General features: G+C 45.3%; 3 protein-coding genes and 1 long non-coding RNA gene across 9 annotated transcripts in view; 2 read left to right on the top strand and 2 right to left on the bottom strand.

Annotated features, from left to right (window-relative positions):
• The window catches only part of LOC141051266 (solute carrier family 22 member 15-like), a 353,709-nt gene extending 159,062 nt beyond the window's left edge, over window positions 1–194,647 (bottom strand). Inside the window, exons 1-8 of one of the 6 annotated variants that reach the window (XR_012220613.1) lie at window positions 132,061–132,344; window positions 101,244–101,387; window positions 99,969–100,101; window positions 99,106–99,270; window positions 93,442–93,571; window positions 73,617–73,838; window positions 36,439–36,579; window positions 6,140–6,225 (exon numbers count right to left, since the gene is read on the bottom strand). Coding sequence is in view for 5 of the 6 variants with exons in the window: in XM_073548124.1 (XP_073404225.1) it covers window positions 6,140–6,225; window positions 36,439–36,579; window positions 73,617–73,838; window positions 93,442–93,571; window positions 99,106–99,270; window positions 99,969–100,101; window positions 101,244–101,387; window positions 132,061–132,144 (1,105 nt within the window). In the remaining variant the exon portion in view is untranslated. Of the gene's footprint in view, window positions 1–6,139; window positions 6,226–36,438; window positions 36,580–73,616; window positions 73,839–93,441; window positions 93,572–99,105; window positions 99,271–99,968; window positions 100,102–101,243; window positions 101,388–132,060; window positions 132,347–194,315 lie in introns of those variants that run through there. The other 5 variants (XM_073548125.1, XM_073548124.1, XM_073548127.1 and 2 more) reach the window with 5 other exon arrangements.
• A 1,911-nt stretch (window positions 194,648–196,558) lies between these two features.
• Window positions 196,559–260,254, top strand: LOC141051241 (uncharacterized). Its single transcript, XR_012220598.1, has 5 exons — window positions 196,559–196,643; window positions 248,567–248,656; window positions 249,569–249,689; window positions 259,260–259,453; window positions 260,076–260,254. It is a non-coding gene; the product is annotated as an uncharacterized lncRNA (long non-coding RNA).
• Window positions 260,255–479,680: 219,426 nt separating this feature from the next.
• On the top strand, window positions 479,681–1,059,450 carry PLCE1 (phospholipase C epsilon 1). The gene is made up of 33 exons (XM_073548121.1): window positions 479,681–479,840; window positions 524,682–526,164; window positions 786,582–786,828; window positions 884,169–884,473; window positions 935,905–936,050; window positions 938,338–938,596; window positions 940,687–940,895; window positions 961,899–962,571; window positions 969,346–969,528; window positions 971,735–971,852; window positions 974,091–974,241; window positions 974,611–974,733; window positions 983,659–983,795; window positions 985,118–985,356; window positions 985,480–985,541; window positions 986,311–986,476; window positions 987,701–987,808; window positions 989,022–989,138; window positions 989,226–989,384; window positions 990,705–990,834; window positions 1,002,744–1,002,868; window positions 1,003,067–1,003,184; window positions 1,006,821–1,006,952; window positions 1,007,118–1,007,408; window positions 1,015,649–1,015,812; window positions 1,018,531–1,018,792; window positions 1,031,467–1,031,582; window positions 1,033,826–1,033,954; window positions 1,041,159–1,041,365; window positions 1,042,372–1,042,539; window positions 1,042,674–1,042,892; window positions 1,045,364–1,045,576; window positions 1,054,553–1,059,450. The coding sequence occupies exons 2-32, from the start codon at window positions 525,001–525,003 to the stop codon at window positions 1,045,541–1,045,543; spliced, it is 6,807 nt and encodes a 2,268-aa protein (XP_073404222.1). The 5' UTR covers window positions 479,681–479,840; window positions 524,682–525,000; the 3' UTR covers window positions 1,045,544–1,045,576; window positions 1,054,553–1,059,450.
• Window positions 1,059,451–1,059,502: 52 nt separating this feature from the next.
• On the bottom strand, window positions 1,059,503–1,150,101 carry NOC3L (NOC3 like DNA replication regulator). The gene is made up of 20 exons (XM_073548122.1): window positions 1,149,859–1,150,101; window positions 1,148,876–1,148,999; window positions 1,146,859–1,147,016; window positions 1,146,518–1,146,574; window positions 1,145,692–1,145,822; window positions 1,145,174–1,145,335; window positions 1,136,421–1,136,514; window positions 1,133,609–1,133,784; window positions 1,125,009–1,125,137; window positions 1,123,974–1,124,105; window positions 1,118,891–1,118,971; window positions 1,111,857–1,111,957; window positions 1,110,545–1,110,617; window positions 1,095,069–1,095,132; window positions 1,091,408–1,091,479; window positions 1,081,537–1,081,718; window positions 1,077,146–1,077,274; window positions 1,075,808–1,075,905; window positions 1,062,339–1,062,423; window positions 1,059,503–1,059,756 (listed from the first exon to the last, which is right to left on the bottom strand). The coding sequence occupies exons 2-20, from the start codon at window positions 1,148,953–1,148,955 to the stop codon at window positions 1,059,637–1,059,639; spliced, it is 2,124 nt and encodes a 707-aa protein (XP_073404223.1). The 5' UTR covers window positions 1,148,956–1,148,999; window positions 1,149,859–1,150,101; the 3' UTR covers window positions 1,059,503–1,059,636.
• Window positions 1,150,102–1,153,433: the final 3,332 nt, after the last annotated feature.

The raw sequence follows: 1,153,433 nt of genomic DNA, 5'->3' as shown, positions 1-1,153,433 counted from the left end.
ATATCTATGCCATATCTATCTATGCCATATCTATCTATTCCATATCTATCTATTTGTCTATCTGTGTGTAATGGAGTGTGGGTTGGACAAATGTAAAAGAGGAGGTTTGACAGAAATGACATCACAAATCTTTTTTTTTTGTTAAATAACATCTTTATTTAGCTTACAAAAACTTATACAAATCCGCGTGTAAAAAAACACATGAAAAACCGCATCAAAAACGCACCTGCGTTTTCTGCCAAGAGATGCGGAAAATTCCGCTCTGGAATCTGCAACGTGTGCACATACACTTAGGGTGGTTTTACACATCGGAAGTCACATACAAATTCAAAGAGCGAGTGGCACATGAGCAACCAGCTCTTCATTCCAGACAGTCAGAAACACATCCATGTTCTCGACGTTCAGTGGAAGGACTCACACCCATCAAACATTTAGGGCATATCCAGGGGATAAATGTTCATGATGGGACAACTAGTTGAATATTTTCTCCATGTCTGAAATCAAACATTTTATCATCACCTAGAATACCTTGAAAAAGTATTCATAGCCCATTAACTTTTCCAGTTTTACAACCACAATTCTATTTTATTGGGATTTTATGTGATATGTCAACACAAAGCAGCAAGTATTTGTAAAGTGCAAAGGATACATGGTTTTCTAAATATTTTAAAACTACAAAATCTGAAAATTGTGAAATGCATTTGTATTCAGCCCCCTGTAGTCTGATACCTGCTATATGAAATCCTGAGAGACTAATTGCCTCCAGAAGTCTCATAATTAGTAAGTTGAGTCCACCAGTTTGTAATTTATTCTTAGGACAACTCCAGATGTTCTGTGAAGGCCTCAGAGATTTGGTTTGAGAATCTTAGGGACCAAACAGCATGATAAAAACCAAGGAAAGCACCAGGACAAGTCAGAGATAAAGATGTGGAGAAGAATAAAGCAAGGTTAGGTTATAAAAAAAATGAGCAAGTTCTGAACATCTCACAGAGCACTGATCAAGCCATCATCGAAAAATGAAAGTAGTATGGCACATCTGCAAAACTACAAAGCCATGGATGAACTTAAACTGACATCCCAAGCAAGGAAAGCACCAAATAGAAAAGCAGGCATGAGGCCCATGGTCACTCTGTAGGACCGGCAGAGAACCACAGCTCAGGAGGGAGAATCAGTCAACAGGACAACTATTCGTTGTACAGTCTACAAATCTGACCTTTACAGAAGAAAAGCAAGAAGAAAGCCATTTTTGAAAGCAAGCCATAAGAAGTCCCATTTGAAGTTTGCAAAAAGCGGCTCCGTGGTTAGCACTGTAGCCTTGCAGCATTGGGGTCCTGGGTAAAAATGTCAGCCTCTAGATGTGCAAAGCTGGTAGAGACATACCCCAAAAGATGTGCGACAGCAAATACAGGGAAAGCTGGTCCTACAAAGTATTCACTCAGGTGGCTGAATTCAAATGAACATCACAAATTCAGATTTACATTTTAAAAATATTTAGAAAGCTATGAATCATTTCCTTTACACTTCACAAATACGTACTACTTTATTGAGATTTTATTTGATATAACTATACAAAGTACATTTTGTAGGAAAGTTCACAGGATATGATTACTTTTCCAAGGCATTGTACTCACAGGCAGAATACAGGCTTCTGAAGCTACACCAAAGAAAAGATTAAAGATGTTCTACAAGAATGTAACCTAATGACCATCCTAATCACGTGTCAAGACGGGCTGTGATCTAAAGAAACACAGCTCCTCAGACCAATATCTCAACTAAGAGGAGCTGTACTGTAAGCACACATACCTCTGTGAGCTAAGAAGGAATATGACAGGAGAATACATATATCTTCTTACTGACGGAGTATAAAGGCTTTTTTTTTCTACAGCCTCAGTCCTCCATGCTCAGTCAGCTGAGAAGATTTATTTCTTCTCCTGTCAAACACTTCTCCTAGCTCCCGTGTGTGTTTATGATACTTTATGATCAGACTGCAGCCCATCCTGACATGTGACTGGGATGAGCTGCCATTTGAATTATGTGACAGGGCCATTTTATTACATGCTTCGAGAACTCCTCAAAAGGGTTCTCAAGCCATATGATATTACTAACCTATCCTTAAGGGCATGTCACACTAAGAGATATCGCTAGCAATATCGCTATAACTTGTGACGTTATAGCGATATTGCTAGCGATATCGCTGTGTGTGATACTTACCTACGACCCGCTCCCCCGCTGGTTATCGCTGATCGCGCGAGAACGTCCAGGACCGTTTCTCGTCATCAGCTTCCTGCGGCGCTTCCTGTGGAGAGACGAGCAACGAGCGTTTGAGCCGGGCGGGAGGACGCAGGATCGCCTGGTGTGACAGGTAAGTAGCGACCCCCATCCCCAGCGATGTCGCTGGTGAGATCTGCCTGTGTGGCAGCTCACTAGCGACCACTTAGCGATGTACCAGCGATCCTGACGGCGTCATATCGCTGGTTGGGATCGCTGGTACATCGCTAAGTGTGACAGTAGCTTTAGGATAGGCTATCAATGTCAGATTGATTGGATTAGACTCTTGGAAAATCACATTGATCAGTTGGTATTGGCTCTTTCAGAGGTCAGATGTAAACATTGAAGAAAGTGGCAAATCTTAGATTAATGACTGATCTAATGGATAGATTATCAATATAGTATGTTCGTACAATCCCCATATGAGGCCTTAACTCTTTTTTTGCTAGGTAGCAAACCCATACATGGCTACTACTTTTTCATTTTTCTGACACTAAATGATTGGGTAGATCTGTAGCTGCAATGTTGAAGTGTGCACATCGCCATCTCAGGTGTGGCATAAAAGAATAAAAGAAGCATTAAGAAAAAGTACATTAAGTGGACAACTTGGAAGAAATTAAATAAATGATCAAGTTTAAGGGGTTTTCCCCATTTTCAAATTTCTCTAGCCCATAAGAGATGCTGAACTCAGTGACTGAAGTGGTCGCAGAAGTAGTCATGAAGTCACCGATGCAGCCAGTCAACAATCAACTGGAGCAGCGGCAGAGAATCGTCGCTGCAGGAAAAGAACGCTTATTATTTTAGCTAGTGCAAGTCTATAGGCTGAAAAGCAGAAAACCCCTTCAAATAAACTTCACACTCCTGGACAATTCCCCTAGGGCAATTCCTCTTTCACGTGATATTAAATTCGGCACTCAAAGGAGACCCAATCAGTCTGGAAATCAGTAACACTTCTCCCATTTATGAATGACATTTCTGAAAATCATTTTGTCAAGATTACTTCATTAACTATGCAAAGTAATAAAAAGCAACATAACCTTGCAGCTAACACGGTCATAATGGAAATTATCATTGCTCTAATTCTTTTATTATTTAAAAAAAAACACAGATACAGATTCTCTGACTTTTCAAAAATACATCCATCTTTAATGAGGGCAGCCTTTTATTTCAGTAATAGAATCAGAGATGGCTTCTGTGAAGTAAATAACATCTGAGTCCTGTTCCAGTTTGTGGTTATGCATATGAAGGATGTCTGATCCTCTTTCAAGAAGACACTTTATCTTTACCGAAAATTCTTCTTTAATTTACTCTAAATTAAATTAAGAACGATTTGAACTAACTGCTCGGGGTTATCCATCTCAATATCACCGCGCTGCCAACAGTCATCACATGAATATTAAGGGAACGGTTTTTGCTGCAAAATTTAACAGAACTATAAAAGCTTCCAAAGTGAAAATGCAACAAGAGTTCTATGAAGGTTTGATGGCCAACATCTAAAGTGCTGCATAGGAGATTAGGCTGAATGATGTACCCAATAGCCGGCACCAGATGTGCACTTTCAGAGGTGGCACCAACGCTATATTCCCATTACACTTCTACATGGATTTAAAAGGTGAACTTTGATGTGTTGGGTTATGAGTCTGTCAAAAGTATGATTTTTGTGACATCTGTAGCTTTCAAAGTAATGTAAGCTCCCTACGGAAGCAAACAGGGCGGCCAACTGAGGCGTCTCAGTCTTCAATGATATAACTGTTAACTGTTTAAATACATGAGTTAAGCCCAAAATCTAAATCAGGTAACCAAGTGTCTACAGCACACATTCCCAACCTTTTCTTGTCCCAGGGCCACACTGGCAGACTGAATCAATCACGTAAGATGTAACACACCAGAGAGGTATATTACCAGATTGGACATTTATGCCATAATCAATCACGTAAGATGTAACAAACCAGAGAGGTATATTACCAGATTGGACATTTATGCCATAATTGTACGCAAGCATGGCAGTGGCTTAAAAATGGTGGAAGTTCTAAAAATGGCTACCATAGACAGACTTAGCATAAGGCACTCCGTTCACCAGATCCCAGGGGTTGCTCTGGCCTTCAACCTTAAACATCTGTACAGGAATCTAGACTTACACAGGGGACCCTGGAATGGGGCCACAGAGTCTGCTGCTATTTGGTGCTGCAGGCTGGCAGAAAGAATGGTCCAGTAGCGGGATCAGGACCAGAAGGTAGATGTAGACACAAAATCAAAAGGGAGGATTAAAGTCAATAAACTCGCAAGATCAAAATCGGGAAAGTCCACTGGGGAAGCAAGTCAGGCACACAGGGGTTTACCAAAGCTAGTCAAATTATAAATGGCAGTGGATAACAGGATTTTAGAAGCTTATACAGCGTGAAGCCATGCCAAGGTCACACAGCAGGGAACAAACCCTAACAAAAGTTAACTCAAGCTCCCAGCCCAGACGGAACCATAATTCCCAGAGGACGCAAAGCTAGAGTTGTTGCCTGAAATGAGAGCATGGCACCACTCAGTCACAGAAGCAAAAACAGGCAAGACAGGCAACAATAGAGATGTCACACACAATTAAAGAATATTCCATAGGTATGATAAGTTGGAGTCTTGGAAGTGGAACTGGCACCTATCAGGAAAATGTGGGGGGCTTTTTGGCCGTTATTCATACTCCAGAAAGGATGAGACCATGCATGCAAATCTTTTGTTATTATAGTTTATGCAAGGATTTCACTACTCGAGTATAACTACAGTGAGCATAACTATACACCTCTCTACCTCATCTATCCCTCATTACAGTGCAACAAAAAGGTCAAGAGTCTCTGAGCTGCTTAAAAATTGGGATCACAGAAAAGGACACATGGTGCACTATTGGGAGATGATTGGGAGCATCGTGAGCTACAGATCACCCTACACTATAAAGTCAATGTCAAGCAATGTTGACAACATGCCAAGCAAGAGACCCCTTTAGAAGTGGGATTAGAACTTCCTTGAATTTAAAAGAAGCGCGCATAATAAAGTTTTTCCTTAAAAGCATTTTGCACCATTTGGAACTTATTATATCTCTGAAGGATGGACAGGTGGGGAGGAGTGGAGAAGTGGGAAAGATTAGAAGCCTTATGTCAATAACAAACCTGATGATTTCCGTCAAAATTTCTCAACCAGTGTGATGAATCTGGCACATTTTAAGGCTGGTAATAAGTTCATACTGCCTAAAAACTCAACAAGATTAATAAATCTGTTTCGAAAGAGCCAAAAAGATTTTCCAGGTGCATATCTCTTCATCTCTACGTACACAGTAGAGTACAATAAAGTATTTGTTGACGTATATCTACCACGGTAATCAACTGCTTTTATTGCTCTAATGGATCCTGAATAAATATGATGTGTGGAGGCAGGCAAAAAATAAAGAAAAGGAAAACACTTAAGGTAACTATAGCTCTAGTTCAACAATGTAGATGGTAGTGGGTCCAAGAGCCGAAACTTCACCAATTGCTCAAACCAAGGGGCTCAGCTTATACATGAGCATGTACAGACCCATAGATGCTACCAAACCCATACCAGACTATGTTCGCTTAAGCTGGGTGTTTCTTCCCGCTGGTATGGGTAATTAGAGGGGGACTTACCTCCCAGACCTCTACAACAGGGGTTACAACAGGTCAAAAATTATTTAATAGTTACACTTTAATGAAGACCATATGAAAAGTCGCTTTACTTTACATTCTAAATAGATCGGAACAACGAAAAAAAATAAAAATGTGATTGTGAAGATGGACAATTGTATCTGACAAAAAAAAAAAACCCTCAACATTTTATCCTTTAAGTGATGGTATTTTTTTTGCTTACAATTACTTACCGTCACGGTCTGTTAAAAACATTGTGAATATACAAGCCAGTCCAGCGAAAATTAGAAACCCAGCCGTAGATTTTCCTCTTCCAGACCTAATAATAATAGTAATAAAAGGATCACTAAAACATTTGCACTTCATTACTAATATCATTTACAAACCTGCATAGCATTTAAAACAAAATCGACAAAGCAAAGAGAAGTAACCAAAAAAACTTGTTAATTCTGTGCTGTAAGTTTCGCGTTGTTGCATTTTTAGATCTTTCCAGCTAACATTTTGGTATAGAGAGGTTTTCTATTTTTTTTAATGTTAGACCCTACTGGAGAGAGAAATGCAACTTTTTTGGGCAACGTTTTAAAAAGTTGCAATTCATAAATCTGGCTTATAGCTCCTGTGCATGGCTAACTGCGCTCACTTTTGCCTACGTGTTAGAAAACTGATGTCTTTTGCGTCAAAACGGTGTGGAACATAATGTGAACCTCTCCAAAGCCATAACATTTTGGAAAAAAGCCTTGATGAATTATCTTGATTCATATGGTGTAACCAGCAATGGATGCTATTTTTAGGGCAGGTGCACACAACCGTAAAAAAATCATATACGGTAAGTGCTATCTGACCTTTTGATGAATTGCGCTGGTCACTATGTTATTCAAAGTGCACATGTCTGACTTAGTCATCGTTCCAAGGAAAAAGATAGCAGCATGCACAATTTGCCCTCAAGATCAAGAATCGGATGGCAGTCACCCATTAAACTCTATGGGTCCATGGGAAAAAAAATAAAAAAATCGGACTGTACTTGGATGAACATCAGTGTGGTTTGATTTTCAAGGATTGACAATACAGAGAAGGTGGAGAATTCCTTTTTCCCACTTCCGAGAAAATCGGTTCAGAGTCTGATTAGAGTGTGAATCGTACAATCGATCCGATTTTCTCAGATTTAGAGAAATTGGTCGTGTGACCCTATCCTTACATTTCTCAACTTTCTCTGTTCTACTACTACCATAGAATATGAGAAAAATGTTATCAATGCTCGTCCGACCACCAGGATCTCCAACCAATCTGAAGAAATGGTGCTCAATCCCTGCTTAACCTAGGAAGTGTCCATGATTGTATATAGAACGTGGAGAAACATTGACAACTTGCATGACTCTCCTCTATTTATATAACCCTGTGGTCAAACTCCCAGTAATCATTCTTTTATGGCAGATAGATCAAATGCATATTATATATCAAATATTATTCAGAAAAACAACAAGAAAACACAAAATGACAAATTTGCAAAAATACTCTGCAGTAAAAAACATGACAGTAATCAGCAAGTGCTGTATAACAAATACAGGGTATTTAGTCAATACGTTTTTTTTGCAAAAAATGTATACTAAGCCGCTTCACCACGTCACGTTAACCCTTCATGAAGCAGTCCCTATCTAATGTATTTTAAACCTGAACATGTGAACAGTGTCTAAATGAACAGGATACAGACAGGCGCCTCCTAGTATATGGGCTTGTGGTATAAGACAGCTCATTTATGTGCATGTCACACAGGAGAGGGGTGGGGTCTCCCAAACCATGCTTAGCAAGGACAAAACGGATTAAAAACATATGTGACATGCACAAGTTTGAACAAGTCGGTCAGACAATGCTCACACCACCCAATGGCTGAAACACAAGAAAACACAAAATGACAAATTTGCAAAAATACTCTGCAGTAAAAAACATGACAGTAATCAGCAAGTGCTGTATAACAAATACAGGGTATTTAGTCGATACGTTTTTTGCAAAAAATGTATACCAAGCCGCTTCACCACGTCACGGTAACCCTTCACGAAGCAGTCCCTATCTAATGTATTTAAAACCTGAACATGTGAACAGTGTCTAAATGAACAGGATACAGACAGGCGCCTCCTAGTATATGGGCTTATGGTGTAAGACAGCTCATTTATGTGCATGTCACACAGGAGAGGGGTGGGGTATTCAGAAAAAAAACATAATATATTAAAGCAAAATTTACATAAAAACACAACAATAAATATAACAATAATGATAACAAGAAATGTGCATCAACTGCACCACAAATTGCAGTGCAATCCCGGCCCGGTACTAATGATATTAGAAGTTGCGGTTACTGAGCGAGCACAACTAAAAGGCACATCCAATAATGTAATGCTGCATTAGAAAGCGACATTATATCCCTCTGATGTATGACTGTAAAATTCTAGATGATCGCACCACTAATCCACACAGACCCAAACGTGGGTGTATTTCATTAGCCAAGCATTCTGTCTGTATAGAGCAGTAATAAGCAAGAATGTATAGAATCATCTAGCCTGGAGGATGTAGGAAGTAGCTATTAAAGTTGGGGATGAAAAAGACAAGTATAACCTGTAAGGTTCCATTTAATTTGGATTGCATAGTAAAATTGAAACTTTGTTCAAACTTATCTTTCAAAACAAATGGTCTTCCGTAAGCTACTCAATCTAATTAATTAAAACTGTTTATTAACCCTGTACTTCTCACATTTACAATACGTTTGGAGTCAGCTCATTGAAGTCCTTTCAGGCTAAGTGCATTCAAAAACAAAGGGCCGATTCATCAAGAGGCACAGGCCTCTTCATAAATCCGGAACGCCGGACGACTGGTGTACACTTTTGTGTGTGCCTCACCACAAATCCTACTACAGTCCTTGCTAGAGTAAGATTTGTGGCAAAGTGAACACCACTGCTCGTCATGAATGTATGGAGTAGCCTTCATCACGCCCCCATACCACCCAAGCTCTGGCCATTTTTTCATAGCTAGGTAAAAATGGTGCAGAATGTCAAACATTGAAAGATTTTATGTGGGTGTTATGCCCAACAGTAGAAAACATGGATTTGTGGATACATGATTTGAGTGACCCCACCCCTCTCTTGTGTGACATGTACATAAGGAGCTGTCTTGCACCACGTGCCCATACTAGAAAGCGCCTGTCTTAATCCTGCTCATCTAGACACTGTTTATATGTTCAGGTTTTAAATACATTAGATAGGGACTGCTTCAATACGGGTTACCTTGATGAGGTGGAGCAGCTTGGCATACATTTTTTTTGCAAAAAAACACGTATCGACTAAATACCCTGTATTTGTTATTACCTTTTATCAACACTTGCTGACTACTGTCATATGTCTTAATGCAAGGTATTTTTGCACATTTGTCATTCTGTGCTCTTTGTTTGTGTTTCAGTCAGGGTGGTGTGAACATTGTCCAACAGACTTGTTCACATTTGTGCATGTAACATGTGTTTTTAATCCAGTTTGTTTCGTGCTTATGCATGATTTGAGAGACCCCACCCCTCTCTTTGTGTGACATGCACATAGGGAGCTGTCTTGCACCGCGTGCCCATACTAGAAAGCGCCTGTCTTAATCCTGCTCATCTAGACACTGTTCATATGTTCAGGTTTTAAATACATTAGATAGGGACTGCTTCAATACGGGTTACCTTGACGAGGTGGAGCAGCTTGGCATACATTTTTATGCAAAAAAACGTATCGACTAAATACCCTGTACTTGTTATTATCTTTTATCAGCACTTGCTGACTACTGTCATATGTCTTACTGCAAGGTATTTTTGCACATTTGTCATTCTGTGCTCTTTGTTTATGTTGTGAGGTGAAATTTTAACCCCGCGCGTTCCAATTCACTGAACAATTTTGCCCCTATCTACATAATGGGGAAAAAGTGTGTGTGTATCAAGCCCCGCCCCTCATTATGTCATAATGGTTGCCATGGCGACGCTGTTGTCATCATAGGTTGCAAGCCCCGCCGCTCAGTATGATGTCATAATGGTTGACTATGGGATGGAGGATGTGTGATGGGTATATGGGCACTGGACTATGGGATGGAGGATATATATGATGGGTATATGGGCACGGGACTATGGGATGGCGGATATGTATGATGGGTATATGGGCACGGGACTATGGGATGGAGGATATGTATGATGGGTATATGGGCATGGGACTATGGGATAGAGGATGTGTGATGGGTATAAGGGCACTCGACTATTGGATGGATGATATGTATGATGGGTATATGGGCACGGGCCTATGGGATCGTGGATATGTATGATGGGTGTATGGGCACGGGACTATGGGATGGAGGATAATTATAATTTGCTATAACTAACCACAGTTAGTTACTATGCCCGGGCAGCGCCGCGCTCTTCAGCTAATATATATATATCCTCTATCATCATCCTGGCCCCAACCAGCTATATACACTGCACAAAAAAATAAAAGGAACAATAAAACTCTATGTCCTAGATATAACTAAATTAAATATTCCAATTGCAAATCTTTATTCATTATTCTAGCCATAAAGTATAATGCAACCCATAGTTATCTATAAAGTATAATGCAACCCCATAGTCATCCATGTAGTATAATGCATCCCCATAGTCATCCATAAAGTGTAATGCACAGCCAATAGTCATCCATATAGTATAATTCACAGCCCTGTCATCCATGTAGAATAATGCACAGTCCATAGTCATCCATGTAGCATAATGCACACCCCATAGTCATCAATAGAGTATAATGCACCACCATAGTCATGCATATAGTATAATGCACATCCCATAATCATCCATGTAGCATAATGCATACCCCATAATCATCCATGTATAATGCACCCCTATAGTCATCCATAAAGTATAATGTATCCCCATAGTCATCCATGTAGTCTAATGCACAGCCCATAGTTATCCATGTAGTAAAATGCACCCCACAGCCATCCATAAAATATAAGGCATCATCCATATACTAATATGGCCACTGACTTTAAAAAAAACAAAAAAAGAAAAACCTCACCTTCCCTTTGCTCCCCCATCACGCACGTCATCTTGTCAAGCAGGCAGAGAACTTCGGCATCCAACGGTCGCGTATGTCATCAGTGCCATGTATCTCGTGACGTGCATGCCCACATCAGCTGCTGGCCTCTGGTTGGCTAGCAGTGTGCATTGTGGCGCAGACCCGATGTGTCTGTGCACCACAAAACACTTCAACTGGATGCGTGTCCATGTCCAACCTGCCGGGCCCAGTCGCGGTGCGAACCCTTGACCGCGGTCATTACACCTCTGTCCTTACCCACATACCTAGAGTACAAGCCGTCAGGAAAAGTGACAGACTTTGTTTTACCAGTTGCTTTTCAAAACATTATGCAAGAAAAAGAAAAAAAAGCCGACTAATCTCTACAAAGACTAGCAAAGAGCATAAACCCGGAAATAAATATGGACAGTTGTTTCAAGTATTTTTTAGGCAATTTTTGAGGCACTCCAAAAAATTCCTCAAAAATCTGTACTGGTGCTATTATTTTGGATAACCCGCTAAATGTGTTGCATGCTAGCACAGAATAAGGGGCAAATGAAAGAAAGTGTGAGACTATAGGACTGCAGGATTACATTAAACAGAATTTTTTTACTGCTACCAGAGAGCTACTGCTTTGGCCCTGCGGAAACGCAGCAGTTCCGCAGACATGGTACAGTACCATGTTATCCAATGGCATTTCAAAACCGCTGTGCTCACGCTGCGTTTTTTTCCGCACGGTTTTGCTGCGGTTTACAAACCGCAGCATGTCAATTGTTTGTGCGGATTCCGCAGAGGTTTCACACCTTTAACATAGTAGAGGTGTGAAACCGCAGGGCAAAACCGCAGGCTAATCCGCAGGAAAACCGCAGGTCACTTTACCTGCGGTTTTACCTGCGGATCTGCGCGGAAAAGCCCGCAGGTGAATCTGCAGCGTGTGCACATAGCCTTATGCACCAATTCAACAAGTGTTTTACCCGTATGCACCATTTAATGAATTTGGCGCATCTTTTGGCCATGCTCACTCCCCACTAAACTCCACAAATGTGTGAAAAGTTGCTAAAAAATTTAACAAGATTTGGAAGTTTTACACCACATTCTCGCAAAAACTGTATGATGAATCGACGCCTTAAGGGGGTCGATTTTGTGACGTTATAGCGATATCGCTAGCGATATCGCAATGTGTGATACTTACCTCCGAGCGGCTCCCCCGCTGATCACGCGAGAATGTCCGGCTCCATTTCTCATCGTCAGCTTCCTGCTGGGCTTTTTGATGGCGCCGACGAGCGACGCGTGGAGGCGGGCAGGAGGACGTCAGGATCGCTGTGTGTGAAAGGTGAGTATCGTGTGCTGCGTCCCTACTGCATCGCTGTGAGGTCTGCCTGTGTGACAGCTCACTAGCGATCATTTAGCGATGCACCAGCGATCCTGACCGGGTCGGATCGCTGGTGCATCGCTAAATGTAAAGGGGCCTTTAGTCTGCTTAGGAGCTGTGGAAACAAAATAGCAGGAAATTTGTAATCAAGACCTAATCCACAATTGCTTAATTTTTTATTTTAGCATTGGGATAATAAAAAAAAAAAATTCTGCCAAACTTGGCCATAGCACTAAAGGGATTTTCAGAAAACCTCCTTCATCAGGAGTACGCTTGCTTTAATATAACAAACGGCTTTACTGAGCCTACCTTGATCCAGCACAAAGCCTCTGCTGCTGCTCCTGGTGTCCATTAAGGTCTATAGTGCTAATATCACATCGACAGTGCTGAAGTCACACCATGATCAGAGCGGGACTGAGCAGCTGAGCTCACCAATTGGCTGCAGAGCTGTTGACTTGATGTCAGCAAGTCAGAAAATAACAGACACCACAGGAACAGCGGCGGAGACTCAGCATAGGATCCAGGAAGGGTGAGAAGTTTTATTTATTTATTTTTTAAAACAAATTACACAGATTTTTTTTTTTTTTTTAAGAGAAACATGGGTTTTCTGAATATGGAAAATCCCTTCATGGGTGCTGTGGTGCAGTGACCGCTGTGTCCGCTAGGGGGCGCTGTGTGGGTGTCCCAGGACAGCCGTATAAGCATTTCCATTGCCCTGATAGGTGTAGGATACTGAAAGATCATAATGATCAGCAGAGGTACTGCTGAGTAGTACGTTCTGTTACAATGTGTCAGGGAAGCCTGTGTGTGGTTGTGTGCAATAGGAACTTGGGTGAGGTCATAGCCATGTGATCACCTGTGGGTGTGGTTATGGACCATATAAGGTATCTGAGGTCTGGTCACATGGGGGGAATGCTAGGACCTGATTGGTCCAGTTTGGAAGGTCCCGTGAGAAGGATCTCCTCACTAACAGCACGTGTGGACGCTGTGACTAATGGTGATGTGCGCCTGACCGTTCCCAGGGAGAGGGAAGGAACGTTTGCAGTGTAAAGCAGCATGCAAGGTAACCCGGAGACGAGACTACAACTTTGAGACTGTATAGCCTGCTGGCTAGTTGAAGCACAGCCTGTGTGACTAGGAGGGCTAAAGGGGAGCAGAGCTCCAGTGTGAAGATGCCCTGCTGTCTGCTATAAGACTGTGGCATGTTACTGCTGGAGGTTTATGAAGGATGAGTAAACCTCATGGACTATGATTTGTTGGAAAATCCTGTGCCGGATGTGTTTTTTGATCGCTGCAAGCGAGAACCCCCTACTTACATGACAGCGCTACCTCACAAATGGTGGAGAATTGCTAAGGGCAATATAGTAGCCTTGTTGCTGGGGGCAACGGAAAAGGACTGCCAAATAAAAAAAAAAAAAAAAAAAAAACTTTGTTGCTAAGGGCTGCGGTTCCCACAGTACATGTTGCAGTGCTGGCAACGCTGAGCCAGGAGGGCTGACTGTTGTGAAAGCCGTAGACTGACAGCAGCTCAGTGAAAGAGACTGGTGATTGCTAGGGTGCCTCTGCGGATAAGAGGTACCCGAGGACCTGTGTGGCCGACACAGGTAACGGACAGGTGATCGTTGTTGTACTGACCTGGGTCAGTGAGCAAGGTCCTGGAGGGTCAGTGTTGGGAGGTTCTGGGAGAGGAATCGAATCCCTGGAACACGTGATATGACCTTGGACCTGGTGAGGCCAGTGTATTGGGATACCCTGGGAGGAGGGTCGGCTCCCTGAATAGCACCTGGTGTGCCCTGTGTGTTGGATGGTCTCAGGTGGAGACGGTACATCCTGAATAGCGCACAGACAGGATACGTGATTTTTTTGTAGTTTTTATCGTGCATGTGTTTTTTCTTTTTCCTCTGTAAAACCTGAAGGAGCTTGCTGTGGCTCAGTGGGGTCACGAAGGTCTCGCAGCAAAGGGACCTGGTGTTTTTCCTTTTTGGGATCTCCTCTTTGAGCATTGGTAGCAGACGCTGTCTGTCTACATCATCCTGCTGCAGCTTTATTGCATGTGACTAAGCGGATACAGTAGTTGTGGCTTTACACAACTATTAAGGGTGAGTACCCTGTATTATTTCTTTATACCCATTATACCTGCACTGGTAAGGCCCTATGGGCGTGCTTTTGTGGTTTCTTTTATCTTCGAGGTTGACAAGCGGCTTCTGGTAACCCGGTGGGGTTACGAAGGGGACAAGTGGCTTCCGGTGGATCGGCGGGTCCACGAAGACGGCGCAGCAGGAGCTGCAGTGACACCAGCCGCTGTGTGTGTGTGTGTTTGAACAGCAGCCGGTGATCGGTGACAGCAGGAGCTGCGGGGGTGCCAACAAGGACTTGTGTGGTATCGTTAAGACATAAACTGGGTTGTGTGAACTGTGGTCTGAGAAGACCGGTTTAACGGACATGGGGAGGTCCCGAAAAGGCGTGGAGTCCCAAAAGGGGGCGGTGACCCAAATCGGGGTAGTAGCCCAAAAGGGGGTGGAGTCCCAAATTGGCGCGGTAACCCGAAAAGGGGTGGAGTCCCAGGAGGGGGCGGAAACCCAAAGTGGGGTGGTGGTCCAGAAAAGGTCCAAGTTTGAAGAAATGACAGCACTAGATGACTCAGTGGGTATGTCTGGAGTACCGCAGTGTGTGTGTATGACTTGGTCAGAATGTGGGATATCCTTTCCGGATAGTGACGATGGGCCGCAGGTGTGTACCGTGATGCTGCATCGGGAAGGAGTCCCTGGTAGGCTGGACTCAGAGTCAGGTGACTCTGACAGGAACGCCACTCGTTTTAGCTCTGACCGAGAAAAACGTCACAGTTCGCTGCCTCCACGGGGTCATTGTGAATTATAAAGTGGACAGAGTCCTGATTGAGATGACAAAGGGGGAGTGCCAAGGTGGTAGTATGCCACCAAACTTAGTGCATACCTTTGAGAGGCGCCGGGACTTTGTCATGTTTAAAGATGTGAACAGGAGGATGGAGACGTTTCTACTGTAGGGCTAGCAGACACTGAGACGCTGACGCCTCTAACGTAGACAGGCCAGACGTAAGGGCGACCGGAGAAAGAATTGCGTCGGACGAATTTATTGACCTGACGTCACCTGAAGGGTACCACAGTGTGGATGAGAATGATGTGGTAAACAAAAAGAGCGGAGCTGACACACAGATAGAGAGTGCCTTGGGGGTTCACCGGACAGTGTGGTGTGACTGTGACATGTTATTGCCAGTAGCCACCACTAGGACCGAATCTAATGCTGTGCTGACTGAAACTCGCGACAGGGCTGGTGGTAACCTGATCGAGAAGATAACGGGAATAGAAACACAGTCAGAGGGTAACCGGGGGGGGGGGGGGTCACTCGACTGATAGGACTGACTCACTGGTACCCTTTGACGATATAATTAAAGAATTAGTGGTGTGACACGTGCTGGCCAAAAGAGAACAAGATCAGGAGATACAACTAATAAAAGAGACAGTGGAAGAACATGTCAAACAAGAAAGAATCTTGAGACAATTGGCCGAGCACAAGGTGGAGGGGCTCGAGAAAGAAGTCTTGGAGCTCAGAGGTCACCTGTCCACCTGGCAAAGTGTGAACAAAAGCCTTAAGGATGAGATGGAGGAACTCAGAGGAGTAGTAGAAGGTCTTCGGCGGGAGAAGAGCTTCGACGGAGATGTGCAGCGGCTGGGTCCGAGTGATAACAAGACGGAACTGTCGGTACCTATCTTGGCAAAGGCTCGCGAAGAGATAAAATCTCCTGAAGTTGGTGAGCAAAGAGCCAAAGAAGACAGTCACCCGGCCGGGTCAACTGTAGTGAGGGAAGTGTCCGGGGTAAAGCCAGAGTCTTCTGTCCAGGAAGAGAGCAAGACCACGACCTTCAAGTCTATGATCGAGGTACCCTAAGACATGCAAGAAGCCTGTGCGGAGGAAGGTGTACATGAGACTTTGAAAGAGGCGGTCAAAGCGTGTGAGGTGCACTGGGCACCCGAGACTCGGCAGTTGGTGATAGTATCAGCCAGGGAAGATACATCAAACCGAGTAGCTGTCCTGAAAGAGATGCATTTGCAGTGTCTACGTGTCAAACAATTGGTTAGGCAGAGTAATATAAAGGCTGCTCGACGCCTAGAGATAGCAAGAGATGCTATGGATCGGTTGGGTTTGAGGAAAGATGTGGTTCCGGTACCCAAAGCTCTGATTGGGAGAATCATTGGAAGGTCCGGGAAGGTAATGCAAGACCTTGTGAATATCTCCAGTGTGGTGAGGGTGAGGATCCCTCCTGATGATGACCAGGTATCCAGGGAAGAGGATAGGATTTCCATCATGGTGGTTAGCTCCGTGGAAAGCCTGAGAGACTTTCGGATGCTCGTGGAGTATCGAGTGGAGTACCTGCAAGAAATTGAGCAGTTGAGGCTGGACCGTCGGCAAAATAATAAAGAAATAAAGAATACCAGGTGGCGGCCGCCTCCAACCCAAGATGTAAGGACCTGAACGGTTCCTCCAAGAAGTGACAGGGCAGATGGCAGAAGAGTGTCAGTAAGGGGTAGTTCGACTGGCAGGATGACATTGAAAGACCATAGTTCCTGTGAGACGCTGACTGAGTCAGACTCAGACCAGACAGCAGGCTCTACTAAGACTTATGACCGCACCAACCGAGAAAGACGGTCAGTGAGAGAAAGATCAGGTGACGAAGCGTACTGCAGACAGGTGGCGACTAGAGTGTCTGATGACGCAGACAAACCGTGACTGGGGGGTCAAAGACAATGACCGGTATTATGACCGCTGGGAGCGGGGGAGGCCTAACGTAGAGATGAGGCCGTATGACAAATGGAGACGGTTCTCTCGACCTGGTGGGCAAGGTGTAATGAGTGCCCAGTCTCAAGAGCCGGGGGTTATGCTGTGTGTTTAACCCCACAGGTTTGAACATAGGGGGGAGGTATGTGGTGCAGTGACCGCTGTGTCCGCTAGGGGGCGCTGTGTGGGTGTCCCAGGACAGCTGTATAAGCATTTCCATTGCCCTGATAGGTGTAGGATACTGAAAGATCATAATGATCAGCAGAGGTACTGCTGAGTAGTACGTTCTGTTACAATGTGTCAGGGAAGCCTGTGTGTGGTTGTGTGCAATAGGACCTTGGGTGAGGTCATAACCATGTGATCAACTGTGGGTGTGGTTATGGACCATATAAGGTACCTGAGGTCTGGTCACATGGGGGGAATGCTAGGACCTGATTGGTCCAGTTTGGAAGGTCCCGTGAGGAGAAGGATCTCCTCACTAACAGCACGTGTGGACGCTGTGACTAATGGTGATGTGTGCATGACTGTTCCCAGGGAGAGGGAAGGAACGTTTGCAGTGTAAAGCAGCATGCAGGTAACCCGGAGACGGGACTACAACTTTGAGACTGTATAGCCTGCTGGCTAGTTGAAGCACAGCCTGTGTGACTAGGAGGGCTAAAGGGGAGCAGAGCTCCAGTGTGAAGATGCCCTGCTGTCTGCTATAAGACTGTTGCATGTTACTGCTGGAGGTTTATGAAGGATGAATAAACCTCATGGACTATGATTTGTTGGAAAATCCTGTGCCGGATGTGTTTTTTGATCGCTGCAAGCGAGAACCCCCTACTTACATGACAGCGCTACCTCACAGTGCGTTCACATATACAAATTCTCCTCTGCAGATTTGTAGCAGATTTTAATGCAACAGATTTCACCCTTTGCATTGCTAAAGGCACACAATGAAAATAAGCAGCACAGATTACGGTATGTGCTGCGAGCTTACAGTCCGCACCACTGAAAATCTTTTCTGCAGTTTGGGGATGAGATTTGGTAAATGGTCACCCACTTTGCTGCTACTGTAATACACATTGGATTTAACTCTTTTGAATTCAGATGGAAAATTGGCAGCGTCTCCTACTTGTTTAAACATTTAAAGGGAACATGACAGGTACAGCAGCATGAAACCGACATGGATTCCCTTATAGTAGCTGTGTACATTTTACTCAAACACAGGGTTTAAGACCACATTCACACGTTGATGCAGCGTTGTGGGGGGGGGGGGGTTTGGTGTTGCAGCAACTGAGGCAAAACCGCATTAATTTGTCTATTTACCATAAATTGCAGCAAAAACGGTGCAGCTTCTACTGGAATCAGGGCAAAATGCTGCACCATTGCCACAACATGTGAAAGAAGACTTAGAGAAAATGTACTAATTAAAAGCTGGAGGAGGGGTAGTGGAGGTTGGTGGTCTCTTACTCTAGCGGTTTCTTACCATCTCACTCTCCAGTTACATACACAAAAGGAAAAAAACTTATCAGTCTAAGGCGCCTCCATTTTTAACGGAAAGCGGAGAGAGCAAGACAACTAGTGATGAGCCAACGTGCCGGAAGAAGGTGTTATCTGAGCATGCTCAGGTGCTAACCAAGTGGCTTTGACGTGCTCGAGTAATATGTTCAAGTTCCCGCACATGTATGTCTCGCGGCTGTTCGACAGCAGGAACACATGCAGGGGTGGCCTGTGTGTTAGGCAATCTCTGTACGTGTTGTGGGTGTTGAACAGCCACGAGACATGCAGGTACAGGAACTCGAACATATTTTTCAAACACGTTGAAGTCACTCGGTTAGCACCCGAGCGTGGTCCGATCACACCTTATCCCAGCACGTTGGCTCACCACTAGATGCCTTCCAACCTTTGCACACAATGCCTGCTTCTTAGTTCCATCTTAATTAGATAGGCCCTACAGAAATCTGAGCCTAGTAATATCCTTTTTGCTTGAACCTGCTTCGGATCTCTAACCAACTTTTATCATCTGAAAGTTTTACAAGTTTGCAAAAGAGTCACGTTCGCTAATTTTACCCCAAAGAAGTTATCCAGTTTAAGTCTTTTCTTCGTCTGAATAAATTAATGCTCTAATTCTTTCATCAGCTGAATCTTAACAAGCCAAAAATATTCTTTCATGTAAATCCAATATATCCAATATATACATATTAAATAGGGAAAATAAGTATTTGTTACACTGCCAATTTTGCAAGTTTTCCCTCCTACAAAGAATGGAGAGGTCTGTAATTTATATCGTAGGTACACTTCACCTGTGAGAGCCAGAAACTAAAAAATAAAATCCAGAACATCACATTGTATGGTTTTTATATAATTAACTTGGATTTTATTGCACATATTTGATACACTAGAAAAACAAAAAACTTATTTTTTGGTACGGAAACCTTTGCTTGTAATACAGAGGTCAGACATTTCCTGTAGCTTTTGACCAAGTTTGCACACACTGCAGCAGGGATTTTGGCCCACTCCTCCATACCGATCTTCTCCAGATCTTTCAGGTTGCGGGGCTGTCACTGGGCTACATTGAGTTTCAGCTCCCTCTAAAGATTTTCTTTTGTGTTCAGGTCTGGAGGCTGGTTAGGCCACTCCAGGACCTAGAAGTGCTTCTTGTGACCCTGCATGATTTTAATCCATGATGGCATAGTGGGTTACTAACGGTAAAGTTTTAGGTCATTGGCCAGGACCTCCGATGTAGTTCGGTGCTGTTTCAGGACCTTTCCCAGAATCTACCTTACTCAGTGAGGCGAGATCTTGTATGGAGCCCCAAAGACTGAGGAAGATTGACAGTCATCTTGTATTTCTTCCATTTTCTAATTATTTGTACCAACTGATGTTGCCTTCTAAGCTGCTTGCCTATTGTCCTGTAGCCAATCCCAGCCTTGTGTAGGTCTACAATTCTGTACCTAGTTTCTTTAGACAGCTCTTTGGTCTTGGCCATGGTGGAGAGGTTGGAGTGTGATTGATTAAGTGCGTGGACAGGTGTCTTTTATACAGGTAATGAGTTTTTATTTTTAGAATCTGGCTCTCACAGTTGAAGTGTATCTATGATAAAAATTACAGACCTCTATTTTTTTTTTATAGGTGGGGAAACTTTCAAAATCGGCAGAGTATCAATTACTTATTTTGGGTGGTGTGTTTGTTATATAAGTAGATGGCAGAATGCAGTGAGCATGCTCTGTGACATGTGCAGATGTCACTACGCAAGGATCGAGCAGGAGCTCAGCCATCTCTACCACATATTCTCCATGGTGTGATCATGTTATCTGCCTCTAAGCTATATAATTGTAGTAATGCCTGAGATGACAGCTGTTGACCTTTTCCCCTGAGTCCACACAAAAAGCTAAGAGGGGATTCATACCTAATAGGAAGTATCAGTTTATTGGTTGGGTCGTGATGTGTAAAGTGAAAATTGGAATGTCATCTAAAAAAAACATTTTGTTCTAACAAAAAAAATTATCTGAAGTAATTTATTATACTGTATATTACAACTACGGAACATATCAAACTCATTCTGAAAAGGTGCTAAAGAGGAAACAACAGCGGCTCATTTTTAGATTGGAACTTACTAAGGGGCTACAGAATCAGGCTGGTTGCTGTGCCGTTTTCAAAGAATTAGCATTTAAACACCTCATTGTTCCTAGGTCATATCCAATTCCATCCTGTCCATCACATCGGACATTCAGCCTCATATTGAGACAGATTACCTTTCACTAGTCTCATATAAACCAATGCAGTCAAAATAGTCCAACGCATAGCTAAAAGTTCCTGCAAAACCACCCGTCCCCTCCATAGCCAAATGTTCTGTACCTCTGCAGACATCTCCTCGGCTCTGGCATTTCATTATGCTCACAGTTCATTAGTTCCATTCAAGAAGGAACCCATTAGGTTGACAAGGCCCCCCAACTCACACTCTACAATGAAATGATAAATAACAATGGAAGTTATCTTAAGTGACAAAATACCCAACATTATCTAATCATTTCCCAGGACTAAAGGGGGCTTTACACATAGCGATATCGCTAGCAATATCGCTAAAGCATCACCGATTTTGTGATGCAGCAGCGATATCGCTAGCAATATCGCTATGTGTGATAATTACCTCCGACCGGCTCCCCCGCTGTCTGTCGCTGATCGTGCAGCTCCATTTCTCGTCGGCGGCTTCCTGCTGGCGCCGATGAGCAACGCGTGGACGCGGGCAGGAGGACGTCAGGATCACCGCGTCTGAAAGGTAAGTAACAACCGCTGCTGCATCGCTACGTCAGTGTGTGGCAGCTCACTAGTGACCATTTAGAGATGCACCTGCAATCCTTACTGGTTCGTATCGTGGTCGGGATCGCCGGTGCATCGCTAAATGTAAAGGGGCCTTAAGGGTACCGTCACACATAGCAACTCACCAGCGATCCCGACAACGATATCAACGTGTCAGGATCGCTGGTGAGTCATTATGTGATCGCTGGTGAGCTGTCAAACAGGCAGCTTCACCAGCGATCAGCACCAGCGACGTCGAGCGCCCGGCGTCGCTGTGTACTTTAGTTACCAGTGCGCTGATGCAGGGAGCTGGTAACTAAAGTACACATCGGGTTTCTAAGGGACGTGCGTCACTTAGAAACCCGATGTGTACCTTCGTTACCAGCACGGTGCTTGGAAACCCTGCGTTTACCTTAGTTACCAGCTTCGAGTGAGAACTCACGTGGTGACTCCCAAGACTGAGCTGCAGAAGCCGGCGTTGGTGGACGAGTGGGAGACGCTGGCACATTGAGTGTCTCTCCCATGCTTAGACACTTAATGTGCCAGCGTCTCGCACTCGTCCACCAACGCCGGCTTCTGCAGCTGCGTCGCCCAATAACGCTCCTGTGATACAGCAGTACCTGCACCTATATCTGTGCTACCACCATTGGATCCTATATTACAGCGGTGACCAGATTATCTGAACCAGGCTTAATACATGCCAGCACCCTCATAACAGCCTCTGATGTCTGCTTCTACTACAGCGCCATCCAGCTGTTTCCATGACACAATTCAGGTTGCATGCACAACCTTATCAATTTAAGAATTACCTCATTCAAGAATCACATACAACCAGTGTGGCGTCACCTTTTGACTCCTATTCACCAATCCATCTTATTGTGGAATTTTCTGTCTATTTCTACATCAACCGGTCTCCATTGATCGCTTATATACGGTAGGTGTATTGTCATTTATGCAGTATATGTTTAATACATTTATATCTATTTTTACATAAACCTGGACTCTAAACTCCTATGTGGTCTTTTTGATTTCATGGCTGCATATAACCCGCCCTCACCGCGGACTGGTAGCTTCCTGTGTACACTGCACATTATCAATAAGCTGCCAGCCAGTGGTGGGGACGGGATTTACACAGATTCGCTGACTGTCGTCCATGCGACACCTAGTCCAATAGTAACAATTTTCTGCTGATAAATAATTGATTGTATTCAAATTAGAGCAAGCAGCTGCGCAGGGGGCACATCCCTGGAATTGAGCTCTCGCTCCCCCCAATATTATGCTGGTCTCAGATTTTATACAAAAAAACCTGCTGACAGATTCCCTTTAAAATTGGATTTAATTTTTATTTTTATTTATTTTTTTTTACAAAAGCACTAGCAACGCACTCAAAGCTCTAGATTCATTCCCTTGTCCAAAAGGACAAGGAGGGATCTGTCCCACATCACCAAGAGAAGGGAGACAACATTAATATGGCAATTGATTTGACAGATGTATTGAACAGGACTCAAAGGAGTTCTCGAAGAAGTAGATAAAATGGAGCCACTGTTATAATTCAGACTGCAGCCTATCCTGGTCACGTGTCAGGATGGGCTGCAGACTGAAGGCATATAATAGCTCCCGAGACCTGTGTCTCAACTGACATGAGCTGCATCACACATGCCCAGTCAGCGGCTGGGAGCAGGGCTGTTATAGGTCAAGAAATATGGTTTAACCCACATTGTGCTCAGTGAGAAGACATCAATCTTCATCTTCCTTTTTCATCAGTCAGATAAGCTTTATAGCAGTGCACGGAGACTGACTGAGCACAACTGGAAAACAAACATTGATGAGGATGACACAGGAGAAAACCCCCTTTGTGCTCAGAGAAGAATATATATATTTCTTCACGAATGACATCTGACAGGTATGACTAGACAGGTATTCGTTACTTGACACGGACGGTCAGTCCGAGGGAAAAGAAATCAGGCATGTGCACTACCCAATCGACTATAATAGGTATGAACGTGATCCATGGAAAAACATGGATAGTACTCTTACGAGGAAAAACAGACGTCGGAATGAGGCCTAACAAATGGTAAATGTATAAGTTGATCAAGAACCTCTACGATATCCTTATGTGTCAATTACAAACAAAACTACAATGAATTACTCATTGAACCATATTCCATATAGTTAGGGAAATTCCATCATTTAGTAACATTTTTGTTGTAGAAAGTTCTAAGCCCGAATATCTTTTTTATCTTATTCACTTAGCGCAGGAGTACACAACATTTTTGGTCTAAGGACTGCAATGCCATACTGAACCAATCAAAAAAAAAATGTAAAAGGGGTTGTAAGGTAGTGCTTGTTATTCAGGTAGGGGATAGTCACTAGGCAGCCGATAAATCAGGTCCGGCACAGGTTTCTCAACATAACTCAGTCCATTCGGTTTATTATGCAGCATAAACCAAAGCAATATGTAACAGAAAGTTCATATCCAAACAGCATAACGTCCATGACAGAGCTCCGCTCTGTTAATCCTGTGGTCACACATGCTTTGCTATGTCCGGTACGCAGGCTCTCTAGCATCACAGTTATATCTCCTGTCCGGGTTACCTCATAGCTGCTTCTCAGTCCTGACGTTCATTCCTCTCCTGGGAACTCTGACATGTGCAGCCATGCTACACAGCATCCTCACGTGCACTCAGGAAGGCACACACATCTTCCTGCAGTTGGTCTGACGAGACCTTCCATACGGACCAACTGGGTCCAAGCATTTCCTCATGTGACCTACCCTGGCCACCTTATATGGTCAGTAGCCATGCCCACTGGATCACATGGCTATGACCTCATCGCAGGTCCTACAACCATTCACACACACACACACACTTTACAATGGCGTTCTAGACACATGCCCCTGGGTGGGTGCGTAGGTGATTGATTCCACCCGTCTCACCAATCACCTGAAGGCTTCTCCCTACCACATTGTACCAGAAACAACAGCAGTACCTCTGCTGATCAGCACATAATTAAGTCTTCATCCCAAGGCCACCCACCTTGGTATACATAACAGACATTTAGGAGCCTACTCCTTTTACCACCCTGGATGTGCCTGCACACCCGTCCTGGGACACCCACACAGCTCCCCCTAGTGGACACAGTGGTCACTACACCACAGGGTATTTACATGAATACATCACCAGAAACACCATCAGTACATTAATACATCACCAGAACCAAGTTTTGATTATTTGAGGAGACATACAATAAAACTGGGTTTTTGGAGCAGAACGAACAGAATCTTGTTAAATCCTCTTAATAATCTCAAAACACTAATTATTTTTAAGTTTTAACATAGCTGTGAAGAATGTTTTGGATTACTACTTGTGTACAAAATCAAAATGACCCGTCAGCACATGAAAGCAGTGCCAGGACCACAATCAGCAAATGAATGCAGCACCATAATCACCGTCAGCACATGAATACAGTGCCAAAACCATCGCCAGTACATGAATGTAGTGCCAGAACCACTATCAGTACATGTATACAGCACCAAGCTTAGTACAGCAAACAACTGTAATGTCCGGTCAGTCCAATATATAATTGTATTGCTTGAACCTACAATTCCCAGTATGTCCTTAACAATAATAAGGAGATGCTGAGAGGTTTGTTATCAGTCATTATCAGCCTGCAAACCATACATGAACCACAGCACTGATGAGACGCAGGTAGTTGCATAAATTAACTATTACATCCAGGTACCTTATACGTGACATCTCTGATTCAAGCCATTTTAATCTCTTTTATCTCCATGTAGTACAAACTCCATGAGATTTCATGCCCAGAGCTCATCTCTGCAGACTTCCCTCTTCTCAGTCTACAGCAGCACTTCCTGACACGGTGTCCGGTGTCCTTAGAAACAAAAGTATCAATATACTGCCCCACAAATAAATATATCTCCATTCTGCACCACTAAATAAACAATTGCCCCTCACTGTGCTTCCTGCACTAAATAGCCCCCTCACATTGCCCCTCTCCATAATGTCACCCCCACACTTCCCCTCTCCATATTATCCCCTCCACAAAGCCCCTCTCTTTAATACCCCCTACACAAAGCCCTTCTCCATAGTATCCCCAAACACAATCCCTTTCCATAACTGTCCCCCCAAATTGCATGTTTCCATAATATCTCCCCCACACTGCTTCTCTGCATAAAGTCCCCCCCACTATACTATGCCCCCTTTCACAGCCTCCCTAATGTCCCATTTTGCCCCATTAATATCTCCCATGGCTCCATAATGTCCCCTATTGCCCAATGAAGTTACCCAATGCCCCATAATGGCCCCTCAAATTGTCCTCTTTTGCATCATAATGTTCCCCATTGCGTCCTCCATAATGTTCCCCATTGTGTCTCCCATTACTCCAAAATGTACCCTGGAAAGTAACACCAAACATAAAAACAAATACTTCAACTTTGGCTCCTCCTGGAACGCTTACGGGTGCCTGTCGCGTCCTAACCACCTCTGCGGCCCTCAGCAGCAGAAGTGTGAGGAAGTCAGCAGCCTGCGGACCACATCATGCCGATGCATGTCGGGGCCTAGGCTGACCTGCACTGCTCCTGTCCCGGCGCCACAGTTTTCAAATAAATATTAATTTAGGAAGAAGGGATCAGCACTCACGGACAGCTCCATGGGATGCACAACAGCCTTCATGTTGTACAAGCCTGCATCAACATAATACGTACTTTATTGGGAAAGCAATCCAGATAATGGAAGCAAACAATTGTGTCATCATTGGTGGTACTATAGTGTATTAAGGAAATCAAACTTAAAATAGGGATTTTTGTGGTACTCATCGTAAAATCCTTTTCTCCGAGACGCTCATTGGGGGACACAGGACCGTGGGGGTGTATGCTACTGCCGCTAGGAGATTGACACTAAGTGAACACAAAAAAGTTAGCTCCTCCTCTGCAGTATACACCCTCACGCTGGCTCCAAGCGAACCAATTCAATGCAAAAGCAGTAGGAGACCAAAAAACAAACTTTAACACAGGTACAACATGTCAAGAAAACCCACCTATCAAAAAAGGAAAACAAAAAGAGTCATCCAGCTAACCGGGTGGGTGCTGGGTCCCCCAATGAGTGTCTCGGAGAAAAGGATTTTACAGTGAGTACCACAAAAATCCCTATTTCTCCTTCGCCTCATTGAGGGACAGACCGTGGGACGTCCTAAAGCAGTTCCTGGTTGGGAAACTGACCCAACGGTTTAAGGCTTAAGTACCAACTATTTATAGGTGTGCTACCGCTGCCTGGAGAATCCTTCTGCCTAGACTTGCATCTGCTGAAGCCTGAGTATGGATATTGTAGTGCTTGGAGAATGTATGTAGACTAGACCAGGTTGCCACCTTGCAAACCTGTTCTGCTGATGCCTGGTGCCGAAGGGCCCAAGAGGCACCCACCACCCGAGTGGAGTGTGCCCTGATCCCTGCTGGAACAGGTGTGCCCCTGATAGTCGACTTTGAAGCAGCGAGTCCCTTCCTATGACCCTCAGGGAGTACGAACAACGTGACTGTCTGACGAAAGGATGTCGTCCGTGACACATACCTCCTGAGAGCTCTCACTAGATCCAACGTAGAAAGAGCCTTTTCCACACAGTGTACTGGTGCTGGGCAAAATGAGGGCAAGACAATATGCTCATTAATGTGAAAAGAGAAAAACCTTATCCTGGTGAGAGATCAGAAATGGGGCTCGACAGGATAGAGCAGCCAACTCCGAGACCCGCCTGATTGATGTTATTGCAACGAGAAAAAACACTTTCCATGAAAGGTATGTCAATGAGACATCCTGTAGTGGTTTGAACGGAGATTCCTGCAGAGCAATTAGGACCAGGTTAAGGTCTCAGGCGTCCAGGGGGCTTTATAGGGAGGTACTACGTGGGAGACCCCCAGAATGAAAGTTTATACCTGCAGCTTGGAAGTAATCCTGCACTGGAATAGGACAGATAAGGCTGAGATCTGTCCTTTGAGGGAGCTCGGCGCTAGACCCGAGTCCAGGCCGGTTTGGAGAAACGCTAAAATGTTGGGAATGGAGAAAGTGAGCGGAGAACGACAACGGTCTCTGCACCATGCGAAAAAGACTTTCCAGGTGCGGTGATAGATACGTGTTGAGGCGGGCTTCCGAACGCTAATCATTGTAGCGACCACATCATGGGAGAACCCTGCTTGGGTCAGGATCCAGGATTCAACAGCCAAGCAGTTAAACAGAAGGCCCCCCCGAGTCCTGGTGGTAGATCGGACCTTGGGAAAGTAGGTCCGGGATATCTGGTAGCCACCAGGGGAACTCGGCAAGTAGTTGCACTAGCTGCACGTACCACGCCCGACGAGGCCAGTCTGGGGCAACCAGGATTACTGGGACCCCTTCTGATTTGACCTTCCTGATGACCATCGGAAGCAGTGGTATCCGAAGGAATACGTACAGGAGGCGAAGTTGGTGCCATGGCAGAACCAAGGCGTCCACGGCGATGGCCTGTGGATCCCGGGACCGAGCGACAAACTCTGGCACCTTGGCGTTTAATCAGGAGGCCATCAGATCCACATCAGGGGTTCCCCAACGTTGGCAAATTTGTCGGAAAACCTCGTGATGAAGAGACTACTCCCTGGACGCAAGACCTTGCCGGCTGAGGAAGTCTGTCGCCCAGTTCTTTATGCCAGGAATGTGAGATTAGAGTGATTTTTTTCGACCCTGCTGAGGATATGTTTCACTTTGTGCATTGTCGTCCTGAAGCCACGGCCATGGCATTGTCCGATTGAATCCAGACAGGGCGTCCTGCCAGAAGATGATGAAAATGCTACAAAGTCAGCCGGATCGCCCACATTTCTAGAAGGTTGATCGGGAGGTGTGATTCCCGAGGTGACCGACATCCTTGGGCCTTGTGGTGACGAAAAACAGCTCCCCAGCCGAGGAGACTGGCGTCGGTAGTGACCACCAGCCAATGGTCCGGGGGAAAGGACTTCCTCTTAAGAAGGGAAGAACTCTGCGTCCACCACCTGAGTGCCTGCCTGATCCGAGCGGATAGCCGGGACGGGTGGTCGAGAGAGAACGGGCTCTTGTCCCAAGTTGCCAAGAGGGCGTGCTGCAGGGGACGAAGATGAAGCTGGGCAAACGGAATAACTTCCATCTCTGCCACCATTTTCCCCAAGACCCTCATGCCGAAACGGACGGTACGAGAAACTGGCTGGCGAAGTGCCTGGACCCCCTGCCGGAGGGCTAGGGCCTTGTCCCGAATTACCAACCCTCGGGAGGTGTCGAAGATCATTCCTAAGAAGGAAATCTTCTGAGCTGGAACAGGGGAAGACTTTTTCAGGTTTACCAGCCATCCTAGGCGGGAAAGCGTATCCAACGTGATGTTGACGTATTCCTCGCAAGCTCGAAAAGACAGACCTTTGACCAGGAGGTTGTCCAAGTATGGCAAGACGACTATGCCCCGAGATTGCAAGATGGACATGATGGCAGCCATGACCTTTGTGAATACCCTGGAGGCGGTGGATAGCCCAAAGGGCAGGGCTGTGAACTGGTAATGTAGGTCGTGGACAGCAAAGCGTAGGAACCTTTGATGCGAGGGAAAAATGGGGATATGAAGGCAGGCGTCTTGGATGTCGATAGAGGCCAAAAATTCTCCCTTTTCTATTGCTGAAGTGACAGAGCGAAGGGACTCAATCCAGAAATGCCTGATTTTGACAAATCTGATTAGAAGCTTTAGGTCCAGAATGGGCCTTACAGTTCCGTCCATTTTCGGGACCACAAACAGGTTTGAATAGAACCCCTGAAATTTTTCGTTTTCCGGTACGGGAATGATAACTCCACTGTGACGGAGTGATTTGATGGCTTTGAAGAAGGGCCAAGCGTGAGTTTCCGCACTGGGAGGATGAGAAAGAAAAAAACATTTTGGAGGGTGGCTGACAAATTCTATTATGTACCCAGAAGACACCAGCTCTCTCACCCAAGCATTGTGCATGACGGCGAGCCAAACATGGCGAAACCATAGCAGGCGCCCGCCTACTCTGCTGGTGTCGACAGAAAAATGCCTTGAGTCATTTGGCTGAAAATCTGTGTAACCTAGATCCCTTAGATTTGGACTCGTAGGAGCGAATTTTCCCCAACAGATTGGATCTGTATGAGATTTGACGATCTCTATCCTGAGCGGGATGACCTGAACTGGTGGGGTTGGCCGATGCGGTCCACCCGAGGTTTGCGAAAGGACCGAAAATGTGCCTGCAGCTGGTGACGAAATGGTTGCTTAACCCTTTGCTGGGGAATAAAGTTGCTCTTCCCTCCTGCGGTGTCTGAGATGAGCTGATCTAGCCTCTCACCAAATAATCGGCTGCTCTAGTAATGCAAAGAAGTTAGGGATTTCTTTGATGTTGAGTCTGCTCGCCATGTCCTCAACCCCAGAGCTCTTCTATTGGAAATAGCATTCGCGGCAGCAAGTGTCGCGTAGTTAGCTGCATCCAGGGGCGCATTAATCAAGTAATCTCCGGCCAAAGCGATCTTATTTACAATCTCAACTACCGCTGATGGCAAGTCTGTACCCTGCAGGGCTCTATTTATAGACTCTGACCAGGAAACCATGGCCTTAGCCAACTATGTTGCCACGAAGGAAGGAGAGAGAGCTGAGCCTGAAGCCTCAAAAACCGATCGAGCCAGGCTCTCTATGAGACGGTCAGTGGGATCTTTGATAGAAGATCCATTAGGTAAAGATAGCAGGATTTTAGAAGCCAAGCGCGACATGGGTGGATCTACTGGCGGGGATTCTGCCCATTTTTTGTGGAGATCAGGAGCAAACGGGTGTCTTGTTTCAAGCGCCTTCTGCCCTGAGAAACGTTTGTCTGGCTGCTCCCTGTGTCGTTGTACTATGTCCTCAAATTCTGGGTGAGTGCTGAATACTCTAGGAGGCCATTTGGCCTGTTTGAATGACACCTTGTGACCTGAGGTCAAAGTGGATTCATCATCAATCTCTAGGGTTTGGTTGACGGCCTCAATGAGGCTGTCAACTGTCTCCTGGTAACCAGGCGCATCCAAATTGAGGGGCCCATCCGAATCGTAATCCGAGTTCTGCTCGCTATCGTACATTGGTGAGGGTGAGCGAGAGAAGGAGCTTATGGATACCGAGGCACCGGACAGGCCGGGAGACGCCGTATGGGTTCGTTTCCCCAGCGTCTGCCTAAAGTGAGAGCGGCCCTTGCAGGCCGAAGGCTCCTGTGAGGTGGAAGATCCTTCCAAGACAGGCGAGCCACTGTCCCTACCCCTATTTGGGGCTTGAAGGGACTCGATTGCTCTCGCTAGAGATGCCATAGATTGTGACAGAGATGAAGCCCATTCAGGGGGACTTGGTACACTGGGCTCGGTCGCAGGGGAGGGCTCCTGGATGCGTTCAGAATCGCAGGCTTCACATAATTGCTTGCTCTGCGCCTGTGGAAAAGCAGACCGACAGGAGGTACATGAGGCAAATAACACCGTATGTGACTTGGTCCTTCTAGACATGCTGATATGGCCTACAGGTGCCGAAGCGGTGTAGAAGCAGAGTGTAGCTTTAAGAGATTAGTGCAGCTTCTGAAAATGGTGCTGCAAAAGAAGGGGGGTGCAGCACTTACCCCAGTCCTGTGCCACTGAGCGACCTGGAAGGCTGCAGACAATCCTGCGGCTGTGACGCGCGCCGGAAGTGGCGCCAGCACTGGCAGGAGGATACCGTCGCCAAGGGGAACGCTGTTGCAGGAGCCCTCCCAGAGCACACCCTCCTCCTTCCCATGCTCCCTGCTAACCTTGACGGCCGCCATTCATGGAGCGCTTCAGCTGCAGATCCGCCAGGTCAGAGGTGAGGGGGGCTGTTTAAAAGACAGTGCAGGTACCCTAACTCCATCCTCCCCTATGGGGGATGAGGAGAGGGCCCGTCTGCCTCCTTCCATCACCGCAGTCTTAGCATTGGTGATGCAGTGGGGGCCGCACGGACTATTCCTATGCCTCTCTACAGCCTAGGGTTTCTGTACCTTAGGGTGTTCAGGGCTGTGTCCGGCATAGTGTCCCATGTCGCAGGAGAGGATACGTGGAGACGACACTCCACGTGCTCGCCTGTTGTTGGTTTGGGGAAATCGGACCCATTCAAAAGGGTCCGTTGCCCCTGTCTCGTCTTCATGGTAAAATAGGAATAAAAAAAGAATGGTCTGAAAAAAAAACAGACGTGTGCCTCCTTCGGACACTAAGCATGAACTGGTTCTCTTAGAGCCAGCGTCAGTCAGGGTGTATACTGCGACGGAGTCGCTATCTTTTTTTGTATTCACTAAGTGTCAGCCTCCTAGAGGCAGTAGCATACCCCCATGATCCTGTGTCCCCCCAATGAGGCGAAGGAGAAATATATCACTGCTTTAATCAGTTAGAAAATCAAATCAAATCTGTTTGACTTGATATGAAAGTCCTGGGACACATATTGGGTCACTCATCAGTTATGACGAGCGTTGACGCTCAGGTATATAAGCATGCTCTTAGATGGTCTATCCTCCAGCCTATACTGAGTACTCTTACCTACTGTGTCTAGTCCAGTCTTGGTGTATACTTTATATGGTGTTAATGGCATGACATTCACAAATTGCCTGCCAAGTACCGTAAGTCACTGAATCCTGTTTTTTTTTGCATTTGGGATTGATGAAAGGTAGGATTGTAACAAATGTCCAGGCCAATACTTGTTAATCCTAGGGCTGGCTGGTGAAAATAATAGCCTTGGAAAAGTAAGGAGACACGCCATTGTCTCCCTATTCCTATTGTGCCCGTTCTTAGGCAACAGCTCAAACATGTCGCCGTACGATCAGTTAGGACAAATTACAAAATATTCACCAGGAAATCTGAAGGACTTTCGAAAACACCAACGTCTTAGCTACTGAGGCAAATGTCAAGCAAGCAGTGAAAACATGCCATCTACGATGTCAAACAGTATGTCCCCCGCCACATGAGTCTTCACACATATTCTGACACACAGAGAGAGAATTTTCTTTACCTCTTCTCTGCTGTGCATTATTTAAAGACTCTCAGAAGGAAGGGAAGATGCAGCGGAGCAACCAAGCAATTGAATATGGTGCGATGCTGTGTTTGTTAATAATCTGTGGATGAACAGGGAAAGCACTCCGCTTTGTAATCACACCTTGACTGACAGACTCCAAATCTCCTCCAACGCATGCCGTTAGTGCGCTCATGCTGCACAAGTTATTAACAGTGAGGGACATTAATAAAACCCTAGACTAAGACAGGAGAAAGATGGAAAACAGCTTGAGAAGAATATGTTATAAAAAAATAAAAAATACACGACGTCTACACAAGTGTTAGGCTTGAGGTATAAAAGTCATACGCTAATTACAAAACTTCCCACGTCTTGATGTTTGACATTTTTCCCAACAAGTTGTCCGAGCCATGCACAACAGTGACGACGATAATTGAAGCACAAAATGTGATTTCTCTGACTTTGCGTTGATATTTCGGCTCTATCCAATTTATTTTCTAAAGCAATGAACTAAATTATTGCTTTTTCAAGCATTTCTGCGCGTTTTCATAGTGGTACTAACTTGGGCTTCAACTACTCATCCGGACCTTCATTGGTCCTTAAAACACTAGCGAAACATTGTTAATTTATATCTGATCAGCAGGGAACCCCTTCCAATATCACTTACGGTATATAAAAAAACTGCAATCCAACCCTCTACAACTCCAGAGAGGCACTGTGCTGAAAAAAGCTGATGAGCTCCTACACCTAGATACGAAAACGATCAGTGGAGATCCCAACAGATGACCCAATACTGGTCAGTGATATCAGATCATTATACCATTATTTAGTATTGTAGGAACACGAAAACTAGTGCTGATAAGACAGTCTTTAGATCTTTTGATCAGGAGTTAGGAAAGTGTGGCTTTTTTCATTACTTTGTCAAATCATCCATCACATTCCTCATTGTGTAGACCTGCTGTTTACTTTAATATAAGCAATGAATTACTTTTGCACACATTCCATATTTTTTTGGAAAAAACTTCATGCATATTTCTAATATACAAATGCATTTCAATTCCTCGGTTTCAAGATCTCAGCTGAAAATTTGAAAACCAGCCTTAAAATAGGAGTAGAGCTAAGATGCTACTTGCATACTGTGTTTCAACAGAGTTAAAACTATGAACAGAATTCTTAAAGGCTAAAGAAATCTGTGCATTATTTTACTATTGTTCATTTGCATTCTTAACAAAAAAAAAAATAGGCAACTTTCTAAATAGAACTCAAATAGAACGCAAATCTGCGCGGAAAAATCCGCAGCATGTGCACAGTGTTTTTTGATTGACAGATTAGAATGGTGCTGTACACCGCAGCAGAATCCGCAACGTGTGCACATACCCTAACCCTCCCCACAGTGTTAAGACAGTCTCATGAAAGTCTAATTTCACTATGGGCACAAGTTTCAGCACGATCACATGTCTAACGATGCCAACACACAGTTTCATAGTCATCTGGAACGTCAGCTTGGGTCATCTCAGGGCTGTGGAGTCGGTAAGCGAAACCTGCGACTCCGACTCCTCAATTTCCCTTCCATCGACTCCCACATATATTGCTTATATTTAAGTGAAAAATTTATTGTAGTACAATGTGAACATCAGACATTTAATCATTTTTATGATACAATAATAAAGACATTTAGATAGAACATAATATATATTTATTGGAATACAACTTTAGAACACAAAAAACTAATAAATTGTAAATATGTAATACACTATGTAATAAACTATGTAAGTGGCAAAAAAACAGTTTTCAACAAAAACATAATAAATAACAGTTGCGCAGCCTATGAATTTGTTCTAAGAAATAGAATTGCCTCCATCAGATCCTCCTTCATAGATGACCTAAAATCTGACCTAATAATTTTAAGGCCAGAGAACAGCCTCTCTACACTAACTTGGGTTGGAGGCAAAGCCGTAACCACATGGGCAACATCTCTAACAATTTTCAAGTATAAAGGAATTGCCTCATGCACAGTCCGTTTTGATGAACGGTTGAATTTTTCTTTTTCTTTGAGAGCAAGTGAAACATTTTGCTGAAATATGGTCAATCTGCTGCTATAGGAGACTGAGTGAAATCTTTTTTCTTGCAGCAATGCTTTGCCTGCTCCATATCATCCAAATACTTGTCAAAGTCAAACTACTCATCTGATGAGGATGAAGATATGGCAGCAGTAGCACTGTCAGGACCCAAGTCCTCTTGCGCCTGGCAGTCCTCCTGTAGGCCACTCATCCTAACTGCTACCTCAGTCAGAGCTTCTTTTCCTTTAGTAAGCTGTTTATCATCAAGCAGTATACGATGACTTGGGTCCACATAAACAGCTGGCAGAAATTTTTTTATTTTCCAATAGCTGTGTCTCTCTCTGTTTCATTGAAGCAGAAATGCCATCTGCGATTAAATCTCCTCTTTGGGACAGGCAAAACAGCAAGTTCTTCCACTCCCTTATGAAAATTCCAGGAGTTAAATCCTCAGCTTGTAATTTTTTAGTCACGGTAAATAGGTGATTAAGCAATTCCTTCAATTCAGTCACCTGTGTCCATTGACCTTCATTTAGGGTTACCTGAGGGTTCGCTATATCTATAAGAAACGGTTTTAACCAGAATCAAAACTAGGGGGGGGGCAGAACCTCATACTGTTCCGCAGAATCTCATACTGCACACCTCAGCTGCTGCAGAACCTTATACTGCACACCCCTACACTTGAAAATAAAGCCTGCACCTTAAGGTGTGGTGAATGCAGTCTATTTATTCCAACTATCAATTGATGTTGATGTGTTACTGAAGACGAGCAATGCCTGTCCTGCGCGTCCTTTTGGGCAGCTATGAGGTGTACCTGACTGGTGCTAAAAAAAGGAGTGTTAGTCTGTGTGCTACCCGGTTTTCATTCTTTTTGGTACAGATAAGATATGGATAGGCAGATATGGATAAATGGATAGAGCAGATTTCTAATCTGCTTTTGCTATTGAAAACATTATCTATGCGCTCAAAAACCTTTCAGGTGATGCGGTTTTTTAAAAAGCTGATCTGCTTTTGCAGCTGAAAAAACGTATCCTCAAAAAATGCAGCAAAAACGCTGTGTGTGAATGTAGCCTTAGATCAGGAATAGAACAGCCATTTATAGGACATTTCATAACTTTCCCAAATTCCTGTGAAAAAATATTCAGCATATTCTGCATTGAACTACGGTACCCAATTTATTATATATTTTAGGAGTCGGACCATTTTATACCGACTCCACGACTCCGACTCCACAGCCCTGGGTCATCTAACAGAAATACAATCTATTTATGTTTATGTGATACTGGCCTGTAGATAGACTTGGGGAGGAAGAGTCTCCATGACAGGATAGGGAGTAATACATTAAAATGTTGGATTTTTGGATTGTGTAAGGAGCTGAAAGGGAGGCAGATTACAAAAACTGTGCTTTAAAGGGGTTTGTGAATAATAAAAGGGATCACTCCAAGATATTCGGGTACCATCAGAGAAGTGGGGCATTCAGATTTACAACCACATAGACTAGCAAAACAGAACTTTAACCGCCAGACATTAATACCAGCTAAAGAAGAAAAACATATGATGTTCCCTGAAGTTGATCTATACCTGTTATAAGGACCAACAAGCTGAACAAGAAGCCACGGCGAACAATGATCCAAGTGATGGCGATAGCTTAGGACAGTCTCTCGAAAAGCATTTTACTTGAGAGTGAAAGTAAAAAAAAAAAAGTGTCTAGACATTCCCATATGGCCGAACTTTAAGTGAAAGTTAAAGAACAGCAAATCACAAGATATCAGTAAGACTGATCATAATATAAAATAATTAAAACCATCTGTTTAGACGTGTGCTAAATATAGGTTTTGATTTTCTCGTCAGATTTAGAACTCTGTGGAAGCTAATGGGTATATTACGAATAATCATGTAGAACATAGTGTTATGATACTTACCAAGACTTCTCAATGAAAAATAAGCAGAGAGGAAAAGCAGGGACTTCTACAAGGCCATACAATGCCACGTTCAAGTATAGATTGCCTTTCAGCGCTCCTGCATTTAAGGTCAGACCATAGTAAACCAGACTGCAGACGTACCTGAAAGAAACAGAACATCATTGCTACTGAAAGGTTTGCAGATTTCAAGATCTGGTTTTTTTAAAAGTCAATTTATAAAGAATGCACTCTGACATAGAATCGTCACAATGAAAATAAAACTCCTTTCACCACTGTTGGCCAGAAACTCCCCGATCTGTTGGTAATACTTTCCCCAAACACTACGCTGGGAAATAGACTTGCAAGTCAGATGCATTTTATGGTGAATTACTTTACAAATGCACATATATAGAGGAGAGCCATCAACACATCAATTACAGACATAAATGAGAAATCCATTCATAGAGTCAGTTCTGGTATAGTGTGACGGCTACTTTATAGGTTCTGGGCAGCTAACAGCATTCAGCTTCTCTCTCATAGACCCTCTATATTAATTGCATGACAGGTTACCAACATGCTGAAAGAAATACTTAACAGGATAAAAGCCATACATTTATTTCTTTGATTTTTAGCTAACTAAAACCAGAACTAATTTACTGGAATTATTACTCGGTTCACAGTGTGATTAAAGAGGTAATCCTGTTCATATTGGGCAGGTGCACCGTATCTGAAGAATATCTGTAGAAGTGATGTCACCAGCCTCAATCACTACCTTATCATCAGGAGGTAAGCAGGGCCAGATATCTGGAGACATGAAGTCACCAGCCCTGATCACTACAGTATCGGGAGGTAAGCAGGGCCAGATATCTGGAGACATGAAGTCACCAGCCCTGATCACTACAGTATCGGGAGGTAAGCAGGGCCAGATATCTGTAGAAGTGAAGTCACCAGCCCTGATCACTACAGTATCGGGAGGTAAGCAGGGCCAGATATCTGTAGAAGTGAAGTCACCAGCCCTGATCACTACAGTATCGGGAGGTAAGCAGGGCCAGATATCTGTAGAATTGAAGTCACCAGCCCTGATCACTATATTATCAGGAGGTAAGCAGGGCCAGATATCTGTAGAAGTGAAGTCACCAGCCCTGATCACTACAGTATCGGGAGGTAAGCAGGGCCAGATATCTGTAGAAGTGAAGTCACCAGCCCTGATCACTATATTATCAGGAGGTAAGCAGGGCCAGATATCTGTAGAAGTGAAGTCACCAGCCCTGATCACTACAGTATCGGGAGGTAAGCAGGGCCAGATATCTGTAGAAGTGAAGTCACCAGCCCTGATCACTATATTATCAGGAGGTAAGCAGGGCCAGATATCTGTAGAATTGATGTCACCAACTCTGATCACTACAGTATCGGGAGGTAAGCAGGGCCAGATAGATATCTTAAGAAGTGAAGTCACCAGCCCTGATCACTACAGTATCAGGAGGTAATACAAAAAATATCCAAAGACAATTATGGGCAAAACAACACCTGTTTTCAATTATCAATAATCCAAGTGGATTTGAGTCTTTTTATGCCCAAAAAGATTTATGGATTTAATTAATGTAAACTCCAAACTATATTATCAAAAAAGAAGAAAAGGAGTGCTATACATAGTTTTTTTTTTTTTAAAAAAAGTTGTTTTTTTTTATTATTGGTTACAAAAATACATATAGAAATTTGCATAGATATAAAAATTAATTTTTTACATGTGACCCTAGATGTTATAATATATGTCCATGACAATTCACAGGCAAATATCTTAATGGCACATAAAAACAATAACAGTTATGTAATATCATGTCAATGTTCAATATTATAACCATCAATAGTGACCATAGATAAAAAGTAGTTACAAGGGCATTGCATATATATATAGGGACCCGCCCTCGGTATACAGCCAAACTAACTGCCAAAAAGACCAAATTGATTTAATGCTTTTAGTGCTTACCAATGTAGTCTGGTGCCTGGTTGCCCGGGAGCCACGTGTCACCCCTGACGCGCGTTTCGCTTTTGCTTTATCAAAAGGGATACACAATCACGCATTTTCCAGCATTTTATAGTGAACATTATAATATGGAGTGTTTCTAGCAAGCATACGTCCCGATGTCATCGCCGGAAGACGCTCACCACCTCCCAGCATTCACCGAGCCTGCACGTCATGGGGAAATCCCCATTTGACGTCATTTGACCTGCGCACTAGGTATTATGAAGCCAGAAACAGTTTCCCTGGAGATCTCAGGGCGCATGCGACGGAACACAACCACGTATCTCAAGCTGAAGATTTAAATGGAAATATATGTGCCCAAACATATAGTCCATCTACAGTTGTGGCCAAAAGTATTGACACCCCTGCAATTCTGTCAGATAATACTCAGTTTCTTCCTGAAAATGATTGCAAACACAAATTCTTTGGTATTATCTTCATTTAATTTGTCTTAAATGAAAAAACACAAAAGACTATGAAGCAAAAAGCAAAACATTGATCATTTCACCCTCAGCCTAATACTTGGTTGCACAACCTTTAGCCAAAATAACTGCGACCAACCGCTTCCGGTAACCATTAATGAGTTTCTTACACTGATCTGCTGGAATTTTAGACCATTCTTCTTTGGCAAACTGATCCAGGTCCCTGATATTTGAAGGGTGCCTTCTCCAAACTGCCATTTTTAGATCTCTCCACAGGTGTTATATGGGATTCAGGTCTGGACTCATTGCTGGCCACCTTAGAAGTCTCCACTGCTTTCTCTCAAACCATTTTCTAGTGCTTTTTGAAGTGTGTTTTAGGTCATTGTCCTGCTGGAAGACCCATGACCTCTGAGGGAGACCCAGCTTTCTCACACTGGGCCCTACATTATGCTGCAAAATTTGTTGGTAGTCTTCAGACTTCATAATGCCATGCACACGGTCAAGCAGTCCAGTGCCAGAGGCAGCAAAGCAACCCCAAAACATCAGGGAACCTCTGCCATGTTTGACTGTAGGGACCGTGTTCTTTTCTTTGAATGCCTCTTTTTTTCTCCTGTAAACTCTATGTTGATGCCTTTGCCCAAAAAGCTCTACTTTTGTCTCATCTGACCAGAGAACATTCTTCCAAAACGTTTTAGGCTTTTTCAGGTAAGTTTTGGCAAACTCCAGCCTGGCTTTTTTATGTCTCGGGGTAAGAAGTGGGGTCTTCCTGGGTCTCCTACCATACAGTCCCTTTTCATTCAGACGCCAACGGATAGTACGGGTTGACACTGTTGTACCCTCGGACTGCAGGGCAGTTTGAACTTGTTTGGATGTTAGTCGAGGTTCTTTATCCAACATCCGCACAATCTTGCGTTGAAATCTCTTGTCAATTTTTCTTTTCCGTCCACATCTAGGGAGGTTAGCCACAGTGCCATGGGCTTTAAACTTCTTGATCACACTGCGCACCGTAGACACAGGAACATTCAGGTCTTTGGAGATGGACTTGTAGCCTTGAGATTGCTCATGCTTCCTCACAATTTGGTTTCTCAAGTCCTCAGACAGTTCTTTGGTCTTCTTTCTTTTCTCCATGCTCAATGTGGTACACACAAGGACACAGGACAGAGGTTGAGTCAACTTTAATGGATGTCAACTGGCTGCAAGTGTGATTTAGTTATTGCCAACACCTGTTAGGTGCCACAGGTAAGTTACAGGTGCTGTTAATTACACAAATTAGAGAAGCATCACATGATTTTTCGAACAGTGCCAATACTTTTGTCCACCCTCTTTTTTATGTTTGGTGTGGAATTATATCCAATTTGGCTTTAGGACAATTCTTTTTGTGTTTTTTCATTTAAGACAAATTAAATGAAGATAATAATACCAAAGAATTTGTGTTTGCAATCATTTTCAGGAAGAAACTGAGTATTATCTGACAGAATTGCAGGGGTGTCAATACTTTTGGCCACGAAGAGGAGGATGAATGAACTCATGGAGATCAACATCTGACACTGCGGAGACACCATCACGTGTTTCTCAACGCAGTGATTCTAGAGCACTGCCCCCATCCCTTATGGGAAATATGTAAAACATGCAAAACAGAAGCCGCGGAGACACCATCACGTGTTTCTCAACGCAAGCAATGACCAGCCAGGAATGAACTCATGGAGATCAATATCCGACACTGCGGCAATACCCCGAAACAGCTGTATGTGGATGGATACCATGTTTTGGCATAGGTGGTTTCCTTCATTGGAGACTGCCCTTCCCGTGGTTGTTCCTTCCCGGGCAAAGACCTGGCTGGTCATTGCTTGCGTTGAGAAACACGTGATGGTGTCTCCGCGGCTTCTGTTTTGCATGTTTTACATATTTCCCATAAGGGATGGGGGCAGTGCTCTAGAATCACTGCGTTGAGAAACACGTGATGGTGTCTCCGCAGTGTCGGATGTTGATCTCCATGAGTTCATTCATCCTCCTCTTCATAGTCTTTTTACTAGGCATTTCTCCTACCAGCCAGTTTCCTACTCCACACTGATGAGGGGCAATACCCCGAAACAGCTGTATGTGGATGGATACCATGTTTTGGCATAGGTGGTTTCCTTCATTGGAGACTGCCCTTCCCGTGGTTGTTCCTTCCCGGGCAAAGACCTGGCTGGTCATTGCTTGCGTTGAGAAACACGTGATGGTGTCTCCGCGGCTTCTGTTTTGCATGTAATACTTTTGGCCACAACTGTATACATACTGCGCCACCACATAGTAAGAATAGAGGACAGAATTTAAATGGAAATATCAGTACCTCAAACATATAGTGCATTTATACATACCGCGTCACCGCATAGTAAAGATAGAGGACAGAATAATAAATGAACTGGAGGCCATATTTGGACATAATTGTTATTGTTTTTTTGTGCCATTAAGATAATAATTGCCTGTGAATTGTCATGGATATATATTATAACATCTAGGGTCACATGTAAAAAATTGTTTTTTATTATATCTATGCAAATTTACTGTACATATGTGTTTTTGTAACAAATAATAAAAAAAATCTTTAAAAAAAAAACAAAACTATGTATAGCACTTTTCTTTTTTGATTGTCAGGAGATAAGCAGGGCCAGATATCTGTAGAATTGATGTCACCAACTCTGATCACTACAGTATCGGGAGGTAAGCAGGGCCAGATATCTGTAGAATTGATGTCACCAGCCCTGATCACTACAGTATCGGGAGGTAAGCAGGGCCAGATATCTGTAGAAGTGAAGTCACCAGCCCTGATCACTACAGTATCAGGAGGTAAGCAGGGCCAGATATCTGTAGAATTGATGTCACCAGCTCTGATCACTACAGTATTGGGAGGTAAGCAGGGCCAGATATCTGTAGAATTGATGTCACCAGCTCTGATCACTACAGTATCGGGAGGTAAGCAGGGCCAGATATCTGTAGAAGTGAAGTCACCAGCCCTGATCACTACAGTATTGGGAGGTAAGCAGGGCCAGATATCTGTAGAATTGATGTCACCAGCTCTGATCACTACAGTATCGGGAGGTAAGCAGGGCCAGATATCTGTAGAAGTGAAGTCACCAACTCTGATCACTTCTACAGATATCTGTCCCTGCTTACCTAAAAGGGAAAAATCTCTCAAAACACTTATGTATATATCATTCTCAGAGTGTTTCTCCTAGGTAGCTTCATCAGGAGAACATACTAAGTTTTAGATTAAAAAAATAAATAGAACTCCATCCATACCTAGCTTAGAAGTAATGTACAGGCTTTTCAGAGGTTTGTTCAATGCTTCATTCCAATACAGTCTATCAGTCATTCAGAAGATTTGCATTAGAGCCAGAGGGAACAGTGTCCATCCACAACTGCCAGAAGTGATGTCCAATGGTTGTTGCCATTTATAAATAGCTTACCGCTAGACGTCATTACGTGCCTGAGTTCATGAACCAGGAAGCTGAAGGAGACTGGGCATGTTGTGACCCAGCTGCGCTTACTGTGTGATGATGGAACGCAGTGCTTTCCCCTTCTCGCATGCGCATCAGGTTATATAGCAGATTTGCGCATGCGTCCGTGGTTCACGAGCCAGAATGCTGTGTAGGGACTGGGCATTTGCTGTATTGTTACCCAACCGCGGATGCGCATCTTTCATGACAGTGGAACGCATTGCGCATGCGCTGTGATTTTATGCGCATCAGGAAATATTGGTTGATACACGAATGCCCCCGCGGTGGAGCGCAATTGCATTATATAACATAGAAATGTGATAACTTGCAGATACTTATTAGAGTGAACGTGCTTGGATAACAAGTTATCCAAACATGCTCGAGTATTATACAAGTATTTCGGGCGTGCTTTGATAATATTTTCGAGGCCCTGCAGCTGCATGTTTTACAGCAGATAGTGGTAACACATGCGAGGATTGCCTGTTTGTTAGGAAATCCCCACAACCAAAAAACATGCAGCCACAGGGACTCTAACATATTATTCAAGCACGCCTGTGATACTCTGATAACATGTTATCCGTGCACGTTCGCTCATCACCAATACTTAGTCATTGGCAACCCTCATTATATAGATCTATTTTAATAATATATGGGTATCTTAAGTCATGTTTGGTTGAAATATGAATGAGCCATGACAATGGATATAGATTCAAAACCGCTTCTTATGGGGTTACCAAAAGGAAATTGCCTATAAGTACAATAAAACTACTACATCATTTTAACACATTTAGTACGTTCAGGGCCATAGTGTGATTCTCCTGCCTTATGATACCAGCATCAGGCAAAAACAAAATATATGATATTTGGCCACTACCTATTCAGGTCAATGAGCCTGTAACTGTTTTTTTTATATATTCCATTAATAACAACAATAGTGCAATACTTTATAGACACTGAGAAGGTTAAATGAAACATAAAAATTGGAGTTGTTCATTCAGAAACCCCGGCCTCATTCTTTCCATCCGAGAGATCCATTTAGCCTCATTTGGCAGGTTCCTGCGGTCCCAGTCACCACCCCCGATGGGTGGCGAGACGACCTCAAATCACAGAGAATTGAAACCTATCCAAATAAACCTGGTGTCGCTCCCTTTTATGATTCGATAATGGTGAGTCATGCGAATTAACTATATTGCCTATCCTCCTCTGAAGTTCGTGTTTGGTTTTCCTGACACAATGGAATAGATATATCACTCCCATGGTTATACAGTTTGCAAAATGTTTACACTGGTAGAACTTACCAGTAGTGGTATTGTAAAAGGATTTTATTTTTGAAATGCAGCTTCAAAATTTACCAAACTTAAATGTGCCCATGTTCCTATTTTCTAGCCAAGTTGAAGGGCGCCTAATCGGGGAAGAGGTGCTGTGTACCAGTTGGCCACGTATCGATCTCCCTCTTCTGTATGTAATGAAGGGGATGTAGGGTATCAAGTCATAAATATCAGGGTCTGTTTTGAGCATATTCCAATATTTTTGAATGACCTTTCTCACCTTCCCTGATTGATCGTCAAAGGTCCTAATAATTCTAGTTAAGGGACTCTGACTCTTCCCTTTTGTTTTTTTGAGGAGTGATGATCTCTCTCTGGTATTTGATATTTTAAAGGTTTAATTCGGAATGGTCAGGGCTTCTATCCATGAATTTGTCTTCGAGTTCCCAGACCTGATGATAGAACCTTTTCTATGGTGAACAGTTTCCCCTGATGCTTGAATACTATTCTTTTGGAATCTCTCTTTTGAAACTGGAGGGGTAATGGCCATCCCACCGCAATAGATTAGTAGTGGTAGGTTTTCAGAATGTTACCGTCATGAGATATCCTAGGGCAGTGATGGTGAACCTTTTTAAGATAGAGTGCGCAAACTGCAACCCACAACCAACTTATTTAATGCAAAGTGCCAACACAGCAATTTAACCTGAATACTGAGGTTTTAGTTTAGAAAAGTCAACTCATGCAGAGAGAAGGCGGGGGCAGCAGAGAGCAGTCACAGACAAGAGCAGGGGTACCAGACTGCAGTTATGAAGGAATATGCTTCCTATCTTTGTATATGCACCCCCAATCCTGGTATATGCTTCCCCAGTCGATGTATATTCCTCCCAATCCATGTATATGCCTCCATCCATATATATGATGCCCACATCCTGGGATATATGCACCCTCATCCTGGTATATGCCCTTCATTCTGGTATATGTTCCCCCATCCTTGCATATGCTCCCCCAATCCATGTATATGCCCCCATCCTTATATACCAGGATGAAGGGCATATACAAGGATGGGGGAGCATATGCCAGGATGAAGGGCATATACAAGGATGGGGGAGCATATGCCAGGATGAAGGGCATATACATGCCCCCATCCTTGTAAAAGTCACTGCATCATTGTATATGTGCCCCCTGGTTTATGTCCCCTATCCTGCCGGCGCCACTGTTCAACGCATAGAAAGAAAAAAAAAACAAAACACACAAACGTTGCTACTCACCTTACTTTCTCTTCTCCACCACATCATCTTCTGAAGCTAGCAGCAGATTTCAGAGTCCAAGCAACAGTAGGCACATGATGTCACTGCCATGCACATGGTCTTGTGTACGCCAACGTTAGTTGCTGGTCTCAATGTCTGATTGCCCAGTAGCGTGTATTGAGGCACATGGACCCGGCAAGTTCATGCACTGCAATACACTTCAGCTGGATCTGTGTCCAAGGACACAGATCCAGCTGAAGTAAGGGCTGGCGTCGCCGGGCTCCTCACCCGCCGGCCCAGGTCCAGTGATGCGGAACAGCAATGGCACAAGTGTCCACAGGGAGGGCTCTTCGTGTCCTCTCTGGCACATGTCACATAGGTTAGCCACCGCTGTCCTAGGGTGTCTGTGCCGATTCGGACGTCCAAAAAACTGTGTCATGACTGATTTCAAGCAAGTACGATTTTGGCGAGTTTGAGGCCCAAGGCATAGGTGTTCAGTTCCCTCATGAATTCAGTGAAGGACTGAGCATCTCCTGACCATAATATTAAGATGTCATCAATGCAACACCTCTAAAATAATATCTGGGGGCTCCACCATGATGTTTCATCCTCACAGAAGACAAATGTATTCTCCCACCAACCCAGGAACAGATTAGCATAGGTTGGGGCACATAAGTGCTCCCCATCAAAGAAACCCTGAGCTCGTGGAAGAACTTACCATTGAATAAGAAAAAAAAATTGTGTTTTCGTATAAATTAACTAATTGATGACAAAATTATTATGCAAAGAGAAATGTGTTCCTGTCGCTATAAGATAATGTTCTGTTCCCCTCAAGGGTACATCATGAGGAATATTACAATACCGGGCTTTAACATCAACTGTACTTCCTCAGTAATTACCACATCCTACAGTTTGAGAAGGAGGTAGGACGTGTCTCTAATGTAAGAGAGCAACAAGATCACAAGAGGTCTTAAAAGGCTATAAATGTAAATACTACAGTTTGGGGTAATTGAATCTATCCCGGAAACAACTGGACAGCAAGAGAAGGACATAGTGTGTCCTCTGTAGCCCTTATTTTGCCTATTTTACCAGACATTCTCAAGATACAACATTTTGCTTTAACTTTTGACATTTTTTTTAGCAAGCTATCAATAAAAAGTGAGGTTTTATTAAAAACTGGATGTGTGCCCGATGCTATCGCATCGGAAGGGCAGTAACATCATGATGTGGGCAGCTTTGCGGCGCCGCACCCAATCTCCAGCACAGGCCTCAAGCCACGGTCTTTCTTGCCGGCTGTGACTGCATGGAGGTGGGTGGGCAGGCAGCGGCAGGATCCGGCGCATGTAGTCAGGCGGTGGGTCCTGGAGGGGGTCCGGCGGCGGTATCACTCTCATTACTCCCCCCTCATTACACCCCCTTCATTACACCCCTCTCACAGCCTCGTGATCGCAGCGGCGGCCTGGATCCGAGCGGCAGCTGGGATCTCAGCGGCGGTCGGGATCGCAGCGGGGCCTGGATCCGAGCGGCGCTCGGGATCGCAGCGGCGGCCTGGATCCGAGCGGTGGTCAAGATCACAGCAGCTTTTGGGATCGCAGCGGCGGCCTGGATCCGAGAGGCGGTCGAGATCACAGCGGCTTTCGGGATCGCAGCGGCGGCCTGGATCCGAGCGGTGGTCGAGATCACAGCGGCTTTCAGGATCGCAGCGGCATCCTGGATCCAAGCAGCATCACTTGGGTGTTCCAATATGGCGGTCAGCGTACTTCTGGTGCGGCGCAGTGGATTGTGGGTTTCGGGGACATCCAGACGGAAGTGGATAACGGACAATTTAAGGCAAATATATATATATATATATATATATATATATATATTTCTGTTAAGACGGTGAACTACATCTCCTACATCCAGTTGGAAGAATGTCTCAAGTGGGGTACCACAGGGCTCTGTTCTGGGCCCTGTATTGTTCAACATCTTTGTCAATGATTTTGATGAAGGAATTGAGGGTAAACTGATTAATTTTGCTGATGACGCAAAGTTAGGAGGGATAGCTAATACTAAAGAAGAGAGAGAGAGAGGATTCTAAAAGATATAAATAAACTGGAGCAGTGGGCAACTAACAGAATGGTTTTTGTGACGGAGTCAGCTTATGCCGAGTCGTTTTCTTTAGACCCTCTGGGTCGTGGCACCCACCCACCTAGGGTGAGCTGACCTAGTGAGGAACCACCCCCTATACAGGGAGTGTCAGGGGCAAGATCAAGGAGGTGAGCCACCATGACTGCTGGAACCTGACGGCCGGCTCAGGTAGACACTAAGTACGAGTGTCTTACGACAAAAGACTGAAGGAAACAAGACAAGACAAGACGTGAATTCAAGGTATCTTCATTAAGGCAAACTCAGGGTAACATCAGGTGCAAGACATGATAACAGAGAAAACACAGCAAGTTGCGTGCGAGGGCACGCCAAGGACCATGGCATGGTACGTGCCAGGAGGCACGCCTTGTTACCGGCAAGGACTCGATGGCATCGGACTCCGGACAGATGGCAACAATCGACAGAATCAGGGCATCAGGCTGCGGACATCAGCTCCGGACATCAGGCTGCAGTCATCAGGCTTACAATCTCTGGCAGCGATCGGCAGGTTCCGGGCATCCGGCAGGCAAACCAGGCTTCATGCAAGGAGGCACGACAGATCTCCAGACATGGTGTGTGTTAGGGAACACGCCAAGATCCAAGGCAAGGTTTCAGACAGGGTGCGTGCTAGGGGCACACCAGGGTCCAGGGCAAGGTGCAAGGCAAGGTGCGTGTGTAGGGGACACGCCAGTTTCAAAGTACAAAACACGGTGCGTGTGTAGGGGACACGCCAGGGTTCAAAGTACAAGACATGGTGCATGTGTAGGGACATGCCAGGGTTCAAGGTCCAAGGTCCTGGGCGCGCTAGAGGAGCCGCCAGGGTTCAGGCTAAGGTCCTGCACGTGCAGAGGGCACGCCAGGGTTCAGGCTAAGGCAAGGGCCTGCGCGTGCTAGGAGGCACGCCAGGGTTCATGCTAAGGCAAGTGCCTGCGCGTGCTAGGAGGCACGCCAGGGTTCAGGCTAAGGCAAGGGCCTGCGTGTGCTAGTAGACAGGCCAGGGTTCAAGCTAGGACCTGTTCGTGCAAGAGGGCACGACAGGGTACATGGCAAGACCTGCGCGTACTTTAGAGAAGCACGGGGAGGTATGCCAAGAAGCAGGCTATGGCCTGCGCGAGCTAAGAGGGCACGCAAAACACAGTGCAGAGGCAGCGTGGGTGCAAGGAAGCACAGAGAGCACGGCTGGGGCACTGGCTAGCTGGTCGGGCTGAGGCACAGACAGACGGGCAAGACTGAGGCGAGCCCGGCTGAAGCACAACAGGCGGACACAGCTAAGTCACTGGCCGACGAGCACGGCTAGGGCAAGCACGGCTGAGGCACAGACAGGAGGCTAAGAAGGGCCAGGCTCGTGCAAAGGGCACGCGAATAAACAAGGCAAGGCGAGGCAAGGTACAGAGCAAGGAGCGGAACGTAGGCAGTAGCACAGAGCCGCATCAAGGCAGAGCCTTGAGACTAGCCTGGAAATGTGCAAGAGAGCACCATAGGGCAGAGTAAGGAAAACTAGGCAGAGACAGAGAACGTGGAAGTACTACAAGGCTCAGAATAGCAAAGGCCAGACATGGCAAAACAGGCAAGACAGAAAACATAGGAAGTACTACAAGGCAAAGCATAGCAAGGACAAGACATGGCGAAAAGCAGAGAACATAGGAAGGACTACAAGGCAAAGCATAGCAAGGACAAAACATGGCACAAAAGACAACACAAGAAAAGGCACGGGACGAGGCAGCGTACAAGCACACAGCGTGTGCAGAGAAGCACTACAGGGCAGCGTGCAGGGGAACAGAATACAGGGAGTGACCCAGCAGACCAAGCAGCCATGCAGGGAAGCAACACGATACTCAGGCCCCGACCATAGGAAGGGGCGGTCTGATATAGGGCATTAGCACATGCACTTCAGGGTCAGGACCAGGGGAGGACTTCCGGTTCAGATCCTCCAGGATCATAGAGAGGATCACATGGTCGAGTCCTCCAAGACCATAGAGAGGACCACATGGTAGAGTCCTCCAGGAACATAGAGAGGATAGCTGGGTCAGATGCTGGACCATAGGAAAGGTCACATGGTCAGGGTCTCCAGGATCATAGAGAGGATCACTGCAGGCAGAGCAGAGACGGGTGGTCACCCAGCAACGGCGTGCAGCCATGAGATGAGGCGTGCGTGCACACTGTTCCAGGCATCTGGCAGCACAACAGTCACGAGGTGCGTGTGCACACTGCTTCAGGGATCTTGCAGCATAAGACATAACGGGCATGATAGTATGGTGCGCGTGCACAATGCTCCAGGAGTCATGCGGCATACCAGACATGGTGGGCATGACAGTTCGGTGCGCATTCACACTGCTCCAGGGGTCATGCGGCATAACAGACATAGCGGGCATGACAGTTTTTAACAGGGAAAAATACAAAGTACTACATCTGGACAATAAAAATTAAGCATATACAGAATGGGATAAATAGGGCTAAGCAACAGCACGTAAAAAAGACTTGGGTATACTAATAGATCATAAACTAAACATGAGTCAACAGTGTGATGCAGCAGCAAAAAGGCAAATACAATTCTGGGATGTATTAACAGAAGCATACAGTCTAGATCACGTGAAGTCATTATACCCTCTACTCCTCTTTGGTCAGACCTCATCTGGAATACTGTGTCCAGTTTGATGCACCACATTTTAAAAAAAGACATCAACAAACTGGAGCAAGTTCACAGCCACCAGAATGGTGACCGGTCTGCAAACCATGTTCTATGAGGAATGGTTACAGGATTTGTGATTGTCTAGCTTGCAAAAAAATAAGACTGAGAGGAGACTTAATAGCTGTCTACAAATATCTCAAGGGCTGTCACATTATAGAAGGATCATCTTTATTCTCATTTGCGCAAAGAAAGACTAGAAGCAAGGGGATGGAATTGAATAAAAGGAGATACAGATTAGATATAAGAAAAAACTTTTTGACAGTTAGGGTGATCAATGAGTGGAATAGGCTGCCATGAGAGGTGGCGAGTTCTCCTTCAATGAAAGTCTTCAAACAGAGGTTGGACAGACATCTGTCTGGGATGATTTAGTGAATCCTACTTTGAGCAGGGTGTGGGACCAGATGACCCAGAAGGTCCCTTCCAACTCTACCATTCTATGATTCTGTGATTCCTCTCTCTAAGTTGAGAACACATGGTGTTTGGAGACACAGTTGTCGCCTGAAAGAATGAAACTTTTACACATGATATGCTAGTCTCGCAAAAAGGCTCTAAAATAATTGAAGCCGAAATAAGTTTCTGTTCCCGGCTTGTATCCTTATCTTAACCAGCAGCACTCAAAAATTGTGTGCAGGAATATGCTGGATGTCTCAGAACCAGGAGTGTAAGCTCAAATTATGTCTTCATAATATGCTTTAAGAGGGAGGAATGTGCCAGCGTTCACTAGGTCTTGTCAGAAGAACATTTGCAAGGATGATTCTGTGTAATTGAGTCCAATTCTATAATGGTCCAATGATATCACTCATGAACAATTACTAAAGTAAAAAAAAAAAAAAAAGGGTAGGGTACATCTGACAAATCTATCTTCAGGTTTTAACTTTGCCTAACAGATAAAATGCAATATTGTTTTGTCAGTACAAAAAAAACATTAGAATTAAGAACAGAGACTAAAGGGAACCTGTCATGTGAAAAAAAGACTACTAACCTGCAGATATGGGGTTAATCTGCAGGTTAATAGGATTTTAAGGCCTTGTGGCTGCGCACCAAAAGCATGGCCGAAAGGAGGAAATAAACTTTATGATTGAAAGCCCAAGGCTGCCGGTAAGAATAGAGGCGTGGCTTCAGTTACTGCTTAGTATGGGTCATGCCCTCAGCCGCAGGTACGGTCTCTACTGCGCAGGGAGACCGGCGCCTATCTCGCAGCTCCACTGCTACTACCCACCCTGTCCGTGGCTCCAGACAATCAGCGGCTCCTTTCTCTGCTAAGAACCTGCATCCTCTTGGCAGGTCTCCTGGTAATGCTCTTAGGAGGCGCGCCCTGCTTCCTGCACATACTTAAAACAGCAGGGCACCTGTTGTCTATTAGGGCTGTCTGTGCTGTCATGCTCTGTGCATAAAAGGCATCCTCCCTCAAGAGGGAGTTGCCTGAACAATGTGTTCATTCTGTGGGATCGCTGCCTCCCACTCAGGCCACACTCTGCTTTGTTCTGCGTTCTAAAGGCTATTTCAATATTCTAATACCTCTGTCTCCTCAGGATCCTCTGCTGGCAGTTCCCCGCTCCTGGATCCCTCTGGACACTCCGGTTCCTACCTCAGATTGACCAAGGCTCTCCTCTTGGAATCATCCAGTGACCATCGCAGGCTAGATCAGCCTTTCTGTGCTTTCTCAGACCTTCCAGGTCTCTCTCCACCTCCTCTATACGGTCTGTATGGGTCGTCCCTCTGGTCCGGGCATCGCGGCATTAAGGTCATCTGGTGTTGCGACGGGGGAGCCCCTGTATAGGGGTACACCTTGCCCGGTGCTCCACTACGTGGTTCTGTGTCGTGGTCCAGAGGGTTCTTCCCTCAGGCACCTTGTTCATTTGTTTGCTTTATTTAATAAACATCTTTAGTTTATTTGAAGCTCTTCTCCTGTCTCTTGTGTATCGGGTATACAGCTACCACTGCACCATCAGTGGTCTAGTGGGTCCACTATACATCTTCACGCCCTGTGGGCGTAACAGTATGATAGATCGCAGCGGATGTACCCACGCCCCAAGCACTGACTGACAACTGGCTTAGTGCTGAGCTGGCAGTCAGTCAGTGCCAAGACGTTGAAGCCACAACATGAGGACAATAAGAAAAATAGAAATAATAACTTGTCATATACATGCAAAATAGCCCTCATATGAGAACAGTGAGAGGTTCCTCCAGGACTTTATTTAAGATGACCTTCAAATTATTGCAGCAGATTGTATATACCAACAGCTTTGTAACCAGGACAAATTTAAAAATTTTAAAACTCTGATGTGTTACTTTTTCTGGTAATAACTCTGGAATGTTTCAACAAATCTTAGTGATTATGAAAATGTTTTTTTTTCATGACACATTACATCTCATGCTAGTGTTAAATTTAGATTGAAACGTTTTGGGTTTGTTTATAAAAATATCGGATATTTGCTGAAAAATTAAAAAAATTAGCAATTTGCAAACTTTGAATATTTATACTCTCAAACTCCAAAAGTCGGACACAAAAACATTAATACATAACATCTCCTCCTAAGCGTCTACTTTACATTAGTTTCATTTTTCAAATGTATTTTTAATTTGTTTAGATGTTTAAATGGTTAAAAGTACAATTGTTCATTTTTATCAAGTAAATGTATTTTTTTTTCAAGATACCTATTTAGTTTTGAAGTGACTTTGAGGGACCTTTCAATTGGACAACCCCCAAAATTTATGCCACTTTTTACAAACAACACCCCATCAAAGAATATAAAACTCCAGGTGCTCAACAAGAATTAAGGCAAAGGGGACTGAACAAAATGAAAAATTATATTTTTCCACTAAAATTTGACAAACATTAACAGACCACCACAAATGGCAGACATCGAGGCCATTATTTGGCCTTGGACACAATCATGATATTCTTTCTTATTTCTCAAGTCAGTAAAAAAAAAAAAAAAGTGAATTGGCAGGGGTTAAATTTTGCAAAGCTACTCAGATCAATGAGTGGAGATCCACAAGAAACTGAATTAAAGAACACAGGTGTATGGAGGCATATTGTGCAGAATGCAGGGTTGTGGACAGATGGCATACAGATGGCACGAGGCACTCAATGGGTACCTGCTGCCGAGGAATATCACATGCAGCCATTGCTGTTAAATATTCCTGAGACTGCAGCGTTTCTGTACATTGAAAATATTCAGACTTTTTGGCGAGTTCATTTTCTCAATTTGGAAATGGACATACTAAATGACAACTAAGAACAAATCAATAACTTTTTTTTACATGCTAAAATAAGGAATAATATCAGGTATTGAGGATGTGGGGAAAAACAGCAACAAACGGCAAATGCAATCAATTTGGGACAATCTGAGAGGCAGCATCATAAACCCTCAATCTCACAACAGAAAATACAGGATACAGAGACAAATAAGTGCATGCAAACTTTTAGGGCATGTTTCCACGTTTTTTACACTGCTTGTTTTTGAAAAAAATATAAGTAACGTATTTTACTTAAAGGGCTTGTCCACTACTTTAACCCCCCAATGTATCCACCCAGGGCCCATAATGAATTTTGTAAATACCTTATGTTGCCTATAATGCCTGTGAGCGGCACTATCTCTGCTTCCGCTGCTGTCCCGTCAAGTGCTGCCAGCAGCAGCCGGGGGTCCCTCTTCCTCTTTCCGCACTGGCTACCAGGCTGTGGGCTGGGTTATCCCCCCTGTGTCACATCCAGCATCCACCGCGCGCCTATTCATTGAGAGAGCACATGGTGCATGCTGGGTGTGACGCAGCCACCACGGGGACCCAGCGCTGAGTCACGCCTCACTTGTCAGAGCAAACCGATGGCACAACTCTCTAATTGTGGTGCACAGGTAGGATCCCCAATCCGTGACAAATCTAAATATAAACTTGGCACACACACGTGGAATCCAATGCAAATGGTGGTTTAATAAGGTACAGTACATACAGTGACGTTTCGGTCTATATGACCTTCATCAATGTACTAAAAATAAAAAGTGGATATAAGTATCAAATAAATCAGGTATATACAAACGTTGTACAACACATGGTTAAGCCAAAATACAGAGATACGGTACCTTCCCCTGCCTACAGTGTACACAATGTAATCATGTCCAGAAGGGTAGTTTTTTTCACCATCCCCACACAGGCAAGCAATACAATATAAGAGAATACTACACATGTAACACGTCTTTTGTCGTGTATCTAATTAAATGCCCGTGTGGTTTACTATACGTGGGAGAGACTACACAACCTATATGGGATCGAATTTCGAAACACAAATCCACCATCAGCTGTAAAAATTTACTTCTGCCGATCCCTTTTCATTTTGTCACTACAGGCCATTCGTTTGCTCAATTAAAATACCAAGTCATCGAGCAAGTTCAACTTCCACGTAGGGGGGGTAATCGTATTAATCTCCTAAAAAGGAGAGAGGCATATTGGATCCACGAACTTAATACATTGGCACCAAAGGGGTTAAACAGAGAATACGATGTCCAGTCATTTCTTATGTCTAAACTCAATTCTCAGTTTCCATGAGTGGTCTGTGATGTAACATCAATTCAATTCATGATACTAATTGGATGTATTTTTATTGCAGAATCAACCTCACTGAAAATTATGAAGTCACCAATGTCTGAAAGTCACTTTGCACCCTCGTGGCACCGCCTGACTTCTAGACGTCTGATCCCACAGCGGTATAACCGTGATATCCACTCACTCTCCATTATCACCACTCACTGGGTAACAGCACTTAGTTGTTATGCCCTGACATGCACAGCAGTGGTAAACATTCCCCTCCCCTCCTTAGGAGGCAGAGCGCATTCTCTCCCCCCGCCAGCATTTTCCGGCTAGTGGAACGCAACTGGGTGATGCTGGAGCGCACGCCGGACGATTAAAGGTGACGCACTTCCTCCCAGCCGCCCTCCTCCTTACACATAAATACACTGCCGGTCTCACTTCATTCAGCACTCGTGACTCGCGGCGGATGCCGTGTCCATGCTGTTTCCTGCACTGCGCACCTCCCAAGGGTAAGATACACCAGATACTTCTAATTTTTGCTTCTATGATAGGCGTCCACTTCATATTTACGCTGTTAATGGCGACTACATTGTAATTACAGTAAACCGGCCCCAAGCCGTCTCCTTACAGTAGCTACGGTATGTTGGCATTGTATATATCTTTCCTCACTACCCATATACTGCTACTTATTCATCATGACGTCACTACCTCTCTTTCCCATAGAATTCTCTTTTTTCCCCTGACAATAGGAACCATAGTGATTTTTAGGGGTATGTGCCTCTCTCATTAACCATTTCTTGCACTTTAGATTGTTGCATCTCTGTGTCTAAAATAGTATGTTACTAGCCATAATGCTGCACGTTTTTTGCATACATATCACGGAAACCAAACCAAACCTGATACCCAGACTTAATTATGTGTTGTACAACCTTTGCATATATTTGATTTAATATACTAAACTAACAGCCATAATGGTTTCTGAATATGAATCATGTCAATTACACTCTGTATTTTGGCTTAACCATGTGTTGTACAACGTTTGTATATACTGTGAGAATCATGTGGGAATAGTGGATGAGGGCAGGTATATCTCGCCCAGATTCCTTTCCTATGTGGCCTAGTCTGGTCAGTATCGCACCTGCTTGCTAATGAATAATGGGAGGTGGATATAAAAGGATGCCAGGTGGTTGTGTGAGTGTCTCAGCCTGGGAACACAGAGAGCCTGTCTGTGTGAGAGACACACACGTGAGTGAAAGCAGTGCCCACTGCAACTGTGGTTTGGCTGGACGGGAGAAGCCCGCCAGTTGGTAGTTAGGTTGTCCATTGTTTAGTTAGTGCCGGACAGGCAAGGATTTGTTTTATGTTTTATTTCCTTTTGCATTGCTTTCACCGTTAATAAACCTGACCCAGGGTCAGTTGTACACGAATCCCAGCTCTGCGTCTGAGTTTCATGCTGAACGCACGTGACCTTTGACCCCAGCAAAGGCGATCCCGGAGTGTTTTATCACATTGTGGTGGAGAACGCGGGCATCACGTTGCAAGCATGAGCATGGAGGACGTGGTGAAAGCGCTGGTACAGTCCACCGCCGTCCAGCAAGAAGCTAATCGGGTGATGATGGCCCAGCTGAAGGAGTTGGTGGACATGACAGCTACCGATCGTTCGCTTCTCCAGCAGGTGGCGCAGCGCCTGGCAAGCCTACATGAGGTTAACCTGGAAGCCGAGTCGAGAGTGATTCACGTGAGTCGGTACTGGCAGAAGATGACGACCGAAGATGACGTCGAGGCATACCTGACCACGTTTGAACGGACGGCGGTACGAGAAAAATGGCCGAAGGCACGATGGGCCGGCCTGATTGCCCCGTTTCTTTCCGGTGAGGCCCAAAAGGCTTATTATGACTTAGAGCCTGAAGCTGCGCAGGACTTTGACAAACTGAAAGCCGAGATCTTGGCCCGGCTGGGAGTGACGACCGCTGTCCATGCACAGAGAGTGCATCAATGGACTTATCAGCCGGATAAACCACCGCGGTCACAGATGTTCGACCTGATCCACGTGACGAAGTGGCTACAACCCGAGGTGCTGACAGCGCCAGAGATAATCCAGAGAGTCGTCATGGACAAGTACCTGAGAGCTCTACCGCCAGCCCTGAGGAAGTGGGTAAGCCATGGAAATCCTACGACCGCAGATCAACTGGTGGATCTGGTTGAACGTTACTCCGTGGCGGAAGGTCTCCGAGACGACGTTACCCCACCTCGTTCTTCATCATCTCCACGTGGAACCGGTAAGACTGTTCCAGGGAGTAGGGGAGATGGAAAAATCCCTAAGACAGTGGGGGAGGAAAACGGGACTGCCCGCACTGCGAGGCCGAGAGTAACGAACTATGGTCTAAGCAAGGGGCCCGTTAGGTGTTTCCGCAGCCAAGAGATGGGACATATTGCTGCGAACTGTCCGGTCACTACTGAACCCATGCAGTGCGACGTCACAGACTCTAAAAACCGCATGTCTATGGTTGCACGGGTAGTGAGTGTGAATGCCGGTCAAAAGGATGCGGAAAAACACTTGTGTGATTTAACTGTTGATGGCAAAAATGTGGTGGCATTGTTAGACTCGGGAAGTGTGGTGACTCTGGTGAAGGCCAGTCTGGTGTCAGACCCGACTGGACCATCAGACAAATTTTCTGTAACATGTGTGCATGGAGACACCTGTTCCTACCTCACCACGGTCATATGCATTACTACTTCCTATGGGTCTGTGCAACATAAAGTGGGACTCGTCCAGGCGTTATTGCATGATGTTATCCTGGGCCGGGATTTTCCCCACTTCTGGCAATTGTGGGAGAATCAGTTGATACCCCAGGGTAATAGTGTACATGATTCTTCTTCCAGGGCGCGTGTGGGTCCCGAACCCCTGGAAGAGGTCTCCCCGGAAGACTCTGGGGAAGAGTCTGCGGGAAATGACCTGCAGTTCCCGTTTTCAGTCATGGCGGGTGATACGGAGGAGACCGGGGAAGAGGAGGAGGCCAACAGCCGTCCACCTCCCCGTTTGCCGGATTTAGAAGTTCAGAAAGATGACTTCCAAAGCGAGCAAATAAAGGATCCTACCCTTTCTCAGGCTAGGACAAATGTAAAAGTGATAAATGGGGTACCCGTAGAACCTGGCTCTAGGCTGGCATATCCTTACATGGTTCTGGAGAATGATTTACTCTATCAGATAGAGAAAAAGGGGGAAGATACGGTGCAACTATTAGTCGTGCCAAAACCCTACCGGCGGCAGGTGCTGGACCTGGCCCACGGACATGTGATGGGAGGTCACATGGGAGTCCAGAAAACCACTGAAAGGATATTACACTGTTTTGTTTGGCCAGGCATGCATCACGATATTCGAGTATATTGTGAATCTTGTCCTGACTGCCAAGCCTCTGCACCTAAGCCCCGTTTCTGTAGCCCTTTGGTACCCCTACCTATTATTGAAGTCCCGTTTGAGAGGATTGGGATGGATTTAGTTGGGCCTCTTCCACGGTCTGCACGTGGACACCAACATATCCTGGTCATCTTGGATTATGCCACTCGTTACCCGGAGGCCATCCCTTTGCGTAACACGGCCACCAAGACGATTGCCAAGGAACTGGTGCATGTGTTTAGTCGGGTCGGTATACCAAAACAGATACTCACCGACCAGGGGACCCCCTTTATGTCCAGGGTAATGAAGGAGCTCTGCCGATTGTTACAAATCGAACCGTTACGCACATCCGTGTATCACCCTCAAACAGACGGGTTGGTCGAACGGTTCAATAAAACTCTGAAGCAGATGCTGAGAAAGGTGATAGACAAGGATGGGAAGAACTGGGACTATTTACTTCCGTATTTGCTTTTTGCTGTCAGGGAAGTAACCCAGTCTTCCACGGGATTCTCGCCTTTCGAGTTATTGTACGCCCGACGTCCTCGCGGACTGTTAGACGTTGCAAAAGAAACCTGGGAGGGTAAGGTCACTCCGTTTAAAACAGTGATAGATCACGTCACACAAATGCAGGACCGTATTGCGGCTGTTATGCCTATCGTCAAAGAACACATGATACAGGCTCAAGGAGCCCAAAAAAGAATCTATGATAGGGGCGCCAAGATCCGTACGTTTGCACCCGGAGATAGGGTGTTGATCCTGGTCCCCACGGTGGACAGTAAGTTCCTGGCAAAGTGGCAGGGCCCTTTGAGATCAAGGAAAGAGTTGGTGAAGTAAACTACAAAGTATACCAGGCAGGTAAACGGAAACCTGAACAGATTTATCATGTAAATCTGATAAAGCCCTGGAAGGATCGGTCTGCCTTGTCAGCGGAGCTGGCCCGTCCTGTCTGCTCGCATACCGTACCGGAGGTACGGGTTGCAGAGACTCTCTCGGAGCGGCAAAAGACTGAGGTCAGGCAGTTTCTACTTCACAACCAAAAGTTTTTCTCAGAGAAACCCGGGCAGACTACGCTAATGAAACATGACATCGTAACAGAACCTGGTGTCACAGTTCACGTAAAGCCCTACCGAATCCCGGAAGCGCGCCGTGAAGCCGTTTCCCGAAAAGTGAAGGCAATGTTAGAGTTAGGTGTCATTGAGGAATCGCACAGTGCTTGGTCCAGCCCGATTGTGCTAATTCCTAAACCGGACGGCACCATCCGGTTCTGCAATGACTTCAGGAAACTGAATGCGGTCTCAAAATTTGATGCCTACCCCATGCCCCGGGTCGACGAGTTGATAGATCGGTTAGGAAAAGCCCGGTATATTACGACCCTAGACCTAACAATGGGGTATTGGCAGATCCCTCTGGCGGAGGCTGCCAGAGAAAAGACGGCATTTGCTACGCCGGAAGGTTTATTTCAGTATGTGTATATGCCGTTTGGACTGCACGGAGCACCGGCGACCTTCCAGAGACTGATGGATCGAGTCCTGAGGCCACATAGGCAGTACGCTTCGGCCTATTTGGACGACATTGTCATTTACAGCTTGGACTGGGAGACTCATCTCCAAAAAGTACAAGCTGTGATTGACGACCTGTGGGAGGCAGGTCTAACCGCGAACCCCAAGAAATGTCACATCGGGCTAGAAGAAGCCCGGTATTTGGGGTATGTAATTGGGAGGGGTGTTGTTAAACCCCAGGTTGATAAGATTCAGGCGGTTCAGGACTGGCCACAACCTGTCAACAAGAAGCAGGTGCAAGCCTTCTTGGGGATCGCCGGCTATTATCGCCGGTTCATACCTAATTTTGCAGCCATCGCTACCCCCGACGGATCTTACAAAAGGGAAAGACTCCGTCATGATTAAATGGAGTTTAGCGGCTGAAGAAGCCTTCCATAGCCTAAAACGGGCACTTTGCTCTCAGCCCGTACTGGTGACTCCGGACTTCCGCAGTGAGTTTGTGGTACAAACGGATGCCTGATACCGGTATCGGGGCCGTACTCTCACAAGTGAGGGACGGAGTGGAACACCCAGTCCTCTATCTCAGCAGGAAGCTGAATAAACACGAGCAAAGGTATGCAGTCGTAGAAAAAGAGTGCCTCGCCATTAAGTGGGCTCTAGAGGCCCTCAAATATTACCTGGTGGGCCGAAAGTTCAGGCTGATCACTGACCATGCCCCTCTCAAGTGGATGCACTTGAACAAGGAACGGAATAGCCGGGTGACCCGGTGGTTCCTTGCCCTGCAGGCCTACACTTTTACGGTGGAGCACCGCCCAGGGGTACAGATGGGAAATGCAGATGCCCTGTCCCGAGTGCACTGTTTGGCGGGTGTCATTGCTCGACCGGTGTGGTCTGAGCAGAAGGGGGGGATATGTGAGAATCATGTGGGAATAGTGGATGAGGGCAGGTATATCTCGCCCAGATTCCTTTCCTATGTGGCCTAGTCTGGTCAGTATCGCACCGGCTTGCTAATGAATAATGGGAGGTGGATATAAAAGGATGCCAGGTGGTTGTGTGAGTGTCTCAGCCTGGGAACACAGAGAGCCTGTCTGTGTGAGAGACACACATGAGTGGAAGCAGTGCCCACTGCAACTGTGGTTTGGCTGGACGGGAGAAGCCCGCCAGTTGGTAGTTAGGTTGTCCATTGTTTAGTTAGTGCCGGACATGCAAGGATTTGTTTTATGTTTTATTTCCTTTTGCATTGCTTTCACCGTTAATAAACCTGACCCAGGGTCAGTTGTACACGAATCCCAGCTCTGCGCCTGAGTTTCATGCTGAACGCACGTGACCTTTGACCCCAGCGAAGGCGATCCCGGAGTGTTTTATCACAATACCTGATTTATTTGATACTTATATCCACTTTTTATTTTTAGTACATTGATGAAGGTCATATAGACCAAAACGTCACTGTATGTACTGTACCTTATTAAACCACCATTTGCATTGGATTCCACGTGTGTGTGTGCCAAGTTTATATTTAGACGCCTCACTTGTCGAGACGTCAGTGCTGGGTCACGTGCTGCCTGTGAGCGGCCATGGATAGCGCCGCTCACAGGCATAATAGGCGACATAAGGTATTTACAAAATTCATTTGGGGGCCCGGGAGGACATTGGGAGGTTAATTTAAGGTAGTGGACAACCCTTTTAATAGGTACAGAGATCCTGCAACATCAAAAAGTCACCAAAAGTTCATCGCAGGAACGTAGCTTTATTCTTTCGTGTATGTAATGTGTACATGGGGCGAATTCCGAGAGGAAGTGCCAATTTTACATGACTGAAGCAGGGGATGTTGACTTTATCATCCTTCTACAACTAGGGTTTGAAGGAGTTTCATCACTGAAGTGATGGAGTATTGCTAGGATATACCATCCTATACCGACTGATGGAGGTCCTAATGCTTAGACCCCTTAGAAGGGCTGTGGCTCTATCATGGACTTTTCTGTAACAACAATTACCCTACAAGTGGGCAGGGAACTTCAAAACAGTAAATTTTCACTTGATTGGATCAGTGAAGTACTTTCCCTAAATAACTCAAGGCCACTGGGTGAAAGAATTATTGAGGCAACCTATGTCCCTTAGTAAAAAGGATGGATAGGCTGAAACCCCCAAAATTATAATTTGTTGGCATATCCTAGTGAAACGTCATGCCAGTTTAATAATGGAAGTACATTTACTCAAAACAGACCTACAGCCAGATTTCATAATACAAACTGTATAGATTAACCCCTTCACTACCAAGGGTGGTTTGTATGTTAACTCCCGGGCCAATTTTTACAATTCTGACCACTGTCCCTTTATGAGGTAATAACTCTGGAACGCTTACATGGATCCCGGTGATTCTGATACTGTTTTCTCATGACATATTGTACTTCATGCTTGTGGTAAAATTTCATTCATATAACTTGCGTTTATTTGTGAAAAAAATTGAATTTTGGCGAAAATTTCGCAATTTTCCAACTTTTAATTTTTATGCTCTTAAATCACAGAGATATGGCACACAGAAAGCTTAAAAGATAACATTTCCCACCTGTTTACTTTACATCAGCACAATTTGGGAACCAAAATTTTTTTTTTGTTGGAAGTTATAAGGGTTAAAAGTTGACAAGCGATTTCTCATTTTTACAACACCATTTTATTTTTAGGGACCACATCACATTTGAAGCCACTTTGAGGGGTCTATATGATAGAAAATACCCATAAGTGACACCATTCTAAAAACTGCACCCCTCAAGGTGCTCAAAACCACATTCAAGAAGTTTATTAACCCTTCAGGTGCTGCACAGTAATTTTCTGAATGTTTAAAAAAAATGAAAATGTAACTTTTTTTCACAAAAAAAATTACTTCAGGTTCAATTTTTTTATTTTACCAAGGTTAACAGGAGAAATTGGACTGCAAAAGTTATTGTGCAATTTGTCCTGAGTACGCTGATACCTGATATGTGGGGGGAACCACTGTTTGGGCGCATGGCAGAGCTCCGAAGGGAAGAAGCGCCGTTTGACTTTTTCACTGCAAAATTGGCTGGAATTCAGATTGGACGCCATGCCACGTTTGGAGAGCCCCTGATGTGCCTAAACAGTGGAAACCCCCGCAAGTGACCCCATTTTGGAAACTAGACCCCCCAAGGAACTTAACTAGATATGTGGTGGGCACTTTGAAAAGGCTTCACAGAAGTTTATAACGTACAGCCATACAATTAAAAAAATCATTTTTTCCACAAAAATGATCTTTTCACCCCCAATTTTTACTTTCCCAAGAGTAACAGGCCCCCAAAAGTTATTGTGCAATTTGTCCTGAGTACGCTGATACCCCATATATGGGGGTAAACCACTATTTGGGCACATGGCAGAGCTCGGAAGGGAAGCAGCGCCATTTAACTTTTTTGGCTGGAATTGAGATAGGACGCCATGTCGCGTTTGGAAAGCCCCTGATGTGCCAAAACAGTGGAAATCCCCCAATTCTAACTCCAAACTTAACCCTAACTCTGACCCTAGCCCTAATGGGAAAATGGAAATAGATAAAAAAAATTTTTATTATTTTTCAATAACTACGGGGGTCATAACGGGGGGTTTGATTTACTATTTATGGCGGGTTTTTATTTTTGGCAGCTGTCATACGCTAAAAGACGCTTTTTATTGTAAAAATAGTTTATGCATCACCACATTTTGAGAGCTATAATTTTTCCATATTTTGACGCACCGAGTCATGTGAGGTCTTATTTTTTGCGGGACGAGTTGACGTTTTTATTGGTATTATTTTCGGGCATGTGATATTTTTTGATCGCTTTTTATTCCGATTTTTGGGACGCAGAATGAACAAAAACCAGCGTTTCATGAATTTCTTTTAGGGGGTGCGTTTACACCGTTCCGCATGCGGTTAAAATGGATAAAACGGTTTTATTCTTCGGGTCAGTACGGTTACAGCGATACCTCATTTATGTCTTTATGTTGTGGCGGTTTTATGCAGTGAAAACACCAAGGTTACTTACCGGTAGCCGGTTTTTCCGGAGCCCATGACGGCACACATGAGAGAGGGGATCCGCCCAGTCAGGACAGGAACCCTACTGAAGATAAAAGGGCGGTACCTCTCCCTCGCTTCAGTTGGTTTACAGAGCATGAGAAGCCCCCCGGGTTAGTACACATGGTAAAACTATCACCACATTATATCTAACTAAAAAAACACCCAAACTATAGTGCACACCAAAGGAGTGAAAAAGGGGGGGAATATACAGGTGCCGTCATGGGCTCCGGATAAACCGGCTACCGGTAAGTAACCTTGGTGTTTTCCCGTCTCCCATGACGGCACACATGAGAGACTTTTGTAGAATAAGACACCTTAGGGAGGGACCACCGCTTGCAGCACCCTTCTACCAAAGGTTAGGTCAGTAGAGGAAGACAGATCAAGTCAGTAGTGCTTAAAAAAGGTGGAAGGTGAGGACCAAGTAGCGGCTTTACAAATTTGCTCAATCGATACCTCAGCCTTCTCTGCCCAGGAGGTAGCCAGGGCTCTGGTGGAGTGAGCCTTGATGCCTTCTGGAACCGGAGCGCCACTTGCGGAGTAGGATAACATAATGGCCTCCCCGATCCATCTGGCAATGGTACTCTTAGCTACCCCGTGCCCTTTTCTACAACCCTGAAAGGCTACAAAAAGGGACTGATCTTTCCTCCACTACCTAGTTACTGACATATATTGTATTATGGCTCTTCTTACATCTAATGTATGGAACTTTTGCTCCCCCGGGTTTCTAGGATTGTTACAGAACGATGGCAAGGAGATTTCCTGAGTCCTATGAAACTTTTGGACTACTTTGGGGAGATAGGCCGGGTCTGGTCTTAGAACCACTCGGTCATCCAAGATCTGTGTATAAGGAGGACATATAGACAGAGCTTGTAGGTCGCTGACTCTTCGGGCTGACGTTAAGGCTACCAGTAAGACCGTTTTAAGTGTAAGTAGCTTTGGTGACAGCTCTAGTAGTGGTTCAAAGGGATCTTTGGTTAAAGCCTCCAAAACTAGGTTCAGGTCCCAAGGTGGTATCTTTGGGATAATGACCGGCCTTGACCTGCCACAAGACTTAATGAATCGGGACACTCACCTATTGGCTGCTAAGTTGCAGTTATATAGGGCCCCCAAAGCTGAGATTTGAACTTTGAGTGTGTTAGTGGCTAACCCCAGTTGTAGCCCCGACTGTAAAAACTCTAGGATAGGTCCCACTGGAGCTACATCCCCTAAAGGTTCCCCCAGGAAGTCTAGGAACTTTTTCCACGTTCTACCGTAGATTTGGGATGTTATCGGTTTCCTACTTTTCAACAGGGTGGAGACTAACCCTGGAGAGAATCCCTGGCGACTCAGTAGCTCCCTCTCAAATTCCAGGCTGCTAGATGGAAGCCCTTCACCTGAGAGTGGACCACTGGTCCCTGGGAAAGCAGGTCTGGAATCTCTGGTAGTATCCACGGATCTGTCACTGACATGAGCCTCAGAAGGGAGAACCAAGGCCTTCTCGGCCAAAACGGAGCTATGAGAATTATTCTCGCTCGATCCTCCCTGATTTTCCTGACCACTACTGGGATCATTGTTATCGGGGGAAATGCATAGGCCAGGATGAACTTCCAGGGTATTTGTAGGGCATCTACTGCGAAGGGGTTTTCCCTTGGATTTAGTGAGCAGAACTTCCTGACCTTCCGGTTGTGTGCGGTAGCGAACAGGTCTATTTCTGGTTTGCCCCAGTCCTGAACTATTTGTTGGAAGACTTGGGGGTTTAGGGACCATTCCCCTTGTCTTAGAAGCCTGCGACTCAGGAAGTCTGCTTGTATATTTTCTGCCCCCTTTATGTGCAGTGCTGTGATGGATAACAGATGTTGTTCTGCTAGCTGGAAGAGTAGCTCTGATATTTGCATGAGGACCCGAGATCTCGTTCCCCCTTGATGATTGATGTAGGCTACTACTGCCTGATTGTCCGTCATGACCCGGGTGTGGCGGCCCCGAAGTAAGGGAAGGAAATGTTTCACGGCTTTTTCCACTGCCCATAGTTCTTTTACATTTGAACTCTGATTGTTTTCTAGTGAGGACCAGGTCCCCTGTATTGTGTGGGATCTCAGGTGTGCTCCCCATCCTGTGGCACTCGCGTCTGTCGTAATGATGTCCTCGACTGGTTTTTGCCACGGGACACCGGCTGTTAGATTCTTCTCTACAGTCCACCAGAGCAGGGAATCTCTTACAGCCACTGAGAGACAGTTTGCCTTCTAAATGCCCTTTTAATTGTTTCTGTGCTGACAGAACCTCCCACTGTAGTTGCCTTAAGTGGTACTGCGCCCATGTTACTGCGGGTATGCATAAAAGGGACATTGCGTTCCTCTGTCATATTTGGCCTTTGTATTGCCGTGCGAGCTAGGCCTCTTATCTTGGTCACTTTGCCCTCTGGTAGGAGGCAGCGTTGTTGCTCGGAGTCCAATATCAACCCTAGGAAGGATTGCTCTTTTACTGGGGTTATCCTTGACTTGGGGATGTTTACTATCCATCCTAGTCCTACTAGAGTTGCTTTCACTTCCTTCACTTGATGTGTGCAGTGGGGCTCCGACCTCCCTATAACCAGAAAGTCGTCTAAGTATGGGATGATCACTATGTCCCTGGATCGCAGAAAAGACATTACTTCGGCCATCACTTTGGTGAATACTCTGGGGGCTGTAGACAGGCCAAACGGAAGGGCTGCGTATTGGTAGTGTCTCACCTGCCCCTGGCTATAGAGCGCTACTCTCAAATATCTCTGATACTCCCGATGGATTGGGATGTGATAGTAGGCATCTTTTAAGTCTATCACTGCCATGAGGCAATGCTGGAACAGAATCTTTGTGGCCGTGTTGATTGACTCCATTTTGAAGGAGCAATTGTCTATCCACTGATTGAGTCTCCTCAGGTTGACACTGGTTCTCCAAGAGCCGTCTGGTTTTTGTATTAAGAAGAGGGGGGAGTACAACCCCCTTCCTTCTTCTTGCACTGGGACTTCCTGTAGGACTTGTTTTTTCACTAGTCCCAAGACTTCCGTCTCCAGGGCCAGCTGTTGCTCTTGGGCTTTCCTTCTGGGTGTTATTATGAAGGTATGCCTGGGCGGACGGATAAATTTTATTTTTAAACCGCCCCTGATTATATTTAGGACCCATGTACTTGGGGAGATATTTGCCCAGGCGGAAAGGGAGAGAGAAAGTCTTCCCCCTACCTCCGGCCCAATGTCATTGGGGAGATTTTTTGGAGGAAGAGGAGGGCCCTTTAAACATATAGCCCGATCCTCTTTTTTCTTTAAAGTCCCAGCTTTTTCTATCTCCGGGGGACGACCCCTGTTAAATCTCCTTCTCCGAAAGGGCTGCTTCTTAGGTTCTCCCGGAAATCGGGGAAAGCTATTCTTCCTTTTCCCCCGCATGTTCCAAAATCTCTTCTAGTTTTTTCCCGAAGAGGAATTGGCCATCGCATGGAATGGAACACAACTTATGCTTAGAGGGTAAATCTCCGGGACACCCTTTAAGCCACAGGGCTCGTCTTGCCGCATTTGACAGGCTTGCTGCTCTAGCTGTCAATCTTGCGGAGTCTGCAGAGGAATCTGCCAGGAAAGCCGCTGCTCCGTGCACCAGTGTCAGATTAGCTAGAATTTCGTCTCTAGGAACTCTATCCTTGATCTGGTCCTCTATTTGTTGCAGCCAGACCATGAGGGCACGAGCGGTACAGGTACCGGCTATTGCTGGCTTCAATCCCCCTGCTGAAGCTTCCCAGATGTGCTTCAGAAACCCATCTGCTTTCTTATCAAGCGGGTCTTTCAACACGCCAGAATCTTCTAATGGTAGGGATACCTTTTTTGAGGATCTGGCTACAGCCCCATCAATTTTTGGGACTTTTTCCCAGGTTTCTGAGTCCTTCTGGTCAAAAGGGTACCTCCTCTTTGATGTGGAAGGTAAGCCCCCTGACCGCTCCGTCTTTTTCCATTCCCTGTCAATTAGCGCTTTTATTTTATCATTTACAGGGAAGGTACGTTTCCGCTTTTCCTCCAGTCCACCAAACATTACATCCTCTAATGACTTGGGAGTTTTTTCCTCTTTAAGGCCCATTGTAGCTCTAATGGCTTTCACCAGCTTTTCCACGTCCTCCGTTGGGAAATATGGACGGCCGCCTATATCGCTGTCCGAGGAGGATTCTGAGGACTGAATACAGGAAGAGGAGGTGGAGGGGGACAAAGATCTATCCCGCCCCTTCTGCCTTGGCGAGGCTTCTGAACCGGAGCTCCTTCTACGGTTTCTTTTCTTTTTAAGGGCTGCCTTTAGGGAACCTTTCACCTCCTGATGTATTAACTCCTTCAGACTAGTCACCAAATCAGGGGTCTCCTCCTGTATAGTCCTGTTTATACAGTCAGCGCAGAGATCTTTCTGCCACTGATCTGCCAGCGGGTTTTTACATAGGGCGCATTCTCTATTTTTGGTTTTGCTGCTGGCCTTCCTCGCCCCCCTAGTGATCAAACAGAGAAAATGGAACCCCGTTACCATAAGGGTGACATTCACGTAGATCACTCACCACCGCTGTCAATCAGGGGTACCGATCTCGGAGGCTCCTCAGATGCACTCGTGACGTTTCTCCTGGACGACCCAGAGTCATGCCGGTTGCGCTTATGACTGCCGCTCCCACCACTTGAGCGACTGCTCCTGGTATGCTGGCGGCTCGGCCTGGCATCTGGCGAGAGGTCTTGCTGCTGACGCTGCTGCTGTCGCTGCTGCTGACGCTGCTCGTCTTGCCCCACTTCCATCCTGAAGCCTTGGGCATGAGTGCGTCTTCTGTGGTCATCCCCCTTTTGTAAGGGGGATCCACTGCACTCTCCGCCTCCTCCGGTTACCCTCACAGCCCCTTCCCCCCCCTTTCATGCCGCCGGGATCTCTATCCACCGGTCGGCGTTGATTACCATGGGCGCCGCCATCTTGGATAGCCGGCGCCGCCTCCCGACGTCACACGGGCACGCCCCTTTTCCAGCGTGCCCTGCGCGTGACGTCAGAGGAGCGTGACCCGGAAGCGGCCGCTCCCTCAACACTCCTGCGCTGCTCCAGAGTAGGGAATCTCTTATGGACCGGCAGAGGGCGGCGCGGCAGCCACGACAGAGCCCCAGGACCCCAGCCGTGCTGCTCCTGCGCCTGCTCGGACGCTGAGCCCCGGAGGACCCGCGGACGGCGCTTCCTCAATCCCGACTCCCAGCGCTCAGGAGCCCAGCCTGATCTTCTACGCCGGCACGGGAGAGGGGCAGGTAAGTGTGACCTGCAGTCTTCAGTTCACACGGGTCCCTGTCAGGACAGGAAACCCAACTGAAGCGAGGGAGAGGTACCGCCCTTTTATCTTCAGTAGGGTTCCTGTTCTGACTGGGCGGATCCCCTCTCTCATGTGTGCCGTCATGGGAGACGGGAAAACAATTTCTATATAAAAAAATAATTATTTTTGCATTGCTTTACTCTGCGAGCTATAACTTTTTTATTTTTTTGCTGATCACGCTGTGTTGTGGCTCGTTTTTTGCGGGACAAGATGACATTTTTCAGCGGTACCATGGATATTTATATGCGTCTTTTTGATCGTGCGTTATTGCACTTTTTGTTCGGCGGTATGATAAATTATTTTTTGCTTCGTTTTTTATTTTTAAGGGGTTCGCTAAAGTGGTTAACTAATGGGACAGTTTTATAGGGTGGGTCATTACGGACGCAGCGATACCAAATATGTGTACTTTTGTTTTTTTTTATTTTCAAAAAATGAATTAGGGAATATTTTTTTTTTTTTACTTTATTATAATGTCCCATGGGGGACATCACTGTCCTGTGACAGATCACTGTGACAGATCAGCGATCTGTCACAGGCACTGCTGCAGGCTTCCTCATGCCTGCGCTCTGCGGGCAGTGAGGAAGCCAGCTCCCTGCAGGCCCCCGAAGGTCCCCGTCGCCATATTGGATCCGGGGACCTGCAGGGAAGGCGACCCCCACAGCGGCGCTGCACATCGCACTGCTGTGGGGATCGCAGGGAAGCACGGAGGGAGCCAGGGGTTAACGTGTCGGGGGTGGTCCGTGACCGCCCCTGACACATTGTGCCGGGTGTCAGCTGTGATAATCAGCTGACACCCGGCCACGATCAGCAGCGCTCACCACGTGAGCGCCGCTGATCGCATTAGACGTACTATTCCGTCCTTGGCACTTAGGTCCCAGGTCACATGGACGGAATAGTACGTCCAATGTAGGAAAGGGGTTAATAAATAGATCTATTAGGCCCTATTCATATTGTGTTTCTGCAGTGTGTCATAAGGTTTCTTCTCAAACCCCATAAAAAAGGGATTAAGACAAACCTCAGATGAAGCCGCAGGCTACTGTGACACGACCAGAGTTAAAATTATCTCACTTTATGCAGTTTTCTGAAAGTGGCCATCTTTTCAGATGGGCACAGGAGAGTAGTTTGTGACGTTCCTGCACATGCCTGAAAAGACAGACATTGTCAGAAACCAGTACAAACGGAGATCACAAACCCCATTCCTTTTATAGCCACCTGTGGCTCTGTCAGAGGTTCACCTGAATCAGGGACTCTGGAAACCCCAGACTTCTAAGTTGTCAAATCCATGTCAGAATAACTATAATTATTTCTGAACATTTTTGGGCTGAGAAAAAAATTTCAATAATCATGGGGAAAACTTGCGGAAACGATTACACAACTATTCTCATTGGTTCTCAGCTCTTGAAAATACTTGCACTTTGTATTGTGGAATCTGGTGATGGAACAGCTCTCATTCGTATTAATTTAAATTGACCTGAATGTTCATATATTAGAAGATGCAGACCTCGGCCCGACATTTTGGGACTTCGTAAAGTACCCTCGCGTTGATTTCAGACGCACATAATGCGCCATACTCAAGACAAAGTACAACACACGTTGAATTGATGTCAGTTACTGTATAAAATGCTGCCAAACAGGCAACCCAACACGTTATTAAATTCCTGCGTTGTCTCTCGTCTTAGTCCCGAGTGGCGGATGTAAGTGGCAGGATCTAGAGCTTGTCATAGTAATAATATCACAAAGGCTTTTTATCGCACTTAATCACTCGGATGTATGTATTATTTCATTTTGCATTGGTCTCGGAGTCTGGGGAAAGTTTTCTCATTTACCACCATAAAGCAGACTACCTTATTACTAAGCCTGTACGACAATGCTCAGCACTGACAAATTTATTAAAATGCATCCAGATTGCCTTTGTTATTTTAAACACACTCCTCCAGCGCTCCCATTACATCCAGAGCAAGAATTGCTCACAAGTTATTATGATTAAAGGATTACAATCTCCAGGCTAAATGCAAAGATGTAAAATGCATCTTAAGTAGAAAGACAACTCTTCAGAGATCAATCTTGTCGCCCTAAATTATACGACTTGGCGATTCACAAGACATTGCACATACCCGGTGCACTTTTCTTTTGCTGTGTAATTGGCATCATAATGAGCACTTTGATGAAGAGCCGTTAGAAAGAAACTGTTGGTGACAGCTCTGATGGAAGCCCCCATTCTGCAGCACTCTGTCATTGTCCTCGCTGACCTAATACGCCAACATGCCGATCTGCCACGTCTGATCTTCGTATGGAAACTCCAGCCCAGCTTATTGTGAATGCTCACCATCCCATGGTATAGAATCTTTAAAAGCCAGATTTCGCAAAACGCAGTAAATTTGTTGCCTTCTCTGGAAATCTCCTCTTTGATAGCAAAGCCTTTTTTCCAACGTAAGTATTCTCTTTTATTATTTACTTGGCAGTTGAAGTTGTAGGCAACAGGGACTTAGAAATGAGCCTGCTAAGAAGTCCATTGTTGTTAAAAGAGATTCTCTGCTCATCGGCACTCTCCCGTACGGCATCGGCATTCTGCCCGTGCTGTGTCTATATGCAGCGGCATGTCATTATTTTCACCTTTGTTTGTGCTCACAGAGAGCCAGATGAGACAGCACATCATAAAACTGGAAGGAAAGGGGAGAGGGTGTGCTGACAACTGCATGGAGGAAATGGGAGTCAAAGGACACGGTAGTCAAAGGACATTGTAGGCTTCAGTTGAGACTAAAAGCATAAAAAAATGATTAAAAGTATCCTAGAAAATAGAGTAGTGAACATTCTAAGAATTTAGCCCTTACGTGTTTCGTCCCGCAATGATATGAAACGTATAGCATGTGTATTATGATGGGTGTAGGATGAGTTCTCCATTATAATTCTAAAGATACCTTATAAAAGGTTTGCATTTAATCTCAGCTGAACTGGCAGTGGCAAGGGTTCATACACCAGACTGTTCACCTACGTTGCTCAAGTTCTGCTGTGTGATGGTCTAGAGAGACAGCAAGCTGAATAATATATTTTTATGTTTCAAGGTTAACGGCTTCTTCCCAAGATATCCCCTACTCATAGGATAAAAAACAACTTGCTGCTCGTCAGGGGGTCCAACCGTTGGGACTCTCATTGATCAATCAAAGGGAGGATTTCTCTTGCATTCCTATAAACAATAAAGTGGTCCACACAAGTCACGACAAGGCTCTGCAACGACTTTTGGGTTTTCATTGGCTATAAGCTATAATCATCAACAATAACAGAAATAAACACATGAAATACATCACTCTGTGTGTAATGACTCTATATAATATGAGTTTCACTTTTTGTATTGAAGAGCTGAAATAAATTAACTTTTTGATGATATTCTAATTTTGTGAGAATTACCTGTAGGTGGCACATCACAGTACTACAGAATGGCAGGGGCAGCACGGTCGCTCAGTGGTTAGCACTGTTGCTGGGGTTCTCAGTTCAAATCCCACCAAGGACAACGTCTGCAAGTAGTTTGTATCGTCTCCCCGTGTTGTGTGGGTTTCTTTCGGTTTCTTCCCAGGCATATTGATAGGGAATTTAGATTGTGAGCCCCAATGGGGACAGCGATGACAATATCTGTGAAACACTGGGGAAGATGATGGCGCCAAGTAATCATAATAAGTAACGACATCGAAAAGCTATATAGTAGTAAGTCATGTGAATCCCCCACATTTGGTACACATAGTATATAAAAGTGGCCATCCCTTATAAAATGGGTTATATAATCAGTAATCCGCAGTGCTTCAAATCGTGACCTCAGTCTATAAGGGCCTCCTGTAACAGGCCGAAGCAGCGCATTAAACCCTTGTGTCAATTATTTCTTTGTGTAGATCTACATCGACGAGATTGCTCCTTCATATAAAAGTGTATTCCCTTAAACGGCCATTTAATTTGCGTCTTCTTGTACACAGATCGGATACTTGGCATCCCAATCACATCAAACCCCCTGAAATGCTCATCCTGATATAGTGATACAACCTAGCCGGTCATTGTGTCCTCGTGAATAGAATAGCTGAGAGTTTGTGACTCGGTTATAGACTATTATATCTTCCCTGCGTTGCAATCATTTACGGTTTATGTTCCCGCTCTTAACACCATCTCATTGCGAACGGCTCCGGAGGCTTCAGGTATCAGTTAAACAATATGACATAATTCACAGCTTTAATCTAAGCTTAGGATATAAAAGAGAGGAAAGGGAGTATCTAGCACGCTCATTACATAGTGTCAACAACCAGCGATAAGAGCCATTAATAAAATGCCCTACTTAATGCAGGAGGGGAAAAAAAACAAGTGCAAAGATAATAGCTTTCATGAAATTAAATACCTGGCTTTCATGTTATTGACCCTTACGTACCATCCTTGCCCTCCAGGCATGCGTCGGCAATGACCGCTACATCTTCCGCTGAGCTTACGGGGTTAAAAATCCAATTAAGCTACCCCATTATGCCAAATTATCCAGTATTGTCACAGTAATAATTAACCGCAATGAACGCAAGACGTAAAACAGTCTCGATACATCACTGACGCTTCAGCCATAACTCATGGAGAAGCGATCCAATACCAATAGCATATTTTACGAGGCCCAAATGAGAAATATCGGCATCTGCTTTTTTTTATTTTATACTGAATTTTCTCAAATTAAGAAATTAACTTTTTTTTTGGCTTCAAATTAAAACAAGAAAAAAAAAAAAAACAATTACATTGATAGCGTGTACCGGTAAATGGCTTTAGTGAAGTAAGATGATCTGCATCATTGAAGACGTACGCCTCAGCCTCCTGTAATAGTAAATCAGTTCATTTTTTGCGTGCCAGAACAATTAAACGCTTTTAGAGAGGGAAGAAAAAAAAAAACTAATTTGTGAACAAAGTCAGGAGGCAGAAAATTCACAAAAATTGCCGAGCTAGAGAAGCGGGCAGGACTCGGTGCAGGCGCACACTGATCCTTTTGTTTGACGTGAAGCTTTTATGCCCATTAGACATGCCGGCTAAGAAGTTAACCTAGTGTAAATCCTGCAAGATGAGACAAAAACTTATTGAAATTCATTAAACAGAACAAAGGCTTCATCTGCTAATGCAGTCTAAAGCACAAAATAAAGTTCAACCTACCAGATATACATCAAGATGACTGTCCTCCAGAGAAGAATGCCGTGTCTCACCAAATCAAAGACGCTGTGCGCCGGGTCACCAGATCCTGAAATTGCGTTACATTGTTTTAATTTCACTGAAGGAATTTCCTTGCCGTTAGCACAAGCTATACGGTGTAATACGCCCTCTGCTTCCACCGTGTGACCGCGCGAGTACAGCCATCTTGGGGATTCGGGGAGCAAACTAAGAGCAGAAAAAGAAAAACAAAACAAATGTATCACTTGCCATCATAAAAGTATACAACACAAGGTACAACAAAGCAGGTATAGGATACGGCAAGCAGAGCACAGAATTAAAGGGGTTGTCCACTAATCGGACAACTTCTTAGCAATCACCATGTTCCATTCCCGCCTTATAAAATAACAGCAATACTCACCTCCAGGGCTGTATCAAAGGTGTCGGCACTGGAGTGCTTCTCTGGTGGACAGTCATCTTGATGTATACCTGGTAGGTTGAACTACGCGCCGAGGGCCCTGCAGCCAATAAACCAGTTCACTTTCCCCTCCTTTGGATAAATCAGACATCAAGTACAAGTGAGAGCAGCCACAGAAATGACTTCCTCCGGATGTGTGTCGTCCGAACGAAAGGAGAGTGAAGCAGCTGCTGATTGGCTGCAAGGCACTTGGAGAGCCAGTGCCGACACTGCTGAAATGGCGCCCAACCTGACACGAATGGTGCCCGAGCAGGGAGGTGAGTGTAACTATTATTTTATTAGTTGGGGACTTGGTGATTGAAACAGGGCAGCCAAGTAGTGGACAACTCTGCTAAGCAAAAACAAACTAAACACTTACAAAGACCACTGTAGTGAACCAAATTAAGAGGATCCACTGAAGACATGAAAGGTATCAATATCAGGTGTTATTCTTAAGTGTCCAATACTAGGACAACCTCTTCTCATTCCCCACACTTGGTCCCGATAAAATAAAGCTCATACTCACCTACCATGGCGGCGCCATTCCTGCGATGTCGGCACTCATTCTCCTGGGGCTCTCGTGCGGTTTTTATGACAAGTGAACCCGGCGCCCAGTCACCACTGGCATTAGTGTCCCCGCCTTTTGTCAAATTGAACATGGAGAGAGTCAGACTTCCTCTTCATGTTCAATATGTCCAAAAGTGGGGACAGTGACGCCAGCTCTGATTGTGTCACGTGACCCCGGCACCCAATCGCCCGACACCGCAGGAACAGTGCCGGCACGAGAGGAGAGTATAGGCTTTTTTGTTCTATCGGTTCAAACGTGGGGAATGAGAAGGGGTTATCCAAATAGGATTCCCTCCTAGCACTAGCCTCTTTAGCTTGATTGATAGCTCACTGTTTATGAGCTTTTGTGTCTCCTTGGCAAAAGACTTCAAACAAGCCCAGCATAATCTGATCCCATACTCACAATCATTCCATCTGTTCCCTATCTATTACTAACAAACATTAGGACTTTTACCAAAACGTAGGGAACGCAAATGGCACCATGACTACACGATGATGCTTCACATGGATTGCTTGTAGTCTGATGCCAAGGAGATGCAAATATCTGCACAGAAGTCTGATGATGGAGCCATAAGAAGGGTTGTTCTTGGGAGACAAACTGGATTTTTTGTATTGGTACATGTAGAACAGCGATAAATCATGGGAAAAACCAGAACAGTGACAAATACCTACCCAAATCCTTAACATTATAGCAATTTCAAATTTATCAAAAGTATTTTTATCTTTTCTATATCACAATAAAAATACTATTTTTAAAATAATATTTTTTCTGTCCCCCTATTCTGATAGCCATAGAATAGCTTTGTTTTTTTTCCTTCAATGCAGCTTTAGAAAGGTTTGTTTTTCATATAAGGCGAGACAGAGTCTTTACTTGTTACTTTTTGGAGTGTATATGAAATTGATTTTTTTTTTTTGTTTAAAATTTTGGAAAGCAAAAAGAGTACAAAAATGAGCGATTCTGACATTTGCTTTTTATTTTAATGTTTATCTGAATTTGGGTTACATTTGGAGATATTACTTCCTGCTAATAAATTTGTGGGCATGTTAGCAGTGCCAGCAATATACAGATTTGTATTTACCAGTTTCATACATGAGATGAATATTTCATGGTTGGGGTAGAATGTGATCATTTGATCTCTTCTATAAACCCCTGTAGCATTTAAGTGTTGATGTGTTAGAGGTTAGATGTTAGTCTGTTCTATATCGACATGTATCTGATCAAAGCCTACCTGTAATTTCAGACAACTTTTCAGAATAAGCTGAGGAATAACACCATTTCTGGCCGTGATATAGGGCATGTATCCTGCACCTTTCAGCATGTTCCCTTCCATTTTCAGTGGTCTTTGAGGTAATCGTTGGAAACTAATCGCTACGATGACACGAGGGATTCCTGCTCTCCCATCTCTTTATAACTCTTTCGCAAAAGTAGCTACAGCATGGAGGACATTAGAGACGCTTAAAGGAGCGTAACTATGAATCCAACGCTGGGGTAAGATAATGCGCCAGCAGTAAAGCATCACCAGGATCTTTTTGTGTCTTTTACTATTCAGCCTCCTCAGTTTCCCTCTCCCTTCTCCATAGGCAGCTGTAATCTGACACTTCAGTGAGGCGTTTTGGAGATGGAGCTCTTAAAAGGGAATCCAACCTGTCATCAGGCTTTCATTATGTAATCTGAAAGCAGTATTAGGTAGGAAAAGAGGCCCTGATTCAAGTGATGTGACACTTACTAGGCTGTGTTTTGCGGTTTCCTTACAATCACTGTTTTATCAAGAGGAGTTTATTACTACAGGACCAAGTGTCTCCTTCCTCCTAGTCCAATCACACCCCCAGCTGTGATTAGCAGCTTTCTGTCAATATATAGTGTACATAAAAGGCTGCTAATCAGAGGTGTGGGCGGGGTTCTACAGGGCTCAACATTCTGAGCTTTGCTAGATCTGCAGCAAAGAAAACTGTGATTCTGTCATTACTGCTGCAGTAAACTGACAAATCGCTGGAATCAGGATCTCCGTCCCTATATCATGCTGCTGTCAGATTACATAGCAAAAACCTGCTAACACAATGCCTTTAAGGGGACAATGAAGCATAGATCTGTGATTAGATATATTGTAACAATTCTTATATTTTCTTGCAAAGTTTGTTGCAACAACAGTGATCATTTAAGCCATGTCTTAGACAATGCCTAATAGGCGCATGTCCATAGAAGAACTGGGGCCTTTATAAACTCTCTGGCAGCTATGGCAAAGTGCCATCTAGAAGAGCTGCAAATGTAAACTAAATAAAACTCAATTTCCTGTCCATCTTGTTCCAACACTGCCTGGGGCTGGTGCCAGTGTAACAGGCCAGAATATACCCCGTCCCAGACTATTCCCGGGGTTAAAGTGGCTTAGGCCAGAGTATACCCCGGGTATATACTAGCCTAGGCTAAACTATACCCCTCCAAGCCCGAATATTGGTGTGCTTTTCCTGCTCACCCACCCAAATCACATAATAGTTGTCCCGTGTATTGGGACCTTTAGGACAGGGACACACGGCGACTTTGTATGCGATTGTTGCATGCAACTTTTTATCCCTGGCAATAGACTACCCAGTCCTTGCTACAATATAAATGTTTAAAGGCAAACACTGATAACATTAAAATGATCATGCTTATTTTCAAGATAAAGTGCATGTTCTGTTGACTGAAGATTGAAGCTTGCAGGATAGGTCAACCAATCCATGGAGTCACCGACTTTTGTGTGGATGACAATGTCACAATTAAACAGATTCGGTGTGGCCATGATCTCTGCATCAGTTTCCCAGACTCCATTTCGAGAGATGCCAGAGGTGTCACATATTCATTCACATTTTGATTCAAGTAGTCCTGTAGTTTTTTTGTCAAGGCAGTTTTCATGTGGTGTGTGACGTAATCTCCGAGAAGGGAATGATTGTCCTCTGTTCCTGTCAGGACGCAGCCGATGGCACGGAAGTAGCAGTTCCCATCACCTTTGCTTTTATATGTACACCGTGGTTGTCCATGGTCTCTTTTGGCTCCATAGTACACAACCCTACCAAACATAAGGCAGAGAGTGGTGGTAAGATACTACCTTCCTGAACGTGGTAGTGGGTTGAAAGTCTTTGCTTGTGTTTCTGTGCGGCAGAGTCAGTGGGATGATCATTAGGGGACTGGGGTGGTACAGAAGTTTCATCAGCTTAAGGTTTGATAGGTGTTGCTCAGTATCTTGCCAGTCTTATTATTCTTAAGTTTTACTTGCCTCTTGGTCAAGTAGGCCCTCTCAGTGTGGTCCCATCTTTGAACTTACGCGATTAATACGGCGTTGATTCTTCATATAAACGATGGTGCCCGCAGTGATTCCTTTGTTGCTGTTGTGTCGGCGATCAAATGCACATTTCTGGCATTTCCGAGCAGACTGGATGTGGATACTGATGGTTGAGTGGAGCTTTTTACGAATGATTGCTAGTGTACTCAGCACATCAGGATTAGCATCATCTGGAAGGGACATGAGGTCCACGGTGGTCATTTTCTGAGGGATCGAGGTTGATAGGAAGCTTGGCCTTCTGTCCAAACATGACTTGAATGAAGTGCACTTGGTTGAGGCATGCACTGATGTGTGATAGTGTATTGCCAAGTTTTTAACACTAAGGTTCGGATACGGCTTTAAAGAAGGCTACTATTTGCGATATAATGCAATTTTATTTGAAAGTACAAAATTAAAGGCATTGTATGATGAAATAGTATGATTGTGTACACTTTTGTATATTTTAACATACAAAGGTTAAGTACCTACAAAGATTAAAATACATACGGTATATTGATTAAGAACATATACTCACATCATGTATCACCAAGAGGCTTTTAAACATCATCCGTCTGGAAATTCAGAGAAGCAGCACCAAGACAGAGAACCCCTGGAAGATTCACAACACTGCACGGGCGTCCCCAATTATGCAGGTATCACAACACTGTACATGTGTACAGGTATCCAGTTTTGCTTCTGTCTAAGTCATGTTTCTCTGGTCTTAAATAGTAATTTACACTTATGTGTAGCTAGCTTCACCAAACCCTTCCAGTGGCCAGCCTTCAAGGTCGGATGAAACAGATAACATGGCATCATCAGACAATGGGTCACAAACCCTTAGACTATAAAAGCTACAAGGCTTAGATACAGTTAGGTCCATATATAGTTGGACAGAGACAACATTTTTCTAATTTTGGTTCTAGACATTACCACAATGAATTTTAAACAAAACAATCCAGATGCAGTTGAAGGTCAGACTTTCAGCTTTCATTTGAGGGTATCCACATTAAAATTGGATGAAAGGTTTAGGAGTTTCAGCTCCTTAACATGTGCCACCCTGTTTTTAAAAGGGACCAAAAGTAATTGGACAGATTAAATAACTGTAAATAAAATGTTCATTTCTAGTACTTGGTTGAAAACCTTTTGTTGCCAATGACTAAACATAGAACTGGTTGTGAAGCGAAATGGTTTCAGGTAATAAACAATAGTTCTCAAGATTGTGTGCACTATATGCATTGTCTCTGTCTGTAACTGTTTGACCAGAAATGCAGCTCTGTCATGGTCTGAATGCATTTTGTAGATTTCAATATGGACTCAAAATAGCCATTTGTATATTTGCACTACAGATAGGTATACAAAACACCAGAGATGAACTGGTCCCAGTTATTTCCTGGTCATTGACAAGCTTACAAAGATTGAGTGTTCGATTGTCACGTTCCCGCAGGCCATTTGTTTGTGGGTGGTAGGCAGATGAAATACAGCGATCTGTTTGAAAATGTTCCATCAGGTTGCCAATGATCGAGTTGACAAACTCTCTTTCCTGGTCGCTAATCAGAGTCCATACAGCCTAAGCGGCAAGTAACTGTGTACGAAAAATTTGCTACTGACTTGGCACTCTGGTCTGGAACAGCTGTTGCTTCTGTCCACTTGGAGAAATGATGAGTGGCACCAACTATAAATTTTGCTGCCGTTTGAGGTTTCCTGAAGAGGACCGATCATATCAGTACCGGCCAAGCTCCGTACTTTTCCAGTCACTGGTATACTGTTGAGTGGTGGAGCCTCCTTGCTGGTTTGGGGATGTATGACAAAACATTTTTGACAGGCTTTGACATGTTTGAGAATGTCGTTCTTCATTCCTTTCCAGTAATAACGGTCAGAGATTTTGTGTAACGTTTTAGCTCTGCCAAAATGTCCACCAGAAATTGGATTGTCATGACAGGCCTTTAGGATATTTGGCAGTCGACTTTTAGAGAGAACCTCCTTTTCTCCATGGTAAAGAATCCCTCCATCTGCTCGATATGGCTTAGTTGTTTGTCTAAACTGGGACTTGGCACTTACACGTTTCTCTGGAGGTAAATCACAGATCCACTAGGGGTACGTTCGTTCTGTTGCAGTGTAGAATATCAATAGCTGGTTATACAGTTGGTCTTCCATGGTTGTTAAAATTGGAAAACTTATTTTGGTGTTGGGGGGGTGTTGCAAACTCACTTTATATATCTTATCAGGATAGAAGAGGGACTCACACTGGAGAAATGAGTGCATATCATAGAGATCAGAGAGAAACATACATAGCAAGTTACAATAAAACATAACTAACTATGCACTTATGGAACTGCGCCATCTATTGTCAGTGTAATGCAACTCCTCCAACATATACTGTAAGTGTAGCTCTACTTTCTGCCTTTGTAGTCATTCTGTAGAACAACTACAAAAAAACACATCAATATTCGGGCATGGAGGAGTATAGTTTAGTCTAGGCTAGAATATACCAGGAATATACTTTGGTCTAGGCCAGAAAATACCCGGGGTATATTCTGGCCTAGGCCATTTTAACTTGGAGGGGTATAGTTTAGCCTAGGTTAGAATATACCCGGGGTATCCTTTGGCCTAAGCCAGAATATACCCTGGGTATAATCTGGCCTAGGCCACTTTAACCCAGGGCATATTCTGGCCCAGGCTATTTTACAACCTCGGGGGGTATATTCTGACCTGGAGGGTATAACGTGGCCTAGGCCATACTCTGGCCTAGGCCACTTTAACCACGGGCATAGTCTGGGACGGGGTATATTCTGGCCTGTTACACCTGGACGTTCTGTTAGTTTTAAAAAGTTAACTAGGATTTGAAAACCGCTTTTCAAGTCAAGTAATATAGGTTAAAGGCTTGCTGGAGGAGGTGCGATTGTAGAGTTCACTTGAGTTTAATTGTTCTAGTGGGTGATGAAAGCAGTGTAGGGGAAAAGATCATATGAAAAAGGGGTTAAATGATGTAGTGATGAACAAATAAGACTAGTATGGACTTAAAAGGGAAACAGTCATGTATGATAATGCCATTAACCTACAGTTATATGGTTAATCTGTAGGTTAATAGTGTTACATAGAGTCATGGCAAAAGAGGTTGGAATCCTTGAAATTGTTCCAGAAAATTAAGTATTTCTCCCAGAAAATTATTGCAATGACACATTTTATGATACACACGTTTATTTCCCTTGTGTGTATTGGAACAATACAGGAAAAAAAAAACGGAGGAAAAAATGGCAAATTGGACATAACTTCCCACAAAACACCAAAAATGGGCTGGACAAAATTGTTGCCATCTTTCCAAAATTGTGGATAAACAACTTTGTTTCAAGCATGTGATGCTTGTTCAGACTCACCTGTGGCTAGTAACAGGTGTGGATTCCAGTTGCTGAGGTCATGAAGCGTTTGACCCATCGATGGCACACCAAATCTTGATCGTAAAATGAGCTAAGAGCTGACACCTGTACCTTCAGTGTACTAGGTGTGAGTCCTAGATCATAGCCCTTTTGAAGAAACTCTTAAGACTTGTGCGATATTAAGATGGAAGGGATCTGGAGTGACTGGGAAACACCAAGATGAAAATTTTTTCCAAACCTTCCCGTAAATGGCATTAGTCACGGGTTTCCTACTTCTCTGTAGAGTATGAATCACTTTCTCGGAAAGGCCTTTAGCCTTCAGAATTCTGGCTTCAGTAGCCAGGCCGCAAGGTTCAATTTTTGCGGGTCTGGGTGAAGCAGAGGACCTTGGTGAAGGTGGTTGACCTTCTGGGGCAGAAGTATTGGGCCTTCCTGAGTCATGTTCCGTAGAGCTCTGTACCAGGGTCTCCCTGGCCACATGGGAGCCACCAGTATTGTAGTGACCTGCTCCGAACGTATCTTCTGTAGTGTTCTTGCTATCATGGGAATGGGTGGGAAGATGCAAGCCAGACCGAACTGCCAAGGATGGGAGAGGGCGTCCACTCCCCATGCTCCGATGGTGGGACTGAAGGAAAAAAAATGTTTCCACCTTCGCGTTTTGACTACTGGCAAAAAGGTCCACATCGGGATTTCTCCACCTTGACACCAGAGACAAAAATACGGTTTGGTCCAGGCACAAGTCCTTCCTGCTGAGGAAGTCTGCCTGTGCATTGTCCGATTCCCTCCCATGTACTGCAGATATGGACAACAGATGTTTTTCTGCCCAGGAAAAAACTCTTGCAGCCATTAATTTTAGATTGAAGTAAATCGTGCCTCCTTGGTGTCTGATGTAGTCCACTGTAGTTACGTTGTCTGAGCAGACACGTACGTGATGATTTCGGAAAAGGGTTGATGGTGCCTTCAACACCACCACATTTGAGGAGCTGGCTCTGACGTCTGGGGTCCATACCTCCTGGAAGTGTGATCTCTCCACTATAGCACCCCAGCCTGACTGGCGTCTGTGGTGAGGATTTTTAGGGGAAGCTGATCCCAGCTAGAGGTTCTGGTAGTCCAGTCACCATAGAAGAGAAGCCTTCACATGACCAGGAAGGGGGGGTTCTCTTGGTCAGTGAGTTCTGACACTTCTTTGACCACCGGAGTACATGGGACTGAAGAATCCGAGTATGGGCCTCAGCCCAGGAGAAAGCTTGGATGCATGCTGTAAGTGAACCCAGGATGGACATTGAGTCCCTCAGGGTTGGTGCTCTGATCCCTGAACCTGGAGATCCTAGGAACAACAAGGTCGAGCTGTCGTTCCCTGGGTAAAAAGGACGTTCTCTTTTCTGAGTCCAGACGTATCCCCAAGAACTTCTTCCTTGGTGAAGGTCTGATTTCTCCAAGTTTGAGATCCAACCCAGGGACTGTAAAATTTCCAGGGACCTCTCTACGTCTTGGTTCAGGCGAGCCATGGATGGAGCCACTATTAGAAGGTCGTCTAGGTATGGGACAATGCAAATCCCCTGCTGACGAATGAAGATCATTGCCTCTGCCATTATCTTGGTAAACACTCGAGGGACTGATGACACCCCGATCGGCAGGACATTGAATTGGTAGTGGTTGACCTGGTGACCCTGGGAAACCGCAAACCTGAGGAATTTCCTGTGGTCTGGATGAATCGGGACAGGACAGTAGGCGTCCCTCAGGTCTATTGTGGCCATAACCCAATTCTGCTCTATGAGAGGGATTGCTGATTTGATGGACTCAATTTTGAATCGTCTGTACGATTTTGAATACTGCAGTGCGAAGGCGCCGGACCTGATGACGGTGCCGGCAGCTCATATTCGAAAAAAAGAAAAAAGGGGTGACAGATTCCCTTTAAAAGGCAAACTGTATTGAGCAGCAGGGTTGAACTGTTCATACATACAGAAAATACAAAAAAATTGCCAAAACAATTATTCTGGGTGATATTCTTTATGTGGAGAGCAACTGAACAATCCATTTATTCAAACAATCAAAATCATAGCACTGATAGGAAAAGCAGCCATGTTGGAAAGGTTTTCTCTGCAGATGGTTGTAATCATCGAATCATGTCATGTAAATGAAACATTGCTGATCATTTTCATGCTATCGATTGAAGAGTAGCCAAAATAGCTCTTACCACAGCAAACAATCTGTTTCTGCATGTCTGAGTGTTTAAAAGCAATGAATAAAATGAGAAAAAGAGAGAAATCTACACTACAATGCTATTTTAGATTTCTAGCTATAAAGGAGAACATCGTACCAATTTTTTGTCATTTAACATTCTATGCAAAACAGCATACATTTTTTCCATGAAGGTTTATCCTAAACCTATAAATGACCTTAAAAATGTATGATTTCTAACACTAAACAATGAAATGCTTCTAAAATGCTATTACTATATACAGTGGGGCAAAAAAGTATTTAGTCAGTCAGCAATAGTGCAAGTTCCACCACTTAAAAAGATGAGAGGCGTCTGTAATTTACATCATAGGTAGACCTCAACTATGGGAGACAAACTGAGAAAAAAAAATCCAGAAAATCACATTGTCTGTTTTTTTTTCATTTTATTTGCATATTATGGTGGAAAATAAGTATTTGGTCAGAAACAAAATTTCATCTCAATACTTTGTGATATATCCTTTGTTGGCAATGACAGAGGTCAAACGTTTTCTGTAAGTCTTCACAAGGTTGCCACACACTGTTGTTGGTATGTTGGCCCATTCCTCCATGCAGATCTCCTCTAGAGCAGTGATGTTTTTGGCTTTTCGCTTGGCAACATGGACTTTCAACTCCCTCCAAAGGTTTTCTATAGGGTTGAGATCTGGAGACTGGCTAGGCCACTCCAGGACCTTGAAATGCTTCTTACGAAGCCACTCCTTCGTTGCCCTGGCGGTGTGCTTTGGATCATTGTCATGTTGAAAGACCCAGCCACGTTTCATCTTCAATGCCCTTGCTGATGGAAGGAGGTTTGCACTCAAAATCTCACGATACATGGCCCCATTCATTCTTTCATGTACCCGGATCAGTCGTCCTGGCCCCTTTGCAGAGAAACAGCCCCAAAGCATGATGTTTCCACCACCATGCTTTACAGTAGGTATGGTGTTTGATGGATGCAACTCAGTATTGTTTTTCCTCCAAACACGACAAGTTGTGTTTCTACCAAACAGTTCCAGTTTGGTTTCATCAGACCATAGGACATTCTCCCAAAACTCCTCTGGATCATCCAAATGCTCTTTAGCAAACTTCAGACGGGCCCAGACATGTACAGGCTTAAGCAGTGGGACACGTCTGGCACTGCAGGATCTGAGTCCATGGTGGCGTAGTGTGTTACTTATGGTAGGCCTTGTTACATTGGTCCCAGCTCTCTGCAGTTCATTCACTAGGTCCCCCTGCGTGGTTCTGGGATTTTTGCTCACCGTTCTTGTGATCATTCTGACCCCACGGGGTGGGATTTTGCGTGGAGCACCAGATCGAGGGAGATTATCAGTGGTCTTGTATGTCTTCCATTTTCTAATTATTGCTCCCACAGTTGATTTCTTCACTCCAAGCTGGTTGGCTATTGCAGATTCAGTCTTCCCAGCCTGGTGCAGGGCTACAATTTTGTTTCTGGTGTCCTTTGACAGCTCTTTGGTCTTCACCATAGTGGAGTTTGGAGTCAGACTGTTTGAGGGTGTGCACAGGTGTCTTTTTATACTGATAACAAGTTTAAACAGGTGCCATTACTACAGGTAATGAGTCGAGGAAAGAGGAGACTCTTAAAGAAGTAGTTACAGGTCTGTGAGAGCCAGAAATCTTGATTGCTTGTTTCTGACCAAATACTTATTTTCCACCATAATATGCAAATAAAATGAAAAAAAAAACAGACAATGTGATTTTCTGGATTTTTTTTTCTCAGTTTGTCTCCCATAGTTGAGGTCTACCTATGATGTAAATTACAGACGCCTCATCTTTTTAAGTGGTGGAACTTGCACTATTGCTGACTGACTAAATACTTTTTTGCCCCACTGTACATGTGGTCTAAAGAGGAACATTTCTCCTTGTTCAGAGTGCCAAGTCAGCATTAGGAGACTCTCACCTAGTCAGATCAGATCTCTAACTTTGCAATGATGAGGGGTAAACACCTTGAAACATGGGTCTGCAAATGGAGTGTCTGGTTTTGATTCTTATCCTAAGTTATGTGGCAAGGCTCTTTAAAGAGAACCTGTGAGCACAATTTTGTAATGTAAAGTAAAGATGTAGCTGTAATGACATTGTAATACTAATAACATGTATACCTTTGGAGAAGAAATTAGATTTGTTGTTCTTCATAAAACACCATTTGACGTTTTCTGCAATTCAAATTTCAGTGCACAGGGGCCGGACTGTGCCCGGGGTCTTCTTCTCCCTGTCTGTGATTTCCACTCCCTTTGCTGCCTCTGTTCTGTGAATGGCCTGCCTCACATGTCTGACATCTCAGTAGTGATCTGTCATTCAATGACTGGAGGCAGACGGAAGAGCATGGGAATCACAGACAAAGGAGAAGACACTGGGCACAGTCCGGCCCCTGTGCAATGAAATATAATAAGCAGAAAACTTCAACTGATGATTAAAGAAAAACAATGTGGATTTCTTCATCAACAGTATAAATGTGATCAGTATTACAGAGTCATTACAGCTATGCCGACAGGTTCATTTTAAATGGTTAAAAATTGACTTTTGGGTTTGCTACTTCCAAAAGGTGGCACTAGCGTTCATGTCGTCGTCCTCTCTGAAGAGCTTATTTGCATAGTACATATACTGTGGGAACAATTATTAGACAAGTGAGGATTTTGAGCAAATTATCATTTTTATGCAGATTTACTAACACCAAGCTGTCTAAAGTTGAAGGATTATTGGATGAAGCAGATCAGGTGATGTGGCCTGAAGATACAACACTCTTTATCACAGTGTGAAGAATTATTAGGCAGCTTGTTTTCCTCAGGCAAAATAGGGCAAAAATTTGTTACAAGTCTTACAGAGGGAGCAGCACTCTTGAAATTGGAAAGAAATTGGGGCGTGATCACAGAACCATCAAAAATTGTGTTGCAAATAGGGTCACAAAGAGTCTGGAGATAAAAAGATGCACATTAACTGCCAAAGATTTGAGAAGAATCAAACATGAAGTGACCAGAAAGCCATTATCCTCCATTGCTGCTATATTACAGAAATGAAACCTCCCTGGAGCCCAGAAGTACAAGGTGTTTAGAGCTCAGAGACATGGCTGAGGTAAGGAAGGCTGAAACCTGACCACCACTGAATAAGGCACAGAGGAAGAAATGTCAGAACTGGGCCAAGATGTCACATCTTGGTTGTCGGGTGACCCGGGACCAGGGGCTCCTTCCCTGTCCCTAACACCAGGGGGCGCTCTGTCTCGCCCTATTCCCAGAGTTACTTCTGAATGTGAAGATGCCAGGGCCACGTATCTTGCCTTATCTCCTGTACTCGCCCTCCGTCTGTACCTTTTCCCCACCCAAGGAAGAGGGGAGCAGCAGATCACCGCAGTACACTAAGCAGACGAACAAGGCAACACAAACCAGAGCAACAGAAAATACCAGGCATACAAATATTCCCTTACATATAACAGAGGAAAGAACTGGGGAGTGGAGGATGAGGAAAACCAAAGTAGGAGAAGAAATGTGACTTATCACACTTACAAACCCAAGCAACAGTCACTGATAAACCCATCATACACCTTCTCATATAACCAAGCTCTGATGATGTGTGTCAGTCAGGACCCAGATTATATAGGGGAGAGAAGTGGCTAACCATGCTCAGCTGAGAGCCCAAACTCCCAGAGCGCTCAACATGGCTGATTAACCCCTGTACTGCCAAAGAAATTAACACCGTTTAAAATGAAGGTGAAATGCTTCCTTTCAGCGCAGGAATAGGAGCAATCACAATCAAAATTTATGCACTGTAGTGGTGTAAATTACGCCAAAAATGTACTTCAGTCGCAGACTGGAGTAAGATTTCTGGTGGAGGCATACAGCAGTTGTAGGATGCACGCAATTCATTAAAAAGTGTGCACCTCGTACTGAATTAGACATCTGAATCCAGTGTAACCGAATCAGGCCCAATATGTCCTCTGTGGTATGCTCCCTGTAGCCTAACATTAATAAAAATGTCTTGTCACATGGTCACAAATTAGATTTTATCCAGGGAATAAAAAGACAGCATACAGGCGAGACAATATAATAAACCCAAAAATGTGTAGTAGAGGAAAATTCATGTAATGTACAAGGTAGAATATGTCTTGCTGTGTATGCTTGAAGTATTTAAGGTGCTATTGAAATACAAAGTTATGCAGAAATTGGGCTGGAGGGGTGAACTACAGGCACTCCACCTTTGCTGTTTCATAATGCAAATTGTGAAAAAAAAATAAAAAAAGAGCATCACATGGGTGTGTATAAATTTGCAGCACTGAAAAGAGGCAAAAGTTTTGGATTAGATTTACAAATGAAATATTGCACATGTGCTCCATGAATATATACAGTGTCTGTATTTGCAGCATTGTCTGAACATACAAATACTTCTACACACATTTTGCACATTTTCCATTTAAAAGACACAGCACAATAAAGCCGCAGTCCAATTGCCCCAATTAAGCGCGGAGACGGCACAAAACAGCTGTCGCCACATTTAGTTATTTGGCAGATAATAATGTTTTCAATGAACAATTATAGATACAAATGTTTCTTTTTCTACAAGAGTGCCTTTCGAATTCGCTCTTTTTTGGATGGTTATGTTATTATATTGAAATGAGCTATGGAAAGGCAGAGCAATGTGAATGAGATGTGAACTCTGTATCTTCCCAGCATCAAGGTCCAATTCAGCTGCAGCCGCTTAGTCCAGGTACAATGACAAACGCCAAGGCCTACGTTTCGATGTACTGCATGACCACCCAGGGTTCACAGAACGACACCATTCCAATGCAATACAGAAGTAACAAATCATTAGCTGTCGCCACTGACCTCTGTAGATTACCGTATATACTCGTGTATAAGCCGACCCAAGTGTAAGCCGACCCCCCTAATTTTGTCACAAAAAACTGGGAAAACTTATTGACTCGCGTATAAGCCTAGGGTGGAAAATGCAGCAGCTACTGGTAAATTTCAAAAATAAAAATACATACCAATAAAAGTAAAATTAATTGAGACATCAGTAGGTTTAAATGTTTTTGAATATCCATATTGAATCAGGAGCCCCATATAATACCCCATACAGTTCATGATGGGCCCCATATGATGCTCCATACAAAATAAACCCCATATAATGCTCCATAAAGTTCATGATGGCCCCATAAGATGCTCCATACAAAATACACCCCATATAATGCTGCACAAAGGTTAATAATGGCCCCGTAATATGCTCCATAGAATAATATGCCCCATATGCTGCTCCATAAAGGTTATGGCCCCATAAGATGTTCCATAGATTATGCCCCATATGCTGCCCCATAAAATGCTCCATAGATTATGCCCCCATATGCTGCCTCATAAGATGCTCCGTAGATTATGCCCCACATGTTGCTCCATAGATTATGCCCCCATAAACTGCCCCATAAGATGCTCCATAGATTATGACCCCATATGCTGCCCCATAAGATGCTCCATAGATTATGCCCCATATGCTGCCGCTGCTCCAAAAAAAAAAAAAAAAATGACATACTTACCTCTCCGTCGGCGGGGGCCAGGTGCCGGGGCCTTGAGCAGGCAGGGACAGGTGCCGGTGTCACACTGCTGGCTCAGGGCCCCGACACCTGCGATATTCACCTGTTCCTGCTCCATCGCTGTGTGCCGCTCTGTCTCTTCCGGGTCTTCTGTCAGTGACTGTTCAGGCAGAAGGTGTGGCACGCAGTAACTACGTCACTGCGCCCTCTGACCTGAACGTCACTGACAGAGGACGCGGAGGATAGAGTAGCGCGCAGCGATGGACCGGGGACAGGTGAATATTACATATACTTACCCCCTCCTGGCACGGTCTCTGCAGCCCCACTTCTCCCGGCCTTAGGCTCCTTCCTTCAATGGTCACATGGTACCGCTCTTTAAAGTCATGAATATGCGCATATCCATATGACCAGGAGAAGCGGGGGGGGGGGGTGGGGGGTTTACAGAGACCGCCCCAGGAGGGGGTAAGTATGATCTGACAACCCTGCTCCCCCTCCCCTGCCGACCCCCTGGGATATGACTCACATATAAGCAGAGAGGGGGAATTTCAGCCCAAAAAAAATGGACTGGAAATCTTGGCTTATACGCTAGTATATACGGTATGTAGAAAAGTGGTGACTGTATCTATTATTTCTGTACAGACCAAAGAATGCCTCACATTGGAACCACACACAAGATTTATGACCCCCTCTTATCCCTTCACCTTAAGACTGTTCATCCTCCTATGTTAGAATAGGTCTATTAATACTACAGTTACATTATGCAGATATTATGAGACTTTAATAGTATTTTTTGTATTCATGCATTATTGAAATGAACAATATAAAATTTGAAGTGTGATAATTTACTATGTAATATTTAATAGAAAGAAACGAAAAAAGGATCTCCATGTTACATAAAAAAACCAATAAAAAACTCAATGTACTAATATACACAAAATTGTGCAAATTCACATTTGGTGAAACCATTACCCCTTAGTTGATCACTATGTACATGCCCACAGGATGATTTTGTGGCCAAGTCATTCATTTGGACTGGATGCCATTAAAGGTTTTTTTTCTGGTTCTAGAAAACCCGTGTCCAGGTGCAGTTTGTGTTAAAAACTCACCCTACCCAGGTCCAGGTGCTCCTGGTGTCTGTTATCGTCTGCAGCGCTAATATTGCTGCAGCCAATAAATGAGCTCAGAGATTCTGCCCGAGAACAAAGCACGAGCCCCTCGGAGTGGCTGAGCTCACTGACTGGATTGGCTGCAGCGCTGTAAATATTGTCAGCACCGTTGACATCACAACAGTCAGCGGATGCAGTGGCAGAGATTCAGCACTGGACCCAATGAGGGTGAATAAGACCCAGGTTGCTTTTTAAAACAAACTGCACCTAGGTACATTGGTTTTTTTGAAAACAGAAACCCACCTGAAAGAAATTTCTATTTTAGGGTGAGACAATCCCTTTAAACGAACCCTACAGCATGCTGTAAAATAATAAAGGAGCACAGTATACTCACCTTACAATCAGCTGACAGGAGGAGACATGGTGCTGGTCATAGTCTCTAATATTAGATCAATACATCCTGCATGATTCTAGTCTGTACACACAACTCTAATCCTCCAATTCTGTATGCGTTTCACATATTTTCCTCCGTTTTGTCGATTATTGGCTATATGTTTATCTTTGTTACCTAGGGCTCATGTAGACATCTGTGGATTCTGGTCTTATATTGGGCAGCTATGCACAGACTGGCCGTGGGTCTCCCGACCCGAGCATGACAGTCTCACAGAAATATTTGAAACGGCCACCCTCAACTCAGGAGAAACACGGCCAGTCCGTCAATTAATGGGTTGTGCTTGGACCGATTGGCATGGACATTTTAATGAGACCTTAAAAACAAATGCTTAGCAGCTGGTGCTCCTGCTCCATGCAGCCGGCGCTCCTGCTCCATTTTGTCTGTCTCACAGCTTGCAGTCAGAGGAGTTAAGACAATCCTGCTTTACAGCATCAGGCGCTCAGTGTCTACATCCACTTTGTGCAGAAAGGACTGTGCAATCACATATGTGCTTAGGCTGGTTTCATATTAGCATATCTGTGCGCAGCGTATGATCCGCATAGATATGCATGCGTCACATATATTTAACATTGTGTACGCAGGGACATGCGTTTGCATCAATTCACATGCGGATGCGTACACGAGTCGTTTCACGGTGTGCGGCGGTGTCCAGCGAATGCAACATGTTGCATTTTTGAGGCGTCAATTATGCGTAGTCATGCACATGCGGATGAGTGCGACAAAACAACGCATTACTGTCTATGGGAACACATTGGTATGCAAGGACATGCGTACGCATGCGCTTGATACGCATGCGTACTTCAGAATGAGCAGGTCCAGGAAGTGTTAAATTAAACACTATTTTTATTTTTGTTAATATTCTTTTTCCACAATCCCTGTCTCCCTGCATTTTCTTTTTCTCTTTATTTAAACGTGTGTATTGTTGAGTGAAGTATTTACGGGTGTTACAGTCAAAATGTTTAGTATTAAAGTTACAGTCAATGTGTTAGTATTAAAGTCGGCAAACATTACAGGTATATTTTACTTATTAGCGGCTTAAACCATTTAGTCTTGCCATGCCACACGTCCAATATCCGAAACAAAGTAAGCAGCAAATTTATCCCTCATTTGGGCAACTTCCACTGTAGTCCTCAGAGGGTGATCTTTGTAATCCTGCAATGTGGTATTAACAGGTTCCTCAAGTTCTAAATTGGGTCGCTCTTTTGCCAGGATGTAATTGTGCAGAACAACACACGCTTTCACAGCCTCATCAGTTGTCTCAATTTTTAGATTGATAGCTGTACCCAAAATGCGCCATTTAGATACCAGCAATCCAAAGGCACTTCACAGTTCTTCGTGCCCTTGTAAGTCGGTAGTTGTAAATCCCTTTGGTGTGATTCAAGTCCCAACTTGAGTACGGTTTTATGAGGTTGGCACACATTTGAAACGCCTCATGCCCAACCACAACAAATGGCATTGGCGGTCCTTCAGTGTTCGGAAGAGGTCATGGCTGTGGAAAATTGAAATTATTCCCATACAAACATTGGCCCATGTTGGAGTTTTTGAAAGTCTTTGAGTCATTTCCTCATCCAAATGAGCCAACATCAACGGCGACAAATCGACAGTCAGCATCTGCAATCGCCATAAGGACAATAGAAAAGTATTTTTTGTTATTGAAATACTCGGATCCACTTCCAGCAGGTTTCATAATCCGAATGTGCTTGCCGTCCACAGCCCCCAAATAGTTTGGAAAATTACAAATGTCCTGGAATTTTGCAGGATTTTCCAGCCAGAGATCAGTTGTGGGTTGGGGCAGGAATTCTTCATGCAGAACTTCACATAAAGCATGGCAGGTGTCTCCAACAATCCCAGAAAGCGTGGACACTCCAATGCGAAATTGAAAATGTAGAGATGATAATGTCTCTCTGGTAGCCAGGAATCTGCCTGCCGAAACAGAAAATGGGGGAAAAAAGAAAAAAAATCAGTACATGTCTTTTAGAGCAATCATATTAATGAAAGGTGTTTCTTTTTCAAAATTGCATACCTCAAGGTCACCAACAGACGTTCCTCAGCAGAAATTGCTCGACGTAGCTGTGTATACTGCCTGGTGAAGGATCCTCGGACATGTAGCAGCAAGTCATGGAAGCTATGTTCCGACATTCTCATGTACTTGAAAAACTTCTCAGCGTTTTCACGCAGCTCTGTGTACAAGGAGTGGTAGGTTCCACAGCTCTCTCGGACTTCAACGATGGGGTGTTGCCAACAGCGATGACGACGTCTTCTCCATCTTTCTCTTCTTTCTTCTTCACAAGCCACAGCAAAGGCAACAGACAATTTCGATTGCAAATCAAAATTAATAAGGAAGCCCTCCATGCCAAGATCCATCTTGCAGCTGGATACAGCAGCCAAAGACGAGCATTTGGGTGTCTGGTGTCCAGGAAGCTCTACTGGAAAAGCATGGGAAATATCGAACGCATGCGCAGAAACAACGCAAACACATGCAAAAACCTAATGTGAACCTAGCCTTAGTCACTGCCAAAGTAATAAGACCAGCAGGTGTCTACTGAGCATGTGCGGTCTGTCATCCAAGAACTATAGGACTTAAATGTATACCTGGACAACCAGTTAGGCAGAAGCCTGTGACACGTGTGTATCTAGGGAGCAACTTTGGAACTTGATTACATAGGACAACTTCACTTATTTCAGGATTGTAACCTACTGAGCTGTGATTGATATCATGGGAATAACTCTTTAAAAAAAAGCTATACAGGACTCATACACAGGCACAATGGTTATACAGTCAGTGCATGCAACATGAGAAATTTAAGGGATCGTACAATAACAAACTTACAATGAAAGTAGAAAAAATAGAACTCCTGGAGAGTTGGCTACAAATGCAAGTATCCTCCAGTTCCTGATGTAATAGCCCAGCAACGCATAAAGAGCTATACCAACAGCAAAGGCTAGGTTAGTTAAAGAACCTAAAAATGGAGGCAAGAATGAGAGGAAGTCATCACGGAGAAAGTGGAAATTGGTGCAAGCAATAATCATGTGTAGCTACAAAGCCAATATAACAATAAGACCCACAAAGATAGGTAGTAAATGCCCATGGGAAGAGGCGGCTTCACATCAAGCATTGTACAGCGATCCTATACTGTCCCGCTACACTGTAGAGGCCCAACTGAGTCGGCAAGGAGCCGACTGCTTCAGCCAGCAGAATTTTTATCAGAACTTTTTATTGAGGTCCCACTTGGGAACATTAACTTCTAAGACATTAACATAAAACACTGAAATACTTTTCTGCAGTGCGGTATTAAAGTGTATAATGCCATCAGCCTAATGGGGACAAGTATCCTATCAATGGGGTAGCAGAGTGGCAGACCTGGAGAAAATTGTCAGGAGTCTGGCTCTTACCGCAACCCATCAGCAGCTTGTGGAGTCGATAAGGCTACAGAGAGCGTTTCCCCTTTTTCTAGAACAATAGTCATGATTGACTACTGTATATAACGCTGAGGTCCCCAACCTTTCTTACATGCAGCCCTCCCAAGTAGTAATATCCAGCTCTTGCCTTCCTCCACAGAGCAGTGACATCCAGAGCCCCCATTATTGTTATGACCACAGCCAGAGCTTCTGAAGAGACATCCCACCAAGGCAGTATCTTTACATCCAGGGGTTCCCACCTTACTCCCATTCAGTATTCTTGCATCAAGGACTCCCACCACACTGTCACATCCAGCTTCAAGGACCTCCTCTATGTGGCAGCATCATCCCAACTCTAGTTAGGCACGTCATTTAACTCTCCCCTCCCAAGGCCAATATTTTATGCAGGCTACTCATGAGTCACCATCTGGACTCCTGCTCTTCATGGCTCTTTGCTAGACCTGGTGCTAATGCAGCTGGCAGAGACCTATGAGTGACACATCATGGTCCCATGTGCCATATCTGGCTCCTGAGCTACCGACTGGAAACCCCTGATGTTGTGGGTTAAATGACCAAGACTTCAAGGGAAGGTGCCATAAAAATTAATTTTTGCAAAGTATTAAGATTTTAATTTTCTAAAAAGAAATAGCATTTGTTTTTAATGAAGTAAAATATGAAAAATAATTTTAAAAAGTTTGATATTTCCTCTTTTAAAGACTAGGGGGAGCAGTTGCTGAAATTTGCCATGACGCTAGTTGTACATGCTAGTGTACAACTGGCTCACATTACAACTGCAGTAAATGTGGGCGGGGTCTGCTGCATGTGAGGTCACTCCTCTTCTCCTCCCCTTCTGGGCATTTGCAAATGGTAAATGGATGAAGTTTAGGATCACAGTGAGGAGCCATTTTGTTGGGGACTGCAAAGAGATACCGACAAGGACGGCCAGCAGGGGTGATTCCGTTAGCTAGTGCTGCTCGCTGTATTATAAGTTGGGGTTAGATACGTGGAGTGTATCACGTGCTGTAATGTATGTAATGTGGGACCCCACTCAGTCCACTTCTATGGGATTTGTGGTGTCATGTGTGATCCTGCTCAGTCCACTTCCATGGGAACAGTGGTGTAATGTGTGACCTCCTCTCTCTCTATTTCTATGAGAGAAGTAATATAGTGGACAGACCAGGGTCACACATTACACCACTCCTCCCAAAGAAGTGGACAGAGCGGGGTCACACATTACACTACTGCTCCCGTAGAAGTGGACAGAGCGAGGTCACAAATTACACTACTTCTCACATAGAAGTGGACAGAGTGAGGTCACAAATTACACTACTGCTTTCATAGAAGTGGACAGAGCGGGGTCAAATATTTCTAAGGGAGAAGTGGTATAATACGTGACTGCGCACAGTCTACTTCTATGGAAGCAGTGTTGTAATGTGTGACCCCGCTTCCGTCCATTTCGATGGGAGCAATGGTGTAATGTGTGAGCGTGGTCACACATTGCACTACTGCTCCCACAGAAATGTCACTTAAAAATTTATTATGGTGATTGAGTCTTCTTATTCTCAATTCTGTACTGAGTACATTGCCCATGGAAGGTTTAGCTGACATTAAATGTGTTATTTCTGTACATTTATCTCAGGGTAGATGTTAACGTCATATATAGAAAACGTGTGGTATGTGGATGTATATAACCACTTGACTCACAGACAGGGGGGCTTCACTTTACACTGACACCAGGCGGAGGTTGTACGCTGCACAGCTGATATGTAAGTTAACCACGGGCTTCCTCATGGACTTCAATTATGCTATTGACGGAGCCAGACACAAACTACCACTCAGGATCCAAGAAAGATGGGTAACAAACTTTGATATGGACAAATGGACAATCTCTTTGAACTATTTCACCTATTTTATGTTTTGCTGCAATGATTAATTTTGGTGGACAATCCAATAAATCACTACAGTTTTTATAAGAAACATTGTGACATTTTCTTTGGAGTATCACATCAGGTAAAAGGTCCTGAATAAATAAACAAAATAAGCATATTTATCAGTCACGCATTACACCACTGCTCCCATAGAAATTGATGGAGCGGGGTCACGTATTACACCACTGCTGCCATACAAGTAGACGGAGCAGTAGCATAATTAGACAGAACAGATAACTGTCTTGTAATTATACAATTTCACAGGCCCCCAATGTATAATGAAGTTTCACCCTTTAGTGCCATTCAATTGGCACTAAAGGGTATTTAGCCTGGTTCACCATAATAAATGAAAAATTATGTGTGGTCCCTTCTCCCCCATTATTGGTAACCAGCCAAGGTAAAGCAGACAGCTGGGGGCTTTTATTATCAGGCTCGGAAGGCCCAGTAATCATGGACCTTTCTCAGCCCACAAGCACCCCACAATTGGCGCATCACATTAGATGCGCAAATTCTGGCAATTTACCTGACTCTTCCCGATCACCCCGGTAGCAATCGTTGTAATGGTAGTAATGGTAGTAACAGCTGGCATCACGACCTGGGGTTTACATTGGAGAGACATCTATCAGACTGCCCCATTACTAACCCAGTAATAAAAGAAAAGCACGAAAAGGCAGAAAAATAAATTGTATTTAAAAAAAAAAAAACTCTCTCCGACACATTTCCTGGTTCACCAATTTATTTTAGAAAAATAAAAAAAAATAAAAAAACTTATGCAACTCCACTGTAGTCCCACAGTATAATGCCAATCAACTCTCCCTGCCATCGATACTCAACGCACCAAGACCTTCTCTCCCCAACAGCTCATGTCATCGCACGCACTGAGCAGTGTGTGCGATGACAGGGGGAAAGTGAAGCCCACAGCATATGCTGCGCGCTACAACAAAAAGGCCACAATCTCCTCCCACAGCTGTGACCTGAAAAGCCCAGAGAGCATGCTTAGGTCACAGCTAGAGGCAGGAGGAGCAGCCTAAAAACAAGAGATGCAGTCGTACTGCGACTACAGGCTCTTGTGTCCAGGGTATGTGTTGTATAAGGCCAGGGTCAGACGTGCGAGCACGGGTCTCGCACATCAACACCCAGCACTGCCACCGGCACTCGGGACTGGAGCGCTCTGCTGCATAGAAATACATGCAGCTGAACGCTACGATCTGAGTGCCGGCAGCAGTGCCGGGTATTGATGTGGGAGTTTCTTGCAAGTGTGCTCAGACACTTACACACCCCCAAATGCAAATGGCAACCCCCAGTGACTGAAGTAAAAAAATAATTTTGTATCAAAGCACCATTCCAGAGGTTTGTTTGCTTTTCAGCGCTGGAGTGGTGCTTTAAATATAAGCCACCTACCCCCATCCGGCATCTTAACAGATTTTTTAGTACCGCTCCGATCCCCCAGCGCTATCTTGTGACAGTAGCTTCTGACTGGCTGGAAGTCAGAAGCTACGTCACACGCTCTCGATACAAGTCTAAGAGAGCCAGAACAAGGCCAGAACAAGGCTCTCCTACACTTGTATTGAAAAGTGACCTCCGTGCCGCCCCACGAAACACTGGAGCTGTGGGTAGGTAACTTTTCACCGGAGACCAATGGTAGTGACGCTGGAAACGGATGAAAGTAGCGGCAGGTGAGTATCAGATAGGAGGCAGGAGAATAACATTGAAAACAACACTCCAGCGGTGCAATTAAAAAAACAAACAAAAAAAACAATGGAGTGGTGCTTTAAAATAATTATTGATATATAACTCAATTATTAATACTAATATGAGGCTGTGTGCACACATCCAGAATTCCTGCGGCTTTTATGCGTATTTGCCGCGTTTTTTTTGCCGTGAAAACGAGGCGAAAACGCATAAAATAAGCAGCCCATTGAATTCAATGGCATTCTGCACATGCTGTGCTAATGCTGCATATTTTTCTGTGGCAAAATTGCATCACGGAAAAATACGCAGCATGCTTATTCTTTGTGCGGAATCGTGGGGATTCCGCACACATAGGAATGCATTGTTCCGCTTATTTTCCGCATGTGGCTATGCCCAACATGCGCAAAGTAAGCGGAAAATGTGACGATGTTACCCAGGCTCTGGAGGGGAGAAGACTTTCCTCCAGGCCCTGGGTTTACAATATACCCGGTAAAAATTAATTAAAAAAAAAACAAAACGTGATACTCACCTTCCGGCATCCCTCGCTGCGTTCCCAGGCCTCAGCGATGCTCTTGCCAACTCCCGTTCCCAGTGACGCCTTGCAGCAATGACCTTTGATGAAGTCGTGGTCTCGCGATACCGTCAAAGGTCATTGTCGCAAGGCATTGCTGGGAACGGGACCTGCCGGGAGCATCACAAGGATCGGGAACGCTGCGTGGGACGCCGGCAGGTGAGAATAACACAAATTTTTTTTGTATTATTTTTAACTTTATACCTTTTTACTACTGATGCCGCATAGGCAGCCTCAATAGTAAAAAGTTGGTCACACTCGTCAAACACTATGTTTGACGAGTGTGACCAACCTGGCAATCAGTTTTTCAAGCGATGCTACAAATCGCTTGGAAAACGCTAGCATTCTGCAAGCTAATTACGCTTGCAAAACGCTAGTTTATCGCGGGACATACGCGGAAATTACGCATGCGGAATTCTAACGTAATTCCCGCGGCAGGGAGTTGCGGAATTCCCGCGGCAGGGAGTTGCGGAATTCCCGCGGCAGGGAGTTGCGGAATTCCCGCGGCAGGGAGTTGCGGAATTCCCGCGGCAGGGAGTTGCGGAATTCCCGCGGCAGGGAGTTGCGGAATTCCCGCGGCAGGGAGTTGCGGAATTCCCGCGGCAGGGAGCTGCGGAATTCCCGCTGCAATTCCGCAACGTGTGCACGTAGCCTAAAAATTGCAGCATCTTCCCTTTACGTTATCTCCATTCCAGGTTGTTACAGCAGGAGACAGACACTGCAGGGATTCCATGGTGATAGTTCATACACAGCTTTTTGCCCCCTCGATCATCACCATGCTATTATGTATATTTGAAGGAACTGTAAAGTTCAATAGTGCGTCAAGGGGTGAAAGACAAAAACACTGACAGATTACACTAAATGTATGTTTACATGACATCAATTAGTTGAGGAGTCAACCTACCTGTCAATGCCCAGTAGGATTTTCCAACATATTCTTGTGTTAATACAAAAGATACCAGGGCCATACCCCCATTCATTATACCAACGAATAATCGTGAAAAAGCGAACATTTCATAGCTCGGAGCCAGGGCCGTTAGGTACCCAAAAATAACATCAAAACAGAGTCCTGGAAAGAAAAAGAAAGCAGCATAACCAAATCATAAAATGAATACCCAAGTCCATAAACCCTGAATCATGTTAATGATTGGTTGCCCAGCTTGACATTAGACAGCCGCTTCAGAAGCACATAAAAATATACAGCAGAAAGTTATAAAGATTACTATCAAAATCTCAATAATAAGGGATCCAAGCGAGTGAATTTGGCCATGTTCTCATGTTCTTTGGCCTCCACTGGCAGTTCCACTGAGACGACAAGAGTACAGCAGAGGCCACAACATAAGCAACTATAAGTGGAGTTGAGCAATTTTGGAGAGGGAGGACAATATGGTTGGGTTCCTTAAACTGTCTGGTAGTCAAACCTATGTCAAAGTGCACCTATGGACGGGTGCCCCGGCAGAGATTTTTTTTTTTTTTTTTTATAACTACACGCTCAAATGTTTAGGAAGAATGCAGACTATGCCGACTATGGTATGTCCATCACACCTCGAACAGGTTATTTACCCCTTGTGTGAGGTCATTTAATAAAAGCTGATCTCCACTCAATTAGATATTAGCCTTGTGTATTGCATCAGTGGCACACTGATTTTGGAAGTGCAGAGTAATAGTTACCCCTGCTTTTGGGGCTTTGGCATTAATATTTGCTCCTGGAACATTTGAGAAGTAAAAAGCAAAAAATATACTAGCATATATATATATTTAACCTACCTGTTAAATATACCGGTCTCCTTCCTAGTTTATCTGACAAAGGTCCAAATAAAAGGTTCCCAATGAGCAGCCCGGCAAAGAGTAATGAAGATGCCAGATTGACCTTGTATGCGTCATGCTGAATTAAGTGCCACTATAAAAAGAAAATGTAAACATTTTGGACAAATCCCAAGCATGAATTTAATTTACTCTGTGCTAATAAAGGACCTTGTGCCTTACACTATCAAGCTCTCAATCTGCGCCGGTTCTCCGCCATCTCCTTTACTCAAAAATCACATCTCAAAACAGGTCACTGACTCTCATAAAATAAGCAAAACTAAGCCCAGAAATCCCAGAAGTCAGGTAGTGCATCTAGAATTCTGTTAGATGCTGCCAGCTGTGTTATACAGTCAGCACTTGCTCCTAACAGCAGCAACCCGAGCTAGCTCCTATAACTGCTGTCACCATATAAATGCCCCAGCAATATCTGACAGGGGCATTTAAATGGTGCAACTGTTCGTCCCCCTGATAAAATTGTGAGTCGCCACAGCAGTCAGAGGCAAATAAAAGTCCCATATGTCCACCATATTGGTGTTCCTCGGTACTCCGGGAATCATCAGGCACATAATGGCTGAATATCACAGTCATCATCTGCTGGGAAATATATGGGCTCAGTTCCTGAGCCCACATCACAGTGAGGGAGCTAACATTTGACTTAACCATATGTCATGTGTTGGCAAGGGGTTAAGGCTGTGTGCACACGCTGCGGATTTTGCTGCGGTTCCGCAGCGGTTTTGGCCGCTGCGGACCCGCAGCAGTTTTTGCTGCGGTGTACAGTACCATGATTCCCTATGGGAATCAAAAACCACAGTGCAGACAGTGCGGAATTTTCCACGCGGATTATCTGCGGTTTTCAATCCGCAGAAAGAATTGACATGTCAATTCTTTCTGCGGATTCTGCTGCGGTTTGCCATCTCCTCCATTTGAGGAGATGAAAAACCGCAGGGCAAAACCGCAGAGCAATCCGCAGGTAAAACCGCAGGTCTTTTGACCTGCGGTTTCACCTGCGGATTTTACAAAATCCTCGAGGATGAATCCGCACCTAATCCGCAGCGTGTGCACACAGCCTAAAGCAATAGTGTATTGTGGGTTGTTTTTTCACAATGTCACTCAAAATTATTTTTTGCATTTTTTAATGCTTTATGTAGTGTCCTGCAAAACACAAGCTGGAGAAATAATAAAAAAGTTATTAGCTATACTAATCAAAATATGAAACATAGAATAATGAATACTTGCCTCTGATACTATGGAAGTGAAATTGTCAGTAAAATGAACATGCTTTATTACATCTGTATCAGCAGATGCCTCTTGTATGTCAATATGATATTCAGGTATGGCTCCCACAATGACAATCAGCATGGACTGACAAGCCACATAAACCTAAAAGTGACAATAACAATACTGAGTACAACGCTGACAATTCTTTAGTAAAGGCATAAACCGCATATACCGTATTTTTCAGACTATAAGATGCACCGGACCATAAGACGCACCTAGGTTTTAGAGGAATAAATTAGGAAAAAAATTTGAAGCAAAAAATTCTGTACTTAGTGTCTCCCATCCTGGTATGCATGGCTCCATTATCTCTATCCTGGTATGCAGACACCCCATCTCCGTCCTGGCATGCATGGCCCCATCCCTATGATGGTACGCATGGCCCCATCCTTATCCTGGTATAATTGGCCCCCACCCCCATCCTGGTAAACATGGCCCCAAGCAGAAAAAAAACAAACAAAAAAAAAAACATTCGTACCTTCCCTGCATGCCATCCCAGCACCCTGCTCCTGTGCCAGCAGCTGCTTTATGCTTGTAAGCAGTGCATGGCAGTAACATCATGCGCTGCTTACAAGCCGCCGAGGACAGCTGCTGGGATACTCACTGTTCTCCATGCCGGGACGATGTGTGTGGAGTGCAGTAAGTATTCATTGCTCTTTGGTGAGCACAGTGTCAGCCGCAGCCACCAGGTTCCTACAGCTGCTGGGCTTTCACATGTGCCACTACTAAAGAGAAGGAATATTCATTGCATTCCACGCCTAAGGGAGTGGAATGTAGTAAATATTCATTGCCGAAGCAGGCACACTCGAATGCTGGTAGTTGCAAGAAGCCGGCTGCTGCGACTAACACTATGCTCGCTATAAAAGGGAAATGAATATTCACTCCTTTCCACACACATGGGTGTAGAATGGAGTGAATATTCTTTTCTCTTTAGTAGCAGCCAGCTCCTGCCTTCTGTGACCCGCTACTCCGCCGATGCCTCTCCCCCCACAGCAGGATTAGGGACATCCAGACTAAAAGACGCACCTCCCATTTTCCTCCACATTTTTGGAGGAAAAAGTGCGTCTTATAGTCCGAAAAATACAGTAAAGGTTTGGGGTGTTTTTACAAAGTATATTTACACAGTAAGTTGAGACATTTGCTGAATGATATGATTAACTTTTTTTACAAAGTGTTTTCTTTATTAATGCACAGCTCTGCAGTGAGATAAGGCAAGAAGACTGTCAGTCATTACATGTCTCCCACTGGTAATGCCCCTTTCATTCACAATAAGCTCTGGAGGTAGACTCTGTAGGAGATCTATGTCCAGTCCATAGATCTTACCAGCTAATTTACATATTAAGAAAAATGTGAATTTCTTTGCAATAGAACATTGGATCACAGATATCAAGGTATCATTTTATTCAACTTTCTATGACCTGCATGCCCATATAGACTGATTTCTTTTAAAGGTCCACATACAGAACAGATAAAAGTTAGCCGTATCCAATCTCAGTGAGGAATGAGTGGAACAGGCTGCCACGAAAGGTAGTGAGTTCTAATTCAATGGAAGTCTTCAAACAGAGGCTTGACAGACATCTGTCTGAGATGGTTTAGTGAATTCTGCATTGAGCAGACGGTTGGACACGATGACCCTGGAGGTCCCTTCCAACTCTAACATTCTATGATTCTATAATAATTTCAGCTGACCATCTGATATAGATGAGGGCCTCCATACTCTCCTCTGAAGGGCCTGTCACACTAAGAGATATCGCTAGCAATATCGCTATAACTAGTGACGTTATAGCGATATTGCTAGCGATATCGCTATGTCTGATACTTACCTCCGACCGGCTCCCCCGCTGCTTATCGCTGATCGAGCGAGAACTTTCAGGACTGTTTCTCGTCGTCAGCTTCCTGTGGCGCTTCCTGCTGTGACGACGAGCGACGCGTGGAGCCGGGCGGGAGGACGCAGGATCGCCTGGTGTGACAGGTAAGTAGCGATCCCCGTCCCCTGCGATGTCGCTGGTGAGATCTGCCTGTGTGGCAGCTCACTAGCGACCACTTAGCGATGTACCAGCGATCCTGACCGCGTCATATCGCTGGTCAGGATCGCTGGTACATCGCTAAGTGTGACAGTACCTTGACAGATGATCGCAGGGGAAAGAAGTACCAGTCTGTTGGAATTTAAATGGCTGATCCTTTTATTTTCTGGGAGATAGACCAGCTTTCGCCTATCTCACTGGAGAAAACACATGAACGTTCTGATAAGAACCCTTGTGTACGGAGGAGACTGGAAAGATGAATCTCGTGTGTATGGCCAGCTTTAGAATTGAACTCAACCCCCAATAAATGCTCCAACAAATGTACTACCATTATAGTTTCTGTAATACGCTAGCTTATCTAGGGGAGCTATGTGGAGGCTTATTAATACCGATGCAACACGTGAATGGTGTGCCATTATCTCCCCCATGAACAGCGATCACCATCACATTCATGCATGCCACTATGATGTCAAATGCATGAAGTACAAAGAAAGAGACAGAATATTATGTCCATACTGCATTTAAGATCTGAAATAACATGGTTCCCGAAAGAAATCATTGGTCTGATAACCTCCTTCTCAGCTCTATTCTGCCATTACCATCATAATTATATCCATGATGCTTCCGGTGCGCTACCAATTGGAAATGGTCATGATAAAGCACTGGGGTTTTTTGCAATTTATTCATTTATCATGTTGATAGGAACTGCCATAATATTCTGGCGATTGCTTGACAGCGGAGAGTCTCATTAATCCCAAGAACTGGGATTCCATATTCACGTCTCTTTTTCTAGAAGCTAAGGACCTGACATGTACGGCCTTCCGAGCACTGCAATAAGCTAGGAGACGCTGAACGTAACGTCAAATCAGCAGATGGATCTAAGGGCTATCTGAGAACTCCACCATGTAGCAGGCTGACAATCACTGCACAGAATGTCACAGCTGTTGGTAAAAGGTGTAAAAAAAAAAAAAGCAACCAATGTCTTGTGAATACGCGGATCATGCTGTGCTGCCTTCACGGAAGCTCACCTTCCTGCCACACTCATTGTGTAATGGACACTTGAAGGCTTTATACTGATTCTACAAGTCCAGTGGAAAGGCACAATTATTCCAACATCAATTAGGGCATCTTGTTATGAAGATGAGCTTGCAGCTAGAAGTATTGTGCATCATTAGCTGGCTTATGACTTGTGGTTAACCGGCACTTACAAGTCAATGTGGTTTACAATGTGAAAGAAAAGTAAAGATTTTCTAGGAAGGCGCTCACATTAAAATAATCTAAAACACTGACCAGACATACAACTAATTACTAAGCCAGTACACACAGTGGTGTGAAAAGTGTTTGCCCCCCCTTTCTGATTTCCTATTCTAAAAAGGCGGTTCATGCTCGGAAACCCTCCAATGTGGCTGAACAACAACAATTCTGCAAGGATGAGTGGGACAAAATTCCTCCAAAGCGTTGTAAAAGACTCATTGCCAGTTATCGCAAATGCTTGATTGTGGCTGTTACTGCTAAGGGCGGCCCAACCAGTTATTAGGTGACGGTCTAGGGGGCAATCACTTTTTTCACACAGGGCCCTGTAGGTTTGGACTTCTTTTTCCCTTAATAATGGACCTTCATTTATACTTGTGTTATCTTTGTCTAATATTTACATTTGTTTGGTGATCTCGTGAGTGGAACAGGCTGCCATGAGAGGTGGTGAGTTCTCCTTCAATAGAAGTCTTCAAACAGAGGCTGGACAGACATCTGTCTGGGATGATTTAGCGAATCCTGCTTTGAGCAGGGGGTTGGACCAGATGGCCCAGGAGGTCCCTTCCAACTCTACCTTTCTATGATCTGAAACATTTAAGTGTGACAAACATGCAAAAGAATATGGAATCAGGAAGGGGAAAACACTTTCACACCACTGTATATAAACACACTCACGCACCGATCAACTGTAACATTAAAACCACTGAGCAGTGATATCAAACATACTTACCCATATCCATATAATACAGTTGTGGCCAAAAGTATTGACACCCCTGCAATTCTGTGAGATAATACTCAGTTTCTTCCTGAAAATGATTGCAGTCACAAATTCTTTGGTATTATCTTCATTTAATTTGTCTTAAATGAAAAAACACAAAAGAGAATGAAGCAAAAAGCAAAACATTGATCATTTCACACAAAACTCCAGAAATGGGCCAGACAAAAGTATTGGCACCCTCAGCCTAATACTTGGTTGCACAACCTTTAGCCAAAATAACTGCGACCAGCCGCTTCCGGTAATCATCAATGAGTTTCTTACAATGCTCTGCTGGAATTTTAGACCATTCCTCTTTGGCAAACTGCTCCAGGTCCCTGATATTTGAAGGGTGCCTTATCCAAACTGCCATTTTCAGATCTCTCCACAGGTGTTCTATGGGATTCAGGTCTGGACTCATTGCTGGCCACCTTAGAAGTCTCCAGTGCTTTCTCTCAAACCATTTTCTAGTGCTTTTTGAAGTGTGTTTTGGGTCATTGTCCTGCTGGAAGACCCATGACCTCTGAGGGAGACCCAGCTTTCTCACACTGGGCCCTACATTATGCTGCAAAATTTGTTGGTAGTCTTCAGACTTCATAATGCCATGCACACGGTCAAGCAGTCCAGTGCCAGAAGCAGCAAAGCAACGCCAAAACATCAGGGAACCTCCGCCATGTTTGACTGTAGGGACAGTGTTCTTTTCTTTGAATGCCTCTTTTTTTCTCCTGTAAACTCTATGTTGATGCCTTTGCCCAAAAACGCTCTACTTTTGTCTCATCTTTCCAGAGAACATTCTTCCAAAACGTTTTAGGCAAGTTTTGGCAAACACCAGCCTGGTTTTTTTTATGTCTCGGGGTAAGAAGTGGGGTCTTCCTGGGTCTCCTACCATACAGTCCCTTTTCATTCAGACGCTGAGGGATAGTACGGGTTGACACTGTTTTACCCTCGGACTGCAGGGCAGCTTGAACTTGTTTGGATGTTAGTCGAGGTTCTTTATCCAACATCCGCACAATCTTGCGTTGAAATCTCTTGTCAATTTTTATTTTCCGTCCACATCTAGGGAGGTTAGCCACAGTGCCATGGGCTTTAAACTTCTTGATGACACTGGGCACGGTAGACACAGGAACATTCAGGTCTTTGGAGATGGACTTGTAGCCTTGAGATTGCTCATGCTTCCTCACAATTTGGTTTCTCAAGTCCTCAGACAGTTCTTTGGTCTTATTTCTTTTCTCCATGCTCAATGTGGTACACACAAGGACACAGGACAGAGGTTGAGTCAACTTTAATCCATGTCAACTGGCTGCAAGTGTGATTTAGTTGCTGCCAACACCTGTTAGGTGCCACAGGTAAGTTATAGGTGCTGTTAATTACACAAATTAGAGAAGCATCACATGATTTTTCGAACAGTGCCAATACTTTTGTCCACCCTCTTTTTAATGTTTGGTGTGGAATTATATCCAATTTGGCTTTAGGGCAATTCTTTTTGAGTTTTTTCATTTAAGACAAATTAAATGAAGATAATAATAACAAAGAATTTGTGTTTGCAATCATTTTCAGGAAGAAACTGAGTATTATCTGACAGAATTGCAGGGGTGTCAATACTTTTGGCCACAACTGTAACAGAACAGCAATGTATATGTAAAAAAAAAAAACGCTATACTGTAGCTCTGCATGGCATTGGATCAGGTTTTGTTTTTTGCGCACCCATAGACTTGAATGGGCAAGTCTCCTTCAACACAAGCAAAAAACTAGTGCATGCTGCGATTTTTTCACAGGATCTGTACATGGCTGTGCACATGAATCACTGATTTGCGATATATCTTTAAGAGACCCCTATCGCTTGCTACTAGCCCATACGCCTGGATTAGACATTGCAGGATTTACTAGATTCCTGAGCTTTCCTGCCAGCTCTCCACCAAGAATGGGATTGTCATTTTGGTAGTAGATGAGCATCAAAGACCCCACTAATTTCACTATTTTTTATGGGTCAATCAGATGCCATAAGAGCCAATATATGGAAAACCATGCTGAATTGCATGAAGTGTATAAGAAAGAAGCTGGAAACCCATCGACGTGTAACATTACAGTACATACCTCAACCTGCGAGGAGAGAGCTGACCTCCATTAGTAAGGTCATTAATAACCCTTTCAGAACAATTTAATACATGGCATTTACGAGAGTTGGGGGAATAAACAGCACAAATTAGACTGTCACCTCTGATCCTCAGATAATCAATTAACAATGAAGCCATTTGCATAATGAGCTTCACGAGAAGAATGAATGACATTACAAGCCAACGTTGTACTACGTGAAGCCAGAGGTCACAGGGGCCCAGGCTATATAAATAGATAGAGAGACTATGTATACACTTGTATACAGACCATCCAACGGTGGAGCAATGGGGAATCAGACTCCTAGGTGCCAAATATCATGTCTGTCATACATGTCCTATAGACACTGGATGGGCATGTTATATTAAGAGGCATCAGGGCAGATTGATAAATCTCAGTGCACCATGGCTATATGTTAGCCATGGGAAGAAGTAGTGTGGCTGTGTAGAGAAGGCATAAATGCAAAATTGCCCAAAATTTCAATTAAAAAAAAATATGAAATTGCCCTAAAGTTCCTGCTTTGAGCAGGGGGTTGGACCAGATGACCCAGGAGGTCCCTTCCAACACTACCATTCTATGATTCTATTGTAGAAAATAAAGATGGGTCACAAATCTCAAAGGACTTGAATTTAGACATCCATGTATCACAGCCAGAGTATGGAAAGCGACACACAGACTGGCCCGCAGGGCTCCTGACCCGAACTTGAGACCCGCACAGGCATAGATGAGGCTGTCATGTTTGGGTCAGGAGAACAGCAACCAAACCATGATACGTGGACATATGCATGAGGCTCTGGTTTACATGACTGAATAAACAAAAGGTATAAAAAAAGGAATCCACATTTAAATGTTGGATATATCCATGCAGATGGAAAAGTGGCACTCGCCAACCATAAAAAAAGAACATTTATTCACCATTATACAAGCACTCCCATCAAAATTTGTATCCTCCTAATATATAGCAATCATCATATTATACAGCACTGTGTAGTTACAATTGCTCATTTTGCCTTTCTACCCAGCTAATTATTCTGTTTTCCATTAGGTCTGTATCATCACGTGATTAAAAGCTGACTAGCTGAAGCCTTCTAAGGCCAACTCACCTTGGCCAACTGTATAGGAGATCTACTATAAATATGCCCACCAACATCACTAATCACCTGTCCACTGTACAGTGCGATATGAAACTATACAGTAATTGTTTTCAGACTTTTCCTTAATAACACTAACTAGCATAGCCTAATACACGGCGATACTCTATTCTATTACATAGAATATGCCATAAGTGCAAGTAGTAGGTGGTCTCAACTATGGAACACTCTTGGTTATTGGGAGGAGGGGGATGACTGCCAATTTACACCTGTAAAAATGGAGAGGTGGTAGCACTGGTCCGTGTCCTCAACATAGACGTCTATTGGAGCCACTGAAAGAGCAGTCACATCTTGATACTTTTACAAATTGCCTTTCATTTTCTTCGGACAAACAAAATGGAGGAAAAACTTGATCCAGCGGTAGATGGGGTTGCGTAATACTTATCTAGCGGTTGTATCATGTTGTTAGGACATTTTATAGGATACTACGTTAAGAGGGTAGAAGGGCAAGGTATGAGTGTCCACACCCCGAGTGTGAGCACAGTGCGGCCATGCTTGGCTTTCATATGGCTCATGTTGTAGGTGGCTGGTTCTCCTTCCTGACCTCTAGTCCCTAGTTCCCCAATTCCGGATGTTCACTCTTCTTTTTCTGACCTGGCTCACTCCCGAACTCGCCTCGCTTTCTGCTGCCCTGCTCCTTGATTGTGGGCTTCCGTTTCATTCCTGCTATGGGCGCCTGGCTCTGACCCATGTCTAACCACGCTCGAGTTTGATCCTGGTCTCAGTTCTTCAGTACTTTCCTGCTCCTGTCATTGCTGCCAGCTTGTAACTATTTTATGGGTTGCCACCTGGGGATCATCCGAGAAAGGGGTCGATAACCATACTTGATGCCGTTATGGAATAAAGCGGAGATGGGTGCGATAGGAGTAAAGTTGTGAGAAGTATTCAATTATGGGATGCATTTGATCCAGCCGGGCTATTCATCACACCAGGTACAGCATTTAATGGGCTGCAAATTGAACAGCACAGACACCAGCCATAAAGCTTTATCTTAGGCTTTGTTTTCGCAACTCAGAAATAAAACTTCCCATAAACCATTCCACGAACAGCACCGTATAGTCAGACACAACAGGCATTTTGATCCTCGCTTCGAGCGAACGATTCCTCCTCTGCAGGATTTTATTCTTTTCCCATTTTATCTAGATTATAGAGCAGACCTTCACATTCGGCTACAGCACTCCCTTGAGGTTTCAACGGTAAGTCCCAAAAGATATAACACTGCCAGTATTCACGACTGGGGAATATCCACTGGGCAAAAAGAAAAAAAAAACGAAATATGTTGCGAGAACGTATCAACTAGCTGTTATCTTCAGATCTTTCTTTTCCATTATTCCATAGTCTGAACTGCATCATAATGGGTACAACACATGTAATCCACACTAATATTTCACGTTACTCTACGAAACCCACTCGGGATATCAGACAGCAGGCTAGAAGCATGAGAAGATGGGGATGTGAGAAAAAGAAACGTAATACAATTAGGGGAACAGAAAAGGAAGAACATTTTATTCACCTTCTAACACAATATTAGATATGGAAGTCTGTGCTGGTACTGCACAACCAACATGGGGCGCCATATATGGATGGTGTTTCTAAAGATCCTCTGTCATCTACTGAATACACCCAATATACAGTGCTCAGGTATACACGTTACCATGTCTGATACAGCAGGACAAACTAGGCAGCCAACTCAGCTGGGAATAAAGCTACCAATGCCGACATTTTGGGGCAATTTTACGGTCTTTTTCAATTAAAGAAAAGAAAAATTCAATTACCGTACTTCTGCAAAGTCTACAGTATTTTACCCCTCCATGCCTTGACTGTAGGCCAATATAATGCTCAGCATTCTTACCACTTCTGATTCTGGAGCTAAAAAGTTATTATTCTATCTGCCTAGCTATGCTAGGAGTTGTATTTTTAATGTTGCATCTATTTAGCCAAATTTATCAAAATAAATATAAAAAAAAAAAAAAAAAAATAAAAAAATCAAATACAGGGATTTTTGTGAGTACTCACCGTAAAATCCCTTTCTCCGAGACGCTCATTGGGGGACACAGAGACTCTGGGGGACACAGAGACTGTGGGTGTGTGCTACTGCCGTCTGGAGGCCGACACTAAGTGTAAAAAAAACAAGTTAGCTCCTCCTCCGCCGCATACACCCTCGCCCCGATAGCGGGCGGAAACCAGTTTAGTGCCAAAGCAGTCGGAAAAGCTGACAGCAATTTAGCTCTACCGCAAAAAATCATATGTCTGAAAAAAAGGACCACTCTACAAATAAGGGTTTATACCCATCAAAAATAAACAAAAGCCAACTGGTACTCACAAAAATCCCTGTTTCTCCTTCGTCTCATTGGGGGACACAGAGACTGTGGGACGTCCCAAAGCAGTCCCTGGGTGGGAGCAACTCATCAATCTACACCGCATGCCTACCTGTTCAAAGGTGTGCCACTGCTGCCTGGAGAATCCTCCTACCCAGGCTCGAATCCGACGAAGCCTGCGTATGTACGTTGTAATGTTTAGAGAACGTGTGCAGGCTTGACCACGTTGCCGCCTTGCATACCTGCTCTGCCGAAGCCTGATGCCGAAGCGCCCAAGAGGCGCCCACTGCCCGAGTGGAGTGCGCCCTTATTCCAGGTGAAACCGGCGTGCCTCTAACACGGTAAGCCTCTTGAATAGTAAGGCGAATCCATCTGGCTATGGTCGACCGTGAGGCCGCGAGCCCCTTCCTGCGCCCTTCAGGGATCACAAACAAAGAATCTGTCTGGCGAAAAGGCGCTGTCCTCGACACATACCTCCTGAGGGCCCTCACCAGGTCCAGCGTGTGGAACACCTTCTCAACTCTATGTACTGGAGCTGGACAAAATGAAGGCAAAACGATGTCCTCATTAATATGGAACGAGGACACCACCTTCGGCAGGAACGGCGGAGGTGGTCTCAAGACTACCTTATCCTTAAAAAAGGTCAGAAGCGGGGCTCTACAGGATAGGGCTGCCAGCTCCGAGACCCGCCTAATAGAGGTTATTGCTACCAAAAACACGACCTTCCTGGTAAGGTATGGCAATCTGACCTCCTGCAATGGCTCAAAAGGAGCTTACTGCAGGGCCCCCAGCACCAGATTAAGGTCCCAGGCGTCTAAGGGAGCTCTAAAGAGAGGCACTAGATGCGAGACTCCCTGAATGAAAGTCTTGACCTGCATAATACTAGCGATCTTTCGCTGGAACAGAACAGACAGGGCCGAGATCTGTCTCCTCAGGGAACTCGGAGCCAAACCTGCGTCCAGGCCTGACTGCAGAAAGGCCAGAATGTTGGGAACCGAGAAGGCCAAAGGCGCAACCCCGTGCTCTCGACACCAGAGAAAGAAAACCTTCCAAGTACCATGATAGATCCTCGCTGAGGCCGGCTTCCTGGCGTTAATCATCGTGGCTACCACCTCACGCCCAAACCCCGCCTGGGTCAGGACCCAGGACTCAACGGCCATGCCGTCAAACACAGGGCCCCTAAGTTCGGGTGGTAGATCGGCCCCTGGGACAGTAAGTCTGGCCGTTCCGGTAGACGCCATGGCACGTCTGCGAGGAGCTGTATCAGATCCGCGTACCAGGCTCGACGGGGCCAGTCTGGGGCCAGCAGAATTGCCGGAACCCTCTCCCTCTTGATCTTCCTGATTACCCTCGGGAGAAGAGGCAGAGGGGGAAAAAGGTACGGGAGCCGAAACTGGCTCCATGGAAGAACCAATGCATCCGCTGCAATCGCTCGCGGGTCCTGAGACCGGGCCACAAACCTGTCTAATTTGGCGTTCTCTCTGGAAGCCATCAGATCCACGTCCGGAGTTCCCCACCGTTGGCAAATCTGCTGGAAAACCTCGGGGTGCAGGGACCATTCTCCGGCCGCGACCCCCTGCTGACTCAGGAAATCTGCTGCCCAATTTTCCATGCCTGGTATATGGACCGCTGAAATTACTGAGTGGTGCCTCTCGGCCTAACGGAGTACGTGTTCTATCTCGCGCATGGCTGCCCTGCTGCGCGTGCCTCCATGGTGATTCACATACGCCACTACCGTGGCGTTGTCTGACTGGACCCGGCCTGGGCGACCCACTAGCCAGTGCTGAAAATGCTGCAACGCCAACTGCACTGCTCGAATCTCCAACAAGTTGATCGGCAGAAGGGCCTCCTGGGGAGACCACTGCCCCTGTGCTGTGTGATGACGAAACACTGCTCCCCAACCGAGAAGACTTGCGTCGGTTGTGACCACCAACCATTGATCTGGAGGAAAGGGTTTCCCCTGAAGGAGAGGAGTCGCGCGTCCACCATTGCAGTGCCCGCCGGACCTGAAAGGACAACCTGCACTGATGATCCAGGGAGAAAGGACTCCTGTCCCATGCTGCCAAAAGAGCATGCTGCAGGGGGCGAAGATGAAACTGCGCAAACGGGATTGCTTCTATTGCTGCTACCATCCTCCCTAGCACCCTCATCCCAAATCGAATCGTGTGAGGGCCTGGCCGCTGAAGACTCCGAACCCCTCGCCGGAGAGCCTGGGCCTTGTCTCGAGGGAGAATTACCAACCCTTGGGAAGTGTGCGAAAATCATCCCTAGGAATGGAATCCTCTGAGCCGGGGTAAGACATGACTTCTTCCCATTGACTAACCATCCCAGGCGGGATAGGGTATCCAGCGTAATGCCGACATTCTCCTCGCAAGCCTGAAAAGACGATCCTTTCACTAAGGCTACTTTCACACATCCGGTGTGTGGGGTCCGGCGGCGTGCGGCGAAAAGCCGGGCCGCAGGATCCGGCCTGCAGCCGTGACACCGGATGTGTGTGCGGCGTCTGATACGGCTCGGACGTGATTTAAAGGAGCCGCAGCAGGAGGTGGACAGAGACAGCCGCTGAGAGAGACAGCTGCTGAAAGGGAGGTGAGGGGAGGGTAGGAGAGGAGAGGGGAGGGGAGAGGAGAGGGGAGGGGAGAGGAGAGGGGAGGGGAGAGGAGAGGGGAGGGGAGAGGAGAGGGGGTTGGAGAGAGAGAGACATGTGGGGTTAACACTCAGTGTCCGGGCGAGAGAATCTCTCTCTCTTGCCGGGCACTTGTGGGGTTAACCCCACAGAGATCTCTCTCTCTCACCCAGACACTGTGAGTGTTAACCCCACAAGTGCCCGGCGAGAGAGATCTCTCACAAGTGTCTGGGTGACAGAGAGAGATCTCTCTCTCTCTCTCTCACCGGGCACTTGTGGGGTTAACATTCACAGAGTCCGGGCATGCGCTGTGGAAAAAGCCGGTCCGGCGCTGAGAAAAAACGTTGCAGAAAACGTTTTTTCCAGACGCCGGACCGGCTGTTTTTGCCGGATCTGGCAAAAGCCGGATACGCCGCATAGGCATCAGGCGCGATGCGGCGATAATGAAACTCTATGGGGAAAAAAACGGATCCGGTGGCAACAGGCGCCGGATCCGGTTTTTACACTTTTCGCCGCATCGCGCCTGATGCACAAAAACTGATGTGTGAAAGTAGCCTAACAGGTCGTCCAAGTATGGCAGCACTACTATGCCCCGAAAATGAAGAATGGCCATAACGACCGCCATCACTTTCGTGAAAACCCTGGGTGCCATGGCCAACCCGAACGGCAGAGCCACAAACTGGAAATGCCGGCCATTTATCGCAAAACGAAGGAACTTCTGCTGCGGAGGAAAAATAGGGATGTGCAGGTAGGCAACCTGAACATCGATTGAGGCCAAATACTCTCCCTGCTCCATGGCCGATATCACTGACCGGAGGGATTCCATCCGAAAGTGCCTGACCCTGATGAACCCGTTTAAGAGCTTTAGGTCCAAAACCGGTCTTACTGTTCCGTCCTTCTTGGGGACTGCGAACAGGTTGGAATAAAATCCCTGGGTCTCTTCGCCCTCTGGTACCGGGATAATGACCCTGTTGTGCAGAAGAATCCTGATGGCCCCTAGCAATGCCTCTGCCTGGGATTGCAATTTGGGAAGACGGGATTGAAAAAATCTCCTTGGCGGGTGTCCGATAAACTCTATTTTGTACCCGAATGACACCAATTCCGCCACCCATGCGTCGTGTGCCACCTCGACCCAGACGTGGCGGAACCTGAGCAGACGACCGCCTACTCTGCTGTCCTCGGGTACCTGATGCCTCAAGTCATTTTGTAGAGGGCCTCTGAGACCTAGCTCCCCTTGACCTGGGTGGACGGCCCCGCATCCTCCCCAGCGGGTTGGCTCTATACGTGACCTGGCACTCTCTGTCTTGGTTGCGACGAGCCGGGGCAGTAGAACCGGCCGCTGATGCCCATCCTGGGGTGTGAAATGCTCGAAAGCGCGCCTGTGGTTGACGAAAGGGCGGTCTGGTCTTCTGCTGTGGGAGAAAGCTACTCTTTCCCCCTGTGGCAACTGAAATGGGCTTGTCTAGCTTCTCCCCAAAAAGCCGATTACCCTGATAAGGCAGAGATGTTAACGACTTTTTAGAAATCGAATCGGCCCGCCATAGCCTTAGCCACAAGGCTCTCCTAATGGCGATAGCGTTTGCTGCGGCTAGCGCCGCGCAATTAGCCGCATCCAAGGATGCATTAATTAGATAGTCTCCTGCCATCGAGATCTGATTTGCTATCTCAGACACCTCTACCGGCAAGTCTCTGTCCTGCAGGACCTTGTTCAAAGACTCCGACCACGACATCATGGCCTTGGCCACCCATGTTGCTGTGAAAGAAGGCAAAAGCGCTGACCCCGATGCCTCATACACCGAGCGGGCTAGACCCTCTATGAGCCGATCCTTGGGGTCCTTAATGAAAGAACCACTAGGCACCGACAACAACGATCTTGAAGCCAGGCGTGACACTGGGGGATCCACAATCGGAGATTCTGCCCACTCTTTACAGAACTCTGGTGCAAACGGGTACCTTGTCTCTAGCGTTTTCTGCCCTGAAAAACGCTTGTCTGGGCGTTCCCTGTGCCGCTGTACCGTGTCCTCGAATGCTGGATGGGTGCTAAACACCCTATGTGGGCGCCTGGCCTTTTTAAAAGATATCTTATGCCCTGCGGTCAGGGAGACGTCCTCCTCAATACCAAGAGTCTGATTGACGGCCTCAATGAGACTGTCCACTGTCTCCCGGCACCCGGGAATATCCAGATCCAAGGCTTCCTGCCTGTCCTCATCCGAACTCTGCTCGCTCTCAGACAATGGTGATGGAGAGCGAGACGCCGCACTCACAGATGCCGAAGCACCGGAGGGGCCCGGAGACGCCATATGGGTTCTTTCCCTGTACGTCTCCTTAGCGAGGGTACGGCCCCTGCAGGCCGGCGGCTCATGTGAGGTGGATGAACCTTCCCAAACCGGAGAGCCGTTGTCTCTACCCCTATCCGGGGCCTGAAGGGTCTCGATCGCCTTCGTAAGTGAAGCCATAGACCGAGATAGCGATAACGCCCATTCCGGGGGCTCCGACCCCCTAGGCTCTGTTGGCGGGGAGGGCTCCTGGGCGCGTTCGGAACTACAGGCCTCACATATCTTAATAGTCTGCGCTCGCGTGAACACAGCCCCACAGGAAATGCATGCGGTATAAAGGAAGGTGTGTTTCTTCCCTTTTCCAGACATACTGCGGAACCAACGGCCAGAAAAAAACCTTTTTCTAAATATTATATCTTTTCCTTTTTTCTTTTTTTTATGGCATCCAGGGGTATGAGGAGAAGGAGGACAACCTGCCCTAGTGTGGCCAAGACGGGATCGCACTTACCCGAGCTCCTGCTGTCTCCCCGTGCTCCTGTGCTGCTGCTCGACTGCCGTCTGGAGGCTCCCAGCTGCTGTCTCCCTGGGTAGGCTGCGATGCTTCCTGACCGCGGCCTACCCCATTCTGACGCCGGGGCCTCCATTTTATCCAGCACCCGCCCAGTATCCAGGGGCGGCACTGGTCTGACGTCGCGTTGGGGGGCAGGCGCCGGACCCGACGTCACGCTGGGGGGCGGACCTTCCCCCTGCGTCCTAGGCCAACACCGCGGACTAAATTTCAGGCCTGCCCGCCCGCCGCACCGGGGGGCGGGCCTTCCCCGCAGCCTAGGCCGCAACCTAGGCCGCAAGCCGCGGGCTAACTTTCGGCCCTGCCCGCCCGCCGCACCGGGGGGGCGGGCCTTCCCCCGCGGCCTAGGCCGAAGCCGTTGGCTAAATTTGAGCCCTCTTCCCTGCGACCTCCTCGCCCTGGAACTGGCACTGTACACGGCGCCTACTCAGCCCGGCGCGCTCCTTCCCCCGCCCGGCCACTGCCGAGCGCCGTGGCGAGGGAGAAGGGGAACATGCCGCTGCCCCTGCCGCGCCGAAGAAGCCCTCCTGCTCTGCCTGCAGGCAGGAGAGGGGAGCCGCTCCAGCCCCTGGAGAGTACGCCGCAGCCCTGGACTGGAAACCTCCCGCTGCCCAGGAGCCCTGCTTACCCTTGCCCCTGTGCTGTGAGGTAACCCATATTTTCGGACGGTGCAGGCACCCTAGCTCTGTCCGCCTTGGCTGGGCGAGGAGAGGGACCGTCCGCCACCACGCAGTACCTGATTGGTGTAGCCGTGGGGCCGCACAGACTAGTCTTGTGCCTCTGTGCAAGCCCATGGTTTCGCTACCTAGGGGTGGACAGGGCTAAGTCTGGCATATTGTCCCACGTCGCGGGAGAGGGAACGTGGAGGGACACTCGCACGTGGTCGCCCGTTGCTGGTTTGGGGAAATCGGATCCTTTCAATAGGATGCGTTGCCCCTGTCATATCTTCTTTAAAATAAAAAAGAAAAAATAGATGTCTGGGGAAAAGTCCCAGAGATGTCCCTCGGTGCGGGAAAGGATACGTGGAGGAATACTCGCGCGTGCTCGCCCGTTGATGTTTGGGGGAGATCGGACCCTTTCAATAGGGTCCGTCGCCCCTGTCTCCTCTTCATAGCAAGAAAATGTTAAAAAAAAAAAATAGTCTGGAAAGACCCAGACTGCGTGTGCCTCCATCAGACACTAAGCAAAAACTGGTTTCCGCCCGCTATCGGGGCGAGGGTGTATGCGGCGGAGGAGGAGCTAACTTGTTTTTTTTTTTTAACACTTAGTGTCGGCCTCCAGACGGCAGTAGCACACACCCACAGTCTCTGTGTCCCCCACAGTCTCTGTGTCCCCCAATGAGACGAAGGAGAAAAAAGGATTCTATGGCCCAGTCTCACCAAGACTGGCATTTTGTACACTAGGCTTGATGAAGAGTACACTAGATTAAAGAGAGGCGAGACTCCGAATTAATTTTGCTGTGGTCTCTAGAAATGTGCTTCCGTCAAGGACTGGTGTAGATTCCTGTTGTCTTATAAAGTATGATAAATCTGTGGGTCAAGCCCAGTAGACAATGCACATTTATAGCCACACAGCTCTGATACATGCGCATTTACATACACACACAGTTCTGCTACATTATGCATATTTACAGATACACACTTACATGCACACAGCTCTGCTACATATGCATATTTACAGATACACACTTACATGCACACAGCTCTGCTACATATGCATATTTACAGGTACACTTACATGCACACAGCTCTGCTACATATGCATATTTACAGGTACACTTACATGCACACAGCTCTGCTACATATGCATATTTACAGATACACACTTACATGCACACAGCTCTGCTACATACGCATATTTACAGATACACTTACATGCACACAGCTCTGCTACATACGCATATTTACAGATACACACAGCTCTGCTACATATGCATATTTACAGATACACACTTACTTGCACACAGCTCTGCTACATATGCATATTTACAGATACACACATCTCCACTCACATGCACACAGCTCTGCACATATGCACATTTATACACAGACGCACTGTATACATTACCACATCTTGCAGTTCCTTTCAGGCATGCAATTGATCAATTGACCAGAAAAGTCCTGGATTTACTCCCGACAGCTTCCTCTCCTGCTCTGCACCGATCACATAGATCAGTATGGGGGAGGAGTAGAGAGCAGTTCTCTCTATGACCGAGAAGGACTCTTCTTCTCCTCCATCACAAAAAAGTTGCTTCTGTAATATAAGACGCCCACATTTTTTAGCAAGATTATTTCTTGCTAATAATGCAGTATGCGGTTTTCAAACAAACGCTTTTCCCCAGTCTATTTGCCAGCCTTCAGCTGCATTGATAACAAAACGTTCTTGTTTGACGTACAGATGATGGCAGTAAAAGGGTCAGCACCTGCCTCTCTCTAGGGACAAGCTGCTGGAAGAGATTGCTGTGCTTATCGGGACACTCAAGAAGGACACAGGTGCCGACTCTTTCACTGCCATCATCTGTACTCCAAATGAATAAGTTATGATGTCACTGTAGCCAAAGGCAGGTAAACAGAATGGGAAACTGCAGGAGATTGGATGTCACTTGCACTTTTTTTTTTTACAGAAAGATTGGCATATTTCATAACTTTCCATTTAGGACAAAATTATTTTTAAAAAATCCAGTTACTCTTTAAGAGGATGAGTCATACTTACTACATTCATATGATTTTTTTTTTTCAAATTGTGGATAATATAAAATTACACTAGTCATATCAGCAACTTAAAATCACATGTAATCACCTCATCCTCGCATATTCACTGGGAATATAGGAAAGAAGAGAAAGAATGCAGGATAATGGAAAGAGCAGAGCACATTACCTCCATTTGTATAGGTATAATATGCTGACACCTCTCCGCTCATTGGCACAGAATGCCAGGAAACACACTTGATAACAAAAGTTTAGAGCATCCGAGCACAGGCGTTCTGAAGCCGCCATACATTATTGTCATTCGGTGCATTCTTTTAATACATAATAACAATATTCCTTCCTGTCCATCTGTGAGAACATCCATCATTGAGTTATTATATGTAGACTATTATGCATTTCATTTTCCCAATAGGAACCCAAAATATGCTTGTAAAATGCCAATTCGTCATTTAGCATAATGCAATGCATCTGAAGCCATAGACGTGCTGTGAATGGCATTAAATTACACTTTAGGAAGAGATCCTGAGCAGACACAGCAGCGGCTTTTGTTCCTAGCCTGCCTTTCAGCGGAGAGAGTACTTCCAATTTATGGTGGGAGAATCTGGCACAGAATGTCTCTGGTGCAAATTGAAAAAAAGAAAAGAAAATTGGTCTATTCAATTCCGAAACCATTCATAAAAAGATTCATTCTCAGAGTCAACAGGGACTTTAGAGAGTTCTTGTAACACATACCAATAAGAGGCAGCAGAGTTTAGGAAGGGGCTCTCAGACAATAGGTAAGTAGCAGTAAAATAAAAGACCAGTTAGCCATCACCTGTGGAAGCAGGACTAGAGTAAAACTGTCGGAGAAAAGCCTTTCATACTGAGGTCACTGGGAGCGATCAGATGATTGCGTCAGGTCCCACTGGCAGCAAAGAGAACTTTGCAGAAGGAAGCTGCGGGCAGCGCGGTTTTGTAATACTGCGTGGTGGCCAGTCCGATAAATTTCTGTCCATGAGATAAAGAGGAGGGATCCTACAAAATAAAGCAGGTCCCCATTCTTACATTCCCCAAAAGTTAAACCAAAGTCTCCTCCAACAGGTTTCTGCCCCCTTATCAGTAGGTTTTTTTGACTATCCCATAGTAGAGGCTCTCAGTACTTCTAAAGGGCATGTCACACTAAGCGATATCGCTAGCAATATCGCTATAACTTGTGACGTTATAGCGATATTGCTAGCGATATCGCCGTGTGTGATACTTACCTCCGACCGCTCCCCCGCTGGTTATCGCTGATCGCGCGAGAACGTCCAGGACTGTTTCTCGTCGTCAGCTTCCTGCGGCGCTTCCTGTGGAGAGACGAGCGACGCGTGGAGCCGGGCGGGAGGACGCAGGATCGCCTAGTGTGAGAGGTAAGTAGCGACCCCCGTCCCCAGCAATGTCGCTGGTGAGATCTGCCTGTGTGGCAGCTCACTAGCGACCACTTAGCGATGTACCAGCGATCCTGACCGCATCATATCGCTGGTCGGGATCGCTGGTACATCGCTAAGTGTGACAGTACCTTAAGTCAAGCATCAATTACTCCAATTAGATCAAAAAGCCCCCAAATCTACGATCATACACCATTTTACATATCAAAAACAGAGCATAAATTCTGAACGAGTACAAAGAGTCCTAGTGCGCATGCAGCCACAAGGCCCTTTCCTCCCAGCAGCCATAACAAGCCATCTTCTTATAGACTGATCCAAGTTGGAGTAGTGATATTGCAAACACTAAGGGCAGCACCGTCAGCTAGCGTAGTCAGGAATAGCGAGAATTTGGCACACGGAAGCAGAAGTATAGTTAAAGATCAGCAGGTTGCGTAGTCAGCAGTAGCCGGAGGTCGGAACACGGTAGCGGCAGTATAATCTTGAGGATAAGCAGCAGGTGGAAAGAAGCTTGCCTAAAGGCTGGGAGCTCAATAATTTCGCAAGGAAGAAAGTGTAGAGCCAGGTTTAAGTAGAATGTTCAATCAGGAGATCACAGGGATGATTAGTGTGGAAACAATCAGTAACAACAAGAGGTACTAGTATCTGGGTTAGTAAGGAACTGCCAGCGAGGTGAATAGCTCAGGTGGAAGAGCTGCTGCCTGGCGCACAAGAGCTGCTGGGTTTTTAATCCTGACACATTCTTTTCTATAAAAAGTCACGGTAATGGCTACCACCCTGCTGCTCCCTTTCCACCAGAACTTAAAGTAAGCTCTCTCTCTTCCCTCTATAGTCAAAGCAGTGCACGCCATTCATCGAAACAGAGGACCCTTATATGTACCAAAATCGCTTAAAGAGTAACCGTCGTTTTAATTGTTTCATAAATTAATAGTACACATGAAAATAAGCAACTTTGTAATGTATCTTATGAAGGAAATCTGCTTCTTGCTTTGCCAAAATTCTCAATTCTGAGGTAAAAAGGTGAGGAGGATGGAGTTGCTCGGCCTCTTGCTCTTCCCTCCTCCTGCTCTCCGAGGTCTCGGTACAAGAAGTGAACTAAAACAATGGCAGGCACATGCTGGAAAACCTGAAAAGGAAACCCTAATACACGCTACACTAAAAGACGGCAGAGCAGAGGGACTGTACAAGCGGTAACACTGCATTAGCCGGTCGCTGCAGGCTTACTATTTTGCGGACACTCTACATACTTTTTGCATAAATGGTTTTGATCCTGTACTTTCCAGACTGGCAGTGCTCGCCTCTATGCCACCAGCATTTTAACACCACCAGATAATTCTCTCGTCTCCACAGAGAACAGCACTAAAACATCTGGGATCACTTTTACTTTATCTTCTCTTTTCCCTAGCGGAAAAACATGAAAGATGTGATGTGTCCCAAGAGGTTCTGCAGCAGCACAACCACCAGGGTTTCACAGCTTGACATAAAGCCGAGTGCGATAATGAGTTATCAGCTACGTCTATAAATAGAGGAGAGAAGAGTCCATGAATGATTCATGTGTCAGAAACTTTAATTTAGCAGCTCCCTGAATCACTGATGAGTTGGGTCAGGCTTTCACTTAAGTCCTAATGACACCAGAGAAGGTGATCGCTCCCTTGTAACACAGTGCTGCCACCTGATAAACCTGACCATGGATTACATCACAAGACATCAGTCTTCACAGGTAAGGCCCCCTACATATTAGGCTACTTTCACATTTCCATTTTGAAGCATCAGGCGCGATGCGGCGAAAAATGGAAAAACCGGATCCGGCGCCTGCTGCCACCGGATCCGGCTTTTTTCCCATAGACTTACATTATCGCCGCATTGCGCCTGATGGCCATGCGGCGTGTCCGGCTTTAGCCGGAAATGGCAAAAAATGCCTGTCCGGCGTCTGCAAAAAAACGTTCCATGCAACGTTTTTTGACAGCGCCGGACCGCTTTTTTGCAGAGCGCATGCGCGAAGACTCTCTCTCCCTCTCCCTCTCCTGCACCGTATCCGGCAAAAACAGATGATCCGGCGGGCTGCGGCTCCTACCGGATCAGGTTTGACAACTTTTCGCCGCAGCCCGCCGGATTTAAAATCCGGAAATGTGAAAGTAGCCTTAGACTAATATTGGCTGACCCCATGCTGTCCTGTCTGTATACTACTTTCGTCTCCTGCCCAGGAGCTGTGGTATGATCAGACCATGTTTCTGCACGGTCAGACACGGCCATTACACAGTGCACACAGCAGGGGCACATTTATAAGATTATCTCAGCACAGGAACATTTTTTTTTTTTTTTTTTTTTTTTTTTTTTAAGACATCCAATTGTGGAAATTATTATTATTCCAAAATCTATTAAATAAAATTAACTTTGTTCATGGGGAAACCCCTTTATCCCTTTAATGACCACCAATACGTCTTTTTACTGACCTGAGATAAGAGAATAGCCTCCCCATACAGGCGACAACCCAGCAGCTGTCGGCTGTCCACTACAGCTGACAACTTGCTGCATCAGCCGCATCAGTGTTTGCACCGTCCATATCTGTTTAACCCCTTAGTTGCTCCTGTCAATAGTGACTACATCATAGAAATGGTTAAAAGATTTAATCACATGGGCACCCTGAGATCATGATCATGTCGTCCTGATATTTGCCATGGCAATTCAGGGCCAGATAGCGGCCTTCGAGTCTGCTGGCTATAGTGACCTGTTCAGAAGTTAGCAACATTTAGGTGGTAAAAATACATTTCTTCATTCCGGTCTTATCACTTAATAAACTACCTGACAGCAGTTTTAAATATGTCGGGAGGGTTCCGTTTTTAAAATGGTATCACTTTTGGAGGTTTTCCAATATATAGGACCCCAAAGTGCCTTGAAAACTGGATAAGTCCCACAAAAAAATAAATTTTGTAAATTTTTTGGAAAAAAAGAGGAAAAATTGCTGCTACAGTTTTAAACCTCCTAAATGGCTAATAAAATAAAATAACATTATAAAAATGGTGCTGATGTAAAGCAGACATAAGGGAAATGTTATTTATTAATGGTTTTCTGTGGTATGACTATCTGAATTAAAGGGATAATCATTCAAAGTTTGAAAATGTCAAGTTTTTCAAATTTCTGATATTTTCTATAAATAAACACAAAACATATCGACCTAAATTTACCATTATCAGAAATAATCATGTGCCACGAAAAAACATTCTCAAAATCACTGGGATTTGTTGAAGCGTTCCAGAGTTATTACCCCATAAAGTGACACTGGTCAGAATTAAAAATTTATGAACATAAGGATGAGTGACCTCATGGAGATCAACATCCAACACTGCGGAGACACCATCACATGTTTCTCAACGCAGTGATCTAGAGCATTGCCCCCATCCCTTATGGGAAATATGCAAAAGCATGTAAATCAACAGCCGCGGAGACACCATCACATGTTTCTCAACGCAAGCAATGACTAGCCAGGTCTTTCCCCGGGAAGGAACAACCACGGGAAGGGCAGTCTCCAATAAAGGAAACCACCTATGCCAAAACATGGTATCCATCCACAGACAGCTGTTTCGGGGTATTGCCCCTCATCAGTGTGGAGTAGGAAACTGGCTAGTAGGAGCAATGCCTAGTGAAAGGCTATGAACATAAGGATGAGTGACCTCATGGAGATCAACATCCAACACTGCGGAGACACCATCACATGTTTCTCAACGCAGTGATCTAGAGCATTGCCCCCATCCCTTATGGGAAATATGCAAAAGCATGTAAATCAACAGCCGCGGAGACACCATCACATGTTTCTCAACGCAAGCAATGACTAGCCAGGTCTTTCCCCGGGAAGGAACAACCACGGGAAGGGCAGTCTCCAATAAAGGAAACCACCTATGCCAAAACATGGTATCCATCCACAGACAGCTGTTTCGGGGTATTGCCCCTCATCAGTGTGGAGTAGGAAACTGGCTAGTAGGAGCAATGCCTAGTGAAAGGCTATGAACATAAGGATGAGTGACCTCATGGAGATCAACATCCAACACTGCGGAGACACCATCACATGTTTCTCAACGCAGTGATCTAGAGCATTGCCCCCATCCCTTATGGGAAATATGCAAAAGCATGTAAATCAACAGCCGCGGAGACACCATCACATGTTTCTCAACGCAAGCAATGACTAGCCAGGTCTTTCTCCGGGAAGGAACAACCACGGGAAGGGCAGTCTCCAATAAAGGAAACCACCTATGCCAAAACATGGTATCCATCCACAGACAGCTGTTTCGGGGTATTGCCCCTCATCAGTGTGGAGTAGGAAACTGGCTAGTAGGAGCAATGCCTAGTGAAAGGCTATGAACATAAGGATGAGTGACCTCATGGAGATCAACATCCAACACTGCGGAGACACCATCACATGTTTCTCAACGCAGTGATCTAGAGCATTGCCCCCATCCCTTATGGGAAATATGCAAAAGCATGTAAATCAACAGCCGCGGAGACACCATCACATGTTTCTCAACGCAAGCAATGACTAGCCAGGTCTTTCCCCGGGAAGGAACAACCACGGGAAGGGCAGTCTCCAATAAAGGAAACCACCTATGCCAAAACATGGTATCCATCCACAGACAGCTGTTTCGGGGTATTGCCCCTCATCAGTGTGGAGTAGGAAACTGGCTAGTAGGAGCAATGCCTAGTGAAAGGCTATGAACATAAGGATGAGTGACCTCATGGAGATCAACATCCAACACTGCGGAGACACCATCACGTTTCTCAACGCAGTGATCTAGAGCATTGCCCCCATCCCTTATGGGAAATATGCAAAAGCATGTAAATCAACAGCCGCGGAGACACCATCACATGTTTCTCAACGCAAGCAATGACTAGCCAGGTCTTTCCCCGGGAAGGAACAACCACGGGAAGGGCAGTCTCCAATAAAGGAAACCACCTATGCCAAAACATGGTATCCATCCACAGACAGCTGTTTCGGGGTATTGCCCCTCATCAGTGTGGAGTAGGAAACTGGCTAGTAGGAGCAATGCCTAGTGAAAGGCTATGAACATAAGGATGAGTGACATCATGGAGATCAACATCCAACACTGCGGAGACACCATCACATGTTTCTCAACGCAGTGATTTAGAGCATTGCCCCCATCCCTTATGGGAAATATGCAAAAGCATGTAAATCAACAGCCGCGGAGACACCATCACATGTTTCTCAACGCAAGCAATGACTAGCCAGGTCTTTCTCCGGGAAGGAACAACCACGGGAAGGGCAGTCTCCAATAAAGGAAACCACCTATGCCAAAACATGGTATCCATCCACAGACAGCTGTTTCGGGGTATTGCCCCTCATCAGTGTGGAGTAGGAAACTGGCTAGTAGGAGCAATGCCTAGTGAAAGGCTATGAACATAAGGATGAGTGACCTCATGGAGATCAACATCCAACACTGCGGAGACACCATCACATGTTTCTCAACGCAGTGATCTAGAGCATTGCCCCCATCCCTTATGGGAAATATGCAAAAGCATGTAAATCAACAGCCGCGGAGACACCATCACATGTTTCTCAACGCAAGCAATGACTAGCCAGGTCTTTCTCCGGGAAGGAACAACCACGGGAAGGGCAGTCTCCAATAAAGGAAACCACCTATGCCAAAACATGGTATCCATCCACAGACAGCTGTTTCGGGGTATTGCCCCTCATCAGTGTGGAGTAGGAAACTGGCTAGTAGGAGCAATGCCTAGTGAAAGGCTATGAACATAAGGATGAGTGACCTCATGGAGATCAACATCCAACACTGCGGAGACACCATCACATGTTTCTCAACGCAGTGATCTAGAGCATTGCCCCCATCCCTTATGGGAAATATGCAAAAGCATGTAAATCAACAGCCGCGGAGACACCATCACATGTTTCTCAACGCAAGCAATGACTAGCCAGGTCTTTCCCCGGGAAGGAACAACCACGGGAAGGGCAGTCTCCAATAAAGGAAACCACCTATGCCAAAACATGGTATCCATCCACAGACAGCTGTTTCGGGGTATTGCCCCTCATCAGTGTGGAGTAGGAAACTGGCTAGTAGGAGCAATGCCTAGTGAAAGGCTATGAACATAAGGATGAGTGACCTCATGGAGATCAACATCCAACACTGCGGAGACACCATCACATGTTTCTCAACGCAGTGATCTAGAGCATTGCCCCCATCCCTTATGGGAAATATGCAAAAGCATGTAAATCAACAGCCGCGGAGACACCATCACATGTTTCTCAACGCAAGCAATGACTAGCCAGGTCTTTCCCCGGGAAGGAACAACCACGGGAAGGGCAGTCTCCAATAAAGGAAACCACCTATGCCAAAACATGGTATCCATCCACAGACAGCTGTTTCGGGGTATTGCCCCTCATCAGTGTGGAGTAGGAAACTGGCTAGTAGGAGCAATGCCTAGTGAAAGGCTATGAACATAAGGATGAGTGACCTCATGGAGATCAACATCCAACACTGCGGAGACACCATCACATGTTTCTCAACGCAGTGATCTAGAGCATTGCCCCCATCCCTTATGGGAAATATGCAAAAGCATGTAAATCAACAGCCGCGGAGACACCATCACATGTTTCTCAACGCAAGCAATGACTAGCCAGGTCTATAACAGGGAAATGTTATTTATTAATGGTTTTCTGTGGTATGACTATCTGAATTAAAGGGATAATCATTCAAAGTTTGAAAATGTCAAGTTTTTCAAATTTCTGATATTTTCTATAAATAAACACAAAACATATCGACCTAAATTTACCATTATCAGAAATAATCATGTGCCACGAAAAAACATTCTCAAAATCACTGGGATTTGTTGAAGCGTTCCAGAGTTATTACCCCATAAAGTGACACTGGTCAGAATTAAAAATTTGGCCTAATCACTAAAGGGTTAAAAAGAACGGATCACCTTGAAAATGCCGTTCAATCTGCAGGCAGCATGTTACAGAGCAGGAGGAGTGGGTGAAGACTGATTTATGGATTTGTGAGTGAGATTCAGCGTTCTCTGCTCTTTCTGGGATTTACGGTCCTATCAGTGACTGACAGCTTCCTTTGTATAAGTGATCACACAGATAGCTGTCAGTCACTGACAGGACCGCCCACTGGACCAAAAATCCCAGAAAGAGCAGAGGACTAAATGATAAAATCACAGGTTATACTGAATATTTTGGCACTAAACTATACATCAATCTTCCCCACTCCTCCTGCTCTATAACATGGGCCCTACAGATTGGACGGCATTTTTATGGTGACCGGTTCCCTTTAATGAGATTTGCCAATTATTGCTTTCTTTACAAATACATTTCTTGTGTAATTTATGTAGTAATTCATACATTTCAAAATTAAAAACGACCAATTTCGTAAGGATAGCAACGAGATGCTCGGCCTGGCTGTCAGCTCTCCCTGACCCGAGCTGCACAGGAATACACTCCGGTGAGGAGAGCTGCCAGCCAGTCCATGCGTTGCGATGCGTTCCACGTCAGAGATGTACGGTCGTCAGACTCTCCCCTAAAAGCAGACTACAATTATAGGATATGCAGAACGGTTACAATTAAAGGGCTATTCTCATCTTGGCCTTTCAGGACTTACGATAATCAGGAATAGTCCTATCTAGATGCTGACCATGGGAGGTAGGGCTAAAGAATCATCCAAGAACGGCTGAGGTACGCCAGCTCTACAATCCCTAAAGAAACGGGAGGTATGAAAACAGCAGAGATCGCTGTGTTAGGCCTATTTCACACGTCAGTTTATTTCCGGTACAGGACATATCCGTGTACTTGTGTGTACATGTGGCAACCGTGTGCCGCATCAGTACCACACGGACAGCCGCTGGGGAAGAAGCGCTACAGTAAGCGCTGTTCTCCGGTAGCAGGTGCTGAAGCCAGCTGTCATCATTCTCCCCTGCTCTGCCGGCGAGCAGAGGAGAACGAGAGCAGGTGAGGGCTGTGGAATAAATTCTCAAGACAATAATTAACATTAGTAAGGTCAAACAACTTAACTTAAATATAACAGGGACCCTTACAGCACTTAGTGGATGTAGATATACATAAAATCAAACCTTTAATGAAGCCTAAATCGTAGACAATACAACCACACAATCGTGTCACCTATTATGCCCTACAATAGGGTCCTGATATCAAAGATGCCTAACAACGGAGGTTGGCGCCCCCGTTCCACGACGGCTGTACCCTAAAGCTCCTGAATAACCCTGAGCACGTGCCACAAATGATCAATCAATTACTCAGGAAAGGAGTGTATAGGGGTTGCCAAATAGGTAGCTGAATAGGCAACAATAGAAAAAGTGCAAAATTAGTGCATAAAGACAAGACAAAAAAGTGACAAGTGCATTTAGAGTATCTCACTATCTGTCCCCTGTATCTGTTCACCTTCCTGTCAGCGGAGGTTGGCACCCTACTGGTCAGCGGAATGGCGCCCCCGCTCCACAACGGCTCACCCTAGAAATGCCCTAATAAGGCCTTAGACCCAATGCCGGGTGGCATAACAATATAAACGGAAGGCAAAAAAAAGGAAAAGATGGTTCTTATTGCATCAATAAATAAACATTGTTGATAACAAATAGAGGGATACTCAAATTTTGATGCAGGATAGGCGAAAAACCTCAACGCGTTTCTCCCAACAGGATCATCAGGAGGTATGCTATGTGGAGGAATGAACAAACACCCCCTGTATATATAGCCTAAATGGCCAATAGACGCCCACTTCTTGTATGCTCTAGAGGTCACAGGAGCTAATTACCATGATGAGTTGGAAACAATATGTTCAAAACAGACCTCATACTCCAAGGTGGACACCGGTTTGTGCTCTATCACCAAGTTAGTGTTACACAGAGAATGCGCCTGGAGTCCATGGCACCAAAAGGCCTAAATGAGGGGTTATCCTATGCCTATTTTTTATAAGCGGCAATACATTCTATAGGCGTCATAATGTCGGTGGGCTATGTCGTGCTAAACCAAATATTTCCTGCTGCCATGGGATGCACAAATTATTGTGCGAGATTTATATATATACCGTATATAAAAAAAATATTTTTTTGAGTGTTAATTTATACCTTTAATGTAATAATGTTTCAATTACCCCCTTCCTCTTGTCTTCCCTTTCCATTTGTGATTATAAGGTTATCTACGGTATTACAGTATGATGGATATAATTATTTGGTATATGCTCATTGGATATATAACATCCGGGTTGTGCAGACATAGCCCTATGTGGCTTTGAACACTTGGGCAGTGAGATGTATTTGCCGTCCTGGCTGCACACATAGGGCTGTTCACTTTATTGGCCACTCAATATGGCTTTGTGAGAGGGGGAAGAATTCAATCACAAGAGGATAAAATCATAGCGCCCATTATGTGATGTCACTGGGGGCAAGCGCAGTGTGGCAGAGGTTGGGAGTTTGGGCGCTGTCATGACAACTCATGTTCAATTAGAGCGTGGACCTTCTCCCCTTCTGCACAGAGCATGCGCCGCCCAGGACAGGAAGTAGCGGCAAGCCAGTTGGAATGCACGTCTCTCTAATACAGCGACTTGCGCTGTCTTCACCCCTACACTGAGCATGCGTCGTCTCAAACCGGAAGTAGTGGCAAGCCCTGTGGAACGCACATTCATTCAGCACAGCGTGGTCTATGGAACGCACGCTGATTTACCGTTATGGCTGTGGAGTACATCAAAGTGTACACAGGTGCGCTTATGATTCAGTATGCCATGAATATTTTTAGCTAATGCCCAGGTGTGTGGGTGTGAGTTGGAGCGCAGGTTCAATGCTGAGTGACGGTGCCGCTACTATGAACTGACTGATGATGGATCAGCTGGCTACCTAATGGGGTCAGTTTTTGGTGATAGAGCACAAACCGGTGTCCACCTTGGAGTATGAGGTCTGTTTTGAACATATTGTTTCCAACTCATCATGGTAATTAGCTCCTGTGACCTCTAGAGCATACAGGAAGTGGGCGTCTATTGGCCATTTAGGCTATATATACAGGGGGTGTTTGTTCATTCCTCCACATAGCATCCATCTATCTACCTCCTGATGATCCTGTTGGGAGAAACGCGTTGAGGTTTTTCGCCTATCCTGCATCAAAATTTGAGTATACCTCTATTTGTTATCAACAATGTTTATTTATTGATGCAATAAGGACCATCTTTTCCTTTTTTTTGCCTTCCATTTATATTGTTATGCCACCCGGCATTGGGTCTAAGGCCTTATTAGGGCATTTCTAGGGTGAGCCGTCGTGGAGCGGGGGCGCCATTCCGCTGACCAGTAGGGTGCCAACCTCCGCTGACAGGAAGGTGAACAGATACAGGGGACAGATAGTGAGATACTCTAAATGCACTTGTCACTTTTTTGTCTTGTCTTTATGCACTAATTTTGCACTTTTTCTATTGTTGCCTATTCAGCTACCTATTTGGCAACCCCTATACACTCCTTTCCCCGATCATCCGCACCTCCTGTCACGGTTATTAGCGGAAGCAGGTGTCGGATCATGGGGGTAAGAGTCCCTAAAGGTCCCACCTGCTGTCATTCAGACTTTAAGATAACGCTCATCGTTCTCCTCTGCTCGCCGGCAGAGCAGGGGAGAATGATGACAGCCGGCTTCAGCACATGCTGCCGGGGAACAGCAAAATGAGCAAATGTAAGTACACAGTGCTATAAAATGATGATTGCAATAAATGAAGAAGATAAAAATGTTAATGGGAGGAGGAGGAGTGCTTCATTAATCAATATCATAGCAACGGACAACCCCTATAAGATAGCGGTCAGTGAATAGCTATGACTTCTGGTCCCTCGTACAGAGGCACATTGACACTAGGCTTTGCAGAGACAGTGTGTGTTATCAATGAGGAGAGGGGAGTAAGCCAGTGTCAGACATCACTAATGGGGACTTATCTCCTGTAAAGGATTTTCTACTCCTTTTGTAAAACTGCCCAAAGGAAAGGATCATAACAAAAGGAAATAGATGATCCTCAACCTCTTAAACTCCTAGCGGTGCTCTGGTGGTCTTCACTGGGACCTGAAGTGATGGCGGCCACTGACTGGCTGCAGCGTCAAGCGACTGATGGACGGGAAGTGATAAGATCATTCTAGTCAGTCACCTGACCCTGCAGACGATCAGTGGTCAGGTGACTAAACGTCATCATCACTTCTGGACCAGAGAGGCAGGAACAGTGTATGGCAGCTTTATCAGTGCCCTGCGGGGAGTGAGCGGCCTCTCCACAGTATAGGGTGCAGCCGCACTGACTGGCGCAGGTTAGCTGTGGGCCATCATGGTAAGGGGGCGTCAGGTCGCAACTGCAGGACGCTGTGCGGTGACTGTGTGCGGCATACGCTGGGTGTCACCGCGTAGTCGGGGGCTGGATGACACAGTGGCACAGCTCGGCCCCCGCTCACAGCACACAAACACCTGTGGATCTGGCTGCCATCACTTCTGATGAGCCCTCACCCTGGAGGAGACCCTCAGTGAGCTCTGTGAGGGAAGCAGTGCGCATGTCTACAGCCTTATGACGCCACTACTGTCACACACGACAGGACCGACCTGCAGCAGGACCAGGAACCCTGTCAGCCGCTTCTGGCACCAGCCGAACTCCCCGACTGAGAGAAAAGCCTCATCTACGTCCATCTGCTGTCATCAGACAAGTCACATGACTGCAGGCAGCACAGCCTCTGACGTCACCGCGCTATGGGCTGACGTGGCTACTTCGCAATTGTACGGCATCAGGAAATGCTTCGTGCGGCCCAAGCCTCGCTTTCACTGGAGTCTTCTCATGACGCGAGTAGTTGACGTCACAGCTTTCCGCCCGGCAGTTGTGTATTATTGGCTAGGATTAGAGAGGGGGAGGGGTTACAGCTGTGTCCTTAAATACCATGGTGCCGCTGGTTGCGTCACTGACACTAAGCTGTGGGGAGCGCGGCTGCACTGTATGTGGTGACAGTGGGGAGCGCGGCTGCACTGTATGTGGTGACTGTGGGGAGCGCGGCTGCACTGTATGTGGTGACTGTGGGGAGCGCGGCTGCACTGTATGTGGTGACAGTGGGGAGCGCGGCTGCACTGTATGTGGTGACTGTGGGGAGTGCGCACATACCGCGCCGTGTATGTGACATAACACAAGTGTGGGCTGCTCTGCGGTTGTCGACATGCGGTTTACAGGAGACATCTCCAACGTGACCGCGGCTGTCCCAATTACTAGTAAACTAAGAGACCACCACACCCTGCGGACAGGTACAGCGGGTCTGCCCCAGATCACAGCGCCCACCTCTACAGGTACAGGGGGTCTGCCCCAGATCACAGTGCCGACCTCTACAGGTACAGGGGGTCTGCCCCAGATCACAGTGCCGACCTCTACAGGTACAGGGGGTCTGCCCCAGATCACAGCGCTCACCTCTACAGGTACAGGGGGTCTGCCCCCGATCACATCGCTCACCTCTACAGGTACAGGGGGTCTGCCCCCGATCACAGCGCTCACCTCTACAGGTACAGGGGGTCTGCCCCCGATCACAGCGCTCACCTCTACAGGTACAGGGGGTCTGCCCCCGATCACAGCGCTCACCTCTACAGGTACAGGGGGTCTGCCCCCGATCACAGCGCTCACCTCTACAGGTACAGGGGGTCTGCCCCAGATCACAGCGCTCACCTCTACAGGTACAGGGGGTCTGCCCCAGATCACAGCGCTCACCTCTACAGGTACAGCGGGTCTGCCCCAGATCACAGCGCCCACCTCTACAGGTACAGGGGGTCTGCCCCAGATCACAGCGCTCACCTCTACAGGTACAGGGGGTCTGCCCCCGATCACAGCGCTCACCTCTACAGGTACAGGGGGTCTGCCCCCGATCACAGCGCTCACCTCTACAGGTACAGGGGGTCTGCCCCCGATCACAGCGCTCACCTCTACAGGTACAGGGGGTCTGCCCCCGATCACAGCGCTCACCTCTACAGGTACAGCGGGTCTGCCCCAGATCACAGCGCCCACCTCTACAGGTACAGGGGGTCTGCCCCAGATCACAGCGCTCACCTCTACAGGTACAGGGGGTCTGCCCCAGATCACAGCGCTCACCTCTACAGGTACAGGGGGTCTGCCCCAGATCACAGCGCTCACCTCTACAGGTACAGGGGGTCTGCCCCCGATCACAGCGCTCACCTCTACAGGTACAGCGGGTCTGCCCCCGATCACAGCGCTCACCTCTACAGGTACAGGGGGTCTGCCCCCGATCACAGCGCTCACCTCTACAGGTACAGCGGGTCTGCCCCCGATCACAGCGCTCACCTCTACAGGTACAGGGGGTCTGCCCCAGATCACAGCGCTCACCTCTACAGGTACAGCGGGTCTGCCCCCGATCACAGCGCTCACCTCTACAGGTACAGGGGGTCTGCCCCAGATCACAGCGCTCACCTCTACAGGTACAGCGGGTCTGCCCCAGATCACAGCGCTCACCTCTACAGGTACAGCGGGTCTGCCCCCGATCACAGCGCTCACCTCTACAGGTACAGGGGGTCTGCCCCCGATCACAGCGCTCACCTCTACAGGTACAGCGGGTCTGCCCCAGATCACAGCGCTCACCTCTACAGGTACAGGGGGTCTGCCCCAGATCACAGCGCTCACCTCTACAGGTACAGGGGGTCTGCCCCAGATCACAGCGCTCACCTCTACAGGTACAGGGGGTCTGCCCCAGATCACAGCGCTCACCTCTACAGGTACAGGGGGTCTGCCCCAGATCACAGCGCTCACCTCTACAGGTACAGCGGGTCTGCCCCCGATCACAGCGCTCACCTCTACAGGTACAGCGGGTCTGCCCCAGATCACAGCGCCCACCTCTTCAGGGCTGCCAGAAGCTCTCATTTATAGATATGCCACCCTGGGGTGACATGTGAGCAGCAAGGCCAGCACCCAGGGAAACCCGGCAAGGTCACTGTGCCTGCTGCATATGACTGTGTGCACAGTATAGAGCAGTTCCAGAGCTCCCTCTACACAGCGCCAGTGTCTGCTGCGTCCCACACCTAAGTGTAGCTCCGATCACAGCGCTCTGACCCCTAAGGCCTCTTTCACACTTCAGTCATTTGACGTCAGTTGCAAACCGTCAAAGTGTGAAAAAACGGCTCCGTTTCCGCCTTGTAAAAAACAGATGCACCGGATCCTTTTTTTGGACGGATCCGCCGCAACCGCCAGTGTATGAAACGTAAAGGAACAGAACTCTGAAAATGAGAGAAAGAGATCTTTTCGGTGCCAGAACGACTTTTGGGGTTAAATTACATGAATGGAAACTCTTCCGGGCATGCTCAGCATAAAAAAAGCGGAATCCGTTGGCTTTTCAATGTCCGTCCACTCCAGACGGCGGACGCCAAAATTGTGACATCCGTCAAAAACCGGATGCAACGGACAACCATCCGTCGCAATCTGTCACTAATGTTAGTCTATGGGAAAAAAATGGATTCCGCCAAAAAAAATGGCAGATCTGTTTTTTTCTAAAAACGTCAGATTTCAACTGATGTCAAAAGACTGAATTGTGAAAAAGGCCTAAGATGTTGCTGTTTTTGACAAGGGCATTTAAAGGGACTCTGTCAGCACAGAATGACAGTTCAGCCTAAGTACAAGCGCTCAGAGCTTCATGGCGAGGCCAATGATTCATATACCCCCTTCCAACCTGCTTGGGTTCCATCTATCTCCACCCTTCTCTGATCCTATTAAGCCAGAGCTGTCAATCAAATAAGGGTGCAGATAGAGGAAAACCAAGCAGGTTGGAAGGGGTATATGAATCATTGGCCTCGCCATGAAGCATCGAGCAGCGGGACATTGTTTGAACAGTCATTCTGTGCCGACAGATTTCCTTTGAAGGGACTATGTCAGTAGGATCGTCCCTAACAGACAATCCCTGCATGTGTTGTGAATGTCAAACAGCCATGAGACATGCAGCCGCGGGGACCTGAACATATTACTCGATCACGCCAAAGTCACTCGGTTAGCACCAAAGCATGATCAGATAACACTTTATCCGAGAACGTTCGTTCATCACTAATTGCTACAAATAATCCACCTTAGACACTGAGATTCCCTGCACAATGGGATAAGTAAATAGAATAACTCAAATATAGATCACAAAAACCCCTACTAAGAATATTGCAGCCAAAAAAGGGGGAATCAAAGAGTACAGTACAAGCTGCAACTGTCAGTCAGCCTGGGTTGTGGAGATTGAATACACTTGTGAAATATTGGTGCTGTGCCCGTGTAGTGGTGCGACCTGGAACCTCGGGGGCTTTGCCTTATAGGATGAGTGCTGGGGGACACTTGGGTTGTTCCCACTGCTGGCACGGTGTTGCTGTGGCATGTATAGCCGCATGGCACAATGCCTGACAGGTCAGAGACCCCTGAGAGGTTAGCCGTGACGTGACAGTGAGCTTATACATTCTGATCAAAATGTTAACTAAGAGCCTCTTGTTCAGTTTTGTACATTTTGTTGAGCCGCCATAGATCAATGTAGAATATTTTATTGTGCGGCCCATGTTTTTTCCAGTGATGTTACAGATCTGATTTAAGACTGACGTTTCATACATAATGATGTTTGCTGGGATAAATTCACGTTTTTGGTTTTATTTTTAAAAGCCTCTTAAATTTATTGCATTTTGGTCTGTAGTAAGCCTCATTCACACATCCGTGTTACACATACATGTTCTGTTTTTTCATAGACCGTGTGTCCACGCAAAACACATGGAGACATGTCTATTTTTTCCGGCATCATGATTGGAAAGTGCCAATACAAGTCTATGGGTCCATGAAAAACATGCAGCACACGGATGGCATCTACCAGGTAATTCTCACAAAATTAAAATATCATCAAAAAGTTAATTTATTTCAGTTCTTCAATACAAAAAGTGAAATATATTATATAGAGTCATTACACACAGAGTGAGCTATTTCACGTGTTTATTTCTGTTAATGTTGATGATTGTGGCTTACAGCCAATGAAAACCCAAAAGTCATTATCTCAGTAAATTGGAATACTTTATTAGGCTATGTGCACACGCTGCGGATTGGTCTGCGGATTTATATCTGCTGAACCGCAGGTAAAACCGCAGGTAAAATGACCTGCGGTTTATCACCTCTACAGTGGAGGAGATGGTAAACCGCAGCAGAATCCGCAGAAAAGAAGTGACATGTCATTTCTTTCTGTGGATTCAAAACCGCAGCTTTTCCGCAGTTAAAAATCTGCAGCGTGTGCACAGCAGATTGTAAATCACATAGGTTAACATGCTACTGTACACTGTCTGCAGAACTGCTGCGGCAAAAACCGTAGTGTGTGCACATAGTCTAACACTCTCCCCTCTGTCAATCCCTGCACTGGCTCCCCATTACCCAATGTGGTGTAGTAACCACTATGTCCACTAGGGGGTGCTGTGTGGAGGTTCCAAGGGAGAGGATGAGTGGCAGAATCCTGAAGGATGGTTGTGTATCTCAAAGGGGGTGGCTTTGAGATGGAGACTTAGTTATGCCTATTGATCAGCAATGGTATTGCTGAGGTGTTATTTCAAGGTATAAGGGAGAAGTCTCTAGGTAACTTGGGAGTTGGGCGGGCCAGTTACCTACAAACCCACCCAGGAGTGTGTCTGAAAATGCCTGTAGTAAAAGACTATGTGAGGGTGTGAAGGACCTGTGATGAGGTCAGAGTCATGTGACCCAGTGGGCGTGGCTGCGAACGATATAATGTGGCCAGAGTGAGTCACAAGGGGTGAATGCAGGGACCTGGTTGGTCCAGAGCGGAAGGTCCAGTGTCTCCTGGCGAACAGGCTGTGTGTGTAATGGCTGCCAGAGCTTGAGAGTTCCCTGGAGGGATATGGACGTCTGCAGCCTGAATGAAGGAACCATGCGGAGACCCTGACGTGGGTGAGATAACTTGAGGCTAGGAAGCCTGCACATTGAATGCTGCATAGCCTATGTGACAGTAGAACACTGCTAACAGCGGGAAATTCTGTAATGGACGCTATACAGATTATGCTGGTGAAATGAACTGTCTGTTGCTGTAATGGTTTATGATGGTGAATAAACCGCAAGGACTGTATTCTTTTGATGGAAAATCCGTGCCGGATCTGTTTTTTGTTCGCTGCAAGCGAGAATCCCCTAAGTAAATGACAGCGCTGCCTCACACCAAAGACTCCAGTTCAAAACCCTAACCATGACATACAAAACCTGTGCCCTCCATACATCTGTGACCTCGTCTCCTGGTACTTACCTGCACGCAACCTCTGATCCTCACAAGATCTTCTCTACTCTCCTCTTATCTCCTCTTCCTACAATCGCATACAGGATTTATCTCGCGCTTCCCCTCTACTCTGGATCTCTCTACCACAACATATCAGACTCTCGCCTACCATGGAAACCTTCAAAAACAACCTGAAGACCTACCTCTTCCGACAAGCCTACAACCTGCAGTAACCACCGATCCACCAAACCGCTGCACGATCAGCTCTACCCTCACCTACTGTATCCTCACCCATCTCTTAGTAGATTGTGAGCCCTCGCGGGCAGGGTCCTCTCTCATCATGTACCAGTCGTGACTTGTATTGTTTAATATTACTGTACTTGTATTTAGTGTGTATAACCCGCCTCACATGTAAAGCACCATGGAATAAGTGGCGCTATAATAACAAATAATAATAACACCAGCTTGAAAAATGATTTTAAAATCCAAAATGTTGGCCTACTGAAATGTATGTTCAGTAAATGCACTCAATACTTGGTCGGGGCTCCTTTGGCATCAATTACTGCATCTATGCGGCTTGGCATGGAGGCGATCAGCCTGTGGCACTGCTGAGGTGTTATGGAAGCCCAGGTTGCTTTGATAGCAGCCTTCAGCTCGTCTGCATCGTTGGGTCTGGTGTCTCTCATCCTGCTCTTGACAATAATATGAGTTTCACTTTTTGTATTGAAGAACTGAAATTAACTTTTGATGATATTCTAATTTAGTGAGAAGCACCTATATGTGCCATATGCATTTATTATTGCAAAGTATAGAAGTTTTGTCATTTATTTATTTCTCTGCGAAAAACACAGATGACACTAATGGTCATCACTGAATGGACACAAGAATGACAGACTGATGACAAAAACAGACACTCTGACCATACACGCATAACAAAAACGAGCACACTGACCACACACACTAATGATACAAGTACCATTTTTTCACGTTAGCGTTTAAATACAGATGTGTGAATAAAGCCTTAAAGGGGTGGTCCAAAGGCAAAAGTAAATTTTATCTAAATCGCTATCTATTTGATGCCATAATCTAAGATATTTTCTAATATACTTGCTTGAAAAATGTTTTATTCTTCCCTAAGTACGCTATCTACCTGTCTGATGATGCTTTGTTTGAGACCCCCCCAGTTCATGCTGGATACTAAAAGCGTCATCAGAGCAGTAGACATAGACTGTGGTCACTGTCACAGCCCCTGCCACTCCCTGAAACAAAGCATCATCAGTGATGCTCCGTTCAGGGCCTGATCTCTGCGCTGTGCACAGTGACAGCACCCACTTTCTTGTTGGCTCAAATCTGTAGTAATGAGCTGGCATCACAATGGTGTTACAATATCTGGTGGAGATCAGTGATGTCATCTGCAGGGGTAGCTCTAATCTCCTACTTGCCTGGTATTCTGACACTGCTCTGTTTGTTGCCGGATCATTTCTGCAGATCTGATCCAACAAGACAGCGGGCGCTATCACTGTGCACATCACAGGGACCAGCCCTGCCCCGAAAGGAGCGTCACTGATGATGCTTCGTTTTAGGGAAGGGGCAGAGGTTTTGACAGTTATGGCAACCTCTGACCTTTGCGCTCATAATGCTTTAAGTATCTCAGGATGCACTGAGGGCCCTGAAATTAATCGTCATCAGACAGGAAGTAAAAAGAAAAAAATAGACTAACAGATAGTATAGTGAAGGGAAATTGGTATAGAAGGGAAATTTTAAAGCAAGTATATTAGATTATGGCATCAAGTTGATAGGTATTTAGATAAAATTTATTTTTGCCTTTGGACCAACCCTTTAAAGTTTCAAAATAAAATTCCGACCTGCTATCTAGGCATTTTCATTTCTATATGCAGGCAATTGAAAACAAAGAAGGCGTTTCAGTCCAAGGCCGGCGTCAGCACCCGGGCAAGTGTCGGGGCCCTGAGCAGGTGGGGGCCCACTCGCTGTCAGGGACATCGGCGCACTATGAGGGCTGGTGCTTGCAAGTGGATCCCGCTTGCTCCAGGCCCCTGCACTTGCGATACTTACCTCTCCCTGCTCCACAGCATCTCCTGATGTTTCAGGTCCGAGGGCGCGATGACATCACGTCTGGGCAGCCTGAACAGTCACAGTGCAGAGAGCCGGAAGACGGCGACACTGAGGATTCAGGAGCAGAATAGTGGCCAGCATGGAGAGGTGAGTATTTTTTTTTTTTTTTTAATGTTGTTTGGAGCATCTTATGGGGCCAATTACATATGGAGCACTATATGAGGTCAATTATATATGAAGCATTATATGGGGCCCATACTGTTTGGAGCAATATATGGGGCCCATCATACACTGGAGTATTATATGGTGCCCATCATATACTGTATTGGTTATAATATGGGGCCTATTCTGTATGGAGCATTATATGGGGTCCATTGTTCTGTATGGAGCATTATACAGTATGTGGTCCATTGCTCTGTATGGAGCATTATATGTGGTCCATTGCTCTGTATGGAGCATTATATGGGGTCCTTTGCTCTGTATGGAGCATTATACAGTATGTGGTCCATTGCTCTGTATGGAGCATTATATGGGGTCCATTGTTCTGTATGCAGCAATATATGGAGTCCATTATTCTGTGTAGAGCGTTTGTTGTTACCTGTATCCTTATATACACAGCAATCTGTCTAACTCATGAAGGTCATCGGATGACCAAAACGCCTTCTTTATTTTCGATTGCCTGCTCTCAATAAATTTACCTTCTTTCATCATTTACCTGAGTGATAAGTTTTCTTCAAGCTTTGTATGGGATAGGATCCTCCTTGGGCACCATCCACAGGAGTGCCGTGATTACTATCTTGGTTGCATTTCTAGATTCAACATTTTCTGGCAATAAACTTGATCTCCTGTATATGACAACAACCATGCCCACTCCCAATAAACTGCAGAGCAGATTCTGACATTTTAATGCATTTATTGCAGGCGTCATCATGAGCAACTTTTCTATTTAAAAAATTCTGCTTTTTTAAAAAAATAAATAAAAGCTTTCCTTTGTTTTGGCTACTCAAGCTTTAGGTCTTCCACCTCTAGCATATGAATTATTACATAGACCACACTGCACAGATATCATCTGTATTTTCACATTTCTGTGGTTTTAACATTCCGATGTTCATAGATCGAGCGAGTTATTGGAAATAGTTAAAATACTGTTGATTTTTGGACATTTTATTGATTCCATCACATTGATAACATAATCCCTGGAAAAGGGAGATGTAAGGTTATTGCCGTTCTGATTGACGGAAATGCATCGTCGGTTGTCATCATCCCAGACGTCAAGCACAAGCTGCTGATGAGGTGAATGTGTACCTGCAGTCGCACATGTGCAGCATTGGATATGAGGAAGACATTACTTAAGCTTTGTCTCTTTGATGGAAAATTGTAACAACCTATAGCAGTATATATTTCGGAAGTTCTCAGCCTGATAAACACCTCATTTTACCCTTTGAGTTTAGACCTTTCATCACAAGACTCTGATAAAGTGGATTACATCTCTCTCATCATTTCTTCTTTTCGACAGCACAACGTGCTCATGCTTTCCCCTACCCTGCCATAGAGTCCTAGATGAAAGTCAAAATCAGTATCAGAGCCCTGTATACAATTACTACATTGATGGCATCACTGGCAGCTCCTCATGGAGTCCCCCTCACCCACCCCAAAAAACAAAATTAAGATTAGTCTTTTCCTAATGACTTTTAAGTTTCCCAATTGGGAATCACTGCTATTGAGGTTGTAGGGCAGGGGTGGGGAACCTCATGGCTGATGACCTTTTTCTGGTCCCAGGCAGATTCCCAGGTACTGCAATGCTCAAACCAGCAGCTGTGTTTTGACGGCCCTTCAATTTCTTCCTACTCTGCGAGGTCACACATGCAGCATTCACTACTGAACACTGTGGTTTATGCACTGAAAGATTACATCCAGACACTGGCTGCTGCCAGTAATTCAATAAAAGATAGCTGACAACACACAATACCTGGAGGCACATTCAATTCCTCCAAGGAACCCACTTGGAAATATTCAGCAAACATAAGGCTATGTGCACACGCTGCGGATTGGTCTGCGGATTTTTCCGCGTGGATTTTGCAAAATCCGCAGGTCAAAAGACCTGCGGATTAGCCTGTGGTTTTGCCCTGCGGTTTATCATCTCCTCAATGGAGGAGATGGCAAACCGCAGCGGAATCCACAGAAAATAATGACATGTCAATTCTTTGCGGATTGGAAACCGCAGCAAAAACCGCACGGAAATATCTGCACCGTCTGCACTGCGGTTTCAAGTTTCCATAGGATATAATGGTACTGTACAACGCAGCTAATTCTGGTTCTTTCTGACATCAATATACACAACATTTCGACCTATTACAGATCTTTATCAGGTCTTTATCTGTCCCCACCTCTCCAATCACATAGGAGCATTGAGGTTGTCACAACAACCAAGCACCAGTCACAGCTGTAATCCAAGGGTAATGCAGCGCCTGCATGTCTCCTGTGGTGTCTGTACTGTCGCCCCATATCACCTGTGATGTATATGCCGCAGCCCCATGTCTCCTGTGACGTGTGTGCTGCAGCCCCCATGTCTCCTGTGACGTGTGTGCCGCAGGACCATGTCTCCTGTGACGTGTGTGCCGCAGCCCCATGTCTCCTGTGACGTGTGTGTCGCAGCCCCATGTCTCCTGTGACGTGTGTGCCGCAGCCCCATATCTCCTGTGACGTGTGTGCCGCAGCCCCATGTCTCCTGTGACGTGTGTGCCGCAGCCCCATGTCTCCTGTGACACGTATGCCGCAGCCCCATGTCTCCTGTGACACGTATGCCGCAGCCCCATGTCTCCTGTGACACGTATGCCGCAGCCCCATGTCTCCTGTGACACGTATGCCGCAGCCTCATGTCTCCTGTGACACGTATGCCGCAGCCCCATGTCTCCTATGAAACGTATGCTGCAGCCCCATGTCTCCTGTGATGTATATACTCCATCCCTGGTGTTTCCTATGTGATGTATACCGTGTGCAGAATTATTAGGCAAGTTGTATTTGAGAGGATTCTCTTTATTATTGAATAACAACTATGTTCTCAATCAACCCAAAAGACTCATAGATATCAAAGCTTAACATTTTTGGAAGTTGGAGTGGGTTTTTTTTTAGATTTGGCTATCTTAGGAGGATATCTGTTTGTGCAGGTAACTATTACAGTGCAGAATTATTATGCAACTTAATAAAAACCAAATATATACCCATCGCACTTGTTTATTTTCACCAGGTAAACCAATAGAGCAACACAAAATTTATGTCATGTCGGACGCTGTTCACACCACAGCATCCGGCAGACAGAGGTAGTTCCACCTCCAGCCACTATAGCCTCAGTGGCGCCGGCCTGATCTTCAGGCTCTCGGGGGTTAATCCTGCTGGAGACCAGGTTGGATGGTTAGTCACGCCCACGGTCTTTAAATAGTCATGCTGGCCTATGGGCGTCGCCGATTATAGCTTGTGTTTCATACCAAGTGGTTCCGGTCTGGAGTGGAGGTGTTCAAGAGAGAGAGATTCATATCTGGTGTCGTATGATCCGTCGTTATCCTTTCTCCTTCCCATATTTGTGTTTAGTTGTGCCCTGTTCACATTACTGTTTATTCCTCTGTGTGTGCAGCGCAGTGCAGTTTAAGTTCTCCCTGTCTGTCATTATTTGTGTGGGAGCTTTGGTGGTGACTTCTCACTGGGTGGAGGGTGGAGGGTTAAGTGCAGGGCTGAGCAGGAGAAAAGGAAAGGTCGGAGGCTCAGGCATTTGCACCTTCAGCAAAAACCCTGGGTTGAGGGTCAGACAGGGTTTCCCCTAGTAAAGGGACACCACAGGGGCCCCGGGTATTTCAGCCTTAGTTGAACTAAGGCCCCGTGACATTATAATCGGCCCACATTTTTTCAGGAGTCCATGGATCCATTAGATTCCATAACCCGCCAGTTGGCGGCGCTGTCCATACAGGTCTCCGAGTTGAATGGGGCAGTTCAGCAGCAGGGCCTGGTAGTAGCAAAGGTGCAAACGGCATCTGCAGGTATCGGTGCAGAGCCGAAGTTTCCGCTGCCAGAACGATTTTCAGGCGATCGCAGCAAATTTGTCGTATTTCGGGAGGCCTGCAAATTATACTTCCGCATGCGGCCAATATCCTCAGGTAATGAGGCCCAGCGAGTAGGGCTGGTGTTGTCATTACTGAGTGGTGACCCCCAAGCATGGGCATTTTCCTTACCACCTGACTCTGCTACATTTCATTCGGTCGATAATGTTTTTTCTGCCCTCGGGCTCATTTACGATGACCCTGACCGACTGGCTCTAGCGGAATCTAAAATCCGCGCCCTCCGCCAGGGGGAGCGCTTGGCAGAAGACTATTGTTCGGAATTTCGCCGCTGGGCTGTAGACACACAGTGGAATGACCCAGCACTGCGGAGCCAGTTTATTCATGGGGTATCAGGGAGGGTGAAACAAGCCCTCCTGATGTATGAGACTCCGGCATCATTGGAGTCTGCCATGAGTTTGGTGATACGTATTGATCGCCGTTTTCGTCAGGGGGCACAGGAGACGCTACCTCTGGGGGAAAACAGAGGTGCAGGTGTGGTTGAAGTAGATGAGTCCCCTGAACCTATGCAGATTGCTGGCGTGGCACAGGTTCAGCCTCGCGCTCCGGGAGTCCGGAAGTCCGGAGCATGTTTCTACTGTGGTAAAGGAGGTCATTATGTTAACGTTTGCCCGGTACTACCTAAGAGGGTCACACCGGCGGAAAACTGTTAAGCTCAGAGGGTATGGAGGAGACCCAACTGAGCGTATGCATATCCTCCATGATGGTATCTCAATGTATGCTCCCTGCCAAGGTTATTGTCGCCGGCAGAGAGCTACCTATATCAGTGTTTGTGGATAGCGGTTCCGCCACCAATCTCATAGATGAGGAGTTTGCACACACCGCCGGGTTTAAGATTGAAAAACTTCCTCACCCCATACAGGTGGTGACCATTAATGCTGTTCCCCTCCCTCAAGGGGAGATTACTGAGGTTGTGGCAGAAGTGAAACTCCACATTGGGGTCCTACATTCTGAGTCGGTTACATGTAGGGTCCTCCGTAATCTCCCAGCTCAAATGGTCCTGGGTTTTCCATGGCTGTCCAGGCACAACCCGGTAATTGATTGGAAAACTCAGGACATAGTACAATGGAGTGGTTTCTGCCAAGACAATTGCTTGGCCACATGTGTGTCCGCCGTGACGCCCAGCCTGCCGGAGGCTTTGCAGGATTTCGCGGATGTTTTCTCTGAGAAGGGTTGCTCAGAACTGCCTCCACATAGAGCCTATGACTGTGCTATTAGGTTAAAACCCGGGGCCAAATTACCTAAGGCCAGGATGTTTAATATTTCTGGTCCTGAGAGACAAGCTCTGAAAGACTACATCGCGGAGAGTCTGAGCAAAGGTCACATCCGGCCTTCGTCCTCGCCTGTAGCCGCGGGGTTTTTCTTCATTAAGAAGAAAGATGGGGGGTTACGCCCATGTCTGGATTTCCGAGAGTTAAACCAGATTACTATCCGTGATCCCTACCCAATGCCGTTGATCCCGGATTTGTTCAACCAGGTAGCGGGGGCAAAATGGTTTTCCAAGCTGGACCTCAGGGGGGCGTATAACCTCATAAGGGTCCGTCAGGGGGATGAGTGGAAGACGGCGTTTAACACTCCTGAGGGTCATTTTGAGAGTCTGGTTATGCCGTTTGGGTTGACCACCGCGCCTGCCGTTTTCCAACATTTTATTAATGATGTCTTTGCTCATGTCCTGGGGAGATTTGTGATTGTATACCTGGATGATATCCTCATTTATTCTAGCGATCGGGACACTCATTTGCAGCATGTTAGGCAGGTGTTACAGTTGCTCCAGGAGAACCAGCTCTATGCTAAGCTGGAAAAATGTTTATTTTTTGTCCAGGAGTTGCCCTTTTTGGGATATATTGTGTCCGCAGCTGGTTTTAAAATGGATACCGCTAAGGTGCAAGCGGTGTTGCAGTGGGAGAGGCCGGAGAGTCTGAAAGCACTCCAGCGGTTCCTTGGGTTTGCGAATTATTATAGGAAATTTATAAAACACTTTTCGACTGTCGCCAAACCGCTCACGGACATGACAAAAAAGGGTGCCGATCTGGCGAACTGGCCTGAGGTGGCTATACGTGCATTTGAGCGTCTGAAGAATAGTTTTGCTTCAGCCCCCATTCTGGTGCAACCAGACGTGTCTAAACCTTTTGTGGTAGAGGTTGATGCGTCGGAGGTGGGAGTGGGGGCAGTACTGTCTCAAGGCTCGTCCTTGAGCGAGATGCATCCATGCGCCTACTTCTCCAAGAAGTTGTCGCCGGCCGAACGGAATTATGATATCGGCAACAGGGAGTTGTTGGCCATCAAACTGGCTTTTGAGGAATGGCGACACTTCTTGGAGGGGGCGGCTCACCAGGTCACAGTTATCACCGACCATAAGAATCTGCTCTACCTGGAGTCGGCCAAGCGTCTGTCTCCTAGGCAGGCTCGCTGGGCATTGTTTTTTACTCGTTTCAATTTTCTTGTGACGTACCGTCCCGGGGCTAAAAACACCAAGGCGGATGCTTTGTCTAGGTGTTTTCCGGGGGGAGAACCTCGGGAAGAGCCGGTACCCATCCTCCAGAAAGGGGTAGTGGTCTCGGCTCTCACGACTGAGGTAGAGGCGGAGATTGCCGAGGCCCAAGAGGAGGTACCACCAGGACTTCCCGCCAACAAATCATTTGTACCCCTGCATCTTCGGCCTAAGGTGTTGAAGGAACACCACGATTCGGTACTGGCTGGTCACCCAGGGGTGAAGGGCACCTTAGAGCTGGTATCGCGTCGTTTCTGGTGGCCCAAAATCCGGCAGGACGTGGTCTCGTACGTGGCAGCTTGCATCACGTGCGCTAGGGCTAAGTCACCCCGAACCCGTCCTGCTGGCACGCTACAGCCTCTGGGGGTACCCAATAGGCCATGGACAGAAATCTCCATGGATTTTATCACTGACTTGCCAGCCTCGGCAGGGAACACGGTCATCCTGGTGGTGGTTGACCGTTTTTCAAAGATGGCGCATTTTGTGGCGTTGTCCTCTTTGCCCAATGCTAAGACGTTGGCTCAGGTATTTGTGAAGGAGGTGGTCAGACTCCACGGAGTACCGTCTGACATAGTATCTGATAGGGGTACGCAATTTGTGGCGAGGTTTTGGAAAGCTTTTTGCTCAAGGTTGGGGATCAAGTTGTCACATTCATCGGCGTTTCATCCACAGTCTAATGGACAAACTGAGCGCATGAACCAAAATCTAGAACAGTATTTACGATGCTTTGTGTCCGACAACCAGGAGGAGTGGTCTACTTTCCTTCCTCTGGCCGAATTCGCATTAAATAATCACCGCCAAGAGTCATCAGGAGAGTCTCCATTCTTTTGTGTGTACGGTCAACATCCTCAGTTTTGTACCTTACGTCAGGGTGACTCCGGGGGTGTCCCGGAGGAGGATCAGCTAGGAGCCCAATTGTCATCAGTCTGGAGGCGGGTGAAACAGCGTTTGTTGAGCATGAGTGCCAGGTACAAACGGGTGGCTGACAGTAGACGCGTGCCAGGTCCGGACCTGTGTGTGGGTGAATGGGTGTGGTTAGCTACGAAGAACATAAAACTCAAAATCCCTTCTTTAAAACTGGGTCCAAGGTTTATTGGGCCTTTTAGGATTTCTGCCATCATTAACCCAGTAGCTTATCGGTTGGAACTTCCCGCGGTGTACAAGATACACAACGTGTTTCACAGGGCTTTATTGAAAAAGGTGGTAGGCTTGGTGGACACGACGCCGATGCCACCTCCAGTCATGGTGGATGGCGAGTTAGAGTTCGAGGTCGCCAAGGTAGTGGACTCTCGAGTAGTACGCCGTACTCTTCAGTATTTGGTGCACTGGCGGGGGTATGGTCCAGAGGAGAGGTCTTGGGTTCCAGCCTCAGACATACATGCGGATCAGCTGGTCAGTTCTTTTCACCGTCGTCATCCGGACAAGCCGGGTCCTATGAGTCTTGAGGGCCCTGGGGTCCCTCGTAGAAGACGGGGTACTGTCATGTCGGACGCTGTTCACACCACAGCATCCGGCAGACAGAGGTAGTTCCACCTCCAGCCACTATAGCCTCAGTGGCGCCGGCCTGATCTTCAGGCTCTCGGGGGTTAATCCTGCTGGAGACCAGGTTGGATGGTTAGTCACGCCCACGGTCTTTAAATAGTCATGCTGGCCTATGGGCGTCGCCGATTATAGCTTGTGTTTCATACCAAGTGGTTCCGGTCTGGAGTGGAGGTGTTCAAGAGAGAGAGATTCATATCTGGTGTCGTATGATCCGTCGTTATCCTTTCTCCTTCCCATATTTGTGTTTAGTTGTGCCCTGTTCACATTACTGTTTATTCCTCTGTGTGTGCGGCGCAGTGCAGTTTAAGTTCTCCCTGTCTGTCATTATTTGTGTGGGAGCTTTGGTGGTGACTTCTCACTGGGTGGAGGGTGGAGGGTTAAGTGCAGGGCTGAGCAGGAGAAAAGGAAAGGTCGGAGGCTCAGGCATTTGCACCTTCAGCAAAAACCCTGGGTTGAGGGTCAGACAGGGTTTCCCCTAGTAAAGGGACACCACAGGGGCCCCGGGTATTTCAGCCTTAGTTGAACTAAGGCCCCGTGACAATTTAGAAATAAACATTTCTGACATTCAAAAACAAAACAAAAAAAATCAGTGACCAATATAGCCACCTTTCTTTACGGTGACACTCAAAAGCCTTCCATCCATAGATTCTGTCAGTTGCTTGATCTCTTTACGATCAACATTGCGTGCTGCAGCCACCACAGCCTCCCAGACACTGTTCCGAGAGGTGTACTGTTTTCCCTCCCTGTAGATCTCACATTTTATGAGGGACCACAGGTTCTCTATGGGGTTCAAATCAGGTGAACAAGGGGGCCATGTCATTATTTTTTCTTCTTTTAGACTTTTACTGGCCAGCCACGCTGAGGAGTATTTGGATGCATGTGATGGGGCATTGTCCTGCATGAAAATCATGTTTTTCTTGAACGATACCGACTTCTTCCTGTACCACTGCTTGAAGAAGGTGTCTTCAAGAAACTGCAAGTAGGTCTGGGAGTTGAGCTTCACTCCATCCTCAACCCGAAAACGTCCCACAAGTTCATCTTTGATACCAGCCCATACAAGTACCCCACCTCCACCTTGCTGGCATCTGAGTCGGAGTGGAGCTCTCTGCCCTTTACTGATCCAACCTCGGACCCATCCATCTGGCCAATCAAGAGTCGCTCTCATTTCATCAGTCCATAAAAACTTAGAAAAATCAGTCTTAAGATATTTCTTGGCCCAGTCTTGACATTTTATCTTATGTTTCTTGTTGAAAGGTGGTCGTTTTTCAGCCTTCCTTACCTTGGCCATGTCCCTGAGTATGGCACACCTTGAGCTTTTTGATACTCCAGTAACGTTGCAGCTCAGAAATATGGCAAAACTGGTGGCAAATGGCATCTTGGCAGCTTCACGCTTGATTTTCCTCAATTCATGGGCAGTTATTTTGCGCCTTTTTTTTTATCAACACGCTTCTTGCGACCCTGTTGGCTATTTGTCATGAAACGCTTGATTGTTCAGTGATCACGCTTCAAAAGTTTGGCAATTTCAAGACTGCTGCATCCCTCTGCAAGACATCTCACAATTTTCTCTTTGGACCCATTTTGCCAAAGGAAAGGAAGTTGCCTAATAATTAAGCACACCTTATATAGGGTGTTGATGTCATTAGACCACACCCCTCCTCATTACAGAGATGCAAATCACCTGATTTTCATAATTGGCAGTTGGCTTTCAAGCCTATACAGCTTGGAGTAGGACAACATGTATAAAAAGGATGATGTGATCAAAATACTCATTTGCCTAATAATTCTGTACCCAGTGTATATACAGCAGTCGCGGTGTCCCCTATGTGATGTATGCACTGCGGACCTCCCACTGCTTGCGTTTTATAAATGTAAGGTGATTAATTTCCCACTGTGAGGAGGCCTGCAGTGTAATACATAATAATACATCTGTGTTCATTACAACTTACTGATGCAAGTTCTTTACAAAACTTATTGCAAAGAGTCAACTTCCGCTCCAGACCGTCAAAAATCTGGTAAAGCAGTTACGAGTAGCAACAGTATCCATACCACCTGTGGTAGTTCAACTCACTTGGCGGTACACGGAGGTAGAAAACTGGAATACTGTCTCTTTAAATCGTCAGTTGGTTTATTATATTGCAGCATAAACTAACAAGAAGGAGAAACTAAACACAGTCCTTCAGGCAAAAACAGGAAAACAACAAAGAAAACAAAATGCTGTAACAGAGACCATACATTTGCAGGTAGCAGCCTGCTCTGGAGCAACAAAGGTTCTGTCTTTCCTCCGCAAGACACAAACCACTGGAGAATCCTCTATCCAGTCTTTCTGAACAAAGACTGCCATTTAAGCCCCAGGCCACGTGACCCCTACCCCATGTGACTGAACACCTGACTGTGACATCATACAGGTCCTGTCCGCACACCGTGGTGCTTGCTCTGCAGGTGGAGATGGAGTGGACACCCTCCCACCCATTCTACGGATGTCCACATAAAAAACAGCCTTTTATGGAACTTAGCTTAAACCTCACAGCACGTAGTGTACTGGAGGAGAATATTCTGGGTTTTACATCACTGACACCATTAACCCCTTTCTGACATTAGACGTACTATTCTGTCCTTGTGTCCTGGGACTTAATTCCTATGGACAGAATAGTAGGTCACAGGCGATCAGCCCTGCTCACAGGGAGAGAGCGGCTGATCGCGGCCAGGTGTCAGCTGATTCTCACAGCTGACACTCAGCACTAAGTGCCAGGAGTGGTCACAGACAGCTCCCGGCACTTTAACTCCCGGCACACTGCGATCAAACCTGATCGCAGTGTTGCGGGAGCAGGCAGAGAGGCTGTCAGCTGTGACAACCCCTCTGCCTTTGGATCAGAGACCCCGCGGCACGACGCAGGGTCCTGATCGCTCCCATGGTAACCCGATGTCGTCATAACATCCGGATTACCAGAGCTCAGAGACTTCCTGTAGTGTGCAGTGCATGTCAGGAAGTCTCAGAGGTTAGTGAGAAACTACATGCAGCGCTGACAGCTTATGTGGCATGCAGATCTGCATGCCATATAAGTGTTCAGCCTGCACCAAATGAGTGTCCCATAGTGGGACACACAGTGTAAAACATAGAATGAAATAAAAAAAAAAAATTGAAAAATTATTTAAAAAATAAAAAGTAATAGAATATTTCTTTATTATCATTAAATCAATATTTGAATAAAAAAAATTAAACAATAAAAGTACACATTTAGTATCGCCGCGTCTGTAACAACCCGTCCTATAAAACTAAGAGTCAGTGATAAGCGGTCATACAGGAGCGCTTAGGAAGCAACCCAGGGGCAGACAAGGACGTCAGGTCTCCACCAAAGCTCCAGCCGAAAACCTCCAATGGAGGATAGTAGCAAGGAGAAAATGGAAAACGGTCTTAGGAGCGCAGGAAAGAGACTCAGACAAGAGATGGGTTTAAACCACAACGCGTTTCGACGGAGGAGCTGTCATCAGGTGGATGTTTTCCATTTTCCTGATGAAGACGGATCCTCCGTCGAAACGCGTTGTGGTTTAAACCCATCTCTTGTCTGAGTCTCTTTCCTGCGCTCCTAAAACCGTTTTCCATTTTCTCCGTCCTATAAAACTGTCCCGCTAGTTAACCCCTTTAGTGAACACCATTAAAAAAAGGCAAAAAAACAATGCTTTATCATACTGCCGAACAATAAGTGAAATAACACGGAATCAAAAAGAAGGATATAAAAAAACATGGTACCGCTGAAAATGTCATCTTGTCCCGTAAAAATAAGCCTCCGTATAGTTCTATCACCGGGAAAATAAAAAAATTATAGCTCTCAGAATAAAGTGATGCAAAAATAATTATTTTTTCTATGAAATGGTTTTTATTGTATGAAAGTGCTAAAACATAAAAAAAAGATATAAATGAGGTATTGCTGTAAACGTACTGACCCCCCCAAAATAAATTCATGAATTGCTGGTTTTGTTCATTCTGCCTCCCAAAAATCGTAATAAAAAGCGATCAAAAAATGTCATGTGCCCGAAAATGATAACAATAAAAACATCAACTCCTCCCGCAAAAAAGCAAGACCTCACATGTGGGCCAAAATATGGAAAAATTATAGGTCTCAAAATGTGGTGATGCAAAAACTATTTTTTGCAATAAAAAGTGTCTTTTATTGTGTGACAGCTGCCAAATATAAAAACCCGCTATAAAGAGTAAATCAAACTCCCCGTTATCACCCCCTTAGTTAGTGAAAAATAATAAAATGTATTTATTTCCATTTTCCCGTTAGGGTTGGAGCTAAAGTTAGGTTTAGGGTTGGGGCTAAATTTAGGGTTAGGTTTGAGATTAGGGTTATGGTTACTGTTGGGATTAGGATTAGGGGTGTGTTGGGGTTAGGGTTGGAGCTAGAATTGGGGATTTTCCACTGTATAGGCACATCAGGGGCTCTCCAAACGCGACATGGCATCCGATCTCAATTCCAGCCAATTTTGCATTGAAAACTCAAACGGCGCTCCTTCCCTTCCGAGCTCTGCTATGCACCCAAACAGTGGTTTACCTGCATATAAGGGGTATCAGCATACTCGGGACAAATTGTAACACAATTTTTGAGGTCCAATTTCTCCTGTTACCCTTGGTAAAATAAAACAAATTGGATCTGAATTAAAGTTTTTGTGAAAAAAAGATAAATGTTCATTTTTTTTTTAAACATTCCAAAACTTCCTGTGAAGCACCTGAAGAGTTAATAAACTTCTTGAATCTCGTTTTGAGCATCTTCAGGGGTGCAGTTTTTAGAATGGTGTCACTTATGGGTATTTTCTATCATATAGACCCCTCAAAGTGGCTTCAATTGTGATGTAGTCCATAAAAAAAAATGGTGTTGTAAAATGAGAAATCACTGGTCAACTTTTAACCCTTATAGCTTCCTAACAAAAAAAAAAATTGGGTTCCAAAATCGTGCTGATGTAAAGTAGACATGTGGGAAAAGTTATTTATTAACTATTGTGTGACATATTTCTCTGTTGTAAGGGCATGAAAATTCAAAGTTGGAAAAATGCGAAATTTTCAAAATTTTTGCCAAATTTCATTTTTTTCATAAATAAACTCAAGTCATATCAAAGAACTTTTATCACTATGATGAAGTACAATATGTCAAGAGAAAACAGTGGCAGAATCATCAGTATACATGGAAGCATTCCAGAGCTATTACCTCATAAAGGGACAGTGGTCAGAATTGTAAAACTTGGCCCGTCATTAACGTGAAAACCACCCTTGGGGGTAAAGGGGATAAGCGTAGTGACACATATCTCCTCTCCAGCACTCTACCATTGACTTTATCACATACCTAACATCAGTCTCAGCAAAGAGAAACAGCTCCATCCATCACATTAGGGGGGAGTTAATTAAATATTTGACCAAATATAGCATGGTAATTTTCAATTTGATAATTTTGTACGGCCCCCGAAGAATGATGTAAATATCCAAATGACCCCTGTTGTAGGCGCAAACAGGGTCAATAACACAAGCTTCATCTTAAAAGGAACATGTCAGCAGGATTGTGCTCAGTCACCTACAGACAGTGTCAGGTTGGCGCTGTTATACTGATTACAATGACACCTTGGTTGATTAAATCCGTCTTGTGGTTGTTTAATCTTTATTTTCAGCTTTGAGTTAATGATATGCTCATGCTCCAGGGTGGCTCGTTGGGGGTCTTCGTGTGGTGCTCTGATTATGTATTCATGTGTATGACTATATAATTCAATTATTTTAGATTATCCTGAAATTCATAAAAAAAAATCCATTTGAAAATGGCACCGGCCGCACCTGCGCAGTAGAAGCTATCGGTGATCTGATAGCTGCAACTGCGCAGATGCCGGCAGCACCATCTTTGTAGTGGAAAAAATGTCCTCCTCCAAGATGGCGCTGCCTGCGCAGTGGCAGCTATCAGCGACCAGAGGACGAGGTTCAGTCACTGGCCACTCTGGGGTTCAGGAATGGCCATAACGGGACCAGGGGACCTCATAACTCACTAAGAGTACACCTTACTAACTAATGATTCTACACACTGCTTGGCGAATCCCTAGGGGAGAGGGAGTCTTTTATACAAGATGCCTCCCAGCTATTGGCTGGGAGCCATCTTGCAGGTGCACTACATTATACTAAATACCTCTCAGCTACAAGCTGAGGGCATTTAGTATATGTGCTCGCTGTCCCTTTAAGAATAGGGGAGCACGTACTAGGTGCGGTGTCGGGAACTGTGCACACACACCAGGAAGCAGAAGGGACACGTTGAGGGGCTGGGGCGGTGAGTAAGCCGACATCCTTGCAGGTGGAAGGGGACACTATACAGGTGCGCCGGCCTTAGCGTTAAACTCTTCTGTTTGTTGGTCAAATCTTCGAACTGGGGAAAAATCTCCACTTACATAATTTTTGAAAGAAGAAAAGTAATTTTTTGGCTCACCTAAACCATTTAGAACACGATGAATGAGCATTTTTGGACACATCTTTCAGTCGCTCAACCTATTCACAATACTCAATTATCATGAAAGATCGTTACTATTAGACTCTGAAGGATTATCAGCCAGCATAAATGGGCCTTTACTAACGCCGCGCTGCTTTGACTAGAGGTTTACATAATGGAGTGCAGTAAACTGAATCTTTGCCCTTCTCTAAATGTTGGCAATTAGGACATCACTGTGTGACAGTCAACGGAAAAGCCCACCAATTGGAGCAGTGGGTGGCTTCTCGTTTCTCCTATGATGGCCACTGCATAGTTCCTAAACACTCATATTGTTAAAATGTAAAAGATTGTGTGCGAAGTTGCTTCATTTTTAATGGAAGACGATTTCAAAGAAAGACCATAACCTTCATATCTACAAACGGCATACAAAAAAGGTAAACAGAAAACCAAGTCCAGAGTAATTTCACAGCTATTAGTCTTCCCAGTAGATAAGAAACCTACATATCTACGACTGCTGTAAAATTACAAGCCCAAACAAGCCACATTAATCAATACCAAAAGCACAAAAACTTCAAGAGAAATGAAATTTCGATTTTATAAAAATTCCCATGGATGTTCATAAAGTAGAGAATATTTTTTCTCCCCTTTCGCATCCCGTCTGGCAGCCCACAGGACTACAGATGAGTAGGCATTCTGTGCATGTCATCTTGAATACCTGTCCAGGCAGCAAAGAAGAGCTAAGGAGCCTGACTGAGATTTATGTCGACTAAAACGTGCCAAGAGTGTAAAATCAGTATTGATTAGCAAAGCAACATGATAGTTTCTATTAAAACTAGTTTACAGAGGCAACATTAAATGTGATCTACCTCAAAGGAATAGTGCCATAATGTAGCAAATATAATGTAGCCGGCTAACTGGACTCAAATCTGTAAATGTCATCAGTGCAGCAAATATGATTGGTGTTGGAAGCCTGTGTGCTGGGAATCCAGGCATGAAATATAAGAGTGAAGAATAAATATGAATAACTGGCTGGCATGGAAGAAATAGAAATATAAATAATAAGAAAGAGAAGAAAAATTAACTTAATAGAAAACTAGCTTACGATGCAATCAATATAATATTATAAGCTGAGAACTTGAAACATTTCTGGGAAAAAATATGTTTCATGTATTACTGCAATGGAATTGTATAACCAAACGCAGTTGTATGATTATGTGCTGTAAATGTAAAGTATAACAGCTATCTGGATGTCATGACTCTGGACAGGATGGTTCCCCCTCTATCCTGGTCAGGTCAAGGTTAATTTTAGTTCGCCTCTCTTTGATTCTTGGGTGGCTATTTAATGTTGGCAGTTCCTATATTTGGTGTCCGTGATGCTTTCGTATACTGGGTTTGTGGTTGCTGACCTAGGTTACGCGTTCATAAAAGTGCCTCTGTGCTTGTGTGCCTTGCTGTGTATGACCCGGTTCATCCTCTGACTCTTGCCTCTGTATCCTGTTTTGTACTGCCCTGTCCCTCCCGGTTATCTGACCCCTTGGCTTGTCTCCGTTTACTCCCTGGCTTATCCCTAGGTACCACGCTCTCATCTGGCTTTTGACTCTCGGCTGTCCTTTGACTACAATTACTTTCTGTGCCATGTATTCTGCGCGCTCAGTTGCCTTCCCTGTCCTCACGCATGGTGATTCCGCCCCTTGGTCACATGACTGCTTAGTTCCAGGTCCTGTGCTCACTGCTTAGTCTCAGGTGCTTGCGCACTGTGTGCATGGTTCCTTCACTGCCTGTGCTCATTCCCATGCCCCCTGATAGCGCCTACCAGGCTGCGCCAGTGACACTATTGTCATGCCTGCCATGTCCGTTATGCCTGTCATGCCCGCCATGTCTGTTATGTCACATGACTCCTGGAGCAGTGTGCACGTGCACTGAATTCTCATACCCGTTTTGTCTCGTGCTGCAAGATGCCTGGAGCAGTGTGCACTCGCGCCTTACCTCATGGCTGCACGCCTTTGCTAGGTAACCATCCGTCTCTGCTCTGATTCTGCAATCCTCTGTATTCCTGGAACCCCTGATCATGTGACCTTTCCCATGTTCTAGCACTGTCTGATTCTGCAATCCTCTATGTATTCCTGGAACCCCTGATCATGTGACCTTCTCTATGGTTCAGCCCAGTCTGATCTAGCAACGCTCTCTATGATCCTGGAGGAACTGAACTGGAAGTCTTTCCCTGATCCTCACCCGGAAGTGCAGGTGCTATGGTGCTATATCAGACCGCCCCTTCCTATGGTCAGGGCCTGAGTATCGTGTTGCATGGCTGCTTGGTCTGCTCGGTCGCTCTCTGTATTGTGTCCCTGCACTCTGCCCTGTCGTGCGTCTCTGCACACGCTCTGTGCTTGTACTCTGCATCCTGTCTCGTGCCATGTCTTGTGTTGTCTCTCGTGCCATGCTTGTCTTTGCCTTGCTTTGCCTTGTAGTACTTCCGCTGTTCTTTGCCTTTGCCTGTTTCGCCATGTCTGGTCTTTGCTATTCTGAGCCTTGTAGTGCTTTTCATGTTTCTTGTCTCTGCCTGGTTTTCCGTACTCTGTCCTATGGTGCTCTCTTGCACGTTTCCATGTCTAGTCTCAAGGTTCTCCCTTGACCCGGCGGCTCTGGGCTTCGGTCTACGCTCCGCTGCTAGACTCTGTCCTATCGTGATCTCTTGCACATTTCCACGCTAGTCTCAAGGTTCTCCCTTGACCTGGCTCTGGGCTTCTGCCTACGCTCCGCTGCTAGCACTGTTCTCGCTCTGACCTGGCTCTGTGTTTCTGCCTACATTCCGCTCTGTGTTCCGTACCTGGTCTTGCCTTGTTTCTCGCCTAGCTTTGCCTTGTTTCTTGCTTTGCCTTGCCTTGTTTCTTTATGTGCCCTTTACATGTGCCTGGCCTTCCTAGCCTCCTGTTTGTGCCTCAGCCATGCCCGCCTGCTTGTGCCTCAGCCGTGCTTGTCGGTCAGTGACAGCTGTGTCACCTGCTATGCCCCAGTCGGGTTCGCTGGAGTTTTACCTGCCTGTTTGTGCTGCAGCCGGTCCAGCTAGCCAGTGCCCCATCCATGCTCTCTGTGCTTCCTTGCACCCATGCTGTCTCTGCACTGTGCTCTCCGTGCTTCTCTTAGCACGCGCAGGCCCTCGCCTGCCCCGTGGCATACCTCCCCGTGCTTCTGTAAAAGTACGCGCAGGTCTTGCCATGTCCCCTGTCATGCCCTCTCGTGCCCTCCTAGCCTGTACTCTGTCCCTGGCGTGCCCTCTGCACGCGCAGGACTCTGCTTTTAACCCTGACCCTGGCGTGCCTTCTGCATGTGCAGGACTCTGCCTGGAACCCTGACCCTGGCGTGTCTCTGCACGCACAGGACTCTGCCTTGAACTCACCCTGGCGTGTCTCTCTGCACGCGCAGGACTCTGCCTCGTACCTTGTGCCTTGGCGTGTCTCTACACACGCACCCTGTCTTGTTTGTTGAACTTTGAACCCTGGCGTGTCCCCTATACATGCACCTTGCTTTGAACCCTGGCGTGTCCCCTACACATGCACCCTGCCTTGCACCTTGCCCTGGACCCTGGTGTGCCCCTAGCACGCACCCTGCCTGGAATCCTGCCTTGAACCTTGGCGTGTTCCCTAACATGCACCATGCATGGATATCTGTCGTGCCTCCTTGCCTGTACCCTGGTTTGCCGGATGCCCGGATCCTGCTGATCGCCATCAGAGCTCCGGAACCTGATGACCTTGTTGATCGTTGCCTGCTGTCCGGAGTCCGATGCCATTGAGACCCAGGCGTGCCACCTGGCACGTACTATGCCATGGACCTTGGCGTGCCCTCGCATGCACCTTGCCATGTTTGCTTGTTCTCACGTTTTTGCACTGAATGTTTTCCTGAAGTTGTCTTGATGAAGATACCTTGAACTTACGTCTTGTCTTGCTTCCTGCTCGTCCTTGTCGTCAGACACTCGTACCTAGTGTCTACCTGAGCCGGCCATCTGGTGCCAGCAGTCGTGGTGGCTCACCCCCTTGGTCTTGCCCCTGACACTCCCTGTATAGGGGGTGGTTCCTCACAAGGTCACCTTGCCCTAGGTGGGTGGGTGCCACGACCCAGAGGGTCCACTCTAAAGAAAAGTCGACTCAGCGTAAGCTGACCTCGTCACAACCATTGGTGTCATCACATTATCACCAACCCATAGAATTTTTCAGGGTTTTTTTGTGTGTTTGTTATTGACCCACTGCGTGCTCTGTCAGATCAGGTATCTAACCTGACCAAAATGATGCAGAACCTGTAGAGCAAAGAGCGTTGGTTGCTTCTCACCAACAGGTACAGAGCGAGTTGGCAGATACAGTTAATGCTGTTCGGGGTGCCTCTTCCTCATCAGGCAATGGGGAAGGTACTGTGTCTGATGTTTCCCTATCCTCTCCTGAACCCTCTGTCAAACTTCCAGATACTTTTCTGGGGATTAGAAAAAATACTGGGTGTTTAAGGAGAGTTGTAAATTTCTTTTTTCCCTGCATCCTCGGGTGATGAGAGTCAAAGGGTGGGGATAGTTATTTCCCTGTTACATGAGGGGCTGCAATCCTGGGCTTTCTCCCTATCCCCTACCTCTCCTGAGAGAATGTCTGTTGATCGGTTCTTCGATGCCTTGGGTCTAATTTACAATGAACCCGAGTGAGATTGGCAGAGGACATGAATATGAGTCTTACCCAGGGAAAGCGCTCTGCTGAGTAGTACTGTTCCGAGTACAGGTGATAGGCACCCAAGGATTCCTGGAATGACTCGGCACTCACAGGGGCTATTCTGACGGGGTCTCTCCGAGCATTTAAAGGATGTCTTGGCCCTGCACCCATCGCCTGACTCTCTGGAGGAGGCCATAACCTAGTCCGGCCGTATGGACCGCAGGCTGAGTGTGAGGTGTTGTACAGCGAGATGCTCCTCTGTTGCCAGTGAAACCGGAGCCGCCGTCGTCGGTTGAGCCCATGGAGGTGGGGGCTGTCTCCATGAAGGAAAAGGAGAGGAGATGTTGCAGAGAGAAAAAACTCTGCTTCTATTGTGGAAAGCCGGGTCATTGGACAAAGGACTGTCCCCTGGATTCCAAGGTGTCGGGTAACGACTAGGTCTGCGTAACTGCCGAGGAGGTTACCCAGACCCACAGGTACTTTTTTCCTCAGTTTTCAAACTATTGTTAAAAGTGGAAGTTGGTGTGAACAATTGTTTTTTTTTCCTCTTCTGCTTTTGTGGATTGCAGGTCTTCAGTGAACTTGATTGACACGAGGTTGGTGGCCCACTGTGAGATAGGGACAGTCAGGTTGGACAAACCCATGAAAGTGGTAGCTATTGACTCAGCCCCGTTCACCAAGGATGGGATCCACTTTGTTATTTGTTACTTTCTGACATCAGACGTACTATCCCTTCCATGGGACCCGGGCCCCTATGCCCATGGACGGGATAGTACGTCTAGCGCGATCAGCTGCGCTCACAGGGGGAGCTGATCACGGCCGGGTGTCAGCTGATTATCACAGCTGAAACCTGGCACTATGTGTCAGGGGCGGTCACGGACTGCCCCGACACGTTAACCCCTTGCACACCGCGATCAAACAAGATCGCGGTGTACCGGGGTTAAAGGGAAGCATCGGCAGGGAGGGGGCTCCCTCCGTGCTTCCCTGAGCCCCCCACAGCAGCGCAATGTGCAGCGCTGCTGCGGGGGGGCTCCTTCCCTGCAGGTCCCCTGATCCAAAATGGCGACGGGGACCTTCGGGAGCCTGCAGGGAGCTGGCTTCCTCGGTGCCTGCAAAGCGCAGGCTTGATGAAGTCTGCTTCAATGCCTGTGACAGATCACTGATCTGTCACAGTGATCTGTGATGTGACAGATCAGCGATCTGTCACAGGACAGTGATGCCCCCCCCTGGCACAACCTAATAAAGTTAAAAAAAAAAAAAAGTAAAAATAATTTAAAAAAAAAAAAATCGCTAAATAAAAAAAAAAAATTCCCTAATAAATTCATTTTTTGGAATTAAAAAAACAATAAAAAGTACACATTTGGTATCGCCGCGTCCGTAACGACCTGCCCTATAAAACTGTCCCATTAGTTAACCCCTTTAGCTAACCCCTTAAAAATTAAAAATAAAAAAGCAAAAAATAATGCTTTATTATCATACCGCCGAACAAAAAGTGCAATAACACGCGATCAAAAAGACGCATATAAATATCCATGGTACCGCTGAAAACATCATCTTGTCCCGCAAAAAACGAGCCACCACACAGCATCAGAGAAAAAATAAAGTTATAGCTCGCAAAATAAAGCGATGCAAAAATAATTATTTTTTATATAAAATTGTTTTTATTGCATAAAAGCGCCAAAACATAAAAAAAGACATAAATGAGGTATCGCTGTAACCGTACTGACCCGAAGAATAAAAGCGCTTTATCAATTTTACCGCATGCGGAACGGTGTAAACGCACCCCCCAAAAGAAATTCATGAAACGCTGGTTTTTGTTCATTCTGCGTCCCAAAAATCGGAATAACTGTAAAGCAAGATAGCGGGGGCACCACCGATATATTGAAAGGGGATCCAACCCTAGCCTAAAAACTACATGTAACAGTCAAAAAACAGGAAAGAATAGGCCACAAATCGGGGATCACCCTGAATAGGAATTAGCATGAATGTTGTAATTTTTATTTTATTAAATTAAGCACAGCAAAAAACAACAAACACATTAAAAACATTTTAAAAGTGGTCACACATGTGACACATCAAAAAGACATACACAGCTCATTATAGAGCAAACAACCTGATGCCCACTACCACTTTTGGCAGAGAAAATGCCCTATACCCAAGGTCCATGTAAATCAATACTCAAATGGAGGGTTTTTGAAAGCCCACTGATACACTGTAACGATCACTAATAAATCAAAGATATCAGTAATGCAGGTATATATTAAATACTGTAGTGACATATCACAAACCAAAAAATGACTTGAAACAGTGCATGCAGTTATATAACTCTGGCATACTCTTATTAACAATGTAAGCCAATACTGAAATGGAGGGTTTTTTGAGAGCACACTAATGCACTGTAGCGATCACACACAAATCAAAGATGTCAGTGATGCAGGTATATATTAAATAGATGATATATCATAAACCAAAAAATGACTTGGAACAGTACATGCAGTTATAAAGCTCGAGCATACTCTTATTCACAATGAGGTACATGTGGCCTATTCTTTCCAGTTTTTTGACTGTTACATGTAGTTTTTAGGCCAGGGTTACCCCCGCTATCTTGCTTTACAGTGTTTCTACTGCGGTTGCTTCTTCCTCCGCTCTTTCTGGGTGTTGGCACACGATTACATTTATAGTTATTGTGTTTTGAATACTTTGATTTTTCTTTTGTAATATGGATTTAGCAGCAAGGGAGGCTGTGTGGAATAGCCCGGTTAGTGGCATTTTTGAAGATAGTCCTGCGGGTATGGTTAGTGGCGTTACAACTAAGCAGATTTTCAGAGAGTTTCTAGAGAACTAATGTGCTTGCATAAGTTTCTAACTAAAACATGGTGGAACATCAAGATCGGAATAAAAAGCGATAAAAAAATGTCACGCACCCGAAAACGGTACCAATAAAAATGGCAACTCGACCTGCAAAAAATAAGACCTCACATGACTCGGTGGGTCAAAATATGGAAAAATTATAGCTCTCAATATGTGGTGATGCAAAAACTATTTTACAATAAAAAGCGTCTTTTAGCGTATGACAGCTGCCAAACATAAAAACCCGCTATAAATAGTAAATCAACCTCCCCGTTATCACCCCCTTAGTGAAAAATAATAAAATTAAAAAAATGTATTTATTTCAATTTTCCCGCTAGGGCTAGGGTTAGGGGTGTGTTGGGGTTAGGGTTGGAGTTTGAATTGGGGGGTTTCCACTTTTTGGGCACATCAGGTGCTCTCCAAATGCAACATGGCATCTGATCTCAATTCCAGCCAATTCTGCGTTGAAAAAAAGTAAAATGGTGCTCCTTCCCTTCCAAGCTCTGCCATGCGCCCAAACAGTGTTTTACCCCCACATATGGGGTATCAGCCTACTCAGGACAAATTGCAAAACAACTTTTGGGGTCCAATTTCTCCTGTTGCCTTTAAGAAAATAAAAAATTGGGGGCAAAAATATTTGTGGAAAAAAAAATATCTTTTCATTTTCACGCCTGGGCGTTATAAACTTCTGTGAAGCACTTTGGGGTTTAAAGTGCTCACCACACATCTAGATAAGTTCCTTAGGGGGTCTAGTTTCCAAAATGGGGTATCAGCGTACTCGGGACAAATTGCACAATAACTTTTAGGGTTCTGTTACCCTTGGAAAAGTAAGAATTGAGGGTGAAAAGATCATTTTTGTGAAAAAAATATGATTTTTTAATTGTACGTCTGTGCGTTATAAACTTCTGTGAAGCCCTTGTGGGTTCAAAGTTCTCACCACATATCTAGATAAGTTCCTTGGGGGGTCTAGTTTCTAAAATGGTGTCATTTGTGGGGGGTTTCCACTGTTTTGGTACATCAGGGGCTTTCCAAAACGCGACATGGAGTCCGATCTCAATTCCAGCCAAAAAAGTCAAATGGCGCTGCTTCCCTTCCGAGCTCTGCCATGCGCCCAAATAGTCGTTTACACCCACATATGGGGTATCAGCTTACACAAGACAAATTGCACAATAACTTTTAGGGTCCTGTTACCCTTGGGAAAATAAAAATTGGGGGTGAAAAGATCATTTTTGTGGAAAAAATATGATTTTTTAATTGTACCGCTGTACGTTATAAACTTCTGTGAAGTCCTTGTGGGTTCAAAGTTCTCACCACATATCTAGATGTTCCTTGGGGGGTCTAGTTTCCAAAATGGGGTCACTTGTGGGGGGTTTCCACTGTTTAGGTACATCAGGGGCTCTCCAAACGTGACATGGCGTCCGATCTGAATTCCAGCCAATTTTGCATTGAAAAAGTCAAACGGCGCTCCTTCCCTTCTCAGCTCAGCCATGCGCCAAAACAGTGGTTCCCCCCACATATCAGGTATCAGCGTACTCAGGACAAATTGCACAATAACTTTTCCAGTCCAATTTCTCCTGTTACCCTTGGTAAAATAAAAAAAAATTGAACCTGAAGTATTTCTTTTTTGTGAAAAAAAGTGTTCATTTTTTTTTTAAATATTCAAAAAATTCCTGTGAAGCACCTGAAGGGTTAATAAACTTCTTGATTGTGGTTTTGAGCACCTTAAGGGGTGAGGTTTTTAGAATGGTGTCACTTTTGGGTATTTTCTATCATATAGACACCTCAATGTGATGTGGTCCGTAAAAATAAAATGGTGTTGCAAAAATGAGAAATCGCTGGTCAAATTTTAACCCTTATAACTTGCTAACAAAAAAAAATTTTGGTTCCAAAATTGTGCTGATGTAAAGTAAACATGTGGGAAATGTTACTTATTAAGTTTTTTGTGTGCCGTATCTCTGTGATTTAAGGGCATAAAAATTCAAAGTTGAAAAATTGCGAAATTTTCAAAATTTTTGCCAAATTTCCGTTTTTTTCATAAATAGAAGCAAGTTATATGAATGAAATTTTACCACTAACATGAAGTACAATATGTCACGAGAAAACATTGTCAGAATCACCGGGATCCATGGAAGCGTTTCAGAGTTATTACCTCATAAATGGACAGTGGTCAGAATTGTAAAAATTGGCCCAGTCATGAATGTGCAAACCACCCTTGGGGGTAAAGGGGTTAAGGTGGGGTCTGTTCATCTGGAGCATATAGCCTGTTTCTTTCTGGACAACCTCCCTGCTGGTTTGGTGTTGGGGTTTCCTTGGCTGCAATGTCGTAATCCAGTCATTGACTGGGAGGCCCTGGAGATTGTTAAATGGGGATCCAACTGTGAAAACAAATGTCTGAATTCTGAGTCTGTGTCATTCGTCCGTCTGGAGGGTATTCCAGAGTTCCTTAAGGACTTTGAGGACGTGTTCTCCGAAAGTCAAGCTGAGGGGTTACCACTGCACCCCCCCTTTTGATTGTGCCGTTGACTTGATTCCTGGGGCTAAATTGCCTAAGGCCCAATTGTTTAACCTTTCTGGTCCCGAGTGGGTTGCCATGAAGAAGTACATATCTGAGAGTCTCCGCAAGGGGCATATCAGCCCTTCCGTGTCTCCTGTAGCTGCAGGTTTTTCTTTTGTTAAAAAAAAAAAAAAAAAAAAAAAGGCTGTGGCACCCGCCCATGCCTTGACTTTTGGGGACTGAACAAGATTACTGTAAGAAACATATATCCCCTCCCACTCCCGATTTGTGTAACCAATTATCCGTGGCCAAGTGGTTGATGTTATGAGGTTAATGTAATGTGACTGACTGTGATGGTCGGCCAAAATCATACATGACTTCTTCTGAAACCACGCATTGCGAGACTTTGAGGTTTGCTTGGGATCATTATTTAAAGACACCCAAGCTTCAGCTTCCTCACAGAAGCCACGTTTTTTCCTAGGATTTCCTGATACTTGAGTGAATTCATCTTACTCTCCAAATGCTGCAAGTTTCTAGTGACAAAGTAGCCCAAGAGCATCAATGATCTGCCACCATGCTTCACTGTAGGCAGGGTGTTCTTTTAAACACATGCTTTATTCTTCCTCCTCCACACACACCACTGATTTATAGGCCTGGAAAGTTACAGCTTTGTTATTGTTTAACAAAACAGAATTTCCAAATGTCTGTGGTTTATTTATGTAGTTTTGAGCATTTTGATGATAATTTTTGCTTAGATTCAGTAGAGGTGATATTAGCCAGTAGTTAGTTCAGTAGTTCACTAGAGGTGAACTACTAAACTAACTACTGGCTAATATCACCTCTACTGAACCTAAGCAAAAATTATCATCAAAACTAGAGGTGGTAGTTTAGCCTGTGTCCCTTTAACTTTAAACTTGCAAACTCTATAAAAAGATCTGGTCATGGTTTGAACAGTGTTCTTGCCCTGCACTCACAGGGTTAAGTGTACGTGGCCTCTTTCTGGATCTGGGAGGGGTATTTATACTCACTCTTTGCCAGGGTTCTCTGTCAGCTATACTGTTGTTCTGATTGTGTGTCTGACCCCCCTGGTGTGCGTGTGCACTGCATTGCTTGTTTGCTTCCCGTGTATGACCTGGTCTGTCCCCTCACTCTGTACTCCGTCTCTCGTTTTGGTATTATTGTCTTTTCCGGTTCTGACCTCCTGGCTTGGCTATCGTTACTCCGTTACAGTTTGTCCCTATTGTACCGTCTATTGCCCATTCTGGCTTTCTGATCTATTGCTACGTCCTGACTATCCATTCTGCCTAACCCTTTGGTACTGTCGTGCTATCTTGTGCTTTGACCCTGGCTTGATCTGGTTTCTGTCTGTCTATGCCCCTTGGTAACATTGTCCTGTAGTTACCTTTCTAGGAGTTTTCCTCAGCTCCTAGCTCTCTGGAATTTAGACCACGCCCTCAGCAGTCACATGCTTCAGGTCCTGTGAGCCTGGAGCAGGCATCGTCACCACTGCTGCCCCATTCCACAGGTATCGTTGTGCACAGTTTTGTACTCAGGACACGCGTACTGACTCAGTGAGCAGGTGCAGTGCGGTGTTCCTGACAGATCTGTTTTCTTATTGGATTGTTAAATTACAAATCCAAGAATGTTATTAAATCTGCAGTCATTGCCCATGAGGAATGGAATAATATTCCTCAGGAGCAATGGTGTTTGGCTACGCATCACATTTGCAGCAGGTCAAAACAGCCAAAGTGGTTGAATAATTATCATAGGCTACTTTCACACTTGCATTTTTTTGCGCTGCGCACCGTGCGCAGTGCAAACGCACATAAAAAACGCATCATGCATTTGTGTGCGTTTTTTTTGCGGTTTTGCGCATGTTTTTTTAAAAATGGGTATTTGGGTGAAAAAAAATTGCATGCACATGCTTTTTTTGGGACAAGTCGGACGCACAAAAAATGCAACAGGATGCATTTTGTGCACCCGAGCGCACACTACAAAAAAATGCATGCGCATACAAACGCATGTGTATGCGCAGTTGCGTACCCATGTAAAGTATAGGAAAAAAAAACGCAAGTGTGAAACCAGCCTTACTGCAGTAGTCATTTAACATGGTATCTGGAAAAACCACTTGTTGTATTAGTTGTGTAGAGTTATTTAAATTTTTCATGTTTTGTTGGTTTATTGCAAACAGCAGAACATTTGTACATTTTTCTAATAACCTAATTTACAATGTGGAATGAACAATGTTGTGCGCAACATTACATCATTTTGAATCCCAAAATTTCATTAACATTAACATACCATCAGTCATCCATGCATAGAGAGTCATGCAAGGTTTCTGTGTGGGTGATAGAGGGACTGTCAAAATAGTCCAGCATCAGGAAGCATATTATCTAGCCAGCCATGTAGACCAGTGTTCCACAACAAGGGACTTGTGAGCCACATTTTGTTTGTTGCCCTCAGACTGTTGATATCTACTATCAGGTGATCTGACTCATCTATCATTGCTGAGTGTATTTTTATGTTAGATCTACAGGATAAAGAAAAGTTATGACATGGATTGTACACTTACACATCGTATACCTATACTATTTTGTTTAATCTTGTATAAAAAAGTGACAATTACTATTACTGACCTAGCTCTTAAGGTGATCTGGCCTCCAGTGAGTTGTGGCTGTGTGAGAGGCGTCTGACCGATATCCAAGAAGTATCGTTTCTCCTTGCGGAGACTAACATGCTAAGGATGCCGAGATGAGGAGACTTAAAGCCGTAGTGCTCCTCTGGGAAATATGCAAATTGTCTCTTCAGAGAGGAAGAGGACTAGAACTCTAATGCCACCTATTGAAAGTAGCAATCTTAAAAGTCAATGTCGACCCTTTAACGAGCCTTGTTACATGACTTAGGATAAAAGCCAAATCAGAACCTCAATTTGCAGACACTGTGTTTCGAGGTACTGCCCCTCGTCAGTGCAAAGTTTGAGATCTGGTTTGGCTGTGAGAGGCATCAGACAGATATCCAAGAAGTATCGTTTCTCCTTGTCGAGTGTGACGAGGTCAGCTTATGCTGAGTCGACTTTTCTTTAGAGTGGACCCTCTGGGTCGTGGCACCCACCCACCTAGGGCGAGCTGACCTTGTGAGGAACCACCCCCTATACAGGGAGTGTCAGGGGCAAGACCAAGGGGGTGAGCCACCACGACTGCTGGCACCAGACGGCCGGCTCAAGTAGACACTTGGTACGAGTGTCTGATGACAAGGACGAGCAGGAAGCAAGACAAGACAATACGTAAGTTCAAGGTATCTTCATCAAGACAACTTCAGGATAACATTCAGTGCAAAAACGTGAGAACAAGCAAACACGGCAAGGTGCGTGCGTGGGCACGCCAAGGTCCATAGCATGGTACGTGCCAGGTGGCACGCCTGGGTGCAGGCAAAGGCACAATGGCATCGGACTCCGGACAGCTGACAACGATCTACATGATCAGGACATCAGGCTGCGGACATCAGCTCTGGACATCAGGCCGCAGTCATCAGGCTTACGATCTCTGGCAGTGATCGGCAGGTTCTGGGCATCCGGCAGGCAAACCATGGTTCAGGCAAGGAGGCACGACAGATCTCCAGGCATGGTGCGTGTTAGGGAACACGCCGAGGTCCAAGGCAGGATTCCAGGCAGGGTGCGTGCTAGGGGCACACCAGGGTCCAGGGCAAGGCGCAAGGCAGGGTGCATGTGTAGGGGACACGCCAGGGTTCAAAGTTCAACAAACAAGACAGGGTGCAAGTGAAGAGACACGCCAAGGTACAAGGCAGAGTCCTGCGCGTGCAGAGAGACACGCCAGGGTCAGGCTTCAAGGCAGAGTCCTGCTCCTTGCAGAGAGACACGCCCGGGTCAGGTTCAAGGCAGAGTCCTGCGCGTACAGAGGGCATGCCAGGGTCAGGTTCAAGGCAGAGTCCTGCGCGTGCAGAGGGCACGCAAGGGTCAGGATTCAAGGCAGAGTCCTGCGCGTGCAGAGAGACACACCAGGGTCAGGGTTCAAGGCAGAGTCCTGCACGTGCAGAGAGACACACCAGGGTCAGGTTCAAGACAAAGTCCTGCGTGTGCAGAGTGGCATGCCAGGGTTCAAGGCAGAGTCCTGCGCGTGCAGAGGGCACACCAGGGTCAGGGTTAAAAGCAGAGTCCTGCATGTGCAGAGGACACGCCAGGGACAGAGTGCAGGCAAGGACCTGTACGTGCGAGAGGGCACGACAGGGTACACGGCAAGACCTGCGCATACTTTTACAGAAGCACGGGGAGGTATGCCACGGGGCAGGCAAAGAGAGGAGCACGCAAACCCAGTGCAGAGACAGCGTGAGTGCAAGGAAGCACAGAGAGCTCGGCTGGGGCACTGGCTAGCTGGACGGGCTGCAGCACAAACAGGCGGGCAAGACTCCAGCGAACCCGGCTGGGGCATAGCAGGTGACACAGCTGTCACTGACCGATTAGCACGGCTGAGGCAGAAGCAGGTGGGCACAGCAAGAGCAGGCACGGCTGAGGCACAAGCAAGATGCTAGGAAGGCCAGGCGCATGCAAAGGGCACACGAGGAAACAAGGCAAGGCAAAGCAAGAAACAAGGCAAAGCTAGGCAGGGTATGGAACAAGGAGCGGAACGTAGGCAGAAACACAGAGCCAAGTCGGAGTGAGAACAGAGCTAGCAGCGGAGCGTAGGCCGAAGCCCAGAGCCTGTTCAAGGGAGAACCTTGAGAGTAGCGTGGAAATGTACAAGAGAGCACGATAGGACAGAGTCTATCAGCGGAGCGTAGGCCGAAGCCCAGAGCCGGGTCAAGGCAGAACCTTGAGACTGGTCATGGAAATGTGCAAGAAAGCACCAAAGGGCAGAGTACGGAAAACCAGGCAGAGACAAGAAACATGAGAAGCACTACAAGGCTAAGAATAGCAAAGACCAGACATGGCAAAACAGGCAATGGCAGAGAACAGCGGAAGTACTACAAGGCAAAGTAAGGCAAGGACAAATATGGCACAAGAGACAGCACAAGACATGGCACGAGACAAGAGGCAGAGTACAACCACAGAGCATGTGCAGAGACGCACGACAGGGCAGAGTGCTGGGGCACAGAATACAGGGAGCGACCAAGCAGACCAAGCAGCCATGCAGGGAAGCAACACGATACTCGCCCCGACCATAGGAAGGGGCGGTCTGATATAGCACCATAGCACCTGCAGTTTCAGGTCAGGGTCAGGGAAGGACTTCCGGTTCAGAACCTCCAGGATCATAGAGAGCATTGCTAGATCAGACTGGGCTGAACCATAGAGAAGGTCACATGATCAGGGGTTCCAGGAATACATAGAGGATTGTAGAATCAGACAGTGCTGGAACATAGGAAAAGTCACATGATCAGGGGTTCCAGGAATACAGAGGATTGCAGAATCAGAGCAGAGACGGATGGTTACCTAGCAACGGCGTGCAGCCCGGAGGTAAGGCGCGCGTGCTCACCGCTCCAGGCATCTTGCAGCACGAGACATAATGGGCATGAGAATTCAGTGCACGTGCACACCGCTCCAGGAGTCATGCGGCACAACAGACATGGTAGGCATAACAGACATGGCGGGCATGACACCTAGATTGACATGCTAAACTTTCAATCTTTGTATCCTTAAACCAGTTAGTCATGCTGTACAAAATAATTAATAAATAGCATTTCCCATATGTCTACTTTACATCTGCCGGAGATGAGTCAGTCAGTCACTGACAGAGTCTGTGAGACCGAGCTTAAAGCTGAATCCCACAAGTCACCATAACCTGGAGTCATCAGATGACCTCAGGGTACAATGGCAACGATCAGCACCTGTTATTACATTCACGCGGGGTGGGGGGCAATCCTGCCATAGAGGGTCTTTTAACCACTTAGATATCGCTGTCAATCGGTAAGTAAGGGGTTTATCGGCCCGATTGGCAAAAAAGCCGGTTGGGGACTATACCTTAGGGTGTCAGCTGTCATTTTAAGCTGTCACCTGAGGGAATTTCAACCACAGGGTGGCACTTTTCTAATATTCCAGATCGCCATTCTAAAATGGAGAAGAGGGAATAAGGACTCTTAATGGCCACAGTTTTAATGGTCACTAAAGGGTTAATGGGAGTTTGCACAGTACCTCTTAGGGGGCATTTTCAATATAAAAATTGTACATTTTAGTTTTATAAACCATTACTTTAAATGTCAAAAATATATCTTTATTGACATATTCTTATGTGGTACTCAGTAGAGAAGAGCGAACCTTTCAAGTTTTAATTAAGACGAGGTGGGTGAGGGAGAGGTGTAAGTCTTCTTTGCTGTAAGCCCTAATACCTCATGCAACAGCTGAAACTCTTTTTTTGCCCAGCCACACTCATGTGGCACAAACATTGGTTTCGTAGACTACTATTGGTAAAAAAAAAATAATGTAATGATAGGTACTTGACTGATCAATTGACCCACAGTAGAACATTTTATAATGGCACAAAAGCATGGACAGTACATGAGGTATCAGGGTCTGGGTCAGAATTTAGAGCTTTAAATAGAAGTTTCAATTAAGACAAGGTGGGTAAGGGAGCATTGTAAGCCTTCTTTTCTGGGAACCCTGATACCTCATGCAACAGCTCAAACTGTTTTTTTCCCAATTGCACTCAGGTGGAACAAATATCAGCTTCTAGAACGCTAATGTTAGAAAAATGTAAGGATAGTAACACAGGTAGTTGACTGAAAATAAGTGCAGGCCTGCCGGTCTGGGAGCTCTACTGCTACAGGCAACACGCATGAAAGAGACCCAACTTGGAGTACAAACATTTCAAAAAAATATTGCCACACATCACTAAAGTGACATCAATTTCCACAGAGTAGAAACAGTATAATGGGCCTCTGACACACCTTCCATTAAAAGCAATCCACCAGATGGAGACCCAACTTAGAGTCTCTTTATTTCAAAAAACTGTTTGTAGCAACAGCAGGCACAAAAGCCAAAACAAAGGTGTCACAGACTGCAGCAACGCGAGATCAATACAGGACACTAAAAATGACACCATTGCCTAGTCTTCCCAGTCTGCGACTGGGGTGCAACAGTCTTTGGAGATCCATGAGTTCTTCATTTTGATGAAAGTTAGGCGGTCTACACTTTCAGTGAACAGCCGGATGCGCTTATCCATCAGGACACCATCAGCAGCACTGAAGACCATTCTGTGAGAATGCTGGCTGCCGGGCATGACAAAATCGCCAAGGTGTGACAGGTGACAGGTTCACTCTTCCATTTTTGAAGACCAAAATGCAAAAGGGTCCAAATTTCCTCTTATGTCACTGATATTGAGCTCAATATACTCCTGCACCATTCTCTCCATTCGTTCACAATGTAAAAGACTTGTGCTCTGGTCTGCTGGTGCAAGGGCTGGTCTAAGAAATGTGTGAAATGACTCACAAAAATTGCTTATGCCACTTACACTGCTGCTGCTGCTGCTAATGTTTTTAGGCTGGAGTCACACTGGCGAGGAATACGGGAGAGTGAGAGGCGCTAAAAGCACGCATTAGACACGGACAAATGATTCTCTATGGGGTCACTCGCACCAGGCGTATATTTCTCCTACGTATCCTACACTCCGTGCCACTCGCAGCATGCTGCGATTGTCAGCGTACTACGCCCGTAGTACGCCAATGCAAGTCTATGGGTGCGCAAAAAATACGCATTACACACGGAACACACGTGTGACCTGCGAGCAATACGCAGGTCTTTTGGCTGGTGAATAGGAAATGGGCCAATCCATCATCAGGAAGCGTAGACATGCAAATGAGCTCAAAAAGCGCTCCAGACATCCAGGAAGTCAGCCTCCACGGAGTACAGCAGCAGCATGGCGTCCACATATATTAATGTAGAGATGCTCATTGTGCTGGTGCAGGAGCGTCCCGAAATATGGGACCCACGCGACGCAAATTATGCGAACCGCACAAGAAAGGAGGCGTCATGGAGGCGCATCTGTCGCCAGATGTACCATGACTTTGGTGACAGACCACGTGATGAGCAGCATAAAATTCATAAGTGCAACCATAAAAATATAATTAACGTTAGCGCGCGCTATAAAATGAATCTACAATCAGCCCCCCCCTTCCTGTGCATGTAATTTTATTAGCCTCATGAGGCCGTTACATTAGGATGTGACACGTGGCTTCACACAGCCATAATTAGGGGTTAGGCCACAAGCTCCTCATCCTCCTAGCCACTAAAATTAGTTTCAGGGGAGGTAATGAGACCCTGGGTATCGGCCCAATTACATATGCCACCATGGGTAGAACGCACACCCCATAAGGCCCCATGCCTAGACTACTGTTTGAAAATGTGACCTCTCAAATATGTGATTTTGACAATCTTTCCTGTCACATTGCAGTGGAAGATGTGATGAAACGGTGGAGAAGCATCCGGGACCAGTACCGCCGGGAACGCCAGCAGCGGTCCAGGAGTGGGGATACTGGCCATGTAAAGCGCAAATATATCTACTATGACCGGCTGAACTTCCTCGCCCCAATTCTGGCTCTGAGACCGTAAGTACATACCTCACACCACATGACACAAAAACATTACACAAATACTTTACAGGGACTAAAATATTGATGTATTTTTGCCTCTGTTCTATTTCATAACAGAACTCAATCCAACCTTACGGATCGAGGAACGGCCTCAGAGGCAGAGCCCATTATAGATCCTGTAGGGGATGAGGTGGTTGGCCCGTCTTCTCCCCCTACAAGAAGGATGGCTGAAGAGGAGGCATCACCAGAACACGCAATGGCTGCCCTACACAACACACCACCAGGACGGTCTGCAGCTGCAACCTCACCCATCCTGGAAGAGATGGGCAACTTGAGCAGCAGCCCAACTGCCCAGATCAGGCCCTCCCCACAGGCTGCTCTAGCATCATGGCGAATAAGAAGAAGGCGCCAGGTCACCATTCAAGAGAGCAGGACCAATGTGGACACTGGGGTGCTGAATTACTTGTCCAGAGTCACTACAGATGATGGTGAGGAGGCCTATGCACGTAGCCTCACTCTTTATCTCCGTGCCCTTACCCGTGAGGTCAGGCTCCGTATTAGGGGATGTATTCAGATCCTGCTTGATGCAAGCACCCCCCCAATACCCCATATGAGGTGTTTGAATTTCTGGAGAGGTGGCAGCTCTCACCAAGAAATTTAATGCGCATGAGACCATCCACACAGATGCTTGCTCAAGCAGGGTCTGAACAGCCCCTAATACGTGGGCCAACACCTCAAGCCCTTCCTCCCCCTACCCATCCTTCTATTCCGCAGCCCCAAATGTCTTCCTCAAGCCAACCCCACCAATATGGCCACTTGTACCCACCCAGTGTTGGTGGCTGGTCCCAACCTGGTTGGGGACGATCTGGCTATCTTGGTGGGTATGAGCCACGGGCCTACCATAGCCAACAAGAAGCCCCTCACCATCATCATTACTCTGGCCAGTATCACCAACAGGCCCAGGAGGCTGGACAACAACAGCATCATGGGCAACAGTATGGCCCCACACAGGGCGATGTTGCCCACAATGTCCAGCAGCACCCACAGGCTGTTCCTCCCCGTTCCCCTTCCCCTACATATGAGGATTTATGAATCAAAAATTTGGAGATGTCCAGTTACATGTAACTGGTGCTTCTAATCTAGACAAAAAAACAGGTGTTCTCCTTCACCAACATTTAGAACATAATTTAACACTCACATTTTTAAACAATGTTTTCCAAACACATGAAACAATCCATCATGACAGGCAACGCTACCTCACGCCTTTCACACAGATATTACATGTGTGTATAAAAGAGAATATTTAAATGCGCTATACTGTTACCTGAAAGGATGAAAATACACTAATCACTTGCTAATGCATAGGAAAGAATCATAGAATCATAGAATCGTAGAGTTGGAAGGGACCTCCTGGGCCATCTGGTCCAACCCCCTGCTCAAAGCAGGATTCGCTAAATCATCCCAGTCAGATGTCTGTCCAGCCTCTGTTTGAAGACTTCCATTGAAGGAGAACTCACAACTTCTCGTGGCAGCCTGTTCCACTCATTGATCACTCTAACTGTCAAAAAGTTTTTTCTAATATCTAATCTGTGTCTCCTCCCATTCAGTTTCATCCCATTGCTTCTAGTCTTTCCTTGTGCAAATGAGAATAAAGTTGATCCTTCTACAATGTGACAGCCCTTTAGATATTTGTAGACAGCTATTAAGTCTCCTCTCAGTCTTCTCTTTTGCAAACTAAACATTCCCAAATCCTGCAACCTTTCCTCATAAGACAGGGTTTGCAGACCGGTCACCATTCTGGTCGCTCTTTTCTGAACTTGCTCCAGTTTGTTGATGTCTTTTTTAAAATGTGGTGCCCAAAACTGGACACAATATTCCAGATGAGGTCTGACCAAAGAGGAGTAGAGGGAAATAATGACTTCACGTGATCTAGACTGTATGCTTCTGTTAATACATCCTAGAATTGCATTTGCCTTTTTTGCTGCTGCATCACACTGTTGACTCATATTCAGTCTGTGATCTATTAGTATACCCAAGTCTTTTTCACATGTGCTGTCACTTAGCCCTATTCCTCCCATTCTATATATGCTTTTTTCATTTTTATTGCCCAGATGTAGTACTTTGCATTTCTCCCTGTTAAAAACCATTCTGTTAGTTGCTGCCCACTTCTCCAGTTTATTTAAATCTTTTTGAATCCTCTCTCTCTCTTCTCTAGTATTAGCTATCCCTCCTAGCTTTGTGTCATCAGCAAATTTAATCAGTTTACCCTCAATTCCTTCATCTAAATCGTTGATAAAGATGTTGAACAATACAGGGCCCAGGACAGAGCCCTGTGGTACCCCACTTGAGACATTCTTCCAACTGGATGTGCAGCCATTTACGACCACTCTTTGGGTCCGATCACTAAGCCAGTTATGAATCCACCTAACAGTTTCCTTGTCCATTCCATACTTAATCATTTTTTCAATAAGGATTGTATGAGAGACTTTGTCAAATGCTTTGCTGAAGTCAAGATATACTATATCTACAGCATTTCCTTGATCCAACCAATCAGTGATACCGTCATAGAAGGAAATTAAGTTAGTCTGACATGACTTATTAGTTACAAACCCATGCTGACTCTGTTTAATCACTTCATTCTTATCCAGGTATTGACATACATGTTGTTTAATAATTTGTTCAAAGATCTTTCCTGGTATAGAAGTCAGACTCACCGGCCTATAGTTACCTGGGTCCACCTTCTTCCCCTTTTTGAAGATAGGAACAACATTTGCTCTTCTCCAGTCTTCTGGCACTTCTCCTGTTCTCCAAGAATTTTCAAAGATTATAGAGAGGGGTTCAAAAATTTCTTCTGCTATCTCCTTCAGTACTCTGGGGTGTAATTCATCTGGACCTGGAGACTTGAATTCATTTAGGCTAGCTAAGTGTTTCCTCACTATCTTTCTGTTTATAGATATCCTGGATTCTTCTATTCCCTTAATAGGACAGTGAATAACAGTTGATGTTACATTTCCTTTCTGAGAGAAAACACTTGCGTGCTTGCCTTTATTTAAGTAGTCAACTTTGTTATTAGCAATCTCTAGTAAACCAATTTGAGGCGACCAGCATTCACAATATCACGCTCTCTCTATGTCTTAACAAGTGAGTTTTGTATTTTCATCCTTTCCAGTATAGCATGCTTAAATATTGTCTGTTCTACAGACAGGTAATATCTGTGTGAAAGATGTGAGGTAGCCTTGCCTGTCATGGTGGAATCATTCTATGTTTGGAAAACATTATGAGGAAATGTGAGTGTTATCTTATTCACTTTATTTAGGTGATGGAGCTCACCCTTTGTTGCCTAATCAAGGTTAATGTAGGCATGCAGCAATGTTGTTATTGCATAATGTTTGTTGCAGTTTTTTTCTGTAATGTTAATGTTACACCAAGTTAAAGAAGGCACAAAGGGTCATTTTGGCCATTGCCAAATTTGTGTTATGGCAAAATTATGTTTGCCTTTAAGCAAAACAAAAAAAAAAAGGCAAAACTAAAAATTTGTCTACTCTAGTTAACGTCTCTGTGTGATTTTTCACTATCCCTCACAACATACACTCACTGGCCACTTTATTAGGTACACCTGTCCAACTGTGTGTTAAGACTTAATTTCTAATCAGCCAATCACATGGCGGCAACTCAGTGCATTTAGGCATGTAGACATGGTCAAGACAATCTCCTGCAGTTCAAACCGAGCATCAGTATGGGGAAGAAAGGTGATTTGAGTGCCTTTGAACGTGGCATGATTGTTGGTACCAGAAGGGCTGGTCTGAGAATTTCAGAAACTGCTGATCTACTGGGATTTTCACGCACAACCATCTCTAGGGTTTACAGAGAATGGTCCGAAAAAGAAAAAAAATCCAGTGAGCGGCAGTTCTGTGGCCGGAAATGCCATGTTGATGCCAGAGGTCAGAGGAGAATGGGCAGACTGGTTCAAGCTGATAGAAAGGCAACAGTGACTCAAATTGCCACCCGTTACAACCAAGGTAGGCAGAAGAGCATCTCTGAACGCACAGTGCGTCGAACTTTGAGGCAGATGGGCTACAGCAGCAGAAGACCACACTGGGTACCACTCCTCTCAGCTAAGAACAGGAAACTGAGGCTACAATTTGCACAAGCTCATCGAAATTGGACAGTAGAAGATTGGAAAAACGTTGCCTGGTCTGATGAGTCTCGATTTCTGCTGCGACATTCGGATGGTAGGGTCAGAATTTGGCGTAAACAACATGAAAGCATGGATCCATCCTGCCTTGTATCAACGGTTCAGGCTGGTGGTGGTGGTGTCATGGTGTGGGGAATTTTTTCTGGGCACTCTTTGGGCCCCTTGGTACCAATTGAGCATCGTTGCAATGCCACAGCCTACCTGAGTATTGTTGCTGACCATGTCCATCCCTTTATGACCACAATGTACCCAACATCTGATGGCTACTTTCAGCAGGATAATGCGCCATGTCATAAAGCTCGAATTATCTCAGATTGGTTTCTTGAACATGACAATGAGTTTACTGTACTCAAATGGCCTCCTCAGTCACCAGATCTCAATCCAATAGAGCATCTTTGGGATGTGGTGGAACGGGAGATTCGCATCAGGGATGTGCAGCCGACAAATCTGCGCCAACTGTGTGATGCCATCATGTCAATATGGTCCAAAATCTCTGAGGAATGCTTCCAGCACCTTGTTGAATCTCTGCCACGAAGAATTGAGGCAGTTCTGAAGGCAAAAGGGGGTCCAACCCCTTACTAGCATGGTGTACCTAATAAAGTGGCCAGTGAGTGTACTAACAGACACCAACCAAAGCAAAGAGACACTCATAGAATCATAAAAAGGCTTGAGTAATATATATTTAGATACACTTTTAAAAAAATAAATTATAACAGACACAGCATTCTCTTGCCAAGAAGTTGCCCCCTCAGGTGAGATAAAGTAATTCGTGAATATATCACGCACTTTGAGGCCAGAGAGCGGTCTACGTTGAGGGATGATAGGTGGTCTCACCCTGCGCACATTGTCCGGCCTACTCACAACACCATCAGAGGAGGAACAATCATGTATCCTGGTGAAGTTATGCAGAACAACACAGGCTTTGACAACTTCATTCACATTTTGCTCACTCAACTGAATGGCAGACTGGAGTACCCGCCATTTGGCACAAAGAATCCCAAAGGAACACTCCACCAGTCGCCTAGCACGTGACAGGCGCAAGTTAAAAATTCTGCGCCTGTGGTCAAGGTTGCGCCGGGGATATGGCCTCATGACATTACGTGATAACTGAAAGGCCTCATTTGCCACAAGGACATAAGGGACTGATTGTTCAGGGGAGCCTGGTAGCTGGCGTGGTGGTGGTAGATCCAACTGGTTGGTGCGTAGCCGCCGACCCATTATGGAAGTATTGAAGACTCTAGAGTCTCCCGTCCTTCCATAGGCCCCAATGTCAACAATTATAAACTTGTATTGAGGGTCTACCAGAGCCAACAATACAACAGAAAAGTATTGCTTATAATTGAAGAATTGGGAGCCTGAGTTCGGCGGCTTACGCACCCTGATATGTTTGCCATCCAGGGCCCCAATACAATTTGGAAACTGGCAGTCCTCCTCAAAGTCCCTTGAAATCCTTAACCAGTCTTCCATCCTGGGCTCGGGTAGGACCACCTAATGGAGTCTTGTCCAGATTTCTGCACATGTAGACCTCACTATGCCCGAAATGGTTGACTTTCCAATGAGAAACTCATGGTGGAGGGTGGCATAAGACAGGCCAGTGGACAGGAAGCTGTAGAACAACAGAAATAGTACAGGTTAGAATGGCTAAAGTAAAAAAAAAATCAGTTACATGCCGACCAAACTTGGTAGGAAATGAGCGAGAACAACACACACATATTTGGTGGCACAATGACTAAGTGATATGCAGTACATATTAGATGTAACATTCTGCTGTGTCAGGTGAAACATATTTTGAGTAAGATGAGGGTATTAAACTTTGTCCAAGAAGGCCAAAAAACATAAATTAACACACAGATTATGAACATAGAGAATGTGGTTGTGTAGTACATACCGTATTGTGAGTAGAAGTCGCTCCTCTGCAGATATGGCTTTGCGCATCCTAGTGTCCTGAAAGGTGATCCCAGGGCGCACTGTCTCCAAGAGGCGATCAAATGTGGAAATGCTCATTCGACAGTACTGGTAAAATTTCTCCGGATGCTCCCGCAGAGACGAATAGAGGCGGTGAAAATGACCTCTTGTGAGTCGTTGCCTCAAAAGTGGATGTACCCACATGCGTCTCCTCCTCCGCGGATCCACTATCACAGGATATGGTTGGCCAAAGCGCCGTGACAAAAGCCAGGTAAAGAGAACCTGCTCGGTTGTATTGAATGTCAGACCCTCTGCCATGCTGCACAAAGAACACCAACACACCTCGTGAAAGCAAGGTGACAAATGTACAGAATGTAGGCAGCCACCTGTTTCTGAGTGTCTAAATAGGGTGCAGGCTAATGATTTAAATTGTTTGCAAGCCTCAAAACCGTTAAATGTCCATTTTGCAAGGCTGCGAGAAAATCTCGTCATACGGATTGCATACGGATTACATACGGATACACACATGCGCGACCTCACCTTGCTTACGGATGACCTACGGACCACTATTTAGTGGTCATTGATCCGTATTACGCATGTAAAATACGGAGCGTATTTTGCGCAGGTTAGTGTGACTCCAGCCTTACGTTGATGCCTTGACGTTTCGAAGGTTGGAAATCTAGAACTGCGATGCACACTGTGCGACTCACTGCTGCCTTGGTAAAAAAACAAACACTCTTAAGATTGTCTACAAGTGTGTTTCGATACTCCAGCATGTGCACATCCTTTTCCAGGGGGGAAGCATCTGGTTAAATTTACTCTTGTACCGTGGATCTAGCATAGTGGCAACCCAGTAGTCAGCACTATTTCTAATCCTAAGAATACAGGTATCATGTTGAAGATAGTGCAGCAAAAAGGTGCTCATGTGTCGGGCGCTTCCATTAGGTCTAAGTCCATGGTGTGTGGGTGGTGGGGTAACACTCAGGCTTGCATCCTCCATCCCCTCCCGTCGACTATGGACAACAGAGAGGGGATCATTATTCTCTTCATCTCCTGACAGTTGCGAGCACATCATCTCTTCCTCCTCGTCCTCCTCCATATTTTTCTCGACTCCTGCACCTTCACTAACAGTTTGTCTGGTACCATGAGCCCCCCAGGATCGCTTTAATCCACCCTCCCATGGCAACCCCCTGTGCAATGACAGTTCAGAACTTAGAAATATTGTTATCCTTCCCGCATCCTCCTCTGCTTCCACTTCTTCCTCTTAGCCCACCACCTCCTCCCGCAGACTATTCAAAGTGTGCTCCAGCATGTAGATGACCGGAATAGTGATGCTGATGATGGCATTGTCAATGTTAACCATCTTAGTAGCCATTTTGAAACTGTGCAGAAGGAAGCAGAGGTCCTTCATCTGTGTCCACTCCACAAGCATGATTTTCACGACGTCCATACTACGTTGGCCCAAGCTATGCAAATGGACATACTGAACAAGGACTCGTCGCTGTTGCCACAGTCGCTGCAACATGTGCAGAGTGGAATTCCACAGTGTGAGCACATCGCATATCAGCTAGTTGACCAGTAGGCTGAAATACCTCTGTAGCGATGCAAGTCGTCGACTTGCGGGGTGCAATAGGCAGAAGTGAGCACACAGCGACCATGCTTTCTGCAGCAGCGCATCCAGGCCAGGATAGTGGCGGAGAAATTTCTGTACCACCAGGTTGAGGACATGAGCCATGCATGGCAAGTGTGTGAGGTTGCCACAGCGTAGGGCTGCCACCAAGTTGGCACTGTTATCGCACATGGCCTTCCCTGGCTCCAGGTTCAATGAAGACAGCCATTGCTTTATCTCGGCCTGGATAGCTGTCCATAACTCTTGAGCTGTGTGACTGCGATCTCCAAGGCATATTAATTTAAACACTGTGTGATTGCAGTGAGCCCTGGCTGCTCAGTGGTGAGGTGGGGGGGATTAAATCTGTTTGTTTGTCCTGCAAGCCTTGAGGATTCCAAGACTTGTGGAGCAGCCCCTTGACTGACTGCTCCCACAGCCACCATTGTCACCCAGTGCAGAGTCAACGAGATGTAATGCCCCTGCCCATGTTTGCTCGTTCAGGTGTAAGTGGTGAAATGTACCCTGGCAGACATAGGTTTTTTTTCAGGTAATGGGTGATGTTATTTGCAACATGCTGGTGTAGCACAGGCACAGCTTTCTTAGAGTGGTAATGGCGACTCTGTAGCTGTTACAGAGGGACTGTGACGGCCATCAACTTTTGGAAACCGTCTGTATCCACCAGGCGGAAAGGCAGCATTTCTGTGGTCAACAGATTGGAGATGATGGAGTTCAAGCTCTTAACTTTCGCTTGTGTAGAAGGAAACATTCTTTTCCGTGACCACAACAGCGGGACCGAGGGATGGCTGCTGTGCAGCAGGCATCTCCACTTCTGTAACAGCTGAGGGGCTCTCACTCACCCCGACTGTAGGGGGTAAACAAGTGGAGCCAGAGATCTGTGTGAGAACACTTGTCAAGTAGCCCGTCCACTAACAGATGTTGTCAGTTGTCTTCGGATAGAACGATTGTTTGTACAGTAGAGCTTTCAGTAATATTACCACCAAACCCACGTACACGTCGCGCACAAAGCATTTTCCCCCTTCCACCATGACTTCGCTTTTTCCCAGTCATGTTGCATATAGCCTTCCCCTCTTGTAACCTGCGGTTTCACAACCTTAGGCCTACAGCTGTCAGTCACCTGTCACTAAACAGTCACTATTTTCTTAGATAGGGTGCCTGAAAAACACTGTTATACCTAATTATTTTTAAGAGGAAATGTGGCCTTCTGATTTTTGATTAGCAAATGGGGCCTCCTGAGTCCTGACTGCAACACATTATTAGCCCAAATGATTATGAGTAGAAAATGTGGACTCCTGCCTGCAGAACGCTATTATCCCTAAAGATTTTTACTATGAAATGGAGCTTCCTAGCTGAACCCCAATATTAGGCCTAATGATTTTGACTAGCAAATGGGGCCTCCTGAGTCCTGACTGCAACAAAGTTTTTGTTAAGGGCTAGTGGAACGCACCAAATAATTATGATGGTAAGAGGTGCGTTCGCAGCCCGGGGTCCACCGTGCAGAGATGTAACCTGTTGCTAGGTAATGGTGGATAGTAGCACACTCGGGTTACCTCACCCAGAGTGTACGAGGCGAACCCTGTTACTTCACAAGGTCGCACTAATGTGACCACATCGCTTGCGCTCATAACATACAACTGCCCAAAGGCACGGAGTCAGAGTCCTTCTAGACCCACCTGCGCACGGAGCCGCAGCAGCAGCGCTAGAGAGTGATGCTAGGAAAATGCTGTTCCCTATTAGCTGTCACAAGGTGCAGCGGATAGACTTGTACCGCCCAGAGGTACGGGAGATATGGCAGCACTATGGCGCTAACCTTTGTGCTTAGACTGGAGCACTGTTGGACATGCTTTGCCACCATAAGGCGCTGACTCAAGCTAAACTAACCATTGTTTTATCTCCTGCACATCTAGCAGTTCTCTAAATGCTGAGCTCTGTATAACCCCACCCACATCACTGATTGGCAGCTTTCTGCGTATGCTGCTGAGAACAATGACAGCCTATCATATTTATTTCACTGGCATCAATTAGCTTTGAACCAGTGAAAAATATCACAATCCCTTTTATCCCAGATGCAGGAATTTATTTTAATATGACCTAAAATATGAAAACATAAAAGCACACGGAGGTATAATAACATTTGTGGTTAATGCTCAAATAAAATATGTTAAAATTAATAATTTTATAATTCAGATTGTTTTGCATTCTGAGGGAATCAAGAATCCTAGGGGAAAAAAAACAATCACTCATTGTCACGGGCGTGTCAGAGCTTGCAGACACTCGGACCTCATCTAGCCGCAGAAGGTCTCGGGTTGGCTTTTCAGACTCCTTCCTAGTTCTTCTGGCTTTAGGACCCAGTGGCAACCTCTCCTGGCTCTAGTTGACAAATGTGTGTTTATCGGTGGTGGGGATTGACTAGCACTCATCCTGTTCTTCCCATTGCAGGGCTTATCGCCAGGATCAGGCAAGGATTAGTGTATCCTGCTCGGCGATAGGTGCGGAACCTATGTACGGATGATAGGGCAGATAGGGTTAGATCTGTCTAGGGGTCTCCACTCCCCCCTTCCCTAGTGTTTGGTTCCCTTTCCCTTATCCCTTCGTGTTGCACTTAGTCTCCCTTCACTGTGCACTCATTGGCTGTTGTCCAACTACATTGCAATAATGTATAATTCATCTGTCAACGAACTAGAAATAAAGAACTTTTTTGAACAAAATGTGTCTATTCAAGTAAGCGATGTGATAAACTGGACAGCATTGTGATGATGAAAGAAAAGGCAGATACCTGAGGGTGATGGTGAGAAGGTATTGGTGACCTTTTATATGGTAAATTACAGCTTGGTTATAAGAAGCAAGCAAAAGAATTCTGTTCATTCTTAGGCTTGGCCGTGAACCGTTCATGTGCACAAACTCTTGACTCTAAGTCTAAGATCATTTTTCAAGGAAAGGATGAACATTTCAAGTTTCGGAAAATCAGACTTCAAGCAGCTGTTATGAAAAGATTTGGGTTTTGGCTTTCAGGGAATTTGTGCGCTCCACTTATTCGCGTTTTTCAAAGTACCACCTAAAATGTTCAAAATATGCAGTGTAGAGTAAGTCACTGTCCTTTATCTCATTGTATGGATAACAGCAAGTCCACCCAGATGTACTAATGCATGGATACACTAAGCTTTCCCATATAAATATCGGATTAGGGATGTTAACACACCCAAATTTCACACTGTAATCCGGGATCATTTTGCAATTTGGTAAAAATGTGAATGCAAACACCTAGGCGAAGAGAGCAGAACAACACTCTGGACCCAGACAGAAGGAACCATTTCTATCTACTGAGACCTTGCAATATGAATTCTACTTGAGGATGGAAATGTTTTTCTTTAAAACCATTGCTAATTATACTCTAATTATGAGCGATTAGAAAGCATTGTTTCTTATGTCTTTCTTTGTAGTCACATAATGGATCTCATTATCTTTTTAGAAACGTAACAACTTTTCACTAGGATTTTATTTCACTGATAAGAGGTTACAGAACCAAATCCTGATGTATCCTCTTATCATAAATTTCCAGTAATATGTTCCACTTACCTCCATATTTCTCGTTTTCTCTGTTCTAAGAAGCTGCGGACTGTGATAGTTCTCATATGTACTAATATATAACTGTAGCCAGTAGGCCTAGGTTCCGTAAATGAGAAGAGAAACCTTTACTTCTACACCGCACCTTCCAACATAGCTAATCTGGGCCTCATGGAGGTGTTTGATATTGCCAATCCATCCTCCTGGGATTCATATACTCAAAGACTCATGTTTTTCTTGAAAGCTAATAAAGTATCTTACAACATTCGGAGGCGTGCTGTGCTCTCATAGGTTCAGAAGCTTTTGATAACATCCACTCCCCAGTATCCTCTGGTAAACTAAGTGACCTCTTATTTGAGGAAATCATTACTGGATTAAAATCATTTTACACCTACCCTGTCAGAAACTGCAGGGCACTGTAAATTCAGCAAAGGGAGCCATCTTCTTGAAATTGCAGTTTACAGGGTCAGAAAATCCTATCCTGACAGCAATGGAGGCAAAACGTGAGCAGAAGAAATATTTCCCGTAGATTGTTACTTGACATTTATCTCATGTACAGCTGGCATTAGACTTGAAAACGAAATGATGAAGGGTCAGATCCATCATATGAGAGACACTAACTGTGTCAAATCCCATTGAGTTCTATAATGGTCTGTACAATTTTAGTACCAGAAAAAAAAAAAAAGATTGGCACTTTTAGCGTCAGCTTAGCCGCTGGTTTCTTTATTTTTTGTTGCTTGTATGTAGCAACTAGTAAGCGGTTTTTGAGCGGAAGTCTCCTGAACAATGCACCGGTCACTTCTTTTAACGACTTCACGTCTTCACAAACGTGAAGCAGTTAAAAGATTATCAAAACACTGGCAAGTTGTTTTTATATTACAGTGCATAAATGTATAAATATAATGCAGCTCTGCCAGTGGTCACCTGGCAGCTCTAAAATGGCTACCATGGAGAGGATTAGTGCAAGCCCCTCTTCTCACCATATGCCATGGCCTTCACCATTTAATTTGGATTGAAACAGGGGCCCCAGGGCTGGGTCCACAGAATAAGCTGCTGTACGGTGGTGCAGGCTGGCAGGAGTGAACAGATAGCAGGGTCAGAATCAAGAGGGCAGGAAAAGGACAAAATCAGAAGATACAGAATTAGTCAAAAAAACAAGCTGAGGTCAAAAACAGGAAACAAATACACTATGCTGGATACCCATTAATATGTAGACCACACACCAGTTCCTTCATGACTTGAAAAAAGTTATCTACAAAATAAAAGAACATTTCTCACTGCTTCTATTCTCCATACTACATGCAACTGTGACCCTATTTCCTTACATCTCTTACAGTCCCTTTTCTCAAGCTGTCACCAGTCACCTAACTAAAATATTTAATCTCTCTCACGTGGCATCTTTCCCTCCTCATTTAAACACGCCAGCATACATCCATTACTTAAAAAAACAACCCTGCTAACTACAGACCTGTCTCTAATCTTCCCTTCATCTCTAAACTCTTGTAAGGGTACCGTTACACTATGCGACGCATCAGCGATCCCGACAACGATACGACCTGGTAAGGATCGCTGGTACGTTGCTAAATGGTCGCTAGTAAGCTGCCAAACAGGCAGATCTACTCAATGACACAGCAACGGTCCGGCGATCCATATAACGACCTAGGCGGTCATTGGTACCTTGTCACACAACGGCGCCCCCCCCCCCCCCTAGTAAATTTTTAAAAACGGTAGTAATTAATCTGGTTCATACAGATTCATATCTATCCTGTAAAAATTTGTACAATAGTGGACATTTTAATTTAGAGAAATAGAGAAAAGATGTCTTAACACAAGGATATCAGCGCCATCACCGCACATACAAGAACCACACAGAAGAATCCAGAAGAGGGGTCTATATACCACACACGATGTGTATGACCTGTATACACCATACACTACAGTATATATACTGCACACGATGTGTATTACCTGTATACACCATACACTCCAGTCTATATACCGCACACGATGTGTATGACCTGTATACACCATACACTACAGTATATATACCGCACACGATGTGTATGACCTGTATACACCATACACTACAGTATATATACTGCACACGATGTGTATGACCTGTATACACCATACACTACAGTTTATATACTGCACACGATGTGTATAACCTGTATACACCATACACTACAGTATATACAGTGGGGCAAAAAAGTATTTAGTCAGTCAGCAATAGTGCAAGTTCCACCACTTAAAAAGATGAGAGGCGTCTGTAATTTACATCATAGGTAGACCTCAACTATGGGAGACAAACTGAGAAAAAAAAATCCAGAAAATCACATTGTCTGTTTTTTTTTCATTTTATTTGCATATTATGGTGGAAAATAAGTATTTGGTCAGAAACAAGCAATCAAGATTTCTGGCTCTCACAGACCTGTAACTTCTTCTTTAAGAGTCTCCTCTTTCCTCCACTCATTACCTGTAGTAATGGCACCTGTTTAAACTTGTTATCAGTATAAAAAGACACCTGTGCACACCCTCAAACAGTCTGACTCCAAACTCCACTATGGTGAAGACCAAAGAGCTGTCAAAGGACACCAGAAACAAAATTGTAGCCCTGCAAGACTGAATCTGCAATAGCCAACCAGCTTGGAGTGAAGAAATCAACTGTGGGAGCAATAATTAGAAAATGGAAGACATACAAGACCACTGATAATCTCCCTCGATCTGGTGCTCCACGCAAAATCCCACCCCGTGGGGTCAGAATGATCACAAGAACGGTGAGCAAAAATCCCAGAACCACACGGGGGGACCTAGTGAATGAACTGCAGAGAGCTGGGACCAATGTAACAAGGCCTACCATAAGTAACACACTACGCCACCATGGACTCAGATCCTGCAGTGCCAGACGTGTCCCACTGCTTAAGCCTGTACATGTCCGGGCCCGTCTGAAGTTTGCTAGAGAGCATTTGGATGATCCAGAGGAGTTTTGGGAGAATGTCCTATGGTCTGATGAAACCAAACTGGAACTGTTTGGTAGAAACACAACATGTCGTGTTTGGAGGAAAAAGAATACTGAGTTGCATCCATCAAACACCATACCTACTGTAAAGCATGGTGGTGGAAACATCATGCTTTGGGGCTGTTTCTCTGCAAAGGGGCCAGGACGACTGATCCGGGTACATGAAAGAATGAATGGGGCCATGTATCGTGAGATTTTGAGTGCAAACCTCCTTCCATCAGCAAGGGCATTGAATATGAAACGTGGCTGGGTCTTTCAACATGACAATGATCCAAAGCACACCGCCAGGGCAACGAAGGAGTGGCTTCGTAAGAAGCATTTCAAGGTCCTGGAGTGGCCTAGCCAGTCTCCAGATCTCAACCCTATAGAAAACCTTTGGAGGGAGTTGAAAGTCCGTGTTGCCAAGCGAAAAGCCAAAAACATCACTGCTCTAGAGGAGATCTGCATGGAGGAATGGGCCAACATACCAACAACAGTGTGTGGCAACCTTGTGAAGACTTACAGAAAACGTTTGACCTCTGTCATTGCCAACAAAGGATATATCACAAAGTATTGAGATGAAATTTTGAATCTGACCAAATACTTATTTTCCACCATAATATGCAAATAAAATGAAAAAAAAACAGACAATGTGATTTTCTGGATTTTTTTTTCTCAGTTTGTCTCCCATAGTTGAGGTCTACCTATGATGTAAATTACAGACGCCTCTCATCTTTTTAAGTGGTGGAACTTGCACTATTGCTGACTGACTAAATACTTTTTTGCCTCACTGTATACTGCACACGATGTGTATGACCTGTATACACCATACACTACAGTCTATATACCACACACGATGTGTATGACCTGTATACACCATACACTACAGTCTATATACCGCACACGATGTGTATGACCTGTATACACCATACACTCCAGTCTATATACCGCACATGATGTGTATGACCTGTATACACCATACACTACAGTTTATATACCACACACGATGTGTATGACCTGTATACACCATACACTACACTCTATATACCGCACACGATGTGTATGACCTGTATACACCATACACTACAGTCTATATACCGCACACGATGTGTATTACCTGTATAGACCATACACTACACTCTATATACCGCACACGATGTGTATGACCTGTATACACCATACACTACAGTTTATATACCACACACGATGTGTATGACCTGTATACACCATACACTACACTCTATATACCGCACACGATGTGTATGACCTGTATACACCATACACTACAGTCTATATACCGCACATGATGTGTATGACCTGTATACACCATACACTACAGCACATACTGTATACTGCACACGATGTGTATGACCTGTATACACCATACACTACAGTATATATACCGCACACGATGTGTATGACCTGTATACACCATATACTCCACTCTATATACCGCACACGATGTGTATGACCTGTATACACCATACACTACAGTTTATATACCACACACGATGTGTATTACCTGTATACACCATACACTACAGTCTATATACCGCACATGATGTGTATGACCTGTATACACCATACACTACAGTCTATATACCACACACGATGTGTATGACCTGTATACACCATACACTACAGTCTATATACCGCACATGATGTGTATGACCTGTATACACCATACACTACAGTTTATATACCGCACACGATGTGTATGACCTGTATACACCATACACTACAGTCTATATACCGCACATGATGTGTATGACCTGTATACACCATACACTACAGTTTATATACCACACACGATGTGTATGACCTGTATACACCATACACTCCACTCTATATACCGCACACGATGTGTATGACCTGTATACACCATACACTACAGTCTATATACCGCACATGATGTGTATGACCTGTATACACCATACACTACAGCATATATACTGCACACGATGTGTATGACCTGTATACACCATACACTACAGTATATATACCGCACACGATGTGTATGACCTGTATACACCATATACTACTCTATATACCACACACAATGTGTATGACCTGTATACACCATACACTACAGTATATATACACCACACACGATGTGTATGACCTGTATACACCATACACTACAGTATATATACACCACACACGATGTGTATGACCTGTATACACCATACACTACAGCATATATACCGCACACGATGTGTATGACCTGTATACACCATATACTACTCTATATACCACACACGATGTGTATGACCTGTATACACCATACACTCCACTCTATATACCGCACACGATGTGTATGACCTGTATACACCATACACTACAGTATATATACTGCACACGATGTGTATGACCTGTATACACCATACACTACAGTCTATATACACCACACACGATGTGTATGACCTGTATACACCATACACTACAGTTTATATACCACACACGATGTGTATGACCTGTATACACCATATACTACAGTTTATATACCACACACGATGTGTATGACCTGTATACACCATACACTACAGTATATATACTGCACACGATGTGTATGACCTGTATACACCATACACTACAGCATATATACCGCACACGATGTGTATGACCTGTATACACCATATACTACTCTATATACCACACACGATGTGTATGACCTGTATACACCATACACTCCACTCTATATACCGCACACGATGTGTATGACCTGTATACACCATACACTACAGTATATATACTGCACACGATGTGTATGACCTGTATACACCATACACTACAGTCTATATACACCACACACGATGTGTATGACCTGTATACACCATACACTACAGTTTATATACCACACACGATGTGTATGACCTGTATACACCATATACTACAGTTTATATACCACACACGATGTGTATGACCTGTATACACCATACACTACAGTCTATATACCGCACACGATGTGTATGACCTGTATACACCATACACTCCACTCTATATACCGCACACGATGTGTATGACCTGTATACACCATACACTACACTCTATATACCACACACGATGTGTATGACCTGTATACATCATACACTACAGTCTATATACCGCACACGATGTGTATGACCTGTATACACCATACACTACAGTCTATATACCACACACGATGTGTATGACCTGTATACACCATACACTACAGTCTATATACCACACACGATGTGTATGACCTGTATACATCATACACTACAGTCTATATACCGCACACGATGTGTATGACCTGTATACACCATACACTACAGTCTATATACCGCACACGATGTGTATGACCTGTATACACCATACACTACAGTCTATATACCACACACGATGTGTATGACCTGTATACACCATACACTCCACTCTATATACCGCACACGATGTTTATGACCTGTATACATCATACACTACAGTCTATATACCGCACATGATGTGAAAATAGTCATTTTTCATTAAGCCGGGGCTATATGTCGACTTTGGCCATGAAACAGCGGCATCTATAATGCAGGCGAATGGGGTCGCATTGTGACCCGCTAGGTACCGCCTCAAAGGATCAGAACCAGTTGGATTTTCTTTTAAACTTGATTGTCACAGTTGCAATACCTTGTGGGTCATAATGCGACCCCGTCAATGGAGCAGCAGCAGCCTAGAGCAATTTTTGGCCGTTTGTGTCACAGTCAATGTCACCTTCTTTGATGTAATGGACGTGAAAGGTATATAAATGCTATTAAAAACAATGTCCTTTTTTTTATATGACATTTTCTTAGTAAATATTAATATAAAACTGATTAGCTGTGGTGTGGGGGGGGGGACCAACTTTAGGACCCCCTTAAATCCCCAAATAGTCACTCTACATTAAGGCTATTTGCCCACGTAGCGTTTTCCATGCAGAATATTCCTGAGCGGAAATGCACGCCCTCCTCCCAGGAAAACGCATGCGTTTTATGAAGCGCTTTTGACGCTTTTGTTAAACGTTTTCCTATGCGTTTTTGCTATACAATTGAATGTATACGGAAATGTGTGCGTTTCCGCAAAATTATTGAACATGCTGCGTTTTTTTCCGCTTAGGCTAGTTTCACACTTGCTTTTTTTTGCAGCGCGTTTTTCCCGCAAAAAAACGCATTGAAAAAACGCATACATAAGCATACAACTGCTGCGTTTTTTTCAAGCATTTTTATGAGCATGCATGAAAAAAACGCAGCGTTTTTATGCGTTTGTATGCGTTTTTAGCGCGTTTTTACCGCGTTTGCGTTTTTTTCCAACATTTTTAGGTGGCCCCTCACACTACCCAAACCCTGACTTTACTAACCCTAACCCTGACCCTAACCCTAACCCTGACCCTAACCCTAACCCTAACCCTGACCCTAACCCTTAACCAAACCATACTTAACCCTAATCCTGACCCTAACCCTGACCCTAATCCTTAACAAAACCATACTTAACCCTAACCCTGACCCTAACCCTAACCCTGACCCTGACCCTAACCCTAACCCTGACCCTAACCCTAACCCTGACCCTAACCCTTAACCAAACCATACTTAACCCTAATCCTGACCCTAACCCTGACCCTAATCCTTAACAAAACCATACTTAACCCTAACCCTGACCCTAACCCTAACCCTGACCCTAACCCTAACCCTAACCCTGACCCTAACCCTAACCCTAACCCTTAACAAAACCATACTTAACCCTAATCCTGACCCTAACCCTGACCCTAACCCTTAACCAAACCATACTAAACCCTAACCCTGGCCCAAAACCCAACCCTAACCCTAACCCTGACCCTAACCCTAACCCTAAACCCCCTTAACTAACCCTAACTCTAACTCAAACCCCTAAATTCCATGGTTAAAAAAAAAAACGCATATGCAAAAAAACGCTTACATGAGCATGCCAGTGCGCACATATGCGCATCCATAGGCTATAATGGCCATTTTTAGCGCAAAACGTGCACATATGTGCGCATGCGCTTTTTTGCAGGGCCAAAAAATGCAACATGATGCGTCTGGAAAATCCAATCGCACACCCCAAAAAAACGCAGCGCATGAAAATCGCATACATGCGCTTACAAGCGCGCAGGTATGCGCACCCATGTTAAATATAGGGGAAAAAACGCATGCGCAGGTTAGCGTTTTTTTCCAGCGCTAAAAAACGCAAATGTGAAACCAGCCTTAGCGTTTCCGCAGCAGAAAAAACGCACCATTAGCACAACATGTGCGTTTTCCATTATATTACATTGGATGCTTTTCTTAAGCGTTTCTGCAGCAGAAACGCTTGTCTAAAAGCGCTGCGGAAACGCTTAAAAAACACAACGTGGGCACACAGCCTAAAAGAGAGATATATGACTGAACTGCAATACCAGACACAGCCCATAGACAAGAGGGCGCTAACAAAGCAGAACTTTTCACAATCCCATTAATGTGGTGACCTCATATGTGCAGCCACTGGGAATGGGGAACCTGGTATCCCATGGATGATGGGGTCCTTAAGCCTCCTGCATGACCTAATATTAGCTCAATTATTGATCAAATCTAGCATCACAATTTAGCATTTAGGCCAGAGTCACACTAGCGATAAAATCGCATTGCATTTGTCCCAATGTTATTCAATGGTGCTGTTCCCATCATGCATTTTTTTATTGGATCCGTTCATCGGACCGAGACAATCGCAGCATGCTGCGATTGTCACCGATTTTCGGATCGGATTCGCCAATGCAAGTCTATGGATGCGATTAAAAATCGCATGGAAAACGCACCACACGTGTGACTTGCGATTAAATCGCAAGACTTCTCCAGGTCAACAGGAAAGAGCATCAGGCATTGGCATTGGATGTCAACTTGATGCTTAGATGCGAATAAAATCGGTTCATCGCCAGAAAATCTGATAATAGACGGATCCCTGGACAAGAAATCTTTGTGCGATCTCGAACCGTTAAAATCGGTCCGAATTTTTAATGGTTGTGTGTGACTCCAGCTTTAGTTCAGAAATAGCCACAAGATGTTCTGCAGAAGCTTGCACCTGCAAACCAAACCATATCACTAAGCAGAGGACATGGAGCATAGTTCTAATAGTCCAAAACTTTACCTACAACCTCTTCAACTTATGGGAATATTTGCTGAATATGTCAATATTGGCCAAGATGTTCTGCAGCAGCTTCCACCTTTACAAAACACACTGCATCATCAGGTTGAGTTGAGGCCAGGCCTAAGGGTATGTGCACACGTAGTGAAATCTGCTGCGTTTCCGCACCGGTTTTGGATCTGCGGAAACGCAGCAGATTCTGCTGAGTTGCACAGTACCTTTATTTTCAATGGAAAAAAAAACGCAGTGCACATGCTGCGGATTTTTCCGCGCGGTTTTGCTGTGGTTTACAATCCGCAGCATGTCAATTGTTTGGTGCAGAAACGCTGCAGTTTTACACCTCATCCATTATGAGGTGTAAAACCGCAGGGCAAAACCGCAGATAAACCGCAGGACTTTTGTCCTGCGGATTTACCTGCGGTTTTCTCTCCAAAATCCGCACACCCAAAAAACTACGTGTGCACATACCCTTATTTATAGTCCTACATGGTAAATTACTGCATCATTTCTATCTACAAACTGCAATTGTTCAACTTCTATGGGACTACAAGTCCCAGTACATCAAACACTACATGTGGCCAAGATGTTCTGCAGCAGCCACTCCTCTACTTTACATTTACCAGCATGTCATAAAAAACTTGTCAACTAGAAACAGGTTGCAAACCTCATAAAGTGCAACCTTGCCAAGATGTTCTGCGGCAGCAATGCAAGGTAACAATTTGTAGCAGTCCACAAGTTACTGTTGTGGGACTATAATCCCCAGCAGGTTTTAGGTAAAGAGTAATAAGCTGTAGCTGCTGGAGAACTTGAAGTCCCAGCATATAAAGCTGGATTAATAGGGAAGAGTAGAAGTGTCTGTGGACTACAAATCCCAGGATATCATAGATTCACTAGATGCATAGTTTGGAGCTAACCATAGTGACCCTTGGAAGATGTTCTGCAGCAGCAGCAAGGTAGTAGTACTCACACAGCTCTGCCAGAAAGTCTCCTCCAGGAGCTCCAGTTGAACATGGTCCTCAGGGAAGGTGTGGGGGTCTCTCTCTAGGTGTCCGGAGGTCCCCTGTCCTGCTCTCAGCTCTCTCGCTTCACACAGTCACCTGGAGGCTTCAGACAGCGTTCAGAGGCGTGTTTACATAGCACGCTGTTTATGACAGCCTCTGAACCCTGTCTGAACTCCAGCGCACTGCTGGGTGCCATAGCAACGCCAGGGGTCTCAGCCTGCTCTGCATTGTCCTGCCCGCCCCCTGTCAGCTGTGTGTGGCTGCCTGGCCGCTCTCAAAGTCCTACTTTCACTGCGCGCCCCTGCTTCTAGGGGGGCAGCTGCCCCACGGTGGGTAGTACGCCCATGGCTGGGACTGGGAGTTCTAATTCTCCCTGTGCCTCTGTTGCATAGCACTTATCTGACTGCAGGGGGCGGCGCCGCGCTGCCGCCCCCTCCTGAGTGCCGCCTGAGCTCACTTCTCAACTTGGTTCATGGATGATGTCGCCCTGTGCGCACCAGTTGTCAGCTCTTCCTTCTGAGCTATTCAGCTCGCTGGACAGTTCCGTGCTTATCCAAATATGGAAAAACCTGTATCGGAGATATGTGTGTACTACGTGTGGCAACCGTGTGCCATCTGTGTTCCGCATCAGGACCACATGGACGGCGGCCGGGGAAGTAGCGCTACTGTAAGCCGCTGTTCCCCGGCAGCTGGTGCTGAAGCCGGCTGTCATCTATTCTCCCTGCTCTGCCACAATCAGCTCGAGCAGAGGAGAATGAATGGATTGATTGATTGAATGAATGAATGAGTGAATGAAAAACTGACCTGCTGTGACCTCCGAACCGTGGAAGAATGCAAGTGCTGAGGTCACTGTGTCAGAGCTTGAACTGCCGTGACCTCATCACTTGCATTTTTCACACGGTCCAGAGGTCACAGCAGGTCAGTTGTTCATTCATTCATTCATTGAATGGATGACAGCCAGCTTCATCACCAGCCGCCGGGGAACAGCGGCTTACAGTAACGCTACTTTCCCGGCGGCCATCCGTGTACACGGAGGACAGTGTGCACTGTTCTCTGTGTGCATGTGTGCAGCACATTTTACCGGAGACACTGATGTGTGAAACTGGCCTTGCACTATTTGGTCCCTCCAGTGACTGACATCCTTGCAGCAGCTGATATATGTTTCATGCCAGTTACATGTTGCCCTGTAGCAACCATACAAGGCGAGTAGATCCATTTCCTTGCCACCTTTTTGCTACCAGTTAAGACCCTATGGCGCTTTCTTTCTTTACCAGTTTCGTTGTTTGCATTAGATTTTTGGGAGGAGTGCAGTCAGAAAAGGAGGTTGTCAAAACCTCCAATAGTATACTACAAAAAAAACAAAAAAACTGACCTCCAACAGAATAAGGCCGGGATCACACATGCGAGGAATACTGCAGAGTTTCGCATGGTAACACCCGGTACTTGGATCTGAACGTGTGGCCAAATAGCTATACATGGAGCCACACGCTACGCTCCTAAGTGCTGGCGACAGTGCCAGGTATTAACATGTGAGACTCGGCCGTATTCCTCGCATGTGTGATCCCTGCCTAAAGCAAATGTGAACAGGTGCAAGCTGTTATGACTGCATAATATATGGAGGAAGCAAAAGGCCAGGGGATAAAGCAAAAGATAAAATAGTACAGGATTGCAAATGATTCTTTCTTTGAGGTAAACCATGGCTTAAAAATAGGCAGTAAAATGTTTTTCATCACAAAAAGAATAATTTGAATCCCATTCTGTGCTATCTGTACCCTCTTTTGCTTCCTTCCCTGCCTAGAAGACGGGGAATGATCAGACCATGTCCCACCATGGTCAGACACAGCCATTAGGCCTCCTTCACGCATCCATTTTTTATGTCCGTAGGACAGCAAATACGGACGCACGCACACCCATTGTATTCAATAGTGGTGCGCACATGTCAGGTTTTTATTAGCACAGACAAAATGCATGCCGCACACTGAAGACACATGGAAGACATCTGTGTCATTAGTGTGCACGTACCGGCACCTGGGAAAAAGTGGTACAGTTTGCCCTGTTCCCAGGCGCCGGCTGCTGACAGGGGCGCCGATGAGCAGGGTTTGTGACACACTTCTGGCGTGATCATGTTAAATCCAGCATTTAACATGGTAATAGCCACAGGTGGATCGCGATTCCACCTACAGCTGTTAGTACACATGGCAGTTGATCAAGTCAGCTGTCATGTGCCGGAAAAGATCCAGGCTCAGCGCTGGAACCCGCATCAATGGGGATACATGACCTATGATGTATCTTAGGTAATGTATCTACTTTAATTATTAAATATCTCAGAAATTAGAGCCAATCTGGCAATACCAAAGTCATATTCTTAATCAGCACCATAAATTTAATATATAACTGTTCAGACATCGTTGGCACCAAAATACACCCTGGAGTATAAGGGCTTGCAGCGTTTTTCTCAACACTTAGTTTTAGAAATGCACCACTCCCCAGCCGAGGGCATTGCGCTCCTGAGTGATTGAACGTTTAGGGTATGTTCACACTGGGCCTTTTTTCTGCATTTTTTTAGCTGCTTTTTCCATTACCAGCAAAGCCTATGAGATTTCAGAAATCTCATGCACACACATTGGTTTTTTGTGTCATCAGAATTTTGTGCTTTGCTGCATTTTTTGGACATAGAGCATGTCACTTCTTTCAACGTTTTTGCAGTGTTTTTCACCCATTGGCTTGAATGGGTGTTGAAAAAAATGCTGCAAAAATGCGGTAAAAACGCAAGTATCATTATTTGCAGTGTTTTTTTCTGCAGAAACGTCATGAGGGCACTCATGCACCATGAGACACAAGTTAGCCCAAAAATGCACCAAAACCGCATCAGAAATGCACCAAAACCTGCGTTTTTGCACAGCTTCTTTCCTGCCAAGAAATCAGGTTTTGCTGCAGAAAAAAAAGCAGTGAAAACGCCCAGTGTGAACTTACCCATAGACCCGTGTCATTGTTGCACAACTGTCCCAAACTGTGTGCTTTCTAATGCTGCAAGACGAGGTAGCTTTGTATCTGCAGCATCAGAGGAGAGCTGTGACACCGGAGATGGCTGGATCCAGTGATCCAACTTGCACTTGAGCAGTGCTGACCAAATCTATTAGAAAGAGCTTGTAAGCGACACACTGCTTTCCTCGGAGCATGGCCACCGCAGATAACGTGCAGCAGTGGCCGGTAACCTAAACAATGAGCATTGGGCAATACAAATATATAATCTTCCTTTCTTAAGAAAGTAGGGATTATTAATAACAAATAAATTGTAAAGTTGTTTGTTTTTCCAAGCATTTTGAAATTTTAGCAATTTAGTCTAATAACAATAACCCTTTAAAAGCTGAAAAAGCAGACAAACCTTATATACACTGAGCAGGTATATGCACCCATCTAATACACTGAGCAGGTGTGCACCCATCTAATGCACTGAGCAGGTGTGCACCCATCTAATACACTTGGACACTGCAGTATAAATTGCATCATTTGCTTTTTTATGCATCTGGATTTTTATCTCTTGGATTTTACAAGCTCGGTCATCGCATAATCCCGAGCCCGGTCTGTGCTCTAATGACACCTACAGGCCAACTTTGTTATTACAGTCAACCTAGCACATTACTGTACCTATGGTTAACTAACTAATACATGTTGTTCTGATCTCCATGGAGAATATATATATATATATATGAGTATATCTATAACCGTATATAAATGCGACCATTTTCAGTTCTCTGTTTCTTCTCTAGGACTCCACATAATAAATCATTAAGAACATGAAGCCAGTACACTGTTTTAAATGCTGCCTATAACATGGGTAGTCATTTACATTTTTTTACAGATTGTTTGTCTTTAGAAGGACTTAATTATCATAGCATACAAGCGTAAAGCAGAATAATGTAAAGGTGAAGCCAGTGAACTTTAATATTGTTCACGTGAATGGTAATTATAGGCTTATAGTAGCATCACTATAAATACAGATGATAGGAAAGAAAAGTGTGTGGTTCCTCTTTTACATTATACAGTATCTTCACTTAGAGGTATATTTATGATGGCCGCCTACATACAGAATTCTACAGTCTTTAAAGGGGTTGTACGGGGAAAACAAATGATCACCTCTCCACCAGATCGGTTATAACGGGGAACTTCTATCCCTATTAGAATGGGGCTACAGTGCACATGCTGAGCCGCGGATCCATTCTTCCACTATGGTGCTGCCGAGCGCTTCACTTGTCTTTTTCCCACAGTCCTATTGAGATTAAATGGCGCCGTGGTTGGACGTGTGATCTACCACCCCATTTTGTAATTGGGATAAAAATTCCCCACTGAGGATGAAAATGTACCATTGTGCCAATCAGTGTGGGTCTGAGTGGTGGGACACCCACCGATCAGCAAGTTATCACTGAACAACCCCTTTAATTCATTTTCACTTTACAATCCCTTTAGAGGGTGAGATCTCCCAACATTCAAAGCAGCTCTTTGGTTAGTTTACAGTATTTTTAGCTGGGGCTTTACAGACATTTAATATATGAAACAAAAATAACCACCTGTTGGAAACTTCTGACGCAGGATACAAAATTATTGGGCACTGGACGGGAAAATGACATGAACAGAATGAACATATTGGACCTGATTCATCAGAGCGATTCTGCCAGAATTGTGGTATAATGCGCATTGGAAAGTTGCAAAATTTTTGCCGAACATATAGTTACACAAAAATGTTGCACTTCGGCCAAAGTGGGTGGAGAGCAGGGTGAGGTTGTGACAGAGCGAGGTGTCATCTGTTAGGGGAGTCCATGGAGACCTCCATTAGCCTGTCATTTATTGAAGGATTCAGACAACTGTAATCTAATGTACTGTATATGTGAGCCTCCCCAAGGGAATCTGTCAGTAGGATCAACCCGCCTGAGCCATCTAGATGGGCATGTAGAACATAGGAAGCGGAATACTTTGACACCTTGATATCTGCGATCTGATGTCTTATTCCAGAGAAATCCATGTTTTTCATTTATGTAAGGCTGGTTTCACATTAGTGTATCTGTGCGCAGCATATGATCCGCATGAATCCGCATGTGTCACGCGTACATATCTTTAACATGTACACAGGGACATGCATTTGCATTCGTTTGCGTGCGGATGCGTACGCATACGTCATTTCGAGGTGTGCAGTGAATGCAGTATGTTGCATTTTTTGAGGCGTCAATTATGCGCAGCCATGCGCATGCAGATGATTGCGGATTGAGTGCATCAAAACAACGCATTACTGTCTATGGGAACGCATTGTTATGCAAGGACATGCGTACACATGCATTCGATACGAATGCGTACTTCAGACTGAACATGTCCAGGAACTAGTTTCAGCCACTCCTAAAGCAAAGGGGTATAAAAGGGGTTGAGGACACAGCAGATTGTCATGCAGATTAGTGCACGGCGCATAGTCCTGAAAATGTCATTTATTCTAAGTTCACATTAGCATCTCTGTGCGCAGCTTATCATCTGCATGTGCAAAGGCATGCAAAAATGCATGCAAACACAGCGTTTTTTATCCGCATCATCTTACGCATGACGGCAAAAATATGCTGCGTGTGCATGCATTTGTAGGCATTTTTGCATGCGTTTGCATTGTTTCTGAGCATGCGTTCAATATCTCCAATGCTTTTCCAGTAGAGTTTCCTTGACACTAGACACCCAATGGTGTGTCTCATGGGATTTCTACTGTATATATAGACACACTGCACAGATGAAATCCTCAACCTTTGCTGCTATATCCAGCTGCATGATGGATCTTAGTGTGAAGAGCATCCTTATTAATCTTGATTTGCAATTGAAATTGGCTGTTGCCTTTGCTGTGGCTTATGAAGAAGAAAGACGGAGAAGACGTCGTCGTTGCTGTTGGCAACACCCCATCATTGAAGTCCGAGAGAGCCATGGAGCCTACCACTCGTTGTACACAGAGCTGTGTAAAAACCCACAAAAGTTTTTCAACTACACAAGGATGTCGGAACAGAGCTTCGATGACTTGCTGCAACGTGTCTGAGGATCCATCACCAGGCAGGACACACAACTACGTTGAGCAATTTCTTGGAGGAACGTCTGTTGGTGACCCTGAGGTTCGTAATTTTGAAAAACAAACCCATGTCGTTGGTATTATTGTTTGAAAAGCCATGTACTTATATCTTTTCCCATTTTCTGTTCAGTAGATTCCTGGCTACTGGAGAGACCTATCTCTACATTTTCATTTCCGGATTGGAGTGTCCACGCTTTCTGGGATTGTTGGAGACACCTGCCGTGCTTTATGTGATGTTCTTCGTGAAGAATTTCTCCCACAACTGAACTCTGGTTGAAAAATGCTGCAAAATTTCTGGACATTTTTAATTTTCCAAACTGTTTGGGGGCTGTGAATGGCAAACACATTCGGATTATGAAACCAGCTGGAAGCGGATCCAAGTACTTCAATTCCAGAAAATAATTTTCCATTATTCTCATGTCGATTGCAGATGCTGACTGTCGATTTGTCACCGTGGACAATTGCTCTTTTGGACGAGGAAATGACTCCCAGATTTTGAAAAACTCAGTCATGGGCTGTTTGTATGGTAATGATTTCAATTTTCCACAGCCACAACCTCTTCTGAACACTGAAGGTAAAAAAAGAGGGAGTTACCAGTGTGAGACATGTGACTAACACAGAACATTATAACAGAACTTTGACTTCTTGCAAACAAACTTTCTGCAGCTCTCACAGCTCTGCTGTATTGCAACCATCTGCCTGTGAAATGGAAGCTGAAGCTGAGAGGAACCTGCATATGTGTCAGTTATAATCACACACAGCTCTGCAGTGAGATCAGGAGAGCAGCCATCACACTGGAAAGTCCCCCTTCATGCAAAATAATCCCTGGAGGTGGATTACCCTGCAGAGCAGGGTCCATCCCTTAGTCCTGAGCAGCTCATTTACATGTAAGAAAAATGTGGATTTCTCTGGAATAAGATATCAGATCACAGATATCAAGAGATAATTTTATTCAGTGTTCTCTGATCCACATGTCCATATAGATGGTTTTGAAGGATTGATCCTGCTGACATATTACCTTTAATAACATGCACACAACACAGCCAATTCCCACAAGCAGGACATTGTATTTCAGCGTAAAATCTAGTAGACGACTCCCTATATTTGGTCCAGAAAAGGGTCTCCAACAATATAGTGTCAGGGCCAGTGATACGGAGCACTATGCCCCAACAGAAGGAGACACCTCCAACATATTAAAAAGAACAGCAACAGCTGGAAAAGAAACACACAATTCAATATAATTTACAGTACATAAACTTACAATAATCCATTACATATATAAATCTATAAGATTCAATGTCACGATTAGCAAAGAAGGAAATAATCTAGGGCAACTATTACTATATTTCCATTACCCATATGTTAAATATTGTGAAGCAGTGAGGGGGCTCATATATGAGGGTTGCTATCTGTCCTCCAGGATGTGCAAAGAAACATACTGAACCCACTGGAGAGCATTGTGATTACAGCCACAGCTGGGGTTACAGTGCAAAATAAAAGTGTGACACGAGTCACTATAGAAATAACAAGTCCCAACAATGGAGAGAAAGTACTATAATAGATAGTAATGTAATAATACTTACTGGATAAGTAAAGTGAGATCCGAGGTCAGGTTTCAGGAAATGGCGCAGTACAACAAGGGGTAGTCGGAGACGAAATCCAATTAACAAGTCGGGGTCAGGAAGACCAGTAAGGGTATGTGCACACGTTGCAGATTTGCTGCGGATCCGCAAGTGTGTGACCAACCAATTTAATTCAATAGGAAAAAAAAAGCTGTTCACATTCTGCAGAAAATTCCACACGGAATCCGCAGCGGTTTATTTTCCGCAGCATATCAATTCTTTTTGCGGATCCGCATGCGTTCTTACACCCATTCCATTAATGAAATCCGCAGGGCTAAAAATGCATGCCAATCCGCAAAGAATCCGCACAAAATATGCACAAAATCTGCAAAAAAAGTGGATTTTTACCTGTGTTTTCTACCAAGAGATGCAGATTCCGTGCGGAAAATTTTGCAGGCAAATCTGCAACTTGTGCACATACCCTAAGGCAGGGGTGGGGAACCTCAGGCCCCAGGGCCATTTACGGCCCTTGATGACCTTTTATCAGGCCCCCGAGCAGATTCTCAGGGACAGCATTCTTGGACAGGGAGCTGTATTTTGTTTGCCACAATCTCATTAATTTCTTCTTGCTCTGTTAGCACACACACACAGTGTTCACTACTGAACATTAAAGGGCATGCAATGAAAGATTATGTCCTGACACCAGTGCCAGAGTCAAGATGTACTTTGTGGGCGGAGTTTGTACGGCCCCCGAAGGATGGTATAAATATCCAAATGGCCCTTGGCAGAAAAAAGATTCCCCACCCCTGCCCTAAGGCAGTATAGTTTACAGGGAGCAGGCAAAAGAGAAGTCAGGTCACAAGCAAAATAGTCCAAGTTCAGGAAGGGAATAAAGTCAGGCTGAATCAGGCCCAGAGCACAGAGTGATCAGACAGACACAGGCAACTGCAAGTGTACGATTGACACAGAGTGAAGGAGCTAACATGCTTAAGTAGAAGACTAATCAAGGAAAGTGAACACTGATGATGCAGCACAAACCCAGCACAACCCCTACACAAAGTAACATATCAGACAGGAACAGAGGGTCTTGGGAGTAATGGGAACCTATCAGCAGTATTGTGCATAGTAACCTACAGACAGTGTCAGGTTGGCAGATTAAAATGATACCTTGGTTGATGAAAAGCGTCATGTGGTTGTTCTTTAATCTTTTTTTCAATGTATATACAGATATTCATTATGCAAACTAGGGGGCAGGTCAGTAAGGGATCAGTGACTTGTCAGCAGTCTGCATTATGAATTCCTTATTCAGAGCATCACATACACCAACCCCGCATCAGGGCACGAGAATCTCATTAGCACAACTAAAAATAAAGATTAAGGAACAACCATAAGATGGATTTCATCAACCAAGGTATCATTTTAATCAGTGTAACGGCACCGACCTGACACTGTGTGTAGGTTACTGTGCACAATCCAGCTGACTAGAGATGGGCTGACACCTGGATGTTCAGGTCCGGTGGGTTCGGACGAACAGTAACAAAAAGTTTGGGTTCGGGTACCAGAACAGTGCCCGGACCCGAACCCCATTCACTTGAATGGGGGGCCTGAACATCCAATGTTTGCCACGCTGTCATGTGCATGACAGTGCGGAAAACACCGCTTCTGATCGGCGGTGAAATCATCCCCGCCAGTCAGAGCCACGGTTTTCACGCTGTCAAAAGACAGTGTGAGTGCTCAGCTGTGTTCAGAGGTATAAAGCTTACCTCCAGTCACTGGTTCAGTTGATGGGACTACTGATCCCATCATCCGACACTTGCTACAGCTAGAGTTGAGCGAAACGGGTCGGCCAAATTCAGAATTCGCCAACTTTTGCTAAAGTCGGGTTTCACCGATCGAAACCCGACCATAGCGTGAGGTCGGCCATGAGGTCGCCGACTTGAGCGCCAAAGTCGCATTTCCCACAATGCTTCCTGCGCCTTTTCTCAGCCAATCATCAAGGACGCACACTGTGGGCAACACGATTACATAGGCAGTGGTCCCCACCATCTTAGAGAAGGGCATCCAAGTGATTGGCTTGCTTTGTGTGGCATCACAGTGGCTATAAAAGGCCGTGACAGCCGACCGCCATCTTACTTCTGCCGATCTTGGCATAGGGAGAGGTTGCTGCTGCTCGTTCTCAATAGGGAGTGTTTAGGCAGGCAAAAAAAATTGCTTCTTCTGATAGCGATTTTCACTGTACAACACAACTGTATAGTGTGCAGTGACAGGGGAGGCTATATTTGTGTGCAGCAGCTCTGTTGGTGATTAGGCTGCCTTATAAGGCTCCCTGATAGCTGCATTGCTGTTTGCACACTGCTGTGCAGAGTGCTTTTTTAAAAGCAAAAAAACTTTTATTCCTTTTCTCTGCATAGTAGTTACTGAGCGTAAATTTTTGCACGCACCGTATAGAGGTGTACACTCCTCACATACTACCATGTACCGGCTGGTATCACGGACAAATACATGCTATATGTGTGTGACTCCATAAAAAAATACACGTAGATTAACATTTTTCCATACATACACCGTATAGAGGTGTCCGATTCTCAAACAGTATCGGATATCTGCTGTTCTTATTATGGTCACATCTACACAGAGTCAGCGTGTGTGTGTGTGACATTCCGTAAATACATATATGGACATTTCCATTTCTCCATACACCGTATTGAGCTGTCTGATTCTCAAACAGTATCAGATATCTGCTGTTCTTATTACGGTCACATCTACACAGAGTCAGCGTGTGTGTGTGACATTCCGTAAATTCATATACGGACATTTCCATTTCTCCATACACCATATAGAGGTGTCCGATTCTCAAACAGTATTGTATATCTGCTGTTCTTATTACGGTCACATCTACACAGAGTCAGCGTGTGTGTGACATTCCCTAAATACATATACAGACATTTCCATTTCTCCATACACCGTATTGAGCTGTCCGCTTCTCAAACAGTATCGGATATCTGCTGTTCTTATTATGGTCACATCTACACAGAGTCAGTGTGTGTGTGTGACATTCCGTAAATTCATATATGGACATTTCCATTTCTCCATACACCATATTGAGCTGTCCGATTCTCAAACAGTATCGGATATCTGCTGTTGTTATTACGGTCACATCTACACAGAGTCAGCGTGAGTGTGTGACATTCCCTAAATACATATACGGACATTTCCATTTCTCCATACACCGTATTGAGCTGTCCGCTTCTCAAACAGTATCGGATATCTGCTGTTCTTATTATGGTCACATCTACACAGAGTCAGTGTGTGTGTGTGACATTCCGTAAATTCATATATGGACATTTCCATTTCTCCATACACCATATTGAGCTGTCCGATTCTCAAACAGTATCGGATATCTGCTGTTGTTATTACGGTCACATCTACACAGAGTCAGCGTGAGTGTGTGACATTCCCTAAATACATATACGGACATTTCCATTTCTCCATACACCGTATTGAGCTGTCCGATTCTCAAACAGTATTGTATGTCTGCTGTTCTTATTACGGTCACATCTATGCAGAGTCAGCGTGTGTGTGACACTCCGTAAATACATATACAGAGATTGACAGTTTCACCAACAACGTATACAGCTGAACACCTCTGATACAGTACCGTATATCTGCTTGTTGGATTACGGTGAAATACATACTAGGTGAGCGTCTGTGACTCACAAAATATATACGGAGATTTCACTTCTTACATACACCTTACACAGCTGTACGCTACTCATACAGTACCATTTCTCTGCTGCTTTTTTTGGTACATTTTCCCAAACATGAGGAAGTCTGGTGGAAGGGGCCACGGACTTGGGCAGGGGGGCGCAGCTGGTACTGATGGTGGTGGTGGTGCATCGTCTGGTTCTGGCAAAAGCACGATAGCAGCTAAGGCAGGTGGTGTTGAGCCAGCATCATCGTCTGGCACAAGAAGGCCTTTAAGGTTCCCTTTTCTGGGAGTAGGTAAACCGCTTTTAAAGCCGAAGCATCAGGAACAGGTTTTGGCTTACATTGCCGAAACAGCCTCCAGCTCTATTGCCTCCTCTTCTGAAGTTATAAAAACTGCAAGCACAGAGTCGTCAGTGCAGGCTTCTGGTCAGGAACAACACCTTTCCTTGTGTCCTTCACCCACACCAAAAGTGAAGGATGCTGCAGCACACACTTCAGATTACTCCATGGAGCTCTTTTCACATACCATTCCAGGGTTATCAAGTCAAATCCTGAATTCCCCAGTCCAAGATGAATCTGACATGGAGTGCACTGAGGCACAGCCACTGCTAGATGATTCTGCTGGTACATTCACCCACAGCACTACATTGCCCTCGCAGTCTAATGAGCCCGAATCAGACCCTGATGAAACTCAGGTGCCCCTTCCCGCATACTATACCACCTTACACCGTGACACAGAGGAAGGTGCAGATGACATTGAAGACGAGGTCATGGAAGACCCAGTTGCTGACCCGGATTGGCATTCATTGGGGGAAGAGGGTGCTGGTGACAATAGGTCAGAACAGGAGAAGGATCCGCAGCATGCATCGTCATCGCAGCAGCGGTTATCCGGCAGGCCCGTAGCTGTCAAAAAACTTGGTAAGAAAACTAAAAGAGTTGCAGGACAGCTTGGCCAGACGGTCAAATTAGCACAGCGTGCAAGCCCTGAAAATTTGTACCATAGTAGGAAGAGTGCAGTGTGGCACTTTTTTTAACAAAATCCTACTGATGACACAAAGGCTATCTGTAAGAAGTGCTGAAGGACCTTTAGCAGAGGGAAAAATCTACGAAATTTGAATACCAGCTGCATGCTTAGACATTTAACCAACATGCACTTGCAAGAGTGGACAGACTACAAAACCTCAGGTAGCACATGTGCACCTGCTCCGACTGAAGTTAGCCGGCAATGCTCCATCGCTTCCCCCACTGTAAGGCCAACGCTAAGCACACCACCATCAAGAAATGTTGAGGTGTCGTCACTAGGCCAAAGCAGTCAGGCAATCACAATATTTTCGCGTGGAAACACTGAATCTAGGCCATCAACACCCTCTCCATCACCAACCCCTTCTCAGTCCATCATGTCCAATGATAGTTCCCCCATATGCAGCTCTCAAGTCCAGCTTACCCTACCAGACACTCTAAGTAGGACAAGAAAGTACTCATCCTCTCATCCACGTACACTGGCTTTGAATGCCTACATTGCCAAACTGATCTCATTAGAGATGATGCCCTTCCGTTTGGTAGAAAGCGAAGCTTTCCGAGAGCTCATGGCCTATGCTGTCCCACGCTATGACCTGCCCAGTCGGCACTTCTTTTCTCGAAAATCCATCCCTGCCCTCCACCGGCATGTGAAAGACCGCATTGTCCATGCACTAAAACAATCAATGAGTGGAAAGGTGCACCTCACAACAGATGCATGGGCCAGTAGGCATGGCCAGGGCCGTTACGTGTCCATCACTGCGCACTGGGTTAATGTGGTGGATGCAGGCTCCACAGGGGACAGCGGCAGTGGAACAGTGCTGCCTAGTCCACGGTATAGGAAACAGTTGGCTGTAGGCGTTCGACCCTCCTCCTCCAGAAGTGAAAGCTCGTCGACAGAGCCCAGTCACACGAGCACTCCATCCACATCTGTCAGTGTTGCACACGAGGTGTCCCACTATCGAACAGCAAGCAGGCTGTTTTAAAAATGATGTCTTTGGACGACAGCAGACACACCGTGGAGGTACTGGCCAACTACTTGCATCGACAAACTGAGTCATGGCTGGGCAGTCTACATCTTGAGCCAGGCAAGGTAGTCAGTGATAATGGGCGGAATTTTGTGGCAGCCATAGCCTTTTCAAAACTCACACACCTACCTTGCCTGGCTCACACCTTGAACCTGGTGGTGCAGTGCTTCCTAAATAATTTTCTGGAGTTAGCAGCCCTGTTCCATAAGGTGCGAAGACTGTGCTCGCACATCCGTCGCTCAACTGTCCACTCCAGTCATATGCAGAAGCTGCAGCGATCACTCAACCTCCCCAAGCACTGCCTAATCATAGACATTGCTACAAGATGGAACTCAACCATGCACATAGTTGAGAGGCTGTGCGAACAGAGGCAGGCTGTAATGCATTTGTGGGAGGATACACGGGCAGGCAGTTTGAGGACAGACATGGAATTGTCGGGTGTGCAGTGGTCAAAGCTGAAAAACCTCTGTAAAGTCCTTCAGTGTTTTGAGGAATGCACACGGCTGGTAAGCTCAGACGATGCCATCATAAGCATGAGCATACCACTTATGCGTCTGCTCATGCAAACTTTGATGCATATTAAGGATCAGGCGTCTGCAGCTGTGGAGCAACAGGAGGAGGAGGGAAGCCTTGATGACAGTCAGCCATTGTCTGGTCAGGGACCTGGCGTGGACGAGGTGGAGGAAGAAGAGGAAGATGAGGAGGAGGATGAGGGGGATGATTATTTTGGGGAGGAGGATGCTTCTCAGGGGGCAAGAGAAAATGTGGGCATGCCAAGGTCAGTTGCAGGGTTTGTGCATGACTGGATGGATGTGGATTTGCCAGAAAGTGCTCCTCCACCCACCACTGGCAGTGCAGCATTGACACCTGGAACATTGGCCCACATGTGTGACTATGCCTTGCAGATCCTAAGAAGGGACCCCCGCATTGCCAAAATGATGAAGGTTGACGACTACTGGTTGGCCAACATCCTCGATCCATGCTATAAATGCAAATTACACGACATCATGCCACAGGAGAACCTAGAGCTAATATTGGCTAACAAACAAGCAAGTCTGGTAAACCGGTTGTTTGAGGCATTCCCAGCACACAGCAGCGGAGCTGGTTCTCCCACGAGCCGTAGTGGGCAAAATGGAAGAGGTGTTCGTGGTGCACACAGCCGAACTGGCGTTGGAGACAAGGGTTTCCTGACCATGTTGTGGTCTGATTTCTCAAGTCCCGCGCACACGACAGCTAATACAGAATCAATTGCAAGTGACAGGAGACAGCAGTTGTCAACTATGGTTACAAACTACTTCTACTCCCATATCAAGGTTCTCCCTCACAGGTCATTCCCCTTTGATTATTGGGCCTCAAAACTGGACACATGGCCTGAATTGGCACAATATGCCTTACAGGAGCTCGCTTGCCCTGCTGGTAGTGTGCTATCTGAAAGAAACTTCAGTGCTGCTGGATCAATCCTGACAGAAAAAAGGACCCATCTGTCGACCCAAAATGTTGATGATCAAACCTTCATTAAAATGAACCAAGCATGGGTTTCCAAAGATTTTGTCCCACCCTCCCCTGATAGCACATAGGTTAGCAGAAAAAAGGCTCACTTTTGTCCTCCTCTTCCTCTGACTTCTCCAATTCCTCCATTTGCAGCAGCTGAAAGTCCAGCCTACACATCCACATATGCCATTTTTTAACCTCCCTAAATGGGCTGCCCCCCCACCCCAGGACTGGGGTCACCACCTACCGCACCCGGGCAAGTGTTGATGCCCTGAACAGGTGTGTGGCCCCACCCTTGGGCGACGGCACTGGCACAGGGCCTCTTATTGTACAATAAAGTGTCTCTGATGGTGGGGGGGCCCACTCGCCATCAGACACACTGGCGTACTATGAGGGGCCCTGTGCCAGTACCGGCGCCCATGAGTGGGTCCCCCCTGCTTGCTCAGGGACACAGCACTTGCATTACTTACCTCTCCATGCTCCACCGCTGTGTAGTCTGGCCAGCTAAATCCTTCACAGGGACTGCCACTACAAATTTGGTGTACTGATCGATGATGGCTAAGATCTAGCCATGTCCTGTCCTGGTGGCCTCTACCTTCAGATTACCAAAGGCTCCCATTTGTAATGGACGCAAACTCCCAATCGGATGTAGTGGTGCTTTCACATTTTTCATAGTCACAGAAGTGTGACATTCCTGTCACCATTTTTCAATGTCTCCTCTCATGGCAATCCAATAGAATCCCCTACGGCCTGTGGCTTCTGTGTTTTGCACTCCAAAGTGTCCAGACAGATCATGATAGGCAGTGAGGACCATGTGTTCAGCTCTCCCTGTGATCACAATTTGATGGAGATGAGTAACCGTGATGGTATCGACGCCACTGCGATACAGCAACCATTTCTTCACTAATTTGCATTTTAGCTGTATCCACAGTAAAAGTTATTATGGGTCAGCATCGCCTCTGCGAATTCTCCTGGAACGTTTTTCCATGAATAGTAATTCCAACACTTCTGAAATCACTTGACTTTGCGTCTGTACTTTTATCCATCTAGCTTCCTCTAGCGGAGAGTCTGGATTGGCTGACTGACACTGAAATATAAACGAAGATTTCAAAGTACTCCAACACTGTATACTGGTGTACGTTTCAAATACATTTCCCTTTTTCTCATTTTTATATTTTGGTGTAATCCATACTGAGCCTGTGAGAGTTTGTCTTACTCTGGTAAAATATAAGGAGATTTAAAATGACACCAACACTGTATGCAGCAGAACGCTTGTAAAACATTACCCTTTTTCAAGTTTTTATATTCTTGTGTAATCCATACTGTGCCTGTGATTGTCTTTGTCTGAAGCCTGAAGTATAGATGGAGATTTACAATTACCCCTAGACTGGAAACACCTGGGATCTGCTGATACAGTACCTTTTTCCAACATTTTGTATTTCGGTTAAATCCATACTGGCTGATAGATCGACCAAGTAATAGAAGACAGAGATGCCCGTATGAAAGGTTCTTCAGCCCTGAGACCACCTTACAAAACCCGGCAGGACTCAAAGAATCCCGCTTCTTCAGCATCTGGTGACAACTACCGAAAACGCTACCACTGTTAACGAGATCAAGAATCAGCAATGGAATTCCTAATACCTGCCACCTGAGAAGCAGTCACATGAGCATTACGCGTTAAACAAGTCAAAATTAAGTGCCGCAGGACTCGAATCACTGGAGGAGAGGACGCCGTCAAGCTGTTAATGGAACACACAACTCCCAGGTTGTCACAATTAAAACGGATCCTTCCGTCCCGAAACTCCTCCTTCCATAGGTTCACAGCCACCAGTATAGGCAAAATATCCAACCAATCAATAGTCCTAACAAGGCCCAGCTGAAACCACTCCTCAGGCCACGTAGCCGCGCACCACTGGCCCCTAAAACATGACCCAAAACACACTCCATCACACGCACCTGTGAACAACTCCAAGTCATCATTTACAACTGCCTCCTCCATGAGCCAAAAACGTCCATTGTATTGCTCCAAAAAATAGTCCCACAATTAAAAGTCAGCCTTAAGTTCACTGTAGAGCTGAACAAAATGATGCGGAGCCCGCACTCCCACCATAGCGCTCGACAACCGTTGAGAAAAGACCTGACCCATTGTAATAATGCGACAAGCTAAAGTCAAATTCACAAGTAGTAACTGCACCAATGTCAATGACAATTTCTTCAACCGTCTTGCCCGAGACACCTCATCCCACAACGCCTTCAAACCGTCAAACGGAACTCACATTTTAACAAATCAATCACGATTCACAAAAACGAATAGCATGTACAAGGCCCCTCTGTTTTACCGGGACCAAGCGGTACTACGAAACGCTCCGCCACCCATTCCACCGCTCTAAGTAACCTCTCCCAACAACCAGAATTAGCCCAACCGATACACAAACAATCATCCAGGTAATGAATCAAGGAATCAAAAGCCGATACTTCACGGACAACCCATTAGAGAAAAGAACTGAATGCCTCAAAAAACGCACAAGACACCGATCAACCCATTGTCAAGCACGTATCAACCCAAAAAGCACCACCCCAGTAACACACCAACAACATCACTATCCGGATGAACATGGATCAACATAAATGCCGACTCAATATCCGTTTTAGACAAAAGTGCCTCCTTCCAACATTTCCGGACAAACTTTGCTGCATCCTCAAATGAATTATAAAACAAAGAGCACAGCTCCGGGTCAATTCCATCAGTCACCGACCTACCACGAGGGAAAGACAATGATGAATGAGCCTGAACTTATGCTGCTGTTTCTTAGGCAGTACACCCAGGGGCGAGACTACCAAATCCTCAAACGGAGGATCCCTAAACGGCACAGACATCCTTCATAACTTAACCTCCTTCCCCAACTGTTACGACACCACCTCAGCATATTGGTCAGCTGACCTCAGATTGTTAATCACCCGTGGTATCTGAAAAGGAGGGGCGGGAATTTTAAATACGTCACTGAAAACGGACAACAACAGTTCCTACTTAACCCCATCCGGAAACCTACTTACAAAACGGACCATCGCGGCCAGTTTCAATGGCGTCTACCCCTTTTGAAATAGCACTCTCACTCTGCTTCTCCTTTCTGCTTCCTAAAGCATCTGGAAGCACCATGCGAGGTTCCTTTGCAATGGGATCAAAGATGCTTGCATTTGCAGCAATGTAGCCCCAAATTTACAGTGGCCATCATTGAATTGCCAGCAGAGACCCTGCTTCTGACTGACCGATTGCCCCGACTAACCCCCTTGTCCACTGCTTTGTGCATTTCACGAACCGGCACCCCCAGGAAAGGAATGGCCGAACTTAGTCGGCATCATAACCTTCAACCACAGACAGATGTCTTTCTTTTCCCACCGAATTGCCGGAAGAACTGCCTTCCTATGCCTAAATTGTTTGTCGTAACGGAGCCAAGCCTGAACCCCCTACACCCTATAAGCCTGCCCAATCAAATCCAAAAAAGAGGAGAAGAATTGTCAGGCGCCTTCTCTCCAAACACGCTAGCCAAAATATCAAATGCCTGTAGCCAATTAGATAATCTGTGCGGAATCAATCGCCATCTCCATTTTTCCTCCTCCTCTATTTGGCTATCATCCTCAAAGTTCAACTTTTCCAAAGGAAGCAGTGACAAAATCACAACATATTCATCCTTCTATATTTTTTCCTGCACCTCCTTCTTACGATGAGTGCCCAGTGGGCCCTCAAAGCATACATATACCTCCCCATGCGCCCTGTCATCTACATGGATCCGACATTCCTTTTCCTTCTCAGTCTGAACCGAAACAGACACAGTTTCAGCTCGGCCAACTGACACGCCAGTAACCGCCCCCGACAAACTCGTCCCTCGCTCCTGCGCCCCCACCCAAGCGGCTAAATGCATTGGGGGCACTCCAAATCCCTCCATCCACGACAACAAATCCCGCATGGAAGTCAACATCTCCCCCAGCCCCCCAATCCATGAAGGAACTTGGTCCACAACTCCCTGACCTAATGCCACTGGCCGGCCCCCCAACCCACTCCCGACCGCAGGGGACCTCACTAGAGATGAGGACAAAGAAGACATGGAGCCATACTCATTGGGCTGCGATGATGCTTTGACTCCTCCAGCCTCCAATCCTGTAACCCGCTGTGCATCGACTACGGAGCTTTCCCTCAGACCCTCTGTCCCCAGAGGTCTGCCACCTTGTAAAACAGGCTTTCTCAACGCCGACGCCCTCACGGGGAACTCCGTTCAGGGCTGTTTGCTTCTCCGGCCCCTATTGAGGCAAGCGGGCTGCACAGCCACGGGTGCTTCTGCCCGTGTACACTCACCCCCCCGCAACCCCCACCGACTGCCTGACGCACCGTCCATGCTGATCCACCGCCGTTGTTCCGGCCAGGGTGCCTGAGGTACTGGGCATAGCTGACAGCCTCGGGCGACGGGGGCTGCTGCCTGACGACCCCCCCTCTGGGTAACTCCCACCACTGCCCCAAGAAGAGGAGGCAGACAGCCCGGCTCCATGACGGCCTGCCGTGACGTAATTGTTCATCGCCGACCCGGCGAGTGCAGGCCCCGCCTCCCGCTCTACTCGGGGAGAAGGACTTGCAACCGCCACTGGACCCAGCCCGGCTCATGAATTCCTCCCAGCCCAGGGACTGCCCGCACGCTTACCAGCAGTCACCCGACCCGGAGGGTCCCTGGAAGGGGCTCCGTCGCCAGCGCTGGGTCCTGGGATCTGCGTCGGGGGATAAATGCTCCGTGGCCCTTGACCACCGCCTCGGACAGGAAGAGACACCAGCGGCCGACCCGCTGCTTCCACCGATGATCCCCGCGACCTGCTCCTCGATCCACGCTGGTAGGCTGCAACTCCGCTGCAGAGCACAGCCTCTCCAATCCAGCTGATATGGACTCCATGCTGTCTGGGCGTGGGACAGTCTCTGCGGCTCCGTAGCGGGAACTGAGGTAACCGCCCTATAAGCTGACTTCAAATACCCCCCTTATTTCTATACTCCACCCCCCAGGGACAGTTAACCCCCTCCTTCCAACCCACTGTCATGTGGGCCTCCACTTATGCCTCTGGGAAGGGGGGTTTGGCTCACTTTGGCCCCTGTCTTTCGCGAGACACTTAGGCCTGTAAACAGAAGTTGTGAGGTGCTTGTGTTGAACGCAATTGTTGGGTACAGTTAGGGTGCAGCCACAGGGGAGGATTTTCTTGTGTGCAGTAGTGCCGAGTATTAGCCTGCCTTATAGCAGTATTGCTGAGTGTGTACAGTGCTTTACTGACAGCTTTTTATACAGCACTAATACTTTTATTCTTTTTTTCTGCACAGTGAACGAACATTCATTATTTCTCACACTGTATACAGCTGTACGCTTGTGCTACCTTACCCATTAACTGTTTTTTATATAGTGGTCTAATCCATACTGAGCCAGTGAGAGTCTGTTTCTGACTCTGGAAATATATACTGAGATTTACAATGACCCCTACACTGTATACAGCTGTACGCTTCTGATCCATTACCCTTTTACTGCTTTTTATATTGTGTAATCCATACTGACTCTGAGAGCGTCTGTGTCTGCCTCCTGAAACAAATAAGGAGATATATAATGTTTAAACAATACTATATGTACCTTGTATCTGGTGATACAGTAACCTTTTTATACTTTTTATATTCTTGGCTAATGCATACTGGGACTGAGAGCGTCTGTGTCTGCCTCCTGAAATACATACGGAGATTTTTTGTAATTTAAGTATACTATATATACCTTGTACAGTGGGGAAAAAAAGTATTTAGTCAGTCAGCAATAGTGCAAGTTCCACCACTTAAAAAGATGAGAGGCGTCTGTAATTTACATCATAGGTAGACCTCAACTATGGGAGACAAACTGAGAAAAAAAAATCCAGAAAATCACATTGTCTGTTTTTTTTTCATTTTATTTGCATATTATGGTGGAAAATAAGTATTTGGTCAGAAACAAGCAATCAAGATTTCTGGCTCTCACAGACCTGTAACTTCTTCTTTAAGAGTCTCCTTTTTCCTCCACTCATTTCCTGTAGTAATGGCACCTGTTTAAACTTGTTATCAGTATAAAAAGACACCTGTGCACACCCTCAAACAGTCTGACTCCAAACTCCACTATGGTGAAGACCAAAGAGCTGTCAAAGGACACCAGAAACAAAATTGTAGCCCTGCACCAGGCTGGGAAGACTGAATCTGCAATAGCCAACCAGCCTGGAGTGAAGAAATCAACTGTGGGAGCAATAATTAGAAAATGGAAGACATACAAGACCACTGATAATCTCCCTCGATCTGGTGCTCCACGCAAAATCCCACCCCGTGGGGTCAGAATGATCACAAGAACGGTGAGCAAAAATCCCAGAACCACGCGGGGGGACCTAGTGAATGAACTGCAGAGATCTGGGACCAATGTAACAAGGCCTACCATAAGTAACACACTACGCCACCATGGACTCAGATCCTGCAGTGCCAGACGTGTCCCACTGCTTAAGCCTGTACATGTCCGGGCCCGTCTGAAGTTTGCTAGAGAGCATTTGGATGATCCAGAGGAGTTTTGGGAGAATGTCCTATGGTCTGATGAAACCAAACTGGAACTGTTTGGTAGAAACACAACTTGTCGTGTTTGGAGGAAAAAGAATACTGAGTTGCATCCATCAAACACCATACCTACTGTAAAGCATGGTGGTGGAAACATCATGCTTTGGGGCTGTTTCTCTGCAAAGGGGCCAGGACGACTGATCCGGGTACATGAAAGAATGAATGGGGCCATGTATCGTGAGATTTTGAGTGCAAACCTCCTTCCATCAGCAAGGGCATTGAAGATGAAACGTGGCTGGGTCTTTCAACATGACAATGATCCAAAGCACACCGCCAGGGCAATGAAGGAGTGGCTTCGTAAGAAGCATTTCAAGGTCCTGGAGTGGCCTAGCCAGTCTCCAGATCTCAACCCTATAGAAAACCTTTGCAGGGAGTTGAAAGTCCGTGTTGCCAAGCGAAAAGCCAAAAACATCACTGCTCTAGAGGAGATCTGCATGGAGGAATGGGCCAACATACCAACAACAGTGTGTGGCAACCTTGTGAAGACTTACAGAAAACGTTTGACCTCTGTCATTGCCAACAAAGGATATATCACAAAGTATTGAGATGAAATTTTGTTTCTGACCAAATACTTATTTTCCACCATAATATGCAAATAAAATGAAAAAAAACAGACAATGTGATTTTCTGGATTTTTTTTTCTCAGTTTGTCTCCCATAGTTGAGGTCTACCTATGATGTAAATTACAGACGCCTCTCATCTTTTTAAGTGGTGGAACTTGCACTATTGCTGACTGACTAAATACTTTTTTTCCCCACTGTATCTGTTGATCCAGTACCCTTTGTGCCTGAAATTCATCCTCCACTCACCACTCAAAGTGCATCATTGACACCTGGAACATTGGCCCACATGTGTGATTATTTCTTGCGGATCTTCTTTTTATATTATGGTGTGATCCACACTGAGCCTGTGAGAGGCTGTGTTACTCTTGAAATATATATGTAGATCGCTAAATGACCCCCAACACTGTATACAGCAGTACACTTGGGATCCATTCCCCTTTTACTGCTTTTTATATTGTTGTGTAATCCATACTGAGCCTCAGAACGTCTGTGTCTGCCTCCTGAAATAAATACGGAGATTTTGAATGTTGAAACTATACTATATATACCTTGTATCTGGTGATACTGTACCCTTTTTCTACTTTTTAGATTGTTGTCGAATCCATGACAGCGTCTGTGTCTGCCTCCTCAAATATATACGTAGATTTTTAATGTTGAAACTATACAATATATCCCTGTTATCTGGTGTTAAAATGAAACGCCACGCAGGGCCGGGGGTTACTCAGTACTGGGCCTTTCAGGCTCTTTTAAGGGGGAAGTATGTCACGGTGGTGATTGGGTCCCGGTCCAATAAAGAAGATGACAGTTCAGATGAGGGGGAAGATGGTTTGATAATTAATTTGGAAAAGGGGGATCATGACACCACCCGTAGTACTCAGCTAGGGTAGCTGACGCTGCAATGCAGATCCTCTGGGCCGGTGTTAAAGCAGACTAGATGATGAAGCTCTCCACGTGCAGAGCTGTATCCCAGGGCAGTTGAGATGGTGTTTGTGAGCCGTTGACGGGGATGGTGAGTGTAGCAGGCGAGTTGTAAAAGACACAAAGGACACAGTTGGGTGCAGTTTCTGAGTTTTTCCTCAAAAGTTTTGTGCACAAGATGACCTGCTTGGCACTGTGTCATCCGAGGGAGGGGTCCGGCAAACTCCAAGGTAGATCAGAAACACCTGATCAAGATTCCCCCTTGTGTATCCTTTCTAGGCTGTGTCTCTGCGCTGATCTCTCCCTTCCTTCCTGCTGTGCGCCTTCGCAAATAGTGTCCCAAGCCAGCAAACACGGATCACACCGGGTGACGTGGGTCAGGCTCCGGGGTCCTTTTTTCCAACTGCTGCTTTTTTGAGTATTGAATGCGGCTGTGACTGAGGCACTTAAAATTACCTCAACCTCCGTCTTTCTAGCTGAGCCCTGTATTTCTCCACTACCTTCAGGAGCCACCTTCCCCAACGAGGTCTGGTCCTTCCTTTTCCAGAAACGTTCTTCACAGGTGGCTTATTGCACTTCCCGTGCCCCAAGGCCCCCCTCCTTCCAGTCTAAGAGCTTGGACAAGATTTTTATCTCTTCTCTGACCCTCAGCCCTCTCACAGCAATCTTGCTCTTACTCTGTCCTGTCACCGACTGACAACTCTCTAGAAAGATCCATTTACCTCAGACTAGCTCCACCCACATTGCTCTTTCTGATTGGATGCCCACAATCACTCCACTTCCTAAGCTTCTCCCACTGTACCTATCTTCCACACTAACCCCCTACACTCTTTCCTAGTCAGTATGGGATGAGGCCATCCTCCCGCCAGGTACGCCCAGAAAGCACTGACTAACTAGTGTGTGTGTTGAGTGCAGGGTTAGGAGTCCTGAGCGGTGATCCCTCCTTACCTGAGGGTGGGATACCACATCTTTGGATGAGGTGCAGTCCTCTGTGGCGACCGTACCCTCAGCGGCGCCATAGTACCCTTTCTCAACTTTCTATATTGTTGTCGGATCCACACTGGGCCTGAGAGCATCTGTGTTTGCCTCCTGAAATGTATACGGAGATTCAGTATGTTTAAACTATACTATATATACCTTGTATCTAGTGATACTGTACCCTTTTGCAAATTTTTATATTATTGTCTAATCCATACTGAGCCTATGACCGTCTGTATCTGACTCATGAAATATATAAGGAGATTTACAATTATCCCTAGACTGTATAGAGCTGTCCACTTCTGAAACAGTACCATATATCTGCTGGTATTTTGAGTCCATTTTCACAAAAATTATTAAGTATGGTGGAAGAGGCCACGGACGTGGGTGTGGGGGGGCCAGCTGGTACTGATGGTGGTGCATCTGCTGGTAGTGCCAAAAGCACAATAGCAGCTAAGGCAGGAGGTGTGGAGCCTGTGTCATCGTCTGGCACAAGAAGGCCTTTAAGGCTCCCTTTTCTGGGAGTAGGTAAACTACTTTTAAAGCCGGAGCATCAGGAACTGGTTTTGCCTTACATTGCCGAAACAGCCTCCAGCTCTATCGCCTCCTCTTCTGAAGTTTAAAAAAATGCAAGCACTAAGTCGTCAGTGCAGGCTTCTGGTCAGGAACCACCCCTTTCCTTGTCTTCTTCACCCCCACTACTCCATGGAGCTCCATGGAGCTCTTTTCAAATGCCATGCCTGTGTTATCAAGTGAAATTCTGAATTCCCCAGTCCAACATGAATTGGAGATGGAGTGCACTGATGCACAGCCACAGCTAGATGATTCTGCTGGTACATTGACCCACAGCACTACATTCCTCTTGCACTCTACAGAGCCAGAATGTGACACTGATGAAACTCAGGTGCCCCTTCCCGCATACTATACCACCTTAAACAGTGACACAGAGGAAGGTGCAGATGAAAGTGTCGGTTCCCTGAGCAGGTGGGGGGTCCTACTCGTGGGTGACGGCAGTGGCACAGGGCCCCTCATAGTACGCAAAAGTGTCTCTGCCGGTGGGAGGGCCCACTCGCCATCAGACATACCGTCGTACTATGAGTGGCCCTGTGCCAGTGCCGTCGCCCACGACTGGGCCCCCATGCTTGCTCAGGGCCACAGCACTTGCAATACTTACCTCTCCCTGCTCCACCGCCGTGACGTCTTCCGCCTTTCCTGACAGTGACTTTCAGGTTATAGAGCGCGATGACATCACGTCTGTATGCCCTCTACCGAAACAGTACAAGTGCAGAGAGCTTGAAGATGGCTATGCTGAGGAGTCCAGAGTAGAACAGTGCCCAGCGAGGAGAGCTATTTAATTTTTTTAAATGTTGGGAGGATTTTTTGGGGATCAATATACACTGGAGAATGATATATGGGACCCATCATACACTGGAGCACCATCCAATTGGCCCATCATATACTGGAGCATTCCAAATGGGGGACATCAGACACTGGAGCAGCATTTATGGGGCCCATTATACACTGGAGCATTAGAAATGGGGCCCATTATATATGGACTCTATGGAGCATTATTTGGGCCCATAAGACAGTGGAGCATCATCCATGGGGACCAACATATACTGCATTAATTATAGCATTATGTGGACCTTATATACTGTAGGGAACATAATATGGGACCAATTATTCTGTATGGAGAAATATATGAGGCTCATTATTCTATATGGCGCACTAGGTGGTGGCCATAATACTGTATGGAGTAATATACTGTCCGTTTTATGAGCTATTGTAGAATTTAAAATAGATATCAGTCATGTCATGTAAGCAGTGAAGTATTTTTCATTGGACTATACCTATATTTCTGTGCCGTATCGAAGCATTATGAATTGTGGTATGTGTTAAAAGGGCGCACTGACACTCTTTGGCCCAGGGCACACGAAAACCTGGCGCCAGCCCTACCCCCCCACAACTTTAGCCAAATAACCCCCAGTTTTCAATGCGTAACTATAAAGTAAATTAAGGTTGACATGCTTAAGTAATAAGAATTGATGTTGTTGGCATTGAAATGGGCACTGTAGGTGTGTTTACTGTCCTCCGCTCCCTGCCGACTTTGCTTCCCCATTGACTTGCATTGGATTTCGTGTTTCAGTCGGACCCCGACTTTTCCCTATAGTCGGCCGATTTCATTTGACCCGACTCTTAAGAAAGTCGGGTTTCATGAAACCCGACTCGACCCGAAAAAAGACAAAGTCGCTCATCTCTAGCTACCGCTAATTACAGTGAGAGCAGGAGCGGTGGATGGGAGTATTCATCAGCTGCTGCTGCTCTGTAAATAAATAATTTTAAAAAATAAAGTGGAGACCCACCATTTTTGAAAACCAGCCTTGCTAAAGCTGACAGCTTTAGAATTACACAGACTCCTTTAATAATCTTAAGTAAACCATACTTACGACCTCACCTAATTCCACCGAAGCCCTCGATCTCCTGTAATAAAACTAAAATAAAAAAACAACAACATACCATACTTGTCTGTCATTCTGTCCCATGCCGTAATCCATGTCTGGGGGATAAACATTTTTCAAACTGGATGGTGCCAAGATGCGACCGTCCAGGCTGAGAACCACTGGGGAATGAACTACTGCGAGCGGAGCCTCAGTGACCGGTGGTGACATCATTGAGGTTACGTCCGGTCACTGAGGTGCCGTTCCCAGCCGGACTGAACTGCGTTGACCTCGGTGAGATCCCCACTAGCAGCGTGAAAATTTTGATTTTAGTTTTATTACAGGAGATCGAGGGCTTCGGTGGAATTAGGCGAGTTTGTAAGTAAGTGACTATGGGGTTAGTAATGGGAGTGTCTTATTGATGCCTCTCCATTACTAACCCTGGGACTTAATGTCACCTGACAATACAAAGGTGACATCAACCCCGCCAACTCTCACCCCACTTGCCACGGCTACAGGGCAAGTGGGAAGAGCCGGGCAAACCGCCAGAATTGGCGCATCTAATAGATGTGCCTTTTCTGGGTGGCTGCAGGCTGCTATTTTTAGGTTGGGGTGGCAATATTCATGGTCCCTTACCAGCCTGAGAGTACCATCACCTAGCTGTCAGCTTTAGCAACTCTGGTTGTCAAAAGTCGGTGGGACCTCACGCGTATTTTTTAATTATTTAAAAGTAATTAAAAAAACTGTGTGGACCCCTCTATTCTTGATAACTAGCCTTGCTGGAACTGATAGCTGAGGGTTGCAGCCCCCAGCTATGAGTTTTGCCTGGCTGGTTAGCAAAAATACAGGGAAACCCACGCCATTTTTTTATTATTTATTTACAGTACAGGAGCAGCTAATGAATACTCCTGCTCTCACTTTAATTAGCGGCAGCAGGTGTCAGATGATGGGATCTGTAGTCCCATCAGGTGACACCAGTGACTGAAGGTAAAGTTTATACCTCTGATCACAGCTGAGCGCTCTCGTTGTCTTTTGACACCGTGGGAACCGCGGCTCTCTGACCAGCGGGGATGATTTCACTGCCGATCAGAAGCAGGGACAGCGCAACAAACACCCAGTGTTTGTGCAGCCAAACCCGAAGAGTAAGGGCAGAGAAACACTGCCATATTTCTCATGCGATAATAGCATAGCACTGCACGGACTGGCCAGCACCTCTCCTGACCTGAACATGACAGGTTGATGGATTACTATGCAACTATCAAGCTCAGCTCAGGAGAGCCAACAGCCAGTGCGAGCTTTAGATGCCTATACAAAGCATATAAAGAATGTCTGCTGACACTGGCACAATGCCTGAATCTAAAGTTAGATACTTAGAATGCAATGTATTCCGTGGGATTAATTTTCCATTTGCAGAAAAAACAAAGTTCTTTAAGTAATAGGAAGGACAAGGGACAATCATTTTAAATAAGCAAAGTGTTTTTTTGTATGCATGAAACCTCTTGTGACCTTGGATACTTGAGGAAAATAATTATTTTTGTAGCATAATTTAAATCAGGGGTGGGTAGTTAAAGAGACCATGACTGTTGAAGAGGACCTAACCAAAAGGCCAAATTTAAATTTTCACAGCTGCCCAGTAGTACGATATCCCAACAAAGCCACCCTGTTACGCTAGTCACTACTCACAGAAATGCCATAAGGCAGGGTAGTCAAACGTTCCGGGGTCAGATACCAAAAGAAAGGCAAAGGCAAAGTCAGGTTGGTCACGGTCCGAGGTCAGAATACTAAGAAGATAGCAGATCAGAGCAAAGGTGCTAGGCAAACGGATGGTCAGAATGAGGTTCAAGGTCAGGCAGCAATAGATCAACAAACAGCACAGGAATACAAGGCAAATCACAGAGTAAATGCTACGTATGGCAAAAATCTGTGACTGACAGCTTAGCTACGAAGCTGGTTAATCACTTGGAACAGGGGACACTTGAAGGAAACCCAGTAACTTTCAGTCTCAGATTGGATGACTTAGCTGTCTTGCAAAATACCGACAACTCAGCACGCCCCTGCACCAGAATGGATGACTGAGCTGTCAGTCACTGCTTCCAATACACACTGAGCAGAGGAATCATGACAAACTCCATGCATTATGATATTCCCAGACAGCAACGTGTGCAGTATAAAGTCCCCAAACAGCCCCACACAGAATGATGTTCTCTCACAGCCCCCTTAACATTATGATTTCACCACAACCTCATACACATAGTATGATGTGCCCACAGTTTCCCATAAGTACTGATAATTAGAAAAAATAACACTACCACCTTATCCAGTACCCTTGATGTGCTGCTCTAGGCAGTGTACTGACATTTTGCACAGCTGTTATTGATGCAGTGATGCCGTTATTGATGTAGTGACGTCATTACACCTGCTGCACTTTCAGAAACATATGCTCAGTGGTGGTAAGGGAGCTGACTGCTTCCTTTTCCATCATTGTCTCAGAGTAAACAATATGGACACTGAGAACATTATTTTAGTGGATCAGTGGAGTTGCAGTAATGTGATGCATATAAAATGTAATGCGCTTTTGCTAGAGGTGAGCTAATCTATCCACGGAGGATTGAGTTTCAAGTCGAATTTCCAGAAATGTGTGGTTTCACACAAATCCAAACAGTTTGAGATTCAATTTGTTGTTCCCTGAAAAAAAACTAGCATGGCATCATTTCCCATACTGCTGAAGCATCTGACAGCAGGCAAATGTAATTTTGAATTTCCACACAGGATGCCCCAGTTATGAAATCTTATAGATACTGTGGTGTAGTAACCACTGAGTCCACTAGGGGGCGTTGTGTGGATGTCCCAGGAGAAAGGATGAATGGCAGAATACGGAATGGCTGTTATGTATCCCAAAGTGGGTGGCTTTGGGATGGAGACTTATGTGTTGTTCAGCAATGATATTGTTGAGGTGCTGTTTCAATGTGTAAAGGAGAAGTCTCCAGGTAACTGGAGAGATAGGCGGACCTGGTTACCTACAAACCCACCCAGGGGGTGTGTTTAAAGCACTGTTGGAAAGAGTGTGTAAATGCTTGAAGGACCTGTGATGAGGTCAGAGTCATATGACCCGGTGGGCGTGGCTATGAACCATATAATGTGGCCAGGGTAGGTCACAGGTGGTGAATGCTTGGACCCGTTTGGTCCAGTGTGGAAGGTCTCGCTGAGATGGGGCTTCCTGCCTGACAGCTTGTGTGGACGCTGTGAGTAATGGCTGCAAGTGCCTGAGAGTTCCCTGGAGGGAATGAATGTCTGCAGTATGGAGAAGCAACCATGAGAGAACCCTGACTGGGTGAGATATAACTGTGAGGCTGAAAAGCCTGCGTATTGGACATTGCTAATAGAGTGAAGCTCTGTCATGGACACTATGCCGTTTATATATTGCTGGTCATGGTTTATGATGTTTAATAAACCACATGGACTATACTGGTTTATGGAAAAGCCGTGCCGGATCTGATTTTGTGGCTGCCAAGTGAGTGATCCCCTACTTAAATGACAGCGCTACCTCACAATACCTTGAGCAGTGGTTGTTAGTACTTGGGAGTACTATCCCAGATCAGCAATTCCTAGTGGAGCACAGTTTGTAACGCAAAGCAGAGTAATTTTCCATCCACAAAGTGACTAGGTAGATCTCCCTCTTTTATAGTGTGTAAACTCTTTTGGTCCATGAGAAAAACACATCTGAACAGCACAATTGAATAACATCAAGGTGTCAGTTTTTTCATAGACAGCATTTGGACCAAAAATACAGTCATGTGAACTAATTTTGGTAGAATAGAGAAAGAGACCTCATGGAAGAGCTGTCAATAAATTTAAAAAGTGTCCCATGTTTGAATAAAAAATTACATTATTATTATTAATTTGAACTTTTAGTTTCTCTTACCCCAAGTAATGTAAGAGTAAGGGATAGTGCTAGGGTTCAAGCTAGGATTAGGCTTATAAATAGAGCTATGTTTAGATATAGGGCTACAGTTAAGTTTAGAGAGAGTTTTTTTTCTAGGGTTATGGTTAGGGATAAGGCTATGGTTTGGTTTACAACTAGGGTTATGTATAACGGCACTGTTGCAGGATATCGTAAGGCTAGGGGACTCCTTCCCTATCCCTAAAGCTAGAGGCGCTCTAGCTATCCCTGCAACCAGGATTACTTCTGATGGTGATGATGCCGGGGCCACGTCCTTTGCTGAGCTCCTAAATCAGCCTTTATCTGTCTCCTCCTCAACCCATGGAAATGGACAGTTGCAATGTATGAGAATACACGAACCAGACTAACAAGGGTAGACATATAGGGATAAATGAAAATTCCAGTCATACAAATATGCACTCACAAACAAGTGGAACACCGGGAAGTGAAGGAAGGAAAAATCAAATAGGAGAGGATGAGGATATGCACACAAACAAATCACCAAGCAACAGTCTTCTGAACAACATTCCAAACAACTCCTCAAACAACCAACACCTCCAACACCATAACAGGCAGTATGAAACTACCACTGGCAATCCCTGATTGCCAGAGGCGAGTATATATAGCTGAGAGGAGTGGCCAACACTGAACAGCTGAGACCATAAAAGAAGGAAAGCTCCAGCAGCACTCAACTGAACTGATTAAACCCTCCATTGCTAGCAGAAACCTAGACTGTTAAATATGATGATGAAGTGCTTCTAATCAGTGCAGTTGTACATGAAATCAGGCACCGCGGTCTTATGGCCCCTTTCTGTTGCGGTAAACCGGTGACATTAGGGTTACAATAAGGGATATTTCTAATGCGCTGTGACGACCAGACAGGTAATGTCCAAGAGTGGACCCTCTGGGTCGCGGACCTGGAGCTCCCGGGGCGAGCGCGCCAGGTGGAGCGGACCCCTACACAGGGACCATTAGGGGCAGACCCTCGGAAGACAGATACCGCAACAGCTAGAACCAAGAGGGGTGGCTCAAAGGACCAGAGAGGAACTGGCGGAACCAGAGCAAGACGAATCAGAGATATAGGACGGGTCAGGCACACGAGAACGGAGTACAGGACGGAGTACCGGAATACGGGACTGTGTGCGAAGTGCAGGACTGAGTAGGTAGTGCAGGACGGAGTACCGGACTGAGTATGGGGTGCTGGACCGAGAACGGAGTACAGGACGGAGTACAGGAGTACAGGACTGAGTGGGAAGTGCAGGACAGATTAGGCAGTGCATGACGGAGAACGGACGGGGTACAGGACTGAACAAGGAGTGCAAGACGGAGTAAAGAACTGGACAAGAGTACAGGACGAAGTGCAGAACTGAACTAGGAGTACAGGACTGAGGCAAGGCAGAAATACAGAGGGAGTTGCAGGGAAGAACCCCTACAACTTGGCCAGAGTACCGCAAGGTACAACACACGATAATCAGGCATCTCTGCCTTCTTGGAGACGCCTGATATAGCATGCGCTGTGGGCTGATTGGCTGGCCAGACCTTTGGGCGGGCGCTGCAGGGTTAAGGAACCTGCAGAGCATGCGCCCGCGACCTAGAGCGCGCGCACGTGAGCACCACGCGCCGGGAGGACGGGGAAGAGGAGGAGGCAAGCACGGGACGGCGAGCTGAGGGCCGGCGTGTATGGATGGCGGCGGGCCCCGCCGCTGCTGGAACGGCGGCGGTCACAGCCGCCGACGTGACAGTACCCGCCCTTTATGTCTCCCCCTCCTGAGGTTGGACAAAAACTTTCTTAAAAGAAGAGGAGCATTAACATTTTCTCTAGGTTCCCAAGACCTCTCCTCAGGGCCAAAACCCTTCCAATCAATAAGGAAGGAGGTTCGCCCCCGAACTCTTTCCATGGCTAAAATATCACTTACCTCAAAGATGTTATCAGCCCCTACTGGCTGAGGGGAAGGAGGTGGTATCGGGCGATAGCGGTTAAGAACACCTGGTTTAAGGAGCGAGACATGGAAGGCGTTAGTAACATAGTTTTGAAGGCTGAAGGAAGACCTTATGTCCATCTAGTTCAGCCTATTTTTAGTGCAGCTGTTCTGCATTTTTAATCCTGGGGAAGGCAAAAAACCCACAGAGTAGAAGCCAATTTTCTCCATAGGGAAAAAAATTCCTTCCCCTAAGCTGGGTCAATCATCTACCTATAATATTATGTTATTCGTAACCTTCTATACTGTTACTCACAAGAAAAGCATCCATTCCTTTCTTAAATTCATTCAGTGAGTTGGCCATCACCACTTCCTCGGAAGATGCTGGAAGAGTGCCTGATGCCATCTGTCAAGCATGGTGCAGGTAATGTGATGGTCTGGGGTTGCTTTGGTGCTGGTAAAGTGGGAGATTTGTACAAGGTAAAAGGGATTTTGAATAAGGAAGGCTATCACTCCATTTTGCAACGCCATGCCATACCCTGTGGACAACGCTTGATTGGCGCTAATTTAATCCTACAACAGGAAAATGACCCAAAGCACACCTCCAAGTTATGCAAGAACTATTTAGGGAAGAAGCAGACAGCTGGTATTCTATCTGTAATGGAGTGGCCACCGCAGCCACCAGATCTCAACCCCATTGAGCTGTTGTGTGAGCAGCTTGACTATATGGTACGCAAAAAGTGCCCATCAAGCCAAACCAACTTGTGGGAGGGGCTTCTGGAAGCATGGGGTGAAATTTATCCAGATTAACTGCTAGAATGTCAAATGTCTGCAATGCTGTAATTGCTACAAAGGGAGCATTCTTTGACGAAAGCAAAGTTTGAAGGAGAAAATTATTATTTCAAATAAAAATCTTTTTTTCAAACCTTGTCAATGTCTGGACTAGATTTTAAATTCATTTGGCAACTCATTTGATTAATAAAAGTATGAGTTTTCATGGAAAACACAAAATTGTCTGGGTGACCCTAAACTTTTGAACAGTAGTGTATTAGGTTGGGAAAGTGGTTATTTATAATTGGTGGGGGCACAGTAGTGCATTACAATTTATATTCGGAATAGTATATTGCATAATTATATATTAACTAGCTGAAGAGCCCGGCGCTGCCCGGGCATAGTAACTAACTACGGATAGTTATAACAAATTATAATGATTATATTTATATATATATAAAGCCGAGTGTAGAGCCTCGCCCACTCCGCATAGCCACATTCACTATAATATCCCTCATCGTCCCTTCCACCAGAGCTACTAGACTACTACCCCTAATATCCCACATCGTCCCGTCACCCAGAGCCACTGGACTACTAGCCCTAATATCCCACATCATCCCGTCAGCCAGAGCCACCGGACAACTACCACTAATATCCCCCATCATCCCGTCACAGCCGCCGGACTACTACCTCTAATATCCCACATCATCCCGTCAGCCAGAGCCGCCGGACTACTACCCCTAATATCCCACATCATCCTGTCAGCCAGAGCAACTGGACTACTCCCCCTAATATCCCGCATCATCCCATCAGCCAGAGCCACCGGACTACTACCCTTAATATCCCACATCATCCCGTCAGTCTGGGGTCAGAACCAGAGCGCTGAGTGGAACAGTCCTAACTTCCGTACCGGGGATCCCTTTAAGAGAGGCATGGCGTCAGAACTAGAGCGCTGAGTGGATTTGCCCTGACTTCCATACCAATGACCCCTTTTATAGAAGCCTGGGGTGAGAATCAGAGCGCTGAGGAATTTGCCCTAACTTCCATACCGGAGATCCCTTCAAGAAAGCCTAGGATCAGAACCAGATCGCTGAGTGGATTTGCCCTGACTTGCATACCAATGATCCCTTTCATAGAACCCTGGGGTCATAATCAGAGCGCTGAGGGATTTGCCCTAACTTCCGTACAGGAGATACCTTTAAGAGAGCCTGGGGTCAGTACCAGAGCATTTGAAGGCAATTTCCCTGACTTCCATACTGGGGATCCCTTTAAGAGGGGCCTTGGGTCAGAACCAGAGCGCTGAGTGGATTTGCCCTAACTTCCATACCGGAGATCCCTTTAAGAAAGCCTGGGATCAGAACCAGAGTGCTGGATGGATTTGCCCTGACTTGCATACCAATGATCCCTTTAATAGAACCCTGGGATCAGAATCAGAGCGCTGAGGGATTTGCCCTAACTTCCGTACAGGAGATACCTTTAAGAGAGCCTGGGGTCAGTACCAGAGCATTTGAAGGCAATTTCCCTGACTTCCATACCGACGATCCCTTTAAGGGCGGACTGGGGTCAGAACCAAAGCAATGGATGGATGTGACGACTCCTGGAGTGGACCCTCTCGGTCGTGGCACCAACCCTCCCAGAGCGAGGTGACCTAGTGAAGACCACCCCCTATACAGGGAGTGTCAGGGGCAAGCCCCAGGCGGTAAGATACCACGACTGCTGGCACCAGGCGGCCGGCTTACAGGAGACACAAGTGGGTGAGTGTGTCTGCAGGAACGTGTAAAGCGTGGACACCGGAAAACGTGGTATACAGAGACTTCGTACATCCGAGTGAGAGTGAAGCAGGATGCGTGCAAGGAGCATGTCAGAGCACTGAGTCAGGCAGCAGGTGTGCCAGGAGGTGTAACAGAGTACAGGAGCAGGGTGTGTGCCAGAGGGCACAACTGAGCATAAGACAGAGTGCAGGATTGGAACGTGTGCCAGAAGGCACAACTGAGTACAAGACAGAGCACAGGATCAGAGTATGTGCCAGGAGGCACAGCTGAGTGTAAGACAGCGCACAGGATCAGAGTGTGTGCCAGGAGGCACAATTGAGTATGAAACAGAGTACAGGGTCAGAGCGTGTGCCAGGAGGTACAACCGAGTACAAGGCAGAGCGCAGGTTCAGAGCGTGTGCCAAGAGGCACAACAGAGTGCAAGGCAGAGGACCCGAATACAGCGCACAGCCAGGCAAGGACATGGCAAACCAAGCCAGGAAGCACAACAATAATCAGGCACCTCCCCTAGGAAGAGGTAGCCTGATATAGCACATGATCACGAGAGCTTCTGGGTCAAGTCCTCCAGTACCATAGAGAGGACTGACCTGGAGACCGAACTGAGAAAAGCACGCAAGCGCAGACATAACATGGAGACAGGAACCTAGGTACGAGAGGTGCGCGTGCGCACCCGGCGGGACCCCAGGATTGACCGCGGCTCCGGAAGAGATGACGTCGGGACCAAGGTCCCGCCCCCAGGTGAGCGTGGCGTGACAGTACCCCCCCTTTACGCCCCCTCTTTCTAAAACTGGAGAGGAACTTAGACAAAATCTGGGGTGCGTGGATATTCTCCCTGGGTTCCCATGACATTTCCTCGGGGCCAAAACCCTTCCAATCGATCAGGAACATGGTTCTCCCTCTTACCTTCTTCATGGCCAAAATGTCATTCACCTCAAACTCATCCCCCAAGCCAACAGGCTGGGGTGTATGGCCTGGAGAACGATGAAATTGATTAAGAACCACAGGTTTAAGGAGAGACACATGGAAGGAATTGGGAATACGGAGTGAAGGGGGCAGCTTCAATTTGTAAGCAACATCATTAATCCGCCTGAGGACCTCAAAAAGGACCAATGTAACGGGGACCCAGTTTGTAAGATGGTACCTTAAGGCGGACGTATTTGGTGGAGAGCCACACCTTGTCACCAGGGAGAAATGGAGGAACGTCCAGGCACCTCTTGTCAGCGTGTAGTTTCATTCTGTCCCGTGCTTTCTCGAGGGCGGTTTTGGTCTCCTGCCATACCCTGGAGAACTCCACAGACAGAGAATCGGCAGCAGGTACCCCCCCCCGAGATAGGAAGTACCGGTAGAGGCACACTGGGATGCTGTCCAAAGACGATAAAGAAAGGAGACGATTCACTGGAGTGATTATTGTAGGCGAACTCAGCCCAAGGAAGTAGACCGACCCAGTCATTCTGATGAGCATTAGAAAAATGCCGGAGGTAGGATGTAAGGATCTGGTTGGTACGTACCACCTGCCCATTGGTTTGGGGATGATAGGCGGAAGAGAAATCTAATGACACTTTCATGAGTCCGCATAGAGCTCTCTAGAACCGAGAGGTGAATTGGACCCCTCTGTCTGACACGATGTGTTGGGGGATGCTGTGAATCCTGAAGATATGGGAAATGAAAATCTTCGCCAAGTCAGGAGCAGAGGGTAGTCCAGGAAGAGGACTGAAGTGGGCCATCTTTGAAAATCGGTCTACAACCACCAAGGCCACAGTACAACCGGAAGAACAAGGCAGATCTGTAATGAAATCCATGGCTATGTGCTGCCATGGAGCCGACGGAACGGGAAGCGGGAGCAGAAGGCCGGAGGGTGGTTGTCTGGGTATCTTGTTCTGGGCACATGATGGGCAAGATGCCACAAAGTCTTTAACATCCTGAGAGAGTGAAGGCCACCAATAATAGCGAGAGATTAAGTCCAAAGTCTTTTTGACACCAACGTGGCTGGCAATCTTGGACGAATGTCCCCAGTTCAACACTCGTTTTCGGTTATTCTCAGCCACAAAGGTTCTTCCCGGAGGTAACGTGGTTAACTTGACAGGAGTCACGGTAATTACTTTGGACGGATCAATGATATGAGAGGGTTCTTCCTCTGCATCAGATGACAGGAATGATCTTGACAACGCATCCGCTCTAACGTTTTTATTGCCGGGCCGAAAATGTAGTTCAAAGTCAAAGCAGGCGAAGAATAGGGACCACCTGGCTTGCCGAGGATTGAGCCTCTGTGCGGACTGGATGTACGCCAGGTTCTTATGGTCCGTGAAGATCTTGAATGGATGTATGGCACCTTCCAGTAAGTACCTCCACTCCTCCAAGGCCAATTTAATGGCCATTAGCTCTTTATCGCCAATGGAGTAGTTCTGTTCAGTGGAGGAAAATACTTTAGAAAAGAAGCCACAGGTGATAAAAAGTCCAGAAAAGGATTTCTGCAGAAGGACTGCGCCAGCCCCGGTAGAGGATGCGTCCACCTCGAGAGTGAAAGGTCTACTAACCTCAGGTCGGTGAAGCACCGGGGCAGCGGTGAAGGCTTGTTTCAATGACTGGAAGGCCTCTTCAGCCTCAGAGGGCCAAGCCTTTGGGTTAGCTCCCTTGCGGATAAGGGACGAGATGGGGCGAACCAACGAGGAGAAATGAGGAACGAACTGTCGGTAGTGGTTCGCAAAACCAATGAAGCGTTGGATTGCCTTCACCCCATGGGGCTGTGGACAATCGAGGACGGCGGACACCTTTGCCGGATCTATGCGTAGACCTGAGTCTGAGATAATGTACCCCAAGAATGGCAGGGACGTTTGCTCGAAGGCACATTTCTCGAGCTTGGCATAAAGGCGGTTCTCCCTCAGGCGCTGGAGGACTTGACGCACGTTCTTTCTGTGGGCGGAGAGGTCTGGAGTAAAAACGAGAACGTCATCCAGATAGACTACCACGCAGGAGCACAGCATATCCCGGAAGATGTCATTCACGAACTCCTGGAACACCGCTGGGGCATTGCAGAGGCCGAAGGGCATGACCAAGTACTCGTAGTGACTGTCTCTGGTGTTAAAGGCTGTCTTCCACTCATCACTGGAACAAATGCGGATCAAGTTGTAGGCCCCACGAAGATCCAGTTTGGTGAAAATTCGAGCTCCTCTAAGCCGGTCAAAGAGCTCCGGGATCAATGGCAATGGGTACTTGTTCTTGACCGTGATATCCTTCAGGCCTCAGTAGTCTATGCAAGGACGGAGGGAGCCGTCCTTCTTTTTGACAAAGAAAAATCCCGCTCGCGCGGGCGAGGAGGATTTATGGATAAAACCTCTCGCAAGATTCTCCTGCATATACTCAGACATTGCTTGGGTTTCAGCAGGGGATAGAGGATATATTCTACCCCTGGGTGGCGTAGAACCAGGAATGAGGTCAATCGGACATTCGTATGGCCGATGGAGGGGCAGAGTCTCGGCCCCCTTTTTGTCGAAGACATCTGCAAAGGACCAGTAAGCCGACGGCAGACCTGTAGGTGCCGGGGACGGACAGGCAGAGTTCATCGGATGGTCGGGCAACAGGCACTTCTCCTGACAGAACGGTCCCCAACGGAGTATATCGCCCGACCGCCAGTCCAGGGTTGGCTCATGAGTCCGTAGCCAAGGGAGACCTAGAAGAAGCGTGTGAGACATGGTAGACAAGACGTGGAAGGAGATCTTCTCCTGGTGCAGGGCTCCGATCTGCAGCTCGATCTCTTCGGTAGCCTGGGTAACGGTCTCCTGCACGGTTACCATTGACCGAAACAATCGACCGGGGAGTCTCCAGGGATCTGACAGGAATCTGGTATTTTTTAACCACCTCGAGTGTGATAAAATTCCCCTCCGCCCCAGAATCCAAAAAAGCTTCCTCAGAATAACGCTTGGCACCGAGATTCAATAACACGGACACGAGCGGGGGAGTAGAGGGATCACGTACACCTAGGGAGGCCTCTCCTACCAACCCTAGGCGGAGAAGTTTCCCGGATTCTTGGGGTAGGAACGAAGGAGGTGAGAGGAGCTCCTCTCTCTGGCTGATTCACGGGAACTCTCCTGAAACCGCAGGTCAATGCGTGTCGCCAGAGAGATCAGATCCTCTAAAGCGATCTTTGATCCGACCAGACAGGCCGTGCCAAAAGATCCCTACGAGGGCCTCGTTGTTCCAACCGCGTTCGGAGGACAAGGTACGAAAACGGATGGCATACTGTCCTACCGGTAGCGTACCCTGATGGAGGTTAAAGAGAGACTCGGTGGTAGAGGCCAGCCTACCCGGCTCGACGAACACCTTGCGGAAGGTGTCCAAAAAGGTGGAAAGCTGAGAGACGAGTTGGTCATTGCGATCCCAGAGGGGGTTCACTCATGCTAACGCCTCCCCCTCTAAGTGTGAAACAATTTGGGCGCGCTCAGTGGGATAGTGCTGCGGCAAAAGCTCAAAATGTAACCGGCATTGGTTCAGAAATCCTCGACAAAACTTGGGGTCCCCTCTATATCGGGGTGGCTTGCCGAGGCGCGGCAGGGGGTGCGGGGCCGAGGACTGGGCAGAAACGGATTGTATGGAAAGGAGCCGACTGTCTACCGACCTGGATATGGACCTGGGTGTCGCGTTGCTGTGTGAGTTCTTGCTGGAGGCTGGCCAACTGGGAAGCATTCCCAGGGTCAGAGGACTGCATGGCCGACAAACGGGACTCCATGGATTTCAAAAAGGCCATAATCCTAGTCTGACTCTCCCGTAGGAACACCACTTCCTTTTGGGCGGAGGCGGTGGTATCGGCGGGGTCCATGGCCTGATTATACTGTGATGTCTCCTGGAGTGGACCCTCTGGGTCGTGGCACCAACCCTCCTAGGGCGAGCTGACTAGTGAAGACCACCCCCTATACAGGGAGTGTCAGGGGTAAGCCCCAGGGGATGAAGTACCACGACTGCTGGCACCAGGCGGCCGGCTCACAGGAGACACGAGTGGGTGAGTGTGTCTGCAGGAACGTGTAAAGCGTGGACACGGGAACACGTGGTATACAGAGACTTCGTACGTCCGGGTAACAGTGAAGCAGGATGCGTGCAAGGAGCACGTCAGAGCACTGAGTCAGGCAGCAGGTGTGCCAGGAGGTGTAATAGAGTACAGGAGCAGGGTGTGTGCCAGAGGGCACAACTGAGCATAAGACAGAGCACAGGATCAGAGTGTGTGCCAGGAGGCACAGCTGAGTGTAAGACGGAGCACAGGATAAGAGTGTGTGCCAGGAGGCACAACCGAGTACAAGGCAGAGCACAGGATCAGAGTGTGTGCCAGGAGGCACAACTGAGTACAAGACAGAGCACAGGATCAAAGTATGTGCCAAGAGGCACAGCTGAATGTAAGACGGAGCACAGGATCAGAGTGTGTGCCAGGAGGCACAACTGAGTATGAGACAGAGTACAGGGTCAGAGCGTGTGCCAGGAGGCACAACCGAGTACAAGGCAGAGTGCAGGTTCAGAGCGTGTGCCAAGAGGCACAACAGAGTGCAAGGCAGAGGGCCCGAATACAGCGCACAGCCAGGTAGGGACACGGTGTTAGGAGTGGCGGAAGGCACTAAATAAAAATATAAATAAAGTGTCTTCGCCACTCGGGGTCCACCGTGCAGAGGATGTAATAACTGCTGCTAGGTGACGACAGAGCAATCTGGCGGTAGTGTGCACAGGGTTAACCGCACCCAATGTGCACTGCACAGACTCTGTTGAACTCACAGAGTCCTAAGGACAAAAATAAACACAAAACTGCTGAGTCTGTTTAGGACACAGAACTACAGCGCTGCACCCGCAGTATCTGGTCACAGGAGTAGCACTAGATGGCGGTACTTACTCCGTTTAGACCTACCGACAAGGATCGGATGTAGGGCGTCGCAACCACGGACGCACGTACAGCTGCTACCGCAGCGCGGCAAGAACAGAGCCGCTGCAATGACACTGCTAACTAGCAGGCGCAATGCTGACGCTAGGCTGCAGAAGCAATGGAGCAATAGTGCGCTGGTGCTGATTCTGGCAATCTCACAGACGTAGTATCAGAGGGTAGGGGTTTCCAATGAGTCATTCACCAGTCCATGCATCCATCAACAATCATACAGCAGCAGCATGGCTATACTAGCGCATGGCGGAACAGTCATGCGCGCTTTTTATAGCGAACGGGACCTTCCGGAAATCTCCATGTCTCCAAGAGGAACCAATGGGATCCGACACAGAACCTGAACACCTGACTCCCCAACTCCAATGGGAGTTTGTCCCATGAGCATGCTCAGATGCAGGGGTAGAGGACTTAGCCTCTGGAGACAGTTGCCGCAAGGTAATCTCCTCTGCAGTCTCCTCTATAGCAGATGAAGAGCAGGAGACTGCAGAATGTGAGGATCTAGATTTCGGCAAAGGAGAGGCAGAAATCTGACTCCTAACATTACCCCTCCTCCTAGGGCCCCCCTCCCTGAGCCTTCCGGACCATCAGCCTGTGCCGTGTCCTGGTGGGTGATACAGTGAACCAGGACACATGGAAGGCGTCAGTGGAGGCAAGGTCACCTGGTTTCAGAAGGGACACCTGGGAGATAGCGGGAGCGGGCAATGCAACAGAGCGCCGCTATGAGTCGGCGGCCGTCACCACTCTCTGCCTAGGAAGGCTATCCTGAGCACATGAGGCGCAGGCCTGAATAAATCTTTTGATGTCCCGAGCCCTGTGGGGCCACCAATACGCGCCGGCCAACAGCTTCGTAGTTTGCATATAGCCCCGATGGTTGTGCGCACTGAACGCGTGTGCCCAGGCGAGGACCTGAGCCCTAAGATGAGGAGGGACAAAGGTCTCGACGACCGGCTCAGAGTCCGACCATTGCGGGGAGCTGGCTTCCTGAGAAGCAGCACACACATGATGACAACCGCAAATGGAAACTTGAGCCGGAGCTGTATCAAAACTGGTACAAGACACCTCCATGGGCTCTGGGGGTAGAACCTCTGGTTCAGGCAGCTCAAGAGGCTCAAAAAATTTGAGAGCCGGAATAGCTCCCCGCTTGGAGTGAGCACGCTCCATACCGCGCTCCGAAAAACGGAGGTCAATACGTGAAGAGTAGAGTTGAGCGATACCAGCCGATACTTGAAAATATCGGATCGGAATGGATCGGCCGATCTTAAAAAAAAGTATCGGTATCGCCGATTCTGATACCGGGAACCAATGCAAGTCAATGGGGCCAAAATATCGGAATTAAAAAAAACCCTTTCTTTCCTTGTAGGTTAATTCTACATGAAGAAAAACAACTAAGAATAATGTAGAATGTATTGTGGGAGGTGGAGGAGACATTAAAGCCATAGAGGTTTAGCCTAATCAAATGGAATAGCAGGAATTAAACTTTTTTTTTAAAGACGTTAGGAGTTACAAAGATATTGACTATGTTAGCCTCATTTATATTTTGCCAGACATGTATGTCTTCTTCTTCTTTCTTCTTTCTTCTTCTTTCTTATTCTTCTTCCTTTATTTACCTTCTTCTTCTTATTATTCCTTTTTTTACATTCTTCTTCTTCTTCTTCCTTTTTTTACATTCTTCTACTTCCTTTTTTTACATTCTTCTTCTTATTCCTTTTTTTACATTCTTCTTCTTCTTCCTTTTTTTAAATTCTTCTACTTCCTTTTCTTACATTCTTCATATTCTTCTTATTCAACAATTATTATTCTACATATTCAACTTCTTCATCTTCTTCCTATTCTTCTTCATCATATTCTTATTTGTGTCATGCATTCCTGTAGTTATCTAGAAAAGTTAGATGTTTACACCTTCCGTTCTGCCTGTCACAAAAGATTTACAACAGGATTTGTCCGCGTTCAGTTTGGCCTGCAGCAGCAGGCCTTTTCCAGGGGCACCACGAGGAGGAACGGACTCACCCCCATACACTGCTTAGTCTTCTTCTGCTTATAAATAAGATAATATCATTTGCTCAGAGTATTAGTCTTATGCTTAATGTTCTTCTGCTTTGTTTTTTTATGCTTCTTTGTCTTCTCTCTCTTGTTGTTCTGCATCTTGGTGGTTGTCTTCCTGTTCTTTGTCCTCTTGAACCAGCTGACGGTACTGGCACCCGGAGGGGCAGCAGAAGGAACAAGAGCCAATGGCACTACCGAGGACCAGCTGACGGTGCTGGAACCCGGTTACTAAGCAGGAGGTACCTGTGCTACAAAGCACTACCAAGGACCAGCAGACGTTGCTGGAACTCGGATACCGAGATGGAGGCACCTAGGCCAAAGGCTTTGCCGAGAACCAGCTGACGGTGCTGGAACCCGGATGGGTAGCATAAGCTGCAAGAGCAAATGGAAATAGCGAGGACCAGCTGACAGTGCTGGCACCCGGAGGGGCAGCAGAAGGAATAAGAGCCAATGGCACAACCGAGGACCAGCTGACGGTGCTGGAACACGGTTACTAAGCAGGAGGTACCTGTGCTACAAAGCACTACCAAGGACCAGCAGACGTTGCCGGAACTCGGATACCGAGATGGAGGCACCTAGGCCAAAGGCTCTGCCGAGAACCAGCTGACGGTGCTGGAACCCGGAGGGGCAGCTGTAGTTACCCCTGAAGAGCAAAGTTGGCATGCCGCAAGCTGGCCGCAGTTACCGAATCACACAGTCCTACAGGGGGTGCTTGTCCTACTGGCACTACGGAACAAGCCTTTCTTACCAGAACCCGCAGTCCACATAGGAAGCACCTAAACTGCTGGCACCCTAGTCTCGGCTAACCCAACCGCAACACGACATGGCAACTTGGGGTGGCAAACTGACATTGACACTTCCCGGAAACAGCAGGCAGGGCTGGAACCAAGCTGGGCAGGAGGGAGTACCCGTGCCAAAGTCAGTTATGAGCAGCAACTGGCGATGTTGGAGCCCAGGGACAAGCACTTAGCAGGCTGAGGCCTGATGTGCTGTCAATTGGGAGGCAGCAGGACAGATTGCCATCAAAACAGCAGGGGAACAGCTGACGTTACTGAACCCCAAAAACACAGGAGCTAGTGTTTTACTCTGTGAAGACGGCACTTCCGAGCAACAACTGGCTGTGTTGAAGCCCAGGGACAAGCACGGAGCAGGCTGAGGCTGCATTGAAGAAATTTTAAGATCGGTTGTAGACTTCTACTAATTTTAACCAAGCTCCACTTAGGCCTGTGGCTTCACTGATTTTCGTATTTCCCCTGTCCTCCAACCCTGCCAGTTACAGCTCCGAAGTGGCGTCTGCACAATCCACACTTGTTCCTGTGTTACATGTGTTCAGTCCGGTCAGTTAATCCCCTGATGTGTGTCCGGCAATGTCGCCTGCTCTGTCCACATTCCACATTCCCATAATACGAGAGACAGTGGAGCCACAGGCCTAATTGGAGCACGGTTAAAAATCAGTAGTAGTAGGACTGTGTAGGCAGCAGGAGACTTTGCCATCCACACAGCAGGGGATCAGCTAGCGTTACTGAACCCCACTGAGACACGGGAGCAAGTGTCTCTTTCCGTGTGGACGGCACTTCCGAGCTACAACTGGCTGTGTTGAAGCCCAGGAAATAGGAGGGTGTAGGCAGAGCCCTACTGTCTTTGGAATGCGGAGACAGCAGGAGAGACTGCCATCCACACAGCAGGGGAACAGCTAGCGTTACTGAACCCCACTGAGACACGGGAGCAAGTGTCTCTTTCCGTGTGGACGGCACTTCCGAGCTACAACTGGCTGTGTTGAAGCCCAGGAAATAGGAGGGTGCAGGCAGAGCCCTACTTTCTTAGGAATGCGGAGACAGCAGGAGACTGCCATCCACACAGCAGGGGAACAGCTAGCGTTACTGAACCCCACTGAGACACGGGAGCAAGTGTCTCTTTCTGTGTGGACGGCACTTCCGAGCTACAACTGGCTGTGTTGAAGCCCATGAAATAGGAGGGTGTAGGCAGAGCCCTACTGTCTTTGGAATGCGGAGACAGCAGGAGAGACTGCCATCCACACAGCAGGGGAACAGCTAGCGTTACTGAATGTGGACAGAGCAGGCGACATTGCCGGACACACATCAGGGGATTAACTGACCGGACTGAACACCTGCAACACAGGAACAAGTGTGGATTGTGCAGACGCCACTTCGGAGCTGTAACTGGCGGGGTTGGAGGACAGGGGAAATACGAAAATCAGTGAAGCCACAGGCCTAAGTGGAGCACGGTTAAAAATCAGTAGTAGTAGGACTGTGTAGGCAGCAGGAGACTTTGCCATCCACACAGCAGGGGATCAGCTGGCAGTGCTGAACCCCACTAACACTTGAACGAATGTGTTTGGCTCTGTGGAGATGACACTTCTGAACACCAACTGACGCTGTTGGAGCCCAGGATTAGGCGAGGAGCAGGCTGGGGCCTGTTGCTTTTGGCAGGTGAAAGCAGCAGGAGACTTGCCATCTCCACAGCAGGGGAACAGCTGGCAGTGCTGAAACCCACTAACACTTGAACAAATGTGTTTGGCTCTGTGGAGACGACACTTCTGAACACCAACTGACGCTGTTGGAGCCCAGGATTAGGCGAGGAGCAGGCTGGGGCCTGTTGCTTTTGGCAGGTGAAGGCAGCAGGAGACTTGCCATCTCCACAGCAGGGGAACAGCTGGCAGTGCTGAAACCCACTAACACTTGAACAAATGTGTTTGGCTCTGTGGAGACGACACTTCTGAACACCAACTGACGCTGTTGGAGCCCAAGATTAGGCGAGGAGCAGGCTGGGGCCTGTTGCTTTTGGCAGGTGAAGGCAGCAGGAGACTTGCCATCTCCACAGCAGGGGAACAGCTGGCAGTGCTGAAACCCACTAACACTTGAACAAATGTGTTTGGCTCTGTGGAGACGACACTTCTGAACACCAACTGACGCTGTTGGAGCCCAGGATTAGGCGAGGAGCAGGCTGGGGCCTGTTGCTTTTGGCAGGTGAAGGCAGCAGGAGACTTGCCATCTCCACAGCAGAGGAACAGCTGGCAGTGCTGAAACCCACTAACACTTGAACGAATGTGTTTGGCTCTGTGGAGACGACACTTCTGAACACCAACTGACGCTGTTGGAGCACAGGATTAGGCGAGGAGCAGGCTGGGGCCTACTGGATTTTGGCAGGTGAAGGCAGCAGGAGACTTGCCATCTCCACAGCAGGGGAACAGCTGGCAGTGCTGAAACCCACTAACACTTGAACGAATGTGTTTGGCTCTGTGGAGACGACACTTCTGAACACCAACTGATGCTGTTGGAGCCCAGGATTAGGCGAGGAGCAGGCTGGGGCCTACTGGATTTTGGCAGGTGTAGGCAGCAGGAGACTTGCCATCTCCACAGCAGGGGAACAGCTGGCAGTGCTGAACCCCACTAACACTTGAACGAATGTGTTTGGCTCTGTGGAGACGACACTTCTGAACACCAACTGACGCTGTTGGAGCCCAGGATTACGCATGCCGCATGCAGAGGCCAATGGGCAGCGGTTTTTATGGAGGTTGTTGACTACTACTGATTCTAACATGCTCCACTTAGGCCTCTGGCTCCACTGTCTCTACTATTTACCCTGGCCTCCAACCCCACCAGCTACATCTCTGAAGTGGCATCAGCACAATCTACACTTGTTCCTGTGTTACTGGTGCTCAGTCCCGTCAGTTGATCCCCTGATGTTTGTCCGGCAAGTTCACCAGCTCTGTCCTCATTCCCACTACTGGTTATGGGAATGTGGACAGAGCAGGAGACCTTGCCGGACACACATCAGGGGATAAACTGATGGGACTGAGCCACAGGAACACAGGAACAAGTGTAGATTGTGCTGACGCCACTTCAGAGATGTAGATGGCGGGGTTGGAGGCCAGGGGAAATAGTAGAGACAGTGGAGCCAGAGACCTAAGTTGGGCACGGTTAAAAATCAGTAGTGGTTTGAATGTTGATGGAGCTGGTGACTTTGCCGTCCACACAGCAGGGGATCAGCTGGCGTTACTGAACCCCACTAACACAGGAGCTAGTGTGTTTCTCTGTGCAGACGACACATCTGAGCGACAACTGGCTGTGTTGAAGCACAGGGATTATAGTTCAGGTGGTAGAAAAATGAACACACCAGCAGACCTGGATACAGTTGCCAACCACTAATTTAGTCTGTAAGAGGAATGGCAAAGTCTTTGGAGATCCAGGCCTTGTTCATTTTCAGAAAAATCAGCCGGTCAACATTATCGGAAGATAGTCGCGTGCGAAGGTCTGTTAGTACACCACCTGCGGCACTAAAGACGCGTTCCGATAATACACTGGCAGCAGGGCAAGCCAGCACCTCCAATGCATACTGGCTAAGCTCTGGCCATGTATCCAGCTTAGAGACCCAAAACTTGAAGGGGGAAGAGCCATCTGGGAGTACAGCGACAGACATGTAGTCTGACACCATCTGACGGAAGCGTTTCCTCCTGCTGACTCGAGGCGTCGCTGATGGTGTAGACAATTGTGGTGGACACACAAAACTTTGCCACATTTGGGCCATAGTGGTCTTGCCTTGTGCTGCGGCGCTGCCTCTGCTCCCTCTTTGTGCAGAGTTTCCTCCACTGCCTCGACGCACAGAGCTGCTTTGTAAAGCACTAGCAACAATGCTGTCGGGTGGAATGGAAAACATTATGGACTGCACCAGTGACTCTTCGTACTCCCGCAGTTTACGCTCCTGGTTCAACGTTGGTATGAGCCTTTGTACGCTGTCCCGGTAGCGAGGATCTAGGAGGGTGTACACCCAATAATCAGCCGAGACGAGAATGTGGGCGATGCGGCGGTCGTTTCTCAGGCACTGCAGCATGAAATCAACCATGTGCTGCAGACTCCCAACTGTCAAAGAACCGCTGTCCCCTGTTTGAGGCGTGACCTCGGCCTGCTCTGCATCACCCCACCCTCGCTGTACATACTGAGTAGAGGTTTGTGTACCTCCCTCCTCTGGAGAGATGTCTTCCTCCTCCATGGACTCCTCCTCATCCTCCTCACAAAGTGTCCCCTGCCTAGGCCTTTGTGAGGAAACACGTAGCGCAGACTGTCCAGAAGCAGATGGCGTTTGGGACTCCTCATCCTCCACCTCTTCCGAAACCTCATCCCTTAGTGCTTGCAGTGTTTGTTGAAGCAGGCAGATAAGGGGGACAGTCATGCTGACTAGTGCATCATCTGCACTCGCCATCCGCGTGGATTCATCGAAGGCACGCAAAACGAGGCAGATGTCCTTCATAGAGGCTCACTCAATGGTGCTGAAGTGTGAACGGCGCACAGTGCGACTTGTTTGCGCCTGATGCAGCTGGTACTCCTTGACTGCTGCCTGCTGCTCACACAACCGCTCCAACATATGTAACGTTGAATTCCACCGGGTGGGTAGGTCACATATGATGCGATGTTCCGGAAGGCCAAATCGTCGCTGCAGAGCAGCGAGGCGCGATCTTGCCGTGCTGGAACGCCGCAAGTGAGCGCACTCTATGCGGACCTTGTGCAACAGTGCATCAAGATCCGGATAGTCCCTCAGAAAGCTCTGCACGACCAAGTTAAGCACATGTGCCAGACATGGGATATGTGTGAGGTTGCCTAGGCCAAGAGCTGCCACCAGATTTCGGCCATTGTCACACACTACCAAGCCCGGCTGGAGATTCGCTGGCCCAAACCACACATCGCTCTCCTGCTTGATAGCATTCCAGAGCTCCTGCGCTGTGTGGCTTCGATTCCCCAAAGAAATTAATTTGAGTACAGCCTGTTGATGTTTGGCCACGGCTGTGCTCATATCGGTCGTAACAGGCTCCTGCTCTGCTGTTTCTGAGGAACTTGAGTAGGAGGAGGAGTCTATGTGTACAGACTGGAGTCCTGCAATCCGTGGCGTTGGAAGAACACGTACAGCGCCACTCTCCAGATCTGTACCCGGCTCCACAACATTGACCCAGTGGGCAGTGAGGGAAAGGTATCGTCCCTGTCCATGGTTACTGGTCCACGCATCGGTGGTCAGGTGGACCTTGCTACTAACGGCGTTTAGTAGCGCATGTTTTATTTTGCCCTCAACATGTTTCTGCAGGGCAGGGATGGCTCGCCTGCTGAAATAAAAGCGGCTGGGCACGTTGTATTGGGGGACTGCCAATGCCATTAAGTCCCGGAAGGTGTCAGTGTCCACCAGCCTGAATGACAGCATTTCAACTGCCAGAAGTTTGGCAATGCCAGCATTCAGAGACTGTGCTCGGGGATGGTTTGCCTAGTAAGGGCGCCTTTTATCCCATGCCTGTGCTACCGATGGCTGTGATGGATGGGAACGTGCTGCTATGGGTGGAATCTGACAGGGTCTCCGGACAACAGTGGCAGAGGTTCTTCCTTGGCGATCCTGTGAGGAAGCCGAACCAGCAGTGTGTGAGCTGGAGGAAGAGGGCCCAACACGAACTGAAGAGGTGGTAGGTGGTGCTGTACGTTGGCCTACGTCTTCAGGGTGTCTCTGCAACTCCAACTCGTGCTTGGTGCGCACATGTTTCCACATATTTGTTGTATTGAGGTTGCTGACATTTCTCCCTCTTTTGACTATCTGATGACACAGCTTGCATTTGACAAAGCAAATGTCATCTGCAACTGTGTCAAAAAAGGACCACGCACTGCAAGTCTTGGGAGCGCCCGTTTTGCCTTTGGAATGAGGAATGCTCCTAACGGGTGCCGAAGTGGAGGGTACAGGCAACCAAGTCTTCCCCCTCCCTCTGCCTCCTGTTTTGGCCGGTAGGGGAATCTCTTCCTCCGAGCTGCTCCCACCACCTTCCTGTTCCTCACGCCATGATGGGTCAAGGACCTCATCATCTTCCCTCCCCTCTTCAAACAGCTGCTTCTCCGGGGTTGTCTCGCCAGCACCGTACGCACCAGAAAGTGGCAACTGAGTCTCGTCATCATCTGATGCGTACTGAGGTGTGCTGACCATAGGCACTGGCCCACTCGCCTCTTCAGATTCAGAGGGACAAAGAAGTTGCGCACCACTGCATACTCCCTCTTCTTCACATTCAGGAATGCTGCTTGGCTGGCCCCCTCTTTCCAAGCCAACAGATTCCGAGAACAGAAGTAGAGACTGTGATGGCTCCTGTCCATGTCTCTCTGACTGCCTCGGCACTTTGGCAGGTGGTGAAGAGACAGATGGTTGCTCTTCGGTGCTCTGGTCCTGAGAGGATGCGGAAGTAATTGAAGTCGATGCGTTAGCTGCCATCCATCCGACAACGGCTTCAATTTGTTCCTCCCGCAGCAGGGGGGAACGTTGAGGTCCTACAAAGCTGCGCATAAAGGACTGTTGCCTGCTAAAACTGGGGGATGCTGATCCACTGGTGCACGCAGCAGGCCCAGAATCCCCACGTCCTCTACCTGCAGAATCCCCACGTCCTCTCCCTGCAGAATCCCCACGTCCTCTCCCTGCTGAAACTCCACGCCCACGCCCACGCGCCTTACTCCCTGCCTTCTTCATCTTGCCAGACTGCTTAAGATAGGCAGAAAAGTACAAAGGGGGGCCTTAGTGTGCTTATTCCTGAACAGCTGGTTACAGGTACAAGAAACACTAATTTTATGAAGTGTGTGTGTGTGGAGTACACTTTAATAGGAGCTGATGTGGCCTACACAAGTTCCAAATGTAGTGTTTGGTGAACTTTTTTTGTGGTTTCTTTGTTGGAAACAAACTCAAAGTATGTGAACAAAGAATTGAAACTGATAGTATCACCAACTTTTTGGAGCTATTACAATGCAGGCAGGTAACCTACAATGCAAAAGATGAGGCTCCAAAAAAATTGGGTAATACTAATCTGGCTGCGCCGGCAGGGCACAAGCCAGAAAAAAAGGCTCCTCTATCTACTCCTATATAGTGTTTGCAACCAACCAATGTTGATGGATACAGATGGATGCACACTAATAGGAGAAGAAAAAATGAGCAGCACTCAAAGACAAATATGTGTGAGGCAGTGACGCATGTTGAGCATCCTACAACCAGACGTAGCTGCAGGACACTCTACTCAGCGTGAGCTGCACTCACACACAGTCAGAGACCTCTCAGACAGCCGTGAACAGTGCAGCTAAGTGGGCACTGGCACTGACAGGCTGCAGAAAGGCTCCGCTGTGTACTCCTATATAGTGTTTGCAACCACCATAGATGGAGACGGATGGATGCACACTAATAGAAGAAAAAATGAGCTGCACTCAAATACAAATATGTGTGAGGCACTGACACACGCTGAGCGTCCTACAACCAGACGTAGCTGCAGGACACACTACTCAGCGTGAGCTGCACTCACACACAGTCAGAGACCTCTCAGACAGCCGTGAACAGTGCAGCAAAGTGGACACTAGCACTGAAAGGCTGCAGAAAGGCTCCGCTGTCTACTACTAGTGTTTGCAACCAACGTATATGGATACGGATGGAAGCACACTAGATTGAAATTATGTAAAAAATGCAGCTCAAAAATTAAAAGATGTATGAGGCAGCAGTGATCACACTGGGTGGCCTACAGCCTGACATGGCTGCAGGACCCACTCCACAGCATGAGCTGCACTCACACAGCCCTTGCAGACAGCTGTGAACACTGCTGCTAGGGCAAAGAAGGCTACAGTGGTGGTTTATGTAGCCTGGGTAAAGCACTAGATGTTTGGTGGAATCGCTATTTCTAACTGTCCCTCACAGTCTTCTACAGCAGCCTGTCCCTAACTGAATTCACAGCAGAGTGAACCAGAAATGGCGGCTGCGGTGGCTTTTATAGTGCATCATGACATCATTTCGGCAGCCAATCACAGCCATGCCAATAGTTAACATGCCTACATGCCTAACAGGATGTGCCCACACTTCGGAGGATTCCCATTGGCTTAATTAAAGCAAGCAGGCTCATAGCATGATGGGAACTTCCGATTCCGGTATCCGATATGACAAAAGTATCGGAAGTCAGTATCGGAATTCCGATACCGCTAATATCGGCCGATACCCGATACTTGCGGTATCGGAATGCTCAACACTAGTGAAGAGATAGAAATTAGCTCCTCCAAGGTAGTGGGGATCTCTCTACTAGAGAGAGCATCCTTGTTATACTCCGCTAGCCCTCTCCAAAAAACGGGAATAAGGGCCTTATCGGACCATTCCAACTCGGACGCCAGTGTCCGAAAATGGACGGCATACTAGCTAACCGAGAGGGATCCCTGAGTAAGAGCGAATAACTGCAGAGAAGTGTCGTGCGTGACCCGTGGGCCGAGGAAAACCTGCTTGATAGCCATTAACAGGTGACCTGCGGTCCGAATATTAGGATTACCACGCTCCCACAAAGGCGTAGCCCATTCCAAGGCCTTGCCCGACAGTAGGGAAATAACAAATGCCACCTTGGCCCGTTCCGTAGGGAATTTCGCGGCCAGTAGCTCCAGGTGGATTGAGCCTTGGCTGATGAAGCCCCTACAGGAGGCGCCATCCCCGGAAAACTTATCAGGTAACGGGAGGTGGGTGACTGTTGGTGCGAGGGTGGATACGGACATACAGCCTACCGCATCAGTTAGAGCCTGTACAGCAGCATCAGTAGCTTGTGCAGCGGCAAGAGCCTTCTCAAGAGTAACTAAGCGGTTCTCAAGCTGCCGTATTCACTGCATGAGTTGCTGCTGATCTGCCATCACTAGCCAGACCCTGGCACTAGTATAATGTTAGGAGTGGCGTAAGGCACTAAATTAAAATATAAATAAAGTGTCTTCACCACTCGGGGTCCACTGTGCAGAGGATGTAATAACTGCTGCTAGGTGACGACAGAGCAATCTGGCGGTAGTGTGCACAGGGTTAACCGCACCCAATGTGCACTGCACAGACTCTGTTGAACTTACAGAGTCCTAAGGACAAAAATAAACACAAGAACGCTGAGTCTGTTTAGGACACAGAACTACAGCGCTGCACCCGCGGTATCTGGTCACAGGAGTAGCACTAGATGGCGGTACTTACTCTGTCTAGACCTACCGACAAGGATCGGGTGTAGGGCATCGCAACCGCGGACGCATGAAGAGCTGCTACTGCAACGCGGCAAGAACAGAGCCACTGCAATGACACTGCTAACTAGCAGGCGCAATGCTGACGCTAGGCTGCTGAAGCATTGGAGCAATAGCGCGCTGGCGCTGATAATAGCAATTACTCAGGCACTCTCACAAACGTAGTATCAGAGGGTTGGGGTTTCCAATGAGTCATTCACCAGTCCATGCATCCATCAACAAACATACAGCAGCAGTATGGCTATACTAGCGCATGGCGGAACAGCCATGCGCGCTTTTTATAGCGAACGGGACCTTCCGGAAATCTCCAGGTCTCCAAGAGGAGCCAATGGGATCCAACACAGGACCTGAACACCTGACTCCCGAACTCCAATGGGAGTTCGTCCCATGAGCATGCTCAGATGCAGGGGTAGAGGACTTAGCCTCTGGAGACAGTTGCCGCAAGGCAATCTCCTCTGCAGTCTCCTCTATAGCAGATGAAGAGCAGGAGACTGCAGAATGTGAGGATCTAGATCTCAGCAAAGGAGAGGCAGAAATCTGACTCCTAACACACAGCAGACCAAGCCAGGAAGCACAACAATAATCAGGAACCTCCCATAGGAAGAGGTAGCCTGATATAGCACATGATCACGAGAGCTTCCGGGTCCTCTAGTACCATAAGGAGGACTGACATGGAGACCGAACTGAGAAAAGCGCGCAAGCGCAGACATAACATGGGGGAGACAGGAACCTAGGTACAAGAGGTGCACGTGCGCACCCGGCGGGACCCCCAGAGTGACCGCGGCTCTGGAAGAGATGACGTCGGGACCAAGGTCCCGCCCCCAGGTGAGCGTGGCTTGACAATGGATTTGCCCTGCCTTCCTTACCGCAGATCCCTTTAAGAAAGGCCTGGGGTCAGTACCAAAATGCTGAGTGGATTTGCCCTAACTCGCATACCAATGATCCATGGGAGGGGGGGATTCATTTCTATCATGTGCTCTGTGCTCCTTTCTGGGGGGCAGACAATGACTGGGAGCTTATGTTCCCGGGAATGCTAGATTTCTCCCACCATGTCAGTGTCTGCTGAGGTGTTGGAAAACTTGCTCATAGCAACCAATCACAGCTCAGCTTCTTTTAACAAGCTCTGGTATAATGAGAGATGCTTAGTGATTGGTTGCAAGGAAAACTGTTGCTCATAGCAACCAATCACAGCTCAGCTTCCTTTGAACAGCTCTGGTGAAACGAAAGATGCTTCGTGATTGGTTGGTGATACACACATACTGTACATACATACATTCATTCAGTTTTATATATAGAGATGGTGGGTGCACGTCTGTATTCAGCTATGTAGTGTAGAAGATAGGGAAAAAGTGGATAATGTGTCCTGGAGGCAGGGCTCTAGATCACTATGTGTTATTTTATGCAGAAATGAGTCCTGGCTGGAAGAAGTGATGGCGATCTGCACTGGATGAAATACAAAAGCTAAGATGAAGGACTTCAACTAGAAAGATCACTGGTAAGTCAGTGTGTTACCTGTACATTGACACTATACACTGTATACTATGTACAGAGCTCCTGTGCATAATGTCACTGGTGATCACTGTATTACCTGTACACTGACACTGTATACAGAGCTCCTGTGTATAATGTCACTAGTGAGTCACTGTATTATCTGTACAATACTTACAGAGCTCCTGTCTATAATGTCACCGATGATCGCTGAATTACCTGTACACTGACAACATATACAGAACTCCTGTGTTTAATAGCACTAGTGAGTCACTGTATTACCTGTACACTGACACTATACACAGAGCTCCAGTGTATAATGTCACCGTTGATCGCTGTATTACCTGTACACTGACAATATATACAGAACTCCTGTGTATAATGTCACTGGTGAGCGCTGTATTACCTGTTCACTATACACTATATACAGAGCTCCTGTGTATAATGTCACTAGTGAATCACTGTATTATCTGCACACTATATACAAAGCTCCTGTGTATATTGTCACTGGTGATCGCTGTATGACTTGTACACTGACAATATATACAGAGCTCCTGTGTATAATGTCACTAGTGAGCCACTGTATTACCTGTACACTGTATACAGAGCTCCTGTGTATAATGTCACTGGTGACAACTGTATTACCTGTAAAATTTTGCCAGTATTGGGCCCTGAAATTCCTAGTTGCAGCCCTGACACCTTCAACCCTTTGCCTTCTGTACGCATGACAAACTAGTCTCTGGAGCTGTTCACATTATTAACGCTGCTACAAATCCTGAATTGACTACACATTTTAAATTCCTGTTTTTCACTCCTGGCTCTGTGTCTCCTGGTTTTCTATGCTCCGCTTGTCTGACTGCCATCAACATACCCTGCTGTCCTCGTCCTTGCTGTTCCACGTGCCACCTGGACTGTCCAGAACACTGTGCTACTGCCATGCTTCAGTGTTGCTCAATCTAATCTGTGAGAGGATCCACCTTATCAGTTGAGCCCATAACATTTTGATGGAGAGAATTTTGATAATGAAAATATCCAAAAAGGTAAGTTTGACAAATTAATAGGAAAAATAAAGTGCTTAGCATAAAGGAGTACATCCCATTTGAAAAGTAAGATTTTAATCAATATCTCACTGAACATAAGAATAGTTTCCAAAATTTTGACAAGACTGAATTTCATGGATTTTTTTATTCATAACATGAAGCTTTCATGCCAAGACGCATGAAAGCTGTGAATAAAAATCATGGTTATTCCACAAAATATTGATTTCTGAACTCTTCCTGAGTTAAAACATTAGTATTGTTGTTTCTAAATGATTATGAACTTGTTTTCTTAGCATTATTTGAGGTCTGCAAGCACTGCATTTTTTTTGGTATTTTGACCATTTCTCATTTTTTTGAAAATAAATACAAAATTTAGTGCTTGGAAATTCGAAGACATGTTGTCAGTAGTTTATAAAATAAAAGAGCAATTTACATATTACTCAAAAATATACAGTACCTATCAAAAAATCAGACAAAATGAAAATTTTGCAGTGGTCTCTAAATTTTTGCCAGAGCTGTATGTATATATAGACACAGGTTGATCAGCATTGTGGATCTCTAAAGAATTCATTTTGTATTATTATACTCTCTGCAAGCCATAGAACCGCATTGTATATACAATTTATGGATTTTTGCACTATGGGGTTCCTTTAGACATAGGAGTGAGCTCTGTTTAGAAATAGTGATTCCCTATTGAGGGTGCAGGGATAATAGAGCAATAGGGTGCATCTAGGGATAAATAGGGGCAGCCTTCATTGAGCGGGGGCACCACAACGTTACCCTCCTAGGGTGCCAACCTCCGCAGTCAGGCAGGGCATCATATAGGTAATCAATAGGGACCTATAGCAAAATCCTGGGTGATTGGTTTTAGTTCACTGTGTTTTGTTGTTTGGTGTGCACAGACAACCTCTTTTAGGTGGCTTTTAGTCAAGTTTAATAAAGTATATATCTTTTAACGGTTTTTTTTTCTGCATGGTTTTTTTCTGATTGACGCCCTAAGGCATAAGACATTAATTTTTGATTTCAACTAATGATTGCTAGAGTTGAGCGAAACGGGTCGAAAAATTTCAAAAGTCGCCGACTTTTGGCAAAGTCGGGTTTCATGAAACGAAACCCGACCCTAGGATGAGGTCGGCCACGAGGTCGGCGACTTACGCGCCAAAGTCGCGTTTCAAAAGTTTGTTTTGCGCTCTTTTTCAGCCAATCAGGATCCACGGACACTGTTGGCAACGTGATGACATAGGCAGGGGTCACCACCATCTTTCTGAAGGGCATGCAAGTGATTGGCTTGCTTTGGTGGGCGTCACAGGCGTTATAAAAGGGCGTGCACGCCGACCGCCATCTTACTTCTGCCAATCTTAGCATAGGGAGAGGTTGCTGCTGCTGATTCTGTAGGGAGAGCGTTAGGCAGGGAAGAAGAAAAAAAACTGCTTCTGCTGCTAGCGATTTTGCCTGTACAACACACCAGTCACTGTGTGTGCAGTGCAAGGGGAGGCTATATTGTGGTGGATCAGCGGTGTTGGTTGTTAGGCTGCCTTCTAAGGCTTCCTGACAGCTGCATTGCTGTTTACCCACTGCTCTGCAAACTGCTTTTTTAAAAGCAATTCCAATTTTTTTTTTTGTCCTGCTGAGGTACTGAGCGTGCATTTTTTCACACCATACAGCAGTGTACGCTCCTCACACAGTACCGTGTAACGGCTGTTATCACAGCCACAGTGAAGCTATCTGTGTGTCACTCTGTGAGAATAAGTCGAGGACATGTTCCGTTCTTACAGACCTGCACCTACTAGTTTTGTCTAGCTTTCAAACAGTTAAATATATTTGCTGTTTGATCACATTCAAAACTATAGAGAGACAGCGTGTGTCAGTCCGTATACTTAAAAAACACGGAGCTTGACAATTTTACGTACACACTGGACAGCCGTGTACATGCACGCTCCTCTCAGTACCATGTAACGGCTGTTATCACGGCCACAGTGAAGCTATCTGTGTGTCACTGTGGAAGGATAAGTGGAGGACTTGTTCCGTTCTTACAGACCTACACTCTAGGGAGATTCCTATTCTGCCCAATTCTACATACACCTTGTAGTTTGTGATACACTAGCCAATTTCTGCCTGTGACATAGCGCTCTGATATTCAGTGGGCCTCACACAATCCAAAAGTGTCCAGTGTCCACTAGTGTGTGCAGAAATTCAAAATCTCCCTTATCCTGTAGTCACTTTTTTCACACCTGTGCCATCGAGCCTGTGACATAGCGCTCTGATATTCAGTGGGCCTCACACAATCCATAAGTGTCCAGTGTCCACAAGTGTGTGCAGAAATTCAAAATCTCTGTGATCCTGTAGTCACTTTTTTCACACCTGTGCCATCGAGCCTGTGACATAGTGCTCTGATATTCAGTGGGCCTCACACAATCCAAAAGTGTCCAGTGTCCACTAGTGTGTGCAGAAATTCAAAATCTCCCTTATCCTGTAGTCACTTTTTTCACACCTGTGCCATCGAGCCTGTGACATAGCGCTCTGATATTCAGTGGGCCTCACACAATCCAAAAGTGTCCAGTGTCCACTAGTGTGTGCAGAAATTCAAAATCTCCCTTATCCTGTAGTCACTTTTTTCACACCTGTGCCATCGAGCCTGTGACATAGCGCTCTGATATTCAGTGAGCCTCACACAATCCAAAAGTGTCCAGTGTCCACTAGTGTGTGCAGAAATTCAAAATCTCTGTGATCCTGTAGTCACTTTTTTCACACCTGTGCCATCGAGCCTGTGACATAGCGCTCTGATATTCAGTGGGCCTCACACAATCCAAAAGTGTCCAGTGTCCACTAGTGTGTGCAGAAATTCAAAATCTCCCTTATCCTGTAGTCACTTTTTTCACACCTGTGCCATCGAGCCTGTGACATAGCGCTCTGATATTCAGTGAGCCTCACACAATCCAAAAGTGTCCAGTGTCCACTAGTGTGTGCAGAAATTCAAAATCTCTGTGATCCTGTAGTCACTTTTTTCACACCTGTGCCATCGAGCCTGTGACATAGCGCTCTGATATTCAGTGGGCCTCACACAATCCAAAAGTGTCCAGTGTCCACTAGTGTGTGCAGAAATTCAAAATCTCTCTTATAATGTAGTCACTTTTTTCACACCTGTGCCATCGAGCCTGTGACATAGCGCTGTGATATTCAGTGGGCCTCACACAATCCATAAGTGTCCAGTGTCCACAAGTGTGTGCAGAAATTCAAAATCTCCCCTGTCCTATAGACACCTTGTACCTTGTTTTACATTACTATATAGTTTGTTGGATTTTGTCTACATTTCTACAAAAAATGAGGAAGGCTGGTGGAAGAGGCCGTGGAATTGGGCGGGGGTTGGCAGCTGGTAATGATAGTGTTGGTGGTGGATCTGATGGTAGTGGCAAGAGCAAAATAGGACCGAATGCAGGAGGTGTTGAGCCTGCGTCATCGTCTGGCTCCATAAGGCTTCGAAGGCTTAGTTTTCTAGGAGTTGGCAAACCGCTTTTAAAGCCAGAGCATCAGGAAAAAGTTTTGTCTTACATTGCTGACTCAGCCTCCAGCTCTATCGCCTCCTCTTCTTCAGTTGTAAAAAGTAAAAGCACTGAGTGGTCATTGGAGGCTCATGTTCATGAACCACACCTTTCCTTGTGTCCTTCACCCCAACCAAGATTGAAGGATGACGCAGGCCATACTACTGATTACTCCATGGAGCTGTTTTCACATACCATGCCTGGATTATCAAGTGAAATGGTGAATTACCCAGGCCAAGATGAATCTGACATGGAGTGCACTGATGCACAGCCGCTGATAGATGATTCTGCTGGTACATTCACTCAGAGCACTACATTGTCCTCGCAGTGTACAGAGCCAGATTCTGACCCTGATGAGACTCAGGTGCCCCTTCCCGCACACTATACCACCATACACGGTGACACAGAGGAAGGTGCACATGACATTGAAGAGGAGGTGATGGATGACCCAGTTGTTGACCCAGATTGGCATCCATTGGGGGAAGAGGGTGCTGCTTCCAATAGCTCAGATGAGGAGCATTCACAGCAGACATCGACATCGCAACAGCTGTTATCTGGCAGGCCCGGAGCACTCCAAAGACAGGTTCCAAAAATCAAAAGAGTTGCTGGACAGCTTGTCCAGAGGGTCAAAAGATCACAGCGTGCTAGGCCGCAAAATGTCTGCCAAAGTAGGAAGAGTGCAGTGTGGCACTTTTTTGAACAAAATCCTCATGATCAGGCCAAGGTTATCTGTAAGAAGTGCGCAAAGACCTTTAGCCGAGGGAAAAATCTGAAAAATTTGAATACCAGTTGCATGCTTAGACATTTAACCACCATGCACTTGCAAGCGTGGACACACCAGACCTCAAGTGCCACATGTGCAACTGATTACAAAGAAGGTAGTCAGCAACGCTACATTGTTTCCCCCACTGTAAGCCCACCGGTTAGCACAGCAGCAAATGTTGAGGTGTCGTTGCAAGGCCACAGCAGTCAGGGAATCCCACTGTTATATCAACGAAAGACTGATTCTAGGCCATTAGAAAGAACACCAACTCCATCACCATCATCAACCCTCTCTCAGTCCGCCCTGTCCACCGCTACTTCCACCATATGCAGCTCTCAAGTCCAGCTCTCCCTCCCAGACACTATGAGTAGGTCAAGAAAGTACTCAGTCTCTCATCCGCGTACACTGGGTTTGAACGCCCACATTGCCAAACTAATCTCGTTTGAGATGATGCCCTATCGGTTGGTGGAAAGCGCAGCTTTCCGCGAACTCATGGCCTATGCAGTACCACGCTATGACCTACCCAGTCGCCACTTCTTCTCTCGCAAAGCCATCCCAGCCCTCCACCATCATGTAAAAGACCGCATTGTCCATGCACTCAAGCAGTCAGTGAGTGGAAAGGTGCACCTCACAACTGATGCATGGTCCAGTCGGCATGGCCAGGGCCGTTACGTGTCCATCACTGCGCACTGGGTTAATATGGTGGATGCAGGGTCCACAGGGGACAGCAGTGGTGGGACAGTGCTGCCTAGCCCACGGTATAGGAAACAGTTGGCTGTAGGCGTTCGACCCTCCTCCTCCTCCTCCTCCAGAAGCGAAAGCTCGTCCACAGAGCGCAGTCGTACGAGCACTCCATCTGCAGCTGCCACTGTTGCACACGAGGTGTCCCCCTATCGAGCAGCTAGTGGAAAGCGTCATCAGGCTGTGTTGCAGATGATGTGTTTGGGCGACAGACACACCGCCGAGGTGCTGGCCGAGTACTTGAAGCGACAAACTGAGTCATGGCTGGGCAGTGTACATCTTGAGGCAGGCAAGGTAGTTAGTGATAACGGCCGTAATTTTGTGGCAGCCATAGCCCTTTCAAAACTCAGCCACATACCTTGCTTGGCTCACACCTTGAACCTGGTGGTGCAGTGCTTCCTCAAAAATTATCCGGAGTTAACAGCCCTGCTCCAGAAGGTGCGAAGACTGTGCGCGCACATCCGCCGGTCGCCTGTACACTCCGTTCATATGCAGAAGCTGCAGCGATTGCTCCACCTTCCCAACCACCGCCTCATTATCAACATTGCAACAAGGTGGAACTCCACCCTGCACATGGTGGAGCGGCTGTGCGAGCAGAGGCAGGCCATGATGCATTTGTGGGAGGATACACGGCCAGGCACTTTGAGAGCAGACATGGAGTTGACAGGTGTGCAGTGGTCGAAGCTGAAAGACCTCTGTAAAGTCCTTCAGTGTTTTGAGGAATGCACACGGCTGGTAAGCGCAGACGACGCCATCCTAAGCATGAGCATCCCACTTATGCGTCTGCTCATGCAAACTTTGACGCACCTTAAGGAGCAGGCGTCTGCAGCCAATGTTGATGAGGAGGAAGAGGAGGAGGGAATCCTTGATGACAGTCAGCCATTGTCTGCTCAGGGACCTCTCCTGGACGAGGTGGAGGAAGAAGAGGAGGAGGAGGATGATGATGGGGATGATTACTTAGGGGAGGAGGATGCATCTCGTGGGGCAAGTGAAAATGTTGGCGTGGCAAGGTCTGGTACAGGGTTTGTGCGTGACTGGAGGGATGTGGATTTGCCAGAAAGTGATCCTCCAACCAGCACTCGCAGTGCATCATTGAAACCGGGAACATTGGCCCACATGTCAGATTATGCCTTGCAGATCCAAAAAAGGGACCCCCGCATTGCCAAAATGATGAACGATGACGACTACTGGTTGGCCAGCATCCTGGATCCACGCTATAAAGGCAAATCACAAAACATCATGCCACAGGAGAACCTTGACCTAATATTGGCTAATAAACAAGCAACTCTGGTAAATCGGTTGCTTGAGGCATTCCCAGCACACAGCAGCGGTGATGGTTCTCACACGAGCCGTACGGGCCGGGGGCAGCTTGGCAGAGGTGTTCATGGTGCACACAGCAGAAGTGGCGTTGGAGACAGGGGTTTCATGACAATGTTGTGGACTGATTTTTCAAGTACCGCTCACACAACTGGTAATACTGCATCGATGGAAAGTGACAGGAGACAGCAGTTGTCAACTATGGTTACAATCTACTTTTCCTCCCATATCGATGTTCTCCCACACAGGTCATTCCCCTTTGACTATTGGGCCGCTAAACTGGACACCTGGCCTGAATTGGCACAATATGCCTTACAGGAGCTCGCTTGCCCAGCTGCAAGTGTGCTATCGGAAAGAGTCTTCAGTGCAGCTGGATCAATCCTGACAGAAAAAAGGACCCGTCTGTCAACCCAAAATGTGGATGATCTAACCTTCATTAAAATGAACCACGCATGGGTTTCCAAGGATTTTGTCCCACCTTCCCCTGATGACACATAGGGTGACAGAAAAATGGCTTGCTTTGGTCCACCTCTTCCTGGGACTTGACCTATTTCGCCTTTTGCATCAGCTGAATGTCCAACATCAACATATGCCACTTTCTAAAACTCCCTAACTGTGCTGCCTCCCCCCCATGGCCTGGGTCACCACCTAGCGCATGACACCGTGCGAGTGCCGTTGCCCTGGACAGGTGGGTAGGCCGACTCTTGGGCGCAGGCACTGGCACAGGGTCCCTTATAGTGCAATCAAGTGTCTCTGACGGTGGTGGTGCACACCCGCCGTCAGACACACCTCCGTACTATGATGGGCCCAGTGCCAGTACCAACGCCCATGAGTGGGCCCCCCTTGCTTGGGCAGGGCCCCAGCATTTGCAATCTTTACCTCTCCCTGCTCCTCCGCTGTGTAGTCTGGGCCGTCAAATCCATACTGTGCCTGACACCGTCTGAGCCTGCCTCCTGATGTATAGACATATATTTTGAATGTGTACGCTATCCATACATGTTATCCGGGGATACGGTACCCTTTCTCACCTTTGTGCAATCACGTGCAAGCCATACTGGGCCTAACACCGTCTGAGCCTGCCTCCTGATGTATAGACATATATTTTGAATGTGTACGCTATCCATACATGTTATCCGGGGATACGGTACCCTTTCTCACCTTTGTGCAATCACGTGCAATCCATACTGGGCCTAACACCGTCTGAGCCTGCCTCCTGATGTATAAACATATATTTTGAATGTGTACGCTATCCATACATGTTATCCGGGGATACGGTACCCTTTCTCACCTTTGTGCAATCACGTGTAATCCATACTGGGCGTGAGAACGGCTGGCGAGCTGTTAAGCAAGCTACAGCACCTGTGGTTTGCACACGTAAGTTTTTCAGGAATGACGGTTAGGCATAATTCCGGAACTGCGGTTGACCTGCACTTACTGGGAAATCATCGTTCGCGGGTAATAATTGTAATCAGTGATCCCCATCACTAACGTTGTTCAGCGGGTTATCTGCACCTGTAAGTGACAAACGCTGGCCTTTTCAGTGTAGCGCACATGCAGCCACGGACATGTAAGGGTATGACACACCAGTTATTGGCCAATCTCATGTGCCAGAGCCTCACGTGTCCCTCTAGTAAGGACCGCGGGGCATGACGGAGTCTCGTTCGTTAACGGAATTAAGCTTGCAATGTGTGCATCTTTTCTGTAGCTGGCATGGTTGAGGTTTCCCAGGTGGAGTCGAATTTAACCGTAGGCTCCACTCCTGGTGGTGCCCTTCTGGACATTCCTTTAAGGTTCAGCTTTGCAACCATACTGCCCACGTAAAACAAACACTTTGCCTTCATGAACGCTGTTTGGAGGGTCATGACTCGTGGGAATAACGCTGCCCAATCAGTTAACCTGCTAGAGAGATCCTTTGTTGCTCCCAAGCATGACATCACACTCCCTAGGAGGAAGGTAATGCCACTGTGGCGACCGTACTCCTGGGGGCGACACAAGTGCACTGATGCCCAGCCACTGCTTGATGAATCTGCTGGTACATTGACCCAGACCACTACATTCCCCTTGCACGCTACACGGCCTGAATCTGACCCTGATGAAACTCAGGTTACCCTTCCCATATACAGTTCCATCTTACACGGTGACAAAGAGGAAGCTGCAGATGAAAGTGCAGGTTCGGCCCACCCGCCATCAGACACAACACCGTACTATCAGGGGCCCTGTGCCAGTGCCGTCGCCAACGAGTGGGCCCCCCTGCTTGCTCAGGATCACAGCACTTGCAAGGTTGAAATACTGTGCAGTGAGATGGAAGATGGGGACGACGAGGAGTCCAGACTAGTACAGGGATTCCCTAGCGAGGAGACTTATTTGATTGTTTTCAATGTTGGGACAGCAATTTTTGGGGAGCACTATACTCTGGAGAATGATAGATGGGGCCCACCATACACTGGAACATTCCAAAGGTGGACATCAGACACTGGAGCAGCATTTACAGGGCCCATTATACACTAGAGCATTAGAAATGGGGCCCATTATGTTTGGAGCATTATTTGGGCCCATAAGACAGTGGAGCTTCATCCATGGGGACCAACATATACTGTAGCATTATGTGGAGCTCATCATATACTGTTTCAAACATTATATGGGACCAATGATTCTGTATGGAGAAATAGATGTGCCTCATCATGAGATGTAAAAAGTGAAGTATTTTTCATTGTACTATACCGCTATTTCTCTGCCGTATCGGAGCATGATGAGTTGTGTTATGTGTTAAAGGGGCGCTCTTTCGCCCAGGGCACATGAAAACCTGGAGCCAGCCCTACCCCCCCACAACTTTAGCCAAATAACCCCCATTTTTCAGTGCATAACTTGTATTTTGAAGTTAATTAAGGTTGACAAGCTTAAGTAAGAAGAATTGATGCTTTTGGCATTCAAATGGGCACTGTAGGTGTGTTTCCTGTCCTCTCACTGCCGCCTTTTATTCCCCATTGACTTACATTGGGTTTCGTGTTTCGGGACGACCCCGACTTTTCCCTATAATCGGCCGATCTTGCTCGACCCGACTTTTGGAAAAGTCGGGTTTCACGAAACGAAACTCGACCCTAAAAAAACAAAAGTCGCTCAGCTCTAATGATTGCATCAAGTCTTCAAGGCATGGAATTAACAAGCTGGCAACATATTACAACATCTTTTTCCATTCTTCCATTCTTTTAGAGTCTGGATGCTGGATGCAGAGCGATAATCAACTTGTCTATTCAGAATTCCCCATAGGTGTTTCGATTGGGTTCAGATCAGGAGACATACTTAGCCACGTGAGCATTTTCACCCTGTTCTTCAGAAATGCAGCAGTGGCCTAAGATGTGTGATTTGTATCATTGTCATATTGGAAAAGTGCACGTCTACCAAAGGTATGGAGTAATAGTTGCATCTTCTTTTTCAATATAAAGCAGTACATCTGTAAATTCATGGTTTCATCAATGAACTATAACTCCCGAGACCAGGAGTGCTCATGCAACCCCACATAAGGACATTGTCACCATCATGTTTCAATGTAGGCACCATGTATTTTTCTTTACAGGTCTAATCTTTCTGATGCTATACAATTTTAAAGCGATCCATTCCAAACTTATATGTCTTGGTCTTATCACACTAGAATATAGAGTCCCATATTTTCTAGCATGGATCCTGGCAATATGTAGGCAGGCTTTTTTGTGCATGGGCTTTTGGAGAGGTTCGGGGATGACTCCAAGCATGCCATGGGAAACACTCACCCTGGTTTAGCTTTCTATTTCTTTAGTTAACTACGGTGAACTTGAATGATGATTTTATTCAAACCTTTTCATCAGAAGACGCTCCTTTTTAAGTGTAATTTTCTTTGATAAACCTGGAGTCTATGAGATTGCTACAGTTCCATATTTGATAAATTTTTGTATAATTTTTGCAACAGTTTTCTGACTGATAAATAAATCTTTGCTGATCTTCTTTGTAGCCTTCACCTTTCTCGTTTAAAAAAAATATTTTCTTTCTCAGGTTTTGTGACATTTCTCTTCCCCGTGGTGCCATTGCTGAAAGCATGAAATGACAAGTAGTTTTCCTAGTTAAGCAATGACCTTTTTTTGTCAACTGCTTGCTTGACAACAGTTTACTGAATAATTAGACATACCTGTAGTTGAATTCCAGTTGAATAAAATCTTATAGTGTAAACTTTAGCTTTGACTTTCATTGGCATGTGCTCATTTTTACAACATGGCCTTAAATTAATTTGTTAGGAAAATTACTTTTATGGGTGTGCGAAACCAAATCTTGCTTGCAATCAATGGTTCACATTTGTGGAAGTATTTTATAGTATGGTATCCAATAGAAAATGTTGATTCTGAAAGGAAGCTAAAGGTGTTCTGACAAATTTGTATAATTCTATAATACTGTAGATAAGCCCCCGATGTAACCTGAAAGATAAGAAAAAGAAGTTAGATTATACTCACCGGGGGGCACGGTCGGGTGCAGTGGGTGTCGCAGTTTGGTCCGGCGCCTCTCATCTTCTAACGATGATGTCCTCCTTCTTGCTTCTGCCGTGTTTCCTGTGCAGGCATACTTTATCTTCCCTATTGAGGGCAGAGCAAAGTACTGCAGTGCGCAGGCACCGGGAAAGGTCAGAGAGGTCCGGCGCCTGCGCACTGCAGTACTTTACTCTGCCCTCAATAGAGCAGATACAGTACGCCTGCACAGGAGCCACAGCAGAAGTAAGAAGGATGACGTCATTGCTAGAAGATGGGAGGTGCTGGACCCAGACCGCGACACTCATCGGACCGGACCCCAGGTGAGTATAATCTAACTCATTTTTCTTATCTTTCAGGTTACATCTGGGTCTTATCTACAGCATTACAGAATGCTGTAAATGGGCCCCTGATGGCGGTTGCCGCAGTTCAAAGAGCAAAAATGGGGTGACAGATTCCCTTTAAGCTTATCATATATTGTTCCTGTTTGTTCCTGAATATAGAAGCTCTGTTGTCACACGCTTGGAGAGTATCCTAAATAATCTGCTGCCAACAGACTTTCAATTACACATTTATTTTTCTTCATTCTTAATGTATTAGAAAGCAGCAACAAGCCACAAAAGAAAATCTGAAATCTGTGTTAATTAGATATGTGTTTGCTAGTCACAAGAAACTGTACTGACTTTTTAATTCCTTGTGCAATGTTTTATTGATTTGTTTTTTTTTTCTAAATACAAAAGAAAATTCTCCAAAATCTAGACATTTAACTGAAACTGTCTAGCTCACAAAGTGTGTGTGTGTCTGTCGCAAACAATTTTTCTCCTTTATTTTCCTAGTCAAATTTAATATTTCTACACACCACACCAATGCAAAACCCTGCTGCAGGTGCACATGTGTCTACGTAGCATTTGATTTATCATTTTTGGGAAAAAGGTTGAATTTTTCTTAAAAAATGTAAAAAAAAAGTAGACATTTAATTGTCCATGTCTCTTCTTGCTCATCTTTTTTACTAATCCAATTTGACAAACTTACATACCAGTCCTAAACTGTGGCCTGTTGCCGCTACATTTTGTTTTCTTTAAGTAAGTACACCTACCTAACTAGCACTTCTGGCCTCAATGTATCAGGCAGAGAGTGTGACCACCTTACAGAGAGAAATGGCAGTGTAATCTGAAGATATTCCAGTACATGAAAATTATAGTAATAACAAGGAGCGATAATTATGTCCTTAGCATATAAAATGCAATACTGACGATGAGTCGCACCAACAGAGTATATCAGCTGTTCTATTGTACGGATGATGAAGATACAAAGGTAAGTATCTTAAAATCGAACGTTCCCAACTAGAATGACAAAACACAGAATAGATTGTATGGGGAGGTGGCTTCCCTGAATGATTAAACATTTTTTGCTCTTTCACACATTTTTAAGAGTAAAATGTTGCACGATCCTTTTAATAAATTTTAACATGTCGCACATTAGTCTTCAAGAGCGCAAAAAGAAAATAAACAGATATTGTACTCCTTTGTCATGCCAGAGTACGATTGTGCAAAAATTTTGAAAATATCTAACTAATTAAATCCATATCCACGTTGTTAAGCAGGCCTAAAAATGATGACGACTGAAAAAAAATAGCATAAAAATGGTGCAAATACTATAGTACATATTGCGCCGAATGAAAATATGCTCAAAATCTCCTTTTTTCAACAAGATAAATGTACAAAAAGATTGATGAATTGCGGCCATAGTGTTCTAGAGGTTTAAACTGTTGTTAATCTCCCAATAAATGAGCTGCCTCCAGTATCACAGAGATGCAAAAGGGCTATGGAATTAAGGAGCAATTAACCATTGATCTGGATGATTTAAATACCTGGACATAAATAGCATGAATGGTAAGATGGATGGATCTAGACAGCAGGGAGGAGAGACTGAGCCAGAAGGGCTTAAAGACAGCTGCTCATTTAAACCCCTAGGGTGTGAAGCACATTCCTGTCAAAAGATCTCACAATCTCCATGACTATAAACTTAATATAATGTGGCTCATTACTTTGCATGGCATTAACATGCCTCCCTAGAAGATATATCTTGCTTTTTTGTTAATCACCCTCTTCAATCTACCATTAATCAAATCCCAAATTTGAAATGTCTGCACCTTTAATGAACTAATAAAAGGTTCCTGGTGTGCAGGTAGGTGCAACACTGGCAGACTCAGACAGAAAAAGGGTCCCCATGCAAGAACAATATGTGGGTCCTATTGCAGTGCAATAACTCATCATAATGCACAATTCTGCCTGTTTTGGAGGTGGTAGTGGCCTCCTTAGCTCTTGGAGACAATGATATGCCCAATCCTTCTAACCTCTATGTAGAAACAGGATGTATCTTTTCTCTGCATGAGTCAGCATAAGAACTACAATACTACATCACTGTAATGTCCCTGGCAGCTCTTCAACTTTTGACCCAGCTGCTCAGCACCTCCCTTCTTCCAGGGATTTTGCAGTGATGTAGAATTGTTGTTCTAATAATTACTCATGTTCTGAAAAGAGACCTCCTGTTTCTACATAGCGCTTAGAAGGATTCAGCTAGTCAGTTTTTAATCATGTAATGTCATTGACCTAACGGAAAAGAGAAGAATTAGCTGGGTAGTAGGACAAAATGAGCAATTGTAAGTACACAGTGCTATATAATATGGTGACTGCAATATAATAAGAGGTGCTTCTTTAATGTATTATTGCCCATCTAATATATAAAGCTCAATGTGGGTGTGTGTGTATGTATGTATGTCTGGGATTGGCATCCGCACCGTCGCAGCTACAGCCACAAAATTAGGTACAGTCACACGTCTGGACCCCGAGAGCATCATAGGCTGTGTTGTGAGGTGAAATTTTAACCCCGTGCGTTCCAATTCACCAAACAATTTTGCCCCTATCTACATAATGGGGAAAAAGTGTATGTATGTATTGGCATCTGCACCGTCGTAGCTACAGCCACAAAATTTTGCACAGTCACACATCTGGACCCCGAGAGCGTCATAGGCTATGTTGTGTGGCGAAATTTTAACCCCGCGCATTCCAATTCACCAAACAATTTTGCCCCTATCTACATAATGGGGAAAAAGTGAAAGGAAAAGTGTTGGAGGCAAATTGACAGCTGCCAGATGTGAACAAGGGGGACTTATAGAATGAGAGCGATGGCGCCAAAGAGTATATACCGTACAGTTGCTAAGGTGGGGCCCTGACATGGGATACACACCACACACTGGGATATGAACACACACACAAAATGCGCCACACACTACCACGTGCTTCAACACATATACCACCCTCAGCACACATTTCACCACACATACACCAACCTCGCCACATAAAAGTCAAAACACAAAAGTTGCCACTCAAAACTCGCCACACTGTCCCAGAGCTGTTTAAAAGATAAAAAATGAGCTGTGATTGGTTGCTATCAGCAACAGTTTTCTTTGTAGACAGTTGTGGTAACTGAGGCCTATTATTCTTATCATTTCTATGGTGTTATCGTCCTTCTGTAAAGCTGGAAATAACACAATTTATTACCGTGCCAACACAGACCACCCTCTGACACAGACTGCTGGGGGAGCCCAGTATCACACAGGATAGGATTAGATACACAGCTCAGCAGTCAGTATCATACAGGAGAGGATTAGATACACAGCTCAGCAGTCAGTATCACACAGGATAGGGTTAGATACACAGCTCAGCAGACGGTATCACACAGGATAGGATTAGATACACGGCTCAGAAGTCAGTATCACACAGGATAGGATTAGATACACGGCTGAGCAGTCAGTAACACACGATAGGATTAGATACACAGCTCAGCATTCAGTATCACACAGGAGAGGATTAGATACATGGCTGAGCAGTCAGTAACACACATGATAGGATTAGAAACACGGCTCAGCAGTCAGTATCACACAGGATAGGGTTAGAAACACAGCTCAGCAGATGGTATCACACAGGATAGGATTAGATACACGGCTCAGCAGACGGTATCACACAGGATAGGATTAGATACACTGCTCAGCAGTCGGTATCACACAGGATAGGATTAGATACACTGCTCAGCAGTCAGTATCACTCAGGATAGGATTAGATACATGGCTGAGCAGACAGTATCACACGGGATAGGATTAGATACACGGCTGAGCAGTCAGTAACACACAATAGGATTAGATACACAGCTCAGCAGAAAGTATCACACAGGAGAGGATACTTGGGTAATCGTTTAGTTAATTTGCTTTGTAAATCTGTAGTGTTGAATGTATGATGTGAAATGTTTTTATGTGCAATATAATCATTATAATTTGTTATAACTAACCACAATTGGTTACAATGCCCAGGCAATGCCGGGCTCTTCAGCTAGTTGAGCTATAAAATGGAAATGTAGGTTTTCCATTTGCTGCACTACAGGGCATGTGAACCAGGCATTGGTGTAGCGATGAACCTTTACCAAAACACATTATTTATTTTTCACACAAAGTACTTTAAGTCGCAGCAGGGTCAATAAACTTACAACATGTGGGCATGTGCTCCTGGTTGTTTTCCTAACCCTGGCTTTGCTGAGTTGATGAAGTTTGTCATCTTTATGATTTATAATGAAACTAATGGCCCCGTCACTCACAGCGATCTCGCCAGCGAGATCGCTGTGTGTGACATGTGTCAGCGACTGGCCCCCCTGCCGGGTATCGCTGATCGGGCAGGATCGTCCTGGGCCGTTTTTTGATCGTTGGTCTCCCGCTGACCAGCGCGCATCGCTGCATGTGGCAGCGAGAGACCAGCGATCAGCAACACTGGTTTCCAATGTAAACATCGGGTATCTAAGAGCCGCGCGGCTCTAGATACCCGCTGTTTACATTAGAAACCAGCTTGCTCGCTGGTCCTGTTCGCTGGAGGGGCTGTCTATGGACAGCTCACCAGCAATCAGCTAACGATGTCCCAGCGATCCCATCCACGTCGGATCGTTGGTGGGATCGCTGGGACATCGTTATGTGTAACGGGGCCTTTAGACTACCAGTCGAATTTCCTGCATGTTCGAATAGTAAACTGAAAACAGCAGCTATAAAATCTACAACGAGAGAAACATTGACACAAATTGTCCACTCTCACAGTGAAATCCCTTGTGCTTTTCGGTGCCGTGGATTTTGCTGCAGATTTTTCACATTGAACAAACCTGTGTGTGCCTGTAAGGGATGTACGGGGGCCAGTTTATGCTCCGCGCTCCTTGCGTACGTCCCTGGTAAAACAGGTACATCCCACATGTCTTGTGGTATTGTTATATTGTGTATTGCGTTGTACCTATGTCTATGCATTCTAGAGATATATGGATAGTATAGGACTTAGACCAGTAGGGGGCGCAGTAGATTAGGATATGTCTGGTTAGGAGGGGCCACAGCCATTCATTTACACCAGAGGCGTAGCTAGGAGTTTGGTTTGGGTGAGAGAGGGGCAACTGAGTAGCCCACTAACCAGGTAACCCTCACTACAACTATGGTGGCGTACCCTAATAGTGCATGTAGGAGAACCTCAGCAGATGACCGCGCTGTTACTGAAAATAATCTCTATACAAAGATCAACACTCATATTAGCACCATATGGTGACATATAATGGTAGGTACCAGTGCTGCAGAACATATAACAGATCACAGCACAGTTATTGATGGTCACTTACAGCCAGTAGCGTACCTACCGGGGGCAGAGGAGGTGGTTGCCTCGGGCCTTGCGCTCTGAGGGGGCCCACCTGGAGCTACGCTACAGTAACTGTATCGGCGTTCGCAGCCACCTGTATTCTAAAGGGAAAACAAAAGTTAGATGTTTCTTCCCTATAAATTTACTAAAGGAAAAATAATAAATAATAATAATAATAAACATCACAAATCAGCAAATAACACAAACATATTTGATGTCCCTGTAATTGTAATAACAATCTTCTCTGATTATTGCATTTTTTTACTGCTTTTTCCCCCTTATTTGAGTGTTTTAATGCACTAAAAATGGAACAGAATTTTTTACGTTTTTTTTCAGGCTCTGCACAGAAGCTTATAGAGAAAAAATGCACCAAAACTGCACAATTCAGCAGCGTGTTTAGACAGACCATGCGTGGAGTTTTCATGAAATCACATCCTCTTTGACAATTGGACCGTGGTCATTTGTAGAGTAAATGCTGTGTTTTTCTGCTACCTTTTTTGCATAAATTCTGCTGTGTTTAACTGTCCAAGGAAATTGGATGTGATTTCTTGAAAACTTCAACCGACGCTGAGCTGTGCCATTTTGGTGCTTTTTTCACTATAGGCTTCTATGTGGAACCTGAAAAAAACAAAAGTAAAGAACCGCAATTTTTTTAAGTATAGACTCAAAGCTTTACTGTACTACAAAAACCACATTAAAAACTGCAATAACGTGCAAAATGTCACGGTCCTGTTAGGGTCGGCATGCAGTCACCGCTAAGCCAGGACTCACCCACACTGCAGAGGGGCCCGATGTCAGACATGGCCGGATAGTTCAGGCAAACATGACCTGGGGAAGCTGAAGTCAGTGAGCAGTGAAGGACCTATGGTCATTTGACTGCAAGGGGGCGGGGCTTAGCATCCTGCTGCCAGAGATAGGCAAAATACTATACAGGAATACTCAAAGTCAGACAAACCGGGTCATACACAGAGATAACAGTAAAGTACCAGGGATGAGACAAAACGGATAGTCGGGGACAGGCAGTGGTCAAGGCCAAACAGACATAGAGGTACCAAGCAGAATCCAACAAGCAGTATCCAGAGAACAGGCCGAGATGTACACCAAGTTATCAGTCAAACAAGAAAGCAGCACAAACACACTCAGGGGTCAACACACTCTGCCAAGGGCAAAAGTATAACTGACGTGGATAGGAGCTTCCTGAGGCCATAAGAAGCCTTCCCAGAACCAGGGAGAGGCCACAATAATGAGCCCCAGGTGTGAAGGTAAGCCTGCACTGGGATCATAACCTTTAACCCCAGAAGTGCCAGTCATCAGCACTGGTTCCAGACATTAACCCCACATGTGCGAGTCAAACCTGCACTGAGATCATGACACAAAAAACAAAAAGTACAGTATTTACCCAAAGTGTGAACATGACTTTACAGGCACAAAAACTCAAAATGTCATATAGCGAAGCTTACATAAAAATGAGAACGTTATGGCTGCTACAGCTAAGACCCCCCCCCCAAAGAAGCCTATGCGAAATGCGCGTTGGGGTCTGGTCACTGCCCAGCACCAGGTAATATGTCTCATTCATGCTAAGACTCTGCTTCCTCCTTGGGAATCCTTTTCTTATTGTATCTGTAATGTCAATACCTACTGAGGTATATCGCCACTGTGCTAGTTAATATATTTTTGGATTCATCTTACTACACCATGTTCCAAATTATTATGCAAATGATATTTTTCATTATGCAAATGATACTTTCAATTGTGCCCTCTGGAATCCATGGTCTGTATGTAACAAACTTCCTTTCCTGCACAACTGCTTTCTGAATAATTCTCTGAATCTGTTGGCCCTCACTGAAACCTGGATCCAGGATTCTGACACTGTCTCCCCTGCTGCCATTTCCCATGATGGCTTACAAATCACCCATTCCCCAAGACCAACAAGCAGACCTGGTGGTGGAGTCGGCATACTTCTGTCCCCACAATGCACTTTCCAGGTCATCCCCCCAGTTCCATCACTCTCATTCCCTTCTTTTGAGGTCCACACCATCAGGCTCTTCCATCCCCTCCCAATCAGAGTAGCGGTCATATAATGGTGCCCAGGCTCATCCACCCACTTCCTTGACCACTTCTCAGCCTAGTCGCCGCACTTCATGTCCTCAGAACTACCAACTCTTATCTTGGGAGACTTCAACATCCCCATAAACAGCCCCACTACCACAGCTGCATCCCAGCTTCTATCACTAACCACTTCTCTTGGCCTCTCACAGCTTTCAACCTCTGAGACACACAAAGACGGTAACACCCTTGACCTGGTCTTTGTCCGGCTCTGCTCAAATTCTTACCTAAATAATTCACCGCTTCCACTCCCTGACCACAATATTCTCTCCTTCATGCTTACAAATCCTCGCCCACCCCAGCACACTCCTACCTATCACACATTCAGAAATCTACAAGCCATTAACTCTCAGACACTTTCAGACTCCCTACAATCTTCCCTGTCCCAAATTTCTTCTTTTTCCTGTCCCGATCTGGCTGTTCATCACTACAACAACACTCTTAGAAGCACCCTTGACCAGATAGTGCCCCTCACCTTCAGAACCTCCAAACACAGCGTAAAACAGCCCTGCCTCACATCGCAAACTTGACTTCTCCAGCAATGCTCTAGGAGTGCTGAACGCTTATGGAGAAAAACACGCACAACAACAGACTTCATCCACTTCAAATTTATGTTAAGAATCTATAACTCTGTCCTTCACCTCGCCAAACAGACCTACTTCACCACCCTGATCTCCTCACTAGCCAACAATCCCAAGAAACTTTTTGACACCTTTCACTCCCTCCTCATGCCAAAAGCACAAGCTCCTATCACAGACATTTGTGTGGGTGACCTGGCCTCCCACTTTATAGAGAAAATATATAATATCAGTCAGGAAATCCGCTCCCAACCACCAAGTACTATGACCCCCATCCCTCCCTGCATTTTCCCTGGCTCACTTTTCACATTTGATCCCATCACAGAAGAAGTCTCCAGACTCCTCTCTTTTTCTCATCCCACTACATGCACTACTGACCCCATTCCCTCACATCTCCTCCAGTCTCTCTCTCCAGTCATCACAACTCACCTAACTACAATCTTTAATCTCTCCCTCTCCTTGGGCATTTTCCCATCCTCTTTAAAACACTCTATCGTTACTCCATTACTAAAGAAATACACTCTTGACCCATCCTGCACAAACAACTACAGACCAGTCTCCAATCTCCCCTTCATCTCGAAACTTTTGGAGCACCTAGTTTACTCCCGCCTTACCCGTTACCTCTCCACTCACTCCCTCCTAGACCCTTCACAGTTTGGCTTCCGCCCCCTACATTCAACTGAAACTGCACTCATCAAAGTTACCAATGACCTTCTGACAGCAAAATGTAACGGTGAGCACTCTCTGCTCATTCTTCTCGACCTTTCTGCAGCTTTTGACACTGTTGACCACCATCTCTTACTCTCTAGGCTCCAGTCACTAGACATTAAGGACACCGCTCTCTCCTGGTTCTCTTCCTATCTTTCTGACCGGTCCTTCAGTGTTTTGTTTGCTGACTCCACATAATCTCCTTTTCCTCTCGCTGTCGGGGTACCTCAGGGCTCAGTCCTTGGCCCCCTTCTCTTCATTCTCTACCCGGCCCCAATTGGACAGACCATCAGCAGATTTGGCTTTCAATACCATCTTTATGCTGATGACACACAACTATACATGACATCCCCCGACCTTACCCCCACGGTACTACAGAACGCCAGTGAATGTCTGTCCACAGTCTCCAACATCATGTCCGCTCTCTATCTGAAACTTAACCTCTCAAAAACTGAACTTCTTCTGCTCCTACCGTCTACTAACCTCCCTAAATCTAACATTTCCCTCTCCGTGGGTGGCACCATAATATCACCCCGGCAGAAGGCGCGCTGTCTGGGTGTTATTTTTGATACCAACCTCTCCTTCACATCCCATATACAATCTCTTGCCCGCTCTTGTCGCTTACACCTAAAGAACATCTCCCGAATCTGCCCTTTTCTCACCATGGAAACAACAAAAACCCTCACTGTCGCATTGACCCACTCCCACCTGGACTACTGCAACGCTCTATTAATTCGCCTCCCCGTTACTCGACTTTCCCCTCTACAGTCCATACTTAATGCAGCAGCCAGGGTCATCCATCTGGCTAATCGGTACTCGGACGTGTCTGCTCTTCGCCAATCATTACACTGGCTGCCCATTCATTATAGGATCCAATTCAAAGTACTTACTCTCACCAATAAAGCTCTCCACAGTGCAGCCCGCCCCTACATCTCCTCTCTCATTTCTATCAGCCTAACCAACCGCTGCACTCTGCAAACGACTTTCGACTAACCTCTGCACTAATCTGTACCTCCCACCCCCGACTCCAAGACTTCATCCGTGCTGTGCCAATCCTTTGGAATGCTCTACCCCAAGAAATTAGGACCATCCACAATTTGCACAGTTTTAGGCGCTCCCTCAAAACGCATCTGTTCACAGCGGTCTATCACTTTCACTAATCAAAGTCATTTTATGAGTAAGTATGCATGTGTAGCCCATTCACTATATCTATCCCCCACTCCCTCAAGATGGCTGGCCATCATTGTAAATACATCCTTGTAAATTCACTCTTGTACTTTGTATCTCCCCCACCACATTGTAGATTGTAAGCTCTCACGAGCAGGGTCGTCTTATTTTGCTTTAATTATTGTATTGTTAACGTTGTTACTTATGACTTGTGTTTTGATACTGTTAAACTGTAAAGCGCTGCGGAATATGTTGGTGCTATATAAATAAAGATTATTATTATTATTATTATTATTATTATTTCTCTGATCTTCCTAAGTGGTCGGTGCAAATGACAGTCAGTCTAATAAAAGTCATCACCCGTTAGAGTATGCATCAAATTTTATTGAAGAAACCTCCCAATGATAACAGTATAATCTCCAAAATGAATAAAAACTCAAAATGCACTGTTCCAAATTTTTAGGCACAGTAGAATTCCTAAACATTTGATATGTTTTAAAGAACTGAAAATGCTCATTTGTGTAATTTGCAGCATTAGGAGGTCACATTCACTGAACAAAATAGCTATTTAACTCCAAAACATCCTAACAGGCCAAGTTACATGTTAACATAGGAACCCTTCTTTGATATCACCTTCACAATTCTTGGATCCATTGAACTTGTGAGTTTTTGGAGAGTTTCTGCTTGTATTTCTTTGCATGTAGTCAGAATAGCCTCCGAGAGCTGCTGTTTTGATGTGAACTGCCTCCCACCCTCATAGATCTTTTGCTTGATGATACTCCAAAAGTTCTCTATAGGATTGAGGTCAGGGGAAGATGGTGGCCACACCATGAGTTTATCTCCTTTTATGCCCATGGCAGCCAATGACTTAGAGGTATTCTTTGCAGCATGAGATGGTGCATTGTCATGCATGAAGATAATTTTGGTCATGAAGGCACGTTTCTGCTTTTATACCATGGAAGAACGTTGTCAGTCAGAAACTCGGTACACTTTGTAGAGGTCATTTTCACACCTTCAGGATCCTTAAAGGGCCGCCCTACCTGCTGTTTCTCCATGATTCCAGCCCAAAACATGACTCCTCCACCTCCTTGCTGACTTCACAGCCTTGTTGGGACATGGTGGCCATCCACCAACCATCCACTACTCCATCCATCTGGATCATCCAGGCTTGCTCGACACTTATCAGTAAAAAAGACTGCTTGAAACTTAGTCTTCAGGTATGTCTGGGCCCACTGCAACCGTTTCTGCTTGTGAGCATTGTTTAGGGGTGGCCGAATAGTAGGTTTATGCACCACAGCAAGCCTTTGAAGGATCCTACACCTTGAGGGTTTAGGGACTCCAGAGGCACCAGCAGCTTCAAATATCTGTTTGCTGGTTTGTAATGGCTTTTTAGCAGCTGCTCTCTTAATCAGATGAACTTGCCTGGCAGAAACCTTCCTCATTCTGCCTTTATCAGCATGAACACGTCTGTGCTCAGAATCAGCCACAAATCTCTTAACAGTACGATGATCACGCTTAAGTTTTTGGGAAATATCTAATGTTTTCATCCCTTCACCAAGGCATTGCACTATTTGATGTTTTTCAGCAGCAGAGAGATCCTTTTTCTTTTCTTGTTACTTGAAAACTGTGGCCTGCTCAATAGTGTGGAACATCCAGTTTTCCTCTTATTGGGCTCACATGGCAAACTAATTATCACAGGTATCTGAGATTGATTTCAGTGATCCAAAGAACCCTGAGACACAATGCCATCAATGAGTTTCATTGGAAAAAAAAAACCGCTATGACACTTAAAACCAATTTGCATAATAATTTGGAACATGGCGTTTAAGGTCAGATTCTAGCCCCTTACTCTATATCCTAGGATTGGGTAGCACCTTTATCGTCAGATGTTCCCTTGGTTTGGCAGCGTATTACTCTATGCATTATTTATTACCTCCACAGTTGGAATTATCTCCTATTCCTGGTGCTGTGCTCACTTAGTGTTACTTCTCCATCTCTTTATAATATTTTTTATTGAATTTCCTGTGTATAATTGTACTATTGAAATTTTCAATATCTTTAAACATATTTTTTTCATGCATTTCTGCTTCCTTTTGCTGATTTGGGCTATACAGCTAAGAATCAATGACTTAACAAATAAAAATCCATATCTACCAATTAGAGATGAACGGATTGATTTGCAGGACTCCAGTGGAGCACCCAGGTCAGTGGTAACTGGTGACTAGATGTGAAGCCTGTGAAACCCTTACCTTCCGGCATCCCCTGATGTGGCAGAGATGACAGCCCTGGCAAATCAAAAGCTGTGCCAAGGATGTTGGAAGGTAAGATATTTGCATTCCGTCCATGGATGCTGCTGGGCTGAAGTTCTGTGAATCGATTTGCTCATCTCTAGTCCCAATCATCCAAGATACAGTGGGACAGTAACAGATTTAGGTCTACACCCTGCAGTCTCGGGTATCTGCTAAATGTCTCTCACTGTTACCGAACCTCTGACATCTCCTGCCAGGGTACAAAGAAATGGTAAATGGGTGTGACTTGAGATGTGCTTCGGACGTGGTTGAAATTTGCCCAGCACTGAACAGTGGAGTACACCAGTTATAACTAGAGACCATTTATTTTTATGGATTGCAATAAAAAAGCTACACGTGTTGTATTGCTACAGTATGTAAATATAATATGCATGGGAAATATAAGAATATAAAAAGAACAATTGATAACAGATGTGCACGTCACTTTATAATAGCTAGTGGATAAGAAATGCACATGGTTGCCACCAACACAAGCTCTTTTTTGTTGAATTTTGTAAACTCTGCTTTGAAGCTGGGCGGAATCGCCGGAGTACAAGCCAGCTACAGTGCAGTGCTTATAAACTAGACGGCAGTGGTGGTCGGTCTCCTAGGTCAGGGTTCCCCAACTCCAGTCCTAAAGGCCCACCAACAGATCATGTTTTCAGGAATTCCTTAGTATTGCCCAGGTGATAATTGCATCACCTGTACAATCCAAGGGAAATCCTGAAAACATGACCTGTTGGTGGGCCTTGAGGACTGAAGTTGGGGAACCCTGTCCTAGGTAACAAGCTGGAAGCAAAAGTATTAATATGGCAAAAATGGCCATATATTATAAGAAAATGTAAATCACAAAAGTGCCTGTTTTAAAAAAAAAAAAACACTATCTGACAATACTGAATGTTAATTAGGAGAGACTTTGATCCATCACTCTGAAGTGTGTGAACAGTTATCTGCCATCAGCATCTTAAATATTCTAAAAATTATTGAGTCTTGGTTCTGCCATCACACCCCAATACTACCGTGGCCATAACTACTGATACATGGCAGTAACCTACTGACAGAATCTGCTCCTTCTTTTACCCAAATTTCCATCTCCTCTCAAAAAAGAAAATAATAAAAATAATATTTATAATTGTCTGTCTGTGAAATCAAATTTGGATCAACTTTAAAGCATAGAGCATTTTTACCGAAAGCTAATGACTGATTTCACAGTACACTTACGGTACTGATAATGTAAAATACACATAAATGTGCGATCAGAATGCAAAATCAGAAATGCTTTATCCCAGACAGACACCAGATGGCAGCATGAACAGTGTTAGTCCTCGGTAGTGGGTAAATATTCTCAGTTTCTAAAATCAAGGTTTCATTTTATTTCATGAATAGATCAGACAATAATCAGACACATTTTTTAAAAGCTTGAACTGGCTTTGACAAAAGGGAAGTATGCTCTACATTCCTATACATGGGGGAGACACCAAAGTTTATAAAGGCATCGATATTTACTATAGTGTATTTACAAGGGAAGCCTCACCAAAAGACCATCTTTGTATCCAAACCAGGTTTTTGGTGGCAGATTTTCAGTTCCATTGTATTCTATGCAGAGTGGCCATTTTCTTCATGCAGACCACCCTTAAAGAAAACCACTTTCCAATTGAATTTTGGGTGGTAGTCTAAAACATTCAAAAATATCTTAATAATTTGACTCTGCAAAAACTCTTACTATTGCTTGTATGCATTCTGGACTACAGAAACTCTCTACTAATCGTTCTTTCTCTTGCTAAACTCTCCTCTCTCCAATCCCTCGTGAATGCAGCAAGCTGACAAATGTTTCTGTCCAGCCATAACTCCAATGTTTCCACCCTGTGCCAGTCCTTGCATGGGTTACCCATCCACTACAGAGTACAATATAAACTAATTGCCCTGTTGGAATATGTTTGGTGCAACAACTCCATTCCTGTCTATGAGTGTTTAGTTGCTAGATTTGTATGCTTACCAAAAAAGAAAAATGGAACCAAGAGCAAATAGATAAAATATCTAATTTTATTGTTTTCCAAAAATTGATAAAATACAAATTTATAATGAATCAATCACAGAATAAAAGATATAAGGGAATCAGCAACACCCAGTTACCACACACAGATAGGAGGACGTAGAAGTGGCAATATATAAACAATTGCATATAATAATTATAACCTAGTGAAATGCACAAGAGGATATAGGTAGTATTCAAATTTTATTACCCACCACAATTGAGGAGGAAAAAAGGCACAGAGAGAATTATATATATATATTTTTTTTTCATCTTCCGCTAGTTACGCAGTGCGCTTTAGTAGCGCTTTCCAGCCCGGTTAATAGGCTAGTTAGTGGTGTCCATCAGGGCGGATACTGCACACGTTGTAGCAGTGGTTCACACCCCTTGACCTGTGACGTTAACAGGTTGCGGTTGTTCGCTGGCAGGCATGTGTTATGTGCAGTAACAGCGCACGTGTTATGTGCAGTAACGGCGCATGTGTCTGTTAGCACCGGCTCAGTGGTTACGCACCGGTGTCCGGCTTTACTCCTACACGCCTTTCCCTCATTGTTTAGCAGAAGTTGGCCACCTCTGCACAGTGGGCCCTGGGCTGCGAACGCACCTTATATATTATTTCATCTTTTTTATTTTGTGTATTCCGCCAGCCCCGTAACACTTCCTCCATATTGTGAACCTCCCATTCCAATCTCCAAGACGCCTCTAGCACTACGACAGTTCACTTCGAATGCACTACCCAGGGCAATATAGTTTATACCCAGTATCCATAATTTTGAGCTTTAAAAACACATTTCTTTAGACTAGCCTATTGCCTCTTTAATCTATTATCTGTTCTCCCATCTTAACTTTTCTTTAAAATCTGGTCCCTCCTATCGTCTATTTTCATACCCTTTTTGTACTCAGTAGCACTTTTCATCTCTACTTACACACTTACTCCACTTATCGTTTATGCAGCGTTATCTGAATGCCCCTATTTATTATAAGGATGTCTGGACCATATGTAAGAGGGTGAAGAGGAAGAAGAGCCCAAAAGGAGTTAGTTCCCCTGCTCCATGTCTCGAACCACCTAGCTAGTGCAGCAGGGTTGCCGGGGAGAAGACTTTCTGGCCTGGACCGACTGCACCATGTGGCTGTAGGGGGCAGTGAGGAAAGGGAAGGAGCGGTGGACCGGAAGCTGTGCAGGCAGAGGGCATGAAAGCAGGGCACGCCAGAGACAGAGCAGAGTGCGATAGATGGAGAGCAGGCTGCAGCACCGTGCTCCCAGAGAGAGTGAACTCCCCATCAGAGGACTGGGACTGTAGGACAAGACGTTGACAGCGCTGTATGCGAGTACGTGGACTCGGTAGCCTCCGTAACCAGAGGAGACTTCTCCCCTGACAGTGCAGAGACAGTGACCTGAGCACGCAGTCCCGGTGACCGCAGTGACAAGCCGGAGCCTCTGAGTGTGGCAGAGAGACTTCCCAGTGTGGAAAATATCATTCCTGTGGAAAGACAGTCGGGGTATCATATAGAGACTCATAACAGGGGAGACTCAGGTCCGCAGCGTCTCCCTGCTCCTTGCTTTAACCCCTGAGGTTCCAACTTCATTCAGAGGAGAGACTGCAAACGCTGCTGTTGTTGGTACCAACGTTGGAGAAGGAGACCCTTCAATCAAGCTTTTCCGGGACTGATAAGTTAAAATAATCCCAGTTTAACCGTTTCAACGCTGCATAACTGTTAATTAGCTTTCTTTAGTCTGTTTTACTGTTTACTCTGTCACATTTAACCCCTCACTGCTCCTCCCTGCATGGAGTGAAAAGTCCACTCTTGGTCTATCTCGGATCCATGGCGACATCCTACGCACCTGCAGGTTATTACACGTACAATACAAATGCTTCGTGTCTCCCCTATTTCTTCATAGATTGTAATCTCGTGAGCAGGGCTCTCACTACTCTTGGTATTTATTGATTTATGTATTACTCACTCTGAATATGTTGGCGCTATAGAACTTCATTTTTTTCAGTGAGTAACAAAGATATTGCTTGATTAATATCATGAATTATATTGCTATCAATTAAAATAACGGGATGTCTCCTACACAAGTTGTTTATAAGAACGTTTGCAATTGTTTTTATGATTGAATTGTTAGGGCGTATGGTCACAGAGTTGGCTCTTCTGCTCAGGAACCTCTCCTCCACACTATGAGCCAGAACCACTCACAAAGAGCTATTTTCCAATTCAATAGCTCTGGCTTGATTTTGCATTACACGACATCAATAAATGACTGATCGGCTATATTGCCCTAAATAAAGGCAATGTTTTCAATTTTTAAACACTATGGAAATTTACGCAAAGGTAACAATGTCAAAGTGTAATACTACATGAACAAAGGCTGGCTTTTTTCACAGCAAGCACCATTCTTGTCTATGGGCTGTGGTTAGTATGGGAGGTCTGCTCTATTCACTTCAATGGGGATGAGTCACATTAGCAGATACAGCCCATAGACAAGAGCCGACAACCTTCTTTGTAGAACCGTTTTAGGTCAGACTCCTTGATGCATTCATTGCCTTGTTCTCTATTGTCCTGAAAGGAAATTAGTACCTACCAGGCACACTAGGAAGATTAGTAATCTGATCGACTTTGACTAAAGGCCCCGTCTCACTAAGCAATCTCGGTAGCGAGATCGCTGCTGAGTCACAACTTCTGTGACATAACAGTGATCTCACCAGCGAGATTGCTGTGTGTGACAGCGATCAGCGAGCGGCCCCCCTGCCGGTATCGCTGATCGCTGGAAGAAATCTCTGGACATTTCTTTGGTCGCTGGTCTCCCGCTGGCCAGTACGCATCGCTGTGTGTGACAGGCGGGAGACCAGCGATCAGGTGTAAAAAATAATAATAAAAAAAAAAAAATATATAGTTATTCTCACCTTCCGACGTCGCGTTCAGCCATCCTGCCTCTCTCCACGCTCCGGTCCCAGTGATCCTTTGCACGAATGACCGCGAGACTTTGTTATCCCGCGAGACTGTGACATCTCGCGGTCATTCTCGCAAAGGATCACTGGGACCGGAGCGTGGAGAGAGGCAGGATGGCTGAACGCGACGTCGGAAGGTGAGAATAACTATATTTTTTTTTTTTTTTATTATTATTATTTATTTTATTATTATTATATCGGTGTCGGGATCGCTGGTAAGTCGCTTAGTGTGACGGGGCCTTTAGAAGGAGCTTTAATTTTCCTAAACTGTATCAGCTAACTGGCTATTTGCACCAAAGCTTTTTTTCTTATTTTTTGGTTGACTTAATATAATCTTCTAATAAGCCAGGCAGTAATTAGAAATACAGGAGGAGTTTAGGCAATGAAGGGAATTCTCTAGGTGCTTGGTCAGGAGTGGTGGGGGATGAGAACGCTACCCACTCTGGGGGCTGCTCGAAGGCACATTACTCTAAAAATTTAGGATTTTATTCTATCTTGTTATGATATACTGTCTGGATATTTGCAACTGTGTTAGTAAACTGGGAAATATTGCATTGCTTTTAGGGCTAATGCACAACGAAGAGCCTATGTTGCAGCTAATAATAATAAGCAAGTGACCATTAATATCACTTGCTAATTACTATCAGATTTATCAGGCTCATCAATGAGAGGGTTAAAATGGCAAATAAGCCATTTTTAAGTGTTTGAATGACCAGTTTTTGTCTTAGGCTGGAGTCACACTAACCAACGCAAAATACGGTCAGTATTTTACATGCGTAATGCGGATGAATGGCCCCTAAACAGTGCTCGTATGTCATCCGTAATCAAGGTGTGGTCACGTATTTTGCGCATGTCAGCATCCGTATGTAATCCGTATGGCGAGATTTTCTCGCAGGCTTGCAAAATGGACATATAATGGAGCCCTATGACAGGGTTTATAACAGAAACCAAAGAATAGATACAGTCATATGTTAAAGTTTGGGCACCCCTATTAATGTTAACCTTTTTTCTTTATAACAATTTTGGTTTTTGCAACAGGTATTTCAGTTTCATATATCTAATAACTGATGGACTCTTTTTACTAACTTCCTGAAGCACTAAATTGGTTTTGTAACCTCATTGAGCTTTGAACTTCATAGCCAGGTGTATCAAATCATGAGAAAAGGTATTTAAAGTGGCCACTTGCAAGTAGTTCTCCTATTTGATTCTCCTATGAAGAGTGGCATCATGGGCTCCTCAAAACAACTCTCAAATGATCTGAAAACAAAGATTATTCAACATAGCTTTTCAGGGGAAGGATACAAAAAGTTGTCTCAGAGATTTAACCTGTCAGTTTCCACTGTGAGGAACATAGTAAGGAAATGGAAGAACACAGGTACAGTTCTTGTTAAGCCCAGAAGTGGCAGGCCAAGAAAAATATCAGAAAGGCAGAGAAGAAGAATGGTGAGAACAGTCAAGGACAATCCACAGACCACCTCCAAAGACCTGCAGCATCATCTTGCTGCAGATGGTGTCACTGTGCATCGGTCAACAATACAGCGCACTTTGCACAAGGTGAAGCTGTATGGGAGAGTGATGCGAAAGAAGCCGTTTCTGCAACCACGCCACAAATAGAGTCGCTTGAGGTCTGCAAAAGCACATTAAGACAAGCCAGTTACATTTTGGAAGAAGGTCCTGTGGACTGATGAAACAAAGATTGAGTTGTTTGGTCATACAAAAAGGCGTTATGCATGCGCTGTATTGTTGACCGATGCACAGTGACACCATCTGCAGCAAGATGATGCTGCAGGTCTTTGGAGGTGGTCTGTGGATTGTCCTTGACTGCTCTCACCATTCTTCTTCTCTGCCTTTCTGATATTTTTCTTGGCCTGCCACTTCTGGGCTTAACAAGAACTGTACCTGTGTTCTTCCATTTCCTTACTATGTTCCTCACAGTGGAAACTGACAGGTTAAATCTCTGAGACAACATTTTGTATCCTTCCCCTGAAAAGCTTTGTTGAATAATCTTTGTTTTCAGATCATTTGAGAGTTGTTTTGAGGAGCCCATGATGCCACTCTTCATAGGAGAAACAAATAGGAGAACTACTTGCAAGTGGCCACTTTAAATACCTTTTCTCATGATTTGATACACCTGGCTATGAAGTTCAAAGCTCAATGAGGTTACAAAACCAATTTAGTGCTTCAAGAAGTCAATAAAAAGTAGTTAGGAGTGTTCAAATCAAGAAAATGATAAGGGTGCCCATACTTTTGCACCGGTCAAATTTTGTTTAAATGCAGATTGCACATTTTCTGTTAGTACAATAAACCTCATTTGAATCCAGAAATATAACTGAGTCCATCAGTTATTAGATATATGAAACTGAAATAGCTGTTGCAAAAACCAAAATTGTTATAAAGAAAAAAGGTTAACATTAATAGGGGTGCCCAAACTTTAACATATGACTGTATAGACACATAGAATGCATATATATATATTTTTATATATATATATATATATATATATATATGTATTCTATGTGTCTATATCTATTCTTTCGTTTCTTTATTAAACCTGTCAGTGTGAGTTTACTGTATAGCGCACTGAATTGCCGGCTTTGCTAAAAGACACCTGGTGCGTATTTCTCGCAAGTCACATGTGTGGTCCATGTGTAATGCGTATTTTTTGCGCACCCATAGACTTGCATTGGCGTATTACGGGCGTAGTACGCTGACAATCGCAGCATGCTGACATTGGCACGGAGCGTAGGATACGGATGAGAAATATACGGCTGGTGCGAGGGACCCCATAGAGAATCATTTGTCCGTGTGTAATGCGTGCTTTTAGCGCCTCTAAATCGTCCGTATTCCTCGCCAGTGTGACCCCGGCCTTACTCTTTCCTGAAAGGGATATGACCATTTCATAAACTGATGACATATTGTTATGAAATCATTTAACCCCTAGCTGACCGGGCCACATTTTTAAAATCTGACCAGTGTCACTATATGTGGTAATAACTCTGGAACGCTTCAACATATCCCGCTGATTCTGAGAATGTTTTTTCGTGACATATTGTACTTTATGATAATGGTAAATTTATGTTGAAATTTTCTTCATTTGTTTATAACAAATATCAGAAATTTTACAAAAATGTTTAGAAATGGGCAATTTTTCAACTTTGAATGATTATCCCTGTTAGGCCGGGGTCACACTAGAGAGGAATACGGACGAGTGAGAGGCGTTAAAAGCACGCATTACACAGGGACAAATGATTCTCTATGGGGGAGCTCCTATCAGTCGTATATTTCTCATCCGTATTCTACGGTCCATGCCAATCGCAGCATGCTGCGATTGTCAGCGTACTGCGCCCGTAATACGCCAATGCAAGTCTATGGGTGCGCAAAAAATACGCATTACACACAGACCACACATGTGACTTGCGAGAAATATGCACCCGGTGTCTTTTAGAAAAGCCGGCAATTCAGTGCGCGATACAGTAAAATCACACTGACAGGTTTTATAACACAAACGAAAGAATAGATATAGACACATAGAATACATATATATATATATATATATATATATAAAAGGAAAAAAATAGGCAGCACTCAAATTAAATGTGAAAACATGGATACTTTACTGATCCTCAGGTGGCAATGTTTCAACGGTGAACCGTCTTTGTCAAGCCAAAACGTTGCCACCTGAGGATCAGTAAAGTATCCACTGTTTTCACATTTAATTTGAGTGCTGCCTATTTTTTTCCTTTTGTTAATTTGGCTGTTTAGACACTGCTGAATAGGTTTTGCACCTACTATATTATTTTGGTAGTGCTGCCCTTTTTTTCTTGATTTATTTATATATATATATATATATATATATATATATATATATATATATATATACACACATGTCATTGAGACACACATATATATATATTTATATTTCACAGAGTTCTTCATAGCAGAATAGCCGCTAATTCAATTGCCGGCTTTTGTTAAATCATTCCCCAACCCGACATGAAACGACACATGGTTTACATACAGTAAACCATTTAATTTCATGTTTTGTTTTGTATGTCTTTCATTAGTAATTAGATGAGGGTTGATGTTTAAAATTAGGGAGGTGTAGGTGTTAATTTAAGGGATTAATTCGTTGTAAAAAAGTGTGTGGGCTCCCGCGTTGACAAATTACTGCGGGAGCCCACACATTTTTTAACAACGAATTAACACCTTAAATTAACACCTACACCTCCCTAATTTTACACATCAACCCTCATCTAATTACTAATGAAAGACATACAAAAAAAACATGAAATGAAATGGTTTACTGTATGTGTAAACCATGTGTCGTTTCATGTCGGGTTGGGGAATGATTTGATAAAAGCCGCCAATTGAATTAGCGGCTATTCTGCTATGAAGAACTCTGTGAAATATAAATATAAATATATATATATGTCTCAATGACATGTATATGTATATATATGTATTCTATGTGTCTATATCTATTCTTTCATTTGTGTTATAAAACCTGTCATAGGGCTCCATTATATGTCCATTTTGCAAGCCGGCGAGAAAATCTCAGCATATGGATGGCATACGGATGCTTACATGCGCAAAATACGCGACCACACCTTGTTTACGGATGACATACGGAGCACTATTTAGGGGTCATTCATCCGTATTATGCCTGTAAACTACGGACCGTATTTTGCGTCAGTTAGTGTGACCCCGACCTAATCCAGATAGTCATGCCAAAACAAAAACATTAATAAATAACATTTCCCACATGTCTGCTTCACATCAGCACCATTTGTAAAATGCTATTTTATTTTGTTAGCATTTTAGGAGGTTTAAAAATGTAGCAGTCATTTTTCATTTTTTTCAAGGAAAATATCAAAATGTGTTTTTTAGGGACCTGTTTAGTTTTGAAGTGACTTTGGGGGTACTATATATTGTAAACTCCCAAAAGTGATACCATTTTAAAAACAGTGCCCCTCAACATATTCAAAATTGCTTTCAGATAGTTGATTAACCCTTCAGGTGCTTTTCAGGAATTTATGCAAATTGGCATAACAGGTATGAAGAAGTTTATTTTTACCATCTAAATTTTGAGAACTTTTGAACAGGCCACTGTAGCCCACAGACTTTAATGCCATTATTTGGCCATCAATTGCCATGGCCAACATCAGGACCACACAATCAAGATCTCAGGGTGCCGATTGGGTTAAAGAGGAAGCCCCCACACTCTGTTAACCATCTAGATGCTGTAGTCATTATTGACAGCAGCATTTAGGCCTTAAACAACTATAGTCGGTATGAACACTGATCGTGGCTGATGCAGCAAGTTGTCAGCTATAGTGAACAGCCAATAACTGCTGGATTGGCACCCGTCAGGGGATGCTAGTTTTTTATATCACAGGTCAGTAAAAAGATGTATTGGTGGTCACTAAGGGGTTAATGGTCAGTGAGGATACAAACTCTTGACCCCCCCACAAACCCTTAGATTATGTGCAAACTGGGGGTTTTTATGAGATGGTCAATTTTCTTTATCGGAAAATGCTTCATGAAACACGCTTTCTTTGAGGACTCCAAGACTTCTCCCGTGCTCCTCCTATCCTCTGGAATGCTCTACCCCAAGAAATCAGGACTATCCACAATTTGCATAGTTTTAGGCGCTCCCTCAAAACACACCTGTTCAGAGCGGCCTATCACATTCACTAATCAAAGTCATTCTCTGTGTAAGTGTGCGTGTGTAGCCCATTCACTATCTCCATCCATCCTTCACTCCCGCAAGATGGCTGGACCTTCATTGTAAATACACCATTGTAAATACACACCTGTACTCTGTATCTCCCTCACCTCATTGTAGATTGTAAGCTCTCACGAGCAGGGTCGTCTTATTTCGTCTTATTTTGCTTTAATTATTGTATTGTTAGCGTTGTTACTTATGACTTGTGTTTTGAAACTGTTAAACTGTAAAGCGCTGCGGAATATGTTGGCGCTATATAAATAAAGATTATTATTATTATTATTATTATTATTATGTTTGCTGCAGCTCTTTTGAAGCATTTTTTGCAGACTTTTGCACCTTCTTTTTTCCAACCAGGCGTTTTTCAAAACCTGAAGCAGAAAAAAAGCTCAAAAGACTGAACATACAGTATGTACAGCAAAGTAATTTTTCAATAGAAATGATTTGGAAGAGTCTAAAAAGTGTTTTTGGAGAAATGTTTCGGGTGATTTTTGAACCAGTTCCAAAATACTCAGTGTGCACATAACCTTAAAATAAAAGGTCATCCATGCTATTTCACCATAGTGGCCTCTCCATTGTTTGTCTTGCACAGTGGAAAGCTATATATGTTTATGCAGGGAATTACAGCCTTGCACAATCGCTTGACCTGACCTATGCTGCAGTTCTCCAGGGTTGACTTTAGTGACCTGGGCACCATTGCGCAAGGCGCCACTCCTTCATCCCCATTGGCACCCTGGTTGGACCTCCACTTTTTTTAAAGTGTTGACCTATCCAAGTGTGACATGCCATACATTTTTTGGATATGAATAACTCTTTTATACAGTATGCTATATTCAAGGACCATTGACAGTGAGTATGCGTAGGCTATGTCTGATATGGCAGCTCAGCTCCATTTAAATAGACAGGGCAAATATATATTCACCTACCAATTCCTTTTCTCCTCTTATACTCCCTTCTTGTCCCAAAGCGGTCTTCTTGCTGTCCTTTCCAGTAGGGCACTCAATGTGACCGATGCGCCAATGATTAGCTGCAGCAATCACATATCTGTACGGCCAGAATAGAATCCGAAGATGATTGGTGGGCGAGTTATATTATTTATTAGTTTCATACAATGATGGGCTTTTTTGTTAATTCAAAAGTGGACACCCCCTTTAAGGAATTCCGAGTACGGTAAATATTGGAGGACTCCTAATTTAGAATCCTCATTTATTAGCCAGAATGACTCCTATGTTTATGTACCTTTCTGAAGGACCCAGCATATCTTTGAAATATGTGTGCATCAAATTCATTTTAATGTCGACAGTGTAATGCTTCTTAACCCCTTGGTGGCACTGCAGGGGAATAAAACAGATAAGGTATGTGCACACACTGCGGATTCTGCGGCGGATCCGCAGCGGATTTGGCCCTGCGGATCCGCAGCAGTTCCGTAGACAGTGTACAGTACAATGTTAGCCAATGGGATTTCAAATCCACAGTGCACGTGCTGCGGATTTTTCCACGCGGTTTTGCTGCGGTTTTAAATTCGCAGCATGTCAATTCTTTCTGCAGATTCCGCTGCGGTTTGACACCTGTTCCATTGTCCAGGTGTCAAACCGCAGGGGAAAACCGCTGGCAAATCCGCAGGAAAACCGCAGGTCACTTTACCTGCGGTTTTACCTGCGGATCCGCGGGGGAAAATCCGCAGGTGAATCAGCAGCGTGTGCATGCAGCCTAATGCTAGGTTCTACTGCTCATCTGGAGGTCCCACCAGCAATATACTTGCAGATCAGCTTATAATTAGATGACCCTCCTAACAAAAAAAGAAAGAAAAATAAGGATATTAGATGCCTTCCTGGAGTTTTACAAGTAGTTTGAACCTGAATTTTTTCTTCCAGTTGACTTAAGACTTATTTATTAGCTCAGAGATCCTATTCCTTACCATTACTCTAAGAGATTAAAGAATCATTACAAACGTGGCACTATTAGTGACTGGGGAAAACTAGATTCCATCATGAGGAGGACACAATTTTGAAAAGTTTATAGGAGATGAAACATGGCACTAACATTATAAGACTTGGCAAAATAATATAGCTAGAAGCAAATGTGAATATGAGAATGCAGGGGAGGAAACCTCCAGGTAGCACTTGCTATACATAATGTTATTTGACTGTGCAATAACCTTGGAGCTTTAGGGATATCACAATGAAACCTAGAATGAGAGAACATGGAATCAGTCCGCAGAGAACAAAAAGTACCAGGAAAGACATCAGTAAACAGTTTTGATTTGGAAAGTTAGATACAAACTAAGAATTTCAGCAAAATGATACATATATTAACCTTGAATGAGGCCAGCTTGTATTATCAGAGAAAAGTAATTTATCTCTCCTCTTTTGTTTTCAGCTGCGTTGCCTGGAGCACTTTTTGGGCTTTATTAGAAAATGCATTGTATAAAATGCTTTGGAATATTGTCATCTCTGAACTGTCATAGATGGTTATTCCATATAGAGAGATGGTGCTTCTATTTAGCACGACTTCTGAGTTTTACTGTTTTGAAAAGGACATTAAAGTGATTAAACTCTTTCAATAGATTTTTTTTACACTGGGCTGAATAGAAAAATAGATCATTTTTACAATAAAACAGAGCATTGGTTATTTCTGGCTATTATTCCTTTCCGCACGGTAGCCATACGTTGTCACCATATTACACAGAGATTGCAGATAGCGGTTGGTATCTTGCACATGGTTGTGTTATAATGATAATCTTTATTTATGTAGCACCAACATGTTCCTCAGTGCTTTACAATTTAGCAGTTCATATACAAGTCATAAGTAACAACATTAAAGATAATAAAATAATTAAAGCAAAAACAATGATGACCGTGCCCGTAAGAACAGGTGGGGGAGACACATAATACAGGTGCGTATTTACAATAATGGTCCAGCCATCTTAAGGGAATGGGGGATAGATAAAGGCTGCGTGAGCTGCTCACCAGCCAGTATGTGTGGTGCTTTCGGGTGTGGTGGAGTTTAATGGAGAGTTATGTTAAGAGAAAGTGAGTGGGCTATGTATAGAGGTGCTTCTCACAAAATTAGAATATCATCAAAAAGTTAATTTATTTCATAACAAAAAACTCATATAGAGTCAATACATACAGAGTGATCTATTTCAAGTGTTTATTTCTGTTAATGTTGGCTGCTGCATTAAGGATAGACTGGAGAGAGTGAGGCCAATTAATAGAGCATTACAGTAGTCAAGGCGGGAGTGGATCAAGGCAACAGTGAGGGTATTTGTTGTTTCCATGGTGAGTAAGGGGCGGATTCTAGAGATGTTCTTTAGATGTAAGTAGCAAGAGCGGGCAAGAGATTGTATATGGGAAGTGAAGGAAAGATTGCTGTCGAACCTATCACCCAGACAGCACGCCTGCTTCCGGGGAGTTATTATGGTGCCACCCACGGAGAGCGAGATGTCAGATTTAGGGAGGTCAGTAGACAGCAGGATGCAGAAGAAGTTCAGTTTTGGAAAGATTGAGTTTCAGGTAGAAAGCGGACATAATGTTGGAGACTGCGGACAGACAGTCACTGGTGTTCTAAAGTACAGTGGGGGTAATGTCAGGGCATGACGTGTATAGTTGTGTGTCATCAGCATAAAGATGGTACTGAATGCCAAATCTGCTGATGGTCCCTCCGATTGGGGTCATGTAGAGAGAGAAGAGAAGAAGGCCAAGGACTGAACCCTGAGTGACACCAATAGTGAGAGGAAGAGCAGAAGAAGTGGAGCCAGCGAACAAAATACTGAAGGAGCAGTCAGAATGATAGGAAGAAAACCAGGAGAGAGCAGTGTCCTTAATGCCGATTGAGTGGAGCATAGAGAGGAGAGGTGGTGGTCAACAGTGTTGAAAGCTGCAGAGAGGTCAAGAAGAATGAGCAGAGAGTGGTGATCGTTACATTTTGCTATCAAAAGGTCATTTTTCACTTTGAGTGCAGTTTCTGTTGAATATTAGGGGTGGAAGTTGGACTGTTATGGATCTAGGAGAGAGTGAGTGGAGAGATAACTGGTAAGGTGGGAATAGACCAGGCGCTCCACGAAATTAGAGATGAAATTGAGATTGGAGACTATACTGTCCTCATACACATTAGCAGGCTGTGCAATGAGCTAACCCCCCTGTCTTCTTTAAGAAAAAGAAGCTGTAAAATTGTAACCTTCTTTTATTGATTGCAGATGTGACAGGAAAGGGTGAAACTATAGGATGCAATAACAGGAGCATTTCAGAATATATAACTGCATAGAGCATAAAAATACAGATAGTCTGCAATACATAGGTACCATGAGGTAATGCATGGGTACCATGAGGTAATACATAGGTACCATGAGGTAATACATAGGTACCATGAGGTAATAGGTACCGTGAGGTGATACATAGGTACCGTGAGGTAATACATAGGTACCGTGAGGTAATACATAGGAACCGTGAGGTAATACATAGGAACCGTGAGGTAATACATAAGAACCATGAGGTAATACATAGGTACCATGAGGTAATACATAGGTACCATGAGGTAATACATAGCTGATGATTACCTATTTAATACAACAACGTTATAAACACAGGATTATAACACCTAGATAGTGCTTACCAACTATGCTTAGACCAGGCTGTTTAAGAAGCATGAAGAACACGAATGATGTAGTTTCTCCTAAGACATATGGAGGGATAATGGCTGTTGTTCCCCTCACAGTGTCATAAACAAGACTATGATGTAACAGGAACAATCCCACAATACATTGCAAATTTACCTAGAATCTATGCATTAAACGGCTAGCAGGTGGTGCTGTTACCTTACAGTATGAAATATATGAATGATTAATACACACAAAAATACAATGTCTGTAATAATCGAAGACATAAAAAATGACTAGACCTTCTAGACAGCAATTATATGGCTGGACAAAAGACTCCCCGCTTGACGTCAGCCGACGTCACTATTGTGCTTATTGGACGAGAACAGCAGAACGAGTTCCCCTACTGGCCTGAGGAACAATTTGATCTCGCCTTGTTTTCCTATTTTTACTTCCATCTTACGTATGATTCCATCCTTACTTGGGAATGTCTGGGTAATGAGACCTAATGGCCATTCATTTCTTCGAGACTGACAGTCTTTCATTAGTACTATATCGCCAGGCTGGAGGTTAGACTTGCTGGTTTGCCACTTTCTCCTCTGTTGCAGAGTAGGCAGGTACTGCTTTTTCCACTTGTCCCAAAAGGCATTGGAGAGACTCTGTACTTGTCTCCATCGACTCCTGTAACGGTCTTTAACATTAAATTCTCCAGGTGGAGAGCATTTAGGGTCGGTCTTCAGCGTAAGCATCAGGGCTGGGGTGAGAACAGTTGGGTCATCAGGATCACTGGAAATTGGAGTCAACGATCTGGCGTTTATGATGGCTGACACTTCGGCCATGAATGTTGTCAAGCTTTCGTGTGTCAGTCTTGCAGATCCTTCCTGTAAGAAGATTGAATCGAGAATTCTCCTTGCGACACCTATCATTCTCTCCCATACACATCCCATATGTGAAGAATGTGGTGGGTTAAAAGTCCAAGTACACCCATGTACACTTATCTTTCTACTTCCTTCATATCCAAGTTGGAAGACAGTTGCAGTTCTCTTGCTGCTCCGACAAAGTTCGTGCCTCCGTCTGAACGAATATGTTTGACAGGTCCTCTGATGGCAATGAAACGCCGGAGAGCATTTATGAAGCACGAAGTGTCCATAGATTCAATTACCTCTATGTGGACGGCTCTAATGGATAGACAAGTGAATATAATCGCCCATCGTTTCCCGCTTGCGTGGCTTCCTCTGGTTTGTCGGACAACCACAGACCAAGGACCAAACACATCTAGACCGATGTTGGTGAAAGGTGGATCTGTGCTAAATCGGTCATATGGAAGATCTGCCATCTTCGGAATCTGTGACATACCACGAAGTTTCTTGCAAGTAACACAGTTAAAGATGAATCTGCACACACATCTCACTAGCGACCACTTAGCGATGCACCCGTGATCCATATCGTTGTCGGGATCGCTGGTGCATCGCTAAGTGTAACGGTACCCGTAGCTCCATCTATCCACAGACCAGATGTTCTTAAGGATCCCTCTGTGAACAGACGACCGTGGTGTTTTGTCCGCTCATGATAATGTTGAACATGCAGAATAGCTATGTGATGTTGTCCAGGAACTATCACGGGATGTTTCTTTGCAGAACCTATTTTTGCCTCTTTAAGGTGTCCTCCTATTCTTAAGAGATCATCTCCATCCATGACTGGGTCGAGTTTCCTCAGAACACTATCTTTTGGTATTGGTCTTTGATTGGTTACACAGTGGATTTCTTTGGCGTAGTTTTCCCGTTGTACAGCTCAGATAATTATATTCTTTGCCTGCTCTAGCTGTAGAACTGTGTGGACGTGTTTACCATGGTGCCAGTGGTCCTCAAAGTCTGGAAGTGTAGGTGCTAACTCTGCATGACTGTTCTTACATATCTTCTTCTCCATGAAGGTTAAGAAATGGTCTTTCATCTTTGGTCTACTACAGAAGCTGTGCATGAGGGAGACAAAGTGTTTGTAAACTTGTTCTCTGTTGTTAGGCAAGCGTTGTCTTTGAGGCTTGAAGGGTAGAGATGCAATCCAGCTCTTCGTTTTGTCCTGCACCATTCCTTGCTCTATCATCTCTAGGAACAGTCTATCTTCAAATGACATTGCTGTACTATTATCTTCTTTGGTCTTGCGGAAGACCGTACACCCAAGGTGATCTTGGTCGCAATTCTGAATGGAATCATAATTGGCACGACTCGCATGATACTTGGTGTTGAAGTGCTGTGTAGCAACTCCTTTATGAAGTAGTGATTTTCACATGGTTGAAGGAGAGATGGACGTCCATTCTCAAGAGTCCTGGTAAACATGTTGTTAACCACTGTCGGTTTGTGTGAACCTCCTAAACAGACCTCTCCTACAATGACCCACCCAAGGTTGAGTCTCTGAGCATATGGAGCATTGTGCGAGCCATTGATCTGTTGTCTAACCTTGTGAACTTGTAGAATATCTCTCCCTAGGAGCAAGATTATTTGAGCCTCTGGGTCAAGGTTAGGAATCAGGCGTTCTATACGCTTCAGATGAGGATGATACGATGCCACTTCAGGCGTAGGTATCTCTGACCTGTTGTCAGGAATCTGGTTACATTCCAAAATGGTTGGTAAGGGCAGATGCATTTGGCCATCTATAGACTCGACTACGTAGCCTGTTGCTCTTCTACCAGCTGTCTCTACTATACCGGCACAAGTTTTCAAAGAGTAGGGGGCACTGGGTCCTCTGACGTTAAAGCTATCAAAGAAGGCAGACTTGGCTAATGACCTGTTACTCTGATCATCTAACATCGCGTACACTTTGATGGCTTTGTCCCTTTCGTCTGCCAGGTAGACTCTCACTAGGGAAATTTTAGAGCAGGACTTGCCTCCTATGAGATTTCCACAAACTTCTGTACACTTAGAAGTAATGGCTGGAGTGTCAGTATTTGAGTCATTCAGCTCCCCGCTATGCTCTTGGGGCAAAGCATCCGATGGTGGTCCAGGGTGTTGAAATGAGTTATGTTCGGTGCTGTCACATTAGGTACATCTTGCACTAACCTCACAGTCCCTGGTGAAGTGGGATGTTAAAGAGCAGCATTTGTAGCAGATGTGGTTCTCCTTAAGGAAGGCCTTCCTTTCTTCCAATGACTTTTCTCTGAAAGCTCTGCACTTAAGTAAGGAATGTGGCTTCTTGTGTAAGGGACACTGCCTGCTTGGGTCTTTGGATTTGTCTTCTCCTTGACCGGAGCTGAACTCTTTGGGAACTGAACCTGTGGGAGCTATGTTAGTTTTGTGGACCTCTACAGTTGTTCTACGAGGTTTACTAACAGAGTTATTGGCACATGACAGCATGAAATCAACGCTAGGATCATTTCTAACTTTTGCTTGTTCTGAGACAAAATCTACAAACACATTGAATGGAGGAAATGGTACTTTGTAAGTCTGTTTATACCTAGAACCATATGTAACCCATTTGTCTTGCAGGTTATATGGGAGTTTTTGAACTATGGGGTTCACACCTCTAGCAGTGTCGAGATATGTCAACCCCACAAGATCTCCTTCTGCTTTTGCTACACACAACTCCATTAACAAGTCAGTTAATTCTCTGAGCTTTGAATAATCCTTGTTCGGTATTCTAGGAAAGTCCTCTATTCTTTTAAACAAGGCACTTTCTATAACCTCTACTGAGCCATACCATTCATCAAGTCTGTTCCAAATTCTTTTGAGGCCGATATCTGTATAATTTACATTAATGTCTCTGATTCTCTTTGCGTGTTCCTAGCCATTTTACCAAGAGATCCACTTCTTCACTACATGATAGACGTATGTCTCTTATGGTATTTTTGAAGGAGGCTCGCCAAGCCCTGTAGTTTTCAGCGCGATCGCTGAACTTTACAAGTCCCTTAGTGACCAACTCACGTCGAGCAAGGAACTTGGCAAAGTCCATCGTGGCTTGATTGGCACTGATGCCAGCTGATGGAGTGTTGTCAGAGTACATGTTTGCTGTGCGAACATACCTGTTAGATGTCTCTGGTTTGGACCAACTGCTGTAGTAACTTTCTGAAGCGAAGGGATTCTCTTTAAGCTAGGACAGATTCCAGATCTTCTGTTCTGGAGAAAGATTATTGTAGTCAGTATCATCCCAATGTGTATTTCCTTGCTTTTGATAAGGAGACTGATAGTTGGCTTTCTGGGGGTCCGAAATATCTGGTTGGCTTGGCTTGTTGATAAAATGCTCTGTCTTCGCCTGTGGGTCTGGATCGTCATTTGATTTGGAAGGCTGATGTACGTACTCTGCAGTATGCTGCAATGGATCGTGAGTAACTTGTTCTAGGCCTAGCACATTGCTGTATTCGTCGTCACAATATACGGCAGCTTCTAAGGCTTCTGCTTCTGCTATGGCAGCTGCTGTTTCTTTTTCAATAGCAAGTTTCTGTAATGTTGCTTCAAGGCGCGCTTTCTCTGCATCCAGGCATGCTTGTTGCAGCTTCAATTCTATCTCTTGCTCAGCAAAGGTGCTTCTTGCTTTTGCCGCTTCAGCTTTTGAGCGGGCAATAGCGGCAGCATTGCTGACGGATGATGTCTTGGAGGAACCAACTCGTGACCTCGTCTTGAAAGAGGATGCTCGTCCTTGAGACATGATTCAACAGTTAGGCAACCGCTGTGATATCCCTTTGTCGGCTCTGCGTGGATAATGGCAGACTCCGTATGGTCCGATTATTCGGTCAGACCGTTAGGAGGTTGCTGCAAAATCCGTATGCTTGGATAATGGCGGGCTCTGTAACGTCAGATCTTCTGAGCTTGTTCTCAGCAGTTGTTTCACTATACTGTTCTCATACACGTTAGCAGGGTGTGCAATGAGACATGTAGCTAAACCCCCTGTCTTCTTTAAGAAAAAGAGGCTGTAAAGGTGTAACCTTCTTTTATTGATTGCAGGTGTGGCAGGAAAGGGTGAAACTATAGGATGCAATAATAGGAGCATTTCAGAATATATAACTGCACAGAGCATAAAAATACAGATAGTCTGCAATATACAGTAACATGAGGTAATACATAGGTACCATGAGGTAATAGGTACCGTGAGGTAATACATAGGTAACATGAGGTAATACATAGGTACCATGGGTAATACATAGGTACCATGAGGTAATACATAGGTACCATGAGGTAATACATAGCTGATGATTACCTATTTAATACAACAACATTATAAACACAGGATTATAACACCTAGTTAGTGCTTACCAACTATGCTTAGAGCAGGCTGTTTAAGAAGCATGAAGAACACGAATGATGTAGTTTCTCCTAAGACATATGGAGGGATAATGGCTGCTGATCCCCTCACAGTGTCATAAACAAGACTATGATGTAACAGGAACAATCCCACAATACATTGCAAATTTACCTAGAATCTATGCATTAAACGGCCAGCAGGTGGTGCTGTTACCTTACAGTATGAAATATATGAAGGATTAATGCACACAAAAATACAATGTCTGTAATAATCGAAGACATAAAAAATGACTAGACCTTCTAGACAGTAATTATATGGCTGGACAGAACAGAGACTGCTCTGTAGTTATTTGTGCAGGATGGGTCGAGAGAGAGTTTTTTTTTTAATAATGAAGTAATGACAGAGTGTTTGAAGGAGGAGAGAGAGACTACCAGAGGAGAGGGAGAGATTGAAGATTTTAGTCATGGGAGTAGTGACTACTGGTTAGAGAGACTGAAGTAGGTCTGAGGAAATGAGGTCAGTAGTGCATGTAGTAGGACGAGAAGAAGAGGGGAGCCTGGAGACTTCTTCTTCTGTGGTGGGGTCAAATGTAGAGAGTGAGCAATAGGAGATGCAGGGAAGGATGGGAATTACAGCACTTGGTGGCTGGGACCTGATTTCCTGATGGATATTCTCTATTTTCTCTGAAGTGTGAGGCCAGATCATCAACACAAATATCTGTGATAGGGGCCAGTATTTTCAGACTGAGGAGGTAGTGAAACGTGTCAGGTTTTTTTGTGTTGTTAGATAGTGAGGAGATCAGAGTGGTGAAGTAGGTCTGTTTGCTGAGGTGAAGGGCAGAGTTATAGGTTCTTAACATAAATTTGTAGTGGATCAAGTTTTCTGCTGTGCTGAGTTTTACTCCATAGACATTCTGCACTCCTAGAGCATTGTTAGAGAAATTGAGTTTGCGATGTGACCCAGGGCTGTTTTACTCTGTGCTTGGAGGTTCTGAGGGTGAGGGCCACTACTTGGTCCAGGGTGCTTCTGAGAGTGTCATTGTAGTGGTGTACATCCAGATCAGGACAGGAAAAAGAGAAGATTGGGGCAGTGATGAGTGTAGGGAGTCTGAAAGTGAAAGAGGGTTAATGGCTTGTAGATTTTTGAATGAGTGTTAGGTAGGAGTGTGCTGGGGTGGGCGAGGATTTGTGAGCGTGAAGGAGCTAATGTTGTGGTCGGAGAGTGGAAGAGGAGAGATATCTAGGTAAGAAATTGAACAGAGCCAGACAAAGACCAGCTTCAAGGGTGTTAACATCTTTATATGTTTCAGAGGTAGAGAGCTCTGACAGGTCAAGAGAAGTGGTTAGAGGTAGAAGCTGGGATGCAGATGGAGAAGTGTGACTTTATGGGGATGTTGAAGTCTCCCAGGTTAAGGGTTGCTAGTTGTGAGGACATGAAGTGCGGCAGCCAGGCATAAAAGTGGTCAAGGAAGTGGGTGGGTGAGCCTGGGGGCCAGTATATGACTACTACTCTGAGGGAGAGGGGATGGTGTGTACCTCAAGAGAACAGAATTAAATTGATGAATCTGGGGGGGATGACCTGAAAAGTGCATTGTGGCCACAGAAGTATGCCAACTCCACCACCAAGTCTTTTAATATGGGTCTCAAGAAATGGGAGAAATTTAAGCCGCCATGAGAAATAGCAGCAGGGGAGACCGTGTCAGAATCCTGAATCCAGGTTTCAGTGAGGGCCAAAAGATTAAGAGAGTTGTTCAGAAAGTAATTATGCAGGAAAGTAAGCTTATTGCATACAGAGCAAGGATTCCAGAGTGCACAATTAAAAGAAGGAGATTAAGGAGTACAAATAATTTTAGTAAGGTTAGAAAGGTTTCTATGTGAGGTGGGGGAGGGGTTGAAGTTGGCGGAGGTTGGACAGGGGTTGGGAGAGATATCCCCTGAAATAAGCAGCAGTAGAAATAGAAAGAGCAAGTGGTATTTGGATTTGTGACATGGTTTATAGTGCAATATCTTTGGGCAAGACGGACTGAGATTTTTCAGAAAGGTGAAAAGAGAATGGGAACTGTACATGGGAGAGGAAAGTAGAGAGAGGCTGATGTGGATGAGTGGTGATTGAAGGGGATGGGGCGGAGAACGTGGAAGACAAGCTCTATTATCTTCAGAGTCATTCAAATGCTCTTATAGAAGTATAAGGGGTCTCTACAAGTCCGCAGGAAAAAGATAGTGGCATGCGCCAAGGAAATCCACATGCACAGAGGTATTCCTTCCAAGAAATAAATCCCACTTGAAGGAACCTGTATGCATCACAGAGAGGCTGTTCAGTTTCATACTTAGGTCACGTTCAGTATTTGGTCAGTATTTTACATCAGTATTTCTAAACCAAAACCAGGAGTGCAATAAAAACGAAAATATCCAGCGTGGAATGAAAAGGTAAAAAATGTACTTTATTACTAGTTGCTAAAAGGGAAAAACATTTTCCAGACAAGCATGCAGGCAGTTACAGTTGTATGCAGGTAGTTTTTTTTGCCATATTTTCAAAACCAGGAGTGGGTGATAAATACAGAAGTAGTGGCATGTTTCTATTATGTTTTTCCTCTGAATGTTCCACTCCCAATTTTGGCTGTCGACCAAATACTGAATGTGAAATGTGGCCTTAAACTACTACTCTGCAGGCTTAAAATCAATATGGCACTATTAAATGCATGGACCATTAAAAAACAACTTACCGTAAGTTTCCATAATCCATTGACAGTGATGAATAGTAATGTAAAGCCAACTCTCATTGAGTTTGACCAGCTCCGGTAGGACTACTCTAGTTCATTGTTTGCTTGTTCACTACACGGCTGCATGCACCACTATATGGTTCTTAAAGAGGCTGTCCCCTTTCAGAAAAAGTATTTCCTAGAAGTGCCATTAGTAGTTAAAAAAAACACAAGCTGGGCTCTACTTATCCTGCCCATGTCCGGCACTGAGTTCCCATCACTGCCTACAGCATCTAATGTTGTCTATAGCGCTATTAACGTGACATCAGTGCTGCATACAATCGAGCTCAGCAGCCTTGCCGATGTGGGCTTTGAGTGGCTCTTGTTGTCTATATTGCCAGAGCTGCTCAGCTCATTTGTCTTCATTACTGTCGATGTGATTTCCAGCAGGCTCGGACTGACCCACAGGAGAATCCTCCGGTGGGCCCTTGTGCAAGAGTGGGCCACCATACTCATGCAGTATGAGCAGTACTGGACACAATACACTTGAATCTCTATGTACAGATAAAGATGGCATCTTATTCATTTACCAATCTACCCAGTGCATTGTAGAGAAATTTTGTAATTGAGGATAATATCACATTTGCATGTAGCTGAAAAGTGAGGCCCTGGAGTTGGTTACTGGTGGGTCCTTAGCACCCCAGTTTGACACTGCGCCCACACTTCAGAAAACAGCAGACACTGGGAGCAGCAGCTGAAAATCAGCACTATACCCAGAGAGGGTGAGTAATGCCAGTTTATTTTTTTAACTATTCATAGAACTTATAGGAATAACTTTTCTGAAAGAGGACAACCCCTTTAAGTGATGGTTTTTATGTATATATACATACTATATGTGACATTGTATTCATGGAGGAAGTGTAAAGATTCCAAAAATCAGTACCGCCATTTCATTTTTTAAAAATCCATCTGATCAGCAGGTGATGACTACTGAAATAGAAGAGAAATACATGGCCGGATGTGATCTGCAAAACTGAAGAGAATTGGACATGCTCCGAGTCATAAGTCCCAGAAACACGGATCCGTTTTTTAACACTGATGTCTGTTTGTATGATTGAAACTCTGTGGGTCATTGTACTTCCTGAGAAAAACACATAACCAAAGTTTTGCTTTTTTTATAATCTTCTACTTTTTTTTAATTTTAGTAGACATTTCACAAGGTCTTCACATTGTGCCGATCTAAAATTACAAAGTCATAAATTTAGCCTTTTTTTGTGTTTACACAGCAGAAAGTCCAAAGATTGAAGGTCTTCAATAAACTGTAGCACAATAGCTGCATAAAATAAATACTGCTTGTCATAGCACTAACTAAATAGCTCTTTGTATTTCCTGTAGCATTAGCGTCTAGCTGTAGTTGGGGGTTCAGGGTAATTGCTTGTGGCAGCCATTTGCTAATGCATGCTTTGTAAGACGAGAAAGTGAGCAAAAAAGCTGCAAATAATATAAAGGTAAATGTGGTATGTTAGGTGTATAATAAGATAATTATTTAATACTCAGGATGAATTGTTGGGTTCTGGAAAATGCGGCTTTTCAATGAGATCCCAACCAACATTTTGATTGAAAAGGGAAGATCATTTTATCTGCCACTTTCTATTGGACCTCAATTCACATTAGATGGCTGATGGCCATATTATGCAATGGCTGATCGTTCGACAGGCAGCCATCTTGCCAGTCTCCTCGAATCAGCGCCCGAGCGCCCCAGTGCTCTCTATGAGAAAGACACTAACAGACATTTTTGCTGGTGGCTTATCTTAGGGAGAGAGCAACAAAATTGGACATGCCCAATCAACATCTTTCCTGACAATCAATTGGCCATGCCCCCATACACATTAAAGTGTTGGCCAAACCCCTCAATCTTGGCCGATGCCGCAGACATTAATCTAATGTGTCTGGTGGGCATTATTTCTGCTATCACTCTCTATGTACATACAGGAACTATTCTTATGTGTACATTTCTATTACTGGCCTTGAAAATTCTTGTTGAAGGGTTATAAGGCGGTATACCATATATTAATTATTAATGTTAGGCTTGACTATCAATAATCAATATTTGGCTAATACCTCACCTATTACTATGATTCCGTTACACAATTCTCTACGAACAGCGACTAACTGAGACAAAAAGGTATTTATTACACACACGTCTACAATTATAATAATACTAAATTATCACACTAACACTGTATACAAAAATAGACAATATTAATATACAATTAACCCCAAAATAACCTAATTATACTTCCCACCCACTTACCTAAAACATACACACAATAATTGCAGCCCACCTGCCTATCACTAACTATCCCTATGGGAAACAAGGGGTTAATAGCAGTGATTGTTAGCCAATTCTGCTGGAGGAATGGAGGAGCAGCTCCTCGATGGTTGACATATGGTGCAGGGGAACAATATTTATATATATATATATATATATATACACTCACTGGCCACTTTATTAGGTACACCTGTCCAACTGTGTGTTAAGACTTAATTTCTAATCAGCCAATCACATGGCGGCAACTCAGTGCATTTAGGCATGTAGACATGGTCAAGACAATCTCCTGCAGTTCAAACCGAGCATCAGTATGGGGAAGAAAGGTGATTTGAGTGCCTTTGAACGTGGCATGATTGTTGGTGCCAGAAGGGCTGGTCTGAGTATTTCAGAAACTGCTGATCTACTGGGATTTTCACGCACAACCATCTCTAGGGTTTACAGAGAATGGTCCGAAAAAGAAAAAAAATCCAGTGAGCGGCAGTTCTGTGGCCGGAAATGCCTTGTTGATGCCAGAGGTCAGAGGAGAATGGGCATACTGGTTCGAGCTGATAGAAAGGCAACAGTGACTCAAATTGCCACCCGTTACAACCAAGGTAGGCAGAAGAGCATCTCTGAACGCACAGTGCGTCGAACTTTGAGGCAGATGGGCTACAGCAGCAGAAGACCACACTGGGTACCACTCCTCTCAGCTAAGAACAGGAAACTGAGGCTACAATTTGCACAAGCTCATCGAAATTGGACAGTAGAAGATTGGAAAAACGTTGCCTGGTCTGATGAGTCTCGATTTCTGCTGCGACATTCGGATGGTAGGGTCAGAATTTGGCGTAAACAACATGAAAGCATGGATCCATCCAGCCTTGTATCAACGGTTCAGGCTGGTGGTGGTGGTGTCATGGTGTGGGGAATTTTTTCTGGGCACTCTTTGGGCCCCTTGGTACCAATTGAGCATCGTTGCAACGCCACAGCCTACCTGAGTATTGTTGCTGACCATGTCCATCCCTTTATGACCACAATGTACCCAACATCTGAAGGCTACTTTCAGCAGGATAATGCGCCATGTCATAAAGCTCGAATCATCTCAGATTGGTTTCTTGAACATGACAATGAGTTCACTGTACTCAAATGGCCTCCTCAGTCACCAGATCTCAATCCAATAGAGCATCTTTGGGATGTGGTGGAACGGGAGATTCGCATCAGGGATGTGCAGCCGACAAATCTGCGCCAACTGTGTGATGCCATCATGTCAATATGGTCCAAAATCTCTGAGGAATGCTTCCAGCACCTTGTTGAATCTCTGCCACGAAGAATTGAGGCAGTTCTGAAGGCAAAAGGGGGTCCAACCCGTTACTAGCATGGTGTACCTAATAAAGTGGCCAGTGAGTGTATACAGTGCCTTGCAAAAGTATTCAGCCCGTGGAACTTTTCAACCTTTTCCCACATATCATGCTTCAAACATAAAGATACCAAATGTAAATTTTTGGTGAAGAATCAGCAAGTGGGACACAATTGTGAAGTTGAGCAAAATGCATTGGTTATTTAAATTTTTGTAGAAATGCAAAAACTGAAAAGTGGGGCGTGCAATATTTTTCGGCCCCTTTACTTTCAGTGAAGCAAACTCACTCCAGAAGTTCATTGTGGATCTCTTAATGATCCAATATTGTCCCAAATGACTACTGATGATAAATATAATCCACAAGTGTGTAATCAAGTCTTCGTATAAATGTACCTGCTCTGTGATAGTCTCAGGGTTCTGTTTGAAGCACAGAGAGCATCATGAAGACCAAGAAACACAACAGGCAGGTCCGCGATACTGTTGTGGAGAAGTAAAGCCGGATTTGGATACAAAATGATTTCCAAAACTTTAAACATCCCGAGGAGCACTGTGCATGCGATCATATTGTCCCTCTAAACTTTCATCTCAAAGAAGGAGAAGACTGATCAGAAATGCAGCCAAGAGGCCCATGATCACTCTGGATGAACTGCAGAGATCTACAGCTGAGGTGGGACAGTCTGTCCATACACTGCACAAATCTGGCCTTTAAGGGAAAGTGGCAAGAAGAAAGCCATTTCTCAAAGATATCCATAAAAGTGTCATTTAAAGTTTGCAACAAGCCACCTAGGAGACACACCAAACATGTGGAAGAAGGTGCTCTGGTCAGATGATACCAAAATCGAACTTTTTGTCAACAATACCAAACGATATGTTTGGCGTAAAGGCCACACAGCTCATCACCCTGAGCACACCATCCCCACTGTCAAACATGGTGTGGCAGCATCATGGTTTGGGCCTGCTTTTCCTCAGCAGGGACAGGGAAGATGGTTAAAATTGATGGGAAGATGGATGGAGCCAAATACAAGACCATTCTTGAAGAAAACCTGTTGGGAGTCTGCAAAAGACCTGAGACTGGGACAGAGATTTGTCTTCCATCAAGACATTGATCCCAAACATAAAGCAAAATCTACAATGGAATGGATCATAAAAAACGTATCCAGGTGTTAGAATGGCCAAGTCAAAGTCCAGACCTGAATCCAATCAAGAATCTGTGGAAAAAGCTGAAAACTGCTGTTCACAAACGATCTCCATCAAACCTCACTGAGCTCGAGCTGTTTGCCAAGGGAGAATGGGCAAGAATTTCAGTCTCTCGATGTACAAAACTGATAGAGACATACCCCAAGCGACTTGCAGCTGAAATCGCAGCAAAAGGTGGCGCAACAAAGTATTAAGTTAAAGTGGCCGAATAATATTGCACGCCCCACTTTTCAGTTTTTGAATTTCCACAAAAATTTAAAATAACGAATAAATTTTGTTCAACTTCACAATTGTGTCCCACTTGTTGTTGATTCATTACCAAAAATTTATATTTGGTATCTTTCTGTTTGAAGCATGATACAGTTGTGGCCAAAAGTATTGACACCCCTGCAATTCTGTCAGATAATAGTCAGTTTCTTCCTGAAAATGATTGCAAACACAAATTCTTTGTTATTATTATCTTCATTTAATTTGTCTTAAATGAAAAAACACAAAAAGAATTGTCCTAAAGCCAAATTGGATATAATTCCACACCAAACATAAAAAAGAGGGTGGACAAAAGTATTGGCACTGTTCGAAAAATCAAGTGATGCTTCTCTAATTTGTGTAATTAACAGCACCTGTAACTTACCTGTGGCACCTAACAGGTGTTGGCAATAACTAAATCACACTTGCAGCCAGTTGACATGGATTAAAGTTGACTCAACCTCTGTCCTGTGTCCTTGTGTGTACCACATTGAACATGGAGAAAAGAAAGAAGACCAAAGAACTGTCTGAGGACTTGAGAAACCAAATTGTGAGGAAGCATGAGCAATCTCAAGGCTACAAGTCCATCTCCAAAGACCTGATTGTTCCTGTGTCTACCGTGCGCAGTGTCATCAAGAAGTTCAAAGCCCATGGCACTGTGGCTAACCTCCCTAGATGTGGACGGAAAAGAAAAATTGACAAGAGATTTCAATGCAGGATTGTGCGGATGTTGGATAAAGAACCTCGACTAACATCCAAACAAGTTCAAGCTGCCCTGCAGTCTGAGGGTACAACAGTGTCAACCCGTACTATCCGTCGGCGTCTGAATGAAAAGGGACTGTATGGTAGGAGACCCAGGAAGACCCCACTTCTTACCCCGAGACATAAAAAAGCCAGGTTGGAGTGTGCCAAAACTTACCTGAAAAAGCCTAAAACGTTTTGGAAGAATGTTCTCTGGTCAGCGGAGACAAAAGTAGAGCTTTTTGGGCAAAGGCATCAACATAGAGTTTACAGGAGAAAAAAAGAGGCACTCAAAGAAAAGAACACGGTCCCTACAGTCAAACATGGCGGAGGTTCCCTGATATTTTGGGGTTGCTTTGCTGCCTCTGGCACTGGACTGCTTGACCGTGTGCATGGCATTATGAAGTCTGAAGACTACCAACAAATTTTGCAGCATAATGTAGGGCCCAGTGTGAGAAAGCTGGGTCTCCCTCAGAGGTCATGGGTCTTCCAGCAGGACAATGACCCAAAACACACTTCAAAAAGCACTAGAAAATGGTTTGAGAGAAAGCACTGGAGACTTCTAAGGTGGCCAGCAATGAGTCCAGACCTGAATCCCATAGAACACCTGTGGAGAGATCTAAAAATGGCAGTTTGGAGAAGGCACCCTTCAAATATCAGGGACCTGGAGCAGTTTGCCAAAGAAGAATGGTCTAAAATTCCAGCAGAGCATTGTAAGAAACTCATTGATGGTTACCGGAAGCGGTTGGTTGCAGTTATTTTGGCTAAAGGTTGTGCAACCAAGTATTAGGCTGAGGGTGCCAATACTTTTGTCTGGCCCATTTTTGGAGTTTTGTGTGAAGTGATCAATGTTTTGCTTTTTGCTTCATTCTCTTTTGTGTTTTTTCATTTAAGACAAATTAAATGAAGATAATAATACCAAAGAATTTGTGTTTGCAATCATTTTCAGGAAGAAACTGAGTATTATCTGACAGAATTGCAGGGGTGTCAATACTTTTGGCCACAACTGTATGTGGGAAAAGGTTGAAAAGTACCGGGGGGGCCAAATACTTTCCCAAGGCACTGTATATATATATATATATATATATATATATATATATATATATATATATATATATATATATATATATATATAGTGCTGTGCAAATTAATTGGGACAAAGCATTTTTTTAAGTAAAATCGTAAATTGGTTATCAGTCAGTGATTCAAACCAGTTATAACTGCTTTGAACAAGTGTGAGTGCCTGTTCAAAGCAGTTAAAACTGGTTTGAATCACTGACTGGTAACCAACTTACGATTATACTTAAAAAAAAAAAATGTTTTGTCCCACTTAAATTTGCACAGCACTGTGTATATACATATATACTGCTCAAAAAAATAAAGGGAACACTTAAACATAGGATCCTATGTTTAAGTGTTCCCTTTATTTTTTTGAGCAGTATATATACAGTATATACACAGTGGGTATGGAAAGTATTCAGATCCCTTTAAATCTTTCACTCTTTGCAGCCATTTGGTAAATTCAAAAAAGTTAATTTTTTTTCTCATTAATGTACACTGCACCCCATCTTGACTGAAAAAAACAAATGTAGAAATGTTTGCAAATTTGTTAAAGAAAAAACAAAATATCACATGGTCATAATTATTCTAACCCTTTGCTCAGCACTCTTTTGAGCTAGTACAGCTGTGCGGAGGTGGCGGAGACCCTTGTTTGCCCCTCCCCCACATGGGATCTATTCGACCCCTGTTATATTGACTTACAGTAATGTGTGTGTTTTAAATGTGTATTGTGGAAAATGTAATATAAGTTATGCTACTGTTGTATTATACTGCATTATATTGTAAGGAGTTCCCCTTTAATTGCCATTCCTGCTAGAGTTAGGGAAAATAGAGGTTAACCTTGTGGGCTGGACCTACAAGAAAAAGGCAGCAGGAAGCTGCTGCTTCCAGTCAGTTCCTGGGCACCTCTGCCCAGGGGAGACACGCAAGCGCAATCAGGACATTGCCAGACCCCAGGAGGGGACAGATCTGCTGTCTCAAGACCCACGGACGGTGAGGTTGGCACAGGACTGTGTGAGTACCCCGCCGAAGGGATTATAAGCATCCAGATGCCGGCGAGTGAGTCTTCACTACCTCTGATTGTGGGCTGTGGCTGCTATTGAGATCGTGGACTGTGGCTACTACTGCGGCTGTATTGAAACCGCCACAGAGAAGCATAGGGAAAGAACAGGAAGTTTATATCATATTTTCTCCAATTAACCGTTTCACCGAGACACTGGAGGCACCCCTGTGAGACATCATGGCAGTCGCGATTGCTGACCCTGGCGACCAGGCTAGAGGACTGCCACCGGGCTTAGCAGTGAGTAAGGGGTCCCCGCTCGGCCGTCCCACTACTTCATTCCCACCTCCCTTACCTTCTGTGACCCCGCCATCATCGCTGGAGTCGTCCCAACTTCCCGCTCCACCATTGGCACCGGAGGGGTCCTGACTTTCTGCTCCACCATTGTCCCCATTGGCGGCGGCCCTTGCATCCTTGCCTGCCATCATCAGCGGCCGGAGTCTATGGGAACCTTGGATGTCCACGGCTGCGCAGGATCACTGGATCCGTGGAGTGATACGTGAGAAGAGACCTCGTTTATTCTACTTCAATAAAAGTTATCCCTGTTGGATCACAGCTGTGACCTTGGATCTTAATTGCTTGGACTACAGTGACTGGGAAGAAAAGGTAATCCAGGGGGGAAGCTGTGTCTGGCCTGTGTTTCATGTACAAGGGGGCCGCATTGTCTGTGAACTGTGTTTTGTGGGTGAACTCAGTCAGGACTACCACCCCGGTCTACCGTGTTACACACTCTTGAGTCTTCTTGGGAATGATGCAACAAGTTTTTCACACCTGGATTTGGGGATCCTCTGCCATTCTTCCTTGCAGATCCTCTCCAGTTCTATTAGGTTGGATGGTGACCGTTGGTGGACAGCCATTTTCAGGTCTCTCCAGAGATGCTCAATTGGGTTTAGGTCAGGGTTCTGGCTGAGCCAGTCAAGAATTGTCAGAGTTGTTCCGAAGCCATGTCTTTGATATTTTAGCTGTGTGCTTAGGGTCATTGTCTTGTTGGAAGGTGAACCTTCGGCCAAGTCTGAGGTCCAGAGCATGCTGGAAGAGGTTTTCATCCAGGAAATCTCTACACTTGGCCGCATTCATGTTTCCTTCAATAGCAACCAGTCGTCCTGTCCCTGCAGCTGATGCTGCCACGACCACGTTTCACTGTTTGGATTGTATTGGGCAGGTGATGAGCAGTGCCTTTTCCTCTCCACACATACTGTTTAGAATTATCACTAAAAAGGTCTGTCTTTGTCTCATCAGACCAGAAAATCTTATTTCTCATGGTCTGGGAGTCCTTCTTGTGTTTTTTAGCAAACTTAATGCAGGTTTTCACATGTCATGCACTGAGGAGAGGCTTCCATCAGGCCACTATGCCATGAAGTCCCAACTGGTGGAGGGCTGCAGTGATAGTTGACTTTGTGGAACTTTCTCCCACCTCCCTACTGCATCTCTGGAGCTCAGCCTAAGTGATCTTGAGGTTCTTCTTTATGTCTCTCACCAAGGCTCTTTTCCCACTATTGCTGAGTTTGGCTGGACGGACAGGTCTAGGAAGACTTCTGGTGGTCCCAAACTTCTTCCATTTAAGGATTATGGAGGCCACTGTGCTCTTAGGAACGTTGAGTACTGCAAAAATTCTTTTGTAACCTTGGCTAGATCTGTGCCTTGCCGCAATCCTGTCTCTGAGCTCCTTGGCCAGTTCCTTTGACCTCATGATTCTCATTTGGTCTGACATGCACTGTGATCTGTGAGGTCTTTTATATAGACAGGTGTGTGCCTTTCCAAACCAAGTCCCACCAGTTTAGTTAAAAACAGCTGGACTCCAATGAAGGAGTAGAACCATCTCAATTAGGATCACAAGGAAATGGACAGCATCTGACTTAATTATGAGTGTCTGAGCAAAGGGTCTCAATACTTATGACCGTGTGATATTTCGGTTTTTCTTTTTTAATACATTTGCAAAAATTTCTACATTTCTGTTTTTTTCAGTCAAGATGTGGTGCAGAGTGTACATTAATGAGAAAAAAAATGATCTATTTTGAATTTTCCAAATGGCTGCATTGAAACAAAGAGTGAAAAATTTAAAGGGGTCTGAATACTCTCCATACCCACTGTAAATTCCCTGTCAGTATGTCTTTGGAGTGTAGGAGGAAACCGGTGTACCCAAGAGGAAACCCACGCAAAAACGGGAAATACATACAAACTCCTTGCAGGTGTTGTCCTTGGTAGGATTTGAACACAGGACCCCAGCGCTGTAAGGCTTCAGTGCTAACCACTGAGCCACCATACATTCTTACAACATTTTTAACATATTTATTAAAGATCTTGTAGATGGCATCTACTGCCATCTCCATATTTACAGATGATACTACAGTCATGGCCAAAAGTTTTGAGAATGACACAAATATTAATTTTTACAAAGTCTACTGCTTCATTTTTTCTAATGGCAATTTGCATACACTCCAGAATGTTATAAAGAGTGATCAGCTTAACAGCAATTACTTGCAAAGTCAATATTTGCCTAGAAAATGAACTTTATCCCCCAAAACACATTTCAACATCATTGCAGCCCTGCCTTAAAAGGACCAGCTAACATCGTTTCAGTGATTGCTCCATTAACACAGGTGTGGGTGTTGATGAGGACAGGGCTGGAGATCAATCTGTCATGATTAAGTAAGAATGACACCACTGGACACTTTAAAAGGAGGCTGGTGCTTGGCATCATTGTTTCTCTTCTGATAACCATGGCTATCTCTAAAGAAACACGTGCAGTCATCATTGCACTGCACAAAAATTGCCTAACAGGGAAGAGTATCGCAGCTAGAAAGATTGAACCTCGGTCAACAATCTATCGCATCATCAAGAACTTCAAGGAGAGAGGTTCCCTTGTTGCCAAAAAGGCTCCAGGGCGCCCAAGAAAGACCAGCAAGCGCCAGGACCATCTCTTAAAAGTGTTTCAGCTGCGGGATCGGGCTACCAGCAGTGCAGAGCTTGCTCAGGAATGGCAGGTGTGAGTGCATCTGCACGCACTGTGAGGCAGGGACTCTTGGAGCAAGGCCTGGTCTCAATGAGGGAAGCAAAGAAGCCACTTCTCTCCAGGAAAAACATCATGGACAGACTGATATTCTGCAAGAGGTACAGGGAGTGGACTGATGAGGACTGGGGTAAAGTCATTTTCTCTGCTGAATCCCCTTTTCGATTGTTTGGGACATCTGGAAAACGGCTTATTCGGAGAAGACCAGGTGAGCACTACCACCAGTCTTGTCTCATGCCAACTGTCAAGCATCCTGAAACCATTCATGTGTGGGGTTGCTTCTCAGCCAAGGGAATGGGCTCTCTCTCAGTCTTGCCTAAAAACACAGCCATGAATAAAGAATGGTACCAGAATGTCCTCCAAGAGCAACTTCTCCCAACCGTCCAAGAGCAGTTTGGCGATCAACAATGCCTTTTTCAACATGATGGAGCACCTTGCCATAAAGCAAAGGTGATAACTAAATGGCTCAGGGAACAAAACATAGAGATTTTGGGACCATGGCCTGGAAACTCCCCAGATCTTAATCCCATTGAGAACTTGTGGTCAATCATCAAGAGACGGGTGGACAAACAAAAACCTTCAAATTCAGACAAAATAAAAGCATTGATTTTGCAAGAATGGACTGCTATCAGTCAGGATTTTATCCAGAAGTTGATTGAGAGCATGCCAGGGAGAATTGCTGAGGTCCTGAAGAAGAAGGGTCAACACTGAAAATATTGACTTGCTGCATTAACTCATTCTAACTGTCAATATAACCTTTTGCTACTCATAATATGATTGCAATTATATTTCTGTATGTGATAAAAACATCTGACAAACACACATAAAAACCAGAGGCCAGCAGATCATGTGAAAATATAATATTTGTGTCATTCTCAAAACTTTTGGCCATGACTGTAAGCTCTGCAAGGTAAATTAAAAAATGAAAAAGTTATTTCTCTCAGAACATGCTGTAAATAAAAAAACATTGTTTAAAATTGACTTTCTAGAGTAAAAGTGAAGTAATGTAAAAAAAATATAAGTTGAAAATCCCTGTAATCATATCGACTCATACTATAAAATTATTTATTCCATATGGTACACGCGGAAAAAAAATAAAAGTAAAAACTGTATTTTCTCATCCAGTTTCACCAAGATACAAAAAATCGCAACACCTTGCAAAGAATCCTAAGTATACATAGAGCCCAATAAATCTAAAATCATCCAAGTATGCATATCTCAATACGTTTCTCCTCCAATGGGTTCATCAGTTCGCATGAAAGAATCTTTCAGGGAATCCACTATGCACCAGAGTAAACAGTGTCCATCAACTATACTAGAAGGCAAATGTCAGCCATGTTTCCCCTCCTAATGAACCCATTGGAGGGAAAATGCGTTGATATACTGTATGCACACTTGGATGATTTTAGCTTCATTGGGCTCTATGTATACTTAGGATTCTTTGTAAGTTGGTGGGATTGGTTGTAGAGTTGAGCGAAATGGGTCGGTCATATTCAAAAGTCGGCGACTTTCGCTGAAGCCGGGTTTCATGAAACGAAACCCGACCATAGCGTGAGGTCGGCCACGAGGTCGGCGACCAGAGCGGCAAAGTCGCGTTTCAAAAGATGCTTCCAGCGCCCTTTTTCAGCCAATGATGGAGGACGCACACTGTGGGCAACGTGATGACATAGGCATTGGTCACCACCATCTTTGAGAAGGTCATGCAAGTGATTGGCTGACTTTGTGTTGCGTCACAGGGGCTATAAAAGGGCGTGAACGCCAACCGCCATCTTACTTCTGCCGATATTAGCATTAGGGAGAGGTTGCTGCTGCTGATTCAGAATAAGGGAGAGCGTTAGGCAGGGAAGAAGAACCAAAAAAACTGCTTCTGCTGTTAGCAATTTCCACTTACAACACTTTGTGTGCAGTGACAGGGGAGGCTCTATTTTTGTGCATCAGCTCTGTTGGTTATTAGGCTGCCTTATAAGGCTCCCTGATAGCTGCATTGCTGTTTGCACACTGCTGTGCAAACTGCTTTTTTAAAAGCAAAAATAATTTTCTTCCTCTTTTCTGCATAGTTACCAAGAGTTCATTTTTCCACCCTTTTGTGTGTGCACTGTGCAGCAGTCCTGCTTATTAGGCTGCCTGCGTCCATACTTGGACTGAGAGCATCATTGTCAGCGTCCTCAAATCTCTAGTGAGATCCAAATTCTCACCAATCCTATAGACACCCTCCACCTTGTCATACACCATCCAATTTCAGCCTGTTACATTGAGGTGTAATCTCTCCTGGGCCTGAGACAATAGTTCTGCGTCCTCAAATCTATAGTGAGATTCAAAATCTCGCGAATCCTATAGACACCCTCCACCTTGTCATACACCATCCAATTTCAGCCTGTTACATTGAGGTGTAATCTCTCCTGGGCCTGAGACTACAGTTCTGCGTCTTCAAATCTATAGTGAGACACCTTGTCATACACCATCCAATTTCAGCCTGTTACATTGAGGTATAATCTCTACTGGGCCTGAGACAATAGTTCAGCGTCCTCAAATCTATAGTGAGATTCAAATTCTCACCAATCCTATAGACACCCTCCACCTTGTCATACACCATCCAATTTCAGCCTGTTACATTGAGGTGTAATCTCTCCTGGGCCTGAGACAATAGTTCTGCGTCCTCAAATCTATAGTGAGATTCAAAATCTCGCGAATCCTATAGACACCCTCCACCTTGTCATACACCATCCAATTTCAGCCTGTTACATTGAGGTGTAATCTCTCCTGGGCCTGAGACTACAGTTCTGCGTCTTCAAATCTATAGTGAGACACCTTGTCATACACCATCCAATTTCAGCCTGTTACATTGAGGTGTAATCTCTCCTGGGCCTGAGACAATAGTTCTGCGTCCTCAAATCTATAGTGAGATTCAAAATCTCACGAATCCTATAGACACCCTCCACCTTGTCATACACCATCCAATTTCAGCCTGTTACATTGAGGTATAATCTCTACTGGGCCTGAGACAATAGTTCAGCGTCCTCAAATCTATTGTGAGATTCAAATTCTCACCAATCCTATAGACACCCTCCACCTTGTCATACACCATCCAATTTCAGACTGTTAGGCTACTTTCACACTTGCGTTTTTTTGCTGTGCGTTTTATGCGCACACAAACGCATGAAAAAAACACATCATGCGTTTGTGCGCGTTTTTTGCGGATTTTGGTGCGTTTTTTTGCGCATACGTGCGCATTACAATGCGCACGTATGCGCACCCATAGACTTTAATGGGTGTTTTGCTGTAAAAAAAACGCATTGCGTGCGCTTGCGTTTTTTGGGGGAAAGTCGGACGCACAAAAAATGCAACAGGATGCATTTTGTGCGCCCGAGCGCACACTACAAAAAAACGCATGTGCATACAAATGCGTACAAATGCATGTGTATGCGCACATATGCGCACCCATGTAAAAGATATGGGAAAAAAATGCATGCTTTTTTTGCGCTAAAAAACAGCGCAAAAAACGCAAGTGTGAAACCAGCCTTACATTGAGGTGTAATCTCTCCTGGGCCTGAGACAATAGTTCAGCGTCCTCAAATATATAGTGAGATTCAAATTCTCACCAATCCTATAGACACCCTCCACCTTGTTATACACCATCCAATTTCTGCCTGTTACATTGAGGTGTAATCTCTACTGGGCCTGAGACAATAGTTCTGCGTCCTCAAATCTATAGTGAGATTCAAATTCTCACCAATAGTAGATACACCTTCTACCTTGTTTTACGTCATCTTCTGGCTCCACAAAGCCTCGAAGGCTCTCTTTTCTGGGAGTAGGTAAACCACTTTTAAAGCCGGAACTTCAGGAAAAAGTTTTGGCTTACATTGCTGACACAGCCTCCAGCTCTCTCGGCTCCTCTTCTGAAGTTTCAAAAAATAAAAGCACGGAGTCGTCAGTGGAGGCTCCTGGTCAGGAACAACACCTTTCCTTGTGTCCTTCACCCCTACCAAAAGTGAAGGATGTGGCAGGCCACACTACAGATTACTCCATGGAGCTCTTTTCACATACCATGTCTGGGTTAGCAAGTCAAATCGTGAATTCCCCAGTCCAAGATGAATCTGACATGGAGTGCACTGATGCACAGCCACTGCTAGATTTTTCTGCTGGTACATTCACTCAGAGCACTACATTCTCCTCACAGTGTACTGAGGCAGAATCAGACCCTGATGAAACTCAGGTGCCCCTTCCCGCATACTATACCACCTTACACGGTGACACAGAGGAAGGTGCACATGAAATTGAAGAGGATGTGATGGATGACCCAGTTGTTGACCCAGATTGGCATCCATTGAGGGAAGAGGGTGCCGCTGCCAATAGCTCAGAAGAGGAGGAGGAGCATCCGCAGCAGGCAACGACATCACAACAGCTGTTATCTGGCATGACCGTAGCAGTCCAAAAACATGTTACAAAAGCCAAAAGAGTTGCAGGACAACTTGGCCAGACGGTCAAATTAACACAGCGTGCAAGGTCTCAAAATGTCTTCCATAGTAGGAAGAGTGCAGTGTGGCACTTTTTTGAACAAAATCATAATGATCAGGCAAAAGTTATCTGTGAGAAATGCGCAAAGACCTTTAGCCGAGGGAAAAATCTGAGAAATTTGAATACCAGTTGCATGCTTAGACATTTAACCACCATGCACTCGCAAGCATGGACGGACTACCAAACCTCACGTACCACATGTACACCTGCTCCGAATGAAGGTAGTCAGCAACACTACATCGCTTCCCCCACTGTAAGCCCACCAGTTAGCACACCACCAGCAGCAAATGTCGAGGTGTCGTCGCAAGGGCAAATCAGTCATGAAATCACAATGTTATTGCTACGAAAGACTGAATCTAGGCCATCAGCAATACCACCAACACCATCACCATCACCAACCCTCTCTCAGTCCGCCATGTCCACCGCTAGTTCCACCATATGCAGCTCTCAAGTCCAGCTCATCCTACCAGAGACTCTGAGTAGGACAAGAAAGTACTCATCCTCTCATCCGCGTACACTGGCTTTGAACGCCCACATTGCCAAACTAATCTCGTTAGAGATGATGCCCTACCGGTTGGTTGAAAGCAAAGCTTTCCGCAAGCTCATGGCCTACGCAGTACCACTCTATGACCTACCCAGTCGGCACTTCTTTTTGCGAAAAGCCATCCCAGCCCTCCATGTGCATGTGAAAGACCGCATTGTCCATGCACTCAAGCAATCAGTGAGTGGAAAGGTGCACCTCACGACAGATGCATGGTCCAGTAGGCATGGCCAGGGCCGTTATGTGTCCATCACTGTGACTGGGTTAATGTGGTGGATGCAGGGTCCACAGGGGACAGCGGCGGTGGGACAGTGCTGCCTAGCCCACGGTATAGGAAACCGTTGGCTGTAGGCGTTCGACCCGCCTCATCCTCCTCCTGCAGAAGCGAAAGCTCGTCCACAGAGCGCAGTCGCATGAGCACTCCAACCGCAGCTGCCAGTTTTGCACACGAGTTGTCCCACTATCGAACAGCTAGTGGTAAGCGTCAGCAGGCTGTGTTGAAGATGATGTGTTTGGGCGACAACAGACACACCGCGGAGGTACTGGCTGACTACTTGCAGCGACAAACTGAGTCATGGCTGGGCAGTCTACATCTTGAGGCAGGCAAGGTAGGTAGTGATAACAGCTGGAATTTTGAGGCAGCCATAGCCCTTTCAAAACTCAGACACATACCTTGCCTGGCTCACACCTTGAACCTGGTGGTGCAGTGCTTCCTCAATAATTATCCGGAGTTAACACCCCTGCTCCATAAGGTGCGAAGACTGTGCTTGCACATCCGCCAGTCACCCGTACACTCCAGTCGTATGCAGGTGGAACTCCACCCTGCACATGGTTCAGAGGCTGTGCGAACAGGCTGTAATTCATTTGTGGGAGGATACACGGGCAGGCAGTTTGCAGGCAGACATGGAGTTCTCTGGTGTTCAGTGGTCGAACCTGAAAGACCTCTGTAAAGTCCTTCAGTGTTTTGAGGAATGCACACGGCTGGTAAGCGCAGACGACGCCATCATAAGCATGAGCATCACTTATGTGCCTGCTCATGCAAACTTTGACGCACATTAAGGAGCAGGCGTCTGCAGCCGAGGAGGAAGAGGAGGAGGGAAGCCTTGATGACAGTCAGCCATTGTCTGCTCAGGGAAGTCTCGTGGACGAGCTGGAGGAAGAAGAGGATGAGGATGGGGTTGATTATTTTGGGGAGGAGGATGCTTCTCAGGGGGAAAGAAAAAATGTTGGTGTGGCAAGGTCATGTACAGGGTTTGTGTGTGACTGGAGGGATGTTGATTTGCCAGAAAGTGCTCCTCCACCCAGCACTCGCAGTGCATCATTGACACCTGGAACATTGGCCCACAAGTCTGATTATGCCTTGCAGATTCTAAAAAGGGACCCCCGCATTGCCAAAATGATGAACGATGATGACTACTGGTTGGCCAGCATCCTGGATCCATGCTGTAAAGGCAAATTCCAAAACATCATGCCACAGGAGAACCTAGAGCTAATATTGGCTAACAAACAAGCAACTCTGGTAGACCATTTGTTTGAGGCATTCCCAGCACACAGCAGCAGTGATGTCTTTCCAGCGAGCCATTGGGGGCAACATGGAAGAGGTGTTCGTGGTGCACACAGCCGAAGTGGCGTTGGACACAGGTGTTTCATGACCATGTTGTGGACTGATTTTTCAAGTACCGCTCACACGACTGGTAATACTGCATCGATCGAAAGTGACAGGAGACAGCAATTGTCAAGTATTGTAACAAACTACTTCTCCTCCCATATCGATGTTCTCCCTCACCGGTCATTCCCCTTTGACTATTGGGCCAGTAAGCTTGACACCTGGCCTGAATTGGCACAATATGCCTTACAGGAGCTCGCTTGCCCTGCTGCTAGTGTGTTATCTGAACGAGTCTTCAGTGCTGCTGGATCAATCCTGACAGAAAAAAGGACCCGTCTGTCGACCCAAAATGCTGATGATCTAACCTTCATTAAAATGAACCATGCATGGGTTTCAAAGGATTTTGTCCCACCCTCCCCTGCTGACACGTAGGTTGCCAGAAAAATGGCTTGCTTTTGTCCTCCTCTTCCGCGGACTTCTCCAATTACTCCATTTGCAGCTGCTGAATGTCCAACATCAACATATGCCATTTTTTCCACCTCCCTAACTGGGCTGCCTCCCCCCACAGGGCCGGTGTCACCACCTGGCGCACACACCCGTGCGAGTGCCGTTGCTCTGGACAGGTGAGTGGGCACACTCTTTGGCAACGGCATTGGCACAAGGTCCCTCATAGTAGAATAAAGTGTCTCTGACGGTGGGGGTGCACACCTGCCGTCAGACACACTGGCGTACTATGAGGGGCCCTGTGCCAGTACCGCCGCCCATGAGTGGGCCCCCCCTGCTTGCTCAGGCCACCAGCACTTGCAATACTTACCTCTCCCTGCTCCACCACTGTGTAGTCTGGCCTGTTAAATACTTCACTGGGACTGCCAATACAAATTTGGTGAAATGATAGATGATGGTTAAGACGTAGCTATGCCCTCTCTTGCTGGGCTCTATCTTCAGATGATCAATGGCTTCCATTTGTTATGGACGTCGACTCACAATGAGATGCAGTGGTGGTTTATCATCAGCTTTCACGGTTTTCCGACTCACAGACGTGTGACATTCCTGCCCACATTTTTAAATGTGTCCTCTCATGCCAATCCAATAGAATCGCCTACGGCCTGTGGCTTGTGTCTTTTGCACTCCAAAGTTACCTGACAGAGCATGATAGGCAGTGAGGACAATGTCTACATCTGTCCCTGTGATCACAATTTGATGGAGATGAGTAACGGTGATGGGTTCCACGGTACTGCGATACCGCAAACCTTTCTTCACAAGAACTGTTTTCGCTGTCTCCACAGACAAAGTAATTGAGGGTCAGCATCACCTCTGAGAATTCTCCCGGGAGTTTTTACCGTGATTAGTAATTCTAAAATTTCTGCTATCAGTCGACTTTCCGTCTGTACTTGCATCCATCTCGTTTCCTCTTGCGGAGAGTCTGGACTGTCTTACTGAGACTGAAATATATATGAAGATTGAAAAATACCCCAACATTGTATACTGGTGTACGCTTCGAATACATAACCCTTTTTCTTCTTTTTAGATTCTTGTCTAATCCATGCTGAGGCTGTGAGTGTCTTTGTTGGACTCCGGAAATATACACGCAGATTTTTAATGTTTAAACTATGCTATATATACCAGCTATCCAGTGATACTGTACCCTTTCTCAACTTTCTACAATCACGTCAAATCCATACTGGGTCTGAGACCGTCTGAGTCTGCCTCCTGATATATAGACATAGGTTTTTAATGTTTAAACTATGCTATATATACCTGTTATCCGGTGATACAGTACCCTTTCTCAACTTTGTACAATCACGTCAAATCCATACTGGGCCTGAGACCCTCTGAGTCTGCCTCCTGATATATAGACATAGGTTTTTAATGTTTAAACTATGCTATATATACCTGTTATGCCGTGATACTGTACCCTTTCTCAACTTTGTACAATCACGTCAAATCCATACTGGGCCTGAGACCTTCTGAGTCTGCCTCCTGATAAATAGACATAGGTTTTTCATGTGTAAACTTTGCTACATATATACCTGTTATCGGGTGATACTGTACCCTTTCTCAACTTCCTACAATCTTGTCGAATCCATACTGGGCCTGAGAACGTCTGAGTCTGCCTCCTGATTAGAGATGAGCGGTGTTCGAGTCGACCTGTTCGCCAAGTTAAAATTCCAGCTGTTTTGGGCGGTGTTCGAGCCGTTCGTCGAACTCAAACACTTTGCTTAAAATTCGGCTGTTCGAGGTTCCGTTCGAGAACGGTTCGTTCACCAAAAGCGTAACTTCATTTTCACATTAATAATGGTTTTCAATGTTAATAGACTGTTTCATGGAATAGTAGCGGTATGTGGTAGTAAGCGGTGTAGTACACCTGCCAAGGAGCTACACCGTGTGTGTTTCTAATTTTTTTTTTTCCACATCTTGTCCAGAAAATCCTTTTGGGCCTTGTAGCACTGTCTGCTACTCAGCAGAGGAGCCCACCAGTGAACCAAGCTATGCCGCCTGTTTATGTAAGAACTGTGTGCTACTCAGCATAGGAGCCCAGCTGTTAAGCAAGCTACAGCACCTGTGGTTTGGACACTTAATTTTTTCATTTTTTCTGGAATGCTGGTTAGGCCTAATTCCGGAATTCCGGTTGACCTGCACTTACTGGGAAATCCTCATTCGCGGGGAAGAATTGTAATCCCAGATCCCCATCACTAATGGGGTTCAGCGGGTTATCTGCACATGTAAGCGACACACGCTGGACCTTTCAGTGTAGCGCACATGCAGCCCCGGACATGCAAGGGCATGACAGACCTGTTATTGATCGATCTCACGTGCCAGAGCCTCGCGTGTCCCTCTAGTAAGCTTGACGCGTACCGCGGGGGCATGCCGGAGTCTCGTTCGTTAATGGAATTAAGCTGACAAATCGCTAGCACAACTAAAAACGGACATCCACCACCACCCACAGAATCAACAAAGCTTGCAATCTGTCAATCTTTTCTGTAGCTGGCATGGTTGAGGTTTCCCGGGTGGAGTCGAAATAAGCCGCAGGCTCCACTCCTGGTGGTGCCCTTCTGGACATTCCTTTAAGGTTCAGCTTTGCAACCATACTGCCTCCGGAAACCAAACACTTTGCATTCATGGACGCTGTTCGGAGGTTCGTGGGAATAACGCCGCCCGATCAGCAGTTGGCCTAATTTATGGTGGGAAGTCCGACGGTATATGATTGTCTTCGATTTCAGATTTTTACAGTTTTTTGGTATTTTACATTTTTATTCCAGCCTTTCTTGACTTCATAAGGGCATGACATGCCTATATCTGTGTCTCCTCCTCCTCCTTTTACTCCTCCACCTCTTTTCTATATGTAGTTGCCGTTTTCCATATGTTATTTTTGTATTCTGAGCATTTTGTCTGCTTTGGGACACTTTTTAAGGTGTTTTGTAATTGTTTTCTATGTGTTTGTATGTGTTTGTGTTTGCCTGCCATTGTTTTCAATGGTGTTCGACGTTGTTGGTCGAACGTTCGTCAAACATTCGACGAACTTGCCTCGTGTTCGACGAACCAAAATGAACTGAAACACTAGTGGGGTGGCTCAACACTACTCCTGAATATATAGACGTACATTTTTAATGTTTAAATTATACTATATATACCTGGTATCTGGTGATACTGTACCCTTTCTGCCAGGAAGTCCTCCTCCACCCACCACTCTAAGTGTATCATTGACACCTGGAACATTGTCCCACATGTGTGATTATTTCTTGCGGATCTTCTTGTTATATTGTGGTGTGATCCATCCAGAGCGTGTGACAGTCTGTGGGTTACTCTTGCAATTTAGATGTACATTTAAAAATCACCCCAACACTAGTGTATACAGCTCTACGCTTGTGATACATTACCCATTTACTGCTTTTTATATTCTGGTCTAATCCAAACTGACCAAGTGAGAGTTATTTTCTGACTGTGGAAATAAATACTGAGATTGACAACAATGACCCCTACACTGTGTACAGCTGTACTCTTCAGATTTATTACCGTTTTACGGCTTTTTATATTGTGTTGTAATCCATACTGAGCCACAGAGCGTCTGTGTCTGCCTCCTAAAATGTCTTATGAGATTTAGAATGTTTAAACTATAATATATATACAGTGGGGAAAAAAAGTATTTAGTCAGTCAGCAATAGTGCAAGTTCCACCACTTAAAAAGATGAGAGGCGTCTGTAATTTACATCATAGGTAGACCTCAACTATGGGAGACAAACTGAGAAAAAAAAATCCAGAAAATCACATTGTCTGTTTTTTTTTCATTTTATTTGCATATTATGGTGGAAAATAAGTATTTGGTCAGAAACAAAATTTCATCTCAATACTTTGTGATATATCCTTTGTTGGCAATGACAGAGGTCAAACGTTTTCTGTAAGTCTTCACAAGGTTGCCACACACTGTTGTTGGTATGTTGGCCCATTCCTCCATGCAGATCTCCTCTAGAACAGTGATGTTTTTGGCTTTTCGCTTGGCAACACGGACTTTCAACTCCCTCCAAAGGTTTTCTAAAGGGTTGAGATCTGGAGACTGGCTAGGCCACTCCAGGACCTTGAAATGCTTCTTACGAAGCCACTCCTTCGTTGCCCTGGCGGTGTGCTTTGGATCATTGTCATGTTGAAAGACCCAGCCACGTTTCATCTTCAATGCCCTTGCTGATGGAAGGAGGTTTGCACTCAAAATCTCACGATACATGGCCCCATTCATTCTTTCATGTACCCGGATCAGTCGTCCTGGCCCCTTTGCAGAGAAACAGCCCCAAAGCATGATGTTTCCACCACCATGCTTTACAGTAGGTATGGTGTTTGATGGATGCAACTCAGTATTCTTTTTCCTCCAAACACGACAAGTTGTGTTTCTACCAAACAGTTCCAGTTTGGTTTCATCAGACCATAGGACATTCTCCCAAAACTCCTCTGGATCATCCAAATGCTCTCTAGCAAACTTCAGATGGGCCCGGACATGTACAGGCTTAAGCAGTGGGACACGTCTGGCACTGCAGGATCTGAGTCCATGGTGGCGTAGTGTGTTACTTATGGTAGGCCTTGTTACATTGGTCCCAGCTCTCTGCAGTTCATTCACTAGGTCCCCCCGCGTGGTTCTGGGATTTTGGCTCACCGTTCTTGTGATCATTCTGACCCCACGGGGTGGGATTTTGCGTGGAGCACCAGATCGAGGGAGATTATCAGTGGTCTTGTATTTCTTCCATTTTCTAATTATTGCTCCCACAGTTGATTTCCTCACTCCAAGCTGGTTGGCTATTGCAGATTCAGTCTTCCCAGCCTGGTGCAGGGCTACAATTTTGTTTCTGGTGTCCTTTGACAGCTCTTTGGTCTTCACCATAGTGGAGTTTGGAGTCAGACTGTTTGAGGGTGTGCACAGGTGTCTTTTTATACTGATAACAAGTTTAAACAGGTGCCATTACTACAGGTAATGAGTGGAGGAAAGAGGAGACTCTTAAAGAAGAAGTTACAGGTCTGTGAGAGCCAGAAATCTTGATTGCTTGTTTCTGACCAAATACTTATTTTCCACCATAATATGCAAATAAAATGAAAAAAAAACAGACAATGTGATTTTCTGGATTTTTTTTTCTCAGTTTGTCTCTCATAGTTGAGGTCTACCTATGATGTAAATTACAGACGCCTCTCATCTTTTTAAGTGGTGGAACTTGCACTATTGCTGACTGACTAAATACTTTTTTTCCCCACTGTACCTGCTATCTGATGATACTGTACACTTTTTCTACTTTTTATGTTCTTGTCTAATCCATACTGAGCCTGTGAGCGTCTCTGTGTGACTGATGGTATATATAGGGAAATTGATAATCATCCTTTGACTGTATAGAGCTGTATGCTTCTGATACAGTACCACATATCTGATGTTATTTTGGGTTCATGTTCTGCAACATTTTGAAGTTTGGTGGAAGAGGCCGCGGACGTGGGGGGGGCAGCTGGTGCTGATGGTGGTGGTGCACTGCTGGTAGTGGCAAAAGCACAATAGCAGCTAAGGCAGGAGGTGTTGAGCCTGCGTCATGGTCTGGCTCCAGAACGCCTGGAAGGCTACCCTTTCTGGGAGTAGGTTAACCGCTTTTAAAGCCAGAGCATCAGGAACTGGTTTTGGCTTACATTGCTGAAACAGACACCAGCTAATATGCCCTCCTCTTCTGAAGTTTCAAAAAATGCAAGCAATGAGTCGTCAAGTGCTGGCTCCTGGTCAGGATGAACCCCTTTCCTTGTGTCCTTCACCCCCACCAAAAGTGAATGATGCAGCAGGCCACACTTCACATTAGTCCATGTAGCTCTTTCTATCATACCATGCCTGGGTTATCAAGTCAAATTGTGAATTCCCCAGTCCATGATGAATCTGACATGGAGTGTGGGTGGCCAGCCAGGGCAGTGGGGTTAATCGGTATTGGGTCGGTGTCTCAGAGGGATGTGTCACGTTGGTTGTGATGACCCGTTCCGTGGCCCTGGGCGTCCATGCAAAGGGGTGAATAACGTTTATAGGTGAATGATACGTGACACCACCTGTGGTTTCTGATCAGACTGACCCGCGCTGCAGTGTCGCTTCTCTGATACAGATGTTGTGGTGCAGCTAAGATGTAGAAGCCCTGCACAGGTAGGGCCGTAGTCGCAGGGCAGATGAAAGAGTTGGTTGATGGTGTGCAGTGCAGGATGTAGCAGAGCCGTGCGCCAGACACAGGAGAAAGATGACAGACACAGTTTTGCAGTTCCTTTACCTGTACTTGGTAAGTGCCGTCCAGGACCCAGAGTACAGATGGAGAAGGAGTTGGTCAGCCTGGAAGCAAATTTGGAATTCTCTCTCTGCAGATATGTTGTGTGGCCTCCGTTCTAGTGCTTATCTGAGGTACTCGCAGTACTGAGTTCACTGAAGTTCCCCCTGTTGACTCTCTTTTGGAACTTTCTCGTATGGTAGGCAGCCATAACCTTTTCCTTCTGGCTCACACACGTCGCTGCTGGGGCCTCCGAGCCTTAGTTGGGAACAGAGCATTTACAGCTGCTACTTCCTCCAGTTTCTGCTGCAGGACCGTCGGTGTCCCTACAAACTCGGAGACCGGAATCCCAACCATGCGCTCCAGCTTGGAGTGAGCCTTAACTCTGCTCATCCTCCAGCTACCATTCTCACGTCCACACACTTCCCCTTCCCTTCACAGAATGCCCTAACTTACCTCCTCCCGACCACAGAGAGCATCTCCTAAGCAGTCAGGTTCAGAGGTCTCCCTGCTGGCCTGGAATGGGAACTGTGTTGTGTGTTGGTTTAACTGCTAGAGAGATCCTTCGTTGCTCCCAAGCATGACATCACACTCCCTAGGAGGAAGGTAATGTCACTGTTGCAACAGTACTCCTGGGGGCGCCACAAGTGCACTGATGCCCAGCCACTGCTAGATGATTCTGCTGGTACATTGACCCAGACCACTACATTCCCCTCGCACTCTACACAGCCAGAATCTGACCCTGATGAAACTCAGATTCCCCTTCCCACATACTATACCACCTTACCCGGTGACAAAGAGGAAGGTGCAGATAAAAGTGCAGGTTCCTTGAGCAGGTGGGGGTGCATACTCATGGGCGATGGCACTGGCTCAGGGCCCCTCATAGTACGCAAAAGTGTCTCTGCCGGTGGGAGGGCCCTCCACCCGCCGTCAGACACACCGCCTTACTATGAGGGGCCCTGTGCCAGTGCCGTCACCAACGAGTGGGCCCCCCCTGCTTGCTCAGGATCACAGCACTTGGAAAGTTGAAATACTTACCTCTCCCTGCTCTACCGCCATGACGTCTTCCGCATTTCCTGACAGTGACATTCTGGTCAGAGAGCGCGATGACATCACGTCTGTACGCCCTCTGCCTAAGCAGTCCATGTGCAGTGAGATGGAAGATGGGGACGACGAGGAGTCCAGACTAGTACAGGGATTCCCTAGCGTGGAGACTTATTTAATTGTTTTCTATGTTGGGACAGCTATTTTTGGGGAGCACTATACTCTGGAGAATGATATATGAGGCCCACCATACACTGGAGCATTCCAAAGGTGGACATCAGACACTGGAGCAGCATTTACAGGGCCAATTATGCACTGGAGCATTAGAAATGGGGCCCATTATATATGGAGCATTATTTGGGCCCATAACACAGTGGAGCTTCATCCATGGGGACCAACATATACTGTAGCATTATGTGAAGCTCATCATATACTGTTTCAAGAATTATATGGAACCAATGATTCTGTATGGAGAAATATATGGGCCTCATTACTCTGTATAGCGCACTATGCGGTGGCCATAATAGTATATGGCGTAATATACTGTCCGTTTTTGGAGCTATTGGAGAATTTAAAATGGATATCAGTCATGAGATGTAAGAAGTGAAGTATTTTTCACTGTACTATACCGCTATTTCTCTGCCGTATCAGAGGATCATGAATTGTGGCATGTGTTAAAAGAGCCCATTGACACTCTTTGGCCCAGGGCCCAAGAAAATCTGGAGCCAGCCCTACCCACCCCACAACTTTAGCCAAATAACCACCAGTTTTCAATGCCTAACTATTATTATAAAGTAAATTAAGGCTGACAAGCTTAAGTAATAAGAATTGATGTTTTTGGCATTAAAATGGGCACTGTAGGTGTGTTTCCTGTCCTCCACTCCCTGCCGACCTTGGTTCCCCATTGACTTGCATTGGGTTTCGTGTTTCAGTCGGCCTTCGACTTTTCATGATAATCGGCCGATTTCGTTCGACCCGACTTTTGAGAAAGTCGGGTTTCATGAAACCTGACTCGACCCGAAAAAAGGCAAAGTCGCTCATCTCTATTTGGTTGTACTTAGCACCTTATAATATCAGGGATATGTGCAATTGTTACAATTTTGTATGTATAGAACATTGATGTATGACATTTCCCACATGTACTTGCTGTTCTGCATGTAACCCATTGTGGTCTGGTAGCGTATTGGCACATCTTGAATTTAGTAGAATAGCGACATAAAAGATCTTCATAGTTAGGGTATGTGCACACAGTGTGGATTTGCCTGCGGATCTGCAGCTGATTTGGCTCTGCGGATCCGCAAGTCATGTACAGTACAATGTTAATCTATGGAAATTAAAAACCGCTGTGCACATGCTGTGGAAAAATCCGCTCAGAAACGCTGCGGGTTCATTTCCGCAGCATGTCAATTCTTTGGGCAGATCTGCAGCGTTTCTGCACCCATTGTCTTGCATTGATCCAAAAGAGCTGGCTCTCTTTGGTGAGCAGAGACAAGTGATCCAGATCTCCAAAAGGAGGTAGACTTCCCATCACTACAAAGCATGAAATCTGATCTGGCTTGAAAACTGATCCACTCTTTTGGATCCTAAATGGATCCCTATTAAGTATATGTTCAACATAGGTGAACACACTTTTAGGCCATGTGCACAGATTAAGTATTTGGTCAGTATTTGTAAGCCACAATCAGGAGTGGGACAATCAGAAGAAAAGTATAATAGTAACACATGCCCCATTTCTGCATTTTTCACCCACTTCTGGTTTTCGCTTACAAATACTGATGTGAAATACTGTCCAAATACTGAATATATGAACGTGTCCTTAAGATGAAATTAATGCAATTGAAACCCCGCCAACCCATAGTCGAAACCCCAACTACTTGCAGCCAGCCAATAGTCAATTGGTTCAGGTGGGTGGTGTTTAGGTCTCTGAACACTGTCATTTGTCTCCCAGTTGTCATGGTTGTGGACAGGATTCCTTCCCTATCCTCTCAGAGTTAATTTTGTATGGCCTCCTTTTGGTTTGGGGATGGATATATTTACCCGCCTTCGTCTGGGGATCTTTGTCAGTGATACATATGTTCTGGCTGTGTGTCTGACCCCCTGGTGTGCTTGCATACTGTGTAGTCCATTTGCCTAATCATGTATGATCCGGTCCATTTTCTTGTTCTGTGCATTGCTTTGTGATTCTATGCTTACTGTCTGTTTCTGACTGTGACCTTCGGCTTGCTACTCTTACTAATCTCCTGTCTGCCTCGTTTGTACTGCACCGCTATCTTCGGCTACCTGACCTTCTGCTACATCCTGACCACTCTCAGCGTCTCACTCTTTGGCACTTCATCGACCTCGTGGCTTGACTTATGCACATTCAGACTACTCTCCGGTTTTTCAGGTCACCGCCGCTACTCGGCGTCTGGCTCCGCCTCCTGCCACTCCCCCGGTGGTCACGTGTTTCAGGTCCTGCGCTCCGGCCGTTAATCTCACTGCAGCACTCATCTTTCACCCCCTGTCCTTCTGTATCTCGTGCACAGACTGCTGCTGTAAGTCTGCAGCAGTGTTCTTGATATTAGTGAGAATTTTGTGGCACTAGGGTGCCTGCTCTTTGTGTCTGATCAGCTGCGAATGACCCATCTCTACTTTTTTACGCTGATGAGGGGCACATACCCAGAAACATGTGTCTGCAAATGGAGCGTCTGGTTTGGTTTCTTATCCTAAGTTATGTGGCAAGGCTTGTTAAGGGTTGATACTGACCCTCAAGATCGCTACAGCCAATAAGAGGTGGTAGAAGTCAATTCCTCTTCCTTTCCAAAGAAGCTATTTGCATCATGTCTGTATGGTATGTGACGGCTGCAGCCAATCACTGAACTCAATATCATGTCATTTTTTCACACCAGCCAATAACCATAAACATTCTGTTCACTATATTGCATGGGTAGTTATGAGTACAGGGGTGCCAACTACTGTATGTCAATATTATTTACTGATTTGTGATGTTTATTTAAAAAAAAATTCAGAATGATGTGAATTGTAATTGTTTTTCAGAATTTTTGCTAGTAAATCTTGTAAGAAAATAGAGTCATACTTTTGTTTCACTCTAATATAGTAGAGATATAAATCTATATATGTGCCTGTAAATGTCTCCTATCCTTGGGAGTGGATAATCTGGCTCACATCTACAACTGCTGCTTTCAATGCTAATGGTTGTTGGTTTGAATCCCTATAAAGATCAGACGTGAAGAATTATTTAATTAAATGAGTTCATGTGAAAAATGTGCAGCGCATCTTGACCCCTTCCGGAAGGTCCTGAGTAGGAAAAAGATGAACAATCACAGCAGCTTCCTCAGGTTGGCTACTTTCAGACTTGCGTTATGAGGCGCAGCACAGGTCCGCCGCTAAGCGCCTCCCTCGGCCACGCCTCCTCCAGTCAGTTCCTCCTATGGGCGCATGATGCTGCATGCGAGCGGCGTACCCTATATTTAGCATTGGGTACGCTGGCCGTGCACTGGTATGTTTTTGCCAGTGCATGCACCCTTTTGGCGCTGCGCCGAGCGCACAAAAATGCAACACAGTGCGTTTGGCGCATGTCGGCGCAGCGCCATAAGGGCACATGCACCGGTAAAAGCATAACAGCGCACAGCGTAGCAGGGAGCGGAGCTTAGCGACGGCCCTGTGCTGTGCCTCATAACGTAAGTCTGAAAGTAGCCTTACACACCTGAAGTAAGCCTCTACAGGCAGGAATCAGGAGAACATTGCCAAGATGCCTGCAAAAAACGATAAAGTCTAATGATGATCTCCTTTATAATTTTATTTGCATTTTTCATATTTCGTGTTCTCTTAACCACTTCTCAACATGATATTTTTCCACTCTTGAGCTTTCATTTTTTCCTCCTATCCTTCCAAGAGCCATAACTTTTTTATTTTTCCACTGACATAGCTATATGAGGGCTTGATTTCTGCAGGACAAGTTGTACTTTTGAATGACACCATTCATTTTATTGTGTAATATAATGGAAAGCAAGAAAAAAAATTCCACACTTCTGTTTTTTTAATTTACAGTCTTCATTATATGATAACAATTACAGCGATACCAAACCTGCATAGCTTTTTTTTATTTCAGTGTTTTAAAAAAAAAAATCTGAAATTTGTTAATAAAAAATGTTGCATCTGAGAGCTGTAGTGTATTTAATTTACGAAGAAGGAGCTATTTTAGGACTTGTTTTTTGGAGTTCTAGCCTGATGTTTTTATTGACATCAATTGAGGCTTGGTACAATTTTTTCATTGCCTCTTATTGCATTGTTTGCTCTGTTGTGGCAGCTAAACAAACGCAATTCTGACGTTTTGATGTTTTTCTTATTTCTTAATTTTTAATGGAGGAAAAAGAGCTGATTTTAAATGTTATATTTGTTTTAAAATGTTTTTTTTTTTAAATATGAAAGTACTTAAAAGTCTCCTTAAAGGACTTAAACCTGTGATTGTCTGATTGCTTGTTCTATATACAGCAATACCACTGTATTGCTGTATATGGCAAAAAATCACAGACTCCTATGAATGCCAGCCATCATGACAGAAACTGTCTTCAGGCACAGGACGCACATTGAAAATGCCACTGTCAAGGAATGACAGTGGCATTTAACAAGCTAAAATCCCCAGGCGGTGCTCTGCTCCACACGCGGCTGTAAAAGGCAAATGATGGCTGAGTATATCACAGTCATCATTTGCCAGCAAAAATGTGGCTTCAGGAACTGAGCCTGCATCAAAGTCAGGGAGCTGGCACATGATGTTTCAGTACGTCATGTGTCGGTAAAGGGAAAAGTAAGAAAAAAATTAGCAAGAATTCATACAATTACATAATTACATTAGTAGAATATTTTTTTTATCTGACAAAAATATTATGATTTCTCAATAAATAGAATCTGTCACCAGGTTGATGCTAGCCCATTTGATAACAGCATAATGTTGGAAAAGAGCCCCTGACTCGAGCGACATATCACTTAGTTTACTGGGTGCAGCAGCTGTGACACAATCAGAGTTCTTGGATGCAACATGTAGCAGAACTCAGAAAGCTATCCCCGACAAAAAAAAACAGCTTTTGTGTACTTTATCTATTGACAGCTGCTTATCAATGGAGGGGGCAGAGTCAGCATTAGATAGCAAGTCACAGCAGTGATAATGTCCTGGTAATAAAATCTTCATTGTAAGTAAACAACAGCAAACAGCTTTATAAGTGATACATCACAGAGGTTAGCTAATCACAGATCCTCTTGGAGTTTATGCAACTATTCACAAGAGTGGTACAGGTTTACTGTTTCTTTTGGTATGGAAGGGCTTAAGAGTTCTTGGTTTAAGTCTGCTGAGATTCCATTTGGCTTTGGTCTCAGCTGTTGCTTATTTATACACCCCCTTCTGTCACGACTGCGGCCGCAGACATGGCCCAGCAGGTGCCTCCACGTCGTCGGCGAGGGGGGCGAGCGTCCCCCGGGGACGCAATATGGACCCTCTATACCACAGAGGGAGGCCCGAGCCTACCCGAACTAGGGAAGGGCAGCGACCGGGGTTCTGTGGCAGCTGAACATGTGGACAAAGAGAAGACACGTAGGACTAGATGACACTGCACAACTTCAGGTATAAACAGCATAAAGTTTACTAAAGTAAAGTCACTGTACATAGGTGAAACAGGGCTATGCCAGGCTCCCGATTCCATACCTCCCAGAAGGGTGCCACCCAGTGGACCCCAAGGCACCAACGGATCACCGAGGCACACATAGGCAGGACATAAGGGAACATCAGGACATCAGGACACAGGCTGGATATCAGGACACAGGCTGGACATCAGAGTCACAAGGTCATCAGGACATCAGGGTACAAGAGGTCATCAGGACTTCAGGGTACATGAGGTCATCAGGACATCAGGGTCACCCACAGGACACCAGAGTCTGTTGTGAATTCCCTGACTCAGACTTCTGAGCCGAAGCTCCCCCCTGCTCCCTCCGGTGGTTACTGGAGGTAGTGGAGCTGGCCAGATTGACAGAGGTCTGCCACCTGATGATGATGATAAATATTGGAGGTCTGGGGTTACTGATTGGAGTATTTAAGTCTGCAGACTTACTTGAATCCCTGCTGGTGATTGCTTTCCTGTGCATTCTGAGGTCTGATGTTTCCTGATCCTGCATTGTTCAGCTAAGTGCTCATTTGCTAATCCTTTGCATCTGATCTGTTTTGTCTCTCTCTGCTTGTTGTGCGGGTTCAGCTTGCTTCTCTGGTGGCTTTGCTGGACCACCGCTCCATATGTTACAGCCTGTGTCAGTTTGTTCAGTCCCCTGTTATATTGGTCTTTTTTGCTTTGCTCCTAGTTCATTCCAGAGTGCTGATATAGTGGGGGCGAAGTCGTGTGACTTCAGTGTTTTTTTGTACAACAGATGTGTTGGATTTTTCAGGGTTTTTGCATGATTGCAGACAGTGTTTTATCTTTCCTATCCTGTCTAGTCAGTTTGGGCCCCATCATTTGCTCAGTCTATTTTTCTGCCTGCGTTTGTGTTTCATCTTGTCTCACCGACAATATATGTTTGGAGGCTATCAATTCCTTTTGAGGTCTGCTCCGGGGCAGTTTAGATTTCACCTTTCTTGCTTTAGGCTTAGTTAGCTCTCCGGCTGTGCCGAGACGTCTAGGGCATCGTAGGTACGCTCCACGGCTACTGCTAGTTGTGTGGATAGGATCAGAGGTCTGCAATCCGCTTAGTTACCAACTTCTCTGGTTTTCTGGTGGCTTAGCCTGTTCCTGCCATCCTCCTCGGTGACCCATTCATAACAAGAGTCACTGGCAGAAATCAGACAGGAGTCGTTTGGTTCCGGACATCCAACACGACTTACAGGCACCACTGCAGTCATCAAGCTCCTGGCTCCAGGCAGCGGTCATCAGGTTCCAGACTACGGTTGTCTGGCTCCGGGCATCGGACCTAGGAAGGAACTCAAGCGTGATTGTGCTAGAACCGCAGGATTGCTGGGCCTGCATGGAGCTAGAACCGCATGGTAGTCAGAGCACAGGGTTGTAGATGCTCAGCAGGAACACCAGTTACAAGAGACTCAGAGTCACTGGGTGTGAGGCTCCAAACACAGAGGGATTCCAGAAACATTGCAGCAGACACAGTTCAGACAGAGTCAGGTACAGGACAGGTACGGGATCAAGAATTCAGGCCTGGATATACCGCCTCCAGGGCAGGGCGTAGGAACAGGACAAAGCAGGAATCAAGGCATGGACTTTGGTACAAAAGAGAGACAGGAGAGGTCCAGGGACACAGACACACATGGCAAAGTTCAGGAGCTTTGTGAGTAGCTCTGGCCACACCCAGCAGGGAAAGGGAAGTTAATAAAGGAGCTGCCCCTCAGCATTTGGCTGGGGACAGCATTTCAAGTACACACTAACCCTGATAAAAGTAGGGGAGATGTGGCCGCACACGCCCTAACCACACACAGAAACCATTGCAGCACAATCAGTGCAGGAACTGCGGCTTAGAGCACCTGGTATCGTCTGCAAGCCTAAACACACGTGGAAAGTCATGCACCAGCTGCAAATGACCTCGCAACCCGCAGACAGCTTCCACAGCGGCAACCAGGGACCGCACATGCATATGGTCAAGCAGCAGAGCAAAGACCTAGTGTAGGTAATAGCAGGTACACAGGGTGCAGTGACGAGACGCGAGACTGAGTTGTACTTTGAGAAGTAACTTTTATAAATTGAAGCCGCTAGGGCTATACTAAGCAACCAAAACAAAGTAACAATTGTCCTCGCAGGGACTCAGTACAACCAAACACAATTAAAGAGAACACGAATAACCCGGCAAAGGCCGGTTACTATAGGGCCGCGGTATGGCCGACTACGGGTCCTTATTTCCTATAGTGTCTGTCATGTCCGCCATGTCTGTCATGTCCGCCATGTCTGTCATGCTGCAAGATGCCTGGAGCAGTGTGCACATGTGCCTTACCTCATGGCTGCATGCTGTTGCTGGGTAACCATCCGTCTCTGTCTGACTCTGCAATCCGCTGTATTCCTGGAAACCCCTGATCATGTGACCCTTCCTATGTTACAGTTCTGCTCTGATTCTGCAATCCGCTGTATTACTGGAAACCCCTGATCATGTGACCTTTCCTATGTTCCAGCCCTGCTCTGATTCTGTAATCCGCTTGTCAGAGACACCGCACTACACTTGCTCATGGAGCCAGTGCGCGTGTCCTGAGTACAGAAGCAGTGCTAAAAGATACCTGTGGAGCAGGGCAGCAGAGGTGACCAGGCATGCTTCAAGCTAATAGTGTCAGGGTCCAGTCAGCGCCGGAAAGTAAAGAGGCATAGGACCTGCGGACACAGAAAAAGAGCAAGCTGGCACAGGACCTATGGTCATGTGACTGCAAGGGGGCGGGGCTTAGCGTCCTGCTTTCAGATATGACAGGACACCATACAACAACTCAGAGTCAGGCAAAATGGAGGTCACAACAGTACGAGCAAACGAGGTACAGGAGGGACTAACAGACGGGTAGTCAGACAATGCCAAAGGTCATACACAAGAGGGCGACATGGTACCAAGGGGACAAGCAGAGAGAAGTCGGGTCACAAGCAGAGAGTCATACATGAGAGGTAACGCAGCACAAAAGGGTCAGGCAGAACTTGAAACAGGGACAGAACTGGATCACAACTAAGCAGGCAACAAGTTATCAGGCACAAGGCACACATATACAAGAGGTCACTTAACTCAGCCGAGGGCAGGAGTACCTGACACCGGACCCAGGTCCAGTGAGCACTAAATAGCCTCCTTCTGCCAGAGAGAGGCAGCACAATTAACCAATAGTCTAACCAGGACAGGTCAAAGCAAAATCCCGTCCTGGATCATGACAGTACCCGCCTCTCAATGGGAGGCCACCGGACCCCCAGGTCTCTCAGGGTACTTGGCGTGAAAGGCTCGGATCAACCGATCCGCATGAACTGATCTAGCAGGAACCCACGAGCGTTCCTCAGGACCGTAGCCCTTCCAATGTATCAGATACTGAAGGGCACGACGGACCAACCTGGAGTCGACAATTCGTTCCACCTCGTACTCAGCCTGCCCGTCTACCAAAACCGGTGGCGGGGAAGATGATGATCCCTCCCCACCGGACCTCACAGGTTTCAAAAGGGCCTTATGGAAAACATTAGGGATCCGTAGAGATGGCTGGAGACTCAACCGAAAAGCCACCGGGTTAACTGCTTTGGTAATTTCATAGGGACCTATAAACTTGGGTCCAAGCTTTGCAGAGGGGACCTTGAGCCTTATATTTTTGGTGGATAACCATACCTTATCCCCGACCTGAAACACTGGACCCACGGATCGTTTTTTGTCCGCAAAAAAATTAAATTTGTCCTGGGCCTTCGTAATGTTATTCTGGACCTCCCGCCATATCTCCCCCAACCGCTGGATCGTCTCATCCACCCCAGGACACCCAGAATTCAAACGGGAAAATTCTCCAAAATGAGGATGAAACCCATAATTGCAAAAAAATGGAGATGTACCCGTAGACTGGTTAATGCGGTTGTTCCGTAGAGGCCTGTCTGAGCATCTGAAAGACGCCTTGGCTCTCCACCCCCCCACCTGATTCCCTGGAGGAAGCTATGACACAGGCCGTCTGAATGAATCGCAGGTTACGGGTAAGGGGAGTGATACAAACCGAGACATCATTATTCTCCCAAGGAAGGGGAGCCAGTTCTACTTGAAAATCACGGAGATGGGAACCATCGACCTTAAGGAGGAAGAAAGGAGACAACGGCGCGTGAGAAAATGCTGTTTTCACAGTGGCGAGTCTGGACATTGGAAAAAGGAGTGCCCCTCCCGGCCACTAACCAGCAAGCGACTGAGCCCGGGTGATTATTGTGGAGGTCACCCAGGCTCTCAGGTACCCTTTTCTGCCTTCTCTAAAATGTTGTTTCAAGTGGAACTTTGTTGTGGGAGTGTCTCCACATCCACTTCGGCCTTCTTGGATTGCGGTTCATCATTGAACTTTATTGACTCTGACTTGGTGGCCAGGTGTAAGTTAGGGACAGTTAGGTTGGAGACTCCGATTCACATTGTTGCTATTGACAAAACACCACTGGTTAAGAATGACATTATGTTTCGTACTGAAGAGTTTCTCCTTAAAGTGAGTTCCTTGCACCAGGAACGTATTTCATGTTTTGTAATGAACAACCTGCCTGCGAGACTGGTGTTGGGGTTCCCCTGGTTAGATCTGCATAATCCTGTGATTAATAGGGAATCTCGGGACATTGTTAAATGGGGTCCCTATTGCTCTGATAAATGTCTTGTTTCTGTGTCTGTGTTGTCCGTGGGTCTAGAAGGTATTCCGGAGTGCCTGATAGAATATACGGAAGTTTTCTCCGAAAAAGAGGCTGAGGTTTTACCACCACACCGCCCATTTGATTGTGCCTTTGACCTGGTTCCAGGTGCTAAATTGCCCAAAGCCTGCTTGTATAACCTCTCGGGTCCGGAACGGGCTGCGATGGAGGAATATATTTCCGAGAGTCTCCGTAAGGCCATGTGCACACGATGCAGATATGCAGCGTTTCCGCAGCGGATTTTACCGCGCAGAAACGTTGCATATCCGCATTGTGATGTACAGTACCTTTAAAATGAATGGGAAAAAAAAAACGCTGTGCAGACGCTGCGGATTTTTCCGCTCGGTTTTCCTGCGGTACAAAATCCGCAGCATGTTACTTCTTTTGTGCGGTTTTCTATCTCCCCTGTCACCAAATCCGCAGGGGGAAAACCGCAATGGAAAACCGCACAAAAACCGCATGAAAACCGCGTGAAAAATGGAAGAAATCCGCAGGAAAAATGCAGGTCATTTGACCTGCGGTTTTCTTCCATTCTGCACGGAAAAATCCGCAGGGCTCAAAACTCCATCTGCACTCAGCCTTAGGGACATATTCGTCCTTCTGTTTCTCCTGTGGCGGCGGGTTTCTTTTTTGTAAAGAAAAAAGACGGTGGTTTGCGCCCATGCCTCGATTTCCGTGAGTTAAATAAAACAACTGTGAGGAATACGTATCCCCTTCCACTTATTCCTGATTTATACAATCAGTTGTCCGGAGCTAAGTGGTTTTCGAAATTAGATCTACGGGGAGCGTATAACCTTATCCGAGTCCGGGACGGAGATGAGTGGAAAACCGCTTTTCTCACTACTGAAGGGTTGTTTGAAAATTTGGTCATGCCCTTCGGCCTGACCAACGCTCCAGCGGTCTTCCAAAATTTCATAAATCATGTGTTCTCTGATTTGATTAGACGTTTTATGGTGGTGTATTTGGATGACATTTTAATCTACTCTCCTGATAAACAGGCTCACATTGGTCATGTTCAGGCAGTTCTCCAAAGGCTCAGGGAGAACTGTCTTTTTGCTAAACTTGAAAAATGTTTATTTTTTGTGCAGGAACTGTCCTTTCTGGGGTTCATCGTGTCTGCTGAAGGGTATCGCATGGATCCTAATAAGGTGCAGGCCATTGTCGAGTGGGTTCAACCTTGTGATTTGAAGGCTCTGCAGCGTTTCCTAGGGTTCGCTAATTATTATCGGAAATTTATAAGAGGGTCAGTTATAATATCAGAGACACCGCACTACACCTGGTCATAGAGCCAGTGCGCGTGTCCTGAGTACAGAAGCAGTGCTAAAAGATACCTGTGGAGCAGGGCAGCAGAGGTGACCAAGCGTGCTTCAAGCTAATAGTGTCAGGGACCAGTCAGCACCGGAAAGTAAAGAGGCATAGGACCTGCGGACACAGAAAAAGAGCAAGCTGGCACAGGACCTATGGTCATGTGACTGCAAGGCGGCGGGGCTTAGCGTCCTGCTTTCAGATATGACAGGACACCATACAACAACTCAGAGTCAGGCAAAATGGAGGTCACAACAGTACGGACAAACGAGGTACAGGAGGGACACACAGACGGGTAGTCAGACAAAGCCAAAGGTCATACACAAGAGGGCGACATGGTACCAAGGGGACAAGCAGAGAGAAGTCGGGTCACAAGCAGAGAGTCATACACGAGAGGTAGCGCAGTACAAGAGGGTCAGGCAGAACTCGAAACAGGGACAGAACTGGATCACAACCAAGCAGGCAACAAGTTATCAGGCACAAGGCACACGTATACAAGAGGTCACTTAACTCAGCCGAGGGCAGGAGTACCTGACACCGGACCCAGGTCCAGTGAGCACTAAATAGCCTCCTTCTGCCAGAGAGAGGCAGCACAATTAACCCATAGTCTAACCAGGACGGGTCAAAGCGAAATCCCGTCCTGGATCATGACACCGCTGTATTCCTGGAAACCCCTGATCATGTGACCTCCTGTATGGTTCTACCCAGGCTGTTCTAGCGATGCTCTCTATGATCCTGGAGGATCTGAACCCAAAGTCCCTCCCTGGTCCTGACCCGGAAGTACTGGTGCTATGGTGCTATATCAGACCGCCCCTCCCTATGGTCAGGGCCTGAGTTTCGTGTTGCCTCCCTGCATGGCTGCTTGGCCTGCTGGATCGCTACTGTATTCTGTGCCCCTGCACTTTGTTCTGTCGTGCGTCTCTGCACATGCTCTGTGCTTGTACTCCGTCTCTTGTCCCATGCCTTGTCTTATGTTTGTCCGTTGTGCTATGTTCGTCCTTGTCCTGCGTGGACTTGTTGTCCTTCTGGTGTTCTCTGCCTTGCCCGTTTCTGCCATGTCTTGCCTTCGCTTTGCTCAGTCTTGTGTTCCCTCCTCTGTTCCCTGTTCTTGCCTGTTCTGCCTCGCTCTCTTTCTATGGTGCTCTGTAGTGCCTCCTGGCACACACACCATTCCTCCTCTTACCTTTTGTGCTCTCTTGCACATTTCTATGTCTAGTCCCAAGGCTCTGCCTTGGCCCGGCTCTGGGCTTTGGCCTACGCTCCGCTGCTAGTCTCTGTCCTCTGGTTCTCTCTAGCACACTCTCTGACTAGTCCCAAGGCTCTGCCTTGGTCCGGCTCTGGGCTTCAGCCTACGCTTTGCTGCTAGCTCTGTTCTCGCTCTGATCTTTCTCTGTGTCTCTGCCTAAGTTTCTGCTCCGTGTTCCGTACCTGCCTAGCTCTGACTTGTTTCTTGTCTTGCTTTGCTGTATTGCTTTGTGTGCCCTTTGCATGCGCCTGGCCTTCCTAGCCTCCTGTTTGTGCCTCAGCTGTGCCCGCCCTAGCCGTGCCCGTCTGCTTGTGCCTCAGCCATGCTCGTTGGTCAGTGACAGCTGTGTCGCCTGCTATGCCTCAGCTGGGTTCGCTGGAGCCATGCCCGCCTGTTTGTGCTGCAGCCCGTCCAGCTAGCCAGTGCCCCAGCCGTGCTCTCTGTGCTTCCTTGCACTTCATGCTGTTTCTGCACTGTGCTCTACGTGCTCTCTATAGCACGCGCAGGTCCTCGCCTGCCCTTGGCATACCTCCCCGTGCTTCTCTAAAAGTACGCGCAGGCTTTGCCATGTACCCTGTCGTGCCCTCTAGCACGCACAGGTCCTAGTCTGTACCTTGTCTCGAACCCTGACCCTGACCCATGCGCAGGACTCTGCTTTTAAACTCTGTCCCTGGCATGCCCCTCGGCATGCGCAGGCCTCCGTCCTTGAACCTGTCCTTGGCGTGTCCCTCTACACGTGCAGGCATCCGTCCTTGTACCTGTCCCTGGCGTGTCCCTCTACACGCGCAGGCCTCCGTCCTTGTACCTGTCCCTGGCGTGTCCCTCTACACGTGCAGGCCTCCGTCCTTGTACCTGTCCCTGGCATGTCCCTCTACACGCGCAGGCCTCCGTCCTTGTACCTGTCCCTGGCGTGCCCTCTGCACGCGCAGGCCTCCGTCCTTGAACCTGATCCTGGCGTGTCTCCTAGCACGCACCCTGCCTCAACCCTGGCGTGGCTCCTAGCAAGCACCCTGCCTCGTCTCCTGGTTTGTCTACCGGATTCCCGAAGCCTGCCGACCGCTGCCAGAGGTCTGGAACCTGATGACTGCATCCTGATGCCTGGATCCTGTCAGTCCTTGCCAGTCTTCCTGAGTCCGATGCCTTTGCACCTTTTTGGACCCTGGCGTGTCTCCTTGCACGCACCCTGCCTTGGACTTTGTTGTGTCTCTCGGCGCACCTTGTCTTGGACTCTTGCGTGTTCTAGCTCGCTTCCCTTCTAGGAACTCTTTTGTGACCCCTACCACGCACCCTGCCCTGGACTCCGGTATGTTTTCTGCACGTGTTATGTCTGGAACATTTGGCGTGCCCTTGCACGCACCTTGCCGTGTTTCACTGTTGGTGCCCTGCATCTGATTCTCTGTTTTTGCCTTGTTGTATCTGATTAAAGTGTGTAACCACGTTTGCTGAAGAAATCCTGTAACTTCGCTTTATGTTTCGTATCCTGTTCATCCTGTTGCCTGACACTCAATAGTGTCTCCCTGAGCCGGCCGTCTGGTCCAGCTGCCATGGTGGCTCACCCCCTTGGTCTTGCCCCTGACACTCCATGTACAGGGGGTGGGTTCTCACTAGGTTCGCTCGCCCTAGGTGGGTGGGTACCACGGCCCAGAGGGTCCACTCTAAAAGGAAAAATGACTCAGCGTAAGCTGACGCTCGTCACAGTGTCACTTATCCGTCCTGACGTCCCTCGGCGTTTTTGATGAAGCTGCTTTGGCCTCGCAGCCATTGGGCCCAGCTGCTGAAGATCTGGCGTAGTCTTCGGGCGCCCCAGCGCCCAGGAGGGGTTGGGGCACAACAGGCCCTGGGTGAGTCCTTTGATGAGGTAGCCCCCTGTAAAGACAGTGAGGTTCCGCTCGTTAGCGGGTTCAGGGAGCCTCCAGTCCCCAAGCAGGGGTGTGTCGCAGTTACCAGGAGTGGCGGTTGGTAGGCCACGTGCACGCCCTGGGGCTGGGCAAAGAGTCTCTCTGTTGGCGAGGAGCAGGCCCCAACTGCTGACTGCAGTGGGGTGATGGCAGCTGCAGGCGGTGATGGACAGGCCGCAGCCGCGGGCTGAAGCAGGGTGGCAGCATCCGCAGGTGGCAGCGGGTAGGCCGCAACCGCGGGCTGGAGTGAAGCGACAGCGGACAGACCGCAACGGGCTGGAGCACAGCGGCAACGGCCGCGGATGACCTTGGACAGGTTGTGACCCCGGATTGGAGTGAAGCGGCAGTCTCTTGTCGGTAACCTCGGCGCCTTATCCCCGAAGACCACTGTAAATCTCTCCTCTGTTGCTGGTCTCCTCTCTGGTCACTGTTTGTCACTCTGGCTCTCTCACGCCCCCACATTCTCTTGCTCCGTGTCTGCTGTTCTGCTAACTGACTCCCTTGCGTGCTCCCTGCCCCTTTTATACTCGCCCCTTCCCTTGCTGTCCTGTCACTCTCAGCCGTCCACTTTCCTCCTCCGTTCCCCGGGTAGAGTTCCCTTAGGAACCTAGATGGTGGTCCCCTTGGTTCCAGCCCTGACACTCTGCGGGGGCCCTCCTCCCTACACTCCCCCATCCTGTATGCTCGCCAGTCCTCGGACGAGGGCCTTAGTATACTTGGGTTGGTCTGCGGAGATGTCAGTTTTCGTTGCCATATGAACTGGTCCTGTTCGTATCGTTCGGGGGGTCTGCCAGCCATTGACCGCACGGAGCGTCTAAGTTCGACTAGGGTGGAGTCTTCTGGGTTGGTGGACGGTGGTGGGCTAGCTGGTTCGGGCAGGCTAATTCGGTCAGTTGAGTTGTCATTGAGTGGAGAGCCCATGGATATCGTGGGGAAGTCTTCTTCGTCATCCAGGTCCCAGACCACTGGCAATGGTTCAGAGACCAGAGGAGTAGGTTCAGGTTGTACCAGTTCGGTGGAAGTACATGGGCGTAACATATTACAGTGCACAATGCGAGTGGGCAGTGTTACGTCTTTCTCGGGTCGCATTTCGGTTACAGGTCCTTCAGGGTTTACACGGCGTAGAACTCGGTAGGGACTCTCTTCCCAGCGTGGCTCTAATTTGTTCTGGGGGCGTTGGTCTAGTAGGAGTACTCGATCTCCGATTTGGAGGTTGGGAGGTGGAGATAGATTCCTTCCTGGGTGTTCTAAGTCTTGGAGTTTGGTATGAACAATTCGATGGACAGTTTGCAGCCGGTGTCAGTGATTTCGTACCCATGATGATACCCCATGATGGTCCAGGGCTGGGGTTCCTCTGGGTCCAACTCTACCTCCGTGATCCCTTTGCCTTCTCGTCCGAATATCAGGGAGTAGGGGTATAGCCGGTAACTCGGTGCACCCTGTTGTTATAAACCCATACTTGTTCAAGGACATATTAGAGCCAACGGGCCTTCTTGTCACTCTCCAGAGTACGCAACATTTGGATTAATGTCCGATTAAATCGTTCGCAGGCCCCGTTACCCTGTGGGTGGTATGGCGTGGTCCGGGATTTGTCAATACCGTAGAGACGGTGTAGCTCCTCCATAATTTTTCCCAAAAAACAGGCTCCTTGTTCGGAATGTATACGTTGAGGGCAGCCGTACACTTGGATGAAGTTTCTACAAATTGCGGAGACGGCCGACTACGTGGTTTGGTCTCGAGTGGGAGTGACCACAGCGAACTTGGTGAAATGGTCTACCATGACGAAGCAGTGTTCGTACCCCTGGAATGCGGGACCAGTGGTCAGGTAATCCACCATCAGAAGCTCGAGGGGCGCTGAGGTCACTATTGTGTGTACTGGGACTCGCTGGGCGGGCGGTTTGGCTAATTCGCATAGGCGGCAGGCCCGGCAAGTCTCATCCACAACAGCATGCAAGCGTGAATGGTAAATTATCAGCTGCAACCATTGCTAGGTCTTTTGAGCTCCGAAATGAGCCCCTTTTTCGCGGGCTTCTCGAGCCAGTTCGTTGAGTTGGGCTCTGGGTGCAACTACCTGCCAAGTCATCATAGATGTTGTCCGTGATGTCATTTTACGATACAATAGTCCCTTTCTGATAACCAGCCTTTCCCATTGTCGTAACATCAGTGACATGTCCTGAGTCAAAGTCTGTCTTTGGGAGTCAGTGGGCAGTTTGCCAGCAGCTACCCATTGCCGGAGGGGTCCAATTTCTCGTCTTCTTGCTGCTGTTGGATCCATTTCGCACGGGATTACTCCAGCATGCCCCTTAGGGTTTGCGAGGAGGATACTTTCTGGGTGGCAGCCGTGAGCACGGCGGTGGTGAGGGCAAACGTTATCTCTTCCCCTTCCAGTTCGTCGTCTTGACTCTTCCCTGGAGTTGCATGTCGGATCCTGGAGAGGGCGTCAGCGTGTACATTTTCGGCCCCTCTTTTATAGATGATCTTATAGTTGAATTTAGCTATCCGGGCCACCCACCTTTGTTCCAGAGCCCCCAGTTTGGTGTTCTCCAAATGGGCCAGCAGGTTATTGTCGGTCGGCACCACCACTTCAGAGCCCGCCAGGTACTCTGCGAACCGCTCCGTCATGGCCCACACTACTGCGAGGAGCTCGAGGTTAAAGGAGCTGTAATTGTCAGGGTTGTGCTCGGAATCATGAAGTGAGCGGCTTCCATACGCGATCACTCTCTCCCGGCCATCTTGAACTTGTGACAACACAGCCCCTAGCCCGTAGAGACTCCCGTCAGTGTGCAGGATGAACGGTTGCGAGAAATCCGCATAAGCTAACACCGGGGCACCCGAGAGTGCAGCCTTAAGGTCTTGGAAGGCCTCTTCTTGGGGTTGTTGCCACTGGATTTTCCATCCATTTGCCCCAGCGGGAGCCCCTTTCAGCAGGTCGTGCAGGGCTCAGGCTCGACAAGCAAAATTCTTTACGAAATGACGGTAGTATCCGGCCAATCCCAGGAAGGCCCACACGTCTTTTATCGTCTTGGGGGTAGGCCACCCTTGGATGAAAGCAACCTTTTCCTGGGACGGTGTTACACCCTCCGCTGAGACGGTATGCCCCAAATATTCGATCTGGGTGCGAAATAGGTGGCATTTCTGGGGCTTTACCTTCAACCCGTACTTTTGCAGCCGGCCGAGTACCTGCCCCAACCGCCTCAGGTGGTCCTCAAATGTGGCAGCATAGATGATGATATCGTCTAGGTATATTAACGTGGCCTCGAAATTGAGATCCCCCAGACACCGCTCCATCAACCGCTGAAAGGTTCCCGGGGCTTTGGCCAGTCAGAACGGCATCCGATTGAACTCAAATAGTCGCATGGGAAGTATGAAGGCCATCTTAGCCCTGTCTTCTTCTGACATGGGCAACAAAGTCCAAAGTCGAAAAGTACGTCGCCTTCCCCAAGGCGGACAAGGATTCTTCTATACAGGGTAGTGGGTACGAGTCTTTGATGGTACAGGTGTTCAGCTTTCAATAGTCCACGCAGAACCGTAGAGTGCCATCCTTTTTGCGGACCAACACGATGGGAGCCGCCCAGGGGCTTTGACTTTCTCGGATAACTCCCTTTCGTAGCATTTGAGTCAGTAAAGTTTTCACCTCTTGGTAGAGCTGTGGAGGAATCTGCCGATATCGTTGGCGGATGGGGGCCGCTCCTGCCATGGGAATTCCATGGGTGATGGCGGTGGTGCTGTCATGATCTGAAGTGGATCTGACAGTTTTAAAAGCACAGGGTGAACGTTTTTTCCTTTGGCAAGGTAACGTGATTGCCCCCGGTGGCCTTTGGAATTATCACATGTGGTGTCATTCATTCTGAGTTGCCCCGGTGGTGGTTAGTGGTATCACACGATAGTTTGGGTTTAATATGTACGTAATTATGAATCAGGTGTGGGGCTCTATAAATGAGTCTCAGGGTGTGCAATCACTACTGGTGATATTCATTCATTGATTGATTCTGAGTTGGTGAGAACCTGATGGAAGGATGGAGCTGAGGAGGAGTCCTGTGCAGCTTAGCCAGGGGGGACGTGTGTCAGTGATGGTGTCTGCAGGAATTGCTGGCATGGCATGGAGGAGTCGCAGTGATGGTGTCGGCAGGAAGTGTCTGCATGGACTGGTGGAGTGGCGACTATGGAGAGTAGCACTCACCATGTGGGACTTGGCTGCTGAGCTGGACTCAAGCATGCTTGACTTCGTGGAAGAAGCTGAACTCATCTTTGGGACTCTGTTACTAAGCAGCAGCAACTGGTGGTGGACTCTGCCCCAAGGCTGCACTATGGTGAAGGATCCTGTTATGGTGAAGGATCCGGGTGGAGGAGAAGACGCACGCAGGTGGAGGGCTCTGTTGCAGGAGCATAAGCACAGAGCATAAAGCTAAGTGGTGTCCCCCTGTATTGTCTCTTTCCCTCATGTGTGTCTCTAGTGTAGTGGTGGGATTAGTCGCCGCACCGCCCAATTCCCTAGTGAGGGTTTAGGGTCAGGGCGAGCAAGGGTTTAAGGTTCGCGTGCGGCGACAGGTGCGGAGCCTGTATAGGGAATGTGAGGAGTGCAGGGACACTGGCTCAGTGGAGTGCAGGAGGTCTCCATGTCCCCATTCCCTATCGCAGGGCCCACCATTGTTAATGTTTCCCAGGTTCCCCCTTATTATTTAAATTCGCCACTGGAGGCGCTGTATCCTGGGTCACGTGTGATTTGGGTTCGCCTTGCGGTAACATCTGCGTCCAGACACGCGTGACCGTGACATTATCACCAGCCCTACAGTTTTTTGGGTTTTTTTCTGGTGAGCTTTTGGCCATGTGGAGTCCTGTGAGCAATTGTCAGGGTCTAGGGCCTTTGGCCATGTGGTGACCTGTGAGCAATTGTCAGGGTCTAGGGCCTTTGGCCATGTGGTGACCTGTGAGCAGTTGCTGCTGGGCTTCACTGAGGTGACTGGGAGCGGCATGGAGTGTTTAAGCCGCTGCAGCAGCAGTTATCTGGGTCTGGGGCCTCTGCAGAGAAAAAAAAAAAATGGCAGCTGTGATCTGGCTAAAAGCCCCTAGGGTCGCCGCTGGGGAGCGGGACTTGCTCATGCACGCAGGCGTACCCAGGCAGGTGGGAGGAATGGTGCCCCACGGAGCTGCTTGGTATTCCCCGAGGAGAAGGGGTACACCCCGGTGATGAGCAGACTGGTGTAGAGTCCACGGGGCTCACGCCAAATCTTTAATGCCGCCCCCTCCTGGTCGTGTGGAGGCGACCAGCGAGTGTATGTTCCTTCATATCCGGTCCCCTCTCCTCCTGGTGTGAGCAGCAGGTGTGCTGCGGGGGAGTAGGGACAAATCTCAACCCTCGCCATTAACCAACCCTGGGAGGCGTAGACCTCATGGTGAAGAGGGTTGGAGGGTGGTGTCCCTTGGTGAATAGCGGGGTTGTGAGTGTGGTGACACAGGGGGATGCCTCTGCTGTCTAGTTCAGAATGAGTTCACCAATTATGACAAACAAATGTGTGCTATGAATGTTCAGGTCCGGACCTGTGTGTGAACGAGCGTGTATGGGTGCCACCAAAAAACATCTTGTGGAAGTGTGTTGTGGAGCCTGATCAGCTCATAACAAACATACACATACATAAACTCGTTCCCCAGGTCGGCGCTGTGGAGATGAGTGGTGCCTCCAAAATGAACCTTATTGCCAATACCAGCGGTGTGTTGTCATAAACCTGAAGTGTCAGGTAGTGGTGGGGTGAACTCAGGATCTGGCATCCCCGCTGTAGGTGTTTCCCTAATGAGGGGTGGTCTTGAGGGTCCAGAGGCCCCTCATTAAGGAGGGGGTACTGTCATGATCTGAAGTGGATCTGACAGTTTTAAAAGCACAGGATGAACGTTTTTTCCTTTGGCAAGGTGACGTGATTGCCCCCGGTGGCCTTTGGAATAATCACATGTGGTGTCATTCATTCTGAGTTGCCCCGGTGGTGGTTAGTGGTATCACACGATAGTTTGGGTTTAATATGTACGTAATTATGAATCAGGTGTGGGGCTCTATAATGAGTCTCAGGGTGTGCAATCACTGCTGGTGATATTCATTGATTGATTCTGAGTTGGTGAGAGCCTGGTGGAAGGATGGAGCTGAGGAGGAGTCCTGTGCAGCTTAGCCAGGGGGGACGTGTGTCAGTGATGGTGTCTGCAGGAATTGCTAGCATGGCGTGGAGGAGTCGCAATGATGGTGTCGGCAGGAAGTGTCTGCATGGACTGGTGGAGTGGCGACTATGGAGAGTAGCACTCACCATGTGGGACTTGGCTGCTGAGCTGGACTCAAGCATGCTTGACTTCGTGGCAGAAGCTGAACTCATCTTTGGGACTCTGTTACTAAGCAGCAGCAACTGGTGGTGGACTCTGCCCCAAGGCTGCACTATGGTGAAGGATCCTGTTATGGTGAAGGATCCGGGTGGAGGAGAAGACGCACGCAGGTGGAGGGCTCTGTTGCAGGAGCATAAGCACAGAGCATAAAGCTAAGTGGTGTCCCCCTGTATTGTCTCTTTCCCTCATGTGTGTCTCTAGTTAGTGGTGGGATTAGTCTCCGCACCGCCCAATTCCCTAGTGAGGGTTTAGGGTCAGGGCGAGCAAGGGTTTAAGGTTCGCGTGCGGCGACAGGTGCGGAGCCTGTATAGGGAATGTGAGGAGTGCAGGGACACTGGCTCAGTAGAGTGCAGGAGGTCTCCATGTCCCCATTCCCTATCGCAGGGCCCACCATTGTTAATGTTTCCCAGGTTCCCCCTTATTATTTAAATTCGCCACTGGAGGCGCTGTATCCTGGGTCACGTGTGATTTGGGTTCGCCTTGCGGTAACATCTGCGTCCAGACACGCGTGACCGTGACATTATCACCAGCCCTACAGTTTTTTGGGTTTTTTTCTGGTGAGCTTTTGGCCATGTGGAGTCCTGTGAGCAATTGTCAGGGTCTAGGGCCTTTGGCCATGTGGTGACCTGTGAGCAATTGTCAGGGTCTAGGGCCTTTGGCCATGTGGTGACCTGTGAGCAGTTGCTGCTAGGCTTCACTGAGGTGACTGGGAGCGGCATGGAGTGTTTAAGCCGCTGCAGCAGCAGTTATCTGGGTCTGGGGCCTCTGCAGAGAAAAAAAAAAAATGGCAGCTGTGATCTGGCTAAAAGCCCCTAGGGTCGCCGCTGGGGAGCGGGACTTGCTCATGCACGCAGGCGTACCCAGGCAGGTGGGAGGAATGGTGCCCCACGGAGCTGCTTGGTATTCCCCGAGGAGAAGGGGTACACCCCGGTGATGAGCAGACTGGTGTAGAGTCCACGGGGCTCACGCCAAATCTTTAATGCCGCCCCCTCCTGGTCGTGTGGAGGCGACCAGCGAGTGTATGTTCCTTCATATCCGGTCCCCTCTCCTCCTGGTGTGAGCAGCAGGTGTGCTGCGGGGGAGTAGGGACAAATCTCAACCCTCGCCATTAACCAACCGTGGGAGGCGTAGACCTCATGGTGAAGAGGGTTGGAGGGTGGTGTCCCTTGGTGAATAGCGGGGTTGTGAGTGTGGTGACACAGGGGGATGCCTCTGCTGTCTAGTTCAGAATGAGTTCACCAATTATGACAAACAAATGTGTGCTATGAATGTTCAGGTCCGGACCTGTGTGTGAACGAGCGTGTATGGGTGCCACCAAAAAACATCTTGTGGAAGTGTGTTGTGGAGCCTTATCAGCTCATAACAAACATACACATACATAAACTCGTTCCCCAGGTCGGCGCTGTGGAGATGAGTGGTGCCTCCAAAATGAACCTTATTGCCAATACCAGCGGTGTGTTGTCATAAACCTGAAGTGTCAGGTAGTGGTGGGGTGAACTCAGGATCTGGCGTCCCCGCTGTAGGTGTTTCCCTAATGAGGGGTGGTCTTGAGGGTCCAGAGGCCCCTCATTAAGGAGGGGGTACTGTCATGATCTGAAGTGGATCTGACAGTTTTAAAAGCACAGGATGAACGTTTTTTCCTTTGGCAAGGTGACGTGATTGCCCCCGGTGGCCTTTGGAATAATCACATGTGGTGTCATTCATTCTGAGTTGCCCCGGTGGTGGTTAGTGGTATCACACGATAGTTTGGGTTTAATATGTACGTAATTATGAATCAGGTGTGGGGCTCTATAATGAGTCTCAGGGTGTGCAATCACTGCTGGTGATATTCATTGATTGATTCTGAGTTGGTGAGAGCCTGGTGGAAGGATGGAGCTGAGGAGGAGTCCTGTGCAGCTTAGCCAGGGGGGACGTGTGTCAGTGATGGTGTCTGCAGGAATTGCTAGCATGGCGTGGAGGAGTCGCAATGATGGTGTCGGCAGGAAGTGTCTGCATGGACTGGTGGAGTGGCGACTATGGAGAGTAGCACTCACCATGTGGGACTTGGCTGCTGAGCTGGACTCAAGCATGCTTGACTTCGTGGCAGAAGCTGAACTCATCTTTGGGACTCTGTTACTAAGCAGCAGCAACTGGTGGTGGACTCTGCCCCAAGGCTGCACTATGGTGAAGGATCCTGTTATGGTGAAGGATCCGGGTGGAGGAGAAGACGCACGCAGGTGGAGGGCTCTGTTGCAGGAGCATAAGCACAGAGCATAAAGCTAAGTGGTGTCCCCCTGTATTGTCTCTTTCCCTCATGTGTGTCTCTAGTTAGTGGTGGGATTAGTCTCCGCACCGCCCAATTCCCTAGTGAGGGTTTAGGGTCAGGGCGAGCAAGGGTTTAAGGTTCGCGTGCGGCGACAGGTGCGGAGCCTGTATAGGGAATGTGAGGAGTGCAGGGACACTGGCTCAGTGGAGTGCAGGAGGTCTCCATGTCCCCATTCCCTATCGCAGGGCCCACCATTGTTAATGTTTCCCAGGTTCCCCCTTATTATTTAAATTCGCCACTGGAGGCGCTGTATCCTGGGTCACGTGTGATTTGGGTTCGCCTTGCGGTAACATCTGCGTCCAGACACGCGTGACCGTGACAGGTGCATCCAAAATCTTCCTCGTGACTAGCAAATACCTCGTGGTACTGTCCGAGCAGTTTTTATCTGGGAAAGCTGGGCTGAAGTTAGACCGGAGAGCTCGGCCCGCATTTGTTCCAGGATGTTTCGACCCTTCTCCTGAGTTGAGATCTCGGCAGCTTGTAGAGTCCGGATAGTCACTGCCCAAGGATCCTCGGATTGCACTCTCAATTGGACCGCAGGGGCTGTCAGCACTTCTTCCTAAGGCCTTACTAGCTTGGCCACTTCGGTCCAGGGCTTCAGGACGACGTCTTGGTCTTCAAGGTTGACGCAGCGCTCCAGGATGGTCCCCTTTTGCACTGTGGTCAGGGAGCGAGCCACCAGTATGCCAGGAGGCAAGCGCTCCGAGTAGCATGGCTCCACCTGCATCTCTACGCCCTCCAATGGTATCGAGGCTCGAATTGGCAGGGCCATCACCGTCTGCCCAGAGGGCAGTACAAGCAGGGGAGCCACTGGCGTGATGACTTGCCAAGAGTCTCACCCTCCCGGCAGTTCTGATGTACTCGCGCTTCCCGCACCAACTGCTGGAATACCTGTCCTTGGGCTGTGCGGGAACCCCACTGCCTCAAGATCTCGTGCGTGGGATCATTGAGGAGCAGATTGCCAAACTCCCGCAGTATGTTCATGCCCAGAATGACTGGATGCTGCTTATCGGTTTCCCCTTGGGTCAGAACCACTCCTCTGCGGCCGAGGGATTTTCCGCACGGCGTCACCTGTATCCACACCACCCCGGCAACAGGGACCGGTAGTTGATTGATGGCTACCAGTCTGATCATGGGCCCCCACTGGGGTCTCGCTGCCTCGGGGAAATTCTGCTGGAAATAAGTTGCAGGCATAGTTGTTACTTGTGACCCCGTGTCCACTAGGCACTGGACGGCACGGCCCTCGACTTCTGCCCATACTACCGGACACTTTGCGACCAAATCTTCGGGACTTCCACCACCCCTAATCTGGCTCCGAGCGGCGTCCCCCCAGCCCGGAGCCCTGTAGTTTGATGGCCACAGGGGTGGGTATCTCCCACGCTGCGGACACTCTCGGGCAAAGTGGCCTGGCTCCCCGCACTCATAGCACCGGGTCTGCGACGACCGACCGCCCTGGGTGGAGCGGGGCCCCCAGGGACTGGGATTGAAACTAGACCGTCCAGTCCCGGACTCAGTCCTTCTTTTCACTTCGGCCAACTCGCCCTTGATGTTCTTCAACTCTTGTTTCATCTCCTCTACCCATTGAGGCTCCTCAACTGCGTTCACGGAAGCCTTCACACTCCGGACCTTCCCCACGGGGACCGCCATTCCCTGCTCCTGCTCTCGAGCGCGTGCTTGACTTCCCACCTCTGAAAAGTCCATACGTGGGTTCATTCTGACCTGATCCCGTAATGCCTGCTTTATTAATGGGTCCCGCAGTCCAGTCACCAACAGGTCGCGTAGTGTATTGTCAATAGGTCCTACCCCTATGCCGTCCTTCCTTTCGATGGCCGTGTGTAACTCTTGGAGGACATTCATACACTGGGTGATGGTCTCCCCCTCCCCCTGCATCTGACTGAACAACCGGGTCCTTAACTCTCCCACGTTGGTTGGGTCCTCATGTGTCTGTTCTAAAATCTGTAAAACTCTATCGAAGGTGTTGCGGTGTCCCGGGGGCCTCAACATTACTGAATTCCGAGCCTCCCCGTCTATTGCCATGAGAGCTACTTTGGCTTCCAGGTCAGGAGTCATCGGGTGCATCAGAAAGAGTCCCCGCATTCGCTCCGTCCAGCTCCATAGCATGGTATTGGAGCTGGAAAACCTAGGCAGGTTGCTCAGCAATGCTGGAACGGGTGCCCTCATTATCTGTTGAGTTCATGGCCCTGCCCTGGTATGGGGCGTCGTTGTCCGCGCTCGGAGACTGCATCCTGTCGACTACGCCAAATGTAGGTAATAGCAGGTACGCAGGATGCAGTGACGAGACGCGAGACTGAGTTGTACTTTGAGAAGTAACTTTTATAATTTGAAGCCTCAAGGGCTATACTAAGCAACCAAAATAAAGTAACAACTAGAGTTGAGCGAAACGGGTCGAAAAATTTCAAAAGTCGCCGACTTTTGGCAAAGTCGGGTTTCATGAAACGAAACCCGACCCTAGGATGGGGTCGGCCACGAGGTCGGCGACTTACGCGCCAAAGTCGCGTTTCAAAAGTTTGTTTTGCGCTCTTTTTCAGCCAATCAGGATCCACGGACACTGTGGGCAACGTGATGACATAGGCAGGGGTCACCACCATCTTTCAGAAGGGCATGCAAGTGATTGGCTTGCTTTGGTGGGCGTCACAGGGGTTATAAAAGGGCGTGCACGCCGACCGCCATCTTACTTCTGCCGATCTTAGCATAGGGAGAGGTTGCTGCTGCTGATTCTGTAGGGAGAGCGTTAGGCAGGGAAGAAGAAAAAAAAACTGCTTGTGCTGCTAGCGATTTTGCCTGTACAACACACCAGTCACTGTGTGTGCAGTGCAAGGGGAGGCTATATTGTGGTGGATCAGCGGTGTTGGTTGTTAGGCTGCCTTCTAAGGCTTCCTGACAGCTGCATTGCTGTTTACCCACTGCTCTGCAAACTGCTTTTTTAAAAGCAATCCCATTTTTTTTTTTGTCCTGCTGAGGTACTGAGCGTGCATTTTTTCACACCATACAGCGGTGTTCGCTCCTCACACAGTACCGTGTAACGGCTGTTATCACAGCCACAGTGAAGCTATCTGTGTGTCACTCTGTGAGAATAAGTCGAGGACATGTTCCGTTCTTACAGACCTGCACCTACTAGTTTTGTCTAGCTTTGAAACAGTTAATATATTTGCTGTTTGATCACATTCAAAACTATAGAGAGACAGCGTGTGTCAGTCCGTATACTTAAAAAACACGGAGCTTGACTATTTTACGTACACCGGACAGCCGTGTACGTGCACGCTCCTCTCAGTACCGTGTAACGGCTGTTATCACGGCCACAGTGAAGCTATCTGTGTGTCACTCTGTGAGAATAAGTCGAGGACATGTTCCGTTCTTACAGACCTGCACCTACTAGTTTTGTCTAGCTTTCAAACAGTTAATATATTTGCTGTTTGATCACATTCAAAACTATAGAGAGACAGCGTGTGTCAGTCCGTATACTTAAAAAACACGGAGCTTGACAATTTTACGTACACCGGACAGCCGTGTACGTACACGCTCCTCTCAGTACCGTGTAACGGCTGTTATCACGGCCACAGTGAAGCTATCTGTGTGTCACTGTGGAAGGATAAGTGGAGGACTTGTTCCGTTCTTACAGACCTACACTCTAGGGAGATTCCTATTCTGCCCAATTCTACATACACCTTGTAGTTTGTGATACACTAGCCAATTTCTGCCTGTGACATAGCGCTCTGATATTCAGTGGGCCTCACACAATCCAAAAGTGTCCAGTGTCCACTAGTGTGTGCAGAAATTCAAAATCTCCCTTATCCTGTAGTCACTTTTTTCACACATGTGCCATCAAGCCTGTGACATAGCGCTCTGATATTCAGTGGGCCTCACACAATCCATAAGTGTCCAGTGTCCACAAGTGTGTGCAGAAATTCAAAATCTCTGTGATCCTGTAGTCACTTTTTTCACACCTGTGCCATCGAGCCTGTGACATAGCGCTCTGATATTCAGTGGGCCTCACACAATCCAGAAGTGTCCAGTGTTCACTAGTGTGTGCAGAAATTCAAAATCTCCCTTATCCTGTAGTCACTTTTTTCACACCTGTGCAATCGAGCCTGTGACATAGCGCTCTGATATTCAGTGGGCCTCACACAATCCATAAGTGTCCAGTGTCCACAAGTGTGTGCAGAAATTCAAAATCTCTGTGATCCTGTAGTCACTTTTTTCACACCTGTGCCATCGAGCCTGTGACATAGCGCTCTGATATTCAGTGGGCCTCACACAATCCAAAAGTGTCCAGTGTCCACTAGTGTGTGCAGAAATTCAAAATCTCCCTTATCCTGTAGTCACTTTTTTCACACCTGTGCCATCGAGCCAGTGACATAGCGCTCTGATATTCAGTGGGCCTCACACAATCCAAAAGTGTCCAGTGTCCACTAGTGTGTGCAGAAATTCAAAATCTCCCCTGTCCTATAGACACATTGTACCTTGTTTTACATTACTAAATAGTTTGTTGGATTTTGTCTACATTTCTACAAAAAATGAGGAAGGCTGGTGGAAGAGGCCGTGGAATTGGGCGGGGGTTGGCAGCTGGTAATGATGGTGTTGGTGGTGGATCTGATGGTAGTGGCAAGAGCAAAATAGGACCGAATGAAGGAGGTGTTGAGCCTGCGTCATCGTCTGGCTCCATAAGGCTTCAAAGGCTTAGTTTTCTAGGAGTTGGCAAACCGCTTTTAAAGCCAGAGCATCAGGAAAAAGTTTTGTCTTACATTGCTGACTCAGCCTCCAGCTCTATCGCCTCCTCTTCTGAAGTTGTAAAAAGTAAAAGCACTGAGTTGTCATTGGAGGCTCATGTTCATGAACCACACCTTTCCTTGTGTCCTTCACCCCAACCAAGATTGAAGGATGACGCAGGCCATACTACTGATTACTCCATGGAGCTGTTTTCACATACCATGCCTGGATTATCAAGTGAAATGGTGAATTACCCAGGCCAAGATGAATCTGACATGGAGTGCACTGATGCACAGCCGCTGATAGATGATTCTGCTGGTACATTCACTCAGAGCACTACATTGTCCTCGCAGTGTACAGAGCCAGATTCTGATCCTGATGAGACTCAGGTGCCCCTTCCCGCACACTATACCACCATACACGGTGACACAGAGGAAGGTGCACATGACATTGAAGAGGAGGTGATGGATGACCCAGTTGTTGACCCAGATTGGCATCCATTGGGGGAAGAGGGTGCTGCTTCCAATAGCTCAGATGAGGAGCATCCACAGCAGACATCGACATCGCAACAGCTGTTATCTGGCAGGCCCGGAGCACTCCAAAGACAGGTTCCAAAAATCAAAAGAGTTGCTGGACAGCTTGTCCAGAGGGTCAAAAGATCACAGCGTGCTAGGCCGCAAAATGTCTGCCAAAGTAGGAAGAGTGCAGTGTGGCACTTTATTGAACAAAATCCTCATGATCAGGCCAAGGTTATCTGTAAGAAGTGCGCAAAGACCTTTAGCCGAGGGAAAAATCTGAAAAATTTGAATACCAGTTGCATGCTTAGACATTTAACCACCATGCACTTGCAAGCGTGGACACAGCACCAAACCTCAAGTGCCACATGTGCAACTGATCACAAAGAAGGTAGTCAGCAACGCTACATTGTTTCCCCCACTGTAAGCCCACCGGTTAGCACAGCAGCAAATGTTGAGGTGTCGTTGCAAGGCCACAGCAGTCAGGGAATCCCACTGTTATATCAACGAAATACTGAATCTAGGCCATCAGAAAGAACACCAACTCCATCACCATCATCAACCCTCTCTCAGTCCGCCCTGTCCACCGCTACTTCCACCATATGCAGCTCTCAAGTCCAGCTCACCCTCCCAGACACTATGAGTAGGTCAAGAAAGTACTGAGTCTCTCATCCGCGTACACTGGGTTTGAACGCCCACATTGCCAAACTAATCTCGTTTGAGATGATGCCCTATCGGTTGGTGGAAAGCGCAGCTTTCCGCGAACTCATGGCCTATGCAGTACCACGCTATGACCTACCCAGTCGCCACTTCTTCTCTCGCAAAGCCATCCCAGCCCTCCACCATCATGTAGAAGACCGCATTGTCCATGCACTCAAGCAGTCAGTGAGTGGAAAGGTGCACCTCACAACTGATGCATGGTCCAGTCGGCATGGCCAGGGCCGTTACGTGTCCATCACTGCGCACTGGGTTAATGTGGTGGATGCAGGGTCCACAGGGGACAGCGGTGGTGGGACAGTGCTGCCTAGCCCATGGTATAGGAAACAGTTGGCTGTAGGCGTTCGACCCTCCTCCTCCAGAAGCGAAAGCTCGTCCACAGAGCGCAGTCGTACGAGCACTCCATCTGCAGCTGCCACTGTTGCACACGAGGTGTCCCCCTATCGAGCAGCTAGTGGAAAGCGTCAGCAGGCTGTGTTGCAGATGATGTGTTTGGGCGACAGACACACCGCCGAGGTGCTGGCCGAGTACTTGAAGCGACAAACTGAGTCATGGCTGGGCAGTGTACATCTTGAGGCAGGCAAGGTAGTTAGTGATAACGGCCGTAATTTTGTGGCAGCCATAGCCCTTTCAAAACTCAGCCACATACCTTGCTTGGCTCACACCTTGAACCTGGTGGTGCAGTGCTTCCTCAAAAATTATCCGGATTTAACAGCCCTGCTCCAGAAGGTGCGAAGACTGTGCGCGCACATCCGCCGGTCGCCTGTACACTCCGTTCGTATGCAGAAGCTGCAGCGATTGCTCCACCTTCCCAACCACCGCCTCATTATCGACATTGCAACAAGATGGAACTCCACCCTGCACATGGTGGAGCGGCTGTGCGAGCAGAGGCAGGCCATAATGCATTTGTGGGAGGATACACGGCCAGGCACTTTGAGAGCAGACATGGAGTTGACAGGTGTGCAGTGGTCGAAGCTGAAAGACCTCTGTAAAGTCCTTCAGTGTTTTGAGGAATGCACACGGCTGGTAAGCGCAGACGACGCCATCCTAAGCATGAGCATCCCACTTATGCGTCTGCTCATGCAAACTTTGACGCACCTTAAGGAGCAGGCGTCTGCAGCCAATGTTGATGAGGAGGAAATCCTTGATGACATTCAGCCATTGTCTGCTCAGGGACCTCTCCTGGACGAGGTGGAGGAAGAAGAGGAGGAGGAGGATGATGATGGGGATGATTACTTAGGGGAGGAGGATGCATCTCGTGGGGCAAGTGAAAATGTTGGCGTGGCAAGGTCTGGTACAGGGTTTGTGCGTGACTGGAGGGATGTGGATTTGCCAGAAAGTGCTCCTCCAACCAGCACTCGCAGTGCATCATTGACACCGGGAACATTGGCCCACATGTCAGATTATGCCTTGCAGATCCTAAAAAGGGACCCCCGCATTGCCAAAATGATGAACGATGATGACTACTGGTTGGCCAGCATCCTGGATCCACGCTATAAAGGCAAATTACAAAACATCATGCCACAGGAGAACCTTGACCTAATATTGGCTAATAAACAAGCAACTCTGGTAAATCGGTTGCTTGAGGCATTCCCAGCACACAGCAGCGGTGATGGTTCTCACACGAGCCGTACGGGCCGGGGGCAGCTTGGCAGAGGTGTTCATGGTGCACACAGCAGAAGTGGCGTTGGAGACAGGGGTTTCATGACAATGTTGTGGACTGATTTTTCAAGTACCGCTCACACAACTGGTAATACTGCATCGATGGAAAGTGACAGGAGACAGCAGTTGTCAACTATGGTTACAAACTACTTTTCCTCCCATATCGATGTTCTCCCACACAGGTCATTCCCCTTTGACTATTGGGCCGCTAAACTGGACACCTGGCCTGAATTGGCACAATATGCCTTACAGGAGCTCGCTTGCCCAGCTGCAAGTGTGCTATCGGAAAGAGTCTTCAGTGCAGCTGGATCAATCCTGACAGAAAAAAGGACCCGTCTGTCAACCCAAAATGTGGATGATCTAACCTTCATTAAAATGAACCATGCATGGGTTTCCAAGGATTTTGTCCCACCTTCCCCTGATGACACATAGGGTGACAGAAAAATGGCTTGCTTTGGTCCACCTCTTCCTGGGACTTGACCTATTTCGCCTTTTGCATCAGCTGAATGTCCAACATCAACATATGCCACTTTCCAAAACTCCCTAACTGTGCTGCCTCCCCCCATGGCCGGGGTCACCACCTAGCGCACGACACCGTGCGAGTGCCGTTGCCCTGGACAGGTGGGTAGGCCGACTCTTGGGCGCGGGCACTGGCACAGGGTCCCTCATAGTGCAATCAAGTGTCTCTGACGGTGGTGGTACACACCCGCCGTCAGACACACCGCCGTACTATGAGGGGCCCAGTGCCAGTACCGACGCCCACGAGTGGGCCCCCCTTGCTTGGGCAGGGCCCCAGCATTTGCAATCTTTACCTCTCCCTGCTCCTCCGCTGTGTAGTCTGGGCCGTCAAATCCATACTGTGCCTGACACTGTCTGAGCCTGCCTCCTGATGTATAGACATATATTTTGAATGTGTACGCTATCCATACATGTTATCCGGGGATACGGTACCCTTTCTCACCTTTGTGCAATCACGTGCAATCCATACTGGGCCTAACACCGTCTGAGCCTGCCTCCTGATGTATATACATACATTTTGAATGTGTACGCTATCCATACATGTTATCCGGGGATACGGTACCCTTTCTCACCTTTGTACAATCATGTGCCATCCATACTGGGCCTAACACTGTCTGAGCCTGCCTCCTGATGTATAGACATATATTTTGAATGTGTACGCTATCCATACATGTTATCCGGGGATACGGTACCCTTTCTCACCTTTGTGCAATCACGTGCAAGCCATACAGGGCCTAACACCGTCTGAGCCTGCCTCCTGATGTATAGACATATATTTTGAATGTGTACGCTATCCATACATGTTATCCGGGGAAACGGTACCCTTTCTCACCTTTGTGCAATCACGTGCAAGCCATACTGGGCCTAACACCGTCTGAGCCTGCCTCCTGATGTATTGACATATATTTTGAATGTGTACGCTATCCATACATGTTATCCGGGGATACTGTACCCTTTCTCACCTTTGTGCAATCACGTGTAATCCATACTGGGCGTGAGAACGGCTGGAGAGCTGTTAAGCAAGCTACAGCACCTGTGGTTTGCACACGTAAGTTTTTCATTTTTTCAGGAATGACGGTTAGGCCTAATTCCGGAACTGCGGTTGACCTGCACTTACTGGGAAATCATCATTCGCGGGTAATAATTGTAATCAGTGATCCCCATCACTAACGTTGTTCAGCGGGTTATCTGCACCTGTAAGCGACAAACGCTGGCCTTTTCAGTGTAGCGCACATGCAGCCACGGACATGTAAGGGCATGACACACCAGTTATTGGCCAATCTCATGTGCCAGAGCCTCACGTGTCCCTCTAGTAAGCCGGACTCGGACCGCGGGGCATGACGGAGTCTCGTTCGTTAACGGAATTAAGCTTGCAATGTGTGCATCTGTTCTGTAGCTGGCATGGTTGAGGTTTCCCAGGTGGAGTCGAATTTAACCGTAGGCTCCACTCCTGGTGGTGCCCTTCTGGACATTCCTTTAAGGTTCAGCTTTGCAACCATACTGCCCACGTAAAACAAACACTTTGCCTTCATGAACGCTGTTTGGAGGGTCATGACTCGTGGGAATAACGCCGCCCAATCAGTTAACCTGCTAGAGAGATCCTTCGTTGCTCCCAAGCATGACATCACACTCCCTAGGAGGAAGGTAATGCCACTGTGGCGACCGTACTCCTGGGGGCGACACAAGTGCACTGATGCCCAGCCACTGCTCGATGAATCTGCTGGTACATTGACCCAGACCACTACATTCCCCTCGCACGCTACACGGCCTGAATCTGACCCTGATGAAACTCAGGTTACCCTTCCCATATACAGTTCCATCTTACACGGTGACAAAGAGGAAGCTGCAGATGAAAGTGCAGGTTCGGCTCACCCGCCATCAGACACACCACCGTACTATCAGGGGCCCTGTGCCAGTGCCGTCGCCAACGAGTGGGCCCCCCCTGCTTGCTCAGGATCACAGCACTTGCAAGGCTGAAATACTGTGCAGTGAGATGGAAGATGGGGACGACGAGGAGTCCAGACTAGTACAGGGATTCCCTAGCGAGGAGACTTATTTGATTGTTTTCAATGTTGGGACAGCAATTTTTGGGGAGCACTATACTCTGGAGAATGATAGATGGGGCCCACCATACACTGGAACATTCCAAAGGTGGACATCAGACACTGGAGCAGCATTTACAGGGCCCATTATACACTAGAGCATTAGAAATGGGGCCCATTATGTTTGGAGCATTATTTGGGCCCATAAGACAGTGGAGCTTCATCGATGGGGACCAACATATACTGTAGCATTATGTGGAGCTCATCATATACTGTTTCAAACATTATATGGGACCAATGATTCTGTATGGAGAAATAGATGGGCCTCGTCATGAGATGTAAAAAGTGAAGTATTTTTCATTGTACTATACCGCTATTTCTCTGCCGTATCAGAGCATGATGAGTTGTGGTATGTGTTAAAGGGGCGCTCTTTCGCCCAGGGCACATGAAAACCTGGAGCCAGCCCTACCCCCCCACAACTTTAGCCAAATAACCCCCATTTTTCAGTGCGTAACTTGTATTATGAAGTTAATTAAGGTTGACAAGCTTAAGTAAGAAGAATTGATGCTTTTGGCATTCAAATGGGCACTGTAGGTGTGTTTATTCGGACTCCCATGACAGCCCCACGAGAGAGGGGATCCACCCTTTAGGAACAGGAAACCTACAGATACAAAAGGGCGGCACCTCTCCCACGCATCAGTTGGTTTCCTGTTCCTGAAGGGACGGGATACTACAGAAGACCAGGATCCCAGGCCGGCCGGCCAATACAGGTAGCGGGGGGGTCTCCTACCTCGGCCTGGTGCGGATCCCTGGAAGACGCCACGGTGGCCCAGGATGGGTAGCACGGCGGTGGCATAGTCAGCAGGGAGCGGCGTCCGGAGGATGTCCGACTCCAGGATAAAGGCCGCCGCCGGTGAGTATGTTCCCCCCGGGGGCCCCCGGATCTGGCGGCGCTAGTGCGGTGGCCGGCGCACTGCGGGGGGGGCTGCGACCAGGGAGCGCGGTATCCTGAAGCTCCCGGGCGTCCCGCGTGACTTCCGGTCAGGCGGGGTCGCGGTGACGTCAGGGGGCGGCCGGAGGAGGTGCTTCCGGGTCGGCGGCGCCACTGCGCAGGCGCGAGGAAAACAAGATGGCGGAGCCCATCGCAAACGCCGATGAGCGTCGGCTCTCCGGCCGGGTGCGGCGCCAGCTGGGGAAGGGAGCCCTATTGGGGGGGAGGGGTGCGGCACGCATACTGCTGTCCGGAGGAGGGGTATATAGGCAGGACCCTGGCAGGGTGCCTTGGCCACATTATTGCAAGCAGTAATGGAGAGCGAGCAGGAGCAGCAGCAGCGGCAGCGGCGGCAGCAGCAGCAACGACGGCAGCAGCGACAAAAATCTCTGCCGCCCCTGGATGACCTTCGGCAGGTCAAGCAGAAAAAGACAGAGTCAGGTGACAGCGAACGTGCGGGACGAAGTGACCAGTCTAGCCATAAAAGCTCCTCTAAGCAGACAGGAGCATCGTCTGAGAAGAATCCCCCTCATCCTCCGGTACTTGATTGTGGCACTGGTAAGTGATCTTCGTGAAAGTTCACTCAGTGACGGGCCCCCCCCCCCCTTCTGTGCTTTATTCTAGGGGAAGAAGGCTTCAAGTAAAACTAAACACAGGGAATGCGCACTCTGTGCATGCCCATTACCGGACTCATGCCCCAAAAAATTGTGCCCACCCTGTATTCAGCAGACAGTGGCGGAAGAGTCGCCCGCGGTAGCAGCGAGTTTGAGAGACATTGTTAGGGCAGAAATGAAGGAAACCCTAATGTCACTGTCCCAGCCGGAAACTATAAAGGGCGGGGTCCCGGTGGAGTAAGATTCCTCGGCAGAATGGAGGAGAAGTAGAGACTCCCAGGCTTCATCTCCCTCGTCCTCCTCAGGAGAAGAGGACTCTGGGCGGTTTTGTCTGCCTCTTGACCGGGTAGACAAGCTGGTCAAAGCAGTCAGAGGGACAATGGAAGTAGAGGAGCCTAAGCCCCAATTATCCATGCAGGATGTCATGTTCAGGGGGCTGGAGCAGAGGAAGCGTAGAGTCTTCCCGTTAAATCAGAAGATCCAGGATCTAATCCACAGAGAGTGGAAAAAAACGGATAAAAGAGGGTCGCTACCACCAGCCCTCAAACGCAGATATCCCTTCGACGATCCAGCAGTAAATACTTGGGACAAGGCCCCCAAATTAGATGCGGCCATTGCAAAGGCATCGAAAAGATCCTCGCTGCCCTTTGAGGACATGGGATCCCTTAAAGACCCCCTAGACAGGAAGGCAGACACCTTCCTTAAGAATGCTTGGGAGATGGCAGCCGGTTCCTTAAGACCAGCAGTGGCGTCAACATGCACAGCCAGGTCCATGATGGTCTGGTTGGATCAGTTGGAGTCACAAATAAAACAGGGTACATCAAGACAAACAATTCTTGGGGCCCTACCAACAATCCAAGAGGGAGCAGCCTTCCTAGCAGATGCCTCGGCGGATGCAGTAAGAATGGCAGCCAGAGCAGCAGGTCTCTCTAATGCGGCTCGTAGAGCCCTGTGGCTAAAGTGCTGTCAGGGAGACATTCAGACCAGGGCGAAGCTTTGTACTATTCCGTGTGAGGGGGAATATTTGTTCGGCGCAGTCCTGGACGAACTGCTTGAGAAGGCTGGGGACGACCAGAAAAAATTCCCAAATCTCTGGCCTACATCCTACCGACGCCCATTTGGTAGAAGGAGATTCGGTCAGGGGAGAAGGCGCAATTCTTCGCCTACTAGAGACCGTCCCAGATGGGAAGATAGAAGGAGAAGAGGTACGGGCTACATGTTTAGACGCTCGTCTAGAGATCAAAAGAGACAGAATCAATGACTAGAAATTCCCGTGGGAGGTAGACTATCATCCTTCCTTCCGGCATGGTCACAGATTACAAATAGTGACTGGGTGCGCAATGTAATATCCACCGGGCTTAGATTGGAGTTTACCAGGTCCCGCGGGATACCTTTAAATCCACTCCTTTAAGATCTTCACCCCTCGAACAAGCAGCTTTAGAAGCGGAGGTCTTGAGCCTATGCCAGAAAAACGTCCTGACAGAGGTTCGAGAAGCTGAGAGAGGAAGAGGGTTCTACTCTCCCTTATTCCTGATCCAAAAACCTGATAAGACATTTAGAACGATCATCAACTTACGTTTCCTTAATAAGTTTTTGGTGAACCGTACTTTTAAGATGGAGTCCATCAATACGACAATAAAAATATTGTTTAAAGGGTGTTTTATGGCAGTCATAGATTTGAAAGATGCGTACTATCATGTACCTATCCATGCAGACTTCCAGCAGTTCCTGAGGGTGGCGGTTTCAATAGACGGCACAATCCGTCATTATCAATATAGAGCCCTTCCCTTTGGTCTCTCAGCAGCACCCCGGGTATTTACAAAGATAGTGGCCGAAGTGATGGCGCATTTACGGGAAGTGGACATCCTGATTGTTCCATATTTGGATGATTTTTTAATTGTGGGAAAATCGGTGGGCCATTGTACATCCCAGATAGAAAGAGCTAAGTCCAGGTTAGAAAACCTCGGATGGATATTAAACTATGAGAAATCCCGACTCCAGCCCTCAAAAATACAAAAGTTTCTAGGCTTACTATTAAATTCAGAAACTCAGCAGTGTCTGTTGCCATTGGATAAAATGCAAAAGATACAGCAGCAGGTTCTTCGGGCGGATGATAATCCTTCTATGACCCTCAGACAAGCCATGTCCCTGTTGGGATCTCTAACCTCATGCATCCCAGCAGTTAGGTGGGCACAATTCCATACTAGAGCCCTTCAGAAGGATGTCCTATTTAATAGCAGGGCCTTAAGACACTCCTTACAAGGTCAACTGTTGCTAAGCCCCTCGACTGTCACATCGCTTAGATGGTGGCTCGATGATGAGAACCTAGCCTCAGGGGTGCCCTGGATAACACAGATAACCCGTGTTATAACCACAGACACTAGTCCCTTCGGTTGGGGGGCCCATAGGGGGGACATAGTGGTACAGGGACAGTGGGATTCGGATACGGAGATCTCATCCAACCAAAGAGAGCTATTGGCGATAGAGCAGGCAGTCAAAGAACTCATTATGTACCTACAGGGCCATCACGTGAGGATACTCTCGGACAACCAGGTAGCGGTAGCATATATCAACCACCAAGGTGGAACCCGCTCCGACGCCCTGATGCGGACAACAGAACGTCTCCTTCAAATAGCAGAGGGAAGTTTTCTATCTTTGACGGCGCTCCACATCAGAGGAAAGGACAACGTAAAGGCAGACTTTCTAAGCCGCAAGGCTCTAAAGCAAGGAGAATGGGCTTTGAACAGGGATATTTATCACCAGATTGTCCGCAGATGGGGTCGGCCAGAGGTAGACCTCTTTGCCACCAGAGAAAACAGAAAAGAAAAATCGTTCTGCTCTCTGAATCCCAGGGAAAATCCACTAGCAGTGGACGCCCTCCTGATAAGATGGAACTTTTCTCTGGCATACGCCTTCCCGCCATTAAATCTTCTACCTCTGGTAGTAAGGAAGATCAGGGAAGATCGGGCAAGAGTCATATTAATTGCCCCCTTTTGGCCCAGGAGGACCTGGTTTGCATGGTTGAGGACCATGTCTGTATGCGATCCCTGGGTGCTGCCGAACCTTCCGGATCTCCTCTAGCAGGGGCCAGTCAGCCACCCACAAGTAGCGAGACTCCATTTGACGGCGTGGTCTTTGAAAGGTCACTGTTAGAGGATAGAGGGTTCTCCAAGAAGTTAGTTGATACCCTCCTAAAAAGCAGGAAATTGACTACCACTAACATTTATGCTAGGACCTGGAAGCGATTCCTGTCCACCTTTCAGTTTGACGCCAGAGACGGAATTCCCACGAAACATATTCTGGAATTTCTCCAGAAGGGTCTCGAATTGGGTCTCTCCACAAGTACATTAAAAGTACAAGTTTCAGCCTTAGGGGCCTTGTTTGCATGTGATATTGCCAATAACTATTGGGTAGCAAGGTTCATCAAAGCAGCGGCTAGATTGAGACCCATACACAAAGACAGATGTGTACCTTGGGACTTAAATTTAGTCCTTACGGCCTTGACAGAAAGACCATTTGAACCTCTGGATTCGGCCTCATTAAAGATTATATCTCTTAAGGCAGCTTTTCTGGTGGCGATAACATCCGCACGTAGAGTGAGCGACATACAGGCACTTTCCAGATTGCCCCCTTACACAGAGTTCTTACAGGATAGAGTAATCCTAAGGCCAGATCCAGCATACCTTCCCAAGGTAGCATCACAATTTCACAGGACACAAGAGATAGTTCTGCCTTCCTTCCTCCCTAATCCGACCAACCCTAAGGAGCAAAAACTTCAGGCATTAGATATTAGGAGATGCTTACTTAAATATTTAGCAGCCACGGATCCTTGGAAGAAGGAGAATGCATTATTCCTATCCTTCCAAGGTCCCAGGAAAGGTTGTAGGGTATCAAAACGCACATTAGCGAGGTGGATTAGGGAGGCTATCTCTCTTGCCTACACAGCAGGTGGAGGTCCGGCTCCGCAGAACCTGAGGGCGCATTCCACTCGTGCCATGGCATCATCTTGGGCAGAAAGATCTGGAGTGTCAATTGATCAGATATGTAAGGCGGCCACCTGGTCATCTCCTTCCACCTTTTTTAACCACTATCGATTAGATATGGGTGCCTCTTCAGATCTCACCTTCGGGCTAAGGGTGCTGCAGGCTGTAGTCCCGCCCTAAATTAGTTTACATCTCTGTAATTCTCTCGTGGTGCTGTCATGGGAGTCCGAATAAAGTATTAAGTTACGTACCGGTAACAGTATTTTTCGGAAGCCCATGACAGCACCCTTAGTTCCCTCCCTTGTTCACATATAGGGGTGCACTCCTTTAGAAGATTGTCCACAATTTACGGTATGTGGGAGATGGTGTAAAAAAATATATATATATTTCTGCTATATAGGGTAGATAGGTTGTATATATTATATGTTGTGTACTAACCATGGTAGCCTCTCAAGCTCTGTAAACCAACTGATGCGTGGGAGAGGTGCCGCCCTTTTGTATCTGTAGGTTTCCTGTTCCTAAAGGGCGGATCCCCTCTCTCGTGGTGCTGTCATGGGCTTCCGAAAAATACCGTTACCGGTACGTAACTTAATACTTTCCTGTCCTCCTCTCACTGCCGACTTTTATTCCCCATTGACTTACATTGGGTTTCGTGTTTCGGGACGACCCCGACTTTTCCCTATAATCGGCCGATCTTGCTAGACCCGACTTTTGGAAAAGTCAGGTTTCAAGAAACGAAACTCGACCCTAAAAAACCAAAAGTCGCTCAACTCTAGTAACAACAATTGTCCTGGCAGGGACTCAGTACCTAGTAACATAGTTATTAAGGTTGAAGGGAGACTTTAAGTCCATCTAGTTCAACCCATATCTTGTCTTAACCTGCCCTAACATGTTGATCCAGAGGAAGGCAAAAAAAACCCATGTGGCAAACAGTAGGCTTCACATTGGGGAAAACAATTCCTTCCCGACTCCACATACGGCAATCAGACTAGCTCCCTGGATCAACACAATATTAACCCCTTCACGACCTTTGACGCCACGTAGGCGTCATGAAAAGTCGTGCCAGAACGACCCATGATGCCTATGTGGCGTCATGACTTTAAAGCCCCCCTGCGGGTCGGGTGACCTAGGTCACTGAAAGGTCACCCGACCCGCAGATACAGGGGGCTTTGTTCTTCGCCACAGGGGGCGTGGCTTCACCCCCACGTGGCTACAATCGCTCTGATTGGCTGTTAAAAGTGAAACAGCCAATCAGAGCGATAGTAATATTTCATCAATGAAAATTGATGAAATATTACAATCCAGCCATGGCCGATGCTGCTGTAGCATCGGACATGGCTGGAGACACCGATTCCACCCCCCCCACCGGCGATCGCCCCCCCGCAACTGAATGACAGCGGTGCCGCTGTCATCATCTGCCCCCCTCCCATTCCCTCTGCTCCCCGCCAGATTCCGATAACCCCCTCACCCCCTCTCACCTCCCCCGGCACCTTCTAAGTCCCCCTGTCGCTCCCAGTGTCCGGCGGGTCCGGTTCATGGGCACTGCCATCTTAGAAAATGGCGGGCGCATGCGCAGTGCGCCCGCCCGAATCTGCCGGCTGCAGATTCCATTCTTTCATTTTGATCACTCTCACAGTGATCAAAATGAAAGAAAAAGTAAATAAACCCCCCGATTATCACCCCCATAGGTAGGCACAACTAATAAAATAAAGAAAATATTTTTATTTTTCCATTAGGGTTAGGGTTAGGGTTGAAAAGAGGGTTAGGGTTAGGGTTGAAAAGAGGGTTAGGGTTAGGGTTGGAAAGAGGGTTAGGGTTGGAAAGAGGGTTAGGGTTAGGGTTGGAAAGAGGGTTAGGGTTAGGGTTGGAAAGAGGGTTAGGGTTGGAAAGAGGGTTAGGGTTAGGGTTGGAAAGAGGGTTAGGGTTGGAAAGAGGGTTAGGGTTAGGATTGGAAAGAGGGTTAGGGTTAGGGTTGGAATTAGGGTTAGGGCTGGAATTAGGGTTAGCGTTGGAATTAGGGTTAGGCTTGTGGTTAGGGATGTGTTAGGGTTAGGGCTGTGGTTAGGGGTGTGTTGGGGTTAGGGTTGGAGTTAGAATTGAGGGGTTTCCACTGTTTAGGCACATCAGGGGGTCGCCGAACGCGACATGGTGCAACCATTGATTCCAGCCAATTTTGCGTTCAAAAAGTCAAACGGTGCTCTCTCCCTTCCAAGCCCTGACGTGTGCCCAAACAGTGGTTTACCCCAACATATGAGGTATCAGCGTACTCAGGAAAAATTGCACAACAACTTTTGGGGACTAAATTCTCGTGTTACCCTTGGGAAAATAAAAAATTGGGGGCTAAAAAATTATTTTTGTGGAAAAAAATTATTTTTTCATTTTCACGTCTCTGCATTATAAACTTCTGTGAAGCACTTGGGGGTTCAAAGTGCTCACAACACATCTTACATACGTTCCTTGGAAGGTCTAGTTTCCAAAATGGGGTCACTTGTGGGGGGTTTCCACTGTTTAGGCACATCAGGGGCTCTGCAAACGTAATGACGACCGCAGACTATTCCATCAAAGTCTGCATTTCAAAACGTCACTACTTCCATTCCGAGCCTTGACGTGTGCCCAAACAATGGTTCCCCCCCACATATGGGGTACCAGCGTACTCAGGACAAACTGGACAACAACTTTTGGGGTTCAATTTCTCCTGTTACCCTTGTGAAAATAAAAAATTGCGGGCTAAAAAATCATTTTTTGAGGAAAAAAAAGATTTTTTTTTATTTTCACGGTTCTGCGTTATAAACTTCTGTGAAGCACTTGGGGGTTCAAAGTGCTGCTCACCACACATCTAGATAAGTTCCTTGGTGGTCTAGTTTCCAAAATGGGGTCACTTGTGGGGGGTTTCCACTGTTTAGGCACATCAGAGGCTCTGCAAACGTAACATGATGCCCGCAGACCATTCGATCAAGTCGGTATTTCAAAACGTCACTACTTCCCTTCCGAGCCCCGACGTGTGCCCAAACAATGGTCCCTCCCCACATATAGGGTATCAGCGTACTCAGGACAAACTGGACAACAACTTTTGGGGTCCAATTTCTCCTGTTACCCTTGTGAAAATAAAAAATTGCGAGCTAAAAATTCATTTTTTGAGGAAAAAAAAGATTTTTTATTTTCATGGCTCTGCGTTACAATCTTCTGTGAAGCACTTCGGGGTTCAAGGTGCTCACTACACATCTAGATAAGTTCCTTGGGGGGGTCTAGTTTCCAAAATGGGGTCACTTGTGGGGGGTTTCCACAGTTTAGGTACATCAAGGGCTCTGCAAATGTAACATGATGCCCGCAGACCATTCCATCAAAGTCTGCATACCAAAACGTCACTACTTCCCTTCCGAGCCCTGACGTGTGCCCATACAGTGGTCATCCCCCACATATGGGGTATCAGCGTACTCAGGACAAACTGGACAACAACTTTTGGGGTCCAATTTCTCCTGTTACCCTTGTGAAAAAAAATTGCGTGCTAAAATTCATTTTTTTTGAGGGAAAAAAATGATTTTTTATTTTCACGGCCCTGCATTATAAACTTCTGTGAAGTACTTGGGGGTTCAAGGTGCTCACCACACATCTAGATAAGTTCCTTGGGGGGTCTAGTTTCCAAAATGGGGTCACTTGTGGGGGGTTTCTACTGTTTAGGCACACAGGGGCTCAGCAAATGTAACATGACACTCGCAGACCATTCCATCAAAGTCAGCATTTCAAAATGTCACTACTTCCCTGCTGAGCCCCAACGTGTGCCCAAACAGTGGTTCCCCCCCACATATGGGGTGCCAGCGTACTCAGGACAAACTGGACAACAACTTTTGGGGTCCAATTTATCCTAGTACCCTTGTGAAAATAAAAAATTGCCAACTAAAAAATTTTTTTTTAGGAAAAAAAAAAGATTTTTTATTTTCACTGCTCTGCATTTTAAACTTCTGTGAAGCACCTGGGGGTTCAAAGTGCTCACTATGCATCTAGATAAGTTCCTTAGGGGGTCTAGTTTCCAAAATGGGGTCATTTGTGGGGGAGCTCCAAAGTTTAGGCACACAGGGGCTCTCCAAACACGACATGGTGTCCGCTAACGATTGGAGCTAATTTTCATTTCAAAAAGTCAAATGGCGCTCATTCCCTTCTGCGCCCTGCCGTGCACCCAAACAGTGCTCCCCCCCACATATGGGTTACCAGCATACTCAGGACAATCTGGACAACAACTTTTTTGGTTCAATTTCTCCTGTTACCCTTGTGAAAATAAAAAATAGCATGCTAAAAAATCATTTTTGAGGAAAAAAAATGATTTTTTATTTTCACTGCTCTACGTTATAAACTTTTGTGAAGCACTTGGGGGTTCAAAGTGCTCACTACACATCTAGATAAGTTCCTTAAGGGGTCTAGTTTCCAAAATGGTGTCACTTGTGGGGGAGCTCCAATGTTTAGGCACACAGGGGATCTCCAAACGCGACATGGTGTCCGATAACGATTGGAGCTAATTTTCCATTCAAAAAGTCAAATGGCGCTCCTTCCCTTCCGGACCCTGCCGTGCACCCAAACAGTGGTTTATGACCACATATGAGGTATCGGTGTACTCAGGAGAAATTGCCCAACAAATTTTAGGATTCATTTTATCCTGTTGCCCATGTGAAAATGAAAAAACTGAGGCTAAAAGATAATTTTTGTGAAAAAAAGTACTTTTTTTTTTTTTTTTTACGGATCAATTTGAGAAGCACCTGGGGGTTCTAAGTGATCACTATGCATCTAGATAAGTTCCTTGGGGGGTCTAGTTTCCAAAATGGGGTCACTTGTGGGGGAGCTCCAGTGTTTAGGCACACAGCGACTCTCAAAACGCGACATGGCAAGCGTTAAATATTCCAGCATATTTTCCATTCAAAAAGTCAAATGGCACTCCTTCCCTTCTGAGCCCTGCCGTGCGCCCAAACAGTGGTTTTTGACCACATATGAGGTATCGGTGTACTGAGGGGAAATTGCCCAACAAATTTTAGGATCCATTTTATCCTGTTGCCCATGTGAAAATGAAAAAATTGATGCTGAAAGAAAATTTTTGTTGGAAAAATTAAAATGTCCTTTTTTTCCTTCCATGTTGCTTTAGTTCCTGTGAAACACCTAAAGGGTTAATAATCTTCTTGAATGTAGTTTTGAGTAGCTTGAGGGGTGCAGTTTTTAGAATGGTGTCACTTTTGGTATTTTCTGCCATATAGACCCCTCAAAGTGACTTCAAATGTGAGGTGGTCCCTAAAAAAAATGGTTTTGTAAATTTTGTTGTAAAAATGAGAAATCACTGGTCAACTTTTAACCCTTATAACTTCCTAACAAAAAAATATTTTGCTTCCAAAATTGTGCTGATGTAAAGTAGACATGTGGGAGATGTTATTTAGTAACTATTTTGTGTCACATAACTCTCTAGTTTAACAGAATAAAAATTCAAAATTTGAAAATTGCGAAATTTTCTAAATTTTCGCCAAATTTCTGATTTTTTCACAAATAAATGCAAAAATTATCGATCTAAATTTACCACTAACATGAAGCCCAATATGTCACGAAAAAACATTCTCAGAATCGCTAGGATGCGTTGAAGCGTTCCAGAGTTATTACCTCATAAAGGGACACTGGTCAGAATTGCAAAAAATGGCCAGGTCATTAAGGTCAAAATAGGCTGGGTCATGAAGGGGTTAAGGAAACTAGTGTATATACCCTGTAATATTAATATATTTTTCAAGAAAGGCATCCAGGCTCTTCTTAAATTTTAGTAGGGAATCACTCATTACAACATCATATGGCAGAGAGTTCCATAGTCTCACTGCTCTTACAGTAAAGAATCCGTGTCTGTGAGTATGCTTAAACCTTCTATCCTCCAGACGTAGAGGATGCCCCCTTGTCCCCGTCACAGGTCTAAGAGTAAAAAGATCATTAGAAAGGTCTTTGTACTGTCCTCGCATATATTTATAAATTGTAATAAGATCACCCCTTAGCCTTCGATTCGCCAAACTAAATAACCCCAAGTGTAATAACCTGTCTTGGTATTGCAGACCCCTAGTTCCCTAATAACCTTGGTCGCTCTTCTCTGCACCCGCTCCAATTCAGCTATGTCTTTCTTATACACCGGAGACCAGAACTGTACACAGTATTCTAAGTGTGGTCGCACAAGTGACTTATATAGAGGTAAAATTATGTTCTCCTCATGAGCATCTATGCCTCTTTTAATGCATCCCATTATCTTATTTGCCTTTGCAGCAGTTGCCTGACACTGGCCACTAAATGTGAGTTTGTCGTCCACCCATACACCCAGGTCTTTTTCAGTGACAGTTTTGCCCAGTGTTTTACAATTAAGCACATAATTATACATCTTACTCGTTCTACCCAAGTGCATGACCTTACATTTATCCCCATTAAAGCTCATTTGCCATTTATTAGCCCAAGCTTCTAGTTTACATAAATCCTCCTGTAATATAAAATTGTCCTCCCCTGTATTGATTACCCTGCAGAGTTTAGTGTGATCTGCAAATATTGAAATTCTACTCTCTATGCCCCCTACAAGGTCATTAATAAATATGTTAAAAAGAAGCGGGCCCAAAACTGACCCCTGTGGTACCCCACTGCTAACCGTGACCCAGTCCGAGTGTGCTCCATTAATAACCACCCTTTGTTTCCTATCCCTGAGCCAGCTCTTAACCCACCTACATATATTTTCCCCTATCCCCATTGTTCTCATTTTATGTATCAACCTTTTGTGCGGCACCGTATCAAAAGCGTTTGAAAAGTCCATGTACACCACGTCCACTGCATTCCCTTGATCCAGTCCGGAACTTACCTCTTCATAAAAGCTTATCAGATTAGTCTGACAGGAACGGTCCCTTGTAAACCCATGTTGACATTGGGTCATGAGGTTATTCTTCTCCAGATACTCCAGTATAGTATCTCTTATAAAACCCTCCAGGATTTTACCCACAGTTGAGGTTAAACTTACTGGCCTATAATTTCCGAGTTCAGTTTTTGTCCCCTTTTTGAATATTGGCACCACATTTGCTATACGCCAGTCCTGTGGTACAGACCCTGTTATTATGGAATCTTTAAAGATTAAAAATAATGGTCTATCTATGACTGTGCTTAATTCCTACAGTACTCGGGGGTGTATCCCATCCGGGCCTGGGGATTTGTCAATTTTAGTGATTTTTAGACGCCGCCGTACAACCAAACACTATTAAAGAAAACACGAATAACCCGACAAAGGCCTGTCACTATAGGGCCGCGGTATGGCCGACTATAGGTCCTTATTTCCTATAGTGTCACTTATCCGTCCTGACGTCCCTCGGCGTCTTTGATGAAGCTGCTTTGGCGTCGCAGCCGCTGGGCCCAGCTGCTGAAGATCTGGCATAGTCTTCGGGCGTCCCAGCGCCCAGGAGGGGTTGGGGCACAACAGGCCCTGGGTGAGCCCTTTGATGAGGTAACCCCCTGTAAAGACAGAGAGGTTCCGCTCGTTAGCGGGTTCAGGGAGCCTCCAGTCCCCAAGCAGGGGTGGTCGCAGTTACCAGGAGTGGTGGATGGTAGGCCACGTGCACGCCCTGGGGCTGGGCAAAGAGTCTCTCTGTTGGCGAGGAGCAGGCCCCAACTGCCGACTGCAGCGGGGTGATTGCAGCTGCGGGCGGTGATGGACAGGCCGCAGCCGCGTGCTGATGCGGGGTGGCAGCGTCCACGGGCGGCAGCAGGCTGGCCGCAAACGCGGGCTGGAGTGAAGCAGCAGCGGCCGTGAGAGGCACCGGACAGGCCAGAATGGGCTGGAGCACAGCAGCAACGGCCGTGGACGACCGTGGGCAGGTCGTGACCCCGGATTGGAGTGAATCGGCAGTCTTTTGTCGGTAAGCTCGGTGCCTGCCTGAAGACCACTGTAAATCTCCCCTCTGTTGCTGGTCTCCTCTCTGGCCACTGTTTGTCGCTCTGGCTCTCTCACACCCCCACAGTCTCTTGCTCCGTGTCTGCCGTTCTGCTAACTGACTCCCTTGCATGCTCCCTGCCCCTTTTATACTCGCCCCTCCCCTTGCTGTCCTGTCTCTCTCAGCCGTCCACCTTCCTCCTCCGTTCCCCGGGTACAGTTCCCTTAGGAACCTAGATGGTGGTCCCCTTGGTTCCGGCCCGGACACTCTGCGGGGGCCCTCCTCCCTACACTAGCAACATATGTACAGCTACGCGGCAGAGCAGGGAACTGAGCAGGCTCCATACAGGTAACAGCCAAGAGTATCCCAGCTCAATTAGGGGGAAAGGAGTAAAGGGTTAAAGCAAAGACATGCATTGTCATGCTGACAAACATGTACAAACAGAACGGCGTGACACCTTCACTATTTAAACTCACTTCTGGCTTCCTGCCATGCCAGCAATAGGTTTTTCTATTCTGTGCCTTACTTACCTGGAGTAGTGGTTGTGTTCCTCGAGAAGCTGGAGAGTTCTTGGAGAAAGTCTTTGTGTTCCTTTTGAATCCTGTAGATTTTCATTTGTTTTTGTATTTCCCCTGTCTGTTCTTTTCCCTGTGTTGTTTTTTTGTAGTAGTAAGACTAGTGTCTTGCTGCCCAGCTCAATATGTATGGTTAACACCCAGGGTCAGCCAGGGCTTAGGCACGTGACGGCGCACGGGCGGAAGGACCCATATAGAGCAATAGGGAGCGCAGGTGTCAGCATAAGGTGAGTATTGAGAGGTCAACATCTTCCTCCTCTCCCTACCATCACCCCCTTCCCATTGCGTCGCATGCCAGGCATCTCCCTGCCCTGGCATGATATTGCAATTTTTATTCTTATATTACATTGATTAGATAGTATATCCCTGCTGACAGCTTCCTAATTTTTTCAAGTGTCAGTTATTACCAGAATTAAGACTTTGGTGCACTAAAGTTTGTTGTATTTGGATTTTATTAAGATTCTTTTTTTATCAGTACCTTTTTTTCTATTAAGGCTGTAACAATGCTACTCGCTTGGGAGCAAGATGAGGTATCCCAGGAACCGCTTATATTTAAAACCCTGGCTAGTTTATTTCACTCCTCATAAATATCACAGAAAAACTTATATACAGCCCTTGTCCGGTGTAAGCGGTGTACTAAATGTTATTCTGCCATGTATATATTCTGTAAATAGTTCTGTAGATATATATTTTGCTGTAGGTTAGGGAAAGTGTAGAATCCCAAATCGGACACTAGATAAGGCACATTAGTGTATATAGTTATTTAGGAGGAGCCAGCTGTGGATACGATAGAGGGTTTTCCTATTCCTAGGCAGTAGGGCCTTAGAGCCCGTACAGTGCGGTTGTCTCCGCAACATTTAAGTGAAAAGCCCAGCTGTCCAGGGTCAGTGGGCCAGAAGCGCAGCAGTCACAGCAGCAGTGGGAACAGAAGCTGTAGCCAAAGCCACAGCAGGACATAGACACAGATCGCTCATCATGTGGCAGCTTACTTCATGGGCTGAAGCCCTCTTGTCTGGGGCGAAACAGACAAGGGAACTCCTGAACGTAGTAAAGCTGAACATGGAGGACGCTGTGGTACTGGATGGAATGAAGAGTACAGGGAAAGTGAAGGTTGTGAACTGTATGGAGCCCTATACTACTGCTGTATCTGATAAGGATGTCCTGCGAAAGGAAAGAAGTAAAGTTATTTGTCTACAGTTGAAATTGGACTGTCTCTGTGCGCAATTGTATGGAGGGGGTCTTCAGCAACTCAGAGGAGAGCTTGAAGGTTCAGAGAGCAGAGAGGCAAGTACACTGACAAAAGGACATTGCTTGAGTGTGACGGGATACCAGGGTGCGCAAGAGCCATTAGTCTCAGCCACGACTACGGCCCTGATGCTCCCTCACACTGGCACAAACTTAAACAAAGTAAAAAATACATACAATACTGGGGGTTCTCCCTAGGGATGAGCGAGTAGTGAAATACTCGGACTCGCTGTACTCGTTATGAGTAGCTCCAAATACTCGGGTACTTGTAGCGAGTCCAATGTACACTACCATTCAAAAGTTTAGGGTCACTTACAAACTTCCTTATTTTTCAAAGAAAGGCACAGTTTTTTTACAATGAAGCTAACATTATATGATTCAGAAATACGCTCTATACATTGTTAATGTGGTAAATGACTATTCTAGCTGCAAACATCTGGTTTGTAATGCAATATCTTCATGGGTGTATAGAGGCCCATTTCCAACAACCATCACTCCAGTGTTCTTATAGTACTTTGTGTTTGCTAACTGTGTAAGAAGGCTAATGGATGGTTACAATACCCTTGAAAACCCTTGTGCAAGTATGCTAGCACAGCTGAAAACAGTTTGGCTGATTATAGAAGCTATAAACTTGACATTCCTTTAAGCTAGTTGAGATTCAAGAGCATTACATTTGTTGGTTCCATTAAACTCTCAAAATGGCCAGAAGAAAACAACTTTCATGTGAAACTCGACAGCCAATTCTTGTTCTTAGAAATGAAGGCTATTCTGTTGTGAGTTCATTTTTCCCTTCATCATTGAGGTCTGATGAACTCCCTCCTCTGGTGAAGGAAGGTAGTGAGACTGATTACCAAACACCTGGGCAGCTAGATGATAACTGGGTGGCTGGAATAGAGGACTGGATATAAGGCTGCCGACGCCCTTCTTCCTGGCTGGTGATTTTCCTGCTGGATTCTTGGAGACCAGTCTGATTCCTGCATCTCAAAGCTAAGTTTTTCTGCTCTGCTTTGTACTATTCAGTTTTCTTTTTGTTTTGCCTTGTTTTTTGGGAGTTCTGCCATCCCCGGCCAGGGGTGAGCTGAATTCCATTTTTGTCTCTGATCTGTTGATCTTTTGCTCTGTCTTCAGAATATACTTGAGTGCTGATATAGTCTTTTGAAGTCTAGCGACTTCAGGGCCTGTTTTTCCTATCAGTCGCTTGGCTCATTTTGATAGGGTTTTTGCGGATGGCAGACAGCAGCTTTCCTATCCTGTCCTATGTAGTTAGCTTGGGCCCCATCATTTGCTCAACCTATCTTTCTATCTGTGTTAGTGTTTTCATCTTGCTTCACCATCATTATATGTTGGGGGCTGCCTATTGCTTTGGGGGTCTGCTCTGGGGCAGTTTAGTTTTTCCCCTTTCTGTCTTTAGGCTATGTAGCTCTCCGGCTGTGATCGAGGGGTCTAGGGCACCATAGGAACCCCCCACTGCTACTGCTAGTTGTTGCATATTTTTTCCTCTATATCTCTGAGGCCGTAGGGGGAATTTTTCTCTCAATGGAGATGAAGCAATTGTCTGATCGTGTGGAGCAGCTCGCTGCTGAAGTGCGGGGAATTTCCGCCTATCTTGCTCATTCACATGCTGCTGAACCAAAGATTCCTACTCCTGATGTGTTTTTTGGGGATTGGTCTAAATTCTTGAAATTCAAGAATAATTGTAAATTATTTTTTGCCTTGAAGCCTAACTCGTCGGGGAACTCCGCGCAGCAGGTTAAAATTGTCATCTCTTTGCTGCGCGGCGATCCCCAGGATTGGGCGTTTTCTTTGAAACCTGATGATCCTATTCTGAATAATGTGAACGCATTTTTTCAAGCCTTGGGGTTGTTGTATGATGAACCTAATGCTATTGATCAGGCTGAAAAGACCCTGTTGGCATTAAGCCAGGGTCGGGATTCGGCAGAATTGTACTGTCAAAAATTACGAAAGTGGGCGGTCCTTACTACCTGGAATGATGGTGCCTTGGCAGCCCTCTTTCGGAAGGGTTTGTCAGAAACTGTAAAAGATACTACGGTGGGATTTCCTGTTCCCTCTGGTCTTGACGATTCTATGTCATTAGCCATTCAGGTGGATCGGCGTTTCCGTGAACGCAAAACTACACGAGAGATGTTGCCACCTGTTGAACAAATGTCTGAACCTATGCAATGTGATAGAGTTTTGTCTAGGGTGCAACGTCAGGAGTTCAGAAGGCGTAATAAGCTGTGTTTTTTATGTGGAGATGCCTCGCATATTATTTCTGTCTGCCCTAAACGAGAGAAACGTTGTGTACACACGTTTTCTGTGGGTGGTGTTCAACCTAAGTTTCTTCTGGCAATTACTCTGATCTGCTCCCTGTCCACATTTTCCACCAAGGCTTTTGTAGATTCAGGAGCAGCTCTGAACCTGATGGACTTGGATTTTGCTAAACGTTGTGGATTTCCTATGACACCTCTGCGGACGCCTATCCCTTTGAAGGGTATTGATGCTACTCCTTTGGTGAAGAATAAACCTCAGTTTTGGACCCAGGTGGTAATGCGGGTCGCCCCAGACCATCAAGAAAAGTGCAGATTTTTGGTGTTGCATAATTTGCATGATACCATTGTTCTGGGGTTTCCCTGGTTGCAAATCCATAATCCAGTTCTGGATTGGAAATCTTTGTCTGTGGTGAGTTGGGGTTGTCGGTGTGCCCTTAGTGATGCTCCTGTTTTCTCCACCTCTCCCCAGTCGCATGATGTTCCTGACTATTTGGCTGACTTTTATGATGTATTTAGTGAGAATGAGTCTGTGTCTTTGCCTCCTCATAGGAGTTATGACTGTGCAATTGAGCTGAACCCGGGGTGTAAATTCCCCAAGGGTCGGCTTTTCAATTTATCTGTACCCGAGCACGAAGATATGCGATCCTATATTAAGGAGGCATTGGAGAAGGGTCATATTAGACCATCCGCTTCACCCTTAGGTGCTGGGTTTTTTTTCGTGGCTAAAAAGGATGGTTCATTAAGGCCTTGTATTGACTATCGTGCCCTCATCAAAATTACTGTTAAATATCAGTATCCGTTACCCCTGATTTCTGATCTATTCTCCAGAGTTAAAGGTGCTTGCTGGTTTACCAAGCTTGACCCCAGGGGAGCGTATAATCTTATTCGCATTAAGCATGGGGATGAATGGAAGACGGCGTTTAATACTCCGGAGGGACATTTTGAGTACCTGGAGATGCCTTTTGGGCTCACTAATGCCCCTGCTGTCTTCCAGTGCTTCATGAACGATATATTCCGAGACTTTGTGGATAAATGTTTGATTATCTATCTGGATGATATTTTGATCTTCTCCAAGAATTGGGACTCTCATGTGGAACTTGTTCAGACTGTGTTCCGGATTTTGAGGCAGAATTCCCTGTATGTCAAGGGATCGAAATGCCTTTTTGGGGTACAGAGGGTTTCATTTTTGGGATTTATTTTGTCTCCGTCAACTATTGAAATGGACCCGGCCAAGGTACAGGCCATTTATGATTGGGTTCAGTCCACTTCTTTGAAGGCCCTCCAGAAGTTTTTGGGTTTTGCTAATTTTTATCGGAAATTTATAGCTAATTTTTCTGGTATTGCCAAGCCATTGACGGATTTGACTAGGAAGGGTGCTGATGTAATGAATTGGTCTCCGGAGGCTGTCTCTTCCTTTCAGGAGCAGAAGCGAAGATTCACTTCTGCTCCGGTTTTGCGGCAACCTGATGTCTCACTCCCGTTTCAGGTGGAGGTGGACGCTTCTGAGATTGGTGCAGGAGCGGTGTTGTCCCAAAAAGATCCTGTGACATCTAAAATGAATCCTTGTGCTTTCTTTTCCCGAAAGTTCTCCCCATCCGAACGTAACTATGATGTGGGGAATCGGGAACTGTTGGCCATGAAATGGGCATTTGAGGAGTGGAGACATTGGTTGGAGGGAGCCAAACACCAAGTCGTGGTCCCTACTGACCACAAGAATTTGATTTACCTGGAGTCGGCCAAGCGCTTGAATCCTAGACAGGCTAGGTGGGCCTTGTTTTTCATACGTTTTGATTTTGTGGTCTCTTTTCTTCCAGGCACTAAGAATGTCAAGGCAGACGCCCTCTCTAGGAGTTTCCTTGCTGATTCTCCTGTTGTGACTAAGCCTGCTACCATCTTAGGCGAGGGGGTAGTTCTTTCTGCCATCTCGCCCGATTTGAGACGTGCTCTGGAAGAGTTTCAGGAGGACAAACCTGAGTGTTGTCCCAGTGGAAAGTTGTATGTTCCTGACCAGTGGAGGAAGAGAGTGATGTCTGAAGTTCATTGCTCTGCATTGGCTGGTCATCCAGGTATTTTTGGTACTAGAGATCTGGTGAGTCGGTCTTTTTGGTGGCCCGCCTTGTCTCGTGATGTCAGGAATTTTGTGCAGTGCTGTGGAACTTGCTCCCCGTCTAAACCTTGTTCTCGCTCTAGTGGCTTGTTGATGCCTTTGCCGGTGCCCATGAGGCCATGGACCCATATTTCAATGGATTTTATCTCTGATATGCCTGTCTCTGAGAGAATGACTGTTATTTGGGTGATTTGTGATAGATTCTCTAAGATGGTCCATCTTGTACCACTCCCTAAGTTGCCATCTTCCTCTGAGTTGGTGCCCTTGTTTTTGCAACAGGTGGTTCGCTTGCATGGGATTCCTGAGAACATTGTATCTGACAAAGGAGTTCAGTTTGTGTCTAGATTTTGGAGGACTTTCTGTTCCAAGCTGGGAATTCAGTTGTCCTTCTCCTCTGCGTTTCACCCTCAGACCAATGGGCAGACGGAGAGAACAAACCAGACTTTGGAGTCGTATTTGAGATGTTTTATTTCTGCCAATCAGGATGATTGGGTTTCATTTTTGCCCTTGGCCGAATTTGCTTTAAATAATAGAGCTAGTTCTGCCACTTTGATGTCACCTTTTTTTTGTAACTTTGGTTTTCACCCTCGATTTTCTTCAGGGCAGCTGGAGCCTTCTGCCTGCCCAGGTGTTGACACTGTGGTGAAGAGAATGCACCAGATCTGGGACCAAGTAGTGGATAAGTTGTCTCTCTCCCAGGAAAAGGCCCAGCGGTTTTCCAACCTGCGTAGGACCGTTGGTCCCCAGTTTAAGGTGGGTGATATGGTTTGGTTGTCATCAAAAAATATCGCTATGAAGGTGGCTTCTCCTAAGTTTAAGCCTAGATTTATTGGACCTTACAAGATTTTGGAGATTATTAATCCGGTCTCTTTTCGGTTGGCTCTTCCTGTCACATTTAAAATTCATCATGTGTTTCATAAGTCCTTGTTGAAGAGGTTTGTTGAACCAGTAGTTCCTGTGGTGGCACCTCCTGACCCTATATTGGTTGAAGGTAACATGGAATATGAGGTAGAGAAGATACTGGATTCCCGTCTGGCTAGACGGAGACTCCAGTATTTGGTTAAGTGGAAGGGTTATGGTCAGGAGGATAATTCCTGGGTCTCTGCCTCTGATATTCATGCCGAAAGGTTGGTGCGTGCCTTTCATCAGAGTCACCCGGATCGCCCTGGTGGCATGGATGAGGGTTCGGTGACCCCTCCTCAAGGGGGAGGTACTGTTGTGAGTTCATTTTTCCCTTCATCATTGAGGTCTGATGAACTCCCTCCTCTGGTGAAGGAAGGTAGTGAGACTGATTACCAAACACCTGGGCAGCTAGATGATAACTGGGTGGCTGGAATTGAGGACTGGATATAAGGCTGCCGATGCCCTTCTTCCTGGCTGGTGATTTTCCTGCTGGATTCTTGGAGACTAGTCTGATTCCTGCATCTCAAAGCTAAGTTTTTCTGCTCTGCTTTGTACTATTCAGTTTTGTTTTTGTTTTGCCTTCTTTTTTGGGAGTTCTGCCATCCCCGGCCGGGGGTGAGCTGAATTCCATTTTTGTCTCTGATCTGTTGATCTTTTGCTCTGTCTTCAGAATATACCTGAGTGCTGATATAGTCTTTTGAAGCCTAGCGACTTCAGGGCCTGTTTTTCCTATCAGTCGGTTGGCTCATTTTGATAGGGTTTTTGCGGATGGCAGACAGCAGCTTTCCTATCCTGTCCTATGTAGTTAGCTTGGGCCCCATCATTTGCTCAACCTATCTTTCTATCTGTGTTAGTGCTTTCATCTTGCTTCACCGTCATTATACACTCACTGGCCACTTTATTAGGTACACCATGCTAGTAAGGGGTTGGACCCCCTTTTGCCTTCAGAACTGCCTCAATTCTTCGTGGCAGAGATTAAACAAGGTGCTGGAAGCATTCCTCAGAGATTTTGGACCATATTGACATGATGGCATCACACAGTTGGCGCAGATTTGTCGGCTGCACATCCCTGATGCGAATCTCCCGTTCCACCACATCCCAAAGATGCTCTATTGGATTGAGATCTGGTGACTGAGGAGGCCATTTGAGTACAGTGAACTCATTGTCATGTTCAAGAAACCAATCTGAGATGATTTGAGCTTTATGACATGGCGCATTATCCTGCTGAAAGTAGCCATCAGATGTTGGGTACATTGTGGTCATAAAGGGAAGGACATGGTCAGCAACAATACTCAGGTAGGCTGTGGCGTTGCAACGATGCTCAATTGGTACCAAGGGGCCCAAAGAGTGCCAAGAAAAAATTCCCCACACCATGACACCACCACCACCAGCCTGAACCGTTGATACAAGGCAGGATGGATCCATGCTTTCATGTTGTTTACGCCAAATTCTGACCCTACCATCCGAATGTCGCAGCAGAAATCGAGACTCATCAGACCAGGCAACGTTTTTCCAATCTTCTACTGTCCAATTTCGATGAGCTTGTGCAAATTGTAGCCTCAGTTTCCTGTTCTTAGCTGAGAGGAGTGGTACCCAGTGTGGTCTTCTGCTGCTGTAGCCCATCTGCCTCAAAGTTCGACGCACTGTGCGTTCAGAGATGCTCTTCTGCCTACCTTGGTTGTAACGGGTGGCAATTTGAGTCACTGTTGCCTTTCTATCAGCTCGAACCAGTCTGCCCATTCTCCTCTGACCTCTGGCATCAACAAGGCATTTCCGGCCACAGAACTGCCGCTCACTGGATTTTTTTTCTTTTTCGGACCATTCTCTGTAAACCCTAGAGATGGTTGTGCGTGAAAATCCCAGTAGATCAGCAGTTTCTGAAATACTCAGACCAGCCCTTCTGGCACCAACAATCATGCCACGTTCAAAGGCACTCAAATCACCTTTCTTCCCCATACTGATGCTCGGTTTGAACTGCAGGAGATTGTCTTGACCATGTCTACATGCCTAAATGCACTGAGTTGCCGCCATGTGATTGGCTGATTAGAAATTAAGTCTTAACACACAGTTGGACAGGTGTACCTAATAAAGTGGCCAGTGAGTGTATGTTGGGGGCTGCCTATTGCTTTGGGGTCTGCTCTTGGGCAGTTTAGTTTTTCCCCTTTCTGTCTCTAGGCTATGTAGCTCTCCGGCTGTGATCGAGGGGTCTAGGGCACCGTAGGAACCCCCCACGGCTACTGCTAGTTGTTGTGGATAGGTTCAGGGGTCTGCAATCCGATAGCTGCCAACCTCTCTGGTTTTTCTGGACTTAGCTGGTATTTTGTTTTTTCCTCCTTCGGTGACTCATCATAACACTATTCCATGCGAGAAATTGCCAAGAACCTGAAGATTTCCTACAACGGTGTGTACTACTCCCTTCAGAGTAGAGCACAAACAGGTTCTAACCAGAGTAGAAAGAGAAGTGGGAGGCTCCGCTGCACAACTGAGCAACAAGACAAGTACATTTGAGTCTGTATTTTGAGAAATCGACACCTCACAGGTCCTCTACAGCTGGCAACTTCATTAAATAGTACACGCAGAACACCAGTGTCAATGTCTACAGTGAAGAGGTGACTCCGGGATGCTGGCCTTCAGGGCAGAGTGGCAAAGAAAAAGCCATATCTGAGACTGGCTAATAAAAGGAAAAGATTAATATGGGCAAAAGAACACAGACTTTGGACAGAGGAAGATTGATAAAAAGTGTTATGGAGAGATGAATCCAAGTTTGAGGTGTTTGGATCACACAGAAGAACATTTGTGAGATGCAAAACAACTGAAAAGATGCTGGAAGAGTGCCTGACGCCATCTGTCAAGAATGGTGGAGGTAATGTGATGGTCTGGGGTTGCTTTGGTGCTGGTAAAGTGGGAGATTTGTACAAGGTAATAGGGATTTTGAATAAGGAAGGCTATCACTCCACTTTGCAAAGCTATGCCACACCCTGTGGACAGCAATTGATTGGAGCCAATTTCCTCATACAACAGGACAGTGACCCAAAGCACACCTCCAAATTATGCAAGAACTATTTAGGGGAGAAGCAGGCAGCTGGTATTCTATCTGTAATGGAGTGGCCAGCGCAGTCACCAGATCTTAACCCCATTGAGCTGTTGTGGGAGCAGCTTGACCGTATGGTACGCAAAAAGTGTCCATCAAGCGAAACCAACTTGTGGGAGGACTTCTAGAAGCATGGGGTGAAATTTCTCCAGATTACCCCAGGAAATTAACTGCTAGATTGCCAAAGGTCTGCAATGCTGTAATTGTTGCAAAGAGAGGATACTTTGACGAACGCAAAGTTTGAAGGAGAAAATTATTATTTCAAATAAAAATCTTTTTTTTCGAACCTTGTCAATGTCTGGACTAGATTTTAAATTTATTTGGCAACTCATTTGATTAGTAAAAGTATAATTTTTCATGGAAAACACAAAATTGTCTGGGTGACTCCAAACTTTTGAACGGTAGTGTATGTCTATGGGAAATGCGAGTAATAGGCAGAGACTATGTGTGCAGGCGGAGAATGTGTGCGGGGGTCTGTGGGGCTGTGTGTGTGCAGGCTCTGCCAGGCTGATCGGGGGTCTGTGCGGGCTCTGCTGTGCTGATCGGGGGCCTGTATGGGCTCTGCCGGGCTGATTGGGGGTCTGTGTGGCACAGACCCCCGATCAGCCCGGCAGAGCCTGCGCAGACTCCCGATCAGCCCGGCAGAGCCCGCACAGACCCCCGTACACACATATAATGCTGCGCGGCCAGCCAATCACAGTAATACCACAACAAAGAAGGCGGTGGCTTTACTGTGATTGGCTGACACATGCCGGGTGGGACATCTGAATATTGCAAGGCGAGTAGTGAAATTTACTCGCTAGGATTCGAGTACCGCGAGTACCGCATTACTCGCCAAGTACCGAATGCTAATGAGCATACTCGCTCATCCCTAGTTCTCCCGCTTGAATTAGAGTCCAGCTTCAAATCCTTTAGCAAAAGCACACAATCCTGGAGGTCTACACACCTCCACGCACAATCAAGTGTGAGACAAATAGGCCTCATTTTACAATGTGAATATGGTGATCAGCCATCCTGCCCTAACTCTTCAGTTTTTCACAATAAGACCTGATCCTAACAAGGCCGATTAACCCCTCAGTACTATGTGTACTAGATCATTACTCCAGTACTCCAGGCTTACATCACAAAGGACATGCACCTCTGTGACACATATCTCCTATCCACTATGTGTCCGGCAGCCACCTTACAAGGCGCTGTCTAGCTTGAAAAATAAGTATTTTTGTAATGTGTGAAGTAAAAATAGATAAGACTTACTAGTATACTTGAAATACAAAAGCTTCTCCAATTTCCAGATATCAGTGCCTATCCTTAGTTCCAACATTTCCACTTCTTGTTTGTATCAGCACAGGTAAAAGTTTTCTGTGTTGGCACATACACCAGAACATGCTCAAAGGAGCCCAACTGACTGTCTTATTTCAATAGTCAATGCCCATTATGGGAGGCTTAGTTACTGAAAAGAGCCAATCAACCAGCTTCCTTCACACATTTCACTTTCCAGGCCGGGCACATTCATAAAGTTATTAGCACGTGTAATTAAATTATTACATCTGAGTTACATAAGTGCTTTGTGTTCTATTCAGTTGCTAAATATGGAAGTTTACTATTTAGCTTTGGTACTTATATTTTAAATTAGTAATCACATGTAAAATATACTGTAAATATATATGTTTAGATAGTTTTGTTGTGGCATGGAGGGAGGGGTCCCAGACACATTCCTTGCATAGAGGTCGTCTACTGTCTGTATCTGTCCTTGTCCCACAGTGACACTAAAGGCCCTTTTACATTTAGCGATGCACCAGCGATCCAACCCAGTCAGGATCGCTGGTGCATCGCTAAATGATCGCTAGTGAGCTGTCACACAGGCAGACCTCACAGCGATGCAGCAGCGACGCAGCGCACGATACTCATCTTTCACACACAGCGATCCTGACGTCCTCCGTCCGCCTCCACGCGTCGCTCGTCGTCACAACAGGAAGCCCCAGCAGGAAGATGACGACGTGAAATGGAGCCGGACATTCTCACGCGATCAGCGATGGACAGCGGGGGAGCCGGTCGGAGGTAAGTATCACACATAGTGATATCGCTAGCAATATCGCTATGTGTAAAACCCCCTTTACATAAGTTGGCCCCATATCCCCCCACAAATTATGATGTCTGCACAGTGACCCAACTGCACAGTATAACGCCCCCACAGCTCCCCCCACACACATTATGATGCAAATGTTACCTATGTAGAATTTTTCACTGTGAGCAGCTCCACATTGCAGATGTACTAGTAACAAGTGCTGATATCTCAAGATCAGTACACATCCCTTAAATCAGGGATATTAGTAAGTTGAATTTTTTTTCATTTTACTCCCAACTTTAATACAAGTTTTTAAACTTAGGCAACCCCATGTAAGACACGTTTTGTTCGACTGGAAATCACAGATACTTCGCATATAACCTCATGCCGCAGAGACTGTCACCCTAGAGCACTAGGAACAATTATTTACCAGAATTATAAGTGTTAGGAAATTTTATTGCAGCCACATAAAGCGGCCACATTGATGCATTACAAACTACAATGAACCTCTTTTAATGTGTTAGGAATTCTGATTTCCACTGCATATTTTGCACAAAAATGTCTTGCCATTTAATTAACTGGCTAGAGATCTGGAAAACTCAGAGTATAACTGCGAGGCAACACGTTTCCATATTCAACAGCACCTAATCAGCTATTCAGGGCACAGTAAAAACAATATGACTTGGAAGCCGGCCTGCAGGCATTATCCCAGTAGCTTCTGGGAGGCTTTCAAAACTATGTACAGTAAACGAGATAATGCGTTTCACAGAGGAGACGGGTCTTGAATCACATAACAACCTTTCCAAAAATCTGAGCTGAACTGACTTCACGGCAAAGAAATGTATACGGCTTATAGCAACTCCAGCAAAAAGGTCAGAACACTTTCACTAAAGACATGCAAAGTTGTTAATGCTCTCGTCAGTGGCCTGCATTTTTTTCCCCTCCAATAGGAAATACAGTGTGGCAGTAGATATAATAAATGTTTTTAGAAAGGTCACAATGCCAGCTCAAAAAGGCTTATAACAAAAGCCATATGTATGCGAAACTGCAAGTGGGGAGAAGGCCCCACACGTACCGCTGCACTCGGCAGCTTCGTCAGGGGTAGTAATTCTGAGGTGAGTATGTGGGGTATAAATGTATAAATAAATCAAAATAAGGACATGCCGGTGTGATGTCAGGATCCGGATAGGGGAGGTACGGAGGCTAGCCATGAGGACGCGGTCAATGAGCGTAGCGGCTTCTATCTTCGAGTGTCGGGAGTGGCGATGGGGGCTAAATGTGCACCAGCCTATGCAAATATCTTTTTAGGCTGGTGGGAGGAAAATGTTGTTTATCCATCGAAGACTTTTCAAAACCAAGTTCGTCATTGACATCGTTACATTGACGACATTTTCATTATTTTGAAAGGCACCGAAGAGGATTGTGTGCAATTTTTCAATGATCTTAACATCAATTCCTACAACATTTTCCTCATGCACTGTATTTCCAACATCTCCATCACCTTTCTGGACTTGAAGATATTTGCACAGGACCATCATCTGGCTACTGACCTTTTTCGGAAACCGACTGCAACCAATTCATTATTAGAATTCAGCAGCTTTCTTCTCTTACATACTAAGGTGGGTGTGCCCACAGGTCAGTTCTTACGTATTAGACACAACTGCACATGTGATCAGGACTTCTTATTGCAGGCTCGTGGACTAACAGACCGGTTTAGACGAAGGGGTTACTCAAAGCGTATCGTGTCAACAGCATTTCAATGTGCATGACAACTGGATCAGGCTTCACTTTTGTCATCTTGACCTGTTAACCAGGATCGACAGATCAGATTCATTACGGATTACAACAGCTGGCACCGGGTGAAGAGTATTCTGTCACGGCATTGGCCAATTCTCAGAACAGACTCACAAACTGCCACAATAACGAGTGATAGACCTCTTATCACGGCAAGGAAAGCCCCAAATTTACAAGATCTATTAACTAGAAGCCATTTTACTAGACCTACCATCAGGCTCAATAGAGGCATTTCCTTAAGGGGTCATTCCCTTGTGGGGACTGTAACATTTGCCCATTTATGATCCCCACTCGGGACTCCTTTCTGAATCCAGTCAATCTGAGCAGTCATCCATTAAAATCTTACATAAATTGTAAGTCAAGGGATGTGATATACGCCATCGTCCCTGCAATAAAGTATATGTAGGACAAACATCCAAAGAACAGAGGAAGAGGGCCCAAAAACACTTATCCACAATTCATCTGGCAGCCGCCGATCAGAGGAAGGGCAAAACCCTTACTCCTGTAGCCACTCATTTCTTAATGGCACATGGAGGCTCAACCTCAAACATTAGGATCATTGGCCTACAGAAAATTCTTTCTGGTGGTAGAGGTGGTAGTATACGTACAAAAACATTTATTGCAAATAGAATCCAAATTGATTTTTGAGCTTCACTCGGTGGCACCAATTGGACTTAATGAAGAACTTCTGTTCACTGTTTTTTTGGGCTAACTTTGATATGAGATATTTATGGTGGTTTTTTTTTTATATCACCATCTATATCCTTTTTAATACAACCTTCCTTCTCGTTTTTTGCCTTATATTAGGTCACATCGAGGGACGGGACCTTCATGGATTCACCACCAAAAAATTTCTCATACCGTCTTCGGCATTCCCTGGTGTTTCTATAATTCTTTTTCCATAATTGGCTCAACTTGCACGGATGAACTGGATGGCACTTGCAGTCTGGTGGTTTGCTTGCATATATCTCTCATTGAGGACCTTCTCCTATAGGATTAGTATTGAGTCATATTACATCCATATGACCTCTTCTCTACCAACTGCCAAAATGTACTTCTAGAAACATGTTTCCATCCAATAGGTTATCATATATTGGATGGTTTTCATATTCATATGACTCATGTTTTATTGTCATGTCATCTATTCATTCATTTTATTTTCTCTCAAGATGGATGTAATATTGTTCGTCTAAAAATGCGGTCTGATGGAATCCTCACAATGAATGGAATTGCCCTATTTCCTTTATGATACATAGGGAAATGTATTATTATTTTTCTTGGCACATCATTGCCTTTTAAAATCATGTAAACCGAATCAAAGAAAAACCCAAATTTTGGTCAAAAAATGTATATAAAAATTAAATAAGATATATGAATAATAAAAAAGTCATAAAACAGATATACGATTAAAATACCTTTATTGAGTAATAGTAATACGAATACATATAAAAAAGATGTGTGCTCAAAAGAATTTTATATACACCTATATAGGTTAATAAAGCACGGCGTTCCCCATTAATAAATAACTATATTTTATCCCTCTATACATTGGCTCCTTAAAAAAGTGACATAAAATATATGGAGACCATATAGGCTCAAACAAGTGTCTGTGCATAGAACCATGTGGTGATGCAAAACAATCAACAAGGAGAGAAACCAATGTGATGGTATAAAGTGCAAAAAATGCAAATTCCAAAAATAAAAGAGTGAGTGTAGGGGAAAGGAGGGAAGAATAGAGGGTATATACCTTGGAGGAACGCTGCTGGATGAGCTACACACGCCCGACGTACGTTTCGGAATGAATCCTTCGTCAGGATGCCTTTTAAAATCATGCATTTTATCCCCTTTTTATATGGGATGCATTGGCTGTTGTACCTATTGTCCTATGAAATGGAATAAAATATTTAATTTGGCATTATTAGTGCTGTCTAATAAGCTTATTTTCTCAGATCCAGTGCCTATCTTGATGTTCCTTTGGGGCTTCAATATGTCATCATTGTCTGGTTCTTTAAAAATATGCTCTTTATCCCATTTTTATATGGGCTGTATTTGCTGCAGTATTTAAATGTTCTATATGACGGAACAAAATACTTGAGTCAATAATGTATACTGAGTGTTGTTTAATAATTTCACTTGCGCCACATTAGCACCTATTTTGATGTTTCCTTGGGACTTCAGCTCATCACGTGTACGCTTTTACACCCCCCTTTTTTCTTGATCCATTCTTGCTGGTACCAGCGCATGCGCACAAACATAACTTTTTTCGATGGCTTCAATGGGCAGGCGCGAGACGCGCTTCTGTCGGCTTCCGGCTACTGTCAGCCATTATGCTCGCGCATTGACCGTGTCCTCATGGCTAGCCTCCGTACCTCCCCTATCCAGATCTTGACAGCACACCGGTACATCCTTATTTTTAATTTATTTATGCATTTATAGCCCACATACTCACCTCAGACATACTTCCCCTGACGAAACCGCCGAGTGCAGCGATACGCGTGGGGCCTTCTCCCCACCCCCCCTTCTCCCTTCTTGCAGTTTTGCATACATATGGCTTTATTATGAGCCTTGTTGAGCTGGCATTGTGACCGGGATTGTCCGCATTCCTCTTGAGCTATTATGCCCCCTTCACTCACCTGGCTTAGACTGCTCTTTATCAGGTTGTATGTCTATTTTCCCTTGTGATTGTTAGATTTTTTCTAGGTTTTGGTAGCTTATTTAATGTTTTATTATACACAAAGACTGACCAGGTTCTTGCTCACATATAGGTGATTATAGCTATTGATCCTGGAGCTTGTAGTGCTCTCATGCGGTCTTATGCTCTTTGATTCATTGCAAGGTCTGCACATTTTAGGGCTAATAAAATGCGGTCTCATGTTTTTTGAATCATTGCAAGGTTTGCATATTTGAGGACTAATAAAACATTTGCTTATTTATAGCAGCCATTGCCATGATATAATCAAGATATATCATCTATTGCTATCAGCGTCGGACTGGAGCACCTTGGGCCCACCAGAGAAAATCATTCTTGGGGCCCACTATGTAGCTACATAGAAATAAATACAAGACCACCAATTGTGTGGTAAAACACGCTAATATCAGGGTATAATATAAAGTAGTACATGTCTTAATTATGTAGCAGGAGTTGGGGTAGCCTCCCTCATAGAATATAAAGCAGCCCCCTCATATAGTATAATGCAGCCCCCTCATAGAATATAATGCAGCCCCCTCATAGAATATAAAGCAGCCCCCTCATATAGTATAATGCAGCACCCTCATAGAATATAATGCAGCTATCTCATAGAATATAGCCCTCTCATAGGGTATAATGCTGCCCCCTCATAGGGTATAATGCTATATAGATATAGAGTTAGATAGATATAGATAGAAAGATAGATGTAGAAATAGATATAGAGATAGATAGTAGATAATGGATAGATAGAGATAGATAATAGATAGAGATCGATAGAGATAGATATAAAGATAGATATAGATGGAAATATAGATATAGAGATAGATTGATTGATAGATATAGAGATAGATAGAAAATAGATAATGGATAGATAGAGATAGATAATAGATAGAGATCGATAGAGATAGATATAGATGGAAATATAGATATAGAGATAGATTGATTGATAGATATAGAGATAGATAGAAAATAGATAATGGATAGATAGATAAACGATAGATAGAGAGATAGATAGCTTTAGATAGATAGCTAGATAGATATAGAGATAGATAGATAGATAATAGATAGAGATAGATAATAGATAGAAATATAGAGATATAGTAATAATAATATAGAGATATATAGATAGATATAGAGATAGATAGCTACAGATATATATAGATAGATAGATATAGAGATAATAGATATAGAGATAGATATAGAGATAGATATAGAGATAGATAGATATAGATAGAGCGATAGATATAGAGATATAGATATAAAGATAGATATAGAGATAGATATAGAGATAGATAGATATAGTGATAATAGATAGCTATAGAGATAGAGCGATAGATACATAGCATTAGATATAGAGATAGATAGATATAGAGATAGATAGATAGATAGATAGATATAGAGATAGATAGATAGATATAGAGATAGATAGATAGAGATAGATATAGATAGAGAGATAAATATAGAGATAAATAATGGATAGATAGATAGAGATAGATAGATAGATAGATATAGAGACAGATAGATAGTTAGATAGATAATAGATAGAGATAGATAGATAGAGAAAGATAGATATAGATAATAGAGAAAGAGATATATATATAGAGAGATATATATAGAGATAGATAGATATAGAGATAGATAGAGATAGATATAGATAGAGATAAATATAGAGATAAATAATGGATAGATAGAGATAGATAGATAGATATAGAGACAGATAGATAGATAGATAATAGATAGATATAGATAATAGAGAAAGAGATATATATAGAGAGATATATAGAGATAGATATCTAGATAGATAGAGAGACAGATAGAGAGAGAGATAGAGATATAAAAAAACAAACCACGATACTCACCTCTCCTCCTCGCTCCCACGCTGATCCCGACTTCAGTGTCAGGAGCTGCCCCCTCTGCCAGACACACAGCGGGTGCGCGATGTAGTGACGTCATCGCGCACTGGCTGTGAGTCAGGAGCAGAGGGGACTGAGGGCACCGGCCCTGATTTACAGATGCAGAGCGGCTTACTGGGCTGGGGGCGGGGCCTCTGGGGGTGGAGACTGTGAAATGATATTCACTGCTTTGCAGTGAATATTCATTTCTCTTTAGCAGCGGGGACAGGGACTCCTGCCTCCTGTCACCCGCTGCTGCTCCACTGGCAGGGGCCCCCAAAGCAGCTGCATGGTGTACGACACACCACTGGCTGGGGGCCCCTGGAGCAGCAGGGGCCCTAGGCAACTGCTGGCCCTGTATGCCAGCAGGTGCCAGAGCCCACCAGATGCCAGGGCCCACCGGAGAATCCACCGGTTCTCCGGTGGGCCAGTCCGACGCTGATTGCTATTGATATACGTTTTTTCATGTATGCACAATATTACATCTAATTTTTTTGACGTCTACATGGGTTTCTTGTATTAGCCAGCTCAGCTGTCATCAAGGGTGGATTTCCACACTATTGATTTTCAATAAGGGATTGCTGGTCTATTGTTATGTATCAATTTTAATTGGTTTTAATGTTTGTCTTGTTTGAGGTGAAATAAAGGTTTTTCTATTTTTTACCCTTGTGGTTGTGCATACTGTTGTTAGTCTAGTCTTTCTCTCTTCCATCTTCTAGTGTTTATATACAGACTAGGTTTTGCACCCCATTAATATTTTGTCTAATCATTTATTGATAGTAGTGCGCCCTTCATCTTACTTCTGTTATACTGATTAAAATGATACCTTGGTTGATGAAATCCGTCTTGTGGTTGTTTAATCTTTATTTTCAGTTTTGAGTTAATGATACGCTCGTGCTCCAGCGGCCTGTGGGGAGGTCTTCATGTGATGCTCTGCTTAGGTATTCACCAGTATGGCTTCTGACAGGTGGATCAGTGGATCCCTATGTGACCTGCAACCTATTTTGCATAATGAATATTATATACAGTTGTGCTCAAAAGTTTACATACCCTAGCAGAATTTTTGCTTTCTTGGCCTTTTTTTCAGAGAATATGAATGATAAAAAACAGCGTTGGGGGGTGGACACTTCAGTACATTTGGTACTTACTGTGCTAGCAGCTGCTTCATCCCTGGTGCGTCCCACGTTCTTCCTGGAGTTCAAAGGATTGGAGACAGAGCCCAGGATAACTTCAAACAATTCAGATTTATTTTCCTCCGGACACAGCACATCCAAAACACTATTAGCCGGCTTGACACAGTACCAGCGATACATCTTCTACAACTTCACTTAGCTTCTTCAGCTACACCAGAATGGGCCACTAAGTAACAGCGGGACGAGGAACCCGGTGAAAACGGCACTTTGATCTATCTCACTGGAACCAACTTAAGTCCAGACCCAGAATTATCTACTAGGTCTTCCACCCCCTTCTGGTTATCCTGCCTGTGCACTCGCTGGTGGCCCACTCGACTAATCCATCAGCACCCAGACTTTTGCTGACACTTTCACAGTGACTCATCCACTGGCTTCTCTATTGCTGCAGATACCGTACACACTTCACTTCACTGCTCTGCTCAATTTCCCCACATCTGATATGGAAGGCTAGGGACTCCACTTCACACTTAGTGTGGCAGCTATACAGCTCAGGAACAGAAACATCCAAGCTCACTAGGGGTCCACCCCTGACTGACTAAAATCTGGAAATCTCCCTCACTAGTTCCCAGCTGCCACTCATATAATTAACTCTGAAGTGTCCCTACAACTCCTTCCCTTCCAAGCCATTGTGACGCTCAGGAGCAAACTACGCCCGAGAGTGGACCCTCTGGGTCGCGGATCCGGAGCCCCTGGGCCGAGCACGCCAGGTGATGACCAACCCCTATACAGGGATCGTTAGGGGCAAGACCACAGGGGTCAGAACCGCGACAGCCGGTACCAAGATGGACGGCTCAGGGAGAAGCCAGGCTCGAGGCAGGACAAGGAACTACGGACTAAGACAAGAGTACCTAGGTGGGAGTATCAGAGGAGGGAGGAACCCAGCAGAAAAGCCCGTGGGGCGATGGGGCGAGGAACAGCGGGGAGACGGTCAGACGAGGAAACCTTAGGGGAAGTTAAGCAAGAGTGTCCAGACTGGAGGAGACAGGGAGAGCAGGAGGACAGGGAACAGACCGGGGAAAGAATACCAGCAGGCAGGGACAGACAGGGAGGACAGAACGGACCAGGGGAAACGAGGCTAGGAAGAGGGACGGACACAACACAGAATAGATGCTGCGACGAGCACCAAGAAGTAGCACAAGGAAATAGGAGTGCAGCCAGAACGGTGCTGGAGATCCACACAATCACCAGGTGCCCTCCTCCTAGGGAGGACGCCTGAAGTACCTTAGCGCCCGGAAGAGCTCCTCAAGCCCGGCCCCTCAGCGCCGCCCACGGCCAGACGCCGAGGACGGACGGGCGCGCGCCCGCAACCTAAGGCCGGTGCGTGCATCAGGAGGGAAGGCATGACAGGTGCATGTGCGGACGGTGGCGCGCAGGTGAGGAGAGGCTGCGGCGGCTGCCGCCGCTGATGGGGCATCGGCGGGCATGACCGCCGATGTCACAGCCATGCTGTGCAACCAGACAGTGGTTTTCCTCCACATATTAGGTATCCACGTGTAAGGGGGTGACCTTTTGAGAAAGCTATCGTGAAACGCACATCAGGGGTGGTATGTGGCTCCCGGGCACTCGAGCACCATACTAATGGGTAAGCACTAAAGCACTTTTTCCCTAGTATTGAGTTTTTCTCTTCTTACTGGTGTCCTTAATGGCTGTGATTTAGGTCTGGTCCCTTGATATGAAAAGCGCCATTATAATTACATTAGATAATGTTCATATTTATGGCAAGAGGGATTAAAAATGGGTACGTGGGTAAGGGGGACTGCACATGTGGAATTGGGGGTAAGTGGACCTGCACATGAAGAAGTGGGGGGTAAGAGGGACTACACATGATGAAGTGGGGGTAAGGGAGACTGCACATGATGAAGTGGGGGGAAGGGGATTGCACATGATGAAGTGTGTCCGAGAGGGGACTGCACATGATGAAATAGAAGGGGGATAGGGGGCTGCAAATGATGAAGGGGCACTGCAGATGCGGGGGTGAGGGGGTGATAGGGGACTGCAATGGTTGAAGTAAGGGGACTTCAAATTAAAGTGGGGGGACTGCAAATGATGAAGTGGGGGAGAGGACGGGGAACTGCAAATGATGAATTCAGTGTGAGGAACCGGGGACAGCAATTTAATTGAAGGTGGGAATGGGGAGAGCAAATGATGAATTGAAGGTGTGTGGTGGGGAGAGCAAATGATGATCTAGAGGGAGAACAAATAATGAATTTTAAGGGTGGGGGAGTAAATGATGTATTGAATGTGGAGTAAAGCAGTTGATAATGAATAGAGGGTGAGAGAGAAAGACATGTCAATGAATTGGGGTGGGAGGGGCATGTAAATATAATGAATCAGGGTTGGCGTTAGTAACATAGTAACATAGTTAGCAAGGCCGAAAAAAGACATTTGCCAATCCAGTTCAACCTATATTCCGTCAGAATAAATCCCTATATCTGCGTCCTTTTAAAGAACCTAATCACTGTAAGATAGAATATTGTTATGCTCCAGGAAGACATCCAGGCCTTTCTTGAACCCCTCGACTGAATTTGCCATCACCACCTCCTCCAGTAAGGAATCCTCTTTTATGTTGGTGGAAAAACCTTCTCTCCTCCAGACGCAGAGAATGCCCCCTTGTGACAGTCACCTTCCTTGGTATAAACAGATCCTCGGAGAGATATTTGAATTGTCCCCTTATATACTTATACATGGTTATTAAATCACCTCTCACTTGTCTTTTTTCTAGACTAAATAATCGTAATTTTGCTAATCTCTCTGGGTATTGTAGTTCCCCCACCCCCTTTATTAATTTTGTTGCCTTCCTTTGAACTCGCTCTAGCTCCATTATATCTTTCCTGAGCACAGGTGCCCAAAACTGTACACAGTACTCCATGTGCGGTCTAACCAGGGATTTGTACAGAGGCAGTATAATGCTCTCATTATGTGTATCCAGACCTCTTTTAATGCACCCCATGATCCTGTTTGCCTTGGCAGCCGCTGCCTGGCACTGGCTGCTCCAGGTAAGTTTATCATTAACTAGGATCCCCAAGTCCTTCTCCATGTCAGATTTACCCAGTAGTTTCCCGTTCAGTGTGTAATGGTGATATTGATTCCTTCTTCCCATGTGTATAACCTTACATTTATCAATGTTAAACCGCATCTGCCACCTTTCAGCCCAAGATTCCAACTTATCCAGATCCATCTGTAGCAGAATACTATCTTCTCTTGTATTGACTGCTTTACATAGTTTTGTATCATCTTCAAATATTGATATTTTACTGTGTAAACCTTGTACCAGATCATTAATAAATATGTTGAAGAGAATATGTCCCAACACCGACCCCTGCGGTACCCCACTGGTCACAGCGACCCAGTTAGAGAATATACCTGTCATGGTTAGGACATGGTTAATGTCCTGTTCTCACAGGGTTATCTTTTGCCGGCCTCTCTTTGGATCTGGGAGCCTGTCTGGGGGTCATCACTGATCATAAAATCCTGGCCTATATCGAGTCTGCTAAGAGATTGACCCCCAGACAGGCTCGGTGGGCACTTTTTTTTTCTCGATTTCATTTTACCATCACGTTCCGACCAGGGTCTAAAAATGTAAAGGCGGATACCTTATCCCGAAGTTTTGATTCTGTGTCCCCTCCAGCACCTCCTTCCTCCATTCTTCAACCGGGAATGGTTGTAGCCGAAATCTCCTCTGAGTTACAGAGAGAGATTCTGGAAGCACAACCACAAGCTCCCAGGAATAAACCCCCAGGTAAATTGTTTGTACCCGAACAATTCCGTCTCACACTCCTTCAAGAATTTCATGATACTGTGTTAAGTGCACACCCTGTTATTGCAGCTACCCGGGGGACAGTAGCTAGGGGTCTTTGGTGGCCCTCTATGGGTACTGATAAAAAAAGGTTTGTAAATACTTGTGGGGTGTGCGCGCGCTCTAAAAGCTCTCAGGTCCGGCCGGCCGGGGAATTGGTGCCTTTGCTGATTCCGGATAAACCATGGACACACCTGTCCATGAACTTTATCACTAATCTTCCATCTTCCAAGGGCAACTCAGTGGTATGGGTAGTGGTTGATAGATTTTCTAAGCAAGCCCACTTTGTGCCATTACCTGCGTTACCATCTGCTGAAACCTTGGCCCGCTTGTTTATACAGCACATTGTTTGATTGCATGGAGTGCCCGTAAACGTGGTGTCGGAAAGGGGTGTACAATTTGTGGCCAGGTTTTGGAGAGCGTTTTGTATGAAGTTGGGGGTCACGTTGTCATTCTCCTCTGCCCATCACCCGGAATCCAACGGACAGACTGAACGCACCAACCAGTTGTTGGAGCAGATTCTGAGATGCCTGGCCTCCTCCAGACAGGAAGACTGGTGTGAGGTATTGCCCATGGCAGAATTTGCATTCAACTGTTGTATTAATCAGTCTACCGGAAAGTCTCCCTTTCAGGTCAATTATGGGTTTGTTCCGCAGTTTGGGGAATTTTCCCATATGGATTCAGATTGCCCTGGTGCTGAGGGGATGGTACAACAGTTAAAAACCCTCTGGAGGGAGGTGCAGGGGAACCTCTCCAAAGCCCAGAAGAAGTACAAACATTTTGTGGACAAGAGGAGGGGTTTGGGTCCTGCGTTAACAGCGGGGGAAAAAGTCTGGATGTCCACCCGTAACATCAAACTTAAAATACCCTCTATGAAGTTGGGCCCAAAATTTATTGGCCCATACAAGATTGTAGAGGTGATCAACCCGGTGGCATACAGATTACAGTTGCCCACCTCCTTCAAAATATCTAACGTCTTCCACAGGTCCTTATTAAAACCTGTGGGGACAGTTAGAGAACATCCCTCATCTGTGGCTCCACCAGTGTTGGTAGAGGGTCAACTGGAGTACGAGGTAGAGCGCCTCGTTGATTCACGGTGGGTGCGCCGGAGACTTCAGTACCTTATTCATTGGAAGGGATATTCCGTTGAGGATCGGTCATGGGTTCCGGCCAGTTCGGTGCATGCTGATTGGTGCGGGCTTTTCATGCCAGATACCCTGAGAAACCTGGGGGTCCAGTGGCCCCCCATTAAGAGGGGGGTACTGTCATGGTTAGGACATGGTTAATGTCCTGTTCTCACAGGGTTAGCTTTTGCCCGCCTCTCTTTGGATCAGGGAGGGGTATTTATACTCACTCCAGACTAGGATTCCCTGTCAGCTATACTGTTATTCTGGCTGTGTGTCTGACCCCTGGTGTGCTTGTATACTGCATTGCTTGTTTGATTCCCGTGTATGACCCATTCTGTCCCCTCACTCTGTTCTCTGTCTCACGTTTTGGTACTATCGTCTTCTCTGGTTCTGACCTCCTGGCTTGGCTATCGTTACTCCGTTACAGTTTGTCCCTATTGTACCGTCTATTGCCTGTTCTGGTTTTCTGATCTATTGCTACGTCCTGACTATTCGTTCTGTCTAACCCTTTGGTATTGTTGTGCTATCTCATGCTTTGACCCTGGCTTAATCTGGTTTACGTCTCTGCCTATGCCCCTTGGTAACTTGTCCTGCAGTTACCTTTCTAGGAGTTTTCCTTCAGCTCCTAGCTCTGTGGAGCTTAGGCCACGCCCCCAGCAGTCACATGCTTCAGGCCCTGTTAGTCTGAAGCACGCATCTTCACCACTGCTGCCCCGCTCCACAGGTATCTTTGAGCACCGCTTTTGTACTCAGGACACGCGCACTGGCTCAGTGAGCAAGTGCAGTGCGGTGTTTCTGACAATACCATTTATAACCACCCTCTGCTTTCTATCACTAAGCCAGGTACTTACCTATTTACACACATTTTCCCCTAGACCCAGCATTCTCGCTTTGTGTACCAACCTCTTGTGTGGCATGATATCAAACGCTTTGGAAAAATCAAGATATACCACGTCCAGTGACTCACCTTGGTCCAGTCTAAAGCTTACCTCTTCATAAAAGCTGATTAGATTGGTTTGACAGGAGCGATTCCTCATAAACACATGCTGATATGGAGTTAAACAGTTATTCTCATTGAGATAACCTAGAATAACATCCCTCAGAAACCCTTCAATTATTTTACCAATTTACTGACCTATAATTTCCAGGTTCACTTTTAGAGCCCTTTTTGAATATTGGTACCACATTTGCTATTCGCCAGTCCTGTGGAACAGACCCCATCACTATAGAGTCCCTAAATATAAGAAATAATGGTTTGTCTACTACAATACTTAGTTCTCTTAGTACTCGTGGATGTATGCCATCCGGACCCGGAGATTTATCTATTGTAATCTTATTTAGCCAGTTTCGCACCTCTTCTTGGGTTAGATTGGTGACCCTTAATATAGGGTTTTCTTTGTCTCTCAGCATTTCACCTACCATTTTATTTTCCACCATGAATACCGTGGAGAAGAAGGTGTTTAATATATTAGCTTTTTCCTCGTCATCTACAACCATTCTTTCCTCACAATTTTTGAAGGGGCCTACACTTTTGATTTTTTTACTATTGATATAGTTGAAAAACAGTTTGGGATTAGTTTTACTCTCCTTAGCAATGTGCTTCTCTATTACCTTTTTGGCAGCTTTAATTAATTTTTTAGATAAAGTTTTTTCTCCCTATAGTTTTTAGAGCTTCAACGGTGCCATCTTGCGTTAGTAGTTTAAATGCTTTCTTTTACTGTTAATTGCCCCTCTTACTTCTTTGTTTAGCCACATTGGGTTTTTCCTATTTCTTGTCCTTTTATTCCCACAAGGTATAAACCGCTTACAGTGCCTATTAAACCCTTTCTGCCATGAGACATACTATCCCGTCCATGTGCCCTGGGACTTAGGCTAGTTTCACACTTGCTTTTTTTTGCAGCGCGTTTTTCCCGCAAAAAAACGCTTTGAAAAAACGCATACATAAGCATACAACTGCTGCGTTTTTTTCAAGCATTTTTATGAGCATGCATGAAAAAAACGCAGCGTTTTTATGCGTTTGTATGCGTTTTTAGCGCGTTTTTACCGCGTTTGCGTTTTTTTCCAACATTTTTAGGTGGCCCCTCACACTACCCAAACCATGACTTTACTAACCCTAACCCTGACCCTAACCCTAACCCTAACCCTGACCCTAACCCTAACCCTAACCCTGACCCTAACCCTTAACCAAATCATACTTAACCCTAACCCAAACCCTAAACCCTAACTAACCCTAACCCTAACCCTAACCCTGACCCTAACCCTAACCCTAACCCTGACCCTAACCCTAACCCTAACCCTAACCCTAACACTGACCCTAACCCTAACCCTAACCCTGACCCTAACCCTTAACAAAACCATACTTAACCCTAACCCTGACCCTAACCCTAACCCTAACCCTGACCCTAACCCTTAACCAAACCATACTTAACCCTAATCCTGACCCTAACCCTGACCCTAACCCTGACCCTAACCCTGACCCTAACCCTAACCCTAACCCTGACCCTAACCCTTAACAAAACCATACTTAACCCTAATCCTGACCCTAACCCTGACCCTAATCCTTAACAAAACCATACTTAACCCTAATCCTGACCCTAACCCTGACCCTAACCCTAACCCTAACCCTAACCCTGACCCTAACCCTAACCCTAACCCTAACCCTGACCCTAACCCTTAACAAAACCATACTTAACCCTAATCCTGACCCTAACCCTGACCCTAATCCTTAACAAAACCATACTTAACCCTAATCCTGACCCTAACCCTGACCCTAACCCTAACCCTGACCCTAACCCTAACCCTAACCCTGACCCTAACCCTTAACAAAACCATACTTAACCCTAATCCTGACCCTAACCATGACCCTAATCCTTAACAAAACCATACTTAACCCTAACCCTGACCCTAACCCTAACCCTAACCCTGACCCTGACCATAACCCTAACCCTAAACCCCCTTAACTAACCCTAACTCTAACCCAAACCCCTAAATTCCATGGTTTAAAAAAAAAAACGCATATGCAAAAAAACGCATACATGAGCATGCCAGTGCGCACATATGCGCATCCATAGGCTATAATGGCCATTTTTAGCGCAAAACGTGCGCATATGTGCGCATGCGCTTTTTTGCAGGGCCAAAAAATGCAACATGCTGCGTCTGGAAAATCCCAACGCACACCCCAAAAAAACGCAGCGCATGAAAATCGCATACATGCGCTGACCAGTGCGCAGGTATGCGCACCCATGTTAAATATAGGGGAAAAAACGCATGCGCAGGTGTGCGTTTTTTTCCAGCGCTAAAAAACGCAAATGTGAAACCAGCCTTAATTCCCAGGGACGGGTTAGTACGTCATAGTGATCAGCGGCGCTCACAGCTGACACCAGGCACAATGTGTCAGGGGCCGTCACGGACCGCCCCCGACACGTTAACCCCTTGAACACCGCGATCAAACACGATTATGGTGTACCGGGGGTTAAAGGGAAGCATCGGCAGGGAGGGGGCTACCTCCCTGCTTCCCTGAGCCCCCCACGGCAGCGCAATGTGCAGCGCTGCTGCGGGGGGCTCTTTCCCTCTTTCCCCGGATCCAAGATGGCGACAGGGACCTTCGGGGGCCTGTAGGGAGCTGACTTCCTCACTACCTGCAAAGCGCAGGCATGAGGAAGTCTGCAGCAGTGCCTGTGACAGATCACTGATCTGTCACAGTGATCTTTGATGTGACAGATCAGCGATCTGTCACAGGACAGTGATGTCCCACCTGGGACAATGTAATAAATTAGTAAAAATAAAAAATATTCCCCAATAAATTAGTTTTTTGAAAATAAAAAAAAAAACAATAAAAGTACACATATTTGGTATCGCCGTGTCCGTAACGACCCGCCCTATAAAACTGTCCCATTAGTTAACCCCTTTAGCAAACCCCTTAAAAAATAAAAATAAAAAACGAAGCAAAATATAATGATTTATTATCATACCACTGAACAAAAAGTGCAATAATGCGCAATTAAAAAGACGCATATAAATATCCATGGTACCGCTGAAAATGTCAGCTTGTCCCGCAAAAAACGAGCTGCAATACAGTGTCATCCGCAAAAAATTTAAAAAGTTATAGCTCGCAGAATAAAGCGATGCAAAAATAATTATTTTTTATATAAAAGTTTTCATTGCATAAAAGCGCCAAAACATAAAAAAAGACCTAAATGAGGTATCGCTGTAACCGTACTGACTCGAAGAATAAAACTGCTTTATCAATTTTACCGCACGCGGAACGGTGTAAACGCACCCCCCCCCCAAAAGAAATTCATGAAACGCTGGTTTTTGTTCATTCTGCGTCCCAAAAATTGGAATAAAAAGCGATCAAAAAATGTTACGTGCCCGAAAATGGTACCAATAAAAACGTCAACTCGTCCCGCAAAGAATAAGACCCACATGACTCGGAGGGTCAAAATATGGAAAAATTATAGCTCTCAATATGTGGTGATGCAAAAACTATTTTTACAATAAAAAGCATCTTTTAGCGTGTGACAGCTGCCAAACATAAAAACCGTCCTAAATAGTAAATCAAACCCTCCGTTATCACCCCCTTAGTTGGGCACATCAGGTGCTCTCCAAATGCAACATGGCGTCTGATCTCAATTCCAGCCAATTCTGTGTTGAAAAAGTCAAATGGTGCTCCTTCCCTTCCAAGCTCTGCCATGTGCCAAACAGTGTTTTACCCCCACATATAGGGTATCAGCATACTCAGGACAAATTGCAAAACAACTTTTGGGGTCCAATTTCTCCTGTTACCCTTAGGAAAATAAAAATTGGGGGCAAAATATCATTTTTGTGGAAAAAAAAGATTTTTTTATTTTCACGCCCAGGCGTTATAAACTTCTGTGAAGCACTTGGGGGTTCAAAGTGCTCACCACACATCTAGATAAGTTCCGTGGGGGTCTAGTTTCCAAAATGGGGTCACTTGTGGGGAGTTTCAATAGTTTAGGTACATTAGGGGCTCTCCAAAGGCAACATGGCACCCGCAGACCATTCCATCAAAGTCTGCATTCCAAAAACGTCACTACTTCCCTTCCGAGCCCCGACGTGTGCCCATACAGTAGTTTTCTCCCACATATGAGGTATCAGCGTACTCAGGACAAATTGTACAACAACTTTTGGGGTCCAATTTCTCCTTGTACCCTTGGGAAAATAAAAAAATTGGTGACTAAAAGGTCATGTTTGTGGAAAAAATACGATTTTTTTATTTTCACGCCCAGGCGTTATAAACTTCTGTAAAGCACTGGGGGGTTCAAAGTGCTCACCAAACATCTAGATAAGTTCCTTGGGGGGTCTAGTTTCCAAAATGGTGTCATTTGTGGGGTTTTTTTTACTGTTTTGGTACATCAGGGGCTTTCCAATCGCGACATGGTGTCCGATCTCAATTCCAGCCAAAAACGTCAAATGGCGCTGCTTCCCTTCCGAGCTCTGCCATGCGCCCAAATAGTAATTTACACCCACATATGGGGTATCAGCGTACTCAGGACAAATTGCACAATAACTTTTAGGGTCCTGTTTACCCTTGGAAAAATAAAAATTGGGGGTGAAAAGATCATTTTTGTGGAAAAATATGATTTTTTAATTGTACGGCTGTACGTTATAAACTTCTGTGAAGCCCTTGTGGGTTCAAAGTTCTCACCCCCTATCTAGATAAGTTCCTTGGGGGGTCTAGTTTCGAAAATGGGGTCACTTGTGGGGGGTTTCCACTGTTTTGGTACATCACGGGCTCTCCAAACGCGACATGGCGTCCGACCTGAATTCCAGCCAATTTTGCATTGAAAAAGTCAAACGGCGCTCCTTCCCTTCTGAGGTCTGCCATGCGCCGAAACAGTGGTTCCTCCCCACATATCAGGTATCAGCATACTCAGGACAAATTGCACAATAACTTATGCAGTCCAATTTCTCCTGTTACCCTTGGTAAAATAAAAAAAATTGAACCTGAACTATTTTTTTTGTGGAAAAAAAGTAAAATGTTCATTTTTTTTAAACATTCAAAAAATTCCTGTGACGCACCTAAAGGATTAATAAACTTCTTGAATGTGGTTTTGAGCACCTTAAGGGGTGCAGTTTTTAGAATGGTGTCACTTTTGGGTATTTTCTATCATATAGACCCCTCAAAGTGGCTTCAAATGTAATGTGGTCCGTAAAAATAAAATGGTGTTGCAAAAATGAGAAATCGCTGGTCAATTTATAACCCTTATAACTTCCTAACAAAAAAAATTTTGGTCCGAAATTGTGCTGATGTAAAGTAAACATGTGGGAAATGTTATTTATTAAGTTTTTTGTGTGCCGTATCTCTGTGATTTAAGGGCATAAAAATTCAAATTTGGAAAATTGAAAAATTTTCAAAATTTTTGCCAAATTTACGTTTTTTTCACAAATAAGCGCAAGTTATATGAATGAAATTTTACCACTAACATGAAGTACAATATGTCACGAGTAAACAATGTCAGAATCACCAGGATCCATGGAAGCGTTTCAGTTATAACCTCATAAAGGGACAGTGGTCAGAATTGTAAAAATTGGCCCGTTCATGAACGTGCAAACCACCCTTGGGGCTTAAGGGGTTAAGGATGTTCTTAAATATTTCCCATTTATTTTCTGTATTCTTATTTCTGAGGACATTGTCCCAGTCAACCAGATTAAGGGCATCTCTATGCTGGTCAAACTTTGCCTTCCTAAAGTTCAGTGTTTTTGTGACTCCCTGACAAGTCCCCCTTGCGAAAGACAAGTGAAACTGTACAATATTGTGGTTGCTATTTCCTAGATGCCCGAAAACCTGCAGATTTGTTATTCTGTCAGGTCTGTTAGACAGTATTAGGTCTAAAAGTGCAGCTCCTCTGGTTGGATTCTGCAACAATTGTGAAAAATAATTTTTCTTAGTTATTAGCAGAAACCTGTTGCCTTTATGGATTTTGCAGGTCTCTGTTTCCCAGTAGTTAAAGTCCCCCATAACAAGGACCTCATTATGGGTTGCAGCTTCATCTATCTGCCTTAGTAGTAGACTTTCCATGATTTCTGTTATATTTGGGGGTTTGTAACAGACCCCAATGAGAATTTTGTTACTATTTTTCCCTCCATGTAATTCGACCCATAAGAACTTGACATCCTCATTCCCTTCGCTAATATTCTCCCTTAACCCCTTTACCCCCAAGGGTGGTTTGCACGTTCATGACCGGGCCAATTTTTACAATTCTGACCACTGTCCCTTTATGAGGTAATGACTCTGAAACACTTCCATGGATCCTGGTGATTCTGACATTGTTTTCTGGTGACATAGTACTTCATGTTAGTGGTAAAATTTAATTCAAATAACTTGCGTTTATTTGTGAAAAAAACAGAAATTTGGCAAAAATTTTGAAAATTTCGCAATTTTCCAACTTTGAATTTTTCTGCCCTTAAATCACAGAGATGTAGCGCACAAAAAACTTAATAAGTAACATTTCCCACATGTTTACTTTACATCAGCACAATTTTGGAACCAAAACTTTTTTGTTAGGAAGTTATAAGTAGAGTTGAGCGAAACGGGTCGAACAATTTCAAAAGTCGCCGACTTTTGGCAAAGTCGGGTTTCATGAAACGAAACCCGACCCTAGGATGAGGTCGGCCACGAGGTCGGCGACTTACGCGCCAAAGTCGCATTTCAAAAGTTTGTTTTGCGCTCTTTTTCAGCCAATCAGGATCCACGGACACTGTGGGCAACGTGATGACATAGGCAGGGGTCACCACCATCTTTCAGAAGGGCATGCAAGTGATTGGCTTGCTTTGGTGGGTGTCACAGGGGGTATAAAAGGGCGTGCACGCCGACCGCCATCTTACTTCTGCCGATCTCAGTATAGGGAGAGGTTGCTGATTCTGTAGGGAGAGCGTTAGGCAGGGAAGAAGACAAAAAAACTGCTTCTGCTGCTAGCGATTTGGCCTGCACAACACACCAGTCACTGTGTGTGCAGTGCAAGGGGAGGCTATATAGTGGTGTATCAGTGGTGTTGGTTGTTGGGCTGCCTTCTAAGGCTTCCTGACATTCCTGCATTGCTGTTTACCCACTGCTCCGCAAACTGCTTTTTTAAAAGCAATCCAATCTCCCTTATCCTCTAGTCACTTTGGTCACAGCTGTGCCATCGAGCCTGTCACATAGCGCTCAGATATTCATTGGGCCTCACACAATCCAAAAGTTTCCAGTGTACAAAAGTGTGTGCAGAGATTCAAAATCTCCCTTATCCTCTAGTCACTTTGGTCACAGCTGTGCCATCGAGCCTGTCACATAGCGCTCAGATATTCATTGGGCCTCACACAATCCAAAAGTGTCCAGTGTCCAAAAGTGTGTGCAGAGATTCAAAATCTCCCTTATCCTCTAGTCACTTTGGTCACAGCTGTGCCATCGAGCCTGTCACATAGCGCTCAGATATCAGTGGGCCTCACACAATCCAAAAGTGTCCAGTGTCCAAAAGTGTGTGCAGAGATTCAAAATCTCCCTTATCCTCTAGTCACTTTGGTCACAGCTGTGCCATCGAGCCTGTCACATAGCGCTCAGATATTCATTGGGCCTCACACAATCCAAAAGTGTCCAGTGTCCAAAAGTGTGTGCAGAGATTCAAAATCTCCCTTATCCTCTAGTCACTTTGGTCACAGCTGTGCCATCGAGCCTGTCACATAGCGCTCAGATATTCATTGGGCCTCACACAATCCAAAAGTGTCCAGTGTCCAAAAGTGTGTGCAGAGATTCAAAATCTCCCTTATCCTCTAGTCACTTTGGTCACAGCTGTGCCATCGAGCCTGTCACATAGCGCTCAGATATTCATTGGGCCTCACACAATCCAAAAGTGTCCAGTGTCCAAAAGTGTGTGCAGAGATTCAAAATCTCCCTTATCCTCTAGTCACTTTGGTCACAGCTGTGCCATCGAGCCTGTGACATAGCGCTCAGATATCAGTGGGCCTCACACAATCCAAAAGTGTCCAGTGTCCAAAAGTGTGTGCAGAGATTCAAAATCTCCCTTATCCTCTAGTCACTTTGGTCACAGCTGTGCCATCGAGCCTGTGACATAGCGCTCAGATATCAGTGGGCCTCACACAATCCAAAAGTGTCCAGTGTCCAAAAGTGTGTGCAGAGATTCAAAATCTCCCTTATCCTCTAGTCACTTTGGTCACAGCTGTGCCATCGAGCCTGTCACATAGCGCTCAGATATCAGTGGGCCTCACACAATCCAAAAGTGTCCAGTGTCCAAAAGTGTGTGCAGAGATTCAAAATCTCCCTTATCCTCTAGTCACTTTGGTCACAGCTGTGCCATCGAGCCTGTCACATAGCGCTCAGATATTCATTGGGCCTCACACAATCCAAAAGTGTCCAGTGTCCAAAAGTGTGTGCAGAGATTCAAAATCTCCCTTATCCTCTAGTCACTTTGGTCACAGCTGTGCCATCGAGCCTGTCACATAGCGCTCAGATATTCATTGGGCCTCACACAATCCAAAAGTGTCCAGTGTCCAAAAGTGTGTGCAGAGATTCAAAATCTCCCTTATCCTCTAGTCACTTTGGTCACAGCTGTGCCATCGAGCCTGTCACATAGCGCTCAGATATCAGAGGGCCTCACACAATCCAAAAGTGTCCAGTGTCCACAAGTGTCTGCAGAAATTCAAAATCTCCCCTGTCCTATAGACACCTTGTACCTTGTTTTACATTACTATATAGTTTGTTGGATTTTGTCTACATTTCTACCAAAAATGAGGAAGGCTGGTGGAAGAGGCCGTGGAATTGGGCGGGGGTTGGCAGCTGGTAATGATGGTGTTGGTGGTGGATCTGATGGTAGTGGCAAGAGCAAAATAGGACCGAATGCAGGAGGTGTTGAGCCTGCGTCATCGTCTGGCTACATAAGGCCTCGAACGCTTAGTTTTCTAGGAGTTGGCAAACCGCTTTTAAAGCCAGAGCATCAGGAAAAAGTTTTGTCTTACATTGCTGACTCAGCCTCCAGCTCTATCGCCTCCTCTTCTTCAGTTGTAAAAAGTAAAAGCACTGAGTCGTCATTGGAGGCTCATGTTCATGAACCACACCTTTCCTTGTGTCCTTCACCACAACCAAGATTGAAGGATGATGCAGGCCATACTACTGATTACTCCATGGAGCTGTTTTCACATACCATGCCTGGATTATCAAGTCAAATGGTGAATTACCCAGGCCAAGATGAATCTGACATGGAGTGCACTGATGCACAGCCGCTGATGGATGATTCTGCTGGTACATTCACTCAGAGCACTACATTGTCCTCGCAGTGTACAGAGCCAGATTCTGACCCTGATGAGACTCAGGTGCCCCTTCCCGCACACTATACCACCATACACGGTGACACAGAGGAAGGTGCACATGACATAGAAGAGGAGGTGATGGATGACCCAGTTGTTGACCCAGATTGGCATCCATTGGGGGAAGAGGGTGCTGCTTCCAATAGCTCAGATGAGGAGCATCCACAGCAGACATCGACATCGCAACAGCTGTTATCTGGCAGGCCCGGAGCACTCCAAAGACAGGTTCCAAACATCAAAAGAGTTGCTGGACAGCTTGTCCAGAGGGTCAAAAGATCACAGCGTGCTAGGCCGCAAAATGTCTGCCAAAGTAGGAAGAGTGCAGTGTGGCACTTTTTTGACCAAAATCCTCATGATCAGGCCAAGGTTATCTGTAAGAAGTGCGCAAAGACCTTTAGCCGAGGGAAAAATCTGAAAAATTTGAATACAAGTTGCATGCTTAGACATTTAACCAGCATGCACTTGCAAGTGTGGACACAACTCCAAACCTCAAGTGCCACATGTGCAACTGATCACAACGAAGGTAGTCAGCAACGCTACATTGTTTCCCCCACTGTAAGCCCACCGGTTAGCACAGCAGCAAATGTTGAGGTGTCGTTGCAAGGCCACAGCAGTCAGGGAATCCCACTGTTATATCAACGAAAGACTGATTCTAGGCCATCAGAAAGAACACCAACTCCATCACCATCATCAACCCTCTCTCAGTCCGCCCTGTCCACCGCTACTTCCACCATATGCAGCTCTCAAGTCCAGCTCACCCTCCCAGACACTATGAGTAGGTCAAGAAAGTACTCAGTCTCTAATCCGCGTACACTGGGTTTGAACGCCCACATTGCCAAACTAATCTCGTTTGAGATGATGCCCTTTCGGTTGGTGGAAAGCACAGCTTTCCGCGAACTCATGGCCTATGCAGTACCACGCTATGACCTACCCAGTCGCCACTTCTTCTCTCGCAAAGCCATCCCAGCCCTCCACCATCATGTGAAAGACCGCATTGTCCATGCACTCAAGCAGTCAGTGAGCGGAAAGGTGCACCTCACAACTGATGCATGGTACAGTCGGCATGGCCAGGGCCGTTACGTGTCCATCACTGCGCACTGGGTTAATGTGGTGGATGCAGGGTCCACAGGGGACAGCGGTGGTGGGACAGTGCTGCCTAGCCCACGGTATAGGAAACAGTTGGCTGTAGGCGTTCGACCCTCCTCCTCCTCCTCCAGAAGCGAAAGCTCGTCCACAGAGCGCAGTCGTACGAGCACTCCATCTGCAGCTGCCACTGTTGCACATGATGTGTCCCCCTATCGAGCAGCTAGTGGAAAGCGTCAGCAGGCTGTGTTGCAGATGATGTGTTTGGGCAACAGACACACCGCCGAGGTGCTGGCCGAGTACTTGAAGCGACAAACTGAGTCATGGCTGGGCAGTTTACATCTTGAGGCAGGCAAGGTAGTTAGTGATAACGGCCGTAATTTTGTGGCAGCCATAGCCCTTTCAAAACTCAGCCACATACCTTGCTTGGCTCACACCTTGAACCTGGTGGTGCAGTGCTTCCTCAAAAATTATCCGGAGTTAACAGCCCTGCTCCAGAAGGTGCGAAGACTGTGCGCGCACATCCGCCGGTCGCCTGTACACTCCGTTCGTATGCAGAAGCTGCAGCGATTGCTCCACCTTCCCAACCACCGCCTCATTATCGACATTGCAACAAGGTGGAACTCCACCCTGCACATGGTGGAGCGGCTGTGCGAGCAGAGGCAGGCCATAATGCATTTGTGGGAGGATACACGGCCAGGCACTTTGAGAGCAGACATGGAGTTGACAGGTGTGCAGTGGTCGAAGCTGAAAGACCTCTGTAAAGTCCTTCAGTGTTTTGAGGAATGCACACGGCTGGTAAGCGCAGACGACGCCATCCTAAGCATGAGCATCCCACTTATGTGTCTGCTCATGCAAACTTTGACGCACCTTAAGGAGCAGGCGTCTGCAGCCAATGTTGATGAGGAGGAAGAGTAGGAGGGAATCCTTGATGACATTCAGCCATTGTCTGCTCAGGGACCTCTCCTGGACGAGGTGGAGGAAGAAGAGGAGGAGGAGGATGATGATGGGGATGATTACTTAGGGGAGGAGGATGCATCTCGTGGGGCAAGTGAAAATGTTGGCGTGGCAAGGTCTGGTACAGGGTTTGTGCGTGACTGGAGGGATGTGGATTTGCCAGAAAGTGCTCCTCCACCCAGCACTCGCAGTGCATCATTGACACCGGGAACATTGGCCCACATGTCAGATTATGACTTGCAGATCCTACAAAGGGACCCCCGCATTGCCAAAATGATGAACGATGATGACTACTGGTTGGCCAGCATCCTGGATCCACGCTATAAAGGCAAATTACAAAACATCATGCCACAGGAGAACCTTGACCTAATATTGGCTAATAAACAAGCAACTCTGGTAAATCGGTTGCTTGAGGCATTCCCAGCACACAGCAGCGGTGATGGTTCTCACACGAGCCGTACGGGCCGGGGGCAGCTTGGCAGAGGTGTTCGTGGTGCACACAGCAGAAGTGGCGTTGGAGACAGGGGTTTCATGACAATGTTGTGGACTGATTTTTCAAGTACCGCTCACACAACTGGTAATACTGCATCGATGGAAAGTGACAGGAGACAGCAGTTGTCAACTATGGTTACAAACTACTTTTCCTCCCATATCGATGTTCTCCCACACAGGTCATTCCCCTTTGACTATTGGGCCGCTAAACTGGACACCTGGCCTGAATTGGCCCAATATGCCTTACAGGAGCTCGCTTGCCCAGCTGCAAGTGTGCTATCGGAAAGAGTCTTCAGTGCAGCTGGATCAATCCTGACAGAAAAAAGGACCCGTCTGTCAACCCAAAATGTGGATGATCTAACCTTCATTAAAATGAACCATGCATGGGTTTCCAAGGATTTTGTCCCACCTTCCCCTGATGACACATAGGGTGACAGAAAAATGGCTTGCTTTGGTCCACCTCTTCCTGGGACTTCACCTATTTTGCCTTTTGCATCAGCTGAATGTCCAACATCAACATATGCCACTTTCTAAAACTCCCTAACTGTGCTGCCTCCCCCCCCCATGGCCGGGGTCACCACCTAGCGCACGACACCGTGCGAGTGCCGTTGCCCTGGACAGGTGGGTAGGCCGACTCTTGGGCGCGGGCACTGGCACAGGGTCCCTCATAGTGCAATCAAGTGTCTCTGACGGTGGTGGTGCACACCCGCCGTCAGACACACCGCTGTACTATGAGGGGTCCAGTGCCAGTACCGACGCCCACGAGTGGGCCCCCCTTGCTTGGGCAGGGCCCCAGCATTTGCAATCTTTACCTCTCCCTGCTCCTCCGCTGTGTAATCTGGGCCGTCAAATCCATACTGTGCCTGACACCGTCTGAGCCTGCCTCCTGATGTATAGACATATATTTTGAATGTGTACGCTATCCATACATGTTATCTGGGGATACGGTACCCTTTCTAACCTTTGTGCAATCACGTGCAATCCATACTGGGCCTAACACCGTCTGAGCCTGCCTCCTGAGACATATATTTTGAATGTGTACGCTATCCATACATGTTATCCGGGGATACGGTACCCTTTCTAACCTTTGTGCAATCACGTGCAATCCATACTGGGCCTAACACCGTCTGAGCCTGCCTCCTGAGACATATTTTGAATGTGTACGCTATCCATACATGTTATCCGGGGATACGGTACCCTTTCTAACCTTTGCGCAATCACGTGCAATCCATACTGGGCCTAACACCGTCTGAGCCTGCCTCCTGAGACATATTTTGAATGTGTACGCTATCCATACATGTTATCCGGGGAAACGGTACCCTTTCTAACCTTTGTGCAATCACGTGCAATCCATACTGGGCCTAACACCGTCTGAGCCTGCCTCCTGATGTATAGACATATATTTTGAATGTGTACGCTATCCATACATGTTATCTGGGGATACGGTACCCTTTCTAACCTTTGTGCAATCACGTGCAATCCATACTGGGCCTAACACCGTCTGAGCCTGCCTCCTGAGACATATATTTTGAATGTGTACGCTATCCATACATGTTATCTGGGGATACGGTACCCTTTCTAACCTTTGTGCAATCACGTGCAATCCATACTGGGCCTAACACCGTCTGAGCCTGCCTCCTGAGACATATATTTTGAATGTGTACCTATCCATACATGTTATCTGGGGATACGGTACCCTTTCTAACCTTTGTGCAATCACGTGCAATCCATACTGGGCCTAACACCGTCTGAGCCTGCCTCCTGAGACATATATTCTGAATGTGTATGCTATCCATACATGTTATCTGGGGATACGGTACCCTTTCTAACCTTTATGCAATCACGTGCAATCCATACTGGGCCTAACACCGTCTGAGCCTGCCTCCTGAGACATATATTTTGAATGTGTACGCTATCCATACATGTTATCTGGGGATACGGTACCCTTTCTAACCTTTGTGCAATCACGTGCAATCCATACTGGGCCTAACACCGTCTGAGCCTGCCTCCTGATGTATAGACATATATTTTGAATGTGTACGCTATCCATACATGTTATCCGGGGAAACGGTACCCTTTCTAACCTTTGTGCAATCACGTGCAATCCATACTGGGCCTAACACCGTCTGAGCCTGCCTCCTGATGTATAGACATATATTTTGAATGTGTACGCTATCCATACATGTTATCTGGGGATACGGTACCCTTTCTAACCTTTGTGCAATCACGTGCAATCCATACTGGGCCTAACACCGTCTGAGCCTGCCTCCTGAGACATATATTTTGAATGTGTACGCTATCCATACATGTTATCCGGGGATACGGTACCCTTTCTAACCTTTGTGCAATCACGTGCAATCCATACTGGGCCTAACACCGTCTGAGCCTGCCTCCTGAGACATATATTTTGAATGTGTACGCTATCCATACATGTTATCCGGGGATACGGTACCCTTTCTAACCTTTGTGCAATCACGTGCAATCCATACTGGGCCTAACCCCGTCTGAGCCTGCCTCCTGATGTATAGACATGTATTTTAAATGTGTACGCTATCCATACATGTTATCCGGGGATACGGTACCCTTTCTAACCTTTGTGCAATCACGTGCAATCCATACTGGGCCTAACACCGTCTGAGCCTGCCTCCTGAGACATATATTTTGAATGTGTACGCTATCCATACATGTTATCCAGGGATACGGTACCCTTTCTCACCTTTGTGCAATCACGTGTAATCCATACTGGGCGTGAGAACGGCTGGCGAGCTGATAAGCAAGCTACAGCACCTGTGGTTTGCACACGTAAGTTTTTCATTTTTTCAGGAATGACGGTTAGGCCTAATTCCGGAACTGCGGTTGACCTGCACTTACTGGGAAATCATTGTTCGCGGGTAATAATTGTAATCAGTGATCCCCATCACTAACGTTGTTCAGCGGGTTATCTGCCCCTGTAAGCGACAAACGCTGGCCTTTTCAGTGTAGCGCACATGCAGCCACGGACATGTAAGGGCATGACACACCAGTTATTGGCCAATCTCATGTGCCAGAGCCTCACGTGTCCCTCTAGTAAGCCGGACTCGGACCGCGGGGCATGACGGAGTCTCGTTCGTTAACGGAATTAAGCTTGCAATGTGTGCATCTGTTCTGTAGCTGGCATGGTTGAGGTTTCCCAGGTGGAGTCGAATTTAACCGTAGGCTCCACTCCTGGTGGTGCCCTTCTGGACATTCCTTTAAGGTTCAGCTTTGCAACCATACTGCCCACGTAAAACAAACACTTTGCCTTCATGAACGCTGTTTGGAGGGTCATGACTCGTGGGAATAATGCCGCCCAATCAGTTAACCTGCTAGAGAGATCCTTCGTTGCTCCCAAGCATGACATCACACTCCCTAGGAAGAAGGTAATGCCACTGTGGCGACCGTACTCCTGGGGTCGACACAAGTGCACTGATGCCCAGCCACTGCTCGATGAATCTGCTGGTACATTGACCCAGACCACTACATTCCCCTCGCACGCTACCCGGCCTGAATCTGACCCTGATGAAACTCAGGTTACCCTTCCCATATACAGTTCCATCTTACACGGTGACAAAGAGGAAGCTGCAGATGAAAGTGCAGGTTCGGCCCACCCGCCATCAGACACACCACCGTACTATCAGGGGCCCTGTGCCAGTGCCGTCGCCAACAAGTGGGCCCCCCCTGCTTGCCCAGGATCACAGCACTTGCAAAGTTGAAATACTGTGCAGTGAGATGGAAGATGGGGACGACGAGGAGTCTAGACTAGTACAGGGATTCCCTAGCGAGGAGACTTATTTGATTGTTTTCAATGTTGGGACAGCAATTTTTAGGGAGCACTATACTCTGGAGAATGATAGATGGGGCCCACCATACACTGGAACATTCCAAAGGTGGACATCAGACACTGGAGCAGCATTTACAGGGCCCATTATACACTAGAGCATTAGAAATGGGGCCCATTATGTTTGGAGCATTATTTGGGCCCATAAGACAGTGGAGCTTCATCCATGGGGACCAACATATACTGTAGCATTATGTGGAGCTCATCATATACTGTTTCAAACATTATATGGGACCAGTGATTCTGTATGGAGAAATAGATGGGCCTCGTCATGAGATGTAAAAAGTGAGGTATTTTTCATTGTACTATACCGCTATTTCTCTGCCGTATCGGAGCATGATGAGTTGTGGTATGTGTTAAAGGGGCGCTCTTTCGCCCAGGGCACATGAAAACCTGCAGCCAGCCCTCCCCCCCCACAACTTTAGCCAAATAACCCCCATTTTTCATTGCATAACTTGTATTATGAAGTTAATTAAGCTTAAGTAAGAAGAATTGATGCTTTTGGCATTCAAATGGGCACTGTAGGTGTGTTTCCTGTCCTCCTCTCACTGCCGACTTTTATTCCCCATTGACTTACATTGGGTTTCGTGTTTCGGGACGACCCCGACTTTTCCCTATAATCGGACGATCTTGCTCGACCCGACTTTTGGAAAAGTCGGGTTTCACGAAACCAAACGCGACCCTAAAAAACCAAAAGTCGCTCAACTCTAGTTATAAGGGTTAAAAGTTGACCAGCGATTTCTCATTTTTACAACACCATTTTATTTTTACAGACCACATCACATTTGAAGTCACTTTGAGGGGTCTATATGATAGATAATACCCAAAAGTGACACCATTCTAAAAACTGCACCCCTCAAGGTGCTCAAAATCACATTCAAGAAGTTTATTAACCCTTCAGGTGCTTCACAGGAATTTTTTGAATGTTTAAAAAAAATGAACATTTAACTTTTTTTCACAAAAAAAATTACTTCAGGTCCAATTATTTTTATTTTACAAAGGGTAACAGGAGATATTAGACTGCAAAAGTTATTGTGCAATTTGTCCTGAGTACGCTGATACCTGATATGTAGGGGGAACCACTGTTGCAGCGCATGGCCGAGCTCAGAAGGGAAGGAGCGCCGTTTGACTTTTCAATGCAAAATTGGCTGGAATTCAGATTGGACGCCATGTCACATTTGGAGAGCCCGTGATGTACTTAAACAGTGGAAACCCCCCACAAGTGACCCCATTTTGGAAACTAGACCCACCCAAGGAACTTATCTAGATATGTGGTGAGAACTTTGAACTCACAAGGGCTTCACAGAAGTTTATAACGTACAGCCGTACAATTAAAAAATCATATTTTTTCCGCAAAAATGATCTTTTCACCCCCAATTTTTATTTTCCCAAGGGTAACAGGACCCTAAAAGTTATTGTGCAATTTGTCCTGAGCACGCTGATACCACATATGTTGGTGTAAACGACTATTTGGGCGCATGGCAGAGCTCGGAAGGGAAGCAGCGCCATTTGACTTTTTTGGCTGGAATTGAGATCGGACACCATGTCGCGTTTGGAAAGCCCCTGATGTACCAAAACAGTGGAAACCCCCCACAAATGACAGCATTTTGGAAACTAGACCCCCAAGGAACTTATTTAGATGTGTGGTGAGAACTTTGAACCCCCAAGGGCTTCACAGAAGTTTATAACGTACAGCCGTACAATTAAAAAATCATATTTTTTCCACAAAAATGATCTTTTCACCCTCAATTTTTATTTTTCCAAGGGTAACAGGACCCCAAAAGTTATTGTGCAATTTGTCCTGAGTATGCTGATACCCCATATATCGGGCTAAACCACTATTTGGGCGCATGGCAGAGCTCGGAAGGGAAACAGCGCCATTTGACTTTTTTGGCTAGAATTGAGATCGGACACCATGTCGCGTTTGGAAAGCCCCTGATGTACCAAACCAGTGGAAACGCCCCACAAATGACACCATTTTGGAAACTAGACCCCCCCAAGGAACTTATTTAGATGTGTGGTGAGAACTTTGAACCCCCAAGGGCTTCACAGAAGTTTATAACGTACAGCCCCGTACAATTAAAAAATCATATTTTTTCCAAAAAAATGATCTTTTCACCCTCAATTTTTATTTTTCCAAGGGTAACAGGACCCCAAAAGTTATTGTGCAATTTGTCCTGAGTATGCTGATACCCCATATGTGGGGGTAAACCACTATTTGGGTGCATGGCAGAGCTCGGAAGGGAAGCAGCGCCATTTTACTTTTTTGGCTGGAATTGGGATTGGACGCCATGCTGCATTTGGAAAGCCCCTGATGTGCCTAATCAGTGGAAACCCCCCACAAATGACACCATTTTGGAAACTAGACCCCCTAAGGAACTTATCTAGATGTGTGGTTAGCACTTTGAACCCCCCAGTTCTTCATAGAAGCTTATAACGCCCAGGCATGAAAATAAAAAAATCATATTTTTTCCACAAACATGATCTTTTAGTCCCCAATATTTTTATTTTCCCAAGGGTACAAGGAGAAATTGGACCCCAAAAGTTGTTGTCCAATTTGTCCTGAGTACCCTGATACCCCATATGTGGGAGAAAACTACTGTATGAGCACACGTCGGGGCTCGGAAGGGAAGTAGTGACCTTTTGGAATGCAGGCTTTGATGGAATGGTCTGCTGGTGTCATGTTGCCTTGGAGAGCCCCTGATGTACCTAAACAGTGGAAACCCCCCACAAGTGACCCCATTTTGGAAACTAGACCACCTAAGGAACTTATTTAGATGTGTGGTGAGCACTTTAAACCCCCAAGGACTTCACAGAAGTTTATAACGCCCGGGCGTGAAAATAAAAAAATCATTTTTTCCACAAACATAATCTTTTAGTCCCCAAGTTTTTAATTTTCCCAAGGGTAACAGGAGAAATTGGACCCCAAAGGTTGTTGTCCAATTTGTCCTGAGTCTGCTGATACCCCATATGTGGGAGAAAACTACTGTATGGGCACACATCGGGGCTCGGAAAGGAAGTAGTGACGTTTTGGAATGCAGACTTTGATGGAATGGTCTGCGGGTGCCATGTCGCGTTTGGAGAGCCTCTGATGTGCCTAAACTGTTGAAACTCCCCACAACTGACCCCATTTTGGAAACTAGACCCCCCAAGGAACTTATCTAGATGTGTGGTGAGCACTTTGAACCCCCAAGTGCTTCACAGAAGTTTATAACGTCCGGGCGTGAAAATAAAAAAATCATTTTTTTTTCCACAAAAATGATATTTTTGCCCCCAATTTTTTATTTTCCTAAGAGTAACAGGAGAAATTGGACCCCAAAAGTTGCTTTGCAATTTGTCCTGAGTAGGCTGATACCCCATATGTGGGGGTAAACCACTGTTTGGGCGCATGGCAGAGGTTGGAAGGGAAGGAGCACCATTTGACTTTTTCAATGCAGAATTGGCTGGAATTGAGATCAGACGCCATGTTGCATTTGGAGAGCACCTGATGTGCCCAAACAGTGGAAACCCCCCCCCAATTCTAACTCCAACCCTAACCCCAACACACCCCTAACCCTAATCTCAGCCCTAACCCTAGCCCTAGCCCTAACCCTAGCCCTAAAACAAGCCCTAGCCCTAATGGGAAAACGGAAATAAATACATTTTTTTTATTATTTTATTATTTTTCTATGGGGGTGATAATGGGGGGTTTGATTTACTATTTATGGCGGGTTTTTATTTTTGGCAGCTGTCGCAGGCTAAAAGACACTTTTTATTGTAAAAATAGTTTTTGCATCACCACATTTTGAGACCTATAATTTTTCTGTATTTTGACCCACAGAGTCACGTGAGGTCTTACTTTTTGCAGGACGAGTTGACGTTTTTATTGGTACCATTTTTGAGCACGTGACATTTTTTGATCGCTTTCTATTCCGATTTTTGGGACGCAGAATGAACAAAAACCAGCATTTCAAGAATTTCTTTTGGGGGGTGCGTTTACATCGTTCCGCGTGCAATAAAATTGATAAAGCGGTTTTATTTTTCGGGTCAGTACGATTACAGTGATACCTCATTTATGTATTTTTTTATGTTTTGGCGCTTTTATGCAATGAAAATTTTTTATAAAAAATAATTATTTTTGCATCGCTTTATTCTGCGAGCTAGAACTTTTTTATTTTCTCGCTGATGATGCTGTATGGTGGCTTGTTTTTTGCGGGACAAGATGATGTTTTCAGCGGTACAATGGATGTTTACATGCTTCATTTGATCGCGCGTTATTGCACTTTTTGTTCGGCGGTATGATAATAAATCATTATTTTTTGCTTCGTTTTTTTTTTAAGGGGTTCACTAAAGGAGTTAACTAATGGGACAGTTTTATAGGGCGGGTCGTTACGGACGCGGCGATACCAAATATGTGTACTTTTATAGTTTTTTTTTTTATTTCCAAAAAATGAATTTATTAGGGAATATTTTTTTTTTAATGTATTTAGCGATTTTTTAAAAACTATTTTTACACTTTTTTTTAACTTTATTACATTGTCCCGGGGGGGACATAGCTTTCATCGCTGATCTGTCACATCACAGATCACTGTGACAGATCAGCGATCTGTCACAGACATAGAATCAGACTTCCTCATGCCTGCGCTTTGCAGGCACTGAGGAAGCCAGCTCCCTGCAGGCCCCTGTCGCCATCTTGGATCCGGGGACCTGCAGGGAAGGAGCCCCCCGCAGCAGCACTGCACATTGCGCTGCTGTGGGCGGCTCAGGTGAGCACGGAGCCTCCCTTTAACCCCTGGTACACCGCGATCGTGTTTGATCGCGGTGTGCAAGGGGTTAACGTGTCGGGGGCGGTCCGTGACCACCCCTGACACATAGTGCCGGGTGTCAGCTGTGATAATCAGCTGACACCTGGCCGTGATCAGCTGCGCTCCCCCCGTGAACGCAGCTGATCGCGCTAGACGTACTATCCCGTCCATGGGCATTGGGGCCCAGGTCCCATGGACGGGATAGTACGTCTGATGTCAGAAAGGGGTTAAACTGGACTTTAGACAAGACTACATAAAGACAAACCTCTCCTCCTTTCTGATTTTTACGATCCTTTCTAAACAGACTGTAATCCTGTAAGATATCTGCCCAGTCATAGCTTTCATCTAACCATGTCTCGGTTATTCCCACTATGTCATAGTTATCTGTAGATATTTCTGCTTCTAGTTCTTCCATTTTGTTTGTCAGGCTTCAGGCATTTGTGAGCATGCAGTTTTGAGGATTTTGTTTTGTTCCAGTCTCCTCCTTGTGGATTGTTTTAGAAAGTTTCTTATCTCCCTTGGAGTATGTTGTCTTGGGTCTTTTTTGCTGCACCTCATAACCTCATATCCTTCATCAGTATATTTTCTGGCTTCATATTAGTGTCTAACGTTTTTCTTCCCGTCCCCAGTTCTTCTAGTTTAACGCTCTCATGAGTGAAGCGAGTCTTCAGACAAATGTGTGTTTCCCAGGTTTGTTGAGGTGTAGTCCGTCTCTGGCGAGGAGTCCATCGTACAAGTAATTCACACCGTGGTCCAGGAATACGAACCCTTGATGTCTGCACCATCATCTTAATCAGCTGTTCGCATCAAGGATCCTGTTCCATCTCCTGGTGCCATGCCCATCTACTAGAAGGATAGAAGAAAAAACTAAAGGCCCTTTTACATTTAGTGATGCACCAGCGATCCGACCAGCGATCCAACCCGGTCAGGATCGCTGGTGCATCGCTAAATGATCGCTAGTGAGCTGTCACACAGGCAGACCTCACAGCGATGCAGCAGCGACACAGCGCATGATACTCACCTTTCACACACAGCGATCCTGGCGTCCTCCCGCCCACCTCCAACCGTCGCTCGTCGTCACAGCAGGAAGCCCAGCAGGAAGCTGACGACGAGAAATGGAGCCGGACATTCTCGCGCGATCAGCGATGGACAGTGGGGAAGCCGGTCTGAGGTAAGTATCACACATAGCGATATCGCTAGCGATATCGCTATAACGTCACAAAATCGGTGACGTTTAAGTGATAGCGCTAGCGATATCGCTATGTGTAAAACCCCCTTAACTGTGCATTCAGTTTGTTTACTTTCTTCCCCAACTCTTCAAATCCTTGCAGATTGTCGGCTGTACCCAATGATCTTCTTGCTGAGGGAGACTCTTCGTTTTTCCCAGAAGGTACTTGGAACATGCAAATTGGCCTCCTCAAGCTTCAATACCTGGTATGGCAGTGCTTTCCAAGCAGCTGGTCCCGGCTGTACCCAGCGATTTTCTTGCTGAGGGAGACTTCGCTTTTCCCAGAAGGCACCTGGAACATGCAAATTATCCTCCTCAAGCTTCAATCCCTGTTTTGGCGATGCTTTCCAAGCAGCTGGTCCCAGCTGTACCCAATGATCTTCTTGCTGAGGGAGACTCTTCGCTTTTCCCAGAAGGCTCCTGGAATATGCAAATTGGCCTCCTCAAGCTTCAATCCCTGTATAATGTCACTGGTGATCCCTGTATTACCTGTACACTGATACTATATACAGAGCTCCTGTGTATAATGTCACCAGTGATCACTGTATTACCTGTACACTGACAGTAAATACAGCGTTCCTGTATACAATGGCACTTAGTATTGTGCTGCTTTTTTAATTAATGATCAGTATTGTAGTATTCAGTCACTATGTGGTGGTAATATGTGGTCTGGCCAAGTTGTGGCGGTATTTGTTCCTTGTATGTGGTATTATTCGGTCACCATGTGGTGGTAATATGTGGTCTGGTAATGGTGTGAGGATATTTGTCCCTACCACATATTAATGGTTGCTTAAAAAAAATTTAAATGTATGTGACTCATTCCCTTAAAGAAAAATGCATAAAAATATATTTATTTTTAATAGTTTAGAGTAGAGTAGGGTCCGGCTGAAAGAGTCTACCGTGTCGTGGTGTCAGCTTAAAAATTCTTTTGGCCAGAACAAAAGCTGCTGGTTATGAATGTGATCTGGTGTTTGATGGGAACTGTTAGAATCTGATCAGTGAGGATGTGGTGGTGAAGTTGAGTTTTTCCAAGAGTGGGCGGTGGGACGGTTGAGGCGGAGTTGGTGTGCAGCCTGGGCGGAGTCTCAATGAAACCCGAAAATTTTGCTAGTATGGGGCCCCAAAATTCCTAGTGGAAGCCCTGGACTGTCTCATAAGCTGTAGACCTCAGCTTCCTGAGACTTCAGTGTGCTCACGCAGGTGGTGTGATTACATTATTGTCTCATGCCGCTCCTCGGACCGGAAGAGAAAATGGAGGTTGCAGTGCCGGGAATCAGGATGAGGTGAGTATAAACTTCATTATTTTTAATATGGGCAACTGGGGCCATCATTCTATATTTATGGTGGGAACTGGGGTCATCGCACTATATAGGTATACTATATATGTGGGGCTGTGGGGACCATCGTACTATATATGTGGGACTGTGAGATACCATCATACTATATATAATATATATAATTAAAAGGAACTGTGGGGACCATCATATAGGGGCTGTGGGGCCACCATATTCCATATAGGGGGCTGTAGGGACATGATACTATATAGAGAGGGGATTTGGGATCATCAATCTAGATATAGGAAGCTGTGAGGTACATAATATCGCAATTAGAGAGCTGCAGGGGACCATCATACTATATATAGGGGTTTTGGAGACATATTATTTGTGGGGAGCTATAGTATATATAGGAAACTGTAAAGCCTCATGCTATATATAGGAGGTAGTGGGGACATCATATTGTATATAGGGGATATGTAGCCATTTTACTATATATAGGAAGTTTTGGGGTCCTCAATGTATAATAAAGGGGTATTGGGGGCTGTAGAACCATAATTCTATATATACAGAGCTGTGTGGGTGCTTAGAGGACATTATTTATTATTAATGGGGACATTATTAGTTTTGATAGGGGCACTCAGGTTCCATTTTTTTTTGAGGGGGGGGGACATTGTTACTTTAAGAGAACACTCAAAGGTATTTGTTGCTGGAAGGGGGCACTTGGGTTACTATATCCTTCAAAGGAGCATACAGGTCTTTGCACAGTAGGGGCATTAATACTGTCATGGTTTGAACAGGGTTCTTGCCCTGCACTCACAGGGTTAAGTGTTTGTGGCCTCTTTCTGGATCTAGGAGGGGTATTTATACTCACTCTTTACCAGGGTTCTCTGTCAGCTATACTGTTGTTCTGGTGTGTCTGACCCCTGGTGTGCGTGTATTCTGCATTGCTTGATTGCTTCCCGTGTATGACCCGGTCCGTTCCCTCACTCTGTACTCCGTTTCTCGTTTTGGCACTATTGTCTTTTCCGGTTCTGACCTCCTGGCTTGGCTATCGTTACTCCATTACAGTTTGTCAATATTGTATCATCTATTGCCCGTTCTGGTTTTCTGATCTATTGCTACGTCCTGACTATCCATTCTGTCTAATCCTTTGATACTGTATTGCTATCTCGTGCTTTGACCCGGCTTGATCTGGTTTCTGTCTCTGTCTATGCCCCTTGGTTACATTGTCCAGTAGTTGCCTTTCTAGGAGTTTCCCTGCAGCTCCTGGCTCTGTGGCGCTGAGGCCACGCCCCCAGCAGTCACATGCTTCAGGTCCTGTGAGCTTGGAGCGTGCATTGTCAACACTGAGACCCCGCTCCGCAGATATCTTTGTGCACAGTCTTTGTACTCAGGACACGCGCACTGGCTCAGTGAGCAAGTACAGTGCGGTGTTCCTGACAAATACTTTCTGTTGGACACTTTAATTTTTGGGGGTGGGAGTAATCCTAGTAATAACACAATAGGGGTCAGTGGTCCACACTGCAGGTGCACACAGAGTGGGGAGTTTATGCAGGTTGGGAATAGATGGAGATGGCGCTGGAATTGTGAGAAGTCAAATGTACCTTTGTTGTAATCTGTGCTGATGAGTCCTGGCTAGAGAAGTTGTCGGTCTGGGCCAGATAGAAAAGTGAACGACCCGAATCAGAAAGATCATCATGTGTAAGTTACTATGTATAACTGTACTGTAATCACTTGTTCTGCGGAACTGGTATCTACCAATATACATTTACTGTAAGATTGTAAATTTACTCTGTTTAGGTAGCATTTTTTTTAAATTTAGTAGCAGCTTAATGTAATTCAGTCATTATAGTAAAAGGTGTATGATGGTATAATTGTAGTCGTATTGTTGTATGTTTGTAAGTAAGCTCAGTTATGGCACCATATCTAAAGAGTAAGCTTGGTTCTGGTACTGTATCAATGTAGTAATCAAGATTATGGTACCGTATGTATGCCGTAAGCTCGGTCCTGCTCCAGTTTCTATGTAGCAGGCTTGGTTCCATGTAGTAGACTTATTAAGCTCTGTCCTGCTCCCTTATCTCTGTAGTGAGCTCATTTCTGCTCCCATAGCTCTGTGGTAAGCTCGGTTCTGGTCCCATATCTCTGTAGTAAGCTCAGTTATGCTCTCATATCTCTGAAGTAAGCTAAGTTCTGCTCCCATATCTCTGGAGTAAGCTCTGCGCTGCTCCCCTATCTCTGTAGTAAGCTCGGTTTTGTGCTCATATCTCTGTAGTAAGCTCGGTTCTGCTCCCTTTCCTCTGTAGTAAGCTCGGTTCTGCTCCCTTATCTTTGTAGTAAGCTTGGTTCTGCTCCCATATCTCTGTAGTAAGCTTGGTTCTACACCCATATCTCTGTAGTAAGCTCAGTTCTGCTCCCATATCTCTGGAGTAAGCTCTGTTCGGCTCCCATATCTAATAATAATAATAATCTTTATTTGTATATAGCGCCAACATATTCCGCAGCGCTTTACAGCTTGCACACATTATCACATATCTCTGGAGTATTTTCTGTTCTGATCTATATCTCTGTAGTAAGCTCGGTTCTGCTCCCATAGCTTTGAAGTAACCTTGATTCTGCTCCCTTATCTCAGTAGTAAGCTCGGTCCTGCTCCCTTTTCTCTATAGTAAGCTCAGTTCTGCTCCTTTATCTCTGGAGTAAGCTCCATTCTGCTCCCAAATCTCTGGAGTAAGCTCCGTTCTGCTCCCAAATCTCTGGAGTAAGCTGCATTCTGCTCCCATATCTCTGGAGTAAGCTCTGTTCTGTTACCATATTTCTGGAGTAAGCTCAGTTCTGCTCCCAAATCTCCAGAGTAAGCTCGGTTCTGTTCGCATATCTGAGGAGTAAGCTCGATTCTGCTCCTATATCTCTGGAGTAAGGTTGGTTCTGCTCCCATATCTATGCAGAAAGCTCCGTTCTGTTCCCATATCTATGTATCAGCCTGTTTTTAAAGCCTGCTATCTCTGCTGCTTTAATGTAAAGGCCAGAGTTAAGCAGGGAAAAGGGGGGCCTCCGCAACTCGAGGGTAACTGCCTTGTGATTGCCCCCCAGGCTGAAAAGTGCCAGCCAGCCCCTGGCATAGTTACCTTTTGTACAAGACCTACACAAATGAGATTTATTGGTGAAGATTTACTGGTAGAGCAAAAACGCACTGCTTAAAGTTTTTCACCCACAGCCATTCGTCACTTTTCAGGCTACGTTCCCTACACACCTCCTCCACATTCCCTTTGTGTCTCTTCCATGCTTCATAAGGAAACAAGTATTCTGGAAACCCTGTTTTCCGTGAGGTTTTGGGAGTATTGGGGGTGTGCCAGGGAAATGTAACAAGCCTTTTGAGAGTCCAGGAAGGTTCACATGTATGTGTTGTTTTGGCCAAAAGCTTTGATACTGACCAAATTTTAGTTTTTTACAGAGTTTGCTGCTTCAGTGTTTTTAGATCTTTTAGTCAGCTGTACAATTATAGGCATGTCATAAGTATTTATATTTTTACTAACAAATACATCAGGTTTATGCAAAAACTCAATATTTGACTGTTGACTCTTATCTTTTAGGATTTCTGATATTTTCCCTGCTGTGCTGGATAGCAGCCAAATCCTAATTGATGACAGCCCATTCTTGTCTAATCAGTGCTTGGTGTTTCTCACAATATGTAAAGCATCCAAAATGTTATATGGGGTTTAATTTATTCTTATAAAGAACAGCAAAATGGCGTAGGGAGACTTATAGGCCATGCAATGCTCCCATGTAAATAGCTTATTTACATGCTAACTACAGGAGGTAGAATTCCTAGAAATCATTATTGATTCAATAAAATGCCATGCCAGATGACTTAAGATATTAATTCAAACCAGAATCATCTCCAAAAGGAAAAAAACCCCTCTGATTACAGCAGCTGTTTAGATCTATATTCCTTGCTATTCCAGTTTGGCACTCCACTTAAAGGGGTATTCCCATCTCCAAGATCCTATCCCAATATATAGTAGTTGTAATAATAATAATATTAGCAAATATCTCCAATCAGAAATGTAGTATAATTCTAAACTTGCCCCCTTCAGCAAGAAAATAGCCAAACAAACCACACACCCACGATTGTATCATAAAATACAGTTTAAACATTAATTTTCACAAACCTGCAGTAAGGAAAAATGACCTGCAGGTGGCACCACAGTACCACACTACCAACACATTTGTGAACATGCACTGCTTTTTCACTGATTACTTCGCCCCCCCCCCCCATACACGATACATCATTTGAAAGATAAACCTGCCCCCTACAGCAAGAAAACAGCCAAACAAACCACACATTCACAATTTTATCACTAAATACAGTTTAAACATTCATTTTCATAAACCTGCAGAAAGACACAATGACCTACAGGTGGCACCTCAACTGGAAAACATTTTTTTGGCCTCTACTTATCAAAACAATTTATTGTATTACCAATCTACATATATAAATACCTGTCTGTGTTCAGCAGCTCATGAAATACATTTACATTTGACCAGCTTGCTTTTTCTGAAATTGCCTGCGCCCCCGACGACCAATGTGCGAAAATTTTGCACGGGCCCAGCTAGTAATAATAATATTAGCAAATATTTCCAATTAGAAATGTGGTATAATTCTTCTGATTCACTATGTCTCTTTCCTCATGTGCAGGCATTGCAGGACCTTAGGTATCTATGGTTCTGACCAATGATATAGTGACAGTTAGTTATCTAGTTGCTAGTGGTCATAACTATGGATACTTAAGTATCCTTAGTTATGACCACTAGCAACTAGATAACTAACTGTCACTATATCATTGGTCAGAACCATAGATACCTAAGGTCCTGCAATGCCTGCACATGAGCAAAGAGACATAGCAAATCAGAAAAACTATACTACATTTCTAATTGGAGGTATTTACTAATATTATTATTATACCTACTACATATTGAGATAAGATCTTTGAGATGAGAATACCCCTTTAAGGATAAACTTAACCCCTTTGACACACCCTCAAAGGCCTTTCTTCCAGCCAACCAGTCAACTACATTGCACGAATGAGAGGCAAGAGCCCCAAAACAGCATTCTACAATTGGAAGGGTTTTTTCTTTTCGGAGAAAACTCTGGTTTGGACTTTTATTCTAAGACATGTGATGAGACTCTTTAAAATGTCGATATTGATTTCTTGGATTGCTACCTAGTAAAGATGGCACTCTAGACCATGCAATCTTACTCTGTGATGAGGATATTAACACTCTAAAGTGCTCATCATACATGAAAACACCAGAATCTAATTTTGTAGGGTTCTAGCAGGTTCGCAGGATGCAGTGACGAGACACGAGACTGAGTGTGGTTTGTGGAAATAACTTTTATAAACTGTAGCCGCTGGGGCTATATTGAGCAACCAAAAAGTATTAACAGCAACCAGTCCACGCAGGGACTCAACAAACCTAACAACACTTTCTTATGGGTAATGCGACTAACCCGGTTGGTCCGGGTACTATAGGCCACGTATGACCAAACGGGGGGGGTCCTTATCTCTTCTAATAAACTTATCCTTCCAGGGGTCTGTCAGGATCACAGGCGTGGCCGCGTAGAGGTCGCTGATGCGGCTGCCTTGACACCTCGATATTCCGGGATGGAGCTGGGCTCGACAGGCCCTTGAAGAAGCTATGCCGGTGGGGCACAACAGGCCCTGAAGAAACGATGATGGTGGGGCGCAACAGGCCCTGAAGAAGCGATGACAGTGGGGCGCAACAGGCCCTGGAGAAACGATGATGGTGGGGCGCAACAGGCCCTGAAGAAACTGTGCCGATGGGCGCAACAGGCATCTCCTTGCGGCTCTCGTCTCACCGCGGGGTTATGACGCAGTCTCAAAATATAACCGTTTACCAACCTCTGCTCAGGGTCCCTTAGCAAACCGGACGGGGGCCTCTACGGTCGCCTGTAGTGGGATCGCATCCCCAGGATCCGGTGATGACAGGGCCGCAACTGGGGGGAAAAGCAGGGGGACAGTGTCCTGACCACTGTAACGGAACGGTCTGTAGTCGCAGCGGTCACTGGAGGTCGCGGGCATATCACAGCAGGGAGGGAAACAGCGGGGTGGCTGTATATGACTGTATGAGGGGAATGGCCACCGGTGAAAGTCCCTCTCGTGTCACTTGTCGGCGAGTGCACAGCTTTCCTTTCACATGCCCCTGTCGGTCTCTCCACAACACATGATCTGCTCCCTCGGTCCTCTCTGTCTCACACGGCTTCCTGTCTGTTGTCCTGTTCTCTGTCAACTGCCACTTCAGCGTGCCCCCTGCTCCTTTTAAGCTTGCCCCGCCCCCTGTTTCCCTGACAACTTCAGTCAAGTCTTTCCTTTTACTGTCTTCCCAGTATCGCTCCCTCAGGAACCCTGATGGCGATCCCCTGGGTACCCGTCCTTTCACTGTCTGGGAGTCCTCCCCCCCACACTCCTCCACCCTGTAAGCTCGCCAGTCCTTGGGCGAGGGCCTTAGGCTATTGAGATCTGTCTGTAGAGGTTTCAATGTTCGTTGCCATATGAATTGATCTTGCTCATATCGTTAAGGGGGTTTGCCGGCTGTTGACCGCTTGGAGCGTCTAAGTTCGACTGAGGTAGAGTCGTCTGGGGTGGTGGACATCGGTGGGCTGGTTGGTGCGGGCGGGCTAATTGTACCAGATGATTCATTACTGAGTGGAGGGCCTCTGGGTCCTGGGAGACAAGCTTCGTCGTCGTCCGGGTCCCAACATACGGAAGACGGTTCAGATGTTGACGGGATAGGCTCCGGTTGCTTCGGGTCGGAGGAAGTACATGGGCGTAACATATTACGATGCACAACACGAGTGGGCAGTGTTTCATCCTCCTCGGGTCATATTTCGTACACCGGTCCGTCCGGATGGATACGGCGTAAGACCCGATAAGGACTTTCTTCCCAACGCGGCTCCAGTTTGTTCTGGGGGCGTTGATCTAGTACAAGCACCCGGTCCCCGCTTTGGAGGTGAGGAGGCGGGGTTGCATTCTTCCCTGGGTGCTCCCAGTCTCGGAGTTTGGTGTGTACAATTCGGCGAAGAGTTTGCAGCCGATGGCGATGATTTCAGACCCAAGACGACACTCCAGTCCAGGGCTGAGGTTCTTCGGGGTCTAACTCCACCTCCGTGATCCCTTTACCTTCTCACCCAAACAACAGGGAATAGGGGGTATAGCCAGTCACTCGATGTACCCTATTGTTATAGACCCAAACTAATTCGGAAACATATTCGGGCCAACGGGCCTTCTTGTCACTCTCCAGAGTGCGCAACATCTGAATCAATGTCCGATTAAATCGTTCACATGCCCCATTCCCTTGTGGGTGATACGGTGTGGTCCGGGATTTGTCAATTCCATAGAGGTGATGTAGTTCTTCCATGACTTTCCCCAAAAAACATGCTCCCTGATCAGAATGTATTCGTTGAGGACAGCCGTATACTTGTATAAAGTTTCTACAAATGGCGGAGGCAGCTGACTCTGCGGTCTGATCCCGAGTGGGGGTGACAACAGCGAACTTGGTGAAATGATCTACCATAACGAGACAGTGTTCGTATCCCTGAAATGCGGGCCCAATGGTCAGATAATCCACCGTCAGGAGCTCAAGGTCCGCTGAGGTCACAATAGTCTGTGTTGCGGCTCGCTGAGCGGGTGGTTTGGCTAGTTCACATAAGCGGCAGGTCCGGCAAATTTCATCCACAACAGCCGGCAAGCGCAGGTGGTAAGCTTTCTGTTGCAGCCATTGCAAAGTTTTTTTGTTCCGAAATGGGCCCCTTTTTCGTGAGCCTCCTGAGCCAGTACGTGAAGTTGGGCTCCTGGCATAACCACCTGCCAAACCGTCATTGAGGTTGATTGTGATGTTATTTTACGATACAATAATCCGTTTCGGATAACCAACCTCTCCCATTGTCGCAGCATAAGCAACAGGTCTTGAGTAAAATTTTGCTGTTGAGAGTCAGGGGGTAATTGCCCAGCGGCAACCCATGTCCTGAGAAGGCCAACCTCTTCGTCTTCTTGTTGCTGTTCAATCCACTTATCCCGGGATTGTTCTAATATGCCCCTTGGGGTCTCAGAGGAAGATTTTTTTTAATGTCAGTTGTGAGCACGGCAGCAGTGAGAGCGAACGGTATTTCCTCTCCTTCTAATTCATCGTCTCGATTCTGTCCTGGAGTTGTATGTCGAATCCTGGAGAGGGTGTCTGCATGGACATTCTCGGCCCCTCTTTTGTAGATAATCTTATAATTGTACTTCGCCATCCGGGCCACCCATCGCTGTTCCAGAGCCCCCAATTTGGCGTTTGCCAAATGAGCCAGCGGGTTGTTGTCAGTTCACACTACCACCTCGGAGCCCGCTAGGTACTCTGCGAATCTCTCCATCATAGCCCACACCACTGCGAGTAGCTCGAGCTTAAAAGAACTGTAATTGTCAGGGTTACGCTCGGAGTCATAGAGTGAGCGACTTCCATATGCGATCACTCTCTCCCGGCCATCCTGAACCTGTGACAACACAATCCCCAGCCCGTGAAGACTCCCGTCAGCGTGCAGGATGAACGGTTGGGAGAAATTCGCATAAGCCAACACTGGTGCATCCAAGAGCGCAGCCTTGAGGTCTCGGAAGGCCTCTTCCTGAGGGTGTTGCCACTGGATTTTTCACCCATTTGCCCCAGCGGGAGCCCCCTTCAGCAGGTCGTGCAGGGCTCGAGCTTGACATGCAAAATTCTTTACGAAGCGACGGTAATATCCAGATAACCCCAGAAAAGCCCGCACATCTTTCACCGTCTCGGGGGTAGGCCATTCCTCGATAGCAGCAACCTTCTCCCGGGATGGCCTCACACACTCTGCCGAAGCGACATGACCCAGATACTCAATCTGAGAGCGAAATAGGTGGCATTTCTGAGGTTCACCTTCAACCCGTACTTTTGCAACCGACTGAGAACCTGTCCCAACCGCTTCAGGTTGTCCTCAAAAGTGGCGGAATAGACGATGATGTCGTCCAGATAGATCAACGTAGCCTCAAAATTGAGATCTCCCAGACACCGCTCCATCAATCGCTGAAAGGTCCCGGGGGCGTTGGCCAGCCCAAACGGCATCCGATTAAACTCAAACAGTCCCATGGGCAATATGAACGCCGTCTTGGCTCTATCTTCTTCTGACATGGGCACCTGCGAGTACCCACTGGCCAAGTCCAGGGTTGAAAAATATGTTGCTTCTCCCAAGGCGGACAGGGATTCTTCTATGCAGGGCAGTGGATATGAGTCTTTAATAGTGCAAGCATTCAGTTTACGATAATCCACACAAAATAGTAGTGTACCATCTTTCTTCCGGACCAACACGATTGGGGCTGCCCAGGGGCTTTGACTTTCCCGTATCACCCCTTTTCCCAGCATTTGGGCCAGCAAAGTTTTCACCTCTTGATAGAGTTGTGGCGGAATCTGTCAATATCATTCCCGGATAGGGGCCACTCCTGCTGTGGGGATTTCATGAGTGATGGCGGTGGTACACCTAAAATCATCCTCATGACTAGCAAATACTTCATGGTACTGTCCCAGCAATGTTTTTATCTGTGAGAGTTGGGCTGCAGTTAATCCAGAAAGCTCGGCCCGCATCTGCCCCAAAATCTTTTGGCCCTAGTCTTGTGTCGAGACTTCGTGGGCCTGTAAGGTTCGTATTGTTACTTCCCAAGGATCCTCGGGGTGTACTTGTAATTGAACCGCAGGAGCTGGCAGCACTTCTTCTAAAGGCCTTACTAGTTTGGCCAGCACAGTCCGTGCTTTCAGAACGGTGTCTTGGTCTTCAAGGTTAACGCAGCGCACCAGGACAGCTCCTTTTTGCATGGTAGCCAAGGAACAGGCCACCAGTATGCCAGGAGATAAGCGCTCCAAGTGACACGGCTCCACCTGCACCTCCACGCCCTCCAAGGGTATCAGGGCTTGAATGGGCAGGGTCACCACAGTCTGTCCACGAGGTAACACAAGCAGGGGAGTCACTGGCGTGATGACCTTACCCAGAGCCTCGCCTTCCTGGCGGTCCTAATGTACCCATGCTTCCCGCACCAGCTGCTGGAATACCTGCCCTGGGCTGTGCGAGAACCCCACTGCTTCAGAATCCTCTGTGTAGGGTCATTGAGCAGTAGGTTGCCGAACTCTCGTAGAACATTCATGCCTAGGGTGACGGGGTGTTGCTTATCAGCTTCACCTTGAGTCAGTACCACCCCTCTGCGACCAAGGGATTTACCGCACAGCGTCACCACACCACCCCGGCAACTGGGACCGGCAGTTGATTTGCAGCTACTAGTCTTAGTCTGATCACGGGCCCCCACTGAGGCCTTGCTGCTTCCGGGAAGTTCTGTTGAAAATACGTTGCGGGCATAGTGGTTACTTGTGACCCCATATCCACCAGGCACCGGACGGCCCGGCCCTCCACTTCTGCTCAAAACACCGGGCATTTTGCTACCAAATCTTCGGGACTTCCACCACCCCTAGCTATGGTTTTCGGCTCCGAGCGGCGTCCCCCCTGCCCGGAGCCCTTTAGTTTAATGGCGGCCGGGGTGGGTATCTCCCACGCCGCGGACACTCTCGGGCAAAGTGGCCTGGTTCTCCACACTCAAAACACCGGGCCTGTGTAGGTTGACCACCCCGCGGGGAGCGTGATCCCCAGAAGCTGGGGTTAAAGCCAGGTCGTCCAGTCCCGGTCTCAGTTCTTCTCTTTACGTCGGCCATCTGGCCCTTAATACTTTTCAGCTCTTGCTTCATCTCTTCCACCCACTGAGGCTCCTTGACTACATTCGCGGAGGCCTCCACACCTCGGACTTTCCCCACTGGGACCGCCATCCCTTGCTCCTGCTCTCGAGCATGTGCCTGACTCCCCACCTCTGAAATATCTATTTGGGGATTCATCCTGATCTGTTCCTGCAGTGCCTGCTTGACTAATGGATCTCGCAAACCAGTCACCAGTAGGTCACGTAGGGTAATGTCAACAGGTCCTGCCCCTACCCCGTCCTTTCTTTCTATAGCCGTATGCAATTCTCGGAGGACATTCATATACTCTGTGATCGTCTCCCCCTCTACTTGCATCCGACTAAACAAACGGGTTCTTAACTCTCCCACATGAGTAGGGTCCCCATGGGTCTGTTCTACTATCTGTAACACTTTTTCAAAAGTGTTGCGGTGACCCGGAGGTTTCAACATCACTGACCTCCGCGCCTCCCCATCCAGTGCCATGAGTGCCACCTCAGCCTCCAGATCAGGGGTCATTGGGTGCATCCGAAAGAGCCCCCGCATCCGCTCTGTCCAGCTCCATAACATAGTATTGGAGCCAGAAAATCTAGGCAGGTTGTTCAGCATGGCCCCCAATGATATGCTGGTATGGGGAGCCTCATCATTTGTAGAGTTTACAGCTCTACCCTGATCTGGGGCACCACTGTCTGTGCTCGGAGACTGCATCCTGCCGACTACGCCAAGTGTATGGGTTCTAGCAGGTTCGCAGGATGCAGTGATGAGACACGACACTGAGTGTGGTTTGTGGAAATAATTTTTATAAACTGTAGCCGCTGGGGCTATATTGAGCAACCAAAATGTATTAACAGCAACCAGTCCATGCACGGACTCAACAAACCTAACAACACTTTCTTATGGGTAATGCGACTAACCCGGTTGGTCCGGGTACTATAGGCCACGTATGACCAAACGGGGGGGGGTCCTTATCTCTTCTAATAAACTTATCCTTCCAGGGGTCTGTCAGGATCACAGGCATGGCTGCGTAGAGGTCGCTGATGCGGCTGCCTTGACGCCTCGATATTCCGGGATGGAGCAGGGCTCGACAGGCCCTTGAAGAAACGATGCTGGTGGTGCGCAACAGGCCCTGAAGAAACGATGACGGTGGGGCGCAACAGGCCTGGAAGAAGCGATGATGGTGGGGCGCAACAGGCCCCGAAGAAACGATGACGGTGGGGCGCAACAGGCCCTGAAGAAACGATGACGGTGGGGCGCAACAGGCCGTGAAGAAACGATGATGGTGGGGCGCAACAGGCCCTGAAGAAACGATGACGGTGGGGCGCAACAGGCCCTGAAGAAACTGTGCCGATGGGCGCAACAGGCATCTCCTTGCGGCTCTCGTCTCACCGCGGGGTTATGACGCAGTCTCAAAATATAACCGTTCACCAACCTCTGCTCAGGGTCCCTTAGCAAACCGGATGGGGGCCTCTACGGTCGCCTGTAGCGGGATCGCGTCACCAGGATCCGGTGATGACAGGGCCGCAACTGGGGGGAAAGGCAGGGGGGCAGTGTCCTGACCGCTGTAACGGAACAGTCTGTAGTCGCAGCGGTCACTGGAGGTCGCGGGCTTATCACAGCAGGGAGGGAAACAGCGGAGGCGGCTGTATGCGACTGCATGAGGGGAGCGGCCGCCTGTGAAAGTCCCTCACGTGTCACTTGTTGGTGAGTGCGCAGCTTTCCTTTCACATGCCCCTGTCGGTCTCTCCACAACACACCGTCTGCTCCCTCGGTCCTCTCTGTCTCACACGGCTTCCTGTCTGTTGTCCTGTTCTCTGTCAACTGCCACTTCAGCGCACCCCCTGCTCCTTTTAAGCTTGCCCCGCCCCGTTTCCCTGACAACTTCAGTCAAGTCTTTCCTTTTACTGTCTTCCCAGTATCGTTCCCTCAGGAACCCTGATGGCGATCCCCTGGGTTCCTGTCCTTTCACTGTCTGGGAGTCCTCCCCCCACAATTTCACCTTCAATTTATCTGTTAGGCTGCTTTTACACTGACCGTGTTTTTGCGGGCCGATTTTGCCACCCCAATAGATTACTATGGGGCCGCAAAATCAGCCCGCAAAAATTCCACGGTGCGCCTGTGGGGGCCATAATTGCGGCCGTGATGAAAGATCGATCTTGCTCGATCTTTTATATGGTGTACGGACATGGCCCCCATTGAAAAAGAATGGGGCCACAAAAACAAACCGAAGTTTGTTTTTGCGGTGCACCGTGACTTCCGGTTTGTGGAACTTCTTTTTTTTTCCAATACTATTTCCATAGTATTGGGAAAAAAACGGCGATCCGCAAGCTTTTTTGCAGCTCGTTTTTGCGGCTGCAATAACAGGCCGCAAGAAATGCGGTAAGTGTAAAACCAGCCTTTATCGTAAAGGTCTTATAAATTTGCTACTCACATCTGATATTAGATCATTTTCTTTAGTATAAAAAAAATGAGAAAAACCTACTGTAATATTTTTTATGCAGTTTTAAGTCCAATGTATGCAAAATATGGAAAATTGTGATGGATTCAAAAACTTTCAAGCACGACACTTGTAGACCTCACTTACTACAGCCAAGGGCATAAGAGGCTGCGGTCTAACGGTCTAATATGGTGCCATTATACTGTAAGGAGCACTATATGGGGCCATTATACTGTATGAAACAATATATGGGGCCATTATGCTGTATGGAGCACTATATAAGGCCATTATACTGCGGGGCACTATATGGGGCCATTATACTGTGGGGCACTACATGGGGCCATTTTAGAAAGGACTCGGCGACTCTGATGAGCAGTGTAGTTACTGACATCACCGCTCATCACAGCCGCCGGGTCTTGTGGAGCACAGCAGGACCTGAAGTGGCTGCTGCTACAGCCTATGGAGCATTGCCATGGATTACGTCGGACCTACATGGGAACTTTTTGTTTTCTAATAAATTGATAAATGAGGGACAGTGTCTGGTCTTTATTCTTTTTTTATTTTTTCAAGTTTCCATTCGTGGACTATGCATGGTTTTTTTAAAAAAAAAAATAAATTGGTGAACGAGGGAAAGTGGCGACCAGTGTTTTGTTTTTTCTTCATATAAAATTAATTTCTCTGCCTGTGTTGTTTTTTTCATTATTGGGTTAGTATTGGGGCTGTCTGATAGACACCTTTCCATTACTGACACCAGAGCTTGATATCAGATGTGATTTTTGTCCACTTATATGGCAGCAGTGGTGTAATGTGTGACCCCGCTCCGTCCACATCTATGGGAGTAGTATCATAGTGGAAGGAGCGGAGTCACGTATTACACTACTACTCTCTTAGAAATGTGTGACCCTGCTCCATACATTAGATACTGTGTATCTAATCCCATTCTGTGTGATACACTCTGCTGAGCTCAATATCTAATCCCATCATGTGATACACTACATTGAACACTGTATCTAATACCGGTGTGTTACTCTAAGCATATCTAATCACGTACGTATCTAATCCCATCATGTGTGATACGCCCCAAACTGGTGTATCTAATTCCATCATGCTTGATATGCCCCAGACCGGCGTATCTAATCCCATGCGCGATACACTTCAGACCTGTGTATCTAATCCCATTATGCGTGATGCACCCTAGACTGGTGTATCTAATCCCAACATGCACGATAGATCTCAGATTGGTGTATCTAATCCCATCATGCGCGATACGCCCCCGAGCGGTGTATCTAATCCCATCAAGAGCAATACGCCCCAGAGTGGTGTATCTAATCCCATCATGCGCAATACGTCCCAGAGCGGTGTATCTAATAACATCATGTGCGATACACCCTAGACCTGTGTATCTAATCGCATCACGTGCGCTATGCTCCAGACCGGTGTATCTAATCCCATCATGCGCGATACGCCCCTGGCTGCTGTATCTAATCCCATCATGTGTGATACGCCACAGACCGGTATATTTAATCTCATCATGTGATACACTATACTGAGCCCTGTATCTGCATACGTGTAGTATATTGCATGATACGAATAATACTAGTGTGTGATACACTCCGCGTATCTAACCCCAGTTTAGGACATAGCGAGCAGCACTAACTAACAGAATCAGAGCTGACGTCTGTCCTTGGTGACACTGTCTACTTGTCAGTATCACTGGCAGTCACCAACAAAATGGCTCCGCACTGTGATCCTAAACTTTATCCACCCTTATCTTTTTACAAACACCCAGAAGAAGAGGAGAATGGTGACATAACACGTGCCAGCAGACCCCGCCCCCATTTACCGCAGTCGTAATGTGAGCTAGCACTACACTAGGGTTTCATGGCAAATTTCAGCAGTTGCTCCCCTTAGTGTTTAAAAGTGGAAATACAAGACCAAGTTATTTTTCAGATTTTACTTCATTAAAAACAAATTATAATTAAAAAAAATCAAAACATTAATACTTTACATTATTTTAATTGTTAAAAAAAACACATTTTTTGATGGCACCTTCTATTACGGGCATCCCACCGGAAGTGATGATGTCCCATTAGTTAAACTCATAACTCTGCAGCCAATCAGTGAATCGAGTGGTGGATTGGATGGTATGTCATCACTTCTGATCCTGGCGGTGCTGGAGACGCCCTGGGGGTTTGGACTGGTAAGTACAGTATAATACATTTGAAATGGCTCCTGCCTTCTGGCCAATTTGAAAACATGGGTGAAAAAATCTTTAAGCCTCATTAACCCAATACCGGAATTTAATTCAATTTAATACAATGTGTTTAATGAAGTAATATGTTTTTACATTGACGTTTTATTTTTATTCCACAAGACGTTAGTTTAATTGCATAAAGTGGGTGGTAGGTTCATGAGAAATAAAAAAAAAATATTTATGAATGCAAAGAACAGGAAAACCAAGAAACTTCTCTAGAAATTAAGTAGCCAGCCAAAAAAGGAAAGCTATAAAAAGGTGAGAAATCTCCCACCAGCAAGATGTTCCAGCTAATCAATGCCCTAAAGAAACCCTAGGCCATGTGTGATTTTCAAATGCACGTGTTAATTGCAGGAACTTCTTTACTTAACATTTTCTAGAAGCATTTATTAAGTGCAGAAAGAGAAACATACATGATAACATACTATATTTTAAACCAGGAGATCCCAAAATATAAAATAAAGTATTTTCAAAGAAACAGTCCTGAGAAAGAATTGTCCTTGATGGACTAAGGTCATATTCACACATCCATTACTGTCTTTACATCCTTCAAAAATGGACCACTTGAATCCCATGTATCCCCAGTTTTTCAGAAGCAGTTTGACCTTTTTTTCCCCAAAGGCAATTAAAAAGAGATCAGTCAAAAAGGAATGGAAAATAGAGTTTAAAGAAATGGATACACTGGTCTGTTACAAAAAATGGATACGTGAATTGGTCCATTAAACCCTATGACCCCTATTTATTAAGGCTGGTGTGTGGTACGCCAGTCTTAATGAGGGGCATGCAGGGATAAGGTGAAACAAATTTATTAAGTGGTGCACACCACTTTGGTATACGCCTTTCTAGAAATGTAACTCCACCCAAAGACAAAGACTAGAGTAATATTTATGGCATAAGAAATGTTCACAAATTTAACGCTCAGACAGGAGCACGCCCTGTTCCGCCAATCTTCTCCGCAGTCCCAACAATGTGGCGGAGGTGCCTTAAACTGATGTGTAAATTTGAAAAGTCGTAAAATTTTGCAACTTCTTAAAGTGTTTTACACCAATTTTCTGGTGTAAACACTTTGATGAACCAAGGCCTATGGGTCAAAGTGCTGTACATTGTAAAAATGGACAATACATGAATAAGAAAAACAGATGAAGAAATAAAAGTGATTTTTCAGGTCCATCAAGTAAAATAATTTACTAAGTAATGCAAAATTATACAATTTTCACTCATTCCTCTTGTTTTTTTTTTTCAATTATGCCTGCTTGTTGTCCTGGTAATGCAATGGACACACATATTATTGGCCTGGTACCTGTACCGTAACTGTACTTTCTTCATGTGTATGTCATTCGTGTGACCATAAGAGGTATACATCCACTTGAAGTAAATAGTAAATGTTCCTATTGATGTTTCTATTGGTTAGGGTTAAACATAGATAGTCAAAACAATAAGGAATTGATAGAGAAACTTTTTTTTTGAAAATTGTATAAGTTTTCATTACTCAACAAATAAGAACATTTTTGGAAAAGGTTATAACTTTGAATTATACTTCTAATAAAATTTTTATTTCTTTTTCAATTACCTAGTTAGGAAATAAGAAAATATATGGATGATTGTTCCTACCTTTACTAAGTACGGTAAATATTTCTTCCAAAAATCATCCCAGAGGTTTCTCACCAATCTATGATATCCTTGTGCATTGGATCATTGTTAAGGGATTCACCTCAATTTTATGACAATCTACTCTTAGAGAAAACATAGATTGGGCATGGTAGAAGAACAAATGGGGCATGTGTCTAGGAATGTTGGGAGAGAAACCTTGTCGGCCCACAGTTTTTCATTATGTAAAGCCAGATTTTTCACATTTCCAACAAATATTACTTCTTGTTTGCTTCTTCTGTTCTTTCTTTTTAACCCCCTCCCAATAGCAATTGGTCATATGAGGATCAACGATATTATTAAAAACAATTTTTTATTAATTACTCAGAATAACAGAACACACACATTAAAATTTTTTTAAAAAGGTACCTCAAACCAAAAGGGTACACAGCTCAGAGTATTATAATAGCATGCTAATACATTCAGTGGGTAAGGAAAGTATTCAGACCCCTTAAACTTTTTAACTCTTTGTTTCATTGCAGCCATTTGGTACATTCAAAAAAGTTATTTTTTTTCTCATTAATGTACATTCTGCACTGAAAAAAAACAGAAATGTAGAAATTTTTGCAAATTTATTAAACAAGAAAAACGAGAAATCACATGGTCATAAGTATTCAGAACCTTTGCTCAGACACGCATATTTAAGTCACATGCTGTCCATTTCCTTGTGATCCTCCTTGAGATGGTTCTACGCCTTCATTGGAGTCCAGCTCTGTCCTGTCTGTGCTTTCCTTTCCTCTGCCATCCAGGCAGCATCTCTGGGAGGTTCGTGTCCCATCTGTGCCTTCATCATCACCAGTTCTCTGTCAGCCCCTTATCCTTCCTGGGGAGGATCCTGTTGAGCTGGTGCCCGACTGCACTATTCTCCAGCCTGGGGTCCAGCTGTCCGCAGCTTTTCCCCCACAGCCTGTATCTGTGTCACTGAATGTGTCTTGCCCTTGGACAGACTGCCCTGGCTCCTGATTCTAAACAGGAAGTGCCTTTCCTATATCTCCCTGCTCTTTGCTGCTCTGCTTTGTGCCCCTCCCATCTACTTAACTCCTTGCTGCCTGTGCCTAAACTAATACCATTATCTATCCTAGCCTCTATCTCTAATGTGCCCCCTCTGTTCTAAGCCCGCTATTAATCTATGCTAACTTCTATCCGTAATCCTAAACATATACACAATACATGCAAATACATGACATCACAGTACATAAACATTACTTTACATATTAATAACAATGAGGTGCCACATGTAATCATGTGAACAACGTTCAGGTGAGAGAAGGTACATGAGGGTCCCCGCCACCACCTGTGTTCTGTGTTATTGTGAGTAATTAATAAAGAATTGTGTTTAATAAAATCATTTTACAACAAAACACTTCTTGATCTTCATATGACCAATTGTCATAGGATTATTGTGATTTTGAATAGTACATTACATGTCATGTGCTGGTGTATGGTTTGGGCTCAGGAGCTGAGCCTGCACCAGACCTGGGAAATGCCAGTTATGCTACATCTTGCTGTAATACCAGGGACCAGAGCTTTCTCAAAATTCCAATATTGCTGCTGGATAATGGTTGCACTTTCCCCCAAAAAATGCAACAAAAGGAATCAATGCACTGTATGTGCCCCCAAATAATGTCAATAAAAACTATGGTTCAACGCACAAGTTTTACATTTATGGTGACATCAAAATAATAAAAATTCTATAAGTTTGGAATTGATCTAATGGAACTGAACTAGAGAATCATATTGCCATTTTCTCACTGCACAATGAATGACATAAAATTGAGACCCCCCAAAAAATGGCAAACTTGCATTTTCTACACAATTTCACCCAACTTGGGGTGATTACATTTATACCTTTTGCAAATAAATCTGCTTTGTTCTTTAATTACCATTTCAAGTTTTCTGCTAATTAGATTTCGGGACATAGGGGCCGGACAAAGCGGATTTCTTGTCTAAAGGTATAAATTTAACCAGGCTTACAGCCATGTCTTTACTTTCCATTGCAAAATTGTACTAAAAAGATTATCACTACAGGACTAGTTGTCTTGTGCTTCCTAGTCAATTGCTCTGTGTAACCCCTCCCCCACCACTGATTAGCAGCTTTCTGTCACTATACAGTGTATGCAAAAAGCTGCCAATCAGTGATGTGAGAGGGGTTATACACAGATCAGCATTCCAAGCTCTTCTACCTCTGCAGCAGAGAAAACTATGATTTTATCACAACTGCTGCACCCAGTAAGTGACACATCGCTGGAATCAGGGTCTCTACCTCTATATCTTGCTGATCTCAAATGAGGTATCAAAAACCTTGTAACAGATTCTTTTTAAGCATTTTCATAGTATTGTTACCTCTTGCTAAAATATGATTATTCCTTAAAATATAGGTGTATATATATTTTATAATATTTTTCAATGTCATTTTAATTTTGTAAAATTATTAGTGTCCGTGTATTTAAAGGACTAATTTCTGTGGCATTAGATTAAAATTACCACCCACAACTTGGATTTTTCTACTTTTTCCATAATATAAAAGAAACAAACTGTATATACAGTGTGTATATATATATATATATATATACACTGCTCAAAAAAATAGAGGGAACACTTAACAGAATATAACTCCAAGTAAATCAAACTTCTGTGAAATCAAACTGTCCTCATAGGAAGCACCATTGATTGACAATCAATTTCACATGCTGTTGTGCAAATGGAATAGAAAACAGATGGAAATTATTGACAATTATCAAGACACACTCAATAAAAGGAGTGGTTCTGCAGGTGGAGACCACAGACCACATCTCAGTACCAATGCTTTCTGGCTGATGTTTTGGTCACTTTTGAATGTTGGTTGTGCTTTCACACTTGTGGTAGCATGAGACGGACTCTACAACCCACAGAAGTGGCTCAGGTAATGCAGCTCATCCAGGATGGCACATCAATGCAAGCTGTGGCAAGAAGGTTTGCTGTGTCTGTCAGCGTAGTGTCCAGAGGCTGGAGGCGCAACCAGGAGACAGGCCAGTACACCAGAAGTGGAGGGGGCCGTAGGAGGGCAACAACCCAGAAACAGGACCGTTACCTCTGCCTTTGTGCAAGGAGGAACAGGAGGAGCACTGCCAGAGTCCTGCAAAATGACCTCCAGCAGGCGACAAATGTGCATGTGCCACACAGTTAGAAACTGACTCCATGATGATGGTCTGAGGGCCCGACGTTCACACATAGGGGTTGTGCTCACAGCCCAACACCGTGCAGGATGCGTGGCATTTGCCACAGATCACTATGAATGGTAAATTCGCCACTGGCGTCCTGTGCTCTTCACAGATGAGAGCAGGTTCACACTGAGCACATGTGACAGACGTGGCAGAATCTGGAGATGCCATGGAGAGCGATCTGCTGCCTGCAACATCCTTCAGCATGACCGGTTTGGCAGTGGGTCAGTAATGGTGTGGGGTGGCATTTCTTTAGAGGGCCGCACAGCCCTCCATGTGCTCGCCAGAGGTAGCCTGACTGCCATTAGGTACCGAGATGAGATCCTCAGACCCCCTTGTGATATCATATGCTGGTGTGGTTGGCCCTGGGTTCTTCCTAATGCAGGACAATGCCAGACCTCATGTGGCTGGAGTGTGTCAGCAGTTCCTGCAAGATGAAGGCACTGAAGCTATGGACTGGCCCGCCCGTTTCCTAGACCTGAATCCGATTGAGCACATCTGGGACATCATGTCTCGCTCCATCCACCAACGTCACGCTGCACTACAGACTGTCCAGGAGTTGGCGGATGCTTTAGTCCAGGTCTGGGAGGCGATTCCTCAGGAGAACATCCACCGCCTAATCAGGAGCATGTCCAGGTGTTGTACAGTAGGGAGGTCATACAGGCACATGGAGGCCACACACAATACTGAGCCTCATTTTGACTTGTTTTAAGGACATTACATTCCACACTAATTTTGTATGCGAGTCCAAATCCAGGCGTCCGTTGGTTAATAAATTTGATTTCCATTGATGATTTTTGTGTCATTTTGTTGTCAGCACACTCAACTTTGTACAGAACAAAGTATTCAATGAGAATATTTCATTCATTCAGATCTAGGATGTGTTATTTGAGTGTTCCCTTTATTTTTTTGAGCCGTGTTTGTTAAACCATCAAAATGATGATATTGGAGTCAAGTCTTTTCTCATACTTTCTTAAATATTTGTTTTAATATATGTGCTGGAAATTGTATTTTATTCATCTGGTTTCCTAATCTTCCCTAACTTTCTTTTTTACAAGCAGGGCTGTAGAGCTCAACCTTCAGTAGAGTATTTTTCCATGGAAAAGCTGGAAAGTGTGCAGCCTTTCACTGCTGGGATTGTGTTGCGCGCTGCCTTTCTTCCCACAGATAATGGCTGGCGATGGTACACAGAGGCGAGGTTGTGTGCCCTACTTATGAATTGAGTCATTGTTTGTCAGAATTGCTTGCACTTTTCCTGGAGAGCATGAATCAGGGTGTAAAACAGGCACCTTATATGTTCTCCTACTTCAACTTCAAGTAAGAAGAGAAAGAATAACACGCTAATAAAATAACAGCGCTCAACTGAGACCAATGAGCGGCTGAGTCGCTGGGAGTCTGTGCAACTTTATAGGCTTACATCATCCTAATTACACTGCAATAATATTTATTAAAATGTTTTTATTATTTAATTCAATAGGACACGTCATGCAAGGGTAAAATAAATGTTTTGGCTTATGCATTTAGGGTCAGAAAGGAATATTTGTGACATTTTATGTCATTCAGGATGTGTTCATGTAATTAGAATTCCATACAGCGCCAGTAAATATAAAGCAGAACTGACAGTAATTAAGTGGCAGGATAGGCATAAAATTACCCAATTCCCTGGCGTAAAGACTGGCACAAATCCCTCTTTCTTTTTAGCACATGCAACAGCAGAACTTTGCTTGCATTATAGAAAAACTAGATGAGTGTTTCAATTGTGCACACTGCAGTGCCTCATTTCTTACACTATTCTCTAGTCATTAACTCCTATATAATAAAACGTGCACATCAAATGCTACATACTCTTTTCCAACTATTGCTGTAGTCTGCAGTGTAGCTCAAAACATAACAAAGTCAATTTGCAGATTCATTGTTGCTTTTGCTCATTTTTGGGGGTAAAAGTAGCAATTAGTCCATCTAAAATCCATCAGAAAAAACTCCCATAAAATGAATATAGTGCGCAGCAATGTCAAAACTACACTGCTGTGCACACGTTCCATCTTGTGTCACTTACCACTTCAGGGTTTGAAAAACGTAAAGCAGTTGAAGAGAATCTGTCAGCAGGTTTTTGCTATGTAATCTGAGAGCACCTTGATATAGAGGAAGAGACCCTGACTCCAGAAATGTGTCACTTACTGTGCTGTGTTTTACTGTTTCAATACAATCAGGGTTTTATTAGCAGGAGATTATCACTACAGGACAACTGGCCCTGTGCATTGTCAAGGAAAATGCCAAGCGATTACTCAGATCGCAATGCTGCCACTAATTTGTCAAGAGAACACAGTCCACTGCCTCCAATCTTCAGGGCAATTACACAATTGACTAACGAGTAATGGTCAAGGCCACGGCTGTTTTCACTACTAGGCCAGTTATTGGGGAAGTCACAGTGAACATATAGTTTATACACCTGTGATTCCAAGTCATGAAATATATATATATATATATATATATATATATATATATATATATATACTAGCTGAAGAGCCCGGCGTTGCCTGGGCATAGTAACCAACTGTGGTTAGTTATAACAAATTATAATGATTATATTGCACATAAAAACATTCCACATCATATATTCAACACCACAGATTTGCAACACAAATTAACTAAACGATTACCCAAGTATTGATAGTAGTTTATTTTCAACTCTTTCAACATTTTTGGTTTTTCCTTTCGGTGCAAAGATGAACAGATTGTTGACAGTTCCAACTCTTGAACAGACCACGTAAAGTTGACCATGAGAAAAGCATGAGAAATTGATCCCTACTACTTTCAAGGACCGTCCCTGAGCCTTGTTAACGGACATTGCAAATAGCAGTTGAACTGGAAACTGGAGGAGTTTAAAATCAAAAAACAAATCAGATGGAATGAGTGGAATTCTTGGAATGAAAATGTCCTCTCCTTTGAAACATTCTGTTTCTGAGCTGTGTATCTAACCCTATCCTGTGTGATACTGTCTGCTGAGCTGTGTACCTAATCCTCTCCAGTGTGATACTTTCTGCTGAGCTGTGTATCTAATTCTATCATGTGTTACTGACTGCTCAACTGTGTATCTAATCCTATCCTGTGTGATACTGACTGCTGAGCCGTGTATCTAACCCTATCCTGTGTGATACTGACTGCTGAGCCGTGTACCTAATCCTATCCTGTGTGTTACTGACTGCTCAGCTGTTTATCTAATCCTATCCTGTGTGATACTGACTGCTGAGCAGTGTATCTAATCCTATCCTGTGTGATACTGACTGCAGAGCCGCTTATCTAATCCTATTCTGTGAGATACTGTCTGCTGAGTCGTGTATCTAATACTAATCTGTGTGATACTGTGTGCTGAGCTGTGTATCTAATCCTATCCTGTGTGTGATACTGTCTGCTGAGCCTTGTATCTAATCCTATTCTGTGTGATACGGTCTGCTGAGCCATGTATCTAATACTATTCTGTGTAATACTGACTGCTGAGCTGTGTATCTAATCCTATCCTGTGTGATACTGACTGCTGAGCCATGTGTCTAATCCTCTCCTGAGTGATACTGACTGCTGAGCCGTGTATCTAATCCTATCCTGTGTGATACTGGGCTCCCTCTGCAGTCTGTGTCAGAGGGTGGTCTTTAAAGAAGGACGAGAACACCATATTTGGTGAATTGGAACGCGCAGGGTTAAAATTTCACCTCACAACATAGCCTATGACGTTCTCGGGGTCCAGACGTGGGACTGTGCGAAATTTTGTGGCTGTAGCTGCGACGGTGCAGATGCCAATCCCGGACATACACACATGCATACATACAAACATACACACACATTGAGCTTTATATATTATATATATATATATATATATATACACACACATACACAGTATATACACCTCGGTAAGGTCACTGCCAAGCTCCACAATAACAAAAGTAACTAGCTGCCACCACCAATCGCCTATACAAGCAGATTGAATGCCCATTTTAGATAGCGTATAGTTTCAGAGGTGCGGTTTATAGAGCAAGAGGAACGGAGCTATTCAATTCAATTTTATATATTTAATCCGAAAGGTAGGCAGTGTTTATAAAAATATACAAATATTTTACAAAATGGACAAAACAATACAGTATATACAATTACAAAAAAATGAAAAAGATGAACAAAAGAAATATACCTGTGTCACGGAAATGTTGCAGATCATAGTGGAGGGAAGCATTCTTTTATTTAGGAAAACAATACAGAACCACAGATCAAAGTATATTCCAGGATTCAAAATCTGCTTTTATTAGATAAAAACCATGCCCACATACCTTTCTTTGGTGAGATCATATGGGGCTCATCATGGAATGTGTCTAGGGTCCCAAAAATAAATAGATCTCCAACTTTCAGGATATCTTCAGCCCTGGAGGATCCCAGGTGGGAGATATTAATGTCATATTTCCTATTATGATTTTAGCTTTCCATAGATCGGAAACATGACATATATATTGTCATCCATCTGTCAATTTTTAATTTGAGACTGATGCAGCGAGCACCCAGGAATGTAAGTCAATGTGTAACATGCGCCAGTTTGTCATGAAGCCAATAATATACCTCTCATATCTGTCATATTTAGGACATTTATAAAAACCTCAATATTCATACCTGAAGTCTGAACCCAAGCAGTCTTCTTGCAGCCTTTTGGACCCCAGGAATCCAGGGGTCACAGGTCATCTCGACAGGCCATAAATCTGTTGCAATATTCTTCAGTAAGCTGTGCCTGGAATTTGTGTCTTCAAAACATCAGAAAATCAACTTTAATTACTTGTGTGCAGCAGGAGTGTCGCCACTGAATAAGGGTCATGTGGAGGTTAGAATGTCAGATTTAGTATAATTTAATTCATGATGTAGCCATGATTTAATGTTCCCTGTGAGATAGCTGTATAGATTTTACAATTACATCTATTACATGCATCTTAGTCCACCCACGCCCCCAGCACTGATTAGCAGCTTTCGCTCAATTTACCCAGAAAGCTGCCAATGAGTGATGTGAGAGGGGTTATACACAGTTCACCAACTGAGCTATGCAGGATTTGCAGCTGAGAAAACTGTGACTCTATCATAACTGTTGCACCCAGTAAATTAAGTGATATATTGGTAGAAACTGACCTATGTCCCTACCTCAGCCTGCTGTCAGATTACATAGCAAAAACCTGCTGACAGATTCCTTTTAAAAGAAGTGACATACTCATTCTTAACAGTGCAGCGTAAGAGACATCGATGGCAAAACTAGCGCAAGAACGCAAACGATGTCATTTCAGGAAAACAATCACTGGTGTTGTACTAAAGAAGCTTCATCTGGGAAAACTCAGGCCTTAGACATTCATGATTCTTCTCATATGTTAAAAGCACAAATCGTTTTCCACAGTGTTTGGCACAGTTTTCTAGTTTTTACCATAAGTGTACCATAGCTTCTCCTATAGATTACAATGATAATCACAGACAGTACATGGACTGCACACTGATGCCATCCATGTGCTGTCCATGATTTTCACAAACTCATAGACTTGAACAGGTAATTTTTGTTCGCGACATGGATCAAAAACAGACATTTCTCAGTGATTCTTTTGCAGGCACACTTTCTGCTAAACACAGATATGTGATAAGTACCATAGATTTTAATGGGTACATGCTCTAACCATGAAAATCCAGCATAGGTCATGCGACTCACAGATGACTGAACAAGGTCTTATTCATTATACAAGTGCTTCTCACTAAATTAGACTATCATCAAAAAGTTAATTTATTTAAGTTCTTCAATACAAAAAGCAAAACTCATATATTATATAGAGTCTTTACAAACGGAATGATTTATTTCAAGTGTTTATTTCTGTTAATGTTGATGATTATGGTGTCAGAGACACCGCACTACACTTGCTCATAGAGCCAGTGCGTGTGTCCTGAGTACAGAAGCAGTGCTAAGAGTTACCTGGGGAGCAGGGCAGCAGAGGTGACAAAGCGTGCTTCAACTAATAGTGTCAGAGAAGCCAGAGAACTCAGATTATGGCAAAGCAGAAGTCATGCATGGTACAGACCAGCGAGGTACAGGAGGGATAAACAGACAGGAGGTCAGACAAAGCCAAAGGTCATACACAAGATATCAGTACAGTACCAGGGAGGAGACAGAGCGGATAATCAGGGCCAAGCAGAGATCAAAACCAAACAGACATATAAGGTACCAGGCAGAATCCAAAGCGATATCCAGAGAACAGACCGAGTCATACACAGAGAATCAAGTAACCAGAACACAGCACTAACACACTCAGGGGTCACCACACAATGCCAAGGGCGAAAGTATAACTGACGGGGGATGGGAGCTTCCTGAGGCTATAAGAAGCCTCCCCCAGAACCAGGGAGAGGCCACAATCATAGCCCAGGTGTGCAGGTAAGCCTGCATCGGGATCACAACCTTTAACCCCAGAAATGCCAGTCATCAGCACTGGTTCCAAACATTAACCCCACGTGTGCGAGTCAAACCCGCACTGAGATCATGACAGTACCCCCCTCTCAACGGGGGGCCTCTGGACCCCCAGGCTTGCCCGGATACTTAGCATGGAAAGCCCGTACCAGGCGATCAGCATGCATCAACCGGGCCGGTACCCAGGACCTGTCCTCCGGTCCATACCCCTTCCAATGAACCAGGTACTGTACCGACCGCCCTACCAACCTGGAATCTACGATATGACCAACCTCGTACTCCACCTGCCCCTCGACCAAAACAGGAGAAGCAGCAGACTCAGAGTCTCCCCGGACTGCTTCAAAAGGTTTCAGTAGAGATTTGTGGAAGACGTTAGGGATCTTGAAAGAGGGTGGAAGGCACAGCCTATACACCACTGGATTGATTTTTTCCAGAATCTTGTACGGGCCAATGAATTTGGGTCCTAACTTGGCTGACGGAATCTTTAACTTAATGTTTCGCGTGGAGAGCCAAACTTTCTCTCCCACCCGAAACATGGGACCAGGTGTTCGTTTCCTGTCCGCGAAATACTTATACCTGCCTTGAGACCTGGATATACGCCGCTGGACTTCTGCCCGTGTATTTTTTAACCGCTGAACAGAGTCCTCAGCCCCGGGGCACCCCGAATCCAGACGAGAAAACTCACCGAAATGAGGACTGAACCCATAGTTAATCAAGAAAGGGGACCTACCAGTGGATTGACTCACCCGACTATTGAAGGCAAATTCAGCTAACGGCAGTGCATCGCACCAGTCACTCTGTCTAGCAGAGGTTAGACACCTGAGGATCTGTTCCAGGGACTGGTTAGTGCGCTCCGTCTGCCCATTGCTCTCAGGATGGTATGCAGACGAAAAGGACAGAGACATACCTAATTTTTTGCAGAAAGCACGCCAAAACTTAGCCACAAACTGCACACCACGATCAGACACCACATTCAGGGGTACCCCATGCAACCGGATCACATGCTGCACAAACAACCTGGACAACGTCTCAGCTGACGGTAGTGCGGACAGGGGTACGAAATGAGCCTGCTTAGAAAACCTGTCCACCACTACCCATACCACTGTATTACCCTTAGATGGAGGGAGATTGGTAACAAAATCCATGGATAAGTGAGTCCATGGCCTTTCGGGCACTGCCAAGGGTATCAGCTCCCCTGCCGGCCGGCTATGAGAGCTTTTAGAACGAGCGCAGACCCCACAACCAGCAATTAATTTTTTTATGTCCGAACCAAGGGTAGGCCACCAAAAGATCCTAGCCACCGCCAGACGTGTGGCTGAAATACCAGGGTGAGCACTCAGCTTGGATTCATGGAACTCCTGCAAGAGTTTCAGGCGAAGTTGCTCTTGGACAAACAACTTCCCCTCCGGCTTGGCCGCCGAGGCCTGCGACTGGGCCCCCTGAATCTCCCGTTCCAATTCAGATGAGACCTCTGCTATCACAACCCCAGGGTGAAGAATGGAGGACGGTGGCTCAGGGGGCGACACCGGCTGAAAACTGCGTGATAAGGCGTCAGCCTTGACATTCTTAGACCCTGGACAAAATGTAATTGTAAACTGAAAACGGGAAAAAAAAAGTGACCAACGGGCTTGTCTGGGCGTTAGTCTTTTAGCAGACTCAATGTACGACAAATTTTTGTGATCCGTGATCACCGTAACCGGGTGACTGGCCCCCTCCAAAAAGTGCCTCCATTCTTCAAACGCCAATTTGACCGCAAGAAGCTCTCTATTGCCTACGTCGTAATTTCTTTCCGCAGCAGAGAACTTCTTGGAAAAGAAAGCACATGGCCTGAGGTTGGTTAGAGTGGCAGGCCCTTGGGACAACACCGCCCCCACCTCAGAGGCATCCACTTCCACGACAAATGGTTTGGACGGATCTGGCTGCACTAACACAGGAGCAGACATAAAACATTTTTTCAGCGTCGCAAAGGCCGCTTTTGCGAGCGAGGACCAATTTCTCACATCCGCACCTTTGCATGTTAGATCCGTGAGAGGTTTGACCACTTGCGAAAACCCCCAGATAAATTTGCGGTAATAATTGGCGAACCCCAAGAAGCGCTGAAGACCCTTAAGATCTCGGGGTTGCACCCAATCCGCAATGGCCTGCACCTTCTTGGGGTCCATGCGAAAACCCTCACCGCATACAATTAACCCCAAAAAGGACAACTCTTGTACACAGAATACACATTTTTCCAATTTGGCATACAAATTATTTTCTCTCAGCCTTTGGAGCACAGTTCGTACATGTTCCAAATGAGAATACTTGTCGGGGGAATATATCAAAATATCATCTAAGTAGATAACGACAAAACGACCAATGAGATCCGAGAATACCACGTTGATGAAATTCTGAAATATGGCAGGGGCGTTGGTAAGACCAAACGGCATGACTAAATTTTCAAATAGTCCCTCGGTCGTGAGGAACGCGGTTTTCCATTCATCCCCCTCTCGGACCCTTATCAAATTATATGCCCCCCGAAGGTCCAGTTTAGAAAACCACTTTGCCCCTGATAGTTGGTTACATAAATCGGGAATCAACGGAAGGGGGTACGTATTCCGTACAGTAATTTGATTAAGCTCCCGGAAGTCGAGACAGGGACGTAACCCGCCATCTTTTTTCTTTACAAAAAAGAAACCTGCCGCCACAGGTGAGACTGAAGGACGTATGTGTCCTTTGCGCAGACTTTCAGTAATGTACTCCTTCATAGCCAAGCGCTCAGGACCAGACAAATTAAACAGACGGGCTTTGGGTAATTTAGCCCCCGGGACCAGCTCAATAGCGCAGTCAAAGGGTCTATGTGGCGGTAACGTCTCGGCCTCGCTTTCGGAGAATACATCTTCGAAGTCCTTCATGCATTCCGGAATACCTTCCAGCTCGACAGATGATACAGACACAGATTTAACAGGTTCAACCAGCAGTGCGGCTTTATCATATAACTCAAAATCATTAAACCCCCATTGTACAATCTCCCCCGTTTTCCAGTTAATAACTGGGTTATGGTTTTGTAACCAGGGCATGCCCAACACCAACCCTGCAGGTAGATTGTCCAGCACAAAACAACTTATGTTTTCCACATGAGTAGCGCCCACTCTGAGCGAAAACACATCAGACATAAAGCGAATTCCCTCCTTAGTGAGGGGAGATGAGTCAATGGCCATCACCTTGATCGGAACCTTGAGCCTAACTGTCCCTATCTTGCAGTGTGTGACCAATTGGGAGTCAATAAGATTAATAGATGATCCGCAGTCCACAAAGGCTGTAGAGGAAAAAGAACTACCATCCATAAACAGTTCCACAGGCAGTACTACTTTAGAAAACGAGGAAAATGGTACCTGAGGGTCTGAGCAGCCTCCCCGTTGACTACCCAGACCTAGTAGTTTCCCGCCGACCGGGTTTGAAGACGGGCAATTCGGGCACTCCCTTTTCCAATGTCCCGTTTTACCGCAGTAAAAGCATAACTGCTTGTCCTTCCAGCGTTTCCTCTCCGTATCCTTCAGGGAGAGGGCGCCTACATCCATGGGCTCAGGGGCAGTCTCTTTTCCACTGGGGAATAATGGAGTATCCACCTGCATCACCCCTCTGGCCCGCAGCCTGCGGTCCATCCGGACGGCCTGGGTCATGGCGTCCTCGAGAGAGTTAGGTGGGGGATGTAACGCCAAGGCATCCTGCAGCCGCTCGGACAAGCCTCTGCGAAAGAGTCCTCGGAGTGCGGCGTCGCTCCAAGAGACCTCTGCCGCCCAGCGGCGGAACTCAGAACAAAACCACTCAGCTGTGTGTTTCCCCTGACAGACACTCATCACCATGTCCTCTGCCAATCGCACTCGGTCAGGTTCATCATAAATGTGCCCGAGGGCCTCAAAGAATGCGTTCACTGACATACGTTCAGGAGCAGAGGAAGACAGAGAGAAAGCCCATGCTTGCGGAGCCCCCCGAAGTAGGGAAATAATGACCCCCACCCTCTGGAACTCATCCTCAGAGGAGCGGGGCCTTAGAGAAAAAAAAAGCTTGCATCCTTCTCTGAAGGACCTGAACTCCTTTTTATCCCCTGAGAAAAGGTCTGGTAATTTGACCGGAGATTCGGGGGACGCTAATGACACATCCCTACCCCCAGAACCAGAAGCCCCTGCATCGACAGCCCCCTGCACAGTAACCACCAACTGTTGCTGGGTATGGGCCATCGTGCGTTGTTCCACATTGAGCTTATGGAACATTTGGGTCAGGTGCTTGACCTGATCAGCCAAGGCTTGTATGGGATCCATGAGGATAACACACACTTTTTTTTTTTTCTTCAGAAAAAAAAAAAAAAAACTGAAAGGGTCAGTTATAATGTCAGAGACACCGCACTACACTTGCTCATAGAGCCAGTGCGCGTGTCCTGAGTACAGAAGCAGTGCTAAGAGTTACCTGGGGAGCAGGGCAGCAGAGGTGACAAAGCGTGCTTCAACTAATAGTGTCAGAGAAGCCAGAGAACTCAGATTACGGCAAAGCAGAAGTCATGCACGGTACAGACCAGCGAGGTACAGGAGGGATAAACAGACAGGAGGTCAGACAAAGCCAAAGGTCATACACAAGATATCAGTACAGTACCAGGGAGGAGACAGAGCGGATAATCAGGGCCAAGCAGAGATCAAAACCAAACAGACATATAAGGTACCAGGCAGAATCCAAATCGATATCCAGAGAACAGACCGAGTCATACACAGAGAATCAAGTAACCAGAACACAGCACTAACACACTCAGGGGTCACCACACAAATGCCAAGGGCAAGAGTATAACTGACAGGGATGGGAGCGTCCTGAGGCTATAAGAAGCCTCCCCCAGAACCAGGGAGAGGCCAAAATCATAGCCCCAGGTGTGCAGGTAAGCCTGCATCGGGATCACAACCTTTAACCCCAGAAATGCCAGTCATCAGCACTGGTTCCAAACATTAACCCCCACGTGTGCGAGTCAAACCCGCACTGAGATCATGACATATGGCTTACAGCCAATGAAAACCCAAAAGTCATTATCTCAGCAAATCAGAATACTTTATAACACCAGCTTGAAAAATGATGCTAAAATCCGAAATATTGGCCTACAGAAATGTATGTTCAGTAAATGAACTCAATACTTGGCCGGAGCTCCTTTTGCATCAATTACTGCATCAATGCGTCGTGGCATGGAGGCGATCAGCCTGTGGCACTGCTGAGGTGTTATGGAAGCCCAGGTAGCTTTGATAGCAGCCTTCAGGTCATCTGCATTGTTGGGTCTGGTGTCTTCACACTAGACCTTGGAAATCAAGGTCCCAGAGTCTGGAGGAAGAGTGGAGAGACAGACAATCCAAGCTGCTTGAGGTCTAGTGTGAAGTTTCCGCAATTAGTGATGGTTTGGGGAGCCATGTCATCGGCTGGTGTAGGTCCACTGAATTTTATCAAGACCAAAGTCAATGCAGCCGTCTACCAGGAAATTTTAGAGCACTTCATGCTCCCCTCTGCTGACAAGCTTATTGGAGATGGAAATTTCACTCTCCAACAAGACTTGGCACCTGTCCATAATGCTAAGGATATGTGCCCACGTAGCGTTTTAAAACGCTCACTAAAAACCGGACTCCTTCCCAGAAATCGCGCGTTTTTTTCCGCGCGATTTCACCGCGATTTTACCGCGATTATGATCGCGATTTTGCCGCGATTTTCGCGTGCGATATTCAAGCACTTTCCAAGCGATTTGAAGCATCGCTTGGAAAGTGATTGACAGGTTGGTCACACTCGTCAAACATAGTGTTTGACAAGTGTGACCAGGTTTTTACTATTGAGGCTGCCTATGCGGCATCAATAGTAAAAGATAGAATGTTAAAATGCTAAAAAAAATAAAAAAATCGGGGTATATTTACCTTCCGGCGTCCCGCGCTGCATTCCCGGGCCTCAGCGTTCCCAGTAATACCTTGCGAGACCTGTGATGACGTAGTCTCGCATTGCTATAGCGATCTCGCGAGACCGCTAGAGTCACGCGAGACTACGTCATTACAGGACCTTGCCGCAAGGCATTACTGGGAACGCTTAGGCCGGGAATGCAGCGCGGGACGCCGGAAGGTAAATATACCCCGATTTTTTATTTTTTATTCTTTTTTTTACAGGGGTATGGTACCCAGGGCCTGGAGGACAGTCTCCTCTCCTCCACACCGTGGGTACCAACCGCACATGAGACGCTTAACTTCCCGCATGGTGGGCATAGCCACATGCGGGAAGTAGGCGATTCTCATGCATTCCTATGGGTGCGGAATCACGGCAATTCTTTGCGATTCCGCACAAAAGAATGAGCATGCTGCGATTTTTTCCGCGATGCGATTCCGCCGCGGAAAAAAGCGCAGCATTAGCACAGCATGTGCGGAATGCCATAGGAATTCATGGGGGGCGTTCTGTACACGATTTTAAAGCGTTTTCGCGACGAAAATCGCAGCAAAAACGCTTAAAAATCGCTACGTGGGCACATAGCCTAAAAGTACCAATACCTTGTTTAAAAACAACAGTATCACAGTGCTTGATTGGCCAGCAACTCGCCTGACCTTAACCCCATAGATTCTTATGGGGTATTGTCAACAGGAAGATGAGAGACACCAGACCCAACAATGCAGATGAGCTGAAGGCTGCTATCAAAGCAACCTGGGCTTCCATAACACCTCAGCAGTGCCACAGGCTGATCGCCTCCATGCCATGCCGCATTGATGTAGTAATTGATGAACACAGTCAGGGAAAATAAGGAGTGGCTCCATAAGAAGCATTTCAAGGCCCTGGAGTGGCCTAGCTAGTCTCCATACCTGAAGCCAATAGAAAATCTTTTGAGGGAGCTGAAACTCAATTTTGCCCTGTGACATCACCAAAACCTGTAAGATCTGGAAACGATCTGTATGGAGGAATAAGCCAAAATCCCTGCTGCAGTAAGTGCAAACTTGGTCAAGAAGTACAGGAAACAAAGATTTCTTTTCTGCTTGAAAAAGGTCCACACTTTGGACCGAAACGTCACACATGGGCCATTAAACTGCACGTGAATTTTTATCTACTGGTGTGCTGCCTTCAATTTTTTGGGATTTATTTGCAAGGTTTGGTACATGCCTGGGAGGCTTTTGTACTCAACAATCTTTTTTGTGCTGCTTTTTGTTTTCTTTGTTTTCTTTGTTTTCTTTATATAAACCGTATATATATGTACAGCACTAAAGATATGTCACTTAAAGAATGACAATAAAATATTATTCTTTATTATAAAAGAGAAGTTGCAAATTACATTTTTTTCTATATGCCAGCCTACCACATATCCAAACAAACTTATGAACTAATTTATGCATGTGTGACTGTAAATTTTTGTATCAAATAGAAGATGAATACCGAAATGCAATTTTGTTGGTCAATATGCTGCAAGGGATCCACTTTTAATTTTACCCAGGGCCTTAATTTGTCTAAAACTGGCCCTGACCTAGTCTAACACGTGATATGAGTATTAGGGTACCGTTACACTTAGCGATGCACCAGCGATCCCGACAACAATATGGATCGCTGGTACATCGCTAAGTGGTCGCTAGTGAGCTGCCACACAGGCAGATCTCACCAGCAACATCGCAGGGGTCGGGGGTCGCTACTTACCTGTCAGACGCGGCGATCCTGACGTCCTCCCGCCCTCGTCCACGCGTCGCTCGTCGGCGCCACAGGAAGCCCAGCAGGAAGCGCCCGACGAGAAATGATCCAGGACCTTCTCGTGCGATCAGCGATAACCAGTGGGGGAGCCGGTCAGAGGTAAGTATCAGACATAGCGATATCGCTAGCAATATCGCTATAACGTCACAATACCAGTGATGTTACAGCGATATTGCTAGCGATATCGCTATGTGTAACGGGGGCTTTAGAGTATGTTTCTATGCAGCTGATTTTCGCGGGTTAAAAATCCTCAGGATATTACAGTAGCAGCATTGTGGAGGAGATTACACGGAATCTCATGCCTACAGCGCAGCATCATTTCTAATGCTGCAAATTTCAAAAACAAAGAATGTCAATTCATGGTGCAGAGGTCATTGAGGATGGCAAAGGGTGAAATGTACTGAAAATCTTCAACATTTCCGCAAACTAAAGCCACAGTTCTAAACATAACCCAAGTTGATTTACCAAAAAACAAAACTTTTGTTCATTTGTTTTCTTATTCACTTTTGTTTCCAGTGGTACAATGGAAGAAATTCTAAAATATAAATTTCCTATATGCCACTTCATTGATTTTGGTGGCTGCTAATAAAAGCCAGATGATGAAAAGAGGATGGATTCCAACCAAAGGATTATAATAGGAAACTAATATAAAGATGGAATATTTTATTAACCTGGAATAGTCTGGTTCACTATGTATGTTAAAGAAGCAAGCTTTGCTTTATGATATTACAAGTGGCTTTCAGACATGTAGGGATTAGGGTTACCTAGTTACAGGCAACACTAGATAAGTTATTGAGTGAGAAGAATATCAAGAAGATTTGTTGGGACAAAAATTGGCCTGTGGAAGACATTAGCTTTCCTTTCTACTTGACTAGGCTGATTTGTGTTAATCAGAAAGGTTGGAAAATATAAAATATTGTTCTTTTTACCCCCCAGAAATATGAGGTTAACTTTAATTTTTTTATTTTGCTGTATTCTATTTGATTAGAGATAAGCGACTTTGCCTTTTTTCGGGTCGAGTCGGGTTTCATGAAACCCGACTTTCTCAAAAGTCGGGTCGAACGAAATCGGCCGATTATCGTGAAAAGTCGAAGGCCGACTGAAACACGAAACCCAATGCAAGTCAATGGGGAAGAAAAGTCGGCAGTGAATGGAGGACAGGAAACACACCTACAGTGCCCATTTTAATGCCAAAAACATCAATTCGTATTACTTAAGCTTGTCAACCTTAATTTACTTTATAATAATAGTTAGGCATTGAAAACTGGGGGTTATTAGGCTAAAGTTGTGGGGGGGTTGGGCTGGCTCCAGATTTTCGTGGGCCCAGGGCCAAAGAGTGTCAATGGGCTCCTTTAACACATGCCACAATTCATGATCCTCTGATACGGCAGAGAAATAGCGGTATAGTACAATGAAAAATACTTCAGTTCTTACGTCTCATGACTGATATCCATTTTAAATTCTCCAATAGCTCCAAAAATGGACAGTATATTACTCCATACAGTATTATGGCCACTGCATAGTGCGCTATACAGAGTAAAGAGGCCCATATATTTCTCCATACAGAATCATTGGTCCCATATAATGTTTGAAACAGTATATGATGAGCTCCACATAATTCTACAGTATATGTTGGTCCCCATGGATGAGGCTCCACTGTGTTATGGGCCCAAATAATGCTCCATATATAATGGGCCCCATTTCTAATGCTCCAGTGCATAATGGGCCCTGTAAATGCTGCTCCTGTGTCTGATGTCCACCTTTGGAATGCTCCAGTGTATGGTGGGCCTCATATATCATTCTTCAGAGTATAGTGCTCCCCAAAAATAGCTGTCCCAACATTGAAAACAATTAAATAAGTCTCCTCGTTAGGGAATCCCTGAACTAATCTGGACTCCTCGTCATCCCCATCTTCCATCTCACTGCACTTGGACTGTTTAGGCAGAGGGCGTACAGACGTGATGTCATCGCGCTCTCTGACCAGATTGTCACTGTCAGGAAACGCGGAAGACGTCACGGCGGTGGAGCAGGGAGAGGTAAGTATTTCAACTTTGCAACTGCTGTGATCCTGAGCAAGCAGGAGGGGCCCACTCGTTGGCGACGGCACTGGCACAGGGCTCCTCATAGTACGCTGGTGTGTCTGACGGCGGGTGTGCACCCCCACCGTCAGAGACACTTGATTCTACTATGAGGGACCTTGTGCCAGTGCCGTTGCCAAACAGTGTGCCCACCCACCTGTCCAGGGCAACGGCACTTGCACGGGTGTGTGCGCCAGGTGGTGACCCCGGCCCTGTAGGGGGAGGCAGCCCAGTTAGGGAGGTGGAAAAATTGGCATATGTTGATGTTGGACATTCAGCAGCTGCAAATGGAGTAATTGGAGAAGTCTGCGGAAGAGGAGGACAAAAGCAAGCCTTTTTTCTGGCAACCTACGTGTTAGCAGGGGAGAGTGGGACAAAATCCTTTGAAACTCATGCATGGTTCATTTCAATGAAGGTTAGATCATCAACATTTTGGGTCGACAGACGGGTCCTTTTTTCTGTCAGGATTGATCCAGCAGCACTGAAGTTCAGATAACACACTAGCAGCAGGACAAGCGAGCTCCTGTAAGGCATATTGTGCCAATTCAGGCCAGGTGTCAAGTTTACTGGCCCAATAGTCAAAGGGGAATGACCGGTGAGGGAGAACATCGATATGGGAGGAGATATGGGAGGAGAAGTAGTTTGTTACCATAGTTGACAACTGCTGTCTCCTGTTACTTTCGATCCCCGGTCAGCATTACTCACAGTTCATTCCTCATGGGATATCAGGGAAGCAACCGCACTGGGATCACCGTTCCAGACAGAGCCTTGCTCACTAGGCCATGTACAGTTTCAGACCCGCAGCCGGGCAGTAGCTCCCCGACGTAGAGCCGTCACAGACTCTACCAGGTCCGGGCCTTTCCACATGCTCTTCCAGGAAGTTCAGTCCCAGACACTTCCAACACACACAGGCCTTCCGGGACCTTGCACTCTGGCTACTCAGGATCAAACACACAACCCATGTGACCAGACCTCAGTCACACTATATGGTACGTGACCACACCCACAAGTGAGGTATAGATTACATGGTCATGACCTCACTACAGGTCCTATTTCATACAGACACACATACAGGCTTTATCTTGGGCGTTCAGACACACACCCACATGCATATTCTGAGTAGCATATACAGCGCCCCATAGCTTTAACAGAGGTTACCGCACCACAAGGGCTAACCTGACATTAGATTTTATCAGTGCACTATGAGTTGTGCTGTATACATGTAAGGACGGTGCTTCTGGCGCTGCATTTATATATTGATAGTAGTTCTGGAGCGGCATTCATTTACTGACTGTATTTCTGGCACTGCATTCAGGTATTGACTGTGGTTCTGGCATTGCTTTCATGCACTTACATTGGTTCAGGTGCTGTATTCATGTAATGACATTGGTTCTGGTGCTGAATTCATGTACTGACGTTGGTTCTGCTCTGCATTCATATACTGACTGTGTATTGCAATACTGGTAAAACAGCTGGAAATCAATTGCTGGAGTAGCATGGGCAGGGTACAGCAAATGATGGTAGAAGTTCTTGGATGCAGCAATGGAAGTTGTAGACACAGTTTGAAGATGAATGGGTGACATAGTTCAGGAGCTGGAGACTGGGACAATACTACTGATACTCAAACAATGAGTGAATGTTCCATGTCGCATTAAGTAAATCCAAACAGGAAACATGATGACTTTCATAGGTTCAGTATCAGCCATATTGGAAAAGGGTGATCATAGAAACACAATAACAGCCTTCAGTAGTATGGAGTGGAAGTGCAGCACAATATAGCAAAGTGAATAATAGCAGCCACTAGTGATCGATCTGCAGACGGGCAACAGAATCATGATTTGGTGGTTCTTGTACTCCATTCATGTACTGATGGTGGTTCTGATGCTGCATGCATATACTGACAGTGATTCTGAAGATGCATTCATGTACTGGTGGTGGTTCTGGTGCTACATTCATGTACCGATGGTGGTTCTGGTGCGACTTTTTTGTACCGACGTTCTGGTGCTGCATTCATGTACTGATGCTGGTCTTGATGCTGAGTTTACATACTGATGATGGTTCTGGTGCTGCATTCCTGTACTGATGATGTTTCGGGCACCGCACTCCTGTACTGACGGTGATTCTGATCTTCTACTCATGTAGCAATCTATAATGTACTTCATAGTTACAGTATGTTAAAACTTAATCTCAAATCTCTAAGTTTTCAGTATTTTTATGAGTAGGGTTTGGAGAGTTTTTGATTAAAAAAAAACTCAGGTTAAGTCAGCTTGTGTTCATACTGATTATTTTGGAGCAGAAATAAAGTGGAAGTTCTTGAAATCCTCCTCCAATATTTAAAACTTGGTTCTGGTGACGTATTAATGTACGTGTAATTAGTTAATGTGATGCAGGTACTCCTTTAAAAGTTTTTGCAGCCCTTGGGAATTGGACCCAAAAATGTTGTGCACCCCTGGTGTAAAGTTTTGAATGTCAAAAAACAGCAGCAGAATTGATTTTGTTTCTATTTATCCTCATAAAAAGTTAATAAAAGTTTTGTAATAATTTATAGGTACCTTAAAATGGAACCACTGACAAAGACAAATCATCCTGCAAACAAACCATCATACAGCTAAGCCGATAAAAAAGTAAAAAAAAAAAAAAAAAAAGGAAAAAAACATTGTCGTGAAGGCTAAAAATGGGTTAAATATTCTTAAAAATGATGTGTTTTGAGTGAAAAACGAACTTCCTCAGATATAAAAAGACAAGGCATGGAATTCATATGGATTTACAAGGTTTACAACAGAGTTACAAAATGGTGGCAAACAATGACAGTTCATGTGGTCAATTGCATGTAAGTATATACACAATATAAATAGTATTCATGCTAAAACAGAACATCTATCTTTTAAGCAACTAAAAAGTTAGATTTTAAGAATAGATATTCGCATATGACAATGTAGCCTGTTTGCTTGGATTTTAAAAGTTCATGAATAAAGTCTTGGCAAGATTTTATCTGCTGCACTATATTTCTTCTCAATGATATATGTAACTGAAAATACCTATGTGAATATCAATACAGCACCACAGCAGTAAATACAGTGGCTTGCGAACGTATTCACCCCCTTGGCTTTTTACCTATTTTGTTACATTACAACCTGTGTTTAAATTTTATAATCCGTTTTGTGTGTGATGCATCAGTACTAAATAGTCTAAGTTGGTGTGAGAAAAATATAAACAAATTAAATTTATGGGATCAAATGACTAAAAATTGGCATGTGCATATGTATTCACCCCTTTTGACATGAAGTCCATAAAAATTTCTTGTGCAAGCAATTACCTTCATAAGTCACATGCTTAGTGACAGGATGTCCACCTGAGTGCAATCTAAGTGTCACATGGTCTGTCAGTATATAAACATTTTTCTGAAAGACCACAGACACTGCAACACCATTGAGCAAAAGGCACCACTAACCAAACAACGCCATGAAGAACAAGGAGATCTCCAAACATGTCAGGGACAAAGTTGTTGAGAAGTACAAGTCAGGATTGGGCTATAAAAAAAAAATCCCAATTTCTGATGATCCCTGGAGCACCATCAAATCCATTATCATCATATGGAAAGAACACGGTACCACAACAACTGTGCCAAGAAAGGGCTACCCACCAAAACGCTTAACCCAGTGTGAGACAGTGACCGGCATTGTTGTAAATGGCCGGTATGTGTCGCAGAAGAGAAGGTCCTCTGTGCTGTAAGCCTGAAATGTTGCTCTGGGACCTGTAGTTCTACGAGCCTTGTTTTTGTTTATAAAGGGGGGGCTTACAGGGTTAGCTGGAGAGCTGGGCGGGATTGGCTAACCACACATGCCTCCCACCTATGGGGGAGGATTCAGCTACAGAATGTGACCATAGTTTGGGTCACATGGTCAAGTGTTGTGAACACTTTTGGCCTGGCTTCTGAGTTTGGGCTCCCTCTGGTGGTTGCTGCGGGTAATGGAGCTGATCTAGCTGAAAGAGGCCAGTCACCTGAGCAGGATGATTGGAGGTCAGGTGTTACAGACTGGGGAGATTTAAGTGAACAACCTTCCCTCAGCTCTTGCCGATGATTTGGTTTGCTTCCTGAGCACATTTTGAAGTCTGCTTGTCTCCTGCTCTGTCCTGCATCTTTCAGATAAGTTATTTGCCTTCTTGAATCTTTTTTTGCATTGTATCCATTTTTGCTTGTCTCTGATTTTTGCTTAGCTGGTGTGAGTTCAGCCTGGTTCCCTGTTGGGACCTGTGCTGGACCCTGTTCCATATGCCACAGCGTATGTTAGTTTTTTCAGTAACCAGTTCACACCAGAGTTCTGATTTAGTGGGGGAGAGGTCATGTGGCCTTTGTATTTTTGCATATCAGACGTGTTGGATTTTTCTTAGGGTTTTTTGCGTGATTGCAGACAGTACCCTTTCCTGTCCTATCTAGACAGTTTGGGCCCCATCATTTGCTTACTCTATTCTCGGTTGTGAGTTCATTTTCCCCTTCACCATTGAGGTCTGATTAACTCCCTCTTCTGGTGAAGGAAGGTAGTGAGGCTGATTACAAAGCACCTGAGCAGAATCATGATGACTGGGTGACTGGGGTTGCTGACTGGATATAAGGAAGCCGACACCCTTCTGCCTTGCGGGTGATTACTCTGAGGGATTCTTGGAGACCAGTCTAATTCCTGCTCCTCAAAAGCTAAGTTTTCTGCTCTACTTTTTGCATTTGTGTTTTGGTTTTGTTTTGCCTTGTTTTTCCGAAGGTGGGATTTCCTGTTCCCTCTGGTCTTGACGATTCTATGTCATTAGCCATTCAGGTTGATCGGCGTTTATGTGAACGCAGGACTGCACGAGAGGTGTTGCCACCTGTTGAACAAGTGTCTTAACCTATGCAATGTGATAGAGTTTTGTCCAGGGAGCAACGTCAGGAGTTCAGAAGGCGTAATAAGCTGTGTTTTTTTTTGTGGAGATGCCTCGCATATTATTTCTGTCTGTCCTAAACGAGAGAAACGTTTTGCACACACGTTTTCTGTGGGTGGTGTTCAACCTAAGTTTCTTCTGGCAATTACTCTGATCTGCTCCCTGTCCACATTTTCCGCCAACGCATTTGTGGATTCGGGAGCAGCCCTGAATCTAATGGACTTGGATTTTGCTAAACGTTGTGGAATTCCGATGACACCTCTGCGGACGCCTATCCCTTTGAGGGGGATTGATGCTACTCCTTTGGCGAAAAATAAACCTCAGTTTTGGACCCAGGTGGTAATGCGGGTCGCCCCAGACCATCAAGAAAATTGCAGATTTTTGGTGTTGCATAATTTGCATGATACCATTGTTCTGGGGTTTCCCTGGTTGCAAATTCATAATCCAGTTTTGGATTGGAAATCTGTGTCTGTGGTGAGTTGGGGTTGTCGGTGTGCCTTTAGTGAGGCTCTGGTTTTTTCCACCTCTCCTCAGTCGCATGATGTTCCTGACTATTTGGCGGACTTTTATGATGTATTTAGTGAGAATGAGTCTGCATCTTTGCCTCCTCATAGGAGTTATGACTGTGCAATTGAACTGAGCCCGGGGTGTAAATTTCCTAAGGGTCGGCTCTTCAATTTATTTGTACCCGAGCACGAGGCTATGCGATCCTATATTAAGGAGGCGTTGGAGAAGGGTCATATTAGACCATCCTCTTCACCCTTAGGTGCCGGGTTTTTTTTCGTGGCCAAAAAGGATGGTTTATTAAGGCCTTGTATTGATTATCGTGCCCTCAACAAAATTACTATTAAATATCAGTATCCGTTACCCCTGATTTCGGATCTATTCTCCAGAGTTAAAGGTGCTTGCTGGTTTACCAAGCTGGACCTCAGGGGGGCGTATAATCTTATCCGCATTAAGCATGGGGATGAATGGAAGATGGCGTTTAATACTCCGGAGGGACATTTTGAGTACCTGGTGATGCCTTTTGGGCTCACTAATGCCCCTTCTGTCTTCCAGTGCTTCATGAACGACATTTTCCGAGACCTTGTGGATAAATTTTTGATTATCTATCTGGATGATATTTTGATCTTCTCCAAGGATTGGGATTCTCATGTGGAACATGTTCGGACTGTGCTCCGGATCTTGAGGGAGAATTCCCTGTATGTCAAGGGATCGAAATGCCTTTTTGGGGTACAGAGGATTTCATTTTTGGGATTTATTTTGTCTCCGTCAACTATTGAAATGGACCCGGCCAAGGTACAGGCCATTTATGATTGGGTTCAGCCCACTTCTTTGAAGGCCCTCCAGAAGTTTTTGGGTTTTGCTAATTTTTATCGGAAATTTATAGCAAAATTTTCTAGTATTGCCAAGCCATTGACTGATCTGACTAAAAAGGGTGCTGATGTGTTGAATTGGTCTCCGGAGGCTGTTTCTTCCTTTCAGGAGCTGAAGCGAAGATTCACTTCTGCCCCGATTTTGCGGCAACCTGATGTCTCACTCCCGTTCCAGGTAGAGGTGGACGCTTCTAAGATTGGTGCAGGAGCTGTTTTGTCCCAAAAGGATCCTGTAACATCTAAAATGAATCCCTGTGCTTTCTTTTCCCGAAAGTTCTCTCCATCTGAACGTAACTATGATGTGGGGAAGCGGGAACTGTTAGCCATGTAATGGGCATTTGAGGAGTGGAGACATTGGTTGGAGGGAGCTAAACACCAAGTCGTGGTCCTCACTGACCACAAGAATTTGATTTACCTGGAGTCGGCCAAAAGCTTGAACCCTAGACAGGCAAGGTGGGCCTTGTTTTTTACACGTTTTGATTTTGTGGTCTCTTTTCTTCCTGGCACTAAGAATGTCAAGGCAGACGCCCTCTCTAGGAGCTTCTTTGCTGATTCTCCTGTGGTGACCAAGCCTGCTACCATCTTAGGCGAAGGGGTAGTTCTTTCTGCCATCTCGCCCGATTTGAGACGTGCTCTGGAAGAGTTCCAGGAGGACAAACCTGAGCGTTGTCCCAGTGGAAAGTTGTATGTTCCTGACCAGTGGAAGAAGAGAGTGATGTCTGAAGTTCATTGCTCTGCATTAGCTGGTCATCCAGGTATTTTTGGTACTAGAGATCTGGTGAGTCGGTCTTTTTGGTGGCCCACCTTGTCTCGTGATGTCAGGAATTCTGTGCAGTCCTGTGGGACTTGCTCCCGGTCTAAACCTTGTTCTCGCTCTAGTGGGTTGTTGATGCCTTTGCCGGTCCCCAGGAGGCCATGGACCCATATTTCAATGGATTTCATCTCTGATATGCCTGTCTCTCAGAGAATGACTGTTATTTGGGTGATTTGTGATAGGTTCTCTAAGATGGTTCATCTTGTACCACTCCCTAAGTTGCCATCTTCCTCTGAGTTGGTGCCCCTGTTTTTGCAACAGGTGGTTCGCTTGCACGGGATTCCTGAGAACATGGTATCTGACAGAGGAGTTCAATTTGTGTCTAGATTTTGGAGGACTTTCTGTTCCAAGCTGGGAATTCAGTTGTCTTTCTCCTCTGCGTTTCACCCTCAGACCAATGGGCAGACGGAGAGAACAAACCAGACATTGGAGTCGTATTTGAGATGTTTTATTTCCGCCGATCAGGATGATTGGGTTTCATTTTTGCCCTTGGCCGAATTTGCTTTAAATAATAGAGCTAGTTCTGCCACTTTGATGTCACCTTTTTTTTGTAACTTTGGGTTTCATCCTCGATTTTCTTCAGGGCAGGTGGAGCCTTCTGCCTGCCCAGGTGTTGACACTGTGGTGGAGAGAATGCACCAGATCTGGGAACAAGTGGTGGATAAGTTATCTCTCTCCCAGGAAAAGGCCCAGCGGTTTTCCAACCGACATAGGACCATTGGTCCCCAGTTTAAGGTTGGTGATATGGTTTGGTTATCATCAAAAAATATCGCTATGAAGGTGGCTTCTCCTAAGTTTAAGCCTAGATTTATTGGACCTTACAAGATTTTGGAGATTATTAATCCGGTCTCTTTTCGTTTGGCTCTTCCTGTCACATTTAAAATTCATAATGTGTTTCATAAGTCCTTGTTGAAGAGGTTTGTTGAACCAGTTGTTCCTGGGGTGGCACCTCCGGACCCTGTATTAGTTGAAGGTAACATGGAATATGAGGTAGAGAAGATACTGGATTCCCATCTGGCTAGACGGAGACTCCAGTATTTGGATAAGTGGAAGGGTTATGGTCAGGAGGATAATTCCTGGGTCTCTGCCTCTGATATTCATGCCAAAAGATTGGTGCGTGCCTTTCATCGGGCTCACCCTGATCGCCCTGGTGGCGTGGATGAGGGTTCGGTGACCCCTCCTCAAGGGGGAGATATGTTATGATTGAGTCACCGTAGGAGGCAAAAACAGAAATGCTAGCTAAGTCCTGAAAACCAGAGAAGTTGGCAACTATCAGATTGCAGACCCCTGAACCTATCAACACAACTAGCAGTAGCCGTGGGGGGTTCCTACGATGACCTAGACCCCTCGATCACAGCCGGAGAGATACATAGGCCTAAAGAAGGAAAGGGGAAATCTAACTGCCCCAGAGCAGACCCCAAAGCAATAGGCAGCCCCCCACATATAATGACGGTGAAGCAAGATGAAAACACTTACACAGACAGAAAGACAGGCTGAGCAAAGACGGGGCCCAAAAACAACCTAGATAGGAACGGATAGGAAGGCTGCTGTCTGCAATCTGCCAAAACCCTATCAGAGACAAAAGCCAACAAGCTGATATAAAAATGGCCCTGAAGCAACTAAGCTTCAAAAACTAAATCAGCACTCAGGTACTTTCAGAAGACAGAGCTCAAGGAACACTGCACACTCCAGCAGGGAGTGGCAAAATCCAAAGAGCAAGAAAAACAAAAACAAATCTTAGATGCAAAAAGGCAAAACAGAAAACTTAGCTTTAGGAGAGCAGGAATCAGACTGGTGTCCAAGAGTCCACAGAGAAATCACCCGCAGGGCAGAAAGGGCGTAGGCTGCCTTAAATCCAGTCAGTGACTCCACTCAGCCAATCGTCTTCATTAGTCCCAGGTGCCTGATAATCAGGCTCACTACCTTCCTTCACTAGAATAGGGAGTTCACCAGGCCTCAGTGACGGAGGGGAAAATTAACTCACAACAGTACTCCCCCTTGAGGAGGGGTCACCGAACCCTCAACAACGCTACCAGGGCGTTAACCAAATACTGGAGTCTCCGTCTAGCCAGACGGGAATCCAGAATTTTCTCTACCTCATATTCCAAGTTACCTTCAACCAATACAGGGTCCGGAGGTGCCACCTCAGGCACAACTGGCTCAACAAACCTCTTCAACAAGGACTTATGGAACACATTATGGATCTTAAATGTGACAGGAAGAGCCAAACGGAAAGAGACCGGATTAATAATCTCCAAAATCTTGTAAGGTCCAATAAATCTAGGCTTAAACTTAGGAGAAGCCACCTTCATAGCAATATTTTTTGATGATAACCACACCATATCACCAATCTTAAACTGGGGACCAATGGTCCTATGTCGATTGGAAAACCGCTGGGCCTTTTCCTGGGAGAGAGATAACTTATCCACCACTTGGTCCCAGATCTGGTGCATTCTCTCCACCACAGTGTCAACACCTGGGCAGGCAGAAGGCTCCACCTGCCCTGAAGAAAATCGAGGGTGAAAACCAAAGTTACAAAAAAAAGGTGACATCAAAGTGGCAGAACTAGCTCTATTATTTAAAGCAAATTCGGCCAAGGGCAAAAATGAAACCCAATCATCCTGATTAGAGTTGAGCGACTTTGGTTTTTTAGGGTCGCGTTTCGTTTCGTGAAACCCGACTTTTCCAAAAGTCGGGTCAAGCAAGATCGTCCGATTATAGGGAAAAGTCGGGGTCGTCCCGAAACACGAAACCCAATGTAAGTCAATGGGGAATAAAAGTCGGCAGTGAGAGGAGGACAGGAAACACACCAACAGTGCCCATTTGAATGCCAAAAGCATCAATTCTTCTTACTTAAGCTTGTCAACCTTAATTAACTTCATAATACAAGTTACGCACTGAAAAATGGGGGTTATTTGGCTACAGACTGTGGGGGGGGGGAGGGCTGGCTCCATGTTTTCATGTGCCCTGGGCGAAAGAGCGCCCCTTTAACACATACCACAACTCATCATGCTCCGATACGGCAGAGAAATAGCGGTATAGTACAATGAAAAATACCTCACTTTTTACATCTCATGACGAGGCCCATCTATTTCTCCATACAGAATCATTGGTCCCATATAATGTTTGAAACAGTATATGATGAGCTCCACATAATGCTACAGTATATGTTGGTCCCCATGGATGAAGCTCTACTGTCTTATGGGCCCAAATAATGCTCCAAACATAATGGGCCCCATTTCTAATGCTCTAGTGTATAATGGGCCCTGTAAATGCTGCTCCAGTGTCTGATGTCCACCTTTGGAATGTTCCAGTGTATGGTGGGCCCCATCTATCATTCTCAGACGGTGTTAGGCCCAGTATGGATTGCACGTGATTGCACAAAGGTTAGAAAGGGTACCGTATCCCCAGATAACATGTATGGATAGCGTACACATTCAAAATATATGTCTCAGGAGGCAGGCTCAGACGGTGTTAGGCCCAGTATGGATTGCACATGATTGCACAAAGGTTAGAAAGGGCACCGTATCCCCGGATAACATGTATGGATAGCGTACACATTCAAAATATATGTCTCAGGAGGCAGGCTCAGACGGTGTTAGGCCCAGTATGGATTGCACGTGATTGCACAAAGGTTAGAAAGGGTACCGTATCCCCAGATAACATGTATGGATAGCATACACATTCAAAATATATGTCTCAGGAGGCAGGCTCAGACGGTGTTAGGCCCAGTATGGATTGCACGTGATTGCACAAAGGTTAGAAAGGGTACCGTATCCCCAGATAACATGTATGGATAGCGTACACATTCAAAATATATGTCTCAGGAGGCAGGCTCAGACGGTGTTAGGCTCAGTATGGATTGCACGTGATTGCACAAAGGTTAGAAAGGGTACCGTATCCCCGGATAACATGTATGGATAGCGTACACATTCAAAATATATGTCTCAGGAGGCAGGCTCAGACGGTGTTAGGCCCAGTATGGATTGCACGTGATTGCACAAAGGTTAGAAAGGGTACCGTATCCCCAGATAACATGTATGGATAGCGTACACATTCAAAATATATGTCTCAGGAGGCAGGCTCAGACGGTGTTAGGCCCAGTATGGATTGCACGTGATTGCACAAAGGTTAGAAAGGGTACCGTATCCCCAGATAACATGTATGGATAGCGTACACATTCAAAATATATGTCTCAGGAGGCAGGCTCAGACGGTTTTAGGCCCAGTATGGATTGCACGTGATTGCACAAAGGTTAGAAAGGGTACCGTATCCCCAGATAACATGTATGGATAGCGTACACATTCAAAATATATGTCTATACATCAGGAGGCAGGCTCAGACGGTGTTAGGCCCAGTATGGATTGCACGTGATTGCACAAAGGTTAGAAAGGGTACCGTATCCCCGGATAACATGTATGGATAGCGTACACATTCAAAATATATGTCTCAGGAGGCAGGCTCAGACGGTGTTAGGCCCAGTATGGATTGCACGTGATTGCACAAAGGTTAGAAAGGGTACCGTATCCCCAGATAACATGTATGGATAGCGTACACATTCAAAATATATGTCTCAGGAGGCAGGCTCAGACGGTGTTAGGCCCAGTATGGATTGCACGTGATTGCACAAAGCTTAGAAAGGGTACCGTATCCCCGGATAACATGTATGGATAGCGTACACATTCAAAATATATGTCTATACATCAGGAGGCAGGCTCAGACGGTGTCAGGCACAGTATGGATTTGACGGCCCAGATTACACAGCGGAGGAGCAGGGAGAGGTAAAGATTGCAAATGCTGGGGCCCTGCCCAAGCAAGGGGGGCCCACTCGTGGGCGTCGGTACTGGCACTGGGCCCCTCATAGTACAGCGGTGTGTCTGACGGCGGGTGTGCACCACCACCGTCAGAGACACTTGATTGCACTATGAGGGACCCTGTGCCAGTGCCCGCGCCCAAGAGTCGGCCTACCCACCTGTCCAGGGCAACGGCACTCGCACGGTGTCGTGCGCTAGGTGGTGACCCCGGCCATGGGGGGGGAGGCAGCACAGTTAGGGAGTTTTAGAAAGTGGCATATGTTGAAGTTGGACATTCAGCTGATGCAAAAGGCGAAATAGGTGAAGTACCAGGAAGAGGTGGACCAAAGCAAGCCATTTTTCTGTCACCCTATGTGTCATCAGGGGAAGGTGGGACAAAATCCTTGGAAACCCATGCGTGGTTCATTTTAATGAAGGTTAGATCATCCACATTTTGGGTTGACAGACGGGTCCTTTTTTCTGTCAGGATTGATCCAGCTGCACTGAAGACTCTTTCCGATAGCACACTTGTGTCATGATCTCAGTGCAGGTTTGACTCGCACACGTGGGGTTAATGTTTGGAACCAGTGCTGATGACTGGCATTTCTGGGGTTAAAGGTTGTGATCCCGATGCAGGCTTAATGTACGACAAATTTTTGTGATCCGTGATCACCGTAACCGGGTGACTGGCCCCCTCCAAAAAGTGCCTCCATTCTTCAAACGCCAATTTGACCGCAAGAAGCTCTCTATTGCCTACGTCGTAATTTCTTTCCGCAGCAGAGAACTTCTTGGAAAAGAAAGCACATGGCCTGAGGTCAGTTATAATGTCAGAGACACCGCACTACACTTGCTCATAGAGCCAGTGCGCGTGTCCTGAGTACAGAAGCAGTGCTAAACGAGGTACAGGAGGAATAAACAGACGGGAGGTCAGACAAAGCCAAAGGTCATACACAGGATCACAGTACAGTACAAGGGATGAGACAGAGCGGATAATCAGGGCCAAGCAGGGATCAAAACCAAACAGACATATAAGGTACCAGGCAGAATCCAAAGCGATATCCAGAGAACAGACCGAGTCATACACAGAGAATCAAGTAACCAGAACACAGCACAAACACACTCAGGGGTCACCACACAATGCCAAGGGCAAGAGTATAACTGACAGGGATGTGAGCGTCCTGAGGCTATAAGAAGCCTCCCCCAGAACCAGGGAGAGGCCACAATCATAGCCCCAGGTGTGCAGGTAAGCCTGCATCGGGATCACAACCTTTAACCCCAGAAATGCCAGTCATCAGCACTGGTTCCAAACATTAACCCCACGTGTGCGAGTCAAACCTGCACTGAGATCATGACAACTTGCAGCTGGGCAAGCGAGCTGCTGTAAGGCATATTGGGCCAATTCAGGCCAGGTGTCCAGTTTAGCGGCCCAATAGTCAAAGGGGAATGACCTGTGTGGGAGAACATCGATATGGGAGGAAAAGTAGTTTGTAACCATAGTTGACAGCTGCTGTCTCCTGTCACTTTCCATCGATGCAGTATTACCAGTTGTGTGAGCGGTATTTGAAAAATCAGTCCACAACATTGTCATGAAACCCCTGTCTCCAACGCCACTTCTGCTGTGTGCACCACGAACACCTCTGCCAAGCTGCCCCCGGCCCTTACGGCTCGTATGAGAACCATCACCGCTGCTGTGTGCTGGGAATGCCTCAAGCAACCGATTTACCAGAGTTGCTTGTTTATTAGCCAATATTAGGTCAAGGTTCTCCTGTGGCATGATGTTTTGTAATTTGCCTTTATAGCGTGGATCCAGGATGCTGGCCAACCAGTAGTCGTCATCGTTCATCATTTTGGCAATGCGGGGGTCCCTTTTTAGGATCCGCAAGGCATAATCTGACATGTGGGCCAATGTTCCCGGTGTCAATGATGCACTGCGAGTGCTGGGTGGAGGAGCACTTTCTGGCAAATCCACATCCCTCCAGTCACGCAGAAACCTTGTACCAGACCTTGCCACGCCAACATTTTCACTTGCCCCACGAGATGCATCCTCATCCCCTAAGTAATCATCCCCATCATCATCCTCCTCCTCCTCTTCTTCCTCCACCTCGTCCAGGAGAGGTCCCTGAGCAGACAATGGCTGAATGTCATCAAGGATTCCCTCCTCCTCTTCCTCCTCATCAACATTGGCTGCAGACGCCTGCTCCTTAAGGTGCGTCAAAGTTTGCATGAGCAGACGCATAAGTGGGATGCTCATGCTTAGGATGGCGTCGTCTGCGCTTACCAGCCGTGTGCATTCCTCAAAACACTGAAGGACTTTACAAAGGTCTTTCAGCTTCGACCACTGCACACCTGTCAACTCCATGTCTGCTCTCAAAGTGCCTGGCCGTGTATCCTCCCACAAATGCATTATGGCCTGCCTCTGCTCGCACAGCCGCTCCACCATGTGCAGGGTGGAGTTCCACCTTGTTGCAATGTCGATAATGAGGCGGTGGTTGGGAAGGTGGAGCAATCGCTGCAGCTTCTGCATACGAACGGAGTGTACAGGCGACCGGCGGATGTGCGCGCACAGTCTTCGCACCTTCTGGAGCAGGGCTGTTAACTCCGGATAATTTTTGAGGATGTGGGCGTTCAAACCCAGTGTACGCGGATGAGAGACTGAGTACTTTCTTGACCTACTCATAGTGTCTGGGAGGGTGAGCTGGACTTGAGAGCTGCATATGGTGGAAGTAGCGGTGGACAGGGCGGACTGACAGAGGGTTGATGATGGTGATGGAGTTGGTGTTCTTTCTGATGGCCTAGAATCAGTCTTTCGTTGATATAACAGTGGGATTCCCTGACTGCTGTGGTCTTGCAACGACACCTCAACATTTGCTGCTGTGCTAACCGGTGGGCTTACAGTGGGGGAAACAATGTAGCGTTGCTGACTACCTTCGTTGTGATCAGTTGCACATGTGGCACTTGAGGTTTGGTGTTGTGTCCACGCTTGCAAGTGCATGCTGGTTAAATGTCTAAGCATGCAACTGGTATTCAAATTTTTCAGATTTTTCCCTCGGCTAAAGGTCTTTGCGCACTTCTTACAGATAACCTTGGCCTGATCATGAGGATTTTGTTCAAAAAAGTGCCACACTGCACTCTTCCTACTTTGGCAGACATTTTGCGGCCTAGCACGCTGTGATCTTTTGACCCTCTGGACAAGCTGTCCAGCAACTCTTTTGATGTTTGGAACCTGTCTTTGGAGTGCTCCGGGCCTGCCAGATAACAGCTGTTGTGATGTCGATGTCTGCTGTGGATGCTCCTCATCTGAGCTATTGGAAGCAGCACCCTCTTCCCCCAATGGATGCCAATCTGGGTCAACAACTGGGTCATCCATCACCTCCTCTTCTATGTCATGTGCACCTTCCTCTGTGTCACCGTGTATGGTGGTATAGTGTGCGGGAAGGGGCACCTGAGTCTCATCAGGGTCAGAATCTGGCTCTGTACACTGCGAGGACAATGTAGTGCTCTGAGTGAATGTACCAGTAGAATCATCCATCAGCGGCTGTGCATCAGTGCACTCCATGTCAGATTCATCTTGGCCTGGGTAATTCACCATTTCACTTGATAATCCAGGCATGGTATGTGAAAACAGCTCCATGGAGTAATCAGTAGTATGGCCTGCGCCATCCTTCAATCTTGGTTGGGGTGAAGGACACAAGGAAAGGTGTGGTTCATGAACATGAGCCTCCAATGACGACTCAGTGCTTTTACTTTTTACAACTGAAGAAGAGGAGGCGATAGAGCTGGAGGCTGAGTCAGCAATGTAAGACAAAACTTTTTCCTGATGCTCTGGCTTTAAAAGCGGTTTGCCAACTCCTAGAAAACTAAGCGTTCGAGGCCTTATGTAGCCAGACGATGACGCAGGGTCAGCACCTCCTGCATTCGGTCCTATTTTGCTCTTGCCACTACCATCAGATCCACCACCAACACCATCATTACCAGCTGCCAACCCCCGCCCAATTCCACGGCCTCTTCCACCAGCCTTCCTCATTTTTGGTAGAAATGTAGACAAAATCCAACAAACTATATAGTAATGTAAAACAAGGTACAAGGTGTCTATAGGACAGGGGAGATTTTGAATTTCTGCAGACACTTGTGGACACTGGACACTTTTGGATTGTGTGAGGCCCACTGATATCTGAGCGCTATGTGACAGGCTCGATGGCACAGCTGTGACCAAAGTGACTAGAGGATAAGGGAGATTTTGAATCTCTGCACACACTTTTGGACACTGGATGGACACTTTTGGATTGTGTGAGGCCCACTGATATCTGAGCGCTATGTGACAGGCTCGATGGCACAGCTGTGACCAAAGTGACTAGAGGATAAGGGAGATTTTGAATCTCTGCACACTCTTTTGGACACTGGACACTTTTGGATTGTGTGAGGCCCACTGATATCTGAGCGCTATGTGACAGGCTCGATGGCACAGCTGTGACCAAAGTGACTAGAGGATAAGGGAGATTTTGAATCTCTGCACACACTTTTGGACACTGGACACTTTTGGATTGTGTGAGGCCCAATGAATATATGGCACAGCTGTGACAAAAGTGACTAGAGGATAAGGGAGATTTTGAATCTCTGCACACACTTTTGGACACTGGATGGACACTTTTGGATTGTGTGAGGCCCACTGATATCTGAGCGCTATGTGACAGGCTCGATGGCACAGCTGTGACCAAAGTGACTAGAGGATAAGGGAGATTTTGAATCTCTGCACACACTTTTGGACACTGGACACTTTTGGATTGTGTGAGGCCCACTGATATCTGAGCGCTATGTGACAGGCTCGATGGCACAGCTGTGACCAAAGTGACTAGAGGATAAGGGAGATTTTGAATCTCTGCACACACTTTTGGACACTGGATGGACACTTTTGGATTGTGTGAGGCCCACTGATATCTGAGCGCTATGTGACAGGCTCGATGGCACAGCTGTGACCAAAGTGACTAGAGGATAAGGGAGATTTTGAATCTCTGCACACACTTTTGGACACTGGACACTTTTGGATTGTGTGAGGCCCACTGATATCTGAGCGCTATGTGACAGGCTCGATGGCACAGCTGTGACCAAAGTGACTAGAGGATAAGGGAGATTTTGAATCTCTGCACACACTTTTGGACACTGGATGGACACTTTTGGATTGTGTGAGGCACACTGATATCTGAGCGCTATGTGACAGGCTCGATGGCACAGCTGTGACCAAAGTGACTAGAGGATAAGGGAGATTTTGAATCTCTGCACACACTTTTGGACACTGGATGGACACTTTTGGATTGTGTGAGGCCCACTGATATCTGAGCGCTATGTGACAGGCTCGATGGCACAGCTGTGACCAAAGTGACTAGAGGATAAGGGAGATTTTGAATCTCTGCACACACTTTTGGACACTGGACACTTTTGGATTGTGTGAGGCCCAATGAATATCTGAGCGCTATGTGACAGGCTCGATGGCACAGCTGTGACAAAAGTGACTAGAGGATAAGGGAGATTGGATTGCTTTTAAAAAAGCAGTTTGCGGAGCAGTGGGTAAACAGCAATGCAGGAATGTCAGGAAGCCTTAGAAGGCAGCCCAACAACCAACACCACTGATACACCACTATATAGCCTCCCCTTGCACTGCACACACAGTGACTGGTGTGTTGTGCAGGCCAAATTGCTAGCAGCAGAAGCAGTTTTTTTGTCTTCTCAGCAGGACAAAAAAAAAAATTGGGATTGCTTTTAAAAAAGCAGTTTGCGGAGCAGTGGGTAAACAGCAATGCAGGAATGTCAGGAAGCCTTAGAAGGCAGCCCAACAACCAACACCACTGATACACCACTATATAGCCTCCCCTTGCACTGCACACACAGTGACTGGTGTGTTGTGCAGGCCAAATCGCTAGAAGCAGTTTTTTTGTCTTCTTCCCTGCCTAACGCTCTCCCTACAGAATCAGCAGCAACCTCTCCCTATACTAAGATCGGCAGAAGTAAGATGGCGGTCGGCGTGCACGCCCTTTTATACCCCCTGTGACGCCCACCAAAGCAAGCCAATCACTTGCATGCCCTTCTGAAAGATGGTGGTGACCCGTGCCTATGTCATCACGTTGCCCACAGTGTCCGTGGATCCTGATTGGCTGAAAAAGAGCGCAAAACAAACTTTTGAAACGCGACTTTGGCGCGTAAGTCGTGGCCGACCTCATCCTAGGGTCGGGTTTCGTTTCATGAAACCCGACTTTGCCAAAAGTCGGCGACTTTTGAATTTTTTCGACTCGTTTCGCTCAACTCTAATCCTGATCAGCGGAAATAAAACATCTCAAATACGACTCCAAGGTCTGGTTTGTTCTCTCTGTCTGCCCATTGGTCTGAGGGTGAAAAGCAGAGGAGAAGGACAACTGAATTCCCAACTTGGAACAGAACGTCCTCCAAAATTTAGACACAAATTGAACTCCTCTGTCAGATACAATGTTCTCAGGAATCCCGTGCAAGCGAACCACCTGTTGCAAAAACAGAGGCACCAACTCAGAGGAAGATGGCAACTTAGGGAGTGGTACAAGATGAACCATCTTAGAGAACCTATCACAAATCACCCAAATAACAGTCATTCTTTGAGAGACCGGCATATCAGAGATGAAATCCATTGAAATATGGGTCCATGGCCTCCTGGGGACCGGCAAAGGCATCAACAACCCACTAGAACGAGAACAAGATTTAGACCGGGAGCAAGTCCCACAGGACTGCACAAAATTCCTGACATCATGAGACAAGGTGGGCCACCAAAAAGAGAGACTCACCAGATCTCTAGTACCAAAAATACCAGGATGACCAGCCAATGCAGAGCAATGAACTTCCGACATCACTCTCTTCTTCCACTGGTCAGGAACATACAACTTTCCACTGGGGCAACGCTCAGGTTTGTCCTCCTGGAACTCTTGCAGAGCAAGTCTCAAATCGGGCGAGATGGCAGAAAGAACTACCCCTTCGCCTAAGATGGTGGCAGGCTTGGTCACCACAGGAGAATCAGCAAAGAAACTCCTAGAGAGGGCGTCTGCCTTGACATTCTTAGTTCCAGGAAGGAAAGAGACCACAAAATCAAAAGGTGTAAAAAACAAGGCCCACCTAGCCTGTCTAGGGTTCAAGCGTTTAGACGACTCTAGGTAAATCAAATTTTTGTGGTCAGTGAGGACCACAACTTGATGTTTGGCTCCCTCCAACCAATGTCTCCACTCCTCAAATGCCCATTTCATGGCCAACAGTTCCCGATTCCCCACATCATAGTTACGTTCAGATGAAGAGAACTTATGGGAAAAGAAAGCACAGGGATTCATTTTAGATGTTACCGGATCCTTTTGGGACAACACCGCTCGTGCACCAATCTCAGAAGCATCCACCTCTACCTGGAACGGGAGTGAGACATCAGGTTGCCGCAGAACCGGGGCGGAGGTAAATCTACGCTTCAGCTCCTGAAAGGAAGCAACCGCCTCCGGAGACCAATTCAACACATCCGCACCCTTCCTGGTCAGGTCAGTCAATGGTTTGGCAATACTAGAAAATTTTGCTATTAATTTCCGATAAAAATTAGCAAAACCCAAAAACTTCTGGAGGGCCTTCAAAGAAGTGGGCTGAACCCAATCATAAATGGCCTGTACCTTGGCCGGGTCCATTTCAATAGTTGACGGAGACAAAATAAATCCCAAAAAAGAAATTCTCTGTACTCTAAAAAGGAATTTTGATCCTTTGACATACAGAGAATTCTCTCTCAAGATCCGGAACACAGTCCGAATATGTTCAACATGAGAATCCCAATACTTGGAGAAGATCAAAATATCATCCAGATAGATAATCAAAAATTTATCGACAAAGTCTCGGAAAATATCGTTCATGAAGCACTGGAAGACAGAAGGGGCATTAGTGAGCCAAAAAGGCATCACCAGGTACTCAAAATGTCCCTCCGGAGTATTAAACGCCGTCTTCAATTCATCCCCCTGCTTAATGCGGATAAGATTATACGACCCCCTGAGGTCAAGCTTGGTAAACCAGCAAGCACCTCTGACTCTAGAGAATAGATCCGAAATCAGGGGTAACGGATACTGATATTTAATAGTAATTTTATTGAGGGCACGATAATCAATACAAGGCCTTAAAGAACCATCCTTCTTGGCCACAAAAAAAAACCCGTCACCTAAGGGTGAAGAGGATGGTCTAATATGTCCCTTCTCCAACGCCTCCTTAATATAGGACCGCATAGCCTCGTGGTCGGGTACAGATAAATTGAAGAGCCGACCCTTAGGAAATTTACACCCCGGGTTTAGGTCAATTGCACAATCATAACTCCTATGAGGAGGCAAGGACGCAGACTCATTCTCACTAAATACATCATAGTAGTCCGCCAAATAGTCAGGAACCTCATGCGGTGGAAAAAAACGGAGCCTCACTAAAGGTACATCGGCAACCCCAACTCACCACAGACACAGACTTCCAATCCAAAACTGGATTATGAATCTGCAACCAGGGAAACCCCAGAACAACGGCATCATGCAGACCATGCAACACCAAAAATCTGCAATTTTCTTGGTGGTCTGGGGCGACCCGCATGACCAACTGGGTCCAAAACTGAGGTTTATTTATAGCCAGAGGGGTAGCATCAATCCCCCTCAAAGGGATAGGCGTCTGCAGAGGTGTCAACGGAAATCCACAACGTTTAGCAAAATCCAAGTTCATTAGGTTTAGCGCTGCTCCCGAATCCACAAAAGCCTTGGCGGAAAATGTGGACAGGGAACAGATCAGAGTAATCGCCAAAAGAAACTTAGGCTGAACCCCACCAACAGAAAACGTGTGTGCAAAGCGTTTCTCACGTTTAGGACAAACAGAAATAACATGTGAGGCATCTCCACAGAAAAAACACAGCTTATTACGCCTTCTGAATTCCTGACGTTGCGCCTTAGACAAAACTCTATCACATTGCATAGGTTCAGACGTCTGTTCAACCGGTGGCAACACCTCTCGTGTAATCCTGCGTTCACGTAAACGCCGATCAACCTGAATGGATAAAGACATAGAATCGTCCAGACCAGAGGGAACAGGAAATCCCACCATAGTATCTTTTACGGCTTCTGACAAACCCTTCCGCAAGAGAGCAGCCAAGGCACTATCATTCCAGGTAGTAAGGACCGCCCACTTTCGGAACTTTTGACAGTACAACTCTGCAGATTCTCGACCCTGGTTCAATGCTAACAGGGTCTTTTCAGCCTGATCAATAGCATTAGGTTCGTCGTACAGTAACCCCAAGGCTTGAAAAAATGCGTTCACATTAGTCAGAATAGGGTCACCTGGTTTCAAAGAAAACGCCCAATCCTGGGGATCGCCGCGCAGCAAAGAGATGACAATTTTAACCTGCTGCGTGGGGCTCCCTGACGAGTTAGGCTTCAAAGCAAAAAATAATTTACAATTATTTTTGAAACCCAAAAATTTAGATCGATCCCCAAAAAATACATCAGGTGTGGGGATCTTTGGTTCAACAGCATGTGAACGAGCAAGATAGGTGGAAATTCCTCGCACTTCAGCAGCGAGCTGCTCCACACGATCAGAAACTTGCTTTATCTCCATTGAGAGAAAAAAAAATTCCCCCTACGGCCTCAGAGATAAAGAGGAAAGAATATACACACATCTTTTTTTTTTTTTTTTTAAACACAATTCTTTCCTGCTATTGAGTACCCCAGGATCTGCGGTTTGGCGGGTGATTCTGTTATGATTGAGTCACCGTAGGAGGCAAAAACAGAAATGCTAGCTAAGTCCTGAAAACCAGAGAAGTTGGCAACTATCAGATTGCAGACCCCTGAACCTATCAACACAACTAGCAGTAGCCGTGGGGGGTTCCTACGATGACCTAGACCCCTCGATCACAGCCGGAGAGATACATAGGCCTAAAGAAGGAAAGGGGAAATCTAACTGCCCCAGAGCAGACCCCAAAGCAATAGGCAGCCCCCCACATATAATGACGGTGAAGCAAGATGAAAACACTTACACAGACAGAAAGACAGGCTGTGAACTGTGCAGGCACCCACGGTAACTGGATGAAGTAAGGTCCAGCGTGTTTACAGACTGTAACCTAATGTCCTGTGGCATGGAGTAAAGTTGTGAGAGACATTGATACGGCGTGCGGTCACCCATGGTACCTGGACAAAGAAGTCCGGCGTGTTTAGTGTCTGCGAGTTAAAGCTAAAGTCGTTCACTAAGAAGTGTTATGGACTATGTGTTAGGTATGTGATTATAACATGGCCTACAGTGGTTTATACTGAGTATAAATAAACCACATGGACTGTTTAAGCGAGAAAACATTCATGTGTGCCTTCCTCCCATTGCCAAGCGAGTGTCCCCAAATACATTCAGTAAGCACTGCCTTACACCGGACAAGAAGGGCATTAATCAGGCAGCACAGAGACCAAAGGTAACCCTGAAGGAGCTGCAGAGTTCCCAAGAAGAAACTGGATTATCTGTCCATAGGATCATATGCCGTAGATTCCATAGAGGTGGCCTTTATGCAAGAGTGGGCAGAAAAAAACCCTTCTTTTACACAATAATTACAAGGTTCATTTTGAGTTTGCCAAAAGACATGTGGGAGACTCCCCAAATGTACGAAGGAAGATGCTGTGGTCAGATGAGACCAAAATGTAACTTTTTGTCCACAAAGGTAAATGAAGACCATCCCCACAGTGAAACATGGTGGCAGCATCATAATGCTGTGAGGATGCTTTTCAGCAGCAGGGATGGGGAAAATAGTTCTAGTCGAGGGTAATATGGATGGTTTGAAATACAGGGATATTCTTGTCTGTCAGTGATTTGAGTAGTGAAAAAAAATGACTCTCGTAGTAAGTCAGAGGATATTTAGATTATATTACTTAAATTGCAGGCACTTTATATAAGTATAATCTAAATATTCTCTGACTTACTACAAGTGCCAAGTTTTTTTCACTACTTTACAAGGGATAAGATACTACTTGTGCACCGTATATAGGAGTGCTGTCGAACCTCTTTTACTGTCAGTGATTTGAGACTGGGACGGAGGTTCACCTTCCATCAAGACAATGACCCAAACGCATACTGCTAAAGCAACACTGGAGTGGTTTGAGGGGAAACATGTAAATATATGGAGTGGTCTAGTCAAATCCCAGACCTGAATCCAATTGAGTATCTGTGGTCATATTTGAAGATTAGTCTTCACCAGAGGAAACCATCTAACTTGAAGGAGCTGGAGCAGTTTTGCATTGAGGAATGGGCAAAAATCTCAATGACAAGATGTGGAAATTCCCTAGAGACTTATCTAAAGCGACTTGCGACTGTAATTGGAGGCTCTACAAAGTACTGACTTTAGGAGGGTGAATAGTTATGTGCACTGAACTTTTCAGTAATTTGATGCTATTTCTTGTTTGTTTCACAATAAAAAGAAAACCAAATGTTCACAGCAAGATATGATGCAAACCCTCGAGACAAACAGTGAAATTCCAGGTTGTGAGGTAGCAAAACACAAAAAATACCAAGGAGGGTGGATATTTTCACAAGCCACTGTACATTCTGGGGGAACCCACTCTTAGGGCTCGTGCACATGACAATATCTCTGGTCTGAGTGTGAGCCGACAAAATATTGGATTGCACTTGGACCAATGTTATCCTATGGGACAGTGCACATGTCCGATGTTTTTCCTCGGACCGAACCGGTCCAAGGAAAAAAAATCAAAGCATGCCCAAATTTGATATGCTATTCGGATTGCACTCAGCCATGCTAATCAATGAGTCTGTGAAAAACATCGTACTGCACTTGGATGACATTTGAGTGCAGTTTGGTTTCCATGGCATGACAAAAAAGAGGAGATGGAGAATTGTATTTATTTATTATGCAAGCGAATACACTGTGGAAAATTTGGTGCATATTTGCTACTTGTTAATGTACCCTCAAACTGCTGAAAAACTTATAAAAGTCTTCTTAATTCTTTCCCTTTTGTGAATCTGTAAAACAAGAGCATTTTATAGCAAATAAATGTTGCTTTACTGTGGAGGGGCATCTTTGTTTTGAGTATTTATGGCTGATACAGAATACTAAAGCTAAGTCCCTTCAGCAAGACTTTCTGGACCACCTAAGGGCTCTTTCAGACGTCCGTGATCACCGGTCCAATCTTGGATCACAACGCACGGACTGATCGTGTGTCTCCCAAAACTGAGCGGGACAGCTTCATATATATCTATGAGGCTGCCATACGCGGGATTGGGAGACGCGTGGTCAGTCCGTGCATTGTGATCCAAGATTGGACCGGTGATCACGGACTTCTGAAAGAACCCTTAGGGTATGTGCGCACGCTGCGGATTCTGCTGCGGATCTGCAGCGGTTTTGGTCCTGCGGATCCACAGCACTTTCTGTTGCGGTGTACAGTACCATTATAATCAATGGAAAATGAAATCTGCAGTGCCCACGGTGCGGAATTTTCCACGCGGATTTGCTGCGGTTTCAAATCTGCAGCATGTCAATTCTTTGTGCGGATTTCGCTGCGGTTCGGCACCTGCTCCATGGCAGGTGTCAAACCACAAGGGAAACCCACAGGCTAAATAGCAGAAAATCTGCGGTTTTCCCTGCGGATTTACATAAATCCGTGCAGAAAATTCAACAGCACAATCTGACAATCTGCAGCATGTGGACACACTCTTAGGATTTTTGTAGCACAGTAAGATAATGACCGACAGTATTTATGCCAACTCTACTACTATTAGGGTGGCTTCCTACATTCTTTTTTTCAGCATTTTGAAACTCTTTAAAAAGACATTGATTTCAAGTATTTTTTTTCCTACAAATGTTATTGTTGGCTTTTTTTTATGTTACAACAGTTTTTACATCTGTCTTCGGCTATGTGCCCACGTAGTTTTTAGTGCTGCAGATCTCTATCTGCGGATTTTGTAAAATCCGCAGGTCAAAAGTCCTGCGGTTTACCTGCGGTTTTGCCCTACGGTTTCTCACCTCACAATGGTGAAGGTAGGAAACCGCAGCAGAATCCGCACAAAGAATTGACATGCTGTGGATTGTAACCCGCGGAAAAATCCGCAGCATATGCACTGCATTTTTATTTCCATAGGAAATAAAGGTACTGTACAATGCAGCAGAATCCGCAGCGTGTGCACATACCCTTCAAGTTCTATAGCGAAGCTTCTATGTGTAAAAGCGTCCCAAAATTGTGCCATACCGCTGAAAAAAATCACAGTTGAATCTCGTTCCGTTTTTCTCGTACGTGAAAAAAAAAACCTGACGTCTGAATGAGCCCTTAGAGGGATCTTGGTCACCTCTGTACGGGTAATGAATACCGCTTTAAAATCATTCATTTCCTTTTCCATATAGATGACTTTGTGGAGTGGTGATAATGACCTGCTTCTTCTCAGTGTTGGATTTCTGTAGTGTTCTCCATCTCCCCTCATTATCTGCCCCACTGTCCACATGGCTTGGCAGGCTGATGACTACTAGTGAGGCTCTGGTAGCTCAGTGTTAGCTCAGACATTCCAATGCTGTGAGGCAGCAGTGAGGGCTGGTCACCCAGCCCAGCAATTACTGAGCCAGTAACACACCAAGGCTCCACTCATTCACAACACCAGGGATGCTATGGCTGGTGACTGCAGAAATGTGAGGCCGCCTTCACCCCAAGATCACCCATGGCTGTTGAGCCTGAGTGCTGCCCCAGGGTAAGAGACTGCACATCTGGTGCTGAATCATTAGTCACAGCTCCATTCACAGGTACATGTAGGTGCAGAATGTTGCTGATGAAACTACATTGTAACTTTCCGGAGCCCTGACTTATCGAATTCCGCTAGTTATTGGCCTCATTATTAGGGCGCTGTGCAGATTTAGCTTTTGCGCGAAAGACGCTGCAGCGATTGTTTTGATGCTTTTATATTTATTTGAATTTGTGTTTTTTTTGTTTTTTTTCTAATTTCTGGAAACGTGTAAAAGACATTGTGAGGGTCCGGCATAGCACGTACTCAATGGCTATCAAATGATCCGGCTTATTCCGCGAAGGTCCTGAGCCAAAATTAGAAGGAAGCTTATGATATTTGTGATGCAAAACAGGTGTCTAAGCTCGAAAAATAAAACCGGACTGGGGGGATTTATCATGCGGAGTCACCTTTTCCTTAGTCTCTTGTGATGTATTTTATGTGTATATAAATATTTGTATAGGTAAAATGAGCAGTTTGATTTTTTTTTTTTTTTTCACAATTGTTTTTCATGCAATTCTAAAAATCCAAGAGAAAGGAGGCAAACTGGGAAAATAAAATTCATCTTAAATTAAGGGACGCCTGCTGATAAGAGAATGAGAGATTGTCCGTGTTTCATCAAGAAAACTCTATTTTATTGTTTAGTTTACATATTTTCATCTGGGAGGCCATCTAGTCTGTCCGTTTTCATACATCTACACTAAAAAGAGTTTCCTAGATATATAATAAAAATGTATCCTGAAAAATCAGATGCCACTTGTATGTTCCGCGTGGGATCCTTTTTTTTTTTTTTTTTTTAATACGCATCCATAGATTTGAATGGGTGAGTCTCATCTGAAACTCAGAAGAAGGTGGTGCATGCTGTGATTTTATTTTTTTTTTTTTTAAAAATTGTTAACCTGAGCAGCCCTATTGAATAAAATGGGTCCGTTTGCTAACTGATCAAAAATCAGACAGAACTCATCCAATTTACACGCTCGCCTGCGTGAATCCTAAGGGCTCATTCAGATATCAATTTTTCTCCTGTACGGGAAAAAAGTTCTCCACCTTCTCCTTTGTGACAGTACATAACAATCGAACCATACTCTGATGTCATCCGAGTGCAGTCCAGTTTTTTTTCACTCACCCATTGGCTTGCATTGTCGATTTTTTTTTTGATCCAACCCTCGGCTCAAAATCAGACATGTGTCTGATATTTTTAAGGACCTATCACAGGTACTAGTGCTACCCCTGAAATCCACAGATAGCACTTGTAAGCGAAAATCAGACTTTTGAATTTTTCGCCCTGAGTCTGAGTTCTCATTTGCTTTATTATCTCTGGCTTTCTGTTTCATGATAAGAAGAAAAGCAAAAACTACAGAATGATGGCTCTGTAAGACAAAAAACACCAGCAGCGCCTTAGACAATTTTGACTTCACCATGGATTTTGTTGTGGTGCCCGTAATTTGCACAAAAGAAGCTGTGCTGCAGAATGTGCTACTCATTCAATTACAGTAAATACTAGAGCCACTTAATGCAGATGTGAACAGACCCTAAATATACAACTTAAAAATAGAATGAAACTCAAAATATGGTACAAAAAACACAGACACATGCATCCAAAACACTGGTGACACCGCTACCATTTTTGGCTTATCTGAAAAACACTGATGTCTGCCTTGATGTCTGTCACAATAATGCTCCCATTCTAATCCCGAGGCCTTAGCCCTTACCTCTGCACAAATCCGAAAAAGAAAAATTGTAATTTGCAGATCATGTCAATTTAGTCTGCAGATGATCTCCTCATTCTGAGGATGAGATTTTGTAAAACCCCATCACTCACAATGCCTCTATGGTAGTGCACAATGGACTCTGTGTACGATGTAACAGCAGCACATACACCTAGGCGGCATTACATCGAGGCCTATGTGTCTTTAGTTGGCAGAAACTTATATTATTTTGCCAAACTTTGTGTCGATATTTCTCTTTTTGCCCTTTGTCTGCGACTCTCAGTTTAGTAGGAGAAAGTGCGGCATAGACTCGTTCTGTTAGTTTCATAATAAATGATAAAGATGACAAACATCCATCTACTCAGCAGAAGGTCAGGGTTAGGAAAACAAGCAGAAGCACATCCCCACATGCTGGGAGGTTATTGACCCAGCTACTGCTGTCACAAATACAGTACTCAGCGTCACACTCAGTACAAGCTTCACTCCTGTAGGCCACGTTCACACGTGCAGTATTTTACCTCAGTATTTGTAGCCGAAATCTGCAGTGAAACAATCAGAGGAAAAGTGTAATAGAAAAACATCACCACTTTATCAACCCCTTTTACAACCTTTGATGTATCCTTACACTTAGGTTGGTAATTACTTATTGACCTTGGACACAGGGCCAGACTTGCCATCTGGCAATTCTGGCAAATGCCAGGAGGGACAGTCTGGTCGTGGGCTGCCTTGTCTGCTACATTGTTAACAGAATCGGTGTTATCAAGACACCCGTACTGACTCCGTCACTTAGGGTCCCGTCACACACACAGCGATCTCGCCAGCGTGATCGCTGTGTGTGACGGGGATCAGCGACCGCCCCCCCCCCCCTCCCGGTTATCGCTGATCGTGCTCGAGCTGCCTGGGCCGTTTTTCCATCGCTGGTCTCCCGCTGCCCAGCACGCATCGCTGCATGAGGCAACGAGAGATCAGCGACGCTGGTTTCTAATGTAAATGTCGAGTATCCAGGAGTCGCGCGGCTCCTAGATACCCGATGTTTACCTTGGAAACCAGCGTGTACGCTGGTTTCCAAGGTAAACAGCAGGTATCCAGGAGCCGGTCCTGATTGCTGGGGCTGTCTAACGATGTCCCAGCGATCCCATCCATGTCGGATCGTTTGTGGGATCGCTGAGACATCGTTATGTGTGACGGGGGCTTTACTCCAGTAGGCCACAGGTATCATCTATTTATGTAATTGCCTTGTAATGTTTTCATTTCCTGTTCTGTCCAGATGTCGCCGTATCCCAGAATGCCAAGCGGAGGAATTTCACCGACCGCCATATTAGGACACCCAAGTGATGGGTGTCTCAATATGGAAACTGCTGCTGGTACCAACCTATTGTGTGGTACCACCAGCGGAACACCGTCGCACCACACACACTCTATATTTCGTATGCACCACACACTCACGCAGCCTCTTGTACGGTACCACCAGCGGAACACCATCGCACTGCGCCTGCGCGAATTCCGCCCAGGCGCAGTGAATCATTCAGCTGATCCCGGCGGCAGATGAATGACGTGTCTACAGGCAGAGGAAGCCGGTTGTCATGATATCAGTGCTGGGTGACCGGCACTTCTGGGGTTAATGTTCTGATCGCAGTGCAGACTCTCACCTGCACCCCTGGGACCTATTAGGGTGGCCTCTCATTGGTTCTGGGGAGGCTTCTTATAACCTCAGGAAGCTCCGATTCCCCGTCGACAATACTTTCCGCCCTTGGCATTGTGTGGTGACCCCTGAGTGTGTTAGTGCTGTGTTCTGGTTGCTTGATTCTCTGTGTATGACTCGGTCTGTTCTCTGGATATCGCTTTGGATTCTGCTTGGTACCTTCTATGTCCGTTTGGTTTTTGATCTCTGCTTGGCCCTGACTGTCTGTTCTGTCTCATCCCTGGTACTGTATTGATATCTTGTGTATGATTTTTGGCTTTGTCTGACCTCCCGTCTGTTTATCCCTCCTGTACCTCGTTTGCCTGTATTGTGCCGGACCTCTGCTTTGCCTGAATGAGTTTTCTTCCTCCTCTGAAAGCAGGATGCTAAGCCCCACCCCCTTGCAGTCACATGACCGTTCACATGACCGTAGATCCTGTGCCAGCTTGCTAAACTTCTACATTCAGGTCCTGTGCATCTTTATTGTCCGGCTGTTCTTGTCCCCAGGGGTCCCTACGGTGTGGGTGAGTCCCTGCTTAGCGGAGGCTGTACGCCAGCACTGTCAGGACCCTGACACCGGTCACATTAAAGGGGTTTTCCCACGAACGAAAGTTAATTTTAAAATTGTCTGTGTCTGACCGTGTACGGAGCATACCACATCTCCTGGTCAGAGGAGGAAGCACTAGACAATACTGACATTATAGCAGGGGATCACAGAGGATTTATTTTGTGAGGTAAAATATTTCACTGACTGTTTTTAAACAATATTTTACCTCACAAAATGCATCCTCTGCGATCTCCTGCTGTAATGTCAGTATTGTCTTTTGCTTACTCCCCTGCCCAGGAGATGTGGTATGTTCTGTACACGGTCAGACACAGGGGTAAGAGAGACAGAGCACAGGGGAAGTCAGCACATGAGGGGAGAACACAGCACAGGAAGGAGGGAGACAGCAGACAAGGGGGATAGCACATGGGGTAGACAGGTCAAAGAAGAGAGCACAGACGGGAGAAGTCAGCACATGGGGAAAGACAGAGTGGATAGGTGGGTGAGCACATGGGGGGAGAGATTCTCAACGCTGCAAAGCCTGCCCCCATCGTGACATTACTGCCCTCCTGATGTGATAGCATCGGGCCTCCATCTAGTTAGATATATTTGTCTTGTAGTAAATCTTGCTTTCCTCCATCCAGGGTAATATTAGTAATATATCCCATCTGGTGCTTGGAATGGGGACAGCATGGGCCTGTGTGATTTCAAATGCCAGGGCTGAATTTCGGCCACAGTCCATACCTGGTTGGACGTATGGATATGTCCAGACGATTGTCACCAGTGTTCAGCTGACATGATAGCTGACACCCGGCAGTTTAACCCTCTAAACACTGCAATTGATATTGATCGCAGCATTTAGAAGGCAGGCAGAGGGAGGGGGCTACCTTTGCGATGTCATCGTGAGGGGTGATTGTTGCCATGGTGACCTGATGTCGTCATGACAACATCTGGATCACCAGGCTCTAGAAAATTAGTTAGATCATGCACTGCAGCACTGACAGTTAAAAAGCATAGCAACGCTCCTACATTGCTATACCTTATAATGCGATTAGAGCTGTGACAGTCAAAGTCCCATAGTGGGACGAAGTAAAAATATATATATTTGTACAAATAAATATATTTTTAAGAAAAAAAAGTATACATTTGGAGTCGCCTCTTCCGGAATTACCTGACCTATAAAACTGTTCCGCTAATTAACTCCTTCAGTAAACGCCATAAAAAAATACAAAAAAGAGGCAAAAAACAACGTTTTTTCATCATATCGCCCAACATAAAGTGGAATAAAACGTGATCAAAAAGACAAATGTAAAAATTGTATACTTGAAAACGTCATTTTGTCCCGCAAAAAAAAACAAGCCGCCATACAGCTCCATCAGTGGGAAAAAAAGCTATAGCTCTCTGAATAAAGCGTGGCAAAAATAATTTTTTTCTATAAAATAGTTTGGGTGTATGTAAAATCACCAAAACGTAAAATAATAAATGTGATATCGCTGTAATCGTACTGACCCGAAGTATCAATCTTACCACGCGTGGAATGGCTTAAAAAAACTATTCCTGACTTGCTGTTTTTTGTTCGTGCTCCCTCCCAAAAATTGGAATAGAAAGCGATGAAGAAATGTCATGTGCCCAAAAATGGTAAAAATAAAAATGTCAACTCATCCCACAAAAAAACAAGCCCTCATATGACTCTGTTGGCAGAAATATGGAAAATTATAGCTCTTAAAATATGACCATGCAAAAACTTGTTTTTGCAAAAAAGTGTCTTTTTATGTGACAGCAGCCAAACATAAAAAAATTATAAATCTGAAATTGTTCCGACCCGAAGAATAAAGTCGTGTAATCACTTATACCGCACGAGGAATGGCATAAAAAAAATATACTTCACATGCTGTTGATTTGTTTATTCTGCCTCCCAAAGATCGCCATAAGGTTTGCCGCACATTTATCCTGTGCTCTACGCTGAGCGCTTACACCAGGGTTTCCTTGTAAATCTCAAAAATACGTGATTCAGATGGAACCCCCGGTGGAAGATTCACTATAATGAGACAGATGGAGGCACTGTGGACACTGTCTGGTTTGTAATCCAGCAGTGTCCATCTTGTAAAGCGCTGCATAATATGTTGGCGCTATTTAAGCAAAGATTATTTAAGCGCAATCCACCTCAGTTTTATTCACCTCTGAAAAGGACAACGCTGAACAGAGGCAAGATGGACTCGAGTAACTCTGCTGCCTCATTATAGTGAATGGATTTCTCAGGGCTTTCATCTGAATCATGTCAGTTGGAGATTTAGATAGAAACCTCAAAGCAAGTGCTTAGCATAGAGCACCGGATACATGTGATCCCAAACATTTTGTCAAATGTTCCCAATAAAAAGCTTCAACTCAAGCCTCAAAAAACCCTCCCACTCAAGTCCATCATCTGCTAACGGAAATATAGGGGGCTTTCAAGATACCGGTAGTACAAACTTTCTGGAAAAGCGCTATGGCTCCTCATCCCCTCCAAAAGATAACCAGTGAATTCTCCCAAATCCAAATGCCCCCCTCCCTTCTGAGCCCCACAGTGTGCCTAAACCACATTTAGCGTTCACATGTTTGGCTTTTCTGTAGCAATGAGAGTTCACCTAATTTATGGGTGTATGTCTCCAGAAGCATGAATTGGGCCAAGTGTACTGGGTACTACAATAGCACGTTTACAATTTTCACTCAGAAACATCCACTCCTTGGTTCTGGAAAACACCCATGGTGTTAAAATCATCACTATACCTGTAGATAAATTCCCAAAGGGGTATAAGTTCCAAAATGTGGTCACTTGAGAGGAGTATGCTGCTCTGCAGTTAAGGTCTTTGTATAAGGAGCCTTCAAACTATTCTAGGAAAATCTGCGCACCAGGAGGCATATAGTGGACCATCTCTTCCAAGTCTCGCTGTGTGGCTAACCAGTGCTTACAGCCACACATGGGATATTTCCACGTTCAGCAGAAAATGTATGACAAATGTTGGTGAAAATAATATAACAAAATTTGTGTTTACAAATCTAATTATTTTTTCTTCACTGCCTAATGGTTTAAAATTCTGTGATGCGCCTGTGGTGTCAATATGATCACATGCATCCCTAGATGAATTAATTGAGGGGTGCAGTATGTAAAATGGGGTCACTGTTGGGGGGGCTCTGCTGTTCTAGCACCTCAGGGTCTTTCCCATTGGGACATGGCACCCGCAAACCATAAAAGTAAAATCTCCACTAAATTTTGGTGCTCATTCCCTCCTGAGTTTTGCAGTGTGCCTCCAAAAGTAGTTCTGGATTACATGTAGGGTATTGGCGCAGTCAGGAGATATTGCACAAGAAACTAAGGTCCATTTTTTCCTATTAGCCCTTATAAAATTTTAAAATTTGAGTCTAAAACTAAATTTTAGTAGTAAAAATGTAATTATTCGTTCTTCACTGCCCAATGGTATAACTATCTGTAAGGTACGTGAGGTGTTAACATGCTCACTGCACTCATAGATGAATTCATTGATAAGTTTGGTTTATGAAATTGTCACTTATTGGGGTTTCTACTGTTCTGGCACCTCAGAGGCTCTGCCAATGTGACATGGCACCCGCAAACCATTCCATCAAAACAAACTCCAATATGGCGCTCCCTCCCTTTTGAACCTTGCACTATGCCTCATAAGTAGTTTTCAACCACATATATGGGATATCTGTGTGCTCGGGACCAATTGCACAACAAATTGTATTATGCAATTTCTCATATTAGCTTTGTGAAAAAAAAAAAAAAAAAATGTGGCTAAAAGAATGTTATATTTGTGGGGAAAAATGTGTTGTTTTTTTTTTGTTTTTTTTTTTTTTTTTTTAAATTTCACAGCTCAACGTTAAACTTCTTCTCTGCGACACATATCGGCCATTTACTACAACGCTGGTCACTGTCTCACAATTATTAATGTAATTAATCCAGAGACGTCGCATATTGCGATCACATTATAAAGCGATGGTGCTATCCCCCAAAGTAACGGCTGCTGTTAGGTGGGACTAGTCGATTATGATATTAGTTTGAGATTCACTTTCTGACCTAAACATTAAACCCCAATTATTTCATACATTTCTCATTTATTCCAAATAAGTGAAATGGGCTTAAGTAGAAACAGAAGGGAGCACCCGGATTACCGGTTACCAGGATTGCAGGATCTCTGCTCATTAATCAGAGGCTGCAGTTTGGTCAGGGAATGCCGACATCTCCAAGGGCAGTGGGGAAGGAAATAATGGAGATTGTCATCTGAATATTCTGCCCAATATAAGGCTTAATATTACTGGGAGTCATAGGTCTGTTCTTATATTACCGAAATGGCACAAAACCTTTGTACTGTTTGGCTGATAAATGTGGTAAAAGAGTGTAGCCAGATTATAGCTGAGTCCGCTGTATTTCTGAGGGTTGTGCTCCCTCCACCCCCATTGCTATGATTGACAGACTATTTCCTCTGCTTTCTTTCATTATTAGTGGCCAAACATCACAATATTTTTATGCTTTTTTTGTCTGAGAAAGTGGACCTGTAATATGGAGCCCTTACATTGGACAGGATAATCAGATGAGTTTTCAGAACTTGGACACTTATTGCTGTCCTCCTGCTCTCCCTCCTTCATATTCATGGATGTGTAATTGGCTAATATCATATTTACAGGTGAGCCATCAGACTGTTACATCACTTTCCTTCCCTCAATTACGTTACCTGTATAACATCATGTAAGAGCAAAGTGCTCCCTCTGCCTATGAGATCTATAGGGTAATGGGTATATATGTTTAAATCATAAATTCCCTAAAAATTACTTTATTTATTCATGATTAAAAACCAGATAAACTGGTTCACACCAAAACAATGTGACCACACAAAAAACAACAAATAAACAGTGTCCCAAAAATTAAGATATAAAATGGGGATTTTCTAGAAGTCCCTACTGATATAACTAGGCTCACACCTTCCTGGCTGTGGAGGTTGGCACCCTAGGAGGAGCGTTGTGGCGCCCCCGCTCTACGATGGCTGACCCTAGGGACCCTGATGGCTGTCATGGATTGCCGAATTTGTTCAATATTGTTTTTAAGACTGGGGTCTAGGGTTCCCTCATAGACACAGGATTGATCTCTGTTTAGTTCTAGGGGTCCCTTGAGAACATTGGGCAGAATGGTTCCCCTAGTGGCTGTCGGGCACATCAGGGTTAATTGCTTTCCACAGTTTCATTGTGCTGTTTTATACTCTCACATTTATTCCCCTACTGCTCCTCCCTGGAGAGAAAATCCCTGTAAATAAACCTTAACTCTTGGTCTGTCTCGGATCCATGGCGACATCCTCAGTACCTGCAGCTTATTACAATTTCTCCTCTGGTAGTTCCTCAGGAGAGTGGTGATGGTTAGCTGGTATTGACCTTTCACTTTGGTAATAGTTTGTTCTCCGTAGCCTCAGTAGAGCTATGTATTACCCTATCTATGGGTATATGTCGGAGGGAATGTCCTTCAGTTCACAAATACTTCATGTTAGCTGCAGTAATAAGCACAGCCCAGGCCACTATTGCTCTAAAGCCGTAGAGTATTGTCTTCAGGAACTATGGATGGTCATTGAGTTCCTGTATTCTCTGGTGGATTTGTCTATATGATCAATAGGCTGGATGATTCAATAGCCAAGGTCAGTGTTCAGTGAACCAACAATAAATGATGACAAATTTGACATCAGATAATTTTGATGGTTGTAGTTTTTGTGGCATGCTGAAAATGTGTTCAGATACTCGAGGTACTGAATATACAAAATTACTGGTTTCCTTATGATAATTTTACGAATGTACAGTTTGTCAGATATTCACCAACTGGAATCTAAGTCAATGTCTTCTAGACTCCTTTATTGGGCATAGTCTATATTTCCTGATGTAGCACATGCGAGACTCTGAATAGGCATTGTCGGGTGACTACAGAAGGCTCATTGCTGTATACTTGTGAGGGAGTCAGTATCTGCTGAGTCGATTTCTAGAGTGGACCCTCTGGGTCGTGGCACCCACCCACCTAGGGCGAGCTAGCCTTGTGAGGAACCACCCCCTATACAGGAAGTGTCAGGGGCAAAACCAAGGGGGTGAGTCACCACGACTGCTGGAACCAGACAGCCGGCTCAAGGAAGACACAAGTGCAAGTGTCTGGCAACAGAGAACGTGCAGGGTACAAGACAAAGCGTGGTCACAGGGATTTTTCAATAAAGCGTGGTCTCAGGGTTTAATCAGGTTCAAGATGTGATAACAAGGACAAAGTGATACATAGCAAGGCGCGTGCGAGGGCACGCCAAGGTCAAAGGCATGATACATACTAGATGGCACGCCAGGGTCCCGACAAGGGCTAGATGGCATCGGACTCCGGATATCTGGCAACGATCGACAGGCTCTGGACATCAGGCTGCGGACATCAGCTCCGGACATCAGGCCGCAGTCATCAGGCTCCAGACCTCTGGCAGTGATCGGCAAGCTCAGGACATCCGGCAGGCAAGCCAGGATTCAGGCAAGGAGGCACGTCAGAGTTCAAGACATGGTGTGTGTTAGTAGACACGCCAAGGTCAAAGGCAGGTTTCGAGGCAGGATGTGTGCTAGGGGGCACACCAGGCTCCAGGGCAGGGTTCAAGGCAGAGTGCATACTAGGGGGCACACCAGGGTCCAAGGCAGGGTGCAAGGCAAAGCATGTGCTTGGGGGCACACCAGGGTTCAGGCTAGGGCAAGGGCCTGTGCATGCTAGGAGGCACGCCAAGGTTCAGGATAGGGCCTGTGCGTGCTAGAGGGCTGGCCAGGGTTCATGGCACGGCCTGCGCATACTTTAGAGAAGCACGGGGAGGTATGCCAAGGAACAGGCTATGGCCTGCACATGCCAGGAGGCACTCCAGAGTTCATAGCAGGATCTGCGCGTGCTATAGAGAAGCATGGGGAGGTATGCCAAGGAGCAGGCTAGGGCCTGCGCGTGCCAGCAGGCATGCTATGCACAGTGCAGAGACAGCGTGAGTGCAAGGAAGCACAGAGAGCACGGCTGGGGCACTGGCTAGCTGGTCTGGCTGCGGCTCCGACAGGCAGGCATGACTAAGGCGAGCACGGCTGAGAAACAAAAGGCGGATACAGCTAAGTCACTGGCTGACAGGTGGGTGAGGCAAGGCCAGGCGCATGCAAAGGGCATGCTGAGAAACAAGGCAAGGCAAAGTACATAACAAGGAGCTGAACGTAGGCTGAAGCACAGAGCCGAGTACAAGAAAGAGAAGCGGAATGTATGCTAGAGCCCAGAGCTGGGTCAAGACGTACTAGATGCAAGACATAGAGCAGAGTACAGACAGGTAGCGGAACGTATGTGTAGTGTGTGTGCCGACTGGGGGGGTGGTCCCTTTCGGCTGCGGAACAGACGGGAGACGGATGCAGAAATCCATTCAATCAGGTCCAAACTTTATTAGGTGTCCTTTTGACATCCACTGCAGATACAACAGCTTCTGCTCCCTGGCCTGGGTACCTGTCACCTTCCTTCAGCTTCTGTTCGAGAAGACCCCTGGGTTCCTTCACTGAGGCTGCCATTAGGCCCCCGACCGAGTCTGCCTTCGACTACACCTACTCGCCTCACTCTTCGGTGTCCAGCCATCCGGCACACCCGACCTCCTTTAGTCACTGCCGTCCCGTCCTGCAGCTCTCCTTTCAGGGTCACCCCCTTCTCTTAGTCACCGTCTCCTTCTCTTCTGTCTTTCCTGAGCTTCTCCTTCCTCTGTCCTCTCCTGAGCTCTTCCCGCTTCTCTCTTCCTCCTGGGTGTCTGCCCTTCCCCCGGGACTCTCCTCCCTTATATCTCCTCCTTCTGGAAATCCCCTTCTCAGTCCCATAACTTCGCCCACCACGACTATGTGGATTCTCTAGCCTAAGGCTGCTGTTAAGTCCTTTTCTCACTATTCTGTCTCCATCTTGTGGCCAAAACTCGGTACTACACAGTCTTTTCCCAATTCTAGCTGTTGTCCCTCACATACATATACAATTCAGAATAAAGCATTGTATACATCATCCTCTTCATCAGACAAGTCCATAGGTCAGTCCACCCCCTACATATGCTGAGGCACAGAGCCGGGTACAAGGGAAAAACCGAGCATATGCCAGAGCACAGAGCCGGGTATATAGCAAAGCACAGAGTACAAGGCAGGGCTTATGCTAAAGGAGCACGGGAAGGCAGAATACAAAGATAAGACTTAAAGCAGAGTACATGGCCAAAGCGCGTACAGACCGCACGGCAAGGCTCAGTACGGAAATAGGCTTGTGCAAGAGAGCACGATAGGGCAGAGCAAAGGAAGGAAGCAGAGCTTGTGCTAAAGGAGCACAATAAGACAGAGTACAGAGAAGGCACACAAGGCAAGGCACAGGACATGAGGCAAGATACAGGACACAAAACAAGGTACAAAACACCAGACGAAGACAAGACACCGACGAAGTACAGGACAAGGACAAACACAGGACACCAGACAAAGTACAAGCACAGACCGTATATGAAGAAGCACAATAGGGCATAGTGCAGGGGCACAGAATACAGGGAGCAACCGAGCACACCAAACAGCCTAGCAGGGAAGCAACACGATACTCAGGCCCTGACCATAGGAAGGGGCGGTCTGATATAGGGCATTAGCACCTGGACTTTCGGGTCAGGACCATGAGGGAACTTCCGGGTCAGGTCCTCCAGAACCATAGAGTGGATCGCTGGGTCAGGTCCTCCAGAACCATAGAGTGGATCGCTGGGTCAGGTCCTCCAGGACCATAGAGAAGATTGCTCTGCCTGCTGCAGTCCTATGGTCCTGGAGGACCGAATCCAGCAGAGACGGGCGCGCACACAGCAACGGCATGCAGCCATGAGGTAAAGCACATATGCGCACAGCAACGGCATGCAGCCATGGTGAGGTACGCATGCACACTAGTGATGATGATGATGATGTCTTTGGGCGACAGCAGACACACAGCGGAGGCACTGGCTGGGCAGTCTACATCTTGAGCCAGGCAAGTTAGTCAGTGGATGAGGGGGAAGACTATGTTGGGGAGGAGAATGCTTCTCGGGGGGGCAAGAGAAAATGTTGGCCTGCCAAGGTCAGGTACAGGGTTTGTGCGAGACTGGAGGGATGTGGATTTGGCAGAAAGTGCTCCTCCACCCACCACTGTCAGTGCATCATTGACACCTGGAACATTGGCTCACATGTGTGATTATCTCTTGCGGATCCCAAAAAGGGCCCCCCACATTGTCAAAATTATGAAGGATGACGACTACTGGTTCGCCAGCATCCTCAATCCATGCTATAAAGGCAAATTACAGAACATCATGCCACAGGAGAACCTAGAGCTAATATTGGCGAACAAACAAGCAACTCTGGTAAACCGTTTGTTAGAGGCATTCCCAACACACAGCAGCGGTGCAGGTTCTGCCACGAGCTGTACTGGGCCAAATGGAAGAGTGTTTGTGGTGCACACAGCCGAACTGGTGTTGGAGACAGGGGTTTCATGACCATGCTGTGGACTGATTTCTCGAGGACCACTCACATGACTGTTAATACTGAATCGATTGCAACAGACAGGAGACAGCAGTTATGGTTCAAAATTACCTCTCCTCCCCTATCGATGTTCTCCCTCACAGTTCATTCCCCTTTGACTACTGGGCCTTTAAACTGGACACCTGGCCTGAATTGGCACAATATGCCTTACATTAACTCGCTTGCCCTGCTGGTAGTATGCTATCAGAAAGAGTCTTCAGTGCTGCTGGATCAATCCTGACAGAAAGAAGGACCCGGCTGTCGACCCAAAATGTTGGTGATCTCACCTTTATTAAAATGAACCATGCCTGGGTTTCAAAGGATTTTGTACCACCTTCCCCTGATGACACATAGGTTGCCAGCAAAATGGCTCGCTTTGTCCTCCTCTTCCTCCAACTTGTGCAATTCCAGCCTACACCTCAACATATGCCAGTTTTTCCACCTCCCTAACTGGGCTGTACCCCCCCAGGGCCGGCATCGGCACCTAGCGCACACAGGCAATTGACACCGTCGTACTATGAGGGGCCCTGTGCCAGTGCCGTCGCCCATGAGTGGGCCCCCCTGCTTGCTCAGAGCACCAGCACTTGCAATACTTACCTCTCCCTGCTCCACCGCTGTGACCTCTTCCGCGTTTCCTGACAGTGATATTCAGGTCAGAGAGCGCGATGACGTCACGTCTGTACGCCCTCTGCCTGAATAGTTCAAGTGCAGAGAGCTGGAAGATGGTGACCCCGAGGAGTCTAGAGTAGAGCGGTGCTCAGTGAGGAGAGGTATTTCATTTTTCTAATGTTTGGAGCAATATATGGGGAGCATTATACACTGGAGAATTCTATATGGGGCCCATCATACACGTGAGCATCATAGATAGGGCCCATTATACACTGGAGCATCATATGGGGCCCATTATATATGGAGCATTATATGGGCCCATCATACACTGGAGCATTATAAATGGGGCCCATCATACACTGGAGCATCATCCATGGGGCCCCTCATACACCTGTTCATTATAAATGGGGCCCATCATACACTGGACCATTATAAATGGGGCCCATCATATACGGGGCCCATTATACACTGGAGCATTATAAATGGAGCCCATTATATATGGAGCATTATACACTGTTTGTATAATTATTATTAGGCAAGTTGTATTTCAGAGGAGAATTCTTTTTATTATTGAACAACAACTATGTTCTCAATCAACCGAAGACTCATAAATATCAAAGCTTAATATTTTTGGAAGTTGGAGTGGGTTTTTTTTTAGATTTGGCTATCTTAGGAGGATATCTGTTTGTGCAGGTAACTATTACTGTGCAGAATTATTAGGCAACTTAATAAAAACCAAATATATACCCATCTTACTTGTTTATTTTCACCAGGTAAACCAATATAACAACACAAAATTTAGAAATAAACATTTCTGACATTCAAAACAAAAAAAAGGGACCAATATAGCCACCTTTCTTTACGATGACACTCAAAAGCCTTCCATCCATAGATTCTGTCAGTTGCTTGATCTGTTTACGATCAACATTGCGTGCAGCAGCCACCACAGCCTCCCTGACACTGTTCCGAGAGGTGTAATGTTTTCACTCCCTGTAGATCTCACATTTTATGGGGGACCACAGGTTCTCTATGGGGTTCAGATCAGGTGAACAAGGGGGCCATGTCATTATTTTTTTCTTCTTTTAGACCTTTACTGGGCAGCCACGCTGTGGATTATTTGGATGCATGTCATGGAGCATTGTCCTGCATGAAAATCATGTTTTTCTTGAACGATACCGACTTCTTCCTGTACCACTGCTTGAAGAAGGTGTTTTCCAGAAACTGGCAGTAGGTCTGGGAGTCGAGCTTCACTACATCCTCAACCCGAAAAGGTCCCACAATTTCATCTTTGATGATACCAGCCCATACCAGTACCCCACCTCCAACTTGCTGGCGTCTGAGTCAGAGTGGAGCTCTCCGGCCTTTATTGATCCAGCCTCGGCTCCATCCATCTGGCCCATCAAGAGTCACTCTCATTTCATCAGTCCATAAAACCTTCCAAAAAAACTGTCTTAACATATTTCTTGGCCCAGTCTTGACATTTTATCTTATGTTTCTTGTTCAAAGGTGGTCGCTTTCCAGCCTTCCTTACCTTGGCCATGTCCCTGAGTATGGCACACCTTGTGCTTTTTGATACTCCAGTAACATTGCAGCTCTGAAATATGGCAAAACTGGTGGCAAATGGCATCTTGGCAGCTTTACGCTTGATTTTCCTCAATTCATGGGCAGATATTTTGAGCCTTTTTTTATCAACATGCTTGTTGCGACCCTGTTGGCTATTTGCCATGAGACGCTTGATTGTTCAGTGATCACGCTTCAAAAGTTTGGCAATTTCAAGGCTGCTGCATCCCTCTGCAAGACATCTCACAATTTTTGATTTTTCAGAGTCCGTCAAATCTCTCTTCTGACCCATTTTGCCAAAGGAAAGGAAGTTACCTAATAATTAAGCACACCTTATATAGGGTCTTGATGTCATTAGACCACACCCCTCCTCATTACAGAGATGCAAAATTTCTGATTTACATAATTGACAGTTGGCTTTCAAGCCTATACAGCTTGCAGTAGGACAACATGTAAAAAGGATGATGTGATCAAAATACTCATTTGCCTTATAATTCTGCACACAGTGTAAGGCCCATCATATACTGGAGCATCATCCATGGGGCCCATCTTGTACTGCAGCATCATATGGGGCCCATTGTAAATGGAGCATTATATAGGCCCATCATACAATGGAGCATCATCCATGGGGCCCATCATATACTGGAGCATCATCTGGGGCCCATCATATACTGGAGCATCATATGGGGCCCATTGTATATGGAGCATTATATAGGCCCATCATACGATGGAGCATCATCCATGGGGCACATCATATACTGGAGCATCATATGGGGTCATTCTGTATGGGGCACCATATAGGGTATGGAGCACTATATGGAGCACATATGGGGCCTATTCTGTATGAAGCAATATATGGAGCCCATTCTGTATGGAGCAATGTATGGGGTCCATCATATACTGTATGGAGCTTGATATGCGACTCATTATACTGTATGGAGCAATATGTGGGGCTCATTCTACTCTATGGGGACCGTCCTATACTGTATGGCACCTTATATGGGTACCATCATATACTGTAGCATTATGTGGAGCTCATCATATACTGTATGGAACATTATATGGGACCAATTATTCTGTATGGAACAATATATGGGGCTCATTATTCTGTATGGCGCACTATGTGGTGGCCATAATACTGTATGGAGGAATATACTGTCCGGTTTTTGAGCTATTGTAGAATTTAAAATAGATATCAGTCATGTAATGTAAGAAGTGAAGTATTTGTCATTGCACTATACCAATATTTCTCTGCTGTATCGGAGCATCATGAATTGTGTTGTGTTAAAGGGGCCCACTGACAGTCTTTCGCCCGGGGCACATGAAAACCTGGAGCCAGCCCTACCCCCCCCACAACTTTAGCCAAATAACCCCCTGTTTTCAATGCCTAACTATTATTATAAAGTAAATTAAGGTTGACATGCTTAGTAATAAGAATTGATGTCGTTGGCATTGAAATGGGCACCGTAGGTGTGTTTACTGTCCTCCACTCCCTGCCGACCTTGGTTCCCCATTGACTTGCATTGGGTTTCGTGTTTCAGTCGGACCCCCGACTTTTCCCTATAGTCGGCCGATTTCGTTCGACCCGACTTTTGAGAAAGTCGGGTTTCATGAAACCCGACTCGACCCTAAAAAAGGCAAAGTCGCTCATGTCTAGTCCTAATTTTAGGTGGACGTTCCTGATTATTTGTAATGTCTTGTCCATCTGATGTTGCCTGTTTCATTCTCACCAGGAATAAGTTACACTAGTTTTATAGGTTTTAATTTACTTTTTGCTTAATTATTTTGCATAGGGCAATGATTATATATAATATACAGTATATTTTAGTTCTTTTGTGTAAAATGTAAAGGAAAGTATATTAAATATAGATATAAAATATATTTCTGCTAATTTTATTAAAAACACAATTCTAGTGCAGAAGAGCCAGATATCAAGAGTTTCCAAAAAAAGGGATTTTCCAAGTAGAGCCTGTGTTTTGCAAGTCTATATTATAGCTCCACATGGTGTATTACACCTCTCCCTGTATGTTGAAAGGAGAGTCTCCATAACTAAGCTACAGTATGGAGATTTATGACCACAGGTGAGTTCATTACAGCTTCACACATATCTTTACTCAGCGATTCAAAGCTTCTGGGTTACAGCAACCTGACTATAACACTATTATACAAAATTAGATCATTAATGAATGACTAGCTGGGCAGATCTTACATTCTGCAGGCTGGAAAAGCCGGGTACCCACCATTATATCAAATGTTGTGATATATAAAATGTATTTAGCATGCAGAAACAAAGGAAAATTATTAGCAGTGTTCTAGAACAACAGTTCATTTTTACATAATACTGTTTCAATTCAATTGATATTAAAGGGAACCTGACAGCTGATGGAAAACTAAAACAAAAATATACTAGTGTTGGGTTCAAAAAATTATAAACCAAAACATAAAAACCCTAAAAATTAATTTTTATTACTCAGTGTCTAAAAATATATCCATATTTGAACCACTCTCACTGTTTTAAAAGTCAGATCTACATGACAAGGGGTATATACAAGAAAAACAAGGCGAACCTGACTGCTGATACATGGCTTGCTAATCTAAGGGCAGCATGTATCAGGCACTGGCTGCATGATTTCAGCTGTATAAGATGTATGAAAAACTGTGGTGGGTTTAAGATCTGCTGGGGATTGAGCCGCATGGGAGACTAGGACAGGCGGGTCCTCAGCGTCTTGTTCCTACCCTAGAATGACAGGTCTCGCCTTAAACAGGCACGCTGAAAGAGACCTGTCACTGTATGGGAGCTGGTGGGGAGAAGCCATCTGTCCGACTAGTCTCCTGTACGGCTCAGTCCCATTCAGCTATTGACCTATATTTCACTCTGAAATCATGAAATGGCTAAAATCATGCAGCCAATGTCAAATACATTCTACCCGTGGCCCGGGCAGCCATATACAGTGTCGGACTGGGGTGCCAAGGGCCCACCAGTAACATTGACTTTGGGGGCCCACTTTTCACCTGCATACAAATATTACACTGCCCTCATTCACAAATTTACCTATATATCTATATAATAATAAACAGGGTAGTTTGGTTAATGAATGATGAGATGCTGTTTTTTTCTGTACAGAGTAAAACATGTGAATTATGCCAAGTTCTGCCATTACAGTGGGGTTGGGGGCCCATGTCTGAACAGGGGCCCCTGGGCGATTCCCCTATGGGCCAGTCCGAGCCTGGCCAAATATCAGCTGTCAGGTTCCCTTTAAATGGGTTGCCTGATAAAGAAAAAAAAAATGTAATGTATGTATGTTCTTAAAATAAACTGTTGGTGGCATACCACCTTCCAGCACCCCTGCAGTGGAGGCCGCTCCCGAGGTCTGTGCTGACTCTGGAAATGACACTCAGGGTACTTTGTTCGAAAGTTAGAGGACTGAAGCAGCCTGTGATTGACTGCAGCAGTCAGGTGACAAGAAGCGCAAGTTATTGCTTTTTTTTAATGGTCTGCTCTTATAGCAATAATGAGAAACCATAAAATATACAACTATTTCAGCGCCCCGCAATCACGTTATGGCGCATCACGGTGTGTGGTAAATAATGCTGTCTCGGACACCCCCCCCCCCCCCCCCAAAGAAGCCCAAGCGAAACACGCATCAGGGATATACACACTTGGTTCTAGCACAGGGAGTAGTAATTGGTAGGCAACAGTACTTGACCATACACTGACTCTGAATCTTCATCCTAACTTCTTAGGGTGTGTTTTGGTCCTGCGAATCCAAACTGATGCGGTGTACAGTACCATTATAATCAATGGAAAACAAAAACCGCAGTGCCCACGGTGCGGAATTTTCCACGCGGATTTGCAGTGGTTTCAAGTCCGCAGCATGTCACATCTTTGTGTGGAATCCACTGCGGTTTTACACCTACTCCATTGTCCAGGTGATAAAACGCAGGGGACAACCGCAGGCTAATCCGCAGATAAACCGCAAAATCCGCACGGAAAATTCCGCAGCAGAATCCGCAGCGTGTGCACACACCCTTACCATATTATTTACTGAGCACTGGTCATGTTTTGCCTTTTTTGTCACTGTGGACATTGCCATGGGTCTAATCTTCGGTATGGATGAATAATTCTGTAGTTATTTTTGGCGCTTTTGCCCCTCCATACATTGTGCATTGTACCATGGTGTTTTTGCTTGAGTCTTCACCTTTGATTCAGATTTTATTTTCCCTTTTTATTATTATTTCCTGTCATTCTAATTAAATTTGTAATTTGTTGTTGGCTGCATGACTCCATGTTTTGTATGACATATACTATTTGTTGGTAGGATTTTCCTAGTTACCAGAAGTGATAACAAGTCATCACTAATTCACAAAGTGGTTACGCTCACCATGTAGACAATTTTTATATGCAGCTTAACCCCTTCACGACCAAGCTATTCCTATTTTTTTTTTTGTTTTTGTTTTTTCCTCCCCTTCTTCCAAGAGTCATACCCTTTTTTTCCATCGTTATGGCCATAAAAGGGCTTTATTTTGCGGGACGAGTTGTATTTTTTGAATGACACCATTCATTTTATGTGATGCACTGGGAAGTGGGAAAAACAAGTGCATAGAAATTGCAAGAAAAAGTGCAATTCCACGAATGGATTTGGTTTTTTTTATTTAGCATGTTCACTATACAGTAAAACTGACCTGTCAGTATGAGTACACACATGCCAAACATGTATAGTTGTGATTTTTTTTTTTTTTTTTAAATGGTGAAGAAGAAAAAAAAAAATCGGTAAATTGAACAAACAAATTGCTTTTTTCACCCTTTTCTGAGAAAATTTTCCGTTTTTACGATATAGGGTTGGGTGAGGTCTTATTTTTTTGCGCCATGAGTTGACATTTTCATTGATACCATTTTGGGCTAGCTACAATGTTTTTGTTGCCTCATATTGCATTTTATTGCTATGTTGCGGAGGCCAAATAAATGTAATTCTGGCGTCTTCAATTTTTTTTTCTCATTATGCCATTGACCAATTGGATTTATCAAATGTGTTTACGTATTCCTGGATCTTTATTGAAGTATCTGGGCCACATTGCAAAATCTCCAGAGGTCTCCAGCTACCATTATTCTTTTAGAATTGGTTTGCTTACTTTTAGGCCCTTTCCATCTCCATGACTCTCGGGTAGCTACTAATTCTTCAGTTTTTGTTCACATCAGACTTGTGCCACGTGTCTGTAAACTTTAAAGTACAAAGTCTGAAATCCATGTGGGGTTCTCAGTAGTGATGAGTGAACGTGCTCGCCACTACTCGTTTCTTGCCCGAGTATCACGGTACTCGGCGAGCACCGAGCATTTCTGGGATAACTCAGCAGGAACTCGGGTCTCCACCCAGCTTTTTGGTGGTCTTTAGAGACCCAATCACGAAGCAGGGATTGTCTGCCAGGCAATGAAACGCCGCAGCCATCTTTGTTGTGGCCGTGCAGTGATTGGCTGGCCGCACAGCATCATCAAGGGTATAAGAGATCCGATGCCGCCCTGCTCAGCGCATTCAGTTCCGGATTGAGATAGCGTAGGGAGAGCTGCTGTCTTGATAGGGTCAGAATTGGGGATATATTAGTCAGTGTGGGGTCTACCATCCTAAATTACTCAAATCCAGCTAAACAAACAGTCCTTCTAAGGACTAATTCCGGAGTATATATACTTGTACGTCGCTCTATACATATCAGTGCAAGGCCTGCAGGCACTGTGTGTGTATATAGATATCATTGCATACATCAAGAGGGTCCATTCCCTTTCTGTCTGCTGCTGCTGCTACCTATAGGATATATTGACCGTATATACCTAGCCCCAGGTCTAATTGGCTAGGAAAATTTTTTTGCCAGGTTAATAGAGATTATTTTATTGCAAAGCAATCCAGAGCCCCTTTTTTTTCTGCATTTGCTTTTTGACACTGCACAATACAGCCAGATCCTTTTCCTAGCACAGTGTGAAAATCCAGCAATTTTAAAGGGGTCCTAAAAATAGCTTTTGAGTGCACAGAGAAATCTTTCATTTTTATGTGTTACAGTAGAGTAAAAAAAAAATTTTTGAGTGTCTTGCACAATTTCTTGACACCATTTTGCTGAACACAAAAAAATACATACAGGCCACAAATTTTACAGTGTAGTATATCTGTGACACGCCTCATCCATCCATCTGCTGAAAAATTGGGCATTTTAGGCCTAAATCCCATATTTTTGCTTTCTGTCACTCTAGTTATATACAGCACTATTTTGCCTTTTTTTAAAAAAAAAAAAACAGGCCACATACATGACAGTGTGGTATCTCCGTGCTAGGCCTCATATATCTTCGTTGTCAAAGTTTGACCATTTTAGGCTGCCGGTATTTCAGTGTTTTCATGTCTGTCACTCTAGTTATGTACAGAACTATTTTGCTTTTTTAAGAAAATAAAGGCCACATATTTGGCAGTGTGGTATCTCCGTAACAGGCCTCATTTATCTGTGCAAAAAATTTGGCCATTTTAGCCCTACATATTCTAGTGTTTTTGCAGTCTGTTACTGTACTTATTGACACAAATTTGATAAGCAAAAAAACATTTTTAACTACAGTTCAGATAGGTTAAAGTGTCATTTTGTAGTGAACTTGTATAATATTCTAGTCCATTTACAATGGGCAAGGCGTGTGGCAAGGGATGCAGAAGTGGACGTGATGATGATGGTGCATGCCGAGGCAGAGGCCGTGGGCAAGCTGAAACTGGGCCACCCAAAACACCCACATCTTCTCGATGGACCTTAGTAGAATCATAGAATCGTAGAGTTGGAAGGGACCTCCTGGGCCATCTGGTCCAACCCCGTGCTCAAAGCAGGATTCGCTAAATCATCCCAGTCAGATGTCTGTCCAGCCTCTGTTTGAAGACTTCCATTGAAGGAGAACTCGCCACCTCTCGTGGCAGCCTGTTCCACTCATTGATCACTCTAAATGTCAAAAAGTTTTTTCTAATATCTAATCTGTGTCTCCTCCCATTCAGTTTCATCCCATTGCTTCTAGTCTTTCTTTGTGCAAATGAGAATAAAGTTGATCCTTCTACAATGTGACAGCCCTTTAGATATTTGTAGACAGCTATTAATTCTCCTCTCAGTCTTCTCTTTTGCAAACTAAACAAACCCAAATCCTGCAACCTTTCCTCATAAGACAGGGTTTGCAGACCGGTCACCATTCTGATTGCTCTTTTCTGAACTTGCTCCAGTTTGTTGATGTCTTTTTTAAAATGTGGTGCCCAAAACTGGACACAATATTGCAGATGAGGTCTGACCAAAGAGGAGTAGAGGGAAATAATGACTTCACGTGATCTAGACTGTATGCTTCTGTTATATACATCCTAGAATTGCATTTGCCTTTTTTTCTGCTGCATCACACTGTTGACTCATATTCAGTCTGTGATCTATTAGTATACCCAAGTCTTTTTCACATGTGCTGTTGCTTAGGCCTATTCCTCCCATTCTGTATTTGCTTTTTTCATTTTTATTGCCCAGATGTAGTACTTTGCATTTTTCCCTGTTAAAAACCATTCTGTTAGTTGCTGCCCACTTCTCCAGTTTATTTATATCTTTTTGAATCCTCTCTCTCTCTTCTCTAGTATTAGCTATCCCTCCTAGCTTTGTGTCATCAGCAAATTTAAGCAGTTTACCCTCAATTCCTTCATCTAAATCGTTGATAAAGATGTTGAACAATACAGGGCCCAGGAGAGAGCCCTGTGGTACCCCACTTGAGACATTCTTCCAACTGGATGTGCAGCCATTTACGACCACTCTTTGGGTCCGATCACTAAGCCAGTTATGAATCCACCTAACAGTTGCCTTGTCCATTCCATACTTAGTCATTTTTTCAATAAGGATTGTATGAGATACTTTGTCAAATGCTTTGCTGAAGTCAAGATATACTATATCAACAGCATTTCCTTGATCCACCCAATCAGTGATTCCGTTATAGAAGGAAATTAAGTTTGTCTGACATGACTTATTAGTTACAAACCCATGCTGACTCTGTTTAATCACTTCATTCTTATCCAGGTACTGACATACATGTTGTTTAATTATTTGTTCAAAGATCTTTCCTGGTATAGAAGTCAGACTCACCGGCCTATAGTTGCCTGGGTCCACCTTCTTCCCCTTTTTGAAGATAGAAACAACATTTGCTCTTCTCCAGTCTTCTGGGATTTCTCCTGTTCTCCAAGAATTTTCAAAGATTATGGAGAGGGGTTCAAAAATTTCTTCAGCTATCTCCTTCAGTGCTCTGGGGTGTAATTCATCTGGACCTGGAGACTTGAATTCATTTAGGTTAGCTAAGTGTTTCCTCACAATCATTCTGTTTATAGATATCCTGGATTCTTCTATTCCCTTAATAGGACAGTGAAGAACAGTTGATGTTACATTTCCTTTCTGAGAGAAAACAGATGCAAAATAGGAATTTATAAGTTCGGCCTTCTCAACATCCTGTTTTACCATTTCATCATTTTCATAGTGTAAAAATCCTATAGCATCTTTGACTTTTCTTTTACTTTTGACATATCCCCAAAATCCTTTATTATTGCTTTTGACATCTCTTGCAAGCCTCAATTCATTGTCAGCTTTAGATAATCTGATTTGTGCCCTGCAGGTTCTGCAGACAGCATTATATTCTTCTTTAGATATGCCTCCCTCTTTCCATTTTATAAACATTTTTTTCTTCCTTTTTAGCATGTGCTTAAGTTCTGTGTTCATCCATCCTGGCTTCCTTGAATGCTTCCTATTATTCCCTCTTTTCGGAATTGTTAACAATTGTGCTTTGAGAATATCATTTTTCAAGATTTCCCATCCTTCCTGGACATTTTTGTCTTTAAGGATATCCGGCCATTGGATCCCTCCAATTCTCTTTCTGAATCCCTTAAAATCTGCCTTTCTGAAATCTAACCTTGACGTCTGGTCTTCACAGGTCTTCCTCCTCTAGTTATCCAAAATTCTAAAATATCATGGTCACTACCTCCTAGGGTCCCAGCCACTTTTACCTCCTCAACCATTTCCTCCCTGTTTATAAGGATTAGATCCAAGGTAGCAGTTCCCCTTGTTTTCTCCCCTACCTTTTGGAAGATAAAGTTGTCAGCAAGAGAGGATAAGAATGTCCTTGACCTGTTAGTTTTGAGAGAGAGAGATTCCCAACAAATGTCTGGATAGTTGAAATCTCCCATGACAACTATGTCATATTTTTTGGAGAACTTGGTCATTTGATGCATAAAGAGTTCATCCATATCTTGAGCTTGCACAGGCGGCCTGTAGTAAATGCCTACAATGGTGTCCTTTCCATTGTTCTGTCCTTGTGTCTGAAGTCTGAGTCTGAAGTAGTGTGAAAAGGATGTTGGTTGGATAGCGGATAATATTTCCAGTTACTTATCCACCACCACCAGCACCCTGTCTTCCACACGGTCAATTCAGAGTAGCCGTGAATCTGGACCGCATATTCCTCACCCTGATCCTCCTTTCTCCCACCATGCTGAGTGCCCTGATACAACTGATCCCACACTCGGACACTCCGAAGAGCTGTTCAGTTTTCCATTTGTAGATTTGTGCCTCTCGCCTGGTCCACTTGAAGCGGGGCAAGATGAAATTCCATGTAGTGATGCATAAATATTTGAGCAGCTACGGTCACAAGAGGTGGACGATGATGAGACACAATTGCCGGAAAGTCAGGAGTAGGACCAGGGTGCGGAAGTGGAAGATGAGGTGGTGGATGATATAGTAACTGACCAAACCTGGCAGGAGGACATTCAGAGCGAGGACAGAAGCACACAGGGGGAGAGAGGCATAGCACCCCTTCAGGCAGGAAGAAGCAGTGTGGTGGCTGCAGACAGACAGACAGACCCCAAACAGGCCATTTGCAACACCGGTCATGCCAGCATAAGCAGGGGTAGAAAAACTACCAGCCTTCCCATCACCAGCATGATCAGGCACATGGCAGCAAAGCACCCGACTTTGTGGGCCCAACCCCAGGCTCCAGGAACAGTATCTGCGGATGACACCACAGCTTCTTACAGTGTTGTGCGTGCAAGCCAATCCCCTGTCCACGGTGCATGCGAAGATGCCTCCTGCCCTGCACCTGCCATTGCCCACAGTCAAATAGCACCATCATCAAGCACGTCCACATCCTTGTCCCAGCGCAGCCTTCAGTTGTCCATACCCCAGTCACTGGAATGTAAGCAGAAATACACAGCCAACAACCCACAGGCCACAGTACTAAATTCTCACATTTCTCGTCTGCTTGCGCTCAAAATGTTGCCTTTTAGGCTCATGTAGACGGAAGCTTTCCACAACCTGATGGCAGCAGCTGTCCCAAGGTACTCGGTCCCCAGGCGCTCTCGCTGTGCCAAGCACGTGTCCCACAATATTACCCGTGCCCTCAACAATGCAGTTACTGACAAAGTACACCTAACCACGGACACGTGGACAAGTGCTTGTGGCCAGGGATGGTACATCTCGCTGATGGCACACTGGGTTAACATAATGGAAGCCGGGACCCAGCCAGACCTTAGGATAGAACACGTCCTCCCTACGCCAAGGATTGCGGGCCCTACGTCAATCAGAGTTGCCCCCACTGTGTTACAGCTCCTGCACCTCCTCCTCTTCTCCGAAATGAGCACATCAGTCACAAGGCTGGATCAGTAAAGGGCAGAGAGCTCCACTCCGACTCAGACGCCAGCAAGGTGGAGGTGGGGCACTGACATGGGCTGGTATGAAAGATGAACTTGTGGGACCTTTTCGGGTTGAGGATGAAGTGAAGCTCAACTCCCAGACCTACTGCCAGTTTCTGGAATACAACTTCAAGCAGTGGTACAAGAAGAAGTCGGTATCGTTCAAGAAAAGCATGATTTTCATGCAGGACAATGCTCCATCACATGCATCTAAATACTCCACAGCGTGGCTGCCCAGTAAAGGTCTAAAAGAAGAAAAAATAATGACATGGCCCCCTTGTTCACCTGATCTGAACCCCATAGAGAACCTGTGGTCCCTCATAAAATGTGAGATCTACAGGGAGTGAAAACATTACACCTCTCCGAACAGTGTCTGGGAGGCTGTGGTGGCTGCTGCACGTAATGTTGATCGTAAATAGATCAAGCAACTGACAGAATCTATGGATGGAAGGCTTTTGAGTGTCATCGTAAAAAAAAAAGGCTATATTGGTCACTGATTTTTTTTTTTTGTTTGTTTTTGAATGACAGAAATGTTTATTTCTAAATTTTGTGTTATATTGGTTTACCTGGTGAAAATAAACAAGTGAGATGGGTATATATTTGGTTATTATTAAGTTGCCTAATAATTCTGCACAGTAATAGTGACCTGCACACAGATATCCTCCCAAGATAGCCAAATCTAAAAAAAAAAACCCACTCCAACTTCCAAAAAATATTAAGCTTTGATATTTGAGTCTTTTGGGTTGATTGAGAACATAGTTGTTGTTCAATAATAAAAAGAATCCTCTCAAATACAACTTGCCTAATAATTCTGCACGCAGTGTAGTATAATAAAGCCCCCATACAATATAGTCTAGCCCCCCACAAATTATAATGCAGCCCCCCCATAGAATACAATGTAGTCTCATATAGTATAATGTAGCTACCTCAGAGTATGATGCAATCACCCCCCATAGAATATAATAAATATAATACAGCCCCTCCATAGAATATAATGTAGCCCCAAATAGAATAAAATACAGCCCACCTCCCAATAGAATATAATGTAACCCCCCATATTATATAACACAGCCTCCCCCATAGATTATAATGATTATAATGTAAAATTTACCCCCCTTGGTATGTAACACAGCCGCATAGTATATAGCCCAGCCCCACATGGTATATAGCCCAGCACCACATGATATATAGCACAGCACCACACGGTAAATAGCACAGCAGCACATGGTATGTAGCACAGCACTACCATGGTATATAGCATAGCCCAGCACCACATGGTATATAGCCCAGCACCACATGGTATATAGCCCAGCATAGTATATAGCCCAGCACAGTATACAGCCCAGCATGGTATACTGTATAGCCCAGCATAGCATATAGCCGCCCCCCCACCCGAATGGCCCCACAGTCCAGTACTGACACTGATATATTAAAAAAAACACTATTCTCACCTTCTCCTCGTGCCAGCGCTGCTGGCTGCTCCTGTCTCCTGCTCTGCCGGCATACAGTGAGTGCGCGATGACGCGGGGAATTATGGGAGAGGGAACGTCGGCTGACGCTTCCTCCTCCATTATTGCTTTGAACTGTACCAGCAGTCGCCGGTATAGTTCAATGTGGCGGCGGGGGGAGTCGGCGCTGGGGGCAGGCGGGCCCACCTGCCGCCCAGGGGCCCCATAGCGGCTGCTTTATGTGCCGCTAGCTGGGGGCCCCTGGGGGAGTGGGGACCCTAGTCAGCTGCCTGGTCTGCCTGCCCCTAACGCCGGCCCTGTGTAGTAGTTTGCTATGCCCCAGCTGTAGGTTGTCCAGGCTGTGTACAACCTCCTCAGCTAATATGAATGCATTGCCTCAAAAACTCCTGGTGTTACACCAACAGCTTTTCAATACCTGACACAGTCACCTGCTTATCCAGGACATTTTTCTTAGGATCTCCATCAAATCAGGCAGGACTTGGCAGATGTGGAGATGTTCCCAAATCCTGTCGGGGCTTTGTGAACCAGTTCACTGTACATTTTGAACTTTGTCCCCGACTTTTTTTTTTCTGTCCAGCTGAAAGTGGTATATAATTTTTCTTGAAAGGGAATCTGTCACCAGTTTTTTGGGTTACGAGGTAAAAATATCATTCAATTTAGTGTCTCCTATGCATTACAAACATGAAAAAAGTCGAGCAATGCAATTCAGATCAGATCATGTCTGTACAATCTGAGCATCTTCAATACGCTAACGGTGATCTGATCTTTGCTATAACATCAAAAAGCGATAGATACCTAAAATTATCCCAATAAAAACATCAATTCATTCAGCAAAAAAAAAAAAAAACACCACTCTGGTCCGTCATCTGCATTGGAAAAATAGGGGGTTCCCATGTTGCTGGTAGCACAAAGGCTCTGGAAAACCTGAAGAAAATCCATCAAAATCTGTGCTTCAAATGCACCCCCTCTGTCTTCTTAGTCCTGCAGTGAGACCAAACCGCGCAGTTAGCATCCACATATACTGCATTGCTGTAGAGGAGTGAACCCATTTAATAATTGACAGGATACATGTCTCCAGAAGAGCAAATTAGGTACAATCCACTTGGTCACTAATATGGTATATTAACAATTGTCACTGTACAACATCCACTGCATGCAAATATCTGGAAAACATTTGTATAGTCAAAATAGCCAACACAACCATAGATAAATTTCCTGGTGGTGTAATTTAAGAAATGGGGTCACTTTTAGGGGTTTCTGGCATCTCATGGACTCTAGGAATGGCATCTGCAAAGTATTCCAACAAGAAAGTTAAATGCCGTAAGCTTCTTCCCTCCCGAGCTCAGCCTTGTTCCTGAACAGTAGTTTCCCATCACATAGAGAGTATTGCCACATTCTGTAGAAAGTAGTAATTTTCTAATATTGCCCTTTTCTGAAGTTGAAAAATTCAGACTGAAACATTTTAGTGGATTTTTTTTTTCTTTATTCACGAACCAATGTTATAAAATTGTGTGAGAAACCTTTGTTGTCAAAATACTCACTACACGACTAGATGAACTTGAGGGCTGTAGATTCCAAAAAGTGAAACTTGTGAGGAGTTTCTGCTCTTCTGACACCACAGGGCTTCTGCAAATGGCCTCCACAATTTATGTCTGCAAAATGTGCAATCCAAAAATGTTGTGCCCTTAGAGTAGTGTATGACCACATACGGTAGATTGTGTTACCCTACTCAGGAGAAGTTACATAACAAATTATGGGGCCATTTTCTCATATTGCTCCATGTGAATAATGGAAAATCCTAAACAATATTTATTAGATAAAAAAATAAAATGTCATCTTCATAGCCCAATGCTGTCAAATTCTGTCAAGTACCTGTGGGTTAAAAATGCTTACCGCATCCCTTAATTAATTTTTTTAGGGGCGCAGTTTCCAAAATGTGGTTAGTAATGGTAGGAATCTTTTGTTTCGGCTCCTCATGGCCTCTGCAAATGTGACTTGGCTTCTTCAACCTATTCCAGACAAATTTTCATTCCAAAAATGTGCCCCTTCCCTTCGGAGCCCTGTCGTGTGCCCAAACAATAGTTTCTAACTACATATGGGGTATCACTGCATTCTAGAAAGTGTGCAATAAATTGTGGGGTCTGGTTTTTTTTTTCTGATTACCCCTTCTGAAGTAATTTTTCCATTGACCTTTATGTTAATGGTAAATAAAGAACAATGTATTTAAAAAAGTGTCAGAACAGAATAGCTAAGATAAACTGATCCATTCCAGAGTTATTACTACTTAAAGTGACACATATTAGAATTGAAAAATGGGTCTTGTGTCACGGTACCACCCCTCAATGTGTCTGGGATGCAGTTACTGACAGCTCGGTCATCCAGTATGGTGCGGGGGCGTGCTAAGCTGTCAGTGCGTTGATTGACACCTCGGCCATCCAATCTGAGACTGGGTGACACTGGCTGTCTCCAGGTGTTCATTGTCACAGGGTATAGCCAGGCTACTTAACTGGGCTGTTAATACCAGGCCTCTGCCAGGCGTGCATTCAGCTACTGTATCTCTGTGCCTTGAGTTCTGCTTTGTAGATCTTTAATTGCCTGACCTTGGACCTCGTTCTGACCATCCGTCTGTTCAACCCTTTCTGGTGTGATCCGCTATCCTCCTGGTATACTGACCTCGGAACATTGCCTTTGTCTCATCCTTCTGTTTATAACGTACCCTCCTGGCTTTTGACCCCGAACTCCTTAACTATCCAGTCTCACGGTTTGGCTGTGAGAAGTGACTCAGCATCATGGCTTGATCCTGAAAGCCAAAATTGGCTAGGTCACTTAGGGGTTAAGTGATTTAATTATGTATCTTAATTCACCTTTTTATTGGTTTTGCTTCTGATGTTGATCGAGGTATCTAATGTTTCAAATTCTTATTGGATAAATATAGGAATATTTTATGCACCAGAGCTTTAAGGACATGGAATAAAGTAGCTTTCAAAGTAATAATCTATTTTGAGATAAAAGAAAAAAAAAAAAAGTAAATAGGAGGTTCCTCGGGACCGGCTCACCATGCTGCATTTACCCCATTTATTATCAGGGCGTTTTTTATATAAAGTCATGGATTTTCATGTGAGTGCCAAACTTTCAGGATATCATATCCAGCTGCAATCACTGCTGTAGGGAAGGAGATGGTTGTACTGTATGATAAAACTTTGTTGTGATGGTATAGTCATTGCTTTGGTGATGGAAATTAACTTTTTCTAGTCCAAAACGGAAATGACTGCCTCAATGATCCTACTATAGAATGAGACAGATCCACTCTCTCGTGTTGATTTTGGCACTCGGAGTGGGGGTCAGAAATGTCTTTTCCTTTTTCCTTTGCAGGATGTTCAGTGTCTGGGTCTGAACTCATTACAGCTGCTTGGATGTTTTCTTCTTTTATATTCTGTCACTCGAATAATATGATTCAGGATATAATGTATGTGGCTGATGTAATGGGTAACATGCAGTATTTTGTGCTGTTTTTGTCACATGCATTTTGTTAGGAATTGTATTTCAAATGTATTTACTCCTTTATTATATAACGTATATTCTTGAACTGACATTTTAATAGGGATGAGTTACTGTAATTTGTAGTATTGTAGGGAAGGTGACCTGACGGACGGACGGACTAGTCAGAGTGAAGAAAGAAAGGTTTGCACAGTGTAGGTAGGTGTCAGTTATTACAGTGGGGAAACAGCTAGGAAAGGGTAGTGGACATGCAGTACCTTGGGTTGACCATTAGATGGCAGGGAGGAGTGTGAGCAAAGGACTTGACAACAGCTTAGGGCTTTAGAAACCGTTGGTCATGGGGGGCGTGGTTACAGTGTCAGGGGACCGGGAGAGCTATAAATACTGAGGGAGGGTTCCAGAAGGTTCCAGTCCCCAGGGGGAGCTCCAGTGACAGGAGGACTGCGACAGTCTGTGCACTGTGAGGAGAATCTAAACCAGGGGGACTGAGGAGAGAGAACGTCAGGCGGGTGGTCCTGACAGAAAGAACCGCAGAAGGGACGAGGCACTGGGTGTAAGACACCGTATTTGACACGACGACTGATCAGTGGAAGCGCTGTTGGTTTACGGGCCTAAGGCGGCCACAGTGACTGATCTGTCAGGAGCGTCGACGAGTGAAGAGGGGACGGTGTATGCACACACGTCCCTAGTGCAAAGTACGGTGTGCAGGAAACGGCTCTGGAAACGGAGGGCCGACAAGGGAAGTGAAGTAAAGTGTAATGCTTTGAAGTGCGTTGTACTGTGGAGGCTGTCAAGTGGACGGCCAGAGAATAAAGCTTGGACCTGTTGTACCCTACATCTGCCTCCATTGCCTCTGTTACATCTCTGCGCGGTGAGAAGAGGGACCACCCCCCCCAGCTCGGCCACCGACCCTACAGTATGTTTCTAAATGATTAAACTATTTAGAACACTTCCAATTTTGCTCTCATATGGTTCCTCTCCTTTTCTCTCCACTTTAGCGCATTGCATTTTGCCATAGCCAAGTCCGAATTGAAAGGAAAATGAATGATTTGTGCATGAATCAATAGATACGTTGCTTTCGCACAGCATTATGTCTTTGGCAGTGGGCTTCTACATTCATTTTGGTTGACAGATGCTGGATCAAGATTCCACAAAGTGGATTTCTTTCTTTATTTTGTGTTACAATTACCATGCTTGCTTTATTGAGTTCCTTCTTGGGTTTTCATTTACATTTGAATGTTAATTTCCTTCTTTAAGCTGGCCACACACAATAGATGAGTCAGCCATAGTAGGCGAAAAGGACCATTTTGGTCAATTATTGTGCTAAAATGAAAGCAGTGACTAATGCTTAGTTACTATCTTTTCCCTGATTCTTTTTTGAAAATGAGTGTATGTAATGTCCATCTGATTTTCATCTAATCGACATCTCTGAAAATTTATTATTTCATGTCAAAGATCCTATTTTCAACTTGTAATGCCCACCAGATACTAGAAGTGTAGTAGTGCCTGAGGGTATGCAGGTATGTCCAGACAAAGCAAGGTGTATGTTCCGGCATGAGGGCAGGTGCAGACGAGCGTATTTTTGGTCCGAGTGTGATCTAACAAAACATTATACACAGACCAATGTTATCCTATATCACCATGCGCATGTTCGGTTTTTGCTGCATGTCCGAGTTTGATCTGATATTCAGATTGCAGGAAGTCAGTGAGTCCATTGAAAACCTCAGACTGCACTTGGATGACATATGAATGCTGTCTAATTTCCATGGCCTGACAGAACAGAGATGGAGAATTTTATTTCTTCTTCTCCTCATCCAAGAGAATCGGATCACACGATGATGAGACTCGGGTCAGACTGCGTTTATGTGACCACTGACTTACTCCGCTCGCTGAGACTACTAGTGCTGCTTCTAGTGCTTGTGGGCTGAGTCTCTGATTCATAAAGGGGAAGCATGCTTCCCAGTCTGTGTTCTCCTACCAATGCTCAGCTGGCCTCGGATACTCGAGACCCTCTCCCAATGCTCCCTACCTAAGCAATAAAGTTTTATTGTTTCTGTGAGTGCAAAGGCGCTTTCCTGTATTTGTAAGGTGTGTGCATTGATGGTGTAATGTGTCCTCTTTTAAGATTTAGCACGTGGCAGCCCTCTTGAAAGTGTAGACGGACAACGACAAATCAACAGTAATATCACTGTAACTTGGTTTATTCAGCCTCATACAAGTTACCACATAATTATGTACTGTGCTTGTTAGAGGCTTGGAAACATAATCCTCTTCAATAACAATCCTTAGATAACCTTAAGGGTTTCTGCAACTCTTTCTCGACATGTACACTTCCCAGCAAAACTTTACATCCGGCAAACACTTTCTAACACTGTGGCAACTTTCCCTCTCCATCACTGACCCTTAATTGTGAAATCTGCTAGATCACTTAAGGCCCCCATACACCTTAGACCAATGTTGGCCGAACCCGATGATATCACTGGGAGTCTGGATGCCAACCACCTGATGTTGAGTCAAGATGACAATCGCGCATGTCCATCTTTGGACTGCCGATCGCATTGTTTCCCTGGAGATGAGCTGAAGTTTCTCATACAGAACTCATGAGCTCTCAGCCGAACAAGCACTCTTGTGTATGGAAGGGTAGGCGAAGATACAGGTCGTCCAATCGATTTGCCGAAGCATTGTTTGGCTGGCAGTCTAATGTGTATGGACGACTTAACTCACAAAAAGCCAACCTTCACTTGCAGCACATTACCCTTTCCTTATCAGTAGAAAATTACACCTGGATCCAAAATTTTAACATAGTTATGAAGTATATAGCTCTTTACCCCAAGCAGGCGAGAACTGTTCTCTTCTCCAGTGTCTTCTCCCTTCTTGTACATATCAGGTGGTCTCACACTCCCGTTTAATGGCAGTGTCAGGATTCTGTTGTCCTTCTATGGATTGACCACTAGTGGCTGCTATTATTCCCTTTGACAAATTATGATCATTTTCGATCCTTACCACTAGAGGCTGCTATTGTGTTACTGCAATAGCCCTTAGGTAAGATGGCCAATGTTGAATTTGTGGAAGACATCTTGTTTCCTGTTTGGGCCTTCTTAAAGCCACATGAAAATATAAATCGTTGCTTGAGTATTGCACCTAGTTCCAGTCTCCAGCTCCTGAGAATTATCTCACCCAGACTTTTCCCATTCTTTTTCAGATTACTCCTACTATTGCTAGTGCTACTTCCAAGAAATTCAACTACCACTTGCTGTGCCAATTCGTCTTCCTCGTGTCATTGGATTTCCAGCCATGCTCCAGCAGTATTGTAACAGGCAGACTAGACTTCTTCCACACAAAACTAGCAGGAATTTTTCCAGACTTTGTTTCTCATTATCTTTATACCCATATCCACATCTGTTCCTTGGCTGTGGCACCAATTGGAAAGAGCTGCTCAATCACCCTCACTCTACCTAAGGTGTGGGTGCTTTTCCAGCAGCAGAACATCTCCTGCTTGAGTCCACCTCCTTCATATGTAGCTCATTTAAAGACAAATTTGACAATATCTTTACATGGCCAGTCTGTTCCTCCATTACTGAGAAATCAGTGTTTGAATTTATATGCAAATGAGGCTAAAGAGCTATGGTAGATCTGTAGATTATTTTACTCCAGCTCTATTTCCCACCCTGCACCACCTCTTCGTGCTTTACTTATGGATCTTTTGCCTAAAGTCACACCGCATAGACCCATAGAGGATGTCTTTCAAGCAGCAGGAGGCGATGCTGAGCAAGGAATAGAGCTGGAGTGGCAGAGGTCAAATCTACAAATAACTCTTCAGTTTCATTTGTATATCAATTCAAATGCTGATTTCTTAGCTATGGAGGAACAGACTGGCCATGACTGGCTTCATGCACGCGTAAGTACTATGGGGATGAAATCCTGCTGACAGATTTCCTTTAAGGACATAAAATTTGACTACTGTACAGGTGCATTGTCGCTAGTTTTTGTTAATATTGGCAATGCATTGTATATTTTGGCACCAGTACAGAAGATGGCATGCTATTATTTGTTCATTATTCCATGTTGCGGATTGATGCTACAGTAATTACAAGGAACACATTTTTCATGTACGGCTTGGTGAACAAATGGGACACTAATTTTTTTAATCTTTTTTTTTTCCTATGTAGTGCATGATCACATTTGCTATCTAACATTATACGCAAGGCATTGGAACCTATGCTCTCCCTTCCCAATAGAGTGTGACTGAGATGCAACTTTACTGTTCCATTTCAATATCTCCTGGAGCCTATTCTTCTGAGAAATGAATTATTTGCCTGTGCCTTTAGCACTGATTGACACCCACAGTTATAGAAAGTTCTTGTTCTGTCTTTCTCAACTAGAGGATGTTGTGTCACACAGTGTATGTGCAGGAATAGGAGATGGATCCCTCCTGTTCTGATGAGCAAAGCTTTTAGGCACGGCTGTAAACCCTACTCGGCATTTATGTATTTATCATAATTCTATTTACTCTGTAATATTCTTTTGCAATTGTGATTACAACACTCGAGGAAGAGGATTTAGAAACGTTTTTTTTTTTTTAAATGGTGGAAGCAGAGTAAACTGATGGCGGTATTTCTTGGTTGGATGATGTAAGAATTGCAACGACAAATGAAAATTTCATTATTTCTTTCATTTGTGTTTAGCAGACCTCATCAAACACCACCTAGTGTCAGAACTTCTCAAGACTTTTTTGTTTTAAAGTGAACCTGTCTTCTTCTCCAGGCCCCCTGAACTGCCAACGTGTCTTTACTGAACAGTTTACATATTCCCTAACAAGACCCTTTTCATGGATTGTAGATTTTCATAATCTCCATAAAATCGATCACAATATGCAAATTAGAAGTACATTGTCTTCCCCAAACCAATCTTCCTATTACTCACGTTATCAGCGGCATGATTTGCAAGAACGGCGTCGCCACTGGCTACTTGCAAAATTCATGCATGCACGTGGCATTTTTCCTCCCCGGTAATGTGCAGAGAAGCCGCATGTTTCAACAGCGAATTAATATTTCCAGGTGGGGGGCAAAAAAAAGAACCTAGCTAGCCACTTCCGCTGGCTCCCTGTGGAGCGCCCGCCAGGACCGTTGGGATACTCGGTACCGGGCCGGTTCATAAGGGGATATGTCAAGGCAGCAGTGACCCGGTCCGTGGCCCTGGGCGTCCAATGAAAATGATGATAAAAGGGGAATAAAGTTTATAAGATATAGTTCGTGACACCACCTGTGGTATTCGGCAAGGGCTAGCGGACGCTGCTTAAAGAGACAGCTGGGGCTGATGGTGATGCAGCAGAGTTGGTACAGCTCTTCACAGGTAGAGCTAAGTCCCAAGGCAGTAATAGTGTAAAATAATGGCGATGATGGTTGTAGTTCAGGGCTGAGGTGATGCAGCAAATAAGCAGGAGGACACAGCGGGTTGCAGTCTTCACACATTTACTCACAGTTTGAGGTGCAGTCCAGGGCGCTGATTACAGATGGTAATGGAAATCCGGGCAGCCTGGAAGCAATTTGAGATCCCCTAAGCCAGATGATGTTGGAGGCCACCATACTGCCCTGTTCTCTGAGGTCCTTGCTGCCTGAAGCTATGCTCAGTCATCTGTTCCTTACTGTTCTTTAGACCTTGCATGTATGGCAGGCAGCATGAGCCTTTTACAGGTGTCACTCCTTCATGGTGGCTCGGTGTGCTGCTGTGCCTTCAGGTGTGTGATGGGACCAGGAGGTCTGCAGTCTCCTGCCCTCTGGATTTGGCTGTTGGGGCTTTTGTACCTGTGCAGCCACGGACTTCGGCGTCCGATGTCAAGCGCTCTTCCCTGGGGTGAGCTTGGTCACAGCTCCAATCCCCAGGCTTTCCTAAACTTCCACTTTCCGCTCTCTTCACTCTGCTCTTGGGACAAGCTCCTCACAGCTCCTGTCCCTTGTACAGACTCTCACAGTCTGACTAACCCTGCTTCCAGGCCAGAACTAATAAGGATGCTTTCCTGAAGCCTGGTATTGAGTTCCCCCTTCTGGTCTGGAGTCAGGAAAGGTGTTGTATGCTGGTGTTATCTGGTTAGGGAAACCCTCCTTGTTTCCAGGCATGACATCACCCCCTGTGAGGGAGGCAATGTCACTGTGGCAACCGGACTCCTGGGGTGCCACATCTGAAAATTTCACGGCTCAGCAGTCCTGTGTGACAGCTGCCTCCCTGGGCATGTGCAGTATGCCGATGAAGCCTTGTGGCGTATAATCGGCTTCACTGCACAATACTGGGTAGACAAAGGCACCCACATTGTTTTGTAAAGAGCCAACAGTGACACCACTCTGCAAATTGTGTCTCTCATAGCCATAGTAGGGGCTTGAAAATTTGATTATTGGGAAGATTATTGGGGGGAAACAATAACCCCATAACTAGTTACCCCCTAAATAGCATATTGCAACTACAATTATAACATTGTTTTTATGGAGATTATAAATCTATAGACCAGGAAAGGGGACTTTTTTGGATGTACTGAATGTAAACTGATCACTCAAAACATGGTGGCGTTTTGGAGGGCCTTGGGAATCTGGCAGGTTCTCTTTAAGACCTTACAGCCAGAACATGGTGAAACCTGAGCTTATATCAAAATGAAAAATAATTAGTGATTGTCTTACCGAGTCAATATGATGGACTTATGGTCCTTACATACGTAGCGCTCACTAATCTACTAATTAGGCAAGAGACAAGAAGTCTGTGCTCAGTAAAACAATAGTATTTTACTCTATTAAAATCAGAGATATTAATGAATTAACATATAAATTTGCACATGAATTTTAGCAGCACTAGTCTAACATTACATGATCAATACATCATCTATTCATAGAGAAAGTAAGCATCAATATATTACCGGATATTGTAGCATCACTCCTCTATTGGGGAACTCGATTGGCGAGGAGGAAATATCCCGTAAAACTCCATCACAGAAGATATGCGTCCATAAGTCTCCTGGAACGTCCCTACTCGCCAGTGGAAATTCCCTCGGTTATATACAAACTGTTCCTAGATTTGAATCTAGTCCTGCGCACTACAACTTCTACATGTAATGTTTACACAAGCTGTACAGCTGCGCAGTGAACATTCCAACTCGTGCTCTGCTCGTGTTACGCAAGCGCTGTATAGTTGTTTTTCACATTCCTTCTGCATGTCCTCATCATGTACTCAAAGAGGTCATTCAGCGGTCAAATCCCCAGTCTCTGGTAATGTTGTACTGAATACTTTTGAAAAGGAATAATAAGACCCGTGATCACCTACCTACCATCTGGATACATTTTCTAATATCAATCATACATCATTCATATCACATAAGTATCACAGTGATGAGCAAGTATACTCCTTGCTCTGGTGTTTCCGAGCATGCTCGTGTGACCTCCGAGTATTTTGGCGTGCTTGGCGATTTAGTTTTCGTTGTCTTATCTGCACAGCTTGAATACATGTGTGGAATGCCTGTTTGTTAGGGAATTCCCACATGTATTCAGCCTGTCTACAAGTCGCAAATCATGCAAATAAGACGACGAAAACTAAATCTCCGAGCATGATAAAATACTCGGAGATCACCCGAGCAACGAGTATACTCGCTCATCACTAACAATAATCAATTATTGCTACAGCCGGAAAAAGGTCTTTGCTCCAGAACCTATAAATAAATGATCAACCCCAAACAACTAATGTTGCCTTTAAAAGCCCCCACCTAAAAGTTTGAAGGAGTGTTTAAGGGAGTTATAAAAGATTGAAAGCTTGCTGTAAAATCTTGTGTCCTGTTATAATAAAGCTTGAGTACTTTTGGTCAGTTTTGTTATTTTCCCTGAATCTGATATTCTTGGTGGATGACACATGTTCTCCTTCTGCACTTTTTTGTTTGGTATATTTTGGTAGTTCAACAAGCCCAAACTACATTTGTAACCGTACCCTGTTCTTTGCTTCCCACTCCTCGCACCTACCCCTTGTTTGCTCAATGCCAAACCATTATAGGGCCAGTCCATACATGTGAGAACAGGACTAGAGTGAGGAAAAACTGCAGAAGCAAGCATTTGTTTGGTACTCTAGTGCTTTAAATGAAATCTATCAGCATGTTTTATGTAATCTAAGAGCAGCATGATGTTGGGGCAGAAACCATGTCAGTTACTGGGATCCTGGTTGCAATTTCAATAAAATCAGTGTTTTATCAGCAGGATATTATCACTAGAGGACTAGGTGTCTTGTGCCACATAAAGTCAATATAGAATCACTGCACACATAAAATATGCTTTAGTGAGCTTTTTTATTATTTATTTGACAGTGATGAAGCGACAGCTGACATTTCGGCCTAACAACGGCCTTTATCACATAGTCGCCCTTTGGAAGTAGAGTTTTGGTAGTCACCGGTTGATAGTTTATCACTGCTAGGCAATATTTCAGAAAAATGCGGATTATCAAATATAGCCAAAAGTCCAGGTGCTAGAGGAGCAGAGATCCTGTTGGTGTGGCAAAAAAACATTGGTGGCGCAGTGGGGGATGCAGGCACCGCCGTGCCTCAGCAGTGTTTTATCAGCAGGATATTATTGCTAGAGGACTAGGTGTCTTGTGCCACATAGTCAACCTACTTTGTGTAAAACCCATCCCCACCGCTGATTTAGTACTTTTTGCCTATGCAGAGTGTACACAGAAAGCTGCCAATCAGTGGTGTGGACAGCTTATAGAGAGCTAGCTCAGTATTAGAGAACTGCTAGATCTGTAGCAATGATTTGATCAAAATGGCATTATGCAGCCCAGGAAGTGAAACATAGCTGGAAATGAGGTCTTTGCCCCTACATTATGCTGCTCTCCGATTACATAGCAAAAAATCTGATGTTGGATTCCCTTTAACGCAACAAATTCCAGCTATAGTTTTAATTAGTATTTGCACACTGAGGCAAAACTTTACCATAAAAGTAAATTAATGGACAAATACCGTAGCTTTTAAGGTATTTAAAAAAAACAAAATGTACTTAGCCATATGTTTCTGTATAAAAGTAATCAAAATGGATGATATAAACCTAAAACGAGAGTTGAATAACATTTTATCAAAAACTATTTGAGCAGATCGTTGACAAATCGTCATGGTCTGGAAAGTAGTCAGCCATGTTACCAATTTCATCACAATTTTGAGTAACTTATCTAACTAGTTTTATTTTTTTACTTTGCCCCAGGCTTTATTTACAGCCTTTAAAAGGGTGAATTAATTTGCGGCATATTTGTTACCGGAATTTCTGCCATTGTTCCCAACATCTGAATGTAAAGAAAAGAAAATCTATGCCCATGCTGCAGAAGCAGCCCCATTCAAATGTACGTAACTGACTTATAGTCACAGTATTTTGGCACTCATAATTTTACTAGTGTTATTGGAAACAGACAAGATTGTCTACAGACACAACCGTAAAAACTTAACGGAGCTGCTATAATGCAATTCCCTTTTAATGTTGCGGGACATTGCCTGGTAAACATGAATGCCGAATTGTGTGCAGATTTAGAGCCTGCAGGTAATGCTTAGATTAATGATCACTATATGAGTTTAATATCTTTGGCTATTAGCCAGGAAGGAGAGCCGATAATAGACCATCCATCTAATTCACGATCAGCCATTAATTCGGGGATACAGGACATCTGCGTATGCCCGGTTGCAAATTACGGAAGTCAAACAGGCTGATCTTCTGACCCCGGGACTAGCTTCATATGTAGAAGGACTTGTCAAAAGAATCAATATAATGTTTATACTGAATTTTATAGTTTTTACTGGGCACATTTGAGTATGATAAAGTTGCATAGTTACATAGGTTGAAAAAAGATCTAGGTCCTTCAAGTTCAACCTTCTTCCACCAATTGTACATTTCGACACTAATTTAACTATAACACACAATGCTATGTGTATCAAGCTTTTTTTAAAGCTGTTATAGTATCTGCCATTACTACCTCTTGTAGTACAAAAACTTGACACTCAAAAGAAAAATTGATTTGACAGTTCCTTTATTGTAAAAGGCATCCAGTTAAATATACTTCTTTTACTTCTTTAAACGTTTTCGGTCATACAATTGACCTTCATCAGAAACAGAATTTTTTCACAGTTGGTTTTAACTGGGTATATTCATTAATAATGTGGAGAAACAGACGTCTGGGGAGCAGCAGCTACTGAGGATGAAAGGACACCATTCATGTAGGAAATCACCAGACCCACGGGTTTGACACCTTGGGTTATACAGGGACCGGTACATCCAATAATTGGTGTGGGTGTCCAGAAATTTGTACTGTAATATATTCAGGAAACTATCCTGAATTGTTTGTGACAGGCATGAATGTCCACAACTGGGTGCTGTGATTCTCCAAATGGTCTGTCCTGCCCAGGGAGGCAAGTGTGTCACAGGGAGAGTGAACGCGTCTCTCATACCAGCAGCACATGCGTCCAGCCACAGACCAAGCGCTATTCCACTGCACCCTCAGTGCTTCTCCTGAATAGCGCGTTCACTCTCCCTGTGACAAATTTCTGGACACCCACACCAATTATTGGATCTACCGGTCCCTCTATAACCCAAGGTGTCAAACCCGTGGGTCTGGTGATTTCCTACATGAATGGTGTCCTTTTATCCTCAGTAGCTGCTGCTCCCCAGACGTCTGTTTCTCCACATTATTAATGAATATACCCAGTTAAAACCAACTGTGAAAAAATTCTGTTTCTGATGAAGGTCAATTGTATGACCGAAAACATTTAAAGAAGTAAAAGAAGTATATTTAACTGGATGCCTTTTACAATAAAGGAACTGTCAAATCAATTTTTCTTTTGAGTGCCAAGGTTTTGTACTACATTGTTAGTTGGCTGGATACCCGACTTGTGCACCTCCCTCCATCCACACTGAGTGCCGTGTTTTTTCTATATTACTACCTCTTGTGGTCGGCATTCCACAGTCTGACTGCTTTAACTGTAAAGAATCCTTTCCTATTTAGCTGCCAGAATCGCCTTTCTTCCTCCCATAATGAGTGCCCCTTGGTCCTTGGCAGGAATAAGTCATGTGCCAGTCCCTTATACTGACTCCACATGTATTTATACATATAAATAAGATGAGGTGTCTTTTTTCTAAGCTAAACGAGCCCAACTTTTCCAACCTCTCCTCATGAGAGCCTCCATCCCTTGTGCTGAGATATCTGATGTTGTATATACCGTAGACATGTCAAATCTACTTATGATTTATAAATTTCAATAAAGATGGGGTTACTCGTTATGGTAGTAGAGGAGGTTGCGGCATTCCAAAAATTAAGCCGAAACCCCCAGCTGGCTCATTCGTCTTTGAAGCCTGAGGATTAGAAGTTTAGATTAATAAATCCTTTAGTAATGGCGGCCAAAATAATTAAAAGATGTCATATATTTGAACAAGCTGTGTTGATCAGAGTATTTACAGACACACAGTGGCGTAATGCAAAAACAGTATGATTTTATTAGCATGTAGCCAGTTTTAAATTTTTCCAAGATGGAGAAAATAATAAGTGGGGGCTTACAGAGAAATCATAAATACCCACCCTACCATGACAGCTGTTTTATAACAGATCTTTATATTTAGGTTCCCGCCAGTGTCTTTTGAGCAGAATGGACAAATTTAATTAAGTGTACATGCAATGCCAAATGTGGGTTAGGCTAGAACCAATAGAGACATCTATGTGTGCATTCATGAATTGAGTGCTGTTGCTCTTGAGGCCAAAAACTAGTTAAGGCATCTGTAAGTTAGGTCTCCCACAGATCCGTAAAGATGTTCTGGCTGGTAACATCCCTGGTAACCATGTGAGTGGGTTCCTTGACTCGGTGTGCGATGTCACCTGCTAAAGAGTATGGCGATTTGTAAGAGCAAAAAAAACCATGCATATTGGGAAAATGCTATTATCCTTCATCAAGGTATAGTTCATATTCCTCTGGTCCACGTGATAAGGTGTCTGGACACCATGAAGTAGCTATAATAACGGCTCAAAGATGTCTAATGGTGTTCAAACTCACTTGTGGTGTTCTTTGTGATTCATTAAAAATTCTAAGTGTTTAAGAATATAAAAATATAAGTCTATATAAATAATTAAAAATACATAATAACATATGCCACAAAAGTATGTATAGATATCTGTCTTAAAAAATGCTGCAAAGCCAGAAAAAAGGAGGGGAAACAAAGGGTATAAAAATGGAGGAGAAAACAAAGGTGAAGTCGAAGAGGGGGGATGTAAAATCGGATTAGATTCATTTAGATGTAGTGACCCTATGATTATTTTTTTTAATCTAATTTATACTCCAAGATATGGAATTTTATAGTTTGTTACAGTTTAGAAATTCCTTTCATTTGTAGTACGTCAGGATTCGTACACTGTAGGTTGGGTTCTGATGGCTGTATTTCATGGTCTGTATATAGAGGACATTGCAAGGACTGACTGTGGATATCCGGACCTGTACTTACAATTTTACATATTCCTATGATGTTGTAAGTTTTGGTCAAAAGACATGAGTGAAGTCCTAACATTACAGTTCATATATGGACCAAGAAATACTTTCACCTGAGTTGAAGGTAGAGAGAAGAGAGGCTTAGACAGGGAAAGTCCTGTACTCTTACTCTTAGAATATAAGGCATGGATCTTGCTGATCTTGCAGTTGAAATAATCTTCTAAAGGAGCATGGAATGGGTAATTAAAATGTATGTGGGAGAGGAGGAAGCAAAATAAGTTTAATGAGATGTGTGACAAAAAATCATAAATGTGCAATGCTTTGAGAATAATAAAATGGTGAAGGAAAAGTTTGATACTCGTTGATGGAACCTGTGAAATAAATCTTTATTCAGCGAATTTTCCGCTAGTGATGATTGCAGGAAGATGCGGTGACTCAGTTCACTAGTGGGATGCCTCCTTTCACCATGGGCCCCATAGCAGTGACATGGTTTGCCTCTGATATTCTACTGATAAAAAATAACCATTGCTTCTAATTTTATTTGTTTTGGTTTATTTGCTTAAAGTCAGGTATTACTTATTCACTTGATCAGTCATTACTTTTAAATCTATATGGGTTCCACAGCTCAGTTTTCCACGATCGCCACTTGTGGCCCTCATTCTAACCTGGCCAGGGAAGAATTGCATGTTCCTTGTTTTTCTATTCAAAGTCTATGGTGCTGAAGATGCCAAATCCTGAGCTCGACTATTTTTGCCAGTGCCATAGATATGAGTGAAGGGCCGTCCTGTTCCATTAAACTCCTTCTTCACCCAGTTTTATTCAGTTTGGTGACCAGTGGAGATCCCAGTCTTGGACCCCATGATGATTGAAAAGTTATATCCTATTCACTGGAATGCCCCTTTATAGGACTCTATTAAGTTTTCTTCATTTTAACGTTACAATTTTTTTTTTGCGTCTAAAGTTTTCTGTCTCCAGATTATCAGTACTTATTCTTCATGTTTTTCTCTTCTTGTTTTATAGAAATGATATTGTATGGACTATTTTGCTCGACTAGAATCTCCTGGAATTAATCTGGAAACCACCCAACTGTTACCAGAAATACAGCCTGATAATTCCTACTTTCTCTGGAGTAAACAGCTGGATGAAACTAACCTTAAAAATGCATGACTGGTGACAATACAGTATCGGATTCAAGCTTTGCGGAGATACAAAAACAAACAATTCAACATCTGCTACAGAAGTAAATGTTTTCCAGGATGATATGTATTTCTCTCCAAAATGCAAACCTGATGTATGTATGAGACATTTTAAAGAAGTATAAAAAGCAAGAGAAATCCTGATGGTCAAGATGACCTCGGAGGACGTAGCTGCTTCTGTTATTTTACCGTCAGTGCGTGGAAAAGTGATATCTTCTCAGTCAACTGGAGATGAAAATTCTACGAATACTTTGGATAGTAGGGTTATAAAAAGATCCAGAACAGTCCATGAAGAAGAGACTGAGGAGACAGCGGCATCCATAACTAGGTCGAAAGGGCATTGTGTTGGGAATTCTGTAGTAAAGTCTTTTGCGATAGAAACCAGAGAAGGTGTAGAAGATCTACATGGGAAACCTTGCATATCAAATGTGGCTGACTGCTTCAGCATAAACAGTAAAGTGTTAGAAAAGGCTTGCAAAGCCAGCCTAGGTTTTCATCCATTTTACAAATCGTACAACCCTTTGAAAGGTAAAAATCTATCCTCGGAGCTCCAGGTTCCTGCAGTACTCACAGAAATTAATTTGAAAGTGGATCGATCACCGGTGGACAAGAGGACATTAGAGGGTCAGCTAATGGTAAATGATCAATGCACAGGTGCAGTTAGCTGCATTCCTACATTACATCTAACTTCTTCCCTTCCCAAGAGCTCTTTATGTGCCACAAATAACCCATGTTTTTTTGGCAGCCATTTACAGACAATGAAAAGAGATTGCCACGGCAGTTTTGTCTCCTGCTCCTGTCATTTAAGCAGCCGTTCTGAAAGCTGTGACAGTAACGATGGACGAGTAGGTTTCTGTGGTGAAGGAGGTCATCATGTGAATAATCAATCAAGGTTGTGCTCAGAAAAGGCGCCACTCTTTCCCAGTGACGGCGCTCACGGACAGGATTTACTTTGTGATATGTCCTCAAATCCATTACAAAGTCAAGAGACCTGTGAAAGCTTCATGGATGAAACGGATAATGATTTATCGAGAAGCAGAAAAGACCGCTCCACTCTGCTGGTCAGGAGGTTTTGTAAAAATTATAAAGAGGTGAAAAAGTCTGTTTATACGAGAAGCAGCGCAATTGTTAAATCGCTGCCATCTGGTCACATCGGGACCAGAGCGTGCTGTGTTGTTAAGCGGAAACAAGAAAGGACAAATGAACTCAAGTGTCACTGGATAACTGTTCAATGGCTGACATCTGCGCAAGGTCCATCCAGGAGAGCGGACCTACTCTGCTACTTGGTGAGAATGATCGTATTTGGGGTAAGAATGAGTGTTAAGTATTTTTATTATACTTTATCATGGTTTATATATCACATGGGAAGAGTTGCACAAAATATTTTTCATCTTTCTTATTACTAAGTTCTTACAGTATATGGATTCAAGTCTAAAGTGCCTGTAGAAAAAAAGCAATTTTGCAATATATTCGTCATTTCTGTTATCAAGATAAGTCATTTTTTATTTGATTGTTTACAGCTCTTACCAGCCATCACTATGGTCTAGCATTATTGGCCGACTATGCGTTGGGCTTACCAGCTCTTAACTATAGAGTTCGCAAGCACTGCACTGAAGCTTGCCAGGATCACTGGACTGCACTGTTAGCTCTCAATCCCTACCAGCTTCACTGCTACTGTGCTACTAATGCTGCCGAGGCAATACTGCCTTAGATAGCAGCATCAGAAGCGCCCAGATGGAGCCAGCTGTAGAATGATGCTGCAAGTTCCAACTGTCAATCAAGTAAGAGGCCACACCCCACAGGAAGTCTGGAGGCTGGGAAGCGGAGCGCTACTGAACTGATAAGAGCCCCTAAAGAAGCCCTCCCATGAATATTTTTTTCATCAGTTCTTTGTATATATACATGTAATGTAGTGTGAGTGTATTAATATACTCACCTACTGCCTCATTTTCCAGAATACATCGCTATTCTGCTCCGCTTCAGAGTGACATCACCACTCCACAGATTCTCCAGGTCACACTGCGCTCTATGTGACCCAGAAGTGGCTTTTGCAATGTAAGTCAATGGAGCATCAGAGTGAGACTCAATAGAATTACATTGTAAAAGAGACGTCCGGCTCATGCAGCATAGAGTGACCTGGATAGTCTGAAGAAGTTACTGAGAAGAGGAGAAAATCGGCACAAGTCCACTAATGCTACATTACATGCACATATACACTGAAATCTCATGTCCCGATATATTGATGCCGAGATCTCCAACTGCGCATGCGCCGCTCCCTGGCGGCCATTTTCCCGGACACCACCACACAGAAAACCACGGAACTGCAGGGGGCTCTGGCCTTTCACGAAATGTTGGCAGAGCCTACCCCGCAGTGGCAGACACCCCGAGCAGTGGTGGCGGCGGACACTCCAGGCAGCAGGGCAGCAGCACCGGACACCCGCAGCGGCGCACTGCACATCGGACACCCCCTCATCGCAGTCTGCGGCCTGCAGCATCACCCCACTCCTGCCTCCTCCAGAAACGACCCTGCGACCCTGCTTCACCGCAGCCACCACCCCAGTAAGCAATAAGAAGCATGGATTATGAAAAGCATCAACATTTTTTTTTTTTTTTAAATTCCTATTTTTCTACTCAAAATTTGTGGTGCGTCTTATAATCCGAAAAATATGGTATATCTTTAGGCAGATTTGCAGAATTACTGCTCTCTTTTGTAAAGACCATGGGCCTATTGGCCACACTAAATAAAAAGGCCCATATCTCTGGAAACGTGGCGGATTTTAAAAGAAAAAAATGGAATACTCAAGGGAACAGTAGTAAAATACGATCAAAATCTGGCCATTTTTGACTTGAAGATAAGTTCTATTACACATCACATCAGGTGATGCTTATCCTCCGTCAAATCAGAAGGGGACGGTATTGCAATTCAACTTGTTCATCATCTGTCGGAAAAGAGCTTGATGCCCTTACATACACGTAAAACATTTGGCCAGTCCCACCAAAATTGTCTGACTTTGTTGCATGCGCTTGCACACCTTTAGGCCTGTTTCATACTTCCGTTGTTGGCGGACAGCTTACATCCACCAAAAATGAAAAGCAGCGGATCCGCCTTCGGTATGTGACATACGGATGTCAGTGGCCGCTAAAATGGTCGGATCCGGCGAAGATGAAATGTGCTGGAAATTTAAAGTGATCGCGGTCCGGAAGGAGAGAGAGAGATTTCGCTGCTCCCGGAACGGAATTTCATGGTTAAAATTCTTCCCGGAGTAAAGCTTCCGGGCATGCGCACTTCAAAGTAGCGGACCGTCAAAGAAAAAAAACGTTGCAGGGTCCGTTTCATCCGCCCGGGAGACGCTAAAATCTTGGCGGATACGTCAAAAAACGGGCGGAACGAACGACCGTCAGTCAAGATCCGCCACTAATGTAAGTCTATGGGGGAAAAAACGGATCCGCCCCTTTTTGGGCGGATCCGTTTTTTTCAAAAATTGGCGTATTTTCACTGACGGCAAAAAACGGAAGTGTGAAACAGGCCTTACACAGGAATTGTCACAGCACAACTCTACCTTTTCTGTTACTTTGTTCACTAATCAGAAAGTGTGACCCCCTGTAGAGGCGTCATTGGGACCTCTACTCATTAGTTTTCCTATTAATTTTTTTATATATTTTTGTCAACAATGAATGCTTTGACTTCCAGTAATGTAATGCATGTAAGACTTTGTTCACACACCACAGATTTGTTTCAGAAATCTTATTGACTCAAAATCAGTTCTACACATATATATTATGGTATTTCTGCAGCCTGTGTATTCAATGTACTACATTGTGAGCAATATTAGTAGTGAAATAATACATTTTGTGTTAATATCTCCACGTTGTAGTGGTTTATAGATAAAATAGTGTATGTCATCAATGATGATAGCCAAATGCTAATTTAACTGATGTGTCCAACAGCTAATCCAGTTATTTTCTCTTCCTAATGTGTTAAAGCAAAACTTATATAAGAAGTAAAACTGTGTTGATAATACGTGAGCTTTTAGTACTCTGTTGTAATTATGTCTAAACTAGATGTGGCCCGATGCTATCACATCGGGAGGGCAGTTACATCACGATGGTGGCAGCTCTGTGGCGCTGGGGGTGGCGGTGTGATGTGTCATGTGGCCACCATCTTTGTATACCTGAGTGTCCAAAGATGGCGTCCGCGTGTGTATGCGTATGTGTGCATGTATGCTTGTATGTATACCGCATGTGTGTATGTGCATGTGTGCGCATGTATGTATGTGTATGTATACATATGTGTGCATGTATGTGTCTGTATGTTTGTATGTGTATGTGTGAATGTATGCACATGCATGTGGGTGTGTATGTGCGTGAGTACATGCATGTGTGCGCATGCGTGTTTGTCTATGCATGCGTGTGCGTACTTTTGCGAGTGTTTGCACGTGCGTGTGTTTGTGTGTATGTGCATGTGTGTGTATGTGCATGTTTGTGTATGTACGTATGCTTGCGTATGTGTGTATACGTGCATGCTTGCGTGTGTATATGCGTGTTTGTGTGTGCATATGTATGTGTGCATGTTTGTGTGAATGGGCGTATGTGTGTGTGCGCAGACATTATACTGTGTGTATGTGTCTGTGTATGCGCGTGCGTATGCCTGTATGTGCATGCTTGCGAGTTTATGTGCGTCTCTGTATCTGCATGTGTGGGGACATTACACTGTGTTTATGTGTTTTTATGCTCGCGCTTGCATGTGTGTATGTGCGTGCATGTGTACGTGCGGACATTATATTGTGTGTGTGTGTGTGCGTGTGTATCTGTGTGTGTGTATGAACTGGCATGTGTGTTTGTGTGTATAGGGATATTATGCTGTGTGTATGCGTATGTATGTGCGTTCGTGTGTATGTGCGTATCTGCGTGTGGGTATGCACAGGTGTGTATGCGCTTGCGTGTGTATGTGCGTGATTGTGTGTGTGAATATGTGCGTGTGGGATCATTATAGTGTGTGCATGCGTGTTTGTATGTGCGTGTGTGTATCTACATGTGTATATCTGTGTGTGTGTGTGCACGGGCGTGTGTGTATGCATGTGCATATGTGTGTTTGTATATAATGCTTGCATGTGTGTATGTTCGTGCACATTAATGTGTCTGTGGGACATTACACTGTGTGTGTGTGCACGTATGTGTGTATCTGCATGTATATATATGCATGTGTGTATGCACATGAGTGTATGTGCGTGCATGTCAGGACATTATACTCTGTGTATGTATTTGTCTGTGTATGCGTGTGTTTGTGTGTAAGTGCGTGCATGTGTGAGTGCGTGTGGGGACATTATACTGTATATATGTATGCATGTCTATGTGTGTATGTATGTGAGTACATGTATGTATGTGTGTGTACATTCATGTGAATGTGTACATTCATGTCTGTAGTGTGTGTGTGTGGGGTGTGTGTCCCGCAGCTGCCTGCCCACCCACCTCCATGCAGTCACAGCCAGCAGGAAAGACCGCGGTTTGTGGCCTCTGGTGAAGATGGCGTGCGGCGCCATGAGAGGGCGCCCGCACCCCATCTCCAGTACAGGCCACAAGCCCCGGTCTTTCCTGCTGGCTGTGACTGCACGGAGGTGGGTGGGCAGGCAGCTGCGGGATGCGGCGGCGGGTGTCCCGCGGTGGCAGTGGGTGTCCCGGTGGGGGTCCAGTGGCGGGTGTCCCGGTGGGCATCCGGCGGCGGGTGTCACGGCGGTGTCCAGCTGGTGGTACTGCACAAGGGCCTGGTACCACCAGCGGGTGCCATTTTGGAATACCCATCATTTGGGTATTCCAATATGGCGGTCGGCGTACTTCTGGTGCGGCGCGGTGGGTTGTGGGATAGCGACACAATCGCCGGAAGCCGTGACAGAGCCGATTAGCAATTATATATTAGATGTGTGGAAAGGCATAATATGGATATATAAAGGTGCTTCTCACAAAATTAGAATATACTTTTTAACATGATGTTGCTGAGGTTCCCAGAGTAAAAAAGGTCAGTGGAGGAAGCACGGCACACCTTGTAAGTCAGTTGTGTATCCTCCACTTTTCTATGCCTTGTGTGCTGTGTGGCAGATCCCCTAAATGTATAAGGGTATGTGCACACGCTGCGGATTCTGCAACGGTTTTGGCTCTGCGGGTCCGCAGCAGATTCTGCTGCGTTGTACAGTACCTTTATTTCCTATGGAAAAAAAACCCGCTGTGCACATGCTGCAGATTTTTCCGTGCGGATTTGCTGTGGGTTACAATCCACAGCATGTCAATTCTTTGTGCGGTTTCCGCTGCGGTTTCACACCTTATCTGTTATGATTGAGTCACCGTAGGAGGCAAAAATAGTAATGCTAGCTGAGTCCAGAAAACCAGAGAAGTTGGCAGCTATTGGATTGCAGACCCCTGAACCTATCAACACAACTAGCAGTAGCCGTGGGGGGCTCCTACGATGCCCTAGGCCCCTCGATCACAGCTGGAGGACTACATAGCCTAAAGACAGAAAGGGAAATCTAAACTGCCCCAGAGCAGACCCCAAAGTAAAAGGCAGCCCCCCACATATAATGACGGTGAAGCAAGAAGAAAGAACAAAACACAGACAGAAAGATGGGGCCCATGCTAGCTTAGATAGGAAAGGACAGGAAGGCTGCTGTCTGCAATCCGTGAAAAACCTTATGAAAATAAGAGCCAACAAACTGACAGTAAAAAAGGCCCTGAAGACGCTAGGCTTCAAAAAAGCTATGTCAGTACTCAGGAATATTCTGAAGACAGAGCAACAGGCAAAAGGAGATTCAGCTAACCCCAGCAGGGAATGGCAGAATCCAGAAAAGCAAGGAAAACAAAACACTAATGCAAAAAGGCAAAGCAGAAATCTTAGCTTTAGATGAGCAGGAATCAGACTGGTTTCCTAGAAGTCCACAGAGAAATCACCCGCAGGCCAGAAGGGCGTCGGCAGCCTTATATCCAGTCATTAACTCCACTCAGCCAGTCATCATCATCAGCCCCAGGTGTTTGACAATCAGGCTCACTACCTTTCTTCACCAGAAGAGGGAGTTCCTCGGGCCTCAGTAGTGAAGGGGAAAATGAACTCACAACACTTATCATTATGATGTGTAAAACCGCAGGCTAATCTGCAGATAAACCGCAGGAATTTTGTCCTGCGGATTTTTCATCAAAATCCGCACAACCAAAAAACTACGTGTGCACTTACCCTAAGTACTCACCCCTGGGGTGCGCCATGCAGGAGAACAGCGAATCCAGCCTGTGAGTGAAGGCATTTACTGGCCAGCGCTACTCTCTCTTCTTGCACATGCCCCCTTTGGCAAATTTAATGTAGTTTATGGTACAGTTTTAGTTTATAAAGAAAAGCTGTCATCTACTGTCATCTCCTCCTGCCTACCCCACATCCCAGCCCTGTTTCTAATAAACGTGTTTCAATGTTTCAAATCATATTGTCTGAATTGTAGTATTATATTTTCTTTTGATCATCCACTTTATAACTTGTGTTTCTTTAGCTCTTTTTTTTCTTTTTTTTAAATAGAGTTTGGAAAGATGACAAAAAAGAACTAAAATGTTTCAAGTCAATATTTTCAGAAGGCGGTCATGTTTAGTGACACTAAATTATTAAGCTGCCTTTTGTATTGAGCAATTCTCACTCTGATTAGCAGCAGAGAACATGAATAACACTGGTCAACAGCATTTTTGGTGCCAAAGATATTTCATCGAATTTAGGGTATTTTTGGGGTGCTGATTCTGAATATGTCATCAGTTTTGCCAGATTGGCTCAAGTTTTTGAGATTTTTGGTATCTTATTTATAGCACTTGTTGGTAAATGCGACGCATCATCTCATTAATTTCTTTGGATTAGTACTTGAACTGAGCAGTTCTCAATATAGTTTTGTGTTAATTAGTGTTCTAAAAGTTTGTTCATAGCTTGATTTTTGCACTAACTTTATGTTGTTGTCTGTTTTCCAGTGAAAAGCATGAACTCATCATGAAGAAGTTGTCTTAACGATCCAGACTCATTCTGTTACATTTGTGGTGAATATACACTGCCAAAACATAGAAGAAACATAACACACTTCGTAAAAAAAGTGTATTTTGCCTATTTTGGGGTTATGCTTGGGGACCAAGACAAGTTTTGGGCACCACACATAGTGTGCAAAGCATGTATCGAATTATTACGAAAATGGAGCAAAGGACAAAGAAAAAGCTTCAAATTTGGTGTTCCAATGGTGTGGAGAGAGCCAAAAAATCATCATGATGACTGTTATTTATGGTAAACACAGGTACAGGCACATCTTCACAATGAGGGACAGGCCTTCTTGCAGATTCCATGTTACTCCCATTTTCGTTTCTTATGCTTATTGAATCCTTGCACTTGCACTGCACAGAAATAACAGTCATCATGATGATTTTTTGGCTCTCTCCACACCATTGGAACACCAAATTTGAAGCTTTTTCTTTGTCCTTTGCTCCATTTTCGTAATAATTCGATACATGCTTTGCACACTATGTGTGGTGCCCAAAACTTGTCTTGGTCCCCAAGCATAACCCCAAAATAGGCAAAATACACTTTTTTTACGAAGTGTGTTATGTTTCTTCTATGTTTTGGCAGTGTATATTCACCACAAATGTAACAGAATGAGTCTGGATCGTTAAGACAACTTCTTCATGATGAGTTCATGCTTTTCACTGGAAAACAGACAACAACATAAAGTTAGTGCAAAAATCAAGCTATGAACAAACTTTTAGAACACTAATTAACACAAAACTATATTGAGAACTGCTCAGTTCAAGTACTAATCCAAAGAAATTAATGAGATGATGCGTCGCATTTACCAACAAGTGCTATAAATAAGATACCAAAAATCTCAAAAACTTGAGCCAATCTGGCAAAACTGATGACATATTCAGAATCAGCACCCCAAAAATACCCCAAATTCATTAAAATATTTTGGACACCAGAAAAAAAAATTTTTTTCGTTGACCTGTGTAATTTACCATGAAAATTGTAATAGGATTATACCTGACCTTAATCCTTCACAGCCAAAAGCTTTTCAACAGTTTTCAATAGTGATTTCTGTATGTACTTTGTAACTATACCAGATACCTCTCCTAGGCTGAAAGCAAAACTGACTTTGCTGAAAGCCAGGCTGCTTCTAAGTGACATGTAATATAATTTTACATTTAAGGCTGAATTCAGACATCCGTGAAACATTGTCCGGGTACATACTGTTATGTTCGGACTGGCCATGGATCGCCTTACTAGAACTTAAAAGCCTCATATATGCCTATGAGGGTATCCATTTCTGTAGTACCGCTGTCTTACAGAGGATTCTTTGGTGTTGGCCCTTGGAACAGTGGGCACGTGACCAAGAATGTGTGATTTCTACAGTATACATGCAGTCACATGCAGACTAGATGCAGTTGTATGGTGCGAAGCTAGATACAGTTGTGGCCAAAAGTATTGACACCCCTGCAATTCTGTCAGATAATACTCAGTTTCTTCCTGAAAATTATTGCAAACACAAATTCTTTGGTATTATTATCTTCATTTAATTTGTCTTAAATGAAAAAACACAAAAAGAATTGTCCTAAAGCCAAATTGGATATAATTCCACACCAAACATAAAAAAAGAGGGTGGACAAAAGTATTTGAAAAATCATGTGATGCTTCTCTAATTTGTGTAATTAACAGCACCTGTAACTTACCTGTGGCACCTAACAGGTGTTGGCAATAACTAAATCACACTTGCAGCCAGTTGACATGGATTAAAGTTGACGCAACCTCTGTCCTGTGTCCTTGTGTGTACCACATTGAGCATGGAGAAAAGAAAGAAGACCAATGAACTGTCTGAGGACTTTAGAAACCAAATTGTGAGGAAGCATGAGCAATCTCAAGGCTACAATGACCTGAATGTTCCTGTGTCTACCATGCGCAGTGTCATCAAGAAGTTTAAAGCCCATGGCACTGTGGCTAACCTCCCTAGATGTGGACGGAAAAGAAAAATTGACAAGAGATTTCAACGCAAGATTGTGCGGATGTTGGATAAAGAACCTCGACTAACATCCAAACAAGTTCAAGCTGCCCTGCAGTCCGAGGATACAACAGTGTCAACCCGTACTATCCATCGGCGTCTGAATGAAAAGGGACTGTATGGTAGGAGACCCAGGAAGACCCCACGTCTTACCCCGAGACATAAAAAAGCCAGGCTGGAGTTTGCCAAAACTTGCCTGAAAAAGCCTAAAAGGTTTTGGAAGAATGTTCTCTGGTCAGATGAGACAAAAGTAGAGCTTTTTGGGCAAAGGCATCAACATAGAGTTTACAGGAGAAAAAAGAGGCATTCAAAGAAAAGAACATGGTCCCTACAGTCAAACATGGCGGAGGTTCCCTGATGTTTTGGGGTTGCTTTGCTGCCTCTGGCACTGGACTGCTTGACCGTGTGCATGGCATTACGAAGTCAGAAGACTACCAACAAATTTTGCAGCATAATGTAAGGCCCAGTGTGAGAAAGCTGGGTCTCCCTCAGAGGCCATGGGTCTTCCAGCAGGACAATGACCCAAAACACACTTCAAAAAGCACTAGAAAATGGTTTGAGAGAAAGCACTGGAGACTTCTAAGGTGGCCAGCAATGAGTCCAGACCTGAATCCCATAGAACACCTGTGGAGACATCTAAAAATGGCAGTTTGGAGAAGGCACCCTTCTAATATCAGGGACCTGGAGCAGCTTGCCAGAGAAGAATGGTCTAAAATTCCAGCAGAGCATTGTAAGAAACTCATTGATGTTTACCGGAAGCGGTTGGTCGCAGTTATTTTGGCTAAAGGTTGTGCAACCAAGTATTAGGCTGAGGGTGCCAATACTTTTGTCTGGCCCATTTTATGGAGTTTTGTGTGAAATGATCAATGTTTTGCTTTTTGCTTCATTCTCTTTTGTGTTTTTTCATTTAAGACAAATTAAATGAAGATAACAATACCAAAGAATGTGTTTGCAATTATTTTCAGGAAGAAACTGAGTATTATCTGACAGAATTGCAGGGGTGTCAATACTTTTGGCCACAACTGTACAGTCTAGTCGGAGTGTGGCCGGGGATGTGCATATTGCATACATGAGGTTACAAGCACCCTGCATCAGCACCAGAGAATCCTTACAACGCACAGTATGTAACGTAAGGATTCACAAGTCTACAGTCACATAGAGTGACTGCAGACTTGTAGACTGAGGCCGGCCAACCCCTTTAATGCAGACTAAGTGCAATATAACAGCGAACGGACCCTTTAGAAATCACTCGGTGGTTCTCTGTAAATGGGAATTGGTTTTGTTGATATTTCTTTAAACATTAATTTCATTTCACCTTGCACTTCAGTAATATTTTGGAGCACTGGAGACACCTAGTGGTTTTACACAAAACCTCTTCCTGTTCTTTTTCCTCACCCTATTTTCACTCCTCTGGCATCTAGTTAAAAAATTAAAATGATTAAAAAAAATAAAGTAAATATGTTTATGACAAAACCCCGATGATGCACTCTGGATAAAAGGGGTTTCTGTAGTTAAAGAGGTTGTCCACTATTCTAACATTGATGCCTGTCCTTAGAGCATCTGGAGCTACAAATCTGCTGATCGGTGGAGGTGCCAGGTGCCTGAACCCACCTCCAGCACCAACCACACGTAATCAGTATATGACTTGGTCCGGCACGGCTTTGTGCCCTGTGTAATGGCTGTTCTTCGATATGTCAGCTCTGTTCCTGTTCATTTCAGTAACATCTGACCAGCAGCCTCTGGGCACTTTGCATGCCTCTGGTGTGAAAGTCTTCTATACGCTTTGGTATCAGCATTTAGACCTCTCTGGTGTGGGAATCCCAGGAATAAGCCTATATTGTCTCCTCGGCTGTGGCAACGTCTCATTCTTTTGCCGTCTAATCCTTGCCCTTGTAGTGAATGCTCTCTTCATTCACAGAAATCTTCTGTCATCACAATACTCACCTGTAGATAAGGCCGGGAGAAGACGATCATACAAAATATCTTCCAATTTTCATCCATGTGTCTGTGGCATCTGTATTTACACATCTTAAAACATACATGATTAAATACTATTTCCTAAGTTAAACGGGTTGTTCATTATTTGGACACCCCCATCTCAGTTACTAGCTTTTTTCTCCTCCGATGCTGGTGCTGTTCCAGCTATGTTGGCGCCTCATCTCCCAGGGCTCACGTGACATTATGTAAAGTGAGCCCCGTAACCAATCAGCAGCCGCTTCAATTTCACTCTCTTCAAACAAAACTGCCACCTGGAAGAAGTGAGAAATGCTGCTGCTCCCTGACTTTCTCCAGATGCCAGTTTTATCTGAAGGAGGTGAGAGTGAAGTGGCCAATGAATGACTAAAGTGTTCGTGTGACCTAACAATGTCACCTGAGCCCCAGGAGACCAGGTGCTGCTATAGCTGGAACAGCGCTGGCACCGGAGGGGAGTAAAGCTGTTATTTTACATGGAGAAATATAGTGAATGAGAAGGAGTTGTTTGAGTAGGGGACAACCTTTTAATAATGACAATGTATCCATAAAAATCATATGAAATATGGCTGTTCTGTATGGCTCAGTGGTTAGCACTGTTGCTTTGGAGCTCTCGGGTCCTGACTTCATATCCCACCAAGAGAAATATCTGCAAGGAGTTTGTATGTTCTCCCCATGTTTGCGTGGGTTTCCTCTGATTGCTAAATTTTCCTGCCACGCTCCAAGACATAGTGATAGGAATATAGATTGTGAGCCCCAGTGGGGACAGTGATGATGTCTGTAAAGCGTCATGCTGAACAAATAGCACTATATAAGAGAGTAAAATAATTAAATGAGTGCCTTCATCCGAGATACAGGAGAGAATAGTGTATACTGCAATTTTTTTTTCCAAATGAACATTTGGTGTGAAAAAAAACTCATCTGATCAGCCCTACTGAATTACATTAGTGTACTGTCCAATATCCTTTACTCAGCACACTTCTTTAAAGTACGAGATGTTCTCATCCAGGTGGACTGATCTCTTCCACCTGGAAACAAATTACGTAGGCAGCCAGCTCAGGCGTGGAGTCTTTAAGACCAGGGATAGTGCACATTAATATGGAGTGCTACTCTTCCCCCACATGCTAGCTATCTCCGATACAGCTTCTGTCTTCAGTCTGTTTATTCTGCCTACATATTCTGTCTCTGCTGGTTGAGAACAGAAAAGTTTGTTCTCTGCACACTAGAGATATAGAACTTGCATACTAATGCTGACTTTGCTAACCCATGACTCAACCATACCAGCTATTAAAGGGGATGTCCGGAATTTTAACCCTTTCGCGCCTGAGCCTGTTTTTGCCTTCGTGACCAGGCCAATTTTTTCAATTCTGACCAGTGTCACTTTTTGAGGCCATAACTCTAGAACGCTTCAACGGATCCTGCTGATTCTGACATTGTTTTCTCATGACATATTGTACTTCAGGATAGTGGTAAAATTTCTTAGATATGAACTGCGCTTATATGTTAAAAAAATCGAAATTTGGCAAAAATGTTGAAAATTTTGCAATTTTCAAACTTTTAATTTTTATGCCCTTAAATCAGAGAGTGATATCACACAAAATAGTTAATAAATAACATTTCCCACATGTCTACTTTACATCTGCACAATTTTGGAAACATAATTTTTTTTTTTTAGGAAGTTATAAGGGTTAAAAGTTGACCAGCGATTTCTCATTTTTACAACAAAATTTACAACACCATTTTTTTTAGGGACCACCTCACATTTGAAGTGAGTTTGGGGGGTCAATATGACAGAAAATACCCAAAAGTGACACCATTCTAAAAACTGCACCTCTCAATGTACTCAAAACCACATTCAAGAAGTTTATTAACCCTTCAGGTGCTTCACATGAATGAATGGAATGTGGAAGGAAAAAATAAACATTTAACTTTTTTTCACAAACATTTTACTTCAGAACCATTTTTTTTATTTTCACAAGTGTAAAAACAGAAAATGTACCACAAAATTTATTGTGCAATTTCTCCCAAATACGCCGATACCCCGTATGTGGGGCTAAACCACTGTTTGAGCACACGGCAGAGCTCAGAAAGGAAGGAGTGCCGTTTGACTTTTTCAATGCAGAATTGGCTGGAATTGAGATCGCATTTGGAGAGCCCCTAATGTGCCTAAACAGTGGAAACCCCCACAAGTGACCCCATTTTGGAAACTAGACCCCTTAAAGAACTTATCTAGATGTGTCGTGAGCACTTTGAACCCCCAAGTGCTTCACAGAAGTTTATAACGTAGAGCCATGAAAATAAAAAATCATTTTTGTTCCACAAACATGATCTTTTAGCCCCCAATTTTTTATTTTCACAAGGGTAACAGGAGAAATTGGACCCCAAAAGTTGTTGTCCAATTTGTCCTGAGTACACTGGTACCCCATATGTGGAAGAAAACTACTGTTTGGGCACACGGGGGGGCTCGGAAGGGAAGTAGTGACGTTTTGGAATGCAGACTTTGATGGAATGGTCTGCGGGTGTCATGTCGCGTTTGCAGAGCCCCTGATGTGCCTAAACAGTGGAAATCCTCCACAAGTGACCCCTTTTTGGAAACTAGACCCCCCCAAGGAACTTATCTAGATGTGTGGTGAGCACTTTGAACCCCCAAGTGTTTCACTAAAGTTTATAATGTAGAGCCGTGAAAATAAAAAAATCATTTTTTTTCCACAAAAATGATCTTTTAGCTCCCAATTTTTATTTTCACAAGGGTAACAGGAGAAATTGGACCCTAAGAGTTGTTGTCCAATTTGTCCTGAGTACGCTGGTACCCCACATGTGGGGGGGGACCACTGTTGGGGCACACGGTCGGGCTCGGAAGGGAAGTAGTGACGTTCTGGAATGCAGACTTTGATGGAATGGTCTGCGGGTGTCATATTGCATTTACAGAGCCCCTGATGTACCTAAACAGTGGAAATCCTCCACAAGTGACCCCTTTTTGGAAACTAGACCCCCCCAAGGAACTTATCTAGATGTGTGGTGAGCACTTTGAACCCCCAAGTGTTTCACTAAAGTTTATAATGTAGAGCCGTGAAAATAAAAAAATCATTTTTTTTCCACAAAAATGATCTTTTAGCTCCCAATTTTTATTTTCACAAGGGTAACAGGAGAAATTGGACCCTAAGAGTTGTTGTCCAATTTGTCCTGAGTACGCTGGTACCCCACATGTGGGGGGGGACCACTGTTTGGGCACACGGTGGGGCTCGGAAGGGAAGTAGTGACGTTCTGGATGCAGACTTTGATGGAATGGTCTGCGGGCGTCATATTGCATTTACAGAGCCCCTGATGTACCTAAACAGTGGAAACCCCCAATTCGAATTCCAGCCCTAACCCTAGCCCTAGCCCTAACCCTAGCCCTAACCCTAGCCCTAACCCTAGCCCTAACCCTAGCCCTAGCCCTAGCCCTAGCCCTAACCCTAGCCCTAACCCTAGCCCTAACCCTAGCCCTAACCCTAGCCCTAACCCTAGCCCTAACCCTAGCCCTAACCCTAGCCCTAACCCTAGCCCTAGCCCTAGCCCTAACCCTAGTCCTAGCCCTAGCCTGCCTACCTGCTTTTTTTTCTTTACTTTTTTTTTATTTTTGTGTTTTTTATTTTTTGTATTTTTGACTCATAGTAACGCCACTTCTCCTCTGATCTCACACTGGCAGATGATCAGAGGAGAAGCAGCGTTACTATGTGACAAGATCGCTGCCCGGCACATAGTAACGCCACTTCTCCTCTGATCTCACACTGACAGATGAGCAGAGGTGAAGCAGCGTTACTGTGTGACAAGATCGCTGCCTGACACAGCTGTGCCAGGCAGCGATCAGCTGTGCCAGGCAGCGATCTAGTCACACTGTAACGCTGCTTCACCTCTGCTCAACTGTCAGCATGAGCTCAGAGGAGAAGTCGCGTTATAATGAGGGAGATCGCCGGGAAACAAGCAGCTTTCCCAGCGAGCTCTCTCATTGGCTGCTGTGACGCGACGTCATCAGGACCTGAACCAATCAGGTCTCGATGACGTCGGGGGTCCCAGCATGCATTGTGCACCGGGATCCCCGCGTTATAAGGTATGAGGGGGTCCCGGGGGGCACAAAACCGCCGACAGTAGATAAACGTCGGCGCTGCACAAAGCCCAGCAAGCGCCAACGTTTATCTACTGTGGGCGGTCGCGAAGAGGTTAAGTGATGGCTTAGCCAATGTCTGCTTGTGGGGGTGCAACACCTGACACCCCTGCCGTTCCCGATGTCAGCAACGGCCAGAACTGCTGAGTTGAAAAGCTGCGCAGCTCTGTCAGCGGAATAGTGATCGTGGCCGGGTACTGCAGTCCATCCCCTATTTATTTGAATCGGGGCGCGTATAAGCAGTACTGTAAACTGAGGCCACAATACCATTGACGGACTTGTGTACTGCAGCTCCTCAACTGAGCAGTTCCAACGGCTGCCGGTACCGGGAATAGCTGATCGGTGGGGGTGCCAGATGTCACACCACCACGATCAGACATTGATGACATACTTCTTCGATTCACAGAAATGTATATTGGCATTCTCCTACCAATATAAGATGGACCCATGTGTAACTGTGGCGCCCCCAGGAGTATGGTCGCCACAGTGGCATTGCCTTCCTCCTAGGGAGTGTGATGTCATGCTTAGAAGCAATAAAGGATCTCTCTGGCAGTTAATCACAACACACAACACAGTTTCCATTTCTGGTCAGCAGAGGGAGCTCTGAACCAAAACTGGGGGAGGAGCTACTCTCTGGGGGCCAGGAGGGAAAATGAGAAGGAGTTCGTGTGAGGAGTGCAACGTGTATGGATGAGAAGAGCTGGGAGACTGAGCAGAGAGTTCAGGCTCATTCCCAGCTATAGCGCATGATCTGGAGCCCGGTCTCCAAGATTGTACGGACACTGATGGTCCTGCAACAGAAACCGGAGGAATAGGAAGCTGTAAATGCTCTATTCCCACATAAGACTCGGAGGCACCACAGCGCCGTGTGAGCCAGAAGAGGAAGGCTACAGATGTCTGCCATACGAGGGAGTTCTAAAGAGAATTAGCAAGTGGAACTTCAGTGTAACACAGTACTGCAAGTACCTAAAAATAAGCGCTAGGAAGGAGACTACACAACCCATCTACCTAGAGAGATTCCTAAGTTGCTTCCAGGCTAGCCAGCTCCTGTGCCATCTGTAATCTGGACCCTTGACTGCATTTGCCAAGCAAAGTAAAGGTAAAGAAACTGCACCCTGTTGTGTCCTTGCCTTCTTCCTGCAACCCTGTCAGCACTGCTTCATCCCTGTGCCAGACACTGCACCCTCTTCCTCAACACCTATCCTCGCTGCCCTGGGATTACAGCTCTACCTGTGGGGAGCTAATACACCTTGCAGCCTTACACCATCTGTCCCAGAGGATCTGCCGGCAGCGTCGGCTTAACCCCCTATTTGCTGAGCACCACAGGTGGCGTCACAAATCATTCACTCATAAACTTTATTCCATCACTTAACCCCTTTTACATGGGTGCCCAGGGCCACAGACCGGGTCACCGCTGCTGTGACATTCCCCTTTGAGAGACCGGCCCGGTACCGAGTGCCCCACTGCAATGTCGGGCGACCCATAACACCGTAAGTAGGGATAGATACTGAAATGTGTATAATGCTACCTACGCCTAGCAATTACACATTGCACATAGCTCATACCTCAATACATTGTATAACAGATAATAAAACATTCTGACATATGGGTTGCAATAGGACAGTTTGGGTAACTGACCAGGTAATATCTCCAGCACCACTGGGCCAATTGAACCAATACAAACCAGTAAAGGATTTGCCATTCCCATACAGTCCATGACATAATAGTGATTTTTTTATTTTTAGTGGGGATAAGTCTATAATTGTTAGAAAAGAGTGGCAGACCTATTTTCAACGCTTTTACGGTTGAATAGAATTTTTTAATCTAAAGAAGGTCCCGATACAGGAAGAAAGGCGTTATTGCTAAACAAATGAAGAATGAGACATTAACCAGAATCACTGCTTTATGCATTATTGGGGTCAGCACTGCGCGGAGATCCTTCCTGTTGAAACTACCCGCCCGCTGTGTGAAAGCTGGAATATTTCACAATTTTTATGGATAGTAAAAAAAAAAAACAACAAATTTTATTATAAAATTTTGTTTTAAAAAATATGTCCTTTATAAGTGCTGATGTGCTGGTGTAACCTATAAAGGGTGGATATTATAATTTAGTTCATGGGGCATAGTGCATGGCACACACTACCATTCGTTTAACTCATGCTGTGCTGACTGTCAACTACCTTGGCATCGCCACCGAGCCTAGTGATTGGCTGCAGCAGTCACATTCACTGTACTTGTGATGTCACCGCTGCAACCTGGCAGTAAAGACTGGGGCTAAAAAACAGTGCTGGACCAGGGCAACATGAACATATATACCTGTTTGCATATTCTTAAACAGTTGAAGCTTTTGAGATTAAAAAAGAAAAATATTCTTTCTTGGAAAACCCCTTTAATAATAAACAATCTACTAATTTTGTGACTATAGCCTACATAGGTATTCATTTCTGGGGCTTAGTGGCTATTATTCATTTCATGGGTTCAGTAGCTATTATTTATTTCAGCCTGTATAGTGGCTAATGTTCACTTTAGGGGGTATAGTAATATTCAGTTCTGGTGGTACTATGGCTACTATTTATTTCAGGGGTCAGTGGCTAGTTTTCATTTCAAGGGTGAGTGGCTATTTATTTCAAAGGTGGCTGTTATTCATTTCAGGGAGTATTGTGACTAATATTCTTTTGGGGGTACAGCAATATTATTCATTTCAGTTGGTATAGGGGCTATTATTATCAGGTGGTACAGTGGCTATTATTCATTTCTAGGGGTCAATGGATATTATGCATTTTAGGGGCTCATTGAGTATTATTAAACCTTTCTGGGAGCACGGTGTGTGGAACCATTTTGATGGTGCATAGTCAGTATAGTTATTTTTTAGTGATGTTATGTGGCACTATCATTTTCATTTTACAGCTTGTTATATTGAGGGGCACAGTGTGTGGAGCTATTTTTTCAGGCGGCACAGTGTGCGGCATTACTTTCAGAGGCACAGTGTATGAATTTGTTTTCTTTGGGCGCAGTGTGGCAATATTCAGAGCAAGTATAGAGGCTTTAGTTCTGCTGGAAAAGTGAGGAGCCAACGATGCCTGAGAAGCAAACTCTGCAGAGATGAGACATAGCTGGAAAAAGTTGTCATGGCAGTCTGGACCAAATGGTGAAGAAAATGAGAGAAAATGACTCATCAGTGAGTCAGCGAGGGTCCATGTTTATTCTGCCGTTGCGTTTGATCAGTTCGGTGGTCACTTAAGAAGAGATGATGTTTGGCACCATTAAAGCTTTTGAAACAACTCCCAGCACATCCTTACCATTGCTCAGGTCATACTTGTATGTACTTTAAAGTTCTACTTTATCCTTTGCAATTGGTTTATTTGATTAAAAAACTCCTATAATTAATATACTCCTTTAATTCTACACTTGCTACTTAGTTTATATCAACTCTTTTTAATTTTTCACACAGACAAATGTATTAGCGCTTACTCACTATATGCTTAAAGGGGTTGTCCGGTCAAAATAGATAAGTTTGCAGATACTCTGTGTGACTGCAGACTTATGAATCTCCCCAGCACATGCACTGTGCACTGCAGGGATTTGACATTTTCAGACCGGAGGGTATGTATGACTTATACATACTCCTGGCCAGCAGGCTCTCCCTTGCTTCCATACACTATGGAGCGAGGCCACACCCTCTAGTCGGACATGCCCACTGGCTGTCCTTGTCACTGGTTGGGGTGCAGCTCCTGCTCAATACAAGTATATGGAGCGAGGCTGCACCCTGTTGTGAATTCTCTTACTTCTGAGTCAGGACTCCCTCTGGTGGTTACTGCTGGCAGTGGAGCTGGCTGGATTGACAGAATCATAGAATCGTAAAGTTGGAAGGGACCTCCTGGGCCATCTGGTCCAACCCCCTGCTCAAAGCAGGATTCGCTAAATCATCCCAGTCAGATGTCTGTCCAGCCTCTGTTTGAAGACTTCCATTGAAGGAGAACTCACCACTTCTCGTGGCAGCTTGTTCCACTCATTGATCACTCTAACTGTCAAAAAGTTTTTTCTAATATCTAATCTGTGTCTCCTCCCATTCAGTTTCATCCCATTGCTTCTAGTCTTTCCTTGTGCAAATGAGAATAAAGTTGATCCTTCTACAATGTGACAGCCCTTTAGATATTTGTAGACAGCTATTAAGTCTCCTCTCAGTCTTCTCTTTTGCAAACTAAACATTCCCAAATCCTGCAACCTTTCCTCATAAGACAGGGTTTGCAGACCGGTCACCATTCTGGTCGCTCTTTTCTGAACTTGCTCCAGTTTGTTGATGTCTTTTTTAAAATGTGGTGCCCAAAACTGGACACAATATTCCAGATGAGGTCTGACCAAAGAGGAGTAGAGGGAAATAATGACTTCACGTGATCTAGACTGTATACTTCTGTTAATACATCCTAGAATTGCATTTGCCTTTTTTTCTGCTGCATCACACTGTTGACTCATATTCAGTCTGTGATCTATTAGTATACCCAAGTCTTTTTCACATGTGCTGTCACTTAGCCCTATTCCTCCCATTCTATATATGCTTTTTTCATTTTTATTGCCCAGATGTAGTACTTTGCATTTCTCCCTGTTAAAAACCATTCTGTTAGTTGCTGCCCACTTCTCCAGTTTATTTAAATCTTTTTGAATCCTCTCTCTCTCTTCTAGTATTAGCTATCCCTCCTAGCTTTGTGTCATCAGCAAATTTAATCAGTTTACCCTCAATTCCTTCATCTAAATCGTTGATAAAGATGTTGAACAATACAGGGCCCAGGACAGAGCCCTGTGGTACCCCACTTGAGACATTCTTCCAACTGGATGTGCAGCCATTTACGACCACTCTTTGGGTCCGATCACTAAGCCAGTTATGAATCCACCTAACAGTTGCCTTGTCCATTCCATACTTAGTCATTTTTTCAATAAGGATTGTATGAGAGACTTTGTCAAATGCTTTGCTGAAGTCAAGATATACTATATCTACAGCATTTCCTTGATCCACCCAATCAGTGATACCGTCATAGAAGGAAATTAAGTTAGTCTGACATGACTTATTAGTTACAAACCCATGCTGACTCTGTTTGGTCACTTCATTCTTATCCAGGTATTGACATACATGTTGTTTAATAATTTGTTCAAAGATCTTTCCTGGTATAGAAGTCAGACTCACCGGCCTATAGTTGCCTGGGTCCACCTTCTTCCCCTTTTTGAAGATAGGAACAACATTTGCTCTTCTCCAGTCTTCTGGCACTTCTCCTGTTCTCCAAGAATTTTCAAAAATTATGGAGAGGGGTTCAAAATTTTCTTCTGCTATCTCTTTCAGTACTCTGGGGTGTAATTCATCTGGACCTGGAGACTTGAATTCATTTAGGTTAGCTAAGTGTTTCCTCACTATCTTTCTGTTTATAGATATCCTGGATTCTTCTATTCCCTTAATAGGACAGTGAATAACAGTTGATGTTACATTTCCTTTCTGAGAGAAAACAGATGCAAAATAGGAATTTAAAAGTTCAGCCTTCTCAACATCCTATCTTACCATTTCATCATTTTCATCCTGTAAAAATCCTATAGCATCTTTGACTTTTCTTTTACTTTTGACATATCCCCAAAATCCTTTATTATTGCTTTTGACATCTCTTGCAAGCCTCAATTCATTGTCAGCTTTAGCTAATCTGATTTGTGCCCTGCAGGTTCTGCAGACAGCATTATATTCTCCTTTAGATATGCCTCCCTCTTTCCATTTTATAAACATTTTTTTCTTCCTTTTTAGCATGTGCTTAAGTTCCGTATTCATCCATCCTGGTTTCCTTAAATGCTTCTTATTCTTCCCTCTTTTCGGAATTGTTAACAACTGTGCTTTGAGAATTTCATTTTTCAAGATTTCCCATCCTTCCTGGACATTTTTGTCTTTAAGGATATCCAGCCATTGGATCCCTCCAATTATCTTTCTGAATCCCTTAAAATCTGCCTTTCTGAAATCTAACCTTGACGTCTGAGTCTTCACAGGTCTTCCACCTCTAGTTATCCAAAATTCTAAAATAGCATGGTCGCTACCTCCTAGGGTTCCAGCCACTTTTACCTCCTCAACCATTTCCTCCCTGTTTATAAGGATTAGATCCAAGGTAGCAGTTCCCCTTGTTTTCTCCCCTATCTTTTGGAAGATAAAGTTGTCAGCAAGAGAGGATAAGAATTTCCTTGACCTGTTTTGCCTGAGAGAGATTCCCAACAAATGTCTGGATAGTTGAAATCTCCCATGACAACTATGTCATATTTTTTGGAGAACTTGGCCATTTGATGCATAAAGAGTTCATCCATATCTTCAGCTTGCACAGGCGGCCTGTAGTAAATGCCTACAATTGTGTCCTTTCCATTGTTCTGTCCTTGTATTCTTACCCAGAAGTCTGCCACCTGATGACGATGATTGGAAATCAGGGGTTGCTAACTAGTTAGCTCTCCGGCTGTGCCGAGGTGTCTAGGGCACCATAGGTATGCCCCACGGCTACTGATAGTTGTGTTGTTAGGATTAGGGGTCTGCAATCCGCTAAGTTGCCAACCATTCTGGTGGCCTAGCCTATTCCTGCCATCCTCCTTGGTGACCAGTTCATAACAGAATCACCAGCCTAAACTGTTGATTCTAGGGTACTCGAAAGAAGTAAAGAATTGTAAAAAAAAAAAAAAAAAAAAAAGTGTCACAATTTTTTTAATATATTTATTTCCTCTTTTTCTCTGGGGCCGTAGGAGGATTTTTTCTTTAATGGAGACTAAGCAATTGTACGATCATGTTGAGCAGCTCACTGCTGAAGTGCGGGGAATTTCGCTCAGTCATCTGCTGTAGAACCAAAGATCCCAACTCCTGATGTGTTTTCTGGGGATCGGTCAAAATTTTTGAATTTTAAGAATAATTGTAAACTATTTCTTTGAATTTTAAGAATAATTGTAAACTATTTCTTGCTTTGAAACCTAACTCATTGGGGAGCTCTGTGCAGCAGGTTAAAATTGTCATCTCCCTGCTGCGCGGCGATCCCCAGGACTGGGCTTTTTCTGTGACACCTGGAGATCCTATTCTCGCTAATGTGGATGCATTTTTTTCAAGCCCTGGGGTTGTTGTATGATGAACCTAATGCTATTGATCAAGCTGAAAGAACCTTATTGGCATTGAACCAGGATCAGGATTCTGCAAAGGTATATTGTCAAAAATTCCAAAAGTGGGCGGTCCTTACTAAATGGAATGATGATGCCCTAGCAGCTCTCTTTCGGAAAGGTCTGGCAGAAACTGTAAAAGATGTTATGGTGGGATTTCCTGTCCCCTCTGGTCTTAACGACTCTATATCATTAGCCATTCAAATTGATCGACGTTTACGTGAACGTAAACCTATGCGAGAGGTGGTGCTGCCTTTCGAACAAACTTCTAAACCCATGCAATGTGATAGGATTTTGTCTAGGGCACAACGTCAAGAGTTTAGAAGGTGTAATAAGTTGTGCTGCTTTTGGGGGGACGCCTCTCATACTATTTCTGTCTGCCCTAAACAAGAAAAACGTTTTGCTCACTCATTTGCAGTGGGCAGTGTACAGCCTAAGTTCCTTTTGGCTGTTACCTTGATCTGCTCCTTGTCGACATTGTCTGCTAAGGCTTTTGTTGATTCAGGAGCAGCTTTGAATCTGATGGATTTTGATTTTGCCAAACGTTGTGGATTTCCCATGGTGCCCCTGCGGACCCCTGTTCCTTTGAGGGGTATTGATGCTACCCCTTTGGCGGAGAATAAACCCCAGTTTTGGACCCAGGTGAGAATGCAGGTCGCCCTGGACCACCAAGATAATTGTATATTTTTGGTGTTGCACAATTTACATGATATTATTGTACTGTTGTACATAATCCTGTTTTGGATTGGAAATCTGTGTCTGTGGTGAGGTGGGGTTGTCAATGTGTTCTTAGTGACACTACTGTTTTCTCCACCTCTCCCCAGTCTTATGATGTGCCTGACTATTTGGCAATTTTTCTGATGTATTTAGTGAGAGTAAGTCCGCGTCTTTGCCTCCTCATAGGAGTTATGACTGCGCAATTGAGTTATTGCCCGGTTTTAAATTTCACAAGGGTCGGCTTTTCAACTTATCGGTACCTGAACATGATGCTATGCGATCTTATATCAAGGAGTCATTGGAGAAGGGTCATATCAGACCATCCTCTTCACCTTTAGGTGCTGTTTATTTTTTTGTGGCGAAGAAAGATGGCTCATTAAGGCCATGTATTGACTATCGTTACCATAACAAAATCACTGTTAAATATCAGTACCCGCTACCCCTGATTTCTGAGTTATTTTCCAGAGTTAAAAGTGCTTGTTGGCAGGGCTGTGGAGTCGGTAGCCTCTTTCACACTTCAGTTTTTTGTGTCAGTTAAAATCCGCCAAAAGGACGGATAGCGGATCCGTTTTAGTACTGATGACAACGGATGGTACCCGTCCGTTTTTTTTTTTTACGGATCCGCCAAATGAACAATGTTAAAGGATTCGCAGCCTGGAAAAGAAGAGAGAGAGAGAGCGAGAGAGAGTGTTTTTTTTTTTTTTGTCCGGCACCCAGACAGAATTTGGGGTTAAATCAGTGTCTGGAGGATCCGCCGGCCAAAAAAACGTTGCAAGCTCCGTTTGGAAGTCTTTGAGGATGTTGACGGACAGCAACATTTTGGCGGATCCGCACAAAAACGGATGCAACGGACGGCAATCCGTCAAGATCCGCCAATAATGAAAGTCAATGGGGAAAAAAACGGATCCGCAAAGAAAAATGGCGGATCCGTTTTTTTTCCAAATCGGCGGATCTTGACTGATTGTCAAAAACGGAAGTGTGAAAGAGGCCTAAGCCAAACCTGCGACTCCGACTCCTCAATTTCCCTTACACCAACTCCGACTCCACGACTCCGACTCCCACATATATTGCTTATATTTAAGTGAAAAATGTATTGTAGTACAATGTGAACATCAGACATTTAATCATTTTTATGATACAACAATCAAGATATTTATATAGAACATAATATATATTTATTGGAATACAACTTTAGAACACAAAAAACTGTAATAAATTGTAAATATCTAATATACTATGTAATATCGATTAGCTATGTAAGTGGCAAAAAACAGTTTTCAACAAAAACATACTAAATAACATTTGTGCAGTCTATGAATTTGTTCTAAGAAATAGAATTGCCTCCATCAGATCCTCCTTCATAGATGACCTAAAATCTGACCTAATAATTTTAAGGCCAGAGAACAATCTCTCTACACTAACTTGGGTTGGAGGCAAAGCCATAACCACATGGGCAACATCTCTATCAATTTCCAAGTATAAAGGAATTGCCTCATGCACAGTCAGTTTTGATGAACGGTTGAATTTTTCTATTTCTTTGAGAGCAAGTGAAACATTTTGCTGAAATATGGTCAATCTGCTTGCTATAGGAGACGGAGTGAAATCTTTTTCCTTGCGGCAATGCTTTGCCTGCTCCATGTCATCCAAATAATACTTGTCAAAGTCAAACACCTCATCTGATGAGGATGAAGATATGGCAGCAGTAGCACTGTCAGGACCCAAGTCCTCTTGCGCCTGGCAGTCCTCCTGTAGGCAACTCATCCTAACTGCTACCTCAGTCAGAGCTTCTTTTCCTTTAGTAAGCTGTTGATCATCAAAGCAGTAAACAATGACTTGGGTCCACGTAAACAGCTAGCAGAAAATTTTTTATTTTCCAATAGCTGTGTCTCTCTCCGTTTCATTAAAGCAGAAATGCCATCTGTGATTAAACCTCCTCTTTGGGACAGGCAAAATAGCAAGTTCTTCCACTCCCTTATGAAAATCCAGGAGTTAAATCCTCAGCTTGTAATTTTTTAGTCACGGTAAATGGGTGATTAAGCAGTTCCTTCAATTCAACCACCTGTGTCCATTGACCTTCATTTAGGGTTACCTGAGGGTTCACCTTATCTATAAGAAACGGTTTTAGTTCAAGCAATCGTTAAATAAGTGCTGCCCCACTGAGTGGCTTGATCGACAATTGCCACTTTCCCAGCACATCTCTTCAAGATGGAATCAATTTTAGGGGTTCTGGTGGCAATAACCAATTTCCTCACTTTTCCAATCAGATTTCCAGCATGTCCCTCTTGCAGACTATCTCTTATTGCCAGCTGCAGGGTGTGCACAACTTTATCACTTTCTCCAGCTCGGAGCACAGGAATCGGATCCTGTGCAGGACAGGCACCCCTCCTCTCTCTGGTGAGGATGGCAGAAGCCAGGACAGAGGAGGGGAGATTGCCCCCTGCTGTCTGGAGTCGGTGCAGGACGGGAACAATGCAGCATATGAGTTTTGATAGGTTCGTGACCCTGCTTCTGGGGGGCAGCTGCCCCCCCCTGCCCCTCACTGGCTATGGCCATGATTCACACACAGCGTTTTTGCGGATCAAATTTTTGCAGTAAAATGCAGTGACTCTGGGCATCCCAGTGAAGTCAATGGGTTTTAAGAGATGACATTCAGACACATTATTTTGTAAGGATCCGTTTTTGGGCTGAATGAGCATGTCAGTTTGTGTGGCGCTTTTCTAATCTGCTTTTGCTATTGAAAACATCTATGAGCTCAAAAACCTTCCAGGTGATGCGGTTTTTTAAAAGCTGATCTGCTTTTGCAGCTGTAAAACGTATCCTCGGCCAAGGTACAGGCCATTTATGATTGGGTTCAGCCCACTTCTCTGAAGGCTCACCAGAAGTTTTTGGGTTTTGCTAATTTCTACCGTAAATTTATAAGTAATTTTTCTGGTATTGTTAAACCACTGACGGATTTGGCCAAAAAGGGTGCTGATGTGGTGAATTGGTCTCCAGAGGCAGTCTCGGCATTTCAGGAGCTTAAGCGGAGATTCACTTCTGCTCTGGTTCTACGCCAACCTGATGTTTCACTCCCATTTCAGGTGGAGCTAGATGCTTCTGAGATTGGTGCAGGAGCCGTTTTGTCCCAAAGAGATCCGGTAACCTCTAAGATGAATTCCTGTGCCTTCTTTTCTCGAACATTTTCCCCATCTGAGCGTAACTATGACGTGGGGAATGGGGAATTGTTGGCCATGAAGTGGGCATTTAAAGAGTGGAGACTTTGGTTGGAGGGAGCTAGACATCAAGTTGTGGTCCTCACCGACCACAAGAATTTGATTTATCTTGATTCAGCCAAGCGCTTGAATCCCAGACAGTCTACGTGGGCCTTGTTTTTCACGCGTTTTAATTTTGTGGTCTCTTTTCTTCCGGGCACTAAGAATGTTAAGGCGGACGCCCTTTCTAGGAGTTTCTTTGCGGATTCTCTTGATGTGACCGAGCTTACTACCATTCTAAATGAGGGTGTAGTTCTTTCCGCCATCTCACCGGATTAGAGACATGCCCTGGAGAAATTTCAGGAGGACAAACCTGAACGATGCCCTATGGGAAAATTGTATGTCCCTGACCAGTGGAGGAGAAGAGTAATGTTTGAAATTCATTGCTCCGCATTAGCTGGTCATCCAGGTATTTTTGGTACCAGAGATTTGGTGTGTCGGTCTTTTTGGTGGCCTGCCTTATCTCGTGATGTCAGGAATTTTGAGCAGTCCTGTGGGCCTTGTTCTCGGTCCATGCCCTGTTCTCGTTCTAGTGGTTTATTGATGCCCCTGCCAGTGCCCAGGAGGCCATGGACCCATATCTCAATGGATTTTATTTCTGATCTCCCTGTCTCTCAGAGAATGACTGTTATCTGGGTGATCTGTGATATATTTTCTAAGATGGTCCTTCTTGTACCACTCCCAAAGTTGCCATCTTCTTCTGAGTTGGTGCCCTTGTTTTTACAACAGGTGGTTCGTTTGCACGGGATTCCTGAGAACATTGTGTCGGACAGAGGAGTCCAGTTTGTTTCCAGTTTTTGGAGAGCTTTTTGTTCCAAACTGGGAATTCAGTTATCTTTCTCCTCTGCATTTCATCCTCAGACCAATGGGCAGACTGAGAGAACAACCAGACTTGGGAATCCTATTTGAGATGTTTCATATCTGCTGATCAAGCTGACTGGGTCTCATTTTTGCACTTGCCTGAATTCGCGCTAAACAATAGGGCTAGTTCTGCCACTTTGATGTTTTCTTTTTTCTGTAACTTTGGGTTTCATCCTCGATTTTCTTCGGGGCAGGTGGAAGCTTCAGCCTGCCCAAGTGTGGATTCTGTGGTAGAGAAATGCAGCAGATTTGGGACCAAGTAGTGGATAAGTTGTCCCACTCTCAGGAAAAGGCCCAATGGTTTACCAACCGGCATAGGACCATTGGTCCCCGGTTTAAAGTGGGTGATATGGTTTTGTTGTCCTCAAAAAATATTCCTATGAGGGTTGCGTTGCCAAAATTCAAGCCAAGGTTCATTGGACTTTATAAGATTTTGGAAGTCCTTAACCCAGTTTCTTTCCGCTTGGCTCTTCCAGTTACATTTAAGATTCATAACGTTTTTCATAAATCTTTGTTGAAAAGGTTTGTGGAGCCTGTAGTTCCCATGGTGGCGCCCCCTGACCCTGTATTGGTTAAGGGTAACTTGGAGTATGAGGTAGAGAAGATAATGGATTCTCATCTGGCTAGACGGAGACTCCAGTACTTGGTCAAGTGGAAAGGTTATGGCCAGGAGGATAGTTCTTGGGTCTCTGCTTCTGACATTCATGCCGAGATATTGGTTTGTGCTTTTCACCGGGCCCATCCTGATCGGCCTGGTGGCGTGGATGAGGGTTTGGTGACCCCTCCTTAAGGGGGGTACTGTTGTGAATTCTCTTACTTCTGAGTTGGGGCTCCCTCTGGTGGTCACTGCTGGTAGTGGAGCTGGCCGGATTGACAGAAGTCTGCCACCTGACGACGATGATTGAAAATCAGGGGTTACTGACTGGACATATTTAAGTGAGCAGGCTTCCCTCAGTTGCTGCTGGTGATTGTTTCTTCCTGTGCATTTTGAGGTCTGCTGTCTCCTGCGAGATCCAGCATTTTTCAGTTAAGTGGTTCTTTTGCTCATCCTTTGCATCAGATCTGGTTTTGCCTTTTTCTGCTTTGCTGTGAGGGTTCAGCGTGCTCCCTGCTGGGGCAGTGCTGGATCCCGCTCCATATGTTACAGCTTGTGTCAGTTTGCTCAGTCCCCTGTTATATATATTAGTCTCTTTTGCTTTGCTTCCATTTCACACCAGAATGCTGATATAGTGGGGAGAAGTCGTGAGACCTCAGTGTTTTTTGTACATCAGTCGTGTTGGATTTTGTAGGGTTGTTACGTGATTGCAGACAGTGTCTTTCTTGTCCTATCCTGTCTAGTCAGTTTGGGCCCCATCATTTGCTCAGTCTATTTTCTACCTGTGTTTGTGCCTCATCTTGTCTCACCAACAATATATGTTTGGGGCTATCTATTCCTTTGGGGTTCTACTCCGGGGCGGTTTAGATTTCACCTTTCTTGCTTTAGGCTTAGTTAGCTCTCTGGCTGTGCTGAGGCGACTAGGGCATGGTAGGTACACCCCACGGCTACTGCTAGTTGTGTTGTTAGTAGAGATGAGCGACTTTGCCTTTTTTCGGGTCGAGTCGGGTTTCACGAAACCCGACTTTCGCGAAAGTCGGGTCCAACGGAATCAGCCGATTATTGTGAAAAGTCGAAGTCCGACTGAAACACGAAACCCAATGTAAGTCAATGGGGAAGAAAAGTCGGCAGTGAGAGGAGGACAGGAACCACACCTAGAGTGCCCATTTTAATGCCAAAAAATCAATTCTTATTCCTTAAGCTTGTCAACCTTAATTTACTTAATAATAATAGTTAGGCATTGAAAACTGGGGGTTATTTGGCTAAAGTTGTGGGGGGGGTAGTGCTGGCTCCTGATTTTCATGGGCCCAGGGCCAAAGAGTGTCACTGGGCTCCTTTAACACATGACACAATTCATGATCCTCTGATACGGCAGAGAAATAGCGGTACAGTACAATGAAAAATACTTCAATTCTTACATCACGTGACTGATATCCATTTTAAATTCTCTAATAGCTCCAAAAACAGACAGTATATTCCTCCATACAGTATTATGGCCACCGCATAGTGCGCCATACAGAGTAATGAGGCCCATATATTTCTCCATACAGAATCATTGGTCCCATATAATGTTCGATACAGTATATGATGAGCTCCACATAATGCTACAGTATATGTTTTTCACCATGGATGAAGCTCCAGTGTCTTATGGGCCCAAATAATGCTCCATATATAATGGGCCCCATTTCTAATGCTCCAGTGTATAATGGGCCCTGTAGATGCTGCTCCAGTGACTGATGTCCACCTTTGGAATGCTCCAGTGTATGGTGGGCCCCAGATATCATTCTCCAGAGTATCGTGCTCCCCAAAAATTGCTCCCAACCTTTAAAACAATTAAATAAGTCTCCTCGCTAAGGAATCCCTGTACTCTGGACTCCTCGTCGTCCCCATCTTCCATCTGTCTGCACTTGGACTGTTTAGGCAGAGGGCGTACAGACGTGATGTCATCGCGCTCTTTGACCAGAATGTCACTGTCAGGAAAAGTGTTTGGTTTCGGGGGGCAATATGGTTGCAAAGCTGAACCTTAAAGGAATGTCCAGAAGGGCACCACCAGGAGTGGAGCCTGCAGCTTAATTGGACTCAACACGGGCAATCTCAACCATGCCATCCACAAAAAAGCTGGACAGATTGCAAGCTTAATTCCGTTAACAAACGAGACTCGGGCATGCCCCCGCGGAACGCGTCCAGCTTACTAGAGGGACATGCGAGGCTCTGGCACGCGAGATCGGCCAATAACAGGTCTGTCATGCCCTTACATGTCTGGGGCTGCACGCGTGCTACAATGAAAGGACCGTTAGTGATGGGGATCTGGGATTACAATTCTTCCCTGCGAACAAGCATTTCCCAGTAAGTGCAGGTCAACCGTAATTCCGGAATTAGGCCTAAACGGCATTCCAGAAAGAATGAAAAAATTAAGTGTCCAAACCACTGGTGCTGTAGCTTGCTTAACAGCTGGGCTCCTCTGCTGAGTAGCACACAGTTCTTACATAAACAGGCGGCTTAGCTTGGTTCACGGGTGGCCAACTCTGCTGAGTAGCATACACAGTTACTAGGCCCAAAGTATTAAGTGGTGTAAATGCAGTCAATAACTGGTTCTTTCAGAAACAGGCGGCATAGCTCGGTTCAAGGGTGGGCTCCTCTTCTGAGTAGCAGACACAGTTACTAGGCCCAAAAGGATTTTCAGGACAATATGCGGTAAAAAATTATTAGAAACACACACGGTGTAGCTCCTTCACAGGTGTACTACACCGCTGTCTACCAGGCACCGCTACTATGCCCTAAAACGGTCTATTATCATTGAAAACCATTATTATTGTGAAAAAAAAGATACGCTTTTGTTTAACGAAACGTTCTCGAACGGAAACTCGAACAGCCGAATTTTAATCAAAGTGTTGTAGTTCGACGAACGGATCTAACACCGCCCAAAACAGCTAGAATTTGAATTTGGCCAACAGTTCCACTCAAACACCACTCATCTGTAATCAGAAAGCAGACTCAGACGGTCTCAGGCACAGTATGGATTCGACAAGATTGCAGAAAGTTGAGAAAGGGTACAGTATCACCGGATAACAGGTATATATAGCATAGTTTAAACATTTAAAATCTCCGTGTTTATTTCCAGAGTCCGACAAAGACACTCACAGCCTCAGTATGGATTAGACAACAATCTAAAAAGTAGAAAAAATGAAATGTTTTTGAAGCGTACACCAGCATACACTGTTGGGGTATTTTTAAATCTTCATATATATTTCTGTCTCAGTAAGACAGTCCAGACTCTCCGCAAGAGGAAACGAGATGGATAAAAGTACAGACATAAAGTCAAGTGATTGCAGAAATTTAGGAATTACTAATCATGGGAAAAACTCCCGGGAGAATTCTCAGAGGCGATGCTGACCCTAAATTACTTTGTGTGTGGAGACAGCGAAAACAGTTCTTTGTGAAGAAAGGGTTGCTGTATCGCAGTACCGTTGATCCCATCACCGTTACTCATCTCCATCAAATTTTGATCACAGGGAGAGATGTAGACATGGTCCTCACTGCCTATCATGATCTGTCAGGTAACTTTGGAGTGCAAAAGACACAAGCCACAGGCTGCAGGCGATTCTATTGGATTGGCATGAGAGGGTACATTTAAAAATGTGGGCAGGAATGTCACACGTCTGTGAGTAGGAAAACTGTGAAAGCTGATGATAAACCACCACTGCATCTCATTGTGAGTCGACGTCCATAAGAAATAGAAACCATTGATCATCTGAAGCTAGAGCTCGGCCAGCAGGACAGGGCATAGCTACATCTAAACCATCATCCATCAGTTCACCAAATTTGTAGTGACAGTCCCAGGGAAGGATTTGACAGCCCAGAATACACAGCGGAGGAGCAGGGAGAGGTAAATATTGCAAATGCTGGGGCCCTGCCCAAGCAAGGTGGGCCCACTCTTGGGCGTCAGTACTGGCACTGGGCCCCTCATAGTACGCCGGTGTGTCTGACGGCAGGTGTGCACCCCCACCGTCAGAGACACTTGATTGTACGATGAGGGACCCTGTGCAAGTGCCGGCGCCCAAGTTTCGGCCAACCCACCTGTCCAGGACAATGGCACTCGCACGGTTGCGTGTGCTAGGTGGTGACCCCGGCCATGGGGGGGAGGCAGCCCAGTTAGGGAGGTTTAAAAAATGGCATATGTTGATGTTGGACATTCAGCAGCTGCAAATGGAGGAATTGGAGAAGTCCGATGAAGAGGAGAACAAAAGCGAGCCATTTTTCTGGCAACCTATGTGTCATCAGGAGAAGGTGGGACAAAATCCTTTGAAACCCATGCATGGTTCAATTTAATGAAGGTTAGATCATCAACATTTTGGGTCAACAGACTGGTCCTTTTTTCTGTCAGGATTGAGCCAGCAGCACTGAAGACTCTTTCCGATAGCACACTAGCAGCAGGGCAAGCGAGCTCCTGTAAGGCGTATTGTGCCAATTCAGGCCAGGCGTCCAGTTTAGAGGCCCAATAGTCAAAGGGGAATGACCTGTGAAGGGAGAACATCGATATGGGACGAGAAGTAGTTTGTAACCATAGTTGACAACTGCTGTCTCCTGTCACTTTCAGTCGATGCAGTATTACCAGTCGTGTGAGCGGGACTTGAAAAATCAGTCCACAACATTGTCATGAAACCCCTGTCTCCAACGCCACTTCTGATGTGTGCACCACGAAAACCTCTTCCATGTTGCCCCCTACAGCTCGTTGGAGAACCATCACCGCTGCTGTGTGCTGGGTATGCCTCAAACAAACGGTTTACAAGAGTTGTTTGTTTGTTAGCCAATATTTGGTCAAGGTTCTCCTGTGGCATGATGTTTTGGAATTTGCATTTATAGCGTGGATCCAGGATGCTGGCCAACCAGTAGTCGTCATTGTTCATCATTTTGGCAATGCGGGGGGTCCCTTTTTAGGATCTGCAAGGCATAATCTGACATGTGGGCCAATGTTCCAGATGTCAATGATGCACTGCGAGTGCTGGGTGGAGGAGCACTTTCTGGCAAATCCACATCCCTCCAGTCATGCATAAACCCTGTACCAGACCTTGCCACGCCAACATTTTCTCTTGTCCCACGAGAAGCATCCTCCTCAACTAAATAATCATCCCCATCATCATCCTCCTCCTCCTCTTCCTCCTCTTCCTCTTCTTCCTCCACCTCGTCCAGGAGAGGTCCCGGAGCAGACAATGGCTGAGTGTCATCAAGGCTTCCCTCCTCCTCTTCCTCATCCTCCTCGGCTGCAGACGCCTGCTCCTTAATGTGCATCAAAGTTTGCATGAGCAGACGCATAAGTGGGATGCTCATGCTTATGATGGTGTCGTGTGCATTCCTCAAAACACTGAAGGACTTTACAGAGGTCTTTCGGCTTCGACCACTGCACACCCGACAACTCCATGTCTGCCCTCAAACTGCCTGGCCGTGTATCCTCCCACAAATGCATTACAGCCTGCCTCTGTTCTCAACCATGTGCAGGGTGGAGTTCCACCTTGTTGCAACGTCGATAATTAGGCGGTGCTTGGGAAGTTGGAGCAATTGCTGCAGCTTCTGCATACGACTGGAGTGTGCGAGCACAGTCTTCGGACCTTCTGGAGCAGGCCTGTTAACTCCGGATAATTATTGAGGAAGCACTGCACCACCAGGTTCAAGGTGTGAGCCAGGCAAGGTATGTGTCTGAGTTTTGAAAGGGCTATGGCTGCCACAAAATTCCGGCCGTTATCACTAACTACCTTGCCTGCCTCAAGATGTAGACTGCCCAGCCATAACTCAGTTTGTCGCTGCAAGTAGTCGGCCAGTACCTCCGTGGTGTGTCTGTCGCCCAAACATATCATCTTCAACACAGCCTGCTGACGCTTACCACTAGCTGTTCGATAGTGGGACACCGAGTGTGCAACACTGGCAGCTGCGGATGGAGTGCTCGTGCGACTGCGCTCTGTGGACGAGCTTTCGCTTCTGGAGGAGGAGGAGGGTCGAACGCCTACACCGAACTGTTTCCTATACCGTGGGCTAGGCAGCACTGTCCCACCGCCGCTGTCCCCTGTGGACCCTGCATCCACCACATTAACCCAGTGCGCAGTGATGGACACGTAACGGCCCTGGCCATGCCTACTGGACCATGCATCTGTTGTGAGGTGCACCTTTCCACTCACTGATTGCTTGAGTGCATGGACAATGCGGTCTTTCACATGAAGGTGGAGGGCTGGGATGGCTTTGCGAGAAAAGTGCCGACTGGGTAGGTCATAGCGTGGTACTGCGTAGGCCATGAGTTCGCAGAAAGCTTCGCTTTCAACCAACCGGTAGGGCATCGTCTCTAACGAGATTAGTTTGGCAATGTGGGCATTCAAATCCAGTGTACACGGATGAGAGGATGAGTACTTTCTTGTCCTACTCATAGTCTCTGGTAGGGTGAGCTGGACTTGAGAGCTGCATATGGTGGAACTAGCGGTGGACATGGCGGACTGAGAGAGGGTTGATGATGGTGATGGAGTTGGTGTTCTTTCTGATGGCCTAGATTCAGTCTTTCGTAACAATAACATTGTGATTCCCTGACTGCTTTGGCCTTGCGACGGCACCTCAACATTTGCTGCTGGTGGTGTGCTAACCGGTGGGTAGAGTTGAGCGACTTTTGGTTTTTTAGGGTCGAGTTTCGTTTCGTGAAACCCGACTTTTCCAAAAGTCGGGTCGAGCAAGATCGGCCGATTATAGGGAAAAGTCAGGGTCGTCCCGAAACACGAAACCCAATGTAAGTCAATGGGGAATAAAAGTCGGCAGTGAGAGGAGGACAGGAAACACACCTACAGTGCTCATTTGAATGCCAAAAGCATCAATTCTTCTTACTTAAGCTTGTCAACCTTAATTAACTTCATAATACAAGTTACGCACTGAAAAATGGGGGTTATTTGGCTAAAGTTGTGGGGGGGTAGGGCTGGCTCCAGGTTTTCATGTGCCCTGGGCGAAAGAGCGCCCCTTTAACACATACCACAACTCATCATGCTCCGATACGGCAGAGAAATAGCGGTATAGTACAATGAAAAATACTTCACTTTTTACATCTCATGACGAGGCCCATCTATTTCTCCATACAGAATCATTGGTCCCATATACTGTTTCAAACATTATATGATGAGCTCCACATAATGCTACAGCATATGTTGGTCCCCATGGATGAAGCTCCACTGTCTTATGGGCCCAAATAATGCTCCAAACATAATGGGCCCCATTTCTAATGCTCTAGTGTATAATGGGCCCTGTAAATGCTGCTCCAGTGTCTGATGTCCACCTTTGGAATGTTCCAGTGTATGGTGGGCCCCATCTATCATTCTCCAGAGTATAGTGCTCCCCAAAAATTGCTGTCCCAACATTGAAAACAATCAAATAAGTCTCCTCGCTAGGGAATCCCTGTACTAGTCTGGACTCCTCGTCGTCCCCATCTTCCATCTCACTGCACAGTATTTCAACCTTGCAAGTGCTGTGATCCTGAGCAAGCAGGGGGGGCCCACTCGTTGGCGACGGCACTGGCACAGGGCCCCTGATAGTACGGTGGTGTGTCTGATGGCGGGTGGGCCGAACCTGCACTTTAATCTGCAGCTTCCTCTTTGTCACCGTGTAAGATGGAACTGTATATGGGAAGGGTAACCTGAGTTTCATCAGGGTCAGATTCAGGCCGTGTAGCATGCGAGGGGAATGTAGTGGTCTGGGTCAATGTACCAGCAGATTCATCGAGCAGTGGCTGGGCATCAGTGCACTTGTGTCGCCCCCAGGAGTACGGTCGCCACAGTGGCATTACTTTCCTCCTAGGGAGTGTGATGTCATGCTCGGGAGCAACGAAGGATCTCTCTAGCAGGTTAACTGATTGGGCGGCGTTATTCCCACGAGTCATGACCCTCCAAACAGCGTTCATGAAGGCAAAGTGTTTGTTTTACGTGGGCAGTATGGTTGCAAAGCTGAACCTTAAAGGAATGTCCAGAAATGCACCACCAGGAGTGGAGCCTACGGTTAAATTCGACTCCACCTGGGAAACCTCAACCATGCCAGCTACAGAACAGATGCACACATTGCAAGCTTAATTCCGTTAGGCTAGTTTCACACTAGCGTTTTGGAGCGCAGTGACGGCCTGTGCACGGCCGCAGCTAAGCCCCGCTCCCTGCCGCGCCGCCGCTGGTAGCTCCGCCCACCGGCGCATGACGCTGCGTGCGCCCTGCGTCCCCTATCTTTATCACAGGGGGCGCAGGCCGTGCGCAGTATGCGTTTGGCGGCGCATGCGCCTTTTTGACGGTGCGCCGACGCAACCAAAATGCAGCAGGTTGCGTTTGGCGCAGGTCGGCGCACCGTCAAAAGGACGCATGCGCCACCAAACGCATACTGCGCACGACCTGCTCCCCCTGTGATAAAGATAGGGGACGCAGGGCGCATGCAGCGTCATGCGCCGGTGGGCGGAGCTACCGGCGGGGCGCGGCAGGGGGCGGGGCTTTGCGGCGGCCGTGCGCAGGCCGTCGCTGCTCTCCAAAACGCTAGTGTGAAACTAGCCTTAACGCTCGAGACTCCGTCATGCCCCGCGGTCCGAGTCCGGCTTACTAGAGGGACACGTGAGGCTCTGGCACATGAGATTGGCCAATAACTGGTGTGTCATGCCCTTACATGTCCGTGGCTGCATGTGCGCTACACTGAAAAGGCCAGCGTTTGTCGCTTACAGGTGCAGATAACCCGCTGAACAACGTTAGTGATGGGGATCACTGATTACAATTATTACCCGCGAACGATGATTTCCCAGTAAGTGCAGGTCAACCGCAGTTCCGGAATTAGGCCTAACCGTCATTCCTGAAAAAATGAAAAACTTACGTGTGCAAACCACAGGTGCTGTAGCTTGCTTAACAGCTCGCCAGCCGTTCTCACGCCCAGTATGGATTACACGTGATTGCACAAAGGTGAGAAAGGGTACCGTATCCCCGGATAACATGTATGGATAGCGTACACATTCAAAATATATGTCTATACATCAGGAGGCAGGCTCAGACGGTGTTAGGCCCAGTATGGATTGCACGTGATTGCACAGAGGTGAGAAAGGGTAACGTATCCCAGGATAACATGTATGGATAGCGTACACATTCAAAATATATGTCTATACATCAGGAGGCAGGCTCAGACGGTGTTAGGCCCAGTATGGCTTGCACGTGATTGCACAAAGGTGAGAAAGGGTACCGTATCCCCGTATAACATGTATGGATAGCGTACACATTCAAAATATATGTCTATACATCAGGTGGCAGGCTCAGACGGTGGCAGGCCCAGTATGGATTGCACGTGATTGCACAAAGGTGAGAAAGGGTACCGTATCCCAGGATAACATGTATGGATAGCGTACACATTCAAAATATATGTCTATACATCAGGAGGCAGGCTCAGACGGTGTCAGGCACAGTATGGATTTGACGGCCCAGACTACACAGCGGAGGAGCAGGGAGAAGTAAAGATTGCAAATGCTGGGGCCCTGTTATGCCGCGCTCACCAGGAGGTGGGACTTCGGCCCCGACGTCACTCCCTCCGGTACGGCGGTCCCTCAGGGGTCCCCGTCGGGTGCGCACGCGCAACTCTCGTCCCCGGGTCTCCTCCTCCATGCCACGTTTGCGCTTGCGCGCTCCTGTCAGTGCTGTATAGGGCTCGGTCCTCTCTATGGTATTGGAGGACCTGACCCGGAACCACTAGTGGTCATGTGCTTTCTGGCTAGGTCCTGACCCGGAACCAGTAGTAGTCATGTGCTATATCAGACGACCTCCCCCTAGGGGAGGTGCCTGATTATCGTTGTGCTTCCTGGCTGGGTCAGCTGTGTCCCAGCCTGGCTGTGCGCTGTTCTCAGGTCCTCTGCTCTGTCTGCTATTCTGTGGTGCTCCTAGCACTTGCTCTAAACCCTTGTTGCTTCATGCTCAGTTGTGCCTCCTGGCACATCCTCTCGTATCCTGTCCCTTGTTTCTTGCTCCGCCGTGCCTCCTGGCATTCACTCTATTCCTGTGTTCTGTTACTTGCTACACGCCATATGTGCCCACGTGTACCCGTCTAGCACTACCCTGTACTCAGCGCACTCCCGTGTACTCTCCTGTGTTCCCTAGTATCCTGCACCCTCCAGTCACACAGTCTCGTGTCTCCTGTGAGCCGGCCGCCTGGTGCCAGCAGTCGTGGTATCGTATCCCCTGGGGCTTGCTCCTGACACTCCCTTTATAGGGGGTGGTCCTCACTAGGCTAGCTCGCCCTGGGAGGGTTGGTGCCGCGACCCAGAGGGTCCACTCCAGGAGTCGCTAGCACTCTAACACTCTAACAGGCCCTGCCCAAGCAAGGGGGGCCCACTCATGGGCGTCGGTACTGGCACTGGGCCCCTCATAGTACGGCGGTGTGTCTGACGGCGGGTGTGCACCACCACCATCAGAGACACTTGATTGCACTATGAGGGACCCTGTGCCAGTGCCCGCGCCCAAGAGTCGGCCTACCCACCTGTCCAGGGCAACGGCACTCGCACGGTGTCGTGCGCTAGGTGGTGACCCCGGCCATGGGGGGGAGGCACCACAGTTAGGGAATTTTAGAAAGTGGCATATGTTGATGTTGGACATTCAGCTGATGCAAAAGGTGAAATAGGTCAAGTCCCAGGAAGAGGTGGACCAAAGCAAGCCATTTTTCTGTCACCCTATGTGTCATCAGGGGAAGGTCGGACAAAATCCTTGGAAACCCATGCATGGTTCATTTTAATGAAGGTTAGATCATCCACATTTTGGGTTGACAGACGGGTCCTTTTTTCTGTCAGGATTGATCCAGCTGCACTGAAGACTCTTTCCGATAGCACACTTGCAGCTGGGCAAGCGAGCTCCTGTAAGGCATATTGTGCCAATTCAGGCCAGGTGTCCAGTTTAGCGGCCCAATAGTCAAAGGGGAATGACCTGTGTGGGAGAACATCGATATGGGAGGAAAAGTAGTTTGTAACCATAGTTGACAACTGCTGTCTCCTGTCACTTTCCATCGATGCAGTATTACCAGTTGTGTGAGCGGTACTTGAAAAATCAGTCAACAACATTGTCATGAAACCCCTGTCTCCAACGCCACTTCTGTTGTGTGCACCATGAACACCTCTGCCAAGCTGCCCCCGGCCCGTACGGCTCGTGTGAGAACCATCACCGCTGCTGTGTGCTGGGAATGCCTCAAGCAACCGATTTACCAGAGTTGCTTGTTTATTAGCCAATATTAGGTCAAGGTTCTCCTGTGGCATGATGTTTTGTAATTTGCCTTTATAGCGTGGATCCAGGATGCTGGCCAACCAGTAGTCGTCAGTCATCGTTCATCATTTTGGCAATGCGGGGGTCCCTTTTTAGGATCTGCAAGGCATAATCTGACATGTGGGCCAATGTTCCCGGTGTCAATGATGCACTGCGAGTGCTGGTTGGAGGAGCACTTTCTGGCAAATCCACATCCCTCCAGTCACGCACAAACCCTGTACCAGACCTTGCCACGCCAACATTTTCACTTGCCCCACGAGATGCATCCTCCTCCCCTAAGTAATCATCCCCATCATTATCCTCCTCCTCTTCTTCCTCCACCTCGTCCAGGAGAGGTCCCTGAGCAGACAATGGCTGAATGTCATCAAGGATTCCCTCCTCGTCAGCATTGGCTGCAGACGCCTGCTCCTTAAGGTGCGTCAAAGTTTGCATGAGCAGACGCATAAGTGGGATGCTCATGCTTAGGATGGCGTCGTCTGCGCTTACCAGCCGTGTGCATTCCTCAAAACACTGAAGGACTTTACAGAGGTCTTTCAGCTTCGACCACTGCACACCTGTCAACTCCATGTCTGCTCTCAAAGTGCCTGGCCGTGTATCCTCCCACAAATGCATTATGGCCTGCCTCTGCTCGCACAGCCGCTCCACCATGTGCAGGGTGGAGTTCCACCTTGTTGCAATGTCGATAATGAGGCGGTGGTTGGGAAGGTGGAGCAATCGCTGCAGCTTCTGCATACGAACGGAGTGTACAGGCGACCGGCGGATGTGCGCGCACAGTCTTCGCACCTTCTGGAGCAGGGCTGTTAACTCCGGATAATTTTTGAGGAAGCACTGCACCACCAGGTTCAAGGTGTGAGCCAAGCAAGGTATGTGGCTGAGTTTTGAAAGGGCTATGGCTGCCACAAAATTACGGCCGTTATCACTAACTACCTTGCCTGCCTCAAGATGTACACTGCCCAGCCATGACTCAGTTTGTCGCTTCAAGTACTCGGCCAGCACCTCGGCGGTGTGTCTGTCGCCCAAACACATCATCTGCAACACAGCCTGCTGACGCTTTCCACTAGCTGCTCGATAAAGGGAAACCTCGTGTGCAACAGTGGCAGCTGCAGATGGAGTGCTCGTACGACTGCGCTCTGTGGACGAGCTTTCGCTTCTGGAGGAGGAGGAGGAAGGTCGAACGCCTACAGCCAACTGTTTCCTATACCGTGGGCTAGGCGGCACTGTCCCACCACCGCTGTCCCCTGTGGACCCTGCATCCACCACATTAACCCAGTGCGCAGTGATGGACACGTAACGGCCCTGGCCATGCCGACTGGACCATGCATCAGTTGTGAGGTGCACCTTTCCACTCACTGACTGCTTGAGTGCATGGACAATGCGGTCTTTTACAGGATGGTGGAGGGCTGGGATGACTTTGCGAGAGAAGAAGTGGCGACTGGGTAGGTCATAGCGTAGTACTGCATAGGCCAAGAGTTCGCGGAAAGCTGCGCTTTTCACCAACCGGTAGGGCATCATCTCAAACGAGATTAGTTTGGCAATGTGGGCGTTCAAACCCAGTGTACGCGGATGAGAGACTGAGTACTTTCTTGACCTACTCATAGTGTCTGGGAGGGTGAGCTGGACTTGAGAGCTGCATATGGTGGAAGTAGCGGTGGACAGGGTGGACTGAGAGAGGGTTGATGATGGTGATGGAGTTGGTGTTCTTTCTGATGGCCTAGATTCAGTATTTCGTTGATATAACAGTGGGATTCCCTGACTGCTGTGGCCTTGCAACGACACCTCAACATTTGCTGCTGTGCTAACCGGTGGGCTTACAGTGGGGGAAACAATGTAGCGTTGCTGACTACCTTCTTTGTGATCAGTTGCACATGTGGCACTTGAGGTTTGGTGTTGTGTCCACGCTTGCAAGTGCATGGTGGTTAAATGTCTAAGCATGCAACTGGTATTCAAATTTTTCAGATTTTTCCCTCGGCTAAAGGTCTTTGCGCACTTCTTACAGATAACCTTGGCCTGATCATGAGGATTTTGTTCAAAAAAGTGCCACACTGCACTCTTCCTACTTTGGCAGACATTTTGCGGCCTAGCACGCTGTGATCTTTTGACCCTCTGGACAAGCTGTCCAGCAACTCTTTTGATTTTTGGAACCTGTCTTTGGAGTGCTCCGGGCCTGCCAGATAACAGCTGTTGCGATGTCGATGTCTGCTGTGGATGCTCCTCATCTGAGCTATTGGAAGCAGCACCCTCTTCCCCCAATGGATGCCAATCTGGGTCAACAACTGGGTCATCCATCACCTTCTCTTCAATGTCATGTGCACCTTCCTCTGTGTCACCGTGTATGGTGGTATAGTGTGCGGGAAGGGGCACCTGAGTCTCATCAGGGTCAGAATCTGGCTCTGTACACTGCGAGGACAATGTAGTGCTCTGAGTGAATGTACCAGCAGAATCATCTATCAGCGGCTGTGCATCAGTGCACTCCATGTCAGATTCATCTTGGCCTGGGTAATTCACCATTTCACTTGATAATCCAGGCATGGTATGTGAAAACAGCTCCATGGAGTAATCAGTAGTATGGCCTGCGTCATCCTTCAATCTTGGTTGGGGTGAAGGACACAAGGAAAGGTGTGGTTCATGAACATGAGCCTCCAATGAGACGACTCAGTGCTTTTATTTTTTACAACTTCAGAAGAGGAGGCGATAGAGCTGGAGGCTGAGTCAGCAATGTAAGACAAAACTTTTTCCTGAAGCTCTGGCTTTAAAAGCGGTTTGCCAACTCCTAGAAAACTAAGCCTTCGAGGCCTTGTGGAGCCAGACGATGACGCAGGCTCAACACCTCCTGCATTCGGTCCTATTTTGCTTTTGCCACTACCATCAGATCCACCACCAACACCATCATTACCAGCTGCCAACCCCCGCCCAATTCCACGGCCTCTTCCACCAGCCTTCCTCATTTTTGGTAGAAATGTAGACAAAATCCAACAAACTATATAGTAATGTAAAACAAGGTACAAGGTGTCTATAGGACAGGGGAGATTTTGAATTTCTGCACACACTAGTGGACACTGGACACTTTTGGATTGTGTGAGGCCCACTGAATATCAGAGCGCTATGTCACAGGCTCGATGGCACAGGTGTGAAAAAAGTGACTACAGGATAAGGGAGATTTTGAATTTCTGCACACACTAGTGGACACTGGACACTTTTGGATTGTGTGAGGCCCACAGAATATCAGAGCGCTATGTCACAGGCAGAAATTGGCTAGTGTATCACAAACTACAAGGTGTATGTAGAATTGGGCAGAATAGGAATCTCCCTAGAGTGTAGGTCTGTAAGAACGGAACAAGTCCTCCACTTATCTTTCCACAGTGACACACAGATAGCTTCACTGTGGCTGTGATAACAGCCGTTACACGGTACTGTGTGAGGAGCGTACACCGCTGTATGGTGTGAAAAAATGCACGCTCAGTACCTCAGCAGGACAAAAAAAAAAAAATTGGGATTGCTTTTAAAAAAGCAGTTTGCAGAGCAGTGGGTAAACAGCAATGCAGCTGTCATGAAGCCTTAGAAGGCAGCCTAACAACCAACACCGCTGATCCACCACAATATAGCCTCCCCTTGCACTGCACACACAGTGACTGGTGTGTTGTACAGGCAAAATCGCTAGCAGCAGAAGCAGTTTTTTTTTCTTCTTCCCTGCCTAACGCTCTCCCTACAGAATCAGCAACCTCTCCCTATGCTAAGATCGGCAGAAGTAAGATGGCGGTCGGCGTGCACGCCCTTTTATAACCCCTGTGACGCCCACCAAAGCAAGCCAATCGCTTGCATGCCCTTCTGAAAGATGGTGGTGACCCCTGCCTATGTCATCACGTTGCCCACAGTGTCCGTGGATCCTGATTGGCTGAAAAAGAGCGCAAAACAAACTTTTGAAACGCGACTTTGGCGCGTAAGTCGCCGACCTCGTGGCCGACCTCATCCTAGGGTCGGGTTTCGTTTCATGAAACCTCCACTTTGCCAAAAGTCGGCGACTTTTGAAATTTTTCGACCCGTTTCGCTCAACTCTACCGGTGGGCTTACAGTGGGGGAAACGATGTAGTGTTGCTGACTACCTTCATTGGGAGTAGTTGCACATGTGGTACGTTAGGTTTGGTAGTCCGTCCACGCTTGTAAGTGCATGGTGGTTAAATGTCTAAGCATGCAACTGGTATTCAAATTTCTCAGATTTTTCCCTCGGCTGAAGGTATTTGCGCACTTCTTACAGATAACCTTTGCCTGATCATTAGGATTTTGTTCAAAAAAGTGCCACACTGCACTCTTCCTACTATGGAAGACATTTTGAGGCCTTGCACGCTGTGCTAATTTGACCGTCTGGCCTAGCTGTCCTGCAACTCTTTTGGTTTTTGTAACCCATTATTGGACTGCTCCGGGCCTGCCAGATAACAGCTGTTGTGATGTCGATGCCTGCTGCGGATGCTTCTCCTCCTCTTCTGAGCTAATGGCAGCGGCACCCTCTTCCCCCAATGGATGCCAATCTGGGTCAACAACTGGGTCATCCATCACCTCCTCTTCAATGTCATGTGCACCTTCCTCTGTGTCACCATGTAAGGTGGTATAGTATGCGGGAAGGGGCACCTGAGTTTCATCAGTGTCAGATTCTGGCTCAGTACACTGCGAGGACAATGTAGTGCTCTGAGTGAATGTACCAGCATATAAATCTAGCAGTTTCTGTGCATCAATGCACTCCATGTCAGATTCTTCTTGGACTGGGTAATTCACGATTTGACTTGATAACCCAGGCATGGTATGTGAAAAGAGCTCCATGGAGTAATCTGTAGTGTGGCCTGCCGCATCCTTTACTTTTGGTAGGGGTGAATGACACAAGGAAAGGTGTGGTTCCTGACCAGGAGCCTCCACTGACGACTCAGTGCTTTTATTTTTTGAAAGTTCAGAAGAGGAGGCGATAGAGCTGGAGGCTGTGTCAGCAATGTAAGCCAAAGCTTGTTCCTGAAGCTGCTGCTTTAAAAGCGGTTTACCTACTTCCAGAAAAGGGAGCCTTCGAGGCCTTGTGGAGCCAGACGATGACGCAGGCTCAACACCTCCTACATTAGGTGCTATTGCCACTACCAGCAGATCCACCACCAATACCATCATTACCAGCTGGCAACCCCCGCCCACTTCCATGGCCTCTTCCAACACACCTCCTCATTTTTGGGAAAATATACCCAAAATACCACCAGCAATATGGTACTGTAAAACAAGGTACAAGGTGTATATAGTATTGGGGAGAATTTGAATCTCCCTACAGACTTGAGGACACTGAACTATTATCTCAGGCCCAGTGTAGATTACACCTCAATATAACAGGCTGAAATTGGATGGTGTATAAAATGTCTATATAGGACTGGGGAGAATTTGAATCTCCCTACAGACTTGAGGACACTGAACTATTATCTCAGGCCCAGTGTAGATTACACCTCAATATAACAGGCTGAAATTGGATGGTGTATAAAATGTCTATATAGGACTGGGGAGAATTTGAATCTCCCTAGAGATTTTAGCAAGCTCACAATGATGCTCTCAGTCCCAAGTATGGCAGCAGGCAGCGTAATAAGCAGGACTGCTGCACACAAAAGTGTGGAAAAATGAACCCTTGGTAACTGGGCACAAAAGAGGATGAAAAGTATTTTTGCTTTTAAAAAAGCAGTTTGCACAGCAGTGTGAAAACAGCAATGCAGCTATCAGGGAGCCTTATAAGGCAGCCTAATAACCACCAGAGCTGAATGCACCAAAATATAGCCTCCCCTTGCACTGCACACTAACTGGTGTGTTGTACAGGCAAAATCGCTAGCAGCAGAAGCAGTTTTTTGTATCTTCTTCCCTGCCTAATGCTCTCCCTACAGAATCATCATCATCAGCAGCAGCTCTCCCTATTCTGAGATCAGCAGAACTAAGATGGCGGTCGGCGTGCACTCCCTTTTATAGCCCCTGTGACGCCACACAAAGCAAGCCAATCACTCGCATGCCCTTCTCAAAGATTGTGGTGACCGCTGCCTATGTCATCGCGTTGCCCACAGTGTGCGTCCTCCATCATTGGCTGAAAAAGGGCGCTGATGCATCATTTCAAACGTGACTTTGGCGCCATGGTCGCCGACCTCGTGGCCGACCTCACTCTATGGTCGGGTTTCGTTTCATGAAACCCGACTTTGTGAAAGTCAGCGACTTTTGAAATTGACTGACCCGTTTCGCTCAACTCTATTACCAACCTTTCTGGTGGCCTAGCCTATTCCTGCCATCCTCCTCAGTGACCAGTTCATAACAGCACCCACTAGCCTGGGGTATGTGTGGCACCTCAGAGTCCGGTTGCCACGGTGACATTGCCTCCCTCTAAGGTGGGGTTAGTGAGTTAGAAAGATGTCAGCTGAGAGAGTAAACAGGGGAATTGTCATGGAAACGGGAGCTAGCTTGAGCTCGTGACAGGACAGTGAGGGAGGAGAGTTGGCAGTTGGTCTGTGGAGAGGGAAGGGATAGGAGCAGAGACAAGAGTTCAGGGGAATAAAAACTGCATATAGCTGGCCACAGAGCGGTGTAATACGCTGGGCTGGTGGTAATCATGTCGGCACAATCCATACTCGCTGTGCTGTCAGCTGCTTCTTCCCTGCTGTGTCCCCCGTTTTTCCTTTCACTCAAAAGACAGGAGGCAGAGTCCAAAGCAACTTTAAACATAACGGATTTATTCTCTTCAGGACACAGAACATCCATAACACTTCTAGCACACTTGTCACAGTACCAGCAATGCATTTTCTTTGTCTTTCCCTAACTTCTTCTTCACAGGAATAGGCCACAAAGATAGAACAGGACAAGGAGCCCGGTGAAAACGCCACTTGTGTTTATCTCCCTGGAACCGACTTCAGCCCAGACACGGAAATATTATCTACTGGGTAATCCACCCCCTTACTGTTATCCTGCCCGCGCACTTTCACGGTGGCCCACTCTACTTCTGCAACCAAACGTCTTCTGTACCCAAACATTTTCTGTACCCAAACTTCTTCTGTAACTACTTCACTACGTTGCTATGAATACCGTGATCTTAACACTTCTTTTCTTCCTTAATACTTCCACTCTACCCTTGGATGGCTGGGCTTCTACTGCAGAATGTTGCGCAATAGCTGAGCAGCTCAAGCCAGAGGCCACCTGAGCAGCACCCAGGGGTCTGCCCCTGACTACTGTATAACCAGGAAATCTGTCTAACTTATTCCCCTGCTATCCCTCCTAGAATTAACCTCTAAGTGTCCTACAACTAAACCTTTCTATATGCATTGTACTCAGTGCCTCATCTAGTGGACCTTTTCCTAAATGCTCTGTCCTTAGCTTACATATAGGCCCCCTAGGCCTCCTCTTCTCCTTGTACACTGCCCCTATTGGTCAAGCAATCAATAGATTTGGTTTCCAGTACCATCTCTATGCTGATGACACCCAATTATACGCTTTTTCTCCTGACATCACGCCAGCCTTTCTAGAAAACACCGGCGATTGTCTAAACTCTGTATCTAACATCATGTCCTCACTATATCTGAAACTGAACCTGTCAAAGACTGAACTCCTTGTGTTTCCTCCCTCTACTAATGTACCTATACCCGACATTGCCATATCTGTGTGTGGCTCCACTATTACTCCCCAGCAACATGCCCGCTGTCTTGGCGTCATACTTGATTCCGAGCTTTCCTTTGTCCCCTACATTCGATCACTGGCTCGCTCTTGTCATCTGCACCTCAAAAACATTTCTAGAATTCGACCTTTTCTTACATTTGAGTCTGCAAAAACTCTTACTGTTTCTCTTATTCATTCTCGTCTCGACTATTGTAACTCTCTTCTAATCGGTCTCCCTCTTACCAAACTCTCCCCCCTCCAATCTGTCTTGAATGCTGCAGCCAGGATCATATTCCTCACCAATCGTTACACCGATGCCTCTACCTTGTGCCAGTCATTACACTGGCTACCCATCCACTCCAGAATTCAGTATAAACTTATTACCCTCACCCACAAAGCCCTCCATGGCTCAGCACCACCCTACATCTCCTCCCTTGTTTCAGTATACTACCCTACCCGCGCCCTCCGTTCTGCTGATGACCTGAGGTTAGCATCCTCAATAATCAGAACCTCCCACTCCCGTCTCCAAGACTTTACACGTGCTGCGCCAATTCTTTGGAATGCACTTCCCAGGTCAATACAATTAGTCCCCAATCCCCCCAATTTTAAGCGTGCCCTGAAAACGCATTTATTCAGACTGTCCTATCGCCTCAACATATTAACCTAATCTATCCCTGTGTGGCACAGCCAAAAGTTTTACCATAACCAGGCTCCCCGCATCATGTTCCCACATGCTTTATGCATCCATTAGCCCTCTGTGTCTGTACTGATACACACTTAACATTATGGCTGGTCCATACAATCAGGGCAACTGTTACCACCCACCTTTCTCTCCCTTTTTTTTCCTCATAGATTGTAAGCTTGCGAGCAGGGCCCTCATTCCTCTTGATATTTGTTATAATCTATGTGATTATTGTTATGCTGTAATGTCTATTGTCTGTACAAATCCCCTCCGAAACGTAAAGTGCTGCGGAATATGTCGGCGCTATAGAAATAAAATTTATTATTATTATTATTATTATTATTATTATTATTATATATAGTACAAAAATACGAGCAATTATATACACGACTCATACAAATATGGCAATTATGTACATGTAAACAGTAGCATCAACATTTAAAGGGGCTAAGCCCTGACCCCCTTACAGTGGAGCGCTGACAAAAAGGGACACCAGAGTCCTTGGCTGGGCGGGTGCTGTACACCCTGACAGCCAAATCTGCAGGGCAGGGGACTGCAAGCTCCCTGGCCACACCGAACACCTGAAGGCACGGCAGCAGACCAAGAGTCTGGGACTGACAGTGAAAAGGACAGTGCCCGTGATATAGGCTAAAGCTGTCAGCCATACAGGTTAGAAACCATCACGGAAGAGAGGGCCGCAGCTTAGCTACAAGCAGCAGGGACTCGAAAAGAGAGCGGAGAAGGAAGGTCCCCAACCACACCCTGGCAGTGTGGATCCCTTGAATGCCTCCAGGCAAGCCGGACTCAATCCGTCATCTGTAATTGGTACCCCAGATTGCATCTACTTTCAAGTAAAAGGTAAAGAAAACTGCATTCTCTGCACCCCAACATTCACCACCATCTGATCAATCAAATATATTTGCCCTGGGGCCCCGCTCTACCCGTGGGGAGCTGAACCATCTTTGCTGCGTCACCATCAGCCCCAGTAGATGAAAACCGCAGCATTGGCCACCCATTGCTGAATACCACGGGTGGCGTCACAATTAAACACCACATTACTATCCTCTATTTTATGACATGGCCAGGGCCACGGAAACGGATCACGGCCCCGTGACCTCCCACATAGAACTGTCCAGTCCGATTCCGGGTACCCCACGGCCCTGATGGGCGCATCATATGTATAACTCATGCATGCTCTCCGTTTCCCGGTCTGAAACCAGCAAATCCCTGCAGCACACAGATTCATAAGTCTGCAGTCAGAGTGACTGCAGACTGGTTGGTTTTGACCGGACAATCCCTTTTAAGCATGGATTAGGATTCAAAAGTATTTTTATAGACAGGAGAGCCAATGCATTTGGATCGCCCCCAGGGCAGGTGTGGGGATTACTCGGTACCGGGCCGGTGTCTCGGAAGGAAGTGTCGCGGTGGCCCCGGTCCGTGGTCCAGGGAGTCCAATGTAAAATGGGTGAAGTTGTAGATGAATAAAGTTTATAGATAGGTAGTTCGTGATGCCACCTGTGGTGTTCGGCAATGAAGATGTTAAGCCGACGCTGCTGTGCAGAACCTCTGGGACAGATGTTGGGGCGCAACAAAGATGTGATAGCTCTCCACTGGTAGAGCTGTAGTCCCAGGGCAGTAGTAGTAGGCGTTGAGGTAGATGGTGTAGTGTTAGGCACAGAGATGTAGCAGTGCTGAGTGGGTTGGCACAGGAGAAAGGCAATGACACAGCTGAATGCAGTTCCAATTCTTTTACTCAGGTTTCTAGCACAGACAGGTGCCCGCTTCAGTGTCGCAGCTTCCAGGTCAGGGACTCGGCCAACTCCCAGGCAGATGGATTAACCCTTCCAGCACTCCTCTTCCAAATGTACCTTTTCTGAATGTCTCCTTTCTAGCGCTAATCTGAAGTACTTGCAGTTCTGAATTACACTCAAGTGCCTCCTTGATGTTACTTAAACTCCACTCGTATGACAGGTGGCTGTAGCCTGCTTCAGGGACTCCATCAATCATGTCCCTGCTCACACATAGGTTGCCACTGAGTCTTTGGTGGGAATAGAGCGGTCTCAACTCCTATTCCTCCGGTTTCTGCTGCAGGATCGTTAGTATCACGAACAGCCTCGGATACTGGCGCCCGTCCTCGGCGCAATGAACTTAGGGAAGGGCTCTACTGTAGCCCTTGTCCCCAGTCTTTCTCCTCACGTTCCGTGCTTATCCATCTTCCTTATGAGCAACTGATCCTTCTTTCTTCCTCTTTCTCTTTCCCTACTTCCCCATAGGGGAGACTCCACAGAGAGATCTTCTCCCTGCTTCCCATGTAGGAAAATCATCTGCCTTCCTCCTCTCCTTCCCCCGTAGGGGAGACTGACCTAACTTCCTGTCAGCTTTCCCCTCTTAATGTCTCTAAGCTCCACCCACCACCCAGCACCCTTCATGAACCAAAGCAGCTGCCATAAAGGGTGCTCTGCTGTTCTAAGGTGTCTGTGCTGCATGTAGGTGTTGGAGGCTGGTCAGGTGTTACCATCTTACCTGGGGAGTGGTTTACTACACCTCAGGAGGAGGTGCAGTACCTCTGTGGTGACTGAACCCTCAGGGGCGCCACACATTTATAGAAATATTTCTTATTTCAGATCTAATACACTGTGTTCTAATATCTCATTCTTAAAGGGGTTATCCAGGACTATTACATTTTTCCACATTGGGCCTAAGAATGGACAGGAAGGTAGTTGCTGCCTGCCTTTTTGTGCCTAGCGCCAATGAGAGACCAGTCCAGTCAGCGATTCAGTGACTTCCAGCTGACATCACGTCAAAAGATAGTGGCTTCTTTTCCACTCTGTTGACTGCGCATGACTGCTAATGTCATGGTGATTGATAGCTGGCTCCCCACTGCCCAACTGAAGGGAGTCGGCTGTCAATCATCATGACATCGACAGTTGCGCCATGTTCATAGAACAGCCTGGAAGAATAAGGGCTGCTCTGTTGACAGGGAGCAGCAGCAACTACTTGCCTGTTATTTTGTAGGCCCATAGTAAAAAGAAAATGGTTCTGCAAAACCCCTTTAACTCCTACAGTATTTCTTCACCGGATGAAAAGATACTGTCATGTCGGACACTGTTCACACCACAGCATCCGGCAGGCAGAGGTAGTTCCACCTCCAGCCACTATAGCCTCAGTGGCGCCGGCCTGATCTTCAGGCTCTCGGGGGTTAATCCTGCTGGAGACCAGGTTGGATGGTTAGTCACGCCCACGGTCTTTAAATAGTCATGCTGGCCTATGGGCGTCGCCGATTATAGCTTGTGTTTCATACCAAGTGGTTCCGGTCTGGAGTGGAGGTGTTCAAGAGAGAGAGATTCATATCTGGTGTCGTATGATCCGTCGTTATCCTTTCTCCTTCCCATATTTGTGTTTAGTTGTGCCCTGTTCACATTACTGTTTATTCCTGTGTGTGTGCGGCGCAGTGCAGTTTAAGTTCTCCCTGTCTGTCATTATTTGTGTGGGAGCTTTGGTGGTGACTTCTCACTGGGTGGAGGGTGGAGGGTTAAGTGCAGGGCTGAGCAGGAGATAAGGAAAGGTCGGAGGCTCAGGCATTTGCACCTTCAGCAAAAACCCTGGGTTGAGGGTCAGACAGGGTTTCCCCTAGTAAAGGGACACCATAGGGGCCCCGGGTATTTCAGCCTTAGTTGAACTAAGCCCCCGTGACATTATAATCGGCCCACATTTTTTCAGGAGTCCATGGATCCATTAGATTCCATAACCCGCCAGTTGGCGGCGCTGTCCATACAGGTCTCCGAGTTGAATGGGGCAGTTCAGCAGCAGGGCCTGGTAGTAGCAAAGGTGCAAACGGCATCTGCAGGTATCGGTGCAGAGCCGAAGTTTCCGCTGCCAGAACGATTTTCAGGCGATCGCAGCAAATTTGTCGTATTTCGGGAGGCCTGCAAATTATACTTCCGCATGCGGCCAATATCCTCAGGTAATGAGGCCCAGCGAGTAGGGCTGGTGTTGTCATTACTGAGTGGTGACCCCCAAGCATGGGCATTTTCCTTACCACCTGACTCTGCTACATTTCATTCGGTCGATAATGTTTTTTCTGCCCTCGGGCTCATTTACGATGACCCTGACCGACTGGCTCTAGCGGAATCTAAAATCCGCGCCCTCCGCCAGGGGGAGCGCTTGGCAGAAGACTATTGTTCGGAATTTCGCCGCTGGGCTGTAGACACACAGTGGAATGACCCAGCACTGCGGAGTCAGTTTATTCATGGGGTATCAGGGAGGGTGAAACAAGCCCTCCTGATGTATGAGACTCCGGCATCATTGGAGTCTGCCATGAGTTTGGTGATACGTATTGATCGCCGTTTTCGTCAGGGGGCACAGGAGACGCTACCTCTGGGGGAAAACAGAGGTGCAGGTGTGGTTGAAGTAGATGAGTCCCCTGAACCTATGCAGATTGCTGGCGTGGCACAGGTTCAGCCTCGCGCTCCGGGAGTCCGGAAGTCCGGAGCATGTTTCTACTGTGGTAAAGGAGGTCATTATGTTAACGTTTGCCCGGTACTACCTAAGAGGGTCACACCGGCGGAAAACTGTTAAGCTCAGAGGGTATGGAGGAGACCCAACTGAGCGTATGCATATCCTCCATGATGGTATCTCAATGTATGCTCCCTGCCAAGGTTATTGTCGCCGGCAGAGAGCTACCTATATCAGTGTTTGTGGATAGCGGTTCCGCCACCAATCTCATAGATGAGGAGTTTGCGCACACCGCCGGGTTTAAGATTGAAAAACTTCCTCACCCCATACAGGTGGTGACCATTAATGCTGTTCCCCTCCCTCAAGGGGAGATTACTGAGTTTGTGGCAGAGGTGAAACTCCACATTGGGGTCCTACATTCTGAGTCGGTTACATGTAGGGTCCTCCGTAATCTCCCAGCTCAAATGGTCCTGGGTTTTCCATGGCTGTCCAGGCACAACCCGGTAATTGATTGGAAAACTCAGGACATAGTACAATGGAGTGGTTTCTGCCAAGACAATTGCTTGGCCACATGTGTGTCCGCCGTGACGCCCAGCCTGCCGGAGGCTTTGCAGGATTTCGCGGATGTTTTCTCTGAGAAGGGTTGCTCAGAACTGCCTCCACATAGAGCCTATGACTGTGCTATTAGGTTAAAACCCGGGGCCAAATTACCTAAGGCCAGGATGTTTAATATTTCTGGTCCTGAGAGACAAGCTCTGAAAGACTACATCGCGGAGAGTCTGAGCAAAGGTCACATCCGGCCTTCGTCCTCGCCTGTAGCCGCGGGGTTTTTCTTCATTAAGAAGAAAGATGGGGGGTTACGCCCGTGTCTGGATTTCCGAGAGTTAAACCAGATTACTATCCGTGATCCCTACCCAATGCCGTTGATCCCGGATTTGTTCAACCAGGTAGGGGGGGCAAAATGGTTTTCCAAGCTGGACCTCAGGGGGGCGTATAACCTCATAAGGGTCCGTCAGGGGGATGAGTGGAAGACGGCGTTTAACACTCCTGAGGGTCATTTTGAGAGTCTGGTTATGCCGTTTGGGTTGACCACCGCGCCTGCTGTTTTCCAACATTTTATTAATGATGTCTTTGCTCATGTCCTGGGGAGATTTGTGATTGTATACCTGGATGATATCCTCATTTATTCTAGCGATCGGGACACTCATTTGCAGCATGTTAGGCAGGTGTTACAGTTGCTCCGGGAGAACCAGCTCTATGCTAAGCTGGAAAAATGTTTATTTTTTGTCCAGGAGTTGCCCTTTTTGGGATATATTGTGTCCGCAGCTGGTTTTAAAATGGACACCGCTAAGGTGCAAGCGGTGTTGCAATGGGAGAGGCCGGAGAGTCTGAAAGCACTCCAGCGGTTCCTTGGGTTTGCGAATTATTATAGGAAATTTATAAAACACTTTTCGACTGTCGCCAAACCGCTCACGGACATGACAAAAAAGGGTGCCGATCTGGCGAACTGGCCTGAGGTGGCTATACGTGCATTTGAGCGTCTGAAGAATAGTTTTGCTTCAGCCCCCATTCTGGTGCAACCAGACGTGTCTAAACCTTTTGTGGTAGAGGTTGATGCGTCGGAGGTGGGAGTGGGGGCAGTACTGTCTCAAGGCTCGTCCTTGAGCGAGATGCATCCATGCGCCTACTTCTCCAAGAAGTTGTCGCCGGCCGAACGGAATTATGATATCGGCAACAGGGAGTTGTTGGCCATCAAACTGGCTTTTGAGGAATGGCGACACTTCTTGGAGGGGGCGGCTCACCAGGTCACAGTTATCACCGACCATAAGAATCTGCTCTACCTGGAGTCGGCCAAGCGTCTGTCTCCTAGGCAGGCTCGCTGGGCATTGTTTTTTACTCATTTCAATTTTCTTGTGACGTACCGTCCCGGGGCTAAAAACACCAAGGCGGATGCTTTGTCTAGGTGTTTTCCGGGGGGAGAACCTCGGGAAGAGCCGGTACCCATCCTCCAGAAAGGGGTAGTGGTCTCGGCTCTCACGACTGAGGTAGAGGCGGAGATTGCCGAGGCCCAAGAGGAGGTACCACCAGGACTTCCCGCCAACAAATCATTTGTACCCCTGCATCTTCGGCCTAAGGTGTTGAAGGAACACCACGATTCGGTACTGGCTGGTCACCCAGGGGTGAAGGGCACCTTAGAGCTGGTATCGCGTCGTTTCTGGTGGCCCAAAATCCGGCAGGACGTGGTCTCGTACGTGGCAGCTTGCATCACGTGCGCTAGGGCTAAGTCACCCCGAACCCATCCTGCTGGCACGCTACAGCCTCTGGGGGTACCCAATAGGCCATGGACAGAAATCTCCATGGATTTTATCACTGACTTGCCAGCCTCGGCAGGGAACACGGTCATCCTGGTGGTGGTTGACCGTTTTTCAAAGATGGCGCATTTTGTGGCGTTGTCCTCTTTGCCCAATGCTAAGACGTTGGCTCAGGTATTTGTGAAGGAGGTGGTCAGACTCCACGGAGTACCGTCTGACATAGTATCTGATAGGGGTACGCAATTTGTGGCGAGGTTTTGGAAAGCTTTTTGCTCAAGGTTGGGGATCAAGTTGTCACATTCATCGGCGTTTCATCCACAGTCTAATGGACAAACTGAGCGCATGAACCAAAATCTAGAACAGTATTTACGATGCTTTGTGTCCGACAACCAGGAGGAGTGGTCTACTTTCCTTCCTCTGGCCGAATTCGCATTAAATAATCACCGCCAAGAGTCATCAGGAGAGTCTCCATTCTTTTGTGTGTACGGTCAACATCCTCAGTTTTGTACCTTACGTCAGGGTGACTCCGGGGGTGTCCCGGAGGAGGATCAGCTAGGAGCCCAATTGTCATCAGTCTGGAGGCGGGTGAAACAGCGTTTGTTGAGCATGAGTGCCAGGTACAAACGGGTGGCTGACAGTAGACGCGTGCCAGGTCCGGACCTGTGTGTGGGTGAATGGGTGTGGTTAGCTACGAAGAACATAAAACTCAAAATCCCTTCTTTAAAACTGGGTCCAAGGTTTATTGGGCCTTTTAGGATTTCTGCCATCATTAACCCAGTAGCTTATCGGTTGGAACTTCCCGCGGTGTACAAGATACACAACGTGTTTCACAGGGCTTTATTGAAAAAGGTGGTAGGCTCTGTGGACACAACGCCGATGCCACCTCCAGTCATGGTGGATGGCGAGTTAGAGTTCGAGGTCGCCAAGGTAGTGGACTCTCGAGTAGTACGCCGTACTCTTCAGTATTTGGTGCACTGGCGGGGGTATGGTCCAGAGGAGAGGTCTTGGGTTCCAGCCTCAGACATACATGCGGATCGGCTGGTCAGTTCTTTTCACCGTCGTCATCCGGACAAGCCGGGTCCTATGAGTCTTGAGGGCCCTGGGGTCCCTCGTAGAAGACGGGGTACTGTCATGTCGGACGCTGTTCACACCACAGCATCCGGCAGGCAGAGGTAGTTCCACCTCCAGCCACTATAGCCTCAGTGGCGCCGGCCTGATCTTCAGGCTCTCGGGGGTTAATCCTGCTTGAGACCAGGTTGGATGGTTAGTCACGCCCACGGTCTTTAAATAGTCATGCTGGCCTATGGGCGTCGCCGATTATAGCTTGTGTTTCATACCAAGTGGTTCCGGTCTGGAGTGGAGGTGTTCAAGAGAGAGAGATTCATATCTGGTGTCGTATGATCCGTCGTTATCCTTTCTCCTTCCCATATTTGTGTTTAGTTGTGCCCTGTTCACATTACTGTTTATTCCTGTGTGTGTGTGGCGCAGTGCAGTTTAAGTTCTCCCTGTCTGTCATTATTTGTGTGGGAGCTTTGGTGGTGACTTCTCACTGGGTGGAGGGTGGAGGGTTAAGTGCAGGGCTGAGCAGGAGATAAGGAAAGGTCAGAGGCTCAGGCATTTGCACCTTCAGCAAAAACCCTGGGTTGAGGGTCAGACAGGGTTTCCCCTAGTAAAGGGACACCACAGGGGCCCCGGGTATTTCAGCCTTAGTTGAACTAAGCCCCCGTGACAGATACTGACTTCCCAGCTAGTGTGAACAGTTGCATACTAGGAGCAGCCACCTCCATATACAGTAAACAAAAAAGTTGCACTCTGTAGAGCTAAAGCATGTCGATATGAAATATGAATAGCAATACTGCTCTGGATGATAGCAGAAAACTGAAACACTTGGCCAAATTATGTGCTAATTCATGCATGCCCAGAAGCCAACGGCAAGGCGGTCAGAGAACTGAGAACTGCTGGGAACCTACCTGTCTAGTGTGAACACTTCTCTTAGGCCGGGATCACACATGCGAGAAACACGGCTGAGTCTCGCATGTTAATACCCGGCACTCGGGAGGGAAGCGTGTGGCTGCATGTATTGCTATGCGTCCATACGCTCCGATCCAAGTGCTGGCGGCAGTGCCGGGTATTGAGATGCGAGACTCAGCCGTGTTTCTCGCACGTGTGATCCTGGCCTGAGACTGAAGTCTGACTTTCTGGGTAGATGTGAATACCTCTCTTTAAACCCCGAATTTATGGGTAGGTAGGATCCTGTCACAATTTAAAACCACCACCCTTACCCTCTCAGAATATCTATTTTTCCCTTAATCCACTTCAATTATTTTGTGTCTTAATTTATTCTGCTTCCAAAAGGGTGTGCAGTACATTCTTGGACCAATGTCTTTTTTTTTATTATTATTTTGTTATATATTTCATGCCAACATTTCAAAGAAGCATCATACACCGAAACAGAAAAATCGCTTTAATACCCAAATCCTGCCCTCCCACCCAAAACAAACATAAAAAATGCATTGAAGAAAATAATAAAACCTATTCAATCATTTTTTGACCAGGTACTCTGTATTTTTTGTTTGTTATTGTTACAAACTAAATTAGACCTTGTTAAATACCTAAACTTAGTAGTTTCTTCCACCAATGGAAAAGAATGTCCTCCTAAATAATCCAGCTTTTAAAATTACTTGCTATTGTAAGTTGTAAAGATATGCGAACATGACATCTTTTTCAGACGGTTTCCGCCTATAACCAGGTTGAAGGCACAAAAAAATGTCCAAAGAATTAAATATATATGCATCATGTTAAAAATGCCTTACTGTGAATTTGTTCAGTCTATTTGCACTTCTTCTAACCTATCCAGACTTTCAAAGCTGCAAAGCAGTTTAAAGAAATATTCTGACCATTCTGCTTCCACTTGGAAGTTGCTCAGTATTGCTACACAGAAGTAAAAAAAATGTTAGTGGCAAACCCACTGCAAAACCCACTGGGAAGGCTGTCACAAAAGACTCTTCAAGGAAAAACACTGTTAACATTTTCCTTAATTGGGTTTTGCAGAAATAAATTGATGGGTACACTAGTATCTAAAGAAGAAAAAGAAATGTGTGCATATACTGTACCTTATCAATATAGAAATTAATGAACCACTCCTCCCATCAAAATTGCTATGCTCTTAATATATTGCAATCCTTGTGTACTTACAATTGCTCATTTTGCCTTTCTACCCAGCTACAGTGGCTTGCCAAAGAATTCACCCCCTTGACATTTTTTACATTTTTGCTACCTCACAACCTAAAATGTCAGGGTTTTTGGGGGGGTTTCCATCAGTCCACATGAAGAACATGCCTACTGTAATGACTGTGCTAGTTTCCCTGAACGTTCCCTCTCCCTTCTCCCGGCAGAGACCCCGATGTGTACCCACCCTCTCTGTTCCGGTCTCGCCATGTCTGCTTCCTCCCTGGACCTGCACACAGCACCCAGGTCTCCTGGGAGAATGCTTAGGGACACTTAAAGGGGCCACCCGCGCTTCTGAAAATGTTTCCCCAGGCAATGGCTTTGAGACATCAGCTATTTAAGGCACTCTCCCCAAAAGGGAGGTGACATTAGTATCAGTGTGCTATCCAGCTACCTAGGTGTTAGGTCCCAGTACTATACTGTACTCCCTGAATCTGATCCTGTCCATCCTGCCTACCTGATCTTGCTCATCCTATCTAAACTTGATCCTGTCCATCCCGCTGTAACCTGTTCCTAAGCCTGTACTGCTTCTACCTAGTCCAAAGCCTGATCTACCTAGTCCGCACTTGGACCTCTACCGTCACCTGTCTAATCGGAACCATCACCTTTGTGTAGAGGAGGAGACTGGGCTGTGGATGCTGACAGGGCTCTGGGTCCAGAACTGCTGGGGCGGGGCCTGCCATTGCAGGGGGAGATTGAGGACGGAGCAGACCCTTGACCCATGTAGAGGGGGCGTGGTGAACCAGGGAAGGATAAGAGGGTCTGTGCGGGAAAAGAGAGGGGCTTCCCATCAGAGGAGTCAGTGAGGACCGGCGCTGAGCCGCGGGTAGCGATAGGCCGCTAGGCAGCAATAAAGGTCAGGTGCAGCAAGGACTCTCAGACTTCATTGGGAGTGCGGAGAAGCGCACGCAGAGTGGAGGATTGCCATGGACTACTCTTGGCTGCGCAGCAGCATAACGAACTAGGGGCTCAGTGGGTCAGACTGGTGACTGCCCACTGCTGCCAGAGGGAGATTGAATTGTTAGGCATGGAAGCCGGAAGAACTCCACACCGGCAGTCAGCTACCCAAACCAGGAGAAGATACAAGCGCGTGAGTCACGCTAAGTGAAACTGATATTTAAAAAAACTGCTTTCTTGAGTTGTTCTTCCCCTTTGTATCCCTCGGCATTCACCTGATTTATTCTCTGTTGCTCCCTGCGAAGAGATCTATTCCTGTAACAATTAAATCACTAATTGTTCCCCTGTTAATCCTTGCTCTGTGCTTCTATGTCACTGCATCCAATTACCTGTGTGAGGCTGGTTTCACACTTGCGTTTTTTTACGCGGCGTTTTTGCGCAAACATGCGCATGCATTTTTTTCCTATATTTAACATGGGTGCTCATTGTCATGCGTTTGTACGCATTTGTATGCGCATGCGTTTTTTTGTAGTGTGCGCCCAGGCGCACAAAATGCAACCTGTTGAATTTTCTGTGCGTCCGACCTGTCATGCGCACGGAATTCACCCAGAAACACATTAAAGTCTATGGGAGCGCTGACGTGCGCATGGTCATTTGCACGTCAGCTGTTGTGAGTTCATTTTTCCCTTCACCAGTGAGGTCTGATGAACTCCCTCTTCTGGCGAAGGAAGGTAGTGAGGCTGATTACCAAACAGCTGAGCAGGTAGATGATGACTGGTCACAGGAACTGATGACTGGATATAAGGCAGCCGACGCCCTGCTGCCTTGCTGGTGATTTTCCTGCTGGATTCTTGGAGACCAGTCTGATTTCTGCTTCTCAAAGCTAAGTTTTGCTCTGCCTTTTGTACACTTTAGTTCTGGTTTTGTTTGCCTTGTTTTTTGGAGTTCAGCCATCCCAGGCCGGGGGTGAGCTGAATTCCATTTTTGTCTCTGATCTGTTGATCTCTAGCTCTGTCTTCAGAATATACCTGAGTGCTGATATAGTCTTTTTGAAGCCTAGCGACTTCAGGGCCTGTTTTTCCTATCAGTCTGTTGGTTCATTTTTGGATAGGGTTTTTGCGGATTGCAGACAGCAGCTTTTCTATCCTGTCCTATTTAGTTAGCTTGGGCCCCATCGTTTGCTAAAACTATCTTTCTATCTGTGTTAGTGTTTTTTCATCTTGCTTCACAGTCATTATATGTTGGGGGCTGCCTATTGCTTTGGGGTCTGCTCTGGGGCAGTTTAGATTTCCCCTTTCTGTCTTTAGGCTAATTTAGTTCTCCGGCTGTGATCGAGGGGTCTAGGGCACCGTAGGAACCCCCCATGGCTACTGCTAGTTGTTGTGGATAGGTTCAGGGGTCTGCAATCCGATAGCTTCCAACTTCTCTGGTTTTCTGGACTTAGCTATTATTTTTGTTTTTTCCTCCTTTGGTGACTCATCCATAACAGTCAGCGTTTAAAAATGCATGCGTTTTTAGGTAAAAAAACATGCACAAAAAAACAAGAAAACGCATTAAAAACGCATGATGCGTTTTTTATGTGCGTTTGCACTGCGCACGTAGCGCAAAAAACCCAAGTGTGAAAGTAGCCTTAGATGTGTTCCTGCACCCGAGTCCACCCTGTGATCCTGAACCTATTCTGTCAGTACGTGATCCAATATTTGTTGTGTCTACCATCCATGCAGTCCTATACGGAACTTGTTCTGTTTGACAAGCCACAAGTCCTCCTGTTAACTGGTCCAGCTTCCCTGTCCCTTTGGGAGTTGTCGGCTGCTGCTGCTCCGGGGGCTGCCCTGGAGTAGCAGCTGGTGTCCACGCAGGTTCATGTCTAACCACACCATCCCGGGATCTAGCGAAGAGCCAGTTGGTTGCTTAGTTACGCCCTTCCAGGCTCTCCCTGGTCCGTGGCACAGTGGTTCCACAACCACGTGTGTAATACCTATGACTGTGAACATTTGGTTTTCTTTTTTTTTTGTTAAGCAAACAACAAATAGGAAAAAAATAACTGAAAACTTCAGTGTGCATAACTATTCACCAAAGTCAGTTGTCACGACACAGCTGTTGGGTGACCCGGGACCAGGTGCTCCTTTCCTGGCTCTAACACTAGGGGGCGCCCTAGCTCGCCCTGCTCCATAGGATACTTCAGATGGTGAAGATGCTGGGGCCTCCGTACTTGCCTTATCTCTTAAGTTAGTCCTCCGTCTGCGCTACTGTGCACCACAGTACACCGACCCAACAAACATGGCAAACGGACAAGGGTTAACGGAAAAACTCCAAACATAAAATATTCACTCACATATAACAGAGAAATCCACCAGGGTGTGCAGGAAGGGGGAAAATAACAAAATGAAGAAGGATAAGGAATTATCACGCATACAAACCAAACAGTCACTAATAACTCCTCTAGCTCTCCTCACACCAACTCTTTTCCCTCCATTAGCCATGCAGCAATAAAGCTATCTCTGACGAGGATTAGTAGCAAAGCCTAGATTACATAGGGAAAAGGAGTGGCTAACCGAGCATAGGGATTTCCAATGTGGCCGATTAACCCCTGTTCTGCCTGAAGAAATAAACACATTTAATATGAAGAAGAAATGTTTCTTCTCAGCGCCAAGGTAGGAGCAATCAGATGCTGCTGTCTTCTGGCTCCCCATGACATCAGTACTTGGTACAGCCTCCTTTTGCGGCAATTGCAGCTGCAAGTCACTTTAGTTAAGTCTATATGAGCTCTCTAAAGTAGATCTTGTCACTAGGATTTTTGCATATTCCTCAAGACAAAACTGCTCCAGAGGCTTCAAGTTAGAAGGTTTCTTCTGGTGAACAGCAATCTTCAAGTCTGACAACAGATTCTCAATTGAATTAAGGTCTGGGTTTTTTCTAGGCCACTCAAAAACAATTACACGTTTCCCCTTAAATTACTCGAATGCTGGTTTAGCAGTATGCTCTTGGTTATTGTCTTGTTGGAAGCTGAACCTCTATCCTAGTCTCCAATCATTTAGGCCATGTTCACATTGCATTGCAGGCAATGTGCTGACGGCATCCGTTACATAATGGCACTAACGCTATGTAACGGAAGTGATAACGCTGCCATTGCCTGCAATAATAGTAACGCATCCTAACGCATGCCAAAATCGGCATGCGTTGGCGAGTATGCGTTACTTCATGACACACCCTCGAACGCCGTCTGCAGCGTCCGAGGGTGCATCGGGTCTAGAGCACAGCAAACGGATTCATTTACTGTGCATAGACCTGTATGAGCTAACGCATGGTAGAGCATGGTAATGAAAATCTACCATGCGTTAGCGCATACGTTAGCGCTAGGTCACAAAAGATGTCTATAATGACATCTGCGTTAGCGCATCCGTTTAACGGAGCCGTTAAACAGATGCCCCTAACACAATGTGAACCTAGCCTAACAGATTGTTTTGCTCAGCAATATCCCTCACCATTCATCTTCCCCTCAATTGGATCATTTTTCCTGTTGCTGAAAAACATCCCCACAGCATGATGCTGCCACCACCATGTTTCACTGTGAGGATGATGTTCTTGGGGTTATGAGCTGTGTTGGTTTGGCGCTTACCATAACATTTACCTTGGTGGACAAAAAGTTCAATTTTGGTCTCATCTGACCACAGTACCTTCCTCCATACATTTGGGGGGTCTCCCACATGTCTTGTGGAAAACTAAAAAGAAGCCTTACAATTTTTTTGTGTAGTTTTCTGCCCGCTCTTCCATATAGGACACCTGTATGGAGTGTACGGCTTATTGTGGTTGTATAGACAGATATTCCAGTCTCTTATTGGGAACTCTGCAGCTCCTTCAAGGTTACCTTTTGGAATCTGTGCTGCCTCTCTAATTAATGCTCTTCTTGCCCGGGCTGAGCATTTTGATGGGCGGCCCTCTCTTGGCAGGTTTGTTGTGGTATCATGTTATTTTCGTTTGATAATGATAGATTTGATAGTGCTCAAGGGGATCATCAGAGATTGGTATTTTTTTGTTATATAACCCAACCTTGAGTTGTACTTTTCAACAACATTGTCCCATACTTGTTCGGAGATCTCCTTGGTCTTCATGGTGGTGTTTTGTTAGTGGAACCTCTTACTTAATGGTGTTGTAGCCTGTGTGGCTTTTCAGAAAAGCTGCGTATTTACTGACAGACCTTGTGACACTTAGATTTCTCACTAAGTATGTGACTTATGAATGTAATTGCATGCACCAGAAATTTTGAGGGGCTTCATCGCAAGAGGGGTGAATATGTATGCACATGCAAATTTTTAGTTATTTGATCCCATAAATTGAATTTATGCATATATTTTTCAAAATTCATTTCCCCCAACTTAGATTCTTTAGTGCTGATGCATCACTCACAAATCGTATTACAAAAAAAAATTTAAACACCGGTAATAAAGTAACAAAATAGGTAAAAAGCCAAGGGGGTGAATGCTTTCGTAAGCCATTGTAATTCTTCTCTTTTCTATTAGGTGTATGACCTCACAGGATTTAAAACTGACTAACTGAATCCTTCTAAGCTCTTGGTAGAAACTGGAGGTCAATTTTCCCTGTATGAGTCACAAGTCACTGAGAAAGTCCCTGGCAGGGGGGAGAAGCAGAGCAACAGGGCCTGGCAGGGTGGAGAAGCAGAGCAACTGGGTCAGGAGGTGAAGAGGGGAATGATAAATGCAGGGACAAGAGACATTCTGCTCCTATATACAGCAAAGAGAATAATTAGCTGGGTAGAAAGTCATAATGAACAATTGTAAGTACACAGAGCTATATAATATGATTTCAACATATTATAAGGATGAAAACTCTGTTGGGAGTGCTTCTTTAACCCCTTACCTACAATTGACGTAATATTCCGTCCATGTGACCATGGACCTAATTACCATGGACGGAATATTACGTCATCGCGATCAGCGGCGCCCACGTGGTGAGCGCCGCTGATCGCGGCCGAGTGTCAGCTAATTATCATAGCTGACACCCGGCACAATGTGTCAGGGGCGGTCACGGACCGCCCCCGACACGTTAACCCCTTGCACACCGCGATCAAACACGATCGCGGTGTACCGGGGGTTAAAGGGAAGCATCGGCAGGGAGGGGGCTCCCTCCGTGCTTCCCTGAGCTGCTGCGGGGGGCTCTTTTCCTGCAGGTCCCCGGATTCAATATGGCGACGGGGACCTCCGGGGGCCTGCAGGAAGCTGGCTTCCTCAGTGCCTGCAAAGCGCAGGCATGAGGAAGCCTGTGCAGTGCCTGTGACAGTGATCTGTGATGTGACAGATCAGCGATCTGTCACAGGACAGTTATGTCCCCCCTGGGACATTGTAATAAAGTAAAAAAAAAAATTTTAAAAAGTGTAAAAATAATTTAAAAAAAATCGCTAAATAAATAAAAAAAAAAAAAAAAAATATTCCCCAATAAATTCATTTTTTGGAAATAAAAAAAAAATAAAACAATAAAAGTACACATATTTGGTATCGCCGCGTCCGTAACGACCCGCCCTTTAAAACTGTCCCAATAGTTGACCCCTTAAGCGAACCCCTTAAAAAATAAAAATAAAAAACGAAGCAAAAAATGATGATTTATTATCCTACCGCCGAACAAAAAGTGCAATAACGCGCGATCAAAAAGACGCATATAAATATCCATGGTACCGCTGAAAACGTCATCTTGTCCCTCAAAAAACGAGCCACTATACAGCATCATCAGCGAAAAAATAAAAAAGTTATAGCTCGCAGAATAAAGTGATGCAAAAATAATTATTTTTTATATAAAATTGTTTTCATTGCATAAAAGCACCAAAACATAAAAAAACGACCTAAATGAGGTGTCGCTGTATCCGTACTGACCCGAAGAATAAAACCGCCTTATAAATTTTACCGCACCCAGAACGGCGTAAACGCACCACCCAAAAGAAATTCATGAAAAGCTGGTTTTTGTTCATTCTGCGTCCCAAAAAACGAAATAAAAAGTGATCAAAAAATGTCACATGCCCGAACATGATACCAATAAAAGCGTCAACTCGTCCCGCAAAAAATAAGACCTCACATGACTCGGTGGGTCAAAATATGGAAAAATTATAGCTCTCAATATGTGGTGATGCAAAAACTATTTTTACAATAAAAAGCGTCTTTTAGCGTGCGACAGCTGCCAAACATAAAAACCGCCATAAATAGTAAATCAAACCCCCCGTTATCACCCCCTTAGTTAGGGAAAAATAATAAAATTAAAAAAATGTATTTATTTCCATTTTCCCATTAGGGTTAGGGCTAGGGCTAGGGTTAGGGCTAGGGTTAGGGCTAGGGTTAGAATTGGGGGTTTCCACTATTTGCGCACATCAGGTGCTCTCCAAACGCAACATGGCGTCTGATCTCAATTCCAGCCAATTCTGCGTTGAAAAAGTCAAATGGTGCTCCTTCCCTTCCAAGCTCTGCCATGCACCCAAACAGTGTTATACCCCCTCATATGGGGTATCAGCCTACTCGGGACAATTTGCAAAACAACTTTTGGGGTCCTATTTCTCCTGTTGCCCTTAGGAAAATAAAAATTTTGGGGCAAAAATATCATTTTTGTGGAAAAAAAATTTTTTGTTATTTTCACGCCTGGGCGTTATAAACTTCTGTGAAGCACTTGGGGGTTCAAAGTTCTCACCACACATCTAGATAAGTTCCTTGGGGGGTCTAGTTTCCAAAATGGTGTCATTTGTGGGGGGTTTCCACTGTTTTGGTACATCAGGGGCTTTCAAACGCGACATGGTGTCCGATCTCAATTCCAGCCAAAAAAGTCAAATGGCGCTGCTTGCCTTCCGAGCTCTGCTATGCGCCCAAATAGTCATTTACACCCACATATGGGGTATCAGCGTACTCAGGACAAATTGCACAATAACTTTTAGGGTCCTGTTACCCTTAGGAAAATAAAAATTGGGGGTGAAAAGATCATTTTGTGGAAAAAATATGATTTTTTAATTGTACCGCTGTACATTATAAACTTCTGTGAAGCCCTTGTGGGTTCAAAGTTCTCACCACATATCTAGATAAGTTCCTTAGGGGGTCTAGTTTCAAAAATGGGGTCACTTGTGGGGGGTTTCCACTGTTTAGGTACATCAGGGGCTCTCCAAACGCGACATGGCGTCCGATCAGAATTCCAGCCAATTTTGCATTGAAAAAGTCAAACGGCGCTCCTTCCCTTCTGAGCTCTGCCATGCGCCGAAACAGTGGTTCCCCCCCACATATCAGGTATCAGCGTGCTCAGGACAAATTGCACAATAATTTTTGCAGTCCAATTTCTCCTGTTACACTTGGTAAAATAAAAAAAATTGAACCTGAAGTAATTTTTTTTGTGAAAAAAAGTTAAATGTTAATTTTTTTTAAATATTAAAAAAATTCCTGTGACGCACCTGAAGGGTTAATAAACTCCTTGAATGTGGTTTTAAGCACCTTAAGGGGTGCAGTTTTTAGAATGGTGTCACTTTTGGGTATTTTCTATCATATAGACCCCTCAAAGTGACTTCAAATGTGATGTGGTCTGTAAAAATAAAATGGTGTTGCAAAAATGAGAGATCGCTGGTCAACTTTTAACCCTTATATCTTACTAACAAATAAAAATTTTGGTTCCAAAATTGTGCTGATGTAAAGTAAACATGTGGGAAATGTTAGTTATTAACTTTTTTGTGTGCCATATCTCTGTGATTTAAGGGCATAAAAATTCAAAGTTGGAAAATTGCGGAATTTTCAAAATTTTCGCCAAATTTCCGTTTTTCTCACAAATAAACGCAAGTTATATGAATGAAATTTTACCACTAACATGAAGTACAATATGTCACGAGAAAACAATGTCAGAATCACCAGGATCCATGGAAGCATTTCAGAGTTATTACCTCATAAAGGGACAGTGGTCAGAATTGTAAAAATTGGCCCGGTAGTTAACGTGCAAACCACCCTTGGTAGTGAAGGGGTTAAAATCCATTTAAAATGGATTTTGATTATGATCCCTTAAAAATATCCAAACATGGGAACTAAATGGAAGAGAGATTTTAAATTTCCTTCCCACAAATGCAAACAGCTCATTCCAAAGGTTTTCAAGTATAGGACAAAAAATCCAATATATGCTGTATGTGCAGATATCTTGTAGCGTTGATCTGGCAATGTACATGCGAGATGAACAGTAGAGGGAGACACAGCATCAGGGTTCTTGAATGTTAATAAAATAGCCTAGAAATGAACAAGATCCTTTAATCATAGAAATCTATCAAGGTGTTACTTTGTAAACCTCATCTCTTCATTCCATATGGAATAACTGTATAGGAGAATACATGCAGCAATTATTTATGTTTAAGTCTTGTGTCTTTATAGCTAATCTCTGGATATATTCTCATTACTCCCCTAACAAGTACCATTTTATGAAAACTTTCATTATAGCGAATTGCAATGATGTGAGTGCACTAATAACACTTGTAAGACCCTCTTCACCCCTCGTCAGCATCGCTCTCTTTTTGTAAACATCGGTATAAGTCTAGGAGAATATTGAACCATTTAATGAAGTGTGACATCAATATAATTAGTACTGTAGGCTTAACATACAGCTTTAGCTTGTGTTTTCTGAAAATGACAAATGCCAGATAACGACGAATTGCTTCCCTCCCCATCAAGCCGCTTTCTCTTTGGTTTGCAGAAGGAAAGAAGTTTCACATAAACTTCAGAGTTGAAGCAGCATAATGTGAAATTCAGCAGAGAGATTCAGACTTGGCTGGAAATATTCATCTTTCAGTCTGTATTACAGTTTTGTTTTGTTTTATTTTTTTGGGGGGAACTTTTTTTTCCATCCATTCCTTTTATATCGGATGGATTTGTGGACAGATCAGAAGTACAGACCAGTGACATGCTGCATAATGTAAGTTTAATAATCGGACTGAGGATTTTGTTGGTGTGTGACATTTACACAGTCCAAACTGATTACAAGAACCCTTCTTTGTGCTTTGTTGGTCTAAACCTATGGTTTTCCCGTCGAGAGTCTAGACATTTTTACACTTTTTGCTTGTGGTAATTGTGGTTTTCGTACTTTCCACTTAACAATGCATCAGTGTATTATAGAAATATTTATGTCTTTATTATCTCGCATTTTTATGTGTTATTGTTCTCAGTAGAACGTGTTTAGTTATGTGGAGTATAGACTTCACTGTGTGTTACACATATTTGTGGAAGAAAGAATGTACAATATATACATTTTAGAATAGAACTGCACTATAGGGTTTATGTGATAAGAAAACATGAAAACTTTCTACCAGACGCCACCACTCTGCCAAAAGGACATGTCTGGTATTGCAGACTGGTATTGGGGTTGTGCTGCAATCTGAAAGCTGCCCATGGACAAAAAAATGGTGACCGATTCCATTAATGTGCAGAATTATGTTCGGAGCACTTTTTGATGTTTATTTTAGATTGTTGAACAGCAAATAATTCTGGGTAGCTAGTGAGAGAAGGCTTAAAGCAGCTGTATCATCTTATTAAATGGTAAAAACAATTTTGCAATTTTCCGGGGCCGGAAGATTTCACATACTACTGCACTAATTAGAAGCACTTCACCATCATATTAAACAGTGCAGGTTTCTGCTATTGGGGCAGGGGTTAATCTGTTTATTTGAGAGTTCCTGGAGCTTTCCTGCTTTGGTTGTCTCAGCTGTTCAGTGTTGGCCAGTCCCATCTCCTATATATATTCTCCTCTGGAAATCAGGGATTGCCAGTGTTAGTTTAATTCTCCCTGTTTCTGGAGTTGGAGGTGTTAATTGTTTTAGGAGGCATTTGGAGTGTTGTTCAGAGTGCTGTTGCTTGGTGATTTGGCTGTGTGCATATCCTGATCCTCTCCTATTTGGTTTTTCCCTCGTTTACTTCCTGGTGTTCCGTTCTGTTGTTTGTGAGTGCATATTTGTATGAATGTTATTTTCATTTATCCCTGTACGCCTTCCCTTGTTAGTCTGGTATGTGTTTCTTATACATTACAACTCCCCACTTCCCTAGGTGGGGGAGGGGACAGATAAGGGCTTATTTAGGAGCTCTGCAAGTCATATGGCCATGGCATCTTTACCATCAGAAGTAATCCGGGGAGCAGGGATAGCTAGGGAGCCCTTATCTTAAGGGAAAGGGAAGAAGCACCTAGCCCCAGGATATCTTGCAACAATGCCATGACATTACCGATTTTAAGAGAAACCTGTCATGTAAAAAAAATGCTATTAAACTGCAGATATGGGGTTAATCTGTAGGTTATTAGCATTCTAAAGCCATCACCACACTGGAACTCTGCTACTGGGAAGAAATGAGCTTTATTCTTCCAAGCAGCCTCCGCCTTTCAGTCATAGAGGCGCGGCTTCAGTCTCTGCTCAATACATAGTGATCGTCATCAGTAACTGTACCCCCGGCACTGACTGACAGCCAGCTCTGTACTGATGCACTGTAGAGCCTGCTGTCTGTGCTGGAGCATGGTTACAGCCACTGCTCACTATCTACTGAGCGATAACTGAAGATGTGCCTGCCTCACCTATGTGACTGAAGGCAGCCAAAAGGAATAAAGTACATTTTTTCCCAGAATCTGGGCTAAAAGTGCAGTGGCCGCACAACTTCAGAACTGTATTAACTTGCAGATTAACCCCATTTCTGCAAGTTTCCTTTAAGTATTCTACTTCATTCGTGCTTCAAACGCTCTCTTGTAATCTGTTGATTTGGCAAGCTTCTGTGCCCGTGTGTTCCTCCAGTGTTGCAGATGTGTGGCGCCCCCAGGAGTATGGTCACCACAGTGGCATTACCTTCCTCCTAGGGAGTGTGATGTCATGCTTGGAAGCAATGAAGGGTTTCTCTGTTAATCACAACACACAACACAGTTCCCACTCCAGGCCAGCAGAGGGAGCTCTGAACCCAAAACTGGGGGGAAGAGCTGCTCTCTGGGGCCGGGAAGGGGAAATTAGGAGTTCATGTGAGGAGGGCAACGTGTGTGGACGTGAGGAGAGTAGCTGGAAGATTGAGCAGAGTTGAGTGCTCACTTCTACCTATAGCGCATGATCTGGAGCCCGGTCTCCAAGGTTGTATGGATACTGATGTTCCTGCAGCAGAAACCGGAGGAATAGGAAGCTGTAAATGCTCTGTTCCCATATAAGACTCGGAGGCACAACAGCAACGGGTGAGCCTGAAGAAGGCTACAGCTGTCTGCCATACGAGGGAGTTCTAGATGAGAACAAGCAAGTGGAACTTCAGTGTAACACAGTACTGCAAGTACCTAAGATAAGCGCTAGAAAGGAAGACTACACAACCCATCTGATAGAGAGATTCCTAAGTTGCTTCCAGGCCGTCCAGCCTCTGTTCCATCTGTAATCTGGAATTCTGAACTGCATTTACCAAGCAAAGTAAAGGTAAAAGAAACTGCACCCTATTGTGTCCTCGCCTCCTTCCTGCAAACTCTCCAGCACTGCTACATCTCTGTGCCAGACACTACACCCTCTTCCTCAACACTTATTCTCACTGCCCTGGGACTACAGCTCTACCTGTGCGGGAGCTATTACATTTTGCTGCCTTATACCATCTGTCCCAGAGGATCTGTCTGCAGCGTCGGCTTAACCCCTTCATTGCCGAGCACCACAGGTGGCGTCACGTATCATCCATTTATACACTTTAATCAGCCACTCTTAACCCCTTTTACATGGACACCCAGGGCCATGGACCGGGTCACCGCTACTGTGACACTTCCCTCTGAGATACCGGCCTGGTACCGAGTACCCCACTGCCCTGGCGGGCGACCCATTTTGGCATCATGAACAGGCTTTATGGAGCCCGGTGTCCACGGGTCCTGTGTGCCAGAGACTGTGTTGTATGCCATAGACTATTTGTGCAGTTGCCGCCATTACCCCACCGCTTGGCGAGTGCAGGAAGCCAAAGGGGCGGGCCGTCGTGGGCGGAGCCAGCCGAAAAGAGCGAAAACGTGAAGTGCTGCGCGGGAAGAGGCCAGCGCGCAGGAAGTGAGGAGCAGAGGCCTGCAGTCCCGGCGTCCCCTGGTCATCCAGCCTGCAGAGCAGCAGCCCGTAAGCCAGCGCAATCCAGTGACTGGCCAAACGTTAACTAGGGGGGGAGGAGGATGTCTGAGGCAAGAGCAGATGCAGCGGTGGGCGCCACCGCACCCCCCACAGCGCCGCAAGAAGCAGGGGCCAGCGCAGCTGTGGCTCCAATGGCACCACAGAATCCAGCAGCCAGCGCTGCCTCCAGAGCACCGTAAGAATCAGCGCCCACCACAGCAGTTCCCATAATGCCGCTGTCTATGCCCTATATACCGGGAGCGGCCTGGCTACCACAGTATTCAGGGGAGTCACATACCCTGAGTGAATTCAAAGAGAGACTGTGCAGTTTGTTTGAGGTGTATCCTCTGTCTGAAAACCAAAAAGTGAACATCCTTATTTGGCAGCTAAGGCTAGTTTCACACTTGCTTTTTTTTGCAGCGCGTTTTTCCCGCAAAAAAACGCATTGAAAAAACGCATACAAAAGCATACAACTGCTGCGTTTTTTTCAAGCATTTTTATGAGCATGCATGAAAAAAACGCAGCGTTTTTATGCGTTTGTATGCGTTTTTAGTGCGTTTTTACCGCGTTTGCGTTTTTTTCCAACATTTTTAGGTGGCCCCTCACACTACCCAAACCATGACTTTACTAACCCTAACCCTGACCCTAACCCTAACCCTAACCCTGACCTTAACCCTTAACCAAACCATACTTAACCCTAACCCTGACCCTGACCCTAACCCTAACCCTAAACCCCCTTAACTAACCCTAACTCTAACCCAAACCCCTAAATTCCTTGTTTAAAAAAAAAAAACGCATATGCAAAAAAACGCATACATGAGCATGCCAGTGCGCACATATGCGCATCCATAGGCTATAATGGCCATTTTTAGCGCAAAACGTGCGCATATGTGCGCATGCGCTTTTTTGCAGGGCCAAAAAATGCAACATGCTGCGTCTGGAAAATACAAACGCACACCCCAAAAAAACGCAGCGCATGAAAATCGCATACATGCGCTTACAAGCGCGCAGGTATGCGCACCCATGTTAAATATAGGGGAAAAAACGCATGCGCACATGTGCGTTTTTTTCCAGCGCTAAAAAACGCAAATGTGAAACCAGCCTAACTGGTGCAGCACAGAGGGAAGTAAAAGCCTGGCAGGACACTGATAAAGAGACTGTTAAATAGATTCTGGCTAAGCTAAGAAGCACCTTTGACACTCGCACTGCAGCTGCAATAAAAATGAGATTCTTTGGGTGTAAGCAGAGAGCGCAGGACAGTATACGGGACTATGCTCTTAACCTGCAGGAGGCGCTGCGAGCCATAAAGCAGATTGACCAAGACAGTGTGAAAGATGGAGACGAACTGTTAAAGGAGCAATTTACTGAGGGCCTCCTATCCAGTACCCACAGCACACAGCTGCGCATCATAGCCCTACAAAACCCTGACCTAGACTTTGCAGACTTCAAGGACAGGGCTATCCGGGTGCTGCATGAACCAAATGTCAGCCGTCTAACGCCCCCTAGGCGCCCAGCGATAACATACCACCAAGAAGCAGCATCTTTCCCTCCCAGCCTTGTGGGGGCTGATGCACAGACTCTGGATAATGATCCATCTACAGGATTGCGCCTTCAGGTCCAAGAGCTGGCCAAAAGTATGGCTGCACTTGCTAAAACTGTGCAGTCCATGTAGGTGTCATCAAAGGAGAAGATCCAGCAGGCCTCCAGTCCAGAGGATGTCCGGTGGCTACGGAAGAAGAGGATCCCGCCACGAGCAACCCCTGGGGCAGAGGGCAAACCCCCAGGAGTAGGACCACAAGGCCCAAAGACCTTGTGAGCCAAGTATGTTGGAGGGCGACCGGTCCTCTCAGTGGTGATTGACGGCATCCCCATGAATGCTTTGCTGGACACTGGCTCTCAGGTGACAACTATGCCATATATCCTTCACAAGCGGTATTGGGCTGACTCTGAACTTACTCGAGGCCCAAGTGATGAACTCACAGTAGTTGCCAGCAATGGTCAGTCTTTGCCGCAAGTAGGATGTAAAGAGATTACCATTAAAGTGGGGCCAGTAGAGTTAAAATCTCAAGTACTGATAGTTGTAGACATTGATCGACGAGAATGTAACCCAATGATGACCTTAGGTACTAATGTGATTGAAAATTGTCTTGCCAAGGTTATTGTTTTGTTGCAACAAGTGGCCGAGACTGCTGGTACCAGTGAACAACGAGTCCTGCAGAAGGAGATCAAGGCCCTAATGCAAAGACAGCAGGTAGAACTGTCTGGTGGAGAAATTGGCAGAGTCAGAGTGAGTGATTCTTTCCCCATTGCAATACCCCCCAGATGTGAAATGTTAATTTGGTGTCGGGCAGCCATAGGCCTCAGAAGAAAAGATTACCAAGCATTGGTAGAGCCAGTGTACTCTGATAGCTGGCCCACTGTCCTTGACAGCCAGAGGGGTAGTTGATGTCTGCAAAGGGAGACTACCTGTATGCCTCTTGAATTGTGGGGAAGAGGAGGCCACAATACCTCGGTATGCCACAGTTGCTAAGCTGCTTACTGTCAGTAACAACGCAATACAGGCAGCAGAGCCCTTGGTCTCATCTGACCAGGTGGAGGACAATGGCTCTGTAAAGCAGCTGGAAGAGTGGTGTCAGCAGCTGCAGATGGGGACTGACTCCACCCCTTCATGCCAAAAGAGTGGGGTTTACCGAGTGACTCAGGAGTATGAGCGGGTATTCAGTAAACACCCTCTAGACTTTGGGAAGGCAAAAGGGGTTCAACACCATATCCTCACTGGAGATCATCCCCCCATTAAAGAAAGATACCGGCCTATACCCCCCAACATAATATCAATGTGCCAAAAGTATGTTGCAGGAAATGAAGGAGGCTGGGGTGATCCGAGACAGTTGTAGCCCCTGGGCAGCCCCAATAGTCTTTGTGAAAAAGAAAGATGGTACCATGAGAATGTGTGTTGATTACAGAAAAAATAACAGCATTACACATAAGGATGCCTACCCATTACCCTGAATTGAGGAATCATTAGCTGCACATAAAGCTGCTAACTATTTTTCCACCTTGGACCTCACTAGTGGGTATTGGCAGGTTCCCGTGGCAGAGGCAGACAAGGAGAAAACAGCGTTTACCACACCAATGGGTCTCTGCGAGTTCAACTACATGCCGTTCAGGCTCTGCACCGCCCCAGGGACATTTCAACGGCTAATGGAGTGCTGTCTTGGACACAGGAACTTCGAGACAGTCCTGTTGTACCTTGATGATGTCATTGTTTTCTCCAAGACTTATGAAGACCATCTGAAGCACCTGGCTGAGGTGTTTGAAGCCTTGTCTAACTTTGGCCTGAAGGTGAAGCCATCCAAATGCCACCTCCTGAAGCCCAAGGTACAGTACCTCGGTCACGTAGTGAGAGCAGAAGGTGTGGCACCGGATCCTGACAAAGTCACTGTCATCCGGGACTGGCAGAAGCCCAGCAACCTCCATGAGGTACATAAATTCCTCGGGTTGGTAGACTACTACCGAAGGTTCACCAAAGGCTTCACTGAGATAGCCACGCCTATGCAAAATCTTCTGGTGGGTCCGCCCAAGAAAGCCAGGAAGAAGAGTCCTACATTTGAATGGAATGAGGAACTGGAGACATCCTTCACTCGACTGAAGATGGCTCTCACAGGAGATGAAGTTCTGGCCTACCCAGATTATGACCAGCCATTTGTGTTGTATACTGATGCCAGCAACGTGGGACTGGGAGCAGTACTGTCACAGGTACAGAATGGCAAAGAAAGAGTGATCTCCTACGCCAGCAGGAAGCTTCGTCCCACTGAAAGGAACCCTGACAACTACAGTTCCTTCAAACTGGAGTTCCTCGCCATAGTCTGGGCTGTGACTGAATGGTTCAAGCATTACCTAGCTTCAGCCAAGTTTACCCTCTTCACGGACAACAACCCGTTGACTCACTTGGAAACTGCAAAACTAGGCGCACTGGAGCAGCGATGGATGGCCCAGCTGTCTAACTATGAATTCAACATCAAGTACCGAGCAGGGCACAAGAATGCTGATGCGCTGTCCAGAATGCCCAATCTGCCAGATGCAGGAGAAGACCCTGAGGCACTTGAAGAAATAGAGTTACCTGCCTTCCACTGGCCAATTGCGGCCCAATGTGCCCAAGGACTGAGAAACAGACGATCTATCGTGAAAGAGGCCACCCTAAATCCATTACCTCATCATGACTGGGCAGAAACGCAGGATAGTGACCCCGCAGTCCGTCTGGTAAAGGAGCTACTGTCACAAGCTGACTCACGCCCAGATCCAGATGCTCCTGAAGAAACCCAGCAGTTGTGGAAGGTAAGAGGCAGGCTGTTCATCTATGAGGGAAAGCTGTGTCGGAGGAGTATCAATGCCCGAACTCATGAGCTGGTCTTGTAGGTGGTAGTCCCAAAGAGGGAGGCATCAATGGTCTTGGAAGCATACCACAATGGAGCTGGACACTTCGGATGGAAGAAGTTGGAGGCCTTGCTCCGGGAGAGATTCTACTGAGCTGGTATGAGGAAGGCCATTGAAAATTGGTGCCGGGAGTGTGGACAATGCAACCTGCGCAGGAAGGACCGTAACAGCCAGCGAGCTCCTTTGCAGCCAATAATAACTAAACAGCCACTCAAGTTGGTATGTTTATGCTCTTACCATCGTTGACCACTACTCGAGATTCCTGGTAGTCGTGCCTGTCAAGGATCAAACAGCCAGGACAGCAGCCAGAGCATTCCAACAGCACTTTTGTCAACCACACGGATATCCCGAGCGAGTGCTTACAGATCAAGGTCCAGCCTTTGAGGCAGAAGTGTTCCAGGAATTCTGTAATTTGTACGGTTGCAAGAAGATCAGGACAACACTGTACCATCCACAGACCAATGGCATGTGTGAAAAGATGAATCTGGTGGTGATCGACCTACTGAAGACCTTGCCTTTGGAAGAGAGGAATCTGTGGCCAGAAAAGTTGCCAGATCTGGTCGACCTCTACAATCACATTCCTGTGAATTCCAGCAACTGCACTCCAGCCTACCTTATGAGAGCGAGGCCTGGCAAGCTGCCTATTGATTTGGATATGGGAGTCCTGACACCTGAGGTAACATTAGCAGATGCTGACTGGGATACAGAGCGGCAGCAACAGTACCGTAGAGTACAAGAGTGCGTTGAAAAAAGTCTAGCTCATGTGAGACAAAAACAGGAGAACTACAATCAACATCCACCTGCAGTTCCCTTGTCACCAGGAGACCAAGTCCTAAAAAGGAAAAGAAGGATGCATAAATTGGATGACCAATGGGAAGCTGAACCCTACACCGTCTTACCATCAAGCTTTGACAACACCAAAGTGTGCCTTATCAGTAAGGATGGAGGAGAAACCTCATCAGAAGTATCGAGGGATCATCTGAAACTGTGCCCTGACCAACTAAAGGACAGAATGGAAGAGCAAAACAACCTTCAGCCCATAGAGGAAGAAGAAGAAAAGGTCAGCACTGTACTAGGAGAATTCCCTGCAAATTGGACAAGAATGGATCAAGCCATCGTAGTTCCTGTCCTAATCTTTCCCCAGCCTACTGCAACTGAAGTAGCAGAGACTCAAGAGAACCCTGAAAATCAGGAAGTTCAGGCAGCGGATGCCACACCAGCAGTGGAGCCAGAGAATCCTCGCCCTGCCAGTGGTGAATCTGTCATGCCCACAGTGAGTCTAAGAGTTTGTTGACGGCTACTACCCAGTTTACCAACAGCAGTAACAAGCCCACTAAACTTACATAGGCCTTTAGAAGTACCCATGCTACGCAGATCTACCCGTAGTACAAAAGGTGAGATCCCAGTTAGATATAGAGATTAAAGTGCAAATAGAAAATGTAAACTGTACCTGTAAATATGCAACTTTTTAAGTTTACGTGCCTACAGAGACTCTGTAAGAACTCTTTTTGAACAATCCGTTTGTTTTTTGATGGACAATTGGACCACAGGACTATGTGTGGTCAAAACTATCTTGTACATAGTTTACCAACTGCTCAGGAAATGGACCATGGACATTGATGCATGGACTAATCATCATCGGGACTGTTTTTGAGCTTTGGTTTTTGTAATTTTTCATTTTTGAAATACTGTTATATTTACAATTATTCATTTGTTAATATGTTTTTGCATGTTTTCTTCAGTCCGGGAGTACTGAATTGCACTAGGGGGGAATGTGGCGCCCCCAGGAGTATGGTCACCATAGTGGCATTACCTTCCTCCTAGGGAGTGTGATGCCATGCTTGGAAGCAATGAAGGGTCTCTCTGTCAGTTAATCACAACACACAACACAGTTCCCACTCCAGGCCAGCAGAGGGAGCTCTGAACCCAAAACTGGGGGGGAAGAGCTGCTCTCTGGGGGCCGGGAAGGGGAAATTAGGAGTTCGTGTGAGGAGAGCAATGTGTGTGGATGTGAGGAGAGGAGCTGGAAGATTGAGCAGAGTTGAATGCTCACTTCTAGCTATAGCGCATGATCTGGAGCCCGGTCTCCAAGGTTGTATGGATACTGATGTTCCTGCAGCAGAAACCAGAGGAATTGGAAGCTGTAAATGTTATGTTCCCGTATAAGAATCGGAGGCACAACAGCAACGGGTGAGCCAGAAGAGGAAGAAGGCTACAGCTGTCTGCCATACGAGGGAGTTCAAGATGAGAACAAGCAAGTGGAACTTCAGTGTAACACAGTACTGCAAGTACCTAAGATAAGCGCTAGAAAGGAGACTACACAACCCATCTGATAGAGAGATTCCCAAGTTGCTTCCAGGTCGTCCAGCCTCTGTTCCATCTGTAATCTGGAATTCTGAACTGCATTTACCAAGCAAAGTAAAGGTAAAAGAAACTGCACCCTATTGTGTCCTTGCCTCCTTCCTGCAAACTCTCCAGCACTGCTACATCTCTGTGCCAGACACTACACCCTCTTCCTCAACACCTATTCTCACTGCCCTGGGACTACAGCTCTACCTGTGGGGAGCTATTACATCTTGCTGCTTTACACCATCTGTCCCAGAGGATCTGTCTGCAGCGTCGGCTTAATCCCTTCATTGCCGAGCACCACAGGTGGCGTCATGTATCCTCCACTTATAAACTTTAATCAGCCACTCTTAACCCCTTTTACATGGACGCCCATTGCCACGGACCGGGTCACCGCTACTGTGACACTTCCCTCTGAGATACCGGCCCGGTACCGAGTACCCCACTGCCCTGGCGGGCGACCCAGATGCAAACCTACTTCTGCTTGCAGCATCAGAGAGTGGGCAGTTTGGGCAAGTGGTTTATCCATGCTGCCTGCCTAAACTAGTAGTGTACAGGAGCACACCACTTCTTAGAAAGCAGGAAGTCGAGAGACCAGAGAGCGGTGTGCGTCTGAAGATAGAAACTTGAGCCTAAAAAATTAAAGGGGGTTTCCAGTTCAAGAAAAAATACCTGCTAATATACTTCATATTTTAATAGTAGGATGATTTTTAGGTAAAAGTTTCAGACCAACTCCCAACAGGTTCTCTTGTGGTTGGTTCTTGACCTATTGCAGTGTTTCTATGTTGGTACATGGCAAGAGAGACGTTTGAAAATGTGAAAAGGTTTAGGTGACTGCTTATTTCTGTAGATAAGTTGGCCTCTTTTTCGGTCTCCACTCCAATCACATGCCAACACAAAAGAAGCCGTCGGGCAAGGGTGCATGTGTTTTCAATAGGGAAAGTGGAGAAAAAAAGGTCAGACAAGATTATGTTTAAATTAAACTGCCCGATCCCTCTGTAACCGGACATCTGTTATTAGGGTAGCGTTCTCCACACATAAAATGATTGGCTGATTTGCCAAAATTGGCATGTTCATTCAGCTTTAATCTACTATGTAAGGCAACCTTTTAGTCCAGGAAAGGTTAGTGCAATATTATTACTCTATCTTTTTACTCATATGCTATCCTAATCCTGATGAGGGATATCTTGCTAGTTAACCCCAGGTTTTTTATTTTGCAGTTTTTAACCGTTCAGTCAAGCAGTGATATTACTGTACTTTTAGTAAATGAGTGTACGCTTTTTAATAATTCTAGCATTTAACATAATGGTAAGCCTATGGGTGATCCTGCTGGTTTGTATAAGGAGGGAAAAGTAGATTGATCAGCTCCTGGTTTTGCAGCAGTGTGCCTATTGTCTTTGTTAAAACCATACAATTGCTAAATATAGTTTTATTTGGTGAGTTGCATTACTTTAATCCAGTAGGCCTTCACATCAGACAGCTGTAGGCCAGATACCTATATAGATGACAGCAATCTCTATCAGCCCCCCCCCCTTCTTCCAGCCATACACATGCAGGCTCAGCTTGGATGAGCCTGCGTGTGTCATAAATGGAGAAAGGACACCGTTGGATGTGGCTTATTTCTGACTGTCCAATCTTCCTTGCATAATCTGTAGGGAAAAAGTTGTGAGGCCTTCATACACATTTAAAGGGAATCTATCACCCCTTTTTTGAGATATCATATAATGATATCATTTAATTGTGTGTCACGTAAGGATTCTCTTAGTACTTTTGCTTCCCCCTGACCCCGCATCTTTCATGCATAAATACCTTTTTTATATCGGTTCAGATGTATGTAAACTGCCGCTGTCTGGTCCGCTGGGCGGGGCTTATTCACCTGCTCCCCCCTCCTTTTCTTGCTCTACACAAGAAGAAATGCATAGAGCAAGACAGGGAGGGGGGCGGGGAGCAATTGAACAAGCCCCGCCCAGCGGACCGGACCGTGGCAGTTTACATACATCTGAACCGATATAAAAAAGGTATTTAAGCATGAAAGGTGCAGGGTCAGGGGGAAGCAAAAGTACTAAGAATCCTTATGCGACACACAATTGAATGATATCATTATATGATATCTCAAAGAAGGGGTGACAGATTCCCTTTAAATGATCACCAGGTCTTGCTGAAATCAGCAGGTATGTCCGACTTTGCATTACTGTCTCTGGGCGGCCTTTATACAGCATGAATTCTTGATTGCCCTTACACAATAATGTCTATGTGCTAGGAAACAATATGTAGATAGATGTAGAAAAAAGATAATGCTCTTCTCTCCTCTATTGCCATTGTTTACTCTGCGAGCTTCAAATAATATCAAATGGGCAGACGCTATTGAGTAATGTGACATTTACATAAACCAGTGGGTCACTTTGAGGGACTCTCCAGCTGTAGCGACCCCCATTTTATAAGTCACCATAAGTATCAATGTCTTTAATATTGGACTTCAACCACTGTTGGTTAGGCCTAAGGCCTGGGAGTGGGGGATGTGTTTTAAATCCAGTGGAATTGAAGGCATAGGCAGTTAACAGGAGATGTGACCTATCCACAGGATAGACTATAACTTCTACAGCAGATTAGTGGCAGTCTGACCACAGGGACCCCAAGCAGGGTTAACAACTTTTGGACTCTGGATTTAAGTGAATGCATGGCACCTCTTTGTTCTTGACAGCTTGTAACAAGGCCTCATCCTCAAGATAAGCTACATGCTACCACTAGAAACCACATCTATTGGACATTTGTCATAGTCTGATGATATGCCATAAATGTCCCAGTGGGACATCCCCTGTAATGTGATGGAGTCAGCTTGTACATCGTTACCGTACTAATCTTCTGTCACATACTCCTGGATACAGTGCCTAACTAGCCTTCTAGTATTCTGCCAATAAAATACTTTATTATTTCTTGGGGAGTCTGTAGACCCGTTAGATACCTTGCCTTGCCTGCTTTGCACCAGCTCTCTGGCGCTGTACCAGTCGTAGTTTGTGATCGGGTACAGAAATGTGTCTCCTTGGTTCTTTGAGGGCTCTTGAGTGTAAACTATTTTGTCCTGACTTTTGAGATTTTAACTTATTTTATCTAAGTTGTATTTGGACCAAAATGAACCAATGAGGTGCTTTGAGAAAAATGTTAATCGGGCTGTCAAAACATAGATCAGCTGCTTTTGCTACTCTTCTATAAAACGCTAAAGAACACATGTACCAACATCCTTCTGTGTACTCCACAATTTACTATTTCAGATGTATTACATGCTTAGCTCTTGCCTTCTTGGGATTCGAATATGTTTGACACTTTTTTTTTTGGTAGCCTGAAATCAATTTTGCATTTTACCCAACTTGAGATTTCTGTCTATAGAATTTACGGTAACTTTTCCTTGTGAATGGTTGGTGATATTGCCATCCCCCCTTTCCCCAACTTCCTCAACACTATAAATGAAAACCTCTTTTGCTATTTATGAAATTTTAATATTAAAATTAAGTCTTTTTAGTTTTTTGGCTACATTATGTAGAATATTAATGTAATGTCGTTGGAAAAACTCTCCTGTTTTTTATCTTCCAATATGTGCTTGCATTATATAATTTTGACAAATGAAGTCAAATTTTAGTCATGGTGATTTCCAAAATGTGACGATTTATTACAACTGACTCATTGATTATTAACATATTTCCCTAAATTTAAAAAATACTTAATTTGCATTTCATGGATTAGCATGTGCATACTACCAGCAGGTCAAATAGGTTCGTATAAGCAGTGCAGCATCAGTTCATGACACAAGTCTATGTAGACATCAAGGGCAGCTTTTATTCTGAAGATACTTGGATTCCCTTAGATCCCATTAAGATCTTACCACTAACCAATCAAAAGAAATTAATTGGTAGCTTAAATCAAGTTTTTGTGTAATTAAATAAAAGGTTCTGTTTTTTTTCTTCATTGTAGAATAATTAAATTTTAAAAACACAATCAGTTATCTTGCAATTTTCATAGTATCCACTGTGGCTCATTTAGATTTATTCTTCTTGTCCACTCAGGAAGCGTTTTTAGCAATGCTTATTATTCCGAGGCAGGATTGCAATGACACTTTTACATACAGTCGATGACACAGGATCCACAGATCACAGCTGACTTGCTCCCCCTTCCCTCACAATGACCTTTACACATGCTCATTAGATGTGCCCATACAAAAGATAGGATCGGGATTTGACCGTATTAGCAAATGTTCATGTTTTGTTAACTGAAACAATAGGAAGTTGGAGTTTAAATTGCAATGTGAAAGTTTTATATTTTTAATATTTAAAGAGAATCTGTCACCACATTTGACTTATCTAAAGTTGATATGAGCAAACAGGTTATTGACTGGTACCAATAAAGAAGTCAGCTTGTCCTGCTAAAAACAAGCTCTCACATGACTGTCAACAGATATATAGGAAAATTATAGCTTTCAAAATATGGCGATGCAAAAACTTGTTTTGGCAATAAAAAGTTTCTTTTAGTGTCTGACAACAGCCTAACATTAAAAACCAATATCAATCTGGTATCGCTGTAATCGCACCAACCCCGAAACAAAGTAGTCTCTCTTATACCGCACGAGAAACGGCATAAAAAATAAATAAAACCAATTCTTCACCTGCTGTTGATTTTGTTCATTTTGCTTCCCAAAGATCGCAGTAAGGCTCGGTTCACATTTATCATGTGCTTTACCCTGAGCACTTACATCGGGATTTCCCTGTAAACCTCTGAAATGCATGATTCAGATGGAACCCCCAGCAGAAGATTCACTATAATGAGGTAGATGGATGCCTTCTGGCCTGTGATCTGTCTGTACATAAAAGTGCAGTCCACAACAGTATTGCACACCTCTGCAAAGGACATCACTGATCAGAGGTGAGAATGAGTCCAGAGCAAGGTTATGTGCACACATTGCAGATTTTTAGCGTTTTTGCAGCGTTTTTTCACCGCAAAAATGCTAAAAATCCGCAACCCATTGAATTTAATGGCATTGCGCACATGCTGTGCTAATGCTGAGTATTTTTCCACGGCGGAATTGCATTGCGGAAAAATACACAGCATGCTCATGATTTTTGCAGAATCGCTGGGATTCCGTACACATAGGAAAGCATTGATCCGCTTACTTTCCGCATGTGGCTATGCCCACCATGCGCAAAGTAAGCGGATCATGTGCGGATGGTACCCAGGGTCTGGAGGAGAGGAGACTCTCCTCCAGGCCCTGGGTACCATATCCCTGTTAAAAAAAAAAAAGAATTAAAATAAAAAATCGTGATATTAATTACCTTCCGGTGGCTCCCGCAGCCATCCCAGGCCTCAGTGATGCTCCCGGCAACTCCCGTTCCCAGTGATGACTTGCGACAATGACCTGTGATGACGTAGCGGTCTCGCGTGATGCTACATCACCTGGGGTCATTGACGCAAGGCATCGCTGGGATCGGGACTTGCCAGGAGCATCGTGAGGTTCGGGAAGGCTGCGGCGGCCACCGGAAGATGAGAATATCATGATTTATTTTTTTAATTATTTTTAACATTATATCTTTTTACTATTGATGCCGCATAGGCAGCCTCAATAGTAAAAAGTTGGTCACACTCGTCAAACACTACTAGTTTTCCGTGGGCATTCTGCATGCGGAATTCCCTCGTATTTCCCGCGGCAGGGAGTTGCAGAATTGCCGCGGAAATTTCCGCACGTGTGAAAATAGCCTTACTCTGCTGCCTCATTATCATGACTGGATCCCTCAATGTGGTGTCAACATGTGTTTGTAAAATGAGGTCACTTAATTTGGCTTCTTCTGGCACTCATGGGCTCTGCCAATGTGACATGGCACCCTCAAACCATTCCAGCAAAATCTGTACTTGAATATGGCGCTTCTTCCCTTCTGAGCTTTGGACTATGCCTCTAAAGAAGTTTTCGACCACATATGGGGGTATCTGTGTAATCAGGAGAAATTGTACAACAAATTTTGGAATCCATTTTTTCCTGCTATCTTTGTGAAAATTAAACAATTTGGGGTTCAAACAACATTTTTGTGGGAAAAATCAAATTTTTTTAACTTTCACAGCTCAACATTGTAAAATTTTGTGAAGCGCCCTTGAGTTCTAGGTGCTCACCACACGTCTAGATAAATTTCTTGAGGAGTCTAGTTTACAAAAATAGGGTCACTTGTGCAGTGTTTCCACTGTTTAGACACATCAAGGGCTCTCCAAATGTGACAGGACGCCCCCAGACCATTCCATCAAAATCTGCATTCTAAAACCTCTCTCCTTCCTTTCTGAGCAGTTTTTCCTCACATATGGAGTATCGCCATACTCAGTAGAAAATGGTCCTCAACATTTGTTGTGTAGTTTCTCCTGTTACCCTTGTTAAAATGCAAAATTTGTGGCTAAAACAACATTTTTGTGGGTAATATGTGATTTTTTTTTTCTTATTTTCACGGCTCAACGTTATAAACTTGTGTGGGGCAGAATGGACATGGGGGCAGAATGTGACAGTGAGACACAGGAGGGGGCAGAATGGATACAGGGCAGAATGTGAGACACAGGGGCAGAAGGTGACAGACACAGGAGGGGGCAGAATGGATATGGGGGCAGAATGTGACAGTGAGACACGGGAGGGGGCAGAATGGACATGGGGCAGAATGTGAGATACGGGGGCGGAATGTGACAGTGAGACACAGGAGGGGCAGAATGTGAGACACAGGGTCAGAATATGACAGCGAGACACAGGAGGAGGCAGAATGGATACGGTGGCAGAATGAGACAGTGAGACACAGGAGGGGGCAGAATGTGAGACACATGGGGCAGGATGGATATGATGTAGACAGATGGGACAGGATCGGGATACTCATGAGGGCAGGATGAGAGAAAATATGGCTGCAGTCAGGAATGAGACACACGGGGGCCAGGATGGGGGATATTATTACCATAGGGGCTAATTAACCCCTTCATGACCCAGCCTATTTTGACCTTAATGACCAGGCCATTTTTTGCAATTCTGACCAGTGTCCCTTTATGAGGTAATAACTCAGGAACGCTTCAATGGATCCTAGCGATTCTGAGATTGTTTTTTCGTGACATATTGGGCTTCATGTTAGTGGTAAATTTAGGTCAATAATTTTTGCGTTTATTTGTGAAAAAAACGGAAAGTTTGGTGAAAATGTAGAAAATTTTGCAATTTTCAAATTTTGAATTTTTATTCTGTTAAACCAGAGAGTGATGTGACACAACTACGCTGGCGCACCATAATCGTGGGTGTATGAGAACCTCAGCAGATCACCGTGCCGTTACTGAAAATAAATCACTATGCAAAACCAACACAGAGATCACAGTACAGTTGCAGATGGTGACTTACAGCTGACGTTCTTCCAGGTGTACTCATTCACTTTTCACGTCTTTTCCATCAGGCTCAGATCGACATGACCGTTCTCAGGGCACAAATCACCTGAAAAGGTTTCTACTAAGACACATTTTCATCACCGTCCCCATCTATCCCCACCCTGCACAGACTCCTCATCCTTCTGTCATCTCAGGATTGAGCCGCTGCTGCAGTATGTGTCCCTATTAGGCTGTGTGCCCAAATTGCGATTTTTAAGCGTTTCTGCCGTGTTTTTGCTGCTGCGGAAACTCTTAAAAAACGCTAACAAAACGCATCCCATGTAATCCTATGGGATTCTGCAATTCCTGTGCCAATGCTGCGGATTTTTCCGCTGCGGAATCGCATAGCGGAAAAATCCGCAGCATGTCCATTAATTTTGCGGAATCGCGGTGATTCCGCCGCGCCATAGGATTGCATTTAAACCCACACTTTACGCATGTGGCTATGCTTGCCATGCGTAAAGTGAGCGCTTCATGTGCAGATGATACCCAGGGTCTGGAGGAGAGGAGACTCTCCTCCATGCCTTGGGTACCATATTCCTGTAAAAAATAGGGATATACTTACCTTCTGATGGCCCCTGGAGTCCTCAAAAGCGCTGCCGGCAAGTTTCGTGTCCAGGCGTGCTTGCGAGAATGACCTCTGATGACGTAGCGGTGATGCGACCGTGACGTCACAAAGGTCATTCTCGCAATGCACGCCTGGTAACAGAACTTACCGACAGCGCCGTTGAGGACTGGGATCGCCGCTGAGGAGTTTGGGGGCCGCCAGGAGGTGAGTGTATCCATATGTTTTTTTTTTAATTATTTTTAACATTCTATCTTTTACTATTGATGTTGCATAGGCAGCAACAATAGTAAAAAGTTGGTCACACTTGTCAAGCACTATGCTTGACAAGTGTTACCAACTTGTCAATCACTTTTCCAAGCGATTCTTCAAATCGCTTGGAGCGCTAGCATTCTACAAGCTAAAAACGCTACTGTTTTGCGGGAAAACGCATGCGAATTCCGCATGCGTTTTACCCGCGGCGGGGAGTTGCGGAAATGCTGTGGACAATTCTGCCCCATTTCTGCAACATGGGCACTTGGCCTTACTGCACAAAAGAGTGCTCCACATAGTGCCCCAAGTAATAATACCCACCTCTGTGCCCCTTACAAAGAATACAAAGTAAAACGCATCCTTTGTGCCCCCTAGATGGTAAAACTGCTATAATATACTAAAAATCCTACTGCCCTTTATAATGCCCACATTTTGCCACTTAGTAATAATTTACCCTATGTACTCCTTTACAGTCACAATACCCAGAGTGCCCCTATAGCAATAATTCATCTGAAGTGCTCAAATAACATTTAATAATGCTATCCCAAACCTGAGTTCCCCCATGTACAGTCCCTCTGTGAAAGGTAAAAATGGCCCCTGAGTCCCCACATGTTCAGCTCACCAACACACATTATGATGCCCCCACAGCTCCCTATACAGAATACAATGGCCCCCACAGTCCTATACACAGAAGGATGGAGCCTACAGCTCCCCTATACAAAACATCACTACAGCGCGCACTCTGCACTGACCAGTACAGAGGGTCAGAAGACAATTTTATTTGAGTATTTATATTATTTATATTTTATGTATGGAGCATTATATGTGGCTCACTGTGTATGGAGTAATATATGGGGTCCAGTCTGTATGGAGCATTATATGTGGCTCACTCTGTATGGAGCAATATATGGGCTCACTCTGTATGGAGCAGTATATGAGGTCCAGTCTGTATGGAGCATTATGTGGGGCTCATTCTGTATACATCAATATATGGGGCCCATTCTGTATGGAGCATTATATGGGTCACTGGGGCAGGGCCGGCTCCAGGTTTTTGTGGGCTCCATGTGAAAAAACCTCAGTGGTCCCCTTTAACTCATACTACAATTCATGATGAAATATAGGTACAGTACAATGCCAAATATTTCTCTTACGTCTTACATTACATGAATGATATCTATTGTAAATTCTACAATAGCTCAGAAACGGGCGAATCTTTGCAGCGCACAGTGCGTGCCCTGGGGGGATTCAAAAGTCTGCAGTCAGAGTGACTGCAGACTTTTCATTTTAGACAGGACAGTATAGTCCTCCATACAGTATTATGGGCATCACATAGTCCTCCATACAGTATTATGGGCACTACATAGTCTTCCATTCAGTGTTTTTGTCACCACATAGTCCTGCATGCAGTATAATGGACCCCATATAATGCTCCATTCAGTACAATGGGCCCCATATATTGCTCTGTACAGTATAATGAGCCCCATATAGTGCTCCATACAGAATAATGGGCCTCATATAATGCTCCATACAGAATTTGCCCCATATAATGCCCTGTTCCCCCCCCACCCCAACTCACAGACCTCCTGTTTGCTCAGGGCGCCGGCACTTGCCTGGATGCGCCAGGTGGTGTCGAATGCTCATTTTCTCCTGGGTGCTGCATGGTCAGTACTATGGCTTGGCACCTTCATAACTCTATTAACCCACATATTACCAATTATTTGTGCTGGTTTTTAGGAGGTGATATTATTCTCTGACCTTTGCCTCCCTTATAAGGTGGTCCAGCTATACAAATACCTTCTGCAGTTGGGGAGAGAATGCTACCATATTGTATATCTTGGGTTAGAATAGAAGTAGAAGCTTTGTTGCTGCGTGTCTTGTATATAACAGATGTGTTATCAAATTGTCAATTGATGGAGGTTGAATTGTAGTGAGGGTTGGGAGAGTCTCAGTCTTGGCTATTCTTAAGGGGGCTTTACACATAGCGATATCGCTAGCAATATCACTAAAGCGTCACCCATTTTGTGACGCAGCAGCGATATTGCTAGCGATATCGCTACATGTGATACTTACCTCCGACTGGCTCCCCCGCTGGCTATCGCTGATCGCGTGAGAATGTCCTGGGCCATTTCTCGTCGGCGGCTTCCTGCTGGCGCCGACGAGCGACGCGTGGACGCGGGCGGAGAACATCATCATCGCCGCATCTGACAGGTAAGTAACGACCGTCGCTGCTGAGATCTGCCTGTTTGGTAGCTCACTAGTGACCATTTAGCAATACACCAGCGATCCTTACCAGGTCGTATCGTGGTCGGGATCGCTGGTGCATCGCTAAATGTAACGGGGCCCTTAGGGTTGTGAAACAACTGAGGGCTGTTTGACCAGTGTCCACCACAGCTGCACTCCGAGCAGTAGTGATAAGACCACTGGACACTTATCAGTCAAGGTCACATCTTGTCTAGTAGACATCCTGATATATTGAAGCTGTGCTACTAATGGAGTTATAAATGAGTCTGATGCAGACCGAAGTATTGGTCCTGAAATGTTTAGTGTGAGACCTCTGATGACTGGTAATGTGTAGAGCACCAGGTTCTGAAACTGAGGAGTTCAAATAAGAAATTACTCTTGTAGATGATAAGTTTTCTGTTTGTCACCTATTATCTGGAGCTGTGAGCTCTAATCATCATGAGATGGGTGGGAACGCAATAAATCAGGTAATTTAATACTTTATTGAGCTCAGAAGTAAAATTTTATTATATTTTTGAATTATTGTTATGGCTCACAATCTAATTATTCATATTGTTGTGGCTCAAACTCTAAACTCAATATCCATATGTTTTTATAGTGTGGGAGGAAACCGGAGAACCCGGAGGAAACCCACGCAAACACGGGGAGGACATACAAACTCCTTGCAAATGTTGTCCTTGGGACTGGAGCCCAGGACCCCAGTGCTGCATGGCTGCAGTGCTAACCACTGAGCCACCGTGCTGCCCTAAGCTAAATTCAGACAAGTTGTTTCTATTACAGCAGATTCATCCATCGCTTCTTCAGCCTTGCACTGCATAGCATGGAGAGCTGTCCGCCTTGTCTCTTCACCCTGAGTTGCTCTTGTTGGTGTAACATCCTTACGTGGTGGCCAGTTGATGTAATCGGCCTTCACACCAGGGGCAATAAACATTTATTCTCGGCTGCTTTTCTAAAATGCCCGAATCTACAAAGATAGAAGGAATATTAACAGACTGCCATGAATGTTGGTTAGTACCATGGATTGTATGAAAAAGAACAAATTGTAACCAATATATGAAGCATTGTCTGTAGACAATAAAATATAATATGTAGCATCCTTAACCCTACAGCTTCCAGATGTCCGTCTACTCTGATAGTACTAAAATATAAAAGCATAATACCAACAGAACCGCACTGGTGTCATTCCACACTGATAGTGTGTCATGAGGCATTGAGTCATGAGATTTACTTACTTGTTATTACATGAAGTACATCGATAATAGACTTTATATCATGACAGATAATTGTGACATTCCGTCACCTCTGCCAGCTCAGGATGGATAGAAGTGGCCATTTCTGCAAAAGATTGCCATAACGGACCATGGTCGTCTTTCCTCGCATTGATTATCCAGCAGGCGGCATGGCACATCTCGTGTGCAAGTATGCATTGTAATCGCTCTGAAAATAAAATAATTTATACAGGGATGAGATGACCTGAGTACAACCTGTTTGAATATTTTTCCTTTACATATCAGGACATAATAAAAAAATGTGGTCATTAGGTCTTCAAATAAGGGAAATACAGGCGTGATGGGAGCAATTACAGTCACCATTTAGCGCACTGAAAGTGTTGGCTGTAAAAGCCCCCCGAAACTGACTGAGAGCCACACTGAACTGTGCACTGTGGAGCTGGCTGTCAGTCAGTGCCGGGGAGTGCTTACAGTCATCACTCTCAGTGACCGGTGACTAATTACTTGGGCCACGACAGCATCACTGAAAGCCGGCAGCTCCTGGATAACGTTTATTTTCTCCCGTGTGCTGCACTTTCAGGACTACGGCTGGTCACCTTCATAACGCTATTAACCTGCACATTAACCCTATATCTGCAGGCTAATAGCATTATTGGACCAGACATGCTTGTTTTAGGTCCATATTATTAACAGCACATAGCTGCTACTGCCTTGTTAATTCCTATGAAACCAGCAAAGGTGTACTTAATTTTTCACACATTGCTTTTCCATGTTGGCCTAGTTTTTGTCAAATAGGTAATGACGCAGTGATATTTATCATGACTTGTTATTTCCTGAGGTTGTATTTATCTAATTTTAAGACATTCTAAGGATCAAATGCTTTTTATTATTTTGTCCCGATATGTAAATCCATAGAATTCAAAGAGGGTGTACTTAGTTCTTCTCATGATTGAATGTACAATGAGTACATAAGATGTATTACAACCCAGGCAGCAGCTTGTTCCCATGTATACACGTTATCATATAAAGCTGCTGGATGTGATGTAAAACCTACCTGCAGAATTTACGAGTTGATCGGAAAGTTCTATCCTGGAGCAACGTTGATTTTTCTTTTTGGAGTGATAGGTTCCACCGGCTAGTGGGGTCAGCCTCTTACTCCACTCAATTTCCATTTCATCAGGAAGCTAAAAAGAGGAATCAAATTCCATTAATCTGTAAACTCTTAGATCCCAATCTAACAAAGTACCCAACGCTCATATGTAATTTACGTCACTGGTCTCCTTCTATGGAGCATGGGGTATTTTGAGAAATCCAAGTTGTGAGAGCAACAACAAAAATAAACTTATTATAAAATGTCCAAATGTCAACTAAATGGTTTCATTAATAAATGTAAAAATCCTTTGAATGTCAAGCAAAAGTTAGAGAATCTCTGTGTCTATGGCGCTTGTGTAAGGTTTCCTCTCATTTGATAGATATGATGACAACTTTCCTGGGATTTTCAATAACCAATTTACCCAACAGTGACAAATGTGTTATGGAGCCCTCCAGAAAGCTAAAGCTGCTTTTCTTCAAAATAATTGTGGGAGGAGGGAGAGGATGGATTTGTGATGTATAACCCAGATAGTGATGATAGGATACCTGATTCCTGAAGATGGTTTTATTATACAGCTGATACAGACGTGTCACCAGCTCCTCTTTATTCTCCTGGAAGTTTGTCACGTAGATGGAATTGGGTGATATGACGTCTTCCAGGAAACATCCAGGGATTTTGCACATTGGCATATCTGCACAGAAATATGGAGAAGTGAAGAGATTTTATTTTTGAGGCCCAAAACTGATGATTTTACTGATAAGGCATGTCAGTATTCAGGTCCATACTAGAGAGGGGTCTGGAAACATGAAGTCTGGAAAGTCAATAAAACTACAAATATAAGTTCAAACTAGTGAAGAATACATCACTGACCAGATTACCAGAGATCCACAGGATCCTACATTGGGATCTGACATTATAATGAGATCCAAACACAACAGCACCCAGGGGTTGTAGCAGACATTTACCCCATCGGCAGCTCAGTTACACTGTCCTTATTAATGATAGGATGTATGTGTTCAGTACATTAGAAGTGAAAATGTCCTACGTAGCCGGAGTGTGGACCCTCAACCATCTAAAACTATTCTAACAATGATTTTCAGGAAATAAATGGATGTCAGAAAATAAATGGAAGCTGACATAGGATTTCCTACTCGATATGAAAAGTTAAGTCACTTAATATGTTTCCGCACAGACACTACTGTCATATTAATTATTTATGGCAGATCAAAAGGAAAGGTCTGTCCAGTGGTTTCTCCATCTAACATGGAAAGCGACATCCCATGACCTTATTTGCTGTGTCATAGTAGCTTCCATAGGTTTTAATGGAGATGTGGGAGTACTTGTACAAGTCTCTCTTGGTGTCTGTGGGACTTACAGCAAAACTCAAGCAAATTTATTGCACTGCTGTAAGACATTCTGCAAAGCCAAAGGGGCCAAAAGTCAACATGGCTGTCAATATGGCAGGCTAATCAGAGGCATTCCCATTGCATATGGCACATGAGATCATATGTCATGAGCAAGTGCTAGCTATAGAGCAGAAAGAGACACTGCTGGCTGAGGGGAGAGGTGAGGTAAGAATAATTATTTGTTTATTTTTTAAATGTGTTGGAGAATACCATCAAATAGGGGACATTATTACTAGAAAGGGCCAGGATTAGGGACATTATTACAGTATAGGGGCCCGGACAGAGAACATTATTACAGAATGGAGGGCTTAATTACAGAATGGGTGCCAGCACGTAGGACATTATTACAGGAAGGAGCCAGGATGAGGGACATCATTACAGGATAAGGGCCAGGATGGTGGGGGACAATATTACAGGATGGGGGCAGGACAGAGGATATTACTGCAGGATGATAGCCAAGGCGCCAAGACAGGGGAAATTATGACAAGATGGGGGCCAATAAAGGTAATAATAGGACATTATTACAAGAAAGGGGTCAGGAATGGGGACATCATTACATGATTGGGTACATTATTGCAGAACGGGGGACATAATTACAGGATAGGGGCCCAATGGATCAATTTGATCAATTTATGATTTTAGTTAGGGATCTCACTTATGTGTTTGTTTGTTTATTGTGCCATGGTGCAGGTGTAATTTTTACGGTATAGTTTTATCAACCAAACTTACTCTTAACTGTGAAATTATCCATGTAAGCTATGGTTACTGGTATATAAAGATGTAAATTTATATTATCCCATAAAAGAGTGCATCTTATTCCTGTCTTAACATTTAAAGATCTTAAAGTACAATACCAAGAATAGTATCTATCTAATATACCCACATGAAACAACACTTCTGATTCCAATAATTCATAATTTGAATGATTATGCCCCTTTGCTCTTAATGAGGAAAAATCTTTCCAAATAAAAATTCTTGAAATTTTATACCGCAAGTAATTTGGCTGCCAGAAATATCGGTATCGGTCGAAAAAATGTCGGCAGCTTAAACCACTCTAATTTGTTTTGTTGTACATTCCTAATTAACCATATAGTGTTAAGTGATACCATACTGGTATCCCCAATATGAAAATTATCCTTAAATTTTCAACTATCTTTTTCTAGTAAAATCTGTAACTCTCCCAATGTTTGTCTACTTTTTGTATTAATTAATTATAAAGCCCATTTATTCTAGTTGATATCTATGCCAGAGTGGGCACTAAAAGCCCTACTCGCATTCATGGTCCACAGAAGGCATCAGGAGTATCATATGCAATTAAACTGCTTTTTTTATCCACCATTTTATTGTTCTTAAAGCGGTGGTCTGCAGGCAAATAAATTTTGCTACTAACTCTCTATCAATTTATTCCCATAATCTAAGCTATTTTCTATCAAACAGCTAATGTATTTTTTTTCCTATTTACGGTCTTGTGACAATTCGTTTGACTATCACCAGTACATGCTGGGATACTGAAACGAAGCATGATCAGCGGGCAGAGGCAGCAGTCACTGTCGCTAGAAAAATGCCTTAACTAATTGAGGTATACTACTGTATTGAAAATGGGAGTGCAAGTCTCAGCCTAAGAATAATAATCCAATGATTCAAGTGTTGGGGAGGTGCTGGACCTGTAGAGTCAGTGTCATGGGTTTACCGCAACAGAGAGAGACCAAAAGACCGCGGTGCCTAATTACACACACTTCAGCACTGATTAGAAGCCCTTCACATCATATTAAACAGTGCAGGTTTCTGCTAGCAATGCAGGGATTTCCTGCTTTGATGACCACAGCTGTTCAGTGTTGCCTACTCCCCTTTGCTATGTATACTCGCTTCAGGCAATCAGGGATTGCCAGTGTTAGTTTCATGCTGCCAGGTTCTGAAGTTAGAGGTGTTCGTTGTGTGATGAGGCGTTTAGAGGTTTGTTCTAAAAACTGTAGATTGGTGATTTGTCTGTATGCATTTCCTCATCCTATCCTTATTTTGTTGTCCTTTTACTTCATGGTGTTCCACTCTGTTGTTTGTGAGTGCATATTTGTAAGATTGGTACTTTCATTTAGCCCTTTTCGTCTTCCCTTGTTAGCCTGGTTTGTGTATTTTTATATACAACTACTCCCCACTTCCCTGAGTGTGTGAGTGGACAGATAAGGGCTTATTCAAGAGCTCAGCAAGGTACATGGCGCCAGCATCTCCAATAGAAGTAATCCGGGGAACAGGGATAGCTAGGTCGCCCCTAGCTTTTGAGACAAGGAAAGAGCCCGAGCCCCGGAATATCAGACTACAGTTATGTGACAGTCAGTGTGAGTGTGAATGGATTTATCTGTGATGTACTATGGTACCAGCAGCATCATAGCAGCATTTGTTTTGTTTGTCACACACTGAAACAAGGAGGGCTGTGGAATACCCCTCTGTTCTAATTTTTCTACTAAACAAAAATCCTTAAACTGGTGTCACACAGTGTTTCTCTTGGATTGTAAGATGGTCACCATCCATTTTTTCATAGCCAGATAGATTGAGGTCACTTGGACATTAATAAGGTTGTGACATCATTGAAGATCACTAGGCTGTATTTTCTAGGCAATAAGAGGCTTTGTAGAATTGTGAATCACAGCTAATTTAATAGCAGTGAATACAATTTTGGGGATTAATTCGGCGAAGCTGGAGAATTGTAATTTCAAGTGATTCAGTCATCTCTAGAAACCAGTGGACAGCAGATTCCACAAAACCTTTTCCTATAAAAATACTGAGTAATGCAATGTGGCCCCAATATAGCACTGCAGCCCATAGCCGACATAAGCTGGTTTCTAGAGTAATAGACCTCCCATGTGTGACACCACCAGTAATGATGGATGACCTAGGCCAAGCCGTACCCTTGCCTTGTTGTATTTTATATTAATAGTTACCTGACTTCTTGACGATAACTTCATTCAGGTCTGCCTCCTCCTGCTTGCCTCGACGTCTCCGGACCCCATACAAGTAACTGTGACACAGAGAAATGTCTTTATGTAAACTGGTACAGAAGATAATATTCAGATACCTACCATAATATGCCCCTGCCCCACCACAGAGGGTACCAGCCCTAATATATTACCCTATAATACAGCCCCAGGACCGGCAGCTGCAGATTATATCACAGCCCTGTAGTATACCCATCTGCTGCAGTTACTGTGCCCCCCTGTCGGTCGACCACTCACTTATATAGCGCCATTAATTTCACATGACTTTATAGACATCATCATTGCTGACCCCATTGGGGCTCACAATATAAATTCCCTATCCTTATGTCTTTGGAGTGTGGGAGGAAAGGGGCGTACCGGGAGGAAACTCACGCAACCACGGGGAGAACATACAAACTCCTGCAGATGATGTCCTTGGTGACATTCGAACCCAGAACCCCAGTGGTACAAGGCTGCTGTGCTAACCACTGAGCCACCGTGCTGATGTACAGAAGACTAACATACCATATATAATGCTATCATGCATTTTGTATAGTTAATTTAAAATGTAATTAAAATAATATTTTAATGCAATAGCTGGTGATCTATTACCATCAGCATACTTTCATCCTTGTGTCAGATACAATTGTGTCTACTTGTAATAGTCATTAATAGCTTAAAACGTCTGAGCCGACATCCACAAATGTTGGCAGACTTCATTGTCTTTACCCTGAGAGGTGGCACCGTGCTGCCATTGTGACTTATCTGACCTGAACTGTTAATGGAAACTGCGGAGCTCCATCATCCTATTTACTCATCAGCCGGCATGTGATGAAGCCATGTCCCATTATATTAAAGTGTATATCTGGGACTTATAAAAAAGGCAAGTAGTTGCTAACCAGTAGTCACACCCTATCAACAAGGCATCACGTGAGATCAGGAGTGGCCTGTGGCCGCTATGTTCCGGTGGAGAATGGTGCCGGGCATAAGAGGCAGGTGGGCACCAACTGGTTAGATCTGATGAACATTTTTAAAAAAAACAAATATCCTGTTTAAATTCCAAGGGGAAAACATTCAATCTCCTGCAGATGTTGTGCTTGGTGGGATTTGAATGCAGGACCCTAACGCTGCAAGGATACAATGCTAACCACTGAGTCACCGTGCGGCCCATTTATATAAAAAGAGAATAATGTGATATGCAGAGGAGAAGATGGAAACTCACCAGCAGATCCAGATCGCGACCGAGAAGGCAACCATTATTATCAGACATATGAGCAGGAAATAACGATAATTGACTGGTAAGAAAGAAACAAGATGCCGGTTATTAATTCCTATCAGAGACAGAATATTCTAGAAGACATTGTCAGGATAAGAGTGCCACATTACATATATCAGGGCTTGGTATAGGATGACTGGAGTAGGACTAGGAGATGAAGGAAATGACTACTCACTATTATTATCGTCGCTGCTTTCCAAATTCAATCTGGGAGTCGTCCCAGTCCACGGTCTCTGGGAAACCGCTGTCCAGAAGAGAAAGAAGGAAAGTCATGAAACCCATGATAGCAGTAAGTGACCCCAATACTGTAACATGAGGGGGATAGAAGACTCCTTATAACGGAACCTTAGAAACTTACCCAGTCCCCGGTGATAACGTCCATTACCTGCTGATATCATTGGAAATTTCTCACCTGAACATGAGCAAATCGCCAAAAATAGAGAACAATTCTCTGCATCTCTATATTGTCCAAAATTACCCCTATAAAGATTCGGCGCCCCCAACACATAGAACACTGGTCCCAGCGCTGTGATGTCACACGGCATCAGAATTCTGCAGTCTGGAGGCTGCTGAGCGCTGCTGATGTCATCAGAGACGGCCTGACTGATGGCGGTGTATGGGAATATAATATGTACAGGGGGATTCAACTTTCTGTGAAGCCGTATAGATATTAAATCATTATATCATCAGCTTACTGTGAACATTTGGCCATAAATGCTCTTTAAGATCTAAATATGTTAAAATGTCTCGCTGATTAAATCCCTCATATTTCTTTATAATAGTTAGAGCTGAGTTTTCTGATATGGAGCTAACAATCTCCTGCATAGCCATAGCGGTAAATGACACAATTCTGTCTGCCACCACCAGAGAATATGGGAACTACTACAAACATGGATACACTCAACTCAATAGTAATCAGCATTCAGTGAGCTCCCCCTAGTGGTGGCTTAAGACATACACATTTTTTCTATGAAGGGAATGATTAGATTATAGAATAATGGCTAATTTCTTCATACTACAGCACCGCTCCTACCCACAGGCCGTGTCCGGTATTGCACTTCAATTACTTTCAAGCGGAATGGTGATAAAATGCAAAATAACACACAACTGTTCTATAACCAAAATCCATGAACATATAAAGACAATACAATATTTAAAACTCATTTATCAATGTCTCTTACCATCTAGTAGTTTAGCAGGTCTCGGTTCTACACAATAGAAAAAAATTGCGAACAGCACTACAGCAACTCTCCGCACATCCATCCTCTCCAACTTCAAACCCTCAAAAGACTCCAGTGTCCTCCAGCGCATAGAACACTGAACGCAGCATTGTGATGTCACAGAGCATCAGAACTGCCAGCTGTGATGATGTCATCAGTGATGTAGTCTCACTAAGGAATCCTCCAGCGCATAGAACACTGAACGCAGCATTGTGATGTCACAGAGCGTCCGAACTGCCAGCTGTGATGATGTCATCAGTGATGTAGTCTGACTAAGGAGCAGTAGATGAGCAATGATTTTTAAAGGGAACATGTCATGTGGCTTATGCCTCCTGAACTGTAGGTTATAAGTCATGAGATAGGCATCACCAATGTGTTACTGGAACCCTAAAGGCCCAAACAGATTGTAGAAAAATGACCTTTAAAGCTTTGTCACTGGCTATGAAAATTTAACTGATTGCACCTAGGAAGTTCTGGTGACAACCCGAGAACCGCATGCTATGACCAGTCTGATTGTTGGGCTGATCATTGACCTACGGTACATCATCATCATTCTCCTATATGAAATTCCGTGCTTGTCGCTGAGCGGATCCTTTTGGCCACACTGCTTTAATATAATGGAGTATCTTGTCACGTGGCCGCTAGCACTGATCCCTGATCACCTAGATATTGTGGACGGCCACACATACAGTAGGACCCCTATAGTAAATATACAGTGCTGCGCAAAGTGTTTAGGTGGGGAAAATATGTGCAAAGTAAGGAAGCTTTCACATACAGAAGTGTTAATAGTTTATTTTTATTAACAAAATTCAAAGTGAATAAAGGAAAGAGAAATCTACATCAGATCAATATTGGGTGTGTGACCGGCCTTGGCCTTCAAAACAGCAAACTTTTTTCTAGGACCTCTTGTACAAAGTCAGGGACTTTCTAGGATTATAGTCAGGTGTATGAGCAACCAATTGTAGCTAAAAGGCGAGAGTGATTATTATTTTCACATGTGGGCTGAAACCCAGTCATTAAATGAAACAGAAACAGGTGTGCAGGAGGATTAAAAGGGATTGTCCACTACTTTCCATGTCCCTTTCATGTGCCCTAACTTCCATAGATCAGTTCTTCACTAAATACTTTGCTTTGTCACAACCTGGTCACATGATCTCTAGCTGTGAATCTCCTGCTTCATGTGATGTCATCTCATATTTGAAAATTGATGGTTGAGGTGTGGCTTGCTGCACATGTGGGTGGGGTATAGTGTGGGTGCATGGGGCTGCATTCAGCAGAAATCACTTTCTTTCAATGACCTACACCAGATACATTCTTAGCCTTTCACAACCTTTGACATATATTTACGTCAAAAGTCATGTTCTTGCCTTTGATATGTTTTTGCACGCCTAGCCTACATCTTTCCCTGCAGGTGATTATTGATTTATTCAGCCATCATGTGCCTTTAACACCGATTGTTAACCAGTTGAATCGTGCTGTCTATCACTGACAGAGGGATTTAACGTGCTCTGAGCAGAAACACATTATTCATCTCGCCCATCGGCTCCCCTGTAGCCGGATCATACGGCGCAGATGGGTTGTCATGACAGCCATGACCAGGAGTTGTCCTACTATCAATGTTGTTATCGGTTGTCTGAGAAGTGTTTTGCCAGGCTGAATGCACTTGAGCACTCATATAATCATGATCCCATGCTGGCAGCTCCCTTTGCAATTGCCGATTGATGATGTGCAAAATTTAACAAAAAACTAACTGTTGGTGGTAATGCGGTTTCTTTTTTTGTGATGTTTTTTCAATTGTTGCTCTTTTTCTATGAGCCATTTTTTAATTTAGTGTAGGGACTCGCACAAAATCAGGACCCTTGACGTGGGTTGTGACCTACCATATATTGGCCCAAATATCAACCAATACCTCATGGATTTCGCACATCATTTCTCATCTTTTTCTTCCTCATTTTTCCATTCTTATGCAGGATGCAGCCAGGCCTTTTATTGTTGGTTGGGTGAACTGGGGCATCTGTCCTTGTGGGATGCACTTATATAGTGCTGGACATCCCATGTGATCTAATAGTATGGGCATCATCAATAGGCTGTGAGCCAGACACTGTGCATCACACGTATACGTGTGATTGGTGCCATTTGCAAGCTCCATCTGTGAACATTTTTAATACTAGGCAAACACCCCCTCTATGAATTGTTAGATTTGTGAGTGGCTGCTCCATCAGTATTTTACATCTGTGGTGTCTCCACCTTTTATAATAGGGGTCTGCTGCATCCTGCTTGAGAAAGCCACTAGGCGAAACGTACGTTGGAGTCATGGGGCCACGGGGTACTGACTACTGGAATACATAATTTTTTTTACACTTCCTTGTTTTTTATACCTACTTCATTATGTCAATATTTATGATTTTTTTTACATAAATGAATACCCCTATTTACAAGTATAACAGACTTTATGTATGGAAGTTCCCATGTTTATCTACAGTATAAGCTACTGAGTCATTATACCCAGTAGCAATACTTTTGTGCAGTGGTTTCCTTATATGTTTCATTGGTTTCTCTCCACCCCTCATGAGTTTTTATTGATTTTTATATTTTAACACTATGACTTAATAAAAATTATATATTATTTTAAAATGGGAAATTTCAGATTAATTTATGAAAAAAGCAAGAACTGCCAAAAATAAGGGACTTAGATACACCCTGTATTAGACATAAAGGAGGCCCTCATACTCATTCTGTTCAAATTGTCATGTATTTCTACTCCTAGACTCATAAAGGCTAATGGGGGCCATTGCTCTGGGCTTCATCATATGAAGGGCCCACCAGGAGACACAGCCACTTTTGTCATGTGGCGGCATCTGAGGTGTCGGAGAGAACAGTACAATGCCAGCTCCCCTGTCTGACAGACTCTGCACAGTGGCAGATTGCAGAGCCTCAGTCCCTGCCGTGTGCGATGCTGTCTCTCACCCGAGGAGCCTCTTCCTGGCAGAGCTGGCAGCAGCTGCAGTTAGTTTCTGTGGTGCACGGCACAGGCTCTGGTTGGCTCAGGTATGCTGGGTCCACGTGCCCTCTTTGCATTAAACTGGATGCTTCCTGGTCCTGCCTCACTGCCTGCAAACTTCATCGGTAAGTGGGTATGGAATTGATTAGAGTCATTCAGTTTAGGCATGTCATGGTCACTGTGGGGTGAATGTGAGAGGATGGGGGTATTGTAGGGGTTGAAATGGAGGTGAGGGAAAGGGCATTGGAGGTTAATGTGATAGGATGGGGTATTGTGGGGGCTAGTGCACTGAGGGGTTAATGTGAGAGGATGGGGGTATTGTGGGCGCTGAAGTTGGGAAGGGGCGACAGGGCACTAGGGGTGAATACCAGGGGATGGAGTTATTGTGAGGGGGGCAGGGCACTGTGGGGTGAATATGAGAGGATGGGGTATTGCGGCGGAGGAGGACAAAGCACTGAGGGGGAATGTAAGAGGATGGGGGTATTGTGGGGGAGTTGGGACAGGGCAGTGGGGGAATGTGAGAGGTTGGGGGTTGTCATGGTATGCCTAGGTTACTTTAGGCAAAAACCCCGGGACCCCTGCGATGTCCCTCAGACTAGGGGAACCCTGTCTGTCCCTCTACCCAGGGTTTACACTGAAGGTGTGCTTGCCTGAGCCTCCACCCTGTCCCTGTCTCCTGTCCTGCCCTAAGCTGAACCCACCACCCTCCACCCAGTGAGGGGACCAGACACCAGACCCCACAAATACGTATGGACAGGGGTAAAAGAAACACCACACAGTTAATACACAAGGGAATACAATAATGTGCAAGGGCAACCAAATATATATATAACAGATTGGAGAAAGAACCACTGAGGGATATACTGCACCAGATATCAGACGCTCCAACACCACCACTGCTGACCGGTATTGCTAGCACTAGGCTAAAGCTATAGTCGGCGACGCCCATAGTCAGGACGAACTATTTAAAGACCAAGGGCGTGGCCCAGCCCTCAGCCAGCATGACAACCTGGTTAACCCTATCCCGACTGGAACAGAATACCCAACAGGGTATTTCCGCTGTCTGCCGGACACCCTGGTGTGCACAGTGTCCGACATGACAGTACCCCGCCTTCTACGAGGGACCTCCGGAACCTCACCATGTCGAGGACCTGGCTTGTCCGGATGGCGACGATGGAACATAGTAACCAGTCGATCAGCATGAATGTCAGAGGCCGGCACCCATGTCCTCTCCTCAGGACCATAGCCACGCCAGTGGACCAGGTACTGTAGAGTGCGACGCACAACCCTAGAGTCCACCACTTTGGACACCTCAAATTCCAATGCGCCATCCACCAAGACGGGAGGTGGTGGCCCGGGGGAACCATCCACCAAACCCATGACCTTCTTTAGCAATGCTTTGTGAAATACATTATGAATCTTATACACAGCCGGCAACTCCAAACGAAATGCCACTGGGTTGATCACTGCGGAGATTCTAAATGGGCCAATGAACCTGGGACCCAACTTAAGTGACGGTATCTTGAGCTTAATGTTCCTAGTAGATAACCACACCCAATCACCCACACACAGGTCTGGACCTGGCACACGTCTGCAGTCAGCCACCCGTTTGTACCTGGAACCCACCTTCAACAAGCGCTGCTTGACTCTCCTCCAAACAGACGACAATTGAGCTCCCAACTGGTCCTCTTCAGGGACGCCAACTGAGCACCCCTGACGCAAGGTGCAAAATTGAGGATGTTGACCATACACACAAAAAAAAGGAGATTCCCCAGACGATTCCTGGCAATGGTTGTTTATTGCGAATTCTGCCAGAGGAAGAAACGCTGACCACTCTTCCTGATTGTCGGAAATAAAGCAGCGCAAGTATTGTTCCAGGTTTTGGTTCATCCGCTCAGTCTGTCCATTCGACTGAGGGTGGAAAGCCGATGAATGAGATAATTTGATTCCAAGGCGAGAACAAAAAGCTCTCCAAAACTTTGCCACAAACTGCGTACCTCGATCAGACACAATGTCAGACGGGACACCATGAAGTCTGACCACCTCGCGAATAAATATGAGCAAGAGTCTTAGCATTGGGCAAAGACGGTAAAGCAACGAAATGTGACATTTTGGAGAACCTATCAACAATTACCAAAATGACCGAGTTCCCTGCCGAGGCAGGCAAGTCAGTAATAAAATCCATGGAAATCTCAGTCCATGGCTTACTGGGCACCCCGAGAGGCTGCAAGCTACCAGCGGGACGGGAACGAGGAGTCTTGGCCCGTGCGCACGTGGTACAGGCAGCCACATATGAGGCCACATCCTGCCGGATTTTAGGCCACCAAAAACGACGCGATACCAGTTCCAGAGTGCTCTTAACCCCTGGATGACCTGCCAGTACCGTGTCGTGATGTTCGCCCAACACTCTAGAGCGTAGATGTAGCGGCACAAAAGATTTATTAGCAGGCATCCCCGGCGGTACCACCTCCTGAGCCTCCGCAATCTCTGCCTCAATCTCTGTCGTGATGGCAGATACCACCACACCCTTTTGGAGAATAGGCACCGGCTCTTCACATAACTCTCCACCAGGAAAACACCTGGATAAAGCGTCTGCCTTAACATTTTTCGACCCAGGTCGATAGGTAACAATGAAGTTGAACCGGGTGAAGAATAATGCCCAGCGAGCCTGTCTGGAGGACAGGCGCTTAGCAGATTCTAAATAAAGCAAATTCTTATGGTCGGTTATCACAGTAATCTGATGAACAGCCCCCTCCAAGAAGTGTCGCCACTCCTCAAATGCCAATTTGATGGCCAATAGTTCCCTGTTGCCAATATCATAATTACGCTCCGCAGGCGACAGCTTCTTGGAGAAGAAGGCACACGGATGCAACTTGGCCCAAGAAGGGCCCTGAGACAGTACAGCCCCCACTCCAACCTCCGACGCATCCACCTCCACGACAAACGGTAAGGAGACATCGGGCTGCACCAGAATGGGCGCTGAGGCAAAACTATTCTTGAGGAATTCAAACGCCTGTACCGCAGGCTCAGACCAGTCAGAAAAGTCGGTACCCTTCTTAGTCATGTCAGTCAGTGGTTTGGCAATCATAGAGAAGTTCTTAATAAATTTCCTATAGTAATTGGAGAAGCCAAGAAATCGCTGAAGCGCCTTAAGATTATCAGGCCGATCCCAATGTAGTACCGCCTGCACCTTTGCGGTGTCCATCTTAAAACCTGAGGCGGAGATTATATAACCCAAGAACGGTAGCTCCTGTACGAAAAACACACATTTTTCAAGCTTGACATAGAGCCTGTTCTCTCTGAGCAACTGCAGAACCTGTCTAACATGCTCTATATGTGTATCATGGTCGCGAGAGAAAATGAGGATGTCGTCAAGATAAATTATAACGAACCTCCCCAACAACTGAGAGAAGACATCATTAATGAAGTGTTGAAAGACCGCCGGTGCCATAGTCAACCCAAACGGCATTACCAAACTCTCAAAGTGACCCTCAGGGGTATTGAACACTGTCTTCCACTCATCCCCCTGACGGACTCTTATAAGATTGTACGCCCCCCTGAGGTCCAGTTTGGAGAACCACCTGGCACCAACCACTTGGTTGAATAAATCGGGTATAAGTGGCATAGGGTAAGGATCACGGACCGTAATCTGGTTGAGTTCTCTGAAATCCAGACACGGGCGTAAACCGCCATCCTTCTTTTTAACAAAGAAGAAGCCAGCAGCCAGAGGAGAAGAGGAAGGTCTAATATGACCCTTGCTCAGGCTATCCGCAATGTATTCCTTGAGAGCTAGCCTCTCGGGACCTGAGATATTAAACATTCTAGCTTTAGGTAACTGTGACGAACAGCCCACCGCCGTTCGTCCACTTACGGGCGACACTAACGGGAGTCCCGCTGCCACCAAAACGCGACGGACAGCGGACCCTGTGTCACCACTATGTCACAGTCCCACCACTGACACGGGTGTATCAGCGGACGGAGGGGCGTGACACAATGCCGGCACACGGCTATCACAGGCGCAGTGGGGCTTATCTTAGTTATCCCAACACTGGCACCATGTGATCAAAAATATCCAGCAAGCTAATCTCGCTCTACAATTTGCCGCAGGGGGAGTTTAATTTGGATGCCCCACCACTGCTATCAATCTTCCAAGTACTGCGGGGATTTATGTATATCCCACTTTCTCAGTTCCACTTTGGAACTCGCAGCTCTCCGGCGCCCCCCTTACCCTCAGGTCAGTCAGGGAACTGCACCTAGGATAATTAGTCGCCGGACGGGCTGCCTGTTGTGAACCGGCAATTAGGCTTCTGCAGTAAGGGAATTATCAATGCTGTGGCTGAAGCCCCTTACTCAGCAATATAAGACCCTTCTAGACTGCCAGCAAGCCGTAATAGCCGTACACAACGCGCTGCCACCAGTCACGGTTACTTAATTCACAGTGTTAAATTAAGAGGGTCCGTGGCAAACCCCTTGAATTAGTAGCGATTATCTATCAAAGGCGTATAGTTCGATTCTTAGAGCATGGAGACAGATCTAAATAATTTCATTTATTTTCCGAAAGAGGACAGTGATTACAGATAAAAGTTGCTATAAAATTGAGACATAAAATATGTACAGTACAGGTATAAAATAAAAGTGGAGAAAACAAAGAGAGTACACTCACAGTTCCATATTGTTCCTTAGGCAGACCATGCGGCTAAGGTGGGTGGAGGCGGAGCTGCACTTCTCCGCTCATTGGGGTCCTTCTAGCACGACGACTTGAGCTGTTCTGCGCTGGTTCTGCCAGGGAATGCCTTATAGACTTTCCTATGTGACATCACAGAGAGGTGCATTCTGGGTTGATCCCACCTCTCTTATCCAAGTTATGTTTTGGCTACAAAACTTAGATTAGCTATAACTTTATGGGAGAAGCTGGTATGGACTCATCAGTGGTATCATGTTTCCCAGCGTAATGAGCCTATCAAGAAAACATCAAACATATATGCGATATGACCGTCCATTTGGGCGCAAATCATATCTCAGGTTCTGGACATCCGAGAGTTTTGCAACAGGCACCACAGCGAAGCTGGGTCTGCTCGGATCGCAGAAATATGATTTTTATATTTCTGCTGGGTATGGTTTTCGCGGGACAATCCCTTATTGTTTTATTCAAACTCCTGGTTTCAAACAAAGAGTTTAGTTCCCGCACTTTTTTTCTCTTTCAGCTGAGAGAAGCCAAATGGTGTGAGGAAGATGGTCTAGCTAATTAACATTCCTGCTCTTCCAGAGGAAGTGGCAGGGTTGGTAAAACCAGCGGGGAAGGAATTCCTACTACTGACAGTTTACAATGTCCTAGGATGGAGGATTTGTTAGCACATTGCAACAGAAAACATATCTTGCAGACATGGTACATCACACCTCCCCCCTTAAGAGGGCGCTAAGGAGGCATTACCTCTCGGTAATCGGCCATGCGCACCTCAGCGGGTTCGCCCCGGCGGGACAACCCATCGGCATTGCCGTTTTCACTGCCCTTCCTGTGTTTTACAGTAAAATCGTAGTGTTGAAGGGCAAGGCTCCAGCGGAGCAATCTTCCATTGGTTCCCGACACGGTGTGCAACCAGCTCAGTGGGTTGTGGTCGGTTACCACCGTGAAGGCGCGCCCATACAGGTAGGGCTGCAAACGCTGCAGTGCCCACACCATGGCCAGACACTCCTTCTCGATGGTCGAGTATGCCACTTCCCTCGGCAAAAGTTTCCGGCTCAGGTACAACACGGGGTGCTCTTGGTCCCCCGAGTCGACCTGGCTAAGCACAGCACCGAGGCCAAACTCGCTGGCGTCGGTCTGTACCAGAAACGGGCGACTGCTGTCGACTGCTCTCAACACTGGAGAGTTGCACAGGGCTGCTTTCAAAGCTTGGAAAGCCGCCTCACAGTCATCTGTCCAGTTGACTGTTTGGGGTAGCCTCTGCTTGGTGAGGTCAGTCAAGGGTTTGGCAAGGGCGCTATAGTCCTGTACGAACCGCCTATAGTACCCTGCAGTGCCCAAGAAGGACTTCACCTGTTTCTTGGTCCTGGGGGTGGGCCAGGACACGATTGCGTCCACTTTTTCTGGCTCCGGACTCATGGAACCCCCGCCTACCCGGTGCCCCAGGTAGTGGACCTCGCGCATGCCTATCTGGCACTTCCCCGGCTTGATGGTCAGGCCTGCCTGGTGAAGACGCTTGAGCACCTCCTGGAGGTGCTGAAGGTGTTCCTCCCAGGTGGAACTGAAGACGGCAATATCGTCTAAGTACGCCACTGCGTACTCCTCCAGTCCCCGAAGCAGGTGGTTGACCATCCGCTGGAAAGTGGCAGGGGCATTCTTCATGCCGAAGGGCATGACCGTGGACTCGTACAGTCCAAAGGGGGTGATAAAGGCGGATTTCTCCTGCGCCTCAGGGCTCAGGGGAATCTGCCAGTATCCCCGACTCAAATCCATGATGGATATGTAGTTGGCGTTTGTCAACCGCTCGAGCAGATCCTCGATGCGCGGCATTGGGTGGGCATCAGAGGTTGTGATGGCGTTGAGCCCCCTGTAGTCCACGCAGAACCGGGTGGTTCGATCCTTTTTAGGAACGAGGACTACAGGTGAAGCCCACGCACCTTTTGACCGTCGAATCACTCCCAGCCTTAACATCTCATCGACCTCTTGGCGCATGACTTGTTGCACCGTTTCAGAGATCCGATAAGGTGTTCGCCGTAATGGGGCATGATTCCCGGTGTCCACCTCATGAACCGCTAACTCCGTCCTCCCAGGACGGTTGGTGAACACGGGCCGGAAGAGTTCCAGGGTGGCCATCAACTGCAACCGCTGGGACACGGTGAGCGAACCACTTATCTCCATGTCCTCAATGGACCCATTGGCCTTGGCCTGGGCCAGCATGTCCAGGAGGGAATCTTCCTCCCCATCCTCTGGCAGATTGCAGACCGGTAGGACGCAAGCTTCACGTTCGTAGTGCGCCTTCAGCATGTTGACGTGAAAGGCCTTGCGCCTACCCCGAGCATGGTCAAGCGTGACCACGTAGGTGACCGCGTTGAGCTGTTGGTGGACGACGTACGGGCCTTCCCAGGCTGCCTGAAGCTTATCCGTTGGTACCGGGACCAACACCCACACCTTTTGACCCACCTGGTAGGTCCGCTCCCGGGCGTTCTGGTCGTACCAGCGCTTCTGGTCAGCCTGAGCCTGCGTCATGTTGTCATGCACCAACTGCGTCAAGGTCTGCATCTTGTCACGGAAGCGCATGACATAATCCACGATGGACACTTCTGTTGGGTTTGGCTCATCTTCCCAGATTTCTCTTATCAACCCAAGGGGTCCCCGGACTCGCCTGCCATACAGGAGCTCGAAGGGGGAGAACCCGGTCGAAGCCTGCGGAACTTCTCTGTAAGCGAACAGCAGGTGTGGGAGGTACCGCTCCCAGTCGCGCCCTTGGGTCTCAACCAGTATGCGGAGCATCTGTTTGAGGGTACCGTTGAAACGTTCACACAAACCGTTAGTCTGTGGGTGATACGGACTCGATACCAGCTGCGTCACCTGCATTTTCTCACAGAGAGCCTCCATTAGGCGAGACATGAATTGGGGCCCTTGATCGGTAAGCATCTCCCTGGGAAATCCTACTCTCGAAAAGATGGTCACCAGTGCGTCAGCCACCTTATCTGCCCTGGTTGAAGACAGAGCTACTGTCTCTGGGTACCGGGTAGTGTAGTCTACCACGGTGAGAATGTATCGCTTTCCGGAGCTGCTGGGGACGGACAGCGGTCCTACAATGTCCACCGCGATTCTCTGGAAAGGCTCCTCTATCACCGGCAAAGGAATAAGGGGAGCCTTAAGAGCAGGCCCCGCCTTACCCACTTTTTGACAGGTGGCACAGGAGCGGCAGTAGTGTGTTACATCTGTCCCCATCTTGGGCCAATAGAAGTGTTGAGACAGCCGTGCCTTTGTTTTGCTGATCCCCAAGTGTCCAGCGAGTGGAATCTCATGGGCAATCCGCAACAACTCAGTTCTGAACTGATAGGGGACGACCAGCTGTCTTTCCCTCAACCACTCCTTTTTAGGATCTCCGGGTACTGTCTCCCGGTACAACCTTCCTCGTTCCCAGAACACCCTCTCCTTATCAGACTTGGAGGTGGGCGTCTCGGCGAGACCTCTCAATTTCTCCAGGCTGGCATCTGAGTGCAGAGCAGCCTGGAACTCCATGCTGGAGGCTGCCAGAAGTGACGTCAGGGTCCCCTCTTTACTGGGACCCTCTGGAACCGGCTCTGGGTTCACCTCTGGTTCAGTCTCTCCTGTAGCAGCAGAGGGTCCAGAAGACAGTGCGTTACCTGCGATCTGGGCACTCTGACTGCGTGTGACAGCTGCTATGTATGCTGTCTCCCTGGGGATTTCTGCAGACCCACCAGCTGGTGCTGCCCTGGGCTCTACCTCCCCATCCACCCCCAACACTTCAGGAGCAGTGCTACTTATGGGCCAGTTACCTTCCTCGGTGGCACTGGTCAGCTGCATGGCATTACCTTCCTCATGGTCCCCATGCACCTCCCCATTTCCTTGAGCACCGTTGCTTACTCCTGCCAGGGGTTCCTCAGCCGTCTCACTCCGCAGAGTGACGGGGCTGAGCACTTCGGTACCTGTGGACACATCTACCGCTTCAAAGAAAGGGTTAACGGGTTCAGTCGGCACAGATACATCAACATCATCATCATCCTTCCTAGGAGAAGAATGGTTATCAGTTTGCTTTGGTACATTCACATCAGCATCAGCATCGTACCTGGGGAAAGAATGGTTGTTAGTTGCATCATTACTCATCAAGGCATTAGCAGGTAACACATTCAGTTTCCCGTCATCATCATCATCATCAGGGTTAACGTTACCCTTATTATCAGTTTGGGGAAGGGTGTCAGGGACATAGTATGCAACCATCCTCCCCAAGTCAGTCCCCAATAAAACATCAGTGGGCAAATTTTCAGACACTCCCACCTCCCTCAACCCGCTCCCGGCACCCCAGTCAAGAAAAACTCGTGCCACTGGCAAGGGACAACGGGTGCCTCCAATCCCGGTGACAGTCAGGGTTTTCCCCTCAACAAACTCTTCAGGGGCCGCCAGTCCAGGACGGATGAGGGTTCGTTCAGCCCCGGTGTCCTTGAGGCCTGTAGCAAGACGGGCCCCCACCTGAACAGGTTGAACGTTGTCGTCAGCCCTCCCAACCACACCTCCCACCAAAAGAACAGAGGCGTTGGGCCCGGGGGCCTTGGCTGGGGGGTTCTTCGGCCTATTCGGACAGGTGTAAAAGAAGTGACCAGGCCGCTGGCAGTGGTGACACAGGCGACTGTCAGTAGCCGGCCTGCTGTTGGCAACAGGGACTGGGCCTCCGGAGGGACGGCTAGCTGGGGCATTGGGGTTGGTTGCTGGCTTACCCCCTTTCCAGCTGGTGGCGACTGGCCTCCGCGTCTCGGGCTTCCGGTTGGCCTCGTGGTTGTCGGCGATCTGCGCCGCTTTGTCCGCGTTCGTTGGTTCGCGGTCCAGGATGAACTGTCGGACCTCAGCTGGGCAGAGATGCAGGAACTGGTCTTTGATCATCAGGTCCCGTAGCTGCTCAAAGGTTTCAACGGACAGTCCATGGATCCACTGGTCAAAGTGGGTCCTGAGTCCTTGCACCACATCACTGTAGCTATCGTGTGGGCCACGTTGGAGGTGTCGGAACTTCTTTCGGTATACCTCAGGTGTCAGCCGGTATTTGGCGATCAGCGCCTGCTTTATGGCGTCATAGTCATCATCGGCTTCTGGCGGAAGAGAAGCAAATGCCTCCAGGGCTTTGCCTTTTAGCCCTGGGGTCAAGTACCTTGCCCATTGGTCTCTAGGCAGCTGGTACTGTCTGCAGGCTTTCTCAAAGGCTCGCAGAAATGTGTCCAAGTCCCCGTCCTTTTCCATCACGGGAAAATGCTCTGGCCGGGGTTTAGGAGTCTGGACGCTGCTGGGCTCACGGCTTCGGGCTGTGAGGGCATTCCCACCCCGCTGGTGTACCTCCAGTTCATGGGCCCTCTGCGCCTGGCGCTCGGCTCTCTCAGCCTCAGCTTGGCGCTCAGCTCTCTCCGCCTGGCGCTCGGCTCGCTGCTCTGCTCTCTCTCGAGCTTGCTGGATCAGCCTCACCCGCCCATCACTGTCTTCGGCGGGGAGTTCGTCCAAGGCCATTTGCAGATAGGGGTCCACCCCGTTCTGGTTGAATGTGGGGCCAGCGCTCAGGAGTGGAGCCTCTGCTGCAGCCCCATTGCAACTTGGGCCAACTTCTGCGCTCGCTGGATTCTGGTCGTTGTCCAGCTGCACTAGAGCCGCGATCATTTGAGCTCTGTTTTTGTTCGTGGCGTCAAGGCCTTGGTACGTGCATAACGCAGCAAGAACTTCCTTTGTCTGCCGGGTGTACCAAGGTTCTCCTTTTGCCGCCATGGTTGCCAAATAAAAGATAGAAAAAGAAAAACGAAGAAACGGGAGGGGGATACTTGCAAGTACACACTAATGTCTCAGGACTAGTAACCACTGAGTCTGTTCTCCAAAACCTATGATGCAGGATTCCCGCAGGAACCGTGCAGGTCTTTAGTGAGAGGAATGATTGCTCAAACCAAATCACTAATGCTCTAGGATTATCCCACCGCGCTGCCACCAATATGTGACGAACAGCCCACCGCCGTTCGTCCACTTACGGGCGACACTAACGGGAGTCCCGCTGCCACCAAAACGCGACGGACAGCGGACCCTGTGTCACCACTATGTCACAGTCCCACCACTGACACGGGTGTATCAGCGGACGGAGGGGCGTGACACAATGCCGGCACACGGCTATCACAGGCGCAGTGGGGCTTATCTTAGTTATCCCAACACTGGCACCATGTGACCAAAAATATCCAGCAAGCTAATCTCGCTCTACAATTTGCCGCAGGGGGAGTTTAATTTGGATGCCCCACCACTGCTATCAATCTTCCAAGTACTGCGGGGATTTATGTATATCCCACTTTCTCAGTTCCACTTTGGAACTCGCAGCTCTCCGGCGCCCCCCTTACCCTCAGGTCAGTCAGGGAACTGCACCTAGGATAATTAGTCGCCGGACGGGCTGCCTGTTGTGAACCGGCAATTAGGCTTCTGCAGTAAGGGAATTATCAATGCTGTGGCTGAAGCCCCTTACTCAGCAATATAAGACCCTTCTAGACTGCCAGCAAGCCGTAATAGCCGTACACAACGCGCTGCCACCAGTCACGGTTACTTAATTCACAGTGTTAAATTAAGAGGGTCCGTGGCAAACCCCTTGAATTAGTAGCGATTATCTATCAAAGGCGTATAGTTCGATTCTTAGAGCATGGAGACAGATCTAAATAATTTCATTTATTTTCCGAAAGAGGACAGTGATTACAGATAAAAGTTGCTATAAAATTGAGACATAAAATATGTACAGTACAGGTATAAAATAAAAGTGGAGAAAACAAAGAGAGTACACTCACAGTTCCATATTGTTCCTTAGGCAGACCATGCGGCTAAGGTGGGTGGAGGCGGAGCTGCACTTCTCCGCTCATTGGGGTCCTTCTAGCACGACGACTTGAGCTGTTCTGCTCTGGTTCTGCCAGGGAATGCCTTATAGACTTTCCTATGTGACATCACAGAGAGGTGCATTCTGGGTTGATCCCACCTCTCTTATCCAAGTTATGTTTTGGCTACAAAACTTAGATTAGCTATAACTTTATGGGAGAAGCTGGTATGGACTCATCAGTGGTATCATGTTTCCCAGCGTAATGAGCCTATCAAGAAAACATCAAACATATATGCGATATGACCGTCCATTTGGGCGCAAATCATATCTCAGGTTCTGGACATCCGAGAGTTTTGCAACAGGCACCACAGCGAAGCTGGGTCTGCTCGGATCGCAGAAATATGATTTTTATATTTCTGCTGGGTATGGTTTTCGCGGGACAATCCCTTATTGTTTTATTCAAACTCCTGGTTTCAAACAAAGAGTTTAGTTCCCGCACTTTTTTTCTCTTTCAGCTGAGAGAAGCCAAATGGTGTGAGGAAGATGGTCTAGCTAATTAACATTCCTGCTCTTCCAGAGGAAGTGGCAGGGTTGGTAAAACCAGCGGGGAAGGAATTCCTACTACTGACAGTTTACAATGTCCTAGGATGGAGGATTTGTTAGCACATTGCAACAGAAAACATATCTTGCAGACATGGTACATCACAGTAACTTGGCCTCTGGTTTCAACCTAATAGCACAGTCATAGGAGCGATGCGGTGGTAGTTCCGAACAACCCTTCTCAGAAAATACATCCGCATAATCCAGCAACGGCTCCGGGATACTGGGGGTCAAAGCGGAAATACATGTAGCCAGGCACCTCTCCTGACACTCCCTGCTCCACTGAATTATGTCCTGGGTCTTCCAATCAATAACAGGATTATGTATTGACAACCATGGAAAGCCCAGAACCATCTGAGCCGGTAAGTTACTAAGCACCTTACAAGTTACCCGCTCTGAGTGTAATACTCCGATGTGGAGTTGTATATCCAACACACACTCTGTGATCTCCCCTTGAGACAACGGGGAAGCATTGATGGTAACCACCCGGATGGGGTTCGGCAATTTCTCCACCGGAAATCCCGCTGTATGCGCGAACCTCTCATCAATGAGATTGGCAGCTGAGCCACTATCAATAAATACTGTAATAGAGAGCATTTGCCCCCCAAGTACCACCCTAGCAGGGAGCATACACTGGGAAACCATGACGGAGGATACACAAAGGCTCAGACTAGACTCCTCCAAACCCTCTGAGCCTATCAGTTTTCCGCCGGCGCGCCCTTCTTAGGTACCAGGGGGCAAGCGTTAATAAAATGTCCTCCTTTGCCACAAAAAAAACAGAGCCCCTGCCTTCTGTGCCAAGGACGTTTAGGCTTGTTACTCGGTGACTGTGCTATACCAGCGATCTGCATGGGTTCCACGGATTCACCCGCGGCAACCTCACCGACCACTCCCCCACCTCCCGGAGGCAACGAAACCAGCGCCCCCTGACGGAGACGTCGGTCTATGCATACTACAAGTGCCATCGCAGCCTCCAGAGAGGTGGGAGTCTCGTACATTAGGAGAGTCTGTTTAACCCTTCCAGAAACCCCATGCAAAAATTGACTTCTAAGGCCGGTTTCACATTAGCGCATTTTATGCGCGCACGGCCGGGGGTAGCTCCGCCCCCGATCCGGCTCTCTGCCAGGCGTGCCCGCCCCTTCCTTGTAGCACCGCCTCCTAGCGGACAGCGGCGCCTGCGATCGGCGCACCCTATCTTTAGCATAGGGTGCGCCGATCGTGCGCAGGCCGTGCGCTAGTTGCGCTTTGACCTGCGCTGCGCACTTTTGACGGTGCGCCGTGCGCGCCAAAATCAAACTTTTCGGATTTTGGCGCGCACGGCGCACCGTCAAAAGTGCGCAGCGCAGGTCAAAGCGCAACTAGCACACGGCCTGCGCACGATCGGCGCACCCTATGCTAAAGATAGGGTGCGCCGATCGCAGGCGCCGCTGTCCGCTAGGAGGCGGCGCTACAAGGAAGGGGCGGGCACGCCTGGCAGAGAGCCGGATCGGGGGCGGAGCTACCCCCGGCCGTGCGCGCGCATAAAATGCGCTAATGTGAAACCGGCCTATGCGCAGGGTCATTCCACTGCGTGTCCACCGCCCAGCGCCGGAATTCCGTGCAGTAATCCTCAGCTGGTCGATCACCCTGTAGTAGTGAGCGTATCTTAGACTCTGCTAAGTTTAATCTATCCGGATCGTCATAGATCAAACCCAGAGCAGAGAAAAAAAAATCTACAGACTCAAATGCCGGTGAGTCTGAAGGGAGTGAAAAGGCCCAAGCCTGTGGGTCACCACTCAGCAAAGAAATCACCAAGCCCACACGTTGAGCCTCATTACCTGAGGAATGTGGACGCATACGGAAATACAATTTGCATGATTCACGAAACACCGTGAACTTACCACGATCACCAGCAAATCGTTCAGGAAGGGGAAACTTGGGCTCAGCTGCCCTGGCTGCAGCCTCAGCAGGTACCGCAGGAGCTGACAGGCCTTGTTGCTGGACCGCCCCCCTGAGTTCAGTGACCTGTATGGATAGAGCCTCCAGCTGCTTGGTTAGGGAAAGTATAGGATCCATAGTAAGTAACCCCTATATTCCCTATCTATACCTTTTTTTTTTTTTCTCTCACTTTATTATTTGGGCCGACTATAATGTCATGGTATGCCTAGGTTACTTTAGGCAAAAACCCCGGGACCCCTGCGATGTCCCTCAGACTAGGGGAACCCTGTCTGTCCCTCTACCCAGGGTTTACACTGAAGGTGTGCTTGCCTGAGCCTCCACCCTCCACCCAGTGAGGGGACCAGACACCAGACCCCACAAATACGTATGGACAGGGGTAAAAGAAACACCACACAGTTAATACACAAGGGAATACAATAATGTGCAAGGGCAACCAAATATATATATAACAGATTGGAGAAAGAACCACTGAGGGATATACTGCACCAGATATCAGACGCTCCAACACCACCACTGCTGACCGGTATTGCTAGCACTAGGCTAAAGCTATAGTCGGCGACGCCCATAGTCAGGACGAACTATTTAAAGACCAAGGGCGTGGCCCAGCCCTCAGCCAGCATGACAACCTGGTTAACCCTATCCCGACTGGAACAGAATACCCAACAGGGTATTACCGCTGTCTGCCGGACACCCTGGTGTGAACAGTGTCCGACATGACAGGGGTATTGTGGTAAAGGGGGGACAGGGCACTGAGTGAATGTGAGAGGATGGGGGTATTGTGAGGGGATGGGGGATATGCAGGGGCGGGCTGTACAAGGGGGCAGGGGACAAATGCCCCCCGGGCAGATTCCCAAGCAGCTGCTCAGGGCTGCCGGGGGACCGCAGTGTTAACTTTGAATATGTTCAACTGCTTACCCAGCCACATGACAGAGATGTAGACAAGCCCCCTGCATGCTGTGAGGACTGCATCTCTGAAATGACATCACGCAGCGCGCCTGGAGCTGCTTCATTCTGTCAAAGAGGAGCCTGCTGATCGTAGACATCAGTGGAAAAGTATGACGTCAGGACTCAGGCAGTCTGCAATGAGGGGAGGGGGCAGCAGGACGCTGCTCATCTCACACAGAATTGTATATTTTCCGGTCGCTGGTAAGTGTAAGTTATTGCAGACTGAACTTTGATGCAGATGAGGGTCCTCCTGTCAGTGCGAAAAGTTCAGTCTTGTTCAATAAATCACACTGAGTCCCAGCAGAGAGACCCACAGACATCTTGGTCGCCATCCCAGGACTGTGGGGTACTTGGTACCAGGCCGGTATCGGTGGGATGTGTCACAGCAGCGGTGACCCGCTCCGTGGCCCTGGGCACCCAAGAAAAAGGGGAATTGCAATGGTGGATTGTGATGAATTAAATGAATAGGTCGTGACGCCACACGTGGCGTTCGGCAAGGGAGGTGTTAAGCCGACGCTGCATGCAGATCCGCTGGGACTGATGGTATGGTGCAGCAAAGATGTAAAAGCTCCCCACAGGTGAAGCTATAGTCCCAGGGCAGTGTAGATGTGGCTGGCACGGGGATGTAGCGGTGCCGGCAGGGTAAGAAACAGACAAAGACACAGCGGGGTGCAGTTTCTGTACCTTTACTTGATGAATGCAGTCCAGGGTCCTGATTACAGATGGTACCAGAGCAGGCTAGCCTGGAAGCAACTCAGGGATTCTCTCTCAGCAGATGGGCTGTGCAGTCTCCTTCCTAGCGCTTATTTGAGGGATCTCCAGTACCGAGTTACACTGAAGTTCCTCCTGTCAGATTTTCCCAAGAACTCTACTTGTACGGCAGACAGCTGTAGCCTGTTACAGGGACTTCTCACACCTAAGTCCCGGCTCACTATCAGTGTTGCTGTTGTGCCCTCAAGTCTTAGGTTGGGAGTATTGCATTTACAGCCTTCTACTCCTCTGGTATCTGCTGTAGGACCATCAGTGTCCATACAGCCATGGAGACCAGGCTCCAGTTCATGCGCTCTTGCGGGAGACAAGCTCTTCCTTTCAGCTCTATCTCAGCGCTCCTTCCTCACGTCTGCACACTTCACCCTCCACAGACTAACTACTCACTCCTTCCTCTTGGCCCTCAGAGAGCACTCCTCCCCTGAATTCCGGTTCAGAGCGCCCCCTGCTGGCCTGGAGTGGAACTGTGTTGCATGCATAGATTGACTGCGAGAGAGACCCGTCATTGCCTCCAAGCCTGGCATTACCCTCCCTGGAGGAAGGCAAAGCCACTGTGGCAGCCATACTCCTGGGGGCGCCACACATCAATATACAGGATCAGGATCCTGCACTGACTGATCACACTTCTACCTACAGCGTATGGCTCCATGTAAAAAATGTGAGGTCCAGTGTGCAAGTCCAGGTCTGATCAGTCCAGTGTATATCTGTGTACATAATATATCACATCCACTATACAGATTAGTGTATGATCAACTGTGATATAGACATAGATGCGTTAAAAAAATACACATTGCTATATAACACCAGATGGCTGTCTTCACAATTAGAGTTGAGCGAAACCGGTCGGTCAAATTCAAAAGTCGGCGACTTAAGCTGAAGTCGGGTTTCATGAAACGAAACCCGACCATAGCGTGAGGTCGGCCATGAGGTCGGCGACCCGAGCGCCAAAGTCACGTTTCAAATTATGCTTCCAGCACCCTTTTTCAGCCAATGATGGAGGACGCACACTGTGGGCAACACGATGACATAGGCATCGGTCACCACCATCTTTCAGAAGGGCATGCAAGTGATTGGCTGGCTTTGTGTGGCGTCACAGGGGCTATAAAAGGGCGTGCACACCGACCGCCATCTTACTTCTGCCGATCTTAGCACTAGGGAGAGGTTGCTGCTGCTGATTCAGAATAAGGGAGAGCGTTAGGCAGGGAAGAAGAACCAAAAAACTGCTTCTGCTGTTAGCGATTTCCACTTACAACACAACAATTTGTGTGCAGTGACAGGGGAGGCTATATTTTTGTGCATCAGCTCTGTTGGTCATTAGGCTGCCTTATAAGGCTCCCTAATAGCTGCATTGCTGTTTGCACACTGCTGTGCAAACTGCTTTTTTAAAAGCAAAAATACTTTTCCTCCTCTTTTCTGCACAGTTACCAAGCGTTCATTTTTCCACCCTTTTGTGTGTAGCAGTCCTGCTTATTAGGCTGCCTGCATCCAAACTTGGACTGAGAGCATCATTGTCAGCCTCCTAAAATCTCTAGTGAGATCCAAATTCTCACCAATACTATATACACCCTCCATCTTGTCATACACCATCCAATTTCAGCCTGTTACATTGAGGTGTAATCTCTACTGGGCCTGAGACAATAGTTCAGCATCCTCAAATCTCTAGTGAGATTCAAATTCTCACCAATACTACATAAACCCTCCACCTTGTCATACACCATCCAATTTCAGCCTGTTACATTGAGGTGTAATCTATACTGGGCCTGAGACAATAGTTCAGCGTCTTCAAATCTCTAGTGAGATTCAAATTCTCACCAATACTACATACACCTTCCACCTTGTCATACACCATCCAATTTCAGCGTGTTACATTGAGGTGTAATCTCTACTGGGCCTGAGGCAATAGTTCAGCATCCTCAAATCTCTAGTGAGATTCAAATTCTGACCAATACTATATACACCTTCTACCTTGTTTTACAGTACCATATAGCTGGTGGTATTTTGGGTACATTTTCACAAAAATGAGGAAGTATGGTGGAAGAGGCCGTGGAAGTTGGCGGGGGTTGCCAGCTGGTCCTCATGGTGGTGGTGTTGGTGGTGCATCTGTTGGTAGTGGCAAAAGCACAATAGCACCTAAGGCTGGAGGTGTTGAGCCTGCGTCACCGTCTGGCTCCACAAGGCCTCGAAGGCTCCCTTTTCTGGGAGTAGGTAAACCGCTTTTAAAGCCGGAGCTTCAGGAACAAGTTTTGGCTTACATTGCTGACACAGCCTCCAGCTCTCTCGCCTCCTCTTCTGAAGTTTCAAAAAATAAAAGCACTGAGTCGTCAGTGGAGGCTCCTGGTCAGGAACCACACCTTTCCTTGTGTCCTTCACCCCTACCAAAAGTGAAGCATGTGGTAGGCCACACTACCGATTACTCCATGGAGCTCTTTTCACATACCATACCTGGGTTAGCAAGTTAAATCGTGAATTCCCCTGTCCAAGATGAATCTGACATGGAGTGCACTGATGCACAGCCACTGCTAGATTTTTCTGCTGGTACATTCACTCAGAGCACTACATTGTCCTCGCAGTGTACTGAGGCAGAATCAGACCCTGATGAAACTCAGGTGCCCCTTCCCGCATACTATACCACCTTACACGGTGACACAGAGGAAGGTGCACATGAAATTGAAGAGGAGATGATGGATGATCCAGTTGTTGACCCAGATTGGCATCCATTGGGGGAAGAGGGTGCCGCTGCCAATAGCTCAGAAGAGGAGGAGGAGGATCCGCAGCAGGCAACGACGTCGCAACAGCTGTTATCTGGCAGGACCATAGCAGTCCAAAAATTGGTTACAAAAACCAAAAGAATTGCAGGAGAGCTTGGCCAGACGGTCAAATTAGAACAGCGTGCAAGGCCTCAAAATGTCTTCCATAGTAGGAAGAGTGCAGTGTGGCACTTTTTTGAACAAAATCCTAATGATCAGGCAAAGGTAATCTGTAAGAAGTGCGCAAAGACCTTAAGCCGAGGGAAAAATCTGAGAAATTTGAATACCAGTTGCAAGCTTAGACATTTTACCACCATGCACTTGCAAGCGTGCACGGACTACCAACCTCACGTACCACATGTGCACCCGCTCCGAATGAAGGTAGTCCGCAATGCTACATTGCTTCCCCACTGTAAGCCCACCGGTTAGCACACCACCAGCAGCAAATGTCGAGGTGTCGTCGCAAGGGCAAAGCAGTCATGGAATCACAATGTTATTGCTACGAAAAACTGAATCTAGGCCATCAGCAACACCACCAACACCATCACCAACCCTCTCTGTTCGCCATGTCTACCGCTAGTTCCACCATATGCAGCTCTCAAGTCCAGCTCACCCTACCAGAGACTCTGAGTAGGACAAGAAAGTGCTCATCCTCTCATCCGTGTACACTGGCTTTGAACGCCCACATTGCCAAACTAATCTCGTTAGAGATGATGCCCTACCGGTTGGTTGAAAGCAAAGCTTTCCGCGAGCTCATGGCCTAAGCAGTACCACGCTATGACCTACCCAGTCGGCACTTCTTTTCGCGGAAAGCCATCCCAGCCCTCCACGTGCATGTGAAAGACCACATTGTCCATGCACTCAAGCAATCAGTGAGTGGAAAGGTGCACCTCACAACAGATGCATGGTCCAGTAGGCATGGCCAGCGCCGTTACATGTCCATCACTGCGCACTGGGTTAATGTGGTGGATGCAGGGTCCACAAGGGACAGCGTCGGTGGGACACTGCTGCCTAGCCCACGGTATAGGAAACAGTTGGCTGTAGGCGTTCGACCCTCCTCCTCCTCCAGAAGCGAAAGCTCGTCCACAGAGCGCAGTCCCACTACCGAACAGTTAGTGGTAAGCGTCAGCAGGCTGTGTTGAAGATGATGTGTTTGGGCGACAACAGACACACCGTGGAGGTACTGGCTGACTATTTGCAGCGACAAACTGAGTCATGGCTGGGCAGGCTACATCTTGAGGCAGGCAAGGTAGTTAGTGATAACGGCCGGAATTTTGTGGCAGCCATAGCCCTTTCAAAACTCAGACACATACCTTGCCTGGCTCACACCTTGATCCTGGTGGTGCAGTGCTTCCTCAATAATTATCTGGAGTTATCAGCCCTGCTCCATAAGGTGCGAAGACTGTGCTCGCACAGTTGCCGGTCGTCCGTACACTCCAGTCGTATGCAGAAGCTGCAGAGATTGCTCCACCTTCCCAAGCACCGCCTAATTATCGACGTTGCAGCAAGGTGGAACTCCACTCTGCACATGGTTCAGAGGCTGTGCGAACAGAGGCAGGCTGTAATTCATTTGTGGGAGGATACACGGTCAGGCGGTTTGCGGGCAGACATGGAGTTGTCTGGTGTACAGTGGTCGAAGCTGAAAGGCCTCTGTAAAGTACTTCAGTGTTTTGAGGATTGCACACGGCTGGTAAGCGCAGATGGCGCCATCATAAGCATGAGCATCCCACTTATGCGTCTGTTCATGCAAACTTTGACGCACATTAAGGAGCAGGCGTCTGCAGCCGAGAATGAAGAGGAGGAGGGAAGCCTTGATGACAGTCAGCCATTGTCTGCTCCGGAAAGTCTCGTGGACGAGGTGGAGGAAGGAGAGGAGGAGGAGGAGGTTGGGGATGATTATTTAGGGGAGGAGGATGCTTCTCAGGGGGCAAGACAAAATGTTGGCGTGGCAAGGTCAGGTACAGGGTTTGTGCGTGACTGGAAGGATGTTGATTTGCCAGCAAGTGCTCCTCCACCCAGCACTCGCAGTGCATCATTGACACCTGGAACATTGGCCCACATGTCTGATTATGCCTTGCAGATCCTAAAAAGGGACCCCCGCATTGCCAAAATGATGAACGATGACTACTACTGGTTGGCCAGCATCCTGGATCCACGCTATAAAGGCAAATTCCAAAACATCATGCCACAGGAGAACCTGTGTAAAGGTAAACCGTTTGAGGCATTCCCAGCACACAGCGGCGGTGATGTTTCTTCCACGAGCCATAGGGGGCAACATGGAAGAAGTGTTCATAGTGCACACAGTCGAAGTGGCGTTGGACACAGAGGTTTCATGACCATGTTGTGGACTGATTTTTCAAGTACCGCTCACACGACTGGTAATATTGCATCGATTGAAAGTGACAGGAGACAGCAGTTGTCAACTATGGTAACAAACTATTTCTCCCATATCGATGTTCTCCCTCACCGGTCATTCCCCTTTGACTATTGGGCCAGTAAACTTGACACCTGGCCTAAATTGGCACAATTTGCCTTAAAGGAGCTCGCTTGCCCTGCTGCTAGTGTGTTATCTGAAAGAGTCTTCAGTGCTGCTGGATCAATCCTGACAGAAAAAAGGACACGTCTGTCAACCCAAAATGTTGATGATCTAACCTTCATTAAAATGAACCATGCATGGGTTTCAAAGGATTTTGTCCCACCCTCCCCTGCTGACACGTAGGTTGCCAGAAAAATGGCTCGCTTTTGTCCTCCTCTTCCGCGGACTTCTCCAATTACTCCATTTGCAGCTGCTGAATGTCCAACATCAACATATGCCATTTTTTCCACCTCCCTAACTGGGCTGCCTCCCCCCACAAGGCCGGGGTCACCACCTGGCGCACGCACCCGTGCGAGTGCCGTTGCCCTGGACAGGTGGGTGGGCCCACTCTTAGGCAACGGCACTGGCACAGGGTCCCTCATAGTACAATCAAGTGTCTCTGATGGTGGGGGTGCACACCTGCTGTCAGACACACCGGCGTACTATGAGGGGCCCTGTGCCAGTACCGCCGACCACGAGTGGACCCCCCTGCTTGCTCAGGGCACAAGCACTTGCAATACTTACCTCTCCCTGCTTCACCACTGTGTAGTCTGGCCTGTTAAATACTTCACTGGGACTGCCAATACAAATTTGATGAAATGATAGATGATGGTTAAGACGTAGCTATGCCCTGTCCTGCTGGGCTCTATCTTCAGATGATCAATGGCTTCCATTTGTTATGGACGTTGACTCACAATGAGATGCAGTGGTGGTTTATCATCAGCTTTCACGGTTTTCCGACTCAGACGTGTGACATTTTTAAATGTGTCCTCTCATGCCAATCCAATAAAATCGCCTACAGCCTGTGGCTTGTGTCTTTTGCACTCCAAAGTTACCTGACAGATCATGATAGGCAGTGAGGACAATGTCTACATCTCTCCCTGTGATCACAATTTGATGGAGATGAGTAACGGTGATGGGTTCCACGGTACTGCGATACAGCAAACATTTCTTCACAAGAACTGTTTTCGCTGTCTCCACAGACAAAGTAATTGAGGGTCAGCATCACCTCTGAGAATTCTCCCGGGAGTTTTTCCCGTGACTAGTAATTCCAAAGTTTCTGCAATCTCTCGACTTTCCGTCTGTACTTGTATCCATCTCGTTACCTCTTGCGGAGAGTCTGGACTGTCTTACTGAGACTGAAATATATATGAAGATTGAAAAATAACCCAACAGTGTATACTGGTAAATTAAGAAAAAGTGGAGTAACCATCAACCACAAAGCACAAGATCTCCATTGTTGTTCAATATATATACGTGTCTGTGTCCTATGCTGTGATTTTAATTTGTTTCTGTGTTTTGTCTTTTTTAGTCTATCATACATTTATATTTTTCCTGACACTCATATCTATATATGGGCTGGCCCTCCGGTATGTTTTACAACTGTTTGGATCAGCAGTATGCCATGGTCACCATTTTTGATTGGATATGATGTAACGTCCGGTCTTTTTGGAAGTACTTCGATGGAGCAAGAACGAACTGGTCATTCAAAGAATGAACAAGATGATACATCTTCAGAATCTTTTCTGTCACTTCTGATTCATTGAAGAACCGTTCTTTTGAAAAGGCGGGTGGGCGTGCTTTATACACTGTGGGAGGTTTCTTTGGGTTTATGTTTTATGATGTAACCATTTACTGATTCACTGTCAGCTGTAACAATATGGTTTATATATTTATTGTAAGTATATTACTGAACCCATTGTTGAGCTAAGATATATAATATAACATTACTCTTATTATAATTATGCACTTTTTATACTGTTCTATTACGAGGTATATTTTGGTGTATATGTACTTTACCATTTTGGACTCCATTTAGTAGAGGGGTTCCTATTACTTAGTGTGATAGGTAGTGTTTATTAATACTACTTATGGTGGTTTGTGATGAATTCCCCCCTTTTTAATGGCATTGAATTAGAGTGCTTGAGCATAGTGTATTAGATTGGGGATATACTGTACCGACCATCATATTTTGGGGTGTGTGTATATTTTTGATTAAGATTCAATAGTAACCCCCTTTTTTGACCCACTCTCCTTAGGTCACACTCTATCTAGGATTATGGGCGGTGCCATGTCCGGTAGACATCATTACTATGGTTGTCTGCAGTTAGTCTTGTTAAAAATGGTCCCCCTTTATAATGGCGCTAAAATTACGTGCTGAGTTTTATTTATGGGGTAGGGGACTTATTGATTTGCTTATTATATTTTTGGGGTTGTTTGGATCAAGATTACAAATAACACAACCCCCCCTTTTTGATTTATTCCCTCTCCTCATTGTGTGTATTTTATTATGATTGAGGGTGGTACTATGATCTTGTTAGACTTCCTCACCATGGCTGCCCGCACTGAGTCTTTTTGAAAATGGCGCTGATGTTGCGCGCATGCGCGGGTGGTACTATGATCCCGTTAGACTCCCTCAGTATGGCTGCCCACATCGAGCCTTCTTGAAAATGGCGCTGATCCGGTGCTCATGCGCGGTGTGTCCACTTCGGCGTTCGATGCTACGGCCATCAGTCTATGGGTTGTGCGCATGTTGATGACATCCTAGTGGTGTTTTTACCACACATGCGTGCGGCTCATTGGTGGCGGTGGGTCATCGCAATACTGCCTATCGGCTACACTGGGCATGCGCCGCTTTGATTACCGACACCGGGTACGCCGCATATATATATGGGTGGATGACACCACACAGGCACTTCCCCTTGAGAAAGCTGAGGGGAAGCACGCATCGGGGTTGAGCGAGGCATCTCCCCTTCTTTGTAATCTCATTATGGGTAAGTGACATGGGCATTATGGACACCGGGTATGATCCCGGGTCTGTTTGAGATTTCTTGACCCACATTTTGTTATTATATCATTGGCACTATGTAGCACCTTGCGTATTGAATGGAGACATAGTCCTGGAATAGCTATATAGCACATTTAGGTGACTGGAGTGCATTGATTTTTGCATGCGGCCCTTTTGTCTACTGTCATTTTATATGTAGGGGTGATTTTCTTGCTCTGTTTTTGGATGATTCTTTCTATTTCACCTCATATATGTACAGTCATATGTAAAAGTTTGGGCACCCCTATTAATGTTAACCTTTTTTCTTTATAACAATTTTGGTTTTTGCAACAGCTATTTCAGTTTCATATATCTAATAACTGATGGACTCAGTTATATTTCTGGATTCAAATAAGGTTTATTGTACTAACAGAAAATGTGCAATCTGCATTTTAACAAAATTTGACCGGTGCAAAAGTATGAGCACCTCAACATAAAAGTTACATTAATATTTCGTAGATCCTCCTTTTGCAAAAATAACAGCCTCTAGTCGCTTCCTGTAGCTATTAATGAGTTCCTGGATCCTGGATGAAGGTATTTGTGACCTTTCCTGTTTACAAAACAATTCCAGTTCAGTTAAGTTTGATGGTCGCCAAGCATGGACAGCCCGCTTCAAATTATCCCACAGATGTTCAATGATATTCAGGTCTGGGGACTGGGATGGCCATTCCAGAACATTGTAATTGTTCCTCTGCATGAATGCCTGAGTAGATTTGGAGCGGTGTTTTGGATCATTGTCTTGCTGAAATATCCATCCCCTGCGTAACTTCAACTTCGTCACATTATTTGTCAAGAATCTGCTGATACTGAGTTGAATCCATGCGACCCTCAACTTTAACAAGATTCCCGGTGCCAGCATTGGCCACACAGCCCCAAAGCATGATGGAACCTCCACCAAATTTTACTGTGGGTAGCAAGTGTTTTTCTTGGAATACTGTGTTTTTTAGCCTCCATGCATAATGCCTTTTTGTATGACCAAACAACTCAATCTTTGTTTCATCAGTCCACAGGACCTTCTTCCAAAATGTAACTGGCTTGTCCAAATGTGCTTTTGCATACCTCAGGCAACGGTTTGTGGCGTGCTTGTAGAAATGGCTTCTTTCGCATCACTCTCCCATACAGCTTCTCCTTGTGCAAAGTGCGCTGTATTGCTGACCGATGCAGTGACACCATCTGCAGCAAGATGATGCTGCAGGTCTTTGGAGGTGGTCTGTGGATTGTCCTTGACTGTTCTCACCATTCTTCTTCTCTGCCTTTCTGATATTTTTCTTGGCCTGCCACTTCTGGGCTTAACAAGAACTGTACCTGTGTTCTTCCATTTCCTTACTATGTTCCTCACAGTGGAAACTGACAGGTTAAATCTCTGAGACAACTTTTTGAATCCTTCCCCTGAAAAGCTATGTTGAATAATCTTTGTTTTTAGATCATTTGAGAGTTGTTTTGAGGAGCCCATGATGCCACTCTTCATAGGAGAATCAAATAGGAGAACTACTTGCAAGTGGCCACCTTAAATACCTTTTCTCATGATTTGATACACCTGGCTATGAAGTTCAAAGCTCAATGAGGTTACAAAACCAATTTAGTGCTTCAGGAAGTCAGTAAAAAGTAGTTAGGAGTGTTCAAATCAAGAAAATGATAAGGGTGCCCATACTTTTGCACCGGTGAAATTTTGTTTAAATCCAGATTGCACATTTTCTGTTACTACAATAAACCTCATTTGAATCCAGAAATATAACTGAGTCCATCAGTTATTAGATATATGAAACTGAAATAGCTGTTGCAAAAACCAAAATTGTTATAAAGAAAAAAGGTTAACATTAATAGGGGTGCCCAAACTTTTACATATGACTGTATTTATAAATGTCTGATACTCTTTTAAATGTGAGATAATAAAGGCTTGCTTTTATCTTTTCATATATCTTATACTTTGTGGTTGATGGTTACTCCACTTTCCTTAATTTGCATGTTGTTGGGAGTACTCCACTATTATCTGACTAGTCCTTACTTTTGGTGGGGGAACTATTATTGGTTCAACCGGTTCCTGGCCACGTATGACTATTATGAAGGTTTTGAAATTTCTTTCAATAGTGTATACTGGTGTACGCTTCGAATACATAACCCTTTTTCTACTTTTTAGATTCTTGTCTAATCCATACTGAGGCTGTGAGTGTCTTTGTCGAACTCCGGAAATTTTCACACAGATTTTTAATGTTTAAACTATGCTATATATACCTGCTATCCAGTGATTCTGTACCCTTTCTCAACTTTCTACAATCACGTCGAATCCATACTGGGCCTGAGACCGTCCGAGTCTGCCTCCTGATATATAGACATAGATTTTTAATGTGTAAACTATGCTATATATACCTGTTATCCGGCGATAGTGTACCCTTTCTCAACTTTCTACAATCTTGTCGAATCCATACTGGGCCTGAGAACGTCTGAGTCTGCCTCCTGATTAGAGATGAGCGGTGTTCAAGTCGATCTGTTCGCCAAGTTAAAATTCCAGCTGTTTTGGGCGGTGTTCGAGCCGTTCGTCAAACTCGAACACTTTGCATAAAATTCGGCTGTTCGAGGTTCCGTTCGAGAACGGTTCGTTCACCAAAAGCGTAACTTCATTTTCACATCATTAATGGTTTTCAATGTTAATAGACTGTTTCATGGCATAGTAGCGGTGTGTGGTAGCAAGTGGTGTAGTGCACCTGTCAAGGAGCTACACCGTGTGTGGTTCTAATAATTTTTTACCGCATCTTGTCCATAAAATCCTTTAGGGCCTTGTAGCACTGTCTGCTACTCAGCAGAGGAGCCCACCAGTGAACCTAGCTATGACGCCTGTTTATGAAAGAACCAGTTTTTGACTGCATTTAGCCCAGTTAATACTTTGGGCCTAGTAACTGTGTCTGCTACTCATCAGAGGAACCCACCCGTGAACCAAGCTGTGCCGCCTGTTTATGTAAGAACCATTTTTTAACTCCATTTAGCCCAGTGAATACTTTGGGACTAATACCGGTGTCTACTGCTCAGCAGAGGAACCCACTTGTGAACCTAGCTATGCCGCCTGTTTATGTAAGCACTGTCTGCTACTCAGCAGAGTTGCCCACCCGTGAACCATGCTATGCCGCCTGTTTATGTAAGATCTGCGTGCTACTCAGCAGAGGAGCCCAGCTGTTAAGCAAGCTACAGCACCTGTGGTTTGGACACTTAATTTTTTCATTCTTTCTGGAATGCCAGTTAGGCCTAATTCCGGAATTCCGGTTGACCTGCACTTACTAGGAAATCCTCGTTCGCAGGGAAGAATTGGAATCCCAGATCCCCATCACTAACGGTGTTCAGCGGGTTATCTGCACCTATAAGCGACACAGGCTGGTCCTTTCAGTGTAGCGTGCATGCAGCCCCGGACATGTAAGGGCATGACAGACCTGTTATTGCTCGATCTCGCGTGCCAGAGCCTCGCGTGTCCCTCTAGTAAGCTTGACGCGTACCGTGGGGGCATGCCGGAGTCTCGTTCATTAACGGAATTAAGCTGACAAATCGCTAGCACAACTGAAAATGGACATCCACCACCACCCACTGAATCGACAAAGCTTGCAATCTGTCCATCTTTTCTGTAGCTGGCATGGTTGAGGTTTACCGGGTGGAGTCGAATTAAGCCGCAGGCTCTACTCCTGGTTGTGCCCTTCTGGACATTCCTTTAAGGTTCAGTTTTGCAACCATACTGCCCGCAGAAACCAAACACTTTGCCTTCATGGACACTGTTCGGAGGTTCGTGGGAATAACGCTGCCCGATCGGCAGTTGGCATAATTTATGGTGGAAAGTCCGACGGTATATGATCGTCTTCGATTTCAGATTTTTATTTTTTTTTTTTGTATTTTTACATTTTTATTCCAGCCTTTCTTGACTTCATAAGGGCATGACATGCCTATATCTGTGTCTCCTCCTCCTGCTTTGGGACACCTTTTAAGGTGTTTTGTAATTGTTTTCTATGTGTTAGCACGTGTTTGTGTTTGCCTGCCATTGTTTTCAATGGTGTTCGACAGTGTTCGTCAAACGTTCGACGAACATTCGACAAACTTGCCTCCTGTTCGATGAACCAAAACAAACTCGAACACTGGCGGGGTGGCTCAACACTACTCCTGATTTATAGACGTACATTTTTAATGTTTAAACTATGGTATATATACCTGGTATCTGGCGATACTGTACACTTTCTGCCAGGAAGTCCTCCTCCACCCACCACTCCAAGTGTATCATTGACACCTGGAACATTGTTCCACATGTGTGATTATTTCTTGCGGATCTTCTTGTTATATTGTGGTGTGATCCATCCTGAGCGTGTGACAGTCTGTGGGTTACTCCTGCAATTTAGATGTACATTTAAAAATTACCCCAACACTAGTGTATACAGCTCTATGCTTGTGATACATTACCCATTTCCTGCTTTTTATATTCTGGTCTAATCCAAACTGACCAAGTGAGAGTTATTTTCTAACTGTGGAAATAAATACTGAGATTGACAACAATGACCCCTACACTGTGTACAGCTGTACTCTTCAGATCCATTACGGCTTTTTATATTGTGTTGTAATCCATACTGAGCCTGAGAGCGTCTGTGTCTGCCTCCTGAAATATCTATGGAGATTTAGAATGTTTAAACTATACTATATATACCTGCTATCTGATGATACTGTACACTTTTTCTACTTTTTATATTCTTGTCTAATCCATACTGAGCCTGTGAGCGTCTCTGTGTGACAGATGGTATATGTAGAGAGAATGACAATCATCCTTTGACTGTATAGAGCTGTACGCTTCTGATACAGTACCATATGTCTGATGTTATTTTGGGTTCATTTTCTGCAAAATTTTGAAGTTTGGTGGAAGAGGCCGTGGACGTGGGCGTTGGGGGGCCAGCTGGTGCTGATGGTGGTGGTGCATCTTCTGGTAGTGGCAAAAGCACAGTAGCAGCTAAGGCAGGAGGTGTTGAGCCTGCGTCACGGTCTGGCTCCGGAACACCTGGAAGGCTACCTTTTCTGGGAGTAGGTTAACCGCTTTTAAAGCCGGAGCATCAGGAAATGGTTTTGGCTTACATTGCCAAAACAGACTCCAGCAAATATGCCCTCCTCTTCTGAAGTTTCAAAAAATGCAAGCACTGAGTCTTCAAGTGCTGGCTCCTGGTCAGGAAGAACCCCTTTCCTTGTGTCCTTCACCCCCAAACAAAAGTGAATGATGCAGCAGGCCACACTTCACATTAGTCCATGTAGCTCTTTCTATCATACCATGCCTGGGTTATCAATTCAAATCATGAATTCCCCAGTCCAAGATGAATCTGACATGGAGTGTGGGTGGCTAGCCTGGGTAATGGGGTTAATCGGTACTGGGCCGGTGTCTCAGAGGGATGTGTCACGTTGGTGGTGATGACTAGAGTTGAGCGATACCGTCCGATACTTCAAAGTATCGGATCGGAATGGATCGGCCGATCTTAAAAAAAAAAGTATCGGTATCGCCGATTCCGATACCGGAAGTCCCATTCAAGTCTATGGGACTTCCGGTATCGGAATAAGAAAAACCCTATTTTTGCCTTGTACAGCCTCTCTGGGGTCTGTACGGGCCTTTCGGGGGGCTGTGCCGGCCTGCCAGGGGGTCTGTGCAGGCTCCGGTGGTCTGTGCCGGCCTGCCGGGGGGCTGTGACGGCCTGCCGGTGGTCTGTGCAGGCTCCGGTGGGCTGTACCGGCCTGCCGGGGGGCTGTGACGGCCTGCCGGTGGTCTGTGCAGGCTCCGGTGGGCTGTGCCGGCCTGCCGGGGGGCTGTGCCGGCCTGCCGGTGGTCTGTGCAGGCTCCAGGGGGCTGTGCCGGTCTGCCGGGGGGCTGTGCCGGCCTGCCGGTGGTCTGTGCAGGCTTCGGGGGGTCTGTGCAGGCATCGTCCGATGGGACTACAAGTCCCATCGGGCGATGCCTGCTACCATGACAGTGATTGACACAATAGTCAATGATGGGACAGTAGTAGTCCCATCATCCGGCTAATGTGTTGAATGTAAAAAAAAAAAAAAATTACATGCTACATACATGCTACATACATACAACATGCATACTACATATATACTACATGTAACATACATACTACATATATACTACATGCAACATGCATACTACATGCATGCTACATACATGCTACATACTACATACATGCTACATTCATACTACATATATACTACATGCATGCAACATACATACTACATATATACTACATGCATGCAACATACATACAACATATATACTACATTCATGCAACATGCATACTACATATATACTACATGTAACATACATACTACATATATACTACATGCATACTACATACATGCTACATACTACATACATGCTACATACATACTACATGCATGCTACATGCATGCTACATACATACTACATGCATGCTACATACATACTACATGCATGCTACATACATACTACATGCTACATACATACTACATATATACTACATGCATGCTACATACATACATACTACATACATACAACATACATACTACATGCTACATACATACTACATACATACTACATGCATGCTACATACATACTACATGCTACATACATACTACATGCATGCTACATACATACTACATGCATGCTACATACAATACATTCATACAATACATACATAGACATACAGTACATATAACATAGAGTAACATACTTACCAATACTTGTCACATTGTTCCCCGAAGCCATTGTCTTTTACGGAATAAATATTAACATAACAAACCACAAAAATACTCACCCATGATCCGAAGCAGTCCACGAGTGTGTCCCACGACGATCTTGGGTAGAGAACTGCAGCATCAGCTGATGCTGCCGCTCTCTACGGGCTGCAGGAATCCAATGACGGAAGGTAGGTATCCTTCCGCACTGTATTCCTCCGCCACTTAAAAAAAAAAAAAAGTCCCTAGTCTCACTTTATGCCATTGCTGCGTGGGAAATTCTTGTACCTGTGGACTGCAGAGCTCCCGGCACCCACATGCAACCTACAATCTGGTAAATTGACCTCCAGCTTAATATCTCTAAGTCTTGTACCCTTATTGCTATATTTTACTCTGACTGCAAATCCACTGTAATTCCACTGTATAGCTTACTGTATATTTCTGTAATTATCTAGTGCGCCCTTAAGGCAATTAAACCATAAAATTAATCTTGGGCTGATGCTTTTACTCTGATTACAAATCTTAGAATACCCAGCGGTCCCACACAGCTTTTACCATAAAGTGAGACTAGGGACTTTTTTTTTTTAAGTGGCGGAGGAATACAGTGCGGAAGGATACCTACCTTCCGTCATTGGATTCCTGCAGCCCGTAGAGAGCGGCAGCATCAGCTGATGCTGCAGTTCTCTACCCAAGATCGTCGTGGGACACACTCGTGGACTGCTTCGGATCATGGGTGAGTATTTTTGTGGTTTGTTATGTTAATATTTATTCCGTAAAAGACAATGGCTTCGGGGAACAATGTGACAAGTATTGGTAAGTATGTTACTCTATGTTATATGTACTGTATTTCTATGTATGTATTGTATGAATGTATTGTATGCAGCATGCATGTAGTATGTATGTAGCATGCATGTAGTATGTATGTAGCATGCATGTAGTATGTATGTAGTATGTATGTAGCATGCATGTAGTATGTATGTAGCATGCATGTAGTATATATGTGGTATGTATGTAGCATGTAGCATGTATGTAGCATGCATGTAGTATATATGTGGTATGTATGTAGCATGTAGTATGTATGTAGCATGCATGTAGTATGTATGTAGTATGTATGTGGTATGTATGTAGCATGTAGTATGTATGTAGCATGCTTGTAGTATATATGTAGTATGTATGTAGCATGCATGTAGTATGTATGTAGTATGTATGTGGTATGTATGTAGCATGTAGCATGCATGTAGTATGTATGTAGTATATATGTGGTATGTATGTAGCATGTAGTATGTATGTAGCATGCATGTAGTATGTATGTAGTATGTATGTGGTATGTATGTAGCATGTAGTATGTATGTAGTATGTATGTAGCATGCATGTAGTATGTATGTAGTATGTATGTAGCATACAGTATGTATGTAGCATGCATGTAGTATATATGTAGTATGTATGTAGCATGTAGTATGTATGTAGCATGCATGTAGTATATATGTGGTATGTATGTAGCATGTAGTATGTATGTAGTATATATGTGGTATGTATGTAGCATGTAGTATGTATGTAGCATGCATGTAGTATGTATGTAGTATATATGTGGTATGTATGTAGCATGTAGTATGTATGTAGTATGTATGTAGCATGCATGTAGTATGTATGTAGTATGTATGTAGCATGCAGTATGTATGTAGCATGCATGTAGTATATATGTAGTATGTATGTAGCATGTAGTATGTATGTAGCATGCATGTAGTATATATGTAGTATGTATGTAGCATGCATGTAGTATATATGTGGTATGTATGTAGCATGTAGTATGTATGTAGCATGCATGTAGTATGTATGTAGTATATATATATATATATTTTTTTTTAAACATTTAACACATTAGCCGGATGATGGGACTACTACTGTCCCATCATTGGCTAATGTGTCAATCACTGTCATGGTAGCAGGCATCGCCAGATGGGACTTGTAGTCCCATCGGACAATGCTTGCACAGACCCCCGGACATCAGCACAGCCCCCCGGCAGGCCGGCACAGCCCCCCGGCAGGCCGGCACAGCCCCCCGGCAGGCCGGTACAGACCCCCACAGGGTGCACAGACCACCGGCAGGCCGGTACAGACCCCCACAGGGTGCACAGACCACCGGCAGGCCGGCACAGCCCCCCGGCAGGCCGGTACAGACCCCCACAGGGTGCACAGACTACCGGCAGGCCGGCACGCCGGTACAGACCCCGGGCAGTCCACACAGCCCCCCGGCAGGCCGGCAGAGAACCCCGGAAGGCCCGAAATGATGGCGCATCATGATGCGCACACACCGCGCATCATGATGACGTCATTTCGGCTGTCAATCAACTTTGAACTTCCGATGCCGATGCCCGATATTGAAAAAATATCGGAAGTCGGTATCGGAATTCCGATACAGCAAGTATCGGCCGATACCCGATACTTGCGGTATCGGAATGCTCAACACTAGTGATGACCCGTTCCGTGGCCCTGGGCGTCCATGCAGAGGGGTGAATAACGTTTATAGGTGAATGATATGTGACGCCACCTGTGGTTTCTGATCAGATTGACCCGCGCTGCAGTATCGCTTCTCTGGGACAGATGTTGTGGTGCAGCTAAGATGTAGAAGCCCTGCACAGGTAGGGCCGTAGTAGCAGGGCAGATGAAAGAGTTGGTAGATGGTGTGCAGTGCAGGATGTAGCAGAGCCGTGCGCCAGGCGCAGGAGAAAGATGACAAACACAGTTGTGCAGTTCCTTTACCTGTACTTGGTAAGTGCAGTCCAGGACCCAGAGTACAGATGGAGAAGGAGTTGGTCAGCCTGGAAGCAAATTTTGAATTCTCTCTCTGCAGATAGGCAGTGTGGCCTCTGTTCTAGCGCTTATCTGAGGTACGCACAGTGCTGAGTTCACTGACGTTCCCCCTGTTGACTCTCTTTTGGAACTTTCTCATATGGCAGGCAGCCATAGCCTTTTCCTTCTGGCTCACACACGTCACTGCTGGGGCCTCCGAGCCTTAGTTGGGAACAGAGCATTTACAGCTGCTACTTCCTCCGGTTTCTGCTGCAGGCACATCAGTGTCCCTACAAACTCGGAGACCGAAATCCGGACCTTGCGCTCCAGCTAGGAGTGAGCCTTAACTCTGCTCATCCTCCAGCTCCCCTTCTCACGTCCACACACTTCCCCTTCCCTTCACAGACTGCCCTAACTTACCTCCTCCCGACCACAGAGAGCAGCTCCTCAGCAGTCAGGTTCAGAGCTCTTCCTGCTGGCCTGGAGTGGGAACTGTGTTGTGTGTTGGTTTAACTGCTAGAGAGATCCTTAGTTGCTCCCAAGCATGACATCATACTCCCTAGGAGGAAGGTAATGCCACTGTGGCGACCGTGCTCCTGGGGGCGCCACAAGTGCACTGATGCCCAGCCACTGCTAGATGATTCTGCTGGTACATTGACCCAGACCACTACATTCCCCTCGCACTATACACAGCCAGAATCTGACCCTGATGAAACTCAGATGCAGAAAGCGGTGAATACATTGGTGGAAGACGGAGCCACCGGCACCTGCTTTCACCAATCAGCGTGTGCGACTGACACAGCAAGTGATGACATCGCTACATGACATCTGGTGTGCAGAGAGTCCGTGAACGGGTGACTGAGCAGACTGCTGGGGAGACGAGATAGAGGTGCGTATGTGTTGTTTTTTTCTTTCATGTAGATATGGGATGTGTGCCTGAATATAGGGGTCTAGGTGGGTCCTCACACTGCATATAGGAGGCTATGTGGAGCCTCACACTGTGCATATAGAAAGCTATGGGGGGCCTAACAAAAATAGGAGGCTATGCGGGGCCTCATACTGTATATAAGAGGCAATTTGGGGCACATACTGTATATAGGGTCTATGTGAGGACTCACAATGTATATAGGAGGCTATGTGGGGCCTCACACTGTAAATAGGAGGCTATGTGAGGCCTCATATTGTTTATAGGAGGCTATGTGGGGCCTCACTGCATATAGGAGAATATGTAGTGCCTCACTGCTTATGTAGGAGGCAATGTGGGGCCTCACACTGTGTATATAGGAGGTTATGTGGGGCCTCACACTGTGTATATAGGAGGCTATTTGGGGCCACAAACTCTATATATGAGGTTATGTGAGGACAAATACTGTACATAGGAGGCTATGTGAGGGCTCATATTGTATTTAAAGAGACTATTTAAGAGCTCATAACGTTTATAGGAGGCTATTTGGGGACTCCCACTGTACATAAGAGGCTTTGTGGGGCTTCACACTGTTGATAGGAGGCTATGTGGGGCCTCACACTGTATAATGGAGGATATCTAGTGCCTCATACTGTGTACAGTGGGTACGGAAAGTAAAAGTATTCAGACCCCTTAAAATGTTTCACTATGTTTCATTGCAGCCATTTGGTAAATTCAAAAAAGTTCATTTTTTTTTCTCATTAATGTACACTCTACACCCCATCTTTCCAGAAAAAAAACAGAAATGTAGAAATTTTTGCCAATTTATTAAAAAAGAAAAGCTGAAATATCACATGATCATAAGTATTCAGACGCTTTGCTCAGTATTTAGTAGAAGCGCACTTTTGAGCTAGTACAGCCATGAGTCTTCTTGGGAATGAAACAACAAGTTTTTCACACCTGGATTTGGGGATCCTCTGCCATTCTTCCTTGCAGATCCTCTCCAGTTCCAGGTTGGGTGGTGAACGTTGGTGGACAGCCATTTTCAGTTCTCTCCAGAGATGCTCAATTGGGTTTAGGTCAGGGCTCTGACTGGGCCAGTCAAGATTGGTCACAGAGTTGTTCTGAAGAGACTCCTTTGTTATTTTAGCTGTATGCTTAGGGTCTGTCATGGTCACGTGTGTCAGGACGCAGATGATACCTCAAGGCGGACCCATAACACACGTGACCCTGGATACAGCGCCTCCAGTGGGGCGAATTTAAATAATAAAACGTGCAGATGGAAACACCGCCTCCACATGGCGAATTTAGGAATTACACGGTATACATACATTCTGGAAACCTCGCCTCCAGTAAGGCAAATTAAATAATAAGGGGGACCTGGGAAACATTAACAATGGTGGGCCCTGCAATAGGGAATAGGGAAGTGGAGACCTCCTGAGCTCCCCTGAGCCAGCGTCCCTGCACTCCTAACGTTCCCTATACAGGCTCCGCACCTGTCGCCGCACGCGAACCTCAAACCCTTGCTCGCCCTGACCCTAAACCCTCACTAGGGAATTGGGCGGTGCCGAGACTAATCCCACCACTGCACTAATAACACACATGAGGGAAAGAGACAATACAGGGGAACACCACTTAGCTTTATGCTCTGTGCTTATGCTCCTGCAACAGATCCCTCCACCTGCGTGCGTCTTTTCCTCCACCCGGATCTATCACCATAATAGGATCCTTCACCATAGTGCAGCCTTGGAGCAGAGTCCACCACCAGTTGCTGCTGCTTAGTAACAGAGTCCCAAAGATGAGTTCAGCTTCTGCCACGAAGTCAAGCATGCTTGAGTCCAGCTCAGCAGCCAAGTCCCACATGGTGAGTGCCACTCTCCATAGTCGCCACTCCACCAGTCCATGCAGACACTTCCTGCCGACACCATCACTGCGACCCCACCACGCCATGCCAGCCCTTCGTCCAGACACCATAGCTGACACACGTCCCCCCTGGCTAAGCTGCGCAGGACTCCTCCTCAGCTCCATCCTTCCACCAAGCTCTCACCAACTCAGAATCAATAAATGAATGAATCAATATCACCAGCCGTGATTGCACACCCTGAGACTCATTTATAGAGCCCCACACCTGAATCATAATTACAGAGAACTTTAAACTGAATACCTAAGGTGCGATACTACTAACCACCACCGGGGACAGTCAAGTCACTTTGGCAACTTGCCAAAAGGAAAAAAAAGTCCACTCTGTGCTTTTAAAACTGTCAGATCACTTCAGATCATGACAGGGTCATTGTCTTGTTGGAAGGTGAACTTTCAGCCAAGTCTGAGATCGAGAGCACTCTGGAAGAGGTTTTCATACAGAATATCTCTGTACTTAGCCGCGTTTATGTTTCCTTCAATTGCAACCAGTCGTCCTGTCTCTGTAGCTGAAAAACACCCCCATAGCATGATGCTGCTACCACCATGTTTCACTGTTGGGATTGTATTGGGCGGGTGATGGGCAGTGCCTGTTTTCTCCACACATACCACTTAGAATTATCACCAAAAAGTTCTATCTTCGTCTCAACAGATTAGAGAATCTTATTTCTCATAGTCTGTGAGTCCTTCATGTGTTTTTTTTTAGCAAACTCTATGCGGGCTTTCATATGTCTTGCAGTAAGAAGAGGCTTTCGTCGGGCCATTCTGCCATAAAGGCCTGACTGGTGGAGGGCTGCAGTGATAGTTGACTTTGTGGAACTTTCTCCCATCTTCCTACTGCATCTCTGGAGCTCTGCCACATTGATCTTGGGGTTCATCTTCACCTCTCTCACCAAGGCACTTCTCTCACAATTGCTCAATTTGGCTATACAGCCAGGTCTAGGAAGACTTCTGGTGGTCCCAAACTTCTTCCATTTAAGAATTATGGAGGCCACTGTGCTCTTAGGAACCTTGAGAACTGCAGAAATACTTTTGTAACCTTGGCCAGATTTATGCCTTGCCACAATTCTGTCTCTGAGCTCCTTGGCCAGTTCCTTTGACCTCATGATTCTCATTTGGTCTGATATGCACTGAGAGCTGTGAGGTCTTATATAGACAGGTGTGTGCCATTACAAATCAAGTCCTATCAGTTTAATTAAACACAGCTGGACTCCAATGAAGGAGTAGAACCATCTCAAGGAAGATCACAAGGAAATGGACAGCATGTAACTTAAATATGAGTGTCTGAGCAAAGGGGCTGAATACTTATGACCATGTGAAATTTCAGTTTTTCTTTAATAAATTTGCAAAAATTTTTACATTTCTGTTTTTTACAGTCAAGATGGGGTGCAGAGTGTACATTTATGAGAAAAAAATGAACTTTTTTGAATTTACTAAATGGCTGCAATGAAACAAAGAGTGAAAACTTTAACCCCTTCCTGACATCAGACGTACTATCCCATCCACGGTACTCGGGCCCCTATGACCGGGGACGGGATAGTACGTCTAAACGATCAGCGGCGCTCCCGATGGGGGGCGCCACTGATCGCGGCCGGGTGTCAGCTGATTATCACAGCTAACACCCGGCACTATGTGTTAGGGGCGGTCAAGTACCGCCCCCGACACGTTAACCCCTGGCACACTGCTATCAAACATGATCACAGTGTACCAGTGTAACGGGGGTTTAGAGAAGCATCTGCAGGTAGGGGGCTCCCTCCGTGCTTCTCTGAGACCCCCAGAGCAGGCATGAGGAAGCCTCGTGCACCGCCTGTCAGATCGCTGATCTGACACAGCGCTGTGTGACGTGTCAGATCAGCGATCTGACACCTGACAGTGATGTCCCCCCCGGGACAATGTTATAAAGTAAAAAAAAAAAGGTGTAAAAATAATTTATAAAAAAATCGCTAAATAAATAAAATAATAAAAAATCCCTAATAAATTCATTTTTTGGAAATTAAAAGTACACATTTTGTATCACAGTGTCCGTAACGACCCGCCCTATAAAACTGTTCCATTAGTTAACCCCTTTAGCGAACCCCTTAAAAAAATAAAAATAAAAAACAAAGCAAAAAATAATGCTTTATCATCATACCGCCGAACTAAACGTGCAATAACGCATGATCAAAAAGACGGCTATAAGGAACCATGGTACCGCTGAAAACGTCATCTTGTCCCGCAAAAACGAGCTGCCATACAGCATCATCAGCGAAAAAATAAGAAAGTTATAGCTCGCAGAATAAAGCGATGCAAAAATAATTATTTTTTATATAAAATAGTTTTCATTGCATAAAAGCACTAAAACATAAAAAAACGACAAAAATGAGGTATCTCTGTAATCATACTGACCCGAAGAATAAAACCGCTTTATCAATCTTACCACACGCGGAACGGTGTAAACGCCCCCCCCAAAAAAAAAGAAATTCATGAAATGCTGGTTTTTGTTCATTCTGCGTCCCAAAAATCGGAATAAAAATTAATCAAAAAATGTCACATGCCTGAAAATGGTACCAATAAAAACGTCAAATTGTCCTGCAAAAAATAAGACCTCACATGACTCGGTGGGTCAAAATATGGAAAAGTTATAGCTCTCAAAATGTGGTGATGCAAAAACTATATTTACAATAAAAAGCGTCTTTTAGGGTGTGACAGCTGCCAAACATAAAAACCCGCCACAAATAGTATATCAAACCCCCCTTTATCACCCCCTTAGTTAGGGAAAAATAATAATAAAAAAAACGTATTTATTTTCATTTTCCCATTAGGGCTAGGGTTAGGGTTGAGATTAGGGTTAGGGGTGTGATGGGGTTAGGGCTGGAGCTAGAATTGGGGGTTTCTACTGTTTAGGCACATAAGGTGCTCTCCAAACGCAACAAGGTGTCTGATCTCAATTCCAGCCAATTCTGTGTTGAAAAAGTCAAACGGTTCTCCTTCCCTTCCAAGCTCTCCCATGTGCCAAAACAGTGTTTTACCCCCACATATGGGATATCAGCCTGCTCAGGACAAATTGCAAAACAACTTTTGGGGTCCAATTTCTCCTGTTACCCTTGGGAAAATAAAAAAAATGGGGACTAAAAGATCATGTTTGTGGAAAAAATATGATTCTTTTTATTTTCAGTCCCGGGCGTTATAAACTTCTGTGAAACACTTGGGGGTTCAAAGTGCTCACCACACATCTAGATAAGTTCCTTGGGGGGTCCAGTTTCCAAAATGGGGTCACTTGTGGGGGGTTTCAACAGATTAGGCATATCAGAGGCTCTCCAAAAGCAACATGACACCCACAGACGATTCCATCAAAGTCTACATTCCAAAACGTCACTACTTCCCTTCCGAGCCCCGACGTGTGCCCATACAGTAGTTTTCTCCCATATATGGCGTATCAGTGTACTCAAGACAAATTGGACAACAACTTTTGGGGTCCAATTTCTCCTGTTACCCTTGGCAAAATATAAAAATTGGGGACTAAAAGATCATGTGAAGCCCTTGGGGGTTCAAAGTGCTCACTACACATCTAGATAAGTTCCTTGTGGGGTCTAGTTTCCAAAATGGTGTCATTTGTTGGGGGTTACCACTGTTTAGGCACATCAGGGGCTTTCCAAGCGCGACATGGCGTCCGATCTCAATTCCAGCCAAAAAAGTCAAATGGCGCTACTTCCCTTCCGAGCTCTGCCATGCGCCCAAATAGTCGTTTACACCCACATATGGGGTATCAGTGTACTCAGGACAAATTGCACAATAACTTTTGGGGTCCTGTTACCCTAGGAAAATAAAAATTGGGGGTGAAATCATCATTTTTGTGGAAAAAATATGATTTTTTAATTGTACGGCTGCACGTTATAAACTTCTGTGAAGCCCTTGTGGGTTCAAAGTTCTCACCACATATCTAGATAAGTGCCATTGGTCTGTGGGTGGTACGGTGTTGTCCAGATCTTCTTACAACCATACCAGGTCACAGAATTCTTGAAACACTTCTGCCTCGAAAACTGGGCCTTGATCCGTAAGCACTCTTCCAGGATACTAATGTGGTCTACAGAAGTGCTGTTGGAATACTCGGGCTGCCGTCCTGGCCGTCTGATCTTTGACAGGCACAACTACCAGGAATCTTGAGTAGCGGTCCACAATGGTAAGAGCATAGAGGTAGCCTGACCGGCTTGGAACCAGCTTCACATGGTCCAGGGCTACCAACTCAAGGGGCTGTTAGGTGATGATTGGCTGTAGAGGAGCTCTCTGGCTGTCTCGATCCTTTCTGTGCAGATTACATTGTCCACACTCCCGGCACCACCTCTCAATGGCTTTCCTCATACCAGCCCAGTAGAACCTCTCTCAGAGCAATGCTTCCAACTTCTTCCATCCGAAGTGGCCAGCTCCATTGTGGTATGCTTCCAGGACCATTGATGCCTCTCTCTCTTTGGGACTATCACCTGCCAAACCAGCTCATGAGTGTGGGCATTGATACTCCTCCGATACAGCTTCCCTTCATAAATGAACAGCCGGCCTCTCTCCTTCCACAACTGCTGAGTTTCTTCAGGAGCATCCGACTCTGGACGTGAGTCAGCTCATGTCAGCAGCTCCTTCACCAGGCGGACTGCAGGGTCACTATCTTGCGTTTCTGCCCAATCATGATGGGGCAATGGATTCAGGGTGACCTGCTTCAAGCCAGACCGTCTGTTTCTCACTCCTTGAGCACGTTGGGCCGCAAGTGGCCGGTGGAAGGGAGGCAATTCTATTTCCTCAAGAGCCTCAGGGTCATCTCCTGCGTCTGGCAGATTAGGCATCCTGGACAGTGCGTCAGCATTGGCATTCTTGTGCCCTGCTCGGTACTTGATAGTAAACTCATAGTTAGATAGCCGAGCCATCATCGCTGTTCCAGTGCACCTAGTTTTGCAGTGTCCAAATGCGTCAACGGATTGTTGTCCGTGAAGGTAGTGAACTTGGCGGAGGCTAGGTAATGTTTGAACCTTTCGGTGACAGCCCAGACTATGGCAAGGAACTCCAGCTTGAAAGAACTGTAGTTGTCAGGGTTCCTTTCAGTGGGGCGCAGTTTCTGCTGGCGAAGGAGATCACTCTTTCCTTTCCATTCTGTACCTGCGACAGTACTGCTCCTAGTCCCACATTGCTGGCATCAGTGTACAGCACAAAGGGTTTGTCATAATCTGGGTAGGCCTGATCTTCAGCCGAGTGAAGGATCTCTCCAACTCTTCAGTCCATTCAAAGGTGGAATTTTTCTGTTTGGTCTTCTTAGACTGCCCCACCAGAAGGTTTTGCATAGGGGTGGCTATTTCGGTAAAGCCTTTGATGAATCTTCGATAGTAGCCTACCAGTCCAAGGAATTGGCGTACTTCATGAAGGTTGTTGGGCTTCGGCCAGTCCCGGATGACTGTGACCTTGTCAGGATCTGGTGCCACACCGTCTGCACTGCCCACATGACCGAGGTACTGTACCTTGGGCTTCAGGAGGTGGCATTTGGAGGGCTTCACCTTCAGGCCAAAATTGGACAAAGCTTCAAACAATTCAGCCAGGTGTTCCAGATGATCTTCATAGGTTTTGGAGAAACAATGACATCATCCAGATACAACAGGACCGTCTCAAAGTTCATGTGTCCCAGGCAGCATTCCATCAGCCGTTGAAATGTTCCTGGAGCAGTGCAGAGCCCAAATGGCATATAATTGAACTCACAGAGACCCATTGGAGTGGTAAATGCTGTTTTCTCCTTGTCTGCCTCTGCCACGGGAACCTGCCGATACCCACTGGTGAGATCCAAGGTGGAAAAGTAATTAGCAGTTTTAAGTGCAGCTAATGATTCCTCAATTCTGAGTAATGGGTAGGCATCTTTATGTGTAATGCTGTTAATTTTCCTGTAATCGACACACATTCTCATGGTACCATCCTTTTTCTTTACAAACACTATGGGAGCTGCCCAGGGGCTACAACTGTCTCTGATGACCCCTGCCTCCTTCATCTCTCTCAACATACTCTTAGCACATTGGTATTGTGTTGGGGGTATAGGTCCGCACCTCTCTTTTATGGGTGGATGGTCTCCAGTGGGGATATGATGTTGAACCCCTTTTGCCTGTCCAAAATCTAGTGGGTGTTTACTGAATACCCGCTCATACTCTTGTGTCACTCTGTAAACCCCATCTTTCTGGTAGGAGGGCATAGAGTCAGTTCCCACCTGCAGTTGCTGGCACCACTCCTCTGGCTGCTTCACAGAGCCACTGTCCTCTACCTGATCAGATGGGACCAAGGGCTCTGCTGCCTGCAAAGAGTTGTTATTGACAGTGAGCAACTTAGCAACTGTGGCGTACCGAGGTATCGTGGCCTCCTCTTCCCCACAATTCAAAAGGCGTACAGGTACTCTCCCCTTTCATACGTCAACCACCCCTCTGGCTGTGGGGCTGCTCTCAGAGTATACTGGTTCTACCAGCGCCTGGTAATCTCTCCCTCTAAGACCTATAGCTGCCTGACACCAAACCAACATTTCACATCTGGGGGGTATTGCAATGGGGAAGGGGTCACTCACTCTGACACTGCCAATTTCTCTGCCAGAGAGTTCTACCTGTTGTCTTTGCATCAGGGCTCTGATCTCCTTCTGCAGGACTCGTTGTTCACTGGAACCAGCAGTCTCAGCCACCTGTTGCAACAAGACAATAACCTCGGACAGACAGTTTTCAATTACATTTGCACCAAGAGTCATCATGGGATTACATTCACGTCGATCAATATCAACAACTATTAAACCTTGAGACTTTAGCTCTACCCGCCCCACTTTAACAGTAATTTCTTTACATCCTATCTGCGGTAAAGACTGACCATTACTATCAACTACTGTCAGTTCATCAGTGGGGCCACGGGTAAGTTCTGAATCAGCCCAATACCTCTTGTACAGAATGTACGGCATAGTGGTCACCTGGGAGCCAGTGTCCAGCAAAGCGTTCATGGGGATGCCGTCAATCACCACAGGAAGGATCGGTCTCCCACATACTTGGCTCTCCTGTTCCTTGGGCCTGGGGATCCTACTCCTGGGGGTTGGCCCTCTGCGCCAGGGGTTGCTCGTTTAAAGGACAATATCTTGCAAGATGACCGTCCTTGTAGCAGCGACGACAGATGGGACGTCCGTCCTGGTCATAGCGATCGTTGTTCCTCCCTCGAAGTGGCGGGGCTCTCCTCCTCTGGAGCCACGGGACATCCTCTGGACTGGAAGCAAGCTGGATCTTTTCCTTGGAGGACACCTGCAGGGACTGCACGGTTTTGGTAAGTGCAGCCATCCCTTTGGTCAACTCCTGGACCTGAAGACGCAGCTCCTCAGTTGGATCTTTATCCAGAGTCTGTGCATCAGCCTCTACAGGGATGGAAGGGAAATATGTTGCTTCCTGATGGTAGGTGATCGCTGGGCGCCTAGGGGGCGCTGGACGGCTGTCAGTTGATTCCTGCAGTACCCAAATAGCCCTGTCCTTAAAATCAGCAAAGTCCAGATCAGGGTTTTGCAGGGTTATAATACGCAACTGTCCTGTGTGGGTACTGGATAGGAGCCCTTCAATGAACTGCTCCTTTAACAGCTTATCCTCGTCCTTCACACTATCAGGATCAACTTGCTTAACTGCTTGCAGCGCCTCCTGCAGGTTGAGAGCATAGTCCCTTATACTGTCCTGCGCCCTCTGTTTACAGCCAAAGAACCTCACCTTGATTTCAGCTGCAGTGCGGATGTCAAAAGTGCTTCTCAGCTTGGCCAGGACCTTTGCAACAGTCTCTTTATCACTGTCCTGCCAGGCTTTCACTTCTCTCTGCGCTGCACCTGTTAGCTGTCCAATCAGGATATTCACTTTCTGGCTCTCAGTCAGAGGTTATACCTTAAACAAACTGCACAGTCTCTTTAAATTCACTCAGGGTATGTGACTCACCCGAGTACTGCGGTAGCCTGGCCGCTCCCGATATGTAAGGCACAGACAGCGGCATTATGGGGACCGCTGCGGTGGGCGCTCCTCCTCGAGGCGCTGCGGGGTTGGCGGTGGCGGCCGCCGCTGCATTGTCTTGTGGCGCGGACATGCTCTTGCCCCCCTAGTTAATGTTAGCCAGGGTCGGGGGGTTGTGTGAGCTCACCGGTGGCCGCTTCGCAGGCCCTACGCTCCGGCTGTAGGCCTCAGCTCCTCCTCTTCTCGTGCGCTGTCCTCTCTTCCCGCGCGGCACTTCACTTCTTCACGCTCTGTGGCAGGCTCCGCCCACGAAGGCCTGCCCCTTCTTCACCCCGCACGCGCCAAGCAACGAGGCAATGGCGGCAATTGGCGCCAATTTCACACAGTCTTTTACACAAACACAGTCTATGGCACACAGGACCCGGGGATACCGGGCTCCATAATCCTGTTCGTGATGCCAAATTGGGTCGCCCTCCCAGGGTTGTGGGGTGCTCGATACTGGGCTGGTGTCAGTGGGATGTGTCACAGCAGCGGTGACCCAGACCGTGGCCCTGGGTGCCCAGGTAATGGGGGAATGTAGTTAATGGAATGGAATAGTTTGTGACGCCACATGTGGTGTTCGGCAAGGGAGGTGTTAAGCCGACACTGCAAACAGATCCTCCGGGACAGATGGTGTGGTGCAGTAATGATGGTATAGCCTTCCACAGGCAGGGCTGTTGTCCCAGGGCAGTGTAGATGTGGTTGGCACAGGGATGTAGCGGTGCCGAAAAGGTAGGAAGCAGACAAGACACAGCGGGGTGCAATTTCTGTACCTTTACTTGGTAACTGTAGTCCAGGGTCCTGATTACAGATGGTATTGGAGCAGGCTGGCCTGGAAGCAATTCAGGGATTCTCTCTCAGCAGACGGGCTGTGCAGTCTCCTTCCTAGCACCTATTTGAATGAAGTACTCCAAGCACTGAGTTACACTGAAGTTCCTCCTGTCAGATGTTCCCAAGAACCTTACACGGCAGACAGCTGGCAGACAGCTGTAGCCTATCTCGGGGGCTCCTTTCTCCTGAGTCCCGGCTCTTTATCCAAGCTGCTGTTGTACCCTCAAGTCTTAGATGGGAGTAGGGCATTTACAGCCTCCTACTCCTCTGGTATCTGTTGTAGGACCGTTAGTATCCGTGCAACCGTGGAGACCAGGCTCCAGTTCATGCCTCCATGCCTGGCATTACCCTCCCCTGGAGGAAGGCAAAGCCACTGTGGTGGCCATCCTCCTGGGGGCACCACACATATAATTGTTTGTACAGATGAACGAGGCACCTTCAGGTACCTTGAAATTGTACTGAAGGATGAGCTGGACTTGTGCTGATATCTTGGCTGATTAATTTAGATTTTCTCATAATGTTTCACAAAGAAACAGTGTGTTTCAAGTGTGCATTAAAATTCATCTACAGTTGTTTCTCTAATTAACTCAGATGTTGCCAAAAACCTGTAAAAAGCTTCCAAACACGTGACATCATCATATGGGCAGTCCAGAATTGGTTAAAGGCATAGTAATCTTGTTATATGTAAACTTTTGACTTTGCAGTAAGTAATAAAAATGCCTTAAAACATTCTCTCATTATTCTGGCATTTGGCAAATATTAATAATTATCGTAATCCTAATTGACCTAAAACGGGAAAGGTTTATTCTGATTTCATGCGAGATATTGAAAAAAACATGCATATGTATCTTTTTATATAGTGTATGTATACTTCTGGATTCAACTGTATGTGGGGGCTCACACTGTATATAGGGACTTATACTGTATGTAGAGAGTTGGGGTTCATACTGCATACAGGGGGCTATGTGTTTGCTCATATGGTATGTAGGGGGCTGTGTGGGGCTCATATGTGGCACCACACGAGTCCGGTTGCTACAGTGGCATTGCCTCCCTCACAGGGGGTGATGTCATGCCTGGAAGCAAAGAAGGTTTCCCTAATCAGGTAACACGAACATCCAACACTTTTCATGACTTCAGAGTGGAAGGGGGAGTTCAAAACCTGGTTTCAGGAAAGCTTCCCTATAAGTTCTGGCCTGGAGGCGGGGTTAGTCAGTCGCTCGTCCCCAGACATGAACAGAGTAAAGAGAGAGGAAAGTAGAGAAGTTTAGGAAAAACCTGGGGAGTGGAGCTGTGGTCAAGCTCACCCCAGGCAGAGCGCTTCACATTGGACGCCGGAATCCGTGGCTGCAGGGGTACAACAGTCCCAACAGCCAAATCCAGAGGGCAGGAGACTGCAGGCCTCCGGGCCCCATTATACACCTGAAGGACCTGAAGGCACAGCAGCATCCCAGAGCCCTGAGCCTCCACGAAAGAGCAACACCTATAATAGGCTCAAGCTGCCTGCCATACGGGCAAGTACTAAGGACAATAAGAACAGAGAACTGAGCATAGCTGTAGGCAGCAAGGACCTCAGAGACCAGCGCAGTAAGGGGGCCTCCAACCCCATCTGGCACAGGGGATCCCAAATTGCTTCCAGACTGCCCAGATCTCCCTTACCTTCTGTAATCAGTGTCCTGGACTACACCACAAATCGTGAGTAAAAGTGTGAAGACTGCACCCTGCTGTGTCCTCAGAGTTATTTACTTCATCATCCACTCTGCACTACAGCCATCACCACTATCTTTCACATCATAAGTGCCCTGGGACTTAGCTCTACCTGTGGAGAGCTGTACCAACTCTGCTGCATCACCATCAGCCCCAGCGGTCTCTTTAAGCAGCGTCGGCTATCCTTTGCCGAATACCACAGGTGGTGCCACAAACTATAACTTGTAAACTTTATTCCCCTTTTATCATCATTTTAATTGGACGCCCAAGGCCACGGACCAGGTCTCTGCTGCCGTGACACATCCCCTTAAGAACCGGCCCAGTACAGAGTATCCCCACAACCGTGGCTGGTGCTCCACATACATATAGGGGGATATAAGCATATTTAATTCTGCTCAATATTAAGTGATATAATTATTATTTTCTATTGATTGTAGTTAATACTAACATTGAGCAGAATTCATTTCAGACTATTGGTTCAGCCCTCCACAACAGTCACATTCTCTCATGTGGCCATTAGGGAAAATTAATTGCACGCTCCTGGCATATGCCATCATATATTATCCAGTATACACCATCTGATGTCTGTATCAAAGTACAGTGGGGGAAATAAGTATTTGATCCCTTGCTGATTTTGTAAGTTTACCCACTGACAAACACATGAACAGTCTATAATTTTAAGGGTAAGTTAATTTTAACATTGAGAGAAACAATATAAAAAATAAAATCAAGAAAATCGCATTGTATAAATTATATAAAGTTATTTGCATCAGGTATGTTTAAAAAATACACAAAATAATAATTCCTAGGTATCTATCTAGCAGACCTATGCTTCTGTGTGATCACCTTTACTCTGCTATGTTTTTTTTTATGAGTGTAGGAAAGCACATGGTACCTTGTTTTACTAAACCTCTAAAAACATATCCACTTTAAAAATGGTAATACATAAGCATAATATGTACTATGGCTGACCACTACAAATGTTCATCTAAAATGATCCAAGTGTCGTTCGCTTTTTCCACGGGCAGCACTCAGACACATTACGGTAGTGTGAATATAGCCTATGAAGAAGCAGCTGGAAATAAACATGTTAAGGATGGGCCGCTACTCATAGGCCACTGCTGTGTGCTTTCCCCCCAGGAAAAAATTTGCCAGCCAGCCCCTGAGGTCAGGGCACTTGGGGGGGGGGGGGGGAAATGTGAGAGGATGAGGGTATTGTGGGGGAGGAGGGACAGAGCACTGGGGGGTGAATGTGACTTTATAACTGAGCTAGGTCTTTTAGAAGTATTAGTATAACAAGCATAACCATACAGGTTAATACTTGAATAATGAGTTAATATTTAAGAATTAGTACAACAAGGATAAGTATTAGCATAAAGGAGAAGACAGACAGCCATATAACACATGCGAGGATCTCATTGCAATCCTCAGACTGGCCCGACACCTCTCCTGACCTGAGCGTGACAGTGTGATGAATTACTATGCAGCTGTCATACTTAGGTCTGGAGAGCTGACGGTCAGTCCGAGGTTTGTGATGCGATCCTCGCGCGATAAATACCTTTGTCTGACTGCCCCCTTACAAGTATAACAATACAGTAACTATGAGCTGCATTCTATTTAATAATTTCATAATAAGCAATTTATTATTATAAAGTTATTAAAGGCTTGGGATAAATGTCTGCTGTCACTTGGAGACTACAGGCTGCCAAATCATGATATGGTGCACCTACTGTCATGAGACCCCAATACCACTGGTAGGATCAGGCGGTCATGTGACCACGTTTGCTATTTTCACGTGTCGACTACATAAGATTGACTTCTCTCAATAGAAAATGATTGGGAGAAGCCGAAAGAGTCATCACACAACCCCCTGCTCACATCAGCGACACTGGGGCCATTATTACTGTATATAGGGGACTCAGTTAATTATTAAGTAGGCACTTAAGGAACATTATTATTTATAGTGGCACCAGTAGGGTAACTACTAGGGGGTAGATGGTGCTGAGCCAGCTGTCAGTCAATGTTGTGGTGCTGTTACAGCCGCCATTCTCTATAAACAGATCGGTGACTGAAACCGTGCCAGCACAAACCCTATGACTGGAAGAGCAAAGCTGCTTGGAGGAATAAAGTTAATTTCCTCTTTGCAAATGGGCTCTCAGTGCAGGCGCCACATGGTGTAGGAACGCTATTAACTATACTGTGTTTTGGAGGAGCAGTGAGGGCATCATTATACTGTATGTATAGGGGAACTCTGAGGGACATCATACTGTGTATAAACTGTGGGCCCATCATATTCTGTATAGAGGAGCTGTTGGATCATTGTTCGGTGTATAAGGGAGCTGTGGGCCCATCATACTGTGTATTGAGGAGTTATACATGGGAACTCAGAGGACATTATTTAATGTTAAGTGGGAACTTAAACATTATTGTTTGGCAGAGCCAAAAATTTTACCATAACCAGGTTCCCAGCATCATGTTCCCACATGCTTTATGCATCCATTAGCCCTCTGTGTCTGTACTGTTACACACTTAACATTATGGCTGGTCCATACAATCAGGGCAACTGTTACCACCCACCTTTCGTGTCTACCTCTTTCCTCATAGACTGTAAGCTTGCGAGCAGGGCCCTCACTCCTCTTGGTATTTGTTATAATCTACTGTATGTGATTATTGTTATGCTGTAATGTCTATTGTCTGTACAAATCCCCTCTGAAATGTAAAGTGCTGCGGAATATGTCGGCGCTATAAAAATAAAATTTATTATTATTATTGTTATAGGGGCTCTCAGTATTGGGACCATCAAAGCTAAACATTGAGTATTATTACTTTCTAGGGACAAAATTTGGAGGGCACATGCACAGGAAATTGATATTTTCTAGGGGGCAATTTTACCATCTAGAGAGCAAAAGGAGGCATTATTACAATGTAAGGGCCACAGTGGTGGCATTACTATGTGGGGCACTAAGAGGAGCTCTGTTTTTGTACCACACAGCAGGTGCAGTAATAGGGACACACACGGCAGCAGTGGCTTAGTATTGGGGTATCAGCAAGATGAGGAATTTGTGCAGGTTGGAAATACTTTTGCACATGGAAACACACGAAGCAATGGAATGAAACTGAAAGGGAGAAGATACACATTAGATATTAGAAAAAACTTTTTGACTGTGATCATTAAGTGGAACCAGCTGCCACGAGAGGTGGTGAGCTCTCCTTCAATTGAGGTCTTCAAACAGAGGCTGGTCAGACATCTGTCTGAGATGGTTTAGTGAATCCTGCATTGAGCAGGGGGTTGGACATTATTACCCTGGAGGTCCCTTCCAACTCGAACATCCTAGGATTTCATGAATGTATATGTGAACGGTGCTGGAAATGTGAGAAGTCAGATGTGTCAGTGTGGTCATCTCCTGAGGTTCCCCTATACCACCATAGTTATAATCATGATTACCTGGTTAGGGGCCTCAGACGAACACAGACAGAAAGTGCCCTTGTGCAAGAACAAGATATGGGCCCTTTGCAGCCTGATAGCTCCAAAAAAGGCAAAATTGCACCTTTTTTGGAGGTAGAAATGGACCCCTTACCTCTTGTGCCCATGTGCGGCCGTGCAGATTGCACCATTGATATGTCCTCCTGTTAGGGGCCCACTCAGGTGTTTTGCCCTCCCCCCGAGCTGAAACTTTAGCTGCGCCTCTGCCTCTTCCTTTCTATTTTAGTGCTGCCAATCTCTCACCCTTAGCACTTCTGGCCTTGCTCTGCATGCCAGACTCCCAGGTTGGGTCAGTGACTTTGTCATCCACCACCTTGTCTTCCACCAACACACCCCAGGTCCTTCTGACTTCGTAACTTAATGACAAGCCTTAGCGGCAACTGCGTCTCATCATCATCCTCCTCCTTATCCCAAATTTTCCATTTCTCACCGTCATGTTCTTGTGGCCATTGCTGCTCTAAATTTTGGGCTTCACTAAATAACATGTCATATTGTCCTTCTTGGAGCATGCAGGTTGAGAGAAATGTTGTGATGAAGATCTACTTGGAGTGGCCTAGTGTGGGATCACTCGTCTCCATAGAATCAACAAGGTGGGAGGAAGGAAGATCAGGGTGAGGACTGGACCATGTGAAAGACTTCAGAAATGGTGTACCGTGCCTCCCTGCAAAGTGGGACAGTAACCTATGTGTCTTGTTTCTTGTGCTCCAGCAACAGGCGCTGTCGCACCTGCCCCACGTACTCAGTATCTGCGTGCACCATCATCAGCACTTTCACGTCCCTTAATTCACATATTTTGTAATTGCTAGATCTCTTAAAACCAAGTTTATTTTTAATAAAAGGAAAAAATTGGTCACCTGCAGCAATCAAAGCACTTTTTATGAGTTTACTCCTTTGTAATGTAACAGAATGCAAAAGTGTATGGATGACAACCAAATTCAATCCAGATAAATGTTTCAATGCTTGTTCTCAGTTTTAGAGACCACAGAAATGTTCACAGATCACGTAACACTGTATGTCTGAGAAATGGAAGCCAACAAAATTTTTAAAAGCTTTTGTTCACTTTTAGACATCACAGAAATATTCACAAAATAACACTGTATGCCTGAAAAATGGAAACCTTCAAAATTTTTAAAAGCTTTCTTGCAGTTTTACAGATCACAAAAATGTTCACAGAGCACATAACAATAGGTCTGAGAAATGGAGGCCTTCATAATTTTTAAAAGCTTTTTTTTACAGTTTGACAAATCACAAAAAGGTTTCGTTTACATAACACTATGTCTGAGAAATGTAAGAATACACAATTTTTAAAAGCTTTGGTTCACTTTTAAAACATAGAAATACTCACAAATATTCACAAAGTAACACCGTATGTCTGAGAAATAGAAGCCTACAACATTTTTAAAAGCTTTTTAACAGGTTTACAGATTACAGAAATGTTCACAGACTGAATGTCTAGGAAATGGATCCCTACAAAATCTTTAAAAGATTTTGTTCACTTTTAGACCTCACAGAAATATTTACAAAGTAACACTGTATGTCTGAGAAATGGAGGCCAACAAAATTTGTAAAAGCTTTTTTGCAGTTTTCAGAGATCACGGAAATGTACTGCACACTAAGGAATAGTGTATGGCTGAGAAATGTAGCCCAGGGAAATGTTTAAATGATTTTTGGGTGTGTTATATAACACAAAAAAGGACCTCAAAGCATGTAATACTTCATGGATCAAAATATATTACATTTTTTGAAAATGCAGCTACTGGTATATATTTGCCAACTGACTGCAAAGGCCTAATCCTTGTCTACAGACTGGATTCTGTCACTCTTCCTGCTCCTGTGACTCTCTCTCCCTTCCTAGCCTAAATGCAGATTGTATGTGCTGAAAACAATTAGCCCTGAGAAGGGCTGTTAGTATGATGGCTCAGCTTCAGTATCTGTATCAACACTACAGGCATCTGATCCATTATACTTTGCACACAGGCCTAGACAAGCACTCTCTTCCCCCAATATTTGCAATGGCGTCAGAGTGCCGTGGCGCCTGTCCTTTTATTTACAACCTCTCATCATCATTGTCATTCCAGCCAATCACAGTAATGCCACAACCAAGATGGCTATGGCATTACAGTGACTCACAGGCAATCCCCGCATGGTTATTGGCTGCGTAACAGGCACCAAAGATTTGGGGTGGGGATTTGAGTTTTATATCGAGCACCAGCCAATACTCACCAAGTAACGATCCCATCCGAGCACCGTGATAGTGTAAGGCTGGTTTCACATTAGCGCTTTTTAAGCGCACGCACGGCCGGGGGTAGCTCCGCCCCCGAGCCGGCTCTCTGCCCGGCGTGTCCGCCCCTTGCTTGTAGCGCCGCCTCCTAGCGCACAGCGGCGCCTGCGATCGGTGCACCCTATCTTTAGCATACGGTGCGCAGATCGTGCGCAGGCCGTGCGCTAGTTGCGCTTTGACCTGCGCTGCGCACTTTTGACGGTGCATCGTGCGCGCCAAAATCTAACTTTTCGGATTTCGGCGTGCTCGGCGCACCGTCAAAAGTGCGCAGCGCAGGTCAAGGCGCAACTAGCGCACGGCCTGCGCACGATCTGCGCACCCTATGCTAAAGATAGGGTGCGCCGATCGCAGGCGCCGCTGTGCGCTAGGAGGCGGCGCTACAAGCAAGGGGCGGGCACGCCGGGCAGAGAGCCGGCTCGGGGGCGGAGCTATCCCCGGCCGTGCGTGCGCTTAAAAGCGCTAATGTGAAACCAGCCTAAGGGGGTGAAGTATAAGGACCTTCTTGCTTCCCTTCCTTTGATTGCATTTCCTATGCTAATGTGTATATTGCTGATGTTGATATTGGATATGTTGAATGCTTGCGGTACTGCTACATGAGTATGTGTATTACTGCCACATTATATATGTGTTACCACGTTGTAAAGATTGTAATTGTTATGCATATTTATGTACAGCTTAGGGTAAGTTAGTGCATCCTTTGAGGAACATTAAAGGAGGGCATATTAGGATATAGTTCATATACATAGGGTAAGTGTAGTTCTCTTCTGGGCCACTAGATGGGGGTATACTAGTGGGCCTTGTAGGTATAGCTTGTAGGAAGTTTATAGAGGTTTAATTGTAGGAGGGGCTGCCAGGAGTTAAGGCTAGTGCAGAAGTGAAGTTTAGTCAGATGGGGCCAGAGTGCCCAAGTGTTCACATGGGCTGTAGGCCCAGATGGCTAGGCAGCCACGAAACATTAAGTCGTTATAGCCCACATTACCCGTGGCCACTGCGTGTCATAGCAGTGAGCCAGAATAAGAAAGGAAAGATGTGGCGTCTTATCACTTGGGCAGATGCTTTTAGAGCAGAAGTTGGTTGGACGAGAGAGATGAAGGAAGATGGAGCTTCGACGAGATTGGTACAGACGGGCCGGATGCTTTACCAGAGGCAACCAAACCTAGTGACTGATGAATTTGTGTCTAAGGCAAAACAGGCTGAAGGAAATGTCATTACGGCGAGGTTAGGCCAGGAAGGAACTGGGGAGCAGTCTAAGACGTTCCTGTCCGGGCGTGTACTGCACAGAAGTGACAGCCGGAAAGGAAAAGATGAGGAAGTGTGGCTCCCCAGGAGTTCGGTTGCCACAGTGGCCTTGCTTCCCTCCAGGGGGAGTGATGTCATGCCTGGAAGCAAGAGAATCCTCACTGTTATAAATGAGTCACCGCGGAGGAGAAAACAAAAATACAAGCTAAGTCCAGAAAACCGGAGAGGTTGGTAGCTATCAGATTGCAGACCCCTGATCCTATACACCACAACCAACAGTAGCCGTGGGGGGTTCCTACGGTGCCCTAGACCCCTCGTCACAGCCGGAGAGTTACATAAGCCTAAAGAAGGAAAGGGGAAATCTAAACTGCCCCAGAGCTGACCCCAAAGCAATAGACAGCCCCCAACATGTATTGTCGGTGAAATACAGATGAAAACACAAACACAGACAGACAGGCTGAGCAAATGATGGGGCCCAACTAACTAGCTAGGAAAGGACAGAAAAGATGCTGGCTGCAATCCGCAAAAAACCCTACCAAAAATGTCCCAACCGTCTGATAGGGAAAAAGGCCCTGAAGTCGCTAGACTTCAAAATCACTATATCAGCACTCAGGTATATTCTGAAAACAGAGCAAAGAGATCAACTGATCAGAGACAAAAATGGAATTCAGCCAGTCCCAACCAGGACTGGCTGAATACAAATGCTAAGGAAACCAGACAAAATCTCATGGAATAATAGCAGGGCAAAAACTTAGCTTTTAGTAGACAGGAACTAAGCTGGATGCAAGAGCTCAGAGCAGAAAGGATCACCAGCAGCCCTGCAGGGCGTCGGCTGCCTTATATCCACTCAGAAATTCCAGATGTCCAATCACACTCCGCCAGTTCAGATGACAGGTTCTTCCCATCCCAATCAATTTCACTACCTCTCTTCACCAGCAGAGGGAGTTCATCAGACATCAAAGGTGAAGGGGAGAATGAACTCACAACAGTACCCCCCCCTTGAGGAGGGGTCACCGGACCCTCATCCACGCCACCAAGGCGATCAGGATGGGCCCGATGAAAAGCACGAACCAATCTTTCGGCATGAATATCGGATGCAGGGACCCAAGAATTATCCTCCTGGCCATAACCCTTCCATTTAACTAAATACTGGAGTCTCCATCTAGCCAGACGAGAATCCAGTATCTTCTCAACCTCATATTCCACATTACCTTCAACCAATACAGGGTCAGGAGGTGCCACCACAGGAACTACTGGCTCAACAATCCTCTTTAACAGAGACTTATGAAACACGTTATGGATCTTGAATGTAACAGGAAGAGCCAATCGAAAAGAGACCGGATTAAGAATCTCCAAAATCTTGTAAGGTCCACTAAATCTAGGTTTAAACTTTGGAGAAGCCACCTTCATAGAGATTTTCTTTGATGACAACAAAACCATATCACCCACCTTAAACCGGGCACCAATGGTCCTATGCCGGTTTGAAAACCGCTGGGCCTTTTCCTGGGAGAGAGACAACTTATCCACCACTTGGTCCCAAATCTGGTGCATTCTCTCCACCACAGTGTCAACACCTGGGCAGGCAGAAGCCTCCACCTGCCCTGAAGAGAATCGAGGATGAAACCCAAAGTTACAAAAGAAGGTAACATCAAAGTGGCAGAACTAGCTCTATTATTTAAAGCAAATTTGGCCAAGGGCAAAAATGAAACCCAATCATCCTGATCAGCAGAAATAAAACAACTCAAATACGACTCCAAAGTCTGGTTTGTTCTCTCCGTCTGCCCATTGGTCTGAGGGTGAAACGCAGAGGAGAAGAACAACTGAATTCCCAGCTTGGAACAGAAAGTCCTCCAAAATCTAGAAACAAACTGAATTCCTCTGTCAGATACAATGTTCTCAGGAATCCCGTGCAAGCGAACCACCTGTTGCAAAAACAAGGGCACCAACTCTGAGGAAGATGGCAACTTAGGGAGTGGTACAAGATGGATCATCTTAGAGAATCTATCACAAATCACCCAAATAACAGTCATTCTCTGAGAGACAGGCATATCAGAGATAAAATCCATTGAAATATGGGTCCATGGCCTCCTGGGCACCGGCACAGGCATCAACAACCCACTAGAGCGAGAACAAGGTTTAGACCGGGAGCAAGTCCCACAGGACTGCACAAAATTCCTGACATCACGAGACAAGGAGGGCCACCAAAAAGACCGTCTCACCAAATCTCTAGTACCAAAAATACCTGGATGACCAGCCAATGCGGAGCAATGAACCTCAGACATCACTCTCTTCCTCCACTGGTCAGGAACATACAATTTTCCAATGGGACAACGCTCAGGTTTGTCCTCCTGAAACTCTTCCAGAACATGTCTCAAGTCATGCGAGATGGCATAAAGAACTACACCCTCACCTAAGATGGTAGCAGGCTTGGTCACAATAGGAGAATCAGCAAAGAAACTGCTAGAGAGGGCGTCTGCCTTGACATTCTTAGTGCCCGGAAGAAAAGAGACCACAAAATCAAAACGTGTGAAAAACAAGGCCCACCTAGCCTGTCTAGGATTCAAGCGTTTCGCCGACTCCAGGTAAATCAAATTCTTGTGGTCAGTAAGGACCACGACTTGATGTTTAGCTCCCTCCAACCAGTGTCTCCACTCCTCAAATGCCCATTTCATGGCTAACAGTTCCCGATTCCCCATATCATAGTTACGTTCGGATGGGGAGAACTTTCGGGAAAAGAAAGCACAGGGATTCATTTTAGATGTTACAGGATCTTTTTGGGACAAAACAGCTCCTGCACCAATCTCAGAAGCGTCCACCTCTACCTGAAACGGGAGTGAGACATCAGGTTGCCGCAAAACCAGAGCAGAAGTGAACCTTCGCTTCAGCTCCTGAAAAGAAGAAACAGCCTCTGGAGACCAATTCAGCACATCAGCCCCCTTCTTAGTCAAATCAGTCAATGGTTTGGCAATACCAGAAAAATTAGCTATAAATTTATGATAAAAATTAGCAAAACCCAAAAACTTCTGGAGGGCCTTCAAAGAAGTGGGATGAACCCAATAATAAATGGCCTGTACCTTGGCCGGGTCCTTTTCAGTAGCTGACGGAGACAAAATAAATCCCAAAAATGAAATCCTCTGTACACCAAAAAGGCATTTCGATCCCTTGACATACAGGGAATTCTCCCTCAAAATCCGGAACACAGTCCGAACATGTTCCACATGAGAGTCCCAATCCCTGGAAAAGATCAAAATATCATCCAGATAGATGATCAAAAATTTATCCACAAAGTCTCGGAAAATATCATTCATGAAGCACTAGAAGAGAGAAGGGGCATTAGTGAGCCCAAAAGGCATCACCAGGTACTCAAAATGTCCCTCCGGAGTATTAAACGCCATCTTCCATTCATCCCCCTGCTTAATGCGAATAAGATTATACGCCTCCCTGAGGTCAAGCTTGGTAAACCAGCAAGCACCTTTAACTCTGGAGAATAGATCAGAAATCAGGGGTAACGGATACTGATATTTAACAGTAATTTTGTTGAGGGAACGATAGTCAATACAAGGCCTTAATGAACCATCTTTCTTGGCCACGAAAAACCCCCCAGCAACTAAGGGTGAAGAGGATGGTCTAATATGACACTTCTCCAATGACTCCTTAATATAGGATCGCATAGCCTCGTGCTCGGGTACAGATAAATTGAAAAGTCGACCCTTGGGAAATTTACACCCAGGGCTCAGCTCAATTGCACAGTCATAACTCCTATGAGGAGGCAAAGACGCTGACTCATTCTCACTAAATACATCATAAAAATCAGCCAAATAGTCAGGAACATCATGCGACTGGGGAGAGGTGGAGAAAATAGGAGCGTCACTAAGGGCACACCGACAACCCCAACTCACCACAGACACAGATTTCCAATCCAAAACTGGATTATGGATTTGCATCCAGGGAAAACCCAGAACGATGGTATCATGCAAATTATGCAACACCAAAAATCTGCAATTTTCTTGATGGTCTGGGGTGACCCGCATTACCACCTGGGTCCAAAACTGAGGTTTATTCTTCGCCAAAGGAGTAGCATCAATACCCCTCAAAGGGATAGGCGTCTGCAGAGGTGTCATAGGAAATCCACAACATTTAGCAAAATCCAAGTCCATTAGGTTCAGAGCTGCTCCCGTATCCACAAAAGCCTTAGCGGAAAATGTGGACAGGGAGCAGATCAGAGTAATTGCCAGAAGAAACTTAGGTTGAACACCACCCACAGCAAATGTGTGTGCAAAACGTTTCTCTCGTTTAGGGCAGACAGAAATAATATTAGAGGCATCTCCACAGAAAAAACACAGCTTACTACGCCTTCTGAACTCCTGACGTTGCGCCCGAGACAAAACTCTATCACATTGCATAGGTTCAGACATTTGTTCAATAGATGGCAACACCTCTCGTGCAGTTTTGCGTTCACGCAAACGCCGATCAACCTGAATGGCTAATGACATAGAATCGTCAAGACCAGAGGGAACAGGAAATCCCACCATAGTATCTTTTACGGTTTCTGACAAACCCTTCCGAAAGAGAGCTGCCAAGGCACCATCATTCCAGGTAGTAAGGACCGCCCACTTTTGGAATTTTTGACAGTACAACTCTGCAGAATCCTGACCCTGGCTCAATGCCAACAGGGCCTTTTCAGCCTGATCAATAGCATTAGGTTCATCATACAACAACCCCAAGGCCTGAAAAAATGTGTTCACATCAGTCAGAATAGGATCATCAGGTTTCAAAGAAAACGCCCAATCCTGTGGATCGCCGCGCAGCAAAGAGATGACAATTTTAACCTGCTGCGCGGAGCTCCCCGATGAGTTAAGCTTCAAGGCAAAAAATAATTTACAATTATTCTTAAAATTCAGAAATTTAGACCGATCCCCAAAAAACACATCAGGAGTAGGGATCTTTGGTTCAGCAGCATGTAAATGAGCAAGATAGGCAGAAATTCTCCGCACTTCAGCAGCAAGCTGCTCCACACGATCAGACAACCGCTCAATCTCCATTGAGAAAAAATTCCCCCTACGGCCTCAGAGAAATAGAGGAAAAAATATACACCAAAAAAAAAAAAAAATTCTGACACTCTTTTCCTTTATTTTTTTTTTTTTTTTACAATTCCTTCCTGCTATTGAGCACCCTAGAATCTGCGGTATGGCTGGTGATTCTGTTATGAATGAGTCACCGAGGAGGAGAAAACAAAAATACAAGCTAAGTCCAGAAAACCGGAGAGGTTGGTAGCTATCGGATTGCAGACCCCTGATCCTATACACCACAACTAACAGTAGCCGTGGGGGGTTCCTACGGTGCCCTATACCCTTCGTCACAGCCGGAGAGCTACATAAGCCTAAAGAAGGAAAGGGGAAATCTAAACTGCCCCAGAGCAGACCCCAAAGCAATAGACAGCCCCCAACATGTATTGTTGGTGAAATACAGATGAAAACACAAACACAAACAGAATACAGGCTGAGCAAATGATGGGGCCCAACTAACTAGCTAGGAAAGGACAGAAAAGATGCTGGCTGCAATCCGCAAAAAACCCTACCAAAAATGTCCCAACCGTCTGATAGGGAAAAAGGCCCTGAAGTCGCTAGACTTCAAAATCACTATATCAGCACTCAGGTATATTCTGAAAACAGAGCAAAGAGATCAACTGATCAGAGACAAAAATGGAATTCAGCCAGTCCCAACCAGGACTGGCTGAATACAAACGCTAAGGAAACCAGACAAAATCTCATGGAATAATAGCAGGGCAAAAACTTAGCTTTTAGTAGACAGGAACTAAGCTGGATGCAAGAGCTCAGAGCAGAAAGGATCACCAGCAGCCCTGCAGGGCGTCGGCTGCCTTATATCCACTCAGAAATTCCAGATGTCCAATCACACTCCGCCAGTTCAGATGACTGGTTCTTCCCATCCCAATCAATTTCACTACCTCTATTCACCAGCAGAGGGAATTCATCAGACATCAAAGGTGAAGGGGAGAATGAACTCACAACACCTCACCCTGCCAGCGGTGAATCTGCCGTGCCCACAGTGAGCAGAAGTGGTCCTAGAAAATCAGGTACACCTGTACTACGTAGAGTCACCCATAGCGTACCCAGTAAAGAGCGCACTAAACCAGTGGTAGTTAGCACAGTGAATCCAGTAAAGTCAGCACCAACACCATTGCAACGTATGTCTGTCCGTACTACCAAAGCCCTACCCCCTATAAAGTTCTGTATATAAGTAAACTATGCACATAGGAAATGTAAATAAGTTAAAAATAAGTATATGAGCCTATAGAGACTACTGTAAGAACTTTTTGAGCATTCTTATGGACGATTGGGTCACTGGACTCTTAGTGACCAGGACAATGCTTGTAAATAGTTAGCACTAATGACCACAGAGCAAAAACCGTCTGGTGTGGCCGAAGATGTGGTCCAAAAGGGAGACCAGCCATGCCTTGTAACCCAAGGCCTACGTTGAGGGTTTGAGACAGGTTCCCTCATATTGTAATTTGTAGGGTGAAATGGACACCCCATTTCAGGACTTTGCTGAAATTGAAATATTTGTTTCCTTAGTCCGGGAGTACTGAATTGTACTAGGGGGGGAATGTGGCTCCCCAGGAGTGGCCTTGCTTCCCTCCATGGGGGAGTGATGTCATGCCTGGAAGCAAAAAAGGGATCTCCTTATCAGGTAGTTCCAGCATACAACACAGTTCCTGCTCCAGGCCAACAGAGGGCGCTCTTTACCCGATTTCTGGGAAGCTGCTCCCTCTGGTCAGGAGGAGGAAGTTAGTTAGTGCATGAGCAGGGAAGAGAGAGGATGTGGGAAGAAGAGCTGGGGAGAGGAGCATAGCAGAGCTCATCCCCAAGCTTGAGCACCAGAGACTGGACGACGGAGTCCAAGGCTGTGTGGAGGCTAAAGGTCCCACTGCATAATCCAGAGGACAAGAGGCTGCAGATCCTCTGTTCCCAAGTGAGACTGATATAGAGGCAATTCCTGAAGGAGGCTATAGCCGCCTGTCATGCGAGTGGAGTCCTAACTAAGTAACAAACAGAGAGGAACTTGAGTGGAGTTCACAACTGCAAGTATCTCAGAGAATAGCGCTAGAGTGGAGACGTCACACCCACCTGTATAAGGAGATTCCCAAAATGCTTTCAGGCTGACCGACTCCAGTACCATGTGTAACTCGAGCCCTGGACTGTACCTACACAGCACAGTAAAAGGTAAAAGGAAACTTCACTCTGTTGTGTCCTTTAAATTCTTTCTGCAACACATTCTCAGCACTGCTACATCCCTTGCTAAATACTACATCACCATCTTCCTCAACATCTTTCATCTGCCCCGGGACTAAGCTCTGCCTGTGGAGAGCTATTCCAACTCTGCTGCATCACACCATCAGTCCCAGAGGATCTGCACTGCAGCGCTGGTCCCCACTGATCAGCTACCACAGGTGGCATCACGAACACTTTACAAACTCTTTATTTTCATCCATTGTAAATATACCCCTTTTATTGGACGCCCAGGGCCACAGACCGGTTCACCGCTGCTGTGACATTGCCCCTTTAAGAAGCAGCCCGGTACCGAGTATCCTCACTGCACTGGCGGGCGCTCCAAAAGCAAACAAATGTCATGATGTACCAACTGTGAATGTAACATGTGAAGTACTCAGTAAAGAAAATGTTAAAGTTAACTTGGACTGTGTCTCCACTGCTGGGGGTCACCTAGAAGAGGGACTGCTATGGCCTGGGAAGTGCCCAGGTGAAGCTGATCTTGGAGATGCAGGTACGCTGAAGAGAAGAGTACAATTTTCTATAAGGGAAGGACGGGACCTCGATATTGAAGTTATTCATGTCACGACTACAGTCCTGTCCCTCCCTTACAATACTAGAGTGATAACCGAGCATCAGCGAGCACCTTCGCTCATCCCTAGTAAGGCCTGTTTCACACTTCCATTTTTTGATGTCAGTCCAAGTCCACCAGAATGTGAAAAAATGGATCCGTCTCCGTTGCTGCACAAACTGATGCCAACGGATCCGTTTTATTGACGGATCAGCTTTATCAGGTAGTGCTGGAAATTTAAAGGAACGCAAGTGTGGAAAAATAGAGAGAGAGAGAGAATTTTTCTGCCGCCAGAACGGAATTTGGGGTTAAATTTCTGGCAAGGAAATTCTTCCGGGCATGCTCAGTGTAAAAAAGCGGATCCGTTCCCGGATTCCATCAATTAACGGTTGGCAACGGATCCGCCGCCCATAGGGGACCATTATAATGAATGGTGGATAGCGGCGGATCTGTTGCTATCCGTTATTTTGGCGCAGACAAAAAATGTTTCATTGTCCATCCACTCAAGGTTGCGGACGCCAACATTTTGGCGGATCCGTCAAAAAATGGATCCAACGGATGACATCCGTCAAAATCCACCGCTAATGCAAGTCAATGGGGAAAAAAATGGATGCGCCAAAAAAAATGGCGGATCCGCTTTTTTTTTTGCAAAACAGCAGATTTTGACTGATGGCAACAAACGGAAATGTGAAACAGGCCTAAGCACACCTTGGCACTTTGACAGCTTGCTCTGCAAAGATGAGCTGCAGAAAAGGCTGCCAGAGAGTATTTACAGCTGTGAACGATGACTGTAACTGCTCTGTGCACGTCCCCATGGGTGAAAGCTGACAGTTCCTAGGAGGAATAGAGTTCATTCTCTTCCTGTAGCTGCACTTTCAGTAAGGTGTCCTGGTAGAATTGTAGCGCTATTAAATTGCAGGTACATTTGCAGGTTCATGGCATTTGGGGACATGATGACGGGTTCCCTCTTAGGCTCATGTAGACAAGCTGATAACCTCGAATGAACATTTGTATGAACACTGGTTTACCGATTATCATCGTGGGTAAACAAGCCGGCAATAACTTGGAGAATATGCAAAATGCTAATTTGTCAGGTAATTGGATATTTCATGCTGGCATTAAAATTATCATTCTAGGCAGCACATAGTTTGCACACCAGCTTGTGTGCAAACAGGACATGTGCTGCAGATGACCGATCTAAAGGCATGTCACACTAAGCGATATCGCTAGCAATATCTCTATAACTTGTGACGTTATAGCGATATTGTTAGCGATATCGCTGTGTCTGATACTTACCAATGACCGGCTTCCCCGCTGGTTATCGCTGATCGCGCGAGAACGTCCTGGGCCGTTTCTCGTCGTCTGCTTCCTGCGGCGCTTCCTGCTGTGACGACGAGCGACGCGTGGAGCCGGGCGGGAGGACACAGGATCGCCTGGTGTGACAGGTAAGTAGCGACCCCCGTCTCCAGCGATGTCGCTAGTGAGATCTGCCTGTGTGGCAGCTCACTAGCGACCACTTAGCGATGTACCAGCGATCCTGACCGCGTCATATCGCTGGTCAGGATGGCTGGTACATCGCTAAGTGTGACAGTACCTTTACTTAGAATCTTTCTGTGCTCAAATTATTCTGGTTGGCCAACAACTGACCACAAATTGTCTTGTATAGCTGATTGGTGATCATTTACCGGCCGGCCGTAGTCTGCTTATTTTAATTGACCCTCATGCTTTTTCCTGATAACAGATGTAGAGGAGGATAAAAAAGATAACTTGCTTTGGAAAGGGCGCTTGATTTAATTAGCTAATTATGCAAATTGTCTCTTCAGAGAGGAAGAGGACTAGAACTCTAGTGCCACCTATGATTTAATTAGTTTGCACATAAATCACTGATCAGTGTTTGAATTTCACAGGAGCCAACAGATTTTTAATAATTAGACACTGAAGGACCATAAAGGCCCTTTTACATTTAGCGATGCACCAGCGATCCGACCAGCGATCCGACCCGGTCAGGATCGCTGGTGCATCGCTAAATGATCGCTAGTGAGCTTTCATACAGAAAGATCTCACAGCGATGCAGCAGCGACGCAGCGCACGATACTCACCTTTCACACACAGCGATCCTGATGTCCTCCCGCCCGCCTCCACGCGTCGCTCGTCGTCACAGCAGGAAGTCTCAGCAGGAAGCGCCCGACGAGAAATGGAGCCGGACATTCTTGCGCGATCAGCGATGGACAGCGGGGGAGCCGGTCGTTGGTAAGTATCAGACACAGCGATATCGCTAGCAATATCGCTATAACGTCACAAAACCAGTGACGTTTTAGCGATATTGCTAGCGATATCGATTAGTGTAAAACCCCCTTAAGAGTATCATTATTTTGCTTGACTAGGGATCTGTTGCAGTCATTGTAACGCTGGTGGACTGCAGTCCTAATAATGTCTATAAAGTTCTGCCCAGATTTAAGGAGATGATGGTTAGCAGTAGAGTTGAGCGACTTTTGTTTTTTTAGGGTCGCGTTTCGTTTCGTGAAACCCGACTTTTCCAAAAGTCGGGTCGAGCAAGATCGTCCGATTATAGGGAAAAGTCGGGGTCGTCCCGAAACACGAAACCCAATGTAAGTCAATGGGGAATAAAAGTCGGCAGTGAGAGGAGGACAGGAAACACACCTACAGTGCCCATTTGAATGCCAAAAGCATCAATTCTTCTTACTTAAGCTTGTCAACCTTAATTAACTTCATAATACAAGTTACGCACTGAAAAATTGGGATTATTTGGCTAAAGTTGTGGGGGGGGAGGGCTGGCTGCAGGTTTTCATGTGCCCTGGGCGAAAGAGCGCCCCTTTAACACATACCACAACTCATCATGCTCCGATACGGCAGAGAAATAGCGGTATAGTACAATGAAAAATACCTCACTTTTTACATCTCATGACGAGGCCCATCTATTTCTCCATACAGAATCATTGGTCCCATATAATGTTTGAAACAGTATATGATGAGCGCCACATAATGCTACAGTATATGTTGGTCCCCATGGATGAAGCTCCACTGTCTTATGGGCCCAAATAATGCTCCAAACATAATGGGCCCCATTTCTAATGCTCTAGTGTATAATGGGCCCTGTAAATGCTGCTCCAGTGTCTGATGTCCACCTTTGGAATGTTCCAGTGTATGGTGGGCCCCATCTATCATTCTCCAGAGTATAGTGCTCCCCAAAAATTGCTGTCCCAACATTGAAAACAATCAAATAAGTCTCCTCGCTAGGGAATCCCTGTACTTGTCTGGATTCCTCGTCGTCCCCATCTTCCATCTCACTGCACAGTATTTCAACTTTGCAAGTGCTGTGATCCTGGGCAAGCAGGGGGGGCCCACTCGTTGGCGACGGCACTGGCACAGGGCCCCTGATAGTACGGTGGTGTGTCTGATGGCGGGTGGGCCGAACCTGCACTTTCATCTGCAGCTTCCTCTTTGTCACCGTGTAAGATGGAACTGTATATGGGAAGGGTAACCTGAGTTTCATCAGGGTCAGATTCAGGTCGTGTAGGGTGCGAGGGGAATGTAGTGGTCTGGGTCAATGTACAAGCAGATTCATCGAGCAGTGGCTGGGCATCAGTGCACTTGTGTCGCCCCCAGGAGTACGGTCGCCACAGTGGCATTACCTTCTTCCTAGGGAGTGTGATGTCATGCTTGGGAGCAACGAAGGATGGCAGGTTAACTGATTGGGCGGCATTATTCCCACGAGTCATGACCCTCCAAACAGCGTTCATGAAGGCAAAGTGTTTGTTTTACGTGGGCAGTATGGTTGCAAAGCTGAACCTTAAAGGAATGTCCAGAAGGGCACCACCAGGAGTGGAGCCTACGGTTAAATTCGACTCCACCTGGGAAACCTCAACCATGCCAGCTACAGAACAGATGCACACATTGCAAGCTTAATTCCGTTAACGAACGAGACTCCGTCATGCCCCGCGGTCCGAGTCCGGCTTACTAGAGGGACACGTGAGGCTCTGGCACATGAGATTGGCCAATAACTGGTGTGTCATGCCCTTACATGTCCGTGGCTGCATGTGCGCTACACTGAAAAGGCCAGCGTTTGTCGCTTACAGGTGCAGATAACCCGCTGAACAACGTTAGTGATGGGGATCACTGATTACAATTATTACCCGCGAACAATGATTTCCCAGTAAGTGCAGGTCAACCGCAGTTCTGGAATTAGGCCTAACCGTCATTCCTGAAAAAATGAAAAACTTACGTGTGCAAACCACAGGTGCTGTAGCTTGCTTAACAGCTCGCCAGCCGTTCTCACGCCCAGTATAGATTACACGTGATTGCACAAAGGTGAGAAAGGGTACCGTATCCCCAGATAACATGTATGGATAGCGTACACATTCAAAATATATGTCTATACATCAGGAGGCAGGCTCAGACGGTGTTAGGCCCAGTATGGATTGCACGTGATTGCACAAAGGTTAGAAAGGGTACCGTTTCCCCGGATAACATGTATGGATAGCGTACACATTCAAAATATATGTCTCAGGAGGCAGGCTCAGACGGTGTTAGGCCCAGTATGGATTGCACGTGATTGCACAAAGGTTAGAAAGGGTACCGTATCCCCGGATAACATGTATGGATAGCGTACACATTCAAAATATATGTCTCAGGAGGCAGGCTCAGACGGTATTAGGCCCAGTATGGATTGCACGTGATTGCACAAAGGTTAGAAAGGGTACCGTATCCCCGGATAACATGTATGGATAGCGTACACATTCAAAATATATGTCTCAGGAGGCAGGCTCAGACGGTGTTAGGCCCAGTATGGATTGCACGTGATTGCACAAAGATTAGAAAGGGTACCGTATCCCCGGATAACATGTATGGATAGCGTACACATTCAAAATATATGTCTCAGGAGGCAGGCTCAGACGGTGTTAGGCCCAGTATGGATTGCACGTGATTGCACAAAGGTTAGAAAGGGTACCGTTTCCCCGGATAACATGTATGGATAGCGTACACATTCAAAATATATGTCTATACATCAGGAGGCAGGCTCAGACGGTGTCAGGCACAGTATGGATTTGACGGCCCAGACTACACAGCCGAGGAGCAGGGAGAGGTAAAGATTGCAAATGCTGGGGCCCTGCCCAAGCAAGGGGGGCCCACTCGTGGGCGTCGGTACTGGCACTGGGCCCCTCATAGTACGGCGGTGTGTCTGACGGCGGGTGTGCACCACCACCGTCAGAGACACTTGATTGCACTACAAAGGACCCTGTACCAGTGCCCGCGCCCAAGAGTCGGCCTACCCACCTGTCCATGGCAACGGCACTCGCACGGTGTCATGCGCTAGGTGGTGACCCCGGCCATGGGGGGGAGGCAGCACAGTTAGGGAGTTTTAGAAAGTGGCATATGTTGATGTTGGACATTCAGCTGATGCAAAAGGTGAAATAGGTCAAGTCCCAGGAAGAGGTGGACCAAAGCAAGCCATTTTTCTGTCACCCTATGTGTCATCAGAGGAAGGTGGGACAAAATCCTTGGAAACCCATGCGTGGTTCATTTTAATGAAGGTTAGATCATCCACATTTTGGGTTGACAGACGGGTCCTTTTTTTTGTCAGGATTGATCCAGCTGCACTGAAGACTCTTTCCGATAGCACACTTGCAGCTGGGCAAGCGAGCTCCTGTAAGGCATATTGTGCCAATTCAGGCCAGGTGTCCAGTTTAGCGGCCCAATAGTCAAAGGGGAATGACCTGTGTGGGAGAACATCGATATGGGAGGAAAAGTAGTTTGTAACCATAGTTGACAACTGCTGTCTCCTGTCACTTTCCATCGATGCAGTATTACCAGTTGTGTGAGCAGTACTTGAAAAATCAGTCCACAACATTGTCATGAAACCCCTGTCTCCAACGCCACTTCTGCTGTGTGCACCACGAACACCTCTGCCAAGCTGCCCCCGGCCCGTACGGCTCGTGTGAGAACCATCACCGCTGCTGTGTGCTGGGAATGCCTCAAGCAACCGATTTACCAGAGTTGCTTGTTTATTAGCCAATATTAGGTCAAGGTTCTCCTGTGGCATGATGTTTTGTAATTTGCCTTTATAGCGTGGATCCAGGATGCTGGCCAACCAGTAGTCGTCATCGTTCAACATTTTGGCAATGCGTGGGTCCCTTTTTAGGATCTGCAAGGCATAATCTGACATGTGGGCCAATGTTCCCGGTGTCAATGATGCACTGCGAGTGCTGGTTGGAGGAGCACTTTCTGGCAAATCCACATCCCTCCAGTCACGCACAAACACATGTACACTGCCCAGCCATGACTCAGTTTGTCGCTTCAAGTACTCGGCCAGCACCTCGGCGGTGAGTCTGTTGCCCAAACACATCATCTGCAACACAGCCTGCTGACGCTTTCCACTAGCTGCTCGATAGGGGGACACATCGTGTGCAACAGTGGCAGCTGCAGATGGAGTGCTCGTACGACTGCGCTCTGTGGACGAGCTTTCGCTTCTGGAGGAGGAGGAGGGTCGAAAGCCTACAGCCAACTGTTTCCTATACCGTGGGCTAGGCAGCACTGTCCCACCACCGCTGTCCCCTGTGGACCCTGCATCCACCACATTAACCCAGTGCGCAGTGATGGACACGTAACGGCCCTGGCCATGCCGACTGGACCATGCATCAGTTGTGAGGTGCACCTTTCCGCTCACTGACTGCTTGAGTGCATGGACAATGCGGTCTTTCACATGATGGTGGAGGGCTGGGATGGCTTTGCGAGAGAAGAAGTGGCAACTGGGTAGGTCATAGCGTGGTACTGCATAGGCCATGAGTTCGCGGAAAGCTGTGCTTTCCACCAACCGAAAGGGCATCATCTCAAATGAGATTAGTTTGGCAATGTGGGTGTTCAAACCCAGTATACGCGGATGAGAGACTGAGTACTTTCTTGACCTACTCATAGTGTCTGGGAGGGTGAGCTGGACTTGAGAGCTGCATATGGTGGAAGTAGCGGTGGACAGGGCGGACTGAGAGAGGGTTGATGATGGTGATGGAGTTGGTGTTCTTTCTGATGGCCTAGAATCAGTCTTTCGTTGATATAACAGTGGGATTCCCTGACTGCTGTGGCCTTGCAACGACACCTCAACATTTGCTGCTGTGCTAACCGGTGGGCTTACAGTGGGGGAAACAATGTAGCATTGCTGACTACCTTCGTTGTGATCAGTTGCACATGTGGCACTTGAGGTTTGGTGTTGTGTCCACGCTTGCAAGTGCATGCTGGTTAAATGTCTAAGCATGCAACTGGTATTCAAATGTTTCAGATTTTTCCCTCGGCTAAAGGTCTTTGCGCACTTCTTACAGATAACCTTGGCCTGATCATGAGGATTTTGTTCAAAAAAGTGCCACACTGCACTCTTCCTACTTTGGCAGACATTTTGCGGCCTAGCACGCTGTGATCTTTTGACCCTCTGGACAAGCTGTCCTGCAACTCTTTTGATGTTTGGAACCTGTCTTTGGAGTGCTCCGGGCCTGCCAGATAACAGCTGTTGCGATGTCTATGTCTGCTGTGGATGCTCCTCATCTGAGCTATTGGAAGCAGCACCCTCTTCCCCCAATGGATGCCAATCTGGGTCAACAACTGGGTCATCCATCACCTCCTCTTCTATGTCATGTGCACCTTCCTCTGTGTCACCGTGTATGGTGGTATAGTGTGCGGGAAGGGGCACCTGAGTCTCATCAGGGTCAGAATCTGGCTCTGTACACTGCGAGGACAATGTAGTGCTCTGAGTGAATGTACCAGCAGAATCATCCATCAGCGGCTGTGCATCAGTGCACTCCATGTCAGATTCATCTTGGCCTGGGTAATTCACCATTTCACTTGATAATCCAGGCATGGTATGTGAAAACAGCTCCATGGAGTAATCAGTAGTATGGCCTGCGTCATCCTTCAATCTTGGTTGGGGTGAAGGACACAAGGAAAGGTGTGGTTCATGAACATAAGCCTCCAATGACGACTCAGTGCTTTTACTTTTTACAACTGAAGAAGAGGAGGCGATAGAGCTGGAGGCTGAGTCAGCAATGTAAGACAAAACTTTTTCCTGATGCTCTGGCTTTAAAAGCGGTTTGCCAACTCCTAGAAAACTAAGCGTTCGAGGCCTTATGTAGCCAGACGATGACGCAGGCTCAACACCTCCTGCATTCGGTCCTATTTTGCTCTTGCCACTACCATCAGATCCACCACCAACACCATTATTACCAGCTGCCAACCCCCGCCCAATTCCACGGCCTCTTCCACCAGCCTTCCTCATTTTTGGTAGAAATGTAGACAAAATCCAACAAACTATATAGTAATGTAAAACAAGGTACAAGGTGTCTATACGACAGGGGAGATTTTGAATTTCTGCAGACACTTGTGGACACTGGACACTTTTGGATTGTGTGAGGCCCACTGATATCTGAGCGCTATGTGACAGGCTCGATGGCACAGCTGTGACCAAAGTGACTAGAGGATAAGGGAGATTTTGAATTTCTGCAGACACTTGTGGACACTGGACACTTTTGGATTGTGTGAGGCCCAATGAATATCTGAGCGCTATGTGACAGGCTCGATGGCACAGCTGTGACCAAAGTGACTAGAGGATAAGGGAGATTTTGAATTTCTGCAGACACTTGTGGACACTGGACACTTTTGGATTGTGTGAGGCCCAATGAATATCTGAGCGCTATGTGACAGGCTCGATGGCACAGCTGTGACCAAAGTGACTAGAGGATAAGGGAGATTTTGAATCTCTGCACACACTTTTGGACACTGGACACTTTTGGATTGTGTGAGGCCCAATGAATATCTGAGCGTTATGTGACAGGCTCGATGGCACAGCTGTGACCAAAGTGACTAGAGGATAAGGGAGATTTTGAATCTCTGCACACACTTTTGGACACTGGACACTTTTGGATTGTGTGAGGCCCAATGAATATCTGAGCGCTATGTGACAGGCTCGATGGCACAGCTGTGACCAAAGTGACTAGAGGATAAGGGAGATTTTGAATCTCTGCACACACTTTTGGACACTGGACACTTTTGGATTGTGTGAGGCCCAATGAATATCTGAGCGCTATGTGACAGGCTCGATGGCACAGCTGTGACCAAAGTAACTAGAGGATAAGGGAGATTTTGAATCTCTGCACACACTTTTGGACACTGGACACTTTTGGATTGTGTGAGGCCCAATGAATATCTGAGCGCTATGTGACAGGCTCGATGGCACAGCTGTGACCAAAGTGACTAGAGGATAAGGGAGATTTTGAATCTCTGCACACACTTTTGGACACTGGATGGACACTTTTGGATTGTGTGAGGCCCAATGAATATCTGAGCGCTATGTGACAGGCTCGATGGCACAGCTGTGACCAAAGTGACTAGAGGATAAGGGAGATTTTGAATCTCTGCACACACTTTTGGACACTGGATACTTTTGGATTGTGTGAGGCCCAATGAATATCTGAGCGCTATGTGACAGGCTCGATGGCACAGCTGTGACCAAAGTGACTAGAGGATAAGGGATATTTTGAATCTCTGCACACACTTTTGGACACTGGACACTTTTGGATTGTGTGAGGCCCACTGATATCTGAGCGCTATGTGACAGGCTCGATGGCACAGCTGTGACAAAAGTGACTAGAGGATAAGGGAGATTGGATTGCTTTTAAAAAAGCAGTTTGCAGAGCAGTGGGTAAACAGCAATGCCAGCCTGTCAGGAAGCCTTAAAAGGCAGCCCAACAACCAACACCACTGATACACCACAATATAGCCTCCCCTTGCACTGCACACACAGTGACTGGTGTGTTGTGCAGGCCAAATTGCTAGCAGCAGAAGCAGTTTTTTTCTCTTCTCAGCAGGACAAAAAAAAAAATTGGGATTGCTTTTAAAAAAGCAGTTTGCGGAGCAGTGGGTAAACAGCAATGCAGGAATGTCAGGAAGCCTTAGAAGGCAGCCCAACAACCAACACCACTGATACACCACTATATAGCCTCCCCTTGCACTGCACACACAGTGACTGGTGTGTTGTGCAGGCCAAATCGCTAGCAGCAGAAGCAGTTTTTTTGTCTTCTTCCCTGCCTAACGCTCTCCCTACAGAATCAGCAGCAACCTCTCCCTATACTGAGATCGGCAGAAGTAAGATGGCGGTCGGCGTGCACGCCCTTTTATACCCCCTGTGACGCCCACCAAAGCAAGCCAATCACTTGCATGCCCTTCTGAAAGATGGTGGTGACCCCTGCCTATGTCATCACGTTGCCCACAGTGTTCGTGGATCCTGATTGGCTGAAAAAGAGCGCAAAACAAACTTTTGAAACGCGACTTTGGCGCGTAAGTCGCCGACCTCGTGGCCGACCTCATCCTAGGGTCGGGTTTCGTTTCATGAAACCCGACTTTGCCAAAAGTCGGCGACTTTTGAAATTTTTCGACCCGTTTCGCTCAACTCTAGTTAGCAGTATATTGATAAAAACATCTTCCAATCATTCCTACTGCGGATTATTGCCCTGTGGAAAACTATTTGGTTTAAGCAAGACTTTTGACTTACAGACCAAAATGGCTTGTGATCTGCATTTTGGCTTATTCTCTAACCCCGGGCAGATTCTCAGGGACTGCAGTGCTTTGGCAGGGAGTTGTATTTTGATTGCCACCAGCTCATCAATTTCTTCTTGCTATGTGAGCACACACACGCAGTGTTCACTACTGAACACTGAGGATCATGCAATGAAAGATTACTTCCTGACACTAGTGCCAGAGTCAGGACGTACTTTAGGGCAGAGTTTGTACGGCCCCAGAAGGATAGTATAAATATCCAAATGGCCCTTGGCAGAAAAGAGATTCCCCTGCTCTAACCTTAATGTGCAGTGCTAAATGGAAGCATTTACTTATTAAATTTTATTACTAAAACATTGTGCTGATGTAAGAAGATGAGTCGAGATGGAGTCAGCGGTGTGCGGTGCCCTTTAAGGCCGGAACTATCGGGGCTGTCACCACTGTTGGCGGGGGAGGTTTCCTCTGAAAGGGAGAGACCTTTCTGTCAGACAGCAGGGGGCGCGGGGTATATAAGGAGACCTGAGCGTGGAAACGGGTCAGACTTGGCAGGAAAGCGACAGGAGACGGTTGACTCCCTCTCCGCTGCTCGAACTGACCACTCCACTTCTCCCATACATCAGCGTGCTGACCTTAAGACTTCCCTTGATGCTATTAAGTTACCATCTGTTCCCGCACTTTTGGATGATATAGAGGACTAGCTGAAGAGCCTGGCGCTGCCCGGGCATAATAACTAACTACGGTTAGTTATAACAAATTATAATGATTATATATATAACCACAAAAGAAAACGCGGACGGCACCGCTGTTACCGTGAACGTGCTGGTGATGTATGGCAGGCAGAAGACCAACAACCAAGGATCCCGGGTGCTTGACCTCGAAGTAATCAATACTTGAAATCCATGTAGAAAAAACGGTCGCACTCTACGGGATAAATTTTCAAAATTTATTGACACATGAATTACAGTACATGTCAGGTCGGGAGGGAAGCATACAGAGTGCGACCGTTTTTTCTACATGGATTTCATATATGTGTGTGTGTATGTATGTATGTGTATATATAAGCTGAGTGTATAGCCCCACCCACTCCGCATAGCCACATTCACTATAATATCCCGCATCATCCCGTCCTCCAGAGATACCGGACTACTACCCCTAATATCCCACATCATCCCATCAAAGCCACCGGACTACCCCTAATATCCCACATCGCCCCATCAGCCAGAGCCACCGGACTACTACCCCTAATATCCCACATCGTCCCATCAGCCAGAGCCACCGGACTACTACCCCTAATATCCCACATCGTCCCATCAGCCAGAGCCACCGGACTACTACCCCTAATATCCCACATCGTCCCGTCAGCCAAAGCCACCAGACTACTAATATCTCACATCATCCCGTCAGCAAGAGCCACCGGATTACTACCCTTAATATCCCACATCATTCCGTCAGAGCTACCGGACTACTACCCCTAATATCCCAAATCATCCCATCAGCCAGAGCCACCAAACTACTACCTCTAATATCCCACATCATCCTGACAGCCAGAGCCACTGGACTACTACCCCTAATATCCCACATCAAAAAAAGAAAAGAGAAGCCAGCGTTGCCAAGGTCAGAACGCATAACTTGGTATGTGGCTGACCACCACTGTTGCCGTGCGCGCTGGGTTATGTTCGCCATTTTTTCTGTGTTCACTGTGATGGATCTAGGCTGCTGTGCACACATACACAGCAGCCCCACCCTGCCCCAAGCTTTATTTAATTGTGCACCTGTATCTGAACCTGCATTGCCCTTCATCTATGCTTGCTGGTCAGGCAATGTGTGGAGGCTAAAACCTGACACGTCTGTATTCAGACCTGGTTGGCCTTCATCCGCACTTGCCTTTTCTGACATCATGGGAGCGATCCAGAAATGCTCAGGTACGGATTGCATTTAAAGTGGTCTTGCTTTTAATGTATCTAGGAGGCCGTAATGGCACAGTGTTTATTAAAAACGTAGAGTAGGACCCCCCACATGAGATTGCCTTGGCGCGGCGGGGTGGCTCAATTGAATTGATCAATTTTTTTGCTAAATATCTCATTTTGAATACAGTTAGATGTTATGTGCAAATGCACTTTATGTTATGCGTTCTGACCTTGGCAACGCTGGCTTCTCTTTTCTTTTTTAATATTCCACATCATCCCATCAGCCTGGGGTCAGAGCCAGAGCGCTGAGTGGAAAGGTCCTAACTTCCATACCGGGGATCCCTTTAAGAGAGGCATGGTATCAGAACTGGAGCGCTGAGTGGAATTGCACTAACTTCCATACCAATGATCACTTTAAGAGAGACTGGGGTCAGAATCAGAGCGCTGTGTGGAACGGTCCTAACTTCCATACCGGGGATCCCTTTAAGAGAGGCCTGGGCTCCGAACCACAGCGCTGAGGGATTTGCCCTAACTTCCATACTGGGGATCCCTTTAAGAGAGGCCTGGCATCAGAACCAGAGCTCTGAGTGGATTTGCCCTGACTTGCACACCAATGATCCCTTTTATAGAAGCCTGGGGTGATAGAGCGCTGAGGGATTTACCCTAACTTCCATACCAGAGGTCCCTTTAAGAAAGCATGGGATCAGAACCAGAGCGCTGGATGGATTTGCCCTGACTTGCATACCAATGATCCCTTTAAGAAAGCCTGGGTTCAGTACCAGAGCATTTGAAGGCAATTGCCCTGACTTCCATACCGAGGATCCCTTTAAGAGAGCCTGGGGTCAGAACCAAAGCACTGGATGGATTTGCCCTGCCTTCCATACCGAGATCCCTTTAAGAAAAGCATGGGGTCAGTACCAAAATGCTGAGTGAATTTGCCCTAACTTGCATACCAATGATCCATGGGAGGGGGGGATTCATTTCTGTCATGTGCTCTCTGCTCCTTTCTGGGGGTCAGACAATGGCTGGGAGCTTATGTTCCCGGGGATTGTAGATTTCTCCCACCATGTCAGTGTCTGCTGAGCTGTTGTCAAGTGGGAAAACTTGGTCATAGCAACCAATCACAGCTCAGCTTTTAACCAGCTCTGGTGAAATATGAGATGCTTAGTGATTGGTTGCAAGGAAATCATAGCAACCAATCACATCTGAGCTTCTTTTGAACAGCTCTAGTGAAATGAAAGATGCTTTGTGATTGGTGATACACACACACACACATACATACATACATTCACTTTTATATATATATATATATATATATATATATATATATATATATATATACTTCCTAGAGACTACTCTGTAAGACCGCGAGCTGTCGTGGCCTGTAAATGTGCTCACGACCAGTGTCCGGCGCCATTTCTGAGGAATCCACATAAAGGACTGTTTCCACGTTTCGGCACGCCCAATCAAGCAGGACTGAATCCATCAGCACTGTCGGGCGGCAGTACTACTCGTATGTCCGTAGCAGAGCCAGAGACTTTGCACACCAATTGAGATGCCATTGTGACGACTCCTGGAGTGGACCCACTGGGCCGTGATACCAACCCACCGTTGGCAAGCTGACCTAGTGAGGACCACCCCCCTATACAGGGAGTGTCAGGGGCATACCCAGGGGGATAAAGTACCACGACTGCTGGAACAAGGTGGCCAGCTCGAAGGAGGTGCGAGAGACGGTGTCTAGCAAGGTAAACTGAAGTGGTGTGTGCATGGGGGCAGGCAGAGTACAGGAGTGCATAAAGCGTATGCCCGGGGGCACGCAGAGTACAGGATAGAGCTGGGCATGCACTGAGAAGCACGCCTGGGTATGAGGCAATGCAGAGGGCGTGCTGGGAAGCACGCCTGGGTTCAAGACAATGCAGAGCGCGTACTAGGAAGAACGCCTGGGTACAAGACAATGCAGAGCGTGTACTAAGAAGCACGACAGAGCACTAGACAATGCAGAGCGCGTACTAGGAAGCACGTCACAGAACAAGGTAATGGACCTGAGTACAGAGAGTGACCATGCAGACACCAAGCAGGAAGCAAAATGATAATCAGGCGCCGCCTACAGGATGAGGCCGCCTGATATAGGGAATGCATGATGGGACTTCCCGGTCAGGTCCTCTATGACCATAGAGATGAAAGAGTTAGTGCTGGCGCAGTCAAAGCTGCGAGTTGTGCGCAAGCGCGCCCCAAGGGACCCGGGACCGGGCGAGGAGCTGCAGAGTCAAGACCACGCAGCATGCGTGACGGGACCCCAGCGTCGGCCGCAAGACCGGAAGTGAAGATGTTGGGTGGCGTGCACCAGCTCCGGAGGTGTGCGGTGAGAACTGCAACCGATAAGTTGTCTTGTTTTGTATACTTTATTTCTGCTCCTCTTTATTGTCTTTTCCTCCCTGCGTGGAGTACTATGTGTTATTGTCTGTTCAGTAAATCTTTGTCAACCCCTTCTCTGTCTCCGGTTACTCACTGCATCCCACGAACCATTTCGCCCTTAGGCCTGTTTCACATTTCCGTTTTTTGACGTCAGTCAAAATCTGTCAGTTTTAGAAAAAAATGTATCTGCCCTTTTTTTGGCGGATCCGTTCTTTTTCCCCCATAGACTTACATTAGCGGTGGATTTTGACTGACGGTTGTCCGTCGCCTCCGTTTTTTGACGGATCCGTCAGAAATGTAGCGGCTCCCAGGCGGAGGAGACCAACTCTGAAAAGTTTTTTTCGAGCGACGGTCCGCTATTTTCTACTGCGCATGCCCGGCAGATTTGCTCTGCCAGGGATTTTAACCCTGAATAGTGTTCCGGAAAGTCTGTGAATCTCTCTCCTTTTCCAGACGGCGGTTCCTTTAAATTTCTTCCACTTCCCGTCTGCAGTGGATCCGACCTGAAAACGGATCCTATAGAATCCGTTTGGCCCACAGCGGAAACGGATCCATTTTTGTCACCTCTGGCGGATTTTGACTGACAAAAAAAGACAGAAATGTGAAACAGGCCTTACACTGATGTCAGCCTTCCTTTTGTGTGTTTATGCATTCGCTGTAAACACATACTTTATCTGCTTCCTCTAGAATACAACTGAATTAAAGGGGTTATTGCAAGAAGACCTCTGTGCACATTCCCTATTAGGGCATTTGGATGTCTCCATATAGAGACCTCCCTCTGTGTGCCAGAATGAGGCACTATGTAATGCCACACGCTGGTAAGATGTGACTGCCTGGTTCTTCTTCTGATAACCGCTAATCATTTGTGGTGAGAGAAGCAGAACTTGCGGAAATCAAATAATCACTGTGCCAGATTAATTTTAGAATGAAGACGATTCCTCCACTTATTTTTCAGAAGAGCTACAGAATCTAAGCCGAAGGATCTGCAATATAAAATCCTATAGCATATATGATTTTATATTGCCGATCCTTTGGCTTAGATTCTGCAGCTCTTCTGAAAAATAAGTGTGTTCATCCCATGTATTCAGTCTATGCAGATACAATAGGCCCTTTAGAGAGAATGGGAGAATGGGGCCCAATCCTTGTGGGTTCCACACTCTTCACCTGGTTGGTCAAGGACATGTCACCAATGTTGACATTGGTAGCAAATAATTATGTGGCCCAAGTGTCATGGAAAAGATGTGGAGAATTAGGATCAGTCCTTCTTGGGTGGCAGAACCCAGCCTTATATTAGTGGCCCACTATGATTTTCGTTATGGTGCTCCCCATCTTCCGTGTCTACATGACGCAGAGGATTTTTCAAACATCACCAACTGTCATGGCGGCATCTGGGTCTGTGGATTCCACAGATTCATACACTCTTCTTTGTAACTCCATAAATAGTTATGGTCTGCGCTGAGTGATTTGGCTCTCAACTCTTAGAGCTGCAGCTTGTAGGCATGGTAGCAAGAGTTAAGTCTTTGCTGGGTTGAGGTTGTTGATTGGCTTTGGGTCACATTCTGCGAGAGAACCTGCTATGTCTGCTCAATCTCTATTTAAGCTGGCTCTGCCTTACAGGTAATGCCAGCAATATTTTTTCTACTCTGGTTGCTAGTGGTTATTTCTAAAGTTGTTGCGAGTCGAGCTTGATTAACCCTTTCCTTTTTCACTAGATGTCGTTACATTGCTTTGTTGCCTCACGACTTTACACTTTAATTCCTTAGTGGTTTTCCCTTAGAGCATGTTGTCTGACTGTGCTTAAGTTTTGCCCTGTCGGTATTGTTTGTATTCTCCCCATTCACTTTACTGAATAGCTCTGCTTAGCAGGGCCGCCATCAGGGCATTACTGCCCTGACTGGTGTATGGGACCCTGTGGGCAGAGGGAGCCTGCCTCGGGCCCCGTCTCATCTGCTCACTGGGCCCCTACCAGCAGGCTAAACCAGGCCCTTAGCGGCGCTGTGGCAGTTGAACACTATTGACATGCCCGCACGTCAATTGTTAACAGCCGCCAGCCAATCGGAGGCTGGCATCTGACGTCAGCCGCAGCGCGCAATTCGCCAGCGTCTGACGTCATTGTCAGTCACCGGCGAGTGCGCGCTTCAGCAGCGTGGAGGGATGGAGGCTCGCCGCAGGAGTGCGGCCAGGTAAGAAGAACTTGTGTTTTTTTTTTTGCTTTTTTTTTGAGAGCTGCAATCCAGGGGGCCCGGGGCAGAATGCAAGACATGATGGGGGCAGATGGCAGAATGCAAGTCACGATGGGGGCAGAATGTAAGACACGATGGGGGCAGAATGTAAGACACGATGGGGGCAGAATGTAAGACACGATGGGGGCAGAATGTAAGACACGATGGGGGCAGAATGTAAGACACTTTGGGGGCAGAATGTAAGACCCTTTGGGGGCAGAATGTAAGACACTTTGGGGGCAGAATGTAAGACACGATGGGGGCAGAATGTAAGACACGATGGAGGCAGAATGCAAGTCACGATGGGGGCAAAATGCAGGACACGATGGGGCAGAATGTAAGACACGATGGGGCAGAATGTAAGACACGATGGGGGCAGAATGCAAGTCACGATGGGGGCAGAATGCAGGACACGATGAGGGCAGAATGGAAGACACGATGGGGCAGAATGTAAGACACAATGGGGGCAGAATGCAAGTCACGATGGGGGCAGAATGTAAGACACGATGGGGGCAGAATGTAAGACACGATGGGGGCAGAATGTAAGACACGATGGGGGCAGAATGTAAGACACGATGGGGGCAGAATGCAAGTCACAATGGGGGCAGAATGTAAGACACGATGGGGGCAGAATGCAGGACACGATGGGGGCAGAATGTAAGACATGATGGGGCAGAATGCAAGTCACGATGGGGGCAGAATGCAGGACACGATGAGGGCAGAATGCAGGACACGATGAGGGCAGAATGCAAGACACGATGGGGGCAGAATGCAAGACACGATGGGGGCAGAATGCTGGACACGATGGGGCAGAATGCTGGACACGATGGGGCAGAATGCTGGACACGGGGGCAGAATGCAGGACACGGGGACAGACTGCAGGACACGGGGACAGACTGCAAGACACGGGGACAGATTGCTGGACACAGGGACAGAAAGCTGGACACGGGGGCAGAATGCTGGACACGGGGGCAGAATGCTGGGCATGGGGGCAGAATGTTGGACACGGGGGCAGAATGTTGGACACGGGGGCAGAATGCTGGACACGGGGGCAGAATGCTGGACACGGGGGCAGAATGCTGGACACGGGGGCAGAATGTGAGCTATGGGGGCAGAATGAGACAGTGAGACACAGGAAGAGGTAGAATTGATTGGAGACACTGGGGGCAGGATGAAAAACATGGGGGCATGACTGGAGACACTGGGGGCATGACTGGAGACACTGGGGACATGATTGGAGACACTGGGGGCACGATTAGAGACACGGGGCACGATTGGAGACATGGGGGCATGATTGGAATCATAGGGGGCAGAATGGAGATACGGGGCATGATTGGAGACACAAGGCAGAATGGAGATATGGGACATGATTGGAGACACTGGGGGCAGGATTGGAGACAGATGGGGCAGGGTTGGAGACAGATGGTGCAGGATCATGGTGCAGGATGGGGTGATCATATGGGGCAGAATGGATACTCAAGGGCAGGATGGGGGATATTATTACCATAGGGGCTAATTAAGGGCTATTATTACTGCAGTGATGTATTTATTTTATTTTTTAGAGGATACTGTTTTAAAATGGGGGCTGTCCTGTTACTGTGTTGAGTGAAACTATGTTGCCTTTTTTTCTTCAGGTGGTGTAATTTAGAAGTTGGGAAAAAATAAGTAATGTGTTCTGCAAGCGGAGCTCTAGATAACTGTGTTATTTCCTGCAGAGACGAGCCCTGGCTGGAAGAAGTGATGGCGATCTGTGCTGGATGAAAGATGAAAAATAAAGATGAAGGACTTCACCTAGAGACATCACTGGTGAGTCAGTGTGATATCTATACACTGACACTATACATATACATATGATAGTATTGTGGGTTTTTTAATTACTGATCAGTAGAGTTGAGCGAAACGAGTCGAAAAAATTCAAAAGTCGCCGACTTTTGGCAAAGTCGGGTTTCATGAAACGAAACCCGACCCTAGGATGAGGTCGGCCACGAGGTCGGCGACTTACGCGCCAAAGTCGCGTTTCAAAAGTTTGTTTTGCGCTCTTTTTCAGCCAATCAGGATCCACGGACACTGTGGGCAACGTGATGACATAGGCACGGGTCACCACCATCTTTCAGAAGGGCATGCAAGTGATTGGCTTGCTTTGGTGGGCGTCAAAGGGGGTATAAAAGGGCGTGCACGCCGACTGCCATCTTACTTCTGCCGATCTTAGTATAGGGAGAGGTTGCTGCTGATTCTGTAGGGAGAGCGTTAGGCAGGGAAGAAGACAAAAAAACTGCTTCTGCTGCTAGCGATTTGGCCTGCACAACACACCAGTCACTGTGTGTGCAGTGCAAGGGGAGGCTATATAGTGGTGTATCAGTGGTGTTGGTTGTTGGGCTGCCTTCTAAGGCTTCCTGACATTCCTGCATTGCTGTTTACCCACTGCTCCGCAAACTGCTTTTTTAAAAGCAATCCCAATTTTTTTTTTTTTGTCCTGCTGAGAAGACAAAAAAACTGCTTCTGCTGCTAGCAATTTGGCCTGCACAACACACCAGTCACTGTGTGTGCAGTGCAAGGGGAGGCTATATAGTTGTGTATCAGTGGTGTTGGTTGTTGGGCTGCCTTCTAAGGCTTCCTGACATTCCTGCATTGCTGTTTACCCACTGATCCGCAAACTGCTTTTTTAAAAGCAATCCAATCTCCCATATCCTCTAGTCACTTTTGTCACAGCTGTGCCATCGAGCCTGTCACATAGCGCTCAGATATTCATTGGGCCTCACACAATCCAAAAGTGTCCAGTGTCCAAAAGTGTGTGCAGAGATTCAAAATCTCCCTTATCCTCTAGTCACTTTGGTCACAGCTGTGCCATCGAGCCTGTCACATAGCGCTCAGATATCAGTGGGCCTCACACAATCCAAAAGTGTCCATCCAGTGTCCAAAAGTGTGTGCAGAGATTCAAAATCTCCCTTATCCTCTAGTCACTTTGGTCACAGCTGTGCCATCGAGCCTGTCACATAGCGCTCAGATATCAGTGGGCCTCACACAATCCAAAAGTGTCCAGTGTCCAAAAGTGTGTGCAGAGATTCAAAATCTCCCTTATCCTCTAGTCACTTTGGTCACAGCTGTGCCATCGAGCCTGTCACATAGCGCTCAGATATCAGTGGGCCTCACACAATCCAAAAGTGTCCAGTGTCCAAAAGTGTGTGCAGAGATTCAAAATCTCCCTTATCCTCTAGTCACTTTGGTCACAGCTGTGCCATCGAGCCTGTCACATAGCGCTCAGATATCAGTGGGCCTCACACAATCCAAAAGTGTCCATCCAGTGTCCAAAAGTGTGTGCAGAGATTCAAAATCTCCCTTATCCTCTAGTCACTTTGGTCACAGCTGTGCCATCGAGCCTGTCACATAGCGCTCAGATATCAGTGTGCCTCACACAATCCAAAAGTGTCCATCCAGTGTCCAAAAGTGTGTGCAGAGATTCAAAATCTCCCTTATCCTCTAGTCACTTTGGTCACAGCTGTGCCATCGAGCCTGTCACATAGCGCTCAGATATCAGTGGGCCTCACACAATCCAAAAGTGTCCAGTGTCCACAAGTGTCTGCAGAAATTCAAAATCTCCCCTGTCCTATAGACACCTTGTACCTTGTTTTACATTACTATATAGTTTGTTGGATTTTGTCTACATTTCTACCAAAAATGAGGAAGGCTGGTGGAAGAGGCCGTGGAATTGGGCGGGGGTTGGCAGCTGGTAATGATTATGTTGGTGGTGGATCTGATGGTAGTGGCAAGAGCAAAATAGGACCGAATGCAGGAGGTGCTGACCCTGCGTCATCGTCTGGCTACATAAGGCCTCGAACGCTTAGTTTTCTAGGAGTTGGCAAACCGCTTTTAAAGCCAGAGCATCAGGAAAAAGTTTTGTCTTACATTGCTGACTCAGCCTCCAGCTCTATCGCCTCCTCTTCTTCAGTTGTAAAAAGTAAAAGCACTGAGTCGTCATTGGAGGCTCATGTTCATGAACCACACCTTTCCTTGTGTCCTTCACCCCAACCAAGATTGAAGGATGACGCAGGCCATACTACTGATTACTCCATGGAGCTGTTTTCACATACCATGCCTGGATTATCAAGTGAAATGGTGAATTACCCAGGCCAAGATGAATCTGACATGGAGTGCACTGATGCACAGCCGCTGATAGATGATTCTGCTGGTACATTCACTCAGAGCACTACATTGTCCTCGCAGTGTACAGAGCCAGATTCTGACCCTGATGAGACTCAGGTGCCCCTTCCCGCACACTATACCACCATACACGGTGACACAGAGGAAGGTGCACATGACATAGAAGAGGAGGTGATGGATGACCCAGTTGTTGACCCAGATTGGCATCCATTGGGGGAAGAGGGTGCTGCTTCCAATAGCTCAGATGAGGAGCATCCACAGCAGACATCGACATCGCAACAGCTGTTATCTGGCAGGCCCGGAGCACTCCAAAGACAGGTTCCAAACATCAAAAGAGTTGCTGGACAGCTTGTCCAGAGGGTCAAAAGATCACAGCGTGCTAGGCCGCAAAATGTCTGCCAAAGTAGGAAGAGTGCAGTGTGGCACTTTTTTGACCAAAATCCTCATGATCAGGCCAAGGTTATCTGTAAGAAGTGCGCAAAGACCTTTAGCCGAGGGAAAAATCTGAAAAATTTGAATACCAGTTGCATGCTTAGACATTTAACCAGCATGCACTTGCAAGCGTGGACACAACACCAAACCTCAAGTGCCACATGTGCAACTGATCACAACGAAGGTAGTCAGCAACGCTACATTGTTTCCCCCACTGTAAGCCCACCGGTTAGCACAGCAGCAAATGTTGAGGTGTCGTTGCAAGACCACAGCAGTCAGGGAATTCCACTGTTATATCAACGAAAGACTGATTCTAGGCCATCAGAAAGAACACCAACTCCATCACCATCATCAACCCTCTCTCAGTCCGCCCTGTCCACCGCTACTTCCACCATATGCAGCTCTCAAGTCCAGCTCACCCTCCCAGACACTATGAGTAGGTCAAGAAAGTACTCAGTCTCTCATCCGCGTACACTGGGTTTGAACGCCCACATTGCCAAACTAATCTCGTTTGAGATGATGCCCTTTCGGTTGGTGGAAAGCACAGCTTTCCGCGAACTCATGGCCTATGCAGTACCACGCTATGACCTACCCAGTCGCCACTTCTTCTCTCGCAAAGCCATCCCAGCCCTCCACCATCATGTGAAAGACCGCATTGTCCATGCACTCAAGCAGTCAGTGAGCGGAAAGGTGCACCTCACAACTGATGCATGGTCCAGTCGGCATGGCCAGGGCCGTTACGTGTCCATCACTGCGCACTGGGTTAATGTGGTGGATGCAGGGTCCACAGGGGACAGAGGTGGTGGGACAGTGCTGCCTAGCCCACGGTATAGGAAACAGTTGGCTGCAGGCGTTCGACCCTCCTCCTCCTCCTCCTCCTCCAGAAGCGAAAGCTCGTCCACAGAGCGCAGTCGTACGAGCACTCCATCTGCAGCTGCCACTGTTGCACACGATGTGTCCCCCTATCGAGCAGCTAATGGAAAGCGTCAGCAGGCTGTGTTGCAGATGATGTGTTTGGGCGACAGACACACCGCCGAGGTGCTGGCCGAGTACTTGAAGCGACAAACTGAGTCATGGCTGGGCAGTGTACATCTTGAGGCAGGCAAGGTAGTTAGTGATAACGGCCGTAATTTTGTGGCAGCCATAGCCCTTTCAAGACTCAGCCACATACCTTGCTTGGCTCACACCTTGAACCTGGTGGTGCAGTGCTTCCTCAAAAATTATCCGGAGTTAACAGCCCTGCTCCAGAAGGTGCGAAGACTGTGCGCGCACATCCGCCGGTCGCCTGTACACTCCGTTCGTATGCAGAAGCTGCAGCGATTGCTCCACCTTCCCAACCACCGCCTCATTATCGACATTGCAACAAGGTGGAACTCCACCCTGCACATGGTGGAGCGGCTGTGCGAGCAGAGGCAGGCCACAATGCATTTGTGGGAGGATTCACGGCCAGGCACTTTGAGAGCAGACATGGAGTTGACAGGTGTGCAGTGGTCGAAGCTGAAAGACCTTTGTAAAGTCCTTCAGTGTTTTGAGGAATGCACACGGCTTGTAAGCGCAGACGACGCCTTCCTAAGCATGAGCATCCCACTTATGCGTCTGCTCATGCAAACTTTGACGCACCTTAAGGAGCAGGCGTCTGCAGCCAATGTTGATGAGGAGGAAGAGGAGGAGGGAATCCTTGATGACATTCAGCCATTGTCTGCTCAGGGACCTCTCCTGGACGAGGTGGAGGAAGAAGAGGAGGAGGAGGATGATGATGGGGATGATTACTTAGGGGAGGAGGATGCATCTCGTGGGGCAAGTGAAAATGTTGGCGTGGCAAGGTCTGGTACAGGGTTTGTGCGTGACTGGAGGGATGTGGATTTGCCAGAAAGTGCTCCACCACCCAGCACTCGCAGTGCATCATTGACACCGGGAACATTGGCCCACATGTCAGATTATGCCTTGCGGATCCTAAAAAGGGACCCCTGCATTGCCAAAATGATGAACGATGACGACTACTGGTTGGCCAGCATCCTGGATCCACGCTATAAAGGCAAATTACAAAACATCATGCCACAGGAGAACCTTGACCTAATATTGGCTAATAAACAAGCAACTCTGGTAAATCGGTTGCTTGAGGCATTCCCAGCACACAGCAGCGGTGATGGTTCTCACACGAGCCGTACGGGCCGGGGGCAGCTTGGCAGAGGTGTTCGTGGTGCACACAGCAGAAGTGGCGTTGGAGACAGGGGTTTCATGACAATGTTGTGGACTGATTTTTCAAATACCGATCACACAACTGGTAATACTGCATCGATGGAAAGTGACAGGAGACAGCAGTTGTCAACTATGGTTACAAACTACTTTTGCTCCCATATCGATGTTCTCCCACACAGGTCATTCCCCTTTGACTATTGGGCCGCTAAACTGGACACCTGGCCTGAATTGGCCCAATATGCCTTACAGGAGCTCGCTTGCCCAGCTGCAAGTGTGCTATCGGAAAGAGTCTTCAGTGCAGCTGGATCAATCCTGACAGAAAAAAGGACCCGTCTGTCAACCCAAAATGTGGATGATCTAACCTTCATTAAAATGAACCACGCATGGGTTTCCAAGGATTTTGTCCCACCTTCCCCTGATGACACATAGGGTGACAGAAAAATGGCTTGCTTTGGTCCACCTCTTCCTGGTACTTCACCTATTTCGCCTTTTGCATCAGCTGAATGTCCAACATCAACATATGCCACTTTCTAAAACTCCCTAACTGTGCTGCCTCCCCCCCATGGCCGGGGTCACCACCTAGCGCACGACACCGTGCGAGTGCCGTTGCCCTGGACAGGTGGGTAGGCCGACTCTTGGGCGCGGGCACTGGCACAGGGTCCCTCATAGTGCAATCAAGTGTCTCTGACGGTGGTGGTGCACACCCGCCGTCAGACACACCGCTGTACTATGAGGGGCCCAGTGCCAGTGCCGACGCCCACGAGTGGGCCCCCCTTGCTTGGGCAGGGCCCCAGCATTTGCAATCTTTACCTCTCCCTGCTCCTCCGCTGTGTAATCTGGGCCGTCAAATCCATACTGTGCCTGACACCGTCTGAGCCTGCCTCCTGATGTATAGACATATATTTTGAATGTGTACGCTATCCATACATGTTATCCGGGGATACGGTACCCTTTCTAACCTTTGTGCAATCACGTGCAATCCATACTGGGCCTAACACCGTCTGAGCCTGCCTCCTGAGACATATATTTTGAATGTGTACGCTATCCATACATGTTATCCGGGGATACGGTACCCTTTCTAACCTTTGTGCAATCACGTGCAATCCATACTGGGCCTAACACCGTCTGAGCCTGCCTCCTGAGACATATATTTTGAATGTGTACGCTATCCATACATGTTATCCGGGGAAACGGTACCCTTTCTAACCTTTGTGCAATCACGTGCAATCCATACTGGGCCTAACACCGTCTGAGCCTGCCTCCTGATGTGTAGACATATATTTTGAATGTGTACGCTATCCATACATGTTATCTGGGGATACGGTACCCTTTCTAACCTTTGTGCAATCACGTGCAATCCATACTGGGCCTAACACCATCTGAGCCTGCCTCCTGAGACATATATTTTGAATGTGTACGCTATCCATACATGTTATCCGGGGAAAAGGTACCCTTTCTAACCTTTGTGCAATCACATGCAATCCATACTGGGCCTAACACCGTCTGAGCCTGCCTCCTGAGACATATATTTTGAATGTGTACGCTATCCATACATGTTATCCGGGGAAACGGTACCCTTTCTAACCTTTGTGCAATCACGTGCAATCCATACTGGGCCTAACACCGTCTGAGCCTGCCTCCTGATGTGTAGACATATATTTTGAATGTGTACGCTATCCATACATGTTATCTGGGGATACGGTACCCTTTCTAACCTTTGTGCAATCACGTGCAATCCATACTGGGCCTAACACCATCTGAGCCTGCCTCCTGAGACATATATTTTGAATGTGTACGCTATCCATACATGTTATCCGGGGAAAAGGTACCCTTTCTAACCTTTGTGCAATCACGTGCAATCCATACTGGGCCTAACACCGTCTGAGCCTGCCTCCTGATGTATAGACATATATTTTGAATGTGTACGCTATCCATACATGTTATCTGGGGATATGGTACCCTTTCTAACCTTTGTGCAATCACGTGCAATCCATACTGGGCCTAACACCGTCTGAGCCTGCCTCCTGAGACATATATTTTGAATGTGTACGCTATCCATACATGTTATCCGGGGATACGGTACCCTTTCTAACCTTTGTGCAATCACGTGCAATCCATACTGGGCCTAACACCGTCTGAGCCTGCCTCCTGAGACATATATTTTGAATGTGTACGCTATCCATACATGTTATCCGGGGAAACGGTACCCTTTCTAACCTTTGTGCAATCACGTGCAATCCATACTGGGCCTAACACCGTCTGAGCCTGCCTCCTGATGTATAGACATATATTTTGAATGTGTACGCTATCCATACATGTTATCCGGGGATACGGTACCCTTTCTAACCTTTGTGCAATCACGTGCAATCTATACTGGGCCTAACACCGTCTGAGCCTGCCTCCTGAGACATATATTTTGAATGTGTACGCTATCCATACATGTTATCCGGGGATACGGTACCCTTTCTAACCTTTGTGCAATCACGTGCAATCCATACTGGGCCTAACACCGTCTGGGCCTGCCTCCTGATGTATAGACATATATTTTGAATGTGTACGCTATCCATACATGTTATCCGGGGATACGGTACCCTTTCTAACCTTTGTGCAATCACTTGCAATCCATACTGGGCCTAACACCGTCTGAGCCTGCCTCCTGAGACATATATTTTGAATGTGTACTCTATCCATACATGTTATCCGGGGATACGGTACCCTTTCTAACCTTTGTGCAATCACGTGCAATCCATACTGGGCCTAACACCGTCTGAGCCTGCCTCCTGAGACATATATTTTGAATGTGTACGCTATCCATACATGTTATCTGGGGATACGGTACCCTTTCTAACCTTTGTGCAATCACGTGCAATCCATACTGGGCCTAACACCGTCTGAGCCTGCCTCCTGAGACATATATTTTGAATGTGTACGCTATCCATACATGTTATCCGGGGATACGGTACCCTTTCTAACCTTTGTGCAATCACGTGCAATCCATACTGGGCCTAACACCATCTGAGCCTGCCTCCTGAGACATATATTTTGAATGTGTACGCTATCCATACATGTTATCTGGGGATACGGTACCCTTTCTAACCTTTGTGCAATCACGTGCAATCCATACTGGGCCTAACACCGTCTGAGAATGATAGATGGGGCCCACCATACACTGGAACATTCCAAAGGTGGACATCAGACACTGGAGCAGCATTTACAGGGCCCATTATACACTAGAGCATTAGAAATGGGGCCCATTATGTTTGGAGCATTATTTGGGTCCATAAGACAGTAGAGCTTCATCCATGGGGACCAACATATACTGTAGCATTATGTGGAGCTCATCATATACTGTTTCAAACATTATTTGGGACCAATGATTCTGTATGGAGAAATAGATGGGCCTCTTCATGAGATGTAAAAAGTGAGGTATTTTTCATTGTACTATACCGCTATTTCTCTGCCGTATCGGAGCATGATGAGTTGTGGTATGTGTTAAAGGGGCGCTCTTTCGCCCAGGGCACATGAAAACCTGGAGCCAGCCCTCCCCCCCCACAGTCTGTAGCCAAATAACCCCCATTTTTCAGTGCGTAACTTGTATTATGAAGTTAATTAAGGTTGACAAGCTTAAGTAAGAAGAATTGATGCTTTTGGCATTCAAATGGGCACTGTTGGTGTGTTTCCTGTCCTCCTCTCACTGCCGACTTTTATTCCCCATTGACTTGCATTGGGTTTCGTGTTTCGGGACGACCCCGACTTTTCCCTATAATCGGCCGATCTTGCTCTACCCGACTTTTGGAAAAGTCGGGTTTCACGAAACGAAACGCGACCCTAAAAAACCAAAAGTCGCTCAACTCTACTGATCAGTATTTTAGTATTCAGTCACTATGTGGTGGTAATATGTGGTCTGGACATGGTGTTGCGGTGTTTGTCTCTTGTATGTGCTATTATTTGGTCACTTTGTGGTGGTAATATGTGGTCTGGTCATGGTGCGGTGGTATTTGTTCCTTGTATGTGATATTATTTGGTCACTGTGGTGGTAATATGTGGTCTGGACATGGTGTAGCCATATTTGTTCCTTGTATATGATATTATTGGTCATTTTAAAAATTGATAAATAAATAAAAATATGCCTAAATTGTATTGCATATTTTAACAAATATTTAATAGGTTACAGTAGAGTAGGGCTCGGCCAAAAGTGTCTACCATGTTATGGTGGCCACTTAAAAAATCTTTTGGCCAAAACAAAAGATACCGGCTATATGTGTGATCTGGGGATGGGAACTGTTAATGTGTGATAGGTGAGAAGTGGAGTTTTTCCAAGAGAGAGTGGTGGTACTGTGGACAGTTCGAGGGGTGGAGGTGGGGCTGCGGTGGAGCCTGAGTGGAGTCTCAAGGGGGCCTGAAATTCCTATTGGCAACCCTCTCTGCACATATGACATTATTACCATCAATTTCTAGAACTTTCCCTGTAAGAATTATGTGACTTTAGTCCAGGCTTGTGTTCAATATTTTTAACATCAGAACATACATGAAAGACTTTCTAAATTTACCAACTGTAATAATTATTTTCATTTCAAATGACTCTTTAAATTGTTGTGCACTCTATGTGATCGGAATATCTAGCGTATACGATGAGTATAATGTAAGAAAACTCTCAGAGAAGAAAAGATCTCATGGAAGAATGACTTTTTATTTTTCCCTAGAGGCTAAAAAAAAGTTCATTTTGAGTTTTTTTTTTTTTATTTTCCTGGCCCTATGCCAGATGGTCTAAATTAGAAAGAAACAAACTGTGTCCTTGTGTAGTGGGAAAAGATAAGAACTGCTTATTCTCTGCTGATCTTCAAATGCATTTCTTAAAAATAAAATGTCATTTAATTGAGTATATAATCTATTGTACAAGTTACACTAATAGGAACATATAAAAATCAGAGAACAGTAACTATTTGCCAAATGTGCAAAATTCTACAGATATTTGTTAAGATAATAACATCAGTTTCCTAGATAAATGGCCATTACACCTTGCCTAAATCTCTCAGGTATATCACCAATTTTATATATAATACCAATTTTAATTACTGTATGTAACCTTCATTTTGCCTTTTATTTCTGAATATTTATGTGCTACAATTTCCCTTCACATGTCCTCATTCAATAGAAGTCATTGTTAGATAATTACTAATAATTTCTGATTTAACAATATGATGCACCTGTTTTTTTAGAGAAGTTAAGATCTTTCAGCACTGTCATTCAGTGGACACATATTCCCTATTTCCAGGTTCAATTTTTTTAAACTATTTTCATTAAGATTCAAAATGGATTAAAAACCGGTAGAACCAAATTAGTTTTCAATCCTGAATATTGATCTTTACAGGTTACATCGTGCACATGTAGAAACGAGGGGATCAGTCCACTGAAAATTGACTTCAAATCAAACTTCCCAAAATTTGCAGGTCTCAATGAATTTGAAGAATTTTTAATTCGATTCACGAAGATCACAAAAAAAGCCTGGCACCATTTAACACATTGCTGAATATTGCAGCAGCCAGAAAGCGAGTTAATGACGCCAGTCGCTGCCTTTTTGGTCTTCCTTGCAGCTTGCATTGCAGTTATCATATCACATGGTCTGGTGCAGCCAATCAGGGGGGACTATCAGAGCCAGTAAAAAAAAAAAAACATGAGGGCTGGGCAAGCACTGTAATTTTAGAATTTTACATAGTAAGAATAGGGGTAAGAGCATGTGTAAGGAGGTGGCGGGGACCCTTGTGTGCCTTCTCTCTCCTGGACACTGTTCACACGGTTATCTGCGGCACCTCAGCGTTTATTGATGTATTGTTTTATACTGCAAAGCGCATGTACTGTAATGTGGATGTCTTTAATATGTGTTCTAGATAGAGTTGGGGTTAGATTAGGAAGTAGTGTAGGACTGTAGGGGGATTAGAATAGAAGGGGCACATTAGAGATAGAGACTAGGATAGCTAATGGTATTAGTTTAGGTACAAGCAGCAAGGAGTTAAATAGATGGGAGGGGCACAGAGCAGGGAGATATAGGAAAGGCACTTCCTGTCTAGAATCAGACACCCAGGCAGTAGTCTGCTCAAGGGCACGCATACAGTGAGACAGTTACAGGCCGTGGAGGTAAAGCTGCGGACAGCAGTAAGGGACCCCAGGCTGGAGAATAGTGCAGTTGGGCACCAGCTCAACAGGATCATCCTCAGGCAGCACAAGGGGTTGACAGTGATGCTGAACGTTCAGATGGGATACGAACTGGCCAAAGTGAGGAAAGGAAAGCGCAGACAGGACAGAGTCTGGCTAGAGATACAGCCATGAACGCCAAGAGTAAAGTGAGAGAGAAATGACAGAGATACTAGAGTCTGACCAGAAGGCAGGGAAAGGACAGGAAACGTTGCCCTGTGTGAACTGTGCTGCTGATGTGATGGATGCCTTGCCATTTAGTAAAGTTCAACTTTTGGAAAAGAACTGTGATGTTGTGGTGTTTCATGAAACCTGGGAGCCAGAGGCTGGAGTGACAGAGACTGAGGGAATCCCAGCAACAGAAGTGAGTACTACACTTCACCAATCTCTACATGTGCAAGGTGCAGGGGTGCTCGCTGACTGTGTCTTGCCCACAACTACCACCCCATGCCACCTTTTTACACATGCAAGGAGCACAAGATGGTAGTCGTGGGTGAGGGGCTGCTGTGTTTCCACACACTGACACACCGATGACAAGGGGGGGCAGTTATACCCATTTGCCGTGTTTCGCAACTTAAGAAAAAATCTAAAATCAAGATTTTTGTTCTTTCTGGCTTGTAAGACAAACAAGCTATATATTTTTTATTTTTAGGACAAAAGAAAAATATCCATATTGCAGAGATTATGAAACAACTGTCTACATGACAGTGTACATACTGTAAAAAAATTATTTTGCACTTACATATTGTAAAATTTTAATTTTACACCCGTGCACATCAACCGAATATAGAGTCTTGATGAAGGTACTTGGTTTTCGGACATGAACCTACCAAACACCAACCCATGAGAAAAAGCTACAACTTGTCTGTGTATAAGCACCACCAATGCAAGCATCTGCCAACAAAAAGGGAAAATTTTTAGACCATTTTAACAATTTAAGAAGCCTGAAAAGTCTGATACTGCAGTGTGTTGTTAAAAGACTATTGCCTACCGCCAATACCCTTTGTTTTCCCCTATCCAGATGAATTGAGGTATCTTTACAATTAATAAGGCTGTGTTTGTGTTAAAGAGCTCATTAGTGGTTCATTACAATTGTAGGAGACCTCAGAGTGCTATATGCATATTTTAAAGGGAATTGGAGGATTTGAAGTATTGAGATTTGCTGCAAATATAGTTGCTGCAAATCAAATTTTTGATGAAAATTTGGCAAAGTCTGCAAATTTTAATTGCAAATGATCCGCTTATCTCTCTTCCGATGCACAATTTTATTCAGTTTGGATTTATCAGATGGTCTTTAGTTTATTATAATATTTTTCTTTTACAACAGTGTTAAAGGTTTATTTTACTTTTTGTTAATGTTGCCACATTTTACTTCTAGATTTTATTTTACGCCCTGTCTTTCAATTGTTAGACACACGTAGGGTGGTCTATTAATGCCTTGGACGGTTGCCTCAAATCACCTGCCAAGTTGAAGTGCCAGCTTTATTCATTGTGAACGATGGCTGTAGATTTTACAGAGCATCATCATTCTAGACCTCCCAAATAGCTAACGTAGATAGAATTGTTTGAAATTAAAATGGTTTGACCATAGTTGATTTTTGGATTAGGGTGAATTAGATTTTGCTTATGTGAGTGGTGGAAGTGCTGTAGAGTATTGGAAGTCTTCTTGAAGCTGAAGTTGCATAGTATTCTAGAATTCTGCCTTGTAGATTTGTTTCTCTCTATTATTTTTTTTCTATTTATGGTACTTCAATTTTAATCATCCTATTACTCACACGAACATACGTTTTCCTATAAATATTCTCTGTTTTGTGTATGATATGTTTGTTGTGAAGACACATTTTGCTTCAATGTTTATTTTCTATACAAATCGGTTTTCAGTATTTGACTAGTCTTGGAAGGAAGCTGTGTGTAGGTTGAGGGAAGTTTCCAACATTATAATGTAAGATACCCAAGCAAGGTAGTTGTGGGTGAGCTTCTGTTCTAACTCGCTTTGGCATCTTACATACAATTTGTGTCCCAGTCCTGGTGTGCAGCTATGTATGAGGTGCATCACTCTTACTTTAGGGCTGCAGGCCTCTTCTGACTCCAGTAAACTGTCTTCTGGAACCAGGACAGCAATTAATCCAGGAGACACGAGGTTCATAAAAAAACAACCAAACTTTTACTTGGTGAATAGCAGTATTTACAGGCAGATATAGAGGATAAGGCCCAATGGGTTGTCATCTTTCCCACACAGTGCTGTAACTATAAACTTCGGGGCCCCGGGGCAAAACTTCATAGTGGGGCCCCTCAACATTTCAATTACTAGATGTTGTGCGGAATGAGGTGAAGCCTGCTACGCATTGTTGTATGCAACACACAGGCTTCACCACGTTCCGCAAGACCTTTAATAGATTTTGTTTATGATGCAAGTTTTAGAAGTTAAATATTCAGTGAATATGTTTGGAAAATTAATAAGGTGAATAATTCCAAATATTGCACAATTTTCAAATAACTGTATATGTTTATTAAATATTAAGTAGTTTTAAACAGTATATATTTAAACTTTGTTCACTTAAACATAACATTACTTAAACATGACCAATTTGTTCAGTTTTAAACAGCTACTTAAACATTTGTTTCCTAACTTTCAGAGAAGCGAATTCATCAATTACTTTGTCAAAGTTGATCTTTTGAGCTCGATCATTCTCAATTGAAAGGAAAGCTAAGCTGCTGAGTCTTTCTTGAGCCATAGTACTTCTCAAGTAGTTTTTTATGAGTTTAAGCTTAGAGAAGGATCGTTCAGCCTTAGACACAGGAACAGTCAAATACATGATGCACGCTGTGCAAACGTCTGGATAGCGTGATGAAAGTGAAGAATGCTCGACTATTTGGAAATCAGCAAATTCCTTAACACTTTTCATTTTTTCCAGTTGCTTTTGAAACAAATTTTTTACTGAACATAACTGTGAAGGAAAGGCTGGAGTTCCATCATCTGCAAACTTAACAAAGTCAACAGCTTTTTTGTGAATATCTTTCACTTGTACTGGCCAAAAAATCAGGTTGTATTACTTCATAAGAGTCAAGAACAGCTTTCATCCCTTCAAAGCGGCGATGAAGTTGAGTACAAAGTGTGTCTACCATTGGATAGAACACAGTAACTCGGAAACAAGTTTTTGGGTCTGCTAATCGCCAGTCTTCACACAACTCATCAAAGTGTTTCTTCACTTTCCTTACTCTGTTCTGGTGAAATTCTTTTTTATTCCCCATCGACTACACACATCTGATGCTTCAGAAACAAGTGCTTCCAACCTTTCACGCGTTTCGGTTATCTTTAACAATGCATTATCCAATAACTCATATGCAGACAAGTGGTCCATGGTTTCAGATTGTGAGGATTTCGATACGAGGTTGAGAGTCTCTAAGGCCTCTTTCACACATCAGGTTTTCGCCGTCAGGCGCGATCCGGCGCTTTTGACAGAAACCGGATCCGGCGAAATGCAATGCCGGATCCGTTTTCCCCCCCATTGACTTGCATTTGCGCCGGATCGCGCCGGATGGCCATGCGTTTCATCCGGTTTTCGCCGGATCCGGCAATGTGTCGCGATCCGGCGTCTGGAAAAAACGGTGACTGTAACGTTTTTTGTCTCCGTCGAAAAAGCCGGACACGCCGGATCCGGCGCGTCCGGCTTTTTCACACAACGAAAGCCTATGAGCGCCGCAATGCGCCGGATCCGGCAAAAGCCGGATCCGTCGGCCGGATCCGGTTTTTTGGTCTGAGCATGCTCAGTAGCTCTGCCCACAAGACATATATAAAAGCAAGACAGTGGGACCCACAGCCACACCCAACATGCCACCCAAGACAGCAACCAGGCGCAGGAGAAGGCAGGAGACCACTGCAGCACCATCCGCACCACCACCACCCCAAATGGAGCAGCAAATAGAACATGCTGAGGAGGGGAGGCCAGCAGCAGATGAGAGACGGTAATTATCAAATCCCCCATTCCTCCAAACTAGGGCTATTGAATATCAAGATATTCATTGGCCCTTTGTTTCTCTTTATTCAACAGCCGCCCAAGAGATGCAGCAGCAGCAGCAGCAGCACTGGCTTCACTGGCAGCAGCTGTAACACCACCCACAGCCATGGAGTCTGGCCAGCAAGAGGACAGCACATCTTCTGGGAGCCCTCCCTCGCATCGTCAGCGTTTGACGGTAAGTTTTTATTTCCAAAATCCATCTTCTCTGTAATATATGTCTATTCATTGCCTTTTATTTCAAAACAGGAATCACAAGATGAAGAGGAGCTCCCAGAAGAAGAAGGAAGGGGTGGACAGACACTTGGAGTGGGCTCACAATTCGTAAGTTTTTTGCATCAAACGCAGAAACACAACATCACACTACACACAACACATAGAAAACAATGTTCTGCAGACCACACACAGCAAACAAATGCCTACATCCAAAGACATAACTTTTTTTGTTTTCTTCTCTAGTCTTCCCAATCTGGTGCTTGGCCAAGAGGTCCTCGCAGTGCCTCCCAGGGTCGTCGGCGACAGCAACGCGGCGGTCACCAGCGTGTAAGTATAAATATTTTTGCTTTGTTTTTTTGCACTTTTTATTTCATTTCTTTTGTGGAGGCTAATTATGTTATTTTTGTCTTTTTCTTTAACAGCCTTCACAGCGTGCTCCCGACTCTGACGGTGAGGCTGGAGGGATTGATGTGGACCGCCTCATCGATCTCGTCAGAGAAAGGGAGCCGCTCTGGAATATGGCTGACCGCCGCCACGCTGACCTGATTGTTACCCGATGACTCTGGGAGGAAATCTGTTCTCTCCTTGTGGGCCGCTGGGAGGACCTCGAAGCTCGGGCCCAGATTAAAGAGCGTAAGTATATACAGTACCGGTTGCTTGATGTAAACCAGTGTTTCCCGAACTCCAGTCATCGTGGTCCCCACGGATCATGTGTTCAGGATTTCTATTTACTATAGAAATCATGAAAACATGACCCCTGGGGACCATGAGGACTGGAGTTTGGGAAACACTGATGTTGTATACTAACCACTCCTTTCTTGTTTCAGGGAACAGAATTGTGAATCGGTGGCGGTCTGTGAGGGATCGTTTCAAGAAGGAGTTCAATAAAGAGATGCGGGCCCCGAGTGGATCTGGAGGACGCAGGAGCAAGTACAAGTACGCAGAAGCCCTGTCGTTCCTCCGGGAAACAATGGTCACCAGAAGGTAAATATTACACACCACATGTGAAAAAAAATGTTATATGTAAAAAAATTTTTCAGCCAGGGCCATACCATGTCAGTATTTTAATTGTTTTTTTTTCTCTTTATTCCACAGCACAGTGAGCAGCACTCGGGAGCCGGCACGATTGGACCCTTCTGAGGCGATCCCTGAGGAGACCGGCACCGAGGGACACTTCGACCGCCCCGGTACATCTGCACCTTCCCAGCCTTCCCACACATTCGACCCATCTGTCCCATCCACCAGCACAGGAGCATCGTGGCCGCCTACATTACATGAAGCAGCTGGTGAGGAGATCGCTTTCCCTTTACCCCACCCTTCTGCCCCTGCCACCTCTAGTACACCTGCGGGTACTGGGCGGCAGCGGCAGAGGGGTCAGGAAAAGACTTATGCGCCAGAGTTCTTGCATCTGAATGCATCTTTCCAGAACTGTCTAAAAGTCTTGTCAGAGCAAATATCCGCAGGCTATCAGCAGATCAACTCCAGCATTCTGGAGGTGAAGACACTTCTGCAAACCATGCATTCAGAAGCAAGATCTTCGCCAAACCACACCTTTTTCAGGTCTGTTGTGGAGCGCATGGAAACGCTCTCTCCTGCCCAGCAGATGCATGTAATGCATTCATGCCACGCTGCTCTCCAGCAAGTTACCTCCCAACCTCCTCCTCCTCCCACCACAGTAGTTCCTCCACCTGCACCCCCTCCAGCCACTTTCCATCCTCCCCCTCCTATTACATCTACACCCCCTCCAGCCACTTTCCATCCTCCCCCTCATATTACATCTACACCCCCTCCAGCCACTTTCCATCCTCCCCCTCCTATTACATACCATCCACCTCCAGCCACTTTCCATCCTCCCCCTCCTATTACATACCATCCACCTCCCCAGCACCATCCACCTCCCCAGCACCATCCACCTCCCCAGCACCAGCAACCTCCCCAGCACCAGCAACCTCACCAGTACCAGCAACCTCCACAGTACCTGCAAACTCCCCAGTACCAGCAACCTCCCCAGTACCAGACATCTCCCCACTTTCAGCAACCTGCCCCGTACCAGACATCTCCCCACTTCCAGCAACCTGCCCCGTACCAGACATCTCCCCACTTCCAGCAACCTGCCCCGTACCAAATTCCTTCCCCATACAACTTGCCATCAACATCATCTGCTCCTACAGTCCCTGCCCAACCCTCCACTCCACCACCCACCACCTCTTCTGCTTCCCACATGTCCACCCATTCTGTAGTTTTTTCCACACCTTCACCTCTAACTGTTCCTTCCCCACCACGATCCCAGTCCTCTCTCCACACTCCCAGTGTCGAAGTGTCCCGCAGCCCCTACAGCAGTATTTCCACCACACACTACACAGAATTATAATGTGTGTATTTAAATAAAAATGACCAGTTTTATGGTTTCAGTTTTATAGTTTCAAAGTTTTATTAAATAAGTTTATTAAAATTTTAAAAAAGTTTACTAAAAAAAACATTTTTCAATAAAAGTTAAATTATTTTACACTGGTTGTCTGTCATTTCTTTCTGCGGCGAAAAAGGTTAAATACAGGGTATTTAAAAGGTGAAATTGTATTCAAAACTAGGTATATAACTGTGGGTAAATTTTAGCTTTTTGCCACAGTTGTGTTCCTGGTTGTGTTTGAAGCAAAGTATTTCACCTAAAAAGTTGTGTTTATTGTTGGTGATTTCCTAACAATGTACACAACTTTTGTTAAAAGGTGAAATACTTTGCATAAAACACAACCAGGTACACACCTGTGGCCTAAAGCTAAAAATAGAGACCATGACAAGATTGTCCCTCATTACTGAAACCGTCACAGAACTTCTAGTGGTAATGTCATGGTAATCTTGCAAGGTGGTTTCTTCAGAGGTGTCCTCAATGGAAATGGGTTCCTTGCAGATAACAAAATTGTGGAGTACCACGCACGCTTTGATCACCTCGTCCACAGTTTCTGTCTTGAGGTTGATCGCAGTCAATAGGGCCCGCCATTTGGCTGTCAGAATACCAAAGGTACATTCAACCATTCTTCTTGCTCTTGTGAGGCGGTAATTAAAAATGCGTTTTGGTCTTGTCAATCCTCTGCTAGAGTACGGTTTCAAAAGGTGTTCTGACAGCTGGAAGGCTTCATCCCCTACACAGACAAATGGCATAGGTGGACCAGATGTTTGCGGCAGCGGTCTAGGTGGTGGGAACTGGAAGGTGTTTCCATACAGTTTACGCCCCATGGCAGACAGTTTGAAAACTTGAGAGTCATTGGAGCGGCCATAGGTCCCAATATCAACCGCAATAAATTTGTATTCCGCGTCAGCGATGGCCATGAGGACAATTGAAAAATATTTCTTGTAATTGAAATATTCCGATCCCGATCCAGCTGGCTTTACAATGCGGATATGTTTCCCGTCCACAGCGCCCAAGCAGTTTGGAAACTGACATATCTGTTGAAACTTGTCAGCAATTTCAATCCACCTCTCTGTTGTGGGCTCTGGTAAAAACTCTTCAGCTAAGGAGTCCCACAGTGCACGGCATGTGTACTTCACAATTCCAGATATGGTGGAAATCCCGAGTCTGTACTGGAAATGCAGTGACGAAAGGGATTCTCCAGTTGCAAGAAATCTGTGGGGAATTAAAAAACAATAAATTAGTTTTAAATCACAGCATTACATACCAAAACTGACCTATAACACTTGGAGATACAAATTACCACCAACAAGATTGCAGTGAAAGTGTGCTCTGATGCGATCATATCCAATAAATGTGGCTTACCTGCAGGTGAAACAGAGAAGCGGCAATAGGTGTCCGCTTTTCTTATGAGGTGTGCAATGCGCTCCACCAAGTAATCAAAATTCTCCATTTTCATCCTAACATATCCAAAAAATTTATCCGGGTTTCGTCGAAGGTCCATGCATAGTGTAGAATAGACCCCACGCGTCATTCTCTTGGCTGTGATGGGGTGGATCCACAAACGTTGTCTACGATGCCTGATGCGCTGCTGTCTCGCTCTCTCCTTCTCCAGAACAATCACCCTCAAACGATTCGCCTCCGCTGTAAAATCCGCCAAATTCTTCAAAATATTTCCAATCACAACATCCATCTTCGCCAGTAACTTGCTCTTCTCTCCAACCTGCACTTTCTCCTCTACAACCTGTCAAAGAAGGGCTGTAGGAACACGCTATATATAGTTTTCCAGTAGCCAATCCCGTTCGGAAGGCCACAAGGGTCAATTTTAAAAACCGGATCCGGCGTAATCCGTCGAAAAAACGGATAGAAAAACGGATGAACCGGATGAGACGGATCCGGTTTTGTCAGTCCAGAAAAAGACGGATCCGGCAGAAAACCGGATCCGTCACATCCGGTTTTCAGAAACATTTGCCGGATCCGGCGTTCCGGCACGACGCCGGATCGCGCCTGACGCCGAAAACCTGATGTGTGAAAGTAGCCTAAGACTTCACACTGCACAACCAAAAGGAATACAAAATCAAAACTTTTAAGCTTGTTCTTTAGCTGCTGTGCGTCAAGAGTGGTCGTAAATGGCTGCACATCCAGTTGGAAGAATGTCTCAAGTGGGGTACCACAGGGCTCTGTCCTGGGCCCTGTATTGTTCAACATCTTTATCAACGATTTAGATGAAGGAATTGAGGGTAAACTGATTAAATTTGCTGATGACACAAAGCTAGGAGGGATAGCTAATACTAGAGAGGAGAGAGAGATGATTCAAAAAGATTTAAATAAACTGGAGAAGTGGGCAGCAACTAACAGAATGGTTTTTAACAGGGAGAAATGCAAAGTACTACATCTGGGCAATAAAAATGAAAAAAGCATATATAGAATGGGAGGAATAGGGCTAAGTGACAGCACATGTGAAAAAGACTTGGGTATACTAATAGATCACAGACTGAATATGAGTCAACAGTGTGATGCAGCAGCAAAAAAGGCAAATGCAATTCTAGGATGTATTAACAGAAGCATACAGTCTAGATCACGTGAAGTCATTATTTCCCTCTACTCCTCTTTGGTCAGACCTCATCTGGAATATTGTGTCCAGTTTTGGGCACCACATTTTAAAAAAGACATCAACAAACTGGAGCAAGTTCAGAAAAGAGCGACCAGAATGGTGACCGGTCTGCAAACCCTGTCTTATGAGGAAAGGTTGCAGGATTTGGGAATGTTTAGTTTGCAAAAGAGAAGACTGAGAGGAGACTTAATAGCTGTCTACAAATATCTAAAGGGCTGTCACATTGTAGAAGGATCAACTTTATTCTCATTTGCACAAGGAAAGACTAGAAACAATGGGATGAAACTGAATGGGAAGAGACACAGATTAGATATTAGAAAAAACTTTTTGACAGTTAGAGTGATCAATGAGTGGAACAGGCTGCCACGAGAAGTGGTGAGTTCTCCTTCAATGGAAGTCTTCAAACAGAGGCTGGACAGACATCTGACTGGGATGATTTAGCGAATCCTGCTTTGAGCAGGGGGTTGGACCAGATGGCCCAGGAGGTCCCTTCCAACTCTACGATTCTATGATTCTATGATTCTATGATTTCTTTCCTTGCTTTTTTTGGAAGTCAAAGTTATGCGAGTACGACTGTTCATCACGTCACAAAACCTGTGTTTCAGTGCATACACTGCATCATGTCTGCCAACGAGTTGGATTAAGAGTTTTCAGTGTTACATTCAAATTCAGTGAATCGGGCTGAGCTTCGATGCAGTACACTGATTTCAAATCTTGCCAGCGAACAATACTATTACCAAAAAAGCCATATTCAGTTTGAATTGTTTCAAAAACTGGCTCACCACTCGTTTCTCTTCCACAGCATCCTTCAACACTAATTTAAGGTTATGAGCAGCGCAGTGCACAAAGTATGCGTGTGGGGCTTTTTCTTTAATACGCTGCTGCACTCCATTGTATACCCCACTCATGATTGCAGCACCATCATAGCCTTGTCCCCGACATTTGGTCAAATCCAAGTATTTCTCTTTCAATGAAGTTATTATTTCTTCTGCAAGACCTTGCGCAGACTGATCTTTTATCTCTCTAAAGGATACAAAAGTTTCACATATTTTAATTTCAATAGGTTTCCCCTCTTCATCATTAACTGTTGTGAGTTCATTTTCCCCTTCACCTTTGATGTCTGATGAACTCCCTCTGCTGGTGAAGAGAGGTAGTGAAATTGATTTGGATGGGAAGAACCTGTTATCTGAACAGGCGGAGTGTAATTGGACATCTGGAATTTCTGAGTGGATATAAGGCAGCCGACGCCCTGCAGGGTTTGCTGGTGATCCTTTCTGCTCTGAGCTCTGGCATCCAGTTTTGGTTCCTGTCTACTAAAAGCTAAGTTTTGCCCTGCTATTATTCCATGAGATTTTGTCTGGTTTCCTTAGTGTTTGTATAGAGCCAGTCCTGGTTGGGACTGGCTGAATTCCATTTTTGTCTCTGATCAGTTGATCTCTTTGCTCTGTTTTCAGAATATACCTGAGTGATGATATAGGGAATTTGAAGTCTAGCGACTTCAGGGCCTTTTTTCCTATCAGACGGTTGGGACATTTTTGTAGGGTTTTTTGCGGATTGCAGCCAGCATCTTTTCTGTCCTGTCCTATCTAGTTAGTTGGGCCCCGTCATTTGCTCAGCCTGTCTTTCTGTCTGTTTGTGTTTTCATCTGTTTTTCACCGACAATACATATTGGGGGCTGTCTATTGCTTTGGGGTCTGCTCTGGGGCAGTTTAGATATCCCCTTTCCTTCTTTAGGCTTATGTAGTTCTCCGGCTGTGACGAGGGGTCTAGGGCACCGTAGGAACCCCCACGGCTACTGTTAGTTGTGTTGAATAGGATCAGGGGTCTGCAATCTGATAGCTACCAACCTCTCTGGTTTTCTGGATTTAGCTTGTATTTTTGTTTTCTCCTCCTCCGGTGACTCATTCATAACAATTAACTATTTTGTGCACTGTGTCCTGCCGCTCTCTCCAGGAGGAGACTAGAGCTGACATTTATGCCTCCCCCAGCAGGTGCCAGACATCAAATACTACAAACCCCGACCACAGGTACAGCAGTCACTATTGCTCCCTCCCGGTTGTGAGGAGAGACTGAGTGGGGGTTGTACACAGCTCTGATTATTGAAAACAAGAGGCAGATGACTCACTGAGAAGATAGATACTGCATGACCCAGAGCCGGGAGGAATGTGTGATTATGGAGACTTCCTCCTCCCCTCCCCCTCGCAGCAGTATAGACCTGCAGACTGGAGAGGGGCAGGGCTTCTCACAGTTTGTCACAGAGATATTTGTGTCTACTGAGACTGTCTCCTCTCAATGCTGAGAGTTTGTTACAGTGTGCACTGTGCCTGCCTTGCCAACTCTCTGTGATCTCCAGACTAACACATTGTTACAAATCTTGTGCTATGAGATAGAGTTGAGCGACTTTTGGTTTTTTAGGGTCGAGTTTCGTTTCGTGAAACCCGACTTTTCCAAAAGTCGGGTCGAGCAAGATCGGCCGATTATAGGGAAAAGTCGGGGTCGTCCCGAAACACGAAACCCAATGTAAGTCAATGGGGAATAAAAGTCGGCAGTGAGAGGAGGACAGGAAACACACCTACAGTGCCCATTTGAATGCCAAAAGCATCAATTCTTCTTACTTAAGCTTGTCAACCTTAATTAACTTCATAATACAAGTTACGCACTGAAAAATGGAGGTTATTTGGCTAAAGTTGTGGGGGGGTAGGGCTGGCTCCAGGTCTTCATGTGCCCTGGGCGAAAGAGCGCCCCTTTAACACATACCACAACTCATCATGCTCCGATACGGCAGAGAAATAGCGGTATAGTACAATGAAAAATACTTCACTTTTTACATCTCATGACGAGGCCCATCTATTTCTCCATACAGAATCATTGGTCCCATATAATGTTTGAAACAGTATATGATGAGCTCCACATAAAGCTACAGTATATGTTGGTCCCCATGGATGAAGCTCCACTGTCTTATGGGCCCAAATAATGCTCCAAACATAATGGGCCCCATTTCTAATGCTCTAGTGTATAATGGGCCCTGTAAATGCTGCTCCAGTGTCTGATGTCCACCTTTGGAATGTTCCAGTGTATGGTGGGCCCCATCTATCATTCTCCAGAGTATAGTGCTCCCCAAAAATTGCTGTCCCAACATTGAAAACAATCAAATAAGTCTCCTCGCTAGGGAATCCCTGTACTAGTCTGGACTCCTCGTCGTCCCCATCTTCCATCTCACTGCACAGTATTTCAACCTTGCAAGTGCTGTGATCCTGAGCAAGCGGGGGGGCCCACTCGTTGGCGACTGCACTGGCACAGGGCCCCTGATAGTACGGTGGTGTGTCTGATGGCGGGTGGGCCGAACCTGCACTTTCATCTGCAGCTTCCTCTTTGTCACCGTGTAAGATGGAACTGTATATGGGAAAGGTAACCTGAGTTTCATCAGGGTCAGATTCAGGCCGTGTAGCGTGCGAGGGGAATGTAGTGGTCTGGGTCAATGTACCAGCAGATTCATCGAGCAGTGGCTGGGCATCAGTGCACTTGTGTCGCCCCCAGGAGTACAGTCGCCACAGTGGCATTACCTTCCTCCTAGGGAGTGTGATGTCATGCTTGGGAGCAACGAAGGATCTCTCTAGCAGGTTAACTGATTGGGCGGCGTTATTCCCACGAGTCATGACCCTCCAAACAGCGTTCATGAAGGCAAAGTGTTTGTTTTACGTGGGCAGTATGGTTGCAAAGCTGAACCTTAAAGGAATGTCCAGAAGGGCACCACCAGGAGTGGAGCCTACGGTTAAATTCGACTCCACCTGGGAAACCTCAACCATGCCAGCTACAGAAAAGATGCACACATTGCAAGCTTAATTCTGTTAACGAACGAGACTCCGTCATGCCCCGCGGTCCGAGTCCGGCTTACTAGAGGGACACGTGAGGCTCTGGCACATGAGATTGGCCAATAACTGGTGTGTCATGCCCTTACATGTCCGTGGCTGCATGTGCGCTACACTGAAAAGGCCAGCGTTTGTAAGCTTACAGGTGCAGATAACCCGCTGAACAACGTTAGTGATGGGGATCACTGATTACAATTATTACCCGCGAACGATGATTTCCCAGTAAGTGCAGGTCAACCGCAGTTCCGGAATTAGGCCTAACCGTCATTCCTGAAAAAAATGAAAAACTTACGTGTGCAAACTACAGGTGCTGTAGCTTGCTTAACAGCTCGCCAGCCGTTCTCACGCCCAGTATGGATTACACATGATTGCACAAAGGTGAGAAAGGGTACCGTATCCCCGGATAACATGTATGGATAGCGTACACATTCAAAATATATGTCTATACATCAGGAGGCAGGCTCAGACGGTGTTAGGCCCAGTATGGATTGCACATGATTGCACAAAGGTGAGAAAGGGTACCGTATCCCCGGATAACATGTATGGATAACGTACACATTCAAAATATATGTCTATACATCAGGAGGCAGGCTCAGACGGTGTAAGGCACAGTATGGATTTGACGGCCCAGACTACACAGCGGAGGAGCAGGGAGAGATAAAGATTGCAAATGCTGGGGCCCTGCCCAAGCAAGGGGGGCCCACTCGTGGGCGTCGGTACTGGCACTGGGCCTCTCATAGTACGGCGGTGTGTCTGATGGCGGGTGTGCACCACCACCGTCAGAGACACTTGATTGCACTATGAGGGACCCTGTGCCAGTGCCCGCGCCCAAGAGGCGGCCTACCCACCTGTCCAGGGCAACGGCACTCGCACGGTGTCGTGCGCTAGGTGGTGACCCCGGCCATGGGGGGGGAGGCAGCACAGTTAGGGAGTTTTAGAAAGTGGCATATGTTGATGTTGGACATTCAGCTGATGCAAAAGGCGAAATAGGTCAAGTCCCAGGAAGAGGTGGACCAAAGGAAGCCATTTTTCTGTCACCCTATGTGTCATCAGGGGAAGGTGGGACAAAATCCTTGGAAACCCATGCATGGTTCATTTTAATGAAGGTTAGATCATCCATATTTTGGGTTGACAGACGGGTCCTTTTTTCTGTCAGGATTGATCCAGCTGCACTGAAGACTCTTTCCGATAGCACACTTGCAGCTGGGCAAGCGAGCTCCTGTAAGGCATATTGTGCCAATTCAGGCCAGGTGTCCAGTTTAGCGGCCCAATAGTCAAAGGGGAATGACCTGTGTGGGAGAACATCGATATGGGAGGAAAAGTAGTTTGTAACCATAGTTGACAACTGCTGTCTCCTGTCACTTTCCATCGATGCAGTATTACCAGTTTTGTGAGCGGTACTTGAAAAATCAGTCCACAACATTGTCATGAAACCCCTGTCTCCAACGCCACTTCTGCTGTGTGCACCATGAACACCTCTGCCAAGCTGCCCCCGGCCCGTACGGCTCGTGTGAGAACCATCACCGCTGCTGTGTGCTGGGAATGTCTCAAGCAACCGATTTACCAGAGTTGCTTGTTTATTAGCCAATATTAGGTCAAGGTTCTCCTGTGGCATGATGTTTTGTAATTTGCCTTTATAGCGTGGATCCAGGATGCTGGCCAACCAGTAGTCGTCATCGTTCATCATTTTAGCAATGCGGGGGTCCCTTTTTAGGATCTGCAAGGCATAATCTGACATGTGGGCCAATGTTCCCGGTGTCAATGATGCACTGCGAGTGCTGGTTGGAGGAGCACTTTCTGGCAAATCCACATCCCTCCAGTCACGCACAAACCCTGTACCAGACCTTGCCACGCCAACATTTTCACTTGCCCCACGAGATGCATCCTCCTCCCCTAAGTAATCATCCCCATCATCATCCTCCTCCTCCTCTTCTTCCTCCACCTCGTCCAGGAGAGGTCCCTGAGCAGACAATGGCTGAATGTCATCAAGGATTCCCTCCTCCTTTTCCTCCTCATCAACATTGGCTGCAGACGCCTGCTCCTTAAGGTGCGTCAAAGTTTGCATGAGCAGACGCATAAGTGGGATGCTCATGCTTAGGATGGCGTCGTCTGCGCTTACCAGCCATGTGCATTCCTCAAAACACTGAAGGACTTTACAGAGGTCTTTCAGCTTCGACCACTGCACACCTGTCAACTCCATGTCTGCTCTCAAAGTGCCTGGCCGTGTATCCTCCCACAAATGCATTATGGCCTGCCTCTGCTCGCACAGCCGCTCCACCATGTGCAGGGTGGAGTTCCACCTTGTTGCAATGTCGATAATGAGGCGGTGGTTGGGAAGGTGGAGCAATCGCTGCAGCTTCTGCATACGAACGGAGTGTACAGGCGACCGGCGGATGTGCGCGCACAGTCTTCGCACCTTCTGGAGCAGGGCTGTTAACTCCGGATAATTTTTGAGGAAGCACTGCACCACCAGGTTCAAGGTGTGAGCCAAGCAAGGTATGTGGCTGAGTTTTGAAAGGGCTATGGCTGCCACAAAATTACGGCCATTATCACTAACTACCTTGCCTGCCTCAAGATGTACACTGCCCAGCCATGACTCAGTTTGTCGCTTCAAGTACTCGGCCAGCACCTCGGCGGTGTGTCTGTCGCCAAAACACATCATCTGCAACACAGCCTGCTGACGTTTTCCACTAGCTGCTCGATAGGGGGACACCTCGTGTGCAACAGTGGCAGCTGCAGATGGAGTGCTCGTACGACTGCGCTCTGTGGACGAGCTTTCGCTTCTGGAGGAGGAGGAGGGTCGAACGCCTACAGCCAACTGTTTCCTATACCATGGGCTAGGCAGCACTGTCCCACCACCGCTGTCCCCTGTGGACCCTGCATCCACCACATTAACCCAGTGCGCAGTGATGGACACGTAACGGCCCTGGCCATGCCGACTGTTCCATGCATCAGTTGTGAGGTGCACCTTTCCACTCACTGACTGCTTGAGTGCATGGACAATGCGGTCTTTTACATGATGGTGGAGGGCTGGGATGGCTTTGCGAGAGAAGAAGTGGCGACTGGGTAGGTCATAGCGTGGTACTGCATAGGCCATGAGTTCGCGGAAAGCTGCGCTTTCCACCAACCGATAGGGCATCATCTCAAACGAGATTAGTTTGGCAATGTGGGCGTTCAAACCCAGTGTATGCAGATGAGAGACTGAGTGAGTACTTTCTTGACCTACTCATAGTGTCTGGGAGGGCGAGTTGGACTTGAGAGCTGCATATGGTGGAAGTAGCGGTGGACAGGGCAGACTGAGAGAGGGTTGATGATGGTGATGGAGTTGGTGTTCTTTCTGATGGCCTAGATTCAGTATTTCGTTGATATAACAGTGGGATTCCCTGACTGCTGTGGCCTTGCAACGACACCTCAACATTTGCTGCTGTGCTAACCGGTGGGCTTACAGTGGGGGAAACAATGTAGCGTTGCTACCTTCTTTGTGATCAGTTGCACATGTGGCACTTGAGGTTTGGTGTTGTGTCCACGCTTGCAAGTGCATGGTGGTTAAATGTCTAAGCATGCAACTGGTATTCAAATTTTTCAGATTTTTCCCTCGGCTAAAGGTCTTTGCGCACTTCTTACAGATAACCTTGGCCTGATCATGAGGATTTTGTTCAAAAAAGTGCCACACTGCACTCTTCCTACTTTGACAGACATTTTGCGGCCTAGCACGCTGTGATCTTTTGACCCTCTGGACAAGCTGTCCAGCAACTCTTTTGATTTTTGGAACCTGTCTTTGGAGTGCTCCGGGCCTGCCAGGTAACAGCTGTTGCGATGTCGATGTCTGCTGTGGATGCTCCTCATCTGAGCTATTGGAAGCAGCACCCTCTTCCCCCAATGGATGCCAATCTGGGTCAACAACTGGGTCATCCATCACCTCCTCTTCAATGTCATGTGCATCTTCCTCTGTGTCACCGTGTATGGTGGTATAGTGTGCGGGAAGGGGCACCTGAGTCTCATCAGGGTCAGAATCTGGCTCTGTACACTGCGAGGACAATGTAGTGCTCTGAGTGAATGTACCAGCAGAATCATCTATCAGCGGCTGTGCATCAGTGCACTCCATGTCAGATTCATCTTGGCCTGGGTAATTCACCATTTCACTTGATAATCCAGGCATGGTATGTGAAAACAGCTCCATGGAGTAATCAGTAGTATGGCCTGCGTCATCCTTCAATCTTGGTTGGGGTGAAGGACACAAGGAAAGGTGTGGTTCATGAACATGAGCCTCCAATGACGACTCAGTGCTTTTACTTTTTACAACTTCAGAAGAGGAGGCGATAGAGCTGGAGGCTGAGTCAGCAATGTAAGACAAAACTTTTTCCTGATGCTCTGGCTTTAAAAGTGGTTTGCCAACTCCTAGAAAACTAAGCCTTCGAAGCCTTATGGAGCCAGATGATGACGCAGGCTCAACACCTCCTGCATTCGGTCCTATTTTGCTCTTGCCACTACCATCAGATCCACCACCAACACCATCATTACCAGCTGCCAACCCCCGCCCAATTCCACTGCCTCTTCCACCAGCCTTCCTCATTTTTTGTAGAAATGTAGACAAAATCCAACAAACTATATAGTAATGTAAAACAAGGTACAAGGTGTCTATAGGACTGGGGAGATTTTGAATTTTTGCACACACTTGTGGACACTGGACACTTTTGGATTGTGTGAGGCCCACTGAATATCACAGCGCTATGTCACAGGCTTGATGGCACAGGTGTGAAAAAAGTGACTACAGGATAAGGGAGATTTTGAATTTCTGCACACACTAGTGGACACTGGACACTTTTGGATTGTGTGAGGCCCACTGAATATCAGAGCGCTATGTCACAGGCTCGATGGCACAGGTGTGAAAAAAGTGACTACAGGATAAGGGAGATTTTGAATTTCTGCACACACTATTGGACACTGGACACTTTTGGATTGTGTGAGGCCCACTGAATATCAGAGCGCTATGTCACAGGCAGAAATTGGCTAGTGTATCACAAACTACAAGGTGTATGTAGAATTGGGCAGAATAGGAATCTCCCTAGAGTGTAGGTCTGTAAGAACGGAACAAGTCCTCCACTTATCCTTCCACAGTGACACACAGATAGCTTCACTGTGGCCATGATAACAGCCGTTACACGGTACTGAGAGGAGCGTGCACGTACACGGCTGTCCGGTGTACGTAAAATTGTCAAGCTCCGTGTTTTTTAAGTATACGGACTGACACATGCTGTCTCTCTATAGTTTTGAATGTGATCAAACAGCAAATATATTTAACTGTTTGAAAGCTTGACAAAACTAGTAGGTGCAGGTCTGTAAGAACGGAACATGTCCTCGACTTATTCTCACAGAGTCACACACAGATAGCTTCTCTGTGGCTGTGATAACAGCCGTTACACGGTACTGTGTGAGGAGCGTACACCGCTGTATGGTGTGAAAAAATGCACGCTCAGTACCTCAGCAGGACAAAAAAAAAAATTGGGATTGCTTTTAAAAAAACAGTTTGCAGAGCAGTGGGTAAACAGCAATGCAGCTGTCAGGAAGCCTTAGAAGGCAGCCTAACAACCAACACCGCTGATCCACCACAATATAGCCTCCCCTTGCACTGCACACACAGTGACTGGTGTGTTGTACAGGCAAAATCGCTAGCAGCAGAAGCAGTTTTTTTTTCTTCTTCCCTGCCTAACGCTCTCCCTACAGAATCAGCAACCTCTCCCTAAGCTAAGATCGGCAGAAGTAAGATGGCGGTCGGCGTGCACGCCCTTTTATAACCCCTGTGACGCCCACCAAAGCAAGCCAATCACTTGCATGCCCTTCTGAAAGATGGTGGTGACCCCTGCCTATGTCATCACGTTGCCCACAGTGTCCGTGGATCCTGTTTGGCTGAAAAAGAGCGCAAAACAAACTTTTGAAACGCGACTTTGGCGCGTAAGTCGCCGACCTCGTGGCCGACCTCATCCTAGGGTCGGGTTTCGTTTCATGAAACCCGACTTTGCTAAAAGTCGGCGACTTTTGAAATTTTTCGACCCGTTTCGCTCAACTCTACTATGAGACTCTCCAGGCCAGTGCAGGTTTCCATTCATTGACAGCTGGCAGAGCTCCTGGAAATTATTGAAATGAGAGTCTCCTGTCCTCCAGGTGACATTGTCTGACAGGAAAGTTTGCCCCTGTACTCCCCCAATCCCCCCATCTTGACACAGGCACAAACCCCTCTCCATGTCACCTACCCCCTCACGGTGCTGGCACATCCCAATCCCCATATTCCACCCCCCTCCACTGGCACATCACCCCTCTCCATGTTTATAGTATATGGAGGACTATGGGGGTGCAGTATACAATATGGAGCAGTATGATGGTGCATTATAATGGGTGACTATGGATGATGCACTATAATATACGGAGCCAATTATACTTTGTGGAAGCCATTATAATACTGGGAGGGCTCTGTGGGGGGCATGATAATACTTGAAGGACTATGAGGAAGCCTTTATACTTTATGGAGGGCGATTTAAAGGGACATTGTCACCAGTGTCACTTACTGGACTGCTCAGTGTAGTTTTCATAAAATCACTGTTGCATCAGTTTGAGATTAACATTGTAGGACTAATCAAATAGTACAGTACATTCATTTACTGCTAAATATGAAGCAGGGAAACAGTAATTATATTAAAATTACAGCAAGCAGCTCAGTAAGTGGCACATCGCTGGAATCCGGGTCTCTATCTCTACATTATGCTGCTATGAGATGGGATGGCATAATCCTGGTGACCTTGTACCTTTAAGGCTGTGTGGGGGCCATAATACAGTGTGAAGAGATGTAAGGGCCATTATACTGTATGAAGGGTTGTGTGGGGATCACAATGGGAATCATACCGTAGAAGAGGGGTAGTCTTATACAGTGAGTATATTCCAAACTCTATATTTTAACTGGAAAAGTTGGGCGTCGTCTTATACGCCCAGTCGTCTTATACGCCGTCTGATCTTACCTAATTAAGGATTCTCTCTTCAAGCTCATTGTTTATTTATTAAAATGTTGTGCTTTAAACTGTATATAAATAAGGTTTCTTCAAATATTTTGTCATATCAGCCTGATGAAGGGACATAAGCAGTCCCGAAAGCTTGCTTTGTAACAACATTCACTATTATTTGTTAGCCATTAAAAGGTATCATACCCACAAGATTCCTATTTTGTTTCTCTCACTGAGAGCACTTTATATATTTTTTTCTACTGGCTAACTCGGTACCAAACCACTTTTTTCCCTTTTAAAGTATAAACGAGCAAAAAACATTTACACTTGCACTTTCATGGATCTTTTCGTTATTTTTATTAACTTTAAACTCGAATAATATAGGAGCTGGGTATTTTATGAGAAATTAAAGTATTAAAATACAATTTTTTTACCATCAGTTTGGGGCCCCTTGGGTGGATGGGGCCCCGGGGCAGTGCCCCGGCTGTCCCGGTTGTAGTTATGGCCCTGTTCCCACAGGTAACAGATACTTCAGCCCTGGTTCTTGGTATAGATAGAATGTCCCTCTCACTGGCTTCTCTAGCCCTAGAGAATCTTCTCCACCACTAGCCGTATATTCAAATTGCAATACCTTCCGCCCCATGCAGTCTAGTCCATCTTTCCCTGTAGTTTCACAAGCTGAGTGCGCCCCAGGCACCCGACGTCCATCTCGAGGTTGCCCCAGGTCATTATACGGAATCACATGGAAGGGTATTTTTGGCAATTTACTGCCTCGAGAATTAGGCCCATGTTGTCCCTACCAGCCTCTGACCTGAACACTGCTCCCCACACACTAACTGACTTGTCATTTCCTGAATCTGGCAATAACTCTCAGTTCCCACTCCCAAACTGGGCCGGCCTTTACAGTTAACCCTGTCTAGGCTAACCTCAGCGCCAATGGGTGTCATCCTTTTATAACATACAAACATCAAATACATTTATCCTTTAGAGTGTCAGGGAGCAAACCATCAGCTCCACCCTTCCCACAATAACATGCTGTATAGTGAAAGTTGATTCTTTTTATTTGCATCGATATATCAACAGTCTATATACAAAATTGTAGATGAGGCTAATTATCCACTTTGTATACACATTGTCCATATTGACCAAACATGACAAAACACAGTCCACCTTCAGTCCTCATTCAAATCCGTGCTCAGAGACCAGTTATTCGTATAAAGGAGTAGATTTGTCGCTGTGTTGTAAAAGATCCAACAATGTCCCCTTTAACTTATAGCATGGGGCTTTTGGCCCCAGATCCTAATAGTATCCCTTTCTTATGTTATAGGAACCTCTGTAAGGGATCGTGCACACGACTGTATTTTCGATCTGAATGCTGTAAGAAAAAAAAAAGTGTCATATTGGGACAGTGCAGATGAATGATACTTTTTCACTGACCAAATTTGTGTGTAAAAAAAAAATGCAGCATGCACAGTTTTTCTCCCAAAATCGGATGAGACTCACTCATGCAAGTCTATGGGTGTGAGAAAAAAATCAGATGCCATATAGAGCCACAGTATAACATGCAATTTTTATCGATTTATTGAAATTCTGTAACATAGGAAACTGTAAATGGTCTTGTAAACAATATCTGCTGTGTAAAAAAGCAGATTGTATACGATTGACCAGTGAGTAAACAATTATTCAAATTTTCTGGATGAAAATCAGACTGATTTTTTTTCTATATATTTTCAAGTAACCCTAGCCTAACAGATGCTAATAGGATCCCTTTGACTTTATGGTATGGGACTGTCACAGATCCTAACTCCCTAGGACTTATTGTAGGAGCTTCCAGAATTTTTTGATGACAATAATATCCATGTAAATTGTGCTGTTTAGGGATGAGTGAACCTGAACTGTAAAGTTCGGGGTTCGTACCAGACACCTAGTGTCTGGTACCAAAACACGAACACGGACTTCTTACTGTATGTCCTGTTTACTGTTCAGGTTTGGTAGACTAATAAAGCTTGTTGAAATGCGCAGCCAACATGCGGTCCCACCTATTTTTGATACCCAGTCAAAGTAAAGCAAGACAGGTGGGAGCTGGTATTCTCAGGCTGGGAAGGTCCATAGATATTTGGCCCTCTCAAGCTAAAAATTGCAGCCCACAGCCACCCCAGAAAACACGCATCCATTAGATGTGCCAGTTCTGGCACTTTGCCCAGCTTTTCCCGCTTGCCCTGATGCATTGGCAAGCAGAGTAATATTTGGGGTTGATGTCAGCTGTGTAATATCCGCTGACATTAAGCTCAGATGTTAGCAATTGAGCAGCGATATTGATCCTCACTCTCAGAAGGTTCTCAGAATGAGACTCCATAGGGTTATTCGCTGTCAGTAGCAGGCAGGCAGGATAGTGAGAATTTCCATGCCTGTCGCTGAACGGCAGTGAACTATGAAGGCTTTTTTTGAGAACTTTCTCACAACGAGACTCCATAGGATTCAATGTGCATCGTGGGATATTTCACTATTGGATTACCATCAGAACTTCCTGGATTTAGTTTTAATTAATAAATGGGTAAAAGAGGGAGTGCAGGGAAGTCTTTATTAAAGTATTTTTTTACTGTGTTTATTTTTACTACTAGGTTAGTAATGGGGGTCTCTGACTGACACCTCTCAATTACTAACCCCTGGTCTTGGTGTCAGCCAGCTGCTGACATCAGCCCCAAAAACAATTACCCAGACTGCCACCGCACTAGGGCAACTGGGAAGAGCCGAGGCTAAGCACTAGAATTGGCGCATGAAATTTGATGTTCCACTTCTGGGGTGGCTGCTGGCTGATATTTTTAGGTTACCCCTATTTTTAATAAGAAGCCAAGGGAAAGCAGGTGGCAGGGGGCTGATATTAATACGTTTGGAATGGCCATGGATATTGGCCCCTTCCCACCATAATTAGACCAGATCTCAGCCGCCCCAAAAATAGTGCATCCATTAGATGCACCAATTCTGGCACTTAGCCTTCTTGACCACCCTGGTGCAGTGTCAATTGGGGTAATGGGATTGTGGGGAATATGTCAATTGTGTAATGTCCATTGATATCAAGCCCACAGGCTAGTAATGGACCAAGCGTCTCTCAGACACCCCCTTTACTAACCCAGTAAGTAAAAAGACAAGAAAACACACCAAAAAAAAATCTATATTTGAAAAAAAAACCTCCCTCAAAATTTCCCTTTCCCTCATAATAGCATAATAAAACCAGCTCATAGCTCTCTGCTTTCCGTTGGCTGGATAGAAAAATAGAGGGAACCTGATGTGTTTTTTTTTATTTATTTATTAACAAGTACAGTGTGATGAAGGGGTTAACTGCTCCCCCCCAGGGCCTGTAAGCATATTGAACAAAGCAGGATTTAGGGCTTCAATGTTGAATAGCAAGGTCTTTTAGTATGATAATGAGATAAGGCCCAAAACAGAACTTCAAAGTTTGCGTAGGAGCCACGCCAGCATGGGGCAGGAAGGGGCCTGGGGGCTTCAATTAGAATATACCTGTCAGCTAGACACAGAAATAAGCATCCATTGTCTCTCCCAGCTGCCCCGACTCCATCCTAGGATCATGGATTATGAGCACATCTTTCGAGTTATGGACTTATGAAAAATATCCGAGTGACCCTGAGGACATTGCGCATCTGGCAGTGCGACTCCTGAGACGGTGAGGGATCTGGGACTTGAGATACATAGATTGGCCCTCCGCAGCGACCCAATGGGGCCATGTTTGCTTTCCACATGACAGGCAAAACAAACCGCATTCACTGGTACCTCTCATGTCCTGATCCGATCATGCTGTTGAAAGTTACCCCCTTTCTTAGATATTGAGAATAAGTTCTGCAGGGAGCTAAAGGGTGGAGATTATTAGCCCACCCTCTGACACAGGGGGAGGAGCCTAGCATGCTTAATTAGCAGCACATGGTAGAGAGTCTCACACACTCACAGAGGAACCAGGCGATGATGACCTAAGAAGGAACTGGGGATAGATTTGCCAAGGGGAGCGGGTTCTGGGACCTGAGATACATAGATTGGCCCTCTGCAGCGACCCAATGGGGCCATGTTTGCTCTCCACACGACAGGCAAAACAAACCGCATTCACTGGTACCTCTCATGTCCTGATCAGATCATGCTGTTGAAAGTTACCCCCTTTCTTAGATATTGGCAATAAATTCTGCAGGGACATAAAGGGTGGAGATTATTAGCCCACCCTCTGACACAGGGGGAGGAACCTAGCATGTTTAACTAGCAGCACATGGCAAAGAGTCTCTCACACTCACAGAGGAACCAAACAATGATGATCTAAGAAGGAACTGGGGACAGATCTGCAAAGGGGAGCAGCGCCCGCGCTTTGGGGTCTGTCCGGCAACTAAGATTCTTGTACCTGTGGACTGCAGAGCTCCCGGCACCCACATGCAACCTACAATCTGGTAAATTGACCTCCAGCTTAATATCTCTAAGTCTTGTACCCTTATTGCTATATTTTACTCTGACTGCAAATCAACTGTAATTCCATTGTATAGCTTACTGTATATTTCTGTAATTATCTAGTGCGCCCTTAAGGCAATTAAACCATAAAATTAATCTTGGGCTGATGCTTTTACTCTGATTACGAATCTTAGAATATCCAGCGGGTAACAGGACATCCTCCCCGGCGGCCATTTGCTCTAGGTGTAGTTCCCTTACTGACCTGAGAGACAAAGGGGGTGCCGGAGAGCTGTGCCTGTGTAGTTACATCACATTGGTGACGTGGGAGGAACGGCTCCTGTTTCCTCGACATTGGTGGCAGCGGTGGGATCAGAGTAATAGTGTGCGTGGGACCCCTACTCCCAGACACTAGAGACTACCAGCGGTAACTTTCACTGCTGGGGTCTTGAGGTCAGCCCAGCACTAGACGGTCAGAGTGTAAATATAATAAGTTGTGTGCGAGGTCAGGGTTGCAGCTGTGTCAGTAACCAGAGGTTCCCAAGATGGCGGAAGGCACCAGGAGTAAGGCAAAGGGGAGGCCAATGCTATTGTGTACGAGGAGGTGGTGGAGGACAATACCAATGAAGGCGAGGGGGAGCTCAGCCAGGGCTCCCCATGGAGCAAGACCCCCTGCTCAGTCCCGCAGTGGACTGTCCACCACCTGCCCACCCCTGCCTGTCCAGATCAGAGGCCCTTTTCCAAGCAGCTATGGCACAGCTCGAGGCTGGTAACGACGCCGCCCATGACAGACTCCTGGTGGCGGCAGAGAAAGCAGCGGCGCGTGAGCATGCCGAACGTGTGCTGCAGGCTGCAGAACGCCGTGAAGCTGTGGAGCGCTGGCACCGACTGGAGATGGCTCAGCACGGGCTCCCGCTGGACGCTCCAGCCCCACCGGGGACCAAGGCTTCCAAGGTCCGGGCGGAGGACTTTCCCCTGCTTGAAAAGGATGGAGACCTGGATTCATTTCTGCTGGCCTTTGAGAGAACCTGCCTCCAACACCATCTGGCCCTGGATCAGTGGGCAAGGTACCTGACCCCCCCGTTTGAGGGGTAAGTCCCTGGAAGTTTTGGGGGACTTACCTGCCTGGGAGGAGCAGGACTACGACAGCATCAAGCGGGCCCTGATCCAGCACTACAACCTCACCCCGGAGTCGTACCGCAGGAAGTTCCGGAGCCTGCAGCGGGGCTCAAAGGACACCTGGACCGACCACATGCGGGCGCTGCTGAGAGCTGCAGAGCACTGGACCTCGGGTCTAGAGCTCACCACCCACCAGGAGGTCCAGGAACTGGGGCTTCTGCTACAGTCGCCCTGGCAGACGAGTATGCCAATAACAGGGCGTCCGGGCCAAAGAAGCCTGCCAGCAGCACTTGGAGAGAGGGTAAGCCCAATCTTGCCCCTGTCCCCCCGGCCCCCAGAGTGCAAGGGGTGTAACCCCCTGCTGCCCTCTCCAGGCCAGGAGCAGAACCCAGATGTTGTCATCATTGCAACCAGCTGGGACGCTCTAAGGCTGCGTGTCCCCAGCGCCAGAAGACCCCATACCTGTCCCAGAAACCGTTGACTGTTTTGTGTGTGGGAGGGGGTGGTGGGAGGTCCCTGGACAATTACCAACCCATCACCATCGGCCGCTCAGCGGTCATGGGACTGCGGAACACAGGCGCTGAACGGACCCTGGTACATCCTGAGGTGGTGTCCCCTCAAGACTTGGTGCCTGGGAAAACCCTTTCCATCTCCGGAATTGGAGGCGTTGAACCGGCGCTGCCTGTCGCCAAGGTGTCTTTGGACTGAGGCGCCGGGAGGGGAATGCGGGAGGTGGGAGTAATGCCAAGTATTCCTGCCAATGTGTTGCTTGGGACCGATTTGGGGCGGCTAGTGTCTCAGTATGTGGCCACTGAACCCCCAAGTCCGGCCCCCCCAAGAATGTCATGACTCTACTGTGAATGCTATTGTTAATGTGTTGAATGTGCCTCCAACAGTGGAGGAGGGAGTGAAACCTGATGGTAAGCCATGCACTGACACTACACACACTGGGCTCACAGTGAGGACAGGTGAGAAGACTGCAGGGGAGAGCTCAGAGGTGGAGGGAGGGGCTGCTATGGGCAGTGTAGGGCCCCTAAGTGAATCCAGCCTGCTGAGTCTAGGGCCTCTGCAGAAAGAGGAACAGGCCATGGGGGGAGGGGGCATCCCGGGAGAGGAGCCACCAGGTAAGACCCCAGGGCAGGAGTTCCCCGCATCCGTGATGTCAGGAGGCCAGGGAAGTCTGCCTGACCTGGCAACTTGGTCGGGGGCCGAGGGGAAGCAGGCGCTATCTGTGGTCTCAGCGGTCGTGGCCGCTGTTACCAGGAGTAGGAGCACCGGAGCCCAAGGAGCCTCACTGAGGTCCGACGGTTTCCCCCTCTCCGGCCAAGTGGCTGCCGAGTTAGACAGCAGCCAGGAGACAGATCCCAGGGAGCTGACAGAGGATGTGGCAGTTTCGTCAATTCTTGCCACATCGAGTCAGGGATTTCAGGCAGCGTTGGAAGCTGACGCTAGCCTGAAAGCTCTTAAGGAGCAGGCGGCACAGCCTCCCCTGGAGTCCGACCGCGAGCGAGTGGTCTGGGACCAGGGATGGCTGTACCGAGTAATGGTCCAGCAGGGTTCACCGGAGGCGTGGCCCAGGTACCGACAGTGGTACACTATCCGTTCAGGGCAGAATTGTTGCAGATCGCACACGAGATTCCCATGGCCGGACACCTAGGGATCACTAAAACCAGGGCCAGGCTAGCTCAGCATTTCTACTGGCCGGGAATGAGGACCAAGGTGATTGCCTACTGCCGTTCGTGTGACACCTGTCAGAGGGTGGGGATGGCGGGGAGGCGCCCCAAAGCCCCACTGGTAACTCTGACCATCATCGAAGAGCCTTTCTTGAGGGTGGCTGTGGATCTCATTGGACCTCTGTCTACTCCCAGCCACTCGGGAAATGCTTCATACTAACGGTAGTGGACTATGCCACCCGGTACCCGGAGGCGGTAGCTTTATCGTCCATTCGGGCTGACAAAGTGGCCACTGCCTTACTGGAGACTTTCTCCAGAGTGGGGTTTCCCCAGGAAATGCTCACCGACCGAGGGGCCCAGTTCATGTCGCAGCTGATGGAGTCTCTCTGTAAGCAGGTACAGGTGCAACATCTGGTAGCCACCCCGTACCACCCACAGACCAATGGCCTGTGTGAGCGGTTCAATGGCACCTTAAAGCACATGCTGAAGATGTTGGTCGACTCCCACGGGAGAGACTGGGAGCGGTATCTCCCACACCTGCTGTTTGCCTACCGGGAGGTCCCACCGGCCTCAACGGGGTTCTCCCCCTTTGAGCTCTTGTACGGGGGCCCCTTGCTCTGGTGAAGGAAGCATGGGAAGGGGATTTGGCCACCCCTGGAGTGTCGGTCATTAAGTATGTCGTGCGCTTCCGGGACAGAATGATGGCCTTGACACGGCTGGTGCATGTCAATATGGCCCAAGCCCAGGCTGACCAGAAGCGGTGGTACGACCAGAATGCTTGTGAGCGGACCTACGAGGTGGGTCAAAAGGTGTGGGTACTGGTCTCCGTACCTCAAAACAAGCTTCAGGCGGCCTGGGAGGGTCCATACCTCGTGCACCAGTGGCTTAACGCTGTCACCTATCTGGTCACCCTGGACCACACCCGTGGAAGGAGGAAGGCCTTCCACGTGAACATGATGAAGGCCCATCATGAGCGGGAGGCTTGTGCCCACCCAGTGTGCAACCTTCCCGAGGAAGGAGAGGTAGAAACCTTCCTGGATCTGCTCACCCAAGCCAAGGCGGGTGGATCCATCAAGGATGCGGGGGTTGGTCACCAGCTCTCGGAGGACCAATGGTCCCAGCTGGGGGTCACCCTTCACCCCTTTCAGGAGCTGTTCAGTAGCCTGCCCGGAAGGACTGAGACAGCCGTCCATGACGTGGACACCGGCAATCACCCCCCGATCCGGCGTTCAGCATATTGGGTCTCTCTTGAGGTGCAGCAGCACATGCGCCAAGAGATAGATGAGAAGCTGAAGCTGGGGGTGATCCAAGTGTCAAACAGCACGTGGGCTTCGCCTGTAGTCCTTGTCCCTAAAAAGGACCGAACTACTCGGTTCTGCGTGGACTACCGGGGGCTCAACGCTGTGACGGTCACGATGCATACCCAATGCCGCGCATCGACGACCTGCTCGATCAGCTGGCCTAGGCCAAGTACCTGACCATCATGGATCTGAGCAGGGGGTATTGGCAGATTCCCCTGACCCCTGGGGCATGGGAATGCTCTGCCTTTATCACCCCATTCGGACTGTACGAGTCCACGGTGATGTAATTCGGCATGAAGAATGCCCCTGCCACTTTTCAGAGGATGGTCAACCCGCTGCTTGAGGGACTGGAAGGGTATGCAACCGCGTACCTAGATGACTTCGCCATCTTCAGTCCCACCTGGGAGGATCACCTAGAGCACCTGGCGCAGGTGCTCGGGCGGATCCAGCGAGCAGGCTTGACCATTAAGCTGGAAAAATGCCAGCTGGGTATGAATGAGGTCCACTACCTGGGACACCGGGTAGGTGGGGGAGCGCTGAAGCCAGAGCCTGGGAAGGTGGATGCCACCGCATCCTGGCCCACCCCCAGGACCAAGAAGCAGGTGATGTCCTTCTTGGGGACTGCCGGGTACTATAAGGTTATGATTGAGTCACCGTAGGAGGCAAAAACAGAAATGCTAGCTAAGTCCAGAAAACCAGAGAAGTTGGCAGCTATCGGATTGCAGACCCCTGAACCTATCAACACAACTAGCAGTAGCCGTGGGGGGTTCCTACGATGCCCTAGACCCCTCGATTACAGCCGGAGAATTAAATAGGCCTAAAGAAAGAAAGGGGAAATCTAAACTGCCCCAGTGCAGACCCCAAAGCAATAGGCAGCCCCCAACATATAATGACGGTGAAGCAAGATGAAAATACTAACACAGACAGAAAGATAGACAGAGCAAAGAGGGGCCAAAGCTAACTACATAGGAAAGGACAGGAAGGCTGCTGTCTGCAATCTGTGAAAAACCCTATGAAAATAAGAGCCAACAAACTGACAGTGAAAAAGGCCCTGAAGACGCTAGGCTTCAAAAAACTATGTCAGCACTCAGGAATATACTGAAGACAGAGCTACAGGCAAAAGGAGATTCAGCTCACCCCAGCAGGGGATGGCAGAATACTGAAAAGCAAGGAAAACAAAAAACAAAACAAAAAGGCTAACAGCCAAAACAGAAAACTTAGCTTTAGGAGCAGGAATCAGACTGGTGTCCTAGGAGTCCACAAAGAAATTACCCGCAGGGCAGAAGGGCGTCGGCAGCCTTATATCCAGTCTGTGACTCCACTCAGCCAGTCATCCTCATTAGACTCAGGTGCCTGATAATCAGGCTCATTACCTTCCTTCACCAGAATAGGGAGTTCACCAGAATCCAGTGACGAAGGGGAAAATGAACTCACAACAGTACCTCCCCCTTGAGGAGGGGTCACCGAACCCTCAACCACGCCACCAGGGCGATCAGGGTGAGCCCGATGAAATGCACGCACCAATCTTTTGGCATGAATATCAGAGGCAGAGACCCAGGAATTATCCTCTTGACCATAACCCTTCCACTTAACCAAATACTGGAGTTTCCGTCTAGCCAGACGGGAATCCAGTATTTTCTCTACCTCATATTCCATGTTACCTTCAACCAATACAGGGTCTGGAGGTGCCACCCCAGGAACAACTGGTTCAACAAACCTCTTCAACAAGGACTTATGGAACACATTATGGATTTTAAATGTGACAGGAAGAGCCAAACGAAAAGAGACCGGATTAATAATCTCCAAAATCTTGTAAGGTCCAATAAATCTAGGCTTAAACTTAGGAGAAGCCACCTTCATAGCAATATTTTTTGATGATAACCACACCATATCACCAATCTTAAACTGGGGACCAATGGTCCTATGTCGATTGGAAAACCGCTGGGCCTTTTCCTGGGAGAGAGATAACTTATCCACCACTTGGTCCCAGATCTGGTGCATTCTCTCCACCACAGTGTCAACACCTGGGCAGGCAGAAGGCTCCACCTGCCCTGAAGAAAATCGAGGATGAAACCCAAAGTTACAAAAAAAAGGTGACATCAAAGTGGCAGAACTAGCTCTATTATTTAAAGCAAATTCGGCAAAGGGCAAAAATGAAACCCAATCATCCTGATCAGCGGAAATAAAACATCTCAAATACGACTCCAAGGTCTGGTTTGTTCTCTCTGTCTGCCCATTGGTCTGAGGGTGAAAAGCAGAGGAGAAGGACAACTGAATTCCCAGCTTGGAACAGAAAGTCCTCCAAAATCTAGACACAAACTGAACTCCTCTGTCAGATACAATGTAAGCGAACCACCTGTTGCAAAAACAGGGGCACCAACTCAGAGGAAGATGGCAACTTAGGGAGTGGTACAAGATGAACCATCTTAGAGAACCTATCACAAATCACCCAAATAACAGTCATTCTTTGAGAGACCGGCATATCAGAGATGAAATCCATTGAAATATGGGTCCATGGCCTCCTGGGGACCGGCAAAGGCATCAACAACCCACTAGAACGAGAACAAGATTTAGACCGGGAGCAAGTCCCACAGGACTGCACAAAATTCCTGACATCATGAGACAAGGTGGGCCACCAAAAAGAGCGACTCACCAGATCTCTAGTACCAAAAATACCTGGATGACCAGCCAATGCAGAGCAATGAACTTCAGACATCACTCTCTTCTTCCACTGGTCAGGAACATACAACTTTCCACTGGGACAACGCTCAGGTTTGTCCTCCTGGAACTCTTGCAGAGCAAGTCTCAAATCGGGCGAGATGGCAGAAAGAACTACCCCTTCGCCTAAGATGGTAGCAGGCTTGGTTACCACAGGAGAATCAGCAAAGAAACTCCTATAGAGGGCGTCTGCCTTTACATTCTTAGTTCCAGGAAGAAAAGAGACCACAAAATCAAAACGTGTAAAAAACAAGGCCCACCTAGCCTGTCTAGGGTTCAAGCGTTTAGCCGACTCTAGGTAAATCAAATTCTTGTGGTCAGTGAGGACCACAACTTGATGTTTAGCTCCCTCCAACCAATGTCTCCACTCCTCAAATGCCCATTTCATGGCCAACAGTTCCCGATTCCCCACATCATAGTTACGTTCAGATGGAGAGAACTTTCGGGAAAAGAAAGCACAGGGATTCATTTTAGATGTTACAGGATCCTTTTGGGACAAAACAGCTCCTGCACCAATCTCAGAAGCATCCACCTCTACCTGGAACGGGAGTGAGACATCAGGTTGCCGCAAAAATCGGGGCGGAGGTAAATCTTCGCTTCAGCTCCTGAAAGGAAGCAACAGCCTTAGGAGACCAATTCAACACATCAGCACCCTTCTTAGTCAGATCAGTCAATGACTTGGCAATACTAGAAAATTTTGCTATAAATTTCCGATAAAAATTAGCAAAACCCAAAAACTTCTGGAGGGCCTTCAAAGAAGTGGGCTGAACCCAATCATAAATGGCCTGTACCTTGGCCGGGTCCATTTCAATAGTTGACGGAGACAAAATAAATCCCAAAAATGAAATCCTCTGTACTCCAAAAAGGCATTTCGATCCTTTGACATACAGGGAATTCTCCCTCAAGATCCGGAACACAGTCCGAATATGTTCCACATGAGAATCCCAATCCTTGGAGAAGATCAAAATATCATCCAGATAGATAATCAAAAATTTATCGACAAAGTCTCGGAAAATATCGTTCATGAAGCACTGGAAGACAGAAGGGGCATTAGTGAGTCCAAAAGGCATCACCAGGTACTCAAAATGTCCCTCCGGAGTATTAAACGCCGTCTTCCATTCATCTCCCTGCTTAATGCGGATAAGATTATACGCCCCCCTGAGGTCAAGCTTGGTAAACCAGCAAGCACCTCTAACTCTAGAGAATAGATCCGAAATCAGGTGTAACGGATACTGATATTTAATAGTAATTTTATTGAGGGCACGATAATCAATACAAGGCCTTAAAGAACCATCCTTTATGGCCACAAAAAAAAAACCGGCACCTAAGGGTGAAGAGGATGGTCTAATATGACCCTTCTCCAACGCCTCCTTAATATAGGACCGCATAGCCTCATGCTCGGGTACAGATAAATTGAAGAGCCGACCCTTGGGAAATTTACACCCCGGGCTTAGTTCAATTGCACAGTCATAACTCCTATGAGGAGGCAAGGACGCAGACTCATTCTCACTAAATACATCATAAAAGTCCGCCAAATAGTCAGGAACATCATGCGACTGAGGAGAGGTGGAAAAAACCGGAGCCTCACTAAAGGCACACCGACAACCCCAACTCACCACAGACACAGATTTCCAATCCAAAACTGGATTATGAATTTGCAACCAGGGAAGCCCCAGAACAACGGCATCATGCAGACCATGCAATACCAAAAATCTGCAATTTTCTTGATGGTCTGGGGCGACCCGCATGACCACCTGGGTCCAAAACTGAGGTTTATTTTTAGCCAAAGGAGTAGCATCAATCCCCCTCAAAGGGATAGGCGTCTGCAGAGGTGTCATCGGAAATCCACAACGTTTAGCAAAATCCAAGTCCATTAGGTTTAGTGCTGCTCCCGAATCCACAAAAGCCTTGGCGGAAAATGTGGACAGGGAGCAGATCAGAGTAATTGCCAGAAGAAACTTAGGCTGAACACCACCAACAAAAAACCTGTGTGCAAAGCGTTTCTCTCGTTTAGGACAAACAGAAATAATATGCGCGGCATCTCCACAGAAAAAACACAGCTTATTACGCCTTCTGAACTCCTGACGTTGCGCCTTAGACAATACTCTATCACATTGCATAGGTTCAGACGTCTGTTCAACCGGTGGCAACACCTCTCGTGCAATCCTGCGTTCAAGTAAATGCCGATCAACCTGAATGGCTAATGACATAGAATCGTCCAGACCAGAGGGAACAGGAAATCCCACCATAGTATCTTTTACGGCTTCTGACAAACCCTTCCGAAAGAGAGCAGCCAAGGCATTATCATTCCAGGTAGTAAGGACCGCCCACTTTCGGAACTTTTGACAGTACAACTCTGCAGAATCTCGACCCTGGTTCAATGCAAACAGGGTCTTTTCTGCCTGATCAATAGCATTAGGTTCGTCATACAACAACCCCAAGGCCTGAAAAAATGCGTTCACATTAGTCAGAATAGGATCATCTGGTTTCAAAGAAAACGCCCAATCCTGGGGATCGCCAAGCAGCAAAGAGATGACAATTTTAACCTGCTGCGCGGCGCTCCCTGACGAGTTAGGCTTCAAGGCAAAAAATAATTTACAATTATTTTTGAAACTCAAAAATTTAGATCGATCCCCAAAAAATACATCAGGTGTAGGGATCTTTGGTTCAACAGCATGCGAACGAGCAAGGTACAGATCTGCCAAGGGGAGCAGCGCCCGCACTTTGGGGTCTGTCCGGCAACTAAGATTCTTGTACCTGTGGACTGCAGAGCTCCCGGCACCCACATGCAACCTACAATCTGGTAAATTGACCTCCAGCTTAATATCTCTAAGTCTTGTACCCTTATTGCTATATTTTACTCTGACTGCAAATCCACTGTAATTCCATTGTATAGCTTACTGTATATTTCTGTAATTATCTAGTGCGCCCTTAAGGCAATTAAACCATAAAATTAATCTTGGGCTGATGCTTTTACTCTGATTACGAATCTTAGAATACCCAGCGGTCCCACACAGCTTTTACCATAAAGTGAGACTAGGGACTTTTTTTTTTAAGTGGCGGAGGAATACAGTGCAGAAGGATACCTACCTTCCGTCATTGGATTCCTGCAGCCCGTAGAGAGCGGCAGCATCAGCTGATGCTGCAGTTCTCTACCCAAGATCGTCGTGGGACACACTCGTGGACTGCTTCGGATCATGGGTGAGTATTTTTGTGGTTTGTTATGTTAATATTTATTCCGTAAAAGACAATGGCTTCGGGGAACAATGTGACAAGTATTGGTAAGTATGTTACTCTATGTTATATGTACTGTATGTCTATGTATGTATTGTATGAATGTATTGTATGTAGCATGCATGTAGTATGTATGTAGTATGTAGTATGTATGTAGTATGTATGTAGCATGCATGTAGTATGTATGTAGCATGCATGTAGCATGTAGTATGTATGTAACATGCATGTAGTATGTATGTTGCATGCATGTAGTATGTATGTAGTATGTATGTAGCATGCATGTAGTATGTATGTAGCATGCATGTAGTATGTATGTAGTATGTATGTAGCATGCATGTAGTATGTATGTAGTATGTATGTAGCATGTAGTATGTATGTAGCATGCATGTAGTATATACACTCACTGGCCACTTTATTAGGTACACCATGCTAGTAAGGGGTTGGACCCCCTTTAGCCTTCAGAACTGCCTCAATTCTTCGTGGCAGAGATTCAACAAGGTGCTGGAAGCATTCCTCAGAGATTTTGGACCATATTGACATGATGGCATCACACAGTTGGCGCAGATTTGTCGGCTGCACATCCCTGATGCGAATCTCCCGTTCCACCACATCCCAAAGATGCTCTATTGGATTGAGATCTGGTGACTGAGGAGGCCATTTGAGTACAGTAAACTCATTGTCATGTTCAAGAAACCAATCTGAGATGATTCGAGCTTTATGACATGGCGCATTATCCTGCTGAAAGTAGCCATCAGATGTTGGGTACATTGTGGTCATAAAGGGATGGACATGGTCAGCAACAATACTCAGGTAGGCTGTGGCGTTGCAACGATGCTCAATTGGTACCAAGGGGCCCAAAGAGTGCCCAGAAAAAATTCCCCACACCATGACACCACCACCACCAGCCTGAACCGTTGATACAAGGCAGGATGTATCCATGCTTTCATGTTGTTTACGCCAAATTCTGACCCTACCATCCGAATGTCGCAGCAGAAATCGAGACTCATCAGACCAGGCAACGTTTTTCCAATCTTCTACTGTCCAATTTCGATGAGCTTGTGCAAATTGTAGCCTCAGTTTCCTGTTCTTAGCTGAGAGGAGTGGTACCCAGTGTGGTCTTCTGCTGCTGTAGCCCATCTGCCTCAAAGTTCGACGCACTGTGCGTTCAGAGATGCTCTTCTGCCTACCTTGGTTGTAACGGGTGGCAATTTGAGTCACTGTTGCCTTTCTATCAGCTCGAACCAGTCTGCCCATTCTCCTCTGACCTCTGGCATCAACATGGCATTTCCGGCCACAGAACTGCCGCTCACTGGATTTTTTTTCTTTTTCGGACCATTCTCTGTAAACCCTAGAGATGGTTGTGCGTGAAAATCCCAGTAGATCAGCAGTTTCTGAAATTCTCAGACCAGCCCTTCTGGCACCAACAATCATGCCACGTTCAAAGGCACTCAAATCACCTTTCTTCCCCATACTGATGCTCGGTTTGAACTGCAGGAGATTGTCTTGACCATGTCTACATGCCTAAATGCACTGAGTTGCCGCCATGTGATTGGCTGATTAGAAATTAAGTCTTAACACACAGTTGGACAGGTGTACCTAATAAAGTGGCCAGTGAGTGTATGTAGTATGTATGTAGTATATATGTAGCATGTAGTATGTATGTAGCATGCATGTAGTATGTATGTAGTATATATGTGGTATGTATGTAGCATGTAGTATGTAGCATGCATGTAGTATATATGTGGTATGTATGTAGCATGTAGTATCTATGTAGCATGCATGTAGTATGTATGTAGTATGTATGTAGCATGTAGTATGTAGCATGCATGTAGTATGTATGTAGTATGTATGTAGCATGTATGTAGCATGTAGCATGCATGTAGCATGTAGTATGTATGTAGCATGTAGTATGTATGTAGCATGCATGTAGTATATATGTGGTATGTATGTAGCATGTAGTATGTATGTAGTATGTATGTAGTTTGTATTTAGTATTTTTTTTTTTTTTTTTTTAAACATTTAACACATTAGCCGGATGATGGGACTACTACTGTCCCATCATTGGCTAATGTGTCAATCACTGTCATGGTAGCAGGCATCGCCAGATGGGACTTGTAGTCCCATCGGACGATGCTTGCACAGACCCCCGGACATCAGCACAGCCCCCCGGCAGGCCGGTACAGACCCCCACAGGGTGCACAGACCACCGGCAGGCCGGCACAGCCCCCCGGCAGGCCGGTACAGACCCCGGGCTGTCCACACAGCCCCCCGGCAGGCCGGCACAGCCCCCCGCAGGCCGGCAGAAACCCCCGGAAGGCCCGAAATGACGGCGCATCATGATGCGCACACACCGCGCATCATGATGACGTCATTTCGGCTGTCAATCAACTTTGAACTTCTGATTCCGATGCCGATGCCCGATATTGAAAAAATATCGTATGTCGGTATCGGAATTCCGATACAGCAAGTATCGGCCGATACCCGATACTTGCGGTATCAGAATGCTCAACACTAATTATAAGTAATTTTCATGTGCACATTTGTTTGCAGGGCAACTGTCAGCACCAAAGTTCGGGGCCCACTGACTTACAGTATATGGGGTTCGTGTCCGGGGTCAAGTTCTGGTTCCCGAACTGAACTTTTTCTCAAAAATTATTACGCCCCAATGATACGAGAGGTTGTTTACAGGTCGCTGAAACTGCATGTGTAATGATATAAGTCTCTATAGGTTACGAGCCAATTTGCAACTCAGAACTGATAGCGGTCTTGATTTTACAGGTGCTGAAGTGGTGTGAGGTTTGATAATAAACCCAGTGGAATACAGAGCAGTCATCAAGTTCCTTTACTTGAAAAGCCACACACCAAAGGAGACGATGAAATGAAAGAGGTTTATGGTGATGATTCCCCATCATATGGTGTAGTCAAGAACTGGCATAGTCAATTCAAATGTGGTTAGACTTCAATGTAAACAGCTCCAATTCCAGGGCGACCCCACTCTGCTACTGATTTACACACCATCCAGTAAGTAGTGGTCGGCATTTTGGAAAATCACCATGTAACCATTCGCCACCTAGCCCAAAATGTCAAGATTAGTGTGGGGTCCGTGAAAAAAATCATCTAAGACCATCTTCACATGCATAAGGTATCCGCTTGCTGGGTTCCCCGGCTGCTCACACCGTTCCAAAAGCAGGAATGAGTTGAATGCTCTCAGGTTCTATTGACAATTTGCCCTGGAAACCAGGAGGACTTTTTCAACGGACTGATCACACAGGATGAATGCTGGGTCCGTCACTATGATCCTGAGTCCAAAGTCCAGTTGATGCAATGGAAGCATCATGACTTACTGCCTCCAAAGAAGGCAGATGCCCAACCCTTGGCAGGCAAGGTAATGCTACAGTATTTTGGGACCAGCATGGAGTAGTATTGATGGATTTCCTAGCAAATGGTACCTTGATCTCTGAAACATACTATGCTTCACTGCTGCAGAACTTGTGGAAGGCCATCAAAACCAAGAGACTTGGCATGCTCACCAAAGGTGAGCCTTGTGCAAGATAGTGCACCAGTTCAAAACTCACATGTTGCCCAAATGGAAGCATGCACCTATGGCTTTGAAATTCTACCACATCCTCCTTATTCACCTGACCTCGCACCGTCGGACTTCCACCTCTTTCCAACAATGAAGTTATTTTTGAAGGGCAAGCATTTTTCAGATGATGAGACTCTGATTTCCGAAGTCACAATGTGGATTTTGGAGCAACCTGTTGACTTTTACAAGTATACAGTTGCCTAAAGAGTTGGGAGAAGTGTGTATCTCTAGGTGGCACCTATGTAGAGAAGGACTAATAATTGTGCCAAGTTTCATTGCTCTTGGTCCACAGGAAGTGGGTCAGGGGAAATCTTAAATGAACGCCCCTCGTAGTAATGGAAACCGAGATATCTAGAACAATTCACTATATTCCAACCACTGCTAACACCGGGATCTCATTTGTTACATGTGTATCTTTGGAGTCTTAGGAGTTACATAAACACCAGAAAATAATTGACTGAGATGAGCAGCATCTTTTCTCAGGGCATATTATAGAAACGCTGTGATCCTGTTTGGCAATAGATACATGTACAGTACCAAGGTGCTTATTTGAAATATTGGAAGTGCAATTAAAAGTGTGAGAGGGCAGATCGATGTCTATAAAGGCTGACGTCAGAAATACGATTTATTGATAATTCAGGGCTTGGAAACATGATGAGAATGGAACAGCTAATTGGCTTTACTTTATTATTAGGCTTTGTAGTGAACTACTACTACCTGCTGAGTGCAGTTCAATCTTGTCTATTCACATAGATGTGAAAACTCCAAGGTAGCCTGTTTTGTAATTGCAGTTACAGGCATACAAATACAGAACCATTTGTGCCTTGACTTACATACAGCTCCTGTAAGCCTGCATGTGTAATGGGTGTATGGTGTGCATAAAAGGACAATATTGAGCCTAATTTATATTATTTGGTTGGAGTTGGTTGAAAAGTTCTTAAAGGTAATCTGTCACCAGGTTTTGCTGCCTAATCTGAGAGCAGGATAATGTAGAGGCAGATATCATGATTTCAGCAATGTCTCAATTACTGGGCTGCATGTTGTAGATTTTAGAAAATTACTATTTTATCAGTAGGAGATTATCACTAGAAAGCTAGTAAACCTTCTGCCGTGTAGTTGTCCATATTCATGAACTCTGTGTAAACCCACACTCACCACTGATTATCAGCTTTCTGTCTATGCACAGTATACACAGAAAACTGCCAATCAGTGGTGTGGGTGGGATTATACGGAGCTCAGCATTTAATTAAAACTGCAGCCCAGTAAGTAATACATAATTGGAATCGGAGTCCCTGCCCCTACATCATGGAGTAGCAATAACCTGGTGACAGCTTTCCTATAAAGGAACACCAAATCAAAGTTACACTATGGTGACTAGGACACATCATAATGATTGCATTCACAAGTGTGTAAAATCCAGCCCATAGCCATGTATTCTGCTGTTAACATTTGTGAAAGAATGGCTCATTTTAAAGAGATAATTGAATTGGAGTGTGGTCGAGGAATAGTATGGCACTGTTATAACAAGTCAGTTGGTAGAAATCCTTCCCTCCTATTCCACAATCAACTGTGTGTGGTATTACTGAAAAATTGTAGCATTTAGAAACCACAGAACTCAGTCATGAACCTCCCTTGTTATTAACTTTAACAAAAAAAACTCTGTGCTGGGTTTTTCATGGCCTGAGTTTCAGTGGCTGAGTAGCTGTATGCAGCTAGGCACATGACTAGGCACCAAGCCAAGTATCAGATGGAGAACATAAAGCTTGCCACCATTGGCAGTGGCGTAACTTGAAGCTTGTGGACCCCAATACAAAACCTCAGACGGGACCAACATCTACACTGGTCTTTAATAGTATTGCTCTTCGCATATGAGACACCCTAGACTCAAGATTCTGAGCGCAACTGAAACCCCTGCACCTCAGACCTTTGGACCCTAAGGCAGTTGAAATGTGTTCTTCATAGTAAGAAATTATGCTTCCCTTTCTGGCAGGCCGATGAACAGGTTTAGGTTTGGAAAATGCCAGAGTTTGGTGTGGAGTAGACTGTCTAACACAGAGCTCAGATCTCAACCCCATCAAACTAGAACATAGATAACAACCAGACCCTCCCAGCCAACATTAGTATCTGATAGAGCACAAATACTGTTGTGGATGAATGTGGAAACTTTCCCTCATATAGACTCCAAAATTTTGTGGAAAACATTCCTAACATAGCAAAAGCTTTTATATGTGCAAAGAGTGGGAACCAACTGCATATTAATGTCTATGGATTGTGGTAAATTAGCTCCCTCAGCTGCACATGGAGGTAGACACAGGAATGCTGTCTCTTTAATTCTTCCATTGGTTTATTAAAAAAAAAAGTACTGCATAAACCAATGTAGAGTTAGCAAAAACAAACACTGGCTTTCTCGCCTAATGGGAAAACATAACGTATAGCACAGTCCATGTTGCTGTGAGGATTCATCGACTCAGGGAACAAAACATTAAAGAACCAGCAAGGTACAACCTTCTTTGGGGATGAGAGCTTCAGAGTTGCGTTTGTGACAGAGACAGCGAATGCTGAAAGAGCCAGAATGCTGTATATTTATCTTCTGGACTCCAACCTGGGGTGGCGATATGGTGAACCGCCTCCCACCTACTCTTAAGCTGTTCACTAAACCTAGCCCTTAACATTGCCGATTAACCCCTCTCAGCACTTAATATGCTGGAACATTTTCCTAGGTTCTTATCACTGAAGCTAATAACCTCAGTGACACATATTTTCCTTCAAGTACTTTGCCAGTGACTTTGTTACATATCCCCCCTTCCTCTGCCCAAAGCCGGGGATTTTGGCATCTTCAGTCACTAAACAGGGAAGTCTAGACAGGGCATTTGCCTTACCGTGTAGCTTCTCATGTGTGTGGTTCACATAAAAGCTGAAGTCATAGAGCCCTAAAAATCACCTAGCCTCCTGGGCATTCTTCCTCTTTCATTCGGGCATCTATCTTGGGAGCGCATGATCTGACACTAGCCTGAACTTTCTGCCTAACAGGTAGTACCTCAGGGTGTCAATTATCTATTTGATGGCCAAGCATTCTTTTTCTACAATGGCATAATTTTTCTCACAGGAGGAAAGTTTCCTACTTAGATACAGGATTGGATGTTCCTCCCCATTTACTTCCTGGGACAACACTGCTACTAACCCGACCTCAAAGGGGTCAGTCTGGACCACAAATTCCTTAGTGAAGTTACGTGCGATCAACACCATCTGCTTACCCAGCAGGAGCTTCAACTTTTGGAACGCCATGCAACAGGGGGTGTACTAATAAAGTATGGTGTGTGTGCGTATGTATGTATAATATGTGTGTGTTCTATATAGCGACATCCAGAAATCCGTTTTTTCCTGTTTGTGCACTATCTGTCTTTCTCATAGATAGAACACGTACTTATTAAAGTCTGTGGTGCTTTTCACATGTGTGTCCGCTATTGTTCTGAACTACGGATCAAAATTACCCACTGAAGTCTATAGGCCCATTAAAATTATGGACAGCAAATGGATGGCAACATAATGGGTCAGAAAGGCTTAGTAATTTTATTTTTTGCATACATGAAAATCACTGATGATAAAACCTGACGCATTGACGAAATACTGATGAAAATCAGATCCAAAATGCTGATGAAACTTGAACCAATTTTGTACATATGTGGAAAATCTCTGGCATCGGAATGAGTCCTTAGTCAGTGGTCTCTGCATGCCTTGTTTTTGGTGTATTGCTAGTGCTTGAATGCTTATAACATTTTCAAGTACTAGGAGCATTAATTGGTGTTTTACAAAAGGTGTTTACTTAAAAGGAGAGATGATAACCTGCTGCCTGTAAAATAACTGTACAGCATTTTTTCCAGCCAATGAGCCAATTTTATTAGGGACCATGATATTTAATGAAAATAAAATCTAAAGCATAACAATATGTGATTATGTATATGACACTTAATGAGAATTCATTATTTTATGCCTATTAACAGCAACAATATATCCGGTATGCAGTACATTTTTAGAGGTTTTACCCTTCAACACTCTTTATGTACGCGTATAGCTAGGATCCAAGTAATTTAAGTCACCGCTTGAGCCTTTCGAGCACATGTCACATCCCAGGTTGCAGTTTACTGGTCTCAACAGCTGATTATTTTGTGGTTGGACGTGTTCACCATATCTGTGCTCAAAACCTTTCCAGGGAGACAAGCCTGAAGCTTCCACTTCTAAAGTACAACTATAAACACCTTCCTTATTCTTAACAGAATACTCCATTTAAAAATGATCCTTCATCTTGGTCATGCTGAGCATCCCAAGTATTCTCACCATCATGAGCTCATCAATGCTGGAATCTTTGTTCAGGACATGGTGAACTTACACATATATGCAAAACTGTGCTGACTGGTAACTGGGAAAACAACAATACAATATACAGCTTACATTTTAGATTTTTATATTATCTATCTACATATAAAATCTATTTATATAAAACTGAATGTATGTATGTATCACCAACCAATCACAAAGCATCTTTCATTTCACCAGATCTGTTTAAAAGAAGTTGAGCTGTGTTTGGTTGCTATGAGCAACAGTTTTCCCACCTCAGCAAACACTGACATGATGGGAGAAATCTAGCATCCCCGGGAACATACTGATGGATCTGTGGTCGTTCTCTGTGGTTTTACCACTCTCCCCCAGAAAGGAGCAGAGAGCACATGACAGAAATGAATCCCCTCTCCTGTGCCCATATACCCATCACATATTCTCCATCCCATAGGCTCATCTTCCCTCTTAAAGGGACCTCTGGTATGGAAGTTAGGGCAAATCCCTCAGCACTCTGATACTGACCCCAGGCCTCTCTTAAAGGGATACCCCGGTATGGAAGTCAGGGCAAATCCATCCAGCGCTTTGATTCTGACCCCAGGCCTCTCTTAAAGGGATCTCCGGTATGAAAGTTAGGGCAATTCCACTCAGCGCTCTGGTTTTGACCCCAGGCCTCTCTTAAAGGGATCATTGGTATGGAAGTTAGGGCAATTCCACTAAGCACTCTGGTTCTGACCCCAGGCCCCTCTTAAAGGGATCACCGGTACGGAAGTGAGGGCAAATCCACTCTGCGCTTTGGTACTGACCTCAGGCCTCTCTTAAAGGGATCCCCGTTATGGAAGTTAGGACCGCTCCACTCAGCGCTCTGGTTCTGACCCCAGGCTGACGGGATGATGTGGGATATTACGGGTAGTAGTCCGGTGGCGTTGGCTGACGGGATGATGTGGGATATTAGGGGTAGTAGTCCGGTGGCTCTGGCTGACGGGATGATGTGGGATATTAGTGGTAGTAGTCTGGTGGCTGTGATGGGATGATGTGGGATAGTGGTAGTAGTCTGGTAGCTCTGGCTGACGGGATGATGTGGGATATTAGGGGTAGTAGTCCGGTAGCTCTGGCTGATGGGATGATGTAGGATATTAGTGGTGGTAGTCAGGCGGCTGTGACGGGATGATGTGGGATATTAGTGGTAGTTGTCCAGTGGCTCTGTCTGATGGGATGATGTGGGATATTAGGGGTAGTAGTCCGGTGGCTCTGGCTGATGAGATGATGTGGGATATTAGGGGTAGTAGTCCGGTAGCTCTGGCTGACGGGATGATGTAGGATGTTAGTAGTCTGGTGGCTCTGGCTGACGGGATGATGTGGGATATTAGGGGTAGTAGTCCGGTAGCTCTGGCTGACGGGATGATGTAGGATGTTAGTAGTCTGGTGGCTCTGGCTGACGGGATGATGTGGGATATTATAGTGAATGTGGCTATGCGGAGTGGGTGGGGCTATACACTCAGCTTTATATATATATATATATATATATATATCTCTCATTATAATTTGTTATAACTAACTGTAGTTAGTTACGATGCCCGGGCAACGCCGGGCTCTCCAGCTAATATATTATATTAATAATAATAACAATGGAAAAAATAAATATATACACTGCTCAAAAAATAAAGGGAACCCTTAAACAAAACAATGTAACTTCAAGTCAATTACACTTCTGTGAAATCTACCAGTCCAGTTATGAAACAACACCGATTGTGAATCCATTTCTTCTGCTATTGAGCAAATGGGACATACAACAGGAAGAAATGATAGGAAGTTAGCAAGACAACCCCTATAAAGGAGTGGTTCTGCAGAGGGGCCCACGGACAATTTCTCTGCTCTGATAATTTTTGCTGTTGTTTTGGTTACTTTTGAATTTTGTCATTGTTCTCACCCTTAGAGGTACTGTAGAGTAGCATGATGCAGTGTCTACAACCCACAGAATTTGCTCAGGTTGTGCTGTTCATCCAGGATGGCACATCAATGCAAGCTGTGGCAAGAATGGTAGCTGTGTCTGTCAGTACAATGTCCAGAGCATGGAGCAGATACCAGGAGATGGGGAGGGGGGCATAGGAGGCCAACAAACCAGCATCAGGACCACTACCTCCTCCTTTGTGCAAGGAGGAGCAGTGCCAGAGCCATGCAAAATGACCTCCAGCAGTCCACTGACATTCATGTGTCTGCTCAAACTGTCAGAAACCGACTCCATGAGCATGGTATGGGGGCTCGATGTGCACAAGTGGGTGTTGTACTTACAGCGCAACACTGTGCAGGGCGATCGGCATTGGCCAGAGAACACTAAAATTGGCAGATTCGATATTAGCACCTTGTAATCTTCACGGATGAGAGTAGGTTCACACTAAGCATATGTGACAGACGTGACAGTGTCTGGAGACACCGTGGAGAACACTCTGCTGCCTGCAACATCCTCCAGCATGACCGGTTTGGCAGTGGGTCAGTAATGGTGTGGGGAGGCATTTCTTTGGATGGCCGCACACCCTACCATGTGCTAGCCAGAGGTACTCTGACTGCCATTAAGTACCAGGATGAGATGCTCATGACCCATTGTGAGACCATATGCAGGTGCATTGGGCCGTGGGTTCCTTCTGATGCATGACAATGCTAGGCCTCATGTGGCTGAAGTGTTTCAGCAGTTCCTGCATGATGAAGACATTGATGCTATGGACTGGCCTGCCTGTTACCCAGACCTGAATCCAATTGTGCACATCTGGAACATCATGGCTCATTTTTATTATTATTATTTATTTTATTTACAAATTAGGTGCCCGCTAGCTCTTGTAATTATTTTGTGGGTATGCTGTATAAACCAAGCAAAATAAATTGAAAACAGACCACATTTGACTTTATATTTTTTTATACATGGCAAAGTAAGTCACTTAAAAAATAAACTCTTCAAATATTTGGCTATTGCCTAAAACTATCAGCTGGTAGTAGAAGAGCATTTGATGGGTCACACTTTGCAAAATTTCAAGCATATGCAGCTTCCTGTGATCCAGGTTACACTAATTGCAGACTTTCTAACGTCCATTGAGGACATTGCACAAACACCAAACCTGCATCCTATTTTAAATTCTGCACTTGCGCAGTTCATAGTGTAGTCTTTGGAAAAAAAAGTTTTATTCCAGCAAAGTGACACCACCAGTAAGCGCCATTTTGTTGGAGCAAAAAAAATGGCTTCAGCAAAATGGCGGTGGTGCATGCACAGTAGCACCTATGGGCAATTGATAGGTGCTACTGCGCTTGCACCGCGGCCTCCATTTTGCAGGAGCTAAATATTTTTGCATGCACCGCCATTTAAAACTTTTTTTTTTGACAGGCCACACTATTAACTGCACAAGTGCCGAATTTAAAATAGTAGGCAGATCACTGAAGGTTCAGAGACCTGTCATTTAAGCCAAAATGATGACAATGACGCCTGAGCACCACATAATATATAAAGAAGATTTTGGCACTCAACTTTTGCAATAGATGAAGAAATTTATTTGCAGTCACACATAGGTAGGTAAACGTTTTGGCCAAGACAATTAGTCTTCATCAGTACACAAACTGCTCCTGTTTTGTCCGTATGCACCGACGGCCTGCCGCATAATCCTGTGGCTTTTCCCATACTACTGGGATCAGAAGATGGTGTACCGCACAACCCAGTGACTTTTTCCCACACTATTCTAATTCAAAGACAATTGTGGACTTCAGCATTCGGGACATACTCTACTATATACTGCATAATTTTGGACACAAGTCCGTTCATCTTACCACTTTACAGGTAGCGAGGGCGTTATACCAAATTTGGATGGCACATTGCCCCTACATTATCTAAGTGAAATCCTGAAATATTTTTTGCATGCACATACGGACAAAACAGGAGCAGTTTGTGTACTGATGAAGGCTAATTGTCTTGGCCAAAACGTTTACCTACCTATGTGTGACTGCAAATAAATTTCTTCATCTATTGCAAAAGTTGAGTGCAAAAATCTTCTTTATATTTGTTCTGGTGTAGGAGCCTGTTTTGTGCACCGACACAGCTGTGCCACGATATACCTAACATTGAGCACCACATAAAGCCTCGCCCACAGTCCGTCTTGGAGGACGAGCATCTCATTAGCTCAAAACTGTAAAGATAGATTAAGGCAGAACCACAAGACTGATTTCTAAAACCCAGGTATCATTTTAATCAGTATAACAGCGCCAACTTGACACTGTCTGTAGTTTACTGAGCAAAATAATGACAGGTTTCCTTTAAAACATAAAAATGAATGTAAGGTTTAGAAAACAATAACGGGTGATACGCCTCTGTCGAAGGTTTTCCCCTCACTTGTCCTACCACTGTAGCTCCCCACGTAGTCTTGCAGTCTTTGGATCTTCTGGCCTCTGGGTTTCAGATCCTCAAGCTTTGACTAAGGCCCGGGTCACACTAGCAATGAATACGGACGAGTGCTATGTGATAAAACATCGCATACCACTTGGACCAGTATTCATCTATGGGTCAGCTCCCATCAGCGTTTTTTTTCTTGGCCATTTTAGCGTGTGGGTGAAATCGCACCATGCTGCGATTGTCACTGACACTCGGCCGAGTGCAAGTGAGACATATGCTGACCCCAGCAATGGAGGGGATGGAGAAATTCATTTCTCCGACTCCTCCGCAGCTGTGCTCCGATCATCTCTGTGTGAGAGGCTCGGAGCACAGTTGCATGACAATCGGCTCCCGCTCGCAGCAGAGCAGGAGCTGAGGGTCATTAGCATATTGCATCCGATGTTCTCGCATTGAGTGCCATACACCAGTCTGACCCTGGCCTAAGGGTCCCGTTACAATAAGCGACGCTCCAGCGATCTTGACAACGATACAACCTGGTAAGGATCACTGGTGCTTCGCTACATGGTCGCTAGTAAGCTGCCAAACAGGCAGATCTACTCAACGATGCAGCAACAATTCGGCGATCCGTATAACGACCTCGGAGGTCGTTAGTACCTTGTCACACAGCAGCTATTCTGACGACTCACGCCTGCGTCCCTGAGTTCTGCGTTGTCAACGAGGTCGCTCGTCGGCATCAAACACAGCGATGCATGCTGGCCAGCAGGACACCAACGATCAAAAAATGGCCTAGGACATTCGAGCACGATCAGCGATATCCAGCAGGGGGCGGTCGCCACTACGTGTCACACGTAGCGAGATTGCTGGCAGGTCGCTGTTGCATCACAAAATCTGTGACGTTTCAGTGATCTTACTAACGATCTTGTTATGTGAGACGGGGCCTTAAGTTTCATACTGTCAAATCGGTAGAACCTTAGATCAGTTATGCTCCCTACATGGCCGCATGAGGCCTAGTCACTGATGAGGCTTCACGTCACTGACTAGGCCTAAGTTGGGGGAGAAGTGCATGTTGTTGATGATTCATTATGATTAGCTGCTGATAAAACAGATGTTATAAAAACTACACTAAGCAGCCCAGTAAGTGATAACACTGGAATCAGGGTCTCTGTTTCTACATTATACTACTCTTAGATTAGGTGGCAAGAAGCTGGTGACTGATTCTTTTTAACCCCTTCCCACTCCCTGATGTACTATTATGTCATCGAGTGGGTGCAGGTATATGGAGCAGGCTCAGGAGCCAAATGTGTTATACAGCAACACCTGACTTTGACCGCCACAATCGGAGCTAAATCTCATCGCTGCTGTTTAATCCCTTATGCTGCTGCGTTTAAAATAAAAAAACACAAAAATTTGAATCACTCTCCTTTTTTTCCCCATCTGAAAAAAAAAAAAAAAACATATCGGTATTGCTGTTTCAGGAAGCGTCCAGTCTACGAAAATATAAAATTAATTTGTCCATAGAATAATCGCAGTAAAGAAAAAAAAATCAATACACCAGTATTGCAGTTTTTCTGTTAGTCATCTTTTGTAGTGGTGAATCATGTTGCCTGGTAATTTTTTACTGGAAAATTAAAACGTAAAGAGGAAACCTACCGTAAAAAAATTGCTATTTTTCTCACCATTTGACCTCATTTGGAGGTTTTCTTCCATTTTTCAATACATTATATGATCTGTTATCATTCAAGACTACATCTTGTCTCATATAACACAAATCCTCATACGGTTATTTCAATGGAAAATCTGAAGTTAGCAAACTTGTAAGAAAAAGTGAAAAAAATAAATCGTAGCAACAAATATTGACTTTGTCCATAAAGGGGTAATATTTATGGCCAGCCATTTTCTTACAGTAGATGTACGCTGCAATCACCCTGAATTTCAAGTTACTGTAAGAAAATCAGTCACAAAGTGCAGAATATAGAATTTCCTATGGCTTGGTTATGGTTGTTAGAAGGAGCATTTTGGTGACACTTGGCATGTAATGACAGATCGTAAAATTCCTGGTTCATAGAATCATAGAATCGTAGAGTTGGAAGGGACCTCCTGGGCCATCTGGTCCAACCCCCTGCTCAAAGCAAGCAGGATTCGCTAAATCATCCCAGACAGATGTCTGTCCAGCCTCTGTTTGAAGATTTCTATTGAAGGAGAACTCACCACCTCTCGTGGCAGCCTGTTCCACTAATTGATCACTCCAACTGTCAAAAAGTTTTTTCTAATATCTAATCTGTGTCTCCTCCCATTCAGTTTCATCCCATTGCTTCTAGTCTTTCCTTGTCCAAATGAGAATAAAGATGATCCTTCTACAATGTGACAGCCCTTTAGATATTTGTAGACAGCTATTAAGTCTCCTCTCAGTCTTCTCTTTTGCAAACTAAACATTCCCAAATCATGCAACCTTTCCTCATAAGACAGGGTTTGCAGACCCTTGAGACATTCTTCCAACTGGATGTGCAGCCATTTATGACCACTCTTTGGGTCCGATCACTAAGTCAGTTATGAATCCACCTAACAGTTGCCTTGGCCATTCCATAATTAGCCAATTTTTCAATAAGGATTGTGTGAGATACTTTGTCAAATGCTTTACTGAAGTCAAGATATACTATATCTACAGCATTTCCCTGATCCACCCACTCAGTGATTCTGTCATAGAAGGAAATTAAGTTAGTCTGACATGACTTATTAGTTACAAACCCATGATGACTCTGTTTAATCACTTAATTCTTATCCAGGTACTTACATACATGTTGTTTAATAATTTTTTCAAAGATCTTTCCTGGTGTAGAAGTCTGACTCACCGGCCTATAGTTGCCTGGGTCCACCTTCTTCCCCTTTTTGAAGATAGGAACAACATTTGCTCTTCTCCAGTCTTCTGGGACTTCTCCTGTTCTCCAAGAATGTTCAAAGATTATGGAGAGGGGTTCAAAAATGTGTTCTGCTATCTCCTTCAGTACTCTGGGGTGTAATTCATCTGGACCTGGAGACTTGAATTCGTTTAGGTTAGCTAAGTGTTTCCTCACTATCTCTCTTTTTATAGATATCCTGTATTCTTCTATTGCCTTAATAGGACAGTGAAGAACAGTTGATCGTACATTTCCTTTCTGAGAGAAAATGGATGCAAAATAGGAATTTAATAGTTCGACCTTTTCAACATTCTGTCTTACCATTTCATCATTTTCATCCTGTAAAAATCCTATAGCATCTTTGTCTTTTCTTTTCCTTTTAACATATCCCCAAAACCTTTATTATTGCTTTTGACATCTCTTGCAAGCCTCAATTCATTGTAGCTTTAGTAATCTGATTTGTGCCCGGCAAGTTCTGCAGACAGCATTATATTCTTCTTTAGATATGCCTCCCTCTATCCATTTTAGAAACATTTTTTTCTTCCTTTTTAGCATGTGCTTAAGTTCTGTGTTCATCCATCCTGGTTTCCTTAAATGCTTCCTATTCTTCCCTCTTTTCGAAATTGTTAACAATTGTGCTTTGAGAATTTCGTTTTTCAAGATTTCCCATCCTTCCTGGACATTGTCCTGTTGAAAAATAAATGATGGTCCAACTAAACGCAAACCAGATGGAATAGCATGCCGCTGCAAGATGCTGTGGTAACCATGCTGGTTCAGTATGCCTTCAATTTTGAATAAGTCCCCAACAGTGTCACCAGCAAAGCACCATCACACCTCCCCCTCCATGCTTCACGGTGGGAACCAGGCATGTAGAGTACATCCGTTCACCTTTTCTGCGTCGCACAAAGACACGGTGGTTGGAACCAAAGATCTCAAATTTGGACTCATCAGACCAAAGCACAGATTTCCACTGGTCTAATGTCCATTCCTTGTGTTCTTTAGCCCAAACAATTCTCTTCTGCTTGTTGCCTGTCCTTAGCAGTGGTTTCCTAGCAGCTATTTTACCATGAAGGCCTGCTGCACAAAGTCTCCTCTTAACAGTTGTTGTAGAGATGTGTCTGCTGCTAGAACTCTGTGTGGTATTGACCTGGTCTCTAATCTGAGCTGCTGTTAACCTGCGATTTCTGAGACTGGTGACTCGGATGAACTTATCCTCCGCAGCAGAGGTGACTCTTTGTCTTCCTTTCCTGGGGCGGTCCTCATGTGAGCCAGTTTCTTTGTAGCACGTGATGGTTTTTGCCACTGCACTTGGGGACACTTTCAAAATTTTCCCAATTTTACGGACTAACTGACCTTCATTTCTTAAAGTAATGATGGCCACTCATTTTTCTTTACTTAGCTGCTTTTTTCTAGCCATAATACAAATTCTAACAGTCTATTCAGTAGGACTATCAGCTGTGTATCCACCAGACTTCTCCACAATACAACTGATGGTCCCAACCACATTTATAAGGCAAGAAATCCCACTTATTAAATCTGACAGGGCACACCTGTGAAGTGAAAACCATTTCCGGTGACTACCTCTTGAAGCTCATCAAGAGAATGCCAAGAGTGTGCAAAGCAGTAATGAAAGTAAAAGGTGGCTACTTTGAAGAACCTAGAATATAAGGCATATTTTCAGTTGTTTCACACGTTTTTGTTAATTATATAATTCCACATGTGTCAACTCATAGTTTTGATGCCTTCACAGTGAATCTACAATTTTCATAGTCATGAAAATAAAGAAAACTCTTTGAATGAGAAGGAGTGTCCAAACTTTTGGTCTATACAGTACATTTACATTTTAGCTATTTAGCAGATTCTGGAGATTAAGTTAGGGTTGTTTGCACTTTATATGCTCTATGCACTTTTGAAATTTGAAATTGTTGATTATTTACTGTGGGCAACTCTTTATAGGGAATTGCCATTGCTGTCCATACTGCTACAATAGTGCTGCTGTGTCCTCCATACATGAGCTTTGTATCGTGTTTTGTCTTTGTCTGTATACGATCTGTAATTTACATTATATTAATAAAATTATTGAGTTTTACATAAAGTTCGGACTTCATCTCCGTTGTTTCTTGTAGGATCTATATATTTTGTTGGAGTGTCCGTAGTTACGCTATGTCCATAGGATTGGTCTATTGACCCTGTATTTTATGGATATGTATCAGTGGATTTTGTTCTTAAATTTAAAGAGGTTGTCCACTGCTTTAACATTGATGACCTATCCTTAGGATAAGTCATCAATGTCTGATCGTGGGGGTGCAACAGACAGGACTGCTCAGTAATGGAAATGCACAGCACAACCTAAGGATAGGTCATCAGTGTCTGATCGGTGGGGGTACGACAGACAGCACATCACAAATCAACTCTTTGTGCTGTTAGCGACAGCCAGGACTGCCCAGTTACGGAGCTGCACAGCACGACCTAAGGATAGGTCATCAATGTCTGATCGGTGGGGGTGCGACAGCCAGTACTGCCCAGATATGGAAGTGCACAGCACAACCTAAGGATAGGTCATCAGTGTCTGATTGGTGGGGGTGCGACAGCCAGTACTGCCCAGTTATGGAACTGCAGAGCACAGCCTAAGGATAGGTCATCAATGTCTGATCGGTGGGGGTGCGACAGCCAGGACTACCCAGTTACGGAGCTGCACAGCATGACCTAAGGATAGGTCATCATTGTCTGATCGATGGGGGTGCGACAGCCAGGACTGCCCAGTTACGGAACTGCACAGCATGACCTAAGGATAGGTCATCAATGTCTGATCAGTGGGGGGTGCATCAGACAGTACTGACCAGTTACGGAACTGAACAGCATGAGCTAAGGATAGGTCATCAATGTCTGATCGGTGGGGGTGCGACAGCCAGGACTGCACAGTTACGGAGCTGCACAGCACGACCTAAGGATAGGTCATCAATGTCTGATTGGTGGGGGTGCGACAGCCAGGACTGCCAAGCTTATGGAGCTGAACAGCATGACCTAAGGATAGGTCATCAATGTCTGATCGGTGGGGGTGCGACAGCCAGTACTGCCCAGTAACAGAGCTGCACAGCATGATCTAAGGATAGGTCATCAATGTCTGATTGGTGGGGGGTGCGACAGCCAGGACTGCCCAGTTAAGGGGATAACCTGTTTAACACTAGACAGTCTTAAAGGGAACCTGACAGCTGATACACAGTTAGTTGATCCATGGGCAGCATGTATCAGACAGTGACTGCATGATTTCAGCCAGGCATGTTTAACTCTGGAGCGCTGCGGCGTTTCAGAAGAAAATGTAGTTTAAAAGCCGCCGACTTCCCTCCATGGCAGTACTCTCCGTATACACGCATACATGGAGAGACCTGTCACTCCAGTGCGACGGGCAGGGAAAAGCCGCCATGGACCCACCTGTCTGACTAGACTACGAGCGGCTCAGTTCCCTCTGGTTATTAAACTGTTTTTCCTCTGAAACACTGCATTTCAGAGAAAAAAATACATAGCTGAAATCATACAACCACTGTCTGATACGTGCTGTACATTGATCGGGAGACCTATTATAGCTATCAGGTTCCCTTTAAAATGTGCCATGTTTATCATAGTGGTAGCTGCTGTTTAATCTAATTTTAAAACGGTCTAGTTCAAGTTTACATTAATTATTAGCTTACTTTGTGTTGCAAATATGCGCCTCATTTCTAACTCATTTTTTGCAAATGATTTGCTTCTTTTCCAGTACATTGCACCCCTTTCACGTGAGGTCACCCCCGTCCTCCTGCAAGTCATGAGACTCTACTCTTTTGGTTCATTTAGTTTGATAAATCTCCCCAGTTACTAATGGATGGAGCAGGAGACAGTGGGGGAGATATATCAAGCTAAATACACCTGAATTCCATCCAAAAAATTGTCTCTTTACTTGCGTCATATTTATTATGAATCGATCTGTAGACCCTTTCCAATGCTATTTCTTAATTTCTATTGCTTTTGTTGAATAAAATCAAACTTAAGATACAGAATTGAGCTTAAATTTAAAAAAATAATAATTTCAACATAACCGAGCCCTAGTTTACACACATCTAAATTATGTCAAAGAAGCCCTCCCAGCAATTATTATCATTTTAAGATTTTGCAGTCATATTACAGTAGGAAATAAATATTTGATCCATTGCTGATTTTGTACGTTTGCCCACTGACTGAGACATGAGCAGTCTATAATTTTAAGGGTAGGTTAATTTTAACATTGAGAGAATATCAAAAATAAAATCCAGAAAATCACATTGCATTGATTATATAAGTTTAATTGCATTTTGCAGTGAGAAATAGTTGATGATTGCAGTTGATGATGAGGTTTGCGTACATGTCAGGAGGAATTTTGTTCCACTCCTCTTTACAGATCATCTCTAAATCATTAAGATTTTGAGGCTGTCGTTTGGCAACTCAGAACTTCAACTCCCTCCATAAGTTTTCTATGGGATTAAGGTCCAGAGACTGGCTAGGCCACTCCATGACCTTAATGTGCTTCTTTTTGAGCCACTCCTTTGTTGCCTTGGCTGTATGTTTTGGGTCATTGTCTTGCTGGAAGACCCAGCCACGACCCATTTTTAATGTCCTGGAGGAGGGAAAGAGGTTGTCACTTGATTTTATGGTACATGGCTCCATCCATTCTCCCATTGATGCGGTGAAGTAGTCCTGTGCCCATAGCAGAGAAACACCCGAAAACATAATGTTTCCACCTCCATGCTTGATAGTGGGGATGGTGTTCTTTGGGTCCTAGGCAGCATTTCTCTTCCTCCAAACATGGTGAGTTGAGTTAATGCCAAAGAGTTCGGTTTTTGTTTCATCTGGCCACAGCACCTTCTCCCAATCACTCACAGAATCATCCAGGTGTTCATTGGCAAACGTCAGACGGGCCTGCACATGTGCCTTCTTGAGCAGGGGGGCCTTGCAGGCATAGCAGGATTTTAAACCTTTACAACATAATGTGTTACCAATTGCTTTCTTGGTGACTGTGGTCCCAGCTGCCTTGAGATCATTAACAAGTTCCCCCATGTAGTTTTAGGCTGATCGCTCACCTTCCTCATGATCGAGGATACCTCACGAGGTGAGATTTTGCATGGTGCCCCAGATCGATGTCGATTGACAGTCATTTTATATTTCTTCCATTTTCTTACTATTGCACCAACAGTTGTCTCCTTCTCACCCAGCGTCTTACATATGGATTTGTAGCCCATTTCAGCTTTGTGCAGGTCTATGATCTTGTCCCTGACATCTTTATAAAGGTCTTTGGTCTTCCCCATGTTGTAGAGGTTAGAGTCTTACTAATTGAGTCTATGTAAGTCAGCTGTCTTTAATGCAGGTAACGAGTTGATTAGGAGTGTCTAACTGGTCTGTAGGAGCCAGAACTCTTAATTGTTGGTAATGAATCGAATACTTATTTTTCACTGCAAAATGCAAATAAATTTATATAATTTATACAATGTGATTTTTCTGGACATTATTTTCGATATTCTATCTATCAATGTTAAAATTTAACCAACCCTTAAAATTATAGACTGTTCATGTCTTTGTCAGTGGGCAAACTTACAAAATTAGCAAGGGATCAAATACTAATTTCCCCCACAGTATATAGCACTGTATACGGTACTTATAATTGCTAATTTTTCTTTTCTACCCAGTTATCTCTTCTGTGTTCCATTAGGTCTATGACATCACTTGATTAATAATTGACAAGCTGAATCCTTCTAAGCTCCTGTGTAGAAACAGGAAGTCTCTTTTTCCTACATGAGTCATCATTAGAACTAAAATTCAACATCACTGCAAAGTCCCTCACAGTCCAACTCCTGATCCAGCTGCTCTGCTCCTCATCCCTGCCAGTGACTTTGTTGTGAGTTAGAATTGTAGTTCTAATGATGATTCGTGCAAGGAAAAGAGACATCCTGTTTCTACAAAGGAAACAGTTAATTTTTAATCACAAGATGTCATAGACCTAATGGAAAAAAGAAGGGCAAAATCAGAAATTGTAAGTGCACAGTGCTGTATAATATGACTGCAAATTAATAAGAGGATAAAAACTTTATTGAGTTCTTCTTTAACTAGCCCAAGCATTGCTCAGACTTCACTTATCTGCTTACACAGTAAAGCAAATTTCTCATCCCAGCCGGACAATTTCTACCACAATACTGATGAGACACAACTGTTTTGTCACCAGTGTCGTACAGATACCACTCTCATGGCTTTCCTCCCTAAACAATTTGGCAAAGATGTTTCACAAAAATGTTCTTGTGTCCCAATGGCTGTAACTAAATAATTGTTGTTAAAAAAAAAAAAAAAACCTGAGTAAAGTAATGTGGCTTTGAATGTTTGTTGGAAGGATAAATAATTTGCTATGAAATAAATATTTAGCTGCGAATATCTAAATCCTCAGTTTATGTTTATTGAGATAATGATATGATCCAAAGCCGATTGTAAATGACAAAAAGTAAATAATCTAATACAAGACCGCAGCATTCTAAGAAAGGGAACAGAATAGGAAAATGGTCTACAATGAACAGATTTTCTGGCGACGGTCTTGGAGACTCCTTTACACATCTTGGATTAACACCATTATTTCATACTTAATCCTTCCGAGGAAACACTGTCTCCTTTTTTTGTCAACAGAGCATTTTTTCCTGTGGCTGCCAGAAGAAACTATAATTTACTAAGACATTATGTCTTCTTTTATACTGCGCATCTCACATTTTTTGAATGCTTTTTCTGGAAAGTTGCTTTCAGATTTATGGTCATAGGTTCTTTTAAATACACTCGTGGGAGAATATATACTGAAAGTATATTTTGTTCTTTCTACATCAATAATGATTTTGACCTCTTTTATGTATATTTTTATATCTATATTTCTAGAGGGATGGCATATGTAGAGCATGTCTCACTGGCTTTGGAGATTGTTAGGTTTTATGTTATTGTCTATGCCATATATTAAGCAATATCGGAAATGTCATATGTTACTAAAAACTTGAGTTAACTTTTTTCTGCTCTACACCCTTTGGTATCAGTATACAGTTGGTACGGAAAGTAGTAACATAGTAACATAGTAATTAAGGTTGAAGGGAGACTTTAAGTCCATCTAGTTCAACCCATATCCTGTCCTAACTTGCCCTAACATGTTGATCCAGAGGAAGGCAAAAAAAACCCATGTGGCAAACAGTAAGCTTCACATTGGGGAAAAAAATTCCTTCCCGACTCCACATACGGCAATCAGACTAGCTCCCTGGATCAACGCAATATTAAGGAAACTAGTGTATATACCCTCTAATATTATACTTTTCAAGAAAGGCATCCAGTCCCCTCTTAAATTGTAGTAGGGAATCACTCATTACAACATCATATGGCAGAGAGTTCCATAGTCTCACTGCTCGTACGGTAAAGAATCCGCGTCTGTGATTATGCTTAAACCTTCTTTCCTCCAGACGTAGAGGATGCCCCCTTGTCCCCGTCACAGGTCTAAGAGTAAAAAGATCATTAGAAAGGTCTTGGTATTGTCCCCGCATATATTTATACATTGTAATAAGATCACCCCTAAGCCTTCGATTCTCCAAACTAAATAACCCCAAGTGTAATAACCTGTCTTGGTATTGTAGACCCCCTAGTTCCCTAATAACCTTGGTCGCTCTTCTCTGCACCTGCTCCAGTTCAGCTATGTCTTTCTTATACACCGGAGACCAGAACTGTACACAGTATTCTAAGTGTGGTCGCACTAGTGACTTATATAGAGGTAAAATTATGTTCTCCTCATGAGCATCTATGCCTCTTTTAATGCATCCCATTATTTTATTTGCCTTTGCAGCAGCTGCCTGACACTGGCCACTAAATGTGAGTTTGTCGTCCACCCATACACCCAGGTCTTTTTCAGTGACTGTTTTGCCCAGTGTTTTACAATTAAGCACATAATTATACATCTTGTTCGTTCTACCCAAGTGCATGACCTTACATTTATCCCCATTAAAGCTCATTTGCCATTTATCAGCCCAAGCTTCTAGTTTACATAAATCCTCCTGTAATATAAAATTGTCCTCCTCTGTATTGATTACCCTGCAGAGTTTAGTGTCATCTGCAAATATTGAAATTCTACTCTCTATGCCCCTTACAAGGTCATTAATAAATATGTTAAAAAGAAGCGGGCCCAAAACTGACCCCTGTGGTACCCCACTGCTAACTGTGACCCAGTCCGAGTGTGCTCCATTAATAACCACCCTTTGTTTCCTATCCCTGAGCCAGCTCTTAACCCACCTACACATATTTTCCCCTATCCCCATTGTTCTCATTTTATGTATCAACCTTTTGTGTGGCACCGTATCAAAAGCTTTTTTAAAAGTCCATGTACACCACATCCACTGCATTCCCTTGGTCCAGTCCGGAACTTACCTCTTCATAAAAGCTTATCAGATTAGTCTGACAGGAACTGTCCCTTGTAAACCCATGTTGATATTGGGTCATAAGTTTATTCTTCTCCAGATACTCCAGTATAGTATCTCTTAGAAAACCCTCCAGGATTTTACCCACAGTTGAAGTTAAACTCACTGGCCTATAATTTCCAAGTTCAGTTTTTGTCCCCTTTTTGAATATTGGCACCACATTTGCTATACGCCAGTCCTGTGGTACAGACCCTGTTATTATGGAATCTTTAAAGATTAAAAATAATGGTCTATCTATGACTGTGCTTAATTCCTGCAGTACTCGGGGGTGTATCCCATCCGGGCCCGGGGATTTGTCAGTTTTAGTGATTTTTAGACGCCGCCGTACTTCCTGCTGGGTTAAGCAGGTGACATTTAATGGACAATTTTTATCCCTGATCATGTTATCCGTCATGGGAATTTCTTGTGTAAACACTGTCGAAAAAAAGTCATTTAGCATATTGACTTTTTTCTCATCCTCCTCCACCATTTCACCCAGACTATTTTTAAGGGGGCCAACATTATCATTTTTTAGCTTCTTACTATTTATGTAGTTAAAGAATATTTTGGGATTATTTATACTTTCTCTGGCAATGAGTCTCTCTGTCTCAATCTTTGCTGTTTTGATTTGCTTTTTACAGAATTTATTTAATCTTCTGTATTTAGTTAATGCCTCATCGCTACCTACTTGCTTTAATTCTTTAAATGCTTTATTTTTATCTCTTATTGCACCCCTTACAGCTCTATTTAGCCATAGTGGTTTCCTCCTATTTCTAGCATGTTTATTCCCATACGGTATATATTGTGCACAGGTCCTATTCAGAATGCTAATAAACGTCTCCCATTTTCTTTGTGTATTTTTATGTCTCAGGATATCGTCCCAGTTAATTGCACCAAGATAATCTCTCATCCGTTGGAAATTTGCTTTCCTGAGGTTTAGTGTCCTTGTAACCCCTCTACTACACATTTTATTAAAGGATACATGAAAACTTATTCATTTGTGATCACTATTACCCAAGTGACCCCCAACCCTTACATTTGATATGCGGTCTGGCCTGTTGGATAATATTAGGTCTAGCAGTGCCCCCCCTCTTGTTGGGTCCTGAACCAGTTGTGAAAGGTAATTGTCTCTCATAGTTGTCAAAAACCTATTACCTTTGCTGAAACTGCAGGTTTCGGTTCCCCAATGTATTTCAGGATAGTTGAAGTCCCCCATAATAATGACTTCTCCTTGAGTCGCAGCTTCATCTATTTGCTTTATAAGGATATTCTCTGTTGCTTCCATTATTTTTGGAGACTTATAACAAACCCCTATCAGTAATTTATTATTGTATTCAGACCCCTTTAAATTTTTAACTCTGTCTCATTGCATCCATTTGGTAAATTCAAAAAAGTTCTTTTTTTCCCATTAATGTACACTCTGCACCCCATCTTGACTGAAAAAAAACAGAAATGTAGAAAATTTTGCAAATTTATTAAAAAAGAAAATCTTAAATATCACATGGTCATAGGTATTCAGACCCTTTGCTCAGACACTCATATTTAAGTCACATGCTGTCCATTTCTTTGTGATCCTCCATGAGATGGTTCTACTCCTTCATTGAAGTCCAGCTGTGTTTAATTAAACTGAAAGGACTTGGAAAGGCACACACCTGTCTATATAAGACCTCACAGCTCACAGTGCATGTCAGACCAAATGAGAATCATGAGGTCAAAGGAACTGGCCAAGGAGCTCAGAGACAGAATTGTGGCAAGGCACAGATCTAGCCAAGGTTACAAAAGAATTTCTGTAGTACTCAAGGTTCCTAAGAGCTCAGTGGCCTCCATAATCCTGAAATGGAAGAAGTTTGGGACCACCAGAAGTCTTCCTAGACCTGGCCATCCAGCCAAACTGAGCAATCGTGGGACAAGAGCCTTGGTGAGAGAGGTAAAGAAGAACCCCAAGATCACTGTGGCTGATCTCCAAAGATGCAGTAGGGAGATGGGAGAAAATTCCACAAAGTCAACTATCACTGCAGCCCTCCACCAGTCAAGCCTTTATGGCAGAGTGGCCCGACCGAAGCCTCTCCTCAGTGCCAAACATATGAAAGCCCGCATAGAGTTTGCTAAAAAAAACACATGAAGGACTTCCAGACTATGAGAAATAAGATTTTCTGGTCTGATGAGACAAAGATAGAACTTTTTAGTGATAATGCTAAGCGGTATGTGTGGATAAAACCAGGCACTGCTCATCACCTGCCCAATATAATCCCAACAGTGAAACATGGTGGTGGCAGCATCATACTATGGGGGTGTTTTTCAGCTGCAGGGACAGGACGACTGGTTGCAATAGAAGGAAACATGAATGCTGCCAAGTACAGAGAGATCCTGGATGAAAACCTCTTCCAGAATGTTCTGGACCTCAGACTTAGCCTAAGGTTCACCTTCCAACAAGACAATGACCCGAAGCACACAGCTAAAATAACAAACGAGTGGTTTCAGAACAACTCTGTAACCATTCTTAACTGGCCGAGCCAGAGCCCTCACCGAAAACCAATTGAGCATATCTGGAGAGACCTGAAAATGGCTGTCCACGAACGTTCACCGTCCAACCTGACGGAACTGGAGAGGATCTGCAAGGAAGAATGGAAGAGGATCCCCAAATCCAGGTGTGAAAAACTTGTGGCATCATTCCCAATAAGACTCATCATGGCTGTACCAGCTCAAAAGGGTGCTTCTACTCAATACTGAGCAAAGGGTCTGAATGCTTATGACCATGTGATATTTCAGTTTTTCTTTTTGCATAAATTTGAAAATATTTCTACATTTGTTTTTTTTGCAATCAAGATTTGGTGCAGAGTGTACTTTAATGAGTAAAAAATAAACATTTTTGAATTTACCAAATAGCTGCAATGAAAGAGAGTGAAAAATTTAAAGGGTTCTGATTACTTTCTGTACCCTCTGTATGCAAGGACATGTAAGAGGGTGAAGAGGAAGAAGAGCCCAAAAGGTGTTACCTCTCCTGCTCCGTGTCCGGAGCCCTCCTAGCCGGACAGCAGGGTTGCCGGGGGGAAGACTTTCTGGCTTGGACCGACTGCACTATGTGACTGTAAGGGGCAGTGAGGGAATAGAAGGGGCGGTGGACCGGAAACTGTGCAGGCAGAGGACGCAAAAGCAGAGCGCGCCAGATACAGAGCAGAGCCTGCCAGAGACTGAGCAAAGCACACCAGACGGAGAGCAGGCTGCAGAGAACTCCCGTCAGAGGACTGGGACTGTAGGACAAGACGTTGAGAGCGCTGTATGTGAGTATGTGGACTCGGTAGCTTCCGTGACCAGAAGAGACTTCCCCCTGACAGTGCAGAGCCAGTGACCCGAGCGCGTGCAGTCCCGGTGACCGCAGTGACAAGCCGAAGCCCCTGAGTATGGCAGAGAGACTTCCCAGTGTGCGCAATAACGTTCTGGTGGAAAGACCGCCAAGGTATCACATAGAGACTCAGAGCAGGGGAGACTCCAGTCTGCAGCATCTCCCTACTCCCTGCTTTAACCCCTATTCTTCATCCAGAAGAGAGACTACAGAGACTCCAAGCGCCGCTGTTGTCAGTGCCAACTTGGGAGAAGGAGACCCTTCAATCAAGCTTTCCCCGGACTGATAAGTTATAATAATCCCAGTTTAACCGTTTCAACTCTGCATAACTGTTTAATAGCTTTCTTTAGTCTATTTTGTTGTTTTACTGTTTACTCTGTCACAATTAACCCCCCACTACTTCTCCCTGCGTGGAGAGAAAAGTCCCTGTAAATAAACCTTTAACTCTTGGTCTGTCTCGGATCCGTAGCGACATCCTCAGCACCTGCAGCATATTACAGACATTTCATATAACAGTTTTTTTTGCTGAACGTCTATCTATTAATGCATGAAAGGGTAAGGAAATATAAGTAGAAGCAAATATAAGAAATTTTGCAATCTATTTTATCGGAATAAAATATTTCTTTCTCCACTTATAAGCCACATTTCATTGAGCATCAAAAAAACCTTTTGGCCAAAACAATATTGACTGCTAGCATACTGAAGTGTCAGATTACAACGGTCTATTGAAGGGGAAGCATAGGAGGCATTAAAAGGTTAGACCCCAAAAATACAATATCCCTTGGATGGCACATAGTGCGCTGATTGCTGGGGGTCCATCCATTAAGCCCCCAGAATGGGGTTCAGCAGCCCTGCATTGCATGGAGTAGAGGTGCGCTCGCTTGACCTACAAGCATTATCTATGGGGCTTTCAGCAAAAGCTGAGTGCTGTAGTCTTTCTATAGCAGGTCTATTGATAATGCTGAATGGAGCTGAGGTTGAGCATATGCACATCCACTCCATTCAGGACAAGGCAGTAGAGCCTTGATCTTGGAATTCCCTATAATGGATGTTCATTTTTTTTTTTTGGGGGGGGAGGATAACTCTTTAAAAGAGAAAAGCAGTGATCAACACGGACTAATGTTACCACTTTATAGTAAATGTTTTAGCTTCCCTGAAGCTAGATTTTACACTGCTCAGTACCTCTATATAATTATGCCCTCTTGTTGCTGCTGCTTCTGAACTTGTGCTTCTTAGGCCTGTTTCGCACATACCTTTCTTGACGTCAGTTGCAATCCGTGGAAATGGCAGAAAACGGATCCGTTTCCGTTTTGGCACCAACGGGTGCCACCGGACCTTTGTTTTGACGGATCCGGCGAAGTCTGAATTTTAAAGGAACCGCAGCCTGGAAAAGGAGAGAGAGAGAGAAATATATATATATATATATATACACTCACTGGCCACTTTATTAGGTACACCTGTCCAACTGTGTGTTAAGACTTAATTTCTAATCAGCCAATCACATGGCGGCAACTCAGTGCATTTAGGCATGTAGACATGGTCAAGACAATCTCCTGCAGTTCAAACCGAGCATCAGTATGGGGAAGAAAGGTGATTTGAGTGCCTTTGAACGTGGCATGATTGTTGGTGCCAGAAGGGCTGGTCTGAGAATTTCAGAAACTGCTGATCTACTGGGATTTTCACGCACAACCATCTCTAGGGTTTACAGAGAATGGTCTGAAAAAGAAAAAAAAACCAGTGAGCGGCAGTTCTGTGGCCGGAAATGCCATGTTGATGCCAGAGGTCAGAGGATAATGGGCAGACTGGTTCGAGCTGATAGAAAGGCAACAGTGACTCAAATTGCCACCCGTTACAACCAAGGTAGGCAGAAGAGCATCTCTGAACGCACAGTGCGTCGAACTTTGAGGCAGATGGGCTACAGCAGCAGAAGACCACACTGGGTACCACTCCTCTCAGCTAAGAACAGGAAACTGAGGCTACAATTTGCACAAGCTCATCGAAATTGGACAGTAGAAGATTGGAAAAACGTTGCCTGGTCTGATGAGTCTCGATTTCTGCTGCGACATTCGGATGGTAGGGTCAGAATTTGGCGTAAACAACATGAAAGCATGGATCCATCCTGCCTTGTATCAACGGTTCAGGCTGGTGGTGGTGGTGTCATGGTGTGGGGAATTTTTTCTGGGCACTCTTTGGGCCCCTTGGTACCAATTGAGCATCGTTGCAACGCCACAGCCTACCTGAGTATTGTTGCTGACCATGTCCATCCCTTTATGACCACAATGTACCCAACATCTGATGGCTACTTTCAGCAGGATAATGCGCCATGTCATAAAGCTCGAATCATCTCAGATTGGTTTCTTGAACATGACAATGAGTTTACTGTACTCAAATGGCCTCCTCAGTCACCAGATCTCAATCCAATAGAGCATCTTTGGGATGTGGTGGAACGGGAGATTCGCATCAGGGATGTGCAGCCGACAAATCTGCGCCAACTGTGTGATGCCATCATGTCAATATGGTCCAAAATCTCTGAGGAATGCTTCCAGCACCTTGTTGAATCTCTGCCACGAAGAATTGAGGCAGTTCTGAAGGCAAAAGGGGGTCCAACCCCTTACTAGCATGGTGTACCTAATAAAGTGGCCAGTGAGTGTGTATATATATATATATATATATATATATATATATATATATATTCCGGAACAGCATTTCATGGTTAAAAATGGTCCCGGAGCAAAGCTTTCGGGCTTGCGCACTTCAAAATAGCGGACTGTCAACACAAAACAACGTTGCAGAGTCCGTCTCATCCGCCCGGGACACGGTAAAATATTGGCAGATCCGTCAAAAAACGGATGTGACGGATGACCGTCAGTCAAGATCCGCCACTAATGTAAGTCTATGGGGGGAAAAACGGATCCGCCCTTTTATTGGCGGATTCGTTTTTTCCGAAAATTCGTGGATTTTGACTGACGTCAAAAAACTGAAGTGTGAAACAGGCTTTAGCGTCAGAGAAGCTGAAATCCCTAATGTCCGTATGTGTTGTATATGGGAAATATCTTAGCAGATATGTTTCATTTAATTGTTAAAAGGTAACTGAAAATTTAGAGCCTAGAAAAACTGGTAGAAATTGCAGGATGCAAGACCAGAAATAGTATTATCGTGCATTTTATAAATGTAAAATGATAAAGCAAAAATTTCACATAATGTGTGCTGCACTGTGACCAAAAGACTCTTTCACGGTTTAAAGGGAATCTGTCAGCAGGTTTTCACTATGTAATCTGAAGACAGCAGGAGATCGAGTCTCAAACACAGAATTCAGGGATGCGTCACTTGTCAAAGTGAGTGCTGTAGTTTAATAACTGTGAAGGATTTATCACTAAGAGATTAACATTGCCGAATAGTCTGGCAACGCCCACTCCTGTGATAAGCAGCACACTGTCTATACACTTTGTACATGGAGAGCCTGTTGTGGGTGGGCACAACTTTTCTCAGCTCTGCTTCACTCTAAAGCTAAAAACTCTGTCAGAACGGCAGAACTCCATAATCTAAGTGATACATCGTTGGATTCATCTTCTCTTTGCCTACATTATGCTGCTCTCAGATGAGGTAACAAAAACCTGCTGACAGATTCCCTTTAAGTGCTTTAAGAACACAGCAGTCAGGATACCCCATGGAGTATTACTTTTTATAGTATGTCCTTACGTATAATGATGAATTTTAGAATTTTTAAATAAGTAAATTAATTTAAGATTAAGCAAGTGTGTATATAATATAAAAACTGATGAATGCATGCTTAGTGGGAGCAATAATATCTCAAAGCATAATTTTATTACTGAACATTTTCAATGGTCCATTGAGCTCTTAATTCCTCTATGTCCCAAAGTGTTATTCAAGGCTCAGATCTGTTAATACATGAGGATAACTAAGGCTCAAAAGCCCATAGCCTTTTCCCGCTTGTTCACATTTTAAGTAATAAAGATTACCAAAATATGATCATTTTAATCAGTTGGGGTTATTATGTTTTAGATAAGGCCAGGTTTACAAAGGGATGTTCCGTGCAAGTAAAAGGCTCATACAATATTAAAGTGACATGGCTGTTTTATTACAGAAACAGCACCACTCCTGCGCATGGGCTGTTTCTAGCACTGCAGCTCAGCTCCATTAAAGGGAATCACTTGGTTTTTGCTACCTCAGCTGAAATCAACATTGATGCAGGGGAAGAGACCATGATTCCAGCGATGTATCACATACTGGGCTGCTTGCAGCAGTTTTGATTAAAAATGGTTTATTCTGCTGACAATTTCCCAGTTGTCTCAATGCTGAGCTCTGTATATTCCTGCCCACACCATTGATTGGCAGATTTCTGTATATACTGTGCATAAGCAGAAAGATTCCAATCACTGGTGTGGGTGTGGATTGACTACCTGGCAGCATGCCATGTAGCCTTCTAGTGATAATCTTCTGCTGATAAAACAGTGATTTAAACAAACCTACACTAAGCTGCCCAGAAAGTAACACGCCGCTGGAATCAGGGTATCTGCCCCTACATTATGCTGCTCTCAGATTAGGTAGCAAAAACCTGGTGACAGGTTCCCTTTAAGGGTTGTAATATAACACTTCCTGTGCACAGGTGTGTCAGAGGGGAGCAAAGCAGTCTTGCTTTTCTTATCCTAAACTACCCCTTTAAGAAACGCAGAAAAGTAATATTGTACAACTATGCAGATCAGAATCCATGATATAGGGGTTGCATGTAGCAACTGGTTGGTGCTTTATGCTATACTGTATGGACTAAAACATAAATTTGAATGCGCAGATTGAGCAAACTTTATGGCCACACTGGTCAGACTGACCCAACTTCACGGTTCCTTTGAGGAATTTACAAGGAAGTAATAAATATTTTCTACATTGTAAAACAGTTTGAAGTAAAGATTTGTGCTTAAAATGAAATAAAAGTCTAAAATAAAATAGAAAAAATGACAGCTGGACAGGTGCCAACACTTTAATTACAACATAGTGTTTTCAAAATTCATGACCTAAAATTGTAGTACACATTCCCTCTCTTAGATCAGTTAGGATCACTGATATATTTCAAGAAAGTAAAATGTCAGACTATTACTAGAAACAGTGATTTCAATTCTGATTTTAAGTTCTATCATCACATTCCCAGAGACTCATAAATTTACATTCACTTTGTTAGTATTTGGTAGCTTTTAAATTGCCTAACTTGGATGAAGTGTTTTGGGCAGCCTTCTCACAATAAGTTGTTAGAGTTGTGCTCCACGGTTCAGAGGTAAATTCACCGGGAGAATGTCACTGCGGTGAATTTGAACTGCGGTGACCTTGCCTCTGCACCATGAGACTTTTTCTCACTGTGCTAGCAGTGATCTCACCGGAGGGAGGTCACCGCAGTTCAATTGTCCAGCTGGGAACGTAGCCTCAGTGACCCATGGTAACCTTGATGATGTCACCGCTGCTCACTGAGTATGAGCTCACAGCACACCGTCCAGGTTGAAAACTATTTATCCCCAGACATAGAGAACTACGGACAGGTGAAGAATATTGCTGATGTTTATCTTAGTTTAATTACAGGAGTCAAGGTATTCAGTGGAATGGGAATGAGGTGAGTACAATGGTTTGTTATTTTTAAATAAAACCGTAAAAGTGGGATTTATTTTATTTCTAATAAAGGACTTTATTCTGGCTGTGTCTTTATTTACCATACAGCTATAGGATAAGTAATGATGGGTGGCTTATAGACACCTCTCCATTACTAAGCAGTGAGCTTGATGTCACCGGACAATACAAAAGTGCCATCAACCCCACAAATATGAACCCCACTTGCCACACCGCTACAGGGCAAGTGGGAAGAGCCTGGCAAAGCACCAGAATTGGTGCATCTAATAGATGCCTCTTTTCTGGGCAGCTGCGGGCTGCTATTTTTAGGCTGCGGGGGGCAATATCCATCGCCCCTTACCAGCCTGGGAATACCAGCCCCCAGCTGTCTTCTTTAGCAAGGCTGTTTATCAAAAATGGGGATCATACGCCATTTTTTAAAATTATTTAAATAATTTAAAAAACAATGTGGGGACCCCTCTATTGATAACCAGCCTTGCTAACACTGCAGCTGTCAGTTTTGCCTGGCTGGTTATCAAAAATACAGGGGAATCCACACCGTTTTTTCAAAAAATTTATTTAGCGCACAGGCACCAGCTGATGAACACTCCCATCAGCCACCACCTGCTCTCACTGTTATTAGCTGACTCCAGTGACCGGAAGTAAATGTTATAGCTTTGATAACAGCTGCGGGCTGTCTGACCGGTCGTAATGATCTTACCGGTGATCAGAATTACTGTTTTTCTGCACTGTCATGCACATGACAGTGTGGCAAACAGCGGATGTTTGGGCCCCCCATTCTAGTGAATGGTGTCAGGGTCCGGGTACTGTCCTGGTACACAAACCCGAACCGTTTTTTAACTGTTTGGCCGAACCCGCTAGACCTGAACATCCAGGGGTCTGCCCATCTCTAATGGTGAATTAAAAAATCTGTTTGTAAAAGTGTGTTGGAAAATTGTGTCATGTACTACATAGTTATCTGAAACAACTTGCTAAAATTATAGTTTGTTGACCTGTAATCTGTGGAACGGAGACATAAGTGTATGTAAACGTATCACTTCAACTGTACACCACAAAAGAAAGCAACACTCCATTATTAAAGTGTACTTCTTAACGTTCTCATATTATGAGTCAAAATGTTATCACATGGTCTCAATGAAGTCATTATTTGTTGCCTCTTACAAGACTTGGTGACAACACCTGTTTGATTAATAACACAATTAAAGTCTAACACGGTATTGTGACATCCCCTGACAAAGCACAGTATGTGAAACGCGCATCGGATGTGGTGGGCATCTCAATACGTTGCTGTTATCTTGACCACTTGGAAGCACTAAGGGTATGTGCACACGTTGCAGAATTTTTTGCACAAAATCCACATCTCTTGACCGAAAACGCAGGGGAAAAAGCTTGCGGATTTCATGCGGAATTGATGCGGATTTCCTGTGGATTGTTATGCGTTTTTGGTGTGTGGATTTGTTAAGCGGTATTGGATTTGTGAAGAGAGAGAGAGAGCGATATTGAGAGATTTATGTGCCAGACTGGAAACTGCTGCTGTGGATCCGCAAAAAGAATTGACATGCTGCGGTAAAGAAAGCGCTGCAAATCTGCACGGATTTTTCCGCAGCATGTGCGCAGCAGTTCTTAGTTTACTATAGACTAACATTGGCTGTGCACTACACTGCGGATTTGATGCAAATCCGCGCATCAAAAAACGCTGCGGATCCGCATCAAAATCCGCAACGTGTGCACATACTCTAACTCTTTTTACTGCTTCTATAAACTGGCTTTTTTTCTACATTCTTAACTCCTGATCTTGTGAATTATTATTTTTTTTACTTTACTCTTGTTTAAGCTTATCTCTATATATACTTATAAAATCCAGATTGAGGTTTCTTTAAATATAAATGCTTTCATATGCTGTGCTCTTTCAGTTACATGGGTTGAAAAAGACCTCGGTCCATCAAGTTCAACCTTTCTCCACCAATTATACATTTTTGTCACTGCATTATCTATAACCCACAATGTTGTGTGCTGAGGATTTACTGCTCTCTTTACTTCCAGGTTTGCAGTAAAGGTCATGGGGAAGAAGACGACCTGGTTTTGTCTGAATGCCTGCTTGAAAAACCGTTAAGCCCTTTACGTAACACGATTATTGATCGGTATGAACAACATGCTGGATTTCATGCAACTTTGCAAAGGACTACCATTTCTCAGTACATAAGTGGTGCCTTGCTGGAGGCTACAGCATTATTGGGGACCAGAAATGGACCTTTGTTTGTTGGGTCAACAGGGAGAACAATGCTGAAAGGTAAGATTGCTGTAGCTGGTAAAACTCTTAAGTCACTCCCATCAAAGTTTTTATCCTCCTAATATATTGCAGTCATCATATTATATAGCAGTATATGTGTAGCTGCAATTGATCATTTTGTCTTTGTTCCCAGATAATAGTTCCCTTTTCTCTGCTCTATGTAGAAACAGGAAGTCTCTTGTCCCTGCATTTATCCTTCCCCTCTTCACCTTCTGACCCAGCTGCTTCCCCGCCAGGGACTTTTGTAGTGACTCCCCAGTCAAGCAGACAAAATTGACCTCCTGCTTCAACATAGAGCTTAGAAGAATTCAGATAGTCAATTATTAATCAAGTGATGTCATAGACCTAATGGAAAATGGAAGGATTAGCTGGGTAGAAAGTCAAAATGAGCAATTGTAAGCACACAGTGTTGTAATATACGATGAATGCTTCTTTAATTATATATTTGTCAGTTCACTATAGTCACCAATGTGTTATGGGATTTATTCACATTTAACCCCTAATGACCAGGCCAAATTTTTTAAATCTGACGTGTCACTTAATGTAGTAATAACTCTGGAATACTTCAACATATCCCACTGATTTTGAGATTTTTTTTGTGTGACACATTATACTTTATGGTAATGGTACATTTAGGTTGACATGTTTAGAATTTATATATAAAAAATATCAGAAATTTGACAAATTTAAAGAAAATTGCAATTTTCAAACTTTGAATGATTATCCCTGTAAGGCCGGTGTCACACTTGTGAGAAACTTGCACGAGTCTCGCACGTCAATTCCCGGCATTGCCACCGGCACTCTGATCGGAGCATTCAGCTGCATGTATTTCTATGCAGCTGAATGCTCCATTCCCAAGTGCCAGGTATTGACGTGCGAGTTTCTCGCAAGTCAGACTCTGTCCTAATCCAGATAGTCATACCACAGAAAAACTTTAATAAGTAACATTTTGCTCATGTCCGCTTTAAATCAACTCCATTTGTGAAATGTTGCGTTATTTTGTTAACGTTTTAGAAGGTTTAATAATGTAGCAGTAATTTTTAATTTTTTTCAAGGAAATTTGCAAAACTTTTTTTTAGAGACCAATTCAGTTTTGAAGTGACTTAGGGGGTCCTATATATTGGAAACCCCCAAAAGTGATACCATTTTAAAAACGGCACCCCTCAATATATTCAAAATTGCTTTCAGGTAGTTTATTAAACCTTCAGGTGCTTTTCAGGAATTAATGTAAATTGACATGACAGGAATGAGAAAATGTATTTTTACCTCAAGAATATTTTTAACTACTGAACAGGCCGCTATACCCGGCAGACTCCAAGGCCGTTATTTGACCATGAATTTCGATCACAAATATCAGGGCTACACAATCTAAATCTCAGGGTGCCAATGGGGTTAAATAGGGAGGCCCCCACACTCTGTTAACCATCTAGACCAGTGGTCCCCAACCTTTCTTACCTTGAGAGCCACATTCAGCTTAGAGAGAGGGTCGTGAGCCACATTCAGCACTGAGAGAGGGGCGCGAGCCACATGCAGCTCCCACCTCCTTTAAAGTAGTGTCAACCAAAGCCCCCATTACAGGTATAATGATAACCAAAGCTTTTCCACAGAAATAACTCCAAAGCAGTACACTGAGAACCAGGGGTTCCCACGAATACCCCCATTCAGTATTCTCCCATCAAGGACTCCCAACACACTGTCACATCCAGCTTTGAGCACCTCCTCTAGCAGGTAGTACCATCCTCCAGCATACCGTACCTAAAACATCTCTAATCCCCTAAGACCAGTAAATGTGCATACTGATCTGCTCTTCTGTGCAGGGCTACTCACAAAATTCACCATTTTGAGATGTACTCTTCATACCTGTTTGCTAGGCCTGGAGCTAATGCACCAAGCTGGCAGACAGTCGCGAGCCACAATTCATGGGACATGTGGCTCCCGAGCTACAGGTTGGTGACCGCTGATCTAGACGCTGTAGTTACTATTAACAGCAGTATTTAAGGGGTCTTGATCGGGGCCAACACTGATCGTGGCTCATGCCGCAAGTTGTCAGCTATAGTGTACCGCTGATAGCTGCTGGATTCTCACCCATCAGGGGATGCTAGTTTCTTATATCGCAGGTCAGTTTTAAGTCATATTTGTGGTCCCTGAGTGGTAAAGAACTTGTATTTAATTATAAAATGTGCATAAGGCAAGTGGCAACAAAAAGTCTGCATGTTTTTTTTTGTACCTATGCCTGTGATGGCAGAAGCAAAGTTAGAAATTAAAAAATAACAAAAATATAAGTGTGTGTGCTATCTGTCTGCTTTGGCCTGTTTCACACATACGTTTTTCCTGTCAGTTGTCAGCCGCCAAAAAGGCGGAGAACAGATCCGTGTCCGTTAAGACACCAACGGGTGCCACCGGACCGTTGATATGACGGGATCCGCTGATCTAGGAATGTTAAAGGAACCGCGCTTATAAAAAAAAAAAAGGACAGCCGAGGTGCTGGGGGAAGACAAGTGCCGGGTGGACCGCAAGAAGAGAGCGGGGTCGCGGGAAGACATGTACCGGGGGGAGCTCGCGATGTCACGGGAGGTTGAAGCTCGGGTGAGGAGACGACGGGAGCAATGGTCGGAGCTCGGGTGAGGAGACGGCGGGAGCGATGGTCGGAGCTCGGGTGAGGAGGCGGCGGGAGCGATGGTCGGAGATCGGGTGAGGAGATGGCGGGAGCAATGGTCGGAGATCGGGTGAGGAGACGGCGGGAGTGATGGTCGGAGATCGGGTGAGAAGACGGCGGGAGCTATGGTCGGAGATCGGGTGAGGAGACGGCGGGAGCTATGGTCGGAGATCGGGTGAGGAGACGGCGGGAGAGATGGTCGGAGCTCGGGTGAGGAGACGGCGGGAGCGATGGTCGGAGATCGGGTGAGGAGACGGCGGGAGCGATGGTGAGAGAGAGAGATTTTAGTGGCTCCCGGGACAGCAGTAATGGGTTAAAATGCTTCCCGGGGCTATGATTCCGGGCATGCGCGGTTCAAACTGACCGTCCATCAGAGAGAAAAAACGTTGTTGGGTCCGTTTCATCCACCCGGGAGCCGCTAAAATCTTGGCGGATCCATAAACGGGTAGGACGGACGACTGTCAGTCAAGATCCGCCAATAATGTAAGTCTATGGAGAAAAAACTGATCCGCCCCTTTTTTTGGCGGATCCGTTTTTTTTTTAAATTGGCGGATTTTGACTGATGGCAAATAACGGATGTGTGAAACAGGCCTTTGCAGTAGACCTGCCTCTCCATGTTAGACCGGCTAGTCTAAGTTTCCTTCTATTCTAGTCTAAGAAGATGACACTATGTATTGGTAAGGCTACTTTCAGACATCCGGTGTGTGGGGTCCGGCGGCGTGCGGCGAAAAGCCGAGCCACCGGATCCGGCCTGCAGCGGTGACACCGGATGTGTATGCGGCGTCTGATACGGCTCGGACAGGATTTAAAGGAGCCGCAGGAGGAAGATACATCAGGGACGAGACAGCCGCCGAAGGGTAATAGGGGAGGGGAAGGGAGAGGGGAAGGGGTGGCGGCTAGAGAGAGAGAGACACATGTGGGGTTGACACTCAGTGTCAGGGCGACAGAGAGAGAGATCTCGCTCTCTCGCCTGGACACTGTGAGTGTTAACCCACAAGTGCCCGGCGAGAGAGATCTCTCACAAGTGTCCGGGTGAGAGAGAGAGATCTCTCTCTTGCCGGGCACTTGTGGGGTTAACATTCATAGTGTCCGGGCATGCGCTCTGTAAAAAGCCGTTCCGGCGCTGCAAAAAAACGTTGCAGGGAGCGTCTTTTGCAGACGCCAGACAGGCATTTTTTGCCGTATCCAAAAGCCGGACACGCCGCATGGCCATCAGGCGCAATGCGGCGATAATGCTAGTCTATGGGATAAAAGCCGGATCTTGTGGCAACCGGCGCCGGATCCGGCTTTTACATTTTTCGCCGTGTCGCGCCTGATGCTAAAAAACTGATGTCTGAAAGTAGCCTAAGAGAAATGAGTCAGGCAGCAGGGCAATGTACAGGAACAAGTTATGTAATCTATGAATGGACAGGGAGGCTTGGCAAAACATTGTGATACAGATTGGGGTTTTATCCCCATTTATTCTCTTGCTTCTCTGGAAAACCCAGAAAACTTTCCATGAAATATGCGATACATAGTCATATAACCAAGAGTTTTTTCCATGTACTGTTCAGTACATATTCATAGAATGTAAAAAATAGGTGATTTTTTTCTTTCTTTTTTTTTATTAACTTATAATATAGGGCAGCACGGTGGCTCAGTGGATAGCACTGGGTTTGAATCCCACCAAGGACAACATCTGCAAGGAGTCTGTATGTTCTCCTCGTGTTTGTGTGGGTTTCCTCCTGGTACTCCGGTTTCCTCCCACGTTCCAAAGACATACTGATAGGGAATTTAGATTGTGAGCCCCATCGGGGACAGTGATGATAATGTGTGCAAACTGTAAAGCGCTGCGGAATATGTTAACGCTATACAAAAATAAAGATTATTATTATTACATTTCACAGTGTGATTCAATACAACATTATTGCTAAATTGTCGATTGCACCGTACAATTTAAAATGAAAATTTCCGGTAATCTTTTGTGAAATTTTATGATGTCACATTTCATCCTCTAAGTAAAGAGAGAGCAATGTTAACAAAACCATTAAAAAGGAAATCCAATTAAATATTTCAGTTGGGAAAGAGCCTCCCGATCATTGCAGCAGTCAGTGTTTGTTTACAGCGAGATCTTTCCAACCGGCCAAATAACTTCCAGGCATCCCATTCATAAAAGAATGCACTTCAGTCTTTCCTGCTCCAGAATTCCTTATATGTTTCTACAAAGCTTTAGACTTCATAAGAAATAGTCATTTACTTTTGAACCTCTTATTAAAGCATTAATGAAAACAATTAAAAAAAAAATAGCAAGTAAGAACGTAACTACTACTGTAATGCACATTTGCAATTTTAAGTGAATATACGACTGTCATCTGTGGTATACTTTTTTGTTTTATGCATTCATTTTTGTGTTCTAAACATATATTATCTTTGAATACAACCAAGTAATTGATAACAAAAATGTGGCTATGCTATACTATCACAGCGATCTAAATGGATATAGTTAATTAAATGTAAAGACAATATTAACAAAAAATGGTTGAGATGAGCAAATTGAACTCATTAAAAAATTTACCCAAAAATTTGAATTTGCCAAAATTCGAATTTTTCTAGACTCTATTCTTATGAATCCAGCAAAATGGCATTTGCTGTATTTTTTGCGCACCAAGGAAATCACTAAAATAGAAAAACAACAACTTTGTACTAACCTTTCCTTACCTGTTCTTACACCGCCTGACATTCATCCACTCAATGCCTACTTTTATTCCCCATTGACTTACATTGGGGTCGGGTTTCGGACGAAACTCCGACTTTTTTTGCCCTAGTCAGACCAGTTTTATCCGACTCAAATTTTGTTTGTCTGGTTTCACGAAACCCGATCCGACCAAAGTTGCTCAACTCTAGTCTCAGGTACTGAGACCCCCACCAATCGTGTGACATTCAGTGGAGTACCGAGTAGTAATGCCTGTAAGTCGGGTACATGCCCGCTAAGGTCACTGACTTCAGCAGTCTCATGATGGTATCCTGTAATCCACTGGCAGACACAGACAGAATTGGGCCCCTGCGCAAGAACAATATATGGGCCCTTTGCAGTCCAATAGCTCATCATAACACACAATTCCACCTGCTTTGGAGGTAAAAATGGGCCCCCGTACCTCTTTGCCCCCTGTGCGGCTGCACATTTGACATCAATGATATGTCCGCACCTGCTGTAATCAAAGACAGACATGGACTGCCAGGGCATCTGTGCTGGATCAGCAAAGGATTGAAGCAATGACTACTGGTTTTTGTTTCTTACAGTTTTTGCCGCTGTCAGAATAAGGCTAGTTTCACACTAGCGTTAGGAGGCGCAGGGCCGCCGCTAAGCTCCGCCCCTGGCCGCGCCTCCTCCAGTCAGTTCCTCCTCTGGGCGCATGACACTGCATGCGACCAGCGTACCCCATATTTAGCGTTGGTATGCTGGCCGTGCGCTAGTATGGTTTTGCCGGTGTATACGCCCATTTTGTGCTGCGCTGAGCACACAAAAATGCAACATGGTGCATTTGGCCCACGTCGGCGCAGCGCAAAAAGGGCGCATGAGCCGGCAAAACCATACCAGCGCATGGCCAGTGTACCCAACGCTAAATATAGGTTCTGCTGGTCGCATGCAACGTCTTGCACCCAGAAGAGTTTAGCGTTGGGTACGCTGGCCGTGCGTTGGTATGGTTTTGCCGGTGTATACGCCCTTTTTGCGCTGCGCCGAGCGCACAAAAATGCAACATGGTGCATTTGGCGCACGTCGGCGCAGCGCAAAAAAGGCGCAGGAGCCAGCAAAACCATACCAGCGCACGGCCAGTGTATCCAACGCTAAATATAGGTTCCTCTGGTCGCATGCAGCGTCATGCACCCAGAGGAGAAGCTGACCGGAGGAGGCGCGGCCGGGGCAGAGCTTAGCAGCGGCCCTGCACTGCGCCTCCTAAAGCTAGTGTGAAACTAGCCTAACTTCTTTTCTGCCAACCCGATGATACCTGCGCCAAACCAGTAGTTGTGCCTATATAACAAATATCAAAAGATGTTTGCAGTGTGCTACTTGATTTGTTTTGTGCCTATATAACAAAGCCAAGATTTATTTATTTTACCCACTTATATAGCCCCATCATATTCCACAGCACTTTACAGGCAGCAGCATCACTGTCCCCATTGGGGCTCACAATCTGCACTATCATGCATTTGGAATGGTTAGTCATATTTTTTGTGCTCCAAACTCGGTCTCATATTATAATAAGTTTATAAATAGTGGTTACTAAAGCAGAGAATGCCAAATTAAGGAACTAGAGGCAGGATACAGCCTTGTCTTCTGAATTGCTGGGGGATGCGGGTTTAGTAGTGTTGCCTACAACACATTTTTAGTAGCTATGGATTAGACTATTCAAAAAGCCAAATCCTTTTTTTTTTAGCTGTCTTCATAGACATGACAGGAAAATAAACGTTACATTTTAAGCACCAACTGCAAATGCCTAAAAATATTTACTACCTGACGTCTGCAATTTGTGGAGCTTGTTAGATTGTAAATTTTATGTTCTAACCCCAGCATCCTGCCTTCAGCTTGTACTTTGTCAACAATATTGGTTGCATATCATGGAGCCAATATTCCAGATTCCAATTTATATTGCTCATAGAAAGACATTGACCCCGATTCATCAAAACTGGCATTTTGTATGGCAGTCTTGATGAAGGGTGCTTTTGAGTAAGATGTCATATGCCGCTAATGAATTTGGGGCATCTTTTAGTTGCCGTGCACTATTGCAAGAAATGTACTCCAGTCCAAGGCTAGAATACATTTGTCATAATTTACTCCACTTACTTGACCTAAATTATGATGAATTTGTCAGACACCCTTGGCTATGCCCCCTGGCAGCCAAGAAAGCTCTGCTTATTTTTTGAAAAATAGTCTGGGGCTGGTATAGAAGTGCCAAAAGTTGCACATTTTTATTTAAGTTGCGCAAAACTTTTGAAACCTTTTAAGCACTTTTACACAGAAGCTAGCATAAGCTGCTTGATGAATCTATAGCATGTGTGCCGACTGGGGGTGGTCCCTTTCGACTGCGGCACAGACTGGAGGCAGATGCAGAAATCCGTTCAGTCAGGTCCAACTTTATTGGATATCCTCCTGACATCCACAGCAAACACAACAGCTTCTGCTCCTAGGCCCGGGTACCTGTTACCTCCTCCTACTCCCGTTCGGCGAAGACCCCTAGGTTCCTTCACTGTGGCTGCCATTAGGCCCACGGCCACAGCACTTCCTCCGACTGAGTCTGCCCGCTAAGACACTTACTGCTCCTTCAATGTCCAGCCATCCGGTACCTCACGCCTCCTCTAGTCAGTGCCTTCCTGACCTGCAGCTGTCCTCTCAGGGCCACCCCCCTCCAAGTCTCCATCTCTCTCCTCTCTCTTTTCCTGAGCGCTTCCTTCCTCCGTCCTCTCCTGAACTCTTCTCCCTGTTGTCGCCTCCTGGGTGTCTGCCCTGCCCCTGGGACTCTCCTTCCTTTTATCTTCTCATCCTGGAAATCCCCTTCCCAGTCCCGTCACTCTGCCCACCATGACTCTGCAGTTTCCCTACCCTAAAGCTTGCTGTTGAGTCCTTTTCTCACTACTCTATGTCCCTATCTTTTGGCCTAAACCCGGTACTAGCTGTTGTCCCACACATATATATTCAAGTCAGAATAAAGCATTGTACACATCACCTTTTACATTTTCCCTCTTTATCAGACAGGTCCATAGGTCAGTCCACCCCCTACAAATACATTTACTTGTCTCTGTGTAAATGCATGCAAAACTGGCCTGCCCCTCCAATCCCTCTCAATGGGAAACCAAGCTGGTTGAACCCATTGACCTTGGGGCAATCTTCTATTTAATGCGACCTATACAGCACAAATTCTCAGAAAATCACTAAGGAGCTGTCCCAGTCTCATTTTCTCATAGTGTGTCAGTGTTTTGTACTAGACATAGTAGGCAAATATCAGGTCATCCTAAAAGGTATATACACCACCGATTATATATCCATATGGTTCATGCGGCATAGGTCAGGATTCTCACAAATGCCCTTTATAACATATCTACAGAGCAGGTTATAAATGTCTGATTGCAGGGGAAAGGGAGCACTTCTAGGACCCCTACTAAGCCCCCATTACTCCTTTCTGTGCTGTTGGAGATTGAACATATAATAATAGTCCCACATGTCTATGGGACTGACAGAGACACACGAGTACAGCCCTCGGCTATCTCTGCTACGTAACTGAAATGATCTGCATGGTCCGGGCACGACCATGCGGCTCCATTCAGTGGTCAGAGACTTAATGGTGCAGCATTGTTGTTCATTCCCCCGCTCACCTGTCCAATATATCTATGGGGTTTTCAGAAACAACGCAGATCTGTACATAGGTCAGTGATAACACATGCATGCTGCCACGTCTTCCAACTGCATTCAATCATTGACTACAGTCACAAGAAGAGCTGGAACTCTGTGGCCCTACTGATGTGGCAGCACGAGTAGCTGTGACAAAAGATTTGCTGCAGTGCTGTTGATGTGACGGCCCCGCTCATGCCTGTAAACAGAGGAGCAGCAGAGACGCAGTAATGGTCTTGGGGGAGGGTCACCGGCTGCTTCTATTATTTTTACCATAGGCATGCAAAATGATAAAAGCACAAATTAAACACTTTGGGATATATCCTCACAACTAGATATGAGAGACTTTGCCTTTTTTAGGGTCGAGTTGGGTTTCATGAAACCCGACTTTCGCGAAAGTCGGGTCGAACGAAATCGTCCGACTATAGGGAAAAGTCGGGGTCTAACTGAAAAACGAAACCCAATGCAAATCAATGGGGTAGCAAAGTCGGCAGGGAGTGGAGGACAGTAAACATACCCACAGTGCCCATTTCAATGCCAACGACATCAATTCTTATTACTTAAGCTTGGCAACCTTAATTTACTTTATAATAATAGTTACGCATTGAAAACTGGAGGTTATTTGGCTAAAGTTGTGGGGGGGTAGGGCTGGCGCCAGGTTTTCGTGTGCCCTGGGCCAAAGAGTGTCAGTGCGCCCCTTTAACACATACCACGACTCATGATGCTCCGATACGGCACATAAATATAGGTATAGTACAATGAAAAATACTTCACTGCTTACATGACATTACTGATATCTATTTTAAATTCTACAATAGCTCAAAAAACGGACAGTATATTACTCCATACAGTATTATGGCCACCACCTAGTGCGCCATACAGAATAATGAGCCCCATATATTTCTCCATACAGAATAATTGGTCATATATAATGTTCCATACAGTATATGATGATCTCCACATAATGCTACAGTATATGATGGTCCCTATGGATGATGCTCCAGTGTATGATGGGCCCTAATAATGCTCCATATATAATGGGCTCCATTTCAAATGCTCCAGTGTATAGTGGGCCCCGTAAATGCTGCTCCAGTGTCTGATGTCCCCCATTTGGAATGCTCCAGTATATGATGGGCCTCATGGATGATGTTCCAGTGTATGATGGGCCCTAATAATGCTCCATATATAATGGGCCCCATTTCTAATGCTCCAGTGTATAATGTGCCCCGTAAATGCTGCTCCTGTGTCTGATGTCCCCCATTTGGAATGCTCCAGTATATGATGGGCCCCATTTTTAATTAACCCAGGCATGGTATGTGAAAAGAGCTCCATGGCGTAATTTGAAGTGTGTGCTGCCGCATCCTTCACTTTTGGGGTGGGTGAAGGACACAAGGAAAGGGGTTGCTCCTGACCAGAAGCCTGCACTTACGACTCAGTGCTTGCATTTTTTTAAACTTTAGAAGAGCAGGCGATAGAGCTGGAGGCTGTTTCAGCAATGTAAGCCAAAAACAGTTCCTGATGCTCTGGCTTTAAAAGCAGTCAACCTACTCCCAGAAAAGGGAGCCTTCCAGGCCTTCCAGGATGATACCATAATAAAAAATTTTGAACAACGGTACTGTATCAGCACATACCAGGTGTATCCAGTCTAGGGGTAATTGTAAATTTCCATCGATACTTCCGGAGTCAGACACAGACACTCACAGGCTCACTATGTATTACACCAGAATTTGAAAAGTAGAAAAAGGGAAAGGTATTCGAAGCGTACAACAGTATACAGTGTTGTGGTACTTTTAAATCTTCGTATATATTTCAATCTCAGTAAGCCAGTCCAGACTCTCCGCTACTGGAAACTACATGGATACAAGTACAGACGGAAAGTTGAGAGTTAGCAGAAATTTGGGAATTACTCATCGTGGGAAAACCTCCCAGTAGATGTTGCAGAGGCGATGCAGACCCTCAATTACTGTGTCTGTGGAGACAGCGAAAATGGTTCTTTGTGAAGAAAGGATTGCTTTATCGCAGTAGCGTGGATCACATCACCGTTACTCGTCTCCATCAAATTGTGATCACAGGGAGAGATGTAGACATGGTCCTCACTGCCTATCATGTTGTGTCTGGTCATTTTGGAGTGCAAAAGACAGAAGTCACAGGCCGTAGGCGATTCTATTGGATTAGCATGAGAGGAGACATTGAAAAATGGTGGCAGGAATGTCACACGTTTGTGACTATCACAACTGTGAAAGCTGATCATAAAGCATCACTGCATCCGCTTGTAAGTTGACGTCCATTACAAATGGTAGCCATTGATCATCTGAAGGTAGAGGCCAGCAAGACAGGCCATAGCTACATCTTGACCATCATCGATCAATACACAATTTCTAGTGGCCGTCCCTGTGAAGGATTTAATTGCCCAGACTGCACAGCGGTGGAGCAGGGAGAAGTAAGTATTGCAACTTGCAAGTGCTGTGGCCATGACCAAGCAGGGGGGGCACACTCGTGGTCAACGGTACTGGCACAGGGCCCCTCATAGTACGCTAGTGTGTCTGACGGCGAGTGGGCCCCCCACCGTCAGAGACACTGTATTGTACTATGAGGGGCCCTGTGCCATTCCCTTCATCCATCAGTGGGCCCACCCACCTGTTCAGAGCAACGGCACTTGTCCGGGTGCGCCAGGTGTTGACCCCAGCCATTTGGGGGTGGGTGGGCAGCCCACTTAGGGAGGTTTAAAAAATGGCATATGTTCATGCGTTGGCTGGACATTCAACTGCTGCAAAGGGTGGAATTGGGCAAGTCCGAGGAAGAGGAGGACAAAAGCGAGGCAGTTTTCTGGCAACCTATGTGTCATCAGGGGAAGGTGGGACAAAATCCTTTGAAACCCATGCATGGTTCATTTTAATGAAGGTTAGATCATCAACATTTTGGGTCAACAGATGGGTCCTTTTTTCTGTCAGGATTGATCCAGCAGCACTGAAGACTCTTTCAGATAACACACTAGCAGCAGGGCAAGCGAGCTCCTGTAAGGCATATTGTGCCAATTCAGGCCAGGCGTCCAGTTTAGAGGCCCAATAGTCAAAGGGGAATGACCTGTGAGGGAGAACATCGATATGGGAGAAGTAGTTTGTAACCATAGTTGACAACTGCTGTCACTGTCACTTTTAATCGATGCAGTATTAGCAGTCGCGTGAGCGGTACTTGAGAAATCATTCCAGAACATGGTCATTAAACCCTGGTCTCCAACGCCACTTCGGCTGTGTGCACCACGAACACCTCTTCCATTGTGCCCACTACGGCTCGTGGGAGAACCAGCACCGCTGCTGTGTGCTGGGAAAGCCTCAAACAAACGGTTTACCAGAGTTGCTTGTTTGTTAGCCAATATTATCTCTAGGTTCTCCTGTGGCATGATGTTGTGTAACTTGCCTTTGTAGCATGGATCGAGGATGCTGGCCAGCCAGTAGTCGTCATCCCTCATCATTTTGGCAATGCGGGGGTCCCTTTTTAGGATCCGCAAGGCATAATCGCACATGTGGGAAAATGTTCCAGGTATCAATGCTGCACTGCCACTGCTGGGTGGAGGAGCACTTTCTGGCAAATCCACATCCCTACAGTCACGCACAAACACTGTACTTGACCTTGGAGCTCCAATATTTTCTCCTGCCCCCTGAGAAGCATCCTCCTGCCCAAAATAATCATCCCCCTCATCCTCCTCTTCCTCCTCTTCCTCCTCCTCCTCCTCTTCCTCTTCCTCCACCTCATCCAGGACAGTTCCCTGACCAGACAATGGCTGACTGTCATCAAGGCTCCCTCCTCCTCCGCTGCAGACGCCTGATCCTTAATGTGCGTCAAACTTTGCATGAGCAGACGCATAAGTGGGATGCTCATGCTTATGATGGCGTCGTCTGTGCTTACCAGCCGTGTGCATTCCTCAAAACACTGAAGGACTTTACAGAGGTCTTTCAGCTTTGACCACTGCACACCCGACAATTCCATGTCTTCCCTCAAACTGCTTGCCCGTGTATCCTCCCACAAATGCATTACACCCTGCCTCTGTTCGCACAGCCTCTCAACCATGTGCAGGGTGGAGTTCCTCCTTGTTGCAACGTCCATGATAAGGCGGTGCTTGGGGAGGTGGAGCAATCGCTGCAGCTTCTGCATACAAGTGGAGTGGACGTTTGAGCGATGGATGTGCGAGCACTGTCTTCGCACCTTATGTAGCAGGGATGTTAACTCTGGATAATTATTAAGGAAGCACTGCACCACCAGGTTCAAAGTGTGAGCCAGGCAAGGTATGTGTGTGAGTTTTGCACGGGCTATGTCTGCCACAAAATTACGGCCGTTATCACTGACTACCTTGCCTGCCTCAAGATGTAGACTGCCCAGCCATGAGTCAGTTTGTCGCTGCAAGTAGTCGGCCAGTACCTCCGCGGTGTGCCTGTTGTCTCCCAAAGACATCATCTTTAATACAGCCTACTGACGCTTACCACTAGCTGTTTGATAGTGGGACACCTCGTGTGCAACACTGCCAGCTGCGGATGGAGTGCTCGTGCGACTGCGCTCTGTGGACGAGCTTTCACTGATGGAGGAGGAGGGTCAAAAGCCTACAGTCAACTGTTTCCTATACCGTTGGCTAGGCAGCACTGTTCCACCGCCGCTGTCCCCTGTGGAGCCTGCATCCACCACATTAACCCAGTGCGCAGTGATGGACACGTAACGGCCCTGGCCATGCCTACTGGTCCATGCATCTGTTGTGATGTGCACCTTTCCACTCACTGTTTTAGTGCATGGACAATGCGGTCTTTCACATGCCGGTGGAGGGCAGGGATAGCTTTTCGAGAAAAGAAGTGCCGACTGGGTAGGTCATAGCGTGGGACAGCGTAGGCCATGAGGTCACGGAAAGCTTCGCTTTCAACCAAACGGTAGGGCATCATCTCTAATGAGATTAGTTTGGCAATGTAGGCGTTCAAACACAGTGTACGCGGATGAGAGGATGAGTACTTTCTTGTCCTACTCTGAGTGTCTGGTAGGGTGAGCTGGACTGGAGAGCTGCATATGGGGGAAGTAGCGGTGGACCGGACAGAGTGAGAGGGGGTTGGTGATGGTATTGGTTGTGATGGCCTAGATTCAGATTTGTGTTGCAAAACCATTGTGATTCCCTGAGTGCTTTGGCCTTGCGACAACACCTCCACAATTAGTGCTGGTGGTGTGCTTAACGGTGGTGGTGGTCTTACAGTGCGGGAAGCGATGGAGCGTTGCTGGCTACCTTCAGTCGGAGCAGGTGCACATGTGCTACCTGAGGTTTTGTAGTCCGTCCACCCTTCAAGTGCATGTTGATTAAATGTCTAAGCATGCAACTGGTATTCAAATTTCTGAGTTGTTTACCTCGGCTAAAGGTCCTTCCGCACTTCTTACAGGTAACCTTTGCCTCATCAGTAGGATTTTTGACAAAGAAGTGCCACACTGCACTCTTCCTACTATGGTATACATTTTCTGGCCTTGTACGCTGTGCTAAGTAGACCGTCTGGCCAAGCTGTCCTGCAACTCTTTTAGTTTTTGGTCCACGTTTTTGGACAGCTACAGGGCTGCCTGATAACCGCTGCTGCGATGTCAATGCCTGCTGCGGATCCTTCTCCTTATCTGAACTATTGCCAGCGCCACCCTCCTCCCCAATGGATGCCTATCCGGGTCAAGAACTGGGTCATCCATCACCTCCTCTTCAAAGTCATCTGCACCTTCCTCTTTACCTTCCTCTGTGTCACTGTGTAAGGTGGTATAGTATGCGGGAAGGGGCACCTGAGTTTCATCAGGGTCAGATTCTGGCTCAATAGACTGTGAGGGCAATGTAGTGCTCTGGGTCAATGTACCAGCAGAATCATCTAGCAGTGGCTGTGCATCAGTGCACTCCATGTCAGATTCATCTTGGACTGGGGAATTCTGGATTTGACTGGATTACCCAGGCATGGTATGTGAAAAGAGCTCCATAGAGTAATCTGAAGTGTGGGCTGCCGCATCCTTAACTTTTAGTGGGTGTGAAGGACACAAGGAAAGGTGTATTTCCTGACCAGAACCTTGCACTGATGACTCCGTGCTTGCAGGTTTTGAACGTTCAGAAGAGGAGGCAATAGAGCTGGTGGCTGTTTCGGCAATGTACGCCAAAACCTGTTCCTGATGCTCCGGCTTTAAAAGGTGTTTTCCTACTCCAAGAAAAGGTAACCTTACAGGCCTTCTTGGGCCAGACGATGATGCAGGCTCAACACCTCCTGCCTTAGCTGCTATTGTGCTTTTGCCAGAACCAGCCGATGCACCACCACCATCAGTACCAGCTGCGCCCCCCCCTGCCCATGTCCACGGCCTCTTCCACCATACTTCCTCATGTTTGGGAAAATGTACCAAAAATACCAGCAGAGAGATGGTACTGTATGAGGAGCGTCCACCAGTGTAAGGTGTATTAAAAAAATTAAATCTACGTATATATTTTGTTAGTCACAGACGCTCTCACAGTATGTATTTGACCGTAATCCAACAAGCAGATATACGGAACTGTATCAGAAGTGTACAGCTGTATACGGTTTTTGTGTAACTAACAATGTCCGTATATATGTATTTACGGAGTGTCACACAAACACACACTGACTCTGTTTAGATGTGACTGTAATGCGAACGGCACATATACAATACTGTTTGAGAATAGGACAGCTCTATACGGTGTGTGTATGGAAAATTGTCAATCTCCGTCTATTTGTATACGGACTGACACGCTGTCTCTGTCTAGTTTTGACCGTCATCAAACAGCAGATATACGAAACTGTTTGAAAAGCGGAGAGCACTCTAAGGTGTAGGTCTGGAAAAATAGAAAATCTCCTCAGCTTGTTTTTCCAGAGTCAAACCCAGATACTGCAGCTTCTAATTATCCGTGCTACCAGCCGGTACACGGTAGTGTGTGAGGAGTGTACACTGCTATACGGTGTGTGTATGGAAAATTGTCAATCTCCGTCTATTTTTATACGGACTGACACACGCTGTCTCTGTCTAGTTTTGACCGTAATCAAACAGCAGATATATGAAACTGTTTGAAAAGCGGACAGCTCTAAAAGGTGTAGGTCTGGAAAAATGGAAAATCTCATCAGCTTGTTTTTCCGTAGTCACACCCAGATAGCTTCTATTTGTTCGTGATACCAGTCGGTACACGGTAGTGTGTGAGGAGCGTACACCGCTATATGGTGTGTGAAAGGATGAACGCTCAGTAACTCACCAGAACAAAATAATAAAAGTTGGGGTGCTTTGAAAAAAGCAGTTTGAACAGCAGTGTGCACACAGCAATGCAGCTAGCAGGTAGCCTTAAAAGGCAGCCTAAGGCTGGTTTCACATTTGCGTTTTTTAGCGCTGGAAAAAAACGCATACGTGCGCATGCGATTTTTCCCCTATATTTAACATGGGTGCGCATACATGCGCGCTTGTAAGCGCATGTATGCGATTTTCATGCGCTGCGTTTTTTTGGGGTGTGCGTTGGTATTTTCCAGACGCTGCATGTTGCATTTTTTGGCCCTGGAAAAAAGCGCATGCGCACGTATGCGCACGTTTTGCGCTAAAAATGGCCATTATAGCCTATGGATGCGCATACGTGCGCACTGGCATGCGCAGGTATGCGATTTTTTAGCGCTGCGTTTTTTGGGTGGTGTCCACTTTTTATCCTAGTTAGAATCTTCTAAAGTCAAAAAAAAAAAGTCTATATAAAGGAGGTGCCTGCCAAAACTCTGCCACTACTACACTGACAGATTGAAGAGCAGACAGTCAACCAAGAACCCATTATATCAGCGAAGAATGTGAGTATATTACATTATATGCCTGTCCTTTTAAATTATGTATGTACTAATGATTTTTATTATTTTTACATGCAGTATGTCTTCAGAATCCGAGTATTCCCCATCGCGGCAGGAATTGGCGCAAGCAGACCGTGAGGTGATTATTTTCGTGCATCTGGTAAGTATATCTGCTGCTTCTCCAAATCTCTTACGTTTTTTTCAACTTTCTTAAGACATCGTCATCATCATCTGCGGACGGCACTAGTGAGGGCGAAGAGCAGGAGCAGCGAAGCCAAGTCCCGGTGGTGATACGGAATGTAAGTATCAAATGATTTGTAATGTTCTTTATTTTTTATCTTCTATTTTTACTCTTTTTTTTGTTTCTTTTTTTGTAACTTTTTATTCAATTTAAATTTGATTATTCTAATGAATGTGTTTTGTCTAGGTTCCACAACGGGATGAAGACGTCTACCTGGATAATGAGCAGCTCATCAGCCTGGTCCAGGAGCGTTCGCCGTTGTGGGACAGCCGTGACCGGCTGTACAAGGACAATGTGGTGACCCGGCGGCTATGGAATGAGGTGGCCGCAGCGTTGATGGATGGCTGGGACAGCGCCACAGCATCCTCCAAAAAGGCGTTTAGTGAGTATTTCCCTGCTCTGTATTGTGCCGCAGTGACTGTTGTCCTTGACGGCACTGTTGGGTTTCGTGCTAGGCGTATTCTAGCAGGAAACCCAACAGTGTCATCGGGGTCTACAGTGACTGCTTTGAGTATTGTATTGCTACATTGTGCCGCAGTGACTGTTGTCCTTGACGGCACTGTTGGGTTTCGTGCTAGGCGTATTCTAGCAGGAAACCCAACAGTGTCATCGGGGTCTACAGTGACTGCTTTGAGTATTGTATTGCTCTGTATTGTGCCGCAGTGACTGTTGTCCTTGACGGCACTGTTGGGTTTCGTGCTAGGCGTATTCTAGCAGGAAACCCAACAGTGTCATCGGGGTCTACAGTGACTGCTTTGAGTATTGTATTGCTCTGTATTGTGCCGCAGTGACTGTTGTCCTTGACGGCACTGTTGGGTTTCGTGCTAGGCGTATTCTAGCAGGAAACCCAACAGTGTCATCGGGGTCTACAGTGACTGCTTTGAGTATTGTATTGCTCTGTATTGTGCCGCAGTGACTGTTGTCCTTGACGGCACTGTTGGGTTTCGTGCTAGGCGTATTCTAGCAGGAAACCCAACAGTGTCATCGGGGTCTACAGTGACTGCTTTGAGTATTGTATTGCTCTGTATTGTGCCGCAGTGACTGTTGTCCTTGACGGCACTGTTGGGTTTCGTGCTAGGCGTATTCTAGCAGGAAACCCAACAGTGTCATCGGGGTCTACAGTGACTGCTTTGAGTATTGTATTGCTCTGTATTGTGCCGCAGTGACTGTTGTCCTTGACGGCACTGTTGGGTTTCGTGCTAGGCGTATTCTAGCAGGAAACCCAACAGTGTCATCGGGGTCTACAGTGACTGCTTTGAGTATTGTATTGCTCTGTATTGTGCCGCAGTGACTGTTGTCCTTGACGGCACTGTTGGGTTTCGTGCTAGGCGTATTCTAGCAGGAAACCCAACAGTGTCATCGGGGTCTACAGTGACTGCTTTGAGTATTGTATTGCTACATTGTGCCGCAGTGACTGTTGTCCTTGACGGCACTGTTTTTTTTTATCAACAGTGGACAAAGTCCGAACACGTTGGCGTTCGATCAAGGACCGCTTCAACAGTGATGTTCGTGCTGAGGGCCAGGTTCGCAGTGGATCTGCGTCAAGGACCAGAACTAGATACCGTCACTATCACGCGTTGCAGTTCCTAAGACCGGTCCTTGCCACAAGATCGTAAGTATTATACATTTTGGGTTTTTATTTTTATTATTCTGTGTTTTTCTAATCCACAGCTGATGCTTCTTGTAAAGGCATGGTAGTAATGATTTTCCTTTCTTCCACAGCACCTGGAGCAGCACCCTGCAACCTGGCCCTGGAGCGGTCCTTCCTCGGACGTCCTCTGACCCGTCCCAGCCATCCGACAGCCAGGAAGCACCTTGCAGGTCAACCACACACACAGCTGGTGACCAGGAAGCTGGGCCATCAGGTGTTCCCCTGTCCCAGGTCTCTGCCACTGGTTATGCGGGCACTACCCGCCAGCGGCAGAGGGCCTTGGACAGGAATGTCTTGCCCGAGTTTATGCATTTGAGCGAGACATTTAATTCCAGCCTCAAGTCACTGTCCGACAGAGTTGAAAGCGGTTTTGCACTCATGGAACGTGGTTTTAACCACTTTGAACACCGCTTCAATTCTGTAGAACAGCGCCTTGACCGTCTGGAGGCCGACCTCAACAGACCAGCACACCATTTTTTTAGTAAGATTGAAAAGGGCATGGCGGAACACCTTAGTCCTGATCAACAGCTGAATGTGCTGCAGGCCTGCAACAATGCTTTCTTGCAGGCTATGCAGCATAATCGGTACGGTCAGCAGTCAGTGGTGTCCTTTCCACCTGTGCCACCATTGACTCGCTTCACCTCACTACCGACTTGTGCTGCATACCACTGCACGGACACCTCTATTCAAAGCCAGGACACCCACCGTTACACCACCACAAGTCTGAGTGCAGCTGGTCACTTCACCGACACCACCATGGCAAGCGCTGCTCCTGTCTGGAGCACCACCGCCAATCCCATGCATGCGTGGAGCTCAGCCACCACTAGGCAAACATGGAACAGCCCTGCCGCTACAACAACATGTAGTAGCCCTGCCACCACCACTCTGCAAACCTGGGCCATCACTGCCGCCACCAGTCCTCCTGCAAGGACGAGCACTGACAACGAAGAGCAGCAGCAGCCACCTCAGCAGCAGCAGCCACCTCAGCAGCAGCAGCCACCTCAGCAGCAGCCGCCACCTCAGCAGCAGCCGCCACCTCAGCAGCAGCCGCCACCTCAGCAGCAGCAGCAACCACCTCAGCAGCAGCAGCCACCTCAGCAGCAGCCGCCACCTCAGCAGCAGCCGCCACCTCTGCAGCAGCAGCCGCCACCTCAGCAGCAGCTGCCATACCAGCAGATGGGGGACCTACATTCCATATTTGCCCCTACTTCAAGGCGAAATCAATCAAGGCGGGCATTGGGCCAAAGTCGGTCCAGGCACACAAGCCTACGGCGACATGCCATTACAACTAATGTACCTGAACAGATTTCCTCTCCTACAAGTGTTCCAAGTTTAATTCCCTTAACTGGACTACCTTCCCCCACAAGTTTTGTTGCCCCTTCCCCTCAAACACCGTCTTCAACTGCAAGTGTTGCATATTCCCTGCACACCCCCAAATTGAAACCATCTGCCCCCAAACGCCGTAAAAAATAATTTTTAGGTTTTTTTTTGTGATAAAAAATAAATTTACATTTGTGGTTCACCGTTAATAAGTTTCATTAATGTTGTTTGCGCCGCTCACACACACTGATGGGTAAATACATGTTAAAAACCAACCCAAGGGCTAGTATAGTCATATGTGAAATAACATGGACTAGTATAGTCATTCCAAGGCCTAGTGTAATAACTCTAGTTTTACCAAATAGAATCTGGTTTCATGAAAAACAAACTGTTGAAACTTGTCTAAAAAATAAGTTTCTTTCTAGTTTCACCAGTTTGTTTTTTGTGAAACAAGATGCTAGTTGTTAAAAATCGAGTTATTACAGTAGGCCTTGGTATGACTATACTAGGCCGTGGTATTTCACATATTACTATACTACTAGCCCCAAGGCCTACTATACTCATATTTGAAATACCACGGCCTAGTATAGTCATTCCAAGGCCTAGTGTAATAACTCTAGTTTTACCAAATAGAATCTGGTTTCATGAAAAACAAACTGTTGAAACTTGTCTAAAAAATAAGTTTCTTTCTAGTTTCACCAGTTTGTTTTTTGTGAAACAAGATGCTAGTTGTTAAAAATCGAGTTATTACAGTAGGCCTTGGTATGACTATACTAGGCCGTGGTATTTCACATATTACTATACTACTAGCCCCAAGGCCTACTATACTCATATTTGAAATACCACGGCCTAGTATAGTCATTCCAAGGCCTAGTGTAATAACTCTAGTTTTACCAACTAGAATCTATTTTCAAACTGTTGAAACTTGTCAAGTTTCACCCGTTTGTTTTTTGTGAAACAAGATACTAGTTGGCCAAAATCGAGTAGGCCTTGTTATGACTATACTAGGCCGTGGTATTTCACATATTACTATACTACTAGCCCCAAGGCCTACTATACTCATACCACGGCCTAGTATAGTCATTCCAAGGCCTAGTGTAATAACTTGTAATGGAGCAGATTACATGAGCAGATTACATTCATCCACTCAATGCTGACTTGTATTCCCCATGGACTTTCATTGGGGTTGGGTTTTGAGGGTTGTGTTTTGAGAAAATCACATACTTTGTTTTAAACTAGTTGCACAATTTTCTCTTGAAAAAAAATGGTTTCCTGATTCATGGCCTGCAGCTTTGCTCATTCCAATATATTTCACGCAGACTAGCAATGCTGCATTTTAACTCGTATGTGTATTTACCTGCCCAGGTGTGTGAACATAACAAAATTCAGTTATACATGGGAAGTTTTTTAATTAATTGGAGTTTAAAAAATATAGTGCACTCAGTAATGGTATCAAATAAGGATTTTTATTACCATAAACAACAACATTACACCATTTCATCTTGCCAGTGCACCCGTCCTACATCAGAAATAAAGTAGGCCGCAAATTTGTCCCTCATTTGGCCAACTTCAACGGATGACCTGAGAGTGTGCTGAGTGAATTCAGGCAATGGGTTAGGAGCATCATCGTCAAGTTCAAAGGTCGGGTGCTCTTTAGCCATCACAAAGTTATGTAGAACCACACAGGCCTTCACCACCTCATCGACTGTTTCAAGTTTAAGATTAATGGCCGTGCCCAGAATTCGCCATCTGGAAACAAGAATCCCAAAAGCACACTCGACAGTTCTTCTGGCCCTGGTCAGCCTGTAATTAAAAATTTTTTTGGTGTGGTCCAAGTCCCGGCTGGAGTAGGGTTTCAGTAAGTTTCCGCACATTTGAAAAGCCTCATCGCCAACCATTACAAAGGGCAGTGGCGGAGCTTCGGTGTGAGGAAGAAGCCGTGGCATAGGGAAATTAAATTGGTTGCCATACAACCTCCGGCCCATGTCTGAGTTTTTAAAAGCCTGCGAGTCATTACCACGGCCAAATGCTCCAATGTCCACTGCTACAAACATACATCCGGCATCCGCAATTGCAATGAGTACTATTGAAAAGTACTTTTTGTAATTATAGTACTCAGATCCCGTTCTTTGGGGTTTGATGATACGTATGTGTTTCCCATCAACAGCTCCCAAACAGTTGGGAAAATTGCATACTGTCCAGAATTTGTCAGCAATTTCCATCCACTTTTCAGCGGTGGGCAGGGGCATAAATTCTGGGCAAAGAACATTCCAGAGAGCCCGGCAGGTGTCAGCAACAATTCCAGACAAGGTAGAGATTCCAATACGGTACTGGAAGTGTAGTGAGGATAGGGTTTCTCCAGTCGCCAGGAATTTGTGAACAGACAAAGAAGTAAAATTAATATTTATGTATATTATTTTTAAAAACTATAAAAAAAAATATTAGTACATTCACGAAAACTAATTACCCAAGGTTTTGAATACTAAATTTACAAAAAAAAACATCAGACCACACCCCTTTGTTTTTAAAACATACCGTAATGTCACCAGTAGCCGTTCCTCAGGAGGAATCGCACGACGGAGCTGTGTGTCCTGTCTCCGGATGGATTGTTGGACACGAGCAAGCAAATCCATGAAACTTTCGTGGGACATCCGGATATAATCAGTAAATTTCTCCGGGTTTGCACGTAGCTCGCTGTAGAGGGTGTGGTATGCCCCACGGCTCTCCCGGAGTTCAACAATCGGATGTATCCACATACGCCGCCGTCTTCGCTGCCTCTCTCTCTTCCTTTGTTCATGGCAAGCAACTGCATACGCCTGAGCCATCGCTATGTCCAAATCCAAGTTGAAGTGAAAACTCTTCCAGCGCAGATCCATGGTCACGAGAAGAATCAAGCAAATGTGAAGAATACTGTAGACAGGGTCTATATATATTAACATACCACACCCACAATGAAGTCCCATTGGTCTTGTGTGTTGTTGAATGGTTGTTTTTTCTTTTTTGTGGGGTTTTTACAAAATCTGTAAAAAAAACGCAAACGCACAAAAAACGCATACAAACGCGCAAAAACGCTGCGTTTTTTTCCTGCATGCGCATTAAAATGCTGGAAAAAAACGCAGCGTTTGTATGCATTTGTATGCGTTTTTTTAATGCGTTTTTTTGCGGGAAAAACGCGCTGCAAAAAAAAGCAAGTGTGAAACTAGCCTAATCCCCACCAGCGCAGCTGCACACAACAAAAATCCTCCCCTTTCACTGCACACTAACTGTACAGTGAAAAGCGCTATCAGCAGAAGCAGTTTTGTTTTTCTTCTTCCCTGCCTAACGCTCTCCCTATTCAGAATCAGCAGCAGCAGCAGCACCTCTCCCTATTCTAAGATCGGTAGAAGTAAGATGGCGGTCACAGCCTTTTATACCCACTGTGACGCCACACAAAGCCAGCCAATCACTTCAATGCCCTTCTCTAAGATGGTGGTGGCCGCTGCCCATGTCATCGTGTTGCCCACAGTGTGCGTCCTCCATCATTGGCTGAGAAAAGGCGATGGAATCATTATTTGAAACGCGACTTTGGCGCTCTGATCGGCGACCTCATGGCCGACCTCACGCTATGGTCGGGTTTCAGTCGGCGAAACCCGACTATAGCTAAAGTCAGCTATTTTTGAATTTGACCGACCCGTTTCGCTCCACTCTACTCACAACATATTTTAAACTCTGGGAAATCCGAAAGTTTTTCAAGCATAAAATGCTTCAGGAAATTCTGGAGATTTTCTTAAAGTGTCTTTTGTGTCATTTTTTTCCTTTATTTCCTGAGCGTTTTTCCCACGGTTTTGTCCTCCGACATTTTCTGTGGAGGGTTTTCCCATGGTTTGTGTGAAGACTTCTTTTCTTTTTTTTGTTGTTTTTTTTTTTTTTTTTTTTTTTTTTTACTCCATTGAATAAAGATGAAACTGCTGGAGATTTTTAAAGCAAATGCTATAGAAAAAATACTCAACAAATTACGTTATGCGTCTTTGGGGCATCTTTTGAGATTTCCCACTGACTTGTATTGTGGAGTACAGAGCATCTTCCAAGCTGAAAATGGCAGAAGATTGGTCAGCTCTCATCTTGTAACCGCTTGGCGTTTTCAGAAACCTAAAGTAGTTAAAACTGAACATATGCACAGCAAGTCGTTCTGTGTAGCAATGCATAGGTTCATTCTTTTGAACTTTTTACTGATGCAAATTGTCTCTTCAGTGAGAAAGAGAACTAGAATTCTAGCGCCATTTATAGGATCGTTGCAGCGATCCTAAAAGTCAATATCGACTCTTTAACGAGCCTTGCAATATCACTTGGGATTTCAAATGTTAGGCGTCAGATTCCTGCGTTGGCTCTGCAGGAATCCAGACCCTCACATTCTGCAGTCTCCTGCTGTTTATCTACTGCAGAGGAAATTGCCTTGCAGCAAATCTCTCCTGAGGCTAAGTCCCTCTCTCCATCTTCTGAGCATGCTCATGAGACGATCTCCCATTGGAGATCGGGAGTCATGTGCTCAGGTCCTGCTCCAGATCTCATTGGTCCAGCTCGGAGATCTGGAGGCTTCCGGAAGGTTCCGGCTGCTATAAAAGGCGTGCATGGCTGTTCCGCCATGCCCTAGTATAGTCATACTTGCTGCTGTGTGAATGAGGATGGATGCATGATTCTGGTGAATGACTCATTTGAAACCCCTACCCTCTGATACTACGTTTGTGGTTAGGAATTGAGTTTAGTGCCAGCGCGCCTCTGCTTCATCACCTACAGTTGCTAGCGTCCGACATTGCGCTTGCGTACTAGCATTGCTGTGTAGCCGCAGTGTCCTACGCCGCGCTGCAGTAGCAGCACTCCTTGGCGTCCGCAGTTGCGACGTCACACACACGGTAGGTCTAGAGGGACGCAGTCCCGCTGTCTTTGGCTCTGCTCCTGTGACCAGATACCGTGTGTGCAACTATTCTGAGCACTGTGACTTTAACAGGCTCAGCCCTACTGTATTTGTCTTGTGTTTGGCTTCTGTGTGACTCAACAGAGATTGCTCTGCACACCTGGGTGAAGTTTAACCCGGTGTGCACCTCCGCCATATTGCTCCTTTCACCACTTAGCAGCGGTTATAACACCTACTGCACGGTGGACCCCGAGCGGCGAACGCACTTTATTATTATTTTTATTTAGTGCGTTCCGCCGTTCCTAACACCAAAGTCATATTGCAAGGCTCGTTAAAGAGTCAATATTGACTTTTAGGATCGCTGCTTACAGTAGGTGGTTCTAGAGGTCTAGTCCTCTTCCTCTCTGGAGAGACAGTTTGTATATTTAATTTCTCAGAGGAGCATGCATGGCTTAGAAGTCCCCTCACTCTTACATGCCAGGTCTGGCTTGTAACTCTCCACAAGGAGATACATTACCCCTTAGTTCTGAGCTTTTCACTGATAAGTTTTTCAGGCGGTTTCCGTAGCGGAATCTACCTGAAAAAGACATTGCGAGCCCATATCTTATTGCCGCTGCTATTTGTGCCTGTCTGTATATCTACAGTTAGGTCCATATATATTTGGACAGAGACAACCTTTTTCTAATTTTGGTTCTAGACATTACCACAATGTATTTTAAACAAAACAATTCAGATGCAGTTGAAGTTCAGACTTTCAGCTTTCATTTGAGGGTATCCACATTAAAATTGGATGAAGGGTTTAGGAGTTTCAGCTCCTTAACATGTGCCACGCTGTTTTTAAAGGGACCAAAAGTAATTGGACAGATTAAATAATTGTGAATAAAATGTTCATTTCTAGTACTTGGTTGAAAACACTACTGTAAGTAGTATGTTAGCATTGAGCACAAGTATAGTAGTTTGGAGGTTGGAAGTTATAGGCACATCAAGTCTTACAATGCACTGCTAGAACCTTTAGGGAGACATTTATTTATTTACATCAATTCACAAATATGTTTTGTACGGTGTAATTTTTGGGTTTTATCTTTAGCAATTTACAAGGATGTTTTGTTATGTGTTCCAAATATTGTATGAGCATACTTTCCAAGATAATCTTTGGTAATCCCTCTCTTTAGGTCACATTTTAGGGATTTGTGTAAAGGTTTTTAAAAGTTGTATAAGTGCTTACCAGAGTAAGCCACACATGGCGATTATGTCTGAGCCGAAATCTACAGCAGGAGAAGTGGTGTCCTTGGCTTTTCATTTGTAGTCTGCAGACGAACAAGTTTCAAGAATGCAAAAATGTCATGGTTTTTCTTTGGTAAACTCCTCATCCAATCAGAATCGCTAAATACATTTTTGACAAATTACCATTCAACGTTTTTCCTTATATGGTCAGAAAGCCGTTGGCAGTTACAGTGCGTTAGGGGCTGTCAGGTGATGCCGCTCCACAAATTATGTGAGAGGAGTGTACCAATTAGCACATAAGGGGAGTTGGGAGTTAACAGAACTGTTAAACCTATGTCATTGCTGCACCGAATAGATTAGCAGATTCTGCTAGTGTTTGCAAGGCAGCGTTGAAAAAGCTCAGGGCATTGCACCTCTTTAAATATATATTTTTTAACGCTTATACAAAATATTGAAAAATTGCTTTTACAGTGGTCTGCTATGATACCACGTTAATTGCATTTATGCTATGCTTACAGTGTGCTGCATGTTAGGGGCCTTCGGCTGCCACAAATCACAGGTACAAACACTTGTCGACAGTAGAATCATAGAATCGTAGATTTGGAAGGGACCTCCTGGGCCATCTGGTACAACCCCCTGCTCAAAGCAGGATTCGCTAAATCATCCCAGTCAGATGTCTTTCCAGCCTCTGTTTGAAGACTTCCATTGAAGGAGAACTCACCACTTCTCGTGGCAACTTGTTCCACTCATTGATCACTCTAACTGTCAAAAAGTTTTTTCTAATATATAATCTGTGTCTCCTCCCATTCAGTTTCATTCCATTGCTTCTAGTCTTTCCTTGTGCAAATGAGAATAAAGTTGATCCTTCTACAATGTGACAGCCCTTTAGATATTTGTAGACAGCTATTAAGTCTCCTCTCAGTCTTCTCTTTTGCAAACTAAACAATCCCAAATCCTGCAACCTTTCCTCATAAGACAGGGTTTGCAGACCGGTCACCATTCTGGTTGCTCTTTTCTGAACTTGCTCCAGTTTGTTGATGTCTTTTTTTAAAATGTGGTGCCCAAAACTGGACACAATATTCCAGATGAGGTCTGACCAAAGAGGAGTAGAGGGAAATAATGACTTCACGTGATCTAGACTGTATGCTTCTGTTAATACATCCTAGAATTGCATTTGCCTTTTTTGCTGCTGCATCACACTGTTGACTCATATTCAGTCTGTGATCTATTAGTATACATGTCTTTTTCACATGTGCTGTTGCTTAGCCCTATTCCTCCCATTCTGTATATGCTTTTTTCATTTTTATTGCCCAGATGTAGTACTTTGCATTTTTCCCTGTTAAAAACCATTCTGTTAGTTGCTGCCCACTTCTCCAGTTTATTTATATCTTTTTGAATCCTCTCTCTTCTCTAGTATTAGCTATCCCTCCTAGCTTTGTGTCATCAGCAAATTTAATCATTTTACCCTCAATTCCTTCATCTAAATCGTTGATAAAGATGTTGAACAATACAGGGCCCAGGACAGAGCCCTGTGGTACCCCACTTGAGACATTCTTCCAACTGGATGTGCTGCCATTTACGACCACTCTTTGGGTCCGATCACTAAGCCAGTTATGAATCCACCTAACAGTTGCCTTGTCCATTCCATACTTAGTCATGTTTTCAATAAGGATTGTATGAGAGACTTTGTCAAATGCTTTGCTGAAGTCAAGATATACTATATCTATAGCATTTCCTTGATCCACCCAATCAGTGATTCTGTCATAGAAGGAAATTAAGTTAGTCTGACATGACTTATTAGTTACAAACCCATACTGCCATCATGTTCAGGAGATGAATGTTCTCTGCAAGGATACAGAATATTATGGAGCTATAAAAGTGGTCAGAAGATTGCCAACATGACTGTCACCATCTTGATTTGACTTGAATTCGGCAATGCCAATGTCCAATGTTAACATTACTGGTTTGTGGCTACGCGGGGACAGCAGTTTGCGCTTACGACTTGCTACTTCAATACATAATAGTTTAAGGCCATTTTTTCTTAAGGTTAAACGCAAAATGAACCAAGGCTCATTGGAAAAATGTCAACTTGAATAAATATTCAGTCATAAGCAGATAATTAATACAGATAAAACCCAGTCGCAGCTTAATTTGCATGTGTAAGGGCAGAATGGGTTCTTTATTTTAAGATTCCAGCCGCCAACCAAATCCGTTGCTGGGTGTCCGAGGAAGTCTCCTTCTATCTAATCCCTCTGCAGTGTGTCACTACCTACATAGTAACAGTGACAGACATGCACCGCTAATATTGCCATTGGGTTAAAGAGGCATAGCCACATTATATTCCACAAATATCTAATATGTTTGGCACTCCAGCAAGAAGGATGCATATTCAGGTGGCTCTTTCCATAAAGTTTATTGGAGTTGTGAAATGCTCATCTGTTTCCATTACTCCCATAAACTATAGTGAAAATAGCATTGTGAATATGAGGACACTTCCTTTCTGTGCGTTGTATTGTGGTGCACAGAACTGCTGTAATGTCTAGCTCTGCTCCCACTCACGGACACCTGACTCCACTCTCCTCCTAAAGACCCCCTAACCCAAAAACATATGCACCCTAACCCAAAAACACTGCTAACTATCTAATGCCAAGAGTAGTGCAAACTACATTCCTATGCCTAATGTGGTTCCCCTAGTGGACAGACCCCTGCATTCCTAGGGACGGCGTTAAGGGAAAGCTTAGAGGAGAACTGATGCACAAAACCGGGCTTAGGGAGACAATAAAGCATTTTATCACACAACATAAGCGGCAAACATCATCATGAAACCCCTTGTTGCCACAGCGTATTCATCGACCCTACAACTGCACAGATTAAGGTCATGGGACCTCCAAATGTAGGAATTGCTTAGATATTTATGCCAAGGCTTATTGTACAACGTGATTTTGTCACATTTTTGCAGCAAATAATGAAACAAAACCACAATTTGCATTAAGCCTCAGAACTCATCTCAATCCGATCTGCATCTAGGCCATAAAACCAAATTTTCTCCCCTAACTGCACCTCCATAAAGGTAAGGATGATTAAAGGGAACCTGTCAGCAGGATTGTGCACAGTAACCTACACACAGTGTCAGGTTGGCGCCGTAATACTGATTAGGCCACATGCACACATCCAGTATTGAGTGAGTTTTTTACCCCAGTATTTGTAAGCCACAACCAGGAGTGGAACGGTCAGAGGAAAAGCATAATGGAAACATTTGCACCACTTCTTCATTTTTCACCCACTCCTGCTTTTGGCTTACAAATACTGGGGTAAAAAACTCACCAACTACTGAATGTGTGCATGTGGCCTTACAATAATACCGTGGCTGATAAAATCCATTTTGTGCCTGTTTCTTAATCTTTATTTTCAGTTTTGTGTTGGTGATATGCTCGTGCCCTAAGGCGGGGCTGGCTGGGTATGTGGTGCTCTAATTAGATATTCATAATGCAGACTGCTGACAGGTCACTGATTCCCCCACTGACCTGCCCCCTAGTTTACAGTGGGGGAAGTAAGTATTTGATCTCTTGCTGATTTTGTAAGATTGCCCACTGACAAAGACAAGAACAGTCTATAATTTTAATGGTAGGTTATTTTTAACATTGAGAGATAGAATATCAAAAATAAGATCCAGAAAATCACATTGTATAAATGTATTTGCATTTTGCAGTGAGAAATAAGTATTTGATCCCTTTGACAAATAAGACTTAATATTTGGTGGCAAAACCCTTGTTGGCAAGCACAGCAGTCAGACTTTTTTTTTTTTAGTTGATGATGAGGTTTGCGCACATGTCAGGAGGAATGTTGGTCCACTCCTCTTTGCAGATCATCTCTAACTTATTAAGATTTTGAGGTTGTCGATGGCAACTCAGAGCTTCAATTCCCTCCATAAGTTTTTTTTTGGCACCACATACCCCAGCCTCGACTTAGGGCACAAGAATCTCATTAACACAAAACTGAAAATAAAGATTACACAACAACTACAATATGGATTTCATCCACCAAGGTATCATTTTATTCAGTATAACTGTGCCGACCTGACACTGTCTGTAGGTTACTGTGCACAATCCTGCTGACAGGTTCCCTTTAAAGGGCTTCTTTGAGATTAGAAAAATGTTAATTTATTTATTATGGCATTTTTTTTACTTGTAATTAGAAAGTCACAATTATTTTTTCTAGATAAGTAATCGCTATAGAATAAAAGTGGCCACCACATGGTTGTAGTAACAGAAACCTGTCCTGTAATGTTGGCACTCGTGCCCGAGAGCATGTCTCGTAGAAAGCTCCGCACGCTCCCTTCATGTGTTGTGTTGTATGGCTGCTTCTATAGTTGCACTACACTAATTGTTGAAACTGTAGCTGATAATGTGGGACAGTGTGGCCATGAATTTCTAAACTGTCCTTTTAAAGTTAAATTAGTTTTCAAGTGGCAATCTCTAAGCTTTAGTTCTATTAAGAATTACATCATGCATAATATCCCTATAATCTACTTTTAAAGTTTGCCGAAACATGTGCTTTATCGCATGATAAAGTATAAATTCACATCAGACCCATTAAATATTGTTGCCTTGAAAGATTCTTTGTAAGATATGATGTAAATGTTTAGCATTTTTAGCTTATCTGTACATCTGTAAAAATTTTCGCTTTTCTACAAAGTTAGCCACATGAGCATGGAGTTGTTTGAATAGATCCATGTGTAGGGAAGTGGACTGACCTATGGACCTATCTGCAGCAGGAAGAGCTGAATGCAAGATGTGCCGTAAAAGTACTTGACGTGACCTGGTGTATATGTATGTGGGGAGACAGCTAGAGACAGTGACAGATGGTAAAGTACTGGGCTTTGACCACTAGGGGGAGACCAAGAACAGCAGGAAAGGGAGACGATGCAGTGCTAAAGTTTGGCCACAAGATGTCTCAGAGAGCAGTGAGAAAAGGGCTTAACAGAGCTTAAAGCTAGGAAGCCGCATAGTCATGATGGGCGGAGTTAGGCTACTTTCACACTTGCGTTTTTTTGCGCTGCGCACCGTGCACAGTGCAAACGCACATAAAAAACGCATCATGCGTTTGTGTGCGTTTTTTTGCGGGTTTGGGTGCGTTTTTTTAAAAAACGCATGCTTTATTTGTGCATACGCGCACCCATAGACTAATGGGTGTTTGGCTGTAAAAAAAACGCATTGCGTTGGGGCAAGTCGGACACACAAAAAATGCAACAGGATGCATTTTGTGTGCCCGAGCGCACACTACAAAAAAACGCATGCGCATACAAACGCGTACAAATGCATGTGTATGCGCACCTATGCGCACTCATGTAAAAGGGGAAAAACGCATGCTTTTTTTTTGTGCTAAAAAACAGCGCAAAAAAACGCAAGTGTGAAACCAGCCTTACAGGGGCTCTAGAGGGGAATTCCTGAGGAGGGGAATAAAAAAGCAGAGAGAGTTCCTGAAGGAAGCCAGTCCAGGAGGAGTTCAGAAGAGCAGGAGACTGAAGGAGGAAGAGACAGAGAGGACGAACTCCAGGAGGGACTGGAAGGAGAAACGGTCAGGGGGGTGTAGGGTTGGTGGGGCGAGCTGGGGGGTGGTCCCTCTCCTTACCATGCAGAGATAAAACAGAGATAAGATGGAGGCAGATTCTGGGTGCAACAGGTCCAAGTTTATTTCGCTCGCCGTCCATCTGACGGCCTCAGAGCACACTGCACTTTCTTTACCTCACGGCCCTCCGTTTCCAGGGCCACTTCTCACACAATGTACTCTATACTGGGGACATGTATGCACACACCGTTCCTTCTGCACTCGTCGACGCTCCTGACAGGTCCGTCACCGTGGCCGCCTTAGGCCCATAAACCAACAGCACTGCCACTGATCAGTCGTCGTGTCCAACACGGTGTCCCACACCCGGTGTCTCATCTCTTCTGCGGTTCTTCCTGTCAGGACCACCCCCCTGACGTTCTCTCTCCTCAGTCCCCCTGGTACGGTTTTCCTCACAGCGCACAAACTGTCGTAGTCCTCCTGTCACTGGAGCTCCCCCTGGGGACTGGAACTTTCTGGAACCCTCCCTCAGTATTTATAGCACTCCCGGTCCCCTGTCACTGTAACTCCGCCCCCCATGACCAACAGTTTCTAAAGCCCTAAGCTGATGTCAAGTCCTTTGCTCACACTCCTCCCTGCCATCTAATGGTCAACCCAAGGTACTGCACGTCACACTTTCCTAGCTGTTTCCCCACTGAAGTAACTGACACCTGTCTAAACTGTGCAAACCTATCTTTCTCTATTCTGACACGTCCGTCCGTCAGGTCACCTTCCCTACAGGGGTGGCCCTCACAGGAGAGCCACGGGACAGAGGAAGCCCGGGGTACCAGACACATGGACTCGGACAGGGGAAGTGCTGTGGTGCTGGGCCTAAGGCAGCCACAGTGAAAGAGCTGCGAGGGACATCACTGTAAAGGACAGAGAAGGTGGTGAAGAGGTACCCGGGCATGTGTGTAGAAGCTGTCGTGCTGCTGCTGCTGTGTTGCTGTGGTCGTCGGGAGGACGGCCAATAAAGAGGACCTGTTGAACGCACATCGGTTTCTGTCTCCAGTCTGTTCGCGGCGAAAAAGCGACCACCCCCCAGTCGGCACACATGGATAGTCCGGAATTTTGGTTACTTTTTTCTTATTGGCAGGTAGATTCTGCCTACTTTCCTGTTCTATCCGTCAATGATCTCTGCCGGATCAGAGCTGTCACAAGACCGCTCCTGTCGATGACTCTCCTGCTTCTGGTGCCATCACATTGACAGAGCAACGTCTTCTCTTCTGTTGACTGGGCGACTCTAGCAATGTCATGCTAATTGACAGCCGCCTCCTTACTGCCTAACTGTCCGGAGACAGAGCTCCTCTGGTCCGCCGCGTTGTCCTGAAGGAAGAAAGCAGGGAGCCCTCTTCCTGCGTTATCTTCTCGATGTCACTGTCACATAGAGCTGACACCCGCACCCAAGCTCGGCGGCCCTCAGCGTGAGTCCCCGCGATCGTGGCACCATATATGTACTGCTCTTTGAGGGAACGCAGCTCCTGCAGCGCCATATGTATAATGTGCATGTCGGGAAGGGGTTAATGAGCACAGACATTTGTATAATATTTACATGTAAAGACAGGGAACCATAAAATGTGCCACAAGAATTTTTTTTTGTAATGAAGGGAATCTTGTCAATTTGTTTATTTCTTCTCGGGTTCTTATCCTGTGAAATTCCACATGATGGAGCTAAAAGTGTTCAAGATTATAGCTTTGCCACAAGTCGCAGTATACAAAGGAGATTCACAAGGAAAAATGGACTAAGTCAAAGTCCACGTGAATCCATAAATGATTAAGTTGTCTTGTTAAGGCTAGTTTCACACTAGCGTTTATTCGACGTAGCGCACGGCGCCGCTAAGCCCCGCCCCCTGCCGGCTCCCTGCCCGCCCCATCCGGTCATCGCCGCCTACTATCGCACATGGACGCTTGCGATCTGCGCACCCTATCTTTAGCATAGGGGGCGCAAATCGCGCGCTAGTAGGATTTTGGCGTGCGCTGCGCAATCTTGAAGGTGCACCGTGCGCGCCGAAATGCAACATGCTGCGTTCGCTGCGCACGGGCACACCTTCAAAAGTGCGCAGCACATGCCAAAATCCTACTAGCGCACGGCCAGCGCACGATCTGCGCACCCTATGCTAAAGATAGGGTGCGCAGATCGCAAGCGTCCATGTGCGATAGTAGGCAGCGATGACCGGATGGGGCGGGCAGGGAGCCGGCAGGGGGTGGGGCTTAGCGGCGCCATGCGCTGCATCGAATAAACGCTAGTGTGAAACTAGCCTAACTACAACTCTGTTATGGAGGCTTAATATGGTTCATCCAAAGAATTCTATCCCACACATTGCCTGTTTATGAAAGGAGAAATGCAGTGTAAAAAAAAGTCAGTCATATCTGTGTGCTTCAATTTTGTCCACTAGTTTTTTAGTTGCAAACTTTGCTGTTTCTATGGTTACTTAACAAGCACAGGTTCCAGGTGCAGTATGAGGTCACAAGCAGACATAGTGCAAACTGGCCACTAACTAAAAGCCCGGGTACATTTATTGCTCATGCTCACAAAGTTGTGATGGCAAATGCTCAAATAACATTTTAAAACATAAGCGCATGTAGCTTGCTGTTTGACCGAGGTTTCGCCCTCCTGTGGCTTTGTCTGGGTCTTGGTTAGTGTGCAGCACCAGCTGATTTAAGCATTTAGCTTCGCATTCTAATGTAAATAAACAGTTCTTATCTCTATGTATAATTTGTAAAAACAATCCATATTGATATTATTAAATATTTCAATTTAATTTCATTAAAATCCATATAAAATGTATTTCTACTTTTTTCAGGTTGATGCCGTCAATAACTACTGTAACCATTAGGCCATGTTCACATGTTTAGTTCTTGGTCAGTGTCATCTTCGCGAGCGTCTACAATGGTCTTCCAATCTCTTGCATGGAAGACCGTGGAAGTCTTCAAACAGAGGCTGGAGTGACATCTGTCTGGGATGATTTAGTGGATCCTGCATTGAGCAGGGGGCTGGTCCAGATGGCCCAGGAGGTCCCTTCCAACTCTACCATTCTATTAGTCTATGGATCTTCCAATGTTACAAATGGCACAAAAAAAAGAAGCATATATTTAGCCATAGAGTATAGAGAAAATTGAGGTAAAAATGATGGGTTTGCCATGATATTTGCAAAATTGTGGCAAAGAATTGCGGTTTCACCATTATGTTGACAAAGACATTTTATCAAAGATTTTTTTGTTAATAATGAATATTGCTGGAGAGAGGAGTACAGGGCACAGGAGAGAGAGGAGTCATATGATTACAATCGGCGGTGATGTTGTAACTGGATCACTATCAGCACTGACACATGGTATAAGACAATGTGTACTGTATAAGAAATGAGCCCTCTTCCTTAAGTCCTTCTTGGCTTCTCTGTTACTACAGGCTGATTTAGCCTAACAGGTTGTGGACCGCAAAGTGCAACCCTTGATGGCAAGAACTTGAGTTTTTTAAGCTATAAAACATCAGAATGTTTAATTAAAGTGACTTGAAAATTTACTTTTTAGGACATTGTGTATTAAATAAAAATATTTTCAACAGTACGCTTTTATTTTAAAGTGTATGGGTCGATGGATGGTTAGATGGATGGTTATTTGATTCAGCAGCTATGTTTTATATTGTGATTTTCATACATTCTATTCTATTTTGGATGCTGTATGACACAGGGTGATCAGTTTACCATGACTGGCAGTATATTACAGATGCCTACCTCTCTGACGGTGAAACTTTTTGCAGACATACCAAGCATATGTAGGTGGTTAGTCAGTGAGATATGTCTGTAGTGTATACTGGAAATGATGCTGGATTTTCTTCCTGAAACCTTGCACTGAAGTAAACCTAATGGTTGTGTGAAGTAACCAGGATAATTGTGCCATTCATTTGAATTACTGTGACACATTTGATTCTAGTGGAATTTTTGTTCTGCTCTGTAATGGAATGGTTTTTCCTCTTAGCACTACTTTATATAATATGCCCACATTTTATAAACAATTTTACAGTCACAACACATGCATGGATAGCCTGTTTGTTGGACTATCCATAGGGATGAGCGAGTAGTGAAATACTCGGACTCGCTGTACTCGTTACGAGTAGCTCCTAATACTCGGGTACTCGTAACGAGTAGCGAGTCCAATGTATGTCTTTGGGAAATGCAAGTAATGGGTGGAGACTATGTGTGCGGGCAGAGAATGTGTGTGGGGGTCTGTGGGGCTGTGTGTGTGCGGGCTCTGCCGGGCTGATCAGGGGTCTGTGTGGGCTCTGCCGGGCTGTCTGCACAGAGCCCCGATCAGCCCGGCAGAGCCCACACAGACCCCCAATCAGCCTGGCAGAGCCCGCACAGACCCCCGATCAGCTCGGCAGAACCCTCACAGACCCCCCCGATCAGCCCGGCAGAGCCCGCACAGACCCCCACACACACGTATGACGCTGAGCAGCCAGCCAATCACAGTAATGCCACAACAAAGAAAATGGTGGCTTTACTGTGATTGGCTGACACATGCCGTGCGGGATATCCGAATATTGCGAGGCACGTTGTGAAATTTACTCGTTAGGATTCAAGTACCGCGAGTACCTCATTACTCGCCGAGTACCAAATCCTAACGAGTATACTCGCTCATCCCTAGCTATCCTTGCATGTATTGTGACAGCTGCAACACATGCATGATTATCAGGAGTGCTTCAGGTATCCAGGTTCCCAAAGCAGCTATTCGGGAAGCGCTATAGCTATTAGGATAAGCACTTCGATCATCCCTAATAATTAGAGTTGAGCGAATTTGTTCTGATTTGGTCGCCAAATCTGAATTTGCCATATTTGTGCCATATTGGTTCCTTATTTGTGCCGAATGTATGTTTGATGATAGTCTCCGAACATATTCGGTAATTTCTACTCCCATTGACTCTAATAACATTCGGCTGTGTTCGACAAATATTGCAAAAACAATATTTGCTGCCGATCGTATTCGGAACCGAATCCGAACAAATTCTCTCAACTTGACTAATAATAACCATGTCTGTTTTTTCTATGATAAAGTCTGACTGTCTCTGCAGCTGCACAGAGATCAGTTAAGCCACCTGATAGTGTTGTTCGGACCAGACCAACATTTTAAATAGTTATGTGGTCTACAAGTAGTTCATAGTTTTATTTGTAATGCATGTCTCATATATACGAACATGTACATACAAAATGATGTATTTTCTATCACACAAGTCAAATGTCTCCACTTCTTTCATCTAGATTATCTAGCACAATTAGTACTATTTCTAAAAATGAAAGTAGACAAAATGTTTTCTCTTTCCCCATGACGGCACCATGGAGAGAGAGGGATCCGCCCTCAGGGACAGGAAACCTACAGATGAAAAAGTCGGTACTTCTCTCCCACATCATCAGTTGGTTTCCTGTCCCTGACGGGGAACCTACAGCACGTACCTGACAAGTTGTCGCAGGATTCCGGGGACCGATCCAGACCGGTGATAGGCATCGGGGCTCCCTGCCTCGGCTGGGTCGAGGCCTCGAACAGGCTCCCCCCCCGCCGAAGCACCACCACCGGGGTCGGCGGGCCTTGAGGGTGAGTGGGGAGAGGCAGTGAAGAAACCTGGAAGTCTGCCGATCCCAAAAAAGGGAAAAAAAAAAGGGGCTACCTACTGCAGTATAGTGACGGCGGTCACTACAGGAGAGCCCCACCGAACCACAAGGCAGCATGTGCAAGTGGCGGCGGTCACCGGGGGCACAGGTCAGAGCCTGCCATACCGTGGCGCAGGGGAGGTGGCGGCGGCTTCCGGGGGCCACGAAGCAGGCAGGCCGGAAGTGCAGGTAGGGACGGCGGCCACCAGCCACGAGTACAGCGCCAGGAGGGCACAGGAGACCGGCGCCAAACGCGCAATACGCCAGTAGGACGGGCGCGCGAGCGCCATTACAGCTCCCTTAAGAAGGGAAGCTCGGTGCACCGCTGGGTAATATCGCGGGGCGCACACGCGAGACTTCCGGCGGGGCGCGGGACTTCGGCATGGCGCAGGGATCCCTGGGAAGGGGTGGGCGGCTCAAAATTTAAAAAAAAAAAATTTGGGGGGGGGAAGATGAGGCTTTAAAAAGCACGCTGAAAGAGAAGGAAGCGGTCACCATGAGTGGGAAACCGCAGAGGGAGAAGGAGACATGGCGGCGGTCCTCGAAGCAGGGACCTAAGCAAACGCAGGAATCGCACCAGCACCTACAGCGCCAACGCGACTCTTCCCAGCAGCGCAGCAGCAGCGGTCATGCAGGATCGCGGCGCAGCCAAAGCTCCACCATGGCGGCACAGGCAGAAGTGGACTCAGCAGTGGAGATAATCCCTACGCCTGAGACGGTATCGTTAGTTCCACAGGAGGGTGAGTGATCTCCGTGAATGCCCGCTTGCTAATTTGCGACTATTAATTTTTCTTTTTCAGGGGCGTAAATGCACTACCAAATCTAAACACATGATATGTTCTATATGCACGGAGGAGCTACCCCCTGTGTGGGAGAAAAAGCTCTGTACGGCTTACATAGAACAAACAATACAGGAGGAATCCCCGAGGTTTTCTTTCGACCTCAAAACATTAATAAAAACCCAGGTCGAAGACGCCCTTAAGGGTGCTAGAGCCTCAAAGAAGAAACGCAGGTCCAGGCATAGGTCCCCAGAGTCGAGCATCAGTGAGTCGGGAAGTGAGCTATCCGACTCAAGTGGTTCATCATCCTCCCAGTCCTCTTCATCATCCTCAGAAGGGGGACGCAGCTGCTTTCCCATTGAGCAGACGGACGCCAAAGTAAAAGCTGTGAGGACAACTATGGGACTGGTAGATGAAAGCCCTAAGAAAATGGCCCAAGATATAATGTTCGGAGGGCTAGAGCAAAAAAAAGGAGGGCTTTCCCGATTAATGAGAAAATCCACTCCCTCATCAAGCGAGAGTGGAAAAAGCCGGACAAAAAAGTCCTCCTAACACCAAAGAGAAAATACCCCTTTGACGACCCGGCCTGCTCCTTATTGAGCAAAGCACCTAAATTAGATGTAGCGGTCGCAAAAGCTTCTAAAAAATTTGCCTTGCCCTTCGAAGACGTGGGCACCCAGAAGGACCCCATGGATAAGAAAGCTGAAACTTTCTTAAAAAACGCTTGGGAAGCAGCAGGAGGGGGCAAGAGCCAGCCATAGCAGCCACATGTACAGCACGTGCCCTGATGGTCTGGCTGGACCATTTAGATTCTCAGATAAAGGGGAAAGTCCTGAGAGAAACGATACATAGATCAGTTTCGGTAATGAAGGGAGCAGCAGCGTTTCTGGCGGATGCGCCGGTGGACTCAACCAGCCGGGCAGCCAGGACAGCGGCCTTCTCAAATGCCGCAAGACGTGCCTTATGGCTGAAATGCAGGCCAGGAGATTTGCAGACAAAAGCCAAGTTGTGCGCAATCCCGTGCGAGGGGGAATTCTTATTTGGCCCAACACTGGACGACAACTTAGACAAGGCTGGGGACAAGAAGAAATCATTTCCCGGGTTCCCCAGCCAGTCATACAAATGACCTTTTCGGAACAGAAGGTTTATGCGGCGGAAACACCCACAAGGGAACAAAGAAGGATGGGAGGATAGAAGGAACAAGAATAAAGGCTTTATGTTTAACAAACAACAAGAAGCCACAGTGAAGGTACTCCCCGGGTCGGGGGAAGATTATCCTACTTTCTCCAGGCCTGGGAAAAAATATCCACGAGTTCATGGATACTAGATATAATAAAGGAAGGTCTGAGGCTAAAATTCATCACCCTCCCAAACGATTCTTTTGTGATAACGCCCCCAAAGGACATCACACGAGCAGCTAGCTCTACAACAAGAAATAACGAATCTACGAGAGAAAAACGTGTTGCAAGAAGTCCCCTACCAAGACAGGGGCAAAGGCTTCAACTCCCCTCTCTTCCTTCGCAAGAAGCCAGACGGATCATACAGGGTGATCATAAATCTAAAAAGGCTGAACAAATTCCTAGAAATTCATCACTTCAAAATGGAGACAATAAAATCTTGTATAAAAATGCTTTCCCCAGCTTGCTTCATGGCCGTATTAGACTTAAAGGGAACCTTTTTAGCCCCTATTAGCTGCCGGCATAGACATCAGGGGCTTATCTACAGCATTCTGTAATGCTGTAGATAAGCCCACGATGTAACCTGAAAGAGAAGAAAAACACGTTATATTATACTCACCGAGGAGGGCGGTCCGGTCCGATGGGTGTCGCCATCCCGTCCGGCGCCTCCCTTCTTCATACGATGATGTCCTCTTCTCCCATCCTGTAATGGCGCAGGCGCACTGCTCTGCCCTGTTGAGGGCAGAGCAGAGTCCTGCAGTGTGCACGCGTCGGGAGAGGTCTGGCGCCTGCGCACTGCAGAATTCTGCTCTGCCCTCAACAGGGCAGAGCAATGTGCCTGTGCCAGAGCCATTACAGGACGGGAGAAGAGGATGTCATCATATGAAGAAGGGAGGCGCCGGACAGGACGGCGATGCCCATCGGACCGGACCGCCCTCCCCGGTGAGTATAATATAACGTGTTTTTCTTCTATTTCAGGTTACATCGGGGGCTTATCTACAGCATTACAGAATGCTGTAGATAAGCCCCCGATGTCTATGCCGGCAGCCAATAGGGGCTAAAAAGGGTGACAGATTCCCTTTAAGAGACGCATATTACCATGTGCCTATTCACAGAGACCGCAGGAAATACCTCAGGGTGGTGGTGACAATCCAGGGGGAGATAAAACATTATCAGTTCAGAGCCCTCCCCTTCGGGCTAGCCATTGCTCCAAACGTATTTACAAAGGTAATGTCAGAGGTAATGGCCCACATAAGAGAGCAAAACATTCTGATAGTCCCATACCTGGACGATCTCTTAATAATAGGGGTCACCTTTCACCACTGCAAAAAACAATTGGACATGGTCATGAGGTCTCTACTAAGTCCAAGCTCGTACCAAGTCAGGTGCAAGAGTACTTGGAGATAACACTGGACTCAATCAAACAGAAATGTTATCTTCCGCTGGCGAAGGTACAAAAAATGACACAAATGGCGTCACAAATGATAGCCTCCCCGAACACTACCCTGAGAAAGGCAATGTCACTATTGGGGTCGATGACAGCCTGCATGCTAGCAGTTCAGTGGGCACAGAGCCACACTCGGAACTTACAGTGGGAAATATTAGACTCAGACGTTTCCCTACACGGGAATTTAGACATGCAATTAAACATCTCACCAGAGACAATACATTCCTTAACATGGTGGACAGTTCCGGCCAACCTAGCCAAGGGGGTTCCTTGGGCATTACCTGCGACAAAGATCCTAACTACGGACGCAAGCCCTTGGGGGTGGGGTGCACATTTAGACAACCAGGTGGCACAAGGGCCCTGGGACCAGGGAAGAGAGTCCGCTTCCTCAAATATGAAGGAGCTGCTGGCAGTAAAACTAGCTCTCATTCATTTTCTAGATTCTCTTCGTTCCCATCACACAAGGGTCTTCTCAGACAACCAGGTTGTGGTAGCATATCTAAACCACCAGGGGGGCACCAGATCTCGTCCACTGATGGAGGTAACAAAGTCCATCTTCCACCTGGCAGAACACAATCTAGAATCCCTGACAGCCCTTCACATAAAGGGTTCAGAAAATCAAACGGTGGATTTTTTAAGCAGGACACGTCTAAAACAGGGGGAGTGGGAACTAAACCAGTTAGTCTTCAACCAGATTGTGAAACTCTGGGACCGACCAGAAATACTTATTTGCGAACAGCTAGAATCGGAAGTTGGAAACCTTCTGCTCAATCGATCCCCGGGGGGGGCCCAGTAGCTCTAGACGCTTTCACGATACCCTGGGATTGTCATCTGGCTTATGCCTTACCCCCAATATCTCTCATCCCCCTAGTACTGAGGAAAATACGGGGGGGACAAGGCGACGGTAGTGGTAATAGCGCCCTTCTGGCCATGGAGAATATGGTTCTCCTGGCTGAGAAGGATGTCCGTAACGGATCCCTGGGTTCTACCAGAAACTCCAGACCTGCTATCCCAGGGACCTGTGCATCACCGCCACATAAAAAACCTACACATGACAGCTTGGCTTTTGAGAGGGAGTTCCTAAGTAACAAGGGCTTCTCGTCAAACTTGGTAACCACGCTACTACAAAGCAGAAAGCCAGTAACCACTAAAGCATATGGCAAAGTGTGGAAGAAATTCATGTCCGTGTCAGGCTTCGACCTAACGGGCGATATCCCTGTAGACAAGATTCTGGAATACCTACAGGGGGGTTGTAAAAAGGGTTAGCTACCAGCACCTTAAAAGTACAGGTGGCGGCCTTGGGAGCTTTGTATAACTATGACATAGCCAACAATAGATGGGTTATGAGATTCATTAGAGCCTCAAGTAGATCTAGGCCGATCCCCCTACGCACACCCCCCCTGGGATCTAAACCTAGTGCTAAATGCACTAACCAAATCTCCCTTCGAACCCCTAGCAGAGGTTCCCTTAAAAATATTGTCCCTTAAGACCTCCTTCTTCGTAGCCTTAACTTCTGCCCGCCGCATTAGTGATATACAAGCCTTGTCTGCCCACTCACCCTTCACACAAGTTCTGGATGATAGGGTAATTCTTAGAACCGACCCAGCATATCTCCCCAAGGTGTCTTCTCAGTTTCATAGAACCCAGGAAATCTCCCTACCCTCCTTCTCTACCAATCCCAAAAACAAAACAGAAGAGGTATTACACAATTTAGACGTAAAAAGATGCCTGGTCCAATATTTGACAACCACGAGGGAGTTTAGGAAGGATAGGGCTCTGTTTGTCTGTTTTCAGGGTCCTCGAAAGGGTCAAAAAGCATTGAAGGCCACACTGGCGAGGTGGATAAGAGAGACCATCACCCTATCCTACTCCTCCTGCAGGGCGGCCATCCCGGAGGACATAAGGCCCATTCAACCAGGGCAGTGGCATCATCTTGGGTGGAGAAAGCCGGTGCTTCAATAGCCCAGATATGTAGAGCAGCCACTTGGTCTTCCCCCTCTACATTTTTCAAACATTACCATCTAGACTTGACCTCCTCACCTTTGGGAAAAGGGTTCTGGAGGCGGTGCTCCCTCCCTAAATGTACAATCTTTGTAATTCTCTCCGTGGTGCCATCGTGGGGAAAGAGAAAATCGTAGTTACTTACCGATAACTGTATTTCTCTGATCCCATGACGGCACCCGTACATCCCCTCCCTTTCACACACAGGTGTGCACATTAGAGTGAGTTACTTAGCGTTAATACTTAGCTACACGGTACCTCTATTCAGCTTAATTTGAGTAATTTGATTAATTTTGGATTTTTATAACCATTAGAGTTGCAGCTGAAAGTTCTGTATAATGCTCTGTAAACCAACTGATGTGGGAGAGAGGTACTGCCTTTTTCATCTGTAGGTTTCCTGTCCCTGAGGGCGGATCCCTCTCTCTCCGTGGTGCCGTCATGGGATCAGAGAAATACCGTTATCGGTAAGTAACTACGATTATCTCAGCTAATGTGAAAGTGCAGACTTCTAGTTTAATCTGACAGCATACTGCTTGTGTATGTGCTGATGGCATTAGATCCTCTCCTGTCTTCTCTGTGTTAGAAATGGCAACAGGGAGAGAGGGGGAGGATACATCATACTGCTTTTGTATGTGCTGATGGCATTAGATCCCCTCCTACCTTCTCTCAGTATTAGATATGTCAGAAGGGAGAGGGAGGATTCAGCATACTGCTCCTGTATGTGCTGATGGCATTAGATCCCCTCTTGTCTTCTCTCAGTATTAGATATGGCAGCAGAGAGAGGGAGGATACAGCATACTGCTCCTGTATGTGCTTATGTCACGAGATTCCCTCTGCCTTCTATCAGTGTTAGATATGGCAGCAGAGAGAGGGAGGATACAGCATACTGCTCCTGTATGTGCTGATAGCATTAGATCCCCTCTTATCTTCTCTCATTATTAGATATGGCAGCAGAGAGAGGGGGATACAGCATACTGCTCCTGTATGTGCTTATGTCACTAGATTCCCTCTGCCTTCTCTCAGTGTTAGATATGGCAGCAGAGAGAGGGAGGATACAGCATACTGCTCCTGTATGTGCTGATGGCATTAGATCCCCTCTTGTCTTCTCTCAGTATTAGAAATGGCAGCAGAGAGAGGGGGAGGTTGCTCAAGGCAAATTTAAACTGGAACGAAGAAAGCATCCAAGTTATCACAATTGGCAGATCATATGGGCTGTAGATACAGTTGTGGCCAAAAGTATTGACACCCCTGCAATTCTGTCAGATAATACTCAGTTTCTTCCTGAAAATGATTGCAAACACAAATTCTTTGGTATTATTATCTTCATTTAATTTGTCTTACATGAAAAAACACAAAAGAGAATGAAGCAAAAAGCAAAACATTGATCATTTCACACAAAACTCCAAAAATGGGCCAGACAAAAGTATTGGCACCCTCAGCCTAATACTTGGTTGCACAACCTTTAGCCTAAATAACTGCGACCAACTGCTTCGGTAACCATCAATGAGTTTCTTACAATGCTCTGCTGGAATTTTAGACCATTCTTCTTTGGCAAATTGCTCCAGGTCCCTGATATTTGATGGGTGCCTTCTCCAAACTGCCATTTTTAGATCTCTCCACAGGTGTTCTATGGGATTCAGGTCTGGACTCATTGCTGGCCACCTTAGAAGTCTCCACTGCTTTCTCTCAAACCATTTTCTAGTGCTTTTTGAAGTGTGTTTTGGGTCATTGTCCTGCTGGAAGACCCATGACCTCTGAGGGAGACCCAGCTTTCTCACACTGGGCCCTACATTATGCTGCAAAATTTGTTGGTAGTCTTCTGACTTCATAATGCCATGCACACGGTCAAGCAGTCCAGTGCCAGAGGCAGCAAAGCAACCACAAAACATCAGGGAACCTCCGCCATGTTTGACTGTAGGGACCGTGTTCTTTTCTTTGAATGCCTCTTTTTTTCTCCTGTAAACTCTATGTTGATGCCTTTACCCAAAAAGCTCTACTTTTGTCTCATCTGACCAGAGAACATTCTTCCAAAACTTTTAAGGCTTTTTCAGATAAGTTTTGGCAAACTCCAGCCTGTCTTTTTTATGTCTCGGGGTAAGAAGTGGAGTCTTCCTGGGTCTCCTACCATACAGTCCCTTTTCATTCAGACGCCGACGGATAGTACGGGTTGACACTGTTGTGCCCTCGGACTGCAGGGCAGCTTAAACTTGTTTGGGTGTAAGTCGAGGTTCTTTATCCAACATCCGCACAATCTTGCGTTGAAATCTCTTGTCAATTTTTCTTTTCTGTCCACATCTAGGGAGGTTAGCCACAGTTCCATGGGCTTTAAACTTCTTGATGACACTGCGCACGGTAGACACAGGAACGTTCAGGTCTTTGGAGATGGACTTGTAACCTTGAGATTGCTCATGCTTCCTCACAATTTGGTTTCTTAAGTCCTCAGACAGTTCTTTGGTCTTCTTTCTTTTCTCCATGCTCAATGTGGTACACACAAGGACACAGGACAGAGGTTGAGTCAACTTTAATCCATGTCAACTGGCTGCAAGTGTGATTTAGTTATTTCCAACACCTGTTAGGTGCCACAAGTAAGTTAGAGGTGCTGTTAATTTCACAAATTAGAGGCGCATCACATGATTTTTCGAACAGTGCCAATACTTTTGTCCACCCTCTTTTTTTTGTTTGGTGTGGAATTATATCCAATTTGGCTTTAGGACAATTCTTTTTGTGTTTTTTCATTTAAGACAAATTAAATGAAGATAATAATACCAAAGAATTTGTGTTTGCAATCATTTTCAGGAAGAAACTGAGTATTATCTGACAGAATTGCAGGTGTGTCAATACTTTTGGCCACAACTGTAGGGAACACAACACACATGGATTACAGGGGAGGATGTGTAGAACTGTGGCGAAAAGGCAGAGCACCTAAGGCAATCCCACCATGGCATTAGTATACAGTATAATAGCACAAGGGTAAATTGATTATTCGGACTGTTTGAAGAAGAAACGAGTACAGAAATGAAACCTTGCTTGAATTAAAGTTAATGAAGATAAATAATAAAGCGAGAAAATAAAAGCATCCTTGACACACAAAACTCACACTCAAGATGGATTGCTGGGAGAGAGATGTCCACATGGGAAAAATCTGAATTGGGTTGGAAAAGGCATATTGGGGGGGGGGGGTCTAAACAATTTATTGAAGAGTACGGCCTAGAACTTTTTTTTAATTCAAAGAAACCAGTAACATATATAAAAATCTCATTGCCATTAACAAATATTTCCTTGAAATGTCCATGCTGGGAATCTGTGACAGTTAAAGGTTTTCTGTAAAAACGCTCTCCTCAATTGGCATTCTGTACCTCGGTTATTCCTGTAAAGCAAAGATAAGACGGTAGAAGAATATTTACTAAATGTTAGTTTTCTGCATCGCCCATAGAGTTAATGGAGGTGGGGTAGAATTGTGTATCCTGTCCTTTTGCCGTGAGTTTAGTCTTAAAGTAGTAACTGAGAACAGCACCATCTTTTATCAGTTCTGAGATCCTAACACACCAGGACTCGGCAAAGGTTATCCAATTTATTGATGCCAATTTTTGGGCCACCCTTTTAAACATCAAAATTGAGACAATGTCTTAGGGCTCATACTCGCATGTATCTCTCATGAAAACCTGGCACTGCTGCCGACACTCTGACCGGAGCGTGCAGCTACATGTATTTCTATGCAGCCGCACGCTCTGGTCCAAGTGCCAGTGGCAGTGCCAGGTTTTCATGCGAGAGACTCACACGAGAATCATGAGAGTCTCTCGTAAGTGAGTATAAGCCCTTAGAGAACAACGGAAAACTTTTTGTCAAAACAGATCTTCACACAAAGGCAAGTAGTTTTTTGTATTTGTTTTTGCCGTTGTTTTGAAGTGTTGTAAGGAGCCCTTTTATGTGTCTTTAGTAAATATTTGGTGTGTACAAAGTAAAAACATGTTTGTATATGTAACTTGCCTTACCAGTAGCTTTTACCAATGTCACCTTCCAAGATTTGGCATTTCATACAAATTTACCATTTCTGTTCTGATTTTTCATGCAAGAAAGCTTTGGTAGTAAAGGCAATTATTGTTAGGTGGCAGTATTTTCTATTTTATTTTTTGTTTAATTTGTATTTAAGGCTGGCTATAGGTAAATGAATACAACCGAATCAATGAATCAATATGTATATTTAACTTCTCACTTGTGACCATTTTTTTTGTATATTAATATTATTATTTGCATATTAAATTTCCCTGATGATCATTGCACGGCAAATAAGCCCCCTTACGTTGGCATGCCAGAGCTGGAATGTCACTCTCCACTAAAAGAAACATTACTCCTTAGACCTCAGTACAGAACCTCTCACCTAGCCAAATCAGATCTCATACTTCGCGCTGACAAGGGACAATACCCCGAAACACCTTATCTGCAAAATGAGATTCTTATTTGGCTTTTATCCTAAGGCCTGTTTCAGACATCTGCTTTTTTAGCTCAGTTGAAATCCGCCAAAATGGTGGAAAACAGAACCGTTGGCGGATTGAAACAAACAGGTGTCACTGGACCGTTATTTTGATGGCTCCGGATAAGGCAGAAATTTATAGGAAACCGTGCCTGGAAAAGGCGAGAGAGAGAGAGATTTTTCAGCCACCAGAACCGAGTTTAGGGTTAAATTTCCGGCTGAGTCAATTCCTCCGGGCATGCGCAATGTAATATGTGGATCCGGCCGGCCAAAAAAACGTTTCATTGTCCGTCCGGGCAAGTCGGCGGACGCCAAAATTTTGGCGGATCCGTATAAAAATGGATCCAACGGATGACCATCCGTCAAGATCCGCCGCTAATGCAACTCAATGGGGAAAAAAACGGATCCGTCAAGAAAAATGGCGGATCCTTTTTTTTAGCCTAACTGCGGATTTTGACTGATGGTGACAAACGGATGTGTGAAAAAGGCCTTAGTCATATTGCAAGACGTTAAAGTCGATAATGACATTTAGGATCGCTTCTTCCAACAGGTGGCGCTGTAGAGTACAAGTCATCTTTCTCTATGAAGAGGCAATTTGCATATTAAATTTCCAAGAGGAGCATTGCACAGCGAATAAGCCTTATATTAGCATGCCAGAGACAGTATGTCACTCTCCATAAGTGAGAACGTTATCCCTTGTAGCTCACCCCAGTGAATAGACATTTATCACCTTTTAAGTGTGTATAAATCTATGTTCTGAGTGCCCCTATTCCTTCCCAGACACAAACGCCTGTGCTGTACTCTAGTTCTTGCAGTACCATGGACAAAAAAATTAAGTGTTGGTGTTAATGGTCAACCGATGCACCACTCAGACCGGTATCTCCTTCTATGGTTTAGTGATCAGCAAGTTTGAGCTACAGTATTGTGTATAGTTGATAACTCCTTTTCAGCTTGTGGTTTAAAACAACCCATAATTTTGCTTAAAGGGAATCTGTCAGCAGAATTTTGCAATGTAATCTGAGGGCACTATGAGATTGGGGTTGAGAACGTGATTTCAGCATTGTGTCCCTCAGTGGCATAACTATAGTCCAATGGGCTTCAGTGCAAAATTTGGACCTGCACCCCTTCCCACATATTGGTCAGATGTAATTGTCTAAATCCTATGAAGACATATGTCTTGCCCCCATTATGTACTAATGTTCCCCATTCTGGGCCCCTTCAAGGTATATATGTCTCCCATCCTGAGCCCCTTCTGGTATATATGTTCAATATCATTGGTCCACCTTGCTATAGATGTCCACATTTCTGGTATGCATGGCTCCAATCCTGGTATATATATCCCCCATCCTGGGCACCTTCTTGGTACGTGTCCCCCATCCTGGTATATTTTTCACTAATCCTGGGGCCCATCCTGATATATATGTCCCCCATCCTGGTATATAGCCCGCGCATTCTGGTATATATGCCGCCCATCCTGGTATATATGCCACCCATTCAGGTATATAAATGCCCTCCATCCTGGTATATATATGTCCTGGAAAATATATCACCTATCCTGGTATATATGGCTCCCATCCTGTTATACATGTCCCTCATCCTGAGCCCTTTCTGGTATATATGTCCTCCATCCTGACATATATGTTCACCATCCTGTTGTATATGTTTCTCATCATGGGCCTATCCTTTTAAATATGTCAGCTATCCCAGTATGTATGTCCCCAGTCTGCAACTGCTGTTGAACGCATTAAATAAAATGATTTTACTCATCTTCCCTTGCTCCTCTTCTGTAGCCGGCAGCTGACTTCAGCATGCAAGTGATAGGCACCACATGACCTCACGGCCATGCACCACCAGGGACTTGCATGCCAACATCCGCTGCAGGCCTATGATTGGCCATCAGGTTGTATTGTATTGCTGGAACATGGCAGGTGTAACGACTCTGTGAACATGGCAGGTGTAACGACTCTGTTGTTGGATATCCCGGGGCTAGGGGCTCTTTCCCTGTCCCTAGGGCTAGGGGGTGCCCTAGCTATCCCTGCTTCCGTGATTATTTCTAATGGTGACGATGCCAGGGCCACGTTCCTTGCTGAGCTCATGAATCCACCCCATTGTCTTTTACCTCCCCCCACCCAGGGAAGAGGGGAGTAGTAGTGTATGGAAATACAGCAACCAGACTAACAAGGGAATATGTACAGGAATAAAGGAAAATAGCAATCAGAAAAATATGCACTCACAATCAACAGAGGGTAACACCAGGGAGTGAAGCAAGGGAAAAATCAAAGTGGGAGAAGAAGAGGATTTGCACACAACCAAGCACAAGCAACAGTCTATAGATAAATCCACCAAGTGCCTCCTCAAACAACAAAAGTCCTTCAGCTCCGGAACCATGCAGCATAAAGCTAAACGAAGAGGCCAGTATATATAGGAGAAGGGAGTGGCCAACACTTAACAGCTGAGAGCATCAACTCAGGAAAGCTTCCAGGAGCTCTTGATTGAGCATATTAACCCCTGCACTGCTAGAGGAAACCTGCACTGTTTAGTATGAGGGTGAAGTGCTTCTAATCAGTGCAGGAGTAGGTCTTTTGTCTCCTGTCTGTCGCGGTAAACTCTTGACAGCAGGTCTCTGTGCGCAATGCATTTAAGTTAAATGTGTGTCCTCAGATGCACATCCTGCTAAAATATGTACTGGTGTTGGCTGGCCCTCCTCCTGCACGGGCTCGGTCACTATTTCACCCTCTGTGACCGCAATCATTGCAATACATTGTTTCAGCAGGACTTTATCACTGTCCCTGTGAGCCTTGGTCCAACTCCACCCCCAGCACTGCTTAGCTGCTTACTGTTAATATACAATGTACACAGAAAGCCGCTAATCAGGGGTGTGGGCAAAATTAGCTTTCTGTGCTCAGCTACATGCTACAGTTAAAAACTCTGATTTTATCACAACTGCTGCACCCAATAAACTAAGTGATAAATCACTGGAGTCAGGGTCTCTTTTCCTACATTATGTTGCTCTCAGATGAGGTAGCAGAAACCTGCTAACAGTTTCTTTTTAAAGGGAACCTGTCACAAGAAAAAAAAAAACACTATTGACCTGCAGATTATAGGGTTAATCTGCAGGTTAATGGCGTTATTATGCTGCTCAGACGCTGGTTCAGTCACTGCTCTGTGTATTCAGTGTGGCGGATGCAAGTGCGCCATCGGACCTGGCACTGCATTGGGCCCGGCAGTCAGTCAGTGCCGGGGGCGGTTACAGGGGCAGCTCTGTATCCTCTGAGCGGTGACTGAACCGGTGCCACCCCCATTACTGCGGGGGGGAATAAAGTTAATTTTATCTCACATTCAGCTAAGAGCGGCCAAATCTGCAGGTTAATAGCATTTTTTCTGGTTTTCTTCAAGACCGTAACCAGTAAGCTTGTGTCTCTTCAGTGTACATTGTATTGCTATTCTCCCCTTTGTGTCCATGTGTTTCTTTGTTCTTCCTTTGCTTGGGTTAATAGCCTAAACTACTATTGCCTTATCACTACTACTTACCTTAGTTTTCATACCTAGGCCATCAGAGGATAACATCACTAACCTCTAGTTTCAGCCCACCTAAAAATGTGTGATGTAGGATATGCTAAAAGTATAGTGGGATAGGTAAAGTATTTTTCTGTCTCTGTGGCCATCAACAAATTTTGGGGAAAATATATTTTTATATTATACGAGTATGTCCTTCAAAATATTTTTTTTTTCTGGAGGATAATATGACAGTGATAATATTATGCCATGTAGGTTTAAAACTGCATTTTTCTGACCTGAAACATGACTCTACTATCCATCCATGCTGCTGTTTGCATTATCCCAGTTCAGCTTAACAGTCAACACAGTGGGAGGTAGGCATTTTACTGATGGCTCCTGCAGGTGTTTGTTGTTTCTCACTTAAAAGCCAAAATATAATATGTCCCTTTGCAACCATACTGGACACACAATCCTAGATAATTGCAACACGTGATACCATAATTATTTTTATTGTGTGTGTTTTTATGAAAAATTGGTTTTGCTTATGGGTTGCCCTCCCAGGGCTATGGGGTACTCGGTACCGGGCCGATATCAGTGGGATGTGTCACAGCAGCGGTGCCCCGGACCGTGGCCCTGGGCGCCCAAGTAATGGAGATATGTTAATGGTGAAAAGTTCGTGGCGCCACCTGTGGTGTTCGGCAAGGGAGGTGTTAAGCCGACGCTGCAGACAGATCCTCTGGGACAGATGTTGTGGTGCAGCAGTGATGGTATAGCCCTCCACAGGCAGGGCTGATGTCCCAGGGCAGTGTAGATGTGGGACACTTAGGTGGTGTATTGTCCGGCGCAGGGGATGTAGCAGTGTCAGGCAGACGGACGCAGGAAGGAATGGAGGACACCAGGGCATGTAGTTCCAAAGCTTTACTCAGTCAGTAGTGCCCGCTTCTGTGCCGTGTCCTCTGGGTCAGGGACTCAGTCAATCTCCAGGCAAGATGGAAAGCTCCCCTCCACACTCCGCCAACTGATGTGCCTTTCCTGAACGTCTCCTCTATAGCGCCTTTAATTGTGAAGATCTCCAGTACCGTGGTACGCTGGAGTTCCTCCTGACAGATGTTCCAAAGAACTCTACTTGCACGGCAGACAGCTGTAGCCTGCTTCGGGGACTCTCTACTCCTAAGTCCCAGATCTCTATCCGTGTTGCTATTGTGCCCTCAAGTCTTAGATGGGAGTAGTGCATTTACTGCCAACTACTCCACCGGTGTCTGCTGCAGAACCATAAGTGTCCATACAACCTCGGGGACCGGGCCCCGGCCTTGCGCTGAGAACCTATAGGCAGGGTTCCTCTTCTAACCCATGTCCTCTCTGTTCTCTCTACTCCTTCGTTCCGTACTGGTCTCTCTTTCTTATGGAAGCTTAGATTTCAGTTCTACGTCTTTCTCCTTCTTTTCCTTTCCAGTGCCAGCTGGCTCAGATCACTGAGGCAGCTGCCGCACTCCTTCCTCCATCCCTTCTTCCAGGGATCCTCACTCCAGTCTGAGTGACCTCCTACCCGACTGACCTTCTGTCAGACTGACCTGTCCTCCTACACTTTCCCACTCTTTTATGTATCTTAACTCCACCCACCTCCCAGCACATCCAGTGTTCCAAGCAGGGAACCACAAAGGTGCTCTGCTACCCCCTGAGCAAGGAGCCGCAATGTGGTTGTGCAGAACTACCCTGTTGTGTGGGGTGCGAGTGTTGGAGTGTGGTCAGGAACCCCCAACTTACCTGGATGATGGGGCACCACACCTTAGGAGAAGGTGCCGTACCTCTGTGGCGATGGAGCCTCAGGGGCGCCACACTTATTCTAAACTACTATTTTAGTAGTATGTGCCTGGTTTACATCTAAGGAGGAATGTTTATCCTTATAGCGAGTTCCACGCAATGCTTGTCACAAATTTAAATATGCAAATAGCCTCTATAGAGCGAAAAAGGACTGGAACTCTAGAACCACTTTATGGATGTAGCAGACTTAAAAATCAATATCGACCCTTTAATGATCCTTGACACATGACGTTGGTATTGTCAAGTCATGTAAGGGGGGAGGACGAAAGACCCAGCCAAAGCTCCACACTAATTAAATCTACCCCTATGAGAAGTGGACCAAAAAGACAAAAAACATTTTTCTTTGGAATTTAATTGCCACAGCAGCCTTTATTAAAACAAACAAACAATGATAAACATTGCAGTATAAAAAACATTATAAATAACATAAAAAACATAATGAACGCTGGGTGGAGTCCTTGAAGCCCCAAGACCTGGTGAATTACCAAAACATGCCGTGAACAAAAAACGCCCACAATTTACTCTCAGCCGTTACCCCACTGGCTCAAGAGAACCAAGATACAAGGGTATTCTGTTCACTAAAAATTACCTGGGGATCCGACCACCCTAGTCGAAAACTCCCCATCCACATTTCACCAGATCGACACCAACTTACATCCAGGAAGAGGAAACCAAATAACGAATGGTCCCCCAGACCAATTTCCAAACAACTTCAAGGACTCCCCCCAACCTTCACAACGAGGACCCTTGAACACCTCAAAGGCCCGAGACCCCCCAAACCGTAAAGCTATGGCCCTCTCAATGCCTTCCTGATGACCAAGTGCCCAAATGTCGCAACCCACCGCGTTCAAATGGACCCCATCGGCCAACCAAAAAATCACCCTCCCCCTTTTCCAAATCAAAGTGCCGCACAAGATGCCCCTGTTCCTAGAAACAAAAGAAGACACAGCCCTGTTAACTTTTTTTCTGGCCTTGTTAACCTTTGCAAGCAACTTCATGTGACGCCAGCATTTACGCGGCACAATTTCCGACCAGACAATGGTAACTCCCACATATAGTAACTATAAACGCAGTAAATCATGTTTGATATCCTTCACCAACTACCTGAATGGCCGAACCCCCAAGTCGTTACCCCCAACGTGCAAAACCAGGATGTCCGGAGCTCGGTCCAGACGGGCACTACCATGTAACTCCTGTAAGACCCTGTGCCATGCCATGCCCCTAAAGCCGAGCCACCAGATCACCGCAATGCTTCTGGGAAAGCCAAGTTGTCTGCCCTCCTTCTTGATGTCAGCACGCAAAGCTCCCTAGTGAACAAACGAATGGCCGAATATCCACAGAAGTAAAGGACAGGTACCTGAAAAGTGAAAAGCAAAGCTCTAACACACACCACCAACGAAAAACACAGGAAGACACAAACAAACCGAACCCCCGCCAACCACCAACTCCAACTAAGGCCTAACGTAACTGCGGTAACGCTTTGACTTCCATCCCCCATTATGCTGAATAGATTCCGCCCCAAGCCTGCATACTACTGCCTCTGTAGTGGCCCCAATGCGAAAAAAGGGAGGAGCAAAACGAGACTCATCCAAACCCAGAAATCGAACAGCCCTCTTGGAAATTGCTGTAAATTGATACCTGGGCAAAAACACCCCATCCACGTGGCACAACAATGAACCTTCCCGACTGGGATGTAACTCCCAGAACCTTCGTAAACATTGGACAGGGCACATCAAAGAATATTTCACCGGGCCTAACACGACCTGCCTACCCCTTCCCTCCTTATCTGTCTTAGACCTCCGTAACCAAAACTCAACCCCTCGAAATGTAAGCACTACATTCCTGGCTGAGAGCGCACCCAATTCTCTCATTCGGTGAGACCAATTCCCCCACCCGTAAAGCTCAGAAAAAAAGCAAAGGAAAAAGCTAACCTAAAAAGGCAGACTTCAAAATCCGATGAGCACAACGACTCCAACGCCCCACCCCCCAATCTCTCCAACAGACTAAAAAGATACAGGACGCCTCATGTCCCCCCGACTATTACCCCTGCGAATTCCCTTCGCTGCCTACTTCACTAAAAAGGTCTTGGTCAAATCCCTCTGGCCCCGAAGCTGAAAACCAAAAGCCAGAGCAGCCAAAATGCATGACACCTTTGCAGGAGACCAACCCTCCGTTGCCCCCTGACTCAACCATGAAAGTAAGATTCCAACCTGATCCTTTCAAGCCACCAGACCTGGGCTTGCCGGTAGCAAACTTTCCCACACACGCCATACCGTCTGATATGCCTCCCATGTACTAGCAGCCTACGAGGATCTAATTAACGACTCTGTGGCCCGCAGACTACTCTCCATAAATCTGCTGGACACTCCAAGCTCTTGACTTCCACTTCTGGAGCCAACAACCGAAAACAGTCCCACTGTGAACGAGAAAGAGAGTCAGCAATCTCATTCCGAACACCTGGAAGATGAGACGCCGTAACATGTGCATTCAAAGACAAGCAAGCCAAAACCAGCTGCTGCAACATTCGAACCACCGGGGGTGACGAAGCTGTAAGACTGTTAATCGCACACACCACCCCCATTGTTGTTGCAATTAAAACACACGTTTGTCCTGAAATTCCTGCTTCCACAAGTGCACAGCCCCAAGAATGGAAAAAATTTCCAACAAAGTGATATTCCTAACCAAACCTGAAGAAACCCAGTCCTCCGGCCAGTGCTTCCCACACCACTGACCCTTGAAGTACGCACCAAAACCGACACCACCAGCCGCATCCGTGTACAAATCCAAAGAACTATTATGCACTGCCTCTGCCATTACCAGCGACCGACCATTGTATTCCTCCAAAAATTAATCCCAAACCGCCAAATCCGCCCTGAGCTCAGCCGAAAGCCTCACAAAATGATGAGGGGCTCGAACTCCAGCAGTAGCGCTAGCTAGTCGACATGAAAAAACTCGCCCCATCGGCATAACCCGGCACGCAAAATTCAACTTCCCTAATGGCGATTGAAGATTCCGCAGGGACAACTTTTTGAAACGGCGCGCCCTCGACACCTCCCTCCTGAGGGCCAACACCTTGTCATCAGGCAGTCTGAATTCCCAGCTGACAGTGTCGATAATGATGCCCAAAAAATGTAAGCACGTACTCGGACCCTCTGTTTTGCCTGAGACCAGTGGAACGCCAAAACACTCAGACACCACTCAATGGCTCTCAAGATGCAGTGACAACACGCCGAATCAGCCGGACCAACACACACAAAAATCATGCAAATAATGAATGATAGACTCAAAACCCGAAACCTCTCTCTAACAACCCATTCCAAAAAAGAGCTGAAAGCCTCAAAAAAGGCTTAGGATAAGGAACACCCCATGGGCAAGCACCTATCCACAAAAAAACCGCCTTCAAAATAGCAACCAAGAAGTTTGACACTGTCAGGGTGAACCTGCAACAACCGAAAAGTGGATTCGATATCAGTCTTAGCCACGAGAGCTCCCCGACCGCACCTCCTGACCCATCTTGCGGCTTCATCGAAAGACGAGTAGACCGCAGAGCAGAGCGCCGGGTCAATCCTGTCATTCACCAATCTCCCACGAGGATAAGACAAATGCAGGTGAACAACTGGCTACGTCGATGGTGCCGTCGGCAACGATTTGGATTTCTGGATCACGGAGTGAACTACTTATACGATGGACTACTTGCTAGAGATGGGGTGCACCTTACGAAGACTGGAAAGCATGTATTTGGAAGTCGCCTTGCTACACTTGTAAGGAGAGCTTTAAACTAGAACAACATGGGAAGGGAAGCAAAAGACCAGAAAAAGCCATACACCTGACAAATGCTATTGAGAACTCTGCTATTAGAAGTGGAAAGGAAGAACAAAGACGAAAGAATCTAATTAATAAAAATATTGGAGAAAGAGAAACCAATCACAAACTAAAATGTTTCTATACTAATGCACAAAGCATGGGCAACAAACAAGGAGAATTGGAACTACTAACACAGGAACAGAAATATGATGTAATTGGAATCACTGAAACTTGGTGGGACCATACACATGATTGGAATACAAGACTAGAAGGATACAACTTATTTGCAAGAAACAGACTTGATAAACGAGGAGGGGGTGTCGCATTGTATGTTCGAAACGCGTATATCTGCACCGAGATTGAAGCTTCAGAGACTGGGAGTTCTGTGGAAACTGTTTGGGTAAGAATACAAGGACAGAACAATGGAAAGGACACCATTGTAGGCATTTACTACAGGCCGCCTGTGCAAGCTGAAGATATAGATGAACTCTTTATGCATCAGATGGCCAAGTTCTCCAAAAAATATGACATAGTTGTCATGGGAGATTTCAACTATCCAGACATTTGTTGGGAATCTCTCTCAGGCAAAACTAACAGGTAAAGGAAATTCTTATCCTCTCTTGCTGACAACTTTATCTTCCAAAAGGTAAGGGAGAAAACAAGGGGAACTGCTACCTTGGATCTAATCCTTATAAACAGGGAGGAAATGGTTGAGGAGGTAAAAGTGGCTGGGACCCTAGGAGGTAGCGACCATGCTATTTTAGAATTTTGGATTACTAGAGGTGGAAGACCTGTGAAGACTCAGACGTCAAGGTTAGATTTCAGAAAGGCAGATTTTAAGGGATTCAGAAAGAGAATTGGAGGGATCCAATGGCTGGATATCCTTAAAGACAAAAATGTCCAGGAAGGATGGGAAATTTTGAAAAATGAAATTCTCAAAGCACAGTTGTTAACAATTCCGAAAAGAGGGAAGAATAGGAAGCATTTAAGGAAACCAGGATGGATGAACACAGAACTTAAGCACATGCTAAAAAGGAAGAAAAAAATGTTTATAAAATGGAAAGAGGGAGGCATATCTAAAGAAGAATATAATGCTGTCTGCAGAACCTGCAGGGCACAAATCAGATTAACTAAAGCTGAAAATGAACTGAGGCTTGCAAGAGATGTCAAAAGCAATAATAAAGGATTTTGGGGATATGTCAAAAGTAAAAGAAAAGTCAAAGATGCTATAGGATTTTTACAGGATGAAAATGATGAAATGGTAAGACAGGATGTTGAGAAGGCTGAACTTTTAAATTCCTATTTTGCATCTGTTTTCTCTCAGAAAGGAAATGCAACATCAACTGTTATTCACTGTCCTATTAAGGGAATAGAAGAATCCAGGATATCTATAAACAGAAAGATAGTGAGGAAACACTTAGCTAACCTAAATGAATTCAAGTCTCCAGGTCCAGATGAATTACACCCCAGAGTACTGAAGGAGATAGCAGAAGAAATTTTTGAACCCCTCTCCATAATCTTTGAAAATTCTTGGAGAACAGGAGAAGTGCCAGAAGACTGGAGAAGAGCAAATGTTGTTCCTATCTTCAAAAAGGGGAAGAAGGTGGACCCAGGCAACTATAGGCCGGTGAGTCTGACTTCTATACCAGGAAAGATCTTTGAACAAATTATTAAACAACATGTATGTCAATACCTGGATAAGAATGAAGTGATTAAACAGAGTCAGCATGGGTTTCTAACTAATAAGTCATGTCAGACTAACTTAATTTCCTTCTATGACGGTATCACTGATTGGGTGGATCAAGGAAATGCTGTAGATATAGTATATCTTGACTTCAGCAAAGCATTTGACAAAGTCTCTCATACAATCCTTATTGAAAAAATGACTAAGTATGGAATGGACAAGGCAACTGTTAGGTGGATTCATAACTGGCTTAGTGATCGGACCCAAAGAGTGGTCGTAAATGGCTGCACATCCAGTTGGAAGAATGTCTCAAGTGGGGTACCACAGGGCTCTGTCCTGGGCCCTGTATTGTTCAACATCTTTATCAACGATTTAGATGAAGGAATTGAGGGTAAACTGATTAAATTTGCTGATGACACAAAGCTAGGAGGGATAGCTAATACTAGAGAAGAGAGAGAGAGGATTCAAAAAGATTTAAATAAACTGGAGAAGTGGGCAGCAACTAACAGAATGGTTTTTAACAGGGAGAAATGCAAAGTACTACATCTGGGCAATAAAAATGAAAAAAGCATATATAGAATGGGAGGAATAGGGCTAAGTGACAGCACATGTGAAAAAGACTTGGGTATACTAATAGATCACAGACTGAATATGAGTCAACAGTGTGATGCAGCAGCAAAAAAGGCAAATGCAATTCTAGGATGTATTAACAGAAGCATACAGTCTAGATCACGTGAAGTCATTATTTCCCTCTACTCCTCTTTGGTCAGACCTCATCTGGAATATTGTGTCCAGTTTTGGGCACCACATTTTAAAAAAGACATCAACAAACTGGAGCAAGTTCAGAAAAGAGCGACCAGAATGGTGACCGGTCTGCAAACCCTGTCTTATGAGGAAAGGTTGCAGGATTTGGGAATGTTTAGTTTGCAAAAGAGAAGACTGAGAGGAGACTTAATAGCTGTCTACAAATATCTAAAGGGCTGTCACATTGTAGAAGGATCAACTTTATTCTCATTTGCACAAGGAAAGACTAGAAGCAATGGGATGAAACTGAATGGGAAGAGACACAGATTAGATATTAGAAAAAACTTTTTGACAGTTAGAGTGATCAATGAGTGGAACAGGCTGCCACGAGAAGTGGTGAGTTCTCCTTCAATGGAAGTCTTCAAACAGAGGCTGGACAGACATCTGACTGGGATGATTTAGAGAATCCTGCTTTGAGCAGGGGGTTGGACCAGATGGCCCAGGAGGTCCCTTCCAACTCTACGATTCTATGATTCTATGATTCTAATGATGAATCAGCCGAAATTTGTTCTGCTCTTTTTTGGGAACGACACCCAGAGGGGAAACTACCAAATCTTCAAAGAGAGATCAACAAACGGAACCGCCATGCGGCCCAAAGCCACTACTTTACCCAATTTTTCCGAAACAACAGCACTATGCAACACAGCCAACCGCAAATTCTTTAAAACCCGTGGTATGGCAAAGGTGGGGGGTGGGAGTACGAAACCATCTTTAAAACCGAAAAACAGCAAGCCCACCTTTTCCCTTTCCGAATATCTATTTAGATAAGGGACCATCATTTCGAGCCTTACTGGTGTCTCCCCCTTGGGTATTACCACCAACCGATTTTGGCCTGCCTTTTTTGAAGCACTTGGCAGCCCCGTGGGAGGCACCACTACAGTGAGAGCAAAGGTGCTTAAAATTACAATTGGCTCCAAAGTTGCATTAGCCATCATTAAATTGCCAGCACAGGCCCAATTTGTGCCCTCCTGACTGACCCGCCTGACTACTTGCCCAGGATGAGCTGGGAGGACTATTGACCTAGCTGGTGCTCCCAGCCTCCCCCTCCCCCAAGAAAGTAAAGACCAAACTTATTTTGTGCTATGACTCGCATCCAAAGGCCTATATACTTCTGATCCCAACGAATCGCAGGCCGAAAGGCCTTTCTCTGCCGAAATTGCTCATCGTATCTGAGCCACGCCTGCCCCCCGTAAGCCCTATGGGCCTCCCAGATAGAGTTCATATAACAAAATAGCGCGGAGCAATGTTCAGGCGTCTTCTCACCTATGACGCTTGCCAAAATTGCAAAAGCCTGCAGCCAATTGACAAACGTCTGAGGGATCAAGTGCAACCTACGCTTCTCTTCTTCCTCTTTTTTTTACTGTTGTCTTTTTTGCCCTTATCCAAATTAAATTTCTCCAGAGGAAGCAGAGAAAAAATCTCCACATACTCCGCTCCCTAACCTCCTTTTTCAAGTGTGCCCCCCAACGGACCTTCGAAACACACATACACCTCCCCGTGCGCCCTATCATCTAAATGCACCCAACATTCCTTTTCTTTCTCCATCTGAACCGACACCAAGACGGGGTCAGCTACTCTCCCTGCGCCCTCCGCCACCCTGCTCGGCCACACATACATCTACCCTGAGGACCCACCCACGCCGCCAGGTGACCCAGGGGAACTGTCCCACTTTCCAATCGAGAAAGTAAAACCCACACGTCAGCCAGCACGTCTCTAACCCCCCAGAAATAAAACCCCCGCACACTCTCGACCCGACATTACTAGTAGCCCACCCCACCTAACTGTCACACAAAATGGAAGAAGACAGAATAGGAAGACATGGACTAGATATAGAGGCATACTCACTAGGCTGCGAGGGAGCTGTGGGCCCTCCAGCCAGAAAACCTGGATCCAGCGGTGCGTCCCTGGAGGTGCCTCTGCCCGCCGTGTCTACAGAAGCTTGATGCTGAGGTCCGGGAATCTCAGTGGTCAACGGTGTCCCCGGGATGTGGACCAGGGAGAGAAGCGGGGATCCTGACTGCTGTACTACTGGAGCAAGCGATGCCTGAGCTGCAAAATCTGCAGCACCCGTGCCCGCGTCCCAGGACTGCTGCCCCAAAGGTATGGCCACCCCAAAACCAATAACAGGAGCAGGGGAGTACCCCCAATGGTGGCTGCAGGGGCCAGGCTGACCTGCCCCGCTTGAGCACCGTCCGATGTCACTCTGCTCACCAAAGCCCCACCGTTATTCCCCCTCGCCAAGGCAGGCTGCCTGGCCGGCACATCGCCACAGCAGCCCCCATACTGTTAGGCCGCTGTAGCTGCCCAGCGCGTGTAGGCTCTGCCCCCTCAGTAGCACGAGGCAGCGGCCCAGACACCGCCGCAGGGCCTCGCTTGGCAGGCGGATTCCTCCCAGGCCGGGGCCTACTGGTGCGAGATCTTACTGGTGCCCGGCCTGGAGGGTCCCAAGAGGGGTTCCTGCGCATTCGCGAAGCCCGGGGAACCGTGTCAGGAGACAGCAGTTCCGGCGGCCTCACCAGCCAAGGCCGCCGCTACAGCGGTGAAGAGTGAGCAGCCGGCCCAGAGGTCCTGCCGATGATCCCGGCCACCTGTCCCTCCAGCCAGCCATGGGGCTGGGTTAACGCCGCAGCCCGAAGCCTCTCCAGGATGCACTCCACGCATAACATGGTGAGTGGAGCTGGGTGACCACTGATTTTACCCAGGAGTGCAGGAATGAGAGAGCCACCCCCAACCTGGCCTTATAAACCCCCCTCCCCCTACCCCCCACAAATTCAGCCCTCTCATTACAATAACCCCTTACTTGTCCAAACCCCCATCATGATGGCTTCCGCCCATGCCGTGGGAGGGGGAGGATGGCTCTGCTCCAGCCTTCTCTTGACTGAGGATAAGAAGCCAAACCAGACACTCCATTTGCAGACATGCATTTTGGGTTGTTTGCTCCTCATCAGTGTAAAGCGTGAGATCTGATTTTGCTGGGTGAGATCCTCTGACAGTGGTCTAATGGGGAACGTTTCTGTCGAGAGTGCCAAGCTGGCATAGGGAGACTTATAGGCCATGCAATACTCCTCTTGATATTTTAATATGCAAATAACCTCTTCAGAGAGGAAAAGGACTTGTAATATAATACCATCAATTGTATATAGCCAAGATAACCTAAAACACATCTAGAAATAGAGTGTCTAGTTTAGCTTTTATTGCTAAGTCATGTGGCAAGGTTTTTGATTTATACGATTGTTACATTCAATAGATGGCACTAGAGTTCAAGTCCTCTTCTTCTCTGAAGAGGATATTTGAATATTTATATTCCCAGATAAGGATTGCATAGCCTATAATTCTCCTTACACTTGCTTCTCATTCTCCACAAGAAGAAATTCGCCCCCTTAGAACCACTGTTGGAGGCCTCTCACCCAGCCAAATTTAAACCTTCTGCTTTACATTGATGAGGAGCGAACACCCCGAAACATGTGTCTGCAAAGGGAGTGACTGTTTTGGCTTCTTATCCTAAGTCAAGAGGTAAGGCTTTTAACTTTTAGGATTGCTACGTTGAATAGGTGACACTAGAGTTCAACTCTTCCTCCTCGCTGAAGAGGCTATTTGCAGGGTTACATCTGTGTTGGAGCCCCATTTAGTAGGCAGTATTGCAAAATAAGTCATTTATATTGTAAAAAAGAGGGAGCATGCTGCATGTTTTTGTTTTTTTCCTAGTAAAACTATGAACACTCTCGTCTAAACCTGCGGGACCCTATTTTAAGTCAATGGGGACCACCTTTAAGGCTGGCATCAATGTGGTCTGTCATGTGTCAGACAAATTTGGCATTCTGTTCCCAATATAGATCGCACTAAGGGATCTGAGAATTCTGGTGTAAATACAGTCTAACAGAAATAAGTAGGGCATTGCAAAAAAATAATTCTTTAAAAATTGTTATCAGTTTATTTTGCCCACACTGTGTCTTCATTTTTGTTTACCACTGTTAATAGCCAGATAAACTGTATTGTATGCATATGTGTTCAATTTTTTATCTATTGTACTTGAAAATATGATTTTTACAATAGAAAAAAATTGAACAGTAGAAGTGTCATAACATGAAATGTTGCTTTTCTACACGAGAGAATAAAAAAGAATAAATTGGTAAAGAATGCAAAAAAATAATAATTACAAGTATAATTAGAAAAAAAGAATTCCCTTTCCATTTACTGTGCTGATGTCTATATACAAGTGTCAATTGTGTCTCACCTTTGTCACCATATTATTGTCCGTGCCACAGTGAAAGCTGAAAGATGATGGCAGTTCCTGTGGGAGCACGCCCCCCCGAGGAAGCAAACATGTGGGTTTGTGAAACGTACGTCGGGGTCTGACCGGTGCACCCAAATCTTGCATCACAATGGGTAAAGTTTACTGTGTTTCCTAAAATATGTACTCCTTCAGGGAATGTGTTTCATTCAGGTCTGCTGGTATATGCCAGACTAGCGCTCCCCTGTGTTGTTGTTAGACCCTTTTTTAGGGGGCATGATGCAATTACTTGTATCTGTATGCACTTGCTATTATTTGAGCCACTTGTTACTGCCCTTTCAGCAGGGGTTTTAATCCCCTGAGTCCCATAGTGAATTAAGGACTGAGCAGTTATTGATTAGCTCTTTTTGACTTTGCCCTTACATTTTTGGGTTAGTACCTGGTCGGTATCACATCTGGGTAGTGATGATCACTGACTGTCCTCATTGTCTTACATTTTTCATGTGACGTTTTTAATGGGTCTTGTTCTCACGTGTGTCGTTTTGTATTACTATAATAAAGTTGTACCTTTTCAGTAGTGGACTTTTCTCCTCCTTTTTTGTTCGTGTTAGGCCTGTTTCACACTTCAGTTTTTTGTGTCAGTTAAAATCCGCCAAAATGGCGGAAAGCGGATCCGTAGCTAACTGATATGAACGGATGCCACGGGACCGTTTTTTTGACGGATCCGATGAATGAAGAATCTTAAAGGGGAACCACAGCCCGGGAAGGAGAGGGAGAGAGAAAAAAAATGGCGGATCCGTTTTTTTTTGCAAAACGGCGGATTTTGACTGATGGTCAAAAATGGAAGTGTGAAACAGGCCTTAGAAGTAAATGCAGTTTTTCTACCGTGATCTATACAAAGCTACAACAGCACCAAAGAGTTGCTTTAACTTGGCAATTTTTAGGATTGACTGACGGGATTTTATGTTTTTCCACAAATATTTCTCACGCGTAAAGTAGTTATCTAAGAAGCGCTTTGTCTTGAAGTCTTTCCTTTTTGCTTTATGGCTTTTCTTATGAAAACATTTACTTGATGTATGTTTGTATGTTTTATTGTTTAATGTGTATGGTTATACAGGCGCATTTATGTTATCTTGTTTGTCAACATCTAAAACGGTTTATGGAATATATGTTCGCCGTCTTGAGGGTTCTGTAAGTATCTTGATGCTGCACTTCCTCTTCTGAGTCATAGAACAGACTTTTATTGGGGGGAGGTGGGTAATTCGACCTTGTTACTAGCGAGCCAAATGCATTTCTTCTTCTGGCTTACACGAAGCATGCTAGTTATGCATTTGGCCATAGTTTGCAGCCTTCATCTGAGCAGCTGCTCTCTGACAGTTCCTGTGGACAAGTGCAGCATGCTGTCATTCAGGAGCTCTCACACTCCAGGACCTGCTCATCCTGGACTGTAGGAAGATATGACTCTTCAGTGGAAGGTGCATTGACAGGTAGGAAATGATCTACATTTATTGGGGGAAAGGGAAATAACTTGTGATCATGAAACCCTTCACTGTCTAGATTCCTCTCCTTTTTCTTGATTTAGATACAACTTGTTGTGATACTTTATTAACATCCAAGTCTTCTAATGTATTCTCATTGCAGTTGACATATTTTGTTTTCTACTGTTATTTATGTTTATGTGATAGACTTAAATATCTTTAAGATTTACGCCTGTTTCTACATTGTCATACTCCGTGGCATACGTTCTGCATTTCATTTTTTTTTGGGGAATTATGAAAGTCCATGTTTGTAGAGGAAGCGTTCTCCGAACCCAGCAGGGACTGGCATGTTACTGATGTTAATGCCAAGGAAAGCATAGTTTTAGCCAAGTCTCTCTTTTTTTGGTATAAAAGTAATAACGCAAGTAACCCTCAGATGTCGTGCCTTCATAACGCCTTTAAGAAGTTTCTGTTTTATTAGGATTTACTTTTTATTATATAAATCGTGGGTCCTGTAGAAGAGAGAAAACCGAAAAGAAAGAAAAGTAATTTTTTTCCTTAGGCTTTTTATATTTTTTTTTTAATATATTTTTTCAAAGCTACAATTTCGAGAACACTTGAAAATCTGTCATATTACACGTGCTTAACTGGTGTCTCTCCTGAATTATTCTTATTCTTAATGCCTGCTGGAATGGATAAGAGTCTATCAGTAACAGTAGGTGTAACGGCTTAATAAGCAGAATGTGTGGGTTACATTTCTATTCCTTTTTAACGCACAGCTGAGATACAAATGGATACTGTATGTCACGTAAATGACAGCTTTACCTGTATACAACATAATTCCCTTTAGAAACACAAATAGAGATACAGTTTGAAACAGAAAAAGAATCTAATGCGCAAATTATCACATAATGAGAGTTTGTGACACTTATGAAACTTTCCTGTAATGACTGTTTTAGTAAATGATGCCTTTCTTCCCTCGGCTGCTCTTATTGTGCATGATTCAGTGTGGTACTGTAGATGTTAAGTGCCTCTCTGTATCATTCAGCCTTCAGTACAGCCTGTCTGCACACTGTCTTTAGAGACAATGCTTGTTATTACTATTATTGTTTATGAAGTGCCAACATTTTCCGAGCATTCCATCAGTGTTGGCCGCTTGCAGGCTTTTGTAATATATTTGGCATAAAGAAAAAGATATTCTTTACTTCCATGAACAATGTATCGCACGTTTGCTTATTAACTTAATCCAGGTGTCTCCATGGAGTAAGGCGGAATTTAATTTGTTGCTGTTTATTTGACTAATGTGGATATTATATAGGACGAATGTGGCCAGATTTGTGATCACCCATGTAAATGTCTGTGACAATATTATTAGAATTTTCACAGTTACTGTATTTATGTAGTGTGTTTCAACACATAACAGGAAGCTTAAAATGATAGTGTTGGCCCCTACAGAAAATAATCCAGTTGTAAGGATGAGGAGGATGGTAGAAAGGTCAATTAACCCCTTAACCCCCAAGGGTGGTTTGCACATTCATGACCGAGCCAATTTTTTACAATTCTGACCACTGTCCCTTTATGAGGTAATAACTCTGAAACGCTTCCTTGGATCCCACTGATTCTGACATTGTTTTCTCATGACATATTGTGCTTCATGATAGTGGTAAAATTTAATTCAAATAACTTGCGTTTATTTGTGAAAAAAATGGAAATTTGGCGAAAATTTTGAAAATTTTGCAATTTTCCAACTTTGAATTTTTATGGCCTTAAATCACAGAGATACAGCACACAAAAAACTTAATAAGTAACATTTCACATATGTTTACTTTACATCAGCACAATTTTGGAACCAAATTTTTTTTTTGTTAGGAAGTTATAAGGGTTAAAAGTTGACCAGCGATTTCTCATTTTTGCAACACCATTTTATTTTTACGGACCACATCACATTTGAAGTCACTTTGAGGGGTCTATATGATAGAAAATACCCAAAAGTGACACCATTCTAAAAACTGCACCCCTCAAGGTGCTCAAAACCATATTCGAGAAGTTTATTAACCCTTCAGGTGCTTCCCAGGAATTTTTTGAATGTGTAAAAAAAAATGAACATTTAACTTTTTTCACAAAAAAATTACTTCAGGTCCAATTTCTTTTATTTTACCAAGGGTAACGGGAGAAATTGGACTGCAAATGTTATTGTGCAATTTGTCCTGAGTATGCGGATACCTGATATGTGGGGGGAACCACTGTTTCGGCGCATGCCAGAGCTCAGAAGGGAAAGAGCGCCGTTTGACTCTTTCAGTGCAAAATTGGCTGGAATTCAGATCGGACGCCATGTCACGTTTGGCGAACCCCTGACGTACCTAAACAGTGGAAACCCCCCACAAGTAACCCCATTTTGGAAACTAGACCCCCCAAGGAACTTATCTAGATATGTGGTAAGAACGTTGAACCCACAAGGGCTTCACAAAAGTTTATAGCGTACAGCTGTACAATTAAAAAATCATATTTTTTCCACAAAAACGATCTTTTCACCCCCAATTTTTGTTTTCCCAAGGGTAACAGGACACTAAAAGTTATTGTGAAATTTGTCCTCCTGAGTACGCTGATACCCCATATGTGGGTGTAAACGACTATTTGGGCGCATGGCAGAGCTCCGAAGGGAAGCAGCGCCATTTGACTTTTTTGGCTGGAATTGAGATCGGACACCATGTCGCGTTTGGAAAGCCCTTGATGTACCAAAACAGTGGAAACCCCACACAAATGACACCATTTTTGAAACTAGACCCCCCAAGGAACTTATCTAGGTGTGGGGTGAGAACTTTGAACCCCCAAGGGCTTCACAGAAGTTTATAACGTACAGCCATACAATTAAAAAATTATATTTTTTCCATAAAAATGATCTTTACACCCTCAATTTTTATTTTTCCAAGGGTAACAGGACCTCAAAAGTTATTGTGCAATTTGTCCTGAGTATGCTGATACCCCATATGTGGGGGTAAACCACTATTTGGGCGCATGGCAGAGCTCAGAAGGGAAGCAGCGCCATTTGACTTTTTTGGCTGGAATTGGGATTGGACGCCATGCCGCATTTGGAAAGCCCCTGATGTACCTAAACAGTGGAAACCCCCCACAAATGACACCATTTTGGAAACTAGACCCCCCAAGGAACTTATCTAGATGTGTGGTGAGCACTTTGAACCCCCAAGGGCTTCACAGAAATTTATAACGCCTGGGCATGAAAATAAAAAAATCATATTTTTTCCACAAACATGATCTTTTAGTCCCCAATTTTTTTATTTTCCCAATGGTAACAGGTAAAATTGGACCCCAAAAGTTGTTGTCCAATTTGTCATGAGTACGCTGACACCCCATATGTGGGAGAAAACTACTGTATGGACACATGTCGGGGCTCGGAAGGGAAGTAGTGACGTTTTGGAATGCAGACTTTGATGGAATGGTCTGCGGGTGTCATGTGCGTTTGGAGAGCCCCTGATGTACCTAAACAGTGGAAACCCCCCACAAATGACCCCATTTTGGAAACTAGACCCCCTAAGGAACTTATCTAGATGTGTAGTGAGCACTTTGAACCCCCCAGTGCTTCACAGAAGTTTATAACGCCCGGGCGTGAAAATAAAAAAAATCATATTTTTTTTCCACAAAAATAATATTTTTGCACCCAATTTTTTATTTTCTTAAGGGTAACAGGAGAAATTGGACCCCAAAAGTTGTTTTGCAATTTGTCTTGAGTAGGCTGATACCCCATATGTGGGGGTAAAACACTGTTTGGGCACATGGCAGAGCTTGGAAGGGAAGGAGCACCATTTGACTTTTTCAATGCAGAATTGGCTGAAATTGAGATCAGACGCCATGTTGCGTTTGAAGAGCACCTGATGTGCCCAAACAGTGGATATCCCCCAAATCTAACTCCAGCCCTAACCCCAACACAACCCTAGCCCTAACCCTAGCCCTAACCCTAACCCTAACCCTAGCCCTAACCCCAACCCTAACCCTAATGGGAAAATGGAAATAAATACATTTTTTTTTTTTTTTTCCCTAACTAAGGGGGTGATAAAGGGGGGTTTGATTTACTATTTATGGCGGTTTTTATGTTTGGCAGCTGTCACACGCTAAAAGACGCATTTAATTGTAAAAATAGTTTTTGTATCGCCACATTTTTAGAGCTATAATTTTTCCATATTTTGACCCACCGAGTCATGTGAGGTCTTGTTTTTTGCGGGATGAGTTGACGTTTTTATTGGTATCATTTTCGGGCACGTGACATTTTTTGATCGCTTTTTATTCCGATTTTTGGGACGCAGAATGAACAAAAACCAGTAAAAATTGATAAGGCGATTTTATTCTTCGGGTCAGTACGGTTACAGCGATACCTCATTTATGTCTTTTTTTATGTTTTGTCGGTTTTATGCAATGAAAACAATTTTATATAAAAAATAATTATTTTTGCATCGCTTTATTCTGCGAGCTATAACTTTTTTATTTTTTTGCTGATGACGCTGTATGGCAGCTCGTTTTTTGCGGGACAAGATGACGTTTTCAGCGGTACCATGGTTATTTATATTCGTCTTTTTGATCACGCGTTATTGCACTTTTTGTTCGGCGATATGATAAAGCTTTATTTTTTGTTTTGTTTTTTATTTTTATTTTTTAAGAAGTTCACTAAAAGGGTTAACTAATGGGACAGTTTTATAGGGCAGGTCGTTACGGACGCGGCGATACCAAATATGTGTACTTTTATTGCTTTGTTTTGTTTATTTCCAAAAAATGAATTTATTAGGGAATTTTTTTTTTTTTTTTTCAATTTAGTTAGCGATTTTTTTTATAAATTATTTTTAGACTTTTTTTTTTTTAACTTTATTACAATGTCCCAGGGGGGACATAACTGTCAGATCGCTGTGACAGATCAGCGATCTGTCACAGGCAGTGCAGCAGGCTTCCTCGTGCCTGCGCTTTGCAGGCACTGAGGAAGCCGGCTCCTTGCAGGCCCCCGAAGGTCCCCGCCGCCATTTTGGATTCAGGGACCTGCAAGGAAGGAGACCCTGCTGTGGGGGTCTCCCTCCCGATGCCTCCCTAAACCCCCGGTACACTGCGATCATGTTTGATCGCAGTGTGCCAGGGGTTAATGTGTCGGGGGCGGTCTGTGACCGCCCCTGATACATAGTGCCGGGTGTCAGCTGTGATAATCAGCTGACACCCGGCCGCGATCAGCGGCGCTCACCTCGTGGGCGCCGCTGATCGCTATGACGTACTATCCCGTCCCTGGGAATTAAGTCCCAGGGCACATGGACGGGATAGTACGTCATATGGCAGAATTGGGTTAATGAAATTGCCTTCTCTACTGCATCTAATGACAAGCTGCATGATTGCAGAAAGTTTCCATCACAGCAGATCTTTCAGCAGATTTCGTAATACAAACTGAATCCATTATTAAACAAATCTGATGAGACTGATGTACTTACTTTGAAAATCATTGTGCAGCCATTTTGCCATGGATTATCTAAATAAATGTATGGATCACAGCAGGTATAAGATCTGATTAATACTGTTCTGCATATTGTCAGGTTCAGTTATTAAATGAGGCATTTTTTAATGATTTTGACTTCCTGAAGTCAAATCTGGAGATGAAAATTTTTAGTTGGCTTTAGTTTCTATTATATCAAAGAGTTTTCCTTTTACTGCTACATATACAGTTGTGCTCAAAAGTTTACATACCCCGGCAGAATTTTTTCTTTTTTGGCCTTTTTTCAGAGAATATGAATGATAACACCAAAACTTCTTCTCCACTCATGGTTAGTGGTAAATCATAATGACAACCCAAAACATCCAAATGACCCTGATCAAAAGTTCACATACCCGATTGATTATTGGCCTGATAACATGCACAGAAGTTGACAAAAATGGGTTTGAACGGCTACTAAAGGTAATATGCTCACCTGTGACTTGTTTGCTTGTAATCAGTGCATGTGCATAAAAGCTGAGTGAGTTTCTGGAGAAGAAGAAAAATTCCTCCTTCAAGATAGTGCCTCCGGCGCATGCACAGTAGCAGCTGTTAGATCGCCTATATACACCAACAGGTGCCACTGCACAGACGTAGCGGGTGCCATTTTAAAATTATTTTTTTTTTCTATCTGAATATCATCAACCACATTTATTATTGGGACATTAAACATTCGATTATGCTGCAGAGCGAATGCCACGACTGACACCTGCCTGCAGAAGGGTTTTTCTTCTTTTTCTTCAGTTTGTACAGGCATTCATTATGTAAACTAGGGGGCAGGTCAGTGAAGGATCAGTGACCTGTCAGCAGTCTTCACTATAAATACCTAATCAGAGCAGCACATGAAGATCCCTCACAGACCGCCCCGAAGCATGAGCATATCATTAACTCAAAACTGAAAATAAAGATTAAAGAACAACCATAAGACAGATTTCATTAATCAACGTTTCATTGTAATCAGTATAACGGTGCTGACCTGACACTGTGTGTGGGTTACTGAGCACAATCCTGCTGACAGATTCACTTTAAGGACATGTTACAGCCAAGATCCTTATATGGCTTGGAGGAGATTTTACACCAACTCTTCATAGTTAACTGCTCTTGAGTTCCCAAAAATTAGTTACCAGTTACCACTAATGTGAATGACAGCCTTTTCCTTGCCCTGCAACAAATTGGGAAGCTCCTCATCTTGAAGAAGCTTACAATTTTTTATCCATTGCCTTTACAAAGTGCTTCATTAGGCCAAACTTGATATGCAATGTTGGTTAAGAAAATCTTATGTGGGTCAACAAGTGCTTGATGCGGAATATTTTTACTCCCTGGCTGAAGAGAATATCGGAGAGGCCAGTCTTTTATTGTAGTGATATTCTAATGTATCCAACCTGGAGACCAAGTAAGAGGGCAACCACCTTTTAAGTCACCACAGAGGGAACACAAATGTTGGTCATGGTTGAGGCACCTCAACAGCTGTTTCATGTTGTCATAGGTTTCTTTCATGTGGACTGCATGACCAAGTGGAATTGAAGGTAGCACATTGCTATTATGCAGCAAGACTGCTTTTAAACTTGTTTTGGACAAATCGATGAAGAGCCTCCATTCCTCTGGATTATGACTTATCTTCAGAGCGTCCATTAAACAGTTGGTGTTGCTGCATGCCACAATATCGCCCTCCATGAAGAAGTATTGGACAAGATCGTTATCTCCATCCTGCTCCCTGCCCGTGCTTCCTGTCTCACACAGCAGTCAGCGGTGCGGCTGGATGACATCATCATTCAGTGGTGTGGCCGCTGTGCCAGGGAGAGGAAGCAGCAGGCAACGGTGATGCTGTGGCTGCGGGAGAGCATGCGGAGAGTTGAGAGGTGCTGTCTGCTGTATGTGTATGTACGTGTGTGTAGCGATGAGTGGTGTGTGTGTGCCTGCGTGCGTAGGGCTGTGGGGGAATGTGCAGAGAGGTGAATGGTGCTGTGTGTCTTTGTGTGTGTGTTGGTGGAGGAGAGGGCAATGATGGGGGAGAAGGCAATGATGGGGGTGATGGGGAGAAGGCAATGATGGAGGTGGTGAAAAGGACAATAATGTTGGTGATTGAAAGGGCAATAATGAGGTGGTGGGAGGAGGAAATGATGGAGGTGGTGGAATGGGCAATGATGGGGTTGTGGGGAAAAGGCAATGATGGTGGTGGAAAGGGCAATGATGGGGATGGTGGGGGAGGAGGAAATGATGGAGGTGGTGTAATGGGCAATGATAGAGAGTCATTTGAGAGTTGTTTTGAGGAGCCCATGATGCCACTCTTTATAGGAGAATCAAATAGGAGAACTACTTGCAAGTGGCCACCTTAAATACCTTTTCTCATGTTTTGATACACCTGGCTATGAAGTTCAAAGCTCAGTGAGGGAACAAAACCAATTTAGTGCTTCAGGAAGTCAGTAAAAAGTAGTTAGGAGTGTTCAAATCAAGAAAATGTTAAGGGTACCCATACTTTTGCACCGGTCAAATTTTGTTTAAATGCAGATTGCACATTTTCTGTTAGTACAATAAACCTCATTTGAATCCAGAAATATAACTGAGTCCATCAGTTATTAGATATATGAAACTGAAATAGCTGTTGCAAAAAACAAAATTGTTATAAAGAAAAAAGGTCAACATTAATAGGGGTGCCCAAACTTTTACATATGACTGTAGATGTGTGTGTGTGTGTATGTGTGTGTATGTGTGTGTATATATATATATATATATATATATATATATATATATATATACTGTATATATGTACGGTGTATATATATTTATATATATGTAGCTTTGTCGCCATAAAAGGAGGGAGCCCAGACACATTTCTTCCACAGGGGCCCCAAGCTGTCAGTGTCCGCCCCTGTGATAGAATATTGAAGACTCAATGGGCTGAATAGATCGAGCTACTAACAATATCTATATATAAAAATGAATGTGTGTGTGTATCTCCAACCAATCATGAAGCATCTTTCATTTCACCAGAGCTGTTCAAAAGAAGCTGAGCTGTGATTGGTTGCTATGAGCAACAGTTTTCCTTGCAAACAATCACTAAGCATCTCTCATTTCACCAGAGCTGGTTAAAAGTAGCTGAGCTGTGATTGGTTGCTATGACCAACAGTTTTCCCACTTGACAACACCTCAACACTGACATGGTGGGAGAAATATAGCATCCCTGGGAACATAAGCTCCTAGCTATTGTCTGCCCCCCTGAAAGGAGCAGAGATCACATGACAGAAATGAATCCCCCCTTCCCTGCCCATATACACATCACACATCCTCCATTTCATAGTCACATCTTCCCTCTTAAAGGGATCATTGATATGGAAGTCAGAGCAAATCCATCCAGCGCTTTGGTACTGACCCCAGGGTCTCTTAAAGGGATCATTGGTATGGAATTTAGGGCAAATCCACTCTGCGTTTTGGTACTGACCCCAAGCCTTTCTTAAAGGGATCTCGGTATGGAAGTCAAGGCAAATCCATCCAGCGCTTTAATTCTGACTCCAGGCTCTCTTAAAGGGATCCCCGGTATGGAAGTTAGGGCAAATCCACTCAGCGCTCTGGTTCTGACCCAAGTCCCCTCTTAAAGGGATCCTCGATACGGAAGTGAGGGAAAATCCACTCTGCGCTTTGGTACTGACCCCAGGCCTCTCTTAAAGGGATCTCCAGTATGGAAGATAGGGTAAATCCCTCAGCGCTCTGATTCTCACCTCAGGCTTCTATTAAAGGGATCATTGGTATGGAAGTCAGGGCAAATCCACTCAGCGCTCTGGTTCTGACGCCAGTCCTCTCTTAAAGGGATCCCCGGTATGGAAGTTAGGACCGTTAAACTCAGCGCTCTCGTTCTGACTCCAGGCTGACTGGATGATGTGGGATATTAGGGGTAGTAGTCCGGTGGCTCTGGCTGATGGGATGATGTGGGATATTAGTGGTAGTAGTCCGGTGGCTCTGGCTGATGGGATGATGTGGGATATTATGGGTAGTAGTCCGGTAGTTCTGGCTGACAGGATGATGTGGGATATTAGTTGTAGTAGTCCAGTGGCTCTGGCTGACAGCATGATGTGGGATATTATGGGTAGTAGTCTGGTAGCTCTGGCTGACGGGATGATGTGGGATATTAGTGGTAGTAGTCCGGTGGCTCTGGCTGATGGGATGATGTGGGATATTATAGGTAGTAGTCCGGTAGTTCTGGCTGACAGGATGATGTGGGTTATTAGTTGTAGTAGTCCAGTGGCTCTGGCTGACGGGATGATGTGGGATATTATGGGTAGCAGTCTGGTAGCTCTGGCTGACAGGATGATGTGGGATATTAGTGGTAGTAGTCCGGTGGCTCTGGCTGAAGGGATGATGTGGGATATTATGGGAAGTAGTCCGGTAGTTCTGGCTGACAGGATGATGTTGGATATTAGTTGTAGTAGTCCGGAGGCTCTTGCTGACGGGATGATGTGGGATATTATGGGTAGTAGTCTGGTAGCTCTGGCTGACGGGATGATGTGGGATATTAGTGGTAGTAGTCCGGTGGCTCTTGCTGACGGGATGATGTGGGATATTAGTTGTAGTAGTCCGGAGGCTCTTGCTGACGGGATGATGTGGGATATTAGGGGTAGTAGTCCAGTGGCTCTGGCTGACGGGATGATGTGGGATATTAGTGGTAGTAGTCCGGTGGCTCTAGCTGATGAGATGATGTGGGATATTATGGGTAGTAGTCCGGTAGCTCTGGCTGACAGAATGATGTGATATTAGTTGTAGTAGTCCGGTGGCTCTGGCTGATGGGACGATGTGGGATATTATGGGTAGTAGTCCAAGTGGGATATTATGGGTAGTAGTCCGGTGGCTCTTGCTGACGGGATGATGTGGGATATTAGGGGTAGTAGTCCGGTGGCTCTGGCTGACGGGATGATGTGGGATATTAGGGGTAGTAGTCCGGTGGCTCTGGCTGACAGGATGATGTGGGATATTATAGTGAATGTGGCTATGTGGTGTGGGCGTGGCTCTACACTCAGCTTTATATATATAGATATCATTATAATTTGTTATAACTAACCGTAGTTAGTTACTGTGCCTGGGCAGCACCGGGCTCTTCAGCTAGTACAATAATAATAATGCAATAATGATGATGATATGATGAAGCCTGCATGGAAGGAATCATAAAGTAATTACACCCTCCTCTGGATCTTGTCCTATTCTGGAGCCAAAATACAAGATGAAGGTTTCCCTTATCATGGTAGTCAAGTTTCGCCTTTGTGGTGCAAAAGTGACTTCTACACATATGTAGTAGAAACTATCCGCTTTATTAATGCAAGAACAAAGTATGTCTGTCTGAAAAAAGCATACTGTGTAGAAACATGTCAATAATTAGAGCCAATCAGCAAATTTAAGCATCATATTTGTTTTCAGCACTACAAAATTAGTTGTTTTAATTTCTGAACCAATTTTGCTGGAGAACAGTATTATATGCGCAGTTTGGAATTTGAAACCTTGTCACCCATTCACTTTAAATGTCACCTGCCTCACCATGTTTTGTACGTTCCACAGCACTGAGATTGCAACACCAAGAAGGAAATTGTGTGGAATTATGGAATTCACGGGACAGATAGACATGTTAATGATATGCAAATGATGAAAAATGGAAACTTTATTTTCTAAACATCTCAATTTACTCGGTGTCGAGTATTAGCGCTGCATGAGGAAATTATTGCATTTACACTACCTGGCTTCTTTCAATTAGATTATTAATACTTGTCTGAGGAATGATCTGCCATGCCAAATGCACTTGGCCGTGCAGATCATCAACATCTGCTGCTGGCAGCTTCCTTATTTAATTGACAACCAATGATGTCACAGATGTGCTTGATGGGACACCAGTCCAGAGTCGATGCAGGCCATGGTAGCAGATTTAGGCCACGTAGGCTACTCGCAGTAGCGCGAGTATATGCGGCCTGGTGTAGTTGTGGTGACAAACGGCTCCTGGGTAACTTTCACACTCCCTTGGGAATGTGTCTTCATGATAATGCCCAAGTGGTCTCTGGACCAATCCCTGGCAATCATTACATCCAAAACAAAGGTGGGACTCGCACCTCCAGTCGAGCCTCCATTGTCATGTTGTTCTGCACCATTGTACCTTTGATAGCGGTGGAGTGAGGTCAGTGAAATGAATGAAACTTTCTGTGAGTCTCAGCATTCACGTAATGTTGAATTAGTTTTTATTCAATCAACAAGGAAATCAAATAGGATGCGTTTCATCCCACCCCAGGTTTTCATCAACGATGTGCATTTATCATGGCAGATGATATATCAAGCAGACACTAATGATCATACTGATAGCAAGTCAAGGTGTGTATTTCTGCTCATGGTGCTCATACTTGATACCGAATAAATCGAGATGTTTTGAAACTTTTGTTTCCATTTTTTATCATTTGCGTATCATTAACATGTCTATCGATCCTGTGATTTCCATAATTCCAGCGCTTTTCCTTCTTCATGTTGTAATATCTGTGTTGTGGAGTGTATTTATAACCCTATAACAGCCAGCTCACCAGGTTCCAATGGCATACGCCCTCGAGTTCTTCAGGAATTAAGGGCTGTGAAAAACAGACCTATATTTCTAATAATGAAGAATTTCAAAGAAAATGTGGTGCCAAAATTTACAAAGGGATCAAAAGGTGAGTCCATAAACTATAGACCTGTAAGTTTAGCCTTCTAGTGTAGATAAAATATTTGAATGCTTTGAAAGAGTTGCTATCCTGGAGTTTCTCAATGAAGATAACATTATAACTCAGCATTAGCGTGGATTTATAAGGGGTTGGTCTAGTCAAACTAATCTAATCAGCTTGGAGGAGGTAAGTTCCTGAATGGACCAAGGTAAGGCAATGGATGTTGAGTTCCAAGCCTTTGTCAAGGCTACTGGACAAGGGAAAAATATGTGTAATTGGTTTAATATCGATCTCAGGGATAGGAAACAAAGTGGTTTTTAATGGAATATTCTCAGTTTGTGTCTCAGTTAATCGGGGATCAATATTACGCCCTCATTTTTTTAATATGTTTATTAATAAAATTCAAAAGCTTCCAGCTTAGCCAGCATTCTGCGATCCCGGGCGAGTAGTGGGGCTCACTGTGTCTGATGGCCCCACAGCCTTGAATTCCTATTAGTGTCATCTTCCAGTCACGTATAGCAGATGTGTGCACTGCACATGTGAAGCAAGGTCGGGAAAGGCTCCCTTCCATACAACATGGTTGTTTGCTAATTGTTGCAAGATTTAACCCCTTAAATGCCACTGCCAACTGTGACAGACGCATCGAAGAGGTTGTAGATTATATGCGTTCCTTCTAATGACCATCGCACCTGCATCTCGACTGACAGTCATGTCAGCCAGGGGCCTTTTTATATCCAGGGAGAAAAGGATCAGCCATTGAATTCAACATGTTGGATTCTTAGTTCCCCTGATATCATCAGTCAAGGGAAAATCAGCAAGCCCCATAAAAATAGATTTTCTGTCAATAACAATTGATATGTAATGTGTATGTGAGGCTACAGACTTGTTCAGAGATGAACAATCCCTAATAGGCCACTTTGAGATGTATATGCTCCCAAGTTATAAAACACAACATCCATACCCCACAAGGATACATTTCCATTTCTGAGGATAGATTGTTCCATGTAAGTCCAACCACTTGACCCCCACCGATGCCAAGAAAGGGGAGACGATGTGCGCACTGCGTTATAGCTTTCATGTGTTACCACCTCTCCATTAATGTCTGTGGAACTGACGAAGATCAAATGTGATTGGAGCAGTGGTCAAAAATACATACTACAGCTCAACTTAGACAGGTCACTTTGACCTTTATTAGATCAGTGGGGGTCCCAGTTTCCGATCTGGAATGATCTTGTAGTTATCACCTACAGTATATTAGGTATAGGCGAATTTGGTGAGAATATATTACAAGTCTGTATTCTATTTTTCATTTGTGTTTTTTTACTGCATTGCAAAATCAACTTACATATATTTTATAGTATGTAAACTATTTTGCACTGGCTTGACAGACACACAGAGAAAGCGATAAGGCGAAACATTCAATGTGAATCTATTTATGCGCTGTTCAGTAAGGATTGCTATATTTAGCTTTGATTTCAAGAAACTGAATGAAAATGTGTTTGTGTTGCTTTATTCAGTGAGCAGAATGGAATTCTAGTATTTGTGGTAGAATTGGCTATAATTCAGTGTGCTGTGTGTGAGGCCACGGTCGATGCCTTTTTTGGAATTTAGTATGTAGGAAGTGCTGTTCATGGTCAACATCTCTTATGACGACTTGTCAGCCATTAATCTCTTCCGGTGTTGCTAATTATTGGGGCCAATCTACTACCTTCTACCACTTTTCTCAGCATTTTAATTTTGGGGGAAATAACAATAGTAAAAAGTGGTGTAATGTGACCTTCAATGCAAAATTTTTTTTTTTTTTTTCCCCTTCACAATTTCCTATTAAGAGAGTATGTTTTGAAGCGAGTGTAAAATGTAAACGTTCTCTGCATTTCTCACCACCCGGCTGCTTTTGTTCCACCAGACACAGTGAACTAAAGGCATCATTTGTTTAATTTAACAAATAAAGGAAACTTTATATTGGCACGCCTAGGTCTACTATACACAGGACGAAAAAACAGTCCTATGTTCATTTGGAACACATCAATAGTTTTAAATTTGTTTAAAAAAAAACTCATGCAAAAACTAGACAAATCACAAGGATGGCCAATAATTAAAATGCCAAGATTGTGACATGCCAATAAATTTGTCTCTGAATCTACAGGACAAATCAGCATGACTTGTTTTTACTGCAGATTTTTCTTTTAATAAAATGGGTGAAATCCACAGATCATCCACACCAGGATACTCCACAATTCGCAGATGTAAAGGGTTTTTACCAAAATAGTAATTTATACTCTATCCATTATATAGGTGATGAATTATTGATTGCTGGGGTCCAACCATTAGAACCTAGTCAGCTAAAGAAAACATTTTGCAAACTTTTCTTGGGATCACTGGTGGTCTGACTACTGGAACCCTAAGAGATCATCAAAGAGAACCTGTCAACATGAAAATGCAGTCCAATCTGCAGGCAGCATGTTATAAAGCAGGGATGGCTCCTCAGATTGATGTATACCTTTGTGAGGAAACAATCAGTACAGTGCAAGGCATAAATGAGTACACCCACTTTGAAAAGTAAGTTTGTAATCATTATCTCTCTGAAAAAAGACACATAAGGTCAATGTCATGGCCTGCAAATAGTCCAGATCTCAATCCAATTGAAAATCTTTGGTGGAAGTTGAAGAAAATGGTCCATGACAAGGCTCCAACCTGCAAAGCTGATCTGGCAACAGAAATCAGAGAAAGTTGGAGCCAGATTGATGAAGAGTACTGTTTGACACTCATTAAGTCCATGCCTCAGAGACTGCAAGCTGTTATAAAAGCCAGAGGTGGTGCAACAAAATAGTAGTGATGTGTTGGAGTGTTTTTTTGTTTTTGTTTTTCATGATTCGATAATTTTTCCCTCAGAATTGAGTGATTCCATCATTGTTTCCCCTATGTTTGGTTAAAAAAAGTAACCATTACTGACTACCACATTTTTTGTTCTTTTAGTGTTTCTTAAAGCCAGAAAGTTGCCATTTGAAATGACTTTAGTTTTGTGCCATGTCTGTGATCTGTTTTTTTTCTACAAAATTAAACAACTGAATGAACATCCTCCACGGCCGGTGATTCCATAATTTTTGCCAGGGGTTGTAGTTGATACAAAAATGAACACACCCCACATCAAAAGCAACTACGTCAAGGACAGCATCAAGTCGTTCAGGCATGGAATGAACAAATTGGCAACATTTTTCTTAGTGCTCCTTTTTTTTGTAACACCATACAATTTTGAAGCAATCAGTTCCAAAAACATCATTCCTGAGCATAGAGTCCCTGTAGTCTTCATATTGTTCAGCATGTGCCCTGACCAATTGTAGATGGGCTTGGAGATTAGGAGAAGCTTTCTTTGTAGAATACATGCAGCGCGCCATTGCTCTGTAATCAAAGCCGTATTGTGTCTCAGGAAACACTTAACCTCGGTTTGGCTTTCAACTTCTTAAGCTAACTGCGGCGAAAATATATGTTGATTTTCTTCAACCCTTTTCATCCGAAGATGCTCCTGTTTAGGTTTTAACTTCTGTCCTCGGCCTGGACGTTTCTGTGAAATGGCTGCAGTTCAATCTTTAATAAAATTATGTATAACTTTTACTACAGTATTTTGATGGACAAGTAAAGCTTTGCTGATCTTAAAGCCTTCACTATTCTTGTGTAAAGAAATTGTTTTCATTTTGAAGCCTTGTGACATTTCTCTTCCATGTGGTGCCACTGCTGACAGCACAAAATGGGAACGGATTTTTGTTAGCAGCGGATTAATCAGCGTAACATCCAGAGTCAGCAACACAGAATGTAGATTTATTCATATCCAGGTTGAACAGCTTACAGCATGAAATGTGATCAGTCTGGTATCTGCTGTGGCTTGCAGCATGGGAGCATTACAACAACAAGAAGGGAAGAGAAGGAGGGGGCTTCCTGTCTGTTTTTTTTTTTTTTGGTCACTGAACTTTGTTAACAATCTCACAATATGCACAATATATAAAACAGTACAGTAGTAGTTGTTGCAGTACATACAGATCAATATGCATTATTCCAACAATTTTTTTCAGTAACTCCCTTTTTAGTCAACTGTTTATGAATAATTAGACTTTCTGGTGGTTTAATTCTTGCTTATTAGAATTTAGCTTTTCTCCTAAGACATTAACTGTGGTAAACTCATTTTTTCAACATAGTCTTGAATTAGTTTATTAGGAAAATTTATTTTTTGGGGTGTGCAAAATAAAAAATCTTTTGCAATTAATAACAACCCACATTTGTGGGAGCATTTTTCACTATGGTATCCCATGGAAAGGGTTGATTCTAAGAGTAAACATAAGGTTTTCTGACAAATCCATTGGGGCACTCTCAACTGTGCTGAGCACTGTAAAATCTGTGTTTTCATGTTTTAAGCCTCTGCTTTTTCTGGGATTTTTGATCCAGTAGGTGATTCTATGTAGAAGAGTACATACAGTACAGAGGTAGCTGTCAGTCACGGATAGACCCGCCCACTGGGTCAAAAATCCCAGAAAGAGCAGAGGACTACATGATGAAAACACAGGTTATACTGAATCTTTTCTTAAACTATTTATGAATGTACTCAGTTCCCCCTGCCCTATAACATGCTTCTTGCAGACTGGACTGCATTTTCATTGTGATCAAATCTTTTAGCATTCTGACCACTGCTACATCTACAGCAGAGAAAACAGGGATTCTATCAAAACTGAGCCAAGCAGCCCAGTAAGTGACATTGCTGGAATTAGGTTCTCAGCCCCTACATTATGCTGCTTTTTAGATTACATGGCAAAAACCTGCTGTCAGATTCCCATAAAGGTTGTCTGCACATAGCACATCTACATTCATGTAGCTTGTACACCAGTGCATGGAAGCCAAACAACCAGCCCGTATGGACCAGCACGGTCACTTTATTTATTGTGAACTCCCCCTCTCAAATTAATGTGATTTCATGTGACCTCATTTAAGTAACATTCCTGGTAATAATAGAGTATAGCACAGTAATTTACTGAAATTGCAAAGTACAAATACCTCCATGAGTAAATGAGTCATGACTAGAAGGGAAACCTATCACTAGGCCAGGTTTCTTATTATAAAAATCATTGTAAGATGGCGCCAATTATGCCCTAGCCCAGTGTTCCCCAACTCCAGTCCTCAAGAGCCACCAACGGTTCATGTTTTCAGGATTTCCTTATTATGGCTTAGGTGATAATTGCAGTACCTGGACAGGCAATAATTCCATCACCTGAGCAATCCTAATGAAATCCTGAAAACTAGAGTTGAGCTAAACAGGTCGGCCAGATTCATAAGTCGCCGACCACAGTGTGAAGTCGGCCATGCGGTCGGCAAAACGAGCGCCAAAGTCAGATTTCCCAGAATGCTTGCACGTGACTTTTTTCAGCCACTGAGCAAGGACGTACACTGTGGGCAACGAGATGACGCACAGCGTCCGGGGAGAGAGAGATTTTGCGCACTTTAAAAAAGCGGTCCGGCATGTAGGTGTGTTTACTGTCCTCTACTCCCTGCCGACTTTGCTTCTCTATTGACTTGCATTGGGTTTCGTGTTTCAGTCAGACCTTCGACTTTTCCCAATAGTCGGCCGATTTCGTTCGACTCGACTTTTGAGAAAGTCTGGTTTCATGAAACCCGACTCGACCCTAAAAAAGGCAAAGTCGCTCATCTCTACTGAAAACATGACCTGTTGGTGGTTCTTGAGGACCGCAGTTGGGGAACATTGCCCTAGAATATACAGTCATATGTAAAAGTTTGGGCACCCCTATTAATGTTGACCTTTTTTCTTTATAACAATTTTTTGTTTTTTGCAACAGCTATTTCAGTTTCATAAATCTAATAACTGATGGATGCAAAAGTATGGGCACCCTTATTTTCTTGATTTGAACAGTCCTAACTACTTTTTACTGACTTCCTGAAGCACTAAATTGGTTTTGTAACCTCATTGAGCTTTGAACTTCATAGCCAGGTGCATCAAATCATGAGAAAAGGTATTTAAGGTAGCCACTTGCAAGTAGTTCTCCTATTTGATTCTCCTATGAAGAGTGGCATCATGGGCTCCTCAAATCAACTCTCAAAAGATCTGAAAACAAAGATTATTCAACATAGCTTTTCAGGGGAAGGATACAAAAAGTTGTCTCAGAGATTTAACCTGTCAGTTTCCACTGTGAGGAACATAGTAAGGAAATGGAAGAACACAGGTACAGTTCTTGTTAAGCCCAGAAGTGGCAGGCCAAGAAAAATATCAGAAAGGCAGAGAAGAAGAATGGTGAGAACAGTCAAGGACAATCCACAGACCACCTCCAAAGACCTGCAGCATCATCTTGCTGCAGATGGTGTCACTGTGCATCGGTCAACAATACAGCGCACTTTGCACAAGGAGAAGCTGTATGGGAGAATGATGCGAAAGAAGCCGTTTCTGCAAGCACGCCACAAACAGAGTCACCTGAGGTATGCAAAAGCACATTTGGACAAGCCAGTAACATTTTGGAAGAAGGTCCTGTGGACTGATGAAACAAAGATTGAGTTGTTTGGTCATACAAAAAGCGTTATGCATGGAGGCTAAAAAACACAGCATTCCAAGAAAAGCACTTGCTACCCACAGTAAAATTTGGTGGAGGTTCCATCATGCTTTGGGTCTGTGTGGCCAATACTGGCACCGGGAATCTTGTTAAAGTTGAGGGTCGCATGGATTCAATTCAGTATCAGCAGATTCTTGACAATAATGTGCAAGAATCATTGACAAAGTTGAAGTTACGCAGGGGATGGATATTTCAGCAAGACAATGATCCAAAACACCGCTCCAAATCTACTCAGGCATTCATGCAGAGGAACAATTACAATGTTCTGGAATGGCCATCCCAGTCCCCAGACCTGAATATCATTGAACATCTGTGTGATGATTTGAAGCGGGCTGTCTATGCTCGGCGACCATCAAACTTATCTGAACTGGAATTGTTTTGTAAACAGGAATGGTCACAAATACCTTTATCCAGGATCCAGGAACTCATTAATAGCTACAGGAAGCGACTAGAGGCTGTTATTTTTGCAAAAGGAGGATCTACGAAATATTAATGTAACTTTTATGTTGAGGTGCCCATACTTTTGCACCGGTCAAATTTTGTTAAAATGCAGATTGCACATTTTCTGTTAGTACAATAAACCTCATTTGAATCCAGAAATATAACTGAGTCCATCAGTTATTAGATATATGAAACTGAAATAGCTGTTGCAAAAACCAAAATTGTTATAAAGAAAAAAGGTTAACATTAATAGGGGTGCCCAAACTTTAACATATGACTGTACCTCTAGTACTCTTAATGATGGGAAGCATAATAATTTTTGACGCATGAAATTAACATAGCACTCATAAAAATAAATATATTCAACATTTGTGAGATAATGGATCTGAATACTTCTGAAGTTTTATTTTTCTTTTCATTAAAACCATAATTCAGAGGTTACAGGAAATTAATTTAAGCCTATTGGTCGGGTTGTTATGGGATTTGTTGATTTCATACCATAGCGACACAAAAGCTGCTTTGCTGGTAAGCTTTGGCTTATATGGATTTCAATGTATTATTTAAAAGATCTCCTGTTTTGTTTAATTAACATCTGCAGTCTTGTTAATGAGCAGGTTTTGTTAGAGCCTTAACCCTTGGAGTAATTCTTTGGATGATTTGTGCTTTCTCGAATGGGTTCACTTTTCTTGTCCTTGCGTTACTAATCATACTGCAGATTATAATAAAATAGTAGTTTTTAGAAGTCAAAAATAAAATAGTTGTGTGTGTAGTTTTGTATTCTGCATTGCATTTATCTTACCGCAAATGTTTATATGAGCCATCGGTAGATTGATTTTTTGCTATATGTTCAGTATGTGGCGATCAAATGCCCAAGTGGGGCCAGTTAGCCAACGTGCCGAGAAGGCTAGCCAGTGAGCGTCTGCCGTCTGTGCTCAATGAAATTGGCATCTGCAGTGAGATTACGGCACCCTACAGTGCGCAGTACCTTTGTCCATCAGTCATCTAAACATGTTTGTTCCCTTCATACATTTACAGCAGCTTATTATTATGTCCAGTGACACAGAATAAATAGATAATTAGTTGGCAAAATTTCTCTATGGACAGGATATCTATTATGAACCCATTAAGATTATACCCTAGTGGTGAAATAATCCGCAAAATCCTTCTATTAATGGGTTTTGCAGATTGTAGGAGTGTTATACTTCCTGGGCTTCTTAAAGTAAAAGCATAATTTTATCTTCTGCAGCTCTGCTAGTCCTCTCAGTGAAGAGTTCTGTGTATCTCCACACGCACTACTGACTTACAGATTATTGTCTACATTATGCATAGAAAGGAAACTGCCAGTCAATAAAGGTGGGATAAGAATTCCCAGAGTTCAGGAATATTAAAGGGGTTGTCCACTACTCGAACAACCCCTTCTGAAGCCCTATGTTCTCCCCCCGCCCAGTAAAATAATAACTTCTAGACTTCCCACCGATGCCGGTGCTGTTCCAGTGGTTTCGACACTGGCTCCCCTGGGGCTCACGTGACTTTATGTCACACTATCCCTGGGGTTAATCAGCACTGGCTTCACTTTCCTCTTGTCTCCTATGGATGTAATTGACATGCAAAGGAAGTCACAGCTGTGCCAGCTTTCACTTCCTCCTGATGTTTTGATTTACTCCAAGGAGGGGAGAGTAAAGCAAGTGCTGACTGGCCACAGAGATTGCATGGCATAAAAAAGGCATGCGAGCCCCAGAAGATCTGGTGTCTGTACTGCTGAAATGACACCGGAGGTGAATATAGGTGGTGTTATTTTATGGGGAGAAAACATAAGGATTCAGAAAAGATGCTCAGAGTAGTGGACAACCACTTTAAGGACTACATAAGCACTTTCAGCTGAAAGGACTAGCAAAGGTGCAGCAAATAAGTGTTTTATCAAAACTACAGCGAGAAGACCAGTAGGTGACACAGTGATAGAAATGGGGCCTCTACCCCTACTTTATGGTGATCTCAGTTGGGGCAGGAAAAACCTGGTGATGGATTCTGTTTAATTAGAACTACAAAAATTACCTTTTTTATAACAAGCGGAGATTTAAGACTAATTCTCTAAATAAGACCATCTTTCTTGTATATCGAATTGACGTGTATATAGAAAAGAGTCAGCGCACCGCACAGAGTAATATTGTGTGCTCACATTGGAAATAAACTGTGTAAAGTAATGGTGCTTTTCTTGTAGAGTGGCGACCAGCAGCCACAACTACCTTATGTGCTGTAAGTATCTGTCACTCCAGCGGCAGATGGATCATGAAACCGCTCATACTCGGAAGGTTGTGTGCATCTGTGCCAGGCCCATAATCAAATAATAATGATGAACTTATTTGTATGAAGGCAGTTTATACAAATAACTAAAATATAAAGTACTGGAGTGTGGACTTTTAGGTTGTTTTTATATACTTCATCATCATTTCATCATGATTTGTATTAATGTTTTTGTTTAGCATAACCAAGAAGTTTGCTGGGTCAATATAAGAGACAGATAAGCATGCTTAATAATTATTAATAGGAGTTACTATTCTAAACTGGAATTTTATGATGGATCTTAACAAAGTAAGAACAACAGAATTTTCATTATTCACTATAAATGGTGAAAAATTTAGACTACATCCACAGTGAATTTAATTCAAGAAATGCTGTAAGTTTAACAAAAATTTAAGCTTTTTTATTCATACTATTTTTTTATATATTTTTTCAACAGCAAATTTCCTTCTCAATGTTGATATTTTAATGCTGTCAGATTTTCTGCATATACTGTACGTTCAATGGAGCATACCCTAATGTTCAAATTTACAAATTCTTAGGAAACTGAAAAAGTTAAAACAAAGTTTTCTGAAATTTCATCCACAATGCTGCTATTGCAGTGCAATTAAATTTATTGCATATGCAGTTGTGTGAAAGTGTTTGCCCCTTCCCGATCCCCTATTCTTTTACATGTTTGTCAAACTTAAATGTTTCCGATCACCAAGCAAATGTAAATATTAGACAAAGACAACACAAAATGCAGTTTTTAAATGAAGGTCTTTATTATTAAATGAAAAAGAAATCCAAACATACAGGGCCCTGTGTGAAAAGTAATTGTCCCCTAAACCTAATGACTGGTTGGGCCGCCCTTAGCAGCAACAACTGCAATCAAGCGTTTGCGATAACTGGCAGTGAGACTTTTACAACGCTCTGGATGAATTTTGGCCCACTCATTTTTGCAGAATTGTTGTAATTCAGCCACATTGGAGGGTTTCTGAGCATGAACCGCCTTCTTAAGGTCATGCCACAGCATCTCGATCTAATTTAAGGTCAGGACATTGACTATGCCACTCCAAAGTCTTCAGAGGTGGACTTTCTAGTGTGTTTTGGATCATTGTCCTGCTGCATAACCCAAGTGCACTTCAGCTTGAGGTCAAGAACAGATGGCCGGACATTCTCCTTCAGGAGTTTTTGGTAGACGGCAGATTTCATGGTTCCATTTACCACAGCAAGTCTTCCAGTTCCTGAAGCAGTAAAACAGCCCCAGACCATCACCCCACCACCACCATATTTTACTGTTGGTTGGTATGATGTTCCTTTTCTGAAATGCTGCATTACTTCTACGCCAGTTGTAATGCGACATACACACGTGGTCAAAATTGTTGGTACCCCTCGTTTATTGACAGAAAAACCAACAATGGTGACAGAAATAACTTGAATCTGGCAAAAGTAATAATAAATCAAAAATCTATTAAATTGAACAAATTAAAGTCAGACATTGCTTTTCAACCATGCTTCCACAGATTTTTAAAAAAATAAAACTCATGAAATAGGCCTGGACAGAAATGGTGGTACCCTTAACTTAATATTTTGATGCACAACCTTTTGAGGCAATCACAGCAAATAATTCCTGTAACTGTCAATGAGACATCTGCACCTTTCAACAGGTATTTTGGCCCACTTCCCAACAGCAAACTGCTCCAGTTGTCTCATGTTTGAAGGTTGTCTTTTCTAAACTGCATGTTTCAGCTCTTTCCAAAGATGCTCAAAAGGATTTAGGTCTGGGCTCATAGAAGGCCACTTCAGAATAGTCCAATGTTTTCCTCTTAGCCATTCTTGGGTGTTTTTAGCTGTGTGTTTAGGGTCATTATTAGTGTTGAGCATTCTGATACTGCAATATCTGGTAACATCCGATATTCGCGGTATTGGAGTTCCGATACTGAGTTCCGATACTTTTAGAATATTGAATACCGGAATCGGAAGTTCCCATAATGCAATGACCCAGTTTGATTTTATTCAGCCAATGAGGAATCCTAAGAAGTGTGGGCACATCCTGTTATGCATGTTAGGCATGTTAACTAATGGCATGGCTGTGATTGGCTGCTGAAATGATGTCATGATGCACTATAAAAGCCGCCGCCGCCATTTTGAGTTCACCCTGCTGTGAATTTACTTAGTGATAGGATGCTGCTGTTCTGACTCTGAGGGACAGTTTGAGCTAGCGATTTGCTTTATTGTGCTTTACCCAGGCTACTTTAGCAACCGCTGTGTGAAAAGCTTTCTTTTGCCTTGCAGCGCTGTTCACGGCTGTCTGCGAGGTCTCTGTGTGTGAGTGCAGCTCACGCTGTAGTGTGTTCTGCAGCCACCTCCGGTTGTAGTCCGCTCAGCGTGCGTCACTGCCTCATACATTGTCCTTTTTTGCATTAGTGCTGCTCATTTTTCCAGATTTCTCCTATTAGTGTGGTTCCATCCGTATCCAGCTAGATTGCTTGAAAACACTATATAGGAGTAGATAGAAGAGCTTTTCTGCAGCCTTGCAGTGCTGTTCACGGCTGTCTGCGAGGTCTCTGTGTGTGAGTGCAGCTCACGCTGCAGTGTGTTCTGCAGCCACCTCCGGTTGTAGTTCGCTCAGCGTGCGTCACTGCCTCATACATTGTCATTTTTTGCATTAGTGCTGCTCATTTTTCCAGATTTCTCCTATTAGTGTGGTTCCATCCGTATCCAGCTAGAATATTGGAAACACTATATAGGAGTAGATAGAGGAGCCTTTCTGCTGGCTTGTGCCCTGCAGCCCCAGCCAGATTAGTATTAGCCTATTTTTCGGAGCCTCATCTATTGCATTGTAGGTTACCTTCCTGCATTGTAATAGCTACAAAAAGTTTATGATACTATCGGTTTTACATCTTTGGGCACATCCAGTGTCTTTTTGTGAAAAAAAAGTTAATAAAGTTCACCAAACACCCCACTTGACAGTTGTGTGGGCCACATTAGCTCATATTAAAGTCTAGTTCACACTTTATAAAATTAGTGTTTCTTATACCTATTAGCAGCTGTTCAGGAATAAGCACACTAAGCCCTTAGTACTTTTCTGCCTATCTTTATCAGTCTACCAAGATGAAGAAGGCAGGGAGTAAGGCACGTGGTCGTGGGCGTGGAGTTTCTGCAGGGAGAGGACATGGGGATTCTGTGCCTGCTGCGGGCACCAGTGACTCAGCATCCCCCAGTTTTACCAGGGAGCAGTCCTTTATGCGCAGCTTTGTAGGAGCTCGCCGTACCCCACTGCTACGGGACGAACAAATTGAAGCCGTTGTCGGATGGATGGCAGCTAACGCATCGACTTCAATTAGTTCCAGATCCTCTCAGGTCCAGAGCACTGAAGAGCACCCATCTGTTTCTTCACCACCTGCCAAATTGCCCAGGCAGTCAGAGAGCCCTGGACAGGAGCCATCTCTACTTCTGTTCTCTGAATCTGTTGGCTTGGAAAGAGGGGGCCAGCCAAGCAGCATTCGAGAATTTGAAGAAGAGGTAGTATGCAGTGATGCGCAACAGCTTTGTCTCTCCGAATCTGAAGAGGCAGGTGGGCCAGTGCCTATGGTTAGCACACCTCAGTACGCATCTGATGATGAGACTCAGGTGCCACTTTCTGGTGCATACTGTGCTGTCGAGACTACCCAGGAGAAGCAGTCATTTGAAGAGGGTAGTGTAGATGATGAGGTCCTTGACCCATCATGGCCTGAGGTACAGGAAGGTGGTGGGAGCAGCTCTGAGGAAGAGATTCCCCGAACTGCCAAAAAAGGAGGGAGAGGGAGGGGGCAGACTCGGTTGCCTGTAGCCTCCACTTTGGCACCCATTAGGAGCATGCCTCTTCCAAAACCCAAAGCGGACGCTCCAAAGACTTGCTGTGCCTGGTCCTTTTTTGACACAGTTGCAGATGACATTTGCTTTGTCAAATGCAAGCTGTGTAATCAGAAAGTGAAAAGAGGGAAAAGTGTCAGCAACCTCAATACCACAAATATGTGGAAACATGTGCCGACCAAGCACGTGGTGGAGTTACAAAGACACACTGAAGACCTAGGCCAACCTACAGCGCCACCTACCACCTGTTCAGCTCGTGTTGGAGCCTCTTCCTCCATCTCACACACAGCTGGTTCGGCTTCCTCACAGGATCGCCATGGAAGAACCTCTGGCACTGTTGTACAGAGACACAGTGTCATTCCACCCACAGCACCACCCTCCCTGTCATCCTCACACTCCCAGGCCAGTCTACAGCCATCGGTAGCACAGGTATGGGAGAAAAGGCGCCCATACTCGGCAAACCACCCCCGAGCACAGGCTCTGAATGCTGGCATTGCAAAACTACTGTCCCTTGAAATGCTCTCATTCAGGCTGGTGGAGACTCACACCTTCCGTAACTTCATGACATTGGCAGTCCCACAATACAACGTGCCCAGCCACTTTTATTTCAGCAGGCAAGCCGTCCCTGCACTGCAAAAGCATGTGGAGGGAAAAATTAAACATGCGCTACTAAACGCCGTCAGTAGCAAGGTCCACCTGACCACCGATGCGTGGACCAGTAACCATGGACAGGGACGATACCTTTCCCTCACCCCATTGGGTAAATGTTGTGGAGCTGGGTACAGATTTTGAGAGTGGCGCTGTATGTGTTCTGCCAACTCCAAGGATTGCAGGAATTCAGTCTGTACACATTGACTCCTCCTCATACTCCAGTTCCTCTGAATCAGCGCTGCAGGAGCCGTCACAGTCTACCTCCACATGGACCCGTGAACGCTTACCTGTTACGACCGATATGAGCACAGCCATGGCCAAACGTCAATAGGCCGTATTGAACTTAATTTCTTTGGGGAATCGAAGCCACACAGCGCAGAAGCTCTGGAATGCCATCTAGCAAGAGAGCGACGTGTGGTTTGTGCCAGCGAATCTCCAGCCAGGCATGGTAGTGTGTGACAATGGCCGAAATCTGGTGGCAGCTCTGGGCCTAGGCAACCTCACTCACATCCCATGTCTGGCACATGTGCTCAACTTGGTTGTACAGAGTTTTTTGAGGGACTATCCGGATCTTAATGCATTGCTGCACAAGGTCCGCATAGAGTGCGCTCACTTGCGGTGTTCCAGCATGGCAAGATCGCGCATTGCAGTTTCGCCCTCCAGAATATCGCATCATATGTGCCCTACCCACCAGGTGGAATTCAACGTTACATATGTTGGAGAGGTTGTGTGAGCAGCACGCAGCAGTAATGGAGTACCAGCTGCATCAGGCGCCAACTAGTCGCACTGCGCGCCGTTCACACTTCACCACCACTGAGTGGGCCTCTATGAAGGACATCTGCCATGTTTTGCGTGCCTTCGATGATTCCACGCGGATGGCGAGTGCAGATGATGCACTAGTCAGCATGAATATCCCCCTTATCTGCCTGCTTGAAAAAACACTGCAAGCACTAAGGGAGGAGGTTGTGGAAGAGGTGGAGGATGAGGAGTCACAAATGCCATCTGCTTCTGGACAGTCTGCGCAACGTGGTTCCTCACAAAGGCCTAGGCAGGGGACACTTTGTGAGGAGGATGAGGAGGAGTCAATGGAGGAGGAAGACATCTGTCCAGAGGAGGGAGGTACACAATGCTCTAGCAGTCAGTATGTAGAGCGAGGGTGGGGTGATGCAGAGCAGGCAGAGATGACGCCTCAAGCAGGGGACAACATTTCTTGGCCAGTTGGCAGTCTGCAGCACATGGTTGATTTCATGCTGCAGTGCCTGAGAAACAACCGCCGCATCGCCCACTTTCTCAACACAACTGATTATTGGTTGTACACCCTCCTAGATCCTCGCTACCGGGACAACTTACAAAGCCTCCTAACACAGTTGAACCGGGAGCGTAAAATGCGGGAGTACCAAGACACACTGGTGCATTCCATCATGTTCTCCATTCCACCCGAGAGCAGTGCTGCTAGTGCTTTACAAAGCAGCTCAGTGCGTCGAGGCAGTGGAGGAAGCTCTGCCCAAAGAGGGAGCAGAAGCAGCGCCTCAGCACAAGGCAAGACCAGTATGGCCCAAATGTGGCAAAGTTTTGCGTCCCCGCCACAAATGTCTACACCATCACAGACGGCTCCAGTCAGCAGGAGGCAACGTTTCCGTCAGATGGTGACAGACTACATGTCTTGCCCTCTCAGTGTTCTCCCACACGGCTCTTCCCCCTTCAAGTTTGGGGTCTCTAAGCTGGATACATGGCCAGAGCTTAGCCAGTATGCATTGGAGGTGCTGGCTTGCCCTGCTGCTAGTGTATTATCGGATCTCGTCTATAGTGCCGCAGGTGGTGTACTAACAGACCGTCGCATGCAACTATCCTCCGATAACGTTGACCGGCTTACTTTTCTGAAAATGAACAAGGCCTGGATCTCGCAGGAATTTGACAGTCCTCTTCCAGATTAAATAATTGGTTGGCAACAGTATCCAGGTCTCCTGTTGTGTTCATGTTTCTACCACCTGAACTGTAATCCCTGGGCTCCAACACCGCCAGTTGCTGCTCAGAAGTGCCATCTGCACAGTCAACACTTGCTCCTGTATTATTGGGGTTCAGTAACGTCAGCTGATCCCCTGCTGTGTGTCCGGCAATTTCTCCTGCTCCGACCACACTCACGCTGCTACAGATATTAAACTTGCTCCAATTAGGCCTCTGGCTACACTCTGTTTCTACTGTAATCCCTGGGCTCCAACACCGCCAGTTGCTGCTCAGAAGTGTCTTTGGCACGGGTACTCCCTCCTGCCCAGCCTGGTTCCAGCACACCAGATTTTCTGGGAAGTGTCAACGTCACTTTGCCTCCAATACGTTGTCCAGTCGTGTTGCAGTCGGGTTAGCTGACTCTATGGTGCCTGCAGTTTAGGTGCTTCCTATGTGGGCTGCGGGATCTGGCAATGAAGGCTGGTTCCGTAGTGCCAATAGGACAAGCTCCCCCTGTAGGACTGTGGGTTTCGGTAACTCCGGCCGGCTCGCGGCCTTGCAACTTTTTTTCATGTATACCTTCTGCTGCCTATCTGAGTTCCAGTACCATTAGCTGGTTCTTTGGAAGTCAATCTTGAATATGTTCCCCTGGGTTCCAGTAACGTCAACTGGTTCCAAGCAGAGCCTTTGGCTTAGGTGCCTCCTTCTCGGTATCCGAGTTCCACCAACGTCTGCTGGTCCTTGGTAGTGCTTTCTGGCACAGGTACCTCCTGCTTAGTAACCGGGTTCCAGTACCACCAGCTGGTCCTCAGTAGTTCCATTGGCTCTTGTACCTTCGGCTACCCATCCAGGTTCCAGCACCGTCAGCTGATTCTCAGAAGTACCTCAGCCTTCTTATACCTTCTGCTACATTTCCAAGTTCAAGCTTTTTCAAATGGTTTTTGGTAATCACTCTGGATCTCCCTGACGACGACCCTAAAGACGACCCTGAAGACCACCCCGAGGAAGACGACGACCCCAAAAACGACGACCCTGGAGACGACGCCCTGAAGACCACCCCGAAGAAGACGACGACCCAGAAGATGACCCTGAAGACCACCCCGAAGAAGACCAAGAAGATGACCCTGAAGAAGATGACCAAGAGGACAAAGAACAAGAAGACAACCACCAAGATACAGAAGAACAAGAGACAGAAGACCAAGAAGCAGCAGAACAAGAAGCTGCAGAACAAAAAGCAGAAGAACATTAAGCATAAGACTGAAAATCAGAGCAAAAGATATTATCTAAATTATAAGCAGAAGACTAAGCAGTGTATGGGGGTGAGTCCGTTCCTCCTCGTGGTGCCCCTGGAAAATACCTGCTGCTGCATGAAAAACTGAACGCGGACAAATCCTGTTGTAAATCTTTTGTGACAAGCAGAACGGAAGGTGTAATCTTCAAACTTTTATAGATAACAACTACAGGAATGCCTGTCACAAATAAGAATATGATGAAGAAGAAGAATATTAAGAAGATGAAGAAGTAGAATATGAAGAAGAATAATAGTTGAATAAGAAGAATATGAAGAATGTAAAAAAAAAGAATAATAGGAAGAAGGTGAAGAAGAAGAAGATGAATTAGGTGAAGAAGAAGTTGATGAAAAAGATGCTGCTGCTGAGGATGATGAAGGAGAAAGTGTGGGAGAAGTAAAAAAGAAGGTGAAGAGCATGGAAGTAGTGAAACATAAATATCTGACAAAATATAAAAAAGCTTAACATAGTCAATATCTTTGTAACTCCGAACGTCTTAAAAAAAAAAAATTAATTCCTGCTATTCCATTTGATTGGGCTAAACCTCTATGCCTTTAATGTCTCCTCCACCTCCCCCAATACATTCTACATTATTCTTAGTTGCTTTCCTTCATGTAGAATTAACCTACAAGGAAAGTAAGGGTTTATTTTCATTCCGATATTTGTGTCCCACTGACTTGCATTGGTTTCCGGTATCGGAATCGGCGACATCCAATATTTTTGGGTCCGATCCGATATTTCCTGATATCGGAAGGTATCGCTCAACACTAGTCATTATCCTGTTGCAAGACCCATGACCTGCGACTGAGGCCAAGCTTTCTGACACTTTTCAGCACATTTCTCTCTAGAATCCCTTGATAGTCTTGAGATTTCATTGTACCCTGCACAGATTCTAGACACCCTGTGCCAGATGCAGCAAAGCAGCCCCAGAACATAACAGAGCCTCCTCCATGTTTCACAGTAGGGACAATGTTCTTTTCTTGATATGCTTTATTTTTCAGTCTGTAAACATAGAGCTCATGTGCCTTGCCAAAAGGTTCCATTTTTGTCTCATCTGTCCATAGGACATTCTCCCAGAAGCTTTGTGGCTTGTCAACATGTAGTTTGGCAAATTCTAGTCTGGCTTTTATATGATTTTTTTCAACAATGGTGTCCTTTTTGGTCATCACCCATGAAGTCCACTTTGGCTCATACAACAACTGATGGTGCGATCTGACACTGATGTTCCTTGAGATTGAAGTTCACCTTTAATCTGTTTATAAGCTTTTCTGGGCTCTTTTGTGATCATTTGTATTATCCGTATCTTTGATTTGTCATAAATTTTCCTCCTGCGGCCACGTCCAGGGAGGTTGGCTACAGTCCCATGGAGCTTAAATTTCTGAATAATACATGCAACTGTAGTCATAGGAACATCAAGCTGCTTGGAGATGATCTTATAACTTTTACCTCTAACATGTTTGTCTATAATTTTCTTTGTAATCTCCTGAGACAACTCTTTCCTGCGCTCCCTCTGGTCCATGTTGAGTGTGATACACACCATGTCACCAAACAGTACAGTGAGTATCTGTAGCCCTCTATACAGGCCACTCACTGATTCCAAGATTGCAGACACCTGTGATGCTAGTTAGTGGACACACCACGATTTAACATGTCCCTTTTGTCACATTATTTTCAGGGGTGCCATCATTTCTGTCCAGGTCTACTTCATGAGTTTTATTTTTCTTAAATTCTGTGGAAACATGGTTGAAAAGCAATGTCTGACTTTCATTTGTTCATTTTCATAGATTTTTGATTTACTATTGCTTTTGTCAGATTCAAGTTATTTTTGTCATCATTGTGGGTTTTTGTCATTAAATGAGGGGTACCAACAATTTTCAATTTTGACCACGTGTGTACGTCTTCCAAAAAGTTCAACTTTTGTCCCATCAGTCCACAGAGCATTCTCCCAAAAGTCTTGGGGATCATCAAGATGTTTTCTGACAAAACTGAGATGAGCCTTTATGTTCTTATGGCTCAGCAGTGGTTTTTGTTTTGGAGCTATGCCATGCAGGCCATTTTTGCCCAGTCTATTTCTTATGGTGGAGTCCTGAACATTGAGCTTAACTGAGGCAAGTGAGGCCTGCAGTTCTTTGGATGATGTTTTGGGGTCTTTTGTGACCTCTTGGATGAGTAGTCGCTGCGCTCTTTCTGGTAGTTTTGTTTGGTGGGCCAATCTTTGGAAGGATCACCCTTTTCCATGTTTTACCATTTGTGGATAATGGCTCTCACTGTGGTTCGCTGGAGTCCCAAACTTTAGAAATGGCTTTATATTCTTTTCCAGACTGATAGATCTCAATTACTTTGTTTTCATTTGTTCCAAATTTTATTTGGATCACGGCATGATATCTAGCTTTTGAGGAACATTTGGTCTACTTTTCTTGATTGAGAACAGGTGTGGCTATGGAATTTGAACTTCACTTCCCAAAGATGTGATAAACTACAGTTGATTTATTTTTTAAGGGGGGTAGGGGCAATCACCTTTTCAAACATGACCCTGTAGGTTTGCATTTCTTTTTCCCTTAATAATGAAGACCTTCATTTAAAAACTGCATTTTGTCTTTACTTGTGTTTTCTTTGTCTAATATTTAAATTTGTTTGGTGATCTGAAACATTTAAAGGGAACCTGTCACCAGTTCTGTGACATAGTAGCTAAACATATCGCCTTATTCAGTGTCTGCTATGCATTCCCTACATCCTTATAGAATCCCCTGACTCCCCTTGTATACTCACGAAAACGTTTTTTAATGTCTCCCGCGCTGTATGGTAATCTTCTCAACCCAGTCCGATGGGCGTGGTTTCGAGCCTCTACATCACTCCCATCGGCTGTTGTTCGCCATCTTACTTCATGGATAACGCCTCTTGCAGTAAAGCCGAAAAACATCAGTTTTTCGGCTTTACCCACAGTTGGGCAAAGCGTATTGCGCAGGTGCGAAACTTAATATTTCTGAGCAGGCGTGAGATGTCGCATGGAGCAAGAAGCATTATCCATGAAGTAGGATGGCGAGCGACAGCCAATGGGAGTGATGTAGAGGTTCAAAACCACACCCATCGGACCGGATTGAAAAGATTACCATACAGCGTGGGAGACATTAAAAAACGTATTTGTGAGTATACAAGGGGCGTCAGGGGGTTCTACAAGAATGTAGGGTATGCTTACAAGACTCCGAATAAGGTGATATTTTTAGCAACTATGTCACAAAACTGGTGACAGGTTTCCTTTAAGGGTGACAAACGTGCAAAAAAATAGGAGATTAGGAAGGGGCAAACACTTTTTCACCCAACTGTATGTTGTTGGAAAATAGCCTAGATATACTGTATATATACATGATACATTCATAAAATTCTTAGCAAGTCATCTTCATTTTTTTCCAGATGTAAAAAATGTTAACATTTTGTTAAAGTCGTCATTTTATTGCTACAGTATATAGACTCCTAACCTTAGATTTTGTTGCTTTCCTGCAGAACGTCACCCTTGTTCCACAATGGCAGCATCGAATTCCCAGACCGCTAGTGCAGTTGGACTGAGTAAAGAGTTAGTGGATCTTCAACATCTCATTCAGTTCCCGGAGGAGATTGCGAGTATTCTCACTGATCAAGAACAAGAAATTTATCGGAATGTGCTGCCCATCGATTATCTCTGCTTCTTGACAAAAGATCTTGGAAGTAGTGAATGTGTGACCAACTTTCCTGACATTAAAACATCTCTGTTGGAGCTGAAGAATGGACAACATAACACTGTAGAAGGGCTTGTGGCAAGATTTAATGAGGTTAGTCTATATCTGATTTTTCATGACTTCAACATTGTATCTGGCAAACCTCACTTCTCATTGGGATTTTCAGTGTGTGATATAACTGCATTTGCCTGCTTCTCTATACCAATATAAACATAAAACATCACCCAACCCATGCGTACATCTAATAATTAGATATTCGGTATGTATATTTTGCAACTTTTGGAGTTCTCACCCTACTTTTGTAGTAATCGGACAAATTGAGCGGAGCTGGGGCGGACAGTAGTGTGATGATCACCGCTTGGCAAATTCATGACTAGTGGTGGTGGTCACTATGCCATAAATCTTACTCCAGAAGGGACTGGACAGTGTCGCCATCAGAACACAGGAGCACATAAAATATATGTTTACAAAGTTACTCAACACTGTATGTACGTTATAGTGGGATGTAAGTAGTTAAATAGAGTTCAGAAGGAAAACGTCACTTCAGATATGATAGGTACTGCTTTTTTAATTTGATTCCTTGGTCTATTGAGGATTCTTCTTTTGCTCCTGATGTTACATTATGTTCTGACCGTTTTCTGCACTGTAGGAGATTTCTTTGTTGGAGTCGATGCTCTTACGTGCACAGGCGGCAGCAGGTGATAGTTGCCAGTTTTCAGGGGCAGACTTGCTATTTGTTCTTGTGTGTGGTCTTCATCCAACGCCCTCCAGTCTTAACTGTACATAATTAGATTGGCAGCATTTTAGTTCTTGTGAATGTAAGTAGAATCCAGACGTTTGCCACCTGTGAATATGGGCAAGTAAGCCTAAACTGATGACTTCATGCTATTCTATAACACATCTGCCCTTATGGAGCTTAAAATGCATTCCATAGTATGTGGGAAGTATTTTGGCAAAAAAATGATTATTACAATATCTAGCTTCATTCACAAATGCATATACAGTATATGACTTTCCATACTTTATTGTATTTGGCCATGTCTTTTATTTTGCTACTTCTCTTGTAATTCAGAGCAGACGTCGATACCATTAGGCTCCTGCGCAAAATGAGGTTAAAGCCTCTTGGTCTCCTGCAAACTATTTAGAATAAGCAAGCGGCATAAATAGGATCAGAAAGTGAGCTACATATTGATCTACTATGAAACTTAAAGGGGTTGTTCGGGATTTAAGCAATTGATGATCTATCCCAAAGAATGAGCTATCAATATGAGATTAGTGGTGGTCTGACACCAGAAAGTCCCACCAGTCAGCTGAACTCCAGAAGTCGTTGGACATAAGCAATGTACAGGGCTCAACACAACAGCCTCATTCATTGTTTATAGGCTGTTTCCAGATACTGCGCTTTATCTCCTTTCCACCTGAATAAAAGATAAGTGCAGCATAGATTTTTTATTAATGTCGTGTTATGCAGTGCCCAGTCTATGTCATTGCAGACTTGTGAATCCACACATTGGAAGCTTTGAGGGTTCTCTGTTGCCAGGAGCAGGCAGTCATGTAACTGCAAATATTCAAAATGCATACTCCCGGTCACATTCCAACTAGATGGTTTCCGGCCTCACTCAAAACACTTGCATTGAGTGAGGCCACATCCATCTAGTCGGAATGTGGCCGGAAGTATGTATATTGCATATTTGCAGTCACATGACCACCCGCTCCCGGTGATGGAAAATCCTGACAGCTCGCAGTCTGCAGTCACATAGCTTTAGACCGGACAATCCCTTTAAAGATTAAAGCAAATGTTTTTCTACCTACATTGTTGTTTGTTATGTTCATTAATCCGTCCCATCTGACAGGCTGGGACTGGTCGACAGGGGAACAGGTAAATACTCCGATTTGCAGGAGTGCACCACCATGGCATTATATGAACATGCACTTGATACACTATATTATTCTTATATTATTATATATATAATTATATTATATATACAGTGTATATATATATATATATATATATATATATATATATATATTATATATACTTATATAAATTCTTATATTATTCTATTATTATTAAAGAAACCCGCTCTCGACCCATCCTGCACAAACAACTACAGACGAGTCTCAAATCTCCACATTCCTCTCTAAACTCCTGGAGCGCCTAGTCTACTCCCGCCTTACCCGTTACCTCTCCACTCACTTCCTCCTAAACCCTTCACAGTCCGGCTTCCGCCCCCTACATTCGACAGAAACTGCATTCATCAAAGTGACCAATGACCTTCTGACAATAAAATGTAACGGAGAACACTCTCTGCTCATTCTTCTTGACCTATCTTCAGCATTTGACACTGTTGACCACCATCTCCTACTCTCTAGGCTCCAGTCTCTAGGGATTAAGGGCACTGCTCTCTCCTGGTTCTCTTCCTATCTTTCTGACAGCTCCTTCAGTGTCTTGTTCGCTGGCTCCACTTTATCTCCTCTTCCTCTCACTGTCGGGGTACCCAGGGGTGAACTTAGCTTCTCTGTTGCCTGTGGCGAACTGAAAAACTGCACCCCCCTGGTAGTAAAATCAGTATAAATATATTTGGTTTAATCTTTACTAGCCTAACCTGACGCACATGTAAAATAAATACACTTTTAAATAGGAATATATTTGAAACAACGATCTTTACGCTTGTTAGAGTTCTGTATAAGTAGTAGAAGATAAAGTATTTTAAGAATACTACTCACTGTATGGTTCAGTTTCAGAAATCAACAGCTGGGCCTTACCAATGAAAATAGTTCAACAAACCCTCTTGCTAGGTAGAACTTCAAGGTCTTGCACAATAGAAAAACTATACAAAACACAAATGAATACACCAATAAAAACCAGTGCTGCGCATATTATAAGAGCATACATACATACATCATCCCAAGTCTTAGAGACTCTAACGTTCGCTCTTAAACAGCCTCCCCATTTTCAACAATCCATACTTGTGTTAGAAGGGTCCGTTGACTCTCAGTAAAATAAAGTGTTCGCCTTTCTTAATGGGTAAAAGTCATTTTAAATGGGCAGATTTAGCCACTGAATCAGATCAGTGGATAAATCTGCCCGTGCTGTTCTTACCATTACCTGCCTCTGAGCAATGGATTTATAAGCTGGATAAACCTTTGGTAGGAGCGTGGTATCCTTCGTAGGGGATAGCTAGAGATCCTCACTGTTATGAAGGATTCCACGCCAATTGTGGCACTTTACCCGGCTCTTCCCACCTGCCCTGTAGCGGTGGCAAGTGGGGTTCATATTTGTGGGGTTGATGTTACCTTTGAATTGTCCGATGACATCAAACCCACGGCTTAGTAATGGAGAAGCATCTATAAGACATCTATCCATTACTAATCCTACAGTTACATGGTAAATAAAGACTCAGCCAGAATAAAGTCCTTTATTTGAAACAATGACACAGACTCCTTTTAATATTCTCAATTAAACCATACTTACAACCTCGCCTAATTCCACCGAAGCCCTCAATCTCCTGTAAGAGAAATAAAATAAAAAAGCAACAATATACCATACCTGTCCACTGAGAAGATAATCCATAATGTCCCACAACGAGTCCAGCTCTGTGACATCTGGATGTCAGGCTGAACAGTAGCATTATGTCATCGCTCAGCCTGACATCCAGACACAGCAGAGCTTGAAGATGACCGCTGATGACCGGAGATAATGCAGTCCCCGGTGGTCACGTGCACGGCAGTTCTCGCTGTCAGCTCAGCTCATCTCGAGAACTGCAGTGTAGCTAAACATCCCATCAGGAACAAGGTACATTATTTAAATTAGTTCACATGCGTATTAAGCTGCATTCCCACGTGGTTTTACCGAATCTAATGATAGTGTATGTGAAATTTAAGCTGTGGAGATGGAGTGTCTCTGCAATGTAAATAGACATGCTGCCGTCTGGAAAGACGCGCGGCATGTGCTTCTACGCAGGGAAGCCAGAGGCGTCTTTGAACGCATAGTGGACAAGAAATCCCATCCACTATGCTGTAACATCTGGCCGCTGCGGGTTGGACGCTACGGATGTAATAATAATAATCTTTATTTTAATAGCGCCAACATATTCTGCAGCGCTTTACAGTTTAACAGTTCCAAACACAAGTCATAAGTAACAACGTTAACAATATAATAATTAAAGCAAAATAAACGACCCTGCTCATGAGAGCTTACAATCTACAATGAGGTGGGGGAGATGCAAAGTACAGGTGTGTATTTACAATGGTATTTTTACAATGATGGTCCAGCCATCTTGAAGGAGTGAGGGATAGATGGAGATAGTGAATGGGCTACACATGCACACTTACACATAAAATGATTTTGATTAGTGAACGTGATAGGCCACTCTGAACAAATGCGTTTTGAGGGAGCGCCTAAAACTATGCAAATTGTGAATAGTCCTAATTTCTAAGGGTAGAGCATACCAGGGGATTGGCGCAGCCCTGGAGAAGTCTTGGATTCGGGAGCGGAAGTTGCGGATTAGTGCAGAGGTTAGTCGAAAGTCGTTTGTAGAGCGCAGCGGACGGTTAGGCCAATAGAAATGAGGGAGGAGATGTAGGGGTGTGCTGCACTGTGGAGAGCTTTGTGGATGAGAACAAGAACTTTGAATTGGATCCTATAATGAGTGGGAAGCCAATGTAACGACTGGTGAAGAGCGGACGCGTCCGAGTACCGATTAGCCAGATGGATGACGCTGACTGCTGCATTAAGTATGGACTGCAGAGAGGAAAGTCGAGTAACGGGGAGGCCAATTAATAGAGCATTGCAGTAGTCCAAGCAGGAGTGGATCAATGCGACAGTGAAGGTTTTGTTTCCATGGTGAGAAAAGGGCAGATTCTAGAGATGTTGTTTAGGTGTAAGTGGCAAGAGATTGTATATGGGATGTGAAGGAGAGATTGGTGTCAAACATAACACCCAGACAGCGCGCCTGCTGCCGGGTGTTATTTTAGTGCCACCCACGGAGAGGGAAATGTCAGATTTAGGGAGGTTAGTAGACGGCGGGAGCAGAAGAAGTTCAGTTTTAGAGAGGTTAAGTTTCAAATAGAGAGCGGACATGATGTTGGAGACTGTGGACAGTCACTGGCGTTCTGCAGTACAGCGGGGGTAAGGTCGGGGGATGACATGTATAGTTGTGTGTCGACAGCATAAAGATGGTACTGAAAGCCAAATCTGCTGATGGTCTGTCCAATTGGGGCCGTGTAGAGAGACAAGAGAACCCCAGTGACTGTCTGTCCGCAGTCTCCATCATCATGTCTGCTCTCTATTTGAAACTCAACCTCTCCAAAAGTGAACTTCTTCTGCTCCCGCTGTCTACTAACCTCCCTAAATCTGACATTTCCCTCTCCGTGGGTGGCACCACAATAACACCCCAGCAGCAGGCGCGCTGTCTGGGTGTTTATGTTTGACACCAATCTCTCCTTCACATCCCATATACAATCTCTTGCCCGCTCTTGCCGCTTACACCTAAAGAACATCTCTAGAATCTGCCCTTTTCTCACCATGGAAACAACAAAAACCCTCACTGTCGCCTTGTTCCACTCCCGTCTGGGCTACTGCAACACTCTCTATTTATTGGCCTCCCCGTTACTCGACTTTCCCTTCTCCAGTCCATACTTGATGCAGCAGCCAGGGTCATCCATCTAGCTAATTGGTATTCAGACATGTCCACTCTTCACCTGTCATTACACTGGCTGCCCATTCATTATAGAATCCAATTCAAAGTACTTGTTCTCACCCACAAAGCTCTCCACAGTGCGGCATCCCCTTACATCTCCTCCCTCATTTCTGTCTATTGGCCTAACCAACCGCTGCACTCTGCAAATGACTTTCGACTAATCTCTGCACTAATCCGTACCTCCCACTCCCAACTCCAAGACTTCTCCTGAGCTGGGCCAATCCTCTGGAATGCTCTACCCCAAGAAATTAGGACCATCCACAATTTACATAGTTTTAGGCGCTGCCTCAAAACACACTTGTTCAGAGTGGCCTATCACGATCCCTAATCAAAGTAATTTTATGTGTAAGTGTGTGTGTAGCCCATTCACTATCTCCATCCATCCCCCACTCCCTCAAGATAGCTGGACCTTCATTGTAAATACACAATTGTAAATACACCCCTGTACTTTGTATCTCCCCCACCTCATTGTAGATTGTAAGCTTTCACGAGCAGGGTCGTCTTATTTTGCTTTAATTATTGTATTGTTAATGTTGTTACATATGACTGTTGTGTTTGAAACTGTTAAACTGTAAAGCGCTGCGGAATACGTTGGTGCTATATAAATAAAGATTATTATTCATGTAACAAACTACTCATGATACTGTTATATGGAAACCTAAATAAACTTATGAATGAGGGTAATGTAATTCATTTCAAATAACTGAACAGTGCGCAACCCAGTCCAACACTGCCCTCTGATATGATTTCCTTCATGTAGACTGCATTTGCCATGATATTTCTGGCTTTGACGAGGGGACAGAGCATCATCAGAGTTCTTAAAGCCGTAAGGCCTTTTAGAGGCACCAAGTAATAGATCAGTTGCATAGAGCTGCTGTCTTTTCACTCTGCATAGTATCAGAGTATAGTATGTGGAACAGACTGTTTCTCCTGCCTCCTGCTTGTGATAAGTTTCCCTCACTCAGACCTTGGAAACAGAGGGCAATGAAGACAGTCTTGAGTTGCTGCTTATACAAATACACTTGTGATTCTGCCTACAGAAGTTTTCTAATTAATAATTTTATGGCCTCACCTAATATATCACTGCTCTTATATAAAGTCGCTATGAAATCTTTAGCTGTATGGAGGACATACAAAAGAAAAATGAGTCAGGAGCTTGGCGAAGAGGGGGGAGGTCTTTCTGTAGTTCACGTGGTTTAAGAGACTGACTTCTTGTCTACACATGAGAGCATGTAATGGACTGATGGGCAGGCTGGAGATCCCATAACTAATGTACTCATAATGATAGGAATAAACTGTATGGATATAACTGAGCGGAAATTAAACAAATCACACAGTTAGAATATTGATAGCGCTTTAGCATTATATGTGCAAAAATTTGCTAGAGAGATACTTTAATAGAGAAGGACAGTGGCTATGCTACACTAAAGTCCATAATCATTAAATCTGTACATAATCTGTTGTGGCAAATATTGCTATTCCCCTAAATTTGAGGATGTCAGCATTGAATGCCTCAATCTGCTAAAAAGAAATGCATTCTCAAGCATTCTAACAGCCATCTTTTATGAGGCTGGGAGATCCTACTGAGATAACTGACACTAATTCAAAAAATCGGTCATTTTGTAGCTGAAAAATGGATGTAGAAAGAGTGCTTGAAAATATTGTTTAAAGCAATTCGACGAAAAGGACACAAAAATCAAAAGACATCACAGAAAAATGGTCGCCGTATTTACCAGCACCAGTTCACAATACTAATGCACTACTGGCTGCAGCAGACCCCCATGTTAAAGGCAGAGGTAGCACAGGGGTAAAATACTGTAGGAATAGTGTTTGACTTTTTCTGTATTTTTTAATGCAATTTTTTTGTGCCTGGGATGTTTTTTTTTTTTTCTGCTTAAATTTAAAATGGCCTCCAGTCAGAGGGGTGACAGCAGCTGTTACCGTGGCCCCCACACTGACCGACACTGGCTCTGCATTGGGGCCAGCTGTGAGTCAGGGCCGGGGGCGCGGTCAGTGGCTGACCCTCCGCCAGCCCCGCCCCCGTGATGGGAAACCCAAACGCTGCTCCCGCTAATGTTCAGCTATGTGCGGGCGGGCAGGTTAATAGCGTTTTTTCTGGTTACAAGCTCTCGTTAAGAGTATTTGAAGCATTTTTTCAGGTTGGTTTTGCAGCTGAATCTGCTCCAAATCCACAATAAAATATGCTCCATGTGAACACCATCTAGTATTGCAGTACTGCATCTCCCCAACAGAAAAGGAAATGTAAAACGACTGCTGGGTGAAGCGGATCCCTCGGCAATTGACTAATTTGATTTTCGCAGGCGCTAATTGTCTGCTTTTACTATACTTTATAACAGCCAGCTTTCTGGGAGCTTAAAATAACTGTACTGCATTACTCCATAATGCAATCATTCTTATGTCAGGCTGCTATCTGAGAGGAGTTTTTGCACTATGCAAGGTATTTTCTCAGATCATGATATTTCCTTTATTATTTTCCTTCTCCAGATGCAAATCATTAAGGTAAGGGCCAGCAATGTGCATTTTTCTTATATCTAAAGAATTAAGCGGCATATCAGTGTGCGCTTCCTCTTAAAATCAGCGATGTTCCTAAGCGTCCTTGTGCATAAACTTGCTTGAAAATTCTTAAACGTGGCGTCATGCTTTCATTGGCCTCAGCTAGTGAGTGCTTGATGATTTTCTGGCTATTCTAAGAAAAAAAATCTCAACTGTATTTACATTTACATGGAGCCAGGGTGAATTTTGGGAAAACAGAACTGAGAATAGAGGTAGGAGATATTTGACATAGTTCATATTCTGTTTCTAACTAATAAGAACAAGAGAAAGCCTGATTAAATTATAAGTATACAGATACATTGCAAGTATTAACAGAGGAGACTGGAGATGATAAAATCTTTTGAAATTCATAATTACCGAGTTTGACAAACTCTTCAAAAACAATTTACAGAAAATCTATTTGCTGTGACTCTCAGTGCTTCAAATCCTCTAAATGTCCAGGAAACACTTGTAATACTCTAAGGCTGTGTGCACACGCTGCGGATTATGTGCGGATTCATCCGTGCGGATTTTGTAAAATCCGCAGGTCAAAAGACCTGCGGTTTTACCTGCGGATTGTTCTGCGGTTTGGCCCTGCGGTTTTTCATCTCCTCAATGGAGGAGATGGCAAACCACAGGGGAATCCGCAGAAAGAATTGACATGTCAATTCTTTCTGCGGATTGAAAACCGCAGATAATCCGCGCGGAAAATTCCACACCGTCTGCACTGTGGTTTTTGATTCCCATAGGGAATCATGGTACTGTACACCGCAGCAAAATCCGCAGCGTGTGCACACAGCCTAAGGTCTACTAAGACTGTATCCACCCTATTTCAAGCTCTTTAACACAAGCAACAACCTTATTAATGTAAAAGTGACCTCACCAAATGGATAGTAACCCAGCAATAACCAGCAGCTCCTGTAATAAGATAGCACATTGACAAACTTTTCATGTTTTTTTTTTTTTCATTTTTAAGTAAAAGCTAGTCCAAAAATTATCCTCCTTAGTCATTTATGATCCAGCAGACTGTTCTTTGCAGAACATTGACTGACATAAAGCAACTGAGTTGCTGTCAGAGGTAACATCAACCTGCTGTTATTGAGATGACTGATGCCATATATTCCACACAGGGCCGGTTTTAGGCAAAGTGGGGCCCTAGGCAAAGTTTAAAATGGGGCCCCAAATGCTGACATATTGCACATCACAGAAGCATTTCGGTTGTATTTACATGCGCTGAGTTCAGGCCGCTAAATGAGTGTGATCGACAAAATTGAAGAAGTCGTTCAACACTTGTTTCCCGGCCTCTTTCCGTCTGAGAAAGAATGATGGGAACAGAGCGATCACTAATGGATCACTAAGGGTGTGTGCACACGTTGCAGTTTTTGCTGCGGATCCGGCCCTGCGGATCCGCAGCAGTTTCCATGCGGTTTACAGTACCATGTAAACCTATGGAAAACCAAATCCGCCGTGCATATGCTGCGGAAAATTCCACGAAGATTTGCTGCGGTTTATTTTCCGCAGCATGTAACATCTTTTTTGCGGAACCGCAGCTGCAGTGTACGTTCCTGGACATACAAATCAATCAATCTCTCTCTCTCTCATCCGCACTGACAAACCGCACTAGAACCTGCATCAAATCCGCTGTACACATGCTAGGAATCCGCAGGAAAAAGGCATCTGTTTTACCCTGCGGTTTCTGCCAAGAGATATGGATTCTCTGCAGAAAAAGCCGCAGACTAATCCGCAACGTGTGCACACACCCTAACAGATCACCATACAGTATCATGTTATCAGCAGCACATATACAGTTTACACCCCATAGTCCTCCATATAATATAATCAGCCCCATAGTTCTCCATATAGTATAATACACTCCTCATAGACCTCCATATATTAAAATACACTGCTCAGTCCTCCATATAGTATAATACACTCCTCATAGTTCTCCATAGAGTATAATGCACCGCTATAGTCACCCATGTAGTACAATTCACTTCCCATAGCATAATGCACCCCATAGTTCTTCATATAATGTATTCCCCATAGTCCTCGATACAGTATAATGCAGCCCACATATAGTATAATGCAGCCACCCCATAGAGCATAATGCAGCCACCCCATAGAGCATAATGCAGCCACCCCACAGAGCATAATGCAGTCCCGCCATACAATATAATGTAACCTCCATAGAATATAATGCAGCCCCCCTCTTATAGTATAATGCAGCCACCCCTTAGAGAATAATGCAGCTACCCCAGAGTATAATGCAGCCACTCCACAGAAAATAATGTAACTCCCCCATAGAATATAATGCAGCCCCACCCCCATATAGTATAATGCAGCCCCTCCATAGAATATATGGCAACCCCCTCATAGGATATAATGCAGTCCCTTATATAGTATAATGTAGCCCCTCCATAGAATACAATGTAGCCCTCCTCATATAGTATAATGCAGCCCCCATCGATTATAATAAATATAATGTAGCCCCAAATAGAATATAATACAGCCCACCTCCCCATAGAATATAATGTAGCCCCCCATATTATATAACACAGCCTCCCCCTATAGAATATAATGTAAAATGTACCCTCCATGGTATATAACACACCCGCATAGCATATAGCCCAGCACCACATGGTATATACCCCAGCCCACCGTGGTATACAGCCCAGCCCACCATGGTATACAGCCCAGCCCACCATGGTATACAGCCCAACCCAGCATGGTATATAGCCCCCCCAGAATGGTATAATACAGCCCAGCATGGTATATAGCCCCCCAGAAAGGTATAATACAGCCCAGCATGGTATAATACAGCCCAGCATAGTATATAACCCCCCAGAATGGAATAATACAGCTCAGGATGGTATAATACAGCCCAGCATGGTATATAGCCCCCCCAGAATGGTGTAATATAGCCCAGCACGGTATAATACGGCCCAGCATGGTATATAGCCACCCCAGCATGGTATGATACAGCCGAGCATGGTATAATACAGCCCAGCATGGTATATAACCCCCCAGAATGGTGTAATACAGCCCAACATGGTATATAGCCCCCCAGCATGGTATGATACAGCCGAGCATGGTATATAGTCCCCCCAGCATGGTATGGTACAGCCGAGCATGGTATATAGTCCCCCCCAGAGTGGCCCCACAGTCCAGTACTCACACTGATTTAAAAAAAAAAAAAAACTCTCCTCACCTTCACCTCGTGCCTGCGCTGCTGGCTGCTCCTGTCTCCTCCTGCTCTGTCTGGCGCACAGTGAGAGCGTGATGACATCATCGCGCTCCCGCTGTGTCAGAGGCAGAGCGGGGAATGATGGGAGAGGGAGCGTCAGCTGATGCTCTCTCCTCCATCACTGCCTCCTTCAGTGCGGCAGCGGTGGCGGGAGTCGGCGCTTGGGGCATGTGGGCTCCCCTGCCTCACAGGGGCCCCATAGCGGCTGTGTGATGTGCCGCTGGCTGGGGGCCCTAGGCAGCTGCCTGGTCTGCCTGCCCCTAACGCTGGCCCTGATTCCACAATACACTTGTTGGAGGCAAAGGAAGTTAATTTTGTGGCCTGTGTTTGGCAATACTACTGCACGGACAGCTGGTGCCAGTGGTGGTGGTGCTTCTGCTGCCACTAGTGGTTCCCACATTCTTTGCCATGGTATGAGTTATTTTATATTTATACTTCCCCAGGGGCACATACTAATAGTTTGGGGCCCCTGTGCAAGAAATATGTCTGGGCCCCCCTCCCTGCCCTGCATGCCTCTTAAGATGAGGACATTGTGGCCCTGGGACCCCAGAGCCTTGTCTGTTTATGCATATAGCAGAGACAAGCAAAGAATTAACTGAGTAGAATGGTAAAATGAGCAATTCTCAGTATACAGTGCTATATATAATATAATGGTTGCAATATATTAAGATACACATTTTGACGGAAGTGCTTCTCCACCTTGAAAAAAATAAATACATTTTTACTCTATTTAATGAAATTCATTCCCCATCCCATAAATGACATACCATAATAAGAAATGTCAGGTAAGTACAAGTAAAAAAAAAAAAAAAAAAAATAGCATCTGAAACTGTTGTATTAGTGTGGCTTTTATGGATGTAAAAAATTGACTTGTAAAACAGATATTCTCTTTTGCATTTTCAAACAACAATTATTTCCCACTTCACAAATAAGATTGCACAAGAAATGCAAAAACTCAGTACATTCATTTGTGACAAGCAAATACCATGATTTCAGGTTTTTTTCTGTGCTGGCTTGTTGCTTTCTAGTGCCTTAACAATCAAAAAGAAAGTGCATTTGAATTACAATTACAGCGAGACAGATGCCAGCTAAATCATATAACTGAGCAAGCACAGAGAGTCTGGAGCTGCTGCAGACATCTATCTCTTGCTCTCTATCACACACCACACACATCATATTAAGTGTTGTGGTTGTGCAACACATTGCTTTCTAGAGTATTTGTCTAATGGTTTAGGACTTTCTTTTTGTATCGCTGTTGTTGTTCTGTGAGCTCTGACATACTCTCACTATCCTAAATCACCTAAAATGCCTGCTACCTTCTCTGACTTGGCTTATATATATTAGTCCCTTCTGATTGGCTGTATTATACTTTGAGATGTGATTGTTACGAGGGATTATAGGGCAGCCTGGGTGGTCATGCCTGGGATCATGTGAGCCTTCTCTGGGTGATGTATTCTTCTGCAATGTGTAAAATGTAAGCTGGCATTTTTCTGGGTGATTTCAATGAATCGATTTGCAAATTGTTAAAATTTTCTGTTAACTGAATGTTCTCACATTTCTACTATTGATGTATAAAAATAGTTGTTAGGCAGAGTAAAATACGAATGTATAGATGACTTACAGACGGCATATGGATGAAATGTGCATGTCAAAACGCATGAAAATTGTCCGTTCTCCGTACACTCATCTGAAGTTAATGACATTTTTCCATGCTCCAAAGAGAATGTAAATACACACGTGGTAAAAATTGTTGTTGCCCCTCATTTAATGACAGAAAAACCCACAATGGTCGCAGAAATAACTTAAGTAATAATAAATAAAAAATCTATGAAAATGAACAAATGAAAGTCAGACATTGCTTTTCAACCATGCTTCCACAGAGTTTAAAAAAAAATAAAACACATGAAATAGGCCTGGACAGAAATGATGGTAGCCTTAACTTAATATTTTGTTGCAAAACCTTTTGAGGCAATCACTGCAATCAAACAATTCCTGTAAATGTCAATGAGACTTCTGCACCTCTCGACAGGTGTTTTGGCCCACTACTCATGGGCAAACTGCTCCAGTTGTCTCGTGTTTGAAGGTTGCCTTTTCCATACGGCATGTTTCAGCTCTTTCCAAAGATGCTCAATAGGATTTAGGTCTGGGCTCATAGAAGACCACTTCAGAATAGTCCAATGTTTTCCTCTTCCATTCCTGGGTGTTTTTAGCTGTGTGTTTTGGGTCATTATCCTGTTGCAAGACCCATGGTCTGCGACTGAGACCAAGCTTTCTGACACTGGGCAGCACATTTCTGTCTAGAATCCCTTGATAGTCTTGAGATTTCATTGTACCCTGCACAGATTCTAGACACCCTGTGCCAGATCCAGCAAAGCAGCCCCAGAACATAACAGAGCCTCCTCCATGTTTCACAGTAGGGATCGTGTTCTTTTCTTGATATGCTTCATTTTTCCATCTGTGAACATAGAGCTGATGTGCCTTGCCAAAAAGTTCCATTTCTGTCTTATCTGTCCATAGGACATTCTCCCAGAAGCTTTGTGGCTTCCCAACATGTAGTTTGGTAAATTCCAGTCTGGCTTTTTTATGATTTTATTTCAACAATGGTGTCCTCCTTGGTCATCTCCCATGAAGTCCACTTTGGCTCATACAACGATGGATGGTGCGATCTGACACTGATGTTCCTTGAGCTTGAAGTTCACTTATAATCTGTTTAGAAGTTTTTCTGGGCTCTTTTGTTACCATTTGTATTATCCGTCTCTTTGATTTGTCATCAGTTTTCCTCCTGCAGCCAAGTCCAGGGAGGTTGGCTACAGTCCCATGGAGCTTAAATTTCTGAATAATATGTGCAACTGTAGTCACAGGAACATCAAGCTGCTTGGAGATGGTCTTATAACTTTTACCTTTAACATGTTTGTTTATAATTTTCTTTCTAATCTCCTGAGACAACTTTCCTTCACTTCCTCTGGTCCATGTTGAGTGTGATACACACCATGTCACCAAACAGCACAGTGAGTATCTGAGCCCTCTATACAGTCCCACTCACTGATCCCAAGATTGTAGACACCTGTGATGCTAATTAGTGGACACACCTTGATTTAACATATCCCTGTTGTCACATCAGGGGTACCATCATTTCTGTCCAGACCTATTTCATGAGTTTTATTTTTTTTTAATTCTGTAGAAGCATGGTTGACAAGCAATGTCTGACTTTCATTTGTTCATTTTCATAGATTTTTTCTTTATTATTACTTTTGTCAGATTCAAGTTATTTCTGTCTCCATTGTGGGTTTTTCTGTCATTAAATGAGGGGTACCAACAATTTTGACCACGTGTGTATACAATTCCTGAAGAAATTGTCATTGAAAGACAAAACGTTGCCTGTTTCCTACTTTCTGATACTTGGGATGTACTGAAAAGACCCAGAATTGTGGCATTTTTTCTATACGTCTTTTTTTTTTTTTATCAGTGTTCATTGTATGAGTTGTGGTGCAGTTGTATAGATCGGGCAGCAATACCAAGTACTTTTTTTAACGTTCATTTTACATAAAGTAGCGTTTTTAGTGGCAAAATAGTTTTTTCTGATTTTTTTCATGCTTAATTTTGAATATTTTTCTTTTTCTCCCTTTTAACTTTAACTTGCCTGTTAGTTGATATATTATGCAATATTATAGTTTTACACTGACACTTCAGCTGACAGGCACCGTGGTTGGCCTGCTCAAAGGACATTACTATCAGCACCCACTCACCCAATAGTGGAGTGCCCAAAGACTTAGAGGCAGACCTCTACCTCAAATAACCCTCTAAATACCGCTGTCACTACTGTCCGTGCTGTCTGCCATGAGTGTCTGCAATGATATACAGCTGACCATTGGTGAAGATAATGCTGACTAATGGTGCCAGTAACATCACACTGTAGTGTACCTTGGTTTACAGTAAGTCATGTTCTACTGCACCGTGCATGAACGGCAATTGTAGGGAAGGGGTTAAAACAGTCCTTCTCTCCATATTCACCTACCATCAATGATCCAGCAGGTGGTAAAGCAACACCTTCCCATCAAAACATTGTGCTCTGACACACTGTGTTTCAGGCGTGATTTCATTAAGGGGTGTTGCTGCGTGCACTCTTCTTCCAACCTCCTCTTTGCTGCCCCAAGTATATCTCGGAAGCCAGAGCCCTGTTTGTCACAGATGACCACCTCAGTGACCACATGCAGCCCCTAGGCCTTGTTTTTGAAACCCCTTGTGCAATTTGTCTGAGTATAACAAGATGTGTTAAATGTATCATAGAGCGTGAACCACATTTACGGCTTCTTCTGTCTGGATGGTCCAGCTCTCCCGTCTAACTTTAAAGGGGTCGGCCACTTTCTCGAGACGTACTAAAAAGAATGAAGAAAAGGGATAAATAAAAAGAATGAACATAACTTTTCGGTGCAAAAATATAGGGAGGTTGTTAGGGCTGGCGGAATGCACCAAATTATAAAATAATAGTAGGTGTAGAGGTGGTACACTGCTGCTAAGTAATGGCGGACGCCCTATATGGCGGTATAACACCCGCGGGTTAAACGTCACCCGGTGTGCGCTGGGCGGACTCTGTTACCTCACAGAGCCGCACTATCGCTAATACACAAATGCCGAGCCTGTTCACACTCTGTCATGATGTCATGATCCCAGTGCAGGTTTTTGAGCTGCACACCTGGGGTTAATGTCTGGAGCTCGGTGCAGGTTTTGACCTGCACACCTGGGGTTAATGATTGTGGCCTCTTTCTGGTTCTGGGAGAGCTTCTTAAACCCCTGGGAAGCTTCCATCCCTGCCAGTTATACTTTTGCCTTTGGCCTAGTGTGCTGACCCCTGTGTGCCTGTTTGTTGCTATAGCTTGGTTGTATGGTTCTGACCCGGTTGTTTCCCATTGTGAGTTTGCCTGTTGATTTTGTACTGCGTTATTATCTCTGTGTATGACTCATTGCCTGTGACCTGACTACTCTATGCTCGCCCCTCTTGTACCATTGCAGCTATCTCTGTGTGTGACTCACTGGCTACGTCTTGACTATTCTCCCTGTCTATGCCCCCTGGTAACTTTGTCTCGCAGTTACCCTGCTAGGAGTTATCTTGCAGCTCCTAGCTCTGTGGCGTTTAGGCCACGCCCCTAGCAGTCACGTGCTTCAGGTCCTGCGGCTCTGAAGTACGCATCTACTCGGCTGCTGCCCGCTCCACAGGTATCTTTGAGCACTGTTCGCTTTACTCAGGACATGCACACTGGCTCAGTGAGCAAGTTCAGTGTGGTGTTCCTGACATTATAACTGGCCTACAATTTTTTTTTCTCTCCTCACTTCTGCAGCATGGACCCAATGTGTGCTTTATCTGAGCAGGTGAAATGCTTGACTCAGTTACTGCAGAAGCTTAGTTTGGAACACCAAGCTCTGGCCCAGTCCCAACGGCGGGTGGAGGACTCAGTTCAGGGGGTGCTTTCTGCAGGTTTCCAGCAGGTGGGGAATAGAGATGTCATTTTAGTCCCACCCGAATCCCCGGTTAAATTGTCAGATACATTTTCTGGTAACAAGGATGATTTCAGGGCATTTAAGGAGGGCTGTAAGCTCTTTTTCTCTTTGAGACCCCGCTCCTCTGGGGATGAGAAATAGAGGGTGGGGGTGGTGATGTCCCTGCTTAGGGGGTCCCCACAAGCCTGGGCATTTTCGCGTTCCTCTTCTGCCCCTGAGAGAATGTCTGTGGATGCATTTTTTGAAGCCTTAGGGCTTATTTATGATGTGCCTGATAGAGTGCGGTTGGCTGAGGACAAGGTGATGAGTGTCTGTCAGGGGGAGCACTCGGCCAAATGGTTCTGTACTGAAATCAGACGTTGGGCAGCCGAGATTTCTTGGAGTGATGCCGCCCTTTGGGGGCTGTTCCACAGAGGCCTGTGTGAACGTCTGAAAGATGCTTTGGCACTTCATCCCTGGAGGATGCCATGATCCAAGCGGTTCGCATGGATCGCAGGCTGCGGGCTAGAGGCATTATGCAACGGAAAACACCATTATTCTTCAGTGGAGATGAGACCCGGACTCGTCCTATGGCTATGGAGGTGAGCGCTGTCACCTGTGAGGGAAAGGAAAGAAGACGCCGCCGGGAAAAGCAGCTGTTCTTCTATTGTGGGAAATCTGGACATTGGAAGAAGGACTGCCCCTCCTGTCCGTCATCCTCCAAGATGGCGGGAAATGACTAGGTCTGGGTAGTAGTCGAGGAGGCTACCCAGACCTTCAGGTACAATTTTCCTCATGTGCAAAAATGGTGAGCAGGTGGAACTGGAATTTGGTTATGGTCCTGTTCAGACTACTGCTTTTATTGACTGCGGTTCTGCTGTGAACCTGATTGATACCAAGGTTATGACTCTTAATAAGATAGGGACAGTCAGGCTTCACGATCCTGTTAAACTTGTGGCAATTGACTCGTCTCCTCTTACCCAAGACGGTATCTGTTGCAGGTCTGAACTTTTTTCTCTAAAAGTGGGTTCCACTCATGTGGAAAAACTAAGTTGTCTTGTGCTAGATAACTTGCCTGCAGGACTGGTACTGGGGATGCCTTGGCTTCAACACCATAATCCTACCATTAATTGGGTTACAGAGGAAATCACTCAATGGGGATGCAATAATAAATGTGGTAACCTGGGACATCTTGTTAACGCTGTTAAATCCGTGTCTGTGTTGTCTGTCGGTCTGGAAGGAATTCCGGAGTACCTGAAGGATTTCAAAGACGTTTTTTCCGAAAGTGAGGCTGAGGCGCTGCCACCTCATAGACCTTACGATTGTGCCATTGATTTAGTACCCGGAGCCAAGTTACCTAAGGCTCGATTGTTCAATTTGTATGGGCCTGAGCGCCAAGCCATGAAGGAGTACATAGCTGAGAGCCTCCGCAAAGGGCATATCAGGCCTTCTGTGTCACCTGTGGCAGCAGGGTTCTTCTTTGTGAAGAAAAAAGATGGTGGTTTGCGGCCGTGCCTCGACTTTCGGGAACTGAACAAGATAACGGTTAGGAACTTTTACCCGCTTCCCCTCATCCCAGACTTATGTAACCAGTTAGCTGGGGCTCAATGGTTCTCCAAGTTAGATCTGCGGGAGGCCTACAATCTGATAAGGTTTCGGGAAGGGGACGAGTGGAAAACAGCATTCCTCACATCAGAAGGACTCTTTGAGAACCTGGTACTACCGTTTGGGTTAACTAATGCACCCTCTATTTTCCAAAATTTCATCAATGTTGTGTTTTCTGATCTGATAGGCCGTTTTATTTATTTGGATGATATTTTGGTGTATTCCCTGGACAGTCAATCTCACTTGCAACATCTAAAGACAGTTCTCCAGAGACTCAGAGAGAACCAATTGTTCGCTAAATTTGAAAAATGTTTGTTTTTTGTACAGGAGCTGTCTTTTTTGGGGTTGATTGTGTCCTGTGAGGGGTTTCGTATGGATCCTAAGAAGGTGCTGGCGATCGCTGACTGGGTTCAGCCTCGAGATCTCAAGGGGCTCCAGCACTTCTTAGGATTTGAGAACTATTACCGGAGATTCATTAAAGCTTTCTCACAAGTGGTTAAACCACTCACGGATCTTACCCAGAAGGGCGCTGATGTAAAAAATTGGTCTGTACTCGCTAAGGAATCCTTCTCAGCGATTAAGAAATGTTTCATGTCTGCCCCGGCGTTGGTACAACCTGACCCGTCCAAACCATTCATTGTGGAGGTGGATGCTTCTGAAGTGGGGGTGGGGGCTGTGCTGTCCCAGGGTCCGCCACCCTTACCAATCTCAAACCCTGTGCCTCCTTCTCCAAGAAGTTCTCTTCAGCTGAGAAAAACTATGATTTAGGCAATAGGGAACTTCTTGCGGTCAAGCTGGCGTTTGAGGAATGGAGGCACTTTTTGGAAGGGGCGGCTCACCCTATCACAGTTGTCACAGATCACAAAAGTTTGGCATACCTTGAATCTGCTAAGAGGCTTACTCCTAGACAAGCCCGTTGGTCACGTTGTTTTTCACGATTTCAGTTCTCCATTACTTTTCGACCGGGATCCAAAAATGTTAAAGCGGATGCCCTGTCCAGAAGTTTTGATCCAGTGTCTCCCCTGAGCCGTCCTCCATTCTTCCCCCAGGGGTGGTAGTGGCGGAGGTCTCAACTGAGTTGGAACAAGAAATTCTAAGGGCTCAGGCCCTAGCTCCGGCAACCCGACCAGGGGATAAACTGTTTGTTCCAGATTCATTGCGGCCTAGACTTCTGCAGGAGTTTCATGAGTCTAGGCTGAGTGCTCATCCAGGTATCACGCCACTAGAGAGGCAGTAGCCAGGAGTTTTTGGTGGCCTTCATTAAGGTCCGATGTCAAGGAATTTGTTTCTGCTTGTTCCAAAAGCTCGCATAACCGACCAGCTGGGGAACTCATACCTTTACCGGTTCCTGATAGGCCATGGACTCATCTTTCCATGGATTTTATTACCGGCCTTCCACCTTCCAGGGGCAATACCGTGATCTGGGTGGTGGTGGATAGGTTTTCTAAACAGGCCCATTTCATTCCCTTGGCAGCATTACCTTCAGCAGAAACATTGTCAAGGTTGTTTGTGTAGTATGTGGTCCGATTGCATGGGGTACCCCGGAATTGTGTGTCTGACAGAGGTGTGCAGTTTGTGGCCAAATTTTGGAGGACGTTCTGTATGAAATTGGGCATCTCACTCTCCTTCTCGTCGCCATATCACCCGGAGAGTAATGGTCAGACAGAACGCACCAATCAATCCCTGGAACAAATTCTCAGGTGTCTGACCTCCGCCAAACAGGAGGATTGGTGTGATGCATTACCGTTGGCTGAATTCTCTTTTAACAACCGGGTGAGTCAGTCTACCAGCATGTCCCCATTCCTGATTAACTATGGGTTTAATCCGCATTTTGGGGAGTTTTCTCGGGTGGATTCCGGTTGTCCAGGGGCAGAGGGGTCCGTTCAACGGTTAAAAAACCTCTGGGCTGAAGTCCGGCGTAATATCTCTCGGGCCCAGGGGAGATACAAATATTTTGCGGACAAAAAGAGAACCTCGGGAGACATGTTTCAGGTGGGAGAGAAGGTTTGGCTCTCCACACGTAACATCAACTTAAAGGTACCATCAGCTAAGTTGGGACCAAAGTTCATTGGTCCGTACGAGATTATGGAGATAGTCAACCCAGTGGCATATAGGTTGCGTCTCCCCACCTCCTTAAAAATATCTAATGTGTTTCATAAATCTCTGTTGAAACCCGCAGGATCTGTCAAAGAGAACTCTGAGTCTGTTGTTCCTCCAGTGCTGGTGGAGGGTCAATTGGAGTATGAGGTCGGACATATTGTGGACTCTCAGCGGGTGCGCTGCTGTTTGCAGTACCTGATCCACTGGAAGGGATATGGACCAGAGGAGCGCTCATGGGTCCCTGCTCGCTCGGTACATGCAGATCGCCTGGATCGGGCTTTCCATGCCAAGTACCCGGGGAAGCCTGGGGGTCCAGAGGCCCCCCATTGAGAGGGGGGTACTGTCATGATCCCAGTGCAGGTTTTTGAGCTGCACACCTGGAGTTAATGTCTGGAGCTCGGTGCAGGTTTTGACCTGCACACCTGGGGTTAATGATTGTGGCCTCTTTCTGGTTCTGGGAGAGCTTCTTAAACCCCTGGGAAGCTTCCATCCCTGCCAGTTATACTTTTGCCTTTGGCCTAGTGTGCTGACCCCTGTGTGCCTGTTTGTTGCTATAGCTTGTTTATATGGTTCTGACCCGGTTCTGTTTCCCGTTGTGAGTTTGCCTGTTGATTTTGTACTGCATTATTATCTCTGTGTATGACTCATTGCCTGTGACCTGACTACTCTCTGCTCGCCCCTCTTGTACCTTTGCAGCTATCACTGTGTGTGACTCACTGGCTACGTCTTGACTATTCTCCCTGTCTATGCCCCCTGGTAACTTTGTCTTGCAGTTACCCTGCTAGGAGTTATCTTGCAGCCCCTAGCTCTGTGGAGTTTAGGCCATGCCCCTAGCAGTCACGTGCTTCAGGTCCTGCGGCTCTGAAGTACGCATCTACTCGGCTGCTGCCCGCTCCACAGGTATCTTTGAGCACTGTTCGCTTTACTCAGGACACGCGCACTGGCTCAGTGAGCAAGTTCAGTGCGGTGTTCCTGACACACTCACAGCGCTCGGGGAGATGAACGCTCAGTATATGGTCACAGAACTCTGGCCCCAGGACATAGGACCAGCGTCTCTCTAGACCTACCGAGCGTGTGGCGTTGCAGCTGTGAACGCTGCTAACTGAAGGTGACTGCCGCGGAGTGACACTGCTAGGCGTGGTATGATGGTGCCCGATGGCAGGCGACACCATCGGATGCTAGTGCTGGGAAGTGACGAGCACTTGTGGCCTATGGCTAGCCACTGACTGGCGCTGACTCTGAAACTAGTTCCCTAACCACATACGTAATATCCAAGGGAGGGGAATCTTAATGTGTCATTCACCTGGTTCATGCATCCGTCATCATCCACACATATAACAATAAGAGTCTATACTAGCGCATGGCCGAGCGGCCATGCCGACCTTTTATAGCCGTGTGCTTCCAGGACCTTCCTGATGGACCAATCGGAACAGGAGAAGGACCTGAGCATGTGACTCCCGATCCCCTATGGGAGATCGTTTCATAAGCATGCTCAGTGGGCCGAAGGAAAGACAGCCTCTGGAGGTTTTTGCTGCTGGCCAGGTTGCATTGCCATAACTGAACTGGAGGTGGCAGTAGCAACTGACCCCACAATGCTGGTGTGGGCTGAACGCCGGGATCATGAAGTCTGCTGAGCAGACTCCACTGCGGCCGAAGAGGAATGGGAGACCGAAGGTGGCAAGGCTCGGGATTCCCGCTTTGCAGCACCCGGAACCCGACGCCTAACAGGTATTATAGATTTCTTATGCATCTTGGCCATGGAATTTACATGAAATATATGTAGCGAATAGGGGAATGAACACATATCTCATATAAACATGTGTATATTCCCTGTGCTTTATAGGTGGGGAATGAACATGTCAGCACCTGGAACCTGACGCCTAACAGCCTAACATTACCCCCCTCCTAGGGCCCCCTCCCCTCTGAGCCTCGCTGTGCTCAAAAGCCGCAATAAGGAGCGGAGCGTGGATATTCTCCACTGGCTCCCAGGTCCAAACCTCAGGACCATGACCCTTCCAGTCCACCAAATAAAATTTTTTACCACGCACCACCCTGCAACCCACGATGGCATTGACCTCAAACTCATCCGAAGACAGGTCAGATGTCCCGGAAAATGACTCAGAAAAGCGGGACAAGTAGGCAGGCTTAAGGAGGGACACGTGAAAGGTGTCAGAAATGGCCAAGTGGGGATGAAGAGCCAAGCGATAGACCACAGGGTTGACCTGCTCCAGGACCTTGAAGGGACCAATGTATCGTGGTGCAAATTTGGTGGACTCGGTCTACAGCCTGATATTTCGGGCAGAGAGCCACACCAAGTCGCCAGGGGCAATAGTCGGAGCGGGACACCGATGTGTGTCGGCGGACACCCTCATTCTCTCCTTAGAGGCTTGAATGGCATCCTGAGTGCAATCCCAAATGTTGCGAGCCTCCACTGCCCAGTCTGCCACCCTGGAATCAGTGGAAGATACTGGCATCGGGATGGGGACGCGCGGATGCTGGCCGTAATTAAGGAGGAACGGAGTCTGACCAGTGGAATCAGCCACTGTATTATTCAGGGCAAATTCTGCCCACGGTAGTAAGGATGCCCAGTCATCCTGCCTGGCAGAGACAAAATGTCGCAGGTAAGTGACCAGAGTTTGGTTAGCTCTCTCAACCAACCCGTTCGTCTCGGGATGATAAGCGGAGGACAAATTTAGCTCAATGCTGAGTAGACTGCAGAGCTCTCTCCAAAACCGAGATGCAAATTGGGGACCTCGGTCACTAACTATCTTGTCCGGCATACCATGCAAACGAAATACTTGCTTAATGAACAGCGCGGCGAGACCACGGGCAGAAGGCAGCCGCACGAGTGGCACCAGATGCACCATTTTAGAAAAATGATCGGTGACCACCCAGATGACCGTGCTGCCACTGGATTTGGGCAGGCCAACCACAAAATCCATGCCGACCATCTCCCAGGGTCTGTCTGCCACCGGCAAAGGGTATAGTAAACCAGCCGGCCTCTGCCTAGAGAACCTGTTCCGAGCACAAGAGACGCATGCCTGAATGTATTCTCTCATGTCCAGAGTCATGTGCAGCCACCAATAAGTCCTTGCCTGGAGTTCCGTGGTCCGCTTATTACCAAAGTGACCACCCACCCTGGACGCGTGCGCCCACGCAAGAACCTCTGGCTGCAGGCAGGGAGGAACAAAGGTCTTGCCCGGTGGCACTGACTCGAGGGCGACCAGAGCCACGGTCCTCAGGCTTTCAGAGGGGACGATTAGCCAATGCTCAGCCTCCTCCTCCGCTGACACTACCGAGCGAGAGAGTATCAGCCCGGACGTTCTTCTCACCGGACAGATAGTGCAAGGTGAAGCAGAAGCGGGAGAAGAAGAGCGACCACCTAGCTTGGCGAGAGTTCAAGCGCTGGGCCGTTTGTAAATAGACCAGGTTTTTATGGTCGGTGTACACCTGAAAGGGAAACCGGGCTCCCTCCAGGAGATGTCTCCACTCGGAAAAGGCCAACTTCGTTGCCAGCAGCTCCCTGTCCCCGATGGAGTAGTTTCTCTCCACCGGTGAGGTCTTTGAGAAGAAGCAGCGATGCTTCCGACCTTGAGCATCCTTCTGGAAAAGGACTGCTCCTGCACCGAAGGACGAGGCATCCACCTCTAGGATAAAGGGTTTATCCACATCGGGACGGTGGAGAATGGAAGCGCCAGCAAAATGGGTCTTAAGAGACGAGAAGGCCGCGGAGACCTGTTCTGACCAAACCTTGGGATTAGCTCCCTTTTTGATGAGGGTGACCAAAGGAGCTACCAGTGTGGAGAAGTGGGGAATGAACTGACGGTAGTAATTAACAAACGCCAAAAAGCGCTGCACCGCTTTGAGAGTGGGGCTCCTGCCAGTCCATTACCGCCTGCAATTTGGCAGGATCCATAGCCAACCCCTGGGCCAAGATGATGTAGCCCAGGAAAGGTAAAGAATCCTGCTCAAACTGACACTTCTCCAACTTGTCGAAGAGAGAATTCGCCCGCAAGCGGTCGAAGACCTTGCAGACGTCTCTCCGGTGAGAGGCCCAATCTGGAGAGAACATGAGGATGTCATCCAGATAGACCACCACCGAGGTGGAGAGCATATTGTGAAAGACATCATTTACGAAGTCCTGGAAGACAGCTGGGGCGTTACAGAGGCCGAAGGGCATGACCAGATACTCATAATGGCAATCCCTGGTATTAAAGGCTGTCTTCCACTCATCCCTTTTGCGTATGCGGATCAGGTTGTAAGCCCCACGTAGGTCTAGCTTAGTGAAGTCCCGGGCCCCACGCAACCTGTCGAACAACTCAGAGATCAGGGGAAAAGGATATTTGTTTTTGACCTCTGTAGTCAATGCATGGGCGCAGCTCTCCACTCTTCTTCTGTACAAAGAAGAATCCCGCCCCCCACTGGTGACACCGACTTCCTAATAAACCCCCTTGCCAGGTTCTCACGGATGTACTGGGACATGGCCTCTGTCTCTGGAAGGGACAGAGGATGTACGCGACCTCGAGGAGGTTCCACGCCTGGCAAGAGGTCTATAGGACAGTCATAGGGACGATGGGGCGGAAGGGTCTCAGCGGACTTTTTCGAGAACACGTCCGCGTATTGCTGGTAGTGACTTGGGAGTGCGGAGAGATCTGCTAGGACCTTGGTGGAGGCTTTCTGAACATGGTCCTTCACACAACTATCCTCACAGGACTTGCTCCAACCCAGTATTCTCCCCGAGGACCACTCTATATGGGGAGAGTGGCAATGCAACCAGGGAACTTCTAGGAGGACCTAGTCGATGCCCTCGGGCATAATAAGGAGAGACTGTCATGACCCAGGTTGGATTATGACAGATAAATGCACTAGTAACCTTTTTTTTTCCTTCAAGCCTTTGGCTTTAAGGTAGTTTTGCCCCCGGTGGCGATTAGGGTCATTGCACTGTGGTGATTTCAGTTCTAGTTTTGCCCCCGGTGGCCGATAGGGTCATTGCACTCTGGTTACTTTAGTTTAGTGCACATGATTATGAATCAGGTGTGATTGCTGGCTCTTACCTAGAAAAAAGTGTCAGGTGGTTGCAATCACTGTTGGTGATATTGCTCATTTCCAACCAAGTCTGGTGGAGGAAGTAACTACAGAGAGGAGTTCCTTGCAGCTCAGGCAGAGCTCTGGTGTAGTAGCTTCAAGTGGAAGCTGAATTCTGGTGGTGCACTCTGTTGCTGGGAGCAAGAGCAACAGAGCAAAGCTAAGTGGTGTTACCCCTGTTTTGTAACTTTCCTTTTGTGTGTTTCAGTGCAGTAGTGGGATTAGTTTAAGCACCGTCCATTTCACTAGTAAGGGTTAGGTGCAGGGCGAGCTAGGGTTTTTTAGGTTCCTGATCGGCGCCCGGTGCGGAACCGGCCAAGGGATCGTTAGGAAGCAGGGCTGCCACTAGGAATTTTGGGGCCACATACTGGCAAAATTTTCGGGGCCCCCTTGAGACTCCACCCAGGCTCCACCCCTCAAACTGTCCACAGCCCCACCACTCTCTCTTAGAAAAATTCCCCTTCTCACCAATCACACATTAACAGTTCCCATCTCCAGATCACACACATAGCCAGCAGCTCTTGTTATGACCAAAAGATTTTTTAAATCTGCCACCACAAGGTAGACTCTTTTGGATGATCCCTATTCTATTCTAACCTATTAAACATTTGTTAAAATATCCAATACAATTTAGGTATATTTTTTTTATTTATTTTTCAATTTTTAAAATGACCAATAATATCACATCCAAAGGGACAAATACCACCACACCATGCCCAGACACCATATTACCACCACATGGTGACCAATAATACCACATATAAGGAACAAATACAGCCATACCAAGTCCAGACCACATATTACCACCAGTGACAGAATAATAGCACATACAAGGGACAAATACCACCGCACCATGACCAGACCACATATTACCAGCACATGGTGACTGGATACTACAATACTGATCTTTAATAAAAAAACATTTTACTGTCACCATAAGTGCCATTATACACAGGAGATCTGTACTTAGTATGTAGTGTCTGTGTACAGGTAATACAGTGATCACCAGTGACATTATACAAAGGCACTCTGTATATAGTGTATAGTGTCATTGTACAGGTAACACAAACTCACCAGTGATGTCTCTAGGTGAAGTCCTTCATCTTTGCTTTTCATCTTTCATCCAGCACAGATCGCCATCACGTCTTCCAGCCAGGGCTCGTCTCTGCAGGAAATAACACAGTTATCTAGAGCACCGCTTGCAAAACACATTACTTAATTTTTTTCCCAACTTCTACACTACACCAGATGAAGAAAAAAAGGCGACATAGTGTCACTCTGCATAGTAACAGAACCTCCCCCCATTTAAAACAGTATCCTCAAAAAAATAAAATAAATACATCACTGCAGTAATAATATCCCTTAATTAGCCCCTATGGTAATAATATCCCCCATCCTGGCTCCAGCCATATTTTCTCTCATCCTGGCCTCATGAGTATCCATTCTGCCCCCACATGATCTCCAGATCCTGCCCCATCTGTCTACATCGTATCCATCCTGCCCCATGATCCTGCACCATGTGTCTCCCATCCTGCCCCCTGTGTCTCACATTCTGCCCCCTCCTGTGTCTCACTGTCACATTCTGCCCCCTCCTGTGTCTCACTGTCACATTCTGCCCCGTGCCTCACATTCTGTCCCCGTGCCTCACATTCCGTCCCCTCCTGTGTTTCACTGTCACGTTCTGTCCCCTGTGTCTCACTGTCACATTCTGCACCCTCCTGTGTCTCACTGTCACATTATGCCCCCATGTCCATTCTGACCCCGTGTCTCACATTCTGCCCCCATGGTCATTCTGCCCCCTCCTGTGTCTCACTGTCACATTCTGCCCCCTCCTGTGTCTTACTGTCACATTCTGCCCCATGTCTCACATTTTGCCCCCTCCTGTGTCTCACTATCACATTCTGCCCCCTCCTGTGTCTTACTGTCACATTCTGCCCCATGTCTGCATTCTGCCCCCATGTCTTGCATTCTGCCCTCACGTTCTGCATTCTGCCCTCATGTCTCACATTCTGCCCCCATGTCTTGCATTCTGCCCTCACGTTCTGCATTCTGCCCTCATGTCTCACATTCTGCCCTCATGTCTCACATTCTGCCCTCATGTCTCACATTCTGCCCTCATGTCTCACATTCTGCCCCATGTCTCGCATTCAGCCCCCTCCTGTGTCTCAGTCATATTCTGCCTGACCCCATGTCTGCATTCTGCCCCCATCATGTCTGCATTCTGCCCCCATCATGCCTGCATTCAGCACCCATGTCTGCATTCTGCCCCCATGTCTTGCATTCTGCCCCCATGTCTTGCATTCTGCTCCCATGTCTCACATTTTGCCCCATGTCTCGCATTTTGCCCCCATGTCTGCATTCTGCCTCCATGTCTTGCATTCTGCCTCCATGCCTTGCATTCTGCCCCCATGTCTTGCATTCTGCCCCCATGTCTCGCATTTTGCCCCATGTCTCGCATTTTGCCCCATGTCTGCATTCTGCCTCCATGTCTTCCATTCTGCCCCATGTCTCGCATTTTGCCCCATGTCTCGCATTTTGCCCCATGTCTCGCATTTTGCCCCATGTCTCGCATTTTGCCCCATGTCTCGCATTCTGCCTCCATGTCTTGCATTCTGCCTCCATGTCTTGCATTCTGCCCCCATGTCTCGCATTTTGCCCCCATGTCTGCATTCTGCCTCCATGTCTTGCATTCTGCCTCCATGTCTTGCATTCTGCCTCCATGTCTTGCATTCTGCCTCATGTCTTGCATTCTGCCCCCATGTCTCGCATTTTGCCCCCATGTCTCGCATTTTGCCCCCATGTCTCGCATTTTGCCCCATGTCTCGCATTCTGCCTCCATGTCTTGCATTCTGCCTCCATGTCTTGCATTTTGCCCCCATGTCTACATATTTGGCCCTGTATGTCTCTAATCCTGTGCCCTGTCTCCAATCCTGACCCCTGTCTCCATATTTGCTCCTGTGTGTCTCCAATCCTGCCCCCTGTCTCCATATTTGCCCCTGTGTGACTCCAGTCCTGCCCCCGGTCTCCATATTTGCCCCTGTGTGCCCATATGACGCACAGCAGTTGGGGCCCGATGACTGGCAGCACAGGAGCGGGGCCCCTGATCTGCGGGCCCCCTTCTGTACTGCTGTTCATCGGGCCCCATACAGCAGTAAGGGCTGTCATGCCCTGATGGCAGCCCTGGTTAGGAGTGTAGAGACACTGACTCAGGGGAGTGCAGGAGGTCTCCATGCCCCCATTCCCTATTGCAGGGCCCTCCATTGTATCAGTTTCCCTGGTGTTTCCCTTTATTATTTAATTTCGCCCTGCTGGAGGCGGTGTATCCAGGGTCACGTGTGCCATAGAAATTCGCCCTGCTGGAGGCGGTGTGTCCAGTCACACGTTGACCATCACAGCGACACTGTCTCGTGATGGGACGGAGGCAGTGAGAGTTTTAATGGAGCAGTCTGATGGGTAATTTGTGAGGGTAATGTCGAACCGTTCATCACCCTGATGGTGACCGGCTGAGGTAGCATATCCAAGGGGACTGCGTGCTGGAGCGCAAAGGCTGAGGACACAAAATTACCCTCAGCTCCAGAATCTACACAAACCTACACTGCCAGAGGAGAGGAGCCAAACTCCAACACCCCCTTAAAGGTTAGCTTGGAGGAAAACTGTGTGGTGTCTCATAACCCTTCTGCTGTTGCCACTAAACGCGGACGTCTCTCTGAACGCTGTGGGCACCTATTGGCAAGGTGACCAGATGGTCGTCAGTGAGCGTGAGCTATGGAGGTTCGATCTGTGCGGAACTTAGAGCCCGTGTGAGGCATCTCTCTAACTGCCGATGACTCGAACGCGCCAGAGGTTTGGAGAAAGTTGGAGCCAACCTAAACCTCTGTCTGGACTGGCAGTGCTCCAACCCTCGCTCTAAGAAGCGGAGATTAATACGGTTGGAGATGGTAATGAGCTCCTCCAGAGTGCCGGGAACCTCCCGAGTGGCCAGAGCGTCCTTAACGTGGTCAGCCAAACCCCTCCAAAAAATTGGTATTAGAGTATTGTCTGACCATTCCAGCTCGGAAGCCAGTGTCCAAAACCAAATGGCATACTGATTGACCGGGAACGAACCCTGTGTCAAGGCCAACAGCTGGAGTGCGGTATCTTGTGTGACCAGTGGTCCCAGAAAGACCTGCTTCATTAAGGCTAGGAACTGCGAGGCTCCCTGAACCACGGGGTCACCACGCTCCCACAGTGGGGTGGCCCACTCCAGAGCCCTGCCAGCCAGAAGGGACATGATGAATCCGACCTTAGCCTGCTCAGAGGGACATTGCGCGGCCAGCAGCTCAAGCTGAATAGCACACTGGCTAACGAATCCTGTTATGATGAGTCACTGAAGGAGGAAAAAACAAAATACCAGCTAAGTCCAGAAAAACCAGAGAGGTTGGCAGCTATCGGATTGCAGACCCCTGAACCTATCCACAACAACTAGCAGTAGCCGTGGGGGGTTCCTACGGTGCCCTAGACCCCTCGATCACAGCCGGAGAGCTACATAGCCTAAAGACAGAAAGGGGAAAAACTAAACTGCCCCAGAGCAGACCCCAAAGCAATAGGCAGCCCCCAACATATAATGACGGTGAAGCAAGATGAAAACACTAACACAGATAGAAAGATAGGTTGAGCAAATGATGGGGCCCAAGCTAACTACATAGGACAGGATAGGAAAGCTGCTGTCTGCCATCCGCAAAAACCCTATCAAAATGAGCCAACCGACTGATAGGAAAAACAGGCCCTGAAGTTGCTAGACTTCAAAAGACTATATCAGCACTCAGGTATATTCTGAAGACAGAGCAAAAGATCAACAGATCAGAGACAAAAATGGAAGTCAGCTCACCCCCGGCCGGGGATGGCAGAACTCCCAAAAAACAAGGCAAAACAAAAACAAAACTGAAGAGTACAAAGCAGAGCAGAAAAACTTAGCTTTGAGACGCAGGAATCAGACTGGTCTCCAAGAATCCAGCAGGAAAATCACTAGCCAGGAAGAAGGGCATCGGCAGCCTTATATCCAGTCCTCAATTCCAGCCACCCAATTATCATCTAGCTGCCCAGGTGTTTGGTAATCAGTCTCACTATCTTCCTTTACCAGAGGAGGGAGTTCATCAGACCTCAATGGTGAAGGGAAAAATTAACTCACAACAGAATCCCCTGCAGGACGCACTATCGCCCGAGAACTTCTCGGGCAGCGGGAGGTGGGATAACATCGGTGCAGGGATGGACGTAGCAACACGGAAGACAGCCTCAGCAGCTGCCTGAGCAGCTGCCCCAGTAACATTCGCAGCTGAGGTTGAACGATGAGAGCCGCCAACCTGCCCCCCAGCTGCCGAATGTGCTGCAGTAGCTGCTGCTTATCCGCCATTACTAGCCAGACCCTGGCGCTAGTATAATGTTAGGGCTGGCAGAACGCACCAAATTATAAAATAATAGTAAGTGCATTCGCCACCCGGGGTCCACCGTGCAGAGGTGGTACACTGCTAAGTAATGGCGGCCGCCCTATATGGCGGTATAACACACGCGGGTTAAACGTCACCCGGTGTGCGCTGGGCAGACTCTGTTACCTCACAGAGCCGCACTATCGCTAATACACAAATGCCGAGCCTGTTCACACTCACAGCGCTCGGGGAGATGAACGCTCGGTATATGGTCACAGAACTCTGGCCCCAGAACATAGGACCAGCGTCCCTCTAGACCTACCGAGCGTGTGACATCGCAGCTGCAAACGCCGCTAACTGAAGGTGACTGCGCTGACTCTGAAACTAGTTCCCTAACCACATACGTAATATCCAAGGGAGGGGAATTTTAATGAGTCATTCACCTGGTACATGTATCCGTCATCATCCACACATATAGCAACAAGAGTCTATACTAGCGCATGGCCGAGCGGCCATGCCGACCTTTTATAGCTGTGCACTTCCGGGACCTTCCTGATGGACCAATTGGAACAGGAGAAGGACCTGAGCATGTGACTCCCGATCCCCTATGGGAGATCGTCTCATGAGCATGCTTAGTGGGCCGAAGGAAAGACTTAGCCTCTGGAGGCTTTTGCTGCTGGCCAGGTTGCATTGCCATAACTGAACCGGAGGTGGCAGTAGCAACTGACCCCACAATGCTGATGTGGGCTAAACACCGGGATTGTGAAGCCTGCTGAGCAGACTCCACTGCGGCCGGAGAGGAATGGGAGACCGAAGGTGGCAAGGCTCAGGATTCCTGCTGTGCAGCACCTGGAACCCGACGCCTAACAGGTATTATAGATTTCTTATGCATCTTGGCCATGGAATGTACATGAAATACACTCACTGGCCACTTTATTAGGTACACCTGTCCAACTGTGTGTTAAGACTTAATTTCTAATCAGCCAATCACATGGCGGCAACTCAGTGCATTTAGGCATGTAGACATGGTCAAGACAATCTCCTGCAGTTCAAACCGAGCATCAGTATGGGGAAGAAAGGTGATTTGAGTGCCTTTGAACGTGGCATGATTGTTGGTGCCAGAAGGGCTGGTCTGAGAATTTCAGAAACTGCTGATCTACTGGGATTTTCACGCACAACCATCTCTAGGGTTTACAGAGAATGGTCCGAAAAAGAAAAAAAATCCAGTGAGCGGCAGTTCTGTGGCCGGAAATGCCATGTTGATGCCAGAGGTCAGAGGAGAATGGGCAGACTGGTTCGAGCTGATAGAAAGGCAACAGTGACTCAAATTGCCACCCGTTACAACCAAGGTAGGCAGAAGAGCATCTCTGAACGCACAGTGCGTCGAACTTTGAGGCAGATGGGCTACAGCAGCAGAAGACCACACTGGGTACCACTCCTCTCAGCTAAGAACAGGAAACTGAGGCTACAATTTGCACAAGCTCATCGAAATTGGACAGTAGAAGATTGGAAAAACGTTGCCTGGTCTGATGAGTCTCGATTTCTGCTGCGACATTCGGATGGTAGGGTCAGAATTTGGCGTAAACAACATGAAAGCATGGATCCATCCTGCCTTGTATCAACGGTTCAGGCTGGTGGTGGTGGTGTCATGGTGTGGGGAATTTTTCTGGGCACTCTTTGGGCCCCTTGGTACCAATTGAGCATCGTTGCAACGCCACAGCCTACCTGAGTATTGTTGCTGACCATGTCCATCCCTTTATGACCACAATGTACCCAACATCTGATGGCTACTTTCAGCAGGATAATGCGCCATGTCATAAAGCTCGAATCATCTCAGATTGGTTTCTTGAACATGACAATGAGTTTACTGTACTCAAATGGCCTCCTCAGTCACCAGATCTCAATCCAATAGAGCATCTTTGGGATGTGGTGGAACGGGAGATTCGCATCAGGGATGTGCAGCCGACAAATCTGCGCCAACTGTGTGATGCCATCATGTCAATATGGTCCAAAATCTCTGAGGAATGCTTCCAGCACCTTGTTGAATCTCTGCCACGAAGAATTGAGGCAGTTCTGAAGGCAAAAGGGGGTCCAACCCCTTACTAGCATGGTGTACCTAATAAAGTGGCCAGTGAGTGTATATGTAGCAAATAGGGGAATGAACTCATATCTCATATAAACATGTGTATATTCCCTGTGCTTTATAGGTGGGGAATGAACATGAAATATACAGTATGTAGATAATAGTGGAATGAACACACATCCCATATAAATATATGGGAATATAATATACACCTGTTTATATGGGATATGTGTTCATTCCCCTATTATCTACATGTATTTCATGTTCATTCCCCACCTATAAAGCTCAGGGAATATAATATACAGCTGTTTATATGGGATACGTGTTCATTCTTCTATTATCTACGTATATTTCATGTTCCTTCCCCACCTATAAAGCACGGATAATATAATATACACCTGTTTATATGGGATATGTGTTCACTTCTCTTTTATGTACATATGTTTCTTGTTCATTCAGTGGCCAATTTGCAGAAGAAATCTATAATATTTCTCTATAATACCTCTCTCTATATTTTGCACCGATAAGTAATGTTCATTCTTTTTATTTATTCCTTTTCTTCATTCTTTTTAGTACGTCCCCACTTTCTCTTGTTAGTGCAGCTTTCCTCACACACTGAGCAGCTCTTCTATCCATACACTGGCCGCTGGTGGAGGAGCAGTGACCAGACCTGTCCTCAGCCTAAAGTGGTCTGTCCCTTTATGACAGTAGGAATACATATCCTCTATTGTATTTTCAGTAGTTTAGAACTGAATGTCTGTCTTTTTACCTAATTAAGTGCTACTTTGGAACAGAAGTAGTCCAAGAAACTGTTTAACTTTTTTTTTTTTTTCCAAAACCAATCTTCAAATCACCTGATAAAACTCTGAATGTCTGGAGACCCATAGGATGTTTCTGTACATAGTTTGATTATTGAATTAAATATATAAATCAAATGCAGTAAACGCCAAAGTGCCTAAGAAAGCTAGAATTAGCCTATTATTTTTGTGGTTAGGCCTGTTTAACACATCAGTTTTTTCCCGTCAGTCAAGATCCGCCAATTTTCTTAAAAATCGGATCCGCCAAAAAAGGGGCAGATCCATTTTTAACATCCATAGACTTATATTATTGGCGGATCTTGACTGACGGTCGTCAGTCCCACCCGTTATTTTGCGGATCCGCCAAGATTTTAGCGGCTCACTGGTGGATGAGACGGAGCCTGCAACGTTTTTTTGCTATGACGGTCCGCTATTTAAACTCCGGGAAGCATTTTAACCCTTAACTATTGTCATGGGAGCCGCAAAATTCTCTCTCGATGCCGTAATCCTCAATCCTCTCTCATGGAAGTGACGCGTGATCTCACCCCCGCGCGATCTCATGGATGGCGTAATCCCGCAAGATCGCAGCGATGGTGGCCCGCATGATCGCCTTAACTTCTCATCGATGCCCGATCTCTTAGATGGTGGCCCGCTCGATCTCGTTTATGGAGGTTCTCAGCAATATCGCGCCGATACTTTAATGAGTCTGCGGTCACTTTAATTGGCGCCGCTTTCCTCCTTCCACGGATCCGTGGTCCGCTGTCATCCGTACTTCGATGAACGGCGACGGATCAGTTTTTTTCCTCCTTTGGCGGATTTCAGCTTACCGCCGCCTACGGATGTATGAAACAGGCCTTATGCAGGGCATTCAGGGCTCTGTATCTAATATTCCACCTCTGGGCATCTAAATTGGGAACAAACATTTTTGATATTTCTGAGATGGGAAAACTCCTTTAAGACTTCAAAACAGTGGTGAAATGCAGAAATTTACTTTTAGGGTATGTTCACACACAGCTTTTTGCTGCGGATTTTTCTGCTTCAAAGATCAGAGTGTTGGTAGGAAAAACCCTGCATGCATTGTGCGTATTTTTATGTGTTTTTGTAGCATTTTTACTTGAATTTTTTTCCATTCATTTGAAAGAATGAAAAACTGCAAAAATTCTACACATGCTGCAGATTTGATAAAATACTTAAAGGGGTTCAAATCTGCAAGGAAAAAGCAGCATGTGCATGAGGCTTCAGAAATCTGATTAACTTTGCTGGTACTTAAAAACCCTGTGTTTTTTTTCTGGAGCAAAAAAATGGGAGGGAGGGGGGGATATGCAAAAAATGCAAAATTTGAACAAGCAGTCATCTATTTCTGCTTCATTTTGACAAATAGCAACTCTTTTACCTCTATGAACAGGAGCCTTAAAAACAATTAGTCCTGATCACTGCAGGAAAATTGCAGATAATGTAAAGATGTAATCTAAAATCTCTTACAGTATAAAAGTATACTTAGCTTCTAAATAATTCACCAAGACCCTTATTACAGAAGTGCACATTTTTTTTTTAATCTGTACGAGTTCAGTTTTTGGTTGTGTTCGTTATTATTCATTATTTCTGTATGAGGAAAGAGTAGTTTTTCATTATAATTGGAGTTTCTGTGACTGTCTGCAAGATCTCAGTACAAGCTGTACCCGAAGGATACAGCTGGACGTTCACTGCCCTAATTATATAATGTAATTGAAGGTAATTATTTTTGGTTGGCAGACAATAAAATACTAAAATGTAAGGTATTGATATAAAAATATGTTAAGACTGTATGGATGAGCTTTTGTCTATATATAGCTAATCTAATTGTTTACAGGCAGATATTGCTTAAGGGATCTAAGTTACAAAGGTCGGATTCTTTACCTAAGAACAATAGGTATGCCAAGCAGCCTGCTGCCTAGGGCACCGTTCAAGAAGGAGGAACAATTCAAAGTAAAAAAGGGGAAAAAAAAACCCTAGAGATTGGTGTGAAAAGTTGGACAAAGAACGAAAAAATGAGTGCTTTCCTCAAACAGTTGTCCTGGTAAATTTTAGGGAATGATGCGGGATACGATCTAAAACCTATTGGACACAAAGAGAACTTTGGGCCCCATTCACACAGATTATGCTATTTATGTTACCTAATTTCATCCTATTAAAGAGATAATTGTAGTAAGAACATGGGCTCATGCAGACATCTGTCTATCTCGGTGCCATGTCGGCCCACAATGCATAGACTAGTCTTAGGTCTCCCACTGCAGCATGACCACTTCATATATTTCTGTGAGGCTATCACACTCGGGCCGTCCAAAATCCACAGGCATCTGTATGAGCCCTAAGAGTTACCTATTTGTCTGCGTGATCCTTCATCTGGATATCAATTAAGTTGAAAAAATGGGTCAATATTTGTTCGACTTCCTCTTTATAGAAATCTAGGAGGAGTTCCTATACTGGAAGAAGACGTGACTTGGTTAGAACCTACTTAATTCAGCATTTTACCAAATTTAATCCATGAATCCACAGCTGTTTTTCATTTTACTAACAATAGGAGGTGGTTCGGAGGTGCTTTTCACTGTAATTTCTGCCTAAAAAACTCAGTGTGAACATTCTATTAATAGAATTTGAGTATATATTTATTGTAGCAAAGCCATGTAGGTTAGGGTTAAATCCTAGCTCTACAGGTTCTGATTAGGTGCACCTGGCTAGCTCTGCATATACCGTATTTTTCTGACTATAGGACGCACTTTTTTTCCCAAAAAAATTTTGGGGAAAATGCAGGTGCGTCTTATAGTCGAAATATACCGTACTTACAATTATCGAGGTGGCAGCAAGAGTCGGGCAATTCTTCCTGTGGTCCAACGCTGCAGGACGATGATCTCACTCCCATCCCAGCCTTTTGCGGCAGGCTCGGCAGTGCTAGGTGATGCGGGGGCTCCGACGACATTTTGTGAAAGCCTGGAGCCAGCGCACTTCCATTTCCTCGATGCTGTGGCCTCTGGGAAAAATGGCAGCTGGAGGCGGCGCATGCGCAGATTGAGATCTCAGCCTTGGGATGGGATTTCCTAGAGACCATCGCAGCAATGGATGTGCTGGGGCTCCGGGCTTTCACAAAATGTGGGCGGAGCCCGAGCACCGCCGAATCTGCCGCACCAGTCTGGGTCATATGATCGCCAGACCACCAAACACCCCTGTGACTCTGCTCCACCAGCGCTGCTGATCCCCCAAGGGTAAGTTGAATTCAGGACTGTCAGACGGACCCCCATTTGATGTATTCCTTTTTTTTCCCCATTTTCCTTCTGAAAATTTGTTGTGCGTCTTATAGTCCGAAAAATACGCTAACCAAGCTAGTTGTTCATCTTAGTCAGTCTGCTGGGGACACTGACCAGAGTGGCTTGTATTGGAGATAGAGAGAAACAAGGCAGGATCCCTCTCTGAGTAGAGGCGGTGCGGTGTGCACAAACCTGCAGGTATCACTGGTTGCTATAGGCAATAGCTGTTGTGTTTCACCAAATTGGGACTAGCTGAGCTCTGTGTGAGTAGCCAGCGCCTATATTGTTTAGTTAGCTCCTGGAGAAGGCCAGGGAATTATGTTTGTGGTTTTGTTTTGGGTACTGTGCAATCAGTGAAAGCAAACATCACATTGTTTTAACCCAAGAATCCAGTGCCTGTGTGAGCGCTATCAATTGCTGAGTGTGAATGCCTTCAAATGATATATAAATTCATTTCTAGATCCTATTTATAAGATTTTAATTTCTGTGACTTGCGCTCTTTAATAAAATGTTCTTCAATTAATGAAGATTTTCACTACAATGATGTTGATGCTCTTCTAGATAGGTCATCAATAGTAGATCAGTGTAAGTATGACACCCTGCAATCCCAACAAACAGCAGTCACCAGCTCCGGCAGTGGCTAGATGTACACTGTGTGGGGAAGGAGAACACAACCACTCCATGACACTTTTCAGTGGCCACTCCCAGCTTCTGCAGATTAGCTTCTATCTATTGATTTGAATAGGAGCTGATCTGCAGTTCTGCTCCCCACACTGTTTACATCTGGTCGCTTCCGGAAATAGTAACAGATGATCAGGTAGGGTGCCAGTTATTGATTTCCCACCGATCTGATCACTACTTGAAGAGGCTGCAAAAAAAGTTTAAAATATACAAAAATTCTATATTTCTGCATACTATAGGCTTTCACCAGCGGAGGTGAATGTGTCTTCAGTACTGTAACGTTCTATTATTTGCCATACCGAATTGTGATGAAACCTGCCTCTCGCCACCCCGCGTGACGTCACTATTACGTCAGACAGTCTTTCTACTTTCACCTTTGTTCCGCACCCCTTAGGGACACATACGGTCAGCTTGGTACAGTTTTAAACACACCTTGTGTCCACACAGGCCCATAGAGGTGTAAAGAGGAAGACCGGGCGGGTACCTGCATTGAGTCGGTTCTGGAACTGTCGAGGCTTCATTCCATGTTGCCCGGGGGAAGGAATAGGGGCCGGACAGGTCCCATTACCCAGGAAGTGGGGGCATGTTTAAGCCGGAAGGAGAGCTGAAAGCGCGCAAAGTGTCAGAGAGTTTCCCGCTGTCAGGGAGAGTGCAGCAGGGTAAGCAGCGCACTCCGCATCCAACGCAGCAGAGCCGAGTTGTGTCGCGACCAGGCTTACCCACATGCTCCATCGGGATTGTCACCCAGATAAACGTCGGGCAGCGCTCGTACGGAGAAGTGTGGGCCGGTTGCAGGACACTAAAGTGCGGTTCCCTCTGCCGACCAGTGCGCATCAGCCCATGCTTGTTACAGGGACTCCTGCAGCTTCCCTCACTTTGTTTGCTCAGGCTTATGGACTAGGGGCTCAGTGGGTAAAACCTGAAATCACCTGCTACCACCAGAAGTTGGACCATTGACAGAGGACCCCAATCTGAGGACACTACTCTGGCCATTGCTGGCACTACAACCCCCATCAGACTGTATATCACGGAGGACCAGCAGGAGTCACAATAAGTGTTGTTTAAACCTCAGACTGTCACATCAATTCTTACTATTCCTTTAATCCCTTGTTTACTGTTTATTAACTCCCTGTGAAGAGATTACTTTCATCTTTACTGTTAAATAATATTGTTACACTGCATTGCTCTGCAATCCCTGCATACTGCATTTCAGCACCTGCTTACAGAGGCATGGGAAGTGAGAGGATGTGGACCACGCAGTCGCTGATGTGGCACCACACTCGCTTACAACCCTGACAGGCTGAAAGGCCCCTTTCACTAGCACCAATGAAACAGAGCACTACCAACCTGGTAGGACTGCCACCAGTTTCTTATTAGATATAAGCCCAGTCCGTTAACGGGATTATATCGGGCCAGAAACCAGGCTCTCAGTAGCATGGAAATTTAAACTGAGAAACAGACGTGTGGATTCGTGGATCAAGATGAAAAAAGCAGCCCAAGGTTATATTATATATTTAATAGCCTTAAGGGCACACTAGACAATACACTATATACACAATGGTTACACATATACAGTGGTCCGATATGCAAATACAATAGTGGTAGGACATAAGATATAAACAGATGGATCATGTCAATTAACGGGTTGATGTTCGACCATGTGTGCGCTGGGCCACAGGGGGCATGGGCTGCCAGTTGGCCCCTAGGTCATTCACAACACGTTTCTCGACCTGACCTTCCACCTTTCGAAGTGGATCACATGCATAACAGAGAGACCAACCACATGGCCTTACACTAGCCTTTATCCCCTTTCGGTCACTCCCCTCCTGCTCTCTGGGCTGAACCCAAATACCCTCCCCTTGCCCCTGGCAGCTAAAAATTCAGGAACCTAAAGGTACTGTCACACTTAGCGATGTACCAGCAATCCCGACCAGCGATATGATGCGGTCAGGATCGCTGGTACATCGCTAAGTGGTCGCTAGTGAGCTGCCACACAGGCAGATCTCACTAGCGACATCGCTGGGGACGGGGGTCGCTACTTACCTGTCACACCAGGCGATCCTGCGTCCTCCCGCCCGGCTCCACGCGTCGCTCGTCCTCACAGCAGGAAGCGCCACAGGAAGCTGACGACGAGAAACAGTCCAGGACGTTCTCGCGCGATCAGCGATAACCAGCTGGGGAGCCGGTCGTAGGTAAGTATCACACACAGCGATATCGCTAGCAATATCGCTATAACGTCACTAGTTATAGCAATATTGCTAGCGATATCTCTTAGTGTGACATGCCCTTAAGACAAGTAAAAACTCTTTAATGGACGGTACTAGAGAGGCGATGTTGGTGCCATCGGATCCAGCCCCTGCTACATGGTGAGACTAATCACATCTTTGCAATCTGGTACCTATTAGCCATTATACTTATCTCCCCTCTCTGAGGTGTTAGATTGGATCAAGATCCTGGGTGGCATTGGCCCGTTCCAGAGATTTTGAAAATGTACATGATGTACGGCTAGGACGTATAGTATCTCCATAACTCCTTATGAAATTATGTTTCTAGAATGTTCTTTGGCAGCTTCAGCATGACTCTATATTGCGAGCAGCCTTTTTCCTGCTCTAAGATGGCTGGCTCAAGGTGTGAGATCTGTCATTCACAGCCTTTGGAGGCTTAACCCCACTGCTGAGGTAGGTGCCAGCTTTCTCCTTGAGGCTTTGAGAATATTGGACTTCCTACTGAGTCCCTGCTGGACAAAGGAAACATGGTTTTAGAATCCCAAGCCAAATAGGTTACAAATGACTGGCATGAAATGATATCGCCAATATTCTTCAAAAAGGACACTACTTGAAGAGGCTGCAATAAAAAAGCTTAAAATGTACAAAAATTCTATATTTCATCCTACTACAGGCTTTCATCAGCAGAACCTGAACGTGTCTTCAGTAATGTAATGTTCTATCTATGATTTGATATACCTATTTATTTATTAAGGTAAGTTTAGACTGCATTTATTAAAATTTGGCCAGTGACTGGATTCATGGACAGCTGCATGTGTTTATCTGCATCATGGACGGGTGCAGAAACTGCCTATTTCATACATTACTCTAGACCCTAAAACTATCCACAATCACGCATGCTGTGGTAACATTAAAGGAGTTGTGCATTCATAAGCTGCAAATCTGTAGTTACTTTATGTGACTGCAGACTTGTGAATCCTTACGTTGTCCACGCTGTGAGGATTCTCTGGTTTCAGGAGCGGACGGTCATGTGACTGCAAGAGTACAATATGCATGTTTTCAGCCTCACTCATTACACTTGCAATTAACGAGGCCTCACCCATCTAGTTGAAATTCAGACGGGAGTATGAATATCATATACTTGCTATCACATGCCGCCTGCTCCCAATGCCAGAACCAGAGAATTTCACTTAGGTAATATTGGTCAGCTGAGGGTACTGTCTGTTGGACAATGCATTGACCAAAAATCCTGCCTTCTGAACTAAGTTTTAATGTTCTAGTAGTGTGTACAACAAATATTTTTGTTACTTATTTTATTGTTTTGTCTGTATTCAGGAGACATAAGAAAAGGTTTTTTAAGTAACTATTTTTGTACACTGTTTTAGAACAAAAACTACATGATTAGGTTAATGGTTAATGTAAGAGTAGAGAAAAACACGACTATTTGACTTAATAAGGAAACCGTGTAGGTTCTTGCTTACGTTTAGCCCTGTGCAGCATATGTATAGCCTCTGTCAGCACGCAGAATGGTAAACATGAACAGGTTTTCCATTTTTATTTTTTTCTTTTGCTGTAACCCAGAGAAAGCTTCCAGAGACTGTCTGTTACGGTTAATGTGCCGTGTGATGCCACTTCTCTGAGGGATTCCACTGCAAACTTCTTGAAATATGCAAAGACAAATCAAAAGACACTTTCAGATTGTTCTTGTCAGGCAGCAGAAGACCATTCTCAGTTACACGGTACATGTAAACAGTCCTGCCTGTTAGATGGCAAACGAACCTTCACTTGGAATTGAGATCTATTTTATTACTCACTCTTACAGATACATTGTTTAAAAGTCACCATTCTGGGTAAAAGACATATATATTTTCCCACTTTCCTGCATTTAGTATCTAATATATTTGTTTTATCAACCCATATGGAGTGTCACCAGCCGGTACAAGGCTTTGAGGACTCTTCCTCCGAAAAGTGGTTAAGAATTTTGTTCTTGGTTGGATGGAATTACTGCTGCCATTCATCTTATCAGACCCTTAAATGGCAAGTAACTGTAGTGAAAGTAATTTAGATCTAAGAAGTATCATTTCTCCTTGCGGAGAATGACATCGGTCAGACGCCTCTCTCCCAGCCAAACCAGATCTCACACTTTGCACTGACGAGGGGCAGCACCCCAAAACACAGTGTCTGCAAATTGAGATAAAAGCTTGGCTTTTATCCTAAGTCATGTAACAAGGCTCGTTAAACGGTCGATATTGACTTTTAGAATTGCTACTTCCAATAGGTGGCACTAGAGTTCTAGTCCTCTTCCTCTCTGAAGAGACAATTTGCATAATTAGCATAATTTAGATCTATGCATACAAAAGTCTTTATTTACATATGAATAGCGTGTCTTGATAAGAAAATCCATCGTTAGGTGTCCTAATGACCAATTAAGGTGTTGTCCACTTTTGGATAATCCCTTTTGAATTGACTCAAGGTGCTAGGTAAAATTAAAAAAAAAACATACTTACCTGGTAGACTAGTGTCACTCATCTGCTCTAAGCCCTCTGCCTCCAATGACAGGCCCGTGAAATATAAAATATCACATAACTGCTGCTATTCATGAACGGTCATTGATCAGCTATAGTCCTCACAATACTTATCTCCTAGACTGGCACTTTTATTGCGATGTTGGCTCTGTATCTCCCAGAAGTTGTGACCAGCTGGCTGTGTCCAGAACTAGGTCTCAGGGTGGCGAAGCAATGTTGGCACTGAAGGTAAGCATTATTTTTTATATTTTAAGCAGCACTTTGGGACAATACATAAAGAGTTTCCCAGTAGTGGTAAAGCCCTTTAAAAAGTCAACAATATGAGGTTGGTAGGATCCAACCGCTGGCACATCCACAAATCAGTTATTGGTTCCAGTGACTGGAAGAAAACACTTTTAAGTGAACAGCTGCATTCACTGTGTAGCGGTACTGCAAAAAACTCCTATCAAGAGAATAGATCTGTTCTGCAGTGGCCGGCCGCTGGCGCTACATATTGAATGGAGCTTCACTTCGCAATTCCTTAGTAACTGTTTATATCTGGTGGCTTCCAGAGCAAAGAGCTGTTCAGTGGGGGTGCCTGGGGTCTGATCCCCAATGATGTCATTTTGATGACCTACCCAAGTGTATAGGTCATCATTTTGCTGTAACCGGACAACCTCTTTAAAAAAAAAAAAGCTGTCATGGGGTTTTTTAATCCGTACACCCAACTCTCAACACTTCCTTATTAGTCATTTTTCTGTAGTCCTCAAAAGTGTGTCAGTATTAGCAGGTTTAATGCACACATGTGCTTTAGATCTATCCTGTTCCAGAAGTTGAGACACTGCAGAGTCAAAATGAAGCTGTCAAAGTCTTATTCCTCTCATTTATGGAATTCTAATGACGTCTCCAAAGGACATAGTCACAAGCCCTGTTCTCAGGGAATTCAATCAAGCCATTTCGGTAATAAAATGTGCAAAGTTCACTTAATTCTGCACAGTCTCCCCTTCCTTGAACAGATCGCTCTATTAAGGTCATTAAAGGAGATGGCTACTAAAAATTAGTAATATGTCAGCAGCACAGAACAAAATACATAACACAAAACTTAGTATCTCCATTACTAACCTCATCCTGCAGCTTATCCATCAGAGCAATTGGCAATAAAGCACTTGCTGCCAAGTACACAGTTTCCAGCTGAGCATTGGAGGACTAAAGGGGGCTTCACACATAGCGATATTGCTAGCAATATCGCTAAAGCGTCACCGATTTTGTGACGCAGCAGCGATATTGCTAGCGATATCGCTATGTGTGACACTTACCTCCGACCGGCTTCCCCGCTGGCTATCGCTGATCGCGTGAGAACGTCCTGGGCCATTTCTCGGTGGCGGCTTGCTGCTGGGCTTCCTGCTGGCACCGACGAGCGACACGTGGACGCGGGCGGAGGACGTCATCATCGCTGCGTGTGATAGGTAAGTAACGACCGCTGCTGCGTCGCTGCATCTCTAGTGAGATCTGCCTGTTTGGCAGCTCACTAGCGACCATTTAGCGATGCACCAGCGATCCTGACCGGGTCATATCGTTGTCGGGATCGCTGGTGCATCGCTAAATGTAAAGGGACCCTTAGAAGCTAGACAGATAGTGATCAGCCTTTTAGGCTTTCAATGGAGTAAAAATGGATCGTCCAAAGTGGACAACTCAGTTAAGGATGAAAGAATTTACTCAGTGACCATTACTATTGTATATTTTTAGTCTACCTGACATGCCTAGATGTTTTCCATGGAGTCCAATTAATTGTAAGATCGTGCCTACCCAGCTATTATTTTCAACAGATGCATATTTCTTAGTGTAACACCTCCTCAATTTAATCATAGAATCATAGAATGTTAGAGTTGGAAGGGACCTCCTGGGTCATCGTGTCCAACCCCTTATTCAAAGCAGGATCCACTAAACCATCTCAGACAGATGTCTGTCCAGACTCTGTTTGAAGACTTCCATTGAAGGAGAAATCGCCACCTCTTGTGGCAGCCTGTTCCACTTCTCTAACGAACACTAGGGAAGACAGAGAGGATTCAGAAGGATCTAAATGTATTCCCTTCTTTCTTTTTCCCATACCACTTTCCACCTGTACATCCTTTTCCCATGTTTCTCTTAACAAGCTTTCCTTTAAGGTTTTCCAATACTTTGTATTTGTATGGATCTTGCTTTCACTTGGAGACATCTGGTCTGTTCAGTTACACATTCTACTTTTCTATAAGCACCTGCTTAATACTTTCCCATTCCTTTTTTTGTGGGTATGACTTACTGCCTAAATATAAATTAATTGCTGCCTTTGCAAATGTTACAAATGTTGTTGTTTCAATGAGCTTATCTACAATGTGTGTTGGTTTTATTAAAACGTTCAATATATAAATATTAACTCTTCCAATATTTAATTTAAGAGCAAACCATCCAAATATATAAGATTGTCTGACTTCTATAAATTATCTATACAGATATCTGTGTAGTAACATTGCCACAATTGCTTCAATTCCAGAAATGAAATTACGTAATACATTAAATAAGAGAAATTTGATTTTCCCTTTGCAGAGAAGATCCTGGAGGTAAATGAGATTACTATAGTGTTTACGCATATTTACACTGTCATGTCATTAATCTTTTATTCTTTCTACATAAATTGTCCATCTGGTTTCTAATTGGGATTAAAATCCTAAATGAATGTGACACAGATTACAGTATCTGACTATTATGAGATGAATTGAATTCGTAGTTAAACATTGGCTGTGTTAGGTTGATGGGGATTACTGTGGCTTCCTCAAGCGCTGGAAGCTTTTCATCTTGGCTTTGTTCAAGAGCATAGGGTGATCCATGTCATACCTTCTCTGAGTGTAATTATTGAAATACCTTGTTGCCTAGTAATGTAGACCACAGACATAAATTTTGTCATAAATACTATGGATCTCCCAGATCATACACGCGACTCTCCTTTCTTATACACAAGACTTTTCCTGTGATCCATCATTCCAAATAGGAGCTTAAATGAAATAACAATGTGTCTTCTTGGAAGCTACTAGAGTGTTAAGAAAATGCAAACTGTACATGATCATTTAGTTTTGGTCGTCTGTTCTGAACTTTTTCCAATTTGTGAAATACCGGCAGAGCAGATACTTGCGGCCCTCATCTACAACTCATTATTGCTAACCATCCTCAAATTTTTGATTAGTCAGTCCATAAAAAATTTTGTTGTGCCTGTGATTTTTTAATTTTTTTTTTTAAGTGTATGCAGCTAAAGACTGTAGACATATATCACATAATTTTAATGCTTTACTATGGTTTTCTATGGATTCTGTAAAAAAAATATTGTTTGTACAAGCTGTGCATAAAAACAAATCAAGTCTACTGACACTTTTGAAGTCATTAAAACTCATATATATCCCCTCCACAAAAAGAAAAAAAACTATAATTTAACTATTTCCGGACTTCCCATGGTCTTAAAATGTCAGGGTAGTCCACACTTGACTCTGCACTGACATTCTAATATGTCAATGAAGAATAAGCTGCTTGCACGCAATCATGCAGGAATAGGGAGCCAGCTGTGATACATAGCCAATTCCCCATAGAGAATACAAAGATGGTTTATTACTATGTATGCCTTCCTGGTCACTGTGTACACAGTCCTGGTAATAGGCCAAATTTCCCCTGTAACTGGGGCTAATATACTAGTCCCAGTTACAGGAAATCAGCAATGAATAGAATGTATTAATATGTTAAAGTGCCCCCCAAAAGATCTTTTAGGACCTTATGGGAACACAGTATATGAAATAAATGTAAATTTAAATAAAAAACCCACTGCAAAACTGCAAGTTTGAATCTGTGTTTCGAACTCCGCCGCTGTTGAAAAAATTATGTCCAATATATAATTTTTATAGAAAAAGGAGTGCAATTTAAGATATTTGTTAGTGGTCAATTGTGGTGTAAAAAAATAAAGCTGAAAAAAACATGAAAAATGTACACCTGTTTCCTATTTTTATTTACATTTTCCCTGGCATCAGCAAAATAAAGGAATGCAAAAATGGCGTAAAATTTAAACACTATGTATCGTGGAAAATAAGTGGTGAGCATTATTTAAATGTAAGAAGAGAAAAAACGTTTAAGCCATTAAAAGTGCATGTATGATAAAACCCAAAAATATGCCTGGTCAAGAATGGGGTAAAATAGGTAACATACCCCTCTAGGCGATCTACTTTATACATGACACGTTCGGAAATGTTTCTAATAAATGTTGACAAGTTGATCATTTCTTTTCTAATTTTCTAATTCACTCCATCAAAATTCCAGGGGATGAGAAGTTTGCATACATCAAGTTGACACTGGCATTAACTAGCTTAGAAAATTAATAAATAAATAATAGATTTCAAGGCTTCTTATAGGCTGATTGACTTAATCTAAGTTAATTGGATGTGTACATGTGGCAGTATTTTAAGGCCTATATTCAAGATCTACTTGCTCCCCAGGATGTACCAGACTTGTTGGGGTCCCCAAAAATCAATTTTCAAATGCTTGAAGGTATCATGTTGATCTGCTCAAATGATAATATGCAACATTAAACATGGAACCATGCAGCCGCTATATCGTTCATGATGGAGATGCAAAAGTATGAATCAATCCTAGAACAGCAAATTACATTGTGAAGGTAATGGAGGAAATAGGTACAAAAGTATCTATACCAAGAGTACACGTCCTCTATTGACCTCAACTGAAAGTCCGCTCAGAAATCAAAAAGCCACCTCTTCAAAAAGTTACTGTAGAAAAAATGCCAGTTTATATTCTGCAATTGTTTATAGGAACAAAAATGGGTTTGTTTGGCCATAATGACCACTGTTGTGTTTGAAGGAAATGGGTGTCGCGGGTTTGGCGCCTCCCATCTTCTTGCAAAGCCGCCCTCATGCTTATTTCATTGCTCCCCTGCATCGTGCTCCTGCGCAGGCGTACTTCTCTGCCCTTTTGCGGGTAGAACAAAGTACTGCAGTGTGCAGGCGCCGGAAAAGGTCAGAGAGGCCCAGCGCCTGCGCACTGCAGTACTTTTTCTCTGCCCTCAACAGGGCAGAGAAGTACGCCTGCGCAGGAGCACAATGCCGGGGAGCCTGTTAAGCAAGAAGGAGGACGGCATTGCAAGAAGATGGGAGATGCCGGACCCAGACCTGCGACACCCATCGGACCAGACTGCCCGCCAGGTAAGTATAATTAGTTATTTTTCCTATCATGCAGGTCGGATCAGGGGCTTATCTACAGCATTATAGAATGCTGTAGATAAGCCCTGAAAGGCATTGGCCGTATCTTATATCAGCCAAAAGAGGTGACAGGTTCCCTTTAAAACTTGCCCACAAATAGGTTTCCCAAATGTTCAACAACCCCCCCCCCAAAAAAAAAAACCTCTAAAGTTGTGGCAAAATGGATTCAGAAAAATTAAGAAAAGGTAATGGAATGGCCATCACAGAGTCATTATAATGTTAGTCACATAGAAAATTCATGGGCAGAGCTAAAGAAAAAAAAAGGGCATGTGAACAGAGAAACCTACAAACCTGACTCCATTTTATGTTAGAAGGGATGGGCCAAACTTTCTGCATCTTATTATGAGAAGCTTGTGGAAAATTACTCAAAAGGTTTGAACCAAGCTATATAATTTAAAGGCAATTTTGACAAATACTAGCCACTTGTATGTAGACATCTGATTCACTGGGAGAGTGATGAAAATATCATTGGGAGTCAATTCATCAAGACTGGAGTAGCATTTCTTTTGTCCAAAATGCTGGCACATTTGATAGGCTGGTGAGGCCATGCCCCCGTTGTGACTGTTCCCCAGCTCCGCCCATCTGGGCAAAACTGATTTAAACTGGTCTGAAACCTCCAAGAATTGAAATTTTTTTTGCACAACTCCGCATTGTGCAAACATTTTCTGCCTTTCTTAAGCTTTTACAACACTTTTTCTGGAATAAAGATTTGATGAAACTGCCCCATCGTCTTTTAGTGTGGTTCTGACATTTCACCTTCATAAAAATTAATCGTGATCCTTACCAACCTAAGAGAGGAAATGTCTATTAAGATTTAACGTTCGGAATTGTGAAAAACTGTGTTTTAAATGGGTTGTCCACTACTATGATATTGTTAACCTGTCTTTGGAATAGGTCATCAACGCTGACACACGGCATGAGGTCCGGCAGCAGCCGGCTGGAAACCATGCATGGAGCAAGAAACCACCTTTTTATTTCCTTATTTCTCTGCAAATGTATTAGTTTAGGTTATTGAATGTGCCATCACTTATGATTTAAGAAATTTTGATAACCAAGATTAACTCCAAGTCTACAGAATAAGTGAAGGAAAATTGTGTTATTTATTAGGGCATGAAAATTACTTATGGAGTTTCAGTACAAGTACATTGGTGGTAAAGACTGGCTCAGTTCAGTGTGAAAAAGCACAGAAAATAATGAATCTTCATAAGGGTACACCCGTGTAATATAAAAGTCGTGTGTGCCTGTATTGCTGGAAAGGGAACAAAGAGATGATCAAGAGGTACGCCTTTGGTGCATACAAAAAATATTTTATTTTGTTATGAACACAATTTTTTATTTCCTTCCCAAAATCGTAAAGAAGGGTATGACTGTTATGCCTGCCTGAAAATTAACAAAGAGATTGGCTTTCCTTAAAAGGCTGAATAGATTTTTCAAGAAAAGAAAATATGAAACACTCAAAGTTTTGGAACTTCCCTCATCTGAAAAAATGAAAGCAAATAATAAATTGGGATTTTCCTTTATTTTAGATTATCCCAGTGAAACTTGACTTGTTTTGCTAGTTATTGGCATATTCCTGTTTTTTGTGTTTTGTTTCTTTGTGGTTTTTTTTTTCCAAATAATGATCAAACAGTGCAAGACGATCGAAGGATTATTTATACTCTCAAGCCATGGTGCGACAGTCATACATGGATGGGTAGATTAGAACATATTGTAAGGAAATAGATCTGTGAGGTCTCCTGTGATACCTGATGGTAGCATAATATTGAGGGTGAGGAACTATATACAGTAAATAGACAAAAGCATTGTCTACGTCTTAATTCTTGAATCCTGGTTTTTCATTCAGTCCCATTACCACAGGATGTATAATATCCAGCCCCTCTGTGTGCCATCTGCTATTACTAATATTAGTGATAGAATGGCTCCTTCTCAAGAACCCACTGAACTTAGGCTCAGCCGTCCTGTCATAGGATATCACAGGCCGGTGTCACCTCAGTTCATGACATTCCTTCCCTCTTGAACGTTTTACGATCTGCTGTGAGTGATAATGTTGAAAAGTGGAAGGAACCTCAGTAACGAAGTGGAGACCATGTAAAGTTACAGAGTGGGGTCACCTAGTGCTGAGATGCATAAAAGTCACCAACGATCTGTGGACTCAAATGCAGAGCAGAAAACCTCCTCTGCCATTAATACCAGCCCCCAAACTGTGCACCAGGAGCTTCTTGGCATTGATAATACAGTTGCATTCAAGCATTACATCACCAAGAATTCTGCCGGGTTCGGCATGCGTTAGCGATGAACAATAATGCTGTGACGGAACCTCGGACGCGGTCGGGAGCGTTTGAGGGTCCGTCACTGCTACCGAAGATGGAGCATCTGCGCTAGCGTGATCGCATTACGTGATCCAAAAAGGTAGTTGCGTTAGCGCAGTCCGTTTGACGCATACGTTGAACGGACTGCCTTAATGCAATCTGAACCTGGCCTAGCTGGGGTTGTGTAAAGCCACCACCACTGGACTCTGGAGCAGTGGAAATGTCTTTTATGAAGTGACGGGCCACACTTCTCTATGTGGCGTTTAATGGACAAGTCGTCTAGATTTGGTGAATGCCAGGAGAACATTTGCTGCCTGACTGCATGGTACCAACTGTAAAGTTTTGTGGACGAGGGGTAATGCTATGGGGTATTTTAAGGAATTGCCCATTGACAATTCCATAATAATGCCTATGACCTTCGAATGCAATGGAGAATGAAAGCTCCTGTAAGTGTAATGTGTAACTATTCCAGACTCCGAATACTTTGTGTAGCTTATATGACTCAGGTTAAATTGCTGCCATTAAGCATGTGAGTGATTTGTCAGCTTTTACCATATAGGTTTCTACACAGGGCAATTTGTCAATCAGTATTATGCGTGCTTGGGAAGCAGATTTTAAAAGGGTTGTTAAAAGGTATCAAGGATATCATATAGATATATAGGTCATAACTTGCTGATCACCAATCCCGAGAATGTAGTCCTAAAGTTCCTCGTATGAATCGAGCATGGTCAAGAATGCCAAAACTGCTCCATTCTTTGTCTATGGGATTACTGAAGATAGCGGAGTGCTTTACTATTTGCAGTAGTCCCATAGATGAAGAATAGAGCTGTGTTGCAAATCTGCAGCTATTGCTCCACAGACTATACAGCCCATTCCTTCGGATCAGTGTCCTTCTAGCGGTGGGACCACCAGCAACTGTAGTTTGGTGATCACTTGCTAAGACAACATCAAAAAAGTTAAATGGAAGATTATACAGTATACCTTAAGGGCCATCTGTCACCGTTCCTCCAGCCTTTGCTGCTTTCATATAAGGCAACATATTACATCTGCATAAACTGTGCTACATTTCTGTATGGAGAAATTGGTAAAATTATTTAATGTTGACTTATGTTTGGACTTTTTATGTCTTTGATACTTTTGTAAATATTTTTTTTAAGTGAATTTATTGTTTTTTTATTCTTTTACATTTTCAGGTTAGTTCATGGGTGACCTGGATAATCCTTGCTGCAGGGTCCATGGAGGAGAAAAGGGAAGTGTTCTCCCATTTGGTGCATATCGCAAAGTGTTGTTGGAATATGGGCAATTACAATGCGGTGATGGAATTCCTGGCAGGACTCAGGTACTACTTAATTGAAGAGAGGTGAAAGCAGCTGCTATAAACATCAGCTGGCACAAAGTCAGATAGGGTTTTAAATGGCACTACAATTACAAACCTTTGCGGACTGTTTGGAACCAACGTGAAGAGGTCACAATGTTTACATGCTTAAAGCAGTCGTGTTTAATCTGTTAAAATATTAAGTATAGTTAAAGTAAATTCTAATGCCGGCGAAGAAGCTGAAAGAATGGAAAACAATGGAGATGGCGTTTAGGGTTTGCAGGTTTATACAACACACTTCTTGCACGGTATATCATTTCTCATAGCTCTATTTATTGGCATAAAACATACTCCACAAAATGTTAAAGGAGTGGGCCGACATAGAAAACAGTTTTTCATTATTTTCCAAATGAAAATTAATTTTACTAATACACCATATTTTTGGGACTATAGGACACATCTTTCCATTAGATGTAGCCCAGATTTACAGAGCAGAAAATAGGAAAAACAAATTTCCAACTAAATAAAACTTCCCTTGCTTTATAAAGAAGTATATCTGGTCAATATAATGAATTTTAATACACTAGAGTAAAGTAGGAAGGTAGCAATACTCCTTTTAGTGTTTCTCTGCAGTATCTACATTGTACACATAAAGCTTTACAGCACGTGCGTTATGTACACACACATAGACAATACTAATGCTTGCATAGTACACACAGCTCTGCTGTATAAATACACACAGCTCTGCTGTATACACTTAGGTCCTCTATATTCACACTCAGCTCTTCTACATTCACACTCAGCACTGCTACATGCACACTCCGCTCTGCTACATGCACACTCCGCTCTGCTACATGCACACTACGCTCTGCTACATGCACACTACGCTCTGCTACATTCACACTCAGCACTGCTACATGCAGACTCAGCACTGCTACATGCACACTCAGCACTGCTACATGCACACTCAGCACTGCTACATGCACACTCAGCACTGCTACATTCACACTCAGCACTGCTACATGCACAGTCAGCACTGCTACATGCACACTCAGCTCTGCTACATTCAAATTCAGCTTTGCTACATGCACACTCTGCTCTGCTATATGTACACTCAGCTTTGCTACAAGCACACTCAGCTCTGCTACATGCATACTCTGCTCTGCTACATTCACACTCAGCTCTGCTACTTTCACACTCAGCTCTGCTACATTCACACTCAGCTCTGCTACATTCACACTCAGCTCTTCTACATTCACACTCAGGTTTGCTGCATGCACACTCAGCTTGGCTGCATGCACACTCCTCTCTGATATATGCACACTTAGCTCTGCTACATACACAAACACAGCTCTCTTTCATAGACATACAACTCTGCTACATCAACACACTCAGTTCTGCTACAGCATACACTACCACATTTTGACGTTTCAGGTATGACTGATCATATACCTAAAAGGTCCTTCAGCTAGCCAGGACTTGCAGCATCTGTAGTTTTCTCTACTGCCCTGTACTGTGATAATTATTGGCTATAGGAAATAGAACTTTGCCGCTGCGGTGTTCTCTTAGTGATCAGAAAGGATGTTGTATCAGTGTTTTCCTTGATCATAGGAAGCCACCTTCAGACTATAAGGTGCTCACTTTTTTATCACTATTTTATTCTTACTAAAGGTGTTTCTTATAGTCCAAAAAATTGGTACTTGCATTGTGAATTTCTTTATAGATGGCCGAATTTCAGTGCCAGTCCTGGACACTTTGTCTCCTTTCTGTGTTGTTGACCTGCTTGAAGATGGCTTAGTTTATTAGCTTCACTGACTCCCTTCACCTTCGTGACTGATTCTGAGACACAGAAAATGGCTGCTTTACCATAACTAATAATCTGACCCCAGACAGACCGCCCCCATAATTATACTATCATCGACACACAGAGCGTGTGAGGAGCCATCTCTGTGTCAGAACAGAAACAGAAGTGGAAGGAACCTCTATGTCAGAATAAAAAAGTGATGGAGCTTGTGGAAATAGGGGACTGACACTAATATTGGATCATCTATAAAGATTTCATAATTAAATTATTTTTGTAAGTTTAATGAAATTGCGTTTGGAAAGCAAGGTCATCGTTTTTGTGACTTTTATTCCATTAACCAAACTTGCTATTTACAACCTAAGATATTTGTTTTGCAGAGAACTAACCCGATGACGTTCTAGCATTAGAGAGTATATTCTAGTGAGAAATGGTCGAGGTCTTGATGTACATTACTTAATGTGATATTTTAAAATATAGATTTTTGGGTTTTCTTTTGCTTCGTCCTAGGTCAAGAAAAGTGTTGAAAATGTGGCAGTTTATGGATCAAAGTGACATAGAAACGATGAGAAGCTTGAAAGATGCAATGGCTCAGCACGAGTTCTCCTCGGAGTACCGAAAAGTAGTGAATAGAGCCTTGAATATTCCAGGATGCAAGGTTGTTCCTTTCTGTGGCGTCTTTTTGAAGGAGCTTTGTGAAGTTCTTGATGGAACCTCAAGTCTTTTAAAACTGTGTCCTCGATTCAATTCTCAGCATGAAACACTGGAGGTAACTAGAACAGCCCTATCTTGTTTTAGCTGTGTATATACTAGGGGTTTTGGTAGGGGAGGGGTTAACAAAAATGTTCATTATATCTCTTAGGCTGAGTTCACACGTGGCGTTTTTTTCGCGTTTCCGCGGCAGTTTTAACCGCGCGATTTTGCCGCGAAAACGCGATGCCTGTGATAAGTCTAGAGTTCTGCCCTCTGCTTGTTAAAGAAGCTTTTCCATGTATATATTTGTATTAAAATGTATGTGTGTGTATATATATAATTATATGTAGTGTAGTGTGAGTGTACTAATATACTCACCTAATGCTGCTCTCACCGGTGTCCAGCGCCGTTCTCCTTTGCTTCTCAGTGACTTCACAGTATTTCTGGCTAGCCGGCTCATTCTATGGTCCATGCATAAGCCGGAAGTCTTTTACAATATAAGTCAATGTGTCCTCGTTCTGACGCTCCATAGACTTACATTATAAAAGTCCTTCTTGGTCATGCAGAGCGCAGCATGACCCAGCTAGTCTGCAGAGCGTGACACCACTAAGAAGAGGAAGAAGAGAAGAAGAATGGCGCTGGATCCTGTAGAAGGCGGGGGTAGGTGAGTATATTAATGCATGCACATTAGCCCACATTTAATAAAAAATATGGGTAAGAGTGTAAAATAAACTATACATATTAGATTTATCCCATAAAAGGAGGCATTGCCATAAATACAATATTATACATTGCATAAAAAAATTTAAATGAATGAGAGACCTATAGTACATTGCCAGGCTTAATGCACCAAAGCCCTGTTCACACTTATAGAGGTGGATCGAATAGCACAACAAAAAATCAACATCTTTTTATAGATGAGACTTCCTTGACGTTATTATGATCTATAAAGTGGAACCACCTCGGGTTGGAAGTCAATCTGTGAACAGCTCAATGGGTGGGCAACAGGGCTGGCTCCAGGTTTTTCGTGGGCCCTAGCCCAAAGAATCTCAGTGGGCCCCTATAACACATACCACAATTCATGATGCTCCGATACGGCAGAGAAATATAGGTATAGTACAATGACAAATACTTCAATTCTTACATTACATGAGTGATATCTATTTTAAATTCTACAATAGCTCAAAAACCGGACAGTATATTCCTCCATACAGTATTATGGTGCTCTCTGACCTGAATGTCACTGTCAGGAAACGCGGAAGACGTCACAGCGGTGGAGCAGGGAGACGTAAGTATTGCAAGTGCTAGGGCCCTGAGCAAGCAGGGAGGGTGCCAACCCATGGGCGCCGGCACTGGCACAGGGCCCCTCATAGTACGCCGGTGTCTCTGACGGCGAGTGGGCCCCCCCACCTGCTCAGGGCCCCAGCACTTGCCTGGGTGCGCCAGGTGCTGACGCCGGCCCTGGTGGACAACCTGCAATTTCCTGTGGTATCATAGAAGTATTCTTAGAATTAACTTTCCAGAAATTAGGGCAGTACTGGATGCCATTCTTAGATGAGCCATGGTCATTTAGTGGCCTTTTCAGAAAGAATTCTGTGCTTACAGAACGATTGTTAGTATGATCGTTCTGTGTGCATAGAATATCATAATTATTGGCAGCACATTGGCACCTGTTTATACAGAACAATGTACTGTGGATAATGATTATTTTAATGCCGGCATGCACTATCCAATCACTCAATGAACACTCATTTGTCTGATGTTTGCCAGCGGGTTTACAAAAGCCGATAATTGGCGAACAAGTATTCCAATGGACGCCTGCTCTTAATTATCAGCTTGTCTAAATAGGCCTTTAGGTTTCATTATGGGGCAGTGTTCCCAACTCCAGTCCTCAAGAGCCGCCAGTAGATCATGTTTTCTGGATTTTCATTGTATTGCACAGGTGATGGTTATGTTATCACCTGGGTCATACTAAGGAGATCCTGAAATCATGATCCTTTGGTGGGTCTTGAGGACTGGAGTTGGGGAACATTGAGGGTCCTTCATGTGAGTTCCTCATATACTGATAGAGTATTTACTAGACATTTTATAAACCTTTTGAACATAAAAAATGATCTTCATTACTGTACAATGGGTACTAGAAATTTTTGTTTGGTTATTTTGCAGTTTGTCTCTGACTACAATGGACAAGACCGGTTTATTCAGCGAATAGGGAAAGATGGGTTAAACAACACCAAAAAAGAATCAACAGTCAACAACATCATGCAGACCATTCGTAGCTGCAACCGCAGCCTGGAATCTGAGGAGAGTGAAGACACCGAGAGTGAAAACGGCACCATGAGAAAAAACTCCGTCATGGATAGGAGCAGATTTCAGTGAGTGTTACACCTACAGTTTTATACTTGGTATTATGAAATTCTAGATGTATTGTTCATGACTGATTCATTCCGGGAAACCCAATGCAAAGACAGTAAAACGATCCAGTCCGATGCAGGAACTTGAAGAATCCTGGTGAAATTTCTAAAAATTTATTTGAACAATGAAAAAATAGTTGCATTAATACAGTGCACATGGGTCTTTGCTGAAGAACGCTTGGAAGTTATTTTTGATGTGTTTCATTATTTATGTTTATAACTTTGGATTTTGTCAGCTTTGAAAGTTTTTAAATATATACAATTAAAGGGAATCTGTCAGCAGGTTTTTGCTACCTCATCTAAAAGCAGCATAATGTAGGTGAAGAGACCCTGCATCTAACGATGTATCACTTAGATTACTGGGTACAGCAGTTCTGACACAATCAGAGTTTTTACATTTAGCAGTGCAGCAGAGCCGAGAAAGGTAATCACACCCACACCACAGCTAACCCCGCCCACACAAGGCTCACTATGTACATGGATATAGACCATGAGCTGCTTATCACAGGATGGGGCGGAGTTGGACAAGAGCTGCTGTAGTCTAAACAATGATACCAGGTGATAAATCATTCAGTATAAGTAAACATCAGCACACAGCCTGACATGTGACACATTGTTGAAGTCTGTGTTTTAACCCTACCTCATGCTGTCCTCAGATTACATAGCAAAAACCTGCTGGTAGATTCCTTTTAACTTGTAGCTTTTTTTCTGCACTGTTAAAATTTCTTCTGAAATAACCCCTTAATATTCAAATTTATGAAACACCAGATTTTATCCCCTTCACCACCTTGAGTTTTTCCGTTTTTGATTTTACGTTTTTTGCTCCATTTCTCACACTGTTGAAGCATCAGAGAAAAGGCAAATGTTGTTCTATGTTGCCACACAGGCCTCCCTATAATGCCCCACAGCTGTGGCATGTTATGGAATATCACATCTTGTACAGTGGTGGTCAGTACCTGGGACATCGCAGATCAGCAGTTCCCAGTGGAGCGTAGTTTGTACGGAAGAGTAATTTTCCATTTCCAGAGTCACTGGGTAACTCACTCTCTTTTGTACAGTGTAATCTTTTATAATCATCAAGGTCGTCATTCTCTCTCTCCTGTAGAGTGTATGCTCTTATGGTCAACAGGATCCTCTCTCTACTGTAGAATGTAAGCTCATATGGTCAGTGGGGTCCACTCTCTACTGTAGAGTGTAAGCTCATATGGTCAGTGGGGTCCGCTCTCTACTGTAGAATGTGAGCTCTTGTAGTCAGTGGGGTCCTCTCTCTACTGTAGAGTGTAAGCTTATAGTCTGTGGGGTCCTCTCTCTACTGTAGAGTGTAAGCTGTTATGGTCAGTGGGGTCCTCTACTCTACTCTGACAAATCTAAGTTTTTGGGAAAATTAGGCAAATTTGGCGCATTTGAACTTCAAAAGCTCCACTCAGCTCTACTCTTGAACAAAGCAAGCTATCCATTTAGGAAGGTGTATGAACAGATGCAATTGTGTCTTCTCTAACAAGCAGAGATGAAATCAACATGGGACAGTGACATATGTTTTTCATACCTTATGATATGACATACCATATATACTCGTGTATAAGCCAACCCGCGTATAAGCCGACCCCCCTAATTTTGCCACAAAAAAATGGGAAAACTTATTGACTCATGTATAAGCCGAGGGTTATTGGTGGTTCAAGAAGATGCTCCATAGATAACCCCCCCATATGCTGCTGCACAAGGGTTAATGCTGGCCCAAGAAGATGCTCCATAAATACCCCCCATATGCTGCTGCACAAGGGTTAATGCTGCCACATAAGATGCTCCATAAATACCCCCATATGCTGCTGCACAAGGGTTAATGCTGGCCCATAAGATGCTCCATAAATAACCCCCATAATATGCTGCTGCACAAGAGTTAATGCTGCCCCATAAGATGCTCCATAAATACCCCTCATATGCTGCTGCACAAGGGTTAATGGTGCCTCATAAGATGCTCCATAAATACCCCTTATTTGCTGCTGCCACTGCTGCTGCAATTTAAAAAAAAATATCGCTGGGGGCTGGGGGCCAGGTGCCGGTGTCCTGAGCCCCCGACACTGGCGATATTTACCGGTCCCCGTTCCATCGCCTTCCACTGCTCTGTCTCTCGGGTCTCTGCAGTGACGTTCAGCAGAGGGCACACACTGACTACGTCATCGCGCCCTCTGACCTGAATGTCACAGCAGGAGGACCCAGAGACACAGCGGTGCACGGCGATGGAACGGGGACAGGTGAATATTGCTCTGCTTCTGTCATACTCACCCCCTCCTGGCACACAGTCTTCTCTGCAGCCCCTGCTTCTTCCTCGGACATCGTCTTCCTGCGTTCAGCGGTCACGTGGTACCGCTCATTAAACTCATAAATATGCGCTTATTCATGAGTTTAATGAGCGGTACCACTTGACCGCTGAACGCAGGAAGAAGACAACCGAGTGAGAAGCAGGGGCTGCAGAGACGTTCCAGGAGGGGTGAGTATGGTCTCTGACACTCCCGCTCCCCCTCGCCCGCCCACCCCTGGTATATAACTCATGTATAAGCCGAGAGGAGGACTTTCAGCACAAAAAAATGGGCTGAAAATCTCAGCTTATATGCGAGTATATACGGTACTCGTGTCAAACGGACTGAATGTCAGGCACAGATGGAAAGACTTTTTAGACAGTTTAGGAAGGATGGACTAATTTTTAAATGGCTTTGAAGATGTGATGAAAGTGCTAAGATTCTTCTGGGGATGGGAACCATAAAGTAGTGAATAGGAGTACTGTGAAAATAATGTTACCAGTCATTCACAAAGGGCAGGAAACAATAGGGAGTCAAAATATGGCGAAAAAAAATATTTTAACAAAATATATTTAACGTATTTCTCTTATTCACTCTACATGAAGGTAGTTTTATATTGAAAAAGATTTGTGGGATAACCTCTTTAAGCTTGCTACTAGATAACAGTAATGTAGGCTTCACTATTTTGCTAACTATGAAGTCATACGACTCTTTTGGTACAAACAGTTATCTGACACTTAATTGAGTAAAAAAATAAAAATTATATGAGACCCATGTTGATCTGTACATTGTAAACCCTTGCATCTTAAAGGTGCCGCCTTAGACCAGGGGATATCAACCATAATGAACATCTGTTGGGTAAGAGATAAAGAAAGGGCACATTATATATAATTATAATATGATATATATATACATTGTGACGCAGCGATCACGAGGCTGGTTGGGGTACACTCACTTGAAAGAGATATTTGAAAGAGCAACATTTTCTTCATTTACATAAGTCCATTTCTCGTGTACTATACAACCAACCATAAGCCACGGTAGGCCATGTAAACCTCACATAACCAACATACAGCCCATTCTCTTTAGCAGATACATCTGCACACTTTGTAGAAACTTGTCTGACCTATTAGACCAATTCAACTGCGGTTATGTCCGCACAGCTCAATAACTGACACCCGTCAGCGCACACAATTTCCCATGCTCTGGGTTACTTGCTTAACAGATTTGCAGGCTTCTCACACTGGCTTTATCCTGGTCCTGTCCGTAGTCCAGACACTCATTAGCTGAACATTCAGGGCTTCAGCCAGCTCCAGACGCACGTATGGCCCTCATATGTGGTGCAACTAGGAAACATATAGGCCCTTTCTAACATCACAGGAACCTAGGAGGTATGTGGTTAACCAGCCCCACCTATCACTTTTTGGTTAACCCTTAAATCCAGCCTTAATCAAATATACAGGTATGTGGGACCACAAGACCCATCAAACTGTCCTGGATTTTAGATCGCAGCAGACCTCTGTCTGTGCGATACATACCTGTCTCTCACAATACAACTAGTTGGTACATCACAACATATATATACAGTTGTGCTCAAAAGTTTACATATCTCGGCAGAATTTTTTATTTCTTAGCCTTTTTTCAGAGAATATGAATGACACCAAAACTTTTTCTCCACTCATGGTTAGTCGTTGGGTGAAGCCATTTATTGTCAAATTACTGTGTTTTCTCTTTTTAGTTCATAATGATAACTCAAAACATCCAAATGACCCTGATCAAACGTTTACATGCTCTGGTGATTTTGGCCTGATAAAATGCACAGACGTTGACACAAATAGCATACTACCTACAAATAAACTGAAGCATATGCCAAGTAAAAATTCAAGGGTTTTTTATTTAACAGATATTGACACACAATTTTTTAAAAAGATTCAGTGGATAAATACACACATATATGGGCCTGAGAACATAGGAATTAATATACCCATGCCATAAACATATTCAAAAAATGGATAAATATCCAGAGCATATAAAGAAAAAAGAAAAATTATTTTCAATAGGGTTCCTCATGTATGGATCAAAGCTTTCATGAGTGTATGAGTGTTAATATCATATAATTCAATATATTTCCCTTTGCAAACAGTGCTTTTGGAGTTATATGTCAGCCAAATTTGGTATTAAATATAACATTCATAAAGCATAGATACATAAATAAGGAAACAAATTATGCAGCTCTATTTAGATGCCCATATAGCTTATGGCTCTATATAAAAACCTTTATGGCTCCTCACAACAAAATTGTCTAGGTATATATTCTCTCTCAAATTGCTTGCTATCTCTGCATCCAAAGGCAATAAATAAATAACATTAAAATGCATAGTGCTAAATAATGTTCAAAACTTATGCAAAAATATACTTAGATCACCACTTACCACTACACCCCCATCTGAAGAAGCTAGCGCGAAACGCGCGTCAGGCGCACCCTGCTAACCAGGTCATGTATACCCCTTGTATTTAGTTGATTTGCTTCCTCCTTCATGTCTACCTGACTATTGTAAACCTCTAGTAGCATGCTTGCACTTTAACCACTGCACCGTAGCATAACTTTGTCATCCCTATCCCCTTTTCACATGTAAAGCGCCATGGAATAAATGGCGCTATATAAATGCATAATAATAATAATAATAATCTGATTACTGCTATAATTGGTGAAGTTGGTGGAGTGGCTTAGTATACATTTTGTCACGGGGTTACCGCGACAGAACAGAGCCAGAAGACCGCAGCGTCTGGTGGCTCCTGCTTTGCCGCTGAGAAGAAACACTTCTCCGGCATATTAAGGGTGTTTGTTTCTTTCAGCAGGACAGGGGTTAATCGGTCATGTGGAAATCCCTGCTTTCAGCTGTGCTTGGTTAACTACTCCTCTCTCCTATAAAAACTAGATCCACAGGCCAGATCTTTGTCTGAGATAGCTTTTGCTTCAAGGATCTGGAGTGAGAGAGGAGCTGGTGTTAGGAGTGCTGGAGGAGTTTATTGTGCGACGACTGTGTGGTTTGTACACTTGGAGATTCCTCATCCATTCCTGCTTTGTTTTCTTCCCCCATCCTTCACACCCTGGTGTATACCTCTGTTGCTTGTGAGAGTATTATTTGTGAGTGGAATTTTCTTTTACCCTTGTCTCGTTCCCCTGTCTGTCTGGTTGGTGTACTTCGGTACACGGTAGCGCCTCACTTCCCCGGGAGGGGGACAGATGCAGGGCTATAGCTAGGAGACAGGGCTAGGGCGGAGGCCCTGGCATCCTCGCCATCTGAGGTATCCTGGGGAGCAGGGTGAGTTAGGGTGCCCCCGAGTGTCAGGGCCAGAAAAGGTGCCCCTGGTCCCAGTTTACTCGCCAGCCCAATCGTGACATTATCTCAGACCGAAATACCTTTTTCTGATCCATGATGGATCCCATCACAGCGCTGACAGGGAAGTTAGCAGCTCAGTTTGGAGGTGGCGGATTTACGCACAGTGGTTTCACAGCCCCCTGTTACATCTAGTGTGGGGATTGCGTCATCCAGACAAATCATTGCTGAACCCAAGATCGCGCTGCTAGACAGGTTCTCTGGTGGACGGGACAAGTTTTTTGTGTTCCGTGAGGCCTGTAAACTTTATTTCCAGCTGCGTCTGGTATCCTCCGGTACGGAGGAGCAACGGGTGGGGATTGTTATCTCGCTCCTGCAGGGGGACCCACAATCTTGGGCATTCTCTCTCCCATCTGACTCACACTCGCTCCAAACAGTAGTAGGTTTCTTTCAGGCTTTGGGCTTGGTGTATGACGACCCTGATCGCGTCTCCTTGGCTGAGTCATCTGTGCGCCAACTTCAGCAAGGAGACCGTCTAGCTGAGGAATACTGCTCCAAGTTCCGGCGGTGGGCCACCGACACTAGGTGGAATGACCCAGCCCTCCGTAGTCAGTTCTGTGAGGGTCTCTCTGAGAGGGTAAGAGATGCATTAGCTCTCTATGAGACTCCTGACTCCCTAGAGGCGGCCATGTCTCTGGCGATCCGGGTTGATTGCCGTCTTCGCCAGAGATAAAAGGAGTCACCTCTGGGGAAGGGAGGTCCAAGGTTGAGCGTGGTCTATACAGATCCCACTGTGGAACCCATGCAGGTGGGTGCAGCGTCCCAACCTAGCAAACGTACAGTAGTTCGGCGTAAGGGGGAGTGTGTTTCTGTGGTGGCAAAAGAGGTCATTTTGTGAACACATGTCCTACCCGTCATTTGTTTAAACAACCGCCGGAAAACTAGAGGGTCCGGGTTGCAGGGAGGTTGGCAACTTGGGTGTACTCGTAACCTCGGTGGGAAAGACTCGATTTTTCCTTCCAGCCATTTTGTATACGGGTGAAAATAAGGTGGACGTATCTGCCTTCTTGGACAGTGGGGCAGGGTTTAGTTTGATAGACGCCAAGTTCGTCCGGGACCAAGGTCTTGCCCCAGATACCTTGTCCAGACCGATACCCATTATAGCCATCGATTCCGGCCCTCTAAGGCAGGGGCATTTCACGTAGGTGGTCCATGACTTGCGACTACAGGTGGGAGCCATACTTTCAGAGGTGTTAAGCTGTCACGTGCTTGAGGGCCTGTCCTCACCTGTAGTACTGGGACTTCCTTGGCTCGCCGAGCACAATCCGGTAATTGATTGGCAGACATGGGAAGTGATAAAATGGAGTTCATACTCTCAAGGATACTGCTTGGGTATCCGGTTGGCAAGGGTGGATACCCAGTCCGTGCCCCATTACCTGTCAGACTTCGAGGATGTGTTTTCAGAGCAGGGGAGCCAAGAGCTTCCTCCTCATCGTCCTTATGACTGTGCCATTAATCTGGTCCCTGTTGCCAAGCTGCCCAAGAGCAGACTTTAAAAAATCTCAGGTCCAGAGAGGCAGGCCATGAAGGACTTTATTAAGGAAAGCCTGGCTAAGGGTCATATCAGATCATCCTCTTCCCCCCTTGCTGCAGGGGGTTTTTTTTGTCAAGAAGAAGGATGGGGGGTTACGTCCTTGCCTGGACTTCCGGGAACTGAATGCTATCACTATCCGTGATCCGTATCTGCTACCTCTGATCCCCGACCTCTTTAATCAAATTGTGGGAACAAAATGGTTCTCTAAAATGGACCTCGGGGGGCATACAACCTCATCCACGTTAAGGATGGGGATGAGTGGAAGACTGCGTTTAATACACCAGAGGGGCACTACGAGTATCTAGTGATGCCTTTTGGATTGACGAACGCGCCCACCGTATTTCAGCACTTTATTAGTGACATCTTCAGTCACCTAGTAGGCAGGTTTGTGGTTATTTACCTGGATGATATCCTTGTGTATTCACCTGACCTTGAAGTACACCACCAACATGTCCGGCAAGTCCTCCACATTCTACGTCACAATAAGTTGTATGTCAAATCGGAGAAGTGTATGTTCTCGGTTGAGGAGATCCCTTTTCTTGGATATGTATTATCCTCCACTGGTTTTCGCATGGATCCAGCGAAGGTCCGGGCGGTTTTGGAATGGGATCGCCCTGAGGATTTGAAGGCCTTACAAAGGTTTTTAGGTTTCGCCAACTACTACCGAAAATTCATAAACTTTTCGGTAGTAGCTAAACCACTAACTGATATGACCAAAAAGGGGACAGACTTCTCCAGGTGGTCCAGTCCTGCCAGGGAGGCGTTTGACACACTGAAGGGGTGTTTTGCTTCTGCGCCGATTCTTATGCAGCCTGATGTCACTCAGCCTTTTATCGTAGAGGTGGATGCATCCGAGGTGGGAGTGGGGGCTGTATTGTCGCAGGGTGCGTCTCCTGGTAAATGGCAACCATACGCATACTTCTCTAAAAAAAAAACTTTCGCCAGCTGAGAGAAACTATGATATTGGTAATAGGGAACTCTTGGCTATCAAATGGGCATTTGAGGAGTGGTGTCATTTTTTGGAGGGAGCGGTTCACCCTGTGATGGTGATCACTGATCATAAGAATCTGGTTTACTTGGAGTCGGCAAAACGTCTTACACCGCGTCAGGCAAGATGGGCGTTATTCTTTACCAGGTTTAACTTTTTTGTTACTTTTAGGCCGGGGAACAAAAATGTTAAAGCGTATGCTTTGTCCCGTTGCTTTCCTGGGGGAGGCGATAAGTGCAAACCGGTACCTATTCACAAAAAGGGGTAGTGATGGTATCAATATGCTCTGATCTTGAAAGAGAGGTTGCTGATGCTCAGGGGGATGCCCCTGCTACCTGTCTTCTGGGGAAACTGTTTGTGCCGCTCAATCTCCGTCTAAGACTCCTTAGTGAACATCATGATACAGTGCTGGCTGGACATCCGGGGAATAAGGCCACTGCAGATCTACTTACTAGGTGGTTTTGGTGGCCAGGTGCTCATAAGGATGTTTGGGAGTATGTGGCCGCCTGCAATGTCTGTGCGCATTCTAAGACTTCGCATACGTGACCATCTGGGGCTCTCCAACCATTGGAGATTCCCAACAGACCTTGGACTCACTTGTCGGTCGATTTTATTACTGATTTACCTGCGTCTGCAGGGAACGTTGAAATCTTGGTGGTGGTGGATAGGTTCAGTAAAATGTCTCATTTTATTGCGTTACCAGCTTTGCCTAACGCCAAGACTCTGGCGCAAATCTTCATCAGGGAGATAATCAGACTGCATGGGGTTCCTACCGATATTCTCTCAGATCGGAGGGTGCAGTTTGTGTCCAAAATCTGGAGGGCGTTTTGCAACCGTCTTGGGATCCATTTGTCACTCTTGTCGACTTTTCACCCACAGTCCAACGGGCAGACTGTACGGGTTAATCTAAATTTGGAAACATATCTAAGATGTTTTGTGTCTGAGAATAAGGAGGACTGGGTGACCTACCTACCGTTGGCTGAATTTGCAGTTAATAATCGCTGTCAGGAATCAACCGGTAAGTCCCCATTTTTAGGGCATATGGGTTCCATCCACAGTTTAGTTCGTTTAATGGAGATCAGCCCTCTGGTTTACCGGAGGAGGAACTGTTTTCTTCTTCCATATCTACCATATGGCAGGGGGTGACTAATAATTTGCGAAAGATGGGTTCCAAGTATAAGAGTGTGGCCGATCGGAGACGTATGGTGGGTCCGGACCTGTGTGTTGGTGACTGGGTGTGGTTGTCCACAAAGAACATTAAGCTGAAGGTTCCATCTTGGAAATTGGTCCCTATAAAATCTTAGCCGTCATCAATCCGGTAGCATTCCGCCTTGCTCTGCCACCAACTTTTAAAATTCATAATGTTTTTCACCGTTCACTTCTCAAGAAATACGTGACATCAGCTGGACCTTCACCCCTGCCACCTTCTCCTGTTATGGTCGATGTTAATCTGGAGTTCCAGATAGCTAAGATCTTGGACTTTCGTTTTGTTCGTCGGTCACTGCAATACTTGGTACATTGGAGGGGGTATGGTCCTGAGGAAAGGATGTGGGTTCTAGCTTCTGACGTCCATGCAGCCAGACTGGTTCGGGCCTTCCATGTAGCACATCCAGATAAACCAGGCCCTGAGGTTCCGGAGGTCCCTCGTAGAAGGGGGGGTACTGTCACAGGGTTACCGCGACAGAACAGAGCCAGAAAACCGCAGCGTCTGGTGGCTCCTGCTTTGCCGCTGAGAAGAAGCACTTCTCCGGCATATTAAGGGTGTTTGTTTCTTTCCGCAGGACAGGGGTTAATCGGTCATGTGGAAATCCCTGCTTTCAGCTGTGCTTGGTTACCCACTCCTCTCTCCTATAAAACTAGGTCCACAGGTCAGATCTTTGTCTGAGATAGCATTTGCTTCAAGGATCTGGAGAGAGAGAGGAGCTGGTGTTAGGAGTGCTGAAAGAGTTTATTGTGAGACGACTGTGTGGTTTGTACGCTTGGAGATTCCTCATCCATTCCTGCTTTGTTTTCTTCCCCCATCCTTCACACTCTGGCGTATACCTCTGTTGCTTGTGAGAGTATTATTTGTGAGTGGAATTTTCTTTTACCCTTGTCTTGTTCCCCTGTCTGTTGGGTTGGTGTACTTGGGTACACGGTAGTTCCTCACTTCCCTGGGAGGGGGGAGGGGGACAGACGCAGGGCTACAGCTAGGAGACAGGGCTAGGGCGGAGGCCCTGGCATCCTCGCCATCTGAGGTATCCCGGGGAACAGGGCGAGTTAGGGTGCCCCCTAGTGTCAGGGCCAGAAAAGGAGCACCTGGTCCCAGTTTACTCGCCAGCCCAATCGTGACGCATTTTTTGCAAAAAGCGTATCAACTAAATACCCTGTTTTCGTTGTCATTTTTTGCTAGCACTTGCTGTCTACTGTTATATTTTTTGCAACAGAGTATTTTTGCACGTTTGTCATACTGTGTTTTTTTTTTTTTTGTGTTTCAGTCTTTGGGTAGTGTGAACACGGTCCATCCGACCTGTTCACTTTTGTGCATGTCATAGAGCCATAAGCTATATGGGCATCTAAATAGAGCTGCCTGAGAACTTTTTTCCTTATTTATGTATCTATGCTTTTTGAATGTTATATTGAATACCAAATTTGGCTGACAACTCCAAAAGCACTGTTTGCAAAGAGAAATATACTGAATTGTATGATATTAACATTCAAGAAAGCTTTGCTCCATACATTTTCTGAGGAACCCTATTGAAAATAAATATAATTTTTCTTTATATGCTCTGGATGTTTATCTATTTTTTAAATATGTTTATGGCGTGGGTATTTTAATTCCTGTGTTCTCAGGTCCATATACAGTATGTGTGTATTTATCCACTGAATCCTTTAAAAAAAATTGTGTGTCAATATCTGTTAAATAAAAAACCCTTGCATTTTTACTTGGCATATGCTACAGTTTATTTGTAGGTAGTATGTTATTTTGGAAGTGCCTTTTATAACTAGGTCATTTCTTTTTTGGTTGACACAAATAGGTTTGAATGGCTACTAAAGGTAACATCCTCACCTGTGACAAATGCATGAACATCATCACCTGTGAAAAATACCAGGAAAATTGTTCGGGATGCAAAGAAAAACCCACAAATAACATCAGCTGAAATACTGGACTCAGAAAACTAGCAGTGTGGCTGTTTCAAGATGCACAATAAGAAACACCATTTCTACTGTAAAGCATGGAGGAGGATCATGGAGGAGGATCACTGATATTTTGGGGATGTGTGAGCTACAAAGGCACAGGAAGCTTGGTCAAAGTTGAAGGAAAGATGAATGCAGCACGTTATCATCTTGAAACAGCCACACCGCTAGTTTTCAAAGAGTCCAGTGTTTCAGATGATGTTATTTGTGGGTTTTTCTTTGCATCCCGAACAATTTTCCTAGTATTTGTCACAGGTGAGGATGTTCATTCATTGGCTTCAGTCAGCAACAGACACCAGGATCAGTGGCAGATACTCCGTTCTGGACCTGGGGAGGGTGGTTATTTTATTTTTTTTATTAAATAATTTATTTAAACAAATTACAGCCTGGGGACAAGGATTTTTCAAAACTCTGAAGCTAAGAACCTTGCAAGAAAACAAGTTGCTATAGAAAATAGAGAGGGGAGGTGATGTTCAACTGAAAATTAGAAGGGGTTCATCTGAGGTTCATCTGAGAATTTAATTCTGATTGTAGCTCATTCTGTACTAATGAGGGTTGTCTAGCATAGAGTTCCTTTCATTAATGGCACATTTCTTGTAAACTGTTTCAGAGCATTGCCACCATGTTCTGGAGGCACATCACGAGTGATGAACATGCAGCTCACCAGAAGCCGGCGCGGTTTATTTTTGCTGTAAAATATGCAGAATACATTTCGGTTAAGCCGGTTAATAATGTTTTCTAGAATGATTCAGTGCAATTACTGAATTACCATCTATCTGTGCTTCGTATGGATAAAAACAGTTTGGCTTGGCCGATTCATTTTGTATTTCATTCTAATGAAGAATGACATTTTTAAGGACAACGAAAGACCTCTGTTACGGAGAATATTGGGAAGTCATTTATTTTCATTTCTAAAGTAATCTCGCAGTTTCCTGTACAAGTCTGCTTATTTCATTTACCTGCAGTGGTAAATCTCATTTTAGTAGAGTAATTTGTTTTGCTGAATAATTTTTTTAATGTTATTAAAAGCGTCTGGATGAGGTGTTGTGAAATGGTGCCAGTGCCAGACGTCGGGTCCAATTTTGTGCCATGCTCTGATGCTGAAAGGCTTATCTGTTTGCTTTTCTGTATGTGCACGTTATATGCATACCCCATTCTCCTCCCAGAATTTAGAGTGTGATGAGCCCCAATGGGAACAGTAATCATGATATCTGTAAAGTGCACTGACTCCATTCCATTAATAGTGTATGAAATTACCAATAAGAGCCCAATGTCGTAGTTGTCTGTCCCTCACAATGACTGGAGAGGAGGCGATGTACAGCTGTGCTCAAAAGTTTACATACCCTGGCAGAATTTGTGCTTGAGATCTCCCCAGAGTGTCTCAATGATATTGAGGTCAGGAAACTGAGATGGCCACTCCAGAACCTTCACTTTGTTCTGCTGTAGCCAATGACAGGTCAACTTGGCCTTGTGTTTTGGATCATTGTCATGTTGGAACATACAAGTATGTCCCAAGTGCAACTTCCGGGCTGATGATTGCAAATTTGCCTCTAGTATTTGCTGATAATGTACAGCATTCATCTTTCCTTCAACTTTGACCAAGTTTCCTGTGCCTTTGTAGCTCACACATCCCTAAAACAACAGTGATCCACCTCTGTACCACCTCTGTGCTTTACAGTAGGAATGGTGTTCCTTTCATCATAGGCCTTGTTGACCTCTCTCCAAATGTAACGTTTATGGTTGTAGCCAAAAAGTTAAATTTTGGTCTCGTCACTCCAAATTACTTTTTTCGAGAAGTTTTGAGGCTTGTCTCTGTGCTGTTTTGTGTATTGTAGGCAACATACTTTGTGGCATTTGCACAGTGATGGCTTTCTTCTGATGACTTGACCATGCAGGGCATTTTTCTTCAAGTGCCTCCTTGTTGTGCATCTTGAAACAGCCACACCACTAGTTTTCAGAGAGTCCAGTAATTCAGCTAATGCTATTTGTGGGTTATTCTTTGCATCCCGAACAATTTTCCTGGCAGTTGTGAACAAAATTTTTGTTACTCTACCTGACCATGGTTTTGTTTTTACAGAGCCCCTAATTTTCCATTTGTTAATCACAGTTTGAACGCTGCTGACTGGCGTTATCAATTCATTGGATGTCTTTTTGTATCCCTTTTCTGTTTTTTACAGTTTAACTACCTTTTCACGTAGATCCGTTGACAATTCTTTTGCTTTCCCCATGACTCGCAATTTAGAAGTGTCAGTGGATGAATGAAAGATGCAAGCAAACAGGTCACGGATGAGGATGTTATCTTTAGTAGCCATTCAAACCCGTTTGTGTCAACTTCTGTCCATATTATCAGACCAAAATCACCAGGGTATGTGAACTTTTGATCAGTGTCATTTGGATGTTTTGGGTTGTCATTATGATTTTAAAAGAGAAAACATAGTAGTTTGTCAATAAATGGCTTCACCCAACCACTAACCATGAGTGGAGAAAGTTTTGGTATTATGATTCATATTCTATGGAAAAAAGGCCAAGAAAGCAAAAATTCTGTCTGGGTATGTAAACTTTTGAGCACAACTGAAGGCTCCCCTGAACTCCATCTTCTCGGATCACAAGAAGCTGGCCTATCTCTAGTCTGCCCAGAGACTCAACCCTCGTCAGGCCAGATGGTCCTTATTTTTTGCCCGATTTGACTTCGAGCTCCGTTTTCGCCCCGGCAACAAGAATACCAAAGCCGACGCTCTGTCCAGGGTTTTCCAGCCACACGAAACAGTGGAGGAACCTTCACTTATCATTGACCCCACTAGAATCATCACAGTGGCTCCAGTGAACTGGCTTCCTCCACCTCCCGGCAAGACTCTTGTGCCTGAAAACCTCAAGCTAAAGGTCCTTCTATCGGGGCACTCCTCCAGACTGGCCAGCCATGCCGGAACTAAGAAGACCCTTGCCCTTATCACGCAAAGTGCCACGATGACCTCCGTCCGGCTTGTTGCTTCCGTTGCCCGTCCCTGCGGTTCCTTGGGAAAACATTGCCATGGATTTCATCACCGACCTACCCCGTCCTTCTGGCTGTACAGTCATCTTGGTGGTGGTGGATCATTTCTCCAAGATGGCCCACTTCATCCCTCTGCCCGGTCTCCCCTCGGCTCCTGAGTTGGCCAAAGTTTTCTTCCATCAGATCTTCAGACTCCATGGACTACCTCAACGCATTGTGTCTGACCGAGGGGTTCAGTTCACCTCCAAGTTCTGGCGGGCACTTTGTAAGCTCCTGAACGTTTCCCTCGACTTCTCCTCTGCCTACCATTCACAGTCCAATGGGCAGGTGGAGCGTACCAACCAGACGTTGACTGGGTACCTTCGTCATTTCTCCAATGCCCACCAGAACGACTGGGTTGACTTACTCCCCTGGGCAGAGTTCGCCTAGAACAACCATGCTGGCGAGTCCTCGGCCAAGTCTCCGTTTTCCATTGTGTTTGGCAGACATCCTGGTGTTCCCCTTCCGATAACCCCTGCCTCTGAGGTACCGGCGGCCAACGCCTTGTCCTCTGAATTTCCCAAGATCTGGGCTGGAAAACTGACCTCTGAAATTGCAGACAGCATGCTATAAATACGCCTGATAGTAAGATTAGTAACTGTGCATCATAATTAGATAGTTACCCGTCATACTGCAGATCGTAGGGGCAGGAAGCAAAAACCCCAACGCACGTTTCGGTGTGGATGTCCTTCTTCAGGGGGCGTGGTTTTAATGAACCCAGGTTCCCATTTAAATACCCAATTCGTGTCCCAATCAACCAATGGGGGCGCTGTTACTGGGTGGCGCTATATCACCGTCCTAAAGAGGCGTCCTTGTGCTTCACATATACATAATATAACCCTCATGATCATATCATCCAATCATATAGGGCGGAAGTAAAGATCCCCGCCAGTCATAAGGTTGTGCATCATTATCCGCTTCCCAAGAACTGAGTAAGCGGAGGAGAGACACTCCTCTTGCCAGTTTCATGCAGCAACGTCACTTCCGCCCACAAGGGGGTTGAATGGAGCAGTGCTTGGAAGCGAATGTAATTCGTCCACCCGAAGTAGACCGGCGCGTCACTACCGCCCGGGGAGCCAAGTCACGTGGGGCGGTCGGCGCCTGACCGTAACCAGGCAACATAGCAACACCACGGGTAGTAAGTGCGCGCCAGAAATACCTGGCAGTGTCGAGCACATATGCACTAAATCTGAGAAAACAGAATTTCCAAGATCTGGGTTGAGACCAACACATCACTCAAGAGGGCCGCTGATCGGATGAAGAATTATGCCAACAAGAAGAGATTGGATTCCCCACCATATCGTATCGTGGACAAAGTCTGGCTCTCGTCCAACTTTATCCGGTTGAAGCTGCCTTCTTACAAGTTGGGTCCACGCTACATTGGTCCGTTTGAAATTCTTGGACATATCAGCAAAGTCGCCTACAAATTGAGGTTGCCTGCTTCTCTCCGGGTTCCAAACACCTTCCACATCTCTATCCTGAAACCTGTGGTACTGAATCGCTTCGATTCCGTGTCTGATCCTGGTTCTCAGCCGGTTGGTGCCGATGATGTCTTTGAGGTGGAGGACATCATCGCCATTAAGAAGGTTAGAGGTAGGACTCTTTTTCTTATTGACTGGAAGGGCTTTGGTCCTGAGGAGAGATCCTGGGAACCTCGGTAGAATATCAATGCTCCCCGTATCAAGAGATTTTTTGCTAATCTCAGGGGGAGGGCGGCTTAGATGAGACGGTACTGTCACGCCGCCTCTGCATACTCACCCGGCCTCCGCCCCACGCTGCAGTCCCCCGCCGCCCGACTGCCACGGCGGTCCCTTCTGACGGGCTTGCGGCTGACTGGGTCTCAGCATGCAATGCGCATGCGAGCCATAGGCCGCGGCTGTGCCTCCCTCCTGTTACTTGTGCTCCGGCAATGCCCTGACCCAGAAGCAGATCTGACAGGTCCATATCAGGCCGTTTCCCCCTGAGGGAGGCGCCTGATCGTTGTGTTTGCTAGCACACTGGGCCCTGCTTCCTCGTGTGCTCTCTGAAGTCTCGCAGTCCTGTCTTCAGTGATTCCTGCAGTAGCCTCGCAGTCCTGCCTTCTGTGGTCCCTGCAGTAGCCCCGCAGTCCGGTGCTCTGTGGGTCCAGCTATCTATACTCCAGTCCTGTCTCCGGTGTTCCTCCTCCACCCTGCTATCCACACTCCAGTCCTTCAGTCCTACTCCAGTCCTGTCTCCGGTGTTCCTGCTCCATCCTGCTATCCACACTCCAGTCCTTCAGTCCTACTCCAGTCCTGCCTCCGGTGTTCCTGCTCCATCCTGCTATCCACACTCCAGTCCTTCAGTCCTACTCCATTCCTGCCTCCGGTGTTCCTGCTCCACCCTGCTATCCACACTCCAGTCCTTCAGTCCTACTCCAGTCCTGCCTCCGGTGTTCCTGCTCCATCCTGCTATCCACACTCCAGTCCTACTCCAGTCCTGTCTCCCGTGTTCCTGCTCCGTCCTGTTGTCTATGCTCCAGTCCTGCAGTTCTACTCCGGTCCAGTCTCCAGTGATCCCGCTCTGTTGTCTACGCTTCAGTCCCGCACTCCTACTCCAGTCCGTCCTGAGCCGCCCCTCTCGGTACCGGCTATTGTGGTACCCGAACCCCTGGGCCTGCTCCTAGCGATCCCTGTATAGGGGTCGGCTCCACCTGGCAGCTCACCCGGGGCCCCTCGGTGCCATGGTCCAGAGGGTCCACTCCTGGAGATTTGTCTCCTGACCAGCTGTGGTAATACAGTGATAAATATGATATAACTTAGAAAGTTGTTATTCTTCATATTAGTCAGAAGGTCGTATATGTACATGCTAATGGCAAAATTGTATACTGCTTATCATCCATTTACAATAATTTTTTTTCTGTAGCTTTCAATTTAGAGGACTCAAAGGTGGTATAATTCCGGCATAGGTAAAGGAATTCCCCATTAGGGATTACCCTTGTGTTGGTTGAAGAGTGGACACTCTTTTCATCCCGTAAACTGGAAATTACACGTGTATCTTTTTGAAATTTTCAATTTTTTTTCAACTTTCTTTAACACATTTTCGTTGCTCTATTTTTGTGCACTGGATATGTAACTGTTGCTCTGTTTCATTATTGTATCCTTGGTTTCCGCTACTTTTCCATTTACAATATTTGCTATAATTTGGCCTCTTTCTTGATGTTCAATAATCGCACTCGCTTAGCAGTTTGCTTTATTTTATTGACAGCTGGTGTTGTATTAATATACGTAAATATATATTACATATTTTTTTAGACTTGTATTTTCTTATTTAGTGCAGTTTGACCTCTAACAAGTGTGCTCTCATTTGATTTTTATTCTTAGCTCAAAGAAAAGTCATGAGTCAAACAGAGCTCTGTAAGTTAACCTTTTGCATTTGCCCAAATTGGCTAATTGTTTTTGTTTGATCCCAAAGTTGTACTGGAAAATGTCCTTGAAATCCTGAGTGAATGCATGAATATATATGTGCTTGTTTGAAAAATGTACCTGGAGTCTTGGTTCAGTTTTTGGTAATTAGCTAGTTGCTCGTGAAGAGTGTATTGACTAAAGTTTGTGTCCTGTGTGATACTCACATATAAGTTATATTGTAAAGTACTGTAATAGAGCATGGTAATCTAGTTTTTACTGTAAATACTGATTTGCTTGTCATAGTACTGTTGGGCTCCCAACCCAAGGTAAACCAAAAATCCCTGAATTATTTCAGAATTAAAGGAACACAAAATGTATAAAATATCCAACACCTCATTTCATTTCTTCTCTTAATATCATCACTTCTTTTTATTTATTTCTATCCAATGTTGTTATCAAAACTGAAAAATCTAATAAGAATTCTTTAATTCCAAGGAGATCAGCCATTCTCTTCCTTCCTTCCTCGGAATATGCTCTCTCTCTAAGGCAATCAGTTACAGCAGTTGCATTCCCCGAATATCCTTCAACCACCTTTCAGGAACCAAAAAGATTTCTACAAGCCATTTTGCTTGTTTCTACATTTACAGTATAATTTGGTTTGGTGTACCTTTATCTTGAAATCTATGAAATTATAATATAAAAAATATATTCACGGGCAAATGACATACGAGAAGGAAATGTGAGTGTAGCAAACGAAGAGAGATGTTTGCTGGATATTTCTGATGGATATGTACCAAAGTCTTGTAAAAAAAAAAAAAAAACTTGTGCTATTCTTGTGGATAAAACATTTCTTAGCAAGCTGTGGAATCAGTTTGATTTTTAATAATTGCTATTTTACCTTGTTTTCTGACACTTAATGAGATTTTCACATGTTATTAAATTCTTTATTTAGACAGCATTAAAATCAGCAAGTTAAAAAAGCAAGTCAATTTCAATCTGCTTTGATCTTACATTATGTACAGCTTGCTTCCAAGAAAACCAGAACCAGGCCAAGTGTGCACATTACTTACATTCCAGGAGAATAGTTAAGTCCTAAGATCCCATCACCTCTCTCTCTAGCATATTGATTTTTATACAAAAGTTAGCTGCTAACCTACTTCCTCCTTTCAGCTCCTGACCAAGCTGCTCTTATCACGCCTGCATAACCACAATCCTCTGGCACTTTGTATCTGCAGGTTCCAGAGCAGATCACCTGGTTATGGCTCTGACTTTCCTGAGCTGTGTGCTTGTTCAAATGCACTGCTATCTCTATATGCAAATTTAGTGATTCATGTTTATGTTTTGTGTAAAAATTGGATTGGATTCCATTAGAAGAAAATAAGAAGACTTCTCTCAAATATTAGAGAACCCCCAGGAAGGAATGCCACAAAAAGCTATTAACCCAAAGTATTCGGGTACATGTTTAAATTTTAATTAGTAGAATGATCTAACTAGTTATCACTACATAGTCTTCTGCTTGAGTTCTAGTGAAATTACAAAGTATATTGAGTTTCTGTTTTGAAATCAAGAATCCGGTTATCAGTCTTTCTAAATTATTGGAAACAAGATTAAAAGAGTTTTACTGTGTACTGCAGATTTGCTTGATGGTCTGTTAAAGTCTTCAAGATTTATCACTTTTCTGGTTGATCGATAATATTGTTCTGCTGGCTGTTTCTGTAGCATCCGATTAGTTTGACTTGAGTAATAGCTGGCACGCTCTATCACCTCTTAATGTAAACTAGTCCTCGCCATGGTCATGTGGCTAGAGGAAAAATTAGCCTCTGCCTAAATCCTTATGTTTAAAATTTATTAAAAACATTGTAAAGACATGTTCACTTGGCAGTATTTTCATCAGTATTTTTAAGCCAAAACTATGTGTGGGTGAAAAATGCAGAAGTGGTGCTATCCCCGCGTTTGTTTAACAGCCACAAAATATGCAGCTCCATGGACTCAAAAATATAATCCGAGCACGCCCAAGATACTCTGATAACACCCGAGCATCCTCGGAGAACACCTTATCCGAGCATGTTTGCTCGTCACTAGCGCACATTTCTTCTATTATATAGTATATTGTTCCACTCATGATTTTGGCTTACAATTACTGATGTGTCAACGTGACATAAGGCGTTGTGATAGCCTTAAGGCCCCGTTACACATAACAATGTTCCAGCGATCCCACCAACGATCCGACATGGACGGGATCACTGGGACATCGTTAGGCTGATCGCTGGTGAGCTGTCTCATAGACAGTCCCTCCAGCGATCAGGATCAGCGTGCACGCTGTTTTCCAACGTAAACATTGGGTAACTAAGAGCCGCGCGGCTCTTGGATACCCGCTGTTTACCCTAGATACCTAGCGTGCGCTGGTATCTAGGGTAAACAGCGGGTATCCAAGAGCTGCAGGGCTGTTAGTTACCCGATGTTTACATTGGAAACCAGCGTCGCTGATCTCTTGTCTCTCGCTGCCACACGCAGTGATGTGTTCTGGCCAGCGAGAGACCAACGATCAAAAAATGGCCCAGGACGATCCTGCATGATCAGCGATACCCGACGGGGGGCCGGTCGCTGATCCCCATCACCCACAGCAATATCGCTGGAGAGATCACTGATGCATCACAAAATCAGCGATCTCGCTAGCGATCTCGCTGTGTGTGACGGGGCCCTTACCGATGAACATTGTGTGCTCAGAGGACTGATTGCCTTAATATATACATATGTATGTATATAATTTGCATCTACCAAGATTGGAAAATTAAAGTTACAGGTAGTGTCGGACTGTGGTGCTAGGGGCCCACCAGTAACCAACTGCAGGCCCCACTTTTCAGCTACATGCAAATGTGACATTATCTTCATTCGCCAATTTATATAACAAAGATCTTGGTAAAAGAATAGGGTGCCACCTTTGTCTGTATATAGTGATTCAAGTATATAGTGCCAAGTACTGCTCATATAAGAGGTGGTGGCCCATTCTTGCACTGGGGCCCACCAGAGGATTCTCCTGTGGACCAGTCCAAGCCTGGTTACAGGTATGTAAAATACTGATTGCTCTTCATAGAAATGTTCTTAAAGTGAAAATTTAATGGTAAGAAAGATTACTTTGTGTCATATGAATTACTGAATTTTTTTTCTCCGTAGATTTCTGATGGGAGACTTATCAGATTCTGAAAGTGATATTTTTGATCAATCAAAGGAATATGATTTTCTTTGTTCTGAGGAGCAACAGAAAGCATTCAGCCATGGGACAGAACTTATTCCATGGTATGTGTTATCGATTAGAGCCGATGTCTACCAATTTCTACTCCAAGGAGTAACAGTCATCCGCTATGACCAGGAGACGCACATTTCTGTTCGCTGTTTTCTCCAGCTTCAGCCAGACAATAGTACTCTCACTTGGACAAAGCCTTCCACGACTTGTCTTGCAAGTAATAAAAATAAGTTGTGTGCCCCAGGTACCGCTGCCGAGATAAAATTTCAGTTTCTAAGTAACGCTGGAATGAACGGACTAACAGAAGGCTTCTTGGACTTGTTCTCGGTGAAGGCTGTTTACATGGGGCATCCGGGCATTGATATGCACACTGTGTGTGTTCAAAACAAACTATGCAACATGAACCTAGAGGAAAATGGTGTCACGCTGCTTTATGGACTTCATACTACTGAGAACAAATTGCTGCATTTTGTAGCACCCAAATACACAGCTAAGACCATGTATGATGGATTGCTGGAGCTAACCAACGCTGTAAGGAAGATGAGACACTTTCCTGATCAAAGGCTGCAGTGGCTGAGGAAGCAATATGTTAGTCTTTACCAGGTAAACCCTGTGTCTTCCATTCATTTTAAACAAAATATTAGTTTATTACATAAAAGGTTGATAATGGTCTCATTATACCACATATATCCATCTATCACCAATAATAGAATTGGTGATTTTAACTTAAAGGGAACCGGTCACCAGGAAAAACCTGCAGATATGGGGTCAATCTGTAGGTTATTAGCGTTTCTAACCTACCCGGGGCCCGAACTTGCCCACACTTACCCAAACGCTGTAGGGAGAATATAAAACTTTATCCTCACCAGTAGCGTTTGGTTTCAGTCACAAGGGGTAGCGCCGGCACTGGGTCAGTCACCTGCTGTAACCGCGCACCCAGCCCTGACTGACAGCCAGCCGCAGTGCAGAGCCAGTGTCAGTCAGGCTGAGGGGGGAGCGGTTGCAGCCGCCTCTCGGTATATTTAGAGCGGTGACTGAACCAGCATCGGTGACGTCCCTGTGACTCAGAATGCTGCCAGGGAGAATAAAGTTATTTTTCACCCCTCAGCTTTTGGGTAAGTGCGGGTGCAGAGCAGGATAATAACACTATTAACCTGCGGATTAACCCCATATCTGCAGGTTAAAAGCGTTTTTTTTCTGGTGACAGGTTCCCTTTAAAGGGGTTTTCCCATGAACAAACGTTAATTTTAATCAATAGATTTTGGAATAATAGTAAGTTCCACAATTGGATGTGTTTAAATAAAATGTTCCTGTGCGGAGATAATCTTATAATTGTGTCCCCGCTGTGTTCTGTGTAATGGCCGTGTCTCACCGTACAGGGACAAGGTCGCATCTGATTCATTTGCACATGGAAACACGATAAGCAATGGAATGAAACTGAAAGGGAGAAGATACAGATTAGTTATTAGAAAGACCTTTTTGACGGTGTAGGTGATCAATGAGGGGGAACAGACTGCCACAAGAGATGGTAAGTTCTCCTTCAATGGAAGTCTTCAAGCAGAGGCTGGACAGACTTCTGTGTGAGATGGTTTCATGAATCCTGCATTGTGCATGAGGGTTGGACAATGATGACCCTTGAGGTCCCTTCCAACTCTAACATTCTATGATCATACCACAGCTCCTTGGCGGTGGAGGAAGCAAAAGAGTATAGAGACATTATAAAAGGGGATCACAGCTCATTCTTTTTTCTTTTTTAGGTAAAACATTTCCCTGCCTGTTTTAAACAATGTTTTACTTTAAAGAATCAGCTGTGATCCCTGTGCTGCCCTGTCTGTATTCTCTTTTGCTTCCTCCCCTACCCAGTAGCTGTGGTATGATCAGACCATGTTCCTGTATGGTCAGACACGGCCATTACACAGTACACAGCAGGGGCACATTCATAAGATTATCTTGGAACAAGAATATTTTATTTAAACACATCCAATCGTGGAAGTTATTATTCTTCCAAGATCTATTGATTTAAATTAACTTGTGTTGATGGGAAAACCTCTTTAAGGTTTGTTTTTTTTCAGTTTCTTCATAAATAATCATGAGGAACAGTGCAATGTAGATATATGAATAAGATGCTCCAAAATTGCTATTTCATGGATAATCCAAGTATTCATTAAACCAGAACTGTCAGGAGAGCAGACATGTTACCAGATACTATATCTAACACATGTACATATGTACGTAGCAGTTATAATTGTTAGTATATACCAGATGCATCTTCCTGTTTGGAAATGTTTTACTAGCAATTTTGTAGTCATTTTCTCGATTTAGACTGCATATATTCATGACTCCATAAAGATAACTTGGCAAAATTCCTAAATAGACAAAAAAAGGTACTTTATAACAATGGGACAAAGTTTGTAGTTTTCTACTCCTATTTTACACAAAGATTTAAACATGAAACTAAACATGTAAAAACATCTAGTGGTGGAAAATACATTGTTCGTAGTCTAGATTCTAACATTGGCTCTTAGTGTATACATACTGCTCTGGCAAAAATTAAGAGACCACTGCCAAATTTTCAGTTTGTCTGATTTTTCACTTTATAGGTATATTTTTGAGTAAAATGTAAATTGCTCTTTTATTCTATAAACTACTGACATGTCATTGAATTTCCAAGCACTAAATTTTGTATTTATTTTCAGAAAATGAGAAATGGTCAAAATAACAAAAAAATGCAGTGCTTGCAGAACTCAAATAATGCTGAGAAAACAAGTTCATAATCATTTAGAAACAACAATACTAATGTTTTAACTCAGGAAGAGTTCAGAAATCAATATTTTGGGGAATAACCATGATTTTTAATCACCGCTTTCATGCGTCTTGGCATGCTTTCCACCAGTCTTTCACACTGCTTTTGGGTGACCTTATGCCACTCCTGGTACAAAAATGTAAGCCGTTCTTCTTTGTTTGATAGCTTGTGACTATCCATCATCCTCTTGATTACATTCCAGAGGTTTTCAATGGGGTTCAGGTCTGGAGATTGGGTTGGCCATGACAGGGATTTGATGTGGTAGTCCTCATCCACACAATGATTGACCTAGCTGTGTGTCATGGTGCATTGTCCTGCTAGAAAAAACAGTCCTCGGAGTTGGGGAACATTGCCTGAGTAGAAAGAATCAACTGTTTTTCCAGGATAACCTTGTATGCGGCTTGATTCATAGATCCTTCGCAAAGATTCGCCTGCCCAATTCCAGCCTTGCTGAAGCATCTCCAGATCATCACCGATCCTCCACCAGATTTCACAGAGGGTGCAAGACACTGTGGCTTGTAAGCCTCTCCAGGTCTCCGTCTAACCATTAGACGACCAGGTGTTGTGCAAAGCTGAAAATTAGACTCATCAGAGAAGATTACCTTACTCCAGTCCTCTATGGTTCAACCCTTAAGGTCTTTGGCAAACTTCAGCCTGGCTCTCCTTTGCTTCTCATTGATAAAAGTTTTTTTTCTAGCTTTACATGACTTGAGCCCTGCCTCTAGGAGCCTGTTACAAACTGTTCTTGCTGTGCACTTCACCCCAGCTGCCATTTACCATTCCTTTTGTAGGTCACTTGATGTCATCCTGCAGTTGCTGAGTGACATTCGAATAAGATGACGGTCATCCCAGTCAGTGGAGAGTTCTTTTTGCCTTCTACCGGTCTGTAGCTTTGTTATCCCCTATGTCTGCTGCTTGACCTTGCTGTAATGGACTGCTATCTTAGAAATTTATAGGATCGAGGCAACATACCGCTCACTGTATCCCTCTGCTAGTAAAGCCAGAATTGAGCCCTTCTTTTCCTCACTCAAGACTTTTCTGTTCAACTACTTTAGCATGGTTAAAAGTTATTTTTTTAATTCCTATTACTTTTGGGATGTTACTAGCACTTGTTTTGCCATCCAGCTTGTCCTATTGCAAGAGGATTGTGAACACCACAGCAGGTTTTTTTTATACTTTCCTTCGTTAAATAAGATTTGGTTCAGGTGATCACCTAATCAGAAGCACATTGAGATACAACAAGAAAACACAGAATGACAGATTTGCAAAAATACTCTGCAATAAAAAATGGCAATAATCAGCAAGTGCTGGATAACAAATACAGGGTATTTAGTCGATACGTTTTTTGCGCAAAAAAGCGTATCGACTAAATACCCTGTATTTGTTATCCAGCACTTGCTGATTACTGCCATTTTTTATTGCAGAGTATTTTTGCAAATCTGTCATTCTGTGTTTTCTTGTTGTATCTCAGTTAGTGGGTGGTGTGAGCATTGCTGATCGACGTGCTCACAATTGTGCATGTCACATTTGTGTTTTTATTCAGAAGCACATTAAGTAGAATGAGGTGTACTCTGGTTGGAATTCAACTGACACTGGAATGGAATGGCTGTCAGACATGTAGAGAAGCTGGTTTTTGTAAAACTGTGCAGTGGTCTCTTAATTTTTTCCAGAGCTGTGTGTTTATATATATATATATATATATATATATATATATATATATATATATATAGTGATGCAGTAACCTCTGTTACAGCTAGGGGCGCTGTGTATGCACTTCAGTATGCGCTTGGAGGTATAGTTATGATGGTGAATTAGGGACTGGCATTATTGTAAATGGCTGGTATGTGATGCAGAGGTTCTCTGCGCTGAAAGCCAAAATGATATGGTTATGCTGGGGCTTATAGTTCCATAAGTGGTCTGGTCACATGGACAGAGTGTGTGTACCTGAATGGTTCAGGGTGCAAGGTCCTGGAAGGTCTGTGTTGGAAGATCCTGGGAGTAGGATCGGATTCCTGGAGCATGTGGTGAGACCTTGGACCTGGTGGCATGGGTGTTGGACAAGTGTCCTGAATAGCACCCAGACAGGCCACATGTGTGTGCGGAGCCTGGGACGGCCCCACACTGAGAAAGACGCTGTCCTGATGAGGACCTTGGACTGACGAGGAGTCAGCCTGTGGAGCAGGAGCTCCTGAGAGATAACTCCGGGTATGGGGAAAGAACTTTGTGCATTGACAATATTCTGTTACTGAACTTGTGCGCTCACCCGGTGATTGGAGAGAGTCCGGCGCGACTAGTGAATGCTTTGTAAAGCCACGCGTGATGAAATAATGGACTATGTGTAAGTTGGTGATGTGAAACCTGACTTACGGTGCGGTTTATGAGGTTTAAATAAACCGTACGGACTGTTTTGAAAGAAAAACCTGTGCCTGACTACGTTAATCCGCTGCCAAGCGAGTGTTCCCCAACACACATAGTAGGCGCTACGCCACAATATATATATATAAATGTTGCCGGGGTATGTAAACTTTCAAGCACAACTGTATATGGGCAGCATGGTGGCTCAGCGGCTAGCACTGCAGCCTTGCATCGCTGGGGTCCTGGGTTCAAATCCCATCAAGGACAACATCTGCAAGGAGTTTGCGTGGGTTCCTCCCACATTCCATGGCGCTATATAATTGAGTAAAATATATATAAAATATATATAAAATGTATGTATACACATACTGGTTTTTAGTGACCATATTTTGAGTTGGATTTTTTTTTATAATATGGCCGTATAACTTTGCTGTATTGATTCATATGCTGGGACATCTTTGAGAGTGTTTAAAGGCCATACGTTTACTGTATTCCTACTAATCAAATTACAAAAATATGAATTTTGGCTGAGTTTTTCTGGAAATTCGTAAGAAATTTGAAACATTAGGAATCCATGTACTCCTCTCTAGTCAGAGCATATAATGAAAAGTCTTTGGCCTCAATCAATCAAGTCTGGCGATTTTTCACATCGGCTTGATGAGGGGAGTGTGATTCATCAAAGGCAGATGCCTGTAAATGAGGAGCTTCTAACAAACAGCAAGATTTCTTGCGTAAGGAATGCCACCGCTCATTATGAATTAGATGAGTTGTGACGTAACACCCCTGTCCAGCTACAGCTCTGCCTATTTTGACAGACCTGGGAGAAACTGGTGTGAAAATGCCAAAAGTCGCAGCATTTTTGCCCAACTCCCAAATGAGCAAAACATTTTTAACTTTTCAAATCATTACATGCCAGTCTTCTGTGTATACAGACAGTCCCGAGTTACAAACAGGATAGGTCTTGTAGGTCTGTTCTAAAAGGTAACCTGTCATGTGAAAAAACACTATTAACCTTCAGGTATGAGGTTAATCTGCAGGTTCTGAACCTGCCTGGTTCCGACACTTAGACCTTTGCTGCATGGAGGAAATTCACTTTATTCCTCCCGGTAGCTTTCAGTTTTCAGTCACGGGGGCGGCATCAGTGCAGGTTCAGTTACTGCTCTGTATATGGAACGCTGGCTGTAACTGCGCCCCCGGCCCTGACTGACAGCCAGCCCCATTGCTGAGTGAGCTGTCAGGCAATGTAGGGGGGCCTGTGTGACAGCCGCCACTTTCTATACATAGAGCATTGACTAAGCTCAAGCCGGCGCCACCTCCGTGACTGAAACCCGAACTCTACCAGGAGGAATAAAGTTAATTTCCTCCATTAATTTTTTTTTTTTATGGACAGGGCAAAGAAGTGCCCTGTTTTCATGTACTGTTCTGGAATTTCTTAGCAGATAGCAACCATGCCGGTCAGTCTTCATGAAGAGATGGGCTGGAGTCTGACACTCCTGATTCATGAATCAGGAAATCTGGATCGGTGGGGTGCACCTGTGCGCACCTTGCCACAAATCTTAATTCTAGCAAATGCCACCTCATCAATTTTATGAGTGGTGGACACCTTGCCCTGTACCGCCAAGCTCCACCCACTTTGTTACGACAAAATTATGTGACTTTTCTAAGCTTTTTACTCCAAAATACCTGCATAAACGCATTGACGCATCCTGCCCTTTATGGCACATACCCCTACAGTGATAAAATCCATAGCAGGTAATATGGCGCATTTGCTATTTGTTAATGGACGTGTGGAATAATGGGAAGCTGACGGAGTACTCACAGGGATTATAATATTTCTACTGTTCCCCTTCTGTGTCATTAGGATTTCTTAGAAAGTGGATGGTATGACTTCATTCTTACTTCCTATAAATGACCACATTGCAGGAAGTGCACTTCAGCCCTATGGTAATGGAGGCCACCATGAATTTCATGACATCCTAATCAACATCTAGAATTGTTTGTAAATTGCTCATTGCATCAGGAAGAAATAATGGCAGGGGTGATATAACAAAATATAGCAATTTCAGCCATGAAGCACAATATGCTAAGAATGAAAACTTTGCAGCTTTTCTCATATACTGATGACACTAGAATGTAGTGGATAAAAAGCTGTTATCTTAGATAATGATGTTCTTTCCTAATACATTGTGCACATTCTTCTTCCAATGATGTAAATGTAGGAGGACTGCAGATTTGAAGGTCCAACATTGGCACAAGCTATCGAGCTGTTCGGAGGAAGACGCTGGAGCGCAAAAAATACAAGCACGGGAACACTAACTAAGAGCATGGAGAAACCCAACGTGCAGCGCAATAATACGCTGGGGATCGCGGCAGCCAAGAAAAAGAAGAAAGTACTTATGAGGGTAGACCATTATGCGGTTTCATCCTGTTCTGCTGTGCTTCATTGCTCTTTTTCTGTTTCCAATATGGCTGCAAATACTTTTTTTTTTCATATTTTTAAAGGGCTAGTCTCATCTCTAAGATCCTATCTTAATATGTATTAGATGTAATAATATTACTTCTAACAAATACCTCCCATTAGAAATGTAGTATAGTTCTTCTGATTCGCTAGGTTACTTACCACATCTGCAGGCATTGCAGTAGCTTAGGTATCCATGGTTACAACCACTAACTGTCACTATATGAGTGGTTGTACCCATGGATACCTAAGCTACTGCAATGCCCTGTGCATGGGGTATGCGACATAGCGAGTCAGAAGAACTATACTACGTTTCTCATTGAAAGTATTTGCTAATATTATTGCTGCTATACATACTACATTTTGGGATAAGATTTTATAAATGGGCATACCCCTTTAAATTTTAGGTTTCATGCTCCTACACTAAACTTATTCAATGGTTACGTTTCTAATTTAAAATAATTTTTTTACAATGGCAATATCAATTATTTCTATATGTCTTAATAGGGAGTCTGTCAGACCTATATAACAGTATAAACCAGGCATATAGCCTCATAGGGAAAATGGCCCATTCAAAATAAGAGTTTTAAGGCCTCGTGCACATTAACTAACATTAGCAAACCCACTGATATTGATGATAACAGTCTAATGTGTATGGAAACCCCTGACTCTTCCCCAACAGATGATATTAGGAGATAAAGACCCATCATGTCTGATTTTTGACTGGTGATCATATTGTTCCCCGAAAAATAAATCGCCGCTAGAGTAGATGGACCACGACTCTCCTGCAGGACACATAAGCGCTCATCAGAGTAAGCGTTGTATAGAGGAGTCGGGGGAGATGGGCCAAACAAGTATGTGGAAGGTGCACTGATCTGATTGGCTGTGCCAAGGGTGCACTGTGCTCCTGTGCTTGCTTTGAACAGTCATTTTGTGCTGCCATGCTGCCTTTAATGCATTTCTTCTTTGGAGAATGTCCAAGTAGCTCTTTCAGAGGATGAAGCTTCTTGTAAACTTCCTACTCCACTTATGTTGCTCTCTAAGGTTTCCTACGCAGATCTTGAATTACAGCCGTGTGAATCTATTTGCATTTAGTTAGGCCGTCTCCATGTCCGCTCAGCGAGCCCATGACCAGATCCCAGTGTATGCTGATGAAGATTAATATGATAAGTTGCCCCTGCCCTGCGCTCTCTGACGGGAAGGTACATGGCGCTTCTCTTCCGTTATCACAGCACTATTTTCATCACAGTCACAACACAACATACACTTTTCACTCACTGCAGCCAAAGCTTACAGAGTATAATGTTTTATCTACTGGCTATATTGAGATGATAAATACCCAGTTACAAGATTTATTATCTCCTGAGAGTAGGAAAATAATATCTGAGGCTACATTTATATTGACACCACCGATGCTGCCCTAATACATTTATTTTCAGGATTATTTTCTGGTTGCCTTTTTCAGGCTGATATCACTATGCTTGATCCATAGACTTTTTCCTTAAAGCAAACATGGTATCTGATCATATGACCACAGAATGGCCTGCGCAAACTGATATATAAGATCTATGTTATTCATTGTAATCCCTTTTTATTCTGGATTTAGAAGTGAAAGGGTTGGTCCCAGTTGGCGACCCATGGATCCTTATGCAGCCCTAGGCAAGAAAGGTTGTCAGTCACTGACTAGGATGGTGGCCCCGTGACTGGTAATTCCTAGAATGAGCAGGGATTTAGGCAAATATACAGGTTAGACTAAATCTTTTCCAGCAAACTTATATTCAATGTGCCTTTTGAAAAAACCTTAAGATGGATAGGTAGTGTTGCACAGTATTTTCAAGTAGTTTCCTTTAAAATCTTGAGACATTTAGACCATGTCCACACATTTTCCTGAACATGTAAATGGCTAAACATATACTCTAAACATTGCTGGATTTAGTTGAACCTAGATTCTGAAAGAATCCTCAGTGTGTGAACGTGGCCTTTACATTTCCACCATGGCAGTATTATTTTTAATGTGGCCTGGCTGCGTGTAGTACCCACCATGGTTTGGTGAGTGTAGGGCAAACATTCGGGCTTTTATTGACCTAGAAGTTTTCTCGCATACTTTGTAGACTGATTTAAGAGAAATTGTTTCTCAAATTCTCCACCAGGGTGAAAGTGGTGATGCTGCTGATGATGAGATGGCAACGAGGAAAAGTAAAAGCCTCAAAGAACCTCGTAGCAGGAGTGGTTCAGATCCTTCGGAGATCGATGAACAGGAAGAGCAAGGTCTGAAATGTTTTTGTTTTTTTTCTTATCTGCAGTGTGTAGAGCATACTTATTATGATAAAGGACAATAACCTATACAAATGGTGTTCTTCTGATAAAAAAAAGCTTTCATAGAATATAACGTTGCATAGAGAGCTGCCTGCCAGGATGTGTGCATCCTATAGTAAGTAATAGGACAGGTGCCTGCCAGGACGGTGCATCCTATAGTAACAGTACAGGTGCCTGCCAGGACGGTGCATCCTATAGTAACAGTACAGGTGCCTGCCAGGACGGGTGCATCCTATAGTAATAGGACAGGTGCCTGCCAGGATGGATGCATCCTATAGTAATAGGACAGGTGCCTGCCAGGATGGATGCATCCTATAGCAACAGCACAGGTGCCTGTCAGGAAGTGTGCATCCTATAGTAACAGTACAAGTGCCTGCGAGGAGGGTACATCCTATAGTAATAGGACAAGTGCCTTCTAGAATGGGTGCATCCTATAGTAATAGGACAGGTTCCTGCCAAGACGTGGGCATCCTATAGCAATAGGACAGGTGCTTGCCAGGACGTGTGCATCGTATAGTAATAGGACAGCTGCCTGCCAGGACGTGGGCATCCTATAGTAATAGGACAGGTGCCTGCCAGGACGGATGCATCCTATAGCAACAGCACAGGTGCCTGTCATGATGTGTGCATCCTATAGTAACAGTACAAGTGCCTGCGAGGAGGGTACATCCTATAGTAATAGGACAAGTGCCTTCTAGAATGGGTGCATCCTATAGTAATAGGACAGGTTCCTGCCAGGACGTGTGCATCCTATAGTAATAGGACAGGTGCTTGTCAGGACGTGTGCATCGTATAGTAATAGGACGGGTGCCAGACAGGTCACTTGCATCCTATAGTAATAATACAGGTGCTTTTTGGGATGTGTGCATCCTGTAGTAATAGGACAGGTGCCTGCCAGGACGGATGCATCCTATAGTAATAGGACAGGTGCTTGTCAGGACCTGTGTATCCTATAGTAAATGGACAGGTGCCTGCCAGGACGGGTGCATCATATAGTAATAGGACAGCTGCTTGTCAGGACGTGTGTAACCTATAGTAATAGGACAGGTGCCTTCCAGGTCGGGTGCATCCTATAGTAATAAGAGAGGTGCCTGTCAGGACAGGTGCATCCTATGATAATAGGACAGGTGCCTGTCAGGACGTGTGCTTCCTATAGTAATAGGACAGGTGCCTGTCGGGACGTGTGCACCCTATAGTAATAGGACATATGCCTGCCAGGATGGGTGCATCCTATAGTAATAAGAGAGGTGCCTGTCGTGATGGGTGCATCCTATAGTAACAGTACAGGTGCCTGTCAGGGCGAGTGTATCCTATTAGTAATCAGACAGGTGCCTGCCAGGAAGGGTGCATCCTATAGAAACAGCACAGGTGCCTGCCAGGACGTGTGCATCCTATAGTAATAGGACAGCTGCCTGCCAGGACGTGTGCATCCTATAGTAATAGGATGGGTGCCTGCCAAGACAAGTGGATCCTATAGTAATAGCACAGCTGCCTGCCAGGACAGGGGGCACCGTATAGTAATAGGACAGGTGCCTGCCACGATGGGTGCATTTCCAGTAGGCATTAATAGCTATAATGCATGCATCCAATTCTATTGAATAGGAAATCTGCATTCACACTGCGCTATGTTCGTTAGGCCTGTCGGGACTTGCATCAGAACCCCCAACAAACCAGGATTCGTGCATATGCGCCGACACGGCCATTAATTATAATGGTGTTGACGGAGTCCATGTGTGCTCAGTTGCGCATCATTTGTGGGTGTATATTCGTGCTGGAGGCAAACACATTTGAATCCTGTTTTGTGAGGGGTTCGGACTTAAGCCCCAACGAGATCAATTAAAATGGCGAAGAACACCGTGTGGAAAAAAACAAAAGTTAGAATGCTGATGCGAACAAAGCATTTCAAGTTATTTTTTTTCATTTTGAGGAATTAATGTATCCATGTACTCATGTATACACTGTCCCTACTACGACGTGGCCTATTGTATTAAGGGGATTGGCAAAGAATTGTAAAGCAAGTGGATTGAAAAATGCGATGCACTTTGCCAGTTTGAATGGAAATAAATTGATTCTAAATGAAATATTTAAATGTGTAGTTTTTTTAGATTTTGTCGATCATTTGTGTAACTACCGTAGGTGTTTTATGTTGTAAATTTAGATTGTTCTGTGTCTTTTTTTTGTCACTGACAGATCAGAATAGTGTATCTTCTCACACCATTCCTTCAAGAAGAGCTCATTCGGTGTCTGCTTCCGGATCTCCAAATCTAGTCCCTGCGCCAACAACGCCTATCAGACCTGCATCCTCACCTATATTGCCCAACTCCAACAAACCCCCATCTGCGTAAGTTTTATCACCTTATTTCACCCTTTGGGTGGAAAATTACTGTATTACGTTTTATGCTTTGTTCATATTTACTGCGCAAAATGGATTTCCCCAGCTCATTGGTTGTAAATCACTTACATTACTGAAATAGCTGTAAAATCATCAGAGGATTTTTGTTTAAGCCCCTTCTTGGCAGTAAATTGTCTTACCTTGCTTCGGCTTAATTGTTCTGCCAAAATTCCCATTCAGTTGAATACTTTAAATCGTAAATCAAGGAATTAAACTTCATTAAAGTGTCTTAATTTACTGGAAAATTGTTTAAATGCACAAACTGGAGGCCATTTCTCTGCAATAAAATGAACATAATTCTTTTCCATTTTATTCCAGCACATGGAGCAGTTCAAGTTGGCACGGACGAGTTAAGGGTGGGATGAAAGGCTTTCAATCATTTATGCTTTCTGACAGCAACATGAACTTTGTTGAGTTTGTAGAACTTTTTAAATCTTTCAGGTGAGATTAATATATATATATACAATGTGTCCATAAAGTCATGGTGCACTTTTGACCAGTCACAGGAAAGTATACAGTATACAATAACAAAGTCCATAAAAGTCAGGGAGGGCGGCCGGGAATTTAACCCCTTCCTGACATCCGACGTACTATCCCTTCCATGGGACCCGGGCCCCTATGCCTATGGACGGGATAGTACGTCTACCGCGATCAGCAGCGCCCACGTGGTGAGCGCCGCTGATCGCGGCCGGGTGTCAGCTGATTATCACAGCTGACACCCGGCACAATGTGTCAGGGGAGGTCACGGACCACCCCCGACACGTTAACCCCTTGTACACCGCGATCAAACATGATCGCGGTGTACCGGGAGTTAAAGGGAAGCATCGGCAGGGAGGGGGCTCCCTCCGTGCTTCCCTGAGCCCCCCACGGCAGCGCAATGTGCAGCGCTGCTGCCGGGGGCTCCTCTCCCGCAGGCCCCCGAATCCAAGATGGCGACGGGGGACTTCGGGGGCCTGCAGGAAGCTGGCTTCCTCAGTGCCTGCAAAGCGCAGGCATGAGGAAGCCTTCTGCAGTGCCTGTGACAGATCGCTGATCTGTCACAGTGATCTGTGATGTGACAGGTCAGCGAGCTGTCACAGAACAGTGATGTCCCACCTGGGACTATTTAATAAAGTGAAAAAAAAAATAAAAAAAAGTGTTAAAATAAATTAAAAAAAATCGCCAAATAAATTAGAAAAAAAAAAAAAATTCCCCCAAATAAATCCATTTTTTGAAAAAAAAAAAACAATAAAAGTACACATATTAGGTATCGCCGCGTCCGTAACGATCCACCCTATAAAACTGTCCCATTAGTTAACCCCTTTAGCGAACCCCTTAAAAAATAAAAATAAAAAATAAAAATGAAGCAAAAAATAATGATTTATTATCATACCGCCAAACAAAAAGTGTAATAACGCGCAATCAAAAAGACGCATATAAATATCCATGGTACCGCTGAAAATGTCATCTTGTCCCGCAAAAAACGAGCCACCACACAGCATCATCAGTGAAAAAATAAAAAGTTATAGCTCGCAGAATAAAGCGATGCAAAAATAATTATTTTTTATAAAAAATAGTTTTCATTGCATAAAAGCGCCAAAACATAAAAAAACGACCTAAATGAGGTATCGCTGTAACCGTACTGACCCGAAGAATAAAACCGCTTTATCAATTTTACCGCACGCGCAACGGTGTAAACGCACCCCCCCAAAAGAAATTCATGAAACGCTGGTTTTTGTTCATTCTGCGTCCCAAAAATCGGAATAAAAAGCGATCAAAAAATGGCACATGCCCGAAAATGGTACCAATAAAAACGTCAACTCGTCCCGCAAAAAATAAGACCTCACATGACTCGGTGGGTCAAAATACGGAAAAATTATAGCTCTCAATACGTGGTGATGCAAGAACTATTTTTACAATAAAAAGCGTCTTTTAGCGTGCGACAGCCGCCAAACATAAAAACCGCCATAAATAGTAAATCAAACCCCTCGTTATCACCCCCTTAGTTAGGGAAAAATAATAAAATAAAAAAAATGTATTTATTTCCATTTTTCCATTTTAGGGCTAGGGCTAGGGTTAGGGCTAGGGTTAGGGCTAGGGCTGAGATTAGGGTTAGGGGTGTGTTGGGGTTCGGGTTGGAGTTAGAATGGGGGGTTTCCACTGTTTGGGCACATCAGGGGCTCTCCAAATGCAACATGGCGTCAGATTTCAATTCCAGCCAGTTCTGAGTTGAAAAAGTCAAATGGTGCTCCTTCCCTTCCAAGCTCTGACATGCGCCCAAACAGTGTTTTACCCCCACATGTAGGGTATCAGCCTACTCAGGACAAATTGCAAAACAATTTTTGTGGTCCAATTTCTCCTGTTACCCTTAGGAAAATAAAAAATTTGGGGCAAAAATATCATTTTTGTGGAAAAAAATGATTTTTTTATTTTCACGTCCGAGCGTTATAAACTTCTGTGAAGCACTTGGGGGTTCAAAGTGCTCACCACACATCTAGATAAGTTCCTTAGGGGGTCTCGTTTCCAAAATGGGGTCACTTGTGGGAAGTTTCAATAGTTTAGGTACATCAGGGGCTCTCCAAACGCACATGACACCCGCAGACCATTCCATCAAAGTCTGCATTCCAAAACGTCACTGCTTCCCTTCCGAGCCCCGACGTGTGTCCATACAGTAGTTTTCTCCCACATATGGGGTGTCAGCGTACTCATGACAAATTGGACAACAACTTTTGGGGTCCAATTTCTCCTGTTACCCTTGGGAAAATGAAAAAATTGGGGACTAATTGATCATGTTTGTGGAAAAAATACGATTTTTTTATTTTCATGCCCGGGCATTATAAACTTCTGTGAAGCCCTTGGGGGTTCAAAGTGCTCACCTCACATCTAGATAAGTTCCTTATGGGGTCTAGTTTTCAAAATGGGGTCATTTGTGGGGGGTTTCCACTGTTTAGGTACATTAGGGGCTCTCCAAAGGCAACATGACACCCGCAGACCATTCCATCAAAGTCTGCATTCCAAAACGTCACTACTTCCCTTCCGAGCCCTGACGTGTGTCCATACAGTAGTTTTCTCCCACATATGGGGTATCAGCATACTCAGGACAAATTGGACAACAACTTTTGGGGTCCAATTTCTCCTGGTACCCTTGGGAAAATAAAAAAATGGTGACTAAAAGATCATGTTTGTGGAAAAAATACGAATTTTTTATTTTCACGCCCGGGCGTTATAAACTTCTGTGAAGCACTGGGGGGTTCAAAGTGCTCACCACACATCTAGATAAGTTCTTTGGGGGGGTCTAGTTTACAAAATGGTGTCATTTGTGGGGGGTTTCCACTGTTTTGGTACATCAGGGGTTTTCCAATCGCGACATGGTGTCCGATCTCAATTCCAGCCAAAAACGTCAAATGGCGCTGCTTCCCTTCCGAGCTTTGCCATGCGCCCAAATAGTGGTTTACCCCCACATGTGGGGTATCAGCGTACTCAGGACAAATTGCACAATAACTTTTAGGGTCCTGTTACCCTTGGAAAAATAAGAATTGAGGGTGAAACGATCATTTTTGTGGAAAAATATGATTTTTTAATTGTACGGCTTTATGTTATAAACTTCTGTGAAGCCCTTGGGGGTTCAAAGTTCTCACCACACATCTAGATAAGTTCCTTAGGGGGTCTAGTTTCCAAAATGGTGTCATTTGTGGGGGGTTTCCACTGTTTTGGTACATCAGGGGTTTTCCAATCGCGACATGATGTCCGATCTCAATTCCAGCCAAAAACGTCAAATGGCAAGATCAACGTATAGAGGGGTTGACGGTGGGTCAGAGGTCACTTAAGACTCTAGCTTTCGCAGACGATTTGCTTTTCCTTATCTCCAATCCATCCCAGGCCTTTCCAATTATTCTTCAAGCCTTTCATCATTTTGGTCTCCTTTCTAATTTCAAAATCAATTTGTCAAAATCTGAAGTGTTAAACATTGGTCTCCCTCACTCTCTGACCTCCACCATTCGTACGCAGATTCCATTCTCTTGGGCCACTAATTCTATTAGATATTTGGGAATAATGATAACTAGAGACCCCACTAACCTATTCCATGACAATTACACTCCTTTAATTCAAAAGGTCAAAAACCTGATGCAGAAGTATAGCTTACCCACTTTATCCTGGATGGGTCGTATTAATGTGTTTAAGGCATATATAATGCCCATTATACTATATACCATGAACATGGTTCCGATTCAGATTCCCCTGACATTTTTTGGAACATTAAAATCCCTTATTGGAAAATTTATATGGAAAAATAAAAGGGCTAGGTTACCTTATAAGTTTCTTTCTCGTCCTCTCTCTTTTGGAGGGTTAGGGGTTCCAGACCTTCTTTTATATTATAAGGCTATCCATCTCAGTAGATGGTTAAAGGTGGTGTCCTGTGCTGAAAGGGAGGAGGGGGATAGTGTTGACTGGGCTTTACTGGGCCCGAGAGGTTTGCCGTATCTCTGGACTAGGGCTAAGCCGCCGGCCTCTCTTAGGTTGGATGATGTAACTACAACTACGTTGCGTATTAAAAGATTGGTAATGGGAGAGTTCCCGGAAGATACTTTCCCCTCCACATTGACACCGTTTGGCTCAATTCCCTATTTGTTAGAGCAAGACTTTCAGGATCCATACAATTTATGGTCCAACCTCCCTAGAGAAACGTTAAATAGTTTTTATAGTAATAACACTTTGCGGGAGGGATCTTGGCCACAGGGGGCATCGGTCCAACCAACAAATTTTCTCCAGAAACAACACATCAAACGCATACTTTTACAGTTTGGAAGGAGATTCCCGTCTAAATCTAATTGGTCCTGGCTAGATATTATGATTAAACTTCCATCCCCACGGCAGAAAATTATATCCCGCATTTACTCACATCTCATCTCTCCGAATGTACATTCTAAACCCTCATTTATACACTCGTGGGAAATTGAACTTAATATCACGTTTACAGAAGATCAAATATCTAAAATGCTGTCAAATGCTAGGGGTTTTTCTAGATGTGTACTTTTGCAGGAGAATTCTTATAAAATATTAACTAGGTGGCATTTAACTCCAGCTAAGTTGTTCCAGTTAGGCCTCGTGGATAATGATGATTGCTGGCGATGCCTCAATCCTAGAGGACATCATACGCATATATTCTGGGAATGTCCTAGATTGCGAATTTTTTGGGAGGGAGTTGAGTTAGTTCTCAAAAAATTAGGATTAATAAAGGTGGATCTTGGAGCCACGGAAGCTCTCCTTTCATGCCCGTCAAAAGATTTTTTACCAAAAAAACATGGGCTTCTTCCACTGATGTTGAGTGCGGCGAGACAGTTGATAGCTACCCATTGGAAGGATGTAGCTCCTCCCACGTTGGGAGAATGGTATACGAAAATAAATCAGATTTATCGTTTAGAGGAGCTGTCTAGCTGGGAAATTTATAATCATAAAGCTTTCGTGTCGACTTGGGCCCCTTGGAATAGGTACTTAGAAGACAATCCTCTTTAGGAACATTCTGGAGTTTTTTGTTTTGTTAGGCTCTACTGAATTGGGTGGCTTCTGCTTTGGGGCTCCTGGCCTTACTACCCCATATTAGATAGCTCAATTGTAATACATGGAGAAGCGTTATTTTTTGAAGTGCACCCATGCAATGATTGTGCTCATGTTGTCAACCACATGTTGTTATTGTTAATGTTGTTGATATTGTATATGAATATGTTCCCTTTTCCCCTTCCCTTTCTTTTTTCCTTTCCTCCCCTACCTATTTTTTCCTTATTTTCTCCTCCCTTCCCGCCCTAAACCAGACACTATTTAATATGTCGCCAACTGTACCTGAGAATTGGTGTTGTGTTTAATGGTGATGTTCAAAAACTTAAAAAATTCTAAAATAAAGAATTTACAAAAAAAAAAAAAAAAACGTCAAATGGCGCTGCTTCCCTTCCGAGCTCTGCCATGCGCCCAAATAGTGGTTTACCCCCACATGTGGGGTATCAGCGTACTCAGGACAAATTGCACAATAACTTTTAGGGTCCTGTTACCCTTGGGAAAATAAAAATTGGGGGGAAAATATCATTTTTGTGGAAAAAATATGATTTTTTAATTGTACCGCTGTACGTTATAAACTTCTGTAAAGCCCTTGTGGGTTCAAAGTTCTCACCACATATCTAGATAAGTTCCTTGGGGGGTCTAGTTTCCAAAATGGGGTCACTTGTAGGGGGTTTCCACTGTTTAGGTACATCAGGGACTCTCCAAACGTGACATGGCGTCCGATCTGAATTCCAGACAATTTTGCATTGAAAAAGTCAAACGGCGCTCCTTCCATTCTGAGCTCTGCCATGCGCCGAAACAGTCGTTCCCCCCCCCACATATCAGGTATCAGCGTACTCAGGACAAATTGCACAATAACTTTTGCAGTCCAATTTCTCCTGTTACCCTTGGTAAAATAAAAAAAATTGAACCTGAAGTATTTTTTTTGTGAAAAAAAGTTAGATGTTCATTTTTTTTAAATATTCAAAAAAATTCCTGTGACGCACCTAAAGGGTTAATAAACTTCTTGAATGTGGTTTTGAGCACCTTAAGGGGTGCAGTTTTTAGAATGGTGTCATTTTTGGGTATTTTCTATCATATAGACCCCTCAAAGTGGCTTCAAATGTGATGTGGTCCGTAAAAATAAAATGGTGTTGTAAAAATGAGAAATCGCTGGTCAACTTTTAACCCTTATAACTTCCTAACAAAAAAAAATTTTGGTTTCAAAATTGTGCTGATGTAAAGTAAACATGTGGGCAATGTTATTTATCAAGTTTTTTGGGTGCCATATCTCTGTGATTTAAGGGCATAAAAATTCAAATTTGGAAAATTGCGAAATTTTCAAAATTTTCACCAAATTTCCGTTTTTCTCACAAATAAACGCAAGTTATTTGAATGAAATTTGACTACTAACATGAAGTACGATATGTCACGAGAAAACAATGTCAGAATCACCGGGATCCATGGAAGCGTTCCAGAGTTATGACCTCATAAAGGTACAGTGGTCAGAATTGTAAAAATTGGCCCGGTCATGAACGTGCAAACCACCCTTGGGGGTGAAGGGGTTAAAGAATCAGTCAGTGACCTACCCTAAGGAGCCCTAAAAAACCTGTGCGTGCGTGTGCTCGACAATTACACCTAAGCAAGACTGTAGTCTTAATCTGTAACAAGGTGTTAAAGAAATGTCTCTGCTTTATGGGGTACAAATTGGGCCCACATTGAACTGCACTGAATAGGTATGAAACTGTGGAGAGTTTTTCTTTTAGTTGGAGCGAATTTCACATTTCTAACTTTTTTTATTGCTTTCCAGTGACTGGTCAAAAGTGCACCATGACTTTACGGACACACTGTATAAACATACATATACATACAGTGAAAATTATTTGATCCCTTGCAGATTTTGTAAGTTTGCCCACTGACAAAGACATAAATAGTCTATAATTTTAAGAGTAGGTTAATTTTAACATTGAGAGATACAATATCAAAAAAAAAATCCAGAAAATCACATTGTATAAATTATATAAATCTATTTGCATTTTGCAGTGAGAAATAAGTATTTGATCCCCCTGGCAAACAAGACTTAATACTTGGTGGCAAGCACAGCAGTCAGATGCTTTTTATAGTTGATGATGAGGTTTGCGCACATGTCAGGAGGAATTTTGTTCCACTCCTCTTTGCGGATCATCTCTAAATCATTAAGATTTTGAGGCTGTCACTTGGCAACTGAGCTTCAACTCGCTCCATAAGTTTTCTATGGGATTAAGGTCTGGACACAGGCTAGGCCACTCCAAGACGTTAATGTGCTTCTTTTTGAGCCACTCCTATGTTGCCTTGACTGTATGTTTTGGGTCATTGTCTTGCAGGAAGACCCAGCCACGACCCATTTTTAATGTCCTGGCGGAGGGAAGGAGGTTGTCACTCAGATTTTATGGTACATGGCTCCATCCATTTTCCCATTGATGCGGTGAAGTAGCCCCATGCCTTTAGCAGAGTAACACCCCCAAAACATAATGTTTCCACCTCCATGCTTGACAGTGAGGATGGTGTTCTTTGGGTCATAGGTAGAGTTGAGTGAATATCTTATGTCCCCTGCTTATTCGGCAAGCTATAGCACTTGCTGCATAAGCTACAGCGGGAACCCAGGTTCCTGAATCACGCCGGCTGAACAGCTGATTGCCGCCGCAGCTGCATGTGTCGTAGCTGTGTCACAGCACATGCATGGAGAGCCTGTGTGTTGGGCACTCCATGCATGTACTGTGACAGTGACACAGCCTTGACACATGCAGCTGCAATCAGCTGTTCAGCCGGCGCAATCCAGGAAGCCGGGTTCCCACTGTAGCTTACTTTGCAAGCACTATAGCTTGCCGAATAAGCGAAGAACCAAAGATATTCACTCAACTCTAGTCATAGGCAGCATTTCTCTTCCTCCAAACATGGTGAGTTGAGTTAATGCCAAAGAGTTCAAATTTTGTCTCATCTGACCAGAGCACCTTTTCCCAATCACTCAAGAATCATCCAGGTGTTCATTGGCAAACTTCACATGTGCTTTCTTGAGCAGGAGGACCTTGCTGGCATTGCAGGATTTTAAACCTTTATGGCATAATGTGTTACCAATGGTTTTCTTGGTGACTGTGGTCCCAGCTGCCTTGAGATCATTAACAAGTTCCCCCCGTGTAGTTTTAGGCTGATATCTCACCTTCTTCATAATCAAGGATACCCCACGAGGTGAGATTTTGCATGGGGCCCCAGATCGATGTCGATTGACAGTAATTTTGTATTTCTTCCGTTTTCTTACTATTGCACCAACAGTTGTCTTCTTCTCACTCAGCATCTTACTTATGGTTTTGTAGCCCATTCCAGCTTTGAGCAGGTCTAAGATCTTGTCCCTGACATCCTTATAGAGCTCTTTGGTCTTGCTCATATTGTAGAGGTTAGAGTCTGACTGATTAATTGAGTCTCTGGACAGGAGTCTTTTATAAAGGTGACTATGTATGACAGCTGTCTTTAATGCAGGTAATGCGTTGATTAGGAGCGTCTAACTGGTCTGTAGGAGACAGAACTCTTAATGGTTGGTAGTGGATCAAATACTTATTTCTCACTGTAAAATGCAAATACATTTATATAATTTATACAATGTGATTTTCTGGATTTTACTTTTCATATTCTATCTGTCAATGTTAAAATTAATCTACCCTTAAAATTATAGACTGTGCATGTCTTTGTCAGTAGGCAAATTTACAAAATCTGCAAGGGATCAAATACTTATTTCCCTCACTGTACATACATACATACATAAGATCTTCTTAGAGTGGTGAGGAGCTTACAGTTTCTACCATTTGTTTTCTGTGTTTTCAGTGTACGAAGCCGCAAAGACCTCAAAGACATTTTTGATATCTATGCCGTTGCTTGCAGTCGTTCCAGTTCTGAAACGATCCCTCTTTACACTAATTTGACAATTGATGAGAACGTCTGCGGTGTTCAGCCAGATTTAGGTTTGTATTCTAAAGTAATATGAAAGCTTATATTTACTGGATATTTGGGGATTTCATTTCAAATAGTTTATGATAAAAAAAAATGTTTTCAAGATCATTTGGATCCTTAATTTTAAGGAGTCTTCCCATCTCCATGATGGTATTTTGCTAGGATATGGCATGAATGTAATACAACGTACATACCGTACTTACCATAATTTCTTTTGAGAAAATATAGAGATTTAAGTTCAGTTCACTAACTTCACCAAGCAATGCTCTGACTTTTTTGGTAACACCATTGGTCCACCCTTCAAGGCCAGTTTTCGAGTAGGGTTTACATTAATCACCTTTTGGTCTAAGTTGACCACTCCAAACTTGTCGGGATTGTGTCTGAAAATTTGTGCCAGTTGCAGCATATTTGGGACACTTGTCAAGCATACATAAAGATAGCTGGGGGTCTGATCTCTTGGACACCTACTGGACTTGAGAGAAATTGGACCACCGCATTACTTATTTTTTTCCTGCACAGCAAACTTTGCCACCAAGCTGTGCAGGGGACTGCGATCGACTCCATCCTTGTGAATAGTAGTGTAGCGGGTAAGAGTAATCATCGTTGTGCAGAAAAAGAACAGTAAGGAGGTCAGAGTACTGTGGCCACTTCATTCTCACATTGGTGAGGGTTCCAAGGGTTAGACCCCAGTGATTGTCATGCAGTGGGAAATTCTAGAGCTATTCAATTTACTCACAGGGATGGCAATACCCCTTTAAATTTTAGGCTGTGTTCATGCCATAAAACAAAGTATTTATCATTTACATGAAATGAAATGAAGATGAAAATGGACCACCAGATCGTGTTACCGAGGATGTTTGTCTCCTTTACGTATTTTAATGACCTTTTGGGCCAATTCTCAATTCCCTTTTTTTTTAAAAAAAAAAAAATACATTTCCTTTTGATAGCGAAGACTAGGACCTCTGATAACAGGGACTGGTTGAGCTGGGCAGTGTTATCCTGTTAAAGGGCCCCATAACATCTGGTGTGGACACCCTTGACTTGACCTTGCATACAGGTCACCAAAGGTGGCCGTAATATATCTGATAAGCGATTTCAAAATTAGTTTACTCAAAAGAATGAGGGTTTGAGCCATCATACGGGTGTAGGACATGTATGTGCCACCTGCCCACCCTCCGAAATAATATACTGCTGTCGGAATGAGATGGATTCATGTAACTGTCTGGCATACATGCTGAATGCTGATGCTTTCTAGCCTTACCGCTTATTTATGTGCATATTAGTCTTAAGAGATGGTTATTTTGTCTGTTCTTTATTTTTCTTCATGTTCTAGATTTACTGACCAGGAATGTGTCAGACTTGGGGTTGTTCATCCGGAGTAGGCAACAGTTGTCTGAAAACCAGAGACAAATTTCTGATGCAATTGCTGCTGCCAGCATTGTGACCAATGGCACTGGAGTGGAAAGCACATCCCTTGGAATATTTGGGATGGGAATTCTGCAGTTTAATGACTACTTGGTCAATTGCCAAGGCGAGCACTACAGTTATGATGAAGTCCTCAGCATTATTCAGGTTAGACCCTTTTTGCAGTACATATTGTTATATTACAGTTTCGGAACAGATGACTGGAATTGAATATTTATATGTATGTGAAGTTTAATTACTAATTCGTTTTTTCTTTCTATTTTTCTTCAGAAATTTGAGCCAAGCATTAGCATGCGGCAGCAAGGACTAATGTCATTTGAAGGGTTTGCAAGGTATGCATTATGGTGTTTTCTTCTCATCAGTCTTGGTTTTATCTAATTTTCCTAGATTTTGTAGCGGTTAGGATACTTTCCTACGGCATTTGCAGTTTCAGTTTGATGAAACATTAGCTGAATCCTCCGGCTCCCATTTACCTGATGGCAGCCAGTAAAGTGTCCATTTGGCCTGTTTCTGACTGCTATACATTGATGTGCCTTTTATGTCGGTCTGCTTTGCTATTCCATACAGAGGCTTTCAATTTTTTTTGTCCTTTTGTTGATATTTTTAAAAATAGAAATGTGAACAATTTACTAAGGCTAAATTCCTACAGATTTTCTGCATTAGATTACTTTTTTATTGCTTTTGTGAGTTCATTTTTTACTTACATTTTTGACACTGTGGTTTTTATCTCTTTATGGTATGTCATGTTTTCAATAAAGCTGCTTTGTTTTGTCAAAACTATTCATACAGTCATGTGCGGATTAGATGCGTTTTTATCACTTTTACAGGTCTCCATAGAACTGTATAAGCACCAACTGTCATCTCCTATCTCAGTGATGGGATGATCTGTACTCACAGATGACAGATTTTACTCATGCATTCAAAATTTTGAGAATGACTGAGAAGTCCAGGAGGAGAAAAAAGCAGATTTCTCCAATAGATTATAATACAAAGTTTCTTCTTTTTTTTCCGGTTCTTTTAAGTTATGAAGAGAAATTAAAATGACTGGCACGCCTTAAACGTCAGTTAATGATTGTAATCTGATTGATCTGCGTATTTTAGATATCTGATGGATAAAGACAACTTTGCATCCAGGAACGATGAGTCCCAGATCAACGTGGATGACCTGCACTTTCCTCTGTCCTATTACTTCATAGAATCTTCTCACAATACATACCTTACCGGTCATCAGCTGAAAGGTGAATCCTCTGTGGAACTTTATAGTCAGGTATGGGAAATATTCCTGTTTATTCTGTATCCAGCTCCAGTAAATATACGGTATTCTTCTTTACTGATGGATGCTTGGAGGTGCACTTGTGTGCACATGTATTTACAGTGATGCTGTCTGTTATTGGCTAGATAATAAGCCATCAATTTCTTATTGCATGTTACTTGGTTCTTGAAGCAGTCTTTTAACTCCTAGATTGGTGTATTATAAAATCCTTAAAAAATTTGCCTAGTATTTGATATGTATTTATATGGATTTCTTCTAGTTTGTGTTGGGTCACAATTGAACTTGTACAGTCCTTACCCTAATTCCCAAATATCCCTATTCTCCCTGGTGCATCTCCGTACATTAACCTAAAATGTTTCACATTTGACCTTGGCCAAATTGTCCAATCATTTAGTGTTAAAGCCCCCATACACATTAGATGAAAGTCATCAGAACGTGATGATTTTGACAAGACCCGCCAAACATCTGTTGGGTAAGGGGGTTTCCAGATAGGCGATGTTGGGGGGAGAGAAGGATGAGACCATTGGAATTTCAATTGCTGATCCTAATGTTTTCTAGGGGAGCCATGCCAGAGGAGTCTGGTTGCAGCGGTCTCCTTTCTCCCTATTGAAAACACTTGCCTGAGCCGACCGCCCATTTGTATGAGCGAGTCGGGAGAGATAGCTGTCGGCTGGACAAAAGTTCAACCGGAAGTTACCTCACTTGTATGACTAGCTTTACTCCCTGTTGTAACATGGAAATCATTATCGAGCTGATGTTGAAGGCCTCTTGTTAGTACCTTGAGTGCATAATGGTGTCTTTGCTTTCGTGCCGTAAAGTTCTTCTATACACGGGGTGCTAATAATTTCTTTCTTTTTTTCTTTCTTTAGAAAGGGTAAGCAGACAGAAATATGTTTTAAATATCATGTGGCTCTCTACCTTCTATTTCTTCTGGCACTTGCACATGTTCATCATCTTTGATGCAGGGTCTTATTTTTGCATTGTAGTTCTGATGGGATAACTAAAGAATAAAATGTACCAGCATCCAGAATAATTATTTTTATTTTAACCTTCCAGTTTTGTGTAAGGCAGAAATTTGCTCATTTTTTACCTATTAATATAAAATGAGATGCCCATGAATTTATTACTTTTAGAAGGCTCTGAATTAGTGCATGTGTACAATGAGACATGTTCTGCTACTAAGAAATGTATTTCACAACATTAAAATGCTTATTTAAGGTGCTTTTGCAAGGATGCAGAAGTGTGGAATTAGATTGCTGGGATGGAGATGACGGCATGCCGATCATTTATCATGGTCACACGCTTACAACTAAAATCCCCTTTAAGGTAAGATCATGTGACAGTAAGTAATACAGTAATAATATATAAATAAAATTATTATAATAGGTAGAGATTATTTTCTGTATTTTTTGGAGAGATAATCTTCCCCTAGCTCCAGGAGTTTGACTATTTCGTTTTAAAGAGGTCCCTCTAAAGAATCTTACAGGGGCAGGAGTTTTATAGAGCAGAGCCTCACCTCTCCTTGTAAAACGAAAGGATCTTATGTTGAAATTTAACACGCCAGATCCTTCTCTCCTATGACATGATTAGTCAGGATAGAGTTAATAGGGGAGACCCCCATACGCATTAGATGTTTTGTCATCTTCCCCAAAATCGACAAGTTTGACCAACTTTCCTTCAATGTGTATGGAGACTATAAGGCTCTGTTTCACCAGGGCCACAATGTCAGATGATTATAAAACCATAGCCATAATAAAACCAATACTGTTGTTTTGGGTCCATTTTGGAGTGGATATCGACAAATTATTACAGATCCCACTAACCTACAATGGAAGTTGTCAGGTTACCATTTGGATTCCAATATTTTTTATATCGAATATAGCTTTGCAAATTAAACTATTTTAGATGCCAAAAACTTAGAATGACTGGTACATCACAAGTTTTAATAGAGTGAAAGTCAGAAATCAGGATGTATGAAGAAATTCTGATATTCCAGCATGCTCAATGTCTTGATGTTGTGCCAGATTTGTAAAGGTAATCCGTCACCAGGTTTTCCTATGTAATTTGAGAGCAGCAAGATGTAGAGGCAGAGACTGTGATTTGAGCTTACGTGGTTGCTTATTGCAGTTTTGCTAAAATTACTGTGTTTTCCTCTGCAGATCTACTAGTTCTCTGAATGCGGCATTGTGTATAATCCTACCCACACCACTGATTGGCAGATTTCTGTGTACACTCTGCATGGGCAGGAAGCTGCCAATCAGTAGTGGAGGCATGTGGCATGAAGTTCGGTAATGATAATCTCCAGTTGATAAAACATTGATTTCATTAGAAAAAGCAACCAGCAGACCAGTAAGTGACACATCTCTGGAATCAGGCTCTGAGCACCTACATCATGCTGCTCTCAGATTACATAGCAAAAAAAAACACCTGACTTGAATCAAATATTTTCCTTACATAAATCCTAAAATTTTTGTGATCTACAACGCCTGTAGACTAATCTTAGCTTCCACTTTTGTGTTCTTGTACTTTTCGTTACCAGGATGCCATAGAGGCTATTGAGCGCAATGCCTTCGTCAACTCTGAAATGCCCATTGTGCTGTCCATAGAGAATCATTGTTCTTTACCGCAGCAACGCAAGATGGCTGATATATTCAAGGTGATCATGCATTCAATTATTGCACTTACTTTTGTTAATGTTACACAGGGGGCACGATTGTCACTAAATACAAATACTCTGTCTTAGACGGTGTTTGGAGAAAAGCTGGTGTCAAAGTTTCTGTTTGAAAGTGACTTTTCGGATGATCCAATGCTCCCCTCTCCATGGCAATTAAGGAATAAAGTGCTGTTGAAAAACAAGAAACTTAAAGCGCATCAAACACCGGTGGATATTCTAAAACAGAAGGTAAGTGTCTGCTTTGTGGCAAGCTGTAAAAGAGGGACTTGGGCTACTACTGGACGTTTTAACTTTTTTTTCACCCTGGTTTAGGTGAACTACTATAACTATAGTAAAAAAAAAATAAAGTTGACAAAAACTTTAAGAATATCTGATATATTTTTTTTCTAAAGAAGGAGCTTGTAGACATGATTGTGGTCGTCATCAACCAATGGAATTGCTGTAAAATGTTGACTCTTTGAGATTTTTGGATTAGTTGTGCAGAGAAATAATATAATTCCAGATATAGAGAATGTAGAGGGTTGTCTAGAAGGGATACAACTTTTTTAAAGGGAAAAAATATGCTGGATAATATGGAAGCCATGAAATGAGGAGGGGAGATGGGCTGGATGGCAAAGAAGGGAGCAGAATTGTTTTGCTTTGGAGAAAGGTTCTCCAATCTGTTTTATTATTTTCTTTCTTTTTTTTGCAATATTATCTGTCTCACATTAATACTCCTATATTTCTTATCTAATTTCTTTTTCTTACTTGGGCATTTTTTTTCTCTAGTTTAAAGATTGCTCCAAATCTCAACTATTATATTATTAATTTCCCTAATTTATTTTTCTTTTTATCTGGACTGTGTTCTAAGCAGTAGCCTTGGATTACAGTAATTCACACAATTTGGGTACCAATGCCAGATTCCCATCCTCTTGTGAAGATCCAGCCTTACTTTGAAGAAGGGGATGTATTCACACATTAATATTAGTTTTCACTCTTAACCCTTTACTGCACACTTCTACACATGCACTATTTCAAGTATCGGTTTTATAGAAAAAGCTCGACTCTGTAGTCAGTAACAAGGTCTGTGTAGTTATACATTTGTTGCTCCGCATTTACCATTTTCACTTATTTTCCCCAAATGACAGCATATAAAAATCAGTGTTACTTGTAGTTTACACTGTGCCTAAACTATAAAGCAGGTTTTTTGCCCGAAGTAGGGTGCAGTAAAGGGTTAAATGTGATATCTCACTTTGCCAGATATTAAGATATGCTAAAGTGCAGTATGAAACCACATGTACTGTCTATAAGGCTTATTTAAATTACCGTATAATGCCAGATATTTTAAATATTCCCTGTCCCATTTATGGAGCTTACAGCACATGGACACCATTACAGATGCCATTTACATTTATGAACAGTCTGATATATAAATATTTAGAGGACGTGTATTCTTTTTTTTTCTGATAACTGAGACACAACCTGGAGGCTAAGAGATTAGTAATTTTACAGATAGGCGTGAAATCTTTGTGGCGTTGGGCATATTTTCACCGCGCACTCCTCTTTCAGGCCCATCAGCTTGCCAACATGCAGGCACAAGCCAGCAACGGTAACCAAACGATGAACACCAGTGCCAACAACGAAGAGGAAGATGATGACGAAGATGATTACGATTATGACTATGAATCGCTTTCGGATGGTGAGCGTGCATATTTACCATAAGTTTTACTGAACTTCTAGGCTTTGAGAGTCCTAATATGTAAGGACACCAATGCCGTATTGTCATTCCTTTCCCAGTCTACCCTGATCCAGCAAAACATTTCGAGTCACATGCCATTATCAATGGATTTATGTCCTAACCAAGCTGTAGGTCTCTGAAGTAAGCATAATGGCCCCGATTCATCAAGACTGCCGTTTTGCACTCTGGTGTTGATGAGGGGAGGTGTTGGAGTCAGATGCTTCTAAATCTAATTCATTAAAACACGATCTTAATGAGTCAGGAGCATCTGACAAGTGACGTGCACCTCCGTCTGCGCTTAGCCGCAAATCCTACTCCTGTCAATCTAATTTGAGGTCAAAGTAGAAAAAAGAGATTGTTCCAGCGTCCAAATAGTCCAAAAAATGATTTATTTACTTGCATATAAAACAAGACTTATTAAGTCAAGTTCACATGACCAAATAACAGCGTATAACAGCTATGCATTTCAAACACACTAAGTGTTCTTTATAAGCTTTGATATAGAACACCTAGTGTCTTTGAAACGCGTAGCTGTTATACGCTGCTATTTGGTCATGTGAACTTGACTTAATAAGTCTGGCTTTATATGCAAGTAAATAAATCATTTTTTGGACAATTTGGATGCTCTTTTTTCTACTTTGATCTTATCAGCATGCAACTACACGTGATCCGTGCTTCCCCACACCACAAGCTGCATCAGGTGAGCTGTTTGTTTTTTTTTCCTCTGTCTTCTACTAATTTGTGGAGTAAGCCACGCCACCAATCATTGTGAATTTGATGAGAGGGGGCTCCTACCCACCCATCCCACCCCAGCTTCACCCACTTTGTCGGAGCTAGGTGAAAATAATGTGAGAATGCTAAAATTTGCTAAATTTTAATGCCAAGTTTTTGCAACTTTTCAAAGAGTTAACAGAAAGTCATATTAATGCTTATTATATCTGTCACAACTTTGTTATCAAGTGTCCCAGGACCAGGGGCTCCTTCTCTATCCCTAACACTAGGGGGCGCCGTAGTTCGCCCTGTTCCCCGGATTACTTCTGATGGTGAAGACGTCGAGGCCATGTACATTGCCTTAGCTCCTAAATACGCCTTCAGTCTGTACCCTTCCCCCTACCCAGGGAAGAGAGGAGTAGCAGTGTACTGTAATACACCAACCAGACTAACAAGGTATTGCGAACAGGGGTAACAAAAAATCCCAGACATACAAATATACACACATAAGCAACTAAGGAATGCATCGGGAAGCGGAGGATGGGGTTAAACGAAAGTAGGAGAAGAAAGGGAATTATCACACACTCAACAGTTTCCGATAAATCCACCAAATGTCTTCTCAGAGAACCACCACCAACCTCCAGCCATACAGACAGCATAAGCTACTCTGACAATGGGTGTCATCCAGGGCCCAGATTATATAGGAGATTGGAGTGGCTAACAGTGCACAGCTGAAAGCCTAAGCGCAGGAAAGCTTCCAGGAGCTCTTAACTGAGCAGACTAACCCCTCCTCAGTGCAGGAATAGGAGAAATCAGACACTGTGGTCTTCTGGTTCCTCTCTCTCATTGTAAACCTTTAAAAAAAAAAAAGAGTTGAGAGCAAGGATGAGGTCTCATCATCATACAATTTGTGAGGCAGCGACCCCTGTTACAGCTAGGGGGCGTCGTATGTGCTCCTCAGGATACGCACGGAGGCATAATTGTGATGGTGAGATAGGGACTGGCATTATTGTAAGTAGCTGGTATGTGTCCAGAGGAAGTCGGCGCTGTAAGCCCGAAATGTAGTTGCTCTGGGCATTGTAGTTCCACAAGTGTTTATGTTTTGCTTAGTTATAATAGGGGGGCTTATAGGGTTAGTCAGATAGCTGGGTGGGCTTGATTAACCACACATACACTGCCCACCTATGGGGGTGGTTTCAACTATATAATGTGACTGAGGTCTGGTCACATGGTCCGAGTGTATGTACCTGAATGGTCAGTGTGTAAGGTCCCAGAAGGCTGTGTGTTGGAAGGTCCCACTTCCTGAATAGCACATGGAGAAGCCTTGGAGCTGAAGGCCGTGTATGTGCAGAGTCTGACGGCACTGCATCGGGGAGCTACCGTACTTCTGAGGATCTGGACTGTCGGGAGTGCCCTGGTCACAAGGACAGTGATCCCAGTAAGACAGCTTCCCAGTAGTAAGGACTGACAAGGAGTCAGCATGTGGAGCAGGAGCTTCTGTAAGGTAACTCCACAGACGGTTGTTGCGTATTATTTTCCATGGAGGTTACTGGACTGTTCGGCGTGCAGTCACCCACGGCAACTGGACAGCGAGAAGTCCAGCGTGTTTAGTGGCTCTGAGTTAAGCTGTGAATTATGAAGTGTAATGGACTATGCGTGGTGCCGTTTATGATGGTCAAATAAACCGTAACATGACTGTTTTGTCGGGAAAAAGTGCCTGTGTGCTTTCATCCCGTTGCTAAGCGAGTGTCCCTCAACACACTCAGTAAGTGTTGTCTTACAAATTGGCCAAATGTGGTCAAACATTTCTGTGGTACAGGACACAACAGACAATATTTCAAATGACAGAAACATCGCAGGGTCTGGGAATAAAAATTCATTACCATCTTTGATTCTGTTCACACAGGACTCAATTTGTAAGGGGGATTTATGGCCCACTACCAAATCTTAGCTATTTCCTCCAAAAGCAATGAGGGGCACCACCAGCCCTTTGATCTTAAGCCCCTGTTGCACATAGCGATATCGCCAGCAATATCGCTGTAACGTCACAGATTGTGACGTAGCAGCGATATTCCTAGCGATATCGCTATGTCTGATACTTACCTCCGACCGGCTCCCCCGCTGCTCATCGCTGATCGCGCGAGAACATCCTGGACCATTTCTCGTCGTCAGCTTCCTGCTGGGCTTCCTGTGGCGCCGACGAGCGACGCGTGGTCGCGGGCGGGAGGACGTCAGGATCGCCGCGTCTGACAGGTAAGTAGCGACCCCCGACCCCTGCTATGTCGCTGGTGAGATCTGCCTGTGTGGCAGCTCACTAGCGACCACTTAGCGATGCACCAGCGATCCATATCGTTGTTGGGATCGCTGGTGCATTGCTAAGTGTAACGGTACCCTAACTTGCATATGAGGTCCATAAAACTTTCACACCATTTATCTAATCCTACCTAATTAAGGATTCTATCTTTAAGCTCAGTGTTTGTTTATTGAAATGTCCATGTATCACACCATGCATGTGCTCTCTACTGTATATAATTGGGTTTCTTCAAATATTTTGTTATATCAGCCTGATGAAGAGACGTAAGCGGTCTCGAAAGCTTGCATTGTAACATCATTCACTATATTTTGTTAGCCATTAAAAGGTATCACACCCACAAGATTCCTATTTTGTTTATCCCACTGAGAGCACTCTATATCTTTTTTAATATCAAGGCTGTTTTACCAGAAGTTTATTTCTTTACTTTATAAGAAATCACTTTCTTTATTATTATGGACCCTGAAGTGGCAGTCATTTATGTCCTCAATCCTGTTGTGTAAATGTTCCCGCCATGTTACACAGAAGGAAAAAGGAAAAATGACGCAACTCGAATCATGTGAAAAACATATCAGAGGCTATGAGTTCTGCAGTGCCCCTTGCACTTGAGAGCGCATATCCAAAGCCGTCGTCTAGTACTGGCCTTGTATCTGTATGTTGACAAGCAATATAAATCTTGAATATACCGTAAATTTGTGTGCGAGCTACTGAATATTAAATGTCATTCTTTTGAGTCTTCGTTGATTTTTCGGGTGCACTGAATGATCCTTTTCGTCACTAATACACTAATGGGCCTGCACGGATCACCTCCTCTTCTAGCGTCTACTTCCATTTTTCAGATTTAGCCAGTAACCTCTTTTTGTCACATTATGTTTTTTCTCTGTAAATTGTTGAATGATAATGACTGGTATTGCCTGATAATTCATCATTTCCTTTTCTGATTGCCTGTTTGACTCTCTTCCTGTAGCTGATGGCCTTAATGCTTCCCCTGCGCCTAACAGCCAGGAAGGTAAAAGCCATGTGAATGGATGTTCTAACTGCATGGATTTATAGAACTCCTCTCGTGTTAATTAACCAAGTGCTCGGTTATAGAAAGCTTTGTACATATGTGCGCACAGTGTCGGTGATCATCATTCTTTTTCTACATATTGCATTTTGTGGTGTTTGATTTGCACAGTTTGGCTACTACAATATCTACTGGATGGGGGTCACTATGTTTGGGTTGCCTACTGCATGCTATACCTAACCTAGGTATAATCTATAATAAAATGTATACTATGTACCCTGTTGGAAAGGGTGTATTATATTCTATATATTTAATTTTTTCATTTCTTTTTTTTCCTGTTATGCATGTATCTTATGTCACTAATACCCATTGCACGTAATCTGTCGACATTCCACAGAAATTTTGATCATATTTTTAGGAGATTGTGTCCATGTTTCCATGTAAACTTTTTAAGATCATCAAACTGCAGGGTTTTTTTTTTTTGGTTTTTTTTAAATGAACTGTTAAAATTTGCTTTCAGCAAAAAATAAAAACATTATAGTATTTTGTATCAAATAGTTCATCTTGATCATGGATACTAGTTTAACCAGCCTGCTTGATCACATTACACTTACTATTGCTTTTCTTCCTGTTCGTGCACTCATACACCCTGCCTGAATCAGTGTAGAGGCTGCTGTAATCACATGACTACAGTATATTAACCAGCAATTTTTATCTACAGACACAATAACAGCTTCTAACGCTGTGTCTGGGTAAAACTATTCAAGTTGTTTTATTTCTCCCTGTCACCATCTACAACATATCTCTTTGCTTCTGCAGCTGATATCAGCAGGGAGGAAGTAAAATCCGGCAGTGCTCATTTTATAGGGTAGAGTTTGCAGCCGGCAATAGAGGGCTCGCTCACATTGCCGTATAGATATGTGAGAGAGTTAGGACGATTATGCAAATGAAATTAACAGTGCCAGATACACGTCAGGTGTTTTTATACATTTTTTAGTTATTGCTTGATATGCCTAAATAAAGTTTTTTGCATTCTACTGGCATGTCGTGCCAGACAAAATCCTTTCTTCCTTTTCATATGCTAATGAAACTCTGCTCAAACTCTTTGAGGCAGTGCAGATCTGCGATTATTTCCTCGTACCAATTCGAAATGACAAAACAATTGCAGAATGCATCAGCTGCAACCGATAATCGGATCTCACTCATTCACTGTGGGAAAGACGGAGAGGTTAATTTCTCCATCTTCTCCATTGTCTCTGTACGCGTACATCAAACTGCACTCTGATCACATCCAGTGTTTCACACGCACCCATAAACTTGAATGGGTGAGTGCGATCCGACTATCGGATGCACTTGATGCATGCGGCGAATGTTTTTTCATTCCGAATTGGCATGAGAAAATAATTGCTGATCTGCACTGCTTCATAGTATAACATTGGGCTGAGTGCTATCTGATAAAACATCAGACAGCCCTTGGCCATGTTATACGCCAGTGTGAGCGAGCCCTAAATGAATCTAATAAACTAAATACATATTCTTTATAGTTCTAGGTTATAAACTTGAATTTAACACATAGATGGATGTTCTAAGAGATTAAATGGATCTTTTGCAAAACTATTCACATACCAGACAGACTGTGTATTAAATGGCAACTTGTTATTAATTCGTAAACTATAGAAATGGTATTTGCTAATCTAACCATTTCAGCACTCTTGGCAATAAGTTGGCTTGCCCACTCTGAATACAGGAGCTGCTAATACAGGTGCGTCTCACAAAATTAGAATATCATCAAAAAGTTAATTTATTTCAGTTCTTCAATACACAAAGTGAAACTCCTATATTATATAGAGTCATTACACACAGAGTGATCTATTTCACATGTTTATTTCTGTTAATGTTGATGATTATGGCTTACAGCCAATGAAAGCCCAAAAGTCATTATCTCTGTAAATTAGAAGACTTTATAACACCAGATTGAAAACATTATTTTAAAACCTGAAATGTTGGCCTACTGAAATGTACAGTATGTTCAGTAATTGCACTCAATACTTGGTCGGGGCTCCTTTTGCATCAATTACTGCATCAATGCAGTGTGGCATGGAGGCAATCAGCCTGTGGCACTGCTGAGATGTCATGGAAGCCCAGGTTGCTATGATAGCTGCCTTCAGCTCGTCTGTATTGTTGGGTCTGGTGTCTCTCATCTTCCTCTTGACAATACCCCATAGATTCTCTTTGGGGTTAGGGTCAGGCAAGTTTGCTGGCCAATCAAGCACAGTGATACTGTTGTTTTTAAACTAGAAATTGTTACTTTTGGCAGTGTAAACAGGTGTCAAGTCCTCCTGGAGAATAACATTTCCATCTCCAAAGAGCTTGGCGGCAGAGGGAAGCATGAAGTGTTCTAAAATTTCCTGGTAGACGGCTGCGCTGACTTTGGTCTTGAAAAAACACTGTGGACCTACAGATGACATGGCTCCTGAAACCATTATTGATTGTGGAAACTTCACACTAGATCTTGGAAATCAAGGTCCCAGAGTCTGAAGGAAGAGTGGAGAGGTCACAATCCAAGCTGCTTGAGGTCTAGTGTGAAGTTTCCACAATCAGTGATGGTTTAGGGAGCCATGTCATCTGCTGGTGTAGGTCCACTATGTTTTATCTTGACCAAAGTCAGTGCAGCCGTCTACCAGGAGATTTTAGAGCACTTCATGCTTCCCTCTGCCGACAAGTTTTTTGGAGATGGAAATTTCATTCTCCAGCAGGACTTGGCACCTGTCCACACTGCCAAAAGTACCAATACCTGGTTTCAAAACAACAGTATCACTGTGCTTGATTGGCCAGCAAACTCGCCTGACCTTAACCCCATAGAGAATCTATGGGTATTGTCAAGAGGAAGATGAGAGAAACCAGACCCAACAATGCAGACGAACTGAATGCTGCTATTAAAGCAACCTGGGCTTCCATAACACCTCAGCAGTGCCACAGGCTGATCGCCTCCATGCCATGTCGCATTGATGCAGTAGGATCCCCGACCAAGTATTGAGTGCATTTACTGAACATACATTTCAGTAGGCCAACTTTTGGGATTTCAAAATCATTTTTTCAAGCTGGTGTTATAAAGTATTCTAATTTCCCAAGATAATGACTTTTGGGTTTTCATTGGCTGTAAACCATAGTCATAATAATAATATTATTTATATATATATATATATATATATATATATATACAGTCATATGTAAAAGTTTGGGCACCCCTATTAATGTTAACCTTTTTTCTTTATAACAATTTTGGTTTTTGCAACAGCTATTTCAGTTTCATATATCTAATAACTGATGGACTCAGTTATATTTCTGGATTCAAATGAGGTTTATTGTACTAACAGAAAATGTGCAATCTGCATTTAAACAAAATTTGACCGGTGCAAAAGTATGGGCACCCTTATCATTTTCTTGATTTGAACACTCCTAACTACTTTTTACTGACTTCCTGAAGCACTAAATTGGTTTTGTAACCTCATTGAGCTTTGAACTTCATAGCCAGGTGTATGAAATCATGAGAAAAGGTATTTAAAGTGGCCACTTGCAAGTAGTTCTCCTATTTGATTCTCCTAGGAAGAGTGGCATCATGGGCTCCTCAAAACAACTCTCAAATGATCTGAAAACAAAGATTATTCAACATAGCTTTTCAGGGGAAGGATACAAAAAGTTGTCTCAGAGATTTAACCTGTCAGTTTCCACTGTGAGGAACATAGTAAGGAAATGGAAGAGCACAGGTACAGTTCTTGTTAAGTCCAGAAGTGGCAGGCCAAGAAAACTATTAGAAAGGCAGAGAAGAAGAATGGTGAGAACAGTCAAGGACAATCCACAGACCACCTCCAAAGACCTGCAGCATCATCTTGCTGCAGATGGTGTCACTGTGCATCGGTCAACAATACAGCGCACTTTGCACAAGGAGAAGCTGTATGGGAGAGTGATGCGAAATAAGCCGTTTCTGCAAGCACGCCACAAACAGAGTCGCCTGAGGTATGCAAAAGCACATTTGGACAAGCCAGATACATTTTGGAAGAAGGTCCTGTGGACTGATGAAACAAAGATTGAGTTGTTTGGTCATACAAAAAGGCGTTATGCATGCGCTGTATTGTTGACCGATGCACAGTGACACCATCTGCAGCAAGATGATGCTGCAGGTCTTTGGAGGTGGTCTGTGGATTGTCCTTGACTGTTCTCACCATTCTTCTTCTCTGCCTTTCTGATATTTTTCTTGACCTGCCACTTCTGGGCTTAACAAGAACTGTACCTGTGTTCTTCCATTTCCTTACTATGTTCCTCACAGTGGAAACTGACAGGTTAAATCTCTGAGACAACTTTTTGTATCCTTCCCCTGAAAAGCTATGTTGAATAATCTTTGTTTTCAGATCATTTGAGAGTTGTTTTGAGGAGCCCATGATGCCACTCTTCATAGGAGAATCAAATAGGAGAACTACTTGCAAGTGGCCACTTTAAATACCTTTTCTCATGATTTGATACACCTGGCTATGAAGTTCAAAGCTCAATGAGGTTACAAAACCAATTTAGTGCTTCAGGAAGTCAGTAAAAAGTAGTTAGGAGTGTTCAAATCAAGAAAATGATAAGGGTGCCCATACTTTTGCACCGGTCAAATTTTGTTTAAATGCAGATTGCACATTTTCTGTTAGTACAATAAACCTCATTTGAATCCAGAAATATAACTGAGTCCATCAGTTATTAGATATATGAAACTGAAATAGCTGTTGCAAAAACCAAAATTGTTATAAAGAAAAAAGGTTAACATTAATAGGGGTGCCCAAACTTTTACATATGACTGTGCATATACACTCACTGGCCACTTTATTAGGTACACCATGCTAGTAACGGGTTGGACCCCCTTTTGCTTCAGAACTGCCTCAATTCTTCGTGGCAGAGATTCAACAAGGTGCTGGAAGCATTCCTCAGAGATTTTGGACCATATTGACATGATGGCATCACACAGTTGGCGCAGATTTGTCGGCTGCACATCCCTGATGCGAATCTCCCGTTCCACCACATCCCAAAGATGCTCTATTGGATTGAGATCTGGTGACTGAGGAGGCCATTTGAGTACAGTGAACTCATTGTCATGTTCAAGAAACCAATCTGAGATGATTCGAGCTTTATGACATGGCGCATTATCCTGCTGAAAGTAGCCATCAGATGCCTGTTCTTAGCTGAGAGGAGTGGTACCCAGTGTGGTCTTCTGCTGCTGTAGCCCATCTGCCTCAAAGTTCGACGCACTGTGCGTTCAGAGATGCTCTTCTGCCTACCTTGGTTGTAACGGGTGGCAATTTGAGTCACTGTTGCCTTTCTATCAGCTCGAACCAGTATGCCCATTCTCCTCTGACCTCTGGCATCAACAAGGCATTTCCAGCCACAGAACTGCCGCTCACTGGATTTTTTTTACTTTTTCGGACCATTCTCTGTAAACCCTAGAGATGGTTGTGCGTGAAAATCCCAGTAGATCAGCAGTTTCTGAAATACTCAGACCAGCCCTTCTGGCACCAACAATCATGCCACGTTCAAAGGCACTCAAATCACCTTTCTTCCCCATACTGATGCTCGGTTTGAACTGCAGGAGATTGTCTTGACCATGTCTACATGCCTAAATGCACTGAGTTGCCGCCATGTGATTGGCTGATTAGAAATTAAGTCTTAACACACAGTTGGACAGGTGTACCTAATAAAGTGGCCAGTGAGTGTATATATATATACACAGTTATGGCCAAAAGTATTAACACCCCTGCAATTCTGTCAGATAATACACAGTTTCTTCCTGAAAATTATTGCAAACACAAATTCTTTGGTATTATCATCTTCATTTAATTTGTCTTAAATGAAAAAACACAAAAAGAATTGTCCTAAAGCCAAATTTGATATAATTCCACACCAAACCTAAAAAAGAGGGTGGACAAAAATATTGGCACTGTTCGAAAAATCATGTGATGCTTCTCTAATTTGTGTAATTAACAGCACCTGTAACTTACCTGTGGCACCTAACAGGTGTTGGCAATAACTAAAATCACACTTGCAGCCAGTTGACATGGATTAAAGTTGACTCAACCTCTGTCCTGTGTCCTTGTGTGTACCACATTGAGCATGGAGAAAAGAAAGAAGACCAAAGAACTGTCTGAGGACTTGAGAAACCAAATTGCGAGGAAGCATGAGCAATCTCAAGGCTACAAGTCCATCTCCAAAACCTGAATGTTCCTGTGTCTACCGTGCGCAGTGTCATCAAGAAGTTTAAAGCCCATGGCACTGTGGCTAACCTCCCTAGATGTGGACAGAAAAGAAAAATTGACAAGAGATTTCAACGCAAGATTGTGCGGATGTTGGATAAAGAACCTCGACTAACATCCAAACAAGTTCAAGCTGCCCTGCAGTCCGAGAGTACAACAGTGTCAACCCGTACTATCCGTCGTCGTCTGTATGAAAAGGGACTGTATGGTAGGAGACCCAGGAAGACCCCACTTCTTACCCCGAGACATAAAAAAGCCAGGCTGGAGTTTGCCAAAACTTACCTGAAAAAGCCTAAAACGTTTTGGAAGAATGTTCTCTGGTCAGATGAGACAAAAGTAGAGCTTTTTAGACAAAGGCATCAACATAGAGTTTACAGGAGAAAAAAAGAGGCATTCAAAGAAAAGAACACGGTCCCTACAGTCAAATATGGCGGAGGTTCCCTGATGTTTTGGGGTTGCTTTGCTGCCTCTGGAACTGGACTGCTTGACCGTGTGCATGGCATTATGAAGTCAGAAGACTACCAACAAATTTTGCAGCATAATGTAGGGCCCAGTGTGAGAAAGCTGGGTTTCCCTCAGAGGTCATGGGTCTTCCAGCAGGACAATGACCCAAAACACACTTCAAAAAGCACTAGAAAATGGTTTGAGAGAAAGCACTGGAGACTTCTAAGGTGGCCAGCAATGAGTCCAGACCTGAATCCCATAGAACACCTGTGGAGAGATCTAAAAATGGCAGTTTGGAGAAGGCACCCTTCAAATATCAGGGACCTGGAGCAGTTTGCCAAAGAAGAATGGTCTAAACTTCCAGCAGAGCATTGTAAGAAACTCATTGATGGTTACCGGAAGCGGTTGGTCGCAGTTATTTTGGCTAAAGGTTGTGCAACCAAGTATTAGGCTGAGGGTGCCAATACTTTTGTCTGGCCCATTTTTGTAGTTTTGTGCAAAATGATCAGTGTTTTGCTTTTTCATTTAAGACAAATTAAATGAAGATAATAATACCAAAGAATGTGTTTGCAATCATTTTCAGGAAGAAACTGAGTATTATCTGACAGAATTGCAGGGGTGTCAATACTTTTGGCCACAACTGTATAATAATCGTCAGCATTAACAGAAGTAAACACATTAAATAGATCACTCTGTTTGCAATGACTCTATATAATATATGAGTTTCACTTTTTGGATTGAAGAACTGAAATAAATTAACTTTTTGATAATCTATTTTTGTGAGATGCACCTGTATACTTAAATTGTATTAAAATGGTCGCACTCTGTAAATATTGCAAGGCTCACTGCATTAACCATGTACTGTGCCAACATTTTGCTGATTGCTATATCTCTACAGCTTGCTTTGTGAAAACATCAGACATGTCTGAGTTTGTCAGTCAATAATAATATAATGTGTTATTACACATTTTTGGTAATGCTTGATTCTTATGCATGTTCCTCGGTAAATCCTGTAAAGCTGAGCACACAAGCCAGGCAGCGTCTAATAACAGCAGTGTATTCATGGCTTGTTAATGTTGGCGTTACCCTTCTCACCGACATATTGATTACTTTACAGATAATATACTCGATGATCGTCCTGAGACAAAGGCTTGCAGGGATAACCTGCAGTTTGAATACACTGAGGAAGCTCCTAAGAGAATCAAGAAGACTGATGGCAGCATTGTTGGCAACAAAGGAAAGGTAGTTGTTTCCTCTTTGACTAAATGGGTCCAAGGGGTGAATCACAAATATTAGGGCTCGGTATTTTGTATCAATATATTCTCATATCTGTATAGTCCATTTGTAGCTATTGTTATGCTCCAGTGGACACTTCTGGAGGGAGCCAATAATGATTTTCATCTTGACATAAACCTTAGGTATATTTATTGTTTTGTGCAGGTCTACGACATGGAACTGGATGAAGAGTTTTATCTCCCTCAAAACAAGAAAGAAAGTAGACAAATTGCCCCCGAACTATCAGACCTTATCATCTATTGCCAAGCTGTGAAATTTCCTGGTAAGTTCAACAATCCGTCTCGTCGATCTTTGGCAGTATTTTCAATGCTGAACGCAGAGCATAGTTTGTCCAGCTCTAGGCCAATTCAATAAATACTTGTTCGGAATGTCTTCTTTTGAAGTGTTGTTAACGCTGGACAATTAGTTTAGATTAGATTCCAGTTTAGGTATGAGAATGCTTTATTGCCAATTCTAGGTTAAAAAAACCTGTTAATAAAATATCCTAGCAAAGAACAATAAGGTTAATATCTGTGAAAACAGACCTAGGAGATATTGAAATACAAGTACTGTTTGTATCGAGAGATTATGATTTATTTTTAAAGCACAATTTCAGGGCGCTATATATGAGTAAAGGGTTACACACATCTATATATATATACTACATATATAAAAGACAGTAACCATACTTTGACAGACAGGTACAGAGGAGGAGATCCTGTACTCACAGGCTTACGATCTGCAGGGTACTGAGGAAGGAAACAGTAGGTTGGGGAGTTGGAGCAGTTGCGATGGTAATGAGGTGGCAGCGGGGTTAAAGTCTGTCAGAATGCGTTTCAAAGTTTCATTTGTGGGAGACCATCGGATATGTTGGCGCACTAATTTCCAGATGATGTGGAATATTCAGATAAAACTTTTAGATGGTTGGATGAGGAACATACAAGAGCGGAGGAGAGTAGGAGAAGACTGGAGATTAAGTGTAGGAAGGTATCAGGAGATTAGTTACAGACATGTAGGGGGAGACAGATTGTGGACAGCCTTGTAGGTCAGTGTTAGAAATTTAACCTGGATTTGCTGGAAAATTAGAAGCCAGCGAAGGAATTTACAAAGGGGGAGGTGGAGGAGTAGTGAGAGGAGAGGAAGATTAAGGGGGAAGCATAGTGAAGGACTGACTGGAGGGGTGTGAGGGTTGGTTGGGAGGCCACAGATAAGGTTATTGCAGATTGCAATAGTCTGATCAGTAGACGATGGGGGGGTGTGCTGACAGATTAGTTGATTCTTGGATTGGGGAAAGGACAAATTATGGAAATATTTCATGAGTTGGATGTGGCAGGAGGTGGTGAAGCCTTGGATGTGGGGTTTTAAGGACAGAGCAGAGTCAAGGATTACTCTGAGGCAGCAGTGTGATTCAACGGAAAGAGTGATGTCATTTATTGTGATAGGTAGGTCTGGTTGAGTGCGATGGGGGAAAGATGATGAATTTGGTTTGGTCAACATTGAGTTTAAGAAAGCATGATGAGAAAAAAGAGGACATGGCTGATCGAGAATTTGGGATTCTGGACAGCAGAGAGGTGACATCTGGGCCGGTGAAGGTCACCGACGTATACATGGTACAGGACGCCATAGGACTTGAGTTGTCCCAGTCTAAAGATGTAGTTAAAGACTTCATTAATTAGTAAAATTCTTACACCACTTCATCATGCCTTATTTCATCAGGATTCGAAATGTATGACTAAATTGACCTGTAAGAATAACAATTCAGTATGGTGTGACCCATTGACAAGGGTATGATAATACCTAACTGACAGTGGAAGTATACATTTCCTGAAGGAATAGGAAGTAAATAGACCTAGAAAAACAAGAAACCTAATTATTTTGTGTTAGATAAATCTTAAATAAAATATTTGGGGTTCACTATGAATGACGCTGAAGCTGCAGTTAGATGGTAAAATTGTGAGAATTGGTAGATGCCACATCCATTGCACAAATATGTTAACTACAGAAATTATATATTAATACAATTATTTCATGCAAAAAAAAATCACTTCTATTTGTAATTAGATTTTAGATTGCTTTCATCTTTCAAAACTTCCTTTTAGCCATATCATCCATGTTCTGTACCTCTGTGTTGGGAAAAGCTGGATCCCAACCAAGTACATCTGCTGTCAGTCAGCATAACGTTGTCAGTCGCACCCTGTCGACAGAAGAAGTGCTGCTCTGTTAATGTGGAGCAGCTGAATCGCCAGCAGGATCGTTCTGTGCCCACTCTGAGCCGGCGCCGGGTAGATCAGACAGGTAGTTGTCTTTGTCAGCAACTACCTATGGGTTATCATCCAAATAGCGAAACGAAGCCATATCCAAAGTATAAAATGTAGTCTTTATTTAAATATAATTAAAATTTACACATAAAAATCAATAGACGTATTAAAATGTGGGTACTGCAAATAGTCACCACAACAAGAGGTAAAGTGCAAAAAAATATATCAAATGCTGTTTATGCAAATAACCATATGTGGCTAAGTATAGAGAATGAAATACTTGCTCATTCGGACTAATATCATTGCTTACTGAATGGAGAAATAATTACAACAGTGCATATGTGCAAATTGGCATAAGCAAAGAATAAACAGGATATCAAAGGGCCAGTGTGTGCCTGTGCAAGATATGGCGGTGAAATATCCTAAGGAGCAATACAGAAAGAATCAATGCGAATGAGACAGCAGGTGTTACCTCAGGTAGTGGGCAGGAAATCCCCGACGCGCGTTTCGCGGCTGCTTTCTCAAGGGGACTTGAGAAAGCAGCCGCGAAACGCGCGTCGGGGATTTCCTGCCCACTACCTAAGGTAACACCTGCTGTCTCATTCGCATTGATTCTTTCTGTATTGTTCCTTAGGATATTTCACCGCCATATCTTGCACAGGCACACACTGGCCCTTTGATATCCTCTTTATTCTTTGCTTATGCCAATTTGCACATATGCACTGTTGTAATTATTTCTCCATTCAGTAAGCAATGATATTAGTCCGAATGAGCAAGTATTTCATTCTCTATACTTAGCCACATATGGTTATTTGCATAAACAGCATTTGATATATTTTTTTGCACTTTACCTCTTGTTGTGGTGACTATTTGCAGTACCCACATTTTAATACTTCTATTGATTTTTATGTGTAAATTTTAATTATATTTAAATAAAGACTACATTTTATACTTTGGATATGGCTTCGTTTCGCTATTTGGATGATTTGTCTTTGAAGCTTCCTTTTGCCTAGGCTTTTCAATTTTGATTATTACCTATGGGTTAGTTTTTAGGCCCGTTGTAGAAATAAATAAAGAAAAGTCCAGGACAACCGTTTAAATGAAGTAGCTTTATAATGAGCCATGGACATGAATCTTTTATCTTGGTTTTTGATTAGACGTCAATATTTATGACTAGGCGATTATATGAGGAATGATGAAAAATAAAAAATCTGTAGTATAATGTAATAAAAAAAGAGGATATTGAAAACTAAAATTACAAATCAAATCAAAATTATTTTTTATGTATAGATACTGTACATGATATTTCAGTGCGATGTTTACACATTTCACCATTTTGAGACCATTCCCTTGGTTTTACTATGACACATAGTGATTTGTTTTACACATGCCCATATGTGTTTATTAATCTGGTCTTCCATGCTTGAGAGTCATCTTGACATGACCCTTCTACTCACAGTAGTCTGCTGAAAAGTAGCTATTTGTCTTGGACTGCTGAAAATATAAACTGCATAGAAGATATGGATGGGAGATTAGTGATGTAGTGTAGAGCAGGACAAGCTGGTTCAGTTCCATAAAACGTACTCTACAAAGGCCACGGAAAATGTCGTGCCCTCTTGGTCTGCTTGTTTGGTTCATTACTCTTTATTTTATGGGAACAGGCCTTTCAACATTAAACCCATGTGGATCTGGCAGAGGAAAGGACAGAAGAGGCAGGAAGTCCATTTTTGGCAACAATCCTGGTAGAACAAGCCCCGGGGAACCAACGACACAGGCCAAAACATCTGGAAAAGGTAATGTATGTTTTCTGCCTTATTAATTGCACTTTTGCTATCTTCTATGATACAAAATATGGAGTTTTATTATCTTCCTCAATGAGATACTTTTTTTGCCTACATGTTATTGTACATATGTATGGTTAAGGTGAGCATGTTATTAACCACATCTATTATCCGCAGGCCCAAGCGAGACGCGGCAGAGCTGGGAGGAGCCATGTTCACCTCCTTTCAACCCAACCACTTCGCTGAGTGCCATAATTCGGACCCCAAGGTGCTATCACATCTCGTCACTGAATGAAAATGCTGCCAAGCGTCTGTGCAGACGGTATTCTCAGAAGCTGATTCAGCACACTTCCTACCAGTTACTGAGAACATATCCAGCTGCTACACGCATCGACTCCTCCAATCCTCATCCACTCATTTTCTGGCTTCATGGAATACAATTGGTTGCCCTTAACTATCAAACTGATGGTAAGTAAGCCGTCAGTTCATGTATCTATAAGTCTGTGTACCAAGATCATGTACATTATTGCTAAAGATGCTGCTATATAGGTAGTTATAGGTGGTGGTTCACGAGTGCTCTTTTTTTGGGGGAGCAGATAAGTGGAGTTGACTTGAATACTAACTTTAGTTATATGATATCTTACAGTGCAAATACAATTGTGCAAAAGGACAGAAAAATGTTACCCTTCTTCCACAATATCAAGTGGTATTATTAAAGCATCACTTTTATTACGCTTTTATTAGGTATGCAAAATGAATGATGTGTTCTACACTTATTACGCTTTTATTAGGTATGCAAAATGTATGATGTAATCTACCCAACGCTAACATAGCTTATTAAAATATAACTGGTGACTAGTGAAATCTATGAAATTTGTGAAATTTCCAATATTGCTGTCTAATTGGGAGCACTACTCCCCAACTGTTGTATTGCTGCAACATTTACGTTTATGATGTGTCTGCAGTACACATCACCTTTCTTGTGCCAGAATCAGCCACCACCTATCACATGACTCCACCATGACTACATGTTTCCCCTTTAATCTGGCTTCATCAGGGGTTCAGGGTCTTATAGTGTGTGTATCAGCACTTTTGGCTAAAATATTGACCCGTTGACCGCATGCTCAATAGTTATATCCCTCTTTTGTCGAAGTGAAATGCCTAGAGAAGAACCTGTGTTCACTGACTGTGTTCACATATTGGCATTTCCGCGCCTTGCTTCATTACTCTCTATTTCTCTCTATTTTATGCTATTTGCTTTCTTAAGTATATAATAGCACTGCCTGCTCTGTATTAACGCCTTGCTAGTAGATTTGCACACTGCTCAGTATTAGATCATCTTTACCTTCGTCTAGAGATATTGTCTCGCTTTTTGGCATCAGATATAAGAATTTATCTGGGAACCATCCAGGAATTACAGATCTCGTCAAACATTGTTCTCACCATTCTCTATTTCTACAAATGACTTGAAGTGAAACGCTGCATTGTTATATCCATCCACAGCTCTTCTACGTTATGTGATCTACTATATACATAGCAGTGTCTGTATCCTAGCAGATTCTTCACTTTTAACCTCTTTTATGGGAATTTTAGTGACTAATTGTGATGTGACATTAGGTAAGGTGTAGTTTACAAGGTGCATTTATATTAAACCGCTCTGTTAAACCTTATAAATGAGAAGTTCTCATGTTTGTTTTTTGTGGCCTGCTTCCAAGTGGCTTAGTGAAGTCAGATTCTCAATCTGAGGTAGAATTACTCTTTTTCCCATGGTCTTTTTTTTCATATTATTTATGCATTCAGGGCACGTGATCTGTGCCTCTGGTTAGGGCTAACCTCTGTATATGTTCACATCTGGACCGTCATCTGTGTGAATTGTGCAGTTGAGCTTTGATCCTCATTCTTGGGATTCTCTGTGAACGAGAACTGTTCTCACTGCTTGTTTTAATAGTCAGATATGGTTTCACAGCGCTTTTCTTTTTAGCATAAATTTTGCTCTTCTTGAACTCGACAAGTGTCTTTCTCATTGTCCTTGTTATTACAATCTCATAGCCTGATCTATACACATTAACTCAGTCATTTATATTACCTTCTGGGTTTTTTTTCCAGGGAATTAAATGTACATCACACTTACAAGATGTGTGGTTTTATTATTTATAGAGAACAATGCATATTGCCAGCAATGTATACGTCCGGGACTTTTACATTGATGGCCTATCCTTAAGAGAGGTCATCAATATCTGATTGGAGGCAGTGCAACACCCGGACACACCCGCTGATTAGCTGTTCTCGGTGTTGCTCCCCGCTGCTGCTCCAGTGTTTCTGTATTGGCTGCAACATTGATGTCACATCGACAGCTCACATCAAAACTGTGGTCACTCAGTTAGCTCATCTGTTCTGCCAAGGTAGACAGCAGAAGCCGCTAAGATCAGTAATTGCCTGAGGCGGTCACTGACAGCTCGCATCACTACTATGGACACTCAGTGAGCTCATCCGTTCTGCCAAGGTAGCCAGAAGAAGTTGCTAAGCTCAGTGATTGCCTGGAGCGTGATGTACACAGTCAACATGACGTCACCGCTGCAGCCAAAGTACAGATACCTAAGCAGTGGTGGGGAACCAGCACTGGCAAGGGGGAGGGTCCGTAATATCTGGATTTATTTTATGTTAAAGTGAACTTTTGACATCCACTTTTCTAAGAATATTAATTAACTGTGCCCCTTTTATGTTTCTGGATATTAAATAATAACCTGTTATTGTGGATTCCAGTTATTATCTAATTAATTAATCCATATTATTTTACCATAAGGTAAAAAGCAAGTGCAATAAACATGACTAAATGTGTGTTAGACTGGTATAGTGCCTGCCAATGTGATGTCCATTGCAGCCCCGACGCGCGTCTCGGGTGGGCTTCCTCCACAGCCCTCCAAGGAAGCCCACACGAAACACCTGTAGTGCTAGCAGTATCATTGTATAATGTGTCCATGTACATATGGCATGTAATGGTGGCGGTGTCATTGTAGGATGGGTCCATGTACATATGGCATGTAGTGGTGGCGGTGTCATTGTATGATGTGTGCATGTACATATGGCACGTAGTGGTGGCGGTGTCATTGTATGATGTGTCCATGTACATATGGCATGTAGTGGTGGCGGTGTCATTGTATGATGTGTCCATGTACATAGGGCATGTAGTGGTGGCGGTGTCATTGTATGATGTGTCCATGTACATATGGCATGTAGCGCTGGTGGTATCTCTCTATGACGTATACATATATACTTGGCTATGCCATATTTTTGGTGCAGATATTTGGTGGTCGGTGTGCTTATGCGTCTGTCCTGTGCAGCAGCTTTATATAAATGGTCAGCATAATCTTGTGAGATCATATTTTAGAGACTGATTCTGAATCACCCAGAGGTCTGTTACACAAGAAAAAGGTGTTAATTGATTGAAAAAAGCTGTTACTTATCCGTCCAATTGTTAACAAAACATAAGTGCTGGATAGCTGCAATTTGACACCTTCATCCAAGAGCTTTGCAGACTAGGCATGACCTACATTTGGCCTCATCTCCTACAACTAAACTAGACAGATCCTGCCGGAGATTAGAAATCTTGTTCTTATAGGAACTAAATATTATGGTTATCTTGTGACCACATATACTTGGCATATTGCAGTCTTTGTTGAATGCTTCTTGCTTAGACCGGCGGTAGTAAAGGGCTTACGTGCAGAAAATGGCCCAATTAAGTTCTAAACCTCCAGACTATCAGCATAGGACTCTGCGCTGCGGTGCCTTTTATCTGCAGTAGTCGGAGTTTCAACACCTCAGTGAATAGTCCCCAAGGTTGTGGCTATAAATGAAGTTACGTGCCATGAAATCCCACCAAGGACAACATCTGCATGGAGTTTGTATGTTCTCCCCGTGTTTGCGTGGGTTTCCTCCGGGTACTCCGTTTTCCTCCCACATTCCAAAGACATACTGATAGGGAATTTAGTGAGCCCCATCGGGGACAGTGATGATAACGTGTGCAAACCGTAAAGCGCTGCGGAATATGTTAGCGCTATATAGACATTAAAAAAAATAAAGATTATTATTATTATGAAATAACAATTCTGTTCTGTTCTTGTTACGCCTCATGGAAATTGATAAAGAGAACAAATAACACCCAGTTGTTTGTTTGTCACAGGGGTGCGTCCCTACAAAGTTTGATTGGATATTGTCAGAGTACGTAGGGACGTCCCCAAATAGTAACACCCAATTTACTCACATTTCTCCCACACAGACGGACACACAGACCTGGTCTTGACCCGTCTCTGCTCCCTATCTAACTTCACAACCTCCCCTCTCCCTCTATCTAACCACCATCTACTCTTTCTCATCACTGTCCTCGTCACCTGTCACCCATGTCCAGCAACATGCGCACCCCCGGAGAAACCTTACACATCTAGACACTCACATACTCTCTGACTCTATCCTACCACTGTCCTCCATATCTTCACTCCACGACACAGACACTGCCACTAGTTTCTACAGTGCCACTCTTTCATCAGCATCGACTCGGTCACCCCTGTCATGCACAACAGAGTGCCATGAATCAATAGACAACCCTGGCACAATAACATCACTAAAAAGCTTCGTCAAGCATCCAGAATTGCTGAACGGCGCTGGAAGAAAACGCATTCCCAAGACGACTTCACTGAACTCAAACAAGCAACACTTACATTCAAATCTGCCCTCACCTCTGCTAAACAGGCCTACTTTACATCCCTTGTATCTTCCTTATCCCACAACCCCAAACAGTTGTTCAATACTTTTAACTCTCTCCTCCGCCCACCACTGCCCCCTCCAACTTCCCTAATCTCTGCTGAGGACTTCGCCGTGCACTTCAAAAATAAGATCGACCAAACAAGGCAAGTCTTTATTATTCAACCACCACAACCCCTTTGTATACCAGATCAATGCCCTAACCCCATAACCTCCTTGTCCAACATCACTGAAGGGGAGCTTGCTCATCTTCTCTCCAAATCACATCTCACCACTTGTGCACTCGACCCCATACCATCCTATCTCCTCCCCAACCTCGCCACCACTCTTACCCCATCCCTAACCCACCTCTTCAACCTATCACTTCCGGTACCTTCCCTTCTGCTTTCAAACATGCCACAATCACGCCTATCCTTAAAAAGCCAACTCTCGACCCAACAGCCATGTCCAGCTATCGCCCAATATCGCTGCTCCCATTCGCTTCTAAACTCCTGGAACAGCATGTCCACGCTGACCTTTCCTCCCACCTCTAATCTAACTTGCTCTTTGACAATCTACAATCTGGTTTCCATCCCCATCATTCCACTGAGACAGCCCTGGCCAAAATTACCAATGACCTACTAATAGCCAAAGCTAACGGACAATACTCTATACTCCTCCTTCTAGACCTGTCCTCTCCTTTCGACACAGTTGACCACTGCCTCCTACTACAGATCCTCTCCTCCTTTGGCATCAAAGACCTCGCCCTATTCTGGATCTCCTCATACCTTTCCAACTGCACATTCAGCGTCTCCCACTCCCACACTACCTCCTCATCCCACCCTCTCTCTGTTGAAGTCCCCCAAGGCTCTGTTCTATGACCCCTACTCTTCTCAATCTATAAACTTGGCCTGGGGCAACTCATAAAGTCCCATGGATTCCAGTACCACCTTTATACCGATGATACTCAGATCTACCTCTCTGGCCCAGATGTCACCTCTCTGCTGTCCAGAATCCCAGGGTGTCTATCAGCCATATCCTCCTTCTTCTCCTCTCGCTTCCTCAAACTCAATGTAGACAAATCTGAACTGATCATCTTTCCCCCATCTCACAGATCTTCCTTACCAGACTTATCTATAACAATTGACGACATCACGCTTTCCCCCGTACTGGAGGTACGCTGCCTCGGAGTAACCCTTGACTCTGCCCTGTCCTTCAAACCACACATCCAAGCTCTCTCCATCTCCTGTCGCCTCCAGCTCAAAAATATTTCCAGAATCCGTCCCTTCCTCAACCCTCATTCTACTAAAATACTTGTACATGCCCTCATCATCTCCCGCCTCGACTATTGCAACATCCTTTTCTGTGGCATCCCTGCTAACACCCTCTCACCTCTCCAGTCCATCCTTAACTCTGCCGCCCGACTAATTCATCTCTCTCCTCGCTACTCCTCCGCTTCTCCCCTCTGCAAATCTCTTCACTGGCTCCCATTCTCTCTGCGTATCCAATTCAAAATACTAATACTGACCTACAAGGCCAACTATAACCTGTCTCCCCCCACATGTCTCTGAACTAATCTCCCGATACCTTCCCTCACGTAATCTCTGGTCCTCTCAAGACCTCCTTCTCTCCTCCACATTTATTCGCTCCTCACCCAACCGCCTCCAAGACTTCTCCTGAATAGCCCCCATCCTCTGGAATTCTTTGCCCCAATACGTCCGACTATCAACCACAATCGGATCCTTCAGACGGAACCTGAAAAACCCATCTCTTCAGGAAAACTTACAGCCTGCAATGATCCCCGCCGCCTCCTCACAACTACTGGAGCTACCGCCTCACCATCACTGGAGCTGCTGCAACCCCCCAACCTACTGTCTCCTTCCCCACCATCCTGTAGAATGTAAGGCTACCGTCACATTTAGCGATGGACCAGCGATCCCGACAACGATATGGCCCGGTCAGGATCGCTGGTGCATCGCTAAATGGTCGCTAGTGAGCGGCCAAACAGGCAGATCTCACCAGGTGCGGCGATGAACACGTCCTCCCGCCCGTGTCCATGCGTCGCCCAGGACGTTCTCGCGCGATCAGTGATAACCAGCGGGGAAGCCGGTCGGAGGTAAGTATCACGCATAGCGATATCGCTAGCAATATCGCTGCTGCGTCACAAAATTGGTGATGCTTTAGCGATATCGCTAGCGATCTCACTTAGTGTGATGGGCCCTTAAGCCCGAAAGGGCAGGGTCCTCTCTCCCCTCTATATCAGTCTGTGATTGTTAGTTTGTTTACTGTAAGTGATATCAGTAACTTGTATGTAACCCCTTCTCCTGTACAGCACCATGGAATCAATGGTGCTATATAAATAAATAATTTCTAGTAGGAATAACAGAGGGACAACACAGAGAACATAGGCTCCAGAATTGTGATATTATAGAAAATACATTTATTTACCACAAAAGATCTGTCTAGCACTAAAAGACGAGAGACAAGTTGACAGGTCCTCTTTGTGTCTGCCACACACATTTTTCTATGGATAAAATTGAGCTATGTTATTATATGAGACAATTCACATGGGTGTATAAAATATGCATGTGTTGTACAGTATGTAGCATGCGTCACCTGTATGTTTTGCAGCTGAAAAATGCACGGTAAAGTCTACGGAGAGTGTTAAAAATATAAAGAGCCTCCATGTGTTACCAATAGTGATGAGCGCAAGTTTGTGTTTGCCTAGGGTGCTGGGGTATGCACCGAATATCGGTGGTGCTCAAGTGACATGTTTGTGTCCCCGCTGCCACATGTTTTGCGGCTTTTAGACAGCCATGAAAATACAAGACAAATACGGGCAATCCCCACCTGTTTTGTGGCTGTCTAAAAGTCTAAAACATGCCCGCAATATTCAGTGCCTACCCGAGCACCCGCGATACTCTGTGCATACCCGAGCACCCGCGATACTCTGTGCATACCCGAGCACCCGCGATACTCTGTGCATACCCGAGCACCCGCGATACTCTGTGCATACCCGAGCACCCGCGATACTCTGTGCATACCTGAGCACCCGCGATATTCTGTGCATACCCGAGCACCCTAGGCAAACTCTAGTAATGAGCACTTGCGCTCATGACTAGTTACCAATATGTCATCCAAATTTCCAGAGGGCTGCATTTATTTGTTTCCGTTTATCAATAGCAGATAGTTCACCAGGTTTTACTAATCTGTAATAATAATAGGGACTGATTTTGGGTCTGTATTGTGCATGTTTACAAAAACGATGGTTTAACGTTGGTTTAACAGTTGTAAATTGAAGACTATGGTGTATGGGATCAGATCATGCAGCTTCCAAAACTCTTGGGGATGTGGAGACTGTGATCCTGCACTGTCATCAGGTTTGTACTGAAACAAAGGCCTCGATTCATCAAGACTGGCTTCTTTCTCCGATCTTAATGAAGGGACGTGGAGGAGTCAGATATTCCTGATCCAGAGGCACATATCTCTGAATGAATCTGGCATGTCTGAAAAGTGGCGTGCGCCTCCAGGAACTGAAGTGAGTTTTGTGGTATAGCAACAGTGCTGCTTCTCATCATGAATCATCATGAATTTCTACAAGCGGGGGTTGTCACTCCCTGTGTCCCACACCTGCTCTGCCCTCTTTGTCATGTTGCGACAAAATTTTGCTACCAGAATTTTGTCGTAAAAACTTTGCTGAATTGGGCTCAAAATTTAGGTATGATGGGGATAAGAACGCTAAGGAGGATTACTCAAAGAACTGGAAATGAAGAAGTAATCAGACACATGATAATCCTCCTTTTTATGTAAGCTCTCCAGCACATTCACGTTGGGCAAGTCATACTACTGAGTAAGAAAAGAGACAGCAATAACTTCAAGGTCAATTGAGTTTCAGTAACAGACATGGTAATAATTGCTATATTGGATGTTTTCATGAAGACCCATGGTTTGGACAACATTTTCTCTTTCAGATCTCCCGTTACAGTTGAATGCTGCCATGTTTGAAGCCAATGGTGGATGTGGCTATGTTTTGAAGCCACCAGTATTATGGGATAAGGGCTGCCCGATGTACCAGTCATTCTCGCCACTTGATCGTGAGTTAGAGAGCATGGAGCCAGCAATATACTCCTTATCCGTAAGCATTTTCCTCCTCAATATCGATTTGGATGTGTGCTGGAGACAGATGTTATTATGGATGTGATCTATATATATTGATGCTGTTTTAAAGCCATTTTCAGACACTGTCACATACGAAACTTGCCGATGTGATCCTGTAACAAAACACATATGTGACTCAACTATCTCTGCTCTAAACACTTCACACACCGCTTAGTCTACCTAAATAGTTGCCATAAATTTATAGATTGTATTCTATACATTGTGCTCAGAGGGAATGATGTTTTTAATACAAAAGTTTCTCTATAATTATTTTGCTCGCTTAAGTATTTTCTTCTAGTAACCTTCACTGACTGTTGATATTAGTGTCAAGGAGAGATTTAGCACACACCCCAAGCCCTTGTACGGACAGCAATGTGCGAAATACCGGGCACGAACAAGAACTGCACATCTATGCGCATTTACTGTATTAACAAAACCAAAGTCAATGTTCACTCATGTGTAACCCATTTGCAAAGAATATATATATCTGTGTGTGTGTTGTCAGTTCTTCTAGCTATACTTGCTCAAAGTGAGAGATTTGTAGGATTATAATCAAGTGTATGAGTAACCAGTTATACAAAACCGTGGAAAATGATCAGTTTCATATGTAGGTTACAACACAACAATTAAAGTGAGTCAGTGACTGTTTAAACCAAGTACAGGCACTCGGTGCACCCTTAGCATGACAAAAAAAAGAGTCTGGCCAGAAATGGTTTTCATGGAAGAATTGTGGCCAAAAAAACAATCTTTTCAAATGGAATAAGCGACTCAACTATGCACGAAAACATAGGAACTAGAGAATAAAAGGTAGCAGGTGCCTTGGACTGATGAGTCAAAATGTGCAATATTTGGCTGCAGCAGTTTGTTTGCTGGAGGACTGGAGCGCAATAATGAGTGTCTGCAGACATCAGTGAAGCTGGTGGTGGTACTTTGCAAGTTTGGGACTGCATTTCAGTAAATACAGCCTACAGAGTTGGCAGAAAGCAAATGGCCAGTGAAATAACAAATGGAAAAAATGGTGGTCACGAACAGCATATGGATACAGAATCTAGAAGTGTGACCACACATACAGGGTGGTCCAAAACTAGGTGGACAGAAAATAATAACATTTATTTTGATTTATATATAAAATTATATTTACTAACACAAGCCTAACACTGACAATTATTTTATTCTGAACAATAATACAAAAGCCCTTAAATTTTATCAACATGGGTGCTCAAACTGTTTTCCATCACAATTTGCACAGCGTTGAAGTCTGCCTCTTACGCTTCGACAAACATTTTTGCACAAGTCTCTTTGGGTAATAATTTTTTGAAATGCATCTCTTATGTAATTTTTCAAATCACTGACACTTTTTGGTTTTCGACTATAAACTTTGTCCTTGAGTACTCACCAAAAGAAAAAATCCATTGGGGTCAAGTCTGGTGAACGTGCCGGCCAATCCATTTATTAGGAAATGTTTACCCTATTACACATACTGTCCACCTACTTTTGGACCACCCTGTATATTAAAATAATTAGTTTTATTGTATCTAAACATAAAGCATGCATAATAGATAAGAGGTGATAATATCACAGAGAATTTGCAAAGGACAGAGTAGCTTATACACAGATGACAATCAGAAAAGAGAGCAGTCAATACATAGCCAGGAAAATAATCACTGATGGCACTGTAAAGTCAAGTGACCACAGAAAATGACTAAGGGAACACCATCACAGGATATTTAGAATTAAACCGGATCACAAAGGCATGTCTAAATAATGTGTATAATGTCCCAAGTGAATAAAGTGTGCCTAGTCCTAATTAGTAAGGATAGACATTATAATGCCTATAAAATCTAGAACTGAGTTAGGAATACCTTAGTCACATCTGTATACATTTGTCATAAATCTACCATTTTCTTGTGATGCCCAACGTGGCTTCTTCTAGGGGCAATTACCGCATGTTTGTGGTTATGTATTGACTGCACTCTTTCCTGATTGTCATCTGTGTAAAACGTGCTCTGTCATGCTTCCTTTGCAAATTCTTCTCTGTGATATTATTACCCCTTTTTTATCTAATGTGCATTAATTACATTTTGATACAAAGTTCTTATTTTAATATATCTGTGGTCATGCTTAAAGGTTTGCTGCATTTCAGTGCATGGAGTTGGGGATTTGGTCAGGATTAATGGTGTCCTCAACGCTGAGAAATTCAGGCATCTTTTTGGTTCCAAATATATTCTTCAGCAGGACAATGACCCCAAACATACAATCAGTGTCATTAAGAACCATCTTCAGTGTAACACAAGAACAAGAAGTCCTGGAAGTGATGCTACGGCTCCACAGAACCCTGATCTCAACATCATTGATTACAAGACGAGATGGAAGGATTTGCGCAAGTCTACATCCATAGATGATCTGGTTATGTCTCCAAAAATCGCCAAGATGATAAAATTAAAGATACTGAGATGAGAGGAAATCGTATAATATGCTTTGCCATAAACTTGAACCATAAGTAATTAACACACAGATGCATACAAAAAGGAGTGCAATATATATTACACTAGATTTATGATTCTTCTTTCTATAAACCAGTTAATGAGGACTTTTATGAGACGCTCTTTACAGGACAATGTCTCTGTGCTTTATCTATATTAGGTAGTCTACACCTTCAACAAACTGTAAATCTAAAACTGTGCTTGTCTTCCAGATTGTCTCCGGACAGAATGTCTGTCCAAGTAACAGTACGGGAAGTCCTTGCATTGAAATTGATGTGCTTGGGATGCCGGTGGACAGCTGTCACTTCAGAACTAAACCCATCCACCGCAATACTTTAAACCCAATGTGGAATGAACAGTTTATGTTTCGCGTCTACTTTGAAGATCTTGTATTTCTTCGGTTTGCTGTCGTTGAAAACAACAGTTCGGCTGTAACTGCCCAAAGAATTATTCCTCTTAAAGTTCTGAAGAGAGGTAATCTTTCATTGTCGGATAATCCTTTACTGTGATGTGGAACATTACCTTGCTTAATCTCACTCGTGTTTATGTAGCCAGAAGTTTCCTCAAGTGATCAGCACTGTAGGTTGAGCAAAAAAAGTCCACTAAGAATATGATTTATTGTAGTACATGGTGGTATAGGAAAAAGTATCATGTGGTATATGTCTCTAATTCATGAACCAAAATATTAAGACAGGATTAATTATTGAGTGGAACAAGAAGAGGCACTATCCTCCTTGAAGGGGTTGTCTCATTTCATACACAATTGGGACTAGGGCAAAATGGAAAGCATATGAATAACTCACCGACCAATGCAAGTCAATGAGGTAGTTCACATGAACGTTTTTCCACTGGGACTGATGGTCCACGTATAAAAAATTGTAGCATGCTGCGATATGATTCATTTTTCAGCTCATATGTATCCATGGGTGCACTAAAAAACTGATGCCCTACGGCCACCATCCATATGACATTTGTTTTATGGATCCATTGCAGTTATTAACATAAAAGGTTAGAGTTTATTTAATAAATTGTAGATCTAAAAACCTGATGGCATACGGATAAAAAAATATTGTACAGGGATGACAATACGGATGAAAAATTGCCATTTTTTTCTTGAGGAAAAACTGATGATTTTTCCATACACATATCTTTGTTACCTGTTGAAGCCCCTGCTGCTCCAGTGTCTCCTCTCCAGTGCTTCCTTTATTCTCAGGATTCCTGAGAATCAGAACCTCCCACTCCCGTCTCCAAGACTATACATGTGCTGCGCCAATTCTTTGGAATGCACTTCCCAGGTCAATACGATTAGTCCCCAATCCCCACAATTTTAAGCGTGCCCTAAAAACGCATTTATTCAGACTGGCTTATCGCCTCAACACATTAACCTAATCTATTCCTGTGTGGCACAGTCAAAAGTTTTACCGTAACCAGGTTTCCCGCATCATGTTCCCACATGATTTTGCATCCATTAGCCCTCTGTATCTGTACTGTTACACACTTAACATTATGGCTGGTCCAAACAATCAGGGCAAATGTTACCACCCACCTTTCGTGTCTACCTCTTTCCTCATAGATTGTAAGCTTGCGAGCAGGGCCCTCATTCCTCTTGGTATCTGTTATGATCTATGTGATTATTGTTATGCTGTAATGTCTATTGTCTGTACAAGTCCCCTCTGAAATGTAAAGTGCTGCGGAATATGTCAGCACTATAGAAATAAAATTATTATTATTATTATTCCTGGGGTGATGCCCACTGTAACATGTGAGCTGCAGCCAATCACTATCTTATGCTGTCTACTTTGGAATCACTTCTGAGGTCAGTGATTGGCTGCAATGGTGCATTGCTTCTCATGTTTCCATGTGCAAATGAGAATATGAATGATCCTTCTACACTGTGACAGCCCTTCAGATATTTGTAGACAACTATTACGTCTCCTGTTAGCCTTCTTTTTTTGCAATTTGCAAGCTAAACATTCCCAGACAGCGTCGGACTGGAGCACCTTGGGCCCACCAGAGAAAATCATTCTTGGGGCCCACTATGTAGCTACATAGAAATAAATATAAGACCACCAATTGTGTGGTAAAACACTCTAATATGCGGGTAAGGTATATAAGGTAGTACACGTCTTAATTATGTAGCAGGAGTTGGGGTAGCCCCCCTCATTAAATATAATGTTGCCCCCTCATAGTATAATGTAGACCCATCATAGAATATAATGCTTCCCCCCTCATAGGGTATAATGCACCCCCTCATAGGGTATAATGCTGCCCCCTTAGTATAATGCTGCCCCCCATAGGGTATAATGCTGCCCCCTCAGAGGGTATAACGCTGCCCCCCTCATAGGGTATAATGCTGCCCAACTCATAGGGTATAATGCAACCTGGACTCACTGATATATATATATATATACATACACACAGCTCTGGCAAAAATTAAGAGACCACCACAAAACCCTGTCATGGGCAGCCCATTCTCCAGACCTCAACCCTATTGAAAACATCTGGAATGTAATCAAGGGGATGATGGATAGTCACAAGCCATCAATCAAAGAACTGCTTTAAATTTTTGCGCCTGAAGCAGTGTGAAAGACTGGTGGAAAGCATGCCAAGACACATAAAAGCTGTGATCAAAAATCATGGTTATTCCACAAAATATTGATTTCAGAACTCTTCTCGTGTTAAAACATTATTATCGTTGTTTCTAAATGATTATGAACTTGTTTTCTTTGCATTATTTGAGGTCTGAAAGCACTGGGGTTTTTTATTATTTTGACCATTTTTCTTTGTCAGAAAATAAATGCAAAATTTAGTGCATGGAAATTCGAAGACATATTCTCAGAAGTTTTAGACCAAAACAATAATTTACATTTTACTCAAAAACATACCTATAAAGAGAAAAATCAGACAAACTGAACATTTGAAAGTGGTCTCTTAATTTTTGCTAGAGATATGTGTGTGTGTGTGTGTGTGTATTATATATATATATATATATATATATATATATATATATATATACACACACACACACACACACACACACACACACACACTGCTCAAAAAAAAAGGGAACACTTAAACAACAGGATATAACTCCAAGTAAATCGGGATTTGTATATTTCGTCCCCGCACATTTCACCCCCAGGATGATTTACCCACGCACATTTCACCCCCGCACATATCGCCCCTAGCATTTCGCCCCCGGCCTGTTTTGCCCAAAGCAAAACCACTAGATAGCACTTGATTTACCCAATGCAAGTCAATGGGCTTATATCGCGGGAAAACACCAGGAAAGCAGCAAGTCTGAAAGAGGCATCAACATGCTCCCTATGATGTATACAGGGCTGCTGGTTCACAGCCCCCTGCAAAGCTCCCCAAACCCCCATGTGCTCAATCCTTTACTGGCTTTACACAGTGGGGATGCCCTCCACTTGTCCAGGTTGAAGCACATGAGGGGAGGGGGAAGGGGAACTGAACTAACCACTGAAATCCTGCAGCGCATAGAGCCTGCTGCTATAACTTGGATGGGACTTTTCACACAAAACTAAATAAAATGTAGAAAAAAGTTATATTTAACAAAAAAAAAAACTAAAGCTGCTGTTTTTTTTTTTGTTTTTTTTTTAGAGTTACGCTTTAAATATATTGTTCTACAATGTTGGTTGGTTTGACCAATTGTTAATATTCTTCTGTCTGTTTGTAAAGTTACTTATCTAGAAAACTCAAAGTTTTGGAATTAAAAAAAAAAAACGTAACTTGATCACATTTATACATCTTAGACCCAAAATATGATTAGTGAGAAGTGAACCTGCCAAAGTTCAGTTCGGGTAGTTCCGTCCCAAAAACACTAGAAAATCCGGGTTCAGGTTCAGCACCCCCAAACTATCATCTCCATTGAACTCAAAGGGTATGGAGACTCAGAGGAGTGGAGGATTTGTCCACCACATCCTCATCACTGACCACATAGTAAAAAGAAAATATATATATTGCTACCTACCCCTTTGCTGAGGTACCGGCAGACGCGGAGGGTCCTCTTCAGTCCTCTTCCATTCACTTCCACATTGTGTGAATGTTATCGTACCCAAGGGAATCCCTTTCAGGATTCCTAGCTAGGGATTCCCTTGGTCAAGAAGACTCTCCACACAGGTCAGGACCTCAGCAAAGAGGAGAGAAGTGATTTTTATTTTCTGATGAGCAAACTCTGAACATTGCCTGTTTGGGGTCGGTGTGGTTGAACCCGAGCAGGCAATGTTCGATACGAAACCTGAACTTTCCAGATCTGGTTTGCTCATCACTAGATACAGTGTGATATGTAATGGATGACAAAAAGAAGCCATTAAGTGTAACACCACTAGTACAGTTGTGGCCAAAAGTATTGACACCCCTGCAATTCTGTCAGATAATACTCAGTTTCTTCCTGAAAATGATTGCAATCACAAATTCTTTGGTATTATTATCTTCATTTAATTTGTCTTAAATGAAAAAAAACACAAAAGAGAATGAAGCAAAAAGCAAAACATTGATCATTTCACACAAAACTCCAAAAATGGGCCAGACAAAGGTATTGGCACCCTCAGCCTAATACTTGGTTGCACAACCTTTAACTGTGACCAACAGCTTCCAGTAACCATCAATGAGTTTCTTACAATGCTCTGCTGGAATTTTAGACCATTCTTCTTTGGCAAACTGCTCCAGGTCCCTGATATTTGAAGGGTGCCTTCTCCAAACTGCCATTTTTAGATCTCTCCACAGGTGTTCTATGGGATTCAGGTCTGGACTCATTGCTGGCCACCATAGAAGTCTCCAGTGCTTTCTCTCAAACCATTTTCTAGTGCTTTTTGAAGTGTGTTTTAGGTCATTGTCCTGCTGGAAGACCCATGACCTCTGAGGGAGACCCAGCTTTCTCACACTGGGCCCTACATTATGCTGCATAATTTGTTGGTAGTCTTCAGACTTCATAATGCCATGCACACGGTCAAGCAGTCCAGTGCCAGAGGCAGCAAAGCAACCCCAAAACATCAGGGAACCTCCGCCATGTTTGACTGCAGGGACCGTGTTTTTTTTCTTTGAATGCCTCTTTTTTCTCCTGTAAACTCTATGTTGATGCCTTTGCCCAAAAAGCTCTACTTTTGTCTCATCTGACCAGAGAACATTCTTCCAAAACGTTTCAGGCAAGTTTTGGCAAACTCCAGCCTGGCTTTTTTATGTCTCGCGGTAAGAAGTGGGGTCTTCCTGGGTCTCCTACCATACTGTCCCTTTTCATTCAGACGCCGACGGATAGTACGGGTTGACACTGTTGTACCCTCAGACTGCAGGGTAGCTTGAACTTGTTTGGATGTTAGTCGAGGTTCTTTATCCAACATCCGCACAATCTTGCATTGAAATCTCTTGTCAATTTTTCTTTTCCGTCCACATCTAGGGAGGTTAGCCACAGTGCCATGGGCTTTAAACTTCTTGATGACACTGCGCACGGTAGACACAGGAACATTCAGGTCTTTGGAGATGGACTTGTAGCCTTGAGATTGCTCATGCTTCCTCACAATTTGGTTTCTAAAGTCCTCAGACAGTTCTTTGGTCTTCTTTCTTTTCTCCATGCTCAATGTGGTACACACAAGGACACAGGACAGAGGTTGAGTCAACTTTAATCCATGTCAACTGGCTGCAAGTGTGATTTAGTTATTGCCAACACCTGTTGTTAGGTGCCACAGGTAAGTTACAGGTGCTGTTAATTACACAAATTAGAGAAGCATCACATGTTTTTTCGAACAGTGCCAATACTTTTGTCCACCCTCTTTTTTATGTTTGGTGTGGAATTATATCCAATTTGGCTTTAGGACAATTCTTTTTGTGTTTTTTCATTTAAGACAAATTAAATGAAGATAATAATAACAAAGAATTTGTGTTTGCAATCATTTTCAGGAAGAAACTGAGTATTATCTGACAGAATTGCAGGGGTGTCAATACTTTTGGCCACAACTGTACATGACAGTAAAATGATAGTCACTTGTCTTAGATCAGGGGTGTCAAACTCATATTCACCAAGGGCCACACCAATTTAATGGTTGTCCCCAAAGGGCCGTTTGTTACTGAAAGACCGGATGCACACAACCGAGTCCCGTCCAGAACATGCATTTCGCTGCACAGAGCAGTGCATGCCCCTGTATAAGGCATGTCACTGTTGATCAGCTCTTTACCAGGCGCTGTCACATCTTCCCTGGATCTCACTGAAATATGGAGAGCTATGGCTGCAGCTTCCAGTCACTTGTCCTTGGTGCTGAAAGCTGCTGATAAACAGCTGGTTCAATGCAGAATACAACTAGACCCTATTCTTGGCCTAATCTGAGGAATGGGCATCAATAGAAAAAGGGATCCTGAAGTGAGAATACCACTTTTATCTGCTGCTCCATTCTTTGGTATACTGGTAGAGTGTTCTGTGAGGGCTAATCCCAAAACCCCCCTTCTGAAGACCTGATAAATAGGTTCTGTAGAAGCTGGTTAACCACCACTTTAGTTCAGCAAAGCCAATATCTCAGTTCTGCAGAGATGGTTGGTGGGATTAACCCTGTAGTCAGTCAACAGGCCCCCTGCTTCCATACATGGCCTGCATTAAAGGGGTATTCTCATGCCGAACAGCAAAATAAGGCAGCATGCTTTCAGCAATCATGTTGCGGAAAGCATGCTGCCGATCTTCCCCTCCTGGTACTTACCTAGTTGTCTTCTGCTCATCTTTGCCTGATCTTCTCCTGGCTGTGTAGGCTGGTGATCGCCGTGCTGGATCTGAAGGCCACCACAAGTCCTCTCCTTCTTCTCAGCATCCTCTTCTTCTGCTTGAGCTCATCACGGCACTGCGCATGCAGCAGTGTCTTGGTGACAGGAGAGGCATCCTGCCCCCTGGATTGACTGATGAATGGGGCAGGAGTGACATGTCAGTGAGTGGCCAGGAGACATTCGGCCTCACTGCTGCGGCATTCATCATGTTTCATGGATCAGTGATCCAGGCAAGATGAAAAGACAGCCGGAAGCAGAAGGCGTCACGCGGAACCGCTAGACTGCGCTCCGGGACCCAAGGAGCTGCAGCTGCGACAGGTAAGTATGTCAGTTTTGTGTTCTAGGGTGATAATACCCCTTTAAGGCCAGCCAGAAGAGACACTGGGTAAGCTGCTGAAAAGGCAGCCACAGGAATCCCCAGCAATTGGGGTCCTGTATATTTTACCCCAGGTATGTTCAGCCCTAGATGTTTTGTTCCTTGCATGTTGACCCCAGAAGCTGAGGGTGAAACATCTGGTGTCAAAATGCTAGGGGTGAAATGTCAGATGGCGACACATCCAGGGACAAAATGCTGTAGGTGAAACATCCGGGGGTGAAAAGTGCACGAAACGTGCGGGGGCGAAACATCCAGGGGCGAAATGCTGGGGGCAAAATGTGCGGTGGTGAATCTTCCTGGGGGTGAAATGATAGGGGCGAAATGTGCGGGGGTGAAATGTACCTGGGGCGAACTGCTGGGGGCAAATTGCTGGGGGCAAAACTTCCTATAACCGCCACTGACACACAGTGGAATTACCCTGCCCTTAGGAGTCATTTTGTGCGGGGTCTGTCCCCAAGGTTGCAGGATACTCTGGTGCAGTACGCCACCCCCAGGTCGTTGGAGGCCGCCATGTCCCTTGCCATCTGGGTGAATTGACTCCTCTGGGAGAGGCATACACCAAATATGCCCCCTGTAGTCCTTGTTAGGGAGGAGGACACATTAGTGCTGACGGACAAACCCATGCAGGTGGGAGGGGCTAGTTCCCAAACGGTGTCACCTGCGTTTCGTCGTGGTGTGGGGGCACGTTTTTACTGTGGGCAGTCTGGTCATTTTAATGATGTCTGCCCAGCTCACGCCAAAACGTCTGTACCACCTAAGAAGTCGCGTCCCCCTGGACGTGTGGAGGGAGGCGACCAGGGAGTGTATATTTCTTCCATTTTTTCCCCTCAGTGTACTTTGTCAGCAGAAGTGGTGGTTGACGGGGTAACTGAAGGTATATCGGTGCTTGTGGACAGTGGAGCAGGTGTCAATCTGGTGGATGCTCACTTTGTCCAGACCCAAGACCTGAGGTGTAGGACGCTAGCGAAACCCCTAAGCATCCAGGCCATTGACTCTGTCCAACTTAGCCAGGGGAGGTTGACCCAAGTTGTGGATAATATACACCTGCATATAGGGACTCATCATGAAGAGTCCCTGTCATGCTACATCTTGGGGGGGAATACCAACACCCATTGTTTTAGGCCTCCCTTGGTTGAAAAGACACAACCCGGTCATAGATTTGTGGTCTCGGGAAGTAGTCAGCTGGGATCAGTCATATGAGGGCTGCTGTCCAGGAACTACTGTCTCTGCCGTCATTCTACAACCATCCCCTTCTTCTCCTGTGGGGGTAGCAGAGATGCTGCCAGGGAGTAGGGGCAAGTCGCAACCCTCACCACATGCTAACCCTGAGTGTCAGAGTCCTTGTAGGAGGAAGGGTCAGAGGAAGGTGGTGGTTTCTTCTGAGCATGTGGGGGTGTGAGTGTGACGACACAGGGGGATGCCTCTGTTGTCAGCTCCGTGAAGAGTTCACCCTCTTGTGGCAAACGCGTGCGTGGCAATAAACGTTCAGGCCCGGACCTGTGTGTGAATGAGTACGTGTGGGTGTCCACCAAAAACATCCGGTGGAAGTGTGCTGCTGGGGTCTGGAGTTCTCGGATGATCGGGCCGTATCAGGTGTCTGCCATTCTCAGCCCGGGGACTTACCAGCTGGAGGTACCCCCAGTAATGCTCCTACACAACTCATTCCCCAGGTCGGTGCTCTGGAGATTTGTGGAGCCTCCGGAGCATACATTGTCACCTCCATCAGTCCACGTTTGCCATAAACCTGAGAGTCAGGTGATTGCCGAGTTGAACTCTGGTGGATCGAGGCATCCTCATTGTAGGTTGTTTTCTGGTGAGGTGTGGTGTTGAGGGTCCGGAGGCCCCTCCTTGAAGGAGGGGTACTGTCACGATCCATTTTTGGATCTGTGTCAGATCTAGGATTCTCATATATAAACTTTTTTCCTTTCAGGCCATCGGGGGGTTAACATCAGTTTTTCCCCCCGGTGGCCGCTGGTGTAATTGCATTGCTAGGTCAGTTTGCTGTTGCAGGTGGTGACCACTCCCACCTTCCTTTAAAAGGTCACCTGATGCTTCAGCTAACTGATGGTGATACACTTCCTCTTTGGAGACCAACCAAGCTGGAGTCAGGAGCTGGCTGAGTGCAGTGGTGCTTCAGCTGAAAGCTGTGATCTGGTGAATAACTCTGCTGTGCGGTGCATTGCAGCAGAGAAAGCTAAGTGTTGTTTGTCTTACCTCGTTTGTATATCTTCCCTTGGTGTTATATTAGTGCAGCGGTGGGACCAGTGTCCGCACTTACCAATTCCATATTGAGGGATAGGTGCAGGGCAAGTGAGGTCTAAGGTATCCTGCTCGGCGACGGTTTGAAAGAAGCCACATAGGGACGTCTGGATAGACCAGGGTACAGCCTCAGGAGAGTGCAGGAGGTGTCCATTTCCCCATTCACTATCGCAGGACCCACCGTTGTAATTGTGTCCCCCGGTGTTCCCTTGTTTTTCGTTTAGTGACCGACCGTTTGCTGGGTCGTGTCACACTGGGCCAGTCACTTCGTGACAGGTAGCCTGACTGCCATTAGGTACCGAGATGAGATCTTCAGACCCCCTGTGAGGCCATATGCTGGTTCGGTTGGCCCTGGGTTCCTCCTAATGCAGAACAATGCCAGACCTCATGTGGCTGGAGTGTGTCAGCAGATCCTGCAAGATGAAGGCATTGAAGCTATGGACTGGCCCGCCCCTTCTCCAGACCTGAATCCGATTGAGCACATGTGGGACATGATGTCTCGCTCCATCCACTAATGTCACATTGCACCACAGACTGTCCAGGAGTTGGCGGATGCTTTAGTCCAGGTCTGGGAGGAGATCCCTCAGGAGACCATCTGCCACCTCATCAAGAGCATGCTCAGGCGTTGTACAGTAGGGAGGTCATACAGGCACATGGAGGCCACACACAATACTGAGCATCTTTTCCTTGTCATGAGTCATTTCTACTGAAGTTGGATCAGCCTGTAATTTGATTTTCCACTTTGATTTTGGGTATCATTCCAAATCCAGACCCCCATGGGATATTCATTTTGATTTACATTGATAATTGTTATGTTTTATTGTTCTGAACACATTCCACTATGCAATGAATAAAAATTTGCAACTGGAATATTTCATTCAGAGATATCTAGGATGTGGTATTTTAGTGGTCCCTTTATTTTTTTGAGCAGTGTATATTAAAAAAAAAAAAACAAAAAAAAACAACACAATACTCACCTCTCCTCCTCGCTCCCACACTGATTCCGGCGGCAGCTCTGCTCTGGTGTCAGGAGCTGCGCTGCCGTCTGCCAGACACACAGTGGGTGCGCGATGAAGTGACGTCATTGCGCACCGGTTGTGTACGAGGCAGAGGAGAATAATGGGAGAGGGAGCGTCATCTGAATGCGGCGTGCACCGGAGGGTGGTGCTGGCTACGGGCCCCCCTGAATTTCCACCCCATAGCGGCCGTGTGGGCTAGGGGGCCACTGAGGGAGCGGGGGCCCTGGTCTGCTGGACCTGATAGTAGGCAGCGTTAGCCGGCTGCTGCGGCTAACACTGTCACTGACCGCTATTAAAGTGAAATGATATTCACCCCTCTCCACGCCCATGGGAGCATGGAAAAGAGTAAATATCCATTTCTCTTTAGCAGCAGGAACAGGCTTTAGCCACAACAGCCGACTTCTGTCTCCTGTCACCCGCTTGTGCTCCACTGGCATCAGGGGCCTCCATAGTGGCTATTAGCGACACGCCACTGGCTGGGGGCCCTAGGCAGCTGCTGGCCCTGTATGCCAGCAGGTGTCAGTCCGAGGGCCCACTGGAGAATCCTCCGGTTCTCCGGTGGGCCAGTTCGACCCTGTTCCCAGATCCTTTAATCGTTCTTCGTAGGGCATACTTTTCAGTCCACTCACCATCCTCATAGCTCTGAACTTGCTCCAGTTTTTCAATGTCTGTTTTTAAAATGTGGTGCTCAGAACTGGGCACAGTATCACAGATGCAGCCTGACCAAGAAGTAGATTTCATTTTCATTTTTTTGCCCAGATGTAGAATCTAGCATTTCTCCCTGTTAAACATCATTATATTAGTCGCTGCCCATTGATCAAGCTTATCAAGGTCCTTCTGAATCCTTTCTCTGTCTTCTCTAGTGTTAGCATACCCTCCTAGCTTAGCATCTGCTGCAAATATGATCAGTTTACCTTCAGTTCCCTTATCAAGATCATTTATAAAAATGTTGAACAACACTTGGGCCAGGACAGAGCCTTGTGGTACCCCACTTGAAACACTCTTCCAATTGGATGTGAAAACATTTATCACTCTTTCAGTACGATCACTGAGGCAGTTATGAATCCACCTAACCATAGCATTGTCAATCCCTTACTTGGTAATTTTTTCAATAAGGATAGTATGAGATACTTTATCCAATGCTTTGCTGAAGTCGAGATATACTATATCTACCGCATTTCAATGATCAACCCAGTAAGTGATTCCATCATAGAAGGAAATTAGATTAGTCCGGCATGACTTGTTTGCTACAAACCCATGCTGGTTCTGGTTAATTACTGTATTCTTATCCAAGTACTTACATAGATGTTGTTCAATAATTTGTTTGAAGATCTTTCCTGGTATAGAAGTAAGGCTCACTGGCCTGTAATTTCAAGGCTCCTTCTTCTTTCCTTTTTTGAAGATAGGGACACATTTGCCCTTCTCCAATCTTCTGGGACTTCTCCTGTTCTCCAGGAATTTTAAAGATTCTGGCTAGTCATTCTGCAATTTCCTTTAATGCTTTCTGTACCTTAGGATGTAATTTATCTGGAGAGATTTAAATTGGAGATTTAAATTGATTTTAAATTAACTAATTGTTCCCTCACCATCTCTCTTTTTATGGATAGAGTGGATTATTTTATGCTTTCAATAGCACCATGAAGATCAGTTGATGATACAATTGTTTTCATAGAGAACACAGATACAAAATAGAAATTTAAAAATGTAAAAGTTCGGCCTTCTCATCACCATTTTTACCACTTCATCCTGTAAAAATCCCATAACATCTTTGACTTTTCTTTTGCTTTTGACATTCCCACAAAATCCTTTATTACTTTTGGTCTCTTCTAACGCTTGCCCTGCAAACAGCATTATATTCTTCTTTAGATATTCCTCCCTCTTTCCATTTACGGTAATATACATTTCTTTTTTCCTTTTTAACACTAGTCCTTTTATCACTAGCAGACCCCATCTGGGGATCAGAAAAGTGTGAGCATAGGAGCTGCATTGTTTAAGAAAGTATACTTTTTTAATTTATATCCATCCACAGAGGCAAGTTGGCAGATAAATCTGCACCAAAATCTGCAAAATTTTGGGCTGATTTGCTGCTGTACATTTCCCTGAGTCTTTTTGTAAAATATTGGACCAAGCAAATTCTATACTACCGCTCCTTGTTAACACAGTCCTAGAAAAGGTTTTCACTGAATGCAGCCTCCTTGCTAGGAATTCATAGTAATGACCCCTACAAATCATTGACTGTGACAGTAAACTATTGTGCAAGCTTGTATATAGCTGAACATGCTCGGCACTCCCCACAGAGGTAGTTTCAGAACATGTTCATTTATTCAGCTTTTTCAATGTTTTCTTGAGACTTTCTAAGTAAGCTTGTTTCATACATATCTTAACTAGTATTGGATAATTGATGAAAAACAATAAAGCCTATAAAAGGCACTTTCATACTACTTTTTAGGGCAGTAGCACATTTGCAAATCGTCCATATGTAAGCAAAAAAATTCCTCATTTTTTTGTGTAAACTGCACCTATGCTCCATGGTTGTATATTACAGATGATGGATGTGTGGGTTGAGATTAGTGACCCTGTGATATCTTTAAAACCTGGTAGTATTACCTGTATATAGACCTATAATATTATAGTTTATATAGTTTATTAATTTTAGCTTATGTCTTTCCAAGTAACGATAACGTTTTTACTCTTGTGATGACATCTTATGTTACTTTTGCATTTGTTTGCAGGCTACAGGCATTTACAGCTTCGCAACTTACATAATGAGTCTTTGGAGATATCCACTCTGTTCATTAATAGCAGAAGGATGGAGGAAATCCCAAGCGGCAGTCTGCCCGCATCTTTGGTAGGTTAATATGTGTGGGGAGTTTTAACTCTTCAGTGCTGTCATTTGAGCAGTGTTTATTCTTTATGATGTTTGAGTCTAAAGATTTCTCAGTGAAAGTGTTATAGCTGACAGAATAGAACCATTTGTGTCAAACTAACCCTTTCTATGAGTGTCCTACTTCATCTGATAGTATTATACTTTTTGCATGTGTGAAGAAATATATGGCATGCCAGGCTGCACTAAAATCCTTGAAGTTGTTTACTTATTTGCAGACAGAAGGTCTGCAAGTTGCCTACGGCCGTTTCGCTCACGCTGCGCTTTCTCAAGGCATCTAGAGAAAGTTCAGTGTGCTTGAGAAGGCCGTTGGGAATCTGCAGACCATCAGCAGTTGTAGTGTCTCTCGATCATTTTATACACAAATTAAATAAATGGCTTAATGGATTTTATCGCAACCTGGTGCGTTGGTAGATATTGCTGGACTCATTTTAACTGTTGAGATCTGTCCATTCCCATGATTAGGACTTCAGTTGATGAATATATGTGGTAGTGCCGACCATATGTTTCTTTATATGATATGGCCTAACATTACATAACTGAAATTTATTTTAGACCGCGTCAATAAGAAATTATTTCTTATGTAAATACAGTAAACTTTTGAGACAAAATTGCATTGAAAGGTGGTCTTCTAGGAGGGTGGTCTTCCGAAAGAAAATGGCCAGTTTGCATAATATGCGGTGGTACCGCAAAACTGATCTGGATAAGGGAGTGATCTCCTCACCTCAGTGATCTTTTGGAAAGGTTTTACCGTTTATGGTAAACTGTCTTTACCGGTTATTCTAATATCATTGTTTCAGAAACCTCCGGCGATCCAATAATCACCTGTGAAGTAGCTCTGTCATTCAAGGTTGGGGGACACTCGCTTGGCCGCAAATAAATCACATCCGGTATGGGTTTTCCATAAAACCCTATCAGTCCGTGAGGTTTATTCACCATCATAAACCACAGCAGCAATATACAACAGCGTAGCGTCCATTATATAGCTTCACATTACAGCATAGCGTCCATTAAACAGGCTATTTAGCCCCAGGGTTATCTCACCCACGTCAGGGTTCCCATATGGCTGTTTCTCCAGGCTGTAGACATCCACTCACTCCTCATGGACTCTCAGACGCCGCTCCACAGGCTGTTAGTGAGGAGATCCTTCTCCTCACGGGACCTTCCAAACTGGACCAATCAGGTCCCAGCATTCACCCCTTGTGACCTACCCTGGCCACCTTATATGGTCCGTAGCCACGCCCACTGGGTCACATGGCTATGACCTCATCACAGGTCCTTCACACACTTACAAAGCCTTTTACTATAGGCGTTTTCAGACACACCCCTGGGTGGATTTGTAGGTAACCAGAACCCGCCCATCTCTCTAGTTACCTGGACTTCTCCCTTACACCACCTCAGCAATGATATTGCTGATTACACATACACAAGTCTCCATCTCAAAGCCACCCACTTTGAGATACATAACTATCCTTCAGGATTCTGCCACTCATCCGTTCTCTTGGGACATCCACACAGCGCCCCCTAGTGGACACAGTGGTCATTACACCACACACCCATGTAATACATAGAGTGGCTCTTTGTGAGCACCTCATCACTCAGGGGACCTCTCTTTGAAGTCTAGATGGCTAGGGCATATGGAAAGGGGTTGTTTTCATCCTACAACATCATTATTAGGAATTAAAGAAGCACTCCTCCCATCAAAGTTTTTATCCTCCTTATATATTGTAATCATCATATTATACAGCACTGTGTACTGACAGTTGCTCATTTTGCCTTTCTACCCAGCTAATTCTTCTCTTTTCTTTGCTCTGTGTATTTATCATCCCCCTCTTTACCTCCTGACCCAGCTACTCCCTCCTCCCCCTCTTGCCAGGGACTTTTGCAGTGACTTGTGACTCATACAGGGAAAATTGACCTCCTGTTTGTACATAGAGCGTAGAAGGATTCAGCTAGTCAGTTTTTAATCACAAAATGTCATAGATCTAATGGAAAACAGAAAAAATGTATTTGGTAGAAAGGCAAAATGAGCAATTGTAAATACACAGTGCTATATAATATGACTGCAAGATATTACGATAAAAAAAAACTTTGATAGGAGTGTTTCTTTAACATGGTCTTTGTCCATATTCTGTCCGTAAGTTAAATGTCTTTTCATTGTAATACCAGGTTTGTTATATTGTGCTATTGTGCCTTTTCTTGTAAAGGTTTTCAGTTCAGAAGAAAGGCGAGCAGAGTCAACATTTAAAGTAACAGTACATGGAATTCCTGGTCCAGAACCATTTTCCATTTTTAGTATAAATGGTGGGACAACGGCAAAGCAACTACTGGATAATGTAAGTTTCTATTTTTTGTCTTTTTTTTTTTATTCTTCCATAGCGTTTTTGTACTGTATTAATGTGTGAGACCATAGCAGATGTAATGGGGGATCACTGAGATTCCGAGAGATGTCATGCGATCGACATATTAAAAAAGAACGCTGTAAGTAGTGCAAAGTGGCAGAGAAAAATGACAGCAATTATGTTACATGGCATGCTCTGCTACACAGGGCACATACTGGCTTGTGTTTAATGGGAGCTTGCTTACATCCTGCAATGTTGGTCCTAGGTCTCCCAGCCCTTCTGTAACATTATATCTCGTGAGCGCTGCAGCCATTGACCATTTGAAGCCTTTACTATTTTGTCAGAGTGAACATCCACTGTAAGAAAAGAGTAAAACGTGCAAACATTCAGCGAGCGCCCTGTAGCTGCAGCCATCATGTGACAGAATAGTGTGGGAGATGATTGTATCCAATGTTTTTTTATTTGCTATGGGGTACTAAATTGATTAAGCAGGGATTTTCTAGTAGTGTCCAAATTAGCCTGAAGTCGAGCATTTTTCGACTAATTTGCATGTGTCCTTGTTGTGCAGCAATACCACTTGTCTCTAGTTAAAAAAGCGTCCTGACAGGTTTTATTCCAGCGTAACGCTTGTAAAATGTTATTTAGAAGAATAGTTCTTGAAAAAGACCTACAATTGGTCGAAACGTCGCATTATCGTTATTAAGGTTGAAGGAAGACTTTAAGTCCATCTAGTTCAACCCATATCCTATCCTAACATGTTGATCCAGAGGAAGGCAAAAAACCCTCATGTGGCAAACAGTAAGCTTCACATTGGGGAAAAAAATTCCTTCCCGACTCCAGATACGGCAATCAGACTAGCTCCATGGATCAACGCAATATTAAGGAGACTAGTGTATATACCCTGTAATATTATACTTTTCAAGAAAGGCATCCAGTCCCTTCTTAAATTTTAGTAGGTGTGAGGTAGCGCTGTCATCTAGTAGGGGATCACTCGCTTGGCAGCGAACAAAACACATCCGGCACCAGGTTTTTAAAAACATAGCAGTCCATGCGGTTTATTCACCCTCGTAAACCACAGCAGCAATGTACAACAGCTTCATATCACCAGCATAGCGTCCATTAAACAGGCTATTCAGCCCCAGTGTTATCTCACCCGTCAGGGTTCCTTATGCGGCTTATCAGGACGTTTTATGTTAGTTCCCTCCAGGGAGCTCTCAGGCACACATCTCCCTTGCACACGCCCAGCCGCTCCACAGACTGTTAGTGAGGAGATCCTTCTCCTCACGGGACCTTCCAAACTGGACCAACCTGGTCCCAGCATTCACTCCTTGTGACCTACCCTGGCTATGTTATATGGTCCGTAGCCACGCCCACTGGGTCACATGGCTATGACCTCATCACAGGTCCTTCCCCTACTCACATAGCCTTTTACTATAGGTGTTATCAGACACACCCCTGGGTGGGTTTGTGGGCAGCTAGATCCCGCCCATCTCTCCAGCTGCCTGAAGGCTTCTCCCTAACACATAGGCACGAAAGATCAGCTCTGCTGATCAGCACATCACCAAGCCTTCATCTCAAAGCCACCACTGCCACTCCGTATTCTGCCACTCATCCTCTCTCTGGGGACATCCACACAGCGCCCCCTAGTGGACACAGTGGTCATTACACCACATAGGGAATCACTCATTACAACATCATATGGCAGAGAGTTCCATAGTCTCACTGCTCTTACAGTAAAGAACCCGCGTTTGTGAGTATGCTTAAACCTTCTTTCCTCCAGCCGTAGAGGATGCCCCCTTGTCCCCGTCACAGGTCTAAGAGTGAAAAGATCATTAGAAAGGTCTTTGTACTGTCCCCGCATATATTTATACATTGTAATAAGATCACCCCTAAGCCTTCGATTCTCCAAACTAAATAACCTCAAGTGTAATAACCTGTCTTGGTATTGCAGACCCCCTAGTTCCCTAATAACCTTGGTCGCTCTTCTCTGCACCCGCTCCAGTTCAGCTATGTTTTTCTTATACACCGGAGACCAGAACTGTACACAGTATTCTAAGTGTGGTCGCACTAGTGACTTATATAGAGGTAAAATTATGTTCTCTTCATGAGCATCTATGCCTATTTTAATGCATCCCATTATTATATTTGCCTTTCCAGCAGCTGCCTGACACTGGCCACTAAATGTGAGTTTGTCTTCCACCCATACACCCAGGTCTTTTTCAGTGACAGTTTTGCCCAGTGTTTTTATGGCAAAATAAAGAAGTATTTTTGTTTTTTTTCACCCGGATTGGATGCTGTTCTTCTTGATTTTATGATTGCCCAATGTGAGGTGTGATATGATTGCCCAATGTGAGGTGTGATATGATTGCCCAATGTGAGGTGTGATATGATTGCCCAGGGTGACATGATTGCCCAGTGTGAGGTGTGGCATGATTGCCCTGTGTGAGGTGTGATATGATTGCCCAGTGTGAGGTGTGACATGATTGCCCAATGTGAGGTGTGGCATGATTGCCCAATGTGAGGTGTGGCATGATTGCCCAGTGTGAGGTGTGACATGATTGCCCAGTGTGAGGTGTGGCGTGATTGCCCAGTGTGAGGTGTGGCGTGATTGCCCAGTGTGAGGTGTGGCGTGATTGCCCAGTGTGAGGTGTGGCATTATTGCCCAGTGTGAGGTGTGACATGACTGCCCTGTGTGAGGTGTGGCGTGACTGCCCTGTGTGAGGTGTGGCGTGATTGCCCTGTGTGAGGTGTGGCGTGATTGCCCAGTGTGAGGGGTGGCGTGATTGCCCAGTGTGAGGTGTGGCGTGATTGCCCAGTGTGAGGTGTGGCGTGATTGCCCAGTGTGAGGTGTGGCGTGATTGCCCAGTGTGAGGTGTGGCGTGATTGCCCAGTGTGAGGTGTGACGTGACTGCCCAGTGTGAGGTGTGACGTGACTGCCCAGTGTGAGGTGTGACGTGACTGCCCTGTGTGAGGTGTGACGTGACTGCCCAGTGTGAGGTGTGACGTGACTGCCCAGTGTGAGGTGTGACGTGACTGCCCTGTGTGAGGTGTGGCGTGATTGCCCTGTGTGAGGTGTGGCGTGATTGCCCAGTGTGAGGTGTGACATGATTGCCCAGTGTGAGGTGTGACATGATTGCCCAGTGTGAGGTGTGACATGATTGCCCAGTGTGAGGTGTGACATGATTGCCCAGTGTGAGGTGTGACATGATTGCCCAGTGTGAGGTGTGACATGATTGCCCAGTGTGAGGTGTGACATGATTGCCCAGTGTGAGGTGTGACATGATTGCCCAGTGTGAGGTGTGACATGATTGCCCAGTGTGAGGTGTGGCATGATTGCCCAGTGTGAGGTGTGGCATGACTGCCCAGTGTGAGGTGTGACATGATTGCCCAGTGTGAGGTGTGACATGATTGCCCAGTGTGAGGTGTGACATGATTGCCCAGTGTGAGGTGTGACATGATTGCCCAGTGTGAGGTGTGACATGATTGCCCAGTGTGAGGTGTGACATGATTGCCCAGTGTGAGGTGTGACATGATTGCCCAGTGTGAGGTGTGACATGATTGCCCAGTGTGAGGTGTGACATGATTGCCCAGTGTGAGGTGTGGCATGATTGCCCAGTGTGAGGTGTGACATGATTGCCCAGTGTGAGGTGTGACATGATTGCCCAGTGTGAGGTGTGACATGATTGCCCAGTGTGAGGTGTGACATGATTGCCCAGTGTGAGGTGTGACATGATTGCCCAGTGTGAGGTGTGGCATGATTGCCCAGTGTGAGGTGTAATGATATAAAAGAAAAACCGACAGCACTTCAAATATCAGAATGCACGTTCAGAATCCATAGGACCCAATAGGAAAAAAAACAAAAATACTTCTTTCTTTTGCTATAATGTGACATTTTGACCAATTGTAGGCCTTTTTCAAGCATGTGACATGAGTGGCCGGTGTGAGGTGTGATATGATTGCCCAGGGTGACATGATTGCCCAGTGTGAGGTGTGACATGCCAGCTGCAGGAAGGATGGGAAAGCTGCAGGCTGAACAGTCAGGTGATCAGAGTTGTCTCCTGTAACTATAATCAAATGTACATTTTTTTATTCAAAATCTTGTAAGTCTATTTGATATAATCTCTGCTAGGTGAAGTCAGGAGTTTTCATTTCTGTCTGGATGAAGGATGTCCAGTAAAGCCTCCAGCATTCTTGATGGTTCTGCCAAGGACTTCATGTTTTGGCAGTCATCCTGGCAACGGTAACACGGAGTGTAAGCAATGAGAAGGTGTAAACCCGTCACACAACTGCTGGATTCACCCTTCACTTGTGACTGTTTAGTATTAATCACTTTGATTCCATATATTATAATTCCTACAGACTAAATGATGTCACGTCTGAGCGGCTTCACTTCATAGGCGACACAGCAGGAGTTAGACGGTGACTTGAAGCACAATGTCCTCTCTTGTGAGGCTCATTCTGCGCTGCCATCAGCCGCCTGATTTGTCCTATTGTTTCTATGTCTCTCTTTCCCTTATATAGTCAAGCTCCGCGTTGTGAGCAGTATGTGAACTTCCGTCCTACTCTTTATCATGTTACTCTGTAGTGAGGAGCACGATAATTATATATCTCCAGTATTACTAGTAATGTCTGCTGGAATACTGAAACGTGAGAGTAGAGAAATGATCGATCAGTGTCATGAAGTCAGCAGGGATGTCCTGCAGCTGGTCACTAACATTTACTCCATCCATCTGATGATGCCCCATCACTTACATCCTCCTCCCGGATAACTCAGGACATCTAGAACTGAGGTTCTCAGCAGTTTTGATCCTATTTGATCATTGTAATTGCTCTCATATTGCGGGTTTGCAATATCTGAAATGTGTGGGGGGGTTTCAGACTTTATATACAGTAGATGGCCCATCTTAGACAGAAACTGTCACCTTGGAAAATGCTCTTTACCTGCAAATATAGGGTTAATCTTCAGGTAACCAGTGTTACAATGCTGCCTGGCCGCCTTACTTAAAGTGTGGCTACTGAGGTAAAATGAGGTTATTTCCTCCCGGGAGCATGCATGGCGCTGCTACAGTCACCATTTAGGCCACATTCACACCGGTCAGTATTTTCCATCAGTATTTGTATGCCGAAACCTGGAGTGGGTGATAAATCCAGAAGTGGTGACGTGTTTCTATTAGGCCGAGTCTCGCATGTTAATACCCGGCACTGCAACCGGCACTCAGGAGTGGAGTGTTCGGTCGCATAGCAATACATGGAGCCGCATGGTCCCAAGTGCCGGTGGCAGTGCCGGGTATTAACATGCGAGACTCGGCCGTGTTTCTCGCATGGGTGATCCCGGCCTTATACTTTTCCTCGGATTGTTCCACTCCTGGTTTTGGCTTACAGATACTGATGTAAAATGCTGACCAAATACTGAACATGTGAATGTGACCTTACAGCACCACTCACTACTGTGAGCAGTGGGTATTAGTAAGCCCCCCGCACACCTTGATTGACAGCCGGCTCTTTAGCATATCTGTGCACAGCGTCAATGAAAGAGTCGGAGCGTGCTGCTCACAGTAGTAAGCACAGTGGCAGTGACTGTAGCTGATCCTTGTAAGCCCCCATGACTGAAAGCTGATGGCTTGATGGATGAGGAGGAAATACCTTCATTTTTCCCCAGAAGCCACACTTTAAGTAAGGTGGCCAGGCGGTATCTGCAGGTAATAGTGTTTTCCAAGGTGTCTTTAAAAGGAGTCTATCAGCTCAAAATGACAGTGTAAATGAGGCGCATAACCTTGTAGACCCTATAAAAATTGCACTTTTGGTGATCTGATCACTGCCTCCATTCTGCAGAAACTGAATTAAATATACTAATGAGGATGCTCAATTCAGCCTTGGTGCATCCGAGGCTAGGCGCACGGTTCCACACACTGGTTTGGTATATGCTCCCGCTACGCAGGGGCAGGTAGGACTGGGACAAAGTATTTTGGTGCCCTAGGCAGATGAAACCAATGGCGCCCCCGAAAGCAAAGTAATGGCTCAGAAACTAATGCACATACTCCTTCCCCTCCAATGTGTTACACAATAAATTCTGATGACCACTTTCACTAGAATTGTTACCTTTTTTGCAAACAGTTGCAAAAGTTATCAAAAGTAAAAAAAAAAAAGAAAAAAAAGAAGTGGTATACTTTAGGGATGTGACTTTACAGTGAGTGCAATTTCAAAGTTAATACAGAATCAGTCATTTTTTGCAGACCTTTTACACAATACAGGAGAAAAAATAGCAGTATTCATACCTGACGTCCAATATGTAGAACTCAAAGATAGTTATGGAAACTAATAAAGCGTAACTAGAATCGGGGCCATTTGGTTTCAATCAAGGTGTCCAGGATTTGGCAAATACCCTAATAGAAAATAAACATACACTCTTTATAAATAATGGGATATGTCTGAGGGTTTTTGCGTCCGTCATGCGACAAATACAGCTTGAACAAAACTGGTGGTGGTTCTGGTGACTTGTTCTGGTGCTGTACTCATGTAGTGATGATGATTCTGGCGATATATTCTCAAGATAGGCGTGGGTCTCAGGTGGTACTCATACTGTATCTATCACACTTAGGGCATATTTGGTGGATACACCATGAATGTCTGTGATGGAATAGTAAATCCATGTCTTGTGATAGACATATATCCGATGTTACTACGCATGGAAAAATTAGAGGATTATTTGGAGTATATATTACTCTTCGAAGAAACTATTTTAGACCAGAACATGGTGAGGTTCACTCGGACCTGCACCTATCTCAAATACTTGATTCATTAACTCAGCTGTGTCCAGCTCTCCCAAAGAGGTGAATTAGTATTTATTATAGCGCCATTTATTCCATGGCGCTTTACATGTGAGGAGGAGTATACATAATAGAAACAAGTACAATAATCTTAAACAGTACAAGTCACCGACTGGTACAGGAGAGATGTCCGCAGATCCAGGGTGGTACTCACCTATTGGACATTAATGGATATGCCATGAATGTCGAAGATGAGAACTCCTGAAGACTTTAGACCCAGTTCTTTGTACATAGCAAGTTCTCAAAGTACAGACATTTTATGATTACAGATGGCACTCCTGAAATGGAGGTTAAAAAAAATCCATCAATATATTGGCCCCAGAGAAAATATTGTGAATTAACAATACACTATTTTTTTGGTTTGTCCACAGATTCTGGCTACTAAAAAGAGACCGGAAACAAGCAAGGATTATTTCTTAATGGAGGAAAAATGTTTTATATCAAAAGACAAGAATGAATGCAAGAAACTGCCATTTCAAAGGGTGCTGGGCCCAGAAGAAGACATCCTGCAGATCCTGAATAGCTGGTTTCCAGAAGAAGGATACGTGGGAAGAATTATTCTCAAAACTCAAGAAGAAGTATGTTTTCTTCCATAATGAATTAGCTGCTGATGTACTTTGTGTCGTAAAATCATAAAATGTACTTAAAAATAGCATGTGGTCATATGAGAGATAAGAGTTTGGCTCCGAGAAGTGTGGAAAGAATAAAGGGGAAATCAAGGGCGGAATAGGGACCGTCAGTGAGAAGCAAATTATGGTGAAAAGGAATTAAAGGAACGTTCCAGAGCAAACCGATGTATGATCCCGAAGTGTGAGGGATTTTCTTTATGGTGATTTTTGATTCCTGGGCCGTGCATCACACATGATGCAATGTACCCCACTATAGCACAATGTATTAGTTTTGCCTGAGTATTAATGCAATAATTAAAAAAAAAAAAACAGGTATGAATTCAGTTATTGGATGTCCTATATTATTGTGACCATGTCATCTCTTTGTGTAATTATGCTTTTTTGGCGAATGGTAAAGGATAAAATGGTCTGTTTTTAAGGTCTCTGTGAGAAACTTGAAAACACAAACTTTCCCATCTTTTTTCCCCCAATTGGACAAAAGAATGTCATCTTATATACACATTACATAAATACCAGCTGGTGCCACCGAAAGACCACAATGGTCTAATCTGCACGGCCAAGTTTCGGGCACCCTGATGATGGGAATCTATACTGATCATGTGACAAAATAGGTAATATAGATAGGGGTTCTGGTGTTTAAAAACTCCTTTTAAAGAAGTTCTTCCAAATTACAAACAGCTTTGTTTTGTTTTTTTCCAAAAAACAGCAGCATGTGAATAGAGCTGAACTATATTACCGGTCACAGACCATTGGCAGTAATGGGACTTTTTTTGGGGAAAAAAAAAAAAAACATTTCTTTTTTTTTTTTAACATTGGATCATCTCTTTTATGTCAAAAATAAACATACATACCAAAAAATGAAGCAAAGGCAGTGTATAATGTAATCGATTAGGAGCCATTATAGGTTTTCTATGCTGTTGTTGATAGATGTAACACAATTTCCTTGTTTCCTTAGAACCTCAATGATAAAAACGTACTTGTGGAGGAGAAGGAAGAAAAGGAGCTGCCTGTCACTCCAGATGATGACAGCTTCTTTGTCCAGGTGCATGACGTTTCTCCAGAACAGCCCCGCACTGTCATACGAGCGTTACGATTCAGTACAGCACAAGACGTTATCCAACAGGTAACTGAAGAGTCTCGGTGCCGCCAACATTCAGGGTGATCCCAGACGGTTTCCTCTTTATCTATAAGGCTGCACAAACCACAACTTCTGTATGCTGCTGGGGTCAGTAACATTCATTTGTGTTCTTATCGTAGGCCCTCAGCAAAGCCAAATATTCATACACCATCCTAAACCATCCCAACCCGAGTGACTATGTGCTCCTGGAAGAGGTGACAAAAGACTCATCGACAAAGAAGTCGTCAACCACAAAAACATCTCAGAGGGTTCTCTCTGACCACGAATGTGTTTTCCATGCCCAAAGCAAATGGAAGGGAGCAGGGAAATTCATCCTCAAATTAAAGGAGCAGGTCCAGGTACAGTAACCTTCAGGATGTGTGTGGATGTTCTTTAAGCTGAAGTATTCAGAAATTGTAACACCTTCTTAGGTTTCAGAGAGGATGTCTGTGTCATTTCCGGTCAGTCGCCCTTTGCAGGATTAAATGTCTGCTATGCAGACTGGTACATTTTGTGCCCGACCTGCCAGGCACCTGCTCTGTCTTATCACTTGTGTCTTTGCTTTGAAGATAGTATTACTCTGTCAAATATAACTTTGTGAAGGTTGAAAAGTGAATCAGCGTCACTAAGTAACGAAAATAACTTGTCTATCAGTGTACTCTCATCTGGTCTCACTGCATATAACCATACATGAATACAAAGTGAGACCGGAGCGCCGTTCCTCCTGAATGGGGCAGAGATCCAAAACTGAGCAAATAAATATTGTTGTGTAGGTCTTAATAATTCACTATAGATGTTAAAAGGTTTGTAGTAATTACCATAGAAGTAACGTCTATAAAGGGGTTAATGTCGTAAAACCCAGTGGTCAAGGGTAGAAAAAAAAAGTTAAAGGGATTGTCTCATTTCAATTAACTTTAGTTCATAGGCAGAGCAATGTATTATAAAAGAAACAAACAAACTGAGCTTTACTTACCCTTCCAGATTCCAGTGATGAATCTCATTACTGCTCTGGTTTTTGGTGATTAGCTGCAGTGGTGTCAACACGTTGATAAGCTGCAGTCAATCACTGAACTGAGCAACATTGAAGATGTAGGAGGCTTGAGCGGCTGACCTTAATGACTGGCTGTAATATTGCCGAGATAAACTCACCACTACAAAAGACTGGCGCAGCAGCGAGAGACGGTGCTGCACCCGGGGACCGGAAATAAAGCTTGTTGGCCTATGGACTAATGTCTACAATGGGAAAGGCCCCTGATAGTCCTGCCTCGCTCCAAAAAATGAATCCCTTTAGCCTCGCTCCTCTTACCCCTACTGCTATACATGCCCTATCATATCATTGACTCTCACTATCTCAGAGACTGCTCCCCATACTTCTCTGCTATACAGGCTGCTCCCAATGATCCTCTATCCCTTTCTTATCTCTCATATGCTGCTCAGCCTTCTTGCTTACACAGACTGCTCAACGTGGCGCCCTCTGACATCTACCTCTCCCTGTGCTCACTCTTTTCACATGGACTGCTATCCTTCCTTCTATATCATGGACTGCTCCCCATGGTCGCCTCTCTCTCATATTCTGCACCCCATGCCACTCTCACAAAATACTTGGTCCATCTTCTAGCACACTGCTCCCATGGCTACAATACCTTTCGAAGACTGATCTTTACCGCCTTTCCTCCCACACCTCCTGCCTGCTATAGTCCTCTATCCTCACAGACTGAGTCCAAAAGGTCCCTCTTACACAGACTGCTCTTTAGGGCAGCCATCTCTCACAGACTGCGCCCCCTTTACACAGACTCTCACACTAACATCCAGTGACTCGCCCATATCTTCAACTTTTTCGTCCTCTCTGAATCACTCGTAAAGATGAGTGCCAAGGAAGAGAGGACTGTGCAGGTATTGTACTGCTGAAAAGTTTTTTCTCCGATTGGCAAAAGAAATTTCTCCAGTACTCTGCCCCATCATTATAGGGAATCTGTCAGCAGGATTTTACCTCCAGACTACTCATACGTATAGAGCTCTTTCAAAGACAAGTTCAGCAATATCTTTACATGGTCAGTCTTTTCTTCCATTACTGAGAAATCAGCATTTGAATTGATATACAAGGCTAAACAGCGATTTGTAGATCTGAAGCCTATGCCACTCCAGCTCTATTCTTTGCCCAGTGCTGCTTCCTTCTGCTTCACTGTCCACCTCAATGCTGTGTGACATCAGGCAAAGGATCTGTCAGTCAAGCAGCAGGAGGAGGCGGAGCAAGGTGGGGGATAGAGCTGGAGTGACAGAGGCTTCAGATCTACAAATAGCCCTTCAGCGTAATTTACATATCAGTTAAAACAGGTATTTGTCAGAAATGGTGGAACGGACTGGCCATATAAAGGTACTGGATATTGCTGGACTTATCTTACAAAGCGCTACATGCATATAGAAATAATTTGTCATGTGGAATCTTGCTGACAGCTTCCCTTTAGGCAGATTGTTCAGGGAGTCTGCACAGTAATGGACTTTCCATGAGTGAGGGCACTTTTTTTTTTATCTGCGCTGTTTGATGAGAACAGTGCCTGTACGCTTTCCTAAGTGGAAATCCGTGTAATCAGGTAACTCTGGAATGGCGCGTGGTTTGGTAAATTGTCTGGGAATTGTATAATTGCTACAGATACAAGATGTAACAATCATAAATCCAGCATCACCTACAACGTCTCGCTTGAACTGCGGCACCTCAAGGAATATAAAATACAGCGGAGCACAGAATGTAGATATACACATCCCTAACGGAAAGGGATCGGGAAGCTTGACGAGGTGAATGTACGTCTTATGCACAGATGTTTCTCTGCAGGCAGCAAGAGAAGATAAGAGAAAAGGCATTTCTATTGCAAGTGAACTGAAGAAACTGGCAAAATCAAGCAGGCAGTCTCGGAACTTCACACTGTCGCCTCAGATCATGTCACCAGAAGGTACCCAGACTAGAGATGAGAAACCTGCATGCAGTTTGTCCTTCAATGACATCAGTGAATAGCCGCTATATTTGTGTGCATCCTATTCCATGCAGGTATGGGTGATTTACCTGTTCCTCTTTTACTCCAGTTACTGAATGAACTAAATCCAAAAAATGAACTACTAACCATTTCTAGAGAATGTATATTTGTGTTTTATAAAAAAAAAACCTAAACCGTGGCTTGTACTGCTTTGTGTAATAGATCTTTGGTTGTTTCTAACTCGTACTAACATATTTCCCCAGCCGCATCATGGAATCTACCATGCAGTGAGACCGAACTCGTACACGCAGCACTAACGCGTCCTGTCCTCTGCAGAGGATGATCCAGCGAGCACTGACCTTTACGGAGAGATGATCAGCATGAATGTAGCACTTTATGCATCATTAGCGGTGTAATCATATAGAAAGTCAATGCAGCCATAAATGTACAATGCGAGCAGTCTGTCTAGTGCAGGGTTCTCAAATTTGGCAGAGTAAATGGGCCGCACATAAAAAAAAAATTTGAGCTGGCGGGCCGCATTACTTTCAAGCTTAACACACCTCGTACACACGCGGCTCCGCTCAGCACACCTCGTACACACGTGGCTCCGCTCAGCACACCTCGCACACACACGGCTCCGCTCCGTACCTCATACCCACGGCTCTGCTACATCCACCCTGTAAACCCCCCCTGACCCCACACAGAAACTTACCTTCATCCAGCACCATGACAACCAGCACAGACAGCAGCGTCCTGCATACACTGAGGCCCCTGATCATGTGACCCCTGACTCCTCCCCCTCCTGTGACCTCATCCCAGGTCCTGTGTGCACAGAACAGCCATCGCGTGCTCCTGAATGCCACCTTCCACCTACCTCGGAGTGAGACGTGGTGCCCCGCGGGCTGCAGATGACTGCCTCAGGGGCCGCGTGTTTGAGACCTCTGGTCTAGTGTGAGCTACACAAGTGATCCAGATGGAAAGCCGGGCAGCCAAGAGAATGTCAACTACCCCTACAAGAGTGTAAAAGGCAGTCCAATATGACTAACCAGATTAATCACTGTTTTTGGTATAAATTATATTACCACACGTCAAACAGTTTACCAGTTGGTGCAGTAGATTCTCAGAAAACCATCAGACTCGGCCTTCATGATCTGCAGGCATTCATGATCTGCAGGTTTTTGAGTCTGTGTATCAGAATAATTGAAAGGAGGTGGGTTCAAAATAATAGCAATGTGGAGATCAATTAGTGAGGTCAATTATTCTGTGCAGAAACAGGTGTGAATCCGGTGGCCCTTATTTAAGGGTGAAGCCAGGACATGTTGTACATGCATTTTTCCTTGAAAGTCTGAAAAATATGGGTCGTTGGAGATATTGTTCAGAACAGCGTACTTTGATTAAAAAGTTGATTGGCGAGGGTAAAACTTACAAAGAAGTGCAGACAATGATAGGATGTTCAGCTAAAATGATCTCCAACGCTTTATAATGGAAAGCCAAAGCAGAGAGACGTGGACGAAAACGGACGACTACCATGTGAATGGATGGAACAACAGCCAGAAAGGCAAAGGCTCAGCCAATGATCAACTCCAAGATGATCAAAGACAGTCTACCTGTGAGGACTGTGACAGAAGACGCCTGTGTGAAGCTAATCTCTTGGCAAGAAGTCCCCGCAAGGTCCCACTGTTAAAAAAAACAAAAACAAAAAAAAAAACACACAACAAAAAACGTACTGAAGCAGATACAATTAACCAGAGATCAGATCAACTGGCCTAAAGAGAAATGGAGAAACATTTTGTGGACCGATGAAAGTAAAATTGTTCTTTTTGGATCCATGGTCGCAGAAAGTTCGTCAGATGACCGCCAAACTCTGCATTCAAGCCACAGTGCCCTCTGAAGACAGTGAAGCATGGTGGTGCTCATCATGATATGGGCATGTTTCTCGCTATGTGCACACAGCCTTACTATGGTGCTGGACCTACCGGTATTTACCGCACACCAGGGATCATGGACCAGTTTGCATGTATTAAAATACTTAAAGAAGTCATGTTGCTTAGGCTAGTTTCACACTAGCGGTTTTGCCTGCAGCGCACGGCGCCGCTAAGCCGCGCCCCCTCCAGTCATCTCCGCCTAGTGTCGCACATTGCTGCATGCGATCTGCACACCCTATCTTTAGCATAGGGTGCGCAGACCGTGCGCTGGCCATGCGCTAGTAGGATTTTGCGTGCGCTGCGCCTTTTGACGGTGCTCCGAGCTCACCAAAATGCAACATGGTGCGTTCGGCGCACCGTCAAAAGGGCGCAGCGCACGCAAAATCCTACTAGCGCATTGCCAGCACACCCTATGCTAAAGATAGGGTGTGCAGATCGCATGCAGCGATGTGCGACATAGGCGATGACCGGAGGGGGTGGGGCTTAGCGGCGCCGTTCGCTGCAGGCAAAAATGCTAGTGTGAAACTAGCCTTACGCTGAAGAGGATATGCTCTTGAAATGGGTGTTTCAACTAGACAACGACCCTAAACACACCAGTAAACGAGCAAAATCTTGGTTCCAATCCAACAAAATTGAGGTTATGAAGTGGCCAGCCCAAACCCGGACCTTAATCCGATAGAATACTTGTGGGGTGACATCAAAAATTCCATTTCTGAGGCAAAGCCAACAAACACCAAATAATTGTGGAATGTAGTCCAAGCATCCTGGGCTGGAATAACAGTTGGCAGGGGCCAGAAGATGGTTGATTCTGCAACATAGATGTGAAGCAGTTCAATTTTAACTGTTTTTTTAACAGTTTTTTTTAACTGTGGCTATATAACTAAATATTAGGTTAGTGATTCACAGGAATGCTAAATCCTCCAAAAAAAGGAGATTTTTGTGTACTCACCGTAAAATCTCTTTCTCTTAGCCTTTAATTGGGGGACACAGAACCGTGGGTGTTATGCTGCTGTCCACTAGGAGGCGACACTATGCATAATCTGAAAAAGATTAACTTTGGCTCCTCCTCTGCAGTATACACCCCTGGACGGCGTCAGCCTTCTCCAGTTTTGTGCAAAAGCATTAGGAGGAATATACCAGAAACATAACCATGCCTGTAAGAAGGCTACCATAAATGAGCTCAAACAATATGAGAACCCAGCTCAAACAATATGAGAACCCAAACATAACAACGGCCCGCAAGGGCAACAGGGTGGGAGCTGTGTCCCCCAATTAAAGGCTAAGAGAAAGAGATTTTACGGTGAGTACACAAAAATCTCCTTTACTCTGTCGCCTTATTGGGGGACACAGAACCGTGGGACGTCCCAAAGCAGTCCCTGGGTGGGAAGCAGTGGACGAATATTGTACTGACAGTTCCCTAAATTTGGGGTACTGCCGCCTGCAGGACCCGTCTACCCAGGCTCGCATACCCTGAGGACTGGGTATGCACTCTGTAGTGTTTTGTAAATGTGTGCAGGCTAGTCCAAGTGGCTGTCTTACACACTTGATGTGCCGAGGCTTGATACTGAATGGCCCAAGAGGCCCCTACCGCCCGCGTAGAGTGAGCCGTGATACCGGCCGGAAGAGCAGAATTGTTAAGGCGGTAAGCTTCTTGAATGGTGGACTTGGTCCACCTAGCAAGGGTGGCGTTGAAAGCCGGTAGGCCCTTGCGAACGCCTTCTGGAAGAAGGAAAAGTGAATTAGACTTCCGGAAGGGAGCAGTCCTAGACACGTAAATACGCAATGCCCTGACAAAGTCTAGCGTATGCAGAGCCTTCTCCACTCTATGAACGGGAACCGGGCAAAGAGATGGTAATGAGATTTTCTCATTGAGGCGGAAGGTGGACACAACCTTCGGAAGGAAGGATGGCACTGTACGGAGAACCACCTTGTCCTGATGAAAAACCAGGAAGGGTTGTCTGCAGGAAAGAGCTGAAAGTTCGGACACCCTGCGTAGCAAGGTGATTGCCACCAGGAAAAACCACTTCCTGTGATAGAAAGCGGAGTGAGACCTCCTTTAGGGGTTGAAAAGGAGGTGACTGTAGTGCTGTCAAGACCAGGTTGAGGTCCCACGTCTCCGACGGATGTTTGTAGGGGGGAACCAATCGAGAAACCCCTTGGAGAAAAGTCTTCACTTGCGGATTGTTAGCAAAATGCCTCCGAAAGAGCACTGAAAGCGCTGACATCTGGCTCTTAAGCGAGCCCAGGGATAGCCCGGCGTCCAGGCCTGACTGAAGGAAACCGAGGACCTTTGGAAGAGAATAGGGGAGTGGGATGTGCCCACGAAATTCACACCATGTGAAGAAAGCCTTCCAGGTACGATAGTAAGTTTTGGCTGAAGTTGGCTTTCGAGCCCTGATCATGGTTTTAACAACGTCCGATGAAAAAACCTGCTTGGGTCAAAAACCAGGTCTCAATGGCCACGCCGTCAGATTGAGAGCCCCTGATTTCTGGTGGAAGAACAGGCCTTGTGACAGAAGTTTGGGACGTGTGGGGAGACGCCAGGGAGTGTCTGCTGTGAGTTGCACTACGTCGGCGTACCATGTACGCCTGGGCCAGTCTGGAGTGAATAGGATGGTGGGGAACACCCTCTTGTTTGATCTTCCTCAGGACTCTGGAGATCAGGGGAAGGGGTGGAAAAAATGTACAGAAGCTGGAACTGGGTCCAGTCCTGAACCAGGGCATCTGCTCCGAGCGACTGCGGATCGCGCGTCCTGGCCATGAAATTGGGAACTTTGGCATTGAGATGGGATGCCATCAGAACCACGTCCGGGGTCCCCCAACGATGGCAGATCTGATGGAAAACTTCGGGATGGAGAGACCACTCCCCCGAGTTCATTCCTTGACGGCTGAGATAGTCGGCTTCCCAGTTGTCCACACCCGGAATGTGGACCGCAGAGAGTACCGACCTCGCATCCTCCGCCCAGTGTAGGATACGTGTTACTTCGTTCATCGCCTGGATGCTGCGGGTGCCGCCTTGATGGTTCACTTATGCCACCGCCGTGGCATTGTCCGACTGCACTCTGATATGAGAGTCTGCTAGCAAGTGATGGAAGGCTTTCAATGCCAGGAAGATGGCCCGAATTTCCAAGATGTTGATGGGCATGGTCACTTCCATTGGTGACCACTTGCCTTGCGCTCTGTGATGTAGGTGTACCGCGCTCCAACCTGTAAGGCTTGCGCCGGTGGTCAAAACCTTTCAGTGACCGGAGAGAAAAGGATTTTCCCTGTGGGTCCGCTTACGTCTCGAACTGTCGTAAGCGGCCTGTTCCTGATACCGGACGTCCCTTTGCTGGGTAACGTTCATAGTCAAGACATGACCCTGCAGAGCCTGCAGTAGTGAGGAGGTCAGGTTATCTGTTATAGACTGCGACATCTGAGTCGCCCATTCTGGCGCAGTAGCGGCCGCAGAAGCGTTGCTGTTCTTTGGGTACAGTCCCAGCAGTGCGGGTACGTGCTGCCGCTGGGGAGAATGGCCTTGCAGGCTGTGCAGACTGCGCAAAAGCAGTCTTGCCTGGTCCTTTTTTGAGCCCGACATAGTAACTATTCGCAGAGGCCCTACAGGTGTATCTACGCAGAGGAAAGGAGGGGTAGGGGAGCGTTATAGGTTACAGGAACTCACAGCTGAGTACAAAGGACTCAGCTGTGATCTTACCCCACCGGTGCTCCCCCTAGGTCCAGCGCTGGTAAATCCTCTTGTGCCCCCCAGAGACTGCTGTGCTGCCTTCAGTTTCTTCAGGTGCAGCAAGATGGCCACCGGATTCTGAGGTGGAGGGGGAAGGGGGCGGAGAGCTGAAAAGGGCGCGCGGAGCTATGTAAAAGCGCGCCCTTCCTGTCTCGATCCGCCCCTTCTATGACAATGTAGTGTCATTTTTTGTCATCCGGGGGCGGGCCGGGGGGCGGGAATAAGGCGGCGACTTCGGCTAGGCCGAAGCCGCGGCCTAAATTTGATAGCTCATGCCCAGAAGGGCTCCAGGACGGCGCGGTTGTCCGGGGGAGGGTCGGATTCCAACCAGACCCCCCCGGATTGAACGGTAGGCTAGCGGTGGGGACATGAGCGCCACCTGGGCCCTGTGGGGGGTCCCTTTGAGGCGCTATGCAGCTGGTGCTGCCGCAGAGACAGGGGTGCCGGGAGCCCTGTCTCTGACAAGAGCCATGCCTGCCTGCACCTCCCCTGGTCCAAACAGGAGCCCGCAGCTGGGCTGGGGTCCCTGGACATGTAAGTGGCCGAATGGTGCCTGGTACAGGCCCTACCTGCGGTGTCTCGACCTAATGCCCCCAGAGGGGGATCAGGGAGGGTGCTGCTGTCACCGTCAGGGGGCTTCGTCCTACCCTCGACCTCAACCCAGAGCCCAAGGAAACTGGGGAAGGAGGGGGGGTTCTCGACTTCGAACCAGTACCCGAGGGACTGGGGAAGGAGCGACATGGGGAAGAGCCATCTCGACCTCAACCGGGTACCCCTTAATAGGGGACCGAGGAGGGAGCCATGCCGGGGGTCTCACTGGAGACCCGCTTTTCTTCATCTGTAATCCGTTGAAAAAAATTAAGGAAAAAAACGGAAGAGAGAAAAAAATCTTAGGTGTGCCTCCTTGCGACACTAAGCAAAAACTGGAGAAGGCTGACGCCGTCCAGGGGTGTATACTGCAGAGGAGGAGCCAAAGTTAATCTTTTTCAGATTATGCATAGTGTCGCCTCCTAGTGGACAGCAGCATAACACCCACAGTTCTGTGTCCCCCAATAAGGCGACAGAGTAACTACATATTGTGAGTTTGTAAAGACAAATGCAGACACTGCTGTTTTTCTAATAGAGCCCAATGTTCATTTTTTGCTATTTTCTATATAGTAGTTGAACATTTTTTGCATTTCTCTTCGTGTTTTGAATTATAAAACAGTGTGCAATGTTCCCAATGCTGGAAATAAAAACCAGTATAAAGACTGTGATTAACTCATGTTTTTGAACACACTGCTGTTACTTTGAACACTACTGTACATACTCCTCTGCAAGCTGTGGACCTTTTGATTGGAGTTTTTTTTCCTGCATGGTATGTGTTTATTTTTGTGCACTAATGTTTTTTTTCCCTTCTGCAAGATCTAATTTATTAGGTTGTCACTCCTGTATTCTTACACGACACAAATGAACATCCAGAACTTTCTTGCATGTCAAACGCGGCAATGTCAGAAATAATGCTACATTATATAACTGCTATATATGATCTTACCGATTCCTGGAAACTTTTTTTTTCCCCCCATTTTATTTAGCCCCTGAAGAAAATGATTGCAGTGGTGATAATTTGCCCTCCTCAAATATTAGCCATTCTTAATTCTCTTTCCCCATAATACTAAATAGTATTTGTATTCAAAACAGTTTTTTGCAATTGGGTTTCAATATAAATTTTGCACCAATTTGTTTTTATAGACATTTTTGCTTTTCTGTACATTGCTGGCTGCGAATAAATTCAAAGGAAAACGGTGACATTCCAAAATCCTGTTAACCTACAAATATGGGGTTAATCTACAGGTTAATGGCATTCCAAAGCTGCCATTACAGCCGCCTTTCACCTATGCACTGAGAGGTGCAGCTTCAGTCACCTCTATGACTGAAAGCCGGAGACTGCCGGGAAGAATACAGATAATTTCTCCTGGTAGCTTGGGCTTCACAGTGCGGCCCAGGATGGAAATTAACTTGTTTTCTTCCCGGCAGCCTCCGGCTTTCAGTCATAGAGGTGCAGCTTCAGTCACTGCTCATTACATAGTGAGCAGCATCTGTAACTGCGCCTCCAGCACTGACTGCTAGAAGGCTCAGCTTTGTATCAGCACAGAGCCGGCTGTCAGTCTGTGCCGGGAGCGTGATTACAGCTACCGCTCAATATGTACTGAGCGATGACTAAAGCCACTCCTCTATGACTGAAAGCTAGAGGCTACCTGGAAAAAAAAAAAAGATAATTTCCTCCACGTTAGCCAGGCTTTCAGTGCAGAGGCCGGGCAGCTTTAGAAAATTATTAACTTGCAGATTAACCCCGTATCTGCAGGTTAATAGCATTTTGAGAACTGAGAATCTGTCGGTGAGCTACTGACAAGAGCTAGTGATTTTTTTTTTGCCTTTTTCTAAATTCTGCTGAGCTGACTTATGTGAATATCAACTTTAATGTGGTCTGTGGTCATAAATAAGCTGAGGAGCCAACAGACCAATCTTAGAAACTCCCCGTAAGAGTGATCTCACTGACTGATTTTTCAATAACTCATTCTTCAGTCAGCAAAAGACAGTGAAACACAGCGGCTACGGAAAACAAACTAAAAAAAAAATAAGAAACCGAATATTAAAAAGGATTATTTTTATTTGCAAAAATACAAGCGTAGAAGGTATCCCCATCCTTATAAGTTTGATCTTTATACACAAATCACATATGTATTGACATATAAGCGTATGTGGAATAGGAAAGTCATACATACTCCAGGTTTCCCATTTATTTACAATTTACATATATTTTGCCAAACCGGACACTTTGTTCAGCCCACGGCTGCCTCTATCAGAACATGATGTTTGTTTTGCAAATGAAGGGGAACCACAGGTTAGAGACGACCGCTATTTCGGGGGTGGTCACACTGTATTTTTTTCAATGTTTTTTGTTGTTGTGTAGAAAACGTGACAAACAAGAAAAAATAAAAAGCTCAAAAGACTAAACATTCATTAATACAATATGTGAATACACCTCTGTTCATATGTTCAGGCTTTTGAGATTCTTTTACACGTTCAGGCGTCCAATAGACGTCAAGCATTTGAAAGTAGTAAAATGAACATACTTCAGTCATTTACCACTAGGTGACCACTCAACACTTACAGTACAAGTCAAAGGGAGTGCTTAAAAGACTCCTGAAAGATGCCTGGATGTTTTACTTTTAGGCTTTTTTTTTTTTCATCTTTTCTGCCACAAAAAAAACAGCGTTTTCTTCATTCCTTAATGGAGTTCAAAAAATGTCTGAAAAAAAACAGAGGAAAGAACCAAAAACAGCAGAAAAAAAAAGATAATTGTGTGAATTGCATGAAATCTGCCATGATACACTCTTATCCACACCTATGTATTGCAGGCTGCGGTCTATGCTCTGATCTAGCGGGAAGAAAAAGAGAAGAAATCGCTTCCGTCGGACACACGCACGCCAGCGGACATCGATCCTGCTGTAGGAGACTTACTGCACCTTGGTACTTCCAGTTACTTAAAAATTGGAAACTGCCAAAATGACACAAGTGATACAACTGTGGATTTCCCATGAATACTTTGCCTTTATCCCAGCGGATTTCCTGTGGACAGCAGGAGCTTTTTGGTGGCGCAGCGTAAAATATGGAGAATAGCGTTTCGGGGTCTTGGCCGTTTTATGTGAAGCATGGTCAAAGGAAAGGACACAGAGGAAAGTAAACTTTATAAGACCAGGTGAAGTCTATTGACGCGTCACTTTGGGTATTGCTGAAGAATATTTTGGGGCATGTATGTAAATGTACATCTATACCCCAGTGAAATGACAGCAGAGATGTGACCCTCATTACTAGTCTTACGTGGAAGTAAAGTAGGAGAGTCACCGCAGAGGATGTGTGGTGCAGAAAAGCACAGCAGCCATGTCCTGGTGAGTCCCACAGTGCGCTGTAATGTCAGACGCTCTTTACTGTATCGTTATATATTTGGGGTGTTATATTTAATATTTGTCTTTATACAGCTTTTATTCATTTTTCTATGGACACGTAGCACCTTATGATTTTAGTACTTGGCGGTGTCAGACACTTATTTAAGATGTTTTATTTGTTTACAAAAAATGTGATTATTTTTATGTTGTATGCGCTACATCTGATGTACAGCAGCAATCAAACGTACCAGACGTGGGCTACAAATATGGCGCTGAACTAGTGCGTTGGTCCAGCCGGTATCGCACATACCTTATATAATGCCTCTCTGTAACATATTTTCATAAACATTGAACACCCATACACCCAGGACCGTGCACATTATTCCTCTTCCCGTTTCTGCTGTATTTTTTATTTTAAACCATATTAGTAGTTGAGCCCAAAGTTTGTGTCTTAGTATTTTTTTTTTATATATATAATTATTTGAGAGTGGTTGATAAAGGGAAATTACGCTAATATTGCCATCGCACAGGATTTGGATTGCTGTACGAGGAAGGTCGCAGTGGTGGCGTACCCTTCATTGCCCCCCCCAGGCTGATTTTCGGGCAATGATCCGTTTAGCTTATCCTGTGTATAAGCCCGAGACTCTGACTCTTTCCGGGTAGAGGATTATTTTAGTTTAGTGACGGTTGTTACTTTAAGTTCCTATTACGATGCTTATAGACATTATTCAGATATCGGCAATCTTTGCTATTTATTTTATTTCGTTCCCTCAGAGGAGACCTGTAGTGAGTAGTAGGTGTTTCCTTTATTTGTGGGCAGTGCCACATATCTAAGCTGGATACATTTAATTTATCCAAAACTTGTATTTATACACAACATGGAGCCCGGCCGGCACATTGCCTCGCATTGTACAGTATCTAACGACATGAGCCAGGAAATTGAAAGAAATTGGACAGAGTAGTCCCATTAATTGGTAACCTGGGCTTCATCATGGACAATCAGATCACGTCTGTGAATGTAAATAGTTTGTGCTCTTGTTACGCTCTGCCTAATGGGCCTTGTCACGAATGAAAGTGTAATTATCTTATTATGTCTATTCAGACTTGTGAGCTGAGAAATTGGCTTGTAGATTGCTGAAGTACGTGTATTTACTCTAGGTCGGGTGTGCCATTCTTTGTAGGCACTTTTCTCAGATCTAGGACTATTGTACCAGGCGGTTGCTGTAGACTGCGTGTTGTCTGAGAAACCTTCTCATACATTTCAGAAAACTTACTGTAGTATTTATTTTCTGTAGACCTGAAGTCATAGGACTAGGTTTGGTTCCATTTGACTAGAAGCCAGACAAGTTCATGGGGCCGGGAAAGGCAGCACAGAACGCTGGCATAGTTGTGGTTTTGTGCTTTCCCTTGCTGGTTAAACGTGCACATCGTGCTCGAAGAAGTGTTTTGCTCTTTGTAAAATACTGAACGGCAATTTGTATGGGGTTAAGACATGAACCGTTCTTTGTAAAAGGCAGAAAAATTACGGTGGATGTACACATAATATCTACCCTTATAGAGCGGAAGTCAACATTTCAGGCTCTTCTTGATCACAGGTTTCTCAAAGCCTTATGAATTTGCTACATGGCCGTTACCTAATCTGACTCATCTGCAATCTTCTCCATTCTTGATATCGCACTTATCTGGCATATATTCTTGTGATATGTCATGATCAGATAGTCGGGCCTAATACAAGCGCATTGTAATTAATATGTAGTGATGAGAGCATACGAGCGTGCTTGAAGAGTATCTTCTGGGTTCGAGTCGCTGTGGCTGTTCGACAGCCGCAACACATGCAGGTTTTGCCTAACAGCGGCAGCGACTCATAGTATTAGCACACGAGCATGCTCAAATAACACCTTATCCGTGCACGCTCATCACTAGTAACATGCTATTTATTGTACAGCAAATCAAACTTCTCGGACCACTTTTGCAGATTGTTAGTTGCACTCTGGTGTCACCGAGGACGGAACTGTGGTGTTTGCTGGGCAACATGAAATCAGAGAAATCCACATGGATTCTGCATCGGTGTGTAACACTAATACTATGTATATGTACTTATTGAACTGGTGATAGTCTAAGGCCCTGATTCATCATTTAAGTCATTTTATTGTCCTAATCTTTATTTTTTCACTGGTGGCATTTGAGCCAAATTTGTCAATATGAAAAAAATATTTTATGAATGGCCAGAAATTTAGAGATGCTTATCCTTTATGCATCTCTTTACTCTAAAAGGCACAAATTTTTTCAATAAGCTTTACAATGTAACACATTAGTCCTTAACTATGCCAAGAAAAACATTGGAAGATTTTATTCTCACGTGTACAATAAACATTTCTGACTTTTCTCATTGTTGCATTAGGCTTTAAAGCATCTGGATAAGTTAAGCCGCCCCCATAGTGGGGAAAAAAAAGGGCAAAAGCAATGATGAATCCACCCCCAAGTATCATTTCGGAAAATCTTTCTTTGTTACATTCCAGACATAGTGTTTCTGATCGGTCGCAGTCAGGGTCCTGAGATCCTCACCAATAGGTTATCAAACCACTCCGAAGTGCACAGCTCCAACATGAGCGGTGTACAGACGCACTACTCAACCGGTACACCGCTCTGTGGGCTCAGTTCATGCAGGAGCTGGGCACTTCAGACTGGTGTCTTGACTAGCCAGGGGGTCCCCCCAGTCACCCACATAAAAACATATTAAGTGCTAGGAACACTAAACCACCAACCCCCCCAAGTAAAAAAAAAAACCTTGTGTGATGAAATGAATTAAAGTTGCCCAAATCAGACACAGGCCAACCATCTAATGGGTACAGGGCCTCTGTTTTGGAAGATGGAAAATTGGTGCGGTTTGCATTTAAACTCCCAATCCTTTTGTTTTCAGAGATGATGCTACCAGAATTTTCTGGCCGTTTCTTCTCTTAAGGTGTATGAGCACCCTAAATTATCAGACATTTCCACGGGTAATAGTGCTCAATGTTCTACAGGGACATTCAGGCTTCGTTCCCACAATGAGTATTTGGTGTTTGCAGATTTTTGTGAAGCAAAATCCTAACTTTTGGAACTTTAAGACAGTGTTTTTTTGCACAGCGAAAATCTGCAACATTAAGGCTATGTGCCCACGTTGCGTGTTAAAACGCACACAGAAAACCGGACTCCTTCCCAGAAATCGCACGGTTTTTTCTGCGATTTTCTCAAGCACTTTCCAAGCGATTTGAAGCATTGCTTGGAAAGTGATTGACAGGTTGGTCACGCTCATCAAACATAGTGTTTGACAAGTGTGACCAGGTTTTTACTATTGAGGCCGCCTATGCGGCCTCAATAGTAAAAGATAGTAAAAGATAGAATGTGAAAAATGATAAAAAAATAAAAAAATCAGGGTATATTTACCTTCCGATGTCCCGCGCTGCCATCCCGGGCATCAGAGTTCCCAGTAATGCCTTACGAGACCTGTGATGACGTTGGTGTCGCGTTACTATAGTGATCTTGCGAGACCGCTAGAGTCACGCGAGACTACGTCATCACAGGACCTTGCCGCAAGGCATTACTGGGAACGCTTAGGCCGGGAATGCAGCGCGGGACGCCGGAAGGTAAATATACCCCGATTTTTTATTTTTTATTCTTTTTTTTTTTACAGGGGTATGGTACCCAGGGCCTGGAGGACAGTCTCCTCTCCTCCACACCGTGGGTACCAACCGCACATGAGATGCTTAACTTCCCGCATGGTGGGCATAGCCACATGCGGGAAGTAAGCGATTCTCATGCATTCCTATGGGTGCGGAATTGCGGCAATTCTTTGCGATTCCGCACAAAAGAATGAGCATGCTGCGATTTTGTCCGCGATGCGTTTCCGCCGCGGAAAAAAGCGCAGCATTAGCACAGCATGTGCGGAATGCCATAGGAATGCATGGGGGGCGTTCTGTACATGATTTTTAAACGTTTTCGCGCCGAAAATCACGGCAAAAACGCTTAAAAATCGCACTGTGGGCACACAGCCTAAAGATCATGGTAGGAGCTTAACCCTAATGTGACATTGCAGACACTGGTGAACCAGGGGCATGGAGCAGTGTAACTACCCAGTAGGGTCATTCGCACTGTGTATCGGGCACTGACGTATCTTGATGTGTGTAATAAATGTGCGTTCTGCTATTTTGTCTTCATTGTGCCTGATTTATGCATGTTATGAAATGTGTGACGGTATCTTGACTTTTTGTGCCAGTTTTGAAGTGTTGGTTTTGTAAAAATGATTTTTCCATTCGACTACTTAATATATACAGACTTGAAACACTTGTTGTATTTGTATATGTTGAGAATAAAGATGGTTTGCTTCATGACTTGTCAGTAAGGTTTCTGATCATTATGGCAATCTGATAAGAAAAAGCTGACTAAAAAAAAAACACCTTTAATTTATCACAGAGTGTTTCTGTCTCACATATTTACAAAGACCTAGAAAAAGTCCTGAATAAATATCTGCAAGTCCTTGAGAACTCATAATGAATATCTTATCTTTCTGACCACCATCATGGGTCCACAGCTTTCACTTGTGATGCAAAGTCCAGCACGGCTGATGGGACCTTGCCAAGCTGTTCCTCAATCATCTTCTGCAAGTCTTCACTCAGCTCATGGCTTCTACCTTTACTCTGCAATCAAAAAACACAAAATTATTAGATATTTAAATTACTCCCTCCATCACAGGAAAACAAAAAATAATTTTTTGGAGCTACTCGCCCAGTTAAATTCATGCGGTGCGGTCATGTTGCTTTTTTTTGTCACATTCATGGCAAAAACTCAGCAATTAACATTTTCCGATATCCCCCCCCAAAAAACGATTGTGGTAAAAAAAAATCCACAATCAATTGGCCATATATATATTGGCCATATATATTGGACCGAAAACAGAAGGCAGCGCATGGACTGCCTGGTGGCTCTCCCGACCCGAGGGTGACATCTTCATGTATTTCTATGCAGCTATCACACTCTGGTAAGAAAACCAGCCGGCCACACTGCATTCTGATCTCGGTCCGATTAATGGTGCAGTCAGACGGCGGTATAAATGTCACCTACTTCTTACTGTGATACAGACCTGTCAGGGGTCCAGACTTCAGCTGTTGTGAAAGGACAACTTCTAGTATGCCCTAACCACCATCGGTCAATGTCTGCTGGTGGTTGTAGTCTCGCAATTGTGTAAGTGCCACAGGTTACCGACTAGTGATGAGCTACCGTGCTCAGATATATCCGAGCATGCTCGGGTGCTCTATGTTCGAGTCCCCACAGCTTGTACAACACATGCGGGGATTGCCTAACAGGCAATCTTTATGTGTTGCGCAAGCCGCGTGAACTCTAACGTATTACTCGAGCAAGTTCATCACTATTACTGACCCCTGCTCTATGGTAAAGGGAGTCTTTCAGCACAAAATTACTTTTCAAACCAATCACATGCGTTCGGTACATGCTTGGCGTGGCCAAACAGTTTATGGCACTTACCTACCTACATACATACATTTCAGGCTCCTGTAAATCCAAAGTTTCCAATCAAATCAATGAAAAGGAGAGCGGAAATTGATACAAAACAAGGAGGTAGGACGGTGCACTGGAATGTTTGATCTCACCAGTCATTTTGTGCTGAAGGACATTATTTGGGGGGAGGGGGGCTATTATACCTGTACAATTAAGAGGGAAGTCAAATCTTAAAAATATATGCATAGTCAAGACATTCGTATATATGAGTGTTACTTGAATAAACAAAAAGGCAACGATGGGGGGGATACAATAACCCCATTGCCACTTTAAAAGTATTTTGGGATCCTAAAAAAATGTGAACTATAGTCATTTCTATTAGTGTGTATGAAAATTAAAAAAAAAATTACACCTGACATAATTTGGAGGGGGGGGGGGGGGGGGGGGTATTGAAGGGAAGTGTGCCTGGTCACAAATGGGAATAAACATTCTGGTCCTGAACTAGTTAGGCAGATCTGTGACGGAGAGGAAGGCTGATCTATAGACACACTTTAGATGCTACTGAGAAGAAGCAGTGAAGCCATGTATACATTTCTCACTATAAACACTGTTCCCTTACATGTAGAAATGAATCGGAGGAACGGAGGACGATTCTTGAGCCTTATTCATATCCCTTATTTGGGATCCATTGGAATACATTGTGAATGAACCCTATTATATAGTATTATCCTCCTCTAGCACTATAGCAATATGGTTGGTTTGGACACCAACTTCTCCAGTTGCTGAGCATGTGTTTCTTTTGGGGCAGTATTTTAGACCGTTGTGCCCAAAATCTAGCGGGATAATTACCTACAGCATTCATACTCATGAAAATAAGAACTGGAGGCGAGACGCCAGCATCACAGATATGTCTAAACTGGTTCTTATACTAAACACGTCCACTTCACTAAACCTCCTACAAGACTGGCTGTGGGGTTCCTGACCCAAACTCAGCAGTCTCATTGACATATGTAATGTTTTAAGTACAAACCGCGAAACCTGAATGTATGAAAACGGAGGGGTTGTCAGGCCACAGCATATTGATGACCTATCCATAGGATCAGATCGGTGGGGGGCTGAACTTGCTGCAAAGCACAGCTCAAAAAAAAAAATGTAGCAGCCACTGACAAGTACTGCAGAGCAACTATCAAAAGAACAGAACTGTCCTGCAGTAGCTGGCGCTGCACAATGGATGAAACTGGGCTTTGTGGCTCCATTCAAAGTCTTAACAAATCACCAGATCGGTGGGACACCCCCCATGGTTTTCATATTGAAGACCTATCCCAACAATCAATATGCTGTGACTGAGCAATCCCTTTAAGCAGACGTAAAGAAATGCAAAAGCACAATAATGTCTTCTCCACATTAAAAGGTAGAACTGCTCACCTTATGATGTTGCGTGAGACACAACACTTATAGAGCCTGAAAACCAGATACAGAAGCTTCCACGAGACAGTAGATTTTAGTAGTAGGATTAGAAGTGTTTCTGCGCGCTCTGCCACACAACACAATTAGTGGTATGATAAATCTGTAGGTTTGTCAACACGTTTCAGAGTCCACCAGGTTATGAATGGCTGTCCTGGAAGGAGTCGGTGGACTTTGAAACACGTTGACAATAAACCTACAGTTTTATCATACCACTAATTGTGCGCTCTCTGGAATACGACACAAACACTCCCAATCCTGCTACTTAAATTTAAGCAGATGAAAACATTTCAGTAAATACCTTAATCTTGGGAACAGTTTCTGGAATGGGTGGATTGAAGTTCATTTCATTCATAGAGTAATCACTAAATAATTCCACAGGAGATCTGCAAATAATGAATACACAAATTAAGATAGTGATACCACAACACCTACACTGTACCTCATTCACTCCAAAAAAGGATGTTACTCAAGCGATAAGGACTTGCCACATAAGTGAGCCCAGTACATCATAATGGTCTCAGATGCCAGTGTAGGTCGTCAAGGCCTCATCAAGGAGGAAAACAGCACATCCCACACTTTATACCCCTATCTAGCTGGACCTTTCATCCCTTCACTACTCCTGAGGCTAAAAATCTTCCGGTTCATCAGATTATTCTTCCAAATGGAGAATTGCATTCAATTATAAATCAAGACTGTTTCCATTACATCCAAAAATCGAACTCATTAACTGAAGGTCTACAGCATAGAGGGTCCCATGAGAAAGAAGTGCATTTCCATTTCATTTTTTATGTTCATTCCCATCAGGAATCTCCAAGGAAGTGAATTTAAGTTATAGACTATGGGGTATCAGACTGGATTCTTAGGCCATAAGCAAAGCCCCAGAGACAGAAAAGAGAGACTGAAGTCTAAAAGAAGACAGGGTTACAAGATATACTTCCTAGTGAGCAACACAAAATAATAAATGGAGTGCAGAGGCACAAAAAAGACAAATCGATGAGAGAGTCTGAAAAATACACACTGTGTATGCATGTAGTAATAAAAGCAACAGTGACTAACAAGGAAAATGTCCTATCAATATAGAAGCACTATATGAAGGAGTGCACAAGACCCCAAGTCACGGAGTAGTCATCCTGTTTCCCAGCTATACACTCAGTCAATTATAAGGATATTAAAATAAATGTTAGAATATTAATTGGTTTGCAGTTTTCCTTGTTGAGGATAGGGTACTTTGGTACATTATAATTGTTGCAGTACCTTGAGAAAATTTTGGTATTTTTAGATATTCTTTTAAATTATTGACAATTCTTTCTAATGTAGGTAACTCATTTTGTTTTGTAACCCCAGAGGAGGGGCGCTCAAACAGTGAAAGTCCCCTACACAGACTTATTACAATGTACAGATATTGCTGAGCAGCAGTTGAAAAGGAGATTTTTGTGTACTCACCGTAAAATCTCTTTCGCTTCGCCTTTATTTGGTAGACACAGAACCGTGGGTGTTATGCTGCTGTCCACTAGGAGGCGACACTATGCATAATCTGAAAAAGATTAACTTTGGCTCCTCCTCTACAGTATACACCCCTGGACGGCGTCAGCCTTCTCCAGTTTTGTGCAAAAGCATTAGGAGGAACGTAACACAAATAACATAACCATGCCTGTAAGAAGGCCACTATGTACGAGCTCAACTAACAACGGCCCGTAAGGGCAACAGGGTGGGAGCTGTGTCCCCCAATTAAAGGCTAAGAGAAAGAGATTTTACGGTGAGTACACAAAAATCACCTTTACTCTGTCGCCTAATTGGGGGACACAGAACCGTGGGACGTCCCAAAGCAGTCCCTGGGTGGGAAGTAGTGGACGGATATTGTGCTGACAGTCCCCTAGATTTGGGGTACTGCTGCCTGCAGGACCAGTCTACCCAGGCTCGCATCCGCTGAGGACTGAGTATGCACTTTGTAGTGTTTTGTAAATGTGTGCAGGCTAGTCCAAGTGGCTGCCATACACACTTGATGTGCCGAGGCTTGATGCCGAATGGCCCAAGAGGCTCCTACTGCCCGCGAAGAGTGTGCCATGATACCTGCCGGAAGAGGAGAATTGACAAGTCGGTAAGCCAATTGTATGGTGGACTTGATCCACCTAGCAAGGGTGGCTTTGGAAGCCAGTAGACCCTTGCGAACGCGTTCTGGAAGAAGGAAAAGTGAATCAGACTTCCGGAAGGGAGCAGTCCTAGACACGTAAATACGCAATGCCCTGACCAGGTCAAGCGTATGCAGAGCCTTCTCCACTCTATGAACAGGAACCGGGCAAAGAGATGGTAGTGAGATTTCCTCATTGAGGTGGAAGCTGGACACAACCTTCGGAAGGAAGGATGGGACTGTACGGAGAACCACCTTGTCCTGATGGAAAACCAGAAAGGGATGTCTGCAGGAAAGTGCTGAAAGTTCGGACACCCTGCGTAGCGAGGTGATTGCCACCAGAAAGACCACCTTCTGTTACAGAAGGCGGAGTGAGACCTCCTTAAGGGGTTCAAAAGGAGGTGTCTGCAATGCTGTCAAGACCAGGTTGAGGTCCCACGTCTCCAATGGATGTTTGTAGGGGGGAACCAAACGGGAAACCCCTTGGAGAAAAGTCCTCACTTGCGGCTTATTAGCAATACGCCTCTGAAAGAGCACTGAAAGCGCTGACACTTGGCTCTTAAGCGAGCCCAGGGATAGCCTGGCGTCCAGGCCCGACTGAAGGAAACCGAGGATCTTTGGAAGAGAGTAGGGAAGTGGGACCTGTCCTCGAGATTCGCACAATGTGAAGAAAGCCTTCCAGGTACGATAGTAAATCCTGGCTGAAGCTGGCTTTCGAGCCCTGATCATGGTTTTAACGACGTCCGTCGAAAAACCTGCTTGGGTTAAAACCCAGGTCTCAATGGCCACGCCGTCAAATTGAGAGCTCCTGAGTTCTGGTGGAAGAACGGGCCTTGTGACAGAAGATCGGGACGTGTGGGGAGACGCCAGGGAGCGTCTGCTGTGAGTTGCACGACGTCGGCATACCATGTACGCCTGGGCCAGTCTGGAGCGATCAGGATGTTGGGAACTCCCTCTTGCTTGATCTTTCTCAGGACTCTGGGGGTGGAAAAATGTACAGAAGCTGGAATTGGGTCCAGTCCTGAACCAGGGCATCTGCTCCTAGCGACCGCGGGTCGCGCGTCCTGGCCATGAAATTGGGAACCTTGGCATTGAGATGGGATGCCATCAGATCCACGTCCGGGGTCCCCCAGCGATGGCAGATCTGATGAAAAACTTTGGGATGGAGAGACCACTCCCCCGAGTCCATTCCTTGTCTGCTGAGATAGTCGGCTTCCCAGTTGTCCACACCCGGAATGTGGACCGCAGAGAGTACTGACCTCGCATTCTCCGCCTAGTGTAGGATACGTGTTACTTCGTTCATCGCCTGGATGCTGCGGGTCCCGCCTTGATGGTTCACGTATGCCACCGCCGTGGCATTGTCAGACTGTACTCTGATATGAGAGTCTGCTAGCAAGTGATGAAAGGCTTTCAATGCCAGGAAGATGGCCCGAATTTCCAGGATGTTGATGGGCATGGTTGCTTCCATTGGTGACCACTTGCCTTGCGCTCTGTGATGTAGATGCACCGCGCCCCAACCCGTAAGGCTTGCGTCGGTGGTCAAAACCTTCCATTGACCGGAGAGAAAGTATTTTCCCCGTGCAAGCGAGGTTCGCTTGAGCCACCAGTGCAGGGACCTCCTGGTTTTCGATAATAACCGGAACTCCCTGTCGAGGGAGAACGGATTCCTGTCCCAGGACTTGAGGATGGCTAGTTGAAGGGGTCTGAGGTGAAACTGGGCAAATGGTACCGCCTCCATTGCCGCTGCCATCCTGCCATGTACTCTCATGGCATACCAGAGAGATCGGGGGGACTTGCGGAGGAGAGTGCGAACTCCCAAACGGAGGGCCAGTGCCTTGTCCCTGGGGAGGATCACCAGACCCCTGGAGGTGTCGAATAGCATCCCCAGGAAGGCCAGAGACTGACTCGGGGTAGTCGAGGACTTCTGTAAATTGACTAACCATCCCAGGCGACTCAGAGTGTCGATGGTGATTGAGACGTTGACCTCGCAGTCCTTGAAGGTGGGGGCCTTGATGAGAAGGTCGTTCAGATATGGAACGACTACTATGCCTCTGGAGTGTAGAACGTCCATGGTGGCTGCCATGACCTTTGTAAATGTTCTGGGAGCCGTGGCGAGACCGAACGGGAGGGCCACAAACTGGTAATGGTCTTGGTTGATTGCGAATCTGAGAAATCTCTGATGGGCGGGAGCAATCGGTACATGCAGGTATGCGTCATGCATGTCTATGGAGGCGACAAATTCTCCTTTTTCCATGGACGCAACGATTGACCGGAGGGATTCCATGCGAAAGTGACGAACTCGAACATACTTGTTGAGTTGCTTGAGGTCTAGTATGGGTCGGACGCTGCCTCCCTTCTTGGGCACCACAAACAGATTGGAGTAGAACCCTCTGAAGCGCTCGTCTGCTGGAACCGGTACTATGACTCCTGCTTGCAGGAGGGAAGAAACCGCTTGATGGAAGGCTCGAGCTTTGAGTGGAGGCTTTGGAGGAACGGAGAGAAAGAACCTGTGCGGTGGGCTGGTAGTAAACTCGATCTTGTATCCTGAAGACACTATTTCCTTGACCCACTTGTCTTCTGTAATAGGAAGCCAGACCTGCTGAAAGAGTAGCAGTCGTGCGCCCACAAGTGGGGTGTCTTCCGGAGGGCATGAGTCATGATGAGGGGAAAGTCTGAGCTTTTCCTCCTTTGGATTTTGCCTGGCTTGCTTTTGACTGCCAGTTCCTGTCCGGCCTCTATGCCACCCGTGTGTTGTCTCTGCGGGGGGAGCGGTTACGATTTTGTGCTGGGCGGGAGACGGACCAGCCTGAAGAATTCCGAAAGGATCGGAAACGAGATTGATTACGTCTTTTAAATGTGCGTTTTGGTTTTAGTTGAGGGAGAGAAGTACTTTTACCCCCAGTAGCATTGGATATCATTGAATCCAGCTTTTCACCGAAAAGACGTCCACTGAAGTACGGGAGATTTGTCAGGGACTTTTTTTGAGGCCGCATCCGCCTTCCATTCTCTCAGCCAGAGAATACGCCCGATTTTGATGGCGTTTGATGCTATTCCCGCTACCCCTCTTGCAGAATCCAACGCTGCATGGACCATGTAATCTGCCACAACTGAAATTTGCACCGACTAGGCCGGCCAGCTGAGGATTTGAAGCTTGGAGGCCCTGTTGCAATAGGTTAGCCCAGGCCATAATGGCCTTGGCTGCCCAAACTGAAGCAAATGCGGGAGTCAGAGAGGCACCTGCCGCTTCGAAGATTGAACGCGCCATGCGTTCTACCTGTCTGTCTGATGCGCCTTTGAAGGTTGAGCTGTCCGGCAGTGAGAGAAGTGTTTGTTTTCAGGCGGATCTGTCCAATCCTTAGTGTCCTTCTGTGGGAAGGGGTACTTTGCTTCCAAGTATTTGTGATTGGCGAATTTTTTCTCAGGCTGCGAAAAATGCTTAGAAAGTATTTTTTGAAATTCAGGGTGATTAGGGAAGACCTTAGATGGTTTCTGAACACTCTCAAAGGAAATCTTGTGTTCTGGTGCTTCCGGGGTTGGATCAGAAATGTCCAGTACCCGAAGGATGAAAGAGATTATATCCTCAACTAGCGCCGTATTGCTAGGGGGACAAGGGACCAGAGTGTTCTCCATTTCATTATCTGAGTTAGAGTCACATATGCCCTCTGAGTCTTGCGCATCGCTAAGGAGCTCCCTAGCAGGCGAACTAGGGCGGAGGTTTTCTGTGGTCTGGGATCGTTGTGGAGATCCGCATTGTGTTTCTCTATCAGGGGACGGTCTCGGTGACCTGGAGCCACTGTGTCTCTCCCTGGAGGGGGGCCACCTAGTGCTATGTGAGGACGCAGATGAACGCGACCTGTGGGTCCGCTTACGACTTAAAACTGTCGGAAGCGGCCTGTCCCTGAGACCGGATGTCCCTTTGCTGGGTAACGTTCATAGCCGAGACATGACCCTGCAGAGCCTGCAGTAGTGTGGAGGTCAGGTTATCTATAGACTGTGTCACAGACTGTGACATCTGAGTCGCCCATTCCAGCGCAGTAGCGGTCGCAGAAGCGTTGGTAGGGACTTCTTGGGGTTCTGACCCAGTGTTTTGGGTACAGTCCTGGCAGTGCGGGTACGTGCTGCCGCTAGGGAGAGTGGCTTTGCAGGCTGTACAGACTGCATAAAAGCAGTCTTGTCTGGTCCTTTTCCTTGAGCCCGACATAGTGTCTAGAGGCTAATTAGCAGAGGCCCTACAGGGGTATCTACGCAGAGGAAAAGGAATAGGGGAGCGTTATAGGTTATATGAACTCACAACTGAGTACAGAGAACCCAGCTGTGATCTTACCCCACCGATGCGCCCCCTAGGTCCAGTGCCGATAAATCCACCTCCCGTACCCCCCAGAGACCGCTGTGCTGCCTTCAGCTTCAGGTGCAGCAAGATGGCCACCGGAATTCTGAGGCGGAGGAAGGGGGCGGAGATGCTGAAAAGGGCACGCTGAGCTATGTAAAAGCGCGCCCTTCCTGACTCGATCCGCCCCTTCTATGACACTGCAGAGTGTCATTTTTGTCATCCGGGGGGCGGGAATAAGGCGGCGACTTCGGCTAGGCAGAAGCCACGGCCTAAATTTGATACCTCATGCCCAGAAGGGCTCCAGGACGGCGCAGTTGGGGGGGGGGGCGGATTCAAACCAGACCCCCAGGATTGAACGGTAGGCTAGCGGTGGGGTCATGAGCGCAACCTGGGCCCTGTGGGGGGTCCCTTTAAGGCGCTATGCAGCTGGTGCAGCCAGAGAGACAGGGGCGCAGGGAGCCCTGTCTCTGACAAGTGCCATGCCTGCCTGCACCTCCCCCAGTCCCAACAGGAGCCCGCAGCTGGGCTGGGGTCCCTGGACTTGTAAGTGGCCGAATGGTGCCTGATACAGGCCCTACCTGCGGTGTCTCAACCTAATGCCCCCATAGGGGGATTAGGGAGGGTGCTGCTGTCACCGTCAGGGGGCTTCATCCTATCCTCAACCTCAACCCAGAGCCCAAGGGAACTGGGGAAGGAGGGGGGGGGTTCTCAACTTCAAACCAGTACCCGAAGGACTGGGGAAGGAGCGACATGGGGAAGAGCCATCTCGACCTCAAACGGGTACCCCTTAATAGGGGACCGAGGAGGGAGCCATGCCGGGAGTCTCGCTGGAGACCCACTTTTCTTCATCTGTAATCCGTTGAAAAAAATCAAGGAAGAAAAAGGAGATTTTTGTGTACTCACCGTAAAATCTCTTTCTCTTAGCCTCTAATTGGGGGACACAAGACCTTGGGTGTTATGCTTTCCGTCCACTAGGAGGCGACACTATGCTTAATCTGAAAAAGATTTGGCTCTGGCTCCTCCTCCACAGCATACACCCCTGGGAGGCATCCGCCTTACCTCAGTTTTTGTACCCAAGCAGTAGGAGGAGATAACAAATCCAACATAACCAAGCCTATAAACAAAGGCTACTATGTACAGCTCAAGGAACAATATGAGTACCCAACATAATAACAGCCCGCAAGGGCAACAGGGTGGGAGCTGTGTCCCCCAATTAGAGGCTAAGAGAAAGAGATTTTACGGTGAGTACACAAAAATCTCCTTTACTCTGTCGCCTCATTGGGGGACACAAGACCTTGGGACGTCCCAAAGCAGTCCCTGGGTGGGAAGCAATGGACGAATATTGTGCTGACAGGTCCCTAGACTTGGGACACTGCCGCCGGCAGTACCAGTCTACTCAGACTCGCTTCCACTGAGGACTGAGTATGCACACTGTATTGTTTTGTAAACGTGTGTAAGCTAGTCCAAGTGGCCGCTTAACACACGTGTTGTGCTGAAGCCTGGCGTCGAATGGCCCAGGAGGCTCCTACCGCCCGTGTGGAATGTGCCGTGATACCGGCCGGAATAGGAGAATTGTTTAGGCGGTAGGCGTCATGGATGGTGGACCTGATCCACCTGGCAAGGGTAGCTTTTGAAGCCGGTAAACCCCTGCAAATGCCTTCTGGAACAAGGAAAAAAAGGAATCAGACTTCCGGAAGGGTGGAGTCCTAGACACACACATACGCAATGCCCTGGCAAGGTCAAGCGTATGCCGGGCCCTCTGCACTCTATGAACTGGAGCCGGGCAAAGGGTCGGTAATGAGATGCCCTCATTGAGGTGGAAATCAGACACAACCTTTGGAAGGAAGGATGGAACTGTACGGAGAACCACCTTGTCCTGGTGGAAGAATAGGAAAAGCTGTTTGCAGGAGAGCGCTGACAGCTCAGACACCCTGCGTAGCAAGGTGATTGCCACGAGGAAGACCACCTTTTGTGATAAAACTCGAAGTGGAACTTCCTTAAGAGGTTGAAAAAGGAGGTGCCTGTAGAGCAGTTAGGACCAAATTAAGGTCCCACGTATCCAGTGGACGTCTGTAAGGAGGGACCAATCTGGAGACTCCCTGAAGAAACGTCCTGACTTGAGGTTTGTTAGCAATACGCTTCTGAAAGAGCACTGAAAGCGCTGACACCTGACCCTTAAGCAATCCTAAGGATAGGCCGGCGTCCAGACCTGACTGAAGGAAACCACGAACTTTCGGAAGAGAGTAAGGGAACGGAATTCGCCCGCGAGAGTCGCACCAAGTAAAATACGTTTTCCAGGTACGATAATAAACTTTGGCGAAAGCTGGTTTCCGTGCCTTGATCATGGTTCTAATGACGTCTGGAGCAAACCCTGCCTGGGTTAAAACCCAGGTTTCAAGGACCACGCCGTCAAATTGAGAGTCCCTAAATTCTGGTGGTAGAACAGGCCGTGAGACAGGGGATCGGGACGGTCTGGAAGACGCCAAGGGGTGTCTGCTGTAATGCTGAAGGATGTCGGCGTACCATGTACGTCTGGGCCAGTCCGGCGCAATTAGGATGGTCGGAACTCCTTCCTGTTTGATCTTCCTCATGACTCTGGCCATCAGGGGAAGAGGTGGGAAAATGTACAGAAGCTGGAACTGAGTCCAGTCCTGAACCAGGGCATCCGTCCCGAGCAACCTCGGACCGCGTGTCCTTGCCATGAAAATGGAGACCTTGGCATTGAGATGAGATGCGATTAGGTCCACGTCCGGAGTCCCCCAGCGATAACAGATCCGACGAAAGATTTTTGGAATGGAGAGACCACTCCCCCGAGTCTCTTTCCTGTCTGATGAGGTGGTCGGCTTCCCAGTTGTCCACACCCGGACTGTGGACCAGTGAGAGTACTGATTTCTTGTTTTCTGCCCAGCGAAGGAGACGCGTCACATCTCTCATTGCCTGGGCACTGCGAGTCCCACCTTGGTGGTTCACATATGCCACTGCCGTGGCATTGCTCGACTGCACTCTAATATGAGAGGCCTTCAGCAGATGGCAAAAAACTTTTAGCGCCAGGAAGATAGCTTGTATCTCCAGAATGTTGATGGGCATGGTCGCTTCTATTGGAGACCACGTGCCCTGTGAAGTAGGTGCACTGCACCCCATCCTGTTAGACTCGCATCGGTGGTCAGGACTTTCCATCGACTGGGAAGAAAGAATTTTCCTTTGGCCAGTACGGGTGGTTTGAGCCACCAGTACGGTGATTTCCTGGTTGACTCCGTCAGTCGGAACTCCCTTTCGAGGGAGAAAAGGGTTCCTGTCCCAGGATCTGAGAATGGCTAGTTGAAGAGGTCTGAGGTGGAACTGGTCAAATGGTACCACCTCCATTGCTGCTGCCATCCTGCTAAGGAGTCTCCTGGCAAACCGAAGAGATCGGCAAGGTATGTGTATTAACATGCGAACTGCACCGCGGATAGCTTGTACCTTGTCCTTGGGAAGGTGTACCAGACCCCTGGAGGTATCGAATAGGAACCCTAGGAAGATCAGTGACTGACTCGGGAGTAGTTGACGACTTCTTAAAGTTGACTAACCAGCCTAGACGAGTTAGTGTGTCGATCGTGATCGAGACGCTGTCTTCGCAGTCTTTGACAGAAGGTGCCTTGATGAGTAGATCATCGAGACATGGGAGGACCACTATGCCTCTGGAGTGTAGGACATCCATGGTGGCTGCCATAACCTTGGTGAATATTCTGGGAGCCGTGACTAATCCGAAAGGCAAAGCCACGAACTGGTACTGATTCTGCCCTATTGTGAACCTGAGAGATCTTTGATGAGCAGGCGCAATAGGGATGTGCAGGTATGCCTCTTGTATGTCTATGGAGGTGAGATATTCTCCCTGTTCCATAGCCGCAATGATGGATCGAAGGGACTCCATGCGAAACTGCTGAACTCTTGCAAACTTTTTGAGTTGCGTTAGGTCCAGGAATTGGCCGAACGCTGCCTCCCTTTTTTGGGAACCACGAATAGGTTGTAGTAGAGTCCTTGGAATCTCTCGTTTTCGGGAACCCGTATTATGACTCCTGCTTGAAGGAGAGAGAGACACTATTTCCTTGACCCACCTGTCCTCTGTAATAGGCAGCCAGACTTGCTGAAAGATTAAAAATCGACCGCCTACAGGTGGGGTGAGTTCCGTATTTCGTGAGTCATGACGAGGAGAAATTCTGGAATTTCCCTCCTTTGGGCTTTGCCTGGCCTGATGTTGACCGCCAATTCTTGTCCGTCCTCTGTGCGGTCCTTTGGTTGTCCCTGTGAGGGGGAACGGTTGTAATTCCGTGAAGGACGTGAAGCGGCCTAGTCTGAGGAGTTCTGAAAAGACCGGAACTTAGACTGGTTACGTCGCTTAAACGTACGTTTAGGTTGCGGTTGGGGAAGAAAGGTACTCTTACCCCCCGTGGCATTGGAAATCATCTTGTCTAATTTTTTCCCCGAAAAAAATCTCCCACTGACGTACGGGAGATCCGTAAGAGGCTTGTTTGAAGACGTGCCCGCTTCCCATTCTCACAGCCAGAGGATACGTCTGATTGTAATTACATTCGCTGCTATACCTGCTACGCCTCTTGCAGAATCAAAAGCTGCAAGGCGTATGTAATCTGCCACCACCGCTATCTGAACTAGTTGATCGAACATCTGAGGAGCAGACTTTTGGAGGCTCTCCTGCAATCTTTTGACCAATGCCAGAATGGCAGTGGCTGCCCACGTTGAGGTGACCGCGGGAGCCAGGGAGGCTCCTGCAGCCTCTAAAAATTGAACGAGCCATGCGCTCAACCTGCCAATCTGCTGTATCCTTCAGGGTTGAGCTATCTGGCAGTGAGAGGAGAGACTGTGCTGCAAGCTTAGAGATAGGGGGATCGATTTCCGGTGGATCTGTCCACTTCTTGGTCTTTTTGAGAAAAAAGAGAGTATCTGGCCCTTTTTTACGGTTTTATTTACGGTTGGCGAATTTTTTGGCAGGTTGCGAAAAAAGCTTATCAAGGATGTCCTGAAAGCTTGGGTGATCAGAAAAAAACTTTAAGGACTTCAGGGACCCCTCAAAACAGATTTTATGTTTTGGGGGTTCTTGGGGAGCATCGGATAAAACCAGCACCCGATGAATAGAAGTGATAATGTCCTCAACTAGCGCTGTATTGCTAGGAGGACAAGGAGCCTGAGACTCCTATGTTTCCTTTTCTGATTCGGAGTCACAGATGCCCTCTGAATCCTGCGCATCGCTGAGGCGTTGCCTGGAGGGAAATCTGGACCGCCGCTTTTCCATGCCCGAAGATCTCTGTGGAGATCTGCTGCGCCCGTCTTTGGAGCGAGACGGTCTAGGAGACCAAGAATTACGGTGTCTCTGCGTAGAGCGGGACGACCGTGGGCCATGGGAGGACGTAGCTGAACGTGACCTATGGAGCCGTTCACTACTAGCATTGCCAGGGACTGCCTGTCCGCTTATAGCTGGGATATGACCCTGCATAGCCTGAAGCAATGTGGAAGTCAGCGTATCTATGGACTGTGACATAGATGCGGCCCATACCGGCATGTCAGTGGAGTTGAAACAGTGACAGGAGCCTCTTGGGGCACTGACCCAGCATTTTGGGAACAACTCTAGCAGTACGGTGCATGTTGCCACTGGGAAGATTGGCTTTACAGGCTGAACAGACTGCGTAACAGCAGATAAACCTGTTTTTTTTTTTTCTTCTTCTTTCGGACCTGGAGACCGACATAGTGCACTGAGTGCCGGCAGGTTATTCTGACCAAAAACCTTACTGGGGTGGCTATGCAGAGGAGCGCTATAGGGAACCTATAGGGAGTCTGCGTCCACAGCAGGATAATATCCTGCTGTGCCTTACCCCACCGGTGTGCTCCTAGATCTGGTGCCAGCAGAAAAACTTCGGTTCTGCGCCCCCTGGAGACTGTGCAGCGTTCTTGAGTAATATAGCAGCGCTGCTTTTTTTTTTTTTTTTTTTTTCTTCCTTCTTTCCCTGAGGTAAAGAGGTGGGAGGGAGGAGGGGCGGAGAGCAGAAAAAGGGCGCGCAGCCAGGCAAAACCGCGCCTTCCTGGTTCGATCCGCCCCCTGTATGACGCTGTGCAGCGTCATTATCATCATCCAGGGGGGCGGGCCGGGGGCGGTAACAAGGGCTGTGGCTTCGGCTTAGGCCGAAGCCGCGGTCTAAAGTACAAAATCCTGCCCAGGAAGGGCTCCAGAGCGGCGCGGTAGTCCGGAGGGGGGCAGAAAACGAACGAAACCCCCCCCCGGATGAGTGCCATATCGCCCGGACGCCCCTATATACGCAGCGCAGCCCTGTGAAGGGTGTTTTTGACCCCTTTAGAGGGCTGACGCTGCCGCAGGGACAGGAATCCCTGCATACTGTGGCCCAAATATGACAGCCCCCGGCCCCATAGCAGACCACAGCAGTGCTGGGGCTACAATAAAGTTAGCGCTGCGAACGCAGCTCCTACCTGCGGCGTCTCAACCTAACATCCCTAGAGGGGGTTAGGGAGGGCGCTTCACCGCCATCAGGAGGAATTCTTCCTCACCTCAGCCTCAACCCAAAAGGCCCAGGGCCTGGGGAGGGAGGGGGGTTCTCGACCTCGAACCATGCACCCGAAGGGCTGGGGAGGGAGCGACATGGGGAAGAGCCATCTCTACCTCAACCGGGTACCGCTAAAAAGAAGACCGAGGAGGGAGCCATGCCGGGAGTCTGAGAGAGACCCTCTTTTCTTCATCTGTGTCAAGAAGAATCTTCTTATGGTGTGCCTCCTTGCGACACTAAGCAAAAACGGAGGTAAGGCGGATGCCTCCCAGGGGTGTATGCTGTGGAGGAGGAGCCAGAGCCAAATCTTTTTCAGATTAAGCATAGTGTCGCCTCCTAGTGGACGGAAAGCATAACACCCAAGGTCTTGTGTCCCCCAATGAGGCGACAGAGTAAAACGGATTAAAAAAAAAAAATCTTTGGTGTGCCTCCTTGCGACACTAAGCAAAAACTGGAGAAGGCTGACGCCGTCCAGGGGTGTATACTGCAGAGGAGGAGCCAAAGTTAATCTTTTTCAGATTATGCATAGTGTCACCTCCTAGTGGACAGCAGCATAACACCCACGGTTCTGTGTCCCCCAATTAGGCGACAGAGTAAGTAACTTCTAAAGGAGCTTGAACTGGGAACTGATGCAACAGTACAGTTTGAGAAAGATGGTAGTAAAATAAGGTAATGAAGTATGTTACAATAATTCTTAACTTTGCAATGCATGCAGGATAAATTAAAGTTAAGATACTTTTTACGTCTTTTGGTAAGATTACCTTCTGCTTAATGAAGCAACAAGTGCTGACGAGCCTTCAGAGGGTGCCCCAGCCCGAAGGTGGGCAGCAAAATCCCGGACTACGGGGTGATAATGTCTCTGCAAATAAAAAAAAAAAAAAAAAAAGAGAGAGACTATATAGCAGTGCATGTAGTAATAGCAGTACAGAACAATGTAATGTGGGGGCGGTGAGGCAAGTCTGTTCAAGAACCTCACTTTTAGGGGTACATATTGGGGAGCAGGTATTACTGTGGCGATCACCCACAGTCTGTCAGAGGTTTGGTACCTCTAGTCCTCCTTAGCCCCTTCAGAGCTGTGTCTAAGGCAGGGTTCTCCAACTCCAGTCCTCAAGGCCCACCAACAGATCATGTTTTCAGGATTTCCTTTGTATTGCACAGGTGAAGCAATTATCACCTGAGCAATACTAAGGAAATCCTGAAAACATGATCTGTTGGTGGGCCTTGAGGACTGGAGTTGGGGAACCCTGGTCTAAGGGACCCGAGTCAAACAGAAGCCTGCTCCGTAATGTTTGGGATATACGATAATAAGAAACCCCACAACGGTTTGGGCAGCACAGTGGCAACAAAGGACAAAATCTTTACAGAGGTGAAATATACAGAATTCTACGATATTTTTAAAGGAGATGTATAGACACCTACAGTAGAGGAGGTGAAGTTACCAATTCACACAAGAAAACATTAATTTTTCTTTATGGAAGAGCGTCATGTCTAGGAGCCATAGCACACATGAGCACTAAGCACACATGGCCGACTGTCTTGGCATCGAGCATGTCCCAGGATCTGGATAGACGACATTTCATTCTCACGGTGTGAAGTCGCTTATCTGCAAGTCTCATCGAGATTTATTAGCAGTTCTATATAAAACTGGAGGACGAGAGATAAAAATGTCTTCTCGCTGATGATTTTGGATATCTTCACACTATTTTCTTACAGGGTCAAGGCTTTCACACATCACTGCCAGCTCCACATACTATTCTCATTTAACAGCATAACAGCACACAAGTCTTAATAAATCAGGTATTCAGTTATTCTAGACACTCTCCAGGCAGAGGCGTCCGTACAGAAAACTGCTCAATTAGACAAGGATGGAAATCTAGGAATATTAGTATATAGTACCCTCTGCTGTGCCGGCGGATATACGGCACTGCTGTACAGCAATTCTGTAAGTAAGAGTCGTGGAAAGCATTTATACATTAATGGCGCTTATGTGCATGCAGTTTTCTTTTTATGGCCTGCCCCTAATGTCATCACTGGAATATAACCTCTCCATTTCCTAACAGATTCCAGCCCTTTTAGGATGAAGGTTACAGGCAAGTTACCTGCAAGAGGTGCAGCTCCCACAGCGCGGTGTTCTGCGCATTACAGTACTCCGGCTCATCCAGCTCTGGTAGATACAGCCCACTGCCTTGAGATTCATTGTCAAGAAGAATGTCACTCTTTGGAAATGTCTGAAATAATATAGAACTTGTAATAGTAGGGCAGAAATATATATATTTAGATGCAATATGTAACGTAGCACATCACCATACCAAAAGCTCTGCACCCCCTCGTCACTGACTTGCCCTACTTTGCAAGTTGCTGGTTAGATCAGTTATGGAGGCACTGATGCAGTTTCTGTTCTGGCATTGGACATGGTTACAGGTCACTAGGAGAAATCTATACTTGCCCCATGGATTAGATAAGCCATGTGAATCACACCTGAAGAAGGCTGCAAATGGCCAAATTGTGTTGTGTGTATAATTTTTTCTTTTACACACTTAGTCAAAATAGTTGGTACCCCTCGTTTAATGACAGAAAAACCCACAATGATGACAGAAATAACTTGAATCTGACAAAAGTAATAATGAATAAAAAATCTATGAAAATGAAAGTCAGACATTGCTTTCCAACCATGCTTCCACAGAATTTAAAAAAATAAATAAAATAAAACTCATGAACTAGGCCTGGACAGAAATGATGGCACCCCTGAAAATAATGTGATAAAAGGGACATGGTAAATCGTAGTGTGTCCACTAATTAGCATCACAGGTGTCCACAATCTTGGAATCAGTGAGTGGCCTGTATAGAGGGCTACAGATACTCACTGTGCTGTTTGGTGACATGGTGTGTATCACACTCAACATGGACCAGAGGAAGCGAAGGAAAGCGCTGTCTCAGGAGATTGGAAAGAAAATTATAGACAAACATGTTAAAAGGTGAAAGTTATAAGACCATCTCCAAGCAGCTTGATGTTCCTGTGACTACAGTTGCACATATTATTCACAAATTTAAGCTCCATGGGACTGGAGCCAACCTCCCTGGATGTGGCCGCAGGAGGAAAATTGATGACAAATCAAAGAGACGGATAATACGAATGGTAACAAAAGAGCCCAGAAACACTTCTAAACAGATTAAAGGTGAACTTCAAGCTCAAGGAACATCAGTGTCAGATCGCACCATCCGTCGTTGTATGAGCTAAAGTGGACTTCATTGGAGACGACCAAGGAGGACACCATTGTTGGAAAAAAAGAAAAAAAATCATAAAAAAACCCAGACAGGAATTTGCCAAAACTACATGTTGACAAGCCACAAAGCTTCTGGGAGAATGTCCTATGGACAGATGAGACAAAAATGGAACTTTTTGCAAGGCACAACAGCTCTGTGTTCACAGATGGAAAAATGAAGCATATCAAGAAAAGAACACTATCCCTACTGTGAAACATGGAGGTGGCTCTGTTGTGTTCTGGAGCTGCTGTGCTGCATCTGGCAAAGGGTACCTAGAATCTGTGCCAGGTACAATGAAATCTCAAGACTATCAAGGAATTAGAGAGAGAAATGTGCTGTCCAGTGTCAGAAATCTTGGTTTCAGTTGCAGGTCATAGGTCTTGCAACAGGACAATGACCCAAAACACACAGCTAAAAACACCCAAGAATGGCTAAGAGGACATTGGACTATTCTGAAGCGGCCTTCTATGAGCCCTGACCTAAATTCTATTGAGCATCTTTGGAAAGGCTGAAACATGACAACTGGAAAAGACAACCTTCAAACACGAGACAACTGGAGCAGTTTGCTCTTGAGGAGTGGGCCAAAATTCCTGTCAAGCAGTGCAGAAGTCTCATTGACAGATAAAGGAATCGTTTGATTGCAGTGATTGCCTCAAAAGGTTGTGCAACAAAATATTAAGTTAAGGGTACCATCATTTCTGTCCAGGCCTATTTCAGGAGTTTTATTTATTTTTTTAAAATTCTGTGGATGCATGGTTGAAAAGCAATGTCTGACTTTCATTTTGATAGATTTTTTATTATTACTTTGTCAGATTCAAGCTATTTTTGGGACTATTGTGGGTTTTTCAGTCATTGAACGAGGGGTACCAACAATTTTGACCATGTGTGTATATCAGTTTGAATAAAATTTTACCTACAAGCAACCTGAAGTTCCTGCACCTTGATTTCTCTCGTTGGCAAAGACCACACCATTGCCTGGTCCTCCATTCTGCCAACTTTAGTCTTAGAAACCATTAATTCTAACACATGAGACGAACCTCAGCCAAACCCACCGATATACACAGGTTTAGAGGCCAGGACAATTAATTTTCTGGAGGGGAATTAAGGTTCCAACAAATGTGATTTCGACCTGATGATCTGACCATGCAGTGGTGGCGGCTCTCTGACATAAACCACAAGAGTGCCAGGCAGAACAAGTGCTCCTGTGTATGGCAGAGACGGCTGGAATGGCTGCCACCTGATAGCCATCTTATGTGGATGGCGGCTATGTTTGCTGATCGGTGGTGGCTTTAGGCGTGTTCAGACACTGTGCGCTCAGACTGTCACGGTTCTACACAGCACGTGTCTTGTTTACAAGCTTGAGAACAATTTCACCTGACCGAAGAGCGATCTGTTTGGCCTTTCTAGGAACCCTTGTTCCCGATAATTGTATAAAGCAAATGCTTCCTTACATATTGGAGAACTATCGGTAGTGGCCGGATGTAAGCAGTCACATCTCCGTACACTGCACAGAGTACTGCAGTTAATCGCCCACGTACTACAAGTATCAACTTTCTGTGCCATCCAGAAGCATTGTGCTGCAGCACCCCAGCACATACCTGTCCGAATCAGTGATTTTTATGTCCATACATAAATCCGGACCACCCTGTCTATAGCAACCAATGCTTGATTTAATTTTTCCAAGAGAGATTAAAGACGTAAAGGCAGATATCTGTGAATGGTGGATGTGGGCCGGTAATCATGTTGCACAGTTTTGATAAATCTCCCCTGTGTATTATGGTCACCGCTTTCCCAACAGGAGGTCAATCACATGATAACACAGGGCCATGTTATGCAGGCAGCTTTTGATGGGACGTAATGGAGTCCTGAGGGACATTGCACTTGTGTGCGACATTTTAATCTCTTTCTGTGAATTAAAATGGAAACGAGGACGTAGAAGGACTGTTTACAATAACCCATGAGGGGCTGCAGCGGTCACTTCCCCAGGGATTATGGGAAACATCTGATTCTGCATTTGTGGTACAAATTCATCTGCATAATGCATCAGAAAGGAACACTTGTCTGGTATCCCCCCCCAACTGATGGGAATATTTGTGAGTCTTTGTTATGGCTTCAGAGAGAATGCGCACATTAAAGCATTTTGAGCACGTTTCATCCTTTATTTAGTATCTTCCCTAGAGACAAATGCCTTTTTTTATTGCTTACAAACGAGCTCATTTTCAGTGCCGCACATTGTGCCCTACATATGGAATTTCCATAAAATCTGTGAAAATCAACATTGTTTTTGACAACTGTAAATTAGAATTTTATTCTGGCATCCAACAGTTCTAATTTCCTCTAGAACCAAGTCTTCATTTAAAGGTACATTCACTCCAACTAAATTTCCATTGCTGCTTTAAAAACTACCTGTACCAGATGTGTCACGGTGTCTCGGGAGGAATTCCTCATATGTAAAAAGTTAAAGCCGGAGTGAAAATCTGCAGCATAGTTGATAGACTGCAGGTCCCACATCTGAACCAAAGGTCAATTTCCACAGTAAAGTTTTTCCCTATTGCTGCCACTGTAATAAGTGGATTTTGTCACGACTTACTTTGGGTTTCACCCTTGGCTTTGAATGAATAGGGAGAAATCCATGCTGCGGTGCCGAGGGCAATGCTCTAGTAAAATTTCCCAAAGCTTATGTACTCTGCTGATACGGTTGTGTGTTGTCTAATACAAACTCACATGGAAACTGCAGCAAATATTCTACGTCTGTATTTACCCTAAGCTGAAGAAATAGGCATAAAAACAAAATATTGAGGTAGATTCCATTTTACATGTCGTGTGCCGTGTCCCTCAGTGTGGTGGGCACAAGTAAGATGTGCAGAATCTGCACCGTTCATGGCTACCATGGCCACTTGTGTCTGCAGAAGCACAAGGTGCAGGAACCATTATCATAAGTGGCGCCTTTGTGCATCGCTGGATCCTCCAGGCTCATCAAACAAAAAGTCTGAAAATCAATTTTCTGACTCCCAAGTTGCAGAGTGGGCGAGATGGAGGCATTACTTATCAGGATGCAAATTTAGTCATTTTTTTAATGTCTCCAAAAAGTTTGTCTTCAATGAAGCAGACACCGACAGGCTGTCGGCACAGATGTCACATGAAGACCTGCTGAAACCCAATGACTGATGCGGTGCGTGGCCAACCTAGAAGCCTCCAAACATAACCCCTACAATGATGTCCTTACCTGCAGGAGTCCTCTGGTGGTGGACAGGAGGCCGATGCATGAATTCGGTAAGACTTGTAGTGCCAAAATAGAAAGTCTCTTTATGAAGGAGAGAGCTCTCTGCGGGGACACCTGCTTTCTGCGCTTGGTGAGCATCAGTTCCAGGCACTGCAGGGCGATCACCGTATCGTCATTCGTAGACCCTGGAAGCAGAGACTAGTAATTCATACACTAAAAGACATTGTACAGTTCACTCAATGACAGGCCACTCCAATGCGTGCCACCATGTAACCCTAAAACTCATGTGTGAGGCATATTACTGAAGAGGCAGACACTGCCGAGGATCATCTGCCATCTATTCTGCCAATTCAGAACAAATCCCCAAAGCAAATAAACTATTTTCAGGTTCTGGATTAAAGGAATTTCAGTTTATGGCTTCAGAGATGGCTTCCAACAAAGTTCAGCAGATGACAGACCATAAATAATCAGTTACTTTTACATCACAGATATGGATCCTAAAGTCAAATAAAATCATAATATTTCCCTGCGCCTGTCCCATAAACAGGATTCATTTCTCATGATAATCATTTTAGGTTTTGGCCACCGTTTGTAGGAAGACACCCAGATGTAGTCATGTATATATGATCGCCTCCATAGTGGTGCCTAACATTGGCAGTGACAGCCTGTCTCCACACATTCATCACCAACCCACCAAAGATTAGAGGGCTGGTGCCAGAAAACTTCTTTTCAGTCTTTATGAAAACTATGTATCCTCCAGCCATGATATAATATGTATATAGCGGTGCCGGTATATACGAGCAGTGCACACAGCGTTTTACATTGCAATTTACTTGAAAAGCTGTAGATGGAGCATAGCACCGAGTGGTAGATACCAGATATAGTTTTTAAAGTCCTATTCCCACCTTCATACATGGTAGTTTGCAAAAATAAAAAAAAACAAACAAACAGCCCTTTTGTAATTTATTGCTTATTAAAATTTTCAGCCACTCTTAAGATATTAACACTTTTGGTCTCAGCTCTTTGTCTAGGAAACAGACCACCACCACTGCTGTCCGGTATGTAAGCACTCTGTGAATCTGGCGCGGATTAGGAGGTAACAGCACGCTCCAGAGATCCTGACCAAGTTCAAAGCAATGCTTATATGCTGAGCAGAAAAGAGCTTGTAAGCGCTGTGCATGTTCTGCTTCTGTCTCACAGAGGTGGTTGTTTCCAAGGAGACAAGCTGTAAACAAAAGAAAATAGTCGTGCTAATATCTTAAGAATGGCTACAAATTTTAATAAGCAGTAAACTGCAAAATTGCTTTTTTTATCCAACAGTACCCATTTGTGAAGATGGGAATAACCAATAATCTTGCGTTTTCTTTGCAGGTCTGTTACTCAGAAAATAATTACTGTGTAAATCCCTAATCAAAAAAAAAAAAAATCAGGATTTTAGTTTGAAGGTTAACAAACCGCCTAACCCCACAATATAATTTCTGTATTGTGTCTTCTGTCTGACAACTAAGCGTTACATTGGATACAGGTGCGTTCTCATCACCAGCGAGGGCAGACCATGATGCAGAAATATGAATTCAGCTCTGCAGGGTAATATTTATTTATTTTGCAGGAGGGAGAAGGAGCACCGGATTAAAAACTTGTATCTTAAGAGAAGTAAGAATCTATATTCTAGCTACAAAGCGTCACAGAGAGATCAGACAGAATAAATGAAGCATTAAGCAGAGCGGTCTCGGACAAGATTCCCAGTGTTAGATTCATGAGGGAGATGCTGAAGAAGTACGGTACGTTCTGTTCTGGAGGAACAAGACGAGCAGTGTTGTGACGATGCAGCCTCCTCCGACAGAGAACTATACATGTTTAATTGTCCGGACTAGTGAAGAGCACAACAGTACATGGCTGGCTTCCTTTATGTTATCGCTGTGCAGCGGCTGATCACAAGTTGTAGAAGCTTCTCAGCATTAGATGTATGGCCTGAAGGCACAGAGCAGGGTATGGAGACAATATAACCCTGACTTGTGGGACCCTGCTGAAAGGAGAGGTCATGAGAAATGGCTCAGTTCCTCTGGCGTCCTAGGGATCTAGAGTTGAAGTCACCATGTTTAGCAAATGGGAAACCCCAGACGAATACGCCAAGAAGCTGTGTGCAGAGGAGGAGAAAGCACAGACTTGTAGGAGCGAGCCTTAGAAAGCTGCACTATGGAGGCACAGGGAAGCAAAGAGCTGTACCAGCACATACAATACTGAGGAGTCACGTGGACAGACACCTCTAAGGAGGTACTGGATTGATGCGAGGGAAGTATTTAGGAGACTGACGGAAGCAGCAAAACACATACTGTCCACCTTATAGCTGCGCTTCATATGCTAAAGAATGAATCAGAATCGTGGAGGGTTGGTGATCAAACCTCTTCATAGGATATGCCAGCACTCTTATGGCACCTATGAGGAACGATCCTTAGACACAGAGGGCTGGACGAGACACAAGAAGTCATAGGAAAATATTAGAACCAGAGGAGTCCCATTTTTCGGTGGTTAGTGATAAAGAACTAGGAGTAATGGTAAACGAACTCCTGATCCAGGACTGACAATAAAACCATACATTATTCTCCCACACACACGATTTTATGGTGGTGTGCGCGTTCATATATATAGAAGGCAAACAGCCAACCAGTAAACCCATATATACAGCAAGAATTTATAAAATATAGACCAGATGAATGCAGCCCATAGGGCAACTTGAGGTTAGTTACAGCTCTGGCTGGCTATCGGTATTCGTGTATTTTTGATAACCCGACCCGGGGCTAGAACGTCCGTTCTCTAGATTTCTCCTACAGCTTCAGCCAAGAATCATTCTCCCGGGATTCTGCACATCGCAATCACAGGTCATTATCCCTTGTGTTATTGCCCTGTCTGGGAAGCTTATCGGAGCCTCTTCTGATGACCTCATGTACTGTCAGGACAGAGATTTACAATGAATGGCTTTACTAGGCCCAGTATTAATATATACTCTCACTGGAGAAATAAATGCCAAGTCAGAATCCAATACAAAGAAACCTAATCTGACACTGTACCATGGAGATCATCATTTCTTAGCCAAGATAACGGCTCCAGAAGACACATCAGGATCGGGAATAGTACATTTATATTAAATACAAAATTTCCTATATGGAGTCCCACTATTAAAGAGGTCAAAACTCAATATGTACTGTAATCACAACCACCCCAAGTACAAATAAACCCAGGATATTGCAGAGAATATTTAACCATGAAAAACTTTATTAAATATTATATTAAAAACATTAAATCATCAGGGTGCTACAGTAAAATGCAGGGATATACAGTGTACCCGTGTCAGTCACAGCATTTGACATGACTGCACCGAACAAACACGACTGGATCACATTACACACATCTACTTACCCCTTAGACACAGCCCTGATGAAGAAAGGGCGAAACGTGGGTAGGGGCGGCAGGGAAGGCACCGTGCCAGCACGTATTTGTAAGTACTTACAGGTGCGTCTCACTAAATCAGAATATCATCAAAAAGCTAATTTCAGTTCTTCAATACAAAAAGTGAAACTCATATTATATAGAGTCATTACAGAGTGATCTATTTCACATGTTTATTTCTGTTAATGTTGATAATTATGGCTTACAGCCAATGAAAACCCAAAAGTCAAAAAGTATACACTGTAAACACCTGCTTTTTATAGCAGCACTCTGATGATTTAATGTTTTTAATATTTAATAAAGTTTTTCATGGTTAAAACAGGATTTTTGGGTTGCTTACCGTAAAATCTGTTTCTCGGAGCCTTCATTGGGGGACACAGAGACCTTGGGTGTATGCTGCTGCCACTAGGAGGCTGACCCTATGCACAAAAAAAGATAGCTCCTCCTCCGCAGTGTACACCCCACCGACCGGCAGAGAATTCCTCAGTTAGTGAGAAAGCAGTAGGAGAAGTAACAGAATAGGTTGACAACATAAACAACTCAACTGTAACCATTCAACCAAAGCAAGAACAGGAGCTGTAAAACATGGGAGGGTGCTGTGTCCCCCAATGAAGGCTCCGAGAAACAGATTTTACGGTAAGCAACCCAAAAATCCTGTTTTCTCGTTCGCCTTATTGGGGGACACAGAGACCTTGGGACGTCCCAAAGCAGTCCCTGGGGTGGGAAACAAACTTCCATCAGGACAGCGGACTCACCACCGCGGCCTGCAGAATCCGTCTACCTAGGCTGGCGTCCGCCGAAGCGTAGGTGTGGACTCTGTAGAATTTCACAAACGTGTGAACCGATGACCATGTTGCAGCTTTGCAAAGCTGCAGTGCGGAAGCTCTGTGGCGCACCGCCCAGGAGGCACCCACTGCTCGAGTAGAGTGGGCCCTGATACCCGGAGGGGCTCCGCGACGCTTAACACGGTAGGCTTCCAGGATAGCCGATCTGATCCAGCGAGCAATGGTGGCTTTTGACGCCGGGTGACCTTTCCGCGCTCCATCAGGGATAATGAAAAGAGACTCTGTCTTTCGCAAGGAAGTCGTCCTAGACAGATAGACTCTTACCGCCCTAACCAGGTCCAGCTTGTTCAAGGACCGCTCTCGGGGATGAGTTGGATTCGGACAAAAGGACGGGAGCACAATATCCTCGTTGAGGTGAAACGAGGACACCACCTTCGGAAGGAACGAGGGCGGAGGCCGCAGAACTACTTTATCCTGGTGGAGAACCAGAAAGGGAGAGCGGCACGAAAGAGCTGCCAATTCCGACACGCGCCGGACGGAGGTGATGGCCACCAGAAAGGCTACCTTCCAAGAAAGGAGAGAAAGGGAAATATCCCTGAGGGGTTCAAAGGGCGGACCTTGCAGAACCTCAAGAACCAGATTAAGATCCCATGGATCCACGGGCGCCCAGTACGGCGGGACCGTGTGAGCCACGCCCTGAAGAAAGGTCTTAACCTGAGGACGGGAAGCCAACGTTTTCTGAAACAGAATGGACAGCGCCGAAACTTGACCCTTCAGGGAACTGAGGGCAAGCCCCGCATCCAATCCTGCCTGAAGAAACGCTAGGACTGAAGGGAGCGAAAAGGACATGGGCGCGACGTTATTGGTCTCACACCAAGTGAAATAGGCCTTCCAAGTACGGTAGTAAATCTTGGAAGATGATGGCTTTCTGGCTCGGATCATGGTCTGAATTACGTGGTCGGAAAATCCTGCTCGTTTCAGAACCTCGGTCTCAACAGCCACGCCGTTAAATTGAGCGGCCGAGAATTGGGGTGGCAAATCGGACCCTGAGACAGCAGATCTGTTCTGTCTGGAAGCTCCCAGGGGGCGTCCGCGAGAAGGTTGACAATGTCTGCGAACGAAGACCTTCTGGGCCAATTCGGGGCGATGAGAATGACCGGAAGTCCTTCTGCCTTGATCTTCTTCAACAGCTTGGGAAGAAGAGGCAGAGGAGGGAACAGGTAGGGAAGTTCGAACTGGGACCAAGGAATGGCCAGGGCGTCGGCGCCCACTGCCAGAGGGTCCCGAGACCTGGACACGAATTGTGGGACTTTCCTGTTGAGGCGAGACGCCATGAGGTCTACATCTGGGGTTCCCCACCGAAGGCTGAGCAGATGAAACACTTCCGGATGTAGGGACCATTCTCCCGCCGCGAGACCCTCGCGGCTGAGAAAATCGGTGGCCCAGTTGTCTACGCCGGGAATGTGAACCGCGGAAATTGTCGGGATGGAAATCTCCGCCCAACGAAGAATCTTGGACACCTCCGCCAGGGCTGAAACACTCCGTGTTCCCCCTTGGCGGTTGACATATGCCACCGCTGTGGCGTTGTCTGTCTGAATCTGTACCGGCAGTCCCTTGAGGAGCCTTTCCCAGTGGACCAGAGCAAGATGGATCGCTCGAATCTCCAGAACGTTGATCGGTAGCGCTGATTCCCGATCCGACCATCGACCCTGAACAGTGTGGTTGCGGAACACAGCACCCCAACCGAGGAGACTGGCATCTGTGGTTACTATCTGCCAGTGAATGGGAAGGAAGGATCGACCAGATAGAATGAGAGGTGACGACAACCACAAGTTGAGAGACCGCTTGATCCGGTAAGAAAGATGGACAGGGCGATCCAGGGACCGAGGCGACCTGTTCCATTTCGACAGAATGGCCTGCTGGAGAGGCCTGGCGTGAAATTGGGCAAAGGGAACTGCCTCTATCGCCGCGACCATCTTTCCCAGGACCCTCATGGCTGTACGGAGGGATGGGAATCGCGAGGTCTGCAGCGATCGTACTTCCTGCTGCAGAGAGAGAATCTTTTCTTGTGGGAGAAAGACCCTTGACCGACGAGTGTCGAACAGAAGACCTAGAAAGACCAGGCGTTGGGTAGAAACCAGACAGGACTTTTTCCTGTTGACGATCCACCCGAAATTGGAAAGAGTGTCCAGGACGATTGACAAACTTTGGTGAGCCTGTTGGAATGAGGGAGCCTTGATCAGAATATCGTCTAGGTACGGGAAAAGAACGAGGCCTCTGACTCTCAACAAAGCCATCAACGCAGCCATGATCTTTGTGAAGACTCTGGGAGCGGTGGCAAGACCGAAGGGCAGTGCGACAAACTGGTAGTGGTGCTGTCGAATCGCAAAGCGCAGGAACTTCTGATGTCCGGAGAAAATTGGAACATGTAAATAGGCATCTTGGATGTCTATTGAGCACATGAATTCCTGCTCCTCCATGGAGGCGATGACAGAGCGAAGCGACTCCATGCGGAAGTGGCGAAGGCGGACCCTCTTGTTGAGCAGCTTGAGATCCAAGATGGGTCGAACTGCGCCGTCTTTTTTCGGCACTACAAACAGGTTCGAGTAGAACCCCGTGAAGCGCTCCGATTCGGGAACGGGCACAATCACCCCGGAACTGAGGAGAGCGGCGATAGCTGTAGAGAACCCCGGGATCAAGGCTGGATCCTTTGGAGGCCGGGATTCGAAGAAACGATCCCGTGGGAGAGAGACGAACTCTATCTTGTATCCTGAGGATACGACCTCCCTGACCCAGGCGTCCTCCACGGCGGCCAGCCAAACGTCCCTGAAGGAAAGAAGTCAACCTCCCAATTGGAAAGGCCCTTCGCGTGCCCGATGATAGTCATGCTGAAGTAGACCGTCCAGATCTAGATCTGGACGGTCTGCCCTGGGAGGAGTGGGGTCGCCAGGAAGGAGTGGGTCTGAAGGAAACTTTCCTTCTCTCCTGGCGAGCCTGCGGTCTCTGTTGGCTGGAGGAGTTGTCCGCCGTATTGAAACGGCGGAAAGTCCGAAAGGGTCGAAACTGACGCCTTAGTGGGGGTCTGCGAGGCTTGGACTGAGGGAGGAGTGAACTCGTGCCTCCAGTGGCGTCCTTAATAATCTGGTCCAATTGGGACCCAAAGAGGCGCACCCCCTGAAAAGGCAGGTTAGTGAGGGACTTTTTAGAAGACAAGTCCGCTTGCCATGCCTTTAGCCAAAGTGTACGTCGAATTGCAATAACGTTGCTTGACGCCTGAACTGCACAGGATGCAGCATCCAAGGAAGCGGAGAGAAGATAGTCCCCAGCATGGGAGATCTGATTGGCGAGATTGGCCAAATGCTCCGGTTGCGCCTTATCTATGATGCCCTGCCGAAGGTCGTCTGCCCACGTGGCTATGGTCTTTGCTGTCCAGGATGAAGCAAAGATTGGACACACCGCCGCTGAAGCCGCTTCAAAGGCAGACTTCGCCAGGGATTCTATAATCCTGTCATTAGAATCCTTTAGGGACGCCACGCCTGAAAGCGGGAGAACCGTGTTATTGGATAGCCTGGACACGGGCGGATCGACCGAGGGAGAGGCCGACCAGTTGTCCGTGAGCTCCTTAGCAAATGGGTAGAGTATGCCGAGACGCTTTCCTCTTTGAAAGCGTCTGGTCGGATCCTCTCTTTCCTTGGTAAAAATTTTCCCAAACTGGGAATGGAAAGGAAAAACCTTGGAGGGAGTTTCTGCCCGTCTGAACGAAACCTCCTGATCTGAGGATTTCGCAGGGGAGTCAGCAATATCGAAGGTATGATGGATCGCAGCAATGAGGTCCTGCACTGTGACCTTCATGCTTGCATCCTGGTCTGAATCCAGCTCTAAAATCCCCTCAGATGACCTGTCCGAAAGCGCTTCCCCTGACTCGGGAGAGGAGGCCCGAGAGGGAGACTGGTGAGAAGGGCTATGCGGTGAGATGGGACTAGGAGAGGATTCCGGCTGGGAATCTTGCCTGGGTCTTTTGCGACTACCGCTGGCTGATTCAGATGGAACAATTTGGGACCTGCTTGGCCCTGCTGAAGAGTCCAGGGGCAACTTATCAAGAACGGCCACCAGGGACTGAGACACCCTGGTGAGGTCTGCCACTGATTGAGATAGCGAGGAGGCCCAGCCAGGCATGGGGGGCTCACTCTCACCTGGGGCCGCAGATGGCTCCTGGACGGCGTCAGGCTGAATTGGATTGCTACAATCCAGGCAGAGGGGAGTGGACTGGTCTGAGGGAAGTTTGCGATTGCACGAAGAACATGCAAAGTACTTGACTAAAGTGCAGGGGGGGGCGGTAGAGCGGGTACGATCAGACTTAGACATAGTGAAAAGCTGAGGTAATGCCGGAAGGTTGGGGGACAGAGGACGGAGAAGGGTCAGTCTGCAGTGCAGAGCTACTCACGGTCCGGTGTCCCCAAAAGCGATGTTCTGCGACCTGTCAGTGGATGCAGGTCAGAGCGAAATCCGGCCGACAGACAACCTGCAAAAACCAGCTGGAGAAGATGCTGTCCAGTGAGGAGCTGGTGTCCGGCTAACAGGCTGGGAAAATGGCGCCGTCCTGAGAAAAAGCGCGCCTTAGGAGAGGAGGGAGGGCGGAGCACCTCAAAGGGTTAAAATTCACCGCCCTCTAGCCAATAGCAGGCTGGGCAGGTGAAGGACAGGCGGTGGGAGGGCCTGGGAAGAGCGGGAGAGAAGCCCGCTTAGAAGAAAGGGGCGGGGGGCGTGGCCGCGACGCAGCGGTAGGCCCGAACTGAAGCCGGGGCCTAAATTAGTTGCGGCGGCCGCCTGTCAGCAGGGGGTCGGCGCGGAGGTCCGAAAAAGTGGGACGCCGCAGTCGCAAGTCGCTCCCAATGGGAAAAAACCCTGTGCTCCCTGTACCCAGAAAGGGGGGAGGGAAGGGGGGGGATGCCCAGCAACATTGAGCTGCCTATAGCCTTGTGGCGACTGCGAGCGACCGCAGCGCCTACCCCTGTGACCATTGAAGAGGTGACCGTCGGGAATGGGCAGCAGGTAAATAAATATGAAGCCGGGGCCTAATACTCACCTATCCACGATCCGTTACCTGTCTGAAGAAGTCTTGCGTCTCATCCAACCGACAGGCTCTGGTAGGCGAGTGGGAGGGAGACTGGCGACAAGGACCCCTGGAGTCGCTGGCACGTCTTGGTGTCGGCGTCCGTCTGGCTGGTCCTGCCGCGGAGAACTGCAAGGATACGGGGTGGCAGTACACGCCGTACTTGCAGACTCCATGTGGGAGTACAGATGTGACTTTTCACTCTGTATCCCTCCGTAGAACCTGAAAAGGAACGACGCATGACGAGGTAGATATGGGTCTAATAAAAGACCCGTGTCCACCTCCTACTGACACTAAGCTAAACTGGGGAATTCTCTGCCGGTCGGTGGGGTGTACACTGCGGAGGAGGAGCTATCTTTTTTTGTGCATAGTGTCAGCCTCCTAGTGGCAGCAGCATACACCCAAGGTCTCTGTGTCCCCCAATAAGGCGAACGAGAAATATACTCTGCAATATCTTGGGTTTATTTGCACTTATGGTTATTGTGATTATAGTAAATTTATATGTTGCGACACAAAACATTTGGCTTACCTGCGCTGAGGCCATACAGTGTCTTGTAAAGGTGAGTGTAGAAATTTAAGGGGTCAATATTGAGGACATCGCCTGTTGAAGAAACAAAGATTTTTTTTAAAGTCATCAGAATAATTAGTCAATTATAGAGCGATACTAAGAGCCAGCAATCAATCAGGGTATAAAGAAGCCACAAACTGAAGATCCTTCATGCAGGGCTGTGGAGTCGGAGTTAGTTTTGGTTGGAGTCGGAGTCGGTAGAAATGTACCGACTCCAGCTTTAAAAAAAATGTATTACTATTTCATAATTGAACTTTCATATGAATTTTATAAATGTTACTCTAGTATATATGTTCTACCAAACTATGAACAACAGTGATAAGCAGTTCTGCTGGAGATAGAGACATTTCTTACTTCTTGTGTGTCACTGTTCTCCACTGCCCTTATCTAATCTTATACTTGGTTAACCTCATGCTGCCCCAACCCCCCTACTTACAATGCATGAAACTGAAAGTGAAAATGTGTTGCAAATTCTTAGTAGTAAAGCTCCTCCTCTAGACTAGATCATACTAGGTGTGCGTCTTCCAAGCATCTCACAGCTGCCTGCTACTCAGAAGAGGAAGACTGTAAGAAGTATTATCCTTTCAACAAACTTTGCATCAGTTAACTGTGAGTACATGAGGAATAATAACAGTATTACTGACCACTATATCAGTTGTACGACCTGGCAATAATTTTGTACAATTGTTTTTAGGAAAAATAATTGTCATTTGGATTGTGAATGCAGAATTAAAAACCTGAGAATGTCAAAGAAGCATCACATTAAATCAGCTGTATTTGAACATTTCACCATCACTCAAGATAGAAAACATTATGTCTGTCAGTGTATGACAAATGATCCAGACGAAAACAAATGCTGTGAAGCCAAGATGAGTGCATATTCAGGCAAAGATAAAAATGCTCCTACCAGAGCTTCTAATCTAAAGAGACATTTACAGCGCTTTCATCCAGAAGTACTGAAAGCAGTGGATGAGAAAGACTGCATCCAAACCAATGAACCAGTGCCCAGCTCTTCCAGCCAAACAAAGGAGCAGAGAACTTTGCAGCCATCAGTTGCAAGATATTTTGTCAGTGACAAAGTTACTGTGACAATGACAGTAGATACATTTAAAAAACAGATCATAGAGCTTGTTGTAAAGGATAGTGTGCCTATTTCATTATTTTCACGACCAGCTTTTATGTGTCTGAATGGGGAAATGGCCCGCAAGTTTGGTGTTTCTCTGGAGAGAGAGAGTATTAGAAAATTAGTAATCGAAGAAGCTTTTAAACAAAAGGAAGAACTTAAAAAACTCTCAAGGGACGCTTTCTGTTTCTTAAAATGGATGCCTGCACACGTCACAGAGTGAACTATTTTGCCATCAATGTCCGATTTGTTTGTGACAAAAATGAAATAGTTACCAAGACATTGGCAGTAAAAGACACCAAAGTTCATCACACCAGTGAGTTTCTCCAGGTCTTGGTGGAAAAGGTTCTGCAAGACTATGAACTTAAAAAAGAGCAAGTTCTTTCTGTCGTAACTGACAATGCTTCAAATATGATAAGTACTATTAAGCTAATGAATGAGAGTAATGATGGTGACCAGCAGCTAGAAGAACATTCTGGGTCCACAGACACAGAAATGTTTGAAATAGAGGAACACAGTATTGTAACTGAGGAGCAAACTGAAGTTGCTTCAGATGAACAGCAACATGATAGTTTAGATGATCTTGTTGAAACTGTGTCAATATGTTCTTTCATTCATCACATGCGCTGTGTTGTGCATACGCTACAGCTGGCTATAAGAGACAGTCTGCAAGAAGGACATGCTGCTGCACTGATTGGCAAGGTGAGAAAATTGGCTACTGTTGCCAGAACCCCTAAAGTTGACTCAATTTTGAAGAGATGTGCTGGAAAAGGGGCAATTATTGATCAAGCCACACGATGGGGCAGTACTTACTTAATGATTCAGCGCTTGGTTGAACTGAAAACCTTTCTTGTAGACATGGCTAACCCTCAACTGACGCCAAATGAAGGTCAGTGGAATCAGGTGACTGAGCTGGAAAAATTGCTAGAGCACCCATTTACAGTGACTAAAAAATTACAAGCAGAGGACTTAACTCCAGGTATTTTCTTAAAGGAGTGGAAGAACCTGATGTTTCGCCTGTCCCAAAGAGGAGGGTTAATTGCAAGTGGCATTGCTACATCAATGAAACGGAGAGAGGAGCTACTATTACAAAATAACATTCTTTTGGCAGCTGTTTATGTAGACCCAATGCATCGGATTCTTCTAGATGATCAACAGCTAAGTAAAGGAAAAGAAGCTCTGTTTGAAATAGCAGTAAGGATGAAAGGGTTGCAGAACAGTCAGGAGGAACAAGAAGAATTTGGTCGTCCTGCCACATCTTCACCCTCATCATCAACTGATGAAGAATTTAATTTAGAAAAATATTTGGATCACAAGGACCGTGCAAAGCGTTCCCGCATAGAAGAAGAGTCATCCCCATCAAGGAACACAGCCAGTACACTTCAGCAGAATTTTTCATGTGCACTAAAAGAAATTGAGAAATTTGACCGTTCATCAAAAATAACAGTGCAACAAGCGATTCCTCTGTATCCTGACATTGTCAGAGATGTTGTCCGAGTGGTTACTGCTTTGCCACCAACACAAGTTAGTGTAGAGAGGTTGTTCTCTGCTCTCAAAATAATTAGATCAGATTTGAGGGCATCCATGAAGGAGGATCAAATTTATAGATTTCTTCTTATTAACTGCATAAAAGTGTTTATTGCATATTTACTTACAGTTTAGAAAAGTTTATAAAAGTTATTTGCTATATTCTAATTGTATTCTAATAAATGTAGTTTTTGCTCTAAGTGGTCTGATTACTTATATGATGGTGAGAAACTGAATAAGCACGATGTTTAATATTTTACAACAGTAAATTTGTTGTTATGAATTGGCCATTTATGAAGGAGTCGGAGTCGGAGTCTGATAAAATCCAGGAGTCGGAGTCGCAACTGTGGCTTACCGACTCCACAGCCCTGCCTTCATGAATCGGTCAGAAAAGCAGAACTTCATTTGTATCCCAAATTTGTGCCAAATGGCCCCCCACACAGACAGCACATGCATCAATGAAGGTGAATCATGGAGGCCATGCACTAGTGTGATCAGATTTTGGGCCAGACACGTGCATTAAAATTAATGGAAGATTAAAAAATGGGTGTTTCATGTAAGTCATCTGTTTTTAATGGACTAATTGCAATAATTAGATAGGAAAAAGTATTTGGCTTTTCATTATTTTTTAATCGTTGACATCCAAAACAGATATCATACAAACGTCAACATGGATATAACTAGCATGATACCTTGGGGCACTGTTACAAGTCTCCCTAATTTTGAGACATGAAATTGAGGATTTCATAAGAACGCCTCCTCCATATCCCCAGTATCTCACATTCTAGGAATAGCCGTACTCTATACAGCATAAATTAATTAGGTTCCCATTAGCCTTAATTCACAGCATTGTCTGCATTCAATATAGAGCTGCTGCGAAACACAACATCATATCTTCTGGATACATTTACGCTTCTTTTTAGACAATATCTGAACCATCAGCCATTATATAAAGGAGTCACGTCATCTTACCCTGGCCGGACAGTATATTGAATGCCGTCTGCACACAGTGAAGACTCTCTCTGTAGCTGAGATCCTGAAGAGAACACACAGATTGCTTTAAGGAATTGTATGCAAAGTTATAGCACAGAAGCACTAGACGAGAAGTAGCACACCAGTCAGACACACACATATACACACAAACACACTGTAAGAGTCAAAGGGTGCACTGATGATTTGCAGGATGCCGCCTGTAAGGCTGTGTTCACACACAGCGGTTTTTTAGTGTTTTTTACCGGATTTCGCTATAAAACCGCTATAAAACTGCTAAAAATAAGCTGCACAGTCATTTCTATGCATTTTGCACTTTTTGAGCACATTGATGCGCTTTTTTTTACCGCGAAAAAACCGCATCGCGGTAAAAAACGCAGCATGCTCATTAATTTTGCGGATTTTCCCCGTTTTAGGCCTCTTCCATGCGGTTTTCAACCGCTGCGGGAAAAAAACTCATCAAAACCGCGCAAAAAACGTAAGCAGAAAAATAGGTGCGGTTCCTGGAAAGGGATTCAGGTTTTTGAGCAGAAAATTTCTGCAACGTGTGCACTTAGCCTAATACCACAATGCCATAAGGCTCTCAGCATATAGTACACCAGTGAGGAAAGGGCTCAATGGGTAATGATCAGCAAAGCTTCAATAACATCTAACACTCTGGTCATGTATAAAAGAAAAATCTGGGGGATAAATACATTTATGTTGCAACCTTTATTCTCACCATACATTCCAAGGTGCAATTTGTGTCAAATTCAACACGAACGTGAGACGTGACACATAGCTGGCCAGCTCTAACACTGGGAAGTGCACTTTTAAAAAAATGTGTTGGCGTAATCTGCGTGAAGTGCATCATTAAGGTGAAACATAGGGGCTGAAAAAAGCACTCTAGATATTTGGCGCAAATTACTCCATGGGCCTCTGCCCCCAATTATATGCACATCACATGCAGCAGTACTGGGTCAATAAACCGTCCTCTCCAGGCCTACGATGTATTCCATACCCCGCTCATAGAGAAGAGGGGATCCTGCTGGCCAGTCTTTGCAGCGCACCCTCAGAAGCACCATCATTATGGAGCTCTATACAGCGGTACTGAGGAGTGTAGCGTTAAAGACTTTGTCCCCATTCAAAAAATCTTGGTACACACAGCAGGTGCAGTAATAGGGTAAAATACTTTAGCAGCGGCTCAGCATTGGGGTATAAGCAAAATGGGGAATCTGTGCAGGTTGGGGACGGTGCTGGAAATAAAACAAGTCAATTGTGTCTTTCTTGTAAACTCTGATTTGGTTATAAGAAGAGTTGTCATGTCGGTCTGAGCCTGATGGAAAACACAGGAAAAGTGAACGACTCATTCAGAAAGAACATCGTAAGTCACTACCTGGGGACAGGTTTTTTTTTGTTTAATAGCAAACCACACTTTACTCACCCTCTCTGTGCTGCGAGAGTCTCTGCTCCCAGTGCCCATTATTGACTGTGGCCCTGACATCACATCAATAGGCCAGCAGTCAATCATTGAGGTCAGTGGCTTGGTGGAGGGCAGAGCCCACTGATTAGACGCCGCATTGTTGACGGGATGTCAGTACCGCAGCCAATATCGGACAGCGGGACTCTGCACTGAACCCTGACTTTTTCTTTAAATAAATTTCAACAGGGTACAAATATTTTCCAAAAGGGGACACGATAGAAGAACATTTACTAAAAAGAAGCAACTTTCGCATGAGCCTGCATCCTTCTCCTCCTCTCTCTATAGAATTCAAGGAGCAACAGCTGTAACCTGATACCTCAGTGAACTGATCAGGTCTTCTCTATGAAGACTGATTTTACTAGTGAATTAAGAGTGCGTATCAGTGCAGGAGGCAGAACTGACGAGGGGACAGAAGCATGACAATTACTGTAAGTGATTGACACCGGCCATTCTGGATTTAGCATATAGTCTTGATTCGTCTTCTGACCAATAAAAGACATTCTACAAGTTCCTGAAACCTATGTCCTTGTGTACTACAAGCATGAAAGAAGCAGCGGTCCATCACCGCATATAGGATCTCTGATAAATGCTTATTAGGCCAGTGATGAAAAATGGTTATACAACTCCTATTTATGGGACGCAACATCACAGCAAGTTACTAACAATGGCCTACAAGAGAAACCATATACACAGAACAGTCAGTGGAGTGGTCCCAAATAATTCATAGGCCACCAAAAATGCATCACATAGTGGCAGGAGTGTATGCTTCTATGGCTGCATTATTTGACCCACAGGAAAACTCTTCATACACTAGGAAAATCTCTACAATTTAAATCTCAGAATACAAATCAGCTTGTACAGGCCAAGTTATTGTAAAGAAGCATTCCCAGCAAACATATTACCTAAACCTGTGGGAATGTGTGCTAGTGTAATGCAAATGTGCTAATATACTCACCGATCGCAGTCTTCAAGTGCCGCTCCAGTCCCTTCTCGCTCACGTGACTTCCATTCTGACTTCAGTTGGTGTGTGATACAATATAAGCCTATTGGGTCTTATTCTAACACTCCATAAATTTGCATTATAAAAGTCAGGTCCAGCTAATACAAAGCCGGACATGACCCGGCGAGTTGGGACCACAGTCACATGAGTGAGAAGAGAACCGGAGTGGCGTTGGAAACTCGGGAAGACGGAGATCGGCTTGTATATTGCTACACTTACACTACATATGCACAGGTGTAGGCAAAATAAAAAAAAAAAAGAAACGTTTGGTTGGAATGCTTATTTAACAAAAAAATATGTGAGTAACAGAGGAAAACATTTAGGAACGCCATAAAAGAAGCAGCAGGCAAACTGTGACTGTGCTCCTCCCCATGGCTGACTCATTCTATCTGCAGTCTTGAGCACTACTTGGATCAGAGATCTAACAAGTCATCCACAAACCTAAAAAATGTCTCCTCCATGTTACTAACTTTCGCCAATAAATTATCTCAGTCCAGCAATAAAAAAAAACAGTAAATCTAAACTGGGGAAATGAACTCAACAGAGCCATACATGGTGGATTATGAATGGCAGGACGAGCACATAATCACCATGATGAGGGAAAGGAGATGACTACTCACTCCACAGCCTAACCACGACAATGAGGGGAGAAGACAAACGGCTGATTTCTCATCTGTTCTGTAAAATTAAATATACTGGAATATGAAGATATAATAGTTTGTGTGACGGACGCAGCGCTGTTTCTAAGAAAAAAAAAAAGGATGTTCCTGATCTTTAACCCCTTAACCCCGAAGGGTCGTTTGCACGTTCATGACCGGGCCAATTTTTACATTTCTGACCACTGTCCCTTTATGAGGTAATAACTCTGAAACGCTTCCATGGATCCCGGTGATTCTGACATTGTTTTCTCATGACATATTGTACTTCATGTTCGTGATAAATTTCATTCAAATAACTTGCGTTTATTTGTGAAAAAAAACGGAAATTTGATGAAAATTTCGCAATTTTCCAACTTTTAATTTTTATACCATTAAATCACAGAGATACGGCACACAAAAAACGTAATAAGTAACATTTCCCACATGTTTACTTTACATCAGCACAATTTTGGAAACAAATTTTTTTTTCTTAGGAAGTTATAAGGGTTAAAAGTTGACCAGCGATTTCTCATTTTTGCAACACCATTTTATTTTTACGGACCACATCACATTTGAAGTCACTTTGAGGGGTCTATATGATAGAAAATACCCAAAAGTGACACTATTCTAAAAACTGCACACCTCAAGGTGCTCAAAACTACATTCAAGAAGTTTATTAACCCTTCAGGTGCTTCACAGGAATTTTTTTTTTTAAAAATGAACATTTTACTTTTTTTCACAAAAAAATTACTTCAGGTTCAATTTTTGTCATTTTACCAAGGGTAACAGGAAAAAATTGGGCTGCAAAAGTTATTTTGAAATTTGTCCTGAGTACGCTGATACCTGATATGTGGGGGGAACCACTGTTTCAGCGCATGGCAGAGCTCAGAAGGGAAGAAGCGCCGTTTGACTGTTTCAATGCAAAATTGGCTGGAATTCAGATCGGACGCCATGTCACGTTTGGAGAGCCCCTGATGTACCTAAACAGTGGAAACCCCCCACAAGTGACCCCATTTTGGAAACTAGACCCCCCCCAAGGAACTTATCTAGATATGTGGTGAGAACTTTGAACCCACAAGGGCTTCACAGAAGTTTATAACGTACAGCCGTCCAATTAAAAATCATTTTTGTGGGAAAAAAAAATGATTTTTTTATTTTCACGCCCGGGCGTTATAAACTTCTGTGAAGCACTTGGGGGTTCAAAGTTCTCACCACACATCTAGATAAGTTCCTTGGGGGGGTCTAGTTTCCAAAATGGTGTCATTTGTGGGGGGTTTCCACTGTTTTGGTACATCAGGGGCTTTCCAAACACGACATGGTGTCCGATCTCAATTCCAGCCCAAAAAGTCAAATGGCGCTGCTTCCCTTCCGAGCTCTGCCGTCCGCCCAAATAGTCGTTTACACCCACATATGGGGTATCAGTGTACTCAGGACAAATTGCACAATAACTTTTAGAGTCCTGTTACCCTTGGGAAAATAAAAATTGGGGGGTGAAAAGATCATTTTTATGGAAAAAATATGATTTTTTTTTGCCCCCAATTTTTTATTTTCCTAAGGGTAACAGGAGAAATTGGACCCCAAAAGTTGTTTTGCAATTTGTCCTGAGTAGGCTGATACCCCATATGTGGGGGTAAAACAATGTTTGGGTGCATGGCAGAGGTTGGAATGGAAGAAGCACCATTTGACTTTTTCAACTTTGGCTGGAATTGAGATCAGACGCCATGTTGCGTTTGAAGAGCACCTGATGTGCCCAAACAGTGGAAACCCCCCTATTCTAACTCCAACCCTAACCCCAACACACCCCAAACCCTAATCTCAGCCCTAACTCTAGCCCTAATCCTAATGGGAAAATGGAAATAAATACATTTTCTTTTAATTTTATTATTTTTCCCTAACTAAGGGGGTGATAACGGGGGGTTTGATTTACTATTTATGGCGGTTTTTATATTTGGCAGCTGTCACAAGCTAAAAGACGCTTTTTATTGTAGAAATAGTTTTTGCATCACCACATATTGAGAGCTATAATTTTTCCATATTTTGACTCACCGAGTCATGTGAGGTCTTATTTTTTGCGGGACGAGTTGACGTTTTTATTGGTACCATTTTCAGGCACGTGACATTTTTTGATCGCTTCTTATTCCGATTTTTGGGACGCAGAATGAACAAAAACCAGCGTTTCATGAATTTCTTTTGGGGGGGTGCGTTTACACCGTTCTGCGTGCGGTAAAATTGATAAAGCGGTTTTATTCTTCGGGTCAGTACGGTTACAGCGATACCGCATTTATGTCTTTTTTATGTTTTGGCGCTTTTATGCAAAGAAAACAATTTTATATAAAAAATAATTATTTTGCATCGCTTTATTCTGCGAGCTATAACTTTTTATTTTTTCGCTGATGACGCTGTATGACAGCTCGTTTTTTGCGGGTCAAGATGACGTTTTCAGCGGTACCATGGATATTTACATGCTTTTTTTTTTATCGCGCGTTATTGCACTTTGTTCGGCGGTATGATAAATCATTATTTTTTGCTTTGTTTTTTATTTTTATTTTTTAAGGGGATCGCTAAAGGGGTTAACTAATGGGACAGTTTTATATGGCGGGTCGTTACGGACGCGGCGATACCAAATATGTGTACTTTTATTGTTTTGTTTTTTTATTTCCAAAAAATGAATTTTTTTAAAAAATTTATTTAGCAATTTTTTAAATTATTTTTACATTTTTTTGTTTTTTTTGTTTTAACTTTATTACGTTGTCCCAGGGGGGACATCACAGATCGCTGTGACAGATCAGCAGGCTTCCTCGTGCCTGCGCTTTGCAGGCAGTGAGGAAGCCAGCTCCCTGCAGGCCCCCGAAGGTCCCCTTCGCCATTTTGGATTCGGGGACCTGCAGGGAAGGAGACCCCCGGAGCAGTGCTGCACATTGTGCTGCTCTGGGGGTCTCAGGGAAGCACGGAGGGAGCCCCCTCCCTGCCGATGCTTCCTATAACCCCCGGTACACTGTGATCATGTTTGATCGCGGTGTGCCGGGGTTAATGTGTTGGGGGCGCCGCTGATCGCTGTGACGTACTATCCCCGTCCTTGGGAATTAAGTCCCAGGGCACATGGATGGGATAGTACGTCACATGGCAGAAAGGGGTTAACACTAGTCCACCTTCTTAAGACATCCATACCTCACATGTGTGGAAATATGCAGATTGTGCATACGGAGTCCTGGTGGTAAATCTACCACTGGACCATGAGGGATGCGCTTTCTTCCAGCATTCCAGCAAATTTCCATCATATACAGTTGAAATCAGAAGGTTACATATACTATATAAAGAGACACATCTGCATGTTTTTCTCAATATCTGACATGAAATCAGAATAAACCTTTCCCGTTTTAGGTCAATTAGGATTACCATAATTAATAATATTTGCCAAATGCCAGAATAATGAGATGGAGAATGTTTTTAAGAATTTTTATTACTTACTGCAAAGTCAAAACTTTACATTAATTTCAGTATTTGGTACCAATGCCCTTAAATTGAACGTCTTGGGTGAAATGTTTGAGATCTCCATCTACAAGCTTCTCACAATAGTTGGTCAGAATTTGGGCCCATTTATCCTGACAAAACAGGTGTAACTGATCCAGGTTTGTAGGTCGCCTTGCTCGCTCCTACCTTTTTAGGCCGGAGTCACACTGGCGAGGAATACGGGTGCGTGAGAGGCGCAAAAAGCACGCATTAGACACGGACCAATGATTCTCTATGGGGTCACTCGCACCAGCCGTATATTTCTCCTCCGTATCCTACACTCCGTGCCACTCGCAGCATGCTGCGATTGTCAGCGTACTACGCCCGTAGCACGCCAATGCAAGTCTATGGGTGCGCAAAAAATACGGATTACACACTGAACACACGTGTGACCTGCGAGCAATACGCAGGTCTTTTGGCTGGTGAATAGGAAATGGGCCAATCCATCATCAGGAAGCGTAGACATGCAAATGAGCTCAAAAAGCGCTCCAGACATCCAGGAAGTACGCCTCCACGGAGTACAGCAGCAGCATGGCGTCCACTTACATAAATGTAGAGATGCTAATTGTGCTGGTGCAGGAGCGTCCAGAAATATGGGACCCACGCGACGCAAACTATGCGAACCGCACAAGAAAGGAGGCGTCATGGAGGCGCATCTGTCGCCAGATGTACCATGACTTCGGTGACAGACCACGTGATGAGCAGCAGAAAATTCGTAAGTGCACCCATAAAAATGTAATTAACGTTAGCGCACGCTATAAAATGAATCTACAATCAGCCCCCCCCTTCCTGTGCATGTAATTTTAGCCTCATGAGGCCGTTACATTAGGATGTGACACGTGGCTTCACACAGCCATAATTAGGGGTTTAGGCCACAAGCTCCTCATCCTCCTAGCCACTAAAATTAGTTTCAGGGGAGCTAATGAGACCCTGGGTATCGGCCCAATTACATATGCCACCATGGGTAGAACGCACACCCCATAAGGCCCAATGCCTAGACTACTGTTTGAAAATGTGACCTCTCAAATATGTGATTTTGACAATCTTTCCTGTCACATTGCAGTGGAAGATGTGATGAAACGGTGGAGAAGCATCCGGGACCAGTACCGCCGGGAACGCCAGCAGCGGTCCAGGAGTGGGGATGCTGGGCATGTCAAGCGGAAATATATATATTATGACCGGATGAACTTCCTCGCCCCAATTCTGGCTCTGAGACCGTAAGTACATACCTCACACCACATGACACAAAAACATTACACAAATACTTTACAGGGACAAAAATATTGATGTATTTTTGCCTCTGTTCTATTTCATAACAGAACTCAATCCAACCTTACGGATCGAGGAACGGCCTCAGAGGCAGAGCCAATTATTGATCCTGTAGGGGATGAGGTGGCTGGCCCATCTTCTCCCCCTACAAGAAGGATGTCTGAAGAGGAGGCATCACAAGAGCACACAATGGCTGCCCGACACAACACACCACCAGGACGGTCTGCAGCTGCAACCTCACCCATCCTGGAAGAGATGGGCAACTTGAGCAGCAGCCCAACTGCCCAGATCAGGCCCTCCCCACAGGCTGCTCTAGCAACACGGCGAATAAGAAGAAGGCGCCAGGTCGCCATTCAAGAGAGCAGGACCAATGTGGACACTGGGGTGCTGAATTACTTGTCCAGAGTCAATACAGATGATGGTGAGGAGGCCTATGCACGTAGCCTCACCCTTTATCTCCGTGCCCTTACCCGTGAGGTCAGGCTCCGTATTAGGGGGTGTATTCAGATCCTGCTTGATGCAAGCACCCCCCCAATACCCCATATGAGGTGTTTGAATTTCTGGAGAGGTGGCAGCTGTCACCAAGAAATTTAATGCGCATGAGACCATCCACACAGATGCTTGCTCAGAGTCTGAACAGCCCCTAATACGTGGGCCAACACCTCAACCCCTTCCTCCCCCTACCCATCCTTCTATTCCGCAGCCCCAAATGTCTTCATCAAGCCAACCCCACCAATATGGCCACTTGTACCCACCCAGTGTTGGAGGCTGGTCCCAACCTGGTTGGGGACGATCTGGCTATCTTGGTGGGTATGAGCCACGGGCCTACCATAGCCAACAAGAAGCCCCTCACCATCATCATTATTACTCTGGCCAGTATCACCAACAGGCCCAGGAGGCTGGACAACAACAGCATCATGGGCAACAGTATGGCCCCACACAGGGCGATGTTGGCCACAATGTCCAGCAGCACCAAAAGGCTGTTCCTCCCCGTTCCCCTTCCCCTACATATGAGGATTTATGAATCCAAACTTTGGAGATGTCCAGTGACATGTAACTGGTGCTTCTAATCTAGACAAAAAAACAGGTGTTCTCCTTCACCAACATTTAGAACATAATTTAACACTCACATTTGTAAACAATGTTTTCCAAGCATATGAAACAATCCATCATGACAGGCAACGCTACCTCACGCCTTTCACACAGATATTACATGTGTGTATAAAAGAGAATATTTAAATGCGCTATACTGTTACCTGAAAGGATGAAAATACACTAATCACTTGTTAATGCATAGGAAAGGTGTGCTTGCCTTTAGTTAAGTAGTCAACTTTGTTATTAGCATTCTCTAGTAAACCAATTTGAGGCGACCAGCATTCTCTATGTCTTAACACGTGAGTTTTGTATTTTCATCCTTTCCAGTATAGCATGCTTAAATATTGTCTGTTCTACAGACAGGTAATATCTGTGTGAAAGATGTGAGGTAGCCTTGCCTGTCATGGTGGAATCTTTCTATGTTTGGAAAACATTATGAGGAAATGTGAGTGTTATCTTATTGACTTTATTTTGGTGATGGAGCTCACCCTTTGTTGCCTAATCCAGGTTAATGTAGGCATGCAGCAATGTTGTTATTGCATAATGTTTGTTGCAGTTTTTTTCTGGTATGTTAATGTTACATCAAGTTAACGAAGGCCCAACGGGTCATTTTGGCCATTGCCAAATTTGTGTTATGGCAAAATTATGTTTGCCTTTAAGCAAAACCCCCCAAAAAAAGGCAAAACTAAAAATTTGTCTACTCTAGTTAACGTCTCTGTGTGATTTCTCACTATCCCTCACAACATACTAACATACACCAACCAATGCAAAGAAACACTCATAGAATCATAAAAAGGCTTGAGTAATATATATTTAGGACACACTTTGACCAAAAAAAAATTAGAACATAGACACAGCATTCTCTTGCCAAGAAGTAGCCCCCTCAGGTGAGATAAAGTAATTAGTGAATATATCACGCACTTTGAGGCCAGAGAGCGGTCTACGTTGAGGGATGATAGGTGGTCTCACCCTGCGCACATTGTCCGGCCTACGCACAACACCATCAGAGGAGGAGCAATCATGTATCCTGGTGAAGTTATGCAGAACAACACAGGCTTTCACAACTTCATTCACATTTTGCTCACTCAACTGAATGGCAGACTGGAGTACCCGCCATTTGGCACAAAGAATCCCAAAGGAACACTCCACCAGTCGCCTAGCACGTGATAGGCGCAAGTTAAAAATTCTGAGCCTGTGGTCAAGGTTGCGCCGGGGATATGGCCTCATGACATTACGTGATAACTGAAAGGCCTCATCTGCCACAAGGACATAAGGGACTGATTGTTCGGGGGAGCCTGGTAGCTGGCGTGGTGGTGGCAGATCCAACTGGTTGGTGCGTAGCCGCCGACCCATTATGGAAGTATTGAAGACTCTAGAGTCTCCCGTCCTTCCATAGGCCCCAATGTCAACAATTATAAACTTGTATTGAGGGTCTACCAGAGCCAACAATACAACAGAAAAGTATTGCTTATAATTGAAGAATTGGGACCCTGAGTTCGGCGGCTTACGCACCCTGATATGTTTGCCATCCAGGGCCCCAATACAATTTGGAAACTGGCAGTCCTCCTCAAAGTCCCTTGAAATCCTTAACCAGTCTTCCATCCTGGGCTCGGGTAGGAACACCTGATGGAGTCTTGTCCAGATTTGTGCACATGTAGACCTCACTATGCCTGAAATGGTGGACTTTCCAATGAGAAACTCATGGTGGAGGGCGGCATAAGACAGGCCAGTGGACAGGAAGCTGTAGAACAACAGAAATAGTCCAGGTTAGAATGGCTAAAGTAAAAAAAATCAGTTACATGCCGACCAAACTTGGTAGGAAATGAGAGAGAACAACACACACATATTTGGTGGCACAATGACTAAGTGATATGCAGTACATATTAGATGTAACATTGTGCTGTGTCAGGTGAAACATATTTTGAGTAAGATGAGGGTATTAAACATTGTCCAAGAAGGCCAAAAAACATAAATTAACACACACATTATGAACATAGAGAATGTGGTTGTGGAGTACATACCGTATTGTGAGTAGAAGTCGCTCCTCTGCAGATATGGCTTGGCGCATCCTAGTGTCCTGAAATGTGATCCCAGGGCGCACTGTCTCCAAGAGGCGATCAAATGTGGAAATGCTCCCTCAGAGACGAATAGAGGCGGTGAAAATGCCCTCTTGTGAGTCGTTGCCTCAAAAGTGGATGTACCCACATGCGTCTCCTACTCCGCGGATCCACTATCACAGGATATGGTTGGCCAAAGCGCCGTGACAAAAGCCAGGTAAAGAGAACCTGCTCGGTTGTATTGAATGTCAGACCCTCTGACATGCTGCACAAAGAACACCAACACACCTCGTGAAAGCAAGGTGAGAAATGTACAGAATGTAGGCAGCCACCTGTTTCTGAGTGTCTAAATAGGGTGCAGGCTAATGAATTAAATTGTTTGCAGGCCTCAAAACCGTTAAATGTCCATTTTGCAAGGCTGCGAGAAAATCTCGCCATACGGATTGCATACGGAGACACACATGCGCAAAATACGCGACCTCACCTTGCTTACGGATGACCTACGGACCACTATTTAGTGGTCATTGATCCGTATTACGCATGTAAAATACGGAGCGTATTTTGCGCAGGTTAGTGTGACTCCAGCCTTAGCTTTGCCCATAACTTTTCAATAGGATTGAGACCAGGGATTTGTGTGGCCGCTCCAAAACATTGACTTAGTTATCCTCAAGCCACTTTGTTACCATTTTGGCAGTATACTTTGGGTCATTGTCCATTTGGAAGACCCATTTCCACCCAAGCCTTAACTTCCTGGCTGATGTCTTGAGATGTTGCTTCAGTATTGCCACAATCTTCTTTTCTCATGATGCCATCTATTTTGTGAAGTGCACCAGTCCCTCCTGCAGAAAAACAATCCCACAACATGATGCTGCCACCCCCATTTTTCACAGTTGGGATGGTGTTCTTAGGCTTTCAAGCTTCTCCCATTTTCCTCCAAATGTAACAATGGTCATTATGCCCAAAAAGTTCAATTTTAGTTTCATCAGACCACAGGTCAAGTGTTTCTTTTGGAATAATGGCTTCTTCCTGGCAGAGTGGCCTTTCAGCCCATGTTGACACAGTACTCGTTTCACTGTGGCTAATGACACAATCTTACCAGCTTCTGCCATCATCTTCACAAGGTCTGTTGCTTTTGTCCTTGGGTTGATAAGCACATGTCGGATCAAAGCATGTTCATCTCTGGGACACAGAACCCATCTCCTTCCTGAGCGATATGATAGCTGGACATTCCCATATTGTTTGTGCTTGTGAATAATTGTTTGTACAGATGAACGAGGCACCTTCAAGGATCTTGAAATTGTACCCAATGAGTAGCCAGACTGGTGCAAGTCCACAATTCTTTTCCAGATATCTTGGCAGATTTCTTTAGAAGTTCCCATGATGCTACACAAAGAAGCAGTGTTTCAGGTGTGCATTAAAATCCATCCACAGATGTGTCTCTAACTCAGATACTGCCAAAAAACAGAAGCTTGCAACCACATGACACCATCATATGGGCAATCCAGAACTGTTTAAAGGCATAGTAATCTTAGTGTATGTAAATGTTTGGCTTTGCAGTAAGTAATAAAAATGCCTTAAAACATTCTCTCTCTCTATCATTATTCTGGCATTTGGCAAATATTAATAATTATGGTAATCCTAATTAATCTAAAACAGGAAAGGTTTATTCTGATTTCATGTCAGATATTGAGAAAAACCTGCAGATGTGTCTTTTTATATAGAGTATGTAAACTTGTGATTTCAACTGTAACAGCACAATGTCAGCGGTGTAATTGTGAGCATCTTCATTCTGCAGGTTTATAACTTTGTAACTCTGCCGTACTATTAATACTGCAGAATCCAAGCTGGAATGTAAACACGGAGAGCAGGAATATATATCAGGCATACAGATTATAGATCGACTTTCATCATTTCTCCTGCATACAGATGGGTGCAATGTCGTCTAGGTCTCTAACTACCCCCATCAAAGCCATGTTAGACAAAAAATAACTGCAAGAAAGAATACAGGCCAGTTCTGGTGAGCCAATAATCATTAGTCAGAACGTTTGTTCCCTATTATCAGCTCGTCTATATAAGCCAGCATCACCCGACAAAACAGCAAACTCTGCTTTGTCAGGGCCAATGACTACACATGCTGCATCGTTATTGGAAGCACATCGTCCCATGGAAAGAGAGGATGTGCTGCCGATAACATGAAATTGTACTGGAACTGAAACTGAATGGGAGGAGACACAGATTAGATATTAGAAAAATTTTTTGTTACAATTAGGGTGATCAATGAGTGGAACAGGCTGCCACGAGAGGTGGTGAGTTCTCCTTCAATAGAAGTCTTCAAACAGAGGCTGGACAGACATTTGTCTGGGATGATTTAGTGAATCCTGCTTTGAGCAGATGATCCAGGAGGTCCCTTCCAACGCTACCATTCTATGATTCTATTATCTATGAACAGAATGAGGGTGTTGACAATCTTTCTGTCCCCATCACTGTTTGTCTTTTCATGTAAACAGGCTGGTAATCGACCACCAATCAGCTTCCTAATAGTTGGGCATTTAAAAGACTGGATCAGAACATCTAAATGGGTCATACATAAAAATATATAGTAAACGAGAAGATACAGTTGTGGCCAAAAGTACTGACACCCCTGCAATTCTGTCAGATAATACTTAGTTTCTTCCTGAAAATGATTGCAAACACAAATTCTTTGGTATTATTATCTTCACTTAACTTGTCTTAAATGAAAAAACACAAAAGAGAATGAAGCAAAAAGCAAAACATTGATCATTTCACACAAAACTCCAAAAATGGGCCAGACAAAAGTATTGGCACCCTCAGCCTAATACTTGGTTGCACAACCTTTAGCCAAAATAACTGCGACCAAACGCTTCCGGTAACCATCAATGAGTTTCTTACAATGCTCTGCTGGAATTTTAGACCATTCTTCCTTGGCAAACTGCTCCAGGTCCCTGATATTTGAAGGGTACCTTCTCCAAACTGCCATTTTTTGATCTCTCCACAGGTGTTCTGTGGGATTCATTGCTGGCCACCTTAGAAGTCTCCAGTGCTTTCTCTCAAACCATTTTCTAGTGCTTTTTGAAGTGTGTTTTGGGTCATTGTCCTGCTGGAAGACCCATGACCTCTGAGGGAGACCCAGCTTTCTCACACTGGGCCCTACATTATGCTGCAAAATTTGTTGGTAGTCTTCTGACTTCATAATGCCATGCACACAGTCAAGCAGGCAAGTGCCAGAGGCAGCAAAGCAACCCCAAAACATCAGGGAACCTCCACCATGTTTGACTGTAGGGACCGTGTTCTTTTCTTTGAATGCCTCTTTTTTTCTCCTGTAAACTCTATGTTGATGCCTTTGCCCAAAAAGCTCTACTTTTGTCTCATCTGACCAGAGAACATTCTTCCAAAATGTTTAAGGCTTTTTCAGGTAAGTTTTGGCAAACTCCAGCCTGGCTTTTTTATGTCTCGGGGTAAGAAGTGGGGTCTTCCTGGGTCTCCTACCATACAGTCCCTTTTCATTCAGACGCCGACGGATAGTATGGGTTGACACTGTTGCACCCTCGGACTGCAGGGCAGCTTGAACTTGTTTGGATGTTAGTCGAGGTTCTTTATCCAACATCCGCACAATCTTGCGTTGAAATCTCTTGTCAATTTTTCTCTTCCGTCCACATCTAGGGAGGTTAGCCACAGTGCCATGGGCTTTAAACTTCTTGATGACACTGCGCACGGTAGACACGGGAACATTCAGGTCTTTGGAGATGGACTTGTAGCCTTGAGATTGCTCATGCTTCCTCACAATTTGGTTTCTCAAGTCCCAGACAGTTCTTTGGTCTTCTTTCTTTTCTCCATGCTCAATGTGGTACACACAAGGACACAGGACAAAGGTTGAGTCAACTTTAATCCATGTCAACTGGCTGCAAGTGTGATTTAGTTATTGCCAACACCTGTTAGGTGCCACAGGTAAGTTACAGGTGCTGTTAATTACACAAATTAGAGAAGCATCACATGATTTTTCGAACAGTGCCAAAACTTTTGTCCACCCTCTTTTTTATGTTTGGTGTGGAATTAATCCAATTTGGCTTTAGGACAATTCTTTTTGTGTTTTTTCATTTAAGACAAATTAAATGAAGATAATAATACCAAAGAATTTGTGTTTGCAATCATTTTCAGGAAGAAACGGAGTATTATCTGACAGAATTCCAGGGGTGTCAATACTTTTGGCCACAACTGTAAAAGTGTAAATCGTAATCAACAAATTCTCCAAAATGCAATGTGAATAACCCTTCAATTCTTGCTGACATATTAGGAGTTGAAAGCACTGAACTTTAACCTTATGAAGTAGGCAGCTAAGTAATATAAGTGAGGAGAAATGTGCGGTGTAACATGAAGATAAGTACTTGGAAACAAGAAGTCATACTTACACCAGATTCAATGAGCTTATTGAGCACAACAAGGAGATCATCAAAAAATTCCAGATTTATTAGATGAGCAAATCTGAAAGAAGCACAAACCGTGTCACTATTTTACTCCGAAAAAAACCCAGTATAAGTATAATATGAAGTATAAAAGTACTGAAGTCATCACTCAGAGGAAACTCATCTACATAAACGACACATTGCATTTAGGGAGTCAATTTCATGACCAAGGACAAAATGAGTCCTGTAGCAGAAGTAGCTCCATTTTCATGGGGGTCCTTAAAGGAGTTTTCCACTTTAAGAAAAGTAGTCTTGTAATGCTTTTCTACTTTTAAAATAATAGAAAAAAAAGGTATTCATTATTTATTCTCCCGGAGTTCATTGCTGGCTCTCAGTCTCTGCTCCTTTGTGTATTTAAGCTGCAGTGGTGACATGTTGACAGTGCAATTCACAGCTGCAGCCAATCACTAAGCTCAACAGCTCTGAAGATGTACATGACATGAGCTGCTAAGCCCAGTGGATCACCTGCAGAGGTGATGTATGCCGTCTAAGTGATGTCACCGGTGCCCCCAAACCACAGAGAAAGGACCAGCACGGAGCCAACACTGGACCGGGAAGAAGTGTTTGCGTAGCACTATTCTGAAAGTGGGAAAACAGGGATTTGTGTGTACTCACCTTAAAATCCTTTTCTCCGAGCCACTCATTGGGGGACACTGGACCATGTCACTCTCTAAGACATCCAAGAAGGCTAACAAAACACATACAGTGTTTTTCACTTCATGTACCACCTGCCAGACTGCGTCCCCCAATGAGAGAATGAGAAAAACATCTTACAACACGTATTCACAAACTTCAATAAGTTCTATGCCACGGTGCAGAAATTGCACACTAGGGCAGTACTTTGGTGAGTGTTTTGTATCAGCAATTGTAAAGCAAAAATAAAATGGAAAATAAAAAAAAAAATCCATGATCATTTTTTTCTGTTTGTACCACTCCCAGCTTTGGCTGATGTAATATAATTATTTGTAAAAGTGCCATACTTGTGATATTCTGGGAAATATTCCTAGAAATGCTTTTACATAAGACCTAATTCTGGTAATGTGTATAAACAGCAGCAAGGAACGGCACTTATAGTAGCGTTTAGATCACGGAAGATAAAACATCATTGGTAAAAGGTAATAAAAGCCTACAAGGATGTCTCTACCACACCAACTATGTAATGCCAGCCGGGTGACAATCCCACACCCACTGTAACATAAGAGCTCAGTATAGCGGCACACATCCCACTGCCCACTCCTCAGAATACACAGACACTCACTTTGCCAAACCCTCCAAGACGGCAGGAAGGAGGACAGATTTCTGCGCTCTCTTCAGTATTCTGAAGTAGGTTAAGAAAACAATGTTCAATGTTTCCGTATGCTGTGGGAAAAGAGACAGAGAATTATTTTAAGGAACAATAATCTCTTTGCAGTGCTCAAGTTAACTGTATGATAGCCAGAAGCTACTGCAGCCAGTCCTATGCAACTCTTCATTCTACCATCATGCAACTGTGCATTTACGGCAGTGGTGGGTGGTAGGTCCAGGGACTTGTCGTAAATGTTGGCACAGGGATGGCAGGGGTACAGAAGCCTTGGCTGATGCATTCAATGTTGAGATACAAATACAAAATAAAATTCAACTAAAAAATAAAATAAAGTAAATCTGTACAAAATTGGCATTATCACTTGTGTAACGACTCGCAATATAAAATGATGACATTTACCCTGCACAATGGGTGTATAATATAAAAAAAAGGAGATTTTTGTGTACTCACCGTAAAATCTCTTTCTCTTAGCCTTTAATTGGGGGACACAGAACCTTGGGTGTTATGCTGCTGTCCACTAGGAGGCGACACTATGCATAATCTGAAAAAAGATTAACTTTGGCTCCTCCTCTGCAGTATACACCCCTGGACGGCGTCAGCCTTCTCCAGTTTTGTGCCAAAGCATAAGGAGGAACGTAACCAAATAACATAACCATGCCTGTAAGAAGGCTACTATGTACGAGCTCAAGAACAATATGAGAACTCAACAGGAAACAACGGCCCGTAAGGGCAACAGGGTGGGAGCTGTGTCCCCCAATTAAAGGCTAAGAGAAAGAGATTTTACGGTGAGTACACAAAAATCTCATTTACTCTGTCGCCTAATTGGGGGACACAGAACCTTGGGACGTCCCAAAGCAGTCCCTGGGTGGGAAGCAGTGGACGAATATTGTGCCGACAGTCCCCTAGACTTGGGGTACTGCCGCCTGCAGAACCAGTCTACCCAGGCTCGCATCCGCTGAGGACTGGGTATGAACACTGTAGTGTTTCGTAAACGTGTGTAGGCTAGTCCAAGTGGCCGCCTTGCACACTTGTTGTGCCGAAGCCTGATGCCGAATGGCCCAGGAGGCCCCTACTGCCCGTGTAGAGTGTGCCGTGATACCGGCCGGAAGAGGGGAACTGTTAAGTCGGTAGGCCTCATGTATGGCGGACTTGATCCACCTGGCAAGGGTAGCCTTGGAAGCCGGCAACCCCTTGCGACTACCTTCCGTAAGAATGAAGAGGGAATCGGATTTCCGGAAAGGTGCAGTCCTGGACACGTAAATCCGCAATGCCCTGACTAGGTCAAGCGTATGCAGAGCCTTCTCCACTCTATGTACCGGAACCGGGCAAAGGGAAGGCAGTGAAATCTCTTCGTTAAGGTGAAAGTTGGACACAACCTTCGGAAGGAAGGATGGTACCGTGCGGAGAACCACCTTGTCCTGGTGAAAGGCTAGGAAAGGTCGTCTGCAGGAAAGTGCTGACAATTCCGACACTCTGCGTAACGAGGTGATAGCCACTAGAAAAACCACTTTCTGAGACAGAATGGAGAGTGGAACTTCTCTAAGAGGTTCGAAGGGTGGAGCTTGCAATGCTGTCAGGACCAGATTGAGGTCCCACGTATCCATCGGACGTTTGTAGGGAGGAACCAATCGGGAAACTCCCTGGATGAAAGTCCTTACTTGCGGTTTAATAGCAATGCGCTTTTGAAAAAGGACTGAAAGCGCCGACGCCTGACTCTTAAGCGAACTTAAGGATAGCTTGGCATCTAGGCCCGATTGAAGAAAACCTAGTACCTTCGGGAGGTAATAAGGGAGTGGGACTTGTCCATGAGATTCGCACCAAGAAAAGAAGGCTCTCCAGGTACAATAATAGAGCTTGGCAGAGGCAGGCTTCCTTGCCCTGATCATAGTTGCAATGACTGCCGGTGAAAAACCTGCCTGGGTTAGAATCCAGGTTTCAAGGGCCATGCCGTCAAATTGAGGGCCCCTGAATTCTGGTGGAAGAACGGACCTTGAGACAGAAGGTCGTGGCGGTCGGGTAGACGCCAGGGGGCGTCTGCCGTAAGTTGGACGATGTCGGCGTACCAAGTACGTCTGGGCCAGTCTGGCGCGATGAGGATGGTCGGAACTCCCTCTTGCTTGACCTTCCTCACGACCCTGGCTATTAGGGGGAGGGGTGGAAAAATGTACAGGAGTCGGAACTGGGACCAGTCCTGGACCAGGGCATCCGCTCCGAGCGACCGCGGGTCGTGTGTCCTGGCCATGAAATTGGGAACCTTGGCATTGAGATGGGATGCCATTAGGTCCACATCCGGGGTTCCCCATCGTTGACAGATCTGGTAAAAAATCTCGGGATGGAGAGACCACTCCCCCGAGTCCATTCCTTGCCTGCTGAGGAAGTCGGCTTCCCAGTTTTCTACACCCGGAATGTGTACCGCAGAAAGAACCGACCTTGTGTCTTCCGCCCAGCGGAGGATATGAGCCACTTCTCTCATTGCCTGGGCGCTGCGGGTCCCGCCTTGGTGATTCACGTATGCCACAGCCGTGGCATTGTCCGACTGTATCCGTATGTGCGAGGCTGCAAGCAAGTGATGAAAGGCTCTCAGTGCCAAGAGAATGGCCCTGATTTCCAGAACATTGATGGGCAATGTCACTTCCCTCGGTGACCACTTGCCCTGTGCCCTGTGATGTAGGTGTACCGCCCCCCAGCCTGTCAGGCTTGCATCGGTAGTCAGGATCTTCCATTGTCCTGAGAGGAATGGCTTCCCTCGTGTAAGCGAGGTTGGTTTGAGCCACCAGTGCAGGGACCTCCTGGTCGATGACGTCAACCTGAACTCCCTGTCGAGGGAGAAGGGGTTCCTGTCCCAAGATCTGAGTATGGCTAGCTGAAGGACCCTGAGGTGAAACTGGGCAAATGGCACTGCCTCTATTGCTGCTGCCATCCTGCCGAGGATTCTCATGGCAAACCGGAGAGATCGAGGAGGACTGCGAAGGAGTGTGCGAACTCCCAGACGGATGGCCAGTGTCTTGTCCTTGGGAAGGAGCACCAGGCCCCTGGTGGTGTCGAATACCATTCCCAGGAATGTTAGAGTCCGAGTTGGGATGGTCGACGATTTCTGTAGGTTGACTAGCCATCCCAGGCGACTCAGAGTGTCTAGAGTGAGAGTGAGTGTGAGACACTGACCTCGCAGTCTTTGAAAGTGGGAGACTTGACGAAGAGGTCGTCCAGGTACGGGACGACTAGAATGCCTCTTGAGTGCAGGACGTCCATGGTGGCCGCCATGACTTTGGTGAACGTTCTTGGAGCCGTGGCGAGTCCGAACGGAAGGGCGACAAACTGGTAGTGGTTTTGGTTGACCGCGAACCTGAGAAACCTTTGGTGGGCGGGAGCAATTGGTATGTGGAGATACGCATCCTGTATGTCTATGGAGGCGAGGAATTCTCCCTGCTCCATGGATGCAACGATGGACCGGAGGGACTCCATGCGGAAATGACGGACCCGTACGTAATTGTTGAGCTGTTTTAGGTCCAGTATGGGTCGTACGCCGCCTCCTTTCTTGGGGACTACAAACTAATTTGAGTAGAATCCTCGGAATCTCTCGTTCGCGGGAACCGGCACCACAACTCCTGATTGAAGGAGAGAGGAAACCGCTTGGTGGAAGACACGAGCCTTTTCTGGTGGTGTTGGAGGAACAGAAAGGAAGAACCGGTTCGGTGGAACGGAAGTGAACTCTATCTTGTATCCGAAAGATACTATTTCCCTGACCCACCTGTCTTCTGTAATAGGCAGCCAGACTTGCTGAAAGAGTAAAAGTCGGCCGCCTACTGGTGGGGTGTCTTCCGGAGGTCTCGAGTCATGATGAAGTGAAGTTCTGAGGTTTTCCTCCCTTGGGTTTCGCTTGGCCTGCTTTCGACTGCCAAGCCCTGTCCGGTCGCTGCTGCGTCCGTGGGTTGTCTCTGCGTGGAGAACGGTTGCGGTTTTGCACTGGGCGCGAAACGGACCAGCCCGAGGAATTCCGAAAGGATCGGAATCGCGTCTGGTTTCTTCGTTTGAACGTGCGTTTCGGTTTTAGTTGAGGGAGAGAGGTACTCTTACCCCCGGTGGCATTGGCTATCATGGTGTCCAACTTTTCGCCGAAAAGTCTACCAGTAAAATACGGAAGTCGCGTGAGGGACTTCTTTGAGGCCGCATCCGCTTTCCATTCTCGCAGCCAGAGGATGCGTCGGATCGTGATGGCGTTTGATGCTATTCCCGCTACACCTCTGGCGGAATCCAGGGCTGCATGAATCATGTAGTCTGCTACCACTGCCATCTGGACCGCTTGGTCCGAGAGTTCAGGATTTGAAGCCTGAAGACCCTCCTGTAGTCTTTGGGCCCAAGCTAGGATGGCCTTGGCTGCCCAAACTGAAGCAAACGCAGGGCCCAGAGAGGCGCCTGCCGCTTCGAAAATAGAACGAGCCATGCGTTCTACTTGCCGGTCTGCTGCGTCCCTGAGGGTTGAGCTATCCGGCAGAGAGAGTAAAGTCTGCGCTGCTAGCCTAGAAACCGGAGGGTCCACTTCAGGTGGATCTGCCCATTGTTTGGTGTCTTCCTGTGGGAAAGGGTACTTCGCTTCCAGATATTTGCGATTAGCGAATTTTTTGTCAGGCTGCGCAAACTGTTTGGTAAGTATTTTCTCAAACTCATCGTGATTAGGGAAGACCTTAGGTGGTTTTAGAACACTTTCGAAGCAAATCTTATGTTTTGGGACTTCCGGGGGGCGACTCTGGAATTTTTAGCACCCGATGAATAGAAGAAATTATGTCCTCAACTAGCGCTGTATTGCTAGGGGGAGAAGGTACCACGGACCTGACCGTTTCATTATCTGAGTCGGAGTCACAGATGCCCTCCGAATCCTGTGCCTCACTAAGGTGATCCGTGGAGGGCGACCTGGGGCGGGGGTCTTCTGTGGTGGGGGATCCCTGTGGTAAATTGCACTGTCTGTCTGTGGCAGGGGACTGCCCAGGAGACCTGGAATGACGCTGTCTCTCCCTAGAGGGGAACGACCTTGTGCTATAGTGCGACTCAGGTGATCGAGACCTGTGAGTCCGCTTACGTCTGTGAGAGTCAGAAGCAGCATGTTCCTGAGACAAGCTGTCCGTTTGCTGTGTACCGTCCATAGCCGGGGTCCGACTCTGCAGAGCTTGCAGCAATGTATCAGTTAGGTTGTCTATGGACTGTGACATAGACTGAGACATCTGAGTTGCCCATTCCGGCGTGGCCTGTGACACTGAAGCGTCAGTAGGGACTCTCTGGGGTTCTGACCCAGAGTTCTGGATGCAGACCCGGCAGTGCGGATACGTGCTGCCACTAGGGAGCGTGGCTTTGCAGGCTGTGCAGAATGCATAGAAACATTCCTGCCTGGTTCTCTTCCTTGAGCCCGGCATAGTGCACAGAGGCTGGCTATAAGGGATCGTACAGGGGTGGCGACTCAGAGGGAACCCACAGAAAGCCTTATAGGAAGTATAGATTCACAGCTGAGTAATGAGAACCCAGCTGTGAGCTTACCCCACCGGTGTGCCCCTAGGTCCAGCGCCGACAGATCCAAGTTCTGTGCCCTCCGGAGACCGCTGTGATGCTTCTCTCCTGGATCTCATCCAGAAAAAATGGCCACCGGGGCTCTGAGGAGAGGGAGGAGGGGGCGGAGAGCTGAAAAAGGGCGCGCTGGGCTGTGTAAAAACGTGCCCTTTCTGCCTCAATCCGCCCATTCTATGACACTCCAGTGTGTCATTTTTGGTCATCCGGGGGGCGGGCCGGGGGGCGGGGAAAAGGCGGCGGCTTCAGCTAGGCCGAAGCCGCGGTCTAAATTTGAAGCCTGATGCCCAGGAGGGCTCCAGAGCGGCGCGGTAGTCCGGGGGGGGGGGGGGGCGGATTTGTACCAGACCCCCCCAGAACGGTCGACTGGATAGCGGTGGGGGTAGCAGGGGTAGCGGTTTTTGTATGGGGGGCCCCTGAAGGGCTATGGAGCCGCTGCTGCTGCAGAGACAGGGACGCAGCAAAAGCCCTGTTTCTGCTGTGCCATCCAGTCCGCACCCTCCCCCGGCCCCCACAGGATCCCTCAGCCGGCCTGGGGTCCCTGGAAGCTGCGGAATGCTGCCTGATCTCCGACCCTACCTGAGGCGTCTCAACCTAATACCCCCTGCGGGGGATTAGGGAGGGTGCGTCTGTCACCGTCAGGGGGTCTTCATCCTCGCCTCGACCTCAACCCAGACCCCTTAAGGGTGTTGGGGAAGGAGGGGGGTCTCGACCTCGAACCAGGACCCGAGGGACTGGGGAGGGAGCGACATGGGGAAAAAAACCACCTCAACCTCAACCGGGTACCCCTAATAGGGGACCGAGGAGGGAGCCATGCCGGGAGTCTCGCTGGAGACCCACTTTTCTTCATCTGTATTTCCGTGAAAAAAGGAAAAAAACGGAAGAAAAAAGGTGTGCCTCCTTGCGACACTAAGCAAAAACTGGAGAAGGCTGACGCCGTCCAGGGGTGTATACTGCAGAGGAGGAGCCAAAGTTAATCTTTTTTCAGATTATGCATAGTGTCGCCTCCTAGTGGACAGCAGCATAACACCCAAGGTTCTGTGTCCCCCAATTAGGCGACAGAGTAAAAAAGAATAAAAGTGGTCAAAAACAATATAAATTTAGTGTCAAAGTATTGTATCATTTATAATGCACTGTAAATGCCATACAACCAGAATCCAAAGATTGTAGATTTGCTGCGAGTCCCCCCCAATTTACATTTTATTGTCCTACAAAAAAATTACAAAAAAAAGAGCCCTGATTAGGAGGGGCTGATGGGAAAAAAATCAAATGCATGGTTTTAAATCAGCCAAAAAAAACACACACAGCCCGATAAATCCACAAAGGTGTAAGAGGCAGACATTGCAATGTGGTAGTCTTGCAGGTTCCTCAGATCTGTGCTACCAATATGGAGCTCTGACAGTTGCCATGTCCAGATATAAGCGACATCATCTCACCAGCTTTAACTTTTTCTCTTTGCTTTCTGATGCTTCAGCCTCCAGCATTTCTCTCTCCAGCGTCTCCTCAGCTTTCTTCCACTATAAGAATGAGGGACAGATCAAGAAGGTTTATAGGAAATACTTCAATACAGTAAATATATACCCAGTGGTAGAGCAGGGGTGGGGAACCTATTTTGAAAACTTGAAAATGATCCTGCTACATTTGATCGAGCAATTATCTCACCCCTAATGTGATGGCTCTTTGGGGAGACTGATGTTAGGTGGTGTGAAGGAAACATATAATAGTAATGTAAATTATAATATCAGTAAAATAACTAGTTACTGATGCATCCAAATGTCTGTCTCCACACAAAGGATATAACATCTGCCTACACTTATCGCAGGAACACAATCACACGGGGGTTCCTGGGAGAATACGGACATGTGTCAAACATGGCAGCTCAGCTCTAGGATCCTTAGCTTCAAAGGAGTAAGCAAATGGCCTGTACTAGGCAGAATATATTCTATTGACTATATAGAGAGGAGTGGGGAAGACACAGTATATTTTAAATGCAACACTTTAAGTTAAACCATCGTCCAGGCACAAATAGCAACTTTTAAATGGGCCAATCCTGGAAATATGAGCCTATGGTCATGAGTATAAAAAGCTGAGTGACACAAGAGAAGTTGTTCACATGTGGGGGATGCGCATGCTGGTGTGATCCATAATTCATTTCTTCTTCCCTCAAGGAAACAGAAGATAACTAAACGTTTCCATATACACTTGTTTCTTCCTTTATATTTTATAACTGTTTTGCATACTTGTAAGTACCGTATATAAGTCGAGATTTTCAGCACTTTTTTGTGCTTAAAACGCCCCCCTCGGCTTATACATGAGTCATTGTCCAGAAAGCTGGTGGGGGAGCAGCGCCAGGAGCCGACGGCTGTGACATCATACTCACCCTTCTAGCGCCATTGCTGAACATCCCTGCATCTCCAGTGCGGCAGCTCTTCCCCTGTGCTGAGCGATCATGTGGTACCACTCATTAAGGTGATGAATATGCACGTGTCTCCAATCCCATAAGCGTGGAGCGCATATTCATTACCTTAATGAGCGGTACCACCTGTCTGCTGCGCACAGGAAGAGCTGCCGCGCCGGGACACCAGAGATGCAGGGACATGAAGTGACGGCGAGAAGAGGGTGAGGAGGACGGGGGGAACCGAGCCAAGCCATGCATACAAGGATGGGATGGGGGAGCCCAACCATGCATACAACAATGGGAAGGGGGGAGCCAAGCCATGCATACAGGATGGGGGGGGCCATGCATACGACAGGGGGATCCACACAGAGCAGGACAGGACAAGGGGAGCCATACAGAGCAGGACAGGGATAAGGGGACAATGCATACCCGGCTTATACTCGGGTCAGTAACTTTACCCAGTTTTCCGTGGCAAAATAAGGTGCCTCAGCTTATACTCGAGTATATACGGTAATTTTATGTTTTATCTTTTATTGTAAGCACTGCATATTTTTACATTAAAGCTTAAAATCTTCAATAAGTTTGATCTTTGTATGCTCTAAAGAATCCATAGCCTTTGAGAGAGTGTTCGACCTTTTGATTTTAAGACAGTAATATAATTTGGGGAGTCATCACCCCGTGTGTTTGATGAGTGGTGGTAGCAGCTTTAAGAAATCTGGGTGTGCCGAATGTTTTGGGGTGTGATTTACGCTCACTTTATAGCCAAAAACAGAGGTTGAAAGCTAGATTGAGGAGATAAAATTAACCCTTGCCAGCGCATCCCACGTCACATGCTGAGAAGTGTGTACATTACAGGTAGTGTTGAAGATTTTGCTACTCAATACTGCTATTCCAAGTCTGCGTCGTTCTGGAGCAGTCAACGCTTTTTGATGATAAATTTTGTAATGAACTGATCACAGCAGTAAGTCATACCAAACACAGATGTATATTACATTACAGGTCTCCACACAGTGGAAAATTCATAACTGCTCACATTACATTTATAGAAAACAAGCTGTGGGAGGTCTGCAGTATACACATAACATAGGAGACACTGGGACTCATGCATATAAATCACATAGGAGACACTAGGGCTGCTGCATGGGCGTACCCACCGTGGGGCAGCTGCCCCCCCCCCCAGAAGCAGTGGCGCGCCGCGTACCTGTCATGAGGCCTGGCCACCTGTTTTTCCTGCCGCCAGCCCTTTAAATCTTCGGGCATGGTGGCTTTACAGGTGCGCGCAGTGGCCCGGGTGCCCTGTACATAGGGGGTTAATAAGAACGCCTGACGTTGAACGTCAGGACGTTCTTTGTGGGAGGAGAGAGAGCGCTCTGCTCTCCCCGTCTCCCGCCCCTGGCTGCAGCGCGCTGCTGAACCTGAACGTATCAGGTCAGTGGACTGCCTAAATTCAGGCATCCGGAGGAGCGTACTGGCACGCCCATGAGGCAATCTACAGTGTCAGGAGACAGGACACGTGCTGAGCTGGGGCTCGGCTGATGTATACAGGGGCTGGCTGTGGCTGATGTATACAGGGGCTGGCTGTGGCTGATGTATACAGGGGCTGGCTGTGGCTGATGTGTATATATAGGGGCTGATGTATAAAGGGGCTGGCTGTGGCTGATGTATACAGGGGCTGGCTGTGGCTGATGTATAGAGGGGCTGGCTGTGGCTGATGTATACAGGGGCTGGCTGTGGCTGATGTATACAGGGGCTGGCTGTGGCTGATGTATACAGGGGCTGGCTGTGGCTGATGTATACAGGGGCTGGCTGTGGCTGATGTATACAGGGGCTGGCTGTGGCTGATGTATACAGGGGCTGGCTGTGGCTGATGTATACAGGGGCTGACTGTGGCTGATGTATACAGGGGCTGGCTGTGGCTGATGTATACAGGGGCTGGCTGTGGCTGATGTATACAGGGGCTGGCTGTGGCTGATGTATACAGGGGCTGGCTGTGGATGATGTATACAGGGGCTGGCTGTGGATGATGTATACAGGGGCTGGCTGTGGCTGATGTGTATATATAGGGGCTGATGTATACAGGGGCTGGCTGTGGCTGATGTATACAGGGGCTGGCTGTGGCTGATGTATACAGGGGCTGGCTGAGGCTGATGTATACAGGGGCTGGCTGTGGCTGATGTATACAGGGGCTGGCTGTGGCTGATGTATACAGGGGCTGGCTGTGGCTGATGTATACAGGGGCTGGCTGTGGCTGATGTATACAGGGGCTGGCTGTGGCTGATGTATACAGGGGCTGGCTGTGGCTGATGTGTATATATAGGGGCTGATGTATAAAGGGGCTGGCTGTGGCTGATGTATACAGGGGCTGGCTGTGGCTGATGTGTATATATAGGGGCTGATGAATTAAAGGGGCTGGCTGTGGCTGATGTATACAGGGGCTGGCTGTGGCTGATGTATAGAGGGGCTGGCTGTGGCTGATGTATACCGGGGGCTGGCTGTGGATGATGTATACAGGGGCTGGCTGTGGCTGATGTGTATATATAGGGGCTGATGTATACAGGGGCTGGCTGTGGCTGATGTATACAGGGGCTGGCTGTGGCTGATGTATACAGGGGCTGGCTGAGGCTGATGTATACAGGGGCTGGCTGTGGCTGATGTATACAGGGGCTGGCTGTGGCTGATGTATACAGGGGCTGGCTGTGGCTGATGTATACAGGGGCTGGCTGTGGCTGATGTATACAGGGGCTGGCTGTGGCTGATGTGTATATATAGGGGCTGATGTATAAAGGGGCTGGCTGTGGCTGATGTATACAGGGGCTGGCTGTGGCTGATATGTATATATAGGGGCTGATGTATAAAGGGGCTGGCTGTGGCTGATGTATACAGGGGCTGGCTGTGGCTGATGTATAGAGGGGCTGGCTGTGGCTGATGTATACCGGGGGCTGGCTGTGCAAGCAAATAATTGTAAAAACTAATAAAGCACTGCTATAATTACAAATAGTTTTCTTAAAATTTTAGTTTTATTCACCTTTTTTGTTCTAAAATTTTACAACCTGAATGACCATGGCCCCCCCCCCTAGTTTTGATCCTGGGTGAAATTAAGGGACAGACCAAACGAGGCTGGCAGCAGAAACACTGCAGTCCCTGGGAATCTGCCCGGGAACTGTAGGTTCCCCATCCCTGTTCTATAGCAATTATGCTGGGTCGTACCAGAAATAATGTATCAAGTAAGAAATAAATAATTAAAAAAAACTCAAGTGGACTGAGAAATTATACGACAAAAACACAAAAAAAAAATACTAGCGCAGCAAAACATTGAAACACTTGCAGTCTTGTACAACTCCAAGAAGAAAACACAGGAATCCTTATGTTCCTCATTCCATTGGAGGATCATTAAAATGGGTTTTCCACTGCATTTTAATAAAAGCTTACTTGGCCTGGGGGGGGGTAGTAAAAACAATAAAAAAACAAACACTGTACTTGCCCCTCTGCTTTTGCAGTGGTGTCCCCGGTCAGATTGCTGGCATTGATATCCACAGGGTCCAGTCTGACTGGCTACAACTGTGACATCCCTTGCCGAATGCGAATGTCTGGAGGGGAAGACAACGGCGATAGTGGAGGAACAATGCTCATCAGGGAGGAGACCATTTTTTTTTTCAATTATATTACCCTGGGCAAACAGGCTTTAGTTCAATTTTAGTGGAAGCCCCCTTTAAGGGCTGTGGCTTTAATTGCTGGTCTTTATTGTCAATGTTATAGCACTCCAAGCTCCAGCCTTTCCTCCAAGTTATTTGCTTCACATGCTCTAGCATTGGATGTTAGATTACATGGAGAAGACAAAAAAATAGAAACTGCTCCTCTTGGACAAATCTATAGACGTTCTGTACCATTTCCTTTAATCCTCCTATAGACAGTGCTAAAGGTCATCAAGTTTAAGGCACTTCTGAGACCATTCTGGGTTTAGTTATGGGGTTTGCAGAACATCATGCACAGACTGAAGAAACAACCACATTCACAAGTATGAAGTGAAACTTTCTGCAGCATGTGAGTGCTCTCGATCGTTTGCTTGTGGTTCGCTTGCTACTAATCCAACAGGCCTTATACTTCCCAGCACACGGTCTTACCTTTCTTTGCATCCTTGACAGATTCTTCCTCTTATCTTTGTAAGTCATCATTTTTTGCTTTGGAGCAATGTCGTCTACGTCTTTTTTCACTTCGACTTCTTTAATCCTTAGGTGGAGAAAGATCTTGAGCACCTGAAGTTGCAGAGAGAATCATGAATGAGAAGAGCGTGGAACAGACACATCCAGTCGTGTGCCCGCCAACATGGCACACGTGAATCACAGCCCAGATCCTTACAGGGGATCCTACGTCAGCAGGGCCACATCCAGCATGTTGTCACACAGATGCCATACTGCTTACCCAACATTGCATTAATACACTATGCATAAAGAGCGTCATTATTTACATATTGAGGAAGGAGCCTCAACACCACAAAAGTAAATGAGACTGTAGGTATTGCTGCAGTTATAGTATATTTTGATCCTGCAAGGAGTCAAAAACAGATATGGTCCAACGTTTCGACTGGGAGCGGTCTTTGCCAAGGACATCTGTTGTGGGTGCAAGAAATGTAGTGGAGCAATAACGTAAATCGTGAGATTGCTTTCATGTCAAGGACCTGTGTGGAACAGGAGCCAGGAATCAGGAACTGCAGCAAGCAGGGTGTAAGCCATTATTTACCTAGGCAGTTAAAAAAAAACAAAAAAAAACAGAAGGTCCAAATCCAGCCTTTATGAAATATGTTTAGTGTGATTAGCCCTAACCACTCAGTGCAGTAACTACTTCTTGGGGGAGTTGAGTGACATCTAATTTGGTCACCATTATTACACCTTCCAAGAAGCCTTCGTCCGGGTTTCATAGACTTGTCAATGCCATGCCTCATCAAGCAGTGATGTATCTGATTACCTGATCTAATCTGTCATTCAGGAGTCTGGGAAAGCTGGGTGACAATCCCTGTGGGTGCTGCAATAGCTTTCCAAGAAACCGATAATTAAAAAAAAAAAAAAACCATGGGCCTAGATGCACTAATATTTATCACGTACAGCCAAACGTAATCACAGCGAGATGGAGAGATAAAGTAAGTCCCTGACGTAATTTACCTCTGGCCGGACACAATAGCTTCTACTTTTCACCAATCCAGAGATTATCTTTACTGCTGCCAGGGATGCGTGACCCAATTTATCCTGCCTGAAAAGTTTCTTTACGGCGTCTGCAGTCATATCGGCAATCTGTAGGATTGGAAGAGAAAAGTCACTAACAGTCTGCAAAATGGTCACTGACTGTCTAGAATGCTGAAATGTCACATGATCACATATCCATCCTGTCTGATTCAGCGAGATTAAACCCCTGAAACAATCATTCTGGGACAGCTTTTCTGAGAACTCTGCATCATGCGGTTCCTCTGTTCCTTCTCTTGGAAACGTATGAATAAATTGACAACTAGTCATCTCCATATCCTTGTCAGAAGCAGGGACTAGCCCGTGTCACAGGATGAGAGCACTCAGTGGATGGATGGATACACAGCTGGAATAGATTTCCAATAAGGCATAACGATTCTTGTGCCTTACGGATAATCCTTGGAGGTTTGTTTTTTTAGGCAGTCTCATCTGACAAAAAAAAGTGTCTGCTGCAATTTTTTTTTTTGGAGGGGGGGGGTGGTTGGAATCACTTGGAATAAAATACGGTGATGTGGACCTAGCCTTATCAAAGGTCCCTTTTTTGTGCTGCTAACACACTGCACATTTTTAAATAAATTTTCTAGACCTGCTGAGGCTGGTGTACTTGGAAAAAGTCATTTCAGAATGGCTGTATAATTGGGCATTAAAAATGAGCATTTTGTGAGTCCGGCTGTTGATAAAAACATGGATTTTTGTGATAACTCACCGTAAAATCCTTTTCTCTGAGACGCTCATTGGGGGACACAGGTACTGTGGGTGTATGCTACTGCCGCCTGGAGGCTGACACCAAGTGAAAAAACGAGGTTAGCTCCTCCTCCGCCGTATACACCATGTCCCCGACTGCGGGGGGAAACCAGTTTGGTACAAAAGCAGTAGGAGATCAAACAAAAATTAGACAACATCAACCTCAATGCAGGTAACAACCTGTCTAGAAAATAACCACCCTAATCTCATACAGAGAGCATATTAATTAAATAAACAGAAGCCAACTTGGCTATCAGGGTTGGTGCTGTGTCCCCCAATGAGCGTCTCGGAGAAAAGGATTTTACGGTGAGTACTCAAAAAAATCCATGTTTCTCCTTCGCCTCATTGGGGGACACAGGTACTGTGGGACCTCCTAAAGCAGTCCCTGGGTGGGAAGTTGACTCACCGATCCAAAATACTGTACATGCACCTCCTGTCTAAAGGTGCGCCACCGCTGCTTGGAGAATCCTTTTAGCCAGGCTCGCATCCGCTGAAGCCTGAGTAAGGATATTGTAATGTTTAGTAAACGCGTGCAGGCTGGACCAGGTTGCTGCCTTGCAAACCTGTTCCGCCTACGCCTGGTGCTGAAGCGCCCAAGAGGCGCCCACTGCCCGAGTAGATTGTGCTCTGATCCCTGCTGGAATTGGCGCGCTTCTTCTGCGGTAGGACTCCTGAATATCCAAACGAATCCATCTGGCTAGGGTCAATTTTGAGGCAGCAAGTCCCTTTCTGCGACCTTCAGGGAGCACGAACAGCGCGACTGACTGACGAAAGGGTGCCGTCCGCGACACGTACCTCCTGAGTGCTCTCATCAGGTATAACATTTTCCACATGGTGTACCGGTGCTGGACAAAAAGAGGGCAAGACAATATCCTTATTAATGTGAAACGAGGAAACGACTTGGCAAAAAAAGGAGGAGCTGGTCTAAGAACCACCTTGTCCTTGCAAAAGGTCAGAAACGGGGCTCGACAAGCTGCCAGCTCAGAGACCCGCTTGATTGATGTTATAGCTCCCAGGAACACTACCTTCCAGGAAAGGTATGACAAAGAGACATCCTGAAGCGGCTCAAATGGAGCTTCCTGCAGAACACTTAGGACCGGGTTAAGGTCCTAGGTGTCCATAGGTGCCTTATAGAGAGGTACCAAGTGGGAGACCCCCTGGATGAAAGTCTTTACCTGCAGGTTGGTAGCAATCCTGCGCTGAAAAAGGACGGATAAAGCCGATAACTGTCTCTTGAGAGAACTGGGGGCCAAGCCTGAGTCTGGGCCAGACTGGCGCAAAAACTAAGAGGTTAGGGACAGAGAATCTCAGTGGAGAATAACCGCGGCGTCGGCACCTTGCAAAGAAAAACTTTTCAGGTGTGGTGGTAACTTCATGCTGAGGCAGGCTTCCAGGCGCTAACCATTGTAGCGACCACTTTGCGCCCAAACCCTGCCTGAGTCCGAATCTAAGATTCAACAGCCACATCAAACCCAGGGCCCCTAAGTTTGGGCAGATCGCCCCTGAGAAAGTAGATCTGGGCACTCTGGCAGTCACCATGGCACGTCGACGAGCAGCTGCACTAGATCTGCGTACCACGCCCAACAAGGCCAGTCTGGGGACAGCGGAATCACTGGCACCCCTTCTGCCTTGATCTTCTTGATAACCCTCGGAAGTAGTGGCAGCCGGGGAAATAGGTATGGGAGGTGAAACTGATTCCATAGCAGAAGCAGCGCATCCACGGCGATTGCCTGCGGGTCCCGGGCCCGAACGACAAATACGGACACCTTGGCGTTCACCCTGGAGGCCATCAGATCCACATCCGTGGTTCCTCACTGTTGCAAATCTGCTGAAAAACCTCCGGGTGTAGCGACCATTCCCCGGACGCAAGCCCCTGCCGGTTGAGGAAGTCTGCCGCCCCGTTCTCTACCCTCGGGATGAGGACGCCGTACCTCGCGCATGGATACCCTGCTGCGGGTGCCCCCGCGGTAATTTATGTAAGCCACCGCCGTGGCGTCATCCGAGTGAATCCGGACAGGGCGGCCTGCTAGAATGGTGATGAAACCGTTGCAGAGTCAGCCGGATAGCCCATATCTCCAACGAGTTGATCGGGAGACGTGCCTTCTGCGGTGACCACTGCCCCTGGGTCGTGTGGTGGCAAAAAACCGCTCCCCCAGCCGAGGAGGCTGGCGTCTGTTGTGACCACCGGCCACTGATCTGGGGGAAAGGGTTTCCCCTGAAGTGAGGAACTGATCGTCCACCCTCTAGTAACTGTCTAACCTGAGAGGACAACCGGCACCGATGATCGAGTGTGAACGGGTTCTTGTCCCAGGATGACAGGAGGGCATGCTGCAGGGGGCAAAGATGGAACTGGGCGAACGGGATCGCTTCCATCGCCGCCACCATTTTTCCTAGAATTCTTATGCAGAAACGGATGATGTGAGGGACTGGTTGGCGCAGTACCCGCACTCCCTGCCGGAGGGCTAGGGCCTTGTCTCGAGGGAGAATTACCAACCCTCGGCAAGTGTCGAAGGTCATCCCTAAAAAGGACATTCTCTGCGCTGGAACAAGGGATGACTTCTTCACATTGATCAACCACCCTAAGCGGGTAGGAATATCTAGCGTGATGCTGACGCTTTTCTCGCATGCCCGCCTTAAAGGTTCCCTGACTAAGAGGTCGTCTAAGTAGGGGAATACGACTATGCCCCAGGAGTGCAGGATGGCCATGGGGACTGCCATGAGCCTTGTGACCACTCTGTGGGCAGTGGCTAGCCCGAAGGGCATCGCTGTAACCTGAAAATGTAGACCGTTGATTGGGAAGCGTAGAAACTTTTGATGAGGAGGGAAAATGGGGTTGTATAGATAGGCGTCCGGAATATCGATAAAGTTCAAGTATTCTCCCTGCCCCATTGCCGATATGACTGAAACGGAGGGACTCCATCCGGAAATGTCTGATCCTGACAAATTTGTTCAGGAGCTTTAGATCCAAAACGGGCCTGACAGTCCCGTCCTTTTTGGGGACTGCAAACAGATTTGAATAGAAGCCCTGAGTCTTCTCATTTTCTGGTACCAGAATGATGACTCCGTTGTGGCTGAGCGAATCGATGGCTCCTAGTAGAGCTTTTGTCCGGGTATCCACTTTGGGAAGACGGGAAAGAAAGAATTTGTCAGGTATCCCCCAAGACGATTTTATCTTCTACCCTGTGGACACCAGATCTCATACATGTGTGCGACATTGACCAGGCGTGGTGAAACCGGAGTAGGAGGCCGCCTACCTTGCTGGTGCCGCCTGTCAAATGCCCAGATCAATTTGGCTGAAGATCTTTGGGACCTGGATCCCCTCGATCTGAACTGGTTAGTTCGCATCCTCCCCAACGGGTTGGCTCTAGATGAGACCTGTCGGTCCCTATCCTGGTTGGGGCACCCTGATGCGGCAAAATTAGCTGCCATAGTCCTCCCGAGGTTGCAAAAGGCCCGAAAACGCTCCTGAGACGAACGGTGGTTTGACCTTTTGTTCAGGAAGAAAACCGCTCTTGCCCCCTGTGGAGTCGGAGATGAGCTGATTTAACTTCTCTCCGAATAGGTTGCCACACTGGTATGGTAGCGTTGTCAAGGACTTCTTTGAGGCTGAATCAGCCCGCGATGTACTTAACCATAGCGCTCTCCGAATGGAGATTGCATTTGCGGCCGCAAGTGCCACGCAGTTGACCACATCTAAAGATGCATTGATCACGTTGTCCCCCGCCATGGCTATCTGATTTGTGATTTCTGATTCTTCAGCTGGTAGGTCTATGTCTTGCAAGACTCTCTTCCATGATTCTGACCAAAAACCCATGGCCTTGGCTACCCACGTTGCTGCTAACGAGGGAGAGAGTGCTGATCCTGATGCCTCAAACACTGAGTGAGCCAAGTTCTCTATGAGACGATCAGTGGACGGATAGTAGAGATTTGTAGCCAAGCGTGACACAGATGGACCCACCGTTGGGGATTCTGTCCACCCTTTACGGAGATTCGTGGCAAAAGGCTACTTTGCCTCGAGTGCCTTCTGGCCCGAGAACCGCCTGTCCGGCCGTTCTGTGTGTCACTGTATTATGTCCTCAAATTCAGGGTGCAAAATACTCTATGGGGACGCTTGACTTGCTTAAATGACACCTTATGGCCCAAAGCTGGACTGGAATCATCCTCAAGCCCCAGAGTGTGGTTGACAGCTTCTATGAGACCGTCAACCGTTTCCTGACCACCCGGCGCATCTGGGTCAAGGGGCCCGTCCGAGTCGTAGACCGAGCATTGCTCGCTATCAACTGCTGGTGACGGGAAGAGAGAAGCAGAGCTCACGGATGCCGAAGCACCGGGAGACACCGTATAGGTTCGTTTCCCCCCCGGGGCTGCCTGGAGTGAGAGCGGCCCCTGCAGGCCAGAGGCTCCTGTGAGGTAGAGAACCCCTCTAAGACAGGCGAGCAACTGTCCCTGCCCCTATCTGGGGCCCGAAGGGACTCAAAACCTCTCATAAGTGACGCCATAGGTTGCGACAGTGATAACGCTCATTCCGGGGCTCGGTCGCAGGGGAGGGCTCCTGAGGGCGTTCGGACTTGCAGACTTCGCTCTGCGTCCGTCGAAAAAACAGACCGACAGGAGATGCATGCAGCGTATAACAACGTATGCGTCTTAGTTTTTTCCTGACATCCTGTACTTGTCAGGCATCCGCCGGGGGAAGGCGCTCTTTGCTTCGGTTAGCGTAGCCTCTCTGTGGGGCTAGGGGGCAGCACTTACCCAGTCCTGTCCTGTGTCTTCAGCGTGCGATGCGTCGCTTCTTCCTTTTGCGGCCTAGCTTCCTAAATTTTTTCAGCGTCCGCCCAGGCTATGGGGGGTGGGGCGCAGTGACGCCGGGGAATTCCGGTCGCGACCTCGATTTTTACTATCCGCCCGGGGGGGCGGGCGGAACCGCCGGACTCCAGAATCAAGGCTGGGACCGGACCCGCCGCTGCCGGACGCCCGTCTCTGCTGTTGCCCGGGAGAGGCCAAGGGCTCCAGCCCTGTGCCGCTGCAGGAGCCCTCCCTGGCCATCCACCTCCATCCATCTCAGGTAGTGGGGAGGGGGGCCATATGAAACAAGGAGGGTGCAGGCACCCTAGCTCGATCTAACCCCTTCAAGGGGTGAGGAGAGGGACCGTCCGCCGCCTTGCCCCACCGCAGTCTTAGCATTGGTGGGGCAGTGGGGGCCGCACGGACTACACTTGTGCCTCTGTGCAGCCTGGAGTTTCAATACCCTCGGGTGGACAGGGCTGAGTCCGGCATCATGTCCCACGGTGCGGTAGAGGATACGTGGAGGGACACTCGCACGTGCTCGCCCGTTGGTTTGGGGAGATCGGACCATTTCAATAGGATCCGTCGCCCCTATCTCATCTTCATGTGAAAAAAGGGAACATCTGGAAAAAAATCCCTGTTGCGGGAGAGGATACGTGGAGGGACACTTGCACGTGCTCGCCTGTTGTTGGTTTGGGGAGATCAGACCCATTCAATAGGGTCCGTCGCCCGTATCTCACCTCCGTGGTCTGACAATATCCCAGTTGCGGGAGAGGATATGTGGAGGGACACTCGCACGTGCTCGCCCATTGTTGGTTTGGGGAGATCGGACCCTTTCAATAGGATCCGTCGCCCCTATCTCATCTTCATGTGAAAAAAGGGAACATCTGGAAAAAAATCCCCGTTGCGGGAGAGGATACGTGGAGGGACACTTGCACGTGCTCGCCCGTTGTTGGTTTGGGGAGATCAGACCCTTTCAATAGGGTCCGTCGCCCCCGTCTTATCTTCATGGGGAAAAAGAAAAAAAAAAGAAAAAATGGTCAGTCTTGAGACAGACCGACGTGTGCCTCCAGACACTAAGCAAAAAACTGGTTTCCGCTCGCAGTTGGGGCAAGGGTGTATACGGCGGAGGAGGAGCTAACCTCTTTTTTTTCACTTAGTGTTAGCCTCCATGCGGCAGTAGCATACACCCACAGTACCTGTGTCCCCCAATGAGGAGAAGGAGAAATGCAAATTTTGTTACAGAGGGGCACTTGAAAAGCAACAAACAAACAGCCATTCAGAAGTGTCTTTACAAAGCAAGTCAAGTACAGCGGCATCATCAGATCCAAGAGATGTGACAGATCCACATTCTCTTAAATACAAGAAAATAATCATAAAACAGGTGGTATACAAACACGTCACAGCCATGTTCACACCTGTGTGGTGGTTATACACATACTATGATGTGCTGTTTGATCTGCTGGCTGACAGATGAACCACACTGAATTTTTTGGGGGTCTTTTGTCTTGATGGAAAAAAATACCACAGCTCGCTGCATTACTTATCCATCATAGACGATGGAATCTGCCCCCAAGCCTGCGATGCAGATGTGAGCAGATCAAGGAATAGTTCTCCTTATAAACATACGATAAAAAAAGGTGTACGGGGACATGCAGCAGAGTGATGGCAATTTGTAGTAACTTTCCAGTAACTGTCTAGCAGATGAATGAATAAAACGGTACCATCAGGTCAGAGCATTCAGGAATACTTTCTGCCGGCCTTATACAAGAGATATTACGGTAGTCCTCAGCTTCTGGATCGGCCTCAGAGCGCACATTCTTCAGCAACAGACATGTTTCTTCTCAGCAGCTCATCCGCACCATCACATACCAGGAGCCGGAATGCTGCTGCCCTCTAGCTGTGAACGCAGGTCTTACAACTAACCGGAATATTGTGGATGATTTGTGTGAAAATAAGCCCGGAGCCTGACTTCTTCATAAGTGAGGCCTCTCCCCGCAGCCACGATTAAATGTCAGACGTCTACTCTGCAATATGTTACGTCTGACAGTGTGCTGAATCTAGAGGTCTGGAGAGGAGCAGTCAGATGGACATAGCAAACACGCAAGTGCCAGGATGGCAGAGCACTGTTCAGCTGCGAGACGGATCAAGGCAGAGACATAGCGGAAGGCGGTATTCCCATTGTGGTATATTGCTATGACACAATGGTACAAAAGATGGGCAGCTCACGTTTCCATCAAGACGAATTCCCATCTCAGAGTGATGGCATTTCACTAGGATATGCCCTCACTTTATGACAGATGTCGGGTACACAGGGACCCTCACGTGTTACCCCAATAGTGCCATGTACCGGTGCAGAGCACTGGCGGCTATGTGGGAAACTGCAGTCTGGGTCACCTTAATTCAAACTTCAGTATTTCTCGCACATGTGCAGTCACTGTTTTTTCACTGACACAAATAGCTAAAATGGACACAGACAAAAACTCTATTAAAATTAAAGGTAAAAAAAGGATCCTGTACAAGGATGAAAAACATTCAGTTTTTTTATTTCTGTATGTGGCGGCGGTATGGCTTTGCAGCAAAAGCTCAGAAGGGTACACCATACAAAAGCAGTCATGTGTTCCCATAATTCTCAGATTTGAAGGGAGATTCAGAGGTCAGACCCCCACTATCATAAATTAACAATGGATCCTAAAAGTCCGGGGCCGCCCTGCACCAAGCGTATCAGGTTCACTGATATCTGCATCATCAAGAATATAACGGTGGAATAGAGAGCAGTCAGCCTGATTGTGCCTGTGGTCTTCGCAAAAGTGTATTTGGAAACCAGAGGGTCTTCTGCAGCCCCACCATTGTGGGGACTCGGAGGACCCTATGTTAACATACTTCGGCAATTGCTGATCAGGGGAATGAACTCTTGATACCAGTGACCCAGACACTCCGGGCAAAACCTGTATACTTTATAAACCAAATCTTTAATATACACTAAATTTACACACCTTTTTACACTGGTCATCAACGAGCGGTACGACCAGGACGATGATGTTATTGTGAAAGTTGAAGTGAGAAAGGGAGAGCATGAGCTCACACAGACACAGCACCGCCACCTCCGCCAGCCCTTTGTACGCCTTCAGCGACACCACTTCGCTCCTCTTGGTTTTCATTTGCTTCCAATCTGTGTGACAAGAGACAGACAGACTTAGGGATCAGACAACAGTCTAGGAAAATATAATCAGGGATACCAGAGAGGGGCTCGTTGGCTTTCTTGGTCCTGCAGTGTAGCTGGGGGAAAATAGAGTGTCTGTCCTTGTGGGGTGCAGTTATATAGTGCTGGGCGGCCCACCTGATCAGATGGTAATAGGTTATAAATCAGACACTGTGCATCACACATCTGTGTGCTCAGCAGCCCTATGCAAGCCTTATCCATGTGTACAGTGCCTTGCGAAAGTATTCGGTCCCCTGGAACTTTTCAACCTTTTCCCACATATCATGCTTCAAACATAAAGATACCAAATGTAAATTTTTGGTGAAGAATCAACAACAAGTGGGACACAATTGTGAAGTTGAACGAAATGTATTGGTTATTTTAAATTTTTGTGGAAAGTCAAAAACTGAAAAGTGGGGCGTGCAATATTATTCGGCCCCTTTACTTTCAGTGCAGCAAACTCACTCCAGAATTTCATTGTGGATCTCTGAATGATCCAATGTTGTCCTAAATGACTAGTGATGATAAATATAATCCACCTGTGTGTAATCAAGTCTCCGTATAAATGTACCTGGTCTGTGATAGTCTCAGGGTTCTGTTTGAAGCACAGAGAGCATCATGAAGACAAAGAAACACAACAGGCAGGTCCGTGATACTGTTGTGGAGAAGTTTAAAGCCGGATTTGGATACAAAATGATTTCCAAAACTTTAACCATCCCATGGAGCACTGTGCAAGCAATCATATTGAAATGGAAGGAGTATCATACCACTGCAAATCTACCAAGATCTGGCGGTCCCTCTAAACTTTCATCTCAAACAAGGAGAAGACTGATCAGACATGCAGCAAAGAGGCCCATGATCACTATGGATGAAATGCAGAGATCTACAGCTGAGGTGGGACAGTCTGTCCATAGGACAACAATCAGTCGTACACTGCATAAATCTGGCCTTTATGGAAGAGTGGCAAGAAGAAAGCCATTTCTCAAAGATATCCACAAAAAGTGTTGTTTAAAGTTTGCAACAAACCACCTGGGAGACACACCAAACATGTGGAAGATGGAGCTCTGGTCAGATGACAACAAAATCGAACTTTTTGGCCACAATGCCAAACGATATGTTTGGCGTAAAGGCAACACAGCTTATCAACCTGAACACACCATCCCCACTGTCAAACATAGTGGTGGCAGCATCATGGTTTGGGCCTACTTTTCTTCAGCAGGGACAGGGAAGATGGTTATAATTGATGGGAAGATGGATGGAGCCAAATACAGGACCATTCTTAAAGAAAGACCTGAGACTAGGACGGAGATTTGTCTTCCTACAAGACAATAATCCCAAACATAAAGCAAAATGTACAATGGGATGGTATCCAGGTGATAGAATGGCCAAGTCAAAGTCCTGACCTGAATCCAATCGAGAATCTGTGGAAAGAGGTGAAAACTGCTGTTCACAAACAATCTCCATCAAACCTCACTGAGCTCGAGCTGTTTGCCAAGGAAGAATGGGCAACAATTTCAGTCTCTCGATGTACAAAACTGATAGAGACATACTCCAAGCGACTTGCAGCTGTAATCGCAGCAAAAGGTGGCACAACAAAGTATTAAGTTAAAGGGGCCGAATAATATTGCACGCCCCACTTTTCAGTTTTCTAATTTCTACAAAAATTTAAAATAATCAATAAATTTCGTTCAACTTCACAATTGTGTCTCACTTGTTGATTCTTCACCAAAAATTTACATTTGGTATCTTTATGTTTGAAGCATGATATGTAGGAAAAGGTTGAAAAGTTCCAGGGAGCAGAATACTTTTGCAAGGCACTGTATCTGTAATATTAGGTAGCCATCCCCTCAATCAATGGTAGATGTGAGTTATTTCACCAGCAGTGCCTCCACTATTATCCTGCAGTGCTCTAGTATTGTGACCTGGTGTTGGCAAATATGGCTCCTTTTCTTTATGATGTTTATTGCATGCCCGATGCCTAATCCTATAACAATCACAAGTAAAGACAACACAATGAGCGGCAAAAGTGAAGATACAAAAACTGACTGCTCTTCTGGCATTCATAGGGGAAAGGCTGCATGGGCGCTGGGAATGTACAAACATCTTATTACATGAAAAGTCAGATTTCTTTTCTTTACAGTGAATACTGTGATTTTTTTTTTTTACAGTTTGTGAGTCAATAGAGATGGGACGATTTTCTTTGGATTTTTTTATAAGCATTTAGGTGCATTGCTCACAACTCACAGCAGCAACTAAAGGGTTATGAGAGCCAGAAATTGAGCACTGAAGCAGTGTCAGCTACATGTTTTTACAGCTTCCACCCATTGATGATGGCTTTAGCTCCTGAAGTAGTGTCACCCCGTCGCTTACAACAGCGCAGGAAATCGTTAACTAAGGGCTATCCCATCACACAACCCCTGATAACATGCTTATGGGCATACAGACTATATGTCAGTCATGTGGAAGGTATTGCACTGTATGATAAAAGCCAGAGGCACACCTTCAGCACGACAGGAGGTGCCCTGTGTATATACTGAATGTGGTGTGAACAGAATCCAAAAGATAGATCAGGTGTGCACAGATTCTTCTTGTCGGTCTTACATTACCTTTTATTGTTTGCTCCAGGTTTTCCAGATAGAACTTGTACTGACTGACCAGACCTTCTTCAAATTCTCGAAGCTTCTGAGTTTCTTTCTTTACCTATTTAATAAAGTTAAAATAAAAGACGTAAGAAAAAAACAAAAACTAAAAATGAAGAAATATTAATGAACAGCAATTGGTGCCATAAACTAAAACTAGCAGCAAGATGCTGTAAAGTCCACGAACCATTCAATACAGTAACCGATGCCGTTGTGATGGCCGTGTGGCCTAGACATCACACAATCCTAGAAGACCTTGAGCACAAGTGGCAGAAGTCCGGGTATTACGGCAGCTTTCTCCTCACTGCCTGCAGTCAGTGTGCTGCATATTGGTGAAAAATGTGGAAGAAAAATGCTACATGCTGGAGAACAAGCTGTGATCAGCAACTCTTGGCCTGGGAAGAAGAGGTCGTCGGGTCCCGTGACAGAACACACAGTGCCAGAATGAATCCGTCTACAGCTCTGTATATTACAGCCACCAAGATACAGTGGGGAAAAAAAGTATTTAGTCAGTCAGCAATAGTGCAAGTTCCACCACTTAAAAAGATGAGAGGCGTCTGTAATTTACATCATAGGTAGACCTCAACTACGGGAGACAAACTGAGAAAAAAAAATCCAGAAAATCACATTGTCTGTTTTTTTTTCATTTTATTTGCATATTATGGTGGAAAATAAGTATTTGGTCAGAAACAAGCAATCAAGATTTCTGGCTCTCACAGACCTGTAACTTCTTCTTTAAGAGTCTCCTCTTTCCTCCACTCATTACCTGTAGTAATGGCACCTGTTTAAACTTGTTATCAGTATAAAAAGACACCTGTGCACACCCTCAAACAGTCTGACTCCAAACTCCACTATGGTGAAGACCAAAGAGCTGTCAAAGGACACCAGAAACAAAATTGTAGCCCTGCACCAGGCTGGGAAGACTGAATCTGCAATAGCCAACTAGCTTGGAGTGAAGAAATCAACTGTGGGAGCAATAATTAGAAAATGGAAGACATACAAGACCACTGATAATCTCCCTCGATCTGGTGCTCCACGCAAAATCCCGCCCCGTGGGGTCAGAATGATCACAAGAACGGTGAGCAAAAATCCCAGAACCACGCGGGGGGACCTAGTGAATGAACTGCAGAGAGCTGGGACCAATGTAACAAGGCCTACCATAAGTAACACACTACGCCACCATGGACTCAGATCCTGCAGTGCCAGACGTGTCCCACTGCTTAAGCCTGTACATGTCCGGGCCCGTCTGAAGTTTGCTAGAGAGCATTTGGATGATCCAGAGGAGTTTTGGGAGAATGTCCTATGGTCTGATGAAACCAAACTGGAACTGTTTGGTAGAAACACAACTTGTCGTGTTTGGAGGAAAAAGAATACTGAGTTGCATCCATCAAACACCATACCTACTGTAAAGCATGGTGGTGGAAACATCATGCTTTGGGGCTGTTTCTCTGCAAAGGGGCCAGGACGACTGATCCGGGTACATGAAAGAATGAATGGGGCCATGTATCGTGAGATTTTGAGTGCAAACCTCCTTCCATCAGCAAGGGCATTGAAGATGAAACGTGGCTGGGTCTTTCAACATGACAATGATCCAAAGCACACCGCCAGGGCAACGAAGGAGTGGCTTCGTAAGAAGCATTTCAAGGTCCTGGAGTGGCCTAGCCAGTCTCCAGATCTCAACCCTATAGAAAACCTTTGGAGGGAGTTGAAAGTCCATGTTGCCAAGCGAAAAGCCAAAAACATCACTGCTCTAGAGGAGATCTGCATGGAGGAATGGGCCAACATACCAACAACAGTGTGTGGCAACCTTGTGAAGACTTACAGAAAACGTTTGACCTCTGTCATTGCCAACAAAGGATATATCACAAAGTATTGAGATGAAATTTTGTTTCTGACCAAATACTTATTTTCCACCATAATATGCAAATAAAATGAAAAAAAAAACAGACAATGTGATTTTCTGGATTTTTTTTTCTCAGTTTGTCTCCCATAGTTGAGGTCTACCTATGATGTAAATTACAGACGCCTCTCATCTTTTTAAGTGGTGGAACTTGCACTATTGCTGACTGACTAAATACTTTTTTGCCCCACTGTATCTGTATCTAACTACGATTGCTTCAAACAATGATGGACTGCAAATTCACTGGAGTACTACTACTCCTACCGCTCTGATTCATTAGGATAACTGCAGGGCCTTATATCTTCCGAGGACAACATTGGACAAGGTCCAGCAAGCTTCAGATCAAAGGAGTCTACAAAACTGTCTGCCAACACCCAAAGTCTGGGGTCATTAAGTCAATATGTGTATACAGTAGTATCAGCAAAAGCATTGCTTGCCCTACATGTCACCTACAGGAGCCTTTATGACCTCACATCCATAGACCGTGATATACAGCTAGTCCTCACTTTCTGCAGCTCATCAGTGGGAATTTTTTCCATTCATCAATACTGAATTCAAGTATAATTGCTGGACGTGGGCCGGGCTCACAATCTCTGTGCTAAATCCTCCCAAAGGTGTTTGATAGGGGTGAACTTTGTACCGAGCTTTGTGCACTGGGGCACAGCCACACTGAAACAGAAAAGGGCCTTCCACAAACTGTTCCCAAAAAGCTGGAAGCTGCAATTATACAAAATGTCTTCTTATGCTAAAGAAAATGGCTTTCCCGTCTCTGGAACAAAGGGGCCTGGGCCAACCCCTGTAAAACAACCCCATAGCATCATCCCGCCACCATCAAACTTTACACTTAGGACACTGTAGACAGGGCGCTTTCACATTACGCTCAGGCACCTGTTCAGTGGCCCTTCCGAACCACAGTCAAAACAGGATTTGGATGTATGCGCCGACAGGGCCATAAACTATAATAGTGCTGGCAGAGTGAACATGCACTATGCCGTGCATCATTCTCAGGCTTAGGCGCCAACTGGAGGTGGACACACCAACATAGTAGACTGTGGCTAGGTGTCCGCCTCCCGTAGTCATACACGCCCAAAAATGATGCATGTCAGAGCAGGGCTGTGCAGTCAGTAAGCCAAACCTTCGACCCCACAGCTATTGTCACTACTGAGCATGTACATAAAGTGCAGCACAGATTTATCTCCACTAAGAGCCGAGATCCTTTAGATCAGGAACAGAGCAGACATTTATAGGACATTTCATAACTTTCCCAAATTCTTATGAAAACATTTACAGCACATCCTGCATTGTACTACTGTACCCAATGTATTATATATTTTAGGAGTCGGTCCATTTTATACCAACTCCACAGCCCAGTGCTGGAGAACACGCTCGATCTGTTGGCACAACTATAGTCAATGACAGGGGTGGGCAATTAATTTTGCCATGGGGCCGCATTAGAAATTGGGATGGTGTCAGAGGGCCGGACTAATATAATTAACTCAGTTGTACCCAATACTATATGTGTATATAATATATAGTATACATATGCTATCTTTTCATAAACAAACAGTATGTTAAACAATGCAAAGATTTACAATACAATGAAAATATGGAGGACCTAATTACATCTTTATTTAATGATGAGATGATGAACTGCAACCAGCTTGTGATTGTTCACTATAATAATTGTTAACTTTAACGGTGTTTGGAAAAACTTGCTATTTTAGGTCAAGATATCATGTTAGTTTTTAAAAGACCGGCATCCCTTTAACTTAGCAAAGAACAGTAAATGAAACATTTCAATAACATGAAACTGTTCAATGAGAGTAATCTAGCCTGTTTTGGGCCTGAACAAGTTCACTGAAGTTAGGTTCAATATCTGAGGTGAATATGCGAAGAATAGCACACAAGTGATCACCACTGAGAGAGGATCTGTACCTGGATTTGTTGAATTTCATCAGTGAGAATGTTTGTTCACATACGGAGGTAGATCCAAAGAGAACTAACATCCTCTGAGCATGCCTCCTTAGGTTAGGAAAGTTTTCCTCCTTGAGAGAAGAATAAAACTGCAGCAGTGACTCTGATTTAAAAAGCTCTGCCAGTAGATTGTCAGACTGCAGATCAATGAGTTCTAACTGGACATCTTGTATGTCTCCGCATGTTTAGTCTCGTAATGGCGACTCAAAATGTAATCTTTAAACACAGCTAAGTGCTCTCCACAAACTAAGCACTCAGCTTTACCTTTGGCTTCAGCAAATTAATATTTGGAAGTCCATTCCTTGTTAAAAACTCTGCATTCTGCATCAATATTTCTTTTTTTAGCCGACATATTTAAGGGCTATAACAGCTAACCTTGCCTAATTCTTCCAATGGGAGTCTCTGCCCAAGTTTCAGAAGAACGTGGCTGCTGCAGGGGACAGGGGAGAAAGCAAGTGGTATCCGTGTACCACTCCTGTACTGCTCACAGGGGCTTTATTAGGCGCTGACCACTCTACCCAGAGTCCCAGACCCTGGCCTGACATAAACACCCAGTCCAGACCCAAACACCCAGTCCAGACCCAAACACCCAGTCCAGACCCAAACACCCAGTCCAGACCCAAACACCCAGTCCAGACCCAAACACCCAGTCCAGACCCAAACACCCAGTCCAGACCCAAACACCCAGTCCAGACCCAAACACCCAGTCCAGACCCAGTCTAAAGTAATTGATGCTAGCCTTACGTTGCACCACAGTGTCACTGGTCTGCTTGCAGCAGTATAGATCACACCACGCCTCCATGCCCGCACGGTTTAGCACAGAGTTGGAGGCGTGGTGTGATGTATACTGCTGCAAGCAGACGCCACCAATGGCATCTACGCAGCCCTCTCAGACCACGCCCCCCTCCAGCCTCGACCAGTCAGCGCCGCAGGTCTGGTGTGTGGGCGGTGCGCTGGAGGCAATGTTTCTGCGCCGCTCACAGGAGGTCGGGGTCCGCTCCGCTCACCGCCGCGTCTGCCGGGACTCCTCTGCTTCCTGCTTTCCTCATGAATGATTCATGAATGATTCATGAGGAAAGCAGGAATCGGAGAAGTCCCGGACCCCTCCGCAGGCCGGTCCGGCTGTGTTCACACACAGCGTTTTTTTTAGCGGTTTTTACCGCGGTTTTCACTATAAAATCGCTAAAAATAAGCTGCACAGTCATTTCTATGCATTTTGCACATTGATGCATTTTTTACCGCGAAAAAAACGCATCGCGGTAAATAACGCAGCATGCACATTAATTTTGCGGATTTTTCCGCGGTTTTGGCTTCTTCCATGCGTTTAGAAACCTCTGCGGAAAAAAAATGCATCAAAACCGCGCAAAAAAAGCGCCGCGGAAAAATAGGTGCGGTTTCTGGGAAGGGATTCAGGTTTTTGAGCAGAAATTTTCTGCAACGTGTGCACCTCATAAGTAGTGGGCAGGCCGGATGCGGCCCGGGGGCCGCTCCTTGCCCAGGTCTGGTCTATGACCTCGGCGACACAAGTCCAAATCCCGTTTTGCAGGACGTACGGACGTATGCTACGAACAGGTGCCTAAACACAACGTGAAAGCAACCTCAGGGAGGTGACGTTCTCCTGGCGTTAACTTAGACTCATCCATCAGACTGCCAGACACGGAAGATTGAGGCGTGCCTGCAGCTGCTCGGCCATGGAAACCCATGCCATGAAGTTCACGGCTCACAATTATGGTGCTGATGTGAATACCAGATGAGGTTTGGTCTCTGCAGTTATTGAGCATTTGTGATTTTCATGCACATTAGCACTTGGTTACCCCACTCTGCAACTTTATGTGGTCTTCCACTTCATGGCTGAGTTGCTGTGGTTCCTTCTATTTTTCTATATCACTCACACCTGACTGCAAATATATTAAGAGGGAAGAGAGGTCATGAACGGACTTGTCACACCAGTGATGGCCTATTAAAGGACCACACTGGTATCAGGGTGCTCTTTAGTATGTGCCATTGTATCTCTAATTTTAATAGAGGCAGACAGCACGGAGAGGGCCTGGAGGTGATACATCTGCGGTAATGCGACTGAATGAGGAATACCTATCTCCATACAGTTTATCTTCCATGTACAGATACAGGAATCTTTATCTAAATAAAGTCTTAATTAACTGAACATATTGGAAGATACAATATATCAAAATTTAGCGGCCACTTCCCACAAGCACTGTAATCAGACAAGGTTCCATCGCAGTAATGTAACATAGAAGATGAATGATCATTACAGGAGGAGAAAGCAGATTTCTCTTAAATAAAATATACAGTTGCTCATTTTCATGTGTAGTATTGATTTATGAAATCTATCGCGGAAAAATGGAAAGAGTGGAAGGGAGCGGATGAAATGTCCACTGACAGTTTCCATGTAGCCAAGTTCAATAGATTTACTGATGAATTCAATATGTAACTAACTTCTTTTTCATTGGAATTAGCAGAACCCGCCCTGGATCCTTTTCTATATTCTACAGGTTTTCCCTACCATGGCGCACCCAGTCACTAGCCATTGAGTGCCTGCCATATTGCACAGGGTTTTAAGAAATGTGACATGAATGAGGAGTCGGATATGACTGATAAGACACTCCAAAGATACTGGACAGCGGAGGTGAAATCATTAAAGTGGTAATGAACGCCAGGGGCTTCTATGAGCTATATCAGGTATACATGGAGAAGAGCAGGGGTCCAGGGCAGCCTGGAGGGGCTACAACAAAGAGTGAGGCGAGCAAATAGTGTGTAATTGGGATACACTAAACGTTCCGTTGGTGAGGTATGAAGAGAGCCAGGAGAAGGCCAAATAGGAGGGAGTTGTCAGACCAATATTGTGCCATCAAATCTTAGAGAATACCATTTTAAGAGGAATAATGAAAAAAAAAAAAACCCTTACATGTAACCAATACGTATGCTTGTTTGTCTGGTATTCTCCATGTCCTGTTTACAGGTAGCAACTGTTCTTCTACTCCAGCATGTATTTCTGTTACTATTCAGTGTGAGTTGGGGTTATTTGACGTTCCTTTGTGAGTCACTGTTTTTCTAGTTCCCTTATAAGTATTGGTTATACCGTAATGAATGATATGTATTACATCCCCTTAAGGCCCCGTCACACTAAGCGATCTTGGTAGCGAGATCGCTGCTGAGTCATAACTTTTGTGACGTAACAGCGATCTCACCAGCGAGATCGCGGTGTGTGACAGCGATCAGCGAGCGGCCCCCCTGCCGGTATCGCTGATCGCTCTGGGAAATCTCTGGACATTTCTTTGGTCGCTGGTCTCCCGCTGGCCAGCACGCATCGCTGTGTGTGACAGGCGGGAGACCAGTGATCAGGTGTAAAAAATAATAATAATTAAAAAAAAAAAAATATATTGTTATTCTCACCTTCCGATGTCCTGCGCAGTCTTCCGGCCTCTCTCCACGCTCCGGTCCCAGTGATCCTTTGCACGAATGACCGCGAGACGTCGCTGCCGCGAGACCGTGACATTCTCGCGGTCATTCTCGCAAAGGATCACTGGGACCGGAGCGTGGAGAGAGGCCGGAAGACTGCGCGGGACATCGGAAGGTGAGAATAACAATATTTTTTTTTAATTCTATTTTTTACAGGGGTGACCAGCGATGCCGCACGCTCGGCATCGCTGTGCTGATCGCTGGTGAAGCTGTCTGTGTGACAGCTCACCAGCGATCACATAGCGACTTACTAGCGATCCTGACACCTTGATATCAGTGTCGGGATCGCTGGTAAGTCGCTTAGTGTGACGGGGCCTTTAGCCCTCATAACAATACTATTCTGTGTCTACATATAGTTGCTGCCCATGAGCGTGTAGTTTATGGGACTGGCGCCACCTTGTGGTCTCCCACTTTTTAGAATTCTCCTTTTGAATGTGTTTTCAATTCTTTGTATTTGACATAATAAAATTCATATGACACTGTGGTTCTTGAGTACGGTTCTCTTTCTAGGAGTCTACCTTGGTATGTACTGAACCAATCATGACGTCCATACAGAAATACATTCTGGCAGATTTTTGGTATACTACTGGTAATTATGATGTCGTGCCAGTGGACATTCTCATTTATGTTACAATATTGCAACTCACGTAAAGTAAAAATAATTATAGAAGTGTTCTCATGCAAAGATCCATGTGGTCAAGCCGCCAAGCCCATTGTAGCTCCACTTTTAAGGCGATGCATCACTTACTGGCACTTGCCTCCAATTAGAAATGTAGTACAGTTTTCCTGTATGCTGAGCTGTGTATGACCCCGCCCCCACCACGGATTGGCAGCTTTCTGCCTATGCAGTGTACAGGACGCTACCAGTCAGAAGCGGGGTTACACATAATATGGAGGACTAAATGTCAGCAGGTTTACTAGTCCTCTTCATAAAATAACTTGAATCAGCAGGAGATTATCAACATACTGCAAGCTGCCCAGTGATACACTGCTGGAGTACAGTTCTTTGCCCCTATTTTTTGTTGCTTTTAGATTATGTGGCCAAAATCTGGTTCCATATTGCACTTAATTGCGTTTTTTTTCAGGTTTTTTTTGTTTTTTATTATCTGTAAACCCTGTATTGTACTGTGCAACTGAAGAGATAGAGCTACATACACAAGCTAAAATCACCAGCGTTGTCACCAGACAATCTACAAGGGTTTCAGGCCATGCTGTGCAGTCTCAGATCAGTAGCATGCGTTATGTGTAGTGAAATTGTGCCAAATTCAAGGTGGAAATTCTACACATGTCAATCAAAGCAGCTATAATCTGCTGGCACAGATCGCTCCTCTTTTTAGGTGCCAATTATAAAAATGTTATGTCTCACCCTGGCATTCTTTTCTTCTTCTGTCAGCGGGCGAATCTTGTAGGACGGGGAAATATCCTTAAATATTTCCAGTAGTGAAATCAGCACAAGCTTCCGAACCGTTACTGCCACTGTGGAGTCCTGCTCCATCAACATGGAACGCAGCTCCTTCAGCTTTTTTATCTATTGGGGTAAATAAGAATATCCATTAATATCAAATTTCCTCATCAATGTTTCTAGCTGTCCGTTCTACTGAAACAGAGCTTTAAATCCTCAGCACAGACAAAGATTTACCATAGACATAGGCCACACTGGGACAAGCTATTTTTTCAATGCAGTTTGTGACATGATACAAAGTTAAAAAAAATATAATAAAAGTAGTATATTGAGAGATTGGGCCATCATTCACATTGCTCTATTAGTTGGACCATTTTATAGACCTGACTACTTGCAGAGGAATGAAAAATCCTTTGCTTTCTGTCCAAAATGAAAATGTTTGAGCTAATCTGCTTCCTTCATTAAAAATATAAACCACACACGCTGCTCTCAGGATCTGCCAGAATAGCGGAGGCCAAGGTTGCAATGTGAACTTTCTTTTCTTCCAGCGTGGCTCTCCTGTGCTCGATCAGTTCCTCCGTGCTCCGTACAGGAATCGGCTCTGCAGACTCAACTGCGAAGAGAGACGGATCCACCATCAGCAAATGGGATATAAACTACACCCGAGTGTGCACACTGACTATCAAAGGGTCCAATATCAAACAATTCTCAAGTCACAGAAAACAAGAGGCTGCATGACATGTAGTGGCCGCGTTGCTTTCTTCTTCCAAAATAGTGGCAAAAGCATTGAGACTCCACAGTGAATGCAGCAAAAAAATGAATCACAGCCACAATATGAAGGAGCCATTATTTATTATGAAAGCAGCAAGGAGGAGTTCGTTTTTCTGACCAGTCATAATTGCATCATCCTCCTTGTGTTAGCTTTCATACAAATAAAAGGTATGCTGCTGCAATTTGCCTTTATAGAGATCATAAGGACAAAATTATATAATATACACACATGTATACAAACGCACACGTATACATACATACACATCATAGAGTACAAAGGTGTTTTTTTTCTTGCAATGGGCCCATATGGTAAATGTATATGACTGTAATAATGTCTGAATTAATGTGCACAAATCACATACTATCTCAATGGAAAACTGCGGAGATGGCATAAGGCACAATGTTCAATGGTAATACATTAACAGGGGAATATTCGGGCAGGATTTTCCTTGGAAAATAGTTACCAGACATCTCTATAAACCTTTATTCTACCAGCTGTGGCTCTTATAGTAACAGAATTCAGCGCTCAGGAGTTACCTTCAGGCTCTTCGGCCTCCATCTCCTCTTCTTCATCCTGATTCTCAGCAGAGACAACTGCAGAAGACAGACAAGCTGTTGTAAGAGGTCAGGCTTAGCGCCTGTGAGGATCCAGCCCCACAGCAATGCTGGCGAGCAATAATGCAACCACAATCTCAATGTTCCTAAAAGTCAGGTCACGCTGCATCATAAAAAAGCTCACCAAGTATAAGGCACGTTCCCCCCCATGTAGGAAAACACAAGTAGCGATACGTTCTGGGTGACCCGCTATTATACTGCCACTTGTGAGAGGCCCAGCCTAAACTAACCCTTCCTACATCACTATAGCAAAATGCAGTTACCTGGCTTCTCCATACTCTGGGGAATTATTCCACTTTTATCTTTGATGGGCAAAAGATGAATAACTTCTTTCTCAGGTTCTATCTTCATGCGTCTGGGAGTCTTCTCATACTTATCAATCACACTGTCCCGTTTTCGTTTTGCGGCATGAACTGGTTCGCTAATAATCAGAAGAGATTGTCAAAAATTCTCTCTGCATCTTGTCATTCAGTTACACAAGTGTAAAGGTTTTTGTTATATGGGCTGATGATTGTCCGCACGAACATTCTGCCTGTGTTCACCCGCAGCCGTCACGCTTCAACCCTAATCCACATTAGCCCTCTGGCGCAAGGCTAGCTCCACTGTTTTCCTGCATACTCACCTAATCTTGGACACGTTTAGAAAAAGGTCACAAAGCCTCACCATAAAAGATCATTACATCCAACATTGCCACATGTGGCTGCGATTCCAGTGACACGTAGCAATAAGATAGATGATTGTGCAGGGAAACAGTGGACAGAACATATAGGCACAGGGATGCTGTGGTCTTATACATCAACATTTAAAAATGCACATGATTAAATACAGTTTCCAAGGTTAAGAAATGCAAAGTGAAAAAAATTGCATGGTCCATGTGATATACAACATTTGTTTTTTTTCTTTTGCACCCATAGACTTGAATAAGAGAGTCTCATCCAAACTAGAGAAAAAGACCAGTGAAAGCTGATTTTTTTCATTCCCATGTGAAAAAACTGTCATCTGAATAGCCTTATTGAATAACATTGGTCCGTGGTGCACTGTCATATTTACTTGGACAGCATACATGCATGTAATTAGCTAATCTGAGCAAGCCCTAAAGACACATAGTGATATGGATGAAAACTAAGCTTTCCTGACACATCCTCCAATATCAGCAATGTTCTAATATTCTCCGGTGATGGGAACTGTTCCCATTACTGGCAGGTGTGATTCCAGTTTGTCTTTACATCGCAGACTGTCCCAAGTGATCGGCCTTAGTATGGGCACCCATATACTGTAGATTAAAACCTAAGGCTATGTGCACATGTTGCAGATTCAGCTGCAGGTTTTTCCACGCGGATCCGCAGGTAAAACAGCAGGTAAAGTTACCTGCGGTTTTCCTGGGGATTAGCCCTGCGGTTTCACACCTCCACTATGTTAAAGGTGTGAAACCGCTGTGGAATCCGCACAATTGACATGCTGCGGTTTGTAAACCGCAGCAAAACCGCGCGGAAAAAAACGCAGCGAGAGCACAGCGGTTTTGAAAAGCCATAGGGTTACATGGTACTGTACCATGTCAGCGGAACTGCTGCGTTTCCGCAGGGCAAAAAACGCAGCAGAATCTGCAACATGTGCACATAGCCTAACCTTCAACATTCATCTCTCTCTGAAATACATATTCCACCATATTAAAAACAAGAGCGAGAGAATGCATCTCCGGTCACAGAGTGACCTTTAGCCTTAGTAGAACCGTGGGCAGAGATTAATAAACGTGGCACTCACAGCACTTACTGGAGAGCAATAGCACCTAAATAACATATCAGAAAATCATGGTTGTTTAAGCTGATAGAGCCCTCAAAAATGGTACCCCAAAAAGGCATTCACCCTGATACAGCTGCTTGGGTCACATCGAAGCATTGCAATACAGTCCGTGATAATCAGATACGACTAGAGCGGTATAGCGTCAGCTCCATAGATAACACATCACTAGTATTGTAAGGGTGTAGAGAAGTGAGCAGTCAGGTGTGTTCGCACTACATGAGTTAGTAACGCAGCAGTTTGCTTTCCCTGCAGCTTCTCTCCCATGTTACCTGCCGCTCCCACAAGCGACGGCTCTACACTGTAGGAAAAGTTTCATGTCAACTCTATGGGAATCATTTTCAAAACAGACATTGTGATATCTCTAAAGTCAGAATTTTGGGTGGACTTTTTTTTTTTTTCATTATGTCCTGTGGCAACAAGTTAAATTCAGACTCACAATGAGCATTTCTCCGTCCTCCTACTACTCTGGAAGCGCCATACCTGGCTGAGAGATCCCTGGTTAAAAAGGATGCCCTTTGAGCCATTTCTCGCATTAGCTGCAGGTCATCTTCATCTATCATGTCCAAGGGAAGAGATTCCTCATCCAATTCCTCCTCTTCATTAACTGCAGGAAAAAAAAAGAAATAAAAAGTATTAACAGATATTTCACTATGTCCCTTAAAGCTTAAAGGGTTTGTACCAAGATCTGAAATTATCCGCTTTTGGCCGTTTCTGCCAGTGAGAATGAATGTATCAGCGGTGCGAGTGTTGGACCTCCTCTCCATTCAGAAGGGTTTCTTTAGCGCTCCATCCTTGGTACCAGAGAGATAAGTGGATGGGCCCCCGCGATCAGGAAGTTATCAGACATGCGACAGCATGAAATCTTGGTGCAAATCCTTTAATATAACAAATACTAAAGGGGTTTCCCCACAATCAGAAACCTTAGATGATAGTAGGTCAAACACTCATTGGGCTGACAGTGAACTCTCCCAACTACCCCATATACAGGAGCATTCAGCCTGCCACCGTGCACATCATCGGTGAGAAGGCGGCTTTCTCCAGACCTTCCTCCAACGACCAGAAAGCAGAGAAAACGTTTATGCTGCAAGGAGCATTTAAAGCATCAGTCTTAAATAAAAAGCTCCCTAATTGTAAGGTGTGTCACGTTTCTAGAGAGGCGCACACCTCATAATAAATTTGGTGCACCTTTGGGCTTTTTGAAATGACTGTATGCCAGCTATGAGCAGGCATAGATCGCTGATATAATTTACGCCAATCTGTAGTGCAGTGGTTGATCGTGCCTTCTACTAAGCCCCACATATTTGTTATAAAAGTGACCAAGTTGGCACAAAACTTTAGAAAAAGATACAAATTTTTTCAGAAACACAGCTTTCATAAAAATGAGAGAATTTTTGTTTTACACACAGGAGTTGATAAATGTCCGCACTATATGAATACATGAAGAGTCACCATCCCGCTATTACCTTGCGGCTTCTTCTTAACCTCATCGAGGGGTTTCGGTGCTTTGGATGCCACATCTCGCACAGCTTGGCGGAGCTGCTTCTGCTCTTTCCTGCGTTTCTTCGCTGAACTCTCCTGCTTAAATTGCTTATTCTTTAGCTTGTTGTTAAGTTTTACCTTGCTGGTCTTCAGGAGCTTGCGAAAGCTTGGAGCTTGCTTACGATTTCTTCTCTAGAAAAAAAGATGACAAGTCACAAGAGTAATTAACGGAGTTTGAGTAATCTATAGCCGAAAATATCATGAACTCTGTCACCTGCACTCAAGTAATGGCTTTTATTGAATTGAAGATCCAAATGTTCTGCTAATATGGAAAGGACTGATGCCATTGTAGGCGGCCCCAGACCGCTGAGCCCAGTGATTGACAGCAGCCATCATCATCACCGACATCAACAAGATCAAGGGAAGCAACAGAGTGCGCCACGATGTGCAGACTATGACCGCTCCCCAGAGGCAACGCAATCGCCCTACTGGTGACTAGAATTATACTTGAGGAACAAGGCAGGAGGGCACGCGTCAGCTTCTGCCCACTCCCTCTGTGCTGCAACTGGCGGAGGAGTTGTGGGGCAGAGGCTAGCCTTTATGAGCAGGGGTCATACAGAATTCTCAATAACTTATTCTATGTGGCAGCTGGACACAAAGTAATATATTAAAATATACAAGGAGATGTCTGTGATACACTTCTGTGTCCTATCCCTTTTTTCACAGATGCAACACATACCCATTATAATCTATGGTATTATTTACACGGTTGTGTTTTTTTCACGGACGCAAGAGATCAGCTTCAAATACACACTACCGTTCAAAAGTTTAGGGTCATTTAGAAACTTCCTTATTTTTGAAAAAAAAGCACAGTTTTTTCCAGTGAAGCTAACATTAAGCCTGGGTTCACACATAGCGAAACTCTCGTGGAAATTACCACGAGAATTCCGGAATTCCATTCCGCGGGAAAATCTCATTTTAAATTCCCGCGATTTTCCAGCGGAAAAACTAGCATTTTGCAAGCGTAATTAGCTTGCAGAATTACCAGCGTTTTCCAAGCGATCTGGAGCATCGCTTGGAGAACTGATTGACAGGCTGGTCACACTCGTCAAACATAGTGTTTGACGACTGTGACCAACTTTTCACTATTGAGGCCGCCTATGCGGCATCAATAGTAGAAGATAGAATGTAAAAAATAATAATAATAAAAAAAATATTGTTATTCTCACCTTCCGACGTCCCGCGCTGCCTTCCCGCCTCTCTCCACGATCCCGGTCCCAGTAAGCCTTTGGGAAAATTACTGCGATGACGTCTGTTCTCGCAGGATCGCGACGTCGCGCGAATGACCGCGAGACTTCGCGATCCCGCGAGAACGGACGTCATCGCTCGCAAAGGCTTACTGGGAACGGGAGCGTGGAGAGAGGCGGGAAGGCTGCGCGGGACGTCGGAAGGTGAGAATAACAATATTTTTTATTTTAAATTCTATTTTTTACAGGGATATAGTACCCAAAGCCCGGAGGACAGTCTCCTCTCCTCCGGACGGTGGGTACCATCCGCAAATGTTCTGCTTACTTTTCGCATGGTGTGCACAGCCACATGCGGAAAGCAAGCAGAACAATGCATTCCTATGGGTGCGGGATCGCCGCGATTCCGCGAAATTAATGAGCATGCTGCGTTTTTTACCGCGAAGCGATTCCGCTGCGGTACAAACCGCAGCATTAGCACAGCATTGCGGAATCCCATAGGAATGCATGGGATGCTTATTTTTCACGTTTTCGCGGCAAAATCGCGCGGTTAAAACGCCACTTGTGAACTCAGCCTAAATGATTCAGAAATACACTCTATACATTGCTAAAGTGGTAAATGACTATTCTAGCTGCAAACGTCTGGTTTGTAATGCAATATTTTCATAGGTGTATAGAGACCCATTTCCAACAACCACCACGCCAGTGTATTTATGGTTCTTTGAGCTTGCTGTGTAAGAACGCTAATGGATGGTTAGAATACCCTTGAAAACCCTTGTGCAAGTATGTTAGCACAGCTGAAAACAGTTTGGCTGATTAGAGAAGCTATAAACCTGACCTTCCTTTGAGCTAGTTGAGAATCTGGAGCATTATATTTGTTGGTTCCATTAAACTCTCAAAATGGCCAGAAAAAAAGAACTTTCAAGTGAAACTCGACAGTCTATTCTTGTTCTTAGAAATGAAGGCTATTCCATGAGAGAAACTGCTAAGAAACTGAAGATTCCCTACAATGGTGTGTACCAGAATAGAAAGAGAAGTGGGAGGCCCCGCTGCACAACTGTGCAACAAGACAAGTACATTAGAGTCTGTAGTTTGAGAAATGTACGCCTCACAGGTCCTCAACTGGCAGCTTCATTAAATAGTACACGCAAAATGCCAGTGTCAACGTCTACAGTGAAGAGGCGACTCCGGGATGCTGGCCTTCAGGGAAGAGTGGCAAAGAAAAAGCCATATCTGAGACTGGCTAATAAAAGGAAAATTAATATGGGCAAAAGAGCACAGACATTGGACAGAGGAAGACTGGAAAAAAGTGTTAAGGACAGACGAATCCAAGTTTGAGGTGTTTGGATCACACAGAAGAACATTTGTGAGACACAGAACAACTGAAAAGATGCAGGAAGAGTGCCTGACGCCATCTGTCAAGCATGGTGGAGGTAATGTGATGGTCTGGGGTTGCTTTGGTGCTGGTAAAGTGGGAGATTTGTACAATGTAAAAGGGATTTTGAATAACGAAGGCTATCACTCCACTTTGCAATGCCATGCCATACCCTGTGGTCAGCGCTTGATTGGAACCAGTTTCATCATACAACAGAACAATGACCCAAAGCACACCTCCAAATTATGCAAGAACTATTTAGGGAAGACGCAGGCAGCTGGTAGTGCCCATCAAGCCAAACCACCTTGTGGGAGGGGCTTCTGTAAGCATGGGGTGAAATTTCTCCAGATTACCTCAGCAAATTAATTGCTAGAATGCCAAAGGTCTGCATTGCTGTAATTGCTGCAAAGGGAGCATTCTTTGATGAAAGCAAAGTTTGAAGGAGAAAATTATTATTTCAAATAAAAATCTTTTTTTCGAACCTTCTCAATGTCTGGACTAAATTTTAAATTCATTTAGCAACTCATTTGATTAATAAAAGTATGAGTTTTCATGGAAAACACAAAATTGTCTGGGTGACCCTAAAGTTTTGAACGGTAGTGTATGTACGGGCATTAACGGAAATAGCAAGTGAATAAAGACAGACAACGTACAGACAAGAAATACAGGTTATATAAACACAAACTACAACATGTTCATAATAGAGCTAATGTCCAACGTGAAGTGCCCTATTAGGCCTGTTTCACACTTCAGTTTTTTCTGTCAGTCAAAATCCGCCAAAATAGCGGAAAACGGATCCGCAGGCGGACTGACAAACGGGGGTGAGCGGAATGGCGGATGTACGGATCCGCCGAAGGTAAAAATTTAAAGGAACCGTGCCTGGGGAAAGAGAGAGAGAGAAAGAGAGAGAAAGAGAGAGAGAGAGAGAGAAAGAGAGAGA

This window comes from Dendrobates tinctorius, unplaced genomic scaffold (genome assembly GCF_039654945.1).
Source record: "Dendrobates tinctorius isolate UK_male_01 unplaced genomic scaffold, ASM3965494v1 ptg000156l, whole genome shotgun sequence".
Classification (NCBI taxonomy): Eukaryota; Metazoa; Chordata; class Amphibia; order Anura; family Dendrobatidae; genus Dendrobates; species Dendrobates tinctorius.
The sequence above is the reverse complement of the archived record's forward strand: the minus strand, read 5'-3'. Positions and strand labels throughout refer to the sequence as shown.

Coding starts and splice junctions, on each gene's coding strand:
- PLCE1 (XM_073548121.1), top strand. CDS start 525,001: ATGGTCAAGATGACCTCGGAGGACGTAGCTGCTTCTGTTATTTTACCG. Junction 962,572..969,345: donor AATATGTTAGTCTTTACCAG/GTAAACCCTGTG, acceptor ATGTAAATGTAG/GAGGACTGCAGATTTGAAGG. Junction 1,042,893..1,045,363: donor AATTAAAGGAGCAGGTCCAG/GTACAGTAACCT, acceptor GTTTCTCTGCAG/GCAGCAAGAGAAGATAAGAG.
- NOC3L (XM_073548122.1), bottom strand. CDS start 1,148,955: ATGATAGATGAAGATGACCTGCAGCTAATGCGAGAAATGGCTCAAAGG. Junction 1,125,138..1,133,608: donor TTGATGACCAGTGTAAAAAG/GTGTGTAAATTT, acceptor CCAATCCTACAG/ATTGCCGATATGACTGCAGA. Junction 1,081,719..1,091,407: donor ACTGTATGGCCTCAGCGCAG/GTAAGCCAAATG, acceptor CTCTGCTTCCAG/GGTCTACGAATGACGATACG.